The following is a 1,153,433-nucleotide window of genomic DNA, read 5'->3' as shown; positions in this document are numbered from 1 at the left end:
CCGTCCACTGACACCACCGGCAGTATGGCCATCACCCACTCCTCCCAGGGATGGTAGTGTACGGGTCTGCCCTCCTCCAGTGACGTTGGCCTGGTTGTGGTCGTCGGTCATTTTGGCTCGGACCCTCCTCCGCAGATCGTACCACCTGGCTTGGCATTCATGCCTGGTCCTTCTGGTGGCCGCAACAGCATTCACAGCATCGACAATCCTCTGCCACATGGCTGTTTTTTCGGACATGCAGGTCTGTCTGACCAATGTTCCAAAGAGGTGTGGCTCGACTCTGAGGATTTCGTCGACAAGGACCTCCAATTCTCGGCTAGTGAACTTTGGATTCTTGTTAGTGGGCATGGTGAGGGGTGTGGGTGTGGATGGTTGGGGGGGTGTGTGTGGATGGTTGTTGGTGTGTGGGTGTGGTTGTGCAGGTGTGTGTGTGAATGTGATGAGGGGGTGTTTGTGAAGGTGTGTGTGTGAAGGTGTGCAAGTGTAAGGTGTAGTAAAGGTTCAAGTATGGTGCTGTAGGTTGTCTGTGGGGTCTGGCAGCAGTGAGTCTGTTTCAAAGGCTCATGGTTTGTGTCTGTGGGCCCTTTTTATTGGTCCATTGGTGGGTGTGGCTGTGTTTGAAGTTTGGGTGGGTGTGTTATAAGGAGTGGTTGTGTTTTGGGCCTCTGTTTGGGATTTTGGCAGTTGCAGGTCAGTGAATGTGTTGTTTTTGTGCTTGTTGGACATGTTTTGTGGCTTTGTGCCATTCGAATGGTGTATTCTTGTGTTGTTTTGCTTTGTCCTGGTTGTGTACGTGTGTTTTTAGCGTGTGTACGGTGTGTACTTCGGGAATTTTGTTGTACAGTGCTGTCCTTGTGTCTGGCTTGGTACGACTCGTACATGCGCGATGTTGTGTGAAGGTGCTGGTGTTGGGGCCTGGGGTGCACTCCGTACTTAGAATGTTGGGGTGGGGGTACGCTCCATACGTACGCGGGTGAGGGTACGTGTCGTACATACACGGTTGGGGTGGGGGTACGGTCCGTACATACACTGTTGGGGTGGGGGTACGCTCCATACATACGCGGGTGAGGGTACGGGTCGTACATACACGGTTGGGGTGCGGGTACGGTCCATACGTACGCGGGTGAGGGTACGGGTCGTACATACACGGTTGGGGTGGGGGTGCGCTCCATACGTACGCGGGTGAGGGTACGGGTCGCACATACACTGTTGGGGTGGGGGTACGCTCCATACGTACGTGGGTGAGGGTACGGATCGTACATACACGGTTGGGGTGGGGGTACGCTCCATGCATACGCGGGTGAGGGTACGGGTCATACATACACTGTTGGGGTGGGGGTACGCTCCATACGTACGGGGGTGAGGGTACGGGTCGTACATACACGGTTGGGGTGGGGGTACGCTCCATACATTCACGGGTGGGGGTACGTCTCGTACATACACGGGTGTACATACACGGGTGGGGATTCGACTCGTACATAGGAGGGCTGGGGGGAGTGTTGGGCGCGAATGCGGGCACATGTCTCCATGGTTGCTATGGGAGTTCGGTTTTCGGACGGTGTTTTTTCCATACGGTTGTAACATCGGACGCACGGGATGGATCGTACTTCCGCGGTCGGACTTCACTTTTCACATTTGTACGGTAAATTGTCCGAGGACGTGTCGGACACATTTTCCGACCCGAGGACGTGTGGGGAATAATTCCCAATGCGATTCGTATGGACTTTTTCCCATGCGAATCGTAGTTGGCAGTTTGTACGGCACTTGTACGATTCGTACGGTAAAAAGACCGGATACGAGTCGTACGGGGAATTTTTTTACAGGATCGTAATCGGCACCTTTATATTAAGAGGTAAGATGTGCTATTCCTCTCTATGCTGTGTGATAGTCTCCCTCGTCATTCTGAGAAGAAGAAAGTTTTATTTAGTCAGGGACAGGATCAACCCATGGTATGAACTGTGTTTATCAAAAATAATGCGAGATTAGAAGCTCATATTATGGCTTATTTCCTTGTCTTATTATAACAGCAGTCAGAGAGCATGATAACAAAAGAAGGACACAGAATCTTGTGTCTTCAGGAAATATATTATATAATTCCCAGGAGTCTTGGACCAAGCACTACACAAGAATGTTAAACAGATGGGTAATTAGTGCCATAAATGGTCCATGCAATGTCAGTTCCCCTATTTCTTGTTGTGTGGCATTCGGGGTTAAGTGACCTTTCAATTTATCTAAACTTGCTACATACATTTGTCAAATATTGTTCATACATTTGTTTCATTCTCTTATGGGTTAATTTCAGTTTATGAGATTCTTGGTCAGGTTTTTCCCCATTCAATGCCTCTCTCTTTGGGAACCCATTGAAAGCTATAAGGGCCACCCTCAACTCTCACTGGCTAATCTGCCACCTAGCGCACCCCAAACAACCCACTCTTTACTTACTGTCAGCATATTCGCACGCATCCTGTGACTTTTGGTTTGTTATAGAAAGGGTGGTACTTGCACTGCTGAGTATTTCGCTTTCATACAGTGACCCACTTTTAGCGTGCAATTAGGGTATCGCTCTCTGGTCCACGAACGTGTAAAGTCAAATGAAGAAAAGCGTCCCCCCCAAGGGAGACCCCCCCTTTTTATGCACAGCTTCTGTTTCCACATAAATTGAGTATTTCAATGAGACAGATTCAACGAAGAGTAAACTTTTATGTTTTCATCAATAAGGTTTTATTTAATCATCCTCATGATTTCTTTTGTAGACAAATGAGCCTGTGAATCAGTTCCATAAAGCAAGCATGTTGTACAAGAACCATTGAGTCCCAATAGATCAACCTCAATGCATTTCGGGCCGGTTTAGCCCTTGATCAGGGGAACTGTTCAATATCTGGAAAATGAAGCACAAATGGAAGCTGGGTTACCAACCCTGGCACAAAAAAGTTAATTCCAAGTACATGTCCTACACGGTATAGAAAAAATAATCCCTTTACTCCGTGAACCTAAAGCATATGTGAAACAGAAATGTGATAAGTGCAGATGCTCGAGTGTATAATAAACCTGCAAAATGTGAAAAGCACGACGGTGTGAGCGTGGACCTCTCCCGGTGTGGGGGGGGGGGGGAGGACGAATTTCTTAATTTGACTTTTGGTTTGTTCACAGGCAAGAGGCTGCCGACAATGACATGTTAGAGGCAAGCCAAGAGAAAATAGCAATCTCTGTAAGAATACAACCAGCGGCGCCACCTCTGCTATTGCGGAGGAGCGTCGCCGCCCCAAAAAACTGCAGAAAAGGAAAAATATAACGATCATAAACACTTGTTTTATTTTTCCTTTCCTGACGAGTCTTGGGGGCGGGGCTTAGGGGGATGAAAGGCACTGAGGGAAGTGGTGGTGCATTCCCTTCTCTGGCCAAACCTTCATATGCAATGAAAACTCTCTCCAACCCAGCAGCGCAGCTGGGTTGGAGAGAGCAGACACAGACTCCCTGTCTGTCTTGGAGCGCAAATCGAGGGCGCTTAGGCCAATCCTGAAGCTGCTCTCATACATGAAAGTTGTGGTGGGCGTTCCACCGCAACACCCATTGATTTTGATGTTGCCCTATATTTACAAGGGTAGCGTAAATATGGGGCAGCACCAAAATTAAGACCAGAGAAAACATGGTCTAAAACATCCGAAACGAGGCGAAATGCTTTATTTTTCCTCGTTTTTGCTATTTCCATGTGTGCTGCCGTGTGCAGCAAACATGGAAACAGCACATTTCTTATGATTGTTTATGTGCAGGAAGGTCCCCCTTCCTGCACATATATAACCTTTAAAAAAAAAATCTGTTTTGCAACTTCTATGTGTGCTGCATTAAGCAGCACACATAGAAGTTACAAAACGACATTTAAAGATTGTTTATGTGCAAGAAGAGAGACCTTCCTGCACAGAAACAATCTTCCCCCCAACGCAGACACCTTTGCACTATGGTACAAGGGTGCCTGTGTTGGCGCTAGGCAGCTGATATCAGTGCCAGTGCTAGGGGAAACGCAGGGGTGCGCCGCATTCTGGTGAATATGTTATGTTATTAGTATTTTTAAAAGCGCAAACTGTTACCTGAAGCTGTCCTGGTGCTGTCTACACACCTCACTATGAGACCTACATATGAGGCCAGGATTAAACGCCAAATAGCCAGGTTTTAAGGTTTTCTCGAATACCAGTAGATAAGTGCAATTTCTCAGATGGAATGGGAGGGCATTCCATGCCTTGGCTGCCCCTGCCAAAAAACTCCTACCTCCCCAGCTGGCTTTTTTAGAGATAGGGACTGTTACCAATTTTGCTCCCAGAGAGCGAAGTGGTCTATTGGGAACATACCAGTGAAACTGCTGCTTAAGATGATCTGGACTGATACACTGAAAGGCTTTATAAACAGTACAGAGTGATTTAAACTGCACCCGTTTCTTAATGGGTAGCCAGTGAAGTCTTCTGATATCACCGGAGACAGGAGGCACATCCCTGAGTTTTGAGAATGGAGAAGTGTGGCGTTAGCAATGTTTGCTTAATGCCATGCGTCTCCATTCTGCTGTAAATATGCCCCATAGTTTATTTGGCTGTAAAAAAAAAAGCTAGAGGCTTCTTGGTGGCTGGAGCATATTCACGCCGGTAACAGGAGAGCCATTTTCAATTCCAACTCAGATGTTCTATTAAAATTCAATGCAGATTTATCTGGGTGGGGAGGCTTGTTGCAGTCGAATTCAAATGGAGTCATATGGTATTAGAAAGAGTCTTCCATGCACATCAATTGTTTTGTGTTTTGCAATTCAAACCTTCACAAAGAACCAAACTCAATGGCCAGTCACTCTTTGGATGCACAATCTAATTTCAGTAAGATATATGAGTCAAATGGGAGGCACTCAATCAAAATTTCATATGGAGGTAGCCAAAGTGTTTTGGGAATATTGTCTATCTTGCCATGTCTCAGTCTCAGCAGTGTACATACTGGGGAATCTTTCTTGATAAATATGTTTGCTTCCACGATCTATGCTCAACAAAACTAAGTTTACATTTGGAGCCTGGATCAAATACCTTTGGATTGAGATGCTTTCCGTTGTCACTAGAACTAGGGTCTACTCTATGTGTTTCAGCATTCATAATAATATCCTGTTGCCTCTCCTAAGTCAGGAGGGAAAAAAGACGTCTGAGATATGGTACTGGATCTTCTTCAGATGCCACCTTACATTCATGTCCTTCTTCCTCTTTAGAAGCACCTTTTAGTGAATCATGCAGGATCTTACCACAACTTAGACAGATAATCAAAGACTAGGAAAGGTAAGGCTTTATTGGATAAAGTGAATTAAAACTGATACAAAGTTAAAGATAAAAAAAGGTGTACAAATAGTGCTTGTGGGTAGCTAAAACAATTGGTTAGAACCAGATAAAAAGCATTTGGTGATTAAAAAATTATCATGCGAGTTTCCAGGACCGATTATGTCTAATGTCCAGAAGTCCTTTAGCAAAAGCATTTGCCTGTTAGTTCATCAAACTTCTTGTGCGACAATTCACATCACTTCATTAGTCGTGTGTGCTATTACCGCTATGCAAGGATGTTCTGACATTTCCCAGTGGTATTACCAATGTTTTCCAGCTTCTTGTCTATCCGTGCTAAGAATTTTACTAGCTTACAGCTCATTTGTGGATCGTCTGATTTAAAACAGACTATCTCAGCTTGCCTCCGTGTTCGGATCTCTCGCTGGTTGAAGTGATACTTGAGCAGGCACTATCTTTCTCTTGTCAGATTGGGACATGTGCATATCAGGTGAGTCATGTCCTCGACTCCGTTGTGGCACAGTCGGCAACCTGGAGACATTTGCCCCCACAGCCATGGTGACAATTTCCCTAATCGATGTTTCAGGAAATTCTCCTTGATGGTCCTGGAGTACCCTGCACTGAGATATGGTTGTGGTCTGAGCGAAGCATAACCATTATTTGTCATCCAGGCGTGTTTTCTCTGTGCTAAGGTAGCTTTATCTTCTACTAATGACATTCAACTTATTGTCTTCCGCACGAGTTTCTTCATGCCGGCATGTGTGATCGGGATTTCCCAAGCCAGGCTGAGACCTGTGTTTTTAAGACACTGATGTGGATGTTTACTTGCCAGAGCCTCTGTTCGCTGTTGAAGCTCCTGCCAGAGTAGATGACTTAAGCTCTTTACGTTGGCGTTCTTTATCTTATGCCAGCAGGTTATATACACTCCCTGTCTTGCTAGCTGTTAATTGATGAGGCCAAATTATAGCCGGATCTGGGCAGCAGATGCATACAGGGGGATGTTAAACATAATTCTGTAGGCCCTGATTAGGGTGCTGGCCAGGGTATGTGCATCTCTTCCTTTTAGTGCTTCGCTGTTGCATGTAAAAGTGGGGAGGATTTTGGCTTGTGCAATCTGAAGGAGTGGAGAGAGCCTCGGGCCAGTAAGCTGGGATTTTATTTGCCTCAGAGTTATCGCAAGGGTGGCTCCTTTCCTTTTTATCATCTCTAGCTGACTTGTTAACTGGCCTCTATTGCTAAAAATTACCCCAAGGTATTTGTAATTTGTTGTATTTTGTATTTGGGTGTTCCCTAAGTGCCCGTGGTGGGGTTTTTCACCTCGTCTTTTGATAGACATTGACTTCATTTTTTGCACGTTTACTTCCAGAAAATTTTCATTAGATAATTTTTTAAGAGGCGTTGCATGCCCACGTGCATGTGGCTAATTAGGACTGCGTCATTGGCGTACAGAATGCTGGTTAATGCCTTATCTCCAAACCTTGGAGCGCGTGCGTTGCATTGGTCTAGGGTCTGCGTCAGGTCAGCCATGTAAAGGTTAAACAAGGTTGAAGCAAGCACCCATCCTTTTTTGAGTCCTTTGGTTGTTGGAATACGCCTTGACAGGCGTGTGTCATCGCCCAGTTTAACCTGCACCCAGGTATCAGTGTGAAGGGATATTAGTGCGCCCAGCAGTGCCTGCAGGATCTTCTAGTTTGCCAGCTTTTCCCAGAGATTGTCTCTCTCGATGTTATCAACAGCAGCCTTGAATCTACAAAGCACAGGTGAAGTGACTGTTTGGATGATGTTGCTTTGTCCATGAGTAATGACAGTGTTAAGATATTGGTTAAAGTCCCTGTGTTTTTGGAGAAAACGGTCTGTTTGAGTGGTAGAATTTATTATTCTGCTGCCCATAGTTGAAGTTCTTCAAGTAAGGTGCCTGCAAAGTATTTGGCTTCGTTGTCTAGTAACGCGATTAGACTGTAGTTTTTAGGAGCAGATTTCTCAATGCTTTTATATCAAAGACTAGTAGTGTGAAAGGTTTCAGGCCATCCAACTCTGTCCCAGGCCTTTTGAATGATTCAATCAGTTTCATGGAAGGATCCTGGGATCCTAGTACCAAAAGAGTTTGCAAATCCGCTTGGGAGTCTTGGTGTCATTGGCATATGAAATAACGCAATTATCCATCACTGCTCATATCTCCTTCAAGATTTAGTGGTAAAATTCTTGAGTTTTCTGGCTTACTCAGGCAAGTCCTGAAGATTTTAGAAACCCACCAGAAATACCCATAGTCTCTGCTGTAGGTTCCATCCTAGAAGAAGAGAGTAACATATAGAAAGTTCATAAAGAGGTTAGTTTAGGTTAGTGACTGTAAGATATACATACTGACACAGTTTAAAGAGATGGATTGTGCATTCAGTGTTTTTCATTTTTAAGCTTGGAGCTATATCAACACACTCAGGAGATCAGTATAGGACAAGCTGTTGTGTGCTGGTATGTAGAATTGTTCATGGAAGCAACAGGTTTTGGATACTTGCAAGATAATGACAAATACATCCTATAGATGCAGAATTGATTAGAGTTAACAGCACAGGACTAGAAATATGTTTTTGACTGAGGGGGAAATGCCAGGTGCAACATACAGGTAAGACATGTATGGGATCTGGCTATGGCTCATGCTCCAGGTTCTGTTGCTCATGGTCTGGGTTCAGTGGTCTATGTTCTATGTGTGGTGACGGTTGGAGCTCAGGAGGAAAAGATTTATGACTTGGAGTCCATTTCTTGGAATAAAACCTACTTTCTATTTCAACCTCAAGAAAGACTGGACTCTTTATTTCTGGAATAAACACTACAAATTGTTGACTAACATTCTCCACAGCCTGGGTACATATAAATGTTTACACCACACATGGAGCTCGGTATTACAAGTCTTTATTCTACAGAGTATAACCGTTAACTGCACGTACTACGTCATGAATTTCCTTAACAATACCCAATCACTCATGTCACTATTCTACGTCCTACAATCTCTTACACACACAACACTACATCTCACTCCTTGCTAAAAAAAAGTACTCAAAGAAAATGCGTATTTACATCATAACTCCTCAATGAGTCATCGAGGTGCTCGAATCAATCTTTCAGCTCTTGCTTCGTGAGTTTGAGGAGACATAGAAGAGGCATCGCCCGGCAGGCACAGATGACACAAACACACGTCTTTTGGCTCACCTGACTCCCAGATGGAAGGGTCTCACTCTGAACATCTGGAGTCAAAAAACCTGAAGGCAGGTGTTTGAAATCTCTTGTGATGGACTTTCCAGGATGATGAGCAGTCACCATGTGTCCTTTGCTATTCACAACCCTCAGTGGGTCAGAATCAAAAGGAGCATCTTGCATTTCCATTTCCTCCTGACAATAACTTGGTCTCCTCTTTTGAACACAGTACTCTGAGCACAGTAACCTCTGTCCTCATAGGTCTTCAGTTTGCTTTTGTGAGACTAATTAGTAGTGCAAAGTGTAAATGTAAGTGTAAATGGATCTTTCAGTGGCCATTATAGCAATTTGGTTCCCATGGCTCTCCCAAACTTTAAGCTGGCAGGGCTTTCACCTGTGGTAGAATGGTGAGTTGACCTGTATGCAGGAAGAGTAGAGTGAAGAACTGATTTGGGTTCAAGCCTTTCCAGCACAGTGAGCTGAACGTTCTTCTTGAGGGTGCCCATGAATCACTAAATGACACTATTCGCCTGGGTTCCATGTTATGGGGCGGCCTCTCGTCCCAGACCACTTGCACAGCTGTGTGGTGCCAGTTGGCGAATATTCACTCATTATTTTACATAATTTTCATTCTTCCATCTTGTTTTTACACTATATTCTCTCTTGAATTCTCATCCGCACGTGGAAATGTGTGCCTATTTTCCAAATTTCTTAAGTTCCCAATGTGCCCATCCGGACCTCTATATAAGAACTCGACAAAAGCACTGTTCATAAAAAGGCAGTGTTTATTCGAATAAGACCCAATGCATTTCGGGCGGTAAAGACGCCCTTCCTCAGGGGTCACTGTAAAATGACAATGAAGAACACAATCAATTAATGTTTTTTTACAAAATTAGCACAAATATGTTCTAAAAACCAAAGTGTCAAATGTCATTTCATTTTGTACATAATCTCCGCGATAAATTCCTGCATTGCCAATACAAGTTCCTACCTTCCAATCGCATGCAATACTAATGTATGAGCAGGTAAATCCCCCTTCCCTTCATCGATATCTCCCTTCATGCAGCTAAACCGTCATCTTCCCATCCACACTCACAATATCCCTTGAGCACAATATGTAGTTCACTTTGTCACTTTCCTACTCTTCGTATTTATCCCATTAGGTCCAAAGCTTGGCCTTAACAACATAATAAACGAGTAGTTCTCTTTTTTAATCTTACTCTCCTCGTTTTAAACTACTGTCCATTCGCACGTGGTTGTTACTATGATTCAATTGTTGTTTAAATATAAATTTAACGTGGCTACCCCCTTCCTTGCAAAACAACTGGCGTTGCCTCGTACCTGCCAAATGTGTTAAAACTGCTCCGACCTCTTCTATTCCAGGAAGTAATTACGCTCCATTGTCCCTCCCCTATTTAACCTGAGTTCATACCCACTATGCTTCCTTCTAATTGGTCATTGTTGCCTTCTTTTCCCGCCATAAGCGCTGTGTGTACAAATAGGCTAACTACAATACCCAGAATGCATTACAACTGGATGGGAACCCGAACCAAACGGAATATATCGTATTTTTGACACATACAGTTACAAAAACACGTAATTGCAAAGACCTATGTAAACGCGTATTGTCATAAAAGAAAACTAATGAACCATTCCAAAAATAAACAACCACTTTTAAATGAGCCTTGATGTTCCGCCATCGTGCGGATCCGTACTGCATTGTCTGTTTCATGTGTTTGTCGTTGTTCAGCAGTCGGGTGCAATCCCAATAGGGCATAATTCAGTAAACATCATTTATAGAGATGGGATGCACACCTTAATCATTAAGTAGTCACGGATTTATCCACATTGGGAACTTAAGAAATTTGGAAAATAGGCACACATTTCCACGTGCGGATGAGAATTCGAGAGAGAATATAGTGTAAAAACAAGATGGAAGAATGAAAATTGTGTAAAATAATGAGTGAATATTCGCCAACTGGCACCACACAGCTGTGCAAGTGGTTTGGGACGAGAGGCCGCCCCATATCATGGAATCATTGTTACAATTGGTGTCTATTGGGCATGGCGCCGTACCACTTTGCACACATTCAAGGAACAATTTGGATAAATCCGTGACTACTTAATGATTAAGGTGTGCATCCCATCTCTATAAATGACTATTCTCCTGGGGCCAGAGATGTGTGATATTCTGATGCTTCACATTTAAGTGAATGATAAAATCTTTAAATTCTCAACTATTGAAAGGGGGACCATTGTCTTATTTCAAAATCAAAGGAACACCCATGTTGCAAAAATACTTTCTAATCTCTCAATGACTCTGTCATGAGTAGTTGATGACAGATCTTCCACAAAGGGGAAAATGGGAACATTTAGCAACATTTACTAGTAGAAAATGTCCATTGTCGAGGGGTCCTAGGAAATCAATGGCACTCTTCTCCCATGCATGCTTTGGAAGATGAGACTTGTTTAAGGGACGCTGGGTTGTTATGGATGACAAGCAGCTGCACAAATGACATGCTCTTAATTCCTTTTCAACTCTTTCACCAAGACGACAAAACCACGCTCAGTTCTGTAGAGCTCATTTAGTGGAAACAACTCCATAATGTCCTTCATGTGCCAGTTCAAGTATTTTTTGCCTTAGGCTCTCAGGGATGACAATTCTTGACCCTTTTAATATAATGCCTTCTGGGGCAACTGAATGTTCTTCCTTCGCATTTTTGAATCTCTGGTATTGAAGATCATCATGAAAAGGTTGCATATGTTTTCTCCAAGATTGATGTGTAAAAATGTCTTTGAGTATTAACAAATCTATGTCAGTTCTCGTGTCAGTAATGATTTGTTCCACTGATATAGCAGCAGGCACACTGAAAACTAACATAAGGATCAATACCTTTAGAAGTGGTGCCATGACACAGTATTGGTACAAGTGAAGATTAGTCAGCAGTGTGAGTGGGCATCTTGGCCTAAGTATTGCCAAAAATGGAGAGTAATTATTGGTCATCAGTGACAACTGTGAAGTGCTTTCCATACAGGAATACATGAAAATACTCACAAGCCCACACCACAGTGAGGCTTTCTTTTTCAGGTTGTGAATAAGAACGTTCCATCTGTGGCAAACTCCCGCTAGCATAACCACAATGTCTCTTGGTGAATTAGGATGCCCATTGTGCTGGACAAGTATGGTCCCTAACCCCACTGGGCTGGCATTGAAAACAAACTCTGTTTGTAGTTTCAGATCAAAGTATGCCATTGTCAGTGGCATTGTCAATGGCATGTTTGATTTTCTTGACATTTTTTCACATTCATGTGACCTTCGAAATGGAACATTTTGTTTTGTTAAGTCTCTCAATGGGACATTTACAGTGGCAAAGTCACGTATGTACCTTGAACTGTAGCTGACTAATATCAAAGAAGGATCCCAGCATAATTACATCTTATGGGGGAGAAGAGGATGACAAAGCTTGTACTTTATTTGGATCTGGAGTCAATCACTCATCAGAAACAATATGATCAAAGAACTTGAGTTTTGTTTTATGAAACTCACCCTTTGCTGCATTTAAAGTGAGACCTGCATTACCAAGTATGCGACACGCTTGTGTCAGAGCGTTATTATGTTCCTTTTGTGTGGCCGAAAAAACAGTATGTCATTACTGTAATTGAAAGCATCTGTGCCTGACTGCATTATTCAGTGAATGACATGCTGAAAGAGTTCGGCAACTGATGACATCCTGCAACTTAGTATTTTATATCTAAATAAACCAACATGAGACGAGACGGTAGTAATGTACCTGCTATTTTCTTCCAGTTTGAGTTGGCGATACTCTTTGTTCAAGTCAAGGCGGGAAAAGACTTTGGCTCCACTCAGTTGCTTAATCATGTCAGCAATATGTGGGCCTGGATGATTTTCTCTTTCAATCCCTTTGTTAACTTGGTGCATATGTATACAGATGCGCATGACTCCTCTGTTATTGTTCTCAGGCACCACCACTATGGGTGACACCCATGGCTTCGGACCAGTGGATCGCTCAATGATGTCATGCTTTAATAGTGTCTCAAGTTCTTTCTCAAAAGCCTGTTGGAAATAAAACACAATTTGACAATCTTCTTGAGCAACAGAATACATTTCCTCATTTATGTGAAGTTGCACTTTTATTGTCTTTAGTGTTCCTAGTTCATGAAACAAAGATGGAAACTGATCCACTATCTCATTGTAGGTATTGGAATTGTAGTTTACAGAAATCAGCTCCATGTCAGCAGCAGTGCTGAAACTGAGCAAATATACACTTGATTAAGTTCCTTGCGGGCCATGATTTGGTGTTTGAACTTCCATCTTGTTATGCTTCACAGTTGCTATAAATGAGCCTTAACTTTGCAGTGGCATCAAAGCAGCCCATGTATACACTTGGGTTTTCGATGGGGTTAAACGGGGCACTGGAGACAGTTCCTTGTACTTTTCCACTGACATAATGTTTATTGACGCACCACTGTCTATGATAAAAGGTATGGAGCACCCATTCACCTTGAGTGTGATTTTGGGACAGTGTGCAAATGAACTTCGCACTTTCACTTGCAGATCTTGCTACCACCAGCATTCTTCCTTCCTGGAAACTAATTCTACATGCACACTTTGGCCAGTGGTTGACATTGATATTGCACACCCATCTTCCTCACTGTCACTTGACAATGATGGTGAAGAACCTTTAGACGAATTTGACGACAACTCACGTCTTTCAGTTTCTACTTGCCTCATCTGATGTAGCCTCTTGGCCTTCTGGGTGTGGTTGGAACGTCTCAGGAACTTTTTGGTATCCATTTTGTTTTCTTGATGTAATGCACTTGATCTTTCCCTCGTTTTGCAAACAATTGCAAAATGTTCTCCTTCCTGCAGCCTTTGCATATCTGTCCAATGGTGGGACATTTACCTTCATGTGGAAAGGAAAATCCACATTTCAACCACAACTTCTTTTGCTGTGGAGACCTTACTTTGTGGCCTTCTATCTTGTGTTATGGCCTACTTTCCACATTCAAACACAAGGAGATGATGGATGGAGTGCAGAAAAATTTCAAACACTCACCCCCAGTCACAGATCTGGGTTGACCCTGTGCCTCATGGGAACAGTCCAGACCGAACTGCCAAGCCGTGTCTTCCCTGGACCGGAAACAAGCATCCTGGAACCGTTTTCGGGCTAACAGCCCTCATCAGCCAGGCTAGCTTGAATCCAGTGGCAAAGTGAGCAAGGGACCCACGTCTGGGCATACCCTGTCAACTTAGGGCAAACAAAGCAAACTCAAGGAGATGATGGATGGAGTGCTGAAACTTTTCAAACACTCACCCCCGTCACAGATCTGGGTTGAGTCCATCATCATTCTTTAGCTCACTTTGCCACCCCAGTTCAGACACAGCTATATGCAAATCAGTCTTGACCCTGTGCTTTTTCTTCTGCTCTAGCAGCCATGAGCACTTGCTCCAAGGTGAATGTCTCTCTCAGCATTCGTCATCTGAAGGAATCGGAGAAACAACCATCTATTACTCTGAGACACATGGCCTCTTTATCGTTGAACTCATTGAACTTTCAGTGCTTGATGAGCGAATCAAGTCTTTCTACAAACTCATCCATCGCTTCACCAGGTCTCTGCCTTTCTTGACTGAAAATGTACTTTTCATAGTCGAAATTTGGCATTGAATTGAATGTATTGTATTTTCTTTATCACGCCCTATACTCCTTCACCGGCCATATTCTTTAGATTTGTAATGATATGGTTGTCATTTGATTCTTCCAGCACATGAATTAAATCATCAAAGATTTTTATCCAGGCAGTCCATTGGTCACCAATATTCTGCTTTTTGGCGGTATCGAAGGGAATGGGTGGTTTTAAGAAGTTGGCAGCACCATATTTGCTGCTCTTTTCAGCAGACGTTGAAAAGCTCTGTTATTCCGCCCACCGCCAATGGCCTTTCAGTTGGTTAAACATGATTCATCAGCCCCGTTAGCACAACCCCCATGCTTCTGCTTGGGGTGCAGTGCTTGGTGCTGAGGTTGGATGGCTCTCCTTTCTCCGGTTTTGGTTAGCGTAATAGTATTCTCTATATGTCTGGTTATCACCGCTTCTAATGTTTCTCTGCATTTATCAGGTTCTACTCACAGCGTTCTCTTGCACCTGGCTGTCACAGCTTGTTGCACTCTCTATGCTTGGTTGTCACTGTCTATAGCATTTCTTTGTGTCAGAAAGAATTCCTCTTTTAGCACTTCCTTGCCCTCACCAATCACTGCCTTTGATGCTCCTATATACCTGGTTGTCGCTGCGTTTAGCATTGTCATACTGTATGAATGACGACTCTGTGTGAGGCTGTGGCACAATATTTCTTGTCTAAGCTTTATCAGCAGATTTCTAGCTGACGACAAACACACTTGCTGAAAGGCCTTCACTTTCTTCACAGATCATGCACTGCCTGAACTTGCGCTTTGACTCCACATACACCAACCATCACTTTTTTCACTTCAACTGAGGCACACATGGCACGCACAAGCAATTTGCTATACCACGGCAAACTCTCCAAGAGAGCACTCTTCGTTCTTCAGGTTGAAGGGCTTATGTGATCCCCTATCTTGGTGCCAGTTGTAGCATTTTCCCTAGCCCAGGTACATGTAAATGATCACATCACATACGATTCTCGCTATTACACATCTTTATTCTTCAGAGTCTAACTGTTAACTGCACGTACTAAGTCATGAATTTTCTTAACCACAACCAAACACTTACATCACTATTCTACGGAGTTCGTCAGAGACAAGAGGGGTCCTGCTATCGCTAACACACACGACACTACAGTGACGAAGATGGGATCTTGTACAGGAATCTCCCTACATACAATAAAAGGTGCCCTAACAGTCTTGGGGTCATATCAGCAACAACCGGCGATAATTATCGCTAAGCTCACTTAGCACTAGAATAATTATCGCCGGCTAGCGTGGATTTTTATCGCTGAGATAGCGTGCTATTAGCAACGATTATCTCAAAAGCGATAAAAATTCTAGCGCTAACTACCAAACGTGAGATTATCGCTGGAAACCCAGCGATAATCCCACAAAGTTTGGCGATAGCTTGCTGATAGGGCCTCACATACTTAGCCATGATATCCACCTTCCATAGGATGTTATGGCTAAGTCAGTTTCAAAGCAGGCGTAAGAAAAGTAGCGATAACAGAGGTTATCGCTACTTTTCATGTCTCTATGCTACTTTACGTGATAATAGGAGAAATGTCGCTTAGCGACATTTCTCCTGTTATCCTGGGGAGGACCGCCCACTTTGCATCTCATTAGAGATGCAAATATGGGCGTTAAGGGAAATGGCAATAAGGCAAGGTTTCACGCGATAGCGTGACCTTGCTGATAAGGCTATAAAATTATCGCCGCTTTTCGTCCGAAAACGGATGCAAAAGCGGCGATAAGTTTTTTATCGCCTGCTTGCTGATATGCCCCTTGGTCTTGTCACTCAAAGAAAATTCGATGCATTCTCTAATTATCAGCTCAATCTGTACATCTGCTCCTAGCCTCCAGAAATCACACCTCAATCGTTCTTTAGTTTTACTAATTCCCAGATACCCAGACCATGAGTCATAGAACCTGGAGCATGAGCCATGACCAGATACAACACATCGGTATTGAGAAAAGTGGTCAACCGGTCAGGCAACTAATTAAAAGTTTCTGTAGGTGCTTATATGCATGATCACACATAGGCAGTTTGTTTGAACCCAAGTTTTCTTTTGAATTTGAGAGATACATGGAAACCAAAATATTCATTCAAATAAGTTGGGGGCAAATCAGCAAGCAGGCGATAAAAAATTATCGCCGCTTTTGCGTCCGTTTTCAGATGAACAGCGGCGATAATTTTATCGCCTTAGCAAGGTCGCGCTAGCACGTGAAACCTTGCCTTATCGCCATTTCCCTTAACGCCCATCTTTGCATCTCTAATGAGATGTAAAGTGGGCGTTCCTCCCCAGGATAACGGGAGAAATATCGCTAAGCGACATTTCTCCTATTATCAAGCCTCACGCAAAGCAGCATAGCGACAAGAAAAGTAGCGATAACCTCTGTTATTGCTACTTTCCTTACGCCTACTTTGAAACAGATATAGCCATGATATCCTATGGAAGGTGGATATCATGGCTAAGTATGTGAGGCCCTATCACCAAGCTATCGCCAAACTTCGTGGGATTATTGCTGGGTTTCCAGCGATAATCTCATGTTTGGCAGTTAGCGCTAGGATTTTTATCGCTTTTGAGATAAGCGTTGCTAATAGCACACTATCTCAGCGATAAAAATCCACGCTAGCCGGCGATAATTATCCTAGCGGTAAGTGCGCTTAGCGATAATTATCGCCGGTTGTTGCTGAAATGCCCCTTGGAGATTAAGCCAACTCACACTCTGTTCATTACTAAAAAGGGGTAATTTGTTCAGTGACAGGTGTGACACACCCTGTGTGAACAACATATTGTAAAGGCAATTGCATGTTAAGGTTTGTTTTGTTATACCCCTTTTTTGTATCGATATATAGTTTCCAAGAAGAAGCTTGCAGGAGGTGTGAAATGTATTGTGATTATGTTGTAAAAAGGATAAATGAATGAATGCATTTGATATTAAAATAATGTTATCTTTGGGTATCTTTAAATATAAAGAACATTGGCTTTCCATTGCATGAGTTATAAACTGAAATGTGAATTGATAGATCCAAAAAGTAACGAATATATGAAAGGGTGAAAACAGGATGAGCACTTGTATTGACCATTACACCATAATCACAAAGGAACCTTAATGAATAATTTGAGAAGCAAGCCAAAGCGAATATGCCGACTGACAGTGAAAGCAAATAGAGGAACTGTGGAAAATTAAATACAGTCTTTTTTGTGAATTCATTGTCTGGAATATTGACCTGTTCTTTGAAATATTTATCAATAAAATTAACTAGCTTCTGGGCTTCATATTGTTCGAAAGAGTTTCTTTTGTCAAAGCTTTGATTCTTCCAGCTATACAGTATAATCTGTCTGAGATACTCTTTTCAATTACCTCGGAAAAAATCCCTTTATTTACCATGTGCCTTTCATGATCATCGAAAGCTCTGTGTTGTAAGATGTTTGAATATGAAGACCGTACATCCGCTCTTTGAACGCCTGCTCCCAAACTTTGCATTTCATTCAGAAATCCACATTTACCTGTATCTTGTGGTATTCTCTCTAGATGTTTCAAATGGACCATTCATCAAGCAGGTATTGCTGTATCTACTGATGGCTTTTATTCCTCTAGTGAGGCTATGGCCTCCAAGACTTTCACCATGGATTTCCAAGTCCCAAAGTCCTAATTTTATTAAAGACATCGGGGCAGATTTATGAGGTTTTGCCGTAGGGAAGCGCAGCAGGCCTTCCTGCTGCGCTTCCCTACGGCAAAAGAAAAGGGCAGGGATGCGCCGTATCTATAAAATGCGGCGCATTCCTGTCCTTTTCCCCTGCGCCGGCGCACAATTGGCTGCCTGAGCCAACGCAGGCACCTCTGCACCATGGTGCAAGGGTGCCTGTGTTGCGGAGATGAATATTTTTGTACAGGAAGGGAAACCTTTCTGTACAAAAATAATCACAAGAGGTTTTTCCTCTTTGTATGGGTGCTGCACATAGAAATAGGAAAAACGAGGAGAAATAAAGATATTTCTCCCTGTTGTGCCTCCCTTACGCCTCCCCTGGGGAGGCGGAAGCTTTTGGCGCTGCCTCAGATTTACGATTTCTCGTAAATCTGGGGCAGTGTCAAAAGGCCATGGATGTTGCTGGGAACTCCCCCAGCAACACCCATTGCACGCCCCTTTAACGCAGAACACTGCGTTAAAGGGACTGATATTTATGAGGCAGCATTGAGCCACAAAAAAGTGGCTCAGTGCTGCCTGATAAATATCACGCAGGCTTCTGCGCCACGGAACGTCACAAAAAGTGACGTTCCGATGGCGCAACGGGCCTCAAAAATCTGCCCCATCATTTACTACATAATGATGCAGAACGGTGCCGCAAGCCACTTTGCTGTGCCGAGCTGCGTCATTTTAAAAGCACAGGGCTGCGTCGTATTAACATCAATACGACGCACCCGTGCACTTTCCCCTGAGCTACTGCACAATTGTCCCCCGTGCGCCAGCGCAGTCAACCTTGCATCATGTTGCAAGGGTGACTGCATTGTGTGGATGATTGTTTTTGTGCAGGAACGTTCCTGCACATAACAATCATTGAAAAAACGAGGAGAAATAAAAGTATTTCTCTTCGTTGTGCCACTCCTACGTCTCCCCTGGGGAGGTGTAGGATTCTGACACATTCCCAGCTTTACAAAATGTTGTAAATCTGAGAACATGTCAGGTTCCATGGATGTTGAGAAGGTCTCGAGGCCTTTCTGCCTGCTATCCTCGTGTGTTTTTTCTTCATTACATTCCCGATCTTACACAACCTGTGATATTTTCCTGCACGAGGAAAGAGGAGGGACTGATGTTGCACGGACCTTCCATAGCACTCATTGATGACTCGGAAAAAGTTATTGTGTAGTTCTTTGCCCAGGCCACCTGAGTATTTTAGTTCATACATTTCCTGAGAAAATAAGAATATTTGTCCATTTATTACTTTTTTTTACCATGGCTGCTATTATAATAAAGCAAGCAAGTAATGCATAATACTCTCCTCTCGTCCCTGAGTCTTTAATAAATGTGAACTTTCAATTATTACAAATTTGGAAAATCTTCATTGTAGACCAAAAACACAATTACATTAGCAAAACACAACAGTAAACAAACCTCAACGGAAACTTCCATTCAGTTTCAACAAGAGTGGCAATTTGCTCTTTTTCCACAAGATGGCAATGCAGCACCATAACAATATAATTGTACAACCATGGCAAGCTATATTGTATTGCAAACATATGATGAGGGAAATCCATGTGATATTGCAAAGAAAATTCAAATTGTTCCATTATTTATATTTTGAGAGAGCTCAAATGAAGGTATGATTCAACTGGATTTACTCAGGGACATATTTACAATGCCCCTGTGTCACTTTTAGTCCACCGGAGCGTCATGTTTGTGATGCTCCGGAGGCGCAGTGTGTTGGCCCATATTTTACAAGGACGGCAAAAAGCCATATGGAGTAAGACAATTCCTCACTGTGCATGGAAGGGCCGTTCCAAGGGTGTTGCTGTGGGTGTTCCCATGCAAAACCCATGCAGCATATTTACAATGCCCTTGTGACACTTTTAAGCCACCGGAGTTTCACTTTTGTGATGCTCCGAAGGTGCAGTGTGCCAGCTCATATTTACAAGGCCCCGAATAGGCACCCTGCGCGACTTTTCAAGGCCTTGTAAATATGGCCACCTTACACGCATAACTCTGCTTACAAGGGGCTTTTCATGGGTGTTGCTGTAGGTGTTCCCATGCAACGCCCATGGCATCTGAGGAATTCCCAGATTTAGAAGCTTTGTAACCCTGGCAAAGATTCAGTTTCTAGCGCCTCCCCAGGGGAGGCATTAAAGTGGTGCAATAAGGAGAAATACCTGTATTTCTCCTTGTTTTTTTCTCTTTCTATGTGTGCTGCATTCTGCAGCACACATAAAAGGAGGAAAATGCGTCAGTGATTGTTTTTGTGGAGGAAGGTAACCCTTCCTGCACAAAAACAATCAACCCTACAACGCAGGCACCTTTTCACCATGGTGCAAGGGTGCCTCCGTTGACACTAGGCAGCCAATTGTGAACCAGCACAGAGGAAATCACAGGGATGCATTGTATTGGTGTAAATACAGTGCATCCCTGCATTTTCCTAATGACGCAGCTCGACGCAGCAAGATGACTTGCAGCGCGCGCCATTTTCTAGTAAATGTGCCCTATGGTTTATGACACTGTACCAAATTTACAACATAGTGTATATCTGGAGCAACGCCAAAGCTAACGCCTTCCCAAAGCAGGTGTAAGTTGGAGAAATGTTTTCATTTCCCCTCATTTTTTCCTTTTTCTATGCGTCCTGCATTCTGCAGCACACATAGAATGAGGAAAACACCTCCTTTGATTTTTTTTGTGCAGGAAGGTGTCCTTTCCTGCACAAAAACAATCATGCCAACAACGCAGACACCCTTGCACCATGGTGCAAGGGTGTCTGCATTGGCTCTCATCTGCAGTTTGTGCACCGCGCTAGCAGAAAGGACAGGAATGTGCCTTATCTTGTAAACACAGTGCATTCCTGACTTTTGTTTGGATGTAGCGCAGTGCAGCTAGAAGGCTTGCAGCGCTGCCCTATGCCAAACCATTGTAAATATGCCCCTTAGTTTCTAGCTTGCTGTAGACGTTGTGTAATCTGGTTATGATGGTAAGCTGATTTCCGGTATCTCAGAGGCTGAAGATAAAAAAGAGCAACAACTTCCAACAGTTGCAGGAATATCGGATTAAGAGAAGAATGTTGCTGTTAATGCATGGCATAATGTCACGCCAATGCTATGAGCAGCTGCACACCAATAACAATGAAGTGCCTTGATAAACACCTAGTTGAACTTCCGGCCTGGCAGAAATGTGGATTCATATTCATGATGTTATTACATTCCATTTCTACATGTGGCATCAGAGTTCCTTCCCTGTACCACAGGAACACTTAAATCAATATTTTGATATTCTTTCAAGGCTGACGTTCATAGCCAGTCTGTTTCTCGGGCAGAAATAAAGTAAATTTTGGGTTAGTTGATTTTTCCCACCTTTCAAAATTTTAAAAATGATTGCCACTAGGCAATGGGGATGGATTAACTATAAGACACAATTATTTAGGAGAAGGTATTGCAGCAAGCGTGTCCTGAACCTCCTTTGCCCTTCTGCCCTTTACTATCTTCAACAGTGTTTGATCCTGACTTAGGGCCCAATTGCAACTTAGGTGGTGTGACGCTGGCCTGCCATGGGGCGGACCCGCCAAAGCCGTAGTCAGACCGCTGGTCAGATTAGGAGTTACCTCCTGTCTGGTGGGTTTGTTTTGACTTTCCCACAGCGGTGCCTCAGGAAATGGGCACCGCAATGTGAATGCCAAAAATAGTTCCTGCACGGCATGGACTGAAAAGTCCATGCTTTGCAGGAACTGGGGCACATGCACACGGGGGCAGATGTTGTGCCCCCCTGTGTGAGTTCCCATGGGCAGGAGGGACAGGGGTCCCTGTTTCCTCTCCTCCATGGTGTTCATGGAGGAGGAACCTCAATGACACCGCCAGGAGAGAGGAAACTCATAATATGCTTGGCCAGACAATAGCAGTCCCATCAAGCATATTGCGGCCTCCTGACCGCCACAATACCCCTTGGCGGCTGTGGTTGGACTATGGTGGGCCAACCACCTTAGGCGTAATAGGGCAGTCAGAAGACTGCCACCAAAGCACCCCCACGAGTCTGGTGGTCCTTGGACCCCAGACTCATAATCAGGGCCCTAAAGTTTGGTGAAGTACCTTTCGGGAGAGTGGCTGAAAACTTTACGTCTGCCATCCTGAAGGCCTATCATATCATTTATAGATCACTGCTGGCCAAGCTGTTGTTTCTGTACCTAGATAAGATCTACCAACGCAATGCAGCCTGTCAAAGTATGAAACGGTTGGTGAATGACCCCCATCGAATTTGACTGCTGCTCACCAAAATTTAACAAAGTTTTCAATTATCAAAAGATAATTCCAAAGAGGAATTTTGCCATCGAAAAACAAATATATGGTGTGCCTCACATCCATAGATATTTTTTCTTGGGCATGATGGTCATTATTTGCTATTTTCTGTCCCTCAATTGCAGGTCTTACCTGGTGGTGATGGACAGAAAAGAATGGTATCACGCAGCCCACCCTTAATAGGGCGGGCAGTGTAATAACCCTTCTCCAACACCCCGCTGCTTTGTCAGGCTGATGGATAAAGCATTCCATCAAAAGAGCCCTGTTGACAGTCTGCTGACAGAAAGCAGATGGCCGGCCTAACTCTAAATGAGGCGGGTAGACAGAGTGTTTGACAGACAGATTACTCCACCACATTTGTGACAGAGTACCCTGTCTATCAAGCTCTAAATGTAACCCTTCCTGACCACAGCAAACACATTGAATAGAACCGCTGAGAACTGCCACCGGAAAGAGGAGGGAGGACTACTGTTTCCACACTGCTTCGCTGTCCATCAGCATACCTACCGCACCCGGAGGCGCCCGGAGGCGTATAAATTACAGCGCTGCTCCCGCTTCGCGGGAACCGCTGAGAACTGCCGCCGGAACGAGGAGGGAGGACTACTGCTCCCACACTGCCCTGCTGTCCATCAGCATACCTACCGCGCCAGGAGGCGCATAAATTACAGCGTGGCTCCCGCTTCGCAGGAACCGCTGAGAACTGCCGCCGGAACGAGGAGGGAGGACTATTGCTCCCACACTGCCCTGCTGTCCATCAGCATACCTACCGCGCCCCGAGGGCACATAAATTACATCGCCACTCCCGCCTCGCGGGACGCGCGCCGTGCGAAGCCCGGGCCAAGGGCGGGCCCGTCATTGCCAGGAAGAGGCAGGGCAGGACCTGAGCTCTTTCGTTTTTCCTCCCAGAACACCTTTATTACTAACAACTTCAGCATCTATCTCAAGGTACTGTGATGACTGTAGGACGAAGGCTGCTTAATTTATTGTAAAAGTTTGTTATTGTTTAAATTGTTCTTATTCGGTTTGTTACCAAATTGACCACTTTTTGTGGGTTATTTTGCTCTTGCTTCTTGTTGGTGTTTTGGACGGCCGACTATCAGGTTGGGAATGGGCAAAAGGAAAGTTATGGAGAGTACAGGGGGGGCTACGTGCCCCGATAGTGGGGTGGGTAAGGGGAAAAAGGCAAGGAAAGCAGTAAAGAATGTATCTGCCGCCAATAATTGTGTAATGAATAGAATTGATAATTTGATTACGGAATGTGAAGGGCAATTAGGCGTTGAGCTCCCCTTAGATATTGTTGATAAGGATTCCACCCCCCTACGCTCAACCACTGTCCCCCAGATGTTTCAAAAATCTTTAAAAAAAGGAGTAGACATTGGCTGCGTGTCCTCAATTTCGGGTGGTGGGCCAGCTCTGCCCGACATTTCTCCTCCATTGTCCTTACCTTCCACTGACGATACTGTGGGAGACCTTGAGCCCTCCATTATCTGTACGAATCGTTATGATGTTCTGGCTGGGGAATTGGATACTTGTGGGGAAGTGTATACTACACAAATTATCCCCTCCAGTAATAAGAGTTCAAGTGTGGTTGTTCCTGCTAGCCCTCCTTTAACACAGACCCTTATTCAGATGGTTACTTCTTTAAAGGAGGAGGTTGGATCACTGAAAGGGATGATTGAGGAACTTATGGGCACTGTCAAGTTGTTAGCTCAGAATGGTACCCTACATACGCCTGTAGATTCTCGATCTTGTAATTCAAAAGAACCATCCAAAGTAGGTGATTTCACAATTTGCGAACAACAACACACACCTATAACTCAATCCAAACGAATCATTAAGGTCCCAACCCCCATCCAGATCGCCCCCTCTGTAGCTCAGCCTTGTAGTATTTTGCAAAAGCAATCTTATTCCCAGGTGGCCAAAAAACATGATAGGCCTACAAGACTAACATCAGACCCATTAATGGGAATTAATGCCCCAGCCCATCAAAACAAACAATTTACCCATGTTATGATAGCTGGGGACTTTAATTGCACCTTCGAGCCTTTAAGTTCTGAAGATTTGTTGTGGGTTGATGAAGATGACGCCAAATGGGGTATCCCATTGCTAAATATACCCCCTATTAAGAAATGGTCACAGGTAGCAATACAGATTAGTGCTCTTACCCTAGCAGTAGGATTAAGGGCTGCAAACGGCAGAACACCTTCTGACGTCGCCGGGGCTAATACATATAACAGGGTGTATTGCCCCTCACGAATCGATTACATATTAATAGACGTTAGATTTTGGAGATTTTTAATAGACATGGAAGTGGTTCCCTCTATCGATAGTGACCATAATATACTAAGTCTGACAATGGATTCGCCCTGGGCTCCTTTTATTCCCTTAACTCAGGGGACAGGCCCTCTTCTGAGTACAAAAGACTTGGTCCCCTCAAACTGCAGTAGGTTTCTCGAATGGCCACGAGTGGCAGCTCAAGAGTCTCGAATGGCTGAGATTAAGTGTATACTCAGCGAAAGTACATCTAAATTGTGTGAGGCCCAGAGTGAAGAGGATAGTCTGTCTAGGATCCCAGAGTTATGATGACTCAGTTGGGGTCTTTATTTATTATAAAGAATCGCGCTGGCAACCAAGTCATATGTCGCAAAAACTGCCGGACGTGGTTCAATGCGGATTGCAGACGGAAGAAAAAGGCCTTGATCTTAGCGATAAAAAGCAGACATTGCCCCTCAGTTAGGGAAACTAGAAAGGATTATAAAAATGCTGTTATTCAAGCTAAGCGTGAATGGGATGAGACACATTGGCAGAATCTAAAGGATGCAAGCGTAGCCAGGGATCCCAATCTTTTTTGGGACGCGGTTAGGCGGTTAGGCAATAAAGATCCTGATCTAATCCCTAACCATATCGCAAATCAGGATTGGTTTAACCATTTTGGTAAACTTTACTCTGGCCCAGTTTAACCCCCCAAGATGGGTCTGTTGGCCAAATAAGTAGTTACCCCACTCAGGATGTCATTGCTCCCTTTAATACAAAGGAAATAGAGGCAGCCATTAAGAAAATTGTTCCAGCTAAAGCCGCAGGCCCGGATGGCGTCCTGGGCGACCTTTTTCTTGCAGATCCCCTTAATTGGGCAATTTATATTAAGGTTTTTGTCAACTCGATTGTAGAGGGTAGTGCAGTACCCGACTCATGGGAAGGGTGCAGAGGTGGTACCTATTTTTAAAAAAGGTGCCAGGGAGGACCCTGCCAACTACCGTCCAATTAGCTTGATTGATGCTATGCAGAAAGTAGTTGGCAAGGTGTTGCTTCAGAGAATTCACCATTGAGTGGATGATAAGGATGTTCTTTCCCAGTATCAGGCGGGTTTTGGGGCATGCACAGGTACAGTGGACCAAGCATTTAGACTACTGCTAATCAATTGGAAGGTCGTACTAATTGGCAAGGGCAGTCTTTAGTTGGCCTTTATTGACCTGAAGACTGCCTTTGACCTAGTGCCCCGCGATCGGCTGTGGCAACTACCAGGCGAAATGGGGATTGATCCTATGATCCTGAATCTGCTCATTCGCCTTCACGCGGACAATTATGCCCAAGTGAGGTGGAGATCTCAGGCACAGAAGACAGACAGAATCCCTGTACATAGAGGAGTCTGCCAGGGTTGTGTAATGGCGCCCACCCTATTCTCTTTATTTATTAATGGGGTGGTCAGCTTTTTACAAGAATTTCCATCGGATGCCCCGTCTCTGGCAGGAGACAAGGTTCCTACCCTGCTCTTTGTGGATGATACTCTCCTCCTGTCTAAAACTCCGACTGGGCTCCAGAAGCTCTTAGATAGGTTCCACCTGTTCTGTGAATCCAGGGGGTTGGTTGTTAACACCACCAAAACTAAGCTTATGATGTTTAATCCCTATAAGCCACATAAAGCTAATTTTATACTATTGGACGATACACGCTTAGAGTGAGTCCTAATGTTTGATTACCTGGGGATTCGGCTTGCTGAGAAAATGCATTGGAGGCACCATATTGACAAAATGCTCTTGAGCCACAAACGTGTGGTAGGAACACTACTTAAAGAACATTGCTCCTCGCAGAGCAGACCTGTGGCTCCTGCCCTCACGATTTATGCAGCTAAAGCTGTTAGCTCAGCTCTCTATGGTGCCGAATTATGGGGTTTCGACAATGTCGATGGAATTTTCAGATCTGAACACAAATTTTTTAGAGATCTAGTGATGCTTCCCAGCAAGGTACCCCTAAAACCCCTGATGAGTGATCTGGGTAGGCGCTCTTTCAAAGATATTGCTAGGCTGTGGGCCCTGTTATTTTGGGCCCGCCTGCGTCGTACTCCAGAGCTTGGTAGTTACGCCTCTGCGCTTACAGAAGTGATGGCTATGGAGGGCAATCAAAAGATTAGTTGGTTATCTAATCTTAAAAAATTGGTTTTGGCGCTTGGCTTGAAGGACTTGTGGGAAAATCAAATCCCACCTAGTAAGGTCGACCTAAAAAAGCGCTACTGGGCTTGGGTGGATGCACAAGAGCATTGCAACTCAAGAATAGGAAAACTCACAGATGAATTTTATTTACATAAGCAGCGCATATTTTTAGAACCCTATTTAGATTTTATTCAGACACCACGTGACAGGGCACTTTACATCCAGTTCAGGATAGGTACACTCCCGATACGAGAATTAACTGTAAAATGGAGTGTCCCACATCAGACAACAGTGGATTGCCCATGCTGCAAGGCTCCAGCTGAAACCTTGGCCCATTTTATGTTTATTTGCCCCACTTATAAGAAGGCAAGAACAAGATGGTTAAAACCTATTTGTAGTTCATTGGGCACTCGTAAACACAGGGTTGCCTTGCGTATACTGAAAACGGATGCACGGACCTTCTTGGCCTGTGGCGTGGCCAAGTATCTTGGCCGTGCCTGGATAGTAAGGCTTAAAACACTACGCGCCACAACCTAGATGAACTATTGCGCTTATAGTGCATTTTCTGTTGCATTTCTTTTTATTTGCTCTATAAATTGAAAACAAGTTGAAACTGAACTAACTTATGATTATACAAAACCCTTTATCTGAAATTGTCCACTGTTATCTTTTTATGGAAATTTTTAATTGCTGTTTTTATGGATTGTATATTTTTAGATCATGTTTTATCTGATAATTCGTACTCTTATGATGTTTGTTTTTATGTTATTGCTTTTGAGACACTTGTTATCGAATAAAGCTACTTTTGAACTTTGAACTTTGAATAGAGAATCAGAGACTTACAGACACAATGCCTCAGCTGTGGTTTAACCATGCAGCTGAAGCATTGCCACTGCAAGTTACTAGGTCCTCTGGCCAGGGCCACCATGTCCATTAGGCGGTCTAACGCTTTCTTTGCAAGAATGGACCTCAGAAGTATGTGCCCCCAGATTAACACACACATTTCAATATTATTAATAGTGGTAATTGGTCAATGTAGCTGTGCCAGTTGACTTTGGAGTTTGGACAGGGCTGAATTGGGAATCAAAAGCAGGCCTGTCAAAAATGTTCAAACCAGCCTCACTCTGGTCCTCCCCTCGCTCTCTCTTTCTTCTTTCCTCGCTCTTCTCCGTCCATCTCATGATGTACCTGCTAGGCATGATCCAATAAATAAGCCTCAGGGAGCTGGCAAAAAGAGACTGGCCCCATCAGCAACGTTGGTAGTTCGCAAACTAGCCTCCAATGGCTCCAGCCTCCGGGGGCAATTCCCAATGCCATATATGGCCTTTCGGCCCTGACTCTGACCGATGTCTTTTACAAATGCACATGTCTGTAGATCTACACTAATCCTTCAGAAAATCTCTACAAATATGATGATGGCTTCTAAGTACAAAGTGTGCAATCTCGGCGTATGGTGCTTTATTAAAAAGGATGCAGGTAGATCAATTGGCAGCATAACGTTTGAATCTCTGCCTATGGGCACTGCTCTTCCTAGTTAGGAGGCAGACAGCAGTGCTTTGTACCTGCAAAATTAGGGTCTGGAGATGCAACAGTCCCAGTTCAATAAAATGTATGAGTTTAGAAAGAGTGAGCTCCCATTCCTGAAGAGCGTGAGTTATAAGTACCCATTTAATAAGCCGACAAATTAGTTATTTTTCCAGGTACACTTAGGAACATTCCTCCTTTCAAAATATTTTCGTAAATTCACAGCCTTTATTGTAAATTTGTTGATAGCAGCATACAGATCTGCATGTATGCTGTAACCATGTTTGAAACGTCTGATGGCTAAACGTTGTTTTTGTTTTGATTTTTTTTTTTTTAACCACACATAAGAAGACAATACATATAGAGGAGTGAATATGTCCCGACTTGCTCTTTCATATCTCAAGAAAATGGTGGGAAAACAGGATCCATTTCATTTACAGAATACAAGCAAACATGGTTTTCCAAAGAAGACAACAATATAACACTTATGTTTTCTAAATAAAACATGCTTAGGTAACATTAATTTTTCTGCAGCAAAACCTGTAAACAGTGGTGGCTCCTCCATAGGGGTGTGGGGGCGTCGCCCCGCTGCTTTCTCGCAGTGCAAGAAGCAGAAACATAAAATGGTAAAAACTACAATTTTATGTTTCTGCTTCTCGCACTGCGAGAAATCAGAAGTGCCTGGAATGCCTGGTTGTGGGAGGGCGGGTGGGCGGTGCTGCTCGCAGGCAGGGGGCGAGTGGCTTACCCACTGTTGTGGGTAGTGACTGTTTGGTCAGCCCCAGGGCCGAACAAAGCAGTCATGCGCACTCCCCCTTTTGAAAATGGTCCGGCTGGGGCGCTCTCTGCTGCGCCTCACCAATCACAAGGCTGCCATTGCAGCATTGTGATTGGCTTGACTTAGGGGAGGGAGGCTGCCTTGGTTAAACGCAGGCCTTGCCGTGAGGCGGGAGCAGCCGGAGCCAGAGCTCAGAAAACGCGGGACACAGGAAAGGTGAGTTAAGTTTTATTTAAGGTGTCCTGCAGTCATGCATGCCCATCCGGAAATTCATTGCAGTGTTGTAGATGTTCCAAAGCTCTTTAAACATAGAAGTGATCCCCGCAGCCCACGTCGGTGACTGTTCGAGTGCCCCTGTTTTACATATGTGAATGTGACACTTTTAGGTGTGCGCACTCCTGCACGGTGCAGCCAGCCCCATACACCTGGCTCTAGCACCCGCCTTCACCGGCAGGGCAGCCCAGGACACGGTTTGTTTGGGGTTGCCTTGTAACTCGTGCCTCACATGAGATTTGTGCAGCAGTTTGTTCCCTGTGCGGCCCCACAGCTCCGCACTCCCTGTGAACATAGCTCTGCTCCACATCGGCTAAATTCTCGTTCCGTGCGTCCAAGGGCAGCTGGTGCGCTGGGGGTATGTTGGGCTTTTATTGTGTTATGTGGTTTTGTGGTGTGTTGTGATTTGTTGCAGTCCTTTGGGTTTGCTGTGCTCTCCGGCGTCCTCGTGTGGTGGCACATGCTCCTATTGTGTACTGACTGGCACGCTTATGCAAAGCCTGCCACACTAATATGTTCGGGTCGCGTTCCTGCTATATCAAAATTAACACTCTTTTAAGTGCTGAGTGACTCTGCACTTCAAAGAGTGTTAGTGTTTATATAGTGGGAACGCAGACTGACGCAGACACTCAGAAATGTTTCTGGAGCTGGGCCCTGCTGGCTCGCAGCCAAGAGGTGAGTGCTAGCACGGCCTAGCTTCAGAAACATTTCTACCTACAAGAAAAGTAATGTTTCTGAAGCTAGGCCCTGCTCTGCTGGCACGCTGGCACGCTGGCACGCTGCATGCACACCGCTGAAAAGCCAGCAGGGCCTAGCTTCAGAAACATAACTTCTTGTAGATAGAACTTCTACGTACAAGAAAAGTAATGTTTGTGAAGCTGGGCCCCACTGGCACTGGCACGCAGCGTGTGCGTGTATGCTTTTCAGAGGTGCTTGCAAGCGTGTATGCTTTCCAGAGGTGCGTGCAAGCAGAGCAGGGCCTAGCTTCAGAAACATAACTATTCTTGTAGATAGAAATGGAATTATATCTACAAGTAAAGTTATGTTTCTGAAGCACGGCCCTGCTCTGCTGGCACGCACCTCTGAAAAGCATACATCTTGCATGCCAGCTGTTTCAAGTTTTCAGGCACGGGGAGATTACATAATTTGCCCACAATAACAAGCTGCTGAACTGGGGTTGGATTCATACTTGGTTCCCCAGTTGCATATTCAGCAGCTTTAGCTAGGTCACACCTTCTCCCATGTGCAAAGAGAAGTGCAAAGTTTTCAAGATGAGTCAGATTGCAGGGTGCTTTACAATGTAAAAGGAGATTAGAAAAATAATTTGACGTACTTTGTTTCCAGCCGCTGTAGGCCTGCTCTATTGTGGAATTAGAGCATAAAGAAAAGTTGGACGGTGGCCTAGCCATGAGCAAGAGATCAGAGTGACGGGGCAGAGAGGGTTCAACAAGCACTCAGGTTTACAGGATGTGTAGTAGGTACCTAAACTCTCTTCAATCTGTTTTGGAGCGGAAGGTCCTGATACAGGATTGGCACTTTCACAATTACTTTATTAATCTTTCTGCTTTCTCAAATTTGCTTGAAAATGCACCATTTGCCTACTCTTTTTTAAAAAAAAATCATACTGGCTATGCACGCTCACCACAGTGCGCTCCACCACAATCTTTACGCCTCACCATTTTAAAATCTCACCAGCCTCCACTGAAGAGGCATATAACATAGTAATGCCTTCAAAGACCCCTCTGGAGGCGAGCCAGGAGCAGGTGCATTTTGAATTCTATGCAAGTTTAGATGAAAATAGGAGAAGGATTAGATTGAGTGTGTTTTTGAGTGTGATGTCACATACAAGTCTGAAAGAGATCAAGATATTGTTAACTGTAAAGTGTTCGGAGCAGGCCCAATAAGACTGTATTTCTTAGTGCTCATAAATAAAATAATTAGTATCTGATCACCTGATTGGCTTCTTGAGATGATAGAATCAAGACAAACAGGTAGGTACTTTACCTCAGATGTAAAGATGATAAAGACTGAAGTGAGGTAGGACGAAATAGTGGCTTCCAATATCTGTATGACTAAGGATCAAAACTTCAGTCTTAAACTACTAGGTTTGAGTAATTTAGTTCACATCCAAAAGTGTGTGAAGTCCACACACCGTGAAAAGTGCTTCCACCACAAATAGTATCACTTGGCCTCATAAAATTGTGACAACCGTGGTGCCCAGGTTTATGAGACGAAAATGTTAGCAGCCACACGCCTGTGCATGCAATCTAGGGCCAATATGCCCTTATATGCACTCAAGTGCCAAAATGTTCTACATGTATTTCGAGCCAGTGTGCTCTATATTCTTCTGACACCCCTTTGCCCTTTCACACATGACATGGCATCCATGAATTCCCATACTCATCTAGTTCAAATCAAATCCAATCCCCTTTATTTGTAATATACACAATATATCCATAAGAGCATACTACATAAAAACAATTAATCACAATGAGCATTTCATAAAAATCATTTCATCTGTGGAGTATAAAAATAAAGTATTCCATACACAAAACATTTAGGTATAAATTCAGACAAGACCAGATCATTAATATTACTTGGCATCACAGAACTATCCAAAGGTAAAAATAATCGGAGAATGCAAACAATTCCATCAGGATGGATAGCTATTCATTTTCATAACTCAACAATTCCAGATATGAAAGAGCCTTTCTTCTATTTATGGCCAATTGTACAAAGAGAATAACAGTATTGCATGTTGTTACATTTTCCAAATTGCATATATGATAAAAAGCAGATTTATACATAAACAATCTGTTGACCATAAATAGAGACCGTAAAATTGCATTTCTGAAGTCCCTGTAAAATTTACAAAAAAGTAAAAAGTGCAAGGTGGACTGGAGCGTTTTACCGTCGCAGGGGCATTTGGGAAGGTTTGCACTCCACTTGCCCATCTTGGGAAAAGCGACCTGAAAGTGCAGAGTGCTCAGCCTTAGCCTAGTTAGGAAAAATCTATGTTGTGGAATTCTTATTGCTGTTAAATATAGCTGAATGCCTGCTAAAATTGGGCCTTCACAGTAAGAACTAACAAGTGATTTTTTCCTTGCTTCCACCTCTCTTACAGACTCTCTGGAGTCTAGTAATCTCTTTTTTAACTCCCCTTTGGTATAATTCAGAATAGTATTGGGGTAGCGGGGATCAACTATCACATTGCACTCCTATAAAAGGCTATAAATGTACGTTAACCATGGTATCTTCCTATATTGAGCTAGTGTGAGGCAGACCTTTATTATGTCTTTAGTAAAATGTGTCTCATCTTTGGACCATATTCTGAACCACAATGTAAGCGCAGCCATATTGATCAAGTCGCCAATATAAGGTGCGTTTAGTTCCTTGTGAGCAATGAAGGTGGCCGTTGAGTTTGGTACCGATAGTACCCTCCTTAAAAATGTATTTTCAAGGGTTTGTCGTGCAGTAATACATGTCCTACCCCATAATGCTCCACCGTAAATGGCCCCGGTTATACATATATTTCCGTATAGCTTAAAGATTTCGCGCACTGGCTTACTGCCTATTTTTTAAGAGAATCTAAAGATTGCCTCACTCGATCTTATAAATTTTAATTTACATAGACTAATATATGCGTTCCATGATCCGATACTGTTAAAAAGAAGCCCCAGATATGAAAAAGTAGTAGTCCGTTCGATAGGTACTCCATCGACGTGATGTCACCAAATCATAGTTTTACTTTTCCCGCAAGACATAACTAGTGTTTTACTTAAGTTGATTTTTAGATCCTTTGCAGTCATATAATCTGAGAAATTATCTATCAGGCTTTTCAGGCCATTTGCAGTCCTCAAAATTAGGACTGCATCATCTGCATATAGTAAAACAGGGGTTATACGTTTGCCAACGACTGGGGCACCTGCCCTTAAATTTTGTAATGAAGAATCAATACCATTAATATAAAGAGAAAATAAAAGAGGCGCAAGGACACAGCCTTGTCTAATTCCACGGGTAACTTTAAATTGTGAAGTACATTCCCCGTTAGGGCCATAGCGTATCCTTGAAGTTAGGTAGGCATATATATGAGATAAGAGGCTTATTATATCGTGTGGGGCTCCCATCCCATCCAGCGATTGCCAAAGCTTTGCGTGATTCACTAATTCAAAAGAGCTGGTGAGGTCAACAAAACATAAGTGAAACTGGCCTTCCTTAACTATCGTATATTTCCCTATTAGCATCTCAAAATTGACGCATTGCTCAACCGTACCAATACCCCTTCTAAAACCAAATTGGGCTGCTGTTAGAATATTTTTCTCCTCAACCCAAAATTCCAGTCTGTTCAGCATAATTTTACCCAATAGTTTAGATGTAGAATCAAGAAGGGATATTGGTTGGTAGCATCTATCGCTTTTTTTAAAAATAGGGACGATTATACTTTCAGCCCAGGTTATAGGCAGTGACCCACTAGCAAAAGCATTAAAAAGATTAATTAAAATCGGGGACCAAAAATGCTTAAGTATGCTTAAAAATATAGATGGGAACCCTATCAGGGCCTGCGGCTGTTGGTTATACAAGTATCCACAATATATGCAACTACATGCATGCATTTCATACAAATATGAGCTCTCTGCATTGCTTGTCACGTATGCTCTATTAACAAATACCACTAATATGCTTTTTCTGTTGGACATTGCCCTCTCTGCAGGGTCACCCCAAAAATGTTGCCTTCCTCCCTTCTGTTTTCTGAAACCGTTTTTGTTCACTTCAGGAAACCATGCACTTTATCACTGCTAACCAGCGCTAAAGTGCTTGTGCTCTCTCCTTTAAACATGGTAAATTGGCTTATACCCAATTAGCATATTTAATTTACTTATGTGTCCATAGTAAAGTGGTACTACAGGTACCCAGGGCTGGTAAATTAAATGCTACTAGTGGGTTTGCAGCACTTATCATGCCATCCACTAAGTAGACCTTTAAAACCTGCCACAGGTCTTCCATTGCATCCTGTGTGCGCACTGTTAAACTGCCATTTCGACCTGGCAAAATAAACATTTTGCCAGTCCTAAACCTTCCTTTTTGATACTGTTAGACCTGTCAGACCTAGGGTGGTCTTCCCCTACATTTTTGTGCCCTCTTTGACTCCCACTGGACCCCACATTTTTGTTGAACCTAGGACTCTGGGCCCTTTACCACTGCTAAATAGTGCTAAGGTGCAGGTGATGTCCCTTAAAAGCATGGTGACACTAGTGTATCAGCCGTAGGCCCTGATACTGAAGTGAGGCCTACCCTTCATCTGCATGCTGGTAGTCTGCACGGACTGGGACTTTTTGCTACTGTATCCTTTTGTCCCTGTTGACAGACAGGTAGGAAAGAAAGGGAACACCGAGAGCCTTCTGGATTTTTCCAGAGATTTCCAACCCCCTAGATTCTTCCAGAAAGTGCCGCCCCTCCCAGTCACCTGACATTAGGGTATAATAGGGAGGGTTCTGGCCACACATCTCTGTTACACTACTAGACCAGGAAGAATCCTGCTGGAGCGAGGACTGCTGCGCCAGGAGGATTGCCACTTGTGAGGAGGCTGACTGCTCCCAGGAACTGCTGCCCCAACTTGCTGAGCTGCCCTACTGCCTGCTGATCCTGCCCTGCTGGGGAGAACTGACAATACCACCCCCAGAGTGTCTCCACAGCATTCATAAGGTCCGCCTTTTCGGGAACAACAGCATTTCCAAGACGTGCCCTGCAACACTGTGCCAGCGTGCAGCCTCGCAGGCCCTGTGACCTTTAAAGAAACTGCCTCTGCCACACAGGGTGTGGAAAACCACCTGTTTAATCTCCCCACCATCACTGCTGCCAGAGCGGACTGAGCGCATTATTTAAATTGCCTCCGTGATGCTGTGCGCGTGGATCGGCAACCACATTACGGACTGCCCTGTGGGAAAAGGACTGACATCAGAGCAGGGCCGCGCTGGGTTTGGTGCAGCTCCGGGAGTGTTGCCCGGCAACGAGGGGCTTGTCCTGGAGCGCGGCCGCGTTGAAGCCGGAAGGGCTGCCCCGCTCCTATCCTGACTCCGCCGTGACAAGAAACCCAGCGTCCTGGGAGACCAACGAAGCCTTGAAGCCGGTGCCCGCCTCAGGTAACGGACAGCGTGCAAGTTGAGCTGCCATGTGGGGAAAGCTGGTGGGAGCAGGTTGTAGGCTGCGGGGACGGCCCTCTTTATGAGCGAGTGTCAGAGACTGCACCAGAATAGCGGGCCTGACGGGGACTGCCTCAAAGTAAATAGTGGGCCTAACGGGGACTGTTTCTCTTCCTCATTGTGGGCTGGCCCATTGGAACTGGCTCACCTTATCATGAGGCTGCATTTACCCTGTTGCGGGCCGGGCCAGTGTCTGGAACCAGCTTTGCTCTAGGGAAGTCACGGAGAGCCGGCTGCGGAGAACTGCCTACATTCCATTGCGGGCCGGCTAGACGGCTGTTCATGATCGTGGTATATGATCCAGCAGATCCAAGCATTACCGTATGTACCCTAGGGGAGTCCAGACAGTTTCCAGCACTGTTTACCCTAAATCTTGTCCCACTGAAGGACAGTCTGTGCAAACATCAGGGATGAGCTTATTTTACTGCGAATGACTGAAGAATTGTTTTGTTGGCCCTAAAGTACCCCAACTAAAAGACAGTAACAGCCATCCCAGAAGACATTTGACTGACACCCTTTGATTGCATAGGGTGAATTCTTACCATTCTTTTTTGATCTTGCTCTATCTTTAGATAAAGATACTTTTATTCTTTATATCAAACCGGTGTGGTGTCCTTTTGTTAGTGTTTTTTACTGTGTCACTGTTGGTGTGTGTTGCACATATACTTTACACATTGGCTCCTGCGTTTAGCCTACCTGCTTGCGCCAAGCTACCCTGTCGGAAGCGGTGGGCCCTACTTGGGCTAGGGTGCATACCCCTGCCAACTAGAGACCCCGGTTCTAACGGATACATATACATTGCCCATAGAGTAGGACCTAAACAGCCCATAGGGCAGGGTGCAGTGCATTTAAAAAAATGACAAGCCCTGGTAGCGAAAAATTCCTAAATTCATTTTTCACTACTGTGAGTCCTACTTCCCCAATAGGATATCTTTGGGTTACCTTATTACATTTAATAAGGGATATCTTTTGTTTGGGAGCAGGTACAACCATTATGTTTGATAGCTGAGGAATTGTAATTTAGAACCCTCTTTAATGATAAAGTCGGATTTTAGGTCACAATTTTGAAAATGACACTTTTAGAAAGTTGGGATTTTCTTGGCCTAACCATTTGGTGCCTGCAACCTGTTTCCTGGGTCACATGACTTGGGGTAGTTGGCAGTTAGTCTTTGTGTATTACCTCCCAGACAGTATCTGGGTGTTGGCAGGATGGGCCATCTTGACTTGGTAGTGGGCGGAGCTGTCATCTACGAGACTTGCACTTCAAGGGTACTGGCTCAGCTGACATACTAAGGACTTCACTCCAGCCATTGTGCCCCCAGACAGATTGGGACCTGGGCAGTTAGGCAGGAAATTGTAATTGCCTTTGTAGGGTGAAAACTCCAGAAGCTTCTCCCACTTTAAAGGGGGCACAAGGTGTAAAAATGTAACCCTCAGGCTCACTCTTCAGTACACTCCTGGACCTGTGGATGCTACAGAAGTAGTTCTTTCCTGCTGCCAAGAAGACTACCCTACTGATTGAAGCCTGCACTGCTTACTGAAAAGGAAGACTGGACCTGTTGTTTTCGTCCCAAGCTGAGCGACTCCAAGAGTTATCTGACTGACCTCCTCCAATGAGCTACAGGGACCCAAAAAAACTCCAGTGGCCTCTAAGCAACTGCCCAGCTGACATGCAGCAAATGGACCATCCTCGACCGGCAACAGGTCCTGCCTCAGCCCTGCTGGCCTATGCTGGAGTGAATTTCTGATCTCTAACAGGTGCTTCCCAGGTCCTGGGCCCTTGGTGTGGCATCGGTTGAGCTCCTCCTTGAAGGAAAGATGAAATCCTGAAGGTTTGGGCTGTACGTCACTGCAAACAGACACGTTCATACCTAGATCTTGCTGCCAGTGCAAATTTCAAGTGAACCTAACTTGTTGCGCTACAGTGATTGCCAGCGACAACTGGCTACGGGAGATCTGCACTTCGGGCGGCAGCATCAACAGCCAATGATGACAGCCAATGTGAAGCTCCAGCAATGACTGTTCGTGATACCCAACAGGATTTCCACTACAGCAACGCACCACTATGATGCCTTGGTTGCTCTTTGCTCGAAAGGCAACAGCAACAACTATCCACAATGCTCTTCCTGCTCCTTGCGGCCTCCTCCACTGCGAATGGAACTCCTAGCTGTGGACTTTAAACTGTAACTTTTTCAGGGGGACTAACCTTGCCCCTGTATCCACCTGTGCTCCATTGTGGCCAGCCTGTGTAAGACTTGGCCCTTTCTGCAGGGTCATCCCCAAACCTTTTGCCTTTACTCTTCCTTTTTTGCTGAATTCATTTTGGTTGGCCTTAGGACTTTGCACTTTACCTCTGCTTACCACTGCTAAAGTGCTTGTGCTCACTCCCTAAAACATGATAACATTGGCTTATACCCATTTGACATATTTAATTTACTTGTTATAAGTATCTGGTAAAATCACAATACATGTGCTCAGGGCCTGTGAATTAAACTGTACTGATGGGTCTCCAGCACTGATTGTGTCACCCACTCAAGTAGCCCTTTAAACATGTCCCAGGCCTGCCATTAAAGACTGTGTGTGCAGTTAGTAAACTGCCATGTCGACCTGGCAAAATAAACCTTTTGGCAGGCTCAAATGTCAATTTTAATACATATAAGTCACCCCTAGGGTAGGTTCTGTACAGCTAAGAGGGCAGGGTGCAATGTATTTATAAAGTAGGACACATACTTTTATGTTTTACATGTCCTGGTAGTAAAAGACTCTTACATTAATAATTCACTATTGCAAGGCCTTGCTCTCCCATAGGAAAACATTGGAGTTACCTTATTACATTTTGTAAGTGTAATTTCCAAATGGGAATAGGTAAACAGTTCATGTTTGGTGTCTCTGGAATCACAATTTAAAAATCCTAACGTATGGTAAAGTTGGATTTTAAATTGCAATTCTGAAAATGCTACTTATAGAAAGGTATATAATAATTAGACGTGCCCACAAGGGATATATTTACTTTGAAATTATTATTTAATGTATTATTCGCAACCTTGTTCTACTATGATAGACAGTTTCAAACACTCTGTATAGGATTTGGACAGTTAACACATTTACTTATGGTTCTGCATGATTTGCCATATTTATTTATAACTGCTGTTAATGTGCTTTTTGAGACTGACATTTTGTGAACCTCTTTGAAACATATCTTTTTTGGATATATATAAAAATACAATATAAAAATACAATATCTACACACCTGCTTCTGAAAAATCCATTTTCAAGTAATATATTTTTGTTTTTGATTGATTTTCAGATATTTTGTTATTTAATTTCTTAATGTCATTATTTGAAATATTTAATTTATAAAAATCATATAAGTGTTTTTGTGCAAATATATCCCTTATGGACACCTCTAGTTATTATACTACTGTTTACCCTAGCCACTTGAGGGAATACTGGGTTGCCCTTCTTCTTTTTCTACACACTTAAGTTGGCCCTTTCATGCTTTAGCCATTTGGTGCCTGCAGCCTGTCTCTGGGTCACATGACTGGATGTAGCTTTGTGTATTCCCCTTACAATGGGGAGCTTAGTTGTTACTGGTTGGGCCAACACTGGCAAGATGGGAAGTATGAGCCCTACTTACACTTTAGCAGGCTGTGTCCTTCCTCCACACAAAGGGTTACATACCCCCCTATAGTTAGTCTGGAACCAGGGCCAGGAAGGCAGGGCACCTGTGCATTTCAAAGGCATGCAACTAGAAGCTCCTCCCCACTTCAAAGGCACAACTGGACCTCAGACCACCACTTCAGTACACTACTGGACCTGTTGATACTCTTCCAGGAAGATGGACTGCTGTGCTGCTACAAGGAATGCCACTCTGCTGGACTGCTGCTCTAAATAAACTGCTGCCTTGCTGTGCTGGCCTGCTGCCTGCTTCCCTTTTGCCTGGGGAAGAAGAACTGGACCTGTACCATCATCTTGAACCCAGGATCTCAGAGTGACTCAAAGGGTTAGTCTGCTGGCCTCCAGTCCTGAGCTTTTCCAACACTCTCTCACACCTTGCCCAACTCAGACCTCTGCTCTCTCAGAGCGCAGCAGCAAGAAATGCCAACAAGAGAAACAATTAGAAAATTGCGCACTGACTGTTGTACTGTAAGTGAAGGACAAATACTCCCATAGAATTAAAAAGTATGGATACAGGCAAGACATCAACTTGCATACAACATATTTATCTCCAATGTGATGCAGTAATACCAACTTTGCGCAAATTGCCACAGCAAGCAAGCAACTTTGACTAATCACAAAAGATCAGATTTAACACATGTGGTGTAATATTCTTAAGGTAATCAAACGTGATTAAATATATGACATATAACACAATTATTGCTGTCATTGATATAGCCATTTCTGATAACAAATGTGAAGTCTTGTCAAGTGCACTGATAGTAGAATTAGGCTTGCGTGGGATTTGAACTACGTTTCTAACTTACTTCGTAAAAGCCTTAATGCTACTTATCAGAGTATTTCTAATTTATTACATCTCCATTTATCAGGCAAGTTCTGATTGGTTGATCAAGAGAATATGGATGGGTCTGCAAAAGCATTTACTTGACATATCCATCACACATGGCTATAATTCTTACTGGTAGTGCCATCATTTTAAGAAGTTGGAATATCAAAGAATGGTCGTGTATTGAATGTCTGTGAAACAAACTTTTGCTACTTTTAGCTATTTACAAACATTCTCAGCAGTACACGTGCAAATATGCACAAAGCTTAGGTTTCCAGTCAACGTCTGGAATGACAGGTGAGATTTCTAGTGGGGATGTATTCCCACTGTGCTGAGTTCTCCATAGTGGAGAAATATATATAGGGGAACATGATTCTCTGTGCCACTGTACATTTTTTCCCTCCCTTTTCACCTTTATCTTTTGGTATGGATGTGTACTGAGAAGATATATCTCGAGTCAAAAAGGTGAGATTTTGGTGCTGTTTTCTAATCCTTATTTCCAGCAGGCTTTCATACCCCAAAGAGTTTAATATAATCCTAATCATTTTTTATTATAATTACTTTGGGGTTCAAACAGTGGGGATTGTTGAGGAGCTGGAGCATATTCTCCAGGATAAAAGAGATAAAGAATTGAAAGAGGCTTCTCTATTATGGGTGGGTGATTTTAATATAACAAAGTGCCACTACAGTGGGAACTATAGGGCAGATTTACAAGAAAGTGACGCATCTGTAAAGATGCGTCACTTTTCCTGCGCCACCATTAGAAACCATTGTGCCACTATGGATGTGCCATATTTACAATATGGTGCGCCATGGCTCAAGGATTGACAGATACGTCAAAAATTCTGCATCTGTTGACGCAAAAGTCACTCATTGCTGGAGTCGTGTCGCAAGCACGACGCAACTCCATCAGTGCAGGGGGAGGCCTATCCTCATTGAGCTGCGTCACTCCTTAAGCCTGCTTCAAGCAGGCGTAAGAATTTGACGCAGTGGCGCCCTAGAAGTGGTGCGGTGAAATCTTGTGGATTTCACTGCATCACTTCTACGAGGCTTTTTTGCATTGGAACGCCCACCCTGACACAGGTATAATGTGACGCAGGGCTTTACTACATGACGCATCTCCCTAGATGCATCATGTTGTAAATGGGACGCATTTTTACGCAGCTGCCGCGTCATAAAAAGTGACGCAACAGCAGCTCAAAAATGACTCAAGGGGCTTCTAAATCTGCCCCAACGTTTTTGGAATTTATAACGGGCTGGGTGAGCCTGCTGGTCATTATACACACTCAACATATGGGGAAACATTACCAGGCTAATACTAGATAAAATCCTTACCTTTGAAATGGATTTAATGGCAAAAAATCAGACAGATATTCCAACCTTTGTGCGGAGAAATAAAGAAAGTACCATTGATCATATTCTAGTGTCAGATTCCTTGGTCCGCTGAAGGTCTGTCCCTCCCCTTTTAGCAATCATTATCCCATTACTGTAAAGCTTGTCTTTATGCCTTTGGTTTCCCATAAGTCTGGTAAAGCCGGCCTATGTCTTACACCAAAAATAAGGGGATGCACAGAAAATGGCAACATGTGGATCCTAGTAAAAGCCTCACAGAAGTGGTAAGCAAAAATTATATGGAAATCTTGAATTACTTGGGAGAATACTGCGAGCCAGCCACTGTGTGTGAAACCTTTGCGATGATTTGTAATTCAATATCTAATTCATTACTGTTTGCAGATGGTTTAATTCAGAATGTACTAACACCTATGGAGTTTTCAAAAGCCCAACTCACAAAATCAAACGTGGGGTGCAGTGGAGGTGAGGGAGGCCAGAAGGAACTACAAAAAAGCTATTGAAAAAATAAAGGCTGAAATAAGAACCAAGGCTTTGGACGATCTGGACCAAGCAGCAGCCCTGAAAGATAATCTAACCTTTTGGGAATCAATGAATAGGACCTTTTTCACCAAGTCAGGTATTTATCGCCATATAATGGAGTATGAATAGGTTGCTCATTTTGCAAAAATATTTAAGCCATAAATGCCTGAAAATAATACAAGGCTCCCTGATGAGCCAGTTGCAACCAGCACAGTACTAGTTGATTATAGCAAATCAATTTCTGTGGGGGAAGTGCGCATAGCCATACTCTGCTCAGCATCAGGAAAGGCAAGAGGATCAGACGGGGTGTGAGCAGAGTTTATTTTAACACAATTTAGAACTCTGGGCCCCAATGCCCATAAATATTTTTAGGTCTCTAATAGTAGGGGGGGGGGCAACTGAGCCATGGAGGCAGTCAGTCACAGTTCCAATATATAAGAAAGGTGATAAAAATGTCCCTTCCAACTACCACCCAAATGCACTGCTTAAATCTTTGGGAAACATATTTGGTAGGGTCATCTTAGGGAAGTTGGAAGCTTGGGCGAGTAAAAACTCCTTTTTTACCAAAGTGCAATTTGGGTTCTGCCCAGGAATGGGCACTATAGAACAAGCTTTAAATCTTTCCCTAATGTTGGGCAGTTTTATAGTTGTATGCACGGATTAAACCTCAAGGTAAGTAATTATAAATCCTATATTGTAACATGCAGGCCAAACACCAACTGCTCAAAGTTGTTTTTTAGTGGCCATACACCGATAAAGAAAAGAATAGACTTTAGTTGCCTGGGCATTCTATTCAGTGCCAAATTGAAATGGGACCATTTCATTTTACCAAAATCCCAATCCATGGAGGTAGCCTGTGAATCTCTGTTTAGATTTGCAAAAAAATTAGGAAACAATGTCCCCCATGAAGTGATAATTTTATACAGAAGTAAATGTCTGCTGGTGGGTACATATGGTGCGGGAGTCTGGGGCATACATCTGTAAACACCCTCCAGGCAGCAGAAAACAAGCTCTAAGCAACGCCTTTATGAATTCCCAGATCCACAACAAGTTTTATTACTCACAATGAAATGGGCCTTGATTTTATGGAAGATAAGGTGGGCTTGGCACCTATCTTGTTGTGGGTTAAAATCTGGTCCACTCCAGAGTTAAGCTATGCTCAGGGAATAGTAGAGGATTGTCTGAAACAGACTAATATGCTAGACATCCCATGGATCAAGTATATAAAAAAAATAATTATGACCTAGGATTAACCCGTCTCCTTGAGAATACTAGTGAGATTGGCTTACACACCATGGCCTTGATAAAGGGCACATACCATGCCTAAAGAGATAAGATGAGACTTGAGAAAGTTCTAGACTTTGTTACTGTCCACGCATATATCCCTTTGTCAACTTGTGAGGGCATGGAGCCTTATCTATCATGGATAAATGCACCAGAACACAGATTTTATTTAATCCCCCTCTGAATTAATATGATGCACTTCCTGGTGGCTTTCCCTTTTACTGGGACACGGCTTCATTACCCCAATGCCCATGTGATACAGTGTTCATACAGTCCACTAAGGAGTTAATGTTATTCTGCACTTTACATTCAGCTTTTATAATCTGTTTTTTGTGCCCATTTTTAGCAGGGTAAGGTTTTAAAACATACCAAGAACAATTACTGTGTTTACACCGCAGTGAGTCTCCAACAATATGTTGTGCAGTGTTAAACTTTATTACTCAGGGGATGGGTTTAAGGAAAAATATGAACTATGACTCAGTTAGAAGTTGACATTACAGAAAGGCAATTATGATGTGCAATTCAGTAGTTTACCTTTGTGATTTTAATGTGTCTGATCTGTTTGTAATTTGATTTTGCCATGTGCTTTTATGGTCTTTTTTGACCAAATAAAGATTATTTGATTGATTGATTGATTGATTGATTGATTGATTGATTGATTGATTGATTGATTGATTGATTGGCATGCTCTTCCATAAGGTGTTATTTTCTTCTTTATTTATTCTCTCCTCATCTTTGCTGTGTTGACATCTTCGAGAGACTATTACCTGACACATAAACCAGCCTGCCACACCTTTTCTTGTTTGCGTGGCCTACCATGGGAAAAACATTGGACACTATTTTTATTCCCTTTCCAAAGCAACTAATCTACTTGACATGTGATATTTAATGGTTACTGATTAACACTGTATCAATTTCGGATTTCTGATACAAGGTTGTCCTTTGTTGGGTGCATCCTTTGTTTTTGGAGTTCTGAATGTATCCTGTGGGATATTTGTTCTGTTCTCTCTTCTTTATGGTTTGACTTTGTTAGAAATTGGGTTTTTGGTGGGTAGAGCTATGCCCAAAGTCTGTTTGTCACCTACCCCTGACGTGTATTGGAGACAGGCTGCAGGCACACAGAGCTTTAAGAAGAGAGAAATGCAATTTTTCTCAAAGTGGCGTTTCTAAAATAGAAATGTTAAATCCAACTTTACAGGCGAAGAGGATTTACCATTACCATTCCAATTATATTAAACATGACCAAACCACTCATTCTCAATTAGTAATTACAGCTTAATGTGTAATAAGGAATTCCCAATGTTAACCTATTAGAGGGGTAGGCCTCACATTAGTGAAAAACAAATGTAGGTGTTTTCCCTATGTGGGCAAGTAAAAATTAAAAGTACATGTCCTACCTTTTACTTACACAGGACCCTGCCCTATGGGCTACCTAGGGCCTACCTTAGGTGTAACGTAGGGTTTTAAATGTCAAGTCGGCGGCATGGGAGTGTAAACTGCAAACACAGGATATGCAGTGCCAGGCCTGAGACATGTTTAAAGGGCTACTTGTGTGGGTGTCATTATCAGTGCTGCGGGGCCACTAATAGCATTCAATTTACAGGCCCTGGGCCCAGGTTGTGCACTCTACTGTGGACTTACAGATAAATCAAATATACCAATTGTGGTTACGTCAATGAAACCATGTTTAGGGGAGAAGCACATGCACTTTGGCACTGGTAAGCTGTGGTAAAGTTCTCAGAGTCCTATGGCCAAGTAAAAGAATAAAGCAAAAATGGGGAGATAAGCAGGCAAAAGGTTTGGGGAAGACCACCCTAAGGCTGTCAGGTCTAACAGACCTTATGAGAGAATATAATCTTTTGGTTCACTACGCTAATTATGGCTTCTAATATTACTGTTTTTACAGCCGTGAGAAAGTCTAGTTGGACAAAAGGAAAATGTCTTCATTTTTCATGGCTTCTGGCACTAAATATAGAAATGTTTCTACCTGAAAAACTGTTGAATGTTGTACTTCCTTGTAAATTTGTGTGCTCCAATGTCATTTTTTATTCTATTGATTATGATCAACAATCTATCACAGATGTATTTTTTCTGTTGTTGGTTCTTCACTTTCCTGAAAATAAAAATGAAGAAAGGTCTAATTTAAAATGGTAGTGTGAATGTGAATGAGTTAAGGGACTTTTTTAGCCCTTGGCGGATGGTACGCTGCTCCACCTGACCAGCAGAGGGATGTACTCCGCTGCCCTAACTAACTAGTGTGCCATATTTAGAGATTTACAATAACCTGCTGCACATTTCTGAGCAGTCAGTGGAGCTGCTGCCATTATGGCTCCTCTGAAGGCACTGTAACTCTGTTGTGCAGGCACCATGTTCAGCGCACTCACACAGCCAAGTTTTTCTTATTTCAAAAACAAACTCTGAAAGCAGACGTTTGTTTCTGTATAGCAAAAAAGATATGTGTATGATATGTTGGGAGTTTTTTGCCAGCATTTGGGGTCATTATGAGGTATCTCCTATATCAGTACATGCACTGTCTGTTGCAAGGTACTTTTTTAGTTGTCAGTGGGCTTAGAGCTGGCCCATTGCTTACAATTGGTTGGCTTCATTGCCATTCTCATTTGCTTGCATCCTATTTTCAGCTTCCATAAGCTTTCGGTCCTCATCTTGTGTTTGTCCCTCAACCAAAGCATGGACATGTAACTTGTGTCCTTCCATGCCTAATTTTTCAGATGCTTCATTTTCTTTTTTTTCAAGCACTCTATGGGGGTGCATATGTTTTCCAGCGGCCTCACTTATGTAATTCTACCCTCTCTGTGCTTCTCTTTCTTGCTCTCCCTCAGTTGCCATTCTTGCTTCTTTCCCACCCACCTTCCCTTGCTGTTCTTGCTTCCCTTACAAGCTGATGGGTTAACCCAGAATGCGTCAAAGGACCTGGGTAAAGTGCGGTAAGTACAACAATTGGTCCTGATGTACCTCTTCAGAAAAACCAAAGAGGGAATGACTCTTGAAGTGAATTCACTAAGTCACTGTTAAGATTTTCCCATAATCACTAAACAAGAGTAAATACTCTTCAGAAATACACCAGAGAGAATGACAAAACAACTGCATTTTGGAGACAAAATCTTCTTTATATTCTTTCATGGAAATAGCATAATCAATAAAACATATGAAAATATATCAATAGAAAGTTGCTCAAATAAGAATTACAAGAAAAGTGCTCATATGCGAGTTGAGTGGAGGAAGGCAAAGTCAGAAAGGAAACCGTTCAAGATCATGGTATCATAATTTTATGCAAACGGCATTGGTTGCAATGATACTGAGAAAGGTAAACCAGTGTTCTTGGGCCTGTCTAGAAAAAAACTTGTATTATATCCTTCCATTTCCGCTTTACAGAATGATGCTACTATTTTTATACTGCATTAATGGCCACCCTCCATTGTCAGCTTGATATTCCATCCCCTATCACCCACCCTCCTTGTCAGCTTGCTGCCCCAGCCCCTCCTACACACCCTCTGTTGTCTGTGTGCTTCCCCTATGTATCTCGTATGTCCTCACCGTCACCCGCGTCTTTCTCTCTCCCCCTCCTTCCCTCTGTGTTGCCGCATCCCCCAACCCAGTCCTTCATTTATTTGTGTTTCTTTTTTTTACCATTAATGCTGGCTGGTTTGTAGAAATTTTTGTCAAACAATTTTTAGCCATGCTGCACAGCAGCCATGCTCATTGACCGACAGCCAAACATCAGTCGGGCTGTCAGTCAACTGTTGTAGCCAGTGTGGACTGAACCATCAAAATTGTGGTGGTTTGCCCTTCTATATGTTGTGCAGGTGAACTGGCGGTACCCTACCTGCAAAATTCTAAGTAAGGCGTAAGGCGTGAGTCTAAGTGAAGCAATGTGGTCCATCTCAATCTTCATTTGTTATATGCTATCTTGCTCCTTACCCAATGTGGCATTATTTTGTTTTATCACATCTTTAATATTTTAATGTGTCTATTTCGACCAGGGACAAATGTTTTATTTTGTCCTCTGCCTCGTGCAAATGTACTGAGCTGACTATTTTTTATTGATATACCTGATGGAGTCTGATGACTGCTAGGAAGTGTTTGGGGGGCTAAAAGTAAAGAAGCAGATTGTCACATTACTGGAGTGTTTTGGCTGAGGGTGGTGTTGTTTCCAAGAATATAAGAATGAATTGAAGAACTTGAACTTAAACAACATAAATGTACACATTTGCATCAGCATTTTTGCAAGGGGCCATTTATAGCTTTGGGATTCTAAAACCCTGGATGAAGCTGCTGGGTGAAAAACTGTAATGCAAATGATGAACATTAAGTGCACTCTTGATGCCAGTTATGTAACTCCAGTTGCCTCTAGTCATCATGTGGAAGAGCAATGACTCTGGAGGAAGTGCGTCATTTCCTTGTGCTTCGTGCGCATTGGCCAAAGTATGGAAACACACATAGATCTACGCAATTGGCAGTTTTACTTTGCTAATGTTAGAGACACAATTGAGTGCAATCATAATTTTCTGCACTAGGTGCCAGGAAGAAATCGTCTGTAGGAGGAAAACTAAACAACTCGATTTGTAAATGAGCTGTAATGTTGATCCTTTGGTAGCACTTTATAAAACTAAACACCCAGGATCTGCATGTAACTCACTTTTTTATGCTGGAAACGACGACAATGGGGAACATGTGTTTAGAAAGTAATCGATTGCTTAGTGAGCAATGCATGGTGTTACAGTTGCTGAAGTTAATGGGAAACGTATGTTTGTGGAGAAGTATGTGGCAGCTGTCATGTGAAATATACATAAATATTCCATTCATTCATGGAAGACTCCAGCAGCTTTCCAGCAGGTGACAGTGCATATGTTCCAAAATCCTGGAATGTGATGCCAATAATGGGTGCGAAAACTGTTGTACCACAGATGGTCACGTAACAACGGTGCATTCACTGGTGCTGCAACACCTTTCAGTGGGGGTGCTGTCATTAATGTTAGATCAGTGAAGAATGGGGAATGTGAAAAATCCAAACTTCACACAAAATGCAAGACTAGCAAATGTGCTGCCCCCTTTCAGCGGGAGAGTGGTAAGGGGGTGGTCTGTGGCCGTGGTGCATTTTGACGCACTGGGGAGGCAGCACTAGGGGTGGGCGGAATTTGCGAAAAAAAATTATCGCAAACAAGCGGAAATATCACGAAGATGCAGAAGTTTTTTTCCGGCATGTTCGCGAGATTTTCTGCATGGTTGCGGGTCGCCAACTTACCCATGTGGTTGCTTGCGGGCACGGCCATCTTGTTTTGAGTTGTCTCGCGGTGCATGATCGCGAGAAGAAAGACGTGATCGCGCAACGCATGACGTCACTGCGGGCGCGAACTGTCGCGAGACAGCGCAAATGGCTAAAAACAATACAACATCTCATGGAGAACGCGACCGGATCAAGAAAACTTGTCGGCGAACGCAGGGATTCAGGTAAGGCGATCGCGCGCGCGCGAGAATGTATTATTTTACAGCACGAGCAAGAAACAAATTATCACCAAGCTGCGGAAACCGGAATTTTTGACATTTTCGCGCTCTCCGCGGAACGCTAAAATGTCAAATTATCGCAATTTCCGCGAACGGAACGAAATTTTCGCCCAGGCCTACGCAGCACCCTGTTATTTACTGAGAGGAGAGTTTCTGTCAAAATGGCAATTACATTTGCATAGAAATGTAGTTTGACTGGTAAAACGATGTAGTGCACAAACGTTTATTATGTGCCAATCATCAAGCTATATGTATTGATTTGTTTTCATCCTATTAAAATCTTTATTTCCATCACACTTTACAAAATTACAAAAAAAAGTGCTTCTTTTGTGCTTTTCTAATTGCCGATATAATTTTAAATACGTGTATAGTTCATTTACAGATATATAAATGTTGTTGGGTGTTAGAAATAAAATTGACGTCCTACATCCTTTCCTTTCCCTTCTGATACCACTACAGAATTGTCACCTAGGTCACTTTCACAAAATCCTCTCACTTTGCATTCAGAGAAATAAAAGTAAGCACCTGTTTCCCAATAAGCAGTAGTTTTTTTAAATACATAGCCTGACATTTGGGGTCACGTTTATCCAATTTTCACACAATGAAACATGGCAACCCGCCTGCTTGCGTGTGAGACAGGGTGAGGGCAGGAATGTGCCATATTTAACATTTTACGGCTTTTTCCTGCTCTCTGACTGCGATTGTGCACAATGTGCTGCCTACCACCAACACATGCATCCTTGCACCATGGTGTATTGGTGCCTGCATTGTAGACAGGATTATTTTTGTGCAGAGTGGGACAACGTCCTGCACTAAAACAACCCTGAGAGGCATTTTCCTCTTTCTATGTGTGCTGCAGAATTCAACACATGTATAAAGAGGAAAAAACAAGGAGAAATTTCTCTTTGTTTTGCCTCCCTTGGGGAGGCGTATCATTTTCATGCATTTCCAGGTCTACCACTAATTGAAAATCTGGGATTGCACCAAAATGTATGGGTAGATGCATGGGAATACACACGCTCCACCCATGTAACATCTCCCTGGGGCAGAGTAAAGCAAAGCAGTGACTTGCCCTGTCTTGCATCAGGGCCGGACTGGGAGCCAAAACCGGCCCTGGCAAAGTGCTCGGCCGGCCACCCGGGGCTTGGGGGTGCAGCCGAGCTCTTTACCAGGGCCGGTTTTCAGCCGGTTTTGTTACAGGGCCGATTTTGAAGCTATGCTGCAAAAACGGCCCTGTAACAAAACCAGCCCCCAGGGGCCCAAAACCGGCCCCCACCCCTGCGGCGCACCGGGGGATTGCCCGGTGCCCGCTACGGCCAGTCCGGACCTGTCTTGCATTACTACACATTTACCAAGCCACACAGGGCCAAGCACTGTGGCCTTGCGTTGCATGGGAAATATCATTCTCTGCTTTGCATCCTCCTTGCTCCCCCTTGTGTGGCAAGACACAAACCCTTGATAAATATGGCCACTGACCTTTATCTTTGAATGTGCAGAAAATGTGACAAGATAAACACAAAATGTAAAGACATCTTTATTGCTTATTTACCTTCCGATCTCCAGCATGGATGTTTGTTTGTGTGCTACAGCCCCCCTCACTTCTACTTCCATTCCGATATGAGTGCATTTCCACTAATTGTACCAGTGAGGATCCCTCACCTTCACAAAATAAAATATGCAATTTAGTGTTGTGGGTCTGATATACACAACTATTTCAATGTGAAGGATTGATCTTCACACAAAAATAGCCTATTTTGCGAGTGCAAACTCAATTCTCAATTTACTTTGCTTTGCAATTTTAAAATGTTTTTATCACAATAAAATTCTCATGTGAGTAACTCTACACAAACTCGGATTGAGTAGGTAGTGATTATCCCAGGGCTAGATTACCTTGTCATTTTGTGGGCAACCATAACATTACAAATTTGTTGGAAACGTATGTGTGTAGATTTGTGAATGCCAAAATAGAATTTTAAAATGGCTTTCAGGCATATGCCTGGAAATCAGGGCCTGTCATAGGCTTATAGGTATGTTTCAGAAAACCTCTTTGATTTCATCAAAGTGGTAAATCTTCACCCTTGCTAGATTGTAGATCCACAGATGCAGTTTCTTTATGATTTTCTTTAAGATTCCAACATTGTGTGATTCATGTGTAATTCATGTCGCACTATATTTCTATGCCAACATATATTCAACTACAAAAGTTTGCAGGTGCCAGGAAAAGATGGGTATTCAAGAAGGGGAAATCGTTGTAGATATACTCAGTCAAATACTTAGGGCCGGATTTATGACATTTTGTTGTAGGGCAGCTCAGAAAGGCACTTTGCTGTGCTGACCTACACCAAAGTGAAAGGGCAGAAATGCATGGTATATAAGCAATACGGTGCATTCATGTCCTTTCTGCCTGAGCCCGCTCCATTTTGGCAGCCTAGTGCCAATGTAGGCACCCTTGAACCATGGTGCAAGAGCGCTTCTGTTGAAGGCAAAATTGTTTTGTACAGGAAGGGGCACCTTCCTTTGCAAAAACAATCCTAAGAGGTGTTTTCCATTTTGTATGTGTGCTGGGGAATACACCACATATGGAAAGAGGAAAAAATGAGGAAAAATTTACATATTTCTCCTCGTTACATCTCACCTCAGGAGGCGTACGGATTTGAAGCTTCCCCGGGTTTACATTCCTCTGTAAATCCAGGGCAACGTTAAATTCCATGGGTGTTGCATGGGGAAAACCCACTGCAATGCCCATGGAACCCTCAAGGGCGCAGAGTAAGGCTGAGCAGCAATTTGCACTGTTTCACCTTACTCATGATTTATGAGGCCACTCAATGCCACGCACGTTGGCTTCATAAATCTTTATGAGAGCCCTGCGTCATATGTACCACCTTAAGTGGTGCAAAAGTGAAGCAGGGCTCTCATAAATAAGTCCTTCAGTGAGGTAACTGTTTGACCGAGTTAGTTTCATTGATAGTAACTCTTGAGAATAGTCCTATTGTGGTATAAAAATATATTCTTCATATTGTAAGAGACTTAAGATAGATTAAATATATCTTCTACCTGTAGGTGAAGCATGTTTAAAGGTTTAGTTTTCTCACAAAGGGAAGTGGATGATTGTTCACAGGTCCTCAGAGTTCCAGCAGAAGTGTTAAGGATGCTAAAAAACAGGATTCTCAAAGTGCCAGAGGATTCATCTAAGGGCGCATGGGGAGTAAGAGATGAGCTAGGTAGAGGATGGTCCTTAAATGGTCTTGAACACCAGATCAAAAATGGGCTTTGTCATTGGCAGAGACACAGTCATCTATGTTTTAGTCAACGGAGGCATGCAGCTGTCCGGGGATGCTGAACAGCTGAACAAGGTGAATTTAATGACCTTGTCTTGGGGGCATAAGGAATTCAGAGGAAGGCCAACCAGAATGTGGTTGCAATAGTCCATGCTCTTCATAAAAGATGTATTGATTGAGGACCTTGGTGCATGGAACTGAATTGGCTTAACTAAAACTATATATAACATTTCCATGACTTGATGAGGTGATGCTTTTAAGCTATTGATTTTAGCAATCTCTAGTGCAACATGTCTTTTTTAATTTTGGATCTACTCTGATATGTGTGAAGGACCTAATGTATTCTATTTCCATAGTAGTCGATAGTCTTACCTATCACCTACAACTGCTGCCGATGACAGCAGTTGTTAGCCTGTCAATCATCCTCCCCATCCCTATCATCTCACAAAGAGGATAAGTTGAGTTGCCGACTTTAGAACTGGGGACGGCGGTTTGAGTACCAGTGTCAGAATCCTATGATTCTGGGCAAACCACTAAGGGCCTGAGTTATAGATTGATAGAGATGGTATTCTTTCGCAACTGCAATAGAATACCCTCTCCGCCCAACTGAAGGCCTGCCCACCATAGTTTCTATAGCGTGGAGGTCATTAACTTTTTTTTTTAAAATCTTGTTCTTATGATTTTGTTTTAAAAAAGAAAAAAAACGTGTTAAACATTTTGACCAGCAGCCTTCATGTTTGATGGAGCGATATGTCAAACTTTTAGCAAATTGACAGGAACCGCAGTAATGGCGGTTCTTATCGATGCCAAGAGATGTTTGCAGGACCAGCGGCCATCTCTAAATGCAGAGCATGGGTAAACCATCAGGGCAATGGAGTATTTTACTACTTTGCACTTAAAATGAGGTCTCAATCTCCCACGCCTAAAAAAATAAGACTCAGATGTATAATTTAATCTGATGCTCATGTAAAGTGCTCTCATGCCCTTAGGCCGAGTTTGCACTATTTAAAACTGCAAAAAACAAAAATGAAGACGCATCACAATGAGCTGGAAAGGACCGTTGTGACTTCAGAAGATGTACATGTGCCTAAGGCCTGTTGTCCATCAACAGACGAATCTGTTTCCCTGCCCTCCTTAGCATTAGGCACAAACGTCTAGGGCAACAACATCTTTTGGGAACATTCTAACTGTTCTGGGTGGTCCACTGCCCTCAATGTCAAGTTCCCTAAGGATGAGTAGAGAGCGACTTAAAATGATTGTCTATGAAACGAATACAAATTTACTAAGTGCTGGAGAGAGTATCATTTCAGTTTTGATTTATCCATGCCGCTTTACCCCGCGTGCCAGTGGCTTTAGCTCTCCCCGAGTGTACTATTAAACCTATTAATTGTTGCAGATTCATTTTAAGAAAATAAACCGCCGAGACTTTGTAAAGTTCGTCTCCTTGTGGCAGCGTCCCTCACCAGTCACATTACGTGCTTGTGCGTATTTTCACTGGAACCAGAAGTAAATTCACGAGAAGGAACATGATACCGTCCAGGTCCCAGCGGTGCTTCTTAGCTACAGTTTAGTTAAAATCCGCAGACTTTCTGGCGCATTGTGTGGAGGCAGCTGGCCTTTCTCATCATAACAAAACATGCTCTAATTAAAATGCATTAAAATGTAATTATTGTTTGCTTTTGGATAGCTGATTATTTTCTCTGCTTTTTAGTTTTTTGTTTAAAAGTTAATTCATCTGAACTTCGCTACGTGAGGTTTGCTTTAATTATACAATATCGAAATTCATTCAATTGTTGAACGTTCCCTGGTTGTTTATGAAAAGACTTCCGGACAAGAAGATAATGTTTTTTCAGTCCTTTGGTGATGCAGGCTTTGTATATAGCTGGCACAAAATGTGTTTCCTTTCTTCTAGAACATTCTCACTACAATGACATGAAGAAAATACAACAGAATGCAATTCTGAATCCATTTAAGCATGCTTCAAATGGCAAGTTTTGTACATTGGAATAGGCTTTACAGCTTGAATAATTTCCAGACTAAAAGCTTTTGTATTGGAATTCAAATTCAAAGTAACACCCCACTTTGCAACAGTTAAGTCTCCCAAAAATATTTGTCGTGCCAAAATATGACTGCCTGGAATAGTTTTTTGAGTTCATCTGCTTATTTGAAAGCTTCTTTTTGCTGCTTTCACCATCTCTTTCACAAGCAAAATTGTGTAAAATGGATATGCTCCAAAGTTTGAGAACAGTAGTTTTCACTGCCAGTCATTGTCCTTTTCAGGGGAATAACCTTTACAACGCAACTTTTACAACGCACTGCCATTACAACGAAACTGTTACAACGCAAGTGGATTTACAACGCATGCCATTACAACGCAAGTCTTTACATCGACTTGCGCTAGATGGCGTGCTAACATTACAAATAGTGTAGTTTACTATCCCAACACCTTCCCTACTGTTAAGTGGACTGGAGTTGGAATAGTAAATTACACTTTTCTAATGTTAGCACGCCATCTAGTGCAAGTCGATGTAAAGACTTGCGTTGTAATGGCATGCGTTGTAAATCCACTTGCGTTGTAACAGTTGCGTTGTAACAGCACGCGTTGTAACAGCACGCATTGTAACATCATACATCCTCTTTTTCATGTTGGTGGCAAAATACATTTTTATGACGAAATTTTGAAGCCAGTTCTTAAGGGGCAAAAGGTGTGAAGAAAAATGATCAGCATTCAAATTTCAGGGCAGTTTGAGGAAAACCGAACCTGCTTACTTTGTAAGAAAAGAAGTGACAGGGCCCGGTGAGGGGCCACTGCACCTTGCACCACCCACTGCCCCGGCCAGCGCTGCCAGTGACAGAACCAACACAACTACTCAGTGGCGGCTCTGCCACACTGCTGAAAAAGAAAACACAAAATGATAATGAAGTAACGTTATTATCATTTTATTTTCCCTATTGCAGTCAGTGGTGGGGCGGGCATGACTGTTTAGCCGGCACTCTTGGGCTGTCCAAACAGTCATACGCACCTTGCATGTTCCCCACCTGGCTGCCTTACACTGCCTGGTGTGGAACCTGCAAAGGATTCCTGTCCCCATCTGAGTGCCAAACCACGGCGCTCAGACCAATCCCTGCACTGCACTGCATTGCAGAGTTCTGATTGGCTGAGGGGAGCCTGTGTGCCCGGGGGCTTCCTGCTGCCGACCGAGACGGGACAGGAAGATGGAAGAGGGCGAGGACAGGGAAGGAGGAGAGGCGGATGCCGGCCGCTTGTTCCAGGTAAGTCCTTTTTTTCATTACCTCAACCCCCCCATCCGCCGCCCCACTACCCCCTTCCAGTAGCAGCCGCTACTGCAACTACTAACTGTCACACTCCTACAAGTGTGAAATTCCAAACTATTCCAGGCCCTATAAGAATTGCTCATTAGTATTAGTCATTTTAAATATATGTTGATTTAATAAGCAACTGTTGTTTTGCTCATCTTTAAATTAGACAAACCGCACCAGCATGTGGCTGACTGTCAGTCCATCAAATTATCTTTATTCGGCCGATGTATATGACCATAAAGCACAGGATGAGAACCTCCCATAATCTAACACTGGGTTACCTTATTACAATTAATAAGTGATAACACCAGGTTGGGAACTGAGCGAAATACTTCTTTCACTCAAGTAGATTTCAATTTAAAACTATCTTTAATGATAAAGTCAGATTTTAATTTACTATTCTGAAAATGCCACTTCCAAAAAGTTGGCATTTTTCTGCTTAAAACCAAATGTGCCTTTCTGCCAGGGTTCAGAGTCACATGATTGTGAATGGCTTTGGTATGATGTTTTTGTATTACTTCCAGACATGGGCACAAAATATCCTTGGGTGTGGGTGCAGGGTGCTCATGTCCGCAGCAGGATATCCTTCCTGAGTTTCAAAAGGCTAACCTCAGGGATTGCCCAACCTCTTTCTGACTTCTAAAAGCTGCCTGCTCTGACAATGATGAATGTAGCTGTCACCAAGGCCTGTGTACCATTTGTTTCCCTAGACAGTTCAGAGCCAAACCCAGAAAAGGGGGAAGGTTAGTCAAAGCAGGCACCACCTATCCACAGGCTGGCATTGGGGGTAAATGTAGCACCTTCAGAACCTCTCATCAGAATACTTTGGAACCTGTGGAAGATTCAGAAGAAAGTATAACCTACTGTCTGAAGAAGGAGATTGGACCTGCTTGCCTTGAGCCTAGGCTTCCCAGAAGTGACTCCAAGTGTCAGTTGGTATACTTCCTGTTTGAGCTACAACAAGCTTCAAGAGGCCTTCCCTGCAACTGCCCAGCTGACCAGTACCAACTAGACTTGGCTGAGCCCTGCTCTTGGCCTCTGCTGTAGTGAGTCTTGATACCCAAGAGGTGCCCTTCAGGGTCCAGGACCCATGGCTGGCTTCAGAGTGCACTCCGCTTCCCTCCTATGTCCTAAGCTGCAGGTAAAGATCAGGATACAGATTTTTTTTACCTTTTCGTGACATTGAATGGACTCCTCCCATCATCACCAATGTGTTTCTGTTATGCCCACATTGTGAAGCTCCGGCGACAACCTGCACTTCACATCCACTTTAATATCCAGCACCAACAGTGACAATCAATATCCACCGCCAACACGAAGCTCCAGGGATGATCCGCTCTTCGTGCCAAACAGTGACCGTCCGGGACACCTGGTCTGCTCCTCACACCAACACCAGTCTACTCACATCGACCGCCAATGCGATGGTCTGCTACAGCTCCCTAGTGGACTTGGACTCAGAGAAGGTAAAATCTTCAGCAGGATGAACCTGGTCCTGGCATCCAACCCGCGCTCCAAGGCAGTCGGTCTGCACTTTTGACTTTAATCCAGTCCAACGCTACCAGATAACCACAATTAGCACTTTGTGCTTTTTGGAGCTATTTCTATTAAAAACTTTAGAAACTTTAAAAATTCATAACTCTGGTTTTACTGATTGACTTTTTTGTGTCATTTCGTATATTAAAATGAACTCTATTTTTCTAAATTGGTTTGACATATTTCTTGTGTTGTGTTTTTATGTTATTACTGTTTTTATTACTGCATAAATACTTTACTCATTGCCTCTAAGTTACGCCTGACTACTTTTATGCGAAGCTACCAGAGGGTTGAGCACAGGATTATTTACTGACTATTGTGGATCACCCCGAAAAGGATTGATGTTTTTTTTTCTCCTCATCTCACCATATAGCACCTGCAATAAAGAGCAGTAAGCCATCCTTTGGACCTGAACTCCCCCAGGCCTCTGCATTTTGCATTAGCTATAGGCCTACCCAGGCCAACTTCTTTGTGAAGCTAGGTGTAATCATAGGACCTGGGGGCACTAGATCAATCTCAAGTCTCTACCCCAAATTAAGAGTGGTGACCAAATGCTGAGTTCCGTACCATCCAAGTGTCCAAGATCCAAACGGGCCGCACTGAATGAGGCACTCAACCATTTCTCGTAAAGTGGGGGTAATGGATCCTTCCACAGCTTACAAATCTCCCTTCTGGTGATAAGAATTAAATACATAATCAAGCCTTTTTGTGTTACTGACAACCAGTTCAACAAATCATTATTAATGCCAAAAATTACTAGAGAGAGGTTCAAATTGATCTTAACTTTGGAGATGGTATTTAGTGCGCATTCCACTTTCTGCCAGAAGGCCCTTAATCTCCCACAGTCGAAAAAAATATGCAAATCATCAGCCGCAGAGAATTCACATCTTGGGCATTTTGATGATGCAAGGGGAGCAAATTTAGCTATTTTCTTGGGAGTGTAGTATAATCTGTTATTAACATAAAAATGGTTCTTTTTTAATGAAGCTGGTTTAACGCACTTATATAGTGTAAGGAGCGAAGGCTCATATAGCTCTATAGCAGTATTGTCCAGAGCTGACAGATTCCAAACCGTCTGTTGTGGGGGAAGCTCAGCCACATCAATTTTCAGAAGCCTTTTATACCAAAGACCTGCCTCATTTTTTATATGATTTGTATTTTGAAGAAGGAGCTCTATTTCCCAATTTCCACCTATATGTTCTCTCTCTGCGGTGAACCAGGAAACCAATTGGAGATATTTAAACTTTGAGAATGAGCTACCTATCCGGGACCTTAACACCCCCCATGGATGGACACCTTCTAAGGAGATGAGATCTGTCCAGATCAAAATACCGGCGTCTTTTATAGGCTTCGCAAGGCTGTCCTCCAAACAAGCGGGCAAACCGGGGGAATCCCAAATAGGAGAAAACTCTGAATAATAACAGATCCCCCACATTCCCCTGATTTTATACCACCCATTCAGGGCTATTTTAATACCTTCAAGCGGACCTTTTTAAAAAACCTTGGGGCTCCGAACTTATATAAAAAACCCTCTCCCTCACCTTCGAAAATAGCCATTTCCTTCAAAATCATCCCCTAGTTGGAATCCCCAGGGGAGATAAGTAGCGCCCGGACATTTTTAAATTGAAACTAAAGGGAATACCATAGCAGGTCCGGAAGAGCAAGGCCACCCTTCAGAAGTTTTCGTCTTAACTTCTTCCAGGAGAGCCTTGTAGTTTTATTGGGCCAGATGAAACTGCCTATCTTGCCTTGGATTTTACTAATGTGTCTACTTAAAAAACCAAGGGGGATGGTGCTAAATAAGTAGGTTAATTTTGGCAAAATTACAATTTTTACCAAGTTAACCCTTCCATATATAGTTAAGGGTAAATTCTTCCATTTTAGGAATAAATGATCAATCTCTTTAGACACCTTCATCAGATTAATCTTCGGAATATCATCTAGATTGTTTACTATAGTAATCCCGAGGTATCTAAATTCCTTACTTATAGAACCAGTCCAGTTATCGATGTTCCAGCACATCACCTCCATTTTGGAGGAGTTGGCAAGATAGCCTGAAAGTACGCCAAATTCCTCCAAGAGTATTTCTACTCTAGGGAGTGCCTCGCTGGGGTTATTAGTATATATCAACAAGTCGTCCGCATAGAGGGCTACCTTACTACTATATAGATTAACACTAAAGGGAGTGATTGAGTCATCCAATCTGATGGCTTGGGCCAAAGGCTCTATATACAGATCGAAAAGCAGGGGCGAGATGGGACAGCCCTGCCTTGTCCCCCTAGTTATTGCGAAGCTAGATGTTAATAGGCCATTTAACAGAATTGTAGCAAAGGCACCCTGATAGCAGTTGGTCAGAGTCTGAATAAAGATTAAACCCAAACCGATCGTTCTCAGAAGTTCCCATAGAAAGATCCAACAAACGCGGTCAAATGCTGCAACGGCCAAGGGCTCTGCCCTTGCTACTGCTAGATCAATGCTGCCAATTAACTCCAGAGTCTGCTCATGGATAAATCTACCAGGGATAAAGCCCTTTTGATCCCCATTTATCAAATGGGGAACTACCTTGAACAATGTCCCTGCCAATATACTCATAAAGATCTTATAATCAGCATTTAGCAGGGAGATTGGTCTATATGAATCAGCTTTACGGGGATCTTTACCTGGTTTTAAAACAAGAACAATCGTAGCTTCCTTCTAGGAGTTCGGAACTCTACCTCCTGGACTATATTTAGAATTAAATAGTTCACACATCCCTGGGACTAACTCGTTCTGAAGCATTTTATATACTTCACCCGGGAGGGCATCGGTCCCTGCAGCTTTATTGTTATTAACCTTGCTAATATATAATTTTATTTCTGACTCTGTTATATGGGCATCTAGAGAGAGTCGGCTGCTTTCAGTTAAGACAGGTAGTTTTTTAAGCTGCAACCACTTTTGGATATTCTCTGAGTTTGGTATAGACTCCTCTCTATATAGATCTGAAAACAGGGAAACGAGACATCTCTGCATGTCCCCCCATTTCCCTGAGCTCCCACCACTCTCATCTATTATTAATTCACTGATGTTATTTTTAGCTTGGTCTGCCCTTGCCTTCCAGGCTAAAATAGCCCCTGCCTTTTCGCCATATTCAAAGTGTTGCATGTTTTGGACCGACCACTGTGCCTTAATTTTTTTCTCTAATTTTGCTCTATAAACCTGCCGTAGGTAGTCAAGATCTTTATGGACTTGTGTCATTTTTTCGTTAGAATACTGGGAATTATTTGTCCTTTCGTCCTCCAATTTGCTTATGTTATTTCCCAAGTTTTTAAAGACTAATGTCTCTTCTCTATTTTTTTAGCAAATCAGACTGTGAAGCTGACCTCGTAGGTTTGCTTTAAAAGCGTCCCAGATAAAATCTAAGGAAGTGGAGCCTAAATTAAGAAGGAAATAATCCACTGTAGAGGCTTTGAGAGCATTAATTATATCGACGTTGGAAAGCATTGCCCTTTTTTAGGTCCATCAGGGACTAGGGGTCCACCTTCCCCCTGTATATGAAAGAAAAATAGGAGCATGATCCGAGAGAATGGTGGGTAAAATAAAAATATCAAGAACATTCTCCAAGACAGTCCTATCAATTAATAAATAGTCGATTCTTGAGGAATGACCGTATTTCTTGCTGAAAAAGGTGAAACCTATCTTATCTCCTTGCTTTGCCCTCCACACGTCGGCCAATCCCAGCTCATGCATCATATTAATCATCCCACGGCGGATATTGGGGTTTCCAACATAGTGGCTATTATTGGATCTATCCCGAGTGGGGTTAAGAAGAACATTGAAATCACCTCCAATGATGATTGGGGAGGTAGTTTCTGTTAACTTAGCCTGTAGTTTATCAATGAACGCTGGGTCATCAAGATTTGGGCCGTAGAATGATGCTATAGTTAGCTCCCTCCCTTCTATTTCAATCTGAGTGGGGTTAAGAAGAACATTGAAATCCCCTCCAATGATGATTGGGGAGGTAGTTTCTGTTAACTTAGCCTGTAGTTTATCAATGAACGCTGGGTCATCAAGATTTGGGCAGTAGAATGATGCTATAGTTAGCTCCCTCCCTTCTATTTCAATCTGTGCAGTGATCCATCTACCGGACTGGTCTGAAGAGACTGATTTAATATTCACTCCAGTACCCGTTTTAATTAAAATTACCACCTCTTTAGTATGGCCTACTTGTTCAGATGAACAGAACGAGTCAACCCACCGGAATTTACTAATATAAACCCTACTTTCCGAGAGACTCAAGTGTGACTCTTGGAGGAGAAAGACCTGAGCTACAGTTTGTTCAAGATATTTCATAAGCAATCTTAGCCTCCGTGGGCATCTAAGTTCATTAACATTCCACGAAATGAAATTAATACTTCTATTCATTGTAATTGCCCCTTATCAAAGCTTTATTCAGATGTTCCGAACACTGCTTACTTATTACCAAATTTCTTTGAGAATGAGGATATTTATTTTTTATTTTTCCCCTTTGCAACCCCACCCGTGCTCCCCTTCCCACCGCTTCCCCCCTTCCACCCGTGCCCCTATCCTGCCCCAGCATCCCTACCTTGCTACCCCGGGAAACCCTCCCTACACTTCTGAGCATAAGCTCTTAGGGCAAGGTCACCCTGACACTTCCATATATACAAATTAGAGATACTAAAGAATAATTGCCTAAACCCCTTTAATTAGAAACCCAGCAAGACATAAATTAATAGTGATAATAGTTTGGTGGTGGTTGTTACAAGGAGGCTCCTCTCTCTTTTTCACTCCTTATTTTCCTGATAAGGTCATCTACTTCCTCAATCTGACGTAGGTTGTACATGTGGTTATTCCACATTATTCGGAGAAGGGCCGGGAATCTTAATTGGACCTTAACACCAAGGGAGTTTAAGATTGTCATTCTTTTACCTAGCTCCCATTGTCTCGCGGCCGTAATGTGGGAAATATCAGACCTAATGGTAAAGGAAAACGGGCTCGAATATAAGCTGCACTTCACTGGACCTGCTTTCAACGCAAGGGATAAGATTTTGGGCCATATGTAGGTAGCCTAACATTTACCGATTCATAAATACCGAATTTTACCGATTCGGTATTTATGAATCGGTAAATGATATGTAGGTAATCTATCGGTAATATTTACCGATTCGGAAAGGGTCGGTAATTTAGAATCGGTATTTACCGATTCGGTAATGATGCATACCTTCCCATTGATTCCTATGGGCCAGGAGGCCCATAGGAATCAATGGGTAGCCAGTTACCATTACCGAATCGGTAATGTTAGAAGGCGACCTCAGAGGGGCCCGGAGGGGGCCCTGACTGTCCTGAGACCCACCCTCGAGGTATCGTAGCCGGGCACTGGCGGGAGACTCCTCAGGGGAGAAATCTCGTATCTAGGATCGTACACTCGACACCACACGACAAAGAGACACCACACCGAGAGTTCTTAAGACCAAATCTTTATCAGATCGGAGTTGTAGGAGCTTTATGATCAGCAAGGCAAATATATACAAGTGGAGCGCGGGCTCACAAAGTCTTGGAGGGGGGGTAGGAGGTAGCGGGACAGTCTTTGGGATCTGGTTCAGATGCAGGAGCGTACCCGGCGCACAGCTCACAATCCTCGAGCTGGGGGATACGCTTGTCGTTGTGGGGTCCGGCGGGACCAAGAGAGTCTGGGGGAGCCGCGAGTCACTCAGCAGGGCTCAGGTACAAGTTCGGAGGTCTTACGATCTTCAGGGAGCCGCGAGTCCCTCAGCAGGGCTCAAGCACAAGTTCGGAGGTCTTACGATCTTCAGGGAGCCGCGAGTCACTCAGCAGGGCTCAAGCACAAGTTCGGAGGTCTTACGATCTTCAGGGAGCCGCGAGTCACTCAGCAGGGCTCAGGTGTTTCCAAGGCGAATCTGCCGGACAGTCCCAGAGCACCCCTTGTTATAGGGCGACTCCTATTTGATGTGCGGAGTCTGTGCAGGCAGGGGTCTTGTCACCTGGAGGTCGCTTGTTGGGGTTTCCTGCCATTGTCCTTTGATCCTTTCAGGGCCGGGTCGGGAGGAATCCCAGACACCCAGCAGGCGTGGAGCCAGCCCTCGGGGAGGCCGGCAGGTCGATCGAAACCCACCTTCCCAGGGAAGCGCAGAGGTGTGATGGAAACTGCTCCTCCCTTTCTCATCCCAAGGGGCGCGCGATGTCCTCCAGCCGGAGTGGCGCCTCTAGGCCAGGGTCGCGCCGGGGCTGGGCGGCCATCTTGGTGCATGAAGTGGGCACGCGGGCCCGGTGTCGCCGAAAGGAGGAAGGCCACGGACGGGGAAGTCCGGGTCGGGTGTGTGTGTTCTTGTGGGAAGGATCGGCTAGGCCGTGGGCTCGGGGGCTGATGTGAGGTGCAGGGGTCAGGTCTGGCTATGTTACGAGGGCCGGGTCAAACACGCGTCCCCCCCAGCTGAAAGCCGGAGAGAACTACCCATCCTCTTGGGGGTTCTCTTCGCTGAGGCGGAAGAACCGGGGAGGCCATCGGCGTTGGCGTGGTCCATACCAGGGCGATGTTCCACGGTGAAACCCATCCCCTGGAGGGAGATTGACCACCGCAGTAGCTTGGGGTTTTCTCCTCGCATCTGCATGAGCCATCGCAAGGGGCGATGGTCGGTTTGGACCTTGAAATGGGTACCGAACAGGTAAGGGCGTAACTTCTTGAGGGCCCAGACTACGGCGAACGCCTCGCGCTTGATGGTGCTCCATCTTTGTTCTCTGGGCAACAGCCTTCGGCTGAGGAAGGCTACGGGCTGGTCTAGGCCTTGGTCATTCACCTGGGAGAGGACTGCCCCGATGCCATGCTCGGAGGCATCAGTTTGTACCACAAACTCCTTGGAGTAGTCGGGGGCCTGGAGGACGGGGGCAGTGCACATGGCCGGTTTCAGGGCATCGAACGCCTCTTGGCAGGCAGGGGACCACTGCACTTTCTTGGGCTGTTTCTTGGACGTGAGTCCCGTGAGGGGACCGACCAGGCTGCCGTAATTCCGGATGAATCTCCGGTAGTAGCCCGTGAGGCCCAGGAAGGCTCGGACCTCCGTTTGGGTAGTAGGGGGTTCCCAGGCTAGGATGGCGTCGATTTTGGGCTGTAGAGGGGCGACCTGCCCGCTTCCGACCTGGTGCCCCAGGTAGGTCACCGAACCTTGCCCAATCTGGCACTTACTGGCTTTCACGGTGAGGCCTGCCTGGCACAGGGCGGTCAGCACCCTTCGGAGGTGTTTGAGGTGCTCACTCCACTCAGAGCTAAAAACTGCGATATCGTCGAGATATGCAGCACTGAATTGTTCCAGCCCGGCCAGGACTCTATTTACCAGTCTCTGGAAGGTGGCCGGGGCATTTTTCATCCCGAAGGGCATCACGCGAAAGCGATAGTGCCCATCCGGGGTGGAGAAGGCGGACCGCTCCTTGGCTCCTTCTGTGAGCGCAATTTGCCAGTAGCCGCAGGTGAGATCGAAGGTGCTGAGGAACCGAGCAGCCCCGAGCCGGTCAATGAGCTCGTCGGCTCGGGGAATGGGGTGGGCATCGGCTCGGGTGACTTCATTGAGTCCCCGGTAGTCCACGCAGAAGCGGAGTTCTGGGGAGACACCGGGGGCAGCTGCTTTTGGGACCAGGACCACGGGGCTGGCCCAGGGGCTGTCTGAGGGTTCGATCACTCCTAGGGTCAACATTTTCGAGACCTCGGCTTGAATACAGGACCGGACCCGATCAGGGACTCGGTAGGCCCGGTGCCTCACCGGTGGGCTGTCCCCGGTATCCACGTCATGGACACACCAGTCGGTGACTTTGGGGACCAGGGAGAAGAGGTCAGAAAACTGCCCTAGGAGCTGGCGGCAATCCTCACGTTGCTGGGGAGTGAGGGATGGGGAGAGGTTCACTCCCTCTACGGAGCCGTCCTTCTCCTTGGTGCACAGGAGATCAGGGAGAGGATCCGACTCCTCCTCGGATCCGTCATCAGTGGCCAGTAGGAGGCTCAGCTCCGTCCGCACAAAGTGGGGCTTGAGGCGGTTCACGTGGAGGACCCGGAGGGGGTCCCGGGGGGACTGGACGTCCACCAAGTACGTGACCTGGCTCTTCCGCTCAACCACTTTGAAGGGCCCGGTCCATTTATCCTGGAGGGCGCAGGGTTTCACGGGGGCCATGACCCATTCCTGCTGGCCCAGCTGAAACTCGACCAGAGTGGCGTTCTGGTCCTACCAGCACTTCATCTCCTCCTGGCTTGCCTCCAGGTTGGCCTCGGCCATCTCTCGGAACCTCCTAGTCTGGTTTCAGAGGGTCAGGACGTAACGGAACACATCTCGGGGGGGGCCTCGGGGCGCCGCCTCCCACCCTTCCTTGACCAGGCTGAGGGGCCCCCTGACGGGGTGTCCGTAGAGTAACTCAAAGGGGCTGAAGCCCAAGGATTTCTGGGGAACTTCTCGGTAGACGAATAGGAGGCAGGGGAGCAGGACGTCCGACTTACGCCGGAGGGGCTCTTCCAAGCCCGCGATCATCCCCTTCAGAGTCCGGTTAAACCGCTCTACCAGGCCGTTTCCTTGGGGGTGGTACGGGGTGGTGAATTTATAGGACACCCCGCATTGTTGCCATAAGGACTTCATGTATCGGGAGATAAAGTTGGTGCCGCGATTGCTCACGACCTCGCGGGGAAAACCCATGCGGGAGAAGATTCCCATCAACGCCCGGCCCACCACGGGGGCTGTGACGGTGCGCAGGGGGATGTCTTCAGGGTATCGGGTGGCATGATCCACCAGGACGAGGATAAAACGGTGCCCTTGGGAAGTTGGGTGGTCCAGAGGCCCCACGATGTCGATCCCGACCCGCTCAAAAGGGGTACTGACGACAGGGAGGGGTTGGAGGGGAGCCTTGTGCTTTCCTCCGCTCTTCCCACTGGCCTGGCACGTGGGACAGGACTTGCATTGGGCTCCTACATCTGCTTTCATTCTGGGCCAGTAGAAGTGAGTCACGAGGCGACTGTAGGTTTTGTCCTGGCCCAAGTGTCCTGCGAGGGGAACGTCGTGGGCCAAGCCCAGGAGGAGGTTTCGGAAGCGTAGGGGTACCACCAGCACCCGGCCGGACCCTAGCTCCACCGACTTCTGCTCGCTGTACAAAAGGTCATTCTCCCAATACACCCGGTGCGTCCCAGTCTGGTCGCCTGCGGCCTGGGCCTCTGCCTGTTGCCGGGGCCCGACCAGGGAAGGACAGGTAGCCTGCTCTCGGCAGAACTCCTCTTGGGAGGGGCCCCCCTCGTGGCGCCACTGGGCCAATTCAGGCAGATCGCCTAACTCGGTGACCTGGGCGGAGTCGGAAGGCGGGGGTTTGCCACTGGCGATCGACCCTTCTGGTGGGGGGATGTGGGGACCCTCGGCGGGGACCATCCTATCTTCAGTGGTCGGGGCGTCGTCGACTTCCCTCAGGGGGGTCAGTCGGGCCGCCATGGATCGAGTGGTGACGCACACCCACTCAGGGAGGCCCATCATCCCTAGGTGGGTCTTGCGCTCGACTTGTTTCCAGGGGGAACTTTCCAGGTCGTTCCCCAGGAGACAGTCGACTGGCTGGGAGGTTCTCACTGCGACTTTCAGTTTACCGACCACCCCTCCCCATTCAAAAGGCACCAGGGCTACCTTACATAGGCTTTCCGTATTGTCGGCGGAAATGACCGGGCAAAAGACGTTGGGGAGGACCTGGTCTTCGTGTACTAAGTCACTGAGGACACCGGTGATGCTGGCCCCGGTGTCACGGAGGGCTTCTATTTGGTGGCCATTGATCGTTACGAGCTGCCCATATTTCTTCGTGTTGGAGGGCAGGAGGCTTCCAGGGACCATTTCTCTATCTCCCAAGGATACTAGGGCCATGGCTGCGGGTTCCCACTCTTCGGTCTCCTCAACCTCCTCCCCCAGTGCTACATTGGCTATCTGTCTAGCGGGGGGTGCTGCCTGGGTGGTGTGTGGGGCCATGGGGCATTCCGGGTCGTTGGCGTAATGCCCGGGCTTCTGACAACGGAAACAAGTGATGGTCACCCGGTGCCCCCGTCTCAGGGGGGGGCCGGATACAGCTGGTGGGAGTGCCGGGAAAGGCGGAGGTTGGGACTTCGGGGGACTAGACTGGGACTCTCTCTGCCCTCCCTGGTTTCCCCCCCCTCTCTGGCGGGGTGGTCCCTGACTGGCTCGGGGGTACTCTCCTACAGGGCCCCGGGAGACCCGGGTGTTGGTCCAGCGATCCGCCTCGACGGCCAGCTTTCTCGGATCCGTGAGCTTGCTGTCGAGCAGATGCTGGCGCAGTTCCACAAAGCAGTTCGCAGCTAGGTGTTCCCACAACATAAGGTCTGTTAGTTCTTCCAGGGTGGTTACCTTGCTGCCCTTGATCCACCCATCGAAGGCGCGGCTGAAGAAATTCACATACTCCACCCAGGTGGTACCCGGAATCTTCCTGCAGTCCCGGAACCGCTGGCGGTACATCTCCGGGGTGAGGCCGTACCTTGTGAGGAGGGCCGCTTTCATGTGGTCATAGGAGGTCTGCATGGAGGTTGGTAGGTCGAGCAGGGTGTCTCTACCTTCGCTCAGGAATCGTCCCCACAACCCGGCCCCCCAATCCTTCTGCGGGACCCGATGGGAGGTCATGGCGAACTCGTAGGCCCGGAACCACTGTTGAATGTCATCGTTTTTGTAATATTCTTTGACCACATCCTTGGGGATGTGGACCTTCTGCTCCGCCGGGGAGGCCGCTTCTCGGTTCCCCGGGGGCCGCGCTTCTTCGCTTTTTGCTTTCAGCTCCATTTCCTTCAAGCTGCGTTCATGTTCCAGTTGAAGTCTCCTTCCTTCGTGTTCCCGTTGGAGTTTCTTCTCTTCTAGTTCTCCCTGCACTCGCAGCTGTTCCACCGCTAGCTTTTTCTCGGCTAATTTCAACTCGCCCTCAATTTTGAGTTTGGCTAATTCGAGTTCGTGATGGCGACTTCTTTCTCTATCTGCGAGTTCCTCCAGGGATAGGCCCCCGTCTGGTACAAAGCCTCGCACCTGGTTGCTGCTGCGTTCTCCTTGGGAGGGTCCAGCTTCGTCGTGGGGCTCCACCGCTCCTTCTGGGCGGGAGGCTCCAGAATCCACCCAAACTTTCAGTGCCTTTTGAATATCTTCTTTGGTGTTGAGACCAGTGGTAGCGATTTTGAGTTCCTTACAGAATTGCTTCAGTTCTTTGTGTGTGTACTCTTCCAGCTGTTCCACCTGGAACACGGTACTGGTGTCGTTTTCTGTGAGAACCACGGCGTTTCCTTCTGCCATCTTTGTCGGTAGTGCGTCAGCCGTTCACGGTACGATCTCTAGATTATGGGCCCGAATCCCGTCGCTTGCCACCAATGTTAGAAGGCAACCTCAGAGGGGCCCGGACTGTCCTGAGACCCACCCTCGAGGTATCGTAGCCGGGCACTGGCGGGAGACTCCTCAGGGGAGAAATCTCGTATCTAGGATCGTACACTCGGCACCACATGACAAAGAGACACCACACCGAGAGTTCTTAAGACCAAATCTTTATCAGATCAGAGTTGTAGGATCTTTATGATCAGCAAGGCAAATATATACAAGTGGAGCGCGGGCTCACAAAGTCTTGGAGGGGGGGTAGGAGGTAGCGGGACAGTCTTTGGGGATCTGGTTCAGATGCAGGAGCGTACCCGGCGCACAGCTCACAATCCTCGAGCTGTGGGATACGCTTGTCGTCGTGGGGTCCGGCGGGACCAAGAGAGTCTGGGGGAGCCGCGAGTCACTCAGCAGGGCTCAGGTACAAGTTCGGAGGTCTTACGATCTTCAGGGAGCCGCGAGTCACTCAGCAGGGCTCAAGCACAAGTTCGGAGGTCTTACGATCTTCAGGGAGCCGCGTGTCACTCAGCCGGGCTCAAGCACAAGTTCGGAGGTCTTACGATCTTCAGGGAGCCGGGAGTCACTCAGCAGGGCTCAGGTGTTTCCAAGGCGAATCTGCCGGACAGTCCCAGAGCACCCCTTGTTATAGGGCGACTCCTCTTTGATGTCCGGAGTCTGTGCAGGCAGGGGTCTTGTCGCCTGGGGGTCGCTTGTTGGGGTTTCCTGCCATTGTCCTTTGATCCTTTCAGGGCCGGGTCGGGAGGAGTCCCAGACACCCAGCAGGCGTGGAGCCAGCCCTCGGGGAGGCCGGCAGGTCAATCGAAACCCACCTTCCCAGGGAAGCGCAGAGGTGTGATGGAAACTGCTCCTCCCTTTCTCATCCCAAGGGGCGCGCGATGTCCTCCAGCCGGAGTGGCGCCTCTAGGCCAGGGTCGCGCTGGGTCCGGGCGGCCATCTTGGTGCATGAAGTGGGCACGCGGCCCGGTGTGGCCGAAAGGAGGAAGGACACGGACGGGGAAGTCCGGGTCGTGTGTGTGTGTTCTGGTGGGAAGGATCGGCTAGGCCGTGGGCTCGGGGGCTGATGTGAGGTGCAGGGGTCAGGTCTGGCTATGTTACGAGGGCCGGGTCTAACAGGTAAATACCGAATCGGTAATGCGGGGAGCACAATCAAGGGTGGCAGGGTGTCACATTGACACCCTGTTGCATCCCTGATTCCTGCATGTGTGCACATGTGGCGCACATACATGCCCTAAGGGCATGTATGTCTGCCACATGGCACTCTTAGTCCAGCAAAATATTGCTTTTTGCAATGTATTCGGTATTTAGCACCAACCTATATTTGGTGCTAAATACCGAATTATTTTCCCTACACATCACTCATTTGAGTGTCACCTACATATCATTTCAGGATTCGGTATTTACCGAATCGGTAAAATTACCGATTCGGTAATTTTACCGATTTGGTAAATTACCAAATCCTGAAATGTGCCCCCTACATAGCAAAAGCCTAAATACCGGTCGGTAACGGGATATTTACCGAATTTCAGCCATTACCGACCAGTATTTAGCTACCTACATATGGCCCTTTCTCTTTAGATGTATAAGTAAGAAAGTTCACCAGGATTTTCCTTGGTTTTGGCCTTGTAGGATTCCTTCTATATGGATCACGGTGAACTCGCTGTATGTCGGAAGACAGGTCCAAATTAAGGATTGTTCCCTTTAAGAGTGAAATCACAAATTCTTTTATATCACTACCCTCCAGATCCTCCGGGACATTCAAGATTTTTAAGTTATTGTTCCTAGTGTGATTCTCAAGCCGTTCAATATTATCTTTTAAGTCTCTGTTTTGGAGGGCTAACTTATCCATTTCCACAGTGGAGCTGTGTAGAGCTTCCTTCATCTTGGGGATTTCCCCTTCCAGAGTATCAGTCCTCTTAGAGACCTCTTCAATTTTTTGCGCCAGAACCTCACATGAAGATTTAATATCGGCTTGATTGGTCTCGGAAATTGAGAATCTGTTCCGGATGTCTTCCTTCAAAGCCAATAGTATATCAGCTAAAGCCCCGACTCCCTCGTTCTCATTCTTAGGGGCTTCATACTCTGGTGAATTTCAGAGGCTAGTATCAGTGTTTTCATTACTGAATCAGATTTGGTTATTGTTTTGAGCGTTCCTGGAGTAACCTCCTAATTTTCACAACTGCCCGCGCTGCCTTGAATTTCTAGGGCCGAGTATCTATTTGACACGCTAACAGAGGGATGTATGGCCTCCTTCCGGACTTCTATAATAGGCACTTCGCTTTCTCCCTCAGCTAGAATCGAATGGGAGACTTTCTCTGGGGGTAAAGGTGAATTCGCGGCTCGGGGAGTCTGTTTACTGGGGGAAGCCATAATGGTTTTATTATTTACTTCCTTACCTCTGTCTAAGGGGTTGGATAACACTTTGTGGAATGACTTTAAAGAAGGAGTCACTCTGACCTTAGAAAGCGGGGCTTTCTTTGCCCTCCCTCTTCCTTTTCCACCCTCTACAGGAAAATCCTCCGTGGTCGCTTTTTTCTTCCCCTGCCTAGCAGAGACCATAACCTTAGCAGCTAAAGGAGCGACACTAATGGGGTAAACAGGATCCGTGTCTACATCCAACCTTGCTGCCCTGTTCCGCAAAGTATATCTACTAATTAGAGTTGTAGTATTAGTAGTTAAAATTGTAGAGCCCGCCCTGCTGAGAGGTAGCGTTACATAGGCCACGTCCCCTGCTATCCATGCACTCTCAGAGCCCAGTACTTAAGGGAATGGCTTCTACCACTTCCTCTAAAGCAGCCCGGCCCACGTGTGAACTACCCCCAGTCTTCAGAGCGGTCAAAAGTATACTTTCCTTCAAGGGGCCGAATTTCTGAGCTTCAATCACAGGGATATCCTCACCTCGATTCTTCCATTTCCCCCAGTTCACCTGCCCTCTCTCACACCAGGTCCTGCTCCTCCACTCGCCGTAGCCAAACTTTCAGGTTCTGTCTCTGCTGGGATTAACCCGGAACTGGCGATCAGAGGCGAGCCGTCTCCACTCCCGCACCGCGCCACCCAGCCGAAGCAGCGAGATCTCCGGAGGCTCCACACCTCCCAGGACTGCAAGCACCATTCGAGGTACGGAGAGTCGGAGATTTTGTTTTTAAATAAGGAGAATTTTTCAAATGAAGCCATTAGGACCGGAGATGGCGAGTCTTGCTGGGTTCCATGCGGAGACTAGGAGCGAGTGTCAGGGGGAGCTCAGCCGCGGCCGTTAGCTTCCCGAAAAGGATTGATGTTAATATTTGATTGGACCTTCCACTACTCTCAACTAATAACTCATATTTTTACAGACTGTATGATGTAAGGCACCAAACTATCTTGACAACAGATGCCAGTATAACAGGGTTGGTGAGATATTAGTGCAGGCCTTAAAAGGGAGGGGTGTGGGATTTCATTTGCATCAAAAATTCTAAGGGTTGTTAAAATTATCTATTCACTTATGAAGAAAGAATCACCAGCATGTAACTAAGTGATAGAGCACTTTCCCCATGGTTTAACATTTCTTGTTGGATGGACCACAAACTGTTAGTCTTCATATTTTCTTGCTGCAGCATTACAAATGTTGATAAAGGATGGTAGGAAGGAGTTAATTTTAATTTAGTTTTGTGTTAGCACTATTCTGGATTACAAATAATGCTGCAGAGTGGCTATTAAGGTGACCTTCTTGAAATAATTGATATGCAGGAGCCTGTAGGAAAAATGGAATAGGAGGAGTAGAGCCAGAAGAACAAGGTTTTGAGGTTTGTAAAGGATAAAATAGCTCTTGGTCAGCTGACAAGGATGGTATTATCAAAAGAAGAGGCAGAGTTTTTAAGTTGTTTAAGTAAAGTGTGGAGCAGGGAGAAACAAATACCACTTAAGGGGGTTTGGAGTAAGATAGTTGATTTTCTCCATGAAGGACAACTGAGTGTAAACCTGACTAAAGCCAAGATGTGTATTCTTTACTCATGACCCTGGGTGGACGTCAGGTAGTAGAGCAGGTAAGAATATCTCAATCATGCCTGAAATTATGTCTGGCCCTCCTAGAGCCACTCAGAGTTTTATCTCCGGATAAAACTACATAATTTTGTTGTTAGAGTATCACATTAACTAAGTAGTAACTTACTGTATGGGGTTTGAGACCACTAAAATGGGGACTCCAAATAGCTGACTTAACCCTTAAAAGAGAAAAAAGCAAAATTGGTATGAAGGCCGTTGAATACTTAGGTCACACCATTTCGAGCAAAGGTATCAAGCCCAAAATCTACCTTGTTGATTCATAAAGAAATGCATCTCTTCCATGCAACAAAGAAGAATAGAAATCCTTTTTAGGACTTGCTGAATATATGTCCAAGTTTGTAAAGAACTTTTCAGACACATACAACCCTGACAATTTTTTTTAAAAAGTACCTCATTTGAGTGGACGTATACACACACACCATTGTTTTTACAAAGGTTAATGCAGGCAATTGTGAATGCACCCAATAGTTGAAAATTTGATGTGAATCACAACATCATTTTAACTACTGATGCCAGTAACAAGGGTAGAAGGAACAGAAAGTATCATGGCCTTTGATTTCAGAAAACTAAAAGGTTTGTAACTTAATTATTTCACTGTAAAAAAGAGGTGCTAGCTAGTTTCTGGGGTATCAATCATTTCAAGTTTTATTTGTGTGGTCTGCCGTTCCTGCTAAGAATGGACCACAAACCTTTAATTCTTGTACTATCAACAAAAAGCATTGACAACACCACCCTACGTATAGCTAAGTGGATCCTAGCATTACAAGGGTATAACTTCAAAGCTGGATATGTACCAGGAACAAAGAACTTTGTGGTGGATTGCTTATCCAGATTGCCTATTACTGAACAAACACCTGACATATTAACTCCCATTAAAATAGTCTAATCCATTACCATCCCAGCAATATTGGAAAAAGAGTGGGACGACAACACCAGTGAGGATGTAACCTTAATATCTGTTGAAGAGAGAATCATGGAGGGATGGCCAGAAAAATGCAAAAGACTACCTGAGCATGTACAACCATGTTGGAATGCAAGAAATGGACTGTCAATGCAAGGAGAGTATATCTTGAATGCTAACAGAATTGTACCTCCAGAAACTTTAAGGAAGCATATTATAGATATTGCCCGCAAAGGGCATTTAAGAAGGAAGCTAACTAAGAACAAGATCAGAGCAGAATACTGGTATCACAACATGGATAAAATGGTAGAAAACAAAGTAAGAGATTATTACACATTTGGAAAAAGTGACAAAACCAAGGTGATACGCAAAGCCCCACTTCCACCCGTGAAAGTCCAATCTTAACCATGGGACAAGCTGGGATTAGATTCACATTCTAGGAACTATTCACAAATTAACTTTCGTACTGGTTGACTACCACTCACAACAGATTAGCACCAAATTTGCAGGTAGCTCAAGCACTAAGTCATTAATAGAATTCTGAGGAAACTCGATTTTCGATCTCGATCGTATCGAGCCGCCATTTTGTGTTCCGCCGCCATTTTGTGTTGCCCTCACTCAGGCAGCACGGCGAACGAGTCTTTTCTGCTTTTCCTGCAGCATCGTGTCGAAATAGCCTTCTGCCTCTGTTTATGAACTGGTGTCAGGGACTGGCCGAGTCCACTAATCCCTGTCTGGTCTGACTAATCCCTGTCTCAACTATCTGTTGGTTCGCACCATTCTTTCCTGACTTTATCTTATCTTCTGGCCTTCGCTGTCCTCTGCTCGTATTCTCTCGTTTCACAACTGTCCTCCAAAACACACAAATGTATCTTGCCACCTGCAAGTCAGTTGCAGCCACGTTAATGAATTAACCTATGGGGAGGGATGACAAACACAGTTGGAGGAGAGGCTTCTTCGGGTTACTCGATACTTTATTTCTCAAGTTCTTTTCATTGGTAAAGCTTTGTTTTTGTACTTTTCTTATTGGTTCTTTTTATATACATTAGGAGTGTTCTTGGTTAATCTGTATGCCATCTATGTACTATAAAAGATTGTGCGCCACGGAGTGAAGTGGCAGTCTCCTGAGAACATATTGAGTGTACTTCTGGGACAACTGTACTTAGCTGCAGCTAATAAATCTGATCTTCTACGCCCAACAGAGTGTCCTGTGTCTCTGTTAGATAAAGCAAGTGAACCCAGGAGATTCAGGCGTTCCCTGCACCGCCAGACCCATAAGGTTTCCGATTCTTCAAATGGCGTCCAACGTTGGGCGGCTTCAGAGGTAGTAGTTCTGCCTGAAGGTCGTGAGAAGCCCTGCAGAAAATTCTGGAGGAATCGCGAGCCACGTCAAGCGACCCCTGTATGTCGAAGTGGTCCGAAGGTCTTTTTCAGCGCGGTTTCTCCTTCCTGATGGCTGCTGACGACTGCTGCCCTGACTGCCGCCTTGCTTTGGCCCTTCTTTGGTGATGTATGGTAAGGCAAGACGATAGACGGGCCTCTGTTGGCGTAAGAAGTCATCCTTAATTAAGTATTGGTGGTGGGTAGCTCCCACTATTTTGTTTGGTTCTTTGGGTCTTTGATTCTGCTATTGCAAGAGCCGAAGCCGAGGGGTAAGTACATTTGTACTGTGTTAATTGATTTAACCCCCTTGATGTTTATGAACAGTCCAGTGAAATAACGATGCCTGGTCTGACTAAGTTTAGGAAACTTTGTTGTTTTGGTTGTGATAGGGACTCCCGGCTGGAGGGCTCTTGTCCGATTCCTTCGGTTGGAACTCCCACTTATGAGCTCTATTCTAAACATGGTGTTGGCCCCATTGCCTTTAATGAGGCATGGATCCGATACACAAAGAACGATGGTGTTTTGCAGTGGCCACAGAATGGTAGCTTTGAGCCTGACATATTAGATAATTTGGAAGCAGTTTTGTTTAAAAGAGAAGCCCGGCCGGCAATGTTTGACTCTTTCCGCCTTTGGCGTAAGGAAGCCAAACAGAGAGATATTAATCAGGTAAAACGAGATAAGAAAGCACAAGGTATGACGAGCACACAGGCTGCCCAGCAGTATAAAGATAATGAGATCGATCGTGAAATGGAAATTTCAGACAGACAGCATCGTATGGCGATAGATAAATGCTATCCGGTGTTGCCTACTTCCCCTTCTGATAAAAGTAGGGAACTGGAGGAAGACCCTTTGATGTCTCACCTATTGAGATTGCCTCCTCCCTATGTACAAGGTGCTAATGCACCCCCAGTATTACAACCGGTTCAGCCATTAGTTGCGCATCCGCCTGCTCCGGTTCTTCCGCATTTGCCCCTTCAAGCATTGGCACCCCCGCTTCCTTTGCCACCGGTTGCTTTACCTCCATCTCTTGAGCCACAATCTCCTTTGCCTTCGGCTCCTCTTATAACTGCCAGTTCTTCTCCTACTAGTTCGCCCAATACCTTGTCCCCTGTCCTTATGTCCGATTCTCCTACTGTCCGTAAACGGATCACAGAAACTGTCTCTGGGTTACTGTCTCCTCTTTTTGAGACCCTTAATATGTCTCCGGCTTTTTCTCGAAGACAGTCTCGTAGTCAGCTTCCAGCCTTCGATGAACGGGTGGTATTGGACTCTCTTGCTCGCAAATGGATCAAGAAAGGTCCCTTATATAGAGTGAACGATATTTTGGCTACCTTTCATCAGTGGGAAGCGCCCACGCAGAGATATGTTTTTAATGTTATGTGCGACACTCTTGTTAAAGGATGGGAGGATATGGGTTCAGTCCCTCAGGGTCTGTTGGATGTTTAGGCTAATTTCGACAAGAGACTCATCGTGGGTCCTAAGATTGAGGACGCCGTAAAGACACTTGTCTCTTTTAGATCCTTATTTTCCTCGCAGACTTTCCTTGACTCCGATCCTGCTGTTAGGCTGACATCGAGACATTATCCAATGAGAGAAGTTCCTCCAGTATGGAGAGAAGAGGTTCCAGCAGCAGGTGCTAATCAAGCTGTTCCCGCGCACTTCCAGCGTATATGGGTACATGTCCCCTGGAAAAGATCTGAAGTTTTGGCTCTTAAACAGTCTCTACCGGATCCCCGTAAAAACCCTGCTGGTTATTATAAAGAATTGTCCCAGACTGTTGATGCCTGCATTTTGAATTTAGCCGATATTGATATGTTAATGGGGAATGTAGTCCCACAAGCATTATGGGCTCGAAGTCGGAGAGAGAATCACGCCCAAGCATTTGGTGGTGATTGGAATGCTATAATTGCCGCAGATGCAGCCCAAGTGGGTGGTGCTAAGCCTGGTGTTTTGATTTCAGAACTGCCTGGAAGGATTATTACTTTAATGAAAACGATGATGCCTGCCTTGCGAGTTAATTGGGATAAACTAGCTGCATGTAAACAGAAGAGAGATGAGAGTGTCTCTGATTTCTTCACTCGTTTTGAGGAGACGTTTATTGATCACAGTGGTCAGGATATGACTACAGAGGGTGGACAGCGATTATTTGTAGATAAATTCGTATTTAATTTGCTTCCTGAGCTGTCACATAAGTTGAAAGATTCTGAAAAGTTCATTGGCTGTTTCTTCCTCTGCGCAGATATTGGCTACTGCTCAATATTATGAGAACAGGGATAAAGAAGAGAAAGATAAGCAAGAGAAAAAGACTAAAGAACTAAAAACGAAGGTTCTTCTACAACAGGCTTATCCTCCTCGTCTTGCTCAGCGCCAGTTTCAACAACCTCCACAGTTTCAGAGAGTGTATCAAAAGCCTGAGCCTTTTATTCCGCGACCTTTATTAGGTCCCAACCAATGTGCCTATTGCAGAGAGGAAGGTCATTTTAAGAATAGTTGCCCGGTTTTATTACAGCATAGTGAAGGACTATCTGCTCCACGAGGTCGAGGTATTCATCAGTTAGCGCCCAGGGGTAGAGGTCGAGGTGTGTTGACTCTAGAACAGCGTTCTCTTCCCCCTCCGAATTCTATGAATTACTTTGATCTACAAAATACTCAGTCTACACAGTATTACAATGATGATTATCATGTTGAAAGTGAAAATGAAAGTCTTCACGTTAACTAGGACAGCCATAGACAAAGCGAGGGAGTTGTATCGATTCCAGTAGATCAGAGTGGACCTTATGTTAATGTCACTACAATGGGTGTCTCAGAGCCATTTCTCTTAGATACTGGTGCAATGAGAAGTTCTATCATTCGCTCTAAACTCCCTGGGGCACCTTTGTCTGGCTCAACGAATGTATCAGTAGGATTTTCTGGCTCCCCAGTTCGCAATCCAGTCTCTAGCCCTCTGCCTATTTCAATTGGCCCCTATGACTTGGAAGCTCCTCTTCTTTTAACAACTGGTTGCGGCGAGAATCTGTTGGGTTTGGATCTATTGAAAAGATTGCATGCAACGATATATTGTTCTCCTTCTGGTGTATATCTTACTTTGGGGCAGAAATAGAATTCTCCAATGTATTTGTCTAAAGATCAATTCCCACCTGAATTGCTCTCTCTTCCCACAACGCTTTGGGCTACGGCTCCAAATGATGTTGGTTGTCTTGAGATCCCACCTTATGTTGTTACTCTCAAACCCAATATAAAATTGCCACGCATTCCTCAATACAGAATTTCCAATGAAGGTGAAAGAGCGCTTTTGGATATCATTTATGATTTGGTTCAGAAGGGTGTGATTGAGGAAACGAGAGGAAATTTATGTAATAGTCCTATTCTTCCTGTTCTTAAACGCACTGATCCTTCTCAGCCTCCTGTTTATCGTTTTGTGATTGATCTTCGGGAGGTTAACAAAATTGTTGTACCACAGTTTCCTGTTGTCCCAGATATTACTGCCTTGTTAACTATGATACCTGCCTCAGCGGCTTGGTATTCTGTTATTGATTTGAAGAATGCTTTCTTCAGCATTCCCATTGCCGAAGAAAGTAGGGATATTTTTGGTTTCTCTCTAGGAGGCCGAAGTTTCCGGTTTAAGCGCGCACCCCAAGGCTATTGTGAAAGCCCCTCCATTTACAGTCAAGCTCTGAAATGTCAGCTTGATGCTTTCCCTTTGCCTCCAGGTGCTACTCTTATCCAATATATGGATGATTTGTTAATTGCTGCTGACTCAGAGGATGTCTGCAGAAATGTGACTGTTGCATTGTTACGTCACTTGTCTGATCTTAATCATAAGGTTTCGCCCTCTAAACTACAATATGTCCGTCAAGAGGTTACCTATTTGGGTCATCTCTTATCAAAGGAGGGTAGGCGATTAACTCCAGAACGAATTCAAGCAATAGCGCAAATGTCTGTACCATCCACACAAAGAGAGGTGCGTGCCTTTCTGGGCATTACCTCTTATTGTAGGCAATGGATCCCGAACTTTTCCTTGCTGGCCAAACCTTTGTTAGCACTCACTTTGAAAGACACACCCCAACCCCTTCCTTGGACTGACGAATGTCAGAAGAGTTTTTCTGATTTACTTACTACTCTGTGTTCTGCTCCTGTGTTGGGTACTCCGGATTACAGTAAGCCCTTCACGCTCTATGTCCATGAAAGAGAGGATTGTGCGTTGTCAGTCTTAACACAACGATTTGGAAACAAACAGCGGCCATGTGCCTATTTTTCAGCTACGTTAGATCCAGTAGCGAAGGCATTGCCTAGTTGTCTTAAAGCTACAGCAGCAGCAGCGATTTCTATTTGTCAGTCTGCTGGAGTGGTGCTAGATAATACTCTCATTGTTATGGTACCACATGCAGTGGATACCTTGCTAAATAGGATGAAAACGCAGCATCTTACGAGTGCTCGCTTGTCTGGATATGAGCTGACGCTCTTGGCTAGTCACGTGCACATCAAACGATGTAACGCTTTAGATCCAGCCACTTTGTTACCCCTTCCGAAAGGGAAAGGTATTCAAGAACGACATGACTGTTTTCTCCATACTGAGGAGGAGACAAAAGGTAGAATTGATTTGAAAGATACGCCGCTAGCAGATCCAGATGGGATCCTATGGGTGGATGGGTCTTGTTTCAAACTCCCGAATGGTGAGACAACTTCAGCTTATGCTGTTACTACCTTGCATACAATTGTGGAGACAGCACGCATCAGACATAATTCAGCTCAGGCAGCCGAACTGATAGCTTTGACCAGAGCATTTGTGTTATCTAAAGGAAAGAGAGTGAATGTGTATACCGACAGCCAGTATGCGTTCGGTGTGGCGCATAGTTTCGGTTGTTTGTGGAAGGAAAGAGGATTCCTTACCTCCCACGGTACTAAATAACAGCATGGTCAATTGGTAACTGACCTTTTTAAGTCACTTGCCTTGCCTACCCAGATAGCAATTGTGAAATGTAGTGCGCATAAGAAGATTACTAATGATGTTGGTCGCGGAAATGCTTTTGCGGACAAGGTAGCAAAAAGGACAGCCAGAGATGCTACAAGTCGCATGTATGTTGCGGGCCCTGCGAATTGGGTCAGGGAAAGAGGGATGTGTGAGGACACAATAGAAAGTGTGAAATCGATTCAGGCTGAGGCTACAGAGAAAGAGTTGAGAAAGTGGAAAGAAAGTACAGGAATGTTAAATGAGATGGGATGTTGGGTAGAATTGTCAGAGCACCAACGTTGGCTGTTACCAGACGCCTATGTACTGCCTGTAATTACTATGGCGCATGGTCCAGCCCACATCAGTGCGAAAGGAATATGTAAACTCCTGGCTCCAGTGTGGCTGAATGAAGGAATTCCAAAATGTGCAGATAATGTTGTGAAGCATTGTATCATTTGCTTGATGTACAATCTGGGAAAAGGAACCCCAACTCCGGCAGGTTATTTTGCTCCCCCGACATATCCTTTTGAGGTGTTGCAAATCGACTATATTCATATGGAGCGATGCAACAATCTCAAATATGTTCTAGTGGTGGTATGTGCCTTTTCCAGATGGATAGAGGCCTACCCTCTGAAAGACAAGACTGCTTTGTCCACTGTCAAGGTTCTTCTGAAAGAGTTCTTTCCTAGGTTTGGTTTGCCGCGCATTGTCTGGAGTGACAATGGGAGTGAATTTGTGGGCCAACTCATGCAAAAAGTTTGTGCAGGTCTTGGTATAAAGCAAAAGTTCCATGCGGCAAACCATCCACAGTCAGCGGGTTTAGTAGAATGTTATAATGGCACCCTCAAGCTCAAACTAGCAAAGATACAAGCCAGCACAGGTCTTGCCTGGCCCGATGCTTTACCTTTGGCTCTTCTGTCCACCAGAACAGCTGTGCATTCTTGTTTGGGACTTAGCCCATACAAGGTTGTTTTCGGATGCCCAGCTAATGTATGGGGAGTCCCTCGCCCTAGAAAGTATTCTGACATACCATACCCGATGCTGATTGATTATTTGCACGACCTTACAACTAAATTGCGTGTTCTCCATCAACAGGTTCAGAACGCTTTGCCAGAGGCCGCTACAGACCCAGGTCATTCCATCCAACCAGGTGACTGGGTTTGCGTGAAGAATTTCCAAAGGACAAAGAATCTGGAGCCTCGTTGGAGGGAACCTCGACAGGTCCTCCTGGCGATACGAACAGCAATAAAGGTTGAAGGAAAGAAAAACTGGATACACGGCGTGCACTGCAAGAAGGTGCCTTTGCCCTTTGATCAGTGGGTCCGTAAGGGTATAAGCGACTCTGAAAGCGAAAGGGTTCCCCAGTTCATACCTTTTACCGATGCACGCCTGAGTGGAACTCGGTCGGAGAAAGAAGACGACGATATTCTTCAAGAAGCTGTACCACCACATCTCCGCTTGAACACTACAAACCCACAAATATTGTTTCGAGACCAGACTGTACCTGACAAAGTCCGTTATAATCTCAGACCAAGACTAATTAAGAAAACTTGAGATTCTCTCTTCCGTGTAGTTTCTATCCCAGTTGCAGGGTCACGGTAGGAGTCTTGATTGTGACCTGAGTAGTGGCAATAGGCCTGCAGGACGTGCAGTGTCATAGGACGGCAGATAATCATAACCAAGTGATTGAGGAAGATTGCCGTGAGCATCCACTTAAAAGATGGAGACTACATTAGGAGAAAGAGAAAAGAAGAAAATAATGAGAGAAAAGTATTACAAATTAATGTACAGTCGTTGTGGTGTAACGTTATGTGTTTTTATATTATTGTGTATTTTATTGGCGTGTATAGGTTGGATTGTTTATGCTATGCAAAAAAAAGTTGTCTCTACTTCTATCTCTTTGCCTTCTTATTCTACTGTTTCTCCACATCTATTTCATACACTTCCTCAGCATGAATTCATAAGAAGAACCGAATGCTATAATAATTCATTTGTCCAGTTATTGCACCAACACCAATTAGTAATTAATACAACCGACTGTTGGGTGTGTGGACTTATGCCTCATACCACAGAAAAAGGGATGCCATACTTAGTCCTTCCATTCTCCTATGAAGGTTCCCGCTTGGGCTTATTTTGTAATATTCTCTAATGCATATCAGAGCCGATTTAAACGAGCTGTCAGTTCATATATTGGTGGACAAGATTTTAGTCATAGCTCGTTGATAAAGGGAATGGTAGCTATGGCTAAAATCATGGAGAATAGTAAAATTTCTGTTGATGAGAGAAAAGCATATACTAATTGGAACGTCACTCATTACATCACTAACCTTAATGATAAAGTTAAACAGGGAAATTCTCCACCAATTTGGACTGTACCTCATCGAGGTAATTTCTGTTTACAGATAAATGGCCAGACTGCTAACACTGGACAAGAAAATAACTTTTGTTCCCACACATACATTTACACGTCTCAGAATTCGCCGCCGTTAGTACCATCTCAGGGCACGTATTTTATCTGTTACGATAGAGCCTATACATGGTTGCCGACTGGTTTCTCCGGAACATGCTATATAGCTTTCCTTCTTCCCCCTACATACACTGCCTCTTCAATTCACCATAGAAACAGATATGGCAGAGGAATTATTGATTCCAAAGACACAGCAGGACAAGAGGGAGGAGATTTCCTCAAAGGAATTCTTCCTTTTTGGGGTCCTATGGCCAAAAGCAGAAACATGAGACAACTGGTTCGTGTTGTAGAGACTACTATAGACATCACTGTAGGAGCCTTAAGTAATATTACAGCTGAACTACAGGCGGATCGTCTTATGACGTTACAGAACCGAGTTGCCTTAGATGTTATTCTTGCGGACTGTGGTGGAGTCTGTACATTGATCGGATCTAGTTGCTGTATTTATATACCTGACGATGCTCCGACGGTATACCAAGCCATCTCTAAATTACATGTAATCTCTGAGTCAATTCATCAGGACGAAGGAGATTGGTCGTTATTGGGATGGTTTTGGGAACTACTGTCAAAATGGGGATGGAAAGTATTAACATTCCTTGCAATGGTTTTGGCCATCATTTTCTCCTGTTGTCTCTGTATGCACTGTGGCCCCGCCATCTGCAACCTTTGTGCTTCTGTATGCATCCCAAGATCTAAGTCACAGAGAACAGAGAACAATAAAATGATGTTACAGCAACAGCTTGATGACCTCATGGCCATCGACATCGACTCAGATTAACATGAGTTTGTGTATTTTTCCCTGAGTTCTGGCAAAAGGAGGGTCTGAGGAAACTCGATTTTCGAACTCGATCGTATCGAGCCGCCATTTTGTGTTCCGCCGCCATTTTGTGTTGCCCTCACTCAGGCAGCATGGCGAACGAGTCTTTTCTGCTTTTCCTGCAGCATCGTGTCGAAATAGCCTTCTGCCTCTGTTTACGAACTGGTGTCAGGGACTGGCCGAGTCCACTAATCCCTGTCTGGTCTGAGTAATCCCTGTCTCAACTATCTGTTGGTTCGCACCATTCTTTCCTGACTTTATCTTATCTTCTGGCCTTCGCTGTCCTCTGCTCGTATTCTCTCATTTCACAACTGTCCTCCAATACACACATATGTATCTTGCCACCTGCAAGTCAGTTGCAGCCACGTTAATGAATTAACCTATGGGGAGGGATGACAAACACAGTTGGAGGAGAGGCTTCTTCGGGTTACTCGATACTTTATTTCTCAAGTTCTTTTCATTGGTAAAGCTTTGTTTTTGTACTTTTCTTATTGGTTCTTTTTATATACATTGGGAGTGTTCTTCGTTAATCTGTATGCCATCTATGTACTATAAAAGATTGTGCACCACGGAGTGAAGTGGCAGTCTCCTGAGAACATACCGAGTGTACTTCTGGGACAACTGTACTTAGCTGCAGCTAATAAATCTGATCTTCTACGCCCAACAGAGTGTCCTGTGTCTCTGTTAGATAAAGCAAGTGAACCCAGGAGATTAAGGCGTTCCCTGCGCCGCCAGACCCATAAGGTTTCTGGTTCTTCAATTCCTTACAGATGCATTTTTACAAGAAGGTATCCCTCATACTGTAATAAGAGATAATGGGGTACAATTAGTGTCATAAGAAACTAAAACATTTTAGACACTGTTTATCAATGACATAAGAACTCCTCTGTACTGTCCTAGGGCCAATGGATCGGTAGAGAGAACAAATACAATGATAAGGGATTCCATAAATAAATAAATCCAGGAATTGTAAAGTGTGACAAATCAACAGTAAGGGTCACAAAGCACTACATTTTAGGCACAGGGAGATTATGTGATTCACCCAGAATCAGAGGATGTTGACACCGACGCCTAGACTTGGACCTGTTTCCCACTGGCACCAAAGTTGGCAGCTCAGGCCATTACCCTACATCCTCTATCCAGATAGCTTACACTACAGGCAAATCAAAACCGAAAACTTTAAGATATAAACTCTGCTCATACCACACTTCTCCAAATTCCGTTACAGGGATCTCTACCTTCACAGCCCTAAAAGGGAGAGGCCTGGTCCCAAGCTCACCCCCAGTTGGTTGAATGGAGAGCAACTGGTGTGGGTCAACAGGGATGCCATGGCCAGAACAGTCCATACTGAATGATTGAATAAATGAAAACATTTGTAGAGTGCACAGCTACTCAGGAAGAGTGTCCCGCCGCTGAAATGACTATCAAACCAGCTGCAACCCCTAAAAGCGGGAGACCACGATTAAATTGCAGCTAGAAAAGAGGAGAGCTAGATTAGTTGTGGAATAGACAGGTTTTAAGCATTTTCCTAAAAACGGTTAAGTCGGTCACAGTTCAGAGTGTCAGTGAGAGAAGGTTCCGGGCTTGGGCTCCCTAGAACCTAAAAGAACGACCACCTGATCGGGCGCAGCGTATCCTGGGGACAGATGCCAGGCTCGAAGTGGAAGACCTCAAGGTTCTAGGCGGCGCATCATGCGTGACTCTCCTTCTGAGATACTCCGCGCCGCTTCCGTGAAGGGCCTTGAAAAATAGCACCAGAGCTTTAAAACTGATCCTCTTTTTTACAGGGAGCCAGTGTACTGCCCTGAGGTGTGGGCAAATATGAGTCCTGGGCTTAAACTAGAGAACTGGTGCATTCTGAGGTGGCTGCATTCTGGATCACCTGTAAGCGGTTGAGCAAATACTCAGGGAGGCCCAGGTACCGGACATTGACTTAGTCCAGTCTGGAGGTAACCAATGCCTGGACTACGGTCTTCCTGTGCTCAAGTGGCAAAAGGAGGAGAAATTTCCTCATCATCCGCAGAAGCCCAAAACAAGTGCCTTCTACCGACTGGACTTGAGATCTCATCGAGAGAGCACTGTCCATCATGATGCCGAGATTTTTAACAGAGTTTTGCGCAGAGAGAGGCGGTGACATATGCACAGGCGACCAGTGTTTCCACTCATTAGCGGGCGGGGAACCAAAAGAGATAACTTCAGACTTCTCTGGGTTACATTTTAACTGGTTCCTCCTAAGCCAGGAATACACCTTTGAGAGGCACCCACTCTTAAATTCAGCTCCCTTGTCACAGGTGAAAAGGAGTTGTGTGTCGTCAGCGTAAGAAATAATTTTTGTGCCACAAGCCTCCGCCAGTGGTGCCAAGGGGGACATATATAAGTTGAAAAGAGTAGGGCTCAGTATCGAGTCCTGAGGAACTCCAACTTTCAGACTGGGGATGGGGGCTGCAAAGAGAGGAGTCCAGACTTCCTGGCTTCTGTCCTCTAGGGAGGAGGAAAACCATTTCAGAACGGGCCACCTATTCCAAAATCCTGTAGCCTCTACAGGAGTCAAACGTGAGGGACAGTATCTAAGGCCACAGACAGGTCTAAAAAACAGAATGGTTTTACCCCGCTGATCCAGCTTTTCCTTAATACTCACCAACAAAAATGCAATTCCCTGTACAACAAGAAATATGAAACTAAAGAACAGAAATGGATGATAGGGCAATAGGTAGTATTGAAAGCTCCCTCTGTGAGTAGGAACGAATTTAACAAATTTCTCAGCCATCTAAAATGTGTAAAATAAAACAAAATACAGTGATTCAAGTGGATATTAGAATGTGGAGCATGGAGCATGTATAGGATGACTCATTGTCCAGAGAGCATTGTGAATAATTCATACCCCCGAACTCAAAACCAGCCAAAATAAAGCAGAAAGAACAGAAAGAAGGAAGGGCACCCGGAACACACAACCTCCAATTTGGCTAACAGGCTATGACTGAAACATTTATTGTTCCTCTTTAGGATGTTGTGCTGGGTCTTAATTGTTGTTCTTAAACCTCCTTTGCATCAACTACAGTATATCATTTACTGTGCAATCCTATGTTATATTTTCTGCTCAAAGGAGGGAGCTATGTTGTGAACTATCTTAAGTATCATATTATGTTTCTTCTCTTCCCTTCTCACCCCCCTCCCCCCATCCTGTGGTTGGAACATTCCTCGGAGAGCTTATTTACAATATTTATTTATCTGTCAGACTGCCCTACGTGGTGAGACTGAAGACACTGTAGTGAGGCACTTGTCATCTTATTTTATGAATACAAAAATCTTACCTCAATCCTGGATTAGATTTCTTCACAAATGAAGCTTGGGATATACAATAGGACAATGTAAATATTTTGTTATATTTCCAAGCGTAACTTTTTTAATTTTCATAAATTATGCAGTACAACCTATAGTGTTGTCATTTCATGAAAACCTGTAACTCGATTGTTATGACAGGTGAGATCCCACTGGCTGACCTTTACGAAATGATGCAACTTTAGCATTCCTCCTAAATGGCATTTCTTACATGTACATGGCTGGTGACATCATTGGTGTGCCACTGTCTGTAAATATGAGGAAAGAAAAAAAGTGAAGGGTGAAGTGTTTGAATTAATCTCAGCCACTGGTTATTAATCCAGACACATTCCAATCCATTGCTTTTGTTGCCCTCCTTGCCACCTCAGACAGGAACCAGTCATAAGCAAATCAACTTTGGTCCTGCTCCAGTACGAACGGTGAAGTGAGAACTGCCGAACCAGGTCCTTATTGAACGGGAACATAAGCATTTGAAGAATGGGTTCAGCCTTTTAGATCCTCTCAGTAGGGTACAACTTGGTTCCTGTGGCACAGTGAGCATGGGACCCGTGTCTGGGCATACCCATTGTGCTTAGGGCTTCACACTGAGGAAAACAAAGAAGACATGGATGGAACGCTCAAATTAATCTCAGCCACTGATAGTTACTCAGACCACATTCCAGTACATATTTTTTTTGCCCACTATACCACCTCAGACAGAAACCAGACATATACATATCAGCCTTGGTTCTGTCTAAATAGAGGCGCCCTAACCTTAATTGCCAGGCCAGCAGTGGAGTAGCTAGGCCTTAGGCAGCCCGTGGCGGCCACTGCATCTGTCGCTCGCGGTCTAATCAAAGAGCGGGGGAGAGGGAGATGCTGGTGCTTCAAGTGGCCACGACGTCGGCACGTAAGAGCGGGGACTTGGGTGGGCTTAATGCTGATTCTTACAGCCGCAAGTAAGAGAGGGAGAAGGGGGGTCGGCCGCCACCCCATAACCTGTGCCGCCTGGGGCGGTTCGCCCCCCACCGCCTCCCCCCAGCTACGCCACTGCAGGCCAGGGCACCTCCAAATCAGAACACACAGAACCTCAGACCAGTTTTGTCCTATTTGAGTCGCTTCAGTGGGGTGCAGCGTAGTTCCAGTGGCACGGTGAGCATAAGACCCATGCATAGGCACCCCTGTTGCACTTACGGCATTGCACTGATAAAAATAAAAAATGGAAGGATGGAATTCTTGTAAATATGGCACTGGAATATGTTTGAATACTTTGATAGGATGGGCAAATGTATGTGAATTCAGAAGAAAAAGCTATGTGCTCATTTTATACTAAGTTCAACCTGCACCAAACAAGTGCATGAAATATGCAAAAACTTGTCATATGCAGGCATAATTCCCAGATCTTGCTTGAAAGTTGATAGAAACTAAAGGCATTTACTCATACCCAAAGATGGAAAATCCCCCAATACAATCAATATTCCGCAATAGTACGTTCAGGAGGGTTTGAGATCGAGTTGGACCCAATGAGGGGCAGGCAAGTGACCATTAGTAAGGTAAAGAAACCCTTAAAGTTTGGTGTGTAGGCATCTCAAAATGAAATGTTGCGTCTGCCTTACGGGTGTAATAGAACAAGAATGGAGAGTGAAGGTGAGGTTTACTAATCAAATATACATGCTGATACACATCTCCACTACACCTACACCTGTTGACTATACCCCCTGCGTACAATCCTCAGGACTAAGTATAAAAAAAGTGTATAGATTTCCATGCCTATTACTGGAATTTTTTATAAATCCATTTTGTATGGGTAAAGCTAGAATGGGCATAATTGTGGCTGTTGGAGTGGTGATCGTGAAGCAATCCTCTGCAATTAACTGCAATGTCCATTTCCAAATAGTCAGGTAAAATTGCCCATTCTATGTGCACATCACAACAGTGCAAGGAAAAAATACCATAACGTTCTCACGCTAAAGATCTGACTTGCAATTATATCCCGAAAAGAATTATGGTGTAAGAACTACTATAAAAAAATAAAACAAACGTATTTTGTAGATAAAAATGTATTCTCATTTGTTGAAGGAGCTCAATTCCTGGTCATCCCTAAAACCCTGAATATTGTCTGGAGTGACATGGGGAGTTAGTCCAACATTTTCCAGGAGTAGCTTTTGATAAACAGTTCAACCCTGCACCATTACCCACATATGTTCTACTGCAGTGAAATATGTGTATGCATGTATTTCACAGGTCCCGAAACATTTCACAGTGCACGTCAACATTCACCATGAAATATTCAAACTTTCACAGGGTGAGATAAACGTCCTAGAATATTGCAAGCCTTCTCAGAAAATGTTGTGACGAAATGTGCAATTATAATATTGGTTTTTATACAAATTTCCAATTGAGCGGTGCATCATTTTAACCTCAGAGATTTGCCCAAGCTGCACAGAATCCGATGAAACGAAGGCTGTTGTATAGTTTTGGCCTTTGTATAGGATTAATTGCTACTTAGAGACATGTCTGTTACATAACGAGGTGTCAGGTAAGCCAGTGATTATATCTGAACCATCTCAATTGGGTGTCAAAGCTTTCCTGCTGTTCTCTGTTTACAGTCCTGGAAGACAGAATAACGATTCCCTACTTTCACCTATTCCCTTATCTCATTGACAACATCATAGAGCAACCCAACAATTCCTCTGTTATTTTTAATGATGGACTATATTAGTACATTTTCAGTGGCTTTGCTAGAGACAGAACTTACTCAGTTCTGATGAGAGTGTTGCTAATTCCGAAATACAAATAAAACAACAAACCTTCAGGGGAAAAATTGAAAGGTGACTATCATACAATCCTGCTTGATCAACATTTGTCAGAGGAAAAAGGCAAGCCTTGCTTCTTTATGTGCTAGTTTGGTACCTATTTGTTTTCATGTTGTACAGACTTGTCTCCATATGTCACAATTAACTGATCACAGCATTGTTGCAATGATACACTCGATCACAATTAAGGATGCCAGTGTTCTGTTATTTATTTACTGTCTTTAACTTTCCATTTGTACTTATTTGTACTTATTCTTTTTATATGTGTATTTATCAATTTTTTTGTGTATTTTTAACAAAATGTTTTCATTTTCCACATTAACCTCATCAATCATACACGTGCAATTGGATCGCTTGTGGGTTTTAGTGTTATCAAAAGCCACATATAATGCATCTTTCATATGCAATACGCTCACATGGCATTCGCATGTTAGTACACGTGCACATCGAAATTGTTTAAACCTATATTAAAATAATGTGTCCGTCTTTTAACTCTCCTGTAAGTCACTCTACAGAGCTATTCACCTAGCAGTTATGATTGACCCTATACAAGATGGTTCTATGATAGAGGCATGCACGGCTAAATCACGTATGCCCCTACCATGCGGCCCGAACCACAAATGTGTCCTAAACACACATATGTTTACCATGCATGCCTTTACCACGGAATTTTGTGTTAAAGGCATGGATGGTAAAGAGATATGCTTGGCTAAGGTCATGACCCCCTTCCCCCACCCTAAGCTACAAACCCCATACCTGCCTCCCCCCACCCTGAGGTCCAAATCCCCGACCCCTTCCGCGCCTCCACGCTGTCCTTAACCCTTAAAATACACTACCCTGACCCCTCCAACCCCGCACTGTCCCTAAAACTACCATAACCCCTTACACTGCCCTTTGGCCTAAAGCCCTAATGCCTATTTTAAGAAACTACTCACCCCCCAAGCCCTAAAAAAACTTCTCCACCTCCCCTAAGCCCTAAAAACCACCCAACTACCCATTCCCATCCCCCTGCCCTGAGCCCTAAAACCTGTCCCTCAACATGCACTACCCTGACCCACTCCCACACTGTGCTGTCCCTAAAACTATCTAAACCCCTTACACTTCACTTAGGCCTAATACCTTAACCCCCTAATTAAAAAAACTACCCCGACCCTCCCCCAGCCCTTAAAACTACCCTGACCTCCCTGCCCTGAAAACTACTCCAACCATCCTCCTCATCTCTGAAAATGACCCAACCCTCCCAGCCCTGACGATGACCCCTGACCCCACAGCCCTGAAAATTACCCCGACCTCCCTCCGCCCTGAAAACGACCCCAACCCCCAACCCTGAAAATTACCCCAACCCCCCTCAGCCATTAAAACGACCCAACTCCCCAACCCATACAAACTAATCCCCCCAAACAAGGCCCCAACCCACTTACCTCACTGCATCCTCTCTTCCTTGTCATTTTCCTACTTCCTCCGAGCTGCAGCCAACAGCTAGTTTGCGTACTGATTTAACCACGCATATGCGTGGTTAGGGCATGTGTGTGGTTAAGGTAAGCGTGGTAGCGCTTGTGTAGTCGGAACACGTGGGGCTCAGCCCACATTGTTCCGACTGTTTCCCATCAAAGATCACTCAAATAAAGAAATAGTTTCTGTATTTTATAAATAGCCAAAGAAATAGATGGTTTTCAGTCCATCTGTAAAAATGCTAAACTGGTGCCTTATTCGTAATACATGCAACTAAGAGAGAGATAAAAAAAAAGGAAAATGTAAGGTTGCTGAGTGATATGCAGTGATTTCTAAACTTTAGAAATTACTGCATATGCCACAATTTGCATTAGTTTGGGATATGATGCATCACAAATTAGGATATGCGTTGGACAGTAAATCCCAGCCTGATACTTAGTGCCAAGTATGCGTCACAAGAGTGATGCAAATGCAGTGCAAAGCATTAGTAAATCTGGGCCTGAGTGTCACTAAATATGAGTGAGTATGAGTGAGATTATGAGTGAACACAATTGAATGAGTGAAAATGAATGAGAACGCATGCAAGGAGCTGTTAGAGAGTGTGAGTGTGATGTTAGGATCATGTGACATGTGTGCCTGCAAAAAAATTAGGTTCAAGGGTCATATAATGTCACTTCCTGTGATGTCATTAAGGTCAAAGGGTATGTGCTTGAGGATGGTTTATAAGGTTTATAAGTAGGTGCAGGTAGGTACCTACAGCTAGTAATAACACCACAATCACAAATAAGGTCCAGTCAAGTCTCAATAAATAAATCCTTGCTCAACACTTGATAGCTTGGCTGATCGGCAGTCAGGCTTAACTTTGGAGACAGGTGTGTAAAGCATTTAATATAATTCAATATAACCAAAATTTAAATAAGTAAAACACACAACACAGTAAAAGTCCAACACCACTTTATGAAAATAGAGAATATTTTTATCTTGAAAATGACATCAAAACAACAAACATCCAATGTAGAGAACCAGAGATTTGAATTTTTAAAGTTAGAATGGGAAAATATGCTTTCTGGTGCTCAAAGCACCATCAGCGGCTGTCTGGTCACTCTGGACTGTGACCAATCAAAGTTTTAAGCTAACCGCAATGGAGCACGAGTTGGATACATTGAGTGGGTGGGGCCGGTCAAGATTTTACCTTCACACTTAGTCACTTTTACAGAGCTTTTTCTCTTGATGAACAGTGATCAGGTCCTGGGACCCGGATTTTGGTTTAACAACGATGGCCTGCTGCAGCAAAATGCCTCGGACTGGAGGTCTTTGACTTAGTTGTCAACATCGAGGAGCTCCAAAGCTTTTATCGGGGCAAACCTGCACAGTCAGGCCGAGTCGCAGTTTAATGTCGCCGGCTTGACTCTCGTTGTCGATTCCGGTCTTCTCCTAGAGCTTTTTCACAAAAGCTGCCAAAAAGTTCCCAAACTTTCAGATCTTCTTCTGAAAGGTTCCTTGGGGGTCAGAATGGGTGTAGGAGAGTAGGGTCTGCTATCCTATGGTCACCCCAAATTTTTGCTTTTTGCTTCACTGGTTTTTGACATATTGAGGCTGTGGGCCTGCCAATCAGACCCCCAGCCTGCTGTTCTCTCTACTAAATTTACACTATGCACCATAGGTGCATAACCAATTGGAAGTGGATCACCCTGTGAGCCCCTGTACCAGTGTACACTAGGTACCCAGGGCATTGGTGTATCTAAGGCCTACCAGGGGCTGAAGCATGTATTATGCCACCCCTGGCCTGGCCTAACAATTTGACACAACTGGCTGATCACTCAGCTGGGGTAAGTTGGTGTAATCACCTCTTACTTAGGTGTAGTATACCTATACCTAACCTTAAATGGGACACATGTTAACCTATAAGTCACTCCTATGGCAGGCCTTGACAATCCTGAAGGCAGAGTGCTTGGTTCCATGTGAGATGGTGCTCTGGCATGAGCTGAGCCTGTCTGCAGTGGTCGGAACCCCTTCCTTCTACTGTTTCCAGATATCGTCATACCATATACTCTTAAGTGCATTATGAACCTCGCGGTTAAATGCTATCTTTGGTTTGGCTTTATCAAAACATGTCGAGTAAGGTGTCATACGAATTGGAATACTAACCCCTCGCCAATTCTGGCGACGGGGTTAGCATTCCACCCTTCTAGAGGGACACGACATGTACAGTACCTGAAACCCGGGTAAAATCAGACATAGCCTCAGCTCCACAAAATGGATGCTGCCACCACAGACACAAGTCTGCCCTCCTGCTGCTGAGAGTCCTTCCAGCTTGGGAGGTGTGGACAAAGGGTTTCCTGCCAGGGGAGGTGCGTGCACCACCCCAGACAGGATTTTGTGTATTGGTCAGGTAGGGCTTGAAAGGAACCAGACATGCCTGAGGCTCACAAGGAGCCTCGGTGCATATGCCAGTTCAAACCGGTCCTGGGGCACACCAGCCCTGGACCTGGGGCGAGCTGGACAAAGGATTGGGGGTGTAACCACCCCCCTTCCTGGTCCCACCCTTAGGGAGGGACCTAGCAGGTAGTCCGGCCCCTAGAATCCGAATAAAGGTAGGAGCTGTGTCCTAAGACTTTAGAAATCCTGGAATCAACTTAACAACAAGAAGAAGACGGGAACTTCGATGCTCTGCCGCACAGAGGACTGAAGCCAATCTCCCCTGTGGTCAGGGAGTGACCACCTTGCTAACGCAAGCACCATCCAGCGAATCAACATCTGCTTTGCCGCCGCCTCCCGCCGGAGCCCGAGCCCAGAGACTGACAAGACCTGGACCTCCAGACCTCTCACCGCCCGATCCACAGTCCCTGAAAAGAAGGAACCCGTGGAGGCACCGAGACACGTGGAGCCAGCCATCTTGAAAAGACCACGACAAGCTGCAAGCGCAACAACCGAGGCTCCCTCCAAGTTGTGCTTTGGGATCTGAGAAGCCCAACACCCAAGCAGCATCTGCACCAAAGGTGAGCCCTCCAGCATCTCCACAATCTGCGTGGGCCCCCTCTGCATTTTGCCACTCGACGCGCCTAACCGGTTGCTGGCCCGTTGGCTAGTGGCCATCTTGGCAACGAACTTCAAGATTTACACCGCTGGTCTGGTTGCTCAAGACTGGCTCTTGCTCCCCTCCAAAGGAGCAGCCCCTCTGACCTTGCTGGTCAGAACTATCAGCTTATTTTGTTTTCCACAACAATTGCTTTTGCCAAGGCTTGTTTGCTTCGATCAAGTTGCTGACACTGCCGACAGCGAGAGCCTGCGTGGGACAGCTCGTGAACCGACTCCTGGACGTCGTCGACCTTCAGGGACCACGTGGCTGCAGAGACAAGCTGCACCTTTCTTCCTGTTTGCACCCGACATCGCCTGGTACCCACCTGGTGCCACGCTGGTCACTGGCTAGTGACTGTGAACACTGTCCCCTCTGCTTACAGGTCTTCTACAACTCTGATCCACCCTTGGATCCACCGCATCTCTTCTGGACCGACCGCCTGCAGCATCTTTGTCTCCAGGCTCCATTGAACAGATAAAAGAAACCCGACGCACTTCGAGACCTACGCACCCGCTTCCTGTGGGTGAGGTAAAGCTGGCACTCCGGTGCCCGAGTGTAGAGAAACATCTCTAGTGTCTGTGTTTCCAATCTTGAGTTCATAGTCCATCCGGAAGATCCTTCTTGCAGTAACTTTGTAACTTTTACGCACCCATTGAAAACCTATGGGAGCACGCGTGTGACTATTTGCTCTGCACACGCAACCCGTGGACCTCCTGGTCACTAACTAAAGTTAGCTCCTTGTAGGCCCAGCGATTCTAGAGGCCCTAGGCCTTTTCCCTTTCCTGTTCGTGGTACTTATACCACTATTTTAGTATATGGTTTGAGTGGCCACCAGGGCCCATCCATATAAAGTGCAACTTCTGTGTATTCTAACGTATTCTTGTTTAACGATTTGTGCTCCTGTGCTCATAAAGAGTCTAGGGGATACTTTGAGAAATAAATACATATATATTTTCAATATATATCTGTGTGGTGTCCTTTCATTGGTATAAAGGGGGGTTACATTTGGTAAAACAGCCTGCTTAACACGTTTCACGAGTTTAGCCTCAAAGACTGCTTAGCCTACGCTACCACTAGGGCAGCTAGTCTGAAAAGGTTGACTTACAACCACACCATAAGGGTTGCTTGGCATGGTACAAGGTGGTCACTTTAACTAGTGAACATCATATACCAGGCCAACTTCTCACATTGGTGAGCAGCGGTTGGATTTGAGCTTGCTGTGTTTTACCATTGTAATCTCTTGGTTACCAATTGAAAGATCACATAGGTACCTTTAGGTACATATAAAACAAGAATAGATATACTTAAGTTCTACTGAACTTAGTTGTTGTAGAGCAAAGGGAGTAGCACACCCTGACTACAACTACTAGTTAGGTTTAGTAGGAAAACCCAAGTGTAGGTAGATTGCAACACATCCACCCCACACTTAAGAGCAATGGCTGGGGCAGAGGGGTCCAATGTACCCATCTCTGTTGAGAGTGACCCCCAGAGGGAACCATCCATCTTTGCTACCCTAAACCAAAATGAGCTCAGGCAGTTGGCAAATATCAGGGGCCTTAAACAGCCCAAGAATCCTACTTCTGCTGAAAACAGAGAGCTTTTACAGGCTGATGAAGATCAGAAAGCTCTCAGGAAAGCCTCCCAGTTAGGCCCCTTAGGGACTGGAACAGGAGGCCCCCCTTCTGAAGATGCCACTGAGGTACCCCTTTCTAATAGTCACCCCTTAGGTGAGATTCATACTACAGAGGATGAAAGTGATAAGGATACAGATGGTAGTGAGGATGAAGGGAGAAATAGCCCAGTGCCAAGTGTTATACTTGGCCCAGCTAAACTAAGGCTATTGGGGACTGACAATAGGATCACCCCATTAGATCTCCCCAGTGGACTTAACCAGGGGCTTGGGAGGCAAAGGAATCACTCAGGTGACTCTAATGCTTCTCATACCTCTAGAGGCTCTCAAGGTCACTCCAGGAGAAGGATGACCACCCCTCAGAGGAGGGAACATGAGGCCAGAATGCAGGAAGCTCAGCTGAGAATCAGGAAACAGGAACTAGAAGTAGCTCTGATGGAAGAGAAACTGAGTAAGGCTAGGCGACCTAAAGAGAGTGGGTCTATGCCCACTGGTGGCAGCATTGTCCCTAAGGACAAGGATAGGGTCTTTGATAATAGGAACCTGTCCAAGGTTGTGCCCCCCTACAAAAGTGGGGATGACATCCACAAATGGATGACTGCTCTTGAGAGAGCCTGCAAAGTACAGCAGGTTCCTGATGACCAGTGGGCAGCAATCCTCTGGCTCTCCTTTGAAGGAAGAGGCAGAGACAGACTCCTCACCGTTAGGGAGGAGGATGTCAGAAACTACAGAGTCCTGAAGAGTGTCCTAGTTGATGGGTTAGGCTTAACCACTGAACAGTACAGGTTAATGTTCAGAGACACCCAGAAGCCACAGACTCAGGACTGGTCTGAATACATTGAATGTGCCACTAAGGCTTTGGAGGGTTGGTTGCTGGGAAGTAAGGTATCTGATTATACAGGATTGTACAATTTGATGATGAGAGAACAGATTTTAAATAACTGTCAAAACCAGCAACTGCATCAACACTTGGTTGACTCTGATCTGACCTCTCCCCAAGAATTGGGAAAGACGTCAGACAAATGGGTCAGAACCAGGGTTAAGCAAAAGAACCAGAACCAGGGCCAAGGGGGTGATCAGAAGAAAACAGACCAGAAGGGTGGAGATCAGAAATCTAAAGACCAGAAGTCTTCAACAGGGCCCCAAACTACTGCTAAGGAGGGTGGGTCCCAACAACAATCCAAGGGAAAGAAGAAAGAAGGTCAGAAGAAACCCTGGTGCAATCATTGCAAGAATACAACTCACTGGACTAGTGATTGTAAGAAGGGTGGAGCCCCCAACACTGTTGCCCCTAAGGCACCTGCTCCCAGTACTACTGTTAGCAGTGTTGGTCCCCAGACAAAGGGTGTAGTGGGAATCACTATGGGAACTGAAGGAGATTCTGACTTAGACAGAACCCTTACCCAGGCAGTCCTGATCTGTGATGGGGACCTAGATTTGTCCCTGACTGTGAGCCCCAGTAACCTGGGCAAGTACAGACAGACTCCTTTAATTAATGAAAAAGTGGCTCAAGCCTACAGGGACACATGTGCCAGTGTCACCATGGTGACACCAGGCTTTGTGGACCCTGGACAGTACATACCAGGTGAGAATTACCTGGTGACCAATGCCAGCAATGCCACTACTTCACATAGTGTGGCAGTTGTTAACTTCTCATGGGGAGGGGTAACTGGCCTCAAAAGGATTGTGGTTAGTGCAGACCTCCCAGTAGAATGTTTGTTGGGCAATGACCTAGAGAGTTCTCTATGGTCTGAAGTGGAGTACAGGACACATGCAGAGATGTTAGGTATATCACCACATGTCCTTGCTGTGACCAGGTCACAGGCCAAAAAGTGCCTTACTGAACCTCAGGTCTTGGATCCTGGAACAATGGACCAAGCACCTACCAAGAAGAAGAACAGGAGGGTCAAGGCTGTGCCTTCCCCCCTGCCTCAGAGTGATGATCAACCTTCCCAGGAAGCTGATCTAGAGAACCCTGAAGGAACTGTCCCTGAAGAGCTTGAACCTGATCAGGTTGAGTTTCTGGGGACAGGGGGACCTTCAAGGGCTGACTTGAGGCAGGCTCAGTTATCCTGTCCCTCTCTTGAACCCCTCAGACAGCTGGCTGCTGCTGAGGCTGCTGGGAATGCTCAAGGTACCCATAAAGTGTATTGAGATGAAGGGCTCCTTTATTCAGAGGCTAGAGACCCCAAGCCTGGTGCCACCAGGAGGTTGGTCATACCTCTGCAATTTAGGGGCTTCCTTCTTACCTTGGCCCATGATATTCCTTTAGCAGGACACTTAGGCCAGAACAAGACTTGGGACAGGCTTGTCCTCACTTTCACTGGCCTCACATGAATGAAGATACCAAGGAGTTTTGTCGCTCCTGTGTGACCTGCCAAGCCAGTGGCAAATCAGGTGGCACAACAAAGGCCCCCCTGATACCACTACCTGTGGTGGGGGTCCCCTTTGAAAGAGTGGGAATAGATATAGTGGGTCCCATGGATCCTCCCACTGCATCTGGGCACAGATTTATACTGGTGGTAGTGGATCATGCCACCAGGTATCCAGAGGCAATTCCCCTTAGGACCACTACAGCACCTGTTGTGGCCAGGGCCCTGCTGGGAGTATTCTCCAGAGTGGGGTTTCCTAAGGAGGTGGTTTCTGACAGAGGTACCAACTTCATGTCAGGATACTTGACAGCTATGTGGAAGGAATGTGGTGTCAACTACAAGTTCACCACTCCTTATCACCCACAATGCAATGGGCTCGTTGAGAGATTCAACAAGACCCTAAAGGGTATGATCAAAGGATTACCTGAAAAGCTCAGGCGAAGATGGGACATCCTTCTACCCTGCCTTCTGTTTGCTTACAGAGAGGTCCCACAAAAAGGAGTTGTCTACAGCCCCTTTGAATTGTTGTTTGGGCACCCTGTAAGAGGCCCACTGTGTTTGGTGAAGGAAGGATGGGAGTTACCTCTCAAAAAGCCTAAGCAAGACATAGTGGACTATGTACTTGGTCTCCGCTCCAGGATGGCTGAGTATATGGAGAAGGCATCCAAAAACCTTGAGGCAAGCCAGGCCTTACAGAAAGCTTGGCATGACCAAAAGGCTGTCTTGGTTGAGTTTCAGCCAGGACAGAAGGTATGGGTGTTGGAGCCAGTGGCCCCAGCAGCACTCCAAGACAAATTGTCTGGACCCCATACAATCCTGGAAAAGAAGGGAGAGGTTACCTACTTGCTGGACCTAGGAACTCCCAGGAGTCCCCACAGGGTACTCCATGTTAACAGGTTAAAAGCATATGTTGACAGGGCAGACATGGGCTTGCTCATGGCTACAGATGAGGGACAGGAGGAGGAGAGTGACCCTCTCCCAGACCTGTTGTCTCAGAACGCTGAGGATGGCTCAGTTGAAGGAGTGACCCTTGGAGGCAACCTCACTGATCATCAACAGACTGAATGTAGACAAGTTCTACAATCATTTCAACACATGTTTTCCTTGATACCTAGCCAAACTGACTGGTGTACCCATGTGGTGGACACTGGTGACAGTCTGCCTGTAAAGAACAAGCTTTACAGACAACCTGACCACGTCAGGGACTGTATAAAGGCTGAGGTACACAAAATGCTGGAATTGGGTGTCATTGAACCCTCGGAGAGCCCCTGGGCGAGCCCAGTGGTTCTGGTCCCCAAACCTCACACCAAAGATGGCAAGAGAGAGATGAGGTTCTGTGTGGATTACAGAGGACTCAATGCTGTCACCAGGACAGATGCACATCCTATTCCAAGGGCAGATGAGCTCATAGACAAACTAGCTTCTGCTAAGTTTTTGAGCACATTTGACTTGACAGCTGGCTATTGGCAAATCAGATTAGCTGAGGAGTCTAAGGCCAAAACAGCATTCTCAACCCCAGGTGGGCACTACCAATTTGTGGTGATGCCCTTTGGTCTGAAGAATGCACCTGCCACCTTCCAAAGGTTGGTGAATCAAGTCCTTACTGGGTTGGATGACTTTTGTGCAGCATATCTTGATGACATTGCTGTCTTTAGCTCCACCTGGGAGGATCACCTGATCCACCTGAATAAGGCTCTTGAGGCTCTGCAAAGGGCAGGCCTCACTATCAAGGCTACTAAGTGCCAGATAGGGCAGAGTAAGGTTGTGTATTTGGGCCACCTTGTAGGTGGAGGCCAAGTTCAACCACTGGAGAGTAAGATACAATCCATCAAGGACTGGTCTCCTCCAACCACCCAGACTCAAGTTCGAGCTTTCTTGGGCTTGACTGGGTACTACAGGAAGTTTGTGAAGAACTATGGGTCCATTGTGACTCCTCTTAATGAACTGACATCCAAGAAGATGCCCAAAAAGGTTCAGTGGACAGTAAGCTGTCAAAAGGCATTTGATGACCTGAAGGAGGCCATGTGCTCTGCACCTATCCTGAAAAGTCCTGACTACTCCAAAGAGTTTATTGTCCAAACAGATGCTTCTGAGTTGGGTGTGGGAGCTGTGCTGTCACAACTTAATGTAGATGGTCAAGACCAACCCATTGCTTTTATTAGCAGAAGGTTGACCCCCAGAGAGAAGAATTGGTCAGCTATTGAGAGGGAGGCCTTTGCTGTGGTGTGGGCCCTGAAGAAGCTGAGGCCATACTTGTTTGGCACTCACTTCAAGATTCAGACCGACCATAAGCCCCTCTTGTGGCTAAATCAGATGAAGGGTGAAAACCCCAAACTGCTTAGGTGGTCCATTTCCCTACAGGGGATGGACTTTACAGTGGAGCACCGTCCAGGTACTGACCATGGGAATGCAGATGGTCTCTCCAGGTACTTCCACTTAGGACATGAAGACGAGACTGGTCAAGGCTAGTTTAATGTCCCTGCGTTTGGGGGGGGGTTGTGTAGGAGAGTAGGGTCTGCTATCCTATGGTCACCCCAAATTTTTGCTTTTTGCTTCACTGGTTTTTGACATATTGAGGCTGTGGGCCTGCCAATCAGACCCCCAGCCTGCTGTTCTCTCTACTAAATTTACACTATGCACCATAGGTGCATAACCAATTGGAAGTGGATCACCCTGTGAGCCCCTGTACCAGTGTACACTAGGTACCCAGGGCATTGGTGTATCTAAGGCCTACCAGGGGCTGAAGCATGTATTATGCCACCCCTGGCCTGGCCTAACAATTTGACACAACTGGCTGATCACTCAGCTGGGGTAAGTTGGTGTAATCACCTCTTACTTAGGTGTAGTATACCTATACCTAACCTTAAATGGGACACATGTTAACCTATAAGTCACTCCTATGGCAGGCCTTGACAATCCTGAAGGCAGAGTGCTTGGTTCCATGTGAGATGGTGCTTTGGCATGAGCTGAGCCTGTCTGCAGTGGTCGGAACCCCTTCCTTCTACTGTTTCCAGATATCGTCATACCATATACTCTTAAGTGCATTATGAACCTCGCGGTTAAATGCTATCTTTGGTTTGGCTTTATCAAAACATGTCGAGTAAGGTGTCATACGAATTGGAATACTAACCCCTCGCCAATTCTGGCGACGGGGTTAGCATTCCACCCTTCTAGAGGGACACGACATGTACAGTACCTGAAACCCGGGTAAAATCAGACATAGCCTCAGCTCCACAAAATGGATGCTGCCACCACAGACACAAGTCTGCCCTCCTGCTGCTGGGAGTCCTTCCAGCTTGGGAGGTGTGGACAAAGGGTTTCCTGCCAGGGGAGGTGCGTGCACCACCCCAGACAGGATTTTGTGTATTGGTCAGGTAGGGGTTGAAAGGAACCAGACATGCCTGAGGCTCACAAGGAGCCTCGGTGCATATGCCAGTTCAAACCGGTCCTGGGGCACACCAGCCCTGGACCTGGGGCAAGCTGGACAAAGGATTGGGGGTGTAACCACCCCCCTTCCTGGTCCCACCCTTAGGGAGGGACCTAGCAGGTAGTCCGGCCCCTAGAATCCGAATAAAGGTAGGAGCTGTGTCCTAAGACTTTAGACATCCTGGAATCAACTTAACAACAAGAAGAAGACGGGAACTTCGACGCTCTGCCGCATGGAGGACTGAAGCCAATCTCCCCTGTGGTCAGGGAGTGACCACCTTGCTAACGCAAGCACCATCCAGCGAATCAACGTCTGCTTTGCCGCCGCCTCCCGCCGGAGCCTGAGCCCAGAGACTGACAAGACCTGGACCTCCAGACCTCTCACCGCCCGATCCACAGTCCCTGAAAAGAAGGAACCCGTGGAGGCACCGAGACACGTGGAGCCAGCCATCTTGAAAAGACCACGACAAGCTGCAAGCGCGACAACCGAGGCTCCCTCCAAGTTGTGCTTTGGGATCTGAGAAGCCTAACACCCGAGCAGCATCTGCACCAAAGGTGAGCCCTCCAGCATCTCCACGATCTGCGTGGGGCCCCTCTGCAGTTTGCCACTCGACGCGCCTAACCGGTTGCTGGCCCGTTGGCTAGTGGTCATCTTGGCGATGAACTTCAAGAACTACACCACTGGTCTGGTTGCTCCAGACTGGCCCTTGCTCCCCTCCAAAGGAGCAGCCCCTCTGACCTTGCTGGTCAGAACTATCAGCTTATTTCGTTTTCCACAACAATTGCTTTTGCCAAGTCTTGTTTGCTTCGATCAAGTCGCCGACACCGCCAACAGCGAGAGCCTGCATGGGACAGCTCGTGAACCGACTCCTGGACATCGTCGACCTTCAGGGACCACGTGGCTGCAGAGACAAGCTGCACCTTTCCTCCTGTTTGCACCCGACATCGCCTGGTACCCACCTAGTGCCACGCTGGTCACTGGCTAGTGACTGTGAACACTGTCCCCTCTGCTTACAGGTCTTCTACAACTCCGATCCACCCTTGGATCCACCGCATCTCTTCTGGACCGACCGCCTGCAGCATCTTTGTCTCCAGGCTCCATTGAACAGATAGAAGAAACCCGACGCACTTCGAGACCTACGCACCCGCTTCCTGTGGGTGAGGTAAAGCTGGCACTCCGGTGCTCGAGTGTAGAGAAACATCTCTAGTGTCTGTGTTTCCAATCTTGAGTTCATAGTCCATCCGGAAGATCCTTCTTGCAGTAACTTTGTAACTTTTACGCACCCATTGAAAACCTATGGGAGCACGCGTGTGACTATTTGCTCTGCACACGCAACCCGTGGACCTCCTGGTCACTAACTAAAGTTAGCTCCTTGTAGGCCCAGCGATTCTAGAGGCCCTAGGCCTTTTCCCTTTCCTGTTCGTGGTACTTATACCACTATTTTAGTATATGGTTTGAGTGGCCACCAGGGCCCATCCATATAAAGTGCAACTTCTGTGTATTCTAACGTATTCTTGTTTAACGATTTGTGCTCCTGTGCTCATAAAGAGTCTAGGGGATACTTTGAGAAATAAATACATATATATTTTCAATATATATCTGTGTGGTGTCCTTTCATTGGTATAAAGGGGGGTTACATTTGGTAAAACAGCCTGCTTAAAACGTTTCACGAGTTTAGCCTCAAAGACTGCTTAGCCTACGCTACCACTAGGTCAGCTAGTCTGAAAAGGTTGACTTACAACCACACCATAAGGGTTGCTTGGCATGGTACAAGGTGGTCACTTTAACTAGTGAACCTCATATACCAGGCCAACTTCTCACAATGGGTCAACAGCACCAGCCAAGGGTTTAGAAGATCTGGTTTGCCTCTTGGGGTCTAGGAATCCAGGTAAAGCTGGTCAGCAGGAGTTGAACTTGTAGAAGATGTTGCAGGTGGCTTCTTATAGCACTTTTCTACCTGTTGCAAATCAAGGAGTCCACTTCTTATCTTTCAAGACAGGCAACGCCCTTCTGTTGTAGAGCCTTTAGAGTTCAGCAGGTGCAGTCCTTCTGAGTGCAGTCCTCTCTTGTGCAGTCCTAGGGTCCAGCAGGGCAGTCCTTCTTCTCCAGATGTTTCAAGCAGGGATCTGAGGTGCTCTTGCAGCTCCCTCACATGTATTCTTTATTCTGGGCTGGCAAGAAGGGGGCACCTCCAACCAATTGGGTTCAAGTTGCCACCCTCTTTCATGAGAACTTCCTTGGCCTGGTGGTTATGAATTTGCATATAAATGTGAAGACAGTTTCAATAAGACACAAATGTAATGATATCCCTAAAGTATTGCCCTGTAGCCATAACTCCTTTACTACTACTTTGGGACTCACTAGTAGTACTACGACCATTGGTAATTCCACGATGCTGGGAATGACCGCTGATTGCAAACTAGGATGGAATAACATGCAGGTGTCTGCATTTCTGCTCCATTTCCTACTTCTTGCTCTCCATATTTATGTAAGTGGATGTGGAATTAAGCATAGTAAATGTATACATATATATGCTAATCATCACAGTATGTTGGTTCTGACTATTTAGGCCAAAATATTTTTGTTGACAATGTTATGAAATAAAACCCATTTCATGATGAAAAACTAGATGCAGCGATGTCCACCTGCTTGGTAACTTTAGCGGCCCAATCGGGGTAAACTGGCCGCTCATAATACATGGTAACATTATCACTACGGCTCTGTGACCCTGGTTTCACCCTGGGGCTCTAAATGAGCATGAAAGTTGCAATTGTTTTCATCCTTCAATAAGTGCCTCACAGTTGCTTCTGAACAAACTGACATTGTTAAGAGTGTACCTTGCATAACCTAATTTGCTCCTGCTGACAGACCAGTCAAAATCCACATGAACTTGAAATAACCTTTCTGGAATGGAATGGAGGAAAAGATTCTCAGAATAAGCTGCACTTCACACTGTCTATTGTTGTAAAAGATTAAACTTAATAGCACATATCAATGTTGTTGACGGTTCAAAATGTTGTGCTTGTCAGTCATTCGTTTGGAAAGCAGCCAGTCTTCAGACTTCACTATATAGCAGGGGTCTTCAAACTGTGGGGCGCGACCCCCAGGGGGGCCGTGGAGCGATGCAAAGGGGGTCGCGCCTTCCCAGTCTCACTTCTGCCCAAGGGCTTCAGCCCCCCTCTTCCCCCGTCCTGTGTCTCAGCCCGGTGCTGCAGTGCAACTCGAGCTGCTGGGGGCTGGGCAGTGTCTGGAATCTTACCTCCGGCGCACCGAGTTTTTCACAGGTCTTTAAAGACCATTTGCATATTTACAATTCCTTTGTAAACTGGTTACAGAGGCTTCGTTTTTTTCTGGGTTCCAGTACCCCCTGGGTCCCCACTCCGCCTATTCCATACATTGGTATTTTACATTTACTGCTGTAGTGTGAGAATGCATTTAATGAAAAGGAATATAAAGTAGGGTTGCCAAAAGAAAAATGCCTGCCGTGTTTTGTTTAAAGAGCCTGCAAAGATCTCCTCTTGACACTAAATAGACTTATAAATAAAAAAGTATGTATGCATTCGTTATGTGACTTTTCTGTCTTTGTTCTCTTTAATTATCAGTATCATTGAGGCAGCCCTAGAACACAATTAAAAGTGCTTTCTATTTATATTTGCTGTTCGAAGTATGCACAGATAAGTGCTGAAAATACAGCTTTCGTGACTGCTTATTTTTGTACCGACTTGGCCATCAAAATAATCTGCTGGCAACCCTAACCATAGGCCTGTAAGTTTGTTGCAGGATCAGCACATTATTTATTTTCTTCACCCTAGATCCCAGATTAATGCCGCAATAGTTTAACTTAGATCTTAAACTCTACCCCGCCGTCAATAACTCGCTGAGTTACTTCATTGCACCCGCATTCAGACAACTCATTCCTCATTCTCGCCCTTCACTTTCACTCTCACCCTGCACTCACACTGATCACAATGCACTCACACTGATCACCATGCACTCACACTGATCACCATGCACTCACACTGATCACCATGCACTCACCATTCACCCGCTCACCCTGCACTCACACTGATCACTCTGCACTCGCAGTGCATTTGCGCTGTTCACCCTATACCTCACCCTGCAGTCACACAAGTACACTACTCATCCTGCACTCATGTGACACTTCACTCACCTGTCCCCCTCACTGCTCAATATGCAACTCAATCAAACAAGCCCATCAGTAATCATACATTCATTCATCCCAATCTGAACTTGCTTCCGCACGTAAATTCATACGCCACCTCACTCACCCTGCAGTCACTCCTCTTGTCCTACTCTCACACAGTTGCATCGCTCACCTTGCACTCACATGGGCACTCTTGTCACCCACACAGTGCAGAGGGTCAATGTGCCTGCTACATTGAACATGTACCATGCAGATCACAGAAATGAGTCTGCGTAAACTATGAGTAGCGCTATAAAAAAATGAAATGTTTGTCAGAAAGGTGCTATAGAGAGATGAGGTGCATTGTTGGTGAGTGGCAGTGAAGGAATTCATGGAGAAGGAGGAAACGGGGGTGGGGCATCAAAAAACACTGTTGTATGGTGTGCGACCAGTGTTAGCACCCCCCTCCGAAGTTCTGGTCTAGTGACTCCCCTGATTCTGCCTATTATTATTTACATTTGTAGTGCGCTACTGTTACCAAAAGATGTCCTGGGGCTAATAACCATCTGCTGCCTGAAGGCAAATGAGAAACACAGAAGGGGAAGGAGAACCAGCCAAATGGGGTGACCTACAGAGCATAGAGAAAGGTTTTTATATCTTCCTAAAGGATAATAGATTCTTGGTGGAGCGAAGCAAAGGAGGGTGCACATTCCATAACTGCTTGGCCTGCATCAAAACAGCGAGACAGACAACTCATGCCTTCTTGAATTAGGGAACAATAAGCAGAGTGGCGCATGCTGAGAGGAGCATACGGGTCCGACCCGTATGCTTGGTGATGAGAGGATGAGAGAGGACAGCAAGGGAGTGAGAGAATTTGATTGAAGAGGTCAGGGATGAGGAGAAGTGCGAATTGCCGAAGAGAAGTGTGGACACGCAAGAAGTGAGTGCGAGCCAAAGGTGGGGGCTTCTGTTAGAACAAAGGGGAGATGTGAAAGATGAATGGGGGGGACTGGAGAGGTGTAAGGTGCAAATAAACAAGCATTTGAATGGAGAGACGAGGTGAATGAGAAGTGCTGGGGGGCACTGGAGGTTACAGGGCCAAAGAGGAAATTAGATAAATGCAAAAGACTGTTAAAGATGAGGGCAGTGAAAAGACAGAATGGCAAGAGGTGATTAAAGGTGAAGTGAGAGGTTGAATGGGGAGAGTTCAGAAATTGTAAAAAGGGGTGAAAGAAAATGGCCTGCAAAGTGAGAGGAATCCGGGGTTAGGAGAGGAGAGAGAGATGGAAGGAAGGGGGCGAGAGGAAAGCTGCATGGGTAAACTGCTTAACTCTGCACAAAACCGCCAGGGTTTTAAGGGACCCCTGCTTCTCCCGGCCAGGGCCAGGTGAGCTTCTAATGTGGCATCACGTATTCCTGAAGAGTGGAAGGCCCTTCACAAAGGTTGACTAGAAATGTTTCTGATGATAATTGCGGTATTTTGGTTATAAACGGGTACTGATTGGGTGAAATCTTTCCTCAGTGTTACTGTGTGTAAAAAATGTCAAAATAATGAAGCAATGCTGTCCCAAAATACGTGACATCACATAACCTCATTTGCATTTTCTTCCCACACAATTTAGTCAAGCCGGTCGCGTAATTTGGTCCTCAGCTGCCTCATAATTCCAGAAGCCCTGCCTACAGGTTTAGAAATTTTTGTCAGGAGGGGGTCCTTATGCCTCAAAATGTTGACAGGGGGGTCTTGGCATCCAAAAGTTTGAAGACCTCTGCTATATAGTCTAAGGGCTGTTCTAGTAGCTCACAGATCCATATGTTTAACACATTAGTCAGAGGACCAGAAAATGAGTGTTAATTTTCACCCCCGGTCTCTCTACAGTATAAAAAGTTGCTCCATCATTTCCTTTAGTGGTATATCTGTGAATTCTTTCAAGCTATAGAGACACTGGATATTAACCAATGATTAGCAGATGCTCTTGATACTGGCCTGCGTGTCATGAGACACATGTACAAATTAAGCTCTGTACAGAGCGAAATGAGATGATAATACTAAGTATGAACTGTTCAGATTTGTAGGCACAGAATGCTGATTTTAACATGGATATCTGAACATTTTAAGGGGGCGATTCACAAAAACATATATGAGTGTGGGAAGTACTTTTTTAGGTACTCCTACAGGGTACTCTTTTCTGCACTCTTGTAAATTGGCACCAACACGTTCAACTTCTTGTTAGTAAAAGCGCAAAGAGGCACACTCCTTTCTATCTGTGCTAAATGTATGTGAATATTAACTGAATATTTCCATTTTAGATATTTAGGGTTCAAATCACAAAGGCATGTAAGAATACCCAAAAAGTACTACATGTGTACAGAGTACTATTTCAAGGGCTCTGAAATACCTTTCTGATCAGAACCCTCCTCCCTCCCTCCTGTTTACCAAGCTTCAGAACTCAATATGCGCCTAATACCCCAATCAAGTAATAACATTACCATATGTTATTTTTCCATGTTGAAGCTAAACGATGGAGAAACGAGTGGTGACATGCAGCGATATTTCACCTCCAATGTTCCCTATCTTTCCCCACCTTATTACCCCCAATGTGTTCCTGGAACTAAGGGGCATATTATCAAGAAACGGCGTTAAAATTATCGCCGCTTCAGCGGCAGAAAACTGCCGCTAAAGTGGCGATAATGGGCTTGATAATATGCCCTCGAGAATTCCTATAGAAGCCCATGTTGACACCAGAACATGGGCTTCTATGGGAATTCTCTGCGACATATAATCAAGCCCATTATAGCAGCTTTGGCTGCAGTTTTCTGCCGCTAAAGCGGAGATAATTTTAACACCGTGCTTGATAATATGCCCCTAGATTGTCGCATGTTTTTTAGGCAACACAGTGGTAACAATGTGGCATTACAAAATCAATTTCAATATGCAGGACGGGAAGAACGTGCCACCTATTTTCACAATGATCAGAAATGACCTGTGCACCTGAGCTTTCATGACAGTTAAAGGTACGCTTCTGCTCACTATAACTGGTGGAGTAGTGTGGCTCACTGGTTAGAGTAGGCAGACCTGGAAGCAGAGGTCAGCCCGGGACCAGGGTTCAATTCCCGGCTCGGCTGGGTCTTGAGTCCATAAAAATTGTCCATGGACTCGATAATTCTTACTCCAGTGCATACTTGACTCATGGGTTCACACTCTGCGACTCTGGGCAATAGCTTGCTTAATCTCCACAATGGCCCCTCCAGCGGGATGCCTGGCTTTCACTTTGTGGATGCCCTGCTGGGTTATCTCACAGGGGAATACCAGGATGGGTTCCCTAAGCAAGCACTTAGAGACTGGTTGGTGATTTGCGCTATATAAATATCTGCACATTTACATTTATTTACATTAACTCAATCCTGCCACTTTGATAAAGTTAGATTTTTTTAATGAAAAGCTATCAGCATAATCACTCATTAACTATGTTTCACATAACTGCAGTACGTGCTCATGGAGAGAACTATTATTTTTCTGAAATACTACAAAAAGTTGCAGGCCACCACCTTGCTGAATCAAACTTGCGCAAGGGCAAGTCAACCACATTGATGTGCCTGCAAAAACCGCAGGTTCCTTGTAACCCAGATGTGCTCAGTACGGGCGTGGATGACTAAAAACCGAAAGGGAAGCATCTGTAAATCCGGTGGGTGTTTCTAGAATGCTCATAATCCTTTTAATCACGATGAACTCAAAAAGATTGACTTGGGTGTGAGCATATGCATTAATTAGCCACCACTCTCCAGTGTGTGAATACGAAATCGCCGCCATTTTAGCGTAAACATGTTTGCCGAGTTTAAAATGCTCCAGTTTGCAGACACGTGGCGACAACTCTGAGAGAAATCCATTATTCACAGCAGGGAATAGTGGAGTGAGTCTGACTGCACAAAATGTAACATGGCTAAGAACAAGGTCACATACACTGTAGCTCAGCTTCTGGAAAATAGAATAATGCGTTCTTTCTCTAATCTGATGTAATCAAAGTGCCTGGCCCGCAGCAAACACTGGTGTATTGTTCGGTTTTTAACATTGTAGCAACTGCGTTTCATAAACCAGTGCCACATGTGTGTGCTTTATTGTTACGTGCGTTTGTCGTAGAAGGGCGGGATGATTCTGCTGGGGATGCCAGATAATGGACGTCAAGGAGGGATTGCCAGGGGTCACAGCTGCTACCTCTGGCTGGCCAGTTTGCTCCCTCTGTGCTCGGAGGTGATGAAAGCAACAGTAAAGAGTAATTACCAGGCTCTTATGTCCTCGTCACGGGTTCAGCAGATTGTGGTGCGTGGATACCGGAGAGCTGGAATTCCAGATTCCGATGGTATTCCCACAGGAAACCGATTTTCTCTCTGGAATGGAAAATAATTACACTGACCCTTAGGTTCTGAAGGATTTTCCATGTGGTTTTCCCCGATTTTGGGTAGAAATCGCCTGGCATATTTTACCTGTACTATGCAGGTGGAATATATCAGGAAAAGGGCTGGCGGAGGTTGGGGGGGGGGATGAGATAAAGGGCACGCATGATTCTAATCCAGAAACATTGTCTGCTCCTCTCATACTGCTGCTTGGGTCAGATGGATGGGACTGGGTGTGCTGCTGCTTGCAACCCCGCAGCCTGGAAAAAGGCCCAGTGTCTCTGGGCTCAGAATGAAGGGGTCTGGAGTTTACAGACCCAATACTTTTGGGCTCAAAGACACTAGGACGAAACCCAGGTCGGGAAGGCACAGCCGGACCCAATGGGAGCCCGGGGCAAATGCCGCCCCGAGGTGGGAAGCCCTCCCCTCCCATTGCGGAAGCCCGCGAAAAAGGGGGCGACCAGGATTGGTCCCCCAAGGTAGCTGATGCCACCCCCAATCAAGGGGCGAGGCGGCAAGCAGCTAGGGGGGTTAAATAGGGGCACAAGGCCCAGAGATAGCACATAATCTCCCCTGCAAGAGGAACATGGAATCCCACCCACAGAAGTGAGTGGTCAGATGTTAAAACTTGTGACATCAGCCAGCGTGCCATACGCTGGGGGATGAGCACACAATAACGGAGGTCAGTACGACAGAGGAATTTGGCAGGTGGGAATATCAGCAGAATGATAATTACGTCAGCTAGCTTGACAGCTGTTGGGGCATTGGATTTCTTCATTAACAAGGATTGGGAAATGAGTTAGCCTGGGCCCTGAGAGAAATGCAGGCCTCATAAGAGAATACTGCAAGCATAGTAGATTCTTGCTGCACTGGGATAGAACTCTGCCCAGGGCGAATCCCCCAATGGGTATGACACTCTCGGTTGTCATGAGTTCGGAGAGTAATAGTGGTCGAGATAGCGCTGGTGAGTATTGCCATGCCAAGAGAAAGGTCATGATGTTTTCCTGGTAGAACGTTCGAAGGATAAAGGAGCAGCACTGGAGTTTAATACGCCTGCACCAATGATGGAGTTGCCAGGCGAATCACAAATGTATTGCAAACTTTGACCCTGTCTCCAGGCAGGTCGCTCCCCTCACCGCCACGTAGCCCCTGTGTGTCCTGTGATCAGCTGCCTCTGCTGCCTGTGTCAGCCCTCTGCTTTCAGTAAGCGCCTTGTTGCAGTAGTTTTGCCCTCTGTGCCCTCGTAACCTGTGCCCCATTTTGCCTTCTGTACCATCTCTCCCCTTAAGCCCCTGGTTGCCTTCTGTACCACTTCTCCCTTTTGTGCCCCTGCTTGCCTTCTGTGCCCGTTTTTATCTTCTTTTGTGCCCTTTACTGTTCCCTCGCCGTCCGTCCGTTTCCCCCGCTGTTCCCGCCGCTGCGTCCCTGCGGCCCCGCCCCCTTGCCTCCCATTGGCCGCCCCGCTCCCACCTCCCTGCTGCTCCTCCCTCCCTCTACCCCTCATATGGAGGCCACGCAGCGGGCGCACCGCTGGCGCGCCGAAGGTGCGCCTAAGGCAAGCCCGTCTGCGCCCGTCCGCGCCTGGACCGCGCCCAGCACCAGAACCCCTGGTCCTAGCCGATGCCAGGAACCCCGACTGAGATACAACACCACTGCCCTCAACGCACTCAACACCGGCCGGCCTCCCGCTTGCCACCAGGTCACCCCGAAGCGCACCCATGGACCCTTCACCTGCCAAGCCTGCAAATTCACCTGCCTACACACCCGCACCCCTCCCCCCGGACCAGGCAACAACAACATCAACAGCCACCTCAAGTGCATCCTGCTCAACAACCGCTCCGTCCACAAACACGCCGTCGAACTTTGGGACCTCCTCAACACTACAGCACCGGACATCGCCTTCCTCACAGAAACCTGGATGAACGCCTCCTCAGCCCCCGACATCACCATAGCCATCCCGGACGGCTACAAAATCACCCGGAAGGACCGTGCCAACCAAACCGGAGGAGGAATCGCCATAATCTATAGGAACACCATCAGCATCACAACCAATTCCGATGATACCCTCAACGCCGCCAAACACCTACACTTCAAGATCCACACTGACCCCAAGACCACCCTCAGAGGAACCCTCATCTACAGACCCCCGGGCCCACGCACACAATTCAGTGAAACCATCGCCGACTTCATCAGCCCGCACGCCCTCGCCTCGCCAGACTACATCCTCCTAGGAGACCTGAACTTCCACCTAGAGAACAACAACGACAGCAACACCACTAGCCTGCTCAACAACCTCGCCATCTTCGGACTCAAGCAACTTGTGAACACCCCCACCCACTCCGCCGGTCACACGCTCGACCCCATCTTCTCCACCCGCAGCCACGTCACATTCAGCCACTCCTCCGGACTACACTGGACCGACCACAGCTGTATCCATTTCGCCTTCAAGAAAACAACATCCCACCACCGCCCACAACAGATCCCCCGAAGATGCTGGAGCAAAGTAACCACCGACCAGCTATCCACAGCACTGAACCAGAACCCTCCCTCCGACACGACTGACACCAACGCCGCAACCAACAACTTCACACAGTGGATCACCAACTGCGACAACGCCCTTGCACCTCTGAGAACCCCTCCAGTCAGGCCCAGCAACAGGAGAGCCACATGGTTCACCGAAGACCTTAAGGAGTCAAAGAGATCCTGTCATACCCTGGAGAAAGCCTGGCGCCTCGAACAGACAACAGAAAACCTGACAGCCCTCAAGAACGCCACGCGCATACACCACCAGCTGATCTGCACCACCAAAAAAACTTCGTTCAAAGAACGGCTGGACAACAACACTCACAACAGCAAGGAACTCTTCAGCATTGTAAAAGAGCTCTCCAACCCCAACGCCAGCAGCGACATCACACCATCACAAGGCCTCTGCAACCCCCTCGCCACGTTCTTCCACCGCAAGATCGCCGTCATACACGACAGCTTCAATGCCCAGACCGCGCCTCCAGCCACTGAACCTACACCCCCTACCACCACCCTCAATGCTTGGATGCCCACCAGCACTGAAGACACCACCCACGTGATGAACACCATCCACTCCGGCTCCCCCTCCGACCCATGCCCTCACCACATCTTCAACAAAGCCGATGCCATCATCGCACCCCAACTCCGGAACGTCATAAACAACTCCTTCACATCCGCCACCTTCCCAGAGAGCTGGAAGCACGCAGAAATCAAGGCCCTACTGAAGAATCCCACAGCGGACCCGAAAGACCTCAAGAACTTCCGCCCCATCTCTCTTCTCCCCTTCCCGGCAAAAGTCATCGAGAAGACCATCAATAAACAGCTGACTGCTTTCCTCGAGACTAACGGCTCCCTCAACCCATCCCAGTCCGGATTCCGAGCCAACCACAGCACCGAGACCGCCCTCATCGCAGCTACCGACGACATCAGGACCCGGCTCGACAACGGGGAAACTACCGCCACCGCACCCTAATAATCTGCAACGCTGGGATCCAAGGAAAGGCCCTGGACTGGATCACCTTGTTCCTCTCTGACAGAACCCAGAGAGTCCGCCTACCCCCCTTCTGCTCAGCAGCCACCAAGATCATCTGCGGCGTTCCCTAGGGATCCTCGCTCAGCCCCACCCTCTTCAATATCTACATGAGCCCCCTCGCCACCATCGCACACAAACACAACTTCAACATCATCTCCTACGCCGACGACACCCAGCTGATACTCTCCCTCACCAAAGACCCCGCCACCGCCAGAGCCAGCTTCCAGGAAGGTATGAGAGACATCGCAGAATGGATGAAACTCAGCCGTCTGAAACTGAACTCAGACAAAACAGAAGTCCTCATCCTAGGACCTTCCCCTTCCGCATGGGATGAATCCTGGTGGCCCACTGAGCTGGGCACCGCACCGACACCCACGAACCACGCACACAACCTGGGATTTATCCTGGACTCCTCCCTCATGATGACCAAGCAAGTCAACGCCATCTCATCCACATGCTTCAACACCCTGCGCATGCTCCGTAAGATCTTCCGATGGATCCCCACTGGAACCAGAAAGGCGGTCACCCAGGCCCTCGTCACCAGCCGACTAGACTACGGGAACGCCCTCTATGCTGGAACCTCGGCCAAACTTCAGAAAAGACTCCAGTGCATACAGAACGCATCCGCACGACTCATCCTCGACATCCCCCGCCACAGCCACATCTCCGCCTACCTGAGAGACCTGCACAGGCTGCCTGTCAACAAGAGGATCACGTTCAGGCTCCTCACCCACGCACACAAAGCCCTCAACAACATGGGCCCCAAATACCTCAACAACTGCCTCACTTTCTACACACCTACCCGCCCGCTCTGCTCCGCTCCGCCAGCCTCGCCCTTGCCACCATCCCACGGATTTGCAGAACCACCACCAGAGGAAGGTCTTTCTCCTACCTGGCTGCCAAGACGTGGAACTCCCTCCCAGCCCACCTTCAACTGACCCAGGACCACCTCACCTTCAGGAAACACCTCAAGACTTGGCTTTTCGAGCAGTAGCAGCAGATCCCCCCCTCCCCTCCAGCGCCTTGAGACCCTCTCGGATGCGTAGCGCGCTCTATAAATATACTGATTGATTGATTGATTGCAGGGGCTACTGCCTTGGCAAAGAGGTATTGGCGCGACTGGCAGTTATAACATGATGGCTAAGTAGGAACAGTGAACCATGACCAACAGCAGAGAACTGCAGGCAACGCTAAGGTATGGGTTAGAGCATACGATTACCACAGTCCTGTATTCCCCGGAGGTTTCATAAAGGGTTAATTGGGGAAGAAATCAGTCTCTACGATAAAGAAAACCCCCCTCAATATGGTAATACGTTTAAATCCCAAGTGAGTGCTTATCCTGGCCAAGTAGGAGAAGGTACACTCCATATCAATATGGGAAACTGGTTACCAATGCAGCTTCTAGTTGCCTGCCCGAGATAACATTGTCAAGACACTGTAGAACCCAGAGGACGACGAATGACACGTGGTAAGCTCTCTAGCAGCCAGAGGCATAAGTTTGGGAGAGGGAGGGGTCTCTTGCGCAAGCGGTCTACAGTAAAGCAGATTGCAGGTGTGCTCCAGGTCTCGATACAGGAAACCCAAGTTTCAGTTAACAAGGGTTAAGATTGGCAGTCATCTTTGTGCCATTTCATAAGCCTTTCAGGCAGCCAACATGCAAAGGAAGGGGAGGGTAGACACAAGTGAAGCAAAGGGAATGGAGCGCTAAAGTGGGGCTCTTCAGTGGGTGGAGAGACACAGAGTACATCCCAAGGAGATGCTAGTAGGAGCAAGGGACAACAGAATAGAACATCTGAGGGGAAGGATTAGCAATAAGCAAAGGCACGGAACTGACTTCTAGCAGCTGCGGTTGTGTTCAATCAGATCCTAAATGCAAACAGTTATGAGCCATATGAGTCAGCGACTGGGAGAGAGAGTTGTCACCCACTATGTTTCGGCAAGCAGGAGACTTGACCAGCGATAGGTTTGGCATGCCGAATCTATAGCGCATTTTACTTCAATGGTAGCCCACTGACTCCTCTCTGCACAAAGATTAGTGGAGGTGCGAAGTAGTACTCCAGGACAGGAATAACGTACAGGGGATAGCATATGAGGAAGTCTGGACATTTTAGGGCTGACAATGGCAAGTCAGCAGAAATATGGTATTTGAGAACGGGGGACTCCTGACAGGGATGGGGATGGTCATGTTCTTACTTAACACTGTAGTGGTCGTAGAGTAGATGGGGTTTCTCTTGAAGAAGAAGGGGAGCGGAGAGTAGGGGGAGCTCCCTCCGATCGGTAAACTGTAGGTAGCATGGTGGAAGAAACCCAGGAAAGATACACAAAAAGAGAGAAAAATTACTAGAGGTAGATGGAAGGCTCACACAGTGTCCTTGGGATGCCTCACAGTAGGGGCACTGAGGCAGCTAATGACGGCACACAGCCACAGGCAGAGTAGATGGTTCTCTCACAGGGCCCTTGGGATGCCTCATGGCAGGGGTACTGAGGGAACTAAATGAAGGACACAGCCACAGGCAGAGTAGATGAAATGCTCACACAGGGTCTTTGGGATGCCACACAGCAGGGGCCCTGAATAGCAGGCGAGTGGCCAACTAAGGGGCCAGGGCAAGCGATACGGCACTTGCAGCCCGGGCAGGTCCTGACAGACTTCCGCAAAATTCTGTAGCAAGGTGAAGCCTGGAACCGCAGACACAAAGGCCCAGCAGAAGGGACGCCTCGCAAAATATACTGTCTGTGACAGAACTACGACAATGAATGTACAAAGACAATGAAAAGTATGCGATAACATGGATGTTTATGAATGGCCGTATGATTTGTGAAAGGTACAACCATGTTATATTTGAACAAACTGCGCCCTTTTAAGGCACCAAATCACGTTGTCAGTGAAGTAATTAAAAGGTGAAAGGGTCGCAATTATGTGGGCAGGGGGGGCGAGGAGGACTCGCTCCTGGAAGTAGTTTTGGCGGTGGAATAATTTCACCTGGAGATATTCTTCTGGGTGCAATTCCGTCACTTTTAATGATGGCCAAAGAGGTTGGCTTACTTCTTTCTGTCCATATTTTTCCAGCAAAAAACAGGTTCCCGAGTGTCCTGGTGGGAAAGGGGGTCGACCAGGTGGGGTCATTTGGAGCTCAAAGAAGTTTGTGGCTCACTTCTGTAACCCCTGACATTGTGGTTACTATGGGCCATATGTAGGTGGCCTAACATTTACCACTTCATAAATACCGAATTTTACCGATTCGGTATTTATGAAGTGGTAAATGCTATGTAGGTAATCCATCGGTAATATTTACCGATTCGGAATGGGTCGGTATTTTAGAATCGGTATTTACCGATTCGGTAATGGTAACTGGCTTCCCATTGATTCCTATGGGCCAGGAGGCCCATAGGAATCAATGGGAAGCCAGTTACCATTACCAAATCGGTAAATACCGATTCGTTAATGGGGGGAGCACAATCAAGGGTGGCAGGGTGTCACAGTGACACCCTGTTGCACCCCTGATTCCTGCATGTGTGCACATGTGGCACACATACATGCCCTAAGGGCATGTATGTATGCCACATTGCACACTTCTAAGTGCAAAAAAAGGCTTTTTCAAAGCCATTCGTCATTTACCACCAACTTTTAGTACACTCCCCCTACATCTCATTTCAGGATTCGGTATTTACCGAATCGGTAAAATTACCGAATCGGTAATTTTACCGATTCGGTAAATTACTGAATCCTGAAATGTGCCCCCTACATACCAAAAGCCTGAATACCGGTCGGTAACGGGATTTTTACCGAACATCGGCCGTTACCGACCGGTATTGGGCTTCCTACATATGGCCCTAGATGTCTCTGGGCCTGACTAACAAATGTACACCAAGTGGAAACATAGAGATGTGACAATGTGGCACAAATATGCTTTTTCAATCTTTTGTATTGTTCTATGTGGAAAATACTTTGTTCCTTGAGGAAGCCCCTTTCTCTGTACCCACATCTAATACCTGGATGTTCATTCACTATTTTCATTTTGCGAGCAAGCTTCACAGGTGTAATTTTAAATGTTAAGATGGAAAATAGACTTGCATGAGGCAAGTAAAAACCTTCACTTAAACAAGTGTGTTTGTTTGCCTGTTAGCAGCAGATCTGTCTTTCACAATGTTAGCAGCTCATGGCCTGCTTTATAAGGGGAAACAGGGATTCCACTGCAGGAAGGTCCAGTGAGTGACTGCACCCACCGCAAGAGGCTGTGGACCCCTTTTCTCCCCTTCTCAAAGGACACCCTCAGGGGAGTACTGACCCTGGACCACCTCTTTGTGTTGCATAAAGAGTTTGCTCTGTATCACTGATGTGTGGAAAATGTTTCACAAAGGTGTTTTTACCATTAAATTTGCAATGCATGCCAATGGTAATATGTGGAAATGTTGGGTCGCCTCACATATTGAGTAGCACTTTAAAAAAGTGCTGATGATTGTCAGCAGATAATAAATAGCATGTTAGAATAATAGTACAGTGCACTTTCCTGTTACATCAAAAAATACAGTCAGGTGGGGGCCAACATTCTTAAAAAATGTGTACATCTTCCTTGGTGGGTTTATTCACTGGACTGGGTGCATATTTACATATTTTTCAGATTTAAAAGGACTTAAAAATTAATCCTGGAAATCTGTGATTATTTCAGGTTTATAAGGGTCAGTCTTGGAAACTATTTAAGGATTCACATGAAAGGGTGTACAACTATAGTTCTGTATGTGTAACTAAACAATTGTGCATGGAAAACTGCTTTTGCATTACTACATTTACAATTAAATGTTAAAAAATGTTTCCTCCAAAGTAAAAATATTTCCCCTCATATATAAACCCCTTTTTCTACATCTTAATCAAATTCGAAGGTGTTCTTTTTCCATTCCACCCTGGGATGGATTCGTTTTTCTGATTGGCAGAAGTAATTTTTCCAGGGTAGAAATGGATCTTGAAGAAGTTTGTGAAACCTAACAAATGTGTGGGTTTGTGATTATTCTCCAATGGTCAGGCCCCAACCCCTCGGACAAGATGTACTCACGTGCAGCGTTACACCATATTTGGTTTGGTAATATGCCAGGGAAAATCAATTTACGAGTGAAAAATAATATTTTTGTGAATGTACACTCACATGTCAATCCAGTTTCACATTTAAGTGCAAAATACATAGAAAATGGCGTTTGTGAATCAGGCCCAAAGACTCAATATCTCTTTTTGTGTATTTCACATGACTAAGAGATATTTGGAAATATATTTAGGGGCCGATTATGATGCGGCCTGTAAAGGCTCCGACCGGGGGGCCACATCATAATGGGCAGCTAGGTTTACGTTTCATCTGCCTCATTATGATGGAGGTGGTCGGAAAGTAAACCAGCCAATCATTCCGTCTGGCTTCCAACGGGCTCAGAGAGCCCGTCTACCAATCAGAAGCCTGCTAATAATCTCAAGGGCTGGCCTTTTTCGATGCACGGTTTCTGACATGGTTTCCATGCCGGCATGTCCTTCATGAAAACCATGTTGGAAAGTGTGTTTAAGGGACCCCAACAGGGCCCCCTTTGGTGCAAGGCCTCGGGTTGGAGGCTGAGGGGGCACCTATGATGCCCCCCTATTGATCCCTGCACCTTCTGGCACCTAACACGGGGTGCAGGATGAACTGCACCTCCCTTTCCTCAATGGGAGATTGTTTTATGGCCAGTTTACATCTGTAACACGAGCTTCCATTGAGGAAAAGGATCATGCGACCGAACAGTGTTCGATCGAATCAAAATGAGTAAGTCGGGACCACCGACCGGGTGTCGGTCGGAAGCAATTCCGCTCGACATCAAATAAGCCTCTTAATGTTTAGTTTCTACAGCTAAAAAAATCTTTATGCACCTGTGTTAGAAAAAGATTTAAGTTTAAACTTCTCCTTTCACACACTCTGTACAGTTTGAGTACGTTTAAAAAACTAAAAACAATCCTCAAAAATAAAATGCAATCTAGATGGTAAAATAATTATCAGCTGTTTGTCTGAAGTTGTTGGCTGATATTAGATAGATGTTCTTTGTAAACACAACAAATACTGGCAGGAGAAATATGCTTGCAGGGCCCATTTGCTGCTCATTCTTCACCTGAACTATTGCAACTTATGTAGAGGTGCTTTAGCACCTTCTACCTCCATAGTTTCAGCGCTGCTGAAGAGTCAAGAACTTTGTACGTTTGGATGTCACTAGGCAGGAGTAGCCGTAGATAGGATTTCCCTGTTCAGCTGCTGAAGAAACAAGTAGAGCACACCTCCCAACTGACACAGGGCCAGAGTCTGTCACACAATATTGGCTCCCATCACACGGTCTACTGGTGAGATGCCGATATCACATGGTGACAGGAAAACGAGCTGAAAACCGCTGTAAATAGAGGTTTTCCAGCTCCTTTTTGTAGGTTTTGAACTGCCAACGTCCATTGAGAGGTGTGAAAACACCCCAGGACATGGGCACCAGCCTCAGCAAGCTTTTTATTTTTTGGGAGGAGGAGGGTTGGAGGCAGTGTAGGGTTCAAAAGTGCCTCCTAGGTACTTCTCGGCATGAGGGTCACCCCTTCAAGCCCCCCCTCCTCACACAGTGAGATTGTTCTTCAGGTTGACAGGTATGGTCGAGGCCTGTGGTTTTCAGCAACACAGCACATAAAATCCAAGTGGCTATATTTTGCTTTAGGCAACTCTTTATTTTGACAATCGAAGGGCTTTTGAAATGGTTTCTGTTAAGAAGTTGCTGGTATTACTAGATTGAGAACATTTTGGGCATTAAGCAGGCAATTCTGCAATCAAATGTGGATCCATCATTAAACCTTTGCACAGTTGTGTCTGGTGGTATGTTAGGGTTATTGAAATCTTTCTTCTCTCTTACTATTTTTTGTGGTTATTTAAGAAGAGTGTATGGTGCACATAGGATGCAGATGTCCGCTGATGTGTTGTATTTTGTAAAGTCAACAGGCATTTAGGTTTGTGATAATTGCTTTTGTGTGACACAGCATGTTTAGAGTAGCACTATTCATGGATAAAAATTAGGGTGTTCCATCTTTGATCATTCATTCAAGTTTGTCAATCCAGATATATGTTAATATATTTTTGCATGTGCTTTGCAAGCCAATACTTCAGTGGGATGATCTGTTTATTGAAAACAGCAACCTATAACAGCACGCATCATGGCTCAGTCATCATTTGTCTGGTTCTCATTCTAATTCTGTAGCAATTTAAGGATATGGTAGGGTCATCACCATGGACATCCCTTTTTGTTTAGGACATTTTGTGTAAAAGTGCATGTATGCATCATTTATATAGGTGAAACCTAGCCTGGGTTATTTGAACACTCTACATTGAGGCACCAGGGTGCTAAAGTGGTAAGGACAGAAGATTCAGATCATATGGACAGCCACTAGAAGGAAGGGAGTCCCTAATCACCTGAGAGTAGACAATGACAGATGCCCTCATTGATTGATGAGATACTCGTTGAAGAGAATAAACTTCTGATCTATTTAAAAAATACAGCAATTATTGGCCAAACCTGGTATGCGTTTGGGGAGAAACTGCCTGACTGTGGCCTTAACCTCATACAAACACATCTCAAAGTAAGTGGGGAATGCTCCAGAATGTGTATGTGTATTGTCTGTATTGATGCTAACATATATACTTACATCTGTGCATTCTATGTGCGTAACTCTGCATAACCCATGATGTCATGGCTCTTGACCCATCTGCAAGAATCTGAGATTGCTCGGGGTAAGCATACACAGAAAGTTACACAGTGCAAATTTGTTGCATTTTGCATAAAATGTATTTGAGCTGATGTGTGTCCATGCTAAACTTGTGGGAGGAAGCAGAACATGCAAGTGACATTGGTGATGACAGAAAAGTGGGGCATATTCAACATTCACATGATGCTGATACCTGATGTAACAGAGTCACTGTCGTGATCTGTCAGTAGCACGAGATATGAAGACGCCACTAACCTGGAGAATTGGCCATCGGGGACGAAGATGGATGAGGAGCCCCCCCACTTCCCCTGGGCACAATCTCTCACGGAGGAACAGAACACTCCTGTGTAAGGGAGCAGCCCGGGGAAAAGGGAAGTGGAGAAAATAAGAAATGCTGCCGCTCTGAATACTCCTTGTCACCCTATCCCCAGCTGAGGGTTCTGGAAGTCTTCAATACTCTCCCAGTGGGACAACTATATAAGGAGAAAAAAGAGGAATTAGGGTAGGGACTACATGGATAGTATACATATCTACCACAGACCCCTCCCCCAGGATGTACACCTACTCACTATAATGACAGCAGCAAGGGTATGGCAGGATTGCAGAGGTCACGTATTCCCACCTGGCGTAATAGTTCGTTAGGTAGAAAACGAGTTCCTCCCCACAATGGCTTGGGGAATTAATAGTTCAGAGGGGGGTCTATACACCCCGGAAATGCAGGCAATTAAGAGTCTCTGGCATCAATTTGTAAGCCCAAGGGGGGGATCAACAACCAGTCATTCCAGGGTGCTTGTGTCCCTTGATCTCTTGTGAATCTGAATGATTGTGCCTGAATGTGTCTTCCTCAGTTCATAAGTACATGTCTACTAATCCTTTTCACCCTCTGTGTTTATTCAAAATTTTGGTTGGGCATTTAAGTCTCGTACTCCCCACTGGATGAATATTATATTTAATTGCATCATTGTATCATACCTACTCCCGTTTTTAAAACCTACATATTGGTTGACTAGGGAGAAGATACATTAAATGGAAAAATGTCAATGTAGCTTCTTCCTGTCTTTGCTATGACATTCTGGCCTATCTATGTAAAAGTCACGGAAACATCTGCAGCTAGTTTATAAATATGTGGATAGTATTCAACAATAGTATTCACAAGAGCAATCTTGGGGAAAACATGGCGGCCAGCTAGGGAGTCTGGTCGGGAGTGTCGGGAAAGGTGGCGTGCTGTATGACTGTCTAGACCCGTGAGCGGCAAAAAAAAGGGAATTTCGGATTACCCGATTACCTGATTCCACTCGGTGTCAAGTGACGCACGTTCTTCATCCTTCAGTTTTCGGCCGCTTGTGCGAGTATCGCGGTGGTGTATGGCGGCGGAGGACGCGGAGAAAACTCCATTGCAGAAGGCGGCGGCGGAGGAGGGGCCTCCAGAGGAGCCGTCGGAGGAGCTTACTGCAGCGGCAGGAACGGAGCTTTGGAGCCGGGCTGCTGTAGAGCGAGGTAGAGGGAGGCGGGCGGTTTCTAGGATTCAGTTTTCTGCGGGAGGGGCAGTGGGGAGGGGAACCGCCAGCAAGCAAGGCAGCAAACTTACTTCTCTCCCTAAAATTGAAGCAGCCTCGCAGATTTCTGAATATACTTCTGTAGGTTGTCTGGAGGTAAAGGGTAGAGAGGTGGATACCCGCCCTAAAATAAAAGCCAAAACATTTCAAAAAATAAATAAAGGCTATGCACTGAGAAGTGCAGGAAGGACAGTGGGGGAAGAAACCGTAAACTTATAACAGACGAGCAAAACCCACAGTAAGTTAAAAAGACAGACCAGGCAAACCTACAGGACGGGGATACTAGGCAAGAAAGTTACTGTCAACCCTTCTTTAAACGCATACTTCAAACCAGTCCCAAAGACACTTGTACTCTCAAGAGGTTGCGACTCAACAGATATAGGGCGGGGTGAAGCAGGGGAAAGAGGGCTAAAATCAGCAGACCTGACAACTGGGCTTAACAGTAGTCTGGTAGACTGGGCTGATCACCTGAGTCCAAACAGATATAAGGTCTTAGAGATGGAAGTAGAAAATCAAGATGGGTTGGAGTCAGATGGAGTATTGGGTGGCACACTAGGTAGTCCAGGCCGGGGGAGTCCCCCCGCCACAGCTGAGTCATTAAGGTCTGGGGGAGTTCTAGAGAGTAAGGATGCAGGGAGCGAAGGTTTGTTGGGTGAGGCCCACTCGGATACTGTGGTTATTGCCTTGTTAAAAAAATTGGATTTGGACATGCACAGGGGGTTTGAGGAGTCTAAAGCAAAGCAAGATGGAATTAGGGAGGCAGTGGGGTTGTTGGAAGCTAAATTTGACGAGCTAAATCTGCGCACAGAAACACTTGAGCTGGAGGTCAAGGTGATTCATGGCAAGGTCGATGAGAACAGTAAGGAGCTAGAGCAGGCTAGACTTAGGGAGAGGGCTTATGAGGAACGCTTGGAAAAGTTGGAGAATATGCAGCGTAGGAATAACTTAAAAATTTTGAAGCTTCCGGAGGGAAAGGAAGGGGATGATTTAAAAGGCTTTATTGTCCAACTATTAAAAACTGAGCTACAGTTAGAAGAGACAGAAGAGCAGATTTCTTTAGATATCCAAAGGATACATCGAGACCCTTTTAGACTGAATCCAAATCGCTTGAAACCCAGAAGGATCTTGATAAACTTTTTAACGTATGGTTTAAAAGAGAAGATCTTAGCGGTTGCACTGAACAAGGATTTACTAACTGTTGGTGAGACAAAAATAGAGGTTAGGTCAGACCTCTCTGTGGTAACTGCAAACAGACAGTGGGAGATGGGTAAAAGAATTGAGCCTCTGAGGAGGTTGGGAGCTACGGTACAGTTGAAATTTCCAGCGTTCTTAAAGGTAATGTGGAATAACAAAATGCACACCTTTAGAGCGGTGGAAGACGTTGATAGTTTTTTGGAATATTGTCAGGGCGGAGGTTTATAATTTGGTGGCATTACGGGTCATGGAGGGTAAAAAAGTGTGATTAGCACGTCCACTGAAACCGGCACTTGGAAGGCCTAGGTTGGGCCTAATGTTATGGGTTGGGTTTTCCCGGGAGGGGGGTGGAGGGCTGAGGGATAGAGTGATAGGAAAGGGAGGGGGGTTAGGTTTGGAATAGCTTGGGGAGGGGGGTGGGGAAAAAAATATTAAAAAAAAGGTTCTCATGAGTTACTTTTTCACCTGGGTGGTAGAGAGAGGGAAGTGGGTGTGTGATGATGGAGGGTAGGACAGCGGTGGTGACTTGGATGTCATGGAATGTAAATGGCCTAAGGGTTAAAGCTAGGAGGGATAGGATTATGAAATATTTGAAGATGTCCCAGTAGATATTATGATTCTTCAAGAGTCCCATTTAACAGAGGAAGAGAGCAAGAAATGTATGGGTTCACTTCGGTGGTTAAAATATGCTTTCTATACACCACAGTCGGCGGTAACAAAAGGTATTGCTCTGTTGGTCAGGAAATGATTAGATTGTCAGGTTGAGTGTAAGATGGCAGATACTAAGGGTAGGTGGCTGATAGTAAATTTGAAGATCGGTGGCTTTATGTATCATGTCATAGGATATTACGGCCCAAATCAAGACGATGTTGGTCCATTGGACGAATTAGCTAAAGAGATGATGGGTCTTACAGGTTTTATAATTTTTGCTGGGGATTTCAATACAGTGTTAGATGCTAAGCTAGATAGATCGGTGAGTAGCAGAGCCCAGGCAAATAGTAAAATGGCATCTAGATTAAGGGGTTTGATTGATCAGTTCGGATTATGTGATGTGTGGAGACAGAGGGCAGGGGAGAATGTAGGCTACACTTTTTATAACAAAAAGTATAGCCACAGATCTAGAATTGACTATTTTTTAGTAGATGCAAGATTAGTGGATAAGGGAAAACAAATTACCCATGTTGGAGTACACCTATCTGACCATTCAGCGGTTGCATTGGAACTTGTGACTGGGACTCGCGATTTGGATTCAGTATGGAGGCTGGACCGAACAGTTTTGTATGACCAGGAAGCAATGCAGGGTCTTCAACTGGAAGTTGAGTTATTTATTGAACAGAATGTGGGTTCGGCTAGGTTAGACATTGATTGGGAGACGGCTAAGGCTTTTCTACGGGGGAGATTAGGCGCTATGGGGGCAAGTAGAAGAAGAGCTTATCTCCATGAAGTAGCACGTTTGGAATTTGAAATTAGGCAGGGTGAAGCAGCTATTGTAAGTAGGGGGAGGGCCCCGAAGGAAGAGATTGTTCAAAAATTGGTAGATCTGAAAGAGGAATTAGCCTTCGTGGTGAATAATAGGGTAAAAGAAAAATGGGAGGCCAGCAGACTGGCCCATTATGAATATGGGGAGGGCACAAGCAAATTATTAGCCTGGAAAGCTAGGAAAGACCGGATAAGGAATATGATTAAAGAAGTGAAAGCAGGGGAAGCAGGGGGTATGGTTACAGAAACAAAGGATATCGTGGAGGCTTTTTATAAATATTTTGAGGAGGTGTACAGGGAGGATTTGATTCCGGACATGCAGCGGATAGAGGACTGGCTAAAAGTCTTAAAGCCTTTAACTGAAGACTTCCGGAATTTCTTGGACCAGGAGATAAGTCAGGGAGAAGTAGAGGAGGCCATCACACAAGCTAAGAAAGGTAAGGCACCTGGCCCAGACGGTCTTCCCGTAGAAGTGTATAAAAGTCTATCTTGGAGTCTGTTATCGCTACCAACCAAGGTGTTCCATGGAGTTTTTCTTGGTAGCACTGAGCTTCCTGCATCCTGGAATCAGGCAAATATAATAGTTATTCCAAAACCTGGGAAATCACCAAAATACATGGAGTCGTACAGGCCTATCTAACTTTTAAATAGTGACTATAAATTGTTTGTAAAGATCATGGCAGACAGGCTGGGTAAGGCGATTCCCTGTATTATCCACGAAGATCAAAAGGGGTTCATTAAGGGCAGATATCTAAAGGAATTAACGTTCTCTCTGATAGGCAGCATTGATGTTGCTGTCGAACAGAAGCTCTTCTTGGCGGTAGCTGCTCTTGACGCCGCCATGGCTTTCGACCGCGTAAACTGTTTTTTTTTAAGGCTTTAATAATCCACTTACGATTAGGGGAAAACTTTGGTCAAGCTCTAATACGCCTTTATCAGTCACCCACCTCTAGAGTATTAGTTAATGGAATATTGCCTAAGCCCATAAAGGTAATGAGGGGTACCAGGCAGGGATGTCCCCTATCCCCTCTTTTGTTTGATCTTTATATCGAACCGCTGGCTTGCAAGATCAGGGAGGTAGACAGCATCCCTCCTTTCAGGTTCCAGGGTTGGACTAGAAAGATCGGCCTTTACGCGGATGATATAGTTATTTTAACGTCTGACTTGAAACAATCATTGGCAACAATAGATACTATCACAACGAACTTTGGTACAGTTTCAGGGTATTGCTTAAATAAGGACAAAACGGAAATCATGTCTTGGAATCTGGCAATAGAGGCTGTAACTATTAAAAAGCAGATCAGATATTTGGGGGTCCAAATTACTCAGGACATAAAGCAACTCGCTACAACTAATTTTGTTAAAGCCAGGAAGGATATCTCCATGCTAATGAGGGGCTGGAGCCATCTTCCATTAACTATTTTCAGTCGTGTTAATTTGGTCAAGATGATGGTGTTGCCAAAGATAACTTTTTTATTTGATTCTATTCCTCTTATGTTTGAGAAAGAGGGACTGGCAAAGTTGCAGAGTGAGATTGGGTCATTCATTTGGTCATCTAAGGGATCACAATTATCATGGAAAAAAATTAGGAGAAAGTGTATCAAGGGAGGTCTGGCGGCCCCGGACTTCCAGATTTATTCTTGGGCCTTTTTGCTCAAAAACTGTAGAATGTTGTTGGGTACTCCAGGGAATTCGGTTGTAGGGGAATTACTTTCTGCTTTGTTGAGAGCTGAGAAGATTAAACCGGCTGGCTTTATGTATAAATTCTCGGATCCAAAATACTTCAAAAAAGTAAGACTGAAGGTCCTAAGAGATTTGGCTACGGTCTGGTATCGGGTTAGGAGGGCCACAAAAATCTCATATTTCAGTGCTGGAGCACCAATTTGGGAAACTCCGGGCGCCCCAAGTTGGACAGAAGATGCATTGGCAAAAGCATTAAAAACAGAAGGTCCTCAGAAATGGGGCAAGCTATTTGTAGATGGAAGCTTACTACCGTGGTCGGTGTGCGAGTCATACTGGGGTTCTAAGTTTTCTAAATTTAAATATATTCATATTCAAAGCTGGGTAGCCGGGAAAGAACATCTCATCGGGCGGCATAATGACTTTGAATAAAACTTGGCATCGGATGTTTGTATTAAAAAAGAGGTGGCGATGTGGTATTGGTCTATTGTTGAGTTGGAAGATGGCCCTTTTCTACTGCCGGAGACCCTGTGGGGAGAGTGCTTGCCGAGGATTGCGACAGAAGAACAATGGCAAGTAACTATGTTGACTCTATATAAGGTGGTAAAGCCTGCAAATTTAAGAAGGAATCATCTGTTCACTCTCCACAGGGCGCATTGGACTCCAAAGAGGTTGGCCAAATTCAAGGATGGTGGAACTGTACGGTGCCCTAAATGTCATAGCCCAAATGAGGATGACATCCATATGTTTGTCACATGTCCGGCGATCAAGGACTTCTGGGGCGCTGTGAGTAATTGCTTATCAGTGGTGCTAAAGCAAAGTATTAAGGTAAGCCCTGAAATGATCATTACAGGAAAACTGGACTTACAAGGTAAGGGCCTTGATGATAAAATGAAGCTGGTGTTCTATGCTATTTTGTTGGCCCGGAGGGAAATTTGCAGATTGTGGGTTTCGCCCGATTCTCCGACAGTTTTGACCTGGATTAGAGCTATGAGAGCTATAGGTAAATTGGACATGGCGGGCCATCATAAAAAGAAGCACAGATTTTGGACTTTATTCATGAAACACTATGGGTGAGGGGTAGGGATATAAGATGTTTAAATCATGGTTTATTGAAAAGAAGAAAAGAATGGTCCTATGATTAAGTTGCTTCAAAATCTCTTGGAGGAAACTTGCTTTGGAAGGCCTGGTCACGGCATGGTCTCCCCCCTTCGCTGTCTAGTAAGCAATAGCCTCTTATATATGAGACGATTATCACCCTAGGGCACTACAGAGAGAGAAAGGGTGGGAAGTAGCATGTGAGGACTAAAAAAAAAAACAATAGTATTCACAAACCCAATGATTAGAGGCGATTTTGTAGCCATCAGTTTGCAGATTTTCAAATCTCACTGTAGGAAAATCAGAAAGACGCTATATTAGGTGTCTCCAACCAATCAATCCCAAAAAAACAGTAGAAGCTCACAGACACCTTCAGAGAATTTCCAGCCTTGAGTTCATTTTTTAATAAGCACAGGGTCACATTTTCATTTTAAAGTTGAAGGAAAGCTCTGTTTATTTTACATTATTATCATCAGGCAATAGATAGCAGGTTCTGATAATGAGCAGTGCCCAGTCAAATTTATGATACAGGCAGGTGCAAAGAGGTGAAGAACCGAATTGAAGCACTGAGGTATTTCACTCTTAAATAAAGGTCCTTGTTAACACACTATTTAAACATGAGAACGAAAATATATTTCGGAATGATTTTCAAAGGGAGAAAAATAAAAGGAAAAATTAACTGAGTGGCTAAGTTAACTCTTTATTTTAATTTTCTCTCATTTCAAAGTGTTGCATTCACAAACAGTAGGCCTCTTGCTCCCCGTGGCCATTAAACACTATGCATATTTATAACTGAAAAATACAGTAATTTTTTTAAACAGGAGAAATTTTAAGTGAAGACAAATATTTCTATGATACATTAAGTCTTAGGCCCTGATTTTTATTTTTTGTGAATCTGTTTTTATTGAGTTTTTTGTACAATCACAATATGACAGTTACAGTTATATGCACTGTTGGGCTTTTCCGTTGTTACAGTTCGCGCCACATGCAAGTGCTTGTTCAAGATCTGTACATTTCACAATACAATATAAACAGCAAAAGGAGTCTGGGTGGACAATACCTATATGTGTAGTTCCAATACTTCTTCAATACTAAGATGAGGGAAGGAGAAGGGGAAGGGAAGTGGGAGCTCAGTGACATAATATTCCTTTTATATCTCACAATCTGGAATGTCCATTGTGGTGTGAATATTGGTACCTGGTTACTTCAGCGTGCATATGCACATACAGATATGCAGAGTCATTGGTTGTGCTGGCGCTCATGTACAGGTAGGCGTCAATAAAAAGACTCACCAGTAAACAGAAGAAAAACAAGAGGGGGAAAGGGAGCATAGGAGGGGAAGAGGGAAACATTGTATATATTAACTGTAGGAGTTGAGAGGAGGGAAATGGAAAGTAAATAGAAAACCGTGTATAACAAACCATATAACCCACAACTCCTCACACTTATATAGACAGTATTATGTGTGGTCCATACGTAATGCAGCTACCAGCAGCCTCCCCCGGGTCCAAGATGTGTACATACATGGTATGTCAACAGTATGTGCAAGCCATGAAGATAGTGATGCTGTGTGTACGCTGCTTCTATCAGTGGACGCGCTAGTGGTCTATGGCCTGAGTGTCAGGTGAAGCAGAAGGCGGTGTGTCTATGCTATATTGCAGCTCGGTGTATATGGTTTCCCAGAACGTGGCGATAGGGATCTTATGGAGCCCCAGGGTTTCCTCACATTTAATTGCGAACATTTCCGCTTTGGCCCATGCAAGCATGAAATTACGCCAAGCGTATATACGGGCGGGGGGGGAGGTAAGACGCTTTCCATTTTTTACTGGACAGCCTCTTGGCCACTATTAAACCCAGATCTAGAAATCTTGACGTAACTTTTGTGGTGGGCGTTCTATGGAATTTATGCAATAGATATACTGGCCATTCGAATAGCAACTCCTGTCCATTGCAAGCATGCAATGATGTGGCCACTTCCCCCCAATATGTGCCCACCCTATGTCAGGTCCAGAACATATGGATTTAGTCGGCTCCTGTTTCCTCGCATCTCGGGCACATGACATCCCCCCGATTAAAGTACTGGTTAATTTTCGCAGGTGTGAGATATGCTCTATGTATGATGTATAGATGTATCTGTCGGAAGCGCATGTTTCTGGGGATACATGTCAGGCTCTCAAGTACTTGGGTGACTTAGGTCTTGTTCCCACTTACGGCGGAGCGTATCAAGACTGATCGCTGCATGGGTTCTGAGCAAGACTGCAAACCAGTTTGTCAAATGTCTACCTTGCCCCATGATGTGCAAGTACTGCATCGTAAGATGAGTCTGCGGTTCTGTATTGATGTCTTCCCATTTTGCCGTAAGCGAGGCCACTAGTGTGCGGTGAGTGGGAAACTGCCCAGGCGGTAAACCCCCTTCGTCTACAAGTATTGTGTAGGGAATAAGTGCCCCATCATGATACAGATCTCTAAGAGTGTGAATGTCCTTTTCCTGTCATTCCCGGAGTGCAAGAGTTGTCAGTACCACTTGCCTAGTGGGAGTTCCCTCCAGTGGTATCGCCGGTGCATGGGGGATCACGCTGCACGTTATGTATAGACCCCTGCAGAAGCATTTGTAGGCCACACCAAGTAGTAGAGGTTCTGGCGGACGCAGGCGCGCTGCCGGATGAAACAGCTTGACAATGCGCTCTTGTAGGTAGGTCGGCTGCATAGTTGCAGTTTCTGCACAGTATTGGTTCGACAACCACCGTGCAATCCATTGTAGTTGAGAGGCGAGGTAGTAATGTTCAAGATAAGGGGCCGCTAGCCCTCCTTGGTTCACCTGCAGATACAGCTTGGCAAGTGCCAACCTATGTCTGGCATTGCCCCAAATGAAGTCCCTGAGCTGTTTTTCAAAGGTGGTGAAGAAGGAGGCCCGCACATAGAGTGGCAAATTCATAAAGTGGTATAGGAGCCGCGGGAGTATAACCGTTTTAGTGAGTGCTATTCTACCCATGACAGCCAGTGGTAGCGTGCTGCAGAAGCGCATTTGCAACTTAATGGATGTCACCGCCCTCCCTAGGTTCCCATCAAAAAGATCGTTCGGTTGGCGGTATATCTGAATTCCAAGATAGCGGAACGTGCCAGGCTTCCACTGTACTGGTCTGCCACTCATAGTAAATACCGGGTCACTAAGCCCATCTTTGAATGGGTAAAGGCAGGATTTATCCACATTAACTCTCAAACCAGAGAGCACGGTGAATTCCTCCAGCAGCAGGGCCAGCCGGGCAGGGATACTGGTAATATCTCTGACATAGATGGGGAGATCATCAGCGTACAGTGAAACCTGATGGATAGCATCTCTCAATGGTATTCCGGCCCCCAACTGAGGGCGCAGCAATTCTGCCAATGGCTCCATGGCGAGCGCAAACAGGAGTGGGGACAGCGGGTGCCCCTGGCGAGGGCCTCTCTGTATGGTAAAGGAATCGGAGATGTAGGGGTCCACTTTAACTCTGACAGTTGGGTTAGTGTAGAGAAGACGTGTCAAGCGCAGAAAGGTTGGGCCAAGATCGAACTTTTTCAGTAGTGCAAATAGATAAGGCCACTCTAAAGAATCGAAGGCCTTCTCCAGGTCCAGTACTATACATCCCGCCCTCACCACTCCCCAGTCGCATACGTGGCCACCCTGTAAAAATGTCGCAGATTAAGGGCGGTGCTACGGGTGGGTACAAAGCCATTTTGGTCCGCTTGGACCAGTCCTGGAACCACCTGTGCCAGTCGCTCCCCCAACACCTTCGCCAGTATTTTATAGTTGGTGTTATGTAGGGCTATAGGTCTATAGGAACCCATCTCAACCGGGTCTTTACCTGGCTTCAGTAATATTAGATGAGCCTCATGCATGGGGGCGGGAGCTGCCCAGAGTCCAATGCAGTGGTGAGGACAGTACCAAGCCGTTGCACTAATGAGACGTGATACACCTTGTAGTACTCTCTGGTAGCCCATCTGGCCCTGGGGTCTTCCCAGATGCTAGGGATTGTAGGGCTTCGCCAGTCTCCTGCGGCGAGATCTACTCATTAAGCATCACCTTGTGATCCCTGGTCACTTTGGGCAGATGTAGACTATCCAAAAACCTCCATATATCCTGATCAGCACAGCTACATTGGGACCGGTATAGAAGTGTGTAGTGTTGTGTCAGAGCGGCATGTATATCATGCTGGGTAACCAAGAGTTTTCCGGTGTGTGAGCGCAATGCTCCAATCGGGGCACGGGTGTGATCCTGGCGGATCAACCAAGCTAGAAATCTGACATCCCTGTCTGCCGCAGAGTGTGTACGGGCTGTGTGTGCAGCATAATTGTGGCAGCAAAGCCGCTCTATGTATTCTGCATGTTCGCAGCGCAGTGTCGCCAGGCGCCGCAAATCTCTGCCGTCCCCTCCCCTTTGCGCTTGAAGTGTAGAAGTCGAGCCTCAATCTGTGTTAGGGAATCAGAGAGTTGTTTGCATACTTTCCATGTGGCCCCCAGACAGTGGCCTCTGGTGGATACTTTGAAGGCTTCCCATTCAATGAGCACGTCCCTGGGCGTGCCTTCATTTAGCTCGAAATATGCCAAGATCGCAGGCCCCAGTGACGACCGGAACGCCGGATCTTCAAGGGCACTAGGTTGGAGATGCCACGCGGGGACTGGAGGTTGACATGGTTGCCATCTGAGGTGCAATAGTAGAGGATTATGATCGGAGTGGGTCCACCCTAGGGAGTCAGCACCTCGGACTATCGGGGTAGCAAGGCCTGTGAGGCCACCAGCCTGTCTAGGCGGACATGTAGCCCGTGTACTGCCGAATAATGAGAGTAAACGTGGGCGGTGGGATTAAGAATTTGCCACACATTGTGGAGGGCCGAGTGCGTCAACCAGTCAGAGAGGGCCTGTGCATTGGATGCAGGGAGGGTCCTGTTGAGAGGCGGGAATGACCTGTCTAGGTCCACATTTAAAACAGAATTGAATTCTCCCCCGAGAAGCCAGGGGGTCCCGCTCCAGCTGGCGACCACCTCGGAGATGCATGTGAGGAAGGAGGCCTGATCTGAATTTGGGGAATAAAGGGAGCCTAACAATACCTCTTGACTATTCAAGCGCCCTTTCACAAAAGTGCATCTGCCGTCTGCGTCACTAATGTCTTCCTCACAAATGAATGGGGTTCCCGCTCTGACCCATATCAGTGTACCTCGTGCATATGCCGAGTATGTGGTGCCGAAAATCTGGCCCCTCTACCTTTTACGCAAGCGCTCCAACTCTACTTTGGACATGTGCGTTTCCTGAAGTAGGGCTATTCCCACTTTATGGCGTTGCAAGTGTGAATATATGGAATAGCGGCATGTGGGTGTGTGCATGCTGCGGATATTCCACGTGGCTATTTGAAACTATGTCATGTCTGGTTACTGAGTAGGACCAGGCAGTGCGAGATGGGCCATGTAACTATATAGGTGTAACATGCATGGGGGTTACGGGTCGATCGTAAGAAACTAAAACTGAGAACTTGAACTGGAACCAGTGTAACTCTGAGGGCAAGCGCCATGGTGAAGCTCGTCCAAACTAATATAGTGCCCAACAGCGGCAGTAACTACCCCAATGAAAGTATTGGTATGGGGGTGAGCAGCGAGTGTCTAGCTAGGTGTGTTGCTCTTCCCCCCTCTATGATGCAGAGTTGTCATCCGCACACCCTGCCCGTGCGCTGGCATGCGTGAGTGTTAGATGTGTGTGACGACAGACACAACTAAACAACAGCAGATGTATGTGGGATACAGTGCGACAGTAGCAGCAATGGCATAATTGCAAGAGGCAGGCAGTAATACAGACAATCTATGTGGGAGAGGCACTACTCGTGCGTACAATAGACTGGTAGTTTTAAAGAGCAACAGCAGAACCTAGCATCGTAACATTAGTCTGTACTTGCGTGCGGAGTCCCCCTCAGTGCAACCAGTGATGGAAGACTCTCACACAATGTCATCAGCAGTCTGCGGGGTAACATCAGGCAGTCTCCCCCATCAAAGTCCTCAGGCATTGGGGTGGATGACCCTCTGGCAGTTGCCAATCAGAGGAACTGAGTTCTGGAGCCTCTCGATATGCTTGGATTCCCAACGTTGCAACTGCTTCCAGGGCATTGCGGTGCTGTACTACACTCTGCTCTGGTTGTGGCGCCGCTCCCTTCGAGGGCTTGTCTCCTACTCTTCCTCGCTTTCCATGGTGACGGGACCTCTTATTGACTGATCTGGTTACTTCCTCGTTTGAGGGCCGAGTCCCCACCCACACGCCTGGTTCCTCCAGCCAGACCCACACCTCATCAGGGTAATCGAAGAATCGGGTAGTACCCCTGGCTATCACTTTAAGATCAGGAAGCTTTCAAATGTCCCTTAAAACTGCATCTCCATCTCTATAGTTCAAGAGCTTGAAAAGGAACGGTCACAGCCGAGCTCCTGGAGGCGGTCACTGGGCTGGTACACGGTGTGCTCGTTCCACCACAAATTGCGGCGAGAGTGTTCCCGGAGGCAGAATGTCTTTCAACCAATGCTCCACATAGTTTTCTGGGGCACGGCCCTCTTCTCCTTCTGGAAGGCCTACCACGCAGACATTGTTGCAGCGGGAGCGCCCTTCTGCATCGTCAACTTCATCTTCCAGAGCGTGCACTCAATCCAGAACACCCTGTAGGGCTGAAGCATGATTGTGGGTAACGGGCTTCAGTTCAGACAATGAGTGGGCTTGTGATTGCACCTTCTCAGCTAAGTTATGGTGATCTGCCTTTAAGAAGGTAAAATCTGATGCCAACTTATCAATCCTGGCTTCAAGTGACGTTCGTGTCTGTTTTAGTGTAGTGCCAATCTTTTTAACCGCCGCCAGCACTGAATCTAGTTTTGCCACCAGCGTCGCGTTCGGAATGTCTTTAGTAGCACCGTTTTCCATGGTTGAGAAGTCCTGGGTAGCAGCGCATGCCGCAGTTTGCTGCGCATTGGTGCGGAGGCGGCCCATCACCAGCTTTTTTGCAGAGAGCATTGACCCCGGGCACCGAGTGTTTGTGCGGTGGTAGGTATCCAAGCAGGTTACAGATATCTAGTTGTTCCTGTGAGCTGTGCGTATCGCAGTGTGCGTAGCAGTCAATGCAGCAGTTGGTGTGGGGTTATTGATATTCCATGTCAGGACGATTGGGACCAGAGCCCTTGCAGTGGTTCACTACTATCCCAAATCGGGTTTTAGCTACGTGGCCACATCCGTAAGGAGGTGGAGGACCAGCAGATTGTCCGCTTTATCAAGCTCGACGCACGGATCCAATGTCAGGGTGGGCTGCTGACAGACCGTAGTGGGCTCACACCGGTGCACTTCAGGACATGCGGCATGGTCAGTATGTTCACAGCTACAGCGGTATTAGGGTTATTTCCGCTTCAAAGGCTAAATGACCCAGGATTTGCACATCGGCAGTGAAGGGTAAGCGGGGCCGGTCCAGACTCAGGTAAGTATAGGGTGAGTGGAGGATGTAGGCCACAGAGCACTCTAGGGCGGATGCAACAGTCATGATCCTCAGGGTGTTTCAGGCTCTTCATTACCTCAGAAGCATATAGATTGCGTCTACTCCCAAACTGCTATCACAGTCAGTTCAGAGCCAGGCCACCTCCGGTTTCACGATTTGTATTGCTGTGAGTGGCCCTTCAGACCCAGCGCACACCCCACAGCATTAAAATGGCGGCTCCTCTCTCTGCATAGAGGTTCTCCAGTGGTATCTATGTTGGGCCTACCTTCTGGAGGCTCGCCGGGCCCAGGTCAGTTTGACGCAGCTCTTGAGCAATGTCTCTCAGCAGAGGGCCGTGCCGCCACAGTTTCAGCAATCGGGACTGCAGTAGGCTGAGTGTGGTCCGCACCCAGCCCCTGGCCAGGCCGATATCAACACGGGATTTAGGACAGGCCTAACAGGCAGAGTAACTACGGTGGAAGCACTGACCACTTTGCCCAACACAGCGGGGGATACCGCTCTCTCTCGGGCAGTCACACCTTGTGCTTCCGCTGCACGTAGCAGCAACAGTTCTCGCAGCGCCACTCACCGTTTGTACAGCAGTTGGGTCTGCCAGGGTCCGATCTCGCCTGCGTTTGCTTACCGTTCCTCCAGAAGTTGGTTCCGTAGTGCGCCCCATCGCCAGGGGCCCAAGGACACGGCATCGCAGGGCGGCCTCAGGGCGCAAGGGGGGCAGCACCCTTTCTACACACCGTAGCAGCCCACTAGCGCCGGCCGCAAGGTCCACAGTTAGTGTTGACTCATCTGGGCCCACCTCGCCAGCACCACGGGTCTCCGAATCGGTGATCTCCAGCAGGGGCTCGTGTCGGGTGTCCGGCAGCGCTAGGCGGAAGCGCCCTGTGTTTGATGATCTGGGACTGCCGCAGGTTGCTTAGACGTGTGCTGGTCGGAGCCGCAGGCCCTTGCTCGCCTCACCTCCCAGCAGGCCGAGTGTCGTGTTTCATCCGCAGCAGGGGCCCCATCATCTCATACAACAATTAGAGGGTCGCATCGGGTACAGCGACTGAGTGTCCACAAATTCCCACCGTAATTGCAGGCAGATGGCGCAGATGCAGGGTGGAATCCAGGATAATAGAAGGATTCACGGTGGAGCCTCAGACCGTTGTGCCCGCAATGCTGGCTCATCGGCCACACCCCCAAGTCTTAGGCCCTGATTACGAGTTTGGTACACAACCTCCCTGCTCCAACACCACAAAACCTGAACGCTGCCCACCCGCCACATTACGAGCCCGAACACCAAAGTTGCAATATTGCAGTTGGACCTCCGGTGTGGCGGTGGCCGGACTGCCACCGTGAGTGTGACAGTCCATGGAAGGCCAAACTCATAATCAGGCCCTTAATGTTTTTCTCCAGTATCAACTACACCAAGTACGTCTTAAAGTTTTATGAAGCGTGTTTATTCACTTTAAATTCCTTACATTTAAATAAATGCTGTATTTTCCAGTTATTAATATGGTACCCTGTCTAGAGGTCACTGGTAGCAAGATCCCTGCTGTGTGTGAATGTGACACTTTTAATTGGTATAAAATTCAAATGATGAGTTTTATGAAATCAATATATGAACATAAAGTTAACACTTCAGTTTAATTTTCTCCAATTTCAAAGTGTTTTTAGACACAACAGGCATATTGCCCATAGTGGCTGGCAGACATAGTGCCATATTTATAAATGAAAAATACAGCCACTGTTTGAAGTGGGGGGCATTTAACTTGAAGATAAAAATGTTCCATATTCTGAACATGTTTGCAGAACATTTTTCTGCACTTTAAGTATCTCCCATTTAATGAAATGATTGTATGTTTATGTTATTCATGTACGTGTCCCACATATGGCGAAAGTTGTGTCCTGTGCCACAAGTACATACGACATAGGCTCTCAGTTACCCATACACATATATTGTTACGCACACATGTTCAAGCATTCCCAAAGATCAGGCTCTGACTGATACACATAGAAGCCCTGTCATAGTGGCCCTAAAGTCAATGAAGTTGGGTGTGAGGGTGTATGCTAACGATGCACAAGTTGCTTGGCCTTCCGTAGTCCACTGTGATTTTTATTGATCAGAATTGGGTCTCACTATAGAAAAAGTTGGAGTTCCCCTCTCTGAATTAATATCCTGGGCTACTAATATGGAACTGTTTCAGTCAGACTCACAATTGCATAAAAACATTATTTCCTGAATGTTCCCAATGTACTGATGTGAGAGACAGTGCCCAAAATCCACCACAGCCTTACCTCCATAATCATAGTACAGTCACAGAGCCTAAAGCCAGAAAACAGAAGCATTTACATCCAACTACCACTCGTTGTTCTCCTAGTAATTTTGTTTGGAAATGAGAAGGTTTGTGATACTATGTACTTAGATGATGGAATCAATCAATCAATCAGGAAATTGTAAGCACGCTACTCACCCATGAGGGTCTCAAGGCGCTGAGGGGGGGTCCGCAGATCTGTTTAGTCTTGATGGGATTCCTGAAGGAGTTCAGGGAGGGGGCATGTCTGATGTCTGCCTGTAGCTTGTTCCAGGTCTTGGTTGCAATGTGAGAGAAGGATCTTCTGCCAGCTCTGGCTCTGTGGATGTGTGGGGTTTTGGCCAGTGCGAGGTTGGAAGGTCGGAGGGTTCTTTTGGGTACGTGGATGTTGATTCTGTCGTTGAGGTATTTGTTGTGTACGCATTTGTGGACGTGAATGAGGATTTTGAAAGTGACTCTTTTCTCCACGGGGAGCCAGTGGAAACTTCGTAGGTGTTGACTGATGTGTTTGTGTCAGGGGATGCCGAGGACGAGTCTGGCGGCGGTGTTCTGTATTGTCTGGAGTTTGCGGAGTAGGGACTTGTTGATGCCGGAGTAGAGTGCATTTTCATGGTCCAGTCTGCTGGTGATGAGTGCGTGGGTGACTGTCTTCCTTTACTCAGGGGATCCACTTGAAGGACTTGCGGAGGATGCAGAGGGCGTTGAAGCAGCAGGAGGTGACGACGTTGACCTGTCAGTTCATGGTGAGTGATGAGTTGAGTACGATGCCGAGGTTCTTGGTGTGGTCTGAGAAGGTAGGTGGGCTTCCGAGGGCGGTCGGCCACCAGGTGCTGTCCCATGCAGAAGGGGTGGTACCAAGGACGAGGACTTCTGTCTTCTCAGCGTTGAGCTTCAGGCAGCTGTTGGTGATCCAGACTACGACGTCTTGCATTCCTTTCTGGAAGTTGAGTTTGGCAGTGGTGGGGTCTTTGGTGAGGGAGAGAATGAACTGGTGGTCGTCAGCGTAGGATACAATGTTGAGGCTGTGTTGTCAGACGATGGCTGCGAGGGGGCCATATAGATGTTGAAGAGGGTGGGGCTCAGGGATGAACCCTGTGGGACTCCGCAGGTGATTTTCGTGGGGTCGGAGAGGAAGGGTGGAAGTCTGATCCTTTGGCTTCTTCCAGTGAGGAATGATCGGATCCAGTCCAGGGCTGTTCCTTGTATGCCTGCGTCGTGTAGTCTGGCAACTAGTGTGCTTTGGAAGACGGTGTCGAAGGACGCCGATAGGTCGAGTAGGATAAGGGCTGCGGAGTGGCCTTGGTTCAGGAGGGTGCGGATGTCATCTGTGGCGGCGAGTAGGGCGGTCTCTGTGCTGTGGCTGCTTCGGAATCCAGATTGGGATGGGTCGAGGACGGCGTTCTCTTTAATGAATCATGTCAGTTTCCTGTTGGCTGTTTTCTCTGCAACTTTGGCTGCGAAGCGGAGGAGCAAGATGGGCCGATAGTTCTTGAGGTCGGTGGGGTCAGTTGTGGGCTTCTTGAGCAGAGGTCTGACTTCTGCGCGCTTCCAGTCATCTGGGAAGGTGCCTGTTTTGCAGGTGGTGTTGATGGTTCGTTGTAGTTTGGGTGCGATGGCGGCCACGGCCCTGTGATAGATGTGAGGGGGGCAGGGGTGGGTGGGGGCCCCCGAGTGGATGCTTTTCATGGTCGAGGCGGTGTCTTCGGCCGTGATCGGTGTCCAGTTGGAGATGGTGGGCTGGCTGGTGTTTCTGGGGGCCCATCTGTGGTGCCTGATGGATGGTCGATGAAATTGTCATAGAGGTTTTTGTTCTTGAGGTGGAAATCGGTTCCAAGCTTGTCGCAGAGGTCTTGGGATTGGGTGATGTCTGTGGCTTCGCTGCGTGGGTTGGTGAATTCTTGAATGACACTGAAAAGTTCCTTGGAGTTGGTGGAGTTGGCCAGGATTTTGTTGTGGATGAAGTTCCTTTTGGTGGCTCTGATCTGGTTGTGGTAGTCCGTCATGGTGTCCTTGTAGGTCATGTGGTTTTTGGTTGTCTTGGTGTTTCTCCAATTCTTCTCCAGGCGTCTGCAGGTGCACCTGACTTCTTGGAGAGCGGTGGTGATCCAGGCGGCTTTCCTGGGGTGTTGTCTGTTGGGGTTGCGTAGCGGGGCGAGCTTGTCTGCACAGTCAGAGATCCAGGTGTGGAGTTCTCTGTCTGCGTCGTTTGCGTCGGCTGCCCAGGTGTGGTTGTCTCAGGTGAGAGTGAAGTTAAGTTGCTCGTCGGTAACCTTGCTCCAGTTCCTTCATGGTGGGCGTGGGGCTCATTTGGGTGCCTTGGGTTTGTTGATGGCGAAGTGTATGCAGTGGTGGTCGGTCCATGGCGGCTGCATTGTATGGCTGAATTGGACGCTTTTTCCTGCCGCGAAGATGGGGTCGAGGGTGTGTCCTGCTCTGTGAATCGGTGTGTTGACGAGTTGTTTAAGTCCGATGCTGGCAAGGTTGTCATGAAGGATAGTGGAGTTGGGGTCGCTGGGGTTGTCGAGGTGGAAGTTCAGGTCTCCAATGAGTAAGTAATTTGTTGAGGCGATGGCTTAGGGTGCGATTAAGTTGTGTGATGGTGGTGGTGAAGGGTGTTCTAGGGCCAGGGGGGTCTGTAGACGAGGGTTCCTTGGAGTGTGGCTTTGGGGGTGGTCTGGATCTGGAAGTACAGGTGTTCGGCGGAGAGGAAGGTTTCGCTGGAGGTGGTGAGGCAGAGGGTGCTCTTGTGGGTGATCGCTAGGCCCCCTCCTGGGTGGTTGAGGCAGTCTTTCCTCTGGATCTTGTATCCGTCTGTGATGGCAGTGCTGATGTCGGGGCGGAGGATGCGTTGGTCCAGGTCTCTGTGAAGAAGGCGATGTCGGGCGAGAGAGAGTTGAGTAGGTTCCAGATTTCCATGGCGTGTTTGTGTACGGAGCGTATGTTGAGGAGGGTGCATTTTAGGGTGTCGCCGGTGCTGGCATCGGCAGTGTTGGAGGCCAGGGTGGCGGTGAGGGTCTGGCCACAGTGGAGGCAGGATAACGGCCGTGGGTCGTGTTCGGCGAGGCCTGTTGGCATTCTCTAAGTCTTCCATGGTTGAGTGCAAGGAGGGTGGTGGTGTGGTAGCGATGGGCAGTGGGAGGTCCAGGGTTCCTGGCGGTGGTCGCGGTCGGGTCACGATTGGGCGCAGACGGGTTGACTTTGGCAAACCAGCTGCACGGCCTCTGCGCGGCCTCTGCGCGGCCGCTGCGCGCGTGCACTGAGCACGTCCGTAGCGCGACCGCGCAGCGGCAGCCATTAAGTAGGGGAGGTGAGAGGGAGGAGAGGCTGGGAGGCAGGAGAGGGGGAATTCCAGGGGGTGAATTCCCGGGGAAATTCCGGGGGGTGGGGCCGCAGGGGCAGCAGCAGCGAAAGGCGAAAGGAACAGGCAGGCACAAGAAAATAAAAAGAGTGGTGGAATTAGAGCAAGACACAGATGGGCTCAATAACAGTGGCACAACAGGGAAAAATTAGGAAAAAAAACAGCTGAGAAAGGTTATGGTGGTTGCAGGCAGTCTGGTCCAAGTTGGAGCGGGCAGCAGGAGCAGACAGCAGCCTCGAACCTCCCAAGGAGGAGGTCGGGGTCTGGAGGCAAGAGACTGCACAGCAGAGCTGCGGGGAGAGAGTGGACCTAGACAGAGGGTGGAATACTTTTTTTAACTTGTTTTGAGGTTATCACTGTAAGTGATTTTGTTGAATACTGTGTTATAAGAGTTTGCCCAGTGTATATATGTCAGTCTCTTTGAACTGTAGATGTTAGATTTTATAGTTGTATTTTCACAATAAAGGCGTTTAATGAAAATGCAACCTTCCAAGCCTCTGCGCTCTCCCATGGACCTTTTGCACATTTTTATCAGATTTTCCAAAGTATAAAATATTAAATCTTTTAGACAGGTTCAGGTGTCAATCAGAAACCTTTCTCATTCCTGGAAACTAAATCTGGTACTTACCTACATGAATTTACTGGTGAGTTTGGAGGTAACTATGCATACAGGTGGCTAGTAAGTTAGACATAACTTCAAATCGTCCGCACATGGCAATCATTGACCTCTTTCATTCCACACCTAGGATGCTCAGCTGTCAGCAATTTAAAGTATTTCTCAGTTTTCAGAACAGAAAAATATAGGGCCTAATTTAGAATTTGGCGGATAGGTTACTCTGTCACAAATGTAATAGATATCCAGTCCACCTTCTGACAAGTGCTTTAAATCCTGTGCAATTTATAATAAGGCAGACATGATATCAAGTCACATTTATATGTCACAGTTGAGGCACTTACCAGACAATCCAGAAAGCACTACCTCTGCCCCTTATAACCTTCACAAACCTTACATTGACAGGAGTTTATTCTGTGTTTAGACCAGTAAATGTCTCAGTTGGCTGCTTAGCAAATTTGCGGAGTCAAAGGCGGATAGTTAGGGTTGTTCAGGCTTATAAACCCACCCCAGCCTATATCCAGAACCATCCTTTGTGTGAGCTCTCACAAGGCAAATGAGACCATTGGCCTCTGGAATACGTTTTTGCAGAACCTAAGCAACAAAGGGAAACAGTTGGAGGGAATAGCAACAAAAGGAGACAGTTGGAGGTAATGGAAACTAAACCCGCAGGAAGTGGGAGGTGAAGAGCACTTTAAAGGGGCACCTGAAAACTAAAGCCCCCTCTATGTTATGCCACATCTTGGTGCAGCCTTGATCCCTTTCTATTACAGCTATATTATTATGCGGCATCGGAGTCCATGTCTTCTACAAAGAAACCTATACTACCGGAAAAGGTCATCCGAAACTACATTCTCAGTCCTGTGCCTTTGACCCCAATTTCTCCCTGGAAATGAGTTTTTTTGACTATATGACATTGTTCGGAAATTGTAGTATCTCATTCACAGTCACGCCCGTATTGTGGCCTCTCTCCTCTACATGTTTGCACTTAGATTCCCCAGAGTGAAATATTGTCTTATCTATTTTATCTTGTTCTTTGTTTTGTTTCCATGCCCCTTAACATAGAATGTGAACTGAACATTGTGTATTATGATACTGCTTAGGCGGTCATTAATGTTGTTTTAAAGGAAACATTTGTTAATGTTTCTTCCTAAGAGACACATTAAAGAATTACCTCTCTGGGAAATAGTCACTTCTTGTCTCAGAACAGACATGCCCTTTAAAAAAAAAAGATGTTTGGAGTTGAATAATGTGTTGTAACGTGTCTGCTCATCATACTAACGAAATACAAAGTATACAAATGCAACCAATTCTAGCATGCTGATATGGGAATGGAAACATGGCAGAGGTTACATCTTGCATGACCCGCCTGCCAGAACCCAGGTATTAGCGAAGACGTATCTGCTGACGTTTGGCAAAAAGGTTGCCTATACATATACTCTAGGGTGCATACAAAACATATGTTCACTTGCACTCACCACTCTAAGTATGCAAGAACTTTAATGTAGTTGAAACGTTTTACAGTCATGCATTGGTACCATCATACCATAGCTGCCCACAATATCATATGAAGTATTGCCATTATGTCAGGAAGAGCCAAATGGCAGTATGACAGGGTGAGCATCATCATGCCATGCATACCCACAATATGTTATGAATGAACGCCCTAATGCAATGGACAGCATTACACAATGTGTGAGCATGAATTACCACCATTGTGCAAAGGATGCTCACAAAGTGACAAGAATTACTACCATTGTACCAGGGTTAACATTCTGCCATACTTGTTACACTATGTGTCCATAGAGACGAGATAATTTTAAACCTACTGCGATCGTAGAACGCTTCTGCTGAAGAGTCGGAAGTACGCTGCATTATTTTTAATATAGGGTGGCTGTGGCTGGGTTGGGCAATCTTTTTAGAAAGTGTGAAATCGAATTTGTGATTTTAATCGTGAAATTGACAATTGTGATTTCCTGTACCTCCGCATAGTCCACTCACCCGCACTATAAAATATAACGCTCAAACACTCGCCTTTTGCGAGATTCACTCACCCTAGAGACACCGGTGGACGCCATTGCTGTTAGCGTTCTAGTCGCCTGCACTATATAAATGCAGGACACGCAAGCGCGCAGCGCGCGCGCGCAGCGGGCGCGCCGGCGGCGCGCCAGAGGCAAGCCCGTCTGCGCCCGTCCGCGCCTCGGTCGCGCCTTGCGCCAGAAACGCTGCTCAAAATTGCACCGACAGACTATGCTACTCTAGAGATACCCTTCTTGAACTGGGGAACAGGTCACGGGAGGGACAGCGACAGGCATTATCTTGTGGCTTAATCAACAGCAGGTCACTTATTAAACACCATCAAGATATCTATAACCTGCTGGAAGATTTAGATCTTGACTTGCTGTTCGTTACTGAGACTTGGATTCATGCTGACTCCTCAGTAGAACTTGGGCTAGCTTGCCCCACTGGATAAAAGATCATCCAAAAACCTCGTATATCTGGGAGAGGAGGAGGGGTAGGACTAATCTTTAAGGAACAGTGGGACTGTGCTATGCTACCGATTGAAGCCATAGCAGGCTATGAAATTATGGGCTTTTTTATACAGGAGGCAAAGGGGAGAGTGCTATCGGGTATGGTTTGCTACAGACCTCCGGGTGCGGACGCTAATCATCAGGCACTGTTGGATACCATTGTCGCCTTGACTTCCACACACTCCAGAATGCTGCTCTTGGGAGACTTCAACCTCTGGGAAACAGGGAGCTCTGGAAATCATCTACAAGCCCTGATTTACACCGGTGAGAACTGTGGCCTCCATCAGTTGGTTCAACAACCCACACATGTGGGAGGCCACATACTCGATCTAGTTTTCGCCAAACCCTCTGAAACCGAAGTAATTAGTATTACTCCACTAAACTGGACTGATCACTATTTAATACAGTTCAGGATTAGTATACTAGAGGATAAACGGGTTGCGGACAAACAAGCGCGTTTCAGGTGGGGAAGGGATTGGGCTAAACTCTCCAGGAGAGGAGCATCCTCCTTATTCCCACAGTCCAACCTGTTTGACCCAAAGGCTACACCAGAAGAAAACTATACTAGTTATAGTACTTCCATTAACTCAGTACTAGAAGGACACATACCTAAAAAAAAACTGAGAATGCGTTGTACTCCTTCGGCCCCCTGGTTCAGTGAGGAGCTTAAAGCGTTACGTCTTGTACGTAGACAGACGGAAAGAAGCTGGCGCAAACAGTACCGGGAAGCTGACAGAACAGCCTTAAAAATCATACAACTGCAATACAAGGCAGCCATTAGGGAAGCTAAGGCGAAATTCTATGCCAATTCCATTCTGCAGGCACCCAATGGAACCAGGGCACTCTTCAACATCATTAGAGACCTCAGTAACCCGGGCTGTATGGCCAGTACTATCCAGCCATCACAAAACTTGTGCAACAAAATTGCTACTTTTTTTGTTGAGAAGGTCGACAATATCGTGGGTGGTTTCGATCAGAATGCTATCGAGCCTTCCACGATTAGCGTAGACATCAGAAGAGAAATCACTCTGAGTCATTTCATCCCCCCTACGGAGGACTCTTTTCATGAGTTAGCGCGGGAGATTTCATCAAGATCACCCTTGGACCCCCTTCCGCATAAGATCTGGAAGGAGCTCGGACCGGCCCTATTTCCAGATCTGTGGCAAATTTGCTGCCAATCTCTGAGTGAAGGCATTGTGCCAAGCAGGTGGAAACAGGCAATGGTCACCCCATTATTGAAAAAACCTTCTCTTGATCCCTCTGTGCCGGCTAATTTCCGCCCAATTTCCCTGTTGCCATTTCCAATTAAGATCTTGGAAAAATTAGTCAGCAAATCCCTGTCCAACTTTTTTGAAGAACATCTGATCCTGGACAGGGACCAGTTTGGCTTTCGGCCTGGGCATGGGACGGAAACTGCCTTGATTACCGTTCTGGACAAACTTCAAATGCGTGCCGACAGTGGATGTTCCTCTATGTTAGTACTGTTGGACATGTCGGCAGCATTCGACACGGTTAATCACTCAGTGCTGCTGGCAAGGCTAGAAGATATGGGGGTGACAGGTCTCGCCTTGGAATGGCTACGGTCTTATTTGACGGATCGTCAACAGGCAGTGACATTAACACCTTTTGTTTCCTCCTGGACCCCGGTTCGCCATGGAGTACCTCAGGGCTCAGCTATCAGCCCTATACTCTTTAACGCCTATCTGAGACCCCTGATCCCTCTAATAAAATCTTACGGGATCGAGGTGGCTAATTATGCTGACGACATCCAGCTAATGTTCTCCCTGGAGGGAGAACATGCAGTGCCCATGAATTCCTTCCAGGCCTGCATGCAAAAAGTCTCAGAACGGCTGAGAGCCAATTCATTGCAGCTGAATGCCGGGAAAACGGAGTTACTACACTGCTGTGCAGCGAGAATGTCTAAACATCTCTTGGGTGAGTTCCGACTTTTGCCGGAAGACGCCCCGATACTGCCAGTAAAAACAGTCCGTAACCTGGGGGTTATGATGGATGAAGATCTCCAGCTGCAATCCCAGGCGAACAAGACCATAGGCACCTGTATTGCCCTACTTAGAGCTTTGCGCCAAATCCTTCCGCTCCTCCCTATTGAGACTAGATCTCTGGTGGTCCAGAGCGTGATCCTAAGTAGGCTCGATTACTGTAATTCATTGTTCTTGGGTGCCTCTCGGTACACTGTACAGGGTCTGCAAAGAATACAGTCCGCCGCAGCCAAACTGGCCTTGGGAAGACAACGTGACTCCTCAACAACACTGGCATTGAGGGACCTTCACTGGCTCCCGATCAATAAAAGGATCGAGTTTAAATCATTGGTCATGGTGTACAGAGCCCTCCATAAAATTGGTCCTCCTCCTCTGTGCGATAGATTCTCATGGTACGAACCAAAGAGACTTCTTCGGTCCACCAGCCAAAGTCTGGCAGTGGTTACCAAAGTTAAACGCACCAAGACGGGAGGCAGGGCCTTCAGTACGGCGGCAGCCCGCCTTTGGAATCAAATCCCCCAAGACCTACGCCAAGCCACATCATTGCTGAGCTTTAGGAAGAATCTTAAAACATGGCTCTTTGGTAGAGATTAGAGTGTAACATTCTTGGCACTACGGCAAACGTTCCTACTGTCTCAGGTTTTCTTCTATAGTCTCTCAGCGCCAGGATGCCCGTAGGGCGACAGACAGCGCTTTAGAAGAACTTTATACAATACAATACAATACTATGTGAAGGATTGTTACCATGCTGCCAATAACTCCATTATGCCATTGATGGGCACATTGTGCAGTGACTGTGCACAATATGTCAAGAATACCCACCATTCCATCAGGTAAGCATTACACTAGTATACCATGGATCACCCCAGAATGTGCAAGAATTTACATTACCTTCTGAGGGTCAGCATTATGACTACGGCACCTTTGTGGCATGGGTGGGCCAATGTGATGAAATTTACTTCCAGTCTACTAGGCTCAGAATTGATGGCCGTCAGTTGTCAAAATATGCACTCATTATGCAAGGGTCAGACTTCTACTCTGGGATTACATCATGCCACGGATGCCCGTAAATTGTCACAAAATACCACCATTGTGTCAGGGCCTTACTTTTACTAGTTCTGTGCATCATTCTATGTATAGCCACAAGTTGTTAAGAAATACCACCGTAATACAACAGGCACTCAACAAGCAATAAACATTATCCAATAGCATTTAACAAGGATAGGTCAAGTGTCATAATGCTACGGATGCCCAAAACTTACCAAGAAATAAAATCACTTTGCAAGGGCCAGCATTTTACAAATGGGGATAGCATGGACATCCACAAGTTGCAAATATATACTACTATTATGCGAGGGACGAGCCCTTTACCATAATATTCATCATGCCTTGCATATGGCACATATGGTGTGATGAATGACCACTCTTATGCAGGATCCAGCATTTTTCCAGGTGTGTGCAAGAGAATTGTAGGTAACTGGGTAATTGGTTGAGGGGGAGGTGAATCCCTACTTAAGCAGCAACCACAGTTTTTGTCAGGGTGAAGCACAAGCAAACACCGAATTACCCTGTGCTTAACCCTGTGGTAGCTTGGCACAAAAACAGTCAGGCTTAACTTAGAGGCAATGTGTAAAGCATGTACGCATCACACAAACAGTAATAAAGTAAAAACACAGCATAATTAAAATCCCATACCAATTTAGAAAAAACATAGAATAAAATGTAATATACTATTTGACACCAAAAGGACAGAAATGTAATTAGCAAAACCAGAAATATGCAACTTTAAAGATTTAAGAAAAAAACAGTGCTTAAAACCACAAAGCACCAACTGTGGTTATCTGGTCATGCCGGACCGTGACAAAGTCATAAGTTCAGGCTTTCCATGATGGAGCATGGGCCAGATAAAGGGACTCAGTTGGGTTTGCTGAACAAAATACCTTAAATGGTGGTTGCGGAAAGTTGCAAGAGCCTGCATTGAGGATGTGTCAAGCAGCAGCGGTTCTGATGAGCTGCAGCTCTGGGGAGCTGTGGGCTGTGATATGAGGTGTTGCGTCCAGGAGGTGTCAGGCAGTGGTGGTTCAGGAGAGCTCTGGGGATCTGCGTCGATGATACATTGCACAGTGGTAGTTCCGGGGCAAAGCTGCAAGAAGATGCGTTGTGCTGCTTAGGTTCTGCAGAAAAGACAAAAGCTGGCTTGTCAGAGAACCTTCAGGCCCACTTCCAAGGGTCTGGGACTGGGGTGCCACCACTTTGGAAGACAAGACTCATATCAGGCAGTATCCAGCTGCAGGTTTCAGGATGTTTGGAGCCTTTTGTGTCCCAGAGGCTCTGATCAAGCAGCCATCCAACTATCCCTTTGGTGGCCCTGGGTTCAAGATGCAGGTCCAGTCCTTCTCACTCAAGCAGCAAGGCAGCAGGGCAGCAGAGTAGCAGGCCTTCCTGCGTCAGAGCAGCACAGCAATCCTTCTTCCGAGTCTTCAACAGGTGCAGATGTGTACTAAAGAGTTATGTCTGAGGGTCCACTTTTTATATCTGGTGAGATGACGGTTCTGGAATCCTCCCCATGCAGAGGTGTCTGGAATTTCCTCCCTCCCTGCCCTGCAGCAGCTTGTCTGAAGGCAAAAAAAAACTAGTGTGAAGCCCTTTGTGATTATGCATCAACTATAGGTGTGGTAGGTGATAGCTCCAACCCCCATCAAGCCAGAGATGGCCCAACATGCCCACGCCTCACAATCTGAGAGCAACACACAAAGACCAACTACCAGCTACACCTAGTCATGTAACCCAGATTACAGGCTGCAGACACCAAATCTTAGGGACAAGAAAATGCCAACTTTCTAAAAGTGGCATTTTCAGAATTGTGACTTAATCCAACTTTATCATTAAAAAGGCTGTTAAATTGCAATTCTTTAGACATTAAACTCGAAATTCCAACCTGCTCTCAATTGAAAGCTATCACTTATCAAATGAAATTTTTTACTAGTAACATGTTCGCTTAAAAATATAGGACAGTCCTATTTTTAGGTCGAGCCTAGACAGCGCATACGCTGTCGCAAGACCTATAGTAAATACAATATCGAGGGTAATTTGTCCTGCTGCTTGCCATTGGTTAACTCTGGCATTGCCCTTCTTATCTCACTTATTGTTGGCTGGTGCTCCGATACGTCACTTCTGTTTTTGGAGGAAGCCGCACCGACCAACTACAGTTAAGTTATCCTGCAGGGCTGTATCTTTTAATTTAGGGACTACTTTGTTGTTTTTTTTATCCTATCTGTTCTGAGCAGGTTTCTTTTTCCACTTGATCGCATGCGGACTGGCTTTCATTCCAGCTCAGCTTGTCAGACCAGAAAGGTCATGCCCAGCCCCGCCTTTCTTCGAACTGTTAATCTTTTCCAAAAGTCGGGTTGACACCAGTCAGTGGGGTGTCCATCTTCAGCAATTAAAGAATCGGCTGGTTTCTGCTCCGCTTGCTGCAGTCACAGGAATATTCCTTTTGTTCGGCAGATTCGAACCGGGGGAGGTAAAATCGCATGCCGACGACACTCCACATGTCTGCGTGTTGTGAACAACCTCACAACCTGCAATTAAAAGAAGTGCCGTTCGATCTGGCACCTTGCCAGCAGCAACTGAACTTCATATTACGTTTTAACTGCAGCCCTCCTTTGTTCTGTTTGCCGATTAACATTGGAACGTGTTACCCGGCCCGTGATAGCCCCAGGCTCATGATTTGGTGTGTGTTGACCCAAATGGGTATCTCCATCCCGATAGCCAGCCCGTGGTAGCTCCAGGCTCATGATTTGGTGTGTTGGCTCGAGCGACAGGCCGGGTACATGGAGCGGAGAAGGCCGTGCACGTGCAATGGAGGCGAGAGGAGACAAGTATCCCAGCGAGCACATACACATACATACACACACATTGCCTGGTTCCCAGCAGAGGTGTGGCCTTTGCCGCTCAGCTGCTAACGTCGGCCGCAGGATAATGCACCACTTGGGTGTGAGTGTGAAAAGCATGCATGGCTGTACAAACTGCATATGGCTTCTATGTTCCCCCAGGGTGGCGGGTGCTGCAGCACAGTGCACTGCCCCCAGGCACGGATTGGGCTGGCCTACCTGCCCACGGCACTCACCTATCCGTAGCATATGATTTAGTGTGCATTGGCCCGAGCGGTGGTTTCTATCAAGATAGCCAGCGTGTGATACCTCTAGGCTCATGATTTGGCATGATAGCCAGCACCTAATGGCCCAGGGCTCATCATCTGGGTATGTGTTCTCATGATAGCCTGCACCCGATGTCCCAGGCACATGGCCTGTGTGTGTTCGCATGACAGCGAGCACATTGTGTCCTGGGTCGCATGGTGCCCTTGCCTGTGACAAAGGAGCACAGCATTGGCGTGCACGTGGGGTGCAGTGTTTGCGCCGGCCCACCCCTTGTTGCTCCATCGCTCTGAAGCTTGCAATACTTGATCTGAGCTATCGTTACACCCGTCTCCTCCCGATGCCAAGGGTGGGACAGTGGGCTGCCAGAACCATGAGTGCATTCCGGTGATCTCACACTCGTTATCTGGGCAGAGACCCCTGGAGTGCACTCCGGTGATCTCACGCCCGGTGATCTGGGCAGAGGCCTCTTGAAGTGCACTCTTGTGATCTCACACCCGGTGATCTGGGCAGAGACCCCTGGAGAGCACTCCGCTGCACTGGAATGACCCGGCCTGTCTGGCCCCCTCCCAGCTACTGAGCTGGGCCTGGGTCTGTGGTTGGCTTGCGGTGTCTCAGCAGCTTAAGGCAAAATGATAAGGCTTGATGTACAGGTGAGGAGGGGCTCTTAGACCCCCGTAACTCACTAGTATTCGTGGCCTGGAACTAAATGAGAGTCCCCTGAAGGGTGAGACGGGGAACCCCCCACACCCCCCTCCTCAGGTGTCAGTCACCAATCACTTGTTGATCTGTTTTAAGGGTCTCAGGCGTGGCCGGTGTGCTGGTGAGCTGCTGTCAATCAGAAGATCTCTTTTTCGGCATGGTACGGAGCGCTGTATTAATAAGCACCCAGTGTGGTTTTTAATATGCACAGCCCCTAAGGGCAGCTGTCCAGCCCGCCCCTCACCTGCACACCCAGCAGGGAGCCCTGGCCCGCAGAGGCTCCTGCCTCCATTTGCCTCCATTGTGCCTGCCACAACAAAGGACAATAAGCATTTGCAATGCAATAGGTCTCGCATTTACGCAAGTTTGAGCTATTGACATTGCAAATAACAATGGCTTTTATTTTGTTTTCGTTTTTAAAACATAAATAAAAGGCATTGTCATTTACAATGCCAATAGCTTAAACTCGCGTAAATGCGAGACCTATTGCATTGCAAATGCTTGTTTTAATGTGCTGAGACTCCGCAGTCGTAAAGATAATAATAGTAAAATGTCTTTGTGAATGGCAAACAGTTGTAAACCTACACAAAGTGTAAGTTTACCTTTGTGAATCAGGCCCTATGTGTGGAAATGTGTATATCTGCAGTGGTGTTTTTAGCTATAATTAGATTTTTAACTTAGTTTTAATTGTATTTTACATTCCTTCATGAATCCAGCCCCCTCCTACTTAACACTACTTCCCTTCAGGATGGTAGATTTCTATAAACCTTTCTGTAGCTCACACAGCCTTTTCTGCAAAGTACTATTTCATGTTGTACACAAGATTGTACTTAACTGGACTACATCTGACAATATCTATTAGAAATGCCTAAATCTATGACAGACTACAAGTATTTAGAGTCCCCTTGAAAATGCACCTTTATGATTGGATAGGCACTTTTTTCCTACCACAGTGTTATTTCAGCATTTCAGAACAGGTTTTGACTGGTTTCTCTGTGCCTCAGCTTATTCTCTGAAATATTCATCGGCTACTGCAAGCGACAATCAAACCCATAAATTAATAATTTAAAGATGTACTAATCCAGGCATGAAGCCACTGCCAGAAGTCACACTGACATTTTAGCTAAACTCTCGATAGTGGAATGAAGGAACAATACAGAGACCCCTTACTGTGCACTGTGAATAGATGTTTGAGGAAGGCAAAACTGACAACGCGAACATGAATGCCAAAAAGTCAGCTTAATGTACAGTGCGATAAAATCAAGGAATGGACTAGCAGAAAGGGCAAAAAATGGCATTCCACAGAGCACTGGTGCTCGATGAGATGATAACACAGAAAGTGTATCAATTGGTGAATTTTGACGCTAAATAACAAATATGATTTGTTACACAATTTATTTATTGAGGTCGAAAAATGATATACTGAGTTCTCACACTGTGATTGGAACTGGTGACCCTGAGGCGAGTTCTATCCCCAGTTCCCAAAGGCTTATGGGGCTTTCACTTAATCATTCCTCCTTGGGGTCAAGCACAGAACCATCATTAGCCCACTGACCCCTTAGACCTGAGGCATAAACGCGGTGTGGCTGGTCAAGGCATAACTCGTTAGCAATTGCTAAACTACCGTAGAACGCATCAATTAAAAAATGTATGCTTTGATCATTTTTTACATGGAACATTCACAAACAACTGCAAATTGTACATTTACAGCAATAGTGAGAATTTGTCATGCCTGTGAAGGTGTTAATTTCCTAATTAGTGGGGATAAGAATGCTTGTTCTTGCAAGTGGTGAATGCTAAATATTTAAATCGATATGTTGATATGAAAGCAATAAGTTCATATGAAAGTATACAGTCGTGACCAGCTGCTATCATAAAACCATTGCTAAAAATAATAATAAAACTATACATCCACAGTGTTTAATTTTTGAGTTTGCGATGTCTCTGCACCTGGGCACCCGACACCCGCGATACCTTTCGCAGTCCTTTGGAACCGCGATACCGTTCGCAGTCCCGTGGAACCGCGATACCTTTCGTAGTCCTTTCAAACCACGATACCGTTCGCAGTCCTGTGGAACTGCGATACCTTTCGTAGTCCTTTGGCACCACGATACCGTTCGCAGTCCTGTGGAACTGCGATACCTTTCGTAGTCCTTTCGAACCACAATACCGTTCGCAGTCCTGTGGAACCGCGATAACTTTCGTAGTCCTTTGGAACCACGATACCGTTCGCAGTCCCGTGGAACTGCGATACCTTTCGTAGTCCTTTCAAACCACGATACCGTTCGCAGTCCTGTGGAACTGCAATACCTTTCGTAGTCCTGTGGTGTCCAGAGTACAGAAAATGCCACTGGAACCCCTCCACTTCAAGCTGTGATTTTCACTCACCTGCGGATGCCTGTTATCGAGCTTCTGGGTTCCTAGCCAATGCTCTCTGCTCCTCCAACACTATAATTGCAGCTACCTGCCTGAGGGATTGCAGCTGCCTTTTAAAGCTGATCTCTGCATTAGTTTGGTTCAGGTTTTTGTTTTCTTTTCTTTTCCATCACAGCTGTTTCTTTCTTAGTACCTACCTGATTTTCCCAGTTCGTTATGCTTCCTGCCATGTGGTGCGTGTTATTGTTTCATTGTTCTGTTCTTTTCCTGTATAAAATCTTCAGTTTGATTGGGAGGTGCATCGCACCAAAGCTAATTTCCTTCGCTGCTTTTCTTGCTCCACCCACTTGCTTAATCCTGACTCTTTGCTCCTGAAGATTTCCTCTATCTGATTCTGGGTTTCTGGTTATCTTCAATCCTTTGAAGGCTGTGTCCAGCAAGGAGGTTTTTACGGCTTCAGTTTTTTCCTTCTGAGAAGGTGGCACCTACTCAAGGACTTTTTCCTTCCGCATATTCCAGTGTGTGTTGACATCATGGCTTCCAGAAAGGGCTAGCTTTAGGGCAGTGCGACTGGTGCGGCCGCACTGGGCGCTGACCTGTGGAGGGGTGCCGAACTCATGGGGAGGCAATGTGTTTAGCAATAACTTATGTTCAGAGAGCTGAGGGACACTTATGCCAGGTGGTAGTGAGAGAATCCGAGGAGGCGGTTTTGGGGTGCGGGGGCACCGAAAATGATTCTCGCACCGGGCGCCAGCAGTGCTAATGCCACCCCTGCTTCCAGAAGCAGTCGCCTGTACATTGTACAATGGAAGATCCGGACCAGATCACGGGTAAGCATTAAATTAAATTGTAAAAATAAAATAAATAAATAATATATGTTCACTGCACCGAAATTCTTCTTAGAAGATTGCAGCAACACTGCAAAATGCCAGAGTTGCCAAACACAGACTGTCTAGTCTTCATTCCATCTCATGACCCTTTATTCCACCACCCTACACTCTCTCTTTCTTCATCTGACTGTTACAAGTTCACTTGCATTCCAGCTTTATTCTAGTCTCACTGTTTTTCTCTCTTTCTCTTCTTCTGCCCATTCCTTCCTTTCTCTCTCGTTTTTAGTATCAAATTTGCTGATGAAAAATAAGTCTCTGTCTACAAAAATGAATGTAGCACCCATCCCCTGCAACCACTACCACAAATTAAGCACTGTAATGACTTCCAATGTATAATGCTGGTATTGTACACATCTCACAGGAAATGCATTTCTCAATTCTGAGACCCAAATACTTGAATATGCTACCCCTGTCCATTTGGTGAAGTCTAACAAACTAACATTATAAAACGTTTAAGGAAAACGGTTATGCATATCATTGTAATCTTAATCTGATAGCTATTTTGGCCTTTTCATTTCTCTGCCTGGGTGGCCTGCAGAACCCTTACTGGCACCTTTTCTAAGAATATGGAGTGCTTAACAATTACAATTGTTTTTATTTTTCATACACCCAAATTTCCATCTTCTTGACAAGTTCAACCGATTTTTTAGGTCTCGCTGAGACAGCGAAAGCTGTCTCTTTGTTAGGTCTCGCTGAGACAGCGAAAGCTGTCTCTTTGAGACATTTTGTAAGTGGGTTTTTGAAAGTGCATCCCCTGGCATAGAGCTACAGTGCACGAGGCGTGCACGCGTGCAAAGCAGCCATATGGCTTTACGTCGCTCTCCCTCGTAGCCCCTCTCCGCCCCTTCCCTGCTGCTATTTCACACCAGTTTATCAGAACTCGCGCTTCTCTCCCCCACCCCCCCACCATCGCGTCTCGCGCGTCCAATGCTTGTTGTGTTTGAAACCTTCCCAGGAGACTGCCACTGTTACACGTGGTCTTATGCTTTTATTTATATAGGTTCTGTTGTGCACACAGTTTTTTTTTCTTGTTTGTCTCCACTTACCCACTCTTTTTTCAAACGTGACCCTGTGCTTCACATTTCGGTAGGCATTTGTACCGCAGGTTTAATTATTCTTTTACTTTGGAGGCCATGTGCCGTTTAACGACATGCCCACTTTCATTTTCACCATCGGGTCTTTTTCTCCTGCTCGTGGAGCCTGCTCAACCCGTGCCATCTCTCCCTTCACTCCACCCCAACCACTCCTCTATAAACACTGCTGTATTTTAAGTGATTTGACCAAATCACAGGAAACAGCTTTAATTTTCACCTTTGTGTCTTGTTTCCTGCTTCTGGCAGCTTGCCCACCCTGGGCCGTCTCTGCCTACCCCTTTACCCCCCCCCCCCCCATCACCCCTCCAAGATCGCTGCTTGTATTGGAAGTGATCTGCCCAAAATCACAGGATATTGAGCCGACGCCGATACTCGAACTCCTGAGTCAGCAGCTCTGACCGCATGCCCTTCACAGCATGTTTGATGTCGTTTCATTACTGTTTTTCTAAATGTTGCCAGATGGCGCCATTTATAAGCTTAAAGGCTGTTCCAGTAACATTGCATGCCGTCTCTCCCCAACCCCTCACCACTTTCATTTTCACCATCGTGTCTTATTTCCTTCTCGCTCTGTGCTGTCTCTCCTTACCCCTCCACCCCGCACCCACCACCTTTCTGCTTGGATTTTAAGTTGATTTGCCCAAAATCTCAGGACACCGCTTTCATTTTCACTGTTGTGTTTCCTGCTCGTGGCAGCCTGCTCACCATGTAACCTAGATTTATTCCCTTGACAGTTTCTCAGCTGCTCTGGTTTTCAGAGTTTGGAAGGCACCCTATGGAGCGCTTGATTGAAAATGATGTTGCTTGTAGTAAGACTTGTATGGGAGGTGTGTGAGGTTTGGAAATGTGCTTTAAACACGGTGCGACATGAGAGAATCTTGCTCATCAGCGACTCAGCACCCTGAAAGCTCTGGTGCCGCACAATCTGCTGCATTACTAAATGCTTATAAGGTCTCAAAGGCGAGACCTATTGCATTGCAAATGCTTGTGCTTCTTGGTTTCTGGAGGTGGAAATGATCATCTGTGCACCCAGGATATGGAACAACATCCCTGTATCTATCAGGAATGCCCCAGCACTGCACCAATTTAGGGAAGCTTTAATGGCTCACCTCTTTATAGAACAGTACACCACAATGCAGTAACCGTTTCGAAATCAGCTGCCTCTCCTATTGTTCACTGATTTAAGCTTGCCTTTGACCATGTACTGTGACCTGCTTTCTTTTGGCTAGATTCAATCTATAGATAACATATACATAAATACATACATACTCTTGCTTTGATAAGAATTATGTGTTTTTTCCTGTCCTTAGCATATCATCCACTAACTAACATGATGGTTACAGTATCAGCTAACCTTAGTCCACCTAATGCAGCACAGTTGTGATATTTAGTTGTGAAGACCGTTGTCCCCACATCTTATAAAACCACTCATGTGTTGTGGTCACAAACAAACTGAAAATTGGGTAAAAGCCGATATGTCTTTGTGATTTAGGATGTGTTGGCACAAAACAATGTCAATATGACTGCACAACAATACAAAATTATTTGCACAAAGACAAAATTAGCCTATTGTGAGAAATTGGACAGCTGGAACCCCTGCTCACACAACATCCACAATCCCTGTCAGGGTGAACCTCTAAGGTCACTAAATTAACCTGTGGCTAAGCCGCTAATAGCTTGGCACAGAAGCAGTTAAGCTCAACCTGGAGGCACTGTGAAAAGTATTTATGCAGCACACAAACAGCAAAAAAGGCAAAAACACAAAACAAGAAAACTCCCACAACAATGTAGACGGAGTAAATTTTAATGAATTAATTTGACACCAAAATAACAAAATTCAATCAGTAGAACCAGAGGTATGAATTTTTTAGGTTTGAGGTAAAAACTAAAGCCTAAAAGATGAAAGCAGTAATCATGGAAATCTAGTCACACAAGACCGGGGCAAAGTCGTAAGTTATGGCCAACCATGATAGAGTCGGGTCGGATACAAAAAAAGTGCATTGGGCCCGGTATATGCTTACGTTTGGACTTAGAATTTTACGGGAAAAATGTATCAGAAGGATAGGTTCAGGGAGGCAAGACTGAAAACAGTGTCTGATGAAAACAGTGTCAGGATGCCTCAAGACGATGTCGCGCTGAAGGCTTTTGGACATAGGGCCTGTTCACAACTTTGGTGGTCTTCTCGCTAGACCGCCACCGTGGCAGTCCGAGAAAGAACGCCAAGCTGTCAACATTTCTGCTCAACTGATTACAACAGCAATCCAGGATTGGTAGGTGTGGAGGTGGTGGTGTTATTGCAGCAGCATGTTGTGGTCCTGCAAGACATGCTCCCTTAGTATAGCGCCATGTGCGCGTAGGGTAGGCTGTGTGGCATGCAGCATGTCATGCATGCCACACAGTGCACCCACAACAGTGCAGGAATTGGAGTGCACATCATGAGCCCCCCCACATGCACCCCCATGAGCAGATTTAACCAGTGGCCCTGTTGGGTGCCACTTTCCATGCCTTTACGCCAAGCATTTCATGGTGGGGTAATTGCCATGAAATGCTTGGTGAAAAGGCATGTCGTAAACTGCTTGGCTGCCACGATTCCCACCTTATTTCCCCACCGCCGCTGGATCCTGGATTCTGGTGGTGGCGGGAGTCTTGTGGCGTTCCCACTGCCACCATTTTAATTGGGCGGTTGGCCTGACATGATGGCGGCAGTCGGACCGCCATCCACAGGTACGGCGGTCCCAAGATTGCGGCTGAACCTGTAATTGTATTTGAAAAGAAACAAGGGCACCCAGAAGGTAATCAAGGACCTTGGGTAATAGTAATTTATACAAAACAATGGTCCTTAGAACATTCAAAGTAAGGGTGGAATAAATATAGTCCAGAATCAATACTATATTAGGGATGTCCAGCCGGACGATCCGTTTTAATTCTTCAATGAATTATAACATATAAGACAACATACTAATTGTGGGACACAATCCTGTATCCACTAGAGAGAAATGACATAAAAAAAAAATACAAACACATGAACAAAAGGGCATTTCAGGCAAGGCGGAAAGAGCTTATTTACATTATCCAATGTTTAAAGCTTTTACAGAACAACATTTGCACTTTTTTACACAATGGATTAATGTGCAATTTGTTAACTTAGGTCGACGGCGTTTCGATCCTGTCGCAAAATACTAGGATCATCATCAGGACATGAATGTGTGCTGGCTTGATTATTAGAAATTGCCTGTGAAAGTAAACAACAAATGGTTGATATAGAGGGAGGAGAAAAGAAAAATTTCAGAGAGTTGCGCAACTAAGCTGGCATGCTAATATGTGAGCATGCGTCTGGTGATAGAAAAGGAAACACGAGAAATGTGCGTGTGGAAATTGGTCGAAATAGTGGTCTAAGGAAGACGATTTAACAAGTACCTACGTACAGAGAAAATTGAGGTACATCAACGAGGGTAGATAGACAGACAGGTGCTCATACTGCACGGCGCGAGAATGGTGTGGCGACGTGAGAAGAACGGAAGGAGCAAGCATTACGTGTGCTTACGATTGGCTGCAAGCTAACATGATACTAGTAATGGTAGAGGAAGCACACGGGGTGTGCGTGAAAGTTACTGCCGGTATAGCTGAAAAGGTAGTATGGAAAAAACAGCCTAGCGAGTGCCTACAACTACAATACTCATGGTACTCAGGCATTAAGTGTGCTTACGAACGGTTGCAAGCATAGCATGCTACTAGTAATGGTGGAAGAAGCACGCGTGAAATGCGTGAGAGTTACTGATGGTATAGCTGAAAAGGTGGTCTAGAATACACAGCTAAGCAAGTGCCTACAACTACCATAATCGTGGTAAGGAAGTGAGGCTGGATGATCAACTGGTGACTGGTGTGCTGCGGTGTGGCACTGAGAGCTGTAATAAGGTTACGCGATAAGGAGCAAAAGGGAGCGCTCACCCGGTTTGTGATTATATCCGGGGATTAGACGGTACGTTAAGACCGTAGGCTAGTGCAGACAGCTAGGCTCAATCGATTGTGCGAGAGCTAGAGGTATTCTGAAAATAAAAATTAAATAACGTAAGTGGAAGAGTACTCAGAGGAGTAGATGTGGCCAAAATTAGAGGGAAAATTACCTTGGTGAAGAAGGACCGAGGATATGGTCCGGGGGGGGTGGGAATCCAACGGAAACGCGGTTTTATAGTTAGGCAGGGTGGGCAATGCACTAGAAAGAAAATTGTACAAGATTGAAGGAACCTGTAATTGAGTCATAAGTCTTTATTGGAACTTAAAATCTCCAGTGAGATAAAGCTTCATGCTGCAACCTACGAGGTCTCCATGAGGCCAGCTACCCCTTCTCGGAGAAGCCGTGGGACAGTATTTACTGCTGCAGATTAGAACATAGCGAGAGCTGCAGTGTAGTCAGGCTGACTACTGACGCACCATGGGTGGATCAATGAGCAGGTATGTTCAGATCCCCTCTTTGTTCTCAAAGCAGAATTTAGTTAAAAAATGGCTGAGTCTTAAGTTTTAGATTTTGGCTATCCTTGCACCTTTAGCACCACTTCCAAGGGTCCAGGACTGGAGAGGCTCCACTGGGAAGGTTAGGACTCACTCAGTCTGTGTCCAGGTGAGGCTTCAAGATGGTGGGAGTCTTTTAGGTCCCTGAGGCTTCCAGAAGGCCAGCTAACTAGCCCTTAGAGTCACAGCAGTTGGGAGAAGGTGTGGTCTTCTTGGTGTGCAGGCACGATGTCCTCTTGATGAATGCGTGACTTACAGAGGACTTCGCCCCATCCCAGACAGAGAAGCTGGAATATTATACCCTAAAATTAGAATGTAATATACTTATGTTCAGGTAGGAACAACCTAGGTTTCTTGGTTTCACCATGTATTGATTTTTGGTGAATTGGCCAATCAATTAGGGATCCTGGGCCCTGAAGAATGCCCATGACTTGTTTAGGCTAGCAATCGGGGCGCAAACATGTTTGCTTAGGGAGATGGATTGAACAGCTGTCCTCATTTTCTAGAGGTCCCCAGCATTAAAGGTGATACACCTGGGTACCCCAATGTATCTTTAACTTGTCTGATCCTGCTAACTGTCCAGTTGTACTTAATTTAGGAACTCCCTCCTTCTTCTTAGTCCATCAGGAGGTAGAGTCCGCCCTGGTGGCATTGTCCCACCAGAGTATGGAAATTGACTATGATGAAGCATGCCACAAGCTGTGGGGGAGGCTTCCTCTTCCAAAAAATTGGTCTTCCCACGTGGTCTGACAGTATTCCGGTGACGTCCAAATAGGTCATTGACTGTACCTTTTAAAAAGGAGAAGTAATCCCTTTCTTGTTTTAGCTACCATATCCTTCTGTCTTAGAGCGTATAGTGCACGGACAACGTAAGGTGGCATCACCTTCCCCTCTCCATCTGTGTGATTAGAGCAGAACAAAGCAGTCTTCTGAAGTAAACAGCAGGCACAGCAGCAGGCAGTCCTCTGAGAGTCCTTCCACAGGTCCTGAAAGTGAACTGAAGAATGTGTTAAGGAGTCCTATTTTTATACCTGGTGCCTTTTTGAAGAAGAAGTTTCTATAGATTTTCTTTTCAAGTGCTTGGAGATTCCTGCCTCCCCTGCCCAGGCTCCAGCTGGCTATAGGCACTATGGGCTAGTGTGAAATCCTTTGTGTGAAGGTAGGGAACATCTTATTGGTTGTAAGTATAGCTGTAACCAGCTCGAACTCCCATCCTGCCACAGATGGCCCATTCAGGCACACCTAATCCCTCTACCATGTGGATGTCTGGGAGGAATAAGCGAAGTCCAACAGCTGAATACACTTACTCATGTGACAACGTGCTACAATGACAGGTAAGTGACAATTAATACACCAATTGTGCATCCTAAACCTAGAAGAAGTGCAATTAGCACATGCTGCTGACCGCGAGTGGTCATCTGCTGATCTACTATGCTACAAAGGTTGTTTTTTTTAAAAAGCAAAGGAAGGAGGAGCTAGAAAAACATATTCCTGAGCTGACCTTCAACTAATTTGTTTGTGCAATAATCAGCAATAATCTTTGGGAATGGGCTGAATAGAAACTCCACATTTTCATTCAACAGATACCACAGTGGGTCAGTAGTCAAGTGTTAAAGAATTTTACTATTTCTCTATCTGAACAATTGTTTTAATTTGTATAAACAACCATTTACACATTTGTTCTGGGATCTACCTTCCTCTAAGGTGTTCGCATCACGTTTAGCATAGTTTACCCTCATTGATTCATGCTCATCTTTAAAGGTTTTTTTGTTTGGACTGTATGGCAGCATAACTCACGCCCAGAATGCCACATAATCACCCATAACACTCCAGAACAGCCAGTGCCTCACACCAGGCAGAGGTAGGGCATTCTTTTTGCTACTCAAATGTGGCCAGACTCTTCTATTTCTTTATGTTCTGCCAGCAGATGTTTGCTGGGATGTCTGCAATTGGGTTTCTGGTTGGTAGAGGAATGCGCCCTGTCCATGCAGTAACTACAATCCCAATCAAGATCAGTCAGATACACACCATGAATTAACCTGTAGTCACCACCTGGCAGTTTGACACAGAGTAGGCAGGCCTAATGTAAGAGGCGATTTGTAAAAGTATTTGTGCAACACAAGCAGTTAAAACACCACACACAAAAACACCACACCTGGTTAGAACAATAGGGCTTAATTTAATGAACAAACCAAGACTAGAATTTGATATTGTTAAATTTTAACTGAAATGTAGCTTTTAAAAGCATAAAGTGCAATCGAGGCTATCTGGTCACACTAGACCGGATCAAATCCAAAAGTTCAGGATAGCCACAATGGACCATGATTCGGATACAGGGACCAACCTTGTCCTGCTGCATATTACATTGTCAACGAAGTCTTGATGCGAAGAGCAGAGGAGCAGTGGTGTAACAAAACTTGAGGGCCCCCCCCCCTGCAGGGTACATGGAGGGGCCCCCTCCGGACTCAATCTGGAGCTCTCCGGCTGAAGTGCGGTGCTGAGGGGGTCCCACGCACCGCAGAGGCTGCAGGGGCCTGTGTTACGCCCCCTGCAGAAGAGGCAATGTGTCGTCGATGATCCCTTTGGATGTAGGCAATGGGTCGGTTTCGAGTCACACTAGTCGGAGATGCTTCATTGTCGAGCCGCAAGATGTAGGTGATACATCATAGTCAAGTTGTACAAGTCCAGGATGTGTTGGGAACTGGATGCGCAGTTGGTGATGCATTGTCTTCAGTCCTTGCAACAGCAGTGATGCATGGGCGTTGATAGAGATGCACCAATTCCAAGCCAAGCAAAGATGGCCATGCATGGATTTTGGAAGTTGCAGCACTTTATACCCCCTTCTGAGGGCCCCCGAGTGGATTGTCTCCACTTGGCGAGTCCAGGTGCTGTGGATGAATGTATTGAAGTCCTTGATATCCCTAAGGCTTCCAACAGGAGGCAAGCCAGCAAGCCCGTGTAGTCACTTTGTTTCTGAGTTGTAGAGATGCAGGCCCAGTCGTTCTCACTCCCTGGCAAGCAGGGCAGCAGGTAGCAGGTCAGCAAAGCAGGAGTCCAGCAGAGTGGCAATCCTTTCAGCAGCACAGCAGAAAATACTCAGGTTCAGAAGACCCACCGATATTATGCTAACAGGAAAATTCTAACGACATATCACATTTTATTGTAACAGCCTTATTAAAAATCAACACACAATAAGGAGCAGGGCCAAGACTGATGTTCATATGGTTATGTCCAAACTGCGGAGGCATAGTTAGCAAAAGAACAATGGATTCAACCCAGATCTCTTGACTAGAGGTGAGTGGTTGAAAAGTTTCAGCACTCTGTCCATCATCTTGTTGAGTTTTCTATGTTCGCCCTAAGTAGACAAGGGTATGCCGAGACGTGGGCCCCTTGTTTTATGTGTCACTGGATTCAAGATAGTTTGGCTGATGAGGGGTGATACCCTTAAACCGGTCCTAGGATGCATGTTTCCAGCCCAGGCAGGACCTGGCTTGGCAGTTCGGGCTGGACTGTTCCCATGAGGAGCAGGGTCAAGACTGATTTGCATATGGTTATATTCAAACTTGGGTGGCATAGTGAGCAAAAGAACTATGAATTCAACCCAGATCTCTTGACAGGCGGTGAGTGGTTGAAAGGTTTTAGCACTCCGTCCATCATCCTGTTGTGTTTGCTAAATTAAGAAATCAATCATCTGCTTTCTAATGTCAGATGGAATGTTGAAATCTGAATATTTCGTTTAGAATGTTTGCAAACAGCTGTTTCTTTTCAGTTAGGTATTAGATAAGGGAAAATACAGGTTATTAAGGGGCAGAATAAACGTGTGTTTGTTTATCAAGTGGCAATATCCTTGTTCCTTTATTTGTATGTGCTGGAGACTCTCTAATCTGCAACAAATGAAACTGAAAATTATGTATATTTAAATAACAAAAAAGTAACTCACCCAAAAATATTCTCAGATAGAAAAGGAGTTGCAAAAGGCAGGTAAAAAACATGAGAACTGGCACACACAAGAAACAGCTGCAACAAGGAACCTGTCAAAAGCGGAAAGACAGCAGGATAGAGAAACTTCGAGAAAGCAGTGAGTTATTTTTAGGGACTTCCTCAGAATTAGTATCACAGTGCTGGGCATTCCCGGCTCCTTGAAGATTCATTGGCACTGCTTGGAACAACAACATGCCAAGCATAATTGGTATCTCACTTTCTCATCTAGGTCACTTACTGTGCACTGTTCACTAATTCATGTAGCCTTGCAAGGAACCTGATTATGGATTAATTTAGTTCTTGCTGTGAACAGCAGAAAATAAAGCTCACAGATTTGCTGATGACTTTCAGTGCCAAGTGTGAATTTAGAGGGACTATGTGGGAAAAGTCACCTGGATCCTTTTTCTAGTTTGAGGAATATTTAGTGAAGTTCATTAATTTAATTGCACCATCATATTCCTTTATCCCCAATAGGAAGTTATTCAAGTGCACCATAAAGAGCTTCCTTTTAAGAGTGATTGAGGTCAAAAGATAGGAGGGAATAAGGCAGTGCTTAACTTGAAAAAAATAAAATAATAATAATAACTGCCAGGGCCCTTGTCAGGAGGCCACTGCAACTTGCATCACCCAGTGACATTGCTAGCACCGTCAATGACACAACCATCACAACCACTAACCATCACACCCTACAAGTGTGACAATTCAGACTATTCCAGGCCCCCAACACTATAAGAATGGCTCGGGCAGTAGGCATTAGTCATTTTGAATGTATATTGAATTAATATACAACTGCTTTTTTGTAAATTTGACAGAGAGCACCACCATGTGGCAGACTACCATAAGTGCCGGTGTTGACAACTAAGTGCCGGTGCAGAGTGCTGGAAACCACTGGCTCAAATTAAGCACTGGAACAAGTGTGACAGAGCATTGGAGGAATGCACCAACGGAGAACTGTGGTTAGTTTTGGCCAGATGATCGGAAATGTTCTTATGGCGGTGCTAATGCTCACCACCGCAACATTAATCACTACTTAAAGGTCTATGGATTCTGGTAGGGGGCACTGGAACACTTGAAATTGTTAATGCATGCAAAGCAAGCCCAAAATAAGGTGAAAGTCAGATGTTCAGCCTCAGACTCCCTCTCATGTGCTGGATCGCCCCTTTTATTGTTATCATGCCACCACATCTGATATACTGGATGTGTGCACTGTGACTTGTGAGCGATGACTAGAGCGCTAACTATAGCACTCTTGCCGCCATGATGGGCAGGGATACAGAGGTACAAAAGTCCGCTGGAATATCACTGGAAAATAAATTACTGCACTGTCTGCGGAGACTGTCCGCCCAAGCACCAGAAGAGAAGGCCTCAAAAGGTGTACTACCTAAGCTCGAAGCTAAGCATATTTTGTGCATCTCTAATGGTAGGCAAAGATGTTCAAAGTGCCTATAAGAATATTAATAGATGTGAATTTCGGAAGTGCTTCTAGTGTTTCTTTTTTAATTTCCCTTCCTGACATGCGCTCTGATTAAAGGACATACGATGCAGCCTTATTTATGAAATATTAGCCTATTCACAGAGCATCAGAGTCAAATGAATTACCGGTGTCTGGAATGTGCCATCATATCTAAGCATGTAATGAATACCTATAAAAGGAGGTTTGAGGGAAATATATTATTTGTTGCATCTATGGAAAATAAACAGTATCACCGCTCGTAATATACTGGAGAGATATATTTAAAGCAAACAGGCCAGGGGCGAGCACGTGCGTTTTTCTTAATCACATCTCAGCTTAGCTTTTTTCAATGAACCATCTACAAAAGCCCTCAGTTCAAATTACAGTCTTCGCATACACTGTAAATGAAATGTGTTTTTGCTTTCAAACTTTTAATGCATATGGTTAAGAAATTCTTGTGAACTGACTTAAGCCTTCATTAATAAATATATATAGATCTTGAACGAGACAAAAGCAGTTTTGTGAAAATTATTCTGACGTTTGAACAGTTTAAAGCTGAATGGTGAGGCATTCACAAGTAAATATCAATTGAAAAGCAGCTTATAAAACCAGGATAATCACGAAGGTAAGTGACCCCTGTCATGCAAACGGTAAACAGTGACAGAGCGCAGGGCAATACGTATAACACCGAAGAGGGTATATGAGCAATTAGATGGGAACTGATTCACAAACTACTTTCCACCAATGTATTTGTTACAAGCTAAGCAGCCTATCGGTGAAGGCGTTTTCATATTTACATGCTGCGTCATTGTCTCTCACGTCACATCCCAGGTTTCCTCCCGCATAGCCAGCACAGTTGCCCTTTGCATCAACCTTTACAGATGGCGATTACCTTAACACATGGACTGGCCCATTGATGCTGGTTACACTGATTCTTTCACCACCCATGTTCGCAGATGCAGATGAGGGTTTCATTAAAAATAGACCAAGCCATTGGCCGTGGTAGCACTCAGAAATGATTTCCTGAGCTATTCATGGAACACCATATGGCAAGACTGTGTTGGGTTAAATGTCCTTCACCTGCCAGCCACTTGTGTCTCCCCTGGCTCACAGGTGGCTGCAGGTTGAGAGCAACACATGAGTCTCCTATGGGAAACCTTCGCTCTCATGGCACATCAGTGGTGGCTGTTTCACTGGACGTCACAGTGGACTGGGATGACAAAGAAAAAGAGGGTTCACTTCCTACCCCCTGAAGGATCACACACCGGATTTCCTGTTCCTGTACTCCTAGGCGTCCAACACTGCACAGATCTTCCACAATCCATCAGTTTTCTTCCCCTTGCAGTGCACGGGGCCCATGTGCATTATGGCTGCATCAGTGATGCGTCTGTGGCACATGACAGGTTGCTAATGACTGAATGCAGCTTTGCCATCTTTCCCATGTCCTCCGGATGCTGCACTCAGCTGTGCACTGCTCGCATTTCCCTAATTCTGTTTGGGATCCATAGCAGTACATGTTTCTGCATCAGTTCACCCTGTGACGGGCAAGGCCGGTGGTGGCAAAGACTTATGCAGTGCAGCATGCAGCACAGACACACAGGACAATCAGTGTCTGCTCGGCCAGTGGCTATGTGCGACCCTGGTCCATTTATTTATACCCCCCGGGCTAAGCCCGGCCACGAGGGGTGTCTGCCGATACATTGCATCGGAGATGCCAGGTGGTTCTCTACATCCCTCCCTTTTTAGTTAAGAACAGAAGAGCAGAAAAGGGAAAACAGAAGTAGAAAACAGAAAAGGAAAAACATACAAACGGTGCATTCGCATATCAGCACACAAAGTCTCTCAGTCTCTTGCTTGGCAGATAGCGTTGACTTCTTGGCTCCCCCACTGGATTGGCATCGGACATACTCCCAGAGGATCTCGCGGATGTCTCCGGCTGCGATCCCTCTTTCCTGCTGTCGGCTGGCATCACCGCTCTACTTTCGGAAATTTTGAGAACGAGTCCATGATCACCACTGTGTGCCGCCCATCTGGGAAACTACCAAAATCTATGCTGATTTTTGTCCAGGGAGTCAGGCATGGTTCTTCCTTCAGCACGGTTTCCGGAGCAGGGTCGTTGCCGGTAAGTGCACAGGGGTGGCAGCGTCAGACCTCTTTGTCCACCAGCTGATCCATGCTAGGAAACCTCACTTTCGTGCAGTCGCGCATTTGTTTTCACAGCTCCTTGGTGCCCTTGATGAGTGAGCGCAACCATTCGACTATGGAAGCTTCTTGGTACAACAATCCTCTGCTCTCGTAGGACCAGGTCACACCTGCTAATGCTTAATTTGTGCCGCACTCTACAGAGTTGACATCTAACATTCTGTTCCTCGGCCACTAGCGATTTGGAGCTGTCGAGGAACCGATGCCACTGTCCTGGAGCCAGAGTCTCCTTCACCTTTGCGAGGGTGTCGTCTGCGTTCGTGGCACATCTGATGTCCTCTTGTGATACTGGGCAAGCATTGACTTCCATCATATTTATGAACCATTCGGTGCGCTCTTCCTCCGCCGTGGATCCCTCTATGTTGCCTGGGGATGGGTGCCTTGATAGGAAGTCAGCCAGGTTGTCGGCCCCTGCTCTGTAGACCAATTGAAACGAGTACGCCTGGAGCTGGATGGCCAATCTTTTTATTCTCGGTGGTGCCAGGCGAGACAACCCATTGAGCAGTGGTTTGTGGTCTGTCATCACACGAAACTGATGGCCGAATATGTATAAGTGGAAGTGTTGGCACACCCACCTGATTGCCAGGGCCTCCTGCTCTATTTGAGCATAGCGGGTCTCCATCTGAGATAGCACTCAACTGGTATACGTGACCGGAACACATGTCCCCTTGGCGTTCTCTTGTAGGAGAACTGTTCCGAGCCCTATGGGGCTGGCGTCCATGACTACTTCGTTTTTCTTCTTGGGATGGAAGTATGCACGGTTGTTTGGTCCAGTAGTGCCTTCTTGATGCTGTTGAACAAAGTTTCCTTTCTGGGGCCTCATGTCCAGGGCACGCTGGTCTTCGTGAGCTGATGCTGGGGTCCTGACAGCGTGGCCAGGCCTGGGATGAACCTCCCAGAGTACGTTACCATGCAGAGGAACCTCCATATCTCCGTCGGTTTCTGGGGAACCGGGGCGTTTTGGATGGCGTCCGTCTTATGTGGATCCACATGGAGCCCCTCTCATGAAAAGACGAGCCAAAGAACTTGAACGATCCCTGGTAAAATGAGCATTTCTTCCGGTGTAACGTAAGGCCGCAGTCTGCCAGGCATTGTACGGTGGCTCGCAGCGAGATGCGATGCTCCTCCAAGATCTGGGAATATATCAGGATGTCATCGCACAAGTTGATCACACCTACCAGGCCCGAGAATGTTTCCTTGATTGCGTTTTGCAATACTTTGGCCACTGAGGAGACACCAAAACTGAGCCGAGTTTATCTCCGGAGGCCCAGGTGCGTGGAGATGGTTGTAATGTAGTGACTTTCCTGTGCCAGTTCCAGCTGATTGTATCCATATTTCAGTTCTAGTTTGGAGAATCACTGGGAACTGTTTAAGTCTGCTATGATGTTGTCCATCATTGGAGTCACGTGCCTTTCTCTCTGGATAGCCTGGTTGGGAGCCTCATGTCTATGCATAGCCGGATGGCCCCCGGCTGCTTGGGCTTCTGTGCTATCACCAGTGGGGAAACCCAAGGAGTGGGCTCGACACCTTTTTGATGACACCCTGATTTTCTAGGTCTTGTAGCTCCTTCTCTACGAGAGGGAGAAGGTGGAATGGAACGTGCCTGTGCCTGAGCACTGCTGGCTTGACAGTTCTGTCTATGTGAAGTTTCACTTGGTGGCCCTTGAGTCATCCCAAGCCCTTTAAGAGTTGAAGAAATTCATTTAGGATGTCCTCTGCATGTGTGTCGTGGACTTGCTTGGCGAAGAACACCAAGTGGAACTTTGTTTTCATGGAGTGCTCCGTGCTGGAGACGTCGACTTCAATCACTCCCATGGGTGGTAGCGGTATGGTACCACCGTATGTGTATATCTTGGCCGAGCTAGGAGCGAGGGCTGGTGGAGGGGACAGTTTTTCATACTGAGTATCACGTTCACCGACGCTCCTGTATGTATCAGCGCGTGAAATGTGGTTCCATTGACATGCACATGGCAAATTAGTGGGGGATATTTCTTGCAGCCTGACCGTCCTGCGAATAAGATGACGAAGACAACATTGTTATCTTCATAGTGGGCAGCAGCTCCTTGTCCCCAAAATGCTTCCGAGAGAGTATGGTCCTCTAGCATCAGGTGGCGTAGAGTCATGGCGCGGCATCTTGACGTGCCATCTTGGGATCGCCCACCACCTCCGCAGCAGACACTGGTGTAATGGTTGACTCTGCCGCATTTGGAGAAGGTCAGCCATCTTGCTGGGCATTGGTCCTATGTATTGTGGATGAATATGCAGTACCCGCATTTCCTCATGGGCCAGCTGGGTGGGGCCGCATGTGTGCTGTACGGGGTGTCATTTCACTGCCTCCACAGTCTCCTCCTTGATGTGGATGGTATTTGGTGATGGAGAAGCTGGGCTACTGCAAACCCGGGTGGCCTCCATGTCCTCTGCCCGGCAGTCAGCCAGCTCGTGGGAGTGTACCAGGTGGAGGATGTCATCTAGGGACATGCCTGTTTGACCGAGTATCTGGCGCCTCAGTGTGACAGACTTGCATCCCTGAATTATCTGTGTTCGGATCTCCTCCGATTGATTGGTGTTCGTGCATGTGCGGGCAAGCCTCCTCAGACTGGTGTAAAACATGTCTACCATCTCTACCTCAGTTTGCCAGGCTAGTCCGGATTCATTTGGAGGTCGAAATGCATATTGAAGGCAGTGACTGCAGTGTCGTAGTCGTGATCCTGGTAGCACTTTGAAGAGTTTGTAGAGCTCGTAACCCCCAAAGTGCATCAGAAGAGAGCGCTTCACTGTCCCACCAGTCTCTCTGGTGCCTCCGAAATAATGGTTGAGGCATCCCAACCACAGCTTCCACCGGGACGCGGCTGTGGCGGGGTCGGTGAGCTGGCTGAAGGGGGGTTACGGTGTCACTGATGCATGTGACAGCAGTGATTGTGACGCCTGCACAGACAATTGTTGTGGCAGTGGCAATATATCTCCCATGTCTAGCAGATGTTGTTCCCTGTGGGCAGTGGGTGTAGCACGGCTGAAGGTGGGCAAGGTGTGGCACTGCTGTCTTTGTCACCAATAACTGACCTTGTGTTGCACCTCGTACTTATCCTTCCTTGCCCCCCTGAGTTGTCCAGAGTGTGAGTGGCTCCATGTGGCTCAGCAGGCCGCATCGAGGAAGGCTCAGGCTGCTGCAGGACATTAGAGGCATGTCGCTGGCCTGCTGGGACTGTTGCAGGGCACAGGCAGCCGGTTACAGGCATCCCTCTCTGAATGGTGTTCCTCCCACTCTCTCTCCACTTCCAGGCAGGAGTGGGGCAATTGCTCACTAGGCTGTGGAACGGGCTTGGCAGTGCGATCCTGTGGATGCGGGAGGGAAACCACGCCCGCCGCTGCATTGCTTGCGCGGGCCCAGGATGCAGGAGCAGACTGTGAGCAGATGCTGGGTTGTGGCAGGCTTCAGACCAGAAACATCTCACCGCCGAGTACAAGAGCTGGGCTGGCACTCAAGCTGCACTGCCGCAGCGGGACACAGGTAGCAGCGTGCAGAGCTGATGCAGGCTGCAGGCGGTCAACTCACCCTGCCAGAGATGTCCTTGAGCGCAGCTGACAGTGCAGGCGGCAGGCTGGCAGCTCTACGGACAGGCTCCGGATGAGTACGGATGCAGAACAGAGGGCAAGGGTCCATGGATCCCTCATTACCAGTGTGATGGGCAAGGCCGGAGGTGGCAAAGGTCTACGCAGTGCAGCATGCAGCACTACCACACAGGACACTCAGTGTCTGCTCGGCCAGTAATCACGTTCGACCCTGGCACATTTATTTATTCCCTCGGGCCCAGCCCAGCCAGGAGGTGGATCTGCTGTTACATTGTATCAGAGACACAGGGTGGCTCTCTACACATCCATCATTCTCTGGGCATTGCCCTTTGCGTGCTGCAACCTCTAATAAGATTTCCTGTACTAGTGTCTAGGTCTAGGAAAAGAAACTGCATGCTGGAAGAATCCATATATACGTTGGCCTTTTGACATGGACGGTCACACATCAACTCCATGGAGTTACATCCATCATTCGGGATGCCAGTATTACCAACCTATGTTCTTCCAAAAGCATTAGTACCTGCCTCTGTGAGATCTGTACTACTGAGGTTCAACTGTGTGAACTGACGTTGTCCACCAGCCATACCTAGGCTAAAGGTTACATAATACAGACTTGAGATGATTATTGCCACCATTGTTCTTCTTAACCTCTCGGTGGTGAAAGTGGATTTTGTTCTGTAGTGCTGCCTTTACTTATATTTGTTCATCTTAAAGACATTGATTTCGATTCTCAGGTATAGCTGCATCACAGACACAGTGTGTGGAAGTTTACAAGCATCTAGCACAGGCATGATGGAGGTGATTGTGATATCGTTACAGTCTACTGTTGTGACTTGTTGGACATGTGCTCCAGGCCCCATCATGTCGCACGGAATAAGTATGCTTCCCCCACATGTGTGTGCGTGTCAATGCAGGTGAGATTGTCATTGTGCATTTTCCCACCATCATGTGTCAATTGATACATCATGTGAATTCAGCTTCTGTCCCAGTTAGATTTTGTCATTGATTGTTCATGCTGCATTGCCCTTGGTGTGTTTATATTATTATTTCACTTCCATGAGGACCTGCGGTTAATTTGGTGAATGTTTTTGTTAGTTCAGTTTAATGGCAAAGCATGTTCCATGGGCCTCTGCTGTTCATCATGTGGTAAGGTCTTTCAAATAAAATTAATTATTATTAATGTGTGTGCCTTTGTGTGCCATAGTTATGTGACAGTGCCATGATACAAAATTGATTTACATGTTTGTTATAGTCCTTATGTCAGCCAGGAGTACTTGTGTTTTGCTGTACATTCTTTTACTTGTAGCCATGTATTTATTTATATTGGAGGAAGCGAAGTTTCATGTGCCAGCAAAGCATGAGTGTGTTTTATCACCCCTAAATGTTAACATCTTTATCATGAATACTGGTGGGTAAAATTAGGAAAACCAAAATGCATGGTCTTTGGTAGAGCTTAAACTTTTAAGTTGGAACAATGGTAAAAATGCATGACAGTGAACGAAGACAGTGACCTTGGTTAAATGATGATTAACAAATTATATTGAAAAGCTGAACTTGAATTTTTTAAGAGGAATATGGGGGCTGCACATGGCTTACCTTAAAATGTGTGAATAGCGCAAAGATGATATCTTAGTTGACTCCCTTTATCGCATATGGTGGGTGGAGTAAAGGGGGGGGTCTACATCATGGTCAGATAGTAGCAGTTGTCTGGAAGGATATATTTAATTTGCGAGAAGGTTTACCAATTCAGGCTGTTAGACACAAATGTCACGATAGTCAAATGGACATATGAACAGTAGAGGTGAGTAAAGTTTTGGCATATTTTAATGATTATTTGAATTACATACTCTCTCATTTGTGTGGTTGTTGTGTAAGAGGGCACTGTGTATAGCCTGTGGAATGCAGTTTATTGTAATTGTAAGTGATGTGGGAGAGGTCTCCATGCAAGTGTGGTAATAGCTGCGCCGTAGACTCCATCACACTAGGCGGTGCATTGATGACACATGGATGTGGAAACACCTATAGCAAACAAAGGGTACATGCAACAATGCATAACTTATGGAGAATTATAGATCTTGGGGCTGGATCCAGGAGAGGTGTTAGTGATCCTCCAGCAATTGGAAATGTCTTTAGTTCAAGAAAGTTTGAGGCAAACAAAATGTTCACTGTACAGTTTGTAGGTCTTAATTCACACACTCAAGATCCTTCAGGGGTGCTCAAGTGGTCACTGAAAAGGTGGTGCACATAGACGTTTGATCGCCAACCTGGTCAATAAAAGCTACGTTTGTGTGGTTAATTAAAAGCTTTGTAAATAACAAGGACCCCCTGCAAATACTTGAAATTCCTAGGGCAGGGCAAATATGCAATAGAGGAAAAACTCCCTAGGCAATGAAAGGTCTACAAAAATCAACCGACCATATTAACTAACAACATGATATAGTGAACTCAGTGTAGACAATGATCATCTTAAAAATTAATTTCTTTAATTCAAATTAGTTAAAAAAGTGTCAAAGCATAATTTATACAGATAATTAAATTTAGACATATTCTCATCATAATACAAACATACACCAGTGACAATAGAACAAAATAGAAATTACACAAATTTACTGAATACACATAAAATACAAACAATAAATATTTTCTAATTGATTCAAATCTCGAAGGACCTACAGAACAGTGATAAACAAAAAGTGGCTGTTAGATAGATCTTCTACGCGCGTTTTGGCGCACACGATATCTTCATCAGGAAAGCCACAACATTTCCTAGAAAGTGAATAAAAAGCCAAATAAAATACACTGAGATTCAAGATAAACATTAAAATGATCAACTACATACCTTCACCATAAGGAGAAAAAGATTTATCACAAACAGGCCAAACAAAAATTAGAATGAAAACTAGGAATGAAAGAAAAAGATGTAAGGCTAGTACCGTCACCCCGAGATCAGAGACTATATGTAGAAAATGGTAGTAAAGTGGTGCACATGCATATTTAAATTCTCGTATAGATAGATAAGTGAAAAAGAGGAATATCATCTAAATACAGGATTGCACTTACTGGTACCATGCAAACGTTGATGTGGGCCCTAATTCAGAAAAGGGGAGAGGAGTTCCTATAGATAATGTCTATGTTTACTCGTAACTGGTCATGGACCAAATCCAAATGTAGAACGATAAAAAGCGGGGCACCCAAAACAGGATGAATTAGTACCACAATCTATAGAAGAAAAACAGATTGTTTAATGGATGCATAACAACAGACAGGACATATACCTTGTTGTGTTAATTGCCACAAGTATTTAGTTACCCTCTGCACAGGATATGCATGAGTTTGCCTCAAAGGACTTATGGTCGATGTGAATAGTTTCAAACGCAAATAAATCTGATCTGAAATGGCGATAAATACTACGAGAAATTAGAATGATAGAAATTGGCCTAAAGTGTAGATAATGTAGTTACCTATACTGAGTGGTTAAGCATTAATACCTGAAGAAATAGCAGTCAAGTAAAGGTAACTCCAAACAGGTAGTTAATTTGTGTTCAAACCGTAGTGTTTCAATATACAGTCTTCACAATGCGGGTGTATTGATGACAAACAGTATGGAAATATCAGTCCATGCATAACCCAGAAACTAGATAGATATCACTATTAATGGGCGATGTCGGGTCCTCTAAAATGAGGTGCGGTCACTGATGTATGGCTAAACCTGATGAAGTCTTACCTGCTCTTTGTGTCCAAGACAGAAAAAGTGGTCGGACCACACGCGTGTGCCGACAAACCGGATAAACAGAACAGCGAAGTTCCTAGGTTAAAATGGATAAGCAACGTGACGTAAAAAGCTCACCTGACGTCACTTCCGATAGAATGTTTGAAGAACTAGACTGTAGCTTCATGGCGGGTCACGTGAATCGTGTAAACGGTGATGTGATCAGGTCACCTGACGATACTAGTGGTCGGGTTTTGAGAATGCTGGACCGTGACTAGACAACAGGTCACGCTAGTTATGACAGACCCAACGGCTAATGAAAATGGAAGACAGTGTTGTAACCAAAGTTGGTGCTCTATGGAGTCTATACTAACACTGGGAAGCCTTAAGAAGACATCAATCATGAATAGAAAGGTCATGTAGAAATAACATGATGAAATGAAAGAATAATGAAAGGAGCAAGCTAATGAATAAATGAAACAAGAAAAAGGAATTAGAACCGCAATTAAATATTAATAATTCATATAATACTTGTGATGAGAAATTGAAGCACAAAAGTGACGATGACAAAAAGGAGAAATGAGGTAAGGGATCATCACTAATAGTTATTAAACTGTATGGCATTTTCCCAAGGTAGTCCATTGTTTAAACCACACTTGTAAGTATTCAATGTAAAAAAGCAAGACTACTCTTTTTTTCGAATTTCATTACCTCTGTTTTTGTGAATCTTAGGGACACCATAGATGCAAGGCATTTTCCCTTTCGAACGGTTTAAATATTCCTGTACTTTTTTGCAAATGTCTCGTATGTTAAGTGCTGATATGTTAATAGATTTCAATTTTTGAGATACTTTACGAGTAGGAGTCATGGTAATTTTAGCATAGAATGTTTGGTCATTTAACAGGTTCAGCATATTTTGTTCATAGGTGCTACTATCAATAACTACAATACCACCCACTTTTTCACAGTTCTTGATAGTGACAGTTTTGTCAAGAGCTAAAGATTTGAGAGACAAAAACTCTTCTTTGTCAAGATTGTAGATAGGTTTCGGAATAAATCGCAAGGCTTGATCAAGACGATTGAGGAAAGTGTGTTCGAATACTGCCACTTCTGGACCTACCTGATCAAGGGGGGTGTAAACGTAGATTGGCTAGATAGTTCTGACCTATTGGGCAGCACGATGGAAAGTTGCTCATCAGTATCAAAGAACTTTTAAAATCTAATCTTAAGAAAAAAGGACAAAATGTCTTGGTAAAGTTTGAATCTATTGACATTAGTATGGGGTACATAAGATAAACCTTTTGAAAGCAAGGTGATACATGAAGTATCCAAAACATTCGATGATAAATCAAAAATAGGTATTACATCCCTTGTCTCCAATATTTTCAGTTACGGGTTTCCAACATGTGTTGGTTGTCTGGTTGATAATATTGGTTCTGATAATTCCCTCTGGTCTGTGATTGAAACCACACTCTCTGTCTGCCTCTGCGAGTCCCTTGTTGGCCTGAAAAAGGCTGTCGCATATTGTGATTAAGATTGAGGGAGTTATGAGGTCCTTGTTGCTCATAATAGTATGAGTTACTTTCGCCCTCAGAGTCTGAAGTATCAGAACTTTCTGATTTCTAGGATTATTTTCACTAGAATATTGATTTTGTTTGTAGAAGTTCTCACTTAGGTAGGGAAATGGTTTTTCCAGAGAGCTATAACTTTTGTCCTTAGAGTTTCTCTGATTTACGTTAATCAAATAGTCAGTAAAAGAAGGTCATTCTTTATCTGCTTCTTCTAATTTCTTTTTTGCTTCCTCTAAAGCATTGGATTTTCTAATTTTGTCCTCTGACTCGGCTAATTCATTTTTCAGTGTAGAAACCAGTTTTTTCGTGGTTTTGATAATGAGTATCATGAGGTCTCTGGATCATCTGTTGGCTATCATGCTCTATTTTTCTAAGAACTGTCTGAATTGTACAAATAGTCCAGGAATGTCCCTGCGGTATAATTCCCGCTTTCAGGTACTCTAACATGAATTCACCATTCCCTTCCATTCTTTTTCTTTTCTTCTTTTTAAGAGTGGTTAATTTAGCTATATCATCATTATCTTGAATATTAGTTTTCGAGATGTTCCTGAATGAATTACCGGTACCTACTAAAATGACAAATTCCTCGTCAGAGAAACCAAATATTTTTAGCTGATCCATAATGATACTCACCAAGTGAGATAGAGCGCAAGGACTTTATAGAGGAAGCAAGTTGAGAAAGAGAGGGCAGGATTCAAGATCAGAAAGTGAAGATAAATAAATAGACCGCACGCGTGTACCGTCAAGCCGGGTAAACAGAACAGCGAAGTTCCTCGGTTTAAACGGATATGTCGCGTGATGTAAAAAGGTCACCTGATGTTACTGTCAGGCCGAGCACCCGGTAAACACTGACTGTCCCATTCCCGGTGGCATCCGGGAGAAAGAACTACGTTTCCCATGAGGCACAGCGCGAGACGCTTGGCTCGCATCGTGCATGCGCGCGCGCCACGCCTATATCTGTGAACCCGGAAGGACGGACAGGCGCTGGTTATTCCCATGCTGTATGCTGTCCCGGCGTTCCGTGTGACGTACAGTCCTGTCGACCAGCTCCGGAGGCTCCCGTTTTCGAGTTGTGAGTATCCTGCCGGAGCCTTTCCCAACCCGACTCCGGATTTGTTCCCTGTTCGCTCCTCTGTTGGAGAGATGGTTGCGACGTCTCGTGCAGAGGAGCAATAAAGCTTCGCGTGCCAGTTACCAACTCGGCATTTGTTTGTTCCCTGTTCGCTCCTCTGTTGGAGAGACGGTTGCGACGTCTCGTGCAGAGGAGCAATAAAGCTTCGCGTGCCAGTTACCAACCCGGCATTTGTTTGTTCCCTGTTCGCTCCTCTGTTGGAGAGACGGTTGCGACGTCTCGTGCAGAGGAGCAATAAAGCTTTGTGTGCCAGCCATCAACCTGGCAGTGGTGAGTTCCCAGGTAGCCCCTCTGTTGGAGAGACGGTTGCCTCGTCTCATGCAGAGGAGCATCGCGGTTGGCCACTGATCACCACGCCAGAGTCCTTGGTGAGTCCTGCTGCTGGAGGATTCCCGGGAGGAGACACACTCCGCTGGCAGTAAGACTCCCGCAGGGAGACATTGCTTTCTTGTATAATCGCTGGTTGTTATGTCGGGGTATAAATGAGATTGGGGTTTTGGTACACTTTTCGTAAGACACAACCCCGCTCATTTCTAATTTCTCTACTGGTTTGCCTACATCCTCGGTTGAGGAAAGACTGTATTTCTCCCAGAGATCCTACCGGTCCCCGGGATTCCTGGGACCAGAGGTAATCCACACCGCAACCAACCCCGCATCCGCTATTCTGTTCCCCTGCTTCTCATTTCAGGTAGGGGTGGGGAGGCACCCATTCGGGATTCACACAGGGTCCACAAAGTCTCTGGGGGTGTTTACATTAACGGTGCGCTCTCTCTCATTTCAGATCTCCTTCCCCGCTGTCCCTACCCTTTCCTTCCCTCGCTTGACCACTTCACCAGTCCGCGCTGTTATTATATATCCGGACTTGGGGAGGTCAAGAGGTGGACCCCATTTGGCATCAGCACAGCTCCGAGGAACCAGGGAACACAGAACGTGACAGAATAACCAGCCCACGAGTTTGTTTCTTCCCGGTTGTGCTGGTGGTAGAATGGCCACCCTCGAGGATGTGATGGCAGCGCTGGCGGTTGTGCAGGCCGAGCTTACGGCTTCACGTACTGAAACGGCCGCCCTCCAGGACAGAGTAGATAGGATGCAAAGAAATCCGTTCGTTGCAGGGAGTCCACGCCATAACCCCGTTCCTGTAGTAGTAGAGATGCCCACGCAAATTCCGTTGGCCTCTCCTGAACGGTTTTATGGGGACAATAGAAAGGTACAAGTATTTCTAACTCAAGCCCTCCTGCATTTTACCTGTAAACCCCGATTGTTCGCCACGAACCAAGCGAGAGTGGCCTTCGTGATCTCCTATCTGGCCGGAGAAGCGGCACAGTGGGCAGTACCACTGGTAAGAAAAGACGACCCCCTGCTATACGACTGGGACACGTTCAGGATCGAGTTTGAGAAAACCTTTGATCGGAGGACCGAGTCCTTCGCGGCAGACAGAGACCTATTGGTACTTCGCCAGGGCAGTACCGATTTGATTACTTACCTCAATCACTTTCGGCGGTTGGTGGCAGAGACTGACTGGCCTGAATCCAAACAAGCCGCCGTTTTCTATCAGGGACTGAAAGAAGAGCTGAAGGACGTCCTTGCCCAGATTGACCCGCAACCATCCACATGCACTGCTCTCATAGAGTTGACCTTGCGACTGGACCATCGTCTCAAGGACCGGAAAGGAGACCACAGATGTAGGGACAGAACTCCGTTCCACAACGATCATGGTCCTCCTAAGGACTCTCCGGCTAGTAAACCTGAGCCCATGGAAATCGGAGCAGTTCGGGCGTCCCTCACCCTGAGCGAGAAGGACCAGAGAAGGAAGCAAGGCCTCTGTCTCTATTGCGGCAAGAAGGGGCACTTCCTCCGCGATTGTCCAGTACGGCCTAGGTATGGACGCTCTCGACCCGGACAAATGGCAGCGGTCACAACCGACAAGTACACGGAAAACTCCAAAGCTTGAAGGCCCAAGAAGGGGAGCCATCAAGCACGTATCTGATCCCTTCTATTAACAGCCCTGATATAGCCGAGACGAAACATTTCTACATAGAGGTAGACATCCACGTGGAGAACGACATCCGGCATGCAAAGGCCATGGTGGATTCTGGCGCCACTGGGTGTTTTATCGATTACCAAGAAGCACAACGCCTACAGTTGCACCTCCTCCAGAAAACGACTCCTGAAAAGGTATATGCCATGGACGGCAAGGAATTGGAGTCTGGCCCTATCAGTTACAGAACCAGAGAATACGAAATCGTCTACGGCGGGTACCACCACGAACTGTTGTCGTTTCAAGTGATCCATGCCCCGCAGTATGGGGTGATCCTTGGTCTTCCCTGGCTGCAAAAACACGAACCGACCATACAATGGGCCAACCAGACGTTAACATTTCAGTCGCTCTATTGTCAGAACAGGTGCTACTTGCCCGCTACACGACCCTCAAAGATGTTAGCCGCTGGTTTTTACGTGGCCACAGCGGCAGAAAAGGAGGTGGTCCTGCCAGAATGCTACATGAAACACGCGGAAGTGTTTAGTAACAGTAAAGCGGACGAACTTCCCCCGCACAGGGACTACGACTGCCGGATCGATTTGGTTCCAGGCGCGGAGATCCCGTGTGGCAGAATCTATGCCCTCACCACACCCGAAAACATCCATCTCCGGGAATATCTGGACAAGTATTTACAATTAGGGTTCATCCGCCCGTCCAGATCACCAGCGGCCTCCCCCCTTTTCTTCATACCCAAGGCCAACGGGGAGTTGCGATGCTGCATTGATTATAGGGCATTGAACGCCATCACTGTGAAGAATCAATATCCTCTACACTTGATCCCCGTTCTGCTAGAACAAGTGAGGACAGCGGTTGTGTATACCAAATTGGACCTACGAGGGGCGTATCATCTGGTTCGCATGAGAGAAGGCGATGAATGGAAGACGGCCTTCAAAACGCGGTATGGGCTATTTGAGTACTTAGTCATGCCCTTCGGGCTGTGTAATGCCCCAGCCGCGTTTCAGTTCTTCCTGAACGACGTTCTGCGGCCCTTCCTGGATCGCTTTGTTGTTGTCTACATAGACGATATTCTGGTGTATTCGGCTACCGTAGAGGAGCATCATGGTCATGTAGGACAAGTGTTAGAAGCGCTCCAGGACCACCAACTCTACTGCAAGATATCCAAATGTGAGTTCCATGTTACCGCAGTGGAGTTCCTGGGGGTGATGCTCACCCCATCGGGTCAGGTAATGGCAGAACGTAAAGTCAAAGCTATCCTCGACTGGCCTCAGCCCCGGAATGTGAAAGAAATCCAGGGATTCCTGGGTTTCGCGAACTTCTATCGAAGATTCATCTCTAACTTTTCGGATAAGGTAACGCCACTCACCAGGCTCACTCGAAAGAAGACTCCTTTCATATGGTCTTCTGACGCCCAAAAGGCTTTTGAGGTGCTCAAACGAGCCTTTACATCTGCGCCCGTGTTGGCCCATGCTCGTCCGGAAATACCATTCATCGTGGAAGCAGATGCATCAGAAGTGGCGGTGGGAGTGGTGCTATCCCAGAGGAACGAAGAATCGGGTTATCTCCACCCGATTGCTTTCATGTCCAGAAAGCTCAATTCCGCAGAGCAGAACTACACGATAGCGGAGAAGGAGCTCTTGGCTATAAAGGACGCCTTTAGTGAATGGAGACACTGGTTATTGGGGGCCGCTCACCAAGTCACCGTTTACACCGATCATCGGAACCTCCAATTCATGCAAGCGGCATGCCACCTCACCCCTCGCCAGCTTCGGTGGATGTTGTTCTTTGCCGAGTTCCATTTCCTCATCACCTTTCGCCCCGGCAAAGACAACCTGAAAGCAGACGCTCTCACGAGGCAGGAAACCTCACCAGTACAAACCAGAACATTGGAAAGGGCCATTATCGAACCCACCAGAGTGATTGGGGCCATCCACACGGACTTGTTCCTACAGAAAACCAAGCGGGGTGTAAATACGTTTCCATGGAGGACCTGGTCGAAATTCCACCCCGAATGGAAAAACCACCAGGGGTTGTTGATAAAAGGTCACCAGCTCCTGATCCCAACACAAGAACTACGAAGGATGGTGTTTTCTTGGTGTCACGACCTTCCCTGTGCCGGACATCCCGGAGGGAAGAAAACCCTGGAAAAAATACAGAGACAATTTGGGTGGCCCTCGGTTCGTGCAGATATCTTGTCTTGGGTGAAAAACTGCTCCACGTGTGCCCAAATGAAGGCTGACCATCGCCCCACACAGGGATTGTTACGCCCACTACCGACACCCGATACCCCCTGGGAACGCTTTTCGGTGGATTTCATTGTGGGGTTACCCAAAGATCAAGGGTGTACCGCTATTGTGGTCGTCATTGACTATCTATCCAAAATGGGTCACTTTATTGCCTGTAAACAGGTTCCAACAGCCAGCTCATTGGCCAAGCTGCTTCTCACCCATGTAATTCGGCTTCATGGCCTCCCCAAAGTCATCGTATCAGATAGGGGGGCCCAATTCACTGCCCGTTTCTGGACAACCTGGTGCTCTGAACTCAAGATAGAATCCGCTCTTTCCACCAGCTTTCACCCGCAGACTGATGGCCAAACTGAGAGACTTAATCAAACGCTAAAACAGTTTCTCAGATGCTACGTAGACAGTAATACGGAGGTGTGGGTGGAGTGGCTCTGGGTAGCGGAGATAGCTTACAATAGCGCCGAGCACTCTTCTACCCAACACTCCCCTTTCTTTAGCACATACGGTTTTCACCCCCGGTTTACTCCCCTTGTTCTTCCACATCTGAACTCCAAATTCCCTACAGTACAAGAGAGACTAGAACACATCCGCAGTATTTTACTCAAGACCCGAGAGAAGTTACTCCACGCCAAAACACAGTATAAAGCCCAGGCAGACAAACACAGACGACCAGGCCCCACATACAAGAAAGGGGAGCGGGTCTGGCTTTCCACGAGGAATATCAGGTTTAGAAAGTACAGCGCTTTCCACCCAAAGTTCATAGGACCTTATCAGGTGATCAGGCATGTTAACCCTGTGGCAGTCAAACTAAGGTTACCTCCGTCTCTGCGGATCCACCCGGTCTTTCACGTTTCCCTTCTCAAGCCATCCCACTGTCCGGTGAAAAGACACCCTGCGCCGATATGGGTCCAACATGATCAGGAGTATGAGGTGCAAGGGATCGTGGACTCCAAGGTGGTGAGAGACAAGTTGTGGTACCTGGTGGCCTGGAAGGGGTATGGGCCGGAAGAGAACTCGTGGGAACCAGCAACCGCGATTCACGCGGCTCGATTGGTTGCTGCATTCCATGCCCGATACCCGGGTAAGCCGCGCATCAGTCAGTGTTCTTGGAAGGGCGGATGTACTGTCAGGCCGAGCACCCGGTAAACACTGACTGTCCCATTCCCGGCGGCATCCGGAAGAAAGAACTACGTTTCCCATGAGGCACAGCGCGAGACGCTTGGCACGCATCGTGCATGCGCGCGCGCCACGCCTATATCTGTGAACCCGGAAGGACGGACAGGCGCTGGTTATTCCCATGCTGTATGCTGTCCCGGCGTTCCGTGTGACGTACAGTCCTGTCGACCAGCTCCGGAGGCTCCCGTTTTCGAGTTGTGAGTATCCTGCCGGAGCCTTTCCCAACCCGACTTCGGATTTGTTCCCTGTTCGCTCCTCTGTTGGAGAGACGGTTGCGACGTCTCGTGCAGAGGAGCAATAAAGCTTCGCGTGCCAGTTACCAACTCGGCATTTGTTTGTTCCCTGTTCGCTCCTCTGTTGGAGAGACGGTTGCAACGTCTCGTGCAGAGGAGCAATAAAGCATCGCGTGCCAGTCACCAACCCGGCATTTGTTTGTTCCCTGTTCGCTCCTCTGTTGGAGAGACGGTTGCGACGTCTCGTGCAGAGGAGCAATAAAGCTTCGCGTGCCAGTTACCAACCCGGCATTTGTTTGTTCCCTGTTCGCTCCTCTGTTGGAGAGACGGTTGCGACGTCTCGTGCAGAGGAGCAATAAAGCTTCGCGTGCCAGTTACCAACCCGGCATTTGTTTGTTCCCTGTTCGCTCCTCTGTTAGAGAGACGGTTGCGACGTCTCGTGCAGAGGAGCAATAAAGCTTCGCGTGCCAGTTACCAACTCGGCATTTGTTTGTTCCCTGTTCGCTCCTCTATTGGAGAGACGGTTGCGACGTCTCGTGCAGAGGAGCAATAAAGCTTCGTGTGCCAGCCATCAACCTGGCAGTGGTGAGTTCCCAGGTAGCCCCTCTGTTGGAGAGACGGTTGCCTCGTCTCATGCAGAGGAGCATCTCGGTTGGCCACTGATCACCACGCCAGAGTCCTTGGTGAGTCCTGCTGCTGGAGGATTCCCGGGAGGAGACACACTCCGCTGGCAGTAAGACTCCCGCAGGGAGACATTGCTTTCTTGTATAATCACTGGTTGTTATGTCGGGGTATAAATGAGATTGGGGTTTTGGTACACTTTTCGTAAGACACAACCCCGCTCATTTCTCTACTGGTTTGCCTACATCCTCGGTTGAGGAACGACTGTATTTCTCCCAGAGATCCTACCGGTCTCCGGGATTCCTGGGACCAGAGGTAATCCACACCGCAACCAACCCCGCATCCGCTATTCTGTTCCCCTGCTTCTCATTTCAGGTAGGGGTGGGGAGGCACCCATTCGGGATTCACACAGGGTCCACAAAGTCTCTGGGGGTGTATACATTAACGGTGCGCTCTCTCTCATTTCAGATCTCCTTCCCCGCTGTCCCTACCCTTTCCTTCCCTCGCTTGACCACTTCACCAGTCCGCGCTGTTATATATATCCGGACTTGGGGAGGTCAAGAGGTGGACCCCATTTGGCATCAGCACAGCTCCGAGGAACCAGGGAACACAGAACGTGACAGTTACTTCCGATAGATGGTCTGAAAAATTAGACCGTAGCTTCATGGCGGGTCACATGAATCATGTAAACGGTGACGTGATCGAGTCACCTGACGATACTAGTGGTCGGGTTTTGAGAATTCTGGACCGTGACTAGACAACAGGTCACACTAGTTATGACAGACCCAACGGCTAATGGAAATGGAAGACAGTGTTGTAACCAAAGTTGGTGCTCTATGAAGTCTATAAGTAAAGCGGGGAAGTGATATGAAGACCTAAATCATGAATAGAAAGGTCATGTAGAAATAACCTTATGAACTGAAAGACTAATGAAAGGAGCAAGCTAATGAATAAATGAAACAAGAAAAATGAATTAGAACCACATTTAAATATTAATAATTCATATCATACTTGTGATGAAAATATGAAGCACTGAAGTGACGATGACAAAAAGGACAAGCGAGATGAGGGATCATCACTAATAGTTATTAAACTGTATGGCATTTTCCAAAGGTAGTTCATTGTTTAAACCGCACTTGTAAGTATTCAAAGTAAAAATCCAAACTACTTCTCTTTTTTTATGAATTTTATTACCTCTGTTTTTATCTGCAATCTCTATTTAATCTAAAATGAGCCATTTAGAGTTGCCAGCTGTATGGCCAAAGTCAAGGTAATGTTTGACTAGAGGGGCAGTGAGTTTAGAAGTTCAAATTGCGGAACGATGTTCTGTAAGGCGAGTGATAACTGAACAGGAAGTCTCTCCAACGTAACCCAGGTTTCAAGGGCATAGGGTCAGATAAATAACTTTTTTAGACTTACAGTTTCATAATTTTTTGGCACATACAGTGTATCCATTATGAACAAACATCTCACCTTCAATCACTGTATCGCAAGAATTACAAGTAGAGCATTTGAAGGTTCCGTGTACTGGTACAGTCCCATCAAGGGATTTCTGAACAAAGGATGTACCTGCAATAAATCGCGAGTGGATAATCATGTCCTTGATTTGTCCATTAGTCGGCGATGCAGCGAGCGCAAGGTAAATAGTTTTATTTAATTAAATACTTATTTTACTCCTTCATGTCGTATGTCTGACTCCTTGCCCCACCCTGCGCCTCCCCCCTGCCCCGCCCCACCCCACCGCCCTGCAGCACTCCCTCTGTGAGCCGCCACTGGTGTTGGCTGACTGCCAGGCCTGGTGAGGTTGTGAGTGTATTCATGAGATCTATCTTTGCACAGAGCTGTGATAGACCTTTGCGGACTCCCTTTTCCGGCATCACCCTCTCCCTCGGACCCATAAAATTGTAATGGAGAAGGGAGGAGAGCCAGGAATCTAAGATCAAGAAATTGTTGAGATTCGGGTATGGAAGATGAAAGACTAGGGTATTGGGCTGGTCAGGCACATTTCCCTTCCAACTGACTTGGTGCAGTGCAGCGCCTTGCAGCTTGACGTATCGAACATGGTGGAGTGGATGGGGTCATCCCTATCCTCAGCGAATGGGAACCCCGGCTCCCGACAGCGGAGGACAGACATCATTTTAGAACTGAAAGGGGGCCTCCATTGGCTGGAGACTTCTGGGTTTTGGGGATGCTGCAGATGGAACTACATGGCACAATTGAATTTTGGTCCTGGACCATAGGCCCGAGAATTGGTACCCTTCAATCTGGTCATTGGAACCCGTCCCAATTGGACTTGGCTGCGGGGAGCTGGGTGCCTGCTTTAAGGACTGGTAAGGGACTCACCTTGCCCCTCTTCTCAGACTGTCCTCCCCTTGGGATGTGGTTAGACAGCCCCTTCCTGGGAGATCAGCAGCAGAGAGAGGTCTAGGCTGCTGTGGAAACCCTGGAATGGCAGACTCTAGCAAGGTTACCCAATCGGCAGCACACCTTCAACTGCCCTGACTTGCTTAATGCAAGTAAAGGCTTGAATTCTGTCACATTGTCTCCTATGTCTTCTTTTGAGTCTTGCTACGGTGAGTTTGTGGGGTGTGCATGAGATGGAAGGCTTGTTACTGAGAATTTTGACTTACTGTATGTTTGGGTTCTGTGTTTGTGCAAAGGCATTGCCTTCCCAGAAAGTTACCCCTCCCTGCTGTGGCTGTGTGGGGGTTTTGGGAGACTGTAGCATGTCTTTCGACCGCTGCACAATGTATGCTTTTAATTGGCATAGGTCAGCCATGTGGCCCTGTCTGCGGCAATAATTACATTCTCTGAGGTCTAGAAATGGCCAAAACCCCAGACTTTGCCTATTGCAGTTGGACTGAGACTAGGGGTGGGCGGAATTTGCGAAATTGCCTTTTGCAAAATTTAGCGGAATGGCAAAAATTGAGATTTTGGGCTGATTAATGCGTTACTGAATTTGAGTTTCAACTCGGGCACCTGCTTTATTTATATCTGTAAGTGCTTCCTGTTGAGGTTTAATTTTTGTGTCAGGAGCATCGTGCCAGAATGAATCCTGCCCTGCATATTTATCCAAGAAGATGACACTGTTTTGTGCAATAGCTCTAGTCAACTGGAGTACTTTCTACTGGCTAATCAGTAAGTGCTACCTCGTTGGGTAAATGCATAGTCTGTTTCCTACACTACAGCTGCGTAAAGGGCCAGAAGAGTTGTCTCCAGTGACCATGTGTACCTGTAACTTTGCCACTGCGCCAATGGGCGCCGGGGTCCCTTGAGTGAGCTATCCATCATAGTGGGGAAAGGACGGGAAGACGTTGCACACCGCTAGTGTGTGTGGGGCCAAACGGGCGGGGCTTCTAGGCCAGTTCACATGCCTCTTGTTTATAAAGGATCAGAGCAGGGTCATTGAGGCAGACAAGGAGAAGGAACCGCCTTGTCACAGGAAGTACATGAGGATTGCGCTCGAGTGAATCAAGGATGCAAAGACCACCGGCAAGGATTACAGCTAACATTTCAGGGTGGAAATGGGGAGAACTGACATCTGCTTAACCACGCTCACGAATTCTACACGAGGAGTGCACTCGAGAAAATGAAGGATGCAAACACCACCGGCAAGTATTACAGCTAACATTTCAGGGTGGAAATGGGGAGACTTGACATCTGCTTAACTACGCTCACCAATTCTACACGAGGATTGCACTCGATAAAATGAAGGATGCAAACACCACCGGCAAGTATTACAGCTAACATTTCAGGGTGGAAATGGGGAGAACTGACGTCTGCTTAACCACGCTTACGAATTCTACACGAGGATTGCGCTCGAGAAAATGAAGGATGCAAACACCACCTTCAAGGATTACAGCTAACATTTCAGAGTGGAAATGGGGAGAACTGACATCTGCTTAGCCACCACCACGCTCACGAATGGCAGATTAATGCTTTCCAGAATTTGAGCTTCAACTCGGGCAAATGCTTTATTTATATCTGTAAGTGCTTCCTGTTGAGGTTTAGTGACAGGAGCATCGTGCCAGAATGAATCCTGCCCTGCATATTTCCGTTCCGTCGCGGATCGGGGAAGTTTCGACATTTTCGTGGAACGTGAAAATGCCGAAATTTCGCAAGTTCCGCGAGTGGAACGGAATTTGTCGCCCACCCTTATCTGAGACCCTCTGGGGTTTTGAGGTGTAGCCTCCTTTAAGACTGGTGCCATCTGTATGCTCGCAGCCAACACTGGCCCCTCGAGCGCGGTCTTTCTCAATTTGCATTCGATCAGTTTAATGGTGTCACCCTCAGCTTGATTTTGGTTGGGAATTTGCCTTGGGAGCTGCTGGGCAGGAGGTATGTTTGCTGAGTACCCATTTCCTGCTTGGATGCTCCCCCATGCTGTCAGCAGGACTCCTTCAATGTGGTGTTTTTCTTTTTAATTTTCTTGCTGTGTTTCCTATGGTGTATTTTGGATTAACAAAGGTTCTTCTGGACAATGGCAGATAATACTAAAAAATGATATTGCAGGAGAGACACCCATACCAAATCATATATATTTGAAAAAATATGTACAGTGTGTTCAATGTCCCAAGTGAAAGTAGAACTAACACATTTTAACTGACAGAAATATGACATACATTGAGGTTTCTTAGTACATAAAGACGACCATTAAGAATTAAACTATGGTTTGGCAACAGATGTCTGGTTATTTTACAGAGGCTGGAAAGGGTTAGTTTATAATGTAAGTCAATGAGGTTTTTACCCCATCCTTAATACGAGGCCACATCAGGACCTAACAATTAGAAACACCTGAAATAAAACAATGTAATGGTCTTCTATATGTACTATGAAACCTCTGTCTAGACCTAACAGCTTGCTGCTCGATAGGGGGCCTTCTGGTTCCCTCAACTGGTGGGTTGGTGTAGCCTAATTCAGGGAAAGCTGGCATTGGGAAAAGCACCTCCATACCTACATATGGCAGGGGAGGTGCTGACCCCTTGCTTGTCGATTGTGGGGTAATATCAGTCTCTGCCTCCTCGAAGGTGGCCTAGAGCTCTAATAGTGCCTCTATCCTGTCCTTCTTCTGTCCTGTGTACCTAATCCAAATATGTGTCTAATATATTTTATTACTTTAGTTTTAAAGGTTCCCTTTTCTGGCCAAGGAAACGCATGTGCCTTAGTGTGTATGTGTAATTCATGGCAATACTTGTAAAGTGTCTTTGCCTCCCTGTGTAATCTAGTTTGAATATGCTTTAGTGGTGACGCCACGATAAATTCGGTACCTTCTAAGGGACAAATGCACCCTAATTTCCCTAAACTTTTGTGGAATATTTAGGCTATATTTTGGTCATGGGGAACTGTTACACCAGGGGGTCATTAGTCCCAATTACTACCTATTATGAGCTTGAATACTAACTAAGGATACATCAATATGTACAGTTCAAAAACACAAACAGAAATGCATATGTAGGGTCAAAACCTAGAAAAAAGTGCAATTTTTAAAACATCATAAAATCAAAAAAGAAATAGCACACTTTACTGTCTGACATCTACAAAACACAATACTCAGATGAAATACAGTTGCAATAAATTACTAGCATAACAAATACCTTGCATCAATTTCAAAACTACAACAATAGTAGAAAACTGATAGAGAAAAAAAGTATATTTGTCAAAAATACCGTAGCCCATTCTTAGCGCATGCTATCCTGTGTCCAGGGGAAGACCTGCATGGTACATGGGACGAAGTGTGCCCTATAGTCTGTCAATACCGGCTCCGTGACAACAAAAAAAACAGTTTTGCAGAGAAATGGAACAGCTTGAAGACCCTTAGGCCCCTCATGGCCAAACAGAAGCTACACCTGATCCCAGATCAAAATCCTACTCTAACATCTGAATTCAACCCTGTTTCTGCCAGGTTATTGTTCCTCAGGGGCAGTATCCTCAAGTTAGCTGTGGGGAGGGAGTTCTGGAACAGATGAGGAAATTTGTTACACACCTTAGATTTAGATGTCTTCTCTACACAGTCATATGATAAGTGATAACAAGACAAATATTATTTACCTGAAACGGAATGGTTGTTGCTTAATCACAGCCTTTTCCTGAATACAATGTTCCCAGGGTTCTAGAATGTTCTCAGGTTTATTTCAAATCAAATTCTGTGTTATCAAAACAATAGCATTGTTCCTCTAAATTAGAGGTTTCTTGCAAATCATATTCTGTGTTACAAAAACAATATAAATGTTCCTCTAAATTAAAACTCAAGTGCTAGGGTGCTTTCCAAGGAAATCTTCTTGTTACCTCACAATGGAATTCAGCAATGATCCATACATTGGTTAATAATAGTCACAATGGTTCCTTGCTCATCATCCAATTAGTCTTTGCACTTACTGATAATCAAGTTTTTACAATTACTAAAGCACCCGTCTTTGAAATCACAAATGTGCAAGCCTCATTGCCTATTCAGACTCAGAAACGGAGGCTAACTATTGGAGTGGACTAAGTGCACAAAGATGACTGTTCAAGGGTAAAAATAACACATAAGCAAACATGCGTTTTTCCTTGTCACACAGCTGTAGAGATGTCTTGGAGATACAAATATCTACAGTGATCAATAATGCTAGAGCGGGTTTCACCAAAGGCCTTCGCTTACCTGCCCTTGGTGACCACAGAACAGCAACCACCTGCCCAGGAGAAGCCAGGGGAAGGCTTGAATGATTTAGCTAGGAAGAAAGACCTACTGCTGTCTTTTTCTGCTTTAGGTCCCCGACCACAGGATGCCAAACCGGAACTGTTCAACGTGCCGATGAAGCTGCAATAATCCGTATGCAGATGAGGGTGTGGCTGTATTTAGGACGGCATGTTCTACTACAAGTAGGACATGCATTTACCACGTGATCTGGAACATGCTAAAACTTAAAAAGGGACAATAAATAGTGCACTTCTATCTGAATACTGCAAATACTGCACTATAAGCACTTTAAGCAAAGAGCAAACACTCTGTAATCAAATGTGACAATGCATTCCAAGATACTTTGACATACTTCAACACATAGTAAACTAGACATGTGGTAACATGCACAGTTAACATGACATGGTGGAAGAACCATGACAGTCCTCCCTTCAAAAGGTGTGCCAGGTAATATCAAATGGGTGCATCAGGATGTAGTCTCTAAAATTGTTGGAGTAATCATGAGGCATGGATAGCTTCCCAGTGTTCCCAAGAATCTTCCTCAGGACCGTACCCCTTCCAGGTAACCAGATACCACAATTTGCCTCGTACCTTTTTTCACAATCAAGAATTGTGTGTACCTCATATTCTTCATGATCTCCATTAATCACCGGAGGAGGTTGGGAATGATTGCTAAGCTTGGAAGGTTTTAGCAAGGGTGTGTGAAACACTGGGTGTACTAGCGTAGTCTTTGGTAGTCTCAACCAAAAGGCTACTGTGTGGACTTGTTTGAGTATTTCAAAGGTTCCACTGAAACGAGGATAGAACTTGTTTTTGTGTGTTGAATGAGAGTTTTTTTTTGTGGATAACCAGACTGTATCTCCAGACTGGTATTTAGGACTTGGTCTTCTCTTTCAGTCTGCAAATTTCATGTTAACCGTTTTGCTTTAACAACATTGATTTACTTGTCGCCTTAGATCCTGCATACAATGCATTTGTGTATTGACTTGTGGAACTTGAGTGTCAAGGTTTGTATTCAACAATGGTAAAAAATGATGGTGACAACCATAATTAGCAAAAAATGGTGACATGTTTGTTGAAGTATGTTTTAGATTGCTGTACATAAACTCAGCCCCCTATAACATGTACAACCATAAATCTTGAGTCTTAGTGAGGTAACATCGGAGATATTGTTATAACACTTGGTTTACTCATTCTGTCCATCTAATTCTGGATGAAAACTGGTTGATAAATTCTTTTGCATGAGAAGAGCTTGGCACCATGCTTTCCGCTAGCGAGAGGTAAACTGAGAGACTCGATCGAAGGTGATAGACCTGGGAAAACCATGTCAACTTAAATTTTGAAGGAGTATGTCTACTAATTCAGAGGCTGTGGGCAGTCCCTTGCACACTATAAAATGGGCAATTTTGGATCACCTGTCTATGATAACCAACATTATGTCTTTTTGTTGATTTTGGGGTAGGTTTGTGATGAAGTCCATGGAGCTATCTTCCCATATTCGCTCTGGTGTTGCTAATGGCATCAAATATCCCCTTTTTGGTGAATGATTAGATCTAGCCTTGATGCAGGCTTATCACTCACTTACATAAGGAAGAGTATCTCGTCTCCAGCTGGGCTACCAGAAGTTTTGACTTATCAAATCTAATATTTTGGTTCGGCCAGGATGACACGCTAAGAGTTAGTGATGACACCAGTTCATTACATGCTTTCGTAACTTCTTGGATGGTACATACAATAGCTTGTTCTGAAATGGTAATTCTGCTTGAATGGATCTCTTTTTATCATTTTGTTGTAGAAGACCCATCTCATTGCCACTGTTTGTTTATGTATTTTATGCATTGTGTGTCTTTTGTATATTGTGTTTGGAAAGTCCATGTGTCGTTAGAACTACAAATTATTTTGTATATACTGTAATTTGGTGTATTAATTTTTTAAGAAATAGATATATGTTTACTCTGTATACCGTTGCATTTTTTATTAATATGAATTAAAAACATGAATTTTTAAACAATAATTGTTTGGTTACACTGAGTTCAATGTATCAACTTGTCTAGATTTAATGGTCTGGTGAATTTGAAGACAATTAATTGCCTAGGTTTTTTTTTTCTCCATTGCGTGTTTGTTATGTCGTCATTTACACTTAGATTTTGTTAATAGCGAAAAGTAGAAACCTTATTTCAAAATGTTAATTACTCAAAAGTGTAAGTTACTTTTGTGAATCAGGCCCTAAATATTTTAACTGGATTTTGTGCAACATTTATTATTGTGAAAAAATGGCACATCCGCCCCATTTCTTTGCTGAGTTTTATCGCTGTTGTTAAGTCTCTGCACACTGGGGCGCTGCAGCCAATGGCCAGTGTAAGTGCTATGACCCCTAAGCAATGCAGAAATTGCCAAATTTCCTGATTGGCCTATTTAAATCTCCTATAATGCCATGGTATTTGGTGTGGAAACTACTTTCATGGCTTGGGAAGTTAAATGGCATCTGTAGTTTGCAGCACCTATTGTACCATCTACAAGAGTGGCATAGGAAAACATGGCTTCAGGCTTACCAGTGTAATCTGATTGCTGGAGTTTAACCCTGTAGTCCAAACTGTCAATCACTTTGTGACAGAGAAAACCTCATATTTAAATATTAATAGGTCACCTCTAGGTAGGACTTGTAGCTCATAAGGTAGAATGGGTGGGTGGTAATTAAAATCAGAAAATGCTGAAATGTAATATTACCTTGTCACAAGGCCCCCAAAAGCTATTTTCACTGTAGAAAAAACTGGCTGTCCTATAAGAAAAAATTTGAGTTCAGATTAAATTATTATTTCTGAAATCTTGTGTTTTGGATGAGGTAGAAAATAATGTAGCTACTATTTTTAGATTAGAGTCTAATTTGCATTAGCTCTCCAGCTGCTGCCTAGTCAGTGCTTGACCTTAATGAGGTGTAAAAACTGCTCCCAGTGCAGAAACATTGGCCTGGGTATGGTGCAATGTTTTTCTCCACCTTGCAGGATGACAAGTTAGTGTGGACCCAGGAACCTCATTACTTGTTAAGGGCCTGCCCTTTCACAAGTAGATCGAAGGTGAGCTGTAGAGAAGGCAAACCATTATTCCCCCCGGCCAGTCTGGCACCAAACACAGTGGGATGGGAGCCGCCCCAGGGGCTTGATTTGAATGACCACAGAGGAGGGAACTGAACATTTTCCTAGCCCGCACCGCTAAGTGGGAAAACAGGCTCATCACAAAGGAAGAAGGGTTTCCCCATTTTTGTATTTTGGAGTAAGATGCACTGAGGATTTGTTTACCATAGTTGGTGCAAAGGTCGGTAGGGCTACTCCAGAGAATATTTACTCCATTGGTTAGGGAGTAACCAGCAGGCACCCCCACCAGTAGCTAGTGACAACTATAAATGTGTCACCCCCAAAGCACCCTGCATAGAACACTCTCTGAACCTGACACAACCTACAACCGTACCCACTGGTGGATTTTGGCTTCCATTTTTTAGATTAAGGGCCAGATTTAGATGTTGGGGGTTGGCCCATTGTTCCACCAGAGCAGCAGAGTAAATTACTCCATTGCCCTGGCGAAGGTCCCAACAGACAGATTTATACATGACTGCCACCCTGGCAGAAATTTCTAAAGCATTGGCACTAACTGCCATCATGGCATTTCCTCTTAGTACATTTCACTTTTTGGTGCAGGGCTCAGTCAATATAATGGAGCCTTGTAAAAGAAAATCCCATAATGAGTTTTTCATATTGAAAATAAAAAAGATAATGCCCCCTCACCCGGGGTGCCATCTCCCATGCTGAGGGGGCATTTTTTGCTTTTTCCTCTGTTTTTTTCTCGCCAGTGACAGGCAGTAAGAAACAGCTATATGTCCGCCCATCCTCATTGCGCAAGCGGACAAATAGAGGAGTGGTAGACATGACCCTTCTTATGGGATTTCCCTAAAACATTTTACTTTACCTCCTTCTGGATTTTGCTGATTCTCTTTTCATGGTCTTAGGACTCTGCACGTTTCCCCACTGTAATGTTATGTGAAAGCGAGCACGGCGTTCCTATCCATGGTAAGAAGCAGTGCTTACTTGATTGGTTTAGTTGTTAAATGAATGAATTAATTAATTTGCATTTCTATAGCGTATGGCTACCAGAAGGCCTTCCAGCGCTAGGAGCAGAGTCATCAAAAGAACTACAGCTAGTCTTCAAGGAAACAGAAAGGTTTTAAGACATTTTTGAAAAGACAGTAGTTATCCTCAAGACGGATATGATTAGGTAGCTGGTTCCACAATTTCACTGCATTGTAGGAGAACAGGCGTCCACCACTCCGGGACCTTTAAATCCCGGGAACAACTGTAGGATGCTTATTCCCGGAATGCAGGGACCTATTGGGACAGTAGGAAGAGATGATAGACCGGAGAATAGGTGGATCCTTGGAAGACATGGTCTTATGGACAATACACAATGCTTTAAATTGAACACTTTCCGTGACCGAAAGCCAATGGAGGATGGTGATAGACGGCCTTGAAGATTCCTGATTAGGGGCCTGCATGAGGAGGCCTGCTGTACAGTTTTGTACAGTCTGCAATTTTTTAATCGTTGAGCACGGAGATCCTAGATAAAGAGCGTTGGCATAGTCAAGTCTCGAAAGAATCAGCGCTTGAACCAACAATCTCCTGGCATTAAAAGGCAGCAGGGGAAGGATTTTCCTTACCATCCTAAAAATCCCATAACAGGCACCTGCCACCTTCCGTGCTTGCTCCTTAAAGCTTAGATTGTGATCCAGCCAAACACCAAGGCTTTTGATCTGATCTTTAGGAGGGGGCATTACGCCTAGACACCTAGGCCAGAATGAGCTGGTATTCAAGGGGCCCCTGTAAGTGCCCTTTAAAAAGATACACCGCATACCCAGGGCCAGTACTGCACTAGCTAATGGTGGGACACAGCACTGATTGTGCCAGCCACCAGCACAGCCTTTCTAACATGTATCAAGCCTGCTATTGCAGGCCTGTTGGTGTGCAGTTGCGTGTATGTTCAGGTTGGTATTTGTTACTCATTAGCCAACCCAGAGTAGGCCTTCAACTATCACTAGAGCACCCCTAGAGTAAACCCTGAGGGTTGGAGCAAGTGGTAGGCAAAAGGTGGGGCAGATACACATGCATGTTCCCTGCCCAGGCAGTCAAGAACCCCCATGTAGGTTTTCCCTACTGAGGAGGTTGGATCTTCCAAAGGGAGAACATCATGGTTTTGCTGATTCTTTTTTATGAGCCTTAGGGCTCTGGGCACTTTCACACTGTAAATTTAGTATGAAAGTGCATGCACCCTTCCTACATACACTAGGAAGTGGTGCTTACCTGATGGTTTTAAACATGCCTCAAGCCTTTCATTCACCAGTTGCGAGACCTCGTGTGACCTGCTTGGCTAATCTGCCACATCTCTCCTGTGTGACATGCCAACTGCATGCTCATTGAATGCGGTGTCTGATTCACAGGTTAGGACCCTCTGAGGAGAGGGCGTACCCATAGTAGTACCTCATTCTACCTTGTGCGGCACTGTTGAACTTGCGCCTGTGTGTGTGTGACTGGAATTGTCTGGAGTGACCTGTGTCAAAGCGCACTAGACATTGTGCCTCTTTTCCAGGGAGATACAGAATTTGCAACTCTTCATTGCGTGTGACCGGAATTGTCTGGTGAGACCTGTATCAATGTTCACCTGACATTGTGCCTCATTTGCAGGGAGGTACGGAAATTGACCATAATTTTCTGGTGCGACTCATATCAACGTGCACCAGTCATTTTCCATAATTTCCAGGGAGGTATTGAGTTTGCAACTCTTTATTGTGTGTGACCGGAACTGTCCGGTGCGACTCGTATCAACTGACACCAGATGTTTTGCCTTGTTTCCAGGGGAGGTGCGGAGGAGCGGATTCATATTCTGGGATGCATGGATTGCCTGTGTGCTACTTTGATTGACGTATGTTTGATGGGGTGCATCCTTCTTGCAAGAGGCTCCTCTGCTTCATCCCCCATTCATTGATTGTTCCTTTTGTGCCCTCAGTACGGCAGGCCAACTTACCTTTCCTCACCTGGCCCGACATCTTCGTTTTGCCAGGTAAGATTGCCCGGACTGGGCTGGGGTGGTGAGAGTAATTGACTGTGCTAAGGAAAGCTTTTCAGAGCACCTGGAAGTGGGTCAGTAGGAGACCTGGGTGGAGTACACAGAGTTCTGCTACGCGGAACTCTGCAAACTGACAAAAAAATTCCCCTGTGCTATGCGGAGTTCCGCAAACAGCGGAGTGCGTTAGGTCACGCCGTTCAAGCTGATTTTTAGAGGCAGGTGTTTGTTCTGCGCTAACGGCACCATGCGCAGCCCAAGAAGGCGCTGCTTGTTTTTGCCGCTCGAGTAGATTTTCTACTCGAGTGGCAGCTTCCTCAATCCGAACAGAGGGCTCCTCAACGTGAGCAGTCACGACCATGCAGGACCTCCAGTGCTGAGAAATCTGGCTGGGAGGTTGTCTAGCAATGGTTTTGAAGACTCTGCTTGGCGAACTCAGCGTGCTCCACGGAGTGCGGAAAACTCAGAAAACTCCGTGAATGGAGACGATTTCACCACCCAGGCCTACTCCAGAGATTGCATGACCCCCCCACCCCCCGTGATTCGTAGAACTGGGCTAGTGCTGGAAGCCACAGTGTGGAATCCTTTGATTGACCGGCTATCGCTTTCAGCCTGCTTCTACTCCGCATACTGAGAGTAAACTTCCCGAATAGTGGCCAAACCTCCAGTTGTTGTCATTGGTTTTTACCCGTGCGGCCTTGGCCCACAGTGCTGTTTAAAAGTTCTAAAATCATCTGTGTGTACACATTTCTGATCCTGTTGTGATCTGGGGTGCACCCTATAACTGAGTGGTATTAAATTATAATAATTGCCAACTTTTCACCCTGCATAAGGGTGCTGGGGTGGTAAAATGAGATCTTCCCAAGTGTGAATATTACTGATGTCATTTTAACACGGATGGGTCTAGTACTGCTAGTGATGATTCCAAATGTGATTTATGCCCAGACACTCATGATGTTCATGTTGTGTTAGTTAATATGTGTGTTGAATACAAACTTTATTTACATACACCACGTGTGAAGTCACTTATGTGCCTCTCAATGATTTATTGTGTGAGAGTGCTGTGCCAATGCTTAACACATTGCCTCTGTGATAAGCCTTACTGCTCAGTGACAAGCGACCCAATGGTGAGCACAGGTTATACAGTGAGTGTAATAACCCACCCCTGACGGGAGCGGTAGGTTCTGCCTAGCTAGGGACTCACCTCACACAACTAGAATGTGTTGGTTCCAACACGGAGTAATCACCACCATAGTCAAGTTTAATGTTCACCTGCATCCAACTCGAGGGGGCGGACCACTATGTTGGTGGAAGGGACCTCTGTTGGTGTTGCGATAGATTTCCCTCTCCACCAACATACAAATCAGGCCCTAAGTTCCAAGGTAAAATCTCTGACAAGGACGGGTCTGGTTGCTGTCTTATCTGTTTACCATCGCTGTCGGCATGAAAGTGTGTCGAGATCCCAGTCTACCACAACCATATACTCTCATGGGTGCTTAGTGCTTTTTGGCACTATTTTTCTTTAAATCTTCTAAAATTCATTTCTCTGGTTTCCCTTATTGGATTTTTGTCACTTTGGTGTAATTTTGTTTATTTAATTTTACTCTATTTGTCTAGAGTGTAGTGAGATTTTTATTGTGTAATGATCTTGACTTTTTAATCCTTTGGTACTTCTAAATACTTTACCAAATTGTTTTGCCTTCTGTTCTGCATTGCTTAGCTAAACACCAGATTACCAGTAAAGTAGACGATCATTCTAAAGCACGTCCTCCCTCATAGTCTTTAACTCCTAATGAGATAAACAAGGGCCCCTGTCTACTTAATCATTAGCTATTTGGGATATTTTTAGATCACAAAAAGCAAAATGGTTTAATAGGAAAGTGCAGTGGTCCTTGGATGGCTCAGGAATGGCCTGTTTCCTTTTCTTTTATGTCATATCTTGCTTGTTGCAGTTGGTGGAATCCACTATATAGTTTCCTGACTCCTCTATGGAGTTTTCCACCTTTTTAGTGGAGTCAGGGCAATCTTCAACTTAGGGAAAATCCAAAGGTATTTTCTGAAAATGAAGGGAAGAACATGTCTGGGCTTCTCATAATCTCCCAAGTAGTAACTAACAAAACATTAGGAAGTCAATACTTTAATCATTTGGAAGGTGATGAATGTGGCTATTAAGATGTGCCAGTATACTCCTTATATGGAATGTGTTACTCTAAGCATGCTATAAACGGGTTGTAAACATGTGCAAGGATATTTCAAGAGTGTGTGAATGATAAATGGAGTTTCAAAATGGAATATTTAGATGAACATGAGAGTGATGTGTTAGGAAATGCATATTACATTGAGACTTGCAAGTTTGGATATGACAGCTTGGTATCGCACCACTGGTGTCCAGGCTGGTATATGTGACTGTGTCATTGCCCATCATTTATTATTGACTCACCTCTGCCAAACCATTGTTATGAAACACCACACTAGCTTGTCTGGTGAAATGTGAAGCCACTAATCGGTCATGCACCTGCAGATCATTATATGTTCTATTTCTCATCCCAGGAACCTCAATGTGGCCATAGTTTGGGGATAAGATCTCCTTGTGAGCCCCATCATATGGCAAAGTTGTGCAACTCTCAAGTAGCTACAATAATCTTTCATACTTCTTTTTGGGAGTACTGAAGCAGCCCACTTTATTTTCAAGACATCTGAAGCATGTGATTAGATTGTCAAAAGTGCACTCTCTGGAGGCTTGTGTACCTGTTTGTGCTCTGTTACACCTCTGTTTATGCTGTGTGGCTGGATGCAAGTAGGGATGTGGAAATGGGGAGAGAGGGTATACCTGTCATCACCCGAATAAACGCTATATGACATTTGTTGTGGTTGTTATTAGCTTGAGTAAATACATACATTTTATACATGTATGCATTCAATGATAGTATTACATGTGTACATTGTGATGGAGTTACTATGTTTCATACGCAATTTCCAGATATACATCCTGTCCCCTTATGAGTTACCTACTACCAATATGTCACTGAAATCTCCAGCAACATTTAATCAAATTAATTATAAACCTTTATTTGATTTCAAGAACAATCATAAAAGTGCATTTACAAAATACATCATGCATAAAACAATAAAATAATGTTCCACAGAGCATGATAAAATGCATATACAATGTACAGTTTTCAAGTGCAGAATACATGTAATAGATAATAGTAACAACAAAAGACAACAAAACCAACCAATAACAAGCATTTCTAATATCAAACGTCTCTAAGGGTCCATCTGACTAAAGACACATAGAACATTAAAACACAAAACTGAAAGCCAGTTGTCCTTCCATAGATTTATGTGCTCTAACCACCGCCTCCAAAAAGTAACTAGCTCTAAAGCACTCCTCAGCGTTATCTAGACGTTTCAAATAAAGCAACAACATTCTTCACTGCCTGAATGCTAAATGCCTTAAAAAAGGTTTAAAAAATAAATCAAAATACATCCTAAAAATCTTGCAAAAAAGCATAAAATGTAACAACAAACTAACGTGCAAGAGTAGACTGTCCAAAAAATAGCTGCTATATTTGCAAGCAGGAAAGGCAACACACACGTCAGTGAAGCAGCTCCTTGCATCACAGACAGCTTGCATGTCGATGGAGGGCCAACTGTCCCTGTTGCTGAGATAGTGTCCTCTGTGGTGAGATTGTTGAAGTGCCGCAAGGGTGAAACCAATTTCCCCTTAAACTCAATGAAAGTGAGCAGTAGACTAAAATTCCCTTGAAGCTTGTATTTTTTGCAGCATATATCTAATAAATGTTTCGCTTTTGAAATGTTATAAAATTTACATTTGCCAACAGAAAAGCTCATCTCACCGAAAGAAAAATCTCCATTACATAGTGTTGGCACATTATATCACCAATAATAAACAAACCACAGGGACATAGAGCTTCTACACATGCCCCTCAAATCTGGGTGCAGCACATGCAGTAACTTGCTGTGGTACTTCTGAGGTAATTCAACCCAAATGTTTCCTAAATCTGCATAACACTGCTTATCCACCCCATTCACTTAACCCCCCTTTGTATTAGGCTGCATAAATTAACCATTTATTGATCCCACAAACCATGTAGCCTCACATCTCAGACAACTCTTCGATTAATCTCATGACCCCATCAGCCTTACAAATAAGTAACATGACATTCAGTTGTGATAGGGAAGGTATTGACCTCTAAATATGCCCTCTTCTCAACCTCCCCTTCACAGTTCAAGTATGAGTCCTCTAACTCCTCCTCTCCCTAGTTGAGCAATCCTGTAGCCAGAATTCAAGGAATGTGCTAGCCCAGTGGTTCCCAAACTTTTGACTCCTGAGGACCCCCATTGAGTCACCACTGGAAGCCGGGGACTCCCAGGCAATTTGTAGGATTTAAATTTCAAACATTAAAACAGTAATTCGAAACAAATTAACACACGTGTGCACACAAAACAAATACTCGAATTACTAATGATTTTAGGTGCATATTTTCAAGCCCCTATTACCATGGGAGCATCACTTTTAGAGACGTTCCCGTGGCGATAGGGGCTGCGCCTTATTTACAAGGCAGTGTTAAGCCACGTTATAAGACCCCCTTTCACCCAATGCTTAGCGTGAAAGGGGTGGGCAGTGGGTGTTGCGGTGGGCGTTTCCTCTGCAACACCCATTGATTTTGACGCGGCCCCCTATTTACAAGGGCAGCATAAATGGGAGGCAACGCCAAAATTAAAACCAGGGAAAACATGGTCTTAACTTGGCGAAACAAGGAGAAATGCTTCATTTCTCCTCGTTTTTGCAAAACGCCTTGGATTGTTTATGTTCTTGAAGGTGACCCTTCCTGCACATCAATAATCTTTTTTTTTTTAAAAAGACATTTTGTAACTTCCATATGTGCTGCATTAAGCAGCACACATAGAAGTGACAAAACGACATTTCAAGATTTTTTATGTGCAGGAAGGGGGACCCTGTTAAGTGTAGTGCCAGTGCAGGGGAAACGCAGGGCTGCACCATATTCTTGTAAATATGGTGCAGACCTGCGTTTCTGAAGTGGCGGAGTGTGTTGTTAAGCCAAGGAGGCTAACAACACTCTCCGCCACTTCTGTTGTATTTTATATTGAAAGAATTTGCAAGAAAACAAAAAGAGTTAATGGGAATGTTGGTGCTGCATCTACGTGACTAACTTTTCAATGGTTGGTTTTATTTCGCAGTACAAGGCTCCTGCCAGGGCCAGACTGGAAATCCAAAGCAGCCCTAGCAAATGATTTCAGACCAGTTCCCATACGTTGCACACCAGTGAGTGAGCCTGACCACTACAAAGGGGGCTTTGGGAGGCTCTCACCCCAAAACATTTAGGAAACAATGGTGCAGTCTACAACACATTTATCATTATATATTGAATTGTATTAGCTTTTAAAGAATTGTAAATGAAGACCTGACTATGCACCAGAATACGACAATCTTTCTGGGGGGTCTTCAATGATTCCCCCACAATCCCCCTCCAACAGTGCTTCTCATCTCCCCATAGCCCATCTGTCACCTGTATTTTATTTTTTATAGCATCTCTCATACCATTGTAGGATGTCAGAGCACTTTACATCACACACATAGAGAGACAGTGAATCATACGTGTAAATCAGTGTATAGAAAATGTTACATAAGGCAAAGTGGACTACAAGGTGTAAAATTCACACGTCATTCATACTGGTAGGTATTTGTAAAGAGTGCTTTGTCTGGAGAAGCACAAACTCAGGATTCAGAACTTAACACAGTGGTTAGCATTGACTTTAACAATAAAAATGTATTTCCACCCAAATAAACCTTTTTAGCAGCATCAGGATAATGAAAGACTGGGAAAAAACAGAAGTCACTAACTTGTACCTTGCAGTTTGCAAGCAGCTGTTTGATGACAGTTTATAGGTCACTGTGCTAGATTACGATTGTCACTTATGAAATGCACAGTAACAAAAGAATCTCTCTGTCAAAAGCAGTAACCCACTGACCTATGCATATAAAATACTGTTTTTTGAAATACGTGGTACACATTGTTTGCAGTAGGCATATTAACCCTCTGTGGTACATTAGATAAGTCAAAGCTGCCACTGGACAAAACTCTCATCTCTCTCCAGCAGGGACACTAATCACTGGTGTTATCTTGACACTTGTATTGTTCTTTGAAAACTGCTAATTAAACAAGATACTTTGCAGTGCTTTCAAAACTGCTGCCTGCGGACCCCCTAGGAATGTGTCAGGGACCCCTGGGGGTCCGCGGACCACAGTTTGGGAAACACTGTGCTAGCCCATTAAAATGGGAGTACTGCCCCACTTATTCTGCATTGTCTTTCCCCAGTGACTCCCACGGTCATAAACGGGTGCACTTGGCGGGTGAAGAATATCAGTACCTTTCTCAACATATGTGATTGACTTGCATGTGAGTTGGCCAAGGTATCGTCATTGACTCTCTGAAAAGTTCCAATGTCTAGGAAATTGATTGCAGTCAGTATTTTGACAAAGGTGGGATAGTCTTGGATTGGGCCTTAGAAAAAGAGCCTGCTCCCAGTTTGCAAACATATCAAGACACACATCAAGTGAGAATCAGTATCAAGCTGATTTCCAGGACATGCCAAAGATGTCGAGCCTCAGCTTGTATATACTCTCAAGGAGCCAGCAGTTGTTCATCAAAATGAGGAGAAAAGCAAAAAAGATATTCATCAATATGGTAAAAAAGTGGCTTTGATTTAGTCTTGACTTGTTATGTAGACAGTCTGTGTGTGAGTGGTTGACCTTATAGTGAGTTTCACCTGTTGATGGGAGTGTTAGAGTCATGACTGTTCACTCGCCCACTCTCTAGTGCAAGAACACTTTTTGCAATATGTGTTGTCTACTAATTCTAGTTATGGTTTCTCTTAACTGCTCGTATTTAGAGTTTTTAGAGAGATAAAAAATAAATACAATTATAAAATATATTTTTTGCTGAATAAATACACATTTTCCCTTTATTTTCATTGTGATCCCTATGTTGCTTTGTTAGAGTTATTCCCTTCGTCCACTGATTTCTAAGACAGCACAAGTGACTGGCTATGTGTGCAGTGTGATTTCTTCCAAAGCATCTGGAATCTATTTCCATGTATTCACAACCCATTAATCTGGGAAATGTTTTGGTACAATATCTGTAGGCAGTACCAAGGCATGAATAAAAGACAATATGAGCCAAAATCAGTTCTGACAAAAAAATTCACTGCTAAGCACACACTCTAAGAAGCCACAATTATAATGGGGCTATGACTGGATAATGGCGACCCACTAATCTCTGGCATCAGCCTTTAAACCAGAGTGGTAGAATGGCTTGTCCTGTCTTGGCCAGTGTCAATGGACAACAGACTAAATATGTATTTATATCATGACTCTAATCTTTGTCATTGCAAAGATCAAAAGCTGAAAAGGTTTCCTAGAATAGTGAAGTGGGAGGAAGAATGGAGGACCAGAGTACAAGAAATATGAGTCATAATGTTACAAAACATTGTCTTATTTGCTTCTCATGTGGGGCTGAAAGTGTAGCTATTGCAGCCTGAGGGCACATTTGAGGAAGTGCAAATTCATATTTAGATCAGTGCAAAAGTATTTTAAGTTGGATTATGAAAAGAAACAGTAGTAGTCATTATTCGCTTCCGTTTTTCAGATGAGTTCAGGTTTCAGTTTTTGAAAGCTAAACATAAAAATTGTACATTTTGAAATCGAACAATACTTCCACAGAAGCACAGCACTAGCATTGCGCAAGAAGGTGAACACTCCCAATTGCACCGAAAAATTATGATTTTTATCAGAATTTAACCAAAATGCAAATCACGCAAGGACCAGCTCTTATGTATTTTTAAAAACAAATTCAATTAACAAATTAAATTTTGTATTTGGCCAGTAAACAAATAGGGAAGAAACAATGCTATGTATTTTATATGGTGCACACATAATGCGGTTGGATCCTTCTCAGAGTGTAGTGACTGAGACAGTCACCTTTTGTGAGTGAGGGAACAGAATGAGAATACATCACAACAATAGCATTACTATTCTTTTTAGATGCCAGTGATCAAGAAGGAATGCAATATAAAGTACCCATTATACTGATATATTTATACTTACTTAATGAGAAAGAAAAAAAAAGCAGCCATCATTCATGATCAACTTGTGACAGAACATCTTCTCATAAGCTAAGTGCAATGACTTTTCAATTTTGTAGTCAGTGGGAAGAATAAATAAAAGTTTTAAACCCAAGATTTTAAGTACACATGACACTGAAAATTAGTCCGTTTGAGTCACATTATTGTTAACCCCACCTCATGAAATGTGTGTAGCCATAGTCCACAAAAAAAGGATCTATATTGTGAATGAAGTCTAGGGGTCAATCAAATTGCTTTGACCCTGGCTTGGATGATCACTCTTTTGTCCCTCAGTATGCGAACCGGGACGTCATGTTTTCATGTGTGAAGTGGTTCTTTCGTAAGGGGACAAGGGGAATTATATATAGAAAGAACATTGTTAAAACTGTGCTTTAGAATGATCCTTGTCCATGTACTGAAAAACTGCCTCACACCTAAAAGCATGATGCCCAAAATCCCATCCTGAGAAGAACCCCAGAATGACAGTGGAGTTGAAACGCCTCAATGCTTCCATGCCTGTTTCAAATCGATTTCATTGATCGATAGACTTTATTCGTATAACAGATTCTTGATTTCTGGACTCTTGCTTTACACATTTAATAAAATAGGATTAACACTAATGTGATGCAAACTGTCTAATTTCCCCCACCATGTTCATTTAAATTCTCAGACTTGGGTATCACAGCTTTTATTTTTGTTTCCTACTGACTCCGAAATTGAAAATTCATTTTAATTAGATTAAGTGAAGATGTTCTGCCACAGGTTGATCAGGGGTGGCACCTGCTCTTCTTCCTACTTTCTCATTTGGAGAAAGCAAATGAATCAGTATGTAATTTAGAATGCATTTGTACTTGATCACTGGCATTGATTAGGAATATGGTGATTTATTCGTATTCATTTTCCTAATTCATAGTAGGTGGCCGTCTCATAGAGTTTACAAAGAAGAGCATGTGTTGCAACTGGTGTTGTTTGTATGTGTATAGCATATATCAGACATGGATTGTGGAGATGGGAGCAAACTGTTATGACTCCATTCTACTCTGCATTTCAGAAATACCTCTTAGAGGCCTTGGTGCACGCATAAGCTTTGCTCAGTTTGACCTACAGTTAAGTCCAGCAGATCTTGCCCCTGTTTTTTAAATGGAGCACTGTGGGCCAGATGAACGATCAATTTTAGCATGCGCAAACGGGTTAGTGACCCGTTTGCGCATGCTAAAATTAGTATGGCCATGTACTAACACAATTTCGCGAGTCACAAGTAAATTGTGACTCGCAAAACAGTGTTTAGTGACTCGCTATTTGGAAGGGGCGTACCCTTCCAAATAGCGACTCTCTAACCCATGTATGAATGTTTTGCAACAGCATTTGCGGTCGCAAAACACTCACAAATTGAGGGTGGTAATGCAGTTGCAATTTGGAATGGGTCCCCAGTTGACCCCTTCCACTTTGTGACTGTCTCTAAAAATATTTTTTTAAGGGCAGGCAGTGGTTCCAGGTACCACTACCTGCCCTTTAAAAACAAGCACTTGCATAGCCAATAGGTCTCGCCTTTGGGACCTTATAAGTGTTTAGTTATGCAGCAGAATATCCTTGGTGCAACAACATCAACTGTTGCATGGCTAAGCACTTATAAGGTCCCAAAGGCGAGACCTATTGGCTATGTCAACTCTTGTTTTTTTTGCAGAGCGAGAAAGGTTTTGTGTTAATGCTTGGAGGGTATAGCAAAAAGAGGTTGACACACTTCAAAGAATGGTGCATTGTGAGGTATGAAAATGCAACACATTTCCTATCTTTTTCGTGAACGACATTGGAGTCTGGGACTTGCAGTCTCACTTCTATCTTTGTAAACTATAGACTGAAAAAACAAATTACACATATCATGAAGCCCACCGGCAGCAACGGAACGACGAGGAGTGGGGGCTCAATCTTGTGCAAAGGGACACTATTGCAAATAGAAACATGCTCCACTCCCTTCGACCCGGCGCACACAACACCGCTTGCAATCTCTCTGCATTAATAAGAAGCGCCAATGTATAGAATACTTGCTCAGTAGCATCAGCTCAAGACCTAGAAGAAGGACTAGCATGGAATGTGCTTCCAGGATAAATGAAAATGTGCCTTCCATCATAGAAAAGGATTAGTCAACGTTAGCCCTGAGGACATAATCAGTTCCAGGGGCAGCCACAGCATGAAATACAAAATGATTACTAGGGAAATTGATTACTTTATGTCAGCACTTTAAATCCTAGCGGACAGAGGTCCAGTGGTGCTTTCTTTTATGTTGCTTTTGGCTATATCCTTTTTACCTCCGGTTAGGCAAAGTGAGAGGATGTGGTCTGACGGCTAGATTGCTGACTTTGGTGCTGGAGACCAAGGTTCGAGCCTCGGGGTCGCGTCCACATTCAGTGATTTTGGGCAAATCACTTAATCTCCCTGTGCCTGAATGTGTATTTTTGTAACGTAATCGGTGCTCATGTAAAGCACTCCAATTGTCGAGTTTGCGCTATATAAATCTGCATTAAAAAAGCACTCGAACAAAAACAATGCGGTTCGCTCCAACTAACACGTTTCCCTCAAAGTAAAAAAAATAATCAAGGCACAAGCGGTAATATTTCAACTCTAAAAATTTCACGAGCTTGACTCCAACTAACGCGGTAACAATATCAGAAAACAGAAACATTTCAAATATAACAATATCACGGATTACGTTAAAGTACAAAAAAAAAAAAAAACAATGGCGTTTGCCTCACACAGTCGGCATTAATCGGCTGCCTAAAAGTAAATATAAAATATACTTACTGACGTACCGGGAAACACATTGAGCAGAGACGGTGAAATTTCAACTGTAACACTATCACGCGGTTGACTTAAACAAACGTGCTTCCTTGAAAGTAAAAAAAAAAAACAAGTACAAACTCGCGCATGCTGTAAAAAAACAGCAAACAAACGGATTAACAAGTGGGGGGGGGTTGGGGGGAGTGCGGCTGAGAGCACACACAGAGTTTCCCTTGCGGGAGAGAACTTTGAAACCATCTGTTTGAAAATTAATTACAAACAGATAGTTTCAAAGCTCGCTCCTGCAAGGGAATCACCAAACGTGCACGCGTTGCCATTGAAAGCAATGCAAAGCGTGCACGTTTTTGCCCGAAAAGTGAATGGATTACTAAAGGTCTACTCCTATGTAGCGCATGCGCGCTGTGTAGGCGAGACCTAATGAACCAAAAACGTTTCTTTTTTGGTTTTTTAAATGCATCCCGTTTTCCTTTAAGGAAAACTGGCTGCATTTAAAAAATAAAAACTGTTTTATTTAAAAGCAGTCCCAGACATGGTGGTCTGCTGAGCCCTGCAGGCCACCATCCATGGGAGGGCCTGTCATTCCCGATGGGGTCGCAAATTGCTAGAGGCTCATTAATATTCATGATCCTCGCAATTTGCGGACCCCATTGGGAATCGCAAACAGTGTTAAACACACTGTTGGACATGCCAAATAGCACCTTGCAAATTGTGAGTCGCAAATGACTCACATTTTGCAAGGCGCTATTTTGCATGGTCTACATCTGGCCCAAAATGCCTGAATGTTAATGTAGTGGGTATATAAATGGTGGTGTGCACTTGTTTGAACCACAAGCACACTTTTTATAAAATGCTGCAATATGTTTTTAAATGATGGTCATAATACCTCCATTATTAATTAACATAGATTTTTATTTTATATGATCCAAAGGTGACTTATTTGTTACATATTTCTTCTCTTAAATATCCGGCCCAAGCTGGCGAGGTTACCCTTTTTCTTATATTTGTTACCCTGTCAGTGTAAGGTAATTAAGATCATGCACACCTACTCCCCTTCTAGAGGAAGACGCTTTCTGCAACAGGTCAAATTTGACAAGGTCCTTCCTACCTTCTGTGATGAAAGCTACAGAACAGGGGTCCTCAACACTAGCCTAGTTTGTAGCAAGGCATTCTCCTACAGGAGTCTCTCAGCCCAGGCGGGGAAAGAAGATATGACTAGAAAGGGTGGGATTTTGCTTTCAACCCAAGGGGTTTGGTGTGGGTTACAGTTGAAAGGAAATAGGACAGAAAATGGGCTTTCTACGCAAAGCTCAGTTATGCCATTTTGGAAAACTGAACAACAATGTATTGTGGCCTTACTTTATTAGTCAGGCAGCTTTAGGAAAGATGCACAAGTTTAAGGTACTGCTAAAGAAAGGAGGAGAATTTGTGGAAATTCCAACACAATTCGCTTAGTGAATATTTCCACTTACAGTCAGGTTCACCTTATAAAACCTGCTGCAAACACCCTTTAGGAAGAGACTCACTTTGGACTAATAAGAAAAGACATGTTGGTGTGCTTGTGAGAATTCTCATTTATCTTTTGAATGACTGTTGAACGTTGACTGATACTTTACCTGTGGCCATAGAGTCTTCTCTGGGAGCCAGGAAAGCTGACCTCTATGTGTAGTAGTGGGTCCAGATCTGTCCAAAAGAGCCCACACATTTTGTAACTTTTTCCTTGTAACTGGAAAGCTTTGGAAGTTCCAAGAGACAGATGGAACTGCATATGCCAGGAAGTAGAAAGTTTAGAGATCATCGGACTTTAGTTTGTGAGTCACGTCATGTCCCGCTTTGTACCCCACGACTCAGCAGCAGATGGCGTTCTCCTTCAGTGTGTCTGTTTCTGAGCTGCAGGCTTGCCTTCTTGATAGCTGTTGTTGAATTGTGGCTTTGATGCATCCTGGGACTTTTATATCGAGGTGCTTGCTTTTCCCTTTTGCACAACAGGCAAGTGCTCCCATGGGCAGTACAAAAATGTTGTGCTTCAGAAGGCTGCAACAACTTCTTGTGGCGACAGGCAATATTGTACTGAATGTGACATGACAGCACCTTAGGATTAATGCTAGAGATCAACCAGATAGAACATGGTGGATTGTGCTTTCAGGTTAGCACATTTGAAGCTGAAGTTCCCTGTAAATGGAAGGTCACTTGTAATGGCTATGTGACAGTGCTTCTAGTTCTCAATCTTCAATGCTCTCCTTGCCGCCCCCACTGTATACATTTCCCTTTACTTTCCAGCTATGTTTGGTTTGCTTTTTGTTGCCATTTTCACATGTTACCTGTTATTGTGTCTTGCTTTGATCTGTAGAGTTTTCTAGTTTTTTCTTTTTTATCTTTCAAAGTTGTCCATCTTCCTCCTTCTCATTCATTAATGTTCTTGAAGACAACTTGGGGAACATCATTTTTGCACATTTTTCTGGTCTCACTTTCTTCAATCACTTGTCTGAAGGTGGTGGGACAGAGGCATCTGGAGAAGGCAGCCCTTATCAACCTTCCACTCCCTCACCTAAGTAAGGAAAGTGTCAATATAGGGCATCACTTGACACTATGATCTGATCGAAAGAGAGGACACATATTTTATCACTTGAACCCTTGCCTAGTGGGCAAGAGGGATTCTTGTTTGAGAAGCTACCAAAGTTACAAAACATTTGATGAAATTGGAAGTTGTGAACCTCTTCATCTTTGAAACGGGTTCAAAGTTATGTCTACACAACAATGACATGATCTTAGTGGTTATGATTCCCAGGGTTTCTCCTTGTTGTAAAATGTTGTAGTAAAGTTCAAGGCACTTATGGGACCTCAATCTAAAGCTCTCGGACCCTGTAGAGCCTTGCTCAGCAGCAGCTTTCTTTCCCCATTGACTAATTTTCTCTTTCTTATAAGGGATAAAGTCACAAGTTAAAACTCTTGGCCAGGATGAGCTGATACCCTGACCTGACCTCATTCTTTTTTCAAAGTTAGCCACAGAGGGTACCTATGCTCCCATCAACCAATCACAGTGCATATCCATGGATTATTAGCATGCTATGTTTTTTTCAGCGTGCTTTCGATATTTTAAGAAACCCTGATACCTAAATCTTGTTTTATCATTTAGTGTCATCTTAATGATTACGTTCTGTTCTTTTTAACTAAACAACTATCATAATTTAACCTGTTTATTTCTTAAATACAATGCTGATTTGTTGTTGTTTTCCATCGATAACTCACAGGCACCTGTTTACTTCTGGCAGCTAAATTGTTTCACTTTATGGTGTCTCAAAGCTCATAGTCTGACTGTTTTCTCTCTTCCTCACAGTTTAACAATGGGACTTGCAACTGTTATGCACCATGTCTACCAGTTATAGTTTACTATAATAGTTAAACCTATAATTGTAATCTTTTTTAGTAACCTATGGTCCAGAGGGAATTCTTTTATAACACTGATGTTTATCAGGAAAGCTAGAAGGTAATGATGCATTTTCTGGCGCAGACATCTTTTATTAGACAATGTTTTTTCTACAGTGACATCAGAAGCTATGTGGTTAACCTTCTTTTCTTCTTTCCACATGAACTGGGGAGACACATTGAAAAATAACGAAGGCGTGTGTGGAATAGACCTCAGGTGAATAATGATAATGAAATGTGTGTCAAATGGAAGAATGATAGTGATTGTTAATTTTGGCAGTTTCCATTAAAACATTTCCTTTCAAAACGTCCTTGCTTCCGATGGAAATACAGAGTGGCTGCCCCCCCCCCAACCCCCATTTTGGATTGACTGCGGAACAGCAATTTTGCGACGCTTTGAGCGTGAGCAAAATTCTGTTTGGTCCAGATTGACATTGGTAGTTTGAAGGGGACTGTGGAAGATGCCAAGTCCATGATCATGTCCATTTGCGGGACCTCCATTGGCTCAGTGTAGAGAACAGAATCAAGTTCAAAGCCCTTAGCTTTATGTTTAAAATCAAAGCAGGAGTCGCCCCTCAATACCTGCAGTCTCTGGTCAGCCCTTATGCGCTCTCTCGGTGTCTTCGCTCTTTCACCCATGTGAAATTTTCTGTGCCGAGAATCAGATTGTCTCGAATGGGAGGTAGATCATTTGCATATCTCGGTCCCTCCTTGTGGAATACACTTCCTATAGCTAGCCGGCACGAAACGGTCTACACGCTGTTTCGTAAATCCCTCAAGACATGGCTTTCCAATCAGTAAATAAATAAGCTGCCTCTTCTTCCTTTTGGACTTTATCGGCGCCGGGAAACCCTTTTTGGGTAGCTGTTGTGCCTTATAAATTCAATAATAATTATAATGTGAAAATATCTCTGACAGAGAACCTGTTCACGGAAATTTTATTGATTTATTTCTGTCATTAACTTTGATAGATTCATTTTTTCATTTGGTGAATAGTCAATTATTGAAAGTCCCAACTAAGACTGAAAGTGGTGAAATGCATATTCACTCTAAGTGCTTGCTAACTAAAAGTGACAGCATATTTTTCAGGTCTGAGTGAGGTCAGTCATCAAGTTCCATAAACAGACTTGTGCAAAGTGTATCATAAGCAACTGTAGCTTTCTTTCGCTCTGTCTCTCTTTCTATTTCTCCTCTCTTTCTCTGTAGCTCTGTTTCTCCCTCTACTACAGTCAAAAGAGCTCCTGCAGGCATTTCTAAGTGTTTGTGTGACAGACGAATAGACAATGAAAATCACATTGTGAAACTCTTATACGCTATTTGCACCAATAACGTATATTCATTGCCTAATGGAAGACTAGGAATCTCTTTAATTAGTTAACATGCAGGACCCTTGGTGAGCACATGAGTGATCTTTGTCCCACATTTGTCTGAACATTGGACAGTCTAGCTGTGCTAAGGAGATACATACACTATTACTGTAAGGACCTTCACAGAGGTATTTAGGAGTGCGTACAGTAGGTCTCCAGTAGTAGGCTTTGACTCATTCTTCCGTGCATTTGTGATTTGGCCCATCTAAACATCTAAAGGCAAAGAGATTGGCTCTTAACCCAGCATCCTCTAGAGAAGAGGAGGAGAGGAGCTGGGACATTTCTGTGCCACTAAATGCAGCATTAGGAATTCTCCTTCAAGTTGCATGACGGAACTTGAGGGTTGGTGAGGTGACCAGACTTAAGAATTGGCCCACCTGATCTAGTTCTGTTCAAACATTCTACCTATGTTTGAGTATGGGGTCATAGTTCCAAACAGTAAAGTCTGCCTGGAATTTACCTCCTTTACTTTATGGACAGGATCAATCAGGGGGGAGAGTGGCCTCTATCCTTAAAGAACAAAAGGAGCTCTGGGACACAAGATGAGAATCTTAATTAAATGGCACAGGGTTATTACTGCCTTCACCCCATTTCAAATTCAAAGGATGATAAAAGGGGGGAGGGGTCATGAGGAAGAGTTTGACTCATCACTACGTTGGTAAAGCTGGATCTGCAAGTGTCCTAAGCAAACATGTTTTCATTGGAAATCAAAGTCCAAATTTAATAATATTTTATAGTGAGTGCAGGTGCTTGTGTGACCCAAGCCGGCTCAAATGACACAAGGATATACTGTTAAGAAAATCAGATGATAAAGGAATGAATAAAATAAGCTCAGTCAAAGGTAATTATTTAGGACCAAATTCATATTTCTAATTTCTTTGTCCACAATGCCACCTCAGCCATACACAAACTAGCCATGGTCCAGCTCTAAATGGAAGAGTCAATCCAGAACTGCTAGTTGCAGTGCATTCTGAACTCTGAACAGCAACGACATCAACTCCAAACAGGTTTGTGCAGTGGTCTGCTAAATATGAAAAAGGTCAATAGGTGCAGCTCAAAGGTGCATTGTATCATAAGAGTTCCCTTGCAAACCTTTTTTAGTTTGTGCCCAAGAGTTTGTGATAAAGGTTAGGGTAGAATCACAGATCAGAAACTAGGAATCATCATTTGTCACATATTCTGCTCACTCTCTCAGACATCTAAACCAGTCCTTAGTCATAGACATTGAAGCAAGACAAAATACAATCATAAACTGCAAAATGTTATAAGTAAAACAACTGCTACCATCTAAGCAAGCTGAAAGTACAGTGCTAAAGATAGAATGAGTGTCAACTGCATATTCTGCTACATAGCTTCTGGTCTTCTGCTAGTTCTAAGATCAAACTAAATCTACAGTCAGTCTCTCCCCCCCCCAAAAAAAAGTGATAAACACATTGTAGACATGACAACCTTCGATGTACAATGTTTGGCCTTCCTCCTCCAATTTTCTGACCTTGTTTTTGCTGGCTTTAGAACTCACCTAACCAGTGCTAAAGTGCTTGTGCTCTCTCCCCTAAGCATGGTAATATTGGCTCATCCCCAATTGGCATATTTAATTTACTTACAAGTCTAGTAAAGTGTACTAAATGTGCCTATGGCCTGTAAATTAAATGCTACTTGTGGGCCTGCAGCACCTATTGTGCCAACCACTTAAGAAGCCCTCTAACCATAGCTCAGGCCTGCCATTTCAGAGCCTATGTGTGCACATTACACTGCCATTTTGACTTGACACGATATACCTCATGCCAGGCACAAACCGTCCCTTTTTATACATATGAGTCACCCCAACGTTATGCCCTGGACAACTAAGAGGGAAGGGTGCAATGTATTTAAAAGGCAGGACATGTAAATTTAAGCTTTAAGTTTTACATGCGCTGATAGTGAAAAACTCTCAGATTCGCTTTACATTACTCCAAGGCCTATCTTCCTTGTAGGATAATATTGTAATTACCTTATTCCACTTTATAAGTGTAATTCCCAATAGTGAAGAGATGGATTTTTCAAGTTTGGTTGCTCTGGAATCACAATTTAAAATCCAAATGTATGATGAGGTCAGATTTTAACTTGCAATTCTGAAAATGCAACTTTTAGAAAGTTACAAAGGACAAGAACAGGAGAAAGCCTGATAACCCAGTTGAGACCAGGGTAGATATATTTAACAAAGTAACAATGTCTCAACTGGGAATCCTTAAGTAAGACAAGTACATTAAAAACAATTAAATGTTAGAGAGAAGGTAATCAGGGAGACCACAAAAGTTTAGAGAAGAAAATTAGGTCTATTTAGAATGAAAATAGATACATCAGCACTACATTACATTAAATGCAGAAGTAACCCAATTGTAAATGTGAACATGCGTGCTCATGTGGCAAGTGAACAGCAAAAGTGACACGTGACAAAAAGTGAAGCAACAGCGGGGCGAGGTGCAAAAAACAGATTGGTTGATGGTCAATAAGTAATTAACAAAAAGATTCAGCTGTTTAAAGAAACCACAGTAGGCAAACAATTGCGCTGGAAAGTCAACGGCGTTTCAACCTGTATGATTTCAGGTCATCATCAGGACCGGGTTACAGAGATTACTAGAGCGCTGAACAAGAAAAAGCACTGAATGGTACCCCCGGGGGAAGGAGAGAAAGGGCATGGAAGACAGTTTGTCAATGCGGAAGTATTCTGGACACTCGCTCTCACTTACAAACCATGACCATCTCTACGGCGCACGGCTGAATACACTCGCCCTTCAGCACCAGACACATTCTGGACACCCGACCCCGGATTTATTTGCATGGACTCGCCGCATTGAGTGCAATTGTGCAGATACCATTCAGATCTATGACTGAACTGTCAACCTTCTCACTATTTTCAACCCACCGCCAGAATCTCCATATTGGTATTCTGATGCAGGCACTCAATGGCTTACTGTATTGCCTCCTCTTTCCCTCTTCAGCTGGGCCCCTGATCATGCTCATCCATCACACAACCGAGACTCATCCCATGACGAATCCATATCCTTGATTTACTTCATTAAGCTACCTCTGGCCTAACCTCAACATGATTGCTTTGTGTGCCTAACGGACAACACATAATTTATGCGGTAAGCTTTCACGTCCATCCATGGTACTAATTCCCAGGCTTAATATTACCTGTATTCTCCTATGCCTTCCTTATTGCCATATACTCATTCCTGAATTCTTCCTTCCTCCTTAGACCAATCTAGGAAGATCTCCCCTTGAATTGATTGGCTCTACATCCTACGGGCATCTCGCAACCTCCACAGATAGCCCTCATTGTTCTTCTGTTAACCCTCTTTGCCATCTACAGGTACCTCCCGGTTCTTATCTCCCCCCCATGCAGCACTCTTGTAATCTCTGTAACCTAATCCTGATGATGACCTGAAATCATACCGATTGAAACGCTGTTGACCTTCCATCGCAAGTGTTGGTGCTACTGTGGTTTCCTTAAACAGCAGAATCTTTTCGTAAATTATTTGCTGACTGTTTTCGTGACCATCAACCAATCTGTTTTTTGTACCTCATCCCGAGCACGTATGTGCACATTTACAATTGGGATACTTCTTCATATAATGTAATGTAGTGCTTCTATAACTACTTTCATTTTAAATAGACCTAATTTTCTTCTCTAAACTTTTGGGGTCTTCATTATTAACCTCTCACTAACATTGAATTGTTTTTTAATGTGCTTGTCTTACTTAATGATTCCCGGTTGAAACATTGTTACTCTGTTAAACATATCTACCCAGGTCTCAAATGGGTTAACAGGCTGTCTCATGTTCTTTTCCTTTGTCATTTTGAGCAACTGCTTGGTTGCGAGAGTACTACTTCAGTCTAACGTCATTTAGTTGATACACTATTTGTAACTAAATTGCACATTATGTCTTCTAGGGAGACCCCTAACTTTTCGGATGATTACATCCAACATATCCTCAGAGGCCCCTCTCTCCTCTCTCATTCTTCCACCCCGCCTCCTTCCACGACCCTCCCTCCAACCCCTAACATCTCACTGGTATTATTAGACAAACTTGAAAAACGTAAGAAAAAACAGAACCGCACTGATCTCCAAGCTTGCATGCTAACAGAATACTTAAAATCTGATGTGATTCCGCTTGGGCTTCAAATCCGTAATACCCCAGCTATATTCACACAAGACCACAAGTTTCAGACAGGCTTTAGTCATCTGACAACTACCTGTTTGAGACATTGGATGGTGCTAGGTATCGATACGGCCATTGAACATAGCCAAAGGGACGCTAAAAATTTACTTGACAAAATCAACAGTACCATTGCAACATTCAACACCTTTGAACAAAACAAAAAATTTAAACGAGAGACAAAAAGACATCAAAAATTACAACAGGGAGGCTACATACCCCTACTTACGTGATATTCTTTACAACACTAGGAATAAAAATTGGGGTAGACATAGATGCAACCAGACCATTACCTTTTCAGACTCCTACAACACTTCCATAGAGGCCGGACTCAGACCCTGGTGAGGGCCCTAGTACAGAACGGAATCAGAAATGACCTTGCCCACAACAACTCCTACCCACTGGTTTCTTAGGAGGAAACCGCGGATGCGTCAGAGAGAGAACCAGACCAACCAACAATATATCAATATGCGGGCGAACGCCAGACATGCCGCAAATTTTACCAATGGGGTCCTCAACAATAAATACGCGCAACATTGAGGTAGGCCAATGTACTACTACACCTGACATGACCTGCCAGCACAACATTGACTACATTCCCATTTTTAACCTTTCCAAACACATCCTATCCTCGGAGGAAGTCTCACTTCTGAGCAAGGGTCTATCCTTTGTCCCGACTGACTGTAGTGACTTCTTTAAACTCCAGGAGGACCTACTATGTTTCTTCAGACGTGTTAGGCTCAAAAACATCTTTGCAGACAGGCCCCCAAAAAGCAACTTAAACTAGTCCCCTTTTCACCCCCTTCTAACTTTCTCCCCTGCAGCTACCATGCCTCCAGAGATACTCACATTTGACCGGCTAGTACTCGATGAAATTGTGAACGTACAACATCAATCGGAATTTGTCCTATGCAACCTTCCCTTGACTGAAAAACTTGCTCTTAGCAATTTGCGTGACAACCCCCACAGAATCATAAAACCAGCAGACAAGGGTGGAGGTATAGTCATCATGGACACATACAAATATGACGTCGAGATTATGAGACAACTCTCCAACTTTACCCATTACCGATCACTTCCTTCTGATCCTTTACACAACACCTGCAGCCAAATACAAGAGGTTACCAACAATGCTTTAATTGCAGCCATTATATCCAAAAAGGAACACACTTTTCTCAACAACCCCCATCCACGCACCCCAGTCAATATGTACTCCCCAAAATTCACAAAAACACCACCAACCCCCCTGGCCACCCCATTGTATCTTGTTGTGGTTCCCTCTTGGAACCCCTCGGCAAATACATAGATGCCATCTTAAAAGAATTTGTCCCATTCACTGATACCTTCATACGGGACAGTACCGATCTTATCAACATCATTGCAGATAGACCTTTCAACATCATGACTGATCTGATGGTTGGTTTGGACATCGAGTCCCCTTACACCAATATCCCCCACAACGAGGGACTACAGGTCATCCAGAATCTACTTGAGAACCGCCCAAGACCTACAGTCATCGCCACTGAATTCATAATGGACTTACTCTGCATTGCCTTAAATAACAACTACTTCCTATACAAGGATACATTCTACCTACAGGTCAAGGAAGTCTCAATGGGAGAATGCTTTGCTCCTAATTTTGCCATCCTTTATGTCCACAATTTAGAAACCACACAGATTCTCACCCCAGCAAACTCTTTCTTTTAACAAATTTGCCTTTGGCGGAGATACATTGACAATATCCTGTTACTTTGGCATGACACCACTGACAACCTGTCCACTTTCATTAATTGGCTTAATAACTGCCAGCCCCATCTTAAATTCACATCAGAATCCAGATCGAATGACCTCTCTTGCTTGGACCTCACCCTTCATGCAGAGGATGGCACTATCAGAACTTCATTGTTCCGTAAACCCACAGAACGCAATACGCTCTCACTATATTCCAGTTACCATCCATGTGGCCTCCGTGATGGCCTCCCATATGGTCAATTCCTTCGTATCTGAAGGAATTGTAAATGGAAAAAGGATTATTTCCATGACGCTGCCATCCTGTTTAAAAAACTCACCAGCCGTGGTTATCCTAAACACCTCGCTTCCTGAGCCTGCAAACGTGCATGGTATTGCTATAGGGACCTTCTCCTATCCCCCAACACTAAATGTGCCAATACACCAATTCCCTTTGTCTCCACCGACTGCCCATCCAATAACAATGTCAGTAAAATAATTAAAAAGAACTGGGCTGTACTCCGTACACAAACAATATACCAGGAACCACCCTTATTCTCATAAAAGAAGGGAAAAAACCTATCTGACTAACTAGTACGAGCAGTTACCTGACCCGACAGCAACAAAAACACCGCGTCCATTATCCCTCTCTGGGGTCCACCACCCATTCTTGGACATTACAAGTGCCATAATTGCACAGTCTGGGCTCTTGCTACCAATACTAAAGAATTCACGGTCAAGAACCGCACGTACCAACTAAAACAATTTTCCAATTGCCGTACCACCAATGTCATCTACGCGATCCGTTGCCCCTGCAACCTGTTATACATTGGTCAAACTACCCAAGTAATTACACAGTGCATAATACAAGGTAAGTCGCATCAAATGCAAAATCGAGACTGCTCCCCTAGTAACACACTACATGGAGAAAAAAACACTCAGAAACAGATTTGGTATGGCAAGTCATCGACCAACCTACATTGCCCATAAGGGGTGGCAACTTACAACTTCTCTTAAACAAGTGCGAATGTCAATGGATCACAAGCTGTGACTGTCAATCACGGTTTGAACATTCTCGATAAATGGAACACCACCATTTTACTCACTTTAAAAGCTGTGAATTGCTGTGCATAATTGTACTTATCCTCATCTGCACATGGCACTTTGGCTCAGCTCGAAAGTACATTGGTCAGTCCCCGCAAGTTAGAGCAGGCCCTCATTTTGGTTAGCGGACTAGTTGTTCAGCCCAATAGGCACAGCAGGGTCAAGCCCATCTGCGCCCGTCCGCGCTCGGACCGCGCTCAGTGTCAGCCCTCCATGGCCTCTTCTAAGCCAGACGTCCTGACCCTCCTAAGGTACTCTATGGGCGAGCTACTTTCTCTGAATTCTAAAGGTAAGGACACCGCATATTTGTGTCTAACATTTTACGCAATTCCTAGTGCAACTTCCTCCACTTGCTCGAATTGTAAAAACTCTCTCCCAAATCCTATATCAAGCAATTAAGCCCAATAAACCAAAGAAATTGACTAACACAGAGAGGCCCCAAGTAAACCCACTACGAAGTTTATTGTTAAATGCAAGATCATTGGTAAAACACAGCACAGAGTGGTCAATACTCTTGGAGCACTACAGTATAAAATTTGTGTTTGTTACTGAATCATGGACAGATGATGCCTTAGGACCAGATCTTGTTAAAGCCTCTCCACCTGGTTTCCTCTGTCACACACAGGATAGGCATCTCAGGGGAGGGGGGCTGGCAGTAATAAACCATAATTCATTCCATGCTACCTTTCAGACAGCATCTAATTCAGCTTGAGAAGCACTTTCCTTTAGTTTTTGCCTCCCCCACCATCACTCATTTAAGGGCATTCTATTGTACAGACCACCAGGTCCAAGGAACACATTTCTAACTTCAGTTGGATCCCTGTTAGTGGATGGACTCTGTTCCGATACATTCATTATACTTAGAGATTTTAATTTTCACCTGGAAGCAGTTACTGACCCTGATACAACCGTCGATGTGATGAGTAGTGTTGATATAAGGCAAGAAGTAAAAGTTCCCACTCATGTTGCAGAACACACCCTGGGTGGGATTTTTTCCAACCATCCACTGTTAATCTGCACTGGGTTGCTGCCACTTGCTTAGACAGATTACGTTGCAATTCAGTATGAGTTGGCTCTTCCTGACCGACACCATAGTACGAGGGCCTCTAAGGGTCAGATAACTAAGAGCATGGAATAAAATTAAGGGCTCAGAGTTAGTAGATTTTCTTATGGCAACTGCTTGTTCACTGCCTACATAGGTGGTGGAGGCTATACAGAGTGGATAGAGACAGCTTGTAAACGATTAGCCCCTGTGAAAAATCGGTTTCCTAAATGATCTCAACCAACAGCTCCCTGGTACTCTGATGAACTAAGGAAACACAAACTTGCCTGTATGCATCTAGTACACAACTGGAGAAGAGACTACAACGAAGAAGAAAAAGAACTCTAGAAACAAAGTCTTACGCTCTATAAAAGGCTCTTATTTAAAACTAAAAGAGCATTCTTCGCAAACCAAATCAAACTGGCTAAATCTTCAACTAAAGAACTCTTCAGGACCATAGCCAGATTGGCTGCCCCTGGCCCACCTGAAATTCAGAGCAGTCAAGAGCTGTGTGAGGAAATAACCACTATCTTTCTACAGAAGGTGGAGGTTATTTTCTCGTCTTTTAGATTCTCCCCGTTGGGAAGGATGGATGCTCCAATTAAGGGTGCCAAAATAGCAACAGAAATTGACCTACTGCCTATTCTGGACAAGTTCTCCACACTGGCCACAAAAGATACTATAAACCTCCTCACCTTTATTAGATCAGGCTCTCTTTATGACCCCTGTCCATTCTCTGTGATTCAACTAGCTCACAAACCTATTGCCATTTCACTTACTTCCTTATTTAATGCCATGTTCGTGTCATGGCATCATCCGAGAACATGGAAGATAGCATCAATCCTTCCATTGTTAAAAAAAACAAAATCTGGACCCTAAGGATTCTAATACCTTCTGGCCAATGTCTCGCCTTCCACTCCTGTCGAAATTGGTAGAGAAGACCATGAATACACAGCTCAGTGCCTTCCTCCAGGCAAATAATATTTTAGATCCCACCCAGTATGGGTTCAGGGAAGGACACAACACAGAGTCTACCCTAATAAAATCCACTGAAGAAATAAGAGACTCCCTGGATCAGGGAGGTAACGCAGCACTAATTATGCTGGACCTTTCTGCGGCCTTCAACACAGCCCACCAGGATCTCCTGATGGACTGTCTGTCGACCTGCGGGGTTCAAGGTAAAGCCTGGAAGCTACTGAAATCCTTCCTGACTGAAAGAACCCAAATTATGGCTTTGGACAATTTTCGATCTAAACCTTTTTCTTTAACTTGTGGAGTGCCGCAGGGGTCTTCCCTCAGTCCCACCCTTTTTAAATGTTTTCGTGTCTCCCCTAATGGACCTGATTGGATCCTTCGGGTTTCAGCTCACTGTAGCAATCGCCCATAAGGTGACAGGCTCTTACACGCCGGATTTGCACACAAGTACCGGGGCGTAGGTTGAGAACGAGTTCTGGGCACTACATTGCCCAGCAGGCAGTGGGGTGTATCAAAATGAGGTTAAGGGCAGCCCCATCTTTAAGCACCTCCTCCTCATGAGGAAGGTGCTTGACAATCTGCTCCAGAGAGATTAAGATGGCGGATGGTGCTCCCCGCCGGAATTCAGCCAGAAGCATTTCAGCGTTTTCCTGATATTCCTCGTGGATTAGCACCCGTCGGACCTTTTGACCCGGTTTCAGATGAGGATCATCAGAGGTGCAGGTATTTTCAGAGGGAGCGCCGGAGTGCTTCCTTCATTGTCATTATGTTTACTGCTTTTCTGAGCCAGCGGTACCATGCGAAAGAAACGCCGGAGCGCTTCCTTCGTTGACGAGACTCTGATTTCCTTTCCAGACCCTGCAGTTCGTGGAAGACGCGCCGGAGCGCTTTCTTCTGCACCGCGACTTTTATGTTCTCAGTTGCTGAGAATTATCAGCCCCCTGATACCCAGTTTTAGCACAGCGGTCAGAACACCGCTAATTAGATTCCGGAGTGTTTCTTTATTCCTGTTTTCCTTGCCTTTTACGATGACATCACATTCCAGCACAGGTGAGTAGCATTTGCATGGTGACTGTGAGCTGGATCCTGTTTTGTTCTGTACTCATTTACTCTGCAATACCGGTGTATCGGACTGCAGGGGTAGATGCTTTTTGAATACCTCTAGTAGAGTGGCGAAATAGTTCTGTGCAGTGTGATTGGAACTATTTTATTTTTGCTGTGTCTTTCAACAGTAGGAATCGTTTTCACTGCATTGCTCATTGAGGCTCGGTATCTGCTCCCTGGTAAAAAGTCACGTTGTGAACCTTTCCCAGTATAGCTTCTCAGTTAACTCAAGTCTATTTAAGAAAATTAGCTGCAGGACGTCTGGTGAGTGGGTGCAGAGAATATATGTTAGAGCCTGTCTGTGTATTTAAGTGTGGGCTCCTCATACCTGTTGTATTTTCTCCTGTACTGCAGTGTCATAATCCAGAAGAGTGCCTTACAGACTCCTAGACCAGACCCGGGAGGGACAAGAACACCTGCAGCAAAGTTTGTTATTTTATCCCTTTCCCTTTTTCCCCCGGGCACGACCTCTCGCAGCAAGGTTCCCTTCCTCTGTTGGGGGTTGCGTTCAGGGGAATTGGGGGAAATATCAGCAACCATCGTCTCTGCTGGTCACAAGGAAAAGGTTAGTGGCGCTGTTTATATCTTGTGCTACTGACGACCTGACACTCACTTCATATACGGATGATGTGCAAATTTTGGTGTCTTTGCTGCCAGGGCAGGAGTCAGAGAAGGGTATGAGGTTCCATGACTGTATGAACTCAGTCAAGATGTGGATGACCCGGAAGTGCTTGAATCTAACTTCAGATTCAAGCAAGACTAAGGTCATTATCTTTGGAAATAATGCCAATTACTGGACCCCAGACTGGTGGCAGGAAGAACTAGGCACACTCCCAAAACCTACTAGGAAGGCAAAAAATCTGGGAGTTATAGTTGACGATAAACTCACTTTCGGGGACCAGATAAATGCGGTTGCATCTGCCAGCTTCCACCTCCTTAGAATGATCAAGAAAATAATGCTATTTTTGCCAGAGGACAGTCAACTTGTAGTTATGACATCCCTCATTCTATCAAGGGTGGATTAATGCAACAGCCTTTACCTTTGAACATTCAAAAGCGACATTTGAACAAACTTCAACTTCTGCAAAATGCAGCAGCTAGACTGCTTACCCGCACACCAAAATTCATATCTTTCACCAAGGAAATCAAAGGGCTGCACTGGCTGCCAGTTAGACAATGGGTGCATTTTAAATCCTGGTGCACCATTTTTAAAACCCTTCAAGGAAAAGGGCCAGAATATCTGAAACATCGATTTCAATGGTATGTCTCTAAAAGAGAACTCTGCTCTTAAGCAGGTAAGAGGGTGTTAGCACCCTTTTCTGAAAAAGTCAACTGGGGAGGGAGAAGCTCTGTCACCTGTGCCGCAAAGGCCTGGAATGACCTCCCTTTCCATATTAGAAACGCCACTTACCTAATGACATTTAGGAAATTATTGAAAACACGGCTTTTCAGTATATAGGTTTCCCATGCCAACCTTTGGTCATAGGGCAGTAGCTAGTGCCAGGACACCCTTGGGTAACCGCTGTGCTTTAGAAATGCAAATAATATAACATAACATTGACGTCCACTAAAGTTAGTCTCACTTATGCCTCCTGATTCTCCGCTTACTGAAACTCAGATGTTACCTAGTGGTATATGACTCTTGTACACTCTGTATATGACCATTCTACATACTGTATATGACTCTTGTATATATTTTGTTCCCTCACCTATGTACATGTGATTGTTTTCCTTCCTTAGCACAACAGAAGTCACCCCAAGAGTTGTACTACGTACTGGACTCTATAATGTTGCCTATACATGTCTATAACTTGCCCTTATTTGGCACTGGCACGTACAGTGGCCAATGTTATACCAATAACTGTATATTTTCATGAATGACCTGGCTCCTACCATAATTGAAAGTTTGTTGTTTTTTGATTCATGACACAAATGTTATATCCACTTGACCCGTCCGCATTGACAAACTGTCTCCCATGCCCTTTCTCTCTCCTTCCCCGGGGGTACCATTCAGTGCTTTCTCTTGTTCAGCCTGGCCAGTCTAGTCTTTTCCCTACTCCATGCTTGACCCCACGCCCACCTCCCAAGGCGACTGCGTCTTCTGGATGCTCGCTCTCACTTACAAACCACAACCGTCCCCACGGCACACGACTCGATATACTCACCCTTCGGCACCAGACGCAGGCAGGACACCCGACCCCGGATTCATTCACATTGACCCACTGCATCGAGTGCAATTGTGCAGATACCATTCGGCCTCACCACTGAACAGGTAACCTTCTGACTATCTCCAACCCCACACCAGAATCTCTATATTGGTATACCAATGCAGGCACTCAATGGCTTATGGTATTGCCTCCTTTTTCCCTCCCCATCTGGGCCCCGGATCCCGTTCATCTGTCATACAACCGGAACTCATCCCGTGAAGAATCCATATCCTTGATTTACTTCATTAAGCTATCTCTGGCCCGACCTCAACATGATTACTTTGTGTGCCTAACGGACAATGCATAATGTACACTGTAAGCTTTCACGTTCATCCATGGCACTATTTCACAGGCTTATTATTACCTGTATCCTCCCATGCATTCCTTATTTCCATATTCTCATTCCTGATTTCTTCCTTTCCCCTTAGACTGACCTAGGAAGCTCTCCCCTTGAATTGATTGGCTTAACATCCTACAGGCACCTCGCAACCACCACAGGTAGCCTTCATTGTTCTTCTGTTACCCCCTTTGCCATCTACAGGTACCTCCCGGTTCTTATCTTTCTCCTCCCACCCATACAGAACTCTTGTAATCTCTGTTACCATATCCTGATGATGACCTGAAATCATGCAGGTTGACACGCCATCGACCTTCCAGCGCAAAGTTTGGCGATACTGTGGTTTCCTTAAACAGCGGAATCTTTTTGTAAATTATTTGCTGACTGTTTTCGTGACCATCAACCAATCTGTTTATTGTGCCTCGTCCTGCTGTTACTTCACTTTTTGCCACGTGTCATTTGCGCCATTCACTTGATTCACGAGCACGTATGTGCACATTTACAATTGGGTTACTTCTGCATATAATGTAATGTAGTGCTGATATAACTACTTTAATTCTAAATCGACCTAATTTTCTTCTCTAAACGTTTGTGGTCTCCTTATTACCCTCTCTCTAACATTGAATTGTTTTTTTAATGTATTTGTCTTACTTAATGATTCCCGGTTGAGACATTGTTACTTTGTTAAACTTTAAGAAAGTTGCCATTTTCTTACTTTAACCATTTGATGCCTGCTGTCAGTCTCTCATCACATGTTTGGGGTGGGTGGCAGCTGGGCTTTGTTTATTCCACCTAGACAGCCACACACAATGGGAGCTTAGGTGTGACTCGATGGGCCATCCTGGCAAGATAGGAGGGAGGATCTGGATCCAGCCTTACTTACCACTGAATAGGCTGTGTCCTGTCCCCTCACAAAGGGCTGCATACCCCCCTGTATAGAGTTTGAAGCCAGGGCAGGAAGGGAGGACCTCTGTGTATTTCAAAGGCCTTTCTCTGAAATCTCCCTCACTTCAAAGGCACAACTGGGTATAAGTCAGACAACACCACTTCTGGACCTGTGAAGACTCTGCCAGGAAGAAGATCATCTGTGCTGCTGTAGGACTTCCACTCAGCTGGACTGTTGATTTGCTGGACTCCTGCCTTGCTGTGCTGCCCTGCTTCCTGCTGTTCCCTTGCCTGGGTGAGAAGAACTGGACCTCCATCACTTGAACCCAGAGTAACTCCAAGAGCTATCTGGCTTACATCCTGTTTTGAAGCTTCAGGGACATAAAAGACTTCCAACCACCCTGCTTCTGCACCTGCACTCTGCCATCTGTGAGTCTGCCCTGCCAAGTTGTGCCACCCCATTCCTGGACCCTACCCTTGGAAGTGGGCATAAGGTGCTTCTCCCAGCAAAACTCATGGAGCACCTTTTGAACCGGCATATCATTACTGTTTCATGAATCAGAACCAGTGCATTGCCCCTGTTGCGTGGATCAGAACTGGCATATCCTGTTGTGTGGCTCAGGACCTGCGCATCGCTCCTGTTGTGTAGGTAAGAAACAGGGCATCGCCTTTGCTGTGATGATCAGCCTGACTCAGCATCTTCGGAACCATCACTGTGCGACGCTTTTCGCAGCACAAGGTTTTTCGCATCACCATCGACAGCATCCTTGATGACGATGAATCTCTGCATTATAGCTCTTCGCTCATCGGAACTGATGTATCTTCACTGCTGCGATGATCAGGACTGGCACATTGCTACCAGTGCGGGGATAGGCACCAATGCATTGCTTCCGCTGCACCCCGTATCTTCGATGTCAACACAACCAGGATCAAGGTACTTTTACTCAACAGGATTCACTGGGTCCCTGTATCCGGCCCGTGTTCCATCACGGTGGACTGAACTTTTGACTTTGTCTTGGTCCGACGCGACCATATATTCCAAGTAAGAGTACTGCTTCTAAGAGATATCTAACACTTTCACTTTCTTCTTTCAAAAATTCATAACTCAAGTTCTACTTATTGGATCTTTCTTGATTTGGTCGTGTTCTACTTATTGAATTAAGTTCTATTTTACTAACATGGTGTGGAATCCATTTTGTGTGGTGTTTTCACTGTTTGAACTTTTGCAGAAATACTTCACACATTGCCGCTAAAGTTAAGCCTGACTGTTATGTGACAAGCTACCAGAGAGTTAGCCCAGGTAAATTTTGGGTTTGCCTGCTAATTACACTGACAAGGACTGTGGTTGTTGCTTGACTAGGGCTCATACCCAGTCAACCTAGAATCCAATTCTAACACATATTACTGAAATCACTAGTTAAATGTGAACACATGGACATGGGAACCCAGGAATAGCAGAGCAATCATAAGAGCATTTCCTAAGTTATTATGACATGTGATTGAAACCTGGGCATTGGCTAGCCAAGAGGAGATCAGAAAATAAAGTACTATCTTGGTACAAGAAAGTTTCATTCAAGGAATGACTATGCAGCACAACAGCCAATTCTTGAAAAAAATTGTTTAACTTCAGGATCTATTTTCAATCATAGTGCATGGACTATGGACAAAATTCAGGACAAACTAACTTCTATGTCTGTGCACAATGGCTCATATCATTGTACGATCTCTAGCATTGTTGAGGTCAGAAACAGGGGCATAGCTTGGTCAATAAGATTGGGGAGCGTGAGCTTCACAATTCCAATCAGTCAGTTGGGATTTCTTGTCAAACCATGTTATATGAGAAGCAGGACATGAGGAGCGTTTAAGGAGTAGTGGAAGGAGAGAGGAGGACTGATTGTTAGTGCCACTTAAAACACAGCATTTTTCAAACCAATCAACATTTTTTAAGGCCTTCAAGCCAGAGAAGAGAGAGTGTGTGTGCGTGTGTGTGTGTGCTTGTGTGTGTGTGTGTGTATAACCCACACTGTGGGACCACCAGTTTGGTCCTCATAGCGTGGGTTAACCTTGACAGAACCAGACAAACACTATTTTTGTGAGGACCGGTGCGTTATGAGGACCGGTGCGTGCATGCGTGTGTGTGTGTGTGTTGTGAAACACCCTAAACCTATGCCCCTGGTCAGAAAAGGCATGACAATTACACGACACCAAACAAGAACATACAATTGAATGTTCACATTTCAATATTTTCATATTTACAATTTATGCAACCTTCAATCAAGACTGTGGGTACCAGAATCAATCACTCACAAAAACAGGATGAAAATAAAATATGGCATTTTAATTTTATTTATTAGCAAAATCTTTTCATTGAGATACCATGAATATCATACATTTTAAAATATTGCCTGGAATAACAACTTAGGCTTTCCAAAGTAGAAATCATCTCACATGAACGCGTGTTGCTAATACAGTTGTTTGCACCAAATTTGCATTAGTGGAGATAAGCATGTGTTTTTTCCAAACTAGCAGAATGTTTTGAAGAGGTGATGTCTGTACATTCATGTCTGTATTTTTCTTATTACTGCAGTCATGCTTAAGCATAAAGTAAGAAAATCCAAAAACAAAGACACGGGTTGAAATTATAAGATATTTGCATGAAAATGTGTATTGACTGCAGAAGAAAACAATGAGGATAAAGCAGGTGAAGCGCATGTCTCCAAGCGAAAATACAAGTTGAATATGTAGTTTTGTTGTGAAGTGAGTTGCTTCCTAGACGCTCATTTAGATGTTAGTAAAAAGGAAAAAAAGGGCAACAAATCTTTTATTGGCCCATTTTCAAATTTGAGGGACAATTCAGCACTCTAGACCGATTTCTCATCCATAAACTATCAGCAGCTTTGAGCTTGTGTTGAAACAGAGCATATAATGGGTGCATTGACATGAAAAAAATAATTTGCTCATTGCTAGTGCAAAGTGCTAGTGCAAAATACTGAGGGGCATATTTATTAAGAAGTCCCACAGTGAAGCAAGCCACCTTGCTGTGCTGCATGACAGGGAAAGGGCAAGAATGTGATGAATTTCAAATTATATGGTGCATTCCTGCCTTTTCCCAGCACTGCCACACAATGTGCTGCCTGGTGCCAAACGCAGGCACCCTTGCACCAAACCATGCACCATGGTGCAAGGTGACCTATCTTACTATACCTCTTCACCATTTTCCCCTCTCTCTACTTCATCACTTTCTCTCTACCACGCCTAGTTCTCCAAGAGCTCACATCTCAAAATCAGGGCCACTGTCTGCCTTGCACACTTTTTCTCCCTTACCTCTCTCTTCCCCACCCCCTCACTTTACCAAGCCTTCGTTTTCTATCTACATTTCGCTCTTCTTATATAAATCTACCTCACTGTAAAATCCTGCATTGTAAGAAGGATTGTTTGTGTGCAGGAAGGGACACCTTCCTCCACAAAAACAATCCCAGAAGCAGCTTCCTCTTTTTATGTGTTCTGCAGAATGCAGTACAAATACAACGAGGAAAAAACTAGGAGAAATAAACCTTTTGGAATATCAATAATGGTATATCTGGGGATGTGTCAAAATCCACCGATGTTGCATGGGAACATCCATGCACCACCCATGGAACACCTCTCTGTGGCAGAGTAACGCAACACAGCGATTTACACTGCGTTGCATTACTCCATTATTGCGTGGCTTGATAAATCGCACTCAAGGGCTGCGTTGCACATTCACCTGGTTGCGTGGTGCAAAAGCGATGCAATTTTTTAATAAATATGGATACGGCCCTAAAACTCTAATTGTAACAGGACTAGTAGATATGGCAAAATGTCCAGCACCGGCAGTCATTTCTGCAATGTTTCGAAGGTGGCCTGGGTAAAGTGGGAATAACCGGCAGAAACACTGTTACCCCTGGTCCTGTTCACATTTCTACACTAATTACTGTAGGAAGAAGCTACAAAATGATATTACCATCAGAGCTCAAAGTAAATGTCTGCAAATGTTGCAAACTGGTATACGAAAAAATGTCCTAAAAGAATGTTATCAGACATTTTATCTGCTCCTTTTGTTTTGAGCAGGTTCCGGCAATCTGGCATGTTGCGTTTATACCATTTGATTACAATGTTGCAGTATAGCTTTGTAGTGAATATTTTATTCTATATCTTTCAGGGTTGTTCTTCTCAAGGATTATTATTGGATTTGTTGTATTTTGGCTGTATGTGCCTAGAAGCTGATGTACTTTGACACTGCATACTCTAAAATTATATATAAAAGAAAGAAAACAGAGAAATGGGCGAGTCAATTGGCTAGTAAATCCCAACACAGGCACAGATAAATTAATCCTGTGGCAAAACGGGTTTATCCCTCAATTTAGCACAAAATGCTAAGTGGTGCAACATTAGGAAATTGAGTGATTGTTTAATAACTGTGAAATGTGTAGGACTGAGAGCGGCGATGGAAAAGAACTACTCAGCACTGCAGGCGTTCCACTCTTGCACCTGAAGTACACTTTACACTGCTCGGGAGTGTATGTGTGTTTGTAAAGTGCACAGTCACTCCTAAGTGCACCTTGGTGTTCAGTAGCAGATGGATATTTTTACCCTACTGTATTGTATTCGTATCGACCTCAGAAGTATTAAAAGCTGAGTGGAAACTCTAGAATTTGAACCGGCAGCCATGGGTCAAACATGCATGTCTGAAGTGGGTGCAACAGACCAGACTGCACGTGTGCATGCGTAGATATAATGCCACGAACAATCAATGCTTCTCCTCCACTATTGAGAAGGTGGGCCATAATGCAATTTAGTTTTCTTTCTGATCATAGAAGAAAAGTCAAGTATTTGGGGGGTGTAAGGGCCTCAGGAGTCACAGAAACTGAAAGATCTGGAATAATATTTCAAGAAAATGTAATGAATTAGCCTGCAATATTCAAAGGGCAGAAATGAAGGAGGAAGTATTTGCCAGACTTAAAAGACATTGCACACTTAAAATTATGATGAACCATGAACTGCCTCACTTTAATTTACATTTATCTGAATCCTACTTCTACCTTCACAGTTTCTATTGAGGACACCCTAGGAAGCTTCAGAAACATGATTTTCTGCTTTCTGACATATATCTGGGGAAACAACCTCATCTAGAGGCAATGACTGGAAGGGTGTAATCAAGGCCCTGAATTCTTATTAAATGCCAATTGACAACACAGTGAGGTCTGGTTTAAATATCAACATATTCCCTCCATAGTGATTTTAAATTAACACATTATTTAATTTATTGTATTTATTTGAAATGTTTTGTATAGCGCAAACATGACCCTATCGGGAATCAGAGCGCTTCACAGAAGAGGTGCGACACAAAAGCGGGGAGACAATTGTGGCAAAGCAACAGCAATATACAGCAGTAGCAATGGTTACGTAAAGACAAAGTAATGGAGGGTATCTTAGCCATAACATTGCAAAATAACATAGGTAGTCAAATGTGGAAAACAAGAAAGACCGAGACTATACTTTTAGCTCAAAGGAGTACTCATAAGTAAAGCTTTCACTTCCCTTTTGAAGGAATCTGTTGATTTATTCAGTCTAATTTTCTTAGGTAGGGAGTTCCAAATTCTCTGCGCAATACCTGAGAGTGCTCGATTGTAAATTTTCACTTTTTAAAATTTCTTTGGTTTAAGCAACAAGGTACTGGAGCTCCTGGAGGAGCGGGTACCTCCCAAAAGAACTAGCTTATTGGCAAGGTGCATAGGAGTGTTGAAATGAAGAGCTTTGTGGGTCGCAGGCAAGTTGTAGTTGTATCCTTGTCTCTAATGTTAGCCAATTTAGAGATTTAAAATCCGGGGAAATGTGGTTAGTTTTCTTGGAGCCTGTGATGATCCTAGCAGCAGCATTCAGTGATGCCCTGAGAGGGGCCAGTCTGTACCTCAGTAGACCACAGAGGGTTGGACTGCCATATTCAAGTCATGGGATGACTAATCTTGCACAGCAGATTTGAAGTCATCGAGGGAAGGAAGGGTTTTAGGATGCTCAATTGAAAGTTCGCTCCTTTGGTAGATACACTGATGTAATATTGCATATTCAAGTTCTTATCCAGCACTATTCCCAGGGATCTGGTAGAGTCTATGATGTGTGGTGTGCAGTTGAGAGCAGAGAGATTTTTCATATATTTCTCCACATTGGGGGCTTGCTTGGGCAGTGAGATGAGGAGGAATTCCGTTTTGAGGGCGTTCAGTTTGAGATGGCTGAAGGTTAACATATTTTGGGTTTTGTGCAGGGTTCCATTGAGTGTCTTGATATCGTAAGGAAAAGAGATTCTCATGTGCAACTGGGCATCATCCACATACATGTGATAATGTATGTTAGATGCTTTGAGGATCTCAGCAAGAGGTTCAATGAATAGGTTGAAAAGAGTGGGAAAGAGAGAGGATCCTTGGGGAACCCCCAGAGTGCAAGGACTGGAATTGGAGAGGGTTTGATTTGTTTTAACTCTCAGAGTTCTGTTATGGAGAAAGGAGGCAAACCATTTTAATACTGAGCCTGAGAACCCATCCTATATTTCAAAAGGTTCAGGAGGTTGTCATGTTTGACAGTGTCAAAAGCTGATGAGAGGTCGAGTAAGATTAAAAGGCAGGATTCGTTCCAGTCAAGCATTGTAGGAGCTTCGTCGACTACATGCTGGGCGACTGTTTCGGTGCTGTGGCCCTGATGAAAGCCCGATTCGAATTGATCCATCAGTTGGAATTCCTCAATGTGGTTACACATATGTACCTGAACACATTTTTTAAGGAGTTGTGCCAGAGTAGGAATGTTTGTGATTGGTTGGAAGTTATTCAGATCCTCTGGGTCGGCTGTAGGTTTTTTGAGAATATGCAGGACCAGACCGGACTTTAAGCAGTAAGGGATCTCACCTTGAAGGAAGGAGGCATTAATAACCTTGGTCCAAAGTGGGACTAGTGACCTTATCATTTCTTTGAAGAAATTAGAGGGAAGGGGACCGTTGAAGTGATTTGAGGGTTTCAGGGTAGAAAGAAAGTTGAGAATGGATGTGTCATTGAAGGGAGAGAATTGACTCCAAAAAGCCTTGTTTTTAGGGGAGTGACTTGCAACAAGATGGGGCTGCGACGGTAGGGGGAGACTGGTAAGAGTGACAAATCGAACAAGGCAGACCTTAGATCAGATTTGATCTTGTTAGATTTTTCAAGGAAGAAGGCGGCAAAGTCCTCGAAATCTGGTTGTGGAATGGAGATGAGTGGCGATTGGATGATACTGTTGTTGGATTGACGTTTAATCAGTTCAAACAGCATTTTGAGGTGATTATAGGCTTTGTCCTGTTGGCTTCTGAAGAAGGATGCTTTACCCGTTCTGATGTGTTTGTTGTACATACTCCTTCTCAATCACAGACGTTTAAGGAGTTTGGTCGATGGAGAGGATCTCCATGCGCGTTCTGCGAATCTCAGGTTGCTTCTGTCTGTGTTTAAGCTGTCATTGAAACCATGGTTTAGATTCTTTGTTGGCCTTTCTTGTCAGTTGCAGGGGGGCAAATGCATCCAGGACTTTCATCATGGAGTTGTTGTAGTGCTCAGTGATGTCGTGGACGTCGGACATGACCCTAGGAGTAGGCAGGGACAGATTACAGCGAGATATAAGCTCATTCATGTTTGCTTTATGTAACAATCTTTTCCAGTGTCTCTGTTTCTTCTGTTGGCATCTTTTGGTGTTCCAAAGTTCTAAGATAAGGAAGGTTATATAGTTGTGGTCCGACTAGTCACAAGGGGTAATCAATTCCAACTGAATGGACTCGGGTTGGAGATGAGTAGGTCAATAGTCGAGCCTAAGTTGGCGTAGGGCTGTCACAAAATTGAGTGAAGTAGATGTCAGAATGGAAGTTTTTAAGACTATTCACAGCCTGATCATTCGGGTCATTCCAATGAAGATTTAAGTCTCCCAGGAAGTCAGTGGAGACTAAAATTGGATGAGATGGTTTATAGTTTGTTCGATCAGAGGGAGGTTGTCTCCGAGGAGATGGTAAAAGATGTGCATGTTGCATAAGGGTCTGTAATTACTGATGATGTCCATGGACAGATATTCACAAGATGAGAGAATTGCAAAGGGAGACTGCTTTGCTGAGAGACTGTTATGGTATATAAAGGCAATGCCTTCACCAGTTCTCTTAGCTCTATCAAGTTTGATTATGTTGTGGCTCGGAGGGACTAGGATGTCAAGGACAGGTCCTGAGGAGTCATTAAGCCAGGATTCACTGAGGATTAGGAGGTTGAGTTCCTGATTTAGGATGAGGTCAACGATATCAGTTGCATGTTTCACTGCAGATGTACAGTTGAGCAGCATGGATTTCAGGTGTGTTTTGGAGTCTGTGGGAGTAGGCTGTGTAATGTGAACTTGCATAATGTTAGCAGTGTTTAAGGCATTAGAGTTATGTCTGGGAGCTCTATCCGGGTTTAGTGGAATAGTTTGAATAGGCCCCGATGTGACTTGCTTGTGTCTAGTAGCTCTAGGAGGATTTAGTGGCGAAGGTAGAATGGGTCCATGTATGTCTGAGTTGTCCGATTGTGTGGAGTTGTAAGCTAGTAGGATGGAGAGAATGTCGAGATAAGATAGGTGGTTCTTGAATCTAATGGGTCTGGAGGGGCCGTTAGGGTAAGGAGTGGTGCTCCAGTTCTGGCCTGGAGAAATCTGACTGGTGACACTCCTCAACTCAAAGGGCCAAGTTGGTATTTTAGGGTGTTGGTTGGTCTCTTGCAAGATCAACTGCGATGCCTTGTTGGACGATAATTCAAGGGTCAGCTCAGAGGTGATTTTTAAGAGCTTTTGTATGTCAGATTTGAGTTTTTGAAGCTCCCAGTTGATTTCCTTAAGTCTAGAGACATGACAGGGTTGAGGAACATCGGTCTTTGAACGAAAAGGTGAGGAGTCGTTTCCACGGGTGGGGGTAGGCTTGCCACATGAATGGGGACGATATGAAGAGGGGCTGTCCCGGAGGAAGATTTCAGGCAGTGTTGGCCAGATGGAAGCAGCGGGGGGGGGGATATGATTTGGAGTGGTGAAAGAGCTTGGGTGGCAGGGGAGTTTCAGTGAATGGAGGAGGGGATGCCTGGATTGATAAATTGGAATATTGAATTGGGTTTGCTTACTAAGAGACACCGAAGTAAATCAAGATTGAAAAACACAAACGCCATTACTCTTTTTTTTATGGAAGGTCTTTTTTATTTGAACCTGTGTTTCTTCTCATGCCTGTTACTTACAGTGTCTATAAATATATTTTGTGAAAGGATATTGCTACAAACAATAAAAGCTATGATGGTTAGTGGAAAAGGGGAATATCTGCAGTTTACTCTTTAACTTGATCAATCAACCTTAAATCTTCATCATTGACAGTAATTCAAATAGCAATGAGATTAGTTTGAGAGAAGAATCTTAGCACTTTTTACACCTCTTTGAGCTAGTAGAAATTAATAAATTTCTCTCAAAGGTTGTAGTACAGTACTTCACAGATATGTTGGAAGAGGCATCTTAATGATTAACAAAGTGAAATATAGTAAATCGAAAATCTTTTCCTCAATTCACTTCACAGATATGTTGGAAGAACCATCTTAATGACAAACATATGAAATTTAATAGATTGGAAAATATTTTCGTCAATTCTATGCAGTCACTGTCACCGATAAATATATCACATTTATTTGCTGTAAATATAGATACAATAACAATATGATTTTTACTTTGGAAAGCCTATAAAATAAGTGTACATTACATAAATCCTGAGAGCAATATGTTACATGAATATATAGAGCTATTTATTAGCTATTTAAACATTTTGGTAATTTTGGCAAATGTTTGAAACATAGAATATTTTTTTATAAAATTATTTGTTTGAGAATATTAGTTTACAAAACATATACCGGAATATACAATTTTAGTCAGTTGTATTGCACAAAATTAATTATTCAAACAAATGAAATTCATTTGCATTATATTCGGAAGAATTATGCAGGTAATCATTGGAGAGTAGCATTCATGATTTGCTGTTGATGAATGTGACCTGGGTGTAGTATTGATTGTGAGTGTTCTGTGCAAGCCATCTGATTACCAAAACAGACGAGCGGACATAGGATATAGTTCCAACTAGGTTGGTAAATACCTATAAATGCACATACCTCAAATTTACCAAAAGAAAACTCAGAATAGAGACATTTGCTGCACCCAATTAACCCAACACCTGACAGCATCATACATACAAGGTGCAGTAAATGCCTTCAGTCCCACTCAAAATCAGGGCATTGCAGTATTGCGGTTGTGGTACAAAATATGCAATAATTTGGTTATCATAACAACACTAAATTACTTCACACAACTTAAGACTAAAGTGAAAGAAGTGAATCAAAATGTGTCAAACCTAGCAGTTGAGGTATTTGCATCTGCTGTACTCATCTCTTACAGCATCTTTTTCGTGGAACTCTATATCCATGGATCATACAACACATCCTGAATACAGTGATGTTATTACTGCATAGAACAATGACCTCTGAATTTAGGACCCCACTATGAGCAAGAGCCACAGCAGTCTCTTTATTACGGCCCATGGTCCAAGCATAATGGCACGTTTTACTGAATTCATCGATGAGCTGATCTTCTCCATTCCGGCAAATCATCTTATATTCTTTCTGTGATTAAATCTTCTTTTCCTACTTTCATGAACAGACTTATTTCTCCATCATTGTATCACAAATTACTGGTCTAGAAATATACATTTTGAAGTCAAGTTATATATCAGTGACTAAGAGCACTCTACTAATACTTTGAATAACTATGGGATTTGCAATAAATTTTTGTTCCAGGTGACTGAATCTGCACGTCTTTCAAATTCCCAGAAACTCTTTTCTTCTATGAGGTATCAGTTTCCACAAACACTTCTTCTCATCCCTCTCCTTCAAGAAAACAAGCATAAGGATTCCTTGCGGAAAGTCTTTGGTTTGTCAGCCTTCCATTTGTCCAATGAAAAAAACAACTGAGGCCAACTCTAAGATTATCTTTTCCACTTGCTGAGGAATGCTTTCAACTCTGGCAACAAATTGGGAGTCAACCTTGTGGCTGGTATTGCCACATTATAATTATTTTAGTTAGAGTGAAACTCTTGGCTTCAGGCATAAGTCTTTTCTTCACTGCTTACCAGACACGACACCTTTTGGAAGGGTTCATGTACGCATTGCTTGGACATGAGAAGGCATTTGCAAACTCTGGAAAATTCTGCAACGATCCCAGGACCCTATAGAGAAAAATCAAATTAAGTTGTAATAGCAGGGGATTAATTCTATTGCAAAAAAAACAAAACCATATTTAATAAATAGAACAATATGACCAACACAAATAATAAAAAACCTATTGACTAAGTAACAATATTTAAAAATATTTGTATTTCTGGATAAGTAATGTATACAGTGGGGGAATAAACCTTCTTTGGTGTTTTTGGTGCTTTTGCCTCAAAAATCTAAAAAATTATATATTCAGTCTATTCTCGGATCCCTCTAGCCGATTATAATCATTTTGGGATGCTATTACATTTTTTATTTTTTGGTTTGGGGATTTTACCTACGTTGTGTTCTTGACTTTAAAAGTGTTTGTATCTGCTTAAAAGTAATGTAAAGTTTTCTGTTGAACTCCCTGCTGTTTCTTCCATTTCCAGTAGGGGTTAAGCAGCGATTCTCTTATAATTCTGTTGTGACCTAACCTGATCATGCTTCCCAAGTTGGTAAGGAACCACCTCTAACATTGACAGCCCAATTTCCCACACAATGCAACTAATTAGTGAAGAGAGACAATATTTATGATAACAAAATGTACTCAATTTGTACATGTTGGCAAATCTACTGAGTTCCAAACAACTAATACGATCCACCCACACTAATGGAGTACAAAGGCTACACTCAAAGCTAAATCTGAAAATAGTGAACCATGTAACACAGGTCCTAACTTACAAAAACAAATTGATTACATTGCAAAACACTGGATTTGGTTTGCCGAATCAGATTCGGAAGCCCTGTTTCTGACCAATTCAGAAACCATTCCAAATGACCTATTACGATGTTCAGACTTTCCAAATCTCTTCCAAACCGGATGGTATTCGGAAAGTCTGAGTCGTTTGGAGCCAAAACGTGTGTGTCTATGGGCCACGTTTCTGAACAACTCAGAAGCTTTCCGGCCAAACGAATATGATATCAGATTCGGACAGCCCTTCCAAATCGGTTTATCTGACTCTGATCGGCTGTCATAAGCTGACTTTGGGGGCCTGTAGCAGGCCCCCCTTCACCTGGGGCCTTCCGAATCAGGCCGGTGGGAGTACGCAAGGGACCTCACTTTCCAACCATGCACAGTGTGGCAGGCACCAAAGAGTGCCCGCCACAGGGTGCACGATTTTCCCCAGCCACGCCTCTCTTCAATGGGAGCCTGTGTATTCGGCTGGAACACAGGCTCCCATTGAATTCAATGGGAATCCGACCTAATTGTATCCAGAATCACCCGGATGCATCTTAATCGGTCGGTTGGACTCCCTGGACCCGAGTTGGTCAGAAAGCATTCCGAGACCGATTTGGAATGCTTTCTGAAAGGCATCGTAGTCAACCCCTAAGTCTTTGGAACCAAAGGGATTTACAGACTGCTGACTTTGCAATCATGCTTTACTGCTATAAATGCCTTACCCAGCACAATCTCTGTAAAATAGTCTGAACGAATCTGATAAAACAGAAAACATGCAGGCCCTGATCTGATCTTTTGGCAAAAGAAAAAGATTATAAATGCGTAACGTAAATTGGTGGTTTTCACCTCTGTCAAGCCAGCCATATGCTGCCACTTTTAGATGTGGGCAATCATGAGATTTCCAATAGTAAGGCTTCAGGTGAATCTACTGTCAGAAACATCTGACATGCAATCCATCCACCACAAGACCTCTGGCAACAATGAATTATATCTAGGGTGGTCTGGTGTCATGTATTTTGCCTACCTGGGTCCGTCAAACCAGGCATGGCAGATCTGAATACTACAAATAATTAATGGCCCCTAGGGACAGGGAGAAAACGTCCTATAAGAGTCATTCTGTTTGTTTTCCAAAAATATATTCCCTACTTTGGTGGTTTGTTTACAAATACAAAATAAAAGTGTGACAGGCTATTATGGCTGGCATTACATTTTAGCCAAAAGCAATCCTCCTGCCTTGGTGAGACTACCTTTGGTAAAATGATTCTCACCAAGCTGTTGGGATCACTAGGTTCAGCAGTCAGAACCTCTTCTACAAAGTTGGAATAGACGGACACCTGTTACACAAATGATCTCCCGAGTGCTTAATATCCCTGGTACTCGAAATGGCTATTGCTAAATTATTCACCACTGCTGTCAGTGTGCATTAGTGTGATTCTCAAAACCCATCTGCAGTAATCTCACTCTCCTTGGGCATAACTCCTTTATGGTTGTCAGTAATTTAATTGAGTATCAGCATTTGTTTTCAGTGGTAATTTTGTAAATTACAGCGGCTATTTTCCAAAGTATTCCTGAGTTGTAAACCTCAGTGATTTTCAGTGTTTTTCCATTTTTCTGCCACAAAAATTTGTTGAAGACTCCATTTATTCAGTATTTTCTATACACCTTCACAGCTAACATTTTTATCATAGCAGGACTGTCTGCAACATGGCATGATGCACAAAGGAGTTTTCACTTACTTGTCTTTCAGTCATCTTGGGTAAATTACAATGTGAACTTGGGTCTTTGGATGTGATCTGCCTCAGAAATCTACAGTTAACACAATCATGTGCTGAAGACTATCAGTGGTCCAGATAGGCAAGGCAGGAAAACGATGAGCTGGACTTGTAGATTTCTGTTAGAAATGGGGTTTCTGATTGAAAGAGGTATGCACCCTGTCCAAGCAGAAACCACCTCTCTAGTCAGGGTAAGCTAGAACACACTAAAAGATAATCTGAGCTGACCATCTGTTAGCTTGGCACAGAGCAGTTAGGCTTTTCTAAAGAGGCAATGGGTAGGGTATTTATGAAAACGTACACGCAGTAACACACTGAAAACACCCTCAAAATATTCCACATAGGGTTAGAAAAATAGATTTAACTTTTATGAGCAAAAGAAGACCAAAATGGCAAACATCAAAGAAATAGAACCAGAATGTTTGATTTTTAAAGAATACATTGATAAGTAGTGCTATAAAGCAAATCACGCTTGAGGGTGACTTGTGGTTACACTGGACCAGGATAAATCCAAAGTACAGGCCGACCGTAATGGAAGGCAGGCCGGCTACAGCATTCATGCAGGTCATTCTGAAAAAGTACCTTGGATGGAGCAACTGACGCTGAAGACTCGATGTGTGGGTTCTGATGCATGGAGACTATGAATGCTTTGTCGAGGAACATCTGTTGTGTTTCTATTTAGATGCCCGTATATAGGTTTTCATAAATCATGTCCTTATATAGGTACAACTCGCATTGCCCTTTTTAGGCATAGAATCCCAGTCCTTATTTAGGCATTAGCCATGCTATCCAAATACTGGCATGGTCACCTACATCCGTCCATCCCAACGTCACAACGGGTTTTTAGACACCAGACCCTTAAGCCTCTAGGACTTTCTCTAGCTAGGATTATTGATTTCTCCAAGAACTCATCTATTATGCATGAACTACTATTCCTTAGGAGTTCATTCATGACGTCTTCCTCTGCCCGACTTTACGTCAATGCTAACATTCCTAAGCACTTTCCAGGTATAAATTTACCTTCCCTTACCATGGCAAACCACGGCTGGGCTGCGCAGCTCGATACGGCTCGCCAAGACAAGTTCGGAAGGAATTTGAGTCCCCGCCTGACGCACTCACCAGACGCTGTCATCCCTGCTAGCAGAGAATCCAGCTTCCAGTGTTATGACTCCCTTCGCGGGGTGTTAGAGTTTGAGAGCTGGAAAGAGATTCCCACCTCTCTCATTCTAAGGTATGGAGTTGACTAGAACCTAGATGTACTCTTAGCATATGCCAAACTATAGCTTACCATACTATAGAATACACTAGGGTAGAACTATTTAGAAGCATCAGACGAGCATCCACTTTTTAGCCTGTTTTATTTATGTATGTTTATATGAATATATGTCATTGCTAGAAGACAATGCTATTGCAGTATTATTTCTTCTTACTGCTTACGCTGTACGTATTATATCTCGCATACTGTCTTGCGATTGTAACAGCTCATATCTCTTACACGAGAAACAAGACTGTTCAATAAATCCTTTTTGTTGAAACGCCCGTCTATCTATTTCTGTGTAACCCTGAAGAAACTAAGCATGCACGAATGACTGAGTGAAACTGTTATCTGTTGTTTCCACGATTCTGAGACATGTTCCGATTCTAAGGGAAACAAAGTTGTCATGCTTATGCGGTTGCCAGAAACTACTCCCTTCTTGTTTATTCAAGGAGTTTCTAGTGGCCGCTGAGTTAGCTGGCACACAAAGTAATTAAGTTTATTGTGCTCGATAGAGGCATACTGACCTCAGTCCTATGCCACAACTATAGTGTATATTATTCCAATGCGCAAGGCCTATCAGGGAAATAGGAACTACACTACATGGCGCCCAACGTGTTTGGTAAGGCAGTAATTTAACGCTAGATACTGAAGTAACTCAGTCGTGCTTTTCTCAGAGACCCCTACCCACAATACTCAATAAGATGTCTGGAGTGGGTAGGGTTAATATCCGCCATAGTTGAGTTGGACGAAAATCCCATGTATTAGCTGTTTGGTTTGTTCAACGTTGAAGGATACAGAGTTCCAAAAAACTGTGCACCTTATCTTTGTTTCCTTGAAACTTGTTCTACATTATTCAAAAACAATATCCCAAAAGGGGGATGCGTAACAGCTTTTAATCTTACAGGTTTCAATGAAACCGATGAGGGGGTATAAACATACATCCCAATTTAAGGAGAGCCATCACTCTAAAACTTATAAAACATGGCCTAACACCATGAGGTGGTAGGGCAGTTTTCGTGATAGAGGCACATTAATCCTTTCAGACACAGGTATTCTATTCATGGATAGTATTCCCAGAATCGAATCTAGTAACAAAAGTGTTTCACTTCTATTATGATGATGAACCACCTGAGGAATATATTCCCTTCGAGGATGTTGAAATTCCACTCACATACCAGGAGCATAATCTCCGGTTTAAAGGCGCCCTAATACATTACAATCACATTACCAGGCTCGTTCCACTAGGTAGACCAGGAGCAACATGGCCGATTTTAGCCGGCTATACACCTCATCCCGATATCGAAGAGATGTCAGACGATGAATTTCTAACTCAACTCAAAGAGTTAATAAAAATGTACAGACAGTTAGTCCAATATGTCATGCGGACTTTCACAGTCCAACCACAATTAACCATTCCAAATCAAACCCCTCACCAGGGAAATACACTAAAAATTACTCCACAGACTTTACACGCAGTCATTTGTAAAATCCCATTCTGGATAGCTCAAAAAATTACACAAATCGAAGCAGTATTTCCTAATACTAGCCCTTATGAGAAACACAGAATCCTAACAATCTGTTTACCAATGGGGATCACACCACATCTGGAAGACTGCACCACTTGGGGCACAATCTTTGCTGCCATCTATACTAAAACACATGGTGTTCCGTCTATTGCGGTCATACCTGATGTCCTGAAACAAATTCAAAATGAATATGGGGTAGAGCCTGCTCTGAATTTTGGTATGAAATTACAAAAAAACTTTGACCAGGTCTCAACAATAACATTATCTAATATTAAAGGGGAGGCAGCATCAGTGGCGATCCGCCAACGCTTAAGGGAATTTGATGTAACAGAACATCAACAAGAAGTACCCAGAATAATAGAAAAATCCTATGAAGAATTAGGCAGAGATAGTTTGGGTGGCAAACCAGTCAAACCACAACTGTCTGAAGGTCCTGAGAAGGACTCTATTAAACATAATTCTACATCTTCTAAAAAGAAGTGGGAAGATAACAAACAACATTCAAAAGGGAAATGTTCTCAATCCCGAGGTAGGTCTCCTCAAAAGGAGCCCTCTGAAAGGAGGCATAACCCCAGGAATAGGGATAATTTGAGAAAACCTGACAGATATCAGGATACTGATACACACTCCTCTCGTACCTTTCAGATATCGTCACAGACATCCGAAAGAAGAGGGCGGTCAGATTACAAAGAAGAGCGTGTGAAGTCCAAAGATGATCAACACATTCATAAAAACAAACTAAAACGTCAATTCACTAAGAAGAAGGTAGCAGGTCTGAAGATCAGACATGCAGAGAATTCTGAGAACACAACTCAAGCACAGAGAATGGGCTCAGACAATGTTGGACAGTGCAGCAGATGTAACAATAGCTTGCCAGAACCTGAAGGAATTTCTGGAGATAGTGGACTTGAATGAGTACATCACAGTTGAGATTGTAGACACCAGGGTTAGTACTCCACAAAGGTTATATGAAATAACACTCCGATGGAGGGAGAAATACCAAGAAAAGTGAGAGCACTCTTTTGGGAGAAACTTTCAAGGGGTTATGATGTACTTCTAGCAGAACAGGACTGGCCACCAGCATTTGTCACAGAGTGTCCACATGGCGAAGACATCATTATGCCAGCCTTCTCCATCCATGTTCCAATACACCTAAAATATACATATGCCAGGAAATGGGCAGTTGCTCAGGCCCCGGCATTATACAAAACTCATGTAGGATGGGATGAGGACTCACCTCACCACAAGATACAGTTAAAAAATCAACCTACTACACAAAGGCAGTACCCAATTAAGCAAGAAGCTAAAAAACAGGTCAGGGAGATCCTAGATCAACTTGAATATGAAGGGGTGATTGAAACATGCACCTCATCAATGAACAATCCTTTGTTTCCTGTTTCCAAACCAGACAATACATATCGTCTAGTTTTGGATTACAGACACCTGAACACTTTTTCTAAGACATTTGCAGTGCAAAATGCACACAATACAGCATTAATGAATAATATTGTGCATACAAAATTAAAAACCACATTAGACATTTCAAATGGTTTTTTTGTCAAAACATAGCACCTGAAAGTAGGTATTTGACAGCTTTCTCAATAATGGGGAACCAGCGTCACTTTTGTCGACTCCCTCAAAGGTTCAAGAACAGCCCGGGGTTATTTTCAGCAACAGTAACAGAGTTACTACAAATTTATGATGACGAGGCATTGTCATATGTCGATGACATCTATCTGACAGATGATGGCCTGGATAAGCACTTGAACAGGGTGAATACCATTATACTGGGCTTTGCCTCTGAGGGCTATAAATTCAACTTTAAAAAATCTAGAATTGCCCATCTCAATGTCCTTTTCCTATGATATGAGCTTTCAAGTGAAGGAAAACGCCTAGCAGCTTACTTTTTAGAAAAGTGTGCGCTGTTCCAACCTCCAAAAACGCTGAAAAACTTACAGTCGATTCTAGGTTTCCTGAGTTTTGGAAGAACTTACATTTTAAATTACACAGAAAGGGTTAAAACTCTCTACAAATTAATCAAACCTGATTTCAAAATCAAAAATTGGACACAGGAACACACAGATATCCTGCGATCACTTCAAGCTGACATGTTAGCAACAAACCATACAGACAGGCGTAAATACACGCAATTTAGTGATCCAAATCATTTCGGGTCAATGCGGAATCACCTACTTAACTTTTAATGAAAGTGAAAAAGTACCAATTGCATACAAATCACATTTGTATACACAAGCGGAAAAGCGCTTCACTGCGACAGAAAAAATTCTGACAGCAGTTCAAACCGCTGTAGCAAAAGAAAGAGCTCTAGCTCAGGGGAAACACATTATTGTCATGACTCCGGTACCAGCCTTAGAGGCAGTTACAAAAGTGAGCATTCCAAATGCAAAAGCTTTACATCCAAGATGGATACAATGGGTTCATTCTCTTGCTGCAACGGATGTTGAATATGTTTGTGATGCTTACTTAAAAACACAAGCATGCCTGCAATATAAACATGAATGTACTCAGCCTATTGAGATTCTCCCTCTTGATCAGTATGAATTTTTAATTTATGCCCACGGATCAGCACAACCCGCTACGGGGAGTAAGCAAGCTTACAGTGCAGCGTGCGCAATCGTTAAAGGTCGCATGCGCGAGTGTAAATTCCAACCAATGGTCATCAAAACACAATCTCTAGGAGATTGTACAGCTCAGCGAGCTGAACTACAAGCATTCAAATTGGCACTTGAAAATATGGATCACGAATTCCCCACACTTATAGTGTGCGATTCTTTTTACTGTGTTCAATCATACAATGAATATTTACAGGATTGGCTTCAAAATGGTTTCAAAGATGCAAAAGGTGGTACAGTCAAGCATAAAACGCTTTGGGACCAAGTAGTTCAGTTGCTAAACGGACTACAAAACACTCACGTGATACACACGCTGAGTCATCAACGTGATGGCGTTCACGTTGCAGGGAATTCATTGGCTGACAAAGCTGCGAAGGGGGCTGTGGAAACGGCTTACGTAGCTGCGATCACTCGTTCAAAAACGAGAATAGACAGTGAGATATTGTTGACTGTCAATGCATCAAGCAAAGGCAGTGGTGCAGCGTTACCTAAAACATTTCCACTCAAATACTCGTATATAATTGATGCGAACAACATTCCGTTTGCTCGAATCCCTGGAGTGGGGGTTAGGGTAATTCCAAACATGGAACGTAGATTAGGACTTAACCTAGCAGCACATGAAGGCATAGCCTCTGCCCATGCAGGTTTTTCTGCCACAGTATCGTTATTAAAACAAAGATATTGGTGGCCCGGCATTAGGAAACAAACCAAAAACTTTTTTTTTTTGGAATGTGAAATATGCCAGCAGACGAAAGTCTCTAAAGGGAAACGTCCTGGCAAGACACCCCTGTTAATTTCAGAAAAACCATTAGCTTGTGTTTACCTAGATCACTGTGGTCCCTTGCAAAGGGATGGTAACTATAAATATATATCATGGTCGCAGTGGATTTGTGTTCAAGGTTCCTATGAATGTGGCCTTAGCGCTCAGCTGACGCTCGAACTGTTATAAAAGATCTGCGAGTCTTTATCGGCACATATGCAATTGGCACACTCCATTCTGATCAGGGCCCTGCGTTTAGCTCTCGAGCTTACAAAGAAGCTATGGCCAGTTTGGGCATTGCATTGTGGTACTCCACTCCGTTTCATCCTGAGGGAAATTCTGTTGTGGAAAGGAAAAATCGGGACATAAAGCAGTCTATAACAGCTAGGGTATTCGGTTCGGGTGATGGGTGGGTCAAACATCTTTATGGGGTCCAACGCTCATTAAATAATTTGCCAAGAAGTTCTCTAGGGGGGAGTCACTCCATATGAAATCCTATTTGGGATAAGAATGTGGGTTCCAGTTCTCAAATGTGAAGGCACAGTGGTGGAAAATAAACCATTTGATATCAAAGATCGTTTGGCTGTTTTAAAGGACTTAAATGAACTAAGATCGAAACAAAGCAACGTGCTCCTGAAGCCAATCACCATTGGGGAAATTTCAGCCATCCCAGCAAGGCCTGTCTGGATCCCAAAGCTTGGGGATCTAGTCAGAGAGAAGATCGCGGACAAGAAGGAATTTGGGCCTTCTTACAGACAACCAGTACCTGTCCTAACCATCCACGGAACAAGAACAGTACTTCTGTTGCCCCTTGCTGGAAAAAAGGAGAAATTATTTGTGTCAATCGACCTCATCAAATCACACTATGTGGCCAATACTAAGCAGTAGGCCTGTGGACTCCGACCACGTAGCAGATGCACTCCTCTAGCTACTATCCAAGAGGTTCAAACTGAAAGACTCATCACCATCGAGAATTCAGCAGTAAGAAATGAAGGACTAAGCAACTATGCTATCGAACTCATTTCTCTTGAAACCCAAATAACAGTTTGTCCTTATGCACCTGTCTACACCAACGTACACGTGATCAACTGGTGCCAGCGATTTCAATGAATCCTGATGCAATTTCAATCATTGACAGAACTGCTACTGGCTAATTCATTAACTTTGATACGTTTTCTGAGGATCCAAGCGAACCGGAAACAACGCCAGCCAAAAGTACTTTCAAAGAACGAGCACAAGACTTTTTTCATCTCCTGAAAAAGACTTATCTGGTTTCACCATGGATTGAACTATGGATTGTTTCTGGAATACTTCTCTTTATGCTTTGGCTAGCTTTAGTAATGACTCTGAGCATGCTGATAAATGGAAGATATAGTCACTTGGGCACAGAAAGTAAAAATGCGAACTTACTTTTGAAACCACACAAATCATCCCATTGTGAAGCAAGAGACTTGTCAGCAGTGAACATCACAGTCGTTCCTATACAAGATGGTATAGTTTGGAACAAAACGGATTATGATATATTTGGCCCGTCGGAACTTTAGAAGATTCCACACTTATTTAAAATTTCTTTAAGTGACTTTATTACCTCCAGTACCTATTCTGATGATTGGGACTATGAGACTGTTAATAACATGCTGTATGATCTAGAAAGGTGTGCTGCATTCTCTAACCATGAATACTTAAAGGGTTCAACAAACTATGAACAGCTTTATTGGTACAACCACTCTGGTCATAATTTCTTGCATAGATCTGCAACACCTAGAAATGTATTTATGTATAACCAATGGGAACATTATCCTACACCACCAAGGGGTAGCTCAAAAACATTTGCAATGAAGTTTCCATATTTTTCAGGGTACAATACATCCATTCTGGGAACGTTTTACTTTTAAAATTGTGAACAAAACAGGAACGAAAAATATGTTAACTAATACAAAACAGATTTATTCTGCAGCCTTTATAGCCCAACTGTCTAGACAGGGTTTCGACTTTTGGAAAGACACAATTGACACAAAATTTGTCTGGGGTACAAAAGATTGGCAAGTGCAGGGAATAGAAGCTTTTTTTGGAACCTGCATCATCCCAAAGCAAATAATGTTTTTGAATGACACTGTCCAACAAACGTCTTGCCTTGGGTTAGCCAAGATCAAAGACATGAACACACTGTCCATACCTACACCTGCAAGTAATGGCACTACACAGGGGGAGGTCGACATACATACTATTTTACAAAACAACAGATCAGATCCTGAATGGGAAAAATGGTTGCTCTGGCCCACAGACACAAACATCTGTCAAGAAAGATTCCTGAATAAAATACAGGGTTTTATAATCAATAGGCCAGACCCAAGTTATGTTCAAAGACAGTATCCAGGGGCAGTAACAACATACAGTGTAGGAAAATTATGCCTTGATTGGCTACAGAAATCTACACTAGAGGATGTGAAACAACACTTATTTTTACTTAAAGAAGATGCAGACCTTAGGGATTTCTTGCTAGGTTCAAGAAAACCGCGTCAAAAACGTTTCATATATGCCGGCATCTATGCTGCTTATAATGAAATATGGAAGGTTACCCAAGCAGACGCTTCAGTAAGAATACGAGAAATTGATCGTATTAATTTAGAGAAATCTCTCGCTGTGGTCGACAATGGGTTAACGACTCTATCATCCAGAATATTCTCTGGGCAACATTGTATCCTCTGTTATAGACATTGTGGAACAAGGTTTGGTCCTGCTGCGACAAGGCCAGTCTCAATTACGCTCAATTCTGTTATTAGGCAGGACGCTACAAAACTTGCATGCAGGCTATGTGCCTTGGCGTTTCATCAACACGTCGTCTCTGTTTTCAGAATACAATCTCACGGATAAGCAGATCGAACTGGCAAAAAGGGGAGCAAAGTATACAGTGCTGAACATTGAAAAACAGGAAAAAGTGACATTTACGGTAGCAGAAAAACCAGCTTCAGAATGGATAATTCATGGCAAAATAACTCTGCCTGTTACAACTTTCCATTTTCAGTATTGCCTCAAACAAATGCAAACAGGCAAATATGAAAGGTTAGGTAAAGAATACATCAAGACATCCTGGGATTTACCTTACACACACAGATGTTGGAGTGGGAGACGTGAAGTGTTTCTTAGCAGTACACACCGTGAAAATACAATGAGCGGTTCACTCATATGTCGGGATATTAGTTTACACGGGGCCGTAGCGTTTCTACTGCAAATTTATCCTGCCACCTGCAAGGTTCACCAGCCGCTGTGATTAATCCAACGTTTGGCCAACTTTGGTTACCTCGTGTTGAATGATCAGAGCTGTTGTGGCATGTTGCCAGGCATCCCATATCTGGCAACGGTTGGCTCCAGGGTCACTTGCTGTATGCAAGTTTTTTTCCCCCAAATAGACACAGTCAGGAAGTCGCCTTTTCTGACCTTCACTGAACATCTCTTCTATACGAATTGATACTTTAAGGAGAATGAAAGACATTCTTTTACAACAAGCCGTGCCTTTGAACTCGGCCAAAGAAACCTATGATCTACAAGTTGCAAGGATTTCGGATGAGATACAGGCTCTGTTACGAACAAACTGCCCTACACTTTTCACAGAAATGTTGGGACGTATTTTAAACATGTCTGATATGAGCGGTATTGTACATGTATTTAAGACCATATGTTCAGGACTGTTAACACCTTTTCAAGCAGTCCTCGGAATCATTCCACACTTCGTGCCTGCCGCTAATTCTAGCACTCGTTGCAGGAATCCTATTTTTATTCCTTCTACTACGCTATGGCAAGCTAATCCACCAGCGTCACTCCCAGCACCTTGGAGAAAGCTCTCTGGGAAAGGACGTGTCGTGAGCGCATAGTACAACTTTTGGGCTTACCTCGTCTACGAGAATTAAATACCACATGGTTTCTGTCATTCAGACCAATCTGGCAAGATTGCATCTTACCTGTTCTACGCTGCCTACTTTGTGGTGAAGAATGCGTACTAGACATCTGTCTAACACTCCCATCAGTCATGCCAACGGATATCAATACTATTCTGGACCCGATAACGGCCCATGAGAGGCTACCAATCCTGATGACGACATTCGTTGAGATCTCACAGACGCAACATGCTACTGCTGAGGTACGAGATGGATCAATGGGCACACAGGTAACATTGGAAAGGAACATTGCTACTGGCGATGCTTCACATCAATGTGCAGTTAATCTTCTAAACGAGGTATTCCGAATATCACCAACATCGGTAGACGATCTTTTGTCTACTGGAATAGAGGATTTCATTTTTTCACCAGCCCCTTACACTGACTTTGATTAGGTTCACAGTGTACCAGGAACGCTAGGAATTTGGCCTTCAATTTTTCAAAACAAAGACAAACCTTGAAACTTTTTTTCATACAATTAATTTTTTTCTCTGAATTTGAATTTTTCTTTTTATGGCAAAGTAATATGCTTAAAGTAGAACTATTCATAGAGATCAGACTTCTTTGAACACTTCCAGGGACACATTAGCACATTTAATTCACAACAAATTCATTTATGTAACATGACATGAAATGGCTTTGATCTTTTTCTTCTGTCATTTTGAATCATTTCATCATATGTGTATATATTTTTGTTCCATCATTGAGCTTCCACTGTAAATATATGCTTAGAATGAAACATTGCTTAATATGTACACCACAATTCCGTTTCATGTCCAGAAAACATTTTTTTGTGTGCTTTTACAACTGTTTTTAGCAACATGTGATACTCAATTTTCTATGTTTAGCATTTTAATGTTTACCATTTAGTACTATCGATCATTCGGTAGTGGAGTGGGTGTTGTGTTTTGATTAAATGTTCATATATAGGTTTTCCTAAATCATATCCTTATATAGGCACAATTCGCATTGCCCTTATTTAGGCATAGAATCCCAGTCCTTATTTAGGCATTAGCCATGCTATCCAAATACTGGCATGGTCACCTACATCCGTCCATCCCAAAGTCACAAAGAGTTCTTACAAAACCAGACCCTTAAGCCTCTGGGACTTTCCCTAGCTAGGATTATTGATTTCTTCAAGAACTCATCTATTATGCATGAACTACTATTCCTTAGGTGTTCATTCATGACATCTTCCTCTGCCCGACTTTAGGTCAATGCTAACATTCCTAAGCACTTTCCAGGTATAAATTTTCCTTCCCTTACCATGGCAAACCACGGCTTGGCTGCACAGCTCGATAAGGCTCGCCACGGCAAGTTCGGAAGGAATTCGAGTCCCCGCCTGACGCACTGACCAGATGCTGTCATCCCTGCTAGCAGAGAATCCAGCTTCCAGTGTTATGACTCCCTTCACGGGGTGTTAGAGTTTGAGACCCAGAAAGAGATTCCCACCTCTCTCATGCTAAGGTATGGAGTTGACTAGAACCTAGAGGGACTCTTGGCATATGCAAAACTATAGCTTACCATACTATAGAACACAGCACCAACGTCTTACCTTGTACTACACTTAGGTTAGGTACACTGGGGTAGAACTATTTAGAAGCATCAGAAGAGTATCCGCTTTTTAGCCTATGTTATTTATGTATGTGTATATGAATATATGTCATAGCTAGACGACAATGCTATTGCAGTATTATTTCTTCTTACTGCTTACGCTGTACGTATTATATCTTGCATACTGTCTTGCGATTATAACAGCTCATATCTCTTACATGAGAAACAAGACTGTTCGATAAATCCTTTTTATTGAAACACCCGTCTATCTATTTCTGTGTAACTCTGAAGAAACTAAGCATGTACGACTGACTAAGTGAAACTGTTTTATGTTGTTTCCACGATTCTGAGACATGTTCCGATTCTAAGGGAAACAAAGTTGTCATGTTTATGTGGTTGCCAGAAACTACTCCCTTCTTGTTTATTCAAGGAGTTTCTAGTGGCCTCTGAGTTAGCTGGCACACAAAGAAATTAAGTTCAATGTACTCGAAAGAGGCATACTGACCTCAGGCCTATGCCACAACTATAGTGTATATTATTCCAATGCGCAGAGCCTATAATGGAAATAGGAACTACACTACACCTCTTTACAATGGAGACACTGTGTCGTGGTAGAGACGTGTTGTCTGTTGTCGTCAAACTGCGCATTCTGTCGAAGCAATGTGGTTGATCAGCCATTGCATTGGCATCAAAGGGCAATGTGTCAGTTCCAATCGGCACAAAGTCATCACTTGGTGGTTCTGGACAGCAGAAATAACCTTTCAAGGACCAAGGACTGGATTGGCACCACTTGGCGGGGCAGGACTTACAGATGGCAGAGTCCGGGTGCTGTTTCAGAGTTGAAGGAAGTCTTTGATGGCCGTTAGAGTTCAGAACAGGGGGCAAGCCAGCAAGCCCTTTGAGTCACTCTGTGTTCAAGTGAGATGGGTCCAGTCCTTGTCCTCAAGAGGGCAGAGATCAGCAGGCAGCAGGGCAGCACAGCAAAACTCTTCCTGAGCAGCAGCCAATCAGAGTGGATTACTTGTAGCACAGCAGTCTTTACTCCTGGCAGAGTTCTTCACAGGTCCAGTAGTGTAGTGTCATTGTAGGGTCAAAGGCTCAGTACTTCTACCAAGTTGTGCCTTTGATGTGCGGGTGACGTTATAGAAGGCCTGGGCGTGCACAGGTACCCTTTTCTTTCCAGCCTTGGCTCCAGATTATCAGCAGGGGATAATCAGCCCTTTGTGTGAGAAACAGAACCTTGCCTATTCAGGTGTAAGTGTCAGCTCCCCCTCTCTCTTCCTGCCCAGGAACAGCTATCAGAATGCAGATGAATGCAGATGTGTTCACCCACCCTTCCTGTGTTTGTGGCTGTCTATAGGGAATGCACTAAGTGTAGCTGTCATCTACCCAGATGTTTATTGGAGACAGGTTGCAAGGCACACAGAGCAGTAGGAGCAGAGAAATGCCTACTTTCCAAAAGTAAAAAGAACTGATGATGGACAGAATGCAGAACAATGTCATACATTCACCCCAGTACAGAGATCTGGGCCTAAATCCATCGTTTTTTTGCTCACCATGCCATTCCAGTTTGGACCCAGCCATATGCAAATCAGTCTTGACCCTGTGCCCAATGGGAACAGTCCAGCCCGAACTGCCAGGCCAGGTCCTCCCTGGACTGGAAACAAGCATCCTAGAACCGGTTTCAGGGTTTCACCCCTCTTCAGCCAGGATAGCTTGATTCCAGTGGCATGGAGAGCACGGAACTCACGTCTGACCATACCCGTCCCACTCGGGGTGACAAATGCAAATAGAACTGTTGATGGACAGAATGCAGAACAATGTCATACATCCACCCCAGTACAGAGATCTGGGCCTAAATCCATTGTTTTTTTGCTCACCATGATTTCTAAAAGTGGCATATCTAAAATAGTAATTTTAAATCCAACTTTACCATTAAAGAGGATTTATCATTACATTTCCAAAGAGATAAAACGAGATTCAGCTACACCTTTCTGTTCAGGAATTACAGCTTTAAAATGTTTTAAGACATTTCCAATGCTAGCCTATGTGAGGAGTAGGCCCCAAAGTAGTGAAAAACTAATATGGCTGTTTGTCACTGCTAGGACATGCATAACCTACCAGCACATATCCTCCCTTTTACTTACACAGTGACAGCAACCTGCTCTTAGGGCTACATAAGGACTACCTAAAGGTGAAATGTATGTAAAAAAAGGACTTTAAGGCTTGGCAAGTGGTTTTAAATGACAAGTCAAAGTGGCAGAAACCCGCACACACAGGCCTTGAAAGGGCAAGCCTGATATAGTATAAGGCTACTTTTGTGGGTGGTACAACCAGTGCTGCAGGCCCACCAGTAGCATTTCGATTACATGCCCTAGGTATATGGTATACCAATTTACAAGGGACTTATGAGGTAACTGAATATGTCAAATGGGTATACATAAATGTCACCCTGTTTAGGGAAGAAGCACTGGTGAGCAGTTGTAAAGTGCTCAGAGTCCTAAGGCCAACCAAAAGATACAGCAAAACGAGGATGTAGGCAGGCAAAATGTTTGTGGGACGACCACCCTAAGGATGACAGTTCTTACAGGCATGATAAATCATTTATTCAGAAATGTAGGTACCCAAATTCTTGACAATCCAATAACTTTTTAAAATAAACACAGTATTTTATAATATTGATTGATAAAATCAAAGATCCTTCACCATTTATAAAGCTGTCCTAAACATAGTTGGATTTTTTTTTACAAATGCCACATGTGAATATCAACCAATGAAATGATGAAATATGAAAAAAGGCATTGTTTGGACCACCAATTTATAGAGCATTGTAGAATAGGAATATAAAGTAATTTTGTTGTTGTTGTTGTTTGTTCCACCCCACTTTCAATGTACTATCCAAAAATGAGGGCTGGTATATAATTTTGGCTCCCTGTTCAAATTTAAGGGCAATTTAAAGCACAGAGGGCCTTTTTAAACGAAGTCATTTCTCCCTGGAAGGAGATGTTGATGCGCTTTGACTCTAAATTGTTTTGGGTCCTCTCAGAAGAGGGAGCTGATGTTGTTTAATTTGAATGGAGAGAATCTTCCTCATGGCTGTTTCTTTTAAATAATTGAAACAAGTCATGTCCCTGTGTACTCTATATTTAATTACTTCACTGAAGACCCAGGAAAACAAAAAAAGATGGATGGAATACTTGAATTAACTTCAGCCACTGCCAATTGCTCGGGCCTGCACACCAGTTGATAATTCTTTTTGCCCACCGTGCCCTATCAGATTAGTGCAGGCCAACATAGTGAACATAGGACACATGTCTGGAGATACTCTTTGAACTTCGGTTATCATGCTGTGCCCTAGAAATCAATCTATACCTCACTGATGAGACCTAAGTAGGCTAAACCCAGTCTGGGATAACATCAATCTGGATAGAACCTGGCCTGGCAGTCCGGGCTGGACTTTTCCCACTGGCCCAAGTCCAAGGCTGATTGCATAAGACAAGTCTCTGTCTGTAAAAGAACATTAGGTGAAAAATGATTGTTTCAAATGTGGCCCAAGATTAATTTTACATTACCTTGTTTTTTTTTAAGGAGATGCACTATGTGTGATGAGTATGCTCAAACACAGGTCCCATGCTAACTGTAACATAGGACTCAAGCTATACCTCACTGATGAGACCAAACTAGGTTGAAATCGGTCTGGGTTTGCCTGTTTTCCTATCTGAGTCACCTGGCTTGGCAGTTTAGGCTGGACTGTTCGTATTGGAGCAGGTCTAAGACTGATCAAATAAGGCAGATCTTTGTTTAGAACCACACAGTGGGTGAAAAACAATAGTCTGGTAATCAATTCATGCATTCCTACCATCACCTTGTTGTTTGTGCATCAATCAGCGCTCAGAACATGATTTTTTACTTTTGTTTAATTATCTTTATTTATTTATTCTGTAAGCAACTGTCCCTCCCCACCCATCCACCCCCACGGCTGTTGAGATTTCATAAATATGTAAAAAAGTCAAAACACAGTGACAGAATTTCATGATAAAATATATGAACATCTCAAATAATTGATTTATATATCTATGACAAGTCCATAATAAATCTATAACCGCACGGGGTTGACAGATCTCCCAACTCCTAAAGTGTCAAGTGCAATCTACATCATTAATACCCAACAACTGGCAAAACCAAGAGCCCTTGAATCTACCATGATCTACTTTGATCTCGTACCCACTCAGCTATAGGAGCCCATATTCTCAAACCTTTTCGTCGTGTACGACTTCCTTTCCGCATATATATGACTTTTTCTATTTGTAGACTGCTAAAAGCCTGGCCAACCATTGTTGTAATCTGGGCCATCTAGGGTCCAACAAGAATAAAGCAACACAAAGCCTTAAGATTGCCATGGCAATAAAAAACAGTTTATGCCCATTTCCCACCTGATTCGTCTCGGGTATTCCTAATAGGATTACATCTGGGGCTAAAATTACCTCTGGTTTTTAGTATCTCTGACAGAAATCTAGATATCTCTTTTTACAAATGTTTTAGCTCATCACAATCCGCAAAGATATGTACAATATCAGCTTTATATAAGGCGCATTTTGGATAAAATGACCTTTTGCCCATCCCCAATTTAGCTATCTTATCAGGAGTATAATATAAAAGAAAACAGGTCTTATAACACTGTGCCTGTAATCGTGATGACATTAAAATGGATTGTGCCAGGTTGAACTCATGGATAAATGTATTATCAGATATGCTTACCTTCATTTGCCATTTTTGGGAGTATTTATCCATATAATCAGGCATAACTGAATTAAGAGAGATATAGATTCCACCGATTGAGATAGCTCTTCCTTTCAAAATTCTTTGGATGATTTCTATTCTTTTAAATCTGGCCCGCCCACTCCCTTTTCGTAAGAGAATATCTCTTACTTGAAAGAACTTAAAGAAGTCCTTCCTGCCATAATTAAGTTCATTTTTCATCTCATCAAAACAGCGAAGCCCGGAGAGGGAGAAAAAACAACCCATTCGATCAACCCCACCACAGATCTATTTGTACATATTTGAATCGCTAAAAAACGTCAGCAGGTTAAAATTATTAGACAGTGGCGTATAAAAAGATAGTCTGACAATTTCTAAAACTCTACGTGTTGCACTCCAGACCTTAAATACACTATAAAGTGTTTTAAAGATTACTTTTTTATAATAGCTATTATTCAGTTGATGCCAGAGACATCCCTAAGCCTGTTTCCCCATCATAAGCTCGAATGGCGAGGGAACCACCACTGTTCCTACACTGTCATCATTCTCACATAACAACTCTCGACTATAAATCAGTGTGGTAGCCCACTAACATAATTTCAAATTTGGTAAAGCCCACCCCTCTTGCTCCCTAGTTAAGGAGAGGTACCTGAGGGCTTGTCTAGGTCTGTAATATGACCAAATAAACCGAGAGAATACATTTTTCATCATTTTAAACCATTATGATGAAAACTCTAGAGAAATAGCCTAAAAAAGATATACATTTTAGGGGGAAAAAGCATCTTGATTACATTACATCTGCCGCCAATGCATAGTTGTTAATTCTTTAACCTAGCAAGATCTTGCTCAGTTTTACCCAAAAGGGGTTCCAGATTATCCCTGAACAATTTGTCTAATTGAGCGGACAAGCTGGCAACCAGATATATTGCCCTCTCCACTACCCGGCTATCTGTCTTTTTAATTCTTTCATTAATAATAATCTGAGTCTTCTCTTTATTCAGAGAATAGTCAGATATACACCCAAAACGTTTCTATTCAATAACCTTAATCACCGAAGTTGGGTCCGATGTTACAAGAGCAATGTCATCAGCACAGGCAAGAGTCTTAGTCACCCAATTTTGCTACCATATTGCTGGAATTTGATCATTACACTCTAATATACGGATAAAAGGGTCAATAAAAATCACGAAGAACAAAGGGAACCAAGGACAACCTTGTCTATTTCCTCGTGAAATTAAGAATGTTTCTGAAAAAATTCCATTCACCGCAACTCTGGCTGTTGGTTCAACATATAACATTTTGACTGCCTGAATAAAACGATCTCCAAGCCCACTTCTTGACATCACAATCCAGAGATATTGCCAGGAGACCCGAACAAAGGCTTTCTCTGTGTGTCCAGCAGAATGAGAGCCATAGGGTCCCCTGTTGAATTAGTAATATCAAGCATTGACATATCTCCCTAGATATGATCAGTCGTAGATCTACCTGGGATAAACTGTTTTGCCGCACCAAGGTGATGTTCTGAATTAAAGTTGCAAGCCGCATGGGCAGGATTTTCAAAGAAATCTTAGAGCCGCTGTTTATCAAAGTGATTGGGCAATAAGAACCCAGATAAAAAGGGGATTTTTTATTTTCAAGAAAACCACAATTTTAGCTGACGACCATGAGCACTGAGATCTCCCTCCACTAACAATATGTATAAATAGTTCGCTCATAATCTCCTTTAGCTGAGGGGCAAATATGTGATAAAATTCCATTGGGATACAATACGCCCCAGCAGCTTTCCCCCTTGCTAAGTCATTTATGGACAGCAGAATCTCGACCCATTGAGGGGGATTATTTAATTTTTCCTGATCCTCGGTGGCAAACTGCACATATGGGACTGCATCTCTATCCTACTACCTTCCAGATACAGAATTTGATAGTACCATTTAAACGCTTCACTGATCATATCTGCCTGAGTAATTCGACCTATGACTGGATCCTCAATCTCCCAAATTAAGTTGGACATTATTTGTTGCCTAGTCCGCATTGCTAATTGATGGCCAATCTGTTTATTAAGTTCATAGGTGACTTCCCACTGGGCTGTTAGCTTATCTATAGATTTAGTTGCCAAAACTTCAACAATTGCAGACTTGGCAGAAGCAACCTGCCATTGCCCTACCTCCAAATCCCCTCTCCCCTGAGCGGCTGCTATCAGTCCCTCTTAAACCGCACCCAGAATATCCTATAAATTCTTACTAATTTGTGTGGCACGTTTGTTATAATTCAATGAGAACCTCAATGTTTCCCCCCAAATTGCCGCCTTCATAGCATCCCAGACCATCTCAATAGAGGTACTCCCTAAATTATCTCCCAGAAATAAGGGGATCCATTATCTTAGATGTTCGCAATAGTCTTCATTCGATAGTAGCATTCTTTCAAAAGTCCACGATCTTGGCTTTGCATTAAAATCGACTACCTCTAATTCAAGGATGAGTGGATTGTGGTCTGATACACTCCATGGTAGTTTCTCTATATGACATCCCGAAATTAGTGCATTGGATACAAACACATATTCTAGTCTAGCATGAGACATATGGGGAATCAAAAAAAAAGTGAACCCAGGATCTAAAGATTTCAGAGAATGCCAGCTATCGACCAAGCTGTCAGCTTGACACATGCCCTTAATGCTTGGAAAACCTTTGGTTTTCTTCCGGAGTAACCCCACCCCTCCACCACTGACCAGTCTCTAGGCAGGTCAATATTACAATCTGCACATAAAATAATAGGGAGAGGCCATAAAGCGAGTTCCTTGGAGACTACGTCAAACACACAGGGGTCGTCAATGCCACTCCCGTACATTGTACATAGTATCAATTTCCTTCCTGAGCTCAGCTGACATTCTGTTATAACCCAGCAGCCAAACTTGTCAGATTGTGACCATATAAATTGGACCCAACGTCCTCGGGCCTGAATGGCTATGCCCCATTTTCTTGCACTTTGCTTTGTTGCACCAATTAGCTTATACCCCAATGATTTCAGTAAGTGCTGTTGCACACCTTCAATATGAGTTTCTGCAGACATATAATATCTGCTGCAAGCAATTGTAGCCCAACAGCAACTTTCGGCCTTTTCTTGGCTTCATTGAGTCCACAAATATTAAAGGTAGCCACACAGAGTTTACTGATTGATAATTACTATTTTATTCTGCATCATAAAACACGAATTTCTCCTGATTCAAACCCACCCTGATAAGGGATCCCCAAATAATTTTCAAATAGCTAGTGGAAAACGTAATCAAACCATTTCTACTCATCCTCAACCTATTTGCCCCCCTCCCACCCTCTTACCACCCCCCACTCACCACCAAAACCTATGCAATTAGGCTCAGCCACGAGCCTATATGAGGACATGTGTAGCCACTCTGCCCCCAACTCTCCACCTCCCTCCTCTCTTCCCGACCTCCGCAGCCAATAAACTCATTTGATAGACACATCACTAACAGCAAAATTCTAGCATGAATTCTCCCCCATTTCCCCTTATTTTTTTACTACTGGACCACCCCCAGCTAAAATATTATCTAAGAATTTCTGGGCCTGAACTTCTGAAGTAAAACTATGGTTCTGACCCAGGAAGACTACTTTCAACCTAGCTGGATCCTGTAAAAATACCACTGCTCCTACTTTCTGTAGAGGGGTAATAAGTTGTCTAAGTCACAATCACCTCTCTATAGTGGCATGAGCAAAATCAAGTTTAGAAAAAAAAGAGATACCCTCAAAACTTCTTTTAGCATTAGCTCGTGCTAAATCATAAACAGCTTGACATAAGAGAATGTTCCCAAAATAAACCAATATAGCATGGGGTCGAGCCAGCTCGCTAGTCATTTGTCTTGACAGCGTCAGGGGAAATGGATGTACACGTTGGACTTCCTTCTCCCAGTCCCAGGAGGATAGTTCGGGGAGAGAAACTTTCATCAGGGTTATAACACACCTCCTGATATCGCTGTCTTCAATGTTTTCAGGAACTCCTAATAACCTTAGATTATTGCGGCGCTATCAGTTTTCATAGTCTTCAAGCTTCCACATCACATCTGTCAAAACACCCTCATGTGATGTAGTCTGGGTCTTCAGGGTCACCACATCCTTTTCCAGGGCTTCAGTATGGGTCTCAACCATACACAACTTTTCGAGAATGTCAGAAACATTTTACCAATTTTGAGCAAAGACCCTTAAAGCTTTTTTGCAGTTGATCTTGCCTGTCGGTTATCAATCTTTACATCTTCCTGAAACAATCACCATGATTGCAGGATTAATGATAACAAGGGTTTGTTTGGTTTCCTGTTACTTAACAGCGACGATTCGCCCTCCACACCCCTTATGCCAACTTCGGGTATTTCTCATTCTCTTACTTCAAGTCCTAGGGGTAAAAATTGCGTAGCCGAATAGTCCCAACCAAGTTCCCCTGAAGTCTCTCTCTCATATGCTTCGGCTGGGGGTTTTGCTTCCCCCCGATTGTTCTTTCTCCCCTTTTTGCAGACAGTCATTTCTGTTTCTTAGAACTAGATACCTCTTCTCGTGGGCTGCTACTGCTTGATTGGGAAATTCCTCCTTCGCTTGTTGCTGACAGACTTGCATCAGACATAACTGATTCCTCCGTTAGGGAGAAGAATTTCTCGATTGAGTCCGGAGTCAGGCACACTCCTGCAGTGTGTTTCCTTTCATGTTCTTCTTTCTTAACCATATGGAGTTCCTTCTCTATTACCATATCCTCCTCCTCACAGCCACTTCTCCTTCCCATAACCATAGCTGCAGAGTGATCATTACCTGCTGCTTCCACTGTCAGGCTAATGCTTGTTGTAGCCAGAGGTACCTCTAAAATGGTTAACTCATTGTGTAGTGACCAGGGGCTATCTACCCTCATTGCTAAATTCTCCTGGCTAAATCCCGATCTGGCAGTCCATCAACACAGGTTCTACACAGCCATGGCTGTCGCCACCGCAGTCAGTAGCAGCTGTCCGAAAGTCTCCCAAAGACAACAGCTGGTTCCTGCCTTCCTGTGACGGTAGCGGCCTCGGTGATCTGCTTCCGCGGTCCTTGCACCAAGGCAATCCAGGCACTTCATATTCAAGGATACATCTTTTCTGTGATATGGAGAAGCAGATCGCGTGGGGAGAGGGGTAAGCGGTGGCCTCACTCAGACACCATCTTGTCCCTAGTAACACCAGCACATGATTTACAATGTATAAATGCATATGGCCACTACAAAATGCACGATTTAAAAATCTTTTGCTTAAAATTGATTTCTAGTTGTTCCTCACTATGCACCAGTAATGTATGCATGAAACAATGAGCATGTACAACTGTACAGTTTTCATGCATATTGGCAGCAAAGGTTTTTTTGCCTAACTCTGCACGTGTGTACTTAACACAAATATAGGATATTGAAACTGCTCCAAAGGTCTTGATAATTTCTGGTTGCAGGTTTCTATGAAAGTCAGTGAAGGTGATCATGTTGCCCTGGTCTTCTTCATAGGTGCTCATTCACAACGGAAGCATATCCACAAATTGATATTACTTGTTGTGTGGTAATTAAACCACGCCCGTAAATTTTTCCCAGACGCGTATTGCCAATCGAAACTTGGTGAATTTGTATGGGAAAAATGATTCAGAAAAAAGTGCTTTAATCAGTGGACAGAAAAAAACATCCTCTAATGCCCGATTCCAGACTGCAGAACATAAAAAAAGATTTTACAGTTTACATTATACTTTTGTTTTTCAACACAGAGAGATGACGTTTTTGCACAGAATTATAGGATGTTGAGCAGAGATCACAAATCAAATCTGGTTCCAGTGGTGGCTGCCAGCTAAGGGGACTGAGAGGGTGGGAAAACCACAGATTGGAGAGGGGTAGGGATAGAGGTAGAGGGCTTGGCAGCAAAGGACACGCCCCCATGTCTCTGGGCTCGGGCTGCCCCAGTGCAGTGAGTGCCCACATTGGAAATAGAAAATGTCAATTAAATCTTTTCATTGCTATTTCATTTTTCCTGTGAGGCTCACAGCTGTCGGGTTGGGTGGGGGGGTGACGCTCCCCGCCCAAGTGAAGAAACCGCAACTGTCTGGTTCCCCAGTTTCAAGGTCTGCAGTTCTGATGCTTATGCCGCATTCCATATCTCTAAGGCTCACGGCATCCATTTTTACTGATCTTTACAGATAAATACAGGCAGCGATTGTGTGTTTCCTGTCTATTTATGTTCTCAACTGAAAAATACTGAAAATTGGTCTTCTTTGTAGTGACTTTCCATGTTGTCTTTCATCAAGTCCAGGCAGACAGACAGTATGGGACGTTAATAAACAGGATGACAATTCTTTAAATAACACCATATGTCAAAAAACATTTGCAGCATAATGCTAACATTTACCTATAGGTGTATTTTTATGTTAAATTTGTCTCTTTGATTTGCTAAAACACTGCAGGACCTTTATCAGTTAAATAAAAGTGTAAATATATAATTTTACAACTTCATGTATTCACAAAAAACAAAAATTAAACATGGATGAAAACTGATAAGTTAGCCAAAAAATAAATATTGATAAATACAGACGGAAATGTTTAAAAAATAAATACCATAAAACCGGGAGCCCTATAATAAAATCGAAACCGGTGTTTATCTGCAATAAGTACCGACTCGTTCCTGCGGTCCTCCGAATGAGTGTCACAGTGGGTATTTATATCTGGCTCCACCTTCTTGTGAAGTCAGGCCTGTTATCCTTCTTTGCACAAGCATGTGAACAGCAGTTGGACGTTTCTGTGACGCACACGGCCTAATATATTCTTACCTGCCTGTTCAGTGACCAAAACTCAACCAAAGCAAACTCATAATCAAAGTCAAAACCCTCGAAAGAAAATCCCAGCGTAAAGTTCTCGAACAAAAAAGAAAATTTCAGTAAATAAGAAAAGTTTGCATTGGGAGGAACTGCGAGGAAAACCACTCTTCGACAACCTACTTTGAAAGTGCTCCTGAATGAGAAGAACACAGCCTTTTTGGCTGAAATGCTAGCTAGACAAGATATTGCACAATATTGCAGGGAAGTCACACTACTGTTGAGCTTTAGGCTTTCAAAACCAGCCTACGGTAAATGTTATATCTCACATAGCTGCAAATCCCAAGTGTGTTGATGACACTCAGGTTAAAGTAAGGCAGAGAGCACATGAGTTTCTGGTGGGAACAAACAAGTGAGTCATCGGCTTCCTAATACCTAGCAGGTGCTCACAGGGAGGGTGAAGTCGCTTTGCTGGTGCTGCGAGAGGCACCCATACTTTAGTTTGGCATGCTGCTCTTTTCTGCATGAATTTTAAGCACTTACTTTCCAATAAGGAGCATGGTAGGCATGCACAGTGAGGTAAGAGTTGTTGAGGCAGCGCCTGCATGATACATCGGCTCCTCTTGTCTTCATCTCATTTAATATTCTGATAATGGGCAAATTGAGTTAATACCGAGATGCCAGAGATGAGTTCATTTCTGGAATACATTTAATCTGACAGCTCTGTTGTTGCTAAGCAAAGCAGCGGCTGCGGACATGATAATCGAATTAACGTTACCTGTTGGACTTGTCAGACACCTTTCGTGCTGTCGGCCCTCATCCGTTCCTCTCCCATCTTGAAAGACGCATTAATACCTAGAATCTGATAGGGGTAGGTCAGTGAAACATCCACCTATGGTTCCCACAGCCAGCCAAGGCTCTACAATATGGAGACTTGCAGGGCTCCATACTGTATGCAGTAGGTATTAACCCTTACCACCACCTCATTTCATCTGCCATCTGCAGGGATATTTTAAGGGTTTTTGGGGCCCTGGGCCAAACGTATTTTGGGGGCCTTTGAATTTATGGTCGAGTTTCAGTTCTTTGATGCCCTCTTTGGCCAGGTCACTGACAGTGCAGTCACAGTCATTCAAATTCTAAATGTTTTTACATTTATCATTCAGGGAAAGTGATGTTCTCTATATTGTAACACATTAGCTCACTCATTTTACTGCAGATAATCGCTATTATTCTCTCCCATTTCGCATATGTGAGGTCCTGTTTTGATCTAAAAGCAACTTTTTAAATGGATGTTGCATGAAACACAAACACAACATTTCTCTGCAAAATGCCTGCAATAGACTCTCACACATAACCCACATTACAAATAAATGAAAGGAAAACGATATTTAAAACAATCTGTTTAGAAAATATTCAAGGCCATCAAGGCAAGACTCTGCAGAACAGAGGTGGTTCTCGGAGGGGGCCCCCCTGAAAGGCTGAAGCCCCGCCTTCTGCAAACATTGCTCCTGTTTTACTAATCTGATAATGGCAGTAAATTCTGTGGAGACTAGACACAACCTAGGCACCCTCTATGCTGGCATTCTGCCTATATAAAGAGAGTGAAAGGACCTGACATCCTTGGTGTGGTATTACCCCAGATTTTTTGCCTTTACTTCTCCTGTTTTGCTGAATTTGTTTTTGTTGGGAATAGGATTCTGTGCACTTTTCCCCGGCTAATCAGTGCTGAAGTGCTTGTGCTCTTCTCTTCAAACATAGTAAAGATGGACTACACCTAAGCCGCTAGTAAACAGTCCTACCTGCACGCTGGGTCTGTAAATAAGAAGTCACAGGTGGGCCTGCAGCACTCACTCTGCCACCCACTAACGTAGCCTTTTGAAACATGCCTCAGGCCTGCCACTGCAGACTGTATCGTAGTATTAAACTGTGATTTCAACCTGGCATTTAAAACAAAACTTTACCGGACCTCTAAAAAATAATACAGAGGCTATGATATTAATATTAAATGTCGTTTTCATGTATTAGGAAAGCTTGTTGTATATTGCAATCGGTTACTAATGCGATGTGGTGCCTATTTTTTCACTTGGGACATAGAGCACAGTTAATACGTCTTTTCAAATACAAAGATATCTCGTGCAAACAGTATGTGGTTTCTAGAGTATGCTTCTCTTGTGACAATTCTATTTTCAGTAACTAAATGCTATTATTCGTCTTTATTATTGATTGTCCGCAAGAACCATTGTTTCCGTATATATATTGTATGCCCTGTTTCCTTGCGAGTAGGGTGGCCCTTGTTTCTTTGATACAAAAACTAGTGGGCCTGCAGCACTCATTCTGCCACACACTAAAGTAGCCTTTTGAAACTTGTCGCAGGCCTGCCACTGCAGTGTGTAGTGTAGTTTTAAACTGCCATTTATAAACCTTTTGTCAGACCCAAACCTTCCTTTTTATGCTCTTGGTTGACAATATGGCTGTTGCCTGACAATTATGTGAGAATCACCAGGAGAGAGGGGTTTTGGCTCCGCCCACAATTTGGGAGCCAGGAGTATGTTCTGATTGGGCAGAAGGTGTGTGCTTCCACAACATAAGTGCATGCCCTCCATACAGCTATCATCATTTTGGTTATTTATCCAGCTGCCAGAGCTTTATCTTTCAGGGGTACACACATGACATTGTAATGCTGTTTAAGTATCTTAGATATTTAGATAATGTATGATGTTTTTCTCTACTAGCAGCACAGATGGGAGGAGGGCAGTTATTAACCTAAATGGATTTTTAGGTCTGGCCTGACATTTCAACTGTCATCTGACCTTTTAACTTACACCAGTGTTATTCTACAGTTCTTTGTTTCCATAAAATACATATCCATTTCCGTGCAATCTACTTGTAATGCTTCACATTACAATAACACATTCCTTTAAAGCCAGACCTATTGGCATTGCCAATGCTTGTTAATAATTCTGTCACCCCTAAGGAAAGTTCTAAAGGCTCATTCGGCAGGGTGCATTGTATTTGAAAAGTAGTTTTATATGTCCTAGCAGTGAAAAGATCATAAACTCGTTTTTCACAGTTGTAAGGCCTGTCTCTCCCATTGACTAATTCTAGGTTACCTTATTACAAATAATACTTGATATCTTAAGATTTGAAGCAGATAGAGATATGCTGTTCACACTCAAATTTATTTTAATTTAAAATCCTCTTTAATGGTAAAGTTAGATTTTAAGTCGCCATTCTGAAAATGCCCCTTTTAGAAAGTTGTAATTTTCTTGTCCCAAACATTTGTACCTTGTACCAGTGTCCTGTATCACATGACTTTGAATGGCTCTGTTGTTGGTGACAAAAAAGGGTCTCAGGTGTGAACAGGATGGGTCCTCCTGGCAGGATGGCTGGGGAGGAGCTGCATCAAGCCTAACTTACACTTTCAATGGCTTTGCCTCCTGCACCCACAAAGGAATTTGACACCAAACCTGCTTGCCTAGACTGTTTGGAGCCTTGACAGAGGATGGGGAAGAACTTTGGGCAGGATAGGAAATCTTCCACAAAAAGGCAAGCACCAGGTATAAATATTGCACCTTCAGGGCTACTTTTCAGAACACTCCTGGACCTATGGGCATCACAGAAGAAGGCCAGCAATGTTGCTTGAGGACTGCCTTGCTGTCTAAGGAAGATTGGACCGGCTTTTCTTCATCCCGGGCTAAACCAGAGTGACTCCAAAGGTCAGTTTGTTAGGTTCCTGTGCGAGCTACAGGGACACGAGAAGCTTCAGAGACCTCCCTGCAGTTGCTCAGCTAACCTGAGGCAGCTGGACCTGCCAGAGCCCTTTTAGCCTCTGCTGGAGAGAGTCCCTGATCCCTGAGAGGTGACTCCTCAGGTCCTGGATTCTTGGCTGGCATCAGAGTGTACTCTTCTGCAACACAAAGTCAAAATCCTGATGTTGGGCTCCTTGTTACCGCAAATGGGGCCTTTCGCACCAAGAGCTTGCTGTCAGTGATGACCACCAACGAAAAGCTCTGGTGAGACCTACTCTTAGTGCTACTGTAACCGCCAGTGACATCCGGCAACTTGAGAGTTGCACTGCGCACTACAGCAGCAACAGCCTGTGGTAACCGCCAACGCGAAGCTCCAGTAATTACCATCCATGATACCCCATAGGCTCTTCACACTACAGCAAGAACAGTGTGTCACACCAGGCATGCTCCTCACGCTACCGTGATGACTATCCTCAACCCTCCACCTGCTTCTCCTTGCCCCCTCCACAGCTAATAGAACTCTGTGCACCAGACTTGAGTAGGTATATTCCAAGTGGGACTAACCCGATCCATGTATCTGACAAGTGTTCTATCAAGGTCGTCCAGAACTTGAGACTTTTGCCCAGTCTATAACTTTAAAATTAAATATCTTCGGTTCTACTGATTGGATGCTTGTTGTTTTGGTATAATTTTATTTATTAAAAATTGCTCTGTTTTTCTCAATGGGTTTGAGAGTTTTCTTCTGTTGTGTTTTCACTTTGTTACTGTTTATGTGCTGCATAACTACTTTACACATTACCTGCAAGTTAAGCCTGACTGCTTTCGTGCCAAGCAACCAAAGGGTTAACTACAGGTTAATTTAGTGGCTTTTGCGAGCCACCCTGATAAGGATTGTGGTTGTTGCCTGAGGGGGTATTCCACCCCTTCAACCAATTAACCAATTTTTTTCATCTTCTCATTCTTATTTTAGTTCTGGGTTGACAGCAGAGCAATGAAACACCACTTTCACTTAGAGCATACCTAGTTTGTTCTAGAGGTCCACCTCTTCAATCTTTAGCTGTTTGTGACCACCTTCTTTCAGCCATTGGTATAAGACTCAGTCAATCACATCTTGGCTCAGCCAGAGCATTACTTCTCTTCTATCTGATGCTCATGGTTTTTAACGTGTATCTGTCAGCTCCCAATCCAGCACTTCCACTGAATTCCATAAAGGGGGAATTCACAACTACAGGCTCCCTTCCTTGTGTCTTGCTCTGTGCTTCTTCCACTGGCCATCCCATCTCATTCCACCTTCCCACTCCCTCTTCTCCAGTGTGCTCCTCATACGCCCACCGACCAACGTCTCTCATTCATTCAGCCCACTTGCCCCTATGTGGTCTCCCGCCCACCACTCCTCATGTTTCTCCTCACTGTCTTTGTCAGGATCCAGGCACCACGCGCCTGCAAAAACTACATCTCCCAGAAATCCCTGAGCATGAATGGGAGGAGCCAAGGGCATAAAACGCCTGTGACGCTCGCACGACGTTGTGCGTACTTAACTAATGTGAAATTGCCGAGTGGAGATTTTCGTAACCCTTTTCCTGCATGTCTTTGGAGAGCCGCGGGGATTGCTGAAGCTTCGGCCGAGTTTTCGGCTTCAGAGTCTCGAGGAGCGAGACCGAGACTCCTTGGGTGCATTCTCCGGAAGTCCTTGATGTCATGCAGGGAGACGGGGGCTGGCATCATTCTTTGAGTTCGTAAAGGCGAGGCAGAGGCACACGCGAAGGCTAGCGTGTCGAGCCAAAAAGTGGAGCTCGGTGAACACCGCAAACAGCAAGTATCTGGGGGGTGTGCGCCCGATACCATAGACAGATATTTGTTTGCACCTTCTTATAGTTTCTATTTCAAGGGGAGCCTCATGCAATTGGTTCAGTTCATTGGACGAAGTCCCTACAAACCAAAGGGTCTGGATTAAGACCAGTAGTTATTATTTGGATATCAAACGCGGTGAGAATACCGTATGGACAGTGCTTCAGAAATAGGTCAGAATCCGTATTAGGCTGGGTGGCATTTATATCTGGTACGGAAAAATCGCGGTAGAGACAATCCTGCCGTCTTCCTAGTAAACCGTAGCAGGAACAATAGAACCTAAAACTACCCAAGGTATACTGACACTTTGCACCAATCTCTTGTGTGTTGTATGCTATATGGTGCACCAGAGCAGCATTCTTGATTTCCCTACAGTTAGGACCAGAGCCTCTCAAGCAAACTGGCAAACAAAAGGAGACAGAAATCCTCTCTGTTTCTTTAACAATATACCAGGTCATAGCCCACAACCGCTGGGATTACTCAGGGTTGAGTCCGGTGGTGCATGTGGTGTATGGGTAAGCTACCGAGTTGTGTATGCTTGTTTATGAGGAAATAGGGAAGCTCATTTATCATAACTATGACATGTAGCGAGAATTGATGAGAGTAGCTAATTGGTCTGGCATTGTATTATGTTCTTGTTTGTATGTTAATGTTTCTTTACAGGTTCTACTCCCCGCTGTTCCCATCCTTCCCTTCCCTCGCTTGATTGCTCCAGTCTTCCGTGCCTTTAGTGCAGGAAGCTGGTGACGTCGAGAGGTGGACCCCATATAGCGTCGCCCGAATCCTGAGGAGTATCGGACCTGGGACTGAATTCACCACAGAATTGCGCACCCATGTATTGAGACTCCTGCCGGTTCGGGGGGTGGTTAGAGACGCAGTATGGAAGAGGTCTTAGCAGCACTAGCCGCCGTACAGCGGGAGTTGGCGGCCTCGAGGGCCGAAACGGCGGATTTACGCGACAAAGTGGATAGGCTGTCAAGGAACCCCTTTGAGGCGGGATCGGGTACACATCCGATTCAGGTACATGTACCTCCCCCCATTCCTTTAGCCAACCCTGAGAGATATTCCGGAGACCCCCATAAGATACAGGTGTTCCTCACTCAGATATTGATGCACTTTTCCTGTAGGCCTTCCTCCTTTCCTACTAATCACTCTAGGGTGGCGTTTGCTATCTCCTACTTGGCTGGAGATGCAGCCAATTGGGCGGTTCCTTTAGTACGCCATAACGATCCGGTCTTATCACATTGGGATGAATTCCGAACGGCTTTGGAGGGGGGTTTTGATAGGAGAACTACCACGTTTAGCGCAGATAGGGAGCTCTTGGAACTAAAACAAGGGAGAACCGAGTTAGTAACTTACTTAACCACGTTTAATCGTTTGGTAGCTGAAGCCGCGTGGCCTGAAGAGAAGAGAATGTCACTTTTCTATCAGGGATTATGCAACGATTTAAAGGACGTCATAGCTCGAATAGATCCTCAGCCCAGATCCTGCGAGGCTTTAATTAGTCTAGCATTACGTTTGGACGGTCGGATTACAGACTGGGGGGGAGATAGGTTCAGGGGAGAGAGAGTGAGGAAAGAGGCCACGGGAAGCGAGGCGGCCGCGGAGCCCATGGAAGTGGGAGCGGTCCGTGCTCAATTGTCAAGGACAGAAAGGGAGAGTAGACGTACACAAGGCTTGTGTATGTACTGCGGTAAGAAGGGGCACTACGTTCGAGAGTGTCTGGCTCGTCCCAAAAGACCAGGGGGCAATTACAGGAATAAACAAGCTATTGCCACAGTGGCGGGAGTAGACGGTTCCGTAAAGAGGGGTGAAGCCTCGGAAGACGTAGAGATCCCCAGGTGGACGATTCCTTCCCTGGCCACCACTCAACAGGGGGATATCGAAAGACATTTAGAATTGATCATGTGGCTAGAAACCAGCCGACAAACCTATCAAATCAACGCTATGTTGGATTCAGGGGACACAGGTAATTTTATCCATAGAGGACTGGTGGAAAGATTAGCGATAGGAAAAACAGCGTGGGAAATCCCCGAAGAAGTGTTAGCTGTGGATGGCAAACCTCTCACCTCGGGATTGCTCCTAGAACAAACAGAAACAGTAAGGTTAACGTGTAGAGCAGGTGTGATGAGACACATCGACTCCTTGGCATTAAACATCATCGATGCTCCGCAGTACGAAGTGATATTGGGGATGCCGTGGTTCAGCCTTCATAATCCCACCATTGATTGGAGAGGCCGAACCGTTCAGTTCTTATCTGAGGAATGTCAGGAGCATATGATGCTTGGGGGGACTTCGGGGGCCACAGTGTTGGCAAACACATTGGTAGTAGCCATGGCAGCCGAAAAGAACATTGTTCTACCCGAAGAATACCGAATTTTTGCGGATGTGTTTAGCAAGGAACAGGCAGAGTCGCTTCCTCCACACCATCCGTATGACTGCCAAATAGATTTGGTGGAAGGAGCTACGATCCCTACATGTAGGGTCTATGCCCTCTCCGAACCGGAAACTAAACATCTCCGAGAGTATTTAGATCATTTTTTGGAAATAGGGTTCATTCGCCCGTCCCGTTCACCCGCGGCCTCGCCTTTGTTTTTTATTGCGAAGGCTAATGGGGATTTGAGAGCATGCTGTGACTATCGCATGCTCAACAAAAACACAGTCTGTAACCGGTATCCTCTACCCCTTTTCCCGGTCCTTTTGGATCAAGAAAGGGAAGCGAGGATTTACACACGGTTGGATCTGTGAGGGGCGTACCATCTGGTACGCATTCGTAAAGGGGACGAGTGGAAGACCGCCTTTAAAACCCGCTATGGTCTTTTTGAGTATCTGGTAATGCCGTTCGGGTTGTGTAACGCCCCGGCGGCATTCCAGTACTTTCTGAATGACGTGCTTAAGGACTTAGTGGATAGAACGGTAGTCGTATATATAGACGACATTTTGATTTATTCTGAGTCTATCAACAGTCACCACGAACATGTGCTACAGGTATTGAGCGAGTTAAGAAAGCACAGTTTATTTTGCAAACTAAGCAAGTGCGAGTTTGGGGTGACGGAAGTGGAATTCTTGGGAGTGATACTCCGTCCGGATGGTATGAGTATGTCAGAGCGAAAGGTTCAGGCGGTACAGGATTGGCCGGTCCCCCAAAATGTGAGAGAAGTACAGTGCTTCCTGGGGTTTTCGAATTATTACCGGAGATTTATACAAGGTTTTTCACAACGGGCCATTCCAATTACACGTCTGCTCAGAAAAGGAGTGGCATTCGCATGGACCACTGAAGCTAACCAGGCCTTTGAATATCTGAAAAAGGCTTTTACCTCTGCTCCGGTCTTGCGGCACCCACAGTTGGACGTTCCTTTCATACTGGAGGCAGATGCGTCTAACGACGCTATAGGGGCCATTCTTTCTCAAAGAGACAAGGACACCGGGCAGCTTCACCCTGTGGCGTATCTTTCACAGAAATTGTTACCGGCTGAGAGGAATTATAACATTGCAGAAAAATAACTCCTCTCTATTAAAAAGGCGTTCCAGGAATGGCGCCCGTATTTATGGGGGGCCAAGTTTCCGGAAACTGTGTATTCCGATCATCAGAATCTACAGTATCTGAGAACGGCCAGGAGTCTGTCACCAAGACAAATGAGGTGGATGCTTTTCTTCGAAGAGTATAACTTCATCATCACCTTCAGACCCGGGGAAGACAACAGAAAGGCCGACTCTCTGTCTCGAGTGATGGCTGGAGAGGAAAAAGAGGAAGAAACCAAAAAGGCCATCATACCTCCGTCCAAGGTCATATGTGCCATACGAGCAGAAGAATATCTAGAAAGCATAAGGACAAACAGAATTCCGGAGGCGTGGAGCGGTTGGGCGGACAAATGCCCGGAACGAAAGATCCAGGGGGGGCTGCCATTCCAGAACAATAAATTGTTTCTGCCAACACCAGCCCTTAGAAGACGCGCCTTTGAGTGGTGCCACGGCAATCCTTTAGCGGGGCACCCGGGCATACGAAAGACCACCTTATTGGTGCAAAGATACTTTTGTTGGAAATCCCTAGTCCAGGACATTAAGGAGTGGGTGTCGCGGTGTGAAGACTGCGCCAGGGGGAAAACAGACACGTCCGCTCGCAGGGGCAAACTGGTTCCCTTACCAACACCCCGGGCACCATGGCAAAACATCAGCCTGGATTTCATCACAGGTCTCCCGGTAGATCAAGGGTATTCTGCCATTCTGGTGGTTATTGACAGTCTCACCAAGATGGGCCACTTTATTCCTTGCAAGACGCTGCCTACGGCGGGTCAAACCGCACAACTATTGTTACAAAACATAGTGAAACTGCATGGCATTCCGCAAGTTATTGTGTCCGACAGAGGCCCTCAATTTGTTGCACGCTTCTGGAAAGGGTGGTGTAAGTCTCTGCATATCGACTCGGCGTTGTCCTTGAGTTTCCACCCACAGACTGATGGTCAAACCAAAAGGTTAACCAAACGGTAAAGAAATATCTACGATGTTATGCGGACAGCGCGCAAGAATCATGGGTGTCCATGTTATGGATGGCGGAGTTGGCGTATAATAACGCCTCCCACAGCTCCATTGGTGTCTCTCCCTTTGTCGCCAACTTCGGGTATGACGCAAGAATTCTGCCTGTTGTCATGCCAGGAAGGGTCATAAATCAGCCTTCGATACAAGGTCACATGAGGGAGTTGCGCAAAGGACACTCACGAGTACAGAAACTCTTGGTACAGTCCAAGATACGTTATAAAGACTGGGCGGACAAACATAGAGTGGAAGGACCGCAGTACCAAAAAGGGGACCAAGTATGGTTGTCCACTAAAAACATCCGTTTTAAGCTACGGAGTGTGTTTCACCCAAGATACATAGGCCCTTATCGAGTGATGAAACAAGTCAACCCTGTGGCGTATAAATTACGACTTCCGGGCTCGCTGCGTATTCACCCAGTGTTCCACTGTAGTCTTCTAAAACCGGCAAAATGTGGAGTGAGGAAACCTCCACCTGCAGTTTCCACGGAAGAAGGTCAGGAATATGAGGTACGCAGCGTGATGGACTCCAAGTACAGGGGAGGAAACTTGTGGTACTTGATCTCCTGGAAGGGGTACACTGCTGAGGAGGATTCGTGGGTGCCCAGTGCCAATGTGCACGTGCCTGCCAAGCTTAGGGCTTTCTATCGGAAACACCCAGATAAACCAGGTTCTAGGAGGCGCCTGGCGGGGGACCTACTGTCAGGATCCAGGCACCACGCGCCTGCAAAAACTGCATCTCCCAGAAATCCCTGTGCATGAATGGGAGGAGCCAAGGGCATAAAAAGCCCGTGACGCACGCACGACGTTGTGCGTAATTAACGAATGTGAAATAGCCGAGTGGAGATTTTTGTAACCCTTTTCCCGCATGTCTTTGGAGAGCCGCGGGGATTGCTGAAGCCTCGGCCGAGTATTCGGCTTCAGAGTCTCGAGGAACGAGACCGAGACTCCTTGGGTGCATTCTCCGGAAGTCCTTGATGTCATGCAGGGAGACCGGGGCTGGCATCATTCTTTGAGTTCGTAAAGGCGAGGCAGAGGCACACGTGAAGGCTAGCGTGTCGAGCCAAAAAGGGAAGCTCGGTGAACATCGCAAACAGCAAGTATCTGGGGGGTGTGCGCCCGATACCATAGACAGATATTTGTTTGCACCTTCTTATAGTTTCTATTTCAAGGGGAGCCTATTGCAATTGGTTCAGTTCATTGGACGAAGTCCCTACAAACCAAAGGGTCTGGATTAAGACCAGTAGTTATTATTTGGATATCAAACGCGGTGAGAATACCATATGGACAGTGCTTCAGAAATAGGTCAGAATCCGTATTAGGCTGGGTGGCATTTATATCTGGTACGGAAAAATCACGGTAGAGACAATCCTGCCGTCTTCCTAGTAAACCGTAGCAGGAACAATAGAACCTAAAACTACCCAAGGTATACTGACACTTTGCACCAATCTCTTGTGTGTTGTATGCTATATGGTGCACCAGAGCAGCATTCTTGATTTCCCTACAGTGCCTCTCAAGCAAACTGGCAAACAAAAGGAGACAGAAATCCTCTCTGTTTCTTTAACAATATACCAGGTCATAGCCCACAACCGCTGGGGTTACTCAGGGCTGAGTCCGGTGGTGCATGTTGTGTATGGGTAAGCTACCGAGTTGTGTATGCTGGTTTATGAGGAAATAGGGAAGCTCATTTATCATAACTATGACATGTAGCGAGAATTGATGAGAGTAGCTAATTGTTCTGGCATTGTATTATGTTCTTGTTTGTATGTTAATGTTTCTTTACAGGTTCTACTCCCCGCTGTTCCCATCCTTCCCTTCCCTCGCTTGATTGCTCCAGTCTTCTGTGCCTTTAGTGCAGGAAGCTGGTGACGTCGAGAGGTGGACCCCATATAGCGTCGCCCGAATCCTGAGGAGTATCGGACCTGGGACTGAATTCACGACAGTCTTCACCTGCCACACCCTCTTGTTCTCTCACTAGCCCTTCCCACCTGGTGGCTTCCCATAAGTGCCACCATGACAGGGTAGTTTCATTCTTTTTCTTGTTTCCCAGAAAGAAAAGGCAGTCTATATTGAAGGCACCCTTGGATTTAATACAGTCCTCATTTTCTTTCTGTGTCAAAATAAGATTCAATAGAAAGGGAGCCTTCATTATAGTAATTCCATTCTTTCCATCTTATTGAAGTAAAAAAGGACAATAATAAAGATTGTCTCATCATCAGGACTTTATTTGATTTAGAAACATAAACAGGATTGTATCAAAGATAAACAAGCGTTCAACACTGACTGACTTTCATTTTGATGTGCTTATGCTACATTTATTAGCACATTAAAGTCCGACCTTACGGCCATTGCTAAAGCAAGTTTCAGTTTCTCTCTGTGGTGAAAGGTTGGTAGTCACAAACAGGAAAATAAAACAATGTCTCCCATGCACAGAGAGAAAACGGGCTGTGTATGAGGTACTTAATGATATTGCCTTTAGTTTAGTAGTACTAACCCACCCAAACACACTTTATGTGTTCCTTTCCGTAAAGATAAAGCTAGGCCACGTTGCCAGGACATGAGAAGCTTCTTGGTGTTTCACCAAAAGTGATCTCACCATATTACCAAGAACACTACAGCAGAAATCACCTCCATAGCAGCAGGGATCTCTAGATTTGAGCAGTCTCTGCCACAATAGGGCTTGGCCGATTAGCAAACCTTAAATGAAAATAGGGCCTTGGCTAGTTTTTGGTGGATGGGAAACAAAATTGCATTCCAGCCCACTTTATTACAAGTGATATATGCTGTAATGTAGTATAATGGTGGATGAGGAGGCTTCCACAATATTGTGATTGAGTATCCCATCCACCAAACTCAAAATCAAGCCCTAAGGGCGTTTTAAAAATGGGTAAATCTGTCACAAATCTGACGAATATCCTGTCAGCCTTTTTACAAACACATTTTATCATATGGCACTTTAACAAGGTGGAAGGGGCATCCGCCACATTTGTGACAAAGTAACCAACACCAAATTCAGACTGTAAGTCTCTTCTTTTAGAATAACATACATTTCCCAGAAAAACATCTCCGATTTCTGATAAACTTCATCCCCTGCAATTCCACACCTAGATCTGCCTTATCTGCTTCATCTTTTTTTGTTTTGGTCGCAAATTGTAGGATCCCTTTTTTGGATTTGGCTTTTGCATCAGACTTCTGCGATTTTCTGTTTTGCAAATCCTCTATTGACGACCAATTTCAATTAAGAAAATCTGCTGTAATCTTTATTGATTTAGCAGAACTGCAGTCCTTTAGTTAATGCAAAATTATATCTCTTTGATCACATACTAGTATTTTATATTTATGTGACTGTATTACTGTGAATACTACTTGATATATACTTGATATATATTTTGAATGCTGTTACCCACGTTTTAAAATGCTTCAAATAGCTACAGATTAAAGTACTATGGGCCAGATGTAGGTAAAATCTGTTTTGCGAGTCCTTAATAGCGATTGTTAGCAAATCGCTATTAAGGACTCGCAAAATGGAATGTATATAGGAATCGCAATAATAATTGCGATTCCTTAATATTCCTTAATTGCAAGTTGCGATTCGCAATGAAGGAATACCTTCCCATTCATTCCTATGGGCCTTTAGGCACATAGGAATGAATGGGAATTGCGCACGCAATTTGCGATTACCCAATAGGCACGCAATTTCAAGGGTGCAAGGGTTCCAAGAAGACACCCTGTTGCACCCCTGAAATGTGCATGTGTGCCACATGGCACTTTGAAAAAAGCTAAAAAGAGCTTTTGTAATGAAAATCGCAAATTACCACCAACTTTAAGTTGGAAGTAATTTGCGATTCCTTAAGGCAGTATCGCAGTTTGCAATGCCTACTAGTATAGCATTTAGGGAACCGCAAATTGCGATTCTCTAAATGCTTGCACAAAATAAGGAATCGCAAACGCTCAAATTCTGCGAATTTTAGCATTTGCGATAGTAATTTGGCTTGCTACATCTGGCCCTATATATTTTAAATCTCATAGTCTATAATAATGTGACTGACTGATTGTCTAGAGTTAGTTAGGTGATGTCCAATCATTCTTTAAAACAGATATCTGTGATTTTATAATTAATCATGCTCTGATTTATGATAGTGGTGTTTAATCCTTCATCTGCTTCCTTCCTGGAACCTCCCAATACAAAATGCACAAACAGGGGACACAAATTGAAGGCTGAATACATTCTTCATTATCCAGAATTCTATTCTAAGAGGAATTGGGTGAAAAGTGAAAACTGTGGGTTGGATATTACAGTCATCGAATTCCTATCGCCTGGTGATATGCTGGGACCTACTTTCTCATATTTGCTTACTACTAAGAAACAAAGTTATTCTATGCCTGATTTTCTACCTGAGGAATCACAAATGTACCCTTCATTCTGACCTTGTCAGAAACATGATGAGGTAAACCCATCTAAAGGAAGCAAATATACGCTCTTTGCAGTTCATGCCCAGGCAGAGTTAATGCTAGTTCTGAGATTTGAAGGTTAGAAAGGAGAATTATATGGAATTACAGTTTAACTGCTGTTAAATCTACATGCTTCCATCAGGTTACTTTTATTTACTCATGGAAATCCCTCCAGCAATACCTGGGGGGATTTATGTGGGGAAATACAGTGGGTCAATGTGATATTTGTGCTTAACTTGGAATCTGGAATAGGACGTTAACAATGTTGATGAATGAGTTTGCAGGAGTCCTTCTTAAAATAGATACTCCAATCTTTACCACTATCTTCAAGTCTTCTTTAATATTTTCTGTCTTCTGCACAGATCTCTTTAGTCGACAATTCATTAATACGTCTGAGTTCGGATAAATCCTCAAACCCAGACATCACCCAATGATAATTACAGCCTCTTGATATTCTACTTCCCGATAACAGCACCAAAATTCACCAACATGCCAACAATGCCGAAATCTACTTGAGATTTTCCTCTGCTCCAGCCTTCCAATTCTTCAAACACTAACTGCATCTCTGCCAGACCTGGATGCTAAGCATTTCCTGAAGCTGAACCCACCAACCAGAATTATTTCTATTCACCACTAACAGCAAGAAACAAGTAGTCCAAATCTGGCTAAAAGACATAAATCTGGACGAAAAAAAACCCACAACTTTCATGCAACACCAGGTTAGTCACATTCACCATGATATTGACCTCACCCTCAAGGAACACCTGATCTCCCAAAGAAAACCCAGACAGCCTAAGGTCAGCTCTCCCTACAAAAGAAAATGAAATCATTCTTCTGACACAGCACTCTCAGAACTCATTCAAGTCATCATACTGTACCATCCTCCCTGCTGCATGGCTTCTCATTCTCCACACTTGTCCCCTTTAAGAGCATTGCACATGTTGTAGCTTGTCGAGGGTGGGAAGAAACATGACCACATTATATCCTCCCTGATATATCTAAACGTGGCTCCTTGCACCATATTCAAAACAAACTGCATCATCTAGAAAGCCATTACATTCACCACCTCCTTATTTCTGGTTGACAAGGTAACTATATCCAGTGGCATTTACCACACCAGCAGTCAGGACCCTATCAAACTAGAGTTGAAAAATTGCAAAAAAAAACAGGGCAACAAGCTTTCTTTATCAGGGCACTCAAGATTTGAAACAATATCCCTGTATCCATCAGTACCATTCCAGCCCTGCTCCAATTTAGTAAGGTGTCTAAGACCACTACTTTAAAACAAAGTACATCACAATGCAGTAGCAGCCCATTTCTGCTCTCAGAACACAAATAGAACTCCAATAACTTGTTGGCTGAATCTTTGTCTATGGCCATCCGAAGTTCTCTCTAGCCTTTTAGCAGGATTCACATTATTTAAATACCACATCGGGGTGAAAAACCAGGGATCAAACGAGGACTAACCAGAGGAATCAGGATTGGAATTAGATTTGGGTGATCCTGGAATATTCTATGACTTGTTGGGGAAAGGCTATATCAGTAGGGGAAGAATTGGCGAAACTTCTTCTGAAATGGGAATATTTAATTGTGGATAACATTTCCCCAATAGATTCGCGATCAGATTCACAATTCAAAGAATTTTCTATCACCACCCAACTATAAATTAGGTTATAGTTCAGTGTCATGTGACTTGACTGCAGCTGTGACAGCTAGTAGGATTAGCACATGTAAATCAAATTACTCACACTTAATACTAAACCTATGTGGTACAAACGTTTGAGGGAGTAAATCTGCTCACAGGCGTATGGAGTGGACACCCAAGGGAGGGATTACCTTGTGAAATATGTAAACAATGGTATTCACAAAGTTTCTCAGTGGTGGAAATTAGGTGTGTGAACATATTTTCCTTGCAGGAGAAAAAAAGCGAGGATGTGCAAATGCAATTTTGCTAAGCATTTAAACATGCTTAAAAGCTCACTGGATACTTTTGCTCATCTGTAAATGCTTAGACTTTTGTTTACATCTGGAAAGCTGTTACTGATTTTCAGAGGTACTCTGAGTTGTGGCCCATGCAGGTAGGAGCGGTGGGGCGGAGGGGCCTAGTGGGGGGTATTTTGGCAAGTGTCGACGAGGGCAAATTCAATAAATAATTAATTTTCCCTCTGCGTCGTCTATCGAACCCCCCCCCCACCACCACACGGCCCCACTGCCCCACCACTCTTACCTGCACAGGCCGTGGCTGGGTACTTCAAAACATGTATTAAGTCATACCAAATGTAGGAATAAATCGACACATGGAAATTTACCTTTTAATTTTGTTTGAACCAATATATACATTTCTACCACATACACTTTATTTTGAGAAAGTGCTCACTTCATGATCTACTTTATTAAAATTGGATAATGCATTACTGAGTGGAATGTATGTGAGAAACAACGAAGATCAACAACGCATAAGTCACAAGAGTACCTATTTCAAAGCCAATGTGCTACCTCTGAGAGGAGGCTGTTTCTGAAGGGATGGTAACCATTCTAATTCTGAGCTCTATGTGGCCACTTAGCTGTGGCTACAGAAGGAGCAACAGGAGAACACCATTTAAAACTACCCAACTCACAACATACTTGCATTAATGTGTCACATAAATACACTGTACACTTGTGTTTTAACCTTGGCTTTTTATACATGGTCTGCATTTTGCTGGCACTTATGCATTCCACAGAAATACAACAATATGGTATTTTCCACTGACCTGAATTTTCCTGGACTGTGCACATCTGTTTTGATGGAGTTCACTGCATACTCCGGCCTGTATGTTCCGCACCATATCTAGATTATGAAGAGTGAATCATTTCAGGTGCAGTGGACAGTACCAAACAGGGTGTTCCCAACAGGCCCTCTGCTATTGTTATGACTTGTTCTGTAAACTACGAGAAGTCCTGACAATCATCGAAATCACTTCCTCCATATTCCATCATATAAAAGTGTGAATAAACCAAATGTCCAATCCTTTGTAAATCAGTTAAAATGTGTACCGCATCAGGTAGAGGCACAAAGAAATATTAGTACATTTTTAAATCAGAAGGGCTTTGGAGGGTAAATTTATGGAATAACCTTACTAAAAATTAATGGGAACTAATTCTCGATTTTATATGGCATATCTACGCCATGGGAATATGATTATGCACGTGAATTTTGTGAACTTCCTACATTTTGTATTGTGCAAATTTGACCAACTTCTGTGAGATTCCACAGCTATGAAATTTCAAATCATTTTTGCACCTGGGAGAATGCTTAAAGGAGAATACTTCTTGTGGACATTTTTGTATCGAACCATTCTCTGGTTGGCATCTCGGAAGACTTATGAACACAAAGGAGCATATTTACAAGCCCCTATTGCCATGGGAACGTCACTTTTTGTGAAGTTCCCGAGGCGATAGGGGCTTCGCCTTATTTACAAGGCAGCGTTCCTACACTTAAACAATCTTTAAAAAAAAAAAAATTTTGTAACTTCCATGTGTGCTGCAGTAAGCCGAACACATACAAGTGACAAAATAGCATTTCAAGATTGTTTATGTGCAGTAAGGGGGACCTTCCTGTACATAAACTATCTTCCCCTGCACGCAGACACCCTTGCACTATGGTGCAAGAGTGCCTGCGTTGGCGCTACACTGCTTAGTGTAGGGCCAGCACAGGGGGAAAAGCAGGGCTGCACCATATTCTTGTAAATATGGAGCAGCCCCGCGTTTCTGAAGTGGCGGAGCGTGTGTTTTAGCCAAGGAGGCCACGACACGCTCCGCAAATTCTGTTGTAAATATCCCCCAGAGTTTGCACCAGAGTTCAATTTCCATGCAAGATAGGTGAATTTCACAGAATTTGATGTAATTTTATATCGTTGCACAGAAAAGGACACATTTTAATGCACCTTTCCTCCTTTATCCTATTGGTTGTCTTTGGGATGTAATTTATTTGAAGTTGGTGTTAATTGTACTCAACAGTTGAACATTTCCCATGTTTTTATTAGGAGACAGATTGTCAATTTCAAACTGCCAATCGGCACCTGACATAGAACAATTAACTTCCCCTCTGATTGATTCAGATCTCATCACAGCCAATGAAAGCTGAAGAAAGCGGATGTCTCATTGCTGCAGTGGTGAAAACTACAGAGTACTGTTGAGATATTTATGTCCCTGCTGGTATCATTACTGGGGAATACGATCAATGTTTGTTTTTTACAAATAGTGCTCATTTCAAGCTTCAGATGGGTTTAAATGCCCCACGTGTGGGAATAGTTTTACAAATAGTGTTTTTTTTTCTCTGACCAGTCCTGATTTTCACCCACCAAGAAATTCAGACATTTTGCATATTTTGTGAGCGTAATTACAATTTTGGATTCCTAATGCTAAAGAAACATCGGATGGAATTTGATAGGACGTGGTGCATCCCATGCCTTCGCATTTAGGGAAATGTTCACTCGATTACATGCTTCCACCAGTGCTCAATGACCTGCACCATGGTACAACCTAGGGCTGAAAAGGTTTGTGAGGATAAAGTATCTTTCTGAAGTCACAGAATGAGTAAAGGATGAGTTTTTACATTAGAAAACAGGGTTTTGTTCATAGGGGGATATGCCACCTTCTCTTTACCCCCTGCATTTATTATCTCCCACCTCTCTCAACACATTCTGCTGCCCTCCTCTGCCCATCACTGCCTGCTACTGTCTGCCGATCATTGCTTTTGCCCTTGCTAATGTCGTATGCCAGCAATGGTAAAGCCAGCATGGTGGGAGGCCATTTGTATTTTCTTTCCAAGATGGCCACCAAATTGTTTGATGAAACGTGACATGATGGAATTTGGAATAATGACACATGGCAGCCATCTTGGAAGAACAGAAAATACGGTATAAATGTTATTCACTGCTCATGATGACTGACAAGTTGTGTCATGGAATGCTGTAGCTAGCTTACATGTGCAGAAAATACACTTTCAGTGTGACTGGCCACTCATTGACTTTTGTACTGGATTTAGGGACAGTTAACTTGACAAAAATGGCAGATTACAAAAAAGTTTCTAGAAATATCTAGAAGGAGAAGAATATATATGGGTATAGTGAAACCATTAGTAGTGTTTCAGCCAATGAAACTAGGCATAGATAAATAATCTAGCCCCTTAACGATGCCACAGAAATGTTAAGAACAAATGATGAGACATCTCAAAAACATATGATGGGACTAGTGAGCACGAAGATAGGTGAATCAGAACATTTCCATCAGTCAGGTGTTTTTCCATAGGAGCAGCACTGAGCATGTGAGATTGTTTTTTGAACAAGTGATCATGAAATAGGATAGCAGGAAAGGAGTGGGAAAAGTCAAGCATAATGGAAGAACGTCCATCTACACTACTAGGGTTGGAGATAAAAAGGCAGCTTTTATAGAAATCATGGGTACTAAAACAGGGACACAACATAAAATACCTTAAGACAGACAGAGTAGAGTTCATGAAAGATGATATAAAGCACACAGCGAGGACTTTTGTAAGCTGGAGTAATGAAAGGAACATTTCCTCCTGTTTTATTTGGCCTGGCACACTTTTAAGCTCTTGGTTGTATGACACTACAAAGAAGTCAATGAAATCGGCCTACAATTATATCACATCAAGCAACCTGTCTGCCATTACATCATCATGGTAAGCATTTTGTTACTATTTTTACTTTCACGTGTTTGACATTTGCATAATTTATGAAGAATAAATTGCAGAAGTACAAATGTTATGCAATTTTCACCGTTTGATACAAGACTGAATTGAGGAGTTTTCAATATCCTTGATTAAAAGTGATTAAATAGTAAACTAGCTCACTCCTATAATTCATAAATATGCTAAACACTATACCACATCTTTAAAAACTTGTAGAAATGTATATGTTTTTAGGTGTACGTAGTCTAAAGAGTTAACACAGAACTGAGTTACAGTTATATAACCTCTAACAATTATGTGAACACCAGAAACAAAATGTAGCCCTTGCTTTTTGCTGGTACCCCATAGTACCAGTTAGACTGAATCCCTCTCCAAACTAACTACATTTCAAGATCACACAGAAATCATTCGTATTGGTTTAGAAGCTATACCAAAATGTATAGTGCTGTACCTGTGCAAAATTCAGGAAGAATAACTGGTTGTGATTCAGATCAATGCCAGGAAGTAGTTTTTCATTTCCATTTTTCCGGACAAAGTTCTGGTAAGCCTGGATTACATAAAGAAGATATGATCATTTAAAATGTTTGCTACAGATATTTTTCCAAAATTAACTTCAACAGTACAGAGACATGGATTGTTACAAGTGCTTAGAGGCGGAATCTGTTACGTTAAACCTATATTCAGGCCCACAAATATTCAATCAGTATGCCTTATGTATAACGTAACCATTATGACAGGCTACTAAAAACAAAGGTGCAGCCTCAACGGTAAACCCCAGAGGTGTCTTAAATTGCCTTATAACATATCTGATGAGATCTAAAGGAACGAATACACTGAGATGTTCCTGCTGGAGTGGTGGGCGGCATGCAATCTGTGTCAAGCTGGTCCTAATTAAGTTTTATAATTTTTTTAAGTGTGCATGATATGGTGAATTGTTTTTTACTAATTAACACTTCTGGTGACAGTGTATGGGCAGTACTTGAGAAATCGTATCTCACTGTAAAGTTTAACCTGGACCTGATAAGGCTGTGGAGGGGGGCCCTGCAGTCCATCCTCCTGTTTTAAACAAAAAACAGGCCTGCGGATGCTGAGGGAGGGTGTACACACTGCCCCTTCTCCTTTGATATTGCTTTGGCCCAGGGCGATGGGATCCCCGGGGCCTAACAAGGCTTGGTGAGAGGGCTACACAGCCCCTCCCCTTTTTTATTATAATGGTGTCCCTGGGACCTAATGAGGTTTGAGGAGGGAGGCTACACGCCCCCTCCCCTTAGGTTATGGCCCCAGGGGATGTGGTCCCGGGACCCAAGAAGACTTTGGAAAGGGCGGCATTCAGCTCACCTTATTTTTTATTTATTCTATTTCGCTGAGGGGATGCAGTCCCCTGGGCTTAATTAGTCGTAGGGAGGGGGCATGCACCAGTGATGGGGTCTCCAATACTAATTAAGGGTTGGGGGGTGTGTATGCCATTTCTCCTTAATATATATGTTTTGGACTCAGGGGATGGGGTTCATGGGGCTCTAAGGCCAACCCTACACTGCGCACACCAAAGCTTGTCCATGGTGTAGTATTGGCAGCCTGTGAGGAGTTGGAAGCAGGGCCTGTGTTGACTAACACCATGCAACGAACGAGCAATGGCAGCATGTGGTGTGGGGTTGGCTGCCTCTTGGCGACTGCCTGTGAGGAGCTGGACACAGGTCTGCAAGCCAGGCCCTTTCAACAGCCCTATGCAGCATGCAATGAAAGGCTGGGCGCAGCATGACGGCTGCCTACCGATGGGTTGGCTGCTTTCAGATGGGTTGGCCACGGCCCAGCCCTGTGGCCAGCCCCGTATGATGTTGGCTGCCTGTTGGTGGGTTTGCTGTGGCTAGACCCTGTGGACATCGCCCCGCCACACAATTTGGCTTTAGGTATGGTAATAAGCTATTACTTTACATTAAAAAAAACTAGAAATGTAAAGAGAAAAATAAAGGTTAAAGTAACGTTATAATAACGTGTGATAAAAAGATCTGTTTTTGTTAAAAAAAACTTCGAAATTCAATGAAGAAGCAAAGGTAAAAGTAGTGTTACAGTTAGGTGGATATGTCAGTGACAACCTTAATGTTTTGAACTAAAAAATCCACTGTAATTTACCAGTTATAGTTAGCATAGCTAACTATAGCTTGCATCCCCGTCATGCACTGCTTATGGTCTCACATATTCCATCACTCATGTCGTGGTCTATGACAATATTTACGACATCACTGATGTCATCTTAAATGACATCACTGATTTTTGTGTTTTATTTAGTTCAAAATGTTACAGTTGTCACTGACATATTCACCTATTCACCGCTCTATGAATGCATCATATACAGTCAAAGAGAGACTAGAGAAATAATCTGTTTGGAATTTGTCATTGTATCAGTAAAAAAGTCCATAGCAGAGAGGGAGAACAATTCTTTTAAGGGAACAGTAAGATAATACTCTCATGTGTATCTAGAACCATAGGTCGTGAGAAATATTGTCAAGTTGTCAGCAAATGTGTGGAACATACTAAGCAACCATAAGAAGATTAGTTAGGTAGCACATGAGGGTGTAGTGGGTTGGGCTGAGACAAATGTTTTTGCAGTCAGATGGGAAACATAAAATTTCCTGATTAAATCTATTGAAGAGACAAATATAAAAGCTGACGAGTGTGCACATTGCATTTCAAAATATTTCTAGTCTCCCAGAAAGAAAATGTGTTCCCATTGACAATTACAAGTTCCCATCTTAGTATTGGGCACAGAGCTCTCCTGGAATACTACATTGAAATATAGCTTTAAAACCGCCCACTCCCAGATAAAATGAGCAGATTATGAATGAGTACCCACTTAGGCCCTCATTATGAGTGGAAAATGAATTCCGATTAGGACAGTAACAGTAGTTACTTGCCCCACTGGAAACATGAGATCCACAGTTATAGGGTAAATTTACTCACCTACGAAGATTTCAGAAGCTAAAAACAGCCAAACTTTTCAATTTCAAATGTTCAGGAAAAAGGAGGAATTAACAGAGAAATCACATCCGTATTTACGAATTTCACTGGTAATTCATAATTTCTTAGTGGATTCTAAAGGTTCAACTCACAATGGCTGGGATTGTCCTTGCATACAGAGTTTGTAGTATCCCCGGTATCAGTAATTTGAGATGCTAGGAAATACAGGGCCATTTTGGGGTCACTCATTATGAAGTTCATAGTGACTAAAAAAAGTGAATCAACTATAGGGGCACGTAATCAAGCAGAATAAACCATGCAATAATCCATTCATGCAATCATTGATCTACTCTGAATATCATGGCCTCACATTATGGGGAACCTTGAAGGAAACACGAGGGAATCTTACATTGTCCCTCACATACAAACAAGGTCTTTCATTGCCACAAATTCACTGCCACTGTTGAAGTCATAGGTGTAGTGTGTGTATTGTTATTTACACATATACAACAATACCTCAGTGAGGCAGTGGACGGATCCTATGTGAAAATGACTAGGCAAGGAGTAGACAAGAGGTTAATGCTGTAATCCTGCTTTTCTGAAGGTCACTTGATAGACTCATCATTTTGTATACAGGCCCAGAGTTGGCAATTGATGCTGTGGCTTGTTTTTCAACAGCTGCAGCTGAAGGATAGTTGTGCCTGTGTATGCACAGGGAGAAATCTCTCTGGCAAACAGTGTGCAAATTCCCTGGGGGATAGACTGATCAGTTAAAGCAAATAGGTTACAAGAGACAATTAAAACCCAACACACAATTTATTTACTAGAAATCTTTTCTTATTGCAAAGCAAGACACACAAAATTGTTCAACAATGTACTTCATACATTCATCGTCTACTTGCATAAAGAGGTTTCTTACAAGATGAATCACTTAATCAGTATCATGATTCTGGATTTTCTGAATATTTTACCCAATCCTTGTTTTCAATTTGGGGATATACATGAACTACACCATTATTCTACTTTCTCTAAACTATGGTATGGAACTTCTGCTGCTCATCAGTAAAGGTAACACTACATATCATGGTCTTTGATTTGGCAGACCACTGTTAGCTGGAGTGTGCCCATGTTTGTTATGTACTGAAGCTCTTCTTCTTAGTGATCCTTCTAATTGTAGTTCCATGATTCATTCCTTTTTCAACAAATACATTTCCTTCAGGAATGCCCAAATTCTACAGTTTACATCCCTCAGCCTGATGATATTTTCTCTCAATGTGTAATTTAAGAGCATTGCTTTGATTTTGATGCACATTGATATTTACAGGTTGTTGCTCAATCAGTATTACAAAATCTGTAACCCAACTTTCAACATATTGCTCTGGGTTTTGGACATCTTTTGTCAATGGGTTTTACTGACAATCCCTTCCTCCCGCAGTGCAGTCAGTCTATTTTCTAAACCAGTGATTTTCACTAAGATTGATGGATTCCTGTAATTCTTTGAGTACTTTCAGGATTCATTATAGTACATGGTGTATTTTTTCACATGTCATTGCAACTCCCTTGTGTTAAATGTGGAAGAGTTATCTTCTTTATGTTCAGAGATATCTCTCTTGCCCTTTTGGATGCCTATATGATGTAAAACACCCTTGTTTGGTAGTCTCCAAATTCACTTCCTTTGTGCAGGGATTCTGGAAAAAAGTTCAGTCACTTCTTATATAGGCTGCTTCTCTAGTGCAAACTGCATTTATCTGCTTGTGCTTGATCCTCCTTATCTTCAATCTTCTTCTTTTCAATCATGATCCCAAACTGGCATTCTATCCTCCTCCCGTAGGAAAGTTCAACTTCTTACTCATTTGCTTTGAATCATTTCATGTTATCAATATTAACTATTTATCATCATTGAGTCTTCAAAGGTTCTTTTCCTGGTCTGTTCCTTCTCTATCATATTAGTGTGATAGTGTTCAGATGGTACAGATGCCTCAGTTGTTGCTTTAAACTTCGGCAGCCTGGTCAAGCACACTAAATTACACGAGGAAGGAGTATCCTCTGATTCGAGAAGATATCTAGATTATGTGTGCTCTCAACTGGAAATTACGGTGCTTGCTGAACCTGATCCATACAAGGAGGCAGTGACTGGTCTTGATACAATTAAGACATGAGGAAGTCGAAGGCGAATATGGCACTATGACAAAACACCTGTTGGCTGTGTAGAGTGTATTATTTTGGTGCATGTACTGTTAAAGAAACAAGGACTCACTAAAATATTTGTTTAACCAATAAATAGACAATGGAAATGAAAATATGACACCTTTCTGGACATTAAAGATAATCTTTTACATTTTAGTGCTTAGGACATTTTTTTTATTTTTCGCAGCTTTATATAGTGCAAACTTGACTCGAAGATATTAGGTATCAGAGCGCTTTACATGTGCACCAGTTTCGTTACACAAGGACACATTAATTGTTTTGTTAGGTACAGGGAGATTAAGTGATTTGCCCAGAATCACAGGACATTGAGCGTTATTCCTAAGACTCGAACCTGGTTCCCCAGATTTGAGATCGACCGCCCTAGCCATTAGGCTACATCCTTTCCCAAAATTCTTTGTATATAACGTTTAACCCCTGGGTTATATATTTGGGTGGGTGGGTAGCCAATCCCTGCCCTGGAGCTCAGATTTGAGGAACAATATTTGGTTACACTTTCCTGATAGATTGTGGAGGGTGCCCAACTGTCTGGCTACCGGCCTTTTATGAGTAGCTCTGGTCAAAAACAGCTTTGTTGCATGTTGATGGCTAGTGAATTAAGTTCCACATCATTAAATTAGATGTTTTAATGCTCTCATCCTAGTTTCTTAATGTAGATATGGCACATCCAGCTGTAGAACCATGGGTTATGTTATGCTTTTTAGTATGCTCTTAAGTAAATTTGACTATAATACTTCTATTTCAGTGCAAAGACAGTTACAATAGAATATTGCAATAGCTGAGCCTGCTTCCATGTCTATTGTGGAGAGATACATGGTGTTAATTTTTCATATGTGAAAAATGTGTTGGATGCCGTTGGGTTCTTATCTGCTATTTTCACTTTCCTTAATCTTGCCCCCTTGCCAGTCAATTGTCTTTGGGTGTAAAGTACCTACTTTCCACTATTGGTATGACATTGAAGATAGTTAAAAGAACTGGATCTTTGATGTATGCAATCACACTATGGTGGTGACTTCAGAGACAGGTTGTGTATTGGTTTAGTTGGACTGGCATAAATGTACTCCAAATAAAGGCCCATGGAGAGAGTTGGGAGAGTCTGGCCTAGCAGTAGAAGCAAGGTACGACTGCAGACAAAGTACTACATGCCAATAATAAAATCATGGTAGAACAATTCACAACACAGTAAATGGAAGTAAAGATGCTAAGAAAGAAGAAACAATGGCTTTTTGGTGTATCTCTTTGATGTGGCAAGCTAGTAATCCTTCACTAATATTTCCAGCAGACATAGTAAGTGTTCACTTGCACTAGGAAGCCTTGGAAGTGGTTTAACCTTCACCCAAGTAGACATCCCCACAATAATAGAAACACTGCTCTGGGCGAAGTTTGAGTTTCACTATAAGATAACAGATATTCACTAACATGTGTCCTTCCCACATATCTCGCGTCACATCCATAATGCGACAGGATGAAGTGATAGAAAGTGGTGAAGCGGATAAACAACAAAAATATTTTACAACACTCCAAAACATAATTTATTACAGAATAGTTGAATGTCTACATATCTGAGTTGGTGAACAGTCAAAAGAATATGTTGTATATTGCAGTCTCTGCACTGAGCTTGACTAATACATCTAGGAGCCCTCTAAAGTAAAAGGGACATTTTTCACAGCAACATGCGGGTGAGCCAGGGGTGTAACACAGGCCCCCGCAGCCCCCGCGGTGCGGGGGGCCCCAAGGGGCCCCCTCGACACTGCACTGTGGCCAGAGAGCTCCTGATTGAGCCTGGAGGGGGCCCCCTAGGTACCGTGCAGGGAGGCCCCCTCACTTTATGTTACGCCAGTGGGCTAAGCCAGCCAAATAAATGTCAGTTGAGAATACTTAGCTAAAATACCAGTGACAAAATATTTCAGTATACATCATCTGCAGCCATAAAAAACTACAAACTCAAACCTAATCCTATTGTGAGTATTACAGTACTATTATCAACATGTATCATTTTGCCACTTCTGTTAGCATTTCTTAAAGACGATTAGGTGCCACTAAAGCCCTGGGTAATTTTTTTTCACATAACCTCATTATAAGTTTCCTTATATGTTCCCACCTGTTACCACACATATCAGAATTATTGGTTGTGTGGATCTTTTTGCATCTGTTAAATATGCGGTGGAATAAAAACTGCATCCACCCAATACATTTCTGTAGTTCAAATCCACTGATGAAACATATGTCATTGAAAAATGCCTGGTAAAGACCAGATCAAGTGGATTTTGGTGAGGTAAGCACCAAAACATGCATATTATTCCCCATATTAGGGGAAAAGATTTTAATTGATGCTATTTATCACACACAGTAAATATAAAACCCCACAGTATTGTTAACATGTGTGATAAATGTCACACCAAACTTAAAGCCAAACTTAATGAGGGCTTTAGATTAGTTTTTTGTGACCTCAGGAAATGTGCTATTGCCAAGCAAATAAGCAAACTTTGTGTAAAATTATTCTCTAATTTCCTCTTAAAGATTAGTCTCTAGGAAACTCTGCTATACTTTATCAGTAACAAAAGATCTGAAATTCTCTGCAGGATGGTGAAGAACCCTGGAATATGAAAACTATGTTAGCACTGTCCCAGGTCATCTAACAATTTTGATTCTTATATAAACAAAATAATAATGTTGAGGTAAAGAATTTAGTTACAATGATAAACAAGAAATGCTTCTCGCAAATTCAGAAATGAGTAAGCTGTGCTTCTTGAAAAACACAAATCTTCCCACAAATATCAATCACTTTAAAGGCCAAATTGGCGTAAGACACTCTAAATCAAAGTTACAGGTTCATAAACGTCAATCTTCAGCCCCTTTCTCATAACTCCTTTACTCCTATCTATTAGGAAAATAATTGACCAAATAAACACATTTGATGTGTCAAAACAAGAACACAAAACGATCATTGGAGGAAAACAACTCTAAATGATTCACTAATGTGTTCCTCTCTCACATGCAACTGCATTTTGAGCATGCTTTTGTACAGAACACACTGTACATTGAAATGGTTCTACACTCTCCCAATAGGGTACAGCAGAAATCTTAAGGTGTAATTTAACATCTAAAAGGCAGCATGATAGCTGGTCAATGTGACGTGGCCCCATCTCCACCCATCCTGCAGCAGACCACCTACCATATTAAAGGTTTCTTGTCACTCTGATTGGACACTTCTGACAACAAATTGGTTCCACTGATGTGGTAGGACCACATAGATCCGAAATGTAATGCCAGTCAGGCCAACAAGTCATGGCAGCCTGCTATGAATTGTCTTTGCTTTTCAGAAACAAACCGCCAAAGCCAGATTTTGCTTCCGAAAAACCAAAAATATATGCTTTCTCTTGGCGGACCATGGAAGGAAAGAATAAGTCGGCAGACCAACACTACATAGGATGGGCCTTCCAAAATACACAGACCAAACCGCTGATAATCAGCAGTCAGAAATTTGGCAGTTCACCTGACTCTAAATGAGACAGTGGTGTGTGAGTTCAGTGTGAGGCGGCATCTCCAAAACATTACAGCTATGCTTCACTCCAACAGACTCTACATGAACTCTTAAGTCTGCAACCTAACCACAAGATCACATATCTACCTCTCTTTCTCTCCTGGCATTCAGTTATGTGATGAAGTCAAAAATATAAATCAATAGTATGGTGCATCTAAGGGGAAGAAGTGGTGACCACTTCTAAAGGTTATTTCAATATAATCATTGTCAAATTCATATCTGTGTTCGATATACAAAGAGTCTCGATCAGCAGGTAAATGTCCTCTATGGTACAGATGAAAACAAATGTTGTTGCTATACTTGAAGGGTATGCCAACTCCCCCTATGTTATTACTCAACAACAGACTACAAGAAAATAATTATGCCATTTCCCTGGCAAAGACTAACTCATTGAATATCCATGGTGAACTATTGCGTGCATTTGAATACCAATTTAATAAACACAAGGTGGTCAGCTTCCTGGTTGTCCCACTGTATCACTACTGAAGAAGCAACATTTCAGTCCTACGTGTGATGAACTTTTGAACTCCCCAAGTCAATGTATTTAAGAAGAAATGCCAACACAATGAAAAGTGAAACACACAATATGTTCACAAAAGGGAAAATAAATCCCTGCATTATGTTTAACACACTAGGTCACATACCTTGTATGCTTGTCTAATTCCCCCATTATCTGCAATATTTTCGCCCAGAGTGCTGACTCCACTTAGCTGTAAATAGAAAATACACATAAACAGATTATAAACAAAGGTCTACCATAAGCATTTCCTTGTGTGCTCACAATATTAAGAAGTTGAGGTCAGTACACACCTCCATCTTTTGTGGGCAGAATAAACACATGGGCTTGGTTCACTGTCACAGTTACTGAAGAAAAACAGTGTGTCAAGTGAAAGAACTGAAACTAAACTATGAGGTTTGTACCATGAAGAAAAGAACATTTTATTGAACCATGAATAAAAGAATATCAACATACATGCTGGCCTCCTGCTAAATCCCAGGAGTAGTTTCCATACTGATACACCATACACTGCGATAAATCTTTAAACTGTTTTGCAGATTCTGGAGTCCACCAATCCACAAGGTCACCATTCTCATTAAAATTTCTACCTGGAATACATAAGTGTTTACATATATTTTACAATTGGGAAACAGGCCAGTGAATGTTCTGCAGGCAATGGAGCTCAGATTCGTAGATTGTAAAGCGCACAATTTTAAGGAATTATACTGCAATAAACTTGCAATAATACAAAGATGCAGCAAATAACGTAGAGAAAATCCAATACTGCATAGTGCTGAATCATTGCATGCAACAAACTAAACTGGAAGGCAGAGACTTCGATGAATAATAGAATAGTGGAAATGATGCATGGCACTTAAAAACATGTTTGCAAATGATCATTGGAAGGATGCCAACAAGGAAGGGAAACTCTAGAAAGAGTTCATATAGCGTAAAGAATATATTTAAGAAATTAATGTATTTTAAATTCAGAAATTGGTTTGCCCAACTATTCAGGCATAGATAACCTTCATTCAGGAGTCTAAGAGTCCAGGACAGTTCTATTCAGGCACAGATAAAATGCATTCAGCCGTCTAAGAGTCAAGGTCCTTTCTATTCAGCCACAGACCTTAATCCAGCATTCTAAGAGTCCAGGACCTTGGGATTTGACTAACAATTAAACCTAGTCTCACATGGGCCAGAATGTATTTTCAGAAAAGAGCTGCCATCTATCTTATGTTGGTTACTTCATATGTTTTGTGACTAACGTTGGCCCACTGAAGCACTATGGACCAAACAGGTTAAGCAATAATGTGGAAAGTAAGGACGCACAGCTATCAAATTAGGAAGTGGCTGAAGCATGTAATCGTAATGGGTGTACATAATATGACATTTCTACTAAACTTAGAGGTTACCTAGTTTCAGATTTACTATGAAAAAGACCTCAAAAGATTCCAGAACCATAACACAACAATACAACTTTCAACGTATATTTAAAAATTGAACAATATATATTTCAAAGGAAAATATATTCAAAAAATTAAAAAGCGGGTTACAATTATAACTTTGAATCAAGGAATGACACCATCTCATTCTTTCTGCGCTGGTTCATTTGCCAATGTTGACTTTGAGTAATTTTCGTAGATTTGTGGTTGGTTTATTTGTCAATGCTGACTTAGAGTAGTTTTCTTCGATCGTCTGCTTCTCAGACAATGCCTAATCCTAGAACTGTATTAACAATGGCACTCTTAAAAGATTGAGGGGCTTATTTATGAGCCCCTGCGTCACTTTTGCACTGCCATTGCGTCACTTTTTGTGACGCAGCAGCAGCGTAAAAAATGTGCCACGTTGCGCCCTATTTACAAAGTGACACATCTAAGCAGGTCAGGTATAATGTGTGCAGAATGGGCATTCCCCCACAAAAAGCCTCATAGAAGTGGCGCAGTGAAATCTATGAAATTTAACTGCGTCACTTCTAGGACGCTACTGCATCAATATCTTAAGCCTGCCTCACAGCAGTCGTACGACTGACACAAGCCCTTTCACATGGGGCTTGCCAAATGTGAAAGAACTCATTGCTGGAGTTGCATCTGTTTTCAAACACACCCCAGCAATGTGTCACTTTTGCGCTGACAGATACGTCAGTAATACTGACATACCTGTCATTCATTGCGAATGATGATGCGTCATACAGTAAATATGACGCATCAATCATGTCGCCAGGAGGGCGCAGTGAAAACTGCTGCATCCCTGTTTTCACGCAACAATGCAAAAGTTTTAAAAAAATTAAGCCCTGAGTTCCTGCAGTGAAAATGTTTAGAGGCTATGCAGAGTAGTGTACATAAAAAGCACGCTTTGGGTTGAGGTGAGGCCAAATCTATGTAGCATTGTATTACTAAATGCATTCTCAAAACCGATATGCAAGCAATTTGGCTCTGCATTCTGATATGACCCGCAAAGTGGTAACGTTCTCAAAGGTATGACTGATCTACAAAGGCTTAAAAGCACTGCCCTTCCCATTAAGTAAATGAGATATGACTGTGTACAAACATCAGATCACCTCTCACGAGCCCTCAAGTAGAACAAACATAAAAGTAAATGAAGGTACTGGAGCTTGCAGTCACATCTCTTACAGGTGCATCCTCACAGTTCCTTTGTACACAGCCACATAAAATATACCACACATCATTCTATGGCCACCTTTGTCCCAAATCCATGGCATTTTTTAAAGAAAAACCTGCCAAGCTAACCTCTCAGGTTTGGCAATTTAGTTGTGTCAGTGAAGTAGCTCACATATGTACTCCACTGGCATTATGGCATCTAGTGCTTCATTTCTATACAACTTACACAAAACTATGTAGAGACCTGAGTGGAATCTTCCTTCGTGGAAGCATGGAATTGTTATTTCACGTTCCACGCTCTAGCTTTTTTGAAGGCCACTCTATTTAATGGCAGGCGGGGCATACACACGCCGTGCAGCAGATTGAGTTTTAAATTGTTACATTCTTTTAGGAAATTTTTTTAGCTTCTGACATTTGCTCATTTGTAATTAATTTCTTTTAATTAAGGTGCTTACTGTCTTGGACGCACTGGGGGTGAATGCTTAGGGGTGGCTTTGTTTTTCTGACTTTCTTGCCAGGTTCAGAGCTGGCAGTCCTTTGCTTATTTTACGTATGCGCCGTGCAGGTGGAGCTCTAGCTTTTTGTGAAGGACACTCTATTTAATGGTGGCCTGGGTGTAGATGCTCCACTGACACTCCGAAAGAGCGCCTAAGGCAAGGCCGTCTGCCCCCATCCACGCTCATCTTTCGCCAGGAGCCAGGACCCCTGCTTCTTTTCTATTATACCGTAGCAATCAAGACAGGATTATCTACTCTATAGATGAACTTTAAATTCTTGGTAGTATACTCTCAGATAGCTCTGGATTCTTGTGCAACTCTGTGTACCCGTCTCATCTTGTAGGGCCCACCGCTTGTTTAAAATGTAAATTCCAACATTCTTTCATAGGTTTAGAGTTTTGGTGAGCAGCACCTGAGGCAGCCGCCAATAACTTTACAGATTCATCTAGCAACAACGCTTTATCAAACTTAGAATGTCCTTACTCTCCTTTATCACCCCCTTCTACCTTCTCCTGTATCTCCGGCTTTCTTTGTAGCATCAGATCCCTTACCAAACACACAATTGAACTTTGGGATCTACTATCGTCACTTTTACCTGACATTGTTTTTTTTACCGAAACTTGGCTGAACTGTTTTACTTCTCCAGGCAATATCGCTAGCTCTTCCTGAAAACTACCAAATGCTGAGATTAGACAGAGAAAACAGACCAGGTGGAGGCCTAGCCATCATTTTAAAAGACACCAATTAAGTCTCACTCAATGATACTTTGCAAGCAGATTGGGCAGAGATCTGTATAAAGTGAAAATCCCCCCATGACTGCTGGAGGGGAGCTCCTGTGTATTGTCCTCCAGGTTCCAAAAAAGATTTTAATTAGTGTCTTATGGAATTAATTGCCCTCCATCTTCTTTTTTTATTTTTTTTATTAATAAAGCTTGCTCGCATATATGTAATATAACAATTTACAATTAACATGGTTGTTTTGTAAAACACAAATTAAAGCATAAGTCAGACAATTACAATTATTTTGCATTAAATCAATAACACTGCTAAGCCCCTATTGGGCTAACCAATCTTCAAAAGGGGTCCAAATCTTTTTACCATAGTCGAGCCTCCGTCTGCCCCATCTTTCCCACATGGCAGTCTCTATGCCCTCCATCTTCTTGCATCCCAATATTTTCTTCTGTTGGGTGACTTCAACATTCAAGGAGGAGATTTCTCTAACTCTGAGGTAGTTCAACTTGCCTCTGACCTAACCTCGTTGGGCCTCCAACAGTAAGTGGCAGGCCCCACTCATTTGGCTGGCCACACCTTAGACCTGATTTTCACAACTCTCCCACCTTGTTGCATGAGGGCCCCAACCCCTTACCTGGACATTCACTCCTTAGTACGTTTTCAGATGCCTAAACATAAGGGGCCTGAACAGAAACAAAAGCCTCTGTTGAAAAGTACTAAACACTTGCGTAAAATAACTCTAGATGTCTTCTCCTCAATACTTGACTTTACACTCATAGACTCTAGCATAGATAAAGCCTTATCTGATTATCACTCAGCTGTCAATGCAGCTTTTAACAAGATGTGCCAATAAAATCTTGCTCAAAGCCTAGCTATGGAACACCATGCTCCATGGTGCTCCTCAGAGCTCCGCAATGAAAAAACCTTGTGTGAAAAGCTTGAAAGGCGATGGTGCCATTTCAATATTCTTGTTGTTAAAGAGGCATATACACAAGCCTTAACCCCTTCAGTGCCCGCCCCTTTCCCCGCCCTGTGCCGGCCGTTGTATTAGCGGGCGGGGTTTATGACGAGCTGGTCTCGTCATGGGCACAGCGCCACCGCGGCCCATGACGAGACCAGCTCGTCATGGGCATTGAAGAGGTTAATAAAGTATCATCAAAATATACAAAATGCCTGCAAGACATATATCTATTCCCAAATTATTCAGGCAGGAAACTCTTCCAAGATGCTCTTTAAAGTTCTTAATTCCTTCCTGAGCCTATGAGCCTTTCGTCTGAGATCATGCCATCACAGTCTCTTTGTGGCTCCTTAGCTGATCATTTTGAAGGTAATATCAATTAAATGTATCTGAATTTCCCTAAAATAACTGAGCAAGACTACGAGGAGCTCAAGATTTGATCTCTATTCTCTATCAATAGTTCCATTTTAAACAAATGTAAGCCCTTGTGGCCAAAGTCTATTAAAAAGCATTATCAATGGGGGTCCCCCTTAGATATCTGTACAGCTTACATGCCCGCCTCTCTGTCATTTCAGCTTGCCCCTGTCATTTGCTTATTACTTCATTTCTCAACCTCCTCAGGCAAATTTCCCTTGGCTTGCAAAACAGCACTAGTTACCCCTATACAAAATAAGCCTATTTTGCCACCTACAGATCTTACCTACTATAGACCCATTTCTCTTCTTCCATTATTGGGCAAACTTTGGAATGTCAAATTAATATACAATTTATGGAGCATCTTGAAACAAATTTGCGACTAGACTTTTCCCAATTGGGTTTTAGACCCTCATACAGTACCAAGACTCCTTTAGCTGCAGTGACCGACCACATTAGATGGTGTCTTGACAACAACACCTCCTCTACTTGTGCTGTTGGACTCTCAGCAGCATTCTATACTGTTTCTCGTTGTCGAAAGTTGCAAAGATTTCAGGAGGCAGAAATTCATGGGATGGCATTATCATGGCTCAAGGACTTTTTAACAGATCGCTGTGACCTCCCCACCCCGTGCAACCCCTGTGTGTCCCCTGCCTTACCACCCACAAGCCATGCTGGCCGCCACTGCAATCTTCCAGCCAGGACAGCATCCTCCCCTCTTTTGAGCTCGCTTCATTGGCTACCGATTGGTAAGAAAATCATTTTCAAGGTTTACTGCCTGACTCACAAGTAACGCAACTAGCTACCTTTCTGCAAAGCTTGTTCCCTATCGTCCCGGCAGAATTTTGTGATCCAGTGATAAAGTCCTGCTGGCAGTTCCAATTTTCACGAAATCTCGCTCAGGAGTCAGATCCTTCTCTAACGTGGCTCCCCTCTGGTGGAATAAGCTCCCACTTCTTATAGACCAATGTGCAGATCATTTCAGTTTTAAGAAACTTCTCAAAACTCAGTCTACTTCTTCACTCATTCTACTGTGTTGTGCCTGGATACCCTTCCTGGGTTGATTTGCGCTCATTATAAATTGAATTAGCATAACATAACACGTGGAAAGGTAGGCTGTGGAATCTAGTGACAGCTGGTGATTGCTGTGTGCCACCAGCACTTCGTTGTGTTGACGCTTAAATAAATCTTTATTTCAGCATCAACATGACAAAGTGCTCATATTGTCAAAATCCAGTGTAGACATTGAATGGGTATTATTGATTCCTACTACACCAAGTTCAAAGGTGCCATAAATCTCTCTACTATGCTATCAAACCACTTGCCTCTTTTGAGCCCTCAAGAAATATATATATATAAAACACCTCCATTTGCAGTCTGCTGGCGAGCTTCCTAACCGCTGGTGGAGCAGGTGGGTGCGCCACCGCTAGCGTTTTAAATACAAAACAACCCTTCCTCCACTCCAGAGAAAAGACCTGCACTCCGGAAAGTAATCACTGCCTTTATTTCATAAAGCGTCTGTCACTGGCATTGGAACGCGTTTTGGCTGCTAGTTCTGCCTTTGTCAGCCAAGGAAGGCCTTTTCTTGAAGGCAATTTATATTCACCATGTGATGTTAATTAAACCAACATAGACTAAATACTTTCAAAATGGTTACGGTCAAACATCACAAGAAATCTGAAATGTTCAGCAATATAAAAACGGCAACTATATATATAGATATATATTAATTGGATTTATTGAGACACAGAATCTCTTGCTATATTTATACTTATCCTAAATGAACCATTGCTTTATTGTAATTATGCTTCCCAAGTTCTTAGAATTATCAGTCTTGATCCTTTTTGGAATGGAAATTGGCAGTAAAATTAAAAGGTAAGCCACAAGGTAGACAAATAAAGAAAAAAAGAAATAAAACAGCATGTGCAAACATTAGTCGACACAATGATTACTTTTTAATAATACCGTGACATGGTGTAACACAGCAGTGCTGTAGCGACAAGTAAGGTGCAAAGATAATGTAAAAGCAAACGCATTCTAGAAAACAATATGCTGTTGAATCTCTGGGATATCACGAATCATAATTCGATGAATAACTCAAGCCAATTGTGATCCTCAATGATATATGCTTAAACAGTACATATTGGGAGAGAGTCAACATTTGGGCACCTGTAGTTAACTTAATCAGGTCAATCATTAGGACAGGATCACAAGACAGTACAAAAAACAACCTAGAACAAATAAAAAAGAATTGCCCAAAGTCTGGCGGCTAACACAAGAACCACATGGTGTTGGCCGCCAGACTTTTGGAAATTCTTTTTTGTTTTGTCATGTTTTTTATAAAACTCTATTGTTCAGGATCCTGCTGGGCCCTTATTAAATCTGAAAAACATTGGCTAAAGGCAAAAGTGTTTTTGTGGTCTCAATAAAGTACACATCACCATGGTACACCCAGCACTGAGAGGAACTACTGTGTGTGTGGATGAGCGCAATGTGAAAGGGCAGTATGCCACAACTCATGGTACAGTCAATCAATGGCAGAAGTGGGCTAACATTGCCCCTTGATGCATGCTTGAGTGGGTGGAGTTAAAATGTGAATGACACAATCACAGACTGATGGATGTCGTCAGGCTGAAACCCTCTAAGTACCTATTTTATACATACTCTATAAGCAACTATGTTATACATACTCTTAGTAAAAATCAAAACGTCTTGGCTAACATAGACATAAAAAAGCCATTGGTCTGGCATTGACTGCTAGCCTCACCTGCAGAAAGAAAGAAGGAAAAAAAGGAAGAAGGTAAGGAATGAAGATAAAAAAGAAGAAAGGCAGACAAAGAAGGAACAAAGGCACACCAAAAAGGAGGAAACAAGGAGGAAAAAAGGAGAAACAAAAGAAGGAAGGAACAAAAGAATGTTAAAAGAAGAAAGAAAAAAAGAAAGAAAGACAGAAAGAAAGAAAGGATTTAGGAAGAAAGAAGGCAAGAAAAAGAGAAGCAAAAAAAACTAAGAAGGAAGGAAAGAGCACAAAGAAATAAAGAAGTAAGGACAAAAGGAAAGAAGGCAAAATAAGAAAGAAGGGAAAAAGAGAGAAATCAGGCAAAAAAGAAAGAAAGGAAAAATAGAGAAGGAAGGAATGAAAGAAAGAAGGTAAAACAGGAAGATAAATGGAAATAAATAAAAGATAAAGGAAAAAGAAAGAACAAAGGAAAGAAGGCAAAGAAAAGAAGGAAAGAGAAAAGAAAAAAGAAAAAGAAAGTGAGGAGAAAAGAAAGAAGGCAAAAAAAGAAAGAAGGCAAAAAGAAAGATAGCAAGATGCAAAAAAGAATAAATGCGGAATTAACAAGATAAAAAGTGAAGAAAGAAAGATTAAAAAAAGACTGCCAAAGAAAGAAAACACAAAAATAAATTTAAAAAAAAGAACAGAAAGAAGGAAAGAAAATTGGAAAATTTAAAGACGGCAAACAAGACGGAAGGAAAGAATGAAAGAAGCAAAGAATAAAGGAACGTAGTCAAAAAAGAAGGCAAAAGAGAAAGATAGAGGGAAACAATAATGAATAAAAGAAGAACTAATGAAGGAAGGAATGGAGCCAAGAAAAAAGAAAGAATAAAAGAAAAAAGAGAAAAAAGAAAGAAAAGGAAAGGCAAAAAAAGAAAAAGAAAGAACGTCTGTACAAAGGAAAGAAGACAAAAAATAAGAAAGAAAACAAAGAAGGAAAGAAAAAAGGAAGAAGGCCAAAAAGAAAGAAAAGAGGAACAAAATAAGGAAAGAAAAAGGAAAGGCAAAAATAAAGAATGAAAGAAGGAACTGAAGAAAATAGGGAACAAAAGAAGGAGAATGGGAAAAAGGCAAAAAGGAAATTAAAAAAGAAGAAAAGAAAGTAGCAAAGAATAAAGGAAATAAGGAATATAAAGTAGAAAGAACGACAGAAGGAGGGAAATCTGGTTGATAGTATAAGATATTAGATTCACAAACCCAAATTACACACTATCTTTTTTTAAATAAAAATATTATAGTTGTGTTGCAAATTAAACATGATAAAGTTTTGTTTTCTTCCTGGGCACAGTTTAAAAAAAATAACCATTAGTGAAATCAAATACAGGAACACAATATTGTAAGCAACAGCACCAGTCCATCAAAAGGAATTCACAATCACACTGGAAGGTGACAGGATTTGATAAATCAACATAATCAGGCAAAGTGAGCACCTGCTTTGGGAGCAAAAGGACTCCAGTACACAGTGAAAGATAGAGGAAGAAGTCAATGCTGGCACATGATAAATGTCTGGGGAGGAAAGCGGGGAATAAAACCCCAATGCAGTCTGTCAAAGCGAGTGTGTATGTATTTTTCTTAGCTTGAGTTATACATCAAATTATGATTTGTGATACCCACTAATTGAATAGCCTCCTGTTTTCTTTAGTGCATTATTTTATTGCTAGGTCAAACAAGGACTGAAGTAAAAGGAATACAGGACAATTTAGCAGCTAGATTGGCAAGCTGTTTTAGCTTCAAAAATAGAGCTCGAAAACATCCCTTCAAGTTGAGTGTTGACACCCTTGCCTGGTTTGAAATGGATAAGGATGCTGCTTCCTTCCATTTCCAGGGCAGCGCAGACAGGCGCAGCACCTGCCATATAACTCCCACATGGTAGTAATACACGCAGCATCGCCGGCTTCATGGAACTGAGAAGCTCCGCATAGATCTCAGCTATAGACCATATTTTGGCCTATAACCTCATGTTTTACAACAGATACAAAATATAATCTGTTGAACTATCAGGTGAGCGAATCCACTTACCTTCCTTACCATACACACAGCCCCTCTACATTTGAGATGGCTGATTGTTCTGGTCCTGAAGAAAGCCTCCCGACCAATATGGGCGCCATATGCTGAACATGTCAACCCCCTTTTCGCAAGGTTCTATAATTATCCAGACAAGCACCGCAGTCGTTTTTAACCCTATCCCTCCTCTGTGAAAATAAAGGCAATCTACACAGGAGAGAATATAATTTAATATTTGTATTAATCTTTTTCGCATACTTTCTATTTCACAACTGTCACATACCAGACAGTCTCTCTCTTGGTGGAGGACGCTCAACATTTGGAGAACGGGAAATTCAGGCACTGAAATCCAATGATGATTCATCTTACTTAACCAAATAAGCGTAGAACCAAAATATACCGCAATCGTGAAAGTGCGGCTGAGGGTCTTCATCGTATTTTTTTCAAGAGATTCGGATAAAACGAACCTTGGGATTCATTTATTTTGAATTCTTCTCATGACAGATTTTTCTTTCTCATGACATATAATTTTTTACGACCCTCTGTGTTTATTTTTAATGAAGGGATTACAGTGGATCTATAAGTATATGTTACTGGCCAATTCATGAGAGACTCCCATCACAGTGAGGCTGTACCTACGTCATGAGATATGGCAATGTGTCCCTCACACTGGTAAGGGACCTTGCACACCCAGAAAGTTGATGCCTTAAAAGAAAATGTTTGTTCCAGGGGTTCATTAAGGAAGGTGGAAGTTAGTTGCCAATGTAATGCAGCCATAATTATTGAAGTGTCCGTAAAGGTAGGCCCTGGGTTTTGTTTTATTTGGGTTAGGGTACAGGTTTTCTATCAAGTAAGTGTTCACTGCAATGAACGCCTCACATTAAGATGGACATTTGCCCATGGATTTGTGATTTTTTTCCCCGTCAGAATAAGTAACTGAGTGGGATATCATTTTTCAAAATTTGCTGAGGTTCCTTGAGCAATTATCCAGGTCCATTTAACTCTCTGACGTTCATTGGAATCTGGAGGTGAAATGGGACTTGAAGGTGCATTAAGGTCAGTTGAGGTGGCTGCTGATGTATGGTGGGGAGGAGTAACATAGGATTAGCGGGAATCAATCCCAGCCTCACTCTAATTAGACTGAATATTGTAGTTTTATCATGAGCTTTGGGTGCAGAAGGCTCACAGCAGAACATGGCTCATCAACAGCATTATAGTGCAGTTCTTTATTTGCATGTACAACTCATGAATAGTGTCATCTGCATGGTTCCCCGTGTGGTGTGGAGGGTGAAGAACAGGGTTCGTGTTTGGCCTTGTGGTGGGGCAGTAGCAATCTATCATCCCCTCAATGGTTTTGAAAAGCACAATTTTATTGCACTTGAGGATTAGTAATTTGCATTTTTTTTCCAAATGTGTGCCAAGAGACCCAACTCTTATTTCAGGAGGCACGGGTGCATGTACCTGGCCACTGTAATAGCAATGCTCATGGTTGGCAGGAGGGGGGCAGTTCTGGGCCAATGTATTTATGATTGATGGTTGCCCGTGGTTGTCCCCAAAACACGCGTTCAAGGTCAATGAAGCTTGGCAAGAACAGTTGTAGATCCAGGTAGCTAGGAGCAAAAGTTGACCTGGACTGTCAGTCAAACGGGTGCTTGAAGTGGTATTCGAACTTGGCAGCAAATCTCTATGAAATTATTTTTCTTCAGTATTACTGGAGGGTTTAGTCTGGTATTAAGATTGTTTTGCGATGCCCAAGACATCAATTAATTCCAATAATTATAATTTCAGTATTTCTGTAGATTTATTGAGTTGTCATTATTAACAACATAAATATGTTTTGTACATGTTTCAACTGCTTGTGTCATAACTACGATCTTAAACTTTTCCACAAAATTGCTTGGTCTGAAAAGAATTTGGGGCTATAGTGGTGTCATTCTCATATGTTCCACAGTTGACGATATATGCAAAGGAGACATAATGCATTGATAGCAACAAGGAGACATTTTTAAGGGGAGACATGGATACCAAAGGGGAAAAATACACTGTTTACAAAATGGCCCTCTCTGAAGGGTCACCTCAAACGTTTTACCTTTTACCTCCTGTTTTTGCTGATTCTTTTTGTTGGCCTAGGATTCTGAGCACTTTACCACTGCTAATCAGTGCTAAAGTACATATGCTTCTCCCTAAATATGATGGCTTTGGTGTATACCTAATTGGAATATTTGTTGTACTGGTAAGTGCCTTGTAAAGTGGCATACCATATACACAGGGCCTGTACTTCAAATGCTACTAGTGGGCTGCAGCACTGATTATGCCACCCATAGAAGTAGCATTTCAAACCTGTCTCAGACCTGTTACTGCAGTGCCTGTGTGTGCAGTTCACTGCCGTGTCGACTTAGCATTTAAAACTAACTGCCAAGCCTCAAACTCCCATTTTATTACATATAAGTCACCCCTACGGTAGTCCCTAAGTAACCCCAATGGCAGGGTTCTATGTAAGTGAAAGGTAGGATATGTACTTGTATGTTTTTCATGCCTAGACAGCCACAAACACAGGAAGGTGAGGCTCATTTGCATTCTGAGCACTGATCTGCATTCATCTGCATTCTGGTGGGTCTTCCAGGGCAGGGAGGAATGGAAGGGGCTGACATTTACACTTCCTAAGGGAGTGTCCTGTCCACACCGAAAGCACTGATTTGCTCTCCAGATATAGCCTGGCAGACTGATCTGGGTTGAAAGGCATCCTTGTGCACTTCAGAGACCTCCTTTGAAGTCAACCCATACATCAAAGGCACTTTTGGGAATAAGAAATGGGTCTCTAAGCCCCTGAAATCAGACACTTTCTGGATCTCAAACCGACCCTCTGTCACCAGCACCACTGTGCTGCTTAGAGGACTCAGCTGGCCTGCATTTCTGGATGGACTGCTTTGTTGCTTGTTGCCCTGCTGCCTTCTGCTCCCTGACTCTGCTGGAAGGAGAGCTGGACTCTGCCTTCTCTGTAAGTGATCTCCAAGATTGCCCACTGTTCCTGAAGTCTCAGGGCCATCAAAGATTTCCCCATTGCCATCAGACTCTGCTATCTGGGAGTCCTGCAGTTGTCATTTTAACCTGCGATCTGCCTGGGGAACGATCTAGCGCTTCTCACTTCACTCAGGAGCAGTGCATGCTCAATTATCAGCGTGTTGGGTGAAACCACATGCCCTTTTTGGTTTCCTGGAGGATCTGAGCTCTTCAAGCTCTCTGCAGTGCCAACAGACGCTGCAACTCCTAAGGAACCCTCCTTCCAGCAAGGGCCGGACTGGGAACCGAAACCGGCCCTGGCAAACTGCTGGGCCGGGCCCCTCTGGGGGTGAGGGGGGGTGCAGCCGAGCAGTTTGCTAGGGCCGGTTTCGGCCGATTTTGTTACAGGGGGCCGATTTTCCCAACCCCCGGTAACAAAAACTGCCCCAGTGGGCCTACCGGGGGAACACCCGTGCCCCATGCGGCCAGTCCGGCCCTGCTTCCAGCACAGCTTTAGGTTGCCTTGCTGCAATGCCGGAGGGTGAGGCGTGGCCACTGCACCTGTGTTACAAGTATCTGACTGCCTCTGTGTTACAAGTACTGGGCTGTGTTACAGGTATTGGGCTGCCAAACCTGCCTCGACTCCTCAAGGACAGCCCGACGTGGCCCTTCAACCCACCGTCTCCCGACATTACTGCTATTTTGCCCAGGGAAAAGGTACTGTGATTTGTGCACCGGACTGCTAAGGTCCTTAAAGTCGACCTGCAGGCTGGAGGCCGGCTGAACTCCCTGCACTCTCGGTGTCCCAAGGGATCCATGTAGATCCTTTCAATGAGTGCTGGTTGGACATGAGATTGTGTTGGCTCTATCTGAAGCTCAGCGATCAACTGCTTGAATCAGGAACCTTTCACCAGCAAATCTGTGAGTGCCCTAGCACTCTGTTTATTATTATGCCTTTCTTGTCATAACTTGAAAAGTATACATTGGAGGCTTGTCATTGTGGCCTTAATGTGTTTATAATATACTAATCTATTTTTACGAACCGATGTGGAGTCTTTTGTGGTGTTTTCATTGAGCTACTGTTTTTTTTGTGTGTAACAAATACTTTACACATTGCCTCTTTTGATAAACCTGCCTGATCAGTGCCAAAGTTTTCTTAGTTGTGTATCTAGCTTACCCTGCTTAGAGTGGTGGGTCCTGCCTGGCCTAGATGTATACCTTAGCCAACCAGAAACCTCATACAGACACATACAGCCTTACTGCTAGAGGAAGATGCTGACAGGCACACAGTCACAGCTCAAATCACCCTTGGCAAAAATGTTGAAACCAACCCCACACATCAGGAGGCCACTATTAGAATAACACTATAGGGTCATTTCTAGGACATGACAATCCACCCAATGGCCAGTCCAGCCCTGGTCACAGCCTCAGATATAGGCGAGTCACTAACATGATTACCTTAAGTTACACTGAACACACTAGCCTAAGGCCCCAGGACTGGGAACCCCACGACCAGCAGGCAACGGTGCCACTACTGAGACACACAACAGTGTGAAAAGTGCAATGAAAGGCAAATGATGAACTTTACAAAGCATAGGTAACACAACATAAATGATATAATTTCACAATTGGAGTACTTCTCCGTCCTGTTGTGTTCCCATATCCTTGTGTCACCCTATTAGCCTTAGCTCTGTGCTCACTTTAAACATAATTAGCACAATACATTTAAAAAAAAGAACTAAAATCTTACCATTGTCATCAAATCCATGTGTAATTTCATGGCCGATTACCATCCCTATGCCACCATAATTAAGCGACTTGGGCTGTGATGCACCGAAGAAGGGCGGTTGCAAAATACCAGCTGGAAACACTTTGGAAGAAAAGATTAGTTAAAAATCAGTCACGTTTCCCTGGACATTCCTCACAATTATTTGTCTCACTTTTCATGACTTCATTTTAAAGGGCTCCTGTGATTAAGTGCACAGACCGCACCGCTGCCTTTTACCGTCGGCTGCCAGGTTCCTGGAAACGAAAAGGTAAGCCTGATTGGGAATCAAGCAATCAACAACCTTTGCAGTTTTAATGACCGCGCGGCAGGAGCTCCGGAGCACCAAAGATGTCTCGCGAGGTTATGAACAGTAATGAGGGACAGACAGGGCCGGACTGGGAACCACAACCGGCCCTGGCAAAGGAGTTGCCCAATGCCCCCCCCCCCTGTGTTGGGGGTGCCAGCGAGCTCTGTGCCAGGGCCGGTTTTCGGCCGATTTTGTTGCAGGGCCGATTTTGCAGCTCTGCTGCAAAAACGGCCCTGTAACAAAAACGGCCCCGAGGGGCCCAAAACCGGCCCCCACCCGTGCGGCGCACCGGGGGATTGCCCGGTGCCTACTACGGCCAGACCGGTCCTGGGGACAGACTGCAGAGGTCAGCGCTGCAGATGCTTCCGGTTATGGTCGTAAAATAAATGTATAAGAGGGCTCGAGATGCGGCTGGGACTGGTAATATTACACTCACTCCATGGCTGCACACGCACGAGTCTGTTTTCAACTAACAGCATTCTAGTTTATTAATTATTCGTAGTTTAGAGGGAGTCACTGATTTAAGACAGATATGATGAAAGAGATTGAACACCCAGGTTGTAAGCCTATTTAATAGGTAGCAATAATGCAGTCACCTCCGAAGTTCCCGGCTTGGCTGGTAACAGAGTTACTGGCCCAGTTGGAAACAACAAGCTGTGTGGAAATACCATGACGCTGCCATCTTTGCCCTCGAGATGTCAGCTGCTCAAACATTTGTCAGGGGAAGTGTGATGGAGGGTGAGGAGTCGCCAGCGGAACTGGAGCAGGAAATACTGATCCCCTAGTAAAACATAATTTCTCTGGGGATTCTCAGAGTACAACCAGGGATCCTCATTCTGGGGGCTATTTACGATAATGTCACGCAGTGCAGCACAGCAAGTCACCTTGCTGCGCTGCATGACAGGGAAAGGGCAGGAATGCACTGTACTGAAGGCAATACGGCACAATCTGGCCTTTTCCCCCGTGCTAACACCCTTTTGGCAGCCTAGTGCCGAGGCAGGCATGCTGTGCTTCATGACACGTAAAGGGCAGGAATGCACAGTATTTTAGGCAATATGGCGGATTCCAGCCTTTTCCCCGGCGCTGCGCCCTTATGGCAGCCTAGCGCCAATGCAGGCACCCTGCACCATGGTGTACGGGTGCCTGCGTTGAATGCAGGATTGTTGTTGTGCAGGAAGCAGACACTTTCCTGCACAGAAACAATCCTGAGAGGCAAATTCATGTTTAGACAGAGAAAGCAACAAGGCGAACTAAAGATATTTTCCCTTGCTACACCTCACCTTAGAAGGCGTATCTTTTTGGTGCATTCGCAGGTCTACCAGTTCTAGTAAATCTGGGAATGCATCAAAAGCCATGGGAGTTGCGTGGGAACATCCAGGCAATGCCCATGGAATGCATTCCCAGGCAGAGTAAGGCAATATAGCGATCTGTGCTGCTTTGCCTTACCCACGATTTATGGGGACTCTCAAGGCCATGCAAAGTGGCCATGTGTGGCTTCATAAAACACATGTAAGGTTTGCGTCACTCTTGCAGCATGTTATGTGGTGCGAGAGCAATTCAAACCTCCTCATAAATAGGCCCCTAAGTCTATATCACAAAAGGTAACTAGACTCTTGGTATTATTAACCGCAAGTTCAGGGATGCAATTTCAGTGGAGATGTGGCAGGGCACACCATGCATAGTAATTAGTGGGTCATGTCCTGGCAGTGTCAGTCGGATCAGCAGTTAGAAGTAAAAGCCTGAGGGTGACGGATGAGTTCCAATGGCTGTTTGAGAGTGAGCAACTGTACATGAGAAAAGCTGACACTTCTTCGATACTGCTGATATACCAGTTCAGTTTCCCAGGGTCACTACAGTTTCTCATCTAAATTAAGTGAACCAGACCCTGAAGCTATGTGAACACCCACCACTCTTGTAACCTACCCACACTCCGTTGAGGAGTGCAATTGCAGGGGCGTAGCAAGAGGGGACAGACCTTCCTGGGCGGCATGAGTTTTGGGGTCGGCAGCCTCCCCCGCTCTTACCTGTGGCTGCGCAGGGCGGCAAGCGCAGGATTCCTTCACTAGCACCCCCCGCTCTTACGCCCGCCCCAGGGCAACAAAGGCTTTGACCACCACAGGTGGCAAAAGACCTAGCTACGCCTCTGTGCAATTACAAACGTTAGTTTTCATAGCTGTAAAACTGAAAAAATGTAAACAAGCCAGATGCTGCCTGGTCTGCACCAGCCTGACAGACTAAACATGCGACCAAACACATGGCTTGTGTGAGTCAGGCTGAACACTCTTTACCCACACGCCACTGTGCTACGATGCTTCTCTGCTCTGTCTTTGACTGAGCAAGGCTACTTCACCTGCTTTGTCCCATTAAACAGTGCAGAGTAGTATCCAGGTTGTTTGCAGTGTTGCCCCCAGAATGGGGGAGCAACCAGTCACACGCTAGGTGAGTTAGCAGGTGCAGCTTCACCCACATATGGAGATGAGGGCTTCTCTGCAGCAATGCCAAATGCATTATTCTTGCTCCCTTTTGTCCCCCTGAAAATATCTGAGCCTGATCTTCTAGTCCCTGATGAGGCTCCATTCCCCACTGATGGTGCAATTGCACTGACTGACAATGCCAGTGGCGTGACAAAACTTGCGAAGGCCCCCTGCAAACTACACCAAGGGCCCCTCCCTGACCCACCACCTATCAATTTTGCTGAGGGGCCCCCTGGTCACCACAGGGGCTGCCGGGGCTTATGTTACGCCACTGGAAATAGGCTGCTATTGCACAGCCCAGAACTTCTCAGAAAAACTTTCATTTCCTCTCACTAGGCAAACCAGTAATTCACTGAATACCTATTGGTTCATTTAGGAGAAGCAAACTCTCAATTAAATGACTCAACTCACAACTTCTAGATGGCAGCAATGATTCTCATACTAATTTCAAGGTATAGATGATTTGCTTTAAAACCCATAAATATGCTGTTTATTGTTTTAATAATATCTTTATAAATGTACAAGACATTAGCCCTGCCTACTTTGCCCAACAGTTAATTTAATGTATAAAAGATGACAGGGCAGTGCTGGTCACTCATAATCAACACTTACGAATTGGGAGCTCGTATAAAGCTTGGCGGGCCGGACTCCAAGCCGTTGGGGTAGTGGAGGCCCGCATTCGCCGGCCAGCTTCCCGCAATTACTTCACCTTAACTAAAAGCAGCTTCACTTGCTCTCATCCCACAGATGACCAGGTCTTTTTTCAAAAATGTAGTATTTCATCTGTGCTTCTTTACTTACCTCTTCTATCTTTCCAATAAGTTTCAAACTGCATGTCTGTGTCTAAATACATTTATAATGAAGTGGTCCAAGAAAGGCACATAGGGGCCATTGTTAAGATGAAACTTTAAATTCTTTACTCTGACGTAGTTACTTAGATTGTGATGATGTCCAATAAAAAGTTGTTAGCATACCTTTTTTGGCTAAAATGTTAAGTGGCTGCAGAGATAACACAGACAGTGGGCAGGCACTTAACAATGGCAGAGGCTACACAGATAACAATGGCATTGTCGACTCAGATGACAATGAAAACAGCAATTCAGATAGCAATACATTCTAAAAAGACTGAGCTACTAATAGTCTCTAATTTCACATGCTTTTTTTTTTTTTTTTTAAACTGATTGAACTCCCATGCGTATGGTGCTTTTCATCCATAGTTGGATAAGTTAAGATTTCTAACTATAGACCTAAAACTTTGTCATACAGATAGTCACTTCCTGTGCAATATTTTCAAATGGGAGGCATTTAAATGTGCCTATCAATACTCCCACTTCTCCATACAATGCACATTTTAACCTCAGTGTCTGTCTTTTTAGGTTTCTATTCCGACCTTATACCTCGCTAGTAGCAGTGGCCAGGTGTGTACCTAACCTTTCATCTCCATGAAATGGACTCTGCATATACTATGAAATAAAATTAGTAATTTTGCAAAGACGCTGAAAATTAATTCTAGCAGGAAACCAATGATTTAAAAAGAGCCAAGCTATTGGTTTTGCAAATGCTTGTTTAGAGCGACAGGCAGACACATGCAGTAGGCACAAGATGGCTGCCAAGTGTCATGGCACGTGTCCACATGCATCGTGAAGCATGCATGATGATGCTTGCGCACATAAAACATGCGCAGACGAGCATCGTGACACATGTGCACATGTGTGCTATTAAGTGTTCACATACATGCATGATGCAGTTGCCATATTTTTTATTTTACCATACCAAGATGGCAGATGCCATTATTCAATTAGTAAATACAAAAAATAAAAAAATATGGAAAAGCGAATTTTATGAAAGGATCAGCCTGAAGCAAATTACACCGATCTTCCCAATAAATCAATTTCCAAACTCAGAAAAGTGAAAAATCATTCTGTACGTGTACGGGCTGGCTTGAACAGCTTTGTCGAACTCACACCCTTCTGTAGCTCTGGATCTAAAAACATCAAATTTCAAAGCCCTCTTGCTCATTCTTTAACTTTACATGGTAAATCACTAGACTACTTGGCCAAGTTGTTCACCCACCAGCTCCTGTCAAGAGGCCTAAGTCCCATGCACCAGCATTTGTGGTCAATCGGACCACTCTGCTACAAGAAATTTAGTGAAACATCAGTTATACTTATGGATCATTTCTTTGGAACTTTCTACCATCACATACTGGATTGGAAACTGACTTTATGAGCATCTGAATGTTGTAAAAACCTACGTTTTCAATCAGGCCTATGATAAGCCTCCAATAAGCTGGCCTCCAGGCCTACCTTGAAACTTAGGTCTGCTGACTAGGTGCCCAATCACAGCTCCACCCACTTATGCTCATTGTTTGACTCCATTGTCTCTACTCTAAAGTTTTTTCATTAACTTACTCAGTTATTTTTCTTTTGCATCCACTTTCATACTGCCCAAATCGACTGCCCTATCAATATGTCTGACCCAGAGTGCTCTGAGGGTACAACCAGTGATGTGAAGCGTTAGTTTAAAAAAAACTAATACGATTGCAGTTTCTCTAATTCTCACCTATTTGATTGGTGCTTGGAGAATAAAAGGCATTAACTACAGCAGCTCCTGTGATCCACCTGCAAACATAAAACAAAAATGTATGGTTAGAGAACCGTTACTCAGAAAACAGAAACTGAAAGTAAACTACATTTATCCCAAGTCTTAGAAAACGTCATAATAGTTCATATAAAAATAAATAAGAGTAATGTGGTGCCTTTAGTGGGCCACCATGGGCAAAATGTGAAAAGGGCGTGTTGCATTTCTTTGGGCAATTTACGTTAGTAGCCTAAACTTCAAGCATCATGTTCATTGATCATAGCATTAGAATTGTTTCATACCAATGAGTTATATTTAGCGGACAGTGGTAGTATTTGTGGTGCCTGAGGGATGTCAGGGATGTATTTCGGGTTATGTAAATAGGGTGAGAATAAATTGCCAAGCATATTTGATGACACGTCCCTCAAACTTCTAAGCGTTTCTTAGCTATCTACCATCACAATGGGGTTTACTGAAAGCAGTGCCTAATTTCACACAAAAAACTAAATTAAAAAAAAAGCTAGTTCAGGGGCTTAAAGTTTTTTTTTTCGGAGGGGGCTGCAGAATCCCAAGGCTTCCTAGTCTTAACTCTACCTCATGCCCCTTTCTTTCACACTCTACACTTCCAACCTGTTTATCTCACCCTTGCATATTTTTTTCCATTGCTTTTTTCTCCCCCATTTTGCTGTCTCCTAATTTTTCTCTTCATCATTCTTCTCTCTTTTCTGCCATCTCTCTCGCTTTCTCTGGGAGATATCTTATGATGAGCAATACCTTCCGATCCACAAAAATGAGTGCTGCTACTCACCACCTGCAAAAACCGTCACAAATTAAGCACTCCATCAAAGGGTCCTGGATTTATAGTTGCAGCCTCATGTGCTATAAATTCATTCTTTAAAAGTGGTCTCAATTTGTGCCCCAACATTTACCATGTGCATTTGTATTTTGCCAACTATCTATGTACTAATAGGTTTGTTCACAAAATACCAAATCTTAATGGGTCTTAAATCTTACTACCCCATATATAATACATAGGTAAGTCGTAAATTTGCAACCCACTACCATTGGCTACAATCACGGGCATGGTGCCCGGCTGACATCAACAGACTACCATCTCTGTGATTGCTTTTAAAGAAAGTAATTATAAAAAACAGCTAATTTTTCTTAATGGAAAACAGGCTGCATTTAAAAATGAAAATCAAATGTTTTAGAAACATTTTAATAGGAGCAGTCAATGGTTCCATGGTCCACTTCCTGCTCTCAAAAATGTTTTTGCCCACATTTTCAAAGGGTATGGGATCCCCCAGGAACACCTTCCTATTGGGGAATGGGTTAACACCTCGTCTGAGGTGGTGATGAAATATTAACGTTTTGCGACCAGATTTCGGTCACAAATCATTAATACATACCTCAAGGAATCAATATTTGGAAGGTACGCCTTCGCCCCTTCCAAATACCAATTCAGAATAGTTTTCTTAACTCATTTAACGATTCAGAAAAGCTTTTCCGAACCATTACTTGGGTTTAGTACATTCAAGTAAGTGTTTAAGCAGTCAAAAACCCTCAGATTGACGAAATCTGAGGGTTTGAGACTATTCGAACACTTGGTACATGAGACCCAAAATTCGATCACAATGGGCCATGTTGCTTGGTAGCATGAGCCGAGGAAGGCAGTAGTAGAATGACGTGAATAGCTTTTGTTTATGGAAAACAAGAAACTTTTGTACATAAAAGCTTGCAAAAGTACAAGCTTTTTAATCTGTTTTTTGCACATAGTTTTTGACTTCATTCTTAATTACGTTTGGCATTTGCAGCATGCAATGTTGTTGGTGAAAATATGCATATGCTTTCAGGATGTACAGATACCACAATTAAGACTCATGATTAAAAACATGCTATGAGACCGATCCTTGCTTCATGGTGGCTGATTATCTCCAGAAATCATCAGCCAAAACTAATCTTCCTTGATGAAAGCATTTGTAGTTTTTGTTGACATTGGCTTAGTTGAATTCTGAACATAAAAAAACATCGAGCTGCTTTGGTACTGTATGAATGACACAGCAATTATTTTTTGTATTTTCAGTGGAGCATCATTCCTTCTCTCTCCCCTTCCCCGAGCCTCCTTATTGCTGGTAGACCCATCCTCCAGGGCCATACATTTATCTAAAAAAGGGGGGGAGCAACACGGCTCCCCTCCTTGAGGCTTTTTAGGCCCTGGGGTCCCCATACCCCAGTGCCACTAGCTTCCATAGGAAAAACATTTTTTGACTTGACTATAACTTTGGTGTTGTTTGACTAATCTTCATAAAATGTTCCCAAAAAAGTGTCAAAGTAGGTTCTGGATGGCATGGGAAGTTTGGGGGGTGATCCGTGCAGTGCGGACAGAGAAATAGGGGTACGAAAAAGTGTGCGTTTGTAATATTAATTCCCATAGCGACACGTTGTCGAACATGAAGCCCGAACCACTGGACAGAATTACACCAAATTTGGCAGAAAGGTATATGTTATCACACAGATTGTGCTTTGGTACAAATCCATCCAGTAGTTTTTGAGAAATGTAAGCCAAAAATTATTCGTATATCTCTGGTGGCAGATATTTCGCTGTGGTTTTGTGATTAATCGTGGATGCGCATGCCAACGGGAATGCTCTGATTGGCTAGACTCAACCTGAACAGAAAGATGTAACTGCAATTTTATTGTCCGGGAATGGTTCCTGGGGCTGAGAATTTGTGTCAAAGCCCACATAAGGGGTCAGGGTGGAGATCCTCTGACCCCGTGTTTGAGAAATGGGCGTGTTAGTGACACAAGCTGTGTCCAAAATAGATTTTCTTAATTGAGTGCGATATTCACGATGACACTGCAATCGCCAGCGTGACCCCCGTGTATTGTCGCTGGAACTTTGTGACTTTCATGGAGACATCGTGAATTTTGGTCGAAATATATATAAAAATATATATTTGCACACAGCCTCCAGTCACTATCACACACTCATGTATGCAGTCAACCTCACTCATACACTTTATGCACCCATTCACATACCTCCTCACACACTTATACATTCAGTCACAAACCAACTCAGATACTCATGCGCCCACTCACATACCTATTCAGGTACTCATGCACCGACTTACAGACTCACTCACAGAGAGATGCACCCATGTACAGACCCACTCAGAGACTCATGCACAAACTTAGAGACCCACTCATAGACTCATGTGTATAGTTTATACCCACTTAGAGACTCTTCCACCCACTCACAGACATCAAAAGGGCAGTCTGGCACCCACTCACAGACCAACTCAGATACTCATGCACCCACTTACAGACTAACTTGGAGAATCACATACCCATGGACAGACCCACTCACACACTCATGTATGTACTCATAGACCCACTGAGACACTCATACATCAACTTACAGACCCACTCAGACAGTCATATACCAACTCACATACCCATACCACCATTCCCACACTCAGTCATAATCCCTCTCAGAGAATGATGCACTCAGTCATGCAGTCATACACTCAGAGACTCAACCACCCACTCACGGATGTTCTCAGATATACATGTACCAGCTCACTCACCCAGTCAAGGCTCATGCAGCCACTCACAAACCCACCCAGACACTTGCCCAGTCACAGATCCACTCATACAATGATGCACACACCCATTCACTCACCTACTCAGAGACTTATGCGCTCACTCACAGACCCTTTGAGAAACTCACACACCCACTCACAGACCCACTCAGGCACTCACACACCCACTCAGACACTCACACACCCATACAGTTATTCACACTGCCACTCATAGACCCACTCAGAGACTTATACACCCAGTTAGTTATACACTCAGAGACCCATGCACAGTCGTACTCAGAGGGCCATGCACCCACTGCCAGAACCACTCAGACACGCATGCTGCCGATCATAGACCCACTGAGAGACTCATGCACTCACTCACAGATTCACTCTGACACTAATGCACCCACTCACTCACCGATTCAGACACCCACTTAGACACTCATGTATCCACTCACAGATCCAGTCAGACAGTCATATACCTACTTACAAATGCACCTACTCACAGATTGAGTGAGAGACTTAAGCAGCAAATGACAGACCCATTGTGACACTGATGCACCAACTCATAGATGTACTGAGGCAGTCATGCATTTTGTTACAGAAGTATTGATAGGCTGATGCATTGTCTCACAGATGTCCTCAAATACTTATACAGTGAATGACAGAGTTAGTGATACATTGATGCATGCAGACATAGATTACACTAAAAAAGTCATGTACTGTGTTATAGAGATATTAAGGGAGTTGTGTATGCTATTATACAGTTGTTTATATAGTAATTTGTTTAGTGTGTTGGTTGTATTTCATTTCGCAGTTATAAGATTTGAATGTGGCGGTGGCTATTGAATGTCTGCATTTGTTTTGTTATTTTGCGTTGTATTCATAGTGAAAAATTGGTATAAATGGTTGTTTTTATGCAAACTCCATACACAAATATGACTTTAAATAGTGTAGTAATAAACCCCTAGTGTCAAAAATACTGTAAAATGTGCGCATATATGTGTTTTGTACCCCCTAAAAAAGGTGCGATACTCGCGGTTACCAGAGTCATCGCTACTCTCGGTGTAATCACGAAAATGGGAAGTAGGGTTCAAGCACAGCTTAAAAAAAATTACCACAAATATACGTGTACAAATATGTTTTTCAAACAGTGATGTGGTAAGTAATGTGTGTATTGTAATAGAATGATTTTTTTCGGTTAACATTTCTTAATGTGGTGGTGGTCGGTGAATGTCTACATAATCGCGATCATCACGACTGTGTTGCAGATTTTAATTTTTTTTAATTTGATGATAAAATAAAGAAAGTTTTGGCCTCTTGTGCGACTCTAATTTAAATAATGCCTTTAAGTGTATTTTTTCGGTATGTGAAATACATTTGCTGATCACAGATTCTCCACAGTAAATACGATAATGTTATTAATGTACTTTCTGATAAACACATACCAAATCAATAAAATGAGTGTTATATGATTTAAATATAATATACAATATACAATTATAGAAAGAAAGTATGAAAATCTTAGAGGCTCAATTAAAAAAAATAGATGCTGCAATTAAGAAATTGAATTTTAAAAAATCTTAGAAATTCACTGAAATAAACAAAGGTTACAGGGACGTTATAGCTAGGAATTAGCATTTAAAAGCTTTAGAAATTCACTGACAAAACTAAAGGTTACAGGGACGTTAACATTTCACTCATGCAAAACCATAGAAATTCAGCAATTAGCTGAGCTAACTATAACTCGCGCCCCTGCAATGCATTGCTTATGACCTCACATATTACACCACTCATGACATGGTCCGTGACATCACTGATAACATCTTACATGACATCACTGATAACATCATCCACAGAATCTCTGATGTACCCACTCACACCCCAAGATAACCTTTCATACACCCACTCTAATTTCCACACTACCATTCTCAAAACCATTGACAAAGCCATACCAGTACTTACACACCCACTCACTGATCAATAGGTCTACACACACATCTACGAAGTCACCCATACAGCCACTCATACACCAACACACTCACTAATACAGCACCTGATATATCCACTCATACACCCATACAGCCATTCACATACTGTCAGATACCCATTAAACTACTCTCATACCTACACACTCAGCGATAGAGTCAATCACACAGCCACTTACTCACCTATACAGTTAAAAAAAACACCCACTCGCTTATTCATACAGATACATACTCACTCAGCTTCACTGTCAGTGACACAAGCACACACTCACCCATACAACCACTCTCACAATCACTCACTCACACATACAGTCACTCATATACTCCAACTCTCACCTATACTGCCTTCCACATATGCAATTACTCACCCATATACCTATTCACTCCCCAACACAGCCATACACACACTCATTCACCCATACAGTGCCTCACAGATGTACTCACAAACCCATGCAGCCACTGACTCACCCATTCACTCGTCTATGCAGGCAGTCACACACACCCTCACCCACCCACACAGACATTCATACACCAGTGCAGGGACTCAGACAACTAATCAATCACCCATACAGCCGTTTACATACCCACTCACTAACCCATACAGCCACTTAGACACCAACTGACAGACTGATACAGAAAGTCACACAACCTAGTCATTTACCATACATTCACTGAGACACCTAATCACTGAATTATACAGTCAGGCAGGCACCCACTGAATCATCCATACAGGCACTCATCCACCCACTGATTCATCAATACCCTTGAACTCTTCGCCTGATCAAACTGCAACAGCACCCTCTGCCACACCAACACACAAGCTCTTAGTACTGCTCAGCCAACAAACAGCTTAACTGCATTCTCCTCAATGTGCAGGCCCTCCACAAACACGCCACAGAAATATGGGACCTACTCGACGCCACGTCTTCCGACATTGCCTTCTTCATGGAAACCTGGACCAACCCCTGCTCTGGACCAGACATCAACATTTGCTTTTTGGTGCTGGTGAGGTGAGGCGCAGCCCCCTATTCCAGAGCTTTTAGGGCCCTGGGAACCACATTCCCCCGTGCTTTTCTTTTTTATTAATAATGAGAGGGGGTGAGTGGTCACCCTTGCTGGGCCAAAAGAGGCCCAGAAACCCCATCTTCCAGGTTCTCTAGTATGTGCCCTGATGCCCAACCAAGTTACTCACAAAACACTATGTTCCGGGCCACAGGGGGAGCCCCAAGGCTCCATGGCCCTATCCGTCTTTCAGCCAGCACCAAACAGGCATTTGTTTACAGCTCTCGCTGGGCAGGAGCAAAGTACAGTTTCCCTCCCTTCTGAAATCAATTTAGCACCAGGGGATGGCGTCCCCAGGGCCCAAAAGTAGCTTAGGGAAGGGGACTGCATGCCTCCTCACATGTTTTAAAGACATCAGCCCCAGGAGATAGTGTCCATGGGACCCGATGATGGCTTGGGAAGGTGGGGCACATGCTCATTGCCCCATTATTAAGTAATCAGCCCTGGGGATGGGGTCCCCAGGGCCCAGTAGAGGCATGAGGGGTGCCACATGCCCCTCTCCCCTTTCAATGTGATTTCCACACCTGGGGATATGTTTGAAAAGGCTTAAGGGGAATAAAGACCCCTAAGCCAATCAGAATGCCCTCCTGAGAGTCCCTCATACCCAATCGTCCAGATATACACATATGTTTGATCCTTAATTGCACAAAAACTGCTGAATTGATTTACATCAGTTTTTGTGGCGGCAATGTTAAAAAAAGTCTTTGGAAAATGCATAGAGAAATTATGGCAGGAAGTCAACCCATGCCGTTGGCTGTGTGCTGCATGGGTTTGGCCACCGCACTCAGGGAAGATTTGTCAAAAAATGGAAAGGGGGTACAGAGCCTCCCTCCCTGACCTCAGGAACCCCATCCCCAGGGTAATATTTGTTTAACATAAGGGGGCATGCATCCTGCCTCCTTGAGTCTTTGCATTCCCAGAACCTTTTTTTAAAATTAAGGGATAGGTACACACAGCTCTCCTTCCCTAGCCACTATGGGCCCTGGGAACCCTAACCCCAGGCTGTATTTTTTTTATAAAAGTAAATAAGCACACAGCTCCCTCCCCAGGCCATTACAACCAGGGGGATCCCATCCCCCAGGGCCAACACATATAATTAGGGGGGACAGTGTTGTATTGTCTCGTGTTGAGACTGCAGCCTTCGGGAATCTAGAAGGGTGGTTGACTGGGGAAGAACGTGGAGAAAGAGAACAGTTACGAAGCTGGCTGGAAGCTCCCTACTGGTACTGCTATACATAAAGAATAAAGGTATATATGTTCCCACCAACTTGTGTGCTGAGGGCTCATTTCACAAGCAACGAGCGGAATCCATTCCAGGAAGACAACGCCCTCTTTGGGGCCAGCAGCTGAATCTATAGACCGCGTCTGTTGAAGAGGCATGGACCGTGGCTGTTGAAGAGGCACGGACTGCACTGTGGCTGTGAGGAGGGACGATATTGTGGGGGGTGAGGATATCATTAAGGAGGGACATTTCCAGCTAATCCTCGGCAGACATCATTGCTGGTGAGGCCGGGTTATTTTATTGCTCTGTGCATGCATGTGTTCTCCCAGGCCTGGCAAAAAAATCTGAAGAATTGCGCATTTGCATCTGTGGCTGCATCAGCTGTTCCCTAGAAAAGAAATGCTGATGCGCTATGCTAGCACTAGTGTAGTCTGGTAGCAGGATTTCAAAAGGAAAAGAATAGAAAAAAAAGAATTATTCCATACTTGTTAAACACACTGCTATTTACCAAAGAAGAAATCTTTTTGACAAGTAGGAACAGAACCTCCACTACCCAGAATTATGGAGGGTATGATAGCACCAGAATATTTTTTAAACATGCTAGGTAAACCTATTACCGCATGGGAGGATTAGTGGGATGATTTCAAAACATATGTTGAAGCGGTTGGAGGAGACATTTCCACCGCCTTTCAAAAATTAGTGATGTTAAAACATTGCTTAGGGGGAGAAGGACATTGCATCTTCAAACATCTACCAATTTTACCAAAGGAAGAAGAAGATTCGGATCGTGACGATTGTGAGTTAGCCATGAAGAAATTAGACCTGAACTATGGGAAGGAAAGAAATGAAGTGGTGGAAAGTTTAAAATTTCTACATAGAGCTCAAATGCCTGGGGAATTGAGCGATAACTTCATGGCTGCGTTATGGAGATTGGCATCCACTTGCAACTACAAGAGCTTCATGGATGAAATGCTGTGTGATCAAGTAGTACAGAAAATCAGTGACAAATGTATGCATGAAAAATGATGGAACACAGAAAATGTGACTTTGTTGAAAGCAATAGATATAGCGAAAAGGGTGGAAAACACTAAACATGTACTTAAGGCGATGGCGTCGAGCAACGGGGGGAAAAATAGAAGCTGTTCAAATGAACACATACAGTACTGTCACAAACAAAAAAGAAACTGTCATTCAGGTGTAGAAGAACAGGCTGGGTAGTCAAAATCAAGGACTCTCATGTTACATGTGTGGGTTACAAAAACATTTAGCTACAGATCCTACTTGTCCTGCCATTGGCCAAATGTGCATGAGATACAAAATGAAAGGTCATTTTGCTAGAGTTTGCAAAGGGATGGGAAGTTACCTCACCAGATCTAAGGGATCGGTTCACATGGTTGGTGGGGAGAACTCAGAAAGTCAAGGAGTGGAGTTCTTGTTTCCAGTCAGTGAAGTTGGGGGTGGCCACTGATTATGTCCATTCTTATTGTACCATACAAAATTAATGGAGAAGAAGTGCTTGTGATGGTGGATTCAGGTGCACGTTATACTTTGATTGGTGATAAATATTTTTGTAGATTTTCCAATCATGAATTGCTTATACCATATATCAAACTTGTGGCCTATGGTAACAAACCCATAGAATTATTAGGATGCTTTGAAGTTTCACTGCAGTGAAAAGCTTCCGTGCCGTTTCAGGCCGTGAAAACTTATTCTAACGTGTACATAGCTAAAGATGCCTCTTGTTTGCTGGATTGGCCACAACAAAGGGATTTGTTGAGTAAATCCGACAATAATCACCCTGATCAGGTATAAGAGGAGGGGGCCAATGTGAATGTAACGTGGAAAGCTGAATGGCAGGATAAGTTTCCCGAGGTGTTCAAGAGTGAATTGGGGTTTCTCAAGGGTTTTTCCCACAGGATAGTACTAAATGGGGGAAGTCATCCTAAAGTGCACAGAAATCATACTATGACATTGGTTATGATTGAGCCTTTAAGAAAAGATTTGGAAAAGCTGGGTAAAGCAGATGTCATCAAGGAAATTGAGGCTTCTGAGTGGTTGGCCCCTGTGGTTTAGGCTAAAAACCTAATGGAGAACTGAGGATGTGCATTGGTTTATGTGACCTCAACAAGGCCATTTTGGAGGACAGACATCCCCTATCCAATATTGTTGAAATGTTGATGACAATCAAGGGAGTAAGAGTATTTTTGACTTTAGATTTTTTATCTGCGTTTCACCAAATTGCTTTACATTCAGACTTAAGGCACTTCACCTTGTTCATCACTCCAGAGGTGGTATTTAAATTTAAACACATGCCTTTTGGTCTAATATCAGCTTCGGCTGTATTCCAGAGGGCAGTGAATCATCTTTTCAAGGGGCTGTGCAATGTAAACTATTTCCAAGACGATATTTTGGTTTTTGGGCAGAACAAAAAGGAGCATGATGATGTATTGTCTAGTGTACTTACTATATTTTTTAACCATTAAGTTAGAGAAGTGTATCATTGGTGTCAAGGGTGTTGAATATCTTGGACATTGGTTAGATGAAGGGGGAGTGTCGCCAAAGTTGAAGCTGGTGAAAGCGATTGAGGATGCTCTGTCACTAAGAGATAAAGATCAGTTAAGATCATTTTGGGTTTAACTGAATATTTTTCACGATTCGTTTGTATGTTTAAAGATAAAACCAAAAATATGCCTAAACTGATGTTGAAGAATACCAGATTTGAATGAGACACGGAGTGCGAAAGAGTTCAAACAGCGGAGATTGCATCTGCTCCGGTGCTTAAACCTTTTGACACACAGGATAAAAGCATTATATGCAGGGATATGAGTGCAGTGGGTCTGGGTGCAGTGCTGTAGCAGCTCAGACAAGGGAAAGAAGTTACCATAGCGTATGCTTCAAGATCACTGAGAGATGCGGTGCAGACGTACTCCACCATCCAAAGAGAGGCTTTGGCATGTTGGTGTGGGGTGAACCATTTAAAAAGGTTTGTGTGGGGAACAGATTTTCTGATCTGTATGGATCACCATCCTTTTGTGGACATTTTCACTAATAAAGGGACTTGCCAAGCTTCATTCAGAATTTTGTGCTGAGTGGTAAGGATGATGGAATTTTAATACACCATGGAGTATATGCCTGGCATAAAAGAACGTAGTGGTGGATTGTCTATCGAGGTTGCCAGTGAAGGACTCTGAATTTGACAAGGTCAATGAGAGTGAAGAAATGGTTGTGAGCTTGTGCATCATTGCTAATGAACGTATTTCTCATAAGGTGTCGGTACAAGCTGTTTTGGAGATAAAGACCTGTACATGGAGAGCAGCATATTGATGAGGAGTGGGTTGTTAGAAGTACCAGTGGTATTAAGAGAGCGCATATTATTGTTAGCTCATGATGGACATTGTGGTATGAGTGCACCTACATGTAGTATGAGAGCGAAATACTGGTGCCGGGGTTGGATGAGGATGTGGAGAGAATGGTAAGGTATTGTTTGGCGTGTGCATGGAGTGATAAGTCTCAGAGAACGGTGAAGTATCCAATTTTGGTGGTGGTGGTGGAAAAAATGGATGCCCTGTGGAAGAAAATAGGATTGGAAATTCCTAGGCCATTCAATGTCTTAGGTTCCCGTCCTAAATACGCCATGTAGTTATTGATTATAAGTCGGGGTAGCCTGAGGTAAAGTTTTGGAAGAGTTATGGGAACGAGAAGGTATACCGGTGTGTGTAGTGACTGATAATTGAGTGCAGTTGGTATCTCAAGCCATGAAGGATTTTGTGAGGATGAATGGGGTAGAGCACATAAGGTTGTCAGTTTATTATCCACAAAGTAAAGGTCTTATTGAAAGGTGGAATAGAACCCTTAAGGAAGGCATAAAGTTGGCTTTGTGTCAAGGTGGTCATATGACGGATGCAGTAAGGAAGTTGGTGTGGGCATATCGCAAAGTGCCTTTCGATGTTATGAGGGAAAAAAAGCATGGACACTTTTGGGAAAAGGTGTGGAAAAGAAGAAAAGGAATTGTGAGTCTCTTGGAGGATCCCCTGAGGGTGTTGTGGAGAGATGGGCAGTGGAGTATTGGGTGCCTTTAATGAAGGGATAGAAAGGGTGTAAGGGGGTTATCAAAGTTTTCAAAGCCTTTCCAAATCAGGAAGATAACTCGCTATACATTGTTGTTGAGTGATGGTAATGTCTGGAACACCAAGAAGGTGGTAAGAATGGTGGAATGTTTGTTGGGAGGAGAAAATCTCATGATGATGGTGCGTTTGAGCTTGTGGAAGCAGGTCAAGGAAGAGTACGCCACACACCTAGATGGTTTGATGACTTTTTACTGGAACACTAGTGATGAACGGGAAAAAAATGTATTCTTTGAATCTCTCTTCAGGGAAGCCATTGTAATTATGGAATGCTTATATTTCATGTTTATTGTTTAATGTTACTTTATATGTGCTGTGTGTTATAATGTGTAATATTGCTTAGCATTGTGATGCATATCGTTGTTCAAGGAAATTCTTTGGAGTGTTTATGGGAGTGAGATGTGTTGTATTGTCTCATGTTTAGACTGCAGTCTTTGGGATTTTAGAAGGGTGGTTGGCGGGGGGGAAGAACACAGAGAAAGAGAACAGTTAAAAAACTTGCTGGCAGCTGCCTCCTGGTACTGCTATACATAAAGAATAAATGTATATATGTTCTCGACAACTGTGCCTAAGGTTCATCATTTCAGACAGCTTTCATGGCCCCACCCTCAAGCGACTATTGGGCAGGGGATTCCATCCCCTGGGGCCTCCCTTTGTTATTAAGGGGAGGGCGGTGAATGGCCCCTCTCCCCAAGCCTTTATGGGCCCCTGGAACTTTATACTTCAATCAATCAATCAATCAATCAATCAATCAATCAATCAATCAATCAGGGGAATTGTACGCATGCTACTCATCCGTGAGGGTCCCACGGCGCTGGGGGGAGGGAGATAAGCAGGTTTGTTCAGTCAAAAGGCCAGGTCTTGAGCGTCTTCCTGAAAATGTTCAGGGAGGGGGCACGTCTGATGTTGAGTGGAAGCTCGTTCCAGGTCTTGGCTGCTATGTGGGAGAAGGTTCTTCCACCTGTTCTGGCTCTGCGGATGCGTGGGGTTTCAGCGAGGGTGAGGTCAGCAGATCAGAGGTTTCTCTTCGGTACGTGGAAGGAGATTCTCTCGTTGAGGTATTGGGGTACGGTGTTGTGGAGGCATTTGTAGGCATGGGTGAGTATCTTGAAAGTGAAGCTGTTCCCAACGAGAAGCCATGGGAGGTTCCATAGGTGTTGGGTGGTGTGTTTGTGTCGAGGAATGTCGAGGACGAGTCTGGCTGAGGTGTTCTGTATGATCTGGAGCTTGTTGATCCCAGCACAGAGGGCATTCCCGTAGTCCAGTCTGCTGGTCATGAGCATGTGGATGACGGCCTTCCTTGATTCTGGGGAGATCCACTTGAAGGTCTTTCGGAGGATTCGGAGGGTGTTTAAACGGTAAACAACGTTTACCGCGAATCTTTGTCCCTGTAGGGAATCACAAGACGGTCATTACAACGACCGCGTTGTGATTCCGCATACCATTACTCCGCAAGTCGGAACAACGACTTGCGGAGGGGGGGGGAAGATGTTGGATTTAAAATCCAACACCTTCCCTAGTGTCCGCACAGACTGGAGTTGGAATAGTAAATTATACTATTCCAACTTGCGGAGTAATGGTATGCGGAATCATAACGCGGTCATTGTAACAACCGCGTTGTGATTCCCTGTGGGGTAAAACACTGCGGGATGAGGAGATAGATTTGTTTAAACAGCTGGAGGTGACGACGTTGACCTGTTGGGTCATGAAGAGGTAGGAGTAGAGTACGATGCCAAGGTTTTGGGCGTGGTTTGTGAGTGTGGGGAAGCTGCCGAGGGCAGTAGGCTACCAGGTGTTGTCCCATGCCGAGAGGGAGGGTCAGAGGACGTGGACTTCTGTCTTTTCTGAGTTGAGCTTCAGGCAGTTTCTGCTCATCCAGGATGTAATGTCCTTCATTCCTTCCTGGAAGATGAGTCTGGTGATGATTGGGTCCTTGGTGAGGGAGAGGATCAGCTGGGTGTCCTTAGGATACTATGCTGAGTCCGTGCTGTCTGACGATGGCGGTGAGGGGGGCCATGTAGATGTTGAAGAGCGTGGGGCTGAGTGATGATCCATGGGGCACTCCGCAATTGATTTCTGTGGGATCGGAGAGGTAAGGTGGTAGTCTGATGCTTTGGGTTCTGACAGTGAGGAACAAACGGATCCAGTTGAGGGCGGTCATAACATCAACAAATATGCGGCAGCCATTTCAATACTCTGGATTCCCTTGTCCTGTGAACAAGTACAAGAAACATATAAGGTGCAGGGTAGGGATACCCTGCCCCTTTAGGCCTGGTGAAGGGGATCCCAGAGGGACCATTTCTGGTGCCCAAAATTTTTTTTTGCAGCACCACAGATTCATGAAAGGTGCGTCAGACTCACAACTATGATAACAAATAAAATACAGGACCCATCCCCCAGGGCAATTAATCATATTGAGGGGGTTATGCAGCTCCCCTTCATCAATCAATCAATCAAACATTTGTAGACCACACTACATACCCGTGACGGTCTCAAGGCGCTGAGAGGGCCACTACTGATCGAACAGCCAGGTCTTGTGTAGCCTCCTGGAGGTCAGCAGGTCTTGGGTCTGTCGTAGGCTCAGTGGGAGGTTGTTCCAGGTCTTGGCGGCGAGGTGGGAGAAGTATCTCCCGCTGGTGGTTGTTCTTCGGATGCGTGGGGCGGTGGTGAGTGCAAGGTCGGCGGAGCGGAGCTGGCGGTTGGGGATGTAAAAGGAAAGTCGTATGCTGAGGTAGCCTGGGCCAGTCTTGTGGAGTGCCTTGTTTGCGTGGATAAGGAGCTTGAATGATAACCTCTTGTTGATGGGCAGCCAGTGCAGGTTTCTCAGGTGGGGGGTGATGTGGCCGTGGCGTGGTACGTTGAGGATCAGTACTCAACCTTAGTGAAGCTTAGTGAGGCCCCAGAGATCCTATACCCCAGGGCCAAAAGTCATAATGAGAAGGGGTGGCGTGTGCATCCTCTCCAAGCCCTCCCCTAGAGTCGAGTTCACATTTCTGGGGGGAGTACCTGTGGTCTCCATCACCAAGCAAGTCACGGGCACAGGGGTGACAATGGGTATCGCGTCCCAAGTGTCCATTGAGAGCATTGTCTCAATGTCCCTTCTCCCGTGACTGCTGTTTCCTGCCTGGGAGAGGATAGGGATTTCCTGCCTGCACTCTCCCAGAAAGAAAAAAAACAACTTTGCTCCATCCTGGGCAAAGGCAGAGAAAAATGCTGCTCCCACCATGGCCACAGGTCTGGCCCTCTGCCAAACCATATGCTGAAGGCCATTCACAGAGCGATGGGACATCTTAGTTTACATGAAAAAACACAAAGGCTAGAGTTAGGAGAAAATGTCAAGTAAAATACTGTTTTAAATTAACAAAACCATTGAAATTCACTAGTTCTAGTTATCTCAAATAACTGTAACTTATGTCCTGAAGGGACTATAATCCGTGCCCTCCCTGTGCACTGCTAATAGCCTCCCATGTTACATCACTCATGACATGTTCTATGACATCATTGCTAACATATACATAGGTTTTTGCCAGGAAGTCATCAAAAAAAGGTTGTATGGAACATTCTCAACATAAAGGATGTAATTTTGTGAGAAAGGTGGTCCCCCAGGCAAAAACTTCCTGTAATTTTACAGTAGGCAAAATATTTTTTTTGTGGTGGAAATTGTCTTTGTTAGCATTTAGAACAAGAATACAAACAAAATTGGGGATTTGGAGATTCTACAGACAGTACTATCATAAATGCTTGTATATCCTCCAATCAGAAAAAAATTAGAAGGGGAGAATAAAAGAAGGGAAAAACACAGCATTAGAGGGGAAGGGGAAAAAGGTGGGGGAATGAGTGAGGTATTTTAACCTGTCCTTTTATGGATATTTTATATCCGAAAAAGGATTTATTGAACTGAATTGAATTGAGTGAGGTATCAAAGAAACAGGGGAAGGGGGAGAAACAGATCAAGAAAAATATCACAGTTGGGCATCCCATATTACACAGATAGCAATACTAAGTAGAGTAGTTGAACAGCTAACTCAGAGAGATGAAAGAAAGAGCCAAACTGCTCCCTGGGGATGGGCTGAGACACATTAGGAAAACAAAATATTAGGTCCATTGGCACATCCTTAACTTAAGTTGGATACAGTGACATATCAAGTTCAACATGGTAGCAGTTGTGTAGGGTGTATTAATCCTGGCTAGTGGTCTTGATAGCTATGGGGGAACTTGTTGTACTTATTTGTCTAGGAGTAGATCCTGTGTGTGGATATATGTTAGGAATGGTTCCCAGATGTCCTTGGGCTGGGTTGGTGGGGCCATCTGCTTCCACTAAGAAGCCAGCTGTTCCTGACAGTTGGTTGCATCCTGCAATACAAGATTCAATTTTAGGGTCTGGCTTCCGCCCCCAATGTATAGCTACAGGGTGCTTCGCCAGCAATAGTAGCATTGCCACCAAGTTGCAAGTTTCTGGCGGAAGGTCCTACACCTAGTCCAGAATACATGTTAGTGGTGTGTGTGACACTGGCTGGTCCGAAATCTGCTCAAGTGCGTGGAGTACGGTCTACTAGTAGTGCCTAATCATAGGGCAAGTCCATGCCAGGTGTAAAGGTGGCATGTGGAGCCATGCATCTCTTACAATATACATCTGGCGTGAGCCCCTTTCGTTATAGTTGCGCCGTATAACTGGCGTAAGAATTTAAAATGGGTAAACTGCAATCTATAATTGGGTGAGAGAACAGCCATTTGTGTGCAACAGGAAACAGTTGGTAACACCACGGTCTTAACGACAAGTGTTCCGACTCCGTGAGCTAAACCACGGTTGCTTAACCACATATATGCGTGCTTAGGGCAATGCGCAGTCTAGCTGTTGGCTGCTGGGGAGGGAAGCAGGAAGACCTCGCAGTAAGAGATCCGCGGTGAGGTAAGTGGGGCTGGGCTATAGGTTTCTGGGATGGGGAGAGCGAGGGTAGTTTTCTGGACTGGGGGTCAGGGATAGTTTTCTGGGCCGGGGCGGTCTGGAGTAGTTTTCTGGGCTGGCAGGTGGGTTGGGGTGAATTTTGTGGGCTGGGTTGATGTAGTTGTCTGGGCTGGGAGGTCAGGGGTTGTTTTCCGGGTGGGGGGGTGGGTCTGGGGTAGTTTTCTGAGCTGGGGGTTGGGGTAGTTTTCTGGGCCGGGGGGGTTGGGGTTAGTTTTCATGGCTGGCGGGGTTAGAGGTAGTTTTCAGAGCTGGGTGGGATTCGGGGCTAACTTCCAGGGCTGTGGGGGGTTGGGGTATTTTTTGGGCTGGGGGGTCAGGGGTAGTTTTTAGGATGGGGGTCAGAGTCGTTTTTAGGACTGGAGGAGGGTCAGGTCGTTTTTTTAATTAGGGGTTAGGGTATTAGGCCTTAGGGCAAGGGAGGGGAAGTGTCAGACGTCGGCGCTGATGCGTGCCCCTGCTGGGCATACGAAAATAACCAGCTTTGGGTAGATATGAGTGTGCGGACTACATTTCCCATAACCCCTAGGGGCCTACCAGAAGCCCCTCCTGCGGCTGCTTCAAAAGCCCCAACGGATTACGGCCAGGTGCTTGTCAATCAAGTTCTGCCTGGCGTCTTGTGAGTCACCTAGACCACACGGAGACCGTAAACATGCATCGCCGAGCTGGAGCCCGGCTCAGAATTACGGAATCACACGCACCGGTAACCGTGTGACATGCGCTAGAGTGCGCGTCTAAATCACTCAACGAACATTCGCCGCAATGGAGGAGGGTTCCCTGGAGATTGACCCGACGGCTCCGCTCGGCAGCCCTGACCTACGCCATGGAGCATTGCGCCGGAGAACGTAGCGACGTGAGCACAGCGCGCAGAGCCGCCGTGAGGACTCCAATCTCGGCACCTCCTGTGCGACTGTTTGTTCACTGCCGAGACCTAGCATCCTTTGACGCTTGGAGCTGCTTGAAAGGCTCGTAGAGAGACCCGACTTGCGAAGAGTTATTATTTCCGCTCCATCACCCTTTTCATACGCTTGGAGCCGCTTGAAAGGCTCGGTGAGCGACGCCAGTGAATTCCTCTCTGCTGCCAAGAACACTGCAAACTCCTGTGAGGACAACCACTGAGATAAGTACCGGTGTAGGGGGCTTTAGGAGCGTTGGAATTACCTGGGCTACTTATTTTGTTTGGGCTGCAACATGACAGGTCATGAGTTGTATACAAGTGAGTGTTCACGACTTTAAGTCTATGTATATGTATATGTTTCTACGCATTATGTATGTATAGAGGGTATACTACAACGTGGTGTGTTTTTTCTCTTCCTGCAGTGACACAGGGTTAGATAGCCTGAGTGAAGCTACCAGCTCTAGGCCAGCCTTCTGGAGGGAGTCGTGCAGCCGCATCTTTCCTTCCCACTCCCTGTTTTCTTTTCCCTTTTCCCCGGTGGTGGTGTTGCTCGTTGAGTGGTATATGATTGCTCGTAGGCGATTCCATCTTGGGGATAGGGTAACTAGCTACAAGGATCGCTCCTGCTGTATCCGGCCTCTAAGGTTAGTGAGTAACCTGTCTGTACCTTGACAGGAAGGGTTAGTCAGGGTAGTATTTAGGGCTTAGGGGAGGGTGGGGTAGTTTTTAGGGCTGGGTCAGGTTAAGGGACAGGATTTTAGGCTTCAGGGCGGGGGAGGGGAATGGGCAATCGGGTCGTTTTTAGGGTTTAGGGGAGGGTGGGATAGTTTTTTGGGTTGGGGGATCAGGGTCGTTTTTTAAAATAGGGGTTTGCCTAAGGACAGTGGAAGGAGTTGGAGTAGTTGTAGGGACAGCGCAAGGAAGTGGGAGGGGGTTGAGGTAGTTTTTAAGGGCTAGGGACAGCATGGGGGTTGGGAGGAGGTAGGGGTATTTCGACCTCACGGTGGGGAAAGTAGTGGGGGGAGTTTGTAGCTTACGGCCGGGGACAGGGGTCGCTACCTTAGCCACACATACCCCTTTACCATTTATGACTTTACCACAAAATTACGTGGGAAAGGGATGATTGGTAAAGGAATGCATGGTCAAGAAGCATTTGTGGATTAGGCTTCATGGTAGAGGCACACGTGGTTTATCCAGTTGTGCCTCTATCATACAAACATTTGCGACAGTATTTCCACTGTTCCTCTGTTATGGGGGTGCCCATGTCACATTCCCAGATTGTGTGAGCATTAAGGGTGTGAATAGGCGCAGCGTCTTGCATAATATTGTACAGTCTGGTGATTACTTTGCATGGGGAGGGTGTAGTAAGCAATATGTTCATCATCATGCAGCTGTGGTGGCACCTCGGGGGAAAGAGGCGTGAAATGTCCGGCATGTGGTGTGCAGCTGCTGGTAAAGCATAGCATCCAGTACAGTGGTTCCGGAGGAATCGATGAGGAAGAAAGGAAGAAGAAAATGGCCTTCCGGGTATAAGTCTGGATAGGTGAACAGGTGCCTCTGATGCGCACGTTTTCTGGTGACAGTAGCTTGTAGTGCAGGGATTAGTGGAATCCGAGCCAGCGGAATGAATAGAGCATATAAAACCGTGAGTTTAGCACGGCGGCGCATGCCATCCAACACCCACCGTAGGCACTCCACTATGTCGACCAGATTGCGCGGAGTTTTGTAACACTGGTATAGTGCAGCAGTTAACAGCCAAAGGGAGGCGACATCCAATTCCACGACTATGTGGGCTGAAAGTTTATAGGGTAGTCAGTAGTGTTGGTATTGAACTTGGACACAGAGTGCATACAGGTGTAAGTTGGGTGTGCTCAGGTACCCTTGACAGAAGGGGTGCGTAAGTATTTCCCAAACTACTCGGGGTTGCTTGCTAGCCCAGGCGAGGGATATAAGAAGGAGGCAAAATATTGTTAATGATTTTTTCCTTTACAAGTACTCTATTAAATGCTCTAATAGCTGATAATGTTATGTCTTGCCCAAAACGCACAGCACTTCAATTAGAGATCTTATCAATCAATCAGCATATTTTATACAGGGCTGAAGAAACATTTTGGCTACTAACCACAACTCTGAAAGCACTAAGGAGCAACAAAAGCAGATTTCTGTGCCTTGCTTCCTATTTCTTTTAATGTCAGAGATCATTTGATAAGGTGTTCCCTTGGGAGTAAGTAATGTTAGAAAGCACACTAAAGCACATGTTTGAAGGAGGCGATAGAATATGAACGTATGTGTATTCTTCACTACCAGATAATCAAATCGGCTCCGAATGGGTGATACAAGGCTCCAAATATTCTTTCTTGTATGTATCCAAGTAGTTTAATGTTGTGTGCTTAAATATTAGTTTCTGGGGGATGTCTAGTTAGAGGGAATTGCAGATGGTTCCCTCTTAAATATTTTGTCTGGCTTTGGAATCACTACAACTCACATTAAGGTTTAAACAAGGAAACTTGAATTAAGGATCAGTGGAGGATTAAATTGTCTTGCATAAATTATTCAATAAAACAAGGCTATCTATACATCATTCTACAGTGCACTGTGTGACAGTATTATCTCACTATTTGGTTGTTTTGAAACCCATTGATACAACAGGAATCCCAGATGTTATGCACACGAAAACAAGATTTCTATTGCAAGAGAAGTATACATACTGGTCAGATGCCATCCTATTCTTTTCAAATGATTACACCTCAACATATAATAATTTTGTCTTCAATGGAGGATCAGGAACACTGTTTTATTAAACATGCCCCTTCTGCTCCAAAAAGTGTGTACATTTAAACTTGCTTTCTGTTGGGTTAACACCCTGTAACAAAAGGCGGGCCTCCTTCATTCTGTGTCAGGTATAATTATTTTAGTACTAGTATTCGTCTTTGGGCTTTCTGCTGGGCGAGCAGTTGGGGCTTTGGAACCAACTGTTCCCATGAAAAGAAGCCCTGCAGAACAGATTCAATACATCAGAACTTCAAAAAAGAAATACATTATTTGTGCTTTTGTCTGTAGCCTGGGTGCTCGCTTCAAATAAGTTTTGCTCTGAGAACAATGCAACTGGTGTGCCATTAATCATGATTCAAAATATGTTGATGGTAAACAAGGAATCACGACTTTCAACTTGTGAGCATGCAACGATTGTTGTCATGATGCAGACAAAAATCCTTTCCTGGTTCATCAACCGGTATCAGGCCAAGAGTTTCACCTCATACCAGTTTAACACCGCTGAACATACCAATTGACAACAGGAGCGGCTCATATTGGGGGTAAGAGAAGGGGCGGGGGAACGAGGGACGATGGACATAAACAGAAAAAAAAATAAAACAAAACTTACTTGCTGCCCTCCAGCATTGTGTTGTGCTCGTAGGCAGGCACAGGCTTCCAGCCTGCCCTGTCGCTAATCCTGAAGCTGCCGTCATGCGAAAGTAGCGTCAGGATTAGCCTGAGCACTCCAGGACAGACTGGCCTGCTCTCTCTCCAACCCAGCAATGCAGCTGGGTTGGAGTGAGCTTTACTGCGCATGTGGGTTTTGCCAGGCTGAGCCGGCCGGCCAAACCTACATGTGCAGTGTGAAGGCAGTGCAAAACACTCCCCCTCCATCCTGTCACCACACTGGCCCCGCCCCCAAGCCTCGGCACCAGCTAAATAAAACGATAATAAAACAGTTTCTAAACCCGTGATATTATTGTGTTACTTTTCACTTTTTTTAAAGTGCTAGCGGTGGAGGCGACTGCCACCGCTGCTTGACAATGACTTTAAAGAAAACCTCTGCAGCGGCTTTCCTTCGTAAATCTGATGGTGGATTATATGGTAAAACGTGACAAGTGTTGAAGTTGCATAATCGCATAATTCCAGTAGGCACAGACATAAAATTCAGTTTTACTATCTTTCCAACTTTTCTTTACCAGTTTATCTGTATATCCAGTAAAGAAGAAACGAAGGCCTAATTACGATCTTGGCGGATGGGATACTCCATCACAAGTGCCACGGATATCCCATCCGCCATATTACAAGTTTCATTGGATATAATGGAATTGTAATTTAATGGACGGGATTTCTCTCACGTTTGTGATGGATTATTCCATCCAACAAGATTGTAATCAGGCCCTTAGGGGCAAACGTGATTGATATCCTGTATGCCATATTACAAGCTCCATAGGATATAATGGAACTGTAATTTGGTGGACGGGATATTCGTCACGTTTCTGATGGAGTAACCCTGTCCGCCAAGATCATAATCAGGCCTTTAGTTCCAGATAACTGAGAGTTGTGAAAACTCAAAAAGATTTGATTACCTATGCATGTCCCGGATGCAAATATTAGAGTTCAAGAGGGTTTCTATCCTGTTTTTTTTTTAAAGGTATTTAAAATATATGAATATGGCCCATTTTTCCTAGATTGGTTACACATGTCAGGTGATTCAAAATGGGAAATCATTTGGTTCTATTATTTTCATTAAAAAATGACCCCTGATAGAGGAATGGTGGCAGAAAGGGAGGACATTTCATTAAATATTAGAGGCTCCCATTACATAAATATTTGCTCACCTTGAAAGAGGCATTTTTCCACTAAGAGGAAAAACATTGGCAGAAAAAATTTACAGAAAAATGCATCAGATTTTGGGTAGGAAGTAAAATGGATTGTTTCCTCACCTAGTTGTCATATTTATGCATGTAGCTCCACTGAAGCCTTAAGAGGATATGGATCTGTTGTTCTTAGGCCGGGTTGTTTTCCTCCCCAATTATTTTATTTTATTTTATGTTTAGGGTTGTTGTAAAGAGCTGAATGAGGGATCTTGGGCCACTTTCCATGTTATGACCTAGATAACCTGGTACTTTCCTGGCAAGCCCCAACATGTCCCACCAAGACTACTTGTACCCATGCCGTCCACCTGCATAAATATGACCAACTATACCCTGGGCAGTGCTCGTAGTTATTGACCGCTGGAAGCACATGGCCATTCTATAAGAGAGAAACTACTACGGTAATAAAGAATATGATGCTATTCTTGATGCAGAGGATTTTATTAATCAGTGATGAAAGGTATAAAGTATGCAATCTCGATTTCCTGTATTCTCTTGTTTTACTGTCCTTCTTCTATCAAGGCTACATTAGGAGTGCTTCTAGCAACTGCATCGATAATTGGGCACAAGCAATTACTTATAATTGGCTTTTAGTTCTGCAGGGATGCAAAATTGCCACACTATTAGAGGATTTCAGTGATTGCCATGGAAATAGGAGTTTCACCACCAATTTTATAAATCTTTTACCACATTCCAGGCAGTTTTCTATGGAAATATTTCACCTGGGTTTACGAAAAATTTGGCACCTGAAACATGATACACATTAAGGTGTCATCTTGGAGAGAATCATCTCAGAATATTATGTGACAGGACTAATATTGTGCCTGGATGGACTCTATCCATGACTATGAGGTCTATCTGATGTTAATACTTATCCTATAAAATCTAAAATTATTTTTGCTAGATTTCTAAATAAAAATTTTCTGCACCAGGAGTTTAAAGAACTTTAATACATTTGAGCCCTGACAAAGCTCAAAACCTGTTGGAACGAAATGCATTGGCTGGATGTTCTTTTGTATGATTTTTTTTTTTTATGGATACCGATTAAATAAAGAATAAATATATTTTAAACATATATGTGATCTCTGTGGACTGCCATATTTCCGGGTGCACCATTCCACTCATTATTAGAAACATGCTCATGGAAAACCTAGAGGGTGTGGCATTACCGCATTTCTTGCGACACCACGTTGGCATTAGAACCAAATTTGTATTGAGGGATAAATGAGACGTGAAACTCAAAAACAGATAAAAATACGAAACTTTCACCTCAGGGTTAAACCAATATTATCATTGCACTAATTGTGAAGTACAGGTGCTAATGACAACAAAATAAATAAATTGCATTATCTTGGGTCAGTAGCTGAAAAATAATGTGGCTGAAATGTAATCCAATTTCTTTCAGGTCATTCTGCCTCCTGAAATATGAGGACACCCAAAATTCGAAAAAGAATATTAACACATTCACCTCGTTCATCAAGTTGTTCCTAATTGGAAACATTGTGACATGACTGAAGGAAGAATAATCAGAAGAAATATAAAAATCTTTAAAACCTACTCCTCCTTGTCCACTTTTTCCCTGAGCTTTTTAAGCTGTTTCTTCTGGCCAAAGTCTGTGCACTGAAGAATGTTTTCGAAGTATTCCTCTGCTTTGTAGTTCAGCTAAAAAGAAAAGCAAGAAAACATATTTGTTTTCAGAAATGAGTACTTGTAGAATGGATAAGTTGCCGACAACGAGCAGGCAGGAGCAAAATGTAAGTTTTTTTTAATAGTTTTATTATTATAGTTAAATTTTAGGGCTTCCTTACATTTAAACTTATTTTACATGTTCGTTTTACTAAAAGATGCTGCCCCACCACCACGCAATTTACAATTTCTAACAGAGACAGAAAAAAATGCTGACTCAGGCTGTCTAGAAAAGTAAATCCGAAGGGATCCGGAGGTCCATATTCCTCTGTGGTGGTAAACTCGCTGAGGGAGTAAATGCTACCACACTCTGCAGTTGTGCTTGGTTGTATTTTACCCCCTCCCCCCATTCTAAGCAATGGAGATTACACGAGGTTTCGGTTTTGGTGAGACAACTGCAGCCTGAGACCCTGAAAACAAGTGTCCCACAGGGTGCAGTGACATGTTCATTACAGCCTTTAAAAAACAATACTCGGGGCCTCGGAATTAAACAGACGCAATAATTATAAGTTTTTGACCCCCAATAGGCACATACAATGTCGAATATGTTGCTTTCTGCTACAAAATACACGTCCTGATATTTACTAAGCATTTTCCCCCAGTAAATTTCAGCACGTTAGGCCTGCCATTAAGTGCCTGTAAAAAAGTGCAAGGGTGAAACGTTTTATCACATGGCTCATAATGCCAACCTTAGTTAAAACAAGGGTTTATTTGGGTGGGGGTAGAATTGTATTATTTAGATCATTATCAGATCCTAGGTGGTGCATATTATGCAGCCTTGATTCAACATGCTCAAATCACAACATCCTTTGGCTTTGACACTAAAAGGATTTTTAATGCTTTATATTTACGTTTGTCTCTATGCTTAGCTCTAATGCAGCATTGGCTCCATAATACCGTGTTGGCACTTACATCTTTGTATTCATTGTTCAACTTTGTATCATTTGTGATGTCAGTGGGAAAGCCAATCCTCTCTTTAATTGCTGTAGCCTGGAAACAAAAAGTACATTTCAAATTGGGCAAGTTACACAATAATCAAACAGAGATTTGTGAGCATTGAGTGCTGTTCACGACTTTGCAGCAGAACATTAGACGCACTAAGATATGTTTGTTTTACTAGAAAAAGAAATCAAATTACTCCAACAGTTTGACTAGTGAAAATTGCAGATTAAACTGTCCTTACCGCAAGCGTAATTGCCTCAAGATGTGAGAGGTTGGAATGTACAAATGCACTTGTGGTTGAACAAGTTTGCCTCAAGATTAACCCACACATGATTTACTGAGGTTGATGTGCTGGGCACTCTCAGTCACTAATTCCTCTTGCATACTGGGGTAAAATGAAAGCACGATGCACATGAATACCTTGTTACCACGCATGACAAAACAATGCGTGGCTTAACAACGCCGTCAATACCACAACTGTGTCGTTACCACACGTTCCATTACAACGCAAGTAATTGCAACGACTTGCTTTAGGATAGCGCAGGACTTTGGAATAGTTTAACCGGCACATGCATCAAGCATTTTACCGGCCACAAACGGGCCGATTCGCAGAATCGTGGCCATTTGCGGCCGGTAAAATGCCATTCCCGATGCATCAAACCCAAAACCCATTCGCAATATAGGTAATAGCTAATTTTGCGATTACCTAAATTGCGAATGCTTTTAGGGAATCGCAAATTGTGATTCCCTATTTGGGATGCATCAAAGCCTTTCGTAAATGCGACTTCGCATTTAGGAAACGCTAATTACCATCGACTGCAAGTTGATAGTAATTTGCAAATACGTTGAAAAATGCACAAAAGTGCATTTTTCAAAGTGCCATATGGCGCACACATATGCCCTTAGGGCATATGTGTGCGCCACCTGAGCATACATGCCAAATTTGGGGGTGCAGCAGGGTGGCCTTTAAGGCCCCCTAGCACCCTTCAAATTGCATTTGCAATTTGCGAGTACCTATTTGGTACTCACAAATTGCGAATGGCGTCCCATTCATTCCTATGGGCCTGTGGGCCCATAGGAATGAATGGGAAGGCATTCCTTAATTGCGAATCGCAATTTGGGATTCGCAAATAAGGAATGTGTAGGAATCGCAAATATTTTTGCAAAACCTACATGCAGAGGCAATTGCGAATTCTTAATAGCGATTCCTTAATAATCACTATTAAGGAATCGTAATTGCCTAGCTTGATGCATGTGCCCGTAAATGTCTATTCCAAATCCAGTCGGTGTATCAGTAAAGAAGGTGTTGGACTTAAAATCCAACACTGCATTCCCTAAAGCAAGTCATTGTAATGATTTGCGTTGGAATGGACGTCGTTGTAATGTCACAGTCACAGTCGTGGTACTGACTGCATTGTAAAGGCACTTCGATGTAATGTCTGCATTGTAATTGATGTTTCCCCACCCCAAATATTGTTAATCTCTGCCCTTTGTGTGTCGTGGAACCCCAATGCCTAGATGAGGTGCTGGGCACTCTCAGTCACTAATTCCTCTTGCATACTGGGGTAAAATGAAAGCACGATGCACATGAATAGCTTGTTACCACGCATGCCAAAACAATGCGTGGCTTAACAACGCAGTCAATACCACAACTGTGTCGTTACCACACGTTCCATTACAACGCAAGTCATTACAACGACTTGCTTTAGGAAAGCGCAGGACTTTGGAATAGTTTAACCGGCACATGCATCAAGCATTTTACCGGCCTCAAACGGGCCGATTCGCAGAATCTGGCCGTTTGCGGTCGGTAAAATGCTATTCCCGATGCATCAAACCCAAAACCCATTCGCAATATGGGTAATCGCAAATTTTGCGATTACCTAAATTGCGAATGCTTTTAGGGAATCGCAAATTGTGATTCCCTATTTGGGATGCATCAAAGCCTTTCGTAAATGCGACTTCGCATTTAGGAAACGCTAATTACCATCAACTGCAAGTTGATAGTAATTAGCAAATACGTTGAGAAATGCACAAAAGTGCATTTTTCAAAGTGCCATATGGTGCACACATATGCCGTTAGGGCATATGTGTGCGCCACCTGAGCATACATGCCAAATTTGGGGGTGCAGCAGGGTGGCCTTTAAGGCCCCCTAGCACCCTTCAAATTGCATTTGCAATTTGCGAGTACCTATTTGGTACTCGCAAATTGCGAATGGCTTCCCATTCATTCCTATGGGCCTGTGGGCCCATAGGAATGAATGGGAAGGCATTCCTTAATTGCGAATCGCAATTTGGGATTCGTAGTTAAGGAATGTGTAGGAATCGCAAATATTTTTGCAAAACCTACATGCATAGGCAATTGCGATTCCTTAATAGCGATACCTTAATAATCACTATTAAGGAATCGTAATTGCCTAGCTTGATGCATGTGCCCGTCAATGTCTATTCCAAATCGGTGTATCAGTAAAGAAGGTGTTGGACTTAAAATCCAACACTGCGTTCCCTAAAGCAAGTCATTGTAATGATTTGCATTGGAATGGACGTCGTTGTAATGTCACAGTCACAGTCGTGGTACTGACTGCATTGTAAAGGCACTTCGTTGTAATGTCTGCATTGTAATTGATGTTTCCCCACCCCAAATATTGTTAATCTCTGCCCTTTGTGTGTCTTGGAACCCCAATGCCTAGATGAGGTTAGTAGCTCATCTTTACAGCTTGTGTTGCCACCCTTTTCATGGATATCAAAGGTGAGAGGTCAATATGATATTATTATTTTTATTATTAAGAATTTAGGTGGATAACATTGAACATTGGGGCTGTTTTACATTGATGGGTACTCAGCATCTTCAAACAACAAGAGCAGGGTGCTGTCAATGATATCACTCAGAACCCTGAGGTGAAAATCATCACTCTTAGTCACGTTTTGTCCATGTCTAATTTTATGTTATGCATGCCTCCCCTCAAATCATCTGCTCCTACTTTCAACATATAAGCAGGGCCAGAGGAATAACGCAGAGCCAGACATAACATGGCTTCCCCTCCCAAAGGTTATAAAAGGTCCCCTGCTACCTACCCCTACCACCCCCTGTGTCGTCCCTTCCTCTCCCCACCTGAAACTGTGCTCTCTCCGCTCTCCAGCACTACACTGACATGCTCTCTAAAATTATTCTATACAAATATATTATTCAATGAAAGAAAAACTATCCATAGATATAAATATTGCGACAATATACTCAAGAGTCCCAACTAGAGTATAAGATGTGGTATGTAAAAAAAAAAGACAATTTCTAGGGTAAATGGTGTTCAACCACAAATCCTTGTACCTCATCATTTAGACTCTCAGTGCCACCCTTATTTGCAGCGGAAGGCTTGCAATCAGAAACTGATGTTATATTTAACTCGCTTGTTTGCCGCCTGCCTGCTCATATTCTCCATTGGTGCACCCTGTAGACTTGATAGACAGAGAAGTTACACAATTTTGTGTGCGCCTCTCGTCCTAATGCTGTGCTCTCCATGCTCTTTTAACTCAAACTGTGGAGGAGGCATCATGGGGCTTTCAGTCTCCCAGATGCCGCTCTCATTCTAGAGGGAGACAGTAGAGTGTTGGTAATTTTGGAGCCTTTCAGAGAACACTGTGCAGTACCTCAAACAGCAATAACATGAAAACACAGCTCACGAAAACTCCCACACCAAATTAGAAACTTAGAGTACATTTTGATAAAACAAGACCAAAATGACAAAACTCCAATCAGGAGAACTGGAAATATTTAATTTTAAAGATTTCAGTGAATATATTACCAAAAAAAGCACATGCGCCAACTGTGGATATCTGGTCGCAGTAGACGGGGACAAAGTCAAAAGTTCAGGCCCACTGCGGTCTGGATAGTTTTGTGAATAATTGAAAATTGTGAATCTGCACCCATGTCAGGTCGTAAACTTGAAGATGCAAAATCACTATTTTCATTACGAGTTTGTCAAAGAGTTTTTAGAAAACCCACCACTGCACCTAATAGCGCTAACACTTACCTATTAAGAAGTTCTCATCAAAGACGAAGACCTACACAGGGTTGGACTGGGACAGAAAATAGGCCAGGACCCCAAAATAGAATGACCCCATTAGTTACTTTGATAGCTATAGTGGTCCATGCTTGCAAATTTGGGTAGTATGGCATTTGTAAAGACACGCTGTATCAGTCATTTGCGAAGTATGGGAGACTGTATGGATTTGAGATTATTGCAGACAATGCTTTATCAATATCAGGGAAATCAACAGTCAAAATGTGCCCCACCAGATCAGAAAACAGGCCCACAAACAGCCAAAAAGACGGCCCACACACTGACCTTTCAGGACAGCCCTTCTAGCACCGCCTGATTGCACTATATGCCAAGCTACCCCGGGATTTAAAAGTAAATGGGGGCACCAATGCCATGTTTGGAATTGGCCCTAATATACTTATTAACCGCATCGCTGCTCATGACGGAACCACTCCGTCATGATCCACGGGTGCCGTGTGCTCCGGAGTGGTTCCATCATGCTGTGGCCGTTGGCGGCCGCTCCGCCCACGCGGCGCTGATTCCCCGCCTGTGCGGGCGATTAGCGCGAGTGGGCGGAGTCATGACGGAACCACTCCGTCATGAGCACAGCTCGCCCGTGACTCATGACGGCGTGGATCCGTCATGAGCATGGCGGCGCCGCGCTGCCCCCAAACCCCCCCAGCGCTGCGGCGGAATTCGTGCCGCGGTGAAGGGGTTAATGCACATAGAGAAAAAACACAGAGCGCGTGCATGCATATTGATCTGGCACCTTCAATGTTAGGCGCACCAGTTCTTAATTTCAAGAATAACAATTGACACTTCTTTGCTTTTCAATGTTACCAAGAATCCCTGAATGTTCAAACAATCCCTACTAAAACTTGCAGGTAGCTACGGACATCATTTTACAGTGGACTGACAGCAACTATAAAAAACCTCCAACTAGCTAAATACATATTAGAGATAATTATGACAATAATACACATTTGCAATCAATACAAACCTTCTGTTCTGCCTTTAATTTAGTTTCTGCATCCATCCATGTGAGCTCCTCTAAGGTTATTATAAAAACCTGGCGGATTTGTGAAATCAAGTCTTGAACCTTCATAAGAGAACAAATAGGAAAAATAAATGTATCCTACATTCAGAACCGCCTTAGTCTTAGGAAACATTAACATTATATGATGTGTGCTAAATGATTATGACAAGCACATTTTCACATTTTTATTTTGTATATTAAGCAATTATTGAGTGAAATATAATTTTAGCAGCGAGTATTTGATGTGTTTCAGTCTAAGTAGTTTTTATTGAAATTAAAATAAAAGAAAGTACATTTGGCAATAATAATTGCATAATTAGTCGAGACAGAGTGACATGGGAATATGGAATAGGCCGTTTGATTTAGGTCTCCTTTATGAACAGGAAAAAACGAAAGAGAAGCTGAGTGATGAGGTGTTCACCCACGAGAGAGACATATGTGGGATGAACTGGCAACAACTGCACTGATGAGTTATATTTAGAGTGGTATTAATTACACTGAGTATAATTTTCATTACTTGATACCTTTCATTAAACTTTACGTATGGAAAAACCATATTTGTGACTCAATTCAATCCGATCTATTTTTATAAACATCAGATTAAGAAATGCATTTTAATAGTTGTTTTACAAAAGTGTTAGCCTAAAAATACTCACATGAGCAGCCGCTTAATATCATCAGTTTTTTTTTCTTAAACTGAAATTCTTTTCAAATGTGTTACATATCTGTGATGTTTGAAGTTTTGTTTCACATAATGTCTGAAGAGCTGTATATCAAACTTATGTCATCAATAAAAACAAATGTTGAATTCTAATTAAATGTCATTGCTCTAAGGCCTTATAATGAGTTCAGCGGTCCAGAGGACCACCATACTCGTGGTGGCGGTCTGACCACCGTAACACTGTGGGCCCGCCTCGTGTATTACAAGTGTGGCGGTCAGACTGCCACAGGACCACTGCGTCCGCCAGGGATCCAGGATCCGGAGTCGGTTGCTCATCGGTCAGGTACCTGTTAACATGCTGGTGGTACAGACAAGCATATTACACGTAGGCTGTCAACTGCCCTTTTCATGGCAGTGAGCACACCATGAAAAGGGTGGCAGAGAGGCAACAAAGGGGTCCCTAATAGGGCCCCCTGCTACTCCTTGGTCTGGGGATGCATGCAGGGGGGCACACGTTGTGCCCACCTGGATTTGCATCCCTAATTCCTGCACAGTGCGGCATGTATGCCACACCATTCAGGAAGGTGCAGTCGGCGCTCTGACAGCGGCGGTCTGCATCTTAGGGCTAACAGACAGCAGCCCTCAGACCACAACAGCACCGCCTGCCAGACCAGGATTTAACTCCTAATCTGGCAGGCGGGTGCACTGTGGCTTTGGTGGCCCTACAGCGGAAGGCGCGTTGGCGCCACAGCTGTAGGACCTCCAAAGTCATAATAAGTGATCATTTCAAGTTTGGAACATTAAAATTGTGATTTGGAGGTCACTGTTGCTGTTTGGTCACTTTGGTTTAAGAGCCTGATTTTTGGATTATTGTTCCACACTTCTCACCCACCACATCCCCTCTTAGAAATTTCAGAAACAATTGAGGTGGAGCTGCCAGAGTTCCACAGCATTTAGCCTTACTGCAAACAGTGGAGAAAAATCTGGAGGACAACTGCTGATAACATTGCAGTGCCCTCTCCTCTAGGCGAAGAGTTTACTGGATCCATGGTACTCATTCCCAGGAAACTGTATGAGGAATTGAGGACGTCCAGGAGGGAAGTTGCAACATAAACACGAGGAATTGCTTCTGGATGTCGCTTACCAGAGGTACGGTGGATGAAGTGGAGTAGAACAGAAACAGTGCAGTGACTGTTTTTTCACAGAAGCTTGAATATTCTTATTATTTCATAAGTCATGAATCAGCAGGGACTTTGGTCCTTGGTCTTGTTTGCTTATGTAGAGTCCCTATCCATTATTCTCAGCCACCGCAGCTCTGTTTCGGATGACACACAACCTCTTTACACCCTTCTCTTAGCCACATTAATAGACACTGTATTCTTTGGGGAACTTCAACTTTATTGAGTTGGTTTTCCATGACACTTCCAGCCAGTAGCAGGAGCGGAACTAACAAAATAATTCTGAAGCACTTGAAGCAGTTAAGCCTGAGCTCAGTTTAAAGAATCCACGATGTGTGCAAAATCCTGACTTCACAAGTAGGCCTGTTTTTCTTCAACATACGGTATTCCGGCTTTGTGCAGCGTTTATTAAGCTTACTGACATTTTGTTGGCTGCGCTGCAGTGCTTAATGAAACTGGGCTGTGGTTATGGGTGGTGAAATGCCTTTGGGCACGGTTTAGAGGCTAGGGGGGCATGGAGGGGCACCCCCTGTGTAAAAAAAAAGAAACAGCAATAACCGTGGGGCAAACATCGGCTTTGAGAGTGAATTGCTGTTTATCCCATGGTGAAATGTCCGCACATGTATGCCTCTCAGCTGGATTTTTTATATATCTAAAACACTGGACAAATATAGCATTATCTATACTTCAGGCTGCTTTTTAGATCTTGCAACACCACAACTGGAGGTTAACTCTTAGGAACTGGCATGCAAGGTGGAAATTTGAGAAAGCTTTTTTTATTGGATGAAAATTTTGTAGGGGCAGTGAGAATTATTTTTGAGCTATTTTTAAGAAGAAAATGGAAAGGTGGAATGATTAGTTTCTGGGTAGACATTCAAGTCCCCTGAAGATAGGGTTATCACTTCCCATTCCATTATTATCTTCAATTAAAAGTAGCAACAACTTGGTCTATTATTAATATAGCTTCATATATCCGAGTCTTTTCTGCATAGGACAGACTGCCCAGCTTTTAGCAAGGCTGTGTGAACATTATCTTGATAAAGAAATAGAGATTTCAAAGGCTACACCTCCGTGGTTCTGTGAGGAAGGAGAATATGTCAGCACATTACTGACCTGATCAGCCAAGGAGAGGGCAAGCAGCTATTAGATCTCCACCATATGTGACCCAGTTCAGGGAAAATGGGGAGTGAACTATAAGGGATAAAGCAGTTCATTTTAGAACATTATCAAAACGTCTAACAAGCAGATCCACACGTCTCTAGCTTTATTATTTCAACATTTTTGGATGCATTAGACATCCTATGCATATTTCCAGCGGTGTCATCTATCACCTCAAACAGGAACCAGCCATTTGCAAATCAGCCTTGGTCCTGCTCCATTAGGAGTAGGTTGTCAGGTCCCCTCCAAGCCGAATCACAAGCAATTCCAGACAAGTTTAGGCCTTTGGGCCACATCAGTAGGATGCAGCATGAGTCCTATTGCACAGTGCACACACAACCTACATTTGGGCATAAGCGTTACACTTAGGGAGTCACAAAGAGGGAAACAAAAAGTTAGGGGTCGATTGCTTGAATGACTCTCAACCACTGATAAATTCTCTGGACTGTAATCCAGTTCATCATTTTGTTGCTCACTATTCCACCTCAAACAGAACCCAGCCATATCCAGATAAGCCTATGATCTACTATTGGAGAAGCTAAGCCAAAATCATGCCATGCCTATCTTAAGAGGGAAATCTTGCCCCATGAACTCTTCAATCATTCCCCCTGATGAAGACCGAGTTCCACATATATTATTATTATGGGTTGCTGGTGTGTTTTTAAAACATGTAAACCTTCAATTGACCTAGCCTCTTACAGAACAAGTATGTATTTCAACATAAATCATAAAATTCTGGGAATACGCTTGTGAATAGAATCCCAATGTTTGCTGACTAATCAGTTCACCAAGGTCAGGATGCAGCTGCTCAAGAAAATATAACATTTTGCAAATTCCCTAAACATATTATTGGACGTGGGACCCCCTGTTGCAATAATTTTGATGGACCTGGAGAAAATGTTTTAGCTTATGATCTGAATCTTTATATTTCTGATTTCAGTTATGATAATATTTTCTTCCCAGTCCGCAGGGATTTTGCATCTCGGTACACAGTCTTAGATTAAGGGAGCAGGTTCTGGCCTGTAAATACACCTAGATTTGTCTTTCTGCTTTTGGATCAGCAGGCTATCCAAACTCTACTGAAAGTGAGTGTGTCTAATGGTGTGACTCTCACTGCTTGCTTCTGTTATATGGACTTGAGCTAGAACAACTTGTTCCCACCTTTTAAAACAAAGCCCATTGTTATGCAACTGGATCAGGATGCTCTGCACTGGTTACATAAGAAATCATGTTCACACACATGGCTGAGCAATGGAGACTGCTGTATGACCTCCAAATTACTGACTGTTGCTATGGGAGAGTCTCGGTAATGGAGTCTCACTCACTGTAAACTTCAATTAAAATGGTCTTGTTGTAAGTATGTATGTTTTGGTATTTCCAAAGTGTACACCTAGCTGTCTAGAAACAGTGACATGTACAGGGGGCAAGCCCCAGTGGGAATACATAGTGGGAGGGAACTGAGGGAGGACAGAGAGCCATGGGAGTTGGTTAGAAGTCCCTATATGTGGTAGTGTTCCTTGAGCAGTGAGAACTGTAGGAAGAATGGTGCTGTTCTGATGTCTGATGTTGGATGGCAATGTAGTTACAGATCCTGGGTGTGTGGGCTAAGAACACTTGTTTTCTTTTTTCTCTTTCCTGCAGTGTTTAGTCGCTAAACTAGCAATGTCAGAGTTCTTCATCTGATGTTGACCTCCATACATAGTTTGTTAGCTAAGTAACAGGGTTCTTGGCCTAGAGGGCCTTGTAAGTGATGCAGCTGATCCTGTAGATGATCTGGTCTTTTTGCTTGGAGCCATTGTAGATCTTTTAGTACAAGGGTGATGTGATCAGATTGCTTCTGCTCCTTAATGTGCTACACTGCTGTGGGAAAGATACCTTACAGAGGACCAAAGGTTTTCTCTGAAATGCCATTGAGCAGGGCATGTGTTCATCTAAGTAGGAGAGGACGAAGGCTCGAACTGTTATTCTGAAGTTCTCTCCTGAAAAAGGGTTTCACTTTTTTTAGGAGAGAGAGTTAGAAGCAGACAGTTTTGATATGACTTACAATGTGTTTTTGAGGTAGAGGTTTGAGTTGATGGTGAATCTAAGGGATTCTGTCATTTAGGGTGTGAAGTACGTTAGGTTTAAGTCAGAGAGAGATTTCTCAGTCTGAGAATGTTTGGCAGTATTGGAAAACTGAAGGGATTCGGTCTTTGCGATTTAGCATCATGTAGATTGTTGACATCCTGGCTTGGATGTGTTTGAGTCAGGCTTTGAGTCTTTCTGTGCCATTGGTTGAAGAAGTTTTGAGATAGTTTTGTGTGACATCGACATACTCGTGGATCTTAATGATGCTGTCTATGGGATGGTTTCCAATGGTTCTATAGAAAGGTAAAAAATGATAAGTCACAGGATGGAGACCCGTGGGACTCTGCAAACAACAGCGAGAGTCTTAGTTCAGTAGTTTTTATTTGAACAAGTTAGTCTCAGCTGGTAAGGTAAGATGTAACCATAGTAGGATTGGGCCAGTGAAATCCAAGTGAGTTTTCTAGAGCAGATCAAAGCTGGATAGTCGACAGGGTCGAAGACTGCACAGATATTGAGCCGGACCAGGTGACAAGGTCCATTTTTATCATTAAGAAAGGGGGTTTTGTCGACTATTGGAGCTTAGGGTTTTAATAATGCAGCATGGTCAAATCCTCGATTGCTATTCTAGAAGCAGGTTATTCTTGTTGGTTTGGTCCTGTAACTGGATGGGGACTACCTTCGTATTTGGGACAGAAGCTGGCAAGGTCGCTTGGATCTAGTATAGGCTTTTTCAGAAGAGAAAGGCACTGTATGGTCTTGAGTGAAGGTGCCCTGTGATAGTGGTGCATTGATTACGTGGAGACAGGTTGTGAGGACTTCTCCTTGCAGAGACTTGATGATAGAGGAGGGAAGCACTGAGGATAAGTGATGGGTCGAATGCTTGATTAAATCACAGCCACTGGTCATTACTCTGGGCTTTAATCAAGCCCACCTTTTTTGCCAACATGCCACCTCAAACAGGAACCAGCCATTTGCAAATCAGCCTTGGTCCTGCTCCATTAGGAGTAGGTTGTCAGGTCCCCTCCAAGCAGAATCACAAGCAATTCCAGACAAGTTTAGGCCTTTGGGCCACATCAGTAGGATGCAGCATGAGTCCTATTGCACAGTGCGCACACAACCTACATTTGGGCATAAGCGTTGCTTGAATGACTCTCAATCACTGATAAATTCTCTGGACTGTAATCCAGTTCATCATTTTGTTGCTCACTATTCCGCCTCAAACAGAACCCAGCCATATCCAGATAAGCCTTTGATCTACTATTGGAGAAGCTAAGCTAAAATCATGCCAAGCCTATCTTAAGAGGGAAATCTTGCCCCATGAAATTTGCAACTCTACTACGCGCATGTACCTAACAATATATGTCTTTTCACAACACCAGTCAGGATGATCGTTATGATCACATCTTTCTCAGTTTCATGATGACAGTTACTTAGTGGCAATTGCTCTGTTCTTCAGTGCACTACACATTACAAATGTTTGTGCTGTAATACAGGCATTACCTTAACTGAGCATCAGAGAACTCAATTTAGGATGATTAAGATCCTGGAGGTCCATATTGTGAGTCAGATAGCAGACTGTAGCATGAGATTCCCTAATATATCTGGGAACTTCATCATCAAATGAAATCTGGAGGAAAACAGAATGAAGGGCAATTTGCTCAATTTGAGCTAAATGAAGAAATGGAAGGCAGGTCAGAAAATGAAGAACCTTATGACTAGAGGAATTATATACTTTTCCTTATCTTACTGCCAGATAGCAAGGGCTTTTAGCTTTTGGCTTCTACTGGAAATTGAAGCAATATGTGATCTAACACACACTCCCTGATCTAGAAGATCCATGTTTTCAAACACTGGCCATTTGTACTCATTTTTAATTAAATATTGTGATAACATCCAAATCTAACCATGCACATGCAACAATTATGGCTGCAATTGAAACTACTACTATTGGTCATAACCTACCTAGCACTACTACCACCGATTTATTACATAATTTGGCAAGGAGCAGTTAGGAAGCTCACCATGCAACTGAAATATTGGATAGAAGATATGTTACCACTTATAATACTGTCACCTGCAATATCTTGTCCTATTGGTGGTATAGATAATATAACTAATGCTACTATTACAAATATTAATACTACTGATAATACTACCATGATTGAAACTAGTACACTTACATTCTTTGGAATCCTGTTATTTCTAGTCCAAGTCCAAGCAATACAAGTAGGAGCAGTAGTGGTACTCTAACAATGCTATGACATTTGGTGCAGAGTAGAGTACACTTACTGCCAGTAGTACTGTTGCTATTATCCTTCTCATTACAACAACTGCTGTCACTACTTATAGCATTAATGTTACAACTAGCAATATTCCAATTTAATAATTTGTGGTACTAGTATTGATAATGGTAACAGTAACATTAGTAGTACTAGAAATAGCAGCATTAGTAGCAGCAGAAGCATTTGCAGTAGGAGTAGTGATTATGATCTAAAATGTTATTAGCAAGCTGAAAGGTTTTTCAATGTACAAATGACAGCATATTTGACATTATGTGATTGTCTAATTCAGTCAATCATTGTAATGTTATCAACAAGTCCATGGCATTTAAAGTAGCGACCAGTCATGTTATGATTTTAAGGCTCATCAAAACAACCTCAAGTTATCCAAACTGCAATACAAATCAATTAAGAATATTTAGTTACCCTACATTTCCTAACCTTGGTAAACACATCCTTAAATCTTTTTCCATTGGAGTTTGAGAAAAACACATTTAAACCCTTTATCACTGATGTCTGAGAAGAGATGCTGAAAGTTGGACTTTAGTCATTTTTGATGTATTCCTTTATAATAATACTTTTACTTGTAATATTAATTTGTTTTAAGATTGGTTATTAATAACTATTTTACGTGTTACTCCTTATATTAAGGCATGTAACATGTGTTATTATACCCTTACAGCCGCTGTCAAGGGCTATACTGGTTGTTATAGACTTTGAATCCGATTTCCTATAACGAAGATGAGAGCGTTTAACAACAGGTATAGACAGACGCAGAAAGGGTCTTAGAACATTCCATCCACTAAAAATAGAATCAGTGCGTAATTTGAGCAGGTGGTTTCCGGTGCTCAGTACCGGTACTTGATTGTAAACACCGGTGCTTGTGATAGTCTGCCATAAGCAGGTGCTGTCTGGCTAATTTAGAGATGACCACAATTGCAGTTAATTATTAATTTGATATATAATACACATTACTAATACCTGCTGCCCAAGCCATTCTTATAGCTTTGGGGGACTGAAATAGTCCGAATTGTCACACTTGTAGGAGTGTAAAGGTTAGTAGTTGTGCTGTTACAATCACTGGCAGCATAGCAGGGGCAATGTGTGGTGCAAGCTGCAGTGGCCCCCTGACGAGAGCCCTGGGACTTATTTTTTTTACAAAGTAAGCACTGGGTAGAATGTTCTAAATTAAAAAGGGAGAAACAGAAAGACAAACATTAGAATGTTGGAGTAATAGTAATCTTCAATGGAGCTCTCAACATTCCAATGTTCACTGCTACGCTAAAATTCTTAAAGAGAGTGCACAAATAATGCATTGTTGATGGAATGACATCTTATTTGGAAAATCTGGATGAAGATAAACCCTTAATAATAAGAAACATATTATTTTATTTCAACAAAAGTGTATGTCTCCCTTAACAGTGAGCAAATGACCGTGACCGACTACACAGAAAAAAATCCTTTAGGATACCGACACAACCTAAGTGCTATTTTCCTTTGTTAAGAGTATGAACTGCTCCCGAAACCATGGAAACAGAAACTAAAACATATGTTTCGAATAAACCCCTTTTGAACTTTGTTACTAGTATATGTAATAGGATTATGTTATCACTGTTGTTCAAATGTGTGCTATTAATCCCAAGCAGCCATTCAATCATAAACACCACTAACAATGGAAAAATATATGCACAGTTACATAGATCCCCCTGTTCAATAATTTTAAGGCATATAACAGTGTATTTATTTGAGACATTAAAGAAAGAAAGCCAGATCAAAGCAAATTCCGCCCAACTTTTATCACTACATTTCTTCCCTAAAAGTATGTTTTTCCTTTGCATGTAATGAAAGCCTGGCTGTTAACTCATGTATCACTGACAGGAAAGTGCATTTATAACAGACCCAATAGAACAGTGCTGACAACATTACCACGTCTTTACTTTGTCCAGCAAATGCTTCTTGGACGTATAGTCTTCCAACAGCATCATCCAGATTGTCGTTGACATAGTTCGCACAACGCCTCCAAACAGCAGTTTCCGATGTTGTGCCATACAGCGCCTGCAAAACATCACAACACCTCAGGGCTCAGTAATTGTTACATGATGCAGACTGGGCTCATCGCTGCATGTGTCTACACAAAGCCTGAAAGTTATAGTCATTACTGAAATAATGAATCATTTGCCATCTTAAAGCTAATAATTATTTTAAATATCATGAATAAATGCCCTTATTATTGATAAATGGGAATGCTGGCCCCAGTTCACCATACCCTCTTTGAGCTTACACGTGTATTTTACGTGCTGCAAAAGTAGAAACTGCACAATAACAGTCAGGAAATAAGGATTTTATATTTGCAGACATCATAACTTCAAAATTTCTTGCAGGTGTCTACCTGCCAAATTGTCCTATATCAGCTGTGGCACCTTCAGCTATCCCTAGATTTGCATCAAATAGTATTTAACATGTTTGGATTTTTAAACTTAAACATACATTGGTAAAAACAACACTACAAGTCCCATAATAGAAATTGTCGTTCTATGAAAAATGAGGTTTGGCTGACAGTGTCACAAATGGCGAGGCCTTTTCGCAGCCATTAAAGTGAATTTCTTTCCAGAATCACAGGGGACGTCTGAGGCCAGTGAGCGTTGGTAAGTACTTGAAAATTTCACCTGGTCAAAGGTGCATAAGGCCAAGGAAATTTTCACATGGCTACATATTTTCGTGAAGAAAAATGGAAAATGGATAGTAAATTAACCTACTGCTGTGAATTGTACTTAATTCGCACAATTTACACTTCTAGGGTTAAAGGAAAGACGTGCATGCCAGGGCTATAATGACAAAATGATGTACCCTTGGTGTGCAGCTGAATGGGTTGAAAGTCAGAAATATCAGCGAGTCATATGCAGCTAGGGATCAAGGCCAGTGTATATTTGCAGCCTTATGGCATCACTTGGAGTTAGGGGGCTGAAAAAGCAGGCCAAAAATGTTTTTAAAAAAATGTACAAGAAATTAAAACGGTCTCTGGCATAAAGCAAAGCAAAAAACGCTGAGGATTGAGCAGCTGCAAAGTAAATCTTCATATTTCAAACAAGGTACAAATAAAAGTCATTTTTACACTTGAAAAATTAAATAACCCCCAGAGTATGTCAAGGTCTCCTAGTAAACTTTGAATTATATCACATCTACTACTGGTACTGCTACAACTGCATTCTTCTTGCATAGTCTCATTACCTCTCCCTCTTCCAACCAATGGGGTTGCCACACCATCAACTATCTGCTCCCCTCATTACCGCTAATACCCAACCTAGCCTTTGCACCACTGGCTTTGCTTCTTATTTCTCCTGTAAATTCACCCCCTAAAAAAAACACGAACAATTTCCCATGTCCACCAGCTGTTTGCATGCAGCAATCATGAAGGGAGCCAACTTATTCCATGCTTCCTCCAACTCACAGGCCCACAAACCATCTTTTAACCTCAATATTTCAAAATGGCAGCAGTCACATAAGAGGCTGCCTATGACTAGCTCCTCCGCCCTCTCAAGCTATCACCCTGTGGTTCAGATTCCTTTTCAAAACACTTGAGCAAGTATTATTAAATCCCTCCCTCTCTAACCTTTTGTCCACACTCTACACACATTCCATAAGGCTTTCACACTTTATTCCCCAGAGATCACCCTTCTAGATCACTTCACTCACCGTAACCTCTAACATCCTTGATTCCCAAGTAACATTCAACACCCTATTTTTCAAATCACTCTTCCTGTGCTCATGTTACTACTCACTCTCAATACACCCACCTCTGTGAGTGGGAGTTCACCAAACATCTATCCAAGATTTCTTCCTTTTTTCTCTATGCATTACTTCCCCTTGTGATATTATCTTCGTTTTCGCCTGTTCATGTTAACCGTATGTGAAGATACATCAGTATTATATTATTTATCTACGATACACCTACCGCCAGTGCCTGACAAAGCTCAACAATTGCTGAAGGGTGAGATCTCTAAAGAAGTGCTATTGGCAGTCATACCACACCTTCCATATGGAAAAGACCTTGGGCAACCATGTATTAGTTGGGGAGTTTTAAAGGACGAAAAAATCCTTGCTTGTTCCTTTTTTAAAAACATTTTTACATGCTGCTTACATGCTTACCGTGAAGTAGACACTACTGGTAGGCTTTGACTAGATGTGAGAAAGCCATAATAAGTCTCATTCCAAACCAGGAAGGGCCTCTCTTGCTTATGTGAGATACAGTCCCATTTCCATTTTCAGTACAGATGTAAAATATTACGCCTGGGCAAAATTTATGTTACACTGGAGCAATTTGCGTAGCTATGTATTAAGCCACTTTGTGTAATTATGTGCCATTCACTATCAACATTTAGTGTGAAACGTGCGATTCACAGTAACAATAGCATGTGAGAAGATGTTGGTGGTGTTTTTGTTTAAATTTGCCCCCCTGAAAAAAATTGACACAAGAACTAATTTTGTGTTCAAGAATAGCGCGAAATGACAGATGTTCATTTCATGTGATTATGTATAATTTTGCGTACTTTGGCCGATCTTTCACATAATTATGCAAGTCAAACTAGCAGAATTTCAAACCCCTCTCCCAAAAACATGGCCCAAGGTGCAGGATAGTAGTCTGAAATGAGTCATACCTAATCTTGATACAAATACATGAATCACAGTTCAGATGTTTGCTTGAGAGGACATGAAGAAACTATCTACATTCCTTAGCTGATTTCCCATGACTCATGAAGGATGATCTGGCAGAGATAGTCATGGTGACTCTTGATGTGGAGAAGGCATTCAACCACGTCAAGTGGGACCTTCTTTTCAGAACATTAGAGAAGAGAGTCATTAAGGTGTTACTTCATTGTTATGATTTTACACTCATGCAACTGCTCAGATTAATTATGAATGCCTTATCTCTGATGTTTTCCCTATCTTTACTGGCAAGGTGAAAAAAGGTTTCCCCTTACCGCACTGCAGTTCCTGTTTGGTGCAGGACTTTTGGCAACGGCTATACATCAGGTAGTTAAATCAGGGGTATATACCGTGTACTGAAGCTCCAAGGTCATGCTTTATGCTGATGATATCTTACTTATCATAACTAGCCAGAGCTTCAATACCAACTTGACAAAGCTCATTGCAGATTTACATAGTTCTTGAGATATAGCTTTAATGGGAAAAGAGCAAGATCTTACCGATATCTAGAGGTACCATATGGGCTGTAATGAATGGTCTTAATTTAACATAGAAAACTTCCAGTTTGAAATATCTAGATGTTCTGGCCAACAGAGGTCTGGTCAATATCGTTAACAACAATCTACTATTCTTAATTGTGGAAACAAACAATGACTTCATACAGTGGTAATAACTCCATCTGTCAGTGTGGGGGCAAGTAGCGATTATAAAGATGACCATGGCACCATGCTGGCCAGAATGCTCCCCATATCCAAAACCCAAATCCACATTGTACCTCATGGACAAATGTATTAAGACATTTATTGGGTCAGGTGGGTAGCCCAGGCTTAAATCTGCAGAACTACCTGCTTCCTGTACAACTGGGAGATTGGTCTTCATCTCCTAATGCTCCATCTCATAGCTGCAAATGCACTGCATAATATTAAGGATGCTCCTTTGTGGGTCACTATTTAATGCTCCTACTTAGGATGTCAGTTGGTTCTTGATGTGCTATGTCACCAAGAACCTGCCCACAATATACATTTGAAATTGCCTGTGAGGTCCATGCAAGATGCCAGGCTCACAGCACAGAGGAAACTGGAACTAAGGGACCCCGTTCTGGCTATTTGGGTGTCAAGATGGAGAAAGAGCTTTTCACAGGTGAGCCTGGTTGGCCAGAAGGATTACCAAGCTAGAGGACCTTTTCAGTTTAGGCCTCCTTAACTCTATTGAAGACTTACACAATAAATACATGCATCACCCAGACATAGCAATAACGACAAATTCTCACATTGCCTTAGAAGCGAACTGGGGCCAAGTCCCTTTGCATTTCTTTCTTCACCAAGTCTTTCTTTTGTGCTATGGCAGGGCTGGATAGAGAGAGAGGTAAACTCAGAACTTTTGTAATGTATTGATCACAAAACTGTAATGTGAAGCAGTGGGATTATGGTCATGGGCATACTGGAAGATGAAGTTGTCCTATGTGTACATGGAGTAAAACTCGACTGGCTTGTTAATTCTCATGACAAGGAACAAAGAGAAGTCATACTTAAGCTGACATGCTTAAAGCCCTTGCATAGCAGATACTGTACTCTGGAATGGATTTGCATTGTATGACTGCTTGCCAATTACTGATGCTGAATATATGGGGTCTTGAATTGTGATCTATCACATATTCTGTTGTCATAGCATTGGAATGATACTGGCCAATTGTATAGCAATTTCTACAAGCATCAAGCAATTGCCTGTTTTAGTCTTCATCCAGATTGGCAATACTACATTACACCACTGATGTGGAAGGAACCAACATGCATTGTGATATTTCAGGGTCAATTAATAACCATTTTTTTAATTAACCTACTTTTGAAGGCCCAACACACTCTTGACCTGCTATTTAATATCCAGTTTGGGTGGGTTTTAACACTCAAATGAGGGCTGGGCCAACAGATCCTCTCAGTAGTCAAAACCTATGCCAACAGTGATTGTGTACTCAACCTCTTATTACTGTAAGCCAATTGTATTAGACACAAATCATTCATAGAAAGATACTCAATACATGAAACCCCTATCAAGACCTTCAAAGACTATCAGCATTACAAGAAAAAAGTGTTTTAAAGGCACTATTTTGTGAGAAATAAGTGTCTTTCATCCAAATAAGCCTGGAGAAATGTCCTTTAAGCATCACTTAATTTGTATAATACTTCGCAAAAGACTCTTTCTATGAATGATTCATATCTAATACAATTGGCTTATAATATTAAGAGGTTGAATACACACTCACTGTTGGCATAGTCAATTCATCACCATACCTGTTCTGTAACTGTATGAGTATTTATACACACACACATATACATATACACATGGACACACATGCATGCACGCAGACACACACACACACATGCACACTCACACTGGTGACATCATAAACCACAAAGCCGAAGGCTGAGTAGTTAGTAAATGTCCCCTAAAACCAAAGTGGCAAAGTTAGTCCATATTAGACATGGTACTTGTTAAATATTGTTTATATTACATGCTTAGTTTGAGGTAGCTGGCTTGAAAAAGCTGTTTTCTTCAAAGTGCAGCTAAAAATGGGCACTAATTCAAGTATGAATGTTTACATTTTTGTTTATCATTTTTTAATAAATTGTTGAGAAGACAATAAGCAATTGTGAAGGTCAGTGGTTTTAGCCAATTCAATTTCATCAGTGTTAACCACATAATTATGGATTTACTATATTTGCCACATATTTTGCAAAATTTGCAGCATTTCACCAATCATTTTTCATTGAGTGAAAAAGTAGGCTGTAAAAATAATCAATAATCAATCATCAATGGATAATATAGAAATCAATTCAATATGTGAAGGTCTTCCATGTCTGAAATGAAATGTCATCAGTATTGTCATCAATGATATTATTTAACACGCCATGAATTATGTAATATGTGAGGTTGTAAGTAGTGAACAGCGGGGAATCAAGTTTTAATTAGCTCATTAACCTATACCTGGAGACTTTAATTTTTTTGTTTTTTAAACATTTGTTTTTTCTTAGTTCAACACCAAACTCTAGCGTCACTAAACCCTTTATTTTTTTCAGTTAATTTCTGTTTTTGTATTATGTTAATGCCAACCCCTGAAGTGCAATCACTAGACGACAGGTCCTGCACCAATCTCACCAGTGTGCATGGCTATTCAAGGTGTGCAGCATGGGGCTGGCCACAGTGTATGACAGGAGGCTGTGAGCAGCAACAGTTTAGCAGCAGGGCCTGGCACCTGGCCAGGTTCTGCACCCAACCAACCACACAGGCAGGCAATCCCCTGCTGTGCATGACTTTTGTCATTTGACCTTGTGCCGCAGGGAGCTGGCCACAGGGCCTGGCCTCTGGCCTGGCACTGCAAGTCACCTCACCACAGGAAGCTAACAGCCTTCTGCCATGTGTAATTGGGAGTTGACAACAGGGCCTGGCTTCTGGCCAAGCCCTGTGCCCAACCCCACCATGGCAGATCATCGCCAGCTACCTATGGCCGAAGCTGTATGCAGTGGGAGGTTGGGTGCAGGGCCCCCATGGTACTGCAGTATCATTGAAGCTTCCTCAGTGAGGCTTGCATGGTACCATAGGGTGCTGCTTGAGAGGTGGCTCCCACAGGAGTACAGGGGTACCTCACAGGAGGCCATGTTGGATTCTGCAGGAATAATGCAGTACCCACAGCATGAAAAATAGACATTTATTTTTGTTTGTCCCCTTGGTGGTCCCTTTAGGACACCACACAAGTGCAAGTTCTTTTTTGGAGTCTTGGGTTTATATAGGGCAAACTCGACCAGAAGGTATGCTTTACATGAGAACCAGTTGAGTCTCAGACGGACACCATGCATCAGCGGGCAGGCCCTATGTCCTGCACTGTGGAATTCACACTGTGTCCTGGCCTGTGTCCAATTCCCTGTGGGCAGCCAGACCTTTTGCCATGCAAATCTTTGCCTGTTCATGGAAAGACTACCGCAGCCCCTCAGAGGCCACCCCCTTTTTCAAGAAAATGTGTCCAATCTTGCAAGACTCTTTTGGGAGGCGGTGCGGCCCATGCGTTCATGTGGGATCCCACAGGAGTCCAGGGGGCTGCACTGGCTCACATTGGACACCCACAGAAATCCCCCCAAAATATATTTTTTTAATTTGACCGGGGGGACCCTCCCCCACAAGGTGCAGGGGGTCCAGGTCCCTTTATATGTTATTATGTTCAAAAAATTGGGACACAGGGACTGAATGCTTGTGTCCTGAAGTGGCTGCCGCAAACTTTTTGTTCATGTCGCGGCCAGCCAATTAAAATGCAAGCTCCCCCGGGAGTTCATCAGTGCTCTTTGCTCAGCTGATTTCAGCAAGCCAAGAGATGCTCTTCCTATGATAACTAGGTCCTAACTATAACTATGGAATGGCAACCACCACGGTGCAATATATATATACATAGATATATATAGAAAACAGTTTCAAAAGAAATAGGGCTCACTTTAAATGGATATCTTGTACACCCTGTCACTCTTAATAAGGCACACAGAGTCAGTGTGAAGAGGGTGTTTAATCTCACCCACCAAGTTAGGGCAATATGGCAGCCAGTACCCAGAGCGCTCATGAGAGGAGAGGCCCTTTCTCCTCTATCTGATTAATTGGAGCATTTCTCCCAGCTTCACTTAGGATGGGAGGCTGCGGTGGACCCTCCGGTTGCTTGTGGATACGGCGTTCCGGAGCTGCACCTGACCAATCCGGAGGATGTGGCTCGGCATCTGGTCAGTGTCATAGGTCTGCTTGTTGTTGTTTGCTGTAAAGCTTCTATTGCTCTCACCTCTGCAACAGCCCCGTTGAGTTTCTCAATGAAAAGGGATGAGTTTTCAGTGCTGGGCCTTTCGAACCTGAGGTTCAGGTACGTGATCTGTACCACAGGATTACAAGGAACCCGCTGACAGCTACCAGCCGAAAGTTGTTTCTGCTGCTGCTGCCACCACCGCAAGCTGCAAGCAATCATTGAGAAGCAAGAAACGATATGTGAAGGGGGAGCTTAGAATACTGGGCTCTTTCAGGAATTGTATCACGTGCTGCACTCCGCTTTGTTCAAATATGGGAAGGACTTGTTGCCTCAGCTTTTATCCCTCCACACCGGCGTGAGGTGTCATGAGTTGGAGTTACTTTTCCATGTTTATGACTGATTTACTTTGCTTGCAATGCTCACAGCTGTCAGCATTATTTTATTTGGCATACACTGTATCACAGCAGTTTATAACTGTAGCCTGTAACTGCTTGCATAAGTGATTCCAGTGGATAGCATGGCATGGCATTTAATGTACATGCAAATGATTATAATGGTGACACAGTATAGTCGGGGAGGAGGGCGACAGAACCAAGCATTCCATTAGTGACATAAATAAAAGGAGCGGAAATCTAACTTATCCACTCTTTAACATAGCAATTTAACCTGATGCTGACTGTTAAGGCTGTTAAAGGAGATATTAATCATAGAGGCAGCAGGTGGCTGGCAGCTGCAATAGAGCTAAAGGGGGTGACAGTGCTAATAGAAAGATCCCAAATAAATATCAAGCAATGCAAGAAAATGTTGGTGTTCAAATTAAAAATCCCACACATATGTACGAGGACTTCAAAGATCACTCCCTTAGATCTAATCTCTGTATCATTGGAAAAACTGAAACCATCAAGAGTATTGAGGGCACAAATGTAAACAAGATTGACAGGATTGCCAAGTTTATCTCCATGTATGTGCTTGGTAATCAACTGGAAGGTTAACAAGGGGTCATTCCATCCCTTTCTATTGCTAGAGCACATAGGGTACCATCAGGCCCATCAAAGCCTAGTAATAAATTTCGTACAATTATTGCCTGCTTTTAAGACTTCAGGAAGGAAAGAGCCCCAACAATTGCTAAAGAAGGTAGGAGATTTACAATACAAGAAGGATACTCATTTTCTATCTTTCATGACCTAGTCTGGGAAACTGCCTCGAGGCATAGAGAAATGAGAGTACTCATACCAATATTCAAGGCTCTTTCTGTTCCAATATCCCTAATAAGCGGAGCATCCCAAAAGATTATCTGTCAAGGCTCTTTCATTATATTCTCTGTTCCAAAAAAAGGACTCAACAGTTCTTGAAGATAGACATTAGTTATGTCAAGGAAATCAAGGTGTCTTGAACTAAGAGGAATAGACTGGAAAGTTGGAAAGATGATAAATTGCTAATGTTGTTTTTTAGGGGAAATTATACATTTTACAAGTGGAGGAGGAGGGTGCCACTGACTCACAAGGATTGCCTACATACAAACTGGGTTAGTACTCTCTACCCCTGGTAATGCGAACCAGGAAGTTGTAACAAACCAAGGGAGGAAGGGTTGGGGAGGAAGAGGGGCTGTGGTGGCAGGGAGATTAGAGGGAGGAAGGAAGGGAGGTTTATTGGGTTTACAACAAGGAAAAGGGAGCAGTAAAAGTTAACACACTACTCAAAATAAGGGGAAATGGTTAAAATTCTGTTGTGGAATATTAATGGCAAAAAAAAGGGAAGACAAAAAAATGCCAAAGTGTTTTCTGAAGCTTGGCGGCTGAAGCCTAATATCTTAGCCTTACAGGAAAGAGACCTTACTAAATATGAGGCTACAAATCATAAGATTTCCAAGAGCTGCTAAGGCTATACAATGCCAAGAATCTATGATTTTATTAGTGCTACATATTCTTTGGGGCAGAGATGGGTCTCTAAAATAATATTTAATAACATATTTAAAATTATGAACTCTAAGGTAGACTCTGCTGGCAGATGGGCAATAGTGGAGATAACCAATTTCGAAAGCAAAGACGGGTTATTTCTAGCTAATCTATACACACCTAGTTATGAGAATCTTCTGTTGTTTGCTAAGATTTTGCTGGAACTGAGTGGTTATAACTTACCCATTATATTATTCTAGGTGATTTTTATTGTGTATCAAACTCCACAATTGAAACTACTAATGCTGCATACAGGATGTAGGAAGAACACCAGAGTCACTATAATTTATATGATGGAAGCGTTAAATTTAGTGGATTTGAGGAGGATTATCAATCCTAATTCACAGGAGCATACCTTTGACTCCATACCTCATGGCAATACTCCCAAATTGATATATGTTTGACTAGTGCACTGATTGCCTCATCCTGAATTCAGCATTTCTTGTACTTTGATCAACCTACAATAGAATTACTATGGGAGCTGTTCCTCTTAGACAGCTACATACAACAGGGAGCTAGGGCATACCCTTGTCAGAAATGGAAGGGCCATTACAATCAAGATGAGAGGGAGATGCTGGGCCCAGCCCCACTTGCACTTAAATAGGCTGTGTACTGCATCAACACAAAGAGCTGCATACCCCCTGTAATTAGTCTGGAGTCAGGCCCAGAAAGGCAGGGTATCTGTACACTTCAAAGGCAAGCCTCAAGAAGCATTTTCCTACTTCAAAGGCACAACTGGGTATAAATACTGGACCACAGACATCAACTCTTCAGTACACTTCTGGACCTGTGGATACTATGCCAGGAAGAAGGACTATAGTGCAGCTGAAAGGACTGCCACTCTGCTGGGCTGCTGCTCTGAAGGAACTGCTGCCCTGCTGTGCTGACCTGCTACCCTCTTGCCTGGGTGAGAAGGACTGCATCTCTTTAAGCCAGAACCCACGGTAACTCCAAGGGCTAGTTGAGTGGCCTTCTAATCTGATGATCCAGGGACATAACAGGCTTTCAACAACCTTGCACCTGCACTCGGACTCTGCCATCTGTGACTCTACCCTGCCACTTGGTGCTCTCCAAGTCCTGGACACTTGCAAGTAGGACACAGTTGCTTGCAGCCCCTTTGGATCCAGCAGTACCGACACATCTTGTCTGCTGCTCATCATAACCCCAAGCAGAACTGACGCATCTCCACTGCTGCGTGGATTCGACCTGTCGCAAAGACCCGCATCCCCTCTGTAGCCCACAATGCCTTTGGAACCCCCACTGTGCGATGCATCCTTTATGCAGGCCCTCTCTTCCCTTGCCGGTGGCAGCCTCAATGACAACTACAGAGTCTGCAATGCAGCCTCGCAGCTCCAAGCTTCGCAATGCATGCTCCATTGATAGGACTCTCGACGGCAATGCAAGCCCTCGTATTGCAGCCTCGCTCCAACTCAGAATTGGTGCATAGCTTTGGTTGTGCAACACATCTTCACCGCAGATCCTTGCAACGCTCTGCAAACCAGGATTTAAAGTACTTTTGTTCAGTGGGACTAATTGGGTCTCTGTTTCCCGTCCACACTCCATCGCGGTCGGCCTGAACTTGTGACTATGTCCTTGTCTGGCAAACCAAATATCCATAATTGATGTTTTGTGCTTATTGAATATCTCAGGTTCTACTGATTGGATTTTTGACAGGTTGGTCTTGTTTTATTTATTAAAGAAAGTTCTATTTTTCTGACTTGGTGCGCAATTTGTTGTTGTGTGAGGTTTTCACTTTAATACTGTTTGAAGTGTTGCACAAATACTTTACACATTGTCTCTAAGTTAACCCTGACTGCTCTGTGCCAAGCAAGTGTTGAGCACAGGTTAATTTAGGTTTGCCTTGTGTCTCACCCTAACAAGCATTGTGGTTGCTGCTTGACTAGTGGTTACACGCCAGTTAACCAACAACCCAGTTTCTAACAGCGCCTAAGTAAAAAAAATAATGATAATAATAATAAGGCAGACAGGTTATCGGTCATGTTTGCAATGGAGTACCGTTCTGTCAAATTCTAAATCAGTCCCAATGTCCCTGACAAAGTGTTCCTGACATTCTAACAGTCTTCTCACCATCCATATTGATTACTTTTACTGGTGGTGGTCCTAGGTAAAAAATACTAAGACAGGACATGGCAAAGTGTAGTATAGGGATCCCAATTAATTGTCTTTGACTTAAGGACAAAGGCTGCCTGACAGTCAGGGTGTTTCTCATGGAATATCTGGCAGCTCCTCTGCTACAGTCCACCACTTCTAAATGAAGTGGAGGAATCAAAACATTTTCAGATGAATCATCTTTGAATTTGTGACATCCATTCCATTATGCCATCCTCTAAATGACCACTTAGATGGTAAAATAAGCAGTTATTTTGTTGGGGAAACTGGCGGTCAATTAACAGTGATGTGATAGCTTCGGTTGTGGAAAAAACGTATTTCTAACCGACCCCCTCTTTATATTGCCATCCATAAATCTCATGGTATGCCCATGCACTTCGAAAGACATGGTAGAAGTGGAGGACAGTCATCAACCAAGACAACATTTTGTAAGTTGGAGGGGTAGGCATTTTCATGTATATCACAACAACCCTGAGTTAGACATTTTATTAATAGTTTAATCATTAACCCTCATTTAACAAAAGAAGACTTATATTATCACACCTTACGAAAAGCATTTCTTGAGTCTTTATAACCCTGACTGAGGCTGCTCACGTAGTCCATAACACCTCTCCAAGCAAGATAATTTTGAATCTCTCTGTAAAAAAGAATGAAACATATAAAATGATTTTGCAAAACAAAGCAGCTTCAGAACGAGCCATGTGAAATAACCACAGTTTAAATCAAAGTCATCTGATCATTACATGGAGAATTAAATTGTGAACACCTGCATCCAAATACGGCAATTATTTTTAGAACTTAAGGTCTGATTTAGAGGAGTGTAGTAACACAGAATACATTGAAAAGGGTTGGGTCTTCTGTTCTGACCTCAGGCGGCTTGGATGCAACACCATATATTTAGCACTTAACACCATGAAAGACTGCTATTAAAATGTTGTCAAACATTGAACAAATTTGAGTACAGTGCCCTTGCCTTGTTGCTTGATGGAAAGTGCAACATCATACATTGGCTTTACTGGAATTTTCATCAGAAGGTCCCCATTAAAGATGCTCCTTCCACAACACTGGCAAACATTTTAATGGAAAAACCTTAAACCTTGGCAAATACTACCGTCCCATTTTCAAGGTTGGCATACAGGGCACTTTATCACAAATGTGGGGTAATACCCTGTCCGCCAAACTTTCAGTTCACCTGCTCAATTTAAAGTCAGGCTGGCCATTATCTTACTGAGAGGAGTGTCCCCTCCGGCTCTAAGGTTGAAAAACATATGCCAACAGGCCACCGGCATGGGGCCCGTCAGAGTAAGGACATCAGACCATACACCCTATTTAGATCAGATGGCCAACAGATAGAAAAAATGAAAATGGCCCTCACACCCCGGGAGGAAACTCCCAGGGTGTGGGGGTCATTCGTTTTCTGGTTTTAGGAACAAACACCTTCTTTGTGAGTTTGTTTCTGAAAAACAAAGTGGTTTGGTGCTTGGTCACCTGAAAGATGGCTGCCACGCACTAGGCTTCCAATACCTTCAGAGGAACCGCTGTTCTTGTCAAAGAACAGAAAGTTAACTTACCTATTGGACAGTGATTGGCAAATATGGTGGGTGTTAGTTCATCAGGCTCTATCAATGTGGTAGATGTAATGCCCTCTGCCCTGCCACCTGATGGACAGCTGGTCATCCACCAACCTATGAATCAGACCCTAAATCGCCAAATTTCCACCACCAGTATCGGAGAGGACGTGGATTTGTCACCTTGCAGGGTGAAAAGTCAATCTCCTTTAGCATTTTGAAGGTACTTATCTGTAATTACCTGGCAGTATACTTGAGAAGAATATCTTTAAGTTTTGTCAGGTAATCCGGAGCATAAACAATAATGTCTTCTGTCATTTGGATAGGAATTGCCACCGTTGACATTATTTTGTTTGTGAAATTCAACCAGTTGAATTGCTACAAAAATATTGAAGAGAATTATTTTAATATGCTTGGGAAGCAGTCAATAAACATTTCCCAACACATTTCTATTCCAGTTCAAGTGAAACAGGTACCAAGTTAATTGCATCATATGGTTTAAAAAAAGACATGTATATCTTACTCTTTATTTCTTGCTCAAAATATTTACATTTTCATTTAATTAGGATACATCATCAACATTAATATTTCATGATAAATCCTGAAGCTTGTTTAACACATAGATGACTAAATGGTTAACACCTTCTGTTTTCTAAATATATAGCAAGTAATTGATTTAAGCACAGTGTCAGTAATGTTATAAAAATGTGTTCTTAACTAACATTTCCAATATTATTAGGAATTAGTACTTTTGCTCATGCAGCCTATTATGGATTTGTTTCTGTTGTTGTAACACTTGCTTTGATCAAAAAAATTACCCACATCACATGAACCTGAAAATATATTATCAAAAAAAAATGTTAGAGAATTAAAAAATGCCAGACTTTTCGTTCATGACAATAGTCTTCTTGATAGATGATGGCTAAAAGGCCCACTAAAAAAAACATAATGATGGATTACAATAAAACATAGAAATGGGTCTATTTTTGAGTTCAAAATATTTTATTGAATTATATTCAAATACAACCAATAAAGACAATACATAAAATATTATTATTTAGTAAACAAATACCTAAATAACAATGTATATCATAACCAAAGTCATTAAAAAAATTACAATAGGTAATGAGAGAGTACATATTTAAAAGATACATAAAGGGAGAAAGGGAGGAAGGGTAGGGAGGGAAGAAATATTACAACTAATGCATAAGATGTATACAGAGCTGCTATATTTCATAATAAAAATAATCTGGTAACGTAAAAATCAGAATAAAAAAATTATTAATACAATATTAAAAGGATAAATATACATAAACAGGTAACCAAAAAGATTGATAAGAGAAAGAATTGTGAATAATCCCATTCATGGACAATTGAGCACCTCTTCTAGAAAAATAGCCCACGACCACCAAGCATTAACAGATAACATAGAAACATCTTTCCAACAAAAAGTAATGGATTTTAAAGCAGCTGAGATAAGGAAATTGAAGAGTTTGCATTCTAAATCATGTACATTTTGTGATAAAATAGCAGATTTACAAATTATTAATTGATCGGAGACATCAATTTGAAGTTTAAAAATCTTTTTTATGATATCCCAAACTTCAGACCAAAATTTAAAAACCGAAGGACAATCAAAAAGCATATGTTGTAATGTGCTTGGATGTAATTTGCAGTGCCAACAATCTGGAGATGGGAGAAGTTTAGCCTGGAATAAACGTGATGGAGTCCATAAACGATTGTATAGGATATATGAATTAGTTTGGTAAATTGAAACAGGTAGCCAACCAGATATACTACTAAGCCAAATATCTTTCCACGTATCAGTAGATAAAGAAAGTGAAAGTTCATTGTTCCAAAAAGTGGAAATCATCTCTATATTGTTACCTAGAGTATTTGATAATTTTTTATATAAAATAGAAACCCCATGGGAAGATTTTGAAACTGTTTGAATATAAATTGATAAATCAGCTGTCACATTCGAAGGAATGGCATTGGGAAAGGAATCTAAAATTGAATTACACAAGTATTGATACTTAATAAGGTCAGACTTCAATAAACCAAATCTTGTTTGTAACATTTCAAAAGAAATAAAAGTATTATTGGAATAAACATCTTTGAGATAAAAAATACCTGCCTTAATCCATGAAAACCAGAAACTAATATTTCTGTTTAATTTAATAACATTACTATACCATAGTGATAACTCATCAGTAGTGTGTATGGGAAAAAGAAAAATTAAGTCAAGATCATTAAATATCATTTTAGTACATTTAATAATAACTGATTTTTGAAAAAATTGAGTATTATTATGCATGGACACCAAAGTAGGTAGCGGAAATGGGTTTACAATTGATTTCTCAATACAGAGCCATGCAGGAGGATTATTTAAAAAGGAGTGATTAAACCATAATGAACTTTGTTTTAAAATAAAAGCTTTATGATAAAGAAAAAAGTCTGGGATACCGAACCCAGCATTACATTTAGGAACTTTAAATTTTTTATAATTAATACGAGGAGATTTGTTCCACAAAAACTTTGACAATAATTTATCAACATCTTTATAAAACTTTAATGGAAATTGAGTAGGAACCATGGCAAGGGTATAAAAGATTTTGGGGGCTACAGTCATTTTGATAGAATCCATCCTACCCCACCATGAAAGATGTAATGATGACCATTTAGACGTTTTGTCCTTAATATAATTTAGGATGAAATCACAATTTAAATTAATTGTCGATTTTATGGAAGAGGAAAATAAAATTCTGAGATATTTTAACTTATTCTTTTGCCAAATGATGTCATGCATGGGAAGCATAACAGGGGTGCAATAAACACTTAAGGGAAAAAATTCAGTGTTGTTGGTATTTAAAGTGTATCCAGAAACTGTAGAATACTTTGTTATAATATCCATTAATGAGGGGAAAGAAGATAAAGGGTCACTAACAAATAAAAGCACATCATCTGCATCAGCAAGGGTTTTAACAGTAACATCTTTAATAATTATTCCTTTAATATTATCACATTTTCTTATTAAGGTAAGGAAAGGTTCAATGCCAATTAAAAATAAAAGAGGAGAAAGAGGACATCCTTGTCTTGTACCTCTAAAGAGCGAAAATGTAGTTGAAACTTGACCATTAATAAATAAACGACCAGTAGGGGCCAAATATTGAGCTGAAATCATGCGAATAAAAGTATCTCCAAAATTAAATGAGGATAACGTATGAAATAAAAATTGCAAATGGAGTTTATCAAATGCCTTTTCAGCATCTAAGGCTAAAATTCCAGATGGCACTGATAAAGTAGGACTTTGTTCAATAATATGTAGCAAAGTTCTCGTATTATTAGCAGAATATCTATTCTTTGTAAAACCAGACTGGTCAGGGTGTATAATAGAATCTAATATGGGGCACAATCTAGTAGCAAGTATTTTAGCATATAATTTACAGTCTTGATTAATTAAGGATATAGGACGATAATTAGATGCAAGGGTGGGATCTTTCTCTGGTTTCGGAAGTACTATAATTAAAGCTTCTGTAAAAGAACCAGAGGTAGATCCTGTAGATCCAAAAAACTTAAAAAGTTGGTGTAAAAAAGGTAAAAGGTGAGTCTGAAATTCTTTGTAAAATTCCACTGGAATCCCATCAGGACCTGGAGATTTGTTCTTTTTAAGAGATTTTATAGATGATTAAGATTTCACCTTTAGTAATGGGAACATCAAGTCCAATTTTATCTGATTCAGAAATCTGGGGCAATTTACAGGACTCTAAAAAGGAATCGATTAAGGAAACATCCTGAAAATCGGGTTTATTATATAATGTAGAGTAGAAATTTCATTGTGAGAGAGAGCAATTTTACCATGTTGACCATGAATTGAGTTATTTGAGTTTTATCTTTCTTTACGCGCAAATAATTAGCTAATAGTCTTCCGGATCTGTTGGCATTAAAGCTAAATCTGGCTTTGGAATTAGAGATTTGAATACCTGCTCTTTTACTAAGGATTGAATTAAATTCATAATGCAATTTTTGTAGTTTAAATTTATATTGAGGATTGTTGGATGTAATAAAAAGTCGTTCAAATTTCGCAATCTGTTTTTGTATATCTTTAGCATTAGCATGAAAGGTTTTATTTTCATGAGCCATAATAGAAATTGTAACACCCCTAATATATGCTTTGAAAGCATCCCATCTGTTAATCATAGAAGTAGAGTCTTCAGGATTAAGTACAAAATATTCTTGAATGGCATCTAAAAGTTTAGGCTTGTTATACTCATTTAAAATTATACCAGTGTTCATTCGCCATCTAGATTGTTTAGAATAAGTTGATTCCAAATTCAAAACCAAAGAAATCATAGCATGATCTGAAATGTCAATGTTACCAATAGTAGGAGCAGTTATTGAACTGATTAGTTGCCTGGAGGCCAATAAACAATCAATTCTAGAATGGGAATTATGAGGGTTGGAGAAGAATGTAAAACATTTTTCTGTAGGAAAATGTAACCTCCAAATATCAACTAACTTAGTGGCTTGAATAAATGATTTGAAAGCAAAATAAACTTTAGAAGGGTGAAACTTAGTAAGAGATAATCTATCTAATAAAGGATCAAAAATAACATTAAAATCACCTCCAACAATTAAAGGGGCATTACCGACCTTTAGAACCTCTGTTGTAAGATTAGTCCAAAAAACTGGGTCATCTGCTGTAGGACCATAAACATTTAATAAAAATAGAAATGAGTCACGAACTTTAATTTTAACGAGTATATATCTACCATCCGTATCCGAAGTTTTACTCAAAATTTGACAGTGAAGTTTTTTCGCAAAGAAAATAGCTACACAATTTTTTTTACCATTGGCAGAAGAAGAGACAATAGCATCTACCCATTTCTTCTTCATATAATCTAAAATGTTATCATCAATATCAGTCTCTTGTATAAAACAAACATCAGCTTTGCAACTACCTAGATAATCTAGAATTTTTGTACGTTTAACTGGATGGCGCAATCCTTTAACATTTAATGAAACAACTTTAATATTATGTATATTAGCCATAAGAGAAGAAAGGAGAAAAGAGTTCAAGAAGAGGAAGATATAAGAAGATCAAGAGAATGAGAAAAAGGTAGCTCCAGATAAGAACAAAGGAAAGGGAAAATGACAGAACACAGCAATTTGAAATGTGAAATGCACACACGCTGCACAAGCATGACCAGAACTGCTGGAGCCCTTTATAGAAAAAATTTCAGTACTGTGTCAGAAAAGGCATAACTGGCAAAAATTAAGTAGCAGTGTCATTGGTATCCATAGAATGCTGTGACTGATGATCCAAAAAATGCCTCAAGTCTTCTGGGCACTGAAAAGAGTTTGAAACATTATCCTTCCAAATGCGCATTGTCGATGGATCAAAGAGACCATATTTGTAGCCTAGACTGCGTAGTTGAGGACGAAAAGCAGTAAATTCTTTGCGAATTAAGACAGTTTCTTTGGCAAAGTCTTGATGAATATATATTCTATTCCCATTAACCATCAAAGAAGGTATTTCTTTAGCTGCTTTTCTGATTAGAACCAAATGGTGGTGTCGAAGAACTTTAAAAATCATTTGTCGCGGTTTTGTGTGCTGAGGGTTCCTATGTGAGGGAGTTCTATGAGCTTTATCAATTTCAAACTTTTCAGAAAATTTAATTAGTAAAAGACCAGTTAATAAGCTCTCCAAATATAGTCTACAATTATCTCCCTCAACATTTTCAGGTAAATTAAATATGCGTAAATTATATTGTCTGTTACGATTTTCCCAGTCCAATAATGTTGAGCACATAGGTGAAATTTTTGCCACAAGTGGAATAAATGAGTCAATTTTGACCTTATTATCCTGTATTTTAATGGAATTATCCAATATTTTCATTGACAGGCTGGCCATGCCTTTACGCACATTTTTTCCTTCAGATGCAATAGTGTCTGTATTGACACGAAGTGCTTGAATCTCCTCTAATATTAAAGAGAGTGAGGGTTCAGAAGACTCCACTACTTTAGATTTAGCAGGAGGAGGAGAAACTTGCTGCCTCCTTTTATTAACAGAACCTTTAATTTCCATTTTAAAGTGAAAAGTAAAGTCAAAAATATAACTGCAGAAGTAAAATAACAAATGAAGAAATGAAAGCTATGGAACTATCCAAGAAATAACTGGTGCAGCAGCTAAAATGGGCTGGGGGAGTGGCTAGGTCCAAGCCAGGACCTTTCCTGAATGATCATTCCGCCCCCTTGACTTAAAGCCTGGCTGTACCTGAGAGCTGTGTAGAGAGCAGGAACCAGGCGGTGAGAAAACCCACTTCAGCTGCGCAGAAACCTCTCAAAACGCTCCACAATAAAGGTTAGTTCCTTAAAAATGCAGCGACCTCCTTTATGCTGCTTTTCTGACAGAATTTAGTTGTTAATGAAGTAAAAACGAGCCAAATAAGCGTGAAGACCCTCACGCAGCGGCCATCTTGAATCGCGGCTCGCGCTTCTCCAGAAATGGGTGTATTTTTAATATACGTTTCCATGATTCATAAATTGAATCAAACATGTATAAATATCACTGCACAAATACATTTCTGATTGTGGAATATCTGCTAGAATAGCAGAGTTTCCACAGTCATGAACCTCTACTGTTAGCTAAAAAGTGAGTATTTCCTGAAAGCGTGACTCGAGAAAAAGAGATCACTGTGAACAAATAAGTGCAAAGCCAATTCCAAAGGTGTTGTTTGGGGAAGAGTGTAAGTACAGTGGTCCACCTACAAATGAGCTAATTCATCCTGAAGGAGTGCTCATTTGGTAAATTTGAGACACACCCCTGCTTAAATTGCAACTAGCCATGACTAATACCTATCTAGTACTAAAGTAGGTCTGAAACCTGATGGTTCCCTGCTATTGCCGCTTTCCTTTTAGAATAAAAGCAGACATCGCCCAACACAGAATTCCTGCGACAGTACACAATATTGATGTCAACCTGCATCACAATATACTGATGATGCATAAAGAATATGTTTAATCTTACAAAATGTAAGAAACCCAGTAGAATGAAAATTATCACAAATAAGTGCATATCAGGCTGTGTCAGATATTGAATTCAGCTAATACGCCTACTGCCTCACACCAGTACAGCTCATGTAAAAGATATAAGAGTAGCATGAACTCATATAGGAACACTAACAGATTCACCGTTTTTCTATGGTTACTGTAAGAAATTGGGTTATTAGATTTGAAGAATGAATTCTTCATGAGCAATCGGTCCACAACTTTCTTTTCAATGGGAAGCAACTACACTATTGTAGCACTTAACTCTCTCAGAATAGGGAAGCATAGCTTCTAAGGGATACGTAGGGGAGGTGGTGGTGTTTTGCTCCAGAGGACCAACTTTAGGCCCCATGAGCATTTTCTTCAGGCCTACTGGCCTCCAAGTGGTCTTTTACTGTAGAGCTGGGTTCTTAAGGCGCCCATTATTAAACCTGTCCTCAGCCTGGGCTTCAGATGCTCTTTATTTGATTATGGGGAAAGTCCACTAGCCATGCCTCTAACACAAACCAGCAAAACACCCTCCCTAGGTCCCAAAGCTTACTGGCTACTTGCAGGGCACCTGTGTGTCAGCAAGTAAAGGTCCAGTCCACAGAAGTCCCAGGGGAATCTTCCAGAATTCGCTAGAAGCCCCATCGCCCCAACTTTTTCTCAGGAGGCATATGGGGGAAGTGTCACTGGCCCTGGAGAGACATATCCTAGTCCTGGGTGCCAGCAGCAGTCAAATTCCTTCAGTTCAACTTCTCAGCAGGGCTGGACTGACTACCGGGTGTTTTGGAATGCTGCTGAGCTGGGGGCTGATTTTGTTGATGGGAACCTGCGTGTACTGAACGAAATTCGTTTTGCTTTAGTTATTTCGAAGTCCACGCAGGTCTCCATGAACTATATCAGCCCCCACCGCAGTGAAATCAGCCCCCTGCTCGGCAGAATTCCAAAACGCCCGGTAGTCAGTCCGGCCCTGCTTCTCAGTGGGTTCATATTGCTTCTCGTTGGGTATTATTCCGGTGTCACAACCCCAGGTCAAGAGTCTTCTCAACTGTCGCTTCCTACTAAAGGTATTGTACGTGAGGGTAGATTCTCTAGAAGCCAGGTACCCCTGACCAACCCTATGGCACCACATCATCACTCCATTCCTGCCCCAGCCCTTTTGCACAGCATTCTGGGACATTTCAACATGGCAACTTCAAGTTGTCTATGGAAAGACCTTCACTGCGAGTCCCCACTCTGCCCCCAACGTACACAGCTACCTGATCCCTTCCACCCCCACCAAAACTCCTGGTGTTGCTCCAGGGATCTGGCCTTCCACCTTTGTTTCCCTGGGCCTACGCTTGCTGATGCCAGGCACAATGTGAGGAGTTAAGTAATATATGCAGCTCCCCACCCCTTCCTTTCTCGGAAATGGACAAAGCTCTGTTAATGGTTCTATTGTGTAGGGAGTAACCCTGGGCGTAGTTCGCGTAGTAGCGCTACGCGTAGCTACGCGATGTGCACTTCGCACTACACGAGATACGCGTAGCACTAAGCGAACTGCATAGTACTCTGTTCGCGATGATTGCACAGTGCCGGATGCTTGTCCGCACTGTGCAATCATTGCAATCGGCATCTTGCACAGTGCAAGAGGTTGTTTTGTGCCGCTCGAGTAGATTTTTACTCGAGCGGCAGCTTTCTCAATGCGGACTGGTAGTTTCTCATGGCGAGCGGTCGCGAGCATACGCAACCACTCGCAATGAGAAACCTGACCTTCCCGTGTTGAGAATCTCGCCAGGAGGTTTATTCTCCATGCTCGCGATCGGCAACTTGATGTTGCTGATCGCGAACGAGGAAAAAGTCTCGCCGGGATGTCATTTTGCTCGTTCGCGGTCGCCAACTTGACGTTGAGGACCGCAAATGAGCAAAAAATGCCAACTATGCTACACGATTTTGCACTGTGCTACATGCAATTCGCGTAGCGCGAAGTAGCACAAACTACGCAGACTTCACGAGCGTAGCGTAGTTTTCCGCCCAGGGTTAGTAGGGAGGTCTTTGATCATCCTGCTGGCCAGCAGAGAAATTCACCTTGGCCCAGTTGGGGGGGGGGGCAAATACTTAGAATTTGTATAAGACTGTGCCAGGGATGTACTTCAATTCTCAAAGTGCCATAAGGCGTCTAGTTGTGTTGAAATTGACAATGGATCTACACTCACAATGAATGTGTACCATAGGATTGATATCTCACTAGATTACATAGGCCTAAACAGGGAAAAAACTGGACTTTGGTACAATTCAAATAAGCGCTACAGACACTCACTATGAATGCCCACTCACATTATAAGGCCAACTCCAGGTCAGCATGAACCATTCAAGGGTCTTTTCTGAGACAGGCTATCTGTGTACAGATAATGGGGTGTGCAATATGGCAGTCTCATATGTGAAGCCGACACACATGTGCCCTTATGTGTGATTGCATGCTCACATACAACCAGCCTAGAGCCTCTTACCAGAGCTGTGAAGCAACTGCCTTATTTTAAAAGGCAGACACTGCCCGTTACCACTCTCAATCTACTGCCATGGAATTCACAGTGAGGCTCTGGAAACAACACTCGCTCAAGTAAAGGTTGTCAAGAGTAAAAAATGTAGGGGGATTAAATAGGCAGAACCCAATCCCTAAAGTCGCCATGGATTTTCCACATTTATCAGACCTTAATTTACTGGAATTGCGACTCTGTAGGGTTTGACACTGCCATTCTGTGCCAGTTTGCCTGTGCTCTGTCCTAAATTGTACTGTCAAATTGGTTCAGACCAATTGGATTATCTAACTCTGAAAGTAAAGCTGCACTTTTAATGAGTAAGCCTAGATTGGCTTGGGAAAATACTAGAGCGGTCAACATAAATTTTAAAATGTAATCCATTAGTGTAAGTAGTTTTTTTTTACAGAACTTTAATTGAAAAGTAACTTTATTAAAGTGTACTTTATGCTGCCTGGGACTAAACTGATTAACAACTGATTTGCCTCATAGCCTTACGCCAGGGACAAAATACACATCCTTGGCAGTCTGGTAATAAGCCTTGTGGTGGGAGACTGTGGCTTGTCCTCTGGCAGCAGGAAGGTAGGAGTTTTATTACCAGTAGTATTACCTTTTAGAATTGATGAACCATCTCAGAGGGGGACAGGAACTGCTGGCAATACAAATATCCACTTTTACAGTTTTTCTTTTGAAGTGGAAATGCTATATAGTGCTTTCAGGACCAGCAACCATAGACTACCAAAGGCAATCTAGACTTTATGTCTGTCTCTCCAGCAGGAGGGAAACCCATTTCTAGCACTGACAGAGGAGAGGAGAACTAACTTCCATACAAGAGTAGCAAGAAGATGCACTTGGTACCTGCAACTGAGAGATGAATATAGTCCTTTTGGTTGAGGGATTCTGGGCAGGTTTTCAGTAAACAGAGAGAGGAAGTGCTGAAAAAGGACTGTGAATTTTGAGAGAAAGTAGCCAGGATTCGGTCTATGGTATTTTCCAATCACTGGCTAATGCATGTGATAAGACTGGCATCTCACAAACAGCCCCTGAGAACATTTCTGGACCAAGGAAAAAAGTATCCGGTATACAGAAGACTTTGCCTGACTGCTGAAATAGGAAGTGTCAAGGACACTTGACTCCTGCTATCACCCAGAAACTAAAACTATTCTCCAAATGTCAAGTGATTGGCCTCCTGCTACATCTGGCAAGGAACAGAAAGCACAAGAACATCTGACTCCAAAAAGGCCCAATTGACCACAATTGACTTTACCATGCAGAGGGTCTGACTGGAGAGAGACATTGTGCCCAGAAGCATTCCCTGATGACATGTTGGCTGGAGGAGTTCTCAGAGGGCCTTGACCAGCAGTTGGAGAGATTTGGAACTTAATCATCTTTTCTGCTACCTGGCAACTGGGATAATCTGCCAAAGCTTCACAACAGAGTCTGAACACACTGTGGGCAGGAAAACAAGGTTTGTCCCACTCTAAGGCATTTGGCATGGGACCTCACAGCAAAGGTATCCTGCGTCACGAAGCTTGGTCCGCCTACAGCTTCCAGCCTTGCCTCACTTTTTAATTTCTGCAATAAAAACTGACTAAGTACCAATGTAAAAAAGTTACGTTGGCAAAAGTGGCAAATCTATATCAGATACAAAGCAAACTTGGTGGCTATGGAATTGTGATGTGTCCCTCTTAGACCTTTTGGTGCCAAAAGCAATGAATTTGGCAGGAGCTTTACAATGGCATATCTGATTTCAAAGAACCCTCTATGGCTTCAGCTACTCACCTGACCACCATTAATGGATATAGAATGCCTGAAAGTAAACTAAATAGGAAAGCTTTAACTTTGACAGATGTGGCTCCCTTATCCCATCGGAGACCGAATTATAGTCAGCATGAAATCATGCCATGGTACCAGCTTACCCCTAAACTGTTGCCCCTCTTCGATGTTTTGTGTGGTTTCATGATGGTGGTTTGTTGCTTCAATACTTTGAAAACACATATCTCTGGTTCCTCTTATCTGTATATGATCCTTTTGGTTTATTTTAATTATTATCATTTTTTTCTATTTTTATAATTTGGTTTGGGGATACCAACACAAAGTGATTTAATCTTTCAATAACAATTTACAGCAGTACATACATGACAAACAATGTGTGTCACTTACTATGCACTGAAACGCACTCTCTGCAAGACTGGTCTACTGGACTTCATATCTCCTGTAACCAAACCAATGCTACTGTTTCACAGTCTTAATCACTTGCACTCCTTCAATGTAAAACCAATTAGAATGGCAGACATTGGGTATATATCAGGCACACCCTTTCTAATTTCTCTTCTTCAAATTATGAGAATTATGTATACATCAAGTATAGGCCCACAGAAGGTTAGAACTTATGGCAGCATGTGATTTCTGGGTTAGTAATATTACAAATGCAAATGTATTGCCATATGTAATATGTATGGACCCAAAACGACAATTTTATAGCATATGTATGTTGCAAATACAAGTACTGGGGCAGAACATTAAAACAAAGTTCAAGCAGCCATATAAATAGAAATATCAGTGAGATCATGATGTATAAGAATGCATATTCTATCGATATGGTGTTGGCAGTGCCCAGTAGCTCTGCAGCTATCTAAAATAATGGTTTCCTTTTTTTCGAGCTCTACAGAAACCCCTAAAAGTGCCACAAAGCTGGGATCTTCAGTTTCAGATTTAATGTCTAAAAAGGTGAAATGGCCCATGCCAATGTAAACACATACATAGCTGCCAACGTTTCAGATTCCTTATGTGTGACATTTCTATGGTTTTAGTGTGTGAATGAGTGAGATTTTACTGCTGAATGTGTGACACTTTGAGTGACACGTCCTTGTGATTAAATCAGAGCAATGACTAGTATTTGCATGCGTGCAAGTTTTCAATTATTATATCCGGACATAAAACACAGTAATCAATATACCCCAAAAACAAGGTGGAACTGTGATTTAAACTTTACTAAGGTCTGTTGAAAGTAAGTGACCTCCAGAGTGCTTCAATCAGTCATGTTCTGTCATTCAAACTGTCCTCTACAGCTTTTCACTGTTTTTGCCACTTTTCTTCTTTCTCTCTCCCAAATCAACTAAAAATTGCCCATCTGAATAGGTCCCATGTCATCTCCTTCCATTTCAGCACTGACTTTATACTCTGTCCTTCTGCAAGTACCTCCTTTTGTTGCCCCCTACTTTCACCATTCTCTCTCTCACACACATGGCTCACTCTCTCCTCACTGGTAAGCACATTTTCTTTTCCATTGGAGCTGCCAATAATTGAAAATGCTGTGTACCTCCTTCACACACCTCCATTTAAAATGGTAGTTACAATTACAATATGTCTGATAATCAGGATGTGCACTCTGTAGAGCATCAAAGGACCGGTCCTCTGAATACCATTATAACCCATTGGTCAGCAAAGTGAGAGACTCGTACTGCTTGGAGGTAACAATCATGTCCTATCTTTAGCACCAACAATCAAACTGACCTCACTAAACACCAAAAGACGACATGCACTGGCATAGCGAAAGTTGAGGGGACCCCCCTGCAAAGTACATGGAGGAATGAATTTGGAGCTCTCAGGCCCGACTACCGTGCTGAGGGGGCCCCCTTAAGCTCTGGGGCCCCACGCACCGCGGGGGATGCGGGGGCCTGTGTTACGGCCCTGACAACATGGTTCACAGAACACAATGTATGCTACTTTAGAAATCTACAGATACACACCATCTAGCAAAAGGAAATGGTCTTCAGGATTGTAACATGAAGTTAAACATGGGAAATATAAGAATGGACTGCATCGCTGACATGGACTACCTTTCGCAAGGTTACAGTGATTCTTTAGAAATCGTACAGCACTCCTTGGAAACTTTAAAATCTTTTTGGTGACTGTGTCGGGCCTGTTGAGTTTACTGCAGAGTGGACTGGCCTCTGTGCACAACGGTCTGCTCTCAGAGTCCTCCTCTGCTACTCAAGAGGCTGTTGATTATAATTCTACAGCAGCCCCGCCGTCTGGGACTGAAATGATGCCTGGGGGACTCCATCGGCTGCAGAGACAGGGACTGTGGGGAGTGCTTCCCTTGCGACGCGGAGGAAAGAACACACCCTGCCAGCACCAATTAAGTTGTCTATTTCATTGCAAAAGAAAGGTGCCCTGGCCGCCGCCTGAAATCATCTTCCTCTTTGCTTGGTAATTGTCCAGAATCTAAAACAACACAAGGTAATACGCCGCAAGACCCACATGTGTGCTGCAGCCAGTGCTCGTCCATCTAATAATGCACTTATTTCTCTCCTTCACCTGATCACACGTAATGGAGCACGTGGTCCACCTGGGACGCCTGAGAGACGTCATGGCCAGGAAGTGGGCTTGAATTCATTACAAGCCCTGCACTGGCGTGAATAATAAAAATAAAAAAACAAGAACTCACCAGAGCATAGCTGCCAAGGTTTCAGACTGCTTATGTGTGACATTTTCATAATTTCAGTGTAATTATGAGTGTCATTCAATGAATATGAGTGACACTTTGTCACCAGCAAAATCAAGCACTGAAGATGAGGGAAACAAAGATATCAGAAATTAACCCATTTGAGCAATGAAAAACTCTAAGATGATCTTAAAACTGCTGAAAAGCACCAGAAATGGAGGGGCTCTAGGATGTGAAGAGGCCCCAGCGCAGAGCCTGAGCCAGCCTCGCTGACGCTGAACTCAACTTTGTGCGGACTGCAGACAGTGAATGCAATGCAGAGCTCAGCTCAGGCGCTGTAACTTTACTTACAGAGGCCTCGCACATTTACATAAAGCATGGGCCAAACAGGGCCACGCCAATGAGTCAGAACCAAAAACCAATAACTGAGGCCTCCTCCACCTAAAAATATTTCTATTGACGCACTTTTGCAAATAATTACCCCTCCATTAAGGAGCATGTACAATGTGAACTGCCTTCAGGCATGAAAGATTCATGCGTTTACCTAACTCAATGACAGTTAGACCTGAACCAGCTTGTGTGTTAGTCCACTGGCTATGCAAGCCATCTTGCATTCCATAGTTTTAATACCTATCAGTTTTAAGAGGAACTGGGTAATAGACAAGATGTGAATCACACATTTTTCATCATATCTCTTTGACTTAGACCAAGAGGGAAAAAGCAGAAAAGGGAGAACAGAGGAAGCGAAAGCTAGGAAAACAGTGAGAATGGGAGAAAACAGTGATGAATAATGACCTACATGATTGAGATAAAGAGTCCGAAAGCGCAGAGTGGTGAAAGAAAGTGTATGCAGGGGAATTGAGACTGCACTTACATTTTTCACAAATTAAACACTGGTTATTAGTATTTACTATTTGCCTTATTACCCCTCTAAAAACGTTGGTACTCTTACAGAACTCCATGTATGGCAAAAGGTAAATAAAGGGCTTGCTATTATACTTTTAAATATGGCAGCTTTTTTCTCATTCACCTAGCACAGAAGATGTGCTACTGAACAGTTTTTTAAAAACACAATTCACCTTTAGATATACTAATAAGGAGCAGTATCCTGAAATAAATCAAAAGCCACACGGGGAGCAATTCTAAACCATCAGGTGCAGGTCTCAGAACAGCATTAGTGACCGCTACAACACAAGGGAGTCCCTGAAGGCGGATGGCTGGAAGGTCGGACAGGGGAGAGAATCAAAACAACAGTCTAGAAAGATCCAAGCTGCCTGAAAACTGATAAAGGAGTGCTTTAACAGCATTAGCCACTTTATTTTATTGCTTAGTCTTTTCCGTTTCAGTCTGACTATATTCCACAATCTGCCCACTTACCTCTCTGCCTTCTGGTTTGAATATGTCTGCTTTCCTCTCAACCTACCCATTCTCCCTGAGTCTGCTCACTGTCCCTTGATTTTGTCACCCTGGCCGCTTCCCCAATTAGACCGTTCTCCCCAGTGCCGTAACAAAACTTGAGGTGGCCCCCCTGCAAGGTACATGAAGGGGCCCCACCCCGGTTTTAATCAGGAGCTCTTGGGCCATAGAACTGTGCTGAGGGGGCCCCCTGCAGCTCGGGCCACCCTGCACCGCAGGCGTTGCAGGGGCCTGTGTTACACAACTGACTCTCAGTGGTAGCACGGGTTGAGCAGCCCAAGTCTTCTTGGGGCCAGCTCCCCTTTTTATAGCCCATTTCAAGAAATAAAATGTTATTTAGGGTCTGAGTCTTTGCAGGGAGTCTGCTTTCTTTTGAAGTGCCCACTCCTCTGCCCTGCCTCCAGAAATCAGCCTGACACAGCAGGAGCCACTCCAAATCTGACAGGTTCACAACTCAGGGCACAGGAGTTACTAGAGGTTTACACCTCTATGTCAGCCACAGTGATATGTGCATCAAAAGGTTACCACAGGGCCCCAAGTCCTACTCTTCATGATTTTCTTATCAGCTCCATCTCTTTCCTGAGATCTGCACAGGCCCCTTTCCCAGTAACCTCTCTGAATCAAAGACAACCTTTTGAAGCATCTTCTCTGCCTCCAGTGTGCCCATACACATCACATCACATGTCTGGGGTGGTGGGAGGGATTCCTCTACCTCCTCATGATCCTCCAGTCAGCCCTAGGTCTCTCACAATTGAACCCAGAATCTCCCAAGTATTGTATCATTCACAGGCACACATATACCCAGAACATGCATACAACACACACACACACTGCACAGCACAACATACTAATTTAATGTATGCCAAAGGCGAGTTACACACAGAGCAACAGAACTTGCCACATGCAAGTCTATAGGTCTCACTCCAGTGACACAGGTAAAAAGGCCTATTCATTTAGTCTGATCACTATACGGTATGCTGCCGCCACCACGCTTGTGATACTCAACTCCTGGCAAAGGCCGTAGCCTTTCACCACTATCAAGGTAATACTTTCAGCTCCCCTCCTGGTCCAATAAGACTGCAGTGGGCTAAGGTGGTTATCGTCCCTATATTTAAAAAAGGAGCTCGGGACGATCCCACCTGCTATAGAACAATTTCTTTTTTAGACTTTGTGGCAAAAATATTGGGAATAGTAATTCTGGATCGACTTAGAGGATATCTCGATCAGGCCAATATCATCTCTGACCTGCAGTATGGTTTTAGGTAGGGACCAGTGCCTAAACCTGCATCTAGTTATTGGAAAGTACGCCATTGCCAAGAGAGGAACCTTACATCTGGCCTTCATGGACCAAACCTCAGCTTTTGACTATGTCAACAGGTCTAAGCTGTGGTTAGTGTTATGTGATCTAGGGATAGATGCGGCGTTAGTGTCCTTTTTGCACACTGCCCATGAAAACAGCTGTAAGGTACAACACAGATGGTAGTTTGACTAACTCCTGGGAAGTAAAAAGGGCGGTCTGGCAGGGGTGCATTCTGGCACCTCTGCTGTTCACACTTTACATTAATAGATTGGGTGAAACCCTAACAGCTTGTTGTGAAGACATCCCCAGAGCTGGCTCCAAAATCATACCTGCACATCTGTATGCAGATGATGCAGTTCTGCTGGGCAGAACTGCATTGGGCCTACAACGTCTTTTAAACTGTTTTATAAGCTTTATGAAGTCATTGGATCTAACTATGAACTATAAGAAATCACACAGAATGACTATAGGTTCAGGAAAGGTGGCTAAGGCCAAATTTTATTGTAAAGGGGCAGAATTGACTAAGGTGCCCACGTTTCCTTATCTAGGGGTAGTTTTTGACGAAAAAGGATCCTGGGGTCCGCAAATCCTACTTAAAAGGAACACTCTGGCCAGGGCTGCGGGTGCCACTTTGAATTTTGCAAAAAGATTGGGGTCTAAACCACTCCCTGCTCTATTAAAGATCTATAACGCAAAATGCATTCCGATGGCTACATATGGGAGTGACATTTGGGGGTATAAGGATGCGAAGGGGATCCAGATAGCTGAGGATAACTATATGCGGAAACTCCTTGCGGTCCCCATAGCAACACCCGTTTTTAACGTGCATGAAGAACTGGGAGCTGGATATATCTCAGACGAGATTGCAGTTGCACCATTGCTGTGCTTGCTCAGAACCTGGGCGTCCCCAGTGCCTAACCTGAGCCAGCTCATAATTGGCGACTGCTCTAGTCTGGATGGGGCCTTGCGCATCCCCTGGTTGAAATACATAAAAGAACAGACCGGATGGCTTGGCCACCCGGATCTGTTCCTGAACCCAGGGGTATTGAGCAAAACTGCTCTCAGAGCTTTTAAAAAGCAGTTTTTGGACAAGCGGCAGATGCTTAGGGAGGAGGCGGAAGTAGTAAAACCGTCTGTGAGGAGTTTTGTTATATTGAGTATGGACCCACAGATGCAGCCTTATTTAACTTATGTTAACAAAGCATATCATCGCTTTGTATTGACTAAATTTCGTCTGAATCTGGTCCCTTGGCTCTTGGCATTTCCCCTAGGCTACTCGAAGCCTGATACATTACATTTTATGTTTTTTTGCACTTTTTACAATCCTCAGCGCAGGTCTCACATTTTACCACTGTTTAAAGATCGACAGTTTGTTCAAGTGAGGCCGGCTTTGACCTATCTTCAAATGCTACCTTCTCCCACAGTTTGCCTGGGGGTTGCAAGCTTTTTAATAGCGGTCATTAGATACAGGAAAAGCTGCAGAGTCAGTGTGTCGGCTCCAGAGTCAGTGTGTTCAGTTACTTAATGTGTATTTCACGATATAGATTCAATATATTCTGGTCATTTATTCATTGAATGTTTGTACCTTATAATGCTGCTTTGTTTGCATATCTATAGATGTTTGATGAATTTGTAAATTGGGATACCTTTTTATCTGTTCTGCATATAGTATCTTTAGAATATAATTTTTTAATGTTTTTTTAAGGTTTTAAGTACCAATGTCTTGCAATGAACTGTGCTTTTATGACTCTTAGCTGTCGAATAAAGTATCTTTTGACTTGACTTGACTTGACTGCAGTCCCTGAGGAGGCCTATGTCATGGTGCATGACAATGATCCCTGTTTGCCTATAACAATAAAAATAGGACCAGGAATGCAGACATCATTGCAGTTGGGACACTGAGGGGAGGAGTGCACATCTGTCACCATGCAAGGGATATTTCCATCCCAACATTTAATTTTATATGACGTTTCATACTTTGCTATCCCTTAAACCTGTAAAGTAATGGTAACTCTCATGGTGCCACACCTGCAACCTGTGTCGCATCCATTCAAAGCATGGTCTATCAAATCACCCAGATATTGTTTCAGACTCTAGAACCTCTGCTGCTGCAGCAGTTAACAGAGGTAGGGCAGAGACTGTGTAAATTCTTTAGTTTCATGTGTACTGAAGGATATTACTTATACAGCTGTAATTGTACAAGGTTAATTGCTGCCTCATAAGGAACTGTGCTCTAGTCAAGAATAAAGCTAGGTGATTCGAACTAGAGAACTACTAATCACAACAGCCATCTTACTGGTGTCACAAAGTACCAGAAATACTAGTGAAGTTATTGAAGATATTTTAAGAATTGACCATCAAGGCTGTGTTTACTATTATTTTAGTTGCCTTTCTACAATTCTTTTTGTTTTAGCTCCACGTTATCTAACTTGGAATATATTCACATATAGCCTACAGTTAGCTGAATCAATCTCTGGTCTGCAAGATCATTTTAATCTGTCAGGTGCTGTGGCACCGGTAGACACAGGATATGCTCAGAGTAGGAGGATGTTAATCTACACATCAGACTCTAGGCAGTCTTCAGGAAGTGCTTGGACATAGAAGCACCATTCTGGGGTCTGAAGACCTGGTGAAGGACTGGGTCACACTCCTAGGCCTTGCCGCTCCCTCCAACTGCAAAGCAACAAAGTCGACGGTCACTCTTAAGCAGGCGCTGACACTAGGGCTTTCAACTTGGCAGTGTTATCTTCTGTAGCCTTGCCCTGCTCTGCTTGTCAATAAGGCTATTGTTAGGTTGAAATTGGCCAGCCTTAAGGCCAGACCAGGTGTCTGGTGTTTTACCGGGAGGCTGGAAGGATGGGGGAGCCGGTTTTGTAACAGTGCAGAAATTTTAAAAAAACCTGCTGCAGAGTTTCTTGTATATCAAGTAGTTTCCAGGCAACAATACAAGTGTCAAGATAACTCTGGTAATTAATGTACCTGTTGGAGAGGGATCTGAGCTTCGTCTAGTGGATGCTTTGACTCACCCAATGTAGCACGGTAGGTTAATATGCCCCCTGCAAAGGACGTGTACCATGCAGATCACAGAACAGTATTTTAAGTGCAATGCTTGCTGAGTTACAGCTTTTGTCACAGAGACCCATTTGTTACAGTACAGTTTATAAGTTACAATCATAATCTAGTACACTGAGCTATTAAGTGTCATCAAAGAGCTGCATGCAAAATACATGGTACAGGTTAGAAAGTTATGTTTTTTTTTTAGTCTAATCCTAATGTTGCTAAAAAGGGTTTGTTTGGATAGAAATAAATTCTTATTAGTAAAGCCAACCATAACTACTGTCTTGTGTTCTGAATCCTGAGTTTGTGCTTCTCCAGACCAAGCACTCTTACAAATGCCTAACAAGTAAGTATGACATGAATTCTACACCTTGTACTGCCCTTAGTCTTCTGTAACATTTTCTATAAACTGATTTACACACATATGATGCATTGACAGTGTTTTTGTGTGATTTTATAGCATCTCTCATACATGGGTAGGGTGTGGGAGCACCCTACACTGGTATAAGAGGCGCTATAAGAGAAATGAAATACATGTGAGAACGATGCTATGGCGAGATGAGGGGCACTGTTGGAGAGTGATAGTGAGGGAATCATTGCAGAGCCCCAACAACCTGGGGCACTCTGTCAACATTTACTTTGCTTTAAAAGTTAATACAATTGAATTTCCAATGAAAAATGTGTTGTAGAATGCGTCGTTTTTTGTCCAAACTTTCTTGGGGGGAGAACCCCCAATGTAGTGGTCAGGCTCGCTAGCTACACTCACTATGCAACGTACGGAGGCTGGACTGACAAAATTGCCCAGGGCTGCTTTGGGTCCCAGTACGGCCATGGCCAGCCTAGTTGCAAATAAATCCTTGAACCAGACATGACAGTCAAAATGCGTCAGGTACCTAGGTTTGCGGAAGCTGGGTTGACATTGAAGCTCAAAGCTGGGTAGAGCAACACCTCAGGTTGAGATGGCCGCTGTCCAAGGGGGCTATTCAGCCGGCAGTTGAAGGAGGGGCCCACCTGAACTCATTTTATGAGACATGCACATATTATTTTTATTAAATAAATTTTGATTCAGAGCAAGAGAAAGAAAACCACAAAAGATGGGACCGAATGACGAAGACAACAACAGAAAAAATAGCAACGGTGGAGGAAAGCAGGCATGAAAAAGAGCCTGCTCGAGTGAGATTAACTGGCCGTGGGCATCTGGTGGTGTAATAAAGAGATGGAACCAAGGCTAAGCAGCCTCGGTATTCACCCGAACCCCTGATTGTTTAGATAGGGTCGGCCATGGGTTTCTGTGCAAGAAGTTGAGCCCCCCGCACTTTCTTTTACAAATTAACCCCTCCCACTCACTCTTCTCTCCGAGGGTCAAGCTCTAGCTGTCACTGGGGCTCGGCGTCTGCAGCATTCTACTCAAACTCTCAAAAGGGTTCTGCATTTATGCCATCTCTTAAAATGCACAAGATGCTGAATGTAAAGAAAGAGCAAACAAGTTGGTATTGCCTTATTTCCTCTAGCACCGGAATCCCTCACCTTCCAAGAGGCTGCATTGGCACTGGAACCTGGTGTCTCACTATCCTGAGGCGTGGCCTTGCTGGGCTCAAAGCGAGCATAACGCCACAGGGACCACTTGAAGCTTCGGATGCCGTGTCCGAAATGACTTGAAAATTCTGTGGTTTTTTTAAGGGTCACATGAGCTAATGCTCCTTCTCCGCACGCCATCCCCAAAAACAAATGAGAGCGGGACACGGAAGCGCGAGAGATGCACAGGAAAAGTTCTTATGTACTCTCTCACAAGGCGGAGAACCTGACACCACAGAAACCAGTCACGATTACTCGTGCCCCATTGAGGTACCTGTATGAAGCGTGTACTGGGGGCCAGAAAAGGTCAGCGTCTTTTCAGTTGGGTGCTCCGGAGTGCTCAGTCCTGAGTACTGTGCCGAGGGAACCCCCTGCAGCTCGGGGGCCCCGCCGCAATGCGTGGATGCAGGGTCCTGTGTTATGCCCCTGGTTCTCCCTATCCCAGGTATCCATACTTTGCCTCAGCCTGCTCGGTTTAACCTAACCCTGCCCCTTCTCTGCAGCCTGCCCCTTCCCCCTTTGAGTCTTTTTATTACCACTTTCTTCTCAGCCTGCCCACTTTCAACCAGACAGCCAGTTCTCCATAGAGGCTGTCCGCTTTCAGTCTGTCCTTATTCCAGAGTCTGCCCGCTTACCTCTCAACTTGAATATATCTGTTTTCCTCTTACTCTACCCACTCTCCACAATCTGCCCATTCTCCCTTGATTTTGTTCCCTACTATAACCTAATCCTGCCCTCATTTAATGTGAAGGTTACATCATACAGTCGCTGCTGTTTAATAATGTGAACATGCATTATTATTCTGGCCATAGCCCAGGTGAATAGACACTTGGCTTGTTTTGTGCATGGAAGAGTGTGTAGCCTGTCAGTGACGGTCCTGGGCTTGTGGTAAATGCTGGTGTGTGCAAACAGGGCACTTCCTCACACTCAGTGATTTGTAATCTGCAGCAATCTCACATCCATGCAGTCTTCCATACCTGGCATTACACAGAGTATCTTTACAAGTTCAAAAGTGACCCAATTTGCATAGGCAACTTTTTAAACTATCTGTTTAACTAATGGGACCCAGGTTCACTTTTATGTTGTTGCCCGGACCTATTTTCTGTCCCAGTCCAGCCCTGGGACATTGCTCTCACCAGGCCCCCTCTGATATAGCAGGACAAGTACACTCCTCCCATACCAGGGGACATGTGGAGGCCTTGCACTCACCCCACCGGCTCAGGGGCAGGAGAGGTATTTATTCTGTACTCTCCTCCAGCACATGCAGAGCAGGGACGACAGTGAATTAGACTCGCTTCCCGCAGAGGGAGGAGCACAGGTTACACTCCAAGAGCTCTCCAAGATTTGTATGCAGAGAACACACAATAAGTTGTATAAGCAAATTATTAAACGTGACCCGTCAACAGGGCCGGACTGGCTGTAGCGGGCACCGGGTGTTTCCCCGGTGGGCTTCCAGGGTGGGTGCCGGTTTTAGGCCCCAGGGGGGCCGTTTTTGTTACCAGGGGTGGCAATATTGGCCTCCTGTAACAAAATCGGCCGTAACCGGTCCTAGCAAATAGCTTGGCCGCACCCCCTGCTCCCCCTAGGGGGGTAGCCTGAGCAGTTTGCCAGGGCCTGTTTTGGTTCCCAGTCCTGCCCTGCCCGTCAAGCAAAAGAAAATGTATCAGCTGGTGGTTGATTATTTTGTAAATGTGATTAATTATTAATACAGAAACTCAATGAAAATAAATGTAAACAGAAACTGCAGTATTCTACTGGTTTGCCGCTGCCTCAGGTGGTCTCAATGACGGTGCTGGAGGTTGTGGTACTGCTAGTGGATTCAGCCATGGTGAGGAGTTACATGCGTTGCACAGCAGCTCTCGTTGACGCGTTCGGCAGAAACAAGATATACACAGCAACAAACAAGTTGTGCATGCACAATCCTTAACTTCCTAAAGGCAGACACGCGCAATACAGTGCTTCCCACGCTTGAACATGCATGACATTAGAGCTGCGTAAATGGAGAGCATGTAATACTTTCATTGAAGTCATGACACAAGTGGAGAGCCCCACCTTCGATCCCCCAGTGACCCACCTACTGCACCATCTGAACAGCGCTCTCCAAGCTGCTGTAAATTCAGCCCTGACAGTCATGGCCACTCCCATCTTCTCCTCACAGCATGCATGTGTTGTTAAGGTGCTAAAATGTGTGATTAATGCATAAAACCTGATGTGTGGTACTTGGCATTGTGCAGAGGGTCCTTTCAATTTTTGTTAAACCACTTAGCTGTCTAGTATTGGGATTTTAATGCTTCTGATTACTGCTCCTACTTTGATATTCTAGTATGCCCTGTTGGTGTCTGTTGGTGTCAGCTAAGAGCATATAAATTACTTTCAAATGTGAGGGATTGGGATTACTCCTTGAAAATAATGTATGATGCCTCTGAAACAAGTAGAAGAGTCAAAAGCAAAAAAGATCCAGAATATGTTTTATTTAATTTTGATAAACGGAAATATCACAAAAACATTTCATAACCCCACCCAGACATACGAGTGATCCCCTCTGCCCATGGCCATAATCGTCCACCTTTAATTACTCCCCCCACACTTACTGGGTAGTTAGAGTCTTAGCTTGTGGATAACAGCTGCAGTTTATTTTGAAAGCATGAAACATAAACATCACATTTTCCACATCATTCTTACTCAACATGATTTCAACCCTGCATCACATCTATAATATTATCACACTCTGATGCATTGTTCTTCACAGTCCTTACAGCACTTCCAGCATAGCCCCCTGTGTGATGGCCCCCCTTCCTTTGGTGTCTTGCGCTTGTGACCTCCAGGGCTTCCCTTGCTACTGATAATTTGAGTGGGTGGCTATCAGGCCTGACCCGGGTTGCAAGTGCTGGGACCGCCAGTTGCAGACCCCAAGCTGGCCAATCGCCTACTCCCCCAAGTGTCCCTGCCAAAAGGCATCCCAAGAGCACTGTTCTCGCGGCTCGTCAACCTAGGCTAGTGTGCTTTCTTGTCTGTCTATTTTGTACTGTTTCGGTTTGGACTTTCCGCAACTTGCGGCTGTGATGCCCCACTTTTCGGTGTGGGTGGGTGGGCCAATGTCATGCGGTCAAGATATGTCCTTCTTAACCTTGCCCCTTACTTTATCCCCCTTTACTACGCCAAACCCCCTGGTTTGATTGGGGGGTTCACGCTGACTAATCGCCAGCCCCCTTCTTTCTGGGCACCAGGCTCTTTTTGCTGGCATTTATTTTTGTTGCTCTGTGAGGCCTGGCTCTCTGGATATGTTCTTCGCGGGCCTCCCAGGGACCCGGATTCACCTTCCCGCCCCGCACCATGACTCATTAGGTCTGGTGTTACCCAAGACAATTGTCTTTTTTTTAAATATCTTTATAACACACATGCATCCATATACATACATAAAGGGAATTTCTTTCAGCTCTCTTCATCCATTAGTCTCCTGTAATGTCATTTATATTTGGCCTCCACCTACCACAGCATACAGCATGGGGCAACAGGTCAGCCCACTTTATCTATTGGCTGTCATCAATGTGACTGACAACATTTTGCTTGTTCACAATCCGAACATTCAACTATAAAATGTGTCACTTCAGTGCCTGGGGTAGTTGGCCAATGAGCCATTTTTTTTTTTTAAAAACAAAGGTTTTAGTTTTTTCCAAAGTATATATTTTGTATACTTGTGCAAGGTACAGGCAGCTTTTTGTATACTGCCACCAGACTACTCGCTGCCACTTGAAGCCTCCAATCCTGTGCTGGCACTGCCATGGCGGCCATGTCAGAATGTGTTTGCCCTATCTTTGCTACTACCAACTATTTTCAGCTTGAAAGTTTAGCGCTCCCGTGAAAATAAATTGTTTTTCATTGAATTCAATGCAAATACAGGTAGCTGTGTGAAAACAATCAAGTGGGCTTGTCACCTGCTTGAGTTCACAAATCATGGAGCAGACGTGCAAGGATACTGAGAAGTACTGGCCTCTTCCTATATCCATTGCTTACATTTGTCAGGCGCTTTCACTTTCAGTGTTTGGACTGGTACAGAAATGTGTGGCATAAATAGTCACTTCCCCCTCACAGTGCTTTTATAGTACAACTAAGGGACAAAGTATCCAAGTCCATCCCTTTTCACATTCTTATTCCACTGGAAGTCTTCTTTTTGCAAATGAATAGCTGGGGACTGAGAACAGATGGAGAAAAATCCCTCTTATGCTTCTCCATCAGGCACTGCCAAAAGGGGGACAAGACAGGCAATGACAACTATTCCTGCCTTCATGAGTGTCCATGTGTTCATGTTTTTCACCTCATAGAGGAGGGTGCGTTGACTGATTTCAGGCTACCATGGGGCACATTCATGTAAGAACATTTATCTCATTTTTACTGTCCAGGGCCATATTTAGGGTTGGTCTATAATTTAGCAATTTCCATTATTTTGCTTGCCCCTGTGCTTTCTAAACCACTTTGCACCCCTCTCTGGTAGTCTTGGTGGACTATGCCCCTTTAAATTGAAGTTGGGAACAGGGAGCTTATCATTAAATCAATCAATGGCTATTTATAAAGCGCACTGCTACCTCTACAGAGGTGTCCCGGCGCTAAGAAAAATGGACTAGATAGACTGAAAAGCTCAAGATACTACTCCCCCTGTCGAAAGATCCGGGCTTTTAAGGCCTTTCTGAACTCATGTTCCATTTCTTGACTGCGCAGGTGGCTAGGCAAGGTGTTCCAAAGTTTGCAGTCCTTACTGTGAAGGATCTTCCTCCTTGTCGCATTTTTACAAAACGTGGCACATTGAGGAGACGCTGCAGATTCGATTTCAAGGTCCACTCCTGACGATATAGGCTAAGCCTCAACCTGAGGTAGCCTGGGTCTTTGCCATGGATGGCTCAAAAAGTGAGGGTGAGTGTCTTAAATTCAATCCTCCTGGCCACCGGGAGCCAGTGAAGCTGTCCCAAGTGTGGGGAAATGTGCTGGTGAAAAGGGGCCCTTTGGATTAGCCTCGGAGCCACATTCTACACCATCTGTAGCCTGAGGGTCAGCTAGCCAGGCAACCCTGGTAGAGGCAGATGGCAAAATCTAGCTGGAAGGTTAATAAACACATAGACTGTAATCCTGTGGATCTCTTCTGGCAGGAAACGTAAAAATTTCCTGATAGATCTAATTTTCCCGAACAGGTTACAGAGATTTGACGGACTTGTGCTGTGATGGCGAGGTCCTTCTCCCAACTGACTCCCAGATTTCTAACAGAGTCCTTTGGAATGGGAGGAGGGCCCAACTCCCTTGGCCACCAGAGGCGCGACTGGGGAAGGGATGCTTGACTGAAAAACAAGACCTCTGTCTTGTCGGCATTATGTTTCAAGCAATTTTCATTCATACAGCTAGCAATGTCTTTTAGGCATTCCTTACATTTATAAAAGGCTGCAGTAGATTATTCGTCAAAAGAGAACACCAACTTAGTGTCATCCGCATAGGACATTACTTTTGCCCCCCAAGTGGAAAATAGAGCTGTTAGAGAAGTGAGGTAGATATAAAAGAGCAGCTGCCTTAAGGCAGAACCCTGAAGTTATCCGCATATGAGTTGTTTGACTGGGGAGGAGAAAGGGTGAAGGAAAACCTGTTGACCACGGTCTTCTAGATGAGACCATATCCAGTCAAGTGCCACCTCCTGCATGCCAATATGTTTCAATCTTTCCAACAGAAATGAATGAGACACCATATCCAATGCCGCTGAGAGGTCCAATAGCACTAGCACAGCAGATGAGCCGTCATCTACTGACATTCTCACCGAGTCGGCTACTTCTACCAACACTGTCTCCGTGCTACAGTCTGACTGGGAGTCATGTAGGAGACCATTGGCTTCTACAAAGTCCGCTAGTTGTCGCTGAGCCAATTTCTAAAGGACTTTGGCCGATGCAGATAGCAGTTTAAAATTGCATTAGGTTTCTTCAGCAGTGGTGACAGATAAGCCTGTTTCCAAGAGGCTGGAAAAATTCCAGTCTTAAAAGACACATTCCATATTTAGTTTAGTACGGGATTAGGCATTGAGGCCAGTGATCTGAACCACTGAGCGGGACAGGGGTCTTCCGGGGAACCCGATTTGCATTTCAAGAGTTCGACCAGTGACTCCTCTGTTGGTGTAGGGAGCAATTCCGAAAAAACATGTGGTCCGTTCTGAGGGACTATGTGGTCCTTGAATTTCAGCGACTGGAGTGAATGAAGAATGCACCTTTTGTATTTTATCTTCAAGGAACTCCGACAGGCTTGAGCAAAGAGCCATGGAGTGGTGAATGTTACAATCCAACGCTGTAGGTTTGGTGAAGGATTTTACGATCCTACAGATTTCTTTAGTGGAATTTTCTGATCTCTCTATACATCTGGCCCGGTATTCCCTCCTCTTACATGTTAACAGTTTGTGGAATTTCTTCAAGGCCTCTTTATAGACACTTTTAGCTGCGGGCACGTAAGACTTTCGCCACTCGTGTTCCAACCTTTTACAACAGTGTTTTTCCTTTCTGAGTTCAGCTGAGAACCAAGGGGCTGTGGGGGTGGTTTTAAAAGTAACCGTATTTAGAGCGGACGCTAGCCAAGCATTAAAACAGGTGGTGTTGCTATTGGGGTTGCCTGATAATTGTGGCACTGTTCTATAAAGGACTGGACCTAGGGTGTTAGTAGTGACCCTACTCCAGTTCCTCTTTACTTCGGTTACATTTATGCTTGCTAAACCTTTAACCCTTAAAGCTAAACCTAAACGGGACCAGAAAGTGGTCCGCCCAAACCATATACAGCAACTTCTCCACACTCAAATCTTGCATATTTGTAAAGATAAGGTCTAACACATTCCCAGCTCTGTGGGTAGGTGCTGTGACCAACTGGGTAAGGTTACATCTATTAAGTGCTGATATTAAGTGTGCCACCTGAAGGCAGCTAGGATCATCCACATGGAGATGAAGGTCGCCAAACACTGTAAAATTAGCATAATGTAAGGACATTTTGGCAATGATATCAGCCAGTTCTGGTGTGTGGATGTGTGGGCAGTCTGGCGGCCTAGAAAGCAGCAGCCAAGCGAAGGAGAAAGAGGGGGATATTTTAATGCAAAAGATTTGGCCTTCGAAATTGACGAGGTTGCGCAATTTGGAGGTAGAAACCTCACAAGTATCCTTAAAAATAATGGCCACCCCTCCCCCTATTCTATCTCCACCCGTGTTGGCACACACAATTCGAAATCCTGGGGGATTCGCAAAGGCCACATCGGGATAAGAACCCTCCCAAAACCAGGTCTCTTTAAAGAACATTAGATCCCAGCATTATCCATTAGGGATTGGCAAATATCATCTGCATGCTTGGGTAGAGACCAACAGTTGATGAGACAGGCTTTAATGTTCGTATGTCTTCAGGTCTGGTGGATAGAGTTTGCTGCCTTTTCCACATTTAACTCTGGGTGCACATTGAAAGCAAAATTACAGACCGAGCAACAATACTCCGAGCATTCAGCCCCAAGGTCAATGGCGGCATACCTGAGCAAGGCTCACCTTTCAAGGCCATGATAGTATCTCGTGTCCATTTAGTAGCCTTGCTGCTATCCATTTGAGCAGCGTGGCTGACGCTGGCTGAGATCCGGACGCAGACAGGCGCAGACGGACCAGCAGCATGCCTGCTGCTCACATCCATATCACAGTATGCATTATAAGGCATCCGGGAAGGGAACTGACACCTGGACTGCTAACCCACTCAAAATGGCGTCTGGCAGATGCCCTAGAGGAGCGAAGGTAAGAGGGCGCTCCACTCCGAAGAAATAATGAGGAGTAAATCCCGAGGTCAAATCCTTCCCAAAGAAGTATGTGCAATCAGTAAGTGCAGTAATAAAAATCAGCAGAAAGAAGTTAAAAACAATTAAATTAAAAAGGCACTGAGGCCCCTTACCGTGCACCTTGCAACACGCAGAGGTGGATACTAACAATCCCCCCAGAAAAAGTAGAACAGACAGTAAAGAAAGGCGGGGACACAGCAGCACGGGCTTACTTAATCTAATACTGCTACAATAGGTTTACATTAGCAGTACATGGCAAAGTATACTTATTTAAAAGTGCAGAAGGCACCAGCAGTTTACTGTTAGTCAACATCAAAAAGTCAAAACGTGTACGATTGCTATTGTTCAGTGTAGCCAGTTGGAATTTGGCTTCACTTACGTCATGTATTTTATCAGGGAAGCAATATGCGGAGCAAAACTTATGCGGAGTCTGGGCCTGAAAAATAAAAAATATCCTTTGGCTCTGCAAAAAATTTTGTAAGCGAAATTTCATTTTTTATCTTTATATGTTTTATGGCAGTTTTTTTAGCGCAGCTACCACTTTTCACCTTTTTAGAAATCCACTATTGGGGGCGTGGCTTCGGAGCCTTAGAAGATGGCCGCTATTCCCGGGAGCTCCGGCGAGCCGTGAGGGAGCGCGACCTCTGCAGGCAGCATTTCTTCATCGAAATCGCCGAAATTGTTCGTTTCGACAATCGGAACTGCCACTCTCCAGAATGATACCTTTATTTTTTCATAGGGTGAGGCTGGAAAGTTTATTTTAATGTTTTTTCTGTTACCTCACCGTTGCGGCCGCCATTTTCTTTTTTCAGCGATCCTTTGCTCCCCGCCTGCGGCTGTATGACGGTGCTGATCAACATTTGGCTGCCTTCTTTGTTAGTATCACGTTTCTTTCGTCCTTTTTAGGCAGCACCTATATTACTTGATCTCTGGTGTGCCTGCAGTTACTGCTCAACATTATTTCTTCATTTTTGCTGGGCTACTATCTTCCAATTTTGACTCTGCTTTCTTTTGAAGGATTCTCAGTATCTTTTCTCATAACATCATGCCTCGCGGCAATTGTAACGCCGCCCGTTCCTCCACCGAGGGCAATTTAGAGGTCTTTAACCCTTTTGATGTTTTACAAGAACATACTGACGATAATACCAAAGACTATGTTGGCGCCAAGTCTATTACTCCGCCTACTCCTCGTTTAAGCGCTAAACAAAATACCAAGATACCTTCTGCGTCACCATCTACTTCTGGCAAAAGGGTGAAGGCTAACCCGCCTTCTCCCACTAGTTCATCGTCCCCGATTTCTATGGAACTCCTTCTTGATGAAATTCGTGCCCTCAAACCACATATGGAGGAAACTAACGCCAGACTTCAGAATCTGGAAGCTAACTGGTCTCTCACTGAAAAGAGAGTTGGAGACCTGGAATTACGTGTTGACTCTGTCCAAAACCTCACAGCTCAAGTTCCTCTTATATCTCAGGAGGTGGCTCAACTTAAACAACAGGTTGAAATGTTAGAAAATCGTAATAGGCGCAATAATCTGCGCATTTACGGATTGGTTGAAGGTCTTGAAGGTGCTAACCCAATTTCTTTTTTCAAATCCTTTTTGCCAACTCTTTTGGGTCTTCCAGAAAATCCTTCATTAAATATTCAAAGGGCGCATCGTTTAGGTCCCTTAGCTCGCTCTCCTTCATCATCGTCTACTAAACCGAGAGGAGTCATCTTATACTTTCTGGAGTATACGGATCTACTCAGAGTCCTGCAGGCTGCCAAGCAACGAGGGAAAATTACCTGGAATGGTTCTGCTCTTTTCTTTGCCCAGGATTATGCTAAACTAACTGCTGACCGTCAGAAAAAATTCCTAGACATGAGACCTGCGCTACGCAGCATAAACGCACGCTATGGTTTATTCCATCCATGCCTCTTTAAAGTAACTTATAACAACAAAACTACCAGTTATGAAGATCCTGCGCTGCTCCAACAATTCCTGAACAGCTGCAGAACGGATTCCATGGAAGTGCCTCAGTCATGATGGATTTATTCATTTTAGCGGTGTCTGTTTGTCTCACCATTAATGATATTTAATTCTCCCCTCTTGTGTTTTGTATCGTTATGTTGCGCTAATTTGTTTCCCTTGTTTTTTCTCCCTCTCAGGTAGCGATTTTGTGGTTCCTCATCGTTCCTTGTTCTCCTCAGCTTGCCTAGCGGATGTCCCTTCCTTATCGTCGTCCTAGAGTCTCCCGTCTTAGTGTCCCATCTTCCTCATGTGGCTTCACCAACCCCGCTCTTCATTATTTTTGGTGGTATGTCTATTTGTTCTTCTATTTTTTCATTACTCTTGTCTGTCGTTTTGTACTTTTGTTTTTTGTAATAACAGTTTTTTCTCCTCTTTCTCCTTTACTTTTTATTCTCTTTGCTTTTCTCTTTGGTCATATCTCTCCTCCGGTTGTTTTTCCTCTTGTTTATATTTGATCCTCAATCTTTTCGTTTCATACCTTTCTACTTTTAATCTTTCTTCTCCAAGTCTTTCTCTTATTTCATATTTTTTCTCCGTATTCTTTAGCTACTCCTCTAGACGCAATGCCATTTTTTCTCCAATTTTTACAAGATGTTTTGTATTTTATCACTTTCGTATGTATTTGACTTTCACACAACTTTTTTGGTATAAATTGTATTTTTAAATGTCGATAAATATACTTACATGGAATGTTAAAGGATGGGTTCTCCCATTAAACGGCAACGTGTTTTATCCCATTTAGCAAGTTTGAGAGGGGATATTGTGTTATTACAGGAAATTCATATAAAAGAGGTTGAAATTGCCAAACTACGTCGTAATTGGGTAGGTCATGTTTTTGCATCTCCTGGTTCAGGGAAACGTAATGGTGTTGCTATTCTTTGTCATACGCGCTTAAATATCAAAGTTATACACCAAGCCAATGACTCTGATGGTAGATGGGTGAATGTATCTTTGTTAATTGATAACATCCCTATAACTATTTTTAATGTGTATGCTCCTACCACACAGGACAAGTTATTTTGGCCACAGATGCTCACCTCATTGATGCAATCTTCTGATGACTACCTCATTTTGGGGGGGGATTGTAACACAATTGTGGACCCTCTTATTGATCGACGCTCCAACTGCCATTTCTCACCCTCTCTGATGCACACTCAATTTACTTCCACTATTTCCCAACGGTCTCTTGTCGATTCCTGGAGACTCTGCCATCCTACACTTAGGGAATACACATATTACTCACCAGCCCATTCTTCCCAATCCCGGATCGACTACATTTTTATCTCTAAAGCCTTGACTCAACACATTACTCATTCTGAAATAGGTTCTATTTTAATCTCTGATCACGCTCCAGTTTCCTTACACCTAGATTTACTCCCGCCCGTAAAAGGTACTAGGAGATGGCGGTTTAATAACTCTCTTTTAGTAGATCCTAAATTTACCCCAGCTTTTCTTGAGTTCTCATCCCTGTTTTTTACGGAAAATGAATCTCCTATGATCTCTCCTCAAGTATTATGGGACACTTTTAAAGCTGCTTCTAGGGATTTCATTATTTCTTTTGTCTCTCGTAAAAGACGTGTCGCTTCCCAATCTTTACAATTGATTAACTTACAAATCAAACAATTGGAACATTCCTATTACTTGACTAAATCCCCCCCTGACTTGGATAAGCTTCTCAAGGCTAAATTCTCGTTTAATAAAATCTCCACGGAATCTGCAAATTTATGTTTACTTAAATCTAGTGCCAAATATTATACTGCTCAGAATAAGGCTGGCAATCTTCTTGCCAAATATCTTAAAGTTAAAAGAGAGCGCACAAGAATTGAATCTATTATTTCCTCATCTAACGTCACACTCCATAAAGATGAGGATATTCTGATGGAATTCACTAATTTTTATCAAAAGCTTTATACTCCGGAATCTCCTCCCTTGTCAACTGATATTGACCAATATTTATCCTCTATTCCCTCCCCTTCCTTTCCAGAAATTGACTTTGCCCCCTTGGAAGCTGATATAAGCCCTAAAGACATTCAGGATTCCATTCAAGTGCTTAAAAAAGGCAAAGCTCCTGGGCCAGATGGTTTTACGATCGAATTCTATTGACATTTTTCCAAGTTGCTTGTTCCTAAGCTTCATCAACTGTTCTCATTCTTTATATCTTCCAAAAAATCTGAAGGCTCCTTTCAGGAAGCCTTAATTTGCCTCCTTCCTAAGGAGAATAAGGACCATACCTTATGTAAAAATTATAGACCCATTTCTCTAATTAACCTGGATTACAAAATCTTTGCAAAAATTCTAGCGCTTCGTCTCGATAAAATTTGACCTCACTTGATTGGTAAGGAACAATGTGGTTTCGTTAAGGGCCGTCACCTCTCTGACAATACTTGACTCTTTTTTAACGTATTAAGTAAGTCTCATTCCTACCCACACTCTTTAGCTGCTATTGCATTAGACGCCGAAAAAGCTTTTGATAGGGTTAATTGGCAATTTATGTTCGCAGTTCTTGTTTGGTTTGGTTTTGGTCCAAAATTTCTTGCATACATCTCTTTATTATACTCCTTTCCTAGGTCTTTTATATTAGCTAATGGCCTTGTCTCTTCTTCGTTTCCCCTCTTTAGAGGTGTCCGACAACGTTGTCCCCTTTCTCCTCTTCTTTTTATTTTAGCATTAGAACCTTTTTTGACAACACTCAGAGAAAATAACGGTATCATCGGTTTTCCATATGGGGATAAGTATTTGAAGCTGTCGGCCTATGCGGACGACATACTTTTATTCATTTCTAATCCCAAATCCTCTATTCCATCCTTTTTATCTGAAGTTTCTGGGTTTGCGAAGGTATCGGGTTATAAATTAAATGTAGAGAAATGTGAAATCCTTCCTCTAAATAAATTGTGTTTCCACGTAGATTTTTTGGCCTCATCTTTTCACTGGAGCCCGACTCAGATTAAGTACTTAGGTTTGTGGTTTAAACCCTCTATTAAGGACACTGTCACACTCAACCTTAAAAACCTACGAGCAACTTTAAAGGATTCTACAGCTCGGTGGCATCCCCTGTTTTTATCCTGGTGGGGTAGATTAGATTCTATTAAAATGATGTTAGTTCCGATAATTTTGTTCTATCTTTCTAATCTTCCAATTAATATACCTAAATCCTGCTATAAAAATATTTACTCCATCTTATCAAAATTCCTATGGCATCATAAGAAACCTAGGATGTCTTTTGCCAGACTTAAATGCCCTAAGCAATTGGGTGGAGTTAATTTCCCGGATTTTGCTACTTATCATACTTCATTTTTTCTTCAGCACTCTGTTGCCCTTTTTATCTGATCAAACGTCTGATATCCTTTCTCAACCTCTGTGGGTAGACATTGAGTCCTCTTTCTTTCATCCGTTCACTTTTGAAGAATTTGTGTCATTGTCCCGCATTCCCAAGAGCTTTTCCCTTCCCATTCTTAAAAATTCTCGGAAAATATTTTCTCCTCTTTTTCTGGACGGCTCCGATGATCGCTCGCATTTCTTGCATTCCTCCTTATGGTATAATCCCCTTATTAAACTAAAAAATAGGATGCTTTTTTGGAAGGACTGGAGAGATCTTGGTCTTAACTGGACTCACCAGCTTTTTCATGAAGGTACTTGTGTCTCCTTCAATACTCTTCAATCCCGTTTTTCTCTACCAGTTTCCTTTGAACCTAAATATAATCTACTACGTGCGGCTGCACAGAATAGCTATGATTCCCTCTCCAATCACATCCACCCTTCTCCTCTTCCTCTCCCTTACTTACTTGCTTCTTCTTCTGCTTCCCAAATCTACAAAAAGTTGAGAGAGTTTCCTACTACTCAGGATAAATCTAAAGTAGAATCCGATTGGGAGTCAGATTTAGAGGACTCTTTTTCTGCTTCCGTATGGCAGAAAATTTGGATCAAAATAAGGAAGTCGTCTAGAGCAGCAAATACAACTCAAACGTTATTTTTTATCTACAATAGACTTTTAATCACTCCTGCTAAACTGAATATGATTGATCCTTCTGTGCCTTCTACCTGCTGGACTTGTTCAGCCTCACTGGCAGACCTTAAGCATATGTTATTTACATGCCCAGTGATTTACAAATTTTTGAATGACGTGTGGCTACAGATCAACAAAATCTTTTCAACACATTTCCCCTTTACTCTTTCACATATTTTCTTAGGCAGTCTCTCCGACATATGGTCCTCTTCCACTACAAATACTTCCATTATTGATCTACTTATAGCTGTGGCATTTCAACAAATCATTAAGTCTTGGAAGGATGCCTCAAATGTTTCTTTTCAAGCTTGGTGGTATGGGGTTTGTTATCACCATAGATTAGATAGGGCCTATGTATATCCCATTACACTTGCTATTAAACGTGATATATTATGGGTACCAATCACAAACTTTTTAAATGAAGTTGCACGTTCTCTACCCTTACACAATCCTCGTACAGAAGAAGTTCCCAATCCTCCCTGAACATATTTCTGTTGATTTTGGGCATCTATACATATAAAATGTTTTGTATTTCTAAGTATTTTGTACATTGTTATTGGAGAAGTCTTTGTATACCTAATGTATCTGTATACTTTCTCTACATACGTTTTATACAGTAATAATTATGCTCTTTGCGTATATATTTTGCTCTATTAACTGACAATCTCCTTTTCCTTTTTATTTCCTTCCCTTATTTCTTTATTTCCTCCCCTCCCGTATGACAATACTCCATTTTAGTTGAATTTATCCATGCTGTTTTATTATAATTCTGTTGTGCTTAAATCTAAATAAACTTTTCTTTTAAAACTCAAAGAAATCCACTATTGCAGAAACTCATCTACCGTCCTTCACGAACAGACTGCCTCCCCCTTGCCCAGCTGCACACCGATCCATGCGTGGGAGAAAAGAAGAAGAGAAGTATGTTTGCCCAAAATCACTGTCTGCAACTGTGTTTGGTGAATGCAGCTTCTTTGAGCTTCTTATTTCAGTGCCCTTAGATGATAACGATGAAATATTGACACTTCCTGGATGTCAGCAGTGCATCCAGTTCTGTTCTGATTTTGCATTCCATTCTGGAACTTGTAGTCCAGCATTAAAAAGTGTTAAAGGAGCCCTACAAATTCCGAGTGCAAAGAATAATGCAAGCCGCACATCAGACATGGAACAACCAGAGCGTACACTTTGCTTTAGCACACAGAGAGCTTGTTTCCATTACAGTAGAGCCATGATACCTGATAGTTTGATTAAAGGATTAAAAGATTAATGCCTTTATGCCCAAGTTACTATATAACAGGCTGAGTGCATGAAAGGCATGCTCAAAATGTCATAGAAGTGTCCCAGAGCACGTCACACACTCACATGTCCTACTATGTTTATTGCAGAATTACAGTGTTAGTTTTGCTGAACATCAATTGCAAATAAAAAATACAGTCTGTATCTGTAAAATCCAGTATCAAAAGCTTTTTTAAGTAAACATAACTGTCCAGCAATGTCGTGCCATTTCTCTCCCCTGGTCAGCCATAGCTTTTTGGTATCCTATCTTCGTCTCCTGCTTGCTATAGATACCACCTCTCCTGGGTAGCTAATTGCTTCTCTGATCCTCCTGTACTCTAACCAGCTCCTGGGCCAGCGTAGGAAGAGCTGACATTACTATGGTACATAATTATGTCACTATTGGGCTTACTGACATAAGCACAGAACATGACTACATGCATCAGGCTCACATCCCTAGAGCGCATAATTACTTCAATATAGGATGTAAGTACATATATAATAGGAAACATAACGTCAGAGACCAGACTTAAATTAATATGGGGCAGGATGACATCAGTATACTGCAGACTGACATTACCAAGATGATACCATCATAGAGCAGACAGAAAATACTGTAGCACCCCTGTCTGAGGCATGAGGTGGTACTGTTGATGTAAATCGTCTACATCTATGCAGGCACTTATTCGTTGACCCATGTATCTAGCCATACTTCCACTCTTTCCCTCTTTTCATGCAGTCACTCATTCATCTAATCATGTACTCACTTACCCACCCAACTGTTGACTCTAATTGCCATGCAGCAAAACCACACACCAACACTTCAATAAATAATGTAGCAATTCCAAATGTAAAATAGGCAGATCTATTGGCTTTGCCTATGCTTGTTTCTTTGATTTGATTTGATTTGATTCATCAATTTATAGAGCGCGCGAATGCCCGAAGGCGTCTTGGCGCTAAGATATACCCTTGTCTCTTGAAGATGTTGTTAGAGCTATGCGGAGAACAGCCAGGTTTTAACTTCCTTTCTAAAAGATTTCAAAGATGGACTGATTTTTATGGCAAGAGGCAGCTGATTCCAGGTTCTTGCTGTATGTACAAGGAAGCTTCTTCCGCCCCAATTGGCTCTTCTGAATCTCGGGATCCCGATAAGTCTCTTTTGGCTGGATCTGAGAAGTCTATTTGGCTCATAAAGTTTTAGATGTGACTTCAGGAATTGTGATCCCGTTCCGTTAATAGCCTTATATGCCAGGCACAGTGATTTAAATTGTACCCTTTTTGCAAATGGTAGCCAGTGCAGAGTTTTTAGTTTGTGGCTAATTGGCTCAAAATTAGGTATGTCTAATACAAGCCTGGCTGCTGCGTTCTGCAGGCGTTGAAGTTTGGCTAGGATTTTCATCCTGGCTCCAGCATAAAGGCCGTTTCCGTAGTCCAGTCTTGACAATGCTAATGCTGTCACCACTGTTTTACGCGAATCTTGTGGTAGATAAGGTAATATTTTTTTTATCATTTTTAGGATATACCAGAGTGTTGGTGCCAGTTTGCTGGCTTGGGCGTCAAATGTGAGATTGGTGTCTAGAATGATTCCCAGGTTCCTCACTTTTTCAGATGGATCTGGGCATCTTCCCATGTTTTTAGGCCACCAGGAGGGGGACCATACATTTGTGTTGCCTCCTAATATCATGACCTCACTCTTGTCCCCGTTAAGTTTTAGGCAGTTTCTTTTCATCCATTGGCTGACTTTAACCATGCAATGTTGAAATTTTTCTGCTGTGTCCTCCACATCCTTACTGATTGACACCACGATTTGAGTATCGTCAGCATAGGATATTGGAATGAATCCACAGTTCCTTATAATTTCAGCAAGAGGGGCCACATATAGATTAAAAAGAGTGGGACTCATCGAGGAGCCCTGTGGGACCCCGCATGGTAGGTTAAATGCATTGGATTTAGCTCCTCCTGATTCTACCGAGAAAGTTCTATTCTCTAGGTAGGAAGCAATGAGGGTACATGCTGAGTCATGTATTTCTGCTGTTTTAAGTCAGGTTAGGAGGATCGTATCGAAGGCCGCCAATAGGTCAAGTAGTACCAAGGCGGCCTTCGCTCCATTGTCCAACACTTGCCTGATTTCCTCCACTGCTGTGAGTAGCGCAGTCTCTGTTCCGTGTCCTTCGCGAAAACCGAACTGAGAATGGTCCAGCCAGTCACCATCCATCAGATATCGGGATAGCTGTTTGTTTAACAGTTTCTCGATGATTTTTGCGGCAAAAGGGATCCTGGCTATTGGTCTATAATTGTTTTGGATTTCACCGTCTAGGTTTGGTTTTTTCAGTAGCGGCTTGATCGATATCATTTTCCAATCATCTGGAAAGATGTTGGTTTCGATAATTTGGGAGAATAGTTTTTATAACACCAGGCTCAGCTGTTCTGAGCAGGTTTGCATTATTTTAGGTGGACAAGGGTCCATTGGGCTACCTGAGTTAGTGGTGAGCACCTCTTTCTGGATCTGATCTGCAGTGGGAGGGGTGAAATGGAACAATATAGGTTGAACTGATTGTTCCGCCAGATTTATTGGGTGTAGGGTATCCTGGTCTGCCATCTCTGTGTTGTGATTTTTAAAGGAGTCATAGACAGAAGATACTTTACTAATGAAGAATTCACCTAGTGTGTTACAGAAGTCTGATGACATTTCTTCAGAGTTTTTATTTTCAAATTTTGATAGTTTTTTAACAGTATCAAAGAGAACTTTACTAGAGTTTTTTGACTCATTAAGTTTCTGAATGAAATATATACTTTTTTCTGTTATTATTAGTTTTTTATAACTGGCTAGAGCAGCTTTATATTCTTGTCTGAGCTGGGTGTCATAATTGCCTCTCCATTTTTTCTCAGCTCTTCTGCACTTCTGTTTTTGTGCCTTCAGTGCTTCCGAGAACCACTGCTGTGAGGGGTTTTTTCTTTTAAAGGTAGCTTTTTTTTGTGGGACTGTAAGTTTCACTGCAGTATCTAGCCATTCTTTAAATTGTTTACAGGCTATATTGCAGTTTCCATCCAATAAAGGATAAGATGTTCGGAGTATATCAACAAATTCCTGATGGTTAACCTTGGACCAACCAGGTATGTTGTTTTCTTAAGGGTTTCCACGGGTCTCCCCGTATTTTCTTTAATTTCTAGTATGAACAGGACTAGCTTGTGGTCCGACCATGGGACCGTGAGAGTATCAATTTTATTTAAGCTCTGACATGAGGTGAATATACCGTCCAGTGTGTGGCCAGCGTTATGGGTATCTAGGTGTACCTTTTGTTCTAGATCGAAATCTGACATTGCGTCCATAAATGATGCTATCTTAGAGTCAATGGTTTTCTCTAGATGCAAATTAAATTCTCCCAAAATTGTATAATCAGGGCCTGTCAGGCTTGATTCTAAAAATGGACTTAACGACTCAATTAGGGGCGTTTTTTCGCTAGGTGGTTTGTAGATTAATAGTCCATTAAACGTGTAGTTATCTGTGATTTTGATTTGGAAGGTCAAGGTTTCACAGTCCGAGTTACTTCCTCTTTCTGAGCTCCTAATCCTAGTTCTTCTTTTGCTATTATTGCTAATCCTCCCCCGCGTTTCATTTTTCTATCAGCTCTAAAAATGGAATAACCCTTGGGAATGGCCAGGGTCAGGTCGGCATCTGATGCTTCGTCAGCCCATGTTTCTGTAACAAACAGTACATCGATATTTTGGCTTTCGATCAATTCAGCTGTATGTATGTTATGCTTGACTAATGACCTGACATTAATTAAGCCGGCCTTCAGAGTGCTGTTTCTATGGTTTGGTATCTTGGATTTGTTTTGGGGCATAGATAGGATCTTAATGGGTGAAAAACCAAAAGTGCAAGGGCAGGACGGACATTTTTTACCTTCCTTGTATAACTCAATCCGGGCACATGTGATGCTGGGTCTTAGTGTTAGGAGCTCCTGACTGGAATACTTCCGTTGTCCTTTTCCGGGATTATTTTGGACAGGGGGTATGGCCCTGGGCCTGGTCTCGGCGCGGACGGGTGCAGACGGGCTTGCCTTTAGCGCGCCCGCTGCGCGCGTCCGCTGCGCGTTTGAGGGAGGCACATTGTTAAGTAAGAAGGGAGATGGGCGTGGCCTAAGTCCGTGGGCGTGGCCTGTACTCGGACGAAGAATGGCGGCAAGAACTCCGACCCGCGGCAGCCCTTAGATCGGCAGCGCGGGGAGCTCTGAACAGGTGAGGTGGGGGGAAGAATTCAAGGGGAAAGTGCAGCAGTGCAAATTACAAATCTGTTTTTAAAAGCAGGTTAAAATCAAGTTGTTAGCAGTTTTTGTCAATCAATAATGTTAAAATATCGGCCTAGCTCCCGGCTATCTCGCCTCAGGAGTGGTAAATCTTTTGTGCGTGTTTGTAATCAACTCGCCTTTATGTAGGTCTGTGAAGGGGGCGTGGCCTAAGTCCGTGGGCGTGGCCTGTACTCGGACGAAGAATGGCGGCAAGAACTCCGACCCGCGGCAGCCCTTAGATCGGCAGCGCGGGGAGCTCTGAACAGGTGAGGTGGGGGGAAGTATTCAAGGGTAAAGTGCAGCAGTGCAAATTACAAATCTGTTTTTAAAAGCAGGTTAAAATCAAGTTGTTAGCAGTTTTTGTCAATCAATAATGTTAAAATATCGGCCTAGCTCCCGGCTATCTCGCCTCAGGAGGGGTAAATCTTTTGTGCGGGTTTGTAATCAACTCGCCTTTATGTAGGTCTGCGAAGGGGGCGTGGCCTAAGTCAGTGGGCGTGGCCTGTACTCGGACGAAGAATGGCGGCAAGAACTCCGACCCACGGCAGCCCTTAGATCGGCAGCGCGGGGAGCTCTGAACAGGTGAGGTGAGGGGAAGTATTCAAGGGTAAAGTGCAGCAGTGCAAATTACAAATCTGTTGTTAAAAGCAGGTTAAAATCAAGTTGTTAGCAGTTTTTGTCAATCAATAATGTTAAAATATCGGCCTAGCTCCCGGCTATCTCGCCTCAGGAGTGGTAAATCTTTTGTGCGGGTTTGTAATCAACTCGCCTTTATGTAGGTCTGCGAAGGGGGCGTGGCCTAAGTCCGTGGGCGTGGCCTGTACTCGGACGAAGAATGGTGGCAAGAACTCCGACCCGCGGCAGCCCTTAGATCGGCAGCGCGGGGAGCTCTGAACAGGTGAGGTGGGGGGAAGTATTCAAGGGTAAAGTGCAGCATTGCAAATTACAAATCTGTTTTTAAAAGCAGGTTAAAATCAAGTTGTTAGCAGTTTTTGTCAATCAATAATGTTAAAATATCGGCCCAGCTCCCGGCTATCTCGCCTCAGGAGTGGTAAATCTTTTGTGCGGGTTTGTAATCAACTCGCCTTTATGTAGGTCTGCGAAGGGGGCGTGGTCTAAGTCCGTGGGCGTGGCCTGTACTCGGACGAAGAATGGCGGCAAGAACTCCGACCCGCGGCAGCCCTTAGATCGGCAGCGCGGGGAGCTCTGAACAGGTGAGGTGGGGGGAAGTATTCAAGGGTAAAGTGCAGCAGTGCAAATTACAAATCTTTTTTCAAAAGCAGGTTAAAAGCAAGTTGTTAGCAGTTTTTGTCAATCAATAATGTTAAAATATCGGCCTAGCTCCCGGCTATCTCGCCTCAGGAGTGGTAAATCTTTTAGTTCTTCCCCTTGTTTGACTGATGTACATTTTTCCATTTTAAGGAACAGCAGGGTGGAATCCTAAGAACACCAGAGGACAATGGCCTCTAGTGATACAATTGAGACCCAGTATATTCTGTTTGCCCTAGGACCACTCACACTACCACATAACACAAACAGTAAACCAGTTTAATTGTTAAGATAGGAGGGTCATGTTAAAGAAATGTGTGCAAAAAACACAGCAAACAACTTTTGTACTATTTTGTATCTTAGGTGGCGGAGAATGCAGCTGAAAAATTGGGGGCAACCCATAATGTAGAAACAGTTTTGGAGAAGCAACAAAGCAGGGGAGCTGGACTTTGGAAATTAAACATAACATATACTACACACTTCTGATCTCATTTTGAGACTCACAGTGCATCTACTGCAGGGTGCAAATAGTGCTTTCGTCCAAGTTTTGATTTGAATTGTCTGCAATATATGTGCACACAGCCAGTGTTTTACCCATCACAAATCCCTTCCTCCACGAATTTGCACAGGAAAAACAAGTTGTAATTGCAGTGGCGGCTGGTGACATTTGAAAGTGTCGGGCGTAAAATTATTGTCATGCTGCACCGTAGCGAGCGAGCCCGAACAACCTAAAGGGGGTTTTGAAAAAGAGTGGACAAATGGTGCATTTTCAAGCTAATTTGAGAACGCAGGAAGGTTAATAAAGCAATTGTGAAAGTGCAGTTATTACATTTATAAAGAGATGTCATATAACATAGGTAACTTATTCAGTATAGGTAGCTGCTTATTCAGTATAACCACAGATCTTCATAACAGACTTCGAGATACAATGCATTTCTGAGTATCTGACAGATGTTTTTTATTTAACAAACAACTAAACATCTAAACATCATGTGCATTTTGTGATCTGCATCAGGTACATGTTTTTTTCAGCAGGCACATTAACCTTCTGCACTACCTTTTCATGAGTCAAAACTTCCACTAGACAAAACTCTTATCTCTCTTAGGAAAAACATTAACCATCAGCGTTATCATGACATTTTTATTTTTTCTGTTATTAAAATCAATCTAGCCACTTTGCTAACACTCTGATTTGCTTTATTTCGATTGTTATTTACTTTTCATAGTTTGAACCTTTTATTCCCAAAGCGCACTGTGAAAACAAAAATGTTGACCGCCCCCTTGCTACTACAAGGAGACTGAGGCCTATTGCTATATAACCGCGTCGTAGAAACAGCTCTCTTTCATAAATGAACTCTTTAAACTAATCACAACCAATATAAAATCAAATAAACCTCTTACTTCCCACTGACACCACCCTGTTAAGAAATGTTCATACCGGGTTAACTATATCTTCCGATTGGAATACTTTTGAAGTGCCACATATAAGCCCAGCTAATGACCTTCTTGTGAAGCTTAGAGTCCAAATTCAAGCTTCAAAGGTTCTGAAATGCACTTCCATAAATTTAGACATGTTCCTCCCTAATTAATATCCCATCGCCCCAGTCTGTGAGTGAGTGCTGTGTGCTCAACCGTGTCAGAGCTGTCGCTGATTGGTGTAACACTGTACGCAAAGCACAGACTGTTGGCCATTCCTGTATACATCAATAGTGAGCAGCATAGTGCAGCGCAGCAAAGCAAGTAAAACACCACAAAGTATAATGTAGCAAAGCACAGCACAGTCCAGCAAGCCTCAGAACTGTGGAGCAAACATAATACTGGTATAGAAAGCACAGTGCACAACGTTACCACCCAATACAGTACAGAAAACTATAGCATACAACAGTGCAATGCAGTGCAACGTAGCACACGACAAAAGCACAAATCCGGACATCAGAAACCCCTTGGCACTCGATTAGAGCAGTGAACATCAAAGCAGAATATAACATAACACAACAATACACAGCACATTAAAGTACAGCACTGTACGCAATGCAATGCAAAACAGCAGCGCTTAATAGAGCACATCCTTATTGAACCCTTCCACAATATGTAAATGTCTTTAGGCCTATTGCCCTGTATGTTCATGATTGGTGGCATTGGTGTTGCTTTCTCTATATATGTGAATTTATGGGAACTATGTCTCATGTGCATAGATTATGTGTCTGTGGTAGAGCATATGTATTGGCTATCCCGTTGGTTTTCAGGACTGGCTTGACAGTGCAGCTGTCTGAAAGACCTATTGTTACCAATTCTTTAAAATGCACAGTGTACTTTGCTTCTATTCATAGGAGTGTTACTCTTTCATGTCGTTCTGTTGGCTGTTTGGTGTATCACTCAGTCTCCTGTGGAGTACCTAACAATGTAATGCGTGACAGATTAATTTACATCTGTACAAGAAACTTAATCATCACATGTGGCTTATTACAAAATGTGCTTCAGCTGGAAACTCCCCCATGAACTACAGACTCACAGCAGCACTAAAATGCTATTCTCTGTTAGGCTGCAAATGACTTTTTACTAATGAAACAGAAAAAAATAAAGGAACAAGATGTCCGCAGGATGCAATGCAAACCATCCTTTGGCAGGATACTAGTGTTGTGCAAATTGAGGTTGCCCACTGCTTAATTTGTGCAGATGGTTGCAGGTGTCGGGCTTCATCTCATTATTAGATTTTGATCCAAAGCAAGAAAGTGAAAAGCAGTGAAAAGCAGAATAAAGAAAAAGAAGGAAGATAAAGATAGCAAAACACTGATAATGGAAGAAGCAGAGACCAGAACGATCCTACAAGCAAGCTAAAGAGACAGAGGGCCGCATCACTCAAAACTGAGTACTGAGAAAGCTAAAACTCTCTCCGCCACAGGTTTGTGCTTAAGTCCTGGAAGAGGTGGAGCCCGTGGCCAAGATGGTGACCAGGCAGGATGCAACAAGAAGAGGATAACAGTGATTGAGCCCAGGGCAGACCTGAAAGAACCTGATCCGCTGTGAGCTTCTGACCTAACGTGGGTGCTGGTAACCAGTGAGTGAGGGCCGCGGGGGGACCAGAGACTCATTGGAAAGGCCGTCCAGAGGGCCGTAGAATGCTATAGTGCTGTGGGAGCATGAATACCAGATTTGCCCCTCTGAAGAACGAAAAAGGTGCAAGCCAAAACCTGCTCTCAGGAGGTGGCAGGACCTACTTGCCTTACGTGAAGGAGACACCTGTGATGAGACCTGGCCCGTACACTAGAGCATCCTCGCACTCCAGAGGGGACGTGCCCCTGCATCAATAGATTTAGTTGAGAAGCAGTGAGTGCGTCCTCCCAACATGCAACCTGGGCCACGTGGCATTTCAAGCTATAGACAAGACCAAGCAAAACAAGCCCCAGCACGGAGAGCTGCACATGGAAGGGTGGGAATCACTTCAACAACAGGACGTGCTGCTTAGCCACATGGAGTTCACTCTGGATGTGCACACCAGCAGGTTTGCCAACGTCCTAAGTACCATACAGGATGCTAAACTGTCTTTAGGGAACAATATCCACCATGGTGTGCAACGTAAACCTATTATTAGTGGATCACAAACAGTTAGACGCCCCAGACTTCGCACGCCGTGTGACCTTGTGCTGTCAGTTTCTCACTTTGTGGTCCAGGTTGAATGTTTTTTGTACCTAGTCTTTTGAGCTCGTGTCCTGAAGATGTGGCAGCCGGGATGAAAAAAAACCCTCAACATCTGCAAATTCAGCTCCAGTACGAGGGGCACGCTACTAAATACCAAGAAATGTAAGCCAACTTGGCTGCCCTCCCCTTCCTTCCACCAAATGCATTGTTTGGAAGAAGTTTAGTCAGTGCCAGCGAAATAGGCCATCATTATAATTGAGTTCTTTGTCAGTGATACCTGGGGCGCCATGATGCAGAAACGTGCAACTTTGGAGCATGTACGATGCGGCAAAAAAAAAGCTATGTCCAGTTACATTTCTAAACGCTGGCTGCTAAGATAGATAACATACGTTAGTAGAAATAGCAAGGTCTGTGCCCGCTTTGAACTAAGCGCGTTGGATTGGAGCATTCACAACAGCTTCGTTAATACTGGGGACGCGCTTTTAATTCCTTTGGCTGCCGTGAGGTGAATGGCCCAACGACATTTACACCGCTGCCGGGAGGGGAACGGACTTATTACACTCTACGCTGCCGTGCGGGAAACGGCCTTGGTTGCAGGAAAAACTACATCCCCAATAAGGCCAGCTTCAGCGCAGAGAACAGGCGTCATCAGAGGGCGTCTGAAGCCCTCTTAAACAGTCCGGGGCATACGCATTATCCGTCAGAGCATGGAGGAGGCTGGGCTGGGCCACCTGTCTAACCGCCAAACCATGGGTAAGCGAAAATTCCTTGGTAATCAGGATAAGGGGGGAGCTAAGGCTAAAGTACCAAGAAAGTCTTCATCTATAATCTCATACCTGACTTCGGCTGTGGGAGTACTGAATAATGAGATAGCAAATGCCGAAAGAGAATTGGGTTTATGTAATAATGAGGGTGAAGACATCGTGGAAAATGGTCCCCCAATAAAAACTCCAATACCCCTGAATCCAGTGGTGGTGATTAATGGACCGAAAATGTTCCCCGTATCCCAGTCCCCTGACAGTGCTGTCACAGGAGGAGGGGACATAACATTGCAAGTGCCTGTCTTGGATGGGGTAAAGTTACCTAAAGGACCAATTGTAAGGCCTCAGTGGGAACGGCGCTCAGCCAGAAAATCTAATAAAAAACAGAAGGGACTAAAAACCTGTCAAACAAAGATTGTTTCCGTGCTAGATGAGAACACTCAATTAATGCTCCAGAACTTGGTGGAAGAGATATTTTCTACTCGGTTTGAATCCATATTGACTAATATTGCCAAAGATGTAATTGATACTATGAATGTGTGTGTTGCTGACCTGAAGAGAAAATGTGACCGCCTGGATTTTATGATGGATTCTTTCAGAAGAGATACTAATTGTACTCCACAAGTTAGTGCTAGGTCGAATCTACCACTTTCCCCTCGTTTAGAGATTGTTGTAGACTCTCGAGGGAAACAGCTAGGGGTCACCAGCCTGTACCCTCGGATGAGGCACAAATCAAGGTTCTTGATAGTTTTGTGGGGACCCAAGGTCAAGTCGAAGAGGGAGGGCTTTTGCCTCTTGTAGATAAAAATGTTGTTGACCTTACAGAGCTAGGCGTGAATGTGGCAATTAATAAGAATGCTGTTGTGCAGGAGAAAAAAGCAAGCCCGAATACATGTAAAATTAATTTACCCCCAGAGGCCACTCCTTTGGTTGCAATTCTTGTAGGGGTCCCGCCTTTAAGTATTTATGACACTGAATCAACAGAGGTTCTATTGCGTAAGACAAAAAATTGGTGTGAGCATCACTCTACTGCACTCCCTGGGATATCCGCCCACATTATAATGGCCAGACGAGTTGCATGGGTGGGTAATGGCCCTAAATGTGTTCCAGGTGATTGTATCATAGTTAATTTTAATAACCAGGACATAGCTGAGAGGTTGTTTTGGGATGCCACAGATTCATTTGGGGGAGATATTAGAGCCGTACCATTGGGATATTTTTATCCTCCATCCAAGGTATTGCGAGTTCCCATTAGTCCTTCTCACTTGGGCCGGAGTCTTCCACATGGCTTTGCTAGTGGATCCTATGCTGGTAAGGTTAGAGAGGGTGGGGTAATATCCCCTAAAAAGACATCTTTACTACCCAGACCTAAGGAGGGAGGACTGCTTGTCTCAAATATATTTCTCCCTCTTACTCTGATGGATCAGAATGATTGACCGGTGGTGACAGGGACAGATAGGGCAGTTTTGTCCCAAACAAGTCAAGGCTTAGATGACATAAAAGCAGAATCTCCCCTAAGCTGTAGAATTATTATTTGGAACATTGCAGGCCTAAAATCTAAAAGGGATGATCCACTTTGGTTGAATTCTATAAACCTGTATGATATAATTGCTCTCCAAGAAACATGGGATAGGGGGGATGGTTTTTGGTTGGATGGGTTCAGATCTTATTCCCTACCTGCATGTCCATTGTTGGCTGGTAGAGCAAAGGGTGGTTTGATGCTCCTTCTTTCTCATAGGCTAAAGGGAACTTTAAGAAGACTGGAGGTTGACTCATTTAATCTTATGATACTAGAAGTAAGTTGTCAAAACAATCTTAAGTTATTACTTATTAATTTTTATAATTCAGGGGATAGTGATTTCATAAATCAACATTTGAACAAATTGAACTCTTTTTTAGCAGAGTACAGGACGAATCAATCCACATTTTACCATATAGTACTTATGGGTGATTTTAATATACATTTAGGTGATCGACATTGTTATATTGTTGATCATTGGGCCCATACAAACTCAGAGACCCCTCATTTCGAGCATTCCTCTCAGAGCGAAGGCCTAGAGGCTTTTTTGTCTGAAGCCGATCTTTTTGAACCTGTTTTTATTAATCTTGCTGATCGTTGTTCTACATTCAAGGCTAGTGAGACTATCATTGATTACATTTTCTTGTCTCCAAAATTGCTTGATAAGGTAGTATTCTATAATGCTATAATATCGCCTTTTAGCGACCATAATCCAGTTATATTGGAATTAGCTAACAGCTGTGGGTTGTTAGGAAATGACGGGGAAAAATCGGGTGCTACTAGTATGGTAACCTGTGATCAAGGAAGGAGGCTTAAGTGGTCTAAAGTGTTGCCTGCTACATTTTTTACTGATCTATGCTTAAAAACTAGTGAGCACATTATAACATGTACTGATCCTTCAAACCCCAAGGATGTTGTACTTGGGACTTTTTTTTTTTTTTTTTTTTTTTTTTTTTTTTTAAAACCTTTATTTGTGCATAGGAAAAGAACAAATACGGGCCTACAACCGTCAGGCCGGCCACGGTACGGTTAAGCACTGGTACAAACATTACATCCCCTGCGCATCCACGGTCAAGATTAGCAACGAGTCATGAGGTATACACTGGAGAGATCCTTGACACCAGGGGAAGGAGAAGTGAAGGTTAATTTTAAGGTTTTCAAAATAATTTTATCAGGGAAAAATCAGTAAAGAATAAGAACCAAGGAGATTCGAGTCCGCAAGATAGCTTCACCACACGGGAGAGCAGCAGCATCATTAAAACGGTCATGGAAGGAAAATCTCAGGCAGTGAGGCGATGCAGTTATATAACAGGATAGTCACATAAGTAAATATGCACCCCTCCAGAGCCGCCCCCACTCAATCCACCCCACACCCGGACCCCGAATCGAAACAAGTATAGCGCAGAAACATAAAAGAAAAAGGCCCATAAAACTAAGTAGAAACAATGAATTACCCCCCCACCCTACACCAATGCGGAGGCTACGGCCTGCCCCCCCCCCCAGCATAGTGCCTGTCGCCCAATAAACCCGAAATATAGACAAGAGAGAAAGTAGGAATAGAGTAAAGAAAAATAAGAGAACAGAGAGGTAAGTGGGGAGGAGCCTACGTTACCCCAGAGCGCCCGAAACCATCGGCCAGCTATGGCCTCCACACACTGAGAACCCACTACGCCAAAAGCGGTCGTGTGAAGATAACGTGTCACAACAATTTAAATGAAGGCGGACAAACCGCGACGAGTGCGCACAACATATGCAAACAGTTCCAGTCCCAGTCCAGCCCATCCGTGAAACCATGGCGATATAAACCAGTTCAGCCCTGGCCCGATCGCGGGCTTAAGATTACACCAGCCCCTACATGAAGGCCCCGCACCCCGTGCAGACAAAGACAATATGGCCGCTTGGGAGAAGATGGTGAAGTAGAGTCACAAAATGGCCGCCGACCATCTATTGAGGTCCCCTTGTGCACCACATAAAGTCCAGACCTGGCATGTAAAGTACAGGAGTTCCACAGAAAAGAAGCAGTAGGCCACCATGAACGGTTCCTCGAGGACGTCAGGTGTCGCTCCGCTGGATACTCTTGCGGGCACGGTGAGGCAGGCAACAACGAAGCAGGCAGCAATGAACGGGGAGACAAAGTATCCGCAATTGAGCTGGAGAGCGATTGATCCTGGGTGCCGGTAAAGCCAGTTGCAGGCACCAGTGTAGCACGATCATAAACAGCCATTGCGTCCCCGCAAGAGGACAAAAGCACTGGCAGACCCACGCCTTGTTGATGACAAACGGGGCGCTCACGACCCGCAGCCGACAGTATGGAGTCAAACCGCTCACTCAGCGCTTGCAAGCCAAGACACATTTGTAGACGAAAGTCCCGCAGGGCAGCCAGAACGGAGCCGCATGTCAGCGGAGGCTGCGCCCCCACATCGGTAGCAATCCGGGACGGCACTGTGGAGCTGGTGTCTGGTAGAGGGAGGGCGAAGCGGGCAGCGGGCGAGACCGGAGTAGCATCCCCCAGCCGCAAGCAGGCAATCAACGCCATGTTCTACCGCAGAACGGTACAGTGGCCAGGGGGGGGGGTCGTAACAAGAAGGCAATTCCCCTCAGGTCTGCGCCGCAACAGGGAAAAGCCAACAGTCGCTGCCCTTCCCTCGGGTTCTCTTTGCAGCCGACTAGGCAATAGAAGAAGGGGGTCTGCAGCCTCCCACAGCGCGGTCCACAGAACGGGGCAGGAGACCCGCCGCACCGGGGCTTACCCTATAGCTCCAGCCCATCAGGTGCGGGGTGCAGGAGGTGTCCGGGCGTCCCTCCCCCGGCTCATCCGGCGACAGTCCGTGGTGTGAGGTGGGACCGGGACCGCGGGGCTCAGGTTTACGCTAGCGGGTCCGGTAACTGCGGAGCTTCCAGGGGGCCGGCCAAGGCCACAATAGAGCAGGGGTCCAGTGCGGAGAACAAAAGCACCAAGAACTCCGGCGTCCGGGCGGGCTAAGACTCCGGGAAAGCGGCGGCGCGGTCAGCGCGTCGTCGCACACGTTGCACCTCGAAAATCGGCGAGGATAGGAGTCAGGATGATAGTCCGAGGCCAAGGGCCGACGGAGCCGGGCGCTCAAGCGTCTGCTCCGGTCGCCATCTTGGCTCCTCCCCCCGTACTTGGGACTTTTGATGGTATCTGCAGACAGATCGCAGCAGACCTGATCATTAATAACAAAATGAAAGCTCAACGGAAAGAAAAATGGTTTGACGACAATTGTTCACAAGCCCATTGTGCTTTCATTTTAGCTTTGAAAAGTTCTCCCCGAGATAGGGCTTTGATAGTGGGGTTACGAAAACAATATAAATTAGCAGTCCATAGGCGGAAATTAGAGATTAAGGCAGAGGCCTGGAATGCTCTCCTATCTGTTGATATTTTAAAGGATAGTTCCAGGTTTTGGTCTATTGTTAACACTCCACTCTTTTCAGGCCTGGAAAATGACAATCAGGATAGTAACGTTACAGAAGTACAGTGGTTGTCCCATTTTGAAAGAATCTATGGCTCTGATGAGTTAACTGATACTTATTCCAAAATTCCATCTAAGCAAGGTATAGCACCTCTCATTTTTGATGTTGAGGATATTGAAAAAGCTATAAAAAATACTTCTATTAATAAAGCACCTGGTCCAGACCATGTCCCAGCAGATATTTATAAGTATAATCCCAAATTTTGGGCAAAGATATTGGTCAATGTTTTTAATGCTGTGGGAATGATTGGGTTCCCCGCATCTTGGTCTCACTCGATTATTATTCCAGTTTTTAAAAAGGGTCAGAGGAGTGAACCAAGGTGTTATAGACCAATATCTTTGATTGACTTGGTGGTTAAAATATTAGGTAAAGTGATATTAGGGAAGATTACAGAATGGGCTGATGACAATAAAATAATATCTAATTTACAATATGGCTTTCGACATGGACGAAGCACCATGGACCAATGTCTGAATCTTTACCTATTAATCAGCAAATATACCATGGCGAAAGAGGGCTCGCTGAAGATGGCTTTTATGGACCTGACCTCAGCTTTCGACCTGGTTAACAGGTCGAAGCTGTGGAGTATTCTCCTGGAAATAGGTTTGGATCCGGGCCTGGTTTATTTTTTGGCTGATCTTCATCGTGACCTCACTGCATCAATTAGGCTCTCACAGGATGGCAAGTATTCGAAATCTTTTAAATCTAGGAGAGATGTACGCCAGGGGTGCATAATGGCGCCCCTGCTTTTTACATTATAGATTAATGCCCTGGATAAAACCTTGGTCAAGGCAGGCCTGGATATTCCGCGTGTAGGAGACAGTTTCCGGTTCTCCCATAAGCGGATGACGCTGTACTACTGGCACGGACTGCGGTAGGCTTACAGTGACTTTTGGATGCGTTTGGAGCCTTTATGTTGTCTCTGGACCTGGTAGTAAACATAGAGAAATCGCATATCCTGTCTACTGGTCGCAGAGTCACTAAAGCTAAAAGTTTTCACTGCAATGGGGGATTAGTGTCTTCTGTACCCTCTTTCACATATTTAGGGGTAGTATTTGACGAAAGAACTTCTTGGGTACCCCAGCAAAATTTTTTAAAAAATGCAGTAATTAGATCAACTTCTGCTCTATTAGGGTTTGCACAGCGCCTGGGGGCAAGACCTGTGGAGGCCATTATTAAGATATATAGGTCCAAGTGTTTGGCTATAGTGGCCTATGGCTCATCCATATGGGGATTTAATCATCAGGCAGAGTTACAGATAGTTGAAAATAGATTCCTGCATAATCTCCTCTCTGTACCGCAATCTACTCCTATTTTTTCCATACACCAGGAATTGGGTTTGGGTTTTCTTTCTGACACTTTGAGTACAGCACCGTTACTTTGCTGGCTCAAGGTATGGCTTAATCCAGAACTAACCTTAAATCAACGGATATTGCGGGATTGTGCTAAATTGTATAAAGCATGTAACATTAAGTGGTTAGTATACGTTAAATCTATGTTATCTAAAATAGGGCGGCAGGAATTATTTGAATTTCCTGAGAGGATTAAGAAGGAAGATTTGAAATGGGTAAAAAAGAATTTTATTAATATGTTGATGTTGGAACGGGAAGAACATGAGCTGCAGAAACCTTTAGTCAGGGCCCATTTTTTGGTCAGAACGACGTCTTTGATAGAGCCGTATCTGATAATTGTTACCAAGCCGTTCCATCGTTGACTTTTGACTAGGTTCCGTTTTAATTTGATTCATTTTACTTTGGGGGACTATGCTGGGTGGTATAAACCAGAGGAAGCAGGACCGTGTTCTTGTGATAACCATTCTATCCAAGACACTCTACATTTTTTATTGTTCTGCAAACTCTATACCGACATTCGGAAGAAGTTTTTGGTCCCTTTATTAAATAGAAAGGGTTTCCTACAGGCCAAACCTGCATTACTTTAATTGCAAATGTTAAGTAATACGTGGGATATTTTTAACATCGCCTCCTTCTTAGTTGCTGCTGTTAGGATTAGGGGGAAAATTATAAAATATAATAAATAAAACAAATAATAAATAAAATTAATGTCATATTATAGCTTATGTACCCTTATGAATTGAATAACTTTATTTGTAAAATGGATTCCTTTGAGAAGTACTTTTAATATTATTAGTCTTATTGCTGCTATTATATGGAATGCGGAAATATTATAATAATTTTATATTTTTATGAATCCTTTCTCTTATTGTGATGAAATACGTTTTTGTAAGAGATATGTTTATGTGATTGATTATAATATTGCTATCTTATTGCTGTATTTGTCTATGATTGTAGTTGTTGTTTTGTACTTTTATGATTTTAATTAATCGAATAAAGTGGATTGATTGATTGATTGATACTGGTGATACTCAAGTGCTTTAGCTAATCGACTCCTACTTTTCGATTTATTTCAACTTCAGGCAAGTGCATAGTCCTCGAGTTTGTAAAGTCAAGCGCTGCACCACATATAAACGCCAAATTCATTATGAAAATGTCATACCCAATGACGCAGCACCATCCTTACGTGGGCTGTTTGAGACCGAGGTTGCAACCATTTCCAAAGTAGTTTTAGGATTGATTACATCACAGGCCATCCTGTGTTTATAAATCGTTGTATGAGCAAGGATGAATCCTTTCCTAGTCAATAGGGCGGTGTGTCTCTGATGACACCAGATGCATTGAGATGTAGGCCATTTGAAAAGCTAAGGAGGGTGACTCGGGGGTACGCGGGGGGGAGCGTTTAATTAAATAAAACAAAAACTAATAAACTTACCAGGATGAGGGATCTCCTCCGCCGGTCCCGCGTCGCATCACGTCTCCGAGTCCTCTCATGGCAAGTGGCAAATCATAAGACTGGATGCGACTGGGGGCGGCTAACTCAGCGGTATCCTGCCATTTGACAGGGCATGGGGCGACTGTACATCACCGCCCGAGCAGGATCCTATCTTCAGGCTCTTGCACTACACTAGACATGCGCAGCATGCCTAATGTAATGTCAATGGAGTGGGGGTGCTGAAATAAAACGCGCTCTGCTCGCAGATGCGCAGTAGGAGTCCACTTCTGGACTCCTGCTGCTCTCACCTGCGTGCGTGCGCTGTGCGTTTGTTGAATGACTCTGTCAGGCTGTGAAGCAGCTGCCAGCACAGGCCTGAAATGTAAACAGACGAATTGCGTCTGCCATCTGCTTACATTTCTTGCTGCCTGTGAGCAGTTTTTCTTGTGGATTCTGCCTAGTAGGGCGCCGCCCCGGCACCCCTATGGACCAGCCACTGCTGTGTAAATGAAAGAAATGTTCAGTAAACCTCAACAACAAATTATTCTCCATCCTCATGTTTCACCTCTTAAAAAGAAAAAACATCACAATGCATTAACCATCCACAACCCAGCTTTCTCTCCTCTGACTCATTGACTTCAGGCTTGTCTTTGACCATGTGCAGCTCGCCTCTGCCTTTTGGCTGGCTTCACACTATAGAAATACCATATACATACATGCATTCTCACCTGAACGATTCGGAAAATGGCACAAAAACACCACAGTAAAATTCAAGCAAGTGGTAATGCAGTGGCGTTTTGTTAACTCCGGCGAAAACCTCAGAGAGAGACGGTTAGTGCGCTGAAGCATTTCTTTAAAGAAAAAAAGGAGCACACAGCTGTTTTCTACATCTGTTTCTGGGGCGTGTCCTCTGCAGCAGGTCATGCGATACCATCAGGACTTTTTACTAAAGAAATGTCAAAAAGCTCTTTTCTACGCCTCTCTGCACATGCACATAACCTCATAATTTAAAACTGTGACAATCCCCAAATGTAACAAAGCCTCATGGGGTGGCAGACACTTTGTTTTCTCTTCTGTAAACTCTGCAACAAAATGCTTTTCCCTCTATAAAATCAGCCCAATCTGACCTCTTTCAGGAAACAACTTAAATCCTGTTTTTTTGCACTTCCCTATTAGTCTCCCTTTGCTGTGAACCTTGCAGATGCTAGCGCCAAGACACCTTCAGGCATTTGCACGCTTTTTAAACATCATCATCATAATAAGGCCTTTGAAGAGCTGAAGTGAGTGATGCATATCGGGGAGACATTCTGTGGGTGGAGCATGGCATCCATACGCATCCATCCATGGATTTGGATGCAAATCCAGATTTACTTAAGACTATAAAGTAAACCTGGGTTTTCTCCAAAATGATGTGCCTACTCAAGGCTAGCTTAACAGGGAGAAATATCTTGGGGGGAGATTTACTATGATTTTGCGCCGTGTTTACGTCACAAAGTGACGCAAAACGGTGCAAAAACTTTTTTTCCTAATTTACTTTCCAGCGCTGAACTTGTTTAGCGCTGGAAATAACGTAAAAGTAATGCAAAGCAGCTCATAGCACTGCTTCACTTTACTTTGCGCCATGGGGGCTTGCCAAGGGAGGTGCTTTGGGTTCCCATGCAACCCTCCACGGTTTCTCAAGCTAAACCCAATTTACTAAATGCAGTAGATTGGGTTTAGCGTGAAAAAACTGCACCCTTTTAAACTAGGTGCAAGGATGGAGAAATGCTTTAGTTTCTCCTTCCTTTTCCAACTTTGCATGTGTGCTGCACAGTGCAGGAGGCATATAAAGTGGGAAAAGCTTTCCCTTTTGTCTTGGCATAGTATTTTGTACAGGAAGGGTAACCTTCCTGTACAAACCTCTGCTACAAACTCCCTCTAGCGCTATGGCGCTAAGGTGGTGCGTGGCGCATGGCAGCTGAAATCAGCCATATCTTTGAAAATATGGCGCTCTCTTGCTCTTTTCCTGTCGTGCAAAGCAGCACAGCCTCACAGGAGGCTGCTCTACGTTGTGTGGAGATTTGGTAAATCTCTCCCCTTCATTTCTCCTCATTACTTCCTCATTGATTCTGCAACACACATACAAAGATGGAATACACCTCAGGTTTGTTTTGTGGAGGAAGGCACACCTTCCTGCACAAAAACAATCCTGCCTGTTCCGTAGGCACCCTTGCATGCTGGTGCGAGGGTCCCTGCATTGGCACTAAGCAGTCTTCAGTGCGCCAGTGCAATGAGAGAGAAGTGCACCACATCTTAGGATATATGGCGTATTTCTACTCTCTCCCTTCCACGCAACACAGCACAGCAAGTTGCCTTGCTGTGTTGCGTGAAAGGTTAGTAAATCTACCCCTGTTTGCACACTGTGTTAATAAACTGCTACTGCTTAAAGTGAAATACATATGATGTTTTATCATCTCAAATCTTTACATCATGCAGGGAAAAATAAAATCATGCACTTGCAACACTGCATCGAGTCAACTTATATTGATAAAAGTACAACACAGTTTTGTTAATTTCCTAGAAACAGCTTTAGGAACAAATATCCAAATTGATTATCAAAATAAAGCTGAAGCAAAGGAGGGACTTCCTCCATAAGCGTTGGGAAACAATCATGCTAAAATTCATACCAGTTCATTGCATGAACGCGGGGCCGGCTTCAGGGCAGAGCGACCAGTGCGGCGGCACTTGGCGCTGACCTGTGGTGGGGGGTTCGGACCTTCATACGGGGTGCTGCGTTAAGCAGTAACTTTACGACTGGAGAGATGAGGGGCACTTTTGCCTGGTGGTAGTGAGAGAATACGAGGAGACGGTCATGGGGTGTGAGGGCGCCAAAAATGATTATCGCACCGGGCGCCACCAGCGCGGACGCCGGCCCTGTATGAATGAACGACTAGGAATGTGCTTACAATTTTCGGGAATGTTTAACACTGAAAAAATGCAACAAGGCTCCTCTATAAAGATAGCAGCACCACCAGATTAGGAAGTAAGCAATAATGTATCACATAAGCAAATGATAACACTTTCATATCACAGCCTAGTTCTTTGGCCCCTCTGATGAAAACCTCCCTGACACTATCCGAAGCTCCCTGCAAATACTTTTGCTGCATGAAGATGCCAAACCTGCAAAACTGCTAATGTAACTGTTTGAAATGGTTTCAAAAGCCATGGAATTATGGCACACATACCTCTTTTAGCAGGTCATAATTTTTATGACATGTACAACCAGAAAATGTAGCAGGATTGCCAAGAATTCAAGCACAGATTATCCATCCAGTTTTGAATTTTGAAAAACAGGCTTTTAAAAGCTTTAGCTTCTCATGCTACACAAACTGTATTTTATGTACTCTCACAGACCAGCTATAAATAAGATTGGTAAATATCACTTACCTGACCATTAAAAGTTAAAGAAAAATTGCCTTGAATAGTTGCAAGAGTCATTTTGTTATACATAAGCATTGGGTCGTTTCTGTCCTCAGCTTTAGCTGTGGCCTGAGGGAAGACAATGAAGACCTCTAATGTTAGTGAATTTGTAATTAGTGAAATACTTATTTAAATACCATGAATGCTTCACAATCTGTTATTTAAACTGTATTAAACAAAATGCACTCTGTATATTTCTGAGCAAATGATACAACATATCTCCTAAAATATAAAGGGTCCTGAAATAAAGGTCATTCTCAATTTATTTTTTAACCCAAATTTTCTTAAATATAAATATATTGGAATTCCAAAGCTCCTGTGATAGCAATACAAACAAGTTGCATGCAGAAAATCAATAATAGGTCCATATATGCAAAACAATTTTGCAGTCATAAAGTGTGCGAATTTCAAAAAGTCATAGGCCTGGAGACAGTAAAGTGTGCTTTATGTTGTACAAAATCCCTTTTACGAACTGGGAAAGTATTTTTGACTCCCCAAAATGATTTTTGTATCTCATTATGAATCGCAAATATGAGAAAAAATGAAAGTGTAGTGCCCTCCTATTTGCGAGCCGCATTCGATGTATTAATAATTTGTGACCTCAATTGCACAACAAGAAAACTTCATTTCATAATAATGAATGTTTCATATATTGATATGGAAACATTATTCTTTTAATTAACCCCTTAACTGCTGGCCCCCTTGTGCTGAGCCCGTATTTGGCTATTTGGGTAATTTGCGCTTAGGACTCCATAACCTTTATTCCACATAAGTTATCCACAACAAAGTTGTGTCCTTTTTCAAACATCCAGGTATTCTAATGGTAACCATGGTTTGTGGACTCCCCTGGAGGTGACCGAGAAAATAGGCAAGAGATAGTTATATTTTGAGTTTTTGGGAGTAAATATTCCTAAAAATAGTATCAATTAACGGTTTTCTGTGCTAAAGTCACTATCTTCATAGCTTTCAGGAACATTCAGCGCTGAATAAAGAAACATGTTTTTACCACAATTTTGGCATTTTTTAATGAGGTTGCCCATTTTTCCTATTTTATGTGCTCTCAACATACTTCCAGTTTGTGGTGGAAACTAGTGTGAAACCCATGGGTGATTCATGAATGTAATAGATTTCTGGAAAGTAGACAAAATTCCAAATTTAGCAAGAGCTCATATGTGTAGATCCCTGAAGGTTTCCCAAAGAAACTAACTGTTGAAATTAAGGAATATTGAAAATGAGTTTAAAAAAATGGCCATTTGTGACAACATTTTCATCTGTAACCTTTTGTCATGATGGCTGATTTAAAAAAGCAATATACTATTACATCTGCTGGACTTTTCTGGTTGCAGGAATATATATGGTTTGTGGGTTCTCTAAGAACCCAAGGTACCCAGAGCTGACAGCTGAGTTGCACTATACAATGGCTTTTAATTGTGTACCAAGTATAGATGAATTCATATAGTGAAATAGGTATAGTGAAAAATTGGTATCAAGGAAAACTATGTATTTTCACAATAAGCACAAGATATGGAGTTTAGGAGCAGTAGTTATTTGTACATCTCTGAATTTGTGGGCACACATACTGCTGTATGATTTAGAGGGTATTTTTCAAAATGTCTTCTTTCTTACACACTGGCTTATATTTGTAAGGGACAAATGCAGCTAAATTCAATTGGTAATAAAAAACGTTCTACTATTCTATGCTCCCACATATCTTCCAATAAAAATGGTACCTCACTTGTGTGGGTAGGCCTAGTGCCCGCAAGAAGAAATGGCCAAAACGCAACATGAATACATCACATTTTTACACTCAAAACTGATCTGTTTTTCTAAAGTGGGTATCAGTGAATTTTGGGCCAGACCTCAGCTGGAACCCAGAAACCCTAATAAATGTGCACATTTCGGAAAACTAGACACCCAGTGGAATCTGGTATGGGGTGACTTATGTTGCTATCAACAGGTTCTGTTACCCAGAGTCCCTTGCAAACCTCAATATTTGCATAAAAAACACATTTTCCTCACATTTCTGTGATGGAAAGTTCTGGAATCTGTCGGCACTCACAAACTTCATTCCACACAACATTCCCCTAAGTTTCCCAATAAAAATGGTATCCCAGTTGTGTGGGTAGGCCTATAGCCCGTGAAAGGAAACAGCCCATAATGCTCCAGGATTCTCCAAACAAAACTGACTGTCTTTTTCAAAGTAGGTAGCTGTGAATTTTGGGCTCTAAATCAGCCGCACTTATGGAAACCTAGTAAACCTGCATGTTTTTTTTAAATTGACACCTGGGGGAATTAAGGGGTGCATGGCTTGCATGGCTCTCACTAGGTAATCTTACCCAGAAGACCAATTTTTGGTAAAAGAAAACAAAATTTTCACACATTTCTGTGATTGAAAGTTCTGGAATCTGTGCAGAGCCACACATTTCCTACCACCCTGAGTTCCCACATGTCCCCCATAATAAAGGTACCCCGCTTGTGTGGTTGGGCCATAAGACCGTGACAGAAAAGGCCTTAAAGCGCTACATTGATAAATTAGCAATCGGGGTAGCTGTGGTCTTTGGGTGCTGAAATTCATTTTTGTTGTCTCTAGGAAACTGTGCAATTTAACCCTGCTAACCAGTGCTAAAGTGCTTGCACTCTCTCCTTTAAACATAGTAAAGTCGTCTTACACCTGTTTGACATATGTAATTTACTTATAAGTCCCTTGTAGGGTGGTGTACCATATACTCAGGGTCTGTAAATTAAATGTTACTAGTGGGCTTGCAGCACTTATTGTGACCCCCACTTAAGTAGCCTCTTAAAACATGTTGCAGGCCTAGCGCTGCAGCCTGAATGCAGTTTTAATCTGTTGATTTGACTTGACAAAATAACCCCCCTGCTAACCATTAAACCCCATTTTATTAGTATAAGTCACCCATAAGGTAGGCCCTAGGTCGCCCATAGGTAGTGCATTGTAAATTTAAGGTTAGACATGTACTATTAACTTTTACATGTACTGGTAGTGAAAAAATCAGTAATTTGATTTTCACTACTGCGAAGCCTACCTCTCCCTTAAGATAAAATTGGGTTGCCTTATTACATCTAATAAGTGATAATATTTGAATGGAAACAGGTGAACATTTCATGTTTGGTAACTGAGAAATTGTAATTAAAATCCTTCCTTAATGGTAAAGTCAGGTGTTTTATTACAACTAAATCGGGTGTGTCCTGCCTTCACACAAAGGACTTGTCACTACTGCATTGTTCAAGCAGACAGCCAGATGAAGTAGGAAACTTCAAGTACGTCAAAGGAAATTCTTTCAGAAACTTCTCCAACTTCAAAGAAGGCACCAGGTATAAAAATAGTACCCTCAGACCCACTCTTAAGTTCGCTATCTGGACCTGCAGAAGGACTTTCAGAGGACTGTCTGTTGCTGAGGCCTGCTGCGTACTCCACAAGTCTGCTTTGCTGCACCTGGATGGACTGCTTTGGTGCCTGGAGCTTGCTTTTAACCCTCAGAGACCTGCCCTGCCCCTTGAGGCCTGTTCCACTGTTTGAGCTCAGGACTTTCAGGGTGGCTCCGAGGGTTAGTTGGCTGGTCTCCTGATCAGAGCCTCCGGGATTGAAAATACCCATCATGAATTTGCATCTGGACCCAGCCTGAGTGAGTGCTAACTCTCCCAAGTGGTGCCCTTCCTGTCCTAGACCCTTGGTTGTGGTGCTAAAGGTGCCCAGATAACAAAAAGCTAAAACTTGGGACCTAGAAACCCTTTGGCTAAAAACTCCTCTGAGAACTGAGAGATGACCAGGACCAACTTGCTTGATTATCCAGCCAAGGTGCATTGCCAGTCTTCCTGACTTCGCTGCAGCTCTCCCTAGGTCCTTCTCTGCAGCAGCAAATCCAGTTCAGCTGTACTTCACCAAAGATGTATCTTGACTTGTGGAACTCTTGTCGGCTCCAGCTTCATCTCCCTAGAAATTTTAAACATCTAAAAAGTGCCTGAGTCCAAATGAAGAAATCTTCACCATGACTTCATCCAGCGGCTCCCCGACAATGGTGCATTCTCTTGAACACTACCTGCAGCCTTGACCAGCTGAACTTTACTTCCTCTGAACATTTTTCTTCAAAATATCTCCTAAGTCCAATGGTAAGCGCAGACTGGGCCCAACCCACTTCTTGTGTCCAACACATGCTCCATTGTGCTCGGACATATTTTTTTTACTTTGACTCAGTCTCGCACAACAAGAGTGTGCAATTGGGGCTTTGATCTTTTAGGAGCTAGTTTTTACCTTAAACCTTACAAAGTCATAATTCGTGTTCTACTGATTGGATTATTGTCATTTTGGTGTCAAATAATGTATCAAAATGTATTCTACTTTTCGAAATTAGTGTGGAATTTTCTTGTGTTGTGTTTTCACTTTATTACTCTTTGTGTGCTGCATATATATTTGATACAGTGTCTCTAAGTTAAGCCTGACTGCTTTTGTGCGAAGCTACCAGAGGGTTAAGCACAGGTTAATTTATTGACTTTAGAGATTCACCCTGACAGGGATTGTGGCTGCTGCTTCTGCAACACCACATTCATCAGCAACCCAATTTCTCACAATTTTGCAACACAGCTGATTAGTACACTAGAGTCCTCACAAAATGTAGGGCAAGTTGGAAAAAAATCAGCATGCAAATGCACCAACTCTTAACAATCCACCCATTGAGGCAATAGGCGCCAAAAATGATATTCCTTAAAAAGAACAGTGCAAATGTAATGTGAAAATTGATGCATGTGATTTGTGACAGCTGTTCTAAGTGCAGTATATAGTAGTGCAGCTGTCCATTAACAATCAGTAGATAATATTATTGATATCACAGTGCAGACCCATGGTTGTTCAACACAGTCTAGGATTTGATTTCTAATTTATTATGTAAATCCTTAACATATCTATTAATTTCAATACATTTTCTTCTTTTTGGGGATAGCCATTACATTGAAAGGTGTTTGGAGGAAATCCAGCCTCAACGATTTTTTCTATTCTTTTGATTGCTTGTAGCATATTTTATTCCAAGCAGCTTAGTTTGGTTTGCAGAATTAAAAAAAAACTGGTTGTGAAATACCCTGTTGCTATGTTTATGAATATCAGGCTATTAGTGTCTAGTTATGGGATATGCAGTTAATGTGAAATTCCATATGATTCTACAGGCATCTCAAGTGGCATCAAAATGCTATTTTGTTGAAATAAATGTACAAATTCGCTAGAGATGTAGAGGCCACCATTCAATGTAAGAGGAAATCTGTGTGCCTGATTTGCAAAGCATGTGCAAATAGCTCACAAGTGCCAACCATTTATGGAATTCAATTGAGCTTTGTGTATGAGCAAAACTAGTCACAGTGAGAGAAAGTGAGTGGGGAGTTGGCACTTCAGGGCTGTAATTATGAGCCTGAGCTCAGGTTTCTACACATGTGTATCTATTCACAAACTCCTTTCTGACACATTCCAACAATGGAAACACTCACAAATGTACTACTGATAGGAGCAAGATAAGCGCCAGATGTAAAATATTCATGAAATGTGATTTACAAATTGCGATTCTTATCAAATCGCAATTAGTAAATTCCAGATCCTAATGTAAGAAAGCTTACACCATTTAACTAGCCATTCCTAGTGGCTCACAAATCAAATTACCTCATGAATATTCGTGAGTTAGGTAGCAGTTTACAACCCATTTCGAACAATAGCCATCACAGGGAGGGTGGCCTGCTGGGTTAAGAAGACCACCATGTCTGTGATTGTTTTTAAATAAAGCAATCTTTTCTTTTAAAAGCAGCCCATTTTCCGTAAAAGAAAATTAGATGCATTTCAAAGAAGAAAATGAAACGTTTAAGTTTAATTTTTTAAGACCAGGCAGTGGCTCGTTGGACCACAGCCTGTTCTTAAAAATATTTATTTTAACATTATCAAAGGGAAAAGGGCACCATGGTGACCCCTTCCCATTTGTGAATGGTTACCACTCCGTTTGAGTAATAAGTAAAAAATTTATGTTTTGTGATGAAAATTCAGTCGCAAAACATTAATATATATCACTGCGATTCGGATGCCCGAAACACTCCAATTCCAAACAACTAATACCTAAACCAAATTTCGATTCGCTAACAAGTTGCAGAATTGTAATTTGGCTTTTCTTCACACTAAAACACTTTTTTCCAATCACAAACAGATTGATTCTGTGAATCTGCCAGTTTGTGACTGCTAAAAGTTTTTGTAAATTTGGACCTAAATACCTTTCCAGGATAGCAAAAGGAAGTGTGAACACACAAAAATGGAGGGGATGTAGGGGAAGAATCCCCTTGAAATAAAGACAAGGGCAACTGCACTTACTTGGTAGAATTTCACATGAGCAACTATACATGTAATCTTTGCTCACTCACAAACGTTTTACAGAAGTATTAATGGACCGAAGGAACTGTGCCAAGTTTGCAGGGCTAAATTCCCAATCTTTGTGATTTACAAAATGAATAAATCTACAACCATGCAGAGTTGTAAACATCAAGTTGTTGATTTGTTCATATGTTTCGGAATAAGTCCAATGTGAATGACTTGCCAATGTGTACAATTCATTTAAAGGTTTCAAATCAAAACCTTTAGGGTTTTGTTATTGAAACGTACACCCACAGGTGCAGAATTCTCAGCCGCCTTGGCAAACATTTCTGCCAGGAAAAACTGTAGAAACAGCAGTTTGTGAATAGCATTTTGTAGTATGTGAGTAGTACTAATGTAGTACTACTTTAGTACTAATATAGTACTACTTTGGGTGCTACTAACTGCAGTTTATGAATACACCACAGAGGGTCAACGGTACACCTAAATGGTTGGTGCAAGTTTCACTGCAGGATCCATAGTTTACACATTTTTAATGTATCCATTGACAAAAGGGTCCTGATATGGGGATCATCATTGGTAAAATATCATATAAACACCTAATTATAAGGAGGGATTTTATGTTAAATGTGATAAATGTGATAAATGTTTAACACATGTATAATATCATTTGTACTTTGTGGTTAGGCAGTTATATTTTTACATTAGGTTTTTTGCTTGCCTGCCCGTCAGGCTATCATTAGAATGCCACAAATGCAAAGTGAAACGCTTTGTCAATGTAACTGAAGTGGAACCAACCCATTAACCCATTGACCTAGGACACTCCAGGTTATGACATTATCAAATAATTAACACTTTAAACCAGCTCTATAACAAAAATATATTTTTTTAAAAGACATTGTGCACTCAAAAGTTATATTTCAAAATTGTATATCTTAATGACAATGTCAAATAAACATTATAATTAGAAATCCTATATGTTAATGGCCGTGTCAAATATATCATGCCATCTCATGCAATTCTAACCTGAACAACAACTGGAAGGAAATAATAGTTCTTACATTTGCGATCTCTTTCTCCAGTTCCATAATCTTCTCCATTTCATTTCTTATGATGGTGTCATTGGAAGAGAGATTCCTTTCCTGGCGGATGAGTTTAGCCACAGAAACCATGAAATCCACATAAGCTAGGCATGCCTGAAAAACAAATAAACACTCAAAAGAATACCCACAAAGATACTGGAATGAGTATCAGTGACAGCTGCAAAAATAAAGTCTATAGTTCACCTAGGTATAGTGAATTTTACATAATGTGCTATTCTTTTTGGTACACACAAACTGATAGCAGTCCGCGTCTTAGGCCAAATTTGCAAATGATAAAGTTGCACTCATAAATTTCTTCACTAAGGCAGGACGTTACTCGACGATGGTACACTATTACACATGAGTAGATCATGCCTTTGGGATAGGAAGTGGACCTTCCAAGGTGGGAATGCTTTGGAAGGATTAGGAATATCCATAAAGTTGAGAGTTTATGGATATTATGATTCTTAGACATCCCACCCAGGAAAATATTTGGTATTTACCCCTGATAAGGATTGAGAAAAATTCCTTTCTAGGAATTTGAATGGTCTTGCAAAACTATACAAATTAGCTAAGGTGTGGAGAGGAGAGAGGGGGCAATTTATCCATGGGGAAAAGTAATTGCACTGCAGAGAGAAAAAAGCACCAACAAAGTGTAATCTTACAGCTGCAAATAGATTTACGCAAGTGAAATTGTATGCACTATGCATACTTAGGAATGTGGAATGCACTTCGCATGGTCAGAATTTGGAATTCAGTAGTCATTTCCCGGAGTAGCCCTGTAAACCTGCAATTGTTCTAGATTGTCTGTATGAATGAAAACCATTAATTACAAGTATTTGTAAGTCTACACCCATGCCCCATATGTGCAGGTTTAAAACCGTTGAATGAATTAGCCTTCTATCTTCTAAGTATCATTACACAAACATTATTCATAATATAATAACATTAGCTGGTACCCAAAGCAAAGTAAATGATCAACACAGACATAATAAGACTCCTAATAGTATAAATGAATAAATATGTTTGACAATGCGGTTATTGTGTTGCTAAAATTGATTAAGCCCATCAGAATCTTAGTCAGCGGTGTCAAAAAGGATCTTTTTACAATACATGCCTTTACAATTTTCTCATATTTTTCATAGCAGAGATATTGATGTTTCCCTATTTTTATTATTTATATTGCTGTTGAAACTTGAGCTAAATGCACAGATTGCATATCTATGAGCATTGTTGAATATTCTACGCCATGTGGCATCAGAATATTGTTGGCAGAATATTGTCATGAGACATAATTGACCTTATGTGCAAAGCTATTTTGTGTTTACAAAGGTTCCGATTCCCAAAGTTGTAGTCTTTTCACCTGCAAAAAGCTTTTGGGTACCAATCCCAAACATATTACTGAATCGCAAAATAGGTTCCCAAGTACACACTGAATAGCAAATTGCAAGAGGCATGTTTAGTGCATCCCTTCTAATTTGCAAAGTATGTATCAATGGTTTATGACTCCAATTGCAGTAACACAACATTGATAGATTACCAACACCTCAAAGAAGGTGGTAAACTCATGCAAACAATAAGGAATCCCTTCTTCCCCTTTGTGAATGTTGACAAAAACATTTTTAGGAGTAGGCAATGGGCCATTGGACCAATGCTGGAGCACTAGGTTAAGGCTAAAAATTAGTGTAACATTTTTAATTTTTCTGTTTTAAACTCCTCTGATGTTTCTTTATAAAAATTGTTTGTACTTGAAAATATGATTGCTTTATTTAAGACAATCACAGACATAGTGGTTGTTTGAATCCAGCAGTCCGCTATCCATGTGATGGCAGCTAATAGTAGTCAGTTTCAAATTGTAACCTACCTCCTTAATATTTGTGAGGTAGGTTGAATTGTGACCCACCACTATTTGGTATGTCGGGATGCTACCTTTTAGTGCATAGGTCACATCGCAAAATACCAATACATTCAATAAAAGTTGGCATGCAAATTGCAATCACTCTTACTGATTGCATTCTTTGTACCAAAGGTCCGAAGTTCTCTAAATAGGTCCTCAAAATATTGACTCACTGGGGTTAATACTAGAAGATGTACTCTCAATGGAACAGCAATTTATGTGAACGATATTTTGGACACAATACTTATATCATACAATGTTTCTGTCGTTGATATTCTACAACCTCAGTAAATATGACTGGTGCACGAAGTAACGTGCAACATTTTACTCACCAACCAAAGATCAAATCAGAAACTTTTCTAAACGGTTGCAGGTCATAAAATGCACTTAACATTTTTTGTCACCTCACATATGCTTTCTATGTCATCTGCATGGGGACTAGCTCAGTTACATGAATAAATGATCATTCAATTGTGTTCTCTTTCACAAAGTGTACTGGAGCATTCTCCTCCTTGTGAAAGGTCTAACTGAGGCTGAACGCCCCATTGGTATTCTCCATGAAATCACTACCATACTAATGGGTTTGTATGTGGTAATTTAGTTCCAATATTGCTGTTTACAGTCCAGTTGTTCACTAATTTGGATATCTTGGAATATTAATTTCCTAACAGGAAAAAAACAATTCTGAACCTCCCCATTGTGATGCTTACTCTAATTTAAGCAAATTAAATTTGAACCATTTTTCTGCAAGACATGTGGTATGGTAGCTTTATGGTGCATTACAGTGGGCAATACTGGTTACATTTAATGAGCTCTCCTGAGTTCTAGTCACGGCCACAAGATAGTGAGTGCAGTGAGAAAGAGGACATTTATTGGATAAAATCGATAAGGTATACTACCATTAGATTGGAAAAAGTACCTTGGGAGTCAGAACATCAAAGGCAGCAAATCATAGATAACTACATGTTTTAAATATATTTTAACGTACTTTCACTTGTCTATTTTACACGTACAAGTATATAAAACATAACTATGGAAGTATATATTACACAAGGGAATTGACCATTGTGTAATTATTCTTAGGAGCACTTTCCAGTCAAAATGTATTTTTTATTCTGCCTGTAACTTTTGACCCTATAAAAGAATCTGTCCCAAATATGGCAGTGGACAATGTAAGCTAAGTTCCACATGCCAACTTTAGAGCAGATGTGTGCAGGAGAAAAAAGTTTAAGAAAGTGTGAAAAAAAGATGTTTTTCCATTCTAGCTTCCATGAGAAACTTTGCCCTCACCCGCAGTCTCGCCTACAGACTAAACTGCTGAATGAATGTGGCTCAAACTTGGTATGAGAGTACAACTTTACTAAGAAAGCATGCTTTTTCTGCTTGGTGCAAATCTGATGAGTAGTTTTTCTAGACATGAGCATTTAAAAAAATTGCTTCGTGGGCTGGAATGCTTGGCACTTTAGTATATCTCTGCCATCCACTTTAAATACAAAAAAATTAATAATAAAGGAATCCGTTTGGAAAATGGAGCCTTTTCTACAATCACCCCTTTCAAATCCAGGGTTCCAGAGTTAGAATTGCAGTTTCCAGAGATCGATTGGCTGGCTGTAAAAGAAAAACATTCTCTTGTGCCCACTATTTCAGAATGCAGGCAAGGTCCCTGAGTCCTGAGAAAAAATTAGAAAGACATTATCAGGGGTTAGGATAGTCACAACCTGACCCCAGATCACTGTATGCGGACTCCCAAAGAGGCCACTCTTGATATAAAATTCAAAAAACAAAAAGAGTAATAGGATCTATTTATCATTTTCGGGATTTGAGGATCCCTGACATGTTAAAGGCCATCTGGGATGGATAATAGTGAAACAGGTGCCAAGTACCGAGTTGACATTAAAGGCGTCTGGAATTCACAGATCTCGGAAAGGATCTGTAATTCCAGGGCAAGATTCATGCTAAAGTACTACCAATCCAGGCAAGCTTCACCAACCCAGGCATCACCTATTGAGGATATGCAAATATAGATTTGGAACTGCAAACCAATGAAATGCATGGGCTAGAGAAGAGTGTCCTGGGATTGTGGTGTTCAGGAATTAGGATTAGTCTGGTGTATCATTACTAAATAAGGATGCTCAAATCCCCCCAAAAATAAAAAACTGAACCTGGCCATATGCCTAATTGCTTGGTGTCAAAGACTGTACACGGTAGGGTTTGATTGCCTGTGACAAGAGTGTGCAGGGCCTCCGTGGCGAGGCCCCGTGACCAATCCTTGACGAACATGGGTGAAGTCCGAGCACAGCAAGGCATGGCTGCCCATGGAAAGTTGTACAGAGGACCTAGTTGGAAGCCAGCTTCTGCGAACCCCTGCTGGACACTGCCAATGGGTTTGTACAGTGGGGATTAGTGTCTGTGGAGGGTTAGGCACAGCGCTTGGGTGGTGATCCAGGCCCTCAAGCCATCCTCCACTGTGCACTGTTGATGAACAAATAGAAGGGCAGGTCCTGTCTAGAAATGTCCTCACATTGAACAACAGATACTACAGTGGCACCCCTCGAGCCCACCTTCTACCAAAAATTCAATGCTCAGGAAAAATGATCAGCCCCATGCTGACAAAACCCTAGTTGAATTTCTAAAGTCAGTCCTGTCTCAGTCGCCCTCACTTAAGTGTCTGGATTTCCACCCATCTGCCACAGGAATGCAGGCAATACATTTACAGCCTGAGGAAGCTGTAATCATAATCTATGCTGTGTCACGGGCCACGGCCCGGAACTCAGACTCTCATCACACTCAGAGTCCAACTAGCACATGTGTCTCATACCTACTACACATATATGTCTTCAGCATGACCACAGAATGTCGATGCAGACTATGGGGTTCCACTACAAAGGAACATTTTTGATGGTGAAGTTCAGATGGAGTGACAACTTAGAACCCTGCCATATGGTATCTCCTCGTTCACGTGCGAGGCGCAGAGCAGTGTCTCGGTCCCTAAAGTTCATGACTCATGCAATGATGGGTCTTGGTGGGCAGCCTGGGTTGGGCCGGGGCCCCAGCGTGCGGTCGGCTCGATCCACTATGAAGCCAGGAGTGAAAGAGTCTCTCCCGAAAATGTCAGCCAGAAGTTTCTCCACAAAGACGTCGAGGCGGCCTGTGGTGGTGGGCTCCGGCACACCCAAAATGCGTATGTTGTTACGCTGACTACACGCCTCTAAGTCTTCATTTTTGATTGCCACATCTTTTAGGATGTGCTCCACACGTTCAAGCCTTTTAAGGGATTGCGCCATGCCATCTTCGATATCATATCTACAGGCTTCTGCTACATCTAGATGCTTATCATGTACCTGGATTTTAGCACCTTTATCTGCAAGATTCTTGTCCAAGGCATCAAACCTACTATCAAGAGCCTTGAATCCCACTCTCATCTCACGCAGCAGCGAATCGGCCTGACCTGCGGAATCATCAAGTCGCTCCGTTTCCTGTCCGCCTTCCGCCATGTGCGCGCCGCCCTCCCGTGCCATCTCCACTAGCTTCTCAAAAGGGAGGATCCTTAGCATCGGGGCTTTGCGGCCCATGCCGCTCACCAGTGCACGAGGTAGGTGACAATAGGATGGCTCAGGGTGGAACCACAGTCTGAAGACATTGACCAGAGTGAGCACCTGTCAGAAAAGTCTCAGGACCTGAGGGGTGTGTGTACAGCAGTCCCCCCAGCGGGCAAGCAAAGTGGACTAATTGTGCAGAAACTCTTCCAGATGTGGGGAATAGTGAGATCCCAGAGGAGCAGATGTGCAATATGGCCGACCAGCAGGGGAAGCATGGATTAGTGCCAGTGGCGGGTGCAGCTGTTGAGGAGGCCAAACTGGAATGTGCACCGTGGTCACAGGCTGTGGTAGCGGGTGCTTGCATCAAGACGGGCCACCTTGGGAGGGGTGAGTATTGCGCTGCCCTCGAGGTTGTTATGCAGCGGCTGCGGCTGAGTCCGGTCTGGGCATTTGAATCACCTATGTCCAGTCGGCCTAGTGGGAACGGCTGCATGCTGGATTGGAATTAGCGGCGTCCGTGGGGGGAGGCGGCCTGCCGCAGGCTATATAGCGACCCCAGCTGAGCACCTGCCGTGAGCCCGCAAATGGCTCGGAGGCCGACACTGGAGGACACCCGTGGACCCTGTCCCCGTGGTGTCGAAGGCAAGGCAGATGGGCTCACTACTCGTCATGCGAGCAGCCAACGGGCCACCGCTTAAACCAGGCAAGAATTGAGCGCAGGGAGAGCAGTGTGTTAATGAGCCCTGCGCCCAGCGCACTCACCGTTCTCCTGGCTTCTCCGGCTTCTCCTTACTCAGTTGCTGGGCCCCTTCTTCACCAACATGCATCGGCTGATTCAGGCAGCCGCCACCGCCATTACGTTGGTTTCGCTCCGCCCACCTCGCGTCAAATATCTTAGTCGCGGCGGCTTCGTTTTGCTAGCAGGCGAGGTCTTCAGGTGCAGGAGTCGTTCATGGAGCGATTGGCGGCATGTTCGGTGTGATCAGCCCCGTTTTCAAGTGGGATATTGACTCCGTGGCTGGAAAGGCTGGCGGAGCTTCAATGCCGCACATCCATCTTGGTCCGCGGCTTTGCCACGCCCCCAATTTCCCGAAGGTTCATCAAACGGCGCCGAAGAAATAGAATTAAAAAAGCATAGGATATTCACTGAAAAAACACAAAGGTTACAGGGACATTATAGTTAGGCTCAGATTTCATTTGTACAAAACCAGTGAAATTCAGCAGTTATATTTGCCTACCTGAGCTAACTATAACTATGCTCTGCTTATGACCTCACATATTACATCACTCATGGCATGGTCAGTGACATAACTGATGACGCTCTGCAATTGGGGAGGGGTGTGGCACAACACCCCTCCCCGGACCAATTTCGGCCTTAGGGACCCCATCCCCCGGCACTCCTACCTGGGTATCATTGGGGAGAGCAGGGGATCCGCAAGGTCCCTGCGGTCCCAGCCTGCTTCCTGCCTTCTGCATGAGCCGGCTTTGTTACTGCATGCGAGGAGCTGCTAGAAATGCAGCTCCCTGTGTGTGGAGCAATTGTTTAATCTGTTTCACTACCCACATGACAGCTGGCAGGGAAGCAGATGAAAACGTTGCTCCCAGCAAGCAGGAGACGTTTGACAGCTCCTGCTTGCTCGGAGCGGAGTTAGTATTTGCTCTCGCTTGGCGGGAGCTGTCATAGTGCTTGTTTTTAAAATTTTTTGCCAGGGATCTGCGATGTCACTGCAAAAAGTAATTAAAGAAAAGGTTTTGGGCCCTCGCGTGGTTGCTGTGGGACCCCGGACCAGTGCTTGGGGGTCAGGGTGTTACTACCCTGCCTACTTTTATTTTTTAATTTTTTTTGTGGGACTTGAGATAGCTGTCAACTCTTCCTGGTTGAAGTTTTGGTAGCCATTCAGATATCAATACGGGGACTGTTGCATCACCGGAGGATCCGTGCTCCTAGATATACAAATTTGGATTTCAGTCAATATCTCAAAAACTACTGAACATATTCACACCAAATAACAAAAAGGGCACTTACTGGACCAAGAGCTGCCTTTCTGCCAAATTTGGTATAATTCCGTCCAGCGGTTGTGCCTAAAATCCCTATGGGAATTAACATGGGAAACACACTTTTTTTTAACCCCCCCCCTTTTCCTTGGCCTCCTCTTGATGGATTGCCGTGAAACTTACCATGCATGACTAGACCCACCTTGGCACTTTTGTGTAAAATTTTGTGAAGATTCGTGAGACAGTGCCAGAGGTATAAGCAAGTCAAAAAAGGCTTTCCTATTGAAACTAGGTCCTGCTTTAGATCTCAACAGATGGGCTACTCCATCACAACGGTGACGGATATCACATCCCCCGAAATATAAAATATTATGTAATTTGAGAAGGTATGAGTGTTATGAATGCTATGATTTCACATGCTATAAGTGATGTGGTATGCAAGGATATAACCAGTGCATGGAAAAGGCATGATTTATAGTTAATGTAGTGTGGCGTGTGAGATGACAATACTGTTTTCAGAGGTGCACAACTTATAGTAATTTGAAGGTGATGCATGCATAACACATTTTTGTGTATTTTTTTGTTGGGTTTGTATAGAAAGAATACATAAGGTATTTCTAACTGTGAATTATATGCTCAACCTTTGTTTTTCTCATTGTATATTAATGGTTTCTAGTTTTTAATAACAAATGTGTTTCAAATCGCAGTGTGGAGAGTCGTTCATTGGAGTGTCATAAAGTGAAGTATAGTACAGTACAATAAAGAAGACTGCTGCAGAATCTAGTATTGTAGAGTGGAGTGTTGTAGAGTGGAAGAGATTGGAGTCAAGTAGAATGGAGTGACGAAGCACATAGTGGAGTAAAGTGTTATATAGTGGAGTGGTACGGTGTGTTCTATCAGGGAGTGGAGTTTTGTAGAGTGGAGCGGCACGTTGTACAGTGTAGTTGTGTGTAAAAAGAAGAGTTCTGTGTTGTACCATGGAGTGTTGTTGACTAAAGCACGGTGAAATGGAATGTGGTGGAGTGGAGTGTCATCGAGTAGAGTTTCATAGAGTGGCATAAGGTGTAGCAGAGTGTTGTAGAGTGTAGTAGCATAGAGTGGAATTCAGTGGAATAGACTGTTGAACAGGTCAGTGGTGTTGAGTGCACTGTCATGCAGTGGAGTGGTGGAGAATCTCATATAGAGAAGGGATGTACAGTGGAGTATCATTATTTGTGAGAATACAGTGCATGGTAGAGTGGCGAGTTATAGTTAGTGTTGTTAGTGAGCTGAAAAGAGTGTGTAATGAGATGGTCTATTTATGATAATTTGAAGTGGGTGGTTAAATTGCAAATCAAAGTTATAACTGTAGAATATTTTAAGTTTGTGTAGTTAAAGCTTTGGTGTGTATTGGGAAAAAGGTTTTCCTAACTATAACTAAGCTTTAACCTTTAATTTTTTATATTGTACTTCAATGTTTTTTTAAATGTATAACAAAAATGTGTTTCAAATTAAGAGTCCAGTGTTGTGAGTGGAGAGATGCAGTGCAGTGGAGGAGAGTGTTCATAAGTGTTCATAAGTGGAGTGTTCATAAGTGGAGTAATATGTTATAAAGTTTAGTGGCGTATCATAGAAAGAAATTGAGTGTCATGTCGTGGTGTGTCATACAGTGTAGTAAAATGGCTTAGAGTGGATGGGCATAGAGTGGAGTACAGTGTCATAGATTGTAGTACAGTATTGTAGAGTAGAGATGCATACAGTGGAGTAAAGTGTCAGGCAGTGGAGTGGTATAGAGCAAAGGACAGTACATGGTAGTAGAGTGTTGTAGAGTGGAGTTGGATAGTCGGCACTAACCAGGACACTGGATACCTAGTGTGTCAAGGAAGACTGGCTTTCTTAGTCTTACACACCCTCTGGGTAGCTATAGATGGCAAGTGAAGGCTTAGCTCACTGACTTGTTAGGAGAGTGAGTGATGGTAATGTACAACAGAGTTGTCCTGGTTGCAATCAAATGCGAATGTCCGGACACATTTTATAGTTTTGTAAATTTATAGGTAAAAGAATATCACTCATGAACCTACTACTGGTGAAAACCAAAACATTACCAGAAATATCAAGTACAATAGTGTCAACCTGTAAGGCAACAAAATATAACTCAGCACAATACAAATAAATTGTCTCAGATTTTAGAACAAGGGTACTGCAAAGATTTGCTTAAACTCTGGTAAAGTTCACTTTTCAGAATATTTATTTTGTGTTGTGCTTGTATTCTATAAATACTAACATAACCACTAGACACATTTAACTCATTCAAGATTGTAAATAAAATTCAAATAATCTTTATTTTCAATATTTGAAAGTTATAGTCTTTTAAATGTGAGATATACTTACTTCCTCATAGGCACCAGTGCATGCATAGTAGTCACGAGATGGAAGGCCAAGACCAGGCTGGTCAATCTTTTGAAAAAGAAAAACAAATAATACATTAAACACCTGAAATTTTAGGTATGATTAAATGCTATGTCAGACACCTATATATTTCTACAAATCAGGTACTGTTTTGGGAGCACATGGTGGAATCATATTATACAGCCCTGAAAATATTTGTAAGAGTATTCAGTGATCACACGGACCACTACAAACTCTTAAAGAATTAAATAAAAATGTTTCTTTTTTTTAAAAAAGCATCCTATTACCCTTTAAGAAAAACAGGATGCATTTAAAAAAAGAAAAAAGATTGATTAATTTAAAAGCAATCACTGACTTTGCGGTCTGCTGACCCCAGCAGGCGAAGTGCCCTGGGATTTTTTTCAATTCCCAATGAGTTGCAAACTGAGACCTACCTCATTAATATTCATGAGATAAGTCTGTTTGTGACCTACTGGGTATCGCAAATAGTGTAAAACATACTTGAGTACATTAGTGTTTGCGATTACCAAATAGCAAATCTAAAAAATTTACTATTTGGTCATTGCAAACACTAATTTGGGGAAACAACCTTTACAACACAGTCATTACATCGCACTACCTTTACAACGCAGTCATTACATCGCAACATCCTTTACATAGCATGTCATTACAAGGCAACCATTACATCGCATGTCACTACAACGCATGTCATTACAAAGCATGTCATACCAATACAATGCATAGTATCCTTACACTATCCGATACTTACCCTACTGTTGCACTCACTGGAGTTAGAATAGTAATTTTTACCCCTACACTGTCCAACACTTACTCTACTGTTACACTCACTGGAGTTAGAATAGTAATTTCTACCCCTACACTATCCAACACTTACCCTACTGTTGCACTCACTGGAGTTAGAATAGTAATTATTACCCCTACACTATTCAACACTTACCTTAAATGCGATGTAATGGTATGCGTTGTAAAGGTAGTTTCTAAAAATGCGATGTAAAAGAATGTGTTGTAAAGGATGATCTCACCAATGTTACTCTCACTTTTCTCCAAATGTAAATGGTTTTATTGATTTGTTCTTTGGCCCCCTCCTGGTCAAGCTTTGTGTCACTGTGTCTGCTTAGCTGGGCACAAACTATAGCCATAATGATTGATCACATTTTAAAATTAAAACTCTTAAAAGCCAGTGTAAGAATTCATAGATCAAAATATTTTTGTTAAATGAAATGTCCTTCCTCTCCATATGTCGCAAAAAACTTTATTATTTTTCTTCAATAAATACTATACAAAAACAAGTAAAAAGTTCATACAGTTGGCCATGTGGGTTCATCTTTTAGCTCTCACTGGAAGTTAAACATATATAACCTGTTTGTTCGAGTGGGGACAATTTAGGGGCAAGAGTTTGGTCCATGTTTGGTGGGATTGGAGCAGGGAGGGAGCAACCAGTACTGTTGAGATAGTTGAGCTCAAGCAGTAATAAGCATCACTTCTAGAGGTACAAAATCTTTGCATTGTGTACCTGACAATTGTTAGCATGATAAATGTTCAGTGGCTAATTTAACTAATTGTTAACTACACTCTCAAGGACAGAAAATACCAAGGTTCCTGGTGACAGGCTGCATTGCAAAATATTTATTCAAATCAAAATAACAAAAATATAATCCAAATAGCTCGAACATGAACAAGCCATGCTAAAAAGACTTCAGGGTTCTTTTCCTCCTTTTCTTAGCACAGTGGTCCACCATGCAAGCACTCCTCTTAGAGGAGGATTAGATCAGATCATCCATGTTCATGGGCATCTCCTGAATGCTGGTGTTGTTGAATGTCTCAATGTCCTTCAAGGTTCGCTTGTCCTCTTCCATCATCATGTTAATGGCCACACCTTTCCTACTGAAGTGCCCACCTTGTCCGATTCTGTGGATGTAATTCGCAACGTTTCGTTGGCAGGTCGTAGTTGATGACCAAGGAGACCTGCTGCACGTCAATACCTCTGGCCAACAAATCTGTAGTGATCAGCACACAACTGGAACCAGATCGGAATTCACGCATAATTACATCTCGCTTCTTTTGGTCCATATCTTAATGCAGAGAAGAAACTGTGAAGTCACAAGTGTGAATCCTCTCAGTCAGCCAGTCCACCTTCCTCCGCGTGTTGATGAAGATGACAGCTTGGGTTATTGTCAATGTTTCGTAACGATCGCACAAGGTGTCCAATTTCCACTCCTCTCGCTCCACATTGACACAAAACTGTTGGATACCCTCCAGGGTCAGCTCTTCCTTTTCCACCAGGATTTGGAAGGGGTCTGCATGAACTTCTTGGTCACCTCCAAGACGTCGGCGGGCATGGTGGCAGACAAGAGCACTATCCGTGTGTTGCTGCTCAGCTTCTGAATGAAGTCATAAATCTGGTATTTAACCTCTTGAGTGCCCATGACGAGATGGTCTCGTCATGGGCCGCGGTTGCGCTGTGCCCATGACGAGACTATCTCGTCATGAGACCCGCCCGCTAATGAAACGCCCGGCACAGGGCGTGGAAAGGGCGAGGCACTCAAGGGGTTAAACCCACGACTGAACATCTCATCCGCTTCATCGAGCACAAACATATTGATGCATTTGGGGGACAGGTATCGTTGGTTAATCACGTCAAACAGGCGCCCAGGGGTGCCCACAATAATGTGGGGAGCTTCCGACTGCAGCTTCTGCACATCAGCCCTCATGTTGGAGCCCCCAATACAGGTGTGGCAGGAAGCAACCATGTAGTCTACCAGAGCCATTACCACTTTTTGGATCTGTTAGGCAACTCGCGGGTAGGCACCAGGACCATGGTTTGGGTAGCCTTCAGGTCCAGCTCAACCTGCTGAAGAATAGAGAGAGCAAATGTGGCAGTCTTCCTAGTACCAGACTGGGCTTGTGCAATTACATCATTCCCCTTGATACAAGGATGAATGGCCTGCTGCTTGATGGCGGAAGGTTTCTCAAAACCATAGGCATAGATTCCTCAGAAAAGAGACTCAGAGAAACTCATGCCATAGAAATAATTTCATTCCAGTTACTCTCGATGATGCAGTTCGGCTCCATACCTTCGGGCCACTGTCTTTGCCATTGTCTCTAGTGTGGTTTTCGTAGCTTGCAGACATTCTTCAGAACGTTTCAGCCCAGGGTCTCTAAATGGTATGAGGGATGTATATTTAGAAACAAAAAGTCAGGAAGTTCCAGTGTTTCAGGTTAAATGTTAATGTGAATAATTGCACATATTTTGTGGCAATCAAGGTGTACATAAGTGTCATAGCAGAGCTGTATATCTGTCTAGATGGTATATAGGACGCTGCATAGCAGGGCTGTAAATCTGTCTAGATGGTATATAGGTTGCTGCATCACAAAACAGAGGTAATTGAAGTAAAACAATAAAAAATCTATTGATTCCTACATTCTGCAATGTTTATCGCATGCAGGAGAAATCGCCACTAACGTGACCCACTTGTCTAACTGCCAGATTATAATAGGCACAGTTTCATGGTTTTCTATGCCAGAAAAGAAAGTACCTATGATGTGATGCACTGTTTATATTATTCCGGGTGGGATTAGCAATGAGAAGTAGATGATTGCCCATCACAAAGCTACTGTTGGTAGGAGTTTTAATGATAGCACATATGGTTTGAAGTGGGGTGTGGTGTTGAAGATTTGCAATTTCTTTCATTCTTTGAATAGTTCATGTGGGATTAACACAGTTTCCATAACTTGACCTAAATAGGTTTTTTTGCTGTAAAGACAGCCTTGTAGTGCATGAACTAATAATATTACAGGGCCAATGAGAAAAACAAGTGGGTATGATCCATGGTGTGCAAGTCCTCAGTCTCTAGAAAGCTCTCAGCACATACATCACAGAACAAGCAAACCCCATTACATTAAAGTTGGACTACAACATTAGAAATAAGCTGGAACCACCTGGAACTCACCTGGAACCATCTGGAACTCACTATGAGTTGAATTGAGATGCTCTAAATTCCTTAAAAACTTTGCAAATCTTGCAATAGTGCAAATATCTTGGTCCCTCTTTTTAGGTCCATCTCATCAAATCTGTCTACCTTCCCACACTGCACTATGTCTGCCCTTTCTCATCAAACATCATTTAGATTCCAGTAGTGGCCCATGGTGGGAGCGTTGCCGGGCGCTGACGTGGGGCGGGGGAAGGGCAGGGTTGGGGGTAGTAAACTAAGGATTTGGCATTTGGCTATGCAGCACACGCAACAAAACTCATTTGATTTATTTATATGTTTACTTATCTCTGTTCGTCCGTAATCTGTAGTTTACTACCCCCCACCCTGCCCCTCTCCCGCCCCACGTCAGCACCCGGGAGCACTCCCACCACGGGCCGCTGCTGTTTGATTCTTTCAGTTTGATTCCTCTCACTCCAATAGCTCCTTTCCATGGACTCCTGCTTAATATCTTTTTTGTACCTGGAACTTCATTTACCCATGTTATTCTCCCCATCATCTTACGATTCTGCTCTTTCATCTCTCTTTGTGTAAAAATTCTACTTTACTTCTGAGTTACCTCTTTACCTAAATTCCTGTCTCTTTTCAACTTGAGATCCTCCATCTCATGTTTTACCGTATTCCCCATTTCCTAAACCTTTTGCCATATAGTTCTCTTTTTCTTAGCTTCCTTAGCCCGCTGACTTCTTCCTTTCCGCCTCTCTATCTGCCCTATGCCATCCACCCTACTGTGTTCTTTTGTATTCATAGTTCTTCTCCTCTCTTTATAACTTGTTGGCATTGCCAGGAATTGCAAGAGTGTGCTTGCTTGTAAGTTCCACTTGTACTGACTCCGTTCCTGTGGTGTGGGGCACTGTCCCCTGACAACGTGGATTTTATCTTGCTGTCCTTTGCAGGACAGGCGCAGTGAAGACAAAGTTCTGTGTGTTTCTGAGAGGCAGTAGCGAGCGATATCATCTTTGACTGTCCCTCTGCTGGAACAGCCCTGTGGCTAGCACGTCCTGAGGAGGGCATTCCATAACATCCAAGGCGGTCCCTTCCAGTCTTCGAGGGGCAGTCACCTCTGCATGAAGCCGGTCAGTTCATCATGGTGACTGGCACAGCTGTTCCGGTTCTTTTCTTCCAGATTAGAGAAGGGCTTCTCTTGTCAAGCCGGCCCCTTTTCTTCATATCTGAGGGGCATTCCTATATAATCCGGCCCACCTCATTCCCGCTGTCAAGTGCATTTGTTTCTGCCATCTCTTTCCTATAATAGGCATGTGTTTTTGAACTGGCATCTTGCCATCAATTCAAAGGGAAGGCGGTTACCTCAGGAAGAAAAAGAAACCAGCCCATTTTCATGGCTCTGACAGGCACAGCTGCTTCTGTTGTTTCCCCATGACTTTGTCTATAGAATAACGCTGACATACACACTGCATTTTATTAATGTGTGTAATATGTCGTTACAGGATTATTGCTGACAGGCACAGCTTCATTGAAACTGCCTGCATTTTTGTAAAGCAAACACAAGGAAATGATAGACGGTGCGCTGAAACTTTTCAGACACTCACCCCCAGTTCCAGATCTGGGTTGAATCCATCATCGTTCTTTAGCTCACTTAACCACCCCAGTTCAGACCCAGCCATATGCAAATGAGTCTTGGCCCTGTGCCTCTTGGAAACAGTCGAGCCGGAACTATCAAGCCAGGTCTTCCCTGAACCGAAAACAAGCACCCTGGTACCGGTTTTGGGGTAACACCCTATTATGGGTTATGTATCTAGGCTGAGGACTCTGGAGGGTAGTTCACCTGGTCACTGTTGCCGGGCAACTTCTGGGTAGGTCCACAAGTCATCAATGACAGCACAATGGGCTGTTCTGCGCCTGGAGGACTGGAGGAGTTAGAAGAGACAGTTTGAACCTAGCTGCTGCAGGCGAGGAAGGTCTGTGTACTGCTAACCAAATAAATACTTGGAAAGGAACTTAATGTGCCTTGCTGTTCAACTTATCACACCCATCATTGGCCAGGCTAGCTTGAAACCAGTGGCAAAGTGAGCAAGATACCCATGTCTGGGCATACCCTGCCAACTTAGGGTGAACAAAGCAAACACAAGGAGAGGATGGACGAAGCGCGGAAACTTTTCAGACACTCAAACCCATTCACAGATCTGTGTTGAATCCATCATCGTTCTTTAACTCACTGCGCCACCCCAGTTGAGACACAGCTATATGCAAATCAGTCTTGACCCTGTGCCTCATCAGAACAGTCCAGCCCCAACTGCCAAGCCAGGTATTCCCTGAACCAGAAACAAGCATCCTAGGACCAGTTTTGGGGTAACACCCCTTCTCAGCCAGTCTAGCTTGAATCGAGTGACAAAGTGAGGTAGGGACCCACGTCTGGGCATATCCTGCCAACTTAGGGCAAAGCAAAGTTTAAACTGAAATGGCATGAGGAGCAAATAAACTATGGATTTATGCCCCAATCTCTGTACTGGGGTGAATGTTTAACATTGTTCAACATTCTGTCCATCAATTGTTCTTTTTGCATTTGTCACCCCGAGTGGGCCAAGTATGCCTAGACATGGGACCGGTGTTCTCCATGCCACTAGAGTCAAGCTAGCCTGGCTGATGAGGGGTGAAACCCCAAAACCGGTTCAAGGTGCTTGTTTTGCAGTCCAGATAGAACCTGGCCTAGCAGTTCAGTCTGGACTGTTTCCATGGGGAATAATAATAATAATAATCCACATTTGTAAAGCGCGAACACTCACCCGTAAGGGTCTCTAGGCGCTGGGGGCCGTCTGGAAGATTAAGCAAACTATTGCCCAGAGTCACATGGTGCTGCGGCGCCACACCTCTTCTGACTGGGTCATGACTGATTTACATATAGCTGGATTTAAATTGGAATGGCATGAGGAGCAAAACAACTATGGATTTAGGCCCAGATCTCTGTACTGGGGTGAATGTTTGACATTGTTCAACATTCTGTCCATCAATTGTTCTTTTTGCATTTGCCATCCCAAGTTGGTCGGGTATGCCCAGACGTGGATCCAGTGCACTCCATGCCACTGGAGTCAAGCTGGCTTGGTTGTTGGGAGGTGCAACCCTGAAATCAGTCCTAGGATGCATGTTTTTCAGTCCAGGAAAAACCTGGCCTAGCAGTTCGGGCTGGACTGTTTCCATGAGGGACAGGGTCACAACTGATTTACATATGGCTGGGTTTAAACTGGATTGGTATGCGGAGCAAACAAACAATGGATTCAGGCCCAGATCTCTGTACTGGGCTGAATTTTTACATTGTTCAACATTTTGTCCATCAATTGTTCTTTATGCGTTTGTCTTTTTGTAAAAGTATTTAAGTAGTCTCTCCAATGCATTTTCATGCTGACAGGCACAGCTGCTAATTGTCTAAGTTGCTTTCAGCCTGTCTTCAATCTACCACACTGATAGGCACAGCATGTTGTGTGGAGAAGGTTGATAATACCACTTCCTCGTTTGACTGTACGTTGATGAGCTCTGGTTTTTCAATTACTTTGAGTTTGACTAGGAAACACATGGATACATATGTTGGAACAGCATTCTCATCCTGAAAGTTATGTTATAGTCAAAAATGTATTTCAAGTAACACATTAACAATTGTACACATCGCATCGCACACTAGCTTTTGTATGAAGTAAGGTGGCTATTAACTATCTTGTATTCAATTAGAGTATAGCACAAATAATCTACTTATAACATGGCTGCAACAATTATGTCACAACCACATCCTTTGCTAAATGGTACAGGGGAACCCGATCTTCCTTGGAAAGAGTGGAAGGGATTATTTGAATCTTATCTCATAGCTAATGGGAGGAAAAAGTTCACTTCCCTTCGTAAACAGCACATTTTGCTTCATAATCTGGGTGTAGAGGGACGCAAAACATACAATAACATTACAGAATCTCCCCAGGATGATGGGGACAGTTGAGGTTCTGTAGCGATCCGAACCCGTGAATTCGGTATCGTAGTACTGACACGATTTCGGTACCAATGAACCGCAAATGATCCATTACATGCATGACAGTGTTTTCGCTACGCAACTAGCATGAATTCACTGAGAAATAGGGCATTCTGTTGTAAAGTCATGGCATCCATTTTAGTTACGGCATCCATTTTGTTTCTTGCCCTCACATAGTCAATGAAAGGGCGATGACCCCGGCAGAGTCACCTTGTTAAGGACACGTAAGCTCAAGCCCCGAGAAAGGCTGACGCTACATGACTAGGCAGAATCAAGCTGCCTCCCCTGCCTGAGGCCAGTCCTGCTATACTGGTTCTCGTGTCCATTGTCCTGACTGAAAGGCCAAAGACGGTAGCCATGCCCGTTTATGATCCATAAACACCTCTTATCCTACTTTTCAATCCTTTGCACCTGGCTCTGCTCCTCTCCTTCTGGGCTTTTACAATGGGGAGGTTACGATTTTTATGATGGGGAGGATCGGACAAAGAATGGAAAACTGTCAAGGGAACCTGATCGAATACCGAAATCCTACGACTAATTATTGTTTGATGTCTATTTACTGTTTGTTTGGGATACCGGGTTGGGCATGAGAAATATTCGTGTAATGTTGCCTAAAGACATTTTGCGTGTATTTAAAGAACAACCCACTTAATGCAATTTGAACAGTCTCGTAGATTCTGCCTCTGTGTGGTTCCTATGACTTCTGTGTCCCTGCAGTAAATAAACCTTGGTCTTTGACGCCACCATCGAGAAGCCCCTGTCTCTGTTTATTTGTGCACCGAGACAGGAGGAACTCAGGGGTCTTTGGGTGTTGTTTCCCTGACACCTCTGGACTCTTAAAAGTCCAGAACCTCAAATTGGCGCCTAACGTGGGGCGACGTCATCCGGTACCGGTCCAAAGCCTGAAAAGTTCGAGAAGTTTCGTGTGAAGATTCCGGAGGGAGGTGCCCCGCTTCATCGATCCCTGCATGTCGTAAAAGTGGCCCGACGATCTCTTCCACGAGGGTTCCCGTTCCCAGACGGCTACAGAGGACCGCTGCCCTGACTGTCGCCCTGTCTTGGACCCGAGGTGCAGACCTTAGTACGGCGAGACGTAGACGGGTTCTCCTTGGTGACGTCTTCCACATTTCAGTTAAGTATTAAGTGGGTTACGCTCAGTTTGGTTGTTCCTTGTTGCTCTGGTTTAATTCGTAGATTATCATTGGTTGCTCTTGTTTAGATAATCTTTGTTTTGGTATTAGTTCATTTTGGTAGGTCTAAGTTCTTTGCGCATTTTGGTTGGAATTTGTCTTTGTTTGTCATGACTACCAGTAGTAATTGTTTCCTGTCCTGGTTACGTTGCAACGGGGATTCCCGGTTGGAGGATTCGTGTTCGGTTCCTCCGATTGGAACTCCTACATACGAGCTCTATTGTAAACATGGTGTTGGTCCTATTACGTATAATGAAGTATGGGTCCGTTATACCAGAAAAGATGGTGTCCTTAGTTGGCCACCGCATGGTAGCTTCGAAACCGAAATTCTAGACAATCTAGAAATGAAGTTGTTTAAGAGAAAAGCCCAGCCGGCAATGTTTGATTCTTTCCACGTATGGCGCAAAGAAGCCAAACAGAGAGAAATTAGGAAGACGAAGAAAGAACAGAAAGAGAAAGGGTTGACTTTAATGGAGTCTGCTAGGCAGCTGCATGTCAACGAGACCGAGAAAGCAATGGAGATGGCGAATAGAAAATATAATTTGGCAATTGATAAATGTTACCCTGTATTGCCATCTTGTCCTACTAAGCCGATGGAGGATCATGAGAAGGATCCTCTGTTGTCTTACCTGTTGAATTCACCTCCACCGTATGCACAAGGTATTACAGTACCACAGTTACTACCTGTTGTACAGCCAGCTGCTGGTCAGCCTGGAATAGTTGCTCCACTTCCTTTGATTCCAGCTCCTGTCCTTCCCGTGGTTAATGTTCCTTCGGCACCCCCTCTTCCTGGGTCGCCTGTTCCGCCTTTGCCTGTCGTTACGCAAACTGCTTTACCTGCTACCCCTACCCTTACTATTTCATCTGCTCCAGCTGCCCTATCCCCGAACCCTGTGAACATTCTGACTCCGCTTTCCGTTCGTCGGAAAATAACCGACTCTGTAACTAATATCTTAACTCCTCTCTACAGGTCTTTAATTGAGACCCCCGTTTCTGACTCTATACAGAGACGTAGCCAGCTTCCTGGTCCTCAGGAACGAGACATGTTAGATTCGACAGCTCTTAGGTGGATGTCGAAAGCTGTGAAGTATGATGCACAAAGAGTGTTAGATACTTTTATGCAATGGAATGAACCTACTCAACGTTATGTTTTTGACGTGATGTGTTCTCTTGTGCGTGAAGAATGGGAAGATGATGACTTAGATTCCGTCCCCTCTGATCTGATAAATATTCAACAGAAGTTCGCCGCAGGAATGGTGATAGGTTCAGAAGTAAGAGGAGCGATAGAACTGATTTTAGCTCATAGGGATGATTCCCCTCTTCGAGCGACAAGAGACCCTGATGGTTCACCGATTACTACTAGGAAAAAACGAGGTCAATATCCGATGAGGGAAGTTCCGCCGATATGGCGTGATGCAGTTCAAGCTGATGGGGCTAATAATATTGTAGCTGCCCCGGCACATTTCCAGAGAGTGTGGATACACATCCCTTGGAAGCGGGCCGAAGTATTAGCAGTAAAACAAGCGTTACCAGACCCACGTAAAAATCCTGCTGGTTATTACAAAGAGTTAACGCAGACAGTTCAAGCGTGCATCATGAATTTGAATCATGAATTTGGCAGACATTGAAATGTTATTTGGTAATGTAGTGCCACAACCTATATGGGCCAAGATTCGGCAAGAGAACCACCCAGTCACCTTAGGAGGTGATTGGCCAGTTATTGTAGCAGCAGATGCGCAACAAGTTGGCGGTGCTAAACCTGAACCTCTGATTGCTGCCCTACCTGGCAGAATAATTAATCTGATGAAAACGCTGATGCCAGCGTTACGAGTTAATTGGGATAAACTATCGGCATGCAAACAAAAGAAGGACGAAAGCGTTTCTGACTTTTTCACTAGATTTGAAGAGACCTTCGTAGACCACAGTGGGCAAGATATGAGTACTGAAGGAGGCCAGAGATTGTTCGTCGACAAGTTCGTGTTTAATTTACTACCTGAACTTAGTAACAAGTTAAAGGATTCTGAAAGTGCATGGGCAGTGTCGACGACAGCACAGATACTTGCAACTGCTCAGTATTACGAGAATAGAGAGAAAGAAGAGAAGGAAAAGTCAGAAAAGAAAACAAAAGATTTAAAGACTAAAGTTCTTTTGCAACAGGCGTATCCGCCTCGTTCGAATCAGTCAGATTCACAGCAGCCACAATTCCAGCAAGGGACGTCCCAAAGATTTAATTATGGTTTTTCCCGACAACAGTTAGCATGGAATCAGTGTGCCTATTGTAAAAAGGAGGGTCATTATAAGAATGAGTGTCCGGTACTGCACGCACAGACTAGTGGTGTCCCAGCTCAGAGAGGTACTGTTGGATTTATGCAAACTCCTAGAGGTAGAGGACGTGGTACTATGACACCACAGGCTGATCGCCAATCGAATTATTTCGATCAGCGAAATGCACAATCTGTGCAAGCAGGTAGATCTCCACAGTACCATGCTGAAGATTATCATGATCATAATGAGGAGATTCAGAGAAGCGAGTACTAGGACAGCCACAGGCAAAGAGAGGGAGTAGTATCAGTTCCAGTTGATCAGAGTGGACCTTATGTCGCAGTAGTTACCTCAGGCGTGGTCGAACCGTTTCTGTTGGATACTGGTGCGGCAAAAAGTTCAATTATGCATGCGAAACTCCCTGGCGCACCTTTGTCTGGCTTAACGAACACTTCAGTAGGTTTCTCAGGCGCCCCTGTTCACAATCCTGTTTCTAGTCCTTTGTCAATATCTGTTGGGCCATGCAAACTAGAAGCACCCCTTATCCTAACAACCGGTTGTAATGAGAATCTACTTGGTTTAGATCTGTTGAACCGCCTACATGCGACACTGTACTGTTCTCCTTCGGGAGTACAGCTCACATTAGGCAAAAGAGTCATCTCTCCAATGTATATGTCGATGGATAAGCTCCCACCGGAGCTGCGTTCTCTCCCTGATACTCTTTGGGCAACTGGTCCTAACGATGTAGGCCTCTTGGAAATTCCCCCTTATGTGGTAAGTCTGAAAGCGAATGTTAAATTCCCACGAATCCCACAGTATCGGATTTCGAATGAAGGGGAACGTGCACTCTTACTGATTGTGAAAGACTTAATACAGAAAGATGTGATTGAGGAAACTAGAGGAAATGTCTGCAATAGTCCTGTTCTGCCGATTTTGAAACGTACTGACCCTTCCAAGCCTCCAATCTACAGATTTGTGATTGACCTCAGAGAAGTAAACAAAATAGTGATTCCGCAGTTTCCTGTGATCCCAGATATCACTGCATTATTGACGTTGATTCCTGCCTCAGCCTCATGGTTTAAAGTTATCGACTTGAAAAATGCATTTTTCAGCATTCCGATAGCCGAGGAAAGTAGAGACATTTTTGGTTTCTCCTTAGGAGGTCGCAGTTTCAGATTCAAGCGCGCTCCACAAGGTTATTGTGAGAGCCCTTCAATTTACAGTCAAGCATTGAAGAGTCAATTAGATGCTCTTGTACTTCCTCCTGGTGTTGCTCTGATCCAATACGTAGACGATCTTTTACTGGCTGCTGATGACAAGGAAACTTGCAAAGCAGCTACAATTTCTCTATTACGTCATTTGTCAGACTTACATCACAAGGTGTCACCTTCTAAACTGCAATATTGTTGCCAAGAAGTGACCTACTTAGGTCATCTTTTGTCAAAGGAGGGAAGAAGGTTGACCCCAGAGAGAATCAAAGCAATCTCGCAGATGACTGTACCAAGTACACAGAGAGAATTGCGTGCGTTTTTGGGTATTACGTCATACTGCAGGCAATGGATCCCAAATTTTTCTCTCATGGCAAAACCATTGGTAGCCCTGACTGGAAAAGGTGTTCCGAGCCCTTTGCCATGGTCTGATGAATGTCAACAGAGTTTCTCCGACTTACGTGATGCGCTGTGTTCAGCTCCTGTGTTGGGTACTCCTGACTACAGTAAGCCGTTTACACTATATGTCCATGAAAGAGAAGGTTGTGCTTTGAGTGTTTTAACGCAACAATTTGGTGACAAACAGCGACCTTGCGCATATTTCTCATCCACATTAGATCCGGTAGCCAAAGCATTGCCAAGTTGTTTGAGAGCTACAGCAGCAGCTGCAGTGTCTATTCGACAGTCTGCTGGACTTGTCATGAACAACATGTTAGTAGTCATGGTTCCACATGCTGTGGATACACTCATGAATCGAACGAAAACTCAGCACCTCACCAGTGCTAGACTATCAGGCTACGAGCTGACGCTTTTGGCAAGTCACATTCAGATTAAGCGATGCAACATATTGAATCCAGCAACGCTGTTGCCGACTACTCAGGAGTCGAGTGATTCAGAGCCCCATGACTGTTGTTTCAGAACTGAGGAAGAGGCAAAAGGTAGGATTGATTTGAAAGATACTCCGTTACTAGATCCAGACGGCACCTTATATGTCGATGGGTCGTGTTTTAAATTACAGAATGGTGATGTGACGGCCGCGTATGCAGTTACGACTTTGAGTACGATTGTTGAGACTGCAAGAGTAAGTCAGAATTCTGCCCAAGCTGCAGAATTAATTGCACTAACAAGAGCGTGTGTTTTAGCTGAGGGAAAGAGAGTGAATGTGTTTACTGACAGCCAATACGCCTTCGGCGTATCACATAGCTTTGGACGTCTCTGGAAAGAAAGAGGTTTTCTCACGTCCCATGGAACTAAGATCCAACATGGACAGTAAGTCAGTGATCTATTGGAATCCCTGACCCTACCGAATGAAGTTGCGATTGTGAAGTGCAGTGCACATCGGAAGATTACGGATGATGTTGGCCGTGGGAATGCGTTTGCTGATGAGGTCGCCAAAGAGACGGCCAAGAACATGACGAGCCGAATGTATGTTGCAACGTCTGCAAGATGGATTGCTGAATCAGGGATGTGTGAGAATACGATTGAAAGTGTGAAGTCAATCCAGAATGAAGCAACTGAAAATGAGAAGAATGAATGGAAAGAGAAAACGGGTAAAATGGATTCAAGTGGATGTTGGGTTGATTTGTCTGAGCAGCAACGTTGGATATTACCTGATGCGTATGTACTTGCGGTAGTCACGATGGCGCATGGTGCGGTGCACATCAGTTCGAAAGGGATCTGTAAAATGTTAGCTCCAGTATGGAAGAACGATAGAATTACTAAGTGTGCGGAAAGAGTGGTGAAAAATTGCATGATATGCCTGATGCATAATCCTGGCAAGGGAACCCCAACCCCAACTGGTCATTTTGCTCCCCCTTCTTGTCCCTTTGAAGTGATTCAGTTGGATTATATCCACATGGATAGGTGTAACAATCTTAAATACGTCCTAGTGGTAGTCTGTGCCTTTTCAAGATGGATTGAGGCATATCCGTTAAAGGATAACACTGCTATGTCCACTGCCAAAATCCTTCTCAAAGAGTACTTCCCCAGGTATGGTATGCCACGGATTGTTTGGTCGGACAATGGAAGTGAGTTTGTAGGGAAAGTTATGAAGAGTGTGTGTGCGGGTCTGGGTATTACCCAGAAATTTCACAGTGCGAATCACCCACAGTCAGCGGGTTTGGTTGAAGGGTACAATGGCACCCTGAAGCTGAAACTTGCTAAAATTCAAGCTTCCACTGGTCTCTCTTGGCCAGACACACTGCCTTTAGCTCTACTGTCCACCAGAGCGACTGTACACTCTCGAGTAGGGCTTAGCCCATATGAGATTGTGTTCGGTCGTCCTGCTAATGTTTGGGGAGTCCCTAGGCCAAAGGAATTCAAACAGATTGAATACCCAATGTTGATTGATTATCTTTATGATCTGACTGCTAAATTAAGCCTTATTCATCAACAGGTATTCGAATCCTTGCCTAAACTGCCAGAGAGTCCAGGCCACACGTTGAAACCAGGCGACCAAGTTGTAGTTCGGAATTTACAACAAACTCGGAACCTCCAGCCAAGATTCGTGGGTCCGTTCCAGGTACTCCTCACAACAAGAACTGCTGTACGCCTAGCTGGAAGGAAAAATTGGGTGCACGCTAGCCATACGAAGCGTGTCCCTCTCCCACTCCCCTATGACAATTGGGTTAGACAGGGATTTGGTGTATCCGAGACAGAACCTGTTCCTAGGCACATCCCTTTCAGTGATGCAGAGTACATAACGGACCACCCACGAACTGAAACACAGAACTTTGACACCTCAGCAGGAACCACTCCTTTGAATCCTGGACCGAGTATTGTACAAAGTGAACATTTGTCACCTGTGGAGTCGAACATTTCCGCACCTGTAGACCAGCTATTTCAAGATCAGACAAGACCCGGAAAGTACAGATATAATCTACGTTCTCATGTTATGAACTAATGACATTGCATAATTACCTTTCTGTTTGAAAACTGTTTTGATCTTACTGCATTCCATTCAGTCAGGAAGTTTGCTCAAAATTCTTTATCTTTTTGTTTTTATTGTTTCTCTCACCTTACCATCTGGGTTACCGTAGGGTCGTAACGTGTGCCTTGTTTTAATTTGCAGGGAATCAGACACAAGGTCGGTTTCTTCTGTCTATCTTGGGAACTCCCAGGGTAAACAGAGGCAAGTTTTTAACAGGTACAAACCATCCGTTGCGAACGGTTGTAGAAGATGGAGCTTCCTGAACTGCGACGGGTTAATGTCATAAATGTGCACAAGACGAAGCTATATGACATATTATATAGCAAATGTTTTCTAATGCAATGTACTCTGACACTTCTAATTGTTTTGATAACTTTGGTAGGCGGAATTATTTTTGGTATTCAGTTGATCTTTACACCTGTTACATCTACAGTATCTCCCCATGTTCCTGTTTCTCCGACTGTTGTTTCTCTCCATTCTTTCCATCCTTTTCCTGCCCACGAGCAAGCTCGACGCTCTGAGTTTATAAATAACACTTTCATTCAGCTCTTGCACCAACATCAACTAGTGGTTAACACAACAAACTGCTGGGTGTGTGGCTTGATACCACATACCATGGACAAGGGCATCCCTTATCTGGTCCTGCCCTTTAGTTATAATGGATCATTCTGGGCATTTCAGACCATGTTCGCTTATGCCCTAGAGACCTATCCTCCACGACCTCCGCGTTCCACTCGGTATAACTCTGCTAATAGAGCCTTGGTAAAAGGAATCACTGACATGGTTAGAGATGTCAATAATACTCCGTTCATTCCCAAGGATGAATTGCGAGTTTACATGGGTTGGAATGTTACGGAATATGGCATTACTCTGGGTGAGAACAAACGTAAAAGCTCGACTCCGATCTGGGTCGTACCCCACCAAGGTCAGGTCTGTTTGCAAGGAAATGGGAGGAATCCGAAAGCTCGACTAGGGAAGAGTGACTGTATCGAAACATATGTTTTCCCGTCACAGTCTTCCCCTGCATTCATAGCTGCTAAGGGTACCTATTTTGTTTGCCAAGACAGAGCATACACATGGTTGCCTGCTGACTTCTCAGGCTCATGTTATATCGCTCAACTGCTACCTCCGACATACACTGCTGCACCGGACTATCACAAAACTAGAGTTGTGAGAGGTGTTTTCAGTAAGGAAGATACTGCTGACCAAGAAGCAGGAGACTTCTTCAAAGGTTTCCTTCCGTTCTAGGGGCCTATGGCCAACAGTAGAAACTTACGTCAACTAACACGGGTAGTCGAATCCACTATCACCGAAACTGCGGGTGCCCTTAGTAACCTGACAGCTGAGCTTCAAGCGGATCGCCTCATGACGTTACAGAACCGTATGGTTCTTGATGTGTTACTTGCAGATCGAGGTGGAGTGTGTAAGATGATCCAATCGAGTTGCTGTGTTTTTATCCCAGATAATGCGCCAACGGTGTACAAGGCCATCTCTAAGTTACATAAGATTTCTGACTCTATTCAGGTAGAGGAAGGTGACTGGTCATTAATGGGATGGTTCTGGAGCCTGTTGTCTGCGTGGGGATGGAAGGTTCTGATAGTCACTGGTGTTGCGTTGGTATTTTTATTTTCGTGCTGTCTCATTGTCCAGTGTGGTCCTGCCTTATGTAACCTCTGCATTTCAACATGCGTAAGAAGACCACCTGTTTTTAGAGATACGCCACGGGATAGAGTAATGCTTCAACAACATATCAGTGACCTGATGAACATAGAAATGGATTCTGACATAGAGTGAGTTATTGCCTATGTAAGGGCAAAAGGACGGTCTGAGGTTCTGTAGCGATCCGAACCCGTGAATTCGGTATCGTAGTACTGACACGATTTCGGTACCAATGAACCGCAAATGATCCATTACATGCATGACAGTGTTTTCGCTACGCAACTAGCATGAATTCACTGAGAAATAGGGCATTCTATTGTAAAGTCATGGCATCCATTTTAGTTACGGCATCCATTTTGTTTCTTGCCCTCACATAGTCAATGAACGGGCGATGACCCCGGCAGAGTCACCTTGTTAAGGACACGTAAGCTCAAGCCCCGAGAAAGGCTGACGCTACATGACTAGGCAGAATCAAGCTGCCTCCCCTGCCTGAGGCCAGTCCTGCTATACTGGTTCTCGTGTCCATTGTCCTGACTGAAAGGCCAAAGACGGTAGCCATGCCCGTTTATGATCCATAAACACCTCTTATCCTACTTTTCAATCCTTTGCACCTGGCTCTGCTCCTCTCCTTCTGGGCTTTTACAATGGGGAGGTTACGATTTTTATGATGGGGAGGATCGGACAAAGAATGGAAAACTGTCAAGGGAACCTGATCGAATACCGAAATCCTACGACTAATTATTGTTTGATGTCTATTTACTGTTTGTTTGGGATACCGGGTTGGGCATGAGAAATATTCGTGTAATGTTGCCTTAAGACATTTTGCGTGTATTTAAAGAACAACCCACTTAATGCAATTTGAACAGTCTCGTAGATTCTGCCTCTGTGTGGTTCCTATGACTTCTGTGTCCCTGCAGTAAATAAACCTTGGTCTTTGACGCCACCATCGAGAAGCCCGTGTCTCTGTTTATTTGTGCACCGAGACAGGAGGAACTCAGGGGTCTTTGGGTGTTGTTTCCCTGACACCTCTGGACTCTTAAAAGTCCAGAACCTCACAGTGATGAAGATGATAATGTTAATAAAGTCACTATAAACAAGTTAGAAAAGCATTTTGGACAAAAGATAAACAAGGTGTCAGAAAGACACAACTTTTTTTTCTAGAATTCAAGGAACAGGAGAAAAAGTGAAAATGTACATTGCTGCTTTGAAGAGATTATCCAAGGCATGTGAGTTTGAACTGTTATCAGATTCCCTTATTAGAGATCAATTAGTCCGAAGTACCAATAATCCCAAAATTCAAGAAAAGCTCTGAGTCGTTGATCCTGATCTTAAACAAGCAATTGACATTGAAGTGAACACACTTCTGATTACATTAGAGAAGAAAGTGGGAAGTGACACCAAAGTGGAGGTAAATGTAATCAATAAACAAGATAACATCAAAGAGATGAACCACAAAAAACAGGCACAGAGTGGAAATAAGCTCAGGTCTGACAGATGCGGCAGCTCAGGGCATCTTGCAAATAATTTGTTTTGTCAGGCCATCACATTAATATGCCACAAGTGTGGGAAGAAGGGGCATTTGGCTGTAGTATGCAGGAATCTGCATTCAAAACCTGACTTAGTTACTGAACAAACAAACCAATCTGAGACTAAATTAGAGTTCCAATTACAGAATATTATTGATGTAACAAGTTTTCCTTCTTGTAGAATTACACTTGATAATATTCCTGTAATGGTGTTCGCTGACTCGTGTTCACCTTACACATTAGTTGAAAAAAATAGTTTTTACAGTTGTTTCTTGAGAAGCAGAGTGAACTAGTAGTGTTTGACATCAAATCAGGGGGTTACAATAGGGATCCCATGCCGTTATTGGGCATGACCACTATGAAGATTAGTTTCAAAGGAAGGAACACTTTTGGAAGAATTTACGTTACTAAAAAAGGTTCTATTTTATTGGACTGGAGGCATCAAAAAGAGCTGGGTAACAAATTAGACCCCAAAAGTCCATACCAAGTACTCCTAGTGGACCCTTCTGTGTGTGGTAATGATGTCTGCAGTGATTTCCTTGAGGTATTTATAGATAAATTGCATTTATTAAAAGACTAGCAACATAGCATTAAGTTAAAATTCAAGGCTAAATATACAGCACATAAAGTGAGTCCAATTCCTCACATGATGCACGCCCTTTCCAGGAAATAACTAAACAGACTGCTAGAGTTGGGGTTCATTAAACCTATAGAGAGTTTAAAATGGTTGGCTCCGATAGTTTTAGCGACACAAATCTCTAGCAAAGACATAAGATTGTGCATAGATCTCTGGGATGTCAACACTAACATATGGGTGGACCGACAACAACTTGCTCGCATTCATCAGCTCCTCACTTTGATTAAGAATACAAGCTGTTTTAGTGTTTTAGACTTATCCTCAGCATATCACCAAGTGTAGCTTCAGCCTCAATCATGCCACCTCATCTCATTTGTTACTCCCCTGGCTGCATCCCAGTATTAGTGCATGCCTGTAAGCCTGGCATCTGCTCTTATGTTTCCAGGACAAGAGCCCTATCAATTAAGGAGCACAATGAAATGCTTAGAGAAGTGTTAAGCAGTTATAAAATTAAAGAAGGAAAAATAGCAAATGGGTATGGGATCCATAGCAAATTTAGGACACACCATTTCCCAGGATGGTATAAAGCACAAACTCAATCTTATAGAATCCATTCAGATTACTGCAGCTCCCATTAATGTTTAAGAGCTTAAACCTTTTGGGTTCTCATAATACAATTTCGAATGTACACAGAGTTATGCCAGTATTGTGGAGTCTTTGCGTAGTTTGCTTAAGACGAATATTCCTTTTGTATGGAGTGAAGAGTGCCAAACTGCGTTCACATCTGTAAAAGTTAGCAATACAGTAACCCCTTCTCTGGGCAGATTTGACCCAACTAAACCCACCGTCCTAACCACAGATGCCAGCAATAAGGATGTAGGAGCTAGTCTGACTTCTCCTGTTGTAGTCCCAGACACTACATGGTCTAAATTAGCTCTTGACATAATAGGCCCCCTAAATCTGAAAGTCTTAAATGAAGCTTTAATCCTGGTATTAATAGATTACCACAAATGCTGGGTTGTCATGAATTGTGTACATCAGATTAACACTAATTCTTTTATCCAGTTTCTCGAAGATATTTTCTATTAGGAAGTTATTCCAGATAACTTAGTCACAGATAACTGAGCACAGTTTACATCCAATCTCATGAAGGAATTCCTCACATATCTTCAAATACAAAATCAACTGCTATGTATTTCCCACATGTAAAAAGGGGGGACAAGGGCACCCAAAGGAATTGGACAGGGACCTTGGGTTGATACGTATTACAGGAAACAGTGGTCCCTGAAAGCAAAATGGTAGAACAAAAAATGAATATAGTCAAAATTGAAACTATATTATAGCCAATGTCCAGCCGGGCATGGCAACTTTAATAAGTAGAGGTTGTTAACAGTGATCCAGAAAATGTAAGTAGAATCTTGGTGGGACACAAGCCTGTATCCTAGGACTTACATATCATGTTGACAACAAATAGTAGAACACATTCAGGCAATTACATTGATCTTTCTTTTTAGAGATAATGAGTAGCGAATTATCTGGTATTCAAATTGCCACCTTCACAATATATTACATATAGAAATATTTAAAGTGTAGGGTGGACAACAGAGTCGACGGCGTTTCGATCCTTGTAAGAGGGATTCAGGATCATCATCAGGACTATTTAGTTAAATTGCCCATATTTAGAATGCCTGAGTAAACATAGGACAATAGGGCAAACGTAAAACAAACACAGGTATGGAAGGAATTACATGGGAGGAAAGGGGAAAAAAGAAATAGCAATGAATCGATTTATAATTACATATAAACAAAACATTTAGCATCAGAACGGCACTATGTCAGATCAGGGGCTAGTTCCTGGTTGCATTCTCATGCAGTGGTACTATAGCGAGCATTCGTCTACTGGAAACGAAAAGATTGATAAGTTACAAGGGAACCAGTGCGGTTTATAGGAAAGATTGCGAGATACGCTATGGAAAAAGTAGCGAGAAATAGTAGGTGATTCATACACGCTAAAGTTGCTGAGGATTATCATTAGTTGCGGAGTGCGGAGTATACCGGTGAAACGTAGGAGGGTGCTGCATAAGGAAACATGCGGTTTCGGAAGGGTGACAGGAGGCGGTAACGGAGTGGGAGTGAGTGGGGGGAAAATACCTCATGTTGCCATGGAGGCAACGAAGCAGGAGTGAGTGAGGGGAAATTACCTCATGTTGCCAAGGAGGCAACGAAGCAGGCGCCGAGTCACGGTCTGGCAATGTTACGTAAAAAATAATGAATAAAAAATGGTAGGATCAATGCCTGTGAAGAAATAAATATAATAAGTGGGGCGAAGCGTAGTGGAATGATCGTAGGATGTGCCGTGATTAAAAGGGCTTACCTACGGACAACTACTTCCGGAATGGAGGGCACGGTAAAGTGTGATGAGAAAAAGTGAATAATATCAGAATCCAAGAAGTGAGCGGAACAAACAGGTGGCGGGTCCGCAGTGGCGAGGCTTACCTTAATGCACTAGAAGAGATGGGTTCCGTGGCCATGCAGGGGACAGCGTGTTCGGACGATGCCGGATCAACTGTGAAGGCGGAGTTGTAATGCTACATAATGTAGGTGTGTGGGCAGTCACATGGGTGGTCATGTGATCAGGGAGTGGTGCCATGCAGGTGAATGGGTGAAATGACGGAGAATCGTGGCGCCATATTGGAAGGGTAAAGAGGAGGGGGTTAGTTAAATGAAGAGCAAGGCAGCCAGCGAGTTTAGAGGTAGGTAAAAGAAGGGAAAAGTGTGGAGGCATGCCTTGACAGAAAACGAAAGTATTATGGAATTACAATGGATATTTATATACCGCATAAGACATAAATACAGTATATACATATATTTTAAGGGAACCAATACCCATCAGGCAACCCAGTAGTGGGAAACGAATACCATTGTTCACGAAGCACTGGCAACGAGGTATGGTACCCATGAGGGTTAAACCTTAAATAGGTACTGATAGTGTTCCAGTCAGTGTTCAAGAGATTGTAAAATGAATTGAATCCAAAAAGTTCATAGTAAAGAGGTCCAGTCCTCAAGGCGATTCAGCCCTCTGTGTATGCTTCCTGTCTTGAGAATCCAATTTAATTCTTCCTTGTTCAACAGTTGGGCGAGATCAGCGCCCCTGGGTGGGATCTTCACTACAGAAATTACAGTCCAGCGTATTTCATCCTCAGTGTGGCCCTTGGCCTCAAAATGTTCGACCAATGGTGCATTGGGGGTTTTGCATCTTAATCTGCTTCTGTGCTGACAGATTCTTATCCGGATTTTTTGTGTGGTCTGACCTATGTAAATCATATCGCAGGGACATAAGATTGCATAAATCACATTACAAGTGTTACAGTTACTGAATTGTTTGTGTGGTTTACGTATATTTCCATATACAAATTCTTTGCAGTCAGTGGTAAAGACACACACAGAACAGTTGCCGCATTTATTGTGACCAATCACAGATGGTAAGGACCAATGGTCATGAAGGGTATTTGTATATGGAAATATACGTAAACCACACAAACAATTCAGTAACTGTAACACTTGTAATGTGATTTATGCAATCTTATGTCCCTGCGATATGATTTACATAGGTCAGACCACACAAAAAATCCGGATAAGAATCTGTCAGCACAGAAGCAGATTAAGATGCAAAACCCCCAATGCACCATTGGTCGAACATTTTGAGGCCAAGGGCCACACTGAGGATGAAATACGCTGGACTGTAATTTCTGTAGTGAAGATCCCACCCAGGGGCGCTGATCTCGCCCAACTGTTGAACAAGGAAGAATTAAAGTGGATTCTCAAGACAGGAAGCATACACAGAGGGCTGAATCGCCTTGAGGACTGGACCTCTTTACTATGAACTTTTTGGATTCAATTCATTTTACAATCTCTTGAACACTGACTGGAACACTATCAGTACCTATTTAAGGTTTAACCCTCATGGGTACCATACCTCGTTGCCAGTGCTTCGTGAACAATGGTATTCGTTTCCCACTACTGGGTTGCCTGATGGGTATTGGTTCCCTTAAAATATATGTATATACTGTATTTATGTCTTATGCGGTATATAAATATCCATTGTAATTCCATAATACTTTCGTTTTCTGTCAAGGCATGCCTCCACACTTTTCCCTTCTTTTACCTACCTCTAAACTCGCTGGCTGCCTTGCTCTTCATTTAACTAACCCCCTCCTCTTTACCCTTCCAATATGGCGCCACGATTCTCCGTCATCTCGCCCATTCACCTGCACGGCACCACTCCCTGATCACATGACCACCCATGTGACTGCCCACACACCTACATTATGTAGCATTACAACTCCGCCTTCACAGTTGATCCGGCATCGTCCGAACACGCTGTCCCCTGCATGGCCACGGAACCCATCTCTTCTAGTGCATTAAGGTAAGCCTCGCCACTGCGGACCCGCCACCTGTTTGTTCCGCTCACTTCTTGGATTCTGATATTATTCACTTTTTCTCATCAGACTTTACCGTGCCCTCCATTCCGGAAGTAGTTGTCCGTAGGTAAGCCCTTTTAATCACGGCACATCCTACGATCATTCCACTACGCTTCGCCCCACTTATTATATTTATTTCTTCACAGGCATTGATCCTACCATTTTTTATTCATTATTTTTTACGTAACATTGCCAGACCGTGACTCGGCGCCTGCTTCGTTGCCTCCTTGGCAACATGAGGTAATTTCCCCTCACTCACTCCTGCTTCGTTGCCTCCATGGCAACATGAGGTATTTTCCCCCCACTCACTCCCACTCCGTTACCGCCTCCTGTCACCCTTCCGAAACCGCATGTTTCCTTATGCAGCACCCTCCTACGTTTCACCGGTATAATCCGCACTCCGCAACTAATGATAATCCTCAGCAACTTTAGCGTGTATGAATCACCTACTATTTCTCGCTACTTTTTCCATAGCGTATCTCGCAATCTTTCCTATAAACCGCACTGGTTCCCTTGTAACTTATCAATCTTTTCGTTTCCAGTAGACGAATGCTCGCTATAGTACCACTGCATGAGAATGCAACCAGGAACTAGCCCCTGATCTGACATAGTGCCGTTCTGATGCTAAATGTTTTGTTTATATGTAATTATAAATCGATTCATTGCTATTTCTTTTTTCCCCTTTCCTCCCATGTAATTCCTTCCATACCTGTGTTTGTTTTACGTTTGCCTTATTGTCCTATGTTTACTCAGGCATTCTAAATATGGGCAATTTAACTAAATAGTCCTGATGATGATCCTGAATCCCTCTTATAAGGATCGAAACGCCGTCGACTCTGTTGTCCACCCTACACTTTAAATATTTCTATATGTAATATATTGTGAAGGTGGCAATTTGAATACCAGATGTTTCGCTACTCATTATCTCTAAAAAGAAACATCAATGTAATTGCCTGAATGTGTTCTACTATTTGTTGTCAACATGATATGTAAGTCCTAGGAAACAGGCTTGTGTCCCACCAAGATTCTACTTACATTTTCTGGATCACTGTTAACAACCTCTACTTATTAAAGTTGCCATGCCCGGCTGGACATTGGCTATAATATAGTTTCAATTTTGACTATATTCATTTTTTGTTCTACCATTTTGCTTTCAGGGACCACTGTTTCCTGTAATATGTATTTCCCACATGACAATGGGCTAGTCGAAAAAATGAATGTTTGCAGAGAGCAGACGTGATGGGCACACCTGCCAAACCTGCCCTTCAAGATACCGTGTAGGCATACCCAATTGTAACACGTGAATTTCTCATTTTGCATTTTTGAAAAGTTGAACTCCCAAACCAAAATTGTCTACCACGTGGTTAAGGAAGAAGGGTGTGCATGTGTGGTGGACAGGAGTGAAATATCTGGGAAAATATCCCAGCATCAGGATAAATACAAACACAGGTATGATATCACCAAACATGTAAAAACTCCAGAATTTTGAGAAGGAGAGTAGGTCCGAGTGGATCTTCCCAAACCATGGAGAAAGAATGATTCCAAGTACTCTGAGCCATTTAGAATAACCAGGGTGTGCAGAAATGTAGTGCATTTTGAAAATGGTTAAACTTGGGGCATGGAGAAAAAATCGTTTACCACAACTCCACTCAAAAAACATTCTTGCCTAGATGGCACAGAGATTAAGGCATTAAATTGGAGTGCTCTTAATTTTCCTTTCCAAATATTTATTGCAGTGATATGTGTACTAGCCGTGCCTCCCTTGGGGTCCTACTGGTTACATCTTTGAGATATCATGGTTGTGTGAGGTTTATTATCAAGTATGATATTTCCTATTTCCTTGTTTCACATTTATTCCACTTTCTTTATATATGAATTTAATGACTGTGCTTTGCATTTTTACCTCTCCCAGCCAAGGGAGGTGTGTTATAATTTACCTTGTTCGAACATTACTTTTCCCTCTCCTGTCCTACACCAGTTGGAATGATCTCCTTGAAGTGTCACCTAAAGGTTCTATAGCTGACTCCAGCTGACTGCATCCTGTGGTGGTGTATGACTTGAATAACAGAGTCTTACAACTTCTTGTCAGTATCTTCACTTAATAGCACACAGGCTGACTCATACACTCTAATTTTGTTGTTTAAATGGTTCTTTGTATGAGGGTGACCTCAGTGACTTGTTCTCCTGCTGTACAGTGCCGAGATTCCCCCTTGGTTGAGTTGCACTATATAAAAAAATTAATAAATAAACACATACCTAACAAAATACAAATAAGCTGCATTTTCCCTTCCTTAGTAACTATTTCCTCCACTGAGGCTTATTATTCCAACTATGGCAAGCTGCATTTTCTACTAACAACTATCAAGTTGTATATTTTTTGTTTACTGATCACTCCAAGCAAAAAAGGGTTGAACGGGGAAGTGCATAGAGCTATAATGACCCAAAAAAAGCTTAGGGTCTAAACATGACAAAATTAGAGATCATAAATTGGTCATAATGTAACCTTCAGCGCACTTCGTGTGCAGACAGTAATTGTTGTCTTTTGGCAGTAAGGGGGGGCTGAAGTGATAAAGTTGGCTTTATTCGGGCGAGTGTTATAATGCTCCATTTTGCCACATAGCCATCAACCTGTCTTGTTTCTGTCAGATGCTCTAGGCCAGCAGAAGAAGAGGTGTACTTGCTTGGTATAGTAGGGATGTGATTCCCACATCAGTGACTACTTTGTGCCTCTTTCTTTTTGACTTTTAGGATCCCCAGGATATCACTCTACTCCACTAAGTCTCAGCAAGACAGACTACTGCCGCAAACTGATGTCACAATATAGAACCAGGAAAATACTGAAGTGGATGAAAAAACTTTTGTAAGTATCAATCTCTGAAAGCTTGAGCAGTACCAACCTGGACTTACCTAAAGGGTGATAACAACATCAGGGTGAGGTAAGATAGCCTGGGTTACTACTCGCATTTCAGCACATTCTAAGGCACCTTTCTTTGTGAATTGTACACAGTTTGAAACAGGACTCCAGTTTGATCTACGATTATATGAAACTCCTATCTCGCTTGACGTACTTTGCCCATGCTTAACTTTTCTCTTAAGAGCCACACTTCTTTAACAAATTCCAGCTAGGTTTTCCTCACTACCTCTTCCATGTTTATTGACTTTGGTTCAGTATCTCTGTTGTAGCGTGTGCAGGATTACCATCTCTCTTTAGAGGAACTACTGAATTGAAAGAACATTTAGAGAAACTAAATTACATTCTTCTCATATTTGAACAAAAAATATTAAATGGCTTATTTAAAAAAAAATATAAATATAACGTGTGGCGGAAATTCCACTTAGGTTTGATTGCCCAACTTCAATGTAATAGTCCTACATATACAGATACGTGTGTGTGTAAGTGCACTATGAGACCAGAGAATAACTGTGAAGTTTCTATAGCGTATTTTGAAGCCAGAAAAAGAAAACAGAAAAAAACGAACTAAATGTTACTTGTGTCTCGTGGTATAACTTTTGAGGCTATATCCTTGCATTAGTATTTAAAAAACAAGAACGTCAAATATCGCAGAAGATTGGATTTTATGCAAAAAGAGATGCATGCCAATACAAAATTGTATCTGAACAAGAAATTGAACATACACAAATCCCTAAACCAGGGCAGCTCAAAAAATGCATGGTAAAATTGAAATAAAAAATAGGCCATCCATCTTCCAAATATGGATGTACGGGGATCTGCGTCATTGTCATATTTGATTCATAGTTCTTTAATAACTACGCTCATATTCATTTTCTGCATCGTCAAACTTAAAATGAGACCACTCAGATCTCACAATTTTTATGTAACCATTGTTGAAGCTTTGAAAATAGAGCAACTGTTTTCGATTCTTGCTATTGTATAAACTTACATGAATTATATGCCGATTCGAGTCTTTATCATCCGTCCCAACGAAGAAGCTGAGAATTATGTGTCTTCCATATTGTAATTTAAATTCTGCAATCGCCGTTTCTGCCCTCCACGCTGCACCTGAGAAAATATGGATTGCATGTATCCATGTTACGGATAATCTCAATATTAAATTGCCAGTGTTTACAATTGACAAAAACAAACTCAATGGTATTTGTATTACCTACCATAGACTGTGTCCCAGTTGTCTGTTGCTACTGGCCAATCGTAAACCCTAGGGAGTGTGTTGATTAAGGGCTCGCCTCCTCTGCTATTAATCTGGGCTGTATATCAATGGTATGGGTTAGTTGCAGAAGCAACTGATTGCAGGTTCACAAATAAATTGATGGTATTAGCAACTTACTTTCATTTAAACAGGATTGATACAACGTTTTCGCTTTTTGGATTGCGGCTATATCTTGGTTGCTGGGTTTTTCCAAAACATCTGAAATAAAAGCAGATAACGCTAAGATATAGTCAAAGGACAATCAAATCAAACATCGGAAAACTAATTCCGTGAAGCATAATCATCGGGAATTACTCTCGAATTCCATGAGATTCGGATAAATTATGCAAGAAGAATAATGCTATGATCAACACTATTTCGTAGCGCAAAAATGCTTCATTTTGGACGAGAGGAGATGTTTTTCACTAAGAGAAAGCACTAAATGCAACAAAACAGCTAGAATGAGCAGCGTATCATGCTTGCTAAATGTGCTTGTAAGAAATTGAGTTGTTGGTTGACTGGGGTGTGAGCCCTGGCCAAGCAGCAACCACAATCCTTGTTAGAGTGAGGCACAAGCCAACCCTAAATTAACCTGTTCTAGCCCTCTTGTAGCTTGGCACAGAGCAGTCAAGGTTTCAACTTAGAGGAAATGTGTAAAGTATTTGTGTAACACTTCAAACAGTAATAAAGTGAAAAACACCACACAAAAAAGATCCCACTCAGTTAGAGAAATAGAGATGTATTTAATACATACAACAAGACCAAAATGACAAAAATCGATTCAGTAGAACCAGAGATATGCAATTGTAAAGATTTCACTAAAAACAGCACCAAAAAGCACAAAGTGGCAACCGTTGATATCTAGTCACGCTGGACTGGGACAAAGTCACAAGTTCAGGCAGTCCATGATGGAGCATGAGCCGGCTACAAGGACACAGTTAGGCAAGCTGAAACAGAATACCTTAAATACTGGTTTGCGGACCTTTGTGAGGCTCAGCGTCGAAATGTGTCATGCAACCAAAGCGATGCATTAGTTCCGAGGTGCGGAGAGGATGCGGTGCGAGATACTGCGATGTCGTCGAGGATCCTGTTGATGAGGGCTTGGTCATTGAGGATGGGTCAGGTTAGATGCGCCAGTTTCGAGGCACTACAACACGGAGTTCAGTGTCGTCATTGAGGCTGCCATCAATGAAGGATGTGGGGGCCTGCACCGTGATGCGTCATGCAGCAGTGGTTCCGAAGAGGTTGCGGGCTGCGCCCGAGATACTGGTCTTTACAATGAATCCTAACCACGCAATAGCGGCGACGTGTAGACCTTCACAGGGTTATGCAGCACAGCAGATGGAAATGCAGCAGTTACGCTGGATCTTTAAAAGCTGGCACAGCACCTTAAGGCCACTTCAAAGGGCCCAGGACTGGGGTGGCAGGGTCCACGTGCAGTTGCATGGTTGATGGAAGCCTGTTTTGTCCCTGTGGCTTCAGATCAGGAGGTCAGCCAGCTAGCCCATGGAGTCACTCTGGGGTCCTGGGCTCAAGAGTTGCAGGCCCAGTCCTCCTCACCAAGGAAAGAGGGCTGCAAAAAAGATTTCAGCACAGCAGGGCAGAAGTACTTCAGAGTAGTAGTCCAGAAAAGTGTTATTCCTTTCAGCAGCCCAGCAGTCGTTCTTCCTTGCAGAGTATCTACAAGTGCAGGATTGTACTGAAAAGTTGGTGTCTGAGGTCCACTGTTTATACCCAGTTGTGCCTTTTAAGTGGGAGAAGCTCCTAGAGGTATGCTTTTAAAGTTCACAGGTGGCCTGACTTCCTTACCCTGGATCCAGACTATCTACAGGGGGTATATAGCCCTTTGTGTGAAGGCAGGACACATTTTCTTCAAGTGTACGTTGGGCTGTGCCCAGCTCCTCCCTCCTATCCTGCCAGTGATAGCCCATCCTGGCACCCCTAAGCTCCCTATTGTGTGTGGCTGTCTAGGAGAAATACACAAAGCTCAGCTGTCAGCTATCCCTAGTCGTGGTACCCAAAGGTACCAAATGACTAAGGCTGGAAAATGCCAACTTTCTAATAGTACTAGAAAAGGGTGCGTTTTTGCGCACCCCGCTGCTGCACTGCTTGAATGAGAACAATGCTTAATATAAACCACTTTTTCAAACTCGACCATATTTAATCCATAGTAATCAAATAATCTTCAATTCAAGTCGTCCAAATCTTGTATATTCATAGAATCAATCCGAAGACAGCATAATTGCGCAAAATACTTTATTTTCGCATTTTCAAATACTTTCTGTTGCCAATCCAGGCTTTAGCATAAGTATGTGCGGCCAATCGTATTTCCTCAGGACTCACAATAAAACCCAATGCATTTCGAACCTGTGCGGTTCTTCGTCAGGGGTCGCTGTAAAAGATTAAAAGAATCCACTTAACCAACCACTCGCAGTCAGACCTTCCTGTGAGACTTCCAAATCCTAATTTTCCCTCTTACTCTATCCAGATGTCACCTCCCAATTCCAACCCTCATTCATTCACCAGAAAAAACGAAATCCTTTCTTCAAAACAAAACGTGCTCAGTGCTTAAACAGTTAATTTCGCCTCTATGATTCCCCAAGAGTCACCACCCTTGATCGTGAATTCACATCCTCAAACAAATAAAATGAAATAAAAACAAACCCCAGTTACCTCATGTAAGCCGTGTTCAGCATTATGACCTCTACATGCCGCCCTTCATTCCCAAAAAGTCATCTTGTGCTCCCTTTCCCTCTAATAAAACTTGAAAAACTCCCACAGGTGTTTTCAATGTAACCACGTGATTTCTAAATTCAAATGAAATACCTCCATTCTTGTAATCCTGCTAATCCGACTACAGAACCCATAATGCATTGTCCCACCCAAAATAAAACCAAAACACATTCCACCCTGTAACTTCGAAAATCATAACAGATACAACACAGAATCATAAAACAATGCTGCATCAGTAAATTAAATCAGTTTAAATTGTAAAACAATAAAATGCAACCAACATGAAAAACTCGAATTTATCAGTGAAAGTCCATTGAGTATGAGATGCGTCCATCGAGTGTTCAGATTCGCCATCCTTCCAATCTGATATGATGTACTGATTCACAGCACTGCTTGCACGCATCCATTTGTCAGTTTCAGCTAAACAATTTATATTTCTAAGAGGTGTGCATTCGCCATTCATACACTTGCTGAACTTTCTAATAGTGCCATTTTCAACATTTTAATTTAAAATGTGACTTTTCATAAAATTAGGATTTTTAATTACAATTCCAAGGACAACAAACGTGAGCTCGTCACCAGCTCCCATTTGAAAATTACAGACTATAAAATGTAATAGGGCAACTCCAATGTTGTCCTATGGGATAGGTAGGCCTTGCAATAGTGAAAAACAAATGTAAGAGTTTTTCACCACCAATACATGTAAAACTTAAAAGGACACATCTTACTTTTTAAATACATTGCTCTCTGCCCTCTGAGCTCTCCAGGGCCTACCTTAGATGGACTTATTTGTATTAAAAAGGAAGGTTTAGGCCTAGTAAATGTTTAATTTTGCTAAGTCAAAATGGCAGTTAAAAACTGCACACATACAGGCTGCAATGGCAGGTCTGAGAAATGTTTAAAGTGCTACTTAAATGGGTGGCAAAATCAGTGCTGCAGGCCCATTAGTAGCATTTCATTTACAGGCCCTGGGCACAGGTAGTGCCACATTACGAGGAACTAACAAGTAAATTAAATATGCCAATTGGGCATAAGACAATTCTACCATGTTTTAAGGAGAGAGCTCAAGCATTTTAGCACTGGCTAGCAGTGATAAATTGCACAGAGTCTTAAAGACAACAAAAATAAATTTCACAAAAATAGGGGGATTCAAGCAAAACATTGGAGGATGATCCTGAACAAAGGGCCAAGTCCAGCAGTGCTCTTTTGGTACAATTTTTTCCCAATGTACTCGTGACATTTAGCTCTACTTTCTTAGTGCAAAATGTTCTCTTATGACCAAAATAAAAGTGGGGATGCATTTTGTGCTAAGAAACAATGCTAAATGAAGCAGAACACAAATAGTGAGCCGCAACCGGCTGCCTGCGCTCACTAAATGTGTTCTTGCAGTAGAACTTTTCACCTGTAAAGTACTCAATCATGTGAGGAGGAGTAATTTTGTAATCACTGGTAATTCTGAGTCAAAAAGTATACCAAATTACTCCCATTACCCTGGTGTAAATAAAATTCTCATATCACACAGGAAGGGTCAGAGGAGGTTTATAGACCTGCAGAGATTGACGCCCCAACTTAGAACCAATAACAGAAAAGTATCCCATGGTCTACATAAAATGAAAAATGCTCACTTAGGGTATTTAGAAAACCTCTCTCTGCCAAACAAAACATACCTGAGCTCCTCCCTCTCAGAGAGTGGGTTGTGGCCCGCATTATGACTAGGTTCATAATGTGAGGAGGTTACCCTATGATGAAGCATGCCAACTTTGGGTGGGTGAGGGAAACTGTCCTTTAAAAGAGACGCTTCACTAGCACTTTTCAGTTTTTGTATTCCCAGGGGTTCTTTTGTTTTTATGTGTGTAATTAAAATTCCAACCACACCTAGTTGGTATGCATCAGCATGGTTGTATTGCCCCTGTTATGTCAAACAAACACAACAGCAACACTGTGATCTGGATATGCTCGCTGTCATAGATGGTACTGTTAAGTCAGGTACAGCAGTTTGCTGATGTAAAGTGTGCATCTGAATAAAATATACTTTCATATATTTAGAATTATGGCAACAAATCAAAATTGTGAAATGTCCATTGATCAATCATACTTATTACACTCATAGTATGGATAGTTTTCTCTAGGATGTAAATTGAAGAATATGCTTCAGTGCATGTTGTACTAAGACTTTTGCATGGCGGCAAGCCAGAAGAAGGAAAAAAAACTATTTTCTCCTTGGGTAAAGATATTTCCTATATGATCTAATCAAGTTAAGGAAGTAAATAAAGTTTTTTTGACAATGTTAGCAAGCAAACAGGCATCCCCCATGTAATAAAAAATGATTTCCCTCTTTTAAAACAACTCGAATGGTAAGAATGATATAAGGGAAAAAATAAAATTAGATTTATATTATTGACAATAATAGATGTACATCATCTAAGCTAATGTGTGAATGAAGTTCTCCTGAAGGATAGCACAGTCAGAGATGTATTTTTCACTGAGGCATAGGCATAGAAATTCAACACTGTGCTCCATCAGTGTTCCTTAATCATGGGATGAGGACATAAGTGACAAATTAATGTAATGATAGTCCATTAATGTCAAAATGCTGACATGTTATGATGACTCACTTTAAAATATGTGCGATAGACAAGAAAGTGATTGAAGGAATTGCCATTGGTGCTCACTCAGACTACATTCCAGTCCATTGTTTTTGCCCACTGTGGTGCTTCAGCCAGAGTTCAGCCGCATCAAATCAGTCTTGGTCCTGCTTGAATAGGAACAGTAAAGCCCAAGCTGCCAGGCCAGGTTTCCCTGCACATGGGTAAACAAGCACCCTCCGACTGGTTTCTGCCTAAGTAGGCCTCATCGGTAAATTACAGCTTGAGTTGCTGTACAGCAAGCTAAGGCCCTAAGCCTGTGATATCCATCCATATTGTGGCTTCTACTGCAACAAACAACAGAATGCTGGTAGGAATGCTTCAATTAATCAAAGATTCTTTTAAATATTGCATTTGCATAAGCAAAACATCTAAGTAGTTGACTTGCAAATAACTTGAAATCATATTGTAAAGTTTTCCCTTCAATTTAAGACTTCCATGTGTTTTCTAAATCATTTTATTACCACAAACTGTATTTATTATCGAAGAAGATCAAAACTGTCTGTCAGATACATAACATTTTCCTAACTAGGGTTTTCCTAACTGAAATGAGTAAACTATAAAACGAAGCATCGTTTTCATTAGCACGCAAGACTCGCCTTAATAATAATTGATGGAATACTAAACCCCAATACCACTTGTGTTGCGAAAATCATGCTAGCCCTTTTGATATGCTGTTTACGATTTGAAATGAAATGATTCAATAAAGCACTGCACTAAGAAAACATTCAATGGCTAATTCTTCATTTGGGCCTCGTCCCTCATAAATTAAGTGATGCTAGGTCTTTAGGCAATAAATAATAAATAATCACAACTTAGAGGACAAGGAAAATGGCTTTCTAATATGACCTTGAAAGTATTATATAGACAATCAAGAGTCACGAAATATGGTGGCGTGGGCAACCGCCAGGAGAAATGGCCACTTTCTAAGGCGGCTCCGTCCGAGTGCGCCGGTCCACGTAAATATCCGTACCTTACTGATCCGGTAGCTGAGTGCAGAAGAACTTATGGGGGACCGAATAAGCCGAGCCCTGGCAAAATACGATCAGCGGGTCCGGTGATCGGGCCGCTGACGTACTTCGCTAGGGTGCCTCCCTAGTAGCACAGACTCCGCTGAACCGCTGCCCGCAGTCCCGACCTGACGGGCCCGCGACGTTCCTGTCCCCTTGAGGTGCCCCGGAGACCAATCACAGGCTAGGCGACTGGTGGGGCTGCTCTGGACCCGACGCGTGTTGCAGTGGCGGCACATAGAGAGGCTTTGTGGCAGAGAGAACGCAGAGACACCTTGGACGACCTGCCTGTGCCCCACTGCTGGGGAGCCTAGGATGTACTGATCGTCAGTGCATTAGGGTGAGGGTTGAAGTTGATTGTGCACTGTTGGGGAGAGGTTACAGGCACCGCCCGCTAGATCCTTAGGTGGGATGAAGACCCCATTTGATACCCGGGCAGCGGAGCGGAGCGGTGCGCACATATTTGCCGTAGAGAAGGCCCGACTGGAGTGGAGCGATCCCCCCCGTCTGGGCCCCCTGCCTTCAAGGACCTGCACAATGTTTACCCGGCTGTATCCGGCCCTGGCTAGTGACGGCTTGCAGGCCTTGTGACACCCATGGCCATATACGAGCAGTTGCGGAGGGCCTGCCTCTCTTCGTGGGCCAGGGGGATGGCCATTTGGGACTAGTGTGAACTGTGGTTTAGCTGACTGCGCCATGGCAGGGAGTCGCAGTTCCAGGGCTGCTGTTCAGACAAAGCTGACTAAATATGCATGGGATGGTGGCCCCGGAGCGAGCCTGAAGGATGACTCCGCCACGCAAGAAAAGCAGCAGTCTGGTGGAAAAAAGAAAGAACCGATGCTGCAGGACATTCTTGAAGCCATTATGACCGTGCGCACGTCGTTGGAATCGCGTATTTACTCAGTGTCCTTAGAGGTTTCTCTTATCCAGGCAGATATGCGTTCAATGAACTTGCGCTTACATGATGTGGAGATCAAAACGAGTGCTCTGGTCGAGGACACCTCTGAACTACAGTGCAGGATGGACGACATGCGGACTCGAAACTACGAAACTGGAGGCACTGCTGGACGAATATGAAGGGCGCTCTCGGCGCAACAACGTCCGTATTTTGGGGGTGCCGGAGTGGGCGGAAGGGCTGGCGGTCGACCTCTTTGTGGAGGATTTGATCACCTCTCACCTCAAACCAAAGGGTCTCTCTAGCTTCTTTTCCGTCGAAAGGGCGCACCGAGTGCCGGAGGCCGGAAGAAACCTGGGGCCCCCCGTGGCCCCTGTTGGCTCGGATTTTCAACTTCGGGGACAGAGATGTTATCCTGCAGTTTGCCCGGTCGAGGCCACCAGTGGAATATCAAAATGGTCGTGTCACCTTCTTCCTGGACTTCACCCTCAAGGTGCAATGACAATGCCGCAGCTTCTTGGACATGAAGAAGACACTCTGCGAGGAGTTGAAATATGCCATTCCCTGCCAAGCTGAGGGTGGAATCAGATGGAAAGACCTGGTTTTTCACCACCCCCGAGGAGTCCTGGGACTGGCGGGATGGATGGCGCACAGCAGGGCGGAAGAACAATCATGGCAGGAGGGCACGGATGGAGGAGGGCGCTCGCAGATCTGGCAGAGTCACCATTCTCGGGGAACAGTTGGAGGCATCGGGAGGGCCTGAATGACTGGTCTGTATGTTAAGTTTCTTAAGGGGGGTGAGCCTCTTTTTCTCCTGAGGGATGCATCAGGGTGTCGGCCCCCATTAGTGCTGTGGATTTTGCACCTGGACCCTTTGAGGACATTTTCAAATAGACTTACGGTGCCTTTCAGTGTTTCTCAGACCCGTTTGTAATGGACAAAAAGTATCCTTGGGGGGTTTGAAGGCTGTTTCTGGACTATTTTTTGTCTGTTCATTGTTGCTACCAGTTGACCATTATTCCCGTGATGGGTGCTCGGTTGGGTTGCACGCACCCACAAGTTTTGTGAGGGGTGGGCAATAGGCACTCTGCTAGTTTGGGTGGGCAGGAGGTTTTGACACCACCAAGCAGGAAAGCAGGAATTGGGGTTTTGGGAGCTGTTTTTTGGGGTTTTTGGGGGGATTGAAGGGAGGTTTGTTTTCATTAGTATTATGACTTCTTTGTTTTACAGGCAGAACACATTTGATTGGTCTCAGGTCAAGGCAGATATTGGTTCCCTTTTCTTGATATACTTGTTGGTGACTTGTTGGTGACTGGTCCATGGAGTATTAGTGGGTTTCCCCGCAGGGGCCTCTATGATCGGTCCCCATCGGACCTATGTGTACCTCTGACTTGGAGTTATGGGCACGGCGACTAGACAGTGGCTGAAGCTGTCGTCCTGGAATGTTAACGGGTTGGGTGATAAAATTAAGAGGGGTGTGGTCCTCCAATTTTTAAAGCGGCACTCTCCTGACGTTCTCTTCTTACAGGAGACCCACCTGCTAGGGAATGCATGCAAGGCCCTTTCCCGATGGGGTTTCCATTTAGCGGTCCAATCGGCCTTTGACTCTGTATCCCAGGGGTGTGGGCATATTAGTTCGGAAGTTGTTCCCCCTGACTGTTGATTCGTTCCGTACAGATGCCTTGGGTAGATTTGTTGCCATCTCAGGGACATGGGAGGGGTGCACAATCAACCTAGTCTCGGTTTCTGTACCACCAGGCCTGCACACCCAAGCCTTCGCTGACCTCGGCGCTCTCCTTCTCGGCCTACCTGATGGCAGATTACTGACGGGGGTGACTTCAACTCCATTGTCTCTAACACCCTTGATCGCTGGCCCCAGACAGACTTGCTGCCCTCCTATAAGCAGATCCATGGCTTCTTGAGTGTGATGGGCCTTGTGGATATTTTGAGGGGCTTGCCTCCGACTGATCTCCAGTGCACTTATCTTTCGGGACCTCATCATAGTATGTCCCGGATAGACTACGTGTTGACGTTAGCGCATCAATTCCACACTGTCAAAGATGTACATCTGGCTAGGGGGATATCTGACCATTCACCAGTCCAGTGTCAGATAGAGGTGGGCGAGCCCACGGTTGGCCGGGTAGCGCCAATCAACTCCTGGCATCTCCTGAATCCCTCCATCAGAGATAAGGTCCTGAGCGAGTTGGAACATTACTTTCAGGAGAACAAGGGGTCAGTAGACTCATCGTCGGTACTTTGGGAGGCCTATAAGACGGTTATACGGGGGGTGGTCTTGGCACAGGTCACTGGATAGCGTAAAGAAAGAGGTGCCGACTTAGCATGTTTGGAGGGAGAAATTTGCGATTTAGAAAACGCGGTCCGCACACAAGACTCTATGGAAGTTCACCAGAAACTCCGCATTAAAATCAAGGAATTCTCCGACCTAGCTACGGAGGCTGCCAAATCGCACCATAGAGCCACGCTCATTCGAATATATGATGTTGGTGACAAGGCGGGTAAGCTACTGGCCTGGTTGGATCGCAGGGACAGGGCCCAGCGCGTGGTGGTGGAGATAGAAACAGACTTGCAGTCCCGTCTCACTTCACCACAAGTCTCACACGATGCATACCGAGGAGGAGGCTGCCTCTCTCCGACGCGATATCTCGCTGCCACTCCTTACAGAGGAGGAGGGCACCGATCTTCACCTCGATATTACAGTGCCGGAAGTTGAGAAAGCCATACACGACCTGCGTGGGGTAAAGGCGTTGGGCCCTAACGGTCTTCCCGTAGAATTGTTCAAAATCGCAGCAGGCAAGACTGCGCGCTTCCTTGCCGAAATGTATCGAAAGAGTAAAGAGAGGGGTGTCCTTCCTGAGGATCAGAGACTGGCCAATATTGTCATCATACACAAAGCGGGCAAGCCAGCCAACAGTTGTTCATCTTACTGGCCAACCTCGCTGCTCAACTGTGAAACGAAGATTCTGGCCACTCGTTTGCTCAGGGTCCTGACCCGCCTGGTCCACCTGGACCAATCAGGATTTATGCCTGCGAGAAACACTTCACAGTGCAAGCTCCACAGAGTGCTGTGCTGGGTGGACACTATCAGGGAGGATGCAGTTGTGGTGTCCCTTTATGCGGCGTCAGCTTTTTTATAGCAATCATTTTTATTGATTTTCATAACAACAGTATCATTGCACATGTGTAATCATACAATAACAAGTAACTGCCGGGTGTCCCCTGGCCATAGGTATCTGCAGCATGCCCCATAGGTGGTTCAGATGCTCCATGTGCGGCCCATGGGAACCCCTCCTCAGACTCCTCCGGTAACCCATCCCACCCCCCACCCCCCCCCCACTACCCCCCTCCCGCCACCCCCCCCAGAGGCTGCTGCAAAGCGTCCGAAAAAAGGGGAAACAGTTTCAGTCTGTGGAGTGCCAGGTCCGGAAGATACGCAACGTCATCCACGCGGGCGGGAAGACAGCTGCCGGGAGGCCCCTAGATAAGTAGGCCAGCAACGCGCCCCAAGACTCCTCAAAGGCTGTGGGATCATCCCTAAAGCACACCGCCAGACGCTCCATCGAGAGCAGGCGCCACAGGCGGGCGTGCCACAGTGACATAGCGGGAGCAGCCTGTTTCTTCCATGCCGCAGCCACCGTGAGCTTAGCTGCCCCCACGCAGAGCCACCATATAGCTTTGTCTCCTCTGGACACCCCCTCCCAGTCCTCTCCCCGAAGACCCAGGATGACATGAGCGAGGTCCCCGGGGGGTTCAAAGCCCAAAATCTCTTTAATCTGTGCTAAAATTTCTGCCCAGAAAGGTTGAATACTGGGGCAGTCCCACCAGATATGCTTGAAATCCCCGAGGAGACCACATCCCCGCCAGCAGAGCGCAGAAGTCCCCGGGAAGATCCTAGCCAATTTTGTGGGGTATAGGTACCAATCAAAGATGGTCTTGTAGTGAGCCTCCCGTAAGCCTACCGACAAGTTATGTCTGGGAATATCCCGCCACAAGCCCCTCCACTCTGCTTCAGTTATCCCTCTCCCCAGGAGTTGCTCCCAGAATTCCATATGTCTGGCCCTGGGTGTGTGTAGTGTGGTCAGCAGCATCCGATAGAGAGACGAGATTGCCCCCTTCATAGAGCCCGCCCGCGACAAAACCAGTTTCTCCATATCCGTGAGGCTCCGGCAGCCCGCCTCCCTTAACGGTGACGCCGTGGCCCAGTGTTTGAGCTGCAAATAATGGAACTGCTCACTGTTGGGGACCCCAAACTCACTCTTACAGTTCTGAAACGAGCGGAACGCCCCCTTGTCGAATAGGTCCGCCAGCTTTAGACACCCTCCCTCCCGCCACCCATCAAAGGGACCCTCCTCTCTGGCTGGGGCGAAGGCCGGATTAAAGTGTATCGGGGTATATGGTGAAGGGAATGTCGTCCACCCCTCTCTCCGCGTGACCCTATCCCAAACCTCCAGCGTAGTGCGCGTTGGCGTGCTAAGATATGCATTCGGCGGTCTATCTCTCCTCGGTTTCCACAGCAGATCCCAGATGGATCTGCCGGCGATCGCGCGGTCCATATGAAGCCAATGCTTCTCCGATTCCCGTGCCGTCCATTCCAACACGACCCACAATTGGGCCGCTTGATAGTAAAGCTCAAAGTCCGGCAGCCCCATCCCTCCGTCCGCCCTCTGTTTCCGAAGCACCGTGAAAGGGAGCCGGGCCATCCCTCCTTGCCACACAAACTGAGTGATCAACGTCTTCAGCTGCGGAAGAAATGGTTTCTCCAGCGGGATCGGCAAGGCCTGAAACAAGTAAAGGACCCGGGGCAGCACCATCATCTTCACCGCGTTGATTCGCCCCAACCAAGATATGTACAAGGGCGTCCACCGCCTCAACTCCTGCCGCAAGTGCGGCAAAACTGTGGTGTAGTTGGCCCCATACAGTCCCGAAACCGTCGGCGTAAGCTGCACCCCTAGATATTGTAGCGAGTGTTGAGCCCATGAGAGCGTCGTCTGGGATTTGAGCGAGGCCACCTCCGCTCTCGAGAGTGTGAGATTGAGTATGTAGGATTTGGTCATGTTGACCTTGAACCCTGCCACTCTCTCAAAGTCCCTCAATTCCCCCTGCACCGCGGGCAGAGAGACATGTGGCTCCCCCAGAGTCAGCAGAATATCATCCGCAAAGAGGGAGATTTTGTGGTCCTCCCCGCCAAACCGAATCCCTTTAATGGATGCATTCTCCCTCACCCGAATGGCTAGTGGCTCTATGCTGAGGGCGAAAAGCAGAGGGGACAGCGGGCACCCCTGTCTAGTACCTCTAGTCAGTTGGAAGGGCTCGGAAGGTGTCCCGTTGACCACCACTCTCGCGGAGGGATGGCGGTAGTTAGCTCGCACCATCTCCATGAAAGCGTCCCCGAACCCAAATTTTCGCAAGGTCAAGAAGAGGAAGGGCCAGTCCACGCGGTCGAACGCTTTTTCGGCGTCCAACCCGACCAGCACAGCTGGAATCTTAAATCTGGATGATTTCTCGATAAGGTGGATGGTACGCCGTATATTATCGTGCGTCTGGCGCCCTTTAATGAAGCCCGATTGGTCCGGGTGGATCAATCGAGGCAGCAGGTCATCCAGGCGGCTAGCTAAGATCATGGAGTAGAGCTTGGCATCTAGGTTCAGAAGTGCTATGGGGCGGTATGACGCACACACCAGCGGGTCCTTGCCCGGTTTAGGCAGGACCGTAATCACCGCCTCTGCCATTGACTTGGACACTCTTGCCTCCTTCTCCACCGCCCGAAACAGAGCCGTCAGATGCGGGGCGAGCTCGTCTACAAAGTGCTTATAAAAGTGGGCAGTATAGCCGTCAGGCCCAGGCGCCTTGTGGAGCTTGAGACGCTTTATGGCATTCCGCACTTCCTCCTCGGAGATAGGTTCGTCCAGCCGCTCCCGGTCCAGCGCTGATAGCTGGGGGCACTCCACCCCATCGAGATATGCCGTTTGTACGTCGTGCGCCAGCGGGCCCCCCCCATACAGCTCACCATAGAAATCCCTAAAGGCTCTAGTCTTCGCTGCCTCCTCGTGTGTGACTCGGTCTGGTCCTACCCGAATGCCTCCCACATAGGATTTTGCCTGCTGAATGCGAAGCTTTCGAGCCAACTGAGAACCCACCTTGTCCCCCTGTTCATACCCCGCGCGGCGCAGCCTCAGCAAGGTATATTCCGCCCTGGCGCTGTAAATCGCCCGCAATTTACCCCTCACCGCCGTGAGTCGGCGTTGAAGGTCGCGAGTGGGTTTATCTTTATGTCTGCCCTCCAACCCCCTGAGTTCCTCCTCCAGTGCCTCCCGTTCCAATGCCTGTTGTCGCCGCAGCGACGCCTGTAGTTGGATGCATTTGCCCCTCATCACCGCCTTGAACGCGTCCCACGTATTCTGATATGAGGTGTCTTCAGGTGGGTTGTCCTGGAAGTACTCCCCTATGGCCTCGGTCAGCTCTACCCTCCGCACTTGGTCTCGCAGGAGGGCCCCTGGAAAGTACCATCTGCCACGACCCCGCACCCCCCACTGGAGCTCCAATAGAACCATCCCATCGTCTGAGACCGAGATGGGGAGAATCTGCGCCCCCGTCACCTTCCCCACTAATGCCTGGCTAATGAAGATGTAGTCTATTCGAGTGTAAGTCCGGTGAACATGGGAATAGAAAGTATAGTCTTTTGCCGTCTCGTGGAGAGCCCGCCACCCATCCTGCAGACCTAGGGAATCGAAGCGGTCCTTGACTCGCTTGGAAAACACTGATGACCTGGCCCCCGTAACGTGGGAGCCGTCCAGGACGCCATCCCACAGGCAGTTAAAGTCCCCCATCAGAATGATGGGGCCCTCCGCGAACCCGCCCAGGGACCCCAACATGCGCGCTGTGAACACCGCCTGACCCGTGTTCGGAGCATACACGACCGCAATTGTGCAAAGTTGGCCCTGAAGCCGCCCCTTGAGCATGAGCCACCTCCCCTCCTTGTCTCTCTGTGAATCCACGACTTGAAAGGGTGTGGAGCTATGGAACAGTATCGCCACCCCATTATGTTTGGTGTTGGCCGCTGAGTGAAAAATCTGCGGGAATGCCCTATGCTTGAGCCTACCCCCATCCTCCCTTGTAAGGTGCGTTTCCTGCAGAGCAACTACCTTAACCTGCCGATCCACAATGTACTTCAAGACCTGCTGTCTCTTCTGGGCGAGTTCAGGCCCTTCACGTTCCATGTAGCCCACGTCACCATCTTAAGTGAGTGTAAACCCCCCTCTCCACCCCGTGTTGTGGGATCCGTCGATACCAGACCTCAGCGCCTGTCCGCCTCCGCCCCCCGGGCCCCCCTTCTGATGTCTCACCGTCCCTCCCCGAACCCTCTCCACGTCTTCGTTGCAGCCTACCCCTTTCACCCTCCCCCCCGCCCCAACCCCCCCACATCCCCCCCCCACCCGCTCCCCTCCACCACAAGAACCCAGCCATGGAACCCCTCATGCCTGGGGTAGTTCCAGGGAAAGTAACCAAGACCCCGCCCCATCGAACTCCTAACCTCATCAACTTGCTCCGCAACCAGCAGAGCATCAACAACATGTGTGCCAGACAAAGGGCTCTTAGAGAAAAAACAAAAACCTCAGTGTCCATGTAACCTCAGTGTCCCTGTGGAGGCTGCCGCACCTCTCTTCTGAGCCGTCACAGACTCGTCACCAGCCACCTGGCTTCGCCGCTCGGGTTCTCGGGTCCCTCCCGGCCGGAGGACCCCCCGCGGTCGTTCCTGAACTGCATCCCGGTGAATCCCGTACCTCCAGCTCGCGACCTCTACTCACGGTGGGGCCCTCCTCGCTGGCGTTGCGCCCTGCGCCACTGCTCCCCCTGAGAGCCGACTGCCACTGCCCCGGACGGCCCCGGGCCGCCTCCTTCCTCCGGTTCCGTAGGGAGGCCCAGGATATGCAGCCCATCTCCCAAATCTGTGATGTGGTGTCGTTTATTTTGCCATTCGAAGCTGAGCCCGAAGGGATAGGTCCAACGATAGCGCACATTGTCCTCTCTGAGTTTGCTGGTCACCGGGCGGAGCTGCTGCCTCCGTACGAGGGTGGCCTGCGACAGGTCCTGATATAGAGAGCAACTGTAGCCCTGGAACGAGACCTCCTTCTTCTTCCTCGCCGCTTCCAGGATGGCCTCCTTGACTGGGAAGGCGTGCAGCTTTGCCAGGACATCCCTAGGTCTCCGGCGTTCGCCGTGAGCCGGTGGTCCGACCCTGTGCACCCGGTCCACTTTTATTTTCAGGTCTGGCCTGTTCACCACCTCCCCAAAGAGGCCAATAATAAACGCCTCCAGGTCCGGACCCTCTGCGCCTTCTTCCAAGTCTCTCACCCGTATATTCTCCCTCCGGGAACGATCCTCCAAGTCCTCCAGCTTCAGGGCAGATTGCGCCAGCTGAGTGCGAAGCTCCGAGCACTCCGACCGGGAAGCCTGAGTGGCACTATCCAGGGATTGCACCTTCTCCTCCACCTCCAGGATTCGCGATCCCACGGCGTCCACATCGCGGCGCAGATCACCGAGCTTCTCCGTCAGGTCCCCACGCAGTTGGTCCAGGCTGGCGTGGAGGTCCCGTTTAAGTTCACCACATAAATCCCTCTTGAAGTCCCGGAGCGTGGCCACCAGGTCATCCTTCGTCAAGGCCATGCTGTCCCCTCCGCCTGGACCTCCCTCGTCTGAAGTGCTGGAGAGCGCCTGGAAGTACTTCGCCACGCAGTTTTCCTGTGGCTTCGGCGCCTTTTTTGTCGGGGGCGCACGGGACGACCTCCCCATCAGACCGTCCCCTCCGTGCCTCACGACGTCGCCTCCACCAATTCTATGGCCCCGTTGCGTCCGACCACCACTGCTCGGCCACCGAGGCCCCGGAAGCTAGAGCAGGGACCGACTTGTCTCCGCCCGCCGCCTCCAGGCACTCAGCTGTTCCCACGGGCCGTGCCTCAGAAAGTCCTCACCAGCGCCGACCCGCACCTACATCTCAGAGCGCCCTTCACATCTAGCGCGCCAGAGAACCAGTGCTGCGGAGGCTCCCCCGATGCCGGCAGGTGTCTTACTTGGTCGCCATCTTGGAGTCAGGCATCGTCTCGCGCCAGGGCGCGCGGTGATCGCCCCCGGCGCCCCCGCTCCCTCCAGCCTGCCTCGGTCTCCGTTAGGGCGGACCACTCATCTCCCGTCGGCCCGCCGTCCCTCCTCATGGGCTCCGTGATGGCCGCAATCTCCGCCTCCTCGTGCGAGTCCCACGGTAAGGTGGCCCCGTGCGTTGTCCCACTCTCCGGCGCCGGCAGGTTCAGGTTCAGCCCCACTCCAGCCGCGGCGGTCACCCCCGCTGCGCGGTCACCACGACAAGCCTCCAGGCACTCTCCTGAGTCCGGGAGGACCGCCGCTCGGCGAACAATCGCGGCCCTCCGCCGCCATTTTGCTCGGTCGCCGCTCCCGGGTCAGTGCTCGTTTTCTAGCCGCACCGGGGCCGCCACATCCTCACCGCCGGTCCATTCTCCTCCACAGGTGTCCCGCGAGTGTTTTCCTCGCAGTGCGCCAGTCCAGAGCCCCCGTCTAGCCGCTTACAGGAGTCCGTGGGGCCGGAGCTGACTCGGTGCACTACCAGTCAGCCATCTTACTTAGCCACGCCCCGCGGCGTCAGCTTTTGACACTATCGAGTGGGCCTACATGTTTGCCGTACTCCATAAACTGGGGTTTGGGTCGAAATTTACCAACTGGGTGCGGCTTCTGTACAGTCAACCACTCACACAAGTGGTAGTAAACAATAGAAAATCCCCTGTTTTCATTCTCGTCAGAGGCACCAGACAGGGTTGTCCCTATCCCCGCTTTTTTCCACTCTGGCCATGGAGCCCCTGGAAGCGTGGGTCCACAGAGTCCCGCTATTAGGGGTTTTCGGTGGATGCAGGGCTGGGAAGACCACATTTTGCTATACGCAGACGATATCATGCTTTACCTGGCCTCCCCGGCGGCGGCCCTAAATGTGGCCCTGGACATATTTCATGTATTTGGCAGATTCGCGGGCTATAAGATAAACTAGTCCAAATCGGTGCTCTATGTTCTATGTGGTGGGCGGCTCATGCTCCCTCGCGGTTGTCAACTAATGGGGGCTGTGGATGGCTTCAGGTATCTGGGAATCTGGGTCTCCAAGGATCCACCTAGATTTTATGATAGTAGTCGCCTGCCGCCCCTGGTACGTCTCAAATCGGACATTCAGCACTGGAAGACACTCCCCATTGACCCTTTTGGGGCAGGTGGCCCTGTTCAAAATGATGTCCCTTCCGGACTTCTTTATGCATTGCACAATACCCCAATTCCTGGCGCCGCTACGTACTTCAGGGACATCGACGGCATTGTTCGCGATCTACTGTGGGAGGGCAAACCACCCCATATCGCCACGCACAAATTGATGCCAGGCTGGTTCGATGGCCTACCTAATTGGGCTCCCGGACATCACAACTTGCAGCAATCAACCAAAGCATGTATAGGTCACAGGATGACCCAGCCTTTCGTATCGACAGGTGGCTCCTCCCGGGGGGCGGCTTCGAGGGTGCGCTATATGCACGGTCACTGGGACCCGCCTTGTCCGGCCCGACCGGACATGCAGTGCATGTATGGAGGGCAGCCACTAGGAACTTGGGATGGGAGGATAAGCTCACGCAGGCCACGCCACTTTGGCACTGTGATAAATTGGGTAGACTGATTTGCTCGAAGGGCTTTGACAGATGGGACCTTATAGGCATCTCCATGGTGGGCGACCTTTGGAAAGCAGGTGAGGTGGTTCCCTTTTCCCGACTGCAGCAAGAGTTTGAACTAGCCCAGTCCGATTACTTCAGATATCTTCAAATTAGACACGCCCTAATTGCGGCTCTTCCCAAGGATAGCACCCTCCCTGAATCTTCCCCACTTGAAGACAGGATACTGGATGGCGACCTACCGGAGAAGGCCATATCCCTTATTTGCAAAAAGCTCATCAACAATATGGCTGATCCTCTGACCCGCCTACGAGCCAAATAGGACCACGATGTTGCAAATCTCGACAATAAGGAGTATCAGGCGGCAGTGGCTTCCCCATGTGAGGTGGCCATCTCCTCTCGGCTACGCTTGATTCAACTGAAACTTCTCCACAGATCCTACTTGTCAGGGCCTTTGCTGGTTAACATGGGCTATACTCTGGATGGTGGTTGTGTGCGACAATGTGGGCAGGAGGGTACTTTCATTCACACACTCTGGGAGTGCGCAGTAATCCAGAGTTACTGGGAACGGGTGGTGTGCCGTATGGAGGATGCATTGGAGCAACAGGTCGACTGTAACTTCAAACTGCCATTTTTGAATGTCTGGGGCCCTACAGATTTGACTTCCAGGGAACGCACATGGGTCACACATGGGCTCATGGTCACAAAAAGGGACATTGTGCGGCTGTGGAGATCTTCAAATCCACCAAAGATAGTTGATTGGGCCAATGATATGCATTGGTGTATGGTGACAGAAATATCCATCTATGAAGCTAGCGGGTGCCCGAATAAGTGGATGCAAATATGGGGACAGTGGAATACATGCAGGGGGGAGATTTGTGAGCCACCTAGAATTACAGAGGACACTGTAGGGGGGATATGACACTGAGAAATGATTATTGTTGATTACATGTTGGATGTATACACCACCAGGAACCATTTCAAGTACAACCTGTATATTGATGACTTGTTTACCAACTGCCTTCATTGTGTAACATACCTTTCTTTTAAATAAAAAAGAGTTAAAAAATAATTAAAAAAAGAGTTGTGAAATATCTCACCTAATAATAATCAATAAATGGTGGTTTTACAACATCAGAGAACCTTCTTTGCTATCAAAACTTTGGGGAATGAAAGGCTTGCCTATTTTAAAATTGCTTTTAGGGGGCGCTCCCCCAAAGTACCTTCCTCTGGCCATAAAGGTAGTACTTAAGTTATGGATGGGCACTCACAGGACTCTATGTTAGTTGGGGTGCTTGCCCAGGGAGCCCCCCTGTGGTTTGGGACTGTACTGAGACAACTGTTTGAGCTACAGGGATTCAGTTCCTGGAATACCATTGGTATCTTTAAGTTGGGAGATGTTATTTCTTGCTTGGTGCTAAAATCCTTTGCAGATTTACAAGGGAAGAATGATCTACCGTGTAGTCGGTTTTTCAGATATCTACAGCTGCTGCATGCCCTTACACACTGTGTAGGAGACTTGGACGAATTACGAGACCATAGTCCCATAGAGGCCAGGATCCTAAGTGATGAGTTGACTATCCATAAAATCTCACATTTTGCATTCATTAGTGGTCAACTCAAAAGATATGTGTGATCAATTGCGAGCGGTGTGGTCCAGGGACCTGGGACCCTTAACAGTTGATGATTGGAGACTGACTTCATCTTCCCCCAAGAGGCAGCAATTGCTTCACAGTTTAGAATCATCCAAATGACAATCCTGCACAGAGTCTACTATAAATGGAAAACGTTGTGGAACATGGGGATGATAGCTTCAGCAAACTGTGTGAGATGTGGGGCTGGGGAGGACAAACTGCTACACACTGTATGGGCTTGTGCACAACTGCTTTCCTTCTGGGAGGGGGAGCATGTACTGGGATGGAGACTGCCCAGGGATCCCAAATTCACACTCATACACATCACAAAAGACATTGATAGTAATAGATACCAGGCAGCTTTGAAGTGGTTGGTACTGGTTGTGGCCAAGAGGTACATTGATAAAGCATGGAAAAGTGCAGTCCCTCAGTCCTAGGAAGGATGTAAAGAAGATTTAGACCATTGAATGAGTAATGAAAAATTCCCATTTATTCAGCTAGATGGTGTCTGCAGAAACAATATAAAATATAAGCAGAGTGATGCCAGTACAGGGGAATCCTCCTCAAACAGTGCAGAGACCTACTCCGAGCTCTAAATAAAGTAATTCAGACCTATGAAACATCTGCATCAGCTTCAAAATTGATGGGGAGGGTGGGGAACTTTGTGATAGTGCAATTAACTTTTATTATGTGATCACCAGGCTGTTTTCTGTGTGAATATTATGAAGTTTCTTTATGAAGTCCACTTACGCGGCAGTGGCCTTGTTACTGATTGAATTGTCTGAAATCAAATCAATAAAATGTTGCAATTAAAAAAGAGTTGCAAAAATATCAGTGGGGCTACTGATGGCATCTACTTGTGGGCTCCTGGACCCCTAGTGTGCCATTTGCCTGTGGCTTCCAGTTTCTTCTTGTTCCAGCCTGATCCAGTGGCAATGTCACCACACGGGTTCTCCCACCCGGGTGTACCCACTCATTGTTCTTCCTACCAACAGAAGCCCCACCCACCCCAGGACCTCTTAATTCAGGCCACAGCTCAATGGCATCAGTAGGCACCTGGACACCTACACTGCCACTTGCCAGAGGCCTTAAGTTCCTGCTTGTTCCAGCCTGAATCAGTGACACTGCTGCTGCCTGGGTTTTCCCATTCACCGTTCTTCATACCAACAGAAGCCCTGCTCACCCTAGGACCTACTTTACACCCGTCTTCTCCCGTCTGCATCTGGGCTGCACCCAGCACCACGATTCCTGGCCCTCCCACCCCTGAAGATACATCATCACTGAGCTCTACACACTCGACCCGGGACGCTGCAACAAACACTGCCACCATGCCGACCCACTCTCCACAGTAGTACCTTTCACCTGCACCCACTGCCACTTCACCCACCACAGCACACACACTAGCCCACCAACCAGCCCCACCCCAAACACACCACAGACACCACCTGAACAAAAAAACCAACTCACATGTACCCATCTCAACATACGCTCACTATGCAAACACACAACTGAGATTTGGGACCTCCTCTCCACCCTCATACCTGATGTCCTCTTCCTCACTGCGACCTGGCTCAAATCCACTTCCACACCTGACATTGCCACCGCAATACCCAAAGGATACAAGATCACCCACAATGACTGCATCAACAAGCCTGGTGGAGGGATCACCATCATACACAAGGATTCCATTCAAAGCCACACCATCAATGACAACATCAACCCAGCCATGGAACACCTCAACCTTAGATTCCAAACAGGCAGCAAAACCACCATCAGGGGCACCCTCGCCTATCCTCCTCCAGCACCATGTGCAGTCTTCTGCAACTTCATCATCGACTTCATCGCCCCCCTTGCCATAGACTCCAACAACTACATTTTCCGATGTGACCTCAACTTCCATCTCGAAGACCACAATGACATCAACAATACCAACCTCCTCAATAGAATGAACAACACCAGACTTACCCAATCGACCACAACCCAGCGCACACCGCAGGTCACACCCTAGACCCCATCTTCACCTCCAGCGGCCGAATCAGGTACAGCCACACCACAGACCTCACCTGGACTGACCACTCCATTGTCCACTTCAACATCAATAGCTCACAGACCTCCGCTCCCCAGTCAGCCCTATACCCCCTACCGCAGCTCAAGCAAAGTCTCAAGGGACACTTGGACTAATGCCCTCAACACCACCCACCCCATCTCCTCCAACAACCTAGACCAGGACATAATAAACTTCAAAAAGTAGATCACCTACTGCACCAACAGCAACTCTCCTATCAGCAACAACACCAACAGAAGGTCTTACAAGCAGGCTAGCTGGTACACTGTAGACATCTGGACAGCTAAACAACACTGGAAACAACTGGAAAAGAAATGGTGCGCCAGCAGGAACACGAAAAATAATACCACAACCCTTAATATCTTCTGCAGAAAATAAAAGAAAAAGGCCTTAGCCTTGTGTATTAGATCAAGCTCCAAAGACAGCAAAGAAATCTTCAACATCGCCAAAGAATTCTCTAACACCTCAGCTGCAACAAACAACATTAGCCCCTCACAGGAACTCTGCAACAACTTTGCAAACTTCTTCCTCGAAGATCGCCAACATCTACAGAAACTGCAAACCCCAGCACAGGACCACCGACTTCTTCAAGCAACAAAACAACCCAAATTCCACCAGAAACATCCAACTAACCAAATAGAGCCATCTTGCCCCACAGAAAAACCGACTCCATCATGATCTTGGTCCACTCAGGGACCCCAATTGACCCATGCCCTCACCACATCTACAACCTAGGTGAAGCCAGAATCAGCTACGTACTCACGTAGTTCAAGGAGCACCATGGCCCACATCAGCCATGCCCAAATCTACAGCGACAGAACTACAGCAATGCTCTCTATGCAGAGATTGCAGTTTACCTCCTCCTCTGGCTACAGACCACACAAAAAGCTGCAGCTAGACTCGTTCTGAAGTTCCCAAGATGAACCCACATCACCCCCAACCTCAGGGAACTCTATTGGCTCCCTGTACAGAAAAGACCCATGCATGCAAGGCCTTACACAACTGCGGACCCACCTACTGGAACCACTGTCTGGACTCCCATCAACCCACCAGACACCTCCGCTTAGCGTTCTTTTCTTTAAATTTCACCTCCTCATCCAATGTAGCAGATGCAGAGGTCGCTCCTTCTTCTACCTAGCAGTGTAGACATGGAACAAGGTACCCTTTCATCTAGAGACATCCCCAGCTCTTTCAAAGTTTTGAAAGTCCCTGAAGACCTAGCTATTTGGCAAAGTAGTTGGATCCTGCCAGTGCCTCGATACCCTCACGGGTGACAAATAGCGCTCTACAAATCTACCGATTAATTGATTGAGTGAATGGAAGGCAAATTGAGGAGGATTACGGTTAAATGCTGATAAGTATCCGGTAAGCTAAAAATCACAATTACTTAAAGGCATAATTAGCCCACATAGAAATGAAATCAATACTAGTCTCCTGTGCACTTGTGCACGAAGAACTCCACATCAATTCTGATGCACTATTTGCAATTTTTAGGTCTATGTGGGGGGAGGGTCCTGTGGTATTCTATGCTTGTTATTTAAGCCATTATAATGTGTTCTGCTGTAAGCCTCTGTAAGAACATCTTGCCTGTGTCATCAGTGTCTTGGAATCATCTGGTTTCTAAGCTTCAGTCTGGAATGTATAGATTCAAAAGAGTGAGCTGCTGTTGTGTTGCAGCCAGGTCTGAAGCTGGGACTAGCAGGCTGGGGTGTGAAGACCAACTTGAATAAAGGATACATATTACACATTTATTGTGTTGGGACTATCTTTACAATGGTGACGAGCTGAAAGAGCCCGTGTTGGGTCTGGATACACACCTCAACGCTAGCAACATCTACAACAAAGAAGAAAGTACTTGTGTACTATTGGTATCGTATTTCTACCCTACAGGTGGACAATTGTGCACTAATCCTTTGCTTTACAGGTGGATAATCACATACATAACCTCATTGCATAAACAATAACGTGGTAGCAAAATGCAAAACATACCACCTCCTCCATTCTTTTTATTGAGTCCAGGTGAACCAACTATTCCCTGGAAACAGTGGAAAAATGTTTTTTCATACTATTCCCGTGTTTGTGGCGTTTCACTCAGCGTTGAAAGGAAAATGTCCCTACTTCTTCACTGTTTAGGTCCAGAAATACAAGCGATTTTTCAGCATCTACCACAGTTATTCACACAAGAAGCAGATGACCTCAATGGTTACGAAATATGCTTGCAGAAATTAGGCTTACATTTTTTGCCCAAAGTTTCAACTGTATTGTAAAGACATCATTTTGAAAGATGTATGTAGAGAGTAGGAGAGAACGTTTAGGATTATGTTAATGTACTAAGGAAATTAGCATCCACATGTAGTTTTGGGCGTAACTATGCAGAAAGACTGAGAGATCGATTTATGTAAGGGTGCTCTTTAGATAACGTTAAAGAAGCTAGTTGGGAAAAGGATAATAACTCTTTATCGGAGGTAATTCCTAAAGGAAAGTCATGTGAACATACCAAAGCATGTGCCAAAGCATGTGCTTCAGAACTAAAAAAGAGGGATGATAAGGGACATAAAGAAGCAAACGTGGAAGTAGTAAATAAGTTTAATGATAAACAAAATAGTGCGACAAACCCTCAACAGAACATAAGTGGAAGTAGTAAATTGCAACATAACAAAAGTAGTTACAACAAAGATGCTGTTCACCCAAGGAAATTCCAGGGAACGTGTTACAGATGTGGGGAGTATGGACATGTGGTGAGTTATAAATAATGCATCGGGGGAGGGCCACGTGTAAGAAATATTAAAAAAGGTCATGTATCGAAATGTTGTCGTAGTGGCAACTAAAAAAAGAAGGTGCAAGAAGTTGTGTGTGATGATGAGTGGAAGAAATAATTTTGAGGATCTCTGAATGAGAAAAAAGTGGTCAATTTGAAGTAGTTCTCATTGATGATACTCCTGTACGAATGTTGTTTGATTCTGGGGGGAAAGTCACACTCATTACTAAGGAAGTGTCTGATAAACGCATGTCACACAAATCTGACATCAAAGCCAAAGGTTTTGGCGATGATCCCTCAAGCTTTCGGGATATTTCAATAGTAACATTAGTTTTAAAGATCGAGTCACCGCTGGGAAGGTGTATGTCTCCGAGAGGGGTGATTCATTGGTTAGCTGGATACATCAGAAAGACCTTGGAGTTATACTAGACCCCAATGAGACTACATCTGTGTGATAGACACAGGATGTGTTGGGTGGTATGCGTGTGAACCAAGTAAACAAAATGTATGAGCTACTGAGTCAAGTGAAATTGAATGGTTCTTCCTTTGAAGGAGGATTCCCAAGGGTCTTTAATGAACACGTCCTGCAAGGGTATTCACACAGAGTAATACAAAAAAGAAATCAGTATGAGTCGTCAGTAAAGTAAGAGGTGTGCCCATCAAGGTAAAGGAGAATATGAAAATGGAACTTGATAAGCTGTTGAGTGATGGTATTATCAGCAAAGTTGAAGCCACGGAGGGGTTGGCTCCAGTTGTCATGGCACTTAAGAACAATGGCGAGTCCAGGCTTTGCATAGATTTGAGGGAACTTAACAGGTGTGTGGTTGTAGACCATTATCCCCTCCCCAACATCTCTGAGATGTTGTCCCTATTGGAAGGAGCCCAATTCTTCTCTTCCATAGATTTGGGATCGGCGTATCATCAGGTAAAGTTGCATCCTGATTCCCAGGACCTAGCGGCGTCCACAACTCCGTTTGGGACCATTACGTTTCTCAGGATGCCTTTTGGTCTTATATCCACTGCGGCAGTTTTTCAAAGGATGATGGAGCATATTTTTAAGCATGTAAAGGGAATTAAGATCCACCGAAGAAGACATACTGGTTTTTGGATGTAATGTGGTAGAACATGACAATAGAGTAAGAGAAGTTTTAAGGATTTTGGAAGCTAACGGTCTTACACGTAAGGCAAAGAAGAGTAAATTCAATCTCACTGAAATTGATTATTTGGGACATAAAATCTCTAGCTCAGGCATTGGACCCAGAAAGGACTTGGTGGATACAATCAGTTGCATGGCCAGTCCTAGTAGCAAAGAGGGAGTCGTCAAGGTTTTAGGCAGGATTGAATATTATGCTAAATTTATACCCAATTTTGAACACAGAACGCTTAACATGAGCTGCTCTTAAAAAAAGGCATGAGTTTCAATTGGATTTCGGAATGTGAGAAAGAGTTTGTTCTGGTTAAACAGCTACTGTCCAAAGCTACCTGCTTGAGCAGTTTAGTTTTGAAACAGGTCATGAGATTATTGTCATGACAGATGCCAGTTCGGCAGGATTAGTGGCTGTCTTGTTACAAGAACATCAAGGTGTAGAAAATATCATTTTATTCTTATCCAGAAGTTTGAGTGGGGCCAAATTCAACTATTCTGTAGGAGAGAAGGAGGCATTAGGCATATTCTGGGCGATAAGAAAACTTTGCAAATTCTTGTGGGGTTGCAAATTTACTATTAAAACTAAATACAAGCCGTTGAGGGAGATTTTTGAAAGGAAAGGTCTAGACAACATATCCTCTAGGATAAGGAACTAGGTGGTGGCTCTACAAGAGTTTGAGTTTCGCGTAGTGTTTGTCCCCGTGCGAAAATAATCTGGCTGATTGCTGCTCATGCTTAATTGATGGAAAACTCTCTAAGGACGAAGAGCAAGATGATGAGCTGAGTGATTTCACTGAATTTTCTGTTTGTCTTGTCAATGTAAGTGCAATCAAGAAGGATGAATGAGTGGATGAACTTGTGAAATATTTTACGGTCCAAGCTGTGCTGAATGGCATTGCAGGGAGTTGGAACAAACGCACCAAAGTGGATGAAAACCTCAGAGGTTTATTTTGAGTAAAGGAAGAGTTAGCATGTCAAAACGGTCTTTTGATGAGGGGTACCAGATTGATTCCCCCAACCAACCTGAGGAAAAATTGGTGGATTTTTCTCATGGGGGTCATCCAGGCATTTCCAGAACCAAGGAGATTCTTAGGCAAGCATACTGGTGGCACGGGATGGACATGTGTGTGGAGAGGATTGTGCGAGAATGTGTAGAGTGTAGCAAGTGTAATTAAAGCTTGAAACCCCAGCTTCCCAAAGAGGCTTGGAAGGAAGTAGTTATTGACATTCTGGGTCCCATTAAACACACCATTGTAGACAAGTATGTGATTGTGCTCCTATATGTATATTCTAGGTGACCTGAAGTCAAAATTACTAACTCAGTGAAAACCAGAGATGTCATAGCATTTCTTGACAGCATATTTGAAAAGGAAAGTTTTCCGCTCAACCTTGCTGTCGGACAATAGAGTTCAATTTGCCTCGACGGAAATGTGGAAATTTTTGGATGAGAGGGTTATCAGACAAAAAAAACCTGCCCTTTACCACCCAGAAACAAAGGGTATAGTTGAAGGGTTTAACCGAGTGCTCAAAGAAACCGTTCAAAGAGCTTTGCCCAATCAAAAGTGTTGGTATATTGAAGTTCAAAACAAGGTGAAAAGCTACAGACTATCCACCTATTCCATGACTGGGAGAACCCCTTCTGAACTATTTTGTAAGAGAAAGGCTTGTACCATGTTGTTTATATCTTGGATAGTTAAAAAACCACAAGGTTTAGGGTTTGAGAAGGGGGACAAAGTAAGAATCAAGAAAGAGGTAAAACAAATGTGTATGAACAAATAATGGGGTGACATGAGGAAGGCTGTGAAGGAAACAGTATGAGGGTTGGGATATGGTCAAAATCTGTAATCCTCGCAAGGGTTCCACTTCACAAGGTTCAAAATTCCTGCAGTCTATGAAGGTCATTAAAGTGTTTACAAACACCATCAGGACGGAAGATCAGAGTGTGAAACTTAAACAGGGTTGCCAAACTTTCTAATGCTTCTTCGGATGTGTGTCAAATAAGGGATGCGGGCTTCTGTGAAAAGAGTCAAGGCGTAGTTGTTGAGAGTGGGAATAGAGGTGTGGGGCCACGTGTCAAACCAAAGTATTTGGAAAACTGTTCAGTAGTAGGGATCTTTAATCTTTCTGTATTAGAGATTCTTAAGTCCTGTTCTAGTGATTTTCTTTCAGTACATCTATTAATTCTGTATTATAGTTTTCATGACTGTTGTTATTGGGAGGGAGATGTGTGGTATTCTATGCTTGTTATTTAAGCCATTGTAATGTGTTCTGCTGTAAGCCTCTGTAAGAACCTCTTGCCTGTGTCATCATTGTCTTGGAATCATCTGGTTCCTAACCTTCAGTCTGGAATGTATGGACTCGAAAGAGTGACTGTTGTTGTGTTGGAGCCAGCTCTGAAGCTGGGACTAGTTGGCTGAGGTGTGAAGACCAACTTGAATAAAGGATAAATTTTACACATTTATTGTGTAGGGACTATCTTTACAGGTACACATGTACCTATCTTTCTATACCGTATTTCTGGCTTTCAGAGCCAAATTCATGTTATTTTCATCCAAAAAGTGTGTTATTCATGAATACTACAAAAAGCCTAAAAACACATTTTTTCTCAAAAATAAATCATTATTTGCAATTGTATTTACATAAAATCTTAAGTGAAAAAGTTTACAAACACCCCAATTTAACAAGAGTGTTGTCAAAGGACGTTCAAAGCTAAGGGCGGTTTGGTGGGCAACCGAGTCCCCTGGGCAGTTTTGGGAGGGGGAGGGGCGGCCGGCAGAGGCCATTTCTGGGCTACGTTGGGAATAGCCCAAACATAGCCCAACTTGAGTTAATAGCCCAAATGCTATAAGGGGTTAGCCCTCCCTCTCCCAGCCACCATTTTAGGTTTGGTGACCTGGTGGCTGGGAGCGTAGCTGTATTTAGAATTTTGTAGAGATTTAGATTTAGCAGTTAGCTTGGTTTGGTTTGTAGGATTTATTGGGCATTCGACGGTCTATTATGGCTGGCGAGGACTGGAGAGTGTTGGAGGCGGTCCGCCTGCTCAGTGAGGCCGGCCGGCTCGATTTCATTATGCCTGAGGTGTGGGAACCTGCGTGCAAAGTGAGGGGCGCGTCCGCGGTGGTGGCGGCCGCTGTCGCGGCCTGCTCAGCCCCCAAGAGGGCGAAGCGTGGGCAGGTGAGTGACCAAGGCCGCAAGAGTGGCGTGCGGGCAGCCCAGGGTGCTGGCAAAGAATCGCAGCCTCTAGCGGATGTAGAGGCTGCGGCCTCTAGTGGGTGTAGAGGCTGCGGTGGGAGAGTTTGAGGGTGGGGCTCGCCAGTGGAGAGTGTCTTGCGTCTCCCAGGTTGGTTCAGTGAAGGTGCAGGGCTGCTCCTATACCAGGAGAGCGGCCCCTTTTGGGAGGGATGCTCCGGAGCCTCTCGTCTCCTTGGAGGCTCCGGCGAGACTGGAGGCGGGAGGGGCCCACCAGAGGAGAGGTCCGCATGGTTCTCCGGCCAGGCCCCGGAGCAGCACTGAGCAGAGGGGGGAGGGGGACAGAGGGGCTCCAGGCACGGGTATAGCTTCGGAGCGCAGGGAGGGGGGAGAGGACTCGGGGGCCCACCGGCAGGGCTGCCCCTCTCATTGAGAGCCTGCTGAGTGGAGGGGAGCAAGGGGGCCTTATGGGGCCACGTGTAGGAGGGGTCAAGGGGGGTTTGCAGCTGGGCACTATGCAGGCTCCTGCCGAGTTGGGGAAGGATGTGCTGGAGGGAGGGGCAGGTGAGGGAGAGGCAGGTGGTCTTTTGGGTGTGGTGGGGGCAAGGAAGGAAGGAGGCTGGGTCCTGGGGGAGGAGGATATCTCACAGGAGCATGGGTCGGAGGGGGGTCAGGACTGGGAGGACCTGGATATCTTTACCTCATGGCATGAGGAGGTACGAGACTTGTCAAGGAGGGAGCAGATTGATGCCTACATGGCGCATGGGGGGTCACAGGGACTGGCATGTCAATTACCGGAAGGGGAGCCCGCCGCGGCTGGAATACGTAGGCCCCGAACGGTGTTGCTGGCCCCAACACCTAATGGCCCTCAACGGGACACGGGACATCGAGGACGCAGGACCATGCATGGCTCTTGTATTGGGGATCAGAGGAGAGGGCAGCCAGCGCCCCCTGTTGACAGGAATTGGAGGCAGTTGGAGCCCGAAGAGATAGATTATGAAGAGGACAGTCTTGAGGAGGGTGAATTGAGGGTAAAGCGAGGAGAGGGTACGGGGGGGCTGAATAATGTTGTTTCTAGTACCTTGCAGATGTCACGACACCAGGCGGATCCCACGAGTCAGACAGCTGTGTTGGCGGTGGCAATGGCTCCTGTGGCGAGGTGGGCTGCAGCGAGACGGGCACCCTCATTGGAACCAGGTAAAACGAAGGAAGGAAGGGTAAAACCTCTGATACTTTTGGTGGGGATTGGAGGGGGGAAGGGGTGGGGCAAGAGGGGGGAGGTTAAGCAGGGGTAAATATGTGTTGGATGTGGAAGTAGGCACGGAAGACGCAGGCAAACAGCGGTAAGAATAGGGGACAATGCTAAGGCAAAGACTGCAGGTGGCGCTGGGGCAGCGGGGACAGGAGAGTCGGATGTCAAGTTAGAGAGCAAGGAATTGAAAATCAAGAAGCTGCTCTATATGGGAGTAACGAAGCCACTGGGTGCGCATCTGATGTTGGTCACTAAAGAGCGTGTATGGAAAGGAGAGTATGTGGAGATGCTCAAACTGCTGCACAGGGAGGTGAGAGCTAAAGAAGGGTCAAAGGAGGAGGAATACGAACTGGCAAAGCGGCCAAGGTTGCCCCTCACTATAGAAAACTGGACGGCAGCTTTTCTAATGTATGCCAGCGTATATTGCGAAAAATACCCGGAGCGGTGCGTGGCCCTCTTTAAGTATATGGACATCATTAGGAAGGCTCAGATCACGGGAGAAGGATATGCTTGGGCCCAGTACGACGAGGAGTTTAGAGCTCGTATGGCATGAAACACAGAAGCAAAATGGGGGGAGTTGGATACGGACCTGTGGCAACACACAATGGGATCCGCCAGGGCGGGGAAGATGGTATTCATGGCCAGCGGGCTACCGCTCATTTATCGGCCTTGGCAGGGGCAGCCCACCTGGGGAGGAGTGGGTGGTACAGGCAGGGGGCAGACAGGCTCTGGAGGGGCCTGCTGGGAGTTCAATAAGGGAATGTGCACACGTGAATTTTGTAGATTCAGGCATGACTGCTCGAAATGCGGAGGCAGGAACGCCTTGGTTAATTGCTTTGGGGGGGTAGACCGCAGGCAGGGGGCCAGCAGTGGCACCAAGGGGGATCACAGGTGGGGGGTCAGCAGCAGCAGCCTGTCGGGGGCGGGTGCTAGAGGTGCAGGGCCAGAGGGCTCGTATACAAATTCGGGGCAGCCTTACACGGTTAGAACAACCAGAAGGCTGTGAAAGCGCTACGGGATAGGGTTTACAGACTGTTTTCTTTTGGGTATCAGAGGCCCCAGGGTGGAGGCAATGAGCGGACAATGTCAGCCAGCAGGGGAACACCCGGAGGTGGTGCAACACAAATTGGACAAAGAAGGGTGCGAGGCTCGCATGGCGGGCCCAGTTGCAGGGAGATTTTCTTTGGCTTTTCAGTTTGGTGGTGGTGCCCAGGAAGGCACAAGGGCAATTCTGGTTACCCCAGCATTGGTTATGTCTGGAAAGCAATGCGGTGCATGATTTTAGCGACGACACAGAAGACATGTTTGATTAGCCGGTTAACGTGGCTATATCACTGGTAAGTGACCATGGGCGCAACAGCGGACAGGGCAGGATGCAACATATAGGCAGCTTTCCGATTGCTTCCAGTCCACGTGGAGGATGGGGACCTCCTGGGTATCCATTTCATTGGTGAATGGTACGTGGGCAAAGCATTACCGATGGACTGCTCTATGCCTTGCGCATCCCTCGAATTTTTCAGTACGTTCCTCCAGTGGTGGTTTTTCAGGCACACGGGTCACCAGTGGTAATGCACTATCATCTTGACTTTCTACTTGACGGCACCTCAGACTCCACGGAATGCCAGGCAGCACTGGACAGTTTCAAAGAAATTGGAGTGCCTATAGCATGGAACAAAGATGAGGCCCAGTACGGCTCTTTCTTTTGGGGCATTGAGTTAGAATACCGCTTGAGGGAGGCTCGTTCGCTGATGGATGAAAGGCAGCAGAGGCTGGGGCTGCTGGAGACAATGATGGTCGGAGAGAAGAGGCACAGCTCATGAGAGGCTGGTGTTGTGGGGACACCTCACTTGGTGTGCAAGGGGGAATGGTAGGGAGGACTTGGGTAGATGATGGGGGGACAATGACGGGACAGAGACCGCTCCAGCAACAGGTTTGACTGTCGGTAGGGGCACAAATGGCACATAAGAGAGTAACGTTCATGAGGAGCATTAGGGGGATGGTATTTGGACTGTTACCAGAGTTATGTTCGCAGCGCCGCTGGAGGGATATAGTGGGGTTATGTGTTTTCGTTTGTTCACGCAGTTTCCTTCTTCAGGTTCGGTCGTGGGTCCCCTCGCCAAGGAAATGACCATATGGATAGTGGGGCATTCATTCGTGAAGTGGGCCCATGTCCGGGCGTGGTCCAGCTATTTTGGAGGAAATTTGGGTTTTAATAAAGATTTATTCAAGGTTTTGTGGAAAGGATGGGGGGGCATGCTGTGGAAGGAACTTCTGAGTTTATTGAATTGTATGTTGGTGGCTGGTAGGTGCCCCGACATTTTGTTGATTCACCTGGGGGAAAATGACATGGTTAGGGAGTAAGGTTTGGTCCTTATGAGAAGCATGAAGAGGGACCTGGCCATGTTAAAGCACCAGTGGTCCGGGTGATCTATCATTTGGATGGAGTTTATTCCGCTTAGGGTTTGGAGAGGGGCTATCAATCCTAGGGCAGTGGACAGGGCTCGGAGGAAGCTGAACACTGAAATGGTGCATTATTGCAGAGGCTTGGGTTTCTACAGGATTGCGCATAGGGAGATTGAGTTTGACAAGTGGAATATTTTAGAGGTGATGGGGTCCACTTGTCACATTTGGGTATGGACTTGTATTTGCTGGAGATTAGGGAAGTTTTGGCTAGGGTGCTGAATATACAGAGTCGCTAAGAAAACACTCCTATTAGGGCAGGGGGGGCAGAAAAAAGGGGAAGCGGCTCTCCGCCTATGCTCCCGCATTTTCCTAGGTGGCGGGGTTGTTCAAAAGTTGGCCAGATTGGCAGAAGTTTTGAGTTAAATGTTGGAAGTTTGGTGGGCAGGGCCAGGGAAAGGCTAGACAGGTATGATACGTTTTAGAATAGAGGTTCGGTAGCTACAGTTGCAGAAGGACAGATAGGGTTGTAGGTTTTCATTAGATGGCAGGATTTGGAAGTGCAATACTGTGGAATGGGATTGTTATGGAATGTTATGTAATGTTATGTTATCTGCAGGGTTAGGGATTTTATGTGGAGATCGTAGGGGTGGGGGTGGGGGAAATGGAGGATTCAGTTAATTTATGTATAGTGAGGTTTTAGTTTGTAAGGCAATGGCCTAGGTTGGACATTGTGATATGCACCTATTTTCAATCAAGCGCCCTTTTTCACACACAAAAATGGGTCTCGGTGTTGGCTGTCCCCCCTCCCTCCCAAGCAATATTTTCTGTAGCAGTTGTTCTGTTAGTGTTAGTGTCCACTGTATTAGATTTCCAAAACAAGAAGGGAGACCAGCCAGCTCCCACTGAATGCTAAGACGGCGCGGACAGCCTTCACTACCCTGAGCCAATAAAAAAGGTATTTTCATAGCCCACCGGAATGATCATATAATGGCTGCTAATTGCATATCCAGTTTAACTGAAGCTTATGTATCTGGCTCGTTCTTCATCCTGTTTATTCTGATGTATTATGTTAGCTTAGCCCATTTGGCATGAATCCTCCATAGTTTTCTCTCTCATGAAAAGCATTAAATAAATTCACACAAACATTGTGGGTTCCCATACTTTTGAGTCAGCACAATGCCAGCCCTTTTACTTTGCTTAATCATCCGGGCAGTCATAAATCAAAGTACACAACATGCACCTGCAGACCTTTTCAGCTAGTAATCATGGAGAATTAATCAGAATACAGAATTTACCCTGGCACTCTCTACAAAGTTGTGGTTTAATCATTTAACCATACTTTTAGACAATTTGTCTGAAACCATGCTCACCTTGCAGTAGCCATGAATTTCAATTATGGTAAGCAGTTTCTCTGGTTCACCTCATCTAAATGCCAACATTGAGGTGGTCCGGAGACATTGGGCAGAATGAAATTCGTGATTTTTTTGATGTTTCGCTAAAACTGCACATTGTTCCTGGCAGAAGAGTTTTCTATCAAGGAGCATTTATTTGAAAACCTTTATCCACCATGTTCCACCCTATCAATCAGCAGGGACGTAGCTAGGTCAGCAAGATGTGTGAGTGTGTGTGTGTGTGTGGGGAGGGGCTTCAGATTGCCCACAGTCACGATGGCATATAACATTAAAATACATCATATGACAAGCAGGGCGCATGAGAGGGGCTTAAGCGGCAGTGGAAGACAAAGGAATGCGGAATAGTACGAGTACTAATTGAGAGAAACAACATTTTGTAAAATATTCAAACGTTTTTAGAACTTTCAAAACAGAGATGAGAAGAAGTGTGTGTGTGCCTGTGTTTGTCACTGTGGATTATTTAAGAGTACCAGGTGAAATCCAACAGACACCTCACCATACCTGACTGAAAGCAGATGTACACAACTATTCATCAGAAAGTACATTTATTAGGGGAATGTAGCACCCCAAACACTCCCAATTAAGCCTCACCCTTGTCAATCAGTGCAGCAATTTAACATGAGGTGTGTTCAGTTTCAGGGAAACCAACCACACATTAGTAATTACTTAAATTAACTTTCCCAGCCTGTTCCCCTGTCAGTTATTTTTATATACATATACTTCCTGGGCACACAGAACAGGCATCTTTCTATGAGAATACAGAAAAATAAACAGGATTTTCACCAATTCCAGATAGTTGAGAAATGAGAGTGAATCCTAAACAAAATGGCAGAATGGTCTGCTTTTTTCAAGATTACTTGCATCTCCTAAGTAATATGTTTGCTGCCTCTATGTGTGATCTATGTTAGGTTATTCATTAAGCTTGTGACATCACCAAGGAATTCATTGTGGGATTCCCAATAATATAGATTCGGCCTGAACGTAAGTAGAGTCTCTGAGTGAAATACAAGGAAAAACTTATGGAATTACCAAGGATAGGGATCAGAATTACAGATTCCCAGTAGCTATTCATTTCCAATGGGACATCAGGGTACAACTTGTAATCCACACCATCTCTGCAATCCAGAGCTACGGGAGGAACTCATAGAAACATGTAATAAGGCCCCAGTCAAGAAACAGAGCTGATGTCACGCCTTGAGCAAAACCTAGGGACCACATTAGTCGATACAGGCATACAGTGATCATTTGGCAACATGTATGAACAAATGCCACAACTGCTTGCGTATGCATGCCAAGCAAAGGGCCCATTTATCACCAAAAGCGTCCCGAATCCCACACAAGTGTACAAAGCTTCAGTGTGGATACATTTGAAAGAGTGTAGAGTTCTCAGTCACTGAGTACCAAGATTCCTCTGCTGCTCTGTGGATGGGTACATCTGAGGCCCCGGCTTGTGGGCATTTACTCCAAAGTCCCCAAAGCATAGGTGGTGCCCTACACTGCACATATAATTGTGGAGGTGACGGGACCCAGCCCACAGTGCTTGAGACACATAACCACAGCCTGCCAGCACTATGTCGGCCATCATTGAGTGTCCCCAGGGGTTTTATTTGATTCCACCCCAAAACAATTTAATGAAATACAATTACTGAGAAACCATTTTAACTAAACTGGTAAATGGAAATGTGTGAGATAAATGGCAATGTCTAGCTCATAGAAACAAAGTCATAGAATATCTCTTTTCTGAATTGGCTTTGTTAACTATAAGGTGTAAATGCAATTGTTGCAGGTCATGCTTTCCGAAACATTTTTGTTGGAGGTATTTATTTTTTAGGGCTTTACTTCAGCAGACATTATTTCTGATTTTTATCTTTTACATTGTGAGACACCAACTTCAGATGCTTTTCATTTGTTGACCCCTCACATTACTAAACCCCATCCACCTCTGACACCTCAAAACCTGTGAACATCATTCATCCCTGCCCCCTAAAAAACCCTCTCACCATGCTAAACTTCATCTATCCCTGACCTCTAAACTCCAGGTAACTCTAAATACAAAAAGCCCTTCCTACCCCCAAATTTTATACATACCTAATTCTTGAATACCCTCACTATACCTAAATTACACCCATCACTGTGCCCTCAATTTTCCCTATATCCCTGAACCCTATAAGCCCTTTCTTCCCTTTAACTCCACCAATCCCTGACCCTTAAATCCCCCCACTACCCTTAAACGCCACTCATTCTTAAATCCTAAAAATCAGTTTCCAGGCCTAAACCCCATCTATCCATAAATCCTTGAAATCCCTCACCACACGTAAACTGCACACATCCTGAACACTAAAAGACTTTCATTATCCCTAAAGGCCCCCCATCCTTGACCTCTAAAAACCACTCAATCTCTAAACACCACCGATACCTGAACCCTAAAAACCCTTTCTATATCTAAACTCCAGGCATCCTTTAACTAAAATAAGCTCTTACCACCCTAAACCCATCCAATCTGGAACACTACAACTCTTTCTGTCCTTAAACTCTACCCATTCCTTATTGCTAATAAACCCTCATCATCCCAAAACATCACGCATCCCTGAACCCCAAAAACCTTTACCTACCCCTAAACTCCACCCAATTTTATTATCATTTAGGATTATTCCTGGAAATATTTTGTATTACAAAATGTTTCCTTTAATTTTCATTCAAATTTGTTTTCCACGATTGAGTTTCCTCCAATGTGGTTTCTCAGTTTTTGTTTTTCCATTAACTGACATACATCAGTCCCTGGGTCAGTCCTTGACCACTCCTAAGGTCCTCCGGAAGGCTTCCGTAAAACTCTCCCACTTTTGTAGTTCAGGACAAAAAAGCTATCTCTAAGGCACCAATTTGACCTTTTGATGTGGCCAAAGTGAGGATAAGTGCAGGGGTGATTTGGCTATTCTTCACATACATTGGGGCATAGTTCCTTGCAAGCACAAGAATACCTCCTTTTAAGGCATGGATGCTGAAATGCATGGCGGCTGCTTTAGGAAGTGATAAAAGAGGTATGCAGGGTGAACAAGTAAACAAGAAATTGCTTTTATCTAAGGCCAAGAAACTAGTAAAAAAAAATGTGAGCATGGGTTAGTGCGCCTTTTTCCTTCAAATGGTGGAAAGCCCAGAACAAAGAGGATGCACTATATTTCATGGCTCAAGTAGTGGAGCTATTGAACAAAAGTCACATTATAAAACTTTAAATAGGAGATGTCAGGGGTGAAATGCAGAACCCTATGCCCCTGTGGAAAAGTGGGTCCCCCAACTCTCCAAGGGGCCCCCAACCCTTCAGAGGGCCACCTCTTCAGCAAAGGCCAAAGAATAGCTTGACTTGTCTGCTGACACTAGAGCTCCTTCCTTGCAGCTTGACCATGCATCGTGCTCACACCAACCACTGCCCGCTCACCTGAGTTTTGTACATGATTCAGAAGCTACAGAGGACTCAGTGGTCTCAACTGAGCTACACTAGGCCACGTTGTTTGAAGTAGAGGATAGGAGAGGTCCCTGTGACGGTAGCCCCAAGGAAACAAAGCCTCAGCTGAGGAGGTGCTGCATTGGCACTACACTATCCTGGGCCTCCACTGGAGTGTGTGCAATTGCTTGCCCCCTTCCTCCTGTGCCAGACTTGGCCTCAGCGGGTTCTGCCAATTGTCTCTCAGGCTTCCTGGAAGCTGTGACAGTGGGCCCCCACCCTACAGCCTTCCCGCTTCTCCCAGTGCAGTTGTGCACTTGATTCCGCTGGCGCACATGCTGGGGAGCTGGAGTGTGGGCACAACGTGGGGGGTGGGAGGCAGGCTTTTGGCAGATACGTATATATGATTCTGGCAAGAAAATGGACATATGTATACCACAGTGTTTGGCCAACATGCTGATCAAAGGTAAGGCACCATCACAGAACCTGTATTGAAGGCACTGATGTAGCCCAAATTATGTTAATCTAGCATACTACAGCCACTTTATGGCACTGACTTTTGATAAGTTGGATACATTATTTCTAGACCACAGACCTGGTCTACACTTCCAGGTTTAGTTGGATTTAGGTTATCCTTTGGCCTAATCAATTAAGTCTACGGTGACTCCTCAGAGTTGTATTATTGAAGAGGTTTAAGTCTGCTAAAAATGACTTCGATTTCGACGCAGTCAGCTTGAGCACGCTCTGTTCCATGCAACTGGCTGCCTCATTGCATCTTTGAAACTGTTTGAACTCAAAATACAAGCCGGACCCTTTGACTTTGCCAGTGCATGTTCACATTTACCATGCACATCAAGATTTTGCTCCCCCAGGAACAGGGTTTGGGTTAATCAGGACCCATATAAAAAGGTCAGGAATACATGAATATCAATCAAATTAAATACAATTGCAATTAATGACAGAAAAAGTATAATGTTAACATTAGAAGATGTGTTGAAAGGAGAGGGATGTGAACAAAGAGTAATGTCAGTCTATCTCACAAGCAATTGACTGCATGTAACATTAAGCATATTTGAACTTAGCATTAAAGGCATATGATTTGAATAAGATAAAGAATGAATTAATGAATTAATAAATGAATGTGGTACTAATAAAGCTCACGTTCACTCAAACTAGTGACCCCTGGCGCTAGCCCTTGAACACCATTCCTCAAACAGACCTTTACAAAGAAAATTAAAGAAGAAGAGGATAGAGAGTCAGCAGAAAAAGCAACAGACCATGGCCAACCAATTATATTAGATGATGGCAAAATGCATCTGGGGCCAGGAGCAGCCAGGTCTTCAAATTCTTTGTGCAACTGGCTTCATTCGTAATGATCTGGAGCGAACCAGGAAGTATGTTCCAAACTTTTGATCTGAAGACCATAAATGATTTACCGCTTATGGATTTAAGCCCAAAATAAGGAGGTTTTAACAAGTTAGAAGATCTGAGAGACATCTGAGTCTTCTAATGACAAAGCCGGTCAGATAGATATTGGGGCCTGTGGCACAAAAAGCCCTAAAAACCAGTAACAACATTTTTAAATAGATCCCTCTTATGGATAGGCAGTCAATGCATCTCTCTGATGTCTTTAGATGCAGAGCTATGCCTAGGACATTTAACCACAGGTCTGGCGGACGGATTTTGGACCACCTGGACACTAAGGAGCAGTTGCTTTGAAATAACTATATAAAGGCTATTGCAGTAGTCAAACCTCTAGACTATAAGTGCAGCAACAGTTTTATAGAAATCGAAGAATATTTTTAGAGCTTTAATTGGAAAGAAGCACCAGTGCTCCAAAATAGTGCCGTATGCAAATCTGTGCAGGTGTTACAACAAATGAATCATAATTGAGAGACAACAAACATTTTTAAATATCATCCTAGACCATGGCAGGAGCATCATTTTTCAAAATATTTGTAACCAAGAACATTGTTAAGTAACCCATTTGCAATTTTACAAAAAACACACAAATTATGACAAGTTATAGAAATGAAGTGAAGCTGATTGTTGATTGCATTTTCGTGCCAGGTAGTTTTCTTGTGAAACAAGCAACAATTTCTCAACTGGTATTATTAGGCAGGACAGTTAGGCAGGCATGTGCAAGACATTACATGAAAGAAAATGAGACTCTCTGTAGGTTTTTTTGAAGAATGTGCACATGGCATCATATATTTTGAAACAAACTCAGACAAAAGAAAGGAAAATTACAGTTGTAACAGCAATGTGGGCAAAGCAAATTTGCGTGAACAACCCGAATTGTACTTGATGCTCAATTGTGTTTGTGAAACAACGGGTGGCGACGCAAGTGACAATGTGATATCAGCAAGGAACGGCGCAAGGTGAAATAAGTGAAAATGTACAGTGAAAATTGTGGTTCAGATCAATAATTCGCAATCTTTTTAGGTAATTGGTAAGCACTTTCTTTTTGAACCACATGAGGTAAGCGCCATCAATTGCGCTGACAGGTCGACGACATTTTAATCCAGTGACTAAGGATCATTTTCAGGACCGGGTTGGCATGGTTAAGGCGGTGTTGGAATTACGTAGAAAGCCATGTCAAACGTGACATCGGCATAGCCAGTGGGAAGGAGTGTCAATCAGCAAATTGGTTCGTCTGGGGTCGGCGATTAGTTGAACGGAAAAGAGCTGCGTCTGGAAGGACATCGACAAGGACCGAGTAAGACCGGCAGTTGCAGGAGCTCGGGATCTAATATTTAGAGGTTTGTCCAGCGTTGGGCGGCGTGTGAATCAGGCTTTCTCAAGATGATATGGCAATCTCGATAACACAGTTGCTTTAGTTTAGTCTGATGGACATCGAGGTTTTACCAGGGCGTACTTTGTGTGCTTTCATGAGGGTTTACTAACTAACATCCTTGTTTTCAAAACAAGTCTGAAATGTATTGCATTAGACTTGTGCCCACATTTGGGGTAAATTTCAGAGTATTGGTAAGGTGATATTTCCTAGAGAACTCTTGGGAAGCTGAGGCAATCAGACTGTCCCAGGAGTAGTTCTGGAATATTTGTGTGAGCTCCATATTACTCTAAAGGGAAAGTATATATGCATGTGTAAATATAACAGGTGTACATTTCACGAGCATAAATGTTTCACCCACGTGCAACTAGACTTGATAAATTTTACTATGCTTCTCCATGGGTAAAATTTTCTCCCCTTGGACAAGTCGCCACCCCTCAATCTCCACAGTTATGGGGGTGTTTCCTCCACATTTCCACAGTGAAAATGTTTTTTTCCTGTCCTTGACAGAAGTAATCTACTCACAGGGGAAGGGTTGAAACCTCCAAGGTTGGAATACCCTGAAAAGCAGATAATCACAGACAAACCTGTTTGTGTGTTGATATTCACAAAACGTTTTATGAATGTTGACACAGTTGGATATTTACTCTTGACAAGGGTATCTTTGTAACTCTGATACAACTAGGGAACGACTATCTCAAAAATAAAAAAGAAACAGAGGAAGGGTTTTCTGACTACGGAAAAATTATTTTCTGATGGATTCTTTTTTCAAAGTTTCATAATGCAACTTCACTTTTGTAGATTATGTATGTGTGTAAAAATGGGCCCCTTGTGACATGCATCCATTGAAAACGTCTTCACATTCCACAATTTTTTAATTAAAAAAATAATGAGGCAGTTGCATCTCTCTACCACTGTTCCACATGGCCAATGCAAATACAAAGGCATTGCAAATGCAATAGGTCTCGCCTTTGTTTAAGTTAAAGCAATTCTGTCTGTAATTAGGTGGCTTTTTAGCTTTGCTTTTATTAGTGTTTTTCAAACTTTCATGTACATAACATGCATATGTATGCATATATGTATATGTGTATGTATGCATGCATTTATTTTTGTATTTAAATAGATATGCAGATGTATATATATGTTTATATATGTATGTATGTATATATATATACACAAATATATATAGATGCATATGCACATATATGCATATATATACATATTTATATATATATATGTGCATATGTGTGCGTGTAGCGAGGTAGAGAGGTAGAGAGTAGAGAGTGAGTAGTAGAGAGTGAGTAGTAGAGAGTGAGTGGGAGAGAGTAGAGAGTGAGTAGTAGAGAGTAGTAGAGAGTGAGTAGTAGAGTAGTAGAGAGTGAGTAGTAGAGAGTTAGTAATAGAGAGTAGAGAGCAGTAGAGAGTGAGTAGTAGAGAGTGAGTAGTAGAGAGTAGAGAGTAGAAGATAGTGAGTAGTAGAGAGTAGAGAGTAGTAGAGAGTGAGTAGTAGAGAGTAGTAGAGAGTGAGTAGTAGAGAGTGAGTAGTAGAGAGTGAGTAGTAGAGGGTAGAGAGTAGTAGAGAGTGAGTAGTAGAGAGGAGAGAGTAGTAGAGAGTGAGTAGTAGAGAGTAGTAGAGAGTGCATAGCAGAGAGCAGAGAGTAGTAGAGAGTGAGTAGTAGAGAGTAGAGGGTAGAGAGTATTAGAGAGTAGTAGAGAGTGAGTAGTAGAGAGTGAGTAGTAGAGAGCAGTAGAGAGTGAGTAGTAGAATAGAGAGTAGAGAGTAGTAGAGAGTAGTAGAGAGTGAGTAGTAGAGAGTAGTAGAGAGTGAGTAGAGAGTACAGAGTAGAGAGTGAGTAGTAGAGAGCAGAGAGTAGAAGAGAGTGAGTAGTAGAGAGTGGTAGAGAGTGAGTAGTAGAGAGTGAGTAGTAGAGAGTAGTAGAGAGAGTAGTAGAGGGTGAGTAGTAGAGAGTAGTAGATAGTGAGTAGTAGAGAGTGAGTAGAGAGTGAGTAGTAGAGAGTGAGTAGTAGAGAGTGAGTAGTAGAGAGTGAGTAGTAGAGAGAAGTAGAGAGAGTAGTAGAGGGTGAGTGGTAGAGAGTGAGTAGTAGAGAGTAGTAGATAGTGAGTAGTAGAGAGTAGTAGAGAGTAGTAGAGAGTAGTAGAGAGTGAGTAGTAGAGAGTGAGTAGAGAGTGAGTAGTAGAAAGTGAGTAGTAGAGAGTGAGTAGTAAGAGTAGTAGAGAGTTAGTAGTAGAGAGCAGTAGAGAGTAGGAGAGAGTGAGTAGTAGAGATTGAGTAGTAGAGAGTGAGTTTTAGAGAGTAGAGAGTAGTAGAGAGCGAGTAGTAGAGAGTAGTAGAGAGTGAGTAGAGAGTAGAGCAGAGGTCTTCAAACTTTTTTGCTCAGAGCCCCCCCCCCCCCTAAGCAAAATATTTCGAAGTCGGGGCCCCCTCCAAAACATTATGGCAAGGATTGGGGGAGTAGGAGGGCAATGGGTGCGTATAGGGAGTGGGGTTTATGAGCTGATTTCAGGAGTACTTTTTCTAAAGCTTATAAAACTCACTAAATATGAGACTTCTAAAACAGCAAAAGCATCAAACAAAAACATGTATTATCCCAAACATACTTACCCCCATAATTGGGGTGTTGTGAGCCCCTCCCACTTTTGGACCCCAATGCAACTACACCTGCTGCAATTCTCATAACTGCAGTCCTGAGTAGCAGGCTATCTCCTTTGCATCTTTTACCTCTTCCCCACCTTGGCGGATCATCACCTCGGCCCTAATGGTAGAGAGAAAAATATTCCGGCATGCCCTTTAATAAAGGTAAACTGTCATAATTGTGATGCAGTGGGCCCCTGAAACCGCTGAGCCCCAGTCCTGCTTCATGTGCTTCCCTAATGATAACCAGCAGTGGCCACTTACACACCTGGCAGCAGTACCAGCTTCACTAATGAATGGCCTTTTTAAAAAGAAATGTAAAAAAAGAGGCACTTAAATTGTCCCCTTCTTTCGGGCATCTCTGAAGAAGCAATCTCTGGCCATTTGTAAACATAAAAATGAGTCACCATACAGTGCTCCATATTCTGGGCCTTCCCTTTGACAATATCAATGAATCTCAATCCTTTCCTCTGTCTCCTAGACTATTACTGTGAGGCTCCAGTAGTCAAGAGGATTAGGGCTCTGCATCTGAATGCAACCCTGCTGGCCTTCTACCTGCCTCCCCATGGGCTCATTTTTCACACAAAACTGATCCAGAATGGTTAATATTGACTTTGAGGTGCCTCTGCCTGAAAGCGAAGGGTGTGGTGGTAGTGCAGAAAGTTGAAAAAGAAACCAGCCATTAATTGATTGAGTCACTTAAAGCCAGGGCCACTGGAATTATGAGTTTCTGCAGCAGTGTCATTTTTTGCACATAATTATAAATTTACCACATTTGCTACATAATCCATACTCTGCAGATTCCAACAACAAAAAACTTGATTTTAGCTTAAACGGAACAAAAGTTACTTAAAATGAGCCAGAGTGTTCAGAGCAGTGGAAGGCCCTTTGCAAAGATTGACTGGCAATCTTGTAGTTGCTTACGGCTGTATTTGGGTGAGATGAAATATTTCCCTTGACAACGTTACCATGAGTTAAAATAACAAAATAATGAAGTAATGCTAGCCACAAAATGTGCTGCATATAATTAACCTTTTTTTGTTGCATTATTTAGTCAACCCTGCAGCATAATGCGGTCCTCTCCTACTGAATTATTCCAGCGGCTCTGCTTAAAGCTTCATGGTGGCAAAGATTTATTCTTTTTTAGATGTAATGTAGGGGTGTTAGCTGAGATTTGGAATTGTGGAGGCACTTACAAAAATGTCTGCATTAGATACAGTTGTATTACTTATTACTAAAAAATATATTATGTAAGAACTTGTTTTACCTCAATCACTGCATCATTTTGCCGCAGCAGCAACCTAGTTTAGACTATTTAAATACTATTTTAAAATATTGACTTACATATTCAGAGTGCTTTCTGCCACAGGCTAAGACCTTATAGCACTATAAACGGGGCCACTGGAATTATGTGGCAGGAGAAGGCCAAATTATGCAACAAGCAGAGGCGAATAATGCTGCATAATCTTGCCTATTTTGTGATAGCATTATTGCATTATTTTGCCATTTTTCGATTTGTTAACAGTGTCCTGGCATATATTTCCCCTCATTAGTACCACTTTAACAACCGCATATAGCAATAAGCAACAGAAAGGTGACCAGTCAACCTTTAGAAAGGGCTTTCCGCTGCAAGGTAACGTGTTGCTGCTGCCGTTTGAGCTCGAAATGAGTTTTTTTTTAAATCTGCAAATCATGCAGCAGATGATGGATTATGTGGCAAATGCAGGAAATCCATAACTATGCTCAAAATGCTAACACACATACACACACCTACAGTGATGGTAGTTGCAAACTGAGGTTTCATTACCTACAAGAGTGCATTTATCACCAGTTAGTTTAACTTGCATTTATTTTTCAATTCTTCTGTTATTGCATTATTATATACACACTTAAAAGACTGATAACACAAAACACTTGCCCTTTTTTTTTTTAACTTCTTTGATCCTGCCAGCACACTCACTGACCCCTGACCCCACCGCACTCTGCTAACAGTTGTCACTTTCACTTCAAGGCCTGGGTGTAAATGAAGACGGCCTGGAAATGCAGCAAATAAAGATCGCTGCACTTCCAAGCCATCTTCATTTGCATGTACTTTCAGAGGCATTATCGCCCCCCTGGGAACCCATCCAAGCCCCTCAGGGGGGCGCGCCCCGCAGTTTGAAGACCTCTGGAGTAGAGAGTAGTAGAGAGTGAGTAAAGAGTGAGTAGTAGAGAGTAGAGAGTAGAAGAGAGTGAGTAGTAGAGAGTAGAGAGTAGTAGAGAGTGAGTAGTAGAGAGTGAGTAGTAGAGAGCGTAGTAGAGGGTGAGTAGTAGAGAGTGAGTACTAGAGAGTAGTAGATAATGAGTAGTAGAGAGTAGTAGAGAGTAGTAGAGCGTGAGTAGTAGAGAGTGAGTAGTAGAGAGAAGTAGAGAGAGTAGTAGAGGGTGAGTAGTAGAGCGTGAGTAGTAGAGAGTAGTAGATAGTGAGTCGTAGAGAGTAGTAGAGAGTGAGTAGTAGAGAGTGAGTAGAGAGTGAGTAGTAGAGAGTGAGTAGTAGAGAGTAGTAGAGAGTTAGTAGTAGAGAGTAGTAGAGAGTAGGAGAGAGTGAGTAGTAGAGAGTGAGTATTAGAGAGTAGAGAGTAGTAGAGAGTGAGTAGTAGAGAGTAGTAGAGCGTGAGTAGAGAGTAGAGAGTAGTAGAGAGTGAGTAGTAGAGAGTAGTAGAGAGTGTAGTACTGAGTAGTAAAGAGTAGTAGAGAGTGTAGTAGAGAGTAGTAGAGAGTAGTAGACAGTAGTAGACAGTAGAGAGTAGAAGAGAGTGAGTAGTAGAGAATATAGAGTATTAGAGAGTGAGAAGTAGAGAGTAGTAGAGATTGAGTAGTATAGAGTAGAGAGTAGTAGAGAGTGAGTAGTAGAGAGTAGAGTAGTAGAGAGTGAGTAGTAGAGAGTAGTAGAGAGTGAGTAGTAGAGAGTGAGTAGTAGAGAGTGAGTAGTAGAGAGTAGTAGATAGAAGAGAGTAGTAGAGAGTAGTAGAGAGTGAGGTAGAAGAGAGTGAGTAGCAGAGAGTAGTAGAGAGTGAGTAGTAGAGAGTAGATAGTAGTAGAGAGTGAGTAGTAGAGAGTAGAGAGTGAGTAGTAGAGAGTAGTAGACAGTGAGTAGTAGAGAGTAGTAGAGAGTGAGTAGTAGAGAGTAGAGAGTAGAGAGTAATAGAGAGTGAATAGTAGCGAGTAGTAGAGAGTGAGTAGTAGAGAAACCCAAGAGTCCAGAGTAGGCTAACCCTCGCCTTTTGAACATGCAGTTCTGTGTGTTCAGTTTAGCCTCGGAAACGAGGTGTCCAATTTTAACATCAGGATTACAAGCACCAGAATGTAAAACCAAAAACCTGGAAGGCAAAGTAAATCGGGAAACTAAAGCATTCTGCTACACACTACTGTGATTTGGAACTTTCTGCAGCCGTACTACAACTCCCAGAATACTTTGTCTCAAAGGCCAGGAACGCACAATGTTGTAGAGTAATCTGCTGGTAACTTTGAATAAATCAACTGCTTCCGTGCTTAAAATGATGGCCCCCGATTGACGCTGGTCTGAAAGGTGCTAGTAGGAAGCGGAAATGAAACTGCAGATGCGTTCTTCCTCGGACTAATGCCCTCTCACAGGCTGTTGTCCTTGAGTCAGCTGCTTCTGCAAGTTATATTTGTATTTAAATAGATATGCAGATGTATATATATGTTTATATATGTATGTATATATATATATATATACACATACATATATATAAATGCATATGCATATATATGCATATATATACATATTTATATATATATATATGTGCATATGTGTGAGCAAAGAGAGGTAGATAGAGGTAGAGAGGTAGAGGTAGAGAGGTAGAGGTAGAGAGGTAGATAGGTAGAGCAGTAGAGAGAGAGGTAGAAAGAGAGGTAGACAGAGAGGTAGAGAGAGGTAGAGAGGTAGAGAGGTAGAGAGTAGAGAGTGAGTAGTAGAGAGTAGAGAGTGAGTGGTAGAGAGTAGTAGAGAGTGAGTAGTAGAGAGTAGTAGAGTGAGTAGTAGAGAATAGTAGAGAGTGAGAAGTAGAGAGTGAGTATTAGAGAGTAGTAGAGAGTAGTAGAGAGAGAGTAGTAGAAAGTAGTAGAGAGTGAGTAGTAGAGAGTGAGTAGTAGAGAGTAAGTAGTAGAGAGTAGTAGAGAGTGAGTAGCAGAGAGAAGTAGATAGAGAATAGGAGAGTTGAGTAGAGAGTAGTAGAGAGTGAGTAGTAGAGAGTGAGTAGTAGAGAGTAGTAGAGAGTAGAGAGTAGTAGAGTGTAGAGAGAAGTAGAGAGTGAGTAGTAGAGAATAGTAGAGAGAGAGTAGAGAGTAGTAGAAAGTAGTAGAGAGTGAATAGTAGAGAGTAGTAGAGAGTGAGTAGTAGAGAAACCCAAGAGTCCAGAGTAGGGTAACCCTCGCCTTTTGGACATGCAGTTCTGTGTGTCCAGTTTAGCCTCGGAAAAGAGGTGTCCAATTTTAACATCAGGATTACAAGCACCAGAATGGAAATTCAAAAACCTGGAAGGCGAAGTAAATCGGGAAACTAAAGCGTTCTGCTACACACTACTGTGATTTGGAACTTTCTGCAGCCCGTACTACAACTCCCAGAATACTTTGTCTCAAAGGCCAGGAACGCACAATGTTGTAGAGTAATCTGCTGGTAACTTTGAATAAATCCACTGCTTCCGTGCTTAAAATGATGGCCCCCGATGACGCTGGTCTGAAAGGTGCTAGTAGGAAGCGGAAATGAAACTACAGATGCGTTCTTCCTCGGACTAATACCCAGATGTGCCCTCTCACAGGCTGTTGTCCTTGGGTCAGCTGCTTCTGCAAGTTAAACCTTGCAGAGGGCTTCACGGGGAACCCCCGTGGGACAGCAAAGCACTCGATTCGAAGAGTTCTGGACTGACCAGTGAACCCCTCCAGTTTGATGTATGTGAACCCGTGCATTACACAGCTTCTTCTACATTAACATTCGCAGATCGCTTTTACAGCTCTTTTGCCGTATCCTCTCAGATAAGTGAATCTGAACAGAGCTGTGCCTGCTTTCCTGTTTCTGCCCACGTTTTGTCGATTTCAGCATATTTTCCGATCACGATAATTACTTCAGAAAAAGGACAAGGCTAGGAAAAGTTTATCTTGTGTACTGTGGTAAGGAGGTAAATGCACATGTGATGGAGCCGCCGTATAAAGCAAACCTACCAACGTGAGATTTTCCCACAAATGTGCAACGGAAGAGAAAAAATACTTAAAAAGGTCTCAGCTTTGGAAAAGGCAGCCATGTGTTTATAATTGCATGGCGCTTTCACTTAAATTCAAAGCGCGATGCAATTATAAACACGCGCTGCCTTTGCCAAAGGGGAATGATCACAAAAAAGTGCGTAGCGGCTAATTAGGAGACACTGTCTCCCGCCGCAAGTAAAAGATCAAATCCCAGTGGGCGGGGCTTAAAGGAGACAGGGTGGCAACAGGCGCCTATTGACATGCCTTCAGTGCAATCATTGCATTCCCTTTGGCATAAATCGTGACGCAAAACGACGCGCACAGATCAAAACTTAAGGCGGAGCTGAGACAAGGCTTCTGGAATCGTATTGATTCCAAGAAGCTTCGTAAGACAAGGGCAGCACATGCGCTGCTTACGTCATGCAGAGACGTAAAAAAAATAAAGCGACTCCAAAAGTAGTAGTAATTATACAGCAGCTAATATTTCACTTTTAACGATATATGTGTCCACGCCTATACATTTACTTAAATGTTTAAAATGCATTCCTTTTTTTTGTAATTAACAGCTGGAGTTCTCCAGAGTAGTCTAAATGTGCGTATTGTCAATTTAACATGAAAACTTACTCAAATACAATAAGACATGTTTTCAAACAGCTTTATAAGTCATTCCCCGGAATCACAAAATCTGATATTACACTGATATTGCAACATACTTCGTCACGTAAATTGAACCTAGGTAGGTATTTGCCCATTCACCCGTAGGCATCTTGGCGCTCAATAATAGACGTTTATTGTTACCCAACTCAATGGTACTCATTTTATTTACCTCAGATGGATGAAGGGTTGAGTGAATTTGGCCTTAAACGTTTATCACACTACATAAATTTAAAATCTTCTGATCCAATTTTACTATTCATTCATATGTCAGTAACACTCTAGGTGGGATCAGGTGGTGTCAGACTTTATTTTAAATTAAGCTGTGGCTAAGACTAAAAACAGTTTGAAGATGTTTCCACGGTTCACATTCCATCTCCAACACTTGACCCCCTCCATCCCCGTACCCCCAATCCATTTTGGGGGATTCATTTCTAGCTTAACTTTGCACACATTTTGTTTACCAGGTGGAATTAGCAGAGTGTGAGTTCACAGAATCCTGTGGAATTGTGTTAAAATGTTGCCAGATGCTGTGGGATTCAACGAAGGGGCAGAGTGTGCATTTGTCGCTATTTTCTTGGTGCAAAATGCACCTTGCATCCAAAACGAATGCGAGGATGCATTTTGCCTTGCAAAATAGCATAGCCAAATAAAACCCAGCAACATTGCATGCTCTGCAGTGATTGAAACTTTTAATCACTGCAGAGTATGTAAGGGGCAAATGCCGAGTGATATGCAGTGGTTTCTAAACTTTAGAAGCCACTGCATAATTGTTACTTCTACCGGCGGAGTGTGGAATTTTAATTTATCAGGAGTTTCACACTTCAAGATTAACATAGAATTTCCCAAATTCCTCCAATTCTGCCTGCAGAGTTGGAAACTTCAACCAGTCCTACTTAAGAGCTAGTGTGTGGCTTCATGCTGCCTCACTGCACTGGATGACTTTCACTGTCCCTCTCTCTGTCCAAACCTCTCAGAGCCTGAGGCGGTCAGAAAAACCTAGGGGCTTATTTAGAAGACCCTTGTGCCGGTGGTACGTCACTTTTTCACATATTAAGAATGAGCAGATGGTGAAAAGTACTAATAGTATTTGAAGGCGGTGGGGTGGTGTGTCGCTGGGAGAGGGGGTAGGAGGGAATGAAATAAAAAAAAAATACAAACTTACCTGTCAGCCACTACCGCCCACTGTCACCACCCGCTGTCGCTACTGCCTCCTCTAGGTCCTCTTCCTCACTTCCAGGCCTGGAAGAAGGATGCACCTGGCTCCCAGTTTCCCGATAGGCAATCAAAATGCTGCAATGCAGCGTTGTGGTTGGTCTGATTGCCGTAGATCGGCGCTCAGCCAGAGAATGGGAGTCTGGTCATGTTCTCCATGCAGGTTGTAATGCAGCATGCATGGAGAACATGCGATGTGCACATGAATGTTTGGCCGGCCCCAGAGGGCCATCCAAACATTCATGCGCACTTAAGGGAGGACAAACTACTCCTGCCCTCCCCTGCTCTGTCAGCAGAGCAGCCCCGCCCCATCACGCCCACAAAGCTGTCGCAACAAGGAAAACATTAAATGGTAATAACATAAAGTTATTATCATTTTATTTTTCCTTTCGTGACACTGCTTAAAAGCAGTGGGGCGACGCTCTTCCGCCTTGGCAGAGGAGCCGCCACTGTGTGTACTCCTGGAAGAAGGAGAGCTGAAGGATTGTGATGAAGGCGATATACATAAGAAATAGGAATAAATAAAAATGTGATTGATAGGAGATAATGCACGTATGTGTGTATATGTGTGTGCGTGTGTGTGAATATGTGAATGAGTGTATGCGTGTCAGTGTCTGGGTGTATTTGTGTGTGTGTGTGAGAGAGAGAAAGAGAGAGAGAGAGAGAGAGAGAGAGAGAGAGAGAGAATGGAAGTGTGCCTGGTGAATGTGTTCCCTAAACTGGTGGTATACCAATCACAGACCACCGATTGGACACCAATATCAAGTCATAAATAATATATAGTGACCCCTACCCCACCTTCCAACGTACTGGATCTATCTCAGATGTAACAAGGCCCACTTCTGACAAAATGTCGATGATCCATAAAATAATGGTGGTAATTTTGCCATGATCTGGGCATCAATGGAATGATGGCAGCCACCCTTAGCACAATGTTGCCCATGGCATGAGGGTGATAATTTTTTAATATTATCGATGACCATGGCATGAAGGTGTCCAACTCAGACATAATGCTTGAATTCTTGAATAGTTTAAAAAAAAATCATATTATGGTCATCCGTAAAATGATGGTGCCCACCACTGGCATGAAAGTTGGCCCTATAACAATAATAATTAGTCTTGGGAAATTGTGGGCATGCTTGTAATGACTATGCCCCCCAAGTTGGCAAAATGGTTACCTCTGCATTCATAGCATGATGGAACAAACATATGGTATAATGCTTGCAAGGGCATCTTTGTGACAATCTTGTCATATTGTTGGCATCCATTTCATGCACTGTGGAATACATGCATGCAAGGCCGTTAATGGTGCGTTAAAATTTGTTAGATGGGTTATAACACCGAAACCCTTAACTTGCAGATGATAAACAATGCCCCATGACTATGTAAACATTTTGAACAAATAGGCTTCATTCATTTATCCATACATTCACTAGTCCATCAGTTTATGAACTCTGTCATTCACTCATCCATAGGTGCAGCCATCTATCCATTCAGTAATTTACGGATTCATCCACGCACCCATCCATGCACGTAATTGTTCACTCTTCTAACTAGGCACTCAGTTATCCACCCATGCACTCACTCCCCAATTTACTGATTCATAAACAACTATGTTCATTTAGTCATCTAACCATCCACTCACTCACCGATCTATCCATCCATGCACATATCCATCATTTTTGCTTCCAATTATTGTCACATTCTCCTGTCTACCCGCCCACCCTTACACTGTAAAATGCACATAGTGCCTGATATACCACAAAATGAGGCAGCGCAACACTGAAAGCCTTTTTGCTGCACTGAGCTGCGTCATTTTAAAGGCACAGGAATGCATCATATTTACAACAATATGACACATCCCTGTGCTTTCCAATGCACTGGTGCACAATTGGCTGCCATGCGCCAACGCAGGCACACTTGCACCATGGTGCAAGGGTGCCTACATTGTGAATATGATTGTTTTGTGCAGGAATCATTGATGGCGATTTTATTTTCTTCTTTCTCCTTGTTGAACCTCCTTACGCCTCCCCTGGGGAGGCGGTGGATTCTGGCGCACTCCCAAGTTTACAAAATGTTGTGTATGTGTGGATATATAAATATATATATGTATGTATGTGTGTGTATATGTGTATATATATATATTGCCAGAAGTATTGGTAGCGCATCAGAGAGAAAGGGAATAGGGGAGTTTTCTCCTCTTGGAAGCTCCGCAGTGCTAACCCTTATCATGGACAGAGGCAGCATAAAAGTGCACTTGCTGTGAGAAGGAATGCGTGCACATTACAATTTGGTACGTTGTTGGGACATTGTTCATAAGACGCTATTTGGGCAAAACATGAATATTAAGCAATGCCTCGTGATTACAAAGCAACGATGATGCATGCTGGGGGCTGTAGTTGATCCTATGGCCTCGTGACCACATGGTAAATATTGAACTCACCTGTGAGCAAGGCGTGGTGATGCCGAAACCGGTCAGGACTTGAGTTATATATATGCTGCTTCAGACGAATAAAGTCTTGTGTTTGCACAGAAGTCGGAGTGGGGCTTTATTTTTGAAGCATTGAATATGCAGGCTTCTCCGCTCCTGCAACCTTTGAGCCCACCCTGCAGAGTCGGTGGCCCCCAGTAAACGGAGGATGTTGTGCTGGATTTTATGGAGGGGGCATGACACGCTCTCGCGCACCAAACGAAGGATTGCCAGAAGTATTGGTAGCGCATCAGAGAGAAAGGGAATAGGGGAGTTTTCTCCTCTTGGAAGCTCCGCAGTGCTAACCCTTATCATGGACAGAGGCAGCATAAAAGTGCACTTGCTGTGAGAAGGAATGCGTGCACATTACAATTTGGTACGTTGTTGGGACATTGTTCATAAAACGCTATTTGGGCAAAACATGAATATTAAGCAATGCCTCGTGATTACAAAGCAACGATGATGCATGCTGGGGGCTGTAGTTGATCCTATGGCCTCGTGACCACATGGTAAATATTGAACTCACCTGTGAGCAAGGCGTGGTGATGCCGAAACCGGTCAGGACTTGAGTTATATATATGCTGCTTCAGACTAATAAAGTCTTGTGTTTGCACAGAAGTCGGAGTGGGGCTTTATTTTTGAAGCATTGAATATGCAGGCTTCTCCGCTCCTGCAACCTTTGAACCCACCCTGCAGAGTCGGTGGCCCCCAGTAAACGGAGGATGTTGTGCTGGATTTTATGGAGGGGGCATGACACGCTCTCGCGCACCAAACGAAGGATTGCCAGAAGTATTGGTAGCGCATCAGAGAGAAAGGGAATAGGGGAGTTTTCTCCTCTTGGAAGCTCCGCAGTGCTAACCCTTATCATGGACAGAGGCAGCATAAAAGTGCACTTTCTGTGAGAAGGAATGCGTGCACATTACAATTTGGTACGTTGTTGGGACATTGTTCATAAAACGCTATTTGGGCAAAACATGAATATTAAGCAATGCCTCGTGATTACAAAGCAACGATGATGCATGCTGGGGGCTGTAGTTGATCCTATGGCCTCGTGACCACATGGTAAATATTGAACTCACCTGTGAGCAAGGCGTGGTGACGCCGAAACCGGTCAGGACTTGAGTTATATATATGCTGCTTCAGACGAATAAAGTCTTGTGTTTGCACAGAAGTCGGAGTGGGGCTTTATTTTTGAAGCATTGAATATGCAGGCTTCTCCGCTCCTGCAACCTTTGAGCCCACCCTGCAGAGTCGGTGGCCCCCAGTAAACGGAGGATGTTGTGCTGGATTTTATGGAGGGGGCATGACACGCTCTCGCGCACCAAACGAAGGATTGCCAGAAGTATTGGTAGCGCATCAGAGAGAAAGGGAATAGGGGAGTTTTCTCCTCTTGGAAGCTCCGCAGTGCTAACCCTTATCATGGACAGAGGCAGCATAAAAGTGCACTTGCTGTGAGAAGGAATGCGTGCACATTACAATTTGGTACGTTGTTGGGACATTGTTCATAAAACGCTATTTGGGCAAAACATGAATATTAAGCAATGCCTCGTGATTACAAAGCAACGATGATGCATGCTGGGGGCTGTAGTTGATCCTATGGCCTCGTGACCACATGGTAAATATTGAACTCACTTGTGAGCAAGGCGTGGTGACGCCGAAACCGGTCAGGACTTGAGTTATATATATGCTGCTTCAGACGAATAAAGTCTTGTGTTTGCACAGAAGTCGGAGTGGGGCTTTATTTTTGAAGCATTGAATATGCAGCCTTCTCCGCTCCTGCAACCTTTGAGCCCACCCTGCAGAGTCGGTGGCCCCCAGTAAACGGAGGATGTTGTGCTGGATTTTATGGAGGGGGCATGACACGCTCTCGCGCACCAAACGAAGGATTGCCAGAAGCATTGGTAGCGCATCAGAGAGAAAGGGAATAGGGGAGTTTTCTCCTCTTGGAAGCTCCGCAGTGCTAACCCTTATCATGGACAGAGGCAGCATAAAAGTGCACTTGCTGTGAGAAGGAATGCATGCACATTACAATTTGGTACGTTGTTGGGACATTGTTCATAAAACGCTATTTGGGCAAAACATGAATATTAAGCAATGCCTCGTGATTACAAAGCAACGATGATGCATGCAGGGGGCTGTAGTTGATCCTATGGCCTCGTGACCACATGGTAAATATTGAACTCACCTGTGAGCAAGGCGTGGTGACGCCGAAACCGGTCAGGACTTGAGTTATATATATGCTGCTTCAGACGAATAAAGTCTTGTGTTTGCACAGAAGTCGGAGTGGGGCTTTATTTTTGAAGCATTGAATATGCAGGCTTCTCCGCTCCTGCAACCTTTGAGCCCACCATGCAGAGTCGGTGGCCCCCAGTAAACGGAGGATGTTGTGCTGGATTTTATGGAGGGGGCATGACACGCTCTCGCGCACCAAACGAAGGATTGCCAGAAGTATTGGTAGCGCATCAGAGAGAAAGGGAATAGGGGAGTTTTCTCCTCTTGGAAGCTCCGCAGTGCTAACCCTTATCATGGACAGAGGCAGCGTAAAAGTGCACTTGCTGTGAGAAGGAATGCGTGCACATTACAATTTGGTACGTTGTTGGGACATTGTTCATAAAACGCTATTTGGGCAAAACATGAATATTAAGCAATGCCTCGTGATTACAAAGCAACGATGATGCATGCTGGGGGCTGTAGTTGATCCTATGGCCTCGTGACCACATGGTAAATATTGAACTCACCTGTGAGCAAGGCGTGGTGACGCCGAAACCGGTCAGGACTTGAGTTATATATATGCTGCTTCAGACGAATAAAGTCTTGTGTTTGCACAGAAGTCGGAGTGGGGCTTTATTTTTGAAGCATTGAATATGCAGGCTTCTCCGCTCCTGCAACCTTTGAGCCCACCCTGCAGAGTCGGTGGCCCCCAGTAAACGGAGGATGTTGTGCTGGATTTTATGGAGGGGGCATGACACGCTCTCGCGCACCAAACGAAGGACTGCCAGAAGTATTGGTAGCGCATCAGAGAGAAAGGGAATAGGGGAGTTTTCTCCTCTTGGAAGCTCCGCAGTGCTAACCCTTATCATGGACAGAGGCAGTATAAAAGTGCACTTGCTGTGAGAAGGAATGCGTGCACATTACAATTTGGTACGTTGTTGGGACATTGTTCATAAAACGCTATTTGGGCAAAACATGAATATTAAGCAATGCCTCGTGATTACAAAGCAACGATGATGCATGCTGGGGGCTGTAGTTGATCCTATGGCCTCGTGACCACATGGTAAATATTGAACTCACCTGTGAGCAAGGCGTGGTGACGCCGAAACCGGTCAGGACTTGAGTTATATATATGCTGCTTCAGACAAATAAAGTCTTGTGTTTGCACAGAAGTCGGAGTGGGGCTTTATTTTTGAAGCATTGAATATGCAGGCTTCTCCGCTCCTGCAACCTTTGAGCCCACCCTGCAGAGTCGGTGGCCCCCAGTAAACGGAGGATGTTGTGCTGGATTTTATGGAGGGGGCATGACACGCTCTCGCGCACCAAACGAAGGATTGCCAGAAGTATTGGTAGCGCATCAGAGAGAAAGGGAATAGGGGAGTTTTCTCCTCTTGGAAGCTCCGCAGTGCTAACCCTTATCATGGACAGAGGCAGCATAAAAGTGCACTTGCTGTGAGAAGGAATGCGTGCACATTACAATTTGGTACGTTGTTGGGACATTGTTCATAAAACGCTATTTGGGCAAAACATGAATATTAAGCAATGCCTCGTGATTACAAAGCAACGATGATGCATGCTGGGGGCTGTAGTTGATCCTATGGCCTCGTGACCACATGGTAAATATTGAACTCACCTGTGAGCAAGGCGTGGTGACGCCGAAACCGGTCAGGACTTGAGTTATATATATGCTGCTTCAGACGAATAAAGTCTTGTGTTTGCACAGAAGTCGGAGTGGGGCTTTATTTTTGAAGCATTGAATATGCAGGCTTCTCCGCTCCTGCAACCTTTGAGCCCACCCTGCAGAGTCGGTGGCCCCCAGTAAACGGAGGATGTTGTGCTGGATTTTATGGAGGGGGCATGACACGCTCTCGCGCACCAAACGAAGGATTGCCAGAAGTATTGGTAGTGCATCAGAGAGAAAGGGAATAGGGGAGTTTTCTCCTCTTGGAAGCTCCGCAGTGCTAACCCTTATCATGGACAGAGGCAGCATAAAAGTGCACTTGCTGTGAGAAGGAATGCGTGCACATTACAATTTGGTACGTTGTTGGGACATTGTTCATAAAACGCTATTTGGGCAAAACATGAATATTAAGCAATGCCTCGTGATTACAAAGCAACGATGATGCATGCTGGGGGCTGTAGTTGATCCTATGGCCTCGTGACCACATGGTAAATATTGAACTCACCTGTGAGCAAGGCGTGGTGACGCCGAAACCGGTCAGGACTTGAGTTATATATATGCTGCTTCAGACGAATAAAGTCTTGTGTTTGCACAGAAGTCGGAGTGGGGCTTTATTTTTGAAGCATTGAATATGCAGGCTTCTCCGCTCCTGCAACCTTTGAGCCCACCCTGCAGAGTCGGTGGCCCCCAGTAAACGGAGGATGTTGTGCTGGATTTTATGGAGGGGGCATGACACGCTCTCGCGCACCAAACGAAGGATTGCCAGAAGTATTGGTAGTGCATCAGAGAGAAAGGGAATAGGGGAGTTTTCTCCTCTTGGAAGCTCCGCAGTGCTAACCCTTATCATGGACAGAGGCAGCATAAAAGTGCACTTGCTGTGAGAAGGAATGCGTGCACATTACAATTTGGTACGTTGTTGGGACATTGTTCATAAAACGCTATTTGGGCAAAACATGAATATTAAGCAATGCCTCGTGATTACAAAGCAACGATGATGCATGCTGGGGGCTGTAGTTGATCCTATGGCCTCGTGACCACATGGTAAATATTGAACTCACCTGTGAGCAAGGCGTGGTGACGCCGAAACCGGTCAGGACTTGAGTTATATATATGCTGCTTCAGACAAATAAAGTCTTGTGTTTGCACAGAAGTCGGAGTGGGGCTTTATTTTTGAAGCATATATATATATATATATATATATACATGTATATATGTGTGTTTATGAGGGGTAGCAAGCGCTATATAAATGGAAACCCTTCCCTCCTGTATCCCTCCACAATCCTTTTACGATCCAAATAACAGACTAACATGTCCACTGCTCAGACCAAATGTATTTTATATTTCCCTACACTAATTCATCTCTAATTCTTCTTGGGTTCTGGAGTAGCGTGATACTCGTCAAAAAGTGCTTTAACACCTCATCAGGGGTAGCAAGTGCTACATAATGCAAACCCTTCCCTCTTCCATCCATCCACTATCCTGTTTCAATCTAAATAACAGACTAACATGTCCACCGCTCAATTTAATTTTATATTTCCCTAGCATAAATCACCACTAATCCTTTTTGGGTTCCAGAGTAGCATGCTACTCGCCGAAAAGCCCTTCAACAATGCATCAGGGTAGCAAGCGCTATATAAATGGAGACCTTTCCCTCTTCTATCCCTCAGCTATCAATCTCAATCCAAATAACGGAGTAACATATCCACCGCTCAAATTAATTTCATATTTCACTATACTAATTCACCACTAATCCGGAGTAGCATACTACTCGCTGAAAAAGTGCTTTGATGCTACCTCAGGTGTAGTAAGCACTATACAAATGCAATTACAATACAATACAATACAATAAATCTGGGAATGTGACAGAATCCATGGGTGTTGCGTGGGAACACCAATAGCAATACCCATGGCACACCATTTTCACGCAAAGTGATGCGTGAAAATGGGCTGTATTTGCAAGGCCATGAAAAGCCACGCAAGGTGGCCTTGTAAATATGAGCCTGCAAACTGCACCACCGGTGCATCAAAAAAAGTGATGCAATGGTGGCTCAAGGGGATTGTAAATAAGCCCCATAGTGAACAAGTACTTTTACTTATATAAAAAAAACAGATCTGTCGACTGTGTCACTGCTAATACCACTTACACCTGGGACCACACAATTTGCACTCTTCACTGTCTAAATATTTCTGTACACATCGTTAAAGGATGTGCCAGAGACCATTCACATTGTTCCTACTTCATGCCTGCTTCTCTATCCACAGGAGAGAGGTCAGCTTCCACTCCCCTCCACCACATACATGCTGAAATACTGCACTGCAGGTTACAGGGAGAGATGGTTGCCAAATATTTGAATACCAGACAGACTGCCATTATAGTCCCCATAGGTCACACTGTTCAACAATGTACAGAAAAGCACTAGTCATTGTAAGATTTAGCTCTTCCCCATGTGCTGCTCTTTGCCAATGCCTTCAGTGGTAGGAACATATAATCACTTCCTTTGTTTCCTCAGAAAGGGATATCTTCGGCTTGGAGAATCAAAGAAAGCTTTCCATGCAATGAACTGTATCAAAATTGCCATCTGTAATCCTATCACATTAAAGATAAGAGCTGTTAGCAGCCTAAGTCCCGGGAAGGAAATCTCGCACAGGGCTCAGGTTTTCAGAGCAGACTTAAATTTCACTGACCTTTCAAAACAACTTCGAGTTCATTTCTTAAAATGTCGAAGCTGCTGTAGCGGGAGCTGGTCTCGGGGATGATGTTCTTCTTCAGCCAACCCCCGCAGGCGTACTGGTAAAAATCGTTGCAGGGCTCTGCTGTCGAGTCCATGTTCTCCAGGATTCTGGATGCTGTGAAAAATATAGAAAACAGTGCGTATAATTTCCCAACACGTGTATTTGTAAAGCGCCTATTCACCCGTAGGCATCTTGGCCCTCAATAACAGACGTTTATTGTTACCCAACTCAATGGTACTCATTTTATCTACCTCAGATGGATGAAAGGCTGAGTGGACCCACCTGGATTTGAACCTGTGACCATGAGGTTGAACACAGTGCACTGCAGTGAGCACAGTGGTGGCCGGCATGGTTCACAGGTGGTGCGGCGGTTGCAGGTATGTGGGGGGGCGCACAAAGGGGTGGTGGGGGAAACAGTAGAAGAAAAAAAAACTTACCTTGCCCGCATCTCTGCTCCTGCTCTCTCAGACACAGGAAGCACAGAAAAGGCTCCCCTGACCAGGGGAACCTGGGTGCTAGGCAATCACAACGCTGCATTGCAGCATTGTGATTGGTTAGCACCCAGGCTCCGCTGCCCAATCACAATACTACAATTCAGTGTTGGGATTGGTTTTGAGCGTCCTGGTTCGACGCTTAACCAGGGAATGGTGGCCTGGGCTTGTTCTCCACACAGGCTGATATGCAGTCTGCATGGAGAGCGGGGAAAGTGCGCATGACTGGTTTGGGCGGCCTGAAAGGGCTGACCAAACAGTCATTGCACACTTAGGAGTGGCAAACCACTCCTCCCTTGCCCTGCTTCGAGTGCAGAGCAGCCCCGCCCACCCGCTCGCAAAGCAACAGGAAATATAAAATGATAAGAACTCAAAGTTATTATCATTTTGTGTTTCCTTTGCTGTGCACTGCTTAAAAGCAGTAGGACGACGCTTCTCCGCCATTGCGTAGGAGCCGCCCCTGAGTGAGCACATTAGTTCACTGAGCCACCAGACACGGCTAACACACTGGTGTCATGTATCCAAATGGATAGACAGCGTGGTTCCAAAAGGCCACTTCAAGGCGCCTTAATGCCCGGTTACATTGTTACAAGTAAGCAATGGCTGAAGGGTCTGAGCCAAATCTCCACTCTGTGTGTTTTTTATGGTGTGCTGCTTTCAAAAGGTCTAACTAACAGCTAATGCCTTCAGGCCTGCCCTAAAAAGAAAACAGGGAAAGGTAAAGGGAATCAGTTATTCTAACAAGGTGTTAGTGAGGGTGACATTAGAGAGGCGTGGGGAAAGGTTTCTGGGATATGATAGGTGGGATAGTTTAAAGTACATTGGGGGTAAGCGAGGGAACATATGGGAACATGGAGGACAGCACAACCAATCTGTCACTGGGCATTCATGGATACAATAGTTCATTTTCTTTAGAAATGCAGCCCGTTTTCCTTAAAGGAATGGGACATGTTTCAAAAAAGAAAATGAAATGTTTAAGTTTCATTTTTTAAAGGCAGGTAGTGGTCCATTGGACTACTGTCTTCCCTTAATTTTTTTTACATTTTACATTCTCATGGGGACCCCTTCCTGTTTGCTAATGTGTTACCACCATTTTGGAATTGGTGGTAAAGTATTACTTGTTTGAGACTGGAATTGGATTGCAAAACAATACTACATACCAATCCATTTCAGTATTTGGAAGGGATGCCCGGAACAAGCCCCTTCCAAATACCGAATCGCTATGCATTTTCAATCTCAAATTTTGCATTTCGGTAGCATGTTACCAAATCGCATTTCTGGATTAATACATGCGAAATGCATTTTTTCATTTGCAAACATCCTGATTCGCGAATACAAATAGAGTTGATACATCTGTACCTAAATCTCTTTATCTCACTTATGCAGGCACTTTTCCATTCCCCACTTTCTCTGTTTGTCATGGTTTTCTTATCTTTCTCTTCCCCTTCTTTCTCGCACCACTACATCTCTCTCCAGCCCTGGGTCATATTGTAACGATGAAAAATATATCCGCGTCCAAAAATGAGTGCCTGTGCCCACCGCCTGCAATCCTCCAGCGTAAATTAAACATATCATGTACATAGATGTTCAATATCAAAATTCTGGACATTCTTAAACAGCTATAATAAAGAAAATTAATAACCCATAGTGAGGATATTTCCAAGAAAATGCCAGAGCGCGGTGTTTCACCAAATTTTGTATCGCCAAGCTCCGACATTTTCTAAACGCAGGTATACACCGTATTTACAAAAATACGGCGCACCCCTGCATTTCCCCTAGCGCTGGCACTCAAAAAGCAACCTAGCGTAGGAAACCTTGCAACATGTTGCAAGGGTACATGTGCTGCAGGGTTGTTTGTTTATGCACAGGAAGGTACACCTACCTTCCTGCATATAAACAATCAATAATGGTGATTTGTTCGTTCTATGTGTGCTGCAAGAAATTAATCATTCTTTCTGGTATCGCCATTTTAAGACCAGGTATTACCTGGCCTTAGTTTTTGGCGCTACCCCAGCCTATTAAATCTGGATCAGCGTCAAAAAGCAATGGGTGTCTCGGTGGAACTCCCACTCCAACACTCATTGTCCGGCCCTTCGCTGCAGCAGACTGTGGCTGAAAGAGGCATATTTGCAAGGTGACATTAAGTCACATTAAGTGGCTTAGCGCAACCTTATAAATATGGGGAATGGCGCAACGCCACCAGCGCTTCCGAAAAAGTGACGCTCTGGTGGCGTTAGGGGCTTGTAAATATGCCCCAATGTTTCTCGGTCACAGTAGCATGCGGATAATGCCTGCTGCAGAGTCCATGTAGCTCTGACATACTTTTACTACCTCGCTTTCTCATTTCCATAATCAAGACTGAAAAACTCTGTTTACTGTCCCCTGCTGAAAAGACAGCTGATGGAATAAAAAGTCCACCTGTACTCTCATGGGTATTGTTCTCTGTGATAACTGCATTTGACAGGTGAACAGTAAATAATCCTCCGCCCAATCCCGGCAAGCACTTTGGCACTACTTGTACAAACAGATCACTGATTTCAAATGGATAATTCTCAGCTGCCCTTAAACACCCATTAACAACTGTATGGTCCACAAAACGGTCAAAGCGTGTGCTATGAAAGTCCGCGCTCGTCATCAATGTAAGAAAGAAAACAGTACTGTAATTAATGTTGAGGACACTAAATTGGAAGATAATTGCTAATTAGATGCCTTAATCAGGTCACATCATCTCTGCCAGGATCTCCCAGTCATGCCAGTATGCGGAAGGTTAAATATCAGACAACTCCCGGCCAGCGCTCTGGCTGTCAACATAACACTTTTTGACGCATGTTCTGCCAACACTTCACAATGCCAACCTTCTTGGCACGTCTCAATTACACAGGGAGATCAGGAGAGAAACAGAACCGATGCTCTCTTGGCTATGGAAACCCAGGCATTTTGTGCCAGAGGGGGCTTCTTCATCAATGGCGGTCAGCTATATCGGTTGTATGACAGTACAATGCAGGTAAATGCATCGCGTGCCTGTACCAGGCATTTTTTACAACGCATGTTTTTACCACACATAGGCTTTTACAACGCGTGCCATTACCACACATTGTTTTTATATATAAAAACAATGTATTTGTGGGGGGAGACCCCCATGCCTCTCAACCTACCTTATATGCGTGCTAAAGGCATGTGTTGTAAAGGCATGCACATGGTGAAAATATGCGTGCTAAGAAATGCGTGGTAAAGGCACAACGAGGTAAAAACCTCATTGTAAAGGCTGTTTCCAGCTATATCTACCCAACATGGCAAGTAAAGGTTTGGGTAAAAAAGAATAAACACTAATTAAATATTCCACAGTGTTCAGCTGTAGAATATCACCCATCTCTTTCACAAATTAGACCTTGATTAACCTGTTGCTCCATGGCACTTAAATATTCTCCCCTAGATACAGAATGTAGACATGTCAGAGGGCTTCATATGTCGCGGTGGAACTTTTCGATGCTAAACCAGCTAGGATGGGCATCTTCTGCGTTTTAACGAAAAGTTGTTTGACGCTTTGTTACCTTAATGGTCCTATAATATACTTTGTGAGCTAATACTACAACCAGGTAACACATGCTCCTTTCGTTTGCACTGCCCTTTTCAGTTGTTAGAGCATTTGTTTAAAGCGCAGCATCCAACAACTACATAGGGCCGGTGTACCAATCAGTCACCTCTGTTTACCCATGGGTCCGGATTACGAGTTGAGTGCTATTTAACACGTCTGAAAAGTAGCGGACGCGTTAAATAACTCACGCTATATTGCATTTTGGCAGGTCAAATCTGCAGACATTTAACAGGTCCATATGGCAATACTTCATAATGTGGATTTTGGTGTGTTAAGCATCAAAATCCACATGTTATTCCCCAGAACCTCATAACAGGTGCCATTTATCGCACCCCAATAATAACAAACCTGTGGTATCGTTGTTTACAAGGTGCAATAATTTAAACCTATATATTTATAATCAGTCCCTATATAGCCTTCTGGAGCTGGCGATCAGATGGCTTGGCGATAAAAATAAAAGGCAGTTTTTGTAGGTACAGCCAAGTCTCGAACCCTGAAGGAGGCCAGGTAGGATTTGATCTCCCTGATAATTTGGGAGGGAAAGATCTGCAGACAGAAGACAAAACACTGAAAATGTGGGCTCTAGTTTATACCATGTTGTATAACCCTTGAAGAGGATCTCCTCGAGCCACCTGGAATTAAAGAAGTGAATGAACTTATTTGTGTGGAAAGAAAGAGGGTGGAATTTGGTTAATTTTAATGTCTGGCAGCAAGTAGATCGTACGTGATTGAAAGATGGATTGCACACTACTGTAAGGAAACCGTTCCTGAGAAAGTTTTATTGTCAATTTCATTAAAACTACAGAGGCAGGTCCATAATGTACCCAGTGGCGGCTCGCATAGGGCGTGCTGCGGGGCGGTGGGCGGGGGAGGGGCAGGGTGGGGGTAATAAACTCAGACATACGACGGAACGGAGGAAAGTAATAATTACCTCAGTTCGGTTGTATGTACGATTTTACTACCCTCCACCCTGCCCCCGCCCCACCGCCCGCAGCACGCCCTATGCGAGCCGCTAGTGACTGTACCCTATGGTCTGATTCTTGCCCACTTCTATTTAATCTTTAAATAGAGCATTTGAGCACTCTGCTAAAGAAACTCAGCACTGACTACAGTCAACACAAAGATTACGCTTAGTGTTACCAATCATGAAAGTGGGTTCTTTCTCACAACACAAACCCAGACTCAAACCCTACAAGAAATTCTAATATCTCATTCTGTCGATTTTTCCTTGACCCACCTCTGATCTCCACCTGTGCCCCTTTCGGAAGTACAGCTATGATAGTTTAAGGCAAACACCTGAGATTCATCCTTGACCACAAACTATTGGACAAAGACATTTAAAATATCAAGAAAACAACAACAACTGAAAATTGTAAGAATACGAAACCCTTTACTTCATAACCACACCACACAGTTAAAGCAAAAAGTTGGAGCCTTCAGGGCTCATTTGGAGTTTGGAATCGCGAGGGCACTCCTGTAAATTGGTGGTACTCTTGCAAAATTGCGATGCCTCCACTAGTTTACAGTTGAGTGACGCGGTGTGTTTACTCTGGTGAGGTCTGACCTAGCGGCCTATCCACCAAGAGGGTTCTAGATCACTGTGAAGGTTGTGACACATCATTGAGGGTGAGCCAACCACCAGTCACTTTCCTAAAAAAAAATAAAGTTTACCGAGTAGGACCTTTGGAATATGGAAAACACATGGCAAACCTTCACAAAACAGTGATCCCAGGCAGGCAGGGAAATCTCAGGGAAGCAGACAAACGTGTCCCATGGTGGCAAAATCTATGGCCTTCACCACCCAGATGAGCCAGCAGACCATTCACTAGGATGTAAATGACCCTTCTTTTTCTGAAAAGAACTCACGACAGTAACGTTTCCCTAATATGTATCTCTAAGCTAAAGGAACCACACATCACAGCAACAATTCATGCAACTGTATGGTTTATGGCTGACATCAACCACAAAGATGTCACCACCCATTATTAAGGCACAATTAATTGTGCAGAAGCTTAAGATATGAGAAGGGGCTCGCTCTTACAGAAGCAAAAGGAAATTAAGCTTGGAAATTCAGAGAGCTATCAAGAATGACAGATTTCTCCAGAGCTGTCCCAAAACTTAGGAATTTATTGCCCTGCTCGCCTCAAGCATTCATCTAAACATTTTCGAGTCTGAACATGTAAGCTAATATCGCAAACACAAGGAGATGATGGACGGAACACTGCAACTTTACAGACACTCAACCACAGACACAGATCTGGGTTGAATCCATCATCGTTCTTTGGCTCACTTCGCCACCTCAGTTCAGACCCAGCTATATAAAAATAAGTCTTGACCGTGTGCCTCATGGGAACAGTACAGCCCGAACTGCCACTGCCACACCAGGTCATCCCTGAGCCAGAAACAAGCATTCTGGGACCGGTTACATGGTAACACCCCTCATCAGCCAGGCTAGCTTGAATCCAGTGGCAAAGTGAGCAAGAGACCCACGTCTGGGCATACCCTGCCAACTTAGGGCAAACAAAGCAAACACAAGGAGAAGAATGTAATCCACAAATGGTAACTGTTCAATGTTTGTTGGAACATGTCTACTAGTGGATCCCAATGTAAATAATGTAATCAAGCGAGAGAGGGAGGAAAAATGAGGACTAGTCCACTTCCCTTGGTTCTTAAAGTAAATATCAATGAGAATTAGCTGATGAGTGGAAACTAGATGTTCATGTCTGGGAGAAAAACGAATTGTTTTTCATGAAGGCCCTCACCCACCAACTACAACCAACTACAGAGGAGCGGGTTGTTTGCAGTGAGAGTGCAGTGAAGTGAATGGGTGTAGATTAAAAACTGTCCAATGGGTCCCAAATAATTGGGGAAATTTAATCGCTGGCACTTGGCAGTATTAAAACAGAAGGGTAGATATATGTGGAGGTTGGGTTATGTCTCCAATATCCTATGAGGTCTACGTGTTTCAGCCAGACTGCTAAGTGTGCTGGCTTTCGTCAGTCCAATTATTCTGGACCCATTGGACAGTTTTTAATCCACACTCATTCACTTCACTGCACTCTCACTGCACAAAACCAGCTCCGTTGTAGTCAGGCGTTGATGCACACCCGAGGTGCACTCGGCACCTTGGGTGGAACCCGATGATGAAGCATGCCACCAACTAGGTTGGTGGTTGAGGGTCTTCATAAAAAACAATACGTTTTTCTCCCAGACATGAATATCTTGGAGACACTTGGAGACAAAAGGGTTCCATCCTTTCTAATTCGCAAGACATCACAAGTGGTGTCATGTAGATGTTGAACAGTGTCAGGCTGAGAGATGAGTCCTGGCAGATGCAGCAGATCAGGTTCTTGGTCTCCGATGTAAAGGGGAAGTCTGAATTTTTGTGTTCTTCCCATGAGGACGGAAAGGATCCAGGTGAGTGTGGTCCTCTTTTGTCTTTCATATCTGTCATATATACTTTCAGGTTATGTTTGAGTTAAACATTCATTTACAACAAGTCTTCTGCTACAATTTAAATGAAATTATTCTGCCCTTTTTTGAAAGGTCTAATTTGTGTTTCCTTATTAGTCCCATGAACTCCTCCACTCTAAATACCCATACTGAAATGGGGCCTACACTTCACACTGTATTGTGAGAATTGTTTGCAAAGCTTAACTCTTTAGCATTTCAGTAGCATTCTTAGTATAGTGTCCAAAACATTCCCAGTCTTTTTTGGAAAATAGTTGTGTTGATTTTTTACTATGCATTGTGTTTGGCATTCTTTAAGCTTGATTACTTTTCACAGTTTATATAGTTGTGAAAATAGTGTGATATGTCTTAATTTTTTTTTAAATGTGAAGTTGAATGTGTGTCCTTTTGCATGCAGAAACAATACTGAGAAAGTATGTGCATGATTTACGCTTCTGTTGTGCATTGCTAATTTCCACTTGTTGACAGATAATCAAAGTGTGCTACTTAAAATCGTGCAAAATCTTGGTAATAGCAAAAAACATATATTATATACAGTTTGGTGCTAACACCAAGCAGAGCTCAATTTAACACTAACTCTGTCGAAACGCGTTACCTGGTGTAATTAAACTTCACTTCGGCACTATCATCAGCAGATCAAATACGCTAAGAAAGAATACTTCACTAAGAAAATTCTGGAAGCTAACCAAAACCAAAAAGCCATTTTTCAGTGGTAAAGTCCTTTACGGACCCCAAGGTGCTACTGAAAGAGATACCCCCATCAAAGAATCTCTGTGATGAAATTTCAGCATTGTTCGGGGAAAAAATAAGACAAATACAGAAGGACTTCCCTTTTGACATTCCACAAGATCTGGATTGGGGCTCCGAGCCAACACCCACTCACTTTATCCGGACCTTTAAGCAAGTCTCATTAGAACAGACCCATGAGGCCATTAGAACTTGCAAATCAGGCTCACCCCTAGATGCTTGCCCTCCACTGATTCTTCACAAAATAATAGACACAGTCAACCCCATTATTAATCAGATGGTGAATTCCTCCATCAGCACGACCATTGTTCCGGATGAGTGGAAGCTCGCGCTTGTGAAACCACTGAAGAAGAAACAAAACATTGACTCTTCCGTGCTCTCTAATCTTCGGCCTATCTCCTTACTTCCATTGCTTGGCAAGATAACAGAGAAGTTCGTGCATAAAGAACTGTCTAAATTTATTGAGGATAATAATATTCTGCACCCTCAACAATCAGGCTTTCGCCACAAACATTCCACTGAATCAGCTCTATTGAAAATAACTGATGCACTAAAAACCATAGCCGACAATGGCAAGAAAGCTGTCCTCATCCTACTCGATTTGTCGGCTGCGTTCGATAATATTTCCCACAGCATACTTCTGAAACAACTCGAACGTAGCGGCATCTCAGGCACTGCCCTAGACTGGATTAAATCCTTTCTTACCAACCGTAGACAAGCAGTTGCCCTAGGTACCTTTATTGCAACGGAACGTAACATACCAACTGCTGTCCTACAGGGCTCAACTCTGAGCCCACTGCTGTTCAATGTCTACTTGACCCCTCTCATCCACTTAATAAGATCATTTGACATTGAAGTCATGTCCTACGCGGATGACACCCAATTGATCCTTTCCCTAGACAACAACTCATCCTCGACTGAACTTACCTTCAAACACTGCCTCACCGCAATCATCCACTGGATGAGAGAAAACCATTTGAGATGCAACACGGACAAAACTGAAATCCTCCCCATAGGGAAAAATGTCCAATTCCAACCTGGCAAGTTGTGGCCAGATGGGACACCCCCCCCCCACCCCAAGACACAGTCAAGGAGCGAAAAACTTGGGAGTAAAATTCGACTCCGCGCTCACCTTTCTCCCCCACACCACGGCAGTAGCAGGGACATGCTTCAGCCTCATTAAATCCTAAAAAAAAAATATTTGACCTCATCCCCCTTACTGCCAGGAAATCAGTGGCAGTGGCCCTGATACTCTCGCGTCTGGACTACTGCAACAGTCTATTAGCAGGTACCAACAAATCCACATTAAAGAAGCTGCAGGTTGTCCAGCATGCCACGGCTCAACTCGTTTTGAAGCTTCCTAGAAGATCCTCAGCATCTGCAGCCCTACAAGCCCTTCATTGGCTCTCTGTACATAAAATAATTCTTTTTAAAATCCTTCTCATTACATTCAGAGCCAAACACAAACTTGAACCCAAGTATCTCTCCGCAAGATTCACCACATGCACCACAACTAGAAATCTCAGGTCCTCCACCGCCAACTATCTCAAGCCACCCTCCTTCAAATATAAAACTAAGGGCGGTAGAACAGTGGCCGTCCTGGGATCCAAAGCCTGGAACCTTCTACCACCCCACCTGAGATCACTTGAGACAGAGACACTTTACAGGAAGGCTCTTAAGACTTGGGTATTTGCAGCCCCAGAGGAACTATGTCACTCCCTTATTTAAAAACACTAGTGCCTCTCCTCTCCTCTTACCTCCAGCCTCCACAGCGCCAGGATGCTCCTCGCGGAGTGACAGCCAGCGCTCTATAAGAACCAACTTACATTTACATTTACATTTACTATCTGAGAGTGTGGACAATACTTCTTTTTGATTTATGTGGTACTATTTGTCGGTTGGCGCCGCCGACTTTCCGCGTCACCTACTCAGGGCCAGGGATCCTGGTAGGAGCATCTTCATGTGCAATATATATCTATTTATCTATATATCTATATATATCTATATATTTATATATATATATATATATATTCACTTAAAAAACCATAGGTTTCACACATGTTATAGTTAGCTGGACATTTCACTCCTAAAAAACCAATGAAATTCCCCCGTTATAGTTACTGCAGGCAACTATAACTCACACGACCGCAATCCTCTGCTGATGACGTCAGATATTACATCACTGTATTTAGACACTTATTTACCCATGTCTTCTTCCATTAATCTTTAGCTATACATATATTACAAATATTTATTTTTCAGAAAGACACATATGTCATCAGTGATGTAATATCTGACGTCATCAGCAGAGGATTGCGGTTGCGTGAGTTATAGTTGCCTGCAGTAACTATAACGGGGGAATTTCATTGGTTTTTTACGAGTGAAATGTCCAGCTAACTATAACATGTGTGAAACCTATGGTTTTTTAAGTGAATTTGCAAGGTTTTTTAAATGCTAATTCGTAACTATAACGTGTGTGAAACCTATGGTTTTTTCAGTGAATTTGTACGTTTTTTTAAATGCTAAGTTATGTTTTGTTTTGTTTTTTCAGGTTTTACACCGTGCGCCCACCGTGCGCACACTGTGCGCTTCGCGCACCGTGCGCGCTCTGTGGGCACTCGGTGCGCTTCGCGCACTGAGCACCCACGGTTCGCAGTGCACGCAGGGTTCGCGCACCTCGCGATTTAAAAAAAAAAAAAATTTTTTTTTCTCCCTTGCGATTCCTTCTGTGACCCCCTGACCAAGGCTAGGGGGTCAGGAACTGTCCACTCTGCCCCCTTTCCACTTTCTCCACCTTTGTTTTTCACCCCCTCAGACTGCGAGAGACAAAATGGCGGCCGACACTTCCTGGTTTCGACCGATTCGAATGTTTACCGACATCTAACAACCAATCGGAATTGCGCTTGCGCACGGCAGGGTGCGCGCACAGTGCGCGCACGGTGCACGCGTATAGATATTGATATGCTTTTAAATGCTATTTTCTCCGGGAATACTGAACAGATTTACACCAGACCTGCAAAAGGCACTTCCTTGACCTTATGGCTACCTCTCTGCCAAATTTCAAGTAATTCTGTTCAGCCGTTCGGGCTGTAGCTGTGTCGAAAGGTCCTATGGAAAAATGCATGGGGAAAACGCGTTTTGGGACACCCCTTTTTTCTCGGCCCCTGCTTTACGAATCACCCCGAGACTTTCAGTGTAGGAGCTGAACGGAGCGCCCCATTAGTTTTGAAAATTTCGCGAGGATTCGTCAACCGGCGCCAAAGTTATTCAAAATAGAATTTTGATATTTCCAATGGAAACTAGGTTGTAACAATAACTATCTACTGGCGACCGCCAGTAGATAATATATATATACATAAATATATATATATATATATATATATATATATATATATATATATATATATATATATATATATATATATATATGAACGTAAAACGCCACTGTCGATGCCTTCCCAAGACACAAGAGACGAAGAGCGGACCCAAGTTTTGTGCCAATTTAAAGTGCTTTATTCAGTTGCCCAGCCAGTCCGTCATGACGCGTTTCGACCCCCACTCGGGTCTTGATCACATGACACATTGCTAACGGAAACAGCGGTATTTAAGGAAATGGACAGGAAATGGCTTTCACGTGTGTTGCAACTAAAATAGACATGGAAAACATACTGCAATAAGCCATTACATTAATATCATGATCACCGAAAAAATCCCACAATATATAAATATATAATATATAAATACATACAAAATATATAAAATTATTTAAAATCTAAATATATCTAAAATAGGATTTCTCAATGGTTATTCATCAATCTTGTTGTTTTTTTATGTCATAATAATTGTAATTTAATCGCGCAGTCCATACTTTCATTAATGGGTTTCCCAATAGAACTCCCTGACTTGGTCCGCGTTTCTTATTACAGCAGATTCCTAAGTTCATATGTTGCTAACATCTCCACAAATAACAATTAACTTTTCTTTATCTAATGAAAAAATAACGCCCAAGTGGGCCATTATTAAAAAAAGGGAGGCCATTCCTTCTTTACCCATTTCTAAAAATATATACCCACTCAAAAATAATGTGCAAATAGTGCAAAAATTGTGCAGCGGAAATAATCTTTCCTCTAAAAACAATGCCAGATAGTTTCCTCATTTACAACAGAATCGAAAAATTATATATATACATATATGTATGGGATTAGAATAAATATTCTGAACTACTAACATATGGTAATAATTATTAACCATTCATTAATCCCAATTTTCTCTCTGTTTGTAAAACAAGCTGTCATACATCTCACGAAATTCATTATATAAGCCAATTATTGAAAGAACAGACTGATATTATAAACAAGTAAAAAAGTCTTCACTAGCATTTAATCCAGCCGGATTTTTTGTGTTGAGCTCAAGAATATACCTAGTCTCCAACAGGCGCAGTTTGCCCTCACGATTACCACCCCGTTTCATTGGTGGGACCGTGTCAATTACATAGTAAAGGAGAAGGTTGGGGTTACTCTCATGTAGCAGCTCAAAATGTCTAGCGACGGGATATGCCTGATCTCTCCCTGTAATAGCTCTAATGTGCTGGAGTATCCTTTTGTGGGCCGGTAACCTAGTGCTACCCACATATTTCAGCCCACAAGGACACTCCAGCACATATACAGCAAATTCAGTTTTGCACGTCGTTCTTTTCTTTATCTGGATTGGTTCATTTTTAAAAGGACTAATGTAGTGTGTTTTATTTTGTCCAAATTTACAGGCCTTACATGTAACACACTTTTTGAAACCCTTAATTTGAGACATCCAAGAGGTAGGAGTGGTCAACTCAGGACAGTTACTGACCAATCTAGTGCTCATCGAGACTGACTTCCTGAAAGTTAGGGCTGGTTTGTTAGCCACTAGGTCCCCAATAATGGGATCCCCCTGCACCAAGTTCCAGTTGCGTGAATAGATTTTTCTAAGTTCCCGATGTTGCCTATTGTATGTCAAAATAATCCTAGATTGGACATTTGATGTACCTTCGCTAAAAGGATTTTGTTTGACTTTGGGGGCCAAAATCAGATCTCTAGACAAATCTTTTGTTTTCCTAATCGCACTGTCAATGATTTTACACGAATAGCCCCTAATTAGGAAGCGCTGTTTACTAGCCTCCTGCGCGCGAATACAGTCAGCATCCAAACTGCAAATGCGTCTAATACGCAGCATCTCACCATATGGGATGCTGCGTATCAAATGCTGTGGATGGTGGCTAGAAGCATGTAAAACTGTATTCCCAGCCGTGGGCTTCCTGTAAAGTTTTGTAGCCAATTTGCTATTCTCAACATATAACTCCACATCTAAAAAATATGCAGAATCTTTGCTAATGGCTGATGTAAAATGCAGATTTAAGCAGTTGTTATTCAATTTATCTGCAAATGCCTGTGCATTCTGTTCTGACCCCTTCCAAATGAAAATCAAATCATCAATGAATCTTAGGTACAGTACCACGTTTTCTTCCATGATATCCTTGAGCTCGCCCCTCAGTACCCGCTCCTCCCAGAATCCCATGTGAAGGCATGAGTAACTGGGGGAGAAGCAGGCCCCCATGGCGACACCCCGGACCTGATGGTAGATTTGATTATTGAAGAGGAAAAAATTCTGCTCAAGACATGCAGTCACCATCTGTAACAACATTTTGTTGTGAGATACACATCTCATTGGTCGCAAATTCAGAAAGTGTTCCACGGCTATCAGGCCATCACAGTGTCTTATTGAGGTGTATAGAGATGTCACGTCCATAGTCAACAATAACATATCTGCCTCCCAAGTTATATGTTCGATTTTTCGCAAAAAATCAGATGTATCTTGTACATAAGAGGCTAGTCCCTTGACCCATTCCTGAAGAAAATAGTCAATATATTTGGATGTGTTTTCCATAGCGCTATTAATGGCCGAAATTATTGGCCTACCGGGTGGTTTATCTATGTTCTTATGCACTTTAGGGATCAAATAAAATGTAGGGATGACCGGATGTTCCTTTTTCAGGAAACGATATTCATCGTTTGTTATTAAACCCCCACTCTTCCAGGCAAGGAGTTTATGATGATGATCGTCCCACGCCGATTTGACAATATGTATGTTGCTTTTCCGATAACAAGCTGTATCTGAGAGTTGTAGTTCAGCTTCATCCATATAGAACTGACGTGGCCATAAGACCACGTTGCCTCCCTTATCCGATTGTCTTATAATGATATTGGCATCCTTTTCCAATTTCTTTGTAAGTTGTTGATAACAATAATTTTGTTTACTCATGCCATAGCGGATTTTGTTGGAGGCAATATACAGCTTTTTCAAATCCTGAAAAACAAGTTCATGATATACATCCAAATTGTCATGTAACATAATCGGTTGGAAGGTAGATTTTGGTTTAAAAGGCGTTTTAAATGCTTGTTTCACATTCAATTGTGAGGACCCACCTATATTGCAAGTTGAATCCCCCTGCTCATTTTGTAAATCCCATGCTGTGTCAAAGAGACCCACATCTCCCGCCGTTAAAAGTGAAGGACTTTCCAGATTATCTGACGTTGACGCTTCATTTTTCCTGTTAGGGTGTAATATATGAAACTTATTCAACTTTAACTTTCGTATAAATCTGAATGTGTCCATTCTTGTATCGGCATAATTGAAATTACAAGGGGGGCAAAACGATAATCCAAGGCTCAGGACCGTTTTTTCCGCTGTAGTTAACGGTAGAGAGGTAAGATTTATAACCGAATTCAGGTTTACACTGGATTCTGATTTCTCTTCTGAAATCGGTTCCATCTTCCCCTTGTTGTTTTTTTGCCCACATTTCTGTTTCCATTTGCGGCATTTACGTCTCTGATTTCGCTTGAAGTTGAGTTTTTGGTTGCCGCTCCAGGTGGAGCACGGGGTCTTAGGGTGTCCCGTCTGTCCTGGCATAAGCAATCAACCTCCTGTGCCAGGGACATTCTTGTAAACCCCAATTGCTGTGTCCTGGTGCTTTCGCCTTCCGGGTCACTCTCTGGAGCTGAACTCAATTCCGAAGCCGATGTTGACAAGGCTGTTGCTTCGCTCAATTTCCTTTGTGGCGGTTTGTTAGCCCTTGCTTTTACTGCATCATATTTACGAGCATAAGTGAAGATTTGACCATTGGCGTAATCCAAACGGTCTCTTTCAAATTTAAACGTCTTCCTTAATTTTTATATATATATATCGCACAAAAACCCCGGAAGTACGGAGCTCCGAACACGGCGGTCCTGGACGGGCTCCGGCTGCCCTGTACGTCACATCCACAGCTTTCCAACATTCACGAAAAGAAATCCAGGACTCCCAGGGGTGCTTATTCAAAGTTTTAATCCAGGCAAATTATCGCCTCACCAACGCGTTTCGCTGTAAAAGCTTGTTCACGGTATGGCGAGAAACTAATTGCACACTCCTTACATACCATCACTCAGGGACATAAAAATAGGACTGAACACAACCATTACATTCTAGGTTTAGGCGCCATTTTGTAGTGGTTTACCAGAAATCCAAATAATACATTGTAATGCGGTCACGTAATGAACTCATTGTCAGCGCAAATAACAGGCAATTGGGATATATGTTAATCATAAATATCCTAACACATTGTATAAATAAAGTTTTGAAATAGCCCATATTTGACAGCAACGTTCTTTAAAAAATAATTATTGCACGAACAGTTATTTTCAATCAATCCCCAGTGGGCAACTGCATACTGTAACATAATTTATAATAATTGATTGAAATAGCGGCCCTAGTAAGCCAATTCATGCTAAAAATACAAATACAATAAGCCATTGCTGTGATTCTAAGAAGAAGTCTCGCCCATGTGGGCTTTCGCGTAATTACATAATTCAATGACTAACACAAAATCTCTTAGCCGACCGTCTCATGAAATATTTATGAAAAACCACTCGGCGTCTTCTATTAGTTCAGGAGATCAACATTATCTATATTTCCTGAATGTTAGAAAGAAGGAGGGTGACAAAAAAGAGAAAAAAAAACATTTAACTTTTCTCGTTCAGATACAATTATACCATTAAAATTATTCAGGTCTACAATTTAATCAGCAAAATAATTATAGATAGTATTTCTGAAACTTCCAACGTACTCAATAAAATACATGATCCTATATTATTCAATCATAGATGTACAGCCATCTCCTCACTTGAATTCAGTCCTATCGGTGTCAGGGTATCAAAGTCTATTATAAACCTCGATTCCATGGCTCTGGAGGACATGGAATTTTGAGCCTCTTTAGGCACCGCGATAGAACAGTTCTTTGACCTGAACGAGGGCACCACGAGCATCGAACTGATAGAGTGGGATGCCCACAAGGCCAGCATCAGGGGGCATTGCTTAGGCACGACGTGGAATATTCGCAAGCAACTTGCATTGTCACTTGCTGCCTTGGAATCTCGCCTGCTCTCGTGTGAACGACTTGGGGAGGGTAGCGGTGGAGATTCAGACCAGCTGCTGAGACTTCGGGTGCGCCATGCCGAATTGCTGGAACGCCTGCGCTGCCATAATTATGCGGCCCATTTCGCTCGAGTTCATGCCACGTCAGATAGGGCGGGGAGGCTACTGGCCTGGCTGCTCCGACAGGAGACTGTTCACACTCCGATCGGCGCTATACGTGGGCCTGACGGGTCGTTGGTATACACGCAGTGGGAGATCCACCAAGTATTGACGGCACATTACGCATCTCTGTATCGGTCGACGGGAGGCCGGCAGGCCCATGACCTGGACCAGTTCTTGGAGGCTGCTTGCCTGCCCACGGTCCCAGATGAGCACCAGGAGTCACTCGAGAGCCCCCTCACCGCGGACGAGATCAGGGATGCGGTTACCTCTCTGGCCACCGGGAAGGCTTCGGGCCTCGACGGGCTCCCGGCGGAATATTATAAAACCTATCGGGAAACACTGATACCCAAACTGCATACTCTTTACCTGGCCGCCCTTGAGGAGCGTACCTTACCCGGTTCAATGCGAGAGGCCTATCTGGTTTCTCTGCTCAAGCCCGGGCAGGATCCCACCCAGCTGTGGTCTTACCGTCCCCTCGCCCTGCTTAATACAGATTATAAAATCCTGGCGAAGGTGTTGGCAGAGCGCCTGGCGCCAGTGGTACCGGCGCTGGTGCATGTAGACCAAAATGGCTTTGTACCTGAGCGCAGTACCTCTGTTAACTTGCGGCGGTTTTTTTGAGTGGCGGCAGATGGTGTTCAGCAGTGGCCCAGGGCGGGCTGCCTAGTTTTAGACCTTGAAAAGGCCTTTGACTGCCTGGAGTTGGGATATTTGGTGGCGGCATTGTCACACTTCGGGTTGGACCTCGGCTTCCTTCAGCTCGCAGCCCTACTGTATAAGGATCCCACAGTGAGAGTGAGAACTGGGCCGTACATATCTGATGCCATCCCTATTGGCCGTGGCACCAGGCAGGGGTGTCTGCTTTCGCCCCTTCTGTTTGCGCTCGCGATGGAGCCGCTGGCGGCTACACTTCGCAGGGAACTGACTGGCGGCATTCCACTAGGTGATGCGACACACCAAGTGTCACTTTATGCGGACGACCTGCTGGTCTTTGTTAGGGACGTGTCTCACATTCCTGTCGACCTGGAGCGCATCCTGCTGGAATTCGAGGCCCTCTCGGGTCTTCGGGTGAATGCCGCTAAGTCTTGCCTCTATGCGTTTGGGGCTGACACCCAGGATCCAAGTTATCGCCTTGGGGGAGTACGGGTGCAGTGGCGACCGGACACCTTTCGCTATCTGGGTATCCAAATATACCGCCAACCCGTGGATCTGATGGAGGGCAACTTGGGTAGAGCCGTATCTGCAGTCCGGGCTCAGATGAAGTTCTGGGGTACACTTCCACTTTCGGTCACCGGCCGAATAGCATTAGTTAAAATGGTGATTTTGCCCCGTCTTCTATACTATTTCGCCAACCTGCCTGTTTATGTCCCGGCGTCCTTCTTCGCAGGATTGGCACGGTCCCTCCGGGACTTCTTGTGGGGTGCCACGAGTCACAGGGTCGCGTTGCCCAAACTGTACCTCCCCACTGGCCAGGGGGGACTTGCAATGCCGTGTTTCGAACACTACTATCTGGCTGCGCAGCTTCAATGGATAGCCCGCTGGCTGGCAGACAGATGCCGCGAGGATACCGCGACTGCAGCGGCCTTCCCTCTTTCGCTGGCTGACATCCTTGGGCTCTTTCATCCGGCTGCGGGGGTGGCGAGGCCTGAGCCTTTGCTACTAGCGGTTGCCTACAAATGCTATCGCCGGTGTCTCCATCTTACCCGGTCTAGGACCCCTTACGCCCTGTCTATTCCGCTCGAGGGCTCCCCTAGCGGGCAGGGGTGCTTAGTGCCTCGGAACTAGAGGACTGGAGTGCGGCCGACGTTCACACCTTAGGGGACCTCTACCGAGATGGGACTCTTCTTTCATTCACTGCCCTGGCGGAGGAGACGGGGCTAGCTCCGGGCCACTTTCTCTGCCACCGGGCCCTAATGGTGACGCTCGCGGGCTGTTGGGAATCCTAAGGGAGGAGCCAGAGCAACATTTAATGGTACAATACCTTCATGTCATGGGGCGGGGGAGACACCTGGTTAAATGGTTCGCGGCGTCGCTGCGAACACACACGGCGCTGAGTTTGGTGCCGCTGTGTGGTAAGTGGGAAACAGATTTGGATCAACCCATGACTGACAAGGAATGGGATGGGGTAATGCAGGGCCCGAAGAGAGTTCCCAGGAACATGCGCTTCCGCCAAATACAGTTCTTCATCTTACACAGAGCATATCTCACGCCCGCCTCTATTAATAGATACTTCCACCGTGCGGATGCATGCTGCCCCTGCTGTGCGGAACTGGATGTTGGCCTGATCCATATGCTGTGGAGCTGCCCTGTGCTAAGCGCCTACTGGCAGGCAATACGGGAGGCACTCTGCGAGTGCACAGGTCGTGATATTCCATTCGAGTGGTCAGCCTACTTATTACACCTTTTCCACAGAACACCCTCCACAAAAGTCACCTCTAGATTCATAGACCTGGGGATTGTGGTGGCAAAGCGGCTTCTTACCAAACGTTGGAGGGCGGCTGCCCCTCCACACACGAGGGCATGGCGCGGCTCCTTCCTGGTCTGGGCTAGGGCAGAAGGCGTGGCCCTCCGGAGGGAGGAAACACTGGGTCTTAGGATGACACCCATAGCGGCCCAGTGGGAGGTGTTGTTACAGACCATGCTGCAGTTGGGGGCAGATGCCGCAGAGGACTGTTGGGGGCGCGCCGAGGGAGCCTCTCCGGGTGGTGGGGAATTGGTCTGTCCGGCAGAGTGCCATGACACATGGCAACGTAGATCTAGTCAGAGTGGCGAGGCATAAGAACAAACGCAGCGCAGTCTGTACAGCAACTTGAAAAGGAGGTGAAAGGCTGGGGGAGGGGGCGACCCAAGGGGTGTTGGGTGGATGATACTTGGACAAAAGCCGGACACTGCTGCTGTTATCATTGTTGTTGTTTTGCAGGGGCGCTAGTTACCCAACTGTTTAGTCCCGGTTATTGATATATAAATCTGTTATCTGTTTATGGAGAAATGGTAGGGGAGATTGGGTGCAATAGTAAAACTTTCGCCTTAGGGTCACCCCTTATGGGGTAAGGCTCCGGGATGTATAACGGTTCAATGGTTAAAGTCACTGTCGCGGGGGCCTTCATTGTGATAAGGAACCGAGAGGTGCACCCATCCTTACAGTCATTTGTATGCCAGTATGAATACTTAACTATGAGTTAAATGTTGCTGCACATTATCCTGTTTCATGATTTGATGTATACCTTTCAAAACTCAATAAACAGATTTCTAAATAAATAAACCTTGATTCCATGCGTCTCAATTGTCGCTCCCTGTCACCTCCTCTCTCCTGCCTTGTAATAGCATGGAACACTACAAAAGATAACAATTTCTCATTTTTATTATGTTCCCTATAAAAGTGACGAGCCACTGGATATTGCGCATCGTAGTTCCTGATTGCACGTAAGTGTTCCAAGACTCTTTTTTTGCTCGATGAATAGAACTCCCTATGTACAATTTTCCACAAGGACATTGTAAGCAATAAATGCAGTAATCAGTTCCATGCTATTACAAGGCAGGAGAGAGGAGGTGACAGGGAGCGACAATTGAGACGCATGGAATCAAGGTTCATAATAGACTTTGATACCCTGACACCGATAGGACTGAATTCAAGTGAGGAGATGGCTGTACATCTATGATTGAATAATATAGGATCATGTATTTTATTGAGTACGTTGGAAGTTTCAGAAATACTATCTATAATTATTTTGCTGATTAAATTGTAGACCTGAATAATTTTAATGGTATAATTGTATCTGAACGAGAAAAGTTAAATGTTTTTTTTTTCTCTTTTTTGTCACCCTCCTTCTTTCTAACATTCAGGAAATATAGATAATGTTGATCTCCTGAACTAATAGAAGACGCCGAGTGGTTTTTCATAAATATTTCATGAGACGGTCGGCTAAGAGATTTTGTGTTAGTCATTGAATTATGTAATTACGCGAAAGCCCACATGGGCGAGACTTCTTCTTAGAATCACAGCACTGGCTTATTGTTTTTTTATTTTTAGCATGAATTGGCTTACTAGGGCCGCTATTTCAAGACAATCAATTATTATAAATTATGTTACAATATGCAGTTGCCCACTGGGGATTGATTGAAAATAACTGTTCGTGCAATAATTATTGTTTAAAGATCGTTGCTGTCAAATATGGGCTATTTCAAAACTTTATTTATACAATGTGTTAGGATATTTATGAATAACATATATCCCAATTGCCTGGTTTTTGCACTGACAATGAGTTCACTACGTGACTGCATTACAATGTATTATTTGGATTTCTGGTAAACCACTACAAAATGGCGCCTAAACCTAGAATGTAATGGTTGTGTTCAGTCCTATTTTTATGTCCCTGAGTGCTGGTATGTAAGGAGTGTGCAATTAGTTTCTCGCCATACCGTGAACAAGCTTTTACAGCGAAATGCGTTGGTGAGGCGATAATTTAGCTGGATTAAAACTTTGAATAAGCACCGCTGGGAGTCCTGGGTTTCTTTTCTTGAATGTTTGGAAAGTTGTGGATGTGATATATATATGTATATATATATATTTATATATATATATATATATATATATATTACCTACTGGCGGTCGCCAGTAGGTAGTTATAGTTAGGACCACGTTTCCATAGGAAATCCGCAACATTCTATTTTGAATAACTTTGGCGCCGGTCGACGAATCCTCGCGAATTTTCCAAAATAGGTGGGGCGCTACGCTCCGCTCCTTCCCTGAAAGTCTCGGGGGGATTCGTCAAGCGGGGGCTGAGATAAAAGGGGGGTCCCAAAACGCGTTTTTCCCATGCATTTTTCCATAGGACCTTTAGACAGGGCTACAGCCCGAACGTCTAAACAGAATTACTAGAAATTTGGCAGAGAGGTAGTCCTCAGGTCAAGGAAGTGCCTTTTGTAGGTTTGGTGTAAATCTGTTCAGTAGATTCTGAGAAAATAGCCTTTAAATCAATATATATAGCTGAACCAGCTTACGGTGCGCTTACGGTACGCTTACCGTATGCGTACGGTGGCGTGCGCGAGCACGATTCTGATTGGCTCTTAGATCTTAGTAAACATTCGAATCGGCCGAAACCAGGAAGCGGCGGCCGCCATTTTGTGTGTTTCACTCAGAAAAAAAAGAGTGATAACAAGAAAAGGGGGCAAGGAGGAGAGTTACAGACCCCCTAACATTTGTAAGGGGGTCAAAGAAGGACAGAAAAGTACAAAGAAAACATTTATTGATTTTAAAAAAAATCACGGGGTACGCGTACGGTAAGCGTACGGTAAAAAAAAAAAAAAAAAAATGAAATGCAGATTTAAGTGTTTAGATATTAGGGGGCTCTAAAAAGAGCCGTTGTGTTTATGAAGTGATTTTTAAGTGGTACCTACAAGTAAGTACCGATGCAGAGTCTAAGGTTCAAGAGGAAGACTCTGATCCCTTCATCATTGAAGTGCACACCATCTCCTCTATAAATGTCTTGCATGTCGTAACGCAAGTTGTTGTGGTAAATGGAACCCATACCATAGTCACGGCGGAAAGCAGAAACAGATTTGTTGACGTGCTTTCTTGCTTTGTCAATCTGCGGACAGAAATGATTGGACCAGTTCCATTTTTGCCTTTGGCATATGTTAGAAAACACAAAGGCAGTTTTAGGGAAAAGTGAAAACAGTTGTGCAAAGGTGTCCTTCATAAGCATTTCCAGACCTACCCCAGTCAAAGTGCCTAGGTCATTGCCACCACAGTGCACTATTATGAGGTCAGGGTGTTGGTTTTGCATGAAGGATTTCACCAATGGCATCAATTGGTGCCACTTTAACCCTCTCTGACCAATCCATTTAATGTCTACATTTGGCAAAGCAAGGTCTCTCACCATACCTGTTTTCTCTGCAAACTTTTCACTCCAGAAGACATAGCTGTGCCCTACAATCCACACTGTGAACATCTTCAAAGGATAACTGGATGCACTCAGGAGGTGTAATTCAGTAGAATGGTAAAAAGAAATGAAAGACAGTTTGGAAATGGAGGCATACATATTTTTTTCATAAAAAAAAGAACTGATTGGCTGTTTCATACCATTCTAGAATAAAAACTAGGCTGTATGTGTAAATTAATAGAAGCATGTTTTGTATTGGTACAGAAAAATGTGTTACCAAAGAACAGTACTATGGATTTGCTGTTAGGTTTGAAAAGTCAAGCACTCTTGCTCTGTGGAATTGAAACATTGTTTGGCGAACTTCTGACCTAACTCCACACAGCAGTGTTCCATGAGCTGTTGCTATGGTAGCAGGCAGAAGTCAAGTTGGGGGAAGGGTACTAGGCAGAAGTCAAGTTGGGGGAAGGGTACTTTTGGAAAAGGGTTGGTTTTCAACCAATAGAAATGTGTGATTACATTTGAAAAAAAGGGGGAAGCACTGAGATTTGAAATTAACATGTATATATGTGGAAAAAGAGAGGGAAAGTTTGCCATTATCTGGTTCTGCTGAGAGGAGAGAGGTGTAAAGAACAGAGATACTGGCTCTGATAATCTGCTGTTTGAGTGCCACATTTCTTTCACAACTAACTAATTTTAAAGGTGAGTTTAGAGTTTGAGAGGGGATGTATATGGTAAATTAAGAAATGAATAATAGAAATGCAATTCTTTTTGTTGAAGTTGTGTTTATTATTTTCTGTTTTGGGAGAAATTTAAATGTGAGGAACAAGTAAAATAATATGGACTATGTTTTCACAATAAATTAAGGTGTACTGGTATAAAAAAAGAATAATTTAAGGGTTTGAGGTTGGACTCAGTAATGCAAATACATTCAGCATCACTAAGGCTGGTTGCCCTTGCTGGAGTGTAGGCAGTCACCCAGGTTACAAATGGTGCTGGTCTGAAAAAGCAGTTTGGACATGTGCTTTTTAAAAAATCTGAAAAGTGGATTCATAATGTGTCAGTCTGTAAAAGTGTTTATCACTTGCCAAAAAAAGGGCAGTAAGTGTGCTTTCAAATTGGCAAAGAAATTTCGTTTTGTGACTAATGTGAAAACATGACTCTGTGTGCAAAGAGGAATTATAGGCAGAGATTTATTGCGTATTGCTCTGGTGATTTCACAGTTGCATTAGATGGAAAGGGGGAGCCATTTTTTGGTGCAGAAGCAGACTCTTAGCACACACCCAGCTGCTTACTATGTGGAATCATGCACAGTATTCACAAGCGAGTGGGGTTTGAGGTTTCAGTCAGTAATGCAAATACATTCAGCATCACTAAGGCTGGTTGCCCTTGCTGGAGTGTAGGCAGTCACCCAGGTTACAAATGGTGCTGGTCTGAAAAAGCAGTTTGGACATGTGCTTTTAAAAAAATCTGAAAAGTGGATTCATAATGTGTCAGTCTGTAAAAGTGATTATCACTTGCCAAAAAAAAGAGCAGTAAGTGTGCTTTCAAATTGGCAAAGAAATTTCGTTTTGTGACTAATGTGAAAACATGACTCTGTGTGCAAATAGGAATTACAAGCAGAGATTTAATATTATGCATTTCTATAAAGTTATGTTTATGCAAAAAGAGATTGTGGGCTTTTTTAAAACAATCTTTGAGATTGTTAATTTTTTTTTGCCTGCTGTTAAATGATGAATGCAATTGCTTTCACAATTTATAGTGAAGTGCAATATTTTCTGAAAACAGCAAAAAAAAGGCAAAAATATTTTTTGAAAAATATGTAAATATGTGTACTGTATTATAAAATGTTTTATTAAATATTAATACTTTTTTCTTTCTTTTCAGATTGAGATAGAAAATTTTCGAAAACTAGAACCATTTTTAAAGCAATTAAAAAAAAAATTAAATGAATAAATCTTTTTTTGAGTGGGTATGGTAAGTCAATAATGTCATGGTCCCTTTTTTCCACTTCTCTACAATCACATTTTCAGTTTTTAATTGTAGTCTCTCAAGGACCTTGTAATGTGATAATTGATTTTTAGTGTTTTTAAAAAAAAAAAAAAAAAATTACGTGTACCGTACGCGTACGGTAAAAAAAAAAATAAAAAAAGTTTTTAAAAACATATATAAAAAATAGATGAAAGGTAAGGTTGGCTCTTAAAAGAGCCGTTGTGTTCATGCAGGGACAGAGGAAAGAAAGATTGGGAATATTAGACGGTACGACAAGTGTGCTGATCTATTTTACAGTTCACTAGGGAAATACTGGTCTCCCTATAAGTAATTAGATCATGACAAGTGGCGCACCGTACTTCAACCCTCGCAAACCGAGGGTTAATTTCCAGAGGACCAGAAAAAGGAGATGCTCCCCCCACAGATGAAGGGCTCACCTGACCTGCAGAAGAAGGACTCGTCCCTGCAGATGATGGTCCAGGCTGAGCTGCTGTGGATGTGCTTGGTTGATTTACTGAAGGGTTACCTTCAGTAAGTCGAGCATGTGTCCTTCTGTGTACATCCTTAAGGTGTCTCATCATGGTGTGATTCCCAAAGGAATACTTCCTGTCAGGATTCCCTCTTGAAAGTACACGCTTACACAGCTTACAAGTCACTAAGGGTGCATTTACCTTTTGCTGGCCTTCTGGAAAAGTAAAATACTCCCATACGTAAGAGGTCTTTTGTTTCCTCGCTCTCTGCCTCAAGGTAGTGCTGCTAGCCTCACTCTCAGAAGAGCTCTGCTGTTCTGCCATCGTATCACAAAGACAACCCAGCTCCTTCTCCTAAGGGATCACAAGCAGAAATGAGGGGAATGGGTGTGGTGTAGGAGAGTTCTAGAACTGAAAGTAGTTTCAACCAATCAAAAGTTGTGTTTCATGATCACATGACCTACCGTACGCTTACGGTGCGCTTACGGCAAAAGTACACATGCGCGTAAAAGAGACACGCGCTCGCGCGCATGCGCATAACAGTCACTCCCCAACACTTCCGCGTAACGTGCGCGTGTAGCGTACACGCGTACGCGCCCCACGCGGAGTACGCGCGGCTACGCAAATTGCGTAACTATACGCAAACAGCGTAGATAAATTACGGACATTGCGTAAACCATACACTTACCGTAAGCTTACCGTACGCACACTAAAAAAAATTTTTTAAAAAGGAAAAAATGTATTGCTAATAAATTTTACCTGTTTATTTTATAAAAAATGTAAAATAAAAACATATTGTAGAATTTTAAAAATTTAACCATACTCTTTAAAAAAGGATAGAAAATTAAAATAAAAATATGTAAAAAAAAAGAAGAAAAAAAAAAAATTAGCATTTAAAAAACCTTGCAAATTCACTGAAAAAACCATGGGTTTCACACACGTTATAGTTAGGAATTAGCATTTAAAAAACCTTTGAAATTCACTGAAAAAACCATGGGTTTCACACACGTTATAGTTAGGAATTAGCATTTAAAAAACCTTAGAAATTCAATGAAAAAACCAAAGGTTTCACACATGTTATAGTTAGCTGGACATTTCACTCGTAAAAAACTATTGAAATTCCCCCGTTATAGTTAGTTCAGCTAACTATAACTCGCGCGCCCGCAATGCACTACTGATGACGTCACATATTACATCACTCTTGACATGGTCAGTGACATCACTCATGACATCACTGATGACATCTGAAATGACATCACTGATGACATCATCCAGTGAATGTGTGTTTTTCTGAAAATTAAAAAAGTTTAATATATGTATATCTCAAGGTCGATGGAAGTATAAATGAGTATATAAGTGTCTAAATTGATGATTTGTTTTTTAAAAATTGATTGTGTAACTGACTGATTAAGTGTATCTTTATGAATACATGGCTAAGTGAGTAATGTTTAAATTTGTAAATACCTGTATCAGTCTCTCACTTTGTATATAAGTGGCTGCATGGGTTGGTGAGTAGCTACATGAGTGTCTATATAGGTTATTAGTTGGTTTTTTGAGTATCAGTATGAGTGTCTGAGTGTCTTCATGGTTCGGTGGGGGTTATTATGTAGTGCATAGGTGCATGAATGAGTGACTCACTGTTTGTATGTGTTGAAGACAGCATGTGTGTAGGACCGTATGGGTGGATGAGTGTGTGTATGGGTGTGTTAGTGAGTGAATGACTGTCTCAATAGTGTCTTTATGAGTAACTACATATTTTTTAAACTAGTATATATGACTATTGGTGTATATAAGTAAGTATATGTGCGAGTGAGAGATTGGAAGAGTGCCTGTATGAATAAGTATGTGTTTCTATAAGTGATTATTTAAAAGACTAAGTATGTGTAAGTTTCTGTAAAAGTAAGTGTGGTGGTGTGTGTATAACTGTATATGCAGGTAAATGGATGTTTGATTCTTTATTAGCATGAGTGACTATGTGTGAGTAACTCTATGAATGAGTGGCATTGTGTTACAGGATGTTTAGGTGTATGAGTACATATGATGTGTGAGTACATGTATGAGTGACTGTATAGGATTGTTGGTGGATGAGTGGATGTGTATGTGGATCTTAGAATTACTGAATAGGTTGTTGTAACTGGTATTGGTATGTCCATTTTTTTGAAAATTTCAGTCTCTATTTTTAAATGTGTGTATCAAAGGTTATATTAGGGTGAGAGGAGGTCTACCACTCTATCACAAGGATGATGTCATCAGTGATGTCATTTGAGATGTCATCAGTGATGTCATGAGTGATGTCACTGACCATGTCATGAGTGATGTAATATGTGACGTCATCAGTAGTGCATTGCGGGCGCGCGAGTTATAGTTAGCTGAACTAACTATAACGGGGGAATTTCAATGGTTTTTTACGAGTGAAATGTCCAGCTAACTATAACATGTGTGAAACCTTTGGTTTTTTCATTGAATTTCTAAGGTTTTTTAAATGCTAATTCCTAACTATAACGTGTGTGAAACCCATGGTTTTTTCAGTGAATATATTTATGTATATATATATTATCTACTGGCGGTCGCCAGTAGATAGTTATAGTTACAACCTAGTTTCCATAGGAAATCTCAAAATTCTATTTTGAATAACTTTGGCGCCGGTTGACGAATCCTCGCGAAATTTTCAAAACTAATGGGGCGCTCCATTCAGCTCCTACCCTGAAAGTCTCGGGGTGATTTGTCAAGCAGGGGCCGAGAAAAAAGGGGGGTCCCAAAACGCGTTTTCCCCATGCATTTTTCCATAGGACCTTTAGACACAGCTACAGCCCGAACGGCTGAACAGAATTACTTGAAATTTGGCAGAGAGGTAGCCATAAGGTCAAGGAAGTGCCTTTTGCAGGTCTGGTGTAAATCTGTTCAACATTTCCTGAGAAAATAGCATTTAAAAGCATATATATATGTGGGCGGAGCCTAACCACACATCTCATCCTGAGATCTGATTGGCTGTCAGCACTTCATCCAAGAAGTGTTGGCAGCCATCTTGGGACCAATATACATGATAGCACCTCATTAAAAAGCATTGCAGTTAATAGAAGGTGTTAAGACTTTAGTTACATTATAAATCATTTGTTGATGGTACCATACTCATTTTAGGAATTGTGGTATGTTCTAAGGTGATTTCACCATGTGAAAAAGCCTTCTGCTGGGATATCATGATTGAGAGAAAAATATTTTCTCATGCTTTTACCACAGAGGTTTGGAAGGTGATCTATAAGCTAAACTGAGAGCTTATTTTCTGTAAATTCACATTATCTTTCTCAGTCATGTGAGAATGAAGTCTGACATTCTCAGTAAAACATGTACATCCAACAAGGGCAGAGACTGTCAGTTGATTCCTTTGTGTTCTACTGCAGCTTCCCAAAGTGTTCCAAAGAACTACTAGAGCGCTAACGGTCCTTCTTATGATAAACGTATGGCACACCTGAAGCCATCTTGCTTGGATTAAAGTGGTAACTCTTAAAACATTTAATTTAAAAAGGAACAAAATGAGGGGGTTCATTTTTCCATAAAAAGTATGATTAGTGCTGCAGAAAGAAAAATTAGGGCACATTTTGAGTGACTTCTCAAATCCTCTTCTATTTCATTAAAAAATTATGACATGCAGACTGAAACATGCACTTTCAATACCAGCAGCAGTTTTCCCTGGTGAGCAGTAGCTTTACTACAGTGATCTAATGAGCAAAAAGAGTGCTAACATTCTGAATTTATGGCAAATGTGTGACACATCTGAATGCCTTCTTGATGGAATCAAAGTAAAAAACTGAAAGTATTTCCTACTGAGGAGACTGCAGTAAATGAGGAAATTAGGAAACTTCATAACAAATAAGTCTCCCAAGATGGCCACCAGAGACAAAAGACCCCAAATGTAGCCCAAATAACACCCAGATGTAGCCCAAGTATAGCTCAATGACAGAATGTCCCAGAATGTTCTTAAAAACAACTAGAGCGCTTACTGTCTTCATTATGACAAAAATATGGCACACCTGAAGCCATCTTGATTGGAATAAACTGGTAACACTTAAAACATTTAATTTAAAAAGGAACACAATGAGGGAGTTCATTTTGCCATAGAAATTATGATTAATGCTGAAGAAAGAAAATGAGGGCACATTTTGAGTGACTTCTCAAATCCTCTTCTATTTCATTAAAAATTTCTGACATGCAGACTGAAACATGCAATTTTAATACCAGGAGCAGACTTCCATGGTGAACAGTAGTTTTACTACAGTGATCTAATGAGCAACTAGAGTGCTAACATTCAGAATTTATGGCAAATGTGTGACATATCTGAATACCTTCATGATGGAATCAAAGTAAAAAACTGAAAGCATTTCCTACTGAGGAGACTGCAGTACATGAGGAAATTAGGAAACTTCATAACAAATAAATCTCCCAAGAAGGCCACCGGAGACAAAAGAGCCCAAATGTAGCCCAAAATCACCCAGATGTAGCCCAAATATAGCCCAATGACAGAAGTGTGCAAAACACTTATTATTTTGTGTTTTTGCAGTGTTATATAGTGCAGACTTGTCAGGTATTGGAGTGCTTTACATGAGCATTGGTTACATCACACAAGAACAAATTCATTTTGGTTGTAGACATGGGGAGACTAAGTGATTTGACCAGAATCACAGAATGTCGAGCTGAAGCAGAAACTTCAACCTGGTTCCCCAGTTGCAAAGTCTGCAGTTCTGGAAGTAACACCACATCCTCTCCCATAAGTGCAACATTTAATCAAGTGGTCAACTGGATAAAAAAAATAAAGATAACAAATAATTTAAAAGTGCTTTGTCGCTATTTGAAAACTCAGAAAATATGTCCTTATTTTAGTCTTTTAGAGCACTAACCATAATTTTGATGCCAATAAGACCTTCTCATATATGTAATTTCTAAAGGAAATGCTCTAGGTATTACAGTTTTGATTACATCAAGATGATGTCAGGCGTTCCACACTTTTGTAATAAATATAGAATGTTAGCAATCTAGTTGTTCATTAGGATACTGTTGAGAGGCAGAGGCCAGGGGCACAGACTCTGAAAATTGAAGGCAGGTAGGAGGGTGCAAAGGCAACAATTTAACCACACTGAGCAGGCAGGAAGGGCCGTGGAAGCACAACAGACTATGGAGGGCAGTGGAAAGGGGGAATAAGACAAGTCCCGTGCACTCATACAATAATCAATTACACAAGGTATATGTGTTTTCGGTATGACATGAAGATACTGCAGCGTGGCAATCTTTGTATTTTCTTTAATAGGTCATCAGGCAAGAACACAAAACAGCCAGCCGACACGTGTTTTGTCACAGTAAATGTCAAACTCTGACTCTTCAGGGCAAAAGAACAGGAAATCATCCACCACAAGGAAGATATGCGTTTAATGCGTCAAGCCAAGATACGGATTATTACACAATCAGCCTTGTAGATACCAAGACTGGAATTAAGAATGTGAACAAAGTCCTCAAAAAAAGGATATTAATCCAGGTAAGTGACACCAGTACAGACACGCAAAACAAGGATCCTTCAATTAGTCATAGATACATATCTCAAAAACACAGGGTTCTTTGCATCACTTGGAGACACGTGTGTGTGTCAACCAAGACTTCGCTCCGACACGGGTGCGCGTCCTGGCGTCTATAACTCCAACCGGAAGTGTGAAGTGGAAAGGGGGGCAGGGTCAACAAACCAACAATACAGGACTTGCAAGAGAGGCTGTGGCAATGTAATAGACCATTGTGGGCAGAAGGAAGAGGCAATGGTAGTACAACCATACATGCCAACAGACCCGATTCAGCCAGGAAACGTCCAATGTTTTTAAGCTCAAATGGGCTTTATTTGATCTGTCTCCTGTCTACAATCTCCTCTTTTTCAATGTAACTCAAAGGGGAAAATCAATACCCCAGTTTTTTTTCAAAATCTCCCTCTTACCAAGTTCAAAATGTTCGCAAGTATGGTACATTGGATCATGGAAGGAAATGGGATAGGGACATGGACTTGGATAACAGAGGACAGGAGGGACATGGAGAGATGCACCAAACTGACCCTGCAGGGCAGGCATCAGGGTTTGCAGCAGCACAATACACCACACAGGGCATGCAGGACGGAAGTGCAGCACAACAATCCATAGAAAGCAAGAGGGAGGGGACAGGACCATGCACATGGACAACAGAGAACAGAGGGGCAAGAGGCAATGGTAGCTGGCTGACCATAATGGACAGACAGGAGAGAAAGCTGCAGCATAACAGACCATAAAGGGCAGGAGGGACGGATCAGGGGCATTACAATGGAACAGACAAGCCAGGAGGGAGGGAGTAGGGGTCTGCACATGTAAACAGAGGGCTGGGGGCAAGGGGGCAGGGCATGAGCAGCAAAATAGCCATGGAGGTCAGGCAGGATGGGCACTAGAAGCAAGACACACCATGAAGAGCAACAGTGAAACTGTGATGGCATACACACAGACCATGGAGGGAAGGTGGGAGGGGGTCAGGGGCAGCTAACTGACCACACAGGGAAGGTGGGAGGGGCCATGGCAGCACAGAAGACCATGCATGGCAAGTGGGAGGGTTAGTGGCAGCACAATGGCTATGATGGGCAAGAAGGAGGGTACAGGGGCATGCACAAAGGACGATGGAGGATAGAAGGGAGGGTCAGGACCTGTGCACAGACAAGAAAGTTCAGGAGAAGGGGCCTCACAACAGACCACACAGGGCAGTCAGGAAGAGCAGTTGCAGCACAAAAGACCAGGGAGGGCAGAAGGGTGTGGCAGTACAATGGACCATGTAGGACAGGAGGAAGAGGATAGGGACATGGCATGTGGACAGGCAGGGTGGAGGTGGCAGGGACAGGTTACAGTCATCTGACAATGCTAGGCAGGTGGGAGGGGAGTGGCAGCTCAACAGAACACTCAGAGTAGATAGGAGTGGCAGGTCCATGGGACATGGTGGGCAAAAAGGATGGAGCAGGGGCATGCACAAAGACATCGGAGGGCAGGGGGAAGGAGAATAGGGGCAGCAAGCTAAGCACAGAGTTTAAGCAGGAGGTCAATGATGGGGCATAGAATTGGGCAATGGAGGGCAGGAGGAGTGGACTGGTACATCATACTAAATTGAGGGCAGTGGCAGCACATCAGACCATGCATGGCAGGAGGGAGGAGGCTAGTCCATGGATTCACACAACAGAGGATAGGGAGGAGGGGGATGGAGCAGCAAGCTAACTGTTCAGAGAAGGCGGGTATTAGGAACTTTATTGTTTTTAAAACATTGTGTCTGTGCGAACTACTTAAAATATGAACAAGTATGCAGCATAATCTCACTTTTATTCAGGAAGAAGAGGACGTTTGTGACTGTGACTCCGGGCTCACTTGGCAGAAACACCCCCTGACCCTCCACCCCCTATCGCAAAATGTAATGCCCGTGAAAAGGGTAGGTGAACACAGTGTTATATAGAACATAGTCCTGAGAGCACGATTGAAAATGAAAACTAGATATAGTGTATGGCATAAACTATGCACCAAAAAGTGTGATATAAGATGAACCGGGCTTGAAATATAATATGCAATACATTGTGCGCAATGACAGACTCATTGGAGAGCGCGAGATAGCACAGGCACTAGCGCGTGCTATGCGATATGCGCCTTGGAGTGTAATATGCACAGGGCAGTGTTGTGTAACCTAACTAGTCTCTAAAGTTGTAATATAAAATAAGTGCTGGGGAGTGTAACGTTGCATATGCACTGTGACAAAGATATGGATCCCAGATTGTAATATGTATGGCATAGCACTGTGCGTTATAACATAGGCATCGAGGAAGGCACGTTAGATGGGGCAATATAACCCGTGCGAAGACAAGTGTGGCATGACATATTCACGGGGTGGTGTTACAGTGCACATGGGCTAGAGAGTGTCATAGCATATGCACTAGCTAGTGGAATACAACACAGAGGTGTGTGGCACTCGGCAGGCATGGTGGGTTTAACACAGCATTGGGCTCTGCCAGGAGCGCGCTGTGACTCTCAAGTGATGTTCGTCCCCTTTCCAGAGAGTAAAATAAAAAGTATTACACATCCGGCAGTGGATGTGTGTTTTATTAACCGTGAGGGGGGTTTCTTGCATAGTTTTGGTTGAATTTTTGTCGAATCCCCTTTGAATGGCTTGGTGTGCATGTGTATTAAATGTGCCCGTCAATAGCTACCCATGTTTGTATAAATAAACGACAAGGGTGTCTACCGGGATTAGGCATGGTAGGGCATCAGACATGTCAGAGCTTCACTAGTGGTGTAAATACATTCCATGTGGATTCATTGCATGCATAGTCGCCTTTTAATGAATATCACGCAAATCGTCATGGTGATAGGTACGTACGGTTTGTCCAGCATGTCCTAGGTGTGTCTATAAATATATATTTTTTAAAAATAATAAAAAACAGTGGCCGGCCCTGGGGATTGGGGTCAAAAAAATATAATTAGGAGACAGGCCCTGGGGGATGGGGTCATCAGGGTCAATAAATTAGAATAAGAAGGGGAACCACACAGTCACCCTTCTTAAAAAATTAAAATAAATAAAAGACTGGCATCGTGCCGGAGGCCATGCCCCCTCCGTGCAGCACTCTGCAAACGTGCCCCCAACAGGCATCTCCAGTATGCGCCAGGGAGCTGCGCTGCAGAGGGGTGTTCTGAGGCCAAGCCCCTTTTTACACCTCTCTGCAACGCAGCTCTGTGGTGCTTACTGGAGGTACCTAGTGGTCTAGTTTGACCCTAGGGACCCTTAGGATTCAAGGGGACTTAATCTCTCAACTTAGAACAGCCACAGGGCGCGTTTACACAGTGGTGAAGGGAGGCGACGGGGCCTGAGGTGACGTGTGCAAACACACACTATGGCACGTTTTAAATTGGGGATATAATTTCCCTTCAATACTGAGGGCCCCTGGGGGCTAAATAGCCCACCAAGTGCTTCCAGTAAGCGCCACTGAGCTGCATTGCAGAGAGGTGGTCCAGGCCGTGCCACTTTTTACACCTCTCTGCAACGCAGCTCTGTGGCACGTACTGGAGGTACCTAGTGGGCTAGTTGGACCCTAGGGACCCTCAGGATTCAAATGAACTTAATCTCCCAACTAAAAACGGACACAGGGCGTGTTTACACAGTGGTGAAGGGAGGGGACGGGGCCTGAGTTAACGTGTGCAAAAACGCCCTGTAGCCTGTTTTAAGAGGTAGTTTTAATCCCCATGCCCCATTATATACTAGGGGCTTACAGAGGAGGTCATGCTAATCACAGGGGGACCCCAACGCATAATGTTCCCTAGTGTATGTAGGTGTTTTCACTGTATTCTAAGTGTCTTTTAACATAGCACTGGCTCTAGGGCTGGTTAGTCAGACTCAGTTACCACCAGTATCCGTCTGAAAAAATTGAGGGTACAGGATGATTTTGCAACAAGGCTTCTTTCTGCTCTTCTTTTTGTTCTTTCTGCACGTTATCCTTCTTCCTGCACTTATCTTCGTATTTGAGGACTTCTGTTGCTTCTTTCTGCACTTCTTTTGTTTCTTTCTGTGCATTGTTTCTTCTTTCTTCACATGTCCTATCTCTGTAGGCATAGTTAGAAATTAGCATTTAAAAAACCTTTGAAATTCACTGAAAAAACCATAGGTTTCAGGCACGTTATAGTTAGGAATTAGAATTTAAAAAACCTCAGAAATTCACTGAAAAAACCATAGGTTTCAGGGGTGGTATAGTTAGCTGGACTTTCACTTGTACAAAACCATTGAAATTCCCCCGTTATAGTTAGTTCAGCTAACTATAACTCGCGCGCCCGCAATGCACTGCTGATGACGTCACATATTACATCACTCATGACATGGTCAGTGACATCACTCATGACATCACTGATGACATCTCAAATGACATCACTGATGACATCACTGATTACATCATCCAGTGAATGTCTGTTTTTCTGAAAATTAAATATGTTTTATATATGTATATCTCAAGGTCGATGGAAGAATAAATGGGTATATAAGTGTCTAAATGGATGATTTGTTTTTGAAAAATTGATTGTGTAACTGACTGATTAAGTGTATCATAGTGAATACATGGCTTAGTGAGTAATGTTTAAATATGTAAATATCTGTATCAGTCTCTCACTTTGTGTATAAGTGGCTGCATGGGTTGGTGAGTAGCTACATGGGTGTCTATATAGGTTATTAGTTGGTTTTTTGAGTATCAGTCTGAGTGTCTGCATGGTTCGGTGGGGGTATTACGTAGTGCATAGGTGCATGAATGAGTGACTCACTGTTTGTATGTGTTGAACACAGCATGTGTGCAGGACTGTATGGGTGGATGAGTGTGTGTATGGGTGTGTTAGTGAGTGAATGACTGTCTCAACAGTGTCTTTATGAGTAACTACATATGTTTTAAACTAGTATATGTGACTATTGGTGTATATATGTGAGTATATGTGAGAGAGAGAGATTGAAAGAGTTCCTGTATGAATAAGTATGTGTTTCTATAAGTGATTGTTTAAAAGGCTAAGTATGTGTAAGTTTTCGTAGAAGTAAGTGTGGTGGTGTGTGTATAACTGTATATGCAAGTAAATGTATGTTTGATTCTTTATTAGCATGAGTGACTATGTGTGTGAGTAACTCTATGGATGAGTGGCATTGTGTAACAGGATGTATAGGTGTATGAGTATATATGATGAGTGAGTACATGTATGAGTGACTGTATAGGACTGTTGGTGAATGAGTGGATGTGTATGTGGATCTTAGAATTACTGAAGAGGTTGTTGTAACTGGTATTGGTATGTCCATTGTTTTGAAAATTTTAGTCTCTATTTTTGAATGTGTGTATCAAAGGTTATATTAGGGTGAGAGGAGGTCTGCCACTCTATCACAAGGATGATGTCATCAGTGATGTCATCAGTGATGTCATTTGAGATGTCATCAGTGATGTCATGAGTGATGTCACTGACCATGTCATGAGTGATGTAATATGTGACGTCATCAGCAGTGCATTGCGGGCGCGCGAGTTATAGTTAGCTGAACTAACTATAACTGGGGAATTTCAATGGTTTTGTACAAGTGAAAAGTCCAGCTAACTATAACACCCCTGAAACCTATGTTTTTTTCAGTGAATTTCTGAGGTTTTTTAAATGTTAATTCCTAACTATAACGTGCCTGAAACCTATTGTTTTTTTCTGTGAATTTCAAAGGTTTTTTAAAATTCTAATTTCTAACTATGCCTACAGAGATAGGACATGTGAAGAAAGAAGAAAAAATGCACAGAAAGAAACAAAAGAAGTGCAGAAAGAAGCAACAGAAGTCCTCAAATACAAAGAAAAGTGCAGGAAGAAGGATTACGTGCAGAAAGAACAAAAAGAAGAGCAGAAAGAAGCCTTGTTGCAAAATCATCCTGTACCCTCAACTTTTTCAGACGGATACTGGTGGTAACTGAGTCTGACTAACCAGTCCTAGAGCCAGTGCTATGTTAAAAGACACTTAGAATACAGTGAAAACACCTACATACACTAGGGAACATTATGCGTCGGGGTCCCCCAGTGATTAGCATGACCTCCTCTGTAAGCCCCTAGTATATAATAGGGCATGGGGATTAAAACTACCTCTTAAAACAGGCCACAGGGCGTTTTTGCACACGTTAACTCAGGCCCCGTCCCCTCCCTTCACCACTGTGTAAACATGCCCTGTGTCCGTTTTTAGTTGGGAGATTAAGTTCATTTGAATCCTGAGGGTCCCTAGGGTCCAACTAGCCCACTAGGTACCTCCAGTAAGTGCCACAGAGCTGCGTTGCAGAGAGGTGTAAAAAGTGGCACAGCCTGGACCACCTCTCTGCAATGCAGCTCAGTGGCGCTTACTGGAAGCACTTGGTGGGCTAGTTCGCCCCCAGGGGCCCTCAGTATTGAAGGGAAATTATATCCCCAATTTAAAACGTGCCATAGTGCGTGTTTGCACACGTCACCTCAGGCCCCGTCCCCTCCCTTCACCACTGTGTAAACGCGCCCTGTGGCTGTTCTAAGTTGAGAGATTAAGTCGCCTTGAATCCTAAGGGTCCCTAGGGTCAAACTAGACCACTAGGTACCTCCAGTAAGCGCCACAGAGCTGCGTTGCAGAGAGGTGTAAAAAGGGGCTTGGCCTCAGAACACCTGTCTGCAGCGCAGCTCCCTGGCGCATACTGGAGATGCCTGTTGGGGGCGTGTTTGCAGAGTGCTGCACAGAGGGGGCATGGCCTCCGGCACGATGCCAGTCTTTTATTTATTTTAATTTTTTAAGAAGGGGGGCTGTGTGGTTCCCCTTCTTATTCTAATTTATTGGCCCTGATGACCCCATCCCCCAGGGCCTGTCTCCTAATTATATTTTTTTGACCCCAATCCCCAGAGCCGGCCACTGTTTTTTATTATTTTTAAAAAATATATATTTATAGACACACCTAGGACATGCTGGACAAACCGTACGTACCTATCACCATGACGATTTGCGTGATATTCATTAAAAGGCGACTATGCATGCAATGAATCCACGTGGAATGTATTTACACCACTAGTGAAGCTCTGACATGTCTGATGCCCTACCGTGCCTAATCCCGGTAGACACCCTTGTCGTTTATTTATACAAACATGGGTAGCTATTGACGGGCACATTTAATACACATGCACACCAAGCCATTCAAAGGGGATTCGACAAAAATTCGACCAAAACTATGCAAGAAACCCCCCTCACGGTTAATAAAACACACATCCACTGCCGAATGTGTAATACTGTTTATTTTACTCTCTGGAAAGGGGACGAACATCACTTGAGAGTCACAGCGTGCTCCTGATAGAGCCCAATGCTGTGTTACACCCACCATTGCCTGCCGAGTGCCACACACCTCTGTGTTGTATTCCACTAGCTAGTGCATATGCTATGACACTCTCTAGCCCATGTGCACTGTAACACCACCCTGTGAATATGTCATGCCACACTTGTCTTCGCACGGGTTATATTGCCCCATCTAACGTGCCTTCCTCGATGCCTATGTTATAACGCACAGTGCTATGCCATACATATTACAATCTGGGATCCATACCTTTGTCACAGTGCATATGCAACGTTACACTCCCCAGCACATATTTTATATTACAACTTTAGAGACTAGTTAGGTTACATAACACTGCCCTGTGCATATTACACTCCAAGGCGCATATCGCATAGCATGCGCTAGTGCCTGTGCTATCTCGCGCTCTCCAATGAATCTGTCATTGCGCATAATGTATTGCATATTATATTTCACGCCCGGTTCATCTTATATCACACTTTTTGGTGCATAGTTTATACCATACACTATATCTAGTTTTCATTTTCAATCGTGCTCTCAGGACTATGTTCTATATAACACTGTGTTCACCTACCCTTTTCACGGGCATTACATTTTGCGATAGGGGGTGGAGGGTCAGGGGGTGTTTCTGCCAAGTGAGCCCGGAGTCACAGTCACAAACGTCCTCTTCTTCCTGAATAAAAGTGAGATTATGCTGCATACTTGTTCATATTTTAAGTAGTTCGCACAGACACAATGTTTTAAAAACAATAAAGTTCCTAATACCCGCCTTCTCTGAACAGTTAGCTTGCTGCCCCATCCCCCTCCTCCCTATCCTCTGTTGTGTGAATCCATGGACTAGCCTCCTCCCTCCTGCCATGCATGGTCTGATGTATTGCCACTGCCCTCAATTTAGTATGATGTACCAGTCCACTCCTCCTGCCCTCCATTGCCCAATTCTATGCCCCATCATTGACCTCCTGCTTAAACTCTGTGCTCAGCTTGCTGCCCCTATTCTCCTTCCCCCTGCCCTCTGATGTCTTTGTGCATGCCCCTGCTCCATCCTTTTTGCCCACCATGTTCCATGGACCAGACACTCCTATCTACTCGGAGTGTTCTGTTGAGCTGCCACTCCCCTCCCACCTGCCTAGCATTGTCAGATGACTGTAACCTGTCCCTGCCACCTCCACCCTGCCTGTCCACATGCCATGCCCCAATCCTCTTCCTCCTGTCCTAAATGGACCATTGTACTGCCACACCCTTCTGCCCTCCCTGGTCTGTTGTGCTGCAACTGCTCCTCCTGCCTGCCCCATGTGGTCTGTTGTGAGGCCCCTTCCCCTGAACTTTCTTGTCTGTGCACAGGTCCTGACCCTCCCTTCTATCCTCCATCGTCCTTTGTGCATGCCCCTGCACCCTCCTTCTTGCCCATCATAGCCATTGTGCTGCCACTAACACTCCCACTTGCCATGCATGGTCTTCTGTGCTGCCATGGCCCATCCCACCTTCCCTGTGTGGTCAGTTTGCTGCCCCTGACCCCCTCCCACCTTCCCTCCATGGTCTGTGTGTATGCCATCACAGTCTCACTGTTGCTCTTCATGGTGTGTCTTGCTTCTAGTGCCCATCCTGCCTGACCTCCATGGCTATCTTGCTGCTCCTGCCCTGCCCCCTTGCCCCCAGCCCTCTGTTTACATGTGCAGACCCCTACTCCCTCCCTCCTGGCTTGTCTGCTCCATTGTAATGCCCCTGATCCGTCCCTCCTGCCCTTTATGGTCTGTTATGCTGCAGCTTTCTCTCCTGTCTGTCCATTATGGTCAGCTAGCTACCATTGCCTCTTGCCCCTCTGTTCTCTGTTGTCCATGTGCATGGTCCTGTCCGCTCCTTCTTGCTTTCTATGGATTGTTGTGCTGCACTCCCGTCCTGCATACCCTGCAGGGTCAGCTTGGTGCACCTCTCCATGTCCCTCCTGTCCTCTGTTATCCAAGTGCATGTCCCTATCCCATTTCCTTCCATGATCCAATGTACCATGCTTGCGAACATTTTGAACTTGGTAAGAGGGAGATTTTGAAAAAAAACTGGGGTATTGATTTTCCCCTTTGAGTTACATTGAAAAAGAGGAGATTGTAGACAGGAGACAGATCAAATAAAGCCCATTTGAGCTTAAAAACATTGGACGTTTCCTGGCTGAATCGGGTCTGTTGGCATGTATGGTTGTACTACCACTGCCTCTTCCTTCTGCCCACAATGGTCTATTACATTGCCACAGCCTCTCTTGCAAGTCCTGTATTGTTGGTTTGTTGCCCCTGCCCCCCTTTCCACTGCCCTCCATAGTCTGTTGTGCTTTCACGGCCCTTCCTGCCTGCTCACTGTGATTAAATTGTTGCCTTTGCACCCTCCTACATGCCTTCAATTTTCAGAGTCCGTGCCCCTGGCCTCTGCCTCTCAACAGTATCCTAATGAACAACTAGATTGCTAACATTCTATATTAATTACAAAAGTGTGGAACGCCTGACATCATCTTGATGTAATCAAAACTGTAATACCTAGAGCATTTCCTTTAGAAATTACATATATGAGAGGGTCTTATTGGCATCAAAATTATGGTTAGTGCTCTAAAAGACTAAAATAAGGACATATTTTCTGAGTTTTCAAATAGCGACAAAGCACAATTATTTGTTATCTTTATGTTTTTTTATCCAGTTGACCACTTGATTAAATGTTGCACTTAGGGGAGAGGATGTGGTGTTACTTCCAGAACTGCAGACTTTGCAACTGGGGAACCAGGTTGAAGTTTCTGCTTCAGCTCGACATTCTGTGATTCTGGTCAAATCACTTAGTCTCCCCATGTCTACAACCAAAATGAATTTGTTCTTGTGTGATGTAACCAATGCTCATTTAAAGCACTCCAATACCTGACAAGTCTGCACTATATAACACTGCAAAAACACAAAATAATAAGTGTTTTGCACACTTCTGTCATTGCGCTATATTTGGGCTACATCTGGGTGATTGTGGGCTACATTTGGGCTCTTTTGTCTCCGGTGGCCATCTTGGGAGATTTATTTGTTATGAAGTTTCCTAATTTCCTCATGTACTGCAGTCTCCTCAGTAGGAAATGCTTTCAGTTTTTTACTTTGATTCCAACATGAAGGTATTCAGATATGTCACACATTTGCCATAAATTCTGAATGTTAGCACTCTAGTTGCTCATTAGATCACTGTAGTAAAACTACTGTTCACCATGGAAGTCTGCTCCTGGTATTAAAAGGGCATGTTTCAGTCTGCATGTCAGAATATTTTAATGAAATAGAAGAGGTTTTGAGAAGTCACTCAAAATGTGCCCTCATTTTCTTTCTTCAGCATTAATCATATTTTCTATGGCAAAATGAACCCCCTCATTGTGTTCCTTTTTAAATTAAATGTTTTAAGTGTTACCAGTTTATTCCAATCAAGATGGCTTCAGGTGTGCCATACTTTTGTCATAATGAAAACAGTAAGCGCTCTAGTTGTTTTTAAGAACATTCTGGGACATTCTGTCATTGGGCTATACTTGGGCTACATCTGGGTGATATTTGGGCTACATTTGGGCTCTTTTGTCTCTGGTGGCCATCTTGGGAGACTTATTTGTTATGAAGTTTCCTAATTTCCTCATTTACTGCAGTCTCCTCAGTAGGAAATACTTTCAGTTTTTTACTTTGATTCCATCAAGAAGGCATTCAGATGTGTCACACATTTGCCATAAATTCAGAATGTTAGCACTCTTTTTGCTCATTAGATCACTGTAGTAAAGCTACTGCTCACCAGGGGAAACTGCTGCTGGTATTGAAAGTGCATGTTTCAGTCTGCATGTCAGAATTTTTTAATGAAATAGAAGAGGATTTGAGAAGTCACTCAAAATGTGCCCTAATTTTTCTTTCTGCAGCACTATTCATACTTTTTATGGAAAAATGAACCCCCTCATTTTGTTCCTTTTTAAATTAAATGTTTTAAGAGTTACCACTTTAATCCAAGCAAGATGGCTTCAGGTGTGCCATACGTTTATCATAAGTAGGACTGTTAGCGCTCTAGTAGTTCTTTGGAACACTCTGGGAAGCTGCAGTAGAACACAAAGGAATCAACTGACAGTCTCTGCCCTTGTTGGATGTACATGTTTTACTGAGTATGTCAGACTTCATTCTCACATGACTGAGAAAGATAATGTGAATTTACAGAAAATAAGCTCTCAGTTTAGCTTATAGATCACCTTCCAAACCTCTGTGGGAAAAGCATGAGAAAATATTTTTCTCTCAATCATGATATCCCAGCAGAAGGCTTTTTCACATGGTGAAATCACCTTAGAACATACCACAATTCCTAAAATGAGTATGGTACCATCAACAAATGATTTATAATGTAACTAAAGTCTTAAAACCTTCTATTAACTGCAATGCTTTTTAATGAGGTGCTATCATGTATATTGGTCCCAAGATGGCTGCCAACACTTCTTGGATGAAGTGCTGACAGCCAATCAGATCTCAGGATGAGATGTGTGGTTAGGCTCCGCCCACATGGATATATGCTTTTAAATGCTATTTTCTCAAGAAATACTGAACAGATTTACACCAGACCTGCAAAAGGCACTTCCATGACCTTATGGCTACCTCTCTACCAAATTTCAAGTAATTCTGTTCAGCCGTTCGGGCTGTAGCTGTGTCTAAAGGTCCTATGGAAAAATGCATGGGGAAAACGCATTTTGGGACCCCCCTTTTTTCTCGGCCCCTGCTTGACGAATCACCCCGAGACTTTCAGGGTAGGAGCTGAACGGAGCGCCCCATTAGTTTTGAAAATTTCGCAAGGATTCGTCAACCGGCACCAAAGTTATTCAAAATAGAATTTTGAGATTTTCTAGGGAAACTAGGTTTTAACTATAACTATCTACTGGCGACCGCCAGTAGATAATATATATATATATATATATATATTACCTACTGGCGGTCGCCAGTAGGTAGTTATAGTTAGGACCCTGTTTCCATAGGAAATCCGCAACATTCTATTTGGAATAACTTTGGCGCCGGTCGACGAATCCTCGCGAAATTTTCAAAATAGGTGGGGCGCTACGCTCCGCTCCTACCCTAAAAGTCTCGGGGGGATTCGTCAAGCAGGGGCCGAGAAAAAAGGGGGGTCCCAAAACGCGTTTTCCCCATGCATTTTTCCATAGGACCTTTAGACACAGCTACAGCCCGAACGGCTGAACAGAATTACTTGAAATTTGGCAGAGAGGTAGCCATAAGGTCAAGGAAGTGCCTTTTGCAGGTCTGCTGTAAATCTGTTCAGTATTTCCTGAGAAAATAGCATTTAAAAGCATATATATATGTGGGCGGAGCCTAACCACACATCTCATCCTGAGATCTGATTGGCTGTCAGCACTTCATCCAAGAAGTGTTGGCAGCCATCTTGGGACCAATATACATGATAGCACCTCATTAAAAAGCATTGCAGTTAATAGAAGGTTTTAAGACTTTAGTTACATTATAAATCATTTGTTGATGGTACCATACTCATTTTAGGAATTGTGGTATGTTCTAAGGTGATTTCACCATGTGAAAAAGCCTTCTGCTGGGATATCATGATTGAGAGAAAAATATTTTCTCATGCTTTTACCACAGAGGTTTGGAAGGTGATCTATAGGCTAAACTGAGAGCTTATTTTCTGTAAATTCACATTATCTTTCTCAGTCATTTGAGAATGAAGTCTGACATTCTCAGTAAAACATGTACATCCAACAAGGGCAGAGACTGTCAGTTGATTCCTTTGTGTTCTACTGCAGCTTCCCAGAGTGTTCCAAAGAACTACTAGAGCGCTAACAGTCCTACTTATGATAAACGTATGGCACACCTGAAGCCGTCTTGCTTGGATTAAAGTGGTAACTCTTAAAACATTTAATTTAAAAAGGAACAAAATGAGGGGGTTCATTTTTCCATAAAAAGTATGATTAGTGCTGCAGAAAGAAAAATTAGGGCACATTTTGAGTGACTTCTCAAATCCTCTTCTATTTCATTAACAAATTCTGACATGCAGACTGAAACATGCACTTTCAATACCAGCAGCAGTTTTCCCTGGTGAGCAGTAGCTTTACTACAGTGATCTAATGAGCAAAAAGAGTGCTAACATTCTGAATTTATGGCAAATGTGTGACACATCTGAATGCCTTCTTGATGGAATCAAAGTAAAAAACTGAAAGTATTTCCTACTGAGGAGACTGCAGTAAATGAGGAAATTAGGAAACTTCATAACAAATAAGTCTCCCAAGATGGCCACCAGAGACAAAAGAGCCCAAATGTAGCCCAAATATCACCCAGATGTAGCCCAAGTATAGCCCAATGACAGAATGTCCCAGAATGTTCTTAAAAACAACTAGAGCGCTTACTGTCTTCATTATGACAAAAGTATGGCACACCTGAAGCCATCTTGATTGGAATAAACTGGTAACACTTAAAACATTTAATTTAAAAAGGAACACAATGAGGAGGTTCATTTTGCCATAGAAATTATGATTAATGCTGAAGAAAGAAAATGAGGGCACATTTTGAGTGACTTCTCAAATCCTCTTCTATTTCATTAAAAAATTCTGACATGCAGACTGAAACATGCACTTTTAATACCAGGAGCAGACTTCCATGGTGCAGTAGTTTTACTACAGTGATCTAATGAGCAACTAGAGTGCTAACATTCAGAATTTATGGCAAATGTGTGACATATCTGAATACCTTCATGATGGAATCAAAGTAAAAAACTGAAAGCATTTCCTACTGAGGAGACTGCAGTACATGAGGAAATTAGGAAACTTCATAACAAATAAATCTCCCAAGATGGCCACCGGAGACAAAAGAGCCCAAATGTAGCCCAAAATCACCCAGATGTAGCCCAAATATAGCCCAATGACAGAAGTGTGCAAAACACTTATTATTTTGTGTTTTTGCAGTGTTATATAGTGCAGACTTGTCAGGTATTGGAGTGCTTTACATGAGCATTGGTTACATCACACAAGAACAAATTCATTTTGGTTGTAGACATGGGGAGACTAAGTGATTTGACCAGAATCACAGAATGTCGAGCTGAAGCAGAAACTTCAACCTGGTTCCCCAGTTGCAAAGTCTGCAGTTCTGGAAGTAACACCACATCCTCTCCCCTAAGTGCAACATTTAATCAAGTGGTCAACTGGATAAAAAAACATAAAGATAACAAATAATTTAAAAGTGCTTTGTCGCTATTTGAAAACTCAGAAAATATGTCCTTATTTTAGTCTTTTAGAGCACTAACCATAATTTTGATGCCAATAAGACCCTCTCATATATGTAATTTCTAAAGGAAATGCTCTAGGTATTACAGTTTTGATTACATCAAGATGATGTCAGGCGTTCCACACTTTTGTAATAAATATAGAATGTTAGCAATCTAGTTGTTCATTAGGATACTGTTGAGAGGCAGAGGCCAGGGGCACGGACTCTGAAAATTGAAGGCAGGTAGGAGGGTGCAAAGGCAACAATTTAACCACACTGAGCAGGCAGGAAGGGCCGTGGAAGCACAACAGACTATGGAGGGCAGTGGAAAGGGGGGCAGGGGCAACAAACCAACAATACAGGACTTGCAAGAGAGGCTGTTGGAGGGAAGATCTATTACGGGTCAAGGAAGCTAGGGGCGGTCCCCAGATCCCCGGGAGCCACCACAGAACTGAGCAGGAGAGTGAGTCAGGGACAAAAGGGGCACCTTAATTTGAGCCGGGGTGCCTAGGAACGCTTGCTCCAAAAATGAAGAAAACAGACATATGAGACATGGAATTGGAGGCAGAATACAATGGCAGTTTAATGAGAAGATGCAACTTCAAAGAAACCGCAGAATAGAGACATAAAGTACAAAATACAGAATCCAGATAATCATACAGCTGTCATAATATTCTCTGTATCTCAATTAATGTACTGACAGAGAGAGAGAGAAAACACATCTATAAATGCATCATGAGAAACAAGTTACACCAAGGAAAATGTTACCTAGGAACACTCACGTTTACTCTTAGAGCAAGCATTCCTGCAATTACAATACAAAATCTTTTAAATGCAAAAGTAAAGAGAGCAATGGTTAAACATAACATGACATTTCATATAGGTAAAATAGAATAAGATACTTCAAGCAAAGCAGAGCAAGACATTTTAAGCAAAGGAAGACAAGAGCTCCCAGCTCTTGGGGAAACCTGCACTGCCTGTTAACCTACATACAGACAGCGAGGTAGTCAGTCGATATCTGTGGGTGCTCCCTTTTTATATCATTTTGTGGGCTCCTTTGCACGCTACATCTACCTACGTATGCTACCCAAAAGCTTTGTCTGCAGATTTTACCAGACATTTCGTCATTTACCCACTTAATGCTGACAATGGGCTGGGTGAAAAGGTCAGTCTCTCAGGCCAATCGCTTATCGTAAGTTCCATAGAGCAAGCAGAAAATAATGGGTATTGTACGGGAATTCAATATATTCATGTATAAAATCTCCTCAGTTCTCCTAACTTGACGCTCTGCGGTTGCCACTTCCTTAAAAGCGGGAAACCTTCCCAGGAAGCAAGTACCAGTCCAGGATGCAGCCTACTGTATGTCGACAGCTTCAGGGGGATGTTGAACTTTGATACCGAGCACGGAGCACTCGGGTAGGGTGGGGGCTACTAGTTTGGATCAGAAGGCCTCGCAGACCTGCCTTCAGACTGCTATACACTAATATTGCAGAGCTATGGTCAATTTAACAAAGAGGCCTACATATTGAACAGAAGGGCCTACACAGGGGTTTTATGCTGGCTGAGTGGTAAGGATGTCTCAGGATAATTATATAGCAACACAGGACCCACTGGTCAATTTAATACGGCCTACAAATGCAGCTGGCAGGGCAAGGACAAGGGTCTCATACTTCAGGTGTGGACAGAACGGGCCAGGGGCCCCCTGTGATACAAAATCTACCCTCCTTCAAGGCTGTGGCAATGTAATAGACCATTGTGGGCAGAAGGAAGAGGCAATGGTAGTACAACCATACATGCCAACAGACCCGATTCAGCCAGGAAACGTCCAATGTTTTTAAGCTCAAATGGGCTTTATTTGATCTGTCTCCTGTCTACAATATCCTCTTTTTCAATGTAACTCAAAGGGGAAAATCAATACCCCAGTTTTTTTTCAAAATCTCCCTCTTACCAAGTTCAAAATGTTCGCAAGTATGGTACATTGGATCATGGAAGGAAATGAGATAGGGACATGGACTTGGATAACAGAGGACAGGAGGGACATGGAGAGGTGCACCAAACTGACCCTGCAGGGCAGGCATCAGGGTTTGCAGCAGCACAATACACCACACAGGGCATGCAGGATGGGAGTGCAGCACAACAATCCATAGAAAGCAAGAGGGAGGGGACAGGACCATGCACATGGACAACAGAGAACAGAGGGGCAAGAGGCAATGGTAGCTAGCTGACCATAATGGACAGACAGGAGAGAAAGCTGCAGCATAACAGACCATAAAGGGCAGGAGGGACGGATCAGGGGCATTACAATGGAACAGACAAGCCAGGAGGGAGGGAGTAGGGCTGGGGGCAAGGGGGCAGGGCAGGAGCAGCAAGATAGCCATGGAGGTCAGGCAGGATGGGCACTAGAAGCAAGACACACCATGAAGAGCAACAGTGAGACTGTGATGGCATTCACACAGACCATGGAGGTAAGGTGGGAGGAGGTCAGGGGCAGCTAACTGACCACACAGGGAAGGTGGGAGGGGCCATGGCAGCACAGAAGACCATGCATGGCAAGTGGGAGGGTTAGTGGCAGCACAATGGCTATGATGGGCAAGAAGGAGGGTGGAGGGGCATTCACAAAGGACGATGGAGGATAGAAGGGAGGGTCAGGACCTGTGCACAGACAAAGTTCAGGGTAAGGGACCTCACAACAGACCACACGGGGCAGGCAGGAGGAGCAGTTGCAGCACAACAGACCAGGGAGGGCAGAAGGGTGTGGCAGTACAATGGACCATGTAGGACAGGAGGAAGAGGATAGGGGCATGGCATGTGGACAGGCAGGGTGGAGGTGGCAGGGACAGCTTACAGTCATCTGACAATGCTAGGCAGGTGGGAGGGGAGTGGCAGCTCAACAGAACACTCAGAGTAGATAGGAGTGGCAGGTCCATGGGACATGGTGGGCAAAAAGGATGGAGCAGCGGCATGCACAAAGACATCGGAGGGCAGGGGGAAGGAGAATAGGGGCAGCAAGCTAAGCACAGAGTTTAAGCAGGAGGTCAATGATGGGGCATAGAATTGGGCAATGGAGGGCAGAAGGAGTGGACTGGTACATCATACTAAATTGAGGGCAGTGGCAGCACATCAGACCATGCATGGCAGGAGGGAGGAGGCTAGTCCATGGATTCACACAACAGAGGATAGGGATGAAGGGGATGGGGCAGCAAGCTAACAGTTCAGAGAAGGCGGGTATTAGGAACTTTATTGTTTTTAAAACATTGTGTCTGTGCGAACTACTTAAAATATGAACAAGTATGCAGCATAATCTCACTTTTATTCAGGAAGAAGAGGACGTTTGTGACTGTGACTCCGGGCTCACTTGGCAGAAACACCCCCTGACCCTCCACCCCCTATCGCAAAATGTAATGCCCGTGAAAAGGGTAGGTGAACACAGTGTTATATAGAACATAGTCCTGAGAGCACGATTGAAAATGAAAACTAGATATAGTGTATGGTATAAACTATGCACCAAAAAGTGTGATATAAGATGAACCGGGCGTGAAATATAATATGCAATACATTGTGCGCAATGACAGATTCATTGGAGAGCGCGAGATAGCACAGGCACTAGCGCGTGCTATGCGATATGCGCCTTGGAGTGTAATATGCACAGGGCAGTGTTGTGTAACCTAACTAGTCTCTAAAGTTGTAATATAAAATATGTGCTGGGGAGTGTAACGTTGCATATGCACTGTGACAAAGATATGGATCCCAGATTGTAATATGTATGGCATAGCACTGTGCGTTATAACATAGGCATCGAGGAAGGCACGTTAGATGGGGCAATATAACCCGTGCGAAGACAAGTGTGGCATGACATATTCACGGGGTGGTGTTACAGTGCACATGGGCTAGAGAGTGTCATAGCATATGCACTAGCTAGTGGAATACAACACAGAGGTGTGTGGCACTCGGCAGGCAATGGTGGGTGTAACACAGCATTGGGCTCTGTCAGGAGCACGCTGTGACTCTCAAGTGATGTTCGTCCCCTTTCCAGAGAGTAAAATAAAAAGTATTACACATCCGGCAGTGGATGTGTGTTTTATTAACCGTGAGGGGGGTTTCTTGCATAGTTTTGGTCGAATTTTTGTCGAATCCCCTTTGAATGGCTTGGTGTGCATGTGTATTAAATGTGCCCGTCAATAGCTACCCATGTTTGTATAAATAAACGACAAGGGTGTCTACCAGGATTAGGCACGGTAGGGCATCAGACATGTCAGAGCTTCACTAGTGGTGTAAATACATTCCACGTGGATTCATTGCATGCATAGTCGCCTTTTAATGAATATCACACAATTCGTCATGGTGATAGGTACGTACGGTTTGCCCAGCATGTCCTAGGTGTGTCTATAAATATATATTTTTTATAAATAATAAAAAACAGTGGCCGGCCCTGGGGATTGGGGTCAAAAAAATATAATTAGGAGACTGGCCCTGGGGGATGGGGTCATCAGGGCCAATAAATTAGAATAAGAAGGGGAACCAAACAGCCCCCCTTCTTAAAAAACTAAAATAAATAAAAGACTGGCATCGTGCCGGAGGCCATGCCCCCTCCGTGCAGCACTCTGCAAACGCGCCCCCAACAGGCATCTCCAGTATGCGCCAGGGAGCTGCGCTGCAGCCAGGTGTTCTGAGGCCAAGCCCCTTTTTACACCTCTCTGCAACGCAGCTCTGTGGCGCTTACTGGAGGTACCTAGTGGTCTAGTTTGACCCTAGAGACCCTTAGGATTCAAGGGGACTTAATCTCTCAACTTAGAACAGCCACAGGGCGCGTTTACACAGTGGTGAAGGGAGGGGACGGGGCCTGAGGTGACGTGTGCAAACACGCACTATGGCACGTTTTAAATTGGGGCTATAATTTCCCTTCAATACTGAGGGCCCCTGGGGGCTAACTAGCCCACCAAGTGCTTCCAGTAAGCGCCACTGAGCTGCATTGCAGAGAGGTGGTCCAGGCCGTGCCACTTTTTACACCTCTCTGCAACGCAGCTCTGTGGCACTTACTGGAGGTACCTAGTGGGCTAGTTGGACCCTAGGGACCCTCAGGATTCAAATGAACTTAATCTCCCAACTAAAAATGGACACAGGGCGTGTTTACACAGTGGTGAATGGAGGGGACGGGGCCTGAGTTAACGTGTGCAAAAACGCCCTGTGGCCTGTTTTAAGAGGTAGTTTTAATCCCCATGCCCTATTATATACTAGGGGCTTACAGAGGAGGTCATGCTAATCACAGGGGGACCCCAACGCATAATGTTCCCTAGTGTATGTAGGTGTTTTCACTGTATTCTAAGTGTCTTTTAACATAGCACTGGCTCTAGGACTGGTTAGTCAGACTCAGTTACCACCAGTATCCGTCTGAAAAAGTTGAGGGTACAGGATGATTTTGCAACAAGGCTTCTTTCTGCTCTTCTTTTTGTTCTTTCTGCACGTTATCCTTCTTCCTGCACTTATCTTCGTATTTGAGGACTTCTGTTGCTTCTTTCTGCACTTCTTTTGTTTCTTTCTGTGCATTTTTTCTTCTTTCTTCACATGTCCTATCTCTGTAGGCATAGTTAGAAATTAGCATTTAAAAAACCTTTGAAATTCACAGAAAAAAACATAGGTTTCAGGCACGTTATAGTTAGGAATTAGCATTTAAAAAACCTCAGAAATTCACTGAAAAAACCATAGGTTTCAGGGGTGTTATAGTTAGCTGGACTTTTCACTTGTACAAAACCATTGAAATTCCCCCGTTATAGTTAGTTCAGCTAACTATAACTCGCGCGCCCGCAATGCACTGCTGATGACGTCACATATTACATCACTCATGACATGGTCAGTGACATCACTCATGACATCACTGATGACATCTCAAATGACATCACTGATGACATCATCCTTGTGATAGAGTGGCAGACCTCCTCTCACCCTAATATAACCTTTGATACACACATTCAAAAATAGAGACTAAAATTTTCAAAACAATGGACATACCAATACCAGTTACAACAACCTCTTCAGTAATTCTAAGATCCACATACACATCCACTCATTCACCAACAGTCCTATACAGTCACTCATACATGTACTCACTCATCATATGTACTCATACACCTATACATCCTGTTACACAATGCCACTCATCCATAGAGTTACTCACACACATAGTCACTCATGCTAATAAAGAATCAAACATACATTTACTTGCATATACAGTTATACACACACCACCATACTTACTTCTACGGAAACTTACACATACTTAGTCTTTTAAACAATCACTTATAGAAACACATACTTATTCATACAGGAACTCTTTCAATCTCTCACTCTCACATATACTCACATATATACACCAATAGTCACATATACTAGTTTAAAACATATGTAGTTACTCATAAAGACACTATTGAGACAGTCATTCACTCACTAACACACCCATACACACACTCATCCACCCATACAGTCCTGCACACATGCTGTGTTCAACACATACAAACAGTGAGTCACTCATTCATGCACCTATGCACTACGTAATACCCCCCACCGAACCATGCAGACACTCAGACTGATACTCAAAAAACCAACTAATAACCTATATAGACACCCATGTAGCTACTCACCAACCCATGCAGCCACTTATACACAAAGTGAGAGACTGATACAGATATTTACATATTTAAACATTACTCACTAAGCCATGTATTCACTATGATACACTTAATCAGTCAGTTACACAATCAATTTTTCAAAAACAAATCATCCATTTAGACACTTATATACCCATTTATTCTTCCATCGACCTTGAGATATACATATATAAAACATATTTAATTTTCAGAAAAACACACATTCACTGGATGATGTCATCAGTGATGTCATCAGTGATGTCATTTGAGATGTCATCAGTGATGTCATGAGTGATGTCACTGACCATGTCATGAGTGATGTAATATGTGACGTCATCAGCAGTGCATTGCGGGCGCGCGAGTTATAGTTAGCTGAACTAACTATAACGGGGGAATTTCAATGGTTTTGTACAAGTGAAAAGTCCAGCTAACTATAACACCCCTGAAACCTATGGTTTTTTCAGTGAATATATATATATATATATATATATATATATATAAAATTGAAATAACATTATTTTTTAAAGCTTAATTAAAAAAAAAACACCTAAGGTATAATGTGCGTATTTACTTATTATGTATTACAACTTACAAAAAAGCATGTCATGAATTTGTTTCAATTACTTTATTTAAATAAAAAAAAACACGTTATCTTTATATTTAAATTAAAAAAGCTTGGAATATTTTTCATAAAATATTATTATTCTAAATAATTTTCTCTACATAAAATTACATATTTACATATTTTTAAAAAGTCAAAATGAATTAATATTTTTGTATTATTATTTGCTGTTGGGTTCTAATTTAAGTCCTTGCCTCTAATATTTTCTATGTGAGTGTGTTGAAGTCCAGGGTCCTTTGTGGCAGCAGTACCTTTACATATTTAACTTTGGCCTTGCTTCAGGGTGTGGACACAAGCAAGTCTACGCTTATATTCAAAATGGCGAATAGCCAAAAGTAGTACATATAGTACTAATTGGCTAATTTACTAATATTTTTTGCTGGGTTTCAGTCACAAAAGTGATGCGCACCAGCACAATGTGTTTATTTTTAATTTATTTTGAAAGTTGCCTCAAAGTAGAGCAAAGCAGTGCTTTGCACTGTTTTGCATTACTTTGCGTCAGGGGGCATTCCATGGGTGATACTTGGGTTTTTCCATGCACCCACCAATGAGTTATAGATGTAAAGCTGTATCTGTGCTGAAAAGAACACATCCAATGTCGAAAAAGTTTTAAAGTTTATCTATGCACAGTATTTTGTACTGGAAGGGTACCCTTTCAGTCCAAAACGTATGCTAGATCACGCACAGACCCTTTCACTATGGTGCAAAAGTGTGTGTGTATCACTAGGCAGCCTAATTGTGCACCAGGGGGATGGATGACACTGTGCTAATCCTATATGTAAGACTTTGCTGTATAAATGGCAAAAGGCTTTGTCACTTTCTACTTTTCTGTGGATGGCACTGTGCTAATCCTATGATTAAAATCAGCTATAAAAATAAACATTTGATGTGAGCGTAGTGTCAGTGGTGTTATCGGGCACTCCTTAGAAAGGATCTGCTCTCCGTCTAAATTGGGAACTACTCAGACTGAAAAGGTTATTGGGTTGATATACATATATATGGCAATCATCCTTGTATAATTATAGTTGAGTAGCACATTCGATTTAAAGTGAGTGTTATGTTAAATTTTCATAATTTGCTTTCGCGTAATTATACAAAATTATGGCAAAATGTATGTAATTGCACATAAATATGTAGAATGTGAATCCATCATTTTTTGCTATATATTAGGGCAAAATACATCCTTGTGTCAATGTCTAGCGCTGTGATGCATTTAAACATGAGCAACACAAGCAACAGCCCTCATACTCTGTTGTTCCTGTACTTTCCAGAAATTGTGCCTGTAAAAAATCTGGTTATTTATCCCTCTGCGATCCTGTGGCTGACTCCCCTTTCCAGCCCTATCAGAGCTTGTTTTTTTTTCCTACACCCCTGTCTTGAACCCTCTCCCCCCACCCTCCCTCATGCTCCAGGTAACTTGTATATGTTTCAAATTTTATGCTATGGTAACTGATGTAACTGTGTGCAACTTGTTCTTATGGAAAGCACTCTGATACCTCGGGGTCTAGCCAGCGCTATATATAACTCTTCAAATAAATCAAATAAATAAATAAAAATAAAGAGAGGCAGAAGCCATACTCAAGCAACAACCACAGTCCTTGTCAGGGTAAACTAATTTATGCTTTTGCATTATTCATGTTATGAGGTAGGATGTGATATAGAACATGGTTTTCTCCAGTCCATATTAAACATAGATTATTTTTGCCCAATGGCAAACCATGAAGTCAACCTATTTGTTTCTATTTTTTGCCGTCTTCACCTAAAAAGGAGTGGAACAAATATACATTTTTACACTTTATAAATGTGAGTAATGAGGCTGGGTTTGAAACAATTTGTTTGCTCCATATATTTTTATGAAAGCAGCCTAAATAGTGTGCTTCGTTGTTTCAACAAATATTTCTCAGTGACTTGTTTGTTATATAATATATAAAGTTTGATTTTTTTCAAAGGACTTATGAGTCAGATATTTATGCAGTAGCTTAAACAATATTTTTCAGTTTTCAAGTGTGACGGCTTTCAGATCTGCTTGTTTTCCTTTTTAAATACAAGTAGACACCTATGTGTGAAACTGAAGAAATTAGTGCAAGCTCCAGCAGCCCTTTGCGGCAGGTGGTGACAGTTCCCAATGTTACTGATGGCCCCTCAGTGTTCCATGGAAGACTGGTGTCACTCAACAACCATACATGCCATCCACTGCTCTGACCCCCGCGTCCTTGTCTAAAGTTTTCTGCCAGCCCTGCCCACCTGCTGACTACCTGTCATCCATCCCCTGGCTGTGACACTCCATGCTAATGGTCCTCTTCTCAAAGGTATATGTACATGTGTAGATTTTCTACAAGAAAATTTACATTTACACTTTTGAGCGACTTTATTACTTTTGGCTAGTTGCAGTTTACTTGTGTAAAGTGAATCCGAAGTATAGACTTACATGTGCCTATTCCCTGCAATGGGGTTAGAGACAGTAAAAATGTCAAATACAACAGTAAAGTTACTAACAGTATTCACTTTACAACTGTATTTAATGTTCCAAACTTGGGGGGGAAGATATAACTATGCTGAAGTATGGAAACAAGTTAAACATTTTATAAAATCTTTTTAAAAAATTAGAAAAAAATGTGCAAATATTAATGTTAACTAATTTTACATATTCATTTTCAGTGTAGAACAATATGAAAAAGTTACAATGGTAATATTTTAATTTTATATTAGAATTGTATTTATTTTGAAAGTCCTAAATTATTAAAAAAATATTTTAGTAAAGTTAAAATGTTGAACTCTCCCTCCCTAACCTTCCCTGAAGCCCTCAGCAATCCTCCCTTTACCCTCCTCAATTAGGGCACCATTTCTCCGCCCGCCACCGTAACGGTATGTGGGGCCACCTGCCAGGGGTGCGGCAGTCCCTCTGTGCCTATTATCATGCGACCGCCACCCTGGCGGTCGCATCCCGCATATTGAACATTGTGGTAGGCAGTGCTTCAAGCAGCACCAGCCGCAATGTCTAAGATGCATGTTGTGCATTGGCATGCACAACGTGACAGGCACCGCGCGGTGCCTGCCACCTTGTGTATGCCAGTGTTGGCGGGTACCATAGGTGCCCCCCCAAGTGCAGCCCCCCCACCCCCCTGGGAGCCCGCAACGGGCCCCCAAAGCAAAATCTGAATGCCTTTCCATGAAGGAGTCTCCGCCATAGAAAGGCATTGAAAAAGCCATATACTAATATGGATGGCGGTGCCTGCAAGGCACCGCCACCATGTTAAAGACTTTTCCACCCGGTCGGAAATCCGACCGGCGGAAAAGCAGCGGACGGTCTTTCTGTCCGCCGTGGTGCTCCATGCCATACAAATATGGTGGGAGTGATACGGGGCCATTTGCTGGGCAGATCGCCACCACCAGGCCGGCGGTGACCACCGCCTGCCCGGAGGTGGCGATCCGCCCGTCATGCTAATGACCCCCTTAGTCATATGTATTTCCCATTTCCAGCCACTCCCCTCTGTACCTTCCACATTTACTGCTGACACCTTTACTTACATGTGTAGAGATTTCTGCTGCTGGGGTGGAAATCTCCACACTGAAAGACAGGAGAGGCAGAAGCATAGACCTTGGATGTAGGTATGTGAACAGTATTTTGTAACTTGTTGGTTGTCCTGTTGAGTTCTACTAAACGTACCACAAAATCCCTTTTGTGTATCAGCTCCAAAATGTCCCTTTATGGTCTGACCTAAACATTCCTCAATGGTCTGGCCCACTCACCCTGTCAATAGTACCAAGTCACCCACCCCTGCACTGCCCCAGGCTTTCTACTGATAATGGCTGGGGGTTGCAGCCTTCAGTCACACCATTTCCTGCTCCAAGAGGCCCAGCCAAAGGATATAGTGGAGCAGTAAATTGAATACAGTAGTCAGATAAAACCAACAACTCTTCAGCTGTACCTGCTTAATTAAAAATATGCAAAGTTTTCACCTTATATCGACTTGAACAAGCCCTAGATGCTCAATTACCTTTTACATAAAGGAAAAAAACGAGGAGAAAAAAGTTTGATTTGTACTTTTTTGTACCAGAACAACATTTACATTGTTTTAGCCTATTTTCTTTTGTTTGTTTGAGAAAAACAGGGGCAAAACAAAGTGGCTCTTCATGTGGCCTTGAGACTTCACATAGGACCAGATGTAAGAAGCTTTTTTGAGGCCGATAGAGGTCAAATTCACAGAATCGGGCAATTTGCGTCTGCCAAAAAGCATTTTTTATTTACAACGGAATAATTTGCGATTCAGTAACCTCTTAACGAATTGCAAAATGGGTTTGTGATTCGATATTAGGAAGGGGAGTGTTTAGAGAGTCTCTTCCTAATAGCTGCTAACAGTGGTATGTATGAATGTTTCGTGAACGAAATGCCATTGCAAACTCAAAGTTGATGGTAACCCATTCGCGAATAGGAAGGAGTTTTCTGGGGACCCGATACCCTATGTGGATGTTTGTGAAAAGGGCCTCCACGGACCACTGCCTACTTTTAAAAAATGAAAAAGCATACTTTTAATTTTTCATTATGAAAAGCATCCCTTTTTTGCATTTAAAAACTACAAATTGCTTTATTTAAAAGCAATCACAGACATGGTGATCTGCTGGCCCCAGCAAGCCACCATCCCTGTGTTTTTTGCAATTCCCAATGGGTCTCAAACCAAGACCTACCTCATGAATATTAATGAGGCACATCTATTCGCACCCACTGGGAATCGCTAAATGTGTGAACACATTTGTGTATAGCTGTATGCAATTACCAAATAGCGAAATTCGCTATTAGGTAATCGCAAACCCAAAGCTACATACATCTGGAACATAGTTCTTTATAGCAGTTTCATTTAAGTATGGTATGTTTTTAATCAGCTGAATTGTATGATTGCACTGCATCCTTGATGAATGTAGGTATTTACCATTTAGCACACGTCTATGATTAAACATTTGCTCCGCTAAAAAAACACTCCCAAAAAAAATTAGTGTTCAGGTAAAGCAATTTTGTAATTTGAATGCATGGTATAGGCTTCACTTCAAGGGCTGTGTCCGCTTTTGTAATTATGATAGCAATAAGAGTTGTAAATAATTTTCAATCAAAGGAACAGCACAGTGATGAAATGACACACCAGCACATTAACAATCTGTAATGTAAAAATATTTCCCTTCACCTTATTATTTAAATGACAATTATATGACTAACATAACCCAATTAAATAAATATTGTTCCCTTCATAATGTATTACCTGATCGCACACAGTCTGCAGTTTTGCAAACGCCATCTAAAATAAAAGGTAAGCAAGACATTAATTATTTTAATTTCTTTTTTTAAATTCTTCATCACAGCAACATTTTTATTAGTGAAACACGTCTGAGTAACAAAAATCTCCACTAGAATGATGCACCATCATTGCAAGTTAATTATGTAGACAGATTCAATGAATGCATTAATGTAAAGGGAACAGGCTGGTAGATATGATGTTAAGTGGTATGTGCATTGCCTTGAGTAATTGATTACTTCCGTATTAGCAATCAGGAGAGCTGGTTAGCTCTGCCTTCTTTCTGGAAACTGGAAAATCAAACATACAAAGAAGGCAGCTGGTTATAACTGAGCTCTCTTAGTAATTTAGCCACTTGGCTTATGAGTTCTAAAAATTTCTTTAGAATTGTGAATAGTACAGCATTTTTCCTATGCCACATATCTATCTAAGCTTCATACCGCACAAGTTTCAGGTGTATAATAATGACAATGTGGTTTACCAGGGCAAATGTTCAACTCAACTAAGTAATGGCAGTGCCAGTGTCAGTTAGCCTTTCTGTTTTCAGATGAATTTCCATTTTGTTTGTTCCAGTGGCCATGATTGAATATTTCTACCATTGTTTCTCAGGGGTGGGTTTTTAATACCCTCTATTTACCACCTATATGTATGTGTGCTCCCTACAAACTTTTCTGCAGGGTTATTCGCCCGCCAGCTAAAACGAATTGTGGAATGCACCTGTTTGTATTTCATGAGGATGAACCTATAGGTACTTCATATTTTTCAGCCCTGATTTCATACATTACAATTTAGAGAAGAGGTGTCCGAAATTGGTCCACAAGGGTCAGATTCGTGCCTATTATTCTAATTAAGCTCATGGGATGGATCTAAAAATTATTAATCTAAAATGTAATTATTTGACTATTCAGGAGATATCCTAAAAATTTGCCACAAATCTGCCCTTCATTGTCCAATTTGGGATATCGCTGACACAGAGACAGCCAAAAACTCAAAGGGGGGCATTACGATGTCGGCACCGTACCGGAAGAGAGCTGCCTGACAATGAGTCAGTGGTTTTAGCCACAGTATTAGGATGCGACCACTCTATGGTCGTTCGAAAACTTAAATTTTTCTATTGCATCTTGTGCGGAAGAGGGAAAAGGGCCACAGCACAAGCTGCAATAGAAAAAATGATGTTTTCAATGATCCCTGCACTGTACGGCAGGCATCATGTGGTGCCTGCCACATGGTGCAGGGATGTTTAATGGGTCCCAGACCCTATATGAGAGGGCCAGGTGGAAAGGGGCCCTGCTAGGGGCCCCTAAAGTCACGTTCTGCCTGCCTTTTCATAGAAGGTAGACCGCCATGAAAGAGTAGGCAGAAATGCATAATCCCCATGGCAGTGCCTGAGAAGGCACTGCCTCCATTGTGGGGAATGCGATCCGACCGACCGCCTGACGGGCTCCTTGAGCCCATTGGAAGCTGTTGGTCAGTCCCTGCACCTATGCAGTCCAACTGTCCGCATTGTAATGCGGCGATCTGACCGCGGTCTCATATGTCGATGGGACCGACACCGACGGCACGACCAACATCGTTATGACCCCCAAAGTGTAATCCTTTTCTAGATTGATATTATGTTGTAAACTTATAAAGCCTTGAGTTCTTACAAGTGTGAGGAACTTTGATCTAGGCTTGCTCCTTTGTAAGGGTACCTCCAGCTCATGAACTTCTCGGCACCTTTCAAAATCAGTGAAATTGGTGTAGCTTTCAATAATTTCACTATGCGATGTTGTCCTGATTATTTCACATCATGGGCAATAATTTACATACATTCTCAGGAAATAGTGGTGCATCTGCAGGTAAAAGAAATTGGTAGGAATAGAAATTCTCCTAGTATGTGAGAGAAGAATTAGGATTTTGTTAATGGTAAATAGGTTATGATTAAGCTCTTGTAGAAATTGGATTTCTTGTTGGCAGAGGTGTGCACTCTGTCCGAGAAGGAACGACAATCCTAGTCAGGGTAAGTCACAAACACACCTTAAATGAACCTGTGCTCACCCTCTGATAGCTTGGCACAGAACAGTCAGGCTTAACTTAAGAGGCAATGTGTAAAGTATTTGTGCAATACTTCAAACAGTGACACAGTGAAAACATCCCAAAAAGACTCCACACGAGTTTACGAAAATAGAGAATAGTTTTATATATAAAACAGGCCCAAAATGACAAAAATCCAATAAGTAGAACTGGAGTTATGTTTTTATTTTAAGAATAAACTGAAATGCTGAAAAGCATAAAGCGCTGAAATGCTGAAAAGCATAAAGCGCCAACTGGGACTATCTGGTCACACTAGACTGTGTCAAATTCATATGTTCAGGCTGACCGCGATGGAACACAGGTCGGCTACAGGAATCAGCCTTGGCCTCCTGCAAAGTACCTTCGATGAGTCATTATCGAGGAAGAGATGTGAGATGCAAAGAGGGGATGTATCATTGACGATCCTTAAAGTGAAGGTGATGTGTTGACTCCAAGCTGCACAATGTCGAATACACCTCGGAAAAGGTGTCGCTGCACCACGCAATCAGCAAAGCGTTGGAGTCGATCCTCATAATGGCAGCGATGCATCCGCAGTTGGAGAGATGCACCGGTTCTGAGGTGCTGTGTCGATGGCGATGTGTGGAGTCTGCTGTAGCAGTACTTCAGACCCACTTTCAAGGGTCCAGGACTTGGTTGGCACCACAGGGAGACAGGCAGAGCAGTGACACAGATTACAGAGTCCAGGTACGGTAGCAGAGTGGTTGAAAGTTTTTGATGTCCCTGAGACTTCAGAACAGGAGGCAACCAAGCAAGCCCTTGAGGTCATTCTGGGTTCGAGTGATGTGGATCCAATCCTTCTCTGTCAGGCCTGGTGGGCAGAAGGCAGCAAGCCAGCAGAGCAGAAAAGCAGTTCTCCCAAAGCAGCAGTCCAGCAGATTGCCAGCCCTTTAACAGAGCAGTTCTTTTATCTGGCAAAGTCTTCGCTGGTCCAGAAAAGGACTGAAGTGGGAGGGTCAGAAGTCCAGTTCTTATACCTAGGGGTGCCTTAGAAGTGAGGGAGATTTTAAAGAGGGGCTTTGAAGTGCACAGAGGCTCTCCTTTCCTGCCCTGGCTCCAGATTCACTACAGGGGAATATGCACTCCTCTGTGTGGGGGCAGGACACAGACTATTCAAGTGTAAGTGTGAGGCTGTGCCTAGCTCCTCCCTCCCATCCTGCCAAGGATGGCCAATCAGGAAGTGGATTGTCAAGTCACAACTAAGCTCCCTTTTTGTCTGGCTGTCTAAAGGTAATACACAAACTTCAACTGTCACCCACCCCATATGTGTATTGGAGGCAAGCTGCAGGCACACAGAGCTAAGAGCTGAAAAATTATATCTTTCCAAAAGTAGCATTTTTGAAAATAGTAATGATAAATTCGACTTTGCCAGTAAAGATGATTTATCATTACCATTCCAGATGTATTAAACATGACAGAGCTACACCTTCTCAATCATGTATAACAGCTAATTGAGTGTAATAAGGAATCCTCAATGTTATCCTATGAGAGGTGTAGGCCTCACAGTAGTGAAAATAGAATTTGAGTGTTTTTACTGACAGGACATGGAAACTTAAAAGTACATGTCCTACCTTTTGATTACACATCACCCTGCCCTATGGACTACCTAGAACCTACCTTAGGGGTGATATATGTAAAAAACTGAGTTTTAGGCTTGGCAATAGGTTTTAAATGCCAAATCAATATGACAATCTAAGCTGCACACACAGGCTCTGCAGTGGCAGACCTGAGACATGTTTAAAGTGTGACTTGAGTGGGTGGCACATTCAGTGCTGCAGGCCCAGTAGTAGCATTTAATTTACAGGCGCTGGGCAACGGTACTGCACTCTAGTGGGGACTTATAGGTAAGTTAAATAGGCCAATTGTGGATAACTCAATCAAACCATGTTTAGGGGAGTGAGCACAAACACTTCAGCACTGGTTAGCAGTGGTAAAGTGCACAGAGACCTTAGGCCAACAAAAAGAATCCAACAAAATTGGAGACAAGCAGGTAAAATGTTTCGGGGAAGAAAACCCTTAGGCTGACAGGTATACCAGCTTTTTAATGCTACTCCAGAGCAACTACTTTACCATAACTCGTTGTGCTCCCAATTGCGGGCAATAAGGCCTGTTAATTATCCACAGGCCAGGGCACATAAAGGAAGGGGGAGATAAATAATGTGTTATTGCCCTGCAGGTATTAAAGCAATTAGCACATCACTCCTTGCGTGCCAACAGACCCAATTCAGGCGGTAGTATCTCAGTTTTTTAAGGCAAAAATGGCTTTATTTTAGGTGTCTCCCAACTAAAGTAGCCTCTGCTTTAATATATATATATGGGAACAAAATAATTTGACCCACATCTTTTTTCAAGATCTCCCAGTTTCTTCTTTTAAAATATTGTCATGTATGCCCCCCACCTGACATACCACCCAATATTGGGAGCACTGCAGGAGCAGACACAGCCTCTCACCTGAGTGGGGCTGCTTCTTCTGCACCTCCTGCCCCTCTTATAATTGGGTTCCATGGATACACATTGCTGACTAAGCTCCTTGTAAAGTGAATTCCAATGAAAGAAAAGTTAAAAAAACTGTTGTTTATGTTTTTCTACTTTTCTTTCACTGGTTGGGCTTTGCAAGAGCAAGGATAGGAGTCCAGACAGACATTGCCATCGCCCAAACATTCAGGTGAGCGGTTGCTCATACTCAGTGCTCCTTATACACCCACATTGTGGACATTGGGGGCTGGACAGCCACAGAATGCTTCCTTTGCTGTCCTGTAATATTAAATCAAACCAGCAAAAGGAGCATTCTGATTGGCTGACTAGCTTCCAACATTCTACTCTGAATGCTAATAAAGAGTTGCCCATAGAACTATAAAACAAGCATTGGCATAGCCAATAGGTCTCGCCTTTGGGACCTTCTAAGTGTTTAGCCATGCAACAGTTGCATAACTAAATACTTAGAAGGTCCCAAAAGCAAGACCTATTGGCTATGCCAAGCGGCCGTGCGGCCGCGAAAGTGAAAGTGATCGCAATCGTGATCAAACATCAAAGCAGCCGCGAAAGTGAAAGTAATCGCGGTCAAGCGCGGCGCGCGCGCCTGCGCACATGCACTGTAGCTCTAGTCTGGCCTGGTAGCACTTTTTGGAGCCCTCTCAATAAGTCTCGCCAGACCAGCGCATGCGCTGGGTCAGGCGAGACCTAACCAGGCACATTACAGAGTCTGCCTCTTAAATGCTCTGAATACAGCAATTTTACTGATTCGAAGCACTTTCAGGATAAAAGTAAAGTTTCATCCCTTCCTCCAAAACTAACTTCCTTTCAACCCTGCTAATAATCATGCACTTTGTTTCTGAAATGAAACTAAACTACTGAGAACAACATTCCCGTAATTGCAGAGGAGAAAAATTTAACCATAACATTACACATAAAACAAAAACCAGCAGCGCGCCAGGATCTATGAATGCAGTACACACATTTCATCTTCACATAAATATCAAACAAACATTGTGGGGTTTTTCCTGGTTGTTATTGAAAACAAGATTTAATTTTCACTTGTACATGAATGTAGTTGGGAAGGATAATGAACTTCCGTGTTGGTAAAGAAAATTCTGGTGCTTATGGTAATGGTCGATCAATATTTTATGTAAAGACCAAAGTTTAGCGTTAAGCATGTTTAGATCTCTTTAAGTCCTATAAAAGAAGGGATTAACTGTCTTCAGATAGCAAGAGATCCATGTCCCTTCAGCTGTTTTCCTGGGGCAACGTGTATAAACATTAGGAATAGCAATTACCTAATTGTGATTTTCTATGAATCACATATAGGTAATCGCTCCAAGACTTTCATTTAGCAATTCCTAAGGGGCCGCAAATCGACCTACCTCATTAATATTAACACGGTAGGTCAGCAGACCACCATGTCTGTGATTGCTTTACAATAAAACAGTCATTTTTTTTTTTAATGCAGCCTGTTTTCCTTAAAGGAAAATAGCTTGCGTTTAAAAGAAAAAAATGCTAAGTTTTCTTTTCATGTTTTACGAGTAGGCAGTGGTCCGTGGGACCACTGGCAACATTTTCGCCACAATTCCCAGAGGGAAAGGGTCCCTTGGGGACCCCTGCCTGTTTGCGTATAGGTTACCACCAACTTGAAGTTGGTGGTAAAACGTGAATGTTTTGCGACTGCATTCACAGTCACGAAACATTCATACATACCACTGAGATTCGGTATTTGGAAGGGTCGCCCTAAACAGGCCCTTCCAAATACCGAATTGCAAACCCATTTTGCATTTCATTAACAGGTTACCAAATCACAAAATAGGGTATGATAAATAAGAAAAGCCTTTTTTGCATTCGCAAACGGGCCGATTCTGTAAATTGGCCAGTTTGCGAATGCAAAATAGGTTCATATATCTGACCCCAAATCTTTTTCAATCAGACCCTTAAAAATCGTTCTTCTTGCCACTGTTTCCTCTACAAAATAACCATACACACAACCAGAGCCATACCACCGTATTCAGATTTGATCACAGCTATACTTACAATGGAAAATGTTGAAATTCATCAGGATAGCATGCAAACAAACCTCCTAAATTATGTCATAAAATAAAAATACAACTATTCACATTCGTTTATTGTATGCTGCTATGTTATATATTTTGCAGGACACGAAGGACAAACTAAATTGTATCTTCGATCTATGCAGCAGAAAAAGAATTGCTGCAGGCGGTGTTTATTTCTCAAACTTAAACCCAGAGGAAATCTTCTGACCAACATACATCTGGGAGATGTGGAAGTGCTGGAGCAGTTCCTGCTATTAATTTTCAGTAAGTGGAATGCCTGCCTGGCGTTCTGAATACCACTGTATTCACAGTACCTTTCTAGCGCCATCCCTCTAGCCCTGAAATCAATGCCAATCAGCAGAACCTGTTATACTTTGGAGACCTGCAAGATATGAACAGTGCCGGACAGGGGAACCAAAAACAGCCCTGGAAAAATTACTCAAACCAGTCTCGCTCACTTTGTCTTCTTGCACAATCTCTCTCTTATCATCCATTCTCCCTCTCTCTCCTTCTCCCCTCCGTCTCTGATCACTTTCCCTCTACCCTCTGCCTCTCTTTCCTTGTCTCTTGAAGTCTCCCCATGCCTGTTGAAGTTATCCTCGGGAAGCTGGGGAAAGTGACAGAGAGACCAGGAGTGACCCTGGGGATTCAAAACTGGCCTTCGGGAGGTCAAGCCTACTGGGGAAATGCCCAGTGGAATAAAAGGCCTCTCCATCTTACTACCTGCCTTGTATGAATCACACACATGCTACTTACGCCCATCACTTCACAAACTCTAATCCAAAAGAAAATATGCAGAATCTGCACAGGTCTGGAAAGCTTTTGATGCACCAAAGGCTTTTCTTAATTTTGTAAGTCTGTCTGGCTGCCTGATTATCAGGAACATTAACATTGCCATCCTGAATCACTGGGACTATTTGGAAACCTGTTATTGTTCTCCACCTCAATCCATATGAATGAGCAACTGGCAAGTCTGTCTTATCATGTTATTGCAACAGAGCCTGCCACACGCTTGTGTCACACCTACCTTCACAATCCCTCCTCCACCCCTGAAATTTGTATGAATAGTGCTTGCCTTATTAGCTGTTCAACAATAATTGCTTTGGATAATCATTTGAGGTCAGCAGAAGAGAAGGGAAAAGTGGTGACAGCTCATGTTGTACTCAGATCTGTCAAACCGTGATTCTGCTCCATTAATTTGTTACGGTTGATGTATGCTAGTACCAGTGCTTTCTTTGTACCAGTGGGTGCAGGTAGTGGGAACCAACACTCATTTTTGGGGACTGCGACCTATTTTTCATCATCAGACTTTGACACAAAATAGACAGAAAGGTAGTAGAGAGGAAAAGATTGAAGGAGAGAAAGATAGGATAATGGTGACAACGGAGTACCATGGGGTGAAACATAACGTGAGTGAGATAAAGTGACAGGAAGTGTAGGGTGGTGGAAGAAAGGGCCATGGGTGGAATCAGAGCCAGACAGCCGTAGTATTAAATAACTGCAGCATAAAACAGCACAACTGCAAGGCTCCTAAGGAGAACACAGGGATCCTCTACCTATTGTTTTACACATTGAGCACTGACTAGTATCTTTCGAGGAGTATATGTTTGAGATTAGGAAATGGCTAGACCATCTATTGAAAGGAGATGAGCAATGCCTCCATGCTCAAGAATGAGATGTGTATCTTCTTTTGGTGGTACTCTCAGTTAAACATATTTTGCAAATACCATCAAGGAGAAAACATTGGTTCGCCACAACCATAAGATTAATTGAGTATGTGCGAGTTTGCCAGCATAGTCATCTTGGCACCAGGGAACATTTATCATCGGCTTCTTCTCTTTTTACTCGTTGATTGTAAGCTTGCCTTTGAGCATGTGCATCACTCTGCTTCCATTTAGCTAGATTTGAGCTAAAGAAACACCGTAAGTATATATAAATACATAATACATACTGAGGGAGAAAAGCTAGCAAAGTTGTAAAGTTTTCTGAAGGAAATGTGTGAGTGATTGTTTCTCGATAGGAAAAGGACGATTGGTCCAGAGTTGTGAGCCAAATAGCCTAAGGATGCGGTCACCTATGTGAGAACATTTCGCATGGGGATATCAAACAACAGCGATGAGCATGAGTTGGAATGGTTGGCTTTCACATGAGTGAATTGAGAGCAAAGGGGATTTTTCCCTTGCATAACAAAAACCTGTGCAGAAGACTATGGGGCCTATCCACAAAGGTAAAAGTGTAAGTGTAGCTTAAATTTTTAACTTTGGAGCAAATTTCCTACTTTTTGGTTCTTCATCATTTTCGAGCATAAATTTACTCTAAAGTGTCGACTTACATGTCTACACCCCTGATACCAGAGAGTGGAGCCAAATGTATAAGGCAAAAGTTACTACTTGTAGTTTTTAACATGTAAACTGATATTTCCACCACCATAGTGTAGAACTAACCATTCCTCATTTACACCCACCAACTCAGTCAGCTCAGTATTGCCTATACAGCTAACTTGCTGAGAAAGATGCATACGGAAAGCAATCAGTTTTGTTCAGCTATTAGTTGTTGCCCTTTCTTGCTGATTTGGTCCAGGCCTCCATGCAACCTTTATCCACCAAATTTAAAATAAAGCTGCTGAGCTGGATATTTCAGACTTATCTTCCAAATTTCCGAGTGAGGATTGATCCGCATTCATTAATAAGTTCGATATTGTCTTATTGCAAGATACTTGGTTATTGCATGATGTTTTTTATGGTTTTATGTGCCTTAATTTCCCAACTTTACCAACTTTTACCAACTGCTTCTGGTAAGGCAAAAGGGGGTCTGCCTAACTGGTTTAAGGTCTCAATTGCCTATAACATACAGATGCTTACTGCTGAGGGGGAAAGTTGCAGGCTTTTGACTTCAGATGGGGATCCAATTCTCTACTAAGGATAGCCAGAATTTTCATAGCCTATTTGACTTTATTGATAGAGTTGTTAATAGAAATATGGGATTCGATTCCAGATTTAATCTTTTATTGGCTGCTGATTTCAATGCCAATCTGGGTTCTTTATCATCGCCGTCTTCTATTAACTTCCCCTTTCCACATTATGGGCAGGGCACTCATTCAATACAGGACTCCAGGGGTCGTTTGTTTTCTACCTACCTGGCATCCTACGATTTACAGAGTGTTATGCCTAACCAGCAGCAGGGTGTGCCAACCCATATGAGCAGACATTTTTTCTCTATAATTGATTATATTGTCATCTCTAGATCCATGCATAACTATGTCTCCAATGCGGAAGTCCTGACCTGTGTATATAGCAACCAGGTTACTATCTACACAGAGGAGTTGGCCTAATGGCTAGGGCGCTCCACCTCGGACCTGGGGAACTGGGTTCAAGTCTCGGTAATGACGCTGAACATCCTGTGATTCTCGTCAAATCACTTAATCTCCCTGTGCCTAACAAAAAATGAATGTGTGTTCTCATGTAACGTAACTGGTGCTATGTAAAGCGCTCTGATACCCGATTGGATTTGGGTCAAGTTCGCGCTATATAAAACTCTGCAAAAAAAAAAAACAACACAACCCTGTAACCGTCATGATAAGTATCCCTAAGAAAGTATCTAAGCCCGCAGTTGGCCCCAAGCAGCCTATTTCAACAAAAGATTCTGGGTGTAGGCTAGTATGGCAGTCAGTAAAAATGACCTAAATCCTGCAGAAAACTATGGTTAGAAACACGGATTTGATTAGTTCCTGCCTGTCTACTGACAGGGACCCGGCCTCTATCCTCATAAGCTTCTGAATGATGAATTCTAAGATTAGGGCTCTGCTTACTAGGCCTATTGGTAATAGAACTGATAATAATGTATCACGGTTTGATAAGGCATGTAGAACAGCAAATGCTAGACTTAGAGGGAAGCTGGAGCGCACACCCAGAAATAGAGAATCGATAAGAAATTGTAGAAGTGAATATAAGATGGCTCTAAAAAAGAGAAAGGTCGACCTGAAGATTGAACACTTGGAAAAGTTGATGTATGCTTGTAAAACCAAAGATACACAGGCCTTTTGGAAGCTAGTAAATGATGGTTTTATGAATAGGATGTGAGTGCATGTTGGGCCTGAGGCGTGGGCACATCATTTTGGTAATATGTATTTTTATTGTCCTAATGACTGCGTTCAGGTTACTGAGAGTGGAGATTACCTTGCACTTCCCTTAAATTTTTAATTTTCTATAGAGGAAGTGTTTGAAGCCATAGTCAATAGCCCCTGTAAAAACGGCTGCAGGGCCAGATGGGATGCCTCTAATGCTACACAAGGAAAATCCTGAGTTTTGGGACTCCTTAATAGCTAAAATTATAAACACAGCGTGCAGGGTTGGTATACCAACTTCCTGGTGTTCGGCCTTAACTGCCCCTATATTTAAAAAGGGGAACATGCAGGAGCCAAACTTTTACCATCCCATTTCTGTGCTTGATTTTGCCTCTTTCTGCTCGCTACTGGCCACTAGTTTGCCTCATTCTTCTTGTTGCTGATCTTTTTTTCCCCTATTTTTGCTCATGGTTGACCTTTATTTTCCTTCTTACTGCTCATTTCTGACTTTTATTCTGCCTCATTCTGCTCGTTTCTGACCTTTATCTCACCTCTATCTGCTCACTGCTGACCTTTATTCTGCCTCTTTCAGCTCATTGCTGACCTTTATTTAGCCTCTTTCTGCTTGTTGCTGTCCTTTATTTAATCTCTTTTGGCTTGTTGCTGACCTTCCTTTTCCCACTTTCTGCTCGTTCTAAACCTTTATTCTGCTCTTTCTGCTCATTTTTTACCTTTATATTGCCTCTTTCTGCTAGTTTCTGACCTTTATTCTGCCTTTTTCAGCTCATTTCTCACCTTTATTTAGCCTCTTTCTGCTCATTGCTGACCTTTATACTGCCTATTTCTGCTCATTTATGACCTTTAGTCTGCCTCTTTCTGCTCATTTGTGACTTTTATTTTCCCTCTTTCTCCTCTTCCCCGGGACCGTGATGGGAGCCTCAAGGCCCCGCAGTCCCAGCCAGCTCCCGACTCCTGCTTGATATAGCAGCTCCCTGCTTGCGGAAGCAATGTTTTCATCTGTTTCACTGCAAGCATATTTGCATGCAAGGAAACAGATGAAAACTCTGCTTTCTGCAACCCGGAGCTGTTTGACATCTCTGGTTTGCAGAAAGCGGATTATGTTTCCTTTTACTTTCTGGGAGCCCTCTGCTCCCACCGAGCAAAAGTAAACAGCTACCTCCAGAAGGTTGGCACCTCGGGATGTAGCAGGAGCTGACCCCAGGGGGTGGAGGTTCCGAAGGCCATAAATGGCTCCACAGGGTTCCCCTGGGCCATAAATAGCTCCACGAGGGGGAGCCATGTGGCCCCCCTCCATCATACAACTTTGCCCCTGGGAGGTGGTATCCCCAGGGACAGGGGTTCGCAACAAACCCCCTACATGAATTTATTTCAGCCCGTGGAGTTAGTGCTTGCTAGGGCTGTGATGGGGCCACGTGTCCCTCCCCCTTAAATTTAATGGGTTGCACTGAGGAAATGGCAGTCCATGGGTCGCAGGCAGGCCCAGTGGGCCCATCCGCATTTACATTTTTAAGTGGTTTGGGTAGTGGTGGTCCCAGGAGCAGTGGGGGGGCCATGCGGACCCCCTCAATAATTTATCTTTTCCCCGGGGAAGTGGCAGCCCCTGGGGGTTTCCTAAGTCCTAGGAGGGGGGCCTGTGTACCCCCCTCTTTTACATAACTGCTCATGGCCCAGGGACCTGGCCCACCCAGTGGTTAAAGATTACAGAAGCGAGGGAGCTTGCACTTCTTTTCTTTTTTTCAGCGGGATCCAGGTATCTTTTGCATCTTCCACCGAAAGTTTTCAAAAAATGTTTTTTTTTTGCCCTGGGCCTAGGGGGTCAGTGTATTCCTACCATGCCCCCTTCTCTTTTTTATGTTTCTTTCTGGGACCTGACTGTAGACAAGTCCGAAAATGGATGCCAACACTTCCTGATTAAAGAGTTAGCAGCCAATCACATTTGAGCATGTGGGCCGTTGGATCTTCAGCGGATCCGAGTCCCTATATATACATATTTGGATTTCCCTGAATATTTCCAAACTACTGAACAGATTTACACCAAAAAGGCACTTCTCTAAACCAATATCCACCTTTCTTACAAATTTGGTCTAATTCCGTTGAGCGGTTCGGGCTGTAGTTGTGTCTAAAATCCCTATGGGAAACTGCATTGGTAAAATGTGTTTTGGGATCCCCCACTTTCATTGGCCCCAGCTTGACGGATCACCCCAAAACTTCCAAGACAACAGCTGAAGTAAGTGGCAAACTACTTTTAAAAATGTTGTGAGTATTCATCGAACGGCGCTAAAGTTATTGGCAAAACAAACAAAATATTTCCTATGGAAACTAGGTCCTAACTATAACTACCGCCAGTAGGTATTATAAATCATATTAATAAACCCAAGAGTGCTCCAGATTTTCTTTGAGTTGTTGTGTTACAGAGGTGAACTCACCCTCCATCTACAGAAGCACCCGCCAAGTGTTCGGCAGCTCGGGTGAAATTGTGGAAACAAGTTTATTTTGGCATGCCAGAAGAACTGCTGTCGGAGCCCCTCAACCATGGAGGTCGTGGACTATACAAGTCTAAGGTGCCCAGCCATATGAAAGACACCGGCGGGAACTCTGTAGGTAAAAACCAGCAGCAGGCAAGGGAGATGTGCACATGGGTTCAGCCTTGAGAGAACTGAAGGGAGTGGCTGCTTGTTTGAGGTGGCAAGGCAAGATTGGCAATGAGATACGGCCGTAATTCCAATATATGAACTTTGATAAAGCATTGAATAATCCATCGAAGGAAGATGCAGTATGGGATATTGAAGCCCTTTCATTAGTTACTTATACCATCAATGCGACACAGTGTTTCCACACTTGGGGCCATAGAAACCAAGTAGTAACTTTTGCCATCTGCCCATCGGTTGCAGCCCCACCAATAGGAATAACATAGGGACATTTTAAAGGACCATTTGCTGTGCTTGACTTTATAATGATATATTGCACTAAGGAAGGCATTATGCCAAAACACTTTTGCAAAAATAAATTATTTTAATAACCCCGAGAGTGCTGTCTATGGAAGAACCCGCCAAGTGTTCAGTAGCCCGGGTGAAACTGTGGAAACATATATATATATTATCCAACAAAATGCCCAAGCAATTTCTAAACACACGCACGAACTTACTTAAAGAAAATAATTGCTTTCATTCACGGACTCCATGTCCCATAAATCACTGGGGACAAAGCACTCAGCATCTTCCCCCTGGTGGGCCATGGAAATAAATAAATGCCGGAAATATGCATGAAAGCCTCGAGTGTGATGTTTAATTGCCCAGGAAGAAGGGGCCGTCAGGCCTTGAAACGCGTCGGCAGAGAAAAATAAGAAGCGGAGCAGAGAGGAATGCTGCGTGATCAAGCTGGAGGGCAGGGCACTGTCGTGTGCCATTCAATGCTACAGGGCAATTTGCGGTTTCCTATTTCGACACGGCGGCCTGGCCGTGGACAGTGCACCATCAGCAGCAGGAGAGAATCACATACCTGCTGAATGAGGCCAGGGCCTCGAACGAATCGAAGCTAAAACTGGCACAGTGCTCTATACGCCTAATGAGCAAGATCTTAAGCTTCGCTACCTACTCAAGGATATAACGGACATTCTAAACTTCTAAACACACGCACAAACTTACTTAAAGAAAATAATTGCTTTCATTTACGGACTCCATGTCCCATAAATCACCGGGGACAAAGCACTCAGCATCTGCCCCCTGGTGGGCCATGGAAATAAATAAATGCCGGAAATATGCACGAAAGCCTCGAGTGTGATGTTTAATTGTCCAGGAAGAAGGGGCCGTCAGGCCTTGAAACGCGTCGGCAGAGAAAAATAAGAAGCGGAGCTGAGAGGAATGCTGCGTGATAAAGCTGGAGGGCAGGGCACTGTTGTGTGCCTTTCAATGCCACAGGGCAATTTGCAGTTTCCTATTTCGACACGGCGGCTTGGCCGTGGAAAGTGCACCATCAGCAGCAGGAGAGAATCACATACTTGCTGAATGAGGCCAGGGCCTCAAACGAATCAAAGCTAAAACTGGCACAGTGCTCTATACGCCTAATGAACAAGATGTTAAGCTTCGCTACCTACTCAAGGATATAACGGACATTCTAAATTTCTAAACACACGCACAAACTTACTTAAAGAAAATAATTGCTTTCATTTTCGGACTCCATGTCCCATAAATCACCGGGGACAAAGCACTCAGCATCTGCCCCCTGGTGGGCCATGGAAATAAATAAATGCTGGAAATATGCATGAAAGCCTCGAGTGTGATGTTAAATTGCCCAGGAAGAAGGGGCCGTCAGGCCTTGAAACGCGTCGGCAGAGAAAAATAAGAAGCGGAGCAGAGAGGAATGCTGCGTGATCAAGCTGGAGGGCAGGGCACTGTCGTGTGCCTTTCAATGCTACAGGGCAATTTGCGGTTTTATATATATATATATATATTCACTGAAAAAACCATAGGTTTCAGGGGTGTTATAGTTAGATGGACTTTTCACTTGTACAAAACCATTGAAATTCCCCCGTTATAGTTAGTTCAGCTAACTATAACTCGCGCGCCCGCAATGCACTGCTGATGACGTCACATATTACATCACTCATGACATGGTCAGTGACATCACTCATGACATCACTGATGACATCTCAAATGACATCACTGATGACATCACTGATGACATCATCCAGTGAATGTGTGTTATTCTGAAAATTAAATATGTTTTATATATGTATATCTCAAGGTCGATGGAAGAATAAATGGGTATATAAGTGTCTAAATGGATGATTTGTTTTTGAAAAATTGATTGTGTAACTGACTGATTAAGTGTATCATAGTGAATACATGGCTTAGTGAGTAATGTTTAAATATGTAAATATCTGTATCAGTCTCTCACTTTGTGTATAAGTGGCTGCATGGGTTGGTGAGTAGCTACATGGGTGTCTATATAGGTTATTAGTTGGTTTTTTGAGTATCAGTCTGAGTGTCTGCATGGTTCGGTGGGGGTATTACGTAGTGCATAGGTGCATGAATGAGTGACTCACTGTTTGTATGTGTTGAACACAGTATGTGTGCAGGACTGTATGGGTGGATGAGTGTGTGTATGGGTGTGTTAGTGAGTGAATGACTGTCTCAATAGTGTCTTTATGAGTAACTACATATGTTTTAAACTAGTATATGTGACTATTGGTGTATATAAGTGAGTATATGTGAGAGTGAGAGATTGAAAGAGTTCCTGTATGAATGAGTATGTGTTTCTATAAGTGATTGTTTAAAAGACTAAGTATGTGTAAGTTTCCGTAGAAGTAAGTGTGGTGGTGTGTGTATAACTGTATATGCAAGTAAACTCATGTTTGATTCTTTATTAGCATGAGTGACTATGTGTGTGAGTAACTATGGATGAGTGGCATTGTGTAACAGGATGTATAGGTGTATGAGTACATATGATGAGTGAGTACATGTATGAGTGACTGTATTGGACTGTTGGTGAATGAGTGGATGTGTATGTGGATCTTAGAATTACTGAAGAGGTTGTTGTAACTGGTATTGGTATGTCCATTGTTTTGAAAATTTTAGTCTCTATTTTTGAATGTGTGTATCAAAGGTTATATTAGGGTGAGAGGAGGTCTGCCACTCTATCACAAGGATGATGTCATCAGTGATGTCATCAGTGATGTCATTTGAGATGTCATCAGTGATGTCATGAGTGATGTCACTGACCATGTCATGAGTGATGTAATATGTGACGTCATCAGCAGTGCATTGCGGGCGCGCGAGTTATAGTTAGCTGAACTAACTATAACGGGGGAATTTCAATGGTTTTGTACAAGTGAAAAGTCCAGCTAACTATAACACCCCTGAAACCTATGGTTTTTTCAGTGAATTTCTGAGGTTTTTTAAATGCTAATTCCTAACTATAACGTGCCTGAAACCTATGGTTTTTTCTGTTAATTTCAAAGGTTTTTTAAATGCTAATTTCTAACTATGCCTACAGAGATAGGACATGTGAAGAAAGAAGAAAAAATGCACAGAAAGAAACAAAAGAAGTGCAGAAAGAAGCAACAGAAGTCCTCAAATACGAAGATAAGTGCAGGAAGAAGGATAACGTGCAGAAAGAACAAAAAGAAGAGCAGAAAGAAGCCTTGTTGCAAAATCATCCTGTACCCTCAACTTTTTCAGACGGATACTGGTGGTAACTGAGTCTGACTAACCAGTCCTAGAGCCAGTGCTATGTTAAAAGACACTTAGAATACAGTGAAAACACCTACATACACTAGGGAACATTATGCGTTAGGGTCCCCCTGTGATTAGCCTTACCTCCTCTATAGGCCCCTAGTATATAATAGGGCATGGGGATTAAAACTACCTCTTAAAACAGGCCACAGGGCGTTTTTGCACACGTTAACTCAGGCCCCGTCCCCTCCTTTCACCATTGTGTAAACACGCCCTGTGTCCGTTTTTAGTTGGGAGATTAAGTTCATTTGAGTCCTGAGGGTCCCTAGGGTCCAACTAGCCCACTAGGTACCTCCAGTAAGTGCCACAGAGCTGCGTTGCAGAGAGGTGTAAAAAGTGGCACGGCCTGGACCACCTCTCTGCAATGCAGCTCAGTGGCGCTTACTGGAAGCACTTGGTGGGCTAGTTAGCCCCCAGGGGCCCTCAGTATTGAAGGGAAATTATATCCCCAATTTAAAACGTGCCATGGTGCGTGTTTGCACACGTCACCTCAGGCCCCGTCCCCTCCATTCACCACTGTGTAAACGCGCCCTGTGGCTGTTCTAAGTTGAGAGATTAAGTCCCCTTGAATCCTAAGGGTCCCTAGGGTCACACTAGACCACTAGGTACCTCCAGTAAGCGCCACAGAGCTGCGTTGCAGAGAGGTGTAAAAAGGGGCTTGGCCTCAGAACACCTGTCTGCAGCGCAGCTCCCTGGCGCATACTGGAGATGCCTGTTGGGGGCGCGTTTGCAGAGTGCTGCATGGAGGGGGCATGGCCTCCGGCACGATGCCAGTCTTTTATTTATTTTATTTTTTTAAGAAGGGGGGCTGTGTGGTTCCCCTTCTTATTCTAATTTATTGGCCCTGATGACCCCATCCCCCAGGGCCTGTCTCCTAATTATATTTTTTTGACCCCAATCCCCAGGGCCGGCCACTGTTTTTTATTATTTTTAAAAAATATATATTTATAGACACACCTAGGACATGCTGGACAAACCGTACGTACCTATCACCATGACGATTTGCGTGATATTCATTAAAAGGCGACTATGCATGCAATTAATCCACGTGGAATGTATTTACACCACTAGTGAAGCTCTGACATGTCTGATGCTCTACCGTGCCTAATCCCGGTAGACACCCTTGTCGTTTATTTATACAAACATGGGTAGCTATTGACGGGCACATTTAATACACATGCACACCAAGCCATTCAAAGGGGATTCGACAAAAATTCGACCAAAACTATGCAAGAAACCCCCCTCACAGTTAATAAAACACACATCCACTGCCGGATGTGTAATACTTTTTATTTTACTCTCTGGAAAGGGGACGAACATCACTTGCGAGTCACAGCGCGCTCCTGACAGAGCCCAATGCTGTGTTACACCCACCATTGCCTGCCGAGTGCCACACACCTCTGTATTGTATTCCACTAGCTAGTGCATATGCTATGACACTCTCTAGCCCATGTGCACTGTAACACCACCCCGTGAAAATGTCATGCCACACTTGTCTTCGCACGGGTTATATTGCCCCATCTAACGTGCCTTCCTCGATGCCTATGTTATAACGCACAGTGCTATGCCATACATATTACAATTTGGGATCCATTTCTTTGTCACAGTGCATATGCAACGTTACACTCCCCAGCACATATTTTATATTACAACTTTAGAGACTAGTTAGGTTACACAACACTGCCCTGTGCATATTACACTCCAAGGCGCATATCGCATAGCACACGCTAGTGCCTGTGCTATCTCGCGCTCTCCAATGAATCTGTCATTGCGCACAATGTATTGCATATTATATTTCACGCCTGGTTCATCTTATATCACACTTTTTGGTGCATAGTTTATACCATACACTATATCTAGTTTTCATTTTCAATCGTGCTCTCAGGACTATGTTCTATATAACACTGTGTTCACCTACCCTTTTCACGGGCATTACATTTTGCGATAGGGGGTGGAGGGTCAGGGGGTGTTTTTGCCAAGTGAGCCCGGAGTCACAGTCACTAACGTCTTCTTCTTCCTGAATAAAAGTGAGATTATGCTGCATACTTGTTCATATTTTAAGTAGTTTGCACAGACAAAATGTTTTAAAAACAATAAAGTTTCTAATACCCGCCTTCTCTGAACAGTTAGCTTGCTGCCCCATCCCCGTCCTCCCTATCCTCTGTTGTGTGAATCCATGGACTAGCCTCCTCCCTCCTGCCATGCATGGTCTGATGTGCTGCCACTGCCCTCAATTTAGTATGATGTACCAGTCCACTCCTCCTGCCCTCCATTGCCCAATCCTATGCCCCATCATTGACCTCCTGCTTAAACTCTGTGCTTAGCTTGCTGCCCCTATTCTCCTTCCCCCTGCCCTCCGATGTCTTTGTGCATGCCCCTGCTCCATCCTTTTTGCCCACCATGTCCCATGGACCTGCCACTCCTATCTACTCTGAGTGTTCTGTTGAGCTGCCACTCCCCTCCCACCTGCCTAGCATTGTCAGATGACTGTAACCTGTCCCTGCCACCTCCACCCTGCCTGTCCACATGCCATGCCTCTATCCTCTTCCTCCTGTCCTACATGGTCCATTGTACTGCCACACCCTTCTGCCCTCCCTGGTCTGTTGTGCTGCAACTGCTCCTCCTGCCTGCCCCGTGTGGTCTGTTGTGAGGCCCCTTCCCCTGAACTTTCTTGTCTGTGCACAGGTCCTGACCCTCCCTTCTATCCTCCATCGTCCTTTGTGCATGCCCCTGCACCCTCCTTCTTGCCCATCATAGCCATTGTGCTGCCACTAACCCTCCCACTTGCCATGCATGGTCTTCTGTGCTGCCATGGCCCCTCCCACCTTCCCTGTGTGGTCAGTTAGCTGCCCCTGACACCCTCCCACCTTCCCTCCATGGTCTGTGTGTATGCCATCACAGTCTCACTGTTGCTCTTCATGTTGTGTCTTGCTTCTAGTGCCCATCCTGCCTGACCTCCATGGCCATCTTGCTGCTCCTGCCCTGCCCCCTTGCCCCCAGCCCTCTGTTTACATGTGCAGACCCCTACTCCCTCCCTCCTGGCTTGTCTGTTCCATTGTAATGCCCCTGATCCGTCCCTCCTGCCCTTTATGGTCTGTTATGCTGCAGCCTTCTCTCCTGTCTGTCCATTATGGTCAGCTAGCTACCATTGCCTCTTGCCCCTCTGTTCTCTGTTGTCCATGTGCATGGTCCTGTCCCCTCCCTCTTGCTTTCTATGGATTGTTGTGCTGCACTCCCGTCCTGCATGCCCTGTGTGGTGTATTGTGCTGCTGCAAACCCTGATGCCTGCCCTGCAGGGTCAGTTTGGTGCACCTCTCCATGTCTCTCCTGTCCTCTGTTATCCAAGTCCATGTCCCTATCCCATTTCCTTCCATGATCCAATGTACCATACTTGCGAACATTTTGAACTTGGTAAGAGGGAGATTTTGAAAAAAAACTGGGGTATTGATTTTCCCCTTTGAGTTACATTGAAAAAGAGGATATTGTAGACAGGAGACAGATCAAATAAAGCCCATTTGAGCTTAAAAACATTGGACGTTTCCTGGCTGAATCGGGTCTGTTGGCATGTATGGTTGTACTACCATTGCCTCTTCCTTCTGCCCACAATGGTCTATTACATTGCCACAGCCTTGAAGGAGGGTAGATTTTGTATCACAGGGGGCCTCTGGCCCGTTCTGTCCACACCTGAAGTATGAGACCCTTGTCCTTGCCCTGCCAGCCGCATTTGTAGGCCGTATTAAATTGACCAGCGGGTCCTGTGTTGCTATATAATTATCCTGAGACATCCTTACCACTCAGCCAGCATAAAACCCCTGTGTAGGCCCTTCTGTTCAATATGTAGGCCTCTTTGTTAAATTGACCATAGCTCTGCAATTTTAGTGTATAGCAGTCTGAAGGCAGGTCTGCGAGGCCTTCTGCTCCAAACTAGGAGCCCCCACCCTACCCGAGTGCTCCGTGCTCGGTATCAAAGTTCAACATCCCCCTGAAGCTGTCGACATACAGTAGGCTGCATCCTGGACTGGTACTTGCTTCCTGGGCAGGTTTCCTGCTTTTAAGGAAGTGGCAACCGCAGAGCGTCAAGTTAGGAGAACTGAGGAGATTTTATACATGAATATATTGAATTCCTGTACAATACCCATTATTTTCTGCTTGCTCTATGGAACTTACGATAAGCGATTGGCCTGAGAGACTGACCTTTTCACCCAGTCCATTGTCAGCATTAAGTGGGTAAATGACGAAATGTCTGGTAAAATCTGCAGACGAAGCTTTTGGGTAGCATACGTAGGTAGATGTAGCGTGCAAAGGAGCCCACAAAATGATATAAAAAGGGAGCACCCACAGATATCGACGGACAACCTCGCCGTCTGTATGTAGGTTAACAGGCTGTGCAGGTTTTCCCCAAGAACTGGGAGCTCTTGTCTTCCTTTGCTTAAAATGTCTTGCTCGGCTTTGCTTGAAGTATCTTATTCTATTTTACCTATATGAAATGTCATGTTATGTTTAACCATTGTTCTCTTTACTTTTGCATTTAAAAGATGTTGTATTGTAATTGCAGGAATGCTTGCTCTAAGAGTAAATGTGAGTGTCCCTAGGTAACATTTTCCTTGGTGTAACTTGTTTCTCATGATGCATTTATAGATGTGTTTTCTCTCTCTCTCTGTCAGTCCATTAATTGAGATACAGAGAATATCATGACAGCTGTATGATTATCTGGATTCTGTATTTTGTACTTTAGGTCTCTATTCTGCGGTTTCTTTGAAGTTGCATCTTCTCATTAAACTGCCATTGTATTCTGCCTCCAATTCCATGTCTCATATGTCTGTTTTCTTCATTTTTGGAGCAAGCGTTCCTAGGCACCCCGGCTCAAATTAAGGTGCCCCTTTTGTCCCTGACTCACTCTCCTGCTCAGTTCTGTGGTGGCTCCCGGGGCTCTGGGGACCGCCCCTAGCTTCCTTGACCCGTAATAGATCTTCCCTCCAACAGCCTCTCTTGCAAGTCCTGTATTGTTGGTTTGTTGCCCCTGCCCCCCTTTCCACTGCCCTCCATAGTCTGTTGTGCTTCCACGGCCCTTCCTGCCTGCTCAGTGTGGTTAAATTGTTGCCTTTGCACCCTCCTACCTGCCTTCAATTTTCAGAGTCCGTGCCCCTGGCCTCTGCCTCTCAACAGTATCCTAATGAACAACTAGATTGCTAACATTCTATATTTATTACAAAAGTGTGGAGCGCCTGACATCATCTTGATGTAATCAAAACTGTAATACCTAGAGCATTCCTTTAGAAATTACATATATGAGAGGGTCTTATTGGCATCAAAATTATGGTTAGTGCTCTAAAAGACTAAAATAAGGACATATTTTCTGAGTTTTCAAATAGCGACAAAGCACTTTTAAATTATTTGTTATCTTTATGTTTTTTTATCTAGTTGACAACTTGATTAAATGTTGCACTTAGGGGAGTGGATGTGGTGTTACTTCCAGAACTGCAGACTTTGCAACTGGGGAACCAGGTTGAAGTTTCTGCTTCAGCTCGACATTCTGTGATTCTGGTCAAATCACTTAGTCTCCCCATGTCTACAACCAAAATGAATTTGTTCTTGTGTGATGTAACCAATGCTCATGTAAAGCACTCCAATACCTGACAAGTCTGCACTATATAACACTGCAAAAACACAAAATAATAAGTGTTTTGCACACTTCTGTCATTGGGCTATATTTGGGCTATATCTGGGTGATTTTGGGCTACATTTGGGCTCTTTTGTCTCCGGTGGCCATCTTGGGAGATTTATTTGTTATGAAGTTTCCTAATTTCCTCATGTACTGCAGTCTCCTCAGTCGGAAATGCTTTCAGTTTTTTACTTTGATTCCATCATGAAGGTATTCAGATATGTCACACATTTGCCATGAATTCTGAATGTTAGCACTCTAGTTGCTCATTAGATCACTGTAGTAAAACTACTGCTCACCATGGAAGTCTGCTCCTGGTATTAAAAGTGCATGTTTCAGTCTGCATGTCAGAATTTTTTAATGAAATAGAAGAGGATTTGAGAAGTCACTCAAAATGTGCCCTCATTTTCTTTCTTCAGCATTAATCATAATTTCTATGGCAAAATGAACCCCCTCATTGTGTTCCTTTTTAAATTAAATGTTTTAAGTGTTACCAGTTTATTCCAATCAAGATGGCTTCAGGTGTGACATACTTTTGTCATAATGAAGACAGTAAGTGCTCTAGTTGTTTTTAAGAACATTCTTGGACATTCTGTCATTGGGCTATACTTGGGCTACATCTGGGTGATATTTGGGCTACATTTGGGCTCTTTTGTCTCTGGTGGCCATCTTGGGAGACTTATTTGTTATGAAGTTTCCTAATTTCCTCATTTACTGCAGTCTCCTCAGTAGGAAATACTTTCAGTTTTTTACTTTGATTCCATCAAGAAGGCATTCAAATGTGTCACACATTTGCCATAAAATCAGAATGTTAGCACTCTTTTTGCTCATTAGATCACTGTAGTAAAGCTACTGCTCAACAGGGAAAACTGCTGCTGGTATTGAAAGTGCATGTTTCAGTCTGCATGCCAGGATTTGAGAAGTCACTCAAAATGTGCCCTAATTTTTCTTTATGCAGCACTAATCATACTTTTTATGGAAAAATGAACCACCTCATTTTGTTCCTTTTTAAATAAATGTTTTAAGAGTTACCACTTTAATCCAAGCAAGATGGCTTCAGGTGTGCCATACATTTATCATAAGTAGGACGGTTAGCGCTCTAGTAGTTCTTTGGAACACTCTGGAAAGCTGCAGTAGAACACAAAGGAATCAACTGACAGTCTCTGCCCTTGTTGGATGTACATGTTTTACTGAGAATGTCAGACTTCATTCTCACATGACTGAGAAAGATAATGTGAATTTACAGAAAATAAGCTCTCAGTTTAGCTTATAGATCACCTTCCAAACCTCTGTGGTAAAAGCATGAGAAAATATTTTTCTCTCAATCATGATATCCCAGCAGAAGGCTTTTTCACATGGTGAAATCACCTTAGAACATACCACAATTCCTAAAATGAGTATGGTACCATCAACAAATGATTTATAATGTAACTAAAGTCTTAAAATCTTCTATTAACTGCAATGCTTTTTAATGAGGTGCTATCATGTATATTGGTCCCAAGATGGCTGCCAACACTTCTTGGATGAAGTGCTGACAGCCAATCAGATCTCAGGATGAGATGTGTGGTTAGGCTCCGCCCACATATATATATTGATTTAAATGCTATTTTCTCAGGAACTACTGAACAGATTTACACCAGACCTACAAAAGGCACTTCCTTGACCTGAGGACTACCTCTCTGCCAAATTTCAAGTAACTCTGTTCAGCCGTTCGGGCTGTAGCTGTGTCTAAAGGTCCTATGGAAAAATGCATGGGAAAAACGCGTTTTGGGACCCCCCTTTTTTCTCAGCTCCCGCTTGACGAATCCCCCCGAGACTTTCAGGGTAGGAGCGGAGCGTAGCGCCCCACCTATTTTGAAAATTTCGCGAGGATTCATCGACCGGCGCCAAAGTTATTCCAAATAGAATGTTGCGGATTTCCTATGGAAACAGGGTCCTAACTATAACTATCTACTGGCGACCGCCAGTAGATAATATATATATATATATATATATATATATATATATATATATATATATATATATATTCACTGAAAAAACCATAGGTTTCACACACGTTATAGTTAGGAATTAGCATTTAAAAACCTTGCAAATTCACTTAAAAAACCATAGGTTTCACACATGTTATAGTTAGGTGGATATTTCACTCGTAAAAAACCAATGAAATTCCCCCGTTATAGTTAGTTCAGATAACTATAACTCGCGCGCCCGCAACCCACTGCACATGACATCACATATTACATCACTCATGACATGGTCAGTGGCATCACTCATGACATCACTGATGACATCATCCTTGTGATAGAGTGGCGGTCGCGCGAGTTATAGTTATCTGAACTAACTATAACGGGGGAATTTCATTGGTTTTTTACGAGTGAAATATCCACCTAACTATAACATGTGTGAAACCTATGGTTTTTTAAGTGAATTTGCAAGGTTTTTAAATGCTAATTCCTAACTATAACGTGTGTGAAACCTATGGTTTTTTCAGTGAATTTGTACGGTTTTTTAAATGCTAATTTATTTATGTATTATTATTTTTTTTATATATTTATTTTACAATAAACTACGTATTAAAAATTATTATTATTTTTTTTGGCAGTTTTCACACTGCGATTTAAAAAAAAAAAAAAAAAAAAAATTTGGGGGGGGGGGTTTTCAGGGTGCGCGCTCTGTGCGCGCACCCCCGCGATTTTAAAAAAAAAATATTTTTTGCCTTCGGGGTCCTTCAGGGACCCCCTGACAAAGGCTAGGGGGTCAGGGACTCTCTACCCTGCCCCCTTTTCACGTTCGCCACCTTCCTTTTTCACTCTCGCACTGAAAACAAACAAAATGGCGGCCGACACTTCCTGATTTCGACCGATTCGAACGTTGACTAACATGTAACCACCAATCAGAATTACGCTCGCGCACGTTAGGGTGCTCGCACGGTGCTCGCACGGTGCGCGCACCCTGCGCGCATATAGATATATATATGCTTTTAAATGCTATTTTCTCCAGAAATACTGAACAGATTTACACCAGACCCTTGACCTTATGGCTACCTCTCTGCCAAATTTCAAGTAATTCTGTTCAGCCGTTCGGGCTGTAGCTGCGACTAAAGGTCCTATGGAAAAATGCATGGGGAAAACGCGTTTTGGGACCCCCCTTTTTTCTCGCCCCCACGCTTGACGAATCACCCCGAGACTTTCAGGGTAGGAGCTGAACGGAGCGCCCCATTAGTTTTGAAAATTTCGCGAGGATTCGTCAACCGGCGCCAAAGTTATTCAAAATAGAATTTTGAGATTTCCTATGGAAACACGGTCCTAACTATAACTATCTACTGGCGACCGCCAGTAGATAATATATATATATAGAATCTGAGAATGAAACGCAACTGCAGTGAGACTACTGCTTTGGGGCAGGCTCAGGAAGCATTGAGCCACAGATTTCTCCAGAGAGGATACAAAATGGGAACGTTAAGACAGGCTCAATTGAAAGTAGCAAACATGGAGAGAAGTGCATTATTGAAACCAGACACAAAAAAGGTTGAAGAAAAGCGGAAGAATACTGGAAGTCAGATCCGCATGATTACTGGTTACAGTACATACCAGGCTAGAGTGAGAGATAGCTTGAGTAGACACTGGCACCTTGTTAAGCAGGATCCTATTCTAAAGGGGAAGGTCACACGAACTCCTTTGTTGACTTTTAACCGTGCTAAATCCATGAGAGATGACCTATTTAAAACAGATTTTGAAGCGAAGAAAGGTGGGGGTTGGCTTAAAGCAAGTCCAGGCTTCCACAAATGTTTTAAATGTAAGGCCTGTAGACACGGTAAAAATACACAGCAGATAATGTCTCCCCTCTTGAATAGTCCATGGAAAATAAGAAAGCCACTGAATTGTAAAAGCGAATTTGTTGTTTATGTCTTGAAATGCTCTTGCCCTAAGATGTATATAGGAAGCACTATTCATATGGTCCATGTGCGTATCCTGCAGCATCTTAGGGCAATTACTAATAATGACAAAAATTATGTGGTTGCTCGTCACATAAATGAATTTCACAAAGGCAATACTAATGAGCTAACATACTTTGCCATTGACCAAGTCCCTAAAGAACAAAGAGGAGGCGATAGGGAAAGGAAATTAAGAAAATTAGAGTCTAAATACATACTCATGTTTAACACAAAAAGTCCTCATGGTATGAATATTGAAGAAGATCTACATATACATTTAAAATAGAGGTATCCTTCTCAATTACGTTGATTTTAAAAAGTTGTGGTTTTAAATTTTGATTTTAATTATAAATATCATGTGATGGATTGATTGCTCCGTCTTTTCTCTTCGTCTTCTACAAACTACCCAATATAATCGTTTTTAGGACAACCGTTGTATTACAGTGATTATGGGATTCCCCGATATTTTTGAATACTGTTGCACTAGCACTTTATCGTGAAAACATTGCGATTTTTTGCACAAAGAAAGGCACTAGCACTTTACTCTTAAGCATTGAATTGCACAAAGCACTAGCACTTTATGGATATCGAGTTGAATCCTACTGTTTAATTATGTCACCAGTGTATGTCCTATTATGATATTATTATGTGTCTTTTCTTTTTCCCCTGTCTCTTCCGCCTTGGTTCCTGGATGTAAAGGTTACCAAAATGGATTACAAATGAACTATTCATTGAAAACTTCGTTGATTCTAAAATAGGAACGATGGACAAATCAACCATTACAAGGGATTTAGATTTACATGATGTGTGTAATAATGTTATAAATGATTTTGCGTAATGATATAGACGAGAGATACACTATTGATAGATTATTATTGTCCACAATGTTATTCTTTTTGAATTCTTTCCCCTACATTTTTATGGATGCTTTGATTTGAATATAAATATGTAAATATATGAAATATCTGGAAATAATTTTTAAATCCAATCCATTTTTGATTTATTTAAATGAGATAAATTTGAATATAAGAAAGATTTCTGGCACTATGTCATGATAACGTTGTATTGAAAAAGTCAAGTGTTATGGCAATAATAGTCTGTTGTTTATATCTATTGAGGAGCTAATCATGTGACCCTGTATCTTTTGCTTAAAATGGAAACGTTTGGTCCACATTAGATAGTGTGAGCAAGGGATACGTCCCGAAACGCGTTACGTAAGGAAATAAAAACCCAAGCCGGACGGCTGAAAGCATCCTGAGTGTCGGTGTCTGATTTTGGAGAAAGTCGGATTTGGTAGCAAATATATATATATATATATATATCAGGTGATCAAGGCCGCTGTGACGGCCGAAACGCGTCCTGATATCCTTCGTGGGGATTGCAAATAAATAAACAATTTGTTTGGCACTACAAGAGGTCTGCGCTCGTGATTCCCTTCCAGGGAGCTTCTTTTACGAGTGGTTAAGATATATATATATATATATATATATATATATATATATATATATATATATATATATATATATTATCTACTGGCGGTCGCCAGTAGATAGTTATAGTTAGGACCCTGTTTCCATAGGAAATCCGCAACATTCTATTTGGAATAACTTTGGCGCCGGTCGATGAATCCTCGCGAAATTTTCAAAATAGGTGGGGCGCTCCGCTCCGCTCCTACCCTGAAAGTCTCGGGGGGATTCGTCAAGCGGGGGCTGAGAAAAAAGGGGGGTCCCAAAACGCGTTTTTCCCATGCATTTTTCCATAGGACCTTTAGACACAGCTACAGCCCGAACGGCTGAACAGAGTTACTTGAAATTTGGCAGAGAGGTAGTCCTCAGGTCAAGGAAGTGCCTTTTGTAGGTCTGGTGTAAATCTGTTCAGTAGTTCCTGAGAAAATAGCATTTAAATCAATATATATATGTGGGCGGAGCCTAACCACACATCTCATCCTGAGATCTGATTGGCTGTCAGCACTTCATCCAAGAAGTGTTGGCAGCCATCTTGGGACCAATATACATGATAGCACCTCATTAAAAAGCATTGCAGTTAATAGAAGATTTTAAGACTTTAGTTACATTATAAATCATTTGTTGATGGTACCATACTCATTTTAGGAATTGTGGTATGTTCTAAGGTGATTTCACCATGTGAAAAAGCCTTCTGCTGGGATATCATGATTGAGAGAAAAATATTTTCTCATGCTTTTACCACAGAGGTTTGGAAGGTGATCTATAAGCTAAACTGAGAGCTTATTTTCTGTAAATTCACATTATCTTTCTCAGTCATGTGAGAATGAAGTCTGACATTCTCAGTAAAACATGTACATCCAACAAGGGCAGAGACTGTCAGTTGATTCCTTTGTGTTCTACTGCAGCTTTCCAGAGTGTTCCAAAGAACTACTAGAGCGCTAACCGTCCTACTTATGATAAATGTATGGCACACCTGAAGCCATCTTGCTTGGATTAAAGTGGTAACTCTTAAAACATTTAATTTAAAAAGGAACAAAATGAGGTGGTTCATTTTTCCATAAAAAGTATGATTAGTGCTGCATAAAGAAAAAATTAGGGCACATTTTGAGTGACTTCTCAAATCCTGGCATGCAGACTGAAACATGCACTTTCAATACCAGCAGCAGTTTTCCCTGGTGAGCAGTAGCTTTACTACAGTGATCTAATGAGCAAAAAGAGTGCTAACATTCTGATTTTATGGCAAATGTGTGACACATTTGAATGCCTTCTTGATGGAATCAAAGTAAAAAACTGAAAGTATTTCCTACTGAGGAGACTGCAGTAAATGAGGAAATTAGGAAACTTCATAACAAATAAGTCTCCCAAGATGGCCACCAGAGACAAAAGAGCCCAAATGTAGCCCAAATATCACCCAGATGTAGCCCAAGTATAGCCCAATGACAGAATGTCCAAGAATGTTCTTAAAAACAACTAGAGCACTTACTGTCTTCATTATGACAAAAGTATGGCACACCTGAAGCCATCTTGATTGGAATAAACTGGTAACACTTAAAACATTTAATTTAAAAAGGAACACAATGAGGGGGTTCATTTTGCCATAGAAATTATGATTAATACTGAAGAAAGAAAATGAGGGCACATTTTGAGTGACTTCTCAAATCCTCTTCTATTTCATTAAAAAATTCTGACATGCAGACTGAAACATGCACTTTTAATACCAGGAGCAGACTTCCATGGTGAGCAGTAGTTTTACTACAGTGATCTAATGAGCAACTAGAGTGCTAACATTCAGAATTCATGGCAAATGTGTGACATATCTGAATACCTTCATGATGGAATCAAAGTAAAAAACTGAAAGCATTTCCGACTGAGGAGACTGCAGTACATGAGGAAATTAGGAAACTTCATAACAAATAAATCTCCCAAGATGGCCACCGGAGACAAAAGAGCCCAAATGTAGCCCAAAATCACCCAGATATAGCCCAAATATAGCCCAATGACAGAAGTGTGCAAAACACTTATTATTTTGTGTTTTTGCAGTGTTATATAGTGCAGACTTGTCAGGTATTGGAGTGCTTTACATGAGCATTGGTTACATCACACAAGAACAAATTCATTTTGGTTGTAGACATGGGGAGACTAAGTGATTTGACCAGAATCACAGAATGTCGAGCTGAAGCAGAAACTTCAACCTGGTTCCCCAGTTGCAAAGTCTGCAGTTCTGGAAGTAACACCACATCCTCTCCCCTAAGTGCAACATTTAATCAAGTTGTCAACTAGATAAAAAAACATAAAGATAACAAATAATTTAAAAGTGCTTTGTCGCTATTTGAAAACTCAGAAAATATGTCCTTATTTTAGTCTTTTAGAGCACTAACCATAATTTTGATGCCAATAAGACCCTCTCATATATGTAATTTCTAAAGGAATGCTCTAGGTATTACAGTTTTGATTACATCAAGATGATGTCAGGCGCTCCACACTTTTGTAATAAATATAGAATGTTAGCAATCTAGTTGTTCATTAGGATACTGTTGAGAGGCAGAGGCCAGGGGCACGGACTCTGAAAATTGAAGGCAGGTAGGAGGGTGCAAAGGCAACAATTTAACCACACTGAGCAGGCAGGAAGGGCCGTGGAAGCACAACAGACTATGGAGGGCAGTGGAAAGGGGGGCAGGGGCAACAAACCAACAATACAGGACTTGCAAGAGAGGCTGTTGGAGGGAAGATCTATTACGGGTCAAGGAAGCTAGGGGCGGTCCCCAGAGCCCCGGGAGCCACCACAGAACTGAGCAGGAGAGTGAGTCAGGGACAAAAGGGGCACCTTAATTTGAGCCGGGGTGCCTAGGAACGCTTGCTCCAAAAATGAAGAAAACAGACATATGAGACATGGAATTGGAGGCAGAATACAATGGCAGTTTAATGAGAAGATGCAACTTCAAAGAAACCGCAGAATAGAGACCTAAAGTACAAAATACAGAATCCAGATAATCATACAGCTGTCATGATATTCTCTGTATCTCAATTAATGGACTGACAGAGAGAGAGAGAAAACACATCTATAAATGCATCATGAGAAACAAGTTACACCAAGGAAAATGTTACCTAGGGACACTCACATTTACTCTTAGAGCAAGCATTCCTGCAATTACAATACAACATCTTTTAAATGCAAAAGTAAAGAGAACAATGGTTAAACATAACATGACATTTCATATAGGTAAAATAGAATAAGATACTTCAAGCAAAGCCGAGCAAGACATTTTAAGCAAAGGAAGACAAGAGCTCCCAGTTCTTGGGGAAAACCTGCACAGCCTGTTAACCTACATACAGACGGCGAGGTTGTCCGTCGATATCTGTGGGTGCTCCCTTTTTATATCATTTTGTGCGCTCCTTTGCACGCTACATCTACCTACGTATGCTACCCAAAAGCTTTGTCTGCAGATTTTACCAGACATTTCGTCATTTACCCACTTAATGCTGACAATGGACTGGGTGAAAAGGTCAGTCTCTCAGGCCAATCGCTTATCGTAAGTTCCATAGAGCAAGCAGAAAATAATGGGTATTGTACAGGAATTCAATATATTCATGTATAAAATCTCCTCAGTTCTCCTAACTTGACGCTCTGCGGTTGCCACTTCCTTAAAAGCGGGAAACCTGCCCAGGAAGCAAGTACCAGTCCAGGATGCAGCCTACTGTATGTCGACAGCTTCAGGGGGATGTTGAACTTTGATACCGAGCACGGAGCACTCGGGTAGGGTGGGGGCTACTAGTTTGGAGCAGAAGGCCTCGCAGACCTGCCTTCAGACTGCTATACACTAAAATTGCAGAGCTATGGTCAATTTAAAAAAGAGGCCTACATATTGAACAGAAGGGCCTACACAGGGGTTTTATGCTGGCTGAGTGGTAAGGATGTCTCAGGATAATTATATAGCAACACAGGACCCGCTGGTCAATTTAATACGGCCTACAAATGCGGCTGGCAGGGCAAGGACAAGGGTCTCATACTTCAGGTGTGGACAGAACGGGCCAGGGGCCCCCTGTGATACAAAATCTATCCTCCTTCAAGGCTATGGCAATGTAATAGACCATTGTGGGCAGAAGGAAGAGGCAATGGTAGTACAACCATACATGCCAACAGACCCGATTCAGCCAGGAAACGTCCAATGTTTTTAAGCTCAAATGGGCTTTATTTGATCTGTCTCCTGTCTACAATATCCTCTTTTTCAATGTAACTCAAAGGGGAAAATCAATACCCCAGTTTTTTTTCAAAATCTCCCTCTTACCAAGTTCAAAATGTTCGCAAGTATGGTACATTGGATCATGGAAGGAAATGGGATAGGGACATGGACTTGGATAACAGAGGACAGGAGAGACATGGAGAGGTGCACCAAACTGACCCTGCAGGGCAGGCATCAGGGTTTGCAGCAGCACAATACACCACACAGGGCATGCAGGACGGGAGTGCAGCACAACAATCCATAGAAAGCAAGAGGGAGGGGACAGGACCATGCACATGGACAACAGAGAACAGAGGGGCAAGAGGCAATGGTAGCTAGCTGACCATAATGGACAGACAGGAGAGAAGGCTGCAGCATAACAGACCATAAAGGGCAGGAGGGACGGATCAGGGGCATTACAATGGAACAGACAAGCCAGGAGGGAGGGAGTAGGGGTCTGCACATGTAAACAGAGGGCTGGGGGCAAGGGGGCAGGGCAGGAGCAGCAAGATGGCCATGGAGGTCAGGCAGGATGGGCACTAGAAGCAAGACACAACATGAAGAGCAACAGTGAGACTGTGATGGCATACACACAGACCATGAAGGGAAGGTGGGAGGGGGTCAGGGGCAGCTAACTGACCACACAGGGAAGGTGGGAGGGGCCATGGCAGCACAGAATACCATGCATGGCAAGTGGGAGGGTTAGTGGCAGCACAATGGCTATGATGGGCAAGAAGGAGGGTGCAGGGGCATGCACAAAGGACGATGGAGGATAGAAGGGAGGGTCAGGACCTGTGCACAGACAAGAAAGTTCAGGGGAAGGGGCCTCACAACAGACCACACGGGGCAGGCAGGAGGAGCAGTTGCAGCACAACAGACCAGGGAGGGCAGAAGGGTGTGGCAGTACAATGGACCATGTAGGACAGGAGGAAGAGGATAGAGGCATGGCATGTGGACAGGCAGGGTGGAGGTGGCAGGGACAGGTTACAGTCATCTGACAATGCTAGGCAGGTGGGAGGGGAGTGGCAGCTCAACAGAACACTCAGAGTAGATAGGAGTGGCAGGTCCATGGGACATGGTGGGCAAAAAGGATGGAGCAGGGGCATGCACAAAGACATCGGAGGGCAGGGGGAAGGAGAATAGGGGCAGCAAGCTAAGCACAGAGTTTAAGCAGGAGGTCAATGATGGGGCATAGAATTGGGCAATGGAGGGCAGGAGGAGTGGACTGGTACATCATACTAAATTGAGGGCAGTGGCAGCACATCAGACCATACATGGCAGGAGGGAGGAGGCTAGTCCATGGATTCACACAACAGAGGATAGGGAGGAGGGGGATGGGGCAGCAAGCTAACTGTTCAGAGAAGGCGGGTATTAGAAACTTTATTGTTTTTAAAACATTTTGTCTGTGCAAACTACTTAAAATATGAACAAGTATGCAGCATAATCTCACTTTTATTCAGGAAGAAGAAGACGTTAGTGACTGTGACTCCGGGCTCACTTGGCAAAAACACCCCCTGACCCTCCACCCCCTATCGCAAAATGTAATGCCCGTGAAAAGGGTAGGTGAACACAGTGTTATATAGAACATAGTCCTGAGAGCACGATTGAAAATGAAAACTAGATATAGTGTATGGTATAAACTATGCACCAAAAAGTGTGATATAAGATGAACCAGGCGTGAAATATAATATGCAATACATTGTGCGCAATGACAGATTCATTGGAGAGCGCGAGATAGCACAGGCACTAGCGTGTGCTATGCGATATGCGCCTTGGAGTGTAATATGCACAGGGCAGTGTTGTGTAACCTAACTAGTCTCTAAAGTTGTAATATAAAATATGTGCTGGGGAGTGTAACGTTGCATATGCACTGTGACAAAGATATGGATCCCAAATTGTAATATGTATGGCATAGCACTGTGCGTTATAACATAGGCATCGAGGAAGGCACGTTAGATGGGGCAATATAACCCGTGCGAAGACAAGTGTGGCATGACATTTTCACGGGGTGGTGTTACAGTGCACATGGGCTAGAGAGTGTCATAGCATATGCACTAGCTAGTGGAATACAATACAGAGGTGTGTGGCACTCGGCAGGCAATGGTGGGTGTAACACAGCATTGGGCTCTGTCAGGAGCGCGCTGTGACTCGCAAGTGATGTTCGTCCCCTTTCCAGAGAGTAAAATAAAAAGTATTACACATCCGGCAGTGGATGTGTGTTTTATTAACTGTGAGGGGGGTTTCTTGCATAGTTTTGGTCGAATTTTTGTCGAATCCCCTTTGAATGGCTTGGTGTGCATGTGTATTAAATGTGCCCGTCAATAGCTACCCATGTTTGTATAAATAAACGACAAGGGTGTCTACCGGGATTAGGCACGGTAGAGCATCAGACATGTCAGAGCTTCACTAGTGGTGTAAATACATTCCACGTGGATTAATTGCATGCATAGTCGCCTTTTAATGAATATCACGCAAATCGTCATGGTGATAGGTACGTACGGTTTGTCCAGCATGTCCTAGGTGTGTCTATAAATATATATTTTTTAAACATAATAAAAAACAGTGGCCGGCCCTGGGGATTGGGGTCAAAAAAATATAATTAGGAGACAGGCCCTGGGGGATGGGGTCATCAGGGCCAATAAATTAGAATAAGAAGGGGAACCACACAGCCCCCCTTCTTAAAAAAATAAAATAAATAAAAGACTGGCATCGTGCCGGAGGCCATGCCCCCTCCATGCAGCACTCTGCAAACGCGCCCCCAACAGGCATCTCCAGTATGCGCCAGGGAGCTGCGCTGCAGACAGGTGTTCTGAGGCCAAGCCCCTTTTTACACCTCTCTGCAACGCAGCTCTGTGGCGCTTACTGGAGGTACCTAGTGGTCTAGTGTGACCCTAGGGACCCTTAGGATTCAAGGGGACTTAATCTCTCAACTTAGAACAGCCACAGGGCGCGTTTACACAGTGGTGAAGGGAGGGGACGGGGCCTGAGGTGACGTGTGCAAACACGCACCATGGCACGTTTTAAATTGGGGATATAATTTCCCTTCAATACTGAGGGCCCCTGGGGGCTAACTAGCCCACCAAGTGCTTCCAGTAAGCGCCACTGAGCTGCATTGCAGAGAGGTGGTCCAGGCCGTGCCACTTTTTACACCTCTCTGCAACGCAGCTCTGTGGCACTTACTGGAGGTACCTAGTGGGCTAGTTGGACCCTAGGGACCCTCAGGACTCAAATGAACTTAATCTCCCAACTAAAAACGGACACAGGGCGTGTTTACACAATGGTGAAAGGAGGGGACGGGGCCTGAGTTAACGTGTGCAAAAACGCCCTGTGGCCTGTTTTAAGAGGTAGTTTTAATCCCCATGCCCTATTATATACTAGGGGCTTATAGAGGAGGTAAGGCTAATCACAGGGGGACCCCAACGCATAATGTTCCCTAGTGTATGTAGGTGTTTTCACTGTATTCTAAGTGTCTTTTAACATAGCACTGGCTCTAGGACTGGTTAGTCAGACTCAGTTACCACCAGTATCCGTCTGAAAAAGTTGAGGGTACAGGATGATTTTGCAACAAGGCTTCTTTCTGCTCTTCTTTTTGGTCTTTCTGCACGTTATCCTTCTTCCTGCACTTATCTTCGTATTTAGGGACTTCTGTTGCTTCTTTCTGCACTTCTTTTGTTTCTTTCTGTGCATTTTTTCTTCTTTCTTCACATGTCCTATCTCTGTAGGCATAGTTAGAAATTAGCATTTAAAAAACCTTTGAAATTAACAGAAAAAACCATAGGTTTCAGGCACGTTATAGTTAGGAATTAGCATTTAAAAAACCTCAGAAATTCACTGAAAAAACCATAGGTTTCAGGGGTGTTATAGTTAGCTGGACTTTTCACTTGTACAAAACCATTGAAATTCCCCCGTTATAGTTAGTTCAGCTAACTATAACTCGCGCGCCCGCAATGCACTGCTGATGACGTCACATATTACATCACTCATGACATGGTCAGTGACATCACTCATGACATCACTGATGACATCTCAAATGACATCACTGATGACATCACTGATGACATCATCCTTGTGATAGAGTGGCAGACCTCCTCTCACCCTAATATAACCTTTGATACACACATTCGAAAATAGAGACTAAAATTTTCAAAACAATGGACATACCAATACCAGTTACAACAACCTCTTCAGTAATTCTAAGATCCACATACACATCCACTCATTCACCAACAGTCCAATACAGTCACTCATACATGTACTCACTCATCATATGTACTCATACACCTATACATCCTGTTACACAATGCCACTCATCCATAGTTACTCACACACATAGTCACTCATGCTAATAAAGAATCAAACATACATTTACTTGCATATACAGTTATACACACACCACCACACTTACTTCTACGGAAACTTACACATACTTAGTCTTTTAAACAATCACTTATAGAAACACATACTTATTCATACAGGAACTCTTTCAATCTCTCACTCTCACATATACTCACATATATACACCAATAGTCACATATACTAGTTTAAAACATATGTAGTTACTCATAAAGACACTATTGAGACAGTCCTTCACTCACTAACACACCCATACACACACTCATCCACCCATACAGTCCTGCACACATACTGTGTTCAACACATACAAACAGTGAGTCACTCATTCATGCACCTATGCACTACGTAATACCCCCACCGAACCATGCAGACACTCAGACTGATACTCAAAAAACCAACTAATAACCTATATAGACACCCATGTAGCTACTCACCAACCCATGCAGCCACTTATACACAAAGTGAGAGACTGATACAGATATTTACATATTTAAACATTACTCACTAAGCCATGTATTCACTATGATACACTTAATCAGTCAGTTACACAATCAATTTTTCAAAAACAAATCATCCATTTAGACACTTATATACCCATTTATTCTTCCATCGACCTTGAGATATACATATATAAAACATATTTAATTTTCAGAATAACACACATTCACTGGATGATGTCATCAGTGATGTCATCAGTGATGTCATTTGAGATGTCATCAGTGATGTCATGAGTGATGTCACTGACCATGTCATGAGTGATGTAATATGTGACGTCATCAGCAGTGCATTGCGGGCGCGCGAGTTATAGTTAGCTGAACTAACTATAACGGGGGAATTTCAATGGTTTTGTACAAGTGAAAAGTCCAGCTAACTATAACACCCCTGAAACCTATGGTTTTTTCAGTGAATATATATATATATATATATATACATAGTAGGTAGTTATAGTTAGGACCTATTTACCATATGGAATCCGCAACATTCTATTACCAATAAGTCTGGCGCCGGTTGATGAATCCTCGTGAAATTTTCCAAACTTTTGGCCAGCTCCGCTCCGCTCCTACCCTGAAGGTTTCGTGGTGTTTCGTCAAGCGGGGGCTGAGAAAAAAGGGGGGTCCCAAAAAGCGTTGTCCCCATGCAATTTCCCTTAGGATCTGTTGTCGCAGCTACAACCCGAACCGCTAAACGGAATGACACCAAATTTGGCAATGAGGTAGTCCTCAATTCAGACTCATGCCTTTTGCATAAATGGTGTGAATCCGTTTAGTAGTTCCTGAGAAAATTAGAGTTAAAAGTACATAAATATCTATGGCCGGGGAGGATCCGCAGACCCTACCCGCACCGTAAGCGTACCCTCCCCGAACCAAGCGTGCACCCTCCCGATCGCGCTGAATGCTAATTGGCTGTCGAGTGTCTGTCTACATTCGAAACCAGGAACTGTTGGCGGCCATTTTCTGCCTCTGTAGAAGCGAGGCTGAAGAAGCAAGGGGAATAAGTGTGAAAAACATATAAAGGGGGCAGAGTGGAAATACTCTGACCCTTTAGAGGTGCTTAGGGGTCCCATAAGGACCCCCTGGGGCCCCCTTTTTAAAAAACAAAAACAGCGGAATGCGCGCACGGTGTGCGCATCCTATCGCGTTGGGTGCACGGATTCTCTTGCGTTGGATGCGCGGATCCACGGAAATTTATTTTGAAAAAAGACAAGAAATCATTGGTTGTATGACTACTTTCTACACTGAAAGGTAGGGTGTATATTTCTGTTTTTTAAAGGTATGATTCTTATTGGTTGACAAAAACAGATTGTAAGGAACATTATATATGATAAGCTGATATGTTGAAAAGTCAAGCACACTTCCTGTCTTGTTTAGCAACATTGTGTGCTGAACTTGTGACCTGTGTGCTCAGTTCAGTGTTCCATGAGCTGTTTCTATGGCAACAGGTAGAAGGCAGATTGGGGGAAGGGTTGAAATGTATTTCAGTTGGAAAGGGTTGAAATGTTTAACCAATATAAATGTGTGTTTGGTTTTGAGTTTATGTGTGAAGGATTGTGATTTGATGTTTACATGTATATGTGTGGAAAATGAAAGGGAAACTTTTCCATTCTTTGTTTTTGCTGAGAGGTGCACAGTGCAGAGATTCTGTAAAAGAAAATATGGTGAGTGACTGATATACTTCTTAATCTACAAAACAACTTGAAAGGTGAGTTATTTAATTGTGAGGGGATGTATGTAGACTATTTTGATTTTAATCAGACTAATGTATTTACCCTGCTAAAGTGTAGGGAGTACTTTTTTTCTCTACAATCTTATTGACAGTGTGTGCATGTAGAAACCATTTTGTGATAATCATTTGTGTTTTTCATGTGTTTGCAGACCGATAACTGTGCTGTTTTTATATTTTGGTAGAATTAGAAATCAGTCATTGTTTATGAATTTGTGAAATGAGTTATGTTATATTTCTATACTAAAATGTAGTACTTCTTCTATTTGCATTTGGGAACCACTGTGAGAGAAGCATTTGGTAACATCGTGTATTTGCTGACAGATAAGTGTTTTAAAACCTGTCATTTTGTCAAGTTTTAGTAGCATTAGAAGCCAGTGTTTGCTTATGCATTGATAAAATAAGTCATGCTTTGAGACTAATGTGCTGTACTTTAATATGTAGATTGTGTGTAGTCTCCTTACCCCTTGCACAGTAGTGAATGAGTTTTGGTAAGCTGCTAGGGATAGTGTTGCTTGTCTAGAATCACACTGTGAGTCTGTGTGCATTTGGGAACCACTGTGAGAGAGGTATGTGGTAATATTGTGTATTTGCTGACAGATAACTGTTTTAACACCTGTCTTGTTGTCAAGTTTTAGTAGCATTCGAAGCCAGTTTTTGATGATGCTTTGATTAAATGAGTCAGACTTTGACACAAAAGTGCAGTCCTGAAATATGTAGATTGTGTGCAGTTCCCTTACCACTTGCACTGTAGTGAATGAGTTTTGGTAAACTCCTAGGGATAGTGGTGCTTGTCTAGAATCACACTGTGAGTCTGTGTGCATTTGGGAACCACTGTGGGAGAAGCATTTGGTAACATCGTGTATTTTTTAGCAGATAACTCTTTTAAAACCTGTCATGTTGTCAAGTTTTAGTAGCATTAGAAGCCAGTCTTTGCTTATGCGTTGATTAAATGAGTCATGCTTTGACACTAATGTGCTGTACTTAAATATGTAGATTGTGTGCAGTACCATTACCTCTTCTAGACTAGTGAATGAGTTTTGGTAAACTGCTAGGGATAGTGTTGCTTGTCTAAAATCACACTGTGAGTCTGTGTACATTTGGGTAAGGATTGTGAGAGAAGCATTTGGTAACATAGTGTATTTGATGACAGATAACTGTTTTAAAATCGGTCATGTTGTAAAGTTTCAGTAGCTTTAGAAGCTATTCTTTGCTTATGCATTGATAAAATGAGTCAGGGTTTGACACTAAAGTGCAGTACAATGTACTATTCTCTTCACTGTGCCAGAACTGAAAATTTAAAAAAGTTTTACCCAGGCACTAACTGAGCAGTAGTCTGATGATTTAGTCAGTTTCCAAGTACTCATGTTGTAAACCATACATTACCACATAGATTGTTTCAAATGTCTATGCAGTATGCATGCAGTCTTCTAACATACTATACACTTGTCTTTCACATTTTCAATTCGCTAGTCAGTATCTATACACTTCCAGGAAACACCCGGTAACTCCCTTTGCAGACCTCTAGTGACCCATTCAGCATTATGTACTAATCCATTCACTGTGCCAAAACCCAAACACTTATAAATTCACCAAGATACTATCTTTGGAGTACTCTAATCATTCAGTCAGTGCCTATGTATTCAGGCCTTAGCACATGGACTGCTTCAAACCCCTATCCACTATGTATGCAGTCTTCTAACCACCTAGACACTTGTCTTTCACACTTTCAATTCCCTAGTCATTATCCATACAGTCCAGCAAACATCCTGTCACTCCCTTTGCCCTCCTCTAGTGACCCATTCAGTACCAAGTACTAATCCATTCCCTGTGCGAAAAGCCTACCACTTAAAAATTCACCTAGGCACTCTCCTTGCTGTACTCTAATCATTCAGTCAGTACCAAAGTAGTCATGCAGTGAGCCAGGCCTTAGCACATGGACTGTTTTAAATGCCTATGCAGTATGGATGCAGTCCTCTAATCACCTACACAGTTGTCTTTCACACCTTCAATTCCCTAGTTAGTATTCATACACTTCTAGCAAACACCCTGTCACTCACCCAGTGTGTCTCCTTATAGTACTGTAATCATTTAGTCAGTTAGCATGTAGTCTTTTAGGGCCTCATGTAGGAAGCCAAATACCGGTCGGTAACGGCCGATTTTCGGTAATTATACCGTTACCGACCGGTATTTTGGCTTTTGGTATGTAGGGGGACAATTTCTGTATTCGGAATTTACCGAATCGGTAAAATTACCGATTCGGTAATTTTACCGATTCGGTAAATTCCGAATACAGAAATGAGATGTAGGGGGAGTGTGTGGGTGATGTTTGGAGTCGGTATTTACCACCAACTAATAGTTGGTGGTAAATAAAGTATGGATGGTGAAACGCATTTCATAGCGCCTACAAGTGTGCAATGTGGCAGACATACATGCCCTTCGGGCATGTATGTGTGCCACATGTGCACACATGGCCATTTCAGGGGTGCAACAGGGTGTCAATGTGACACCCTGCCACCCTTGCATGTGTTCCCCCCATTACCGAATCGGTATTTACCGATTCGGTAATGAGGCATACCTTCCCATCAATGGGAAGGTATGCCTCATTACCGAATCGGTAAATACCGATTCGGTAATTACCGAATTATTCCGAATCGGTAATATTTACCGACCAATTACCTACATATCATTTACCACTTCATAAATACCGAATCGGTAAAATTCGGTATTTATGAAGTGGTAAATGTGTCCCTACCTACATATGGCCCTTAGTGAGGTAGGCTTTAGGGCATGAACTGCTTCAAAGTAGTATGCACTATGCATGTAGTGTTTTAACCATCGTCACACTTGTGGTTCAGGGCTATAGTTTCTTAGTCAGTTTTTATATAAGATGTGTTTGTACAGTAATGGAATAGTATAAATTTGAAAGTTATTAATATACATTTATTTGTGATTCTTTTTTACAGATACAGAACAGGAGTTTTTCTCATCTGTTTGCACACTTCTCGTGCAAGATTGTTTGGATGAAGGGTCCTTAGATGTTTCATCATACTTGCTGTGCCGCACGAGTATTTTTTGTTAGGATCCCCTCGTAACAGAACTCTTTCGCAAATCTTGCCCGTGACGAAGTTGGCATTGGTCTTTGTTTGCCCCTCGAGAAAAGTAGAAAATTTCCACATCACTGAAGGAAAACGTTGTGGACGTGGTGCTTCCTCCAAAATTCATCCTTAGATTCGGTGAATTTTTTAAAGCGACAACATTTACAGTTTTTGTAAGTTAAACTTATACAATTTTGTTAGCTGTATGCATTTTATATATCTGTGATTTGTATCTTGTTTTTTTTTGAGAATAGCATGTTGGTTTTTTTTTAACAATCATTGAGATTGTTTTTTTTTTGCCCGCTGTTAAGTGATGAGTACGATTGAAATCACTATTTTTAGTGAAATTTAATATATTCTGAGAACAGCAAAAAAGGCAAAAAAATTACTTTGTGTAAATTATGCTGTGTTGTAAAAAATGTATTATTACATGTTATAATTTTTTTTTCCTTTTCTTTCACAGATCCAAATTTTAAAATAAGCAATTTTTATGAATTTAGATTGGAATGAAAATGTGAAAAAAATGTGTACCATTTTTTATTCCTATTACTGTGAAGGTAAGTTTAACTAATTCTCAATATGCAGAATGAGGAGGTCTGCAAGAAGCTACAAAGTTGAAACATGTTTCTACAAACACTCTGTTTATACCTTTGTAGTTTTGAAATCTGACCATAATCAGATATCATGTGACCTGCAAAAAAAAAAAGAGATTTGAGGGGTTCATAATATTTCCTATTTTACCTATTGAAGGACCGCAATTATTTCAATCATTCTTCTTTGAACATCTTTGCAGACAAAACTCTGTGCTTACCTTATATCATTCGCAAGGAATTTTAAAAATGGAAATATGTCACTTTTTGTAACATAGTTATTGTGTAAGATACTCTTTCAAAGAGAGGAAAAGGCACTCTGTGCACTTTTTATACTCCATGTAAATACAACCTCATCATGCAGACCACTTTGTGTTGAAAGGGTGTTCTATAAGTGTTGTTGTGCATGATTGCAGTTAATACTCATAGAACAAGACACATGTCTAGATTTATCAGAAATCATAAATCTCGATATGTGTGTGAATGGTGCACCATTCTAAAATTGGTGCAGGAAAGCACAACAAGGAGAATTGTTTTAATTTCTCCACATTTTTATATCTTCAATGCATGCTGAAATGTTCAGCATACATTGAAGGAGAAAAATACATTTTCTCATTGTTTTTGTGCAGGAAGGTGTGTCTTCCTGTAGAAAAACAAACAGCACATGACACAGATATCCTTGCACTATGGTGCAAGGGTGCCTTTGTCACCACATGGCTGCAGTTTAAGCAGCCGTGCAGACAGAAGCATAGATTTGCAACATATTTATGTACATATGTTGCATCCCTGTGCTTCGGAAGTACTACAGCACACTGCAGTTAAAGAGGTTACTGTGTGATGCTGCAGCACTTCCTCATAGTTCTGCACTTATACATTCACCATACGCTACTAATGCATTAATTCAGTCAATTACGTACTACACATACATTCATCTAAACTAACACTAACAAAGAAATGTAGCTCTTTTTTTAAACCAGGAAAGTTAGTTCTTACAAGAACTTTTTTTTTCTTCTTTGTTCTTTTATAAATTTTTGGGGGGTTTTCTGAACAATTTTTAAATTTTGGGGGGTTTTCTGCAAAAAAATAACAAAAAAAACGGGAGAAACCAAACAATAAACTTCAGGAAACAATAAAAAAAAAGAAAAAAAAACAAACTAGCAAATGTGACTTTCTTGCCGGCGCAGATCAGATCGATCGACTGCTCACCATAGCACAAAGTCTTTTTGCACTTAGTGCAGAGCACTTTTAAAAATTGAAATTGAGGACGGATGTACAAGGTTTGGGCTGATGGATGCACTCTTGATGTACTCGGATGCGATGAGGTGGATGGCGCAGGAGTGTTTCTCATCCGTCGGCACTCTTCTCGTGCAAGATTGTTTGGATGAAGGGTCCTCATGTGCTTCATCATACTTGCCGTGCCGCATGAGTATTTCTTGTTAGTATCCCCTCGCGACAGGACTCTTTTGCAAATCTTGCACGTGACCAAGGTGGCATTGGTCTTATTCTGCACCTCGGGAAAAGTAAAAAATGTCCACACCACTGAAGAAAAACGTTCTTTGGGTGGTGCCTCCTCCAAAAATTCATCCTCAGAAGTATGAGGAGATGCAGGTGATGCCTGCTGCCCTGAAGCCATTTTTGGTTGAAAAAAGTTAGAGCTAAGTGTAAACGTAGTCTAAAAAATCTTCTTCTCTCCAAAGAGATGGTGCTCTAAAGAAGGTCAAAGAAGAATGATTGAAATGGGTGGGGTCTTTCAATAGTTAGAAGAAGAAGTGTAATGAACCAATCAAATCTCTTTTTTGGCAGGTCACATGAGATCCGCACACCCTGCGCATACGCAGCACGCACCCAGCGCGCATCCGCGAAATTGAATTAAAAAAAATTATAGGATTAGATGTAAAAATATATTAGTTTTAAGACTTTGGATGATTGGTGGTGTGTGAGTGTTTATGTAGGTGTATAAATGCATATGATAGTCTTGTACGGAGTGACTGTAAGTATGAGTGACTGTACAGGTGAGTGAGTGGAGGTGTATGTAGAGTTAATGAGTAGGTATGTAGTTATTGGTATTGGAGTATCTATGGTTTTCAGAATGGACGTCTGAAATTTTGAGTTGGTGTATCAACGGTTAAATTAGGGTGTGAGAAGATGCAGTAATTTATCACATGGATGACGTCATCATTGATGTCGTCAGTGATGTCATTTGAGATGTCGTCAGTGATGTCATCAGTGATGTCACTGACCATGTCATGAGTGATGTAATATGTGACGTCATCAGCAGTGCATTGCGGGGGCATGAGTTATAGTTAGCTGAACTAACTATAACAGGGGAATTTCTAGGGTTTTGTACGAGGGAAATGTCCATCTAACTTTAACACCCCTGAACCCTATGTTTTTTTTAGTGAATTTCTAAGGTTTTTAAATGCCAATTCCTAACTATAATGCCCCTATATATTCACTTAAAAAACCATAGGTTTCACACATGTTATAGTTAGGTGGATATTTCCCTCGTAAAAAACCAATGAAATTCCCCCGTTATAGTTAAGTCAGATAACTATAACTCGCGCGCCCGCAATCCTCTGCTCATGACATCACATATTACATCACTCATGACATGGTCAGTTGCATCACTCTTGACATCACTGATGACATCATCCTTGTGATAGAGTGGCGGTCGCGCGACTGAAATATCCACCTAACTATAACATGTGTGAAACCTATGGTTTTTTAAGTGAATTTGCAAGGTTTTTTAAATGCTAATTCCTAACTATAACGTGTGTGAAACCTATGGTTTTTTCAGTGAATTTGTACATTTTTTTAAATGCTAAGTTATGTATGTATTATTATTTTTTTTATATATTTATTTTACAATAAACTACGTATTAATTTATTTATTTATTTTTTATGGTTTTTCACCCCCGCGATTTAACAAAAAAAATATATGTTTTTTTCTGACTTCGGGGTCCTTCAGGGACCCCCTGACAAAGGCTAGGGGGTTAGGAACTCTCTACCCTGCCCCCTTTTCACTTTCGCCACCTTCCTTTTCCACTCTCGCACTGAAAACAAACAAAATGGCAGCCGACACTTCCTGATTTCGACCGATTCGAACGTTGACTGACATGTAACAACCAATCAGAATTACGCTCGCGCACGTAAGGGTGCGCTCACGGGGGGCAGTTCCCAAAGTTTATTCACTGGAAACTAGCACAATCACAAAACAGACGCGTTTCGGTAACAACCTTCATCCATGTTTACCGAAGCGCCAACTCGCCATGATTTTTAAACGTTCGTGTAATCCATAAACAGCGATAAGGGACAAACATAAATCACGTTGTCCCCGACATTTCCTCCTAATATCAGCGCCATCTTGGAATGTTTAATATCCCAGCATCACAAGATGGTAACATGTTTAAACATAGATATGCTTATACATCAATTATGTTCTATACATATTTCCACGCTATAAAGCCCTGGATGGGCAGAAGCTTGGAGAAAAAGTGCATTACATGTTCTATACATATTTACACGCTATAGAGCCCTGGATGGGCAGAAGCTTGGAGAAAAAGCACATTACAAATTAAGAATCATGGCTACGGCTACCAACGAACGTTTAAAAATCATGGCGAGTTGGCGCTTCGGTAAACATGGATGAAGGTTGTTACCGAAACGCGTCTGTTTTGTGATCGTGCTAGTTTCCAGTGAATAAACTTTGGGAACTGCCCCCCGTGAGTGCTGTCTTTCTCCGAAAAATTGGTTGTGAGAAGGGGAGTTGTAGCGGTAATAGAATGCGGGTACACCCCCGCACTAAGAAGCACCCGCCTGAGAGTGCACCTGACCGGTGTGGTTGGAGCAGTAATATATATATATATATATATATATATATATATATATATATATATATATATATTAACAACACATGGTATCCCAAGACGAGCTGCACACGAGACGGCATGCAGGTTACCAGCCTTAATTACAGGTACTAATGGGCACGTAGACTGGTACTGTAAGCAGCTTCTCTCATGCCTGACGCATTTTTGGGTAATCCCTTCATCAGAGGCAGTTGGGAAAAGATTGCGCTGCTGGTAGGCAACAACTTCTTAAATAATTATCACGCCCCTTATTCACGTTAATGGAAGTCTGGGAGTTGTAGTGCCTGCAATTCCTTCCCTATTTCGGCGCGCTTATTCCTGCCGTCAATAAGACCCAGCTTGGGCCCCAGTCATCAAGTCCATAGTAAATCCTGGCATGTCGCTCCACTTTGGAATTGGTGAATCCATTACCATTGCCCCCTCGGTATCATGGGGTGGTGCAAGCTCTGCTGCTGGGCTGCCGCATTCAAATTAACAACACATGGTATCCCAAGACGAGCTGCACATGAGACAGCATGCAGGTTACCAGCCTTAATTGAAGATACGCACAGTGAACCAACTAAAGGGAATATAAATACTCACATTGTGGACTCAATGTCCCATCATGCATCAAGTGAAATTGCAATGGACAAACTGCCCACTGGGGGCTAGTAAAGACATAAATGACGCTGGAAATTGGACAATGTGAGCCATTACTGTGGTGTTCCAGCAGCCCTTGAAGAAGAGACTTTTAGTCTTGAAACTCGTCGGCAAATGAGAGTGAAACTGGAGCAGGGAGACCGGCTGCATTCAAATTAGAATGCTGTGAGTGCCTCTCAAATGCTTCAGGGCACCTTGGTTTCAAACATTTTTACACGGCGGTCCGGACGTGGAGAGAGCTCCATCGCCAAACAGGCAGAGGCTGAGGTGTCGAACTAATCGATACCGTTACAGCGCAACGTTTAATATGCTAATTAAGCCGTTCTCAATGCCGCAATACCTACGAAGGAGATAAACATGCTTTTAATGAGAATGCGCACAGTGAACCTACTAAAGGGAATATAAATACTCACATTGTGGACTCAATGTCCCATCATGCATCAAGTGAAATTGTACTGGACAAACTGCCCACTGGGGGCTAGAAAAGATATAAATGACGCCGGAAATTAGACAATGTGAGCTATTACTGTGGTGTTCCAGCAGCCCTTGAAGAAGAGACTTTTAGTCTTGAAACGCATCGGCAAATGAGAGTGAAGTTGGAGTGGGGAGACCGGCTGCATTCAAATGAGAACGCTGTGAGTACCTCTCAAATGCTTCAGGGCACCTTGGTTTCAAACATTTTTACACGGCGGTCCGGCCGTGGAGAGAGCACCATCGCCGAACAGGCAGAGGCTGTGGTGTCGAACGGATCGATATCATTACAGCGCAATGTTCAATATGCTAATTAAGCCGATCTCAATGCCCCGATACCTACGAAGGAGATAAACATGCTTTTAATGAGAATACGCACAGTGAACCTTCTAAAGGGAATATAAATACTCAAATTGTGGACTCAATGTCCCATCATGCATCAAGTGAAATTGTACTGGACAAACTGCCCACTGGGGGCTAGCAAAGACATAAATGACGCCGGAAATTGGACAATGTGAGCCATTACTGTGGTGTTCCAGCCGCCCTTGAAGAAGAGACTTTTAGTCTTAAAACGCGTCAGCAAATGAGAGTGAAGTTGGAGCGGGGAGTCCGGCTGCATTCAAATTAGAATGCTGTGAGTGCCTCTCAAATGCTTCAGGGCACCTTGGTTTCAAATATATATATATATATATATATATATATATATATATATATATATATATATAAATACATATGGCACATTCACTTATGTGCATATAAAATGCCAATATTTTTATATTTTTTCAAAAAATTCTTAAATTGCACATTGCATATAGGGGCTTGTATTTTGGTTCCTTGTAATTGAATTTGTTTTACACCAAAAACTCATTTGAATATGTAACAATGTTACATAGTCTTTTTACCATACATACACATACATACATATATATGTGTGTGTGTGCGTGTGTTTGTGTGTGAGTGTGTGTGTGGGCACCATATTTATTATTTTGGTTTTCCCATTCATCAAATGAACACTTTGTCATATATTGCTGAACTGGATATTTTGATTATCCAGATATTTGTCAAGTTGTCTTGAAATGCGTCTGTTCTGAATCACTGTTCTTTGTGATTTATCCTGAATCTGGTGGAGTCAGGGCATAGTCAGTACCATACATAAAGGCAGCCTTCATTTGAGTGTTCTCCTGATGCAAACACAGTTTCACTAACATTTGCTCTGCAGAAATGCACAAATTTTTTTTTATTCAAATTGCCATAACTGTCACTCTGGCGAACCACATTTCAGAGGGCCTAGACACTGCCGTGTTTTGGACAGAATATAGATATGGGGCACAGGAGAAAAGGAAATATTTTTTGCACGTACACTTAAAAACATAACATGTAGTTATAGAATATATTGTCCTGCAGCATGGCTGCAGAAAATATTTATAGTATGTAAATTACACTAAAAACTATGGGACCCCATTCATCAAGATTTCACTTTAAGTGGGTGCGACTTACTCTTGTTGTAGTCCCGTTTACTTTTCAACTCCAGATGTATGGGTGACCTACTCCTAGAATTCAAGTCAAATGTGGCTTATTCCTGGAATTTAGTGGTAAGCCTGGAGAATTACAAGAATAAATCACACATACAAATACAAATCTTTGTGATTGGGGCCCTAAAACGGATGTTTTCAATTAAAATGTGCCACCAAAAACAAACTTGCTTTTTCTAGGCAATCTGGCTTCAAAATACCACAGGACAGCCAATATAGGAGCTATGTACTTCAACTGGACATTTGGGTATTTAAAGACCTATGTAGTGCTCTTTCTACTCAAACAATAGACTTGTCTATCCCTACTAGAGCCAGTAATGATAGAAAAGCCTGCTCCATGTGGTAGATAAGAGTAGGAGATTAACCTCTAATCGTAATGGGCCTAATTGAGCAGGCCATGGTGGAGCTAGGGAATCTGAAGGAGATCCACACCACTGAGCCCAAGAATGATGTGGGTTCCTGGCACCCTCATGCACCTGTCTTGCATAAGCTGTGTTCCCAGGAAACAAAGTGCAGCCTATGAATAATTCATTGGATTTGATAAGGTTCCCGGCCAAATAAATTGTGGGTTTACCATTTGCAATAACTTGCTTCACCCTCTGCAAGGAAAAAATCTACCTGGGACTGAAAGAAGAGAGGTCTTTCCTGAATACTGTTGCAGTGAAAAACTCCTGTCTGACTTCTAGAGAAGTTGAGAAAATTGTCTCAAGCCTTTCTCTTGACCATCTACTCCTATATTTATCACATGGGATGATTAGTCTAACCTCTTTCTCACCCAGAGCTACAGGAGTAAGGGTTCTGCCAGTAAAGCCTCATTGCCCCTGTGAACCTTCCCTCCTGTGGACCGAGGGTGTGAAGATCCTGAGATTGAGGACCTATTGCCTCTCGGAGAGAATACCAGTTACATTTGGCTAGCCTCCCCCCCTCTTTCCCCCACTGAGCTTTCCTCGTGTTACTTGAAGGTGTTGAAAGCTCTGATGATCAAGAAGTGGATTCAAGCTGCTGAGAATGTTTTAGGAATTAGAGATGTGGAAGGTGTTATCCAAATGGCAATCATTGAATGGAGCGCAGACAAAAACAATATGGATGTGGGATACTATTGGCAAGGTAGAAGAGCTATCAGAGATTTTCTGCAATATTGGAAATTCGATTTTATTATCTCTGTAAAATGAGGACAAAGTGTCAATCCTACCCAAAAATGATAAAAATATGAAAACTTGGCAACTCCATTGTAGTATTTTGTCTTGCTTGGAGCTTTATAAAAGGAAACGTATGCAGGACCAATCCACACACTCAATCTCAAGGAGTTCTGTATGAATGGAATTTGCAAGATTAAGCTGGCCGCTGTGGTCGCTTGGGAGTCAGGCGCATCAGGTTCATATGTCCTCTTGGTGTTTCTCATTCATTTTTTGTCTTTTGAACATTTAACTAACTTGATTTGGGCCTTTTTAGGTTCATAATTTCTTAGCCAAATAATTATTTTAGCAAGCTGTTGCACCTACATTGTCTTCATGCTCCTTGTGAAAGGCCCTGCTAATTGTGTAAAGCTAGCAATGCACACGCAGTGGTTGGGTCTTTTGCGAGTTCTGTCGTAACTCACATCAAGACTGTGGTCTCTATATCCGATGGCAAACTCTTAGATCTCCAACAATCACAAACAGACTTGCAATACTTGACCCCAAGTATATTTCCATCTGGAGCATTTCAGACTAACACAACTTCCCAGTGCTGTTAACGATTTTTCACATATTGAATAAAAGCATCCATAAAAAAACATAAATATTTTTTACTTTTGTTACATATTTCACCGGGTCAACTAAAATAGAATCATCAGTCTTTAATGCATTCCTGACATTGCATAGCATGTAACAAAATGCAGCCTAGACGATCCCATTGGAAGCTACAGTATCAGACACTTCATCCCTGCTTAATGAGATCAATTGTTGGGCAATGATAAAAATTAAGCCATTAGCAATTGAGTGAGAAATTGATATATACACATATTACCGAGTGGTGTTCACCACTTCAGTAACAGATTCTGACTGTTAATGCTTCAGTTAGTCAGTGAATAATCCCCACAATCTACCACACTTCTACTTTTTGTTGGTAGGATCAGCATTAACAGTGATTAGATGTGATATTCGCCGGCCATAATTGAATCACTTGGTTAAAACTTTAACAAACGATTGGCAAAAATATATAGATCATGTTAGCCAGATGTTGCAGCCAAGATGCAAATCTATCTGCTGCTTCTAAAAGTTGATTTATGGTTTGCTATGGCTTCTATTGTGGGGCTTATTACTAGACACGTGATGCCCTCTAGAGGGAACAGTAGTGCTAAACAAATTAAAAAGTAATCCATCCAGGCAGTTTGTTTGTTTGAAAGAGTGTAAATAATTCATCTGGAACATTTCAGACTAACACAACTTCCCAGTGCTGTTAACGATTTTTCACATATTAAATAAAAGCATCCATAAAAAAAAATTTTTTTTACTTTTGTTACATATTTCACCGGGTCAACTAAAATGGAATCATCAGTCTTTAATGCATTCCTGACATTGCATAGCATGTAACAAAATGCAGCCTAGACGATCCCATTGGAGTCTACAGTATCAGACACTTCATCCCTGCTTAATGACATCAAATGTTGGGCAATGATAAAAAATTAAGCCATTAGCAATTGAGTGAGAAATTGATATATACACATATTACCGAGTGGTGTTTACCGCTGGGTAGTTATAGTTAGATCAGCGTTACCATAGTAATTCCCTTTTTTGTTTTGCTAATAACTTTGGCAGTGGTAGCTCCTCTGCTAAGGCGGAGGTGTGTTGCCTCACCGCTTTTAAGCAGTGTCACTAGGCAGCTTAGCGGGTGAGATGGGGTGCGGCTGCTCTGCTGACAGAGCTGGGGAGGTGAGGAGTGGTTTGCACTCCCTAAAGTGCTCATGAATGTTTGGCCGGCCTTCTAGAGCCACCCAAACATTTATGCGCACTTTGCATGTTCCCCATGAGGGGAAGCCTGCATGGAGAACATGCCCAGCCTCCCATCCTCTAGTTGAGCGTTGGTCCACAACGCTGCATTGTAGTGTTGTGATTGGCTAGTGGGAGGCTGGGAACCAGGTGCATCCTGCTTCCTGCCCTGAATGCGGGGAAGAGGACCGGGAATGGGTGCCGGTAGCGACGGCGGGTGGCAGCGGCAGACAGGTAAGTGTGACATTTTTATTATTTAATTCCCTCCCCTGCAACTCACCCCCAACACCTTCAAATGCCAGCCGCCACTGAACTTTGTTGCCATTTGATGAATCTCCACAAAACTTTCCAAAACGTTTCTCTTTTTTACCTATCAACCTTGCGAGATCTTGGTCCACAAAGTGTGCTTTTTGTGAGTTGCTGTAAATCCATTGAGTAGTTTTTGAGATATCAAGCTCCAAAAATATTTATGTAGCTGGACGGTTGGGTTTGAGGGACTCTCATAATAGTCCTACAAACCCAATATTCAAAAACAGAGCATCCTGATTTATACAACAATCCACTCTACACAGCTCCACTGCTTGACATACTGTTGTGCTCTATGCAACTCAACTCTACAACACTCTACTACACTGTATGTCACTCTACGACACTTTACTCCAGTTTATATCCCTACACTCCACTTTTCATCATCCTGCTGTTAGAACTTTTTCCAAGGGCATGAAGTAGAGCTTACCTCCTGTTGGAAGTCTGAGGGTTAGAAAAGACTTCAAAGATTACTTCTGGGATCCAAGCAGAACCTTTGCTAAGGAGAAGAGCTGGAGAAACTTAGGAGAAGTCCTGCCCCTTTGCTGTCTTCTGTCTGGGGTTGGCCTGCAGCGTGGCTGTTTCTGCCAAGGAAAGGAGAAGGACTTTGCTGTGTGCTGTGTCCCCTGCTTTAGGAAGATCTCCAAGGGCTTGAAGTAGAGCTTGCCTCCTGTTTTTGAAGTTCCAGAGATACAAAGACTTCACCCCCAGCTCCCTTGATCTTCCTTGCTGGAAGTTCTGACGTGCCAAGAGGTGCCTGTTGCTGTTCTGGGCTTCTGGAGGTTGCTACTGGTGTTGGGAGCTGGAAAATCAACACAACTCAGAGAAGAGCCATGCAACCACACCTGTTACCAATGCACCGCTGAAGAAACTGACGCAGTGCCTGCTCGCGGCTCGAGAAATTGCAGCATGCTGCATTGCGTGCACCGATCTATGATGTCCAAGATCACTGCACCGATCCCGATGCAGGCCCGCTTGTGTGGCTGCAAGAACCAACCGCACCATGGGACCGCATCTCGAGAAACCTACACATCCCCGATCCTCACGCATCGCATTGGGGCATCACACCTGCAAGAACTCAAGGGCCCCAGTAAGAAACTAATGCATGCCGTCCTGCACAAAAGGAGACCGATGCCTCACCTCCCTTTCACTAAGGAACCAATGCATCACTGCCCCTGCATGGCAGTAAGGCACCGATGCATCACCTCCACTGAAGTAAGGAAACAATGCATCAACTTCCCTGGGTATAAGGAACTGACACATCACCTGAGCAACTAGAGTGCTAACATTCAGACTTCATGGCAAATGTGTGACATATCTGAATACCTCCTTGATGGAATCAAAGTAAAAAACTGAAAGCATTTCCTACTGAGGAGACTGCAGTAAATGAGAAAATTAGGAAACTTCATAACAAATAAATCTCCCAAGATGGCCACCAGAGACAAAAGAGCCCAAATGCAGCACAAATATCACCTAGATGTAGCCCACATGTAGCCCAATGACAGAAGTGTGCAAAACACTTTTTATTTTTTGTTATTTTGCAGTTTTATATAGTGCAGACTTGTGAGGTATTGGAGTGCTTTACATGAGCATTGGTTACATCACACAAGAGCAAATTCATTTTGGCTGTAGACATGGGGAGATTAAGTGATTTGACCAGAATCACAGAATGTCGAGCTGAAGCAGAAATTCCAGCCTGGTTCCCCAGTTGCAAAGTCTGCAGCTCTGAAAGTAACACCACATCCTCTTCCCTAAGTGCAACATTTAATCAAGTGGTCAACTGGATAAAAAACATAAAGATAACAAATAATTTAAAAGTGCTTTGTCGCTATTTGAAAACTCAGAAAATATGTCCTCATTTTTGTTTTTTAGAGCACTAACTATAATTTTGATGCAAATAAGACCCTCTCATATATGCAATTTCTAAAGGAAATGCTCTAGGTATTACAGTTTTGATTACACCAAGATGACGTCAGGCGTTCCACACTTTTGTAATAAATATAGAATGTTAGCAATCTAGTTGTTCATTAGGATACTTTTGAGAGGCAGAGGCCAGGGGCATGGACTCTGAAAATTGAAGGCAGGTAGGAGGGTGCAGAGGCAACAATTTGAACACACTGGGCAGGCACGAAGGGCAGTGGCAGCACAACAAACTATGGAGGGCAGTGGAAAGGGGGGCAGGGGCAACAAACCAACAATACAGGACTGGCAAGAGAGGCTGTGGCAAAATTATAGACCATTGTGGGCAGAAGGAAGAGGCAGTGGTAGTACAACCATTCATGCTAACAGACCCGATTCAGCCAGGAAACGTCCAATGTTTTTAAGCTCAAATGGGCTTTATTTGATCTCTCTCCTGTCTACAATCTCCTCTTTTTCAATGTAACTCAAAGGGGAAAATCTATACCCCAGTGTTTTTTCTCCCTCTTACCAAGTTCAAAATGTTCGCAAGTATGGTACATTGGATCATGGAAGGCAGGAGGAATTGGGGTAGGGACATGGACTCGGATAACAGAGGACAGGAGGGACATGGAGAGGTGCACCAAACTGACCCTACAGGGCAGGCATCAGGATTTGCAGCAGCACAATACACCACACAGGGCATGCGGGACGGGAGTGCAGCACAACAATCCATAGAAAGCAATAGGGAGGGGACAGGACCATGCACATGGACAACAGAGAACAGAGGGGAAAGAGGCAATGGTAGCTAGCTGACCATAATGGACAGACAGGAGAGAAAGCTGCAGCATAACAGACCATAAAGGGCAGGAGGGACGGATCAGGGGCATTACAATGGAACCGACAAGCCAGGAGGGAGGGAATAGGGGTCTGCACATGGAAACAGAGGGCTGGGGGCAAGGGGGCAGGGCAGGAGCAGCAAGATGACCATGGAGGTCAGGCAGGATGGGCACTAGAAACAAGACACACCATGGAGAGCAACAGTGATACTATGATGGCATACACACAGACCATGGAGGGAAGGTGGGAGGGGGTCAGGAGCAGCTAGCTGACCACACAGGGAAGGTAGGAGGGGCCATGGCAGCACAGAAGACCATGCATGGCAAGCAGGAGGGTTAGTGGCAGCACAATGGCTATGATGGGCAAGAAGGAGGGTGCAGGGGCATGCAAAAAGGACCATGGAGGATAAAAGGGAGGGTCAGGACCTGGGCACAGACAAGAGAGTTCAGGGGAAGGGACCTCACAACAGACAACACGGGCAGGCAGGAGGGGCAGTTGCCGCACAACAGACCAGGGAGGGCAGAAGGGTGTGGCAGTAAAATGGACCATGGAGGACAGGAGGAAGGGGATAGAGGCATGGATTGTGGACAGGCAGGGTGGAGGTGGCAGGGACAGGTTACAGTCATCTGACAATGCTAGGCAGGTCGGAGGGGAGTGGCAGCTCAACAGAACACTCAGAGTAGATAGGAGTGGCAGGTCCATGGAACATGGTGGGCAAAAAGGATGAGCAGGGGCATCGGAGGGCAGGGGGAAGGAGAATAGGAGCAGCAAGCTATGCACAGAGGCTAAGCAGGAGGTCAATGATGGGGCATAGAATTGGGCAATGGAGGGCAGGAGGAGTGGACTGGTACATCATGCTAAATGGAGGGCAGTGGCAGCACATCAGACCATGCATGGCAGGAGGGATGAGGCTAGTCCATGGATTCAGACAACAGAGGATAGAAAGGAGGTGGATGGGGCAGCAAGCTAACTGTTCAGAGAAGGCGGGTATTAGGAACTTTATTGTTTTTAAAATGTGTAACTGTGCGAACTACTTAAAATATGAACAAGTATGCAGCATAATCTCACTTTTATTCAGGAAGAAGAATACGTTTATGACTGTGACTCCGGGCTCACTTGGCAGAAACACCCCCTGACCCTCCACCCCCATCGCAAAATGTAATGCCCGTGAAAAGGGTAGGTGAACGCAGTGTTATATAGAATATAGTCCTAAGAGCACGATTGAAAATGAAAACTACATATAGTGTATGGTATAAACTATGCACCAAAAAGTGTGATATAAGATGAACCGGGGCGTGAAATATAATACGCAATACATTGTGCGCAATGACAGATTCATTGGAGAGCGTGAGATAGCACAGGCAGTAGCGCATGCTATGTGATATGCACTTTGGAGTGTAATATGCACAGGGCAGCGTTGTGTAACCTAACTAGTCTCTAAAGTTGTAATATAAAATATGCGCTGGGGAGTGTAACGTTGCATATGCACTGTGACAAAGATATGGATCCCAGATTGTAATATGTATGGCATAGCGCTGTGCGTTATAACATAGGCATCGAGGAAGGGATGTTAGATGGGGCAATATAACCCATGCGAAGGCAAGTGTGGCATGACATATTCACGGGGTGGTGTTACAGTGCACATGGGCTAGAGAGTGTCATAGCATATGCATTAGCTGGTGGAATACAACACAGAGGTTTGTGGCACTCGGCAGGCACTGGTGGGTGTAACACAGCATTGGGCTCAGCCAGGAGGGCGCTGTGACTCTCAAGTGAGGTTTGTCTCCTTTCCAGAGAGTAAAATAAAAAGTATTATACATTCGGCGGTGGATGTGTGTTTTACTAACCATGAGGGGGGTTTCTTGCATAGTTTTGGTCGAATTTTTGTCGAATCCCCTTTGAATGGCTTGGTGTGCATGTGTATTAAATGTGCCCGTCAATAGCTACCCATGTTTGTATAAATAAACGACAAGGGTGTCTACTTGGAGAGTACCCACCGGCAGGGGCGCCGGGATTAGGCACGGTAGGGCATCAGAAACGTCAGAGCTTCACTAGCGGTGTAAATACATTCCACGTGGATTCATTGTATGCAGAGTCGCCTTGAAATGAATATCACGCAAATCGTCACGGTTTTGCTTTGTCCACCCTAAGTTGGCAGGGTATGCCCAAACGTGGGTCCCTTGCTCACTTTGCTACTGGATTCAAGCTAGCCTGGCTGATGATGGCTAATTAGCCAGAAACCGGTCCCAGGATGCTTGTTTCCGGTCCAGGGAAGACATGGCTTGGCAGATCGGGCTGGACTGTTCCCATGAGGCACAGGGTCAGACTGATTTGCATATGGCCATGTCTGAACTGGGGTGGCAGAGTGAGCTAAAGATTGATGAGGGATTAAACCCAGATCAGTTGACTGGGGGTGAGTGCTTGCAATGTTCAAACCTCCGTCCATCATCCCCTTTGGTTTTGCTGTGTCAACACTCTAAACCAGGAAGTGTTGGCAGCCATCTTGTTACTCAGTAAAAACATACGCGAAAAATAAGAAAAAGGGGCAGGGTAGAAACAACCTGACCACCTAGGCCCGCTCAGGGGGTCCCACAAGGACCCCCAGGGCCCAAAAAAGCTTTTTTTTTTAAAAAGAAATTGGCCGAATTTGCGCTGGGTGCGCGAATCCGGCCGAGAAAATAAAAAAAAATGAAGCACAGACTCCCGTGCTTCATTGTATTGAAGCCCCCGGGTGGGCCAGGTCCCGGCGGCACTGAAAAAATGCATGGGGTGCCCAATGCCCCCACACTGCCCCAGGTACCGCCACCTCCCCATGCTTGATTTAAGAGTTGTGGGGGGGCACACAGCCCCCCCCGCAGCCCGGGGACTGCCACCCCTGGGGCTTTTAGTGACGGCTGCTTTACAGCCTCGGTGTGTGGAAATAATGCGCTCTTCTTCACGGCCGGCTTCTGAGGCAAAGACCCGTCTTTCATCAACTGTGTGAAGTTCACAGCCCATGAGACGCTGATGGGAAAAAAGGTTATGCTTTAGTGGGCGAGTGTATGCGTCTTTGTGGTGTGGAACTATGTGGCTCTGTTATTATATTTGGATTTCTGACTGCTTGTGAGTGATTGTTGGTGTGTCTTCGTATGGCTGTGCTGTCTGTCAGGACAATAACAAATGCGGGAACTTCCTGTGAGGAAACGGTGCCACAATCCGAGGTTTCCTGAATGCTGCCCGTCCCACACAGCTGATCCGAAGAATCCTCCCGCCTTTCACTAGACGGGTGCGAAGAAAATGCACAAAGGCAGATTAATCTCCCCCGCTGAAGACAAACGCAGGCTCGGGGGAGATACGTGTGAACTGCGAGTTGAAGAACCAACTAACAAAGCCTCCCTGTAGCAGTGACCTTTAACCAACAAAAGACTACCTCAGCAAAGGCACCACAAAGCCCCACAGCACGCCAAAGGAGCAAAGCGGGGACGGAGCCACTAGCACAAGCTGCGATGACGGGGCAAGTCAATTGGTTGGTTTCACTTCATCAGGCCCCTGAGTGCGGCACCGGCATAGTATGCTTGAAGAAAATAAACAATGACTACATTGCTGCCAAGCGGAGCCACTGGAGAGTTAATCCCTTGGGTTAGTTCATAGGGATTAACAGAGCGTCACCTCCCGTCATGCAGGCAACTATGACAGAGAGAAAAACTCTCTTCATTCCGTCACCAAGCGCACGATGATGAAAGTAGATTCACCAACAGAATGGTTTGCTCGACCAGAATAAATGATGAAACTTCCAGTGAACAGAAGAAACAAATCTTGAAAGCGGAGCTCCAGAGGACTGGCAAGATGAACATCAACAGGGGAAGATGCAGTGCTGTCCCTGTCACAGCATCCCAAATCTCGTCGCCAAAAATGAAGTAAGTGCTGACGCAGAAGGTAAGTTTAATCTTCTTTATTAGTAGAATTGCGTCACTGCATCTTCAGCTTGCCAACAACAGAACGAGGATTTCAGTCAAGTGCTCAAATGTCAACATTCCACAAGAGCCTTCATTACAGGGTTCTAAGATGGAACCAAAGGGTGACAGAAGGAGGAGGTGCAGGGAATGTACCAACCAGGAAGACTATAACATTACCGTCTCTCCCCTAAGTGCTGGCCTCGGGAATATGTAAGCAGGCCTCCCGTTACCCTGGAAATCAATGTTGTGTGGTCTCTTTTCCGCCAAGACCTGCACCTATCCTGCCCAAAAACCTCTAATCCAAGGGACGGGTGGGTGGGAGATAAAATAACATCCGTGGTCCCCAGGACACAGGTGCAAGAGAGGGTGCTCAGGTGAGCACGGGGGCTAAATAGCCCCCACCTTGGCTCCACCCCTTCCAGGCCAGGCCCCAACCGGACATGCGTCACTGCCTGACCCGGAAGTACTTCCTTCGGCCAGCAGCCCACCGGGCTACTGATGCAGACCAGAGGGGGGGTGTGGCTTGGGGCCTGGGGGGCCAGGCCCTAAGGGCGCGCTCACCGAGGCTCGCGCTGTTCATATGGGGGGTCTCGGGGCTCCCCAGACCTCCTCATTGGGGGCCCTCGCGGTCCTTCTCAGCCACAGGTCTCACCAGGCCCCGCCGGCCCTTCCCATGTGTTCTCACAAGGAGAACATTGCAGCTCGTGCCGTTCAGGTTTACACACGGTTGATACAAGATTGTTTAATATTAACCACATTATCTAACTGGAAATAAAAGGCACTGATACAGAAATGTAAATTGTTTTGGGGCTGCTCGCCTTTGTTAAACTGTAAATTGACTACATACGTATGTCCCTTCAGAGCTTCTTACAAGTTAAACATTGAATTATACCTTATACACACACTCATTAAACCCAATACGATTGCATTTTTAAGTTCTTAGGCGATTGCACTTTTAAACAGCAGTGAAAGTACGATGCAATTGTTATGTGCATTTCACTTATTATAGTCTTTGTAATATAAACAACACAATGTTTTAAAATTTGTTTTATTTCGAAAGAAGTTATTGTCAAAATAGAGCCGCCGGAAAGTGAACAAATGTGTTATAGTTGAAAGGTTTGAAAGACTTAATTCAACATTAATTACTAACTGTAAAGCGAATATTCTTTTATTTTTATGGCATTCGTTTTCAGTTCAGCGTGGTGCAGGCAGGGTGTGTGAATAGGTTTGTGACAGGGCGGTGTCAGTGGAGACCCGGAGGCAGAGGTTGGTCTGAGGGGCACTGAACACACACCTTTTAACCCACAAATATAGAAATTAAGCAGATGCTATAAATCTCCAAGGGTGCGCGCGATCCCCGCCCCTTCCCTTATTGTTCTATTTCGATGCCTTATATCACGCGCTTTCTATCGGCTTCAACCGTGCACGTTTTTTATCGTAGTATTAGGTGAAATTCTGTTATTGCTAGTTTGTGTGCACCAACAGTTCAGTAAACATACTTGCATATATTGCAAAGTACACAAAGGGTGAATGTACTATATTTGGGTGGGGGAAAGGATAAAAAATATATATATTCGGTAAAAACACATTCTTTAATTCTCAGTTCACGTGCCTCCGTTTGCAGTGCATTTAATCAGTTTAAAGTAGCATATATTAATTCCTTGTCATTCATGTAAAGCACCTGCATTGTATGTGTAGTGCCGGGAGCCTGTACACTAAGTACTAGTCTCCCTCTCACTCCTCTCTCCGTAGGGAGCTGCATGGACCTTGGGGACGGGCTGGTTGGCAGCGGCCCCCCAGACCGGCCAAGAAGCACTCCAAGGCTGCCTTCTCCCACGCGCAGGTCTACGAGTTGGAGCGCCGGTTCAGCCTTCAGCGCTACCTGTCCGGGCCCGAGAGGGCCGCCCTGGCGGCCAGTCTGAAGCTCACCGAGACGCAGATCAAGATCTGGTTCCAGATTTGGTGCTACAAGACTAAGCACAAGCAGAAGGCTGCCCAGCTCTTCGCGGGCCGGGCCCTGCGCGCAGGGTGGCCGTCCGGGTGCTGGTGCGCGATTACCAGCTGCAGGGCGGCCTGGAGGAGGCGCCCCGGCCCAGCCCGCCCAGCCTCTCCGTCTACCAGGCCTGCCACTACTACCCCTGCCCGGCTGGCCCTCGCCCCTCGGCCTCTCTGGAGCGCCACATTGATTGGGACTGAGAGAGTGCACGTCATTGACCTTGAGTGGCGTCCGGTGACGCAGCCTGGGGTCCGTGGATCCGGGAGGAAAGCCCTATTAACAGGTACCGTGGGCAGCGAGTACTGCAGTGGCGGCCACGCCCTTCAACGAATGCTACAGAGCTTTATCCATGAAAGGGTTGCATGAACAGGCAATCATGGAAACAGGCGCCTAGAAGGGACACTTAAGAATGGCACAAAGGCGGCTGCCAAAACATCAGGTGTGCTTTTTATTGAAATTACGCATATGTAGCACCCTGGCGAGCCATCCTGTGCATTAATTCCCGGTGCCTACAACTACCTACATCCATCAGCTATGCCTGTAAACATGTGCATCCCTCCTGGGTGTTTACACAGACCAGCAAGCTTGGGATGTGACCAGAATCAGATACAGTAAACCTTTCAACAACAATCTGCAACTATTAGTGCCCCCCCTCCGACAGACGAGTGCGTGGGACTTGTACATATTCCAGCCGGACCGCGATAAGCACTGGTACCCGAAGGTGCTGGTCCTACGGGAAACTATGTGCACCACCACAGGTGCCTATGGCCGTGTGAGGATATCTACAACAAAAGCGCCCCCCCAAACTAAAACAAGCATTGGCTTAGCCAATAGGTCTCGCTTTTGGGACCTTATAAGTATTTAGTTATGCAGCTCAATATCATTGGTGCAATAACATCAACTGTTGCATGGCTAAACACTTATAAGGTCCAAAAGGCGAGACCTATTGGCTATGCCAATGCTTGTTTTTTATCTCTGCTGTTGGGTAGAAGGGAGGGGAATGTGTTATACTTGGGCTTCTGTCATGGTACTCTTCTATTCTGGGCAACCCGCCCTTTCTCCTTGTAATGCGCAGTAGAATGATTCCACTCGAGTCAGTTAATCCGTGGGTGGCGAAGGGAGGAATCACGCTCCGTATTGCTGTGTGTCAGTAAAGCCTTCCTGTTTCTTCAATGGTGTGAGAGTCACTTCAACGTAATCCTGACTGAAAACCCCTCGCGCCCGAAACTGTTGCCACAGAGGGGGGGCTGCTACAAAATAATTCATTTTTTTGGTTTAATGGGTCCAAAATGTGTTTTTACTGGTCTATAACTTGCTGCCAAATTAATCCGTGGGTGCTTTCCTCTGCAGTGGGGACCGTGTCTGGTCAGAGCAAGGCCGAACTGATCTTTTTTCATAGAACCAGGCGACTTGTGCAGGCTCTGTGCAGCGCAGCCTTGGTGCTGCAGTCGTTGGTTTAGTAGCTCTTTTGGCGTGGTGTTTTATAGGGACAACAAACATGGAGCCAGTAAGAGTCACGGGGGTGCTAGCCTTCCCACCCTTGTGTCAGTGCGGCGGTGTTGTGTGCTGTTTATAGACTTGCAGAGGTGATTCACGAGCAGGTGTGTGCTTTACTAGCCACTCTGACAATGATTAAGTCTCATGTGGTGTGGAATTTATGGATTTCTGTCCCTGGTTACATGCATTTCTCCCCTGTGTGATGCTAGTAGCGTAGCCAGTGTGTTATGGTCCCTAGTGCAAGGAAGGGAAACCCCTGGCTGCTCTTTGATTTGTAATATGCAACAATAAGGGCACTCTGGGCTGAATTAGAGTTGGTGTAATTAAGTACAACTTCTTAAATGAAAGCAAGCATAATTGTCTGAATAATTCCGCATAAGGTGATTGCTCTTTACTGCACATCCTTAGTTCTGGACATCAGTTTCTGTTTTTAAAATGCTTCTTTTGTACTTGCATATCACAAAAAAATGATTCAACACATTAACCCCTCCACGTCTAAGATTCTTTAAGGACAAATGATGTTTGTGGTGTTGCTTAGGCCAATTCAGATAAATATTTGGTTCAACCGTAGATGACCTGAGACATGGGAAAAAGGCCGTTGGTGATTGACGGTTTGAAAAATAACAAGCACAAGCTCATGCGCCTCGCGCAGCAGCAGGGGACGGGGGGAGAGAGGAGGGGGCCTGCGCGATTTACTTGTGGGAGCGAGCAGCTGGCGGCACGATAATTGATAACATATGGAGCCAGCCGCTCGCTCCCACAAGTGAATCTCCAGACGTGCACGCGTTGCCATTGAAGGCAATGGAATGCGTGCACGTTTTTGGCTGAAAAGCCGAAGCCATTCCAAAAGGTCTTTTTGCCTATCAGTGCATGCGCGCTGCGTAGGCGAGACCTAAAAAGCAAGGGTCCACAAAGGTCTCTGATTGTAAAATGTTCACTGATTTTCGCATGACACACGTGACACCTGCCTGTCCAAGCGGCGCCCGTCCTATACCTGCCCACAGACAGAGGGCGCCTCCATGTCACCCACAGGCACCAGGGGTATGTCGTAATACCGGGCTGCCTGGCGTTGTTTGCTGATGCAAGCGGTGTACAGAGTCATGTGCCTATGCAGGGATGTACAGAAGGTGTGAAAGTACCAGAGGGGTGCAGAGAACGGGTGCAGCCGATCCCACGAAGACTGGGGGGGTCTTCAGCGCTGTCAAAATGACATGCAGATGTTACTGTTCTGTAAATATCAGGGAGGAGCTGAGCGCAATCCTCCCTAGGTGTAAGGCGCCCATGATCGCTTTCAGATGCAAGAGGTGTGTGCAGAGGTGTGCAGGTGACAGGGGTGTAAGGAAGAATGCAGGATACCAGGGATGTGTAAAACTACGAGCAGCTATCAGGAGCGTATGGCGGAGTTATCTGCCGAAATTACTGGAGTACTAGTATCATTTGAAGATGCAAGGTGCCTGCAACATCCTGTGCAGGTACCGCAAGTGTGCAGAATCGTGTGCAGATTATTGGGGTGCACAGAATCAAGTGTAGGATTTAGAGGTGAAAAGGCTCATGTACAGGGTCAGGGGATGCACAGAATCATGTCCAGGCTCTAGTGGACTACAGAATAATATGTAGATGTCTGTCGTCTACGGAATCAAGTGCAAGTTCAGGGGTGTATAGAATCATGTGCAGATTCCAGGCTTGTGCAGAATTATGTGCAGGTTCCAGGGGTGTACAGGTCATGCCCAGACACAAGAGACCCCCAGAGTCCTCTCTAGATAGAAGTGAACAGAGACAGGTTCAGGTGCTGGATATTTCCAGGTTATTGTTTGTGCTGATAGTGCCTCGTGACACCCCCCTGCAGTCCCCGAGGCAGACTGATGCCACCTCACCATCAGGACACGACCCTGCCACAGCCCTGACATAGGCCCCAGGCCCCGAAATAAGCATCTTCTAATCTGTAAATATTTGTACAAAAAAGTAAGTATTTATTTCCAATTCCCATACGAAGCTCGTATTTAGTTGGATTAACATCAAAGAACAAAAATCGGCTCTCGGGTAAAAAACACATTCTGGGTTTCGCAAGGGCAGTTTGTAAGCAGCACAATAATTCCTGAAATAACATATTTTTTCTCCTCACTTTGGTTTTCAACTAGCCCACCAGGTACCTCTAGTAAGGGCCAGGGAGCTGCCTTGAAAAGAGGTGGTCCAAGGCCATGCCCCCTTTTTACACCACTCTGCAATGCAGCTCTGTGGTGCTTACTGGAGGTACATCGTGGGCTAGTTGGCCCCCAGGGACCCTCAGGATTCAAGGGTTATTAATCCCCCAAATTAGAACCCGCCAGGGGGTGCTTTTGTACAGTGGTGAAGGGAGGGGGCGGGGCCTGATGGGACATGTGTGTACTTATGCAATCACTCCACCAAAACCCAAGCACTTATAAATTCACCATGCACTCTCCTTGCAGAACTCTAATCATCCAGTCACTACCCATGCACCCATGCAATGACCCATGCACTAACTTATGCACTGCTACAGTACCCTGAGCAGTACCCATGCAGTCCAGCCATTGCCCTGTCACTACCCATGCACTCCTCCAATCACCCAGCGAGCTCCATGTACTTATCCAATCACTCCGCCAAAACCCAGGCACTTATAAATTCACTATGCACTCTCCTTGCAGTACTCTAATCTTTCAGTCAGTACCCACGTATTCATGGAGTGACCCAGGCACATGCACTGCTACAATGCCCTGTGCACTACCCATGCAGACCTCTAACCACCTACACAGTACTGATTCACTCCCCCATTTACCAAGGTTGTCCCCATGCACTTCAGAAATCCCTCTGCCACTACCCATGCACTCCTCCAATCACCCATCCAGCATCATGTACTTATCCAATCACTCCACCAAAACCCAAGCAGTTATAAAATCACCATGCACTGTCCTTGCAGCACTCTAATCATCCAGTCACTACCCATGTACTCATGCAATGACCCAGGCACTAACTCATGGCAAATACAGAGTAGGTCATGCTCATTACAGGGCTACCCCAACGCATAGTGTTCCCTAGTGTATGTAGATGTTTTCACTGTATTCTAAGTGTGTTTTAGCATAGCACTTGCTCTGGTCCTGGTTAGTCAGAGTCAGTTACCACCAATACCCGTCACTAAAAAGTTGGGGGCACAGGAGGACTTTCTGCTCCTCTGTTGGTTCTTTCTGCACACCTCTTGCTTCTTCCTGCACTTTTCTTTATCTTTCTGAACTTCTGTTGCCTCTTTCTGCATTTGTCTTGCTTCTTGCTGCGCTTTTCTTCCTCTTTTTTAACATATCCTAACTTTGTGGGCATAGTTAGAAATTAGCATTTAAAAAAACATTGAAATTCACTGAAAAAAACATAGGTTTCAGGCACGTTATAGTTAGAAATTAGCATTTAAAAACCTTAGAAATTCACTGAAAAAAACATAGGTTTCAGGGACATTTCAATTAGTTGGACATTTCACTCGTACAAAACCATAGAAATTCCCCCGTTATAGTTAGTTAAGCTAACTATAACTTGCACCCCCCAGACATCACATATTACATCATTTATGACATGGTCAGGGACATCACTTTTGCTGCCTGGTGGATGTAATACTTGGTCAGGAATCAGTTCGCCATTTGCCTTGACAAAGTCTAAGGGAAGACGAAACACGTGTTGGCAGTTTTTGTTTTGTGGACCTACCACCACAGGAAAATAAAATCACATCTTTGAAGAAATCCAGTGTGGTGGACTCTGCTTTTTCTATAGAACTGGAAACTTTGGACTGTCTACCTTTTGTCCAATAATTACTGTAATGATTGTTAGCTGCATAGATTTGATATAAGGCTAGTACATAAGCCTGGAATTTGAATGTTTTTATGAATATAAGGGTGTGCTGAATATTTCTTTCTAACCCCTGTAATTATGGTCCAGTGATTGATTGACAGGCAGCAACTTGTTTTGCTAATAACTTTGGCGCTATTTGAAGAAACTTTAACTTGCACCCTCTCCATGCACTGCTTATGACCTGACGTATTACATCACTAGTAGGAAAGTAGGATCTGCTTCTTATGGTTACCCCCACTTTTTGCTTTTTGCACCCACTGTTTTGACTATTCAGGCTGGGAACCTGCTATTCAGTACCCCAGCCTATCTGCTTTCTCCCTTAAATTGATATGTAGGTATTTTAGTACAACTCCAGATTGGTTACTGGGGTACCCTTATCAGTCCCTAGTACATGGTACACATGTACCCAGGGCATAGGTACCCCAGAGGCCTCCCATGGGCTGAAGGGGTATCCTGTCACAGGGAGGTGTGATCACCTCCCAGACAGGGTTTAGTGTATTGGGGCTGGGTGGGTGCACGGTCTCCTTGCCAGAAAGTCTGCACGAGGGGCACATTTGGTGTCTCTGTGCATAGTCCAGCTCAAACCAGTTCTGGGAGCCCTTTGCTCCTGCTCTGGTGCGAAACTGGACAAAGGACAAGGATGTAGCCACCCCTCTGTTCTGCCCCTCCCCTAGGAGGGCCCCTATAATCTGTCCAACCCTTTCCCTTGGGTATAAAATGGGTTACCTGATTACAGGACATTAAATTTTACGTGGACAAGATTCTGCAAGAAGATACCACCACGCTTCGACCGTCTGGACATGCTGGACTTCACTGGACCTCCCTTGGGCTCGACTTCATCTTCCCTGGCTGTCCCCAGTCTCGCCACTGTCCATGATCCATACAGGCTCCATGCTGGACCCTGTGGAACTCCAAGTCATCAGAAGAATCTCCCTTGGGGTGAAGGGGTCACTCCCCTGCAAACGCAGGTACCGTAATGCATCTGACCAGTTTGCTGCTCCAGGGCTCCTGTGGACTCCGAAGACTCCAGCAACACAGGAGGTGAGTTTCTGAAGGTGTCTGAGTTTGAGCTGTTGTCTCACTGAGTTTGAGGGGGATATCCCTCGTGGAGACAGTATACCCATACTCCTGTGCACCACGTTTATTTGCAGCTGCAAATGCTTGTTGTCATGCAACAATTCTGTGCATTGGGACATTTGTAGCCCTGACCCCAGCGCATCTTTTCTGAGAAGGACTATGGCATCCTCACACTCTGTGCCTTGCTAACTGGTATCTTGTGAAACCGCCTGAGGCCCCCTCGTAACTCCTGTGCCTTTGGCCTGTGGGTCCACTTGAGGGTCAACTCTACTTTACTTGGGCTCCCCTGGTTGCTCTAGGCCTGCCCTGACGGCCCTTGCTGTGGTGAGTCTCCTGGTCCTTGCTGGGCCAGAACGACACTGAATCTGACCATCTACGTTGTTTGCCGCTTCCAAGGCTTGTTGGTGTTCCCGCTGGACACTGACCCCTCAGCACTCGACATCCTTTTTGGTACAGCTTGCCTCCAGCTCCTGGTCATCCTAAACATCTCTGGGTCCTTGCAGCTGAAGAGTCAAGATCACAGTCAACATACCTGAAGCACCTGACATCGGTGTGCATTCGTCTACCGAGCCCGTGGTCACTCCAAAGTGACCCAGACTCTGTCCTCTCTGCTTTCAGGTCCTTCTCATCTAGAATCCACATTTGGATTCCACTGGACACTTTCGTACTTCCAGCAGCAGCATTGTTTTGTCAACATCCATAGAAAACGACGAGGGTTTCTGACGCTACTTCGTGCCTATGCACCTGGCTCCTCTGGGATAGGTAACTCTGGTACAAAGGTATCCACAAGTGGGGTGGCTCTTCAGACTCTTAAGTTCCAAGGGTTGTCTACATAATCTGCTGGGAAGGGTCATTAATCTCTGATTTTCCAACTGCGACTTTCCCATTGAATTGTAAGGAGCACGTGGTCGTCTTCTCACTCTGCACCCATCCTCTGAGGGGTCCCTATTCACTCACCTTGGGTGGTTCCTTGGGGTCCCAGCAATTCTACAATTCCTAGACTAAGTCTAGTCCTGAGTCGTGGTTCTTATACCACTTATTTGGTATATGGTTTGGTCTCCCCCTGAAGCCCACTGTGTATTGTGCTACTTACGTTTGATTCTTTGCAACTGTATTATTGATTTGTGTTCTATCGTCGTGTAGAAGATACTAGAGAGTGTTATAGATAATAAATACATATGTTTAAACCTACTGTGTAGTTTCCCTTTCATTTAACCAATACTATAAGGTTGCATTCTGGTAAAAAAAGGTGCTTAACATTCCTTCAAGACTTAGCCTGAAGCTGCTCTCGATAGCTACCTCTAGGATAGCTTTCAATAAAGGTTATCTTTGACCTAATCACCATAAGGGTTGTTTGGACTGGTACAAGGTGCCCACTTTAACTAGTGGACAGCATATGCCATGCCAACTTCCCACATCACTCATGAAATGTTCTCTGACATTTTAGATAAAATCACTGATGATATCTGAAATGGCATATGTGCACGGTGGGGGCCTGAGTTATAGTTTCCTCGGTTAACTATAACCGATGAATTTCAGTGTATTTATTCAATAAACATGTTACTATTAACTGACATTTTCACCTCAATATAGTCACTTTAACCTTTGGGTTTTTCAGTGATTTTATAATGTAAATTAGTATATTATTACCAAATTGAAAAAATAGTGTTCTCATTCATTGTGAGGGCTATTCTTCCTGTCAGCAATCATGGTACTGCGGGACCCAGAGGTGCTATGGTACAGAGGAATCTGATTAGCTGACTGAAACAATAATTAAAGTGTTACGGCCGCCATTACAGGACATGTCCTGCTTACACTATTTTTAAATTTACTTGCAGAAGATAAGAGAGTAACTAGCAAAAGGTTCCAATATTCAGGGCATTGATACATTGTTAATGACTAAAATTGAAATGTATTGAGACACCATATAGTGCAATGCAGCTAATGATTCCTCCTCTTCTTAGTTAGTGTGCTTGCCTTAAAGAGTGATGGAGAACAAAGTATGTGCATTTGTAGTGCTAGTATTGATATAAGTGGGTATGTCTGATCCATCCTTTGGGGGAAGTGATGAGAAGCCACAATTAGGAGGTTTGATTAGGATGTACCCTTCTCAAATATACTCAATGTACTGCAAAAAGGCAAGCACCACTGACAGAACAGGTAAGTCCCATTGTACGTGTACATTTTAATGCTTGATGAAACAAACGAAACAAAAAAGGCTTTGCGAGCATCACCATAAAACGAGGATTATAGGTGGGTCAACCCTGCTGAAAGGTACTGGAGTAAAATGCGTGGTAAATTCTGGTACATGTGGAATTCGATGTGGAAAACACTGGTTCCACCGGTAATTCCCCATTTGTCATTCCCTATGAGTACACTGTTAACCTCACCTCTTGCCAGCTCCTCCTTAATCGGTGGAAAAACATAGGGCCATATTATCAAGGATTGGCGATAACATTATCGCCGCTTTAGTGGCAGGAAACTGTCGCTAAAGCGGCGACAATGTTATTGCCTTCCTTGATAATATGGCCCTAAGTCATTAGCAATATCCATAACTGAGGAATCGGGTATACAATGGCAAGAAAACAGAAGTTACCATAAATATTATCTCAAATAATTTTGCAAATTTGTATGATAAAAAGCAATATGTGTTGATTTCAAAATCCTGTTAAAAGTAGAGTCGGAAAATTACAGTAAGAGGTTTAAGCCTATGATTCGTAAAGGTTTCTGACTTCCTCAAATCCACAAAGAATTGCAGCCTTAATCTTGGACAGCAGTGGTTGTTACATCTTCTAAGGGGTACTCCCAGACGTAAACATTTAAACATTCAGAAATATTGCAGGACTACAACTTTGCATGTATAAATGTAGCACATAAAGTGAATTAGCACTTTAAGAAAAAAAAAATCTTTACACCCTCACAAACATTGTGGATGCTCCCTAGACAAGAGTAAACCGCGGACCATTATCATAGCGGGTAACGTCTTTCAATAGGTATGTGAATACCCACAAACTTGTGAAACTCGCACAATCCACACCTCCAAGCAGATATGGTCTGACCCAAAGCACAGACACAATGGATATTTTTTGGGATTAAATACATTTGTGATGGTAAAATTCAACCATAGCTTATTTTGTGAATCATTTTAAGAGAACTTTGCCCTCATTGATATCATGCATGCACCTAAGCTTAGATGCTCAAAGGGTGTCTACAAATATTTTGGTTCAGGCACAACTTATTTTATATAAATTTGGCACTGCCTTCATTCACTTAAGTCTAGCCTAGAAAAACATTTGCAGGTCCTGGTAACCTCATGATGCATGTCCTAGTTATATAAGGGAAACACATATGCCAGCTGTCTTCAAAAAGGGTAACTGGTGTGCCCCACACTGTTATAGGACAATCTCACAGATAGGTAATGTTCTTGAAAAGCAGGTGATGAATAGAAGTTAACAATGCCCTGATGGAGGAACAGTGAGGCTTTAGTCTTGGTTAGGTACAACAGATAAATGTTTGAGACCAGGGCTGGGCGGGGAATGCAAATCCGGCACTGGCAATTAACTCTGCCCAGCTGCTGGGGAATGGGGGGTGCATGCTGCTGCTTCTGGTACAGGGGGGTAGCTATTACAGCACTGCTGCAAAACCAGCTCCTTGTACCAAAAATGTCCCCCACCGGCCCAAATCCAGCCCTCACCCTTCCAGCCCACCGGGAAAACACCCCGTGCACGCATGGGCAGTCTTTCCCTGTTTGAGACTGCCACAACCATAGACTAACATGGAAATGCAATGTATGTTTATTGTTTGTGTACCACATTTGAGCCAACTAACGGGGCACCCAGTAAGACACTTCTCCTAGGTGCTCATTAGGAGTTTGGTGGACGGGATACTCTGTCACATATATGTTGCAGATGTCATTATTGCAATTTATTGCACCAATCAAAGCACAAGTCTATAATATGAAACATAGAAATTAGTAGGCACTTTGCAGGCAATAAGGAGTTGTGGATCAAGGAGGTAAACTACCCTGACATTTTTACTATTCAAATCAGGTTGATTACATGCAAGAGGCGTTGTCTGATGTCCCAAAACCCAGCAAAGAGATCATTCAAATTTACCCTCAATTACAATGCTGTAAAAATCGCATTAAATAAATAAATGTTTGAATTGTCCTTTCGAAGGAAGACCTATGAAAAAATCCACTATGAGTAAGCAGCACCAAGTGCATACACCTCCTCCACCGATAGAGGCATACAATATAACTGAACTTTGCATCTATGTACTTTCACATTTGCTTGAGATACAGTCTAAGGTCCTGATTCCAAGTATAGATGCTATTTATGGCAACAATAAAACAATACCACGGAGTACGTGTGTAATAAAGAGAACATCTCATAAGTTTCTGGGAAATACGATGCAGATTTTGGTATTTAATGCACCATAGCCTGCATGATATGGTAAATAAGGTTCGCTTTTCCCCTGTTGAATTGCAACAGCTTCAACCTGCTGATATTTAATGAAGGTTAAGGTATTTAATTAATCCAATAAATATCAGATGTGTTAAATAGAACCAAACTCGTAATTCCTACCCCGCACTAACAGGGTTTACACAGGTGTCGGAATACAATGATCCACTCCTAATCAGTCCCCATGCTGCCTAGACGTCTGCAGCAGGAAAGCCAATTTCAGTGCCCAGTGCTGACTTCATAGCACATATGACCAGGAGATGGAGAGGAGTGATGGAATGTTATTTGGGCAAAAAACGGTAATCGACCAGAAAAAGAAAAAAAAAAAATATATATATATATATATATATATATATTACCTACTGGCGGTCGCCAGTAGGTAGTTATAGTTAGGACCACGTTTCCATAGGAAATCCGCAACATTCTATTTTGAATAACTTTGGCGCCGGTTGACGAATCCTCGCGAATTTTTTTCAAAACAGGTGGGGCGCTACGCTCCGCTCCTACCCTGAAAGTCTCGGGGGGATTCGTCAAGCGGGGGCTGAGATAAAAGGGGGGTCCCAAAACGCGTTTTTCCCATGCATTTTTCCATAGGACCTTTAGACACAGCTACAGCCCGAACGGCTGAACAGAATTACTTGAAATTTGGCAGAGAGGTAGTCCTCAGGTCAAGGAAGTGCCTTTTGTAGGTTTGGTGTAAATCTGTTCAGTAGATTCTGAGAAAATAGCCTTTAAATCAATATATATATCTGTGGCAGCTTACGGTGCGCTTACCGTATGCGTACGGTGGCCTGCGCGAGCGCGATTCTGATTGGCCCTTAGATCTTAGTAAACATTCGAATCGGTCGAAACCAGGAAGCGGCGGCCGCCATTTTCTCTCTCGCACTCTGACAGGGGGTTGAAAAACAAAGTGCAAATCATGTAAAGGGGCTGTTTACACAGCTCCCAAGCACCTAGCTATGTCGAGGGAGTCCCCAACGATCCCCCAAGTGAAAAAAGGCAATTTTAATTTTTTCGAAAATTTCGCCGATTACGCTTACCGTACGCGTACGGTAAGAAATAATAATAATAAAAAAAAAATATCCACATTCTCCCTACCCCGTGTGTAAAAGGTGCCCGAAGGGCACCTTTTGTGCATGGCTCATCAGAGATAAACAAAACATATATTTTACCTGTCACAACGATGCTCATCATATGACCTCCATGTGCGCACGGTGCGCGAAGCGCATCGTGCGTTCATGGCCCATCTAGCGTAACGTGGGCACGCGGTGCGCGAAGCGCACCACGTGCTCACTGTGAGCGCACGGTGCGCGAAGCGCACCGTGCTCGCACGGAACGAACTGCGTTAAGTGGGCGCGCACGCCACAAATGGCGTAAAGTAACTTAGCATTTAAAAAAACGTACAAATTCACTGAAAAAACCATAGGTTTCACACACGTTATAGTTAGGAATTAGCATTTAAAAAACCTTGCAAATTCACTGAAAAAACCATAGGTTTCACACATGTTATAGTTAGCTGGACATTTTACTGATAAAAAACCAATGAAATTCCCCCGTTCTAGTTACTGTAGGCAACTATAACTCACGCGACCGTAATCCTCTGCTGATGACATATGTGTCTTTATGAAAAAAAAATATTTGTAATATATGTATAGCTAAAATTTAATGGAAGAAGACATGGGCAAATAAGTGTCTAAATACAGTATTAGCATCAGCAGAGGATTACGGTCACGTGAGTTATAGTTGCCTACAGTAACTAGAACGGGGGAATTTCATTGGTTTTTTATCAGTAAAATGTCCAGCTAACTATAACATGTGTGAAACCTATGGTTTTTTCAGTGAATATATATATATATATATATATATATATATATATATATATATATATATATATTTTACCTACTGGCGGTCGCCAGTAGGTAGTTATAGTTAGGACCACGTTTCCATAGGAAAACCTCAACATTCTATTTTGAATAACTTTGGCGCCGGTCGACGAATCCTAGCGAATTTCTCAAAATAGGTGGGGCGCTACGCTCCGCTCCTACCCTGAAAGTCTCGGGGGGATCCGTCAAGCGGGGGCTGAGATAAAAGGGGGGTCCCAAAACGCGTTTTTCCCATGCATTTTTCCATAGGACCTTTAGAACGAGCTACAGCCCGAACGGCTGAACAGAATTACTCAAAATTTGGCAGAGAGGTAGTCCCTAGGTCAAGGAAGTGCCTTTTGTAGGTTTGGTGTAAATCTGTTCAGTAGATTCTGAGAAAATAGCCTTTAAATCAATATATATATCTGAGCCCGCTTACGGTACGCTTACCGTACGCTTACGGTAAGCGTACGGTGGCGTGCGCGAGCGCGATTCTGATTGGCTCTTAGATCTTAGTAAACATTCGAATCGGCCGAAACCAGGAAGCGGCGGCCGCCATTTTGTGTATTTCACTCTGAAAAAAAAGAGTGAAAACAAGGAAAGGGGGCAATGAGGAGAGTTACAGACCCCCTAACATTTGTGAGGGGGTCAAAGAAGGACTGTAAAGTACAAAGAAAACATTTATTGATTTTAAAAAAAATCACGGGGTACGCGTACGGTAAGCTTACGGTAAGCGTACGGTAGAAAAAATAAAAAAAAATAAATGAAAAGCAGATTTAAGAGTTTAGATATTAGGGAGCTCTAAAAAGAGCCGTTGTGTTTATGAAATGATTTTTTAGTGGTACCTACAAGTAAGTACCGATGCAGAGTCTAAGGTTCAAGAGGAAGACTCTGTTCCCTTCATCATTGAAGTGCACACCATCTCCTCTATAAATGTCTTGCATGTCATAACGCAAGTTGTTGTGGTAAATGGCACCCATACCATAGTCACGGAGGAAAGCAGAAACAGATTTGTTGACGTGCTTTCTTGCTTTGTCATCGCACCGCGTGCCCACCGTGCGTGCACGGCACTAACTGCGTAAAGTGGGCGCACGGTGCGCGAAGCGCACCGTGCGCGCACGGAACGCGCACGGAACGAACTGCGTTAAGTGGGCGCGCACGCCACGAATGGCGTAAAGTAACTTAGCATTTAAAAAAACGTACAAATTCACTGAAAAAACCATAGGTTTCACACACGTTATAGTTAGGAATTAGCATTTAAAAAACCTTGCAAATTCACTGAAAAAACCATAGGTTTCACACATGTTATAGTTAGCGGAAATTTTACTGATAAAAAACCAATGAAATTCCCCCGTTATAGTTAGTGCAGGCAACTATAACTCACGCGACCGCAATCTTCTGCTGATGACATATGTGTCTTTATGAAAAAAAAATATTTGTAATATATGTATAGCTAAAAATGTATGGAAGAAGACATGGGCAAATAAGTGTCTAAATACAGTATTAGCATCAGCAGAGGATTGCGGTCGCGTGAGTTATAGTTGCCTGCACTAACTATAACGGGGGAATTTCATTGGTTTTTTATCAGTAAAATTTCCGCTAACTATAACATGTGTGAAACCTATGGTTTTTTCAGTGAATTTGCAAGGTTTTTTAAATGCTAATTCCTAACTATAACGTGTGTGAAACCTATGGTTTTTTCAGTGAATATATATATATATAGGAAATAAGTGGATGTTCCAGCAGGTCTTACTGAAAAATGTTCAAGCCCAACGATGTAAAACATGTATATTGTTTAGCAAGTGGCAAATATGTGCACTTTCAACCCGGTATATTGTTTTTATTCCCATGAACAACAGAAAAGGACTATCATAGGTTGGAAAAAGTAATAATATTGTGGGTGCCAATACCACATACATATTTTCGATTTTCTGAAACAATGTATATTGAAGAAGATGGCTATAACACATTAAAAACTGATGTATAGCACAACATTCGAAATTTGGTTTATTGGTTCAATTAAAGGTATCAAGTGTGAAATGTTTGAACTGCCGGGAAAAAAAACTGCATCGCTTATTGTTTCCTATGCGTATGACAAATGGCTGAAAATGTAGATCAAAGTGTCTACTGTGCGTGCTTGCACAGGTGTGTTATGTGTGGTGTGTGTATGTTTGTGGGTGCATTTACCGGTGTATGTGCGGCTTGAAAGTGAGTGTGTGCTTGTGCATGTATTTGAAGTTACACAATAATGGAGTTAAACCCAGAAGCATCACTAGGACCTGGGTGAAATGCGGTGCAATAAGGGGGGTGGTCCCAGTGGTAATGCAATATTAAATGCACATCAACATCACCTGATAAACCAATTATAACCAATTTTTAAAACATGTTGAAAATATTTAATCACATTGAACATATAATGCCTCATGTTCGAACATAGCACATTTATCACACAGATTTCTGCATAGGTGCCCCAGAAAGGGAAAGGGAGAAATAGGTGCATCAATGTGCAAAAATGAGGGTGAGTGATGGAGGGAGGGCAGTGGACAGTGTATATCAAAAACGCATAAAAAGCCCTAACCAGCCTTAGCCAAGGCTAAATTATTTACAAGAATAGAATGTCAAAACAGGACATGGTGAATCTATCACTGTTGTCTGCGTTCAATACAGAGAACACAGAGCTGTCGACGTTTCGACCCAGGGTTGGTGTAGGCAACTTCACTCCTTACAAGAGGGTCTTCATCAGGAGCATAAGGGCACCCTTGGTCCACCTAGCTGTGTAGAGAACAAGCTCAGGCCCGAAGGCTCAAAATGCAGAGAGGGACAGATTCTTTATATTAAATGTATATTTAAAAATTGGTTATAATTGATTTTTCAGGTGATGTTGATGTCCATTTAATATTGCATTACCACTGGGACCACCCCCCTTATTGTGCATGTATTTGAGCATATATTTATTAGAGGTGGGCGAGCAACTGAATGCTCGAGCCAAGTTGGAGCCAGATCCATGGCTCTGGCTCAGCTCAAGGTCCTCTTGAACACTCAAGCCCAAAACAAGCCAAGCTTTTGTGCAGAGACGTTTTAAGGCATGGGCAAGGGTGGGCTCTGGCCAAGGGCCCCATCCTTTAAGGGGCTCCTTGATAGATCTGGTTCTGTTTTCCACACAGTCTTGCCCTAATGGCCTTGAATGATTTTTAAACATAGATTTTTTTAAATACCATTTTCCTTCAAATTTCTTTTAATATGGCTAATGTGTGGGAGCCTATTACAGACATTTTGCGGAGAAACCGTTTATTTATGTCTTTAGACACCATACATCATCTATAAAAAAAAGTTTCTTTGAGATCAAAACAGGACCTCACATTTGGCAAATGGCAATGAGTCGCTTATTCGCAATAATATTAGTACGCTGCTGCTATATTAGAGTATTGAAAATACATTTCTCTATCCCTTAAAAGGAAACACATGTATAATTTGGACCAGTCTGCCTGTGCAGTGTCAGTGACCTGGACAAAGAGGACATGAAAGAGCTGGTATTGTATCATAAATTCAAAGCTGTTCTGAACAGGGGCCACCAGAAACTGTTTGTCCCAGGGCCCCTGTAATCCTTAAGATGTCCCTGTTCATGTGACTGCTGCTGCCTGCCACTCAGGCTGTCATTTCATGTGCTAAGAAATAAAGACAATGCTTTAATGACAGACCTCCGATGCAAAATGGACAAGAGAGAAACAGATGCCCATCTAGTGGTCTAGTTGCATAGTGTAAAACATGAGATCCCTGCTGCCCTCTCAACACAATTGTGTTAGCCTAGGCAAACATTTTTTTCACCAAGACTTGCTTCATTATCACATTTGAGAGAGACTTCAAATCTGTGCGCTCAGCATGTGCATTGTACAAAAAAAGTCTTGTTTTTTGTTTAACAAACTATAATGTTGCTCCATGTGCAATGAAAGTCTACACAACATGTATAGGGTACATATGACAGCTGACTAGCCTCTTAGTCCCCCAAAATTGCATTGTCCAGGGCAAGGGGGGCGTGCAGGAATGCTTTTACGTTAATAATTTAAACTATCACTTTTATTTCTCAATGCAGTGATAAAATCTGAGGTACTAAAACGCATCCAAATGTTAAAGAAAACACTTTTGCTTTTATTTTGAAGCGACATCATCATATTTTGAAATGATTGTTGCATGACTTGCATGCCAAATATTTTCAGGGCTCGGCTCCTGCCAAGCCAGAACCTTGTTTCAGGTTTGGCCCGGATCTCCCTGTTAATTTGTATGCTCGCCCCGCTTTAGTATTTATGTGCAATTCTGTTCCTCTGTGTGCTTGTGTTTATGTATTAGTGGTTGTAGTATGCAGAGAGTGCATCCAGGGCTGGCTTTAGGGCGGTGCAACTGGTGCAGCCGCACTGGGTGCTGACCTGGAGGGGGCACTGACCTCATGGGGGGGGGGGGGGGCACTGTGTTTAGCAACAACTTATGATTTAAAAGCACCTGCTGCTGAGTTCCTTGTGCATCCAGCTTTCAGGCAGCAATAAAAATGTAAATATACCTCTTGTGATTAAAGTTCCTGCTTGAGAGAGAGAGATCGGAGTATTGTCTAGTCGCAGTTTTAACTCACCACAAAGTAGCGCAGAGGGTTAATATGCCTGCTGCAAGGAACAGATCTGTGTTTTATGTGGATAGCGAGTGGATTAGTAAAACCAGCCTTTACCAGTGCTTTAAAACAAATGAAATGTATGTGAGACAGGCTATGGAGAGAGGAGGGCCTATTTTGCCTGGTGATAGTGGGGGAATCCGAGGAAAAGCTCATGGGGAAGATGGTGCCTAAAAGATAGTAGCACCGGCCGCCACCAGCACTAAAGCCGGCCCTGACTGCATCTGCAATTGCATCACATGTTTTACTAGGAACATCTTTCTGGGTTGATAATCAAAGGGGGCATGCACTCAATGATGTCACAAAACAGCTCAAACCCCCCCAGCCGACATCATCAAGCAAATCAACATTCTAGAATTCCGATTATTGGTGGCTGATGTCGAGGAGGGTAAAGAGAGCTGTTTATTTTCTCGACACTAGATGGCCCTTGTATTTTCCTATTAACATATCTGGCATTTATTAGACGGTTGCACATACTCAAAAAGGAGATAAAAATATGCTTACCGTCATATGTAGCAAACAAGGCTATCAAGGTGACTGCTACAATTGTGAGCATAACCACGAGGGCGATGAGCCCCATCTCCAGGGATGACCATCGCAACTTTTTCTTGGGTTTTGGAGAATTATTATCCGTTATATCCATCTGGCTTTCTGACTTGCCCATCACCCTAGATCTGCAACAACAACAAAACGAAATATAATTAGTGGGGCTCATTGAGAACAATATATTTTTGTTTCATGTTCTTATTAAAACCCAAATATAGAAAGCAAGTAAAAGTACAATAAAATATGCAAATAATGTTCTTATTAAAACACAAATATAGAAAGCAAGTAAAAGTACAATAAAAATATGTAAATAATAAATAAAATTACATCACCTTAATAAACAATTAAGATTTCTTTCCTCTGCGAAAAAAAAATACAAATACTATTGTTTTGAAAGGCCAACTAAATTCGGGGTGTAATTTCCAGGATTACATACTTGTATCAGTCTGGTACAGTTGTTCGGCGACAAGTGTCAGGCTCCTTCGTGACAGCGCAACAAGGCACACAGCCCTTGCACACAGCCTCTTAAACGTTGATCGCTCGTCAAACATTAGTCATGCACTTTGCCACGCTGAGCATTTTCACCTCCTCATTAATCAGGAGAGTTGATGGCCTGGCTGCACCTCCGAACAAAACATCTTATCACTTTAACGAGTCACCTATTGAGAATGCAGCTTCATCTCAGAATTAAAGGGCAATGCGCCTCTGACCGGTTGATTTTAATCCAGTCTAAATAACGGGTAGACATTTTAACTAAAAGAGGCACTCAGTTTCCTGGTATTTTTTTTAAATATTGTTACTTGTTATTGTGACTAAGGGCTTGATTTGGGGGTTGGATACAGGGTACTCCCCTACACACGTGATGTAGACCCTATATACCAAACCCTTTGCTCCTCTGCTCAATTAGGAGTAAGTGGGACGATCAGTTTTTCGACGGTTTTGCCCCCACTGGCTCTGCCATAAGGAAACCTACTCCACATAGTGTGAGCATCAGTCTGCCTGGCCTACATAGATAAACAGCCAGGTGTTCTCTTGTTTCTAGCCATCATCACCAGGTAATGCCTGATGGTCACAAACAGATGATAAGATGACTGCCCACAGGAGAAAGTTTTAAGGGATGGGGGCAGTGCTGTAGCAAGGGGGGGCGGTGCGCCTCGACTGCCGGTAAGGAGGGGGCGGCGGCCAGGCGACACCCCCCCCCCTCCTCCTTACCGGCTTTCGTGCGGTTAATGCCAGCACCCCTCCCCCCCCCCCCCCTCCTCCCGCCCCTCTTAAATGCGGCCGCAAGGCGGGAGACGTTGGGACCGCCGCGCGGCACAGCACCAAGCTACGCCACTGCTGGGGGTCATTGTTTATTTATTTTCAGAAACAAACGCCTGCTTTGGGTGTTTTGTGTCTGAAAGACATATGAGGATTGGTGCGTAAAAGCATACAGGACGCATACTGTGCCCCAACCTTCCCCAGCATTCACAGGAGCCGCTGTGGTGGTGGCTCAAGTGAAGACACAGAAGTCACCACAGGGCCGGTGGATCTCTTAATTTGGCAGGAGTAAATCAGCCAGGGTTGCAGGAGGTGACCTTCACCACCACGGTGGACAGAGTGTTGACTGCCAGGGGCCAACCCAGGACAAGTGTTCCCGAATTACTCTTTACACTCAACCTTGCATCATCCTGTTCGCCTTACTCACACCATCCATTAACCAGTGACAGGATCTGTACTCATCGAGGCAAACCACAATTCGGATGGGCAAAGTTGTCAAACACCAGCAAAGTCGCAGGTAGATCCCAAATTGTTTGGCCTACCTGTTTGCAAAGTCCCTCAGTCTTACTATGCTTCGGCTTAGTTTTTTGCAAAGAAACTGGCTATATTTTTCTGAGAATTTAGTTGGCATTGAAAATGGAAGTGCCATTTTCTTGCGACTTTGTAACTAGATAGGTTTTGGTGGTGATTCTATACTGAAACAGAAAGGACATGAACATCTCAACTGCAAGGAGAGAACAACTTGAAGAAAAATGTGCGAACTACGGGTGGACATGGCAGTATTCTCGAAAATGAAAGAAGTTCAGAGTAGAAAAAATGGCAACTAAGAAACTCTGATTGCCCCCACGCTACACTTCATTAACGCTAACAAATGAATTACAATGTAAATCATCCATTAGTGGATGACATAATGAGTCTGAATGGTTATTTATAAATGGGGTCCACCTGGGACAGAAAATAGATCCGGCCAAAAAGGTTCACATAAGAGAATCAGAAAGCTGAAAACATTAAAAACCGGCCAAACAGACCATTAAAAAGGCCCACAAACTGTCAATAAAGTACCCACACGCTAACCTGACGGAGCAGGCCATCGGTAATTGCCTGGTTACCTGACAGGCGTGTCCGACTCTGTATAAAGACCTGCTATCAGGATGATATATGTGAGAGAGAGAGAGAGAGAGAGAGAGAGAGAGAGAGAGAGAGAGAGAGAGAGAGGGAGAGAGAGAATTAGGTTTAGTTTTAAAAGCTTAAAGTGTGGCGTAACAGCTGATAACTCTGGTTCCTGTAGCCAACAGTAGAACAATGGGTGGGGCACCGCCATTTTTGAGAGAGTGATGGACGGTGTTCTAGAGACCATAGAACAGAAAAAGCATTTGAGGTTTCTCAAATCAGACTACATCCTAAAGGCTAAACAAAACAAATCCACGAGTATAGCAGACTGACTAACAGCAAGAGGAGATAAGTTAATACTTAACATGTGACTGGTGATGCTACAGATGAAAAAGTCACAGCCTCACATGTGGGTGCAAAATCTTCAGAGAAAATCACTATAAGAGCTGATAAAACAGGAGCATGATGAAACGTATAGTTTGGAAAGGGACGAAACAATGTGATATTGTGTGCACGTAGCACCAAATGCATATTCTTTAGACGGCTACACGGGGTGTATAAAATCCTCCATTTCACAGGTTTGATTGGTCGTGGAAGGGTTCTGTGATGTTTTGAAGCTGGCCAGAGGTCAGACCCTTTGGTGCTGGTGAACTTCTTTCTGTGCACATGATAATAGGCCATGTGCAGCAGAGATTGCCCACCTGTGGAGGATGGGGAGCAGGCCATGGTCCCAGACCACATCTTGCACATCACGCCATCTGCAATGGGGTCTCACTTCTGAGGAAACTTGGGGACAGGCTTTGAGGGGGTGGGGCAGAGGGCTGTAGGCTGCACGCAGGTGGGCGGTATGATCACATGGAGTTGGGCACATGCCCTGTTTGGTGGCCCAGCACCCTATTTCCACTGCGCATGGCCATAAGTCATGTGCAGCAGTAGTAGGATACCAAGGGATTGCAGGATGCAGGACCACTGGGGAGGTGCAGAGTGTGGATGAAGGTATGTTACCATGGCTCAGCTCATCGCTTATAGCAAACAGGTGTGCACAGTGTGGCTTGGGCGCCACAAGGGATGAGGTGTGGGGCTTGCCGGCCCAGATGCAGCGGGGTTCACATGCCAGTGGAAGGTGGGGTGCAGGTGTGGGGCATGATTGAAGAACAGGCTCTATGCATACCTCTTGTTACTTATTGGATAAATGGCACACTACATTTCGTGCCATGAATAGGATATGCCAGGGCACGAGTCGGAGTACACGCAGGTGGACTGCGTCCACCCACAATTTTCACAGGGTGAATGCTGTCCACCCTGCCAAGAAGTTGGGCCCCACTAAATAATGTGCTGAACTCGTCCTGGTGTAATTTCCAAACACCGGGACACTTTAAGCAGCGCCTGCACGTTGTCTGCTTTCCATCTGCAACAAGCAACAACATGCAGGCAGGACAGGCCTTTCCTATTTTAGACTCCTGCTGGGCCCATGACAAAGGGCGAATTTGAGGGGTGATCAGGCCTCCATTTGTTCGAGTCTCCTGACTGGGAGCAGTCAGGAGCCTCACACCTAGAAGCAAATGCAGCAGAGGGGAAACAAAGGTTAGCACTTCACACATACTTAAGAGAGGCAGCTTTTCACTTTGTTCAGGCTCTGTTTACTAGATATGCATGCACTGTAAGGATGTCAGATGTGTTGGTCTCTCCCAGCGGTTACATAATACTGAATGTAATTTATACAGTGCTTACTCTTACTACCCCTGAGTAGGAGTTGAAATAATTTAAGGACCACTAAATTTTCTTTTATAGCGCTACTCATCCCAAAGCAGAGTGTCAGAGCACTGTACATCACACGTACATATTAAAGTCCTAGCTTGTGATGCCACTTCCTTAGATGTCAAGTCCTGTGATGCCACCTGTAATGTTATGTGCCGTGATGTCATGCGCCATGATGTCATGTGCCGTGATGTCACTTGTCGCGATGTGACACATCGTGCTGTCACTTGCATATTGCCGACCTAGGTTAGTCACCCCACTTCTTTTTTTGGGACTTGTGCCCTGGGATATGCAGATCCTCTTCCAAACCCATAAATAGAGTGATGCGGAAACCATGATTTAAAATGGGATTTTTCCGTGGGACCGCAGAAAATATGTAGCTCCTATAAATGGCAAAAAAGTGTGTTTTAAAAAAAATGTTTATAAAGTAAAGATGACTCTGAAGAGAGTCTTGGTTTTCAGATGCATATCTATAATTGGATGCATTCCTTCAGGCTGTTAAGAAAGATCCTATTGTTTTCAACTGTGAAATAGTATCTGTCTCTTCTGAAACTTCCAGACAAGTTGACCTGAATTGTATTGTTGTACCTAGGCCCCATGCCATGATTTTGGAAGTATGCTGAACAAACCTGCTTCTAGGAAATGCCTACTGTGGCTTAAACTGGTCTGGACAGTTCAACTTTTATCTTTGACAGTTTTTAGAATATTTGAAGGTTGTGTGGGGGAGAAGATACATTAACTTTCCAAAGGTGTCTTTCATTTCAAAAGATAAAGCAATGCCAGTGTCTGTGCCTAACTCATTCCCTTCACAATGCACAATCATTACATCTGGGTGCACACATGTAGGAATGCTTTCCACCAAAGGTAGAAGTTGATGCCATTTCATTCCACTGGTGCCAATCTATTTACTGACCATATTAGCCATTCCCATATTCTTGACAACGCCGCAAAATCTACCATACTCACAAACCCAGGAGTCACAGGAGTGACCCACCAGCCACATCTGAATTTGTTTGGGAAACAGCGTTTACAACTCTGTCATCACAACGCGTAACTATTACAACACAGTCGTTACAACGACCGCGTCGTTAGAACGCGATGCCTTTACATCGCAAGTCATTAGATCGGCTTGCTGTAGGGGGCGCTCTAACCTAAGGAATAGTATAATTTAGTATTCCAACACCTTCCCTACTCTTGCGCAGGCTGGAGTTGGAATAGCAAATTATACTATTCCTAAATCCAGTGCGCCCCCTACAGCAAGTCGATCTAATGACTTTCGATGTAAAGGTATAGCGTTGTAACAACGGGGTTGTTGTAATGACCACGTTGTAAAAGAACGTGATGTTATAGCATGCAAAGTAACATGCTATTTTCATTTTTTTACGCATAGGATTTCGAACTGGCAGTGTATGCTTATAGTACAAATCATATGTTAGACCGTACGCACACAGCTCTCCGCCATGTGCAAACATTCATCATGCAAGGCTTCCTTTAAAAGAGCCAGCTCCAGGGATGACAGCTGCAGGAGTATATTTCTAAAAATATGTTTTTTCACTGCTTTCTCCCATTTCGAAAATGCAGCACTACAAGTTTGATTGCTTCACTGCATTACACCAAAAAGTAATCCATTTTTGCCAGTGTCACACAATGCTAAGGCAAATACTCACTCATTTTAGTTGTATATTCAAGAATCAATGTTATTCTATTGTGTACGGAAAAGCATGGCGTAGCTAGCCCTCTGGCCGCCTGTGGCAGTCCCTGCGTTTCCCACCCTGCGGCGGCCGAATTGAGGAGCGGAGGGGTTGGGGGGGTGCTTGCTATTACTATTGCCACCCCAAAACGGCAGGTAGGAGCACAGGGAGGCCACCGCCCCCAAAACTAATACCGCCAGGGACAGGTCGCACCCCCAGTCCCCCCCCCCATAGCTACGTCACTGTGGGGAAGGAGCAGTGAACCTTGTGTGGAGACTTGAGACACCCCAACACATTGAACATTTTTTAAACAGCTGTTCTCAGTCTGGCTCTTCATTGAGAGGAACGTGAAAGAGTATTCAATGAAGGTGTGGTGTACTCTAATTGTATGGCAAGCTGTTTCCCAACACTGTGAACAGACCTAAGAATTACTGCAGGTGCATTAATCATGGGACTATACTTGCCACACTGAATGACACAAAACAGTTACTGAAACACCTCACACACAGCAGGAGTTCGACACATTTGGAGGGTGGGCTGCATTGCCTGGCCAAAGGACATGCGCAGTGGGTGTTGGTCGTCTGTGATGGGTGGGTTGTTCCTGCAGCGCAGGGCCTGTGATCGCGTGCAGTGGCGTTTGCCTGTGGCGGGTGGGGCTCAGGACTTGGGAATAGGCCGGGCCTTCCAAAAAGGTTTAAAATATGTATTATTTAAAAGTGTGTGTCTACAGGTGTCAGTTTTAAGTTGCACTTAGCAAACCCCTACCTCATTCGACAGAGATGAGCTCGTTTTCGTAACAAACTCAACTTTATTAATAATTATGTATTTCAAGCCACCAGTGTTAGATTTGTAGTATCTAGGAAGGAAGTCCCCGTTCCCATTCTCGCGAGAGTGCTGCTGCGCAGCGCATTGTTTCTGTTTCATCATCTGTCCTAGATAATTCCATGTAATTTACAACGGGAGGACATTAGTCATCGTCTAAGGGTGTTGATGCTGCAGACAGCCCAGGTCTTTAAAGAAAAGGTCATATAAGTCTCCAGCTTCTTAAAACCCACCTAGTTTGTCCCCGATGAGCATCCGGTTTGCAGTTTGAATGGGCCCTTATGATCAGGAGCCCAACCAAATGTTGCCATGTCAAGATACTGATAACTGCAGGGACAAATGGAAAAATAAAAAGGATGTGACACCTGCACAGACGTTTGGGGACTTTAGGCATGAACCTTTGGAAGAGAGGTCATGAAATAATTTAATGTATACATTTTCCTCTCCTCTCATGGCATCCATTTTCAGAAAGTGTCTTTGGGTGAAGGTAATCTCCTGCACCCTGTGAATTTTAATTATATTATATTGCGTTGAGCAGTGTTCAATTTGAGCCGGTGGTTTCCAGTGCTTGGCACCGGCACTTAAGTGTCACCACAGGCACTTGTGACACTCTGCACAAGGTGGCATTGTCTGTCTAATTTAGAGATGATCACAACAGCAGTTGATTATTAAATGAATATACAATAAAAAATCACTATTGCTTGCTTCCAAGTCATTCCTATAGCTTTGGGGCCCTATATTAGTCGAACTGTCACACTTGTAGGAGTGTGATATTTATTAGTTGTGTTGTTACTATCATTGGCAGCATGGCAGAGGCAATGTGTGGTGCAAGCTTCAGTGGCATCCTGACGAGAGCCCTGGCACTTATTGTTTTACAAATTAAGCACTGGCATTGAGGATAAAGCAACTGACCCTCCATGTCTGTAACTGATGCAATGTGCTACTGAATGCACACTGTGCCACAAATATTAGCAATAATACCCCCTCCACTCGCCCTCGAGAATTTCCACATCCTACAATATTTTCAGACATTTGAGAACCATTTTGCAAAATATTTCTGAGAGCCCCTAAACCTCAAAATCCCTTCTGAAAGCTGCTTTTTCCAGTATGTAGAGACCAGGTTTGCTGTTTTTGCGTGCTGGAAAATGCACCATTAGACATAATTAAAAGAATAGAAACTAAAAATGTCATTTTGTATCAGAATAGAAAATAGCCCCACCCACGGATACTCTTGACTTGGGAATCACACAATCTTTGAAGATCACTCTGTCCTCTATTAAAATCATTAACCCCCCCTCTCCATACCCCTAAAATGTGGTTCTCGTTTCTCTAAAATAACAAATATGCAACAAATTTATGGAATTTCATACATATAAGCTCTTCCCTCCTTTCTTCTATTCAGTCAAACTAACAGATCCAGGTGTTCACCACTCACATTAACAACCGATATTTCCTTATACTAATCCACAACTAATCCTTTGGGGTCCGGAGTAGGTTGCTACTTGTCGAAAAGCGTTTTGACGCCTCGTCGGGGGTAGTAAGCGCTATATAAATACAATTCCAATTAGAAGATATGGTAGGAGTGAAAAGGCTTGTACAGTGGACTGCATTGACTGACTTTGGCCTCCTGAAAGCTATTAATGGCTATCGATGTGATCTTTTGAGCGACATTGCTGGGATCAGTGCCAGCTCAATTATACATTGTGCAACTGTTGGATGTCTGGTTTTCTTGCTGATGTTTTTTTCATGCTGATTCAAGTTGGACTTTGCAAGTTTATTGCAGGCAGCTAATTATTTTATTTTCAGTCAAGCCCTTTCGGTGTAAACATGACAAGGCATTTCAACAACCTAATGAAAGTCATGGCAGCAAAATAAAAAGAGGGAACAAGGCGGGGGGACTTGAGTAAATACAGGGCCAGCAGCATATGGAAGTGCAAGTGGGGGCCATGTGAAGGGGCAAGTATGATAGTGAACACCAAGGCAAGCAGTTAAGAAAGCACAGGTCAGCAAAATGAAAAAAAACACCCTCCTAATGAGAAATCAGGTAGATGAAGTGATTGTACCTTTATTTGCGAGTGTAAAGCCACTTTTGTTATTCAGCGGGCATGAATATACACCTGCAAATTATTTTCTTCTTTGTACAATGTTAGCAGTATGGTGTGTGTGTATGGAACCACAGGTGCAGTTTGTGGGCGTTGCAGAGCAGGGGTACCCCTCACAAACTTGCGGGCATACTATCAAGGACGGCTTTAAAATTATTGCCGGTTTAACGGCAGAAAACTGCCGCTAAAGCGGCGACAATGGGCTTGATAATATGCCCTGGAGAATTCCAATAGAAGCCCATGTTCACACCAGAACTTTGTCAGTCATGTTTCACTCTGTATATGATTTCAACTTTACTTCACACAGGTACAGCAGTAAGACTCTGTCCAAGGTGGGATGGGATGGGAACCCCACCGCCATCATTGGTGGGGTGCAGTGGAAGGCATTTCTACAATCGTAAGAATAGTTTCTTTGGAGATGAGTAAAAAAGCATAAATGGGCAAATGGAACACACTCGTGGTTTACATTTGCTGAAGTACATGTTGTTACATGAGCGAATGTGTAAATACTTCTTTATATGGGTAAGCTTCTGAAGATGCGACAATGGCAGGTTCCCAGACATACTCCAGAATTTTTTCACTATTCTTAAAAAACATATGAATTTACTTCGATGTTCTGACTTTTTTGTAAATTCGGACATTTGAGTTTAAGAAAAAAAAGAGCCTTAACAAGAGATTGGCAGACAAAAAAATCCAACAAAATGTGTCAGATATCCCGTCTGCATATGTAGAGTGCAAGTGACTATAATGCACTTGTAATGTTGTGAACATGACATCCACCATATTTTTGATCAAGCACCCTCTTTGCTAAACAACAAAGATTATGAACAAAGTATTGCATAGTTGAAACAACTCTCAAACCACTCACAAGTAATTTAGAAACTACAGTGGGATATTTACACGCCCCTAGCGCCGCCGGTGCATCACTTTTTTTGACGCACGGGCACCGCAGTGTTGTGCTCCATATTTCTAAGGATTTGTAAAGCCACCCTGCGTGGCTTTTCATGGCTTTGTAAATACGGCCCCTTTTCACGCAGCTCTTTGCGTGAAAAGGGCATTCCATGGGTGTTGCTGTGGGTGTTCACACGCAACACCCATGGATTCTGCCGCATTCCCAGATTTACACCAGTTCATAAACCTGAGAATACGACAGAATCTTACACCTCCCAGGGGAGGCATAAGGAGTCGCAAAGAGGAGAAATACTCTTATTTCTCCTTGATTTTCCTCTTTCTGTGTATGCTGCATTCTGCAACACACATAGAGAGACAAAGACACCAGTTGTGATTGGTTTTGCACAGGAAAGTGTCCCTTCCTGCACAAAAACAATCATCCCCGCAATACTGGCTCCCTTGTACCATAGTGCAAGGGTGCCTGCGCTGGCACACGGCAGCCAATTGTGCAAGAGCGCAGGGAAGAGCTCAGGGATATTGTTGTAAATCTGACACATCCCTTTGCTTTGAAAGTAACACAGTGCAGGCAGCCAAATGGTTTGCGGCATCGTGCTGCATTACTTTCTTGTGAATAAGGCCCACAGTTTTCAACATAGTGCTAAAAAAGACACTATAATCATGTTTTGGCAGGTATGTTATTTAAACCAATTGTGAATGAAGCAAGGGATGGAATTCCGGTACCCTGACTATATAGCACTGGTGACGCACATACACCAATGAGGGCCAGATCCATGTCAGATGTTCAGGATACTCACTATGTTAATGAGTCCCATTTAGCACCACACACCTTTTCAGTGGGGAGAAAAATGCTTAATTTGAGCGGGTGATTTCTGGTTGGCACCGTCACTTATGACAATTTTCCATGTGGTGGTGCTGTCTGCCAAATCTTTGGTATGAGTACAAAAACAGCTGTTTATTAATTCAGTTTGCATCTACAATGACTAATACCTGCCTCCCAAGCCATTCTCATAGCCTTGGGGGCCTGGAATAGTATGAATTGTCACACTCATGAGAGTGTAATGGTTAGTTGTGTTGAGAATGTCATTGGCATCGCTGGCAGCGGCAACGGATGGTGCAAGCTGCAGTGTCCTCCTGACGAGGGCCCTGACACTTATTTTTTTACAAATTAAGCACAGGGTGAAACGTGAATTGGTGAGGCCGCTTATAGAATTGATAAAGGGCCCCCACAGATATGTTTTGGCCTTTGGCTGAAAGGGACACCTGTGAAGGGTTTGGACCCCCCTGAAGGATCGGGGGCCCCTGCACCACAGGGAATGCAAGGGTCTGTGTTATTCTCCTGATGCCTTTGTGTGGAATACCTGAAATTCTGGCATAAACTCAACCCTACAATTGACATTCCTGTTGTACATGAACTAGAAAGCATTTTTCAAACACTATCTCGGTGCTGCATTATAGTTCGTGCCCCACATAAACAAGACATTTTTTCAGGATGTACATTAGTGATTCAGTCTCTGGAACCTTTGCATACAGTAGAATAAAATGCTATTATTCAGGATTGGGTACACTGGAATAGTGACTGGTTGGTCACGGTCTAGTGCTTCTAGAATATGTGTTTCCACCAGCCACTCCTTGAAGGATGGCTTCAACACTCCCCCAACAGGGTGGAGAGAGCGGAGCTGGGGGCGGGGCTGGGGGGCAGGGACAGGAGACTTTAGCAGCACGCAACGTGGGAGAAACTCACTAGGCCTTTGTTCGCTGCCTAGCAGACGCTGCCTTTAGGCACGCAGATCGCTACTTTTGGAATTGTCTAAATACTTATTAAACATGTGTGAATTGAATACAAATTTACCTGTGTTTTTTTAAATTGTTCACGGCGCACAGGGCGGCTGCTCCGGCACCCCAGCTGATCCCGTTCACTCCCCTCCTTCACAGCCAATCACGCTGAAAGAGGGCGGAGCTGGGGGCGGAGACCGGAGACTTAAGCAGCTCGCAGCGCAGGAGAAACTCACTAGGCCTTTGTTCACTATCTAGCAGATAAACTACCTTTAGGCATGCAAATCACTACTTTTAGAATTGTCTAAATACTTTTTAAACGTGTGTGAATTAAATACGAATTTACCTGTGTTTTTTAAAATTATTCTGGCACCCCAACTGATCCCGTTCACTCCTCTCCTTAACAGCCAATCACGCTGAGAGAGGGCGGAGCTGGGGGAGGTGACTGGAGACTTTGTTTGCTACCTAGCAGAAACCCTACCTTTAGGCACGCAAATCGCTACTTTTAGAATTGTCTAAATACTTTTCAAATGTGTGTGAATTTAAAACGAATTTACCTGTGTTTTTTGGAATTTTTCATGGCACACAAGGCGGCTGTTCCGGCACCCCAGTTAATCCCGTTTGCTCCCCTCCTTGACAGCCGGTCATGCTGGGAGGGGGTGGACCTGGGGGGGCGGAGGCTTAGGCAGCACGCAGCGCGGGAGAGACTCACTAGGCCTTTGTTCGCTGCCTAGTAGAAACGCTGCCTTTGGGCATGCAGATCACTACTTTTAGAGTTGTCTAGATACTTTTCAAACGTGTCTGAATTGAATATGAATTTACCTGTGTTTTTTTTAATTGTTCACGGTGCACAGGGCGGCTGTTCCGGCACCCCAGCTGATCCCGTTCACTCCCCTCCTTAACAGCCAATCATGCTGAGAGAGAGTGGAGCTGGGGGCGGGGACCATAGACTTATGCAGCACGTAGCGCAGGAGCGCAGCAGATGCGTGCAGCAGGCGCTCCGGTGCCCGTCTGCACCCGTCCGTGCCCATCCGCGACCAGGGGCCAGCCACTATGCCCGTCCCATTATATACCCCTCTGAAACCCTCAAAATGCTGCACTCTACCCATCTTACCCTCCCCCATGAAATAAGTAGCTCAATTACAGGTATGGAAATCTTCATAGAACGTAGTTCGTCCCAGAAATCCAGCAATCTAACCCCACCACTCAACTCTCACAGAGCCTTATCAAATTCAGCCCCCACCCCCACCCCTATCCATCCACTATCTCAATACCCGCTCCCTTGTCAAGCACCAGCTGGACAACTTTTTCCTCCTGGTCACGGATAAACCAGATATCCTTCTGCTGACAGAAACTTGGCTGACACTCGATTCATTCCCTGACATGCTGGCGACGTTACCCTCGGATTACTACATCATCCACGCCAACCACCTGCCTGGCAAACCAGGAGGGGGGTTGCAGCCATCATACACTCCAAACTCAAATTCAATGCCTTGACCTGTCTTTACCTCTCTGAGGCGGAGAATATAGTAATTAAATTGGAATCCACCTCGGACACTTTTGTCTGTGTGTTAGTCTATAGGACCCCGTACCAGATGCCCTCATTTCCTTTATCGCTCAGCGAACAGATCGCCAACCTCGTCATCGACCATGCTAAAGTCCTCCTCATGGGCGATTTCAAGTACTGGTACAATGACCCTCATGAAGGCCCACAGTCTGCCGAACTGTCCGATCTCCTCACCAACCTGAACTTCACCCAACAGGTTTCCTCTCCCACCCACCTGAAAGGGACATTCTTGATCAAGTCTGGACAAACAGCCTGATCATAACTGCCCCCACTATTGTCCCCTGCATATGGTCTGACCACCACTTAATAAAATTCACGTTAGCTCACCCCACCATTGAAAAAAAAACCACGGTCGCAGGTAGGTTGGCTAGGAAATGGAACGCCATAGACAGGAAGAAATTTCTTGATACTCTAGTCAGCACAGCCCCACCACCTGACTCCAACATAAATACAACTGAAGCAAATCTCTCTAGCTGGCTACTCGCTGCAAGCAACAAGCAACATGCATGCACCCCCCTGAGAAGAAGCTCCTGTATACTACAGCAAGGAAAGAATACATGAAGGCCATTCTCTCGGCCAAAGCTGCTCACTTCTCCTCACGCATCCTTAATTCGAACTAATGCTCCAAAGAGATTTTCACAATCATGAATGAGCTGTCCAACCCAGACAGAATCCTCCCAAAGGTCACCCCCATTCAAGCTTTGTGCAACTCACTTAATAATTACTTTATTGAAAATATCTCAACCATCAAAGCTAGCATTCCTAAACACCCCCCCCCCCCCAATATGACCCACCGTCCTGTGCAGCAACAATTGCACAATAAACTGTTTTATGACTATCAGCATCGAGATCTTTCAGGAACTCTTAGCTAAGGTCAAGTCAGCAGCCCCCACGGATTGCTGCCCACCTCACATACTAAAAAACTGCCTCTCCACCTTCCCAGTAGAAAGGAAATGGTCCCAGAACATGCGTACTTTTAAAACCTGAACAAAATCAACAAAGTAAATATTGCAACAATTAAGGCATATCGAAGTGTTATTTAATCACACCTGGATCGAACACATGAATGTGTAAGTAAATTCACATTAATCAAAAAAAGGTGCAGGGTGCCACGGGGAAGGGGAGGGAGTGACGAGTTGGGTAGGGTAATAGGATAAGTGACATACATATATTTATAACAATAGTACAAGTCAATTGTTGGGCACATTAATATCGTGCCAAATAGTCAGGATGAAATTCATTCATTGCAAGATTGGATGTTTTGACAAAAAACCATATACAATCGAAAGAACACAGCGCTCATTGCACTATTGAAAGTACTGGCATAGTCAAATGTCGACGTTTCGACCCCTCGGCAAGGGTAGGTTGATTCAGTCCTTACGGGCGGGGTCTTCCTCAGGACAAAGAGGACGGTGAGAAAAGAAGGGTAGGCACCTATAAAGACATTGGGTAAGTATTAAAAATAATAATATCGGGTCCCCAAGCGGAATTAATCAGGGAGACTGGGTGAGGGAGGGCATCACCATAGTTACCATGTTAAAGAACAGACATCTAGTCACTGTCAGCTTGGCGTCCAAAGGCGCAGGGGCTGGTAGGCTCCAAAGACAGGTGAGAGTGACGGACACCTATAACGAATTTAGGGTGTCATTGTGGTGATCCAAAGAACAACTAAATGGATTCATATGATATGGCTGAATATGAATGTGAACTTACTGGTATTGATAAAATCACAGACTAGATGTCTGTTCTTTAACATGGTAACTATGGTGATGCCCTCCCTCACCCAGTCTCCCTGATTAATTCCGCTTGGGGACCCGATATTATTATTTTTAATACTTACCCAATGTCTTTATAGGTGCCTACCCTTCTTTTCTCACCGTCCTCTTTGTCCTGAGGAAGACCCCGCCCGTAAGGACTGAATCAACCTACCCTTGCCGAGGGGTCGAAACGTCGACATTTGACTATGCCAGTACTTTCAATAGTGCAATGAGCACTGTCTTCTTTCGCTTGTATATGGTTTTTTGTCAAAACATCCAATCTTGCAATGAATGAATTTCATCCTGACTATTTGGCACGATATTAATGTGCCCAACAATTGACTTGTACTATTGTTATAAATATATGTATGTCACTTATCCTATTACCCTACCCAACTCGTCACTCCCTCCCCTTCCCCGTGGCACCCTGCACCTTTTGTTGATTAATGTGAATTTACTTACACATTCATGTGTTCGATCCAGGTGTGATTAAATAACACTTCGATATGCCTTAATTGTTGCAATATTTACTTTGTTGATTTTGTTCAGGTTTTAAAAGTACGCATGTTCTGGGACCATTTCCTTTCTACTGCCTGATACCCAGGTCCCAGTGACTTTTGGGTTTGCCCTTTGTTTTAACGTCTCCACCTTCCCAGGCCCAGCCCTCGCCCTCCTGAACGATTCCCTCTCGTCCGGCCAAGTCCCAACAGCTTTTAAAGAGGCCATCGTGGTTCCTCTTCTGAAAAAACCTGGAGCTGACCCCACCTGCCTGCCCAACTACCGTCCCATCTCCCTGCTCCCCTTCTTGACGAAAGTATTAGAGGCACATGTAGAAAGATGTCTGTCTAATTTCCTGGAAGAATCTAATTATCTCAAGCCTCACCATGCGAGTTTCCGGCCTGCCCACTCGACAGAAACAGTGATACTAGCTGTCCTGGATACTCTCCGTGACTCCTCAGACAGATGTTCCCCTCGGGCACTGGTATTACTGGATTTCTCTGCCGCCTTTGACACGGTTGACCACACTATGCTGGTTGACCTTGTCAGGCAAGCCGGCATCCAAGGTGCAGCCGCTAGCTGGCTTAGCTCCTTCCTGGAGGATTGCTCCCAGGCCGTCCGTCTAAGCCATTTTTCAGCCTCCAAACGGAGAACTATGTGTGGTGTTCCGCAAGGCTCCTCCCTGTCCCCCCACCTGTTCAACCTCTACATCCTCCCCCTGATCCAGTCCCTCAAAGACAGTTAGGTGACTGTCTTCAATTACGCAGTTGACCTACAACTGGTCTTCACGGTTGACAATTCACACAGCTCAGTCGCCGAATTTCAGGCCACCATGCGGCGCATTCAACAATGGATGGACCACAACCACCTTAGGTTGAATCCTGGCTAGACTGAGTTAGTACTCACAGGAGACAGTCACAAGTACTGGGGCTCACATTATTGGCTACCAGAGCTGGGATCCCGCCTACACCTTCCCCTTCGGCAAAAACACTCGGGGTCACCTTAAACAATGATCTGTCACTTAAAACACAGGTCAGCTCGGTAATCTCCAAATACTTCTTCCAACTACGAAAAATCAGGAAGATTTGTCGCCTACTCACGCAGGAAGCCTTGACCCAGGTTGTAATACCCACCGTCTTGTCACACTTGGACTACGCTAACTGGGTCTACTTGGGCATGCCTCCTTATCTGCTCAAACGGTTGCAGATAGTCCAGAATCACTCAGCCAGGCTGATTCTACGACACTCTAGATGGCAACCAGCGACACCCCTGTTAAGGAAACTGCACTGGCTTCCCATCCCTCAATGCTGCACATTCAAAACAGGATGCCTGATCTTCAAATCCTTGCATGGTCAAAGTCCCAAATTTATCGACAACCTGATACTTAGGCACACCCCCTCCCGCAACTTGCGCTCAGCTCACCTCTCGCTCCTCTCCACCCCCACTTTCAGACGGAAACGTCTTGGAGGCTGCAGATTTGCAACTCTCGCCCCTAGACCGTGGAACTCCTTTTCCCCCTGGAGATCCGAGCATGCACTGACCTTCTGAGGTTCAGAGGGTCTCTTAAAACCTGGCTATTTGCACAAGCCTACAACTGACGTCCCCATAGGTAATGATCAGAGCCTTTTTCTTCCTTCTACAGCGCCATGAAACCACCCGGTGTACATGCGCTTTACAAGCCATTCTTTACATTAACATCCATCCATCACAGGCGTCACCAGTCAGGTGAACCCCCATCCAATAAAATGTGCCAGGCGCACTTGCCTTGGGCCACTTCCAGATAGTAACTTATTGTATCTGTGTGATTACTTTATATGCTTGGGAGCTTAGGGCCCTGACCCTTGCATTGGGGATGAGCGGGTTGGACCTGTGCATGCAGTAGCCCCGAAGGTTGGTATGGGGGAAGTGTAGTTTGTGCCCCTGCTCCCCTGCCAACAAGCTGCAAGAGGCAGGCAGGGAGGATGGTGCCAGACTGCGCAGGACCCTGCAGTAGCTGACTGCCATGTGCCTTCACAAGCACAACAAGCGTGGTTTCCCTGTAGACAAGGAGAGACGTGCTGGCCAAGTATTCTGCCTGTTGAAACCCGTGTGAAGCTGTTGCAAATTAGGCGATGTGCCTGCGGACCCGGCAGGAGTGAGGTGAGCCTGTGGAGTGGAGGATGTGCAGCAGAGCTGTGACATTCCCCTAGTGTAATATGGGGTGGAGTACCAGGTCAGGTGCATGGGCCCTGGGTGCTGGAGCTGACCGGGAGCCCACTCCGCATCTGAAGCGCCAGCTCGTAAGAGAAGCGAGCTGGGGTGTTCGCACAGCAAAGGAGCTGCTTGAGGCACCACTCGACAGCGGAGAGACCTGCTGGGCATGGTGGGAAGAAGGAGGTGAGAGAGAGAGGCCGCAAAATGATGGTGCAAGGCACTTGCACCTGCCCTCAGTAGACACTGCCGGTGGGGGTGGAATGTTGGATGGCATACCGGAGGCAGCATGCGGCCCAACTAAAGACTGTCTCCCGCAATGGTCCGCGGGGAGCTCCGGGTAAGTTCCGGGGAAGCGCTCCTGGATGCAGCCATTTGCCAGCCCTTGCTGGCAGAAGAGTGGAGCATGGTGCACAGCCAGTGAGATCAAGGAGGCAGCACTGAATGGGCCTGGCACTCAGCTATTGGTGGAGACACGGGCTGGAGTGAGCCAGACGGGTTTCCATGAGGCGGTGTCCCCCAAGAACCAGCATGTTACGGTAACAGGGTACCAAGTCCCTGGAGAGAGGGGAAAGTATCGTTGATGAGAGAGGCTACTGCAGTGGTAAAGGAGCAACAGTGCCACCTAGAGGTTTCATGAGGAAACGCCACCTGCAGAGACCTGCAGAGAGAGAAAAAAAAGGGAGAGAAAAAGATCAATGCTCAGAAAATTGGACAGTAGCACAGGCGAAGCTGCTGCAGCCCACATTAAAAGGGAGAAAGGCACTTGCGTAAAGGGAATCTCGAGTAGAAAGGCTGCCAGGACCTGAGAGGAGGGCTGCAGTGACACCTGCTGGCCATGGGTGGCCACTGCAGCAGTAAAGTACCGCCGTAGAAGAGGAAAGGCCTGCAGTGCTCGGAGGGCTACGAGGCACAGAGCTCAAGTGAGATGCAGCATCAAGGAGCCGGAACTTTGAAAGGGAGAGAGAGTATATGCCACCAATTCAGAGGACCCTAAGTAGCTTAAGTCTGCCCCGCCAGTAAGAGGCGGTACCCCAGGGGTAGATTTCTGTGAAAACCACTGAGGCACAGTAGCAAGTGTATAAGAAATGAAGGAGGAGAGAAGTTGTACTCAATGAGAAAAGATTGGGAGAGCAAGGCACCAGGGGAGAGCGCCAAAGAAGAGAAATAAGGAGCATGAGTTCAGAGGTGCATGGAGGGCCACATCTGGAGATCAGTCAGCATGGGCAGGAGTCCGGGAATGCAAGAGCCTTATGATAAAGAGGAACCAATGCCGTCACAGGGTGTGACAGACCCTGCAAAGACTGCCTGAGTGGAGGGAGGAGGGAGCACTACGACAGCAGAGCATTGAGGTGCAAGGAGTGCTTCCTTAAGTGAAGCGGAGACCTGTGAGAGGTCCATGAAGAGGAGAACCTGTGAGAGGTCCATGAAGAGGAGACCTAGGAGAGGTTCATGAAGAGGAGACCTGTGAGAGGTCCACGAACAGAAGACCTGTGAGAGGTCCACAAGATGAGTTGAGACCTACAGCGAGTACGTGACCAGTGAGGTCATTGTGAGAAGAGGATCACTGCTGGTCAGAAGAAAGAAGAGAAGAGAGTCAGTCCTACGGGTTTGATGTGACCAGGAAGGTCCAAGTGACATGCAAGTCACATGGAGAGGCCTGGTCTGGAGGAAGAGGAGAATAAGGGAAGAAAAGAAGATGGAAGAGGAGAAATAAAGTGTGGCAGGAGGCCATAGCACTATAACACAAAGAACAATAATGATAAGAGAATGGTGTGTAATATTACAATGTCATGACAGCAATAAATCCAAAGTACGGTGCCAACCGTGAGATGTGGGACATCAGGCCCAGAATCACACAAACCCCCAAACAAACAGTACCTTGGAAAATGAAGTTTGTTGAATCCAGGAAAGGGGAAGTCTGTTGCGTGGGTGGTGAGGTGTCAGTTCCAGTAAGGCGGTGCGAAGTCAGTAACTTTGTGGAGTCACCCTCGGCGGTTATCAGTGCTGTGATATCTGGATGCAGGCGCTAGGGGAGATGGAGTCAGTGTGAGTGCTGGAGTCAAGAAGGCTGATAGCTGCAGGCATCGGCAGGCACCAAAGGGCATTGGACTTGCAGTGCAGGCAGGGCGTTGTGTCATGCACTTCATGAGTGGTGCCCCTGGCCTCTGTGCAGTTTGCGACATCGCTGGCTGTGTCAGAGATGGGTTTTCTGGTTTCTTTCAGCTCCCAACAGCTGGAACAACTTCCAGAGGCCATAAACTGGAACTAGAAGCCAGCACACATAAGCCCTTGGAGATTCTTCTTCAAGCAGGTTTCTCAGCAAACGTCCAGTCGTTGTCCTTTCCTTGGCAGAAGCAGTAACTTCAGGCCAACCCCACACAGCACACAGCAGAGGGGCAGTGCTCATCCTCACAGCTCTTCAGCTCTTCTCCTTGGCAAAGGTTCCTCTTGAGTCCAAAAGTGATCTAAATATCTAGGATTTAATATCCACTACCAATTCCCCATTCTGTCTTAGTTCTTCTTTGTGTCAAGGTCTCTGAGCCCAGTCCAAACCAGTTCTGTCCTACTGGTGCAGTAGGACCACAGGGGGTGGAGAGAGTATTGTGCAAAGCAGACAGGCCCTTTTCAGGGGCAAGGGAACCCCACCCACTACTCTAAATGCAGCCAAGGTCAAACCTTAACCCCCCATGGCTGTCTACAGTGAATGCACATTCCCAGCCCCTCTCACTCCAAAACCAGACAGTCAATCCACAAACAGGCACACAAAATGGTTAAACAAGAAAATGCCTATTTTCTAAATGTGGTATTTTCAACCACACAATTTAAAACCCATCTTTACTAAAAGATGTGTTATTAAAAGTTACTTTTGGAGACCCTAAACTTTCTTCCTGTGTCTTGTCCCAATGGAAAATTATACTTGTGGGTGTTACAAAGTATCTCCAATGCTATCCTTTGGGACAGATAGCCTTTCAATGGTGAAAAATGAATTTGACATTATTTCACTATGAGGAAATGTCACACATGCCAGTGCATGTCATACCTTTCACATACACTGCACCCTGCCAATGAGAATACCTTGGGCCTACCTGTGGGGTATCTTACATGTAAGAAAAGGGAAGGTTAGGGCCTGGCAAGTGGGTGCACTTGCCAGGTCAACATGGGAGTTCAAAACTGCACGCAGACACTGCCGTGGTAGGTCTGAGATACCTTTACAGGGCTGATCACATGGGTGGCACAATCAGTGCTGCAGGTCCACTAGTAGCAGTTGATTTACAGGCCCTGGCACAAATAGTGTACTTTACTCAGGATTTACCAGTAAATCAAATATGCCAATCATGGATAACCAATTATCATCATTTACACAGAGAGCAAATGCACTTTAGCACTGATTAGCAGTGATAAGGTGCCCACAGTCCTATAGCCAACAAAAACATTTCAGGAAAAATAGGAGGAAGAAGCAAAAAAGGTTGGGGGATAACCCTGAAACAAGGGCTATTTTTAACACAACCCCTTCCAGCCTAAAGCCAGGGTAGACCAATCCATACTCAATGGGCTTATCTGCTTGGGGTGACAAAACATGGAACCTGGCCCACAACAACAGGGGGTCTATTCCCGTTCCACGCATCACTGAACCCAATTGGATCTCTCTACCCATACTCTTTGGGGCTACTAAGCTAACCCATGGAGAACCCTTTTCCTCACCTGTGGACTCCATCTGTGCAGCGCCTAAACTTACTTTGCTCACAGATGTGTCCCAGTAGGTAGGCAGTACCCACATGGCCAACACAGTGGTGTGGCCCTGTCCACCTTCAGGGTGTGACTCCTGTCCTCCTCCCAGTGACAACTCTGTACACCAGGACAGCAAGCAACAGTAGCCACTGACAGCTGTCAGTGATGAGAACCAGGCCTCATGTCTCTCTGCACTCTCTTACCTTTGCAGAATCAGAGAGTGGGGGTTGGTAGGCCTACATGCCTGTTACCCTTTGTCCACTCTCCGTCCTGCCAGGTCAGGAATGGCATCCTGACACTGACCCACCATCCCAGGGTCTGTACCAGAGACTGGGTGGGCTCTCACACACCCTGTCCTCCTCACTGGGGTTCTGTACCTTTCCACCTGGTGTCTTACCCCCAGACTCAGGAATTGTCAGGGCACCTGTGGCAGGTTTCTCACACAATTCTCCCATCAGTTCAGAGGAGCTATCCTGCAACTGGTACACCAGCCTAGGGCCTGTACCCTTAGGCTAGACGGGGGTCAGGGGTGAGGCTTCCCTCTTCCTACTCCCTTCCTGGGGCCCTGCACCCTCTCACCTGGAACAGTTCTCCCAGAAGACAAACTGATAGGGGGGCGGCTAGCAGGTACCACTTCCTCCAGGTCAGGGGGACACACTGAACCTGGCCCTCCAACACTGGGTCTGTACCCTTAGGCTGGACCTGTACCTGGCAAGCCAGGACTTCCTGGGGAGTACAACAACTACCCAAGGGACACACACACCTCATGAGTTGTGCAAGAGTCTGCCTGGCACTAGTCTCCAGCCTCTTGTCCAGCTGACAGAGCATGAAGATCCCCCCTAGGCCAGAAGTGGCCTCACCAGGGACAGTTCTCTAGGGCTCTGACCTCAGAGCTGGAAACCACTGACCTACTGGTACTTCCACTGGGCCCTGTCTCCCCCCTCTCACCCCTTTCTCTGGACTCATGCACCCTCCCAAATGGAGAGTGCTGCCAGCCCCCAGAACCGATGAGACACTCATTACAACAGTCTCCCCCAGCTCACCTGAAACCTTGGTATCCCTTCAGGGGATGGCCTTCGGGCACCAACTAAGATCCCCTCCTGGTGTTCACTCATGGAACCAACCAGGCACTGGGCTGGGTTTTGGGCACCCTAGTACTCAGCCCACCCCACTCCCTCTACTCAGAGACAGGACATGGGACCCCTTACCCACCCCACTACACTGGGACCTATCTGGGTCACTACCAACCTCCCCTACCTCACCTGGTTGGGGAAAACCTGAGCCACCCCCTTCAGGATTACTCCCAAAAGCTTCTTTGGACCCTCTAGAATCCACCAAAAGGTCTGCCTCAAGTGTAAGGTCCTTTGGATCAGAGAGCTCCCACCGGGTGATAGCATAGCTTTGGAAAACAGGGACTTAAATATGCCCTCCAACAATTGAACCACACAGCCCCACACAGGTGTTAACCAAGCTACTGTTCACCTCACCATCTAGTGCCTCGCAAAAGTATGTCACATCACCCTCTTGAGACTGGTAAGACAGAGTCTGACTGTTTCTGGCATTCAGCTCACACTCTTCTGAGTGATTTCCATACCTGCATACTAGGGCTTCTGCCATGGGGTAACCCCTCTCCCTGCACCTCTCATCTAAAGTCAGTAGAGTGTCCCTTCCACCACTAGGAATATGATCCCCTGTGCCAGTTCCCCAATCCACCTCAGGGACACTGCGCACCACTGGAGCTACCTCATAAACCTGAACCCCCTGGTGTATGTCAACCCCCTTCTTCAAGTCAGGTACCACATCTCTGGGTGTGTGTACCTCTCGTTCAGCACTATATATCACATATTTCCTGCCCCCATCTGAGCTAGACTCCACCTCCAGCCCCAGCCAAGCTCACTTCATGAGCTAAGAACTTTTCCTTTTTCTTGGCTAAGACACTCATGGCCTCAAGCCTCTTGAGCTCCTCATCAAGCTCCCTCATTCTCAGCTCACATGTCAAGATCAATTTCTTTCTTCTCTTCCAAGGCAGAAGCATTCTCAATCTCCAATGCTATCTTTTCATTCTTTATGGCAGCTTTTTGGTTCTCCATTTTCATTTGCTTCACCTGGAGCCTCAGAACCTCCAATTCATGATCCCTGGCCCTTTGCCTGTCCGTCAATTCCTCTGAAGATGGGTTCCTGGAAGAGCTATTGCTGCCAGCCACAGAGGCTGCTCTCCCAATCATGCAAATCCTGAAATCTAAAGCCGCCCTCTGGCACAACCCATCCACGTCTGCATCTTCTTCCTTCCCAGCTTCCGTGGCCTCCCACCAGGCACTCAAGGCCTTCTGCAGCTCCTCTTTCCTGGAGTTGCTTTTAATGGAGCATCCGAAGCTTTTGCAAAATTCCTTGAGCTGATCTACTTTTTAGAAATGCAGCATTTCAATGCTAAACTCCAATTCTGTTTCCTCAGCTGGTTTACCATGTAGAAACATGGTGCGTGGATACTTCATGGGTCAGATCAAAAATGGAACCAAAAACACAGTATGTGATTGCGTGGTGGTCTGCACTATACTAGAGATGTACACCAATGACTGTGAGCCAAGTACAAATACAACTTCAATCCTCACCGCTGACCACCAATGCTAAAACTGGGTGTCTCTGGTTGGCAGAGACCTCCACTTTGTCCACTTAGGGACCCTTGATACTAGTCAGTCCAGAGCCAAAATCCAGCCTTCTAGCAGCCTCTCCTGATTGGCCAGCCCCTAACAGGCTGCTTTGATGAGGTTATGTTAGAAATAGGGGTCTCTAGTTGGCAGAGGTAGGTACCTTTGCCCAAGTAGGGACCTTTCTTCCTAGTCAGGGTAAGGGGGATACAATTCTAAAATTTCCCCTGCTCACTCCCTTTGTGGCTTGGCAGGAGCAGACAGGTTTCTTCCAAAGGCAATGTGTAAAGTATTTGCACTCAAAATACACAGTAACACAGAGGTAACACCACAAATGGACACCACACCAGTTTAGTAAAAGAAAGTATCTTTATCTAAACTGATCAAAACAAAAACGACAAAAATCCAGCAAACATCTAGTCAAATAGCACTTAAAAACTGTTATTTAAAAAATAAAGCTTGTAGAAATTCAATAGCTCTACCTGGGGCTATTACAATATCGTGACAGCAATAAATTCAAAGTACACCGCCAACTGCAAGGTGCGTGGCATCGGGCACAGAGTTACATGGACCCCCAAACATACAGTAACTTGGAAAACAAAGTGTATGATGATGCACGGTGTCGTGGAGGTGAGGCATCGGTGCCACGTTCGAGGCCGGCTCCCTGGCGCCATGGAGGGGGGGGGCGAGGCTCATGTCTGCAAGGAGGCGACGTGTCGAATCCAGGACAGGGGAAGTCGGTTGCGTCAGTAATAAGGTGTTGGTTCCTGTGAGGAGGTGCAAAGTTGGCATGTTTGTGGTTATTGGTGCTGTGATAACAGGATGCAGGCGCTGGCGGTGACGAAGTCAGTGCCAGCGCTGGCTGATAATTTCAGGTGTCAAAGGGCGTTGGAGCTGCGGTGCAGGCAAGGTGGTGCTTTGTGCACTTTGCAAGCAGTGCCTTTCACATCGGTGCAGGTCGCTGTCCCGCTGACGAGATGGGTTTTCTGACTTCTCTTAGGTTTTTTCCAGCTCACAACAGCAGGAACAACCTCCAGAGGTCCAAAATTGGAATCGGCACCTCCTGGCAGGTCAGAACTCTCAACCATAGAGTTCAGGGAAGCTAGGGATTAAGTCTTTATGTCCCTGAGACTTCAGAACAGGAGGCCAGGACACTCAGACCCTTGGAGATTCTTTTTCAAGAAGGTTCACAGCAAATATCCTGGCTTTGTCCTTTCCTTGGCTCAAACAGCAACTGCAGGCCAACCCTACACAGCACACTCCAAAGGAGCAGTATTCCTCCTCAGGCTCTTCAGCTCTTCTACTTGGCAAAGGTTCCTCTTGAGTACAGAAGTGATCTAAAGTTCTGGCGTTTAAGGTCTACTACTTATACCCCATTTTGTCTTTGTTCTCTTTGTGCAAGGGTCTCTGAGCCCAGTCCAAACCAGTTCTTTCCACACTGGTGCAGTATGACCACAGCGGGGAGGAGACAGCATTGTGCAAGGGAGACAGGCCCTATTCAGGTAAAAGAAAATCTCCTCCCACTACTCTAAATGCAGCCAAGCCCCATTCAGCTCAGCTCTGAGTCATCCAGGATGGGCCAGGTACACCTCACCCCCCCCAGCGACTGTCTACAGTGAATGCACACCCCAGCCCCTGTCACTCCAAAATCAGACACAGTCAATCCACAAACAGGCAGAGTCACACAGAATGATTAAACATGAAAATGCCTACTTTCTAAAAGTGGCATTTTCAAACAGATATTTTAAAAACCACCTTTACTAAACGACGTATTATTAAATTCTGAGTTTAGAGAGCCTAAACTTTATTTCGCTATCTAGTCCCAATGGGAAGTTATACTTGTAAGATATTACAAAGTATTTCACATGTTAGCCTATGGGGTAGATAGCCTTTAAATAGTGGAAAATAAAATTGACAGTATTTCACTTTCAGGACATGTCACACGCACCAGTACATGCCCTACCTTTCACATACACTGCACCCTGCCAATGGGGTACCTTGGGCCTATCTGAGGGGTGACTTACATGTAAGAAAAGTCTAGGTTAGGGCTTGGCATGTGGGTGCACTTGCCTAGTTGATATTGCAGTTCAAAACTGCGCGTAGACACTGCATTGGCAGGTTTGAGATGCCTTTACAGGGCTACTGACGTAGGTAGCACAATCAGTGCTACAGGCCCACTATCAGCATTTGATCTTCAGGGCCTGGCACATTCAGTACATTTTACTAGGGACTTACCAGTACATCAAATATGCCAATCATGGATAATCTATTCATCACCATATACTAAGAGGGCATATGCACTTTAGCACTGATTGGCAGTGGTAAAGTGCCCAGAGTCCTATAACTAACAAAAACCCTGTCAGGAGAAATAGGAGGAAGACGCAAAAAGGTTGGCGATAAACCTGTAACAAGGGCCATTTCCAGCAACTCCCATGAGAGGGGTATCCTGGTAGGAGAGGGGATTACTGGTGAGAGAAGGAAGCCGGAAGTCGCTCCACCATAGGGCAGCTGGAAGCACTGTGACATCCGAGGAGGAATCTTTAACAGTCTACGGAACATTATCTGTCTTTGGAGGCTTGCTACCCAGGGAGTCAGGGCGTCTTTGAAAATGTATCAGCAACATACTTCACTATTGCTCTAAATGCACCCTCACAGTGAGCATTGTAAATAGACTTCCACGCAGTGAGACCAGGTGGGACAGGACTTACAGTCCACACATAGACTTTGACTACTTGGACTGGCGAGCAAAAAATCTGAACTTCATCTACACTGCTATTTGCCCCAGAGTAGTTTTGTTAAAAAGACGGAGGCATGCCATGATGCTTGCTGCTCCCAGCTGCGCCTGTCCCCTTATCCTGTCTTGCAAGAAGCCTGAATAGACTCCGTTGAGTTTTTGTTTTGTCATTTTGTTCTCGCCCACAGGCTGGACTTGTCCCATTTTTAATAAAGTTTGGGAGGGATGTAGTGACTGGTTGGTCGCGGTCTAGTGTTGGTAGAATATGTGTTTCCACCAGCCACTCCTTGAGGGCTGACTACAACACTCACCCCACACCCATCCATCACAGGTGTCATGGATCAGGTGACACTGCCAATAAAAGGCGCACGTGCCCTGGGCCAGTTCCAGATAGTACCTCAGTGTGTCTGCGTGATTTCTTTATATGCAGGGGCGTAGGAGACACTAAAATTCTGGAGGGGACAGGGACAACCTTGTGGACTTTCCAGTGACCCTATACAAATCACTGCCCGTTAAACAAATACAATCGCATACTTTCGAAGTGAAATATTGAGAAAAGCAGGCATGTAGTCACAGTTTGCATGTATGCTTTATTGTTATTTACATTCATATAGTAATGAGACCAAACATTAAAAAAAACCATATATATGAATCTTGCATCTTCATGCACAAAGCAAACAAAGGCCGCTGACTTAGGGTGGGGGCTTCGTGTTTGCAAGTGCATTATGATTTGAAAAGTACCTGCTGCTGCATTCCTGGTCTCCAGCAATTTTCAGGCAACAATAAAAATGTGAAGATAACTTTGGTAATTATTGTTCTTTATTGAGAGAGATCGAAGGTTTGTCTAGTGGAAGTTTTAACTCATGGTAAGGTAGCCACAGTGGGGTAATATGCCTGCTGCAAAGAACGTGTATCACGCAGATCACAAAATGCATATCATGTAAATAGGTCAGTGAGTTACTGCTTTTGTCTGAGATATTCTTTTGGTATTTGCAATTTATTAGTTAAAATCCTAACATTGAACAGTGATCTATTAACCGTCATCAAAGAGCTGCATAAAACCTTTAAAGCATAGATTAGAACGTTATGAATTTTCCCCAGTCTTTCCCTATCCTAATGTTGGAAAATGGGTTCATTAGGATAGAAATCAATTCTGATTATTAAAGAGAACCCCCCAACCATGGTGTTATGTTTTAAATTTTGAATGTGTGTTTCTCTAGTGTTGCAATGCCACCCTGTGCCATGGGCACTCCCCAACTTTTTGCTGACTGGTACTGGTGTTACCTGACTGACTGACCCTGGCCTCTGCCTAAACAGCCAGTGCTATTCTGAAAGAGACACTTACAGTGAAAACACCTACAAACACAAGGGTGCACTATGGGTTAGGGTACCCCTATGATTGGCCTGACCTCTCCTATAAGGCCCTAGTACATAATAGGGCAGGGGGATTAGAACTACCTTTAAGTCCCCAGAATATAATAGGGCATGGCAGTTTAGAGGCCCGCAGCCCTTTCTGCGCTTGCATGTGTGCACTGCTGAAGCCTGAGGTCAGTTTAATAGTAGCCCTGTGTTGTAGGACTGCTTTTAAAATGCAAATTGTGCCCAAACTGACTTTTGGGTTTGGGGAACTTACAAATTGATCAACTACAATGTTGGGGCAAAATTAAGTTAAGTAGAAAAACTTTTTCCACTTAAGTATGGCTGTATCATGTTTGCCACAGAATACATCATCTGCTGCATAATCTAACGATTTCCCCCAAAAGAATTTTGTAGCTCAAACGGATGACAAATTACTAAAAGAAATGTGACTTATGTTGCTGTGAAGTGTAGGGCCCTTTGCAAAGGTTAGTAAAGAAAACAATTGGTCCCAGACACTCCTAATTACACTCAAATTAATACCTGTAGGAGAGTGTAGTATGCAATCAATTCATACAACCGAAAATGAATAATGTAAAGGCATCATCCAACAGGGAAAATCTCATAGATAAGAGGCCAACCAAAGTCAAGGTTGTACCTTCAGAGACACCGACGGATGTGGTACGTCTCCTACTTGTTCTGAATTAAGAATTGAAGGTCACACCGGGACCAATGGCAGGATATGATTAGAAGCTCTCACGCCGCTCCATTTCAGCGGTACCTCACAGGGATTTCTCCCCCACCCTGAAGTCATTTCAGGATATTTTAACAGAGTACAGTCTTGAATTTAATTTCATCACACCACAACCGTGTTCGGGTTCCTTTCCTTTGTCCTGAGGAAGACCCACAGCAGAGGAGTCTACTTACCCTTTTTCGTCATGGTCGAAACGTCGACATTTCCCTACTCCCCTCCTACTCCAACCACAGATGAAGTTTCACTGTGCCTCCAATTGAGAAACATTTACCAAAAATGTATATTGCGATTGAGCTTATGGGTAGGCCCAGTACGGTAGGGGTACCGGCCTTGTCAGGAATTAAAGTCGGATCCCTTCTGCTTTAGTGTTTTGAACTGTTCTTTTTAAATGCCTTTTGATGATCTTCATCTTCCTTCTCTACCCCACACATGAGCACCTATTTTCACTTCTTTCTCCTTCCTTGGAAATAACCACACTAATATCACATGCTGCATACTATGACTTTGTGTATGTTTTTCATTTTATGAATATAACTCAGCGGGAAATAAATTGATGTTTGCAATTTAATTGACTTTGGCTGGCCTCTTATCTATGAGATTTTCCCTGTTGAATGTGCCTTTACATTATATATTTTCGGTTGTATGAATTGATTGCATACTACACTCTCCGACAGGTATTAATTTGAGTGTAATTAGGAGTGTCTGGGACCAATCGTTTTCTTTACTGATCGATACCCAGGTCCTTTAACACTATACTGGGTTACCCCATTTATTATAATGGTTACCTTTCCCACTGCTGCATTTGTATGTTACACAGGTACTAATGAGACGAAAGCTTTGAAGAGGCTGTTAATATGTATAAATATGTCAAAATAATAAAGTATCATAAAATGTACTGCATTACGCTGCAGCCTATTTATAGTTACACTGCAACATAATTTTGGCCTCCATTGCTGCATAACTCCAGTGGCCCGAAAGCAGGCTGCACATGTTAAAAGTGTTTGTGCATGAAGCAGAGACCAAGAAGTTTGCAAACTTAGGGGCTCATTACGATGCCAGGCGGACTTCAGTACATCCGCCATCGAATCGGAGAATGGGACCGCTGGTCTTCAGGGTGGCGGCCCCACGATAGGCATTACAATGCGACCGCCACTACGGCGTTCGCAGTGCCTATCTTTTACATTGCAGCAGGTGCTGCTGGCTGCATCATCTGCCGCAATGTTAAAAAAAGGGACATGTTAAATATATCACTGCACTACGTGGCAGGCACAATGTGGTGCCTGCCACATGGTGCAGTGATATGTAGGGGGGCATCATAGATGCATCCCAGGTCTGGGGGCCGGGGGTAAAGGTGCCTGCTACGGGCCCCCAATGTACTTTTCGCCAGCTTTTCCATGGCAGGTGAACCGCCATGGATAGGCTGGCGGGTAAGGGACATCGTAATCCCTACTGCGGTGCCTGGTAGGCACCACCAGCATTGTAGGAACCACGAGCCCCTCCGCCGCACCGGCGGGCTCAAGGAGCCTATCGGGTGCGTGGCAGTCGGTCTTTCCGACCGCCAGGAAACCACCCGCCATTGTAATATGGCGAACTGTGATGCAGTCACCAATGGCGGTGGGACCGCCACTGATGGGGCGATGTGGCGGTCCCACTGCCATTATAATCACCCCCTAAGTTTGGCGTTTATGCAAATCCTACATTGCCAGCCCCTGGCAAGTTGCAATACTAGTGCTGGAAAAAGACCAATGGAGGTACCAATGGGTGAGGTGGACAGGCCTCAAGGGTCTTGTGACCTTAGTGTCAGATTCACTGTTGATCTAGGTTTTGCTTCTTCGTATGCATGCCCGTAAGACTGGAAGTGAACTGCAGTATGGATTGTGGTGGACAGGCCTTCAAGGTTAAGTCAGACTTGCCACCGTTAGGGTCCACCTGCGGATGCTAAGACACTGGGCTTCTAAGGTCTATCGGGCCTTCTAAGGTGTAGCATCGGAATAAGCTCTGTTAGGAGTGTGGTCTGGTGGACTGGTCATGAAGGCTGAACATGGATCTCCAGTTCCAAATTTGGCAGCTCTGGCCAGAGTGCCACATCCTCTCCCACACTGAACACCATACTGCCCCACTGAGAGAAACTGGCACTGCCTTCAGCTACAACTCAATTGTGCTGCGACTAAATTCAAATTATGCACTAGACAACAGTAAAATGCTGCCTGAAAAAAAAATGAATAACACCCTGGAAAAAGCAGACACTCAGGGCCGGCTTTAACACTGGTGGCGCCCTGTGCAACAATGTTTGTTGGCGCCTCCCCAATGACCCCCTTCTGCCACAGATTCCCTCACTACTAACCTTTAACAGTGCCCCTCAAGTTTCCATAACCACCGTCTCTCAGATTCATTTATCTTTATAGCACCTCTCAAACCTGTATAAGGTGTCAGAGCACTTTCCATCACACACACACTGCACAGAGACAATCATAGGTGTGTAAATCAGTGTATAGGAAATGTTACATCAGACAGGACTACAAGGTGTAGTGTAGGAGTGACATGTCTACGATACTGGTAGGCAATTAAGTTTAAGAGTCCTGTGGTGTTCTGTATTTGCATATAGCTGCCTATTGTTTTTCCATATTCTCTCCTGTTGTACTATTTATGGTACAGAATGCTGGTATTCTGGAAAAGCACACATTCAGGATAAAAAACATAACAGCATTGTCAGGGGTTCTTCTATAATAAGAATTGTTTTCTACCCAAATGAACCCTTTTGGCGAGATTAGGATGGTGAAAGACTGGGACAAAAACATGCAGCTCTAACATATGCAGATTGCATGCAGCTCTTTGATAACGGTTAATAGCTCAATGTTCTATATAAGGATTTGGACTTATAATCTGTAGGAACAAAAGGATCCTTCTTGCAGAAACAGTATCTCACTGACCTATTTACATTATGTGCACTTTGTGATCTGCATGGAACACGTTCTTAGCAGCAGGCATTTTAACCCAGTGCGCTACCTTGAAATGAGTCAAAACTTCCACTAGACAAACCTCCAGTCTCTATCAAGGAAGATGATGAATCAAGGGAGTTGTCTTGATATTTTAATTGATGCCGGGAACGCAGCAGCAGGAACGCGACAGCAGGTGTTTTAAAAATGAAAATATACTCGAAAGAAATTACGCCCCCACCCCAAGTCAGCACCCGGTGCAGTGGCACCGATCGCACCGCCCTAGAGCCGGCCCTGCAGACACTCATAGGGAATGCAAGAGTAAGCAAAGCATGTGAACTGTAATCAGTAACAACATGGTTACCTTAACGGTTTTAAACTGATTATTCAGAAATCAGTATGTGATTTTACCTGAAAAGTTCAAGACATGGCTACAGGACCAGGAAGGGACTGGTTTCAATGTCCATTGCTTATATCCTTTCAAAATGTAAGCAGTCTGGTTTAAAAAAGACCAAATCCCCGAACACAGAGCCGCATTTTATAAGTTAATATAATTAAAACAGTTGAAAACGATCATATTAAACGTTTCCACTCTACCCATAAACCAGGTATTGCATTCCCTTTAGGAATGGCGCACTTACCCACCCTGGGAAAACAATGTTGTTCAAAGAAAGAAGATAAAAAGAAAGTAGCGCTTTCACTGGCAAACTCTGCAAAGTGGCGCTAATGTGTGTGGATGAACAATTTGGCCTGTCTGCTGACCACTCTGTATTGCTTAATTTAGGTATTTAATTATATTCTCTCTCCGTCCCGAGGTTTTTCTTTTGAATAGAAAACGGTCAGAAAATGAGGACATTTCCAGCCAAAGTGTTCCGCCTTTTTTGGATCCATTTCACAGGGGAACAAATAAAGAAAAGGAGAGGCAATAGAGAGTACCTTAAGAGCTGCCTCTTGAAATCAGCACTTAAGCAGGTGCAAGACAGAGACAGAAAGAGATTGAGGAATAAAGAGAGGAGGGCAGCTGCCAGAGGCAGATCAGGAGTAGTGAACACGGTCCTTGCCATGAAGGAAAAGAGTTAGCGTTTTTTTTTTCCTTCTCAGAACGGCTGAGCCTTACTGCAACATAACAAAAGGCAGAGGACGGGTGGCCTCTTTGACTCCAGGCAGGTCAAGTGCAGGGCCATTAGGTAGCGCTTTCGCGCGCTAATGGCCCTGCGAATAACAGAAAGGAGAGAGGAATTTTTTTTCCCCTCGTCCGCCCACCTTTGTCCCCTGTGTCCCCCCCACTCCAAAATCTGGGGGGGATATATCCCCCGCGTCCCCCACACTTCCTACGCCCATGTTTATATGCATGGGGGCCTGGGGCCCCGGCTCTTACAACTAGGAAGGTTCAGAAGTTAGTAGAAAAGCGAAGGAATGGGTGAGGAAAAAATCCCAGAATGCAGTAAAAAGGTTTAAAATAAAGAAAACAGAAAGAACTAAAAAGGTTTTAGCAGCCTCACTGAGGCGCTGTGGTACCATCATTATTCCCCTTTGAACAGCCCTTTTCTTCGTCACCATGTTTGTCAGCACGTTTTGTTGCCCACTACAAGCCAGAATCCCCTTTAATACCACGTCCGGGGAAGGCACGCTTAGGTGAATATGACTCGCTTAAAAGATAAGCTACATGATGTACAAAAAATGTGTGCTGGTAAGGACAGTTCAGTTTACTTTGAGAATGCCACGACTCAATATGCGCTCTGTGATTCCTAATTTCCTTTGAAATCTCAATGCACACATTGCAATGCATTATGGGTCGTAGGAAAACAGGAACACTCCATGGGGAGTTCCTCTGCCTTTTGAACAAGCTTTGGTGTTATAAACGCGTTGAAAAGCTTTTTGAGGTCGCTAATGGCAGGTGGTAACAATCTACGAGGTGTGAGTTGTCAGATTTTGGAAACTTGTGCTGTGTTTGCTCAGATTTACGACATCAAGAGGTGCACACCACATGTTCTGTAATCCCTGCTTTCATGGACCACAGCATGTACTTCCCAGAGTACAGTTCACAGTGTTCCTCTATTTGAGGTAATAATCTGTGCGCCTTAACCTTTTAAGTTGACATGAAAAATGTCTTTGAGCTGCAACAGACTTTCGAACGCCTTACATTGAAAAGGGTGAGGCACAACACATCACATTGCAAAGCATAGGACTGGATTGGATTATGTGCCTTGAGTTCTTTAAGCATCTTGATAACTTTTCATCAAGGGTAGATTTGACTGGGTCCTTGTCGTTTTTGGTGTAAGAGCTTTGTCACCTGTGAGTTGCAGAGCCTTTTTTGGCATCTTCTTGGCCAATATAGTTGGCAGCAGGGGCGTAACGCAGGCCCCTTGCATTATGCCCTCACCCCTTTAGGGGCCCGTCAGACCATCAGAGGGCCCTGTTTAGCCTAAAACCAACGAAACTGTATGAGATTTGGGAGTCTGAGTGGCCCCTCTTCAAATGCCCCATCATTTTGTGATACAACACTGGTTGGCAGCTGTTGCATTTTGAGCTCTCTTATAGTTGAGACCTGTAGTAAAAACCTCGCCTCCTTTCCCATGAGTTCTGGGATTCGGACCCCCTCATACACAAACACTTTCTCCTGAAGTATCTATGTATATAATAGATTTATTTTTATGGGACTGCACCAAAATAATTGAAATATTTTGAAGGACATTATATCTGCTTGGGGAATTTACCAATGCTTGTGTACCTTGCATATTATTTCCAAGTGTATGGGCCACATCACAAGTCTGGCAGCCCAAGGACCGCCATATTCATGGTGGCACAGCAATAGCAGTCCAGCCACCACCGTACCGTTGGTCTAACGGCCCCATTACAAGTTGGGCAGTTAGACAGCCCTGGAACCACCAGCGCCACCAGGGAACCGCTGTTCGCTGGAGGTGGCACTTCGGTCAGAGGCCGCAATATGCTTGATAGGACCGTCGCTGTCCCGCCACACATATTACAAGTTTCCTCTCCGCCGGTGGTGACATAGAGGTTTCTACTCCATGTCTACCCTGGTGGAGAGGAAACAAAAGGGGGCCTATGGTTCCCCCTGTGTCTCCTCCGCTTGTGCATGCACACAGGGGGGCATAACTTGTGCCCACTGAATGCATGCACAAGAGTTCCTGAATGTCATGGACATCTCAGTCTGCGCCGTACATGAACCTTGTGAGGTGTTACCACTGCAGTGCCTTTTTCAAAGGCACCGTGGCCTTTGAAAGAGGCACCGCCCTGAGAACGCCATGCAGCACGCCCGCCAGACTACAAATAACTTGTAATCTGGTGGACAGGCGGCGTCGCGTCTCGGCAGTGCGGGGGCACGACGGTGGAGAACCAGCCGCCCGCACCGCCAAAACTTGTATTCTGCCCCTATGTGTGTGTGTGTGTGTGTGTGCGCACACAAAACACATACATATACACACAGTCATGCACATGTAAACAAAGGATACTTTATGGAAACCCAAATTTGATAAAAACAAATATAATAGGTGACAAATTATCAGTACTTAATTTTTTCCAGTATTTGACTAGAGAGAGCACTACAACACATTTAGGTGCTTTAGACTTAGTTGAGGCCTGCTGCGTGCAATTTTTGAACTTGTGCACAGTGTTATGCCTGAGCATTTTTTATGTTGCTGTGTGTCATTAATTATTCTTCCAAGCAGCTGCATTACTGTTGCAAAACTTTTTTATTTATTCAAATTTAGTAATTATTGCTGTGCCATTTGCACAGCACCTAAGTATTGGCTCTTTGTCGTGCAGAGCATCTCACAGGCACTGCCACTGGCCTACCAAGGAAAGAGAGAGCCACAGTCCCATAACCCATAGGCTCTTTTAACGAGTTGGCTGATAGCACCCTATGGCATCTCCAACCCAATGGTGTGCAAGTACAGAGGTGCAAGACAGGCTGACCAGTTACCTAGGCATTAGTGTCACTTGATGTTTGAGATGGAGAGCTGTGCACAGCTCCAAGTCAGTAGCCTGCAGATCTACCATGATCACACTATGGTGTCCTTCAGTGGAGAGATTCAGCCTCAGTGTCCCTTGGAACCACTGCCAAGTGCTTAGTGACTTCCAGTGACCTAGATACCGAAGGTTGTGTTGTGTGGGACCAAACTAGATCATGCCTTTATGGCTTTAAACCAGGTAACAACAGTGCGACTTTACAAACATTGACCCCACATCCTTGGACTGGGACATACATAAGAGGGAATGGAAGTGCGAGCTGTGGCTGCCCTGCATATCCATCTCAGTAGCTTCAGTCCAAAAAACCTAAGAATCCTCAATTTCCAAAGCAACAGACTGACTATTTATGTGAAAATGTTACATTATCCAAACTAATTGCCAAGGTACGGGACGTCCCAAAAAGCATCCTGTAGCCACTGCAGGGTAAAATGCCACTTGTTGCAGTGTTCATATGACAACATGTCTTTTGTTTTATAGACTTGGTTGAGCCAGGAAGTTTTCTGGTGCAACAAATCCATGTCATGATTAGGCCTGTGAGAAATGTTCATTATGCCAGTATAATTTGTGTAGTTTCAGAAATGTCATGTTACACGTGTTACACAAAACTCCCCAATTACACCATTAAACCACTTAGGCTAATCATGTACAATTCACTGTAAACATTTCACTTAATTTTGCCAACATTTCAAGTAATCATGTAAAAGCATATTAAGCAAATGTTGCATTAACCCTGTTCATGATTTCCATGGTGTTCTATGAGAGTGTAAGTGCTAGATTCTATTGAATTATTGGGCTCCAGCTAAAATTGTATGTTTTTAGAGCGGCTGACTACTCATCCCATGACACTTCTATTGTTTGGTGTTAGATGACTATAGTAAAGGGGAATGTTAGAAATTGAGTCTGTAGTTGGCAGAGGTATGCACCCTGTCCAAGTTGTGACCACCACTCTAGTCAGGGTAAACTGGATAAACTCTAAAAGATAACCTGTACTCACCCTATGGTAGCTTGGCACAGAGCAGTCAGGCTTATCTAGAGAGGCAATGTATAAAGTATTTGTGCAACACACACACACACACAGTAATGCAATGATAATACCACAAAAAGATTCCACACAGGTTTAGAAAAATACCAAGACCAAAGTATCAAAAATCTAATAAGTAGAAGTCGAGATATGAATTTTTCAAGAATAAAAAGAGTTTCTAAGAAGCAATAAGCACCTATGGGGGTTATCGGATTGCTCTGGACCAGGACAAAGTCAACAGCTACAGCCGACCACGATGTAGCACATGCCAGGGACAAGTGCCATGCAGGCCCATTGAGCTGAGTTTCTTGAGCCTGGGTCGAAACAGCGAGATGAGGGGTGCAGATGAACGATGCGTCAATGTCAACCCCGAAGTCGAGGTTATGCATTGATTTACTTCATGCAGTAAAACTGCACATGCAGGCTCTGCAATGGCAGGCATGAGAAACGCTTAAATGCTACTTGTGTGGGGGAACATTTAGTGCTGCAGGTCCACTAGTAGCATTAAATGTACAGGCCCTGGGTGTATGGTATACCACTTTTCAAGGGACTTACAAATAAATTAAATATGCCAATTGTATAAATACCAATGTTATGTTTAAGGGAGAAGCACATGCATTTTAGCACTGGTTGGCAGTGGTAAAGTGCTCAGAGTCCCACGGCCAACAAAAACACAGTCAGAAAAAAAAGGAGGAAGGCAAAAGGTCTGGGTGACCCTTCAGAGAGGGTCATTTTCCAACAAGAGGTACACGCCTTTTTACTTGAACCCCAGTGGTGAGACTGCCTACTGCTGTGCCTCATGAATAAGTGTAGTATGTTATGGCTGGGCCCTCTTATGCTCGTTACTTGTATGTGGAGCATGCTTACAAGTGCTTGGATAACAGGTAAGGAGGTTGGCCTGTGTTTGGGTTTTCCTGTATGCATGTAGCTCCCTGGAGAATTTCAGAGCTCCACATTGTTAGTGGTAACCAGAATGTGCTGTTTTTCTTTTTCCTGCACCTGCAGGAATCGATATAATAAACCCTTCTGCTGAAAACCTTTGTGAAGCCAAAATTAGTGCCTGGCTTTAACTGATCCAGAGAAAGTCATGTTGTTGTAAGTGACTGAATGTGGGACAGTTCAGTAGGTGAATGTATTACTTGAACAGATAGTGACTCTAGGGCAAAACCACCAGTGACTTTAAACCTTTGCCTCGGACACCCCACCAAAGAAGACTTGGGCTCACTCCCCTGTTTCCTGTGCTCTGTGCTTATTAGATGAACTGTCTACCTGCTATCCACCAGGGAAACAGCCTTTACTACGCAACCGTTACAACGCATGCCATTACATCGCATGGTGTTGCAACGAAAAAGGTGTGCAGCAGTGGGTAGAAGGTATTGGATTTAACTCCAACACCTTCCCTACTGTTGCACACTCTGGAGTTGGAATAGAAAATTAATCTATTCCAACTTCCAGTGCTCCCCCGACTGAAAGTCGATTTTAAAGTTGACATTGCAACGGCATGCGATGTAATGGCATGCGTTGTAACATCACATATTCATCCACAATTCCATGGTAGAAGTAATACTGCCAGGTGGTTACCATGGAGCTCAGTCCTCCAAAAAGAAAATGCACTTCATGATGCATGTTTCAGTCAAAATGTTTGGTGCAAACTTTTAAATTTATTGGCCTTTTCAGAAATCCTATTGTCCCCATGGCTGGATATAAACTGAGCTCTTCGGCATATCCAGAAGACAGACTGCCGTTTGTGGTGAAAAGCAGCATTTCTGGTTGAAACCGAGTTCAGCATGAGCATCTTGATGTTATAGAAGCTGAACCTGCTGAGGCTGGGAGCTGTGAACTGCTCAATGCTTAATCTGAGCTGGTGGTTGCCGATGGAGGCCACTGCCCACATTTTTGGTGACAGGCACTTATTTTTCCTCTTCAAACATTTCCCGAGAGCATGAGAAGAACAAATACACACAGGGGAAAGACAGAGAAAGAGGAAGAATGGAAAATCATCACAAAGGGAAAACTACCACAAACGGAGAAAACAGGAACCCACACAAGTGAGATAAAAGGGCAAGGGGCATCTGATAGTGGATTGAAGAGGCCTCAAGTGGATTCAAGACTACTCAGCATTGGTACTCTGACTTTTGAAAGTGCCAGCCATGGGCTTTTGAGCAGAGCTTTTGTCACCAGCACTCATTATTTTACAAATGAATCTCTGGAACTGCACTTTGCCTGACTTCTGTGATTCCTTGTGTTCAGCATCCAAAGCCACTGCACTTTGTCCTGTTTTCCTGTTTGTGCTAACTGAGCTTAAGACCCCTGCGCCCTTCATTGAGGAAAACTATTCTGCACCTCATGATCTTGCCACATCCTGTTCTGTGCTTGGTGATCTTGTGTTGCCCCTGTGCTTGCTCTTCATCTGATAGTTGTGAAAAGGTTCACAGGTCTGTATCCTGCATCATCACTTCATATTCTCCTCCCAATGATTAAGCGAAGCCTTCATACCTGAATCCTGAAATGCCTGATACTGTTCTGCACCCAATGATCATGAGCACCTCTGTGCCTGAACCCTACACTGCTGCATTCTTATGTCTCAATGGTCATAAGATACCCATGGACCTGAAACCATGCATTGTTCCATCACTTCTTCAAAAGACTGATGATTTTGCAAGTCCTGGGTGATTGGACCTTCTTTCATTCTCCACATCCTTAATTCAATCAATTGCAATGGCAACCAGGCCCTAATCTTCATTCACCAAATAATTTATTTTGGAGACCCCAAACCATGCTTGGTCTATGTGCTTAGACCTTTTGTGCACCACATAATTTCTTAAAGTGATGTGTGAGAATTTGGGGCCTCTGTGCCTCATTCCCTGCATCTTCCTCTCACCCTCCCACCAATCTATGAATGGATATTTCCACACCAATGCTCTTGCACTCTCTCACACCTCCGCTTTTCACCACATGTGGCCTGCACTGCAGCTCCCACCATTTCCAGATTCTAGTGCTGCGCAAATCAAGGTGAGCCCCATGCCCCTGCTTGGCAAAAGGGCATCGATGACTGTCAGGTATCCAGGTTTGATAATCCAAACACTTGTAATTTTGTGCTGTTCTGATCTATCCATTGAGGACTATCCCTTTGATTGTTAAATTTGTTTTGTGCATGGGTCTAGAGCACTGTTTAGTTATAGAGTAATCAGACTGTCAAGTATATTGTTGATGCCATAGGATGTGACCAGACATATTTTCTTAGTTTAATACTAATAATTCAACTATCAATATTACTAATACTACTACTTATAATAATAACAATAAACAATAATAAGAATAATCATTATCATCATAATACTAATAATAATAATAATAATGATGATGGTGATAATGATAATGATGATGACGGTGACGGTGATAATAATGATCATAGTAATATAATTATCTAAAACAATAACACAGCTTATAAAATAGAATTATAGTGATTAATATACGTACACCCAGAAGTAGACATTCTATTCCCCCACTACCTTCAAAGAGTAATCCTTAGCTGTTTGACAGTGCTACCCATGAAATAAAAAAGTCTACAAAGGTAAGAAGTACTGGCCCCTGGCATGCCAGTGATCTCCTAGTAATATCTGGTATCGGCAGTTCGAGGGACTGCGACTATTCTTGGTAGAACAATTTGCTATCAGCCCTTGAGTTTTGCGAGCCATTGAGAACTGTCCGAACACCTTGTATTAACTAACCCGAGCTATGTTCATTTTTGCACCCATACAGCAAAAGATTTCCCTGTACGAAGCGTTTCATTTGATTGTTCACATTACTTCTTTATATAATTTCTTTTAAATTGTATTGATATGGAGTGTGGTCTTTTTATGACACCCAGAGTGTCATTTCTCTTTAAGCAATGAACATTTTTTAAAATATTTAAATCTGCATTTCCTTTTCAGTCATATACTTCTCTCAATGAAAGGGATTTTACAACCAGTGTACTTTTATTCATTGAGGCGCAAAGGAACGATGTAAGGAGGGAATAAGCTATTTTTTAGAGTATCATTCTCCTCATGATGTAGGAACACCGCTTGAGTTAGCTGGTTATTATTGTTACCAAGAAATACAACTAACTAGTGAAGAAAATGAGCACTGGCAAAGCCAGTAGGCAGTAGGTCTCTCCTTCTGCTCAGCTTTTTTTGTTTGCATAATACTTTTCTTTTGGCCATGCTACACAGCATCTGACAAGTGCTGCACAATATCACCAACAGAAATAGGCACAGCCAATGGGTGCCAAAGATGAGATCTATAGGCTTTGCCAAGCATCAGTAAGATGATGTGCATCATGCCAAAGGAAATAAAAATGTAAAAAAACACTATAACATGGCAGCACTGACTGCATCATTTATACTCTATGTCTCACTCTAAAGCATTCTGTACCCAGAATGTTATCCTTAACCCTAATTCTCTAATGACTAACTCTTGTCCTTATCCTTATCCAGCAATGTCCTTCACTGGTTTACCTCCTACCTTTCTAACCTCTCTTTCTACTCACAGATAAAAGCACCAAGATGTGTAAATATGCTGATGATACACAACTCTACATGAAAGTCTCCTCTGCTTCTGACATTGCTCAAACAGTGAGTGCACATCTTTCAGACCTGCATATTCAGAGCCTACCTGAAGCTCAACTCAACCAACACAGAAATTATGTTATTTGCCAAGAACAACAAACAAGATACAGTACAAACTTGACATGATGATTTGAGCCATGGGGGTTTCAAACCCTAACTCTCATTGAATCCCAAATTACTTGGATTCACTCTGGACACCAGCCTCTCCATAAAAGAACACATTGGTAAAAAAACAGTCAGTGTGCTACCAGCTTTCTCTTCTAAAGAAAGTCAAAGTATTTCTTCAGGAAAATCACTTCAGAACTGCCGTTCAAGCCCTTGTACTCTTGCATCCATTGGGATGGTGGTTATGCCCTAAGCTATGGTCTCCCAGATTCAACACTTACACACCTTAGCAACATCCTCCATGACGCAGCACGGCTCATCCAGGGCATGAAGAAATATGATCACATTGCCCCTACCCTGATGAAACTTCATTGGCTCCCCTAACCGGCCTATATCTTATCTAAAACTGACTGCATAATTTACAAAGCCATCACAACCAGCACCCCTGTTTATCTTGCAGACAAGCTCATCATCTCTGGTGGTTCTTAGTGCACCCACAGCCATGACACAATCACATTGCAGACTAAGAAGTGCCAAAAAAAACAGGACTGTAGGCCTTTTCAATCTATGCACCCAGGTTCTGGAACAGCATCTTGTATCCTGTAGGATTACCCCAGTGGTGCTGCAATTTAGGAAAGAGTTGTAGACTCATCTTCTGGTTCTCCAGCTTTGAGGCAGACCACTCAAGCCGTTAGGCCATATTCTCTTAACTGTCCAGAGCTCAGCTTACTGTCATGGTACTCACCAGACTTTAAGCTTGCTGTTGATAATGGACAGAGCTCTGCTGCCTTTTGGCAAGGCTTGTGCTATAGAAATATCATATATATGTATATATATATTCACTGAAAAAACCACAGGTTTCAGGCACGTTATAGTTAGAAATTAGCATTTAAAAAACATTTGAAATTCACTGAAAAAAACATAGGTTTCAGGCATGTTATAGTTAGAAATTAGCATTTAGAAAACCTTAGAAATTCACTGAAAAAAACATAGGTTTCAGGGGTGTTATAGTTAGTTGGACATTTCACCCCATTATAGTTAGTTCAGCTAACTATAACCCGCACCCCCGCAATGCAATGCTGATGACGTCACATATTACATCACTCATGACATGGTCAGTGACATCACTGATGACATCTCAAATGACATGAAGAAGGAGCCTGCGAGCTCTGAAACGCGTTGGGATTGTTTTTACTTTTTCGGAGCTGAAAATGCCATTTCACATTAAAGGCTTGCAAAGCTCTCACTTGTTGGAGGCGTCCTTGCATCAGGGCGATCTTTTGTGGGATATACATATATATATTTAAAAATTTGTGAATAATTTTTAATTTGGAAAACGATATTCATTTTTTTTTATATTACACTATAGTCGTGCATCCTTCGCGCATCCTGCACGATGGCTACGCGCATCCCAGTAGCCATTTTTAAAAATTGCGCTGCGGTCGCGACTTTGCCGGAATTTGTTAAATATAATTAAAACTTTTCGTTTGAGCGTTTGTCTAAAATTAATTGTAAATTATTTTTAAAGTATTATTTGTAATATAATTTTGATGAAAGTAAAGTTACGAAAGTCGTGGTGTAGGTGGGTACTGTGCGCAAATTCTCCTAACACGTGTTTCCGGGGTCACGCCGTGATCACGCTGATATCGCACCAAAGTCGCGAATTTGGCGGAATTGTAAAGTTGAAAAAATGAGTATCAAAAGTTAGAATATGAAATTATAGTGAACAGTTTTGCTAATATACTTATGAAAGGTTTATAGAACTTTCCATTTATGGTAAATATCAATATATATATGTTTCGAGGGTCCGCGATTGGTGCGTGATGGGTGCATGACGGGTGCGCGCACCATACACGACTTCATGTCGGCAAGAGAAAAAAGGAATCTGATTGGTTTAAATCAATTTAATTATGAGAGAGGGAGGATCCATCCTTCTGATACTTCCCTTATTCTTTGAACTTCATGGAGAGAAGACCTGTTTGTTTATTCTCTATATAATAATAGTTTTTTGTGTTTCTTTATTTTGAATGCACTATGGCTTCAAATTTTGTAGAAGTGGATGCACTTGCAGTGCAGGAGGAGGAACAGAGATGGCAGGAGAAGAGGAAGAGAAGAGAGAGTATTGTTTGGGCATTTTTTAGTGTTCCGGAGGGTCAGAAGAAAGTAAATGCTACAAAAGTTACATGCATAATTTTCCTAAGAGTGCTGTCTAGAGGGTCTGGGAAGAAGTACTCTTGTGGAACAAGTAGCATGAAGAAACACATGGAAACCATCCATCCAGTGTACCTCGCAAGAGAGGAAATGAGGAGAAAGTTGATTGCTGATAGTCAACGGGACCCCGGTACACCCTCAACTTCTGCGACTCCACCTGCGGCAAGGCCTGAGGATCCCAGTACACCTTCAAATTCTGCGACACCACCTGAAGCAAGGCCTCATATTTAGGGGTGGGCGGAATTTGCGGAATTAACCTTCGCAAATTATCGCGAGAATGTTTAAAATTATCGCAAACAAGCAGAAATATCGCGAAGATGCGGAAGTTTTTTTCCGGCATGTTCGCGAGATTTTCTGCATGGTTGCGGGTCGCCAACTTACCCATGTGGTTGCTTGCGGGCGCGGCCATCTTGTTTTGAGTTGTTCTCGCGGTGCATGATCGCGAGAAGAAAGACGTGATCGCGCGACGCATGACGTCACTGCGGGCGCGAACTGTCGCGAGACAGCGCAAATGGCTAAAAACAATACAACATCTCATGGAGAACGCGACCGGATCAAGAAAACTTGTCGGCGAACGCAGGGATTCAGGTAAGGCGATCGCGCGCGCGCGAGAATGTATCATTTTACAGCGCGAGCAAGAAACAAATTATCGCCAAGCTGCGGAAACCGGAATTTTTGACATTTTCGCGCTCTCCGCGGAACGCAAAAATGTCAAATTATCGCAATTTCCGCGAACGGAACGAAATTTTTGCCCAGGCCTACTCATATTATGCCAGAGTTTTTAAATGCATCTGTCAGCTGCATTAAGTGTGCCAATGAGCTGTGCTTTGGTGAGCAATGTATAGATGTGATCTCTGCTGCTCTGAAAGCACACAAATATAAAAAAAAATTATAACGTGCTTTTGTTTTTTTTTATAAAAAAACACACAGAAAAAGTTAAATAGGTTAGAAAAAAAAAATTAAATTGTTCTAAAAAAAACCCCAGTACTTACGGAACCTGATCAACTGGTTAAAAAAAGAAAAATTATCAGAGTAATTGCATAAGAGTATGGACTGCATGGATAGTGCACATGTTATTGTAGTAGTGCATGTGTTAGGGTGTGAGGCATTGTATGAGTGCAGGGGTAGTGACTGGATGATTAGAGTACTGCAAGGAGAGTGTACGGTGAATTTGCAAGTGCTTGGGTTTTGGCGGAGTGATTGGATAAGTATAGGGTACTGGCTGGGTGACTGGAGGTGTGCATGGGGAGTGACAGTGTGTTTGCTGGACTGCATGGGTAGTACCTGGGTAAATGAAGGTGTGAATGAGTAGCGTGTAGATGGTTAGAGGACTGCATGGATAGTGCACATGTTACTGTAGCAGTGCATGTGTTAGGGCATGAGGCATTGCATGAGTGCATGGGTTGACTGGATGAATAGAGTACTGCAAGGAGAGTATATGGTGAATTTGCAAGTGCTTGGGTTTTGGCGGAGTCATTGGATAAGTATAGGGTACTGGCTTGGTAACTGGACGTGTACATGGGGAGTGACAGTGTGTTTGCTGGACTGCATTGGTAGAACCTGGGTAAATGAAGGTGTGAATGAGTAGCATGTAGATAGTTAGAGGACTGCATGGATAGTGCACATGTTGTTGTAGAAGTGTTTGTGTTAGGTTGTGAGACATTGCATGAGTGTATGGGTAGTGACTAGATGAATAGAGTACTGCAAGGAGAGAATATGGCGAATTTGCAAGTGCTTGGGTTTTGGCAGAGTGATTGGATAAGTATAGGGTACTGGCTTGGTAACTGGACGTGCACATGGGGAGTGACAGTGTGTTTGCTGGACTGCATTGGTAGTACCTGGGTAAATGAAGGTGTGAATGAGTAGCGTGTAGATGGTTAGAGGACTGCATGGATAGTGCACATGTTATTGTAGCAGTGCATGTGTTAGGACATGAGGCATTGTATGAGTGCATGGGTAGTGACTGGATGATTAGACTACTGCAAGGAGAGTGTATGGTGAATTTGCAAGTGCTTGGGTTTTGGCGGAGTGATTGGATAAGTATAGGGTACGGGCTGGGTGACTGGAGGTGTGCATGGGGAGTGACAGTGTGTTATCTGGACTGCATGGGTAGTACCTGCGTAAATGAAGGTGTGAATGAGTAGCGTGTAGATGGTTAGAGGACTGCATGGATAGTGCACATGTTACTGTAGCAGTGCATGTGTTAGGGCATGAGGCATTTCATGAGTGCATGGGTTGACTGGATGAATAGAGCACTGCAAGGTTATTATATGGTGAATTTGCAAGTGCTTTGTTTTTGGTGGAGAGATTGGATAAGTATAGGGTACTGGCTGGGTGAGTGAAGGTGTGCATAGGGAGTGACAGTGTGTTTGCTGGACTGTATGGGTAGTACCTGGGTAAATGAAGGTGTGAACGAGTAGCGTGTAGATAGTTAGAGGACTGTATGGATAGTGCACATGTTGTTGTAGTAGTGCTTGTGTTAGTTTGTGAGGCATTGCATGAGTGTATGGTTAGTGACTGGATGAATAGAGTACTGCAAGGAGAGTATATGGCGAATTTGCAAATGCTTGGGTTTTGGCAGAGTGATTGGATAAGTATAGGGTACTGGCTTGATAACTGGACGTGTCCATGGGGAGTGACAGTGTGTTTGCTGGACTGCATTGGTAGTACCTGGGTAAATGAAGGTGTGAATGAGTAGCATGTAGATGGTTAGAAGACTGCATGGATAGTGCACATGTTATTGTAGCAGTGCATGTGTTAGGGCATGAGGCATTGCATGAGTGCATGGGTAGTGACTGGATGATTAGAGTACTGCAAGGAGAGTGTATGGTGAATTTGCAAGTGCTTGGGTTTTGGTGGAGTGATTGGATAAGCATAGGGTACTGGCTGGGTGACTGGAGGTGTGCCTGGGGAGTGACAGTGTGTTTGCTGGACTGCAAGGGTAGTACCTGGGTAAATGAAGGTGTGAATGAGTAGCGTGTAGATGGTTAGAGGACTGCATAGATAGTGACATGTTATTGTAGCAGTGCTTGTGTTAGGATGTGAGGCATTGCATGAGTGCATGAGTAGTGACTGGATGAATAGAGTACTGCAAGGAGAGTATATGGTGAATTTGCAAGTGCTTGGCGTTTGGCGGAGTGATTGGATAAGTATATGGTACTGGCTAGGTGAGTGGAGGTGTGCATGGGGAGTGACAGTATGTTTGCTGGACTGCATGGGGAGTACCTGGGTAAATGAAGGTATGAATGAGTAGTGTGTAGATGGTTAGAGGACTGCATGGATAGTGCACATGTTAATGTAGTAGTTCTTGTGTTAGGATGTGAGGCATTGCATGAGTGCATGAGTAGTGACTGGATGAATAGAGTACTGCAAGGAGAGTATATGGTGAATTTGCAAGTGCTTGGGTTTTGGCGGAGTGATTGGATAAGTATAGGGTACTGGCTAAGTGAGTGGAGGTGTGCATGGGGAGTGACAGTATGTTTGCTGAACTGTATGGGTAGTACCTTGGTAAATGAAGATGTGAATGAGTATTGTGTAGATAGTTAGAGGACTGCATGGATAGTGCACATGTAGTTGTAGTAGTTCTTGTGTTAGGGCATGAGGCATTGCATGAGTGTATGGGTTGTGACTGGATGAATGGATTACTGCAAGGAGAGTATATGGTGAATTTGCAAGTGCTTGGGTTTTGGCAGAGTGATTGGATAAGTATAGGGTACTGGCTGGGTGAATGGAGGTGTACATGGGGAGTGACAGTGTGTTTCTGTGGACTGCATTGGTAGTACCTGGGTAAATGAAGGTGTTAATGAGTAGCATGTAGATGGTTAGAAGACTGCATGGATAGTGCACATGTTATTGTAGCAGTGCATGTGTTAGGGCATGAGGCATTGCATGAGTGCATGGGTAGTGACTGGATGATTAGAGTACTGCAAGGAGAGTGTATGGTGAATTTGGAAGTGCTTGGGTTTTGGCGGAGTGATTGGATAAGCATAGGGTACTGGCTGGGTGACTGGAGGTGTGCCTGGGGAGTGACAGTGTGTTTGCTGGACTGCAAGGGTAGTACCTGGGTAAATGAAGGTGTGAATGAGTAGCGTGTAGATGGTTAGAGGACTGCATAGATAGCGACATGTTATTGTAGCAGTGCTTGTGTTAGGATGTGAGGCATTGCATGAGTGCATGAGTAGTGACTGGATGAATAGAGTACTGCAAGGAGAGTATATGGTGAATTTGCAAGTGCTTGGCATTTGGCGGAGTGATTGGATAAGTATATGGTACTGGCTAGGTGAGTGGAGGTGTGCATGGGGAGTGACAGTATGTTTGCTGGACTGCATGGGGAGTACCTGGGTAAATGAAGGTGTGAATGAGTAGTGTGTAGATGGTTAGAGGACTGCATGGATAGTGCACATGTTAATGTAGTAGTTCTTGTGTTAGGATGTGAGGCATTGCATGAGTGCATGAGTAGTGACTGGATGAATAGAGTACTGCAAGGAGAGTATATGGTGAATTTGCAAGTGCTTGGGTTTTGGCGGAGTGATTGGATAAGTATAGGGTACTGGCTAGGTGAGTGGAGGTGTGCATGGGGAGTGACAGTATGTTTGCTGAACTGTATGGGTAGTACCTTGGTAAATGAAGGTGTGAATGAGTATTGTGTAGATAGTTAGAGGACTGCATGGATAGTGCACATGTTGTTGTAGTAGTTCTTGTGTTAGGGCATGAGGCATTGCATGAGTGTATGGGTTGTGACTAGATGAATGGATTACTGCAAGGAGAGTATATGGTGAATTTGCAAGTGCTTGGGTTTTGGCAGAGTGATTGGATAAGTATAGGGTACTGGCTGGGTGAATGGAGGTGTACATGGGGAGTGACAGTGTGTTTCTGTGGACTGCATTGGTAGTACCTGGGTAAATGAAGGTGTGAATGAGTAGCGTGTAGATGGTTAGAGGACTGCATGAATAGTGCACATGTTATTGTAGCAGTGTATGTATTAGGGTGTGAGGCATTGCATGAGTACATCGGTAGTGACTGGATGATTAGAATACTGCAAGGAGAGTATACGGTGAATTTACAAGTGCTTGGGTTTTAGCGGAGTGATTGGATAAGTATAGGGGACTGGCTGGGTGACTGGACGTGTGCATAGGGAGTGACAGTGTGTTTGCTGAACTGTATGGGTAGTACCTGGGTAAATGAAGGTGTGAATGAGTGGTGTAGATTATTAGAGGACAGCATGGATAGTGCACATGTTGTTGTAGTAGTGCTTGTGTTAGGGTGTGAGGCATTGCATGAGTGTATGGGTAGTGACTGGATGATTAGAGTACTGCAAGGAGAGTGTACGGTGAATTTGCAAGTGCTTGGGTTTTGGCGGAGTGATTGGATAAGTATAGGGTACTGGCTTGGTAACTGGACGTGCACATGGGGAGTGACAGTGTGTTTGCTGGACTGCATTGGTAGTACCTGGGTAAATGAAGGTGTGAATGAGTAGCGTGTAGATGGTTAGAGGACTGCATGGATAGTGCACATGTTATTGTAGCAGTGCATGTGTTAGGACATGAGGCATTGTATGAGTGCATGGGTAGTGACTGGATGATTAGACTACTGCAAGGAGAGTGTATGGTGAATTTGCAAGTGCTTGGGTTTTGGCGGAGTGATTGGATAAGTATAGGGTACGGGCTGGGTGACTGGAGGTGTGCATGGGGAGTGACAGTGTGTTATCTGGACTGCATGGGTAGTACCTGGGTAAATGAAGGTGTGAATGAGTAGCGTGTAGATGGTTAGAGGACTGCACGGATAGTGCACATGTTACTGTAGCAGTGCATGTGTTAGGGCATGAGGCATTGCATGAGTGCATGGGTTGACTGGATGAATAGAGCACTGCAAGGTTATTATATGGTGAATTTGCAAGTGCTTTGTTTTTGGTGGAGAGATTGGATAAGTATAGGGTACTGGCTGGGTAGGTGAAGGTGTGCATAGGGAGTGACAGTGTGTTTGCTGGACTGTATGGGTAGTACCTGGGTAAATGAAGGTGTGAACGAGTAGCGTGTAGATAGTTAGAGGACTGTATGGATAGTGCACATGTTGTTGTAGTAGTGCTTGTGTTAGTTTGTGAGGCATTGCATGAGTGTATGGTTAGTGACTGGATGAATAGAGTACTGCAAGGAGAGTATATGGCGAATTTGCAAATGCTTGGGTTTTGGCAGAGTGATTGGATAAGTATAGGGTACTGGCTTGATAACTGGACGTGTCCATGGGGAGTGACAGTGTGTTTGCTGGACTGCATTGGTAGTACCTGGGTAAATGAAGGTGTGAATGAGTAGCATGTAGATGGTTAGAAGACTGCATGGATAGTGCACATGTTATTGTAGCAGTGCATGTGTTAGGGCATGAGGCATTGCATGAGTGCATGGGTAGTGACTGGATGATTAGAGTACTGCAAGGAGAGTGTATGGTGAATTTGCAAGTGCTTGGGTTTTGGCGGAGTGATTGGATAAGCATAGGGTACTGGCTGGGTGACTGGAGGTGTGCCTGGGGAGTGACAGTGTGTTTGCTGGACTGCAAGGGTAGTACCTGGGTAAATGAAGGTGTGAATGAGTAGCGTGTAGATGGTTAGAGGACTGCATAGATAGTGACATGTTATTGTAGCAGTGCTTGTGTTAGGATGTGAGGCATTGCATGAGTGCATGTGTAGTGACTGGATGAATAGAGTACTGCAAGGAGAGTATATGGTGAATTTGCAAGTGCTTGGCGTTTGGCGGAGTGATTGGATAAGTATATGGTACTGGCTAGGTGAGTGGAGATGTGCATGGGGAGTGACAGTATGTTTGCTGGACTGCATGGGGAGTACCTGGGTAAATGAAGGTATGAATGAGTAGTGTGTAGATGGTTAGAGGACTGCATGGATAGTGCACATGTTAATGTAGTAGTTCTTGTGTTAGGATGTGAGGCATTGCATGAGTGCATGAGTAGTGACTGGATGAATAGAGTACTGCAAGGAGAGTATATGGTGAATTTGCAAGTGCTTGGGTTTTGGCGGAGTGATTGGATAAGTATAGGGTACTGGCTAAGTGAGTGGAGGTGTGCATGGGGAGTGACAGTATGTTTGCTGAACTGTATGGGTAGTACCTTGGTAAATGAAGGTGTGAATGAGTATTGTGTAGATAGTTAGAGGACTGCATGGATAGTGCACATGTTGTTGTAGTAGTTCTTGTGTTAGGGCATGAGGCATTGCATGAGTGTATGGGTTGTGACTGGATGAATGGATTACTGCAAGGAGAGTATATGGTGAATTTGCAAGTGCTTGGGTTTTGGCAGAGTGATTGGATAAGTATAGGGTACTGGCTGGGTGAATGGAGGTGTACATGGGGAGTGACAGTGTGTTTCTGTGGACTGCATTGGTAGTACCTGGGTAAATGAAGGTGTGAATGAGTAGCATGTAGATGGTTAGAAGACTGCATGGATAGTGCACATGTTATTGTAGCAGTGCATGTGTTAGGGCATGAGGCATTGCATGAGTGCATGGGTAGTGACTGGATGATTAGAGTACTGCAAGGAGAGTGTATGGTGAATTTGGAAGTGCTTGGGTTTTGGCGGAGTGATTGGATAAGCATAGGGTACTGGCTGGGTGACTGGAGGTGTGCCTGGGGAGTGACAGTGTGTTTGCTGGACTGCAAGGGTAGTACCTGGGTAAATGAAGGTGTGAATGAGTAGCGTGTAGATGGTTAGAGGACTGCATAGATAGCGACATGTTATTGTAGCAATGCTTGTGTTAGGATGTGAGGCATTGCATGAGTGCATGAGTTGTGACTGGATGAATAGAGTACTGCAAGGAGAGTATATGGTGAATTTGCAAGTGCTTGGCGTTTGGCGGAGTGATTGGATAAGTATATGGTACTGGCTAGGTGAGTGGAGGTGTGCATGGGGAGTGACAGTATGTTTGCTGGACTGCATGGGGAGTACCTGGGTAAATGAAGGTGTGAATGAGTAGTGTGTAGATGGTTAGAGGACTGCATGGATAGTGCACATGTTAATGTAGTAGTTCTTGTGTTAGGATGTGAGGCATTGCATGAGTGCATGAGTAGTGACTGGATGAATAGAGTACTGCAAGGAGAGTATATGGTGAATTTGCAAGTGCTTGGGTTTTGGCGGAGTGATTGGATAAGTATAGGGTACTGGCTAGGTGAGTGGAGGTGTGCATGGGGAGTGACAGTATGTTTGCTGAACTGTATGGGTAGTACCTTGGTAAATGAAGGTGTGAATGAGTATTGTGTAGATAGTTAGAGGACTGCATGGATAGTGCACATGTTGTTGTAGTAGTTCTTGTGTTAGGGCATGAGGCATTGCATGAGTGTATGGGTTGTGACTGGATGAATGGATTACTGCAAGGAGAGTATATGGTGAATTTGCAAGTGCTTGGGTTTTGGCAGAGTGATTGGATAAGTATAGGGTACTGGCTGGGTGAATGGAGGTGTACATGGGGAGTGACAGTGTGTTTCTGTGGACTGCATTGGTAGTACCTGGGTAAATGAAGGTGTGAATGAGTAGCGTGTAGATGGTTAGAGGACTGCATGAATAGTGCACATGTTATTGTAGCAGTGTATGTATTAGGGTGTGAGGCATTGCATGAGTACATCGGTAGTGACTGGATGATTAGAATACTGCAAGGAGAGTATACGGTGAATTTACAAGTGCTTGGGTTTTAGCGGAGTGATTGGATAAGTATAGGGGACTGGCTGGGTGACTGGACGTGTGCATAGGGAGTGACAGTGTGTTTGCTGAACTGTATGGGTAGTACCTGGGTAAATGAAGGTGTGAATGAGTGGTGTAGATTATTAGAGGACAGCATGGATAGTGCACATGTTGTTGTAGTAGTGCTTGTGTTAGGGTGTGAGGCATTGCATGAGTGTATGGGTAGTGACTGGATGAATAGAGTACTGCAAGGAGAGTATATGGTGAATTTGCAAGTGCTTGTATTTTGGCGGAGTGATTGGATAAGTATAGGGTACTGGCTTGGTGACTGGACGTGTGCATGGGGAGTGACAGTGTGTTTGCTGGTCTGCATGGGTAGTACCTGGGCAAATGAAGGTGTGAATGAGTAGCGTGTAGATGGTTAGAGGACTGCATGGATAGTGCACATGTTATTGTAGCAGTTTATGTATTAGGGTGTGAGGCATTGCATGAGTACATGGGTAGTGACTGGATGATTAGAGTACTGCAAGGAGAGTGTAGCATGTCTTAATGCCTGAGTAGTTGACAGCAGGGAGAGTTTATAAGTGCTTGTGTTTTGACACAGAGATTAGATAAGAACATGGTTCTTTCAGGATGATTGCAGGAGTGGACAGAGAGTGACAGTCTGATTGGGGCACTACATGAATACTACCTGGGTTATTGCAAGAGTGAATCAGTAGTCTGCATGGGGTTACAGGCCTACATAGATTATGCAGATTTGACTGCAGCACTGCATGTCTTAATAAGTGAATCATTCTACAAGTGCATGGATACTGATTGGATAGTTAGAGTGGTGGTAGTTGACAGCAGGGAGAGTATATAAGTGTGTGTGTGTTGGCACATAGATTAGATAAGGACATGCTTCTGTCAGGATGATTACAGGAGTGGACAGAGAGTGACAGTCTGATTGGGGCACTGCATAAATACTACCTGGCTTATTGAAAGAGTGAATCAGTAGTCTGATGGGGGTTAGGGGCCTGCATAGATTGCACACATTTGACTGGAGCACTCCATGTCTTAATACCTGAGTTATTGTGCAAATGCATGGACAGTGACTGGATAGTTAGAGGTGCTGGTAGTTGACAGCAGGGAGAGTTTATAAGTGCTTGTGTTTTGGTGTAGTGATTAGATAAAGACATAGTTCTGCTGAATGATTACAGTATTGTAAAGAGATCACCTGAGGAAATGCTTAACTGCTTGGGTATTGAAAGAGGTATTGAATTAGTACATGCTAGTAGAAAATGACTTAAAAACTGCATTACCAGTAACATAGTGATTGGTGGACTAAATGGTTAATACCTGAGGTATTATAAACATGAATAAGCAGTGAATAGGTGTTTAAAGGTGTGTATGAATAGTGCCTGAATGAATGTAGTAGTGGATGAATAGTGTTTGGATTACTTAACCTTACCTTTACAGTAGTAGATATCACAATATTGTAAAAACTGTTTGCAGTTGTTTGTTATATTGTAAAGTTAAAAAACTTTTGAACTTTAGAATTAGGACCTGTAAAAGAGAAGAAAAAAACTGTTATAATATATAATATTATAATTTTTACAACACAACATAATTTTACCATTATATAAATAATTTAGTTTGCCTTTTTTGCTGTTCTCAGAATATATTGAATTTCACTATTAATAGTAATTTCAAAGTTATTCATCACATAACAGCGGGCAAAAAAAAACAATCAATAAGATTGTTTAAAAAAAAAAACAAATCTGTGCCAAAAATATTTTCAACATATTCAACTATCCCTGCACATTGCATAAAAATAACATCCTCAATAACATAGCATATAATACAAGTCTCGCATATATAAAATGCTTCTTTCTAAGAGAATTTTGTCAGTATAATTTCAAAGAAGATAAACAAAAATTCAATCAACAATTCTCTATAATTTTCATATACTCTAAATGATGTTCTTTAAAATATTTGCTGTAAGAATATCTCAGAAAAACTGCTTAATTTATATTAATATCTTTCCTGTAGGCAAATGATATTCCTGAAATCCTTCATACTGAAATTGTCCAAAGTATTGGTATTAATACATATTAACATATTCCCAAGAGGCCGAATTATGTTCTTAGAACTTTGGCTTCAAAAATATTAAGTATGAATTTGGTAATTCCTTAGGCAAACGATATATAAAAACCAAATGAGCATCATTACAATATGTCCATACTTTATTGCATTTTAAATAGACTGTGTAATTTCCAGATGTTGTAGAAGGTCCATCGTGTAAAATAATTGCTACTGCTACAAAAGTTCTTCCTGATATTGATAGTTGACTTGCTACAACATTTTTAATTAAAGTTTCCAATTTTCTTCCATCAGCTGTACAAAGTTGTGTCATTAAAATTATATATTCTCCAAATCTTTCTATAAATAATGTTGATAGCATTTCTGATTTACATTGGCTACACTCCATGTTTTGATTTGCTGCTTTAACCCCTTCGATGCTGCGCAGATTCCGCCGCTGTGCTGGCGGAATCTTGCGCGGGCGGGGTCATGACGGAATGGTTCCGTCATGAGCACAGCTCAACCGTGGGTCATGACGGAACCATTCCGTCATGAGCACCGAAGGGGTTAACTAATTTGTCAAAAGAAACTGTTTTACAGTCTGGTATTGTCAAAAATATGAATCTCTCAGTGTCTATGTTAGTGGTAGAAGTAAATCTACAATTTTCACATTCATGTTCCCATTTATAACGAAGTCCAAATAGATTTTCAATTTGTATTCCTTCATCTCCTAATACTGCAAGCATATACATTAGAAATTCCTGAGCATCTTGTTGCACATTCTGTGTAAATTGCGTAGAACCACTACATATATCCAGAAGATTCCGATTATCAGAAACACTTTGGATTTTACTTTTATCAGTGTTCAATTTTACGAAAATTGAATGCAACAAAAAACAAAACCTTTTTTCTCGATGCTCCATAATTTGCTGTTGCAGATATTCTAGAAAACATACAACATTTACCACTACATTAGCATAGCAGTTGATATCAGAACTATTTTCTAACTGATATCCAACAATCTCTTCAATACTCTCCTTGTTCTTCTTGCTTGGAATCTCAACATTATCTTGATTTTTTTTCTTCTTTTTAACTTTACTACAGATATTCTCATATCTCCGTTTTCGACCAACTACATGCTTTTCATAAACATGATATTCACCTAAATTGGGAGCATATAGTCTCCTTAACCAATTATACTCTCTTACACAATTTGAATCTGCACTAATCTTTCTCTCATCAAGATCAATCAAATACATTCCAGATAAAGTTCTGACTTGGGACAAAGCAACATATGCCATACCCTCTTTAAATACAGTACTTCCAATGTTTACCAATGCACTGTCTACATTTAAACCTTGAATAGTCACTGCATACGCCAAAGAAAGAGGAAACTTTTTCCTACGAACATACAAATCTTTAACTAGCAAAAAACGAGCAGAACAACAAGCAATTTGCTTTACTTCTTCAATCTGATCAAATTTGGTTTTCAAAGATTCAATCCCATCTCTTTTTTGATAATTGACAAATTCAACCACTTTTCCCATTGCTCCATTTACTAAAACTTTTTCCACATTCAAATTACGCCGTAAAATAACCCGACAGTTTACACTTACATATAAAAAAAAATTTAAACCAGCAGTTTTAGATATAGATTTTTCCAAAGAATCCAATTTTGTTTGTAATTTTTCTGTTAAAATAGTAACTCCTTCATACTCTATTTTATCAATGGCTTCCATTTTTATTATTTGTTCATTTTCCAGCTTTAAAAGCTCTTCATTGAATGTACAACACTCTTGCAGTGTTGGCATTAGGCAGATTACAGATTTATTATCTGCAATTTTCTTGTATATTTTTTCGGGAACTATATTTTCATTTGTAAACAAGGTTGTAAGTAGCCGACTTTGCAAAGCTTGTTTGCCATGTTCTGTCAATACTCTAATTCTTATATCTTGAAGAATGGTTCCATAATCTACATCATTTGCCTGTCGCATATTTTTAGTAAGTTCTTTGTATTCAAAATATGAACAAATATTAACGTTTCCAATGCTTCCCAAAGACTTTCTGGTGTCTTCATGCAGAAGTGTTTTATATACTGGTTGTTCTTTTATAGGAGTAAGTTGCAGTAGATCACCAAAAACTATGACATGTTTTCCTCCAAATAACACATCGTATTCTGTTTTTAAAATTTGCTGCATTCTTAAATGTACAAAGGCAAGCATTAAGTTTGAGACCATGCTCACCTCATCAATAATCAGAAGTTTCCTTTTCTTTTGCACTCTTGAAACTTCATAACAAGCTTCTCAGATAGCTTGTGATATTACAATTTATTTTCATGCTCTACAGGTAGCATTAGTAAATGATGTAATGTAATTCCTTTAATGTTGTGTGCTGCTAATCCAGTTGGAGCAGCTACAACACAAGACAAACCTGAGTCTGTTCTTTTCTGTAGATAACTGGTCAAAACTTAAATTAAGAAACTTTTTCCTGTACCAGCTTGACCACAGACATACATTCGGATACGTTGAAATGATGTGCATTCTTTCTTTTCATGAAGAAAACCATGGTCGATCTGTTGTTTCACTTGCTGATATATTTCTTTTTGTTCATTATTTATTTGTTCTTCCAAGATTCCCAAGTCAATCATATCTTCTTGAGCTTGATGCAATGCTGTTTCCACTTCACTCATGGCAATGGCTGCTTCATGTTCAAGAATCGGTTTTCCTAGTGGATCCTGACTCAGTGGAGCAGAACTTTGACTATCTTGAGAACTATCTCTAGCAATCTCAGCTGCAATAGTAGCTTCTTGATCGATTTCTTCATTCAACATTTTCAGATAATTTGCAAAATCTGTGCATTCAATGCTATCTTTACATGCATTGAAAGAATCTTCGTAGTACTCAAAATCTCCAAGTAATTCTAGTTCAGTACGCCAAGGCTTGAAGAGTTGCAAAAGTGCTAAATAGTAAAATTCTCTTTTATCAGGAGGATCACAACTCAGTTTCCTGTGATTAATCAGATTTCCTTTATTATGTTTCACCGAACATCCTTCTGAACCAATCACTGCATATTTTCCTTCATTTATGTTTTCCTTAGTATTTTTCTTAAAACTGTAACATTGCAGCAATTCATAGAGACACATGTTCTCAAGATGACGACTTCTATTTGGATAGTGTGTATCCAACATGTTTGTTTTGAGAATATCTGTACTCTACATGAATACTACCTGTCTTATTGCAAGGGTGAATCAGTAGTCTGCTGGGAGTTAGAGGCCTGCATAGATTGTGCACTTTTGACTGTAGCACTCTGTGTCTTAATGCCTGAGTCATTCTACAAGTGCATGGATACTGAGTGGATAGTTTGAGTGGTGGTAGTTGACAGCAGGGAGAGTTTACAAGTGCTTGTGTGTTGGCACAGAGATTAGATAAAGACACGCTTCTGTCAGGATTATTGTAGGAGTGGACAAAGAGTGTTAGTCTGATTGGGGCACTGCATGAATACTACCAGGCTTATTGCAAGGGTGAATCTGTAGTCTGCAGGGGGTTAGGGGCCTGCATAGATTGCACACATATGACTGTAGTACTTCTTGTCTTAATACCTGAGTCATTCTACAAGTGCATGGATACTGATTGGATAGTTAGAGTGGTGGTAGTTGCCAGCAGGGAGAGTATATAAGTGCGTGTGTGTTGGCACAGAGATTAGATAAGGACATGCTTCTGTCAGGATGATTGCAGGAGTGAAAAGAGAGTCACAGTCTGATTGGGGCACCAAATGAATACTACCTGGCTTATTGCAAGGGTGACTCAGTACTCTGCTGGGGGTTAGGGGCCTGCATACATTGCGCTCATTTGACTGTAGAACGGTGTGTCTTAATGTCTGAGTCATTCTACAAGTGCATGGATACTGAGTGGTTAGTTGGAGTGATGGTAGTTGACAGCGGGGAGAGTTTATATGTGCTTGTGTGTTGGCACAGAGATTAGATAAGGACATGCTTCTGTCGGAATGATTGCAGGAGTGAACAGAGTCACAGTCTGATTGGGGCACCAAATGAATACTACTTGGCTTATTGCAAGGGTGAATCAGTTCTCTGCTGGGGGTTCGGGCCTGCATATATTGTGCACATTTGACTGTAGCACTGTGTGTCTTAATGCCTAAGTCATTCTACAAGTGCATGGATACTGAGTGGATCTTTAGAGTGCTGGTAGATGACAGTAGGTAGAGTTTAGAAGTGCTTGTGTGTTGGCACAGAGATTGGGTAAGGACATGCTTCTATCAGGATGATTGCAGGAGTGGTCAGAGAGTGACAGTCTGATTGGGGCACTACATGAATACTACCTGGCATATTGCAAGGGTGAATCAGTAGTCTGCTGGAGGTTAGAGGCCTGCATAGGTTGTGCACATTTGAGTGTAGCACTGCGTGTCTTAATGCCTGAGGCATTGTACAGCTGTATGGACATATGGACAGTGACTGAATAGTGAGAGTACTGGTAGTTGACAGGAGGGTGAGTTTTTAAGTGCTTGTGTTCTGGCACAGAGAGTAGATACGGACATGGATCTTTCAGGATGAAAGGAGGAGTGGACAGGGAGTGACAGTGTGATTGCTGTTCTGCATAGCTGCTGCATGGATTTTCGCAGGAGTGAATCAGTAGTGTGCAGGGGGTTAGGGGACCGCATAGATTGTGCACATTTAATTACATACTAACTACAAAATTAGACATTCTAGAACCACAAAATCACTTCTCATGCACTTATAAAATCACATTTTCGCTACCTTTGCAGTCCTCTAATGTATCAGGTACCTCTCATTAATTAAATAAATATACATACAAGTATATAAATACAATTTAAACAAATACATGACTCATGACATACTATCTATTTAATGAGATAACTACTACATACCAGAAATAATGAAATATACTGACTTTCTTTTGAGCTACATATTGTCCATTAAATCTAGGAATATGCAACATCATCAAACTGTATCTCTCAACAGACTTAATGAAGAAGAGTAATCAAGAACACTTTTTTATGTGGATTTTTAAAACTGCACAATCTGTACAAACTAATAACAGAATCATAATTATTAACACCTTATATGATCATCTTGCAAACAGCACAATTGTACCTCCTTTTTCCAAACTATCTATCATAATACAATATTTTTAAACTATACCTTTTTACATGGAAGAAATAATCATGCGTAATAAACTACACCTTATATGTATATTTTAGAAAAAACACCTTCTTAGTACATATTTAACCAATTAATAGTAAATAAGAGGCTTCATTCAACTATACCTTTCAACACACTTATAAATATATATATTACTGTACATACTGATTTTTAAGCAAACTTCAAGTACAATAAAAATAATCCCAATGTACATCTCTGCATTTCATAATAAATTTCAAACAACACTGTTTCATAAAATTGTCAAATCTTTTTTAAATAAACCTAAAAAATATGTAACTCACCTATTTAAAAAAAATGTTGAATGCAAAATCTCACACACTCAGTCAGGATTTTCTTTTTCACTCAGAGAATGTAGATCAACACACTCTGCAAGGTTGAACCAGTATTGGCAAACGTTCCCTCTATTTTTCCAAACATATAGACATAAGCAACAAATGGCATTGCTTCCCAGTGTTTTTCAAATTGAAAAAACAATTTCCATTGGTCATAGAGAATGATACTTTTCAACTGACATCTTCACCCCTTGTCCTTAATGTCAGTTTCCATAGCAACAGGTCATGCCACATTCAACTTAGCTGCCAGGTCACAAGTTCACCACACAATGTTGCAAATGACAACAGCAGGTGTGGTTGGCTTTGCAATGCTTGCCCTTATCCTTTCTGCTGTACCTTTCCAACATATGTTAATAACCAATAAGAAACATGCTTTGTAAACAAAGTAACATGCATCCTATATTTGAATGTAGAGTGTTTTTAAACAGCCAATCAAATCTCTACTTTCTTAAAAACAGCATCTTGTCCATCATTTTAGATTGATTTTATTCTTCCACCTGCCTACCTCAGCTGCAGACATCTTCTGATTACCAACTGAAATCCCTTCAAGATGCTTTCTGTGTGGATTATTGGACACAGCTATGTTTTCTGGTGCAAAAGGTATGCTGAAAGCAGAGATATTGACAAAGACCTAGCTGTGCAAAATGTAGACATTAAATGGATTGTATAGAGAGGATTAAAGTGGCACCAATTGATGCCATTGGTTAAATCCATTTTTGCATCTCCAACCACCTGACCTCATGATTATGTACTGTGGTGGCAATGACCTAGGCACATTGACTGGGGTAGGTCTGGAAATGCTAATGAAGGACACCTTTGCAGAATTGATGTTGCTGCCCCCCAAACTGCCTTTGTGTACTCTAACATATGCCAAAGACAGAAATGGAAGAGGTCCAATCAATTTTGTCCACAGATTGAGAAAGCTAGAAAAAGTGTTAATAATGCTGTTTCTGCTTATCTCAGAGACCATAGTATGGGGTCCATACACAACAACAATCTGCGTTTTAATATGGATGGCATCTACAGGACTGATGGTGTACATTTCACAGATAAGGGAAGCAGAGTCCTTCTCAACAACTTAAGACTCTGGATTGGCACTTACATGTAGCTACCAAAATCACCCAATAAACACAAGGGTGCCACCCAATATCCTAACATATAACCTAGGTTTATATTAATTTAAAAAATATATTTTTGCTTGGAGTCGCGCATTCAGTGCGAATTGAAGTCGCGTACCCCTCACGTGCACACTAGGGGGCCGCGCTGAGTGCCGCGCTAGTTACGCGACTCCTAATTTTTCCGTAAAAAAAACTGGCTCTTACCATTAATTTCTATTCGCCCCTTGGACCCCGTCTCCCAGGGCCTATGTAATACGTTGGGGACCATGGGGGATGCCCCAATGCCCCCACGGTCCCACCGGCTCCCCGTGACCTTCGGGAGCCGGCATAGCTTTTCGCGCTAGGAGTCGCGTACCCCTCACGTGCACACTACGGGGCCGCGCTGAGCGCTGTGCTAGATACACGACTTCTAATTTTTTCGTTAAAAAAAACGGCTCCTACCATTAATTTCTATTCGCCCCGGGGACCCCATCCCCCAGGGCCTATGTAATACGTTGGGGACCATGAGGGGAGTCCCAATGCCCCCATGGTCCCGCCGGCATTGCTTTTGCACATGAGGAACTGCTGACATGCAGCTCCCCGTGTGGAAAAGCAATTCTGTTTCGGACTTTGAAAGCGAGAGCAGGTTTCCCTGCTCTCGCTTCAAAAATCCAAAGCAGAGTTTGCTATGGTAGGGCGGGAGCCGCATGGGGCCCCCTCCCCCATAATAATAACAAATGTAAAAAAAAACACGCAAAGGCCGGCCCCGGGGGATGGGGTCCCCGGGGCCATAAATGGCCTGAGGAGGGGGCCAAGCAGCCCTCCTCCAATTATTAAAAAAAAACACTGGCCATGCCCCGGGGGATGGGGTCCCCGGGGCCGAAAATGGCCTCAGGAGGGGGGCCACGCGTCCCTTCCATTTCTAAAAAATTTAACAAAATAGGGGGCAGGCCCTGGGGGATGGGGTCCCCAGGGTGCAAAAATAGGAAAGGAAGGGGGGCCACACAGCCCCCTTCTAAAAAATAAATTTAAAAAAAGGACCGGCATCGAGCCGGAGGCCCCGCCCCCTCCTGGCAGCACTCTGCAAACGCACACCCTGGCGCGTTGTAAGATGGTGAACTAATTCCCTTGAATACTGGGGGTCCCTGGGGGCCAATTAGCCCACCAAGAATCTCCAGTATGCGCCAGGGAGCTGCGTTGCAGAGAGATGTTCAGAGACCATGCCCCTTTTTACACCTCTCTGCAACACAGCTCTGTGACGCTTACTGGAGGTACCTGGTGGGCTAGTTGGACCCCAGGAACCCTCAGGATTCAAGTGGACTTTATCCCCCAACTTAAAATGTGCCACGGGGCGCGTTTGCACAGTGGTGAAGAGAGGGGGCGGGGCCTGAGGTGACATGTGTGCAAACACGCCTTGTGGCGTGTTTTAAGTTGGGGAATTAATTCCTGTTCAATCCTGAGGGTCCCTGGGGTCCAACTAGCCCACCATGTGCCTCCAGTAAGCGCCACGGAGCTGCATTGCAGAGTGGTGTAAAAAGGGGCGTGGCCTGGGCCACCTCTCTGCAGCGTAGCTCTGTGGCGCTTACTGGAGGTACCTGGTAGGCTAGTTGGCCCCCAGGGACCCTCAGGATTTAAGGGGACTTAATATCCCAACTTAAAACATGCCATGGGGCGCGTTTGCACATTGGTGAATGGAGGGGGTGTGGCCTGAGGAGACATGTGTGCAAACACGCCCTGTGGCATGTTTTAATTTGGGGAATTAATTCCTCTTCAATCCTGAGGGTCCCAAGGGGCCAATTAGCCTACCAGGTACCTCCAGTAAGAGCCACTGCGCTGCTTTGCAGAGAGGTGGCCCAGGCCACGCCCCTTTTTACACCACTCTGCAACGCAGCTCTGTGGCGCTTACTGGAGGTACCTTGTGTGCTAGTTAGACCCCAGGGACCCTCAGGATTCAAGGGGACTTAACCTCCCAACTTAAAACATGCCACAGGTCGCGTTTGCACAGTGGTGAAGGGAGGGGGCGGGGCCTGAGGTGACATGTGTGCAAACACACCCTGTGGTGCATTTGCCCTGTGGTTACGATGCGTCTTCTAAGGTATGTTATGTCACTGACCAGTATAACCATACTTGGTATGTTCCCTGTATCACCCCTATTGTTAATGGTCTGTTCCGAGTCCCTGAAGGGGACCTTAGAATGTTGGTGAGGACAGAAGGAATGCTGGTGGAGAGAGGAGTCAGGAATAAAGGATTCTACTCTTACCGTTTGAGTCTTCGTCTTTGTATCAGGCCAACTAGCCCACCAGGTACCTCCAGTAAGCGCCACTGCGCTGCGTTGCAGATAGGTGGCCCAGGGCACGCCCCTTTTTACACCACTCTGCAACGTAGCACTGTGGTGCTTACTGGAGGTACCTGGTAGGCCAGTTGGCCCCCAGGGGCCCTCAGGTTTGAAGGGGACCTATTCCCCCAACTTAAAATGTGCCACGGGTGAGAGTTTGCACACATGGCACCTCAGGCCCCGCCCCCTTCCTTCACCACTGTGAAACGCGCCCGTGGCGCTTTGTAAGTTGGGGAATTCATTCCTGTTGAATACTGAGGGTCCCTGGGGGCCAACTAGCCCACAAGGTACCTCCAGTATGCAGTTGCAGAGAGGTGTTCAGAGGCTACGCCCCTTTTTACATCTCTCTGCAACACAGCTCTGTGGTGCTTACTGGAGGTAGCTCCTGGGCAAGTTGTACCCCAGGTACCCTCAGGATTCAAGGGGACTTAATCTCCCAACTTAAAAAGTGCCACGGGGTGCTTTTTCACAGTGGTGAAGGGAGGGGGCGTGGCCTGAGGTGACATGTTTGCAAGCACGCCCTGTGGCGCATTTAAAGTTGGGGAATTAATTCCCTTTCAATCCTGAGGGCCCCTGGGGGACAACTAGCCCATCAGGTACCTCCAGTAACCGCCAAAGAGCTGGGTTGCAGAGAGGTTTTCAGAGGCCACGCCCCCTATCTGCAACACAGCTCTGTGGTGCTTAATGGAGGTACCTGGTTGGCTAGTTGGACCCCAGGGACCGTCAGGATTCAAGGGTACATAATCTCCCAACTTAAAACGGCCACAGGGTGTGTTTGCACACATGTCACCTCAGGGCCCCCCTCCCTTCACCACTGTGCAAAAACGCCCTGTAGCGCATTTTAAGAGGTAGTTTTAATCCCTCTGTGCTATTATGTACTAGGGCCTTACAGAGGAGGTCATGCTAATCACAGGGGTACCCCAACGCATAGTGTTCCCTAGTGTATGTAGGTGTTTTCACTGTATTCTAAGTGTCTTTTAGCATAGCACTGGCTCTAGGCCTGGTTAGTCAGAGTCAGTTACCACCAGTACCTGTCTGGAAAATTTGTGGGCACCGGATGATTTTGCAACAAGGCCTCTTTCTGCTCCTCTGTTGGTTCTTTCTGCACATGTCTTGCTTCTTCTTGCACTTTTCTTTGTGGACTTATGTTGCTTCTTTCTGCATTTCTTTTGCTTCTCTCTGTGCGTTTTTTCTTCTTTCTTCACATGTCCTACCTCTGTAGGCATAGTTAGAATCTAGCATTTAAAAAACCTTTGAAATTCACTTAAAAACCATAGCTTCCAGGCACGTTATAGTTAGAAATTAGCATTTAAAAAAACCTTTGAAATTCACTGAAAAAACCATAGGTTTCAGGCATGTTATAGTTGGAAATTAGCATTTAAAAAACCTTAGAAATTCACTGAAAAAACCATAGGTGTTAGGTAAAGTTATAGTTAGTTGGATATTTCACTCATACAAAACCATAGAAATTCCCCCGTTATAGTTAGTACAGCTAACTATACCTCGCGCCCCCGCAATGCACTGCTGATGACGTCACATATTACATCACTCATGACATGGTCAGTGACATCACTGATGACATCACTGATGACATCTCAAATTACATCACTGATGACATCATCCATGTGATAATTAGATGCATCTTCTCAAAACATAATATAACCTTTGATACACCCACTCTAAATTACAGACTGCCATCTCAAAACCATGAACACTCCATCACCAATAACTACATACCTACTCACTGATTCTTAGGTTTACACACACATCCACTCACTCACCTGTACAGTCACTCATACTTATGGTCACTCAGTACAGGACTATCATATGCTCTCATACACCTATATAGACACTCACACACCGCCACTCATCCATAGAGGTACTCACACACGTAGTCAGTCATGAAAATAATTAATCACACTGCCATTTACTCACCTAAACAGTTGTACTCACACCAGCTCAACTACTCATACAAATACTGGCACATTCTTAAGCTCTTATACAATCACTGATATAAGCACACACTCATCCATACTGCCACTCTCACAATCACACACTCTCACTTATAGCTACTTATATACTCCAACACACATATATACTGCCTTTCACATATGTAGTTACTCACACATGTACCACTGAGATATACATTCACTCACCAACACACCTATAAACACTCTCACCCACCCATACAGTCCATCACAGATGCACTCTTGAAACCATGCACCCAGTGAATCACCTACTCACACATTTATGGACAGAGTCACACACACCCCACCCACACAAACACTCAGGCACCCATAGAGATACTCAGATAACCAATCAATAACCCATATAGACACTCATGTAGCTATTCGCAAACCCATGCAGCCGCTTAAACACCAACAGACAGGCTGATGCAGACATTCACACAGTTTAGTCACAAACCCATGCATTCAGTAAGATACATTTAGCCACTCACTTATAGAGTCATTCACACACCTACTAAATCATCCATTCAGACACTTATACACCCACTCATTTTTAAATACACCTTTCCCTATATATATTAAACATATTTAAACTTTACAGAAACACACAGTCACAGGAAGATGTCATCTGTTATGTCATCAGTGATGTCATTTGAGATATCATCAGTGATGTCATCAGTGATGTCACTGACCATGTCATGAGTGATGTAATATGTGACATCATCAGCAGTGCATTGCGGGGAGCAAGTTATAGTTAGCTGTACTAACTATAACGGGGTAATTTCTAAGGTTTTGTACGAGTAAAATGTCCAACCAACTATACTTTCCCTAAAAACTATGTTTTTTTCAGTGAAAAAAAGAAGAAATTAAAAAAAGAAACTATATATATATATATATATATATATATATATATATTACCTACTGGCAGTCGCCAGTAGGTAGTTATAGTTAGGACCGTGTTTCCATAGGAAATCTCAAAATTCTATTTTGAATAACTTTGGCGCCGGTTGACGAATCCTCGCGAAATTCTCAAAACTAATGGGGCCCTCCGCTTCGCTCCTACCCTGAAAGTTTTGGGGTGATTCGTCAAGCGGGGGCTGAGAAAAAAGGGGGGTCCCAAAATGCGTTTTCCCCATGCATTTTCCCATAGGACCTTTAGTCCGAGCTACAGCCCGAACGGCTGAGCAGAATTACTTGTAATTTGGCAGAGAGGTAGTCCGTAGGTCAAGGATGTGCCTTTTGTAGGTCTGGTGTAAATCTGTTCAGTAGTTCCTGAGAAAATAGCATTTAAAGCAATATATATATCTGTAAGTGCGCTCCGTGCGCTTACGGTAAGCTTACCGTACGCGTACGGTGCCGTGCGCGAGCTCAAATCTGATTGGTTGTCACATGACTGTAAACATTCGAATCGGACGAAATCAGGAAGTGTCGGCCGCCATTTCGTGTGTTTCACACAGAAAAAAAAAAGGTGGATAACATGAAAAGGGGGCAAGGAAGAGAGTAACAGACCCCCTAACATTTGAATGGGGGTCAAAGAAGGACACAAAAGTATGAAAAATACATTTATTAATTTTAAAAAAAAATCGCGGAGTGCACGTACGGTAAGCTTACCGTACGCGTACGGCAGAAAAAAAAAATAAAAAAAGAAATAATATTCAGATTTAAGAGTTTAGATATTAGGGGGCTCTAAAAAGAGCTGTTGTGTTTATGAAGTGATTTTTTAGTGGTACCTACAAGTAAGTACCGATGCAGAGTCTAAGGTTCAAGAGGAAGACTCTGTTCCCTTCATCAGTGAAGTGTACACCATCTCCTCTATAAATGTCTTGCATGTTGTAACGCAAGTTGTTGTGGTAAATGGAACCCATACCATAGTCTCGGAGGAAAGCAGAAACAGATTTGTTGACGTGCTTTCTTGCTTTGTCAATCTGTGGACAAAATTGATTGGACCAGTTCCATTTTTGCCTTTGGCATATGTTAGAATACGCAAAGGCAGTTTTAGGGAAAAGTGAAAACAGTTGTGCAAAGGTCTCCTTCATATGCATTTCCAGACCTACCCCAGTCAAAGTGCCTAGGTCATTGCCACCACAGTGCACTATTATGAGGTCAGGGTGTTGAATTTGCATGAAGGATTTCACCAAGGGCATCAATTGGTGCCACTTTAACCCTCTCTGACCAATCCATTTAATGTCTACATTTGGCAAAGCAAGGTCTCTCACCATACCTGTTTTCTCTGCATACTTTTCACTCCAGAAGACATAGCTGTGCCCTACAATCCACACTGTGAACATCTTCCAAGGAGATCTGGATGCACTCAGGAGGTGTATGTCAGTAGAATGGGAAAAAAAAAATGAAAGACAGTTTGGAAATGGAGGCATACATATTTTTTTTAAATAAAAAGAACTCATTGGCTGTTTCACACCATTCTACACTAAAAACTAGGCTGTATGTGTAAATTTATAGAAGCATGTTTTGTATTGGTACAGAAAAATGTGTTACCAAAGAACATTACTATGGATTTGCTGTTAGGTTTGAAAAGTCAAGCACTCTTGCACTTTGAAAATGAAACATTGTGTGGTGAACTTCTGACCTGACTCCACACAGCAGTGTTCCATGAGCTGTTGCTATGGTAGCAGGCAGAAGTCAAGTTGGGGGAAGGGTACTTTTGGAAAAGGGTTGGTTTTCAACCAATAGAAATGTGTGATTTCATTTGAAAAAAAGGGGGAAGCAATGAGATTTGTAATTAACATGTATATGTGTGGAAAAAGAGAGGGAAACATTGCCATTATCTGGTTCTGGTGAGAGGAGAGAGGTGTACAGAACAGAGATCCTGGCTCTGATAATCTGCTGTTTGAGTGCCACATTTCTTTCACAACTAACTAATTTTAAAGGTGAGTTAAGAGTTTGAGAGGGGATGTATGTGGTAAATTTAGAAATGAATAATAGAATTGGAATTCCTTTTGTTGAAGTTGTGTTTTTCAATTTGTGTTTTGGGAGAAATTTAAATGTAAGGAACATGTAAAATATTATGGACTATGTTTTCACCATGCGCAAAGAGGAATTGTTGAAAGAGATATATTGCGTATTACTCTGGTAATTTTAGATTGGCATTAGTAGGAAAGGGGCAGCTATTTTTCTGCAGAAGCAGACTCTTAGCACACACCCAGCTGCTTATCCTGTAGAATCATGCATAGTATTTACAACCGAGTGGTGTTTGAGGTTGCAGTGAGTAATGCAAATACATTCAACAACACTAAGGCTGGTTGCCTTTGCTGGAGTGTAGTCATTCACCCAGGTTACACATATTCCTGGTCTCAAAAAGCTGTTTGGACATGTGCTGTTTTCAGATTCTGAAAAGTGGATTGAAAATGTGTCAGACTGTAAAAGTACTTATCACTTGCCAAAAAAAGAGTATTAAGTGTGCTTTCAAAATGGCAAAGAAATTTAGTTTTCTGCCTAATATTAAACCATGACTCTGTGTGCAAAGAGGAATTGTTGACAGAGATTTATTGCGTATTACTCTGGTAATTTTAGATTGGCATTAGTAGGAAAGGGGCAGCTATTTTTCGGCAGAAGCAGACTCTTAGCACACACCCAGCTGCTTATCCTGTAGAATCATGCATAGTATTCACAACCAAGTGGTGTTTGAGGTTGCAGTGAGTAATGCAAATACATTCAACAACACTAAGGCTGGTTGCCTTTGCTGGAGTGTAGTCATTCACCCAGGTTACACATGTTCCTGGTCTCAAAAAGCTGTTTGGATATGTGCTGTTTTCAGATTCTGAAAAGTGGATTGAAAATGTGTCAGACTGTAAAAGTACTTCTCACTTGCCAAAAAAAGAGTAGTAAGTGTGCTTTCAAAATGGCAAAGAAATTTTGTTTTCTGCCTAATATTAACCCCTTCCATGCTGCGCAAATTCCGCCGCTGTGCTGACGGAATCTTGCGCGGGCGTGGCCATGACGGAACGGTTCCGTCATGAGCACAGCTCAACCGTGGCTCATGACGGAACCGTTCCGTCATGAGCACCGAAGGGGTTAAACCATGACTCTGTGTGCAAAGAGGAATTGTTGACAGAGATTTATTGCGTATTACTCTGGTAATTTTAGATTGGCATTAGTAGGAAAGGGGCAGCTATTTTTCGGCAGAAGCAGACTCTTAGCACACACCCAGCTGCTTATCCTGTAGAATCATGCATAGTATTCACAACCAAGTGGTGTTTGAGGTTGCAGTGAGCAATGCAAATACATTCAACAACACTAAGGCTGGTTGCCTTTGCTGGAGTGTAGTCATTCACCCAGGTTACACATGTTCCTGGTCTCTAAAAAGCTGTTTGGACATGTGCTGTTTTCAGATTCTGAAAAGTGGATTGAAAATGTGTCAGATTGTAAAAGTACTTATCACTTGCCAAAAAAAGAGTAGTAAGTGTGCTTTCAAAATGGCAAAGTAATTTCGTTTTCTGCCTAATATTAAACCATGACTCTGTGTGCAAAGAGGAATTGTTGACAGAGATTTATTGCGTATTACTCTGGTAATTTTAGATTGGCATTAGTAGGAAAGGGGCAGCTATTTTTCTGCAGAAGCAGACTCTTAGCACACACCCAGCTGCTTATCCTGTAGAATCATGCATAGTATTCACAACCAAGTGGTGTTTGAGGTTGCAGTGAGTAATGCAAATACATTCAACAACAGTAAGGCTGGTTGCCTTTGCTGGACTGTAGTCATTCACCCAGGTTACACATGTTCCTGGTCTCAAAAAGCTGTTTGGACATGTGCTGTTTTCAGATTCTGAAAAGTGGATTGAAAATGTGTCAGACAGTAAAAGTACTTATCACTTGCCAAAAAAAGAGTAGTAAGTGTGCTTTCAAAATGGCAAAGAAATTTTATTTTCTGCCTAATATTAAACCATGACTCTGTGTGCAAAGAGGAATTGTTGACAGAGATTTATTGCGTATTACTCTGGTAATTTTAGATTGGCATTAGTAGGAAAGGGGCAGCTATTTTTCTGCAGAAGCAGACTTTTAGCACACACCCAGCTGCTTATCCTGTAGAATCATGCATAGTATTCACAACCAAGTGGTGTTTGAGGTTGCAGTGAGTAATGCAAATACATTCAACAACACTAAGGCTGGTTGCCTTTGCTGGAGTGTAGTCATTCACCCAGGTTACACATGTTCCTGGTCTCAAAAATATGGCTGGGCGGAATTTGCGTAATTGCGTTACGCAAATCTCCGCGAAACGGTAAAAAATCTCCGTGAACTTGCAGAAATTCCGCGAACACGCGGAATTGCTTGTTCGTGATGCTTTTTTCCTGTTCACAGTTGCTGTTTGCGTGCTCGGGAAGAAATATCTCGCGAACACGCATTTTGAGAACGCGAACAAGAAAAAATTTCGCGAAGTCGCGGAAAGCAGAATTTCGGGCAATTTCGCGTTCTCCGCGGAACGCGAAATTACCGAAATTCCGCAAATTCCGCGAGCGGAACGGAATTTGCCGCCCAGGCCTACTCAAAAAGCTGTTTGGACATGTGCTGTTTTCAGATTCTGAAAAGTGGATTGAAAATGTGTCAGACAGTAAAAGTACTTATCACTTGCCAAAAAAAGAGTAGTAAGTGTGCTTTCAAATTGGCAAAGAAATTTCGTTTTCTGCCTAATATCAAACCATGACTCTGTGTGCAAAGAGGAATTGTTGACAGAGATTTATTGCGTATTACTCTGGTAATTTTAGATTGGCATTAGTAGGAAAGGGGCAGCTATTTTTCTGCAGAAGCAGACTCTTAGCACACACCCAGCTGCTTATCCTGTAGAATCATGCATAGTATTCACAACCGAGTGGTGTTTGAGATTGCAGTGAGTAATGCAAATACATTCAACAACACTAAGGCTGGTTGCCTTTGCTGGAGTGTAGTCATTCACCCAGGTTACACATGTTCCTGGTCTCAAAAAGCTGTTTGGACATGTGCTGTTTTCAGATTCTGAAAAGTGGATTGAAAATGTGTCAGACAGTAAAAGTACTTATCACTTGCCAAAAAAAGAGTAGTAAGTGTGCTTTCAAAATGGCAAAGAAATTTCGTTTTCTGCCTAATATCAAACCATGACTCTGTGTGCATTTTTTTTTTTTAAATATTTTTATTGATAAATTTTTTCCCCACATTTTATTTCCCCCCCCCCCCTCCCCCATTACATGGACAAGGCACAATAAGTTTCATAAGGCAGCCACATACTCAACTACATATTCAAAAGAAAAATGGAAAGTGAAATATTACAATATACATACTACATACAGATCCTATCATAATATATACGGATACAAATAATATATGTTAACATTCCATAATACATACATTCCTCAAAATACCTTATTCAGTTCCAGCCTTCCATTGAATCAAAGGACCCCAGATTTGTATACCCAGCTTTTTACCCTTTCTCCCTTTCCTAGAGTAAATAGCTGTTTCCAATTTTTGTATTGACAAAGTTTTTCCTAGCCATTGATGATACGTAGGAGGATTTGGATCTAACCAAGTTGAGGCCACAAGCAGTCTAAAAATCGACATTGCTACAAACAGAAAATATTTACAATTAATTTGTCCGTTGGGGGATATTCCCAACAAAATAGTTGCTGAGTCCAACTCTATTGTTGTGTCTAAGGCATTCCGGAAAAAATTCCCGATATCTTGTTTTATCTTATCTAAGTGTGGACAAGTAGAGAAAATATGTAACAAATTGGCCTCCATACTGCCACATCTAAAACACGAAATGCCCGATACAGCCCCCCATTGAGCAATTTTCCATGGCGTATAATACAGGTGATACAGGCTCTTGTAGTGCTGGGCCTGAAGAGACGCTGAGCATAGTAATTTACATCCCATCTCAAGTGATTCAGAGAAAATATCTCTTTCTCTAGCTATATCTAAATCTGAGGACCATTTAATTATCCATTTGTCAAGATCATCCTTTTTTAACTTTGTCATTTCTAAATAAAATCTTTTTATAGTACAGTCATTACCTTTTTGTATGAGGAATTGTTGACAGAGATTTATTGCGTATTACTCTGGTAATTTTAGATTGGCATTAGTAGGAAAGGGGCAGCTATTTTTCGGCAGAAGCAGACTCTTAGCACACACCCAGCTGCTTATCCTGTAGAATCATGCATAGTATTCACAACCGAGTGGTGTTTGAGGTTGCAGTGAGTAATGCAAATACATTCAACAACACTAAGGCTGGTTGCCTTTGCTGGAGTGTAGTCATTCACCCAGGTTACACATGTTCCTGGTCTCAAAAAGCTGTTTGGACATGTGCTGTTTTCAGATTCTGAAAAGTGGATTGAAAATGTGTCAGACTGTAAAAGTACTTATCACTTGCCAAAAAAAGAGTAGTAAGTGTGCTTTCAAATTGGCAAAGAAATTTTGTTTTCTGCCTAATATCAAACCATGAGTCTGTGTGCACACAGGAATTGTTTTTAGATATTTAATTTGTGATGGTTTTATTGTGATTTTCACTTGTAGGAAAGGGGTACATAGTATTTTATGATTTGAAAAGATCATAAAAAATATAGTAATATATTTAAATAAAAGAAAAGAATTTTTTTTTGTTTCTTTCAGGTATTGCTGAAGAGCAGTGAACAAAATTTAAGATGCCTACAAAATCCAGACTAAGGAAAAACCAGAAAAAAAATGTATATTTGAAGACAACTGGAGCACCTAAGTTAGTTGGAGATGCACATGTTGGGAAAAAGAGAAAGTCTTCTGGGAAGCAGACAAAAGATTTTTTTAAAAATATCTTCAAAAAAAGGAAAAATGTACAAAATGTCTGTACTGGAAATAATGTTTTAAATAGAAAACAACAGGAGAAAATTGAGCATTTAGTTAATGCAAATATACCTTCAGAAACAATAAAGATTAACTTAAAAAGAAAAACAGCGTTTAAAGAGATTCGTAGAAAAATGTTTCAGAGAAGAGTTATGTCCAATTTGATAAAGGATGTGAAGAAATATAAGAAAAAAGCAAAATTTTATAAGAGAAAAAAAGAAATTGAAGCCATTGTAGCAAAGGCTTTAGAATTAAAAAGGAAACTATTCATTTTAATTTTGAATAGGATGCGTACATTAGATAAAATGGTCAATGTACTGAAATCACAAACCAAAAGGAAAAGACTAGTGAAAAGAACAAACTTTTGTAAAGTGTTTTTAGGAGAATGGATGCATAGTTCAAGTAGTGAACCTTTTTTTAATGAAAAGAGTTATCTTCAAAGTAATAGTTTGCTGCATGCAGTTGACACCAGAGGTCGTGCTTATGAAGTGAAAAATGGTTGTATAATGGAGAAGGAGAAAATGGTTCCAAGAGATGAGGAACAAGTGATGGCGGATGAGGTTATGGAGAGACGTCCTAAAGCCCCAGTGTATACTTGGAATTGTAGTAGTATTTGCACTGTGCGTCAGGAATCTATTGATAAATTTCGTGAGTTTCTAAGAGAATATAGTAAAAAAAGTGTTAAACAGAAGATGAAGGTGCTTCAAAGTCTAGATCCATGCAGAGTGAGAGAGAATACTGGTTTGCAAGGACACTCTCTGGCTTGTCTATCTAGGAAAGTGTGTCAAAATGTTTTTCACCATTTTAGGATGCTGGCAGTTCATCATACTGAAATGAGAAAGTTTGTGAGACGATTGTATTTTGCTAAAAGTCCAGCAATAAAGTTAGATGAATTGAATAGGGCTCTGTTCCGTGGATCGGTATCAGATGTAGAGAAGGTTACTGATGAAATTCAGTTTAGTTACTTTGGTCCAGAACAAGAGAGTGCAGGTAATGACACAGTTATCGAGGAAGATGTGGAAGAGAATGTAGAACCCTCTGTAAGTAAGAAATTTGATGATCAAATCACAAAATTTGCAATAATCTCTAATGAAAGACCAAATATTACTTGTATTTGTTGCCGCAGAACTCATTATAAAAATCAAACCAGGAATGTTGATCTGTATAAAAAAAGTGAAAATGAAGATAATTATAAGTGGAAGGATTTTGCAACATATATATTTCTGGAAAATTGTTTTGAATTGGGTGAAGATCAGCGTATTTGTAAATACTGTTATAACAAGTTAGAAGAAAATAGAATGCCGACCAGAGCTGTATATAATAATTTAGAATTGGATGCTATTCCTGCCGAACTTTCTGATTTAAATACATATGAGTCTATACTCATTCAATGTGTTCATCCGTTCTAGACCATAGTACGTATGGAGCCCAAAACTGGTAAATTACCTCCTTCTGATTTACTGAGAGATTTAAAAGGAAGAGTGGTGTATTTGCCATTGGATTTGAAAAAAAATATGGAAACTATTGATGCAGATACTTTGGAAACTGAACCATTCGTAATTCTGGTTAATGGTGTACCTACAAAGAATAAGAAGATTTGGCAAGAGCTGGTGGATGTACGAAAAGTACAAAGAGCAAATTTGTATTTGAAAAAAAATAATAAATGGTATGAATCAATTTATATAGAAGAAGAAGAAGAAGAAGATTTACAAGAAGACACAGAAACACCAACTGGTCAAATTGAAAAAGTGGACAAGTCAAAGGAAGAAGAAATTTATGAACATTTTAGCATACATCCTCTTCATTCAAAAGAAGTTATGGGAGACACTATTGATCTGTTTCAGATGAAGAAAGCAAAAGGAACTCCCGTGAGTGTATGGGAGGAGAGCTTGGAAGCTCGATGTTTTCCCCAGCTGTTTCCTACAGGAAAAGGAGGACGATACGATGAACGTCCAGAACAGATTCCAGCTTCTGAGTATCGGACTACAAGACTATATGCAGAAGATCCAAGATTTCGTCAAAGTATTCCTTATTTGTTCCATCTTTTATTTTAAAGCGACTTGTCTGCATTATCTTATGCAGTAAATCACATTTTGAAAACTGGAGTACATCTACGTAATGTGACTGCAAAGGATTTTATGGAGAAAGTGCAGCACCGAGATGATCATTTGGAAACACAACTGATCAATCTGATGGCTTGTCAGCGTGGGACAAATGAATATTGGTATCGACGCCATGGTGAATTAAAATGCATGTTACGGAATTTAGGAACTCCAACATGGTTCCTTACCCTAAGCTGTGCTGAGTACGCTTGGGATGATTTACTGGATTTTCTACGAGAGGCAAATTCAAACATTAAAAACATTGAATTCAAGACAGCTGGAGAACTGTGCTCATTGGATCCAGTTAATGTTTGCAGATATTTCAATCATAGATTTGAGGCTATGATGTGCTTCATCTGCAATAAAAAAAAATCCACCTCTTGGAGAAGTTGTGGATTTTTTTGGGAGAAAAGAGTACCAAGCAAGAGGTGCTCCTCATATTCATATGCTGTTGTGGATCAAGGATGCCCCAAAATTTGGAACAGATGCTGATGAAGCAGTGTTATCTTTCATTGAAGAATATGCAACATGTGCTATACCAAAAAGCACAGAAGAGAAAAAGTTAAAGGAGCAAGTTTTACGTTTCCAAAGTCATCGGTGTGGAAAATACTGTCGACGGAAATACAAGAGCAAAGATAAATTCTACACTAAATGTCGATTTGGATTTCCTAGACCTGTTCTTTCAAAAGGAAGAGTAAACAGTTTTATGTCAGCTGTGAGACATACTATTACAAGAAAATCCCCTAAGAATACCTACAACCTAAAAAGAAAAGAAGAATCAAAATATATAAATGACTACAACCCAGTCATTTTATCCATGTGGAATGCTAACATGGATATACAGTATGTAGCTGACAATTCCATTGCTGTTGCTCGATATGTAACGTCTTACATTACTAAATCAGAAAAGACTGAATTGAAAGAAATGTGGGAAGAGATTTCTCACGAGAAGACTGTCAGTAAGAAGCTATACAGTTTCAGTTTAAAGATGTTATCGCATCGAGAAATTGGATCCTACGAATGTTCAGATAGGTTATCTTCTGCAAGTCTCTACTCGAAATCAAGAAGAATAATTTGGGCAAGTTTAGGCCTTGCAGCAATGAGAAATCGGGTACTGAAATCTGTTGGAGAAATTGAATATTTAGGACAGTTCGAACCTGAAAGTACAGACATTTTAAAAACAAACATGTTGGACACATATTACCCAAAAAGAAGTCATCACCTTGAAAACATGTGTCTCTATGAAGTGCTGCAGAACTTCATTTTTAAACGGAATGCCACAGAAGACATCAACAATGGAAAATATAAAGTCAGTGGTGAGGAAGGATGTTTGGTGAAGCAAACAAAAGGAAGCTTGATAAATCACCGGAAGCTGACTTGCGACACTACTGACAAAAAGGAATTTTACTACTTGGCACTTTTACAGCTGTTCAAACCATGGCGTTCAGAGGATGAACTACTTGGAGAATTCCAGATCTATGAGGACTCATTTAATGCATGTAAAGATACAATTGAATGCAGTTCTTTCACAAATGATGTCCAAATGTTAAATGAAGAAATTGAACAGGAAGCTACAATTGCAGCTGAAGTAGCTAGAGACAGTTCTCAAGACAGCCAAAGTTCAGGAACGCTCAGTGAAGATCCCCTTGGACAACCAATCGTAGAAAATGAAGCTGCAATAGCCATGACTGAAGTGGAAACGGCTATGAATCAAGCTCAAGAAGAATTAATAGACTTACCAAATTTGGAAGAACAACTGAATGAAGAACAGCAACAAATTTATGAAGTGATCAGAAACAAAATTGATCACGGATTACTTCATGCACATCATTTGAACCAATCAGGATGTAGGTGAGCGGACAAGCTGGAACTGGAAAAAGTTTCTTAATAAAAGTCATCAGAAGCTACCTACAGCAAAAAACGGATTCAACTTTGTCTTGTGTGGTAACTGCTCCAACTGGGTTAGCAGCATATAACATAAAAGGAATTACCTTACATCGTTTGCTAATGTTACCAGTGGAGCATGAGAACAAAATAGAATACCACAAGCTAACAGGAGAAGCATGCTTTGAAGTGTCAAGAGTGTTGAAGAAGATGCAAGTTCTCATTATTGATGAGGTGAGCATGGTATCAAACTTAATGCTTGCCTTTGTGCATTTAAGAATGCAGCAAATTCTAAGGAGAGACTATGACGTGTTATTTGGTGGAAAACATGTCATAGTTTTTGGGGATCTTCTACAGCTTACTCCAGTTAAAGGACAACCAGTGTTTAATACTGTGACACATGAGGACACGAAGAAGTCATTGGGAAGCATTGGTAATGCAAATATTTGGTCCTTCTTTGAGTACAAGGAACTTACTACTAATATGAGGCAAGCAAACGATGAAGATTATGCAAGTATTCTGAAAGATATCAGAATTGGACTACTCACTGAAGTTGGCAGGAAAGCATTACAGAGTCGGCTGCTACATAATTTATTTCCAAAGGAAGAAATAGTTGCAGAGAAAATATACAAGAATATTGCAGAAAACAAAAGTGTCACATTATGCTTTACTACTGGGCCGCAGTTATGCAATATAGCTCTGAGCTGGTGAGGGAACCCCCCCTCGCACCCACACTTGGCCCTTCCTCGCCATTTCAACTTCTACTCGGTGAAGACCACTGGGGCTGCCTCCTCCGAGAGACCTCTTTCGGATATTACAAACGTGTGAGATTCAAGACCCTAATGAACTCATATAAGGTCTTTCGTAATATCCGTAGAATATTCGGGTTGGGAAGATTCAACTATTATTCTCCCATCATGACAAATTGTAATCTTCCCGCTATTTTTGGTAGGTCCTACTTCTCAGATTGGCACAGGCCTGGCATCACGAAATTGGGGGATCTCATTACTAGCGAGGGAGTCCAATCATTTGCAAACCTACAACTTAAATACAGTCTGGAAAATCAAGACTTTTTCAAATATCTATCTATATCCAACTTTCTTTCCAGAAAGGTTGGGGGCAATGCTGGATTCACGGAAGTAGAACTTCTCAACAAACTACGTGACACCACGGCCCCTCGGATAGGTCTTTTGTACAACATATTAAATAGACAAACCCCAGACGACTTACAAAAGGTAGCCGAAAAATGGCACACCAAACTCGAATCTTCACCTAGTATATTTTTTAATTCAATAGCATTGTCTCAAAATATTTTGCTTTCAGCCAAACTACAGGCACAACATTTTAAAACTATTTTTTCTTTGTATATTACCCCCAATAAGATCGCCAAGTGGGGAGCTGGCAAAGGGACATTGTGCCCCCGGTGTTCTGAGTTTGGGGCAGACCCAATCCACATCTTTGCAATCTGTCCTAAACTCGCCTCCACCCTCCTCAAGGTACAGGAATTTTTAGGGGAAGTCACCACCCAGACTATTGTGCTCACCCCCACAATCATCCTGTTGGGGACTCAATCTGAAACTATTAAGATCAAAAGTGAGGGACTAATATTCATCGCAATGGCAGTCTGGAGGATCTGCGTTGCTTCCGCATGGCTGGATGCTGATCCTCCACCATTCTCTCAGTGGCTGGCCAGACTAGTCGCTACATACTATCTAGAAAAAGCTGTTTATGCTAGGAAAGGGCTCAAAAGTCGGAAGAAGGGCCTGGATGTGTGGGGAAAGCTAACATCTTGGCTAGAGCATCCGGGTTAACCCGACCTGTGCCTTCTACCTTGTCTGTTTTCTCTTTCCCTACGTTGGTATACTCTTTCTTCTGTTTTCTGTTTGTTTTTTTCACTCTTCTTTTTCTGATGCCTGGACTATCTCTTAGTTTTTTCTCTCTCTTTATCATTTCTTCCTCTTTTTTCTCTTCTTCTCTTCTGACTCTTACAGCGCCATATAACTATGTTTATTCTTCTTTTAATGCCATTGATTCCGTTGTTCACAGAGTGTGGGGTGGGGGGAGGGCTGGGCGTCTTGAATGTCTTACCTCTGTACTATATCTTTCAAAAACTAATAAATAAAATAAAAAAAAAAGGAATGTATGTTTGTTTATACATACATGAAAAAAAAAAGAGAAAATTAAAAAAAAAAAAAGAAGTTGGCAGGAAAGCATTACAGAGTCGGTTGCTACATAATTTATTCCCAAGTGAAGAAATAGTTCCAGAGAAAATATACCAGAACATTGCAGAAAAAAATTCTGTAATCTGCTTAATGCCAACACTACGTGAGTGCTCAGTATTCAATGAGGAACTTTTGAAATTGGAAAAGGAAGAGATTAAGAAATTGGAAGCAGTGGACAAAATTCAGCATGAAAGAATTACAATTACATTAACAGGCGAACTGAGAAAAAAATTGGATTCTCTAGAGAAGAAAATTTCGAAAACAGCTGGATTAGAAAAAAATCTATATGTTTGCATGAACTGTAGAGTATTTTTAAGGAGAAATTTGGATGTTGAAAAAGGCTTAGTGAATGGAGCTATGGGTAAAGTTGTGGGTTTTGTGAACTACCAGAAAAAGATGGGATTGAATTTTTAAAAATAAAGTTTGATCAGATTGAAGAGGTTAAACACATTTGTCGTTGTTCAGTCCGTTTTTTGCTTGTGAAAGACTTATATGTACGTAGGAAGCAGTTTCCGTTTTCTCTAGCATATGCTGTAACTATTCACAAGTCTCAAGGATTAACTGTAGATTGTGCTTTTGTGAACATTGGTTCAACTGTGTTCAAAGAAGGTATGGCTTATGTTGCTTTGTCACGAGTGAAAACATTATCTGGTTTATTCATGATAGACTTTGATGACTCAAACGTTAGTGCTGATGCAAATTGTGTAAAGGAGTATAATAGATTAAGAAGAACCTATGCTCCTCATTTAGGTCAGTATCCTGTGTTGGAAAAACGTGTTGTTTCTCGGAAAAGGAGAATTGAGAATGTCTGTAATGAGGATATAGAGAAGAGAAAACAAAAGAAGAGTGATGTAATTGCAAGCAAAAAGAAAAAGGACAATGTTGAAGAGGTTGTTGGTTGTCATTTTGAAAATAGCTCTGGTGTCAACTGCTACGCTAATGTAGTGCTGAATGTTGTATTTTATCTTGAAAGTTTGCAAGAGCAGATAATAGTAAATCAGGGAAAAAGATTCTGTTCTGTGCTGAGTCTCCTTTTTGAAAAGCTGAGTATTGATAAAACTAAAATAGAAAGTGCTACTGAAATTAGAAAACTTTTAGATGTATGTTCAGGTTGTACACAGTTTTCTCAAAATGTACAGCAAGATGCACAGGAATTCTGGTTGGACTTCAGGAAGCCTCATTGCCGGGATATAATGGGAAGCTGGCTGGCATTTCACGCTCTCCTTCACTCACTTGGGGAGATATTGAACTTAACATACAGGAGACTTTATTTTAACAGTTTGCAGAGGTGGGCAGGACCCACTGGGGTGTGCATTTCAACCTTGAGCCCAGGCAACGATTTAATGGACTACAGTTACCATGATGCCATGCGCCCAATGGGGCGGGACTCTTATTAAATAAATATGGTTGCATCTATTACCACCTCTACATTTCCTTCTTGGCCACTGACGAAGAGCATTCGCTCGAAACGCGTTTGGCTGCGCATGAAGGTGGGAGGTCATGTTGTGCTAGCAACTACCGACGATGGTGTGCGATGTTTCCTGTTGGTGAGACCTGTTCACCGAGGCACCCCTCTTGTTTCTCTCTCTATATATATATATATATATATATATATATATATATATGTATATATACGCCAAGGTGTATTGAAGAATGAGTGGATGTAAGAGTGTCTGAATGGATAATTTAGTGGTTGCGTGACTGACTGTATAAGTAAGTGATTAAACATGTCTTAGTTAATGCATGGGTGAATGTCTAATCTGTGTGAATGTCTGTATCAATCTGGCAGTTGGTGTGTAAGTGGCTGCATGGATTCATGAGTAGCTACATGAGTGTCTATATGGGTTAATGATTGGTTGTCGGAGCACCTCTATGGGTGCCTGAGTGTCTGTGTGGGTGGGTAGGGGGTGTGTGACTCCCTGCATGGATGTGTGAGTGGGTGATTCACCAGGTGTATGGGTTCATGAGTGTATCTGCGAGGGGCTGTATGGGTGAGTGAGTGTGCACATGGCTTTGTTGGTGAGTGAATGGATGTCTCAGTGGTATATGTGTGAGTAACTACATATGTGAAAGGCAGTATATGTGAGTGTTGGAATATATAAGTGACCATATGTGAGAGTGAGTGATTGTGAGAGTTGCTGCATGTATGAGTGGGTGCTTGTGTCAGTAATTGTAGAAGAAAGTAAGTATGTGTTAGTATCTGTATGAATAAGTGAGGTGGTGTGTGTATAACTGTGTAGGTGAGTAAATGGCAGTGTGATTGATTCTTTGGGTGACTGACTAGGTGTGTGAGTAACTCTATGGGTGAGTGGCAGTGTGTGAGTGTATGTACGGGTGTAAGAGAGCATATATCAGTGGCTGTATTGATGGGTGACTGCATGTATGAGTGACTGTATGGGTGAGTGAGTGGATGTGTGTGTTGACCTATGAATCAGTGAGTGGATATGTACTAACTGATATTGGTGTGTCTATGGTTTTGAGAATGGTAGTATGTATTTTAGAGTGGGTGTATGAAAGGTTATATTAGGGTATGATGAGGTGCATCAGATATTAAGTGGATGATGTCATCAGTGATGTCATCAGTGATGTCATTTGGGATGTCATCAGTCATGTCACTGACAATGTCATTAGTGATATAATATGTGACGTCATCAGCAGTGCATAGCAGGGTGTGAGTTATATTTAGCCCAGCTATAACTATAACGGCTGAATTTCTCTGGTTTTGTACGAGTGAATATCAGCCTATCTATAATGTCCCTGAAACTTGTGTTTTTTTCAGTGAATATCTAAGGTTTTTTAAATGCTAATTCCTAACTATAACGTCCCTGAAACCTGTGTTTTTTTTCAGTGAATTTCTAAGGTTTTTTAAATGCTAATTTCTAACTATGCCTACATAGGTAGGACATGTACAGAAAGAGGAAGAAACACGCAGAAAGAAGCAAGGGAAGTGCAGAAAGAGGCAACAGAAGTCCAGAAAGAGGAAAACACGTGGAGAAAGAAGCAAGAGAAGCGCTGAAAGATGCAACAGAGGTGCAGAAAGAGTCCTACTTTGACTGTGCCTTTCCACAGACTCATACAAAGTAGCCTAATCACTAATCCTTCTCCCAAGATGTCCTAAAACTCACTTTTGTCTGAAGGCTCACTCTTTATCGACTGCTCGTAATGTTAGGCCTACCAAATGTATAACAGCAATCCTAACCATATCACTTTTGTAAGTCTCACCAAGTTTGTGAAGGTATGCACGCATGTTTCTCTGCTGATACCTAGTGACAAGTTACATAAAAATAAACATACAAATACTTGAATATCTGTGTTTCAAACAGCTTACTCTGTAAATTGTGTACAAAAAGGTGGATGTATTTCTTTCTGCTCATAATACAGGGCACATGGGTATTCAATTGTATATTTGAGGGGCTCTATAACACCTATAAACATAAGACATGTCTGCCTTTGCAACCGAATGACAGAGTAGAACTGAGAAGATTTGAGCACCTATAGGAGAAGCTACGTTCTTTTTCAGATGCATAACACATTTGGGAATACATGTACAAGTAGACATTAACCTCAGTCACGAGAGCACGCAGACCTTTGAACTTGACAGCTTGCACTTCCCATTTGAATGGAGAAAGAGGCGAAAGAAGAACAGAAAGAAGAAAGAGAAGTGCAGAAAAAACAAGAGAGGTGCAGAAAGAGTAAGAAATGTGCAGAAAAAGCGTAAGAGAAGAGCATAAAGAGGCAAGAGAAGTGCGGACAAAGGCAAGAGAGGATCAGAAAGAGGCAAGAGAAGTGCAGAAAGAGGCAAGAGAGGAGCAGAAAGAAGAAAAAGAAGTGCAGAAAGAAGCACAAGAATTGGAGAAAGACACAAAAGAGGTGCAGAAATAGGCAAAAGGGTTGCAGAAAGAAGCAAGAGAGGTGCAGAAAAAGCAAGTGAGGTGCAGAAAGAAGCAACAGATGTGCAGAAAGATGCGCAAACTGCAGAAACAGGCATGAGGGGTGCAGAAAGCGGGAAGAGGGGTGCAGAAAGAGGCAAGAGAGATGAAGAAAGAGGGAAGGGGTGTAGTAAGAGGCAAGAGGGGTACACGGAGAAGCAAGAGAAGTGCAGAAAGAACCAACAGAGGTCCAAAAAGAGGCAAGAGAGGTACAGAAAGAGGCACGAGATATGCAGAAAGAGGTAAGAGAGTTGCAGAAACAGGCAGGAAAAATACAGAAAGAAGGAACAAGGGTGCGGAAAGATGCAAGAGAGGTGCAAAAGGAGGGGACTGAGTTGTAGAAATAGGCAAGAGAGGTGCAGAAAGAGCAAACAGGGGTGCAGAAAGAGGCAAGAAAGGTACAGAAAAAGGGAAGAGGGGTACAGAAAGAGACAAGAGGAGTGCAGAAAGAGGCAAGAGGGGTGAAGAAGGAAGCAAGAGGTGTGATGAAGGAGACAAGAGAGTTGCAGAAAGAAACAAGATATGTGCAGAAAAAAGCAAGAGAAGTGCCTAAAGAGGCAAATGTGGTGCAGTAAAAGGAAGGAGATGTGCAAAAAGAGGCAAGGGAGGTGCACAAAGAAGCATGTGCAGTACAGAAACAGACAAGAAGGATACAGGGAGAGGCAAGAGAGGTGCAGAAAGAGGCAAGAGAGGTGCAGAAAAACCAAAGAGGGGTGCAGAAAGAGGCAAGAGGGGTGCAGAATGAAGCAAGAGAGGTGGAGGAAGAAGCAAGACAAGTGCAGAAAGAAGCAACAGTGGTGCAGAAGGAGGCAAAAGAACTGTAGCAAGAGACAAGAGAGTTGCAGAAGCAGGCAAGAGATGTGCAGGAAAAGGGAACAGCAGTACAAAAAGAGGCAAGAGAGTTGCAGAAAGAGAAAAGAGGGGTGCAGAAAGAGGCAAGAGGGGTGCAGAAAGAAGCACAAGAGGTTCAGGTAGAAGCAAGAGAAGTGCAGAAAGAAGCAATCGAGGTGCAGAAAAAGGGAAGAGAAATGCTGAAAGAAGTAGCGAGGTGCAGAGAGATGCAAGAGAAGTGCAGAACGAAGGAACAGAAATGCAGAAAGACACAAGAGAAGTATAGAAAGAAACAACAGAAATGCAGAAAAGGGGAAGAGGAGTTCAGAAAGAAGTGACAGAGTGCAAACAGAGGCAACATAAGTGCAGAAACAGGCAAGAGAACTGCAGAAAGAGGCAAGAGAGTTACAGAAACAGGCAGGAGAAGTGCAGAACGAAAGAACAGGGGTGCAGAAAGAGGCAAGAGAGGTGCAAAAATAGGGGAATGAGGTATAGAAATAGGCCAGAGAGGTACTGAAAGAGCAAACAGGAGTGCAGAAAGAGGCAAGAGAGGTGCAGAAAGAGGGAAGAGGGTTACAGAAAGAGACAAGAGGAGTGCAGAAAGAGGAAAGAGGGGTGAAGAAGGAAGCAAGAGGAGTGATGAAGGAGACAAGAGAGTTGCAGAAAGAAACAAGATAGGTGTTGAAAAAGCAAGAGAAGTGTATAAAGAGGCAAATGAGGTGCAGTAAAAGGAAGTAGAGGTGCAAAAAGAGGCAAGAGAGGTGCAGAAAGAGGCATGTGTGGTACAGAAAGACAAGAAGAGTACAGGGAGAGGCATGAGAGGTGCATAAAGAGGCAAAAGAACTGTAGGAAGAGACAAGAGAGTTGCAAAAGCAGGCAAGAGATGTGCAGGAAAAGGGAACAGCGGTACAAAAAGAGGCAAGAGAGGTGCAGAAAGAAAAAAGAGAGGTGCAGAAAGAAGCACGAGAGGTTCAGGAAGAAGCAAGAGAAGTGCAGAAAGAAGCAATCAAGGTGCAGAAAAAGGGAAGAGAAATGCTGAAAGAAGTAGTGAGGTGCAGAGAGATGCAAGAGAAGTGCAGAAAGAAAGAACAGAAATGCAGAAAAAGAGAAGAGGAGTTCAGAAAGAATTGAGAGAGTGCAAACAGAGTCAAGAGGAGTACAAAAACAAGCAAGAGAAGTGCTGAAAGAAGCAACAGATGTGCATAAAGAGGCAAGATAAGTGCAGAAAGAGGCATGAGAAATGCAGAAAGAGGCAAGAGAGGTACAGAAAGAGAGAAGAGGGGTGTAGAAAGAAGCTAGAGAGGTACAGCGAGAAACAAGAGAAGTGTAGAAAGAAGCAACAGGGGTGCATAAAAAGGCAAGAGGGGTGCAGAAAGAGGCAAGAGAAGTGCAGAAAGAAGCAACAGAGTTACAGAATAAGGCAAGAGAAATGCAGAAAGAGGCAAGAGACTTACAGAAAGTGGTAACAGAGGTACAGAAAGAGGGAACAGCAGTGCAGACAGAGGCAAGAGAGGTACAGAAAGAGGAAAGAGGGGTGCCGCAAGAGGCCAGAGGGGTGCAGAAAGAAGCAACAGAGGTGGATAAAGAGGCAATAGGGGTATAGAAAGAGGCAAGAGAAGTACAGATAGAAGCAAGAGAAGTGCAGAAAGAAGCAAGAAAGTTGAAGAAAGAAGCTAGAGAAGTGCAGAAAGAACCAAAAGAGGTGCGAAAAGAAGCAAAAGGGTTAAAGAAAGAAGCAAGAGAGGTGCAGAAAGAAGCAATAACACCGCAGAAAGAATGAAGAGGGTGCAGAAAGAGGCAAGAGAAGTACAGAAAGAAGGCACAGAGGTACAGAAAGAGGCAAGGGAGGTGCAGAAACAAGCAACAGAGGTACGGAAAGAAGCAAAAGAGGTACAAAAAGAAGTAAAAGGGGTGAAGAAAGAAGCAAGAGAGGTGCAGAAAGAAGCAAGGGAAGTATAGAAAGAGGCAAGAGAGGTGCAGAAAGAGGGGACAGGGGTGCAGAAAGAAGGCACAGAGGTGCAGAAAGAAGCAAAAGGGGTGCAGAAAGAAACAAGATAGGTGCAGAAAGAAACAAGGGAATTGCAAACTGAAGCAAGCGAGGTGTAGAAAGATGGAAGACAAGTGCAGAAAGAGGCACAAGAGGTGCAGAAAGAGGCAAGATAGGTGCAGAAAGAGGGAAGAGGGTGCAGAAAGAGGCAAGAGAAGTGCAGAAAGAAAGAAAAGAGGTGCAGAAAGAGGCAAGAGAGGTGCAGAAAAAAGAAGCAAGAGGGGTGCGGAAAGAAGCAAGAGAGGTACAGAAAGAAGGGAGGTGCAGGAAGCTGAAAAGGTGTGCAGAAAGAGGCAAGAGAAGTACAGAAAATGGAAGAATGGTGCAGAAAGAAGCAAGAGAAATGCAGAAAGAGGCAAGAGATGTGCAGAAAGAAGCAAGAGTGGTTTGAGCACCATTAGTACCAATTTAATATTCACATTTAGCAATAAGTAACAGGTGACAATTCAAGGTTTGCAAAGGGCCTTCCACCTGCTCCAACACTTGTCACTGCATTTTTGTTAACGTTTGAACCGTTTGAGCTAGAAACAAGGTTTTTGTTAAAATTTGCTGATTATGCCGCAGATAATGGATTATGTGGCAAATGCAAAAAATATATAGTTATGCGGAAATCAGTGCAGCCAAACAGTTGCATAATTCCAGTGGCCCTGCTCATACCTCTGACTAGGTCCAGAAGTGCTCCTCAGTGCTCCCTTCTTTTTTTGTGTCATTGAGTTCATATTTTAGCTTCTATGGAAATGAGGAAGACTAAACCTGAGGTTACCACTCCACAACACACACTACCATACCACAAAATTACTCTCCATAATACATAATCCCACAGAGTGGTGGAGAAAGGGCCTGGGCCTCTGACCAGCACTCAGGAACTCCGCTGTGTAGGACTTACAGGAGGTATCAGGAGGGCTTCTTGGCCCCCAAAGTCCCTCAGTAGTAAAGGGGACTTAATCCCCCAACCAGTAGTGTGCAAGGAGGTGCGATTGCAGAGTGGTGGAGAAAGGGGGCATGGCCTCCGAAGACCTTTTAGCAATCCCACTGTGTGGGACTTAATTAAGGTAACAGGAGGGGTAGTTGGCCCCAAGGACATCCTTGGGGGTCAACTTCCCCTCCTATTACCATTAGTAAGTCCCACACAGCAGGATTGCTAAATTCTCATAGGTGGCCGCACCCCATTTGCCCACCACTCTGCAAACACGCTCCCTGGCGTGCAGAAAGAGGGCAGAGGGGTGCAGAAAGAGGCAAGAAAACTGCAGAAAGAAGCAAGAGAGTTGAAGAACCAGGCAAAAGAGGTTCAGAAGAAAGAAGCAAGAGGGGTGCAGAAAGAAGGGAGGTGAAGGAAGCAGAAAGCGTGTGAAGAAAGAGGCAAGAGAAGTGCAGAAAATGGAAGAAAGGTGCAGAAAGGAGCAAGAGAAATGCAGAAAAAGGCAAGAGAGGCGCAGAAAGAAGCAAGAGTGGTTTGAGCACCATTAGTACTAATTTAAGTACCACATTTAGCAATTAGTAACAGGTGACGATTCCAGGTTTGCACAGGGCATTCCACCTTGCTGTAACACTTGTCGCTGCACTTTTGGTAATGTTTGAACCGTTTGAGCTAGAAACAAGGTTTTTGTTAAAATCTGCAGATTATGCAGCAGATAATGGATTATGTGGCAAATGCAAAACAAGTAGAGTTATGCAAAAATCAGTGCAGCCAAACAGTTGCATAATTCCAGTAGCCCTGCTCATACCTCTGACTAGGTACAGAAGTGCTGCTCAGTGGTCCCTTCTTTTTTTGTCTCATTGAGTTTATAGTTTAGCTTCTATGGAAATAAGGAAGACTAAACATGGGGTTACCACTCCACAACACCGACTACCATACCACATAATTACTCTCCATAATACATAATCCCACTCTCAATAATTCCTATACACTAAATACCAAATACATTCTATGCACATAATTTCACTGCACAGCATACCTCATAATTCCACTACACACAACGTACATCCAGTTAGCAGTGAAAGAACAAACGTCAGACCAGGGTCAAGCACATTCAGTCCATGTAAAGTAGAAAGTGGTGCAATCACTTCCTGCACCCGCCGTCCGGAGATGCCACTAAAAACCAAATTTTCAAGAAAGATGGAAGGTGCACTCATTGTGAAGTCAGTAAAACAAGCAGAAGTCTGTTCCAAAAGTACTTCTTTTATTCCATTGATTCTTAAAAACTGGCACAGAGCCAACGCGTTTCATCCCAATTTTGCTAGAGCGAACTTCGTCAGGGCTGAAACATCATAGACAATACATAACATAAATACCACATTTAACAAACATTGAAAAAACATTTACAATTACAGATGGCCCACAGACTTATGAAAGCAAAATGTTACATAACACATTCACAAACATCTAAAAAAGGCAAGCGTCTAAAAAAATAATATGTAGATAATTTCAGATGACCCACGTGCATATATAACAAAAATTCACATACATCAAAAAACATGTGTATTAAAAAACTTTACATATCAAAAATGTATCCCAAGAGCATCAATAAAACCCACGAGTAGAAAACTTGGTAATAACCCAACAGTAGTAACTGCATGTTTATGACAGTAACACTATTGGTAAGCGAATACATTTATATGCTCCTATATGAATAGGAACTATCCAATCTCAACTCTGTTAAAAGGAAACTTCTCAAATATGGACATCATTTTGTGTGCGCTCGTATGGCAATGATTGTTTACACCGAACAATGAACAATAATAATATTGAAAAATGAATAATTTTATGCACTCCCTTTGATAGTAGTTGTGTACCTCAAAAAGAATTAACCAATGAAAATATTAATAAATGAATAATGTGGCTTCTAAAAGATCTCTGTCCAAGCTGTATAATAATGAGGAACTACAGAATGAAATCGCCACTTAGCCAGCTACACATAGTAACAGACTACAACGACATTTTTTGCATAATAGTATGGACTGTATCTCAACAATAACCAGCTGGTGGATAATTTTCAATAGTGTTTTGAGTAAAGTTAAGGCCTCAGAGGCAAGAATATAGCCTCAGTAGTAGTGTGTATTCACGGAAATCTAAGAGAGAAAAGGAAATCAAGGTTGTAAGCCGTGATAGGATTTAAGACCAATAAGATGAATGACCAAACAATAATCCCATATTTAAAGAAACGAAACATACTATTATGAACGCAGCCTCATGATGTACAACAGAAAAAAAGGAGCAGCAAACAGGATGATAGGAGAATGTGTGTTCCAAAAATTAGTGTCTTATATTGAAGAAAGGTGAAATCCCCTAACACACAATCGGTTGTAGGGTATCAAATATCCCAAGCACTGTATTTGAGAAAATGAGGAAATCCCACTCATCAGCGTCCCAACAGGGGACAAATTATCTCTGCGGTGAATTTGTCGCCTTCAAGCTACTGTGATGGGACACAACACAGATAGAGAATTACACCATTTTTTAGGTTAAAACTTGATATGCTCTTCATGTGGCTCCTATCGATGAACAGTGACATGATGCCATAGGGTACACTTTTTTCATCACCCTCACCCGTGGACTCCTGTATATCTTCCCCCCTGTCAAATCCTTAATGGACCTGGGCCTGGACCAGTGCTCAGGAATTCCGCTGTGTAGGACTTACAGGAGGTATCAGGAGGGCTTCTTGGCCCCCAAAGTCCCTCAGCAGTAAAAGGGACTTCATCCCCCGACCAGTAGTGTGCCAGGAGGTGCGTTTGCAGAGTAGTGGAGAAAGGGGGCGTGGCCTCTGAAGACCTTTTAGCAATCCCACTGTGTGGGACTTCATGGAGGTAACAGGAGAGGTAGTTGGCCCCAAGGACATCCTTGGGGGTCAACTTCCCCTTCTATTACCATCAGTAAGTCCCACACAGCAGGATTGCTACGTTCTCATTGGAGGCCCCCCCCCCCTTCTTTGCTCACCACTGTGCAAACACACTCCCTGGCATGCAGAAAGAGGCTAGAGGGGAGCAGAAAGAGGCAATAGAAGTGCAGAAAGAAGCAACGGGGTGCAGAAGGAGGCAAGAGAACTGCAGAAAGAGGCAAGAGAGTTGAAGAACCAGGCAAAAGAGGTGCAGAAGAAAGAAGCAAGAGGGGTGCGGAAAGAAGCAAGAGAGGTGCAGAAAGAAGGGAGGTGCAGAAAGTGTGTGCTGAAAGAGGCAAGAGAAGTGCAGAAAATGGAACAAAGGTGCAGAAAGAAGCAAGAGAAATGCAGAAAGGGGCAAGAGAGGCGCAGAAAGAAGCAAGAGTGGTTTGAGCACCATTAGTACCAATTTAAGAACCACATTTAGCAATAAGTAACAGGTGACAAGTCCAGGTTTGCAAAGGGCCTTCCACCTTGCTGTAACACCTGTCGCTGCATTTTTGGTAACGTTTGAGACAGAAACAAGGTTTTTGTTAAAATCTGCAGATTATGCAGCAGATAATGGATTATGTGGCAAATGCAGAAAATGTATAGTTATGCGAAGATCAGTGCAGCCAAACAGTTGCATAATTCCAGTGGCCCTGCTCACACCTCTGACTAGGTCCAGAAGCGCTCATCAGTGGTTCCTTCTGTTTTTTTGTCTCATTGAGTTCATAGTTTAGCTTCTATGGAAACAAGTAAGACTAAACCTGGGGTTACCACTCCACAACACAGACTACCATATCACATTATTACTCTCCATAATACATAATCCCACTCTACATAATTCCTATACACTAAATACCAAATACTTTGTATGCACATAATTTCAATGCACAACATACCACATAATTCCACTACACACAATATACATCCACTCCACTTAAAAAAACATTAGTAAAAAACTATACCCCGGGGAGGTGGCAGTCCCAAGTGATGCAGGGGCCCTGTGGGCCCCTGCATCATATTTTGGCATTCCCCCGGGACCTGGCCCACCCAGGGGCTTAATTAATCAAAATGGTGTAGACTGCACTTCGTTTATTTATGTTTTTGGGCGGATTCGCGAACACTACGTGAATCCAGACGAAATATTTTTTTTTCATGCTTTTTTTTTGTCATCAGGGTCCCTGTGGGACCCGTTGAGCAGGCCTAGGGGGTCAGGGTGTTTCTATCCTACCCCCTTTTCTTGTGTTGTTAACTTTTTTCTTGTGACTCGGTTCAACCGAGTCACAAGATGGCTGCCAACACTTCCTGGTTGGAACTGTTGGCAGCCAATCAGAGTCAAGCTCGAGATCGGTAGGGTTCACAGATCCACTGCAGTCACCAGATATTAATATTTCTAAATATATGAATTTCTCAGGAACTACTGGATGGATTTACACCATTTAACAAAAAGAATGCACTCTCTGACCAAGAGCTACCTTTCTGCCAAATTTTGGTGTAATTCCATTCAGCATTTCGGGCTGTAGCTACGACAAATGTTTCCTATGGAAATTAACATGGACAAAACTTGTTTTGGGACCCCCTTTTTTCTTGGCCCCCCACTTGACAAATCACCCCAAAACTTTCAAGACAGGAGCTGAGCCGGAGCGGGCCACTCGTTTTGAAAATTTTGTGAAGATTTTACAAACAGCGCCAAAGATATTGACAAATCAAAAACTATCACTACCCAAAATTTCTGCAAAATGCTGTGGAATGATTCATAAATATGTGAAATGCAATTCTGTAATTTAGCGACTTTTTAGCGTGAATATATCCTTGTGTCAATTTTTAATGCAAGGACACATTTTGTGATAAAAAAGTGCAAACAAAATCCTAAAGCATCACGAATAATAGCAGATCGCCATTAATAGTGCATTCTCTGTAAATGTATACTGTGAATGACACATAATTATGTAATTTGGCATACTGGCATTATTTCAGTCATTCCGTGTAACAAGCGTAACACGAAATTACAAAAATTGCGCCACGTAAAGAGTGGATGTGGCCTAACGCCTAGTGTGGTCGACCTCAAATCTGGGGAACCAGGTTCGAGCCTTGGCAAGGAGGCACAACATCCTGTGATTCTTGGCAAATCACTTATCTCCCAGTGCGCAACAAAAAAAATGAATGTTTCCTCATGTAACGCAACTGGTGCTCATTTAAAGTGCTCTGATACCTGATACCTTTGGGTCAAGTTTGTGCTATATAAAAATATGAAAAAAATGTGAACATATGCCTCATCCTAAACTCTGCCATCTCTATCCCTCACCCCAACCCTAAACTAAACACTCACCCTACCCCTTCACCTCACCCTACCACTGCTCTTACCTGCTGTTTTTTATTACCTTGTCCTCCTTTTACCTGTTTGGTTCCAGACTAATTGTTTTCCCTAGTTGCATAAAAATACACAAAATTCAAACCAAATAGTTCAAACTAGCCACTACTAACCGAACGTGGGCAGCATCCAACAAAAACATTATCCCCTAGGAAATGTATTTTTACAAATTAATCACTCTGGGGCATTTTGCTCATAAAATGCCATTAATGCTCATGGGACAGTATCATGAAAGGCTGTGCTGACTTTGTGCAGAGTCGAGTGTCTTATTTTATGCTCTGCGCTGTAAAATGTGCACCCATTTAACATGAGGGCATATTATAGAGACTCTCTTTCTCAGTACAGTGACAACTGACAATTTGTATGCGCTTGCACTGTTTAAAGCACACTCATTTATCATGGGACTGTATCATGAATGGTTGTGCTGGCTACGCGCAGAGACAGCAAAACACACAAGATGATGGATGGAATGTTGCACATTGGCAAAACATTCACCCCCAGTCACAGATCTGGGTTTAATCCATCGTTATTTTGTACACCACGCCACCCCAGTTCAGACATGGCCATATGCAAATCAGTCTTGACACTGTGCCTCATGGGAACAGTCCAGCCGGAACTGCCAAGCCATGTCTTCCCTGGACCGGAATCAAGCATCCTAGGACCGGCAGAGACAAACATCTATTTTTGTATGTTTTAGGTATCTAAAGTTTATATATATAACCAGTGGTGTAACAAAGGTCACCGCAGCCCCTGTAGTGCTGGGGCGAGCTCCAGGGGACCCCCTCAAGGCAACACCCTTGCCTGACAGCTCCAGAGTAAATACAGAAGAGGCCCCCCTCCATGCACTTTGAGGGGGGCCCCTTCAAGTTTTGTTACGCCGCTGTAAATAACTCAGAATTTCTCTTGAGTAAGTGCATGGACCTTAGACAGAACTAGGTGGAAACAGATAGCTCACTGTCTCGGACATGCCCTACTATCATAAGTAGAGTCACAAAAGTAAAAATGTACAATGTTGTGTAGGACAAAAGTATTAAGTATGAAACCTAATGTATGGGACACAGAAGCCAGCCAGCATTGCTTTGAAATCAATAACACCACTCGATAGATTCTGTCATCCTCCTCCTAGCCACCTGATGTGCCCCCCCCCCCCCACTCCTCAAGGCCCACAAAAAGTCCTACTGTAAATGATCCTCCTGGTCTGTCGTGAATGACACCAGAAATTAAAAAAACACTCACATCCCCAAGAAGCTGCAAAGTCAGCCCTCTAGCTTCATATGGAAATAGTAAGCCACATATAAATTTGGGTACAGGACTTGAGATGTGAGTATGCGAAATGGACCAGTCGCCAGAAAAAAATTCTGTTAAACACCTCAGACGAACTCAGATAGCTTAATTTCCTTGGTGTGATTTAAGTAAGAACCCATTCTGTGTCTATGGGGAAATGTGTTGCCTTCCTACACCCTTTGTATTATTTATAAAAACAAAAAATCCTCAGTGGTTAAAATCAGTGATTGAAAGAGAAGGTGCAATTCTAAGATCTGCCATCATTTCCGTGATAACGTTTTTAAAACCATGGGTGGTTCAGCGATGACAAGAGCTAATCCCAACCTGTAATTTAATTATATAATGCAACAGAGACGTTACGTTGACATAATAAGCACCTTATACTAAATCCGGTGAGGGAAAAGGTGTGTATATATCACTGCTATGTGTATGCATACTTCTCCGGGTACTTCAGAAAGCCTTCACTAACTGCCCACCTAGGCAGAATGTAAACAAGTAGTTTAACCTTTTCCGCACCGACTGCTCTCGGTGGGTGTTCTGCCTATAGAACAGCTTTCTGCCTGACCTTTCCAGTGGATGGCGTAACGGGCCGACTCTCCGGGGCTCTGGGCGCTGCGCATAACAGCCAGCCCTTCCTCTAGGCGCTCTCTCTCACAAGGAGCTCTTGTGGGAAGGCTCCTGTTCAACCAACTCGCAACGCAGTCTGAAATTCTTTACCCCTAGCTGACCCGGTGAATTCTTGGAAAAATAACAGCGTGGGTGCTGAAGGGTTCGGATAAGCGGAACGTGTTGTGTCTGCGCCACTCTTCGAGTTGGAGGATAAAATATAGGTTCATGAAACGTTGAGGCGCTTCGACATGTATAGTACAAAAATGGGGGGAAAATGAAAAGTTATAACAAGCAAAAAAAAAAAAGAAAAATACATCGATTGGAGGACAAAGACTGCGGTTCAGTGATCCAGTCGGCTCATTGCTGAAGCTGTTTCTGGTTGGCTGCATCTGGAGGACAAAGGCACCTTACAACATGCCAGGTTCATTGGTTTACAAGATTAATGTTATTACTTGTAAAGCGCAAGCAAACACTGCCGTAAGCTTCCTGGCACTATCGACGCGAACAATAGAATGCAATGTACCGAGGTGATATCACTTTTACTCTAGGTTACTTGCGCACCAGTCATGCCCCAAAGTGGAATAAACAAGTTAATAACGAATTTAGCAACATTTTTGCTGTATCGTAAAAACCGTAGGGAAGAATTTCAAAAGTAGATGACTAGAGATGTGCAACATGAAAGTATCCGATATTCATTCAAGCAAATTACATTAGCTACAGCTAAAGCAGAAATGTATCAGTTTGGACCAAGAAATCGGCGCAAAACTCACGTCACTGCGAAGTGGCCGTCGTTCGAAATCAGGGCGAAGTGGTAATGGGCAGATGTGGCCGGCAACCGACAGCTGTTGCAAGGAGGCAAGTAAGCTCAAGGGCACTTAAAAGGATGTGTGCCTCGCCATCCTACCCCTCCCCCTCTCTTACTCACCAGGTGTGGCTCCCGGAACTGTCTCGGGGGTGCCCTCTGGCATGGCCGACAATCAAAAAGTGGGACGTGACCTCCCTGGAACGCGCTGAAGAGAGCCGCTGTCCATTGAGTACAGGTGAGTCACCCCGGGCTGAAAGGAGTGTAGCGCTGCCTGTGTGTTTCTGGGCGCTCGCAGCTCATCTATCCATCGCTGTCAGGACAGACAGCAAGTGCCAGAGAATCATCTTCCAACCGCGAGAGACCGAACAACGAGGATATCGTGACATACAGCACGTCACGAGGGCAGCTTATATAGAAAAGTACACATCAGAGAGATCGCTCCCAAGCGAACACAGACTCCTTCACTCACTTGGAGTATCCAATCGCTCTGACGGATGTTCTCGCAAAGCCACAAGGATCCTGGGTCCCGGGTCCTCGCCTCATATGATAGAGCGACGTTAAATCAAATAGATTACACACAAACAACATTCATTTTAGGAGACCAAAAGAGTGAAAAGCAGACGGTCCAGGGTGCGACCGACCAGTGAACCTAATAAGTACAATACAGCTCCGCGGTAAGGTTTCTACGCAGGTCTAGCCACAGAACTGTTACCCCGACGTGTTCTACATCTCAGCTCCGCACAGGACTCCGAGGCTCAAAGACCGGGAGTTCCGCGCTCCGAGGGAAGCACGCACGCTCTGCTGGCTGCAGGGACAGAGCAGGATGTAAATGAAGCAAACCCTTCGCGTGAGAAGCAGCTTGGCTTGACCTCAAGGGTCCGCTCTTAAAATCTTAGTAAAAATTTGATCCGGCAGGCACTGTCTTTACTTTGCCCCTGCCACGCGCCCAGCTTTGCAAAACATTCCCCGATGAGCTGAACAGGGAGTGTTTTTCTGCCCGAACGGCAGCGACCTTGCTTGTGACACTGGGCACAAGATGGTGCTGGGCTGATAGTGCCCAACCGCAGCTGCTGCTGCTGAACTGGACTTCTAAACGCTTAACTAACACTATGAACACCAGGACACCTGGGAGAACAGCTGTATGGGTTGCTTGCAGTAGTGTAGGCTTGCAGGGGTGGGCGGGATGTTCCATTCCACCTGTGGAATTTGCAGAATTTTGGCCACTCCATCTTGCTCTTTAGCGCAGAGTTTGCCTAAATCCCTCCAGTCACCACGTGGCGGAATTTTTCTCCTGCAAGGCTCAAGAATATGCGTGTGGGATTTGCCAGCCCCTAGCGCAATTTTCTAACACTGGCGGTCGCCGGCATTCACGAGCGGTCGCAGTCAGAGAGCTGTAGTCCACGTAGATTTGCTGCAGCTCGAGTAGATTTTCTACTCGAGCGGCAGCAAAATCAACTCCAATGGCCGCGTACTCTTACGTATGGTGTAGTTTGCGCTCATTTTCTGCACAGTTGGCGCTACAGGCAGTAAGTTGCAGTGCAAGCAGCATAAGATGCATATTTTCCAACTGTTGGCAGACTTCCTTGGAATCTCCCGGACTTTATCTGCAACCTTGCAGTATTCCACGGAATGAAACTCTGAGAGTTCCGCCCACCCCTAGTCATGGGCCCCAGTGCAAGAAGGAAGTCATGGGCCCCAGTGCTGTTTGAATTTTAACTGAGGCTCCCTGATTTCCATTTTTAATGATTTTTACAGATTAATACAGACAGAAAGTATTGATTTTCTTGTCTGTATTTATTTTTAAAGAATGTATGATGTTACAACGCATACATTTACAACGCATGCCTTTACAACGCAGTTTTTACATCGCAACATCTTTTACAATGCATTCTTTTACATCGCATGCCATTACATCGCATTTTCAGAAACTACCTTTACAATGCATTCCATTACATCGCATTATACCTTTACAACACATACCATTACAATGCATACCATTACATTGCATTTAAGGTAAGTGTTGGATAGTATAGGGGTAATAATTACTATTCTAACTCCAGTGAGTGCAACAGTAGGGTAAGTGTTGGATAGTGTAGGGGTAACAATTACTATTCTAACTCCAGTGAGTGCAACATTTGGGTAAGTGTTGTATAGTGTAGGGGTAAAAATTACTATTCTAACTCCAGTGAGTGCAACAGTAGGGTAAGTGTTGGATAGTGTAAGGGTACTATACGTTGTAATGGTATGCGTTGTAATGACTTGCGATGCAATGCCTGCGTTGTAGTGACATGCATTGTAATGACATGTGTTGTAGTGACATGCGATGTAATTGCTGAGTTGTAATGACATGCAATGTAAAGAATGTTGCGATGTAATCACTGCTATGTAAAGGTAGCGAGATGTAATGACTGCGCTGCAACTATGCGTTGTAATGGTATGCGTTGTAATGACTTGCGATGTAATGCCTGCGTTGTAGTGACATGCATTGTAATGACATGTGTTGTAGTGACATGCGATGTAATTGCTGAGTTGTAATGACATGCGATGTAAAGAATGTTGCGATGTAATCACTGCTATGTAAAGGTAGTGAGATGTAATGACTGCGTTGTAAAGGTTGTTTCCCATTTTTAAATGTGGATAAAAATGGAAATTGGGTGGCTTTTTGAGTAATTCTAAATACTGTCTGCCATGACTGCCAGGCCAATAGATGTGTGGATTGATAGAAAAGGGGGTGAAAAAAGAAAGGAATTTTAGTAAAGAGGCTTTAACAGTGGTAGATATGCACAAGGTTGATACTGAAATTTGCATATTTTCTTACAAGTGCACTGATTTATGTTCTGCGGATGTTCACAGCACTAAAACCTGGCAGACATTCACGCATGAGTGCATATTTATCAGTTAAATACATGCGAAAATATACTAATTTCACCTTAATTTTTCCACAAAACCCAAAATAAATATGGATAAATACAGATGAAATTAGCAAAAAATAAATATGGATAACTAATGACTGTTAGAAATGGGGGTCTCTAGTTGGCAAGGGCTTGCACCTTTGTCCAAGTAGGGACCCTTCTTACCAGTCAGGATTAGGGAGTTGCACTACTAAAATTACCCCTGCTCACCCTCTTGGTAGCTTGGCATGAGCAGTCAGGCTTATCTTAGAGGCAGTGTGTAAAGCATTTGCACATAACCAACAGTAATACAGTTAAGCACTACAAAAGAACTCCACACCAGTTTAGAAAAATATCCAATATTTTTATATACTTAAGACAAGACCAGAAACTATAAAAATCCACCATACTGTACTTAGAAATCTTCAGTTATCAAAATCGCCTTGAAAAACAGTTCCTTGAAGTCGATAGCTCCCTCTGCGGCTCTCACGGCGTCGTGAACAAACAAATCTAAACAGTTCTGGCTGACCGTGGTGTCGCGGACCAGCTACGGTGTTGGGAAAACACTTAAAACAGTACCTTTAGAGATGCAGGGCGTCAGCGACCTCCCGTTGAGCTTCCAAAAGCACGGCATCCGCAGGCATCGGTTCCGGAGATCAGTGCAGGAGTCGTCGGGCCCTTGAAGTCACACGCGTTGCAGATCGAACTCCTCGCAGTTGAAGTCAGGAGCGCTGGCATCGGCAGGCATTGGGTGCTGCGGTGCGAAGTGCTGCAGTGCGTCGAGCGATGCCCTCAGGTCGCTGTGCCAGCAGTGGCTCAGTGGTGGTGTCAGAAGGCGTTGTCGGTGAGACCAGGGTCGCGGTGCAAAGTGATGTGGTGCTCGTCACGGTGCTGGCAGGTCACTGTGCAAGCAGCGGCATCGCTGTTGCTGAAGCGCTGTCCTCGGCTGACGAACTGGAGTTGATGGCACCGGCGTCGGTAGGCCAAGGCAGTGCGGGATGAGGGCAGTGCGTCATGTAACTTTACGAGCGGTGCACTTGAACCATGGTGCAGGCAGCGGTGTCGATTTCGGCTTGGAGCTTCGTCGTCGGGGATACCAAGGCTGCGGCGTGAAGCGATGTGGAGTGCAGTGCCCCCAGGTCATGGTGTGAGCAGCGGCTCAGTGGCAGAATCAGCAGGCGTCGTCGGTGAGACCAGGGTCATGGTGCGGCATTGTGGTGGCGCCCGCTTTGGTGCCTTCAGGACACGGAGTCGGCAGGGGCATCGTAGACGGCATTGGGATGCTTTTTCTTCTGTTGCAGCACAAAACACACAGTCCCCCGTGCTGAGGGCAGAATAACTTGAAGTCTTTGTTGTTCCTGAGACTTCTTGATCAGGGGTCAAGGTCTATCTGAAGCCCTTGAGAAACTCACAAAAATAAATTACAGAAAGTTCAGTACAGTCCTTTCACTGCCCAAGACAGAAGCAGCTACTGCAGGTCAACGCAGCAAAGCACTCAGAAAAGTGGTAGTTCCTCTTCACAGCTTCTCCAGCTCTTCTTCTTGGCAGTCTTCTTGGTCCAAAAGAGTTCTAAAGTTCAGGGGTTTGGGCTCCACTTTTTATAGCCCAAAATCCTTCGTCCTCTCAGGCAGAGAGTGTCTGTGCCCAGCTAGAACCAGTTCTGCCCTCTCTGTTGTGGCTTCCCGGCAGGATGTAGAGACAGCATTGTCAGAGGCAGACCAGGCCCATTCATGTGAAAGGAAATCTCCTCCCCCCTGCTCTAAATGCAGCCCAGGTCTATTCGCCCCTTTCCTGACCCACCTAGACTATCTGGAGTCTCTTCTGCTCCCCAGTCCCTGTCATCCAAAAACCAGACAGTCAATCCACAAACCCAGCAGAGGCCTGCTGGATGGCTGAGCAAGAAAATACCTAGGGGTGCTTTAGCATGGCGGGTGGACTCCAGTCCGCCCGCCACCCTAGCGGTGCTGGGACCGGCCGCCAGTGGTGCGGCATCCCGCACTGCCAATTAGGATGCGACCGCCATCCTGGCCGTTGCATCCCCCATATCCAACATTGTGGCGGGTGGTGCTGTGAGCAGCACACGCCACAATGTAAGAAATGCATGTTGTGCATTGGCATGCACAACGTGACAGGCACCGCGCGGTATATGTATGCCAATGTATGCGGTGTATGCCAATGTAGTGGAGTAGCATGGGTACCCCCCAAGTGCAGCTCCACAGCCCCCCACACCCCCAGGGGCCCACAACAGGCCATCAAAACGATTCCCGCATGTCACCAGGCAGGTCGCTCCCCCCATCCGCCATGCAGCCCCCTGTGGGTTGAACCTCCGTTGCCGCTTTTGCCGCCTGACTGCTCGCTCCCTTTTTTATTCTGTACCCCTGCGCTTGGCTTTCTTTGCCACTTTGTTTTTTCATTCTGTGCCCCTGTGTTTTGCTTTCTGTACCCCTGTGCTCTGTTGTCCCTCTCCCGCTGTCTTTTCCCGCCGTTTTTTCCCCGGGTTTTCCCCCCGCCGCTGAACCCCTGCGGCCCCGCCCCCTTCACTCCCATTGGCCGCCTCGCTCCCACCTCCCAGCTGCTCCTCCCTCCCTCTGCCCTCATATGGAGGCCGCGAAGTGGCCGCACGTAGCGGGCGCGCCGCTGGCGTGCCGAAGGCGCGCCTAAGGCAAGCCCGTCTGCGCCCGTCCGCGCCTGGACCGCACCCAGCACCAGAACCCCTGGACCCTGCACCCCCCGCAACTCCAGACTGCACTACGACGCAAGCACCCTCCACGCACTCAACACTAGACGAGACCACCCCTGCTACTGGGCCACCCCAAAACGCACCCAGGGGCCTTTCACCTACCGGAACTGCAGATTCACCAGCATCCAACCCTCCACACCACCAGCCAGAGAACCCAACCACCTCCGCTGCATCCTCCTCAACACCCGCTCCGCTCGCAAGCACGCCATCAAACTCTGGGACCTCCTAGACTCCACCGCCCCGACGCCGCCTTCCTGACAGAGACCTGGCTGAATGCCACCTCAGCACCAGACATCACCATAGCCATCCCACAGGGCTACAAGATCGCCCGCAGAGACCGCACCAACGGAGTGGGAGGAGGAATCGCCATCATCCACAAAGACTCCATCAAAATCTCAACGAACACCGATGACAGCCTCACCACCGCCGAGCACATGCACTTCCAGATCCACACCGACCCCAACACCACCCTCAGAGGAACTCTCATCTACAGACCTCCCGGACCCCGCCCACAGTTCAGTGACACCATCGCCGACCTCATCAGCACCCACGCCCTCACTTCCACGGACTACATCCTCCTCGGGGACCTGAACTTCCACCTCGAGAACAACAACAACGCCAACTCCACCGCCCCGATCGACAACCTCGCCAACCTCGGACTCAAACAGCTCGTAACGATACCTACTCACGCAGCTGGACACACGCTCGACCCCATCTTCTCCGCAAGCGCCCACGTTGCCTTCAACCACACCACTGAACCACACTAGACCGACCCCAGATGCGTCCACTTCACCTTCAGAAAACCCACCACACACCACCGCACCCAACAGCTACCACGCCGCTGCTGGGGGAAGGTCACCGAGGACCAACTGACTACCGCCCTCACCCTGAGACCACCCACCGACCCCACGACCCAGACACCGCCGCAACCAACCTCACACAGTGGATCAACGACTGCGCCAACACCCTCGCCCCTCTCAAGACCTCTACAACCAACCACACCAACAAGAAAGCCACCTGGTTCACCGAGGACCTCCGGATCTCCAAGCACACCTGTCGGAAGCTGGAAAAGAAATGGCTCCATGACCGAACACCAGACAACCACACAGCCCTCAAGAGTGCCACCCGCAGACACCACCAACTCATCAGGACCACCAAGAAGACCGCCTTCAAGGACCACCTAGACAACAACGCAAACAACACCAAAGAGCTCTTCAGCATTGTGAAAGAACTCTCCAACCCCAGCTCCAACACCAACGACATCCAGCCATCTCAAGACCTGTGCGACTCCCTGGACACCTGCTTCCACTGCAAGATCACCGACATCCACGACAGCTTCAACTCTGACCCCCCTGCACCCACCACCGAGTCCACCACCCCTGCGACTACCACTCGCACCAGTCGCCTGACTGTCTGGTCCAGCGTCAGCGACGAAGACACCATCAAAACCATGAACTCCATCCACTCCGGATCCCCATCGGACCCCTGCCCTCACCATGTCTTCAATAAAGCCAGCGCAACCATCGCGCCCCACCTCCGGAAAACAATCAACTGTTCCTTCGAGACAGTAACCTTCCCAGAAAGCTGGAAGCACGCCGAGATCATTGCCCTTCTGAAGAAGCCCAAGGTGGACCCCAAGGACCTCAAGAACTTCCGGCCCATCTCCCTGCTCCCTTTCCCGGCAAAAGTGACCGAGAAGATTGTCAGCAAACAGCTGAAGTTAACAACATCCTGGACCCTTCCCAATACGGTTTTCGCAGCAACCACAGCACCGAGACTGCCCTCATCGCCGCCACTGACGACATCCGGACCCTGATGGACATAGGAGAAACAGCCGCCCTCATCCTCCTGGACCTATCAGCAGCCTTTGACACGGTCTGCCACCGCACCCTATCAGCACCCCTCCATGACGCCGGTATCCAAGAGAAGGCCCTGGCCTGGACCACATCCTTCCTCTTCGGCAGAACCCTGAGCGTCCGCCTCTCACCCTTCCGCTCCAAAACCACCGAGATCATCTGTGGTGTCCCACAGGGATCCTCCCTCAGCCCGACGCTGTTCAATATCTACATGGCCCCCCTCGCCCACGTCGCACGACAACACAACCTCAACATCATCCCCTATGCCGATGACACCCAGCTGATCATATCGCTCACCGAAGATCCCCACACCGCCAAAGCTAACCTCCACAGAGGAATGAAGGCCGTAGCCGACTGGATGAAGGACAGCAGACTGAAGCTGAACTCAGACAAGACAGAGGTCCTCATTCTCGGACCCACCCCATCAGCCTGGGACCACTCTTGGTGGCCCACGTCACTAGGCACAGCCCCGGAACCCACGGACCACGCACGTAACCTGGGGGTCATCCTCGACTCCACTCTCTCCATGACCAGGCAAGTCAACGCCGTCTCCGCGTCCTGCTTCAACACCCTCCGTATGCTCCGCAGGATCTTCAAATGGATCCCCCTCGACACGGGAAAAACCGTTACCCAGGCCCTCATCACCAACAGACTCGACTACGGGAACGCCCTCTACTCAGGAACTACAAACAAGCTCCTGAGACGACTCCAACGCATCCAGAAAGCCTCGACCCGACTCATCCTCGACGTCCCCCGCCGCAGCCACATCACACTCCACCTGAGAGGCCTGCACTGGCTCCCCATCAACAAAAGGATCACCTTCAAGCTCCTGATCCACACACACAAAGCACTGCACAACACCGGACCCACCTACCTCAAAAACTGACTCAGCTTCCACACCCCCACCCGAAGCCTCCGCTCAGCCAACCTCACCCTCGCCACAGTCCCTCACATCCGAAAAACCACCGCCGCCGGCAGATCCTTCTCCTACCTCACCGCTAAGACCTGGAACACTCTCCCCACCATCCTACGACAGACCCAGGACCTACTGGCCTTCAGAAGACTCCTCAAGACCTGGCTCTTTGACCAGTAGCACCCCCCCCCCCACCTCCCCAGCACCTTGAGACCCTCTCGGGTATGTAGCGTGCTTTACAAATGCAGTGATTGATTGATTGATGGTTTTCATGGCGGAGTCTCCGCCATGGAAAGGCATAACACAGCCCACATCATAACATGGATGGCGGTGCCTGCATGGTACCGCCACCATATTATAGGCCTTTTCCGCCTGGCCGGCAATCGTAACGATTGCCCACCGACGGAAAAGCGGCAGACGCGGTACCCCCTACCATGCTAATGTGGTGGGGGTAAAACGCCGACCAGCGGGGTGTTTTAGCAGGCAGATCGCCACTGCCGGTAAGGCGGTGGCGATCCGCCCGCCATGCTAATGGCTCCCCTACTTTCTAAAAGTGGTATTTTCAAACACAGAATGTAAAAATCACCTTCACTAAAAGATGCATCTTTAGATTCTGAGTGCAGGCATACTAAACGTTATTTTCCTACCGAGTTCCTAGGGCCAGTTATGTTTATAATATGTTATAAACAAAGTTCCCATTCTGTCCTATGGAAACAGGTAGCCTTGCAATAGTGAAAAACTAAATTGGCAGTAATTCACTTTCAGGACATGCCACACTCACCAGGGCATGTCCTACCTTTCACATACACTGCACCATGCCCACAGGGGTACCTTGGGCCTACCTTAGGGGTGACTGACATGTTAGAAAAGGGAAGGTTAGGGCCTGGCAAATGGGTACACTTGCCAAGTCGACATGGCAGTCACAAACAGCGTGCAGACTCAGCAGTGGCAGGTCTGAGTTACCTTTTCAGGGCTACTCATGTGGGTGGCACATTCAGTGCTGCAGGTCCATCCGTAGCATTTGATTTACAGGCCCTGGGACACTCAGTGCCCTTTACTAGGGACTGACAAGTAAATCAAATATTGAATCATGGAAACACCAATCCATAACTATTTTACAACAGGAGCACTTGCACTTTACCACTGATCAGCAGTGAGAAGGGTGCACAGAAACACTAAGCCCGCACAAACAGAGTCAAAACCGAGAGGTCAGAAAGCACAAAACTCAAGGGAAACATGCCAAAGGATGCCAGGTCTAACACAGACAGAAATGGCAAAAAAAGAAATACCATAAAACCAGGAGCCCTAATTATAACACACAGCAATAAATATTGTTCAGTGAGTCGTATGGCCTCTGAGCCCCCGTGTCATTGCACCTGCTGCACCAATTAAACCTATGCCTCTGGTTGTCGGAATCTCCTTTCTATACAGAGTATCATTCAAGTAATCAGGAGCAGCACATCTGTGAAATAATGTTTTTTAGCTCATGTACCTTCTAATTTTGTCCCTTGAGCCTAGGAAACAAGGGAATATATATTCACTCTGCGCAGTAAGTTCTTTCTCCTTGGTGTGCGGTATCTAATACCATTAGCATTGCTCTGAAATGCAAAATTCAAAAGTCTAACTTTATACACTCTTGATGTTAGGCTGTCACTGAAGTGAACTAAGGGTATATACTTGCTTGACCACTTATCTGCCACCAATAATTCCCCCATGGCTGAGGGCAACAGATGGGAATGACCGCAGGTATATAGAGTTCCCTTGATTTTTACAGAGGGCACAGTTGTTATTCCTAATTCCCATGTCCTCTCTACTGTCATTACTTTTGAGGTGGTTCTACCTCAGCCAGGAGAGACAAACAGGAAGTTGAGGTATAAGTTCACCCACCAACTCTCTGGGTGTCATAAACACTAGCTTACCCTCATCCCTTCTGTTATTTAATTTTGTCTGCTTTTCTACTAGGGTGACAATAAGAACGTAGAACCCCTCCGGGGCCTGGTCAACTACTTTGCTCCCAGGTTGGCTTTGTGCTGGGCACAGGGGGATTAAAGTGTGCACCATGGTGAAGGAGGACAAGAAGTTGAATTTGAACCTGTCCTCCCTGGAGTTCCTCAAACTTGATTCTGCAGCAGATAGGATGTAGTGAGAATAAGTAGTCCCTTGTGCTTAAATAGGCTGCAGAGCAGTGGACTGACCAGAATAGAAGATTGCGCAGGTCCAAGTCCTGAGGCCAGCATAACATTCTGGTAAAGCAATGTTTAGTTTATTTGTCAATTAATATGCACTTTGCATGTTCCTCTTTATCGTCTGGGTTGGAACTCTGGAAAAATGCATTTTGCTTTCAAAAGCTGCTTATAATAATGTTGCATATATGATTATATCAGCATCTTATGGATAACATATTTTAAGCTCTGTTTTTAATGATGTTGTTAGTGCTTTTTATTAGGAAATTGTAATGATTTTAATTAATCAAACAATACATTTATACCATAGTTCTAGTGTTACTACCAAAAATGTCTGTGTTAACCAGATGATGGTCATGGCTCAACAAGTACTTGCGCATGCACATGAAAGCTTTGTGCAGATACGAGTTATCCTTCAGCGTTCATGAGTGGAATGATTTCATTGTAAGCCCATATTGCTATATAAAGTAGAAAGAAGTAGAGATACAGTGTTACAAGTGCTACACCGATGGGGGTGATCATGCTGCCGTCTGGCTGGTTCAAATGTTACCTTCATGGAGAAGAGGTCCAGAGCTCGACCTCAACAGCATCTCAACTTTAAGGAAATATCTAGAAAGCTGATGATTTTTCTTTCCACTGAGCACACATTCCCAGAAAAAGAGGACTTCTGACTCCTCCTCCTCCAATCCTTCTCCCTCTGGAGGGCAGAAGGTGACGAAGTACAAAGCCCACTCTTTGGAAAATAAGATAAAGAAGATTGTCCTATTGACAATGTTTGCTATTAATGCCCCTCATCTTGTTATGCCTATGAATGAGGAGCAATAAATATTCCTCTATTACCAGTTCAAGAGCAGAAGAAGAAGGTAGGGAGGTACATCCTTCAGGGTTAAAGGGGAAATATAGTACTATGGATATGTTGCCAGTAACCCAATGAACATAAAGTGGAAGATGGGTTTCCACTAGAGGAACTGTCTATTACTTTGCCGGAAGCGGTTTTGAGTAAATATCAGCAACCATCTTCCTTAGGTCTACTTATACACCAGCATTTTTCTGATGTGGAGAAAAGAGAATGGAATGGCCCTGACAAAACCAAAGTTCCTTGATTTATGTATAGGTTATATCCCCTGGAAGTGGTAGAGAAGACTATGCCTACATTAGTTTTTGTTCGATTCTTTTGTGGTCAGTTTAGTCAGACAGGCTTCCATGACAGAGGAGAGCATCCCAAAGGACCAATGGAAAAGAATATTAGTTCCACACTGAACAAGACCTACGCACTGGCCTATTTAGCAATGCAGATTGAAATATTAGGGGCTTGCACAACACAGTCATTGAACACTGACATCAAGAGTCTGTTCAAGGTGGTTCAAAGGGTTCCTAGTGTTCTTCTGGTCACTCCACTCCGCACGGCCCCGTGTGCCCAGATTCTGCTGCTGCTGCCTTCTTGGCCTCTCTTGCTGCCACCTCACCTTAAGGCCCCTGCTCTCCAGGCTTGCCCAGGCTTGCCCAGGCTTGCCCTCGCTCTCCCGCTCTGTCTTCCCGCTCTTTCCACCCCCCTTCCGCTCCCCGCCGCTGCTCTCCTGTGGCCCCGCCCCCTTCTCTTGGCACCCGCTCCCCATTCGCCGCCCCGCTCCCGCCTCCCAGCTGCTCCTCCCTCCCACTTCGCCATATATGGCGGGGATCGCGCGTACGCGCAGCGGCCATGCGCAGCGGGTGCGCTGATTGCACACCGAAGGCGCGCCAAAGGCAAGCCCGTCTATGCCCGTCCACGCCTGGACCGTGCCCAGCGCCAGAACCCCTGGACCCCGCCGGAGCCAGCCAACCCGACAGAGATACGATGCCGCCACCCTCCACGCACTCAACACCGGCCGACAGCCAGCCTGCTACCAAGCCAACCCGAAACGCACCCACGGAGCATTCACCTGCCATGCCTGCAACTTCACCTGCACCCGATCCTGCACCGCACCCACCAAGCCAGGCTCCAGCAATGACCACCTCAAGTGCATCTTGCTCAACACCCGCTCCATCCACAGGCACGCCGTCAAACTCTGGAACCTTCTCGACACAACATCACCAGACGTCGCCTTCCTCACAGAAACATGGATGAACGCCTCCTCAGCTCCCGACATCACCATAGCCATCCCGGATGGCTACAAGATCGCCCGGAAGGACCGCGTCAACCAAGCCGGAGGAGGCATTGCCATCATCCACAGAAACACCATCCGAATCACGACCAACTCCGATGACACCCTCACCGCCGCCGAACTTCCAGATACACACCGACCCCAAGACCACCCTCAGAGGCACCCTCGTCTACAGACCCCCGGGACCATGCACACAATTCAGCAAAGCCATCGCAGACTTCGTCAGCCCGCACGCCCTTACCTCCTCAGACTACATCCTCCTAGGAGACCTCAACTTCCACCTGGAAAACAACAATGACAGCAACACCGCCACCCTGCTGGACAACCTCGCCAACCTCGGACTCAAGCAACTGGTGAACACCCCCACCCACATCGCCGGCCACACGCTTGACCCCATCTTCTCCTCCAGCAAGCACATCTCCTTCAGGCCCTCCACCGGACTGCACTGGACAGACCACAGCTGCGTCCACTTCAACTTCAGGAGAACCACGACCCACAACCACCCTCAACAGGTTCCCCGCAGAAGCTGGAGCAAGATCACCGCCGACCAGCTCACCACCTCCCTCAGCCAGAACCCCCCCACCAACACGACAGACCCCAACGAAGCAGCCCGCAACCTCACACAGTGGCTCACCAACTGCGCCGATGACCTCGCACCACTGAAGAACCCCCCCAGCAGACACGGCAGCAAGAAAGCCTCCTGATTCATCAACGACCTCAAAAACTCCAAGAAAACCTGCCGTACCCTCGAGAAAGCCTGGCGCCATGACCAGACTACAGAAAACATGACAGCCCTCAAGAACGCCACCCGCAAACACCACCAACTGATCCGCACCACCAAAAGAACCACATTCAAAGAACGACTGGACAACAACTCCCACAACAGCAAAGAACTCTTCAGCATCGTCAAAGAGCTCTCCAGCCCCAGCGCCTGCAACAACGACATCACACCCTCGCAGGACCTCTGCGACTCACTCGCCTCGTTCTTTCACCGCAAGATTGCCGACATACACAACAGTTTCGGCGCACAGACCGCGCACCCTACCACCGATCCTGCGCCCCCCACAACCCCCCTCCACACCTGGACGATGGTCAGCACCGCAGATACCACTCACACAATGAACACCATCCACTCCGGCTCCCCAACCGACCCCTGCCCACACCACATCTTCAACAAAGCCGACTCCAGCATCGCACCCCAACTCCGGAACATCATCAACAGCTCCTTCGCATCCGCCACCTTTCCAGAGAGCTGGAAACACTCCGAGCTCAGTGCCCTCCTGAAGAAATCCACCGCGGACCCCACAGACCTCAAGAACTTCCGCCCCATCTCGCTCCTCCCCTTTCCGGCCAATGTCATCGAGAAGATCGTCAACAAAAAAATCTCCGCCTTCCTCGAGACCAACGGATCCCTCGACCCCTCGCAGTCCGGCTTCCGAGCAAACCACAGCACCGAGACCGCCCTCATCGCAGCCACCGATGACATCAGGTCCCTGCTCGACAACAGAGAAACAGCTGCCCTCATCCTCCTGGACCTTTCGGCAGCCTTCGACAGCATATGCCACTGCACCCTGATACAGCGCCTCAGCAACATCGGAATCCAAGGAAAGGCCTTGGAATGGATCATCTCGTTCCTCGCTGGCAGAACCCAGAGAGTCCGCCTTCCCCTGTTCCGGTCCGTGGCCACCGAAGTCATCTGCGGCGTCCCACAAGGATCCTCGCTCAGCCCTACCCTCTTCAACGTCTACATGAGCCCCCTCGCAGCCATCGCACGCCAACACAACCTCAACATCATCTCCTATGCCGACGACACCCAGCTGATCCTCTCCCTCACCAACGACCCCACCACAGCCAGAGCCAACCTCCAGGAAGGAATGAAAGATGTCGCGGAATGGATGAAGCTCAGCCGGCTGAAACTGAACTCAGATAAAACGGAAGTCCTCATCCTGGGAACATCCCCCTCCGCCTGGGACGACTCCTGGTGGCCCCCTGCCCTGGGCTCCGCTCCAAAGCCAACAGACCATGCTCGCAACCTGGGCTTCATCCTGGACTCCTCCCTCACAATGACCAAGCAAGTCAACGCCGTCTCGTCATCCTGCTTCAACACCCTGCGCATGCTCCGAAAGATCTTCCGGTGGATCCCCACCGACACCAGGAAGACGGTCACCCAGGCCCTCGTCACAAGCTGTCTGGACTACAGAAACACACTCTATGCTGGAACCACAGCCAAACTACAGAGAAAACTCCAGCGCATACAGAACGCCTCTGCACGACTTATCCTGGACACCCCCTGCTTCAGCCACATCTCTCCCCAGCTGAGAGACCTGCACTGGCTCCCCATCAGCAAGAGGATCACGTTCAGACTCCTCACCCACGCACACAAGGCTCTCCACGACATGGGACCCACATACCTCAACAACCGTCTCGCATTCTACACACCCACCCGCCACCTCCGCTCCGCCAGCCTCGCCCTCGCCACCGTCCCGCACATCCGCAAGACCTCTGCAGGAGGAAGATCCTTCTCCTACCTGGCGGCCAAGACATGGAACTCCCTCCCCACCCACCTACGACTGACCCAGAACCATCTCTCCTTCAGGAAACAGCTCAAGACCTGGCTCTTCGAGCAGTAGCGGATCCCCCTCTCCCCAGCGCCTTGAGACCCTACGGGTGAGTAGCGCGCTTTACAAATTCATTGATTGATTGATTGAATGATTCCTTTCTGGAAACATAGGAGAACCAGGTAGAATTTGTATCTGACAGTACCGTTAAAATAGTAAGAGCATCAATATTGGTAGAAGGAGCAACTATTTCTGCTAGAGCAAACCTTTATTTGAACTAGTGGCATAAGAATACAACTCAGAAATCAGTGGCTTTGTGTATGACATTTGTGGAAAGCAGACTATATGGGTCAGATCTGGAAAAAAAAAACAAAGGATCTTCAAAGAGACAAGACATTCCTGATCATTTTGGCAGCATGTTGGTGTAGATGGTTCAGAATTTCATTATACTTCAAAGTCTTCCATTCATCATCCATCAAGAAGAAAAGGTCACCAGCAACAGTTCTAATTATCAAGGAGACAGAAAGCAAAGGAAATAGAAACCACGGAGATCAAAAGGGCAAATACTGGCATCTCTCTGGAAACCAACGTTTCTACCTATATCGAGGAAGGCTTACTTCAGCCAAGCAGCATGGGAGGAGTTTACATCTGATGCTTGAGTTCATCATGTGGTGAGGAAAGCATACCAAATAGAGTTTCTTGAAACTCCAGCAGAGACTGGGATGATTCATACACCAGAACTTTGAGATCTAACAAGGAAAAAGGCACTAATAGCAGCACATCACTGTCTGATTTTGATGGTCTGTCATTTTAGTGCAGAGAGAGGAAAGGGGCAAAGGAGTGTATTCAATCATACTATAGGGGCCTGACTCCGATCTCGTTTGGAAAGCATACCGAACAACTCGGGTCCGGAATGCTTTCCATACGACTCGGATCGGTGGAGTCCGACCAAATGAATATGATGCATTTGAATGCATCCGGATACTATTCGGTCGGAATCTCATTGACTTCAATGGGAGCCTGTGTACCAAACATGTACACAGGCCTGCATTGACAAAAGGGGTGGTTGAGGATAATAGTGCACCCTGTGGCGGACACCTCATGGTGCCTGCCACACTGTGCATGGTTGGGAAGAGGGGATCCATGGGTATCCCCACAGGCCCGATTCAGATAGCCCTGCGTGAGGGGGGCCTGCTACGAGCCACCAAAGACTGATTCCGGAAGCCTTTTTGATCCAGGCAAACTAAATCGGAAAGACTATGTGAATCGTTCACCGTACTTGCTCGTTTGGAAAACCTAGTCCATAGGGTTGTACGAATCGGCTCCGGAAGGCTCTATCTCTCCGAATGCCTTTCGGAACCGATTTGGTCAGCGCTAAGGCTTTCCAGGCATCGTACTTGGTTGTTCGGAACTGTGAACGATTTGGTCAGAAAGAAGGACTCCGGATTGGTTTAGGCAATTTGAATTTGATTTGGAGCCATTCCGACCAAGATTGGAATTGACCCCTTGGTCCCCCATACCATCAGGGCAATTAAGATTAATTATAGACCTGTGGGGAGGGAACAGCTACATAAAGAGAATTGCATTCAAAATGGTGACTTTGCCAAGGATACTTCCTCTCATTCCAAACAAATCCTTGATGATCATAATGAATTTGACTGATGTGTGCTTCCATATTCCTGTCATAAAGGAGCTTCAGAAATACCTCAGGTTTTTCATTGAAAACGTGCTATCAGTTCCAGGTATTGCCCTTTGGGATCATAAATCCTCTAAGAGTGTTTACTAAACTGATGGATTCCTTAGTGACACTTTAACATCTAGGCACCTAGAGTGTTTTTTATACCTGGATGATTAGTTACTCTATGCTCAACCAAAGAAGGATGTGATGTAGAGATGTAATGTAATGAAGGAGTGTCTGCAACCTTATGGGCAAGCTATTCATCAACTTAGAAATGCACAGATATGCTCCTTCTCAGGACAGAACATTTTAGGATGGGCATTGGCATGGTATTTCTGCTGGAGGAGAGAACAGTAAGACTAAAAGCAAGGAGTTTTTACTTGTTATCCTGAACAAAAGCACCAACCATGATTACTTCTGAAGATGCAGGGACACGTTGCACTGTATGTATGTCTTATACAATGGGCAAGACTTCATATGTGACCACTCTTATCATAAAATATTGTAGATCATTTTCCATGGGTAGGAAGAAGAAGATTCTGGCAACAAATCTGATCAGAGGAAAGCTGCAGTGGTGTCTAAAGGAGTGGATCTTGAGCAAAGGATTTCCCCTAAAGTCCCCTCTAGAGATGATAACAAATTATGCCAATTCCATATGACGTCAAGCAACAACATGGAACAGAAAGGATCAGGGAAGATAATCAGTAAAGGACACACAGAGGCCATCAATTTGGAAGGAATTGTTAGCGAAATTTCAAATAATGATACGTTTCATGAAGGACATTGTAAACCACTGTGAAATTATCCAGAAAGAAAACACAACACCTGTGTCATATATAAATAGACAAGGGACAAGTCTGCCTTGCTAAATCTAGTATCATTAAGGATTGGAGGTTAGACAGATAGTCACCTTTCCCAGTAGGTGTCTGACATTAAGGGGAAGCAGAATATAGGAACAGAAAAACTAAGCAGATTCATTATGCATCCCAGATCCTGTCTCTCACCCCCTAATATTTTTGCCATATATGCCAAAGGTTTAGAGAACCTTTCATAGATGTTTTGTTTACAGAGAAGGCACTCCGTTCCAGAGGTTTCTCTCTCTCGATATCAGGATTCGGAGGCATGGGTGGTAGATGTGCCATCGTCATCTTAGCCTCCTTAGCTGCTGTATGTATTTCCAGCAATTCCACTCACCACTCACATTTTTATAAAAGTTCAGAGGAAAGCAACAGAGGTTATAGCAATAATCCTGTTTTGTCCCTGTCGCCCTTAGTTTCCCCTTTCAAAGACCATGGGTATTCTTCCACCATAGAGGATTCCATTGCCTGCCCCATCCTCTCCGATCATAGTTGTGCTCCCTCTTCAGAAACTGGCCCTGTCAGCCTGGAAGTTGAGAGGATCAGGCTTCAAAGAAGAGGGGTATCAGAATACTTAGGAGGAATCATTGGGGGTTCCAGATGCCCCTCAACTTTGAAATCTTAGTCCAAATAGTTTACACATTTTGAAAAATTGTGTTCATCTAGATGTCCATCTTGATAGGGTGTGAAATGTCATTAATCCCTCAGCTTTTTGATAGATGGGTTTCAAAAACAGCTGTCTGTTATTACTGGAGAACCCAATGGGCAGCCATCAACTCATTTAGATAACCTTGGTCTAATTCTAGAAAGGAGACTGGACTTGTTGCTGCTGGTCCTTGTATTCTTTGTGATTGGGCTGCCTATCTTTTTATGATTTTGCCCTGTTTATCTGGCCATCTATTGCTGAACTCGAGTCCCACAGACCCCTAGTCCCCTGCTGTTCTTATATGTTACTGTTTGGCCTATCTGTGTTTATATCAGCTCAAGGGCTAGTGTTCCTGGCCATTGGTGGGGGGGTTCTAGGGTCTGGTGGGGTTTTGGTGTAATAGTGACGGCTGTGCCTATAGAGTGGCAGAGTGGCCGTGAGTAATCGCGGTGACCTTGCTTTAAATTATTTCACTATCCTACCTGCAAAGTTGCGCCCAAATTCAAGTATGGACAAAAGAAAGTCAAATGATTGTGGGAGCGGGGAGACTTGGCCAAAAACCAACAAAGCCTAACAGGTTCGTAAGTCTGCAGGAAGCAACTGTGTCCTAGATCGGATCAGCAATCTAGTCGAATGCGAGGAAATTCTTGTTCCATCAGTCCCATTGGTCCTAATTGAACCTACTGCCCCCTAAAACGGATTGATCCCCCAGCCAATCTAAATCCAAAGCCGCAAAAACGCATTCCCTAAATGTTCAATAAACCTACCACATGCAGTACTAATAAATCCCCTATTAGTTTTACACCACTGCCCTCTACCATTGATGAGGCTGAATTAGGGATCTCTGCACCTCTAACTATTGACCCAGCCCCAGGCCCTGCAGACACTGATCTCATCCTAACCAAAAGATTTTCACCGCTTCTGAATATAATTTGCACAAAAATGGGAAGAAAGGGGATGCAGAGGGGCGATGGCGCTATGGAAAATGGGGTAGTAGAGGAGATAAGGGAAGGTGGTAGTGCTGGAATAGGGGGTGAGGTCTCCTCAGATGGGCTAGCTAGGAATGACTTTGCCCTATTTAGAATTACAGCAGATTTGAGGTCAGAAGTCAACTTGCTGAAATCTGCTGTCCAAGATGTCACTAAACTGGTTAAATTTCTTCTAGCAAGAGGAAACTCTGCAGTCCAACCCCCGAAGCAGATCTCTACCCAGCAAATATATTCGACTCTGCTTACAAATAACCAACAATCTCCCATGGCAGAACCCCACCAGCACTCCACAAGCGCCACCACCAAGTGTACCCCTGTGCTACCAGTAACCCATTTAGCACCTGGGGGGATCCAAAATACATACAGAGGCAGACTTGCACAGCAGGGCACTGTTTCTACCTCCGACCACCTGTCTCAATTTTATGGTACCGACAACCCCCCAAGGACCTCTATTGATTGGCGCAAACAAATGTTTTTGCCTCCCAAGTGTATCTATATGATTAACGTGCCTAAAGTTCCTTTGTTTGTTAAACACAAATGCGAGGACTCCCTAACCAACAAAACCATTCATTGGATCCATCACGTAAGGGGTTGTCGCTCAGTTATAAGGGAGGACATGTTGCAAGCCAAAAGGCTAACCCGCTCAAACACCCAGTTAGCTTGCATAGAATTACTTCTGGGAGATGGAAAGGTGGCCCAAAATCTGATAGCTTTAGAAGCTAGATCAAGCCCTCCTTCTCCTACTGGCATCCACTTAAGTATCGACTCCCTCACCTCACACTGCTGCCTATTGTCCACCATTCAGATGCCCACCTAGGGTCAGACTCCAACCTAGCAACATATGATTGACTTAAACACCAAGTTAATTTTGCACGCAATAAAATACATTCGGCGAGGTGCCACAGCACCCAAAATTTTGTGAACAATGATAGCCACCACATAAAATATCCTCTTGCAAGTCCTCCAATCTAATGTTACCGGGAACCAAAAGGAGCTGTTGTTCAACAAGGAAAGGCCTAGCGGGGGTTTTACTTTCACCATTAACCATGGCTGAAACACAAGCAGGGTTCACCCCCAAAATCATGCAACCCACCCTTATAAATGAGCAAGTAAACCCCAGCAGGCTTAGTCTGGTCTCATGTCATGTGGCAGGGGTGAGGTCAAAAATCTCCCTTATGCACCGGATTCAATTTATTGAATCCTTTGATATTTGAATCCTTCAGGAAACCTGGACTATTTACCCCCCTTACATACCAGGTTACCTCACGGTCCATCGCCCAGCAAGCTCCAATAAACCAGGTCGGCAGCATGGGGGTTGCTGATTTGGGTGAAAATTGCTCTTTAATGCATGATACGGGAGCTCACGTTCAATAGCCCTGACATTCTAGCTGTCCAAATCTGGGGAACGAACGATACTACAATTAACATTTTTAATGTCTGCACACGAGGAACTAGAGCAGACAGGAGGTTGACCACTCTGCAAGAGTTGGAAGAACTACTGGACAACAGGGCCACACAGCCTCTACTTGTTGTAGCTGGTGACTTTAATGTCACCTTTGAACCCCTAGAGAAGGAGGACATATGTGGGAGTAGGGAGGAGGAAGAGATGTGGCTTGTTTCCCACCTTGACTACCCCCCCATCAAAAAATGGTCGCAAGTAGCACTCCAGCTCAAAGAACTCACTCTCGAGTTCAGCCTTAGGGCAGTAAATGGACGCACAAAGTCAGATAAAGTGGGGGCCAATACCTACAATAGAACCACCAACATAAGCTGTGTAGATTATTTCTTGCTGGATCTGTAATTGTGGCCCAGAGTGGTCGATATGACTGTGGGTCGTAACACAGACAGAGACCCAACAAATTACAACAGGCACCTACAATTAGGGGTGGGCTGAATTTGCGTAGTCGCGCTACGCAAAGCTCTGTGAAACAGTAAAAAATCTCCCCGAGCACGCAAAAGTTCCGCGAACACACGGAATTGATTGACTGCCCGTTCACAATGCTTTTTTCCTGTTGGCGAATGCTGTTTGCGTGCTCGGGGAGAAATATCTCGCGAACATGCATTTTGAAAGCACTAACAAGCAAAAATTCCGAGTAGCCGCGGATCGCGGAATTTTTGGCAATTCCGCGTTCTCTGCGGAACGCGAAATTACCCAAATTACCCAAATTCCGTGAGCAGAACAGAATTTACTGCCCAGGCCTACCTACAATAGTCCCAGGTAGCCTTGGATGTAGGCAAACTTGAATTAACCAAGTCCAATCTCTAGGTAAGCACTGCAGAGTTACACAGATTGGCCCAACATCAGGGAAGGCCGGAAAAGATCCCGGCTTGCCATAGGCACTTATTTGAACAGTTGGCTACTTATTTTGGCAAGCTAAGATGCTCCCAGGCAACTGGAAAGAAGACCAGGTTGCAGTTTGCCTAGTTCAACCCGGAGTGTAGAAGCCTCTGACACCAACTAGCCCATGTCATTAGGGCAAATTATATGAGCCATATGAGCTATAAGTTAGCCCAGGCTAGAGCTAAAAGAGAATGGGATAAGGATAGATGGATGCTAATCAGAGAGGCCTGTGCCAGAAAAGATTCCCGGCAATTCTGACTCTTAGTAACCAAGGGGTGCAAACAGGCCCCTGCTGCCGACAAATAATATTTCAACAGCAGCCTGGTTCAACCACTTCTCATCACTCTATTCCAGACCCTGTGTCACAGACATTGAAGACCCCACCCCTGATTATGCTCACCCTATTGCCATCAATTTCTTCTCTAAAAATTAAATCAGGGCTAGTGTCAACTCCATCGTAAGGGCCAAAGCCCTTGGTCCGGATGGCATTCCAGGTGACGTCTTTGTGAACGATCCTAAGAACTGGACAACCTACCTCTTGGCCGTAGCTAATGGGATCACAGCGGGGGTCCAAATACCATCCTCCTGGAAGGGAGCTGAGGTAGTCCCAGTTTGCAAGAAGGGCGATAAATCTATAGCTTCCAATTACAGGCATATTAGCCTTATTGACTGTGTCCAAAAGGTGTTCGCTCGCACACTCTTTTTGAAGATACAGGCTTGGATTAGCGACCACAATATCTTGTCCCCATATGAAGCTGGGTTCAGACAAAAAATAAGCACCATTGATCAGGTGTTCCGATTTTGCTTATTGACCTGGAAAATGGTGGTCATTGGTCAGGGAAGCCTCTATGTAGTTTCCATTGACTTAAGCGTTCTCAAAGAGATGGGCCTCCCCTCTAAGGTCTTGGCACTTGTTATCCGCCTCCATAAGGCTAACTATGCAAGGGTTTGTTGGGGCAATCAAGGACAGCTTACTGATTCGATCAAAGTCAACAAGGGGGTCCGACATGGCTGCGTATTGGCACCCACTCTTTTCTCGTTATTTGTAAATGAAGTAGTCCAGTATCTTTCTGAGGTCCCGGCAGATGCCCCCACCTTAGGAGGTGACAAAGTGGTAATTCTGTTGTTCACTGACGACAAGTTGTTAGTCTCTAAAACCCCTAGAGGGCTAAAATTGTTTTTAGGCCACTTCAAGGCCTTCTGTGACTCTCGAGGACTAGAGGTTAATACCTCGAAGGCAAAGCTTTTAATGCTGAACCCCGATAAATTGCACAAAAGGAAACTAACATTGGGTGGGGTCCGGTTGGAGAGAGTGAGTACCTTCGACTATCTGGTGATCACTCTCTCGGATGATATGTCCTGGAAGCCCCAAGTATCAAAGCACACTCTCCATCACAGCCAAATAACTGGGGCTTTGATTAAAGAGCATAGGACCTTCTATAGCAAACCAGTAGCAGCCCCACTCCACATATATGACTGCAAGGCAGTAGGTTCAGCATTGGATGGTGCGGAACTGTGGGTATTCGAAAAGATGGAGGGCCGTTTGTCCATTGGGAATAAATTCCTGAGGGCCCTGGTTTCACTCCCGCAGAGTACCCCTCTTCACCCACTAAGGCTGGATATTGGAAAAGCCACCAAAATCGAGAGGGCCAAGATTCTCCCCTTTTATTTTGGCTGCGTCTAAATTCCACCCCGAGCTGCTACCTTATGCTGCCGCCCTCTCAGAAGTGAAGGCACTTGATCGCTATAAGAAAATTGGCTGGATTTGCCAAGTGAAATCTCTGCTTACAGCAATAGGGCTAGAGGGGGTGTGGGATGTCAAGGATCCAGCACGGCTGCCTAGCAAGGACCTGCTCAAGAAACAATATTGGAAGTGGTTTTGGTCAGTCAGCCCTATTGTATCTGTCATGGGGCAGCCTAACCATTAACCCTGGGCGTAGGACTACGCTACGCTCGCGTAGTTTGCATAGTTTGCGCAACTACGCGCTATGCGAATTGCACATAGCACAGAGCAAAAACATGTAGCGTAGCGGGCATTTTTTGCTTGCTCTCGGTCCTCAACATCAAGTTGGCGACCACGAGCGAGCAAAATAACATCCCGGCGAGACTTTTTTCTCGTTCGCGATCAGCTACATCAAGTTGCCGATCGCGAGCGTGGAAAATAAACATCCCAGCGAGATTATCAACGCGGGGAGGTCAGGTTTCTCATTGCGAGTGGTCGCATGTGCTCGCGACCGCTCGCGATGAGAAACTACGAGCCCGCATTGAGAAAGCTGCCGCTCGAGTACGAATCTACTTGAGCGGCAGAGAATGACTGCTTGCACTGTGCAAGATGCGGTTTGCAATGATTGCACAGTGCGAACAGCATTTTGCACAGTGCACTACGCAGTTCACGTAGCTACGCTTAGCTCGAGTAGTGTGAAGTGCACTTCGCGTAGCTACACGTAGCGCTACTACGCAAACTACGCCCAGGGTTACTAACCATGGAGTTTATGGAATTCAAACTGACCTGCTCATATGAACAAACCCCGGAGGCTATCACGATTCCTCAAGATAGGAACCTTTACTTGGAATTTAGATTCGGTTCACTAACTGTGAATTCTTTCACAGCTTCCTGGCGACAGCCTTTTACTCCATCACGGTCTTGCCCGGGCTGTCCCTCTGCTGTTGAGTCAATTGGTCACATATTAATGGCGGGCCGAATGTATCGGCGGCTGAGAGGCAAATGGCTTGCTCCCATTTGCAAATGCTTTTGGCATTCATTGCCATCGCGAGGCACTGTGCATTTTTAAAACTGATTCCAGCCTGCTGGTAGTCAGCGCAGTTGCAAAGTTTCTCGGTAATATGTGGGCAATTCAAAGGTCTGTGTTGAAAATGTAACATCATCATACTTGTTCATACATAACTCTCTTAAGTACCTTTTCTGTTGTTTAAATGTTTATTTAATCTCTGTATGACTGTGAAGCTGGGGATTTTAATTGGTCCCGATCATAGTGCAATTTTTACCACTAAGACAGCATGCCGGGCCATGCAGTTTACACCTATTCAGGGATAGGCTCTTGTTGACCTAGACTCTAGATGCTTTTGTGTTATTTTATTCTTTTATCAAATTTTTAAGCAACAGAGTAATATTCTTAATTGACTACCAACGTATTTTTGTACAGACAGAAAATCTTTGTATGAATTGTACGCACTTGCACTTTTATGGTCTGAGGACCAAAATAAAGTTTATGAAATGAAGAGAGGATTTTGATTTTGTGGTCAAAGTTCTGAAAGGGCTGCTATTTCACAGGCTAATTCTAGACCTTCTGTTCCTCTGTGGGTTCTGCCTCTGGTTTTGAAAGCACTGCAGAGTGTGTCTTTTGAGCCACTTATTTCATTTGATCTAAAATATTTGTCTTTAAAAGTGCATTTTTAATATCCATCACTTCAAATAGAATGATTGGTGTAGCTTGAGCTTTATTGTGGATGCCCCAATTTTCTGAAAATTCTGGGAGATGGGGTTTTATTTAAACACCATCAGGCTTTTCTTCCCTCTGTAGGTTTCATGATGCATATGAAACAATAAATCTTAATGCCTTTGTTTCTTCAGTCTTCTTGACCTATAGAGGCAGCACATTTTTGTTTCTTGGATCAAAAAAGGGCACTTTCCATTTATCTCCAGAGATCTGAGAGAAATAGGAAATCAGTGCATTTCTTTGTGACTTTTGACAGTGTTAACCAGGGTCAAAACATCCAACATTACTTTCCGTTGTGGGATCGGATCAACTATTGTGTTGATATGTTCTTTTTCTAATATACCTCGATGTGAATGAATACAGGGAAAATCTCCTAGAGGGATGGCAGCTTCTTAAGCTGAAGCAGAAGGGGTCCCTTTATTTGAAATCTGTTGAGCAGCCACTTGGGCTTCAGTTCAAAATGTGTTATTGCTGGAAAGTGGGTTATTAGTAGTAGTAAAATATACCTACCACTGGCAATAAGGCTACTAACACAACATAAGGCTCAGTACAGATCTTAAAAAATTATTCCCATGCTCAACCCTTGGTAGTTGGGCTGCGAGCAGGCAGGCTTAACTTCAAAGACAGATATGTAGAGCATTTAAAAACACAAATTCAGTAAATAATTAAGACACAAAACAAAATAAAAATCCACACCAATTTATAAAAATAGGAAATATTTTATCTTTAGAATGACACCAAAACAAAAAAAATCCAAGGTAGGGAACCGGAGATCTGATTTTTTTAAGATTTAGCACTAGATAGCACAAAGAAACCTATAGTGCCTTTTGGGACATTCGGTCACACTGGACCGAGACAGAGTCAAAGTTTCAGGCCAACCACAATAGAGCCCTGCATGGCTACCCCTCACGGTATGCCTCAGTTAAAGTTTGTACCTTTGGACTTAAAACGTTTTCTGGAGCTTTTGTTACCAGGTCCATCGAAGAACTTGGCCTATCCGGATTCGGTGAGGGGTTCGCCAGCTTGCCTTGCGACGAGCTCCTGGTCAAACGTGTGGAAGTCCAACCTCCGGAGCTTTTCAGCGAGACAAACCAGGGATACAGGCCGGCTCCCGGTTGAAGGTGGACGGCTTGACTTTGGCGGTTGGTCCCAGTTACCTCTTCTACATTTGCAGTTAAACACTTTTACGGAGCTTTTTCTTCAGTCGTCCCTCGCTGCTTTTCACCAGGCGAGATTCAGTGAGGGTTCGCCGGCTTGGGTTTCAGCTTACTCCCGGTCAAACTCTGGAAGATGGACCTCTGGAGCTTTTCAGTGGGACAAACCTGGACAGCAGGCAGACTCACGGTTGAGGGTCACCGGCTTGGCTGGCCAGATCGATTCGGTCTACTTATGGAACATTTTTCCAGAGTTGTTCCAAACTTCTGGAACTTTCTTTGAGGGTCCCAAAGTGTTCAAAGCTTACTCCAAGGGTCTGGAGGCTCCAAGATCATCCTCAAAAGTTTGGGACTTCAATCCCACTATCCAATTGGACAAAAACCTTACAAATCCACTGGAAGTACTCCAGGCTGAGGATTCTTGGTGGTGATGTTCCAGGTGAGCTCTGCTAACTTGTAGGTTGCAGGGAGTCCACACGTTAGTCCTTTCAAAGCAGGTTTGATCCACAGGGCTTTAGTTCCAGATTGTACAGCACGTGCAGTCAGTCAGAGTGCAGGGCCTGTTTGTTGCAAATCAATCTTCCAGCATGGACCCTTCTTCTTCCTTAAGTTTCAAGTAGCAGATCCTAGAGGGTCTGCCCCTCTCATATACTTATTCCAAGTCCTCTAGGTCAAGCAGGAGGGCACACGTGTCCAATAAGGTGCAGGACAATACCCCAGGGTATGACCACATCCTCCAAAGTGTGGCACTTACTTATCCCAGGGAGCACCATTTCTCCAAAATTCATCATGGCTGTTTTTCCAGCTGAGCGCGAGGAGCTGGCTAAACACCCCCAGGATGGTTAATCTCCATAGGCTCTCCCCCTTGCATCTGCTCATTCCTTTCTTAATCCCACCATATGGCTGGGTTAAAAGAGTAGAGGTGCAAATTATCTGGCCCTTACTGCGTGTCTCCTCCTTCTATTGAAGAATATTGTTTATGACCTCGTCCCCTGCTCTGGCATTCCTGTGTAGCAGAACCCTGCCCTCCCAGAAGGGCTTTTAACCCCAGGGGCTATTTATCACCTTATGAAAGGAGCCTGGCTAATCCACTTAACTCTGACCACTCAGGACAGACCACTGGAAGCCTGAATTTTGGATTGCAGATAAGAAAGTCTTACAAGTCCTTGTATGTGCACTTTAGGAGTAAATCAACAAAACCATATTGTTGGGTTTATCACTGCCATTCTAGGAACTCCTTGAATGGTGTTTTTATGATTCCCTAGTTGGAATTATTAGTTAACAACTTCCTGCCATGATAACCTATGCAACTGTTGCAGGGATTCTGCACCTACACAGAACTATGTGCAGGAAAACAGGACCTCGGTGTATAGGGGTGTACCAATCTATCACCTTAGTACGCAAAATCCCAAAACCGACTAACCATAGTGTCTGATTCGTTCTCCTTGAAAAATCACAAAGCTACAAATGATTAGACAACCCAGAACACAACACTCCCGACTCTCTCAGGAATTGCGGTAGCAAGACATACTATTTCGCTCGCTCACTCGTACTTGTCCACAATAAGAATTGGCAGAGTCACCGTAATAGTTCAAAATGTTTATTTTAACTATCGTGCTCTACAATAGAGTGTACGAGCCACTACCAGCAGCAAAATGCATAATCTCAGAACAGTTAGCATTGTTACAATTCCATAGAGTACAAAGGGGCAAGTCATTTTATAAAGTCAGTGGAAAAAGGACTATAAGGCATAACCACCCTACCCTTGGCTGGAAGAAGTTTATTATATAAAGGAAGATCTCTGGGCTTTGACAGCAGACCCCATACCTTAAAGTCTAGATGTAAAGTTGACATCATAGTAACAGCATAGCTCTTCTCCATGGAAAGGCTTTCTCCAAGTGTGTGTTAAAACAACATGCATCCCTGTAATATCAAAGCACAAGTCTCCAGCTGTGCAGCTGTGTTTAGCATGTTATGTCTAGGTGCTAGGGGCTGACCAGAACAGAAAAACAAGGGGCATTGTTTATCGACCTTGCACATTGTGGTCAGACTAAATTCGTGTTCAGACTAAACTCCAGGAATTTAGCAGATAACGTGAAAGGCAGACAGTTCTCATGTGACAGGCATAAACAGGGACTGGCAAAAATAAAGGCATGTAGTAACGTGCGCAAAAGCAGCCTCATGGCAGCAAAGGTTATGCTAACTTAGCAATGCCGACAATGTCCCTAGGGGCCAACTAGGGATTTGCAATGGGAAAAACATATTTTATAAGGACCCTGCCTATATCTACAGGAACTCCTAGGGGAGACTTTAGAGGTTCGGAATATGAAAAAATAGTGCAGATCCTCACTCCACAGTGCTCCTAGCACAAAAGTCATTTTTCGGAAGCACTTTACCACAATGTTGGGAGTGAAATGTGCAATGTCACTTAAAACAGGGCATCTAAAACTCATTTATTAAGGGTCCTCCTAATAAATACCTGACCCCCCCCCACCCCTGAGACACCTAGGGGAGACCCTGGGGGTACCTAATATGCCCAAACATTGTAGTTTATCAATTTCTAAGTGTCCAAAACACCAAAGTCGTGTTTGGGCACAATTTACCATTTAAAAGCATTCTTGCAATACAGGGATGCTTTTAAACTGATCTCAGGCTTCAGTAGTGCAAACATGCAAGTGCAAAAAAGGATGTTGGCCCCCAAACTGCCATGCACTACTATATATTAGGGACTTAAAGGTAGTTTCAATCACCCTGCCCTATTAAGTAGTAGGGCCTTTTAGGGAAGGTCATGCGAATCACATGGGCACCCTAACTCATAGTGTACCCTAGCGTATGTAAGTGTTTTCACTGTATTCTAAGTGTCTCTTTCAGCACCGCCCTGGGTCTGGTAAGGCAGAGTCCAGGGTCTGTCAGAGTCAGTTACCACCACTACCAGTCAGCAAAACAGTTGGGACTGTCCAGGGCACTTGATAACTTTACAACAGTTAACCATCATCAAATTGATTGGGTAATTGAGGGTAAACGTTTTGGGGAAAATCTGTTAAATGCAGTGTTTTCTACATACATTAGACTGTTTTGTGTGCACTGATTACATATAAATAAGCATGATTAGTCTATTATTTCAGTTGTGTTTTGAGACGGGTTGGTTGTGAAGGGCAACTTGGGTGATCCCCAAAAGCATTGGCTGGGATGAGGACATGGGACTTAGGGATAATGCCCAGTTACTTACTGGTGAATCTCATTTTGCTTAGTCACTATTGTCCTCATCACAGTCATTATGATCCACCTTCAATACTGGCCTTCAGAGGCTTGGTATTTTCAGGAAGTGACGTGGGTTAGCTAGTGCTTATGGCACCCAAAAGGTGGGTGGGATTACACACCAGTTCTTGTGTTTCTCTCCTGGCTGAGGCAGGTCCACCTCAAAAGTAATCACTGTCACAAGGACAATGCTGACTAAGAACAATGATATTTACCTGTAAGTAACTGGGCCTTCCCTTAGCCTGATGCTAATGGATCCTGTGAAGGATTTGTCTGAACTCTGAAGCTTGTATTTTGAAACACAGGATGTCAAATATTTGTAATGTGTCCTAAGTTTGAATTTTTCATTGTGAGAATTGCTCAGGAGCAGTCATATAAGTATCACCTAATAGCAAGGGGAAAAGGGAACTTTGCACAAGGAAAAGTAGACTCTTAACTTCTCTAAAACATAAACCCATCATATTGTATTTACTCTTTGAAAGGAGTTTAAAAATGTATATGTACTTACTAAAGTGCTACAGGTCTGATTACGAATGTTGTCTTTTTGAGTTATTTCTGCGTTCAATTACACATTGAGATATGGAAAACATACATTTGATTCATAAAAGGAAAAACAGAAATTTCAATTTTCTTTTCACATTTCAGTGGGATTACTTTTTATTTTTTTGTTTGGACACATTCAGATAGGAAGTCAATGCAGAGCGATGACACAATAGTCACGTGATCTCAAGGCCCTTGTCACGTTTCTTATGTATTATAAATGATTTCTTTTGACTTCATGTTCCATCCCCTATAGCAACTTGAGAAGCGATCCTTCATTACAAGAGCAGAGGGGCAACAACAGTCGCATAGCCAGAGTGTCCTGGGCACTAATGCAATAAAGGAATTGGCCCCCAGGCTGTTGCTTGAATTATAATATATAGAAATAATCAGGGTTCAGTGGGTCCCTCCGGCCTCAGCGCCCAGGTGCTAGTGCACCTGCTGCACCATTGGAAGCTATGTCCTTAGGCAACGCCCCTTGTGGGATGACACCTCGAACTGGAAGAGAGCCGACCCCTAAAGCAAATGATGACAGGCATAGGCACGTGTCAATGATGCTCTCAAGAGCGACAGATCTAGCGCCATTAGCGGCCTTTCAGTTTCTGTCCATTATGGTAGATAGGGCCTCATTTACAAAGTTTGATGCACGGCAGCACAGCAAACCTTGCTGTTGCACTGTCGTGCATCAAAAGAAAAAGGCAGGAATGTGATGTATCAACAGGATACAGCATATTCCTGTCTTTCTCCCCTTCGTGGCACACAAGCAGCAGCCGCGCGCCAACACATACGCACTTGCGTCATGTTACAAGGGCGCCTGTGTTGTGGGGTGATTGATTTTGTGCAAGAAGGGAAACTTACCTATATAAAAACAATCATTGATTGCATTGACCTCTTTCTATGTGTGCTGCAGAATGCAGCACGCAAAGAAAGAGGAAACAACAAGGAACAATATAAGTATTTCTCCTCATTGCGCCACTCCTATGCCTCCCCAGGGGAGGTGTAGAATTTAGAGGCATTCCAGCTTTACAGAACGTTGTAAATCTGGGAATGTGTCAGGTTCCATGGATTTCGCATGGGAACAGCCACAGCAACACCCATTGAATGCACCTTTCACGCAGACTAATGCACAAAAGGGGCACATATTTACAAGGCCATGAAAAGTCATGTAGGATGACTTTTATGTGGTCTTGTAAATATGGGCCAAACCATTGCGCTGCCGGTGCATCAAAACAAGTGATGCACTGGCGGTGCAATGTTCTTGTAAATGAGGCCCTCAGTGTCCGAGTTCTGTTGGTGCTGTTGATCCATGAGGCGAACTGCACAACATACTGGGTGGTTACTGCAAATGCCAGTGCAAATCTTCCCAGTCACCACAGCAAAATTTCTCAATCACCAGTGCAATTGCTTGCGACCCAGCCTAGGTTTCTATGAACCCTGATAAATTGTTCAAACAGAACTTAATATATGTTGCAACTACTCTTCTTGCTGTTAAAATGAAAGTGAGTGTTTGAATGCAAAAAAGTAAAAAAGCAAAGTTTAAAAGTTGGTGATTTTCCTTTTATTGGTAGACATGATATAAAATAATGGAACAATGAACTCCTTGAGTAGATACATAAATTACTACATACAAACTTCTTGATATTGAATTGCGAACGATATAATTAATTAAGCATGGATATTAATATCCAAGTTCTTTTGATGCAGGAGGCTCACTTGATGTATCTCCATATATAGCTCTCTTACTCTCTCTAAAAGGGACCATTGTATGCCCTCAATATCCATGCTTAATCAATAGCATCATTCACAATTCTTTAACAAGACTTTTGTCACCTAACACAATCACTTGTAGTTTATAAATGTATACCCAGGCTCTGAGGCAACATTAAGCTTAATAGTTCTGCAGATTTTAGGCAACAATAAAAATGTCAAGCTAACACGTGATTACTGTTCCTTCCTGCTGTAGAGAGATTGCAGTTTTGTCTAGTGTCAGTTTCCACTCATGTTAAAGTGCCTCAGAGGGTTAATCTGCCTGCTCCCAAGTACCCCAATAATCATAGACCTGTATTTTATGAGGCTAGCTCAGTAGGTTACTGCTTATGTCTCAGACATCCTTTTGTTACTTGCAGTTCATAAGTTGCAAATCTAATATAGCACAGAGAGCGATAAACTGTCATCAAAGATTTGCATGTAAACTGCATGGTATAGGTTACCACCCTGCCAAATACTTCAATACTTATTTTACTTCCTCAGTTTTTTTCATTATCCAAATGTTGCTTAAAGGGTAATTTGCGTAGAAATACTTTCTTATTAGTGAAGGCAACCACTGTGGTACGCTTTAAATCTGAGTGTGTGTTTCTCCAGACCAAACACTCTTAAAATATACAACCTACTAGTTGGAGACGACCTTTACATCACGATGTTCACACCGCAATGCCATTACAATTCGGTCATTATAACGACCGCGTTGTTACCACGCAAAGCCATTACTACGCAAGTCAATACATCGACTTGCAGTAGCTGGCGCGTTAACATTAGGAATAGTATAGTGTACTATTCCAACACCTTGCCTGCTCTTGCGTAGGCTGGAGTTGGAATAGTAAATTATATATTACTTATGTCAGCGCGCCATCTACTGCAAGTCGATGTAATGACTTGCCTAGTAATGGCATTGCGTGGTAATAACGCGGTCGTTGTAATGACCGCGTTGTAATGCCACGCGATATAATGACTCACGTTGTAACGAGTTATATTCCCTACTAGTATCAGTGTCATGTGACTCCTACACCTTGTAATCCTTATTTTTTTATGTCATATTTCCTATGGACTGGTTTACACACTTATGATTCATTGGCTCTTTATGTGTGATGTAATGTGCTTTGGTACCCTACACTGGTATGAGTAGTTCTATAAATTAAATGTAATGCATGTGAGAAAGGGGCTATGGAGAGATGAAGGGCACTGGTGGAGTGTGGTAATGAGGGCATTCATAGAGAATTAAGTTATTGGGGGCGTGTGGCACCAACAAAGATTGTCGAACTGGGCGCCATCAGCGCTATAGCCAGCCCAGACACCAGGCGGCTTGTGTGATTGTTGTGAGTTTAAAGATGTCTAGGCCTGACCAGGGCAGTACATTAATAGGGCTGTGCATGAGTTGGGAGACATTAGAGACACCACTAGCAGCCTCAATCACACTTACAGACAGGTATACATGCATTAAACGCCTCATTTTGTGGCAGGACATCCTCCTAGTGGCCAGTATTCTCCATTACCTGAGCCCACAGGCCTCGGTCCCAGTTTATGAGATACAAATGAGGACACCATCTCCCAAGAATCAGTGCGAATTGAGTAAATGGGTGTTTTCCATGCACAGAGATAAACATAGTGAAACTGCTGTGGCCAGGGCTCATTGAACTTGAATGGAGGTGTGTTACTCTGTAATGAAAGTTAGATATCAATTACAGACACACAGATGTTAAGGAAGGGCAAGCATAGTCTTGGAAAGGCAGGATGTACTGTGAAGAGAAATGTGGCCTAGTGGATGGGTGAAAAAAAGAAAAGTGATAAATAGTTGATTGTTAATAGTTAGTATGGAGGAACGCTATGTGATATTTTGTAACATTATGTGGTAACAAAATGTACTGCCATGTGATATGCTTTTACAACATAGTGTAAAGGAAGACGTATTCTAGTATGTTATATACTACTATACTATGTTATTTTAGTTCACTTTCATCTTATCATGAGTGATGAGAGACTGTGTTATGCCATTCAAGGATATGTATTTTATTTTCTGCTGTGCTTTGCTACATATTAGGAAGGTTTGGTAAAATGTGTTATGAGGTGGTGTGATAGTGTATGGCAGTTATAGTGTTCTGTTTTGTTGAAAGGTATATCATAGCATGCTGTGCTGTGGTATGGAATGTTATTCAGAAGAATGTAATGGCATGTTATTTCACGGTGGGGTACAGTTTGCTAGGCCCTGGTATAGTTAGGGTGGTGTGCTCTGGTATCTTGCGTTATGGTATTGACTGAATGTTGAGTATGTTATTTTATTCAAAGTCGTGCTAGGCAATGTATGCCATGGTGTTCTTTTGTCAGCTTTTATGATGTGGTATGGTGGGTCAATTATGGCATAGCGTGCTATGGATTGGTATGGTATGACATGGAGTGACATTGCATTTTATTGGGTGAAAATGTTATGGTATGTTATATCATTGTATGGAATATTATGCTATGGTATAGTAAGAATGCCTTGCTCCAGTACCTAAAATATTGTGCCATTTTATTTACTGTTCTGTGTTATTTTACTTAATATTGTATGCCACTTGTATGGTGCAATCTGGTTTGTTTTATTATGGTGTGGTATGTATATCACTTGTGGTGTGTTGTCAAGTGGAATGGGGTGGGCTGCAATGCCTTGCTGTGGCATATAATGTTATGCGGTGGAACTTAATGATATGTGATGTCATGGTGAGGTATGGTTTACCGTTCTGTAGTGAGAGTACTGCACTGAGTTACTTTACACTATGTTATTGCATTTCATTATGTGCTGTGCCAGTTAACCTTGTGCTGTGATATATTTTGGGATGCTATAATATCTGTTTTGTTATTGGGTAGTATGGTATGTCAGTTATGGGGTAGTGTGGTGTGGACAAATATAGCTGTATACAGCATGTTATTATGCGTAATGTAATGGTAAATTATGGATCAGTGTAGTATGGTATGGTACCCCATGATGTAGTAAGAATGTTGTGGTATGTTACTCGATTAATTTTTCTTATGCTGTGCTACGCTCTATTGTTCAAGGTTGTGCTATTCTCTGGGTTGTTATGGAGGTTTTGTTATGATGTGGTATAGTATGTCAGTTATGCGTAGTAGTGTGGAATACTATGACATGGAATGCTGTGCTGTGTTAGTTTACATGGTGGAGTATAATAGCATATTGTATTATGGTGTGTATGATATGTTATGTTCTGATGTATTGTGGAATATCATGCTCCAGTAAGCTATAGTACAGGTGAAACTTATATTCTGTTATATTATGGTGCTATATGGAAAGTTAGTGCCAAGAAAAAGATGAACAAGCAGGACTTCAGGTTCATGTCCCAGTGGGTACAGTGTGACAGTGCTCAAAACCCACCTGCGCTGATGTTACTGCAGTTAAGGAAAGTCTTGTGGTGTGCCTGTGTCTGTGTCACCTGACAGACCCTTTCACAGCCACAGAGAGCATGATGTGCAATGTTGCCTGCCTGTTAACTACAAGTACCAGAATTCCTGAGCTCTCACATTGTTTGCAACTGGTGGGAGTCATCTCGAATTATTGGGTATAACTTTTTTTCATATTTTACAGCATCCTTGCTAGGCAGTCGAATTACTATGTTGCCTTAGCCAGGACCTTAACATAGAGTTGTGATTCATGGTTGTGTCATCAATATTCCTGAGAATTTGCTAAGGACAGCTACATTACATAGAATATTCTCGAAGTCAATGTGTTTGGGATAACAAACTTTGAACTAAGACGGCTTGAAAATTGAACTCTTGAACGGTTCTGTGAGACATTAGCGCCAAAGACTTCTGAAAATGCATCAGTCTTTTGAACTTGGATTCTTTTGTGAAGAAAGTTAGGAATTCCTTCGTTATCTTACTGCTAGTGAGGGCATTGGGTCATCATTACTTGGGTCAGTAATATCTTGTATTTCATTTTAGGAAAGTTTTGCTTCATGTTACGAGCAACAGTGTTGGTTACACAAAGAGATATTGTATCATTGTTGAAGTTAGATGCCTGAGGTTTGTGATTTGTTACTAAATACTTCTTTATTTGCCTTTAGATATCCACTCCAGTCTGCAACTTTGTATGCCAAGCAGAGGGACAGGGCACAAACTGATATTCAGTTCCTCTGATGCACAATATAGTTAGAGTGATGCCTCTGAAGAAGCCATGCCATTGAGACCTGCTTGGAAAGCCTATGGCTGGTGAGATGTTTTTAGAGTTGTCTCTGCAGAGATTATCTTAAAGAGGAGGTTTATCAAAGATGAACAACTGAGACGTACAATATTGTTGAACATACACATTGATTTTGGAAGTTCAACAAGGACAGCGCTGCTGCTACCCAGATGAGAGGACGTTGAAGCAGATAGAGCTGACAGTGCTCCAGCATGAAGAAAACACACCCTTCTAAACTAGTTATGATTGGCCAAATCACATAGCAGCACTAACATTGGTGGGCGGAGCAATCTGGAGATATGTCCCTTCATAACAGGAGGATATTTATAATATAAAGGGTGGCCTTGTTGAGGCTATGGTGTAAAGGATGAATTTCTTTAGCAGACACATATAGACTTTGTAACATGAGCCAGGAGCAGCATCTTTGTAGAGAAGAAGGTGTCTCTTTTGCTTTTAACTGCATCAGGTATCCTAGCTGGCACAAGCGGCTGCTACCGATTGTGAGTGGTGAGACGGGGTCACGGGACGCCACCTCTTCTCTGTCCTCTTTTTCCTGTCTCCGCCAGCTGCAGGAAGGAGCAGGAAGCACCTGGGCTCCCATGTTCCCCATAGCCAATCACAACAATGAAATGCAATGCTGTGATTGGTCTGAGCGCTCAGACAGGGACTGGGAGGCTTTGCATGTTCCTCACCAGGCTGGTGGGGAAGATGCAAAGTGTGTAGGACTGTTTGGCCGGCCCGAGAGGGCAGGCCAAGCAATCATGCACATGTAAGGAGTGCAAACCACTCCTCTCCCTGGCCAGCCTCGCCCCACCCCGAGAGCCACTCACTTCAATTGGAAAAACAAAATGATAATAACGATATGTTATTATTATTTTATTTCTCCTATTGAAGGCAGTGGGGTGAACTCCTCCACCTCAGAGGAAGAGCCGCCACTGCTAGCTGGTGAGAGAATGAGTAAGTAAGCCCAAGAAGTGGAACTAAAAAGCTCATCAGAGACTGTAAGGGTGGTGTAACCATTGTGCGTGACAGTTGGCTGACGCTCTCCAGCATGTGGATTTGTCCAATCCAAAATTCCAGGACCTCAGTGATCCCTGTTGCAACATTGTAAGTTCACAATTTGCGCGGGGTAGCTAGCAATGAAATTGCTCCTGCAGTGCATCACATTCCACTGCAGTGTCAGCCATATTGCTTTGGCTGACATGCACCACATCAGCACATTATCACATGTGATGTTAAGATGCTTTGATGCTCTGTGGTATCATGTCACAAAGGTAGAATGACCAGTTTGCAGTGGTTTCTGGTCTTAACTGAGAAGCGGCATCAGTGGAAGGCAAAACCATTACTATAACCCACCAGATTTCTGGGTGGAATGAGTCGAAAATATTTTGGCATCACATGTGAGGCCAGAGTGAGATACAGGTAGGAAGAACAGGTGCAGCATTAACCTAACTGTGTAAAATGCTATGGTGCCAGCTGGAGGATCTGCTTAAATGTGGTCATGGGATGTAAGAGAAGAGGCTACTTCTGTAGTGCATACTTAATTCAACTCTGTGTTGAAACGTCTTTTGTGTTTGTATTGATTGTGAACACTGGATAATACAAAACTGAGAATACGTTTCCATGTATCCTCTAGGCAATGGTAGCTACGTTTCCTTTTAAATGTGGACATTTCTTTCAACTATGCTTGCTGCATTGATACTCGTAAACGTCTTTATAGGCTGCATTGTGAATGGAGGACTATACATCACTCTATTTAGTCCACTGTCACTGTTATATTATTTTGTTATTTAAACTTTATTCTATGTGGTTTGACTGTGTAACGTCTCTGTCCAGAAAGGTAAGTATCATGAGTCCAACGTTGTGCTTAACGTGTCCTATTGAGCCACCAGTAGAAAGGAGCATTTAGCATGGCATGGCATGATTTTAACCTGAGTACTTCCACTACAGGGTGGTAGGTGAAGTTGGCTTTTCCTGAAAACATTTTAGGCGGTAGGAACCAAAGAAAATGTAACTTACTGTCAGCGTCAGAGAATGTGGTAAATTCGAACTTTTGTGAAATGGCTGTGAAACAGCTATCTGCTAGATAATTCAGTGGAAACAAAGACAACACTGTTATGGAACACTTCAAATTTTAGATGTCAAAAATGAGGATAATCCGTAGAGGACAATGTCACAGCCCTTAATAAGTTAGCTGTAAACGTTGGCTTTGAGAAAATAATTCAAAACCAGGCTCTCCAGGATCAAATAGTAAAAAACGAACTGTAAAAAAGTGCAGAAAAGTCAAAGGGCCATATGTATCAGGCCTTTTTCCCGTTTCCAAACAGGGCGATTCTCAGAATCTGCCCGTTTGCAAATGGGAAAAAGCCTTTTGGCATGTATCATCCTAAAAGGCCATCGCAAAATAGAGAATCGCAAAATTTGCGATTCTCTATTTTGCGAATGCAATTAAGGAATTGCAAATTGCGATTCCTTCAATGCAATTCTGGAAGCACCAGAAATTTGCTATTTGGCCTTAAGGAATCGCAAAGTACCTCCAACTTCAAGTTGGTGGTAACTTGCGATTTTCTTTAAAAAAGCCCTTTTTTGATTTTTTAGGTCTCGCTGAGTCAGCGCGCATGCGCTGCTCGGAAAGACTTTAGAAAGTGAGGGCTTCAAAAAAATGCTACCACCGGCTACAGCATGTGCACGGGCGCGAGCAAGCTGTGGCCGGCGGTAGCATTTTGCCCCACAGCTTTTTAGCCAGCTTGCTAGAACGCGCAACAAGCATGCGTGCTTGCGCGCGCATCCCTTGCATGTTTTAGCACGTCATCGCGATCACTTTCGCTTTCACAGCGATCGTGATTGCGATGACTTTCATGGCCAATGCTTCTTCATGTATGCAACCAGGATCTGGAACAACATCAACGTATATATTAGGACCGTCCCAACACTGCTTCGATTCTGTAAAGAGTTGAAAATGCACATTCTTAAAGATTACTACATCACAATACAATAAAAGTCCACAAACCAACTAATCCTAAAACCGCTTTTGTTATTTTATCATTTACACAGCCCCGGTAGTGCTCAGCTGCCTCTAGCAAGATTTCCAGTGCATAAATACCACATGCATGAAACCTGATGAAATTACCTCTCCCTACCCAAGTGTGATCTTGTAGTAGCTTTCGCACCTGAAGTTCCCCTGATAACAGATGTCATTTAAAACACTGCCTCGCTTAAAAAAAAATATATATTGTATATCAATCGGTACGGTTTAAATAAACAATATGTTAGTCTCCATAACAGCAAAGCTATTACCCACATACGCATTCTAAAGGAAGTTTATCGTCCCTGATTATTTTGTACAAACGGCTCCAAATGAAAATTGAGGTTACATATCGACCGCTTAGACATGGGCTGACCTGTCTAACACACACATTTTGCGTTATGAAAAACACTTAACATGACAAGCAGTCCACACAAACTGCAGGGAAGCGTTATAAAAAACACTTAACATGACAAGCAGTCCACACAAACTGCCGAGAAGCTCGGATTAGCTATATGAAGGGCATTAAATAGATCATTGATGCAAAAATTGCATTATGAAATACAGTTATTATTCCTCTGTTGCTGCAGATCAAACTGCAAATTGCCACCAGTGTAGTTTGTTGCTCCCGAATTACACCTTTGCAACTGCCCCCTCCCAAGTGCTCCCTTCCGCGTTTTTTAAAATCAGTCCCATAGTCTAGGGCTAAGGTTACCAAACTGTGGGTCACCAGTCGATTTCTGGCCTCTGAGCACTTTAGCACTGGGGTTGCAGCAGCGCCACAGTTGCGGGCTGCCGCAAAGAGGGGGCTATATTATTTTTAGCAGTCCCTGAGAGGGACAGAAGCGGCACAATGGTGCCAGGCCTCATTTGGAGATTCACAGCTGCCCAGCAAGTAGTGGGCAGCTGCAACGTTTAGGTTGTTCTTTGGGGGGCATGGTTGTTGAATTAGGAGTGAGATGCACTCCTCTCCCCCAGTATTTTCCCAGCTGCGCAACACTTAGTGCCAGCTGCAGCGTTTAGGTTTGTGCAGTGGCGCAATTGGATGCCGCTGCTAGGCAGCACGCCCTGACTTTGGGACATAGGGCATCTAAGCCCAGGGGGACTGTTAGCAGTGTAGGGCGCCAGGCCCTAATGTGATTATGTGGTGCTAGGAAATGTAATGTGTGTAGAATGATTTACGCACCAGTGTTGATACCTCTAAATGTGTTTTGTGATTATGAGGTTGGTTTGCATATTATGGTTTATGCTAGTGAGATTTGTTTCCTAATGTAGGTATACTTAGGAGGTCAGGGTCTAATGCGTTTAGACTTGTGAGATGATTGCCTCATGTGTTTATGATGGTGAGGTTGGTGCAGAATGTAATTCGCACCTGATGTGATACTGTGCATAATGTGGTTTGTTACAGGCTGATGCTAGGTACAGTGATTCCCAGTGGTTGCAGGTTGTACGTTTATGATCTGCTTTACTTTTACTAAGTTCGCTTTGTGATGGTTCTGACAGTGGTCCATGTGGCCCTGTGATGTGTACATAATCCCATGTAAATATTGCCCAGGGCCAGTTGGCACAGTGTATATTGTGTGATTACTATTCTAATGTGTTATGAGAATACAAAGGCTATTTTTGACATAACCTTGTGTGGAGTTCCTTTTGTGGTGTGCCTGAGATGTTGTTGCTGTGTGCGTGCGCAAATGCTTTACACATGGCCTCCGGGATAAGCCTGGCTGCTCATGCCAAGCTACCGAGGGGGTGAGCAGGGGTTATCTTTGGCGTGTAACTCCCTTGCCCCGACTAGAGTGGTGGTTTCTGCCTGGCTTTGGCGCAAGCCTTAGCCAACCAGAAATCCCATTTCTAACACCGACCACCTCCCAGAATGACATACTTCCAGTAAATATGTTGTAGTCAAAATACAAAGGTTGACAGTACTATTCCCTGATATAAACACTGATTTGAGGGAGGTTATAAGAGCTGCGCCCTCAACCCACTCCAACAGTGTACAAAAGAAAAGCTTTTGGGAGCTGTCAATACGGCTATTAGCTGATAATTGGATGGCAGGGACCATGAGCCTTTCTTCAAAACTGGTACAATCTCGAGCCCTGCCCAAGTGTGTGGGGGGGGGGTAAGCCTTCCAGAATACAGTTGAAATACTTAGCTAAATATGGGCCCCAAATTGCCATATCTGCCTTAAACAGGTCCCCAGGCACCTTATCTAACCCCAGCGCTGGGGGGGATCAAGTCTATGCAGCCAAGGGGACTTCATCCACCTAACAGTAGTGGACCAGGAAGCTAGTTTGCAGAGTGGTGGGGAAAGGAGGCAGACCCTCCCAGGAGCTTTCAGCAATCCTGCTATATGAGAGTTACTGGAGGTAACAGGAGGGGTTCTTGGCCCCCAAAGACCCACAGCCTGCAAGGGGGCTTCATTCTCCAACCATTAGTGCACCAGAAGGCACATTTCCAGAGTGATCGTGAAAGGGGATGGGGCCTCTGACCACCTCTCTGTAATCCCACTGTGTGGGACTCACTGGAGGTAAAGGAGGGGTTGCTGACCCCTAAGGACCCTAAGCAGCCAAGGGGACCTCATCCCCAAATGGTAGTATGCCTGGAGGCACGTTTTTCAGAGTGGTGGAGAAAGTGGACGGGCCTCAGATGACCTCTCAGCAATCCCGCTGTGTGTGACTTACTGGCTGTAGCAGGCACAGTTGTTGGCTCCCAAGGACCATCAGGAGCCAAGGAACTTCATCCCCCAAACATTAGTGTGCCAGGAAGCATGCTTGCAGAGTGGTGGAGAAAGTGGGTGGGGCCTCTAATGAACGGGGGCCTTTTGAGAAAAAAATATGTTATGGGGGCTGAGTGGCCCCCTTCCCTGGGCCAGTTTCAGCCCTGGGAACCCCCAACCCTAAAGGCCAGAGCTTTTTGCAATGGGGAGGTGGATTTGTGACCCCATCTTCCCAGGCTGATTTCAGCCCGGGGGACCCTCTCCCCTAGGACCAGCTTTAAAAAAAATAAATAATAATAATAATAGGCGGGGGGGCCAGCGTAGAGCCTCATTGGATGTGTGAGTGCAAGCATAGTGCCTGGTTGAATGGATGAGTGTATGCACAGTTAGTGGATGATCGGGTGAGTGCATGATTAGTGCCTGGGTAATTAGATGAGAGCATGGGAACTGCATGTGTGAATGGATGAGTGCATGGTTAGTCACTGGGTGAATAGATGAGTGCATGGGTAGTGCATTGATGAAATGATGAGTGCAAGGGTAGTGCCTGAGGAAATGAAAGAGTGGAAGGGTAACGCATGAATAATTGGATGAGTGCAAGGCAGTGCCTGGGTAATTGCATGAGTGCAAGGCAGAACCTGGGTGATGAGGTGAGTGCATGGATAGTGCCTGTGTGATTAGGTGAATGCATGCATAGTGCCTGCGTGATTGGGTGAGTGCATGGATAGTGCCTGGGTGATCGGATGAGTAAATGGGAAGTGCCTGGGTAATTGGATGAGTATATAGGTAGTGCCTCAGTGAATGGATGAGTGCATGAATAGTGGCTAAGTCATTTTTATAAGTGCATGGGTAGTGCCTGAGTGTATGGATGAGCACATGTGTAGTGCCTGAGTGAATGATTGAGTGCAAGGGTAGTGCCTGGCTGAATGTATGAGTGCATGGGTAGTGCCTGAGTGAATGGGTAATGCCTTAGTGAATGGATGAGTGCAGTGGTAGTGCCTGAGTAAATGGATGAGTGCATGGATAATGGCTGAGTGAATTAATGAGTGCATGGGTAGTATGTGAGTGAATGGATCAGTGCAAAGGTAGTGCCTGAGTAAATGAAGGAGTGCCGGGGTAATGCATGAGTGACTGGATGAGTGTAAGGTAGTGCCTGGGTAATTGCATGAGTGCAAACATAGAGCCTGGGTGATGGGGTGAGTGCATGTATAGTGCCTGGGTGATTGGGTGAATGCATGCATAGTGCCGGCATGATTGGGTAAGTGCATGGATAGTGTTCGGGTGATTTGTTATGTGCATGATTAGTGCCCGGGTGAATGGATGAGTGCATGGGTAGTGCATGAGTGAATGGATGAGTGTCTGCACAGTTTGTGGCTAAATGGGTGAGTGCATGGATAGGGCCTGGGTAATTAGATGAGTGCATGGGAACTGCTTGTGTGAATAGATGAGTGCATGGGTAGTGGTTTTATGAATGGATAAGTGCAAAGGTAGTGCCTGGGTGATTGGATATGTGCATAGCTAGTCACTGGTTGAATAGATGAGTGCATGGGTAGTGCATGAGTCAACAGATCAGTGCAAGGGTAGTGCCTGAGGAAATGAATGAGTGAAGGGTAACGCGTGAGTAATTGAATGAGTGCAAGGTAGTCCCTGGGTAATTGCATGATTGCAAGGGCAGAGCCTGGGTGATGGGGTGAGTGCATGGATAGTGCCTGGGTTATTGCGTGAATGCATGCATAGCGCCTGCGTGATTGGGTGAATGCATGGATAGTGCCTGGGTGAGTGGATGAGTGAATGGGTAGTGCCTGGGTGTTAGAATCCGGGTTCTCTGGTTGGCACGGGTAGGTACTTGTGACAAGCAGGGAAACTTTCCTCTAGTCAGGATGAGGGGTTACACTACTAAAACAACCCCTTGCTCACCCTCTAGGTAGCTTGGCACGAGCAGATAAGGCTTATCTCAGAGCGTTATAGGTTAAGCATTTGTGAACACATACAGTAACCAAGTGACAACACTACAAATGGACACCACACAGGTAGTTATATTAAAAATAAGGAATCTTTATATAGGATTATCACAAGACCATTAAACGATTAGAAATACACAATACGGTTGCTTAGTTGGTAGAAGATTGCTTAGTTTCTCTAAGTTCTTAAATGCAACACTTTAAGTCAATGTACCTTAGATGCAACACGCAGGGCAATGAAAGTGTTGCAGCGATGAAGATGCGTTGAAGTTCTTGGTGCAAAAGAAATAAAGACGGGATCTTCCAGATGCGTTACGCTTCTCCGATGTTGCGAGAAGGCTCGACTCGATGCGTCAGCTACAGCGGCGTCACCTTGGGCAAGATGCGACGGCAGTGGCCTTGGCAGCGGCACTCTTCTCCTACGTTGCGAGACGCTTCCGCTCGATGCGATCCTACAGCGGCGACACCCCTTCTGCGAGATGCGACGGCAGCAGCTCCGACGGCAGCACGCTTCTCCGTGGATGCGAGGCGCTTTTCTGGATGCGGTGCAATGCGACAACTACGATGGATGCGATGGTGACACGCTTCCTCCTCGATGCAAGACTCTCCTCTCGATGCGGTGCAATGCGACAGCTGCGATGGCTGCGATGGTGACACGCTTCTTCGGCGTTACGAGACACTTCTGGATGATGCGAGACGCTTCTGCTCGATGCGATGCTGCAGCGGCGACACTCTCTGCGAGATGTGACGGCAACAGCTCCGACGGCGGCACGCTTCTCTCTCTTACGTCGCGCTTCCAGCTCCTTGCAAAACGCAGTCTCTCAGAAGGCCCAACAACAGCAGCAGGCACTTCCCAAAAGACTTTGGGGAGCTGGGGGTGAAGTCCACTGGTCCTGGGACTTCGTTTAGGGGGCAAGCTCAGTTCAAGCCCTTGGAGATCTTCAAGCACAAGTTGAAATAAAAGTCTTTGTAGTCTTTTCCTCCTCTCCTTCCAGCAGCAAGGCAACCACTGCAAGCCAATGCCCCAGGTCAGGGACAGTATTCCTCCTTACAGCTTTCCCAGTTCCTTCTCCTCAGGCAGAGGTTCTTCTTGTTTCAGCAGGATCTGATCTAATTTCTTGGGAGCAGGGCTCCTTCTTTTATACAGCAATTCTTTTGTTCTTTGTCGCCAGGGGACCTGGGCCTGGCTCAGTCCGGTTTTGGAGCACTTTGTTGTGGTGACTCTACTCTTTCCTTTCAGCAGCAGGGCAGAGACATCAGCCTCTCCACAGGGGGCGGAGCCGGCATTGTGGTGGCAGAGCACAGGTCTATTCAGAGTCAAGGTGTACTCTTCCCACCCATCCTGGTGTAATCTCTCTACCCACCACCTGGCAGCCAGCCTGTCTCCTGGAATTCCCCAGCCCTGCTCCCCACTGAAACTAGGCAGCACACACACACACAGCAGAGGCGGACTGAAATGGCCAGGTCAGTAAATAATAACTTTCTAAAAGTAGTATTTACAAACACAGGATATTAAAATAAACTTTACTAAAATAAGTATTTTATTATTCTGAGTTCAGGCATACTAAACTTGACTTTCTACCATGCTCTCTGAGTCCACTGGGATTACAGCGTGTAGTAATTCCAGCAGCCCAGTCTGGCCTATGGAGAGCAGGTAGCCTTCAATAGTGAAAAACGAAAATGGCTGTAATTCACTATTAGGACATGCCACACACATCAGGGCATGTCCTACCGTATGCCTGCAATGCACTCTGCCCTTGGGCCTACCAGAGGGGTGACTAATATGTAGTTAAGGGAAGGTTTAGGGACTGGCAAGTGGGTGCACTTGCGCAGTCAGCACGACAGTACCAGACTGCACGCAGGTTCTGCAGTGGCAGACCTTAGACACATTTTCTATGCCGCTTCTGTGGGTGGCACAACCAGTGCTGCAAGCCCACCAGCAGCATTTGTATTTACAAGCCCTGGCACTCCTGGTGCACTTTACTAGGGGCTGATAGTAAACCAAATAAGCCAAACATGGACACCAATCAATGTATACATTTTTCATAAGGGAGTACTTGCACTGTGGCACTGATTGGCAGTGGCACAGTGCTCTGAGCAGCCAACACCAACAAAACACATGAGGCACATCAGCAAAAAAGTGGAAGGGAAACTCACGCCAAGGTGCCAGGTCTAACACATGTCCCCTCCAGCTGAAATGTGGGGGGAACTACCCTACCCCAGGGAGTTCCTCTTCACTAAGGCGGAAAAACCTGGACAGGCCGTCAGCATTGGCGATGCTCCACCGTAAAGTCCATACCCTGTAGGGAGATGGACCACCTCAACAGTTTTGGGTTCTCACCCCTCATTTGCATCAACCATCTGAGGGGCCTGTGGTCGGTCTGAACCCGGAAGAGAGACCCAAACAAGTAGGGTCTTAGCTTCTTCAGCGCCCAGACCACAGCAAATGCTTCTCGCTCGATTGCACTCCACCTTTGTTCCCGTGGAAGTAACCTCCTACTAATGAAGGCTACAGGTTGGTCCCAGCCCTCCTCAGTCATCTGTGAGACAACAGCCCCTACACCATGCTCTGATGCGTCTGTCTGCACTAGGAATTCTTTGGAGAAGTCAGGAGCCAAGAGCACGGGCGCCGTGCACATGGCAGTCTTCAGGGTGTCAAAAGCCTTCTGACAGGTGTCAGTCCATATCACTTCCTGGGCTGCTTCTTCGAAGTCAGCTCTGTCAAGGGGGCAACAATGCTGCCATACCCCTTGACAAACCTCCTGTAGTACCCTGTGAGTCCTAAAAAGGCCCTCACCTCTGTCTGGGTCTTTGGGGGCTCCCAAGCCAGGATGGTTTCAATCTTGGGTTGTAGGGGCGCCACCTGGCCACTCCCTACTTGGTGTCCCAAGTACACCACGGAACCCTGCCCGATCTGACACTTGCTTGCCTTGATCGTGAGGCCTGCCTTGCGCAGTGCCATCAACACATCCCAGAGATGTTGCAGGTGTTCTTTCCATGTGCCACTGAACACTGCGATGTCATCCAGGTAGGCGGCGCTGAACTCGGTCAGCCCAGCCAACACCTGGTTAACCAACCTCTGGAAGGTGGCAGGGGCATTCTTCATCCCAAATGGCATAACCCGGAACTGGAAATGCCCATCTGGTGTGGAGAATGTGGACCTCTCTTTGGCCCCATCAGTCAAGGCGATCTGCCAGTACCCAGACGTTAAATCAAATGTGCTGAGGTACCGTGCAGCCCCTAACCGATCGATGAGCTCATCTGCTCTGGGGATGGGGTGCGCGTCAGTCTTCGTGACTGAATTGAGTCCTCTGTAGTCCACACAGAACCGGAGTTCGGGTGTGGCACCCGGCGCTGCAGCCTTTGGGACCAAGACCACTGGGCTGGCCTAAGGACTGCTGGAGCACTCAACCATCCCTAGCGCAATCATCTTTGAGACTTCCTCTTTGATGCAGGCTCTGACCCTGTCAGTTACCCTGTAAGCCTTATGCTTCACAGGCAAGCTGTCTCCTGTGTCCACATCATGGACGCACCAATCTGTGACACCAGGAACCAGGGAGAACAGGTCAGGAAACTGCCCCAGCAGCTGGCGGCAGTCATCCTGTTGCTCAGGGGTCAGGGTGGGTGAGAGGTTAACTGCATCCACTGACCCGTCTCGCTCAGGAGGTCAGGAAGAGGCTCAGACTCCTCCTCCATTCCATCATCTGTGGCCAAGAGCATGCCCACTTCGGACCGCTCCAAGTGGGGCTTGGAGAGGTCCACCAGAGTGGCGTTCTGGTCGTACCACCGCTTCATTTCCTCCTAGCTGGCTTCCAGATTTGCCTGAGCAAGTTGCCTGAAACGCCTAGTCTGGTTCCGAAAGGCCAGCATGTAACTATATACATTCTGGGGAGGTTTCCTGGGAGATTGCTCCCAGCCTTCCTTGACCAGACTAAGAGGTCCTCGTACTGGGTGGCCATACAGAAGCTCAAAGGGACTGAACCCCAGAGACTTCTGTGGCACCTCAAGGTACGCAAACAGAAGGCATGGTAAGAGGACGTCCCACTTATGCCTCATGGGTTCCTCAAGAACCATAATCATGCCCTTTAGGGTTCGGTTGAATCTCTCAACCAACCCGTTTCCTTGGGGATGGTAAGGGGTGGTGAACTTGTATGTTACACCACACTCTTGCCAAAGGGATTTCATATATTTCGATATGAAATTGGTCCCCCTGTCAGACACCACCTCTAGAGGAAATCCTACTCGTGAGAAAATTCCCATCAGTGCCCGTCCCACCACGGGGGCCGTCACTGTCCTCAGAGGGATGGCTTCAGGGTACCGGGTGGCATGGTCCACCAAGACCAGGATAAACCTGTTGCCCATGGCTGTCTTGGGGTCCAGTGGCCCCACAATGTCAATCCCCACTCGCTGGAATGGGGTACTGACCACAGGGTAAGGTTGGAGTGGAGCCTTCAGCTTCCTTCCACTCTTACCACTTACCTGGCAAGTCTGGCATGTCCTGCAGTGAGTTTCTGAACTCCTGCGCATTTGAGGCCAATAAAAGTGGGTGACAAGCCTTTCGAAGGTCTTGTCCTGCCCCAAATGCCCTGCTAATGGCACATCGTGAGCCAGCCCCAGTAGGAAGGCTCTGAACTTCTGGGGTACCACCAGCGCACGGGCTGACCCAGGTTCAGCAACCTTAGGCTCTGAGTACAGGAGGTCGTTCTCCCAGTAGATTAAGTGAGTACCGGACTGATCACCATTGGCCTGGGCTGCAGCCTGCTGCCGCATACCTACTAGAGAGGGGCACTCTTTCTGCTACCTGCAGAATTCCTCCCTGGTGGGGCCTCCTTCTGGCTGCCAATGGGTCAGCTCAGGCAGGTCCCCCAGTTTGGCTATCTGTTCCCCGGTAGGCTCCAGGGCATCCCCCTCAAGGTCTGCTTCCTCCTGGGCCATGGGAACTTTAGGGGCCGATTTCCCGCGCCTCCTGCGCCCTCTCCCTAAGGCCGGTTACTGGGCCTCTCCCTCAGGCTCCAGGGTCCCTTCAACACCCCTACTGGCTGCCATCTACCGGGTGGTCACGCACGCCCAATCAGGTAAACCCACCATCCGCAGGTGAGCTGTCTTCTCCACCTTTTCCCAAGGGGCGCTCTCCAAATCATTCCCTAGGAGACAGTCTACAGGCATGGCAGTTCTCACAGCGACTTGCAGAGTACCAGAGACCCCCCCCACTCAAAGGGAACTTGAGCCATTGGACAATGACTCTCTGTGTTGTCAGCATTGACAAACCGACAATAGGCATGGGGTACAACCTGCTCTTGAGATACCAGGTGCTGCCGCACTGCAGTCACACTGGCGCCTGTGTCTCTAAGAGCCTCTACCTTCTTCCCATTGACGGTCACCACTTGCCCATATTTCTTAGTGTTAGAGCGCAAGTCGGCGTTAGGGACCATCTCACTGTCTCCTAGTGAGACTAAGGTCAGCTGGACGGGGTCCCACCCACCTGGGACTTCTACCTCCTCCCCAAAGGCTACTGTAGCCACTTGCTTCGGTAGAGCACCAGTGGGTGCTGGTTTCACATACTGGCGACACTTGGGATCACTGGCAAAGTGACCTAGTTCACCACATTTATAACATTGAGGGGGCCCCTTGGGAACAGGTTTACCTGTCGGGGCCCCTGTCGGCTTCGGGGTGGGGGAGGCTGAGAACCTTTCTGCTGGTTCCCTTGGGTATTACTTTGGGGGCCTTTTGGAAACCCTTTCTGTTTTCCCCTGTCCCCCCCACTCTTCTGCTGGGGACCCTGCCCACCCTTGGCGGAGTCTCCCACTTGACCCTTGTTGACCCTGGTGCTGAACCAGCGGTCCGCCTCTTCAGAAAGCTTCCTAGGGTTGGTCAGCTTGCTATCTATCAGGTGTTGGCATAGCTCAGGAAAACAATTAAGCGACAAGTGCTCCCATGCAATTAAGTCAAAGAGACCTTGGTAATCATCCACTTTGCTACCCTTCACCCAGCCATCCAGTGCTCTGCAGAAAAAGGTTACATACTCCACATACGTACTCCCCGCAATCTTGGTACACCCCCTGAACCTCTGTCTATATAATTCAGGAGTGAGCCCATATCTATTCATTAAAGCTTCCTTCATGTGGGGGTAAGAATTGTAGACATCAGAGGGCAAATCTAAAAGTGTGTCCCGCCCCTCACTGAGGAACCGCCCCCACAACCCCGCTCCCCAATCTCTCTCAGGGACCCGGTGGGAAGACATGGCTACCTCATAGGCCTTGAACCATTGCCCTATGTCGTCATTCTTAAAGTATTCCTTAACTACATCTTTTGGCATGTACACCCTTGACTCTACCTGCACCGGCGTTGCGCTGCCACCAGAGGGAGGGTTTTCCAAACTTTTCTCCTTTATTGCCAACTCCCTCATTTTTGCTTCATGCTCCATCTGAATCTTTCTTTCTTCAAGAGCTATTCTCTTTTCTTCCAGAGCCAGTTTCTTGCTTTCTAGCTCCAATTGGCTTTTTAGTTTCAGCTTTGTCAATGTTATCTCATGATTCCTGGTGGCCTGTCAGTCTGCCAGCTCCTCTGGAGATATACTTTTCCTAGAAACACTGCTGCCAGCAGAGGAAGGGCTTCTCCTTCCTTCTGAGCCCACTGGCCCAACCAGTTGTTCGTCTGCATTCTCATCCTCAGTGGCTTTCCTTGCTTCTACCCAGGCCCTCAGCGCCTTGTAGAGCTGTGTCTTGTTTTTACGTTCAGTTGTAGACACATTAAACTTCTGGCAAAAGAACTTTAGCTGCCTGGCAGTGTAATTATCCATTTCCTCTTCTTCCCATTCGAGTTCGGTATCAACAGAGACTATGGATGCTGCTTTTTCCACCATGGTAGAGCTTGGCAGTGCTCAAAAATAGACAGTCCAAAAGAAATCTACCAACAAGTATTGGTTGCGTTTAAGGTCTGCACTCACTAAGTAGTGTTCACCAATTACTGTACATGAGTCACAAATGCAAGTCTAGAATCCTCACCGCTGACCACCAATGTTAGAATCCGGGTTCTCTGGTTAACACAGGTAGGTACTTGTGACAAGCAGGGAACCTTTCCTCTAGTCAGGATGAGGGGTTACACTACTAAAACAACCCCTTGCTCACCCTCTAGGTAGCTTGGCGCGAGCAGACAAGGCTTATCTCAGAGCGTTATAGGTTAAGCATTTGTGAACACATACAGTAACCAAGTGACAACACTACAAATGGACACCACACAGGTAGTTATATTAAAAATAAGGAATCTTTATATAGGATTATCACAAGACCATTAAACGATTAGAAATACACAATACGGTTGCTTAGTTGGTAGAAGATTGCTTAGTTTCTCTTAAGTTCTTAAATGCGACACTTTAAGTCAATGTACCTTAGATGCGACACGCAGGGCAACGAAAGTGTTGCAGCGATGCAGATGCGTTGAATTTCTTGGTGCAAAAGAAATAAAGACGGGATCTTCCAGATGTGTTACGCTTCTCCGATGTTGCGAGAAGGCTTGACTCAATGCGTCAGCTACAGCGGCGTCACCTTGGGCAAGATGCGAAGGCAGCGGCCTTGGCAGCGGCACTCTTCTCCGATGTTGCGAGACGCTTCCGCTCGATGCGATGCTACAGCGGCGACACCCCTTCTGCAAGATGCGACGGCAGCGGCTCCGACGGCGGCACGCTTCTCCGTGGATGCGAGGCGCTTTTCTGGATGCGGTGCAATGCGACAACTACGATGGCTGCGATGGCGACACGCTTCCTCCTCGATACGAGACTCTTCTCTCGATGCGGTGCAATGCGACAGCTGCAATGGCTGCGATGGCGACACGCTTCTTCGGCGTTGCAAGACAGTTCCGGATGATGCGAGACGCTTCCGCTCGATGCGATGCTGCAGCGGCGACACTCTCTGCGAGATGCGATGGCAACAGCTCCGACGGCAGCACGCTTCTCTCCCTTACGTCACGCTTCCAGCTCCTTGCAACATGCAGTCTCTCAGAAGGCCCAACAACAGCAGCAGGCACTTCCCAAAAGATTTTGGGGAGCTGGGGGTGAAGTCCAGTGGTCCTGGGTCTTCGTTCAGGGGGCAAGCTCAGTTCAAGCCCTTGGAGATCTTTGAGCACAAGTTGAAATAAAAGTCCTTGTAGTCTTTTCCTCCTCTCCTTCCAGCAGCAAGGCAACCACTGCAGGCCAATCCCCCAGGTCAGGGACAGTATTCCTCCTTACAGCTTTCCCAGTTCCTTCTCCTCAGGCAGAGGTTCTTCTTGTTTCAGCAGGATCTAATTTCTTGGGAGCAGGCCTCCTTCTTTTATACAGCAATTCTTTTGTTCTTTGTCGCCAGGGGGCCTGGGCCTGGCTTAGTCTGGTTTTGGAACACTTTGTTGTGGTGACTCTGCTCTTTCCCTTCAGCAGCAGGGCAGAGACATCAGCCGCTCCACAGGGGGCGGAGCCGGCATTGTGGGGGCAGAGCACAGGTCTATTCAGAGTCAAGGTGTACTCCTCCCACGCATCCTGGTGTAATCTCTCTACCCACCACCTGGCATCTAGCCTGTCTCTTGGAATTCCCCAGCCCTGCTCCCCACTGAAACTAGGCAGCACACACACACACAGCAGAGGCAGACTGAAATGGCTAGGTCAGTAAATACTAACTTTCTAAAAGTAGTATTTAAAAATACAGGATATTAAAACACAGTATATTAAAAGTGTTTTATTATTCTGAGTTCACGCATACTAAACTTGACTTTCTACCATGCTCTCTGAGTCCACTGGGATTACAGCGTGTAGTAATTCCAGCAGCCCATTCTGGCCTATGGAGAGCAGGTAGCCTTCAATAGTGAAAAGCAAAAATGGCTGTAATTCACTATTAGGACATGCCACACACACCAGGGCATGTCCTACCTTATGCCTGCAATGCACCCTACCCTTGGGCCTACCAGAGGGGTGACTAATATGTAGTTAAGGGAAGGTTTAGGGACTGGCAAGTGGGTGCACTTGCGCAGTCAGCGCGACAGTACCAGACTGCACGCAGGTTCTGCAGTGGCAGACCTTAGACACATTTTGCTAGGCCGCATCTGTGGGTGGCACAACCAGTGCTGCAAGCCCACCAGCAGCATTTGTATTTACAAGCCCTGGCACTCCTGGTGCACTTTACTAGGGGCTGATAGTAAACCAAATAAGCCAAACATGGACACCAATCAATGTATACATTTTTCATAAGGGAGCACTTGCACTGTGGCACTGATTGGCAGGGACACAGTGCTCTGAGCAGCCAACACCAACAAAACACACATCAGCAAAAAAGTGGAAGGGAAACTCACGCCAAGGTGCCAGGTCTAACACTGGGTAATTGGATGAGAACATGGGTAGTGCCTCAGTGAATGGATGAGTGCATGGGTAGTGGCTGAGTCATTTGATGAGTGCATGGGTAGTGCCTTACTATATGGATGAGCACATGTGTAGTGCCTGAGTGAATGGATGAGTGCAAGGGTAGTGCCTGGCTGAATGTATGAGTGCATGGGTAGTGCCTGAGTGAATGGAGGAGTGCATGGGTAATGGCTGAGTGAATGAATGAGTGCAAGGGTAGTGCCTGAGTAAATGAAGAAGTGGAAGGGTAGCGCATGAGTGGCTGGATGAGTGCAAGGTAGTACCTGGGCAATTGCATGAGTGCAATTGTAGAGCCTGAGTGATGGGGTGAGTGCATGGATAGTGCCTGGGTGATTGGATATGTGCATGATTAGTGTCTGGGTGAATGAATGAGTGCATGGGTAGTGCATGAGTGAATGGATGAGTGAAAGTATAGTGTTTTGGTCATTGGGTAAGCGTATGGGTAGTGCCTGAGTGAATGGGTGAGTGCAAGGGTAGTACCCAGGTGATTGGATGTGTGCATGGGTAGTGGCTGGGTGAATGGGGGAGAATTTGGATAATGCCTAGCCTGAGTGAATGGATGAGTGCATGATAGTGCCTGGGTGAGTGGATGAGTGCATGGTTAGTGTCTGAGGGAATGGATGAGCACATGCGTAGTGCCTGAGTGAATGAATGCATGCAAGGGTAGTGCCCGGGTGAATGGATGAGTGCATGGTAGTGCCAGAGTAAATGGATGAAAGCATGGATACTGCATGAGTGAATGGATGAGTTCATGGGTAGTATCTGGGTGATTGCATAGTGCATAGGTAGTGGCTGCATAAATGGATGAGGGCAAGAATAGTGCCTGGGTGATTGGATGAGTGCATGGGTAGTGCCTGAGTGATTCAATATGTGCATGGTTAGTGTATGGGTGAATAGATGAGTACATGAGTAGTGCCTGCGTGAATGGATAGGTGCAAGCATAGTGCCTGGTTCAGTGAATGAGTGTATGGATAGTGCGTGAGTGAATGGATGAATGTATGCATAGTGCCTAGGTGAATGGATGAGTAGAAGGGTGGTGCCTTGGTGATTGGATGTGTGCATGAGTAGTGCCTGGGTAAATGGATGAATGCATGGATAATGCCTGAGTAAATGAATGAGTGCATATGTAGTACCTTGGTCATTGGATGAGTGTATCAGTAGTGCCTGGGTGAATAGAATAGTGCATGGATGATGCCTGAATGAATAGATGAGTGCAAGCGTAGTGCCTGGGTTATTTGAAGAATGTACGAGCAGTGCTTGGGTTATTAAATGAGTGCATGGGTACTGCTTGGGTGACTGAATTAATGCATGGGTAGCACATAGGTGACTGGTGCCTGCAAGAGTAGGGCCTGGGTGATTCGATGAGCACAAGGGTAGTGCCTGGGTCATTGGAAAAGTGCATGGGTAGTGCCTGAGTAAATAGATGAGTGCATGCATAGTGCTTGAGTGAAATGATGAGTGCATAGGTACTTCTTGGGTGATTTGATATATGCATGGGTAGTGCCTGGTTGATTGTATGAGCATGTGGGTAGCTCATAGGAGACTGGATGGGTGCAAGAGTAGTGCCTGGGTAATTTGATGAGTGCAAGGGTAGTGCCTGGGTCATTGGATGAGTACAAGAGTAGTGCCTTGGTGATTACATGATTGCATGGAGAGTGCCTGGATGATTGAGTGAATGCATGGATACTGCCTGCATGATTGGGTGAGTTCATGAGTAGAGCCTGGGTGAGTGGATGGATGAATGGGTAGTGCCTCAGTGAATGGATGAGTGCATACATAGTGGCTGGGTGATTGCATAGTGCATGGGTAGCACCTGGGTGATTGGATGAGTGCCTGAGTAGTGGCTCAGAGATTAGATGAATTCAAGTGCAGTACCTGAGTGAGTGGATGACTGCTTTAGTAGTGGCTGGATGATTGCCCAGTGCAACTGTTGTGCCTGGGAGATGGAGTATATGAGTAGTAACTCAATGAATCCATCACTGGATTACTGATTTGACACACATAATATATCTCAACTTCCAACCACTGTAAAAAATAGGAACAGACAACAATGCAATATAATTTAATTTCGAACATTAGACAGCCAAACAACAAACACTATTTTTTAGCCAAAACTTTAATTCAACATAGACAAATGTTTTACTTCTTTTTCCTGCTTTCAGCTTTCATACTTGTTCACTTACAACAGTGCTTTATATGAATACTCATCATAAAACAGTGGGAAAAAACAACCAATGGATTGAAAAAAAAACAAATGTGCACAGTAGATCATTACAACAGTGTCATACTGTTCAGTGAACTCACTACAAGTTTTTTAATACTGGCTTGCTGATAGGTTACTACTTTAATGAAAGCAACTATATGTTAAAACTGTGTCTGATATTTTTATATCTGGTACAAAATATCCAATAACTATGAAGTAGTCTTCATTTTTGCATACCCTTTTGTAAACATCATCCCTGTAGGTCAAATAATGTCTAAAATGTTCTTAGTCCATGTATGAAAAACATAAAACATAGTACTATGTAGAAGTTGTTGTAGCAGAAACAAAAGAGGAATTTTTTTTAGTGGCAAAGAGACTTTTCACATGCAACTTAAGGCTACTGGTATTATAGTACTGTCGTGGTTTTCGTGATCTTCTCCTCGGGATGGCACTGATGCTAGGTATGGGTCCCCCTCCCATCCGTCCCCAGCCCGGAGAATGCGAAATACCCTCGGACTAGGGAGACGGGTGAGCGAGGGAAAACGGGATAGGAACAGCCGAGAGAGGGAGACCTGGAAGAAAGAAGCAGTGGGTGAGAAGAGGAGCGAGGACCCCTACACCCCTCCCAAGTACCCCCGGGGAGTGTTAAGGCCCTAGTACCTGGCTCTCCTGTCTCTCCGAGACCGAGGGTCGTGGCGCGTGGTTTTCCACGATGAGTCTTGACCAAGGTTTTGAGGTGGCGCTTCCACTTCAACGCTCGGAACTCTGTGAGCGGAGGAGCGCCAATCTGGGCATGGTCTCTTCCCTCCCTTCACGAAGCGAGGGCCTGGCGGGTTCCGCTTGTGTCTTTCCCGACAGTCTGGGGAGACACGACCAATCACCAGAGGAGAGAGAACGGGAAATCCCGTCGGAGATGTCCGCGCTTCTACTCAATGCTCCCCGATCCGCCGGGAGCAGAGGAGCGCACTCCGAGGGACGAGAAAACGCTCGGAACTTCCGAGGGCTGACTTGGAGAGTCAAACGCCTGGGAATCCGAGGGTGAAGCTGGGTCTGAGGTGAGTGCCCGGAAATCCGTGGGCCGAGGGGGAACTCCGGGGTTCCGACGAGGGGATGGCTGTGAGGGTTCAGGCGAGCCGGGGGTCTGGTCTGTTGGCGTTGGCGAGGTCTCCGGTGGAAACAGAGATACTCACCGAGCGTTGCGGGCTTCGGCAACGTCACCGGCACTGGATAGAAGAAGCTCCGAGGGCCGCTGGAAGGTCCGATGATTCGCAGATGCTGGCGGGCTGGAAACCGCTAAGCTGTCGCTCTGGGGGCCGTAGCAATGATTATGGGAATCATAGGCAACGCCCCCGTGGTGGCTGTGGGCTTTTATGCGCGGAGGGGAGGTGACGTGATCGCGCGCCCGCCGCGCCTCTGGGGCTTGTAGTTCTTCGCGCTGGCGCCGGCGATCACGGATCATGACAGCACACCCCCCTTTACTCCGCCTCCGCCGCTTCCTGCGCCCCCGGGCTTGGCAGGACAGCGACGGTGAAAGTCCGCTACGAGACGCTTGGCGTGCACGGCAGATGCGGGTTCCCAAGAGTCTTCCTCAGGGCCGTACCCCTTCCAAGCCAGAAGGTACCACAACTTCCTTCCCACCAGTTTGGAATCAAGCACTCGGCGAACCACATATTCCTGATCTTGGTTGATCCACACCGGGGCAGGAGCCCGCCGTACCGGACAATACGAGGGTTTGAGGAGAGCGACGTGAAACACAGGGTGAATGCGCATGTGAGGCGGAAGGCGCAACTGTACTGCCACGGGGTTTATGTGTTTGATGACAGGATAGGGCCCTATGTATTTGGGATTGAAAACGCTGGGTTTCCGAAAATGGAGGTTCCGTGTAGACAGCCAGACCTTATCTCCCTTGCGGTACACCGGAGGGGGTCTGCGATGTTTGTCCGCCTGAGCTTTGTATCTGGCCTTGGCTAGTCGAAGATGTTCACGGGCACGTCTCAGGGCCGTGTGAATGATGTGGAGTCGACTCTTGAGATCGGGAAGGCTGATGTTTTCCCTAGGGAGGAGGAAGGGAACGAAGCGGGGGTGGAACCCCGCGGCGAGAAAGAACGGAGACTGCATCGTGGAGGAGTGCTGGGAGTTGTTGTATGCCACCTCCGCCACCCATAGCATGTCCACCCAAGTGTCCGCAGCTTGGTCCGCGTAGCAGCGCAGGTACTGTTTGAGTGTCTGGTTGAGTCTCTCCGTTTGTCCGTCTGTCTGAGGGTGGAAGCTCGTGGAGAGGGAGGAGCGAATACCCAGTGCTTCGCACCACACCTTCCAAAACCGTGCTGTGAACTGGGACCCTCTGTCGGATACAATCCCCATCGGTAGTCCGTGAAGCCTTACCACGTGTTGCAAGAGGAGTTTTGCCAACGTGCCCGCTGTGGGCACCTGTTTGCAGGCAATAAAGTGGCCCATCTTGGGGAGATAGTCGATGACCACTACTATTGCTGTGCAACCTTGATCTTTCGGTAACCCTACCACAAAGTCGATTGAAATGCGTTCCCAGGGGTTCATAGGCGTGGGTAGAGGCATTAGCAGGCCTTGGGTCTTTTGATGGTCGCTTTTCATTTGAGCGCAGATGGCGCATTCCTTCACCCACTGTAATACGTCTGGTCGAACGGAGGGCCACCAGAATTGTCGCAACACCTTCTCCAGGGTCTTGGTACCTCCAGTATGTCCCGCACAGGGTAGGTCATGACACCATGAGAAAACGAGTTTTTGGAGTCGGAGAGTAGGGACCAGCAGTCGGGATCCGTTTAACGGGAGGCCCTGTTGTATACGCCATTCTCTGTGTCTTTTCAACCACGAGGACCAGGCAAAGGTTCGTATTCCTCGCTTCACCCCTTGCAGGAATGGTTCGGTGTGCATGCTACCGATGACTTGCTCCGGTGATAGGATGGGCTGGTCAGGTGCCTCCAATGGGAGGTTCGGGAGGGTCTGTCTCGATAGGGCATCGGCTTTTTTGTTTTGCGTTCCTGGCCGGTAGGTGACAAAGAAGTGATACTCCGCAAAAAAGAGCACCCATCGCTTCTGTCAGGGAGAGAGATGTCGTGCTGACCGCAGGAACTGAAGGTTGCGGTGATCCGTGAACACCGTCACCTGATGTTGGGCCCCCATTAACCAGTGACGCCATTCCAGAAATGCGTCTTTGATGGCGAGCAGCTCTTTCTCGGAGACAGTATAGTTACGCTCCGCTGGATTCAATTTCCTGGACATAAAGGCCACCGGGTGGAGTTGACCTGTATCCGGGTGACGTTGGGAAAGAATAGCTCCTACTGCCTCGTCTGATGCGTCGGCTTCCACTATAAACGGAAGATCGGGTTGGGCATGACGCAGGATGGGCGCGGTGGTGAAGGCCTTTTTGAGCAACTCGAATGCAGTTTGGGCCTCTGGTGACCAGAGGAAGGGTATTCCTTTCCGTGTCAGTTTGGTGAGAGGTGTCACCATCTGGGAGAAGTGGTGGATGAATCTCCGATAAAAGTTGGAGAAGCCCAAAAAGCTTTGGACTTCCTTCACGGTTTTCGGCGGGGGCCAGCGCGTCACCGCCTGGACTTTGCGGTCAGTCATGACTTGTCCCTCTGGGGTTAGCAGGACACCAAGGAACTCCACAGTGGTGACGTGGAATTCGCATTTCGTGAGCTTGCAAAACAGTTGGTGACTTTCTAAGGCCTGCAACACCGATGTTACATGGCCCACATGTTCTTCTTCCGAGGATGAGTATATTAAGATGTCATTTATGTACACCACTACATAGATGTCCAGAAAGTCCCTCAATACCTCGTTCAGAAAGAATTGAAAGGCGGCCGGGGCGTTGCAGAGCCCGAAGGGCATCACCAAATATTCGAACAGGCCGAATCTGGTCTTGAACGCTGTTTTCCACTCATCCCCCTCTCGCATCCGCACCAAGTGGTACGCCCCCCGAAGGTCCAATTTGGTGTATAACCGTGCTCCTCGCACCTGTTCCAACAACACGGGGATGAGCGGCAGCGGGTATTGGTTTTTGATAGTCATGGCGTTGAGGGCACGATAGTCTATGCAGCAGCGTAGCTCCCCGTTGGCCTTCGGTATGAAGAAGAGAGGAGACGCCGCTGGAGATCTGGAAGGGCGAATAAACCCTAGTCGTAGGTAGGTGTCTAGGTATTCACGGAGGTGACGGGTTTCTGGACCGGTGAGGGCGTACACCCTGCTACACGGGACAGTGGCTCCCGGTATTAGGTCGATCCGACAGTCGTAGTCGCGATGCGGAGGGAGAACCTCGGCCTTCTGTTGATCGAACACTCCCTTGTAATAGGCGTAACAGTCCGGGAGCGTCACGTCCTTCTCAGCGGCGGTGGCTACGTGGTGTGCGGTTGGTTCCTCTGGGTCCGTAGCGATCTCCCGCCGCAGGCAGTGGGTGCGACAGTATGAGGAGCAGAAGGCCACCGAGGCGGAAGCCCAGTGTATCCGAGGTTCGTGGAGTCTCAGCCATGGTAATCCCAGGATAAGATGACATCGGGGTGCTTGGATGATGTTGAATGCGAGCCCCTCGCTATGTTCCTCTCCTATGGATACCTTTAGGGTCGGTGTGGTGTACCGGATGGGCCCGGATTCCAGCTCTTTGCCGTCCACGGCATAAACGAGTTCAGGGGTGACTTTGGACAGTAGTGGAATCCCCAACCGGTGGGCTTCTCTGGTGTCCATGAAGCAGCCCGTAGCTCCCGAGTCGATCATGGCCCTTACATGGTGGAGTTTGGGGCCTACCGCAAGCTGCACCGTTAGAAAGAAGTGGTCGGGTTCGTTAGAGATATCTGCTTCTAAGGAAGGGATGTAATGACAGCTTGAAGGCGTCCCTTCTGGCTCCTTCAAGCGTTCGGGTTTCCCACCGGTCCTTCGCGGGCGACGATGGCTGCTTGCCCCATCCTGGGCCGGCTGTTCTTTGGGCGGACTGGGCATTCCCGCAGGAAATGGCCTTTCTTGCCACAATATAAACAGAGGCCCTGTTTACGCCGGTGGTCTCTTTCGCTGAGGGTGAGAGAAGCTCTCACCGTTCCGATTTCCATGGCCTCTGCTCTGGGAGAAGCTGGTTCCTGTGGGCGAGGGGAATCGTAGGACAGAGGTGTCTTGTCTCTGCGCTTGTGTTCCCCCTTTCTTTCTCTGAGTCTATATTCCAACCGGGAGGCCAGCTCTATCATGCCGAGCAGGTGTTGGGTTGAGGGTCAATCTGCGCTATCACGTCCTTCAACTCCTCGGTAAGCCCTCGGTAGAAGATAGCGGTTTGCTTCGTCTCGGGCCAGTCCGTTTCTGCCACTAGACGCCGGAAGCTATTGAGGTATCCGATGAAGTCCGCACTGTTTTGGCGCAGGTCAAGGAGGTCTCGATCCGCCGAAAAGGTATCCGCCCGACGATCGAAGGTCTTCTCGAATTCTTGTCGGAAGGTGTCCCAGTCGTACAGGAGGGCGTCGTCTCTGCGAACTATGGGGACTGCCCATTGCGCCGCTTCTCCCGTCAAATAGGAAATCAGAAACGCCACCCTGGCTTGATTTGTGAGGAAAAGCTTCGGTTTGCATTGGAAATGCAAAAGTATCTGGGTCATGAAGATTTGTACCTTCTGGATATCTCCATGGAATCTCTCTGGTGGAGCCAATGGAACGTGAGAAGGCATTTCCACCACAACTTGTGGGGTCTGAGACGGGAGCACGGGCCCTGCATCGAACGGGTTGCGTTGGATGCGGTCCAGGCGTGTATGCAGAGCTGCTGTTTCCGCTCTTGATGTTGCCAACTCCCGTTGGACTTGGGCCAGAGCCTCTAAGATGTTGTCTAGCGTGGCCATGGTGAGATGTCAGTGCGATCAAGAGGAGAGAATTCTCGTGGGCCTATGATTCTGTCGTGGTTTTCGTGATCTTCTCCTCGGGATGGCACTGATGCTAGGTATGGGTCCCCCTCCCATCCGTCCCCAGCCCGGAGAATGCGAAATACCCTCGGACTAGGGAGACGGGTGAGCGAGGGAAAACGGGATAGGAACAGCCGAGAGAGGGAGACCTGGAAGAAAGAAGCAGTGGGTGAGAAGAGGAGTGAGGACCCCTACACCCCTCCCAAGTACCCCCGGGGAGTGTTAAGGCCCTAGTACCTGGCTCTCCTGTCTCTCCGAGACCGAGGGTCGTGGCGCGTGGTTTTCCACGATGAGTCTTGACCAAGGTTTTGAGGTGGCGCTTCCACTTCAACGCTCGGAACTCCGTGAGCGGAGGAGCGCCAATCTGGGCATGGTCTCTTCCCTCCCTTCACGAAGCGAGGGCCTGGCGGGTTCCGCTTGTGTCTTTCCCGACAGTCTGGGGAGACACGACCAATCACCAGAGGAGAGAGAACGGGAAATCCCGTCGGAGATGTCCGCGCTTCTACTCAATGCTCCCCGATCCGCCGGGAGCAGAGGAGCGCACTCCGAGGGATGAGAAAACGCTCGGAACTTCCGAGGGCTGACTTGGAGAGTCAAACGCCTGGGAATCCGAGGGTGAAGCTGGGTCTGAGGTGAGTGCCCGGAAATCCGTGGGCCGAGGGGGAACTCCGGGGTTCCGACGAGGGGATGGCTGTAAGGGTTCAGGCGAGCCGGGGGTCTGGTCTGTTGGCGTTGGCGAGGTCTCCGGTGGAAACAGAGATACTCACCGAGCGTTGCGGGCTTCGGCAACGTCACCGGCACTGGATAGAAGAAGCTCCGAGGGCCGCTGGAAGGTCCGATGATTCGCAGATGCTGGCGGGCTGGAAACCGCTAAGCTGTCGCTCTGGGGGCCGTAGCAATGATTATGGGAATCATAGGCAACGCCCCCGTGGTGGCTGTGGGCTTTTATGCGCGGAGGGGAGGTGACGTGATCGCGCGCCCGCCGCGCCTCTGGGGCTTGTAGTTCTTCGCGCTGGCGCCGGCGATCACGGATCATGACAAGTACCTCCATTTACTTTTTGTCTGTGGTAACACAATGTAGTCCTCAAATAATTTATAGATTCCTTTCCCGCAGTTAAAAAGAGTCCTTCATTTCTAACAGCCTGCTGTAGACAATGCCCCCAATAGGCCGAATTATGTCTCAGAAACACATAATCCATATATATGTAAACCACAATACAACATTTTCTTATCCTAGATTCTCCTTAGAACTTCAGTTCTAAAAATAGCAACTATGAGTTTGGTAACTTATTTGGTAGTCTTGATTTGAATGTCATTGCACTCTGTCCATCCTGTTCTACATCTTAAATATATGGTGTAGCATCTAGAGGTTATATTAACTCCTTCATGAAATATGATTGCTATAGTTGTGAAAGTTCTTTTTGAGATTGAAATTTGTGCAGATTTAAAGTTTGTAATTTCAGTTCCTAATTTAGTACCATCCGCTCTGCATCGCTGTAGCATAACTATGGTATATTTTCTATACCTTTGTAGAAACAACGTTGACCTAAGCTGTGATCTGCAGTTTTGATAGGTCATATCTTGGTGGGCATTTGCAGTTAAAACTTCAAATGACACAGCTTTACATCTGGTATTGTCAAGTTCAGGGATCACTCTGAATTGATTTCAGTGCTTGACATATATTCACAATCTTCACAGTTAAGACTCCATTTATAAGTTAAACCAAATAATTAATTGATATTCACCTCTTCTTTATCTAATAGTCCTAGCATTACCATTAGAACTTCATGAGCATTCTGCTAAAGATTTTGAGAGAAAACTACTGATCCAGTACAGTCATCAGTGATTTTTCTAATTCCAGTAGCAGAATGTATAATGTAACGACATAGTTGTGAAGATTTTCTTTTATCTACCTTTCCTTTAGTAGAATTTGTAAAATGAGGCAAATGATATAGTCCATTTAACACTACATTTGAATAACAGTTCGCTATAGATTTATTATCAAAGTAATAGCCTTGTATTTCCTAACAGTTCACTCCAGATTTATTATCAAAGTGATAGCCTTGTATTTCCTCATTGTTCTCTAGTTTTCTTTTCTTTTCTCCTTGTTGATTTTCTTTTTGTTCATCTTTCTGTTCAACTCTGATACACTGTTTCGATATTTTCTGCTTTGGACACAGTATTGCCTTGACCTAAATGAGGTGTATATTGAGCTCTTAACCGATTATACTCTTTTATACAGCTCACATCAGCACTTACTTTCTTCTCCTCAAACTCAATCAGAAATAAACCAGACACCATACATTACTATTACACTACAACCAATATTAACAAGACCTGTATCTACACTTAAACCTTGTGATTTGTGAAGTTACTACATACACTAAAGACACTGGGAACTGTTTTCGCTGGACATATAAGTCTTTCACAAGTAGGAAACGTACAACGCATCTACTAATTTGCTTAACTTCAGCAATATCATCAAATGTTATAGCTAAGTATTCCACATTATTTCTGTTTGGATAATTCAACACTTTACCCATTGTACCATTCGCTAGCCCGTCTTCAACAATTAAATAACAACGTAAGATTACACGACAATGTTTACAGATACGTTACTGTTTTGCTAATCCTGCAGTTTTCGACACAGACTCTAAACTAACCAATTTCAACTGCAGTTTTATGTTAGTAGCACTGTAACTCCTTGATGTTCCATTTTATCATTTGCTCTAACTTTGACAATCTCTTCTTTTTCCAATTGCAATAATTGTTCATTGAACTTACTACACTCCTCAAGAGTTGGAATCAAACAAACACTAGACTTCTCTTCCGTAACAAAATTATACATTAGTTTAGTAGCTGAAACATTACTTGCAAACAAATATTTGATGAGACAGGTTTATAATACTGTATTTCCCTCTTTTGTGATGACCCCCACTCTTTTATCCTTTAGTATATATGCATAATGCATATCTGATGCTTGGCACATATTTTGGATTAACTCTTTGTATTAAAAGTGTTCCCAAATGTTTACATTTCCAATACTTCCTAGTAAATTTCTTGATTCAGTATGTAGTAATTTCTTGAATACAGATTGTCCTTTTATGGGAGTTAGTTGTAGCAGGTCTCGAAAGATTATTACGTGTTTTCCTCTAGAAAGTACATAATTGTCAATTTTTAATATTTGCTGCATTCTTAAATGTATAAAAGCTAGCATTAGGTTAGACATCATGCTGACTTCATCAATAATTAGTAGCTTTAATTTCTTTAATACTCTTGCCACGTCATGACAAGCATCACCAGATAATTTGTTGTATTGTAATTTGTTGTCATGTTCAACAGGCAGCATTAATAATCGATGCAGGCTAATTCCTTTGACATTATGAGCAGCTAAGTCTGTTGGTGCAGTGACTACACACGACAAATTGAAATCTGTTGTCTTCTGTAAGTAACTTGTCAGTACTGAAAATCAAGAAGCTTTTTATAGTTCCAGCTTGACCACTTATATACAATAGAAGTGGTTTATATGTAGAAAATGCACATTTTTTATTCTCATGGATAAATCCATGCTCTATTTGACCTTTTACCTCTTCATAAATGTCTTTCTGATCCACATTCAATTGCTGTATTAGTAGTTCTAGATCCACAGTTTACAGTCTAATTGCTGCATTGCATTCTCTACTTCATTCATAGCTATTCCAGCTTGATTTTCAATGATTGGCTATCCAAGAGGATGTTGAGGCTGAAGGCTCTGAGGACTCTCTATTCCTATCTCATCATCGATTGTTTTGTCTTGTTCAATCTCTTCTCTCAACATTTGAAGATACACTGGAAACCCACAGCACTCAATGCTGCCTTTTTACTATCTGTTGTCTGGAGTTTGGCAACTTAGCTTTCGATGGTTGTTTAAGTTTCCTTTGTTATCTTGATTGGTTAATATTTTGTTGAAATACTGGCAATCGGGCAAGAAGAAATATGGCGGTATTGAGCTGATGGGCAGTCGAGAGGAAGGACGTACTACACGTTTGGAACGGTGAGAAACACATATGGGCAGGGTAGATAGGAATTAATAAGGAATGGAAGGGTATATTGACTTAGAATTGTTTTTTTTTACATTGCAGTTAAATTGGAAGAGTTATTGATGGCATGATATAGAATCATCTATGAACGAGTTAGTTGCTACATTTGGAGGAATATGATGGAAATTAAACCAAAGAAGTAAAAAGGCACGTGGGCGTTTCTTTATAGTTGCAGGCTGATATAAATAGTACAGTGGTCATTTTTATAATACAATTTTGTAATTAAACAGGCATTGAGGACTAGAATTAATAAAACCTGGAGACAATAGTCGTCAAACCATACCCGCCGTCATACAAGTAATAAGGCTCGACTACCAGGCTACTGATATTGAATATCATAATTAATCGGTATGTAGATTGATTTTATTTTGGCATAATAGGCAACTAGGGTAGGATTGTCCACTTTATAACAATTCCCTTTTTCTAATCAGGATCTTGAACGACTATACAGGAAGTAAAAATATATTATTGAATAGCCGAGATCAGTGGATCGATAAACTCAAAATCAGCGTGAATAATAGAGGTAACACACACTCTATATAACATATGCATTAATAGAATTTGAGGGAAATTCCCCTTGAAATGTCTTGAATGAAACTAGATTTTAATGGAGTTAGAACATCATAAACAGAGGATTTTTAGAATAAATAGGTCTGGAGTTTTTTTTTTAATTGTTTAACCTTAAGGAGGGTGTGGTATACCGAATGTGGATATATACAAAAGGTTATAGTTATTATTCTTTTCCTGTAGCGGTGTTGCCATCCTGATATGTCTTAACAAATAATGGTGTAGAATGGAGATAGGCAGGCCAATTGCAGAATAACGTAAAATGTATATTTTTGTTCAATAATTGATATGTAAGAAATAACAAACATGAGGATAAGTGTCTTTTCATTTTGTTATTTCACAGCCCTGATGAAGTCCTTTGTAAGGCCAAAACGCGTAGGCTGTGGCTGTTAAGAATTGATGACTGTAAACAAATAGATGGATTCATCTGGAAATTTGTGAAGAAAATGGAAATGATGAACATTTGCAATGAAATTGGATGGATCTGAAAATAGAATGAACTTTCAAGAATAAAGAATTTTCCAACATTGGAAAACAATTGGAAATAGTTGGTCTGTGGATTGCATTGATTGAACTTATATGCAATAATTGATTGTGAATTATGCTGATTTAAAATATATGCTCCTTGGATTGTATATGTAACTTTATTTATTAGTTACCTTTTAACATTTTAGCAGCCTGTCGTCCAATACAGCTAAAGCAGATCTCACTTCTCACTTATTCATGGTGAAAGAACAGTTTATCCTTTCTGTATAACATTTTTAAAATGAACATCAAGGCAAGAAGGCATATTTACTAGCCCCATACACTTTCTGGAGCGTCACTTTTTTTGACACACCGGCGCCGTAAGGTGGTGCTCCATATTTACAAAGCCACGTAAAGCCAATCTGCGGAGGTTTTCATGACCTTATAAATACGGGTGCTTTTCAGCCAGCACTTTGTGTGAAAGAAACATGCCTTGGGTGTTCCTTAGATTCTGCCACATATCCAAATTTACAACAATTCTTAAACCTGGGAATGCATCAGAATCCTACACCTCCCCAGAGGAGGTGTAGGGAGATGCAACGAGGAAAAATACTTTTCTTTCTCCTTCCTTTTTCCTGTTTCTATACATGCTGCATTGTGCAGAACACATACAAAGACAAAAATACCTCTCATAATTGGTTTTCTACAGGAATAGTGGCCCTTCCTGCACCAAAACAATCATTCCCACTACATAGATACCATGGTGCAAGGGTGCCTCAGTTGGCCCATGGCAGCCAGTTGTGCGCCAGCACAGAGGAGAGCATAGGGATCCATCATATTGTTGTAAATATGACGCATCCCTATGCTTTGAAACTAACGCATCATGGCACAGCCAAATGGCTTACGGCTCCACACTACATTACTTTCTTGTAAATTTAGCCCCAAATGTACAAGTAAATACAGTGTCTTAACACTATAAATACAAAAATACAACATAAGAGCTATTGGATGCCTCTCTACCAGCGTGTTAGTGGTGTATTTAGTATCTCAATACTGTTCTTCTTAAATGTATCAGATTTAAATTTTGGGAAACGGTGCATATGAAAATCTGCACATTAATCTCTATCAAAGCATATACCTCAATAATTCTTCCAACTACATGCAAAGAGTGTGTCACAGCTTGCATATACAATTCACCAGATGGTTCTATAGGACTGCATATTCCTCAGTAAAACTTGAAAAAAACATGTTTGTTGTTGAATACATGAATACTACCTGGATGATTGAATTGGTGCTTATATAGTACCTAAGTGATTCTTTGAGGATACAGGGAATGCCTAGATGATTCCCTGACTATATCAGAACTCCATGGGTCACTCCATAATTGCATAGTTACTGCCTGCATGTTTGCATGAGTATATCACTACTATCTGGGTGTTTGAATGAGTGCATGAGTAGTACCTGAGTCATTAGATAAGTGCATGACTAATTGCTCAATAATTAAATACATGCATAGATAGTGCTTGGATGATTAAATGAGTACAACTTTAGCGTCTGGATAGCAGGAGTGTATAGATAGTATATAGATGATTTATGGAGTGGATGGATATTGCATACATGATTGTTTAAGTACATGCATAGCACCTAGCAGATTGGATGAGTGAATGACTAGTGTTTCAGTGATTGCATAACTAAATGTCTGCTGCCCATGTGTTTTTGGTTCAGTGAAAAGGTAGTGTCCAGCTTTTTAGATAACTGCATCAGTAGTGCCTGGCTAATTACATGAGTGCATGACTAGTGTCTGAGTGATTACATGACTCTGTTAAAGCTTGAGAGATTGGATGAAAGTAAGTGTACTGCTGGGATGATTGTATTACTGCAAGAGTATACCCGCAGTAATTAAAAGAGTGCATAGCTACTGGATGGATAACAGGTTTACTACAATGGTACTCTCTACATAATTAAATGAGTGCATGAGTATTACCTGAGTGTTTGCATGAGTTCATGTTTGTGCCTCAGTATTTCAATGACTGCATGGGTTGCAACTGTGTGTTTAGATGACTGCATAGCTTGTGCGCAAGTGTTACACTGACTGCATAGTTAAAGCCTTGTTATTGCATAAGTAAATGGTTAGTGTCTGGGCGAATAGATGAATGTATAGGTATTGCCTCCATAGTTCAATGACTACATAATTTCTGCCTGCCTGATTTGAAGAGTACATGTGAAGTTTCTAGGTAATTCGATATCTCCATGTGTACTGATTCACTGATTAGATTACTTCCTCACTAGTGGTTGAGTGATTGCATGAGTTCTTGAATAATGCCTGACTGACTGTGAAAGTACCTTCATTACTGTTAGATACATAACAGTTATGACTATATATCTGACTCATTGGTTACCTCTTTCTGTCAGTATAAAACGACCTGTTTAACTGTATATATGCTTTTCTACTGAGCCATGTCTGAGTGAAGTCTAGATATCACATTTGGTATATAATTGTAAATACATCGCTGTGTTACTGAGCATGCACATGCATCAGTAAGCTTCTAAAACAGAAAACAACATTTAAAATATTTTCAAAGCACAAAATCATTTGTGCACTTTATAGCTACATCATTTCTCAAATACTTCTGCTTCTAAAACATATATTCAGCATTTCCCAAACAAAAGTTACACTCCAAATGAAGCTAGCACAAGAACTCTTGAGGCATTCTGCACTTTTAATCCTTCTCAATTATAAACAACCATGTTTTAAGAAAAAACACCACCCTCACCATGTACATTACATTTATTTTCATCAGCCTTACTGAACATAGATCACCCTGTAAACATATATGTGATTTTTTAATGGATTTACACCTCCAAGCCATCTTTCCAAAAATATATAACTCTCTCAATCTTTAAGTAAACTTTAAAGTCCCAACATAGATATAGCTATCTGCAACCACAAGAACCATATCTCACCATCTAATTATATGCAAAGCGGTCACATAAAATAAAAACCACTATGACAAACTCTTCTCAATATATACCTACAAAGTATTAGTTCTTTCTAATTCATATACAGGCAGACAACATGTTCTCATCTTTTATTTGTGACTACACTACTTCAGTTTAAGAAAGTTACGAAAAGTACTACAACTCCCAGAATGCTAATGACATATATATCGCTTTTACACATGATGTTTAGACATTTAAAACATTCTTAGTTCCTCGCTGCAACTTTCCACAATACTATACTATTATTTTTCAATAAAGTACATAATGTAATAAAGAGGGACTAATTCATTTCTCTCTTACTTCCCAAAACATTCACTACTAACCTCTTAAACACATACCCTCTAATATGGACAGTTCATATGATATATTTTTTCATATCACTGTGATACTCTTTTTTTTATCAAACTCCCATTTACATCCTCATTTCTAATGTAACTTTTGTAAAAGATTAAAAAGTTATGTACATACCAGTAAATTAGTTTATAGATCATATTGTTGTTTTAGCTCTTTCTGGATAGTTTTGACACTGTTAGGATTTGTAAAAACTAAGCAATGGTACACCGCCCTCATACAAAGCAACCATAAAATGGCAATCTCTTCAACTTTGCACTCTGTGATCATGAGAAAGGCAGCAAATGAAATTGTGTCTTTTATTTTAGACTGCACTATCTCCACTTGTGAATGGTTAGTATCTGTTAAAACTTTCCCTCTTTTTCAAAAAGAAATTCCTATCCATTGTGTTTTGCGATGATTGCAGAGCAATTGCAACAAAAAAAAATGGGAGTTCAAACCTATATCTAAATTCCTTAAAAAAAATGTGATACTACACAACAGTTTATCACATAGTCCTGAGTAGGAAATTAAAGCTTGTCATTACTTAAATTGTCATCATTCCTCAATTTTTTAAAATATGTTCTGTCTCTTTAACACACTTCCCCCATACACTCTTTGTGAACCTAACAACCCACTGGAACCCATAGGTCACAAGCTCACAGCACATTCTAGAAGGAACATGCTACTTCTAAATGAGATACAGCTGGTGTGGTTTGCTCCACAGATTAAAAAGCATCTCAATGTCTGTATTACAGTCCTTCTTTTAAATAACAGCCAATAATAAGACTTTTTCCTGAGGCATCCAACACACTACCTAATTTTGTTCACTTTCATGCTGACACCATCCAATGAAATATATATATATCTATATATATTACCTACTGGCAGTCGCCAGTTGGTAGTTATAGTTAGGACCTATTTTCCATAGGAAATCCGCAACATTCTATTTGGACTAACGTTGGCGCCGATTGACGAATCTTCGTGAAAGTTTCCAAACTTTTGGCCAGCTCCGGTCCACTCCTATCCTGAAAATTTCACTGTGATTCGTCAAGCGGGGGCCAAGAAAAAAGGGGGTCCCAAAAGGCATTTTCCCCATGCATTTTTCCCATAGGACCTGTTGACGCAGCTACAGCCCGAACTGCTGAACGGAATTACACCAAATTTGGCAAAGAGGTAGTCCTCAGTTCAGACCCGTGCCTTTTGCTTAAATGGTATAAAACCGTTCAGTAGTTCCTGAGAAAATTAGAGTTAAAAAGATAGATATATCTGGGCGGAGCCTAGCCACACATCTCACCGTGAGGTCTGATTGGCTGTCAGTACTTCATCCAAGAAGTGTTGGCAGCTATCTTGGGACCAATATACATGATAGCACCTCATTAAAAAGCATTGCAGTTAATAAAAGGTTTTAAGACTTTAGTTACATTATAAATCATTTGTTGATGGTACCATACTCATTTTAGGAATTGTGGTGTGTTCTAAGGTGATTTTACCATGTGAAAAAGCCTTCTACTGTGAATCATGAATCATGTTTGAGAGAAAACTATTTTCTCATGCTTTTCCCACAGAGGTTTGGAAGGTGATCTATAAGCTAAACTGAGGCATATTTTCTGTAAATTCAAATTATCTTTCTCAGTCATGTGAGAATAAAGTCTGACATTCTCAGTAAAACATGTACATCCAACAAGGGCAGAGACTGTCAGTTGATTCCTTTGTATTCTACTGGAGCTTCCCAGAGTGTTCAAAAAAACAACTAGAGCGCTATCAGTCCTACTTATGACAAACGTATTGCACACCTGAAGCCATCTTGATTGGAATAAAGTGGTAACTCTTAAAACATTTAATTTAAAAAGGAACAAAATGAGGGGGTTCATTTTGCCATAGAAAGTATGATTAGTGCTTCAGAAAGAAAAATTAGGGCACATTTTGAGTGACTTCTCAAATCCTCTTCTATTTCATTAAAAGATTCTGACATGCTAACTGAAACATGCACTTTCAATACCAGCAGCAGACTTCGCTGGTGAGCATTAGTTTTACTACAGTGATCTAATAAGCAACTAGAGTGCTAACATTCTGAATTTATGGCAAATGTGTGACACAACTGAATGCCTTCTTGATGGAATCAAAGCAAAAAACTGAAAGTATTTCCTACTAAGGAGACTGTAGTAAATGAGGAAATTAGGAAACTTCATAACAAATAAGTCTCCCAAAATCGCCACCAGAGACAAAAGAGCCCAAATGTAGCCCAAATATCACCTAGATGTAGCCCAAGTATAGCCCAATGACAGAATGTCCCAGAGTGTTCTAACGAACAACTAGAGCGCTAACAGTCTTACTTATGACAAAAGTATGGCACACCTGAAGCCATCTTGATTGGAATAAAGTGTTAACACTTAAAACATTTAATTTACAAAGCAACAAAATGAGAGGGTTCATTTTGCCATAGAAATTATGATTAGTGCTGCAGAAAGAAAAATTAGGGCACATTTTGACTTCTCAAATCCTCTTCTATTTCCTAAAGAAATTCTGACATGCAGACTGAAACATGCACTTTGAATACCAGCAGCAGACTTCCCTGGTGAACAGTAGCTTTACTACAGTGATCTAATAAGCAACTAGTGTGCTAACATTCTGAATCTATGGCAAATGTGTGACATATCTGAATGCCTTCTTGATGGAATCAAAGTAAAAAACTGAAAGTATTTCCTACTGAGGAGACTGCAGTAAATGAGGAAATTAGGAAACTTCATAACAAATAAATCTCCCAAGATGGCCACCAGAGACAAAAGAGCCCAAATGTAGCCCAAATATCACCCAGATGTAGCCCAAGTATAGCCCAATGACTGAATGTCCCAGAGTGTTCTACCGAACAACTAGAGCGCTAACAGTCTTACTTACGACAAAAGTATGGCACACCTGAAGCCATCTTGATTGGAATAAAGTGGTAAAACTTAAAACATTTAATTTACAAAGGAACAAAATGAGGGGGTTCATTTAACAATAGAAATTATGATTAGTGCTGCAGAAAGAAAAATTAGGGCACATTTTGATTTCTCAAATCCTCTTATATTTCATAAAAAAATTCTAACATGCAGACTGAAACATGCACTTTGAATACCAGCAGCAGACTTCCCTGGTGAGCAGTAGCTTTACTACAGTGATCTAATGAGCAACTAGAGTGCTAACATTCAGAATTTATGGCAAATGTGTGATGTATCTGAAAACCTTCTTGATGGCATCAAAGTAAAAAACTGAAAGAATTTCCTACTGAGGAGACTGCAGTAAATGAGGAAATTAGGAAACTTCATAACAAATAAATCTCCCAAGATGGCCACCAGAGACAAAAGAGCCCAAATGCAGCACAAATATCACCCAGATGTAGCCACATGTAGCCCAATGACAGAAGTGTGCAAAACACTTATTTTTTGTGTATTTGCAGTTTTATATAGTGCAGACTTGTCAGGTATTGGAGTGCTTTACATGAGCATTGGTTACATCACATAAGATCAAATTCATTTTGGTTGTAGATATGGGGAGTTTAAGTGATTTGACCAGAATCACAGAATGTGAAGCTGAAGCAGAAACTCCAACCTGGTTCCCCAGTTGCAAAGTCTGCAGCTCTGGAAGTAACACCACATCCTCTCCCCTAGGTGCAACAATTAATCAAGTGGTCAACTGGATAAAAAAACATAAATATTACAAATAATTTAAAAGTTCTTTGTCGCTATTTGAAAACTCAGAAAATATGTCCTCATTTTAGTTTTTTAGAGCACTAACCATAATTGTGATGCAAATAAGACCCTCTCATATATGTAATTTCTAAAGGAAATGCTCTAGGTATTACAGTTTTGATTACATCAAGATGACGTCAGGCGTTCCACACTTTTGTAATAAATATAGAATGTTAGCAATCTAGTTGTTCATTGGGATACTGTTGAGAGGCAGAGGCCAGGGGCATGGACTCTGAAAATTGAAGGCAGGTAGGAGAGTGCAGTGGCAACAATTTGACCACACTGGGCAGGCAGGAAGGGCAGTGGCAGCACAACAGACTATGGAGGGCAGTGGAAAGGGGGGCAGGGGCAACAAACTAACAATACAGGACTGGCAAGAGAGGCTGTGGCAATATAATAGACCATTGTGGGTAGAAGGAAGAGGCAGTGGTAGTACAACCATACATGCCAACAGACCCGTTTCAGCCAGGAAACTTCCAATGCTTTTAAGCTCAAATGGGCTTCATTTGTTCTGGCTCCTGTCTACAATCTCCTCTTTCTCAATGTAACTCAAAGGGGAAAATCAATACCCCAGTTGTTTTTCAAAATCTCCCTCTTACCAAGTTCAAAATGTTCACAAGTATGGTAGGCAGGAGGGACATGGACTCGGATAACAGAGGACAGGAGGGACATGGAGAGGTGCACCAAACTGACCCTACAGGGCAGGCATCAGGGTTTGCAGCAGCACAATACACCACACAGGGCATGCAGGACGGGAGTGCAGCATAACAATCCATAGAAAGCAATAGGGAGGGGACAGGACCATGCACATGGACAACAGAGAACAGAGGGGAAAGAGGCAATGGTAGCTAGCTGACCATAATGGACAGACAGGAGAGAAAGTTGCAGCATAACAGACCATAAAGGGCAGGAGGGACGGATCAGGGGCATTACAATGGAACAGACAAGCCAGGAGGGAGGGAATAGGGGTCTGCACATGGAAATAGAGGGCTGAGGGCAAGGGGGCAGGGCAGGAGCAGCAAGATGACCATGGAGGTCAGGCAGGATGCGCACTAGAAACAAGACACACCACGGAGAGCAACAATGAGACTATGATGGCATACACACAGACTATGGAGGGAAGGTGGGGGGTCAGTGGCAGCGAGCTAACCACACAGGGAAGGTGGGAGGGGCCATGGCAGCACAGAAGACCATGCATGGCAAGCGGGAGGGTTAGTGGCAGCACAATGGCTATGATGGGCAAGAAGGAGGGTGCAGGGGCATGCACAAATGACCATGGAGGATAGAAGGGAGGGTCAGGACCTGGGCACAGACAAGAAAGTTCAGGGGAAGGGGCTTCACAACAGACCGCGTGGGGCAGGCAGGAGGAGCAGTTGCAGCACAACAGACCAGGGAGGGCAGAAGGGTGTGGCAGTAAATGGACCATGGAGGACAGGAGGAAGGGGATAGGGGCATGGCATGTGGACAGGCAGGGTGGAGGTGGCAGGGACAGGTTACAGTCATCTGACAATGCTAGGCAGGTGGGAGGGGAGTGGCAGCTCAACAGAACACTCAGAGTAGAAAAGAGTGGCAGGTCCATGGAACATGGTTGGCAAAAAGGATGGAGCAGGGGCATGCACAAAGACATCGGAGGGCAGGGGGAAGGAGAATAAGGCCAGCAAGCTAAGCACAGAGGCTAAGCAGGAGGTCAATGATGGGCCATAGAATTGGGCAATGGAGGGCAGAAGGAGTGGACTGGTACATCATGCTAAATGGAGGGCAGTGGCAGCACATCAGACCATGCATGGCAGGAGGGAGGAGGCTAGTCCATGGATTCAGACAACAGAGGATAGGGAGGAGGTGGATGGGGCAGTAAGCTAACTGTTCAGAGAAGGTGGGCATTAGGAACTTCATTGTTTTTAAAATGTGTGTCTGTGCGAACTTCTTAAAATATGAACAAGTATGCAGCATAATCAAACTTTTATTCAGGAAGAAGAGGACGTTTGTGAATGTGACTCCAGGCTCACTTGGCAGAAACACCCCCTGACCCTCCACCCCCGATCGCAAAATGTAATGCCCATGAAAAGGGTAGGTGGACGCAGTGTTATACAGAACATAGTCCAGAGAGCACGATTGAAAATGAAAACTAGATATAGCATATGGTATAAACTATGCACCAAAAAGTGTGACATAAGATGAACTGGGGCGTGAAATATAATATGCAATACATTGTGCGCAATGACAGATTCATTGGAGAGCGCGAGATAGCACAGGTACTAGCGCGTGCTATGCGATATGCACCTTGGAGTGTAATATGCACAGGGCAGTGTTGTGTAACCTAACTAGTCTCTAAAGTTGTAATATAAAATATGCGCTGGGGAGTGTAACGTTGCATATGGACTGTGACAAAGATATGGATCCCAGATTGTAATATGTATGGCATAGCGCTGTGCGTTATAACATAGGCATCGAGGAAGGCACGTTAGAAGGGGCAATATAACCCGTGCGAAGGCAAGTGTTGCATGACATATTCACGGGGGGATGTTACAGTGCAAATGGGATAGAGAGTGTCATAGCATACGCACTAGCTGGTGAATACAACACAGAGGTGTGTGACACTCGGCGGGCACTGGTGGGTGTAACATAGCATTGGGCTCAGCCAGGAACACGCTGTGACTCTCAAGTGAGGTTCATCTCCTTTCCAGAGAGTAAAATAAAAAGTATTACACATCTGGAGGTGGATGTGTGTTTTATTAACCGTGAGGGGGGTTTCTTGCATAGTTTAGTAGAATTTTTGTTGATTCCCCTTTGAATGGCTTGGTGTGCATGTGTATTAAATGTGCCCATCAATAGCTACCCATGTTTGTATAAATAAATGACACGGGTGTCTACTTGGAGAGTACCCACCGGCGGGGGCGCCGGGATTAGGCACGGTAGGGCGTCAGACACATCAGAGCTTCACTAGCGGTGTAAATACATTTCACATGGATTCATTGTATGCATAGTCGCCTTTTAATGAATATCATGCAAATCGTCATGGTGATAGGTTCATACGGTTTGTCCAGCATGTCCTAGGTGTTTCTATAAATATATTTAAAAAAAAAAAAAAAAAAAAAGCCATGCCCCGGGGGTTGGGGTCCCCGGGGCCGATTAAGGCCTTGGGAGGGCCATATTAATTTTTTTAAACAAAAAAAATTAGGGTGCAGGCCCTGGGGGATGGGGTCCCCAGGGCCAATAAATTAGAATAAGAAGGGGGGCCACACAGCCCTCCTTCTTAAAAAAATAAAATAAATAAAAGACCGGCATCGCGCCGGAGGCCATGCCCCCTCGCTGCAGCACTCTACAAACACACCCCCTGGCAAGTTGTAAGTTGGGGAATTAATTCCCCTTCAATACTGAGGGTCCCTGAGGGCCAACTAGCCCAAAAGTTATCTCCAGTATGCGCCCAAGAGCTGCGTTGCAGACAGGTGTTCTGAGGCAACGCCCCTTTTTACACCTCTATGCAACGCAGCTCTGTGGCGCTTACTGGAGGTACCTAGTGGGCTAGTTTGACCCTAGGGAACCTTAGGATTCAAGGGGACTTAATCTCTCAACTCAGAACAGCCACTGGGCGTGTTTACACAGTGGTGAAGGGAGGGGACGGGGCCTGAGGTGACATGTGCAAACACGCCCTGTGGCGCGTATTAAGTTGGGGAAATAATTCCCTTTCAATCCTGAGGGACCCTGGGGGCCAACTAGCCCACCAGGTGCTTCCAGTAAGCGCCACTGCTCTGCGTTGTAGAGAGGTGGTGCAGGCCGTGCCCCTTTCTACACCTCTCTGCAATTGCACTTACTGGACGTACCTAGTGGGCTATTTTGCCCCTAGGGACCCACAGGATTCAAGGGGACTTAATCTCCCAACTTAAAAAACGGCCACAGGGCGTGTTTACACAGTGGGGAAGGGAGGGGAAGGGGCCTGAGGTGACGTGTGCAAACACGCCCTATGGCTCGTTTTAAGTTGGGGAAATAATTCCCCTTCCATCCTGAGGGCCCCTGGGGGCTAACTAGCCCACCAGGTGCTTCCAGTAAGCGCCACTGAGCTGCGTTGCAGAGAGGTGGTCCAGGACATGCCACTTTTTACACCTCTCTGCAACGCAGCTCTGTGGCTCTTACTGGAGGTACCTAGTGGGCTAGTTGGACCCTAGGGACCCTCAGTATTCAAATGAATTTAATCTCCCAACTAAAAATATCCACAGGGCGTTTTTACATAGTGGTGAAGGGAGGGGACAGGGCCTGAGTTAACGTGTGCAAACAAGCCCTGTGGCGTGTTTTAAGTTGGGGAAATAATTCCCCTTCAATCCTGAGGGACCCTGGGTGCCAACTAGCCCAACAGGTGCTTCCAGTAAGCGCCACTGCGCTGCGTTGCAGAGAGGTGGTCTAGGCCATGCCCCTTTTTACATCTCTCTGCAATGCAGCTCTGTGGCGCTTACTGGAGGTACCTAGTGGTCTTGTTGGACTCTAGCCACCCTCAGGATTCAAGGGGGGACTTAATCTCCCAACTTAAAACGGCCACAGGGTGTGTTTACACAGTGGGGAAGGGAGAGGACGGGCCTGAGGTGACGTGTGCAAACACGCCCCGTGGCGCGTTTTAAGAGGTAGTTTTAATCCCCTGCCCTATTATATACTAGGGGCTTACAGAGGAGGTCATGCTAATCACAGGGGGACCCCAACGCATAGCATTCCCTAGTGTATGTAGGTGTTTTCACTGTATTCTGAGTGTCTTTTAACATAGCACTGGCTCTAGTACTGGTTAGTCAGACTCAGTTACCACCAGTATCCGTCTGAAAAAGTTGAGGGTACAGGATGATTTTGCAACAAGGCTTCTTTCTGCTCTTCTGTTTGTTTTTTTCTGCACGTTATCCTTCTTCCTGCACTTTTCTTCGTCTTTGAGGACTTCTGTTGCTTCTTTCTGCATTTCTTTTTTTTCTTTCTGTGCGTTTTTTCTTCTTTCTGCACATGTTCTATCTCTGTAGGCATAGTTAGAAATTAGCATTTAAAAAACCTTTGAAATTCACTGATAAAACCATAGGTTTCAGACACGTTATAGATAGGAATTAGCATTTGAAAAACCTTAGAAATTCACTGAAAAAACCATAGGTTTCAGGGGTGTTATAGTTAGCTGGACTTTTCACTCGTACAAAACCATTGAAATTCCCCCGTTATAGTTAGTTCAGCTAACTATAACTCGCGCGCACGCAATGCACTGCTGATGACGTCACATATTACATCACTCATGACATGGTCAGTGACATCACTCATGACATCACTGATGACATCTCAAATGACATCACTGATGACATCACTCATGACATCATCCAGTGAATGTGTGTTTTTCTGAAAATTAAATATGTTTTATATATGTATATCTCAAGGTCGATGTATATATGTGTATCTTAATGGATGATTTGTTTTTGAAAAATTGATTGTATAACTGACTGATTAAGTGTATCTTAGTGAATACATGGCTTAGTGAGTAATGTTTAAATATGTAAATATATGTATCAGTCTCTCACTTTGTGTATAAGTGGCTGCATGAGTTGGTGAGTAGTTACATGAGTGTCTATGTAGGTTATTAGTTGGTTTCTTGAGTATCAGTACGAGTGTCTGAGTGTCTGTATGGTTCGGTGGGGGGTATTACGTAGTGCATAGGTGCATGAATGAGTGACTCACTGTTTGTATGTGTTGAAGACGGCATGTGTGCAGGACTGTATGGGTGGATGAGTGTGTGCATGGGTGTGTTAGTAAGTGAATGACTGTCTCAATAGTGTCTTTATGAGTAACTACATATGTTTTAAACTAGTATATGTGACTATTGGTGTATATAAGTGAGTATATGTGAGAGTGAGCGATTGGAAGAGTTCCTGTATGAATAAGTATGTGTTTCTATAAGTGATTGTTTAAAAGACTAAGTATGTGTAAGTTTCTGTAAAAGTAAGTGTGGTGGTGTGTGTATAACTGTATACGCAAGTAAATGGATGTTTGATTCTTTATTAGCATGAGTGACTATATGTGTGAGTAACTTTATGGATGAGTGACGTTGAGTAAGAGGATGTATAGGTGTATGAGTACATATGATGAGTGAGTACATGTATGAGTCACTGTATAGGGCTGTTGGTGAATGAGTGGAGAATGAGTGGATGTGTATGTGGATCTTAGAATTACTGAATAGGTTGTTGTAACTGGTATTGGTATGTCCATTGTTTTGAAAATTGTAGTTTCTATTTTTGAATGTGTGTATCAAAGGTTATATTAGGGGGAGAGGAGGTCTGGCACTCTATCACAAGGATGATGTCATCAGTGATGTCATCAGTGATATCATTTGAGATGTCATCAGTGATGTCATGAGTGATGTCACTGACCATGTCATGAGTGATGTAATATGTGACATCATCAGCAGTGCAGTGAGGTAGGCTTTAGGGCATGAACTGCTTCAAAGTAACATGCACTATGCATGTAGTGTTTTAACCATTGTCACACTTGTGGTTCAGGGCTATAGTTTCTTAGTCAGTATTTATATAAAATGTGTTTGTACAGTAATGGAATAGTATACATTTTAAAGTTATTAATATACATTTATTTGTGATTCTTTTTTACAGATACAGAACAGGAGTGTTTCTCATCTGTTTGCACTCTTCTTGTGCAAGTTTGTTTGGATGAAGGGTCCTTAGGTGTTTCATCATACTTGCTGTGCCGCACGAGTATTTTTTGTTAGGATCCCCTCGTAACAGAACTCTTTTGAAAATGTTGCGCGTGAGAAAGGTGGCATTGGTCTTTGTTTGCCCCTCGAGAAAAGTAGAACATTTCCACATCCCTGAAGGAAAACGTTGTGGGCGTGGTGCATCCTCCAAAAATTCATCTTTAGATTCGGTGAATATTTTAAAGCGACATCATTTACAGTTTTTGTAAGTTAAAGTTAAAAAAATGTGTTAGCTGTGTGCATTTTATATATCTGTGATTTGTATCTTGTTTTTTTTTTTTTTTGAGAATGGCATGTTGTGTTTTTTTTAACAATCTTTGAGATTGCGTTTTTTGTTCCCGCTGTTAAGTGATGAGTACGATTGAAATCACTATTTTTAGTGAAATTTAATATATTCTGAGAACAGCAAAAAAGGCAAAAAAATTACTTTGTGGAAATTATGCTGTGTTGTAAAAAATGTATTATTACATGTTATAATTTTTTTCCTTTTCTTTCACAGATCCAAATTTTAAAATAAGCAATTTATAAGAATTTATATTGGAATGAAAAACAGAAAAAAATGTATACAATTTTTTATTCCTATTACTGTGAAGGTAAGTTTAACTAAGTCTCAATCTGAAGAATGAAGAGGTCTGCAAGAAGCTACAAAGTTGAAACACGTTTCTAGAAACACTCTGTTTATGTAGTTTTGAAATCTGACCATAATCAGATATCATGTGACCTGCAAAAAAAGAGATTTCAGGGGTTCATAATATTTCCCATTTTAGCTATTGAAGGACCGCAATTATTTCAATCATTCTTCTTTGAACATCTTTGCAGACAAAACTCTGTGCTTACCTTGTATCATTCGCAAGGAAATTTAAACACGGAAATATGTCACTTTTTGTAACATAGTTATTGTGCAAGATACTCTTACATATTTACAAAGAGAGAAAAAGGCACTCTGTGCACTTTTTATACTCCATGTAAATACAACCTCATCATGCACACCACTTTGTGTTGAAAGGGTGTTCTATAAGTGTTGTTGTGCATGATTGCACCTAATACTTATAGAACAAGACACATGTCTAGATTTATCAGAAATGATAAATCTCGATATGTGTGTGAATGCTGCACAATTCTAAAATTGGTGTAGGAAAGCACAACAAGGAGAATTGTTTTAATTTCTCCACATTTGTATATCTTCAATGCATGCTGAAATGTTCAGCATACATTGAAGGGGAAAAATGCATTTTCTCATTGTTTTTGTGCAGGAAGGTGTGTCTTCCTGTAGAAAAACAAACAGCACATGACACAGATATCCTTGCACTATGGTGCAAGGGTGACTGTGTCACCACATGGCTGCAGTTTAAGCAGCCGTGCAGAGAGATGCATAGGTTTTCAACATATTTATGTACATATGTTGCATCCCTGTGCTTCGGAAGTACTACAGCACACTGCAGTTAAAGAGGTTACTGTGTGATGCTGCAGCACTTCCTCATAGTTCTGCACTTATACATTCAACATACGCTACTAATGCATTCATTCAGTCAATTACGTACTACACATACATTCATCTAAACTTTCACACACCAACAAAGAAATTTAGCTCTTTTTTAAACCAGGAAAGGTAGTTCTTAGAAGAACTTTGTTTTTTCTTCTTTTTTTTTTCTTCTTTTTTGTATTTTAATTTTTTTGTACTCTTTGGAACAATTTTGTTATTTTTTTTTCAAAAGGAAAAAAAACAACAGGAGGAACAAAACAGTCAACTTCTGCAAAAAAAAAATAAACACAAGTTTAGCACTTGTGGTTTTGCTGCGCTCTGCAGATTAGTTCAATTGACTGCTCGCCGTAACATAGTAGTTTGTTGCATTTAATGCAATTAATTTTTAGTTTTCCAAAATCTGGACGTATGTCCGGGTGAGTGCTTGATGGTGATGCTGCAGAAGTGCTTAACACTGCTCTCTGAGGCTGCTGTCGGAGTCTTCTGCATTCCTGCTTGGCCAGGTTCACGGGATGCATAGTCTTCAGGACTTTTAACATACTTGCAGTCCCACCAGAGTATTTTTTTGATGGATCTCCTCTGGAAAGCACTCTTTGACATATTTTACATGTCACTTTAGTTGAGTTAGTAAATTGTTTTCCTTCTGGGAAGGAAAAAAAATTCCACACCACAGAGGTGTATCTTTCTGGGCGTGGAGGTTCCACAACAAATTCCTCATCGGACGAATGGTCTGATTCTGATGGTGGCTGCTGTGCAGAAGCCATTGTCTTCAGAAAAATTGCATCTGTGGAAATCTTCCCCAAAAAGTTTCTTCTAGTTCTAAGGTGTGAGATGTTCCTCCAAAGAAGCTCTAAGAATGATTGAAATGGGTGGGGTCTTTCAATAGTTAGAATAGGAAGTGTAATGAACCAATCAAATCTCTTTTTTTGCAGGTCACATGGGATCCGCGTACCCTGCGCTTACGCAGCACGCACCCAGTGCGCATCCGCGAAATTGAATTAAAAAAATAAATTGGATTAGATGTATAAATATATTAGTTTTTAGACTAGTTTAGAGTTTGTCTTCAATTAATATTCACATGAAATAGATATATATATTTTTTTAAATGTTAAATATTTCGCGGGATCCGCGCACCTACCGCGTCATAGACGCAGATGACGCATCGCGGAAGCGCGTAAACGTTGCGTTACGTACATCGAACGTGTCGCGTATACGCTGGGAGTCGCGTACTGGTCGCATTGCGATCACGCACTAAACACGTACCCAATGCATACCATGCGCGGATGCAATCGCGTAGGGATCGGGAACGGTGCGCTTAGGGTGCGCGGATCCAAAAACATTGAAAAAAATATATAAAATAAAGTTTTGCACATATAGTTAAAAAAATATTTTGAAAAATATAAAAAAATATGTTTGAAAAACCCATTAAGTTCAAATAATATTTTTTAATTTTTAAAAGAATTAATTGAAAAAATAAGTTTAAAAAATGGTGATCAAAAATTATTTTTAAAAAAATGTTATTAATGTAATTGACACACTGAATTTGAAAAATATACAAATTCAATCAAAATCATTAAACATGATATCTTCAGAGATAAGTTATAGATAGGAATTAGCATTTAAAAAACCTTTGAAATTCACTGAAAAAACCATTGGTTTCATGCACGTTATAGTTAGGAATTGGCATTTAAAAAACCTTTTAAATTCAATGAAAAAACCAAAGGTTTCAGGGGCGTTATAGTTAGAATTGGCATTTAAAAATCCTTAGAAATTCACTGAAAAAACCATAGGTTTCAGGGGTGTTATAGTTAGCTGGACATTTCCCTCGTACAAAACCCTAGAAATTCCCCTGTTATAGTTAGTTCAGCTAACTATAACTCGTGCCCCCGCAATGCACTGCTGATGACATCACATATTACACACTCATGACATGGTCAGTGACATCATTGATTACATCACTGATGACATCTCAAATGACATCACTGATGACATCACTGATGACGTCATCCAGTGACTGTGTGTTTCTGTAAAGTTTAAATATATTTTATATATTTATAGTGAAAGGCCTGTTGAAGAATGAGTGGGTGCACAAGTGTGTAAATGGATGATTTTGTAGGTGTGTAACTGACTCTATAAGTGAGTCATTAAATGTATCTTACTGCAGACTAGTGACTAAACTGTGTGAATGTCTGTATGTGTCTGTGTGTTTGTGTATAAGTGGCTGCATGGTTTTGTGACTAGCTATATGAGTGTCTATATGGGTTATTGATTGGTTGTCTGAGTATCTGTATGGGTGCCTGAGTAATTGTGTGCGTAGGCTGTGTGTGACTCTGTGCATAGATGTGTGAGTGGGTAATTCTATCGGTGCATAGTTTTAAGAGTGCATCTGTGATGAACTGTATAGTTGAGTGAGTGTATGTATGGGTGTGTTAGGGATTGAATGTGTATCTCAGTGGTACATTTGTGACTAACTACATATGTGAAAGGCAGTATATATGCGTGTAAGAGTATATAAGTGGGTATATGTGAGAGTGTGTGATTGTGAGAGTGGCTGTATGGATGAGTGTGTGCTTGTATCAGTGATTCTATAAGAGCTTAAGAATGTGGTACTATTTTTATGAGTAAGTGAACTTGAGTGTGTTTAACTGTATAGTTGAGTAAATTGGACTGTGTTTAATTATTTGCATGACTGACTAGTTGTGAGAGTACCTCTATGGATGATTGGTGGTGTGTGAGTGTCTATATAGGTGTAAAAATGCATATGATACTCTTGTATGGAGTGACTGTAAGTATGAGTGACTGTACAGGTGAATGAGTGGGGGTGTATGTAGACCTAAGAGTTAATAAGTGGGTATGTAGTTATTGGTATTAGAGTATCTATGGTTTTGAGAATGGACGTCTGAAATTTTGAGTTGGTGTATCAACTGTTAAATTAGGGTGTGAGAAGATGCAGTTATTTATCACATGGATGACATCATCAGTGATGTCATCAGTGATGTCATTTGAGATGTCATCAGTGATGTCATCAGTGATGTCACTGACCATGTCATGAGTGATGTAATATGTGACATCATCAGCAGTGCATTGCGGGGGCGCGAGTTATAGTTAGCTGAACTAACTATAACAGGGGAATTTCTAGGGTTTTGTACGAGGGAAATGTCCAGCTAACTATAACACCCCTGAAACCTATGGTTTTTTCAGTGAATTCCTAAGGTTTTTTAAATGCCAATTCCTAACTATAACGCCCCTGAAACCTTTGGTTTTTTCAGTGAATATATATATATATATATATATATATATATATATATATTCACTGAAAAAACTGTAATCTTTATGTTTTTTTAACCAGTTGACCACTTGATTAAATGTTGCACCTTGGCGAGAGGATGTGGTGTTACTTCCAGAGCTGCAGACTTTGCAACTGGGGAACCAGGTTGGAGTTTCTGCTTCAGCTCAACATTCTGTGATTGTGGTCAAATCACTTAATCTCCCCATGTCTACAACCAAAATGAATTTGATCTTGTGTGATGTAACCAATGCTCATGTAAAGCATTCCAATACCAAACGAGAGCTAGACGGACGTGCAGAACACGCTGCACAATATTTGAAAAAACATTGAACACAAAGTTACCAAGAAAAGGAAGGCTAGAATCATTATAGAACCTTCTCATACGGTGTATCTGCAGACGAATACGGAAGACGAATCCAAAAGGCAACGTAACACTGGGACAGAAGATGTGCAGTGATTCTTAACTCAGAGCAAAATCAGAGGCTCGTTTAAAGAAAGAATAAGAATACATGAGACTCAGTATTAGAAGGAAAAGGAAGATAGAGAGACCAGGAAGATTGTATACTTGACTGAAGTAGTAGAATCATAAAGGAAAAACAGTACGATTTTTCTCAAATTTTCAAATTAAAAATAAGAACGAGAGGAGAACATTACTGTCTTGAGAAAGAAGGTTCTATGTGAAATACACCTTCGAAATGCGTTGACGCTTTGTTTATAGCCACAAATTCATTTCCTTCATATCACCATAGACGTACAATGAGAGGAACGCAGTAAGATTTTCAAATTAAAAATAAGAACGAGAGGAGGAACATTACTGTCTTGAGAAAGAAGGTTCTATGTGAAATACACCTTTGAAACGCGTCGACGCTTTGTTTATAGCCACAAATTAATTTCCTTCATATCACCATAGACGTACAATGAGAGGAACGCAGTAAGGTGTATATGTCAAAAAAGAATTTGGGTTCGAAAATTGTGGCCACGAATGACAAAGTCCAATTGTCTATTGTACACTCTCATGAAAGAACATATTGATTGTGATAAATTCATGTTTTTAATTATGTTAGATTAGACTGTTAGGTACTTAGCACCTATCATTGACCTTTTTAGATTGATACAATTTTCATTTTTATTTTATCTAATGTGTTTCATGATATAATGTATGGAATAATGTCTTGTTTTTAATAAATATAAATGTGAACATATTTGCTATATACTTTTTTGTGCCAATACCGAGTGAATTGAAGTGTGTGGTTGTGAGTGGATGATTACATAATTAAGGGCAGGTGAGTGAATCATTGAGATAGAACTTTCCACATATATTTAATTTCTCCCAGAGGACAATATTACTTAAATTGTTCATGAGGTGATAGAGACCATCAGCCGCCAAAAGTCCCGGAAAACCCCAGGACCAAATGGACTCCCTGGAGAATTTTTAAATTAAATAGTAGTTTGCTGGCTCCACATTTGCTAAATATGTTCAAGATGTCAAAAGAGCAGGGAATCCTTCCAAGAGATCTCCGACTGGCTACTTTAGTAGTCATTCATAAGGCAAGGAAGCACCGGAAGACTATGGGTCCTACCGACCCATATCACTGCTCAATATTGAAACAAAAATTCTAGCCACTATTCTGGCACTGAGCCTCTTGACGATTATTACCCCCCTGATACATAGAGACCAATCCGGGTTCCTGCCGAAACGAGCGACACACTTTAACTTAAGGCGCTTAGCTAATTGGATGGACAAGGCTCAGGGTTGTGATAGCTCCCACTTGCTCCTTTCCTTAGGTGCTGAGAAGGCGTTTGACACCATACATTGGCCCTTTATGAGATTCACTCTGGAAAAGTTTGGATTCTGTCCAATATTTCGGAAATTGTTAGCACTTTTATATAATGCCTCCGAGGTCGCTGTCCAGGTAAATGGAGTTACCTCACCGCACTGGCCGATTCAAAGAGGCACTAGAGAAGGCTGCCCCCTGTCTCCTCTCTTGTTTGCTCCCATAGTAGAGCCCATGTCTGATGTTGTACATGCCTCCCATGGGTTGGGTGGTTTCATTGACGAGTTCCGATATTTAAAAGCAGATTGCATATCTTTATATGCAGATGATATTTTGTTATATGTTACAGACCCAACTGAGACACTTCCAAAACTCCTGAACATTTTTGAAGATTATGGGCACCACACGGGATACAGGATTAACTGGAGTAAATCCACCCTGCACCCGCTGGGGGGGCGGTGGAACCTCATTCCTACCCGAGTTGCCTGTGATACTCCACAGAGGGATTCACCTACCTTGGGCTTTATATCACCACCGAGGTGGCTACCAGTTTAGATCGTAATATTAGTCAGCTCCTTTTAAATTTTCAAGAAGATGTTAAGAGGTGGAGGAAGCTCATGGGGAGGGCCGCAATGTATAAAATGATCACACTTCCCCAGCTGCTCTATGTCTTCCAAAATACTTACTGTAAAATTGCCAGAGGCCTTGTTTACAACTCTCAATAGCGAATTGCGCCTGCTTTTTTGGGATGGGGCCCATCCATGAATAGCTCAGCAAACACTGCAGCGTAACCCGTACAATGGGGGTTTGGCGTTACCAGACATTAGAGCATATTACAGAGCGGCCCATCTCATTGTCATTAATGGATGAAATCATGCTCCTGCTGACCACCCCACCTATATGCTGGAAAGACTGTAATTCCGGACACGCACGCAATTGCATTATATATATGGAGGCAAAGGTAGCAGCCAAAGAGTACTAGAGGCCTCAAAGGGTGCTGAGGGCAAATGAGAAGGGACATGAACCCTACCAGAGAAACTCCTTTTTGGGAGGGGACAAGATTGGTTGAACTGGGGAAACTGAGAGGCTTTAAGCAGTTGGATCTAATTGGGATTTCTAAAATAGGGGACGTCTTGGAAAAAGGCGCATTGGCTCCATTCACGATGCTCCAGGCTAGCTACCAGCTACATGCCTCTCAACACTGTGCATGTCTCAAACATGCCTGGCAAGCCGAGAGAATAGATGTGGAGTCACTGCCGGAATATGCCCCATTGGAAGGCAGGGTCCTACAGGAAGAGATTGCTGCTCAGGCCATCTCGTTGACCTACAAAACATTAATTAACAATACGCCTGATAAACTGGGCCCGTTTAGAGTTAAATGGGAACTTACCACTGGTCCAATGGAAGATGTAGACTGGGAGGCAGCCCTTACGTATCCGTGTGAAGTGGCGATTAAATTAAGACTCCGCCTTATTCAATACAAAATCCTCCACAGGACTTACATCGATAGGGCGAGACTCCACACCATGGGGAGAGCTACCAGCCCGGACTGTCTTAGATGCCGCACAGAACGAGGTACATTCATACACACCCTATGGGAGTGCAACAGGATTCGAACATACTGGAGTGAGGTAGTTAAGGAACTGAACAACATAATGGGTGCACAATTGGACCTAGAAGCTCGATTTCTTCTACTTGGGATCCCTAATGACGTGGATCTGCCACGTCACAAACTTATGCTAGCTAACTTGGGGCTGGTGGTAGCCAAAAGGGACATAGCGCGCTAGTGGGGGGTCCATCAACTCCCCACACTTAAGGAATGGAGGGCATGTTTATACCTCTATATGGTGGTGGAACGAGTGACGTACAAAGCCAGGGGTTCACCCCCGAAATTTCAAAAGATATGGGCACCATGGATAGCATATTATGGTTTGGAATTGGGGAGGAGGGGGAGGGAGTTGAATCATTACCAGGAGATCAGGGGGATGTGCCTTTAAAACTGTGATGTCTGACCCATTGTCGATAAATGCAGATAATTTCGATGTGACCCTCAACACATGTTCATCTCTGAATCTGAAGTCCTATCACTTGCTCTCACTTGACGAGAACTTTGCTCGATTTTTTGTTCTATACCACATGTCATTGCTCACCATTCAATCTGTAGCGTGTATTCATGGTATTTCTGATTGTATGTTTATATTGCAAATAATAAATAAAAACATTTGTAAAAGAAAAAAATTATTAATATGTAATTAATTCTAACCATCACAGTAGATAACTCACTATAGAAATAGCTCTATAAAAACATTTATCAAAATCTCAAGATCTCTATAACAATGCTTATTAATAATTCACTGAGAAATTTTGATATTTGCACCAATATTCTCGATGACGTTGACAGTCGCGATGTTTCCGCGAGGATACACGGGGCCTCGCTGGCGGTCACAGCGTCATTGCGAATATTGCACATAATCAAAAAAATACATTATAACTTGTGTCACTAACACCCCCATTTCTCAAACATGGGGTCAGTGCACCTCTACTCTGACCCTTCATGTTAGCCTTTTGAGAAATTTTCAGCCTCAGGGAACATTTCCAAGCAAAAACATGGCAACCTCAACTTTCTGTTTAGGATGTGTCCAGCCGATAAGAGCATTCCCGTTGGTGCGTGCATTCGTGAGTAATCGCGAAACCACAGCCAAATGCCTGCAGCCAGAGATATCACTATAATTTTTGACCTAAATTTTTCAAAACTACTGAACGGATTTACATCCAATAAGTAAAAGGTACTTCCTTGAACTGACATCTACCTGCCTGCCAAATGTGGTGTAAGTTTCGTTCTGTGGTTCGGGCTGTAGGTGTGGCTAAAGATTCCTATAGGAATTAACATTATAAACACAACCTTCTTTCGTGCCCCAAATTCTCGATCCCCACTGCATGGATCACCCCCATACTTTTCATGACAATCAGAACCTACCTTGACACTTTTTAGGGAAATTTCATGAAGATTGGTCAAACAACGCCAAAGTTATAAGCAAGTAAAAAAATGTATTTCCTATGGAAACTAGGTCCTAACTATAACTACCTACTGGCGATATATATATAAATATATATATTACCTACTGGCGGTCGCCAGTAGGTAGTTATAGTTAGGACCACGTTTCCATAGGAAAACCTCAACATTCTATTTTGAATAACTTTGGCGCCGGTCGACGAATCCTCGCGAATTTCTCAAAATAGGTGGGGCGCTACGCTCCGCTCCTACCCTGAAAGTCTCGGGGGGATTCGTCAAGCGGGGGCTGAGATAAAAGGGGGGTCCCAAAACGCGTTTTTCCCATGCATTTTTCCATAGGACCTTTAGAACGAGCTACAGCCCGAACGGCTGAACAGAATTACTAGAAATTTGGCAGAGAGGTAGTCCCTAGGTCAAGGAAGTGCCTTTTGTAGGTTTGGTGTAAATCTGTTCAGTAGATTCTGAGAAAATAGCCTTTAAATCAATATATATATCTGAGCCCGCTTTCGGTACGCTTACCGTACGCTTACCGTACGCTTACCGTAAGCTTACGGTGGCGTGCGCGAGCGCGATTCTGATTGGCTCTTAGATCTTAGTAAACATTCGAATCGGCCGAAACAAGGAAGCGGCGTCCGCCATTTTGTCTCTCGCACTGAGTGTTGTTTATCAAACATGATGGCCAAAAACATGTTACGGGGCTGTTTTGACAACTCCCTCCCACATAGTCATGTTGAGGGAGTCCCCAAACATCCCCCAAGAGCAAAAACGGTTTTATTTTTTTTTCGGCAATTTCGCGGGGTACGCTTACAGTACGCTTACCGTACGCTTACCGTAAGCTTACCGTACGCTTACGGTAAAAAAATAAAAATAAAAAAAACACTATCCACACTTACCCCACCCCCTGTGCTTTTGGTGGCCGCAGGCCACCAAATGTGCAGGGCTTATTAATAGAGAAAAAAAACGTAATTTTGGCAACATGAAATTATAAAATCGAAATAAAAAAAACACTATCCACATTGACCTCACCCCCTGTGCTTTTGGTGGCCGAAGGCCACCAAATGTACAGGGCTTATTAAAGTTGATAAAAACCGTGCACGGAACGAACTGCGTTAAGTGGGCGCGCACGCCACAAATGGCGTAAAGTAACTTAGCATTTAAAAAACCGTACAAATTCACTGAAAAAACCATAGGTTTCACACACGTTATAGTTAGGAAATAGCATTTAAAAAACCTTGCTAATTCACTGAAAAAACCATAGGTTTCACACATGTTATAGTTAGCTGGACATTTTACTGATAAAAAACCAATGAAATTCCCCCGTTATAGTTACTGTAGGCAACTATAACTCACGCGACCGTAATCCTCTGCTGATGACATATGTGTCTTTATGAAAAAAAAATATTTGTAATATATGTATAGCTAAAATTTAATGGAAGAAGATATGGGCAAATAAGTGTCTAAATACAGTATTAGCATCAGCAGAGGATTGCGGTCGCGTGAGTTATAGTTGCCTACAGTAACTATAACGGGGGAATTTCATTGGTTTTTTATCAGTAAAATGTCCAGCTAACTATAACATGTGTGAAACCTATGGTTTTTTCAGTGAATATATATATGTGTATATATATATTCACTGAAAAAACCATAGGTTTCACACATGTTATAGTTAGCTGGACATTTCACTCGTAAAAAACAAATGAAATTCCCCCGTTATAGTTAGTTCAGCTAACTATAACTCGCGCGCCCGCAATCCACTGCTGATGACGTCACATATTACATCACTCATGACATGGTCAGTGACATCACTCATGACATCACTGATGACATCTCAAATGACATCACTGATGACATCACTGATGACGTCATCCATTGAGTATGTGTATCTGAACAATTTTAATATGTTTAATATATATAGGGAAAGGCCTGTTGAAGAATGAGTGGGTATACAAGTGTGTAAATGGATGATTTTCTGTGGTGCGTAACTGACTCTATAAGTGAGTCATTAAATGTATCTTACTGCAGACTAGTGACTAAACTGTGTAAATGTCTGTATGTGTCTGTATGTTGGTGTATAAGTGGCGGCATGGTTTTGTGAATACCTATATAAGTGTCTATATGAGTTATTGATTGCTTGTCTCAGTATCTGTATGGGTTCCTGAGTGTTTGTGTGGGTAGGGTGTGTGTGACTCTATGCATAGATGTGTGAGTGGGTGATTCTATGGGTGCATAGTTTTAAGAGTACATCTGTGATGGACTGTATGGTTGAGTGAGTGTATGTATGGGTGTGTTAGGGATTGAATGTATATCTCAGTGGTACATTTGTGACTAACTACATATGTGAAAGGCAGTATATATGTGTGTAAGAGTATATAAGTGGGTAGATGTGAGAGTGTGTGATTGTGAGAGTGACTGTATGGATGAGTGTGTGCTTGTATCAATGATTCTATAAGAGCGTAAGAATGTGATACTATTTTATGAGTAAGTGAACTTGAGTGTGTATAACCGCATAGGTGAGTAAATGGGAGTGTGATTATTTGCATGACTGAGTAGGTGTGAGAGTACCTCTATGGGTGATTGGTAGTGTGTGAGTGTCTATATAGGTGTATAAATGCATATGATAGTTTTATATGGAGTGACTGTAAGTATGAGTGACTGTACAGGTGAATGACTGGAGGTGTATGTTGACCTAAGAGTTAATAAGTGGGTATGTAGTTATTGGTATTGCAGTATGTATGGTTTTGAGAATGGAACTCTTAAATTTTGAGTCGGTGTATCAAAGGTTATATTAGGGTGTGAGAAGATGTGGTAATTTATCACATGGATGACGTCATCAGTGATGTCATTTGTGATGTCATTTGAGATGTCATCGGTGATGTCATGAGTGATGTCACTGACCATGTCATGAGTGATGTAATATGTGACGTCATCAGCAGTGGATTGCGGGCCCGCGAGTTACAGTTAGCTGAACTAACTATGACAGGGGAATTTCATTGGTTTTTTACGAGTGAAATGTCCAGCTAACTATAACATGTGTGAAACCTATGGTTTTTTCAGTGAATTTGCAAGGTTTTTTAAATGCTAATTCTTAAATATAACGTGTGTGAAAGCTATGTTTTTTTCTGTGAATTTGCACGGTTTTTTAAATGCTAATTCCTAACTATAACGTGTGTGAAACCTATGGTTTTTTTAGTGAATTTGCAAGGTTTTTTAAATGCTAATTCCTAACTATAACGTGAGTGAAACCTATGGTTTTTTAAGTGAATTTGCAAGGTTTTTTAAATGCTAATTTATGAATGTATTATTATATTTTTTAAATATTTATTTTACAATAAGCTACCTATATATATAGTTATAGATTAACTTTATCCTGTAATATGGAATGGCTGTTTTTTTTTTTTAATTTGGATAGAGTTGAACAGCATAGTTCATATCTTCTATAAACTTCTAAACACTTTTATTTATTTATTTTTTTTATGTGTTTTTGACCGTGCGTGCACGGTGCACGCATGCGTACGTGCTCCGTGTGCGCATGCGTACGTGCTCCACGTGCGTATGCGTACGTCGTGCATGCTCCGTACGCGCGTGCTCAGTACACGCATGCACGCGTGCTCCGTACGTGCGTGCTCCATACACGCATGCGTTTGTGCCCTGTGCGCGTACGCGCATGCGCGCGTGCTCCGTACGCACATGCATGCGTGCTCCGTGCGCGCACGGTGCACGCATGGCAAGTCATGTGATTTAGAAACAACACTTTTCATTGGTTTATAGTAGTTTCAGGTCATGTGATTAAGAAACAACACTTTTCATTGGTTTATAGTAGTTTCAGTTCCTGAAACTTCCAACACCACACCCACTCCCCTCATTATTACTTCTGATTCCCTGAGAGAAGGACTTGAGCAGCTTTTCCAGTACTCCAGTACTTGAGAATGGCAGAGCAGCAGTCATCTTCTGGGAGTGAGCAGGAGACCCTTGTGCCACAGAGGAAACAGAAAAACTCTTTTATATGGCAACTTTTCACTTTTCCAGAGGGGCAGAAGAAGGTGAATGCTCCACAAGTCACCTGCACTCTTGGTGATCGTGTCTTATCAAGAGGAGATCCTAAAAAGAAATACTCTTTTAGTATCTTCACTATGATCAGGCACGTTAGAGATGTACATCCTGTGGCTTATGCTCGAGCTGCTAGAGAAAACCCTCCAGCAGCTCAGCCGAGCACATCCGCAGCAGCTCAGCCGAGCACTTCATCTGCGGCGGCAGCTTCACCTGCTTCTGTTCCTCTGGATATACACCCTGGGGCCGATTCACAGAACTAACTTAAGACAAAATCCTAAACTTACTACTTTTGGTATTCACAGAAGTTAGGATTTTGTCTTAAGTTTGTCTTAAGACAAACTTAAGACAAAATCCTAACTTAAGTATGCCTTCAGTCTGTCTTAAGTCTGTCTTAAGTTTGTCTTAAGTCTGTCTTAAGTCTGTCTTAAGTCTGTCTTAAGTTTGTCTTAAGTCTGTCTTAAGTCTGTCTTAAGTTTGTCTTAAGACAAACTTAAGACAAAATCCTAACTTCTGTGAATACCAAAAGTAGTAAGTTTAGGATTTTGTCTTAAGTTAGTTCTGTGAATCGGGCCCCCTCTGTTTAAGAGGGTGCATATACGGTGCAATGCGTGCAATGCTCTTCTCTCTTATGGGGACACCAGCATTCCCCTAATAGAGAGCAAGATACAGCAGCACACGTGCGGCCCCCTATCATTTTTGGCATTTTTTTGTTTCTCTGTACCTCAATTAACACAACGGCTCTTTTTAGAGCCACCTAACATTTAAACACTTAAATTTGATTTTTAATTCTATTTTTTTAATGATTTTTTTTCTACCGTGCGCGCACCCCGCGATTTACAAAAAAAAAAAAAAAAATGTTTTTTTCACCCATCATGGTCCTTCAGGGACCCCCTGACAAAAGCTAGGGGGTCAGGAACTCTGTACCCTGCCCACTTTTCACGTTCTCCACCTTTCTTTTTTACTGTCACACACAAAATGGCGGACGACACTTCCTGATTTCTACCGATTCGAATGTTGTCTGACATGAATCCACCAATCAGAATTACGCTCGCGCACGGCACCGTGCGCGCACAGTGCGCGCACGGTGCGCGGCTATAGATATTTATGTGCATTTAACTGCAATTTTCTCAGGAACTACTGAAAAGATTGACCCCATATATGCAAAAGGCACATCCCTGACCTGAGGACTACCTCTTTGCCATATTTCAAGTAATTCTGTTCAGCCGTTCGGGCCCCCGCTTGACGAATTACCCTGAGACTTCCAGGGAAGGAGCTGAGCGGAGCGCCCCATTAGTTTTGAAAATTTCGCGAGGATCCGTCAACCGGCGCCAAAAGTTATTCAAAATAGAATTTTCAGATTTCCTATGGAAACACGGTCCTAACTATAACTATCTACTGGCGACCGCCAGTAGATAATATATATTATTTTTTAAAACACCTCAATTTTAACTGATTTTCATTTGTAAAACCACCTCATTCACCTCCGGCCTTCTCCTGACTACTATTGCTTCATCACTTCAAAATGCTTAGAGTATTGATTGTGGGCCATAGCTATATCTATTAGGCTAAAGATGCTGCAAAAAAGAGAAGTATTGTTAGGGACTTGGGTTTGCCAAATGTGCAAATGACTTGGTTTGTCCAGAGAGGGTTAAAGGTTCATCAGTTGCTGGCTTTGGTTAACTCCATTGTGGATTCCCAAGCTCCTCACCTCATGGTTGTGCACTGTGGTGGCAATGACCTAGGACCATTGACTGTGGAAGGGCTGGAAATCCAAATGAAAGAATCCTGTGCAGATCTGATGTTGCTTTTCCCTCACAGTGTCTTGGTGTGCGCTAATATATACTAAAGATAGAACTGGCAGTGGTCAAATCAATTCTGTCCACAGATTGACAAAGCCAGGAAACATGTTAAAAAAACTGTTTCTGCATTCCTCAGAGACCATCGCATGGGCTGTATCTATAACAACATTCTGCGTTTTGACATGCATGGAATTTATAGACTAAGTAACCTGAAACTCTGCAGCCGGTCTTATGTGTAGCTATCATATACACACAACCAACACAACGGCTCTTATCAGAGTCATACTAGTACCCAAAATATTGTGAAGATTTTTCTAAAGGTTTTGTTTTCTTTCATTTTTGGGGATCTTCGCAACGATGTCACGAAGATCCACGCAGACACGTCGCAAGAATGGAAAACAAAAGCTGACATTTAATGTCCACCAACACATCCAAAATTAATATTTTAAAAAATCCATCTACTAAGTTTCGTTAAAATTCATCTTTAAGACCTATTTTCCGTTTTCACGATTATGCAGGATGTTGCGATGAGATCTTTAAGTGCGACGATCGAGCCTTTTCCATGAAGTCTAAAACACATACATCCACACATACTACAGTATTTTAAACACTAGGGGTTTCCTACAGTAGTCTCTAAAGTCATTTTTTGTAGAGAATTTCAATAAAAAACATCCAGTAAACCTATTTTATCTTGCCATGGTAACTCCCGACATAGTGATGACGTTGGTAATCGTGATCCCGACAGACACGTCATGAAAGCGGAAAACAAAAGCAGACATTCAATAGCCACTAACACATACAAAAATAACATGTAAAAAAATCCATTCTGAACATTGCACTACACATTATACTATATACATACTTCTTTCAAAGCATGTTTAAACTCATATTTTTGCACTAACCACAACGGTCGCGCCTTTTCCATAAAGGGAAAACACATATTTGCACACATATTACAGTATTTTACACACTAGGCGTTTATTACTGTACACTTCAAACTCGGACACGTCGCGAAATCAGAAAGTAACAGCAGGAATTCAGTAGTCACCACCACATTCAAAAATGATATCTATGACTTCCAGAGGTGGATCTCCGTGAAGAGGGGATTGCTGCACTGTGGCTCCATGCTGTGGAGTCTCCAAAATACATCAGCCACACGAGACTGGGGGTCACCCCCTGTGCCCCTGCAGTGACTCTGTGGAACACTGGGAAAGGGATACAGTGCCACAGTGAATTTCATAACCCAGCCCATCTAAGGTCCGATAGGTCCGGGCTCGGAGCTGGCCTCCCCCACCTCCAGGAGTCTCTTTATCTTGCTAAGCAGACACTACGGTACGAAGCAAAGGGGTAGTTAGAAACATGGGCCATGGTGCCCCCACCGGGGCTCAGACACAGAGGAGTGGACGCAGATACTGTTGCATTGGACTGGGTGACCCGGTGGATGCTGTTTAAGCTGCATTACGTGCCCTGATATTCTGCAGGGTGTGGGTTACCGATACATCGCCAATAGTGCTCCCGGGGTCACGACGGAGAAAGTCATTTCCTGGTCATAACTCAGCAAGTGACCCTACAGAATGGCAAAGACAAAGAGCCTAAATCATCACGACAGGGGAAGTTGGATCGGTTCACCAAGGTGCTCCCTGCGCCGGCAGGAGCGGAGGGTGGTCTTGCTTCCCCGCCGGATAACATGGCCATACTTCAGGCAATCCACACATCAAGGGAAAGCCTGGAGGGGAAGATGGCAGAGATCTGCTCAGAGGTCACATTACTACGACATGATTCACAAAAAGTTTCTGAGAGAGTCAATGAGGTGGAACACTGTATATTGGAACTTGAAGATACCTCCCATTCCACTTGGAAAGATGTAACAGGACTCTTGGCCTCTATGAAGGAGGTGGCCTGGAAGGTCGATGACGCCAAAAATAGGGCCTGTAGAAACAACCTTAGATTTATTGGTTTTCTGGGAGAAGCGGAACAAACTGATCCAGGAAAGTTTCTCCTCACATTTCTACAGGAAGCCCTTCCAGATATGCAATTCTCGTCCCGTTTTGTTATAGATCGATGCAAAATGTCTGCTGGGGGGAGGGCTGGCACCCGGACAGCGAATTGGCGTCGGAGCTCATGAGCACTGAAAGACAAAAGAGTGGCTAAGGAGCTCAGGGTAGATACGGAGCTCTATTTTAAAGAAAATGCTTGATCAGTCCAGTCGGCAGTTACTCTATGGGAAGCATTTAAAAGTGTGCTCAGAGACAGGGCACAAAATATAATTGCACATAAAAGGAGGCCCTAGAACGTAAGCTGGTAAGTCTTGAAGGAGAGGGAAACTCCACGTTGAATATTCACACCCTTCACCAAATTGAACCAACCAAGAGGGAGTACCAAGCGCTAATCAATCATGAGGTACAGGCCCAACAACTAGCAGTCCAATACCGGTTATATGAGATGGGAGATAGGGCGGGGAAACTACTCGCATGGCTGGGCAGGAAGAAATTAGAGTGAAGATGGTTAATGACCATACAAGAACGAGGCCATACATACACCACACCCCAGTTCATAGAGGGGGCCTTTGCCCGGTATTACACGGAGCTCTATGCAGCTCGACCACAAACAAGTGAAGCACACATACTCCAATATCTCGAAGCAACTGAGTTTCCCTCATGTTCCCAAGAGGAAAGGGGCAGGTTATAAGAAGATTTAACTCTTGATGAGGTAACAGAGACCATCAGCCGCCAAAAATCCGGGAAAACCCCAGGACCAAATGGACTCCCTGGAGAATTTTTAAATTAAATAGTAGTTTGCTGGCTCCACATTTGCTAAATATGTTCAAGATGTCAAAAGAGCAGGGAATCCTTCCAAGAGATCTCCGACTGGCTACTTTAGTAGTCATTCATAAGGCAAGGAAGCCCCGGAAGACTATGGGTCCTACCGACCCATATCACTGCTCAATATTGAAACAAAAATTCTAGCCACTATTCTGGCACTGAGCCTCTTGACGGCTATTACCCCCCTGATACATAGAGACCAATCCAGGTTCATGCCGAAACGAGCGACACACTTTAACTTAAGGCGCTAAGCTAATAGGATGCACCCCGCGATTTAAAAAAAAAAAAACAATGTTTTTTTCACCCTTCATGGTCCTTAAGGGACCCCTGACAAAAGCTAGGTGCGCGCACAATGCACGGCTATAGATATTTATGTGCTTTTAACTGCAATTTTCTCAGGAACTACTGAACATATTTACACCATATATGCAAAAGGCACATCCCTGACCTGAGGACTACCTCTTTGCCAAATTTCCTGTACCTTCGACTAAAGGTGCTATGGGAAAATGCATGGGGAAAACGCATTTTGGGACCCCCCTTATTTCTCAGCCCCCGCTTGACGAATCACCCCAAGACTTCCAGGGTAGGAGCTGAGCGGAGCGCCCCATTAGTTTTGAAAATTTCGCGAGGATTCGTCAACCGACGCCAAAGTTATTCAAAATAGAATTTTCAGATTTCCTATGGAAACACGGTCCTAACTATAACTATCTACTGGCGACCGCCAGTAGATAATATATATATATATACAATTCTTCATGCCTCTAGTCACCATCCCCAGCACCTAATATGCAGCATCCCGTATGGCGAGATGCTGCGTATACGACGGACTTGCAGTTCGGACACGGACTGCATCCGTGCCCAAGATGCCAGTAAACTTCGCTTCTTGGAAAGGGGCTATTCTTGTAAAATCATTGACAGTGCGATTAAGAAAACAAGAGGCTTATCTAGATGTGAAATCTTGGTCCCCAAAAAGAAACAAGTTACTTCTAGTGAGGACTCTTCGAGTGTGCAGTCCAGGATCATTCTAACCTTTAGTAGACAACATCAGGAGTTAAGGAGAATCTACTCCCGTAATTGTAACTTGGTACAGGGGGATCCCATTATTGGCGATTTAGTAGCCAATAAACCAGTTCTAACTTTTAGGAGATCAGTCTCGATGAATAATAGGTTAGTTAGCAATTGTCCTGAACTTAACATTTCTACAACCTGGTTGGCACAAATTAAGGGCTTTAAAAAGTGTTCCACTTGCAAGGCTTGCAAATTTGGACAAAATAAAACTCATTACATCAGTCCTTTTAAAACTGAACCCACCCTGATTAAGAAGAGAACTACGTGCAAGACAGAATATGCTGTGTATGTGCTGGAGTGTCCTTGTGGACTGAAATATGTGGGTAGCACTAGGTTACCGGTCCATAAAAGGATACTCCAGCACATCAGAGCTATTACAGGGAAAGACCAGGCATATCCTGTCGCTAGACATTTTGAGCTGCTACATGACAGTAACCCCAAGTTTCTCCATTACTATGTTATTGATACGGTTCCACCAATTAAACGGGCTGGTAATCGAGAGGGCAAATTGCGCCTTTTGGAGACACGATATATCTTGGAGCTCAACACAAAGAGTCCGGCTGGATTAAATGCTAGTGAGGACTTTTTCACCTGCCTATAGGATCTGTATGTCCCTTAGATATTGGGTATTTTCATGACGCGTGTGTGATGAGAGACAGCTTTAGATGACGAACAGTGAAAAGAATAGGATATGTGAATTGAGGGAATTAAAATAAACATCTATTACCAAGAGATGGTAATATCATATATGAATTTAGATCACATACATCTTTTTAACTGTTTTATTATATGGAAACTATCTGGTATATATAATAACCTTTTTTTAAGAGGAAGGAATATATCCTTTGCACTATTTTGCACTATTTGCACAAACTTTTTGAGTGGGTTTTTTTAATTGTAGATACAACTATGGGAGTATTGGCTTATAATTACGGCCCACTTGGGCTGTATTGTTCATCTGATAAATATAGAAAGATAGCAGGTTATTGATGGATGTGTCAGCAACATATTGCCCGAGAAAGAAGAAATACAAACGTAGGGAGCTCTATTTGACACCTAAAATAAATGTCGCAAATGAAATAAAAAATGCATATGTACTGTTATAAATTTTTATAGCAAGCACAAATCAACACAGGATAATCTGTTTTTTATATATTCAGGTTTTATAGATTTTTATATATATTTATAAGTATTTATTCTATGTATTTATACAATGATGGATCTTACTGTGTTTATATGTTGATATGTCGTAGTATTTCTTCTATGCCAATGAGGTTGCAATGACACCTGAAAGCCATTTCCTGTTTACTACTTTAAATACCACTCTTGCCGTTAGCAATGTGTCATGTGATCAAGACCCGAGTGGGGGTCGAAACGCGTTATGACGGACAGGCTGGGCAACTAAATAAAGCACCTTGGTTGACACAAATCGTTTGGGTCCGCTTTTCGTCTCTGTGTTCGAGCGAAGCACTGGCAGTGGTGTTTTGCATTCATTTGAAGTACCGAACAGCTTCTGCGGTACGAGCGGAGCCCCTCCCCTCCAAGGGCCAGGCAGCAGGAAGCAACCAGGGCCGGTGATCCGGAACTGAATTTAAAACTCCGGCGAGGAGGAAGCTGCAGGAGCCCCTAACTGCTGCGTATCAACCTATCTTCGATATTGAAGTCGGTGCATCCCGTGTCAGTTGACCGGAGGGCAGCATCAAGAAGTCAACGAAGGTAGGACTGAGCAGAATTGTTAGTGGGGAGTGTGTGCGGTGTGCGTTAAGGACATTTGTCATAATAGCGCCACCGTATCTTCAATCAGACTTTTTATCAAGTATCAAGCCACAACTACAGCCAATATGTCCGTTGACGCATTGCGATATCGGGAAGAAGCTGCCAGCTCTATGTTTCTGGACTCCCCGGCCGGGGAGTCACACGCTGTCACACATCCCGCAACTGTGTCTGGAAGTCCCAATATTCGGGAAATGTTTAAGAAACTGGAAAAACTAATGCGCTCAGAACAGTCCAAGTGGTGGGAGCATAGATCGTTATCCCGCTACTTGGAGGTCGGAAGAGTGCTGAGAGGATTACGCATTACTCTGGCACCAAGTTATGAAAGTCCCGACCCGGCTATGCTTGCACAGTGGGCGGAATCTAACCTCGAGTCATCCAGCAGGTTAATGAAGATCCTAATCAAATATGCGGAGAGTGATCGCGCTAAACTGCAAACGCAAATAGAACTTTTGGAGGTGGAAATCAGTAAGATGGAGAGTACAGATCAAATGACAAGATTCAGAGACGATATGATGGCACGTCTTAAGAAGGACGAAGAGGTCATAAAAAGGAGAAAGACATTTAAATTTGAAAGAGATCGGGTTGATTATTTAAATGGCCAAATTTTTACTTATGCTCGTAAATATGATGCAGTGAAAGCAAGAGCCAACAAACCGCCACAAAGAAAGTTGAATGAAGCAGCAGCCTTGTCGACATCGACGTCGGAATTGAGTTCAGCTGCAGAGAGTGACCCGGAGGGGGAAAGCACTAGAACCCAGCAATTGGGGTTTATGAAGCTATCCCTAGCACAGGAGGTCAACTGCCTGTGCCAAGACAGACGCAATACTCTGAGGCCGCGAGTATTACCTGGAGCAACAACCAAAAACTCAATTACAGGCGAAACCAGAGACGCAAATGCCGCAAAAGGAAACAAAAATATGGGCAAAAAGACAATAAGGGGAAGATGGAATTGATTCCAGAGCAGGGATCAGAATCCAATATAAATTCCAACGCAGTAATCAACCTCACTACCTTGCCCTTATCAACAGCGGAAATGTCAGTCCTGGGATTAGGCTTATCATACTGTCCCCCTTGCAACTTTAATTATGCAGATACAAGAATGGACACATTCAGATTTATACGCAAATTGAAATTAAATAAATTTCATATTTTACATCCCAACAGGAAAAATACTTTGCCAACATCAGAAAATCTGGAGAGTCCTTCACTACTAACAGCGGGCGATGTGGATCTTTTTCAAACAGCATGGGATCTGCAGAATGAACAAGGTGGGGCAGCCAACACCGGGGGTTTTTCGCAGCACAATACAAAAAGAGCATTTGAAACACCATTTAAGCCTAAATCCACCTTTCAACCAATCATGTTATGCGACAATTTGGATGTTTATCATGAACTTGTTGTGCAAGATTTGAAGAAACTACATATTGCTACTAATAAAGTCCGCCACAGTATGAATAAACAAAATTTATGTTATCAACAACTCATAAAGAAATTGGAGGCAAATACTGATATAATTGTAAGACAGGCGGACAAAGGTGGCAACGTGGTCTTATGGCCACGGCAGCTCTACATGGAGGAAGCCGAACTGCAATTGTCTGACACAGCATGCTATAAAAAGAGTAATATCCATACTGTTAAATTGGCATGGGATGACCAATATCGCAAGCTCCTGGCTTGGAGAAGTGGGGGCTTGTTAACGAACGAGGAATATCGTTTTCTGAAAAAGGAACATCCTGTTATCCCCACATTTTACTTGATTCCCAAGGTGCATAAAAACATTGCCAAACCACCAGGCAGGCCAATAATCTCGGCCATCAACAGCGCCTTGGAAAACACCTCTAAATATGTGGATTTTTTTCTTCAGGAGTGGGTCAGGGGACTAAATTCATATGTACAAGTCTCATCTGATTTTCTGCGCAAAGTTGAACATATAACATGGGAGGCAGACATGTTACTAATGACTCTTGACGTAACATCCCTCTATACTTCGATAAGACACTGTGATGGCCTGAAGGCGGTGGAATATTTTTTAGATTTGAGACCAATAAGTTGTGTATCCCATAACAAAATGTTATTACAGATGGTAACTGCATGTCTTGAGCAGAAGTTTTTCCTTTTCAATAACCAGGTCTACCAGCAGATCCAGGGCGTGGCCATGGGGGCCTGCTTCTCCCCCAGTTACTCATGTTTACACATGGGACTGTGGGAGGAGCGGGTCCTGATGGGCGAGGTCAAGGATTTTATGGTGAATCATGTTGTTTTGTACCTGAGATTTATTGATGATTTGTTTTTTATTTGGAAAGGATCGAAACAGAGTGCACAGACATTTGTTGATAAACTTAACAAAAATTGCTTAAATTTGCAATTCACATCAGCCATGAGTGAGAATTCTGCATTTTTTCTTGATGTTGAGTTGTATGTGCAGGACAACAAATTGGTCACAAAGCTATATAGAAAGCCCACTGCGGGGAATACAATTCTTCATGCCTCTAGTCACCATCCCCAGCACCTAATATGCAGCATCCCGTATGGCGAGATGCTGCGTATACGACGGATTTGCAGTTCGGACACGGACTGCATCCGTGCCCAAGATGCCAGTAAACTTCGCTTCTTGGAAAAGGGCTATTCATGTAAAATCATTGACAGTGCGATTAAGAAAACAAGAGGCTTATCTAGATGTGAAATCTTGGTCCCCAAAAAGAAACAAGTTACTTCTAGTGAGGACACTTCGAGTGTGCAGTCCAGGATCATTCTAACCTTTAGTAGACAACATCAGGAGTTAAGGAGAATCTACTCCCGTAATTGGAACTTGGTACAGGGGGATCCCATTATTGGCGATTTAGTAGCCAATAAACCAGTTCTAACTTTTAGGAGATCAGTCTCGATGAATAATAGGTTGGTTAGCAATTGTCCTGAACTTAACATTTCTACAACCTGGTTGGCACAAATTAAGGGCTTTAAAAAGTGTTCCACTTGCAAGGCTTGCAAATTTGGACAAAATAAAACTCATTACATCAGTCCTTTTAAAACTGAACCCACCCTGATTAAGAAGAGAACTACATGCAAGACAGAATATGCTGTGTATGTGCTGGAGTGTCCTTGTGGACTGAAATACGTGGGTAGCACTAGGTTACCGGTCCATAAAAGGATACTCCAGCACATCAGAGCTATTACAGGGAAAGATCAGGCATATCCTGTCGCTAGACATTTTGAGCTGCTACATGACAGTAACCCCAAGTTTCTCCATTACTATGTTATTGATACGGTTCCACCAATGAAACGGGGTGGTAATCGAGAGGGCAAATTGCGCCTTTTGGAGACACAATATATCTTGGAGCTCAACACAAAGAGTCCGGCTGGATTAAATGCTAGTGAGGACTTTTTCACCTGCCTATAGGATCTGTATGTCCCTTAGATATTGGGTATTTTCATGACGCGTGTGTGATGAGAGACAGCTTTAGATGACGAACAGTGAAAAGAATGGGATATATGTGAATTGAGGGAATTAAAATAAACATCTATTACCAAGAGATGGTAATATCATATATGAATTTAGATCCCATACATCTTTTTAACTGTTTTATTATATGGAAACTATCTGGTATATATAATAACCTTTTTTTAAGGGGAAGGAATATATCCTTTGCACTATTTTGCACTATTTGCACAAACTTTTTGAGTGGGTTTTTTTAATTGTAGATACAACTATGGGAGTATTGGCTTATAATGACGGCCCACTTGGGCTGTATTGTTCATCTGATAAATATAGAAAGATAGCTGGTTATTGATGGATGTGTCAGCAACATATTGACAGAGAAAGAAGAAATACGAACGTAGGGAGGTCTATTTGACACCTAAAATAAATGACGCAAATGAAATAAAAAATGCATATGTACTGTTATAAATTTTTATAGCAAGCACAAATCAACACAGGATAATCAGTTTTTTTATATATTCAGGTTTTATAAATTTTTATATATATTTATAAGTATTTATTCTATGTATTTATACAATGATGGATCTTACTGTGTTTATATGTTGATATGTCGTAGTATTTCTTCTATGCCAATGAGGTTGCAATGACACCTGAAAGCCATTTCCTGTTTACTACTTTAAATACCACTCTTGCCGTTAGCAATGTGTCATGTGATCAAGACCCGAGTGGGGGTCGAAGCGCGTTATGACGGACAGGCTGGGCAACTAAATAAAGCACCTTGGTTGGCACAAATCGTTTGGGTCCGCTTTTCGTCTCTGTGTTCGAGCGAAGCACTGGCAGTGGCGTTTTGCATTCAGATATATATATATATATATATATATATATATATATATATATATATATATATATATATATATATAGTTATAAAACCACTGGATACTTAGGGAATGCCTTTTTGTGTTGCTAATAAATTTAGAGCCATTTTTTGAATATCCATCAAACTTTCCCAAAAAAGTGCTATTTTTTTATTATTTTGCGCATTGAAAGTTTTGGGGTGAATGGTTAGGCTGGGGCCAAGGGAAAAGGGAGGAGTCTCAAAACTTTAGATACAGCTACTGCCCAAACCGCAGAATGTATTTACACCAAATTTGGGGACTGAAAATGCTTTGATGCAATGTGACTTTGAGATTTTACAAACAATAGGGAGATTACGGCTAAATAACACGGAGTCGCATGAACATGTCATGACCAAGCACGAGTGCTTTCAAATTATTGGAGTGTTCAACCCTGCAATATTTGTTTTTGCTATTCAGGTTGTTGTGAACAGCCATTTTGTAAATACTAAAGTGTTTTTACAGTCTGTCACTGGAGTTGAGACAAGGAGTATATATATTTAGTGTGTGCCTATTCAGCCAGGTTATAATATTCTGTAAATAGGACATTTTAGCACTGTGTTCTGATTTATTTTATTTTCCATATTTTCGTATATTGTGAAACAGAAACACTTATGTGTGTTGAGATGAAGGGATATTTGGGAAGTGCTGCTTTTTGTAGTTGCCCACATGAGCAGCACTTGTGATATTAGTGTTTCAATTTCTCATTATATCTGATACTAGTTTCACTAACACCAAAGTTGGAAAGAGCTATGTTGTATATTTTAAAGCGCTATGGCAGGACATTTATTATTTATTTATATGTGTATTTTTATATAGATTTTTTGCCACATTAATATATCTATCTTGCGCAACATATTTGGAAAACTCAGTGACATTAACAGGATTATGTCTATGTTTATTACTTTGAGAGTGTTTATACACGTAACAAAATGGTGCTTCACAATGTGATGAAAACTGGTTTCTAGCTGAAACACTTTCTGTTTGTCTGATGTTGCCCCAATCAAAGTTACAAGCCCTACATCCTCGAGCGCCAGGCCCCTCTTATTTGGAGTGTGGAACTTTGTTGTGTGCAGGGCGCCAGCTGTAGCACCATTTCTGGCATGACCAGCGATTTGGACCAGGCCACCAACAGTAGTTATATATTTATATACTGTAGTATATATATATATATATATATATATATATATATATATATATATATATATATATATATATATATATATATATATATATATATATTATCTACTGGCGGTCGCCAGTAGATAGTTATAGTTAGGTCCGTGTTTCCATAGGAAATCCGCAACATTCTATTTGGAATAACTTTGGCACCGGTCGACGAATCCTCGCGAAATTTTCAAAACTAATGGGGCGCTACGCTCCGCTCCTACCCTGAAAGTCTCGGGGGGATTCGTCAAGCGGGGGCTGAGAAAAAAGGGGGGTCCCAAAACACGTTTTCCCCATGCATTTTCCCATAGGACCTTTAGACACAGCTACAGCCCGAACGGCTGAACAGAATTACTTGAAATTTGGCAGAGAGGTAGTCCTCAGGTCAAGGATGTGCCTTTTGTAGGTCTGGAGTAAATCTGTTCAGTAGGTCCTGAGAAAATAGCATTTAAATCAATATATATATCTGTAAGCGCGCTCCGTGCGCTTATCGTAAGCTTACCGTACGCGTACGGTGGCGTGCGCGAGCTCAATTCTGATTGGTGGTTACATGACTGTAAACATTCGAATCGGTCGAAATCAGGAAGTGTCGGCCGCCATTTTCTGTCTCTCGCACTGAGAAACAAAGGTGGGGAACGTGAAACGGGGGCAACGAAGAGAGTTGCAGACCCCCTAGTGTTTGTCAGGGGGTCCAAGAAGGACCCAAAAGTACGAAAAATACATTTAATAATTTTTTTAAAAAAATCGCGGGGTACGCGTACGGTAAGCTTACCGTACGCGCACGGCAAAAAAAAAAAAAAAAAAAAAAAAAGAATTAACAATAACATTTATTAAATAAATTAAAGGACCCACAAGGGAGAAAAAAACAAATGTTACTGCGTAAAAAAAGGCGAGGCGCGCATGGCATGGACTGCACACCCTGCGCGCACGGCGCGAAGCGCGCCGTGCGCTCAGGGTGTGCGCATAGTGAAAAACCAGAAAAAAAATAAATAAATAAATACATAACTTAGCATTTAAAAAAACCGTACAAATTCACTGAAAAAACCATAGGTTTCACACACGTTATAGTTAGGAATTATCATTTACAAAACCTTGCAAATTCACTTAAAAAACCATAGGTTTCACACATGTTATAGTTAGCTGTACATTTCACTCGTAAAAAAACCAATGAAATTCCACGTTATAGTTAGATCAGGTAACTATAACTTGCGCGACCGCAATCCACAATGTGTAATTTCAGATGTCATCATTGATGTCATGAGTGATGTCACTGACCATGTCATGAGTGATGTAATATGTGACGTCATCAGCAGTTTATTGTGGGCGCACAAGTTATAGTTACCTGATCTAACTATAACGTGGAATTTCATTGGTTTTTTACGAGTGAAATGTACAGCTAACTATAACATGTGTGAAACTTATGGTTTTTTAAGTGAATATATATATATATTACCTACTGGCGGTCGCCAGTAGGTAGTTATAGTTAGGACCGTGTTTCCATAGGAAATTTCTAAATTCTATTTTGATTAACTTTGGCGCCGGTTGACGAATCCTCGCGAAATTTTCAAAACTAATGGGGCGCTACGCTCCGCTCCTACCCTGAAAGTCTCGGGGTGAGTCGTCAAGCGGGGGCTGAGAAAAAAGGGGGTCCCAAAACGCGTTTTCCACATGCATTTTTCCATAGGACCTTTAGTCCGAGCTACAGCCCGAACGGCTGAACAGAATTACTTGTAATTTGACAGAGAGGTAGTCCGCAGGTCAAGGATGTGCCTTTTGTAGGTCTGGTGTAAATCTGTTCAGTAGTTCCTGAGAAAATAGCATTTAAATCAATATATATATCTGTAAGCGCGCTCCGTGCGCTTACGGTAAGCTTACCGTACGCGTACGGTGCCGTGCGCGAGCTCAAATCTGATTGGTTGTCACATGACTGTAAACATTCGAATCGGACGAAATCAGGAAGTGTCGGCCGCCATTTCGTGTGTTTCACACAGAAAAAAAAGGGAGATAACGTGAAAAGGGGGCAAGGAAGAGAGTTACAGACCCCCTAACATTTGAAAGGGGGTCAAAGAAGGACACAAAAGTACGAAAAAAACATTTATTAATTTAAAAAAAAAATCGCGGAGTACGCGTACGGTAAGCTTACCGTACGCGTGCGGTAGAAAAAAAAACATAAAAAAGAAATAAAATTCAGATTTAAGTGTTTAGATATTAGGGGGCAAAAAAAAGAGCCGTTGTGTTTATGAAGTGATTTTTTAGTGGTACCTACAAGTAAGTACCGACGCAGAGTCTAAGGTTCAAGAGGAAGACTCTGTTCCCTTCGTCAGTGAAGTGTACACCATCTCCTCTATAAATGGCTTGCATGTTGTAACGCAAGTTGTTGTGGTAAATGGAACCCATACCATAGTCTTGGAGGAAAGCAGAAACAGATTTGTTGACGTGCTGTCTTGCTTTGTCAATCTGTGGACAAAAATGATTGGACCAGTTCCATTTTTGCCTTTGGCATATGTTAGAATACACAAAGGCAGTTTTAGGGAAAAGTGAAAACAGTTGTGCAAAGGTCTCCTTCATAAGCATTTCCAGACCTACCCCAGTCAAAGTGCCTAGGTCATTGCCACTACAGTGCACTATTATGAGGTCAGGGTGTTGGATTTGCATGAAGGATTTCACCAATGGCATCAATTGGTGCCACTTTAACCCTCTCTGACCAATCCATTTAATGTCTACATTTGGCAAAGCAAGGTCTCTCACCATACCTGTTTTCTCTGCATACTTTTCACTCCAGAAGACATAGCTGTGCCCTACAATCCACACTGTGAACATCTTCAAAGGAGATCTGGATGCACTCAGGAGGTGTATTTCAGTAGAATGGGAAAAAGAAATGAAAGACAGTTTGGAAATGGAGGCATACATATTTTTTTTAAATAAAAAGAACGCATTGGCTGTTTCATACCATTCTACACCAAAAACTAGGCTGTATGTGTCAATTTATAGAAGCATGTTTTGTATTGGTACAGAAAAATGTGTTTCCAAAGAACATTACTATGGATTTGCTGTTAGGTTAGAAAAGTCAAGCACTCTTGCTCTTTGGAAATGAAACATTGTGTGGTGAACTTCTGACCTGACTCCACACAGCAGTGTTCCATGAGCTGTTGCTATGGTAGCAGGCAGAAGTCAAGTTGGGGGAAGGGTACTTTTGGAAAAGGGTTGGTTTTCAACCAATAGAAATGTGTGATTACATTTGAAAAAAAGGGGGAAGCACTGAGATTTGAAATTAACATGTATATGTGTGGAAAAAGAGAGGGAAACATTGCCATTATCTGGTTCTGCTGAGAGGAGAGAGGTGTACAGAACAGAGATCCTGTCTCTGATAATCTGCTGTTTGAGTGCCACATTTCTTTCACAACTAACTAATTTTAAAGGCGAGTTATGAGTTTGAGAGGGGATGTATGTGGTAAATTAAGAAATGAATAATAGAATTGGAATTCCTTTTGTTGAAGTTGTGTTTATCATTTTGTGTTTTGGGAGAAATTTAAATGTAAGGAACATGTAAAATATTATGGACTATGTTTTCACCATAAATTAAGGTGTACTGGTATAAATGAGGAATACTGTTTTCTGCATAGAATCAGAAGATGACTCTGTGTGCAAAGAGGAATTGTTGTCAGAGATTTATTGTGTATTACTCTGGTAATTTTAGATTTGCATTAGTAGGAAAGGGGCAGCTATTTTTCTGCAGAAGCAGACTCTTTGCACACACCCAGCTGCTTATCCTGTAGAAACATGCGTAGTATTCACAACCGAATGGGGTTTGAGGTTGCAGTGAGTAATGCACAAACATTAAACATCACTAAGGCTGGTTGCCTTTGCTGGAGTGTAGTCATTCACCCAGGTTACTCATGTTCCTGGACTCAAAAAGCTGTTTGGACATGTGCTGTTTTCAGAATCTGAAAAGTGGATTGAAAATGTGTCAGACTGTAAAAGTACTTATCACTTGCCAAAAAAGAGTAGTAAATGTGCTTTCAAATTGGCAAAGAAATTACGTTTTCTGCCTAATATCAAACCATGACTCTGTGTGCAAAGAGGAATTGTTGACTGAGATTTATTGCGTATTACTCTGGTAATTTTAGATTTGCATTAGTAGGAAAGGGGCAGCTATTTTTCTGCAGAAGCAGACTCTTTGCACACACCCAGCTGCTTATCCTGTAGATTCATGCATAGTATTCACAACCGAGTGGGGTTTGAGGTTGCAGTGAGTAATGCAAATACATTCAACGTCACTAAGGCTGGTTGCCCTTGCTGGAGTGTAGTCATTCACCCAGGTTACACATGTTCCTGGTCTCAAAAAGCTGTTTGGACATGTGCTGTTTTCAGAATCTGAAAAGTGGATTGAAAATGTGTCAGACTGTAAAAGTACTTATCACTTGCCAAAAAAAGAGTATTAAGTGTGCTTTCAAATTGGCAAAGAAATTTCGTTTTCTGCCTAATATCAAACCATGACTCTGTGTGCAAAGAGGAATTGTTGACAGAGATTTATTGCGTATTACTCTGGTAATTTTAGATTTGCATTAGTAGGAAAGGGGCAGCTATTTTTCTGCAGAAGCAGACTCTTAGCACACACCCAGCTGCTTATCCTGTAGAATCATGCATAGTATTCACAACCGAGTGGGGTTTGAGGTTGCAGTGAGTAATGCAAATACATTCAGCATCACTAAGGCTGGTTGCCCTTGCTGGAGTGTAGTCATTCACCCAGGTTACACATGTTCCTGGTCTCAAAAACCTGTTTGGACATGTGCTGTTTTCAGAATCTGAAAAGTGGATTGAAAATGTGTCAGACTGTAAAAGTACTTATCACTTGCCCAAAAAAAGAGTAGTAAGTGTGCTTTCAAATTGGCAAAGAAATTTCGTTTTCTGCCTAATATCAAACCATGACTCTGTGTGCAAAGAGGAATTGTTGACAGAGATTTATTGCGTATTACTCTGGTAATTTTAGATTTGCATTAGTAGGAAAGGGGCAGCTATTTTTCTGCAGAAGCAGACTCTTAGCACACACACAGCTGCTTATCCTGTAGAATCATGCATAGTATTCACAACCGAGTGGTGTTTGAGGTTGCAGTGAGTAATGCAAATACATTCAACATCACTAAGGCTGGTTGCCCTTGCTAGAGTGTAGTCATTCACCCAGTTTACACATGTTCCTGGTCTGAAAAAGCTGTTTGGACATGTGCTGTTTTCAGAATCTGAAAAGTGGATTGAAAATGTGTCAGACTGTAAAAGTACTTATCACTTGCCAAAAAAGAGTAGTAAATGTGCTTTCAAATTGGCAAAGAAATTTCGTTTTCTGCCTAATATCAAACCATGACTCTGTGTGCAAAGAGGAATTGTTGACAGAGATTTATTGCGTAGTACTCTGGTAATTTTAGATTTGCATTAGTAGGAAAGGGGCAGCTATTTTTCTGCAGAAGCAGACTCTTAGCACACACCCAGCTGCTTATCCTGTAGATTCATGCATAGTATTCACAACCGAGTGGGGTTTGAGGTTGCAGTGAGTAATGCAAATACATTCAACATCACTAAGGCTGGTTGCCCTTGCTGGAGTGTAGTCATTCACCCAGGTTACACATGTTCCTGGTCTCAAAAAGCTGTTTGGACATGTGCTGTTTTCAGAATCTGAAAAGTGGATTGAAAATGTGTCAGACTGTAAAAGTACTTATCACTTGCCAAAAAAAGAGTAGTAAGTGTGCTTTCAAATTGGCAAAGAAATTTCGTTTTCTGCCTAATATCTAACCATGACTCTGTGTGCAAAGAGGAATTGTTGACTGAGATTTATTGCGTATTACTCTGGTAATTTTAGATTTGCATTAGTAGGAAAGGGGCAGCTATTTTTCTGCAGAAGCAGACTCTTAGCACACACCCAGCTGCTTATCCTGTAGAATCATGCATAGTATTCACAACCGAGTGGTGTTTGAGGTTGCAGTGAGTAATGCAAATACATTCAACATCACTAAGGCTGGTTGCCCTTGCTGGAGTGTAGTCATTCACCCAGTTTACACATGTTCCTGGTCTGAAAAATCTGTTTGGACATGTGCTGTTTTCAGAATCTGAAAAGTGGATTGAAAATGTGTCAGACTGTAAAAGTACTTATCACTTGCCAAAAAAGAGTAGTAAATGTGCTTTCAAATTGGCAAAGAAATTACGTTTTCTGCCTAATATCAAACCATGACTCTGTGTGCAAAGAGGAATTGTTGACAAAGATTTATTGCGTATTACTCTGGTAATTTTAGATTTGCATTAGTAGGAAAGGGGCAGCTATTTTTCTGCAGAAGCAGACTCTTAGCACACACCCAGCTGCTTATCCTGTAGAATCATGCATAGTATTCACAACCGAGTGGGGTTTGAGGTTGCAGTGAGTAATGCAAATACATTCAACATCACTAAGCTGGTTGCCTTTGCTGGAGTGTAGTCATTCACCCAGGTTACACATGTTCCTGGTCTCAAAAAGCTGTTTGGACCTGTGCTGTTTTCGGAATCTGAAAAGTGGATTGAAAATGTGTCAGACTGTAAAAGTACTTATCACTTGCCAAAAAAAGAGTAGTAAGTGTGCTTTCAAATTGGCAAAGAAATTTCGTTTTCTGCCTAATATCAAACCATGACTCTGTGTGCAAAGAGGAATTGTTGACAGAGATTTATTGCGCATTACTCTGGTAATTTTAGATTTGCATTAGTAGGAAAGGGGCAGCTATTTTTCTGCAGAAGCAGACTCTTAGCACACACCCAGCTGCTTATCCTGTAGAATCATGCATAGTATTCACAACCGAGTGGGGTTTGAGGTTGCAGTGAGTAATGCAAATACATTCAACATCACTAAGGCTGGTTGCCCTTGCTGGAGTGTAGTCATTCACCCAGGTTACACATGTTCCTGGTCTCAAAAAGCTGTTTGGACATGTGCTGTTTTCAGAATCTGAAAAGTGGATTGAAAATGTGTTGGACTGTAAAAGTACTTATCACTTGCCAAAAAAAGAGTATTAAGTGTGCTTTCAAATTGGCAAAGAAATTTCGTTTTCTGCCTAATATCAAACCATGACTCTGTGTGCAAAGAGGAATTGTTGACAGAGATTTATTGCGTATTACTCTGGTAATTTTAGATTTGCATTAGTAGGAAAGGGGCAGCTATTTTTCTGCAGAAGCAGACTCTTAGCACACACCCAGCTGCTTATCCTGTAGAATCATGCATAGTATTCACAACCGAGTGGGGTTTGAGGTTGCAGTGAGTAATGCAAATACATTCAGCATCACTAAGGCTGGTTGCCCTTGCTGGAGTGTAGTCATTCACCCAGGTTACACATGTTCCTGGTCTCAAAAACCTGTTTGGATATGTGCTGTTTTCAGAATCTGAAAAGTGGATTGAAAATGTGTCAGACTGTAAAAGTACTTATCACTTGCCCAAAAAAAGAGTAGTAAGTGTGCTTTCAAATTGGCAAAGAAATTTCGTTTTCTGCCTAATATCAAACCATGACTCTGTGTGCAAAGAGGAATTGTTGACAGAGATTTATTGCGTATTACTCTGGTAATTTTAGATTTGCATTAGTAGGAAAGGGGCAGCTATTTTTCTGCAGAAGCAGACTCTTAGCACACACCCAGCTGCTTATCCTGTAGAATCATGCATAGTATTCACAACCGAGTGGTGTTTGAGGTTGCAGTGAGTAATGCAAATACATTCAACATCACTAAGGCTGGTTGCCCTTGCTAGAGTGTAGTCATTCACCCAGTTTACACATGTTCCTGGTCTGAAAAAGCTGTTTGGACATGTGCTGTTTTCAGAATCTGAAAAGTGGATTGAAAATGTGTCAGACTGTAAAAGTACTTATCACTTGCCAAAAAAGAGTAGTAAATGTGCTTTCAAATTGGCAAAGAAATTTCGTTTTCTGCCTAATATCAAACCATGACTCTGTGTGCAAAGAGGAATTGTTGACAGAGATTTATTGCGTAGTACTCTGGTAATTTTAGATTTGCATTAGTAGGAAAGGGGCAGCTATTTTTCTGCAGAAGCAGACTCTTAGCACACACCCAGCTGCTTATCCTGTAGATTCATGCATAGTATTCACAACCGAGTGGGGTTTGAGGTTGCAGTGAGTAATGCAAATACATTCAACATCACTAAGGCTGGTTGCCCTTGCTGGAGTGTAGTCATTCACCCAGGTTACACATGTTCCTGGTCTCAAAAAGCTGTTTGGACATGTGCTGTTTTCAGAATCTGAAAAGTGGATTGAAAATGTGTCAGACTGTAAAAGTACTTATCACTTGCCAAAAAAAGAGTAGTAAGTGTGCTTTCAAATTGGCAAAGAAATTTCGTTTTCTGCCTAATATCTAACCATGACTCTGTGTGCAAAGAGGAATTGTTGACTGAGATTTATTGCGTATTACTCTGGTAATTTTAGATTTGCATTAGTAGGAAAGGGGCAGCTATTTTTCTGCAGAAGCAGACTCTTAGCACACACCCAGCTGCTTATCCTGTAGAATCATGCATAGTATTCACAACCGAGTGGTGTTTGAGGTTGCAGTGAGTAATGCAAATACATTCAACATCACTAAGGCTGGTTGCCCTTGCTAGAGTGTAGTCATTCACCCAGTTTACACATGTTCCTGGTCTGAAAAAGCTGTTTGGACATGTGCTGTTTTCAGAATCTGAAAAGTGGATTGAAAATGTGTCAGACTGTAAAAGTACTTATCACTTGCCAAAAAAGAGTAGTAAATGTGCTTTCAAATTGGCAAAGAAATTTCGTTTTCTGCCTAATATCAAACCATGACTCTGTGTGCAAAGAGGAATTGTTGACAGAGATTTATTGCGTAGTACTCTGGTAATTTTAGATTTGCATTAGTAGGAAAGGGGCAGCTATTTTTCTGCAGAAGCAGACTCTTAGCACACACCCAGCTGCTTCTCCTGTAGATTCATGCATAGTATTCACAACCGAGTGGGGTTTGAGGTTGCAGTGAGTAATGCAAATACATTCAACATCACTAAGGCTGGATGCCCTTGCTGGAGTGTAGTCATTCACCCAGGTTACACATGTTCCTGGTTTCAAAAAGCTGTTTGGACATGTGCTGTTTTCAGAATCTGAAAAGTGGATTGAAAATGTGTCAGACTGTAAAAGTACTTATCACTTGCCAAAAACAAGAGTAGTAAGTGTGCTTTCAAATTGGCAAAGAAATTTCGTTTTCTGCCTAATATCTAACCATGACTCTGTGTGCAAAGAGGAATTGTTGACTGAGATTTATTGCGTATTACTCTGGTAATTTTAGATTTGCATTAGTAGGAAAGGGGCAGCTATTTTTCTGCAGAAGCAGACTCTTAGCACACACCCAGCTGCTTATCCTGTAGAATCATGCATAGTATTCACAACCGAGTGGTGTTTGAGGTTGCAGTGAGTAATGCAAATACATTCAACATCACTAAGGCTGGTTGCCCTTGCTAGAGTGTAGTCATTCACCCAGTTTACACATGTTCCTGGTCTGAAAAAGCTGTTTGGACATGTGCTGTTTTCAGAATCTGAAAAGTGGATTGAAAATGTGTCAGACTGTAAAAGTACTTATCACTTGCCAAAAAAGAGTAGTAAATGTGCTTTCAAATTGGCAAAGAAATTTCGTTTTCTGCCTAATATCAAACCATGACTCTGTGTGCAAAGAGGAATTGTTGACAGAGATTTATTGCGTAGTACTCTGGTAATTTTAGATTTGCATTAGTAGGAAAGGGGCAGCTATTTTTCTGCAGAAGCAGACTCTTAGCACACACCCAGCTGCTTCTCCTGTAGATTCATGCATAGTATTCACAACCGAGTGGGGTTTGAGGTTGCAGTGAGTAATGCAAATACATTCAACATCACTAAGGCTGGTTGCCCTTGCTGGAGTGTAGTCATTCACCCAGGTTACACATGTTCCTGGTTTCAAAAAGCTGTTTGGACATGTGCTGTTTTCAGAATCTGAAAAGTGGATTGAAAATGTGTCAGACTGTAAAAGTACTTATCACTTGCCAAAAACAAGAGTAGTAAGTGTGCTTTCAAATTGGCAAAGAAATTTCGTTTTCTGCCTAATATCTAACCATGACTCTGTGTGCAAAGAGGAATTGTTGACTGAGATTTATTGCGTATTACTCTGGTAATTTTAGATTTGCATTAGTAGGAAAGGGGCAGCTATTTTTCTGCAGAAGCAGACTCTTAGCACACACCCAGCTGCTTATCCTGTAGAATCATGCATAGTATTCACAACCGAGTGGTGTTTGAGGTTGCAGTGAGTAATGCAAATACATTCAACATCACTAAGGCTGGTTGCCCTTGCTGGAGTGTAGTCATTCACCCAGTTTACACATGTTCCTGGTCTGAAAAAGCTGTTTGGACATGTGCTGTTTTCAGAATCTGAAAAGTGGATTGAAAATGTGTCAGACTGTAAAAGTACTTATCACTTGCCAAAAAAGAGTAGTAAATGTGCTTTCAAATTGGCAAAGAAATTTCGTTTTCTGCCTAATATCAAACCATGACTCTGTGTGCAAAGAGGAATTGTTGACAGAGATTTATTGCGTAGTACTCTGGTAATTTTAGATTTGCATTAGTAGGAAAGGGGCAGCTATTTTTCTGCAGAAGCAGACTCTTAGCACACACCCAGCTGCTTATCCTGTAGATTCATGCATAGTATTCACAACCGAGTGGGGTTTGAGGTTGCAGTGAGTAATGCAAATACATTCAACATCACTAAGGCTGGTTGCCCTTGCTGGAGTGTAGTCATTCACCCAGGTTACACATGTTCCTGGTCTCAAAAAGCTGTTTGGACATGTGCTGTTTTCAGAATCTGAAAAGTGGATTGAAAATGTGTCGGACTGTAAAAGTACTTATCACTTGCCAAAAAAAGAGTATTAAGTGTGCTTTCAAATTGGCAAAGAAATTTCGTTTTCTGCCTAATATCAAACCATGACTCTGTGTGCAAAGAGGAATTGTTGACAGAGATTTATTGCGTATTACTCTGGTAATTTTAGATTTGCATTAGTAGGAAAGGGGCAGATATTTGTCTGCAGAAGCAGACTCTTAGCACACACCCAGCTGCTTATCCTGTAGATTCATGCATAGTATTCACAACCGAGTGGGGTTTGAGGTTGCAGTGAGTAATGCAAATACATTCAACATCACTAAGGCTGGTTGCCCTTGCTGGAGTGTAGTCATTCACCCAGGTTACACATGTTCCTGGTCTCAAAAAGCTGTTTGGACATGTGCTGTTTTCAGAATCTGAAAAGTGGATTGAAAATGTGTCAGACTGTAAAAGTACTTATCACTTGCCAAAAAAAGAGTAGTAAGTGTGCTTTCAAATTGGCAAAGAAATTTCGTTTTCTGCCTAATATCTAACCATGACTCTGTGTGCAAAGAGGAATTGTTGACTGAGATTTATTGCGTATTACTCTGGTAATTTTAGATTTGCATTAGTAGGAAAGGGGCAGCTATTTTTCTGCAGAAGCAGACTCTTAGCACACACCCAGCTGCTTATCCTGTAGAATCATGCATAGTATTCACAACCGAGTGGTGTTTGAGGTTGCAGTGAGTAATGCAAATACATTCAACATCACTAAGGCTGGTTGCCCTTGCTGGAGTGTAGTCATTCACCCAGTTTACACATGTTCCTGGTCTGAAAAATCTGTTTGGACATGTGCTGTTTTCAGAATCTGAAAAGTTGATTGAAAATGTGTCAGACTGTAAAAGTACTTATCACTTGCCAAAAAAGAGTAGTAAATGTGCTTTCAAATTGGCAAAGAAATTACGTTTTCTGCCTAATATCAAACCATGACTCTGTGTGCAAAGAGGAATTGTTGACAAAGATTTATTGCGTATTACTCTGGTAATTTTAGATTTGCATTAGTAGGAAAGGGGCAGCTATTTTTCTGCAGAAGCAGACTCTTAGCACACACCCAGCTGCTTATCCTGTAGAATCATGCATAGTATTCACAACCGAGTGGGGTTTGAGGTTGCAGTGAGTAATGCAAATACATTCAACATCACTAAGCTGGTTGCCTTTGCTGGAGTGTAGTCATTCACCCAGGTTACACATGTTCCTGGTCTCAAAAAGCTGTTTGGACCTGTGCTGTTTTCGGAATCTGAAAAGTGGATTGAAAATGTGTCAGACTGTAAAAGTACTTATCACTTGCCAAAAAAAGAGTAGTAAGTGTGCTTTCAAATTGGCAAAGAAATTTCGTTTTCTGCCTAATATCAAACCATGACTCTGTGTGCAAAGAGGAATTGTTGACAGAGATTTATTGCGCATTACTCTGGTAATTTTAGATTTGCATTAGTAGGAAAGGGGCAGCTATTTTTCTGCAGAAGCAGACTCTTAGCACACACCCAGCTGCTTATCCTGTAGAATCATGCATAGTATTCACAACCGAGTGGGGTTTGAGGTTGCAGTGAGTAATGCAAATACATTCAACATCACTAAGGCTGGTTGCCCTTGCTGGAGTGTAGTCATTCACCCAGGTTACACATGTTCCTGGTCTCAAAAAGCTGTTTGGACATGTGCTGTTTTCAGAATCTGAAAAGTGGATTGAAAATGTGTCGGACTGTAAAAGTACTTATCACTTGCCAAAAAAAGAGTATTAAGTGTGCTTTCAAATTGGCAAAGAAATTTCGTTTTCTGCCTAATATCAAACCATGACTCTGTGTGCAAAGAGGAATTGTTGACAGAGATTTATTGCGTATTACTCTGGTAATTTTAGATTTGCATTAGTAGGAAAGGGGCAGCTATTTTTCTGCAGAAGCAGACTCTTAGCACACACCCAGCTGCTTATCCTGTAGAATCATGCATAGTATTCACAACCGAGTGGGGTTTGAGGTTGCAGTGAGTAATGCAAATACATTCAGCATCACTAAGGCTGGTTGCCCTTGCTGGAGTGTAGTCATTCACCCAGGTTACACATGTTCCTGGTCTCAAAAACCTGTTTGGATATGTGCTGTTTTCAGAATCTGAAAAGTGGATTGAAAATGTGTCAGACTGTAAAAGTACTTATCACTTGCCCAAAAAAAGAGTAGTAAGTGTGCTTTCAAATTGGCAAAGAAATTTCGTTTTCTGCCTAATATCAAACCATGACTCTGTGTGCAAAGAGGAATTGTTGACAGAGATTTATTGCGTATTACTCTGGTAATTTTAGATTTGCATTAGTAGGAAAGGGGCAGCTATTTTTCTGCAGAAGCAGACTCTTAGCACACACCCAGCTGCTTATCCTGTAGAATCATGCATAGTATTCACAACCGAGTGGTGTTTGAGGTTGCAGTGAGTAATGCAAATACATTCAACATCACTAAGGCTGGTTGCCCTTGCTAGAGTGTAGTCATTCACCCAGTTTACACATGTTCCTGGTCTGAAAAAGCTGTTTGGACATGTGCTGTTTTCAGAATCTGAAAAGTGGATTGAAAATGTGTCAGACTGTAAAAGTACTTATCACTTGCCAAAAAAGAGTAGTAAATGTGCTTTCAAATTGGCAAAGAAATTTCTTTTTCTGCCTAATATCAAACCATGACTCTGTGTGCAAAGAGGAATTGTTGACAGAGATTTATTGCGTAGTACTCTGGTAATTTTAGATTTGCATTAGTAGGAAAGGGGCAGCTATTTTTCTGCAGAAGCAGACTCTTAGCACACACCCAGCTGCTTATCCTGTAGATTCATGCATAGTATTCACAACCGAGTGGGGTTTGAGGTTGCAGTGAGTAATGCAAATACATTCAACATCACTAAGGCTGGTTGCCCTTGCTGGAGTGTAGTCATTCACCCAGGTTACACATGTTCCTGGTCTCAAAAAGCTGTTTGGACATGTGCTGTTTTCAGAATCTGAAAAGTGGATTGAAAATGTGTCAGACTGTAAAAGTACTTATCACTTGCCAAAAAAAGAGTAGTAAGTGTGCTTTCAAATTGGCAAAGAAATTTCGTTTTCTGCCTAATATCTAACCATGACTCTGTGTGCAAAGAGGAATTGTTGACTGAGATTTATTGCGTATTACTCTGGTAATTTTAGATTTGCATTAGTAGGAAAGGGGCAGCTATTTTTCTGCAGAAGCAGACTCTTAGCACACACCCAGCTGCTTATCCTGTAGAATCATGCATAGTATTCACAACCGAGTGGTGTTTGAGGTTGCAGTGAGTAATGCAAATACATTCAACATCACTAAGGCTGGTTGCCCTTGCTAGAGTGTAGTCATTCACCCAGTTTACACATGTTCCTGGTCTGAAAAAGCTGTTTGGACATGTGCTGTTTTCAGAATCTGAAAAGTGGATTGAAAATGTGTCAGACTGTAAAAGTACTTATCACTTGCCAAAAAAGAGTAGTAAATGTGCTTTCAAATTGGCAAAGAAATTTCGTTTTCTGCCTAATATCAAACCATGACTCTGTGTGCAAAGAGGAATTGTTGACAGAGATTTATTGCGTAGTACTCTGGTAATTTTAGATTTGCATTAGTAGGAAAGGGGCAGCTATTTTTCTGCAGAAGCAGACTCTTAGCACACACCCAGCTGCTTATCCTGTAGATTCATGCATAGTATTCACAACCGAGTGGGGTTTGAGGTTGCAGTGAGTAATGCAAATACATTCAACATCACTAAGGCTGGTTGCCCTTGCTGGAGTGTAGTCATTCACCCAGGTTACACATGTTCCTGGTTTCAAAAAGCTGTTTGGACATGTGCTGTTTTCAGAATCTGAAAAGTGGATTGAAAATGTGTCAGACTGTAAAAGTACTTATCACTTGCCAAAAACAAGAGTAGTAAGTGTGCTTTCAAATTGGCAAAGAAATTTCGTTTTCTGCCTAATATCTAACCATGACTCTGTGTGCAAAGAGGAATTGTTGACTGAGATTTATTGCGTATTACTCTGGTAATTTTAGATTTGCATTAGTAGGAAAGGGGCAGCTATTTTTCTGCAGAAGCAGACTCTTAGCACACACCCAGCTGCTTATCCTGTAGAATCATGCATAGTATTCACAACCGAGTGGTGTTTGAGGTTGCAGTGAGTAATGCAAATACATTCAACATCACTAAGGCTGGTTGCCCTTGCTGGAGTGTAGTCATTCACCCAGTTTACACATGTTCCTGGTCTGAAAAAGCTGTTTGGACATGTGCTGTTTTCAGAATCTGAAAAGTGGATTGAAAATGTGTCAGACTGTAAAAGTACTTATCACTTGCCAAAAAAGAGTAGTAAATGTGCTTTCAAATTGGCAAAGAAATTTCGTTTTCTGCCTAATATCAAACCATGACTCTGTGTGCAAAGAGGAATTGTTGACAGAGATTTATTGCGTAGTACTCTGGTAATTTTAGATTTGCATTAGTAGGAAAGGGGCAGCTATTTTTCTGCAGAAGCAGACTCTTAGCACACACCCAGCTGCTTATCCTGTAGATTCATGCATAGTATTCACAACCGAGTGGGGTTTGAGGTTGCAGTGAGTAATGCAAATACATTCAACATCACTAAGGCTGGTTGCCCTTGCTGGAGTGTAGTCATTCACCCAGGTTACACATGTTCCTGGTCTCAAAAAGCTGTTTGGACATGTGCTGTTTTCAGAATCTGAAAAGTGGATTGAAAATGTGTCGGACTGTAAAAGTACTTATCACTTGCCAAAAAAAAGAGTATTAAGTGTGCTTTCAAATTGGCAAAGAAATTTCGTTTTCTGCCTAATATCAAACCATGACTCTGTGTGCAAAGAGGAATTGTTGACAGAGATTTATTGCGTATTACTCTGGTAATTTTAGATTTGCATTAGTAGGAAAGGGGCAGATATTTGTCTGCAGAAGCAGACTCTTAGCACACACCCAGCTGCTTATCCTGTAGAATCATGCATAGTATTCACAACCGAGTGGGGTTTGAGGTTGCAGTGAGTAATGCAAATACATTCAGCATCACTAAGGCTGGTTGCCCTTGCTGGAGTGTAGTCATTCACCCAGGTTACACATGTTCCTGGTCTCAAAAACCTGTTTGGACATGTGCTGTTTTCAGAATCTGAAAAGTGGATTGAAAATGTGTCAGACTGTAAAAGTACTTATCACTTGCCCAAAAAAAGAGTAGTAAGTGTGCTTTCAAATTGGCAAAGAAATTTCGTTTTCTGCCTAATATCAAACCATGACTCTGTGTGCAAAGAGGAATTGTTGACAGAGATTTATTGCGTATTACTCTGGTAATTTTAGATTTGCATTAGTAGGAAAGGGGCAGCTATTTTTCTGCAGAAGCAGACTCTTAGCACACACCCAGCTGCTTATCCTGTAGAATCATGCATAGTATTCACAACCGAGTGGTGTTTGAGGTTGCAGTGAGTAATGCAAATACATTCAACATCACTAAGGCTGGTTGCCCTTGCTGGAGTGTAGTCATTCACCCAGTTTACACATGTTCCTGGTCTGAAAAAGCTGTTTGGACATGTGCTGTTTTCAGAATCTGAAAAGTGGATTGAAAATGTGTCAGACTGTAAAAGTACTTATCACTTGCCAAAAAAGAGTAGTAAATGTGCTTTCAAATTGGCAAAGAAATTTCGTTTTCTGCCTAATATCAAACCATGACTCTGTGTGCAAAGAGGAATTGTTGACAGAGATTTATTGCGTAGTACTCTGGTAATTTTAGATTTGCATTAGTAGGAAAGGGGCAGCTATTTTTCTGCAGAAGCAGACTCTTAGCACACACCCAGCTGCTTATCCTGTAGAATCATGCATAGTATTCACAACCGAGTGGGGTTTGAGGTTGCAGTGAGTAATGCAAATACATTCAACATCACTAAGGCTGGTTGCCTTTGCTGGAGTGTAGTCATTCACCCAGGTTACACATGTTCCTGGTCTCAAAAAGCTGTTTGGACATGTGCTATTTTCAGAATCTGAAAAGTGGATTGAAAATGTGTCAGACTGTAAAAGTACTTATCAGTTGCCAAAAAAAGAGTAGTAAGTGTGCTTTCAAATTGGCAAAGAAATTTCGTTTTCTGCCTAATATCAAACCATGACTCTGTGTGCAAAGAGGAATTGTTGACAGAGATTTATTGCGTATTACTCTGGTAATTTTAGATTTGCATTAGTAGGAAAGGGGCAGCTATTTTTCTGCAGAAGCAGACTCTTTGCACACACCCAGCTGCTTATCCTGTAGAATCATGCATAGTATTCACAACCGAGTGGGGTTTGAGGTTGCAGTGAGAAATGCTAATACATTCAACATCACTAAGGCTGGTTGCCTTTGCTGGAGTGTAGTCATTCACCCAGGTTACACATGTTCCTGGACTCAAAAAGCTGTTTGGACATGTGCTGTTTTCAGAATCTGAAAAGTGGATTGAAAATGTGTCAGACTGTAAAAGTACTTATCACTTGCCAAAAAAAGAGTAGTAAGTGTGCTTTCAAATTGGCAAAGAAATTTCGTTTTCTGCTTAATATCAAACCATGACTCTGTGTGCACACAGGAATTGTTTTTAGATATTTAATTTGTGATGGTTTTATTGTGATTTTCACTTGTAGGAAAGGGGTACATAGTATTTTAAGATTTGAAAAGATCATAAAAAATATAGTAATATATTTAAATAAAATAAAGGAATTTTTTTTTAGTTTTTTTCAGGTATTGCTGAAGAGCGGTGAACAAAATTTAAGATGCCTACAAAATCCAGACTAAGGAAAAACCAGAAAAAAAATCTATATTTGAAGACAACTGGAGGACCTAAGTTAGTTGGAGATGCTCATGTTGGCAAAAAGAGAAAGTCTTCTGGTAAGCAGACAAAAGATTTTTTAAAAAATATCTTCAAAAAAAGGAAAAATGTACAAAATGTCTGTACTGGAAATAATGTGTTAAATAGAAAACAACAGGAAAAAATGGAGCATTTAGTTAATGCAAATATACCTTCAGAAACAATAAAGATTAACTTAAAAAGAAAAACAGCGTTTAAAGAGATTCGTAGAAAAATGTTTCAGAGAAGAGTTATGTCCAATTTGATAAAGGATGTGAAGAAATATAAGAAAAAAGCAAAATTTTATAAGAGAAAAAAAGAAATTGAAGCCATTGTAGCAAAGGCTTTAGAATTAAAAAGGAAACTATTCATTTTAATTTTGAACAGGATGCGTACATTAGATAAAATGGTCAATGTACTGAAATCACAAAGCAAAAGGAAAAGACTAGTGAAAAGAACAAACTTTTGTAAAGTGTTTTTAGGAGAATGGATGCATAGTTCAAGTAGTGAACCTTTTTTTAATGAAGAGAGTTATCTTCAAAGTAATAGTTTGCTGCATGCAGTTGACACCAGAGGTCGTGCTTATGAAGTGAAAAATGGTTGTATAATGGAGAAGGAGAAAATGGTTCCAAGAGATGAGGAACAAGTGATGGCGGATGTGGTTATGGGGAGACGTCCTAAAGCCCCAGTGTATACTTGGAATTGTAGTAGTATTTGCACTGTGCGTCAGGAATCTATTGATAAATTTTGTGAGTTTCTAAGAGAATATAGTAAAAAAAGTGTTAAACAGAAGATTAAGGTGCTTCAAAGTCTAGATCCATGCAGAGTGAGAGAGAATACTGGTTTGCAGGGACATTCTCTGGCTTGTCTATCTAGAAAAGTGTGTAAAAGTGTTTTTCATCATTTTAGGATGCTGGCTGTTCATCATACTGAAATGAGAAAGTTTGTGAGACGATTGTATTTTGCTAAAAGTCCAGCAATAAAGTTAGATGAATTGAATAGGGCTCTGTTCTGTGAATCGGTATCAGATGTAGAGAAGGTTACTGATGAAATTCAGTTTAGTTACTTTGGTCCAGAACAAGACAGTGCAGGTAATGACACAGTTATTGAGGAAGATGTGGAAGAGAATGTAGAACCCTCTGTAAGTAAGAAATTTCATGATCAAATGACAAAATTTGCAATAATCTCTAATGAAAGACCAAATATTACTTGTATTTGTTGCCGCAGAACTCATTATAGAAATCAAACCAGGAATGTTGATCTCTACAGAAAAAGTGAAAATGAAGATAATTATAAGTGGAAGGATTTTGCAACATATATATTTCTTGAAAATTGTTTTGAATTGGGTGAAGATCAGCGTATTTGTAAATACTGTTATAATAAGTTAAAAGAAAATAGAATTCCGACCAGAGCTGTACATAATAATTTAGAATTGGATGCTATTCCTGCCGAACTTTCTGAATTAAATACATATGAGTCTATACTCATTCAATGTGTTCATCCGTTCCAGACCATAGTACGTATGGATCCCAAAACTGGTAAATTACCTCCTTCAGATTTACTGAGAGGTTTAAAAGGTAGAGTGGTGTATTTGCCCTTGGATTTGAAAAAAAATATGGAAAGTATTGATGCAGATACTTTGGAAACTGAACCATTAGTTATTCTGGTTAATGGTGTACCTACAAAGAATAAGAAGATTTGGCAGGAGCTGGTAGATGTACGGAAAGTACAAAGAGCAAATTTGTATTTGAAAAGGAATAACAAATGGTATGAATCAATTTATATAGAAGAAGAAGAAGAAGATTTACAAGAAGACACAGAAACACCAACTGGACAAATTGAAAATGTGGACAAGTCAAAGGAAGAAGAAATTTATGAACATTTTAGCATACATCCTCTTCATTCAAAAGAAGTTATGGGAGACACTATTGATCTGTTTCAGATGAAGAAAGCAAAAGGAACTCCCGTGAGTGTATGGGAGGAGAGCTTGGAAGCTCGATGTTTTCCCCAGCTGTTTCCTACAGGAAAAGGAGGACGATACGATGAACGTCCAGAACAGATTCCAGCTTCTGAGTATCGGACTACAAGACTATATGCAGAAGATCCAAGATTTCGACAAAGTATTCCTTATTTGTTCCATCTTTTATTTGAAAGCGACTTGTCTGCATTATCTTATGCAGTAAATCACATTTTAAAAAGTGGAGTACATTTACAAAATGTGTCTGCTAAGGATTTTATGGAGAAAGTGCAGCACCGAGATGATCATTTGGAAACACAACTGATCAATCTGATGGCTTGTCAGCGTGGGACAAATAAATATTGGTACCGACGCCATGGTGAATTAAAATGCATGTTACGGAATTTAGGAACTCCAACATGGTTCCTTACCCTAAGCTGTGCCGAGTACGCTTGGGATGATTTACTGGATTTTCTACGAGAGGCAAATTCAAACATTAAAAACATCGAATACAAGACAGCAGGAGAACTGTGCTCATTGGATCCGGTTAATGTTTGCAGATATTTCAATCATAGATTTGAGGCCATGATGTGCTTCATCTGCAATAAAAAAAATCCACCTCTTGGAGAAGTTGTGGATTTATTTTGGAGAAAAGAGTACCAAGCAAGAGGTGCTCCTCATATTCATATGCTGTTGTGGATCAAGGATGCCCCAAAGTTTGGAACAGATACTGATGAAGCAGTGTTATCTTTCATTGAAGAATATGCAACATGTGCTATACCAAAAAGCACAGAAGAGAAAAAGTTAAAGGAGCAAGTTTTACGTTTCCAAAGTCATCGGTGTGGAAAATACTGTCGACGGAAATACAAGAGCAAAGATAAATTCTACACTAAATGTCGATTTGGATTTCCTAGACCTGTTCTTTCAAAAGGAAGAGTAAACAGTTTTATGTCAGCTGTGAGACATACTATTAGAAGAAAATCACCTAAGAAAACCTACAACCTAAAAAGAAAAGAAGAATCAAAAAATATAAATGACTACAACCCAGTCATTTTATCCATGTGGAATGCTAACATGGATATACAGTATGCAGCTGACAATTCCATTGCTGTTGCTCGATATGTAACGTCTTACATTACTAAATCAGAAAAAACTGAATTGAAAGAAATGTGGGAAGAGATTTCTCACGAGAAGACTGTCAGTAAGAAGCTATACAGTTTCAGTTTAAAGATGTTATCGCATCGAGAAATTGGATCCTACGAATGTTCAGATAGGTTATCTTCTGCAAGTCTCTACTCGAAATCAAGAAGAATAATTTGGGCAAGTTTAGGCCTTGCAGCAATGAGAAATCGGGTACTGAAATCTGTTGGAGAAATTGAATATTTGGCCGAGAATGACCCAGAAAGTACAGATATTTTGAAATCAAACATGTTGGACACATATTACCCAAAGAGAAGTCATCATCTTGAGAACATGTGTCTCTATGAAGTGCTGCAGAACTACATTTATTCACGGAAAGCCACAGAAGACATCAACAATGGAAAATATAAAGTCATTGGTGAGGAAGGATGTTTGGTGAAGCAAACAAAAGGAAGTTTGATAAATCACAGGAAGCTCAGTTGCGAAACTACTGACAAAAAGGAATTTTACTACTTGGCTCTTTTACAGCTGTTTAAACCATGGCGTTCAGAGGGCGAACTACTGGGAGAATTTCAAAGCTATGAAGATTCCTTTAATGCTTGCAAAGACAGCATAGAATGCAGTACTTTCATAACTTATGTCCAAATGTTAAATGAAGAAATTGAACAGGAAACTACAATTGCAGCTGAAGTAGCTAGAGACAGTTCTCAAGACAGCCAAAGTTCTGGAACGCTCAGTCAAGATCCCCTAGGACAACCAATCGTAGAAAATGAAGCTGCAATAGCTATGACTGAAGTGGAAACAGCTATGAATCAAGCTCAAGAAGAATTAATAGACTTACCAAATTTGGAAGGACAACTGAATGAAGAGCAGCAACAAATTTATGAAGAGATCAGAAACAAAATTGATCACGGATTACTACATGAATAAAAGAGTGCTCATGCACATCATTTCAACCAATCAGGATGTATGTAAGCGGGCAAGCTGGAACTGGAAAAAGTTTCTTAATAAAAGTCATCAGAAGCTACCTACAGCAAAAAACGGATTCAACTTTGTCTTGTGTGGTTACTGCTCCAACTGGGTTAGCAGCATATAACATAAAAGGAATCACCTTACATCGTTTGCTAATGTTACCAGTGGAGCATGAGAACAAAATACAATACCACAAGCTAACAGGAGAAGCATGCTTTGAAGTGTCAAGAGTGTTGAAGAAGATGCAAGTTCTCATTATTGATAAGGTGAGCATGGTATCAAACTTAATGCTTGCCTTTGTGCATTTAAGAATGCAGCAAATTCTAAGGAGAGACTATGACGTGTTATTTGGTGGAAAACATGTCATCGTTTTTGGGGATCTTCTACAGCTTACTCCAGTTAAAGGACAACCAGTGTTTAATACTGTGACACATGAAGACACAAAGAAGTCATTGGGAAGCATTGGTAATGCAAATATTTGGTCCTTCTTTGAGTACAAGGAACTTACTACTAATATGAGGCAAGCAAACGATGAAGAATATGGAAGTATTCTGAAAGATATCAGAATTGGACTACTCACTGAAGCTGGCACGAAAGCATTACAGAGTCGGTTGCTACATAATTTATTCCCAAAGGAAGAAATAGTTGCAGAGAAAATATACAAGAACATTGCAGAAAAGAAAAGTGTAATCTGCTTAATGCCAACTCTACGTGAATGCTCAATATTCAATGAGGAACTTTTGAAATTGGAAAAGGAAGAGATTAGGAAATTGGAAGCAGTGGACAAAATTCAGCATGAAAGAATTACTATTACATTAACAGGCAAACTGAAAAATAAATTGGATTCACTAGAGAAGAACATTTCCAAAACTGCTGGATTAGAAAAAAATCTATATGTTTGCATGAACTGTAGAGTATTTTTAAGGAGAAATTTGGATGTTGAAAAAGGTTTAGTGAATGGAGCTATGGGAAGAGTTGTGGGTTTTATTAATTACCAGAAAAAAGATGGAATTGAATGTTTAAAAATAAAATTTGATCAGATAGAAGAAGTTATAGACATTTGTCATTGTACAGTTCGTTTCATGCTTGTGAAAGCCTTATATGTACGTAGGAAGCAGTTTCCGTTTTCTCTAGCATATGCTGTAACTATTCACAAGTCTCAAGGATTGACTGTAGATTGTGCTTTTGTGAACATTGGTTCAACTGTGTTCAAAGAAGGTACGGCTTATGTTGCTTTGTCACGAGTGAAAACATTATCTGGTTTATTTATGATAGACTTTGATGACTCAAAAGTTAGTGCTGATGCAAATTGTGTAAAGGAGTATAATAGATTAAGAAGAACCTATGCTCCTCATTTAGGTCAGTATCCTGTGTTGGAAAAACGTGTTGTTTCTCGAAAAAGGAGAATTGAGAATATCTGTAATGAGGATGTAGAGAGGAGAAAAAAAAAGAAGAGTGATGTAATTGCAAGCAAAAAGAAAAAGGAAAATGTTGAAGAGGTTGTTGGTTGTCATTTTGAAAATAGCTCTGGTGTCAACTGCTACGCTAATGTAGTGCTGAATGTTGTATTTTATCTTGAAAGTTTGCAAGAGCAGATAATAGTAAATCAGAGAAAAAGATTCTGTTCTGAGTTGAGTCTCCTTTTTGAAAAGCTGAGTAATGATAAAACTAAAATAGAAAGTGCTACTGAAATTAGAAAACTTTTAGATGTATGTTCAGGATGTACACAGTTTTCTCAAAATGTACAGCAAGACGCACAGGAATTCTTGATGTATTTTCTTCAGGTACTGGAAAAAGAAGGGGTACAAATTGAAAATATGTTTGGTCTCTCTTATAAATGGGAACATAGTTGTGAAAACTGTTTCAATACATGTGGCTCTAATGTTGATTCTGAAAGGTTTATTTATTTAACATTGCCAGAGAGTAAAACAGTCACTTTTGCTTAATTAGTTAAAGATGCTAATCATAGCATGGAATGCGGTGAGTGTAAATCTGACATGTTTTCAACGTTAATTTTAAAGGAATACAGACAGTATGTAATTTTAATGATGCAACGATGTAGAGCTGATGGTTCAAAATTGGATACTTTAATAAAGAAGTTTACAGGACAGCAATTATCAATTTCAGGAAAAACTTTTGTAACTGTTGCAATAATTTTCCATGATGGACCTACTGTAACTTCTGGTCATTACACAGTTTATCGAAAATGTAAAAAAGGCTGGACAATGTGTAATGATTGTCAATTGGTTTTTAAGCAACGTTTGCCTTTTGATTTAGCAAATTCCTATCTAATCTTCCTGAAACCTAAATTTTAGAGAGAATTGGCAACATCTGTACAAAACAATTTTACCATTTTATTGGATTACCATTGGAATTTTCAAATAAAAAGATTTTTAAAATTACCATTTGGCCTAAAGGAAAGGTAACCAATTGTATTGTGGACTTATTTAATTCCTAATTAATCTTTCGGAAACCAAAATTTTAGAGAGAATCGGTAACATCTGTACAATTTAAATTTTGGAATTTTATTGGATTACCATTGGAAATTTAATCAAAAAAGATTTTTAAAATTACCATTTGGCCTAAAGGAAAGGTAACCAATTGTATTGTGGACTTATTTAATTCCTAATTAATCTTTCGGAAACCAAAATTTTAGAGAGAATCGGTAACATCTGTACAATTTAAATTTTGGAATTTTATTGGATTACCATTGGAAATTTAATCAAAAAAGAATTTTAAAATTACCATTTGGCCTAAAGGAAAGGTAACCAGATGTATTGTGGACTTATTTAATTCTTAATTAATCTTTCGGAAACCAAAATTTTAGAGAGAATCGGTAACATCTGTACAATTTAAATTTTGGAATTTTATTGGATTACCATTGGAAATTTTATCAAAAAAGAATTTTAAAATTACCATTTGGCCTAAAGGAAAGGTAACCAGATGTATTGTGGAGTTATTTGAGATATATTATTTTTGTGATTATGCTTCTGTAACAAAATTGTCAGACGGTATTTTTTAGAAATAGTTATTGTTATTAGATGATATTTTTTTTGAATATTTTGCATTTCTATAATGTTATGTTTAAGTGAGAAGAGATTCTGGGCTTTTTTAAAACAATCTTTGAGATTGTTATTTTTTTTTTGCCCGCGGTTAAGTGATGAACGCAATTGCTTTCACGATTTATAGTGAAATGCAATATATTCTGAAAACAGCAAAAAAATGGCAAAAAATTGTTTTTGGAAAATATGTAAATACGTGTACTGTATTATAAAATGTTTTATTAAATATTAATACTTTTTTCTTTTTTTTCAGATTGAGAAATAAAATTTTCGAAAAATAAAACCATTTTTTCAAGCAATTTCAATAAAATTTAAATTGATAATTACATTTTTGGGTGGGTCAGGTAAGTCAGAAATTTGATGGTCCCTTTTTTCCACTTCTCCTCAAACAGATTTTCAGTATTTCGTTATTAATCCCTCAAGGACCTTGTAATGTGGTAATTGTTTTTTAGTGTTTTTTTAAAAAATAAATATAAATACGCTTACCGTACGCGTACGGTAAAAAAAAAAAAAAAAGTTTTTAAGAAAAAATTAAAAAAAGTTGAGAGGTAAGGTTGGCTCTTAAAAGAGCCGTTGTGTTCATGCAGGGACAGAGGAAAGAAAGAATGGGAATATTAGCTGGTAGGACAAATGTGCTGGTCTATTCTGTTGTTAATTAGGGGAACACTGGTCTCCCCACGAACAATTAGACCATGGCAATTTGAGCACCGCATTGTAACCCTCGCAAATCGATGGTTAGTTTCCAGAGGACCAGAAAAAGGTGAATCTCCCCCCACAGATGAAGGGCTCAGCTGAGCTGCCGAAGATGGACTCGGCTGAGCTGCTGTGGATGTGCTTGGTCGACTTACTGAAGGGTTTCCTCCAGTATGTCGAGCATGTGTCCTAGGGTGTACATCCTCAAGGTGTCTTAACATAGTGTGATTCCCGAAGGAATACTTCTTGTTAGGATTACCTCTAGAAAGTACACGCTGGCAAAGCTTGCAAGTCACTAAAGCAGCATTTACTTTTTTCTGGCCCTCAGGAAACGTGAAATACTCCCATATAAAAGAGCTCTTCTGTTTCCTCCTTCTCTGCCTGATGGTAGAGCTGCTAGCCTCACTCTCAGAAGAGGAGTGCTGGTCTGCCATCGTATCCCAAAGACAACTCAGCTCCTTCTCCTAAGGGATCACAAGCAGAAATGAGGGGAATAGGTGTGGTGTAGGAGAGTTCTAGAACTGAAAGTACTTTAAACCAATCAAAAGTTTTGTTTCTTGATCACATGACCCACCGTGCGCGTACGTTACGCTTACGGAGCGCTTACGGAGCGCTTACGGAGCGCTTACGGAGCGCTTACGGTAAAAGTACGCATGCGCGTTTAAAAGACACGTGCACGTGCGCATGCGCATAACAGGCACGCCCCAACACTTCCGCGTAACGTGCGCGTGTAACGTATGCGCTTACGCGCCGCGTACGCAGTAGGCACGTCTACGTAAATTGCGTAACCATACGCAAAAAGAGTAGAAATATTACGTACATTACGCAAAACGTACGCTTACCGTAAGCTTACCGTACGCGCACGTAAAAAAAAAAAAAAAAATTGGAAAAAAAGAATCACTATGTTATACTAATATATCTTACCTGTTTGGTAAAAAAAAAAACTGAAAAAAAATAATATATTGCAGAATTTTTAAAATTTAAGCATAGTGTTTAAAGAGAATATAAAGTAAAAATAAAAAGATGTAAAAAACCTTGCAAAAAAATCACACGTTTAATATAAGAATTTGTATTTAAAAAACCATACAAAATCACTGAAAAAACCATGGGTTTCACACACGTTATAGGTAAGAATTAGCATTTAAAAAACCATACAAATTCACTGAAAAAACCATGGGTTTCACACACGTTATAGTTAGGAATTAGCATTTAAAAAACCTTGCAAATTCAGTGAAAAAACCATGGGTTTCACACACGTTATAGTTAGGAATTAGCATTTAAAAAACATTGCAAATTCAGTGAAAAAACCATGGGTTTCACACACGTTATAGTTAGGAATTAGCATTTAAAAAACCTTGCAAATTCAGTGAAAAAACCATAGGTTTCACACACGTTATAGTTAGCTGGACATTTCACTCGTAAAAAACCAATGAAATTCCCCCGTTATAGTTAGTTAAGCTAACTATAACTCGCGCACCCGCAATCCACTGCTGATGACGTCACATAATACATCACTCATGACATGGTCAGTGACATCACTCATGACATCACTGATGACATCTCAAATGACATCACTGATGACATCATCCAGTGAATATGTATTTTTCTGAAAATTAAATATGTTTTATATATGTATATCTCACGGACGATGGAAGAATAAATGGGTATATAAGTGTCTAAATGGATGATTTGTTTTTGAAAAATTGATTGTATAACTGACTGATTAAGTGTATCTTAGTGAATATATGGCTTACTGAGTAATGTTTAAATATGTAATTATCTGTATCAGTCTCTCACTTTGTGTATAAGTGGCTGCATGGGTTGGTGAGTAGCTACATGGGTGTTTATATAGGATATTAGGTGGTTTTTTGAGTGTCAGTCTGAGTGTCTGCATGGTTCGGTGGGGGGTATTCCGTAGTGCATAGGTGCATGAATGAGTGACTCACTGGTTGTATGTGTTGAAGACAGCATGTGTGCAGGACTGTATGGGTGGATGAGTGTGTGTATGGGTGTGTTAGTGAGTGAATGACTGTCTCAATAGTGTCTTTATGAGTAACTACATATGTTTTAAACTAGTATATGTGACTATTGGTGTATATAAGTGAGTATATGTGAGAGTGAGAGATTGAAAAGTTCCTGTATGAATAAGTATGTGTTTCTATAAGTGATTGTTTAAAAGACTAAGTATGTGTAAGTTTCCGTAGAAGTAAGTGTGGTGGTGTGTGTATAACTGTATATGCAAATAAATCTATGTTTGATTCTTTATTTTCATGAGTGAGTATGTGTGTCAGTAACTCTGTGGATGAGTGGCATTGTGTAGCAGGATGTATAGGTGTATGAGTACATATGATGAGTGAGTACATGTATGAGTGACTGTACAGGACTGTTCGTGAATGAGTGGATGTGTATGTGGATCTTAGAATTACTCAAGAGGTTGTTGTAACTGGTATTGGTATGTCCATTTTTTTGAAAATGTTAGTCTCTATTTTTGAATGTGTGTTTCAAAGGTTATATTAGGGTGAGAGGAGGTCTGCCACTCTGTCACAAGGATGATGTCATCAGTGATGTCATTTGAGATGTCATCAGTGATGTCATGAGTGATGTTACTGACCATGTCATGAGTGATGTAATATGTGACGTCATAAGCAGTGGATTGCGGGTGCGCGAGTTATAGTTAGCTTAACTAGCTATAACGGGGGAAATTCATTGGTTTTTTACGAGTGAAATGTCCAGCTAACTATAACGTGTGTGAAACCCATGGTTTTTTCACTGAATTTGCAAGGTTTTTTAAATGCTAATTCCTAACTATAACGTGTGTGAAACCCATGGTTTTTTCACTGAATTTGCAAGGGTTTTTAAATGCTAATTCCTAACTATAACGTGTGTGAAACCCATGGTTTTTTCAGTGAATATATATATATATATATATATATATATATATATATATTCACTGAAAAAACCATGGGTTTCACACACGTTATAGTTAGGAATTAGCATTTAAAAAACCTTGCAAATTCACTGAAAAAACCATGGGTTTCACACACGTTATAGTTAGGAATTAGCATTTAAAAAACCTTAGAAATTCACTGAAAAAACCATAGGTTTCACACACGTTATAGTTAGGAATTAGCATTTAAAAAACCTTAGAAATTCAGTGAAAAAACCATAGGTTTCACACATGTTATAGTTAGCTGGACATTTTACCCGTAAAAAACCAATGAAATTGCCCCGTTATAGTTAGTTCAGCTAACTATAACTCGCGCGCCCGCAATGCACTGCTGATGACGTCACATATTACATCACTCATGACATGGTCAGTGACATCACTCATGACATCACTGATGACATCTCAAATGACATCACTGATGACATCACTGATGACATCATCCAGTGAATGTGTGTTTTTCTGAAAATTAAATATGTTTTATATATGTATATCTCAAGGTCGATGGAAGAATAAATGGGTATATAAGTGTCTAAATGGATGATTTGTTTTTGAAAAATTGATTGTGTAACTGACTGATTAAGTGTATCTCTCACTTTGTGTATAAGTGGCTGCATGGGTTGGTGAGTAGCTACATGGGTGTCTATATAGGTTATTAGTTGTTTTTTTGAGTATCAGTCTGAGTGTCTGTATGGTTCGGTGGGGGGTATTACGTAGTGCATAGGTGCATGAATGAGTGACTCACTGTTTGTATGTGTTGAAGACAGCATGTGTGCAGGACTGTATGGGTGGATGAGTGTGTGTATGGGTGTGTTAGTGAGTGAATGACTGTCCCAATAGTGTCTTCAGGAGTAACTACATATGTTTTAAACTAGTATATGTGACTATTGGTGTATATATGTGAGTATATGTGAGAGGGAGAGATTGAAAGAGTTCCTGTATGAATAAGTATGTGTTTCTATAAGTGATTGTTTAAAAGACTAAGTATGTGTAAGTTTCCGTAGAAGTAAGTGTGGTGGTGTGTGTATAACTGTATATGCAGGTGAATGTATGTTTGATTCTTTATTAGCATGAGTGACTATGTGTGTGAGTAACTCTATGGATGAGTGGCATTATGTAACAGGATGTATAGGTGTATGAGTACATATGATGAGTGAGTACATGTATGAGTGACTGTATAGGACTGTTGGTGAATGAGTGGATGTGTATGTGGATCTTAGAATTACTGAAGAGGTTGTTGTAACTGGTATTGGTATGTCCATTGTTTTGAAATTTTTTGTCTCTATTTTTGAATGTGTGTATCAAAGCTTATATTAAGGTGAGAGGAGGTCTGCCACTCTATCACAAGGATGATGTCATCAGTGATGTCATCAGTGATGTCATTTGAGATGTCATCAGTGATGTCATGAGTGATGTCACTGACCATGTCATGAGTGATGTAATATGTGACGTCATCAGCAGTGCATTGCGGGCGCGCGAGTTATAGTTAGCTGAACTAACTATAACGGGGCAATTTCATTGGTTTTTTACGAGTAAAATGTCCAGCTAACTATAACATGTGTGAAACCTATGGTTTTTTCACTGAATTTCTAAGGTTTTTTAAATGCTAATTCCTAACTATAACGTGTGTGAAACCTATGGTTTTTTCAGTGAATTTCTAAGGTTTTTTAAATGCTAATTCCTAACTATAACGTGTGTGAAACCCATGTTTTTTTCAGTGAATTTGCAAGGTTTTTTAAATGCTAATTCCTAACTATAACGTGTGTGAAACCCATGGTTTTTTCAGTGAATTTGCAAGGTTTTTTAAATGCTATTTTTTTTTTTTATTCTTCATTTTTTTCAAACATATTTTTAATTTAATTTTCTTACCTTTTATAAAGACTATGCTTAAATTTTTAAAATCCTTAAATATTTTTTTTATATATATTTTTTAAAATAAACATGTAAAATGTATTTCCAGATTTTTTTTTTTTTTTTTTTTTTTTTTTATAGTACGCTTACCGTAAGCTCACGGTAAGCGTACGGTTTACGCAACGTCCGTAATCTATCTACGCTGCTTGCGTATAGTTACGTACTTTGCGTAGCCGCGCGTCCTCCGCGTGGGACGCGTACGCGTGTACGCTACACGCGCACGTTACGCGGAAGTGTCGGGTAGTGACTGTTATGCGCATGCGCGCAAGCGCGTGTCTTTTTTACGCGCATGCGCACTTTTGCCGTAAGCGTACCGTAAGCGTACCGTAAGCGTACGGTAGGTCATGTGATCATGAAACACAACTTTTGATTGGTTGAAAGTACTTTCAGTTCTAGAACTCTCCTACACCACACCCATTCCCCTCATTTCTGCTTGTGATCCCTTGGGAGAAGGAGCTGGTTTGTCTTTGGGATACGATGGCAGAACAGCAGAGCTCTTCTGAGAGTGAGGCTAGCACCAGCAGCACTGTCTTGAGGCAGAGAGCGAGGAAAGTAAAGCCTTCTTATGTTTGGGATTATTTTACTTTTCCAGAAGGCCAGCAAAAGGTGAATGCACCCTTAGTTACTTGCAAGCTGTGTAAGCGTGTACTTTCTAGAGGTAATCCTAACAGGAAGTATTCCTTTGGGAATCACACCATGAAGAGACACCTCCAGGATGTACACAGAAGGACACATGGTCATCTTTTTGGAGGTAACTCTTCAGAAAGACGAGCCAGTACATCCACAGCAGCTCAGCCTGGACCATCATCTGCAGAGCTTACTCCTTCTTCTGCAGGTCAGGTGAGCCCTTCATCTGTGGGGGGAGAATCTCCTTTTGCTGGCCCTCTGGAAATGAACCTTCGATTTCGGAAGGTTGATATTCATTGCACATTTTGTAAAGGTCTAATTTGTCATAGGGAGACCAGTGTTTCCCTAGTGAACAACAAAATAGATCAGCACATTTGTAGCTTTGAATGATTTTCCCATGCTTCCTTTCCTCTGTCCCTGCATGAACACAACGGTTCTTTTAAGAGCCAACCTTATCTTTCATCTTTTTTTACATATGTTTTTAAAAACTTTTTTTTTTTTTTTTTACCGTACGCGTACGGTAAGCGTACCTTTTTTTTTATTTTTTAAAAAAAACACTAAAAATCAATTATCACATTACAAGGTCCTTGAGAGACTACAATTATTATTATTGACTTACCATACTCACTCAAAAAAATATTTATTCATTTGTTTTTTTAAAAAATAGTTTTTAAAATGGTTGTAGTTTCCGAAAATTTTCTATATCGATCTGAAAATAAAGAAAAAAGTATTAATATTTTTAAACCATTTTATAATACAGTACACATATTTACATTTTTTACCCAAAAATATTTTTGCCTTATTTTTGCTGTTTTCAGAATATATTGCATTTCACTATAAATTGTGAAAGCAATTGCATTCATCATTTTACAGCGGGCAAAAAAAATTAACAATCACAAAGATTGTATTAAAAAAGCCCAGAATCTCTTCTCACTTAAACTTATCATTACAGAAATGCATATTATTCTAAAAAAATATCATCTAAAAACAATACTTTTTTCTTTAAAATACCGTCTGATATGTTTGTTTGAGAAGTATAATCACAATATTATATCTCAAATAACTCCAAAATACATCTGATTTTATTTCCTTTAGGCCAAATAGTATTTTTTTTTTTTTCCTGGAATAAATTTCCAAGGGAAATCCATTAAAATTCTAAAGTTTAATCTGTCCAGATCTCACCGATTCTCTGTAACATTTTGGTTCACGAAAATTTTTTGAATAATTTATTTAGTCCACAATAGAATTGCTTACTTTTCCACATGGCCAAATAGTAATTTTTTAAATCATTTTTGAAAAAATTTCCAATGGCAGTTCAATAGCATTCCAAAATTTAAAATGTGCAGAAGTTACCGATTATCTCTAAATTATTGGTTTTTCAAAATTGCATTAAAAATTAAAAAAGTCCACATTACAATTGGTTATCTTTCCTTTAGGCCAAATGATAATTTGAGAGACTACAATTATTATTATTATTATTGCCTACACTCCAGCAAGGGCAACCAGCCTTAGTGATGCTGAATGTATTTGCATTACAGACTTAAACCTGAAAACCCCACTGGCTTGTAAATACTGTGCATGACTATACACGGCAAGGACATGGGTGTGTGCTAAGCCTCTGCTTCTTCCCCCAAAAATTCGCTCCCTCTTTCCATCTAATGCAACTGTGAAATCACCAGAGCAAGACGCAATAAATCTCTGCCTATAATTCTTCTATGCACACAGAGTCATGTTTTCACATTAGTGCCAAAACGAAATTTCTTTGCCAATTTGAAAGCACACTTACTGCTCTTTTTTTTTCGGGCCAAGTGAAAATCTCTTTTTACAATTTGAAATCACTTTTACAGACTGACACATTATGAAACCACTATTTTTGATTTATTTAATTGGACGTGTCCAAGCTGTTTTTTTTTCAGACCAACACCATGTGCATTCTCTGTGACTGCCTACACTCCAGCAAGGGCAACCAGCCTTAGTGATGCTGAATGTATTTGCATTACAGACTTAAACCTGAAAACCCCACTGGCTTGTAAATACTGTGCATGACTATACACGGCAAGGACATGGGTGTGTGCTAAGCCTCTGCTTCTTCCCCCAATAATTCGCTCCCCCTTTCCATCTAATGCAACTGTGAAATCACCAGAGCAAGACGCAATAAATCTCTGACTATAATTCTTCTATGCACACAGAGTCATGTTTTCACATTAGTCCCACAACGAAATTTCTTTGCCAATTTGAAAGCACACTTACTGCTCTTTTTTTTTTCGGGCCAAGTGAAAATCTCTTTTTACAATTTGAAATCACTTTTACAGACTGACACATTATGAAACCACTATTTTTGATTTATTTAATTGCACGTGTCCAAGCTGTTTTTTTTTCAGACCACCACCATGTGCATTCTCTGTGACTGCCTACACTCCACCAAGGGCAACCAGCCTTAGTGATGCTGAATGTATTTGCATTACAGACTTAAACCTGAAAACCCCACTGGCTTGTAAATACTGTGCATGACTATACACGGCAAGGACATGGGTGTGTGCTAAGCCTCTGCTTCTTCCCCCAAAAATTCGCTCCCCCTTTCCATCTAATGCAACTGTGAAATCACCAGAGCAAGACGCAATAAATCTCTGCCTATAATTCTTCTATGCACACAGAGTCATGTTTTCACATTAGTGCCAAAACGAAATTTCTTTGCCAATTTGAAAGCACACTTACTGCTCTTTTTTTTTCGGGCCAAGTGAAAATCTCTTTTTACAATTTGAAATCACTTTTACAGACTGACACATTATGAAACCACTATTTTTGATTTATTTAATTGCACGTGTCCAAGCTGTTTTTTTTTCAGACCACCACCATGTGCATTCTCTGTGACTGCCTACACTCCACCAAGGGCAACCAGCCTTAGTGATGCTGAATGTATTTGCATTACAGACTTAAACCTGAAAACCCCACTGGCTTGTAAATACTGTGCATGACTATACACGGCAAGGACATGGGTGTGTGCTAAGCCTCTGCTTCTTCCCCCAATAATTCGCTCCCCCTTTCCATCTAATGCAACTGTGAAATCACCAGAGCAAGACGCAATAAATCTATGCCTATAATTCTTCTATGCACACAGAGTCATGTTTTCACATTAGTGCCAAAACGAAATTTCTTTGCCAATTTCAAAGCACACTTACTGCTCTTTTTTTTTCGGGCCAAGTGAAAATCACTTTTTACAATTGGAAATCACTTTTACAGACTGACACATTATGAAACCACTTTTTTTGATTTATTTAAATGCACATGTCCAAGCTGTTTTTTCAGACCACCACCATGTGTATTCTCTGTGACTGCCTACACTCCAGCAAGGGCAACCAGCCTTAGTGATGCTGAATGTATTTGCATTACAGACTTAAACCTGAAAACCCCACTGGCTTCTAAATACTGTGCATGACTATACATGGCAAGCACATGGGTGTGTGCTAAGCCTCTGCTTCTTCCCCAAAAAAATCGCTCCCCCTTTCCATCTAATGCAACTGTGAAATCACCAGAGCAAGACGCAATAAATCTCTGCCTATAATTCTTCTATGCACACAGAGTCATGTTTTCACATTAGTCCCAAAACGAAATTTCTTTGCCAATTTGAAAGCACACTTACTGCTCTTTTTTTTTTTCGGGGCAAGTGTAAATCACTTTTACACACTGACACATTATGAAACCACCATGTGTAACTACAACAAAAACAATTCCCATTTCTATTATTCATTTCTTAAGTTACCACATACATCCCCTCTCAAACTGTAAACTCACCTTTAAAATTAGTTAGTTGTGAAAGAAATGTGACACTCAAACAGCAGATTATCAGAGCCAGGATCTCTGTTGTGTTCACCTCTCTCCTCTCAGCAGAACCAGATAATGGCAAACTTTCCCTCTATTTTTCCACACATATACATGTAAGTTTCAAATCTCAGTGCTTCCCCCTTTTTTTCACATGTATTCACACATTTCTATTGGTTGAAAACGAACCCTTTTCCAAAAGTACCCTTCCCCCAACTTGACTTCTGCCTAGTACCCTTCCCCCAACTTGACTTCTGCCTGCTACCATAGCAACAGCTCATGGAACACTGCTGTGTGCAGTTAGGTCAGAAGTTCGACACACAATGTTTCAATTCCACAGAGCAAGAGTGCTTGACTTTTCAAACCTAACAGCAAATCCATAGTACTGTTCTTTGGTTACACATTTTTTTGTACCAATACAAAACATGCTTCTATTAATTTTCACATACAGCCTAGTTTTTATTCTGGAATGGTATGAAACAGCCAATCAGTTCTTTTTGTTTTAAAAAAATATGTATGCCTCCATTTCCAAACTGTCTTTCTTTTCATATTGCCATTCTACTGAAAGACACCTCCTGAGTGCATCCAGTTCTCCTTTGAAGATGTTCACAGTGTGGATTGTAGGGCACAGCTATGTCTTCTGGAGTGAAAAGTTTGCAGAGAAAACAGATATGGTGAGAGACCTTGCTTTGCCAAATGTAGACATTAAATGGATTGGTCAGAGAGGGTTAAAGTGGCACCAATTGATGCCATTGGTGAAATCCTTCATTCAAATCCAACACCCTGACCTCATAATAGTGCACTGTGGTGGCAATGACCTAGGCACTTTGACTGGGGTAGGTCTGGAAATGCTTATGAAGGACACCTTTGCACAACTGTTTACACTTTTCCCTAAAACTGCCTTTGTGTTTTCCAACATATGCCAAAGGCAAAAATGGAACTGGTCCAATCATTTCTGTCCACAGATTGACAAAGCAAGAAAGCACGTCAACAAATCTGTTTCTGCTTTCCTCCGTGACTATGGTATGGGTGCCATTTACCACAACAACTTGCGTTATGACATGCAAGACATTTATAGAGGAGATGGTGTGCACTTCAATGATGAAGGGAACAGAGTCTTCCTCTTGAACCTTAGACTCTGCATCGGTACTTACTTGTAGGTACCACTAAAAAAATGACTTCATAAACACAACAGCTCTTTTTAGAGCTCCCTAATTTCTAAACTCTTAAATCTGCTTTTCATTTATTTATTTTTATTTTTTTTACCGTACGCTTACCGTAAGCTTACCGTACGCGTACCCCGTGATTTTTTTTAAAATCAATAAATGTTTTTTTTGTACTTTTCTGTCCTTCTTTGACCCCCTTACAATTGTTAGGGGGTCTGTAACTCTCCTCATTGCCCCCTTTCCTTGTTTTCACTCTTTTTTTTCAGAGTGAAATACACAAAATGGCGGCCGCCGCTTCCTGGTTTCGGCCGATTCGAATGTTTACTAAGATCTAAGAGCCAATCAGAATCGCGCTCGCGCACGCCACCGTACGCTTACCGTAAGCGTACGGTAAGCGTACCGTAAGCGGGCTCAGATATATATATTGATTTAAAGGCTATTTTCTCAGAATCTACTGAACAGATTTACACCAAACCTACAAAAGGCACTTCCTTGACCTAGGGACTACCTCTCTGCCAAATTTTGAGTAATTCTGTTCAGCCGTTCGGGCTGTAGCTCGTTCTAAAGGTCCTATGGAAAAATGCATGGGAAAAATGCGTTTTGGGACCCCCCTTTTATCTCAGCCCCCGCTTGACGGATCCCCCCGAGACTTTCAGGGTAGGAGCGGAGCGTAGCGCCCCACCTATTTTGAGAAATTCGCGAGGATTCGTCGACCGGCGCCAAAGTTATTCAAAATAGAATGTTGAGGTTTTCCTATGGAAACGTGGTCCTAACTATAACTACCTACTGGCGACCGCCAGTAGGTAATATATATATATATAGTACATTCCCCTGAAAAGGTCCCAAGGATGACGACGCCTTGTCCTAGCTCAAATTTCTTTATTAATCAGTCAGCCGGTTGAACACGTTTCGCCTGACCTGCAGGCTTGTTCACCAACAGTCAATACAAACTTGACACCATTATTTACATATTGATTTGTGCTCGTGACGTGTCACGTGGTGTGACTACATCCTTAGAGTAATGGAAAACAGACTCGTAGTTTCAGCGGGAGATTTCGCCGTTTTGGTTGTAACTTATTAATTAAACAGTGTAAATACTTTGCGTAACTTATTCAATTACTATAAATGAACTAGCACGTAAGGTATCATGAATCATAACGTTTTCGTGCGAGAGAACAATTCATTCCACAATTGTCCGTTTAACAATTAGAGAATATTTCACCAACAATAACATATAAACCCCTGTGGGTCTTATCACACGGACAGAATGTAGATTGTCTACAGTACGCTTAATATAATATGCGTGATGGTCAATTAAGCCCAAGTGGGCAAAAGTTCATTTTTGATTAAATGGATCTCCCATTGCCAACAACAAAAAGTCTAAAAATAATGTGTACAGTGCACAAACTAATAACAAACAAATCAAACATTAAAAACAATGATGAGGGGGTACTGTGATTGCGCTACATCTACATTCATCAGGTCTTTAAAGATGTGTTATTAAATCTTCCTCCATATTGAGACCTGTGGGGGTTCGGGTATTGAGTGCAAGAATGTAACATGATTCAAGTTTCCTCAATTTTTTCTCTCGGTTGCCCCCTCTTACATTTGGCGGTATACAGTCAATGACAAAATACGTTAGACCCTTCTCATTTTCCTCATGGTGAGATTCGAAATGGCGTGCCACAGGATAAGACCTGTCCCCATTTTTGATGGCCCTCAGGTGCTGCAAGATCCTCTTATGAACCGGATGAATTGTGCTACCCACGTACCGCATGCCACACGGGCATTGCAGGACGTAGACAGCAAAATCTGTCTTGCATGAATAGCACCCTTTGATCTTCTTTGTTCTTTTCGAAAGACCTAGTGTGTAAGAAGTGGTGTTCTTACCACAACAACAGGCCTTGCATTTGGTACATTTTGTAAAGCTTATTCTTCTCGTTAACCAGGCACATCCTATTGACACCTGTTTCTTAGAGGTTAACAAGTTGGTCACTAGCATCTGTTTGAAGGAACGAGCTTTCCTAAAGGTCATCGCTGGTTTTTTTTGGACAATTTTACCCAACAAGGGGTCATTGCGAATTAGGTGCCAATGTTTGGAAAGAATGCCCCTAATTTTTTTATGGCTTTTATTGTAAGATGTAATCATCCGTATTTGGTTATTTTTACCTAGTTGACGATTGGTTTTACTGCGACTCTCATTAAAGAGAATGTCCTCTCTAGTTCTGTTTTTGGCTCTTGTTATTGCATGTTCAATGACCTCATCTGCATAACCTCTAGCTTTAAAGCGATTGTGCATACAGGTAAGCTCTTGTTCAATTACTGCCTCCTCACTGCAATTTCGTACTGTTCTTAAACTCTCCCCTTAAGGGATACTTCTGATCAGACTGTAAGGATGGAAACTCTTTGCATGCAGTAATGTGTAGGTTTCCTAAACAGTTTAGTGTGAACTTTCTCCTGTTTGATGTAAATCGTGAGGTCTAAAAAATTCACCGCCGTGTTACTAATTGTGCTCGTGAATTATTTCTGCCATAGGAGGGGCTTTTGAAAACACATCTATGCACAGTCACACACACCCCACCCACACAAACACTCAGGCAGCCATACTCAGACAACCAATCAATAACCCATATAGACACCCATATTGCTATTCACAAAACCATTCAGACACTTATACACCAACAGACAGACAGATACAGACATTGACACAGTTTAGTCACTAGTGAATATGTATATATATATATATATATATATATATATATATATATATATATATATATATATATATATATTCAGTGAAAAAACCATGGGTTTCACACACGTTATAGTTAGGAATTAGCATTTAAAAAACCTTGCAAATTCAGTGAAAAAACCATAGGTTTCACACACGTTATAGTTAGCTGGACATTTCACTCGTAAAAAACCAATGAAATTCCCCCGTTATAGCTAGTTAAGCTAACTATAACTCGCGCACCCGCAATCCACTGCTTATGACGTCACATATTACATCACTCATGACATGGTCAGTGACATCACTCATGACATCACTGATGACATCTCAAATGACATCACTGATGACATCATCCTTGTGACAGAGTGGCAGACCTCCTCTCACCCTAATATAACCTTTGAAACACACATTCAAAAATAGAGACTAACATTTTCAAAAAAATGGACATACCAATACCAGTTACAACAACCTCTTGAGTAATTCTAAGATCCACATACACATCCACTCATTCACGAACAGTCCTGTACAGTCACTCATACATGTACTCACTCATCATATGTACTCATACACCTATACATCCTGCTACACAATGCCACTCATCCACAGAGTTACTGACACACATACTCACTCATGAAAATAAAGAATCAAACATAGATTTATTTGCATATACAGTTATACACACACCACCACACTTACTTCTACGGAAACTTACACATACTTAGTCTTTTAAACAATCACTTATAGAAACACATACTTATTCATACAGGAACTTTTCAATCTCTCACTCTCACATATACTCACTTATATACACCAATAGTCACATATACTAGTTTAAAACATATGTAGTTACTCATAAAGACACTATTGAGACAGTCATTCACTCACTAACACACCCATACACACACTCATCCACCCATACAGTCCTGCACACATGCTGTCTTCAACACATACAACCAGTGAGTCACTCATTCATGCACCTATGCACTACGGAATACCCCCCACCGAACCATGCAGACACTCAGACTGACACTCAAAAAACCACCTAATATCCTATATAAACACCCATGTAGCTACTCACCAACCCATGCAGCCACTTATACACAAAGTGAGAGACTGATACAGATAATTACATATTTAAACATTACTCAGTAAGCCATATATTCACTAAGATACACTTAATCAGTCAGTTATACAATCAATTTTTCAAAAACAAATCATCCATTTAGACACTTATATACCCATTTATTCTTCCATCGTCCGTGAGATATACATATATAAAACATATTTAATTTTCAGAAAAATACATATTCACTGGATGATGTCATCAGTGATGTCATTTGAGATGTCATCAGTGATGTCATGAGTGATGTCACTGACCATGTCATGAGTGATGTATTATGTGACGTCATCAGCAGTGGATTGCGGGTGCGCGAGTTATAGTTAGCTTAACTAACTATAACGGGGGAATTTCATTGGTTTTTTACGAGTGAAATGTCCAGCTAACTATAACGTGTGTGAAACCTATTTCACTGAATTTGCAAGGTTTTTTAAATGCTAATTCCTAACTATAACGTGTGTGAAACCCATGTTTTTTTCACTGAATTTGCAATGTTTTTTAAATGCTAATTCCTAACTATAACGTGTGTGAAACCCATGGTTTTTTCACTGAATTTGCAAGGTTTTTTAAATGCTAATTCCTAACTATAACGTGTGTGAAACCCATGGTTTTTTCAGTGAATTTGTATGGTTTTTTAAATGCTAATTCTTACCTATAACGTGTGTGAAACCCATGGTTTTTTCAGTGATTTTGTATGGTTTTTTAAATACAAATTCTTATATTAAACCTGTGATTTTTTTGCAAGGTTTTTTACATCTTTTTATTTTTACTTTATATTCTCTTTAAACACTATGCTTAAATTTTAAAAATTCTGCAATATATTATTTTTTCTCAGTTTTTTTTTTTACCAAACAGGTAAGATATATTAGTATAACATAGTGATTCTTTTTTTCCAATTTTTTTTTTTTTTTTTACGTGCGCGTACGGTAAGCTTACGGTAAGCGTACGTTTTGCGTAATGTACGTAATATTTCTACTCTTTTTGCGTATGGTTACGCAATTTACGTAGACGTGCCTACTGCGTACGCGGCGCGTAAGCGCATACGTTACACGCGCACGTTACGCGGAAGTGTTGGGGCGTGCCTGTTATGCGCATGCGCACGTGCACGTGTCTTTTAAACGCGCATGCGTACTTTTACCGTAAGCGCTCCGTAAGCGCTCCGTAAGCGCTCCGTAAGCGTAACGTACGCGCACGGTGGGTCATGTGATCAAGAAACAAAACTTTTGATTGGTTTAAAGTACTTTCAGTTCTAGAACTCTCCTACACCACACCCATTCCCCTCATTTCTGCTTGTGATCCCTTAGGAGAAGGAGCTGAGTTGTCTTTGGGATACGATGGCAGACCAGAACTCCTCTTCTGAGAGTGAGGCTAGCAGCTCTACCATCAGGCAGAGAAGGAGGAAACAGAAGAGCTCTTTTATATGGGAGTATTTCACGTTTCCTGAGGGCCAGAAAAAAGTAAATGCTGCTTTAGTGACTTGCAAGCTTTGCCAGCGTGTACTTTCTAGAGGTAATCCTAACAAGAAGTATTCCTTCGGGAATCACACTATGTTAAGACACCTTGAGGATGTACACCCTAGGACACATGCTCGACATACTGGAGGAAACCCTTCAGTAAGTCGACCAAGCACATCCACAGCAGCTCAGCCGAGTCCATCTTCGGCAGCTCAGCTGAGCCCTTCATCTGTGGGGGGAGATTCACCTTTTTCTGGTCCTCTGGAAACTAACCATCGATTTGCGAGGGTTACAATGCGGTGCTTAAATTGCCATGGTCTAATTGTTCGTGGGGAGACCAGTGTTCCCCTAATTAACAACAGAATAGACCAGCACATTTGTCCTACCAGCTAATATTCCCATTCTTTCTTTCCTCTGTCCCTGCATGAACACAACGGCTCTTTTAAGAGCCAACCTTACCTCTCATTTTTTTTAATTTTTTCTTAAAAACTTTTTTTTTTTTTTTTTTACCGTACGCGTACGGTAAGCGTATTTATATTTATTTTTTAAAAAAACACTAAAAAACAATTACCACATTACAAGGTCCTTGAGGGATTAATAACGAAATACTGAAAATCTGTTTGAGGAGAAGTGGAAAAAAGGGACCATCAAATTTCTGACTTACCTGACCCACCCAAATATGTAATTATCAATTTAAATTTTATTGAAATTGCTTGAAAAAATGGTTTTATTTTTCGAAAATTTTATTTCTCAATCTGAAAAAAAAGAAAAAAGTATTAATATTTAATAAAACATTTTATAATACAGTACACGTATTTACATATTTTCCAAAAACAATTTTTTGCCATTTTTTTGCTGTTTTCAGAATATATTGCATTTCACTATAAATCGTGAAAGCAATTGCGTTCATCACTTAACCGCGGGCAAAAAAAAAATAACAATCTCAAAGATTGTTTTAAAAAAGCCCAGAATCTCTTCTCACTTAAACATAACATTATAGAAATGCAAAATATTCAAAAAAAATATCATCTAATAACAATAACTATTTCTAAAAAATACCGTCTGACAATTTTGTTACAGAAGCATAATCACAAAAATAATATATCTCAAATAACTCCACAATACATCTGGTTACCTTTCCTTTAGGCCAAATGGTAATTTTAAAATTCTTTTTTGATTAAATTTCCAATGGTAATCCAATAAAATTCCAAAATTTAAATTGTACAGATGTTACCGATTCTCTCTAAAATTTTGGTTTCCGAAAGATTAATTAGGAATTAAATAAGTCCACAATACATCTGGTTACCTTTCCTTTAGGCCAAATGGTAATTTTAAAATTCTTTTTTGATTAAATTTCCAATGGTAATCCAATAAAATTCCAAAATTTAAATTGTACAGATGTTACCGATTCTCTCTAAAATTTTGGTTTCCGAAAGATTAATTAGGAATTAAATAAGTCCACAATACAATTGGTTACCTTTCCTTTAGGCCAAATGGTAATTTTAAAAATCTTTTTATTTGAAAATTCCAATGGTAATCCAATAAAATGGTAAAATTGTTTTGTACAGATGTTGCCAATTCTCTCTAAAATTTAGGTTTCAGGAAGATTAGATAGGAATTTGCTAAATCAAAAGGCAAACGTTGCTTAAAAACCAATTGACAATCATTACACATTGTCCAGCCTTTTTTATATTTTCGATAAACTGTGTAATGACCAGAAGTTACAGTAGGTCCATCATGGAAAATTATTGCAACTGTTACAAAAGTTTTTCCTGAAATTGATAATTGCTGTCCTGTAAACTTCTTTATTAAAGTATCCAATTTTGAACCATCAGCTCTACATCGTTGCACCATTAAAATTACATACTGTCCGTATTCCTTTAAAATTAACGTTGAAAACATGTCAGATTTACACTCACCGCATTCCATGCTATGATTAGCATCTTTAACTAATTAAGCAAAAGTGACTGTTTTACTCTCTGGCAATGTTAAATAAATAAACCTTTCAGAATCAACATTAGAGCCACATGTATTGAAACAGTTTTCACAACTATGTTCCCATTTATAAGAGAGACCAAACATATTTTCAATTTGTACCCCTTCTTTTTCCAGTACCTGAAGAAAATACATCAAGAATTCCTGTGCGTCTTGCTGTACATTTTGAGAAAACTGTGTACATCCTGAACATACATCTAAAAGTTTTCTAATTTCAGTAGCACTTTCTATTTTAGTTTTATCATTACTCAGCTTTTCAAAAAGGAGACTCAACTCAGAACAGAATCTTTTTCTCTGATTTACTATTATCTGCTCTTGCAAACTTTCAAGATAAAATACAACATTCAGCACTACATTAGCGTAGCAGTTGACACCAGAGCTATTTTCAAAATGACAACCAACAACCTCTTCAACATTTTCCTTTTTCTTTTTGCTTGCAATTACATCACTCTTCTTTTTTTTTCTCCTCTCTACATCCTCATTACAGATATTCTCAATTCTCCTTTTTCGAGAAACAACACGTTTTTCCAACACAGGATACTGACCTAAATGAGGAGCATAGGTTCTTCTTAATCTATTATACTCCTTTACACAATTTGCATCAGCACTAACTTTTGAGTCATCAAAGTCTATCATAAATAAACCAGATAATGTTTTCACTCGTGACAAAGCAACATAAGCCATACCTTCTTTGAACACAGTTGAACCAATGTTCACAAAAGCACAATCTACAGTCAATCCTTGAGACTTGTGAATAGTTACAGCATATGCTAGAGAAAACGGAAACTGCTTCCTACGTACATATAAGTCTTTCACAAGCATGAAACGAACTGTACAATGACAAATGTCTATAACTTCTTCTATCTGATCAAATTTTATTTTTAAACATTCAATTCCATCTTTTTTCTGGTAATTAATAAAACCCACAACTCTTCCCATAGCTCCATTCACTAAACCTTTTTCAACATCAAAATTTCTCCTTAAAAATACTCTACAGTTCATGCAAACATATAGATTTTTTTCTAATCCAGCAGTTTTGGAAATGTTCTTCTCTAGTGAATCCAATTTATTTTTCAGTTTGCCTGTTAATGTAATAGTAATTCTTTCATGCTGAATTTTGTCCACTGCTTCCAATTTCCTAATCTCTTCCTTTTCCAATTTCAAAAGTTCCTCATTGAATATTGAGCATTCACGTAGAGTTGGCATTAAGCAGATTACACTTTTCTTTTCTGCAATGTTCTTGTATATTTTCTCTGCAACTATTTCTTCCTTTGGGAATAAATTATGTAGCAACCGACTCTGTAATGCTTTCGTGCCAGCTTCAGTGAGTAGTCCAATTCTGATATCTTTCAGAATACTTCCATATTCTTCATCGTTTGCTTGCCTCATATTAGTAGTAAGTTCCTTGTACTCAAAGAAGGACCAAATATTTGCATTACCAATGCTTCCCAATGACTTCTTTGTGTCTTCATGTGTCACAGTATTAAACACTGGTTGTCCTTTAACTGGAGTAAGCTGTAGAAGATCCCCAAAAACGATGACATGTTTTCCACCAAATAACACGTCATAGTCTCTCCTTAGAATTTGCTGCATTCTTAAATGCACAAAGGCAAGCATTAAGTTTGATACCATGCTCACCTCATCAATAATGAGAACTTGCATCTTCTTCAACACTCTTGACACTTCAAAGCATGCTTCTCCTGTTAGCTTGTGGTATTGTATTTTGTTCTCATGCTCCACTGGTAACATTAGCAAACGATGTAAGGTGATTCCTTTTATGTTATATGCTGCTAACCCAGTTGGAGCAGTAACCACACAAGACAAAGTTGAATCCGTTTTTTGCTGTAGGTAGCTTCTGATGACTTTTATTAAGAAACTTTTTCCAGTTCCAGCTTGTCCGCTTACATACATCCTGATTGGTTGAAATGATGTGCATGAGCACTCTTTTATTCATGTAGTAATCCGTGATCAATTTTGTTTCTGATCTCTTCATAAATTTGTTGCTGCTCTTCATTCAGTTGTCCTTCCAAATTTGGTAAGTCTATTAATTCTTCTTGAGCTTGATTCATAGCTGTTTCCACTTCAGTCATAGCTATTGCAGCTTCATTTTCTACGATTGGTTGTCCTAGGGGATCTTGACTGAGCGTTCCAGAACTTTGGCTGTCTTGAGAACTGTCTCTAGCTACTTCAGCTGCAATTGTAGTTTCCTGTTCAATTTCTTCATTTAACATTTGGACATAAGTTATGAAAGTACTGCATTCTATGCTGTCTTTGCAAGCATTAAAGGAATCTTCATAGCTTTGAAATTCTCCCAGTAGTTCGCCCTCTGAACGCCATGGTTTAAACAGCTGTAAAAGAGCCAAGTAGTAAAATTCCTTTTTGTCAGTAGTTTCGCAACTGAGCTTCCTGTGATTTATCAAACTTCCTTTTGTTTGCTTCACCAAACATCCTTCCTCACCAATGACTTTATATTTTCCATTGTTGATGTCTTCTGTGGCTTTCCGTGAATAAATGTAGTTCTGCAGCACTTCATAGAGACACATGTTCTCAAGATGATGACTTCTCTTTGGGTAATATGTGTCCAACATGTTTGATTTCAAAATATCTGTACTTTCTGGGTCATTCTCGGCCAAATATTCAATTTCTCCAACAGATTTCAGTACCCGATTTCTCATTGCTGCAAGGCCTAAACTTGCCCAAATTATTCTTCTTGATTTCGAGTAGAGACTTGCAGAAGATAACCTATCTGAACATTCGTAGGATCCAATTTCTCGATGCGATAACATCTTTAAACTGAAACTGTATAGCTTCTTACTGACAGTCTTCTCGTGAGAAATCTCTTCCCACATTTCTTTCAATTCAGTTTTTTCTGATTTAGTAATGTAAGACGTTACATATCGAGCAACAGCAATGGAATTGTCAGCTGCATACTGTATATCCATGTTAGCATTCCACATGGATAAAATGACTGGGTTGTAGTCATTTATATTTTTTGATTCTTCTTTTCTTTTTAGGTTGTAGGTATTCTTAGGTGATTTTCTTGTAATAGTATGTCTCACAGCTGACATAAAACTGTTTACTCTTCCTTTTGAAAGAACAGGTCTAGGAAATCCAAATCGACATTTAGTGTAGAATTTATCTTTGCTCTTGTATTTCCGTCGACAGTATTTTCCACACCGATGACTTTGGAAACGTAAAACTTGCTCCTTTAACTTTTTCTCTTCTGTGCTTTTTGGTATAGCACATGTTGCATATTCTTCAATGAAAGATAACACTGCTTCATCAGTATCTGTTCCAAACTTTGGGGCATCCTTGATCCACAACAGCATATGAATATGAGGAGCACCTCTTGCTTGGTACTCTTTTCTCCAAAATAAATCCACAACTTCTCCAAGAGGTGGATTTTTTTTATTGCAGATGAAGCACATCATGGCCTCAAATCTATGATTGAAATATCTGCAAACATTAACCGGATCCAATGAGCACAGTTCTCCTGCTGTCTTGTATTCGATGTTTTTAATGTTTGAATTTGCCTCTCGTAGAAAATCCAGTAAATCATCCCAAGCGTACTCGGCACAGCTTAGGGTAAGGAACCATGTTGGAGTTCCTAAATTCCGTAACATGCATTTTAATTCACCATGGCGTCGGTACCAATATTTATTTGTCCCACGCTGACAAGCCATCAGATTGATCAGTTGTGTTTCCAAATGATCATCTCGGTGCTGCACTTTCTCCATAAAATCCTTAGCAGACACATTTTGTAAATGTACTCCACTTTTTAAAATGTGATTTACTGCATAAGATAATGCAGACAAGTCGCTTTCAAATAAAAGATGGAACAAATAAGGAATACTTTGTCGAAATCTTGGATCTTCTGCATATAGTCTTGTAGTCCGATACTCAGAAGCTGGAATCTGTTCTGGACGTTCATCGTATCGTCCTCCTTTTCCTGTAGGAAACAGCTGGGGAAAACATCGAGCTTCCAAGCTCTCCTCCCATACACTCACGGGAGTTCCTTTTGCTTTCTTCATCTGAAACAGATCAATAGTGTCTCCCATAACTTCTTTTGAATGAAGAGGATGTATGCTAAAATGTTCATAAATTTCTTCTTCCTTTGACTTGTCCACATTTTCAATTTGTCCAGTTGGTGTTTCTGTGTCTTCTTGTAAATCTTCTTCTTCTTCTTCTATATAAATTGATTCATACCATTTGTTATTCCTTTTCAAATACAAATTTGCTCTTTGTACTTTCCGTACATCTACCAGCTCCTGCCAAATCTTCTTATTCTTTGTAGGTACACCATTAACCAGAATAACTAATGGTTCAGTTTCCAAAGTATCTGCATCAATACTTTCCATATTTTTTTTCAAATCCAAGGGCAAATACACCACTCTACCTTTTAAACCTCTCAGTAAATCTGAAGGAGGTAATTTACCAGTTTTGGGATCCATACGTACTATGGTCTGGAACGGATGAACACATTGAATGAGTATAGACTCATATGTATTTAATTCAGAAAGTTCGGCAGGAATAGCATCCAATTCTAAATTATTATGTACAGCTCTGGTCGGAATTCTATTTTCTTTTAACTTATTATAACAGTATTTACAAATACGCTGATCTTCACCCAATTCAAAACAATTTTCAAGAAATATATATGTTGCAAAATCCTTCCACTTATAATTATCTTCATTTTCACTTTTTCTGTAGAGATCAACATTCCTGGTTTGATTTCTATAATGAGTTCTGCGGCAACAAATACAAGTAATATTTGGTCTTTCATTAGAGATTATTGCAAATTTTGTCATTTGATCATGAAATTTCTTACTTACAGAGGGTTCTACATTCTCTTCCACATCTTCCTCAATAACTGTGTCATTACCTGCACTGTCTTGTTCTGGACCAAAGTAACTAAACTGAATTTCATCAGTAACCTTCTCTACATCTGATACCGATCCACGGAACAGAGCCCTATTCAATTCATCTAACTTTATTGCTGGACTTTTAGCAAAATACAATCGTCTCACAAACTTTCTCATTTCAGTATGATGAACAGCCAGCATCCTAAAATGATGAAAAACACTTTTACACACTTTTCTAGATAGACAAGCCAGAGAATGTCCCTGCAAACCAGTATTCTCTCTGACTCTGCATGGATCTAGACTTTGAAGCACCTTAATCTTCTGTTTAACACTTTTTTTTACTATATTCTCTTAGAAACTCACGAAATTTATCAATAGATTCCTGACGCCCAGTGCAAATACTACTACAATTCCAAGTATACACTGGGGCTTTAGGACGTCTCCCCATAACCACATCCGCCATCACTTGTTCCTCATCTCTTGGAACCATTTTCTCCTTCTCCATTATACAACCATTTTTCACTTCATAAGCACGACCTCTGGTGTCAACTGCATGCAGCAAACTATTACTTTGAAGATAACTCTCTTCATTAAAAAAAGGTTCACTACTTGAACTATGCATCCATTCTCCTAAAAACACTTTACAAAAGTTTGTTCTTTTCACTAGTCTTTTCCTTTTGCTTTGTGATTTCAGTACATTGACCATTTTATCTAATGTACGCATCCTGTTCAAAATTAAAATGAATAGTTTCCTTTTTAATTCTAAAGCCTTTGCTACAATGGCTTCAATTTCTTTTTTTCTCTTATAAAATTTTGCTTTTTTCTTATATTTCTTCACATCCTTTATCAAATTGGACATAACTCTTCTCTGAAACATTTTTCTACGAATCTCTTTAAACGCTGTTTTTCTTTTTAAGTTAATCTTTATTGTTTCTGAAGGTATATTTGCATTAACTAAATGCTCCATTTTTTCCTGTTGTTTTCTATTTAAAACATTATTTCCAGTACAGACATTTTGTACATTTTTCCTTTTTTTGAAGATATTTTTAAAAAAATCTTTTGTCTGCTTACCAGAAGACTTTCTTTTTGCCAACATGAGCATCTCCAACTAACTTAGGTCCTCCAGTTGTCTTCAAATATAGATTTTTTTTCTGGTTTTTCCTTAGTCTGGATTTTGTAGGCATCTTAAATTTTGTTCACCGCTCTTCAGCAATACCTGAAAAAAACTAAAAAAAAATTCCTTTATTTTATTTAAATATATTACTATATTTTTTATGATCTTTTCAAATCTTAAAATACTATGTACCCCTTTCCTACAAGTGAAAATCACAATAAAACCATCACAAATTAAATATCTAAAAACAATTCCTGTGTGCACACAGAGTCATGGTTTGATATTAAGCAGAAAACGAAATTTCTTTGCCAATTTGAAAGCACACTTACTACTCTTTTTTTGGCAAGTGATAAGTACTTTTACAGTCTGACACATTTTCAATCCACTTTTCAGATTCTGAAAACAGCACATGTCCAAACAGCTTTTTCAGACCAGGAACATGTGTAAACTGGGTGAATGACTACACTCTAGCAAGGGCAACCAGCCTTAGTGATGTTGAATGTATTTGCATTACTCACTGCAACCTCAAACACCACTCGGTTGTGAATACTATGCATGATTCTACAGGATAAGCAGCTGTGTGTGTGCTAAGAGTCTGCTTCTGCAGAAAAATAGCTGCCCCTTTCCTACTAATGCAAATCTAAAATTACCAGAGTAATACGCAATAAATCTCTGTCAACAATTCCTCTTTGCACACAGAGTCATGGTTTGATATTAGGCAGAAAACGAAATTTCTTTGCCAATTTGAAAGCACACTTACTACTCTTTTTTTGGCAAGTGATAAGTACTTTTACAGTCTGACACATTTTCAATCCACTTTTCAGATTCTGAAAACAGCACATGTCCAAACAGCTTTTTGAGACCAGGAACATGTGTAACCTGGGTGAATGACTACACTCCAGCAAAGGCAACCAGCCTTAGTGATGTTGAATGTATTTGCATTACTCACTGCAACCTCAAACCCCACTCGGTTGTGAATACTATGCATGATTCTACAGGATAAGCAGCTGGGTGTGTGCTAAGAGTCTGCTTCTGCAGAAAAATAGCTGCCCCTTTCCTACTAATGCAAATCTAAAATTACCAGAGTACTACGCAATAAATCTCTGTCAACAATTCCTCTTTGCACACAGAGTCATGGTTTGATATTAGGCAGAAAACGAAATTTCTTTGCCAATTTGAAAGCACATTTACTACTCTTTTTTGGCAAGTGATAAGTACTTTTACAGTCTGACACATTTTCAATCCACTTTTCAGATTCTGAAAACAGCACATGTCCAAACAGCTTTTTCAGACCAGGAACATGTGTAAACTGGGTGAATGACTACACTCCAGCAAGGGCAACCAGCCTTAGTGATGTTGAATGTATTTGCATTACTCACTGCAACCTCAAACACCACTCGGTTGTGAATACTATGCATGATTCTACAGGATAAGCAGCTGGGTGTGTGCTAAGAGTCTGCTTCTGCAGAAAAATAGCTGCCCCTTTCCTACTAATGCAAATCTAAAATTACCAGAGTAATACGCAATAAATCTCTGTCAACAATTCCTCTTTGCACACAGAGTCATGGTTAGATATTAGGCAGAAAACGAAATTTCTTTGCCAATTTGAAAGCACACTTACTACTCTTTTTTTGGCAAGTGATAAGTACTTTTACAGTCTGACACATTTTCAATCCACTTTTCAGATTCTGAAAACAGCACATGTCCAAACAGCTTTTTGAGACCAGGAACATGTGTAACCTGGGTGAATGACTACACTCCAGCAAGGGCAACCAGCCTTAGTGATGTTGAATGTATTTGCATTACTCACTGCAACCTCAAACCCCACTCGGTTGTGAATACTATGCATGAATCTACAGGATAAGCAGCTGGGTGTGTGCTAAGAGTCTGCTTCTGCAGAAAAATAGCTGCCCCTTTCCTACTAATGCAAATCTAAAATTACCAGAGTACTACGCAATAAATCTCTGTCAACAATTCCTCTTTGCACACAGAGTCATGGTTTGATATTAGGCAGAAAACGAAATTTCTTTGCCAATTTGAAAGCACATTTACAACTCTTTTTTGGCAAGTGATAAGTACTTTTACAGTCTGACACATTTTCAATCCACTTTTCAGATTCTGAAAACAGCACATGTCCAAACAGCTTTTTCAGACCAGGAACATGTGTAAACTGGGTGAATGACTACACTCTAGCAAGGGCAACCAGCCTTAGTGATGTTGAATGTATTTGCATTACTCACTGCAACCTCAAACACCACTCGGTTGTGAATACTATGCATGATTCTACAGGATAAGCAGCTGGGTGTGTGCTAAGAGTCTGCTTCTGCAGAAAAATAGCTGCCCCTTTCCTACTAATGCAAATCTAAAATTACCAGAGTAATACGCAATAAATCTCTGTCAACAATTCCTCTTTGCACACAGAGTCATGGTTTGATATTAGGCAGAAAACGAAATTTCTTTGCCAATTTGAAAGCACACTTACTACTCTTTTTTTGGGCAAGTGATAAGTACTTTTACAGTCTGACACATTTTCAATCCACTTTTCAGATTCTGAAAACAGCACATGTCCAAACAGGTTTTTGAGACCAGGAACATGTGTAACCTGGGTGAATGACTACACTCCAGCAAGGGCAACCAGCCTTAGTGATGCTGAATGTATTTGCATTACTCACTGCAACCTCAAACCCCACTCGGTTGTGAATACTATGCATGATTCTACAGGATAAGCAGCTGGGTGTGTGCTAAGAGTCTGCTTCTGCAGAAAAATAGCTGCCCCTTTCCTACTAATGCAAATCTAAAATTACCAGAGTAATACGCAATAAATCTCTGTCAACAATTCCTCTTTGCACACAGAGTCATGGTTTGATATTAGGCAGAAAACGAAATTTCTTTGCCAATTTGAAAGCACACTTACTACTCTTTTTTTGGCAAGTGATAAGTACTTTTACAGTCTGACACATTTTCCATCCACTTTTCAGATTCTGAAAACAGCACATGTCCAAACAGCTTTTTGAGACCAGGAACATGTGTAACCTGGGTGAATGACTACACTCCAGCAAGGGCAACCAGCCTTAGTGATGTTTAATGTATTTGCATTACTCACTGCAACCTCAAACCCCACTCGGTTGTGAATACTATGCATGAATCTACAGGATAAGCAGCTGGGTGTGTGCTAAGAGTCTGCTTCTGCAGAAAAATAGCTGCCCCTTTCCTACTAATGCAAATCTAAAATTACCAGAGTACTACGCAATAAATCTCTGTTAACAATTCCTCTTTGCACACAGAGTCATGGTTTGATATTAGGCAGAAAACGAAATTTCTTTGCCAATTTGAAAGCACATTTACTACTCTTTTTTGGCAAGTGATAAGTACTTTTACAGTCTGACACATTTTCAATCCACTTTTCAGATTCTGAAAACAGCACATGTCCAAACAGCTTTTTCAGACCAGGAACATGTGTAAACTGGGTGAATGACTACACTCCAGCAAGGGCAACCAGCCTTAGTGATGTTGAATGTATTTGCATTACTCACTGCAACCTCAAACACCACTCGGTTGTGAATACTATGCATGATTCTACAGGATAAGCAGCTGGGTGTGTGCTAAGAGTCTGCTTCTGCAGAAAAATAGCTGCCCCTTTCCTACTAATGCAAATCTAAAATTACCAGAGTAATACGCAATAAATCTCTGTCAACAATTCCTCTTTGCACACAGAGTCATGGTTAGATATTAGGCAGAAAACGAAATTTCTTTGCCAATTTGAAAGCACACTTACTACTCTTTTTTTGGCAAGTGATAAGTACTTTTACAGTCTGACACATTTTCAATCCACTTTTCAGATTCTGAAAACAGCACATGTCCAAACAGCTTTTTGAGACCAGGAACATGTGTAACCTGGGTGAATGACTACACTCCAGCAAGGGCAACCAGCCTTAGTGATGTTGAATGTATTTGCATTACTCACTGCAACCTCAAACCCCACTCGGTTGTGAATACTATGCATGAATCTACAGGATAAGCAGCTGGGTGTGTGCTAAGAGTCTGCTTCTGCAGAAAAATAGCTGCCCCTTTCCTACTAATGCAAATCTAAAATTACCAGAGTACTACGCAATAAATCTCTGTCAACAATTCCTCTTTGCACACAGAGTCATGGTTTGATATTAGGCAGAAAACGAAATTTCTTTGCCAATTTGAAAGCACATTTACTACTCTTTTTTGGCAAGTGATAAGTACTTTTACAGTCTGACACATTTTCAATCCACTTTTCAGATTCTGAAAACAGCACATGTCCAAACAGCTTTTTCAGACCAGGAACATGTGTAAACTGGGTGAATGACTACACTCTAGCAAGGGCAACCAGCCTTAGTGATGTTGAATGTATTTGCATTACTCACTGCAACCTCAAACACCACTCGGTTGTGAATACTATGCATGATTCTACAGGATAAGCAGCTGGGTGTGTGCTAAGAGTCTGCTTCTGCAGAAAAATAGCTGCCCCTTTCCTACTAATGCAAATCTAAAATTACCAGAGTAATACGCAATAAATCTCTGTCAACAATTCCTCTTTGCACACAGAGTCATGGTTTGATATTAGGCAGAAAACGAAATTTCTTTGCCAATTTGAAAGCACACTTACTACTCTTTTTTTGGGCAAGTGATAAGTACTTTTACAGTCTGACACATTTTCAATCCACTTTTCAGATTCTGAAAACAGCACATGTCCAAACAGGTTTTTGAGACCAGGAACATGTGTAACCTGGGTGAATGACTACACTCCAGCAAGGGCAACCAGCCTTAGTGATGCTGAATGTATTTGCATTACTCACTGCAACCTCAAACCCCACTCGGTTGTGAATACTATGCATGATTCTACAGGATAAGCAGCTGGGTGTGTGCTAAGAGTCTGCTTCTGCAGAAAAATAGCTGCCCCTTTCCTACTAATGCAAATCTAAAATTACCAGAGTAATACGCAATAAATCTCTGTCAACAATTCCTCTTTGCACACAGAGTCATGGTTTGATATTAGGCAGAAAACGAAATTTCTTTGCCAATTTGAAAGCACACTTACTACTCTTTTTTTGGCAAGTGATAAGTACTTTTACAGTCTGACACATTTTCCATCCACTTTTCAGATTCTGAAAACAGCACATGTCCAAACAGCTTTTTGAGACCAGGAACATGTGTAACCTGGGTGAATGACTACACTCCAGCAAGGGCAACCAGCCTTAGTGATGTTTAATGTATTTGCATTACTCACTGCAACCTCAAACCCCACTCGGTTGTGAATACTATGCATGAATCTACAGGATAAGCAGCTGGGTGTGTGCTAAGAGTCTGCTTCTGCAGAAAAATAGCTGCCCCTTTCCTACTAATGCAAATCTAAAATTACCAGAGTACTACGCAATAAATCTCTGTTAACAATTCCTCTTTGCACACAGAGTCATGGTTTGATATTAGGCAGAAAACGAAATTTCTTTGACAATTTGAAAGCACATTTACTACTCTTTTTTGGCAAGTGATAAGTACTTTTACAGTCTGACACATTTTCAATCCACTTTTCAGATTCTGAAAACAGCACATGTCCAAACAGCTTTTTCAGACCAGGAACATGTGTAAACTGGGTGAATGACTACACTCCAGCAAGGGCAACCAGCCTTAGTGATGTTGAATGTATTTGCATTACTCACTGCAACCTCAAACACCACTCGGTTGTGAATACTATGCATGATTCTACAGGATAAGCAGCTGGGTGTGTGCTAAGAGTCTGCTTCTGCAGAAAAATAGCAGCCCCTTTCCTACTAATGCAAATCTAAAATTACCAGAGTAATACGCAATAAATCTCTGTCAACAATTCCTCTTTGCACACAGAGTCATGGTTAGATATTAGGCAGAAAACGAAATTTCTTTGCCAATTTGAAAGCACACTTACTACTCTTTTTTTGGCAAGTGATAAGTACTTTTACAGTCTGACACATTTTCAATCCACTTTTCAGATTCTGAAAACAGCACATGTCCAAACAGCTTTTTGAGACCAGGAACATGTGTAACCTGGGTGAATGACTACACTCCAGCAAGGGCAACCAGTCTTAGTGATGTTGAATGTATTTGCATTACTCACTGCAACCTCAAACCCCACTCGGTTGTGAATACTATGCATGAATCTACAGGATAAGCAGCTGGGTGTGTGCTAAGAGTCTGCTTCTGCAGAAAAATAGCTGCCCCTTTCCTACTAATGCAAATCTAAAATTACCAGAGTACTACGCAATAAATCTCTGTCAACAATTCCTCTTTGCACACAGAGTCATGGTTTGATATTAGGCAGAAAACGAAATTTCTTTGCCAATTTGAAAGCACATTTACTACTCTTTTTTGGCAAGTGATAAGTACTTTTACAGTCTGACACATTTTCAATCCACTTTTCAGATTCTGAAAACAGCACATGTCCAAACAGCTTTTTCAGACCAGGAACATGTGTAAACTGGGTGAATGACTACACTCTAGCAAGGGCAACCAGCCTTAGTGATGTTGAATGTATTTGCATTACTCACTGCAACCTCAAACACCACTCGGTTGTGAATACTATGCATGATTCTACAGGATAAGCAGCTGGGTGTGTGCTAAGAGTCTGCTTCTGCAGAAAAATAGCTGCCCCTTTCCTACTAATGCAAATCTAAAATTACCAGAGTAATACGCAATAAATCTCTGTCAACAATTCCTCTTTGCACACAGAGTCATGGTTTGATATTAGGCAGAAAACGAAATTTCTTTGCCAATTTGAAAGCACACTTACTACTCTTTTTTTGGGCAAGTGATAAGTACTTTTACAGTCTGACACATTTTCAATCCACTTTTCAGATTCTGAAAACAGCACATGTCCAAACAGGTTTTTGAGACCAGGAACATGTGTAACCTGGGTGAATGACTACACTCCAGCAAGGGCAACCAGCCTTAGTGATGCTGAATGTATTTGCATTACTCACTGCAACCTCAAACCCCACTCGGTTGTGAATACTATGCATGATTCTACAGGATAAGCAGCTGGGTGTGTGCTAAGAGTCTGCTTCTGCAGAAAAATAGCTGCCCCTTTCCTACTAATGCAAATCTAAAATTACCAGAGTAATACGCAATAAATCTCTGTCAACAATTCCTCTTTGCACACAGAGTCATGGTTTGATATTAGGCAGAAAACGAAATTTCTTTGCCAATTTGAAAGCACACTTAATACTCTTTTTTTGGCAAGTGATAAGTACTTTTACAGTCCGACACATTTTCAATCCAATTTTCAGATTCTGAAAACAGCACATGTCCAAACAGCTTTTTGAGACCAGGAACATGTGTAACCTGGGTGAATGACTACACTCCAGCAAGGGCAACCAGCCTTAGTGATGTTGAATGTATTTGCATTACTCACTGCAACCTCAAACCCCACTCGGTTGTGAATACTATGCATGATTCTACAGGATAAGCAGCTGGGTGTGTGCTAAGAGTCTGCTTCTGCAGAAAAATAGCTGCCCCTTTCCTACTAATGCAAATCTAAAATTACCAGAGTAATGCGCAATAAATCTCTGTCAACAATTCCTCTTTGCACACAGAGTCATTGTTTGATATTAGGCAGAAAACGAAATTTCTTTGCCAATTTGAAAGCACACTTACTACTCTTTTTTTGGCAAGTGATAAGTACTTTTACAGTCTGACACATTTTCAATCCACTTTTCAGATTCTGAAAACAGCACAGGTCCAAACAGCTTTTTGAGACCAGGAACATGTGTAACCTGGGTGAATGACTACACTCCAGCAAAGGCAACCAGCTTAGTGATGTTGAATGTATTTGCATTACTCACTGCAACCTCAAACCCCACTCGGTTGTGAATACTATGCATGATTCTACAGGATAAGCAGCTGGGTGTGTGCTAAGAGTCTGCTTCTGCAGAAAAATAGCTGCCCCTTTCCTACTAATGCAAATGTAAAATTACCAGAGTAATACGCAATAAATCTCTGTCAACAATTCCTCTTTGCACACAGAGTCATGGTTTGATATTAGGCAGTAAACGAAATTTCTTTGCCAATTTGAAAGCACACTTACTACTCTTTTTTCGGCAAGTGATAAGTACTTTTACAGTCTGACACATTTTCAATCCACTTTTCAGATTCTGAAAACAGCACATGTCCAAACAGCTTTTTGAGTCCAGGGACATGTGTAACCTGGGTGAATGACTACACTCCAGCAAAGGCAACCAGCCTTAGTGATGTTGAATGTATTTGCATTACTCACTGCAACCTCAAACCCCATTCGGTTGTGAATACTATGCATGTTTCTACAGGATAAGCAGCTGGGTGTGTGCAAAGAGTCTGCTTCTGCAGAAAAATAGCTGCCCCTTTCCTACTAATGCAAATCTAAAATTACCAGAGTAATACGCAATAAATCTTTGTCAACAATTCCTCTTTGCACACAGAGTCATGGTTAGATATTAGGCAGAAAACGAAATTTCTTTGCCAATTTGAAAGCACACTTACTACTCTTTTTTTGGCAAGTGATAAGTACTTTTACAGTCTGACACATTTTCAATCCACTTTTCAGATTCTGAAAACAGCACATGTCCAAACAGCTTTTTGAGACCAGGAACATGTGTAACCTGGGTGAATGACTACACTTCAGCAAGGGCAACCAGCCTTAGTGATGCTGAATGTATTTGCATTACTCACTGCAACCTCAAACCCCACTCGCTTGTAAATACTGTGCATGATTCTACAGGGTAAGCAGCTGGGTGTGTGCTAAGAGTCTGCTTCTGCAGAAAAATAGCTGCCCCTTTCCTACTAATGCAAATCTAAAATTACCAGAGTAATACGCAATAAATCTCTGTCAACAATTCCTCTTTGCACACAGAGTCATGGTTAGATATTAGGCAGAAAACTAAATTTCTTTGCCAATTTGAAAGCACACTTACTACTCTTTTTTTGGCAAGTGATAAGTACTTTTACAGTCTGACACATTTTCAATCCACTTTTCAGATTCTGAAAATAGCACATGTCCAAACAGCTTTTTGAGACCAGGAACATGTGTAACCTGGGTGAATGACTACACTCCAGCAAAGGCAACCATCCTTAGTGATGTTGAATGTATTTGCATTACTCACTGCAACCTCAAACCCCACTCGGTTGTGAATACTATGCATGATTCTACAGGATAAGCAGCTGGGTGTGTGCTAAGAGTCTGCTTCTGCAGAAAAATAGCTGCCCCTTTCCTACTAATGCAAATCTAAAATTACCAGAGTAATACGCAATAAATCTCTGTCAACAATTCCTCTTTGCACACAGAGTCATGGTTTGATATTAGGCAGAAAACGAAATTTCTTTGCCAATTTGAAAGCACACTTACTACTCTTTTTTTGGCAAGTGATAAGTACTTTTACAGTCTGACACATTTTCAATCCACTTTTCAGATTCTGAAAACAGCACATGTCCAAACAGGTTTTTGAGACCAGGAACATGTGTAACCTGGGTGAATGACTACACTCCAGCAAGGGCAACCAGCCTTAGTGATGTTGAATGTATTTGCATTACTCACTGCAACCTCAAACCCCACTCGGTTGTGAATACTATGCATGATTCTACAGGATAAGCAGCTGGGTGTGTGCTAAGAGTCTGCTTCTGCAGAAAAATAGCTGCCCCTTTCCTACTAATGCAAATCTAAAATTACCAGAGTAATACGCAATAAATCTCTGTCAACAATTCCTCTTTGCACACAGAGTCATGGTTTGATATTAGGCAGAAAACGAAATTTCTTTGCCAATTTGAAAGCACACTTACTACTCTTTTTTTGGCAAGTGATAAGTACTTTTACAGTCTGACACATTTTCAATCCACTTTTCAGATTCTGAAAACAGCACATGTCCAAACAGCTTTTTGAGACCAGGAACATGTGTAACCTGGGTGACTGACTACACTCCAGCAAGGGCAACCAGCCTTAGTGATGTTGAATGTATTTGCATTACTCACTGCAACCTCAAACCCCACTCGCTTGTGAATACTATGCATGATTCTACAGGATAAGCAGCTGGGTGTGTGCTAAGAGTCTGCTTCTGCAGAAAAATAGCTGCCCCTTTCCTACTAATGCAAATGTAAAATTACCAGAGTAATACGCAATAAATCTCTGTCAACAATTCCTCTTTGCACACAGAGTCATGGTTTGATATTAGGCAGAAAACGAAATTTCTTTGCCAATTTGAAAGCACACTTACTACTCTTTTTTTGGCAAGTGATAAGTACTTTTACAGTCTGACACATTTTCAATCCACTTTTCAGATTCTGAAAACAGCACATGTCCAAACAGCTTTTTGAGTCCAGGAACATGAGTAACCTGGGTGAATGACTACACTCCAGCAAAGGCAACCAGCCTTAGTGATGTTGAATGTTTGTGCATTACTCACTGCAACCTCAAACCCCATTCGGTTGTGAATACTACGCATGTTTCTACAGGATAAGCAGCTGGGTGTGTGCAAAGAGTCTGCTTCTGCAGAAAAATAGCTGCCCCTTTCCTACTAATGCAAATCTAAAATTACCAGAGTAATACACAATAAATCTCTGACAACAATTCCTCTTTGCACACAGAGTCATCTTCTGATTCTATGCAGAAAACAGTATTCCTCATTTATACCAGTACACCTTAATTTATGGTGAAAACATAGTCCATAATATTTTACATGTTCCTTACATTTAAATTTCTCCCAAAACACAAAATGATAAACACAACTTCAACAAAAGGAATTCCAATTCTATTATTCATTTCTTAATTTACCACATACATCCCCTCTCAAACTCATAACTCGCCTTTAAAATTAGTTAGTTGTGAAAGAAATGTGGCACTCAAACAGCAGATTATCAGAGCCAGGATCTCTGTTCTGTACACCTCTCTCCTCTCAGCAGAACCAGATAATGGCAATGTTTCCCTCTCTTTTTCCACACATATACATGTTAATTTCAAATCTCAGTGCTTCCCCCTTTTTTTCAAATGTAATCACACATTTCTATTGGTTGAAAACCAACCCTTTTCCAAAAGTACCCTTCCCCCAACTTGACTTCTGCCTGCTACCATAGCAACAGCTCATGGAACACTGCTGTGTGGAGTCAGGTCAGAAGTTCACCACACAATGTTTCATTTCCAAAGAGCAAGAGTGCTTGACTTTTCTAACCTAACAGCAAATCCATAGTAATGTTCTTTGGTAACACATTTTTCTGTACCAATACAAAACATGCTTCTATAAATTGACACATACAGCCTAGTTTTTGGTGTAGAATGGTATGAAACAGCCAATGCGTTCTTTTTATTTAAAAAAAATATGTATGCCTCCATTTCCAAACTGTCTTTCATTTCTTTTTCCCATTCTACTGAAATACACCTCCTGAGTGCATCCAGATCTCCTTTGAAGATGTTCACAGTGTGGATTGTAGGGCACAGCTATGTCTTCTGGAGTGAAAAGTATGCAGAGAAAACAGGTATGGTGAGAGACCTTGCTTTGCCAAATGTAGACATTAAATGGATTGGTCAGAGAGGGTTAAAGTGGCACCAATTGATGCCATTGGTGAAATCCTTCATGCAAATCCAACACCCTGACCTCATAATAGTGCACTGTAGTGGCAATGACCTAGGCACTTTGACTGGGGTAGGTCTGGAAATGCTTATGAAGGAGACCTTTGCACAACTGTTTTCACTTTTCCCTAAAACTGCCTTTGTGTATTCTAACATATGCCAAAGGCAAAAATGGAACTGGTCCAATCATTTTTGTCCACAGATTGACAAAGCAAGAAAGCACGTCAACAAATCTGTTTCTGCTTTCCTCCAAGACTATGGTATGGGTTCCATTTACCACAACAACTTGCGTTACAACATGCAAGACATTTATAGAGGAGATGGTGTACACTTCACTGACGAAGGGAACAGAGTCTTCCTCTTGAACCTTAGACTCTGCGTCGGTACTTACTTGTAGGTACCACTAAAAAATCACTTCATAAACACAACGGCTCTTTTTTTTGCCCCCTAATATCTAAACACTTAAATCTGAATTTTATTTCTTTTTTATGTTTTTTTTTCTACCGCACGCGTACGGTAAGCTTACCGTACGCGTACTCCGCGATTTTTTTTTAAATTAATAAATGTTTTTTTCGTACTTTTGTGTCCTTCTTTGACCCCCTTTCAAATGTTAGGGGGTCTGTAACTCTCTTCCTTGCCCCCTTTTCACGTTATCTCCCTTTTTTTTCTGTGTGAAACACACGAAATGGCGGCCGACACTTCCTGATTTCGTCCGATTCGAATGTTTACAGTCATGTGACAACCAATCAGATTTGAGCTCGCGCACGGCACCGTACGCGTACGGTAAGCTTACCGTAAGCGCACGGAGCGCGCTTACAGATATATATATTGATTTAAATGCTATTTTCTCAGGAACTACTGAACAGATTTACACCAGACCTACAAAAGGCACATCCTTGACCTGCGGACTACCTCTCTGTCAAATTACAAGTAATTCTGTTCAGCCGTTCGGGCTGTAGCTCGGACTAAAGGTCCTATGGAAAAATGCATGTGGAAAACGCGTTTTGGGACCCCCCTTTTTTCTCAGCCCCCGCTTGACGACTCACCCCGAGACTTTCAGGGTAGGAGCGGAGCGTAGCGCCCCATTAGTTTTGAAAATTTCGCGAGGATTCGTCAACCGGCGCCAAAGTTATTCAAAATAGAATTTTGAAATTTCCTATGGAAACACGGTCCTAACTATAACTACCTACTGGCGACCGCCAGTAGGTAATATATATATATATATATATATATATATATATATATATATATATATATTCACTTAAAAAACCATAAGTTTCACACATGTTATAGTTAGCTGTACATTTCACTCGTAAAAAACCAATGAAATTCCACGTTATAGTTAGATCAGGTAACTATAACTTGTGCGCCCACAATAAACTGCTGATGACGTCACATATTACATCACTCATGACATGGTCAGTGACATCACTCATGACATCAATGATGACATCTGAAATTACACATTGTGGATTGCGGTCGCGCAAGTTATAGTTACCTGATCTAACTATAACGTGGAATTTCATTGGTTTTTTACGAGTGAAATGTACAGCTAAGTATAACATGTGTGAAACCTATGGTTTTTTAAGTGAATTTGCAAGGTTTTGTAAATGATAATTCCTAACTATAACGTGTGTGAAACCTATGTTTTTTTCAGTGAATTTGTACGTTTTTTTTAAATGCTAAGTTATGTATTTATTTATTTATTTTTTTTCTGGTTTTTCACTATGCGCACACCCTGAGCGCACGGCGCGCTTCGCGCCGTGCGCGCAGGGTGTGCAGTCCATGCCGTGCGCGCCTCGCCTTTTTTTACGCAGTAACATTTGTTTTTTTCTCCCTTGTGGGTCCTTTAATTTATTTAATAAATGTGATTGTTACTTCTTTATTTTTTTTTATTTTTTTTTTTGCCGTGCGCGTACGGTAAGCTTACCGTACGCGTACCCCGCGATTTTTTTTTAAAAATTATTAAATGTATTTTTCGTACTTTTGGGTCCTTCTTGGACCCCCTGACAAACACTAGGGGGTCTGCAACTCTCTTCGTTGCCCCCGTTTCACGTTCCCCACCTTTGTTTCTCAGTGCGAGAGACAGAAAATGGCGGCCGACACTTCCTGATTTCGACCGATTCGAATGTTTACAGTCATGTAACCACCAATCAGAATTGAGCTCGCGCACGCCACCGTACGCGTACGGTAAGCTTACGGTAAGCGCACGGAGCGCGCTTACAGATATATATATATTGATTTAAATGCTATTTTCTCAGGACCTACTGAACAGATTTACTCCAGACCTACAAAAGGCACATCCTTGACCTGAGGACTACCTCTCTGCCAAATTTCAAGTAATTCTGTTCAGCCGTTCGGGCTGTAGCTGTGTCTAAAGGTCCTATGGGAAAATGCATGGGGAAAACGTGTTTTGGGACCCCCCTTTTTTCTCAGCCCCCGCTTGACGAATCCCCCCGAGACTTTCAGGGTAGGAGCGGAGCGTAGTGCCCCATTAGTTTTGAAAATTTCGCGAGGATTCGTCGACCGGCGCCAAAGTTATTCCAAATAGAATGTTGCGGATTTCCTATGGAAACACGGTCCTAACTATAACTATCTACTGGCGACCGCCAGTAGATAATATATATATATATATATATATATATATATATACTGAAAAAAAACATAGATTTTAGGGAAAGTTATAGTTAGTTGGACATTTCGCTAGTACAAAACCATAGAAGTTCCCCGTTATAGTTAGTACAGCTAACTATAACTCGCGCCTCCGCAATGCATTGCTGATGACGTCACATATTACATCACTCATGACATGGTCAGTGACATCACTGATGACATCACTGATGACATCTCAAATGACATCACTGATGGTAACTGACTCTGACTAACCAGGCCTAGAGCCAGTGCTATGCTGAAAGTCACTCAGAATACAATGAAAACACCTACATACACTAGGGAACACTATGCGTTGGAGTACCCCTGTGATTAGCATGACCTCCTCTGTAAGGCCCTAGTACATAATAAGGCAGGGGGATTACAATTACCTCTTAAAACGCGCTACTGGGCCCGTTAGCACAGTGGTGAAGGGAGCGGGGGCCTGCGGCGACATGTGTGCAAACACGCTCTGTGGCCATTTTAAGTTGGAAGATTAAGTCCCCGTGAATCATGATGGTCCCTGGAGTCCAACTAGCCAACCAGGTACCTCCAGTAAGCGCCACAGAGCTGCATTGCAGAGAGGTGTAAAAAGGGGCTTGGTCTGAACCACCTCTGCAACGCAGGCCTCTGGCACTTACTGGAGGTACCCGGTGGGCTAATTGGCCCCAAGGGCCCTCAGGATTGAAGGGGAATTAATTCCCCAACTTAAAACGTGCCACAGGGTGTGTTAGCACACATGTCACCTCAGGCCCCGCCCTCTCCCTTCACCACTGTGCAAATGCACCCCGTGGTGCATTTTAAGTTGGGGGATAAAGTCCCCTTGAATCCTGAGGGTCCCTGGGGTCCAACTAGCCCACCAGGTACCTCCAGTAAGCGCCACAGAGCTGCGTTGCAGAGAGGTGTAAAAGGGACGTGGCCTGGACCACCTCTCGGCAACATATTCCTGTGGCGCTTACTGGAGGTACCTGGTGGGCTAGTTGGCCCCCAGGGACCCCCGTATTGAAGGGGAATTAATTCCCCAACTTAAAATGCACCACAGGGCGCGTTTGCGGAGTGTTGGTGGGAGGGGGCGGGGCCTCGGAGATGCCGGTCTTTTTTTTTTTAAGAAGGGGAGCTGTGTGGCCCCCCTCCCGAGGCCATATTTGGCCCCGGGGACCCCATCCCCCGGGGCATGGCCAGTGTGTATTTATTTTTTTAAACCATTGGAGGGGAGTTGCATGGCACCCCTCCTCATGCAATTTATGGCGCCGGGACCCCATCCCCCCGGCCTTTGCGTGGTTTTTATTTTTAAATTTTTTTTTTTTATTATCGTGCTAGGGGGGCCACGTAGCGCCCCTCCCTGGCCACTTCTGGCCCCAGGGACCGCATCTCCAAAGGTCTGGCCCCTCGTTGGGGACTGTGGGGGGAGCTCCAATTCCCCCACGGTCCCTGCTGGCTCTCCGCGTCCTGCGGGAGCCGGGATTGCTTTTACATACGGGGAGCTGCTAAGATGCACCTCCCCGTGTGGAAAAGCAATATGGTTTGGATTTTGGAAGAGAGAGCAGGTTTCCTGCTCTCTCTTCCAAAATCCAAACCAGAGTTAGCTATGACAGGGTGGGAGCCGCGAGGCTCCCGCCCTGTCATAGCAAACAGCAGTGTCCCGGGAGTGGGCACCCCGGGACACTGCAGGAGCCGGCCCTGGGGGGTGGCGGTCCCCAGGGCCATCACAGGTTCCAGGAGGGGGCTGTGCGGGCCCCCTCCCAACCAAAGCACAGCCCTGTGGTGTGGTGGTCCCAGGGGCTCGGTGTCTGTAATGGACCCCCAAAATAGCATTATAGTGCCCCGGGAAGGCGGCGGTCCCCGGAGCATGTCGGGGGGGGCAGTGTGACTGAGGGGCCCACTGAACCCAAACTATAGCTGTATTTGAGTTGAGATGTTCTGAGTGACTAGGATTGGATTCAAGGAGCTACAGTTACATGTGGCCAGAGACTGAGTAAATGAGTAAATGAGGAGGGCTTGGAAGTCTTTCTTTTATATTTGGCCTGCAGTCTTAAATTGCAATCGTTCATTGGCAGGCCCTAGGTCACAATTTCCAAGGCAGGTATAGGTTGGTCATCGCATCTGCATATAAGCCACATCACATGGCTCTGGGTTCTGGGAACTTGTACATATGATCTTTTGGGACTTCATCTGGACAAGAGGGAGAGCATTACACAAGAGATGGAGCTGTTAGCCCCTCCGTAGTCATTGTCACTTTCATGGACTAAGTTCAGAAGTGGGGTTCAGGTCAGCTATGATTCTGACTGGCACAGTAACAGAGGCTACCCTCCTTAGATGTCTCACTGACATGCATTTTTGAGGTTAAGGACTGAGGAGTGCTTGCAGCATTACCTAGAGTGCAATCATAGTACTTCAGCCTCAGGATCCAGGTTCACTGATTGACCTGGTACAAGAAGGGTATTTTGGAGAAGCCAATATGCAAATTGGGACTTTGTCTCGACTATCCATTCCTCATTCGCGAAGTATAAGTAACCTCTCTGCTCTAAAGCCCTGTCTATGTTGTCAACTTTACACACGAGCAATATGTAGATCGAGCTCTTGTGTTCCACATTATGAAATGTCACAAGTTCATTAGAATAATTTAAACAATACAGTGGAATTTATTTCGGAACGTAGAAGATAATGCACCACCACAATTTGTAACAACAGTGGGAATGCATTTTAAAGGACCAATCCTAAGGAATTGTGGCCATCAGTACCATCTTTAAAGTAGTGATGTGAGAAATTTGGGTCATTTCCTTTTTTGTAACTATGTGAATGTCCAGAAAAATTGAAGAAAATAAATGAAATGCAAATCTGGCCTTTAGTTCTACATTTTAGCCTGAAATACGTCCTCAAGTCTATTTTGAGCACAAGGACGCATTTCACAGTAAAAAAATGATTTTAAAAAGTGCCACAAACTACAGCAACTTGCGATCTGTTCTTTTTCTTTCTTCTCGTGCTCCAGCAATAGGATTCTTCCCTGAACATACTTTAAATTGTGCAATGTGGCGCAATGGTGTTATTTGGAGAATTCTGCAAAGCAAGTGTAATGCGAAATTCCCGAAATTGTGCAAGATTGTGTGGGTTTAATTTAGATTTTGCCTACTTTAAGTTTATGTTGTTGCCTACAAATAATTACTTAACCTCATATATGCTTTTGAGCGAGGCACAAAGCTTTCTGTTTTTGTTGTTTAGACATGTTTGTGCCTTTTGTTGCATGAATAAAGTTGCCATAAACTGAATTACCTGTCTAAGATCATTGCCGTTGACTCCCTCTCACCTCGTGCCCCTTTCCTCAGTGGATACTGCTCAACTTCTGGCCCTGCTCTTATTGTTCAATTAGTTTATTTTATTTTTATTATTTTTAAAGTTTTCTATAGCGCGAACCAGACCCAGGGTAGGGTATCAGAGCGCTTTACATACAGAGCAAGGTGAAAACAATTAGTGAAGACACATTGTATACAAAAACAAAGCATAAAAGTAACAGCATATAGTAAAAGGGTTCGGGTGGATAGCAGCATTGAGTATTGTTCTGAGCAATAAAAACAAGTTCGAGTTTGTGTAGGTCCTAGCTTCGCGGTCTCATTGACTCGAAAGTAGAGGTAATTAGGAGGTTGTATAGCTGGGGTCGTGATTGTGCAGATTTAAGGTAGGAAGTTGCTCATCAAAAATGATTTTGCTTCCTTTTTGAAGAGAGGCGTAGAGGAAATTTTTCTGATGTATGGCAGAAGCGAGTTCCATATTCTTGGCGCTGCTCCGGAGAAAGCTCTGTTGGAGGTTTTGGTCTTATTGAAACGTGAGGGGCTAGGTACTGGTGGGTGTTGTGGTGTAGTGCCTTGTGAGTGATACAGGCCATCTTTAGGTGAAATCGGGCTTCATAGGGTAGCCAGTTGAGTACCTTCAGGTGTGGTGATTAGTGGTCGTATTTCCTGGATCCTGTTATGAGTCTTGCTGCAGCATTGAGACAGACTTTTAGAGGGGCGGTTGATATTTTGGTAAGTCCTGAGAGGGTGGCACATCCGTATTCCAGCCTCAAGATAATTAAAGACTGAACTGCAGTTTTGAGGTCCAAGGTATCGACGAATGGCTTCATTTTTCTGAGGTAGCTGAGGCGGAAGCAGGTGTTTTTAGCCAACAAGTTGATATTGCTTTGCATGTTAAGGTTCATATCCAGTGTGATTCCAAGTGATATGGTGGAATCCACCAGAGTCGACGTGCAGTACAGATCAGTGATCACTTTGATCCACTCATTTGTCACCGTGGAGTTATTAGCTGGGGAGATAAGAAGAAACTCCGTTTTTTGTGAGTTTAGCTTGAGGAAGTTGGTCGTTAGCCATTGGGCGGTCTTTTCGAGAGCTAGATTCATAGTCGTTATCTCTTCGATAGAGGAGATCTTGATGTACAGTTGGGTGTCGTCCGCGTACATGTAGAAGGAGATGTTCGTCTGCTGTAGAAGATCGGTAAGTGGTTCAACATAAAGGTTGAATTGCGTGGGGGATAGGCTAGAGCCTTGTGGAGCTCCTAGTAGGTTAGGTGAGGCAGTGGAAAGATTTTTGTTGACCATGTACGATTGTGTTCTGTTTTCCAGGAAGGATTTAAACCATTAAAGGAATTTCCCAGATAAACCCATCCTGTATTCTAGTCTTCTTAGAAGTTTGTCGTGATTGACCGTATCAAAGGCTGATGAGAGGTCGAGTAGGACTAGCAGGTTTCGTTGCGGTCAAGAGCTTGAAGGGCGTCGTCTACTATGTGCAGGATGGTTGTTTCTGTACTATGACCAGGTCTGAAACCCGATTGGTGGATGTTCAGTAGATTGAAGTTCGAGATGTGTTGGTTCAGTTGTTGTTGAACACATTTTTCTAAGACTTTAGATAGCATAGAAATGTTGGTTATTGGTTGGAAGTTGTTGGGGTCGGAGGTGTTAGCTGTAGGTTTTTTTAGGATAAGGGTGACTTGTCCCGTCTTCAGGCAATCCGGGATGTGACATTGTGCTAGTGAGGCATTGATGATTTTGGTCCAGAGAGGTGCGATGGTATGGTAAAGGTGGGGTAGGCAATTTGAGGGGACAGGGTTATTGAAGTTGTTGTTGAGTTTGGTAGTTGCTAGAATATTGGTGATGTCACTAAGATCGTATAGTTTGAAAGTAGACCAGTGAGAGTTATTCTTGGGCAGTGGTAGCTCATGTAGTGCAGAGTTATCAACTTGCATGCTCTTTGGGGTGACTGAGTTACCTGCCGCCACACTAACCTCCAGTTGGAGGGAGTTTGTTTTAGTTGTGAAAAATAAGGAAAATTCTTTACTACTCAGCTGTGATTTCAATGTTAGGAGTGATGATTTAGCTAATTTGTTAGAGTGTTGTTTCAGAATTGCAAAGAGTCTCTTTGGTCTATTTTTAGCCTTGTCTAGTTCTGATCTGCAAAAGTCTTTTTTTGATTGTAGAATGTTTTTATTGTAGGAGTTTCTAGATTTCCGGAGAAGTTTAAGATGGTGGGGGGGAAAGTTGTTGCTCAATTTCCATTCCGTTGATCTAAGTTTGCGTCTCTTTTTGTTCAAGGCTCCGCTGAACCATGGGTTTTTGTCTTTGTCCGCAATTCTTTTTTGTTTTGGTGGTGCGGCTTGGTCAAAGACTTTGGTCATCGAGGAGTTATAGTGAGCCGTGAGGTCTTTGACGTCTGACATCTTATTGGGGGCAGTGAGAACCTTCTACAATGGGAGGCTAGGTCGTTCCAATCGATGTTTTTTGTGTCTCTTATCCATTGTTTTGGCTTTACTTGTTTTGCGAAAGTTTTCTTGTTAGCTGAGGGAATTTGGAAGGTGATAATGTGATGGTCTGACCAGTCATATGGGGTAACCGAGAGCGAATCAATCGTGTTTTGTTTGGAAATGATCCAGTCCAGAGTAGCACCCTTTGTGTGGATTGGCTTTGAGATGGCTTGGATCAGGGAGTGGTCTGCTAGGAAAGTTTTGAGGGTGTTAACCTGCTTGTCCAAGGGGTTTTCCCATTGGAGATTGAAATCACCAAGGAATATTTCATTGGAGTGAGGGGAAGAGTTAGAAGTAATGATTTCCATACGATGTTCTGTGATTCTGCGCTCGAACCTGGAGGATGGTAGAGTATATGTAGTTTGTGGGAGTGGATGCTAGAGGATTTAACAGAAATCCCAAGGTATTCACAAGAGTCCAGGTGTTCCGCGTGAAACTTTGTGATGGTGATGTCGGAGCGATGTATGCAGGCTAAGCCGCCGCCTATTTTGTGAGTTCTGTCTAGTCAAATTATGTTGTAGTTGTTCTCTGAACTCTCAGTGTGGAGTTGTCATCCCCTGCCTTCCGCTGCTCCAGTGCTCAGATGATACCGCTACTGTTGGAAATCTGCCTTTTCTGCAGGGTCAACCCACATATTCACCTTTTTTTTGGAACCTATGTTTGATGGCTTTTGAACTCTGCACAATGTACCCCTGCTAACTAGGAGTAAAGTGACTGTGCTCCCCATTTAAACATGGTTACATCGGCTTATTCCGGATTGGGACATGTAAATTACCTGTACATCCATAGTACATGATGTAGAAAATACTCCAAGAGCCTGCAAGTTAAATAACGCTTGTGAACTGCAGCACCAATTGTTCAGTCCACTATAATAGCAGTGCAAACATGGCTTCAGGCCTATCATGTGTAGCCCGTCTGCTTACATTGTAACCAGTGGCACAGCCTGTCAACAAAACCCTTTATGGCATGTAGAGATCTTCCTTTTGATTAACAGTAAGCCACCCCTAGGCAAACCTTGTAGCCTACAAGGTAGGGTAGAAGGTATTTAAAAGTGGGACATATAGAAAAGTATTGTTACCCTATAGTGACAAAACCCAAAGAGCTATTTTCACTGTCGCATGACTGGCAGTCCTATGCAGAAAACTAGAGTGCAGATGATCAAAATACTAATACTGCTAACTTGGAAAGGGGACCAAATATAAAAATAATAAAACCACTATTTTTAACAGTTATCAAAAGTACACTTCAATGGTACAGTCAGACTAACTTTTAAAAAGTCACCTTTTTCCTGCCTGAAGTACCAGGAGACTAATTTGCATCAGCTCTCCAACTTCTCCCAATCAGTTTAAGTGAAATTCCTCCTAAGAACACACAACAGGCAGACCGTACTCGGCAAATAAGACTCTTCTGGGCTCAATAGAATATGCAGGTTAGTGACTGTGCCCCTTTTGTTAACACCTCAGTGTCACATCCTCCATTACAGGTCTGTCTGAAGCACACATAAAAGTTTTGAAACCTCTAAAGGGAGCAAAAGGATGCAACGGCTATTCTTGTGTATCCTCTGTCTGGTTGCTGAAGGATCCTGCTTATGTCCTATACAACGTCTGTTTCTGGGTTTGTTGTGGGCACAGTATGCACTTCAAACTGGATTTTAGTGTTAAATGTGGGAGTACACTAGGATTGCCACAGTACACTCCCACTCACACCCCCAGTTTCAGAGCCCAGGTTTAGTGCTGCGGAAGAGCGTCACCATTTTACATTTGCCCTGACATATTTCATTTTGGGCCTGTTTGCAGTAAAGCAAACAAGAACTACTGCAAAAGTAGGTTGGTTAGGGCCTGGGAACCTTTACTATATTGGTCATAGAGGGGGTTAGAAGTCTCTAAGCGTGTTCCTCACCCACAGCCTTCTTTAGAACACTTTTTGGACTTACAGAAGATCAGAAGCCAAATGAACCTGCTGTCTGTGACCTGAGACACTGTTGTACCCAGAAGAAACAAGTGGACTCCAATGGTCTGTTGGCTGAACCTCTGTGTGGCTACAGGGAGACAACAAGCTACAAGAGTCCTTTTCCTGGAAGTACCAAGCTTAAAAGTGGCAACTACTTCTGGTTCTGGTCTGGCCCCTGCTGTTGCCCTCTGCCTTACACCCTAAGAGTTTCTAAGTGCTTCCCCATTGTACTCCGGTGTTGTTTGGGCACCAGAAGAACATTTGGAAACTTATAAAAACTTTTCTTCCAGACCAAAATTTTTCAAACATTCTCACTTCCAGACTTTCCAATCATCTTGGTGCATTTGACCCAGCAGATTGGTCCTGTTCTACCACAACGATTGACTATAATTGGTGCTTCAATTGGTGTTGCCTAATGGCTAGAGTGGTCGACCTCGAAGCTGGGGAACCAGTTTGAGTCTCAACAGGGATGCTCAACATCCTGTGATTCTGGGCAAATCACTCAATGTCCTGTGCCTAATGGAAATGTTTATGTCCATCTATAACGCAACTGGTGCTCTTGTAAAGAACTCTGATACCTTTGGGCTGAGTCTGCATTATAAAGAAACTCCTTCCGTTTACTAATTCTGACATTCTGGTCACCATTAGCCTTGCGGGCTAATCCACATTTCTCTATTTTGAGTATCACCCATCCACTAGATATCTCTTCCACTCATTCACACAGCAACACTCCTCTATCAATCATGTCATCAATCCATATTCTTAAATCTACTCACTCCACTACTCACCATCACCTCGTTGACCCATCGACTCACTAATCAATTTTTTCCATCCAGTTATAGACTTACTCTTCCAGTCACTCAGCCATACACCCTTCTCAACCTATTGTATCCTTAATCCAATGCAATAACACATCCCTCCATTCACCTTACTCTACCATTTAACCCTTCCACTTGTTCCTTTGCCACGCTACTCTACCTGCTCCCTCACCTGTCCATGCTCCTCCATCTAATAATATACCCTTTGGAAATGCTTTCTAGGCTCACAGATTAGTTCATTCAATCACACATCAATTCACTCACAAACTTATTTGTTCATTCTAAATCACTCAGGGGCATATGTATCAAGGGGCATATGTATCAAGCCCTTTTCCCGTTTGCAAACGGGCCGATTCTCAGAATCGGCCCGTTTGCGAACGGGAAAAGGCCTTTTGGGATGTATCATCCCAAAAGGGCATCGCAAATTGGAGAATCGCAAAATTTGCGATTCTCTATTTTGCGATTGCATTTGAGGAATCGCAAATTGCGATTCCTTAAATGCAATGTATGAAGCCTAGAAAAATTGCAATTTGATAGTAAGAAATCGCAAATTAACACCAACTTCAAGTGGGTGTTAATTTGCGATTTCATCGAAAAATTCACTTTTTGGCATTTTTCAAAGTGCCATGTGACGCACAGACATGCCCTTAGGGCATGTATGTGCACCACATGTGCATACATACATATTTCAGGGGTGCAACAGGGTGCCCTTTTGACACCCTAGCACCCTTGGAATTGCATTCTCATTTTGCGATTCTCAAATTGCGAATCGCAAAATGAGAATGCAATTCCAAGGGTGCTAGGGTGTCAAAAGGACACCCTGTTGCACCCCTGAAATATGTATGTATGCACATGTGGCGCACGTACATGCACCTAAGGGCATGTCTGTGCATCACATGGCACTTTGAAAAATGCCAAAAAGTGCATTTTTCGATGAAATCGCAAATTAACACACACTTGAAGTTGGTGGTAATTTGCGATTTCTTACGGCCAAATTGCAATTTTTCTAGGCTTCATACATTGCATTTAAGGAATCGCAATTTGCGATTCCTTAAATGCAATCGCAAAATAGAGAATCGCAAATTTTGCGATTCTCCAATTTGCGATGCCCTTTGGGATGATACATCCCAAAAGGCCTTATCCCGTTCACAAACGGGCCGATTCTGAGAATCGGGCCATTTGCGAACGGGAAAAGGGTTTGATACATATACCCCTCACATATTTATTCAATTACTGACTCACTCACTGATTCACTCACTCACTCGCACACATTTCCATTCTTTCACCCTCACTTTTCTTCCCCAAGCATTCACCATTTCATGCATGCATTCACAGATTCACCCATCCAAATAAGCATTCACTCATCCATTCATTCACATACCGAGCTATGCTATCCTATCTCCTCACCAATACATACACCCACTCTGGCAGGCACACTCAGTCTCACCCTTCAGAAAACAAGCACTTTTTCACAACAGTTGAAACAGGACTTTTACAGCTAAGCGCCATGGGTAGTGGTGGTCTGCAGACCTGGACACAATAAGCCTACAGAACTGAACACAGTGTAACAGAGGTTGCCTCAAGAAAATTACAAAATACTGCCTTGGGAAGTAGGATTTGCTGCCTGAAATAAAAAAGTGGTTGGCTTTCTCCTGCATGGATTTAAACTAGATACCATTGGTTGTAACATGTCCTGCTTACACAGCTCCCCTCTTACAAACATTTGGTAACACCGTCCTTATGAAGGCTTAGCTTAAAAAATGTCAGATCTGAAACGTGTCAATGCTAGATGTGCACGGTTAATTCATTAACTTGATATTAAAATTGTTCAGCTACTTACAACGTGATGCGTTTCAGCTTTTGCAAGGCTGTGTCATATTGAAGGGCAGTTTGTAGGAGAGGTCGTTGTTCAGGACGTCTTGTTGTTGCCATCTGCTTGAGTTCTGAGAAAACAAGTCTCTGTGCCCCATGTTTGTGTGCTCAGCTGCCTATCAGTATAAGGGAGCTGTATTATGCCAGCTAATGCCGGATATTCAGGACGTCACAAAAAACAAACATATATTCAAAAGAAAGTAAATGTGTGTCATAAGACAGCACTGGGAAGTCGTTGGCAACAGCCCTCGTAGAAAAATGTTTACACAATGTAAATAAATTCAAAACAAGTTTCTTCACTTTCTAGTTGCGCAGCCTTCCTTTAGTATTGATGAAGACATTTCTCATACACTATGAAGGTTGTGGGTGCGGTGTTGTTAAAGTAATGTTAGAATGTCATGTCCAAGCTGATAAATTGCGTTATTTCCTAACTGAGCCAGTTACTTTCAGGACAACAAGGCAGCTGTGACCGCACCTATCCAGGACTTTATGGGCGCAGGAGGACTCGTTGAGCTAAATGGAAAATTGGTGAACAGGCATGGTTACTCAGCTGCATAACTGCTAACTAGCTGGAAATCAGAAGACACCACCTCTGCGGTTAATGCCAAAACTTAACCACCACCATGTTCGTCTTCACAAATTTCTTTAGTCTCTCCCTAAAATAGTCTCACTCTGAACATGGTAATATGACAAAACATCCTCCCTGAGAAAACATCTTCAAGCTGGAACCACAGTGACGTCGGCATATTCTGACCCAAGGCTTAGAGTCCCCTCCTTAACCTAAGTCTTAGTAGATCAAGGTTTTCTCACTGTGCCCAAATTAACACCGCCTCCTCTATTTGTTTTTACTTTTAAAACTCTTTTTTTATCTCCCTATTTTTCTTTATTCTTAGTTTCATAAAGCACAGCATATGGAAAACTACTTTGCAGCACAGAGTGCTAATAGGGGTACAGAAATCACAAACATAATGACCAAATGTACATCTATCCTGAATGCCTTACAGCTATACCGTATAGAGTACATGATCGGCATGGGTGCATAGGTTTGCTGATAGAGCACACTGTCCAGAAATGTTCCCACCATTTCCCTCATATCCTGCTATGTTTGCCAGGCACCCTTGATTTTGGTACACTGACTCTTCCGTCAAAGCACAATGGACCATTCCCCCAATCCACTGATCAAGTGATGGTGCAGTGTCTGCTCCCCTGTACCGGGCAATATTTCTTTTGGCTATTAGCAGGCCCGTTGTCACTAGCATTTTAACTACCCAAAATCCTACCTAGTCTGGTTGTATGCCCAATAGGGCACTCTTTGGATTACATTCCATTGGTATTCCTTTTGGTGTTTGTAGGGCAAAATGAATACAGGACCAGCATGGTTGCAACTTAGGACATTTCCAAATACTATGTAGGAATGCGCCAACCACTGCCTGACTTCAAGTACAGAGGGGCATAGTCGCTTCCCACATCTTATGAAGTCTATCTGGACTTTAATATATTTGATGGAAGGATTTAAATTGCACGAGGCATAGTTTTGCAGAAATCGCTGATACCCTGACGGCCATCTTGGCTACTCCAGCCACTCGTCATCGTCAATGTCTGCGATGTGGGAAGTCTACCTATCCCTAAGGATCTTGAGTGGATCTGGTGTACTGACCACGAGTGCTTTGTCAAATCTTGGGACACCCTTCTCCTCTAACTTTTCAACCATCAATGTAGATTCAATGAGATTAAAGTCTGTGATAGGGTTCAGATCTTCCTTAAATCCATCTAATGCATCCCTTAATCGTAAGAAACTAAAATGAAATGTCACCTGTGCAAATTGAAATTCGCAGAGAGGTCAGCATAGGATTTTGTGAGTGGACTTCCATACATCATCTAATTTTCATATACCTATATTATCCCAGCCCCTGAACCCCTCTAGTTTCGACACAACCGAATCCATATGCCGGCCCACTGCTTTTTCCCTCATGCTCTCTACTTTAAGACCCGATGTCAAGACTCAATTGGAATTCTCGTCACTGATGTCAACAACGCCGTGGGTTTCATACATTACATTTGTGTTAACAGCCCTAGCGTCTCTAGATCCCATAGTTCCAACCACATAGCCGGATCATCCCTCTCAGCAAAGAACCAGTCATTAATAGGGAGCATCTGGGCTGCCCAGCAGGATAACTAAATGTCAGGCACACCAAGCTCCCTTCCTAAGATGACTGCCCACAATTATCAAAAGCCACCCTTGTTGAGGAATCCCCTAAAGATAAGACGACAATGGACACTAAACAGTTCTCAAAATGTTGAAGGTATCGGATACGGGTATTTTTACAGGATATAAAATATTTGGGCAATTTTTAACAGGGCACCTCTGCCCATTATAGAGATGGGATTTTCCCTCATGTCATCATCTGAGTTTTAACTTTTGCAAGCATCCTGAGAAACTTGTAATACTTGGATACTGGAAACGACTGTGTGATATCTGAGACATGTAAGTATCCAGTGACACTTTGTCTAGCTCCCCCACCAGGTGCACCAGAACCAATTTATGTCAATTGACTCGGATGCTCGAGGCATCACCATGTATATTCAGAATCTGCATTATTCTGGCAGTGGAGAGGTGTGGCCTCTTTAACTACAACAGGAGATCATCAGCATATATTGCTATGCAGTCCTCCAGGCAGCTGCTTCAGTCTATACCCACACCTAGGAGTTCAGTTACTAATGCAAAGAGGAGTGTGGACAGTGGACATTAAAGCATCATGAGTCCAGTACGGGGGTAGGGGTATGCCTGTAGCGGGCGGACAGATCTCTCCCACAGCGAGGGAGTAGCCTTGAGGAAAGTGTGACTATAGGTATCCCTCTTCCCCCCACACTGGACTCATGATACCTTCATGAGGCTTTATAACATATTACAAAGGAAAAGACTGATTAGGTGCTGTATATATTTATATTTGATTTTGCATTTATCTGAGAACACTGTGATCTCCATGACTGAAGGTGTGGTAAGAGGGAGTAAACCTCCATAGCTTCTGATGAAAAGCCTTGGGGTAGGGCCTAAAACTAGTCGACCAGAGACACTCAGGGACATGACCCCGTAAGTCTCTCACTTACCCTTATTTTAATTATCTCGACTAGAGGTGCTATTAAATAACACGTTCCTACTAGCCAGACATTTAAAAAAGGTTTTCAAAAGAAACCCCCACTCCTATATGTACCTTTCTCATCTGGATAGGTTCCTATACTATCAGTGCTCCCACGTACCCGTTACTTAGATGGTTTGGGATGAACCCTATGGTGAAGCATGCCACCAAGGGTTAACCCTGCTGGGTGAGGGTTATTTGAAGAAAATATTTTTCTTTACCCACATGAGGGTGTCAATAGCCCAAGAGATAGAAAGAGTTGGGCGTTACAAAGAACATCACCTTCCTTGAGCTGTACTCCATAGTGGTGACACTAATGGTTTGGAGGGAAAAGCTGAAAGGCATGAAAGTCACCTTCTAGTCAGACAATCAAGGGGTGGTGAATGCAATAATCACTGGGGCAGCTAGATGCCCAGATTTATTAAGGCTAATGAGGTGTATGGCGAAGTTACAATTGGAGGGCAAACTCGACATAAAGTCAAGGCACATCCCCAGGGTTGGGAACTCACAGGCAGATGCTGTCTCATTTCTAGATGAGCAACTGCAGGAACATAGTGACTGAAGCAGAGCAACAGATGACCCCTTTCCTCAAGATTTTGTGGAAGCTAGTGGAACAGACTTGTCAAGTCTGATTAAGCACATGCTCGAACCCAGAGGGGTGAGGCATTATAAAAATATACAAGCACCATGATGCAGGTGGCAGGGCTTCAGACCCTGGGGGCTCCAGAGTCCATAGCCACTGCTAGAGCCGTTGAGAATTTTATCAAATGGGCATATCAACAGAAAAAATCAAAATCGTAGGCACTGGCTCACATAGCAGCAGTGGTCCACTTTTCAGAACTAATCACAGGAAAGGAGCCTACGGCCTGTCACTGTATAAGGGCAGCAATGAAAGTCTGGAGGTGACAGGAAGAGAAGAGACAGGACACAAGGGAACCCATAGATTTCACAAAGCCAACCCAGGTAATAGATGAACTTGAGGGGGTGGCACTAGACACATTTGAAGTCTCCTTGTTCAAAGCGACATTCACCACAGCATTTTTGGGGGCATTCAAGGTGAGCAAACTTGTGGCCCAAGCAATAAGGGAGGTGGGCACAGCATGCCTGCAAGTGATGGATGTTATGCCAGGCTTGATACAGGTGGAGTTTTTACTGAGGAAATTAAAAGAGGACCAAGAAGGCAAAGGGTCCTGGATATGGCTGCTATGCTTAGAGGACCCCAGATACTGACCAGTGTGCTACTTGTATTCCTGCATGGCAGTGCAACCTGCTGGGGGGGACCACTCTTCAGATACAAGAACGGGACCTTCAGAGCAAGTTTTAGTTCATGCAGTTATTTGCAAAACCCTTAGGGTGGGTGGGCCTTCAGCCCTGACTTGGGTCCCACTTATTCCAGATAGGGGTGGCAATGATGGTTGCATAGCACAGGATACCAGAGGCAGGGATCAAAGCAGTGGGCAGGTGGCGCTCCCACTCTACAAGGTGTATGTGAAACCCCAACTTTTGTGACAAAATATGGGTCACATGACGTGAGATTTGAAGTTTTGCAGCTAGGGTGGTTCGGCATTCTTTTATCCGCTGGATGCAGACATGGTGGACCCGCAGAAGCAGTGGACAGGCAAGCCAGCTAGATACACCTACATAAGTGGTGGGGTATCCCATGGATGAAATGGGGGCAGCTGGCGGCAACCCTGGCCAAGCTACAGACAACGGTCACACAATACATGGATATTATAGTAATACACGTGGGTGGCAAAAACCTTACACAGCTTGGGAGGAAGGACCTTCCACACAACATCCGGATAGTGCTGAAAGAAGCTGCAAGGTCCTTTGGCAGCACCATCATCATGTGGTCGCAAATCATCCCCAAACAATAAGGGCGGGCCATGTAAAATGAGGCAGTAGATAACCCCAGGAGGTAGTTGAACATCGCAGACAGCAAGCTCTGCAAGGAAAATGGCTTAGAGAGTATAAGACATGGTCCGATCAACCTAAAGGGCTCGGAATTGTACATAGAGGATGGTGTATACCTCTCAGATGAAGGTAACAAAGCTTTCTGGCAAATATGAGGAGGTAGCCATGTCAGTGGCGAGCTGGGCATGAAATGTAAAAAAAGGTAAAATAATTAAACCCTGAATGTGGGGGGAGCTACCTGGGAATGTGAGTCTCCCAGGTGACATGGCGGTAAAAGAGGAACAAGTGTTGGTAAAGGAGGCCCACCGGCAGGGCGGTGTGCTAGTTGAAGGCCACTTACCTGGGGATGCCGTACAGCAGGATAAGTCGGCCGACAGGAGGAGTAAGTGGAACAAGGCACTCACAGCCCAGACCCGCCGGTCAACAGGGCACAAATGGACAGACATAGTAGGGAGTTCAGCCTAACACCAGTGAATGGCTACCGCCCTTCGCAGTCAGAGGAAAAGTCCAATGCAAAAAATGTTATTACACCACAAAATTGATATTTATGATTGAAGGCATAGCAAAAAGGAAAATATTTTATGAATTATGGCAGGAGTATGACAAAGCGTGATTGATTTTATGACAGAGTATGATTCATGACCTGTCAGTTTTATTAACCTGTCAGAATGGTTTATGATACTGTTAAAGTGATTTATGACCATGACTAAGGGCCATATGTATCAACACATTTCCCCATTGACACAGAATGGGCAAAACCCTTTGATACATCTGGCTCTAAGTGATTTATGACCGGGCAAAGCGATTCATGACTACCATGACATGCAAGTACCAATCATACTTGAAAATAAAACTGTGGCCAAGAATTCCCAAAAACCACAACCAATGCCTGATGTCTTTTTTTAGAAGTCAATATATGTGAATGTTTGGAGTGGGCCAAGTGAGGGGCTTCTGAGAAAACGTGGGTAGCATGATTCCAGGTGGAACTTGGATAGTTGTACTGAAGTCAGCACAGTAGATGGAAATTATTCTTCAGGAGGCTATGCAGAGAACAGCTGTGCACTTGGGAGAGACTAGACTTTCACTTTGTCAGTGACAGCAATGAGAAAGATGGCCCCTTCAGGTATCAAAGAAAGAGGTGGAATCCACAGGGCTCACAGCATGTGTGGACTTTCTGAAGAGTCCTTAAGTAATGCAATCATTAACACTCTATCTCTTCTTACAAGTATAGTCATCCAGGGACTCTCTAGACATTATTAATGTGGCATTTAGGTAAAGAGTGCTGAATTTGAATAAGTTGCAAGGACATCCTTTGGAACATTGGGACACTGTGAGTAATCTATGAAGAACTAGGGATCCCATCTCTAGGGGGTCTCTTAAAAGGGGTGTGGCTAAAGAAGTGTGAGGACCCCCTACACCCACCGACCACGCACACAACCTAGGGGTCATCCTCGACTCCACCCTCTCCATGACGAAGCAGGTCAACGCCGACTCCTCCTCCTGCTTCAACACCCTCCGCATGCTTCGCAGGATCTTCAAGTGGATCCCTGCCGAAACTGGAAGGACGGTCACCCAGGCCCTCGTCAGCAGTAGACTGGACTACGGCAACGCACTCTATGCAGGAGCCCCGGCCCAAATCCTGAAACGGCTCCAACGCATCCAGAACGCCTCTGCATGCCTGATCCAGGACATCCCTCGCCGCAGCCACATCACACCCCACCTGAGAGACCTGCACTGGCTCCCCATCAACAAGGCACTCCCCAACACAAGGCACTCCCCAACACCGGACCAGCGTACCTCAACAGCCGACTCAGCCTCTACACCCCCACCCTCCAGCTCCGCTCTGCAGACCGTGCCCTCACCATCGTCCCCCACATCCGAAGACTGACCGCCGGTGGCAGATCATTCTCCCACCTCGCCGCCAAGACATGGAACACCCTCCCTATCCACCTGCGGCAGACCGAAGACCTCCTAACCTTCAGAAAACTCCTCAAGACCTGGCTCTTCGAACAGTAGCAGTGTTCCCCCCTAGAGCCTTGAGACCCTCACGGGTATGTAGTGCGCTTTATAAATGCTATGATTGATTGATTGATTGAGGAAAAGACATCCTTTTTCCCTGATCACCCCCGTTTTTAGGTTGAGCCTCGCAGGGCTTGAGCTGTCTGTGAGGAATGGTGTATCCAATCAATGGGCAGTAAATATGCCCATGTATTGCCATTGGGTCTTTGTTGTGCCATTCAGCAATGCTGACTTTCTATTGGTCCGTTGCTTTCAATTTTCCCTCCTTTGGTTGCTTGGTGCAGCCCATGCGATGTGACTAAGCAATGGTTTTTGATGGCCATCACACGCTTCCTCCTCCCACAGCACTGTGATTTCTCCTCCCTCTGTGCATCTCAGCCTCAGAGTTGCTTCTCTGGTTGGCCGTTTATTCCTTCTAAACAGCTGTAAACACTCGCTCCCTCCTTCCTTCTTGTTTTTTGTCATTTTTTTACACGCATCGTGGAGTTCATTTTCTTTTTTTTGCCGTGCTTTATATAGCGGAAACTCGACCAATGGTCCTGGAGCGCTTTACATAAGCGCTGGTTACACAAGAACACATTCATTTTCGGTAGGCACGTGGTGATTAAGTGATCTTCCCTGAATCACAGGATGTGGAGCCGACCCAATACTCGAACCCGGTTTCCAAGCGACAAAGTCGGCAGCTCTGGCGGTCACGCCACATCCTCTGATCTGCAATATTCTATAAACAGCGCAGCATTTTCCTAAAGCTGCTTCCTTAGAGTTCTGGGGGGAGGGATTAGCTCACCTTCCAAGGCTTCTTCATCTTCACAGACAAGGCTCACGTGACAGTAAAAAGTCTGAACATTCTACTCCTCAGTGCTCGGAGGTGCTAACATGAATCTCATATTATGCGTGGAAAGTGTTACGCAGCACTTCCAAGCATGACGGTGGGGCCCGGAATGACGATGTTTCCCTGTATAACACAGCGCTGCATTGTATTATTACACAGTGGTGCGCTAAAGACCTGTTCAGTATAACATAATGCTACCCCGTAGACTTTGATTTCTAGCGTAAACTGCACCGACCTATGCAGCAGGTGCTGAACCGTCTGAGCACTGCTTCCCGATTCAACTGGTTTTATTCTGCAGATTTCGCTCTGCCAGCACCCTGTATGGTACTCAGAACCCAGCTGATTTTTGCTGCCTACTGTGACGTATTTGATTGTGAGGATATGTCACCCTGACAGGGGCTCATGTGCAAGTGACAGTAACTGCAGGTTACCAGAAAAAAAGGTGATGGCGGCCCACCCTGCTTATAGACACAGAACAAGCTTACAGTCAAAGGGGGCGGCTGAAAGATGCGAGAGATGTACAGTTTGTTTGTAAAGAATAAAGGGTGGATGGACTGGAGTTAATGAGAAATCGTTACAGTGGGCGGTGGGATAGAGCCCAGAGCTTTAACAAGTTCCCGTGAAGTTCACAGTTATAAAAGAGTTTCTCTAGTGACATTCACCAGTACTCCAAAATATATTTTTTTAAAAAGCCAAGATTAATGGAACAACATATTTCTAACTGAAGCCAAACTAAATTAGCACACGATCCTGCAGAATCATGCCCATCTCGCCCCACCCCCACACTCTCTTTGAAGCTTACTTCTGAGTTTTTCGTTTTCCTAACCTTAATTTAGAATTCAATATTTTTATTCAACTTTGGGCTTGTATTAACCAAAAAAAATGCAATAAAATGTAAAGTTGCCCCCGACTCTGATTCCGCTGTTTGGTTGAAGCCCCACCTAACTTCCCAATAGAGATTATAGCACGTCGCATACCCTTGATTGTCTAAGGTTTTGTGACGTGTTAAGGCTTGAGGTTTCACATTCTGTGAACTGCACAAAGTACACTCACCAGGTGAGTAAAAATTGAAGAAAACAGCGAAACGATCAAAAGCAAAACCAAGGCATTATTAGTAAGGTGATTTAATTTGCTAGCGTCATGTCTCTCTTCCTGTTACCAGCACATAATGGTCGGACAATGACCACTCCGGCATTACACATGTTTAAATCAACAGGGACGCTTTATTAGAAAAAAATGAGAAACAATTTACATTTAAACCCTTCCCTCAACGTCAGCCATTTCCTCGCAAACCAGAGGATGCCACCTTACATTACTTAACAAAATACATTTGTGACGCAGTCCTTGGCAAAACCTGTCACGAACCTCTGCCAAGTTAATCCCCTGCCACTCATATTGTTTAAAACACCCAGTGCTAACAAACACTTCTCCCTTTAGTAGCGTTGCCTGATGTGCAGCGTCCTGCACCCAACTCGGTTGTGCTTGTGTAGGTGGACAGACACAGGTACTAAACTTTGGGCCATATGTGTTAACACATATTCCCATAGGTACAGAATGGGTGAAACCCTTTGATACATCTGCCCCTTTAATGCTAAGGAAGCAGATTTTAAACATAATGGTGGGAAAATGATGGGGCAGATTTATGTTGCACTTGCGCCACTTTTGCACCGCCGTTGCGTCACTTTTGTGACGCAGCAGCGGCGGAAATCCTGCGCCATGGTGCGGGGTATTTACAACGTGACGCATCTGGGAGATGCGTCACGTTGTAAAGCCCTGCGCCACATGTAGGCATTCCAGGGCAGGTGGGGGCGTTCCGGCGCAGGAACGCCTCCTAAAAGTGGCTGAGTGAAATCTACAAGATTTCACTCAGTCACTTTTAGGCCCATGCTGCGTCAAAACCCTGCGCCTGCTTGAAGCAGGCGTAAGGATTGACGCAGCATTGTACAGGTTGGGCCCCCCAGAACATTGCTGGAGCTGCGTCGCGCTTGCGACGCAACTCCAGCAATGCGCTACTTTTACGGCACAGATGCGTCACGCATCTGTGCCTTTTTTTGCCCCATGGTGCGCCGCATTATAAATGCGGCGCATCCATGGTGGCGCAGCTGTGGCGCATAATAATTGGCGCATCCCTGCTGATATGCAGGGATGCGCCAGTTAACATAAATCTGCCCCATAGTGTCTGGGTAATCTGATCAAAGACTTGGCAGCTTAGTCACCAGCAGCCAGATACATGGCTGTCATCAGTGCAGTAGGTGCAGCAGCACCGGGTACATGGGTATGAGGGCCTACTTCACCATAAACACCGACCAGTGAAAATAGGTGCTTGCATTAGGGCCCTTGTCTCCTTCCTGTCCCCCTGCCTTTGGAACAAGAGATGCCAAGCTGCTTTGTCAAGTGTGAACTCTTCATCCAGCCCGATTGTCTCCTTTGCACATTCCAGAACTTGCTGTTTTGCTTTTCTCAATATTGAACACAACACTGACTACAAGATCCACAAAGCAAAGGTAAAACCAGGGCACTCACGAGGGACAACTAGGAATCCAGGAACACTAGTGTCTGTGCCACCCTTCATTATTTTAATTTGGTATACTTACACACTCCTATGCTCAGGGAAAAGATTTTTGGAGCACCTGCAAAATAACTTTTTGATGTTTGGCCACTCTCTCCCCTCTAACCTCCAGCAATCACCCCAGTTTTCTGAGACTATTTGTTATAGTCTATTGTCCTCCTTCGGTATCTTAGGGTAATGCACAAAGACAATTGCTTATTGGACTCTAATATCACGCAACAATACCGATAAATATAGAATGGCTAACCCACATAGGCCAGGACCTCTGCTTACTTGGTTCTTTAAAGATTTGCACCCAGGAGGCAAGCTTTAAACTTGTCCAGAAGAAGGGACGGCTAAAAGTTGGGTAACCCAATAGGCTCAACAGTAAATTCCTCCAAAAAATTATATATGGTGCAAATTAATATCTACCCATAACTTTTCAACATGATGCACATCAGCCACACTGCTCTACAACATAGCTTGAAGACATTGGCAAAGCCAATAGCTCTGGCTAAACACTTATAAGGTCCTAAAGGCGAGACCTATTGGCTATGCCAATGCTGGTTTTTACTGAAACTGGTGAAAACGTACTCTGACTGCGCCCTAGGCTCTGCTAACAAGATCCAGGGCCAGTGGTCTGATTAAAAATGTATAAGCAAATTAGGTGTGATTACAATTAGTGCTGACAATCTGCCTGTAAGTCCTTAGTATATGGTAGGGCATGTAGGTAAAGAGCCCAGCAGCTTTGAGGCAATTAAGTGTTCACTGCTGTGTTGCCTGCTGTTATTTTAAAAGTCAGCCCTGCTATGCAAGCTGCCTTTAAAGTGAAATTACAGGCAGGCAAACTCAACTTTGGATTTAAAGATAATTCCAAAATATTAAACTACCTTATTTGTGCATATAAGTCACCCTTAAGGTCTACCTTTGATGCCCACAGGGTAGGGTGCCATGTAAAAATAAGCAAGGACATTTTAAAATATGTTTTATATGCCCTTATATGGAAAAAACTACAAATTAAATTTTTCCTCCATTGTAGCACTCTAGCAACATAGGCTAACATGTATATATATTGTAATACAGTGTAACTATTGATAGAAGTGAGCTAAAATAATATTCCAAGGACATAATAGACTTGCAATGATAAATCCAATAACTTGTCACTGTTGAGTTTTTTCATAGCTAATACATTAAAGAAGTTATAGAACTTTATTTCCCTTGAGCCCAAATCCAGCCTTTTAGAAGCCTTTCCTGATTGTCCAGCCCCTAACTGGCTGCTTGGATGAGGTTATAAGTTGCCTGAACAGAGACAGAGAGTCTGATGAGGGAAGCTCTGCAGCTGCAGAGAACAGGCCAGGAAGGGGGCTGGGTAAATCAAACTGGGCTTCAAAAACAGCAGGGCAGTAAGGAATACCAGTTAGGCCTACCCCCTCTTCCTGTTCTCCAAACCAGATGGCAGCCGCAGGAATGGAATTTGCAGGAGGTCTGGAAAAGGTGTGCTAAGGGAAATGAGCCACACTAGTAGAGTGACTTAGCCAGCTTTTCCTCCCAAGGAGAGAAATTCTCTATCTGGAATTCTAAAGTATAGTGCTTTGTGGGACAAGAACATGCCACACTTTCGAAGAATCTGCCAAGGTCAGGGGTGCCCCCCTGACTGTCACCCCAAGACATTGGATAAATATGTGAGTGCTGCACAGCAACTCAAATCTGCTACCTGAAACTACAAGGAGAAGAAGGACTGCCCTGCTGGAACCCTGGTCTGCACCTGGAATTTTTGCACTCTGAGGGAGTGCTCCTGCTGCACACTTGGAACTACAGCCGTTAGGACATTGTCTTGCTTCAAAAAGGACTAAGGAGTGGACTCCCTGAAAGCAGCAGGTTAACAGACCTCACCCACACTTTCTCCTCCTAAGAAGTCCGCAGCCTGGAGTGCATCCCGTGGACTTTTAAGAATTTGGCCAGGTACATTGTGGTAACTATGTTCCCAACTTACGAGGAGCAACTCATAGACTCTGGAACCTTTGATTTGTGTTGTGGACACTATTAACCCTTAAGAGAAACTTCAGGAAGAAGTTTTAGAAGTTTGGAGCAACTTTTGGAAAAGCTTCATAAGGTGACCCTCCAGACGTTGAGAGTCAAGCCGCCTACCTCACACCACAACCAGTTGGGGATATCAGGTTTGTCCTGCTGAAAGCTCCGAGCTCAAGACTTCCAGAAACCGACCAAGGGCCCCAAGCTGATTAAGCCACTGAGAATCCGGCCTGCCTGAAAGGCCTGCTCGACGTTGAGATAAAATCCCCCAGAAACATTTCTAGGTGCCAAGGTAACATTTTGACTGAGGCCACCCGCTTAGTATATCCAACCCAGGCTCCATCGCAGTTGGCCTCAAACTCTGACTTTGTTCCGGTCAAGCGCAACCAGATGTCCCAAATTGGTAATATATGTTTTTAAGCACTAGAAAGTGTTTATTGTTTAATAATAATTCATATCTCTGGTTCCTATTTTGGATTTTTGTCATTTTGGGGTAACTTTAATCTTAAAAATATTTCCTATTTTTATGAATTGATTGTGGATTTTTGTTGTGTGTTGTGTCTTGCTCATTTAAAGTATTGATGTTTTTAAATGCTTCACAGTAAGTCTTCTAAGTTAAGCTTGCCTGCTAATTGCCAGCTACCAAGGGTTGAGTAAGGGAATAATTTATTGGGACCTTTTTTGGACACTAAATTGAATTGGTAGCCTTGTTGCTAGTGGTAGAAGCAAAATTACCCCTACTAATAATCAAGCTTCCAACAAATTGTAACTAGGAATCCTTTACAAGCAGCGTGGGGCCATGTTAATCAAGGGGTTGGGTAACATTTGCACCACACAGCATGGTGCACAAGCAATGCAACTTCTAAGATCCAATTTATAAAGCCACGCAAAGTCCCCTTGCGAGGCCCCAGGGTGGTGTTCCATGGGTGGTGCATGGGTGTTCCCATGCAAAACCCATGGATTTTGATGCATTACCAGATTAAGCATTACTGGTACACCTGGAAATGTGCCAAACTGTTACACTTTCACAGGGTAGGCATAACAAGGGGAAATCTCTTCCTTAGTTTTTGAGCAGGAAGGTGTCACTTCCTGCACAAACACAATCCTGCTTCTAACACAGGCACTCTTGTACCATGGTGCAAGAGTGTCTGCATTGGCAGAGGCAGTACATTGTACTCCAGCACTGGGTAAAGGCAAAATGTGCCTTATTGTGATAAATATGGTGCATTCCTGCCCTTTCCCTGTAACACAGTGCAGCAAGGTGACAAGGTGACAAAGTCTGTGGAAATAATCACTCCCATTCTCCTCTTCACACCACTTTCTTCTGCTAGACACTTATGCTTCTTTTCACCTGACATCCTTCTGAAATACACCACCTGCAAAGCATATATGTAATCTATTTCCTCTTCATTACTGTCTTCACACTCTTTTCTTCTGCATGTATTGCTTTGCATTACCTTTTCTTTACCAAGCCACCTCTCTCACACAAACACACGTGTGCCCTCCTCACCTGTAAACACAGAATTTTCTTTTCCTTTGGTGCTGTCAATATTTCAACAGCTTTACACACTTTCACATAAAATGGTAATTCCAATTGGCAATTTTGTGACCATCACGCCGCAGAGAAGCTAAAGATTTAATGAGTGTGTCAATCAGTCAGGGAATTGTAAGCGCGCTACTCACCCGTGAGGGTCTCAAGGTGCTGAGTGGGGGGGGAGGGGTCCGCAGATCTGTTTAGCCAAAAACCTTAGGACTCACTGAAAGCAAGTGTGAGAAACTCTCACTGCCATAAGCCCTTAAAACCAGACCCCTCAATGGTGGTATGTCATGGACATCCATCCACAACCTGATTTCACCCAGACACCTACAGAGGGGTCAGTTCAGAATATGCTCTGTGCAAAAGTCTTAAGCTACACAAACAGAACATTTGGGAAATGCTAACAGTGCCAGAGAATGCAAAATGTAATAAAACATGTAAACAGGGTCTGCATCACTGACATGTATAGCTTTAACCTCTTCAGCCCTGCGCGGATGCCCGCGCAGTGCTGAAAGATCTGAGCGCGGGCGGGGCCATGACGGAACGGTTCCGTCATAAGCACAGCCCAACCGGCGTGCATGACGGAACCGTTCCGTCATCGGCATCGAAGAGGTTAAGTATTTACTGTCATTAGTCTGTACTGTTATGAACACAAATATAGGGCCCTGTTGGAACTCGTCAGTTTTTAACTACTGCCAGGTCTCATATATCTCTGGACTGACTCTACTTTTTCCTGGCTGGCAGGAGAATAGATGCTTATACACTTGTCTTAGGTATTCCCACTACACACAACTGCTGCTTGTCCACAGTCTGATATATCCAATATGTGTATATGTAAAGCTGGATGAAGGGGGCACACTGACTCTTTTCACGGCAACCAAGAATGCTGTATCAGATTATGAACAGAAGGAAAATGGTACCCAGATAAAAACAAAACGGATGCTCCCGGCATTAGATCACAATTCCACTGGATCTACTAGAACACCAACATGAATTACAGCGGGAAACATAGCACAGTTTATACATAATACTGGAAGACAGTTGAACTAGCACAGAATGAAAAGAAAATAACTATAACAATTCATAAAACCATCCACCAGAATGGCCTGCAGCATTGTAGGCAAAGTTTTAGACCTGGCATCTTTTGGAGTGGTTTTCCCTGTCTTTTTGTTTCCACCCTCCTGTTTTTGACAGTATGCTGAACTTGGTTTTTGATGGTTTTAGGACTCTGGGCCCTTTTACCACTGCTGACCAGTGCTAAACTGCATGTATTCGGTGTCTAAAATATATTGGCATTTGGTTTCTCCATGTTTGGCATATTTGTTTTACTAATAAGTTCCTAGTACAGTGCACCGGGTGTGCCCAGGGCCTGTAAATGAAATGCTACTAGTGGGCCGCAGCACTGATTGTGCCACCCATATGAGTAGCGCTGAAAACATGTCTTGGGCCTGCCACTGCAGAGCCTGTATGCACAGTTTTGAACTGTCATGTCAACTTGGCAAGTACACCGAATTGGAATCCCCAAATCTTCCATTTTTCTACATGTAAGGCACCCCTAAGGTAGGCCCTATGTAGCCCCCTGGACAGGGTGCAGTGCATTTGAAAGGTAGGACATGTGCTTTTGAGTTTTAGATGTCCTAGTAGTGAAAAACTGCTAAATTAGTTTTTCACTAAAGCACAACTCATCTCTCCCATAGGTTAGCATTGGAGCTGCCTTGTAATATTTAGCAAGAATATCTTCCAATTGGGAACAGATAGAAAAACAAAACTGGAGTTTGGTGTCTCTGGACTCACATTTTAAAAACACATGTTTTAGTGAAATTGGTTTTTAAATTGCAGGCCTGAAAATGCCACTTTTTTTGGTAAGTTGGCATTTTCTTAGTTTAACCATTCTGTGCCTCTGCCTTTCCCTAGAATACACGTTTGGGTTGGATGGTGGTTAGGCTTTGTGAATTCACTCTAGACAGTCTCACTCAAAGGGAGCTTAGGTGTGCCCTGCATATCGTGATAGCTCATCACCAGGCTGATGGGTCTTCCTGAGCTAGAGTGGAGGGAGGACTTAACACTTGCTCCTGAATAGGGCTGTGCCTGTCCACACAGTGAGAGCTGCCTACCCCCCTGCAGTGTGTCTGGAACCAGGGCTAGGAAGGGCAGGGTCTTGTACACTGCAAAGACCTTTCTTTGAAGTCTCTCTACTTCAAAGGCTGAAATGCGTATAAGTACTGTAACTCTGACACCACAAACTCGGAACATTCTGGACTGATGACATTCTACCAAGAAGAAGAGCTGTTGTGCTGCTAGGAGGGACAGACACTTTGCTGCTTGCTTTGCTGTGTTGGCCTGCTGCCTGCTGGTTCTGTCTTGGGAGTGAGAGGACTGGACTTTGCTCTCTGCAGCCTGCTTAAGGTTCTCCAAGTGCAAAAACAACAATTGATGGACAGAATGCAGAACAATGTCATACATTCACCCCAGTACAGAGATCTGGGCCTAAATCCATCGTTTTTTTGCTCACCATGCCATTCCAGTTTGAACCCAGCCATATGCAAATCAGTCTTGACCCTGTGCCCCATGGGAACAGTCCAGCCCGAACTGCCAAGCCAGGTCCTCCCTGGACTGGAACCAAGCATCCTAGGACTGGTTTCAGGGTTCCACCCCTCTTCAGCCAGGATAGCTTGATTCCAGTGGCATGGAGAGCACGGGACTCACGTCTGTGCATACCCGTCCCACTCGGGGTGACAAATGCAAAAACAACAGTTGATGGACAGAATGCAGAACAATGTCACTAAGTTGGCACATCTCTTCGTACTCTTGCTAAATTTGACCACTGAGATCTTGGTGAAGGTTAATACGTCCATTGCCTCACATAGTCTTGTCACTGAAAATAAAGCCCTTTTATTGTCAAGCACTAATGACACTTTCAGTGTGAGTTGCTATTTCACTAAATAATCTCCATCAAATAATTAAATTGTAAGTTCGGGCTGGACTGTTCCCATGAGGCACAGGGTCAAGACTGATTTGCATATGGCCATGTCTGAACTGGGGTGGCGTAGTGGGCAAAAGAACGATGGATTTAACCCAGATCTCTTGACTGGGGGAGAATGTCTGCATTGTCAGCATTCCGTCCATCATTTGTTTGTTGTAACGCTTTTCGCCCTAAGTGGGATGGGTATTCCCAGACGTGGGACCCGTGCTCACTACGCCACTGGAGTCAAGCTATCCTGGCTGATGACGGCTGATAGCCAGAAACCGGTCCTAGGATGCTTGATTCCGGTCCAGGGAAGACATGGCTTGGCAGTTCGGGCTGGACTGTTCCCATGAGGCACAGGGTCAAGACTGATTTGCATATGGCCATGTCTGAACTGGGGTGGCGTAGTGGGCAAAAGAACGATGGATTTAACCCAGATCTCTTGACTGGGGGAGAATGTCTGCATTGTCAGCATTCCGTCCATCATTTGTTTGTTGTAAGGTTCTCCAAGGGCTTGAGTTAAACCTGCCTCCTATTGGAAGTCTCAGTGCCATCAGAGACTTCAGCCTTAGTGCCAGGGCTTTACCGCTAAGAGTCCTACTCTGCCAAGTGTGCCAAATCCAGTTCTTTGGCTTTTGGAAGTGAGCTTGCTGTGCTAAACAAGAAGAAACCAATCAATCGACTTCTAGTGTGACTTTGGAGCCAGCACCGCTCTTCAACACCATGTCACTGCCTGTACCGAAGCCATGGTCCCTGTTCAATGCAAAACTGCAACTTGCTACGCTGGCCTGATGCCAACGTAGTGCCTACGAAGATCTGCCACAGCATGAGTCTCCAGCACTGTGTAATCGAACTCTGTGACACCCGACTCCACCGCAGCACATGTGGCCCCATGGTGTGACATCAAACCCGTGAAGTCGACGCCTCGCGGCTTGACACTTGACGCTTCATCGACCCTGTGCCATCAGCGGAACCGACACTTCACAGCCAAAGCCACATCAGCTCTCCTGTGCCTTGCAACATCCTGGGCATCCTCAATGTGCCAACCATGCGAACCGACAGTAAGGAATGATGCCACACTGGCCTCAGTGACGCCTCACCACCCCTGCACCTTGCAACGTCTTTGTTTCATCATCATTTCCAAGGCACTGTGACCGGGGTCTGTACAACTCCATAGCCGGCCCGTGCACCATCGAGGTTGGCCTCGAACTTTGAGATGCAACTCCGTCAAGTCAATCGTTATAGCCCCAGCTGGAGCTATTGTGTCTACATGCTAGAACTCTGAATACAAACCCCCCCCCCCACGAAGGGGAGAGGGTGTCACCTGCCTAAGAAGAAATCTGAGCGCAATGCATCTCGGGTAGACTATAGGTCAATCCCTATCATGGTGAGCAAGATTAGAAATGTGTCAAACAGAGAATTGTATAGAAAATAGACTAGAAGAAGAATGATAAGGAAAAATATATATTACATTTATTCAAAATGTAAAAATTTCAAAAACATTGATTGTTTTTATTTAATAACTTTAAGTATATATACAGAGAATTCAAAACAACACAATTAATATCATAACATAGATATATAATATTCGTAGAGTCCCTACAGGACTAATTGGAAATAATGTTCCGCCAACACATTTAATGACGGCAAATACAATTAAAACATAATCATACCAGTTGCATCTAACACAATCTACACAATCATTCACACCTAAATCACATTCGCACTACTGTCTTACCAACGCAATCACACAATAAAAAGAATTACATGAATATGAACACAGGAGCCAGAGCATCAAAACACAGTGGTATGTCTATTATAATAAACAATAAGTTAGGTTAGACCAAAAACATCTCAGATGGGACAATAAACTCAAAGACAAGTTCCAATCATTTTTGTTCAGCAGTGCATCAATGGCAATAGATAGTTGATTAAGAAAACATATAAATTATACAATGAAAGCATAAGTACTCACTGGGTCTTAGATCTATATCACCGCATGGTTCCTGTCAAACATGGTGCCGACCCTCGTTTCGGTGTGGGGCTAAGGTCTAGCTGTCACCTTCTTCACGGCACAGATTTAGATGCAATCCAAAAAACAAGCAGTGGAGTACAGGGGGAGAGCAAAATATATGTACATCAGATATGGAATAGGGTCCACGAATCCATTCTATCAGGCAAAAAAACATACAATGACACATGTATCTCCCCATAAGGGAAACCATTCAGAAAAATGAACAAAATTGAGAAATTGAGAAATAACTCCAGTACCAAAGCCAGTAAAATGAATAGTGAAAAGAAAATAAACCAGTGACTGCGAAGGCAGTGATAGATATCCCCATCACCAAGAAATAATATACATACACCCAAAGAAAGTGAACAGGGGTGAACCAGATATGTTTGCCTTCTGCCCGTGCTCCAAAGAATAGTGCACGAAAAGATAAGTAGAGAGTAACGTGCTAATGGAAAGTCACTCTCTCTCGCCTCAGAAGACTTACAAGGCATGGCTCTCAAACGAGCCGATCGTCTTGGTTAAGTCCAGTGGTCAGAAGCAGCTGACAAGTTCAAGTTAAGCCGGGACTAATGGAAAACAGAAGCAACAAGCCAAATAATCAATAAAGGATCAACTTGCTCACACCTGAGTGTACAGCAGTCTCGGTCCAAAAGCAATTAATGGAAAGCTAGAACAGCATTTAATATTGAAGAACTGGTATCTTGATTGGTGTGTGTTGGTTTCTTGTTGTTTTGGTCCTGTTTTAATCAGATGAATATTGGCTATTTTTCTAAACTGATGTGGAATACCTTTATGGTGTTTTCACTGTGTTACTCTGCATGTGTGTGTGTGTGTGTGTGTGTGTAAATACTTTATATATTGCCTCTTTAGTTTAGCCCGACTGCTCTGAGACAAGCTACCCGAGGATGAGCACAGGTAAACATAGCGTGTACAACACTTACCCTGACTAGGATTGTGGGTCCCTACATGAACAGGGTGCAAACCTCTGCCAACTATAGACCCTGTTTCTAATACATAGGTTGAAACTTCATTAGAGTGCAGAACAATGGATGACTATAGGATCATAAATTCCTAAGATATGTACTGGTTGTTAAGTATTGCAAGTTATAGGACCAAGTGGTAAAACCAGATTGAGGCTGGTAACTAGTCTGTATCAGTTTAGGAGTGGTTAGAAAATGTATGGGTTTTTTTGGGTTACAAGTGACTGGACAGTTATTTTGACCTTTTGTGCCAGGACTTAATTCTTTTGGCTTTATGGTACATTACAATTTAATTATTTGATGGAGATTATTTAGTGAAATAGCACCTCACACTGAAAGTGTCATTACTGCTTGACAATAAAAGGGCTTTATTTTCAGTGACAAGACTAAGGGCCATATGTAGGTAAATTACATTTACCGATTCTTAAATACCGAATTTTACCGATTCGGTATTTATGAATCGGTAAATGTAATGTAGGTAAAAAAATACCGAATCGGTAAGTGTCGGTATTTTAGAATCGGTATTTACCGATTCGGTAATGGCAACTGGCTTCCCATTCATTCCTATGGGCCTGGAGGCCCAAAGGAATGAATGGGAAGCCAGTTGCCATTACCGAATCGGTAAATACCGAATCGGTAATGGGGGAGGCATCATCATGGGTTGCAGGGTGTCACATTGACACCCTGTTGCACCCCTGATTCGTCCATGTGTGCACATGTGGCGCACATACATGCCCTAAGGGCATGTATGTCTGCCACATTGCACACTTCAAAGTGCACAAAAATGCTTTTTTACACCTATTCGTCATTTACCACCAACTTTTAGTTGGTGGTAAATAACGAATCCCCACACTCACGACACACTCCCCCTACATCTCATTTCAGGATTCGGTATTTACCGAATCGGTAAAATTACCGATTCGGTAATTTTACCGATTCGGTAAATTACCGAATCCTGAAATGATCCCCCTACATAGCAAAAGCCTAAATACCGGTCGGTAACGGTATATTTACCGAAAATCGGCCGTTACCGACCGGTATTAGGCTTCCTACATATGGCCCTATGTGAGGCAATGGACGTATTAATCTTCACCAAGATCTCAGTGGTCAAATTTAGCAAGAGTTCGATGAGATGGGCCAACTTAGTGACATTGTTCTGTATTCTGTCCATCAACTGTTGTTTTTGCATTTGTCACCCCGAGTGGGACGGGTATGCTCAGACGTGAGTCCTGTGCTCTCCATGCCACTGGAATCAAGCTATCCTGGCTGAAGAGGGGTGAAACCCTGAAACCGGTCCTAGGATGCTTGGTTCCAGTCCAGGGAGGACCTGGCTTAGCAGTTCGTGCTGGACTGTTCCCATGGGGCACAGGGTCAAGACTGATTTGCATATGGTTGCGTTTTAAACTGGAATGGCATGGTGAGCAAAAAAACGATGGATTTAGGCCCAGATCTCTGTACTGGGGTGAATGTATGACATTGTTCTGCATTCTGTCCATCAACTGTTGTTTTTGCATGTGCTTTAGGAATAACAGCAATTTCAAGTGCTAGCAATGCACACAGTGCAAACGGTTTGACGCAGGAAACAATCACAAGTAACATGCTGACCACAGGTGCAAGCACATTATGCATTAAAACAGCAGGCATGGGCCCAATAGGAGCAGCATGAAGAGGTATCCGCATAGACATAGCTTTCCGGGCAACTCCTGGTGGTCTGGTGTTTACAGACATTAAATTATTAGTCCAAAAACCTTGGGCTTGGTTTTACTTGGTGTGTGTCTGCAACTGGGAAACCTGTGGCTGAGATAGGGACAGGGGCTGGTAGCACAGACACAACCCAGTCTTACCAGCCCCCCCCAGCACCAGAGAGGGAGCAGACAATGCCATTGCCTTCCCAACACCAGACATCCTCCCTAGTCCCTGTCCAACAGGTTCCGACCCACACAGACCCCTTTCACATATTTACCACCTCTTGAGTTGAGGTTGTAAATATTTGAATTAATAGGATAATCTGAATAGAGGATGCAACCTTTTCCTTGTCATATTTGGCACTGATCTGACCTCATCAGATATTTCACAGAAGCCAACACAGAGCCCACCTATCCTAAAACAGAGTTTGGCACAAGTTGAGAAGGGCAACATAATTCCATGTTGTGACAGACCAGTGTATGGCTTGGTGTACTTTGCATCGGGTAGAAAAGAAAAAACGATGATGGGTTGTGGAATGAGCAATTTTATAGCGACACCTCATAAATCTCAAATTGTCTACGCAAAATGTCCATCTAAGGTATGGATACTGGACGGGTACAACACAGGTCAATATAACTTATAACACAATAAACCGCCACTGGCATGTTATTCATGCAAAATCCTGAAAAGCTACAAAATGAGGTCTGTCAGAGACAATGATCTCAGCACCAAACCTGCACCACTCTTGCCTTGAATTCGCTGCATCCACCTTTACCACAGAAACATACAAGTCCCAGCATAGCAGAATGGAAGGGAGGGTGAGAGGGAAAACCCTGGAAACACTTCCCTGCAGCCCCTCGTTCGTCATGTAACCCATTGCACAGAACTGAAAGAAGACATAACAATATTTCCATAACAGCTCAACAGTCGTATCTGTGCAAGCGACATGTCATGAACTATCACACAATACTCGTTAAAACCCTGTGGCTGCGTGTGGGTTTTCTAAAATGCAAGCTCCCTTGAATCCTCTCTCTTAAGGATGACATCTTCAGAGATTGTATGCACTCCAACGGCTTTATGTCATAAAGTTAGTATGTGGTTCTAACTTGAAAAACGTTCCCTGCAACAGTTCTGGCTGGCCAGTGTCCTGAACACGTGAAGACCTGCAGCAGCGCTCTTTTGCTAGCTTGGAACTAAGGCCACGCTTTTGGCTAAACACATTGCAGAATTGGTTGATATATGTTAAGTAAACAACAGAAAATAACACAATAATGTACAAAAGCAATACAGCTCCACAATTAAAACACAATAAAAGAAAATGATCAAAAAAGAAAACAGCACAAACTCGGTACAAAACAGCACCACATTGCAGTAATGCACCGCAAATATACAGCAGCACAAAAAGCAACAGAAATAATCACGCCACAACTAAATGTCACACAAGAAAAGGGCACAAACATTCTTATCACACACTGCCACCTCCAGAAATCTGCTTTCATTAGTACTGCGGTAAAGGATGTTTACATCATACACTGCCTTAACCCCTTCCCCGCTCATGACGGAACCGTTCCGTCATGAGCCACGGTTGCCGTGTGCTCATGACGGAACGGTTCCGTCATGACACGACCGTTGGTGGCCGCTCCGCATACGCGGCGCTGTTTCCCCGCCTATGCGGGGGGACAACGCAAATGGGCGGAGTCATGACGGAACCGTTCCGTCATGAGCACAGCTCAACCGTGGCTCATGACGGAGCGGCTCCGTCATGAGCACAGGCCCACCGCGCTGCCTCCCTGCCCCCCCCAGCGCTGCGGCGGAATGTCCGCAGCAGCGAAGGGGTTAATTTACCACAAAGAACATGAAATAGATCTAGACAACAATGGTAAGGGGTCTGGCCTCTTCCACCCCATAATGAGTTTCTGTCCTAGATAGCAAATTCTGTTCTTGTTTCTTTCAGCTTGCATCATGCATATTGGTGGTCATTAATGCCCGGTTACTCACCGGTAATATTCATTACTCCGAGTCCTGGTCTTCCTGTCCCATTCCTTAACAGTGAGCAGCTAGCCTGCTCTCCAGAAATCTAACACCTAGCAGATCTTTTAGCCCTTCCCCCAACATGGCGCCACCAATGAGGTGAGGATATAGGGGGAAGTGCGTCACAACACATCCTGAGAATACCAAAGAAACACAGAATCCGAAAACAATCACCACCAACAAAACCCCAGGGAGGGAGGGATGGGCACAGGAATGGGACGGAAAGACCAGGACTTGGAGTAATGAATATTACAGGTGAGTAACCGGGCATTACCTCCTCGTCCTGTCTTCCCGTCCCATTCCTTAACAGTTAGCCCATACCCAAGCACATGGTGATTGAAAGAAAAAAGACCAGATAATGCATCAAACAGGTCAATTTAATCAAAAGAAAGCAGTACAAATCATAAACCATATACGGCAGTCAAAACATGAGTGCCAAAGGCAGCCGAGGCCGCTATCCCCAACTGAAGTCGATAATGGGAAACAAAGCTATGAGGAGAAGCCCACATGGCAGCATTACAAATGTCACGCAAGGAGGCACCCTTGAACATTGCCCAGGAGGAGGAGACACCCTGGGTGGACCTACCCTGGACCGAACAAGGGAGAGGACAGTGCGCGGACTCGTAGGCTGAAACAACAGCACCCTTAACCCAATGAGTCAGGGTGGACAAGGAAGGACGAAGACCCTTCCCAGAGAGGCCGTAGGTGACAAACAAGGAATCAACCTTCCAAAAACCACAGGTCCAGTCCAAATAGATGCGGAGTGCCCTCAGCACATCCAAAGAATGGAGATACACCTCTGAGGAGGAGGAGGAGGGGTCCAGAAAAAGACAGGGAGGACAATATCCTCCTGACAGTGGAAAGAAGACAAAACCTTGGGCAGAAAAAACTGACTAGGACGGAGAATGACCTTGTCAGTGCAGAAATGCAAAAAGGGGGGGGATGCCATCAAAGCACCAAGCTCACCAACCCACCGCCCAGAAGTAATGGCCACAAGAAAAAGAACCTTAACAGAAAAGAGCTTAAGGTCCACCGAGAGCAGAGGCTCAAAAGGGGGCCCAGTACAGGCCTGGAGAACCAGTGGAATATCCCAGGCCAGCACAGGAGAGTGAGAGACAGGCCACTGAATCAAAAAACTCAGCAAGAGGCGAGCCCCCTAAGGGGAGACAGAAGACACAGAGGAATCCCGAAAAGCCAGAATGGCAGCCCAGTGCGCCCAGTGCGTGGTGACAGCGAGCCCCAGGACAAACCCATCCCGCAAGAAGTCTAGCACCTGCACAGACTCACAGGAGGAGGAAGACAGACCCTTCCAAAGGCACCAGGAGGAGAAGTTCGTCCAATGACGGTTGTAGGACGTCAAGGTGGAAGGACGCCTAGACAACTGGATGCACTGGGCAACCTCAACAGAACACCCTGACCCATCAAACTCAACCTTTCAAGTGCCAAACCCCCAGCCGGAGGCGGCGCAGAGAGAACACACGGAGAAGAGGAGCCGGCAGAGGGGAGGGACACAGGGGAAACTGCCAATGGGGGCACACAGATAAAGACAAAAGAAGGGCAAACCAAAGGCAGACGGACCACTCCAGAACCATCAGAAGAACCTCCGCCCGGTCCAACCGAATCTTCCGGAGGACCCGAGGGATCAGAGCAAATGGCGGGAAGGCAAACAGGAGACCCAGAGACCACTGAATGGAGCAAGCGTTGATCGCCCAGGCCATATGAGAGGGGACGAGGCTGCAAAACTGAGGAAGAAGGGCCGACTCCTCTGAGGCAAACAGATCCAGCCAGGGAAGGCAGAACCGGACGACAATCTGATCGAACAGAAGAGGGGACAGACACATTGTCACAGAGAACGGTAACACCCATTCACCTTCCCCGGAAGATAGACAGCCGTCAGAGAGATGAGATTCCGTTCGGCCCAAAGACCGATCATCCTGTAAAGGAGAAACAGAGACCGGCACATGCCCCCCAGATGATTCACATAAGCCCGAACAACATGGTTGTCAGTTTGAATAGAGACAGCGCGGCCCAGAAGGAGAGGAGCAAACCACAGCAGAGCCAACCAAACTGCCCGCAGCTCCTTCCAGTTCGAAGACTGGAGAGACTCGAAATGGGACTACTGACCCTGAGCCTTGGAGGCACCCAGGACTGCACCCCAAGCCATGGCACTGGCATCGGTGGACAACACCACCACAGCCGGAGGAGGACGAAGGGCAAACCCACTGGAAAGAGACTGGGGGGACAACCGCCATTGGAGAGCATCACAAATCCCCAGGGGTGACAGGAACAAGAGCATCGTAGTCCTGAGAGGCAGGATCCCAGTGGGTCAGGACGTGATGCAGGAGGGGATACAAATGCAGGCGCGCCCAAGTGAGTAGATTCAGAGTGGAAGCCATCTCCCCCTGACTCTTCAACCACAAGTGGGCAGACACCTGGGACTGGGACAAAACCCACAAAAGGTGACGGAACAATGTCAACTGCCTCTCCTGGGATAGGAACACCATCCCCAGATCCATACGGAAGAGAGCCCCGAGGAACTTTAGAGTCATGGAAGGGCAGCAGGGAGGACTTCCGGTGATTGATGAGGAACCCATAGGACTCCAGAAGATGACAGACCTGGTCCACAGAGCCTGAGAGAAAGAAGGAGAAACAATCAACCAATCATCGAGGTAGGGAAAAACCTCAAGACCCCTGGAATGGAGAATATCCACCAGAGGGACCAAGAGCTTCGTGAAAACCCTCAGCGCCGAGGAAAGGCCGAAAGGAAGCACCCGGAACTGGAAAGTGCCGGGAGCCGACAGAAAAACGGAGATACTGCTGATCCGCAGCATGGATAGGGACGTGCAGGTAAGCATCCATCAGGTCCAGAGAAGCAAGGTAACACCCTGGCAGCACCAGAGGCAGGATGGACAGCAAAGTCACCATTTTGAAAGTATGCCTGGTAATGTAGAGATTGACCCTTTTCAGATCCAAGACAGGGCGCAGGTCCGACATATCCTTCTTAGAGACCAGGAAGAGTATCGAATAACAACCCTTGCCTCGCTCCAGAGGAGGAACCTCCATGATAGCCGCCTTGTCCAACAGAAGGCACACACCCTTCAGCAAGGCCACCTGCCGCAGAGGGTGATGGGGCAGGGGGATCTCACTGAAGACCGGCGGGGGAGGAGAGGAGAATTTGTTCCAATAACCCTGAGATACAGTCTGCACCGCCCAGGCATCTTGAAGAGCCAACCACTGATGTAGAAAAAAGCGAAGGTGACCCCCAACCGGAAAGGGAAGACAGTCATTGCACAGGAGAAGGAGCGGGGGCAGCACCACCGGCAGGTGCCCGGGACTTGGCACCACCAGGAGCCCCCCAGCCACGACCCCTGCTATGAAAGGGCTGCAGAGCACCCCATGCAAAAGAAAACCCAAAGGCACGGCGGTAGCCAAACCCCCATCCCCGAGAAGGAGGGCGAACAGGAGTCACCGGCTTAAGGTTCTCCGCCGACTGCTTGACCAAATCCTCTAGCTGGGACCCGAACACCTTGGACCCCACAAAGGGCAGCTTGAGCAGGACCGACTTCTGAGAGGACTCAGCCATCCAAGAACGCATCCAGATATGACGCCTGGCAGCAATCGAAGCCCCGGAAACAGCCCCCACGCAACCCAAATTGTCAAAAGAAATGTCCGACAAATATCCCACCTGCAGCTCTATGAGGGCCAAGAGAGATGATGCACCCTCCCCGTCCTGAAAAAGAAGAGCCAGGGCCTGGAAATCTTTTAGCAGGGACTGGACCATGTAGTTGGAGTAGGTCGCCGCCCTGACAGCAAAGTTGAAAGCAGCGTAGGAACGCTTCAATGCCCCTTCCACCCGCTTATCCACAGCGTCAGAAGGAAGGGCATAATCAGAAAGAACCAAACCCTGCGAGAGTACTCACCTGACCAACAGCTCCGCTAGGCAAAAGGTAACTGACTAGAGTCAGAAAAAAAAAACAGGATGTGTTGTGACGCACTTCCCCCTATATCCTCACCTGATTGGTGGCGTCATGTTGGGGGAAGTGCTAAAAGAGCTCTGCTAGGTATTAGGTTTCTGGAGAGCTGAGTAGCTTCTCACTGTTAAGGAATGGGACGGGAAGACAGGATGAGGAGGTAATGCACAGGTTCCTATGATAAATTCTTTATTAATTCAATCACACTATTTGCCCATAAATTACAATAGGCTTGTGTCAAAGTGTTTTGGGGACTAAATGTTCACATGTCAACTTGATCCTAGGTGTGGTTGTACTTCTTATCGCCAAAACTTTCAACTTAATGATTGTTACTTGCACTTTAATCTGTGTGTTTTGTATTATCTTCGTTCCATTTCACGTAAACAATGTCACTTGCCTTCTGTTAGGGCAGGAAAGACCCGTGCATGGTGTAGAGTATTGTCCCCTGCCCTATGTGTCCAACTGCGAATATCTAGTATCCCCGTTTTCGGATCTAGCATGTGCCTTACTTTGATAAATAGTCTGGTTCTGAACCTTTCCAGGACTTAGAGGGGAGCACCAATTATACTCTCCATTGTTGCAGAAATTGCAGTCCCAGTCAGGGGTCTTGCACGTTATGGGGCGGTGTTAGCATACCATGCTTTTTAGTGATCGCAGCGTGACTAGACCTTTTAATCCATGTCATGAGTGTCAAGGCCTACTGTTAATATGCACACAGTGGAGGTGAGGTCACCTTTACAGATGATGGAAAAGTGTTGCTGACATTCCTGAGTCTGACCGGAGGAAACCTAAACCCTGAAGTAGAGAAAGAGGAGGCAGAAATCTGCATTAACATTTTTATGTGGTCCTTTCGACAGTGAAGGCTGCTGATTAGTCTCCATGAAGATTCCCATTTGGTAGTTGGTAGGCGTTAAGTGTGGCACTGCAAATCCTGTTTTCAGAGTATGACGGGTCCTTTAGAAGAAGTTAGCTTTTTGTTTCTCTCTCTGATCACTGTCAGCTGTGGCTCTTCATACTCGTGTGCACACTTCTCACATATCTTTGAGCTTTTGCTGTGGGTGCTCTACCCTGGCGACAACACTGCTGTGAAGAGTATCTCTCTGACTGACTCTGGAAGGCAAGTCTGAGATGGACTTGTGAAAGGAAATCCTGCCCAAACTGATTCTGTAGGGCAGACAGAGAATACATATCCCCTGTCCACCATCTCCATGTAAAGGTGGAAGCTGTTGACTCACTTGCTGTTCCAGTTCCAAATTCTCTTTGACCAAGGAGGGGATGCTCCTCAGATTACACACACAGCTACTGATCAACCAGGGCTGGTATCTGCCTGAACGCCACCTTTCAAGAAGAAAGGGGACAACATCTGGAGTCTGAGCTGGAAGAATAACTGTCCTGGACTTCCTGGAGAGTTCTGGCTGGAAGAAGAGGGAAATAGCAAGAGGCTGACTATTGGTGTGGACATGAGAAGTCAACCCCAATTTTTTGTTTAAATGTCTTTATTGTCATTTGAACAAACAACAGTGAGCAGCTGGGTACGTGCCCGTACAGGAACAACATGTGCTGGAGATTTAAGAATGCTGAATCCCACACTACTAGTACACATGTGCACACCAAGGTACAGAGGTGTGCAATCCAAGAGCATATAATCATGTTGACCTAAAATATTACCCAACTCCCCCTCCCGCATTCACACAAGTTAAACCAGGGGTCCATACATCCATATCATTCAAAATGTGTCTTAGAAACATGTGTACTCTGGCTCAATGCCAGAGTTGCTGGGTGCCCCAGACTCCCCCTTTCTAGTCGTATATGCCTCTGGTTCCCCATTCATGACAGTCGCTCATCGTTCCTGGCCTCCAATTTTGTTACACAGACATCGCACGCAGTGATCACTGGGCCCTCACCTCCCCACAATCTAGCCAAGGTAATTGAATCATTCTCTGCCCTGGCCCATTTCAAAAGCCCCCCTAGCCAACCCCTCATATCAGGCCCTGTGCAGGCCTTCCACGAACTTGCAATTTGCTGTTTGAAGAGTACCAGTGCAAGGTCTGCAAACCCAGTAGGCAATACTCTGCTGTGGGGAGAACAATACAGTCAACCATTTCTTGTATTATATTTGTCATCTCTCCCCATACAGGTCAGATTGCTTGGCAGTCCCACACCTTATGTAGAAAATTCAGCGTCCAACATATGGAACCAAGGACACTCCGCGGAGGCCCCCCGTAACCATTCGCTGGATATATTTGGGCATCAAATAGGTCTGCTGGAAGTAATTTAATAGCATGCATCTGAACCTTGTGTTCCTTCGGACTTCTTTACATATTGTTTAGCTCTCTTCCACTGCTTGTCCTTAATTGCAGTGTGTAAATCTAAATCTGTCTCCCATTTGGCCCTAACAGTCATCTCGGATGAGTAATGATGGGAGTGTAGGGCCAGGTATAACATCGTTATGGCTCTCCTCACATGCTGTGAGATAATATGGTTTGCAGGGGTAAGGATGTGGGAGGTTTGAAACCCCCTATCCCCATTGCGTGGACATAGCATATTGTATGGTGTTCCTTCTTAGAAATCGGCCTGGTGATATCTCATATGTGTCTCTTATTTGTTAGAAATTCTTCAGGACATCCCCCTCATATCAGTCCTCGACTAGGTGCACTCCTTTCTCCGTCCATGAACGGGCATCGTTTTGAGGCTGGAAGTCCGCTGTTGTTGGCAGAGAGACCTTATAGGTAGTTTGGGAGCATAGGGAGGTGGGTCCTAGCAATGCAAATATAATTATTCCAGCATCTGTGTGCTATACTCATCAAGTCAATTTTATGTGGCTGCGCGGGTGCACCCCGCAGCAGCCACATGTGAATGTGTTCCTCACCCAGGATTTATTGATCATCTGCTTTCTTAGCAATCAGAGCTGTCCCCAGCCAGAACATCAACCATTTCAATTGTGCTGCAGCACAGTGTAGCTCATAACTTGGGGCTCCCAATACCCCTTGTAGGAAATGCCACTGTGTGTCAACCAGGGCAACCCTTTTCCTGCCCGTCCTCCAAATCAAGTCTGAGAGTAGGCTATGAAGTATAGTAAATAACCGTCTGGGGACAATCACGGGCAGGACCACAAAAAGGTAAAGCAACCACAACAGTATTAGCATTTTGGGTATCGTCTCGAGGCCCAGCGGTGACAATGGTAATGATACCCAACAAGGGAGGGCAGGCTGGATCGAGGTAACCGACCGAGTGACGTTATCATCAATTAAGTCAGTTGTAGTGTGATACATTTGCACTCCTAGATATTTGAGCATGTCAAATTGCTATGAGAGTCTGTCCAGCCACATCAATTCACTGAGAAATTAGGGAGTCGGCTGTAAAGGAAACAAGCAGAATTTGGCCCAGTTAATTTTGAGGCCAGATATCTCCCCAAACTTGTCTAGCATTTTCATTTGAGGCGAAAGTGATGTGCAGGTGATCCACATATAAATGGGTGCGTCCTCTGCATACAATGAGACTATATGCCACCCCCCTGCGGCCCGAACGCCCAATTTGTGGACCCTCGTGTGTAACAGGCACATCAGTGGCTCCATGGCTAAGGCAAAAATGAGCGGTGAGAGTGGGCACCCCTAGCAGGTGCCCCTGTGTATCTTGAGTTTATGCGAGATCGTCCTCCCCGTCGGTACGCATGCTGTTGGTTTACAATAGAGTGTCTTCACCCATTTCAGAAATTGTGGGCCAATTCCCATGTGTTCAAGAACCGCCAGGAGGTACGCCAAGCCTAGGGTGTCAAACGCTTTCACGATTTCTAACAATATTGACAGTCAGTTCCCTGAGCCTCCGGCATGGGATCGTGTTAGACTTGGCATCCTTAGCATGGTTTCCTCTGACATTTTCCCGCCTGACCGCCTGTTTTGCTAGACTTTGTTTTTGCTGGCTTTAGGATTCTGGGCACTTTCCCACTGCTAACCAGTGCCAAAGTTCATATGCTCTGTACTCTAAAGACAGCAACAGTGGCTTATCCAAAATTGGCATATTTAATTTACTTATAAGTTCTTAGTAAAGTGCACTATATATGCCTAGGGACTGGAAATTAAATGCTACTAGTGGGTCTGCAGCACTGATTGTGCCACCCACTCAGTAGCCCTTTAAACATCGCTCAGGCCTGATGCTGCAGAGCCTGTGTGTGTAGTTTTAAACTGCCATTTCGATCTGGCAAGTTAACCTACTTTAAGTTGAGAAATGGCTGTAATTTAGTCAAGTGAACAATGTTTTAGAAAACCTGCACAGTTTCTAAGAAATTCAAACAAACTTAGCATTCTAATGCTGGAGAAGGTCTCTGCCCTGACCCCTGTATAAATTGTACAGAAAATCTAGGAGACAAAGTTGTCCTAGAATCTGCAGTGCCCTCAGGCTTCCATGTATACAATATGTTATAGCAAATGCCCAAAACAATAATCCATTCTCCAACGAATGAAACCAAAGATTATTAAATCGATTGTAGATAAAGTATCAGTCACAAATGTTAACTTTATATCTGCCAGTAACAAAGAAGAAGCGTCTTTACAGCCAGAAAATGTCCATCAAAGTCGCTTAAAAAACACAATTCATTCAGGGTGATGTGTCATGTGTCCCAGTTAGACCTAGTAGGAAACAATGCAATTTTTTACATGTACACGGATCTTTCCTAAAGTTGCCCTTACTTTCCACATCGACTTTTGACACACATTTGCACTTGTGACACTTTGGGTTTGTTTCCTGGAAACACTGACCTTGCTTACCCAAATTAACTTCCCAAGAACACTATCATATTGCCTTGGCATTGTGTACAAGGCCTGCTCATATGTTGTGCATATAGGTTTGTTATTTACATCCGTATCGTAACTGTAAGGAACAAACAATGGCAGCCGTATCACTATCTTGTCCCAAGGCAAGGATATCTTTTTCTATATATAAACATCTGTTTCTGGGTAGTGCTAGAGGAGGCACTTCTGCTGACTTTGAGAGGTCTCTACATGCTGAAACCTTTGCCCAACTGCAGACTAACATCTCAGTGAGGAGTGTCCAGTTCATGACCAAGACGGGGTCCTACATTCTTACTCACCAGGCAATGGGGTTAGATCATCCATTAAGGGGTTTCTTTGCAGGACATACACATACACTCCAGACACGTAGATTAGGGTCTGCATAGTAGGAGTATGCCAGAATGGTCTATTATTTCATATGCTTGCTTATATATGTTGTCTTAATATGATGGTGGAACTTTTTGTTCTGGTCACTGTCCTGATGCTTATTATAACTTTCATCTGCTTCTGTCTATTGACCATTGCTGCACATGTATTCCATTAGAGAATCACTTCTGTTCAACGAATATTAAAAACACCCCTTTGTGTATTCTTTACATATTCCTCTGAGCAAAAGAGATCACAAGTGTATTACTGAAAGGTTCAGGGTCTATCAGCATGGTTTCTGAGGGAACAGGTTTGTTATGTTCAGTGGTTGCCAGAACTGTTCGCTCCCTGCCTAAGTTAGAGGGTGAGGTTCTGTAGCGATCCGAACCTGTGAATTCGGTATCATAGTACTGACACGATTTTGGTACCAATGAACCGCAAACGATCCATTGTATACGTGACAGTGTTTTCGCTGCGCAACTAGCACGAATTCACTGGAAACTAGGGCATTCTCTCTAAAAGTCACGGCATCCATTTTAGTTACGGCATCCATCTTGTTTCTTGCCCTCACATAGTCAATGAACGGACGATGACCCCGGCAGAGTCACCTTGTTAAGGACACGTAAGCTCGAGCCCCGAGAAAGGCTGACGCTACATGACTAGGCAGAATCAAGCTGCCTCCCTTGCCTGAGGCCAGTCCTGCTATACTGGTTCTCGTGTCCGTTGTCTTGACTGAAAGGCCGAAGACGATTGCCCTGCCCGTTTATGATCCATAAACACCTCTTATCCTACATTTCAATCCTTTGCACCTGGCTCTGCTCCTTTCTTTCTGGGCTTTTACAATGGGGAGATTACGATTTTTATGATGGAGAGGATCAAGTAGAGAATGAAATACTGTCGAGAGGACCTGATTGAACACCGAAAACCCACAACTAATCATTGTTTGATATTTATTTATTGTCTGTTTGGGATACCGGGTTAGGCATGAGAAATATTCGTGTAATGTTGCCCCAAGACATTTTTCTTGTATTTAAGAAGCAACCCACTTAATGCAATTTGAACAGCCTCGTAGATTCTGCCTCTGTGTGGTTCCTATGATTTCTGTATCCCTGCAGTAAATAAACCTTGGTCTTTGACGCCGCCATCGAGAAGCCCGTGTCTCTGTTATTTGTGCACCGAGACAGGAGGAACTCAGGGGTCTTCGGGTGTTGTTTCCCTGACACCTCTGGACTCTTAAAAGTCCAGAACCTCAAATTGGCGCCCAACGTGGGGCGACGTCATCCGGTACCGGTCCAAAGCCTGAAAAGTTCGAGAAGTTTCGTGTGAAGATTCCGGAGGGAGGTACCCCGCTTCATCGATCCCTGCATGTCGTAAAAGTGGCCCGACGATCTCTTCCACGAGGGTTCCCGTTCCCAGACGGCTACAGAGGACCGCTGCCTTGACTATCGCCCTGTCTTGGACCCGAGGTGCAGACCTTAGTACGGCGAGACGTAGACGGGTTCTCCTTGGTGACGTCTTCCACATTTCAGTTAAGTATTAAGTGGGTTGTGCTCAGTTTGGTTATTTGGATACGTTTGTTTTGGATTTGTAGATTATCATTGGTTGCTCTTGGTAAGATAATCTTTGTATTTGGTATTGGTTCATTTTGGTAGGCCTAAGTTCTCTGCGCATTTTGGTTGGAATTTGTCCTTGTAGTCATGACTAAGGGTAACAATTGTTTTTTGTCCTGGTTACGTTGCAACGGGGATTCACGGTTGGAGGACTCGTGTTTGGTTCCTCCGATTGGGACTCCTACATATGAGCTCTATTGTAAACATGGTGTGGGTCCTATTACGTATAATGAAGTATGGGTCCGTTATACCAAGAAAGATGGTGTCCTTAGTTGGCCACCGCATGGTAGTTTCGAAACAGAAATTCTAGATAATTTAGAAACGAAGTTGTTTAAGAGAAAAGCCCGGCCGGCAATGTTTGATTCTTTTCGCGTATGGTGCAAAGAAGCCAAACAGAGAGAAATTAGGAAAACGAAGAAAGAACAGAAAGAGAAAGGGTTGACCTTGATGGAGTCTGCTAGGCAGCTGCATGTCAACGAGACCGAGAAAGCAATAGAGATAGAGAATAGAAAACACAATTTGGCGATTGATAAATGCTACCCTGCCTTGCCATCTTGTCCTGCCAAGCCGATAGAGGACCCTGAAAAGGACCCTCTGTTATCTTATCTGTTGAGTTCACCTCCACCGTATGCACAGGGTATTACAGCACCACAGTTACTACCTGTTGTACAGCCAGCTGCTGGTCAGCATGGAATAGGTGCTCCATTTCCTTTGAATCTAGCTCCTGTCTTTCCCGTGATCAATGATCCTACGGCACCCCCTCTTCCTGGGTCGCCTATTCCGCCTTTGCCTATCGTTTCGCAAACTGCTTTACCTACTACTCCTACCCTTACTACTTCATCTGCTTCAGCTGCCCTGTCCCCAAGCCCTGTCATTCTGACTCCGCTTTCCGTTCGTCGGAAGATAACCGACTCTGTAACTAATATCTTAACTCCTCTCTACAGGTCTTTAATTGGGACCCCCGTTTCTGACTCTATACAGAGACGTAGCCAGCTTCCTGGTCCCGAGGAACGAGACACGTTAGATTCGACAGCTCTTAGGTGGATGTCGAAAGCTGCGAAGTATGATGCACGAAGAGTGTTAGACACATTTATGCAAAGAATGAACCGACTCAACGTTATGTTTTTGACGTGATGTGTTCTCTTGTGCGTGAAGAATGGGAAGATGATGACTTAGATTCCGTCCCCTTGGATTTAATAAATATTCAGCAGAAATTCGCCGCAGGAATGGTGATAGGTTCAGAAGTAGGGAGAGCGATAGAATTGATTTTAGCTTATCGAGATGAGTCCCCTTTTAGGGCGACAAGAGACCCTGATGGTACACCGATAACTAGGAAAAGACGAGGTCAATATCCGATGAGGGAAGTTCCACCGATATGGCGTGATGCAGTTCAAGCTGATGCGGCTCAGGGTATTTTAGCTGCTCCGGCACAATTCCAGAGAGTGTGGATACACATTCCTTGGAAAAGGGCTGAAGTATTAGCGGTAAAACAAGCATTACCAGACCCTCGTAAGAATCCTGCTGGTTATTACAAAGAATTAACGCAGACAGTCCAAGCGTGTATCATGAATTTGGCAGACATTGAAATGCTATTTGGTAATGTAGTACCACAGCCTATATGGGCTAAGATTCGGCAAGAGAACCACCCAGTTGCCTTAGGAGGTGATTGGCCAGCTATCGTAGCGGCAGACGCACAGCAGGTTGGCGGAGCTAAACCCGAACCTCTGATTGCTGACTTACCTGGCAGAATAATTAACCTGATGAAAACGCTGATGCCAGCGTTACGAGTAAATTGGGATAAACTATCAGCATGCAAGCAAAAGAAGGACGAAAGCGTCTCTGACTTCTTCACTAGATTTGAAGAGACTTTCGTAGACCACAGTGGGCAAGATATGAGTACCGAGGGAGGTCAGAGATTGTTTGTTGACAAGTTCGTGTTTAATTTACTACCTGAGCTTAGTAACAAGTTAAAGGATTCTGAAAGTGCATGGGCAGCGTCGACGACAGCACAGATACTTGCAACTGCACAGTATTATGAGAATAGAGAGAAAGAAGAAAAGGAAAAGTCAGAAAAGAAAACGAAAGATTTAAAAACCAAAGTCCTTTTGCAACAGGCATATCCGCCTCGTTCAAATCAGTCAGATTCACAGCAGCGACCCCAGTTTCAACAGCAGCCACAATTCCAGCAAGGGACGGCCCAGAGATTTAATTATAGTTTACCCCGACAACAGTTAGCATGGAATCAGTGTGCCTATTGTAAAAAGGAGGGTCATTATAAGAATGAGTGTCCAGTACTACACCCACAAACTAGTGGTGTCCCAGCACAGAGAGGTCATGTTAGGTTTATGCAAGCTCCTAGAGGTAGAGGACGTGGTACAATGACACCACAGGCTGATCGCCAATCGAATTATTTCGACCAGCGAAATGTACAACCTACGCAGCCAGGTAGATCTCCGCAGTACCATGTTGAAGATTACTACGATCATAATGAAGAGTTTCATAGAAGCGAGCAATAGGACAGCCGCAGGCAGAGAGAGGGAGTAGTATCAGTTCCAGTTGATCAGAGTGGACCTTATGTCGCAGTAGCTACCTCAGGCGTGGTCGAACCGTTTCTGTTGGATACTGGTGCGGCAAAAAGCTCAATCATGCATGCGAAACTCCCTGGCGCACCTTTGTCCAGCTTAACGAACACTTCAGTAGGTTTCTCAGGCGCCCCTGTTCACAATCCTGTGTCCAATCCTTTATCTATCTCTGTTGGGCCATGCAAGTTAGAAGCACCCCTTATCCTAACTACTGGTTGTAATGAGAATCTCCTTGGTTTAGACCTGTTGAAACGCCTGCATGCGACACTGTACTGTTCTCCTTCGGGAGTACAGCTCACATTAGGAAAAAGAGTAATCTCTCCGATGTACATGTCGATGGACAAGCTCCCACCGGAGCTACGTTCTCTCCCTGATACTCTTTGGGCGACTGGTCCAAACGATGTAGGCCTCTTGGAAATTCCCCCTTACGTGGTAAGTCTGAAAGCTAATGTTAAATTTCCACGAATCCCACAGTATCGGATTTCAAATGAAGGTGAACAAGCACTCTTGCTGATTGTGAAAGACTTGATACAGAAAGACGTGATTGAGGAAACTAGAGGAAACGTCTGCAATAGTCCTGTCCTGCCGATTTTGAAACGCACTGACCTTTCCAAACCTCCAATCTACAGATTTGTGATTGACCTCAGAGAGGTAAATAAAATTGTGATTCCACAGTTCCCAGTGGTACCAGATATCACCGCATTGTTGACGTTGATTCCTGCATCGGCATCATGGTTTACGGTGATCGACTTGAAAAATGCATTTTTCAGCATTCCGATAGCGGAAGAAAGTAGAGACATTTTTGGTTTCTCCTTAGGAGGACGCAGTTTCAGATTCAAACGCGCTCCACAAGGTTATTGCGAAAGCCCTTCAATTTATAGCCAAGCATTAAAAAGTCAATTAGATGCTCTTGTACTTCCTCATGGTGTTGCTCTGATCCAATACGTAGACGATCTTTTATTAGCCGCTGACGACAAGGAAACTTGCAAAGCAGCTACAATTTCTTTATTGCGTCACTTGTCAGACCTACATCACAAGGTGTCACCTTCTAAACTACAATATTGTTGCCAAGAAGTGACCTACTTAGGTCATCTTTTGTCAAAGGAGGGAAGAAGGTTGACCCCAGAGAGAATCAAAGCAATTTCACAGATGACTGTACCAAGCACACAAAGAGAAGTGCGTGCGTTTTTGGGTATTACGTCATACTGTAGGCAATGGATCCCAAATTTTTCTCTCATGGCGAAACCATTGGTAGCCCTGACTGGAAAAGGTGTTCCAAGCCCTTTGCCATGGTCTGATGAATGTCAACAGAGCTTCTCCGACTTGCGTAATGCGCTGTGTTCAGCTCCTGTGTTGGGTACTCCTGACTACAGTAAGCCGTTTACTCTATATGTCCACGAAAGAGAAGGTTGTGCATTGAGCGTATTAACGCAACAATTTGGCGACAAGCAGCGGCCCTGTGCATATTTTTCATCCACGTTAGATCCGGTAGCCAGAGCATTGCCAAGTTGTTTGAGAGCCACGGCAGCAGCCGCAGTGTCTATTCGACAGTCTGCCGGATTAGTCATGAACAACATGCTAGTAGTTATGGTTCCACATGCTGTGGATACACTCATGAATCGAACAAAAACTCAGCACCTCACCAGTGCTAGATTATCAGGCTACGAGCTGACACTATTGGCAAGTCACATTCAGATCAAGCGATGCAACATATTGAATCCAGCAACACTGTTGCCGACTACTCAGGAGTCGAGTGATTCAGAGCCCCATGATTGTTGTTTCAGACCTGAAGAAGAGACAAAAGGTAGAATTGATTTAAAGGATACTCCGTTATCAGACCCAGACGGCACGTTATATGTCGATGGGTCCTGCTTTAAACTCCAGAATGGTGACGTGACGGCCGCGTATGCAGTTACGACTTTGAGTACGATTGTTGAGGCTGCAAGAGTGAGTCAGAATTCTGCCCAAGCAGCAGAATTAATTGCATTGACAAGAGCGTGTGTTTTAGCTGAGGGAAAGAGAGTGAATGTGTTTACTGATAGCCAGTACGCCTTTGGCGTTGCACATAGTTTTGGGCGTCTCTGGAAAGAAAGAGGTTTTCTCACGTCTCATGGAACTAAGATCCAACATGGACAGCTAGTCAGCGATCTATTGGAATCCCTGACCCTACCGAATGAAGTTGCGATTGTGAAGTGCAGTGCACATCGAAAGATTACGGATGATGTTGGCCGAGGGAATGCATTTGCCGATGAGGTTGCCAAAGAGACGGCCAAGAACATGACGAGCCGAATGTACGTTGCAACGTCTGCAAGATGGATTGCTGAATCAGGAATGTGTGAGAATACGATTGACAGTGTGAAAGCAATCCAAAATGAGGCAACTGAAAATGAGAAGAATGAATGGAAGGAGAAAACAGGTAAAATGGATCCAAGTGGATGTTGGATTGATCTGTCTGAGCAGCAACGTTGGATGTTACCCAATGCGTATGTACTTGCAGTAGTCACGATGGCACATGGAGTGGCGCACATCAGTTCGAAAGGGATCTGTAAAATGTTAGCTCCAGTATGGAAGAACGATGGAATTACTAAGTGTGCGGAAAGAGTGGTGAAAAACTGCATGGTATGCCTGATGCATAATCCTGGCAAGGGAACCCCAACCCCAACTGGTCATTTTGCTCCCCCTTCTTGTCCCTTTGAAGTGATTCAATTAGACTATATCCACATGGACAGGTGTAACAATCTTAAGTATGTCCTAGTGGTAGTATGTGCCTTTTCAAGATGGATTGAGGCATACCCATTAAAGGATAACACTGCCATGTCCACTGCCAAAATCCTCCTCAAAGAGTACTTCCCTAGGTATGGTATGCCACGGATTGTTTGGTCAGACAACGGAAGTGAGTTTGTAGGGAAAGTTATGAAGAGTGTGTGTGCAGGTCTAGGAATTGTACAAAAATTCCACAGTGCGAATCATCCACAGTCAGCAGGTTTGGTGGAAGGATACAATGGTACCCTGAAACTGAAACTTGCGAAAATTCAAGCTTCCACTGGTCTCTCTTGGCCAGACGCACTGCCTCTAGCTTTACTGTCCACCAGAGCGACTGTACACTCTCGAGTAGGGCTTAGCCCATATGAGATTGTGTTTGGTCGTCCTGCTAATGTTTGGGGAGTCCCTAGGCCAAAGGAATTCAAACAGATCGAATACCCAATGTTGATTGATTACCTTTATGACTTGACTGCTAAACTAAGCCTTATTCATCAACAGGTATTCGAATCCTTGCCTAAACTGCCAGAGAGTCCAGGTCATACGTTGAAACCCGGCGACCAGGTTGTGGTGCGAAACTTTGAACGCACCCGAAACCTTCAGCCAAGATTCGTGGGCCCGTTTCAGGTCCTCCTCGTAACCAGAACTGCAGTACGGCTAGCTGGAAGGAAGAATTGGGTGCACGCCAGCCACACAAAGCGTGTCCCTCTTCCACTCCCCTATGACAACTGGGTTAGACGAGGAATTGGTGTGTCCGAAACAGAACCTGTTCCTAGGCACATCCCTTTCAGTGATGCAGAGTACCTAACGCACCATCCACGAACCGAAACGCAGAACTTTGGCACCTCAGCAGAAACCGCTCCTTTGAATCCTGAACCAAATATTGCACAAAGTGAACACTTGTCTCCTGTGGAATTGAACATTTCTGCACCTGTGGACCAGCTATTTCAAGACCAAACAAGACCCGGAAAGTACAGATATAATCTACGTTCTCATGTTATGAACTAATGACATTGCATTATTGCCCTTCTGTTTAAAGACTGTAAAACTGTTTTGATCATACTGCATTCCAGTCAATCAGGAAGTTTGCTAGAATTTTTATTTTTTTTATTTTTGTTTCTTTCACCTTGCCATCTGGGTTACCGTAGGGTCGTAACGTGTGCCTTGTTTTAATTTACAGGGAATCAGACATTAGGTCGGTTTCTTCTGTTTGTCTTGGGAACTCCCAGGATAAACAGAGGTAAGTTTCTAACAGGTACAAACCATCCGTTGCGAACGGTTGTAGAAGATGGAGCTTCCTGAATTACGACGGGTTAAAGTCATAAATGTGCACAAGACAAAATTATATGACATATTGTATAGTAAATGTTTCCTAATGCAATGTGCCCTAACACTTCTGATTGTTTTTATAACTCTAGTAGGCGGAATTATCTTTGGTATTCAATTGATCTTTGCACCTGTTACGTCCACAGTATCTCCCCATATTTCTGTTTCCCCAACTATTGGTACTATTCACTCTTTCCACCCTTTTCCTGCTCACGAGCAAGCTCGACGCTCTGAGTTTATAAATAACACTTTCATTCAGCTCTTGCATCAACATCAACTAGTGGTTAACACAACAAACTGCTGGGTATGTGGCCTGATACCACATACCATGGACAAGGGCATCCCTTATTTGGTTCTGCCTTTCAGTTATAATGGATCATTCTGGGCATTTCAGACCATGTTCGCCTATGCTCTAGAGACCTACCCTCCACGACCTCCGCGTTCCACCCGGTATAACTCTGCTAATAGAGCCTTGGTAAAAGGAATCACTGATATGGTGAGAGATGTCACTAATACTCCGTACATTCCCAAGGATGAGTTGCGAGTTTACATGGGGTGGAACATTACAGAATATGGCATTACTCTGGGTGAGAACAAACGTAAGAGCTCAACTCCGATCTGGGTCGTACCCCACCAAGGTCAGGTCTGTTTGCAAGGGAATGGGAGGAATCCGAAGGCTCGACTGGGGAAGAGTGACTGCATTGAAACATACGTGTTCCCGTCACAATCTTCCCCTGCATTCTTAGCCGCTAAGGGTACCTATTTTGTTTGTCAAGATAGAGCATATACATGGCTGCCCGCTGACTTCTCAGGTTCATGTTATATCGCTCAATTGTTACCTCCGACATACACTGCTGCACCGGATTATCACAAAACGAGAGTTGTGAGAGGTGTATTCAGTAAAGAGGATACTGCTGGCCAAGAAGCAGGAGACTTTTTCAAAGGTTTCCTCCCGTTCTGGGGGCCTATGGTCAACAGTAGAAACCTGCGTCAACTAACACGAGTAGTTGAATCCACCATTATTGAAACTACAGGTGCCCTTAGTAACCTGACAGCTGAGCTTCAAGCGGATCGCCTCATGACATTACAGAACCGTATGGTTCTTGACGTGTTACTTGCAGATCGAGGTGGGGTATGCAAAATGATCCAATCAAGTTGCTGCGTTTTTATCCCAGATAATGCGCCAACAGTATACAAGGCCATCTCTAAGTTACACAAAATCTCCGACTCCATCCACGTAGAGGAAGGTGACTGGTCACTAATGGGATGGTTCTGGAACCTGTTATCTGCATGGGGGTGGAAGGTTCTAATGGTGATTGGTGTTACGTTAGTATTTTTATTCTCGTGCTGTCTCATTATTCAGTGTGGCCCTGCCTTATGTAGCGTTTGTGTTTCATCATGCGTAAGAAGACCACCTGTTTTCAGAGGTACGCCACGGGATAGAGTAATGCTACAACAACATATCAGTGACCTGATGAACATAGAACTGGACTCTGACATAGAGTGAGTTGTTGCCTATGTAAGGGCAAAAGGACGGTCTGAGGTTCTGTAGCGATCCGAACCTGTGAATTCGGTATCATAGTACTGACACGATTTTGATACCAATGAACCACAAATGATCCATTGTATACGTGACAGTGTTTTCGCTGCGCAACTAGCACAAATTCACTGGAAACTAGGGCATTCTCTCTAAAAGTCACGGCATCCATTTTAGTTACGGCATCCATCTTGTTTCTTGCCCTCACATAGTCAATGAACGGACGATGACCCCGGCAGAGTCACCTTGTTAAGGACACGTAAGCTCGAGCCCCGAGAAAGGCTGACGCTACATGACTAGGCAGAATCAAGCTGCCTCGCTTGCCTGAGGCCAGTCCTGCTATACTGGTTCTCGTGTCCGTTGTCTTGACTGAAAGGCCGAAGTCGATTGCCCTGCTCGTTTATGATCCATAAACACCTCTTATCCTACATTTCAATCCTTTGCACCTGGCTCTGCTCCTTTCTTTCTGGGCTTTTACAATGGGGAGGTTACGATTTTTATGATGGGGAGGATCAAGTAGAGAATGAAAAACTGTCGAGAGGACCTGATTGAACACCGAAAACCCACAACTAATCATTGTTTGATATTTATTTATTGTCTGTTTGGGATACCGGGTTAGGCATGAGAAATATTCGTGTAATGTTGCCCCAAGACATTTTTCTTGTATTTAAGAAGCAACCCACTTAATGCAATTTGAACAGCCTCGTAGATTCTGCCTCTGTGTGGTTCCTATGATTTCTGTATCCCTGCAGTAAATAAACCTTGGTCTTTGACGCCGCCATCGAGAAGCCCGTGTCTCTGTTATTTGTGCACCGAGACAGGAGGAACTCAGGGGTCTTCGGGTGTTGTTTCCCTGACACCTCTGGACTCTTAAAAGTCCAGAACCTCAAGGGGGCTTAAGTTGGCACTGAGAGCTAGCTGGTCCAAGGTACAACATATCCTGCAGGGGTGCACGGAATCAGTCTGGCACCATCCTAAAGTTGATGTCGTCCACAAACGTGCAGTTCCTACTGATCAGTAGAAACCACACAACATGGCGCACATCAGGGGTAACTACGAATTAAGGAGAATCACTGAATACAGATGTTCATGTGAGGACTCATCATAGGTTTAAACATAAAGGGTGTCCATGCATAAAGCATAGAAGGAGAGAAACTAAGCTCATAACAGAATGCACAAGAAGTGTACTGTTGGCGCTCCTATTAGTTTACAAAACATGCTACTATCATAGCATCAATCACGTGCAGCCTGTGCACTGTGAAACATATGAATACTCTTGGCGTAACAGGTCCACAGAAAAGCTCCAAGCACACTGCAATTCCCAGCATGCACCAAATGGAATAGAGTGAAACACACAGTGAAAAGACGTCCCAAGATAATTGACGAAAATATTACATCATGATAGTCTGATTCATATAAGGGGCTATGAAGTGTAACTATACATTACATTGGAACACACAGGAAGTCAGTCATTGAAAGAACACCAAAATAGTATGTGTATAGTGAGAACGTTCATATGCTTATACAAAATTTCATCAGAAACAACACAATTTCTCATTCGTTATCCGGTAAACTGATCTGCTTAAGACACACAGCAGATTGTAATTTCCATTGTGTTGTGTATACTATTAAGGACCCATGTGGACTTCTCTATGTAAAAAAACTGAGCAAAAAGTGAAAGTGCGCATCACAGAGCACAAAAGCATGATCAGACTCAAGAACTGATCGAAACCCCAATAGATGCAAGGGAATCACATGCTGTATCGAGGGGGTCGATGGGTCTGCGAATATTACTGTTGCCCACACTGTAATTTCTCCAACTGGGTAATAGCGGACATTATAAGATTAAGCCCATAGAAGATGGAATACAGATCATTACCCAGTGGGCAGGTTTCATTTCAAAAAGATTTTTAAGTTGATGACTTTTATATATTTATTCTTTCACTTTTGTAATGCACTGCACAAGCACTTTTTGCACATATCACTTATGGAGCACCTTTTGTATGTAATGAATGATTTGCTGTTCTTTTACTAACTGACAATACAGCATTTTATAAATGATTTCTGTGTTCAGGCCTACACTTATATTAAATTTATGTTCATTCCATTATAATTAACTAAAGCATTTGTGCTATAGTGACATTAATGTTTTCATGTAAATGCATTTTGGATCCAACAGGACAATTGATGAGTAATAAATCCAGTTGTGTGTGAACAACATGTGGACAGTAAAATGAGTACTTTTTCCATGTCGGATGCAACAACCAACAAAGATCATGTACCCCTCAGTACTCCACCCAGTGACCAAAGTATTGTGCAAGTCTTCGGCCATCGGGGGTTGAACCTATCCAGGTCAATATCTGGGACACAATTACAGTTCCCTTCCCAGAGATGTGGTGCTGGTGGATTCTGCAGGATGGCGCCTGTCAATTGACTCAGGAGGTCTGAGAGTTGTGTGTTGGGTACAGATATCACTATCACTGTGAGGGGGTCTCCATCTAGATGCTCTTCCATTACTACATATCTACCATCAGGGTCAATCTTATGTGACTCTACTACAAACGGCACCACAATGGGATCTAAATCAACCCCCCTCTTGCAAAGGAGGGGAAAGCTGTACTGTATATTGTCCCCCTCTATCTCTTCTAAACTTTCTGTAATTCTGTGGCTACCAAAAGTGTTTCCTGCAGACAGGCTATATAAATATGGTGGTTTCTAAGAAAGGCATATACTGCATGCCTTTTCCTAGTATCACCATGTCCTGTATGTTCCACCGCAGGAGGTCATATGCTGGGGTATTTGTAGGTATGCTACCTTCCATCTGCCCTGTCGATAGTTGTGATACACATCTCTCCACTCATCCCCAATCTGTGCTGTGGGCAGCTGTCTTGGATCTGTGTCAAACCCAGCATTGAGATCCAGTGTGCGCCCTCCCTTGTGCTTTTCCATGCATTCTCCAGCTTAGGAAGAATGGGAACAACAACATTAACAGTCCCACTACAACCATAACCGAGTGAATGACCATGCAGAGATAAAAAGAAAAAAAAGTTTTTTTCCAATACAGTGAAAGTGGGAGTGAGATGTGGCCATCAATGTGCTCCGGAAGAGCTAGTCACCTGTTCTTCGGATTAAACCCCCATCTCTTTATATCCTAACTGCACAACAGCACCCAGGGCATTTTAATAGCTAACATCCTACCAGAGAGTCCATGTTGTAGAGTGTCCAGTTTGCCTCATTCCACATTGTCTGATTAACAAGGGGTGACAGCCAGCCCACAGACTTCCCCATCCCTCTGAGGCATCAGTCCCATTAGTGCCGGACTCAGTGTCGGAGCCATGATCTGATGGCAGAACTGAGAAGGGGCTCTTTCCATGCAGCATAACATCTGCAATCACCTGCACTCTTTCCTTTGCCACGTGTTCCGATGCCAGTCTGCTGTTCTGTTTATGACTGAGTCTCCTGTCTGGTTTCCGAGTCTTCCAGCCCTCATTGGGAGGGGCACTGTCTGTTAGCAGCGGCCCTCTTTTCTCTTGTAGCTAGGAACAGGCCTCCTATGGGAATTGAAAGAAGTGCTTTGCCTCTCTGTCCACCGCTCAAAAAGAGTATTTGAGGCCTCTAATGTGGAGTTGCTGTTTAACCCTGTGTAGGAGTTACACTGCTGTTGAACTTAACCAGTGTAGTCTGGGTAGGCCACAATAGTGGAACCTTCATACTGCCATGGACCTTTTTCCCTACAGAACTGTAGTATAAGGTCTCTGTCTCTAGAGTTCAGGAGGCGCGCAATCACTGGAATTGGAGCAGCCCTGGGATGCGATGCACCCTCTCACTGGAAAAGAATTCCAGGATCTTCCCGGCAAGCCCTGTGGACATGAACCCTTGCTCCAGTGACAGCTACCTATTCTGCCCTGTTGCTCCCTCTAGGATTCCTATACAGCGGGTGTCGTTATGTCTTGATCACCCTTTAGCATATCCTGCTCTCAGTTGTAGGCGCTCAATATCAGCTTCCATTATTTGCATCTGAGAAAGCCCTTCCTGGAGAGTAGGCCGCCTCACTGGTAAGGCCAAATCTGTATCATCCACACATTCAGTCAGCTTCCTGTCATACACCCTAAGCAAGGAAATCTCCAGTGACACTGTGGCTATCTTTGATGCCAAGGAAGTATTGGTATCATGAATCACTTGCAGTTTTCCATTTGAAATTCTCCGAATGATTCGCCAGAGTAGTTTATAACAGGGTCAGGGAACGTGACCCTTCATGTTGGTTCAAATCTTTTAATTAAAGAGCACCTCATCCACACAGCTGTACATTCCCTACTCTGGCTCAACTAACATAGAATGGAACTTCTAAGTAAGGTCATCACTTACCTGGAATGCTCACAATAACATTATATTTCATTTCAGTCCACAGTACCACATATCCTTGCAGGAGTTACCACACATCTCCCCCTTATAAAAATAGTTAACATAAAAAACCCAACCAACAAATAACCTAAAACCTCAAAGGTTAAAACTAATAGAAAACAATGTATCTTCCCAGAACACAATACTATGACATACCCTCTCTGTATGATACAACTCTGTTAAGGGTCTAAATTCTCCAATCATCCACCTTGATAGCATTGCAAAATATTTTTACAATTCTATGTGGAGCAGAGCACTTGAAACAACCTTTGATCTTACAGGACATTTCATTTTAACTATGTCCCCCATACCGAAATCATGGCGTCAACTGCCTTTTTCAAATCAAAATGTAATTTCTGATTTTTCACACTTCTCAACTCTTGAAAATCCACTCTCAGATCCCCGTATATGCTACCATTTTTACCCCCAGGATATCCAGACTGGTGACAATTCTGTGTTTGCCTTTCTACCTCTGAATATCTCAAAAGGCACCTTTTCTGTTGTTAAGTGTAGAGAAAGTCTATATGCCAATAGATATTTTTTCAGCCCTATTCCCCATCTTCTTGCTGCACACACATCCAATTGCACACACTTGTTTATCACTCGGTTAAATCTTTCCACTGTACCAATACCTTCAGGATGGTACGAAGAACACTTTCCATGTTTTAAGCCCATACAAACAAGAAAACCTTCCATCTCTATTGACACAAATTGAGGTCCATTTTCTATTAGGAATCACTCAGGTAAACTCTCTCTGTTAAACATCTCATTCAAAAAATCTATTATTCTCTTGGTCTCTGTTCCTCCCTCATCCCTATTTTTCAGCAAAACTAGAAGATTGATAAATGAGAACCAGAAGGTATTTACACAATTCACTGTCATGTAATGGCCCCACAATGCCCATGGCAACCACTTCTCAGGACTTGCTTGGAATATTTCTACATTCAATGTGAAGACATCTCACTTTACACACCTTATCACTCCTTGTACATTCTAAACACTCTCTTACCAATCTCTCAATGTGAATGTCCATTCCTAGCCACCAATGGCCCATCCTGACTCTTGCCTTAGTTTTGCTTCTACCCAGGTGTCCTTCATGCGCAAGTTCCACAACTCTTTCGCGGAGGGAAACTGGCACCACCAATCTGGCTCAACGCAATGTGATACCAATCTCCCACGACAATTCATGTCTCACATTCCAGTACATTTCCAAATCAGTGTTATTGTTCCTCACTAAACTCCTTCCATTCTGCATGGCCTCATCCACCTTCTGGAACACTTCTTCTTTATGACTAGCCTCCAGCCATTCATCCCATGATATGGTATCTTCCAAGACTACACACCTTCACTGGTTCACCCTGATCAATTTCCTCCTCCTCTGCAAGTACACTAAGCCTATACACTCTGCAACCTTGTTGCGGGACCTAGGAACATAGCAAACTTCAAAACTATGCCACTAATTATGATGTCAGTCGGATGGCCACTGTCTGGCCGACATCCTGGCCATTGGTCCAAATGCCGGATTACAATACCGGTCGCCAGAGCGATAGTGTAGTGGGGAAAGACCCCCGCCCCGAAAGGCTCAAGGAGCCTGTCAGGGTAGCGGTCGTAGTCTAATCCCTACAATGGAGATGGTGCCTGCGCACGCACTGCCATAGGGATTAGGATATCCCATCCCAACTGCCTTTTCATGGCAGTCCCGTTGCCATGAAAAGGCAGACAGAAACAAATTTTGGGGGCTCCAAGCAGAGCCCCCATCCCCCGTGGGCCACTACTAAGTAGCCAGGGGGTTATATGTCAGACGGTCACCTGCCCGCGGCGATAGCGTTCAGACGCCTGCCTAACCGCCATTGTAATCAGGCCATATATTCCTGCAATCCCACTAGCTACTTGCTTATCCACATGAAGAAAGCATCAGACCATTTTTCTTCAAAACCTCAGCCAAAGGTTTATGATCCTTCAGTTTGGTAAATGTTTTTCTCCATACAAAATTTCCCAATTTGTTTATGACCCAGAACCTGCCCATGGCTTCCCTCTCCATTGTAGGATAGTCAGACTCAGCTCTATTCAAAGATCTTGATATTTGTGTTATTGTACTAAAATTATTCTCATCATTCTTGTCACATTCCCTTTATAACAATACAGCTACCAAACCTACTGCTCTTCCATCAGTCATTATAAAACACCGCTGGTTGGGATAAAAACACTGCAACTTGTTGGCACACTCAAGACTTTTTTACATCAACAAATTCTCTCTCATAGTCCTCACTCAGCAAGAACTCCTCACTTTTTTTAAGTACCAACCTCATCTTACTTTTCCTTGATGCCAAATCTGTGATGAACTTGGCATAAAATTCCACCATACCCAAAAAGAAAATCACCTCTTCCTTCTTCGACGGACTGTGTAAGGATAATATTCTTAAAATCAACTCTTTTTTGCGACAAATTCCATTAGCCTCTATACCATGTCCCAACTACTCAATTTCTTCCCTATCTATCCTGCATTTGCTGAGTTTGACAGTCAAACCATTCTTCCTTAGTGCATCCAACACCTGCCTGGTGCTCAAATCATGTATTTCTATGGTTTCCCTAAATATCAGAATGTTATACTGGAAACCCTTCACTCCTTCCATGCCTCCAAATAATAAATGCATCACTCTCTGAAATACAGCTGCATTTGATACAAGACCAAAAAGCATGAGCACATAATGATAGGTGCCAAATGGAGGTATGAAGGTAGCGAGATCTTTCAAGTCATGATGCAGTCTTATCTGATGGTATGCCGTGGTCAAATTCAGAGTGGTAAACATGTTTGCTCCACGCAACAAAGTCACTATCTCATTAATATCAGGTAGCAGAAAATTGTCAATCACAACGTACTTATTCAAGGCTCTGAGATCCACACACAACCTGATATCTCCTGGTTGTTTACACGCTACGATTTTTGGAGCCACCCATTCTGAGCTTCCCACTAACTCAATGATTCCTTCATTACATAATCACTCCAGTTCTTTTACTACTGATTCTCTCATGGCAATTGGTATAGCTCTCACTTTACAAGTCAAAGGAATGAACTTTTACAATAACTTTATTTGATGGACATACCCCTTTATACACCCCAATTTCTCTTTAAAACTGTCCTCATCCACAAATTTGACTTTAGGATCTCCAGTTATCTTTACAATCTCAAGACATTTGTCATCTGTATCACTTTGATGTAATCCTCTCTTAACCTAATGGGAGGAATGGAATTAGGATCCAAAACAATACAAAGATCCCTTTGGAGTGGCCAACTCAATACACTCTTCCCTTTCACATTAACATACACTTTACACTGAATTTTGGTACTCTGTAATTATTTATCAGTGTTGAAGAGCCCCTTTAGTTCTATGGTCTGTAATCCATATCAACCTTGGACAACAATCGGTTCTTTCAAAACTGCATTGTCACCAAACTTCTTGTCAAACAGTTAATCGGATATTAACATAAGCCAGGCACCAGAGTCAATCTGTGCCTCCATACATAACCCAGTTATAGAAATTATATCTTTAGGATATTTCTTTTTTCCTACCTCAGTGGAAAAGACAATATACAAACTTCAACAATTTTGATAGATTCAGAGGATAACTCATTCCCATTGACCCCTGTCTTGCTTGAGGGACAGTACTTGGCAAAGAGTCCCTTTTTATTATACAATTTGCACAAAACATTCAGAGCTGGATATTTCCTAAAGAAGGCAACAAGCCCCACATTCCCACATCTGTAACACACCCTGTTGAATCTAGTCTAAACAGGTTGAGGCATTTTACCTTTGTTTTCCTCAACCTTCAGATCAACTTTGCTAGCTAGAGGTTTGACATTTTTGTCTCATTCTTCCACACATGCTTACTAATTTTCAATTTGTTTAGCTATAGTAATAACTTCAGAAAGTGTGGGATCATCCTTCACCCAAAGCTCTTGCCTGACTTCATTAGAGCAGCAACAAAGCATAAACTAACCCCTCATGCTCGCCTCCAGAGAAGTTCCAAGTCTGCAAAATACAGCCAATTTTCTAAGACTGGTAATATAATCCTCCACACTTTGGCATTTCTCTGCTCCTTCATGTCAAAATGATGCCAAAATCATTGAAGTCTTCTGCCTCCTCCAATTCCTTTAAATTACTATGGGGTCTATTAGGATGGCGGGCGGACTCCTGTCTGTCCGCTACCCTAGTGGTACAGGTACTGGCTGCCAGTGGTGCAGCGGTCCCGCACCACCAATTAGGATGTGGATGCCACCCTGGTGGTCGCATCCCGCATATATTGCATTGTGGCGGGCGGTGCTGTAAGCAGCACCAGCCACAATGCAATATAAGCATGTTGTGCATTGGCATGCACAACGTGACAGACACTGCGCGGTGCCTGCCATCTTGTGTATGCCAATGATGGGGGGTACCATAGGTACCCCCCCCAGTGCAGCCCTCCACCCCCACCCCCCCAGGGGCCGGTAACAGGCAGCAACAGTGAATTCCCGCATGCCTCTCCATGGCGGAGTCTCCGCCATGGAAAGGCATCCAACAGCTGGCATCATAATATGGATGACGGTGCCTGCAAGGCACCGCCACCATATTATGGGCCTTTTCCGCCCGGTAGGCAATCGTGACGATTGCCCACTGGTGGAAAAGGATGGGTGGTCTTTCCGTCCATCACGGTACCCCCTGACCATGCTAATGTGGCAGGGGGTAAAAGGCTGTCTGGCGGGTTGTTTTGGCGTGCGTATTGCCACCGCCGGTAGGGCGGTGACGATCTGCACGCCATCCTAATAGATCCCTTAGACTTCAAACAGTGCATTAGAAGCACAGCTTTCCTCTCTGATGTAAGATTAGATCCACATACTTTGGCATGGTGACCAAATGTGTTTTTTGGAGGTTCCCCTGCTGAGGTAAGGAAAAACAAGGGAGTAACAACATTCTGCATTTTAGAATGTATTCCTGTAAAAAAAAGAAGGTTAATGAAATAAAAAAACTGACTGTAATAAATAAACACTGGGGAAAAATGTAAACAAAATCCCTGTGATTATATTGCTGTGAATTCAATGGTTAGCAAAATAAAAAGTACCAGAGTGCCACAAATAACCACTGAAAATGACAGAAGACAACCAAACCCAAAAAAATAAATGTAAACAGTGAGTTTAGGATTAGGCCTCCTCTTTTAATACAGGTGCAATCCAGAGGAAGTTCGATTGGCAGTCTAGATTACCTAAACACTCACAGTTACTGGCAAACAAAACTCAGAAATGCTGCAGGAAGGAGAAAGTAGGTAGTCTAGTTGTTCTTTGTGGGCAGGATTACAGACACCACTGAAAAGTCGGAAACATACAAATGCAGAGGCTGAAACATGAGCGGCTGAAGCCACAATGCAGGGAAGAATGCGGTGCCAGAAAATGCTGTGTTTCTGTGCAATGGTTTCATGACATGTATCGAATGGTGTGAGTGACACAGCAGGCTGACAGATAGAGGACATCACTTTAAGCAGATGATAGTGCATGTGAGCTGGAGCTCGCAGCACTCATGAGACGTAGGTGAGCAATGTCATTGAAATTGACAAGAGCACTCGCCACTGTAAAGATCCACACATAAGGCTTGATGTGGGTTCAAATCTTCTTTTTTACAGAGCACTTCATCCACACAGCTGTGCGATCTGGTTAAACTGACATAGAATGGAACTTCTAAGTCAGATCATCACCTACCTGATATGCTCACAATAACATTCCAATTCATTTCAATCCACAGTCCCAGATATCCTTGCAGGAGTTACCACTGTGTCGGCTTGGACCACTTAGGTTTCCCCATTGCTCAGGAGGCGGGCGTCCCTCTCCCAGGGGGGCCCATCAGCAGATCTCATCATGAGGAAGAATCCACCCATCGCTGCCACTCCCCATACAGTTCGGGGGCTGTCTCCCACCGGTTTTCAGCTGTGTACCATCTCCCTCACCTCTTCTCTGTGGGAGGGCCAGGCACCTCCTCCAGAAATTACTATGATGTGGCCTGGAGTCCTCACAACTGTTCCCAAAGACTCCACCTGTCTGCTTCAGATGCCCACTCCTCTGCTTCCTTGTAGTATTTTATATTTGTAGCACATCAACTGTGAACCGCCATCCACGGCTGGTAGAGATGAAGCATCCTAATATGGCGGACGGTGCCTGCTAGGCACCACGACCATTCTAGGTATGCTTTCTGGATTCACCAGGCAATCGGAATGATTGCCTGTGGCAGACCCATGGCGGACGGACTTCCCGTTCGCCATCCTAATTTGGCGGGCAAGGAATGGCCGCTGGCGGTGATTCACCGCTATCGTAATCAGACCCATAATAATTATGCAAAAAATTTAATCACATGCAACTAAAATTTACACTAAAATTAATAACACTAATTAAAAAATTATATTTTAAACAATTATATTTTTGCAAATTATATTAATGACTTCTATATTTTAAAGATCAATAATACTTACCTTAAATCGATATTCTTGTCCATGATATTCTTGTTCATGATATTTCTGTTTCACAATCTTTCCAACTCGATAATTGTGCCAGTCGATATTGCTGTCTCAATATTTTGTCTGAATACCCTTCTCCTCATAACGTCCTCCATTAAAGAGGCAGCTCATTTATCCACATTCCTTACAAATGTCTATTATCTGTGCACATCCATCCCACAGCCTCTGTGCATCACAGCCTCTGTGCAAGTGAAAGATGAGCTCACACAAAAGCACACAAAGAAAACTTTGATTAAAGTAGAAATAGCATTTATTTATTTAACAAAAACCTAATTTTAGCTACTCATATCAGTAAATCCACTTTTAACGTGCAGTTTGCAACACCAAGTAAATATGCAACCTCATGGACACCTCTTATTAAGCCTAGTTCTGACACCCATAGGCAATCTTAAAAGCACCTTTATCATTTGCAAGGAGCAAAACCACTGCATGCATGCAGAGGGTCTGGTGAAGAATATGCAAATTTCTGGTATCTTATTTAGTAGTTCTGCATTTTCAATGCATTTATACTTTTCTTTGGTGACAATAAAAAGAGATGTACCCTAATAAGTATTATAAATGTAATCAAACAAAAACATTCTTGCAGTAGTTTATCTTTGCAAATATATTGTCTTTCCAAGAGCCATAAGGTGTAATATTGTTGAAGGAAACTGCTCACTAGTATTAGGACAATGTTTCTCATCTTTTTCTGTCCTGTGCTAGATCATGTTTCTATACAAGGTAGAATGTAAAAAATAAATTAATTGATAACTTTGCTGTCCACATAAAGTCTTGCAAATAATACCCTTCTAATAGTAAAGAGGTGTGGTCACATACTGTGCCTCAGCTAAATACACTTTCAAGCTTGGATTGTTGGTCGTAAATAAAATGCCATCCATTATTAGAACCGTGTAATACACCATTTTGTCTCTCCTATAAAAAAATGCATAGAATAAATACTGTTATGGCTGAGGAACTTCGATTCTCGAACCCGATCGAATCGACCCGCCATTTTGTAACCCGCCGCCATTTTGTGTTGCCATCACTCAGGCAGCACGGCGAACGAAGTCTATTCTGCCTTTCCCGTAGCTTGGTGTCAAAATACGTCCTCGGCCTTGTTTGCGAAGCTGGTGTTTGGACTAGCCGAGTACACTAATCCCTGTCTGGCTCTCCTAATCCCTGTTCCAACTATCTGTAGGCTCACACCATTCTTTCCTGATCATATCTTATCGACTGGCCTTCACTGTCTCCTGCTAGCATTCTCTTGTGTCATGCCCGTCCTCCAATACACACAAACATATCTCACCACCTGCAAGTCAGTCGTATTCTGTTAATGAATCAGTTCGGGGGTGGGATAACAAATATAGTTGGAGGAGCGGACTCTTCGAGACGTGTGATCTTTTTGTTTTCGAACTTTCCTTACTGGTTCCACTTTGTTTTCCACTTACCCTATTGGCTCTTTTCTTCTTTACTTGGGGCGTGTGTTTCATTAATAATTCTATATTGTATAGTATTTAATCTAATGCGCCACAGAGTGAAGTGGCAGTCTCCTGAGAACCTACTTTGTGTACTTCTAGGATAACTGTACTAGCTGCAGCTAAATAAATCCAATCTTCTAACGCCGACAGAGTGTCCCGTGTCTCTGTGTAACGAAGCAGGTGAACCCAGAATACGGAGGGCGTACCCTGCACCGCCAGGTCCAAAAGGTTCTGGTTCTTCAATTGACGCCCAACGTTGGGCGTCTTCAGTGGTACCGGTTCTGCTCGAAGGTCGTGAGGAACCTCACAAGAAAATTCCGGAGGGTTCGCGAGCCACACTAAGCGACCCCTGTATGTCGAAAGTGGTCCGAAGGTCTTTTTCAGCACGGTTACTCCTTCCTGACGGCTACTGGCGACCGCTGCCCTGACTGCTGCCCTGCTTTGGCCCATTCCTTTGGTGATGTATGGTAAAGCGAGACGATAGACGGGCCTCTGTTGGTGGAAGAAGACGTCCTTAGTTAAGTTAAGTATTTTCGTGGGTCGCGCCCACAAATCTTGGTTCTTTGTTTGATGTCCTTAGGTTACTTAGATTTCGTTTTTGCAAAGACTAAAGCCGAGGGTAAGTGCATTTGTACTGCGTAAACTGAGTTTACTCCCTTGAAGTTTGTGAACGGTCCAGAGACATTGTGAAAGGCCTGGTCTGACTAAGTTTGGAAGAATTTGTTGCCTTGGTTGTAATAGGGACTCCCGACTTGAGGACTCTTGTCCGATCCCTTCGGTTGGAACTCCCACATATGAGCTCTACTCAAAACATGGTATCGGCCCCATTGCCTTTAACGAGACATGGACTCGATACACGAAGAAAGATGGTGTTCTTAAATGGCCAGAAAACGGTAGTTTTGATCCCGATGTGCTAGATAATTTAGAAACAGTTTTGTTCAAAAGGAAAGCCCGACCGGCAATGTTTGACTCTCTTCGCCTTTGGCGTAAGGAAGCCAAACAGAAAGAAATAAAACAAGCAAAACGAGATAGGAAAGCACAGGGTATGACGATTATACAGGCTGCTCAACAGTTCAAAAATGAAGAAATTGACAATGCGACTGAAATCTCAGAAAGACAACATCGTATGGCGATAGATAAATGCTATCCGGTGTTGCCTGTTTCTCCTTCTGATAAAAAGAAAGATATAGAAGAAGATCCCCTAATGTCTCATTTATTAAGGTTGCCTCCGCCCTATGCGCAAAATGCTAATGTGCCTCAGCCGTTACAGCCTGCTCAAATGCTGGTAGTACCTCCGCCGGTTCCGGCTCTTCAACATTTTCCTCCTCCAGCATTACCGCTCTTGCCGGACTCACCATTAGTCTCAGCTTCTCAACCTTCATCTCCTGATCCTAGCTCTCCTTTGCCTTCTGCTCCTCCTGTAATTTCTAGTCCTGTTAGTTCTCCTAATATTCTGTCTCCAGTTCTGATGTCTAATTCACCATCTATGTGTAAGCGTCTCACAGATTCCGTTACTAGTATTTTATCTCCTTTCTTTGGAGCGCTTAATGCATCTCCGGCTTTTGCTTGAAGACAATCACGTAGTCAGTTTCCAGATTTTGAGGAACGAGAGAAGCTAGATTCTCTTGCACGAAGATGGATCAAGAAGGGTCCACAATATAGTGTGTCAGATATTATGCCTACCTTTTTGCAGTGGAATGCACCTACACAAAGGTATGTTTTTAATGTAATTTGCGATATTCTCATTAAAGAATGGGAAGATGTGAGTTCGAGTCCGATCTCACAAGATTTATTAGATGTCCAAGCCGATTTTGAACAAGGATTTATTGTAGGTTCCAAAGTTGAGGAAGCTGTAAGGACACTCATCTCTTATAGAACCTTATTGTTCTCTCAGATTTTTCTTGACTCTGATCTGTCGGTTAAACTGACATCGAAAAATTACCCTATGAGAGAAGTTCCTCCAGTATGGAAGGAAGAGGTTGCGGGAGTAGGTGCTAATCCAGCTATTCCAGCTCATTTCCAGCGTATATGGGTACATGTACTATGGAAAAGATCCGAAGTTTTGGCCCTTAAACAAACTCTACCAGATCCTTGTAAGAACCCTGCAGGTTACTATAAAGAATTATCGCAGACAATCGATGCTTGTATTATGAATCTGGCAGATATTGATATGCTAATGGGTAATGTAGTTCCACAGACAATATGGGCTAAAATTCGTAGAGAGGATCACGCACAGGAATTGGGTGCCACTTGGGATGTCATAGCTAATACAGATAGAGACCAAGTGGGTGGTGCAAAGCCTGACGTTTTGATTTCGGAGCTTCCTGGTAGAATCATTACGTTAATGAAAACTATGATGCCTGCTTTGAGAGTGAATTGGGATAAGCTAGCAGCATGTAAACAAAAGAAAGATGAAAGTGTCTCTGATTTCTTTACTCGTTTCGAGGAGACATTTATTGATCATAGTGGTCAAGACATGGCTACCGAAGGTGGACAGCGACTATTCGTGGACAAATTTGTATTCAATTTGCTACCCGAGCTGTCACACAAATTAAAGGATTCAGAAAGTTCTTGGGCTGTTTCTTCTTCTGCCCAAATATTGGCTACTGCACAATATTACGAGAATAGAGACAAAGAAGAAAAAGAAAAGCAAGAAAAGAAAACGAAAGATTTAAAAACGAAGGTTCTCTTGCAGCAAGCTTATCCGCCACGTTATGTTCAGCCTCAGACTCAACAGCCACCGCAGTTTCAGAGATTGCATCAGAAACCTGAGCCATACATTTCGCGATCTTTGTTAGGTCCTAATCAATGTGCTTATTGTAGAGAAGAAGGACATTTTAAGAGCAGTTGTCCGATTTTATTGCAGCGCAATGGAGCATCATTTGCTCCACGAGGTCGTGCTGGCCTCCAGTCAGGAAACAGAGGTAGAGGTCGAGGCATGTTGAGTCAAGAACAGCGTGCCCTTCCTTCTCCTAATTCTATAAACTACTTTGATCAGCAGAATGTGAGATCCACTCAATATTATAATGAGGACCATTATGTTGAAGGCGAGAATGAAAGTCTTCATGCCAACTAGGACAGCCATGGACAAAGTAGAGGAGTTGTGCCAATCCCAGTAGATCAAAATGGCCCTTATGTCAACGTCACTACAATGGGTATATCAGAGCCATTCCTTCTAGATACTGGAGCAATGAGAAGTTCTATAATTCATTCTAAACTCCCTGGCGCACCTTTGTCTGGCTTAACAAATGTTTCTGTAGGATATTCTGGCGCCCCTGTTCGCAATCCGGTTTCTTGTCCTTTGCCTATTTCAGTTCGTCCTTACGATTTGGAAGCTTCACTTTTGTTAACGAATGGTTGTGGAGAAAATCTGTTGGGTCTAGACCTATTGAAAAGAATGCATACTACAATATATTGTTCTCCTTCAGGCGTACATCTCACCCTAGGTCAGAAGTTGATCTCCCCAATGTATCTGTCTAAAGATCAGTTTCCTCCCGAGTTGCTTTCTCTTCCGACAGCACTTTGGGACACGGGTCCGAACGATGTGGGTTGTCTTGAGATACCGCCTTATGTTGTTACTCAAAAGCCCAATGTTGAATTACCACGCATCCCACAATACCGAATTTCTGCAGAGGGTGAAAAAGCGCTTTTGGAAATCATTTATGATCTTATTCAGAAGGATGTGGTCGAAGAAACGAGAGGTAGCACATGCAATAGTCCTATTCTTCCTATTCTTAAACGTACTGATCCTTCTCAGCCTCCTGTGTACCGATTTGTGATTGATCTGCGAGAAGTAAACAAAATTGTGATTCCACATTTTCCTGTTGTTCCAGATATCACTGCCTTGTTGGCTATGATACCTTCCACAGCGACTTGGTTTTCGGTTATTGATCAAAAGAATGCCTTCTTTAGTATTCCAATTGCAGAAGAGAGTAGGGACATTTTTGGTTTTTCTCTTGGAAGCCGAAGCTTCCGATTTAAGCGCGCACCCCAAGGGTACTGTGAAAGTCCCTCCATTTACAGCCAAGCTTTGAAATGTCATCTTGATACTTTTCATTTGCCGTCTGGTGCTGCCCTTATTCAATACATGGACGACTTGTTAGTCGCCGCCGATTCAGAGGATATCTGTAAGGATGTCACTGTAGCACTGTTGCGTCACTTGTTCAAGCTGAATCACAAGGTTTCACCTTCCAAACTACAGTATGTTTGTCACGAGGTTACCTACTTGGGTCATCTCCTATCAAAGGAGGGACGACAATTGACACAAGAACGAATTCAGGCGATTGCTCGAATGTCAGTACCATCCACACAAAGGGAAGTACGTGCTTTTCTGGGAATCACTTCTTATTGTAGACAGTGGATCCCTAACTTCTCTTTGATCGCCAAACCTCTGTTGGCACTTACTTTGAAAGATACGCCTCAGCCCCTACCTTGGACTGATGAGTGCCAAAAGAGTTTCACTGATTTACGCACTGCTCTGTGTTCTACTCCTGTACTAGGAACCCCAGATTACACTAAGCCTTTTACGCTGTATGTTCACGAGAAAGAAGGTTGTGCATTATCAGTCTTGACACAGCAATTTGGAGATAGACAGCGACCATGTGCTTATTTTTCGGCTACGTTAGATCCCATAGCTAAAGCATTGCCTAGCTGTCTCACAGCCACAGCAGCCGCAGCGATTTCAATTCGACAGTCCGCTGGGATAGTGTTAGATAACACTCTCATTGTCATGGTGCCACATGCAGTAGATACCTTACTGAATAGGACAAAGACACAACATCTCACTAGTGCACGTTTAACTGCTTACGAGCTGACACTATTGGCTAGTCACGTGCATATCAAACGATGCAATACTCTGAATCCAGCTACCTTGTTGCCCCTTCCAAATGAGGAGAGTGTTGAGGATCAACATGACTGTTTCTTCCGTACTGAGGAAGAGACAAAAGGAAGGATTGATTTAAGGGACACACCGTTAGAGAATCCAGATGGGACTCTATGGGTAGATGGTTCTTGTTTTAAGATGCCTAATGGGGATACGGTTTCAGCCTATGCAGTAACTACCTTACATACGGTTGTGGAAACTGCGCGTGTTAGACACAACTCAGCACAAGCAGCAGAGTTGATAGCACTGACGAGAGCTTGTGTACTATCTGAAGGGAAAAGAGTGAACGTGTACACTGACAGTCAGTATGCCTTTGGTGTCGCGTTCAATTTTGGGCATCTTTGGAAAGAGAGGGGTTACCGAACTTCACATGGCACTAAGATACAGCATGGTCAGTTAGTGACTGATCTCCTTGAGTCACTTACTTTAGCTGTCTAAATTGCGATAGTGAATTGTAGTGCTCACAAGAAGATTACGGATGATGTTGGACGAGGAAATGCATTTGCTGATGGAACAGCAAAGAAAACAGCGAGAGATTCAATGAGTCGAATGTACATGGCAGGTCCTGCGAATTGGGTCAGAGAGAGAGGAATGTGTGAGAATACAGTGGAAAGCGTGAAAACGATTCAGAAAGAGGCTACAGAAAGAGAGTTGAGCATGTGGAAAGAAAGTACGGGAATGTTAGATGAGATGAGTTGTTGGGTTGAATTGTCCGAACATCAACTATGGTTGTTACCAGATGCTTATGTACTTCCAGTGGTTACTATGGCTCATGGTCAAGCTCACCTTAGTGCAAAAGGCATTTGTAAACTTTTAGCTCCAGTTTGGCAGAATGAGAACATCCCTAAATGTGCAGACAACGTAGTAAAGCATTGTATTGTCTGTCTGATGTATAATCCAGGAAAGGGAACCCCCACTCCAGCAGGTCACTTTGCTCCTCCAACATACCCATTTGAAGTGTTGCAAATCGACTACATTCACATGGATCGATGCAATAACCTCAAATATGTTCTGGTAGTAGTATGTGCCTTTTCGAGATGGATAGAAGCATACCCTTTAAAAGACAAAACAGCTTTGTCCACAGCCAAAATCCTTCTAAAAGAGTTCTTTCCCAGATTTGGATTGCCGAGCATTGTCTGGAGTGACAATGGGAGCAAATTTGTTGGCCAAGTCATGCAGAAAGTTTGTGCAGGTCTTGGAATCAAGCAAAAGTTCCATGCGGCAAATCATCCCCAATCAGCAGGTTTAGTAGAATGCTACAATGGGACCTTGAAATTGAAGTTAGCGAAAATTCAAGCAAGTACGGGACTTAATTGGCCTGATGCTTTGCCGTTAGCTTTGCTATCCACCAGAACTGCAATACACTCTCGTCTGGGACTTAGCCCCTACGAAGTAGTGTTTGGCCATCCGGCCAACATATGGGGAATACCTCGTCCTAAAAAGTTCTCAGATTTGCCCTACCCAATGTTAATTGACTATTTGCATGACCTTACAACTAAATTGCATGTCCTTCATCGACAGGTTCGGAGTGCTTTGCCGGAGGCTTCCACAGATCCAGGTCACTCCATCCGTCCAGGTGACTGGGTCTGCATCCGCAATTTTCAGAGGAAAAAGAATTTGGAGCCCAGATGGCGGAAGCCCCGAATGGTTCTTCTCACCACAAGGACAGCAATTAAAGTTGAAGGAAAGAAAAATTGGATTCACGGTGTGCACTGCAAGAAAGTACCTTTGCCCTTGCCTTTCGATCAGTGGGTTCGTAGAGGGGTTGGTGACTGTGAAGGCGAAACAGTTCCACGATTCATGCCCTTTAGCGATGCACACCTGAATGGGACATTGTCTGAGAAAGAGGACGACGACATTTTACAGAAAGCGATTCCATTGCACCGTCGCTTGAACACGACTGAACCAAAAGCATTGTTTCAAGATCAGAGTGTACCTGGGAAGGATCGCTACAATCTTAGGCCCAGACAAAAGAACACTTGAGACTTTTTTTTTCTTCCTTCTCCCTTGTGTAGTGTTCTGTTTAGGTTGCAGGGTCACGGTAGGAGTCTAGGTCACGACCTGAGTAGTGACAATAGGTCTGCAGGATCTTTCAGTGTCATAGGACGGTTGAGTATCGTGATTTTAGTGATTAAGGAAGATTGCCGTGAGCATCCACTAGTGAAAATGGAAATTACACCAAGTATTGAAGAGAGAAGAAATGAAATAAAGACAGCATCTTGTAAAACAATGGACAGTCGTTACAGTATAACCCTATATATTTTGATATCATTATGAATGGCTCTGGCGATTATTGGTTGGGTTGTTTAAGTTTTGCAGCCAAGAAACACCTCCCCTTCCTCCTCTTTGCCTTCTTCTACTATCTCTCTACACCTCTTTCATACTTTTCCTTCACATGAACTTGTCAGAAGAACCGAATATTACAACAATTCTTTTGTCCAGCTATTACACCAGCATCAATTAGTGGTTAACACAACTGATTGTTGGGTATGTGGTCTTATGCCGCATACTACTGAGAAAGGAATTCCATATTTAGTTCTCCCTTTCTCCTATGAGGGTTCCGCTTGGGCATTCTTTGTTATTTTCTCTAATGCATATCAAAGTAAATTCAGACGGTCTGTCGCTTCACAAATTAATTATCCGGATTTTAGCCGTAGTTCCTTGATTAAAGGTATGGTAGTTATGGCTAAAATCATGGAGAATAGCAAGATTTACATCGATGAGAGAAAAGCCTACACCAATTGGAACGTCACCCAATACATGTCAAGTCTTAATAATAAAATGGGAAAAGAGAAATCCTCACCAATCTGGACTATACCACACCAAGGTAATTTCTGTTTAAAAATAAACGATCGTTCTTCTGACTCTGTACCAAAGAGTAACTGCTCCTATACATACATTTATTCCTCTCTGAACTCGCCTCCTCTGGTACCGTCCCAAGGCACCTATTTCATTTGCCATGATCGAGCTTATACGTGGTTGCCAACGGGTTTCTCTGGTACCTGCTACATAGCTTTCCTTCTTCCTCCTACTTACACTGCTTCTGCCAATTATCACCGAAACCGTCTCAGCCGAGGAATTATTGACTCCAAACACACCACGGGACAAGAAGGAGGAGATTTCCTTAAAGGTTTTCTTCCTTTCTGGGGTCCAATGACCAACAGCAGAAATATAAGGCAACTGGTCCGTGTTGTAGAGACTACAATAGACTTCACTGTAGGAGCCTTGAGTAATATCACGGCGGAACTACAGGCGGATCGTCTTATGACCTTACAAAATCGAGTTGCCTTAGACTTTATTCTTGCCGATCGTGGTGGGGTATGTATATTGATCGGGTCAAGCTGTTGTATTTTCATTCCTAATGACGCTCCGACAGTATACCAAGTGATTTCCAAGTTGCATATAATCTCCGAGTCTATTCATCAGGACGAAGGAGATTGGTCCTTAACGGAATGGTTTTGGGGACTACTGTCCAAATGGGGTTGGAAAGTATTGACATTCCTTGGAGTAATTTTGACAATCATATTTTCTTGTTGTCTTTGTATGCACTGTGGTCCCGGTATCTGTGATCTTTGTGCCACTATGTGCATTTCAAGACCCAAACCCCAAGTAGCAGAAAACATAAAGATGATGCTACAACAACAGCTTGATGATCTCATGGCCATCGATGTGGACTCAGATTAACGTGAGTCTATCTTGCCTGAGTTCTGGCAAAAGGAGGGTCTGAGGAACTTCGATTCTCAAACCCGATCGAATCGACCCGCCATATTGTAACCCGCCGCCATTTTGTGTTGCCATCACTCAGGCAGCACGGCGAACGAAGTCTATTCTGCCTTTCCCGTAGCTTGGTGTCAAAATACGTCCTCGGCCTTGTTTGCGAAGCTGGTGTTTGGACTAGCCGAGTACACTAATCCGTGTCTGGCTCTCCTAATCCCTGTTCCAACTATCTGTAGGCTCACACCATTCTTTCCTGATCATATCTTATCGACTGGCCTTCACTGTCTCCTGCTAGCATTCTCTTGTGTCATGCCCGTCCTCCAATACACACAAACGTATCTCACCACCTGCAAGTCAGTCGTATTCTGTTAATGAATCAGTTCGGGGGTGGGATAACAAATATTGTTGGAGGAGCGGACTCTTCGAGACATCTGATCTTTTTGTTTTCGAACTTTCCTTACTGGTTCCGCTTTGTTTTCCACTTACCCTATTGGCTCTTTACTTCTTTACTTGGGGCGTGTGTTTCATTAATAATTCTATATTGTATAGTATTTAATCTAATGCACCACAGAGTGAAGTGGCAGTCTCCTGAGAACCTATTTTGTGTACTTCTAGGATAACTGTACTAGCTGCAGCTAAATAAATCCAATCTTCTAACGCCGACAGAGTGTCCCGTGTCTCTGTGTAACGAAGCAGGTGAACCCAGAAGACGGAGGGCGTACCCTGCGCCGCCAGGTCCAAAAGGTTCTGGTTCTTCATGGCTGCAATTCTTACTTACTAATGTTTTAATTATATTATTGTTCAGTCTTTATGCTGTTAAGATGTTCCAACAAGTTAATGATTTGAATCTGACATATAGGCCTCAATTATGAGTTTGGTGGTAAATGCTACAAAATATGCAGGTATTTATTTATTTATTTATTTAATGCCATTTATAGAGCGCGTACAATTACCCTTAGGCGTCTCGGCGCTGAAATTGCATAGAGGTTTCGCCCTGGAACAGAAATGCGGAGATGGAAATCACTGATTGAACAGCCAAGTCTTCAGGTTTTTTCTGAACTGAAGGAGAGTGGAACTAGTTCTTATGTGGATAGGCAGAGTGTTCCAGAGTTTAGGGGCCGCAGTTGAAAAGCGGCGATCGCCCCAGGAGGTTGTTCGACTGCGTTGTATCACCAGTTGCTTAAGAGAGGTGGATCTGAGCATTCTCGGGGGGTTGTAGAGGATCAGTTGCTCTCTAAGGAATCTGGGTCCTAGTTCCTGGAGCGATTTAAAGACAATACACAGCGCTTTAAATTTGACCCGGTTGTGAATGGACAACCAGTGGTATTGTTTAAGCGTGTCCGAGATGGGAGCAAATCTGGGTTTTTTTGAGAGCACTCGGGCGGCGGCATTCTGCACTGTCTGTAGTTTTTTTATGACTCTGTTCTGGGCATTGAGCAGCAGACCGTTACTGTAATCCAAAGCTGACAACACTAGTGAGGATACCAGTGTTTTTGCTGCTGATTCTGGCAAGTAAGGAGTGATTTTTCCTACCATTCTCAACTTAAAGTGAGCATTGGCAGCCACCTTATTCGCATGGGCCATAAAGTTGAGCTGGTTGTCAAAAGTGACACCCAAGTTTCTAACCTTGGCCGTAGGGCAGGGAGGAGTGCCCATGGCCGCTGGCCACCAAGTTGCCGACCAGGCTGGGGAGAGATTGCCGAAGATAACCACCTCCGTTTTCTCGGAATTGAGTTTCAGGCAATTTCTTGCCATCCACTCACCTATGGCAATCATCCCATCTTGAAATCTCTCCGCCATTTCCTGTCCGTCTCCCTTTATGGCCAGAACCAACTGAGTGTCGTCTGCGTATGAGGTCAGGCCCATCCCATATGCTTTGATGACACTAGCAAGGTCCGACACATATATATTAAATAGTGTCGGGCTCAGGGATGAGCCTTGTGGGACCCCACACGGTAACGACAGGTCGGCCGACTGGAAGGAACCCATTGTAACCGCCTGAGTTCTGTTGGTCAGGAACAAGGCCAGAAGGTCTCTGGCGGTGGACTGAATGCCCATCCTCTCGACACGGTCGACCAAGATCTTGTGGTCAACCGTGTCGAAAGCAGCCGACAAGTCAAGGAGGACTAATACAGCAGTACCTCCTTGGTCACGAATGATTCTTATGTCGTCAGCTGCTTTGATGAGGGCGGTTTCCGTGCCGTGGTATTTGCGGAAGCCGAACTGGGTGTCATCCAGCAGGTGGTTGTTCTCGATATAGGCTGATAACTGCTGGTTCATAGCCTTTTCTATGACCTTTGCTAGAAAAGGGAGACTAGCAATGGGACGGTAGTTCTTAAGTTCACTTTTATCTAGCCCAGGTTTTTTAAGCAGAGGTTTAATGAGTGTGTTTTTCAGGGAGTCAGGGTAGGTACCGGATGCTAGAATAATGTTACAGAGGGAGGTTATGATAGGGACGACTGTATCTGGTACTGTGGCTAATACAGCAGAGGGGCAAGGATCCAAGGCTGATCCTGCTTTAATCGTGTTAAAAATGCTCATAACTTGATCAGTGGTGAGGGCATTAAAAGAGGTCATGGTAGTACTAGTTGGATTAATCAAAGAGGTGATCAAAGAGGTGGAAGCACTACTATGAGCCTGATCCAGATTAAATGCTTGATAGATATCATTGACTTTAGTGAAGAAAAAGTCTGACAAGGCATCACATAATGTTTGTGAAGGGGGTGGATTGAGATCTGGAGCATTTCCCGCAAGGGTTTTTGCAACATTATAAAGCTGTTTGCTAGAATTTTTAGCAGCTTCTATATGGCGAGTGTAATAATCCTTTTTGGCAGTTATAATCATTAATTTATAAGTAGCAAGGGCTTTCTTATAAATGTCCTTGCTTTCAGTGTCATAACTTCTACGCCATTGTCGTTCCTTGTTCCTGGTGAGTTGTTTTTGGTCTTTTAATTCTTTCGTGTACCACTGAGCTTTAGGCGTGTTTCTGTTTTTAGAAATTGATTTGGTAGGTGCCAACTGAGTAGAAGCTTCACCCAGCCATTTTTGGAATTGATTGGTAGCGGTCGCTCGATCGGTGGATAGTTCCGGGGTTGACGCATTGAGAAGCGACATTAAATCGCTAGGGTCAATATCCTTCCAAACTCTAAATGTGCCTTCTGTTGCAGGGTTCACTGTTTTCCTCTGCGGGCCTTTGATGGTAAGTTCGCTAAAAATGACAGAATGATCTGTCCAGGTCATAGGGAGAACAGAGGTGACGGACAGTCCTTCCACATTTGTGAAAATTCCATCCAGCGTGTGGCCTGCCTGGTGGGTAGGGGTAGTCACCAGCTGTTTAAGGCCCATCAAGTCAAGATCAGATATGAGGGTTGTGGTGTCCCTGTCACTGAGAAGCTCTAGGTGAAAATTAAAATCACCTAGTAATGTGGTGGATACTTCTGTTGCTATAGATTCAGTGATATTGGTAAGATTTGCGAGAAACGCAGATCTGGTGCCAGGGGGTCTGTATACCAAAGTTCCCTTAAAATTGAACGTGGGGGCCATTTTGATGTCAAAATGCATGGCTTCGCATGCTTTAATGGGTATAGGTACACAACGGGTTTGGTATTGGTCTCTTACAATAATGGCTATTCCACCACCTTTTCCCTTGGGCCTATCGTGCCGATAGGCACTGTAGCCTGGAGGAACTGCCGTAACATAGTCAGGCGCAGAAGCTTCGTCAGACCATGTTTCTGTGATATAAAGTACATCTAAATTAAAATCGCTAATCAGATCGGCTATGTCCTGGCAGTGCTTGCTCAGTGATCGCGCATTAACAAGAGCCATGGAAATATGTGTGTCTACCTCCGTAGCTCGACTTTTGCTATGCGGCGGGGGGGTAACGAGCAAGGGCGAAGAATTGCAGTGAGGGCACCGTGCATGAGATGCCGATAATGTGGGCATGACATCAAATTTGGTGCATAGTGGAGCGTATGAGGGGCACAGCTCCCTAAGCTCGCTGCGAGAGTAAGAAATGCGAGAAACAGGGGTCGTGGCCCTGGGCCCGGTCCCGGCGCGGACGGGCGCAGACGGGCCCGCCTTTGGCGCGCCGCCGGCGCGCCCGCTGCGCCCGCCCGCTGCGCGGACGGGCGATGGTTTTGCTTATGTACATAATTTGGGCGGGGCGTGAGGAGGGTGGGAGGGGCGCCGAGCTCTCGGCCAGCCTTCCCAAAGCAAGATGGCGGCCAAGTTCGATTCCCAGGTAAATAACAATTCCATGGGGGTCACTAAATAACTCATACGTTTAATAACATTGATTATGAGTTTTTACCATGTACAGCAGCATACTGAAGTGTGTGTTATTAGTGCATGTGGTAAATGGCACACCCGATCTTGGTTTTCGGTGACCGATGCTGGTGATGGAGACTCCCACACCTCCGTAGCCGTAGTGATCCAGGCCCCGCCCACAGGAGCAAACTCAGCACTGGCGTTGTCGTGCTGGGAGGAATGGCAGCAGTATGCGGAGCTGCGTTATCAGCTCCGTGATTCTTTTTAGAGCCCAGAGAGGGAGAGATTAATGTGCTATTTATGCGCGATCCTGCAGGAGCATTTCCAACCACGAATTCTGTGGAATACATGGTGAAATACATGGTTGAAATCGGATTAGTGAAGTGCGAGGAGGCGAGGCGACTGGGCTGTGAGGCTGTGAGACTGTGAGACTTCTCAATGGATAAAGGTACTGGGGGCACTGATAGGGCACTGAGAGGTGCAGAAAAGCTCTGGGATAAGAACGGAGAGTGAAATCTGAATAAGGAGGGGGGTGACTCTGTATTTCAAGGTTTTTTCTCTATTTCTTTGGCAGTGGAACAAAAATAGCAGGACCAGTGCAGTGTAATGCAATATAACCGGGGATTAGTGTATTGCATTCGGAAATGGCCACTATTTGGCAAGACTGTCTATTGAACAGACTGTGACTGTGACTAAAGAGTGATTAAACAGTGAGCAGAACAAGAAGCTCCGAAATTGCGTTAAGTTAACAAACAGAGGAAGTTGTCAAGCCTGTTGAATTCCTGTTTTTTCCAAGGAAGGGGCCTCAATATGGTGAAACATTGGAAGTTCCCCAATGGGTCAAATCACGCAGAAATAAATGGTGGACAAAAAGCAAAGACCCGGTCCACCCAAAGTAAAACAACTCTTACAACATTAAGGGCAGAACGTCTACTGAGAGCATGTCAGGGCTCAGGCAGAAGATCGAGCTCTGAGGATGAGGTGGGCGAGCCTGAGAGTGGAATCAATAAGGAGGATGTATGTTGTTACAACGCATACTTTTACAACCCATGCACTTACAACGCATTTTTTACAACGCAACATCCACAACAACGCATTCCATTACATCGCATGACACTGCAACGCATTTTTAAAAACTACCTTTACAGCGCATTCCATTACATCGCATACTACCTTTACAACGCATACCATTACAACGCATAATATTACATTGCATCTAAGGTAAGTATTGGATAGTATAGGGGTAAAAATGACTATTCTTACTCCAGGGGGTGCAACAGTAGGGTAAGTGTTGGATAGTATAGGGGTAAAAATTACTATTCTAACTCCAGGAGGTGCAACAGTAGGGTAAGTGTTGGATAGTATAGGGGTAAAAATTACTATTCTAACTCCAGGGGGTGCAACAGTAGGGTAAGTGTTGGATAGTATTGGGGTAAAAATTACTATTCTAACTCCAGGGGGTGCAACAGTAGAGTAAGTGTTGGATAGTATAGGGGTAAAAATTACTATTCTAACTCCAGGGGGTGCAACAGTAGGGTAAGTGTTGGATAGTATGGGGGTAAAAATTACTATTCTAACTCCAGGGGGTGCAACAGTAGGGTAAGTGTTGGATAGTGTAGGGGTTTTAATGTAATATTATGCGTTGTAATGGTATGCGTTGTAAAGGTAGTATGCGATGTAATGGAATGCGTTGTAAAGGTAGTTTTTAAAAATGCGTTGTAGTGTCATGCGATGTAATGGAATGCGTTGTAGTGGATGTTGCGTTGTAAAAATTGCGTTGTAAGTGTAGTGCGTTGTAATAGTTGCGTTGTAAAGGTTGTTCCCCCAATAAGGATATACCTCTGGTATCGGATGAAGTTACAAGCATATGCAAAATAAAAGAAAATGCCACAGTTGTTGGAGTAGACCTGGTACAGGGCAGTCCATCCTCCCTTACAGGGGCTGCTAATCAGGCAGACAATCAGATGGATGAGGTAGAGTTAGGTCAAATTCAAGATTCCGTAAGGGAAGAAATGACCAATATCAATTCAATGAAAACAAAAGAATAACCCCTTTTTTCAAAAACTAAAATGCCTCTCATACCTCCCGCACCCGCACAGACTCTCCGTGACAAATTATTTCAAGAACCAGTATCTGAGCAAATACATCAGCAAGCACCACAGCCCCAGCCAGCGGCAGGATTACAAATTGGAGGCACATCGGATACTCAAATAGTGATTAGCCCATTATCTGTCTCACCACCTAACCAGCAAAATCAGTCCAAAAAAAAAGAATCCAAGGAGTGGACAGTCCCCTTCCTCGACTTTATTGCAAGGAAAAATCATTGCTGTAGAAGATCAAGATCCTACAGTGGCAGTCAGTACGGGACCATCTGAGACCTTGCATTTGGACAATGGGGGTAGTTTCCAATGTGACATAAAATCTATGCTAAATCTTATCTTAGATGAGATTCGCGATCTGAAAACGACCCAAGCAAATGAGATTGCAGCCTTGCACCATCGGTTGACAAAAATTGAAGAAGCGGTAGCTAGTCTTCCGGGCAGGTTGCAGGAGGCTGAGTCTAGAATATCCCAGATTGAGGATCAGATGATGATGATTCAGCAACAATCGGACGTGGCAAAAAACCAAAAACTTAGTCTAGAGACCAAAATCGAGGAATTGGAGAATCACTCCTGGCACTCCAATCTGTGCCTAGTGGGGGTGCCAGAGGGCCGCGAGGGGACACAAATGCTTCAGTGGGTGGAGTCATTCATTAAAAACAGTGTTCTTTCAGGCTTCTCCGGTGATTTAACCATTACAAGAGCACACAGAGTTCCAGCTCAGCCATTTCAGAACTCGACATTACCCAGAACTATTCTTGTCAATTTTGCAGATTTTAGAATTAAGGAGTGGGTACTGTCTCAGGCTATACAAATGCGACAGATTTCAACTTCAGAAGTTCCAAGCTGCCGTATGTTTTCTGATATGTCCGCCACTGCAGCCCGCCGGTGAAAGGAATTTGTGAAACTTCTTTATTTGTTTAAAGCACAAGGAGCTCAGGCGTCTATAGCACAACAGTCTAAATTACGTGTACTTGTGCAAGGCAAGTTTGATATGTTCGCAAATTTAGAAGAAGCTCAGGAGCTTCTACAGAAAATTACTGTCAACAAATAGTGAGCAAATTGTGATTATAGGAGATTGTTGGATAGGTTCCTCTCATATCTATGAGTCTGTACATATATATATATATATGTGTTTGTATATATATATGTGTATGCCTGTATATAAATATGTATATATATATATATATTCTGCTTCAAGATGCCCAAGGAGTGCAGGGGGCCGCAGTGTTCGAGGATTTCTTGCGGGCACACATCGCGGAGTGACTGGGCTGGATTTAGAGCAGCGACGGCACGTTGAGGCCCATCAGAGGGCTTGCACTGCCTCAACAGTAACATTTGCATCCGACCACAAGTCCCAGAAAGCTCAGTACCAATAGGACAGCCCATTCAGAGGCGAGCCATTCTTTAAAGTGTGGGCGTGGTCAGGACATATCGATTTCACCGTCGAATGCCTCAGATGAAGGAGATTCCGAAACGCGTCAGGTACAGCGACGTGTGAGCTGTTATGATTATCGACGTGCCTAGCTGTTTTTACCAATAAATACCTACCTGGGATTCCTGGCTGCAGAGTGCTTCTTCACTCCTTGGGCATCTTGAAGCAGAATATTTAGGCGGCTGCCCCGCCGCCGAAGGAGCACCACCCCACGGATTGCAGGGGCCGCAGTGTTCGAGGATTTCTTGCGGGCACATATCGCGGAGTGACTGGGCTGGATTTAGAGCAGCGACGGTACGTTGAGGCCCATCAGAGGGCTTGCACTGCCTCAACAGTAACATTTGCATCCAACCACCAGTCCCAGAAAGCTCAGTACCAATAGGACAGCCCATTCAGAGGCGAGCCATTATTTAAAGTGTGGGCGTGGTCAGGACATATCGATTTCACCGTCGAATGCCTCAGATGAAAGAGATTCCGAAACGCGTCAGGTACAGCGACGTGTGAGCTGTTATGATTATCGACGTGCCTAGCTGTTTTTACCAATAAATACCTACCTGGGATTCCTGGCTGCAGAGTGCTTTTTCACTCCTTGGGCATCTTGAAGCAGAATATTTAGGCGGCTGCCCCGCCGCCGAAGGAGCACCACCCCACGGATTGCAGGGGCCGCAGTGTTCGAGGATTTCTTGCGGGCACATATCGCGGAGTGACTGGGCTGGATTTAGAGCAGCGACGGTACGTTGAGGCCCATCAGAGGGCTTGCACTGCCTCAACAGTAACATTTGCATCCAACCACCAGTCCCAGAAAGCTCAGTACCAATAGGACAGCCCATTCAGAGGCGAGCCATTATTTAAAGTGTGGGCGTGGTCAGGACATATCGATTTCACCGTCGAATGCCTCAGATGAAGGAGATTCCGAAACGCATCAGGTACAGCGACGTGTGAGCTGTTATGAATATCGACGTGCCTAGCTGTTTTTACCAATAAATACCTACCTGGGATTCCTGGCTGCAGAGTGCTTCTTCACTCCTTGGGCATCTTGAAGCAGAATATTTAGGCGGCTGCCCCGCCGCCGAAGGAGCACCACCCCAAGGATTGCAGGGGGCTGCAGTGTTCGAGGATTTCTTGCGGGCACACATCGCGGAGTGACTGGGCTGGATTTAGAGCAGAGACGGCACGTTGAGGCCCATCAGAGGGCTTGCACTGCCTCAACAGTAACATTTGCATCCGACCACAAGTCCCAGAAAGCTCAGTACCAATAGTACAGCCCATTCAGAGGCGAGCCATTATTTAAAGTGTGGGCGTGGTCAGGACATATCGATTTCACCGTCGAATGCCTCAGATGAAGGAGATTCCGAAACGCGTCAGGTACAGCGACGTGTGAGCTGTTATGATTATCGACGTGCCTAGCTGTTTTTACCAATCAATACCTACCTGGGATTCCTGGCTGCAGAGTGCTTCTTCACTCCTTGGGCATCTTGAAGCAGAATATTTAGGCGGCTGCCCCGCCGCCGAAGGAGCACCACCCCACGGATTGCAGGGGGCCACAGTGTTCAAGGATTTCTTGCGGGCACACATCGCGGAGTGACTGGGCTGGATTTAGAGCAGCGACGGCACGTTGAGGCCCATCAGAGGGCTTGCACTGCCTCAACAGTAACATTTGCATCCGACCACAAGTCCCAGAAAGCTCAGTACCAATAGGACAGCCCATTCAGAGGCGAGCCATTATTTAAAGTGTGGGCGTGGTCAGGACATATCGATTTCACCGTCGAATGCCTCAGATGAAGGAGATTCCGAAACGCGTCAGGTACAGCGACGTGTGAGCTGTTATGATTATCGACGTGCCTAGCTGTTTTTACCAATAAATACCTACCTGGGATTCCTGGCTGCAGAGTGCTTCTTCACTCCTTGGGCATCTTGAAGCAGAATATTTAGGCGGCTGCCCCGCCGCCGAAGGAGCACCACCCCACGGATTGCAGGGGGCCGCAGTGTTCGAGGATTTCTTGCGGGTACACATCGCGGAGTGACTGGGCTGGATTTAGAGCAGCGACGGCACGTTGAGGCCCATCAGAGGGCTTGCACTGCCTCAACAGTAACATTTGCATCCAACCACAAGTCCCAGAAAGCTCAGTACCAATAGGACAGCCCATTCAGAGGCGAGCCAATATTTAAAGTGTGGGCGTGGTCAGGACATATCGATTTCACCGTCGAATGCCTCAGATGAAGGAGATTCCGAAACACGTCAGGTACAGCAACGTGTGAGCTGTTATGAATATCGACGTGCCTAGCTGTTTTTACCAATAAATACCTACCTGGGATTCCTGGCTGCAGAGTGCTTCTTCACTCCTTGGGCATCTTGAAGCAGAATATTTAGGCGGCTGCCCCGCCGCCGAAGGAGCACCACCCCAAGGATTGCAAGGGGCCACAGTGTTTGAGGATTTCTTGCGGGCACACATCGCGGAGTGACTGGGCTGGATTTAGAGCAGAGACGGCACGTTGAGGCCCATCAGAGGGCTTGCACTGCCTCAACAGTAACATTTGCATCCGACCACAAGTCCCAGAAAGCTCAGTACCAATAGGACAGCCCATTCAGAGGCGAGCCATTATTTAAAGTGTGGGCGTGGTCAGGACATATCGATTTCACCGTCGAATGCCTCAGATGAAGGAGATTCCGAAACGCGTCAGGTACAGCGACGTGTGAGCTGTTATGATTATCGACGTGCCTAGCTGTTTTTACCAATAAATACCTACCTGGGATTTCTGGCTGCAGAGTGTTTCTTCACTCCTTGGGCATCTTGAAGCAGAATATTTAGGCGGCTGCCCCGCCGCCGAAGGAGCACCACCCCACGGATTGCAGGGGGCCGCAGTGTTCGAGGATTTCTTGCGGGCACACATCGCGGAGTGACTGGGCTGGATTTAGAGCAGCGACGGCACGTTGAGGCCCATCAGAGGGCTTGCACTGCCTCAACAGTAACATTTGCATCCGACCACAAGTCCCAGAAAGCTCAGTACCAATAGGACAGCCCATTCAGAGGCGAGCCATTATTTAAAGTGTGGGCGTAGTCAGGACATATCGATTTCACCGTCGAATGCCTCAGATGAAGGAAATTCCGAAACGCGTCAGGTACAGCGACGTGTGAGCTGTTATGATTATCGACGTGCCTAGCTGTTTTTACCAATAAATACCTACCTGGGATTCCTGGCTGCAGAGTGCTTCTTCACTCCTTGGGCATCTTGAAGCAGAATATTTAGGCGACTCCCCCGCCGCCGAAGGAGCACCACCCCACGGATTGCAGGGGGCCGCAGTGTTCGAGGATTTCTTGCGGGCACACATCGCGGAGTGACTGGGCTGGATTTAGAGCAGCAACGGCACGTTGAGGCCCATTATAGGGCTTGCACAGCCTCAACAGTAACATTTGCATCCGACCACAAGTCCCAGAAAGCTCAGTACCAATAGGACAGCCCATTCAGAGGCGTGTTATTATTTACAGTGTGGGCGTGGTCAGGACATATCGATTTCACCGTCGAATGCCTCAGATGAAGCAGATTCCGAAACGCGTCAGGTACAGCGACGTGTGAGCTGTTATGATTATCGACGTGCCTAGCTGTTTTTACCAATAAATACCTACCTGGGATTCCTGGCTGCAGAGTGCTTCTTCACTCCTTGGGCATCTTGAAGCAGAATATTTAGGCGGCTGCCCCGCCGCCGAAGGAGCACCACCCCACGGATTGCAAGGGGCCACAGTGTTTGAGGATTTCTTGCGGGCACACATCGCGGAGTGACTGGGCTGGATTTAGAGCAGCGACGGCACGTTGAGGCCCATTATAGGGCTTGCACAGCCTCAACAGTAACATTTGCATCCGACCACAAGTCCCAGAAAGCTCAGTACCAATAGGACAGCCCATTCAGAGGCGAGCCATTATTTAAAGTGTGGGCGTGGTCAGGACATATCGATTTCACCGTCGAATGCCTCAGATGAAGGAGATTCCGAAACGCGTCAGGTACAGCGACGTGTGAGCTGTTATGATTATCGACGTGCCTAGCTGTTTTTACCAATAAATACCTACCTGGGATTCCTGGCTGCAGAGTGCTTCTTCACTCCTTGGGCATCTTGAAGCAGAATATATATATATATATATATATATATATATTCACAGAAAAAACCATAGGTTTCAGGCATGTTATAGTTAGGAATTAGCATTTAAAAAACCTCAGAAATTCACTGAAAAAACCATAGGTTTCAGGGGTGTTATAGTTAGCTGGACTTTTCACTTGTACAAAACCATTGAAATTCCCCCGTTATAGTTAGTTCAGCTAACTATAACTCGCGCGCCCGCAATGCACTGCTGATGACGTCACATATTACATCACTCATGACATGGTCAGTGACATCACTCATGACATCACTGATGACATCTCAAATGACATCACTGATGACATCACTGATGACATCATCCAGTGAATGTGTGTTTTTCTGAAAATTAAATATGTTTTATATATGTATATCTCAAGGTCGATGGAAGAATAAATGGGTATATAAGTGTCTAAATGGATGATTTGTTTTTGAAAAATTGATTGTGTAACTGACTAAGTGTATCATAGTGAATACATGGCTTAGTGAGTAATGTTTAAATATGTAAATATCTGTATCAGTCTCTCACTTTGTGTATAAGTGGCTGCATGGGTTGGTGAGTAGCTACATGGGTGTCTATATAGGTTATTAGTTGGTTTTTCGAGTATCAGTCTGAGTGTCTGCATGGTTCGGTGGGGGGTATTACGTAGTGCATAGGTGCATGAATGAGTGACTCACTGTTTGTATGTGTTGAACACAGCATGTGTGCAGGACTGTATGGGTGGATGAGTGTGTGTATGGATGTGTTAGTGAGTGAATGACTGTCTCAATAGTGTCTTTATGAGTAACTACATATGTTTTAAACTAGTATATGTGACTATTGGTGTATATATGTGAGTATATGTGAGAGTGAGAGATTGAAAGAGTTCCTGTATGAATAAGTATGTGTTTCTATAAGTGATTGTTTAAAAGACTAAGTATGTGTAAGTTTCCGTAGAAGTAAGTATGGTGGTGTGTGTATAACTGTATATGCAAGTAAATGTATGTTTGATTCTTTATTAGCATGAGTGACTATGTGTGTGAGTAACTCTATGGATGAGTGGCATTGTGTAACAGGATGTATAGGTGTATGAGTACATATGATGAGTGAGTACATGTATGAGTGACTGTATAGGACTGTTGGTGAATGAGTGGATGTGTATGTGGATCTTAGAATTACTGAAGAGGTTGTTGTAACTGGTATTGGTATGTCCATTGTTTTGAAAATTTTAGTCTCTATTTTTGAATGTGTGTATCAAAGGTTATATTAGGGTGAGAGGAGGTCTGCCACTCTATCACAAGGATGATGTCATCAGTGATGTCATCAGTGATGTCATTTGAGATGTCATCAGTGATGTCATGAGTGATGTCACTGACCATGTCATGAGTGATGTAATATGTGACGTCATCAGCAGTGCATTGCGGGCGCGCGAGTTATAGTTAGCTGAACTAACTATAACGGGGGAATTTCAATGGTTTTGTACAAGTGAAAAGTCCAGCTAACTATAACACCCCTGAAACCTATGGTTTTTTCAGTGAATTTCTGAGGTTTTTTAAATGCTAATTCCTAACTATAACGTGCCTGAAACCTATGGTTTTTTCTGTTAATTTCAAAGGTTTTTTAAATGCTAATTTCTAACTATGCCTACAGAGATAGGACATGTGAAGAAAGAAGAAAAAATGCACAGAAAGAAACAAAAGAAGTGCAGAAAGAAGCAACAGAAGTCCTCAAATACGAAGATAAGTGCAGGAAGAAGGATAACGTGCAGAAAGAACAAAAAGAAGAGCAGAAAGAAGCCTTGTTGCAAAATCATCCTGTACCCTCAACTTTTTCAGACGGATACTGGTGGTAACTGAGTCTGACTAACCAGTCCTAGAGCCAGTGCTATGTTAAAAGACACTTAGAATACAGTGAAAACACCTACAGACACTAGGGAACATTATGCGTTGGGGTCCCCCTGTGATTAGCATGACCTCCTCTGTAAGCCCCTAGTGTATAATAGGGCATGGGGATTAAAACTACCTCTTAAAACAGGTCACAGGGCGTTTTTGCACACGTTAACTCAGGCCCCGTCCCCTCCCTTCACCACTGTGTAAACACGCCCTGTGTCCATTTTTAGTTGGGAGATTAAGTTCATTTGAATCCTGAGGGTCCCTAGGGTCCAACTAGCCCACTAGGTATCTCCAGTAAGTGCCACAGAGCTGCGTTGCAGAGAGGTGTAAAAAGTGGCACGGCCTGGACCACCTCTCTGCAATGCAGCTCAGTGGCGCTTACTGGAAGCACTTGGTGGGCTAGTTAGCCCCCAGGGGCCCTCAGTATTGAAGGGAAATTATATCCTCAATTTAAAACGTGCCATAGAGCGTGTTTGCACACGTCACCTCAGGCCCCGTCCCCTCCCTTCACCACTGTGTAAACGCGCCCTGTGGCTGTTCTAAGTTGAGAGATTAAGTCCCCCTGAATCCTAAGGGTCCCTAGGGTCAAACTAGACCACTAGGTACCTCCAGTAAGCGCCACAGAGCTGCGTTGCAGAGAGGTGTAAAAAGGGGCTTGGCCTCAGAACACCTGGCTGCAGCGCAGCTCCCTGGCGCATACTGGAGATGCCTGTTGGGGGCGCGTTTGCAGAGTGCTGCACGGAGGGGGCATGGCCTCCGGCACGATGCCAGTCTTTTATTTATTTTAGTTTTTTAAGAAGGGGGGCTGTTTGGTTCCCCTTCTTATTCTAATTTATTGGCCCTGATGACCCCATCCCCCAGGGCCAGTCTCCTAATTATATTTTTTTGACCCCAATCCCCAGTGCCGGCCACTGTTTTTTATTATTTTTAAAAAATATATATTTATAGACACACCTAGGACATGCTGGACAAACCGTACGTACCTATCACCATGACGATTTGCGTGATATTCATTAAAAGGCGACTATGCATGCAATGAATCCACGTGGAATGTATTTACACCACTAGTGAAGCTCTGACATGTCTGATGCCCTACCGTGCCTAATCCTGGTAGACACCCTTGTCGTTTATTTATACAAACATGGGTAGCTATTGACGGGCACATTTAATACACATGCACACCAAGCCATTCAAAGGGGATTCGACAAAAATTCGACCAAAACTATGCAAGAAACCCCCCTCATGGTTAATAAAACACACATCCACTGCCGGATGTGTAATACTTTTTATTTTACTCTCTGGAAAGGGGACGAACATCACTTGAGAGTCACAGCGTGCTCCTGACAGAGCCCAATGCTGTGTTACACCCACCATTGCCTGCCGAGTGCCACACACCTCTGTGTTGTATTCCACTAGCTAGTGCATATGCTATGACACTCTCTAGCCCATGTGCACTGTAACACCACCCCGTGAATATGTCATGCCACACTTGTCTTCGCACGGGTTATATTGCCCCATCTAACGTGCCTTTCTCGATGCCTATGTTATAACGCACAGTGCTATGCCATACATATTACAATCTGGGATCCATATCTTTGTCACAGTGCATATGCAACGTTACACTCCCCAGCACATATTTTATATTACAACTTTAGAGACTAGTTAGGTTACACAACACTGCCCTGTGCATATTACACTCCAAGGCGCATATCGCATAGCACGTGCTAGTGCCTGTGCTATCTCGCGCTCTCCAATGAATCTGTCATTGCGCACAATGTATTGCATATTATATTTCACGCCCGGTTCATCTTATATCACACTTTTTGGTGCATAGTTTATACCATACACTATATCTAGTTTTCATTTTCAATCGTGCTCACAGGACTATGTTCTATATAACACTGTGTTCACCTACCCTTTTCACGGGCATTACATTTTGCGATAGGGGGTGGAGGGTCAGGGGGTGTTTCTGCCAAGTGAGCCCGGAGTCACAGTCACAAACGTCCTCTTCTTCCTGAATAAAAGTGAGATTATGCTGCATACTTGTTCATATTTTAAGTAGTTCGCACAGACACAATGTTTTAAAAACAATAAAGTTCCTAATACCCGCCTTCTCTGAACAGTTAGCTTGCTGCCCCATCCCCTTCCTCCCTATCCTCTGTTGTGTGAATCCATGGACTAGCCTCCTCCCTCCTGCCATGCATGGTCTGATGTGCTGCCACTGCCCTCAATTTAGTATGATGTACCAGTCCACTCCTCCTGCCCTCCATTGCCCAATTCTATGCCCCATCATTGACCTCCTGCTTAAACTCTGTGCTTAGCTTGCTGCCCCTATTCTCCTTCCCCCTGCCCTCCGATGTCTTTGTGCATGCCCCTGCTCCATCCTTTTTGCCCACCATGTCCCATGGACCTGCCACTCCTTTCTACTCTGAGTGTTCTGTTGAGCTGCCACTCCCCTCCCACCTGCCTAGCATTGTCAGATGACTGTAACCTGTCCCTGCCACCTCCACCCTGCCTGTCCACATGCCATGCCCCTATCCTCTTCCTCCTGTCCTACATGGTCCATTGTACTGCCACACCCTTCTGCCCTCCCTGGTCTGTTGTGCTGCAACTGCTCCTCCTGCCTGCCCCGTGTGGTCTGTTGTGAGGTCCCTTCCCCTGAACTTTCTTGTCTGTGCACAGGTCCTGACCCTCCCTTCTATCCTCCATCGTCCTTTGTGCATGCCCCTCCACCCTCCTTCTTGCCCATCATAGCCATTGTGCTGCCACTAACCCTCCCACTTGCCATGCATGGTCTTCTGTGCTGCCATGGCCCCTCCCACCTTCCCTGTGTGGTCAGTTAGCTGCCCCTGACCCCCTCCCACCTTCCCTCCATGGTCTGTGTGTATGCCATCACAGTCTCACTGTTGCTCTTCATGGTGTTTCTTGCTTCTAGTGCCCATCCTGCCTGACCTCCATGGCTATCTTGCTGCTCCTGCCCTGCCCCCTTGCCCCCAGCCCTACTCCCTCCCTCCTGGCTTGTCTGTTCCATTGTAATGCCCCTGATCCGTCCCTCCTGCCCTTTATGGTCTGTTATGCTGCAGCTTTCTCTCCTGTCTGTCCATTATGGTCAGCTAGCTACCATTGCCTCTTGCCCCTCTGTTCTCTGTTGTCCATGTGCATGGTCCTGTCCCCTCCCTCTTGCTTTCTATGGATTGTTGTGCTGCACTCCCGTCCTGCATGCCCTGTGTGGTGTATTGTGCTGCTGCAAACCCTGATGCCTGCCCTGCAGGGTCAGTTTGGTGCACCTCTCCATGTCCCTCCTGTCCTCTGTTATCCAAGTCCATGTCCCTATCCCATTTCCTTCCATGATCCAATGTACCATACTTGCGAACATTTTGAACTTGGTAAGAGGGAGATTTTGAAAAAAAACTGGGGTATTGATTTTCCCCTTTGAGTTACATTGAAAAAGAGGATATTGTAGACAGGAGACAGATCAAATAAAGCCCATTTGAGCTTAAAAACATTGGACGTTTCCTGGCTGAATCGGGTCTGTTGGCATGTATGGTTGTACTACCATTGCCTCTTCCTTCTGCCCACAATGGTCTATTACATTGCCACAGCCTTGAAGGAGGGTAGATTTTGTATCACAGGGGGCCCCTGGCCCGTTCTGTCCACACCTGAAGTATGAGACCCTTGTCCTTGCCCTGCCAGCTGCATTTGTAGGCCGTATTAAATTGACCAGCGGGTCCTGTGTTGCTATATAATTATCCTGAGACATCCTTACCACTCAGCCAGCATAAAATCCCTGTGTAGGCCCTTCTGTTCAATATGTAGGCCTCTTTGTTAAATTGACCATAGCTCTGCAATTTTAGTGTATAGCAGTCTGAAGGCAGGTCTGCGAGGCCTTCTGATCCAAACTAGTAGCCCCCACCCTACCCGAGTGCTCCGTGCTCGGTATCAAAGTTCAACATCCCCCTGAAGCTGTCGACATACAGTAGGCTGCATCCTGGACTGGTACTTGCTTCCTGGGCAGGTTTCCCGCTTTTAAGGAAGTGGCAACCGCAGAGCGTCAAGTTAGGAGAACTGAGGAGATTTTATACATGAATATATTGAATTCCCGTACAATACCCATTATTTTCTGCTTGCTCTATGGAACTTACGATAAGCGATTGGCCTGAGAGACTGACCTTTTCACCCAGTCCATTGTCAGCATTAAGTGGGTAAATGACGACATGTCTGGTAAAATCTGCAGACGAAGCTTTTGGGTAGCATACGTAGGTAGATGTAGCGTGCAAAGAAGCCCACAAAATGATATAAAAAGGGAGCACCCACAGATATCGACGGACTACCTCGCCGTCTGTATGTAGGTTAACAGGCTGTGCAGGTTTTCCCCAAGAGCTGGGAGCTCTTGTCTTCCTTTGCTTAAAATGTCTTGCTCTGCTTTGCTTGAAGTATCTTATTCTATTTTACCTATATGAAATTTCATGTTATGTTTAACCATTGTTCTCTTTACTTTTGCATTTAAAAGATTTTGTATTGTAATTGCAGGAATGCTTGCTCTAAGAGTAAACGTGAGTGTTCCTAGGTAACATTTTCCTTGGTGTAACTTGTTTCTCATGATGCATTTATAGATGTGTTTTCTCTCTCTCTCTGTCAGTACATTAATTGAGATACAGAGAATATTATGACAGCTGTATGATTATCTGGATTCTGTATTTTGTACTTTATGTCTCTATTCTGCGGTTTCTTTGAAGTTGCATCTTCTCATTAAACTGCCATTGTATTCTGCCTCCAATTCCATGTCTCATATGTCTGTTTTCTTCATTTTTGGAGCAAGCGTTCCTAGGCACCCCGACTCAAATTAAGGTGCCCCTTTTGTCCCTGACTCACTCTCCTGCTCAGTTCTGTGGTGGCTCCCGGGGATCTGGGGACCGCCCCTAGCTTCCTTGACCCGTAATAGATCTTCCCTCCAACAGCCTCTCTTGCAAGTCCTGTATTGTTGGTTTGTTGCCCCTGCCCCCCTTTCCACTGCCCTCCATAGTCTGTTGTGCTTCCACGGCCCTTCCTGCCTGCTCAGTGTGGTTAAATTGTTGCCTTTGCACCCTCCTACCTGCCTTCAATTTTCAGAGTCCGTGCCCCTGGCCTCTGCCTCTCAACAGTATCCTAATGAACAACTAGATTGCTAACATTCTATATTTATTACAAAAGTGTGGAACGCCTGACATCATCTTGATGTAATCAAAACTGTAATACCTAGAGCATTTCCTTTAGAAATTACATATATGAGAGGGTCTTATTGGCATCAAAATTATGGTTAGTGCTCTAAAAGACTAAAATAGGACATATTTTCTGAGTTTTCAAATAGCGACAAAGCACTTTTAAATTATTTGTTATCTTTATGTTTTTTTATCCAGTTGACCACTTGATTAAATGTTGCACTTAGGGGAGAGGATGTGGTGTTACTTCCAGAACTGCAGACTTTGCAACTGGGGAACCAGGTTGAAGTTTCTGCTTCAGCTCGACATTCTGTGATTCTGGTCAAATCACTTAGTCTCCCCATGTCTACAACCAAAATGAATTTGTTCTTGTGTGATGTAACCAATGCTCATGTAAAGCACTCCAATACCTGACAAGTCTGCACTATATAACACTGCAAAAACACAAAATAATAAGTGTTTTGCACACTTCTGTCATTGGGCTATATTTGGGCTACATCTGGGTGATTTTGGGCTACATTTGGGCTCTTTTGTCTCCGGTGGCCATCTTGGGAGATTTATTTGTTATGAAGTTTCCTAATTTCCTCATGTACTGCAGTCTCCTCAGTAGGAAATGCTTTCAGTTTTTTACTTTGATTCCATCATGAAGGTATTCAGATATGTCACACATTTGCCATAAATTCTGAATGTTAGCACTCTAGTTGCTCATTAGATCACTGTAGTAAAACTACTGCACCATGGAAGTCTGCTCCTGGTATTAAAAGTGCATGTTTCAGTCTGCATGTCAGAATTTTTTAATGAAATAGAAGAGGATTTGAGAAGTCACTCAAAATGTGCCCTCATTTTCTTTCTTCAGCATTAATCATAAGTTCTATGGCAAAATGAACCTCCTCATTGTGTTCCTTTTTAAATTAAATGTTTTAAGTGTTACCAGTTTATTCCAATCAAGATGGCTTCAGGTGTGCCATACTTTTGTCATAATGAAGACAGTAAGCGCTCTAGTTGTTTTTAAGAACATTCTGGGACATTCTGTCATTGGGCTATACTTGGGCTACAACTGGGTGATATTTGGGCTACATTTGGGCTCTTTTGTCTCTGGTGGCCATCTTGGGAGACTTATTTGTTATGAAGTTTCCTAATTTCCTCATTTACTGCAGTCTCCTCAGTAGGAAATACTTTCAGTTTTTTACTTTGATTCCATCAAGAAGGCATTCAGATGTGTCACACATTTGCCATAAATTCAGAATGTTAGCACTCTTTTTGCTCATTTGATCACTGTAGTAAAGCTACTGCTCACCAGGCAAAACTGCTGCTGGTATTGAAAGTGCATGTTTCAGTCTGCATGTCAGAATTTTTTAATGAAATAGAAGAGGATTTGAGAAGTCACTCAAAATGTGCCCTAATTTTTCTTTCTGCAGCACTAATCATACTTTTTATGGAAAAATGAACCCCCTCATTTTGTTCCTTTTTAAATTAAATGTTTTAAGAGTTACCACTTTAATCCAAGCAAGATGGCTTCAGGTGTGCCATATGTTTATCATAAGTAGGACTTTTAGCGCTCTAGTAGTTCTTTGGAACACTCTGGGATGCTGCAGTAGAACACAGAGGAATCAACTGACAGTCCTTGCCCTTGTTGGATGTACATGTTTTACTGAGAATGTCAGACTTCATTCTCACATTACTGAGAAAGATAATGTGAATTTACAGAAAATAAGCTCTCAGTTTAGCCTATAGATCACCTTCCAAACCTCTGTGGTAAAAGCAAGAGAAAATATTTTTCTCTCAATCATGATATCCCAGCAGAAGGCTTTTTCACATGGTGAAATCACCTTAGAACATACCACAGTTCCTAAAATGAGTATGGTACCATCAACACATGATTTATAATGTAACTAAAGTCTTAAAACCTTCTATTAACTGCAATGCTTTTTAATGAGGTGCTATCATGTATATTGGTCCCAAGATGGCTGCCAACACTTCTTGGATGAAGTGCTGACAGCCAATCAGATCTCAGGATGAGATGTGTGGTTAGGCTCCGCCCACATATATATATGCTTTTAAATGCTATTTTCTCAGGAAATACTGAACAGATTTACACCAGACCTGCAAAAGGCACTTCCTTGACCTTATGGCTACCTCTCTGCCAAATTTCAAGTAATTCTGTTCAGCCGTTCGGGCTGTAGCTGTGTCTAAAGGTCCTATGGAAAAATGCATGGGGAAAACGCGTTTTGGGACCCCCCTTTTTTCTCGGCCCCTGCTTGACGAATCCCCCCGAGACTTTCAGGGTAGGAGCGGAGCGTAGCGCCCCACCTATTTTGAAACTTTCGCGAGGATTCGTCGACCGGCGCCAAAGTTATTCCAAATAGAATGTTGCGGATTTCCTATGGAAACAGGGTCCTAACTATAACTACCTACTGGCGACCGCCAGTAGGTAATATATATATATATATATATATATATATATATATATATATATTTTCTCTTTCCTCCAAGGCACGTCTTTAGTATGAGTGGTGGTGGGCCTGGGATCACTCAGGGTGCAACAACATGGCACCCAGATTGGATGATAATCCCCGGGAGCAGGCAGTGGGTATCGTGGGCAATTACCCCTTTGCTGCAAGTCTTGGGGTGGGAGTTCAGGGTGGGGCGTCACAAGGGCTTGGTGAGGGTAAAAATGAACAAGAAAGCAGTATAGTTATTAGGATAAGGCTGTCGTCGTACCAGAATTATTTAGAAGATATCCATATAAAGGATGTAATAATTGGTAGGATGGATTCTGTGCTGGAATAAACCACTAGTGAGTTACGAAGATATCTAGGAGGGAATCAAAAATGGAATCAAAATTGCAGAATATAAAAATTGTTACATGTAATGTTAATGGATTATTGAATCCACGAAAAAGTTCAGCCTGTTTAAATTGGATTAATTCTCTTTCCCCGGAAATAGTATTTCTTCAGCAAACCCATTTTAGGTCCAACATGCCAAAAAAATCCCTTCCTAAGAAATACACACAAACTTATTTTTCATCTGCCAATTTAGCGGTAAGAGGAGTAGGGATGTTGTTATCTAATTCACGGGATTGGCAGGTTAAAGAGGTACGGCGGGATGGTAAAGGAAGATGGATTTGGGTAAAAGTAAAGTTGGATGAAATAGTCTTGAATTTGATTAATTATTATGGCCCAATAGATGACGATACGGCGGCCCTAGAGCAAATCTATCTGTTGATAGCACAAATGGAAGGTATATTAATCATCGGCGGGGATTTTAATTTTATTCAGAATTTGAGACTGGATACATCCAATAAGGTGAAACGTCAGTTAAAGCCCAAAACCACAAAGTTAATAAATAGACTAACAGAAGATTTTTCTTTATCAGACCCCTGGAGGCTGGGGCATCCCGGACTTCAGCAGTATACCTGCTATTCAGCAAGATTTAGATCAGCATCCCGTTTGGATTTTTTCTTAGTAGATAGATTGGTCGCTAATGGGCTGACAGAAATACTTTCAAACTCTTTCTCAGACCACTCTTTATTTTCATTTATATTAAGGGTAAGAATTACTCCGAAAAACAGGCCCAGGTGGCAGTTCGATAAATCTTTATTGCAAGACTCTACCTGGATAACAGAAACTAAAGTTTTTATAAAGGAGTTTTTTCAGTTTAATGAAAATTCTGCATCTATGTTCATGGTATGGGAAGCATTTAAGGGGACATTTAGAGGTCACCCAATATCATATAAGGCTAGAATAAATAAACCAAGAAAAGAAAAGATTCAAGCATTTCAGAAAGAAGTAGAAAAAGCAAGACAAAATCTCAATTTAAATACTACGGAGTCCACTTTTAGAGTTCATCAGCATGAATTAGCTAAAGTAAAGGAACAGCTGAAGGATTTTTTTTATTGGAAGAGATATCTGGGAGTAGGGCTTATCAACAGAAACTTTATGAAGAAAGTCAACAGATTGGGAGATTCTTGGCTTTAGCTGTCTAAATTGCGATAGTGAATTGTAGTGATCACAAGAAGATTACGGATGATGTTGGACGAGGAAATGCATTTGCTGATGGAACAGCAAAGAAAACAGCGAGAGATTCAATGAGTCGAATGTACATGGCAGGTCATGCGAATTGGGTCAGAGAGAGAGGAATGTGTGAGAATACAGTGGAAAGCGTGAAAACGATTCAGAAAGAGGCTACAGAAAGAGAGTTGAGCATGTGGAAAGAAAGTACGGGAATGTTAGATGAGATGAGTTGTTGGGTTGAATTGTCCGAACATCAACTATGGTTGTTACCAGATGCTTATGTACTTCCAGTGGTTACTAAGGCTCATGGTCCAGCTCACCTTAGTGCAAAAGGCATTTGTAAACTTTTAGCTCCAGTTTGGCAGAATGAGAACATCCCTAAATGTGCAGACAACGTAGTAAAGCATTGTATTGTCTGTCTGATGTATAATCCAGGAAAGGGAACCCCCACTCCAGCAGGTCACTTTGCTCCTCCGACATACCCATTTGAAGTGTTGCAAATCGACTACATTCACATGGATCGATGCAATAACCTCAAATATGTTCTGGTAGTAGTATGTGCCTTTTCGAGATGGATAGAAGCATACCCTTTAAAAGACAACATAGCTTTGTCCACAGCCAAAATCCTTCTAAAAGAGTTCTTTCCCAGATTTGGATTGCCGAGCATTGTCTGGAGTGACAATGGGAGCGAATTTGTTGGCCAAGTCATGCAGAAAGTTTGTGCAGGTCTTGGAATCAAGCAAAAGTTCCATGCGGCAAATCATCCCCAATCAGCAGGTTTAGTAGAATGCTACAATGGGACCTTGAAATTGAAGTTAGCGAAAATTCAAGCAAGTACGGGACTTAATTGGCCTGATGCTTTGCCGTTAGCTTTGCTATCCACCAGAACTGCAATACACTCTCGTCTGGGACTTAGCCCCTACGAAGTAGTGTTTGGCCGTCCGGCCAACATATGGGGAATACCTCGTCCTAAAAAGTTCTCAGATTTGCCCTACCCAATGTTAATTGACTATTTTTATGACCTTACAACTAAATTGCATGTCCTTCATCGACAGGTTCGGAGTGCTTTGCCAGAGGCTTCCACAGATCCAGGTCACTCCATCCGTCCAGGTGACTGGGTCTGCATCCGCAATTTTCAGAGGAAAAAGAATTTGGAGCCCAGATGGCGGAAGCCCCGAATGGTTCTTCTCACCACAAGGACAGCAATTAAAGTTGAAGGAAAGAAAAATTGGATTCACGGTGTGCACTGCAAGAAAGTACCTTTGCCCTTGCCTTTCGATCAGTGGGTTCGTAGAGGGATTGGTGACTGTGAAGGCGAAACAGTTCCACGATTCATGCCCTTTAGCGATGCACACCTGAATGGGACATTGTCTGAGAAAGAGGACGACGACATTTTACAGAAAGCGATTCCATTGCACCGTCGCTTGAACACGACTGAACCAAAAACATTGTTTCAAGATCAGAGTGTACCTGGGAAGGATCGCTACAATCTTAGGCCCAGACAAAAGAACACTTGAGACTTTTTTTTTCTTCCTTCTCCCTTGTGTAGTGTTCTGTTTAGGTTGCAGGGTCACGGTAGGAGTCTAGGTCATGACCTGAGTAGTGACAATAGGTCTGCAGGATCTTTCAGTGTCATAGGACGGTTGAGTATCGTGATTTTAGTGATTAAGGAAGATTTCCGTGAGCATCCACTAGTGAAAATGGAAACTACACCAAGTATTGAAGAGAGAAGAAATGAAATAAAGACAGCATCTTGTAAAACAATGGACAGTCGTTACAGTATAACCCTATATATTTTGATATCATTATGTATTGCTCTTGCCATTATTGGTTTGGTTGTTTAAGTTTTGCAGCCAAGAAACACCTCCCCTTCCTCCTCTTTGCCTTCTTCTACTATCTCTCTACACCTCTTTCATACTTTTCCTTCACATGAACTTGTCAGAAGAACCGAATATTACAACAATTCTTTTGTCCAGCTATTACACCAGCATCAATTAGTGGTTAACACAACTGATTGTTGGGTATGTGGTCTTATGCCGCATACTACTGAGAAAGGAATTCCATATTTAGTTCTCCCTTTCTCCTATGAGGGTTCCGCTTGGGCATTCTTTGTTATTTTCTCTAATGCATATCAAAGTAAATTCAGACGGTCTGTCGCTTCACAAATTAATTATCCGGATTTTAGCCATAGTTCCTTGATTAAAGGTATGGTAGTTATGGCTAAAATCATGGAGAATAGCAAGATTTACATCGATGAGAGAAAAGCCTACACCAATTGGAACGTCACCCAATACATGTCGAGTCTTAATAATAAAATGGGAAAAGAGAAATCCTCACCAATCTGGACTATACCACACCAAGGTAATTTCTGTTTAAAAATAAACGATCGTTCTTCTGACTCTGTACCAAAGAGTAACTGCTCCTATACATACATTTATTCCTCTCTGAACTCGCCTCCTCTGGTACCGTCCCAAGGCACCTATTTCATTTGCCATGATCGAGCTTATACGTGGTTGCCAACGGGTTTCTCTGGTACCTGCTACATAGCTTTCCTTCTTCCTCCTACTTACACTGCTTCTGCCAATTATCACCGAAACCGTCTCAGCCGAGGAATTATTGACTCCAAACACACCACGGGACAAGAAGGAGGAGATTTCCTTAAAGGTTTTCTTCCTTTCTGGGGTCCAATGACCAACAGCAGAAATATAAGGCAACTGGTCCGTGTTGTAGAGACTACAATAGACTTCACTGTAGGAGCCTTGAGTAATATCACGGCGGAACTACAGGCGGATCGTCTTATGACCTTACAAAATCGAGTTGCCTTAGACTTTATTCTTGCCGATCGTGGTGGGGTATGTATATTGATCGGGTCAAGCTGTTGTATTTTCATTCCTAATGACGCTCCGACAGTATACCAAGTGATTTCCAAGTTGCATATAATCTCCGAGTCTATTCATCAGGACGAAGGAGATTGGTCCTTAACAGAATGGTTTTGGGGACTACTGTCCAAATGGGGTTGGAAAGTATTGGCATTCCTTGGAGTAATTTTGACAATCAAATTTTCTTGTTGTCTTCGTATGCACTGTGGTCCCGGTATCTGTGATCTTTGTGCCACTATGTGCATTTCAAGACCCAAACCCCAAGTAGCAGAAAACATAAAGATGATGCTACAACAACAGCTTGATGATCTCATGGCCATCGATGTGTACTCAGATTAACGTGAGTCTATCTTGCCTGAGTTCTGGCAAAAGGAGGGTCTGAGGAACTTCGATTCTCAAACCCGATCGAATCGACCCGCTATATTGTAACCCGCCGCCATTTTGTGTTGCCATCACTCAGGCAGCACGGCGAACGAAGTCTATTCTGCCTTTCCCGTAGCTTGGTGTCAAAATACGTCCTCGGCCTTGTTTGCGAAGCTGGTGTTTGGACTAGCCGAGTACACTAATCTGTGTCTGGCTCTCCTAATCCCTGTTCCAACTATCTGTAGGCTCACACCATTCTTTCCTGATCATATCTTCCCACTGGCCTTCACTGTCTCCTGCTAGCATTCTCTTGTGTCATGCCCGTCCTCCAATACACACAAACGTATCTCACCACCTGCAAGTCAGTCGTATTCTGTTAATGAATCAGTTCGGGGGTGGGATAACAAATATTGTTGGAGGAGCGGACTCTTCGAGACATCTGATCTTTTTGTTTTCGAACTTTCCTTACTGGTTCCGCTTTGTTTTCCACTTACCCTATTGGCTCTTTACTTCTTTACGTGGTGCGTGTGTTTCATTAATAATTCTATATTGTATAGTATTTAATCTAATGTACCACAGAGTGAAGTGGCAGTCTCCTGAGAACCTATTTTGTGTACTTCTAGGATAACTGTACTAGCTGCAGCTAAATAAATCCAATCTTCTAACGCCGACAGAGTGTCCCGTGTCTCTGTGTAACAAAGCAGGTGAACCCAGAAGACGGAGGGCGTACCCTGCGCCGCCAGGTCCAAAAGGTTCTGGTTCTTCATGGCTGCAATTCTTACTTACTAATGTTTTAATTATATTATTGTTCAGTCTTTATGCTGTTAAGATGTTCCAACAAGTTAATGATTTGAATCTGACATATAGGCCTCAATTATGAGTTTGGTGGTAAATGCTACAAAATATGCAGGTAGGGTAAATAACAATTCCATGGGGGTCACTAAATAACTCATACATTAAATAACATTGATTATGAGTTTTTACCATGTACAGCAGCATACTGAAGTGTGTGTTATTAGTGCATGTGGTAAATGGCACACCCGATCTTGGTTTTCGGTGACCGATGCTGGCGATGGAGACTCCCACACCTCCGTAGCCGTAGTGATCCAGGCCCCGCCCACAGGAGCAAACTCAGCACTGGCGTTGTCGTGCTGGGAGGAATGGCAGCAGTATGCGGAGCTGCGTTATCAGCTCCGTGATTCTTTTTAGAGCGCAGAGAGGGAGAGATTAATGCGCTATTTATGCGCGATCCTGCAGGAGCATTTCCAACCACGAATTCTGTGGAATACATGGTGAAATACATGGTTGAAATCGGATTAGTGAAGTGCGAGGAGGCGAGGCGACTGGGCTGTGAGGCTGTGAGACTGTGAGACTTCTCAACGGATAAAGGTACTGGGGGCACTGAGAGGGCACTGAGAGGTGCAGAAAAGCTCTGGGATAAGAACGGAGAGTGAAATCTGAATAAGGAGGGGGGTGAGACTGTATTTCAAGGTTTTTTCTCTATTTCTTTGGCAGTGGAACAAAAATAGCAGGACCAGTGCAGTGTAATGCAATATAACCGGGGATTAGTGTATTGCATTCGGAAATGGCCACTATTTGGCAAGACTGTCTATTGAGCAGACTGTGACTGTGACTAAAGAGTGATTAAACAGTGAGCAGAACAAGAAGCTCCGAAATTGCGTTAAGTTAACAAACAGAGGAAGTTGTCAAGCCTGTTGAATTCCTGTTTTTTCCAAGGAAGGGGCCTCAATATGGGGAAACATTGGAAGTTCCCCAATGGGTCAAATCACGCAGAAATAAATGGTGGACAAAAAGCAAAGACCCGGTCCACCTAAAGTAAAACAACTCTTACAACATTAAGGGCGGAACGTCTACTGAGAGCATGTCAGGGCTCAGGCAGAAGATCGAGCTCTGAGGATGAGGTGGGCGAGCCTGAGAGTGGAATCAATAAGGAGGATGTATGTTGTTACAACGCATACTTTTACAACGGATGCACTTACAACGCATTTTTTACAACGCAACATCCACTACAACGCATTCCATTACATCGCATGACACTACAACGCATTTTTAAAAACTACCTTTACAACGCATTCCATTACATCGCATACTACCTTTACAACGCATACCATTACAACGCATAATATTACATTGCATCTAAGGTAAGTATTGGATAGTATAGGGGTAAAAATTACTATTCTTACTCCAGGGGGTGCAACAGTAGGGTAAGTGTTGGATAGTATAGGGGTAAAAATTACTATTCTAACTCCAGGAGGTGCAACAGTATGGTAAGTGTTGGATAGTATAGGGGTAAAAATTACTATTCTAACTCCAGGGGGTGCAACAGTAGGGTAAGTGTTGGATAGTATTGGGGTAAAAATTACTATTCTAACTCCAGGGGGTGCAACAGTAGAGTAAGTGTTGGATAGTATAGGGGTAAAAATTACTATTCTAACTCCAGGGGGTGCAACAGTAGGGTAAGTGTTGGATAGTATGGGGGTAAAAATTACTATTCTAACTCCAGGGGGTGCAACAGTAGGGTAAGTGTTGGATAGTGTAGGGGTTTTAATGTAATATTATGCGTTGTAATGGTATGCGTTGTAAAGGTAGTATGCGATGTAATGGAATGCGTTGTAAAGGTAGTTTTTAAAAATGCGTTGTAGTGTCATGCGATGTAATGGAATGCGTTGTAGTGGATGTTGCGTTGTAAAAATTGCGTTGTAAGTGTAGTGCGTTGTAATAGTTGCGTTGTAAAGGTTGTTCCCCCAATAAGGATATACCTCTGGTATAGGATGAAGTTACAAGCATATGCAAAATAAAAGAAAATGCCACAGTTGTTGGAGTAGACCTGGTACAGGGCAGTCCATCCTCCCTTACAGGGGCTGCTAATCAGGCAGACAATCAGGTGGCCGAGGTAGAGTTAGGTCAAATTCAAGATTCCGTAAGGGAAGAAATGACCAATATCAATTCAATGAAAACAAAAGAATAACCCCTTTTTTCAAAAACTAAAATGCCTCTCATACCTCCCGCACCCGCACAGACTCTCCGTGACAAATTATTTCAAGAACCAGTATCTGAGCAAATACATCAGCAAGCACCACAGCCCCAGCCAGCGGCAGGATTACAAATTGGAGGCACATCGGATACTCAAATAGTGATTAGCCCATTATCTGTCTCACCACCTAACCAGCAAAATCAGTCCAAAAAAAAAGAATCCAAGGAGTGGACAGTCCCCTTCCTCGACTTTATTGCAAGGAAAAATCATTGCTGTAGAAGATCAAGATCCTACAGTGGCAGTCAGTACGGGACCATCTGAGACCTTGCATTTGGACAATGGGGGTAGTTTCCAATGTGACATAAAATCTATGCTAAATCTTATCTTAGATGAGATTCGCGATATGAAAACGACCCAAGCAAATGAGATTGCAGCCTTGCACCATCGGTTGACAAAAATTGAAGAAGCGGTAGCTAGTCTTCCGGGCAGGTTGCAGGAGGCTGAGTCTAGAATATCCCAGATTGAGGATCAGATGATGATGATTCAGCAACAATCGGACGTGGCAAAAAAACAAAAACTTAGTCTAGAGACCAAAATCGAGGAATTGGAGAATCACTCCTGGCACTCCAATCTGTGCCTAGTGGGGGTGCCAGAGGGCCGCGAGGGGACACAAATGCTTCAGTGGGTGGAGTCATTCATTAAAAACAGTGTTCTTTCAGGCTTCTCCGGTGATTTAACCATTACAAGAGCACACAGAGCTCCAGCTCAGCCATTTCAGAACTCGACATTACCCAGAACTATTCTTGTCAATTTTGCAGATTTTAGAATTAAGGAGTGGGTACTGTCTCAGGCTATACAAATGCGACAGATTTCAACTTCAGAAGTTCCAAGCTGCCGTATGTTTTCTGATATGTCCGCCACTGCAGCCCGCCGGTGAAAGGAATTTGTAAAACTTCTTTATTTGTTTAAAGCACAAGGAGCTCAGGCGTCTATAGCACAACAGTCTAAATTACGTGTACTTGTGCAAGGCAAGTTTGATATGTTCGCAAATTTAGAAGAAGCTCAGGAGCTTCTACAGAATATTACTGTCAACAAATAGTGAGCAAATTGTGATTATAGGAGATTGTTGGATAGGTTCCTCTCATATCTATGAGTCTGTACCTATATATATATATGTGTTTGTATATATATATGTGTATGCCTGTATATAAATATGTATATATATATATATATTCTGCTTCAAGATGCCCAAGGAGTGCAGGGGGCCGCAGTGTTCGAGGATTTCTTGCGGGCACACATCGCGGAGTGACTGGGCTGGATTTAGAGCAGCGACGGCACGTTGAGGGCCATCAGAGGGCTTGCACTGCCTCAATAGTAACATTTGCATCCGACCACAAGTCCCAGAAAGCTCAGTACCAATAGGACAGCCCATTCAGAGGCGAGCCATTATTTAAAGTGTGGGCGTGGTCAGGACATATCGATTTCACCGTCGAATGTCTCAGATGAAGGAGATTCCGAAACGCGTCAGGTACAGCGACGTGTGAGCTGTTATGATTATCGACGTGCCTAGCTGTTTTTACCAATAAATACCTACCTGGGATTCCTGGCTGCAGAGTGCTTCTTCACTCCTTGGGCATCTTGAAGCAGAATATTTAGGCGGCTGCCCCGCCGCCGAAGGAGCACCACCCCACGGATTGCAGGGGGCCGCAGTGTTCGAGGATTTCTTGCGGGCACACATCGCGGAGTGACTGGGCTGGATTTAGAGCAGCGACGGTACGTTGAGGCCCATCAGAGGGCTTGCACTGCCTCAACAGTAACATTTGCATCCAACCACCAGTCCCAGAAAGCTCAGTACCAATAGGACAGCCCATTCAGAGGCGAGCCATTATTTAAAGTGTGGGCGTGGTCAGGACATATCGATTTCACCGTCGAATGCCTCAGATGAAGGAGATTCCGAAATGCGTCAGGTACAGCGACGTGTGAGCTGTTATGAATATCGACGTGCCTAGCTGTTTTTACCAATAAATACCTACCTGGGATTCCTGGCTGCAGAGTGCTTCTTCACTCCTTGGGCATCTTGAAGCAGAATATTTAGGCGGCTGCCCCGCCGCCGAAGGAGCACCACCCCAAGGATTGCAGGGGGCCGCAGTGTTCGAGGATTTCTTGCGGGCACACATCGCGGAGTGACTGGGCTGGATTTAGAGCAGAGACGGCACGTTGAGGCCCATCAGAGGGCTTGCACTGCCTCAACAGTAACATTTGCATCCGACCACAAGTCCCAGAAAGCTCAGTACCAATAGTACAGCCCATTCAGAGGCGAGCCATTACTTAAAGTGTCGGCGTGGTCAGGACATATCGATTTCACCGTCGAATGCCTCAGATGAAGGAGATTCCGAAACGCGTCAGGTACAGCGACGTGTGAGCTGTTATGATTATCGACGTGCCTAGCTGTTTTTACCAATAAATACCTACCTGGGATTCCTGGCTGCAGAGTGCTTCTTCACTCCTTGGGCATCTTGAAGCAGAATATTTAGGCGGCTGCCCCGCCGCCGAAGGAGCACCACCCCACGGATTGCAGGGGGCCGCAGTGTTCGAGGATTTCTTGCGGGCACACATCGCGGAGTGACTGGGCTGGATTTAGAGCAGCGACGGCACGTTGAGGCCCGTCAGAGGGCTTGCACTGCCTCAACAGTAACATTTGCATCCGACCACAAGTCCCAGAAAGCTCAGTACCAATAGGACAGCCCATTCAGAGGCGAGCCATTATTTAAAGTGTGGGCGTGGTCAGGACATATCGATTTCACCGTCGAATGCCTCAGATGAAGGAGATTCCGAAACGCGTCAGGTACAGCGACGTGTGAGCTGTTATGATTATCGACGTGCCTAGCTGTTTTTACCAATAAATACCTACCTGGGATTCCTGGCTGCAGAGTGCTTCTTCACTCCTTGGGCATCTTGAAGCAGAATATTTAGGCGGATGCCCCGCCGCCGAAGGAGCACCACCCCATGGATTGCAGGGGGCCGCAGTGTTCGAGGATTTCTTGCGGGTACACATCGCGGAGTGACTGGGCTGGATTTAGAGCAGCGACGGCACGTTGAGGCCCATCAGAGGGCTTGCACTGCCTCAACAGTAACATTTGCATCCGACCACAAGTCCCAGAAAGCTCAGTACCAATAGGACAGCCCATTCAGAGGCGAGCCAATATTTAAAGTGTGGGCGTGGTCAGGACATATCGATTTCACCGTCGAATGCCTCAGATGAAGGAGATTCCGAAACGCGTCAGGTACAGCGACGTGTGAGCTGTTATGAATATCGACGTGCCTAGCTGTTTTTACCAATAAATACCTACCTGGGATTCCTGGCTGCAGAGTGCTTCTTCACTCCTTGGGCATCTTGAAGCAGAATATTTAGGCGGCTGCCCCGCCGCCGAAGGAGCACCACCCCAAGGATTGCAAGGGGCCACAGTGTTTGAGGATTTCTTGCGGGCACACATCGCGGAGTGACTGGGCTGTTTGTATTAAACAACCCTGTTCAGAAAACAAACAGCAACCAACTCATTACTACATGCGGACAGCTTCCACCCCACCAATCAAAAATGGAACATACCTTATGGGGAATTCTTACGCTTACGCAGAAACTGTTCCGCCAACAATGATTTTGAACATCAGAGCAAAGCTATGGCAACAAGATTCCAAAAAAGAAAATATCCAGACAGGATAATTCAATCAAGTCTCAAAAAAGCAAAAGAAAGAAATCGCACGGAGATCTTGAAAAGCAAACCAACGGTGATTCAGAATGATTTCACTAAAATACGCCTCATCACAACTTTCTCAACTGAAACCAGTGATCTTGTCAATATTTTAAAAAAACATTGGGGCATCCTAAAACTAGACACCACCATTGCCGACCTGATTGGAGATCACCCGAATGTCACCTATAGGAGAGCACCAAATCTGGGTGACAGACTCACACGTAGCCATTTTAAAATTAAGCAACAGAAACCATGGACCAACATTGAGGGCTTCTGGCCATGCAAAAACTGCAAAGCTTGCAAAATTGGCATACCTAAAAAAGTGGTGGAAGGTAGAAGTGGAGGAAAGTGGAAAATTCAGCAACACATTTCTTGTAAAACCAAATATGTGGTGTATGTTGTCGAATGCCCCTGCAAGTTAAAATATATAGGAAGCACTATTTGTGAAATCAAGAAACGCATCCTAGAGCACATCAGAGCCACGGTCAACATAGATCGTTCAAATGCCATTGCCAAGCATATGGAAAGCTCACATGACAGCAAATGGGAACTGCTACGCTACTATGCCATTGAACATGTGCCACCTTTGGATCGTGGAGGAAACAGAGAAAAACTCCTCCGCCAAAAAGAATCCAAGCATATTGTGTCATTCAGAACTCTGACCCCGTATGGACTCAACCAGGATGAGGAACTCTTTGTACATTTGTGAACTCTGTGGGCATAATTTCACTACTTACCCCAGCCTTGCAGTCAAACAATAATACTGACCAATTGTAAAAAAACTTTTTCTTTGTTTATTTCAATGCAGGAGTTTTATCGGACTAATTATGAACATTAACCGGAATATAAGCCAAACCCCTACTAGAAGGTGGACTTTGGCCTTTTTGTTCATTCACTTGTATCAGTTGAATTTGGTGTCAACATGTGCCTCCCCACCAGAGGGGTGTATTTTCTTCCTTTTGTGATTTGTAGTTTCACATGAGACTTGTATATAGTGCTATTAATACCACTAGAGGGTTAATATGATATATACATATATCAAAATAATTTTCTTCTACTTGTCACACATACATTTGCATTGAACACTATGCTTTATGGTCATCTGATTATTGTCAGTATTATTTGACTATCTACTGCGTTGCCTGTAGTGTTCCACTTATGGATTGTTAATAAGTTTAACCTTAAATTAGCATTCTCTCCGCCAGTTACTGGAGTTTAATTTTGTTTAATTTTGACAAATGTTGTTTTGTGTATTTACCAGCACAATTCGCAAACACACGCACTACAATAACCAGCATGCCTTGCAAGTGCTTAAACAGGAAGTAGTAGCATTAACTGACATAAATAATGTCTGACCACTGTGTTTGGTAACCCGTGATCAAGGTTCGAGTGAGAACCGAAACGCGTTGGGCCAGTGTTGTTGTTGACTGGCAGTGCTGTGCTGAAGAACTTTTCTTTTTGGAATAAAAAACGAACTGATAATTTACCTGGGATTCCGAGTGAGTGCGTGTACTATCGACCTCTGGGCTCAGAGGTCTCCTGCTTTTTATATACACCGGCTGTCCTACCGGTTGATACACGCACCCCCCAGACCGAAGAGCGCCGTTCCTCTACCCAGGACTATATATATATATATATATATATATATATATATATATATATATATATATATATATATATATATATATATATATATATATATATATATGTTTCCAAGCGTTCGCTGTGAATCCCCGCTCTCCTCCCTCGCGACGCCGGTGCCAGCAACGGTCACAGCTCCGCCTCAAATTATTACACACAGGACAAAATCCGGGTGTTGCTCCGAAATAAATCCAGCGGCACGCCAAGGACAACACAATATACCTTTATTGTGTCACACAAACAGAACTACGCGTTTCGGCGAAGCCTTTGTCAAGTTACTGACCTGTGCCCAAATTCCCCTAGAAATACAGGTCATGGTTCATAAACATGGAAGAAAGAAACTTTACGGGCGCTCTGTTCGAAAATAATTGTCAAATACATTCATAAATCATGACGTTTCATATATATACAATAGGAATTGCCACTTTGTAATAATACTGTGCAATTTTTATACAGATTAATGCAATAAACCAAATTTGAATTATAATTATAGGCAAGTGCCTGAGCCGTTCATTATTGCACATATTTTGAAAGACACAGAGCCATTTCGTGATCCATTTGATTATAGGGAATAATTCGAAAAGAACCTAGATGTAAGGCACCATAGAATTCATGTAAAGTGCAGAACTACAGACAATTAATAGTTGTTATTATAGATAATGGTAATGTACCACAATAGATACTGTCCGTATCAAGTCATAGCCCCTAAGAATCCTGAGGGTAATGTACCCATATAGTGTACATACAATCAAAAGCAATCATTATGCATTGAGCTATTGGCAAGTTCAAATAAGGGCCTAAACTCCAATCAATAGGACGTGAGGACACGTACATGAAATTCAGGTGCCAATCATGCTTATATCACTTCCCAAGTTAAATCGGGGGAATGTGTAGGTGGGCAGATCGGTCAGTTGCTGTTCGTAAAGTGTGAGGGACGACCCTAATAAACCCAATAACTAATGAAAAAAACTAAGTGAGAAAATTGATAATAATAGTAAAAATAAGATAAACTAAAATAAAATAGAGATTAGTACAGACGGTCTCTGCTACTATGCTAAGCCTAGCAAATAGTTAAGAGAGACTACCAATATTCCATTGATCAAGACACTATTCTCGTGCCATCCTAAATCTGTTCACTCTATAATGTCAAATTAAAATGATAGTGATGTTAAAAAGAACACTCAGTATGGTAGTGCAGAGAGGAACAGAATAGCACTATACTAAGTCGATTAGCCTATATGTGTTGCCAACTCCTCCCCATAATTCATCCCGTTGGGAATTTTGGCGTTAAGTTCGATGATATACTTTGATTCGGTAATCCTTAAGAGTTTTTCACGATCCCCTCCTCTGGGAAGGGGTAGGACTCTGTCAATGCCAAAAAATTTGATCAAGTCAGCATTGCTTTGATGTTTTTCCTGATAGTGCCTCGCTACGGGATAGTTCAGATCCTTATTAGTTACAGCCCTCATATGCTGTAATATACGGGTTTTTAGCTGCAATTTTGTGCTGCCCACGTAGTTTAACCCACAAGGGCACTCCAGGACATAGATTGTATAGTCACTGGTGCAGGTGATGAATTTTTTGATGGGCTTTTTCAATACTATGTTCTTCCCCACAGTGTAGCTATCCCGATTATTGCTGTGTTTACATGCCTTGCAGGAACCACATTTTTTAAAACCCTTGGCTTTTCCCAACCAGCTTGTACTGTTAGATACATTTTGATAACTATGTACCAATTGGTCTCTCAACGATTTGGATTTTCTGTATGTTATCGCTGGTGTTGCGCCTATTTCAGAGCCTATTATGGGGTCCGATTCCAGCAAACCCCAATGTTTGTTCAACAGGTACCTTAGGGTATTGGATCTACGATTATATGTTGTAATTAATCTGGGTATCCCTTTGTTTTTCCCTTCTTTTTTGTTAGAAGAAAAAATTGCCTCGGCTCTTGGCATGTTTTCCACTTTTTGACTGGCAGTGGCAATCACCTTGGATGCATAGCCCCTTTGTTCAAATCTCCTTTCCATGACCCGTTTTTCATTTAGGAAACCTTCTTTGGTGTTGCAATTCCTACGAGCTCGTAGGAATTCCCCATACGGAATGCTGTTCAGTAAGGGTGTAGGGTGATTGCTAGTTGCATGTAGCAACGTATTCCCCGCGGTCTCCTTTCGAAAGAGGGTGGTCACTATTTGATTGTTTACTATATCAATGGAGATATCCAGGAATTCACAGTGGGAGTTGCTGATAGAGTGTGTGAAGGTGAGGTTGAGATCATTTTGTCCCAGAATATTAATGAATTCCTGTGCTAGATCCAGGGGTCCATCCCAAATCAGGAACAGGTCATCAATATACCTGATCCAGATTGGGATGTGTTGTACAAATCTTTCATTCTCCTCCACCCACACCACACATTCTTCCCACCATCCTAGGAACAGGTTGGCTAGGCTAGGTGCAAAGGAAGTTCCCATTGCCGTACCGGACTTTTGGCGATACAATGTTTTATCAAAAACAAATATGTTTTCCTCTAGGCAATAAAGCATCATCTTTTTAAGCATCAGAGTATGTTCCCATAGTGACACGTGTCTTTCTTTCAGGAAGTGCATGCAAGCCTCCACACCTTTCACATGGGAAAGTAATTACCACATGATATCACTAGACGTCTGTTCCCTATACACCTGTATAGAACAACAAAAAGGTATTTGTTTTTGATAAAACATTGTATCGCCAAAAGTCCGGTACGGCAATGGGAACTTCCTTTGCACCTAGCCTAGCCAACCTGTTCCTAGGATGGTGGGAAGAATGTGTGGTGTGGGTGGAGGAGAATGAAAGATTTGTACAACACATCCCAATCTGGATCAGGTATATTGATGACCTGTTCCTGATTTGGGATGGACCCCTGGATCTAGCACAGGAATTCATTAATATTCTGGGACAAAATGATCTCAACCTCACCTTCACACACTCTATCAGCAACTCCCACTGTGAATTCCTGGATATCTCCATTGATATAGTAAACAATCAAATAGTGACCACCCTCTTTCGAAAGGAGACCGCGGGGAATACGTTGCTACATGCAACTAGCAATCACCCTACACCCTTACTGAACAGCATTCCGTATGGGGAATTCCTACGAGCTCGTAGGAATTGCAACACCAAAGAAGGTTTCCTAAATGAAAAACGGGTCATGGAAAGGAGATTTGAACAAAGGGGCTATGCATCCAAGGTGATTGCCACTGCCAGTCAAAAAGTGGAAAACATGCCAAGAGCCGAGGCAATTTTTTCTTCTAACAAAAAAGAAGGGAAAAACAAAGGGATACCCAGATTAATTACAACATATAATCGTAGATCCAATACCCTAAGGTACCTGTTGAACAAACATTGGGGTTTGCTGGAATCGGACCCCATAATAGGCTCTGAAATAGGCGCAACACCAGCGATAACATACAGAAAATCCAAATCGTTGAGAGACCAATTGGTACATAGTTATCAAAATGTATCTAACAGTACAAGCTGGTTGGGAAAAGCCAAGGGTTTTAAAAAATGTGGTTCCTGCAAGGCATGTAAACACAGCAATAATCGGGATAGCTACACTGTGGGGAAGAACATAGTATTGAAAAAGCCCATCAAAAAATTCATCACCTGCACCAGTGACTATACAATCTATGTCCTGGAGTGCCCTTGTGGGTTAAACTACGTGGGCAGCACAAAATTGCAGCTAAAAACCCGTATATTACAGCATATGAGGGCTGTAACTAATAAGGATCTGAACTATCCCGTAGCGAGGCACTATCAGGAAAAACATCAAAGCAATGCTGACTTGATCAAATTTTTTGGCATTGACAGAGTCCTACCCCTTCCCAGAGGAGGGGATCGTGAAAAACTCTTAAGGATTACCGAATCAAAGTATATCATCGAACTTAACGCCAAAATTCCCAACGGGATGAATTATGGGGAGGAGTTGGCAACACATATAGGCTAATCGACTTAGTATAGTGCTATTCTGTTCCTCTCTGCACTACCATACTGAGTGTTCTTTTTAACATCACTATCATTTTAATTTGACATTATAGAGTGAACAGATTTAGGATGGCACGAGAATAGTGTCTTGATCAATGGAATATTGGTAGTCTCTCTTAACTATTTGCTAGGCTTAGCATAGTAGCAGAGACCGTCTGTACTAATCTCTATTTTATTTTAGTTTATCTTATTTTTACTATTATTATCAATTTTCTCACTTAGTTTTTTTCATTAGTTATTGGGTTTATTAGGGTCGTCCCTCACACTTTACGAACAGCAACTGACCGATCTGCCCACCTACACATTCCCCCGATTTAACTTGGGAAGTGATATAAGCATGATTGGCACCTGAATTTCATGTACGTGTCCTCACGTCCTATTGATTGGAGTTTTGGCCCTTATTTGAACTTGCCAATAGCTCAATGCATAATGATTGCTTTTGATTGTATGTACACTATATGGGTACATTACCCTCAGGATTCTTAGGGGCTATGACTTGATACGGACAGTATCTATTGTGGTACATTACCATTATCTATAATAACAACTATTAATTGTCTGTAGTTCTGCACTTTACATGAATTCTATGGTGCCTTACATCTAGGTTCTTTTCGAATTATTCCCTATAATCAAATGGATCACGAAATGGCTCTGTGTCTTTCAAAATATGTGCAATAATGAACGGCTCAGGCACTTGCCTATAATTATAATTCAAATTTGGTTTATTGCATTAATCTGTATAAAAATTGCACAGTATTATTACAAAGTGGCAATTCCTATTGTATATATATGAAACATCATGATTTATGAATGTATTTGACAATTATTTTCGAACAGAGCGCCCGTAAAGTTTCTTTCTTCCATGTTTATGAACCATGACCTGTATTTCTAGGGGAATTTGGGCACAGGTCAGTAACTTGACAAAGGCTTCACCGAAACGCGTAGTTCTGTTTGTGTGACACAATAAAGGTATATTGTGTTGTCCTTGGCGTGCCGCTGGATTTATTTCGGAGCAACACCCGGATTTTGTCCTGTGTGTAATAATATATATATATATATATATATATATATATATATATATATATATATATATATATATTCACTGAAAAAACCATAGGTTTCACACATGTTATAGTTAGCGGAAATTTTACTGATAAAAAACCAATGAAATTCCCCCGTTATAGTTAGTGCAGGCAACTATAACTCACGCGACCGCAATCCTCTGCTGATGCTAATACTGTTTTTAGACACTTATTTGCCCATGTCTTCTTCCATACATTTTTAGCTATACATATATTACAAATATTTTTTTTTCATAAAGACACATATGTCATCAGCAGAAGATTGCGGTCGCGTGAGTTATAGTTGCCTGCACTAACTATAACGGGGGAATTTCATTGGTTTTTTATCAGTAAAATTTCCGCTAACTATAAAATGTGTGAAACCTATGGTTTTTTCAGTGAATTTGCAAGGTTTTTTAAATGCTAATTCCTAACTATAACGTGTGTGAAACCTATGGTTTTTTCAGTGAATTTGTACGGTTTTTTAAATGCTAAGTTACTTTACGCCATTCGTGGCGTGCGCGCCCACTTGACGCAGTTCGTTCCGTGTGCGCACGGTGCGCTTCGCGCACCGTGCGCGCACAGTGAGCACGCGGTGCGCTTCGCGCACCGCGCGCCCACTTTACGCAGTTAGTGCCGTGCACACACGGTGGGCACGCGGTGCGTTGACAAAGCAAGAAAGCACGTCAACAAATCTGTTTCTGCTTTCCTCCGTGACTATGGTATGGGTGCCATTTACCACAACAACTTGCGTTATGACATGCAAGACATTTATAGAGGAGATGGTGTGCACTTCAATGATGAAGGGAACAGAGTCTTCCTCTTTTTCCTTAGACTCTGCATCGGTACTTACTTGTAGGTACCACTAAAAAATCATTTCATAAACACAACGGCTCTTTTTAGAGCCCCCTAATATCTAAACACTTAAATCTGATTTTCATTTTTTTTTTTTTTTTTTTCCTACCGTACGCTTACCGTAAGCTTACCGTACGCGTACCCCGTGATTTTTTTTTAAATCAATAAATGTTTTCTTTGTACTTTTCTGTCCTTCTTTGACCCCCTTACAAATGTTAGGGGGTCTGTAACTCTCCTCATTGCCCCCTTTCCTTGTTTTCACTCTTTTTTTTCAGAGTGAAATACACAAAATGGCGGCCGCCGCTTCCTGGTTTCGGCCGATTCGAATGTTTACTAAGATCTAAGAGCCAATCAGAATCGCGCTCGCGCACGCCACCGTACGCTTACCGTAAGCGTACGGTAAGCGTACCGTAAGCGGGCTCAGATATATATATTGATTTAAAGGCTATTTTCTCAGAATCTACTGAACAGATTTACACCAAACCTACAAAAGGCACTTCCTTGACCTAGGGACTACCTCTCTGCCAAATTTTGAGTAATTCTGTTCAGCCGTTCGGGCTGTAGCTCGTTCTAAAGGTCCTATGGAAAAATGCATGGGAAAAACGCGTTTTGGGACCCCCCTTTTATCTCAGCCCCCGCTTGACGGATCCCCCCGAGACTTTCAGGGTAGGAGCGGAGCGTAGCGCCCCACCTATTTTGAGAAATTCGCGAGGATTCGTCGACCGGCGCCAAAGTTATTCAAAATAGAATGTTGAGGTTTTCCTATGGAAACGTGGTCCTAACTATAACTACCTACTGGCGACCGCCAGTAGGTAATATATATATATATATATATATATATATATATATATATATATTTTCTCTTTCCTCCAAGGCACGTCTTTAGTATGAGTGGTGGTGGGCCTGGGATCACTCAGGGTGCAACAAAATGGCACCCAGATTGGATGATAATCCCCGGGAGCAGGCAGGGGGTATCGTGGGCAATTACCCCTTTGCTGCGAGTCTTGGGGTGGGAGTTCAGGGTGGGGCGTCACAAGGGCTTGGTGAGGGTAAAAATGAACAAGAAAGCAGTATAGTTATTAGGATAAGGCTGTCGTCGTACCAGAATTATTTAGAAGATATCCATATAAAGGATGTAATAATTGGTAGGATGGATTCTGTGCTGGAAAAAACCACTAGTGAGTTACGAAGATATCTAGGAGGGAATCAAAAATGGAATCAAAATTGCAGAATATAAAAATTGTTACATGTAATGTTAATGGATTATTGAATCCACGAAAAAGTTCAGCCTGTTTAAATTGGATTAATTCTCTTTCCCCGGAAATAGTATTTCTTCAGCAAACCCATTTTAGGTCCAACATGCCGAAAAAATCCCTTCCTAAGAAATACACACAAACTTATTTTTCATCTGCCAATTTAGCGGTAAGAGGAGTAGGGATGTTGTTATCTAATTCACGGGATTGGCAGGTTAAAGAGGTACGGCGGGATGGTAAAGGAAGATGGATTTGGGTAAAAGTAAAGTTGGATGAAATAGTCTTGAATTTGATTAATTATTATGGCCCAATAGATGACGATACGGCGGCCCTAGAGCAAATCTATCTGTTGATAGCACAAATGGAAGGTATATTAATCATCGGCGGGGATTTTAATTTTATTCAGAATTTGAGACTGGATACATCCAATAAGGTGAAACGTCAGTTAAAGCCCAAAACCACAAAGTTAATAAATAGACTAACAGAAGATTTTTCTTTATCAGACCCCTGGAGGCTGGGGCATCCCGGACTTCAGCAGTATACCTGCTATTCAGCAAGATTTAGATCAGCATCCCGTTTGGATTTTTTCTTAGTAGATAGATTGGTCGCTAATGGGCTGACAGAAATACTTTCAAACTCTTTCTCAGACCACTCTTTATTTTCATTAATATTAAGGGTAAGAATTACTCCGAAAAACAGGCCCAGGTGGCAGTTCGATAAATCTTTATTGCAAGACTCTACCTGGATAACAGAAACTAAAGTTTTTATAAAGGAGTTTTTTCAGTTTAATGAAAATTCTGCATCTATGTTCATGGTATGGGAAGCATTTAAGGGGACATTTAGAGGTCACCCAATATCATATAAGGCTAGAATAAATAAACCAAGAAAAGAAAAGATTCAAGCATTTCAGAAAGAAGTAGAAAAAGCAAGACAAAATCTCAATTTAAATACTACGGAGTCCACTTTTAGAGTTCATCAGCATGAATTAGCTAAAGTAAAGGAACAGCTGAAGGATTTTTTTTATTGGAAGAGATATCTGGGAGTAGGGCTTATCAACAGAAACTTTATAAAGAAAGTCAACAGATTGGGAGATTCTTGGCTTGGTCCACAAAAAGTCAGAAAGCAACCCAAATAATTCCCCAGGTAAAGAATCCCTCAACTGGGATACTAATTGAATTGACGATAAACAATCTATTTCAGTGGTGTTCCTATCACATTTTAACCAAATTTATGTGGAAACGCAGGGGGTAGATGAAGTAGATTTGTCGGCTTATTTTGAATTTTTGGATTTACCTCAGATACCCTCACATAACTCTGAGATATTGAATAGCGTAATCTGGATAACGGAAATTCTAGCAGTATTAAAAAGTATGCCCAATGCTAAGGCGAGCGGTGCAGATGGAATTCCTGTTGAGGTTTTTAAGGTATTTCAGGAAGAAATCCTTCCTTTTCTGGTAAAATTGTTTAACCAGATAAAGGAGGGTTTGGATATCCCAAAAAGCTTTAAGGAATCTGTCCTAGTAATTTTTCTTAAAAAAGATAAAGATCCCAGCGATCCCAATTCCTATCGCCCAATAAGCCTATTAAATATGGATTATAAAATATTTATGAAAATTTGGGCAAAAAGAATTGTCCCATCTGTACAACAGGTGGTACATGAGGACCAAAATGGTTTTATTCCGGGCCGATTGATGGCAGCTAATACATATTTCTTAACACAAGCCATTGATTTTTTTTCTACCAATAAGATGGAGACGGTGGTCATGATGATGGATGCCGAAAAGGATTTTGATTTGGTAGATTGGAGTGCTTTATGTTGTATTTTGGATACATTTGGGTTTCCGTTATTTTTTTTAAGAATGTTAAAGGAACTCTATAGCTGTGCGGAAGCAAAGGTTGTTATAAATGGAGAAGAGGCTGGTAGGGTGTTGTAAACTAAGGCAGAATGTGATTAAGCATTTACTGAAAACATTAGTGTTTCCCTTTTATCGTGTTTTCCCCATTATGTTGGCCGAAGTCCGGACTCCATTTTGTATTGACATGCTGCCATGTGTTCACCACGAGGAGAGTCCGACCTCTGTGTTAGTTGCTCTTGCAATCTGCCTAGCAACAGGTTATAAATAGCTCTCTCTTGTCCGTCTGGCGCATGCCCAGACTTGACCACATCTGTTATAATTAGCTTTGCTTGACCATGTGTTTTCGCGGGCCCAAGGAGTGTGTTAGCTCCGCCCATGTATTGATTCGGTATCGAGAATGACCCTAAATGGTAATGTTTTTCAACTCTGTGGTATCCACCCACTCATGAGCCCCTTTGCTGTGTATAAAAGGGGACTGTGTATGCAAGTTCTTTGTGCTACTCCTTGCAATACTGAAGAGTGTTGTGTGGATTGTAGGACCACCCTTAAGGGTTAATAAACGTTGTTTTTGTACTTTGCAGTTTCCGTGCCAACTTCCTTATAGATTACGTTACAGAAGAGCGAACCCTTGTCTCTTGCGGGCCTAGCTGGGGCTTGTATTCATCAATTGGCGCCCGTCACGTGGGGCTCATCGGCGACTCGGATGCTCGAAGGACTGGTCGCGACGAAGGTGAGGAGTTTGGCCAGGGACGTGATCACTGCCAGCGGCGTCTTAGCCTTGGCATCCCGAGGTTTTTCTTCCTTCCCTTCCGAGCTGACCATCTGGGTGGCGCCGGTCATCGACTGAGACCTCTTCTGTCGGTCCTGCCGTGAGAGCCGTTTGGGCGATTGTGGAGCTTGGCAGTTGGAACCTGGACTCTTGATTGGTAAGAACCGTTGTACGGTACTTGCTCCGAGTTTTGAAGCCTGGTCTGGCTATTTGAGTTTGATTGATGGTGACTAGTCATATTTTGAATTTGTCTTTGTGAAAATATATGCGTTGCAACACATATAGGCAGGTAATGTGGAGAAATTTTTCCGGAGCTGTGTAAACTTTGAACGGCGCAACGATTAAGTGCCATTTTTTCTGATAATACTGCATATTTTGCATTATTCCTAGCATGCCTGCTTTTAGCGCACTTCGTAAGTGGTGCTGCTGTCTTGGGAACCGGTTGAACCTCGAGGAATCTGCTCCAGCTCCCCCAGAGGGGACTCCTAATAGGGATATGTACGTGAAGCATGGTCTTTCTTCCATAATGTACAGCACGTTATGGAGGAAATATACTAGGAAGGATCCTGAGTTGCGATGGCCTTTGTATGGATCGTTTGATATACGTAAGATTGAGTATGTGGAACAGTGTATGTGTAAGCGACGTGCTCGTCAGGATATGTTTGAGTGTGTGCGATTATGGGTGAAGGAAGTGCGTGAGCGAGAGAAACGTGAGAAAGCGCTGTTTGATAAGGAGCAGCGAAAGAATGATCATATGCGAGCGCAGGAAGCGAAGCGTCGGGAGGACACAGAGCAAACGGACAGACAAGAGAAAGAGCGTAGGCTACAAGTTTCGGGTCAATATGTTGTTCGTCAGCCGCTTTATCCTGTCCTTAATAATCCTGATGACGATTTTTATTTACTAGATCGCTCTCCGCCCCCTTATGTTGGCGCATCTGCTCCACGGCCGCAAGATTCTGGCCCGGCTCCGGGTAAGGTCGACACACGGTCCATGTTATCGGCCGAGCATATGGCTGAGCTTCGGAAACTTTCCCTCCGTGCACTTAAGGGCAAGATGTCTATGGATGAGTTGTTCCATGCTTGGGGGTCGTGGCAAGATAGAGAGAGGGTGTATTTTCTGTCTCATTTTTCAGAAGAAGTAATTGCAGCTTTCCGAAAATATTCTAGTGTCTTTGAGCCTGACGACGTGTCTTCGGATGCCGGAGCATTACGTAACGGTGTTTTTTCTCCCCCTAAGGCTTCTGAGGCGGCTCGGCGGCTGTTCGCTTTGCGGGACGAGGTGCTGGCCCTTAGAGAGAAAGCACGTCAACAAGCGGAGGAGGAGAAGCAGTCGGATTCGTCTGCAGCAGGGGGTCACCCATCCGCCTCCCAGTCAGATAAGGATGACATAGTGCATGCTAAACCAATGCGAGAGGCGGCGCCTTTGTATGTTCCTCCTAAGGGAGCGGGGACTAGCTCGGATGTTAACTCCGCCGATGCAAGGGGATATTTTGTATATAACTGGGTTTATACTCCATGGCATAGGGCCGATGTTATGGCATTAAAGAATGCGCTGCCTGACCCCCGCAAGAATCCAGCGGCCTTCTATGAAGAAGTCGAGGGGGCCTTGAATTCTTGCATTATGACCTTGGCGGATATAGACCTGTTCTTTGGCCTTATCCTACCGCCGGATACGTGGCGCTCTGTCCGGAAGGTAGATGATGCGGTTGCCTTCAAGGCCCGGTGGTCTGACCTTGAGGATGAGGATAGGGAACGGAAGCCCGCACAGAAACCACCCCAGAATATTTTAGATCTCCCTGCGGCTATTGTGGCTAAGCTGAAGACGATTATCCCCCCTAAAAAGATTGACTGGAATATGTTAGCAGCATGTAAACAGAAAGTTGATGAGTCAGTCGCGGACTTCTTTACGCGTTTCGAGGAAACGTTCCATGATTTTAGTGGCCAGTCGCTTACTGACGACACGGGCCGCCACCTTTTCGCGGACAAATATGTGGCTAATCTGCTGCCGGCAGTTGCGGCCCGGTTAAAAGCGAGTGAGAGTTCTTGGTCCTCCGCGACACCGACGGCCCTTCTGACCATTGCCCAGTATTATGAGCGTCAGGAGCACGAGGCGAAGGGCCAGGAGGAGAAGAAATCGAAAGATCTTAAAACCAAAGTGATGTTAGCACAAGTATATGGCCCGCCCCGCCGGGGTAATAATAATAGAGGAAGGGGTGGATCTTATGGTCCCCCTTCGGGCCGATCTGATTTGAATAGGAACCAGTGTGCGTATTGCAAGCAGTTGGGCCATTGGGCCAGGGATTGCCCAGCGTTGCGTGCTTCGCGTCAGGGGCACACTCCGGGTGGGCCGAGAGGTAGAGGGGGCTTCTCGAACTTTAGAGGGAATTCCAACGATAATGTCCGTTTCGATACTGCTGGACAGCACCGAGATAGCTCAAATGTTTTCGATCGCCAGCACCAGTATCATGTATCGGACAGCGATCGATTGGGATATCACGATTCTCAGCATGCATAGGAATGCGTTGGATGGGGGTCCGAATCAGTTGAGGTGCCGGTCGATCAGACGGGTCCTTATGTATCGGCTGAGGTTTTAGGTTCTACTGATCAGTTCCTAGTGGATACAGGAGCGACACGTAGTGCATTGTCTAGGTACTTGGTTCCGGGGGCTCCCCCATCCGGCTCAATAGTTACATCGGTAGGGTTTGACGGTACACTCTCCCGCAGCCCTCTTTCACAGCCCCTTGCATTTAAAGTTGATTGTTTTTCTGCGCCTTGTCCGTTTCTGCTTGCTCCGTACACACCGGATAACATTATGGGCCTTGATATGTTAAAGCATTTTAGGGCTACAATTCGCTGTTCCCCTGAGGGTGTGAGGGTGATTTTAAATGACAACTACCCCCGATCTGGGCGGATGTGTACGATCTCAGAGGATGCGTTGTTGGCTACCCTCCCCCAAACTTTATGGGCGACATCGGACACAGATGTCGGACAAATGGTGATTCCTCCGGTCCACATTAGTGTCCAGGAGGGGGCGGTACTACCGCGCCTCCCACAGTATCGTATTTCCCAGGAGGGCGAGGAGGCTCTCATACAGATTGTGCAAGATTTGATCGCAGTAGGAGTAGTGGAAGAAGTTCCCTATAATATCTGTAACAGTCCGATTCTCCCTATTCTGAAAAAGGACACGGATGCAAAGGTCTATCGGTTCATAATTGATTTGAGGGAGGTGAACAAGATCGTGATACCTCAGTATCCGGTGGTTTCCGATATCACGACGTTGCTTACCTTGGTCCCGCCTACGGCGACCGTGTTCTCAGTGATTGATTTGAAAAATGCCTTCTTTTCTATTCCCATTCACCCTGATAGCCGATTTCTTTTTGGGTTCACATTAAACAATAGATCTTATCGTTTTTGTAGAATTCCCCAGGGCTATACAGAAAGCCCTAGTATTTATAGTCAGGCTTTGAAGCGACAGTTGGATTCCTTTGCCTTACTCGAGGGGGTCGCCCTCATTCAATATGTCGATGACATCCTGTTGGCGGCTGACACCCTGGAGTTGTGTGAGAAAAGTACGATAGCCTTACTTTCCTTTTTAGCATCCCACAATCATAAGGTCTCTAGGAAGAAATTGCAATTCTGTAGACCAAAGGTGACTTATTTGGGTCACCTTTTGTCTAAGGAGGGGCGTGCACTCACACCAGATCGTATCCAAGTAATTTTGGACACACCAAGGCCATCCACGCAGAAGGATGTGCGTGCATTTTTGGGTCTTGTTTCTTTTTGTAGACAGTGGATATTGGGGTTTTCACACATAGCTAAGCCATTACTAGCGCTCTTGACAAAAGACACGCCCATCCCGATCCCCTGGTCAGATGAATGTGACGCTGCTTTTCAGCAATTGAGACAGGCCCTTTGTTCAGCACCAGTGTTAGGGACCCCTGATTATGCAAAACCCTTTTCGTTGTATGTGCATGAGAAAGATGGATGTGCATTATCAGTCTTAGTGCAGATGCACGGCGATAAGCAGCGCCCTTGTGCATACTTTTCGGCTGTGCTTGATCCTGTCGCCCGAGCATTACCAGGGTGTTTTCGCTCGGTTGCGGCGACAGCTGTGTCAATACGCCAAAGTGAAGGAATTGTATTGTCCCATAAACTGTTGGTGTTAGTTCCCCACGCTGTTGATGCCCTGCTTAATCAAACAAAGACGCAGCATTTGACCAGTGCCCGTTTAACGGGATATGAGTTGACGCTTTTAGCTCCTCACATTACGTTAAAAAGGTGCGTGACATTAAACCCGGCCACATTGTTGCCATACCCCGAGACCCAGCCTGAGGCACAGAAAGCGCATGATTGTATTCTTGTGACTGAGGAACAAACAAAGGGTCGTATTGATCTCCAGGATACGCCCTTTTCAGATGTAGATGGAGAGTTGTGGGTGGATGGATCATGCCTGAAGCTACCAGATGGTACGACTTCAGCAGCGTATGCAATTACCACATTGCAAACGATAGTGGAGACAGCACGCATACCACAGAAATCAGCTCAAGCAGCGGAACTGATAGCGTTAACACGAGCGTGTGAGCTCAGTACAGGATTGTGTGTGAATGTTTACACAGACAGCCGCTATGCCTTCGGAGTAGCGCACGATTTCGGCCTACTCTGGAAGGAGAGAGGGTTTCTAACGTCACATGGGGTGCAGATAATGCATGGGGAGTTAGTTCACAACCTTTTAACTGCATTGACATACCCAAAGAAAATTGCCATTGTTAAGTGTAGTGCCCATAGGAAAGTGGTTGATAAGGTTGGAGAAGGAAATGCGTTAGCGGATCGAGTAGCACGGGAGACTGCGATGCAGCCCGATACTACTGCCATGTATGTAGTGAAGTCACAGGTGGAGAGATGGCATGATGCGAAGGAGCAAGTGCGAGAAATACAAAAGACCGCTTCTGACAAAGAGCGGGAACAATGGGTTAGCGAAGGAGAACTGGATGACGAGGGTTGCTGGAGAAATAAGCAGATGGATAGATGGAAGTTACCCACGGCTTTCGTACAACCTATGGTTCAGATGGCACATGGGCTAGCACATGTTGGAGCTTCCGCAATTGTGAAATTGCTTACCCAAGTCTGGGAGCATCCAGAGATTGCTAGCACAGCAAAGAGGGTGGTGCAGACCTGTATGATCTGTCTGAAGTATAACCCAGGGAAAGGTACGCGAACTCCAGCAGGAGGATTTGCGACACCCACTGCACCCTTTGAGGTTCTGCAGATGGATTACATCCAGCTTGAGCGCTGTAACAATTTGAAGTATGTTCTAGTAGTGGTTTGCGCCTTCAGTAAATGGGTTGAGGCGTACCCTGCGAAAGACAATACTGCAATGACTACAGCGAAGCTATTGCTGAAAGAGTTTTTCCCCCGATACGGCGTCTGTAGATTTCTGTGGAGTGATAATGGCCCTCACTTTGTAGCAGATGTTATAAAGTATGTCTTGAAGGGCCTAGGCATCACCCAGAAGTTCCACGCCGTGTTCCACCCTCAGTCTGCAGGACTAGTTGAGAAGTATAACGGTACACTGAAGCTTAAGATCGCCAAAATTCAAGCTTCGACATCTTTGACTTGGCCAGACGCCTTGCCACTGGCGTTATTGTCAATTAGGTCGGTGCCACACTCTCGAACCGGCCTTACACCCTATGAGATTGTATTTGGACGCCCAATGAATATTTGGGGTCCACCAAGGCCTAAGGCTGTGTATGATGTACCTTGTGTGATGATGAGTGATTATCTGGCACAGTTAACGGATAACTTGGTTTCCATTCATCAACAGGTCCGAGAGGCGCTCCCTGATCGGTCTACCGGTGAAGGACATGGTCTCCGGCCTGGGGATCATGTCATGCTGAAGGTCTTCGACAGGACGAACAGTTTGGAGCCGAGATGGGTCGGGCCTGAGCAAGTCCTTCTTGCAACGAGGACGGCAGTGCGAGTCTCGAACAGGAAGAATTGGATCCATTCCTTGCACTGTCGAAAGGTACCGCCCGGATTGGTGGAGTCTGCCATGCTGACCGATCAACGAGACATCCTAGCAGCAGAGACAGGCCGTGCTGCAGAGCCAAACGACACTGAGGAGCTTTTTCCGGACCATACGACTTCGGGAGGAAGGCGATATCATCTGCGACCAAGGAAGTGAGGTTTCCAGTACCGGGACATACTGTCAGAACGGCCCTTGGGTTAGTGAAACGGAGAGCCAATGAGGCAAGGGGGGGGGATCAGCCCTGCATTAGTGTAGCGACACCCGTCTTGGCCCGCTGGTGAAGAAATCAACTGCTGCCCAAGGGGAAGAGTTCTGACAGACTTTTTAGTTTCAGGAAGATATCAGGGTATTGTTTCCTTTGACATGGAGAAGAAGAAAATTCTTTGTGCGTTGGGGTTCATGCTAACAGTAGCCATCGTTGGTATAACCACATGGTTTGTGGAGGAGGCAACTCCTGCTCGAAAGACGCTTGTGTTGACGACTCCAGTGCCTGCGGAGCACTACTTTTACACATTGCCATACCAAGAGTTGAAGCATCGGCAATCCTATTTGAATAACACTTTCATTCAGATGCTGCATCACACCCACATTGCTACAAATGCTACGAACTGTTGGATATGTGGGATGATGCCAGCCCATCAGAAGAAAGGAGGTACGCCATTCATACCACTTCCTTTCTCTCACAATGGCTCTTGTAGAGCATGGTACACTCTGTTGTTTGCCACTCGAAAACCGACAGTGGGACGATTGCTTTTCAGACTTAATAAAGAATGCCATCAGGACAAGAATGGATATCCACAAGCGAATGGGACAATTTGGGAATGGGAAGAATACCGACCGGACAATGAATCCATCCCCTATATCTTCACGAACACCAGAGACACTGCGGGGAAGGATAAGTTTGTAATTCAAGTAGCACAAGCCCAAGCGGACCTGTGTGTCCAGAGTGTGGGTTTTATCCCTGTTGGTGTCAGTGATTGTATAACTGTGTTAAACATTGATGGGTTAAATAACAGCACCTTCCTAGCATCCCATAATACCTACTTTGTATGTGGAAATAAAGGTTATTACCGTTTGCCGGCTGGGTGGTCTGGGGTATGCTATGTATCGTTCCTATTACCTCCTGTATTTTTAGCACCCGCGTCATATCATAAGGACTTAAAACTGTTGAATAATGTGACTGTAAACAGATATAAACGTACTCTATCAATTGACGAGGTGGATCAAACAGATACCAGTTTGCAACAGTATATTGATTTTAATTTAGGATTGTTCTTCTTTGTTGGAGCCGCTTTGAATAGTAGGAAGATCCGAAGATTAACAAGAGTGGTAGAAGCTGTGACTAATCAGACTGCTGCTGCTCTTGGGAATCTTACGGAAGAATTACAGATTACCAGAATTGTTGCATTGCAGAACCGTATGGTATTGGATGTAATGCTAGCTGATCGAGGAGGAGCCTGTAAAATTATTGGAAGTAGCTGCTGTGTGTTCATTCCTGATCATACGCCATCCGTTTATAACGCCATTAATAAGCTGCATAAAATAGCAGCTGAAATCCACACAGAAAACGGCACTTGGTCCTTTTCTGGATGGTTTTGGGCGTTGGTTACTGCCTGGGGATGGAAGGTCTTAACTGGTCTCTGCATTATTATAGCAATCCTGTTCTTTCTCTGTATGTGTATTCAATGTGGACCATTGTGTTGTTCCGTATGCATTTCATTCTGCATTCCAGATAAGAAAGCTATTGCCGATGTTGCCCGCCAGAAGGGTTTAGCTAAAGAGGTTAAGGGAATGATGATAATTGACATATACGATGATTATTCTTGGAAACCAGATGTCTTCAGTAAATGCTGAAAGGGTCGTCTGTTGTAAACTAAGGCAGAATGTGATTAAGCATTTACTGAAAACATTAGTGTTTCCCTTTTATCGTGTTTTCCCCATTATGTTGGCCGAAGTCCGGACTCCATTTTGTATTGACATGCTGCCATGTGTTCACCACGAGGAGAGTCCGACCTCTGTGTTAGTTGCTCTTGCAATCTGCCTAGCAACAGGTTATAAATAGCTCTCTCTTGTCCGTCTGGCGCATGCCCAGACTTGACCACATCTGTTATAATTAGCTTTGCTTGACCATGTGTTTTCGCGGGCCCAAGGAGTGTGTTAGCTCCGCCCATGTATTGATTCGGTATCGAGAATGACCCTAAATGGTAATGTTTTTCAACTCTGTGGTATCCACCCACTCATGAGCCCCTTTGCTGTGTATAAAAGGGGACTGTGTATGCAAGTTCTTTGAGCTACTCCTTGCAATACTGAAGAGTGTTGTGTGGATTGTAGGACCACCCTTAAGGGTTAATAAACGTTGTTTTTGTACTTTGCAGTTTCCGTGCCAACTTCCTTATAGATTACGTTACAGAAGAGCGAACCCTTGTCTCTTGCGGGCCTAGCTGGGGCTTGTATTCATCAAGGGTACAAATTAAGCGAGGCACACGCCAAGGCTGTCCTTTATCCTCGCTTTTGTTTTCCTTGTTTATTGAACCTTTGGCTGTCAGGCTGCGGAAGAGTTTGTTGATTTTGCCTCCAATTGAGGGGATGACAAAAGTCAAACTCTATGCAAATGACATTATTTTATATCTGAAGGCCGGGGGATCTAATGTTCAAAACGCACTGGATGAAATACAGAAATGTACGCAGGTGGGGGGTTACAAAGTAAACCAAGCAAAAACTGAAATCCTTCTTTTTAACTCCATTCTAGCGGATATTCCCTCTTCTATTGTCATAAGACCACCGCATCTAATTAGATATTTGGGGATATACGTTACACAGGATTTTATTCAGTTGTTCCCCCTGAATTATAATAGAAGGCTTATAAAAGTGAAAAATGTATTGGACAAATGGACTCTGCTTAATTTATCTTTAATAGGACGAATTTCGATGGTTAAGATGTTGATACTTCCATTGCTTGTGTTTCTTTTCAGCAATCTTCCGCTGAAAATTCCGAGTTCCTATTTTAAGGAATTAGATCAAATGATTTGGAAATTTGTTTGGAATAACAAACATCCTCGAGTGAAATTTGCTACATTACAACTGGATGTAGCCTCAGGAGGTCTAGCTTTACCAAATTTCTCCACATATTATCAGGCATCATTACTAGATTTGTTTTCTCAATTGGCTGTGGAAAATTCAGTATGTGATAATTTTATATTGGTACAGATGTTGAAAGAGAGTGCTATAAGGTTGCCGAATTTTTTACGGCTGGCAAAATTGCCCAAAAGGACCAGATATAAAGCGATTTCATCATTAGTAGAAAGGATGCAGCTCTTTTTCAAATTACGAGATATTCCAGCATTTCATGCTTTTACTTCTATAGAGGACTCTGCAGCAGGTGGTTTCATAGTATCCAGAGGCCTTTTTCAACAGTGGCAAGAATTGGGTTTTAATCGGCTTGGAAATTTCTTTAATCATGAGACATTAATAACTTGGGAAACAGTTCGGTTACAAACTAATTCTTTAACAACAGCTATCTCTCTGAGCTGTTATCAGTTAGTCAATTTTCTTAAAAATTAAGTATGTAGAATTGAATAAAGTGTCAGAGCAAATTGCTAGGCAAATGGCGAATAAAATGTTTGGGATAGGAGGCTGGTATCGGCTACTGCATCAAAAAGCCCATTCAGAAGAGATTCTGATAACATAACTTCAAAAAATCTGTTCAGAGACCGACTGTACATTCAATATAAGGGAATGGCAACAACGTAATGAGTTAGCAAAAAAAGCACTTAGAGGGGCTAATTATAAAAGGATGAATTTTTTATCTAGATGGCGTACCTATTACACACCTCTTAAATTGCATAAGATGTTTCCAACAAACCCAAACCAATGTTTTAGATGTAATATTCAGGATGAGGGTGGATGGGTACATATTTTTTATGAATGTAATAAGTTACAATTTTTTTGGAATGAGATCTTTGATAAGATCTCATCATCTCTGTCTTGGAATATTCAACCATCGGTTATGCTGGTTTTATTTGGCACTTCGGGGAAGGTGAAAGGGCTTCCTAAATATCAGCAGTATTTTATATTCATTGCCATAGCTGTGGTAAGATCATTAGTCCTACAAAATTGGAAAACAGATAAACAACCCAAGGTCGACCATTGGCTTAATAAAATGAATAGAACTTTCAGGTTTGAGGAGGCTTATGCGAGAAGGGTTGGAGCAAACAAAAGATTTAGAGGTATCTGGTGTGAATACTCTGAACAAGTTGAGAGGGAAGGAGCAAGATTTTAGAAAATAAGGTATTTTAGAGTCTCTAACCTTCGCACAACCAAATAAGCCAGTTCAGATTAACCATATTAGTATTATGCTGGTGATAGTAGAGGGTCAAGGTGACTAAAATCTAGTTTTAATATTTTGCATTTTATTTGATAACTGCTGCTATGTTCCATCCTGCACTTTAAATAGCTTCTATTTATTATCTTTTTTATGATATCTTGTTTAAGAGCTGCTCTTATTAGCATTTTTGCACTTTGGATTATTAAATGCCCCTTATTTTTCAAATATAAGAGCCATGATACTTCTTGGCTGTTTTATTTAAGCTTCAAGTACTTGTACATTATTTAAGAACTGCTATTGAAGGTCTTTTATGGTATTAATGCTAGTTTGATATGATATTTTTATTATGAATTGTTACTGTAAAGTATCGTTTGTTTGTATCTAAATAACTCACGCCATGCTAGTCAATATCCTTTTGGTCTGGAAACTGCACTCTCAATATTTATTTTTCCTGCCTTATCTCTGGTTATAGTATCGTATATTATTAAGACAAAAGCTATTACTGATTAATTATGCATAATCTAGATGATGTCATGTGTTTTGAATGTATAATTGTTGTTTTACTACTTTCTTGTTCAAATAAAAAATATTAAAAAAATAAATTAGAAAAACTAATTTTAGCTACTCATACCAGTAAATCCACTTTTAATGTGCAGTTTGCAACACCAAGTAAACATGCAACCTCATGGACACCTCTTATTAAGCCTAGTTCTGACACCCATAGGCAATCTTAAACGCACCTTTATCATTTGCAAGGAGCAAAACCACTGCATGCATGCAGAGGGTCTGGTGTTGTGTATGCAAATTTCTGGTATCTTATTTAGTAGTTCTGCATTTTCACTGCATTTACACTTTTCTTTGGTGACAATAAAAAGAGATGTACCCTAATAAGCATTATAAATGTAACCAAACAAAAAACATTCTTGCAGTAGTTTATCTTTGCAAATATATTGTCTTTCCAAGAGCCATAAAGTGTAATATTGTTGAAGGAAACTGCTCACTAGTATTAGGACAATGTTTCTCATCTTTTTCTGTCCTGTGCTAGATCATGTTTCTATACAAGGTAGAATGTAAAAAATAAATTAATTGATGACTTTGCTGTCCACATAAAGTCTTGCAAATAATTCCCTTCTAATAGTAAAGAGGTGTGGTCACATACTGTGCCTCAGCTAAATACAGTTTGAAGCTTGGATTGCTGGTCGTAAACAAAATGCCATCCATTATTAGAACCGTGTAATACACCATTTTGTCTCTCCTATAAAAAAATGCATAGAATAAATACTGTTATGGCTGCAATCCTTACTTACTAATGTTTTAATTATATAATTGTTCAGTCTTTATGCTGTTAAGATGTTCCAACAAGTTAATGATTTGAATCTGACATCTAGGCCTCAATTATGAGTTTGGTAGTAAATGCTACAAAATAGGCAGGTAGGGTAAATAACAATTTCATGGGGGTTACTAAATACCTAATACGTTAAATAACATTGATTATGAGTTTTTACCATGTACAGCAGCATACTGAAGTGTGTGTTATTAGTGCATGTGGTAAATAGCACACCCGATAAATAGCACATGCACAAACCATCAGGAAGTGCAGATTTTCAAGAACTGGAAGTTCCTGAAGTGAGGAATGTAATCCCTGGAGAACAGAACAAGCCAGATAAATGCACAAAAGGACTTTAGGACACCTAGAAAGTACACCAACAACTCCTCCTTGTGCGGGAGTGTGCAGGCATTCATTTTGACTGGACAAAGCACCTTGAAAAAAGAAAAACAGAATACACCGCCTTCATCTGATGTCACTCAGTAAGTACAAGCAGAAAACTGTCCAACCCTTCCATAATGAACCCAGTCAAGGAAAAAAAGTAAAAGTGTACAGTTCCTGAGCTGCAGGCCCTGGCCATGGAGATGTTAAGACACCACGACCTACAAATGTGTCATCTCATGCTGAAAATGCCACCCAAAAGACAAAACATGCCTTTGGAAGGAAATAATGGACAAAATCGAACTGAATCAACAAAGCCACATGATGGTTAGAACATTAAAATAGGTTCTAAACCTTGAAATACTATGTACTTAAGTGAGCTGCTAAAGCTTGGAAACTAAAGTTGTGAGAAGAGACAATTATGGCCATCCACAATGTCTGAAGTGGAAGACATGAAAGAAGGTTTCATGTTCAGATGAATTCATGTTAAGAGACATGACAGTTGTAATGGAAGTACATGTGGTTTTTAAAAAATGTGTCTTTGAGAATCATCATGAATGTTAAGAATGACTGATGTTATTTGTTACACATATTCACATTCATCTACACAGGTGATGTCATAGGGTCTAACATCTCCCTGATGATACTGCTGACATGTTTTGAGATTGAACTGCAACAATCATAATGGATTGTGTTGATGGTGAAAGGCTGATTTGTCTGCCCAGTATCCTGGGGGGATGTGTCACAACAGTATGGCTAATGTTGCTTCTTTCAGCATAATGACATTGTGGTTTTGTACAGAGCACCAAACACAGCAGTTCAGTATACACAGATCCCATCACACAGCTTTTCCACATAGTGTGATTCATTTTACGGTTTCAGCACACTTGTTCCTGTTTACGTAAGGCCACCAGGCGATCAGGAGTGCAGTCATTAGGTCTGCGGATATCAGGAAATCCTGCTGTAGCATAGGAGTTTGGTTTGCTGACATTAGTTGTGTGGGTGTACAAGGAGAACTGCATATGTTACTCACTCCCTGCTAGGCATCCATCATTTAGCAAACTATTGTGTTAAAGGTTAAATTAGAAATACCATACACCATGTCTTACTGTCTGCTGCATGGTGCCTATTGCAAAGAGTTCTAGCACTGCTAGCATTTTCAGGCAGGGGGGATGACAGTGGATCTGTATGTTGGGCTCCAGGGTACCTGTAATTATGAAAATGTGTTTTGTATGATGCCTATATTGAGCCTGTGTATCATCTGGGTCACACAAGCTGACTCGTGTTTATGGGTTCCAGCCTTGTTCTGTCAATCCTGGCTCTTATCCTGTGTTGTTGTACTATTTGAGGTCATTGATTGTGAATTTTGCAATAATTCATCCATTGATAGTAATAAAACACAAATAAGGACATGTTAATAATATAATGGTCATATTATAATACTGTCTGGGCTATACTGAGAATCAAAACCAGTGCTGGGAAAAATGTGATACCAGTATCAAATTCAACCAAGCAAGATAGCATGATGACCAAGTGCAACACTCCCTACAATTACACACCAAAGATAACCTGTGCTCATCCCCTGGTAGTTTGGCACAGAGCAGTCAGGCCCATCCCCATAGGGAATGTGAAACGCGATTGTGCAACACACTCACACCTGTAACACAATAAATACACCACAAAGGAGACTGGCAATTGTCAAGAATCACAATAAGTGCAAAAATTGACAAACGAATATGTTGCAATCATCATGAAAAACACCATTTCTGTGCACACTATGCAAACTCTGAAGTAATACTCGTCATCCTGTCAGTGCAAGAAGTAAAACGGCATACATTGGAACACCGGGGCATGAAATGCAGCATTTGGGTAGTGAAAAGTTAGATGAAATGCCAATAAACAGCTCCCCAAATCACAGTAGACATACATAGGTACAGGAGCACCTGAGCTCCTATTTACAATTATACAGTAATCTGTGGGCTGGAATCCACGCAAGACAAAACAATAAAATTATCGCACTGTTCTAATTTTAAAAATACATGCCTGAAGAGCACACCATGTCCAAATCTTTATTCACATCTTTGAGAGATGAAAAGCCCACATGAAATGCTATACATACAACATACATGCCCAAACACCTTAGCCTAAATAATGCTATTTATGATAATTGGTTGAGGCATAATGATCCCCCTTTTTGTATGTATTTTGGTAGCCAGCTGCAGCGTGGGACACCTTAGGTCTCACCTGGTTGCACCGCATTTCACAACAGAGACTGCGGCTGCAAGAAATTTCCTTCTAGGTCAAAGTGCCCATAGACCGAGGTGCGGTAATATCCAAGGTGGGAAGCTGTGAGCACTCCCCTAGAATGTTTCTGGCCCACTAGGACCCATGCAAAGTCTTCCTTGTTAATCCCCACAATGCTGGAGGTGCCCATTCACTTCTACATGGGGGAATACAGTTCCACCGGGGATGGGTCAGCCGTTGGCAGCATCCGGTGAGTTTGTTCATAATGTGGCCCTGAGCATCATACAAGCTCCTAGCCAGGCCCTCTTATTCCACCACGAAATACCCCCGCCCCTAACAGCACCTCGCCTCTTGACAGAGCTCATTCCAGGCATACTGACTGAGTTGCGTTCTACCCTCCTAGTGATGCAGGGGTTTGCAGATTTAGGCTGGGCTAGGGCAGGGTATGAGGCAGTGCTGGAGTTTCGAGTGCGACCACAGCGAAGTGCTAGGCTCACTAATGCTGAGGATTTCACTGCGCTTTCCCCAGAGCCAGAGAAGATAAACAGTACTCACCCTGCACTAGTCTTTGCCAACACATATAATGGAAATTGAAGTGCTCACTATGTTCTTGGGAACAATGAAGCGCTCAGGCAGACATAAAGATTGGAGTGCTCCCCAAACGCTGGTTAAAAAAAAAGTGACCCAGGGTTTCACAGCCAGCTCTAGGCAGCCATACTCCCCTGGAGAGCACTAGGGACACAAAGTATGCAGGCAGATCAGCTCATCCATGCCAGTTTTTACACAAGTGATAGTCCCTCCTGCGGCCCGCAATAATCAAACGGCAAGCCAACACAGCTTAGCAGTTAGCAGTTAGCAATAATGGCGGTTTCTCCCCCTGGCAACCCAGCAGTGTCCAGTGGGAACAAAGTCGGAGAGCAGCTGGCATCAGAAGAGCAAGCAGAAAGCTGTGGGGGACATACTTGTGGCAACAGTAGGGGTGCTTGGTTCCCAATGATCCTCAGCAGCCAAGAGGACTTCATCCCCCAACCAGTAGTGCACCAGCAGGCCCCTTAGCAGAGTGGGGGGGTCCCAAACAATTTTCAACAATCCTGCTGTGAGGGACTTACTTGTGGCAACAGTAGGGGCTCTTGGCCTCCAACGACCCTCAGCAGCCAAGAAGAGTTCATCCCCCATCAGTATTACACCAGGAGGCCCCTTTGCAGTGTTGTTGAGAGAGAAGCGGGGCCTACGACAAGGTCTCAGCAATCCCACTGTGGGGGATTCGTGGCAACAGTAGGGTTTTTTGGCCCACAACAACCTTCAGCAACAAAGTGGAGTTCAGCCTCCAACCAGTAGTGTGCCAGGAGGCAAGTTTGCAGAGTGATTGAGAAAGAGGGCAGGGACTCCCAAGAGGTGTCAGGAGCCCCTATGTAGGGGACTTACTCATGGTAACAATAGGGCTGTTTGGCCCCCCGACTACCCTCAGAAACCAAGGTGAGTTCTAGGCCCGGGCTGTAAATTCCTTTCCGCGGAGAAAGGGGAATTGCCAAAATTTCCGCGATCCCCGCGGCATCGCAGAATTTTTGGCTTGTTTGCGCTTTCAAAATGCGTGTTCGAGAGATATTTCTCCCCGAGCACGCAAACAGCGTTCGTGAACAGGAAAAAGGCATTGCGAATGGCCTGAACAAGCAATTCCGCGAGTTTTCAGCACTGCCGCTGTGGGGGACTTGCTTGTGGCAACAACAGGGGTTCTTTGCCCCAATGCCACTCAGCAACCAAGGGGAGCACATCCCTCAACCAGTAGTGTGCCAGGAGGCCCATATACAGAGTATTTAAGATAGGGGGCAGGGCCTCTGAGGACATCTCAGCAATCCTGCTGTGGGGTCTTACTTGTGGCAGCAATAGGAGTTATTGGCTCCAAACGAACCTCAGCAGACAAAGAGACTTCATCCCCCAACCTGTAGAGTGCCAGGAGGAATGTTTGCAGAGTGGTTGAGAGAGGGGGCAGGCCTCTGACTGGACTCAGCAATCATGCTGTGGAAAACTTACTTGTGGCAACAATAGGAGGTCTGAGGCTCCCCGATGACCCTCAGCAGCCAAGGAGAGGTCATCTTCCAACCAATAGTGCGCCAGGAGGTGCGTTTGCAGAGTGGTTGTGAAAGGGGGTAAGTCCTATGATGAGGTTTCAGCATTCCCGCTGTGGGGGATTAAGTGGTGGCAACAATAGGAGTTCTTGTCCCCTAACGACCCTCAGCAGCCAAAGGAACTTCAACCCCCAACCAGTAGTGCACCAGGAGGTGAGATTGCGGAGTGGTTGAGAAAGGGGGCACGGCATCTGTTGAGGTCTCATCAATCCAGCTTTGGGGCACTTACTTCTAGCAACAATAGGGGTTCTTGACTCCCAACGACACTCAGCAGCCAAGGGGACTTGATCCCCCAACCAGTAGTGCACCAGGTGGTCCCTTTACAGAGTGGTTGAGAAATGGGGCACGGTCTCAAACAATGTTTCAGCAATCCCACTATGGGGGACTTACTTGTGACAACAATAGGGGTTCTTGGCCCACAACAACCCTCGGCAGTCAAGGGGAGTTCAACCGCCAACCAATATTGAGCCAGGAGGCACATTTGCAGAGTGGATGAGAAAGAGGGAGAGTTCTCTGATGAGGTCTCAGCAATCCAGCTGTAGGGGACTTACTTGTGCAACAATAGGGGTCCTTGGCCACCAATGGCCCTCAGCAGCCAAAGACTTCATCTAGGGAGTGAGGATGCTTGTTTACAGAGTGGTAGAGAATGAGGGTAGGAGCTCCGATGAGGTCTTGTAGTCCCACTGTGGGGGACTTACTTGTGGCAAAAATAGTGGTTTCTGGTCCCCAACGACCCTCAGCTGCCAAGGGGAATTCAAACCCCAACCATTAGTGCACCAGAATTCCCCTTTGCAGATTTGTTGAGAAAAGGGGCAGGGACTCTGATGAGGTCCGAATAATACCACTGTGGGGGTCTTACTTGTGGCAACACAAGGGGTTCCTGGCCCCCAACGACCCTCAGCAGCCAAGGGGACTTCGTCCCCAAACAGTAGGGCACCAGGAGGCATGTTTACAGAGTGGTTGAGAAAGGGGTCTGGGCATCCAACGGAGGTCACAGCAATCCCACTGTGTGGGACTGACTGGTGGCAACAATAGAGGTTCTTGGCCCCAACAATCATCAGCAGCCAAGGGGACTTCCTCCCCAATCAGTAGTGCAAAGTAGTTGAGAAAGGGGTCAGGGCCTCCGATGAAGTGTCAGCCACCCAGCTGTGGTACTCTTACTAGTGACAACAATAGGGGTTCTTGGCCCCCAGAGACCCTCAGCAGCCAAGGGGACTTTACTAGGGGTGGATGAGCAATACTCCACCCGCTCACAGAACTTTGAGGAATTTAGTGGAATTGTTCAGTAATTCTGTAGAATTCCGCAGACTGAGACTCAGCGATCTTGCCCCAGGCCAACAGAAAATGAGCAGAACCCACTCAAGCACTCATGTACCCACTCATAGAACAACCCAGACACTCTCACAGCCACTCACAGCCCCATTCACTCATGCACCCACTCACAGACAAATTCAGACACGTACACCTACTCACAGACAGTCAGTGACTCCTGAACCCACTTACAGAATCACTCAACTCTCTCCACACTCACAGATTTACTCAGAGACTCATGTACTGACTCACAGACCCTCTCCAAGACTCATACACCCACTCAGATGCTCATATACCCACTTACAGTCCCACTCATACTCTCTTATGCCCACATACAAGCCAACTCAGACACTAAAACACCCACTGAGATACTCATGCACTCACTCACACACACAGTGTTAAAGATCAGTGGTTAAAGTTAGGGAATAGAATGGAAAAAAGCACTATAAATTAACTTAGAAAAACAAATGTTACAGGGGCATTATGGTGAGGAAATAAGTTAAAAAATATGTATAAATTCCCTGAAAAAAACAAAGTTTACAGTGATGTTATAGTTAGAAACTGAATTCAAAAACTCAAAAAATCACTGAAAAAAATGAAAGCTTACAGGGTTGTTATAGGTAGGATCAGATTTCACTCATACAAAACCAGTTACATTTATATACTTCAACAATAAAGTGGTGGCAGTTATCTTGGAACTCGTACATGGCTGAGTCCCAAGACCCAAAATAACCCCAATAAAGGGGTAGGGTAGGAATATCCTGATTATTACTGGTGTTGGGGTCCCTTCCAAGGTGAATTTTGGCCCCTAGTGCCTCATCTCCTGGGGCACAGCTGTAGCTGAAAAAGGAGGAGGGGCACAGGATTTAGGGGACATCATCCCCCAGGGCATGTCCAAAATTTGAAAGGGAGGGGGCCCCCTCCCAGAGCCACCAATGGCCCTGGGGACCCCATCCCTCAGTGCCTGCTCTTGCCATGTCCTGGGGCGCCCACCCTCAAGTCACAGCAGTTTTCCTGCCTGCACTGCTGCAGGCAGGGAAACCTGTGTTTCCTGCTACAATTTGGAATCTCCCGCCAAATGAGAACAAACACGAAGTCTGCTCTCAGATGGTGGAGCTTAAAAATAACTCTCACCAGCTGGGAAGGAAATTCAGACCTATTTCCCTGCTTGCTCGCTCGCCGTGCCGGCTTGGGATTGGCTACATGTGGGGGATTGACTATGTGCAACTCCTTCTGCTACACATGGCCTATGAACAAGTGCAGCATCAGTTGGATTAACATATGCTAATTAAATGTTATCATATGCAAAAATCCTAGCGAGTCAGTGAAAAATGCTATAGTTCGGAAACTGAATTTAACTATAACTGCCCTATAGTGCTAGTCCCAGCATCCAATGTAATTTATCACGAGGCTCATCTGAGAGTAATTAACGGATATGAAATAACCCACTAGCAGTCCAGAATGGTTATTTATTGCTGCCGCTTTGCCTGTGATTATGCGATAGGCATAATGAAATATGATGACAGAACATGCCAACTTTGTATACTGTTTAAAGTAACAAAGGTTACCTGATGAAGAGTGCGCTTTTGTTGTGGACAAACTGTGGCTCTTGAAAAAAACATAGGTTTCAGGCCTGATATAGTTAGGAATTCGCATTTAAAAAACCTTAGAAATTCACTGAAAAAACAATAGGTTTTAGGGGTGTCATCAGTGATGTCATTTGAGATGTCATCAGTGATGTCACTGTCCATGTCATGAATGATACAATATGTGACATCATCAGCAGTGGGTTGCGGGCGCGCGAGATGTAGTTAGTACAACTAACTATATCGGAAGAATTTCAATGGTTTTGTTCGAGTGAAATGTCCAGCTAGCTATAACACCCCTAAAATCTATTGTTTTTTCAGTGAATTTCTAAGGTTTTTTAAATGCTAATTCCTAACTATATCAGGCCTGAAACCTATGTTTTGTTCAGTGAATATATATATATATATATATATATATTCACTGAAAAAACCATAGGTTTCAGGGGTGTTATAGTTAGCTGGACTTTTCACTTGTACAAAACCATTGAAATTCCCCCGTTATAGTTAGTTCAGCTAACTATAACTCGCGCGCCCGCAATGCACTGCTGATGACGTCACATATTACATCACTCATGACATGGTCAGTGACATCACTCATGACATCACTGATGACATCTCAAATGACATCACTGATGACATCACTGATGACATCATCCAGTGAATGTGTGTTATTCTGAAAATTAAATATGTTTTATATATGTATATCTCAAGGTCGATGGAAGAATAAATGGGTATATAAGTGTCTAAATGGATGATTTGTTTTTGAAAAATTGATTGTGTAACTGACTGATTAAGTGTATCATAGTGAATACATGGCTTAGTGAGTAATGTTTAAATATGTAAATATCTGTATCAGTCTCTCACTTTGTGTATAAGTGGCTGCATGGGTTGGTGAGTAGCTACATGGGTGTCTATATAGGTTATTAGTTGGTTTTTTGAGTATCAGTCTGAGTGTCTGCATGGTTCGGTGGGGGGGTATTACGTAGTGCATAGGTGCATGAATGAGTGACTCACTGTTTGTATGTGTTGAACACAGTATGTGTGCAGGACTGTATGGGTGGATGAGTGTGTGTATGGGTGTGTTAGTGAGTGAATGACTGTCTCAATAGTGTCTTTATGAGTAACTACATATGTTTTAAACTAGTATATGTGACCATTGGTGTATATATGTGAGTATATGTGAGAGTGAGAGATTGAAAGAGTTCCTGTATGAATAAGTATGTGTTTCTATAAGTGATTGTTTAAAAGACTAAGTATGTGTAAGTTTCCGTAGAAGTAAGTGTGGTGGTGTGTGTATAACTGTATATGCAAGTAAATGTATGTTTGATTCTTTATTAGCATGAGTGACTATGTGTGTGAGTAACTCTATGGATGAGTGGCATTGTGTAACAGGATGTATAGGTGTATGAGTACATATGATGAGTGAGTACATGTATGAGTGACTGTATTGGACTGTTGGTGAATGAGTGGATGTGTATGTGGATCTTAGAATTACTGAAGAGGTTGTTGTAACTGGTATTGGTATGTCCATTGTTTTGAAAATTTGAGTCTCTATTTTTGAATATGTGTATCAAAGGTTATATTAGGGAGAGAGGAGGTCTGCCACTCTATCACAAGGATGATGTCATCAGTGATGTCATCAGTGATGTCATTTGAGATGTCATCAGTGATGTCATGAGTGATGTCACTGACCATGTCATGAGTGATGTAATATGTGACGTCATCAGCAGTGCATTGCGGGCGCGCGAGTTATAGTTAGCTGAACTAACTATAACGGGGGAATTTCAATGGTTTTGTACAAGTGAAAAGTCCAGCTAACTATAACACCCCTGAAACCTATGGTTTTTTCAGTGAATTTCTGAGGTTTTTTAAATGCTAATTCCTAACTATAACGTGCCTGAAACCTATGGTTTTTTCTGTTAATTTCAAAGGTTTTTTAAATGCTAATTTCTAACTATGCCTACAGAGATAGGACATGTGAAGAAAGAAGAAAAAATGCACAGAAAGAAACAAAAGAAGTGCAGAAAGAAGCAACAGAAGTCCTCAAATACGAAGATAAGTGCAGGAAGAAGGATAACGTGCAGAAAGAACAAAAAGAAGAGCAGAAAGAAGCCTTGTTGCAAAATCATCCTGTACCCTCAACTTTTTCTGACGGATACTGGTGGTAACTGAGTCTGACTAACCAGTCCTAGAGCCAGTGCTATGTTCAAAGACACTTAGAATACAGTGAAAACACCTACATACACTAGGGAACATTATGCGTTGGGGTCCCCCTGTGATTAGCCTTACCTCCTCTATAAGCCCCTAGTATATAATAGGGCATGGGGATTAAAACTACCTCTTAAAACAGGCCACAGGGCGTTTTTGCACACGTTAACTCAGGCCCCGTCCCCTCCTTTCACCATTGTGTAAACACGCCCTGTGTCCGTTTTTAGTTGGGAGATTAAGTTCATTTGAGTCCTGAGGGTCCCTAGGGTCCAACTAGCCCACTAGGTACCTCCAGTAAGTGCCACAGAGCTGCGTTGCAGAGAGGTGTAAAACGTGGCACGGCCTGGACCACCTCTCTGCAATGCAGCTCAGTGGCGCTTACTGGAAGCACTTGGTGGGCTAGTTAGCCCCCAGGGGCCCTCAGTATTGAAGGGAAATTAATCCCCAATTTAAAACGTGCCATGGTGCGTGTTTGCACACGTCACCTCAGGCCCCGTCCCCTCCCTTCACCACTGTGTAAACGCGCCCTGTGGCTGTTCTAAGTTGAGAGATTAAGTCCCCTTGAATCCTAAGGGTCCCTAGGGTCACACTAGACCACTAGGTACCTCCAGTAAGCGCCACAGAGCTGCGTTGCAGAGAGGTGTAAAAAGGGGCTTGGCCTCAGAACACCTGTCTGCAGCGCAGCTCCCTGGCGCATACTGGAGATGCCTGTTGGGGGCGCGTTTGCAGAGTGCTGCATGGAGGGGGCATGGCCTCCGGGACGATGCCAGTCTTTTATTTATTTTATTTTTTTAAGAAGGGGGGCTGTGTGGTTCCCCTTCTTATTCTAATTTATTGGCCCTGATGACCCCATCCCCCAGGGCCTGTCTCCTAATTATATTTTTTTGACCCCAATCCCCAGGGCCGGCCACTGTTTTTTATTATTTTTAAAAAATATATATTTATAGACACACCTAGGACATGCTGGACAAACCGTACGTACCTATCACCATGACGATTTGCGTGATATTCATTAAAAGGCAACTATGCATGCAATTAATCCACGTGGAATGTATTTACACCACTAGTGAAGCTCTGACATGTCTGATGCTCTACCGTGCCTAATCCCGGTAGACACCCTTGTCGTTTATTCATACAAACATGGGTAGCTATTGACGGGCACATTTAATACACATGCACACTAAGCCATTCAAAGGGGATTCGACAAAAATTCGACCAAAACAATGCAAGAACCCCCCCTCACAGTTAATAAAACACACATCCACTGCCGGATGTGTAATACTTTTTATTTTACTCTCTGGAAAGGGGACGAACATCACTTGCGAGTCACAGCGCGCTCCTGACAGAGCCCAATGCTGTGTTACACCCACCATTGCCTGCCGAGTGCCACACACCTCTGTATTGTATTCCACTAGCTAGTGCATATGCTATGACACTCTCTAGCCCATGTGCACTGTAACACCACCCCGTGAAAATGTCATGCCACACTTGTCTTCGCACGGGTTATATTGCCCTATCTAACGTGCCTTCCTCGATGCCTATGTTATAACGCACAGTGCTATGCCATACATATTACAATTTTGGATCCATATCTTTGTCACAGTGCATATGCAACGTTACACTCCCCAGCACATATTTTATATTACAACTTTAGAGACTAGTTAGGTTACACAACACTGCCCTGTGCACATTACACTCCAAGGCGCATATCGCATAGCACGCGCTAGTGCCTGTGCTATCTCGCGCTCTCCAATGAATCTGTCATTGCGCACAATGTATTGCATATTATATTTCACGCCTGGTTCATCTTATATCACACTTTTTGGTGCATAGTTTATACCATACACTATATCTAGTTTTCATTTTCAATCGTGCTCTCAGGACTATGTTCTATATAACACTGTGTTCACCTACCCTTTTCACGGGCATTACATTTTGCGATAGGGGGTGGAGGGTCAGGGGGTGTTTTTGCCAAGTGAGCCCGGAGTCACAGTCACTAACGTCTTCTTCTTCCTGAATAAAAGTGAGATTATGCTGCATACTTGTTCAAATTTTAAGTAGTTTGCACAGACAAAATGTTTTAAAAACAATAAAGTTTCTAATACCCGCCTTCTCTGAACAGTTAGCTTGCTGCCCCATCCCCCTCCTCCCTATCCTCTGTTGTGTGAATCCATGGACTAGCCTCCTCCCTCCTGCCATGCATGGTCTGATGTGCTGCCACTGCCCTCAATTTAGTATGATGTACCAGTCCACTCCTCCTGCCCTCCATTGCCCAATTCTATGCCCCATCATTGACCTCCTGCTTAAACTCTGTGCTTAGCTTGCTGCCCCTATTCTCCTTCCCCCTGCCCTCCGATGTCTTTGTGCATGCCCCTGCTCCATCCTTTTTGCCCACCATGTCCCATGGACCTGCCACTCCTATCTACTCTGAGTGTTCTGTTGAGCTGCCACTCCCCTCCCACCTGCCTAGCATTGTCAGATGACTGTAACCTGTCCCTGCCACCTCCACCCTGCCTGTCCACATGCCATGCCTCTATCCTCTTCCTCCTGTCCTACATGGTCCATTGTACTGCCACACCCTTCTGCCCTCCCTGGTCTGTTGTGCTGCAACTGCTCCTCCTGCCTGCCCCGTGTGGTCTGTTGTGAGGCCCCTTCCCCTGAACTTTCTTGTCTGTGCACAGGTCCTGACCCTCCCTTCTATCCTCCATCGTCCTTTGTGCATGCCCCTGCACCCTCCTTCTTGCCCATCATAGCCATTGTGCTGCCACTAACACTCCCACTTGCCATGCATGGTCTTCTGTGCTGCCATGGCCCCTCCCACCTTCCCTGTGTGGCCAGTTAGCTGCCCCTGACCCCTCCCACCTTCCCTCCATGGTCTGTGTGTATGCCATCACAGTCTCACTGTTGCTCTTCATGTTGTGTCTTGCTTCTAGTGCCCATCCTGCCTGACCTCCATGGCTATCTTGCTGCTCCTGCCCTGCCCCCTTGCCCCCAGCCCTCTGTTTACATGTGCAGACCCCTACTCCCTCCCTCCTGGCTTGTCTGTTCCATTGTAATGCCCCTGATCCGTCCCTCCTGCCCTTTATGGTCTGTTATGCTGCAGCCTTCTCTCCTGTCTGTCCATTATGGTCAGCTAGCTACCATTGCCTCTTGCCCCTCTGTTCTCTGTTGTCCATGTGCATGGTCCTGTCCCCTCCCTCTTGCTTTCTATGGATTGTTGTGCTGCACTCCCGTCCTGCATGCCCTGTGTGGTGTATTGTGCTGCTGCAAACCCTGATGCCTGCCCTGCAGGGTCAGTTTGGTGCACCTCTCCATGTCTCTCCTGTCCTCTGTTATCCAAGTCCATGTCCCTATCCCATTTCCTTCCATGATCCAATGTACCATACTTGCGAACATTTTGAACTTGGTAAGAGGGAGATTTTGAAAAAAAACTGGGGTATTGATTTTCCCCTTTGAGTTACATTGAAAAAGAGGATATTGTAGACAGGAGACAGATCAAATAAAGCCCATTTGAGCTTAAAAACATTGGACGTTTCCTGGCTGTATCGGGTCTGTTGGCATGTATGGTTGTACTACCATTGCCTCTTCCTTCTGCCCACAATGGTCTATTACATTGCCACAGCCTTGAAGGAGGGTAGATTTTGTATCACAGGGGGCCCCTGGCCCGTTCTGTCCACACCTGAAGTATGAGACCCTTGTCCTTGCCCTGCCAGCCGCATTTGTAGGCCGTATTAAATTGACCAGCGGGTCCTGTGTTGCTATACAATTATCCTGAGACATCCTTACCACTCAGCCAGCATAAAACCCCTGTGTAGGCCCTTCTGTTCAATATGTAGGCCTCTTTGTTAAATTGACCATAGCTCTGCAATTTTAGTGTATAGCAGTCTGAAGGCAGGTCTGCGAGGCCTTCTGCTCCAAACTAGTAGCCCCCACCCTACCCGAGTGCTCCGTGCTCGGTATCAAAGTTCAACATCCCCCTGAAGCTGTCGACATACAGTAGGCTGCATCCTGGACTGGTACTTGCTTCCTGGGCAGGTTTCCCGCTTTTAAGGAAGTGGCAACCGCAGAGCGTCAAGTTAGGAGAACTGAGGAGATTTTATACATGAATATATTGAATTCCTGTACAATACCCATTATTTTCTGCTTGCTCTATGGAACTTACGATAAGCGATTGGCCTGAGAGACTGACCTTTTCACCCAGTCCATTGTCAGCATTAAGTGGGTAAATGACGAAATGTCTGGTAAAATCTGCAGACGAAGCTTTTGGGTAGCATACGTAGGTAGATGTAGCGTGCAAAGGAGCCCACAAAATGATATAAAAAGGGAGCACCCACAGATATCGACGGACAACCTCGCCGTCTGTATGTAGGTTAACAGGCTGTGCAGGTTTTCCCCAAGAACTGGGAGCTCTTGTCTTCCTTTGCTTAAAATGTCTTGCTCTGCTTTGCTTGAAGTATCTTATTCTATTTTACCTATATGAAATGTCATGTTATGTTTAACCATTGTTCTCTTTACTTTTGCATTTAAAAGATGTTGTATTGTAATTGCAGGAATGCTTGCTCTAAGAGTAAATGTGAGTGTCCCTAGGTAACATTTTCCTTGGTGTAACTTGTTTCTCATGATGCATTTATAGATGTGTTTTCTCTCTCTCTCTGTCAGTCCATTAATTGAGATACAGAGAATATCATGACAGCTGTATGATTATCTGGATTCTGTATTTTGTACTTTATGTCTCTATTCTGCGGTTTCTTTGAAGTTGCATCTTCTCATTAAACTGCCATTGTATTCTGCCTCCAATTCCATGTCTCATATGTCTGTTTTCTTCATTTTTGGAGCAAGCGTTCCTAGGCACCCCGGCTCAAATTAAGGTGCCCCTTTTGTCCCTGACTCACTCTCCTGCTCAGTTCTGTGGTGGCTCCCGGGGCTCTGGGGACCGCCCCTAGCTTCCTTGACCCGTAATAGATCTTCCCTCCAACAGCCTCTCTTGCAAGTCCTGTATTGTTGGTTTGTTGCCCCTGCCCCCCTTTCCACTGCCCTCCATAGTCTGTTGTGCTTCCACGGCCCTTCCTGCCTGCTCAGTGTGGTTAAATTGTTGCCTTTGCACCCTCCTACCTGCCTTCAATTTTCAGAGTCCGTGCCCCTGGCCTCTGCCTCTCAACAGTATCCTAATGAACAACTAGATTGCTAACATTCTATATTTATTACAAAAGTGTGGAACGCCTGACATCATCTTAATGTAATCAAAACTGTAATACCTAGAGCATTCCTTTAGAAATTACTTATATGAGAGGGTCTTATTGGCTTCAAAATTATGGTTAGTGCTCTAAAAGACTAAAATAAGGACATATTTTCTGAGTTTTCAAATAGCGACAAAGCACTTTTAAATTATTTGTTATCTTTATGTTTTTTTATCTAGTTGACAACTTGATTAAATGTTGCACATAGGGGAGAGGATGTGGTGTTACTTCCAGAACTGCAGACTTTGCAACTGGGGAACCAGGTTGAAGTTTCTGCTTCAGCTCGACATTCTGTGATTCTGGTCAAATCACTTAGTCTCCCCATGTCTACAACCAAAATGAATTTGTTCTTGTGTGATGTAACCAATGCTCATGTAAAGCACTCCAATACCTGACAAGTCTGCACTATATAACACTGCAAAAACACAAAATAATAAGTGTTTTGCACACTTCTGTCATTGGGCTATATTTGGGCTATATCTGGGTGATTTTGGGCTACATTTGGGCTCTTTTGTCTCCGGTGGCCATCTTGGGAGATTTATTTGTTATGAAGTTTCCTAATTTCCTCATGTACTGCAGTCTCCTCAGTCGGAAATGCTTTCAGTTTTTTACTTTGATTCCATCATGAAGGTATTCAGATATGTCACACATTTGCCATAAATTCTGAATGTTAGCACTCTAGTTGCTCATTAGATCACTGTAGTAAAACTACTGTTCACCATGGAAGTCTGCTCCTGGTATTAAAAGTGCATGTTTCAGTCTGCATGTCAGAATTTTTTAATGAAATAGAAGAGGATTTGAGAAGTCACTCAAAATGTGCCCTCATTTTCTTTCTTCAGCATTAATCATAATTTCTATGGCAAAATGAACCCCCTCATTGTGTTCCTTTTTAAATTAAATGTTTTAAGTGTTACCAGTTTATTCCAATCAAGATGGCTTCAGGTGTGCCATACGTTTGTCATAATGAAGACAGTAAGTGCTCTAGTTGTTTTTAAGAACATTCTTGGACATTCTGTCATTGGGCTATACTTGGGCTACATCTGGGTGATATTTGGGCTACATTTGGGCTCTTTTGTCTCTGGTGGCCATCTTGGGAGACTTATTTGTTATGAAGTTTCCTAATTTCCTCATTTACTGCAGTCTCCTCAGTAGGAAATACTTTCAGTTTTTTACTTTGATTCCATCAAGAAGGCATTCAAATGTGTCACACATTTGCCATAAAATCAGAATGTTAGCACTCTTTTTGCTCATTAGATCACTGTAGTAAAGCTACTGCTCACCAGGGAAAACTGCTGCTGGTATTGAAAGTGCATGTTTCAGTCTGCATGTCAGAATTTTTTAATGAAATAGAAGAGGATTTGAGAAGTCACTCAAAATGTGCCCTAATTTTTCTTTCTGCAGCACTAATCATACTTTTTATGGAAAAATGAACCCCCTCATTTTGTTCCTTTTTAAATTAAATGTTTTAAGAGTTACCACTTTAATCCAAGCAAGATGGCTTCAGGTGTGCCATACATTTATCATAAGTAGGACGGTTAGCGCTCTAGTAGTTCTTTGGAACACTCTGGAAAGCTGCAGTAGAACACAAAGGAATCAACTGACAGTCTCTGCCCTTGTTGGATGTACATGTTTTACTGAGAATGTCAGACTTCATTCTCACATGACTGAGAAAGATAATGTGAATTTACAGAAAATAAGCTCTCAGTTTAGCTTATAGATCACCTTCCAAACCTCTGTGGTAAAAGCATGAGAAAATATTTTTCTCTCAATCATGATATCCCAGCAGAAGGCTTTTTCACATGGTGAAATCACCTTAGAACATACCACAATTCCTAAAATGAGTATGGTACCATCAACAAATGATTTATAATGTAACTAAAGTCTTAAAACCTTCTATTAACTGCAATGCTTTTTAATGAGGTGCTATCATGTATAGTGGTCCCAAGATGGCTGCCAACACTTCTTGGATGAAGTGCTGACAGCCAATCAGATCTCAGGATGAGATGTGTGGTTAGGCTCCGCCCACATATATATATTGATTTAAATGCTATTTTCTCAGGAACTACTGAACAGATTTACACCAGACCTACAAAAGGCACTTCCTTGACCTGAGGACTACCTCTCTGCCAAATTTCAAGTAACTCTGTTCAGCCGTTCGGGCTGTAGCTGTGTCTAAAGGTCCTATGGAAAAATGCATGGGAAAAACGCGTTTTGGGACCCCCCTTTTTTCTCAGCCCCCGCTTGACGAATCCCCCCGAGACTATCAGGGTAGGAGCGGAGCGTAGCGCCCCACCTATTTTGAAAATTTCGCGAGGATTCATCGACCGGCGCCAAAGTTATTCCAAATAGAATGTTGCGGATTTCCTATGGAAACAGGGTCCTAACTATAACTATCTACTGGCGACCGCCGGTAGATAATATATATATATATATATATATATATATATATATATATATATATATAGATAGATATATCACTGAAAAAAACATAGGTTTCAGGGACGTTATAGTTAGTTGGACATTTTACTTGTACAAAACCAGAGAAATTCGGCCGTTATAGTTAGTTCAGCTAACTATAACTCAGGCCCCCCTCGTGCACTACTGATGACGTCACATATTACATAATTTATTACATGGTCAGTGACATCACTGATGACATCACTTATGTCATCTCAAATGTCATCACTGATGACATCATCCACATGATAATCTGATGCACCTCCTCACACACTAATATAACCTTTGAAACACCTACTCGAAATTACAGACTACCAAAATCGAAACCATAGACACACCAATAGCAGTTAGTACATTCACACTCACTGATTCCTAGGTGTACACACACATCCACTCATTCACCCATACAGTCACTCATACATGTGGTTATGCATCAGTACAGCACTATCATATGCACTTATTCACCTACACTGCGGACAGCAGGGCTCACAATTCATATTGAGTCTTGATTGCAGATGACGCAGTCCAGTAGGCAACAGACGTAGCAGTGCAGCCTGCCTGGACAACGCATCATCGCTGGCAGTGCACACGCTGAGTGCTTCAGGTGCCACTAACTCTGTGCAGCTCAAGTCAACGCCACGTGGCTGTTTGTCCTTGCTGACCGCTGCCTCAGGCCTACACTGCGGTCAGCAGGGCTCACAATTCAAATTCAGTCTTGATTCATTAATTGCAGAGTCCAGTAGGCAACAGACATTGCATCCAGTGCGGCCCGCCCGGACGACGCATCATCTCTGGCTGTGCACACGCTTACTGCTTTAGGTGCCCCTAACTCTGTGCAGCTCAAGTCAACACCACATGGTTGTGGGCCCTTGCTGACAGCTGCCTCTGGCCTACACTGCGGTCAGCAGGTCTCACACATATCCAATCCAATCCTGACCTGCAAGAACACGCCATCATCGCTGGCTGTGCACACGCTGAGCTCTTCAGGTGCTACTAACTCTTTGCATCACAACTCATGGACCCTTTACGATTGATTCTCTGTGTGTAATCCGATGATCACTGTTGTAGTTGTTGCCAGCACCAACCATTCCCTGAGGGCTGGCTTACACTCACCCCACACGCATCCAGAACAGGCGTCACTGGACATGTGACCCTGGTAATAAAAAGGGGTCGGGCACACGTGCCCGTAGCCAGTTCCACTACCTATCTGTGTCCGTGTGTTCATTATGTATGCATGATGGCCCCAGGCCCTACCACATTACATTGTGCTGTGGAGAGTGGACGCAACCATGTTACCTCTGGCAGTGGGGAAGGCCTCGGTTATGTAGCTTTGTCCCCCCCCCTGTAAGCGTAAGTGGAGTGGGCAGAGCCAGCATACGCCAGTACAGTGTAGGGGTGTGCAGAATTTGCCCAGGGCTCTGGTTGTGGTTCAGTTGTGGACTCGACAAGGAAGAAATGAATGCGTGTGTCTGTGTTTTAGTGTCGGCGCCACCTGGCACACAATTGACAATGTTACAATGTGTGAAAGACAAGTGTGTAGGTGGTTAGAGGACCGCATGCATAGTGGATAGGGGTTTGAAGCAGTCCATGTGCTAAGGCCTGGCTCACTGCGTTGGGTACTGACTGAATGATTAGAGTACTGCAAGGAGAGTGCCTGGGTGAATTTATAAGTGGTTGGGTTTTGGTGCAGTGAATGGATTAGTACATGGTGCTGAATGGGTCACTGGAGGAGTGCAAGGGGAGTGACAGGGTGTTTGCTAGAGTGTACGTATACTGACTGGGGAATTGAAGGTTGTGAAAGGCAAGTGTGTAGGTGGTTAGAGGATTGCATGCATAGTGGCTAGGCGTTTGAAGCAGTCCATGTGCTAAGGCCTGGCTCACTGCATGAGTACTTGGGTGCTGACTGAATGATTAGAGTACTGCAAGGAGAGTGCCTGGGTGAATTTATAAGTGGTTGGATTTTGGAGCAGTGAATGGAGTAGTACATGGTACTGAATGGGTCACTAGAGGAGTGCAAGGGGAGTGACAGGGTGTTTTCTGGAGTGTATGGATACTGACTAGGGAATTGAAGGTGTGAAAGACAAGTGTGTAGGTGGTTAGAGGACTGCATGCATAGTGGATGGGGGTTTGAAGCAGTGCATGTGCTAAGGCCTGGCTCGCTGCATGAGTACTTGGATACTGACTGAATGATTAGAGTACTACAAGGAGAGTGCCTGGGTGAATGTATAAGTGTTTGGGTTTTGGCGCAGTGAATGGATTAATACATGGTACTGAATGGGTCACTAGAGGAGTGCAAGGGGAGTGACAGGGTGTTTGTTGGAGTGTATGGATACTGATTAAGGAATTGAAGGTGTGAAAGACAAGTGTGTAGGTGGTTAGCGGACTGCATGCATAGTGGATAGGCATTTGAAGCAGTCCATGTGCTAAGGCATGGCTCGCTGCATGAGTACTTGGATACTGATTGAATTATTAGAATACTGCAAGGAGAGTGCCTGGGTGAATTTATAATTGTTTTGGTTTTTGCGCAGTGAATGGATTAGTACATGGTGCTGAATGGGTCACTAGAGGAGTACAAGAGGAGTGACAGGGTGTTTGCTGGAAGTGTATGGATACTGATTGGGGAATTGAAGGTGTGAAAGACAAGTGTGTAGGTGGTTAGAGGACTGCATGCATAGTCGATAGGTGTTTGAAGCAGTCCATGTGCTAAGGCCTGGCTCAGTGCATGAGTGCGTGGGTACTGACTGAATGATTAGAGTACTGCAAGGAGATTGCCTGAGTGAATTTGTAAGTGGTTGGGTTTTGGTGCAGTTTTTACAATTTTTTCAGATGGGTACTGGTGGTAACTGACTCTGACTAACCAGTCCTAGAGCCAGTGCTATGCTAAAAGACACTTAGAATACAGTTAAAACACCTACAGACACTAGGGAACACTATGCGTTGAGGTACCCGTGTGATTAGAATGCCCTCCACTGTAAGCCCCTAGTACATAATAGGGCAGGGGGATTAAAATGACCTCTTAAAACGCATCACAGGGCGCGTTTGCACACTGGTGAAGGTAGGGGGGGCTAAACTGATGTATGCAAACACGCCCTGTGGCCGTTTTAATTTGGGGGATAAAGTCCCCTTGAATCCTGATTGTCCCTTGGGTCCAACTAGCCCACCAGGTATCTCCAGTTAGTGCCACAGAGCTGCGTTGCAGAGAGGTGTAAAAAGTGGCACGGCCTGGACCACCTCTCTGCAATGCAGCGCAATGGCATTTACTGGAAGCACCTGGTGGACTAGTTGACCCCAGGGTCCCTCAGGATTGAAGGCAAATTATTTCCCCATCTTAAAACACACCACAGGGCATGTTTGCACACGTCACCTCAGGCCCCATCCCCTCCCTTCACCACTGTATAAACGTGCCCTGTGGCCGTTTTAATTTGGGAGATTAAGTCCCCTTGAATCATGAGGGTCCCTAGGGTCCAAGTAGCCCACTATGTACCTCCAGTAAGCACCACAGAGCTGCGTTGCAGAGAGGTGTAAAAAGGGGCATGGCCTGGGCCACCTCTCTGAAACACAGCGCAGTGGCGCTTACTGGAAGCACCTGGTGGGCTAGTTGGCCCCCCGGGGCTCTCAGGATTGAAGGGGAATTATTTCCCCAACTTAAAACTCGCCATAGGGCGTGTTTGCACACGTCACCTCAGGCCCCGTCCCCTCCCTTCACCACTGTGTAAACGCGTCCTATGTCCGTTCTATTTTGGGAAATTAAGTCCCCTTGAATCCTAAGGGTCCCTAGGGTCAATCTAGCCCACTAGGTATCTCCAGTAAGCGCCACAGAGCTGCATTGCAGAGAGGTGTAAAAAGGGGCATGGTCTCTGAACACCTGTCTGCAACGCAGCTACCTGGCGCATACTGGAGATACCTGGTGGGCTATTTGGCCCTCTGGGACCCTCAGTATTGATGGGGACTTATTTCCACAACTTACAACTCGCCAGGGGACGCGTTTGCACAATGGTGAAGGAAGGGGGCGGGGCCTGAGGTGATATGTGTGCAAACACGTGTTTTAAGTTGCGGAATTAATTCCTCTTCAATCCTGAGGGTCCCTGGGGGCCAACTAGCCCACCAGGTACCTCCAGTATGCGCCAGTATAACACTCAGCAACGTGGGGCTGGGGGGGTTGAGAGCCCCCCCATATATTTTTAAAAAGCCCCAGAGTGGCGGTCCCCAGGGCTGGGGGGGAGGGCCCCCTTTACATTAAAAAATATTGCCCCCGGGACTTGGCCCACCTGGGGGCTAAATACTAACAAAGCGCGGGAGCCCGCGTTTCGTTTTTATTTCCCGCCATTTAAAAAAAAATAAAAAAACATTTTTGGGGGTCCTTGTGGGACCCCCTGAGCAGGCCTAGGGGGTCAGGGTGTTTCTACCCTGCCCCCTTTGGGTGTTTTTCGCGTTTCTTTCACTGCTTTCTTGTGCCTCGATTCCACCGAGGCACAAGATGGCTGCCAACACTTCCTGGTTTGAAGTGTTGACAGCCAATTAGCATACAGCTCGTGCTCTGGAGGATCCGCGGCCCTAGATATATATATGTTTTTACTTTTGCTTTTCTCAGCAACTACTGGATGGATTTACACCATTTAAAAAAAAGGCAGGAGTCTGAACCAAGGGCTACTTCTTTGCCAAATTTGGTGTAATTCGGTTCAGCAGTTCGGCTTGTGGCATGGGGAAAATGCGTTTTGGGACCCCCTTTTTTCTTGGCCCCCGCTTGACAAATCACCGTGAAACTTTCAGGAAAGGAGCAGACCGGAGCGCCCCACAAGTTTTGAAACGTTCGCGAAGATTCGTCAACCGGCGTCAAAGTTATTGGGAATAGAATGGTGCGTAATTCCTATGAAAAATGGGTCCTAACTATAACTATCTACTGGTGACCGCCAGTAGATTATATATATATATATATATATATATATATATATATATATATATATATCAAGGCTCTACGGATCAAGGCTCTACGGAGCTGAAACGCGTAATGGCGACGGTGGAATAAAGATCCTATAAGCACCAGTTTGGGTCCATGTCCGTTACTTTGGAGAAAGCAAACAAGAGATTCTTCAACGGATATAACGTGATATATATATATATATATATATATATATATATATATATATATATATATCACAAAAGTTCCAAGTTACCTTGCATAGAGATGCCAACTCAGGTGGAAATGTAGCCTTCATTGATTGCAGGTAATAAGCACAGCGCGTTTGAACACCCCAAGCAAAGCGCCAAACATGTTTCGGGCTCCATGCCCTTGTTCACTGGCTGCATGTGCAAAGTCCCAGCAGCTGTGTGGACTCGTACCTTTAACCCCGCCCAAATGGGACCTCCTTCTGCACAGTGGCATTGTGGGGTAAGTAGTCCCTGTCTGTACCAATTGGTTGCTGCCAGGGCTCAGTACATGGAAGAAAATCAATCCCAAGTGGGTGCTGTGAGGAAAACTGCCACAGTGCTTATCAATGTCAATCCTGACAATACCGGCATTTCCGGCTCCTCACGGTGCATACAATCTTCACGCACCGAAGGTACCGCTCTCTCTGCGGCAGGGCGTCTCTGCGATGAGGCACGCCGCTTTAAACATCACAAAAGTTCCAAGTTACCTTGCATAGAGATGCCAACTCAGGTGGAAATGTAGCCTTCATTTATTGCAGGAAATAAGCACAGCGCGTTTGAACCCCCCAAGCAAAGCGCCAAACATTGTTCGGGTTCCATGCCCTTGTTCACTGGCTGCATGCGCAATGTCCCAGCAGCTGTGTGGACTCGTACCTTTAACCCCGCCCAAATGGGAACTCCTTCTGCACAGTGGCATTGTGGGGTAAGTAGTCCATGTCTGTACCAATTGGTTGCTGCCAGGGCTCAGTACATGGAAGAAAATCAATCCCAAGTGGGTGCTGTGAGGAAAACTGCCACAGTGCTTATCAATGTCAATCCTGACAATACCGGCATTTCCAGCTCCTCACGGTGCACACAATCTTCACGCACCGAAAGTACCGCTCTCTCTGCGGCGGGGCGTCTCTGCGACGAGGCATGCCGCTTTAAACATCACAAAAGTTCCAAGTTACCTTGCATAGAGATGCCAACTCAGGTGGAAATGTAGCCTTCATTTATTGCAGGTAATAAGCACAGCGTGCTTGAACCCCCCAATCAAAGCGCCAAACATGTTTCGGGCTCCATGCCCTTGTTCACTGGCTGCATGCGCAAAAGCGCAAAGTCCCAGCAGCTGTGTGGACTCGTACCTTTAACACCGCCCAAATGGGACCTCCTTCTGCACAGTGGCATTGTGGGGTAAGTAGTCCGTGTCTGTACCAACTGGTTGCTGCCAGGGCTCAGTACATGGAAGAAAATCAATCCCAAGTGGGTGCTGTGAGGAAAACTGCCACAGTGCTTATCAATGTCAATCCTGACAATACCGGCATTTCCAGCTCCTCACGGTGCACACAATCTTCACGCACCGAAGGTACCGCTCTCTCTGCGGCGGGGCGTCTCTGCGACGAGGCACGCCGCTTTAAACATCACAAAAGTTCCAAGTTACCTTGCATAGAGATGCCAACTCAGGTGGAAATGTAGCCTTCATTTATTGCAGGTAATAAGCACAGCGCATTTGAACCCCCCAAGCAGAGCGCCAAACATGTTTCGGGCTCAATGCCCTTGTTCACTGGCTGCATGCGCAAAGTCCCAGCAGCTGTGTGGACTCGTACCTTTAACCCCGCCCAAATGGGACCTCCTTCTGCACAGTGGCATTGTGGGGTAAGTAGTCCGTGTCTGTACCAATTGGTTGCTGCCAGGGCTCAGTACATGGAAGAAAATCAATCCCAAGTGGGTGCTGTGAGTAAAACTGCCACAGTGCTTATCAATGTCAATCCTGACAATACCGGCATTTCCAGAACCTCACGGTGCACACAATCTTCACGCACCGAAGGTACCGCTCTCTCTGTGGCGGGGCGTCTCTGCAACGAGGCACGCCGCTTTAAACATCACAAAAGTTCCAAGTTACCTTGCATAGAGATGCCAACTCAGGTGGAAATGTAGCCTTCATTTACTGCAGGTAATTAGCACAGCGCGTTTGAACCCCCCAAGCAAAGCGCCAAACATGTTTCGGGCTCCATGCCCTTGTTCACTGGCTGTATGCGCAAAGTCCCAGCAGCTGTGTGGACTCGTACCTTTAACCCCGCCCAAATGGGACCTCCTTCTGCACAGTGGCATTGTGGGGCAAGTAGTCTGTGTCTGTACCAATTGGTTGCTGCCAGGGCTCAGTACATGGAAGAAAATCAATCCCAAGTGGGTGCTGTGAGGAAAACTGCCACAGTGCTTATCAATGTCAATCCTGACAATACCGGCATTTCCAGCTCCTCACGGTGCACACAATCTTCACGCACCGAAGGAACCGCTCTCTCTGCGGCGGGGCGTCTCTGTGACGAGGCATGCCGCTTTAAACATCACAAAAGTTCCAAGTTACCTTGCATAGAGATGCCAACTCAGGTGGAAATGTAGCCTTCATTTACTGCAGGTAAAAGGAAGCATAGCGCGTTTGAACACCCCAAGCAAAGCGCCAAACATGTTTCGGGCTCCATGCCCCTGTTCACTGGCTGCATGCGCAAAGTCCCAGCAGCTGTGTGGACTCGTACCTTTAACCCCACCCAAATGGGACCTCCTTCTGCACAGTGGCATTTTGAGGTAAGTAGTCCGTGTCTGTACCAATTGGTTGCTGCCAGGGCTCAGTACATGGAAGAAAATCAATCCCAAGTGGGTGCTGTGAGGAAAACTGCCACAGTGCTTATCAATGTCAATCCTGACAATACCGGCATTTCCAGCTCCTCATGGTGCACACAATCTTCACGCACCGAAGGTACTGCTCTCTCTGTGGCGGGGCGTCTCTGCGACGAGGCACATCGCTTTCAACATCACAAAAATTCCAAGTTACCTTGCATAGAGATGCCAACTCAGGTGGAAATGTAGCCTTCATTTATTGCAGGTAATAAGCACAGGATTGACATTGATAAGCACTGTGGCAGTTTTCCTCACAGCACCCACTTGGGATTGATTTTCTTCCATGTACTGAGCTCTGGCAGCAACCAATTGGTACAGACACGGACTACTTACCCCACAATGCCACTGTTCAGAAGGAGGTCCCATTTGGGCGGGGTTAAAGGTACGAGTCCACACAGCTGCTGGGACTTTGCGCATGCAGCCACTGAACAAGGGCATGGAGCCCGAAACATGTTTGGCGCTTTGCTTGGGGGGTTCAAACGCTCTGTGCTTATTACCTGCAATAAATGAAGGCTACATTTCCACCTGAGTTGGCATCTCTATGCAAGGTAACTTGGAACTTTTGTGATATATATATATATTCACTGAAAAAACCATAGGTTTCAGGGGTGTTATAGTTAGCTGGACTTTTCACTTGCACAAAACCATTGAAATTCCCCCGTTATAGTTAGTTCAGCTAACTATAACTCGCGCGCCCGCAATGCACTGCTGATGACGTCACATATTACATCACTCATGACATGTCAGTGACATCACTCATGACATCACTGCTGACATCTCAAATGACATCACTGATGACATCACTGATGACATCATCCAGTGAATGTGTGTTTTTCTGAAAATTAAATATGTTTTATATATGTAGATCTCAAGGTCGATGGAAGAATAAATGGGTATATAAGTGTCTAAATGGATGATTTGTTTTTGAAAAACTGATTGTGTAACTGACTGATTAAGTGTATCATAGTGAATACATGGCTTAGTGAGTAATGTTTAAATATGTAAATATCTGTATCAGTCTCTCACTTTGTGTATAAGTGGCTGCATGGGTTGGTGAGTAGCTACATGGGTGTCTATATAGGTTATTAGTTGGTTTTTTGAGTATCAGTCTGAGTGTCTGCATGGTTCGGTGGGGGGTATTACGTAGTGCATAGGTGCATGAATGAGTGACTCACTGTTTGTATGTGTTGAAGACAGCATGTGTGCAGGACTGTATGGGTGGATGAGTGTGTGTATGGGTGTGTTAGTGAGTGAATGACTGTCTCAATGGTGTCTTTATGAGTAACTACATATGTTTTAAACTAGTATATGTGACTATTGGTGTACATAAGTGAGTATATGTGAGAGTGAGAGATTGAAAGAGTTCCTGTATGAATAAGTATGTGTTTCTATAAGTGATTGTTTAAAAGACTAAGTATGTGTAAGTTTCCGTAGAAGTAAGTGTGATGGTGTGTGTGTATAACTGTATATGCAAGTACATGTATGTTTGATTCTTTATTAGCATGAGTGACTATGTGTGTGAGTAACTCTATGGATGAGTGGCATTGTGTAACAGGATGTATAGGTGTATGAGTACATATGATGACTGAGTACATGTATAAGTGACTGTATAGGACTGTTGGTGAATGAGTGGATGTGTATGTGGATCTTAGAATTACTGAAGAGGTTGTTGTAACTGGTATTGGTATGTCCATTGTTTTGAAAATTGTAGTCTCTATTTTTGAATGTGTGTATCAAAGGTTATATTAGGGTGAGAGGAGGTCTGCCACTCTATCACAAGGATGATGTCATCAGTGATGTCATGAGTGATGTCATTTGAGATGTCATCAGTGATGTCATGAGTGATGTCACTGACCATGTCATGAGTGATGTAATATGTGACGTCATCAGCAGTGCATTGCGGGCGCGCAAGTTATAGTTAGCTGAACTAACTATAACAGGGGAATTTCAATGGTTTTGTACAAGTGCAAAGTCCAGCTAACTATAACACCCCTGAAACCTATGTTTTTTTCAGTGAATTTCAGAGGTTTTTTAAATGCTAAATTCCTAACTATAACGTGCCTGAAACCTATGGTTTTTTCTGTGAATTTCAAAGGTTTTTTAAATGCTAATTTCTAACTATGCCTACAGAGATAGGACATGTGAAGAAAGAAGAAAAAATGCACAGAAAGAAAAAAAAGAAGTGCAGAAAGAAGCAACAGAAGTCCTCAAAGACGAAGAAAAGTGCAGGAAGAAGGATAACGTGCAGAAAGAACAAAAAGAAGAGCAGAAAGAAGCCTTGTTGCAAAATCATCCTGTACCCTCAACTTTTTCAGACGGATGCTGGTGGTAACTGAGTCTGACTAACCAGTCCTAGAGCCAGTGCTATAGAATACAGTGAAAACACCTACATACACTAGGGAACATTATGCGTTGGGGTCCCCCTGTGATTAGCATGACCTCCTCTGTAAGCCCCTAGTATATAATAGGGCAGGGGGATTAAAACTACCTCTTAAAACAGGCCACAGGGCGTTTTTGCACACGTCAACTCAGGCCCCGTCCCCACCCTTCACCACTGTGTAAACACGCCCTGTGTCCGTTTTTAGTTGGGAGATTAAGTTAATTTGAATCCTGAGGGTCCCTAGGGTCCAACTAGCCCACTAGGTACCTCCAGTAAGTGCCACAGGGCTGCGTTACAGAGAGGTGTAAAAAGTGGCACGGCCTGGACCACCTCTCTGCAATGCAGCTCAGTGGCGCTTACTGGAAGCACTTGGTGGGCTAGTTAGCCCCCAGGGGCCCTCAGTATTGAAGGGAAATTATATCCCCAATTTAAAACGTGCCATAGTGCGTGTTTGCACACGTCACCTCGGGCCCTTTCCCCTCCCTTCACCACTGTGTAAACGCGCCCTGTGGCTGTTCTAAATTGAGAGATTAAGTCCCCTTGAATCCTAAGGGTCCCTAGGGTCAAACTAGACCACTAGGTACCTCCAGTAAGCGCCACAGAGCTGCGTTGCAGAGAGGTGTAAAAAGGGGCTTGGCCTCAGAACACCTGTCTGCAGCGCAGCTCCCTGGCGCATACTGGAGATGCCTGTTGGGCTAGTTGGCCCTCAGGGACCCTCAGTACTGAGGAGGAATTAATTCCCCAACTTACAATTCGCCAGGGGGCGCTTTTGCAGAGTGCTGCAAGGAGGGGGCGTGGCCTCCGGCACGATGCCAGTCTTTTATTTATTTTAATTTTTTAAGAAGGGGGCTGTGTGGTTCCCCTTCTTATTCTAAATTATTGGCCCTGATGACCCCATCCCCCAGGGCCTGTCTCCAAATTATAGTTTTTTTGACCCCAATCCCCAGGGCCGGCCACTGTTTTTTATTATTTTTTAAATATATATATTTAATCAATCAATCAATATGAACTTTATTCGGATAAAAACAGCATATCCATAAAAGTACAGTTTAAAAAATACAATATTTACAAATATCACATAAAAGAATTTAATCCAAATTCATGGAGTTACGAAAGCGTACGGCCATTTTTAAAAAGATCCTACTCGAAAACATAATTCATCATTATCAATTGCAAGCACCAGCTCATAGGCTATTTTGTAGTCAGTTACGCATCGGGTTTTAAAATATGGAATCAGAAACTTTTTCGTAAGAGGTATATAAAAAGAACAAAAGAATAAAAAATGTAACATAGATTGTTTCAGATTATGGGTACATGGACAGAGGGTATGATCAAGGTTCGGAGAATAACCAGCTGGAAAGGACAGTAAGTATTTCATGGTATCTGTCCTTAGCCTGAAGAATAGGCCCCTTTCCCAACGACCAACAGATTTTAAAAGGTATTTAGGCATAACTGTGGTTACGTGCTCGATTTGCATATATCTAGCAACCAAAGTTTTTTTACATTCCGCTGCTAGTCTTATTTCTTTATAGGATGCATAGAGTAGTTTTTCCACAGTTTTGATGCTTGGAAGGTTGTGGGCTAGAGGGTTTACAAAGAAGTATTCCAAATTCAGGCTATTTAAACTTTTGTAGACTCCAGCCAACCATGGTATAGCCAGCCCTCGGTCACATCTTAGGCAATCCAGAATAATTTCCCTAGTCAGTTGCGCAGCCAAATTCTTCCAGATTCTAAGCCAGAACAATGTCGGGCGAGCCTTAATGAAGTCCTCCACGTAAAATAGATGGAGCTCGCTATGACAAGCATATGTGGAAGAGATATATTTATAGACACACCTAGGACATGCTGGACAAACCGTACGTACCTATCACCATGACGATTTGCGTGATATTCATTAAAAGGCGACTATGCATACAATGAATCCACGTGGAATGTATTTACACCACTAGTGAAACTCTGACATGTCTGATGCCCTACCGTGCCTAATCCCGGTAGACACCCTTGTCGTTTATTTATACAAACATGGGTAGCTATTGACGGGCACATTTAATACACATGCACACCAAGCCATTCAAAGGGGATTCGACAAAAATTCGACCAAAACTATGCAAGAAACCCCCCTCACGGTTAATAAAACACACATCCACTGCCGGATGTGTAATACTTTTTATTTTACCCTCTGGAAAGGGGACGAACATCACTTGAGAGTCACAGCGCGCTCCTGGCAGAGCCCAATGCTGTGTTACACCCACCATTGCCTGCTGAGTGCCACACACCTCTGTGTTGTATTCCACTAGCTAGTGCATATGCTATGACACTCTCTAGCCCATGTGCACTGTAACACCACCCCATGAATATGTCATGCCACACTTGTCTTCGCACGGGTTATATTGCCCCATCTAACGTGCCTTCCTCGATGCCTATGTTATAACACACAGTGCTATGCCATACATATTACAATCTGGGATCCATATCTTTGTCACAGTGCATATGCAACGTTACACTCCCCAGCACATATTTTATATTACAACTTTAGAGACTAGTTAGGTTACACAACACTGCCCTGTGCGTATTACACTCCAAGGCGCATATCGCATAGCACGCGCTAGTGCCTGTGCTATCTCGCGCTCTCAAATGAATCTGTAATTGCGCACAATGTATTGCATATTATATTTCACGCCCAGTTCATCTTATATCACACTTTTTGGTGCATAGTTTATACCATACACTATATCTAGTTTTCATTTTCAATCGTGCTCTCAGGACTATGATCTATATAACACTGTGTTCACCTACCCTTTTCACGGGCATTACATTTTGCGATAGGGGTGGAGGGTCAGGGGGTGTTTCTGCCAAGTGAGCCCGGAGTCACAGTCACAAACGTCCTCTTCTTCCTGAATAAAAGTGAGATTATGCTGCATACTTGTTCATATTTTAAGTAGTTTGCACAGACACACGTTTTAAAAACAATAAAGTTCCTAATACCCGCCTTCTCTGAACAGTTAGCTTGCTGCCCCATCCCCCTCCTCCCTATCCTCTGTTGTGTGAATCCATGGACTAGCCTCCTCCCTCCTGCCATGCATGGTCTGATGTACTGCCACTGCCCTCAATTTAGTATGATGTACCAGTCCACTCCTCCTGCCTTCCATTGCCCAATTCTATGCCCCATCATTGACCTCCTGCTTAAACTCTGTGCTTAGCTTGCTGCCCCTATTCTCCTTCCCCCTGCCCTCCGATGTCTTTGTGCATGCCCCTGCTCCATCCTTTTTGCCCACCATGTTCCATGGACCTGCCACTCCTATCTACTCTGAGTGTTCTGTTGAGCTGCCACTCCCCTCCCACCTGCCTAGCATTGTCAGATGACTGTAACCTGTCCCTGCCACCTCCACCCTGCCTGTCCACATGCCATGCCCCTATCCTCTTCCTCCTGTCCTACATGGTCCATTGTACTGCCACACCCTTCTGCCCTCCCTGGTCTGTTGTGCTGCAACTGCTCCTCCTGCCTGCCCCGTGCGGTCTGTTGTGAGGCCCCTTCCCCTGAACTTTCTTGTCTGTGCAAAGGTCCTGACCCTCCCTTCTATCCTCCATCGTCCTTTGTGCATGCCCCTGCACCCTCCTTCTTGCCCATCATAGCCATTGTGCTGCCACTAACCCTCCCACTTGCCATGCATGGTCTTCTGTGTTGCCATGGCCCCTCCCACCTTCCCTGTGTGGTCAGTTAGCTGCCCCTGACCCCCTCCCACCTTCCCTCCATGGTCTGTGTGTATGCCATCACAGTCTCAGTGTTGCTCTTCATGGTGTTTCTTGCTTCTAGTGCCCATCCTGCCTGACCTCCATGGCTATCTTGCTGCTCCTGCCCTGCCCCCTTGCCCCCAGCCCTCTGTTTACATGTGCAGACCCCTACTCCCTCCCTGCTGGCTTGTCTGTTCCATTGTAATGCCCCTGATCCGTCCCTCCTGCCCTTTATGGTCTGTTATGCTGCAGCTTTCTCTCCTGTCTGTCCATTATGGTCAGCTAGCTACCATTGCCTCTTGCCCCTCTGTTCTCTGTTGTCCATGTGCATGGTCCTGTCCCCTCCCTCTTGCTTTCTATGGATTGTTGTGCTGCACTCCCGTCCCGCATGCCCTGTGTGGTGTATTGTGCTGCTGCAAACCCTGATGCCTGCCCTGCAGGGTCAGTTTGGTGCACCTCTCCATGTCCCTCCTGTCCTCTGTTATACAAGTCCATGTCCCTACCCCATTTCCTTCCATGATCCAATGCAACCATACTTGCGAACATTTTGAACTTGGTAAGAGGGAGATTTTGAAAAAAAACTGGGGTATTGATTTTCCCCTTTGAGTTACATTGAAAAAGAAGAGATTGTAGACAGGAGACAGATCAAATAAAGCCCATTTGAGCTTAAAAACATTGGACGTTTCCTGGCTGAATCGGGTCTGTTGGCATGTATGGTTGTACTACCATTGCCTCTTCCTTCTGCCCACAATGGTCAATTACATTGCCACAGCCTCTCTTGCAAGTCCTGTATTGTTGGTTTGTTGCCCCTGCCCCCCTTTCCACTGCCCTCCATAGTCTGTTGTGCTGCCATGGCCCTGTTTTCGTTGGATGTATACGGCTGTTGCCCAGCCGCGGATCGAAGCCCATCGCTGTGCGAGTCCGTGCTGGCCCCACCTGGCGCTGGCAACAATGGAAGACAGACGAGTTCAGCGCCATTAGCAGGATGGTGTTGTTCCGACGCTCCGTTTGACAACGACAAAGCGGAGCAGGCAGCTACAAAGACTTTGCATCTACCCACTTGGGAAATCATTGAATTTTAATCTTAAAGACTTGATTTGCAAGCCCACTGAGGATGATAATTAGCTCACCACAAGTACCAGAAGCCTGTGAGATGGCCACGCCCACTATGGCAAGTACTTTAAAATGAAGGTGGGTGAACAAACTTTGCTGTCAGTCTTTACCTTCAGCGCCACTGAAGAAGGGAATAACAAGACTCCCAAAACGCGTATGGCGTATCACTGAAACTTTGATGCTGGAGCTCTGAGAGTGTGCTTGTGTGCATGTTGTCATCAATCAATTAAACAAGAGCGAATTACTCTGCCTGAGGCTTCCTTCCTTCTGGGGCTTACCTGTTTTCGTTGGATGTATACGGCTGTTGCCGAGCCGCGGACCGAAGCCCATCGCTGTGCGAGTCCGTGCTGGCCCCACCTGGCGCTGGCAACAACGGAAGACAGACGAGTTCAGCGCCATTAGCAGGATGGTGTTGTTCCGACGCTCCGTTTGACAACGACAAAGCGGAGCAGGCAGCTACAAAGACTTTGCATCTACCCACTTGGGAAATCATTGAATTTTAATCTTAAAGACTTGATTTGCAAGCCCACTGAGGATGATAATTAGCGCACCACACGTACCAGAAGCCTGTGAGATGGCCATGCCCACTGTGGCAAGTACTTTAAAATGAAGGTGCGTGAACAAACTTTGCTGTCAGTCTTTACCTTCAGCGCCATTGAAGAAGGGAATAACAAGACTCCCGAAACGCGTATGGCGTATCACTGAAACTTTGATGCTGGAGCTCTGAGAGTGTGCTTGCCTGCACGTTGTCATCAATCAATTAAACAAGAGCGAATTACTCTGCCTGAGGCTTCCTTCCTTCTGGGGCTTACCTGTTTTCGTTGGATATATATATATATATATATATATATATATATATATATATATATATATATATATAGATATATAGATATATTTATATTATCTACTGGCGGTCGCCAGTAGATAGTTCTAGTTAGGACCTATTTTCCATAGGAAATCCGCAACATTCTATTGGGAATATCTTTGGCACCGATTGACGAATCTTCGCAAAATTCTCCAAACTTTTGCCCAGCTCCGCTCTGCTCCTACCCTGAAAGTTTTGCGGTGATCCGTGAAGCAGGGGGTGAGAAAAAAGGGGGGTTTTCCCCATGCAATTTCCCATAGGATCTGTTGTCGCAGCTACAGCCCGAACCTCTGAACGGAATGACACCAAATTTGGCAAAGAGGTAGTCCTCAGTTCGGACTCGTGCCTTTTGCATATTTGGTGTGAATCTGTTCAGTAGTTCCTGAGAAAATTAGGGTAAAAAAGCTAGTGATATCTATGGCCGCGGAGGATCCGCGGACCGTACCCACACCGTAAGCGCACCCTCCCCGAACCGAGCGCGCACATTCCCAATCGCGCACTGAATGCTAATTGGCTGTCGAGTGTCTCTCTACATTTGAATCCAGGAACTGTTGGCGGCCATTTTCTGCCTCGGTAGAAGCGAGGCTGAAGATGGAAGGGGAATAAGTGTGTAAAAGATATAAAGGGGGCCGGGAGTGGAAATACTCTGACCCTCTAGATCTGCTTAGGGGGTCCCAGAAGGACTCCCTGTGGCCCACCTTTTCTTTTTTTTAAAAAAAAGCGGCGAAATGCGCGCACGGTGCACGCATCCTATCGCGTTGGATGCACGGATTCTCTTGCGGTGGGTGCGCGGATTCACGGCAACGTTTTTTGAAAAACGACAAGAAATCATTGGTTGTATAACAACTTTCTACACTGAAAGGTAGGGTGTATATTTTAGTTTTTGAAAGGTATGATTGTTATTGGTTAACAAAAACAGATTTTAAGGAACATTATATATGATAAGCTGATATGTTGAAAAGTCAAGCACACTTCCTGCCTTGTGTAGGAACATTGTGTGCTAAACTTGTGACCTGTGAGCTCAGTGCAGTGTTCCATGAGCTGTTTCTATGGTAACAGGCAGAAGGCAGATTGGGGGAAGGGTTGAAATGTATTTCAGTTGGAAAGGGTTGAAATTTTTAACCAATAGAAATGTGTGCTTGCTTTTGAGTTTATGTGCGAAGGATTGTGATTAGATGTTTACATGTATATGTGTGGAAAATGAAAGGGAAACTTTTTCATTCTTTGCTTTTGCTGAGAGGTGCACAGTGCAGAGATTCTGTAAAAGAACATATGGTGAGTGATTGATATAATCCTTAATCTACAAAAGAACTTGAAAGATGAGTTATTTAATTGTGAGGGGATATATGTAGACTATTTTGATTTTAATCAGACTAATGTATTTTTCCTGCTAAAGTGTAGCGAGTACTTATTTTCTCTACAATGTGTGTGCATGTAGAAACCATTCTGTGATAGGCATTTGTGTTTTTCATGTGTTTGTAGACAGATAACTTTGCAGTTTTTATATTTTGGTAGAATTAGAAACCAGGCAAAAACCAAAGGAAATGATGGACGGAGTGTCGAACATTGCAAGCACTCACCCCCAGTCAACTGATCTGGGTTTAATCCATCACCGTTCTTTAGCCCACTCTGCCACCCCAGTTCAGACATGGCCATATGCAAATCAGTCTGACCCTGTGCCTCATGGGAACAGTCCAGCCCGAACTGCCAAGCCATGTCTTCCCTGGACCAGAAACAAGCTTCCTAGGACCGGTTTCTGGCATTTTAGCCGTCTTCAGCCAGGCTTGCTTGAATCCAGTGGCAAAGTGAGCAAGGGACTCACGTCTGAGCATACCCTGCCAACTTATGGCGAACAAAGCAAAAACCAAAGGAAATGATGGACGGAGTGTCGAACATTGCAAGCACTCACCCCCAGTCAACTGATCTGGGTTTAATCCATCACCGTTCTTTAGCCCACTCTGCCACCCCAGTTCAGACATGGCCATATGCAAATCAGTCTGACCCTGTGCCTCATGGGAACAGTCTAGCCCGAACTGCCAAGCCATGTCTTCCCTGGACCGGAAACAAGCTTCCTAGGACCGGTTTCTGGCATTTCAGCCGTCTTCAGCCAGGCTTGCTTGAATCCAGTGGCAAAGTGAGCAAGGGACTCACGTCTGAGCATACCCTGCCAACTTATGGCGAACAAAGCAAAAACCAAAGGAAATGATGGACGGAGTGTCGAACATTGCAAGCACTCACCCCCAGTCAACTGATCTGGGTTTAATCCATCACCGTTCTTTAGCCCACTCTGCCACCCCAGTTCAGACATGGCCATATGCAAATCAGTCTGACCCTGTGCCTCATGGGAACAGTCCAGCCCGAACTGCCAAGCCATGTCTTCCCTGGACCGGAAACAAGCTTCCTAGGACCGGTTTCTGGCATTTCAGCCGTCTTCAGCTAGGCTTGCTTGAATCCAGTGGCAAAGTGAGCAAGGGACTCACGTCTGAGCATACCCTGCCAACTTATGACGAACAAAGCAAAAACCAAAGGAAATGATAGACGGAGTGTCGAACATTGCAAGCACTCACCCCCAGTCAACTGATCTGGGTTTAATCCATCACCGTTCTTTAGCCCACTCTGCCACCCCAGTTCAGACATGGCCATATGAAACCAGTCATTGTTTATGAATTTGTGAAATGAGTTATGTTATGTTTCTATACTAAAATGTAGTACTACTTCTAGATGAAGAAATGTGTTTTGATATAGTGCAAGGGATAGTGTTGTTTGTCTAGAATCACACAGTGAGTCTGTGTGCATTTGGGAACCACTGTGAGAGAAGCATTTGGTAACATTGTGTATTTGCTGACAGATAACTGTTTTAAAACCAATCAGGTTGTCAAGTTTTAGTAGCATTAGAAGACAGTTATGGCTTATGCTTTCATTAAATGAGTCAGGCATTGACAGTAAATTGCAGTCGTGAAATATGTAGATTGTGTGCAGTTCCCTTATCACTTCCAGTGTAGTGAATGAGTTTTGGTAAACTCCTAGGAATACTGGTGCTTGTCTAGAATCACACAGTGAGTCTGTGTGCATTTGGGAACCACTGTGAGAGAAGCATTTGGTAACATTGTGTATTTACTGACAGATAACTGTTTTAAAACATGTCATGTTGTCAAATTTTAGTAGCATTAGAAGCCAGTCTTTGCTTATATGTTGATTAAATGAGTCATGCTTTGACACTGATGTGCTGTACTTAAATATGTAGATTGTGTGCAGTCCCCTTACCCCTTCCACAGTAGTGAATGAGTTTTGGTAAAGTCCTAGGATAGTGTTGATTGTCTAAAATCACACTGTGAGTCTGTGTGCATTTGGGAACCACTGTCAGAGAAGCGTTTGGTAACATCATGCATTTGCTGACAGAAAACTGTTTTGAAACCTGTCCTGTTGTCAAGTTTTAGTAGCATTAGAAGCGAGTCTTTGCTTATGTGTTGATTAAATGAGTTAGGCATTGACACTAAAGAACAGTCGTGAAATATGTAGATTGTGTGCAGTTCCCTTACCACTTGCACTGTAGTGAATGAGTTTTGGTAAACTCATAGGGATAGTGGTGCTTGTCTAGAATCACACTGTGAGTTAGTGTTTATTTGGGATCACTGTGAGAGAAGCATTTGGTAACATCGTGTATTTGCTGACAGATAACTGTTTTAAAACCTGTCCTGTTGTGAAGTTTTAGTAGGATTAGAATCCAGTCTTTGCCTATGCGTTGATTAAATGAGTCATGCTTTGACACTGATGTGGTGTACTTAAATATGTAGATTGTGTGCAGTACAATTAACTCTTCAAGAGTAGTGAATGAGTTTTGGTAAACTCATAGGGATAGTGGTGCTTGTCTAGAATCACACTGTGAGTTAGTGTGTATTTGGGATCAGTGTGAGAGAATCATTTGGTAACATCATGTATTTGTTGACCGATAACTGTTTTAAAATCTGTCATGTTGTGAAGTTTTAGTAGCATTAGAATCCAGTCTTTGCTTATATGTTGATTAAATGAGTCATGCCTTGACACTGATGTGCTGTACTTAAATATGTAGATTGTGTGCAGTCCCCTTACCCCTTCCACAGTAGTGAATGAGTTTTGGTAAAGTCCTAGGATAGTGTTGATTGTCTAAAATCACACTGTGAGTCTGTGTGCATTTGGGTAAGGATTGTGAGAGAAGCATTTGGTAACATCGTGTATTTACTGACAGATAACTGTTTTAAAACCTGTCATGTTGTCAAGTTTTAGTAGCATTAGAAGCCAGTCTTTGGTTATGCATTGATAAAATGAGTCAGGGTTTGACACTAAGGTGCAGTGCCATGTACTATTCTGTTCACTGTGGCAGAACTGAAAATTTAAAAGTTTTATCTATGCACTGTCCTAGAAGTAGTCTGATTATTTAGTCAGTTTCTAAGTACCAAATAGACTGCTTCAAATGTCTATGCAGTATGCATGTAGTGTTCTAACATACTATACACTTGTCTTTTACACCTTCAATTCCCTAGTCAGTATCCATACACTTCCAGGAAATATCCTGTCACTTCCTTAGCAGTCCTCTAGAGACCCATTCAACAGCATGTACTAATCCATTCACTGTGCCAAAACCCAAACACTTATAAATTCACCAAGACAGTCTCTTTCAGTACTCTAATGATTCAGTCACTGCCTAAGTATTCATGCACAGAGCCAGGTCTTAGCATATGGACTTCTTCAAACCCCTATCCACTATGCATGCAGTCCTCTAAGCACCTACACACTTGTCTTTCACACCTTCAATTCCCCAGTCAGTATCCGTTCTCTTGCAGCAAACACCCTGTCACTCCATTTGCACTCCTCTAGTGACCCATTCAGCATTATGTACTAATCCATTCACTGCGCCAAACCCTAATAAATTCACCCAGGCACTCTCCTTGCAGTACTCTAATCATTCAGTCAGTACCCAAGTACTCATCCAGTGACCCAGGCCTTAATATATGGACTGCTTCAAACCCTTATCCACTATGCATGCAGTCCTCTAACCACCTACACAATTGTCTTTCTCACCTTCAATTCCCTAGTCAGTATCCATACACTTCCAGGAAATACCCTGTCACTCCCTTTGCAGTCCTCTAGTGACCCATTCAGCACCATGTACTAATCCATTCACTGTGCTAAAACCCAAACACTTATAAATTCACCAAGATACTATCGTTGCAGTACTCTAATCATTCAGTCAGTGCCTAAGTATTCATACACTGAGCCAGGCCTTAGCACATGGACTGCTTCAAACCCCTATGCACTATGCATGCAGTCTTCTAACCACCTAGACACTTGTCTTTCACACTTTCAATTTCCTAGTCAGTATCCATACAGTCCAGCACTTGTGACTGCCTTTGCACTCCTCTAGTGACTCATTCAGTACCAAGTACTAATCCATTCCCTGTGCGAAAATCCTAGCACTTATAAATTTGCCTAGGCACTCTCCTTGCTGTACTCTAATCATTCAGTCAGTACCCAAGTAGTCATGCAATGAGCCAGGCCTTAGCACATGGACTGCTTTAAATGCCTATGCAGTATTGATGCTGGCCTCTAATCACCTACACAGTTGTCTTTCACACCTTCAATTCTCTAGTTAGTATTCATACTCTTCTAGCAAACACCCTGTCACTCACCCAGTGTGTCTCCTTATAGTACTGTAATCATTTAGTCAGTTAGCATGTAGTCTTTTAGTGAGGTAGGCTTTAGGGCATGAACTGCTTCAAAGTAGTATGCACTATGCATGTAGTGTTTTAACGATCGTCACACTTGTGGTTCAGGGCTATAGTTTCTTAGTCAGTTTTTATATAAAATGTGGTTGTACAGTAATAGAATAGTATAAATTTGAAAGTTATTAATATAGATTTATTTGTGATTCTTTTTTACAGACACAGAACAGGAGTGTTTCTCATCTGTTTGCACTCTTCTCGTGCAAGATTGTCTGGATGAAGGGTCCTTAGGTGTTTCATCATACTTGCTGTGCCGTCCGAGTATTTTTTGTTAGGATCCCCTCGTAACAGAACTCTTTGGCAAACCTTGCGAATGAAGAAGGTGACATTGGTCTTTGTTTGCCCCTAGGAATAAATTTCAAATTTCTTCACCACTGATGAAAAACGTTGTGGGCGGGGTGCTTTCTGCAAAAAAAATTCCTCAGATTCGGTAAATATTTTAAAGCAGCAACATTTACAGTTTTTGTAAGTTAAACTTATAATATTTTGTTAGCTGTATACATTTTATATATCTGTGATTTGTTTCTTGTGGTATTTTGTTAAGAATACCATGTTGTTTTTTTTTTTAACAATCTTTTTGATTTTCCAGGTCTGTCGTCGAAATCCGTGGTTCCCACAGGCGTGTTCTGCTTTGTTGTTTTGTATTATTGTTGTTACATTTTGTTTATTAGTTTATTGTTTATATTTATGTTAAAAAAATATAAAGTTTGAAAATAGTTTATCGTTTATATATTTATTATTATAAAAAATAAAGTTTGAAAAAAAAATTAATAATGTTTTTGGTTGTTGTCTTAACTGCTGTGTGACTCTTTCTTGTTCTTATTACTGTTATTTGATGGAGTCCACCATGGTGTTACATTTTGGGGCACTTATCGCTGGAATACTAGTGATATCTGTAGTTTGCACCAACTTCTGAATAGTGTGGTAGATTTATCTCAACTTTACTTCCGTTAAAGTGCTGATAATGAAATGGAGAGTAGCCGTTCCCGTGCAAAAAGACATGAGGTGCACCTTTGCGATTTATTCTAAATACTAAAATCCTGTATTGTATTGCACTGAGGTATTGGCTGCACTTACAGTGTACACACAAAATCTATTAACCCCTTTGCCGCGGCACGAATTCCGCCGCGGTGCTGAGGGGGTTCGGGGTGAGTGCGGCGCCGCCATGCTCGTGATGGAACCACTCCGTCATGAGCCACGGGCGCGCTGTGCTCATGACGGAGTGGTACCGTCACGACTCCGCCCACTTGCATTGTTCGCCTGCACAGGCGGGGAATCAGTGCAGCGTGGGCGGATCGGCTGCCAACGGCCGCAGCATGACGGAACCAATCCGTCATGAACACATGGCGCCCGTGGCTCATGACAGAGTGGTTCCGTCATGAGCAGGAAAGGGGTTATGAAATCTCATTGTATTTATATTGATTGGGAATAGTGCGTCAGGTGCTGGATCTTGACGAGATACACTGCTCAGTTTGTATATTGTTCTGCATACGAAAAAAATCACATCACAACTTTCACACTAATTGCAATGCGAAATAAATTCCGGCGATAAGACACGTTAGCACCAGGGATTTTACACCGGCTTTCTGCTGGTGTTAAGCAGGACAACTACCTGCACCATGAAAGGGAACACAGCCAAGAGCCACACCAAAACCCCCACAGGTGCCATAAAGTCAATGAGCATGATACAGGGATACCCATGAGGGCCAGAAGACTCCTCTCAACAACTCCAGGACCGCCAATGCCCCCCAAACCCATATCTTAGTAAGTGTGTCCCTGTGGTCATTGTCTTAGCATGATAGGCATGAGCCCTGCAACATCACAGTGTGCTGTCACCTCAGTGTTGGCAGTGAGCCTGGTTGTGTAGCTACGTACGCATCCTCCTGCATGCACAACTGGCATGTGCTGGTCTGGGGTTCACAGGTTAGTGGAGGGGTGTGCCTATCCGGCAAGGGGAACGGGGTGTCACGGACATATCCGTGTACAGGAAGTGCGGTAAGTGTGTTTCTGTGTTCGGGTGTGGCCTGTTACAAGAGCCGCAGCAGTCGATGTTGTAAAATGGCATGTACCACCTCCAAACGGCACTGTGATGTTGTTGTTGGAATTTAGCAGGACATGCGCAAATAGGCATTACAATGGCATGCCGTACGAGTGCACGAGATACAACAGCTCACCGTACAAAAGTGTGGGGACTCGTGGGAGGGAGGAGCAGCCGTTTGGCAACATAACACGCAGTGAACTCGACCATGTGCCAGATGCTGGGCATCTCATCCATGATGACCATGGTCGCAGACATCCCACAACACCAACGACTGGCCTTTGTACACATCCTGTATGAATGCAGCGTGGTTTTCACTTCTATGCTTATTCAGTGGTGTGATGTTGGCGGGTTGTGTGACTTGAGCTCCTTGTTGGTGTGTTTCATTTTGGCCATTGTTTGTCTATACTTGTGCTGTACTTAATTGTGCATGTGTGCCATTCTGCCCATCTCCTCCCCTCCCCGCACTCCCTGCTTCTTCCTCTTCCTGGTGCTGTTGTGTCTATAATTTTGTTGCTGCACACATAAATACATGTAAAGAATAAATTAGAATAGTTCCTTGATTCTTTTAGGTTTCAAAACTTCTCTATTGGTTTCTTTTTAATTTTCCATATGAACCGTTTTTTTTAATATTCAACAACACATAGAAGTCAGAATTGCAACGTATTCTATCAACACACTTTCTAGAATATTCTACAACACGTGCAGGTTAAAAGTTCATCAATTTTTTAAAACTTTACGATATTTTTTTGAAACATTTTCTTGAACATTTAATGACACGTGCAGGTTAAAATTTGACGATTGTTTTAAGTTCGAACAGTGCCTTCCAAATGCAAGTAGCAGGTGTAGGCCTGGGCGGCAAATTCCGTTCCGCTCGCGGAATTTGCGGAATTTCGGTAATTTCGCGTTCCGCGGAGAACGCGAAATTGCCCAAAATTCTGCTTTCCGCGACTTCGCGAAATTTTTTCTTGTTCGCGTTCTCAAAATGCGTGTTTGCGAGATATTTCTCCCCGAGCACGCAAACAGCAACTGTGAACAGGAAAAAAGCATCGCGAACATGCAATTCCGCGTGTTCGCGGAATTTCTGCATGTTCGCGGAGATTTTTTACCGTTTCGCGGAGATTTGCGTAACACGATTACGCAAATTCTGCCCACGCCTAAGCAGGTGTGGTTGAGCTGAGGACATTTTATCCTATGATATGTACTCCACGTTGAAACTGCTTTTTCTTAACCAATCACAAAGATGCTTTTCCACAAAACTAATGTGTACCCTACTTTTAAAAAAGAATGCTTTTCATGATATCTTCAGAGATAAGTTATAGATAGGAATTAGCATTTAAAAAACCTTTGAAATTGACTGAAAAAATCATAGGTTTCATGCACGTTATAGTTAGGAATTGGCATTTAAAAAACCTTTGAAATTCACTGAAAAAACCAAAGCTTTCAGGGGCGTTATAGTCAGGAATTGGCATTTAAAAAACCTTAGAAATTCACTGAAAAAACCATAGGTTTCAGGGGCGTTATAGTTAGCTGGACATTTCCCTCGTACAAAACCCTAGAAATTCCCCTGTTATAGTTAGTTCAGCTAACTATAACTCGCTCCCCCGCAATGCACTGCTGATGACGTCACATATTACATCACTCATGACATGGTCAGTGACATCACTGATGACATCTCAAATGACATCACTGATGACATCACTGATGACGTCATCCATTGAGCATGTGTTTCTGAACAGTTTTAATATGTTTAATATATATAGGGAAAGGCCTGTTGAAGAATAAGTGGGTGTACAAGTGTGTGAATGGTTCATTTTCTAGGTGCGTACTGTGATGGACTGTATGGTTGAGTGAGTATATGTATGGGTGTGTTAGGGATTGAATGTATATCTCAGTGGTACATTTGTGACTAACTACATATGTGAAAGGCAGTATATATGCGTGTAAGAGTATATAAGTGGGTATATGTGAGAGTGTGTGATTGTGAGAGTGGCTGTATGGATGAGTGTGTGCTTGTATCAATGATTGTATAAGAGCGTAAGAATGTGGTACTATTATTATGAATAAGTGAAATTGAGTGTGTATAACTGCATAGGTGAGTAAATAGGAGTGTGATTAATTATTTGCATGACTGACTAGGTGTGACAGTACCTCTATGGATGATTGGTGGTATGTGAGTGTCTATGTAGGTGTATAAATGCATATGATAGTCTTGTACGGAGTGACTGTAAGTATGAGTGACTGTACATGTGAATGAGTGGAGGTGTATGTAGACCTAAGAGTTAATAAGTGGGTATGTAGTTATTGGTATTGGAGTATCTATGGTTTTGAGAATGGACATCTGAAATTTTGAGTTCATGTATCAACGGTTAAATTAGGGTGTGAGAAGATGCAGTAATTTATCACATGGATGATGTCATCAGTGATGTCATTTGAGATGTCATCAGTGATGTCATCAGTGATGTCACTGACCATGTCATGAGTGATGTGATATGTGACGTCATCAGCAGTGCATTGTGGGGGCGCGAGTTATAGTTAGCTGAACTAACTATAACAGTGGAATTTCTAGGGTTTTGTACGAGGGAAATGTCCAGCTAACTATAACGCCCCTGAAACCTATGTTTTTTTCAGTGAATTTCTAAGGTTTTTGAAATGGCAATTCCTAACTATAACGCCCCTGAAACCTTTGGTTTTTTCAGTGAATATATATATTATCTACTGGCGGTCGCCAGTAGATAGTTATAGTTAGGACCTATTTTCCATTGGAAATCCGCAACATTCTATTCCCAATAAGTCTGGCGCCGGTTGATGAATCCTCGCAAAATTTTCCAAACTTTTGGCCAGCTCCACTCCACTCCTACCCTGAAAGTTTCGTGGTGATTTGTCAAGTGGGGGCCGAGGAAAAAGGGGGGGTCCCAAAACACGTTTTCCCCATGCAATTTCCCATAGGATCTGTTGTCACAGCTACAGCCTGAACCGCTGAACGGAATGACACCAAATTTGGCAAAGAGGTAGTCCTCAGTTCAGACTTGTGCCTTTTGCATAAATGGTGTGAATCCGTTCACTAGTTCCTGAGAAAATTAGAGTTAAAAGTACATATATATCTATGGCCGGGGGCGGATCCGCGGACCCTACCCGCACCGTAAGCGCACCCTCCCCGAACCGAGCACGCACCCTCCCGATCGCACGCTGAATGCTAATTGGCTATCGAGTGTCTGTCTACATTCGAAACCAGGAACTGTTGGCGGCCATTTTCTGCCTCGGTAGAAGCGAGGCTGAAGAAGCAAGGGGAATAAGTGTGTAAAACATATAAAGGGGGCAGAGTGGAAATACTCTGACCCTCTAGAGGTGCTTAGGGGGTCCCAGAAGGACCCCATGGGGCCCCCTTTTTTCTTTTTTTTTTTAAACGGCGAAACACGCGCCTAGTGCACGCATCCTATCGCGTTGGGTGCACGGATTCTCTCGCGTTGGGTGCTCAAGGAAAAAAAATTGAAAAAAGACAAGAAATCATTGGTTGTATTACAACTTTCTACACTGAAAGGTAGGGTGTATATTTCTGTTTGTTAAAGGCATGATTCTTATTGGTTAACAAAAACAGTTTGTAAGGAACATTATATATGATAAGCTGATATGCTGAAAAGTCAAGCACACTTGCTGTCTTGTTTAGAAACATTGTGTGTTGAACTTGTGACCTGTGTGCTCAGTGCAGTGTTCCATGACCTGTTTCTATGGTAACAGGCAGAAGGCAGATTGGGGGAAGGGTTGAAATGTATTTCATTTGGAAAGGGTTGAAATGTTTAACCAATAGAAATGTGTGTTTGCTTTTGAATTTATGTGTGAAGGATTGTAATTTGATGTTTACATGTATATGTGTGGAAAATGAAAGGGAAACTTTTCCATTCTTTGTTTTTGCTGAGAGGTGCACAGTGCAGAGATCCTGTAAAAGAAAATCTGGTTTGTGACTGATATACTTCTTAATCTACAAAAAGGTGAGTAATTTAATTGTGAGGGGATGTATGTCGACTATTTTGATTTTAATCAGACTAATGTATTTCTCCTGCTAAAGTGTAGGGAGTACTTTTTTTCTCTACAATCTTATTGACTGTGTGTGTGCATGTAGAAACCATTCTGTGATAAGCATTTGTGTTTTTCATGTGTTTGCAGACAGATAACTGTGCTGTTTTTATATTTTGGTAGAATTAGAAACCAGTCATTGTTTATGAATTTGTGAAATGAGTTATGTTTCTATACTAAAATGCAGTACTCCTTCTAGATGAAGAAATGTGTTTTGGTATAGTGCAAGGGATAGTGTTGTTTGTCTAGAATCACACAGTGAGTATGTGTGCATTTGGGAACCACTGTGAGAGAAGCATTTGGTAACATCGTGTATTTGCTGACAGATAACTGTTTTAAAACCTGTCATGTTGTCAAGTTTTAGTAGCATTAGAAGCCAGTCTTTGGTTATGCATTGATAAAATGATTCATGCTTTGACACTAATGTGCTGTACTTTAATATGTAGATTGTGTGTAGTCTCCTTACCCCTTCCACAGTAGTGAATTATTTTTGGTAAACTTCTAGATATAGTGGTTGTTGTCTAGAATCACACTGTGAGTCTGTGTGCATTTGGGAACCACTGTGAGAGAAGCATTTGGTAACATCGTGTATTTTCTGGCAGATAACTCTTTTAAAACCTGTCATGTTGTCAAGTTTTAGTAGCATTAGAAGCCAGTCTTTGCTTATGCGTTGATTAAATGAGTCATGCTTTGACACTAATGTGCTGTACTTAAATATGTAGATTGTGTGCAGTACCCTTACCTCTTCTAGACTAGTGAATTAGTTTTGGTAAACTGCTAGGGATAGTGTTGCTTGTCTAAAATCACACTGTGAGTCTGTGTACATTTGGGTAAGGATTGTGATAGAAGCATTTGGTAACATGGTGTATTTGGTGACAGATACCTGTTTTAAAATCGGTCATGTTATCAATATTTAGTAGCTTTAGAAGCTATTCTTTGCTTATGCATTGATAAAATGAGTCAGTGTTTGACACTAAAGTGCATTACCATGTACTATTCTCTTCACTGTGCCAGAACTGAAAATTTAAAAGTTTTACCCAGGCACTGTCCTAGAAGTAGTCTGATGATTTAGTCAGTTTCCAAGTACTCATGTTGTGAACCATACATTACCACATGGACTGCTTCAAATGTCTATGCAGTATGCATGCAGTCTTCTAACATACTATACACTTGTCTTTCACATCTTCAATTCCCTAGTCAGTATCCATACAGTCCAGCAAACACCCTATCACTCCCTTTGCACTCCTCTAGTGACCCATTCAGTAGCAAGTACTAATCCATTCCCTGCGCCAAAAACCTACCACTTATAAATTCACCCAGGCACTCTCCTTGCTGTACTCTAATCATTCAGTCAGTACCGAAGTACTCATGCAGTGAGCCAGGCCTTATCACATAGACTGCTTCAAACCCCTATCCACTATGCATGCAGTCTTCTAACCACCTAGACACTTCTCTTTTACACCTTCAATTCCCTGATCAGTATCCATACAGTCCAGCAAACATCCTATCACTCCCTTTGCACTACTCTAGTGACCCATTCAATACCAAGTACTAATCCATTCCCTGCACCAAAAGCCTACCACTTATAAATTCACCCAGGCACTCTCCTTGCTGTACTCTAATCATTCAGTCAGTACCCAAGTATTCATGCAGTGAGCAAGGCCTTATGACATAGACTGCTTCAAACGCCTATCCACTATGCATGCAGGCCTCTAACCACCTACACAGTTGTCTTTCACACCTTCAATTCCCCAGTCAGTATTCATACACTTCCAGCAAACACCCTGTTACTCACCCAGTGTGTCTCCTTCTAGTACTGTAATCATTCAGTCAGTTAGCATGTAGTCTTTTAGTGAGGTAAGCTTTAGGGCATGAACTGCTTCAAAGTAGTATGTACCATGCATGTAGTGTTTTAACGATCGTCACACTTGTGGTTCAGGGCTATAGTTTATTAGTCAGTTTTTATATAAAATGTGTTTGTACAGTAATGGAATAGTATAAATTTGAAAGTTATTAAGATACATTTATTTGTGATTCTTTTTTACAGATACAGAACAGGAGTGTTTCTCATCTGTTTGCACTCTTCTTGTGCAAGATTGTTTGGATGAAGGGTCCTTCGGTGTTTCATCATACTTGCCGCGCCGTAAGAGTATTTCTTGTTAGGATCCCCTTGCAACAGAACTCTTTTGCAAATCTTGCACGTGACCATGGTGGAATTGATCTTTGTTTGCACCTCGGGAACAGTAAAAAATTTCACACCACTGAAGGAAAACGTTGTGGGTGTGGTGCATCCTCCAAAAATTCATCCTTAGATTCGGTGAATATTTTAAAGCGACAACATTTACAGTTTTTGTAAGTTAAACTTATAAAATTTTGTTAGCTGTAAGCATTTTATATATCTGTGATTTGTATTTTGTGGTATTTTGTTGAGAATAGCATGTTGGTTTTTTTTTAACAATCTTTTTGATTGTTTTTTTTTTGCCCGCTGTTAAGTGATGAGTTCGATTGAAATCACAATTTTTAGTGAAATTTAAGATATTCTGAGAACAGCAAAAAAGGCAAACAAATTACTTTGTGGAAATTATGCAGTGTTGTAAAAAATGTATTATTACATGTTATAATTTTTTTTTCCTTTTCTTTCACAGATCCAAATTTTAAAATAAGCAATTTATATGAAATTTGATTGCAATGAAAATCTGAAAAAAATGTATACCATTTTGTATTCCTATTACTGTAAAGGTAAGTTTTACTAAGTCTCAATATGCAGAATGAGGAGGTCTGCAAGAAGCTACAAAGTTGAAACACGTTTCTAAAAACACTCTGTTTATACCTATGTAGTTTTGAAATCTGACCATAATCAGATATCATGTGACCTGCAAAAAAAGAGATTTGAGGGGTTCATAATATTTCCCATTGTAGCTATTGAAGGACCGCAATCATTTCAATCATTCTTCTTTGAACATCTTTGCAGACAAAAGTCTGTGGTTACCTTCTATCATTCGCAAGGAATTTTAAAACCGCAAATATGTCACTTTTTGTAACATAGTTATTGTGCAAGACACTCTTTCATATTTACAAAGAGAGGAAAAGGCACTCTGTGTAATTTTTATACTCCATGTAAATACAACCTCATTATGCACACCATTTTGCATTGAAAGGGTGTTCTATAAGTGTTGTTGTGCATGATTGCACTGAATACTCATAGAACAAGACACATGTCTAGATTTATCAGAAATCCTAAATCTCGATATGTGTGTGAATGCTGCACCATTCTAAAATTGGTGTAGGAAAGCACAACAAGGAGAATTGTTTTCATTTCTCCACATTTTTATATCTTCAATGCATGCTGAAATGTTCAGCATACATTGAAGGAGAAAAATGCATTTTCTCATTGTTTTTGTGCAGGAAGGTGTGTCTTCCTGCACAAAGACAAACAGCACATGACACAGATATCCTTGCACTATGGTGCAAGGGTGCCTGTGTCACCACATGGCTGCAGTTTAAGCAGCCGTGCAGAGAGATGCATAGATTTGCAACATATTTATGTACATATGTTGCATCCCTGTGCTTCGGAAGTACTACAGCACACTGTAGTTAAAGAGGTTACTGTGTGATGCGTCAGCACTACCTCATAGTTCTGCACTTATACATTCACCATACGCTATTAATGCATTCATTCACTCAATTATGTACTACACATACATTCATCTAAACTTTCACACACTAACAAAGAAATTTAGCTCTTTTTTTAAACCAGGAAAGTTAGTTCTTACAAGAAGGTTTTTTTTCCTTCTTTCTTCTTTTACATTTTTTTTTTGTTTTTTCTAACAATTTTGTGATTTTTTTGGTTTTTCTGGAAAAAAACAAAAAACAAAACAGGAGGAGCCAAACAATGAACTTCAGGGAACAAAAAAAAATACAAAAAAAGAAACTAGCAAATGTGACTTTCTTGCCGGCGCAGATCAGATCGATCAACTTCTCACCGTAGCACAAAGTCCCATTGCACTTAGTGCAGAGCACTTTTAAATATTGAAATTGAGGACGGATGTCCCAGTTTTGGGATGATGGATGCACTCTTGAAGTGTTTCTCATCCGTCAGCACTCTTGTCTTGCAAGATTGTTCGGATGAAGGGTCCTCAGGTGCTTCATCATACTTGCCGTGCCGCACGAGTATTTCTTGTTAGTATCCCCTCGCGACAGCACTCTTTTCCAAATCTTGCATGTGACCAAGGTGGCATTGGTCTTATTCTGCCCCTCGGGAAAAGTAAAATATTTCCACACCACTGAAGAAAAACGTTCTTTGCGTGGTGCCTCCTCCAAAAAATCTTCCTCAGATGTATGAGGAGATGCAGGTGATGCCTGCTGCCCTGAAGCCATTTTTAGTTAAAAAAAGTTAGAGCTAAGTGTAAACATAGTCTAAAAAATCTTCTTCTCTGCAAAGAGTTGCTCCTCCAAAGAAGGTCAAAGAAGAATTATTGAATTGGGTGGGGTCTTTCAATAGTTAGAACAGGAAGTGTAATGAACCAATCAAATCTCTTTTTTTGCAGGTCACATGGGATCCACGCACCCTGCGCTTACGCAGCACGCACCCAGCGCGGATTCGCGACATTGAATTAGAAAAAATTATAGGATTAGATGTAAAAATATATTAGTTTTAAGACTAGTTTAGAGTTTGTCTTCAATTAATATTCACATGAAATACATATATATGTTTTTTTAAATGTTAAATATTTCGCGGAATCCGCGCTCATACCGCGTCATAGACGCATATGACGCATCGCGGAAGCGCGTAAACGTCGCGTTACGTACATCAAACGTGTCGCGTATAGGCTGGGATTCGCGTACCAGTCGCATTGCAATCGCGCACTAAACACGTACCCAACGCATACCATGCGCAGATGCTATCGCGTAGGGATCGAGAACGGTGCGCAAAGGGTGCGCAGATCGAAAAACATGGAAAAAATATATATAAAATAAAGTTTTGAACATAAAGTAAAAAAATATTTTGAAAAATATAACAAAATATATTTGAAAAACCCATTAAATTCAAATATTATTTTTTAATTTTTAAAAGAATTAATTGAAAAAATAAGTTTAAAAAAAGTATTTTTAAAAAATAATAATTAATGAAATTGACACACTGAATTTGAAAAATATAGAAATCCAATCAAAATCATTAAACATGATATCTTCAGAGATAAGTTAAAGATAGGAATTAGCATTTAAAAAACCTTTGAAATTCACTGAAAAAACCATAGGTTTCATGCACGTTATAGTTAGGAATTAGCTTTTAAAAAACCTTTGAAATTCACTGTCATCAGTGATGTCATTTGAGATGTCATCTGTAATGTCATCAGTGATGTCACTGACCATGTCATGAGTGATGTAATATGTGACGTCATCAGCAGTGCATTGCGGGGGCGCGAGTTATAGTTAGCTGAACTAACTATAACAGGGGAATTTCTAGGGTTTTGTACGAGGGAAATGTCCAGCTAACTATAACGCCCCGAAATCTATGGTTTTTTCAGTGAATTTCTAAGGTTTTTTAAATGCCAATTCCTAACCATATCGCCCCTGAAACCTTTGGTTTTTTCAGTGAATGTAGATATATATATTCACTGAATAAACCATAGATTTCAGGAGCGTTATAGTTAGCTGGACATTTCACTCGTACAAACCATAGAAATTCCCCCGTTATAGTTAGTTCAGCTAACTATAACTCCCGCGCCCGCAATGCACTGCTGATGACGTCACATATTACATCACTCATGACATGGTCAGTGACATCACTCATGACATCACTGATGACATCTCAAATGGCATCACTGATGACATCACTTATGACATCATCCAGTGCATGTGTGTTTTTCTGAAAATTAAATATATTTAATATATGTATATCTCAAGGTCGATGGAAGAATAAATGGGTATATAAGTGTCTAAATGGATGATTTCTTTTTTTTGTAAAATTGATTGTATAATGGACTGATTAAGTGTATCTTAGTGAATACATGGGTTATTGAGTAATGTTTAAATATGTAAATATCTGTATCAGTCTCTCACTTTGTGTATAAGTGACTGCATGGGTTGGTGAGTAGCTACATGAGTGTCTATATGGGTTATTACTTGGTTTTTCGAGTATCAGTATGAGTGTCTGAGTGTCTGTATGGTTCAGTGGAGGGTATTACTTAGTGCATAGATGCATGAATGAGTGTGTCACAGTTTGTATGTGTTGAAGACAGTATGTGTGCAGGACTGTATGGGTGTGTTTGTGAGTGAATGACTGTCTCAATAGTGTCTTTATAAGTAAGTACATAGTATATGTGAGTATTGGTACATATAAGTGAGTATATGTGAGAGTGAGAGATTGGAAGAGTTCCTGTATGAATAAGTATGTGTTTCTATAAGTTATTGTTTAAAAGAGTAAGTATGTGTAAGTTTCTGTAGAAGTAAGTGTGCTGGTGTGTGTATAACTGTATATGCAAGTAAATGGATGTTTTATACTTTATTAGCATGAGTGACTATGTGTGTGAGTAACTCTATGGATAAATGGTGGTGTGTAACCGTATAAATAGGTGTATGTGTACATATGTTAAGTGAGTACAAGTATGAGTGACTGTATAAGACTGTTGGTGATTGAGTGGATGTGTATGTAGATCTTGGAATTACTGAATAGGTTGTTGTATGTTAGATTCTATTTTTGAGTGTGTGTATCAAAAGTTATATTAGGGCGATAGGAGGTCTGCCACTCTATCACAAAGATGATATCATCATTGATGTCATCAGTGATGTCATTTGAGATGTCATGAGTGATGTCATGAGTGATGTCACTGACCATGTAATGAGTGATGTAATTTGTGACGTCATCAGCAGTGCATTGCGGGCGCGCAAGTTATAGTTAGCTGAACTAAATATAATGGGGGAATTTCTATGGTTTTGTACGAGTGAAATGTCCAGCTAACTATAACGCCCCTGAAACCTATGGTTTTTTCAGTGAATTTCTAAGGTTTTTTAAATGCTAATTCCTAACTATAACATGCCTGAAACAGTGAAACCTATGGTTTTTTCAGTGAATTTCAAAGGTTTTTTAAATGATAATTTCTAAATATGCCTACAGAGATAGGACATGTGAAGAAAGAAGAGAAAACGCATGGTAAGAAAAAAAAGAAATGCAGAAAGAAGTAACAGAGTTCCTCAAAGACGAAGAAAAGTACAGGAAGAAGGAAAACTTGCAGAAAGAACAAACAGAGGAGCAGAAAGAAGCCTTGTTGCAAAATCATCCTGTACCCTCAACTTTTTTCAGGTGGATACTGGTGGTAATGGAGTCTGACTAGTATTGAAGGGGATTTAATTCCCAAATCTAAAACACGCCACAGGGCGCATTTGCAGAGTGGTTCCATGAGGGGGCGAGGCCTAGGCACGATTGCGTCTTTTTCTTTTTGGAAGGGGAACTGTGTAACCCCCCTTCTTTTTTCTTTTTTGTGGCTCTGGGGGCCCCATCTCCCAGGGCCTGACCCCCAATGTTAAAAAAAAGATTATTACCGGGAAGGGGGCCGCGTGGGCATGGGCTTTTTTAAATAATTTTATTTTGGGGGGGGCTGCATGGGCCCCCTCCTAAGCCCATTTATGGCCCCGGGAACCCCATCCCCCGGGGCCCTTCCTTAGCGTTTAAAAAAATAATATTGGGGAGAGGGGCCGTGTGGCCCCCCTCCCTGGCCACTTCTGGCCCCAGGGACCCCATCCCCCAGGGCCTGTCCACCTCATTGGGGGGAGCCCCAATGCCCCCACGGTCCCTGCCGGCTCCCTGCCTCCTGCAGGAGCCGGCATTGCTTTTCCACATGGGGGAGCTGCTAAGATGCAGTTCCCCGTGTGGAAAAGCAATTTGCTTTGGTATTTGGAAGAGAGAGCAGAGATTGCTATGGCCATAGCAAACAGCAGTGTCCCGGGGTGGGCACCCCAGGACACTGCAGGAACCGGCCCTGGGTGGTGGTGGTCCCCAGGGCCATCAAGGGCTCCAAGAGGGGGGGCCGCGTGGCCCCCCTCCCAACATTTTCAAAGCCCCGGGGGGTGGTGGTCCCCAGGGCTGGGGGGTTCGTCATGGACCTCCCAATTTAAATATTTAGAGCCCCGGGGAGGTGGCAGTCCCTGGGTGTGTGGGGGGCTTGACCTCCCCACACAGGGTATTTGTTTTTTAGAAAGCCCCGGGGGTGGCAGTCCCTGGGGCTGTGGGGGGGCAGTGTGCCCCCCGCAATCACAATTGAGTCAAGCCCCAGGGGGTAGTGGTCCCCGGGGCTTGGGGGCCTTAAAGGCCCCCCAACATTATACTATAAAGCCCCAGGGGTGGCGGACCCCGGGGCTGCATGGGGGTCATGTGCCCCCCGCAATTATTCGTACTTTATCCCAGGGGTGGCGGTCCCCTGGCAGTGTGTGGAGATTTGGCCCCCCACACTTTTTTTGTGCAGGCCCCCGGGACTTGGTCCACTGGGGGCCTGCACAAAAAAAAGTGTAGGCGGCAAGAGCCGCTCACCCAGTGCGGAATTTGCCTTGTGGGACCCCCTGAGCAGGCATAGGGGGTCAGGGTGTTTCTACCCTGTCCCCTTTTTGCCTTCTGTGCGTTTTTTCTTCTGTTTTCTTGTGCCTTGGTTCTACCGAGGCACAACATGGCTGCCAGCACTTCCTAGTTTGGAGTGTTGACAGCCAATTAGCATACAGCTCATGGTCGGCAGGGTGCGCGGATCCTTCGAGGCCATAGATAGAAATGTGATTTTACTTTTGATTTTCTCAGCAACTACTGAACGGATTTACACCATTTAACCAAAAGGCATGAATGTGAACCAAGGGCTACCTCTTTGCCAAATTTGGTGTAATTCCGTTCAGCAGTTCGGCCTGTATCTGCAATTAAATGTTCCTATGGAAAATTGCATGAAGAAAACACGTTTAGGGACCCCCCTTTTTTCTCAGCCCCCGCTTGACGAATCACCCCAAGTCTTTCAGGATAGGAGCAGACTAGAGCGCCCCACTAGATTTGAAAAATTTGCGAAGATTCGTCAACCGGCGCCAAAGTTATTCCAAATAGAATGTTGCGTATTTCCTATGGATAATAGGTCCTAACTGTAACTACCTACTGGCAACTGCCAATAGGTAATATATATATATAGCCATAATGTGTTTCGCCCATCACAATAGACTTGATCACATGATTTTTCCGTGCCACGGATTGCCTTTTGTTTCCCTGAGTCAGACCAACATAGAAGAACTCCTTACCTTATGTCACAAAATACAATTCATTTTGTCAAGTTACAATCACTTGCAATTCTACTGTGATGTGGCACTAAATAGTTATGAGTGCATAAGACATATCCATAAACAAATCAAAACAACACTTCAGAAATGTGTGCCCACTTCAAATTTAAAGTGCTTCAAGTACTCCTGTGAGCAGTTCATAATTTTTAGTCCATCAATAAAGCAAATTTAAGACAAGTGTCTGGTTCAGATTCAAAGTGCATAATAATCAAATCCATGATACTACTTTTGATATTATAGGCAGGTGTCTGTTTGATGCACTTATTCCGAACAAGAAATTAATTTGTCCATTATCACTTGCACATATCTAGCTATTTTCTAATCACCTTGGTATTGGTCATGCCTTTCGGCAACAACTAAGACCTCATTGGCACATATCTAGTTATTTTCCAATCACCTTGTCATTGGCCATGCCTTTTGGTAACAACTAAGACCGGCAAGTGCCATTTTATACGATTTTGCCATTCCTAATATCGGTGGAAACAGGCAATCTTAGCAAGGAGTAAATCAAAGTACAGCTTAATGTTATCAATGCCTCCAGATACAATCAGAAGTCTCAACACGAATATCATAAACAAGAATGAAATTTCTTGTCATAGTTCAGCCCATTCGGTATCTTACTGTCAAGTGTTAGAATATATCTAGTTCCAAGCTCGCGTAGTGTCCTTATGTGGTCATCACCCTCTTACTCACTAGAACTGCATCTATTACAAAATATTTGACTTGTGTTGGATCTTTCTGATGCATCACCTCACAGTGTTGGGCTACAGGGTATGACTGATCTCCGTTAGTTATTGCCCACATATGTTGCAAGATTCATTTATGAACCTGCAATGTTGTGCTTCCCACGTGTTTTAAGCTGCAAGTGCATGTTAGCAGATAGACCACAAATTCGGTCTTCCAGTTTTAGGCCCCCATAATCTTTGTCTCCCTTCCTCTGAAAGAAGTAGAGTAAACTGTGGTGTTCTTACCCATACTGCATGCCCTGCAGCGACTACGCTTCTTAAAGCCTTGGGGTGTTCTCAACCAACTCTGATCACATTCCATTTCAGGGCTCATTTTCACTATTGCATCTCTTAATGATGGGGCTCTATGGTACATTAAGGGGGGATGTCTCAGAAGTATTTTCGCTATGACCGGATCTGTTTTGAGTATATGCCAATTTTTATTAAACAGATCTCTGAAATCCTTATTTTGGGTGTTGTACGTGGTCGGAAATCTCATCTGGGGTTCACCTTTCCCCTCCCTCGGTTCTTTCTTGGAAAATAGGATCACCTCTTGTTTCTTTTTATTTGCTGCCCTACGAGCCTCCTCAACCACGGTTCTGTTGTAGCGCGTCTCAAGAAATCTCTGGCTCATTTCATTCTGACACTTGGCTAGTTCAGTTAATGTGCTGCAATTTCTGTTTGCTCACAACATTTCTCCATATGGCATACTGAGTTTAGTGTGGGGCAGATGAAAACTAGAAGCATGTAGGGTTGTGCTCCCTGCTGTCGCATTCCTGTGAAGTTTAGTCTCTAGCTTACCTGCCTGAACATACACTTCTATGTTGCGGAATGTTACACTTCTTTTGCTGATGGTGTGTGTAAACTTTAAATTCAATCCGTTATTGTTAAAAAGCTTGACAAACTGTTCAGCGGAATCAATGGTGCCCCTCCAAATCACAAATAAGTCATCTATGAATCTTACCCACATTACTATGTGATCGTCCCATGCATGTGCGTGTTTTCTGCGGAGCACCTGTTCCTCCCACCAGCCTACATGCAAGCATGCATAATTGGTGGCGAGACAGGTGCCCTTCACAGTTTCTGCTGTAGTTGATATAGCTCACCCCCTAACAAAAAAAGTTATCTTCCAGACATTTCTTTGCCATGGACATCAACATTTGGGTGTGTTTGAACATGCCTACTGGTCTGTTAAGTAGGAAATGCTGCATGGCTCTCAGGCCTTCAGTATGCGAAATGCTAGTGTGTAGGATTGTTATGTCCAGTGCAATTAACACATAGTCTTGTTCCATGGGTGTGTCATAGATCATTTTCAGAAAGTCACCACCGTCCCTTATGTAGGAAGGCAAGTTTGCTACATACGATTTTAGAAAAAAGTCAACATATTTAGATGTATTTTCCATCATGCTCCCATTTGCTGATATGATGGGTCATCCAGGGGGGTAACTGGCATTCTTGTGCACCTTCGGTATCATATAAAAAAAAACCTGGGTCCTGGGAGTATCATTCTTAAGGTACATATATATTCATCATGTGAGAGCAAGCCTTCCTCCATCCATTGATCTAATTAGTATTCATCTTGTGCCTTAATCATTAGTTCCTGTTTGCATCTTATATAGCAGTCCCTCTGTCCAAGTTGTGTGTATGCATTCAGTAAATACATACTGATAGGCCACAGAACAACATTGACCCCTTTGTAGGAGTTCTGTATTACCACATCTTTGTTCTTCCTTAACTTCAACATCAAATCATGATATTTGAATTCGCTGGCTGTTCTCCCTGTTCTGCCTTCATTAACTCTCCTGTGGATACTCTTCAGTTCTTCAGTGATCAGATCATGAGACGTGTCTATGTTATCTTTCTTAGAAGTTGGCGTCACTCTTTCTTTTGTGCCCTCACTCTGCCAACTCTCTTGCTGGTATAGCTCTCGTCTCTTAAAAGAAAGAAGGGAAAGATGAGCATCTCCATGCAAAGATTACTGCTGTTTTCACATTAATCTCCCTCCCGTAGAAACCGGGGCAGAGAGGAGCAGGGACTTCCAGCATATATGGCTTCATCATCGGACCCGATGGACAGTTGTCTCCAATCTACAAACATGGCCCAGACCTTCTTTAACATTTACTGTCACAGGCAACATCAAACTGGCTTGTATAGTTAATACTTCTGAGGCAATCAGCAAAACATGGGGGACTTTCAGATTTCCAGAGCCTGCATATCTACCACCTTGCCAACAGAATCACATAAAAGACATCTTTAGATGTAACTGAATTTGTTTGTACATATGCTTCTTGATGAAGCCCGAAAAATATAAATCGAGGGCTTACCTTGATCTGTTGACCAATCACCTCTTTTAAAATGTTACATATCTATGTCCAGTAGGGATAGATCTTTGGAAACTGAATAAACATACGCAGGTCATCTGCCGATGAAAGCATACATGTTGGACAAGCATATGTGTGACTCTTGAAAGCTTGGCCAGAGACCAGTATACCCTATAGGTAGTAAATAGATGATTTTGATTAAGCAAGGCGAGTTTCACCAATGCACGTAAAATGGAGAAAGAAGCATACCAAGCTTGATTTAGATTTCCTTCCCTGAATCCTACCCACAGGTTGGAAATGTCTGAACACGATCTTATCATCCACCTCCACAAAGGCCCAGTACCAAAATATGACTTCCTTTTTTAGTTGGGCCAATTCTTATCACCTGTTCTAACCGAGGCCCATCCTCCTCTTCAACCCACTCTTGAGTGGCCCACCAAGAACGTAATTGGAATTATTTAAATCTCATTAGTTGTCCCTTAGTACAATTACTTAAAACTTCCCAGCTCACTAAACTAGATCCCATTCTGAGATCAGCCCAATAGCGTAAACCCCCAGATTTCAAGGGCTAACTAAGCTGATCAATCAGACAGTCAGGGGTACCCGTGGAATCCCAAATCGGTGCCCAGAACAAGTAGTACTGTACTCCTAACCTTTTCCGAAAGTACATACATGTTCTTAAGGCAGATTTCAAGATCTTCAACCTCACCTTTTTGAAATATTTCGGGTCCCCATATTTAAACAAGAAGTGACACTGACCGTGACTTAAATCACTCAGCATTGCCTTGAAAAGTAAACCCATTGGTGACCTGTCTGGCTTGTTTGCTACCATACAAAAGTTCTTAAAGTGGAAATTGTAACAGTATAGAAGCAGATCATCTAAAGTCAGTCCCCCGCCTCCTCCTCAGTTTTTTTCCATGCTATCCTGGGTCCCTTTGGTGCCCAAATAAAACTGCCTATTTTCCCCTGGAGCTTAGCTATATCCTCCCTCCGAAATGTTAAGGGTATAGAATTAAAAAGAAATTTGATTTTGGGGAGGACAATCATCTTGATGGGATAAACTCAAACATATATGTTTAGAGGTAAGTTGGCCCATCTTACCAACAAACTCCCTACCTCCTGGCTCACTTTTTTCCAGTTCACTCTAGGAATTTCTTCAAGTTTCTGTGTGATTAAGATGCCCAGATATCGCATTTGAGATTTAGCCCCCCAACTACTATTGTCCTAGTTCCAATCCATAACTTCGGTTTTATCTATATTCACCTTATAACCCGATATAACCCGATATCTTGCCAAAGCTATGTGCCTTTGCCATCAGGTTAGGGATTGCCACCTGCGGGTTAGTGGTGTAGGGGATCAGATCATCTGCATGTAAAGCAAATTTCGCTACTAATCCAGCTGAATTAAAAAGGGATAATAGTGGGATCTGCTCTGATCTGATTTGCAAAAGGCTCAAAATACAGGTTAACAAGAAGCGGAGACAGGGGACATCCCTGTCTCATGCCCCTAGTGATGTCAAAACAGTCTGACCTCTCAATATTGGTCTATACAAACCTACCCTTAGCAGGTCTTTATTCGATTTCAAAATTAAAGCCTCCGCTGCCTCTGACCAGGATAGGGGAGTTCCCTCACCCTCTATATATATTGCATTAAATACATCTTTTAAAAATTGAGCTAATTTATCTTTAATTTGGGTGCAAATCGCAACTGGGAGGCTATCTGGCCCACCAGCTTTTCCGGCTGTCATTTTCCTGCATTGTGCCCTAATCTCCTCCTCCGTGATGTCTCCCTCCAAGACCCCCATTTGCTCACTTGTTATTTGCAGATGCTCCATTCCTTTTACCAAGCTTTCATACATTCATTCCTTGGTTTTATCTCCTCTTTATATAAACTACTCATATATCTCCAGGCTTCTCCCATAATATCTGCTTTAGTATTTAATAACACCCTGGTCTCTGCATTCATCAAGATCAATATCACATTTTTGGCCTAAACAAATTTAGTCTTCTATGCTAGAAGCGAGCTACACCTTTCGCCGTAAGAGAAATGCTGAAGCTTGCTGACTTTCTATCTATCTAATAACCTTTTATCTAACTGAGCTTGATATTCTGCCTGCAAATCCTCCAGTTCCCTACAAAGCACTGGTACCTGACTGATCCCTCATGCGAAGCCTTCTGGAGTTCATATTCTCTAGCCTTGATTTCTATCATTCGCTCCTCATTTTTCTGTCGCGGAGTGCGCCTCTTACCTGTCGTTACAGAGCTTATTACTGCTCTAAATATGCTTTAAAAGCATCCCAGACTATTTTAGTTGTGTAGAGCCCCTATTGAAATGAAAAAATTCAGCTGTCTTATCTGCTAAATCGAGTCCCACCCCCTCTACTAACAGAATAGTACTATCTAGGGTCAATCTTCTTTGCCCCATTTTTCGATGGTGTTTTAAAGATAGGACCACTGGAGAATGATCCGAGAGAACTGCAGGGGCATGATTTACGGCTTCAACCTCAGCGTTTAGTGCACTTAAGAAAACCAAAGAAGAAAGCCTCTCTTCACTTAATAGTTTATAAAAGAAACCTTTTATGTTACCTTTTTCTGTGCCTTCCGGGATACTGAGAACTCTTAGATTATTACACCTGGTCTGAGTTTCAAGCCTTTCCAAATCATCTTGCAGGGTTCTATTTTGAGATTTCAAGACCTCTATATCCCGGGAATTCTGAGTCATACCTGCCAACAGAATCTTCACCTCTCCTTCAAGAGTTGCAGTGCGTTGTGCTATACCGTCCAGCTTTTTCTGTAGCACCACACATTTTTCTTGAATACTGCTATTGTAATCAGGCCCATAATACTTATGCAAAAAAATTACATCACATACAATTAAAATTTATACTAAAGTACATAACACTAATTTAAAAAGTATATTTTGTATTTTAAACAACTATATTTTTGCAAATGATATTAATGACTTCTATATTTTAAACATCCATAATACTTACCTTAAATCGATATTCTTGTCAACGATATTCGTGTTCATGATATTTCTGTTTCACGATATTTCCAACTCGATAATTGTGGCAGTCGAAATTACTGATTTAATATTTTGTTTGAATACCTTTCTTCTCATAACATCCTCCATAAAAGAGGCAGCTCATTTATCCACATTCCTTACAAATGTCTATTATCTGTGCACATCCATCCCACAGTCTCTGTGCAAGAGAAATATGGGCTCACACAAAAGCACAAAAAGAAAACTTTGATTAAAGTAGAAATAGCATTTATTTATTCAACAAAAACCTAATTCTAGCTACTCATACCAGTAATTTCTCTTTTAACGTGCAGTTTGCAACACCAAGTAAACATGCAACTTCATAGACACCTCTTATTAAGCCTAGTTCAGACCCTCATAGGCAATCTTAAAAGCACCTTTATCATTTGCAAGGAGCAAAACCACTGCTTGCATGCAGAGGGTCTGGTGTTGTGTATGCAAATATCTGGTATCTTATTTAGAAGTTCTACATTTTCACTGCATTTACACTTTTCTTTGGTGACAATAAAAAGAGAAGTACCCTAATAAGTATTATAAATGAGATCAAACAAAAAAACTTTCTTGCAGTAGTTTATCTTTGCAAATATATTGTCTTTCCAAGAGCCATAAGGTGTAATATTGTTGAAGGAAACTGCTCACTAGTATTAGGACAATGTTTCTCATTTTTTTCTGTCCTGTGCTAGATCATGTTTCTATACAAGGTAGAATGTAAAAAATAAATTAATGGATGACTTTGCTGTCCACATAAAATCTTGCAAATAATACCCTTCTAATATTAAAGAGGTGTGGTCACATACTGTGCCTCAGCTAAATACACTTTCAAGCTTGGATTGTTGGTCGTAAACAAAATGCCATCCATTATTAGAACCGTGTAATACACCATTTTGTCTCTCCTATAAAAAAATGCATAGAATAAATACTGTTATGGCTGCAATTCTTACTTACTAATGTTTTAATTATATCATTGTTCAGTCTTTTTGCTGTTAAGATGTTGCAACAAGTTAATGATTTGAGTCTGACATCTAGGCCTCAATTATGAGTTTGGTGGTAAATGCTACCAAATATGCAGGTAGGGTAAATAACAATTCCATGTGGGTCACTAAATAACTCATAAGTTAAATAACATTGATTATGAGTCTTTACCACGTACAGCGGCATACTGAAAGTGTGTTAATAGTGCATGTGGTAAATAGCACACCCGATAAATAGCACATGCACAAACCATCAGGAAGTGCAGATTTTCAAGAATTGGAAGTTCCTGGAGTGAGGCAATTAATCCCTAGAGAACAAGACAAGCCAGATAAATGCACAAAATGACTTTAGGACACCTAGAAAGTACACCAAGAACTCCTCCTTGAGCGGGAGTGTGCAGGCATTCATTTTGTCTGGACAAAGCACCTTGAAAAAAGAACAGAATCCACTGCCTTCATCTGATGTCACTCAGTCAGTACAAGCAGAAACCTGTCCAACCCTTCCACAATGAACCCAGTCAAGAAAAAAAAGTAAAAGTGTACAGTTCCTGAGCTGCAGGCCCTGGCCATGGAGATGGTAAGACACCACAACGGTCAAATGTGTCATCTCATGCTGAAAATGCCGCCCAAAAGACAAAACATGCCTTTTGAAGGAAATAATGGACAAAATCAAACTGAATCAACAAAGCCACATGATGGTGAGAACATAAAAATAGGTTCCAAGCCTTGCAATACTATGTACTTAAGTGAGTTGCTAAAGCTTGGAAACTAAAGTTGTGAGAAGAGACAATTATGACCAACCACAATGTCTGAAGTGGAAGACATGAAAGAAGGTTTCAAGTTCAGATGAATCCATGTTAAGAGACATGACAGTTGTAATGGAAGTACATGTGGTTGTTAAAAAATGTGTCTTTGCTTGAGAATCACCATGAATGTGAAGAATTACTGATGTTGTTTGTTACACATATTCACATTCACCTACACATGTGATGTCATAGAGTCTAACATCTCCCTGATGATACTGCTGACATGTTTTGAGATTGGACTGCAACAATCATAATGGATTGTGTTGATGATGAAAGGTTGATTTTCTTCCCAGTAGCCTAGGGGGGATGTGTCACAACAGTATAACTAATGTTGCTTCTTTCAGGATAATGACATTGTAGTTTTGTACAGAGCACCACACACAACAGTTTAGTATACACAGATCCGCACCACACAGCAATTCCACATAGTGTGAATCATTTTACAGTCTCAGCACACTTGTTCCCATTTTCGTTGAGGCCACCAGGCGATCATGAGTGCAGTCATTTGGTCTGCGGATTTCAGGAAATCCTGCTGTAGCATAGGAGTTTGGTTTGCTGACATTAGTTGTGTGGGTGTCTAAGGGGAACTGCATATGTTACTCACTCCCTGCTAGGCATCCATCATTTAGCAAACTATTGCGTTAAAGGTGAAATTAGAATTAGAAATACCATGCACAATTTCTTACTGTATGCTGCATGGTGCCTATTACAAACACTTCTAGCACAGCTAGCACTTTCAGGCAGAGGGGATGACAGCGGATCTGCAGATTGGGCTCCAGGGTATCTGTAATGACGGAAATGTGTTTTGTATGATGCCCATATTGAGCCTGGGTATCCTCTGGTTCACACAAGCTAACTCATGTTTATGGGTTCCAGCCTTGTTCTGTCAATCCTGGCTCTCATCCTGTACTATTTTAGGTCATTGATTGTGAAGTTTGAAATAATTCATTCATTGATAGTAATAACACTCAAATAAGGACATGTTAATAATATAATAGTCATATAATAATGCTGCCTGGGCTATACTGAGAATCAAAATCAGTGCTGGGAAAAATATGATGTCAGTATCAAATTCAACCAAGCAAGATAGAATGATGACCGAGTGCAACACTCCCCACAATTTTCTTGGGAGAAGGAGAGGGATGTGAGTTCATAAAACATTTCAGCACTTTATGGCCTGTGAAGGATCTCCGTATTGGTTATTGGGTATTTGAAAGACTGGATTATCACAATTATGGATGAAAATTGTAGAATCCTTATGTTAGAAATAACGTTTCTGTTTGGCTAGGGTATGCAGTAAGCCAGTCAGAACACACCACTCTAGCCAGGGCAAGTAAATTACACACCAAAGATAACCTGTGGTCATCCCCTGGTAGTTTAGCACAGAGCAGTCAGGATTATCACCAGAGGCAATGTGAAAAGCGTCTACGCAACACACTCACACCAGTAACACAATAAATACACCACAAAGGAGACTCAACACAGTATAATATAAAAATATAGTTCATATTGTACATACAAATTGACCAAAATGACATGAATCATAGATTACTTTGCCAACTAGGCAATTGTCAAGAATCACAATAAGTGTAAAAATTGAAAACGCATATGTTACAAGCATCATGAAAAACACAATTTCTGTGCACACTGCAAACTCTGAAGTAATACTCGTTATCCTGGCAGTGCGAGAAGTAAAATGGCATACATTGGAACACCAGGGCATGAAGTGCAGCAGTTGGGTAGTGAAACGTTATATGAAATGACAATAAACAGCTCCCTAAATCACAGTAGGCATACATAGGTACAGGAGCACCTGAGCACCTATTTTCAATTATACAGTAATGTGTGGGGTGGGATCTACGCAAGACAAAGACAATGAAATGATCACACAAGTACAGCTCTAATTTTAAAAATACATTCCTGCAGAGCACACCAGGTACACATCTTTATTCACTTCCTTGAGAGATGAAAAGCCCACATGATATGCTATACATACAAAAGACATGCCCAAACACCTTAGCCTAAAACAGGCTTTTCATGGTAATTGGTTGGGGCACCATGATACCCCTTTTTGTATGTCAAAGTCAAAGTCAAAGTAAGTTTTATTGTTTGGTCAGTTAAAACCTTAACAATATAAAAGACATTTAAAATATCAATTACATTTGCTAGATTTTAGCACTTTACATCAATATGTAGCTGATCAAATATTACACACTATTAATTAAACATACTCTACATCAAACATTACCACCTTCAAGCTGGCTTTTTTAAAAATCAGTTTTCAGGGCCTGTTCGAAGACATTAAGGAATTTAATCAATTTGCAATTCAATTGTGAGTCAGATGGATTTAGCCCTGAAATTATAGCAGCTCTGCAGGTCCTCGTACCTCTGGCATTAAGAGTTTTTCTAAGTAAAGTGACTCGTGCATTGTGAAGTTTAGCGCATATACAGATTATATGGATAAAATCCTCTTCATAGTTGCCACAAAGTCAACATGATTTAGGCCCTGTGTGCTCCCAGGCTGGCTGGTCTGCTATCGACGGTAGTTTCCTAAAACATATTGCCATTAATTGTTTCTTCAAGTAGATTGAGAATGTTATGTTAAAATAAGGTGCTGGTGCAAGAGTCTTTTTTTGATAATCAAATTTTATTAATTTTGTGAGAGACCAACAAGAGAGAACAATACCATCATTGTACACAGTTATCAGTGCAGAGCAAAAATGTAGCAATAGAGCATCAACATACATGAGTTGATAAGCAAGGAGAAGACATTGCTGTACCCACTCCATTCCTCGGTTGTTCAGCGAAAGTATCAGTCCTCTATCACGCCGACCCTGAGCCCCACATTCTGCAAAACTTTTTTGGGCATCTCCTAGCCTCGTACAGGGGTCATTCCCGTGCAGCGCACCAGTCCACCCTCCTGCGCCAGCGCGCCATGGCGGGTGCCGCCGAGTTCAGCCAGTTGGCCGCAATGTCTCTTTTAGCCACCATCAACGCCGTGTTCAGAACGAGATTTTCAGTCCTGGAACCATCCAACCCCTCGGTGATACCCAGGAGCAGATTTATTGGGTTAAGGGGAAGCTCCCATCCCAGAACCTCAGTAAGCTCTCCCGTCATTGACTCCCAGTAGCGCGCAATTACGGGGAGAGTCATACCATGTGATAGAAATCGGCTTGTGGGTTGCCGCAACGGGGACAGCATGCATCGGGCAGAAGCCTAGCTCGGTGGAGGCGCAGCAGCGTGAGATTAGCAGTGTGGAGGTAGTATACCTGAACTAGGCGGAGCCGTGCCGAGGCTATGACTGTTTTGGGAGCCATTAATGCGTCCCTCCAGTCGGCGTTGTCCAAGGACCCGAGCCACCCCTCCCATTTGTCCCTGAGTTGGAATAGTGTGGTGGGGGTGTTGTTGGTAAGGGAGCGATAAATACGTGAGTGCCCCCATTCCCCAAATTACCGGTCATAATCTGTGCTTCAGGTGGGCTATATTCCGGCAGGGAGGTGCCTTCTGAGATATGAGAATGGAGGGCGTGGCATAACTGCAGGTACCGTTAAAACTGGGAGGTGTGAAGGGAGTATCAGGTCTGCAAATCTTGGAAGGTGTGTATGTGGTTCCCACACCATACATCCACCAGTTGTGAAATCCCAATGAAATCCCATGCCCCTCCACAATGGTGTATACAGGGTCAGTTTACCTGACCAACGGGTATGGCGCAGAGAAGCCCACCAGGCCAAAAGTACCCCACGTGTAATCTCAGGCATAGTTTGGGAAATGGTGTTCCCATACAGCATCCCCTGAATGCTGTGCAGGCCCAGGGTGTGCAGTTCCAGGTAGTATGCCGGGTCTGACCAGCCCCCATTAAACCAGTCATGCAAAGTGGGGAGCCGTGTAGCTAGGTAGTAGAGGTATAGATTCGTCATCCCCAGTCTGCTATCAGAGGGAGGAATCCGGCACTGGGCGATGGCCTTCGACCTCCCTATAAGAATTTGATAGCCAAGTTGTCCATCTCGCGGAACCATGTTCATGAGAAGGAGAGATCTGATTTCTGGAGCATGTAAAGGAATCTGGGCAGAACCATAATTTTGAATAGAGCTATTCTGTCCATGAGGTTCAATGGCAGTGTCTGCCATTTGAGGAGGTCAGCAAACACCTTTTTCACCAGCGGGGTGACATTGAGTGACCAGGTGAGTTCGGGGAGGAGGGCAACCCAGATCCCCAGGTATTTAAAGGATTGTCGCTGAAGAGGTATCGACGACTGCCAATCAAAGCACTCTCTCGAGAGGTGAAGAAGAACCAGGACGGATTTAGCCGAATTCAATGGAAGACCGGAGGTTTGTTTGAACAGGCTCAGGGCCCAGAGACACTGGGGTCCCGACTGGGTGGGTCAGCTAAAAACAGCAGAACGTCATCTGCGTAAAGGGTGATCTTGTCCTCCTCTAAGCCCGGCTACCCCCATCCCATGATGAGATTGTCAGCTCGAACAAAGCTGGCAAAGGGTTCCATCGCCAATGTGAAGAGGAGGGGCGAGAGGGGGCATCCCTGCCTCGTGCCTCATCTGACGGGAAAGGGGAGGGACAGGGCTCCGTTGACTAGTACCTGGGCCCGCGGCTTACAGTGTCATATCTTGACCAGGCTGCGGAATGCAGCACCGAACCCCATTTTGGTCAACACCGCCTCTAGATATCGCCAGTCCACCAAATCAAATGCTTTCTCGAAATCCACGAGAAGAATGGATAAATATGGGGTCAGTTGTTAACGGTTTGCTAAAGCCAGGTGGAGGCGTCTAAGGCAGTGTCTGGTTCCCCGGAGGGGCATGAATCCACATTGGTCGGGGTGGACCAGCTTGGCCAGGTACGGTCTCATGCAACGATGGATTAAACCCAGATCTGTGACTGGGTGTGAATGTTTTGCCAATGTGCAACATTCCGTCCATTATCTTGTGTGTTTTGCTGTTCGCCCTATGTGGGAAGGGTATGCCCAGACGTGGGTCCCGTGCTCACTACGCCACTGGAGTCAAGCTATCCTGGCTGAAGAGGGGTCAAACCCTGAAACCGGTCCTAGGATGCTTGATTCTGGTCCAGGGAAGATATGGCTTGGCAGTTTGGGCTGGACTGTTTCCATGAGGCACAGGGTCAAGACTGATTTGCATATGGCCGTGTCTGAACTGGGGTGGCGTGGTGAGCAAAATAACGATGAATTAGACCCAGATCTGTGACTGGGGGTGAATGTTTTGCTAAAATGTGCAACATTTCGTCCATTATCTTGTGTGTTTTGCTGTTCACCCTATGTGGGAAGGGTATGCCCAGACGTGGGTCCCGTACTCATTACGCCACTGGAGTCAAACTATCCTGGCTGAAGAGGGGTGAAACCCCGAAACCGGTCCTAGGATGCTTGATTCTGGTCCAGGGAAGACTTGGCTTGGCAGTTCGGGCTGAACTGTTCCCATGAGGCACAAGGTCAAGACTGATTTGCATATGGCCATGTCTGAACTGGGGTGGCGTGGTGAGCAAAATAACGATGGATTAAACCCAGATCTGTGACTAGGGGTGAATGTTTTGCCAATGTGCAACATTCCGTCCATTATCTTGTGTGTTTTACGGTCTCATGCAGTTGGCCAGGACAGAGGCAAATATTTTGAACTCTTAATTTATAAGAGAAATGGGGCAGTAGTCAGGACAATGCTTTGAAGGAGGCTGAGACTTGGGGATCACCACGATGGTGGCCGTGTCCGTCTCAGGGAGGAATGAGCCACATTCAACCGCCTCCTGATATATTTCTAGGAGGTTCGGGCCCAGCGTGTCTCGGTAGGATGCATAGAACTCCTGTGGGAGTCCGTCCGCCCTGGCGTCTTACCCTCGGCCATGCGTGATATGGCATCGTTGATCACCTCTGGAGTGACCGGGGCGTCCAGCTCCTCTACCTCAGATTTGCTGAGTCGCGGAAGAAGGAACCGTTCACGCCAAAGGAGTTCTGGGAGTGAGAGACTGGGAGGCTGTGCAGAGTAAAGATTGGTGTAGTATGTGGCAAAACAATGGGCCACTGCCACTGGGGTTCACTGGATCACTCCATTCGAATCAAGCACCTCGGGACTGATACGATTGGCCATGGGATATGTTTCAAGACGGTGGAGGAGTTTCCCATTTTTATCTCCCCATCCATAGACTCACGCCACAGAGGACCTCCACAACAACTTAGCGGCCTCCAGGGAGGCTTGCTTAATCTCATCCCTTAGGAACGCTAGCCTCCTTTCTTGGGCTGCAGTTTTCTCCTCCGGCGGGTGGGCGTTATGTAGGACAGCTTGGGCCTCCAGGAGCGTAAGTCGGGAGTTCTGCTTCGTACGCTGGAGTTTGAGCTGGCCCTTGGTGAAGCCCTGGATGGTGGCCTTACCGGCCTCCCATTGGGTCCCAGGAGAAGGAACCAAGCCTTGATTGGTGGTGCAGTACTGGCGAAGCTCGTCACCCACTTGGTCTCTAAATGCCTTGTCCTGGAGAAACCAGGTGTTTAACCGCCAGGTCGGGCGTGAAGATTCAGGGAGGTTACCCAGCCGGATCACCACTGGAGAGTGGTCCGATAAACCCCTGGGGAGGATGGCAATATCTCAAAATGCTTGACGGTCCAGGGCTGGCATAAAAACGTAATCTATTTGTGCATGCATGTGATGGGATGCCGATGTGTGGGTGGACAATCGAGTCATCAGCTGCCAAAGTCTCCAAGCATCCCCGAATCCTTGAGCAGCGGCCCAGTTCAACAGGAGATTAGAGTTCGTGATTCTGGAGGTGGAGGGGGCCTTAGCAGTGTCAAGGTCAGGGTGCATAACAGCATTGAAGTCTCCCCCAATGATGGTCATCCCTTGGGGCAAAGAAGCAACCAGAGTGGCAAGACATTGAAGTGTGGAGGTCAGCTGGGAGGGGGGAGGGTATACAGTGAGCAGGTTCAGAGGTCGGTCCCCAAGGCTCCCCTCCAAGATGACAAAGCAGCCCTGAGGATCATGAGTCACCCTACACACCACCTATGGAAGGGCACGGCGCACCAGGATGGCCACCCCTCTTGAATAAGCCTGAGCAAAGCACTATGCTAAGCTTGTGCAGTTTGCGAAGTCTGCGCTACTTCGCACTACGCGAATTGCACGTAGCACAGTGCAAACACGCGTAGCGTAGTGCAGCGGTCATTTTTTGCTTGCTCGTGTTCCTCAACGTCAAGTGGGCGACCGCGAGCAAACAAAATGACATCCCGGCAAGACTTTTCCCTCGTTCGCGATCAGCAACATCAAGTTGCCGATCGCGAGCGTGGACAATAAACCTCCCGGTGAGATTCTCAACACGGGGAGGTCAGGGTTCTCATTGCGAGTGGTCGCATATGCTTGCGACAGCTCGCGATGAGAAACTACCAATCCAGTCCGCGTTGAGAAAGCTGCCGCTCGAGTAAAAATCTACTCGAGCGGCAGAAAACGACAGCTTGCACTGTGCAAGATGCCTTTTTTCAATGATTGCACAGTGCGGACAAGCATCTGGCACTGCAATCATTGCGAACAGTGCACTACGCAGCTCGCGTAGTGCACTTCGCGTAGCTACGCATAGCAATACTTCGCAAACTACGCCCAGGGTTACTCTTGAACCTCGATTAAAACCAAGGTGCCAGACTCCGCCATAACCGTATCATGCCAGGAAAGGACAAAGATTGCCTACCAGGTGGGTTTCTTGGAGCAACAGGATGTCTACGGTGTGCCGCTGGGCATATCGAAGGACCGTTGTGCGCTTGACCTTATCTAGCAGGCTATTAACATTCCACGACATTATGTGGAGCGTCGCCACCCCTGCATATTTGTCAGACATAGGGAAAGCGGGCAAACGATCGGTCACTCAGTTTGGGTGATAGGTGTGGGTGAAGCGGTGTATTTGTACGAGGTAGTGGGTGCAACTCTACAATGCTGGATTTGAATGAACTTGCTCTGCTGCTGGAAAGGAATGTTAGTGCATTAAACAGATGAAACAACCAAAAAACTGGGACAACGGTCCTGTCCCCCAATCCCACTCCCTCCCCCCTCCCTATACTTCAGGAACTGAAGCATCTGTCGCCCTAATTAGGAAACACAAAGAAGAGCAAACTAAAACGCTTGGAAATAGAGATTCGTGGAGGACCGAGCGCCCTCATATAAGTTCAATATCCCCATCACCCCTCATAGCCCAAGTGCCCCCGTCACCAAAACAGTCTCGACAGAGCTGCACTGTATGCTCCACAACTGCAGATCTGCAATAAAACACAAACTTGAAATCTCCGATACCATCAACTTGCACAATATTGACATGCTCTTCCTCACAGAGACCTGGTTCAATGATTCCTCTCATTCTATGTTTGATCTCCTTGTACCAACAGGCTATTCTATACTTAGAAATGACAGACTTGACAAAGTTGGGGGAGGTGTTGCAGTCATCTTTAGAAACTCCCTTCAACTTAAGGCTCTTCCCAACAGCTCCTTCCACACTTTTGAATGTCTATCTCTTGAGCTTCAATTGCACCACCGCTCACCTCTCAGATTCCATGTTATCTACCACCCACCTGGTAGCAGCCCTTCGTTTATGGAGGAACTCACGGACTGCATCAGTGACCAATACTCGCAAAGTGACAATCAGATCTTCGTAGGTGACTTCAATGTCCACTGCGGCTCGACTCAAGACACCTATGCGAATGCGCTGGCCACCTTCCTCTCTGCAAATGATCTTATCCAACACTGCACTGAAACAACACACTCTAAGGGTTCAACCCTGGACCTTGTTATCTCTAAAGCAGGCTTGCTGACCATCGCTTCCCCTATTCATGTAGACTGGTCTGACCACCTCCTCATCCCATTCTCTCTTCACCTATCACACTCTATAACTCTTGGCCAGCCTAAGAGGGCTACTTCCTGGTTCCGTGACACTAAAAATATTGACATTAGTACCCTCTGTGAGTCTGCCTTGCTATCACTTCCAAGGCTTGACCCGGACCTAGATGTTAACGAACTCACCTCCCAATGCCTTACAGTCCTCGCAGTCAAAATCAATAATGTCGCTCCTCTCCAAAGCAAAAAGAAAAGACCCACTCCCTCAGCACCTTGGTTCAACAAATCCCTCTATGAAGAAAGGAAGTACCTAAGAGTCCTTGAGAAACAATGGAGACAAGCGCCCTCCACCGAAAACTTGGCCACGCTGCGTTCAGCAAGATCCAAGTACCACAAGCACATTTTCCTTGGAAAAGTGTCGCACTTCAAATCCCTCCTTGACTCAGCCAAAAATAGACCCAAAAAACTATTCGACCTCCTCAAGAACCCTAACAGCTCTCCCCCAACCTCCAAATTGGAGGACTCCACAAAGAAAGCTGCGGATTTCGCTATATTCTTTGACAAAAAGGTGAAATCACTTGTAGATCAGGTCATTCATCCTACCCCTACAGAGGAGCGCAAATCCTTAACCATTTGGCAAAACTTTGACCCCATCTCTGATGACGCCCTCCTTAAATGCATCCTCGATACAAAGCCCTCTAACCACTCTCTTGACCCCATCCCTAGTGCCATTGCCATGGACTTCTATACCCATTCTCTTTCCTATTGGACCACTCTGGTCAACCTCTCCCTCAGTCAAGGCTCCCTTCCTGTTTCCTTCAAAAATGGACAGGTCACCCCTCTGCTTAAAAAATCCACCGCTGATGCGAACGACCTCAACAACTACCGTCCCATCACTAACCTACCCTTTCTTGCGAAAATCCCAGAAAAAGGTGTAGCGAAACAACTCTCTCGCCATATCAAGGACAATGATCTTCTTGACACTTTCCAGTCCGGCTTCATTCAAAACTGCAGCACTGAAACAACCCTGCTGCTAGTGATTGATGACACGCTGCGGATACTCGATTCAGGGGAGTCTTGTCTTCTAATTCTTCTTGACCTTTCTGCAGCCTTTGACACAGTCAATCACAACACTCTCCTTAACACTCTTCAACAGAGAATGGGCATAGAGGGCACTGTGCTCAAATGGTTTGCCTCCTTCCTCTCTGATAGATCCCAAATGATCAAAATAGCGAACAGCCTTTCATCTCCTTTAGCGGTCAGCCAAGGTGTCCCTCAAGGCTCTATACTTGCACCCACACTATTCAATCTCTATTTAGAACCTTTGGGAAATCTCCTGAGTAAATCCGGGATCCATTATCATCTATGTGCGGACGACACTCAAATCTATCTTAAGGTGGCCTCCACTCACGATCTCTCCTTCCTAAGCTCTACTCTCGACTCCATTCAAAACTGGATGTTAACTCATCAACTGATCCTGAATCCCTCCAAAACTGAATTCCTCCTCCTCTCCTCATCACTTTCTCCTCCCTCAGTGCAATCATGGATGGATCAGACTAATCTACTGAACAATAAACCCATCATTGTCGAGAGCGCAAAATCCCTTGGTGTCATACTCGACAAAAAACTCAATCTACACTCCCACATCAATTCATTGCAAAGTCTGCTCGATACCAACTGCGACTTCTTTGGGGGATTCGTCGCTTCTTCCCGGAGCACGACCTTAAAACCCTGGTCCAATCGCTGGTTCTCTCCAGATTGGACTACTGCAATTCTCTTCTTACTGGCCTCCCCAAAACCCACCTGTCCCCCCTAAAGTCCGTTCTCCATTCAGCAGCTCGTTTCATTTATGGGGCCAAAAGAAGCGACCACATCACACCCATTTTATCCACCCTCCGTTGGCTTCCCATAGAGGCAAGATCTATCTACAAGACTGCCTGTATCACCCACAAAGCCTTGCACTCCTCCTCCCCTCACTACCTGGCGAATAAACTGAAACTCTCCGGAGGCTCCAGACCTTCACGTAATGCAGAAAATGTATTGCTTGAACCTCCCACTTTCAAGAAGGAAAGATCGTTGGCCCAATCCTTTTCAGGCAATGCGGTGAGAATCTGGAACTCACTTCCGCCTCATCTCCGGACCACCACCTCTTCTCAGGCCTTCAAATCTGACCTCAATGCTCTCCTCCTTCAAAGACACTTCCAAATTTAATTTACGCCCTCTATTTTCTGAAGGAAGTCCTGCCGTTATAGGAAATTCTGTTCTCCATGCCTATAGAAGTGCCTTCCCAGTGTGTTTTTGTGTGTTGAGTGTCTGCCATTTAGTGCAGTAGTATACCTCTACTTGTACTTTGTACTCTTGTATAACATGCAGACGTCTCCTTTCCTGTGTAACGTATCGTTTGCTACCTCTTGTATTTTGTTTGCTTTTGATACTTGCACAACGGCCACCACTGCCTCATGTAACGTAACTTTTATTTTAGTGTTTTGAGTGTCTGCCATTTATTGACCTCTGTGTACTTTGTATGCTCTTGTAACCTGCACACATCACTTTTTTTCCTTTTGTAACTTATCGTTTGCTCCTGATACTTGCACAAATGCCACTATTGCCTCATGGAACGTAACGTTTGATTTTGTAACATGCTCACTTGTAATTTTTCTCCTTATGTATCATTACTGCTCCTATTGTGAAGCGCTCTGACACCTTCAGGTAAAGTCCGCGCTATATAAAAACGCATTAAATAAATAAATAAATAAATAAATAAAAAGAGCAAGATGTTCAGTGGCAATGTCTATCGGGAAGTAGAGTACTATAAGTGGATGTGCAGCCTCAAAATTGCAGAACTGGCTGCAGCAGGAATGTCATGGCAGGTTCAAGAAGGCCCAGTGGGGAGAATCGGGCTATGGGAGAGGTCTGTGTCCACCAAATCCAACAGTGATGGGCGGGGCGAGGCGTTCCTGGGATCCGAGAGGCCTGAAGAGCCAGCAGGGGGATCCCCCGGGGGCGCTCCGGACATCAGATGACAAGAGGGACCCAATGGTGAGTCTGAACGGGCCCGTCTCTGGCCCCGTCGCCTGCGAGAGTGGTGACGCTGTGGTTGAGGGTTAGGCATGCCGCGGTGGGAACCTCCGGCATCACCCGGGGGATGGACTCCGGGTGTTGAGCCATGTGGGGCGTTCTTCCTTTACCCATGCCCAGGCCTCCTTAGGGGAATCAAAGAAGAGGGTCTTGTTCTGAAACACGACCTGGAGGCGGGCCCGGAATAGGAGCCTATACTGGAGGTTGAGGGTACGCATCTTTTGCTTAACCTCACCAAACGAGAAACATTGGCCCTGAACCTCTCGAGTGTAGTCCGGGAAAATCATGATCATTTGACCCTCATATTGGAGGCGTCGCTGCTTGTAGGTCGCGGTCAGAATGGAGTCCCGGTCCCTGAAGTTTATTTTTTATTTTGAGAGTTTATATAGCGCGAACAAGAACCTTGCGGGTATCAGAGGGCTTTACAAGCAAGATGTCAGGAGTAGATACAAATATAGTAGAAAATATATGATTGAGTCAAGTACATAGAAGTAGCTAACAATAGAGAAACATATACATTACAAGGTTACATACAAACTTTTTTGAAGCATAGTGTCCCTGAGAATATAGAGCATAGTATCCCTGAGATTATATTTCAAATCTTGTTGCGAGAGATCCAATAAAAAGTAGTCACTAAAAATCCAGATATAAAATATTTCACGTAAACTTAGGCATGAGAATCGATTTCATTTCTTTTTTTAAAAAGGCAGTAGAGGGGTTCTGTCTTGTTTCTGAGGGTAGGGCATTCCAGATCCTAGTGGCCATTCCTGAGAAGGATCAGTTATATGTTTTTTTCTTGGCGAATCTTTGCGGTTTCAAAAGAAGATTGTTGGCGCTCCTGGTGAATCTGTTACCGCATGAGAGTGATAGTTTTTGTCTTAGATAACTTGGTGGTATTGTGGTGTAGGGCCTTGTGCATCATACAAGCGATTTTTAGATGAATTCCCACCTCAAATTGTAGCCAATTGAGAGCTCTAAGGTCCGGGGAAATATGAGAGTTCCTTTTGGAGCCTGTGATTAGTATAGCCGCTGTGTAGATTGTGGCTCTTAGTGGGGCCGTTGTTGATCTGGGAAGACCGCAAAGGGTGACAAATCCAGATTCTACTCTTGGTGTTACTAAGGCTTGCACAGCCTGCTTGAAGTCATTTCTGGGCAAAAAGAGTTTCAGTTTTCTCAAGGTGTTTATTTGAAAGTTTGCTCCTTTTGTAGAGGCACTGATAAGTTGAGGAGCCGCAGTATTATCGGTCTATGGGGTGCGCCCGGTGGTGCTTTGGGCGCAAGAGAACAATGTGTGTGCTTCACCACGAACCACTGGGAGAGGGAACCCTCAGGCATCCATGAGCACAGCCAATGCTCGGTGAAGTCAACCGCCCGGCCCTGTTGTGCGCCCTCCGAAAACCCCACGAGGCGGGACCTGTTTTCAGCATCTTTGGCCCGTCGATGGAGGTGAGCAACTTGGTCCTTCAGTTGGTGGACATCATCCTCCACAGTGGCTGAGCGGGATTCCGCTTCCTTAATACGGGACGTAGCATTGCGGAGGCCTTGTCAGATAAGGGTCATTACGACCCAGACTTCCGCAATCTTGCCCTCCACCGAGGATTGCGAGGTGTGTATGGCTTGAAGGATAGTGGTCAAGTCTGTAGCAGAGGGGGTGTCTTTATCCGTGGGTCCTCCAGTCGCCCCAGGGTCCGTAGTTGTGAACCTGTCTATTTTGGTCTGCGTGGCTGGGGTTTTAGGGCCCAGATCTCTACCCATGACGTTCACTGAGCAGGGCTGGGGAGCCAAGCGGCCCTCAGGCAGTCAGGCGCAGGGGAGAGCGAAGGAGAAGAGAAGGATGTGGGGAGAGTGGAGAGTGGACGGCGGCTACTCGCCCCCCCGCCACCCGATCAATGGCCAAGACTCGCCCCAGCAGAACCCCTCAGGCCCTCCTGCAAGAATCCAAGTGTAGAGACCCCTGAATGGGGCTACAGCAGGATGAGGGGCAAAGTTGGTGGCCAGAGGAGAGGCAGGGCCCGCACCCTCTGCCGCCCGCCGTGATGGCCGAATTCCTCCAGGAGGCACCTGTCTGCCACAGACCTCAATCGCTCAACCTCAGTTCCACTGCAGCCACAGGGGAGGGGGCAAATCACAAGCCCTTGCCGTCGTCCAAGTTAACAGTTCTTAGGAGCCAGGCCCTCAGACTCCATGCCAGTCAAGGGATGGAGGTAATCCTACTCCTGTCTCCGGCGGCCCCCCCACCAGCAGCAGCAGCACAGGAGCCATGTCTTTGAGGGTAACAGCAGGGCCTCTGGAATGGAGGACCAGTGCTCCGCCACCAGGAGCCGCAGGAGCCAGTCAGAGATGGAGGTGTGGAGGCGGCCCTCTCCCAGGACCCCGTGCCGCTCGTGGCCTGCTCCACTCCCTCTCCAGGTGGTCTCTCGCACCAGAGGTGGGTCCGAGGCTCTCAGGCAACGGCGTGTGCTCATGTTATGGGGTCTGGCGGGGACCAAAGTAGCACTGCAGGCCAGGGCAGGTAAGCAGGAGTGGTGGAGGGGACCCTGCGCTGCACAACCCAGCAGCTGATTCCACCCTCCCAGCAGGCAGGCATCCCGGTGCGCGAGAGGGGGCACCTCTCAGCGCAGTCCCAGCCCCCCATCGCTAGTGCACTCACCAGGACTCCAGGCCTTCGCACATCGGGTCTCGGACGGCCTACCTCGGAAGATGTGGGGGCCACAGATCGCTGGTTGCAGCCGGACCCTGGCTGACAGCAGACGTCCTCCCCGCCACCTGAAATGGCGGCCTACACTGCTGCTTGCTACACGGGAGCCAACGGACCAGACTCGGCCTTCTCAGCTGCCTCAGCTCGCACTCGGGGGCACGCACCAGGTAGGCCGGGCTAGGCAGGGAAGCACCAGCAACAGGCCTCTTATTCCACCAAGCAATACCCCCGCACTTAACAGTACCTTGCCTCTTGACAGAGCTCATTACAGGCATACTGACTGAGTTGCGTTCCACTCTCCTGGTGACGCGGAGGCTTACAGATTTAGGCTCGGCTGGGTCAGGGTATGAGGCAGTGTCTGAGTCCCAAGTGTGACCACAGCAAAGCGCTGGGCTCACCAATGCTGAGGATTTCACTGAGCTTCCCCCCAGAACCAGAGAAGATAAACAGCACTCACCCTGCACTAGTCTTTGCCAACACATATAAAGGAAAGTGAAGTGCTCACTATGTTCTATGGAACAATAAAGCGCTCAGGCAGACACAAAGATTGGGGTGCTCCCCAAGCGCTAGTTAAAAACAAAGTGACCCAGGGTCCCACAGCTATCTCTAGGCAGCCATAGTCCCTGGAGAGCACTAGGGACACAAAGTAGGCAGGCAGATCTGCTCATCAATGACAGTACATGAGTGGTAGTCCCTCCTGCGGCCCGCAATAATCAAACAGCAGGCCAACACAGCTTCCCAGTTAGCAATAATGGCAGTTTCTCCTGGCAACCCAGCAGTGTCCAGTGGGAACAAAGGCATTGAGCAGCTAGCATCAGAAGAGCAAGAAGAAAAGCTGTGGGGGACATACTTGTGGCAACAATAGAGGTGCTTGGTTCCCAACGACCCTCAGCAGCCAAGGGGACTTCCTTCCCCAACCAGTAGTGCACCAGTAGGCCTCTTAGCAGAGTGGTTGAGACGGGGGTGGGGTCCCAAACAATTTCCAGCAATCCTGCTATGAGAGACTTACTTGTGGCAGCAGTAGTAGTTCTTGGCCTCCCACTACCCTCAGCAGCCAAGGGGAGTTCATCCCCCACCAGTAGTACACCAGGAGGCTCCTTTGCAGTGTTGTTGAGAAAGGGGCGGGACGTGTGGCAACAATAGGGTGTTTTGGCCCGCAACAACCTTCAGCAACAAAGTGGAGTTCAGCCCCCAACCGTTAGTGTGCAGGAAGCAAGTTTGCACAGTGATTGAGAAAGAGGTCGGAGACTCCGATGAGGTGTCAGGAGTCCCTCTGTAGGGGACTTACGTGTGGCAACCATAGGGCTTCTTTGCCCCCGATGACCCTCAGCAGTCAAGGTGAGTTCATCCTCCAATCAGTAGTGCACCAGGAGGCGTATTTGCAGAGTGGTTGTAAAAAGGGCAAGACCTCTGACAAGGTTTCAGCAGTGCCACTGTGGGGGACCTACTTGTGGCAACAATAGGGGTTCTGGGCCCCCAACGACCCTCAGCAGCCAAAGGGACTTTATCAACCAACCAGTAGTGCACCAGGAGGCTCCTTTTGGGAATAGTTAAGAAAGTGGGAAGGGCCTCTGTTGAGGTCCCAGCAATCCAGCTGTGGGGCACTTACTTGAGGCAACAATAAGGGTTATTGGACCTCAATGACTCTCGGCAGCCAGGGGACTTAATACCCCCCACCAGTAGTGTTCCAGGAGGCCCCTCTGTAGAGTGGTCGAGAAAGGCGGCGGGGCAGGGCCTCTGACAAGGTCTCAGCAATCCCACTGTGGGGGACTTACTTGTGGCAACAACAGGGGTTCTTGACCCCAATGACCCTCAGCAGCCAAGGGGTATACATCCCTCAACCAGTAGTGTGCCGGGTGCCCATATACAGAGTATTTAAGGTAGGGGGCAGGGCCTCTGAGGACATCTCAGCAATCCTGCTGTGGGGGACTTACTCGTGGCAGCAATAGGGGTTATTGGCTCCAAACGATCCTCAGCAGACACAGGGACTTCATCCCCCAACCACTAGTGTGCCAGGAGGAATGTTTGCAGAGTGGCTGATAAAGCGGGCGGGCCTCTGACATGATCTCAGCAATCCTGCTGTGGAAGACTTACTTTTGGCACCAATAGGGCTCTTGGCCCCCAATGACCCTCAGCAGCCAAGGGTAGTTGATCCCCCAACCAGTAGTGTGCCAGGATGCGCATTTTGCTGAGATTGAGATAGGGTACGGGCCTCCGATGAGGTCTTAGCAATCCCTCTGTAGGGGACTTACTTGTGGCAACAATAGTGGGTCTGAGCCCCCCGATGACCTTCAGCAGCCAAGGGAAGTTCATCTTACAACCAGTAGTGCACCAGGTGGCCCCTTTACAGAGTGGTTGAGAAAGGGGGCGGGGTCTCAAACAATGTTTCAGTAATCCCACTGTGGGGGACTTACTTGTGGCAACAACCCTCAGCAGCCAAGGGGAGTTCAACCCCCAACCAGTAGTGAGCCAGGAGGCACAGTTGCAGATTGGTTGTGAAAGAGGGAGAGGCCTACGATGAGGTCTCAGCAATCCAGCTGTAGGGGACTTACTTGTGCAACAATAGGAGTTCCGGGCCCAACCTATGACCCTCAGCATCCAAGGGGACTTCTTCTAGGGCGTGAGGAAACTTTTTTACAGAGTGGTTGAGAATGGGGGTAGGGATTCCAACGAGGTCTTGTAGTCCCGCTGTGGGGGATTTACTTGTGGCAAAAATAGTGGTTCTGGTCCCCAATGACTCTCAGCTGCCAAGGGGAATTCAACCCCCAACCATTAATGCGCCAGGATTCCCCTTTGCAGATTTGTTGAGAAAAGTGGCAGGGACACTGATGAGGTCTCAGCAATACCACTATGGGGGACTTTCTTGTGGCAACAATAGGGGTTCCTGGCCCCCAACAACCCTCAGCAGCCAAGGGGAGTTCGTCCCCAAACAGTAGGGCACCAAGAGGCATGTTTACAGAGTTGTTAAGAACGGGGTCCGAGCATCCAACAACGTCTCAGCAATCCCGCTGTGTGGGACTAACTAGTGGCAACAATAGAGGTTCTTGGCCCCAACAATCCTCAGCAGCCAAGGGGACTTCATCCCCCAATCAGTAGAGTACCAGGAGGCACTTTTGCAAAGTAGTTGAGAAACTGGTCAGGGCCTCTGATGAAGTGTCAGCCATCCAGCAGTGGTACACTTACTAGTGACAGCAATAGAGGTTCTTGGCCCCCAGCGACCCTCAGCAGCCAAGGGGACTTCACTAGGGGTGGCTGAGCAATACTCCACCCGCTCACAGAACTCTGAGAAATTTAGTGGAATTGTTCAGTAATTCTACAGAATTCCGCAGACTGAAACTCAGTGATCTCCGCCCAGGCCAACAGAAAATGAGCAGAAAGTAATTAACGGATATAAAATAACTCACTAGCAGTCCGGAGTGGTTATTTATTGCTGCAAAACGCGATAGGCATAATGAAAAATGATGATAGAACATGCTGACTTTGTATGCTGTTTAAAGTAACTGATGTTACCTGATGAGGAGTGTGCTTTTGTTGTAGACAAACTGTGGCTCTTGTACACATCTATATGTTTACACACATATATATGTATACACACATATATATATATATCACCTACTGGCAGGCGCCAGTAGGTAGTTCTAGTTAGGACCTAGTTACCATAGGAAAATCGCAACATTCTAGTCCCAATAACTTTGACGCCGATTGACGAATCTTCGCGAAATTTTCAAAACTCTTGTGGCGCTCCGGTCCGCTCCTATCTTGCATGTTTCGGGGAGATTCGGCAAGTGGGGGCTGAGAAAAAAGGGGGGTCCCAAAACGTGCTTTCTCCATGCAATTTACCATAGGAAAATTTAGACACGGCTACAGCCCGAACTGCTGAACGGAATTACACAAAATTTGGCAAAAAGGTAGCCCTTGGTTCAGAAAGAGCCCTTTTTGTTAAATGGTATAAATCGTTTCAGTAGTTCATGAGAAATTAGAAAAAGAAAAAGTTTCAATATCTGGGCGGAGCCTAACCACACATCTCATCGTGAGATCTGATTGGCTGTCAGCACTTCATCCAAGAAGTGTTGGCAGCCATCTTGGGACCAATACACATGATAGCACCTCATTAAAAATCATTGCAGTTAATAGAAGGTTTTAAGGCTTTAGTTACATTATAAATCATTTGTTGATGGCACCATACTCATTTTAGGAATTGTAGTGTGTTCTAAGGTGATTTTACCATGTGAAAAAGCCTTCTGCTGGGATATCATGAATCATGTTTGAGAGAAAACTATTTCCTCATGCTTTTCCCGCAGAGGTTTGGAAGGTGATCTATAAGCTAAACTGAGAGCATATTTTCTGTAAATTCACATTATCTTTCTCAGTCATGTGAGAATGAAGTCTGACATTCTCAGTAAAACATGTACATCCAACAAGGGCAGAGGCTGTCAGTTGATTCCTTTGTGTTCTACTGCAGCTTCCCAGAGTGTTCTAAAGAACAACTAGAGCGCTAACAGTCTAACGTATGACAAACGAATGGCACACCTGATGCCATCTTGATTGGAATAAACTGATAACACTTAAAACATTTAATTTTAAAAGGAACAACATGAGGGGGTTCATTTTTCCATAGAAAGTATGATTAGTGCTGCAGAAAGAAAAATTAGGGCACATTTTGAGTAACTTCTCAAATCCTCTTCTATTTCATTAAAAAAGTCTGACATGCAGACTGAAACATGCACTTTCAATACCAGCAGCAGACTTCCCTGGTGAGCAGAAGCTTTGCTACAGTGATCTAATAAGCAACTAGAGTGCTAACATTCAGAATTTGTGGCAAATGTATGACACATCTGAATGCCTTCTTGATGGAATCAAAGTAAAAAACTGAAAGTATTTCCTACTGAGGAGACTGTAGTAAATGAGGAAATTAGGAAACTTCATAACAAATAAGTCTCCCATGATGGACACCAGAGACAAAAGAGCCCCAATGTAGCACAAATATCACCCAGATGTAGCCCAAGTATAGCCCAATGACAGAATGTCCCAGAGTGTTCTAAAGAACAACTAGAGTACTAACAGTCTTACTTATGACAACAGTATGGCACACCTGAAGCCATCTTGAGTGGAATAAAGTGGTAACACTAAAAACATTTAACCCCTTCCATGCGGGGGTAATTCCCGCACGGCGCGGGGGGGCGGTGGCAGTGGAGCTATGCTCGTGACGAGCCCAGCTCGTCATGAGGCACAGTGGAGCTGTGCTCATGACTAGCTGAGCTCATCATGACCCCGTCCACTGATTGATGCTCCCGCACAGGCGGGGAATCAACAGCACATGGGCGGGCCGTGACGGTTACAACGAGCCCAGCTCGTCATGAGCACAGCTCCACTGTGCCTCATGACCAGTTGGGCTCGTCATGAGCATCGAAGCGGTTAATTTGCAAAGAAAAAAATGAGGGGGTTCATACTTCATTTTGCCATAGAAATTATGATTAGTGCTACAGAAAGAAAAATTAGCGCACATTTGACTTCTCAAATCCTCTTCTATTTCATTAAAAACTTTTGAAATGCAGACTGAAACATGCACTTTGAATACCAGCAGCAGACTTCCCTAGTGAGCAGTAGCTTTACTACAGTGATCTAATGAGCAACTAGAGTGCTAACTTTCAGAATTTATGGCAAATGTGTGACACCTCTGAATCCTTCTTGATGGGACCAAAGTAAAAAACTGAAAGATGTTCCTACTGAGGAGACTGCAGTAAATGAAGAAATTAGGAAACTTCACAACAAATAAGTCTCCCAAGATGGCCACCAGAGACAAAAGAGCCCAAATGTAGCACAGATATCATCCAGATGTAGCCCACGTATAGCTCAATGACAGAATGTCCCAGAGTGTTCTTAAGAACAACTAGAGCACTTACTGTCTTACTTATGACAAAAGTATGGCACACCTGAAGCCATCTTGATTGGAATAAACTGGTAACACTTAAAACGTTTAATTTAAAAAGGGACACAATGAGGGGTTTCATTTTGCCATAGAAATCATGATTAGTGCTGAAGAAAGAAAAATTAGGGCACTTTTTGAGTGACTTCTCAAATCCTCTTCTATTTCATTAAAAAAGTCTGACCTACAGACTGAAACATGCACTTTTAATACCAGCAGCAGACTTCCATGGTGAGCAGTAGTTTTACTAAAGTGATCTAATGAGCAACTAGAGTGCTAACATTCAGAATTTATGGCAAATGTGTGACATATCTGACTACCTTCTTGATGGAATCATAGTAAAAAACTGAAAGCATTTCCTACTGAGGAGACTGAAATAAATGAGGAAATTAGGAAACTTCCTTACAAATAAATCTCCCAAAATTGCCACCAGAAACAAAAGAACCCAAATGTAGCACAAATATCACCCAGATGTAGCCCACATGTAGCCCAATGACAGAAGTGTGCAAAACACTTTTTATTTTTTGTGTTTTCGCAGTTTTATATGGTGCAGACTTGCCAGGTATTGGAGTGCGTTACATGAGCATTGATTACATCACACAAGAACAAATTCATTTTGGTTTTAGACATGGGGAGCTTAAGTGATTTGACCAGAATCGCAGAATGTCGAGCTGAAGCAGAAACTCCAAACTGGTTCCCCAGTTGCAAAGTCTGCAGCTCCGGAAGTAACAACACGTCCTCTCCCCTAAGTGCAACATTTAATCAAGTGGTCAACTGGATATAAACAGATAACAAATGATTTAAAAGTGCTTTGTTGCTATTTGAAAACTCAGAAAATATGTCCTCATTTTAGTTTTTTAGAGCACTAAACATAATTTTGATGCAAATAAAACCCTCTCATATATGTAATTTCTAAAGGAAATGCTCTAGGTATTACAGTTTTGATTACATCAAGATGGCGTCAGGCGTTCCACACTTTTGTAATAAATATAGAATGTTAGCAATCTAGTTGTTCATTAGGATACTGTTGAGAGGCAGAGGCCAGGGGCACGGACTCTGAAAATTGAAGGCAGGTAGGAGAGTCCAGAGGCAACAATTTGACCACACTGGGCAGGCAGGAAGGGCAGTGGCAGCACAACAGACTATGGAGGGCCGTGGAAAGGAGTGCAGGGGCAACAAACCAACAATACAGGACTGGCAAGAGAGGCTGTGGCAGTATAATAGACCATTGTGGGCAGAAGGAAGAGATAGTGGTAGTACAACCATACATGCCAACAGACCCGATTCAGCCAGGAAACGTCCAATGTTTTTAAGCCCAAATGGGCTTCATTTGATCTGTCTCCTGTCTACAATCTCCTTTTTTTCAATGTAAGTCAAAGGGGAAAATCAATACCCCAGTTTTCTTTCAAAATCTCCCTCTTACCAAGTTCAAAATGTTAGCAAGTATGGTACATTGGATCATGGAAGGCACGAGGAATTGGGGTAGATACATGGACTCGGATTAAAGAGGACAGGAGGAACATGAAGAGATGCACCAAACTGACTCTACAGGGCAGGCATCAGGGTTTGCAGCAGCACAATACACCACACAGGGCAGTCGGGATGGGAGTGCAGCACAACAATCCATAGAAAGCAATAGGGAGGGGACAGAACCATGCACATGGACAACAGAGAACGGAGGGGAAAGAGGCAATGGTAGCTAGCTGACCATAATGGACAGACAGGAGAGAAAGCTGCAGTATAATGGACCATAAAGGGCAGGAGGGACAGATCAGGGGCATTACAATGGAACAGACAAGACAGGAGGGAAGGAATAGGAGTCTTGTTCCCAGGATCAGTTATGTTTATAAGATGTTATAAAGAAACTCCCCATTCCGTCCTATGGGAACAGGTAGCCTTGCAATAGTGAAAAACGAAATTGGCAGTAATTCCCTATCAGGACATGCTGCACACACCAGGGCATGTCCTACCTTTCACATACACTGCACCCTGCCCACAGGGGTACTACCTTAGTGGTGACTGACATGTAAGAAAAGGGAAGGTTAGGGCCTGGCAAGTGGGTACTCTTGCCAAGTCGACATGGCAGTCCCAGACTGCACACAGGCTCTGCAGTGGCAGGCCAGAGTTACATTTACAGGCTGTTTGTGTGGGTGGCACAATCCAGTGCTGCAGCTACAGAACGGTAAGCTTCAAAGGCTTACCGCCTTTGTGAGCTGCCCCAGACATTTGCCGCTCCAAGCAACTGGCTCCCGCTGGTTCTGACCCCCACTTTGGGTGGGAGAATCGGAGGGAAAACCAAGATAGGAGGAGAGGTATGAGGTTTGCCAACCCCACCTCTCAGGTGGGGGAGGCGAGGTGAAGCACAACTCTCAGTCCCTTCCACCTTGAAGATGGGGGGACCCAGCCACCCAGAGTGAGGCTTATTCCCCCCTCCCACTGGAGGGAGATATATTAGGGGGTGTACCTACCCCAAGAAAGGGATCCATTGGTCTAAGCCTTTACCTACCTGAAACACCCCGAAATGTAGTATTTAGGGGAAACCCTGAACCTTGCCTCCTCAGACATGAAGAAACAAGAAGAAGAAGGATCGAAGGGCCATGCTGAAGGAAGAAGAGGAGGACACCAACTAACTTTGCTCTAGCCCTACTGACCTGTCCCGACCTCGACCTGCTCCAGCAGAATCCCGGTGTGTCCTGCAGCCAGCAGCCCCCCAGAACCCGGAAGACCTGCCCTGCCTTCACTAAAAAGATTTTGTCTCCTGTGATCCTCGAATTTGCTCACCAGCAGACTCTGGCTCCAGCCAAATATGCAAGTTTGCACCACTCTGCACCTGACGCCCACGGCCCGAATTCAAGTGGCCTAACTCCACAAGGAGGTCTCTCCAGCGATCCTGAGTTGGTATGCGGTGATCTCTGAACTACCTTAAGTCTACTGATGACACCTGCAGCCTCTTTCTGGAGGATCCCCCCCAACCGCAACCAGAGCCGGTGAAACCCAATGCCACAAGACACCCCTGCACCAGATGCCCCAAGGCCTTGGGTGGCCCAACCGATGGTGTACTGGCATCCCACGACATTCCAACATACCTCTCCAACTGGTGGTCACCTCCAGAAGATCTCCGTCCCCGAGCTTGAAGTGTTTGTTGCAACCGGAGAATCCCCATTGAAAACAACAGGGCACCTGATGCCAAAACAGCACCCTGCATCCGGCCTCCCCTGTGCCACTGTGGGTGCAGTTTGTGAGCTAACTTGAACCCCCCTTTGCCCTGAGCATAATTCCAGGAGCTTTGCTCCCACAACCTAGTGGCCTGCTCGTAAGCAGCCACAAACAAGAGGCCCCATATCCCCCATTGGATAACATTGGGCCTTAGCACTTTGCAACCGGCCACCCTTGTGCCACTGAAAGTGCTTTTTGAGTGCACCCAAAGACCCTGGGGGAACCCTTGTTCTAACCCCAGAAACTCAACCCCAAGACCGTTTACTTACCTGCAAAACGATAACCTCTTTTTTCTCCATAGGATTGCATTGACTGTTTTCCTCTGAAAAACTTCTGTGTTGAGGGGGTTCTGTATGGAAACCTAAGAAACTGTGTTTTGAGAAAAACTGTTTTACTCACCATTTATCCAGGAAATGTCCCAGTGTGATATCTAGGTGTATCATTCTGAATAGAAAAAAGTAATCTGAAAAGTAACTTAAAAAGTAATTACAAAGTAATTGCAAAGTAAATGAAAAGTAATTTCAACTGTTTCTGAACATTTGACCTACCTGTATCTACATTCAACTGCATTCAACTGTATTATCAGAAAAGTACTATTTTTACTTACCTGCACCACGTTTGGCTTGGTTCTAAAAATAAAATACAACAAAGAAATATTTTTTTTACAAAACAATTGGTCAGAGTTGTCTTTGAGTGTGTAAAATCCTTTATTGCCTTAGTGTGTACAATACATGCTTAACACTGCCCTCTGACAAACCCTTACTGCTTGCCCACACTACCACAAATAGAGAGTAAGGTATTATTATTTGTTTACCTCTGCCTACCATTGGGGATCCACTAGACTCTGTGCACACTATACCTTACATTTTTCATGAGAAGTAATTTAATTAACTCAATCTGATTTAGATTTTCAACTTTTCATGTTTTTATGCATTTCACAAACATTTTACCATATCATTCAGACAACATTGATGTGTCAGGCACAATATTTACAGCCCTGTCTGAATGAACATATAATTTACTGAAAATCAAATCTTAAAAAGGAAAACATAAATACCTTTGTTATTTCATATATATATATCCAACATTGCCAGTCTGCACACATTTCAAAATAAATCTTGCACCAGTCTTATGGATTTCAAAGTGTTGAGGTCTTTATTAATAGTCTTATGTTTGGCCTATTGTTTCCATTATCCTATGTGAGGTATAAAGCACACTCAGTTGGCGTAGGCTACCAATGTCTCTTGCAGGATCGCCTACATTAGGTTCTCACATTGGCTGCGATAACTCCCTTAGTTTAGTCATCGATGCATTTCGAACCTCACAATATTTTTGGGTTCTCCTTAGGACCCTGACTGGTTGGTTCAGTGAAATATTAAATAAAGTGAATATAAAATTACTATTTTTGTTTACAGGCTGTGGTTATTTATGAATTACAGTGACTTGTTACCTCTTTTACTCTCTTTACACTTATTGTTTTATGTAATGATAGCAAATATCACTCAATGTTTTCTTCTATGTGAACAGATCATATGTAAGTTTGTTGCCTTCTTGTAAATTTCTGTGAAAGATAATAATGGAAACTGTTGGCCTAATATATTCTATCCAATTATTATTTATAAATCTGAGGTGTCTCTTGAATGAATACTTGTTATGACTCACACTTATCCATTTATTTTTCATCTACAAGTCTATGCCTTGAACAAGCTGATTGTGGTTAAATGCTAACCCCTAAACTCTGCCTTCGAATGCTCTTTTGCTTGTATTGTTTCTACAGGCAGTAGATGTTATTGGCATTTTACTGCTCTTAGCCCTGTGTGCCTGCAGCTTGTCTCTGATCAGTCTGTAATGGGTGACAGCTGGACTTTGTGTATTCCCTTTAGACAGCCACACACAAAAAGAACTTTGTTGTGACTTGATGGGTCTTCTTGGGAGGATGGGTGGAAGGAACTAGGCACAGCCTGCCACTTTCACCTGAATAGGCTGTGTCCTTTCCAAACACAAAGGGCTGCATACCGCCTGTAGTGAGTCTAGAGCCAGGCCAGGAAGGGAGGATCTCTATGTACTTCAAAGACGTCTTTGAAGTCTCCCCACTTACAAGAGACGCAGGGTTTAAGAACTGGACTTCAACCCCCTACAACTTCAGTGCACTTCTGGACCTGAAGATACCGTTCCAAGTAGAAGGACTGCTGTGCTGAAAGGCTGCCACTCTGCTGGACTGCTGCCTGCTGCCTGCTGCCATCTCCTCATGGGTGAGAAGGGCTTGACCTGCCTCTCTTGTCCCCAGAACTCAGAGTGACTCCAAGGGATTGCTGGCTTGCCTCTTGATCTGATGTCTCAGGAACATAACAGACTTCCAATCACCCTTTTCTCATACTTGGACCATTAGAAGTGGGCCTAAGGTGTTTATGTAATCAAAAGCGACATCCTCTGATGCGAGAACAGAATCTCTGCATCACCTCTGTTGCATGAGCAGAACCAGGGTATCGCCTTCAAAACCAGCGCTCTCCCTCAGTAAAGACTCATCCTCTGCCAGAGTGCAGTCGAAGCATCTCCTTCCGAACTAGCGCATCACCTACGGAACTGACGCATCACCGTTGTTGCGGGGAGAAACCTGATGCATCTCTGCTGTTGCATGGAGAAAATCACCGTATCGCCATTGCAGTGTGGACAATCGATGACGCATCACCTCATCTGCACCCCACATCTCGTCATCGACGCAACAAGGTTCCTATGCGGTGGGCCACACCTGGTCTCTGTATCCAAACCGCACTCCATCGCGATTGGCCTGAACCTTGAACCCAGTCCAGCGCAACCAGATATAAAATATAGGTACTTATTGCTTCTATGTGCTATTTTCACATTTAATCTATAAGATTCAAATCTCAAGTTCTACCTATTGGATTTTTGTTATTTTGGTCTTGTTTTATTTATAAAATAGAGTTCTATTTTTCTAACCTGGTTTGGAGTCTTTTGTGCTGTTACTGTTTGAAATGCTGAACAAATACTTTACACATTGCCTCTTAAGATAAGCATGACTGCTCCATTCTAAGCTACCAGACTACCAAGGGTGAGCACAGGTTAATTTAGTTGGTGTTTGGACTTACCATGACTAGGATTGTGGTTCCTTCTTGGACAGGGTGCATATATCTGACAACCAGACACCCAGTTTGTTGCAACTGTTTTCTGTTAATTCTTAACATCAATGTTACTAGGACATGACATTGAGATGCAGCTCAAGTATCAACTGGGATGTGTTTTAGTAATAGAGTGTCTGCATGCCTAGAGGCTTGCCTGAGTACAGATTGCTGTATAAATCTCAAGGTATCAATGTGCTTGGTGGATTCAGTGACAACAATAGATGTAACAGTAGAACTTTAAATGAGCACATTATTAGCAAGCAATATAGTTTCAAGGACTTCCTGATTTTCATCAGCTCTTGGGGTAGTCAGAGTTTAAAAAATCCAATATTAAATAACTTGAAAATGTTCTATGTCAGATGCCTCTTCAAATGTATGTGTGTGTCTGATCTGTGTTGGTGTATCTGCTTTAGAACATATTACTATTTTAAATATTTTGTTTATCACTCTTTTGGTTAAATTTTTAGGAAGGATAATATAGCCTTAGATCCCTCCATATCGGGCTCTAGTGGCTATGAAAGGCCTGCCCAAAGTTGACCTGTCGCTTGGTACCTAGGTTTCCCTTTGTTCTCGACCTAATGCCATACCACCCTTTTTCATACTTTTCTATACTTCGACGTGTCATCTTTACTGCATTAATTTCAGCTTGAAACATTTTCCAGATGCAACTTGTTGTTGCTTCGGGAACTGTTAGAGATGGCATCCTGAATAATCTTACATTTTCTGATTCACACTCCTCTACAAGGATTTCCAACCTTATCATTAAATTTGCATTTCCTTTTGCTGGCTACTTCCTCCTGTGGCTCCTGTGTTGACAATTGTAGCCCTCACTGAAATTTGAAGAAATTGAACGATCTGCAACTATTCCAAACTCAGAATGAATGGTTTCGATTCACTTCCTGTATATGTGAGGTCATCTTTCCCAGATACTTTGATGTTCACAATTTGTGAATGCGGAATCGTTATTTGGAATAAAGCAAACTATCAAATAAGGAATAGTCATTTACAAATAATAAAAATTAAAACATCGCTGTTTGGTTACTATTATACAAAGTACATCTTATTAATCTCATATCGCATTGTTGAAATAGAGATTCATTAAATATTGCAAATTCCAAATCACAAAAAAACACAGCTTCGTACATGAGGCTCCTAGTTCCCAATGTTGAGATTATTTTATTTTATTTTGAATGCCTTGCAATTTCAAGGAATTGAGCCTTACATCATTTAACTGGACAAATGATGTTTCATTTTTCCTACAGTGTGAATATATTTATAAGCTCAAAGACAATACTAGGATCTTAGGTATTTTTAGTGTAAATCTATTCAACTTGTAATATCTATAGAGAACCTGTTTGCAGAAATTAACCATTGCGAATCAATAAAATTCAAATATTATAAAGTCAGGAGTGTCAGTTGGCTAAAATCGTTTTTTGAATATAACATTTTCAGCTATATAAATGTGTTTGTGTTATTCATTTTTTTTTCAATTGGTTTTAATTACCCATTTAATAAAATACAAATTATGCTTTTACCACAATGTATACATAGCATATAATTGTTTTCTATGTCTGTTCTTTCTGACATTTAATCACAGATGATTTAAAATAGACCATTTCCAAAAAGATTTCTGAACCTGCAAAACTAACAATTAAAACAACCAGATTATGTTGCTATAACCAAACAAAACAAAAGAAAAACACTTCTGTGAACTAAAAACAATTTAGGAATAATTAAAGAAGATGCAAATAAATTAGTATGACAGAAAAAAAGTTGGAAACTGTATTGTTAAACTATGGGGATAGAGGCTGCAATCTTGATGTGAGCTCTAGCTGAGCTGTCACAAAGTAAACATTATTCTGAATTGGTTTCCGATAAGAATATACTGCTTGTCCTTCTGAGCTTGTCACAAGCATCCAATCCAGGTCTTTCTCATAGAATATTGCATGTGATCCATCAGCAGCAAGAACAAGGTATCATTTCAGTTAAGATATTAACAAGGTAAAGTTTCCGAACCAATTTTCCTGAAACAATAACAATTTAGTGATTGCAATTACACCAAAATGCTGGGACCAGGAGGTACTAAATAAAACAAAAACAGTTGCATGTGGGTGCATGAGAGGCAATAGGACTCAAAATCCAACACAAGTAAATGGAGTGTTAATGAGAAGGAATGAGCATAACTGGGGAAAGAATAAGGTTTTGTGTAGGCTTCTTGTTCACCCTGGTAAGTTTATAGAGGACTGGAAGCCAGGTACCGTTGTCTTTGCAGTTGGTTGTTGATGGAGCAAAATCACAGAATAATTTGCAGTTTATCCTAATAAAAGGTTTTACCATTGTTTATCAATTTGTTTTAGAATTTAGGAAGTGGAAGATACACATTCATGTAAAATAAGACATAGTTAAAAAAGTAGAGTAAGTAAATATAAATAAATATTCCTTCATCAGATAATAGCAGAACTGAAGTTGATTAATCCACTGCTCCAGAAGACCCCAGAAGTTATAATCACTTTGAGAGCTGGCCTGTCCTTACAGTCATAAAGTGAATATTCAAAATGAAAATAACATATATAGTGAGCTCTCCATTGCTGAAATGTTAGAAGGTTAGATTCTAACAATGCTGAAGCCATACAGAAACACACAATTACAATAGCTACAAATATTGCATTACAAGATGTAACTGAAACATTGAACGTATTATCTATTCATGGCATAATTCATTCTGAACTGATAGCAGCTTGTTCATCAAATTATTTATCAATAAACCTAAAAATCCCATTTCAATAAGACAGAAGAGTTACACAGCTAGACAGACAATACATGAGTTTTTAGGAGTTTCCTAAAACAGATTTCTGGCTGGGCCACTCTCAGATTAGCAGAGAGGGTGTTCAACAATTTAGCAGTCAGAAAGGTGACGGAACGGCCGCCACACCTAACCTTTTTGACCTTAGAGATGGTAAACAGAAAAGTGTTCTCACAACATATTGAACTCTTGGGCGTGTAAGGGCAGAGTAGACTTCAATCCAGAAGGAACCTTTTCCTTGCTTCGCTCGATGGGCCATACATAGAACCTTGACATGTATCCTTTTTTTGTATTGGTACCAAATGCAACACTGCCAATGCTGAAGCTGCTGAGTTCTGTTTGGGGAGCTTGAAAAGTAGGCTTGCTGTGGCATTCTGAATGATTTGTAGGGATTTTAGGACATATTAATGACTTCCTTGTAATAGGGAGTTGTAGTTTTCAAGCCGGGAATTAATTTATCGCTGTATAATAACCCTTTTGGAAGAGAGTGATAGCCTCTGCATAACTTTTCTTAGTGTTCACTATAGTCCGAAACATGTTGCGGAGAGTTTTTTGGCTGGTGTCTCTAAAGTGGGCTTACTGTCCAGACAGAAACTGAGGCTTTATCCTGCAGTGGAGGGTACTGGTCGATCCCCATGGCATTGAGGCCAAGAGAGTTCTCTCCAACAGGATATATTGTTGCTGACAACCAGAATCTCTGTTATTCCGCCGTTAATTTTGAGGCTGCTGTCTGACATCCATTTTGTTAATGCCTTAAGGCACACATTTAAGTCCCTGGATGCCTGCTGAGAATCAGGGGTAAGCACTGCGATCATTTGAGTATCGTCAGCATATGATACAAGATGGGCCTGTACTTTTCTTGCAAAAAGAACAATTGAGGGACAGAATGTTGAACAATATCAAACATTCACCCCAGTACAGAGATCTGGGCCTAAATCCATAGTTTTTTTGCTCCCCATGCCATTCCAGTTTAAACCCAGCCATATGGAAATCAGTCTTGACCCTGCTCCCTATGGGAACAGTCCAGCCCGAACTGCCAGGCCAGGTCTTCACTGGACCGGAAAGACCGTAAACAAGCATCCTGGGACCGGTTTCGGGGTTTCACCGCACATCAGCCGGGCTAGCTTGACTCCTGTGGCATCGTTTTATTGCTTCCCTTACCTTTTCATTTCTTGCTGGTGAGGGGTAAACCCCTGAAACTGGTCCCAGAATGATTGTTTCGGGTCCAAGGAGGGCATGGCCTGGCAGTTCAGACTGGACTGTTTGTTTGCCCTGTACTATTCTTGCCAGCTGCAGGACATAAACATTGAAGAGAGTTGGGCTTAAGGAAGAGCCCTGTGGAACTCAGCAATCAATGGAATAAGTGGCTGAGAGGCAGGGATCGCCATGAACTTGAAAGGTTCTTGCATTCAGAAAAGACTTGAACCATATAAGAACAGAGCCAGAGATGCCAGCATTTTCCAGTCTTTATGCCAGAGTACAGTGAGAGACAGCATTGAAAATGACACAGAGATGTAGCATGATCATGGCTGCTGTTCCACCTCAATTCATGATGGTCCAGAGCTCTTCAGTTGCCACTAACAATGCCACCTTTTGTTGTTTCCTGCCTAAATCCTGTCTGAGTAGGATGGAGGATGGAGTAAATTTCCCAAAAACTAGAGAGGTGTTTATTGGTGTGTTCCTCAAACTGTTTACTGGCTATTGGAAGCAGGGAGATTGGTCTGTAATTCTCGACTACCAAAAGGTCTGCATGCGCCTTCTTAAGCAAAGGTTTGACCATCTCTTACAGATGTTTACTCCTGTTTGATCCTGTTGAGATTCCAGGTTCTCATATATTCATCATGAGAAATTGTTGGTAAGGACGTAGAAATCTATAATGGAGTATAATAATAGTATTTTTCAACTTTAAACAGCTTTTCCCAAATTTTCCATAGCTTTTTTGCTGCCTGAATAACTTTAAAACAAACTGTTAATAATACATATGATTTGTTAAAATTATTTTAAAAACATAGTGTATCTTTGCCTCAGCTTAATTTGTAAACAGAAGAAAGATTGCAGATTGTTCGAATGTTGACAGCTTAACCCATATTTAAAAAGCTCATATGTTGGAGCTGACAAATTATAAAATCTAAAATTCTGAAAGTCCCGACCACCTCTTGTTATCGAGAATCTAAGACATTTTAATGCTCTTCAAGGGTATCCGTATATCCGTGCCCCCCCACCAGCCCAGGTGACTGCCACCTTCTCAGGGATAATTTTGTTAAATGCAGGGGGCCACGGCACCCCAAAGACCGCCACCTTCCTGGGGCACATAAAAATAAAGACAGGGGTCAGTTGTGGATCCCCGGCCCCGGGGACAACCACCGCCCTGGGGCTATCTTCAAAAAAATGAAGTGTGGGGGGGCTCGAGCCC

At 43.7% G+C, this 1,153,433-nt stretch overlaps 1 protein-coding gene and 1 pseudogene across 3 annotated transcripts; both read right to left on the bottom strand.

Annotated features, from left to right (window-relative positions):
* Positions 1–234,788: 234,788 nt before the first annotated feature.
* On the bottom strand, positions 234,789–758,641 carry MME (membrane metalloendopeptidase). Of its 3 annotated transcripts, none has more exons than XM_085634818.1 (23): positions 758,507–758,641; positions 663,402–663,571; positions 584,542–584,577; positions 526,636–526,797; positions 467,863–467,943; positions 467,687–467,782; positions 467,461–467,579; positions 439,729–439,794; positions 429,907–430,041; positions 422,461–422,562; positions 365,069–365,205; positions 363,803–363,896; positions 351,626–351,754; positions 342,321–342,419; positions 337,257–337,334; positions 336,217–336,320; positions 312,169–312,227; positions 306,808–306,927; positions 292,530–292,663; positions 292,201–292,266; positions 283,304–283,399; positions 279,911–279,987; positions 234,789–236,870 (listed from the first exon to the last, which is right to left on the bottom strand). In XM_085634818.1, exons 2-23 carry the CDS (start codon positions 663,559–663,561, stop codon positions 236,771–236,773), a joined length of 2,250 nt encoding a protein of 749 aa, XP_085490944.1. In that variant the 5' UTR covers positions 663,562–663,571; positions 758,507–758,641; the 3' UTR covers positions 234,789–236,770. The 3 variants fall into 3 exon arrangements, with proteins under 3 accessions (XP_085490944.1, XP_085490945.1, XP_085490943.1); XM_085634819.1 differs by lacking the exon at positions 758,507–758,641 and adding an exon at positions 758,352–758,478; XM_085634817.1 differs by lacking the exon at positions 758,507–758,641 and adding an exon at positions 663,880–664,132.
* On the bottom strand, positions 441,531–442,898 carry LOC146785593 (eukaryotic initiation factor 4A-I-like; annotated as a pseudogene).
* Positions 758,642–1,153,433: the final 394,792 nt, after the last annotated feature.

Source organism: Triturus cristatus, chromosome 11, assembly GCF_964204655.1.
Source record: "Triturus cristatus chromosome 11, aTriCri1.1, whole genome shotgun sequence".
In the NCBI taxonomy this organism is placed as follows: Eukaryota; Metazoa; Chordata; class Amphibia; order Caudata; family Salamandridae; genus Triturus; species Triturus cristatus.
Note: the sequence above shows the minus strand (reverse complement) of the source record. Positions and strands in the feature narration are given on the sequence as shown.

What these genes read in the sequence shown, in the direction of transcription:
- MME (XM_085634818.1), bottom strand. Translation starts at nt 663,561, where the DNA reads ATGGGCAAGTCAGAAAGCCAGATGGATATAACGGATAATAATTCTCCA. An exon ending in TCAATCCTGTTTAAATGAAA is followed by an intron (nt 467,783 to 467,862) that starts GTAAGTTGCTAA and finishes ATTGATATACAG; the next exon opens with CCCAGATTAATAGCAGAGGA. An exon ending in GAAAAAGTGGACAAGGAGGA is followed by an intron (nt 312,228 to 336,216) that starts GTAGGTTTTAAA and finishes TTATGTTTGCAG; the next exon opens with GTGGATCACAGGAGCTGCTG.